Source organism: Pleurodeles waltl, chromosome 1_1 (assembly GCF_031143425.1).
Source record: "Pleurodeles waltl isolate 20211129_DDA chromosome 1_1, aPleWal1.hap1.20221129, whole genome shotgun sequence".
NCBI classification, from domain to species: Eukaryota; Metazoa; Chordata; class Amphibia; order Caudata; family Salamandridae; genus Pleurodeles; species Pleurodeles waltl.
The window spans coordinates 693,381,440-694,534,872 of NC_090436.1; positions in this window are offsets into that span (position 1 = coordinate 693,381,440).

Here is a 1,153,433-nt window from a genome sequence, read left to right on the forward strand (position 1 = left end):
TATGTATCTTAGCTAGCGGGATGTCCTCAAAGATGGTTTGATCAGGACGATTTTTAAAACACTTGCCAATTTAATATGAATGTCTACAATGGGGATATCGGAAGTGCCAAGGTGACCAAAAGGGGACAGAGCAGCCACAAATACTTTGTAGATCTCTGCTAAAAGCTCTATATTTCCCAGGATGGATGGCCATTTGATAGATCTACGGTAAATTCCCAAAGTTGGCATCACAGTTGGAATTACAGAGAAATGACAATTGTTGATAAGGGCTCCTGAAAGCTTAAGATGTAGGGCTAGTGGTCACTCTCTTCCTTATCGTTCATCTAAAAGCCTACCATTTGTCCCACATTGAGACCTTTATCAGAAAGTAATCAATTTTTGATCTAGTTGAGCCTCTCCTAAAAGTGGGCAGACCCTGTTTATCGTAAATAGATCTTCCATTACATGCCCACAATCCATTTGAAAACACAAAGCGGGCAACCTTGGAGGCTGCCACTGAACACGGGACTTGGAGTTAGCATTAAGAGAATGGATTTTCCAGCTCTTATCTTTCTCTTCTGTAACCAGGTCTAGGCTGTAGATGGGCTAAAATGTAATAATTAGGCCTCCACAAATAACAACCAAGCTCGTAGTTTAATAGAACTAATAAAATGCTGCAGGACAGTTAAAGTTGGGGAATCCGTATTCTTATGACTGTGTCTAAGGCAAACATTGAAACATAGTAGCTTATTCCTTCAGGCAAATAAATGGCTTTCCCTAAGAAGTCTAGGGAGTCAATATTCAAAGATTCTATACGAAGATTTAAATCAATTTTTGCTCAAGTCAAAAGGTCCCCTGACGCCCTACTACTTACATTGGGGGTACCTTAACATAGAATGAAGTATAGCCAGATTTAAATAAGGGCTGAGTTAACCATGTCTCTTCGAACATACAGAAATCAAACTGATCAATATATTCTAGCCAGGCAGAGACCATCACTTTGGTATTAAGTCCCGCAATGTTCCATGAGAGGCTATCGAGAGCCCTAAAGTTGTTGTTCTGCATGTGCCCAGATAGTGGTGGCTCTAAATCTGGATATGTTGGACCACGACATAGGTTCTTAGGTGTGAGCAAATGGTTGAGGGCTTTTCTTGTTGCTTTGGGAGTACCCAGGATAGGGGAAGGTATTGGGATGTGGTGCAATTTAAGGTGATGGCTCTCAGGCTTTAATATATTTCCAGAGCCTAAGGATACAATATTCAAATACCGTCAATCTTGACCATCCAAGTGAGACAGTGCATCAAAAGAGTTCTTGGTAGGAACATTGTAAAATATCTGCCTAAGATTGGCAATTACACCATATGCTGGATTCGTGACCCTGTGATTGCTGGTGGGACAGTTTGGCCTATTAATTCGACTTGATTGTAAAGACATCTTAGATAAGTGCTGAAGTAACAACTCAGTGTCCATAGAACTCTTAAAATTTATTAGCACAGAGTCTCCAGGTGAATCTTCAGGACGGATACCTAGCCACAGAATCCTCCTCACTGATAGAACTTCCTATGTTAAATACTGAGATCATCCCAAGTTAGATTTAAGCCAGTGAATGTTTTTATTTTTCAAAGCCATGAAATCTTCACTAGAGCAGGGCGATAATACAGGGACATCTTTAAGAACAATTAAACAGGGTGTGCTTTCTTAAAGGAGCAGAGGGAAACAAGCATAAGGTCTACCAAGCTGACCAGTTAAAATGGACCTATCACATTCTTCTGTTTTTTGTACCCTCCATAAGGCACATAGGTTGCCCCTCAAAGTTGTCCCCAATAGTCTGTTTGTTTACAATTTAAGGTTCTTAGGACGTCTGAAGAGGGAGCAGGGAGACGATCATTATCTGCATCTTGGGGACTATTTCCTATCATTGGAGGCAGAAATGTATTTAGGGCCTCTAAATTTAGATCCACTGTGTCAAGGTGAACAAATAAGGGGGCAAGTTCTGCTCTTAATGTGGACTTAAGTTTCTCTAAATAGTTCTCCATAATGCTTGAGAAGTCAACCGTGAGATACGGAACCCCCTGCCCCCTCTGGCGGTGAATGCAGAATAAATAAGTCATTACACTGGGATGACCTCTCAGCTGATGATCTAGGTTGCATGAAATGTGCAGATTCAAGAGACTTCACCAGCTTGGTATGAGTAGCCCTCTGTGATTTTCTGTTAGGAGTAGCAGGAAGACTCTTGGGTGGGTCTCATAGAGACTTTTGGCCTAATAGAGTTTTTAAGAGTAGAGAACAAAGGAAGATTGGAATCCATGTTAGATCCTGAGCGGTCTAGCACCAGTGGTTTAGAGGCCTTGGTTGGGGACCTAAGCTCAGGGATAACCTTCTCTCTGAGATGGCAATCTCTGTGTTTACTACCCCATTCCCCTTTCTAACATCTACAGAGGTGAGTTTGGTAGCCGGAGGTTGGGAAATTTCATCCCTGGTAGTGTCTTTTTGCCCAACGTGTGGGGAAATGCATAGCACCGCCCCAGGCACCAAGTTTGTCTTAATCAAAGATAATAATACGCTCAATATTAAGCTTCAGCAGAGGCCTACCATGATGGCTGAAAATACATGAGTACCTCAAAATTGCAACCAACAAGGGTGGTAGCCTAGCCCTGTCTCATCTGGTCTGTGACGGGCTAAGATTGGGCCCGGTCTTCGTCCTGATGCGACCCATGCTGCAGGATGCTGACAGGGGCAATCTCCTGCTCCCTCTGGGTGCAAAGTGGGCTGGGGGACGAAGTCCCACTTCAGCCAGGTGCAGTCAAGCCAAGCGGTAAGGATGAGGGCAGGGAAACCACTTTTTGAATAGACTTCCACTGCAGGCTTCTGACAGCACTTGTAGGGCATTTGGCAATGTCCCAGCCAGGGTGGAGGATGAAGTCTCACCCCAGCCAGGTTTAGTCAAAGCAAGCTGTAAGGATGTGGACAGTGAAACTACTTTTGAAGAGAGCCCCCCTTGCTGGCAGTGCTTATAGTGCGTTTGGCAATTTCCTACCACTCCGGGTGCAAGGTGGGCTGGAGGATGAAGTCCCACCCCGGCCAGGTGCAGTCAGGTCAAGTGGTAAGGATGCGGGCAGGGAAAACACTTTTTGAAGAGACCCCTGACAGTTGATTATATCTATGAAATGATGCCCAGTCTCAACACCTTTTTCGGTCACACCATCTCATAGAAGAATTTCAAGTTAAAATGCCTGTTTTTGCCTCTTCATTTCTCAAGTATCAAAGCACATTATTCATCATCAAGGGAACAGGATAATTACTCCGTTTTTGGCTGAAGAGTATTAAACAGACTTTTACACTTTTTAACACTTCAACATGATCTGCCTTTCCATTCTGAGTCCCTTTTGTAACATGGAAGGAAATTATGGAACCACAAATATAATACTGAAAATTTTGGTTTTCGTTTGCTATAAAATAGTTACACATCTAACATGCTGAAATAGCATGTTATCTACCTATTGTAGTATTCTGTACTCATTGTGGGGAGGGCGGGCACTATTCTACGTGAGTTGGGAGGTTTGGACCACTGTAGCAATTCAAAAAGGATTATCTCATGAAAAGTGTGTTATAAGTTTTCGAACAGACCAAACCGAGACGAGTCATTTGATCACCAATAATTTGGTTATAAGATATTCTTATTCACAGCATAATTATTTAGTAAACATATTGATTATTACCATACACAAAAGAGAACATGAAGAAAGCATTAAGCAGTCTCACAATCCATACCCCAAAAAGAGAGACGCTTTAAGGCATGGGCAAAGTGATCTGGCCCAGGCCCCTGACTTTCAGTGAGACCCCTGACAGAGAAAGCTCAGTCTGCAGAGAGTCTTGCCCGATGACCTTTAATAATTCTTAAACTGATTGTTTTAAATACCGTTTCCATTGATTAATTGTAATGTGGATGGTGTCAGAGTCTATTTTATATATTTGGCAGAAAATGTTGTGTTTATATTTCATGCAACATCCATAAAAAAGTTTATTTTAGATCAAAACAGGACTTCACATATGAGAAATGGGAGGATGCCACGGAGGTTAATTGCAGTAATACTGTTGAGCTGCTCCTGTGTTACGTCACTATCTTTGGATATTAGATGTAAACACATTTAGAATTTGGACGAATGTGCCTGTGCACTGTTAGTGATGTAGCCAAAGAGGGCATGAAACAGCTTAAATTGAATCACAAATTCAAAGTTGTTCCGAACAAGACCCCCAAATACGTTTTGCCCAGGGACCCCAAGATCCATTAGATGTCCTTGCCCAACAAGACAAACAGTGAAATCGATTGGCGTCACGCAACACGTGCAATCCGACACCAGTCCTAAATGTCTTTGTAATGTAATGAATGACAGAGAACAGAACTGAGCCAGACTGCCCACCCATTCATTTTTGTGACAACTAGCAACTAATCAGACAGAACATGTAGGCTCTCATGTCCGACAAACTGTACAAGTACAACTGTGCTGCTGGCGGTAGCAGTGCCCTGTCCCGTCTCCTGCCAGAAGACACCCTGGATCCAGGTAAGTCGGGTCTCCGACAGGGGAAGGGAGGTGGAGGAGGTGTTGTGTGGGGGTGTGTGTATGTATGTGTGAGTGTGTGCGTGAATGCGAGTGTGTGTTTCATGTTGATTACGTACGTGTATGAATGTGTATGAGTGTATGTACGTATGGAAGTGTGAGTGCGAGTATGTATGGAAGTGTGAGTGCATGTATGCATGGAAGTTGGAATGCATGTCTGAGTGTATGTTTTGATGTGTGTGTGGATGTGTGTGTGAAGTAATGAATGCATGTGTGTATGTATGTGTGAATGATTGTGTGTCTGCGTGTGTGTGTGCGTGAATGGGGGGTGTGGATATAGTGGGGTGTGGGGGGGTGTTTGGAGAGGTATGGGGGTGGGGACCTTATATCAGTGACAGTGAAGGAATTCCCTGTCACTGTTAGGGCCTACCACCATGGTTTTTGTGGCATCATGAATGCCATAATTCAATTATGAATGCCACGAAAACCATGGTGGTAGGCAGGGACATAATACCGCCAGCGGCACAATGGCAGCTGCCGGGCTGGAGATGGTTATCTCCTGCCCGGCGGCTGCTACTACCTTGGGGGTCGGAGTGGTACCTTGGCAGGGAGGCTTCAGCCAATCCGCCAATGTCATAATGTGGTGGTAAGTATCGCCGTCCTGTTGGCAGTACTACCGCCACATTAACGCCGACCGCCAGGGTCATAATGACCCCCATAGTTTAATGTTTTCAGTTAATTAAACTCATAACAATACTATCAAGTTGTGGTAAATTTTTACCATGATATCAATTTCTTCACATGCTGAGCCCCATCATATCCCCTAGATGTACATCGATCTTTTGTTTTTTTTTCAACTCTGTGCCAGGCATAATTATTATGGGAGCATTAAATAACAGTTATTTTCTACTTGTTGCAGTTTTTTGTGGGGCCAACCAAAAAGGCCTGCAAACCAGGGCAATTACACAACTAATAACCTTTGACATTTTCTAAATATTTGAGGGATAGGTTGGATCCACTACCTCTGAAAGGAACAAATGCGGGTATCCTACAGAACACTGCTGATGGAGTGATCTCCTCTGTTTTCCGTTTAAAAACTTCCTGACTGTTTGGACAACTCATTACGCGCTGGGTCTTTATTTCCTCTGGACCTTAAGAGCCAAGAAACTGGAAATAGAAATTCTACACAATCTGTGTAAGCAAATATGAACAGAGGAGAACAGGTAAAAATAAAGTATTGTTCCTATGAAAGCCAGGTCTTTTTAACAACATCACCAAGTTATGTTTTGGTAAGAAGCACCATCAATTTTCCAGTGACAAAACAATGTATTAATCGGGTTTGCTATATTTATTTCACTTTAATAATATGGATAACTCGATTCTCATCAAACACATGTATAATAGTTTCATAAACTTAGTGACAAAGGTTCCCGTATGCTTTGCTCTCTTTGCGCTAGATATGTAGAATGAATAACACATGAACAGTAAAAATGGAATCAATGAGGCCGAATATGGATCGGGAACCTTGACAAACCTACGTAGGAAATACCCTAGTTTCAGCAGCCCATTGGTCAGCTCTTTTTTACTGCAAGGTAGCAATTGGCATCCTGTTGACATAATTATATGTTAGTGCATATTTTGAAGATTCCTCTGGAGTGCACTATGATTACTGTGATTTTGCACTGTCCCTACCTTGTATTTTCTGCCTTACTCATAGCTATGAAAAGCTCTTATTAAAATGTAATTATGTCCTTCCAGATACTATCTAGAGTCACCTATAACTTTTACGTGTTGTTTTGATAACTAGATGCGGTGCATAACATTCTCAGGATATTTGCGCACCTAAGTTCAATTTAGCTGTGCAAACAGAATGATTCATAAATGTAAATTCATGTTTGCAAATAGGAAATTATGAACTGAATGTTAATTGATTCACTTATTTGCAATATCAGTCTAGCTTCGTGTTTCAATAGGCGTGAGCAAAGATGATCCCAATGGTGGGGACTGAGTGCCACAGGGCAGGAATGACCTGCAAGACAGGTGTTAACTAAAAAAACACACATGCATGAGTTTTTGAGGTATTCAGGTTGCTTTGAAAGGCAAACTCCAACTGGGTACAGGATCAGAGATTTACTTCTGTCAAAAATCTCGAAGTCTAGGGCCCTCATTACAACCCTGGGGGTCGGTGATAAAGCGCCGGTAATACCGCCAACAGACTGGCGGAAAAAAAAAATGGAATCACGACCATGGCGGAAACCAGCAACATAGACAGCCACTTTAACACTCGACCGCCACGGTGGTAGAAACAAACACAGCGGCGGTAACCCCCAAGAGACAGGCGGAGGACAAAGTACCGCCCACCCTATCACAACAGGCCCATCCACCACCTTTTCCGGGGCAGAACCAACGCTCTCAAAGACACGGCGGAAACAGTACACAGAAGGGAAAACACTCACCTCTCGACACCCAAGGAGGAACCAGGACGCCATGGAGCCCGAACTACACGTCCTGCCTATGCTGCTCTTCCTCCTGCTCTATCAGGAGCAGGACAGACGCTGTTGACGACCACGGTGAGTACTGCACCTACAACACAGGGGAGGGGAGGAGGGGAAAGAGAGTGACACACACACACAACACGCAATATCCCCAGCCCCACCCTCACCCACAACAACATAAACACAAATACATGCAACAACATTACATACATACCTCCCCACCCCCCGGAAGAACGCAAGGACAAAAGGAAATGATTGTAACAATTGTAATCATGAAAAATCTGATAGTCAAAATCCAAAATTCAGTATATACAAATATGTACACCAACTACACAAGTCCGGATAGTGTACCAATCATTGTCCATGGACCACTGGTCCCCAAATGCATGGGCGAAGCCCACACAAGATACCTGACTGGAAACGAAGAGAATACTTCTGGGGCATCAGATCGAAAATAAACATGCACCTCGGGGGGAAGGAGAGGGGGGCACCTCAGACAGATGAACGCACAATGCCACTGCTGCACGAGGGGACTCCATGCCCATTGCTGTATCCTGGGGAGTGCAAAGCCACAGTCTCTCAAGTCTCTCCAGTGGGTGGGTTGCCCACTGCTTTATCCTGGGAAGTGCAAAGCCACAGTCTCCCAAGTCTCTCCAGTGGGTGGGTTGCCCACTGCTTTATCTAGGGGAGTGCAAAGCCACAGTCTCTCAAGTGGATGTCATTCTCCACTGGTTCTGGAGGGGGCCTTGTGCCCAGAGTGCTTCATCCTGCCAAGGACTGAGTTGGTAGTGGATGTCATTCTCCACTGGTTCTAGAGGGGGCCTGGTGCCCAGAGTGCTTCATCCTGCCAAGGACTGAGGTAGTGGATGTCATTCTCCACTGGTTCTGGAGGGGGCCTGGTGCCAGAGTGCTTCATCCTGCCAAGGACTGAGGTAGTGGATGTCATTCTCCACTGGCTCTGGAGGGGGCCTGGTGCCCAGAGTGCTCCATGTGCAGTGTGGCCGGTACTATTCCCTCACCTGGGTGTGTGTGCCACGAGATTGCCGAGGAACAGGTAGCATGGTACGCCATGGAGGCAGCGACATACCCCACACTCCTGCGGCTTCGCCTTCCACCTGCAGGTGCAAACAGTGATGGAAGTCATGCCTCCACCTTGGACGACTGACCACTGGGGATGGTAGCCATGTTAGCGGTGGTGCCACTGTCCGAGCACATCATGGGGCTGGTGGCGGTGCTTGCGGCGGTGTCTGTGGCGGCGGTGCTGGCGGTGGTGCATGGGTCAGCACCTGCTGAGGGACACAGCAGGACGTATCCTGCAGCCTCGGACACCTGCCCACTGGGGAAGATTCTGGGGACTGTCCCTGAGGCTGCAGAGGTGCCGGTGGCTGTGCAGGTGGTGGTGCAGGTGGCGGTGCAGGTGGTGGTGTAGGTGACGGTGCTGGTGGTGGAGCAGCTTGCAGTGTTCGCTGCTGTACAGATTAGTGTTGTCGTGGACAGAAGGGGTGACACTGGTCCCTCAGTCGGTGCCACTGTGCCCTGTTCTGACCTGCTCTTCTGCTTTTGTCCCTTCCCCACTTTTGATGTTGCCGCAGATGTCTTGCCACTATCCCCAGTGGCTGGTAGGTGCGGCTTCTCCCTCCGGGATGTGGGCACCTTCTTCACCTTGGCAGGTGGCAGAATGTCCTTGCTGTCGCTATGTGGCACACTGGCAGCCCTGATGAGTGGCGCACTAGATGACCCTGCAGTTGCTGGCACCACTGTGCCTGGGGATTTGGTGGCTAAGGTGCTGGGCTGGGACCTGGAAAGCCTGGACCTAGGGGAAGGACAGGGGGAGGTGAAGGGAAGAGGTCAAGGTTTACCACGAAAAAGTTTTTTTGACACACTGGGACGGGAAGATGGAGTGGGAGTAGAGGAAGAGGTAGTGGTTGTAGGAGGTGCACGTTTGCTGAATTTGGTTCGGAGGCTGTTGTGAGGTGGATGTCTGTTGGGTGGGTGTGTGCCTGCGTTTGTGTACTTTGGGAGGAGGGCTCACAGACACACTGGGAGAGGACACTGTGGATGTGTGCATGGTAGTGGGCGTGGTGAGTGCACGTGAGCGGTGTGTGGTGATGGGTGTGCTGGTGATGGAGGTAGTGGCTGAGGATTTAGTGTATGCAGGTGTGAGTGGAGACGAGACAGGAAAAGAGAAGGAGGATGTGGAGGAGGGGGACACAGTGGAGGCAGTGGATGTTGCTGTGTCTGCATGGGGATGGTGCTTGCGTGAGTGCTTGTGGGATTTGTGGTGCCTGTTGATGCGGTGGGCACAGAGGTGCCTGCCACCGCAAGGGAGCCCCCATCAGAGGAGGAGTTGCTGTCACTGGTGTATGCTCTTGTCCCCGACGTGGAGCTCCCCTCGCCCTCGGTCCCACTGGTGGCTTCAGACTCCATTGTTTCACCCTCCAGGGCCAAGTGGGTTGCAGCTCCCTCCTGCTCCGGTGCCACTGCTCCTCCGCCTGATGATGCTATTGCACACAAGAACAGGGAGACAACAAAAAGGAGGGGGGGAGACAGAAGAAAAACATGTTCAGGGCATGCAACACCAATACCGTCGGCGGACACAACACACAGGGAGCAGCCCTCAGCACTACACCATGCACTCTCAGTTCCTAGCAAATTCATATGGCTATGGGGTATGAGGCCTAAGCCCAATTTCTGCACACCTGGAAGTCACAGGAGCCTGAATAGGTGTAGATGGCTCTTACCACTAGTGGGGTTGGGGTGCCACAGAGCCTGCCTCACAAGAGACCTTGCCTACCAAGTTCGCCCTGGCCTAGGGGAACCCACTGCCCGCCTCCACCACCCAGACACCTCGTAATGCGGGCAGAGTCAGCTGAATGAGAGTGTAATCACCCCCTTGTGGCTGCTGTGATGCCCTCAAGCGCTCATCCAACTCCGGATAGGCTACCGCCAGGATCCGGTACATCAGGGGGGTCATGGTGCGACGGGCACCCCTTCCACGTTGGGAGGTCATCCGCAGCTGGGCCTCCGCCGTCTTCCTGCTCCAGCGGTGCAGATCCTCCCATCTTTTACAGCAGTGGGTGCTCCATCTGTGGTAGACCCCCAGGGTCTGGACGTCCTTGGCGATGGCACGCCAAATACCCTTCTTCTGGTGGGCGCTGACCTAGAGGAATGGTACAGGGGGAAAGGAAATTACTCAGCCGTCCGGACCGTCATACTCATTGCCCACCAGTTCCCACCCATGCCCTGACGCATATACACTCAACATCCGCACATGCAGGCCTCAGCCCCCCCCATGTATCTTCCAACCACACCACTCAAAACAGGCACTGCCCACGCAGCATGATCACAGTGTACTCACCTGTTTGTCTGGAGGACCGTACAGTTGCGTGTACTGGTGAAGGACCCCATCCACTAGTTTCTCCAACTCCTCCAAAGTGAAGGCAGGGGCCCTTTCCCCAGACACTGTAGCCATCGTCACTTCCAGACACAGGTCACTGCAGCACTTGCAGTGTAAGTCCTCTCCTGTTTAAGGTCAGGTATCAAGTGAGTGAACAGACAGAAAATGGCAGTCACGTCCCCTACGGTGCGTACTGTCACCACCAGCGTACACCATCATTGGCTCCTGGGACCCATAGGGCCCAATGTTAACCAATGCTGAATTGTGCCACGGTCTTTGACCGCCCACCGCAACGGTGAACAACGCCAGCGCAGTTACCTCATTTCCCCTTGTCCCACTTTACAGGTCAGGCAGCCGCCATTTTAGGGTGCCACATGGGATGGATACAAACTGCATCACACCTATCTAGGCCGGGAATACAGACAGATACCGGGACATTGTGAATTACAAACGTTTCTGCAAATAACACATTGTGATACCTCAGTGTTGGATGACTCTCTGCTCGCTGTTCTCCTCCGTAGGGAACGTCTTCTGGGGCAGGTGATGAGATGGTGGCATCTTCCGGTGTACAGACCCCTGGTGGACCTGTCAACAATGGAAGAGAGACACATCATAATCACATACAGGCTTGATCATGCAACAATCCAGGAACTGTGTGCCCAATTGGAGCCAGACCTGATTTCAGCTATCCGCCATCCCACAGGAATACCCCCTCTAATGCAGGTCCTGTCTGTACTCCTTTTCAAACAACAGTGGCCATGGCATCAGAGATGTCCGAGCCAATGTTCTCCAACGTGTTGTCCAGACTGTTATCTGCCCTGCTAAAATACATGCCCAGCTACATCGTTTTCCCTCAGGTGGAGGATTTGCCCACAGTGAAAGCTGACTTCTATGCCCTGGGATATATCCCCAACATCATTGGTGCCATTGATGGTACGCATGTGGCATTTTTACCCCCCCCCCCCCTTGCAGGAATGAACAGGTGTACAGAAACCGGAAAAGCTACCATTCGATGAATGTGCAGATGGTGTGTTTGGCCGACCAGTACATCTCCCATGTGAATGGCAAGTATCCTGGCTCTGTGCATGACGCTTACATTTTGAGGAATAGCAGCATCCCTTATGTGATGGGGCAACTCCAGAGGTACTGTGTGTGGCTAATAGGTGAGCCCAAAGTCCCATACAGTTGACATAGGTGTCTGGGTATGGCGTTTTCCCTCAGGGTTAGTGTGTGTCTAACAGATGTCCCTCGACATTTGCAGGTGACTCTGGTTACCCCAACCTGTCATGGCTACTGACCCCAGTGAGGAATCCCAGAACAAGGGCAGAGGAACACTACAATGAGGCACATGGGTGAACTAGGAGGATTATAGAGCGCACCTTCGGCCTCCTGAAGGCCACATTCCGGTGCCTCCATCTGACAGGTGGTTCTCTCTATTACTCATCAAAGAAGGTGTGCCAAATAATCGTGGTCTGCTGTATGCTGCACAACCTGGCTTTGCAATGCCAGGTGTCTTTTCTGCAGGAGGATGGGCCAGATGGACGTCTTGTGGCAGCTGTGGAGCCTGTTGACAGTGAAGAAGAGGAGACAGAAGAAGAGGATATCGAGAACCAAAACAACATCATCATGCAATACTTCCAGTGAGACACAGGTAAGAAGATGTAACTGCTTCCCACATCTCATACTATTGTTGGAGCTAGCATACGTCTGTCATTTTCACTCAGTGTATGGACCCTGACTTGTCACTTTGACTTTCCATTTCACAGATCTGGGTCCCACTTTGTTCCCTCTGCAATGCTTACTGCTGCGCTACAGCTGTGTTACATTGGTATGTGAACAAGTACATTGACATTGCTATATTCCATAGATATTGCAATTACACATTTGTGAAAGCACAGACTGACTCCAGATTGTTTTGTGATTGAAGTGTTTTTTTTTCTGTGCAAATAAGTGGAGGGGGTTGGAAAATGGGCTGGGGTGATGGTGGAGGAATGTTCATGGCAGAGTCCAGTCTATTTGTTTCACAGGTGCATTGTCCAAAGGGGCATAGGAAGGGAAGCAATGGCAGTTTAAGGTGCACAGGGTGACATAGTGGGACAGAAGGGTGACATTCAGGGGGTTCTTATTTCCTGGCAGGGGTCTTGGCAATGTTCTCTGTCTTGTTCCTGGATCTCAGGGACTGTTTGTGGGGTGGTTCTCTATCTGCAGGGGGGTGGGGTGCTGGTGTCCTGTTGTTCCTGTGGCGGTGTCTCCTGTCCACTAGCCCCGGCGGAGGTGGAGGGCTGCTCATCGTCCAGGCTACAGTCAGGGGCCCGTTGATGTGCCACTGTGTCCTTCCTGGTGTTGAGAAGGTCTGCCAGCACCCTTCCAATGGGGACCAGGGTGGTGTTGATGGACTTCAGGTACTCCCTGATCCCCAGGTACTGTTCCTCCTGCAGCTGCAGGGTCTCCTGAAACTTGGCCAGTACCGTACCCATGGTCTCCTGGGAATGGTGGTAAGCTCCCATGATGTTGGAGAGTGCCTCGTGGAGTTTCGGTTCCCTGGGTCTGTCCTCCCCCTGTCGCACAGCAGTCCTCCCAGCTTCCCTGTTGTCCTGTGCCTCTGTCCCTGAACCGTGCGCCCACTGCCACTGCCTCCAGGTCCATGATCGTCCTGTGTTAGTGGGTTTTCCTGGGTTCCCTGTAGTGGTGGACACACTGCTGATTGACATGTCCTGGGGACAGAGGAATGGGCCTGCTGGGTGGGTGCTGTGGTGGTGTTTCCTGAGGGGGGAGGTTCAGTGGTGGTTTGTGACTGTGTCAGGGGAACCAACTGTCCTGAGGTCCCTGATGGGCCGGGCTGGTCATCTTGATCCAGGCGTGCAGAGCTTCTGTCATCACTGTGGGCCTCTTCTGTGGGGGGACTGGATATGTCTGGCACCTCCTGTCCAGTGACGTTGGGTAGGGGTCCTGTTGGGGTGTAAATGCATAGTTATTGTATCTGTGTGTGCCATCTTGTACAATGGAGGAGTGACCCTCTACTCCTGTGCTTGCATTATTGCCGTGGCCCATGTGTGATTGGTGATTTTGGGGCATGAGTGAGTCTCTCTACTGGACATGTTTTAGTGATGGGTGTCCATGCATTGGTGTTACATGCAGGGCTTGATTTTGGGATGTGTGGGGTGTGTTAGTGGGGTATCTGTGGGTTGTTGGGGTGAAGGGTGTGAGGGTAAGGGTGGTGGTATGTGATGGCATGCAGGTGGGGGGATAAAGTATTAAGATGTGCCTTACCAGAGCCCATTCCTCCTGCTACTCCTGCGAGGCCCTCAGGATGCATGATCGCCAAGACTTGCTCCTCCCATGTTGTTAGTTGTGGGGGACGAGGGGAGGATCCACCAGCAGTCCTCTGTACAGCAATCTGGTGTCTGGATACCACGGAACGTACCTTCCCCCGTAGGTCGTTCCACCTCTTCCTGATGCCATCCCGTGTTCTTGGATGCTGTCCCACTGCATTAACCCTGTTGACAATTCTGCGCCATAGCTCCATCATCCTTGCAATGGATGTCTGCTGCACCTGTGATCCGAATAGCTGTGGTTCTACCCAGACGATTTCCTCCACTATGACCCTGAGCTCCTCCTCAGAGAACCTGGGGTGTCTTTGAGGTGCCATGATGTGGTGTGGGTGATGTGTGAGGTGGTGTTGGTTGTGATGTGTGAGGGGATGTGTTGGTGTGTGTTGTTTGAGGTGCGTGGATGTTGTGTAAGTGATGGTGTTGTGTGTCTGTGGATGCTGGTGTTGTTTTAGGTAGTCTCTCTCTGGCCTTCTTTCAAATTATTGGTTGTAAGGGTTTGTGGGTGATGTGGGTGTGTGCTTTATATTGGATTGGGTGTGTGGGTGTGGTGTGTGTATGTGTATCAGGTGTGTGTATTTCGAATTGTCCAATGTGGTTGTATTTTGTTAGTGTGTGTGTATTTTGAGCGCAGAGGTGTGTACCGCCAATGGTTTACCGCGGTTGAATGACCGTCGCGTTGATTCATGGGTCGTGATATTGTGGGTGTATTCTTGTTGGCGTGACGGTGTCGGTTTTGGTATCGCCAGTTTTTCACTGATCTTTGGTGTGGTGGACTTGTGTGGGTGTCTGTATTGTGGCAGATTATGAGATGTGGGTCGTGATACCTGTAGCAGAATTCCGTGGCCACAGCGGTATATTGGTGGTCTTCTGCACGGCGGAAAGCAGGATTTACCGCCAGGGTTGTAATGAGGGCCTAGATCTATATACAGAGAGTGAGAATTATTGTATCATCCCAAAAATTGGTGCAGATTAAGGTATAAGGATTTATCTAGGGTAGAATAAAATTGGTGCGGAGAACACAAAGGCCCTCATTACGAGTCTGGCGGTCTTAAGACCGCCAGACTCACGGTGGCGGTAGGACCACTGTGGTTGTGGTGGTCTGACCTCCACATTACGACCGTGGCGGAGCTGCCACAGTCCGACCGTCAACACTGCCAGGTTGCTGCCAGTCGACAGCCTGGCGGTTGTTATCCGCCAGGTTGGCTTTGCATGCAGCTCCGCCCTGGGGATTACAACTCCCCAATCTGCCAGCCTTTTCATGGAGGTTGGACTGCATGGACAGCCCCGTCGGGCTTTCCACTGCCCAAATTACGGGCAGTGGAAAGCGTAACGGGTGCTGCTTCACCCGCCACTCTGCAACATTGCCGCCGGCTTGATTACATCGGTGTCAATGTTAAGGCCCTGTTCACCGCAGGGCTGCCAGACAGAAATTATGTTTTCGGCCACCGGCCCTGCAGTGAAACTCGTAATAGTGCCGGCGGTGTTCTGGATGCACTGGCAGTCAGGTGGCGGTACGAGTTTGGCAGGCGGCCTCAGCCGCCCTCCAAACTTGTAATGAGGGCCTATGTGCGCAAATGCACTGTTGCTACATATCATCTATATGTATAAAAATGCATACACCCGATGAGTACTCCTGGAAAGCTGTAGACACATAGGGCCTACATTAGGTGTTTGGCGGTCTTTTTGGAAGACCACCATTTCGGCAGCCGCCAAAAGATCACCAAGGATGGCAGTATCCTAACTGCCATATTATGAGTAACATACTGAAGTCTGCCAAAAAACAGCCACAAATCAGAGACCTCCGGGCTGACCAAGGGCGGGAGAGAGGCAGGAGAGAGGCGGTCCCACCAGCAGCACCGCCACACCAACAACATCCCGCCCTCCATGTTACGACCCACAAATCAGCACAGTGGTCATTGCACGGTGGGAAACCATTGGTGGTGCGAACTGGCACGGTCAAGAAATCACCTCCACCAGAACACAACACCACATTGGACAGTATGAATACCCCACACTTGAGACACATATACACATCACACATACCTGCACACTGCACTATTTAACACCCCCACACATCCCACAATCCTTTGCAACTAAAACGACGATCACAGACAGCGAGGAGCCAACATCACATGAACTTGCACATGCACAAAATAATCACATTTACACATCTCACTCAGCACACACCACACAACTGCCCCATCAACACAATACACACATCACAACTGCAGACAAACACCACAACACACCAGCACACTAAACCAGGCCCCCTAAACACACCATCACGCACTGCATACCCCACCATAGAGCACAACACTCCTCCAAACAACTTCATTACCACCATGCCCCCTCAAAAGCACCCACGATTCAGTGACAATGAGTTGAGGGTCATGGTCGATGAAATTGTCAGGGTAGAGCCAAAAATGTTGGGAGCACAGGTACAGCAAACATCCATCACAAGAAAAATGAAGTTATGGCGGAGCATGGTCGACAGGGTCAACTCAGGGGACAACCATCCACCCACAAGGGAGGACATCCAGAAGAAGTGGAACGACCTATGGGGGAAGATGCGTTCCATGACATCACAACACCAGATTGCCATCAACAAGACTAGCGGTGGGTCCCCCGCCTCCACCCCCAGAGTTCATATAGTGGCAGGAGAAGGTCTTGGCCATCCTGCATCCTGAGGACCTGACTGAAATTCACAGAGGACTGGACTCTGGCAAGTCACTATCACTCCCCTGGCACCAACCACACCCGTACATCATGCGTCCCCACCATCCTATCATTCCCCAATGCACCCCATCATGCACACCTTCCCCCACCCAACAGCCCTGCCATGCATGCCACACAACACCATTGCCACTATCCCCACACAGCCCCTCCCAGTGCATGGATAACACTCACAGTGGCAAGCACTACAACTCCCACAACGCATCACTCCCTACCCTTGAAAATCAGCCACTCCCACACCACAGTGGAACCCCTGCACGTAAAACCATGGTACCTTTTACACCAATTTGATACTTCGACTGCTTATTTCTACATGACAATGACTGAAATGCTGTCCACTATCCACAAACCTCAATGCAACATGGAACCATCATCACAATCCATCACCCATAAGCAATGTCAGCAGTGCAGCATTTGTCATTGCCATCACTAGGGAGAAAGTCAAGGCACTGTATGCATCAGACAATGGTACTAACAAGTACACCTCCACAATGTAGCTCTCACCCTCTCCATGCACAGGTATCCCTGCCACTGCCACCCTGCAGAGGATGCCAGAGACAGCCAGCCCTCCCCAGGATGAAGGCCCCAGTGAGGACTACTACTTTGGATGTCTGGACAGTGATGACTTACCTGACCCATCTGGGACAACTGGTCAGTCCACCACTATCAGCCTCACCCTGCCTACATCTGAGCCCCCACTCATGTGGCATCGACATATCATCCAATTCCTCATCCCCAGACATATGTCTCAAGGACTGTTCAAACAGCAGAGTACCCCACAATACCGGGACCAGAGTCTGCCCCACACACCCAAGACGATGAAGGTCCTGGTGTAACTGGGAGTGTGCACACTGTCCCAGGGGCATAGGCACAGGGGGCCAGGGGCAGTGGGAGGGGACCTGTGGGCCAAGGGCGGAGGACCCCAAGGGAAACGACTGGCCAGGAGGCCATCTCCCAAGTTCTGGAAGCATACCTGCAATCCCAGGACAAGAAAGGCCAGATACTCTGAACCTTACAGGAGAACCAGAGGCTGTAGAGGGAATACCACCAGGAGGTCATGCAGCAATGGCAGGCACACAATGCCACCATGGACTCCATTGCAGGGGTGCTCACAGAACTTATAAGCATCCTGCCTGCGTCTTCCAGCCACCAGCAGGCCCCTTCCTCTACCCACTTACCAACTGTGCCATCCACATCAGCCGAAGCTAGTGGAATGGAAGCCCTGCCAGAGGACCCACAGGCCACTAGCTTCCATTTCTATGCAGCTGAGGCACTCCCATGCAAATGAGGTCATCCATCCAGGCATCCTGCAGGACCTGATGCCAAGCACGAAACCACCGCAAGGAAGTGATCCCTTTCCTGAACATTCTCCCTTGTATGCCACTGAGACACCCTGTCAGCTGTCCACTTTCATATCTCCATTTTCACATGCCCCTTGGATACTGGACCTGTACTACCCACAGCTGGGCCAACTACTCTGATGATTTTATTTTCCATGACCCCACTCATCACCCATTGCACTTGTAAATCACTATAAACACCATTGAGCACAGCTTCTGCTTATCTGTCTTTATTGTGAGAAGTACTATTTCATGTAGTGTAACATGCTGTTTCATTCCACACATTGAGCAGCACATGTCTGTAAGATGTACAGAGGGGGCAGCAATACGCAGCTGGTATTGTAGTACAACAGACATTGGTGGTCATTATGACCCTGGCAGTCTCCTGACCTCCAGGGCAAAGGTGGCGGTTTCACCGCTAACAGGCTGCCGGTGAAGACTGCCATATTATGAGTGTGGCGGGTTGGCCACATCTCCACTTATACCTCCATGGCGGTTGGACCCGCTGGGCTGGAGATGAACATCGGTCCACAAAACACGCACTCACACACCCATACATGCACGCATGCACACATGCAGACATAGATGCATACACACACCCATACGTACATGCATACACACATGCAAACATAGACGCGTACACACAGGCAGACAAACACCCACTCACACACACAACACCCCCCACCCTGTCAGCCAATCAGGGGAGGAGGTCGTCCGGCAGGGAACAGGAAGGGGAGCTTCCACCTTTGGCAGCGCCCCGCCATCAGGACACTGCCATGCTGTATCATTGCACATAATACAGCGGGCGGTGTCCTTCTGGTGGGGCGGGGCTGGTGTTGGAACTGCCCATGCACCTCCGCCCACCAGCACGACTACTGCTGGATTTCCACCCAAAGTGCAGAAGAAATCCAACAGTACCCATAATATGGTGGTCGGTAGACTGCCAGCGGTCTTCTGGCACCAACAGCTTTGCCGGTCTACAAAAAAGACAGCCAAAGTCATAATGACCACCAAATTCTCAAATCCTGTATCAAGGGAGCCACCAGTAAAGCCATGAACCAGAGAAGCACCACACAGTGGTCCTGCAAATAGATGAAGATAGGGCAACCCTCATTATAGGAGTCAATGTTGCACACTCAATGCACATCCAGCACATATTTGTTCATACTAGTGCAAATTTGCAAGTGGAATGTTAACACAAATTAGCATGGCAGGACCACATTTCCAAGACATTGATTCACAATGGACAATCCCTTACAGCTGACATTACCCAACTAAAGGCAAATTCCACTGTCAGTACTACTTTGGTTAGCACTCCTTATGCAGTTTACATACCAGTCCTGGGAGCATAGAAGATGCCCAATCCTTTGCAGATGTGATGCTAGCCAACAGCATATTAAACATTACCCTGACAGTTGTACAGTAACACCTACCCTGATGGGCAATATGTTTCCCTCAAAAGCCACACAGAGGGATAGCTGCACTTCACACCTCTACTGATGCCACACACCAGGAGGATCAATGTCACAAGGCAGAAAGGAGTACAGTTCACATACAATACAGTTCACACATACCTGAAGTTCATTAGAAGTATTGGGGGATTAACTCTTTTCTAGAGTCAGCTGCATCCTCATTGTCTGCCTCCTCATCACTTTCTATTTCACCATTATCAGCCACTAGTCCACCTGCCACCTCCTCTAAATCCATGTGATGTGATGTCTCTGGGCCAGATTATGTAGCATGCAACAGGTAGGTATGATGTTGCAGACTTTTTGTGGTCTGTAGAGCAGGGCACCTCCTGAGATGTGTAGAGCCCGGAATCTGGCCTACAGCAGCCCAAAAGTCCTCTTGATGATATGCCTCGTACTGCCATGGGCATCATTCTAACAGTTTTCCCCATCTGTTGTTGGTATCTAACTTGTGTCAGCAGCCAGGGAAGATAAGGATAGCCGGAGTCACCTGTGTGCACAAAGGTTGGACCTATTACAAAACCGGTAGAGACACAGGGCAGAATGTGATGAGAGGTGACATTACAGTTGGACACATTCAATGAGATACATTCCAATTATCCAGGCTCTCTCTCTTTGTAGTTGTGACATCAGTGTGGTATATTGCTGTTCCTCAGAATGTATGAGTCATGCACAGATCCAGGAAACATGGCCGTTACTTGTGAGATATACAGGCCAGCGAGACACACCACCTGGGCATTTAAAGAGTGAAAGTGTTTCCTGTTCCTCTACACTTGCTCATTGGCCCGGGGAGGAACCAAAGCTATGTGGTTGCCATCTATGGCCCCTATCACATGAGGGATGTGTGCCATATCATCGAAGTCCAATTTAACAGTGGCCAGATCCACACATTGGGGGAACCTGATGTAGCTGTCCAGGTCTTTGAGTAAGGCACACAGAACATCCTGCAACACTAGACTGAACATCGGCTGTGACATCCCAGCAGCCAAGCCCACTGTTACCTGGAACGAGACTGTGGCGAGGAACTGCAGCACCGATAAGACCTGTACTGTGGGAGGGACGGCATGGGGATTGCAGGTGCCAGGCAATCCCTCTGCTGTCCCTCCGCAATGGCTCCATCTGGGTACACAGTTCCATGATAGTCTGATGGTTCAGACGATAGGCCTGGATGATGTGGCGTTCCTCCAGAGTAGCTAGGTCGACTATGGGCCAGTACACTGGTGGATGTCTCATGCGTACCATTGCATAGTATCTAGGAATGGGAGAGAGGAAAGACACAAGTTCACGTCAACAGTTGACATGACAACTGACACAATACTTTTAGCACACAATATTACTGTGGACATATAGTTGAAGTATACACTGGCTATATGGGGCATAAAGACTGAATATGTATGCCATCCCAGATGACTGTGCAAGGCCCAGACAAACTGATCGCAACACACAACATATGTGGAACTTCCCTGTACCAACACCCTAGTCCCCCAGGTAATGACCTGTATGTAAAATGCACAAATACAGATATGGTAACCCCATCTATGAGGCAGCAAATAACTGTACATGTCCTCTCATAGTCATCAGTACATCTAATTACACTGTCCATCTATGGCACGTGTGAACCCAGGTGTGAAGTGCACACATTGTAATTCCATGCACGGATCAATTAAAATCATCCATGACGCCCTTATAAATCACCTACAATACACTGACTACATGTAAAATGGCAGCCGCCTGTCCTGCATGCACAGGACAGATGGAAGTAAGCTCATTCTGCTGGCATTAGACGCCATGGCGGTAGGCGGTCGCAACCGCCATGCAACTCTTCATTGGACTACATTGTTGTCTATGCCAGACTGGGCCAATGATGATCATCACCGCCAGTGGTGAGGATCATCTTTGCGGTGGATGTGACAGCCATTTTCTGCAGCCTACCTCACTTGACTCCTGACACTCATGCAAGCAAGACCTCGACTGCGTGAGCTGCTGTGTTCTGTCTCTGGGAACCTTGATGCCACGTCCTGCAGGAGACAGGGCCCCTGCCTTCACATCTGAAGAACTGGAGAGGCTGGTGGATGAGGTCCTACCTCTTTATGGATGGTTGAATGGGGCACCAGAGCAGCAGCTGAATCCAGTATTACTGTCCTGAAGGCGATGTGACGGCGCACAGGGACTGGACGCATGCTCATGGAAAAAGAGTGAGTGCATTAGTGCCGTTAATACACATTTGCATGGGCATGAGATGTGTTTGATGTGTGAAGCTCAATACTGTTGCTGTGATGCCACTCAACATGACTCTCTCCTTGTGTCTGTGTGTCTGTCTGTCCATAGCTGGCAGAGCACCCACTGCAGGAAGCGGTGTGAGGACTTAAGATGCTGGGCCTGGAAGACCACTGAGGCCCAGCTGGGGACAGCCTCCCAACAAAGAAGGGGTGCCCGTAGGACGCTGACCCCCCAATTACCTGCATTTTGGCAGTGGTCTACCCTGATGTGGATGGGTACTTGAGGGCAGCTCAGCAGCCACAGGTGGGTGAGCACAGGCTGGTACCTCTCACTTTTTAGCCCTATTATGGGTTTGGCTTTACTACCTGTGGGACGATGTGGTGTATCTCATTTGTAGATGCACATTGACTCTGGGTGTTAGTCTCTGTGGCAGGATCTATCTAGCTTTTGTGTGCCAATACCATGCTGACAGTGACTCATTCCATGTTTGGGTTTCTCTGGACACCCTCCATGTATTTAGGTATGCCAGTTCCTTCCATCAGCATCAGTGAACCAGAGGTGTTAGGCCAAAGCCGTCTGTATAGGTCAGCCACTATGACAGTGGTAATGTGTGTGTTCTCAACCAGCTGCCATGTACAGATTATGTAGATGGCTGCAGGGGGTCCAAGGAATGAATGACCACATTGTTTAGGCATATGTGGCCATGCAACCTTAACATGCAGAAGTAATTTGGGTTATCAGTGCAGTACATGTCTGTGTTAACTAGCATGGGAATGTGGCATCTTTTCTGCAACTATGCATTGTTACAGGCTTCATCGAGTCATCCAGTGACAATATGCCCACACTAGTAGGTCTATTCAGCATAGATTTTGTTTGCCCTATGATTTCTCACAGATTTGCATGTCTCTGTGATGGCATGCCCCGCCATGACATTAGAGCAACAATAAGGTTTTACCCTGTGTAAATGATGGTTTGGTATTGACCCATTCCACCATTTCTGTCTCTCCCACCCTCCATCTCTCTCCTTCTCTCTCTTTGTTTGCATCAGCATCATCAGGTGAAGGAGAAGGGGCACTGGTGAGTGGGCAAGCTGCAGCCCACAAGACCCCAGAGGCTGACACCAGCAGGGATGAGGGGACCAGTGGAACAGAGGGCGAGGGGAGTGCCATGGGGTAGACCGGATCTACTGCATCATCTTCAGAACTCTCCTCTGAGGGACGCTCCATGGCATTGGCAGACCCGTCTGGGATCAGCCCTGCCCAGCTTCATCCTTGTATGCCATCCCCCTTATCAGCACCGCCCTCCTTGTAGCTCCCCACCCACTTGCCCGTGCCCGCTCACACAGGAGAATGGGCCCCAGTCAGCCCTGCTGCCCTCAACAAGGAGGCTATTGACCTCCTAAGATCCATCTTTGTGGGACAGTCAACCATCATGAATGCCATCCAGGGAGTGGCATCACAAACGCAACTTACTAATGTGTACCTGGAAGGCATTCACTGTGCCCTGACTGCCCTAACTGCCCTGCAGAGAACCTTTCAGGCTCTGGCCTCCTCAATGTCGACAGCCAGTGTCCCTTCATCTTCCGTCCCCCCTCCAGCTACCTGTCCCCAATCCACACCCCTCTCCCCACGCCCATCCAGAGTCAGAGCAGAATTCATCCACATCAACAGACACGGTTCGCAAAGACAAACACAAGCACCACAAAACCCACCACCAGCATGCACACAGGCAACACACAAATGCAGACACAACAACATCTACTCCCTACACAGACTGCCCCACCACCTCCTCCCTCACAGACACTACACCACTCACACCTGCAATCAGTTCATCAACACTCTCAGATCCAGCCACAGGTCACTTCTTACCCACCGTCACCACAATAGCAGACCTGCATGCATCCAACCCAAACACAACATGTGCACTCACCATGACTACCAACGCCTCCACATGCAGCACATCCACCTTACCATTAGCCACCACCCCAACAGACACTAACATCCACCCCTGGTACTCCCTGCATCTCCTCCCCCCTCCTCCCAAGACACCTAAATGCACAAACTCACCCACCCAACGGACATCCAGCACACATATGGGTTCCACCCAGCACACATATGGGACATCCAGCACACATATGGGTTCCAGCACACCTGCACCCAGGGCACTAACAATGACACACCTCTCAACCATTCCCTCTCCCTCCACTCCCAAAAGTTTTTCACACAACCACCCTTGTGTCCCTAAGAAAAGTTTCCTCCATGAGTTTTCCCTGTTCCCTCCCACTGTCCCAGCCCATACTTCCCCCAACCACCCTGTTTCCCTCCCCAAACCAAGCCCTTCTACCCCCCAGTCTTCCCAATCCCCCGGTACTGCTCATACCCCTCCTCCTGCAACATTGAAACCCACCTCAAACCCAGGGTCACCACTCCCAAGAGCAAAAGCAGAAGTCCAAACTAACCCCCGCCCAAACCAAAACCCAAGCTAAGGGACCCCCCTCAAAAACTAAGCTCTCACCCCTGAGGTGCCTGCCTGCCCCATTGATGCCCCTGTCATGTAGAGGTCACTTTGTAGTCAGGAGTCTCGTTGGAGCCTGTAACTCTGTCCAGTGTGCCTGGGGCAATGAGTACATTTGGACTGGCCAGTAGGCCAATTTTGTATATAGTAGACAATTCATACTATTTTATGCTGTTCATTACATCTGCACCACAGCACCATTGGTGTTGAGGTTAACAAACTTATCCTGCCTTTCGTTCCACAAGTATTTGTTGTGGTTGTGTGCATTGGTGTGTGTTTTCTGTGTGTGTGATGTGTTTGTGTGGCAGCATGAATTGTGTGGGTGACATGTGCTATAGACTATGGTGTTGTGTGGCATTGTGTGGTAGTGGTGTGTGTGTCCGTGTATGTAGTGTTGCATCTGTGATGTGCTTTGTGTGGTGGCTGGACGTGACGTGTGCCAGGACACGTTGCTTGGCAGTGTTGTGTTTTGGATTGGTTGTGCGCTGTTGTTACATGTTACTGTCAGTATGTGTTGTCCTATGGAAGTGTGCTGTGTGCCTCTCTGCCTATGCGTATGTTTGGTTGCGCTGGTGTTTTCATTGTGTGACTCTGTATTGTTGGGTATGTATGTGTTTGACAGTGGCGGTTTTGTGTGTGTGCGGTGTGGTGTGTGTATGGCACGTGTATGTTGCCAATGGTGTGTGTGTTGTGTGTGGGTGTGTACTAATGGTCTTCCCTACAGTGTGTGCTAGCGCTTCAAGTTCGGGTTCCATGGCAGCTGTGCACGTGTCTGTGCTCCTGAAGATGAGTGTTTTGTTTTATTTGCTTTGTTTCCACCAGGGTTTTGGTGGCGGTGTGACCGCACGGGATTTCCTGGTGGTGTGCAACCTTGTAATACGCTCGAAGAAAACATGGCCCCCATCGGCCTGGAAATGCCTACCACTATCCGCGGTGGTCCGTCTGCACTGGCGGTACTGGCAGTGTAATAGGCTGTGTTCCGTTGGGAACACCGCAATGGTCATAATATGGCGGTCTTTTTTGCCGGGCCCATTCGGTGCGACCGCCACAGCCACCTTGGCGGCCCTGGGACCACCAAACTCATAACAAGGGCCATAATGTTTGGAAGAATTTCAAAAAAGTAGTACTTCTCTTCCAAAAGTGGCTGTAAAGCTACTGTGCAACATTTTTTTTTACTCAGGCCACAATTTTGAACCTGATCATATACTGCTTCTTGTTCACCTGTCTTAATATAACATTGGCCTAACTTCACAGGCAGACACTTATAGTAGCTACTGGAACTAGAGATGCTGTATATACTTCAACATTATCTGCGGGATCCAACTAAGACCTGGCTCCAAAGATTTGTCATTGAAACAGAACTAGATAGCACATTCCTCATTTAGAGCTAGGTTACATTAAGGGTGCCAGATGGTGCTAATATTTCTTTCCGCACACATTTTACAGGAGTGCTTGTTCACCCTGCTGATGTTGTATTAGAATATGGGATGCTGTGAACTCCATTGAATACAATGAAGTGGCTCTGGGCTTATAATGGCTTATACAACTTTTGCTCCAACATTGCAATGTTTGTCTTTCTGTTTCTCGCTGGTTAATTTAGAACACTGGACACTCACTGAGTGGAATGATATAATAGCCGTATAGCTCTTCTGACTCGGACGATACTGACCGGTAAAGGCCCTCGCCCTCTTTATAGGCCATCTCCTGCGACTCGGCCTATAACTCGGGTTCAGGGCATTTGGCCACCAGTATAGCTCTCGGCATTACCGGGCTGAAGGCTGTATTACGTATGCCACATAATTTGCAAATTTAATTAATGCCACACAGCGAACCTGTTAAAACGGAAAGTGGACCTTTTAGTCTGTCATTCAGCTAAAAATGTGTATATGTATGCTGAGGTGAGAGTCATTTTGCATAAGAAAATGAAAACATCTATTTTTATGCTGAAGCATTTTTCACATTTTCTTCTGCCTTTGGATTCCGTATTTATACTTTGTCAGAGACCAAATGTTACTGGCTCTGGCTGTTGTCATGACCATATACATAGAAAAGCATAAAACATATTGTGCTACTGTAGATTTTTTAGTCGTGTTTTCGAAAGAGAACTCATCAAGAGACAACCAATTATTACAACCTTTCTGCTTCCTTCATAAATATTAAATGTATGTAAAACATACCGTGCACAATTTGTATTTTTTCATCAGTTTTGTTGACGTGCTTGACGCAATTAAACAAGCTGAAGATTTGCATGTTGCTCATTAAATTTTGTTGGTGGACTTCAGTTCATTTATGTGAAACTGCTTCGAGTTCTAATGTCCATTATAGTTTATTGCATTGAGATGGGATTATTGTTCAAGTGCTTAACATATTATGTTCCTAAGAGGCTTTGTGTTATTACTCAGAGTAGGGGTAGGGAATGCCTTTGGGACACCTTTTAATATATGCTAAGAGATTTAATCAATGTTTGTCAAAGGTCAATTTCTGTTGAAACCATTCTAATCATATTATTGCTCAAATATACAGCGGGTGGAAGCCTCATTGTTATAGATTGTATGGATGAGGTCTATATCCGCCAGGTATTTGATGATCATAAATGCTAAATTAATGTTTATCTATCTATTTGTTCTGAAGCTTATGCCCCAGTGCAGCTTTTTAAATTTGATCGTTTCTTTACAATATAGGTTTTCTCTCTCATGTCTTGCTGGGTGACTTTGCATATTTCATTGAGAATCTCCATTTGGTCATGAGAGTGACATTGAGGACTAGTGCCCTGAATTTTTACTGGGGAGGCAGAGTCAAGAGCAAAGGGACTTCAAAGAGTAAATGATGTCATGGAAGAAACTGAGGGGTGTTGCCCAGCAAGATTTTGTGGACGCTCCCTGGGTATCTGGGGTTGGGGTGGAGAGGGAAGCAACAAGGACCATTAAAGAAGTCCTCAGGTGTACATGGATCCAACAAAAGAAGAGGAAGTCCTGTCTATGAAGTGGAGGATACATTATAGTCCCCATCACCCCACATGATACCAGGTAGACTCAGGGGTGCAGGGGGTGCAGTCACTAGAGCTACATGGATTACTAATTATGAGCTAGGATGTTGTGTGAGGGTATGATGAGGAGCTGAAGAACCAAGAGAATCTATATTCCTTCAAGGGCCAATGTGGCATCTCTGGGGTTGGCACCCAAAGTCGCCCAAAGCTTATCCCAATCTTCTGCTATTAGGTATTTACACAATCCTCTGCTCTCATCTCTATGAAGGGCTTGACTTTCTGCTTGAGCCAACAGCAGAGTCCTCGTGTGCCACATATCTACCAACGGGGGTACAGGCACCTTTCATCTGCTCATGATAGTCCTCTTTCCTAGGAGAAGGCAAGGCCAAGGGATCAGAAAGCAGCTTTCCGTCTGTGGAGGCTTTGGAAAACAAATAATGCACAAAGTTCTCAGATAACTGGAGAGGTAGACCAGTACAAGTGGCCAAAATACGAAAGATACAAGTCCAGTAATGATTTAGAGACAGGGAATCCCAAACCATATGATAGAAGTCGCGGGTGCACAGTTACAACACAAACAAGCGGCAGATGCCTCTGAAAAAAATTCTGTGTATCCGGGCCTAGAAGAGAAAAGCTTGTTGCAGTATAAAAAACTGGATGAGCTTAAATCAGATATTGAGAGATACTGTGCAGTGGTAAGAGAAGGCTCTCGTCCATTCTTTGTTTTAAAGTACTCTCTTAAATTCAAGCTCCCATGTATCTCACTACCTAGAAGTGATAATTGGAAATAGGAACATTGCAGTCTATAAAGCAAAGTCACTCAATAGCTACCTAACGCCAATATGAAAGGTGTGCATTGGTTGATGTATTGCCGGTTCCATTTCTGCCATGTGGTACGCAAAATGTGTATAAGCAAATCGTATGTCAAAAATTGTCCTTCCTGTGTAGGATAATTGTCTTACAAGACCTGAAACAATTGGCATTAACTATTGCAAAATAAATCTCTAATTACTTCTAGACAAGCAGCCGACCAATGCATATCGGTTCTAGATTATTTAATTGGTCACAAAGTGGATTTATTTTAAATTATCTTACAGGGTTAAGACACCTGCTGCAGAGATCATTGTGTGGCTGACAATTTTGAAGGTATTATAATATAAGTAAGATAACTCTAGTGGTTGACTCTTAGGCCCATATTTATACTTTTTTAGCTCCGCATTTGTGTCATTTTCTGATGCAAATGCGGCGCTAAAAAAGTATAAATGTGGGCCTTAGTTCTAAGAGAGTTCTGTGTTTTGTTGAGTCACAGTTTTGACTCCTACAATACAAAGAATTAATGTGCTTGCTGCAAAGCACATTGTATAACATGCAGATCACAAACTTGTATATTTTTTAGATAGGTAAGTGGGCTACTGATTTTGACACTGAGATAATTTTAGGTCTGGTGTTAGCCAAGACTGAAGTTATCTGAATAATATACATACTTAAAGGGTCTTTCAGCCACCACTCTTCATCCATTGATCTGTTGTTTTGTCATGCATATTTTACTTCTTCCCACAACAGCATAAAGCATGGGGCAGTGGGTCAGCCTATGTCAGCCACTGGTTAACTTCACTGTCAGTTACTGCATATTGCTTGTTCATAAGGAGTACATCTGCACACAAGGTAGTTCCCTTTAGTGCTAGTGTTTTTGTTTTTACTTTATAATTGCTTTAGGTTTGCCTTTGTGTTTAGAGTCTGAGATGAAAACAAGATCTGATGTGATCAGAGGCCACATTTCGCACTTTATCGGTTCCTGTCTCCTGCCAATGGTGTTTTAAATCCCTCTTGAAGTGTCATTTGTTTATCTGATTGCTGGTATTTCACAGCATAACATATTGAATCCATTTGAAACTGTTCTATATTAAGTTACCCTATGTTCACTATGCATGCAGTACACAAACCAAAAGCTTCAATATTATATATGTGAATTCATTATCGGACAATTGGTCAAAACACGTTTATTCTGGACTTAATTCCATCAATGCTTTTTTAATGAACATTGCCAAAGATGGTAATCAGCCTTTATTTGTTTAATTAGCAGCACTATTACCACTTCTTTATTTCCTTCTGTCTTTGTTTCTTTCCTTCTTCCTTAGTTTGTTTTCTTCTTTCTTGCTGTCTTTCTCTCTTGCCTTCTTCCCTTCCTTCTTTTCTTATATTTCTTTCCTTCTTTTTCTTTATTTCTTTTTTCTTTCCATCTTTCTATCGTTTTTTTCTGCCTTTTTCTTGCTTTCTTTCCTGCTTTCCTGTTCCTTTCCTTTGCTTTTTGATATCTAGTCTCCTTTCCTTCCTGCCTTGTTGCCTTCCCACTTTCTTTATTTCTTTCACTCTGTGTTTCTTTCCTTCTTTCTTTTCTTCTTTGTGTCTTTCCTTCTTTCTTTGCTTACTTCCTTCCTTTCTTCTTTCTGTCTTTCTACTCTTTCTTTCTATCATTTCTTTCCTTCTTTCTAGCTTTCTTTCCTGCTTTCTTTCCTTCTTCATTTCTTTCATTCTTTCTTTCATTCTTTCTTTCCTTCTTTCTTTCTTTTTTCTTTCTTACTTTCTTTCTTTCCGTCTTCTCTTACATTTTTGCTTTCCTGCCTTGTTTCTTTCCTGTCTGCTGTCTTACCTTTCTGCTTTTTCCTGCTTTTTTCTCTTTCTCTCTTTCTTTTTCTTTCTTTACATCTTTCCTGCTTTCTCTCTCTCTCTCTCTCTCTCTCTCTCTCTCTCTCTTTCTCTTCTTCTCTCCCAAAGGCAAGAGGATTTCTCATTCAGTGGCAGAAATATTGTTTTTTTTAGGTCTGTGTTAGCCAAGAGCTTTTGATTTTACTAAAATTATGTGTCGTACATTGTTACTTATAGGGGTTTTCAGACACACTTTATCTATTTGTATATAGGTATGCCATTGCATCACGGGGCAATGCGTCAGCTCATTTAAACCATTGGCTGACTTCACTATGCGTTCCGGCATGCTTCCCTTTCACAGTGAACACATCCACACACAAAGTAGTTCAATTTAGTACCATAGAGTACTATAGTAGTGTGTGTTTTTTTAGCTTCCCAAATAATAAAGTCATGCAAAAAACATGAGAAATCAATAATTGCCAGAAGGCTGGCAGAAAACACCAGACATAATGGCGTTGCCACTGCTTGTTTATTATTTCAAGTTCATAAGTTGAAATCTTCTATCTAGCACATTGTTTTATTTACCGACATCAAGGAGCTGCATGCACACTGTCAGTCATGGATTAATCTCTTTATTGTTTTTTTCTTAATCTATTTTATTTAGAAGATTGCAAAGAGGGGTTTATTTGGGAATTAAAAAGGTCCACAACCACAATCACTGCACTTCTTTTTATGTCCTGACATTGCTTTTTCACTGAGCACTCACTCTTAACATATAGGCCCTCATTATGAATCTGGCTGTCTTTTGACTGTCAGGGTTAATGTGGCGGTATCACCACCAACAGTCTGGAGGTGAATACCGCCACATTATAAGTGTGGCAGGTTGGCCTCTGCCAACCCGCCACATCTCCACTCGTACCGCCATGGCGGTATGAATCGCCGGGCCAAAGATGTTCATCTCCAACCCGGCGGTCCACAAAAGACCGCGTGCAGCATTATGAGCTGGCCTACAGCCATGATTTCTGCGGTGGTAGCACTGCCATGAAAGCCATGGCAGTAGGGCTACCAGTGACAGGGAATTAGTTCCCTGTCACCGGTAGACTGCTCCCCCACCCCCGCCCAGCAAGCACATGACCCCCTACACACATAGCGCTCCAACCCCCCAGCCCTCCCTCAGTCACTGCACCCCTCACCCCCCTCCCAGCATACATGCACACACATACCCACACGCACCACTCATACACACATTCAACTTCACTTCCATACACCCATTCACTCACACTCATCCATACACACGTTCACTCACGCATACTCACACACTTTCAGGCACGCATCCATACTTACATGCTCACATGCATACACACTGACATGCAACCATGCACTCACTGCAACATTTATACACACATTCTCTGACATGCATACAAGCACGCATACACCACAACACACTCAGGCGTATTCACACACACACAGATTCAAACACACAGGCAGACACCACACACAATACCTCCCTCCCCTGCTGGGCGTCCAACTTATCTTGTCTGTCGAGGAGGTAGTCCAGCAGGGAACAAGAAGGGGCGCTGATACCGTCGGCTGGGCCCCACCAGCAGGACACCACCAGGCCATATTAATGGGCATAACACAGCTGGCAGGGTCCTTCTGGCGGGGTGGTGCAGGTAACTGCCAGCACTGGTGGTCTTCTGGCGCCCGTGGCATCGGCTGTCTTGGGAAAAGACCAGTGATGTCATAATGAGGGCCATAATGTCTACTAGCATGGATAATATGGGATTGCTACACCTTATAACACTAGCTTTCTTATGCAACATTTCCTGTACATTGATTCACACACTTGTATGATTTATTTTGCCTCTGTGTGCGATTTAAAGCTCTTTGACGCCCTACACTGCCATGACTCGGGCTATAAACAAATTAGTAGGTGGTATTTAAACCAATATTTATGCAATTACTCATACAGACAGATAAATCAAATCAAGCCCATCTCTTACAAAGGGAGTTGAACAAAGATGAAAACCTCCATCCAACATGCTTTGCTTAAGTACTTGTGAAATGATAACAAGCTGTGCACCTTTGTTTCATTCCATCCCATTGGTGTCTAGGTGTTAGGCTCCAGATAGCTCCCAGCCAGGATGATTTTTAAACAAAAAGATGAATAAAGGCCCTTTAAATCAGCCCTTTGCAATGGGCTTAGATGGATGTTAAAAATACCACACTATCCCTGCCTGCATGTTGCTGATTCAAATGGAATGCAGACAATGTGCAGGCATGCCTGAAATATGTCCCAGTGTTGCAAAATCACTCTAGGAAAATTTTGCATCTTTCACTATGTCGGCCGGATCCCAGATCTGGCCACAAATAGCTGCTAGTACTGGGATCCGGTGCGATCCCCCTACTTTCAAGCACTGATCCCAATAAATAATTGTTAGTTGTATTGAAGTCGCTTTGATTTTTTAAGCTTCTCCAGTACATACAAATCAGCACAACCATGAACAACAAATCCCAAAAACAAATGCAAACTCCTGAATAAGTTTTTCTTGATGACCTGCCACATGCAGATTGTGCACTTAGTGGAGCTTAGTATGTGTTTTGTAGGATAGTTGAGTGGAAACCAGCTGACTCTTTCTTTTTTTAAGGCAAAGTGTTTTTGCCAGAGAATTTTCTCACTAAATTGTTTGGTTGAGATTTCTTTCCAGAAAACACCTGCTTTCATGTTGTTTTTCTTGCAATTTAATTTTCTTAACTTCACATTTATATAGAAGTTTGAAAAAGTTTTCAAGATGATATTTCAGTGTTAATAGGATAAAACGTTTATTAAATTGGACACCCTTATTCTTAGCCCTTTTGAACTTTCAGTAGTCTCTGATGTTTTCAGTATGTTTTGCACCTATGGTGCAAGCAGAGTTGGCTTTGCGTGCTGGTTTAAGCTGTTGGCTGTCTGGAAATTTTCTTTCATGACCACAACAAATAGGGCCATTTTTGTAAAGAGTTTCTGTTCTTAGTTGTACAGTAGAGTTATCTTACATTTCAGTCTGAAACTGCAGAGGTATGTGAATTGGCTGGGTGGAACTGGGTTAGACGGGTGGGGTCTTCTACACAGAGGTCACTGGCGCATCCTTCCCTTTTGTTCATTATGTGATGGGTGTAATTCAATGTGCTAACTTTTGCAAACTTGTAGCATGTTCTCTCAGTTGTTGGGTCGAACACCTTTTGGGTGATGGCTTCTTTGAGCAAGTGGTCCACAATCTAAAATAAATCATCAACCATTAAATATCCCAAAAATGCTTGTCTCGCTTTTCAGAAAGGCATGTACCTGCCACTTGAATAAAAGCAGGTACAACACTCCTTATCTGACCAGTTCCATTTGGCCTTCTCTGATCAGTGTTATTGTGCGTTAGAAATGGGAGTATATTGTGAATTCTTCCCAGTACTGTAACATTTGAAGAAGCACCAATCAGACAGAAGCTGAACCACTAGATTCATCTATAGTTTTACCTACAATTGGCTAATGAATTTTGCCCCATGAATCTAGCCCCATGAGACCTCATTGGCTGCCAGTCATGGCAAAAATGAAGAAGTACGATTCAAGCTTTGACTATCATCAGTAATCAGTCATGAGGGTATGGAGCTTGGCATGCTTTTGTACCAGTAGGTAAGGATAAACACCAAGCGGTTGGAGGTAAAGGGAATTCTTTTGCACCCCTAGTTAATGTAATGAAAAATGGAGATTCCAATTTTAGTTTTAGTTTATAATTAGGTATTCCCCAGATTGCGACTGGCAGTCTGACACTATAAATATGTATCACAATTTGCTGAATCAGGTGCTTAATCCATAGTTTTTGTTTTTTTTAATGGGCAGGTCTAAACAATTTGAATCAGAATTATCAAGTGTGATAAGTAAATACAAACTATAAGGGGATAACAAAGGAAATGGAAAATTAAACAGGGCCAACACTTGGTTCATCTTTGAGAACACAAGCAGAATTTGGAATGTTTTAAATTGTTTTAAATTGTGTATTAAGATTAATATGGCTGCAGCATAAAGAGATTTGTGTAACCAAAGCCCTCTTTCCACGCTGTGCATCCATAAATAATGGAAATTTAGATATGGGTAAGAAAGAGAAAAAAATAAACGGATTAAGAAGATACTTCACCAGCGGGATTGAGGGAAATTAGAAATAAGGATGTAAGAGAAGGCAAAAAGCAAACACTTTATACATTGGAATAGAAATATAGCTGTGTATACCATTTCCTAAAAAATAAATCCTGCATTTTATTTGATTTTGCACATAACATATTGATACCATTGGTGTTGCACTGAAGTACTGTGCCGTCCATGACCAAAATGCCTGCCTGGGTTTTGAGAGTGTTTTGTAGAGTGGATGATATAGTTTGTCTTTTCTGTTAAACGTTGGGTGTCATATGCGGGCCAGGTGTACTCGAGTTTTGTTGCTGCAGGCTCTGTGCTGCATGATTGGTCCGTACATCCTCCAGCAGAGCTGGGGGACATGACTGATTGCTAGGTGGTAGGCGATGTAGTCATTGGGCTTGATCTGTAAAGCCCAAACTGTGACTGGATGTTGGTTGACTTTTGGTGGCAAGATGAGTTTAAAAGGTGGTGATGAGAACAACCAAGGCTCAAACTTATGAAATGTTTGCACCGTGTTAGCATCATTTTCCCTTGTGACATGTTGCAGATGTTAGCGTCATTTTTTTTTACACTTACCATTCCTTAGCGCCATCCTAAGTCATTTCTTAAATATGGTGTACAGGTGGCACTAAGGAATGACGCTAGTGCAGTTGTGTCATTTTTCATAAATATGCCCCCAAGTCGTTTTTGCTCTCTGGAATACCAGATGATTAGAGAGATTCCTTTTTTGGATTGGGAGGAAAATCTGGAGTTTTCTCGTCTGTCCTGAAAAAAGGCTACAGTTATGCTGGACTTCCTAATCATGGGGATGGCCAGAAGATGTACTTACCGCTCTCGAGGAGTCTGTGATTGTATGTGTGAAGCTTGTGTTGCAGAAAGGTGGAGCACTTCAATGGCATAATGCACAGGATCTTGTAGGAGTTATGTCTGTCCTCCAGTATCAGTGAAGACTGGAGAAATGTGATCTCTAGTTAGGAGATACAGGAGACGTGGCTGTTTTTTCTATCCGAAATGTCTGTGTAGAAAGGAAGTCAACTACCACAAAATGTATGAAAAAACAATGTGATATTCAAGAATGGCAATAGTACATACAAATGTGAAGCCAGAGAAAGATACAAATGTCTCTGGATTTGATCATTGTTGTTTTATCTCTAGTTATAATAAAGAAAAACAAGGCACAAATGTAGTGTTACTGTGGAAAGAAGTGAATATATTGGGAGAGGAACTAATAAGTCAAAGTAGGTAAAGCATAGTAAAACTAAGAAAGATACAGTAAACGTGTTTTACTCCTGGGAGATCACAGGGCCTAATACTAGAGTAAGATACAAATACTGATACAAAACATGTTTTCAAATCAGGCTTGAAAATGAAAATTCGAGGTCGGTTCACTCATAATGAAAGTGTAAAAAACACTCACAGAAATAGCATTTTAAAATGATTTGCTTGAGCCTAGTACTACCTCTAAAATGGTGCAACATGACTCCGGAGTAAATCCTTCGCCAAATGCAGGGAATATGGATTTTTGAGTACATGTTCTCTAGGAGGTTTGGAAACTTCTAGAACCTTGTGAGTTTGTGGATATTCAGAAACTTGTCCATGACACAAGACTTGCCCACAATCCTTTCCCACTCTGCAAAGGTCAAAGGCTACACAGAGTGCTCTTCTGTGTTTGGAGGTCTTTGTTTTCTAATTGCGAAATGTAAATGATCTATGTGCCCTGAGTATTATAAAAACAACCACACATGATTGACTTCTCCTGGAAGGCTATGGATGTGATTCCATTGACTGACTACATTTAAATACTTAATATATAACTCCTGTATTCCTTATTCAACTGATTTTTGTCTAGTGTGCTGCCTGTCTTTTAAGATTTAAGGGTTAGAAATATACTGTTGTCAAGGGCAGGAATAAAACCCATTCCACGTGGGTTTGGGTCAGTGTATTATTCATTTTCAAGGGCCTCATTTTGGAAAATCACATAGTACCTTTAGCTGAAAGTGAAAACTCTACACTGCTGCTTATTTTGAGTGACAGGTTTGATATTGCAGTTGCTATATTGAAAGGAAATGTTATCCCTCATAGAAGACATGCCCTAGCCAACACTTCTCCCACAGACGTCTATAAAGAATACTTTCCATACCTGCCTAAGAAACCACTCACATATACAATATCATCAGCAGCAAAAAAGACAGATGCTTCTCTGTTCATGCCTTACATGCCTGCTCTGTAACCAAGTACGATGAACCATCAAAATGCCAAGTGTAGCAGAAGTGACAGACACCCTCAGGCTCTTCTTATTTCATCACAGGAAGTGAGATCATTTGACACAGGAAGTGAGATCACATGACATGCATAGAGAAATCCTCACTTAAGCACACAAAGCCCTCTACAACACCGGACCTGCCTACCTTAATCAGCAACTCAACTTCCACGTACCCCACAGGACCCTACGCTCAGCCCAGCTCTCTCGCGCAGAAGTACCCCACATCAGGAAAACCAGAACAGGAGGACGCTCCTCCTACCTCGCCGCCACCGCCTGGAACACCCTTCTCATCCACATCAGACAAACCACCTCACTCCCCAGCTTCACCAAGGAAATGAAGACATGGCTTTTTTAATCCACCTCCGGTACACGCTACACCTCCCACCCCTAGCGCCTTGAGACCCTAATGGGTAAGTAGCTGCGCTTTATAAATTCTGATTGATTGATTGACACTGGAACCACATTCTTTCTCCAGGGAGTGATGTCATTTGACCTCTGTCCCTGATGTAATCACAGAAGTACATTACTGATATTAAGAACGCTACAATAAATGCAAGATTAAGGATGACTTTATGACACAAAAATGTTCAGCAAAGAAAGTATCTGTGCCATCCTCTTTCACACAAAGTAGGTACAAGAGAAAAAGAAACAGTGTAACCATCAGTCACAAAACAGGCACAGCACTGTCTGTCAGGCCAGATTGTGATGTCTCAAGAGAAGGCTCCATTGGCAGTTAAAACCAGGCGTAACAAACTTGTATTTGTCTGCCCCTTGGAATCCACTATCATATTGGTAGTTAGTCTCTAAGCTTTCAAGTATGTGACCCATTTACTATATTTATTGCAATTATTGACTGTGGGCATCACCAGTAGTTGCCCTGCTCTTGGCTGGGCCATGTAACAGGAAAATACTGACATTTGCTGTGGTCTTGTAGGCTGCATATTTTGTCAAGAACAGCTCTATAAAGATAGGGGCCATGCCCAATTTTGGAACCCATTAATTTCAACTACAACCAATCCACCCTATAATTTGCTTTCTTAAGAACAAGAGCATTTGGGTGGCTAGCAGGTTTGTACGCCTCATAGTATTACTTATGTAGGAGACTATGCAAACTGTGCAATGTTGTGTTGTGTTCTTACTCAAAACATGCATGATGGTTTGAACAACATTTTGGAGTCTTGATTTATCAAAGCAGTAAGGCCCAAATTTAAGATGGCCTAGCGCCACTTTAGCGCTGCCTTAGCATCATTTTTTGATGCTAAGGTGGCCTTCTCCCCACGCCAAATTTACAAAGTGGCACAATGCATGCGTTGCTCCACATTATAACCCTTTGCGCTACAATATGCATGCGCCATGCATAATGTATGCAAAGGGGGTGTTCCCCCATTAGGAGGGGGCTGAAAAAATAGCGACAAGAAATCTAAGAGATTTCTTTGCATCATTGTTTTGGCACTTTTAATGCCTTCTCAGAGCAGGTGTTAGAAGGAGGCTCCCATTGTTTTTAATGGGCATCTGGGTGCTTTGCAGGATTAACGTCAAAATTGTTGACGCTAATCCTGCAAAGCTCTGAAGTAGTGTTAACATTTTTGATGCTAGTTCCCTAACTACCCCACGGGTGCACCGCATATTTGTTATACGGCGCACACATGGTGGCATTAGAGGGGCGCTAAGGGGGCTCAAGAAAAGTGGCGCTGCATTAGGTGCAGCGCTACTTTTCATAAATCTGCCCCTTGAAGTTAATGACAAGCATTTAGCCTTTATTCTGAATAAAAGAGGTTGTTGCTTTGCTTTTTGATGTTGATCACCCCAGAATGGTTCATAAGTGTCTCTGTATGTGGTATTGTGGGACCTTGAATGTGGTTTATAAAATAAGTTTGGCAGAAATGTTATTAGGGACATGAGACAATTAATCTGCAGAATTACCTGTCATTTTGTATGATTGCCAGTTTCTTCAATCTTTGAGGAAAATTAAAGTTGTATTAGTTAATTTTAAGCTTCTGTCATTTCTCCCTTTAACCCTGCACCAATGAGAGCTGCTGATGGAAATGGGAGAAAGTTCTGACCTATTTAGATCTATTTTGTTTGCCTTTTTTATTCATCCACGTTTTGGACCTCTGCTCTGAGTATGTCTCACTCCCCGAGTATCACTCACTCCAACCTCTGTTAACATAAATTTGGAGTGCTAATTGCCAGTGTCTACTTTTTAGGATGAAGTCTGCTGCTGCACAGCTGGGATAAGAGGCTCTGGGTTAGTTGCACAAGAATACATTTGCATGCGGGTTGACTGAGTGAAACTACCATCTAACTCAGTCCAGTATCTGCACAGAGGTTGAATGTCAAAGGAGGGACCCAATTGAACTGGAAAAATTATAATGTGAATCTGTACATCTGTAGTGCTCACTGGAGTATGCAAAGTGCTTGACTGTATTGTGCACAATGGATGAAACTGCACTACAGTACTGTTTCACATCCATTGGGCCTAGAGATAGACTTGGAGTATGAAAATCCAGGAAAACAAAGAACCTAAGTTCAACTCTCACATCAGTTTCCACATACCTGCACTCCTTCTGCTATTTTTAGGTTTTGACTCTCCTCAACAGCAGGAGGATCAACAGAGCCAACTGATGGTTAAAAGGACTGTTCCTACTATGAGAAAGGGTGGAGACACAATCTGCAAGTGCTGAGGAGATTTTCACACTACCTGAGAAGGATCAAGCCAATAGAAAAAAGAAAAATAGCCAGAACCCTGAAATCAGTGACCAGAGGGCCACTTCTTTGAAGGTTTAATCGGGAGGGGCCAGGAAGCTGTGTCAGTTAGGGGCAAGACTGAAGCCTCTCAGGGAATTCGTTTAACATACCATTTCAACTGACCGTGTTGGAAAGTCCAAAATGCTGTGAAGTAGATTTGCGAAAGTGGTGGAGTGATGATAGGTCACCTTAGGGTTGTGCAGAGGTGCCAATCTTCTGGAACTTTTGATCTCCTAATATAAACCTCTGCACAACGGAGAGACATTTGAGAACATCTTGGACTTGAGAAAACTATGCCAGAAGAATGCCCAGCTGGAACAGAGAAGACACCTGTCTACAGCTGAAAGGGGCTCCAAAATGACCTCTGACTCATTCTGCACAGAGGAACTCTTATTCCCAGTGGAAAAGACAACTCAAGTACTCCTGACTTCAGCAGGAGCCAGGAAAAGTTTTTTTTTCTCTCTAGGGCCATTGGCGCTGGCCCTCCCTTGTACCCATCTGCAGACAGTGGAGGGATGCACCTGTGGCTTAGGGGATCCTGGAGAGTTTCCCTAAAAATTATGTGGACTGGTTCTATAGGTGGGCAGCTAAATGGACAACCCCTAAATAGAGACCACTGACCCATGCTGACACACAGCCTCCTTGCAAGTAGCTTAGACGTCGTGGGGCTTAGGGTACAGGCAGGGAGCATATTACACCTTGGGTCCATGGGAAGCGTTTGAGGAAGACTCCAGGTCCAGGAGAAATTATGGCTGAGTGCATGCTACTAGTAGCAAAATGTCACCTTCCCCATCAAAATTTGCCCAGGAGGGCCAGACAAAGCAAAGTTTATAGTTTGCAATTGTGGTGGAAGCTGCCTGGTAGCCCCCAATGCTGCTGGACTGGGAAAATGGGTACTGCAGTTGACTAGAATGCCCAAGGTAAAGCCCATCTTCCTGGGGGACTTGCAGCTATAGGGCAACGTGTGGCATTCCACTCCTTCATACTTGTATATGTTGCTGGCAACCAATACAAAGGAGACCACACAAGTGCTTCCAGGCTCAGAAATGGATTTTCCCTGATGGACCCCATTTTCATAGGAACTGCCATGGACTTCAGGATTAGTGGCATAACATAGGCCCCTACATCCCCCGTGGTGCATGGGGACCCTGAGATCCAGGGGGACCCTAAGTGCAGCATCCTGGCCTGAGATCTCCTGACTGAGCCCGGGGGGGGGGGGGGGGGGCTTCATGTAATTCACAGGCACACCCTCACGTTTCTTTATGCTACTGATCTGGAGCACTGCTGCACTGCTGAAAGAGCAGGTTCCTCTGAAGTGCCATGACTTCAGGAGCATTGTGCCACTGCTGACAGGATTTTGGTAGCACCAGGTCCTGGTATTACTGCAGGATTACAAGTTGATCCCCCGGTAGCCCAATATAAAATTGGGAATAGGAAGCATGAATGGGGGTTTCTGCACCACATTTCGACCCATGATTCATTGCGAAGTTCTCCACGTATGTCCTGGGGGATTTATCTTCTCTAAAATATGCAGAATTACCACAACCAGGAGTGCCAAGTGCATGAATCATGCACCAGTTGTGATACCTGACACGGCCATTCGTCTTATCATTGGGCTCACAGACAAGATAAAAATGTGGAACGTGTAAGATTTAAAGGTGGCTTGGATCACTTTATAAGTTGGCATATCGCCAAATAGTCTAATTAGCTCATCTTAAAATAAAGAAAGGTAGTTTGCCATTTCAGAACAAAACTGAAATACCGCCAGTGTCATGGAACAGTAAGGTTACAAGATGACTCTGTGTTATCGTGGACACCATTTTCCAGTCTTGTACATTTCTTTACCAATATAATGCACTCTTTGACGTGTAGCCTTGATTTATTCATCGAAATCAATTATACTAACTCAACTAAAAATAATGATTTGCAAAAGGAATGCCCAAAACTGGAACACTCTGTCACTGCTGACATTGAGTCATCTGCTCACCTCATTCACAAATTATAAAAGTATGCGATTTGTGTCTTACAAATCGCGGTCGAACATTTACACGAGGCTTTCTTAGATGAAAGCAACTATAAAACTATACAATCAAATATTACTAATGTGTAATATGCAAACATATCTTCTGCAAGAATGTCCTGTTAGCCGTCAAAAATCAATTCGCACAAATTGCACCTTGTGTGTTTACCCAGCTAAATGTGGGCCTCGTTTTGTTTTCATCTGAACGATGACATTTTGCGAAAAAAATTAAATATGGAAAGCAAGGCACAGATGCTCCAATTTCACACATTAGACGGCAGAACTACCCCTTCAACTAGCATATGCCGGCTATGTGTTTCTATTCAAGCCTCTGCCTCTGTCAGTTTCCATCTCTTTGTAATTAGACTCTTTCTGGCAGCCCTCCCTCTGCTTGTCTTTCTCAGACGCCTTTCTCCCCCTCCATGCGATCGCTGCCGTGTTCATCTGTACGTCTTTTTCAAACAACCCGCAAGCAGATTACCGCAAACAAATATCTCGGCGAGAAACATAAAAGCACCGCAGACTTATGAGAAACCGAGAGTAAGCCTCGTTTTAAGAATCCCAACCAGCAGCGGCTCGCGCCGATCTTCAGACTGATAGCTGTTAATTGACAGCACAGGGGACCCGGGCTTCAGGCTGAGCCCAAGTGAAAAGGAGCAGTGTGGGCTTCATTTGGTCAGAGATAAAGCAGATTTTTATTCAGCACTCACAGCGAGAACGTAATTAACCTTTCAGAAGTATAAAGATTATGAAATTGTTATTCATTTTTTTCGCAAATGAAAGAAAGAGAGAAGCATATTTTTTCCTGCCAGTCAAATGGCAGCTCCAATTTCAAGGTCAGCTGCTGTTCCACCGGCGATGAAAAGAACGAAGCGCCAATGGTGGGAGAAATGTCAGTCGGATCTGCGCGAAAGGGGCTGATAAAGCTGTAACAAGAAAAGCTTTCATTCATAGTGAATTCATACATACAAGGGAGTGATTGGTCGATAGCCTGGCTGAATTGGCAGGCCTTTTGAAAACACATTATGCAATACTAATGCATTGTGCGCTCATAATGCAATGTTTTAATGTAAAGATTGCCTCTCTGTGTATCAGATAATTGAGCCTTTTCATCCATTTGGACACATGATATTGTCAGAGCACAGAAGCTTTCTCGGATGACTATAAAACTAATCACCCAGCAGTGTATCACGTTTTACGCATCTTTCCTGGATGCCTTGAACAACAAGTGATCCTTTGAAAATACACAGGCTCATCAGATGAATTCATAATTTATATTCGAGAGATAAACTCACAGCCAACAAAATGCATTCCCATGATTAAGTAAACACATAGGGTGTCTGTGAACAGCAATAAAACTGAATGAAAGGTGGCAAATGAAAAGAAGTACCAGTAAGGTCTTTGGAGAGAAAATTCTTATGCGAATCTCAAACATAGCTGCAATAGAAGGGTTTGTATTTTGCAGACAAGTACAGATCAATTATCAGGATTGATAGTGTAGGATAACTAGAGAATTTAAGCGCGTGTAAAATACACTGGATACATTTCTAAGTTGTGATATTCATTTTCGTAACAACAATAAAAAAAAAAAACGTATCATTGGAAAGCCAAAATCCAGAATTTCACAGTCTCATTAGTGTTAATGGAATGACGTGTAAAGACATGTGATGTGAAGGCAATACGTTGCAATTCATGTAACTTTTTGTGGTCATGCTACAGACAGCTCCAGCTGTCTGTCAGAGACAGCGTTGTATACAATCTTACACAGGATCAGCCCTAGTTCATGATAAGTTTCTTACCAATCTCATTTACATGTTTTATATTGGAGGGCTCCATATTCTGTGAGTTCCCCACCCCTTGGCCAAATCTTGTTTATTCTTACTTTTTATTGGTTAGGGTGTAGCCGTCCACTGCTAACATCATGAAACGTATTTATTTTTTTATGTTCATTACTTGTTCAGCACTCTATGGCAGTGTGTTTATGGTCTTTCCACGCTTTGCTTCCCATGCTGCTCTCTCACCCTGTCTCTCCCCTCCCACTATCCTTACCTGTACCTTTCCACAGCATGCTAGGCATTGCATAGTGACCTTGTTCATTGATGCCATGGATACTCATCTAATGCACTTTTGGTGCTTCTTTGTGCCCTTATGTTTATGCATTTATTTTTAGGTTCTGTCTCCCTCCCCCACTGCCTCTCTTGTGCTTCACGGCGTAGGTGCTTTTAGCTTTCCCAGTGCAGGAGATTTATAAAATCTGCCTCCACAGGTAAAGCTAATTGCGGTGACCGGCCACAAAAATTGTATAGAAAACAAAACTTTATTTTCTACACTTTCAAGATGGCCACCCCACTGCATGGTACTTACTATCTGTGTTGCATCTCCACATCACAAGATGCGACACAGTAGCCATCTACAACCTATAATGTTTATTACACTTCAAAAATTAGCATCTTGCTGCAAGACACAAGATGTGTTGCATTGCCAGATTATATCATGCAATGCAACAACCAGCTAGAATGCATAGAAAACATTGCGTGTCATACTTAAAAAATGATTGGCATAGCGTATGATACAATGTGACTATGCAACGCACATTGCTTCATGCAAAGCAGTGGGCATCTTAAAATATTAAAAAACTATTTTCTCTACTTGTATCATAATTGGTAGGGCATTGGAAAGTCCAATTGCATTGCTTGGTTCTTTCATCCCCATATTCATAGAGATCAGAGTTCTTTTCAAAGTGGTGCTTCACTATTTTTGTTCATACAACTAAGTGTGCCAAGGCACCCGAGTTGGGGGAGGGGGCCACAGAATACCATCTCCCAAGTAATAAATGACAAACAGAAAGTACCAGTACCTATACTTTTGGATAAAAGTTAAGTTTTTTTCACTCACCTCTATTTCAGTGCGCCTAATGTTTTTTTTGTGACCCTTACATATCGTATTGGTGTCATGGTTTATCATTGGGCCTTATCCTGGTCCCTATAAACCAGGAAGGACTTGACTATATTTCAGGGAGCCCTTTTGAAATTATCACTGACTGGGGTCTGAATATTATAAGATAAAAATACCTAGGGTGCATCCCAGTAGCCATTTACTTTGAGGTGCCCCTGTATGGCTAAAAGTTATGCCATAGGCCAGAGTTGTGCCGAGACCCAGCCCCCAGTTACCTGTGAGCCTTCCTCTGACCAAATAAGGTTAGTTCAGCCCTATCTATCTCACCCTGAGACTCCCGCTTTACTCCTGTGTCTTTCTCACACCTCTCAGCTCTCTCTCTCTTTCTCCTTCTGGTCACCCGTTTTCTCTTGGACACATCTTATTTCTGCACTCTTTGTGCTTTCTGGGCTTAGCTCAGGTGGTTTTGCTTTTGCTTGAGCCACTTTTCTCTTAGCCCCCACTGAAGCTCTTTTGCCCTTTTCATCCCGATTTTTGCCTCTACTGTAGCTATTTTGCTCTTCTTTCATCATGCTTTTGCTTCATCTGAAGCTCTTTGTTTCTGTTTTCACTCCACTCTTTGCCTCTACTGAAGCTCTTTGGCTCTGTTTCACCCTCATTTTGCCTCCCCGGTAGAGCTTTCTGATACTCCCCATTTCAGGCCTTTGGCTCTCCTCTGTGCGCCCTCCACCCCCCTCCTGCACCTTTCCTGCCTCCCGATACCTATCAGCTTTTCCTCCTGCATCTTCTTACAGCGTCTTCTTTCCCACTCAGTGGCACAATCCCATGTCGAATCGCACCCCAACAGTCCTCATGTCGCTTGACACAAGACGCTTCTCCTCCTGCTGCTGCAGCACAATAGGAGTCTTCACCTGCACCCGCTGTTGCTTTACATGCAGAAGCTTACTGACATACTCCACACAAGCACCAGCAACACCATCAGCACCCCCACACAACATCACATACTACAGCAAACTTGCACTCGCTCACATGCATGCTACTCAACACCTGCTCGGTCAGCAAACACACAACTGAAATGTGTGACCTGCTGAGCAGGAATGCACTGAACCTCCTCTTCCTCACAGAAACCTGGCTCAACTCAGCATCAGCACCGGACATCGCCAAGGAAATACCAGATGGCTACAAGATTGCATGACAGGACTGCATGCACAAGCCAGAGGAGGGCACACAATAATCTACAAAGACACCACCAAGTGATCAACGATCATGGAAAATGTCACCCCTTGCATGGAACACCTGCACTTCAGACTGCAAATCTCTGATAACTTTATCCTAAATGAAACCCTTGCCTTTTGACCATCAGCCCCACAAGCTATCTTCACCAGGTTCATAACAGAGTTCATGGCCACTCTAACCATTAACCTCAAAGCCTTTATACTCCTCAGTAACCTCAACATCCACATAGAAGACATAACTGACCCCTCCTCAACAGCACTAATCAAAACCCTGAAACATTGGATTTGCCCAGCTCATCACAGAACCCACACAAATCATCAGACGCATGCAGGAGTCCATCTTCATTGCATGACTCAGCATCAATTATAACACACCCTCACCACTCATCTGGACTGACTACTTCATAATCCACTTTGAAATCAACACACCAAAGACCTACATACCCACCAATATCAGCTTACCCACCAGAAGCTCGGGCAAAATTTCAGAACCAGGCTAGGTCAACATTCTCAGCACAGATCAACCCAAATCCACAGATAACCTTACTAATGACATAGTCCAGGGTTCTGCAAAGTCATTCCTGGAGAGCCCGGTCCATGCCAGGTTTTTAGCATATCCACACTTAGAAAAAAGATGTTTCAGAAATCTACATTTCTCTAAATGTGGATATGCTAAAAATCTGTCATGGACCCGGCTCTCCAGGACCGACTTTGCAGAACCCTGACATAGTCAACTGAAACAACTGGATGAAAAACAGCACAGCGTACTTGACACTCATCAAACTCAACAAAGAGAAACCAACAAGCAAACCAGCTGGTACATAGAGGTTCGCCGGGGACTCCAAACCGCACTGCAAACAGCTAGAAAGAAAATGGAGAGCTAGCAAAGAAGCTATCAAGAGAACCACCTACAAAGTTGCAGGCAGACACTACTACCAGCAACTATCAGAAACCAAGAAACAAGAGCTAGCTGAATGCATCAAAGGGAGCTCCAACAGGTGCAAGGAAATCTTCTGGTCACTAAAGACTTCACCAAAACCCTGGACTCTGTCAGCAACTTCACCCCATCCCAAGAACTCAACGACAACGTTTCTAACTTCTTCCACAGTAAAATTGTAAACATCTGCAACAGCTTTGCACACCAACCAGACCTTAGTAAACTCACTTCCAACCTGCTCATCACCAGTCATGACAACCACCTGACCACATGCAATATACTCACCAGGGAAGAAACAGCTACAGCATCCACTCAGGAGCCCAACAGATCCATTCTTCCCCACATCTTTAACCTCGGTGCATCATCAATCAGCATAGCCTTACCTAAATCATCAACAGCTCGATCAGCTCCACCACCGTCCCAGAAGACTGGAAGCACACAGCAGTCAGCAAACTATTCAAGAACCCAACCTTCAGCTGACCCAATCCAACTGACCAACTTCTGACCTATCTCCCTGCTCCCCTACCTAGCTAAAGTGATTGAGAAGGCCATCAATATGAAACTCACAAACCACCTCGAGTTCCACCATGTACTGGACAACACTCAATCAAGCTTGCGAACGCACCATAGTATAGAAAATGCACTCATTGCAACCAATGACAACATCAGAACTATTTTGTACATAACAGAAACTGCTACATTCAACCTGCTCAGCCTCTTTGCTGCATTAGACGCAGTCTCCCTCAACACACTCATCAGAAGACTCCACAAAATCGACATCCAAGGACCAGCATTCAACTGGATCCGCTCCTTCCTTACAGGAAGAACCCTAAGAGTCAGACTGGCACCTTTCATGTAGAAGTCCCAGAAACTAATTTGCGGAGTCCCAATGGATCATCCCTCAGCTCAACCCTGTTCACCAACACCATCTGATCCCAAGGCATCACCACCATCTCTGACAAAGATAACACACAACTCATCCTCCCCCTGACAGGCAAGACAGCCATCACCACGACCAGCTTCATCAACTGCATGACCACAGTGGCAGAATGGATGAGAGTTGACAGCCTGAAGCTTTATTCTGACAAGACAGATGTACTGGTCTTTGGAAACAGGAACTCCCCCTTTGGCACCACTTAGAGCCCAACAGAACTAGGACCAATATCAAAACTCACCAACCACACCAGAAATCCAGGGATCATCGTGGACAACAAGCTAAAGATGACAGCACAAGTCAATGCAGTGAGCTCCCTTGCTTCCACATCCTGTGAATGCTGTGGAAAACCTTACCTTTAAGTGGCTTCCACAGAACAGCAAACATACTGTCACGCAAGCACTAATCACAAGCAGGCTCAACTACCGCAAAGCACTCTATGCCGAAATCTCAAAACAACTCCTGCAGAGTCTTCACACCATTTACAACGCACAGCAAGTCCGATTCCCACATGTTAAGCCCAAAATGGTGTAATGCCCATTAATTCCTCCACCTTAGAATCACCCAAATTACAGGAAACACTAGTTCAATCGTTGCAAGGGGAGTGTGAAATAACAGATATAGCAGACCACTAGCAATGAGGGATTAAATGTTTTAGCAGTAAACAGCTGTGAGATTTCGTATTAATTAACATTTGGTCAGTGCATAAGAAAACAGACACGTCTTGAGGCATTGGCAAAGTTGGCAATTGCTCAGAACCCCCGTCTGCCAAGACCACCAACTCCCTCCCCCCCACTAATGCCCCCCCCGAAAATTAACTTTCTCTCTGTCTTACTCTTCTATTTCTAAATCTCAGACTTTAACATGTTTGGCATCCTGGGCTTGAATTAGCAGAACATGGGTAATAAAATACAGTATTGTTCCTAACAGGGACTCCTAAAATATGCCTTCCCAAAAATCCTTAAGATGACACTATAAGAAAGGGGGTTATTTATTACAGCCTTCAAGCATGCCACAAAGAAATATATCTTTTTTAAAACGAACTATCTGCAGGGAACGATGCCACTTGTACAGAGTAAATTATATTACCCACGAATCTGAATTCCTCGATAAAGATGAAATTAAGAAAATGCCTCCTCATTAATGAAAATGCATGGGTTCAGTGTAGATATCAATACGTTTACTAACTTTACAAAGCGCTTTACCAGTTCCTTCAGCGGGGCCCTGCTGCTTGTGAAAAGGAAGTGTTGAATAAACGTGCTGCGTTCAGAATATGTACACAAAGAGGTCGTCTTTTTAGAGGACATCTGTTTGTGCTCGCCGCTCGGCTGTAACTATCCTGGTGGCGTAACCTCGGGGTGGCAGGAAAACATGTTTGCAAGGCTAAGTCAACATTCCAAATGCAATCATACTTAGCATGTAATGTAACCAAGCAAAATGTGTTTACTCATTTTCCGTGACAAAGGTTATCTGACACGGGAACGTTGTTTCTGTGTAATGAATGTGGACAGCTCAGCGGCAGCGAGAGGCTAAAGGGCAGAAGGAAAACGAAAAAAACGCAAGGCGAGCCGCAGATCCAATACAGTCAAACATCCAATGAGACAATTTAATGTCATCAATGCCACCTTGTATTTGCCTAAACATTAACATGCTGTATTTACTGACGGGATTGTGGGGGGCAAGCCCATTGTATGGCTCTTTGAGACTTTTGTATTGTAAAATGCTGCTGCTAGATTATAACCGTGCGGCTGTATTTCATGACTGCCTTTACAATATTATAGCCTCAACGTCTGCTGCCAGGTGTTAAAGGGCCTAAACTCGAATAATAGGTCCGTGCAGCAAATGAGGGCCTATGACAGGCATAAGGGCTATAAGGCTATTAGAACATTCCTCCCACTAAAGGTAGAATGTTCTAAATTAAAGAGAGAGAGAAACATCAAGAGAAGCATTGTAATGTTGGAGCTCTGGGCTCATACCAGCTATTATATCCCAGAGCTACTCCATTGTCTTCAATGAAGCTCTCAGCTTTCCATTAGTGAGTTATGCCTGAACAGACCGACCTGCAGAACATCACAATGATGCCAACATGCCCCTAAATTTAAAAAAGATGGAATCCCAGAGGAACAAACAGCTATGTGGTCAGAGGATAGTTTGTAAGACTTGTATGTGTGAAACCAATAAATCAGCAAGGTCAAATTTTCTTTCAGAACCACTGTGCAACCCAGAGCAGGGACACAATACGGAGAATTGAAATAATAGATTTTGAGGCTGTGTGAGCAAGATGCAGGGGAAAGGAAGGGAGGAATGTCTAAACTTTCCCTGTATAAAGCAGACTTGAAAGAGATCAGTTTTAGGTACTAGTATATTAGGGGAACATGCCAATTAAAAGTTCCCTGACTCCAAGGACCAGACAGGTTCTGGGAAACACCAAAAGCACAAGCAAATAAATTACTACCTCATGCGCTATCCTAGTTGCACTCTTCATGATAGGAGGGTGGCTCTATGCCTGACAGACAGGCAACTATGCACAGAAATTACCACAAACATGTTGTCCTCTCCTTGATTTATATATTTCTACACATAAGTAAGTGTCTTGATTGTCTCTGTCTCTCACTGCAGACAGGTTCTGTGTGTGTCACAGAATAGCAGATAAGTACATTTTATTCTATATTGTTGTGGTGGTCGGTTCTTCTGTTTAACACAAGAGTGTCTAAATTAGGTCAGGATTGTGAGATCTAGATCGTCGTTTTAGGATAACCACTATGTTAAAGTGTTCTATTTAAACTGATTTAATGGAAGCTTTTCTCCATGCATGCACTGAAAAGTTGGCATGGATTTGGCCCTCCCACATTTATGTTGACATCCGCTACTTCAAGCAGGTCTATCGTGTTCTCTTTATTGCCAAAGTTTGTTGATCTGAGATTGCCTTGTTGTGAGTGTGTTTGAGCTGGAGCTTTGCAATGAGGAGGAGATTTGTTAATGGGTTAGCGTATGTAGCATTTCTGCTTCATGGTGGTTCTGAAGTAATGTAAGAGTTTCTGATTTTGTAGACTATAGGAAATATCCATGCTAACTCAGATTTACATTTTCTCCCTCACTTATCTTGGGTCTCTGCTTCACAAAGAGGCACTTCAGAAGGTATTTCCATGAGTACCAGCAGTAACAATGGAAGGCAGAGGTTTGGTGTAAGTCGTGGTCCAGCTATCTTGTGTACCAGCGGTGTAGCCAGGTATTTGGCTGCTCCATGATATCAGCAGTTCACCTGGCAATGGGGGGCTATGTAATCATATGATATGCCCACATAACCTACTGTCAGCTTTTTGATTGTTGTCTCCTTATGATGAGATACAGGAGTTGGCATAGATTTGGAAGCCTAAAGATGTATTTTTTCAATCGGTCAGTGTAATTATTAGTGTGGTATTGCTGTAGTTAATTATCACTTGAGTATTCAAGGTCTGAAATACATTTGGAACAGAAAACTAAATAGACAGGTAAGAGAGGCATAATTGGAGAAAATCTGATGGTCAGCATTTCAGGGAGGCTAAAATTGTTTCCTGCTCTCTTGGTGCACCATTAGTTAGCTGCTTCTGATTTTGGGACCCAAACTTTTTAAACCCTAATTGGACAATGTCCTCATGAAGGTGTTTCAGGACTGTAATTTGTCTCTTTCATTTTCAGGGAAGGCAGTGACAATGAATAATGATGATAGTATTTCTGGAGTGCTTAACCAATTGTAAAAAATACAGGTTCTTACTTGGGTGTGGCAGAGGACCCACTCAAATTATAAATACAATCCTTGCCAGGGTGAACTACAAAAGTCACTAGATATCCTGTGCTCAAACCTCTGGTAGCTTGGCTCAAAAGCAGTCAGGCATAACTTAAGAGACAATGTGTAAAATATTTATGCAGTACTCAAACAGTAATAAAGTGAAAACAAAACAAAATACGGGAAAAATCCCAAACTGATTTAGAAAAAGAAAGTTAATTTTAATAAATAAAGTGACACTAAAACAACAAACATCCAATCAATTGTGTGTGTACTTTTAAAGTGAAAATAGTACCAAAAAGCATAAATCCCCAATTGCGGTTATCTGGTTGCGCTGAACCTGGTCAAAGTCACAAGTTCACACCGACCACAACATACCGATGGTTGGAAATAGGGATGAGGTTCGTCCTGGTGTAGAGTTTTACCTTCTCTGAGTCCAAGTCCACCCGGGAAGCTTCAGTGGATCTTCGGATTGGTGGTTGACTTGAGGAGACCATTGTCGGTGAGGGAGGTCAGGCATTGTGAACGGTCCCTGTTTGGCCTGAGGAGTCAGTTGTCACTGGCGGCTTAAGCAGTTGACATGGACTGATGCAGATGGAGCAGGTTCTCAAAGCAGACTCAAAGAGCTGGAGATTGTCTCTGGAGATTCACATCGGCGAGCATCACAGATGTTTGTAAGGTGATGTGAAGAGTTAGTGAAGAGTCCGAAAATCTCTGGATCTTCACCTGGAACTCAGGACTTGTAGTTGTGACCCTGGACCCTCGCAGACAGGCACATTTGTTTAGGCAGAAAAATGTCAACTTTCTAAAAGTACTATTTCTAGAATAGTCACTGAAAATCTGACTTTACCATTACAGTGTTGTCATCGTTTAGTAAGTGTAATGAAGTAACCCAGTGTCTATGGAGGAGATAGCCTTTAATAGTTGTTTTCACTGTCAGAACACATAAAACATAAACACATTTGTCCTACTTTTTAAATACTGTGCACCCTGCCCTATGAGTAGTTACAGTGTCCCTTAGGGTGCTCTATAAATATTAAGCATTGACAAAGCCAATAGTTTTCATTTATTCAAGGTCTATTGTCTTTGGCAATGTCCTTTGAGACATCTAGCACAACAGTGTGGCTGCTGTGTAACATGACTTAAAGGACAGAAAAAAGCATTATGAAGCATCCCGCATTGACTGCATCATAACGCTTTGTTATACTTTAACCCATGTTGCACAGCAATATGTCTAAAAAAGTGCACGGAGGTCAAGCTCCACGAGGGAGGTGTGGCAGGGGAGGAAGGGAACATAAACAATGGACAATGGAGAGGTGGGGGCAACACCAGGGAGATGTTTTAGGAGGAGGGAAGGAGCAGCAAAGGACAGCAGGAGGAGGGAGTGGCAGGGAAGCAAGGCTTTTGGGGGGAGAAGAGAATTAGAAGCAACAACTGACAGTGAGTGGAGGACAAGTGGGAGACCCTATCAAGTAAGGAATCAAGAGCATTGTGGAAGCTAACCAATGGTATGTATTGGTAAGTAATGGGCAGGCTCTAAGCCCAGTTTAACCTTTTTTTTAAACAAAAGATTTTGCCAACTACCAACTACCTAAGGGTGGTGTCTCAGGTGGAATCAAAAAAGGAAACTTTAAGCCTGGCAAAGGTTAACTTTTCCTGTTCGAAATGGCAGTTTAAAATTATTTCTCAGGCTGGTGCGGCAGGCCTGAGACATGTTTTGCAGTGCTTGTTTAGTGGGTGGCACACATGGTTCTGCTGTCCACTTTAGAATTTAATTTACAGGCCCTGGGTAAATAATATACCATTTACTAAGGACTTAGAAGTAAATTATATATGCCAATTAGGGGTAGTCCAATTATCGTATGTTGTAGGGACAGCTCTATACTCTATACAAGCATTATACCACTGGTTAACAGGGGTAAATTGCCCTGAGTTATAATACAAACAAAAATGAGTTTAACAAAAAAGGGGAGTGTAGTCAAAGTATCTGGGTGATTATCACTCCGGGGATGTCAGGTCTAACAAGAATGTATTAGCACTTGGGAGGGAACTCAGTAGAGGCACATAGAGCTCTTAGTGGAGCAATTGGAAGTGAAAACTTAAGCTTTATGTAATTTTCAGAATAGAGCGGAAAAGGCTAATTATTTCAGTGTGTGGCATTATGAAAGTAAATGTGCAGTGGTTGATCCTGATTTAAAAAAAGGGATGTAATAACAGAAAACTTACTAAAGCTTAATTCAGAGTACAGACAGGAGCACAGAGATGAAATTTGGCTTTCAGAATGCGAGGGCGCTTCCATGAAATAACACGATTGATCAAGCAGAGGCTCTTGAAGGTAGATCTTTGCTTCATAGGGAGCAAGTGAAGTGAAGAAAGATGTGGAAAGGTATGGATGTCACAAGTGAGCTCAAATATGAGATGAAATACTTTCTTTAATACCATGTGCTACCCGTAGAGCACGTAAAGAAGGCAGGAATGATGTACAAGTTAGAGATAGATGCCATATTCCTGGTGAAATAGACAATTAGCTGGACCATGACGTAAAGGGAAGATGTAGTAATGCTTTAGTGTATAATGTGAATAAGCAGAGGAAGGCACCTTGCTGTACTTCATCAGCAAAGTAAGTTAGGCTTAAAAAAGAGGCCTAGTAGAATGCTGTTTGTTTATCACTAACTCTACATTTGGACTTTGGACCCATGGTTGATAGGAAGCTATAGTCAGGCAGAGGAAGTCCATCCAACAATGGTGACCCAACTCCAACAAAATCAATAAATAGGACATTTATAATTGCTGTCAAATCGTGTTCAGCCTGAAAATGAGTCAGCAGAATAGATTTTTTACATTTAAAACTTTTACATTGATAGCAGCTGTCTCTATCCCAACATTGTAGCCAGCAAGATATGTCAGTGCACTTTACATTAAATTGCATTGCAACAGAGATCATAAAATCAATATACAAAGCACAGGAATGTGCTAAGAAATAAACACTCTGTGTCACCCTTGTAAAATGATTTGTTTTGTCAGCTAAATCAGACAATTTCATATGTTCCTGAGTCTTTGATGGACTGAAGATCATTGTCACATTAGGAGACACATCCATCATTTCATGCTCCTGACTGATGATATTCTCTGACTTACTCCAGGGGATCCTGTTTGCATTGTTATCCTTTAATAAGAATTGAGAAATGTGAATTTGTTTGTTCTAGCTGATATCTTCAGACTGTGGAACATCTGAGAACCAACCAAGAGAAATTTACTACGTATATGTAGGAGGCTGGCCTCGTTTGCAGTTGGTACCAAAGGTACTTACACCTTATACCAGGTCTAGTTATCCTTAATAAGTGAAATGTAGTCAATGCATAGAAGCCAGGCTGTCTATAGGTAACTGTAGGCAGAACAGCCAAGGCTGAACTAGGAGACATGCAAAGCCCTTGCAATACCACTGTAGTCACAAAGTACTCACACACATGAAAGACAATACTCAGTGTTACAAAAATAAAGGTACTTTATTTTAGTCACACAATGGCAAAAATACTTTGGAGACTATACTCCCTTAGGAGATAAGTATATTACACAATATATACATTAGTAACCAAAAACAGGTAAGTAAATAGTCAGAAAATAGTGCAAACAGTGAAAATCATAATAGGTTGCAATGGGCCTAGGGGTAACACAAACCATATACTAAAAACGTGGAATGAAAAAGTAGGGTTCCCACCTAGGCAAGTGTAGTGTGTAGAGGGACACGGGGAGTGTAAGAAAACACCAAAGGTAAGTAAAATACCCCACCCCAGAGCCCAGGAAAGCAAGAGTAAAACACAGCAAGTTTCATAAAACACACTAGAAGTCGTGATAGAAGATAATGCAAGAACCAGAAGAGACTGCAAGACAGCAACAATGGATTCCTGGACCTGAAGACCTGTGGAAGAAGGGGACCAAGTCCAAGAACTGATGAAGAGTGCAGGGAGAACAGGAGCCCCTGCTAACCCAGATGACGGTGCAAAAGAAGAACCACCGGTGAGAAGACAAAGTCAGTATTGCACCAAAGAAGACAGATGCAAGGTCCTGGTTGGAGCAGAGGATGTCCCATACTGGATGGATAAATGCAGTCTGGTTTATGTTGCTGGATTCCGCCAACAAGCCTTGGCTCATGCAAAACACGCAGTTGGTGGAAAATGGCACTGCCTGGGAACAGGAGGGACCTGGTTGCCTCTACCCAGGAGGTGGAGACAGAGGGGACTCTCAGCAACTCAGAGAGCCCTCAGAAGACCAGGCAGTGCCCAGGGGAGTCCCACAGCACGAGGACAAAGAAGGTGCAAATGGAGGCCCATGCAGCACGACACAAAGGATTCTCACACCACCGGAGAACCAGTCAGGAAGCTGTGCGTCACAGGATGCAGTTCTGGGGGCTTAAGCTGTGCTGTGCATGAAGAACATCTTGGAAGGTCGCACACAAGCTTTGGCAACTGCAAGTCATGCAGTACATGGGTGTACTTTCTTGCATGGGGAGGCGAGCTCTTACCTTCACCAAATTTGGTCTGCTGGACGTTGGGACTATCAGAGTCACTTTAGTCCATGACCTGTGTCTCTAAATCCATGTCTGTTGTCTGGAGAGGGGACCCAAGCCACTGGTCATCGCTGCGGAGAGGTGCCAGCTGACACAGGGAAGTGACTCCGTCACTCCACGGGAGATTCCTTTGATTCTTCTGGTGCAGGCTGAAGACAGGCAGTCCTCGGAGGATGCACGACCTGGAAACTGTTGCAGTTGCTGGCAGGAGCTGAAGATGTAATGTTGTAGAAGTCGTCTTAGCTTCTTTGTTGCAGTTTTGTAGAGTTCCTGGAGCAATCAGCAGTTGATCTGTCGGTAGAAGATGAAGTAAAGGGTGCAGAGGATTCCTGCAGAAGTCTTGCAATCCGAATCTGAAGAAACACCCAGAAAAGAGACCCTAAATAGCCCTGAAAGGGGTATTGGTCACCTAACCAGGTAAGCTCCTATCAGTAGGGGTGTCTGATATCACCTGTTGGCACTGGCCACTTAGATGCTCCCAGAGTGCCCCACCACCTTGGAATCCAATATTGCAAAACTCAGGGACACTCTGGAGGAGCTCTGGGGACCACCCCTGGGGAGATCATGGACCGGTTAGTGGGCATTCCCCTTTCCTTTGTCCAGTTTCACACCAGAGTAGGGATTGGGAGTCCCTCAGCGGGTGTAGGCTGGATTATGCAAGGAGGGCACCATCTGTGCCCTTCAAAGCATTTCCAGAGGCTCTGGATACCCTTCCCATGCCTGTAACACCTATTTCCAAAGGGAGAGGGTGTAACGCCCCTCTCCTAAAGGAAATGCATTGTTCTGCCTTGCTGGGATTGAGCTGCTCAAGCCCCAGGAGGGCAGAAGCCTGTCTGTGAGGTGGCAGCAGCTGAGGCTGCAGTGGAAACCTCAGAAGGCTGGTATGGCAGCACTGGGGGTCCACTGTGGAGCCCCCAGAGTGCATGGGATTGTGCAACCAATATTGGAATCATTACTGGGGTACAATTCCCAGTTTTTAGACTCCTTACATGGCAATATTTGGAGTTACCGTTATAAAGCTGTACATAGGTTTTGACCTGTGAAACAGAGCACACTTAAAATGGCGTCCCCGCACTCACGAAGTCCGGGAAAATGGGCCTGGACAATGTGGGGGCACTTGTGCTAGTGCAAGGGTGCTCGCACACACAGCTACTTTGCACCCAGCCCTCAGGGTCTGAAGGCCTGTCATATAGGTGACTTATAAGTGACCTGCTGCAATGAAAATGTCTGTGAAAAAGTGCATGCACTATTTCTCACAGGCTGCAATGACAGTCCTGTAGAAGCCTTTGTATATAAGGGTGGAAAAAGAAATGCTGCAGCCCATAAGGGTCCCCTGGAACCCCAATGCCCTGGGTACCTAGGTACCATATACTAGGGACTCATAAGGGGGGTCCAGTATGCCAATTTGGAGTGAAATACTGGATTACCAGTATGTAAGTACACATTTGGAACCAGATAGAGCATAAGCACTTGAGTTCTGTTTAGCAGGACTCCAGTGACTCAGTTAAGCATATTGACAAAAACTGTGAAACAGACAGACAAGTAGGCCACAAACCATGAGCACTGGGGACCTGGCTAGCAGGATTCAGTGACACAGTTAAAACACACTGACAAACAGGCCAAAAATTGGGGTAACCATGCTAGAAAAAGGGTACTTTCTCACAGATTATATGAGAATGGTGCAGACCCCACTTCAGACTCAGGAGGCATCTTCTCCTCCATAGAGATTTTGCTTACGGCAATCTGTCAGTATCGAGGTCTACTTTCACATAGTTCTGAGGCTGTGAACCCAGAGTCTGCAGTGCACTATGACATACTCATGCATGTGTGTTTGTTTTTTGCTAATCAAAGTTAAAACAGTGAACTGAAATAGATTAGCTGCATTAACAAGAATTAGAAATAGTGGACAAAGCGAAGACAGTGGCAACCAGTGAATGAATAGTTCAGCATTAAGTACTTGCAGATCTAAAGTGCAGGTCAGCAATATGCATAGCAGATCACTTTCATAACCCTCAAAATGAAGACGCTCAGGATGGCCAAATCTGTTTCTAGTCCTGCTGAGTCAGCAGACACCTGTTAAGGATACCCACTTATAGGGAGGGATGCATGACAATTTAACTCAGTGACATACTGTTGTTATTACGTTGATCTGCTAGTTTTCATGCATAAGACTTAAGCTAAATAAGATATCTGCGTTAATATACAGAATCTCCACTTTTATGAAACTTGAATTCAACTCCAGTAGACAAATTATGTTAACAAAATTTTCTTAATTAAATAAAATGACAGTGCACAGAATATGTATACACATATTAAAGTATGCTATTTCCATGCGTATTAAGGCAGATAGTAAATGCAGAGGCCATACAGTAACCTCTGTTTTGGGCTTACGGATATTTACTGAATATGTACATTTTATATTAGCCCTCCAGGGCCAATGTCATTGCCGTTTAGACTTTCATGGCACATGTAAATAATGAGATTGTCCTGTGCATGTGAAAAGAGCAGTGTTGATGGAAGATGGAACTGCTGACTCAAGTCTAGGCATTTTTGAAATAGGAAACATCTTCTCATTGAATGATGAGTTTCCTAACCACACTGGAAGGGCCATCACTGCAGGGAAATACTGTCATCCTTCTCCAGCCTTTTCGAATACCGGCTCCTGTTTTGACTTTCAGCAAAACACTAAGGGGCAGATTTAAGAGCAGCTAACGCCACCATAGCACCGCCATTGTGTCAGGTGCTAAGGTGGCGCTAAAGTGGCATTTTCCCCACACCATATTTACCGAGTGGTGCAATGCATGCTTTGAACCACTTTGTAAACCCTTTCGCCACATTATGACTGTGCCAGGTATAATGTATTCAATTGGGGCATTCCACAGTTAGGGAGGACGAAAAATGGCACAAGGAAATCTAAGAGATTTACTTGCACCATTTATTTCAGCACTTTTAACGCCTGCTCAGAGCACTTGGTGCACTTGTTTTCCAGTGTGATCCGCAGAATAGAGGGTCGTATTGAGTTTAGTTACAAGTCCAATTTTTATTTATCACACTTTTGCTCAAGCCTTCTTTTGGTCACCAGTCTTAACAAAAAAGGCAAGTTCGGACAAAGTACACAGTCCATTTGCAATAATTTATGTAGTACAGCAAACATTGGGTCAAGTACGCTATACAACACTGCAACTAAATCTATGTGCACAGAATGCACTTTCATTCAGTGGATATTGGCATGTTTAGGTGACTATAGGCGTTTTTGTAAAATTTTGTACAAAAGGGCTAGGTTCTAGATGTGAAATATCAAATAATGTTAACCCTGTGTCTACCAAAAAATCATCTTCGTATTTCAAAAGAGGCTTGCTGGAGGAAGAAGAGAGATGCACTAGAGCCTCCAGGGGTATGCTGATTTTAGAATTGTAACTATTGTGGTTGATACGGCTCTTTCAAAATGTTTACATCAACAGTTGAAAAAAGGACAAGTTGGTGGAGGGAATGGTTGAATTAATCTCACCCACAGATGATCGTTCTTGGTCGCATTCCAGACCGATCTTGGGTTGCTAGTGTTTCGATTCAGAGAGGACTTGGCTGGGTGTTTCAGGTTTGATTGTTCCTATTGGAGCAGGATCAAGGCTGGTTTGCTCATGGCTGCGTCTAACCTTAGGTGGCATGGTGGACATAAAACAATGGGATGGAGTGCTACTATCTGTGGCTCTCAGTGGTTAGAATATTTTCTAAGATTACTCCTATCACCTTTTGTGTGTTATACATGAACAGGTGAGACACGAATTGCTAACCCACACTGCTTTGGAAAGGTAGGGAGGGCTAAATTAGAAAAAAAAACAATAAGATATTCATTTTTCGACATATCATGACATTTGTGTTGGTTCCCCCAATGTCCTAGTGAATGAATGTGAGGCCAGAAAAAAAGGAAAGCGTACCAGAAATTAACAGGAGTGGTCTAAAACACAGGGGATGGTCGTGTTAAACCAACTGCAGGGAATGTATCTTGCATCACTTATGGGAAGTGGGAATCACCCAAATTTTAAATCAGTCGACAGAAGTTGATATCAACCATGGGCCCATGGTCTACTGTGTGTGCAACTGCCAGTTTGTGGATGACTTCACAGAAAACCAGGGCAAGGGGGAAATAAAACAACTAGGGCTTTCTGTGCACCCTGAAGAAACATGGTGCACAAAAGGTTCCAGTTGTTTAGGGTGAAGTGATCTTTTCATTATTTTGGTACAACCAGGCTTCAAGGTAGAATTTAATGGCATATCTGAAAGTTCAGGACCGTCTTGTATTAAAAATGTCGGTATAGGAAAACCTATCATGGAGTCTGAAAATTATGTGAGTGAGTTAAGATGCCCCAAAGCAGGACCCACAAAAGAATATGGGAATCGTGCTTTGGAATAATGAATCCAGGGTAAGATCATTTTGTTCCTGCAGTTAGTCAGCCGATGTATACTGTACCCCTGTAATGATCTCCACTGAACTCTCCAGACTCTGCTGTTTGGAGCCTTGTCACTCCCTCATTGTTTCTTAATCCAGGATCAAATCCTTCTCCCTGGCTTCCTCTTGGTCCTGGCCACAGCCACCATACATGTCTGGGTGAACCCCTTGCATTTGCTAATGGATTGTGATGCAGCACAGGCACAAAATGCAGAAAGGCACAAATGTGCCAAGACTTGTAACAGGGGCCTCGCCAATGGAGTTTACTAGAGCTGGAGGTGCATAGCATGATGATTGAGTTTAATATGAAGAGGCAGTGCCCAAGTTGCATTCAAGATTCATAAAGTACAGGTGGATTTATTAGCTGAGTCCTGGGTTTCAAAGACCAGGATGAGAAATGTTTGTCCAGAAGAGGACTAGGTCAGAAGGAGAAAAGCTCAGAGTGTGCTTGCATTTCAAGCCATGATTGTGGGATCATGCAAAGTGAACATCATCATTAACATCTGGGGCAGACAAAGCTGGTGGACACGGCATAAGGCTTATATAATAGCTGTACAGGTGCTTCAAGTGACAGAGATTGTCTGCCACAGCTGTTGTTGTGTTTATACTTGATATGTGAGAAACAGGTTTGACATGAAGACACTGTACAACTGGTGAGAGAGCAGACAGGGGCAGAGAAGACACAAGAGACAACGATTAGTGAGAAGTTGGGAACGAGGAATGAGGAGCACAAGGGTGGTAGGTGAAACAGTGCTATTGATAACCATACACATGTGATCTTTGGAGCAGCCATTCAAGGTGGTGACGTAATGTACTCCAACTGGTGAATGGGATCAGGATGTGGCTCCAAATGGGATGTAAGGAAAGAAGTAATGTGTGACCATTAACATCAGGTACTGATATTTGTATACTTGACACATACAAAACACAGAGTTGACATGGTGACAGTTGAGAGAGACTGAAGACAGTGGAGGAAAGACCACCAGGCGAGATGCGATATAGGGAGAAGGAGAGCACAGGTGATGAATGGCAGCAAGTATTTTTGTTGATGTATTACTTACCTGACTCCACCCCAAAGTTCATAATAATGGCATGTCCAGTCAGCAGCACTCTTGCACCTTCACTAGCGGAAGTGGTGAGATGGACAGGGTAATAACTGCCAGGGATGGGGGGGGCATCCACAAAGTAGATAATTGAGGGTTTGAGCTTCATTGCTCAAAAGTTAATCACGTCATGTAACATAAATAGGAGCTACAGAGTTGCGTAGAACAAATGGTGAGAGGAGGGCTATGTGGACAAAACGAAATAGAACAGTGGAGGAACGAAACTAGGTGAAAGGAGGAGAAAGATCAGCGAGGCAGAGGACTCAGAAGCCTGGGTGATAGGAGAATGGTGGACAAGGAGATGGTGAAGGGCGGGGTCAAGGTGCTGTAAGTGGAGATGCACCTCTGTCCATACTAAAGTATTCTTAGGAGTTGACAGGCAAAGCACCATTTGGGAAGTGATATTGTCAACAAGTGGGGCTCCAGTGGGTGAGTCAGACATGCTCCAGAACCACCACTAGTAAAATGCAGCTGCTACCTGACTCCTTCACACACTTCGTCTCACCTTGACATTTCTTCTACATTTCCCTCACATACGTTGCCCCACATCCATGGTATTCATGATATTGGTGTTTTCCACTCTGTAGCCCAAAGATTGCTAGGATGGAATTGATTACACTAATGCTACATAAGGTAGAGAGTTACAATGTCTGTCTCCTCACCTATAAAGTTTACCTTTCATTTAAGCATTCTGTGCCATATTAGTTGGTGACTGTTCCAGCACACTGCATAAGAGAAAGTGACCTGCGGCTTGGTCACATTTGCTATTTAGCTTGTGGTTGATTCTTGGGGGTAAGAATAATTGCCTTCTCAGAAATCAATACTAAAATGGGATCAATAAATGCTTTGTTTTTCCTGCTTACTTATTCTTTACTCTGAATGTGTTTTTGGAAAAGAGGGCTCCTCGCGATATGGGCAATCGCACTTTAATAAAAACATGCATACATAAAAAAAATACTCAGAATCTTTTGATTTATTCAGAAAAATGGTAAGGGTTTCTGCGTTGTTGGCAGTAGATTGCAAAGAAGAGCTGATTAAACCTTCTCTTCTAGATTTAATTCAGTGTATTATTTTATAGGTTTATTGTATAGGGGTTATGCACTCCGATGAAAACATCCGGACCAGGCAAGAGGGATTAGTGGACTGCCTGCCATGGTTTGTTGTTGACACAATTTCCTGATTTATTGTGTGTGTGTGTATATATATATATATATATATATATATATATATATATATATATACATATATATATATATATATTATAATGGTAAACATTTTTGTAAAGTAAAATGTAAGCATTTTATGTGTTAGTTTGATGGGTTGATGGTCCTGCAGCTTTATCTGTCAATGCTATTGTATGATAACTAAGGCAACCTTAAGTTTTTACTGGGAGAACATTCTTTGGGGACCATTAGACAGAAATAGTTCTGCATTGTTCCCCTCATAGCTTTATTGCTGCAAACATTTACTGAAAGCCTTTCCACCTCCTTGACATGTACACGTGTGATTACTATCTTAACATAAGACATTTTCTTTGAAGTTCTATTGTCAGTGTTTTGGACTATGCATTCACTCACATCTGTGATGAAAAGCATATCTGATGTCAGAAGCATTATTTGTAGAATTTCATTTAGGCTATGAAACCCGTCTGACTTGTATGCAGTTCATGTATGTTTACAACATGCATTTCATTCTGAAGATCACTGCGGAAGAGTCATTGGTCAGAGCCAATTCGTCCCGAATCTCATATTTATTAGATGGGTTTGTATAATGTGCCAAAATTATGCATTTTATAACTTTATTAAAACAAACCACTGGCCATAAATGTATGTTGATTTTTGTCATTGGATTTTTTTATGTAACTACCCTCAGCAGACGCGGAATAGCTTCACCGTCTCCCCCGCCCATCTGTCATGTCAACGCACCATGAGGCATGCTGATGTCACAGTTTTTCCCCACTGGAGAATCGTGGAGCAGGAGAGTGTCCTTTCCCCACTTGGGTGGGGAAAAAAGGCTAAAACAGCCCCCCAGATGCCAGGGAGGCATCGATGGAAAGCGGAGAGTCTCCCCTTTCCATCAGTGCCTTCTTGGCAACATTTCCTGGCCATGGATCACGTTCCTGGCCATGGATCACAGCACAGCTGTGACCCATGGCCAGGAACCAGCACTAGGCCACCAGGGATTGTTTATGGGGGTGGGTTGGCCCTCATGTAAGCATAATTTTTAATTAAAAGGAAGGGTTTCCCCGTGGGGGGAGATTGCACCCCTCCAGGGGTTAACTGCATTGCATTCACAGGTAACCTGATGTACATGTAAGTTTGGTTTAGATATAAATAAATTGTGTACATATATTTACATTAGTATAAATATTGATGTAACAAAGACAACCTCTGTTTTCACTGTAATATAGACTTGTTCCCTTCTACATGAGGGATAATATGACAAAGTGACATCACTTCTGTGACATCACTGCATATGATGACATTGTGATCTGCATATGCTAACCTCACCCCCCTTCATTTTTTGTACTTGTGCCATGGTTGAACCTGTTTAAAAGATGCTTGTCTATGATTGTTTATTTTTTTTAAAGATCTATGTCTATGACCGTTTAGACTCTGAGAGATGTCTGTGATAGTCTAGCTTCTTTGAGAGATTTTTGCGTCTTTTTGGACTCAAAGAAAAACATCTACTTGTGATTGTGTAAACTCTAAGAAGTGTCTGTTAGTAATTGTACACATTTGAGAAATACCTTTTCACAATTGTGTTGCTCCCATAAAAATAATATTTTTATTGAAATAAAAATAATAACAAAAATGCCAGGTCGGCCCTCCTGTCACGAGCTGACCCCGTTGTGGCATAATTTATTTTTTATACATGTGGTTTTACTGCGGGTCATGATCAGCCCCCAGGGAAAACATACATGTATAAAAATCAAATTGTGATAGAGAGAGAGACTGATTCACTATCTCGCTCTGTGTGTGTGTGTGTATATATATATATATATATATATATACAGAGAGAGAGATCTCACTTTGTTTTATGAATGTGTGGTTTTCCTGGGGTCAGCAACTACACATATATCTAAAAAAAAGTGATATATATATATATATATATATACATATATATATATATATATATATATATTTATATATATATATATATATATATATTTTTTACAGGCATGGATAGCATTCAGGCAGCAATAAAATGTCAAGATAATTCTTGTGATTATGTTCCTGCTAGAGAAAGCGATCGTACTTTTGTCAAGTGGCAGATTTGACAATTTAAAGTGCAGAAGGTTTATATGCCTGCTGCAAAGAACAGATCTGTATTTTATGTGAATAGCTGAGTGGATTAGTAAAGCCAGCCGTAACCTGCGTTTCAAAACAAATTAAATGTACATGCAAGGGGGGCTATAGAGAGATGAAGGGCACTTTTGCTTGGTGGCACTGAGGAAATACAAGGAAGAGGTCAGGGTACAGGAGCACCAAAAATGATTGTCACACAGGACGCCACTAGCACTAAAGGCTGTGATTATGGGTATGTGGCAAGGTAAAGTAATTGTGTGTCTTTTTTGTCATTTTCAGTGTCTTTAGAGAACTTTCTGATTAAAGGAAGAAGTGAAGGTAAGGTAACTGACATTTATTGTTGCACACATCACACACACTCACACAAACACACCCACCAGCAATTTTGTTGACAACATATCTGGCTACTATGTAGGTAGTATTTTAGAGGTACAGTTTAGCGAGTATCAGGGATGGCTTCTCATTGGATGACTGCTGCTGAAGCCGTAACTCTGGGTATAGTGGACAGCTCTGAGGGAGCACATTCTGAGAAGGCATCTGAGGGAGAGGAGAATGGAGAAGAATCTGGGAGTGATTTTTCAGTTGGCAGTGTCCCATCCAATTACACCTCTTCCCGTGTTTCTGAGGGAGACGATGCGGACAGTCGTGCTGTCCCTCCGCAGGCATGGTCTGTGCAGCAGGACAACAGGGGGTTAGCCCAACCCAGATAGCAGGAGCGTGCAGCAGTAAACTCAGACAGAGGTCTCTCTTGGCAGTCCCCCAATTTAGTTCAGTCCCAAATTCCACCTTTTCATGGTGATGCCGGATGCAAAGTAACTATGGCCAACTTTTTGCCAGTCGACTACATCCATCTCTTTTTGGATGCTGACTTCCTTCGGCAAATTGTGCAGCAAAAACTTTTGTGTGCAGAACAATTTCTGAGGGAGCATAGAGGCACCCCTGGGGTCCCGTTCTAGGACACACCAGTGGGCTCCCACTTCACTGGTGGAGTGGAAGATATTTTTGGGCCTTAAGCTCAAAATGGGGTTAGTGCAGAAAGCCACCTTGCAGTCCTACTGGATGACTCACACGGTTTGGGTAACCCCCATCTTCGCACCGTACATGAGCGGAGATAATTTTTTGCTATGCTACATTTCAATGACAATTCTGCTGCATTGCTGCAGGACCATCCAGACCATGACAGGCTGTTCAAAATTAAGCCTGTCCTGGAACATTTGTCTGCCAATTTTCCAGAGATCTGTACGTTTAGAAAGAATATAACAGTTGATGAGTCCTTGATCCTGTACAAAGGGCGGCTGCTGTTCAGGCAGTACATTGCAAACAAAAAAGCTCACTATGGCATCAAGCTGTACATGCTGTGTGAGAGCGCTTCTGGCTACGCGTGCAGCTTGAGAGTGTATATAGGGAAGGACGTGACACTAAACCCTATAGGTTGCCCTCCTCCTTTAGGTGTCACAAGGAAGACTGTATGAAGCTTGTCCAGGCACTCCTTCACAAAGGTTATAACCTTTATGTGGACAATTTTTATACAAGTGTAGAGCTGTTCAATGAGCTCTAGAAAGCTGGCACTGTGGCCTAGGGTACAGTTCATTGTAACCGCAAAGGATTCCCGCCGGAGCTTGTTTGCAAGACGCTCTAGAAATCCCAGAGTACTGCATTGCTTTCCAACTAACTGCTCGCAGTGAAGTTCTCAAATAGGCATGATGTATATTTGTTCACTAAAATTCATGATGAGAGCACTTCCCCATCATGGTTTGGTGCCAGATTGGCGAAATCCACAAGCCCACCTGTATACTTGATCACAATAAAAACATGAGCGGATTGGACAAGAATTACCAGGTTCCTCAACCATTCATTGCGTGTCTTAAAATTCATACTTGGTACAACAAACTGTTTACTTACCTGATCCAGATGGCAACATATAATGCTGTTTATTGTCAGACAACCACAGGAAGACTCATGTCTTTCCTTGACTTCCAGTTGTCTGTGATTGAAAGCCTCAGTGCTGCTACAGAAGAAGCAGCCTCCACTTCATATGTTCTGGAGGATGTGGCAAGGCTGTCTGAGGGACACTTTGCTGATCGCATTCTTAAAACACCCAAAAAGTATCATCCATGTCGTCACTGTAAAGTGTGCTTGAAGCATGGAAAGCTGTAGGAGAGTCGTTATTACTGTCTCAAGTGCCCATCTCAGCCATGTCTCTGTTTCCTTATTTGCTTTACGTTGTATCAAACTACAGCAAAGTTCTGGGGAAATCAACTGATGTGGAGCTACCTTTGGGTAAACCTTTCAGTGGCTGGGCATGGATACTGAACATCCATGGGCCAATGCTTCATTACGCAAGTTGCCACAGAATTTTAGTTCACCTACTTCGGGAAATCATGGACTTCCTCAGGGCCTGCTCGACACCTTTATCCACCCTCAGAATGCGGTAGGTGTTCTGTTCTATTAACGTGCATTATAGTCCTCACACTGCACATACTAGTGGACAGAACATATGTCACATTGTCACGGCGTACCCTGTGGCAAAATGTTAAAGGCATGACTGAATTTTCAAGTGCTTATTAGGGAACTTATGTATACTACACAGGGACCACCCTAATTGCCAACGAGAACCAGAGCAAGTGTAATAAGTCAAACAAATGTCCTGTGGGACATAGTCACCAACATTTCTACCTGTTTGAAAGTGTGCAAATTCAATTTGTAGCTTCACTTTCAAAGTAAAAGTAGAAGTGTTGGTGAATGAACCGCACAGGATATTTGTTTGGCTTTTTACTTTATAGACCTTAGGTAGTATTCACCATCATGTCTGCCTTAGTTTCAACTGGAGATATGCCAGCTCAATTCGAAGAGTAGGCCTCCAAGACATCGTCAGACATGCCCAACTTGCATCCACAACTTGGAAAGAGTTGGATTTAGCACAGTAAGTGTGCTGATGGTGCATGAAAGACATTTTCATGAGCTTCAAGTAGCTAATGGTGGAAGGCATTGGTATAGGTTCACTTGGCAACTATACAGGATTGGTCAGGACTCTGATGAGGACAAAGACATGAACGGGTAGGAAACGGTTTCTCAGGGATATTGCACAGGTAGAAGCAGATAGTAAGGGTAGTACAGATGTACATCATCCACACCTATGGATTTAAACCCACTGGTGCCACCCTGGCACTAAAGGACAGTGACACATTAAGGTTAGTGTTTGACCTGCTTGACACGTTCATCCTCCATCAGAACTTCACAAAATTCCTACCAACCAGTGTTTCCCCACTTGTCCTGATAAAAACACAACCCCACCTGTGTGCCTGTGTCTAGTGCCTGTGTCAGGAATGGATCACTCCATGGTCAACAGTAGCCCTCATGCAAGGACTACCATTGACCCTTGTGTGATCCATTCCTGTTACAGGCACTAGACCCAGACACACCAGTGGGGTTGCGTTTTTATTGGGACAAGTGTGGAACACCAGGTGGTAAGATGTTTGTGGATCCATGCATATTCCTTACTTCACAGAAATGCAAGGAAAATAGTGTTTTTATTCAACGGTTCACCTTTGCAGGGTATTCTGGGTAAAAAAAACTTTGGGGAATGCACACAAGCCATACCTCTGTGGACTTCCCTGGGTGTCTATTGTTTGGAACTATCTGGGTTTGGTAGGTTTCCCTAAATGGTTCTTGAACTAAGGACTAATTAGTACACTCACCTCAGTTATCATTATCACCACAGTACTTTTTGGGCCCTTCCCTGTTGCAGGCGCTTGGGCTACCCACACAAGTGAGGTACTATTTTTATCAGGATACGCGGGGAATGCTGGGTGGAAGGAAGTTTGTGGCTCCCCTCAGTTTCCTGAACTTTGCATTGCTGAAATGTGAGGGAAATGGTGTTTTTAGACACATTTTGAGGTTTGCAAAGAATACCAGAACCTGGCGAGAGCCCCACAAGTCAACCCATTCTGGATTTCCCTAGTATCTAGTTTAAAAAAATGTATAGGTTTGCTAGGTTTTCCTAAGTGCCGGCTGAGCTAGAGGTCAAAATCCACAGCTAGACACTTTGTGAAAAACGCATCCATTTTCATTGGAAAAAAGTGATGTGTCCATTGTGTTTTGGGGTGTTTCCGGTCACGGGCACTAGGCCTACCCACACAAGTGAGGAACCATTTTTATTGAGATACTTGGGAGAATGTTGGGTGGAATGAAGCCTGTGGCTCCCCTCAGATTCCAGAACTTTGCATCGCTGAAATGTCAGGAAAATGAAATATTTTAAGGTTTGCAAAGGATTCTGGGTGACAGAACCTGGTGGGAGCCCCACAAGTCACACCATTCTGGATTTCCCAAGGTATCTAGTTTTTTAAAATGTATCGGTTTGCTAGGTTTTCCTGAGTGCCAGCTGAGCTACAGGTCAAAATTCACAGCTAAGCACTATGCAAAAAACAAGTCTGTTTCCATTGGAAAAATGTGATGTGTCCATGTTATGTTTTGGGGTGTTTCCGGTTGCGGGCACTAGGCCTACCCACACAAGTGAGGTAGCTTTTTTATCGGGAGACTTGGGGAAATGCTAGGTGGAAGGAAGTTTGTGGATCCCCTCAAAATCCAGAACTTTGGATCGCTGAAATGTGAGGATAATGTGATTTTTAGACACATTTTGAGGTTTGCAAAGGATTCTGGACGGCAGAACCTGGTGAGAGCCTCACAAGTCACCCCATTATGGATTCCCCTAGGTATAAAGTTTTCAAAAATGTATAGGTTTGCTAGGTTCCACTAGTTGCCGGCTGAGCTAGCACCCAAAATCCACTGCTAGGCACTTTGCAAACTACGCGTCCATTTTTATTGGAAAAATATGATGTGTCCACGTTGTGTTTTAGGGAGTTTCCTGTCTTGGGCACTAGGCCTACCCACACAAGTGAGGTACCATTTTTATCGGGAGACTTGGGGGAATGCTAGGTGGAAGGACACAAAACAAACCGACCTAACCCCTCTCCAGTCCAAAACAATCTGCCCCACTCCAATCAAAAACATTCCACCTCACTCCAATCTACACGATTCCAGTTCAAAACAATCTGCCCCACTCCAATCTGGTTCAATCCAATCCAAAACAATCTGCCCAACTCCAATCTGTACCACTCCAATCCAAAACAATGTGCCCCACTCCAATCAGCCCCACTCCAATCTGTCCCACTCCAATCCAAAACAGTCTGCCTCATTCCAATCCAAAACAAACTGCCCACTCCAATCTGACCCACCCAACCCAAAACAATCAACCCCACTCCAATCCACCCCACTCCAATCCACTCCGCTCCAATCCACCCAAATCCATCCACATCTAATCTACCCTACTCCAATCCAGCCTTCCCAATCTGCTCTACCTCAATCCAATCCACCCCACCCAATCCAATCCATCCCACCCCAATCCAGTCTACCGCGACAATCCAGTCCACCCACCCCAATCCAATCCACATCAATCCAATCCACCACAATCCAATCAACCCCACTCAATCCAATCCTTCTCACTCCGATACAATCCACCCACTGTAATCCAATCTACTCCACCCCAATCCACCCCATGCCAATTCACCGCACTTCAGTCCACCCCGGTCGAATCCACCCACTCCATTCAACCTCACTCCTTTGCACCCCACTCCACCCCACTCCAGTCCACCCCACACCAATCCAATCCACCCCACTTAATCTATTTCACCCCACTCCAATCTACCGCACCTCAATGCAATTCACCCCACTCCAACCAACCCCAAGCCAACCTACCCTACCCCACACCAATCCACCCACCCACTCCAATCCATCACACTCCAGTCCACCCAACCCCAATCCAATCCATCCCCCCTCCATTTCAATCAACTCCACCCCATTCTAATCTACCCCATCCAGTCCACCCCACTCCAATTCATGGCACTCTACTCCAATCCACCCTCTCTACCCCAATCCATTCCACCCCAATTCAGTCCACCCCAATTCAGTCCACCCCACTCCAATCCAATTCACCCCTTCAGTCTAGTCCAGTTCACTCCCTCCAGTCCAGTCCAATCCGCCCAATTCCAGTTTAATCCACCCCAATCCATTCCAAATCACCCTATTCCAAATCAGCCACTCTAATCCAATCCATCCAACCATGATTCCACCCAGCCCACCACCGTCCTATCACTCTAATCCAATCCACCCACCTACCCACCACAAACCAATTGAATCCACCCCACTCCAAACCAATCCACCCCATGCAGTCTACCCATTCCGATCCATCTCGTTGCACTTATTCCAACCCACTCTACCTCATTCAATCTACCCCAATCAACACAATCCCATCCTCCCCACTACCCCAATCCACTCCAACCCACTACACTGAATATGGCACTGAACTCTACAATACTCTCGGTCACTGAACTCTACTCCTCTCTTCTCAGCTCTATGACACTTTACTTCCCCTACTTCACTCCACAGCACTCTACTCCAGCAAATGTAGTCTACAGCACGCAGCAGCCACACTGGTATACAACATGGCAAAAACACTTTGCCAAAGCCAATATATCTGACAGAACCCCGGTAAGAGAGCCACAGGGCAAGCATGAGCTAGTGGGCCTAACACTGGGGGTTGAAGCCTTTATCTCCTTATGTTCGTGCACCTGACCTACTAAGGATCCTGAGCAACTTGGCCAATTAACCTTCAGCACTTGACTCTCAGTGATAGTGTGGGTCAAGCAGTCCAGGGCTTCTGGGAGGAAAGGGGTTTGATGGGGTGGTTTCTTTCATGACAGAAGTAGTATTTATATACAAACACAGAATTAAATATGTCATACACATTCAATACACGCAGCCCCTTGGTGTTTAATGGCAGTTTCCTGAGGCCCCTTCCCTCTCACTAGCAGTAGTGGTTATTGCCCATTGACTATAAGCAACATTCAGCTTAGGCTGCACTAGTAGTCTAAGACTCAAGAGCCCCACTTCAACTCTGTTAGAAACGTCAAAAGTTTTCAAATGCAGAAGTTCTATCTGGCAAACAAGTTCCCCCAGGGCCTTCCCGCACATAGATGAGTCTTAGCCACGCCATCAGGGAACATCCGACTGAAGACTCTGAGAGTCTCTCTTGCACACTTGGTGGCTGTAGCAGCTGACTCAGATGAGTATGATACACATGGCTCTGCAGGGACAATGACTGGATCCCCTCAGCACTCATCTCATGCACCGGTAAGTCTTCTTTGGTCACACGGTCACGTGGGATGGCCGGTGGCTCCTGACGACTACGGCATTCACCAGGGTACACTCCTTGTCGTTCTCCTGTGCCCTCCTCTGGTATACGTGGCCACCATACCTGCTTTTTATTTGAGTGACAGTCTGATCGCCACAGCAGCAGGTTCCGCTTCACAGCAGCCCCCTCTGACTTACGGGTCCAACAACTCACACCACACATAGGTGATGGCGCAATCAACATGGAAATCCTCACAGCACCCCCTCTGACATATGGAGTCAACTACTCACACCACATATGGGTGATGGACCTTTTTGCATGGCAATCTTTATGGCAGCCAACTTTGGCATATGGAGTCACTGACACACACTGCACATGAGTGATGGTCTGATTGGTATGGCAAACTTCACAGCGGCTCCCTCTGGCATACAGGGTCACCACCTTTACCATGCAGATGGACCATGACCAAATTGGAGCAACAGAGTTCCTGGCTCACTTCACAGCAGCCCTCCTCTGGGATATGTGGGTCACCTGCTTAAACCTGTACATGGGCAATAACCTGATTTGGTGCAGCAGCCATCTCTTCACATTTCACAAGTATCCAACACTGAACCTCACTCCCTCAAGCTCTTCTCTTCCTCACAGAGCTTATTGATCTTTAAAAGCAGGCAGACACTGGTGCTACGAACTCCAGGGGCAGGTGGTCTTGGATGTCCCTGAGTACCCTCACCCAGCTGTGAGACTGACAGGCCATAGCCTCAAGCCCTGGTCACAGGCCGAAGCCTTGCAGAGCTTTCCCTCCTCGCACAGCCCATCAGGCTGCTTGACAGTTGGCAATTTTGGGGCCCTCAAGCGCTTCTTCTATAGTCCATTTGCAGGCATTAAATGTGATTTAGGGTCTGAGTCTTTGAAGCTTGTGTTTGGGGTGGGCTTTCTTTTGAGTGTCCTCTCTGCTGCCCTGCCCTCACTCCAGAAATTATTTTGTCACAGCAAGAGTGACTCCAAATCTGATAGTCCAACAATACAGGCCATGGGAGTGACCAGATGTTCACACTTGGATGTCAGCCACAGTGTTATGTGCATCAAAAGGTTACTCAGCTCCACTTTTTGTGATTCTTTTTTCAGCCCCTACTTCTTCCTGAGCTGTGCCCAGACCCCTTTCTAATGACCTCTCTGTGAATCAAAGAGTACCCTTGGAAGTGTGCTGTGAAGCCTGGCTCTCCTTCTTCCAGTGTGTGTCACACCCAGCTCACAGGAATGCAGCAATACACAAATCTGCCTGGGGTGTTCATTTATCTCCTCATGCTCCTCCAGTCAGTCTTGGGTCTCTTGAGATGACACCCAGAATCTTCCAAGTATTTTACCATTCACAGGCACATATACACCCAGCAAATGCATACAACACACATGCATTGCACATCATTACATGCCAACTTATGTAGACCAAAGGGTGAGTTAAGCACACAGCAGCAGAATTGTACTTGAGCGAGCCTGTACACCTCACACCAGTGACACAGGTAAAAATACTTTACTTCTATGGATCACTACACTATATGCTGCCACCACCATGCTCTGCTACTTAACACCTGGCAAGGGCAGTAGCCTTTCACCACTATGAGGGTAATGCGTTGGGTTTCCCTCCCTGTCCAAAAAGACCAAAATCCATGAGACAGGCCAATGTCATGGCCCACATGCATAAGCGGTGTTCACCCATGACAAGAAAAATGACCACCAGGGATCCAGACATCATTGCACTTGGAGCACTCACAGCAGGGGTACATGTACATCACAGTGTGAGGAACTCTTCCACACCAACAATATGATATAGTGACACGGATTAGATTGTGTTGGTACTGGAAGGGCTGTAATAAAGATTAGAGTAACTGTCCTTCTTGTGGTTAAAGGTAGGAGGTAGGATCTACATTGTTTACTGTACCTGTGAGACGTGGGGTGCTATGGTTAAACTCATGTATGACATTAGGCAGGTTACAGGCCTTCAGCTGCAGAGTGGCAGCAGGTACTTTAAGAACTGATTGGAAAGATATATCCTTTGATTGGGATTGATATAGTTACTCTATTCCATCCATGGTTCAAGGTCAGTGGGGATATATTGAACGGAGCACCATAGTTTTGGTTGATTGCCTGTCTGTCTGCTCGGTTTGGAGTTTTGGTTGACTCTGTCAAATAGCTCTTGACCACGATTATGCTGGTACTATGGTAATTTATGTGGGTTCTATCCCGGGTCAGCAGTTAATGAAATCAGCTTGTGGACAAGCACGCTTCACTTTTCACTTCTCTTCTGATCTTTAGATGATCATGGATGCTTGTAATTGTGGCTTCCATAGATTATAATCTTGTACTGAGAAACCTGGGTCTCCTATGACTTTTTTATTGCAATGCATTAAGATAATCAAAAGTACTAGCTTGGAGCTCAGTGTCAAATTTTGTTTGTATTTCTTAAAAATAATTTGTATGCATAGTGGCCCTTTTCCTTGGCAGGCTCTTTGGACAAAGCACAGTATTTGGAACATTGATAGTCCAGCTACAGGTAGCCAATAGAGTGTTTGTAACATGTAAGATTTCATGAGTTGATTATCGATCAGATCTTTTAAAGGGGTTGGGTAAATGTTGAATAAAAGTTGAGGGATTATTGATTGCTGAGGAATGACATGGTTTTGAGTTTGAGTGACTGAAAGATATTAGGAAAACCAAGCTCTGTATATCTTTGTGGTATGAGGCAATCCAATGCTAGAGCATATCTGCATATTCTGAGATGATGGAGTCGATGTAGTAGTGTCTGGTTGTGAACAAGTCCATAAGCAATAATGCAGCCACCCCTTCTTGTCCAGTGTGGGTCCTAAGTTGTCTCACATTGATGAGTGATCTGACTGTGCTTTCACCTGGTCTACATCCAGGTTTTTGATTCAACATCGTTATTTTACTCAGTAAAATTGGAGAGTTGAGTAAAAAGTACTCTTTCACATAGTTTACATAGGAAGAGACCATTTGAGATTGGCTTCTTGAGTAATGGTATCATGTAAGAAGTTTCTAGTTTGGGTGGGAAAGATCAGTTGCAAGGACTTGTTTACTACGTCTCAAGCTACTTCCTCTGCACAGGGTGTGTGAAGAATATGTATGAAGATTTTTGGGGGGATGGCGGAAGGTGATTCTGTTTGCACTGATAAGGTCATAGAACTGTTTTGCAGAGAGGACATTGAATGTGGAAAGAAAGTACAATTAGCTGTTTTCTACCTTTAGGTAGTTTTCTATCTTTTTTGTTGTCTGTTCAGGGAGGTGTTGTTGCAGAAGGCTTGCAATCATGAGGTGCGTGTTTTAGCCTTCTGGATTATAGAATTCGGCTAGAATCACAGTGAGTTTCTTTGATAAGTGTTAGAAATGGGGTCTCAAGTTGGCAGCGATATACACCCTTGTCCAAGCAGGGACCACAATCCTAGTCAGGGTGCCCACCCTCTGGTAGCTTGGCACTGAGCAGTAAGAATTTACTATTTTGCAATGTGTAAAGTATTTGTGCAATAAATCATCCAGTAACACAATGAAAAGACCACAAAAATATGCAGCACAGGATTAGAAAAATAGATGATATTTATCTGAATACAATAAGGTCAAAACAACAAAGATTCAATAAGCACAAGTTGAAATATCACTTTTGCAAGTTTAAAAAGACTCTTAAATCTTAGAAATCAACAGTTGTCTCTGATTTCGCACAGTACATGGTTTGCGTAAAAAATAACAAACATGCAGACCGCAGAGGAGAAGATGCGAGGAAAAATAAGGTGCGTGTCAGATTTTCTGATGCAGCACAGACGTGGCATTGTTTCTTTCCACCCTTCAAGGGTGACTTTTGGTATGCAGTCTTGGTTCCTCACTGCAATGTGGGGATCTTTTTGACACCCAGGGACAATGCGAGGAATCCTGGGCATGCTGGAAGAAGTCACAAGCATTGCGTTGGTCCGGTAGGGTGATGCATCGAATTTTCTTTTGCACGGTAGGAGCAACATCGATTTTCCACTCAGGGAATCCACTGCATTGTTACGGTTCAGCTGTGCGTCGATCTGGTAGGGCTGTGCGTCAAATTTTCTGTCGCAAGGTAGGGGCTGTGACAGATTTCTACTCGTGAAGTCAGGCTATGTTGTTCCGGTTCAGCTGTGCAGTGATTTCTCAGTCACAAAGCAGGCCGTGCATCGTTTCTGGTAGGCTGTGTGTCGATTTTCAGTGCACAAGATGTTTCCTAAAGAGATTAAGGTGGTCATTCTGACCCTGGCGGTTGAAAACCCAAAGAGGAGCAAAGCTCAATCCAAGCCCTTGGAGAGCACTTCTCAGCAAAGTCAGAGGTCAGCAAGGCAACGGGGCAACAGTCCTTCTCAACAGAGCAGTCCAGATAAATCCTTTGGGCAGCGAGGCAGTTCCTCTTGACAGGTTGCATGTTCAGGTCCATAAGTGTCTGAGTTGGTGGGGTCAGAGACCCAGTTTATATACCCAAAAATGCCTTTGAAGTGGGGGAGACCTCAAAGCGTGGTTTTGAAGTGCTCAAGGTGCCCTTTCAGTAAAGGCCTGTCTGCCAGGGTCCCAGTGGGGGGCAGTTCATTGTGTGAGGGCAGGCCACTAGCCTTTGAAATGTAAGTGTCAAGCCCAGGAAGACCCATTCAGTATGCAGATGAGTGCAGGTGTGACTGAGTATCCCATGTTTGTGGTTTTCTGGGTGAAATGCACAAGGAAGCTGTCAACCAGCCCAACCCAGATGTGGATTGGAGACAGGCTGTAAGGCACAGATGGATTTTAAGTGCAGAGAAATGCTCACTTTCACAAAGTTGCTTTTCTAAACTAGTAATATAAAATCCAAATTCACCAATAAGCAGGATTTTCAATGATCATTATGGCCATGCTAAATATGACCTGGTTACCCCTTTCTGATCAGAATCTACCGCTCAAACAGTTTATGAGGGTCATCCTAATGCTATCCTTTGAAAGGAGCAGTCCTCACATTAGTGGAAAACGAATTTAGGAGTTTTCCACTACCAGAACATATAAAGCACTCATGTACATGTCCTGCCTTTTACCTACATAGCACCCTGCCCTATGGGTTACCTAGGGCCTACCTTAGGGGTGACTTATATGTAGAAAAAGGGGAGTTTAAGGCCTGACAAGTACTTTTAAATGCCAATTTGAAGTGGCAGTGAAACTGCGCACACAGGCCTTTGTAATGGCAGACTTGAGACATGGTTAGGGGACTACTTATGTGGGTGGCACAACCAGTGCTGCAGATCCACTAGAAGCATTCATTTCACAGGCCATGGGCACATATATTGCACTTTACTAGGGACTTACAAGTAAATCAAATATGCCAATTGGGAATGAAATAATGTTACCATGTTTAAGGGAGAGAACATATGCACTTTAGCACTGGTTAGCAGTGGTAAAGTGCGCAGAGTCCTAAAACCAGCAAAAACAGCTTCAGAAAAGTGGAGGGAGGCAGGCAAAAAGTTGGGGGATGACCACCCTCAGGTTGTCAGGTCTAACAATAGGTAGTTAGCTTCACTTATGCGTTTAGAGTAGTGGTATAGTGGCTCAGTCTGAATTTGTCATTTTGATCCCTTGCCTTCCTCCACTTGTATTGTAGGATGCTGAGTTGCATTATGATTTTTATGACTTGACCTTAAATCATGTGGTCTTTTGGGGTTAATCGTGGTATTAAACGTTAGTGGTATTTGATTGTCCAAAGCAGTGGTGATCGAGTTGGAGAAGTTAGCTACATCATGAGGACTAATATTGATTGGTGTTCTTCTAAGGTCAGAGTTAAGTTTTAGGAGGCCCAACTTGTCTACTGCCTGTATTTAATAGTTTCTATTTAAGGATGTTGCTCTTCTGGACATATTATAGATTATGGTGGTCATTACAACCCTGGCAGACGGTGTTAAAGTGGCGGTAAGACCGCCAACAGGCCGGCGGTAAAGAAAATGGAATTACGACCGTGGCGGAAACTGCCATCAAAGACAGCCACTTTAACACCCTGACCGCCACGGCGGTACAAACAGACAGCTTGGCGGTCACCGCCAACAGACAGGCGGAGGACAATGTACCACCCACAGTATCACAACAGGCCAATCCACCACCTTTTCCGGGGTGGATTCACTGCGGACAAAAACACAGCAGAAACAGGACTTCGAAAGGAAAACGCTCACCTCAACACACCCCACGAGGAATCAGGACGCCATGGAACCAGAGCTGCAGATCCTGCCAGCCCTTATCTTCTTGCTCCTCTACCAGGAGCACGAACGCCGGCGGCGAAGACCACGGTGAGTACTGCACCTACGACACAGGGGAGGGGGAAGGGAAAAAACAGGAACACACACACGCAACACGCAAAACCCCCACCCCCACCCTCACCCACCACAACACACACACTAATACAGCATGGTACATTACAGTTACACCCCGCAAACCCCCCGGAAGAATGCAAAGACCAAAGGAAATGAGTGTAACCATTGTAATATATTAAAATCCAGTACGCAAAAATATATATACACACCATAAACAAATATATACATCAACAATAGTAGTCCAGGTAGTGCTCCATTGAAGACCGCAGTGGGTGGGTTGCCCACTGTTACATCCTGGGGAGTGCAAAGCCACAGTCTCTCAAGTCTATACAGTGGGTGGGTTGCCCACTGTGCAATCCTGGGGAGTGCAATGCCACAGTCTCTCAAGTGGATAACAGTCTCCACTGGTTCTGGAGGGGGCCTTGTGCCCAGAGTGCTTCATCCTGCCAAGGACAGAGGTAGTGGAAGTCAATCTCCACTGGTTCTGGAGGGGGCCTTGTGCCCAGAGTGCTTCATCCTGCCAAGGACAGAGGTAGTGGATGCCTTTCTCCACTGGTTCTGGAGGGGGCTTTGTGCCCAGAGTGTTTCATCCTGCCAAGGACAGAGGTAGTGGATGTATCTCTTCACTGGTTCTGGAGGGGGCCTTGTGCCCAGAGTGCTTCATCCTGCCAAGGACAGAGGTAGTGGATGTCAATCTCCACTGGTTCTGGAGGGGGCCTTGTGCCCAGAGTGCTTCATCCTGCCAAGGACAGAGGTAGTGGATGTATCTCTCTACTGGTTCTGGAGGGGGCCTTGTGCCCAGAGTGCTTCAGCCTGCCAAGGACAGAGGTAGTGGATGTCAATCTCCACTGGTTCTGGAGGGGGCCTTGTGCCCAGAGTGCTTCATCCTGCCAAGGGCAGAGGTAGTGGATGCCTTTTTCCACTGGTTCTGGAGGGGGCTTTGTGCCCAGAGTGCTTCATCCTGCCAAGGACAGAGGTAGTGGATATATCTCTCCACTGGATCTGGAGGGGGCCTTGTGCCCAGAGTGCTTTATGGTGCCAAGGACAGAGGTAGTGAATGTATCTCTCCACTGGTTCTAGAGGGGGCCTTGTGCCCAGAGTGCTTCATCCTGCTCGTGGTGGCCTCAGTAGCGTCAGAGCGTTTGGCGCTCATGGGCCTGCAGTGCTTGTAGCGGCGGTGCCCTCTTCAGCGGTGCTTGTAGCGGCGGTGCCCTGTTCAGCGGTGCTTGTGGCAGCGGTGTCCTTGGCAGCGGTGCTTGAGGCGGCGGTGCCCTGTTCAGCGGTCCTTGTAGCGGCGGTGCCCTGTTCAGCGCTGCTTGTGGCAGCGGTGTCCTTGGCAGCGGTGCTTGAGGCAGCGGTGCCCTGTTCAGCGGTGCCTGTGGCGGCGGTGTCCTTGGCAGTGGTGCTTGAGGCGGCGGTGTCCTGTTCAACAGTGCGTGTGGCGGCGGGCTCCTTTGCAGTGACTCAGCTGGTGGTCCTCTCTAGCCCAGCGGGGCTTGTGCTGGCGGTCCTCTCTAGCCCAGCGGGGCTTGTGCTGGCGGTCCTCTCTGGTCCAGCAGGGCTTGTGCTGACGGTCCTCTCTAGCCCAGAGGGGCTTGTGCTGGCGGTCCTCTCTAGCCCAGCGGGGCTTGTGCTGGCGATCCTCTCTGGCCCAGCGGGCTTGTGCTGGCAGTGGCCTCCTGGGCAGCGGGGATGATGGCGGTGGCCTCTTGGGCAGCAGGGCAGGTGCTGGCGGTAGCCTCCTGGGCAGCGGGGATGATGGCGGTGGCCTCCTGGGCAGCGGGGATGATGAGGGTGGCCTCCTGGGCAGCAGGAATGATGGCGGTCTTCTCCGCCGTGCTGCTCTTCCCAGACTTGCCGGGTTTCTTGTGGCCCTTCCACACCTTGGAAGGTGTCGCAGCTGACTCCACACTCCCACCGGGACCCCTGAGAGCGGCTTTGGTGGCTGGAGTATTCCCCTCTCCCGCCGGGCACTAGCCAACTTTTGATGCTTGACTGGTGGGGGACTGTCTGTGCTGTGGCTCTGTGCCACACTGACAGCCCTGGTGGCCGGTGCACTCCAGATTCCGGTGACTACAGGCACCATTGGTCCCGGAGATGTTGTAGCTGAGGTGCTAGGTTGGGACCTGGAGAGTCAGGCCCTAGGAGACGGACGGGGTGGGGGAGGTGTGGGAAAGAGGTCAAGGTTGGACAGGAAAAGTTTTTGGGAGACACTGGACGGGTAGCTGGAGGGGGTTTGGGAGTGGAGGAAGAGGTTGTGGTTGTAGGAGGTGTTTGTTTGGTGACTTTGGGTGAAGGTGCATGCGCTGGAGGCTGGCGTGAGGTGGATGGCTGTTGGGTGGGTGTGTGCCTGTGTTTGTGTATCTTGGGAGATGGCGTCACAGACACACTGGGAGAGGACACAGGGGACGTGTGAATGGTAGTGGGGGTGGTGACTGCACGTGAGCGGGGTGTGGTGGTGTGTGCGCTGGTGATGGCAGTAGTGGCTGTAGATGTAGTGCATGCAGGTGTGAGTGTAGACGAGACTGGGAGGGAGGAGGGAGACGAGGAGGAGGGGGAAACAGTGGAGGCAGTGGATGTTGGTGTGTCTGCATGTGTGTGATGCTTGCGTGAGTGCCTGTGGGATGTGTGGTGCTTATGTTTGCCTGAGCTTCCCTTGTGTGTTGAGGTGTGTGCATGCTGGTCTGAAGGTGTGCTTGGGATAGGCTGGAGTACAGGGGATTGGGTCTGGGTGGAGGAAGTTGGAGGGGGGAGGCTAGAGACGGGGACAATGGCTGCCATCAGTGCTGAGGCCAGAGTCTGAAAAGCTTGCTGAAGGGCCGCCTGACCAGAATGAATACCCTCCAGGAATGCATTTGTTTATTGCAACTGCCTTTCTACACCCTGGATGGCATTCAAAATGGTAGACTGCCCAACAGTGAGGGACCTGAGGATGTCAATGGCCTCCTCACTGAGGGCAGCAGGGGTGCCTGGGGCGAAGGTGATGCCCACCCCACCTGGGTGAGCGGGCACGGGGCAAAGGCTGAGGGGCTGCTGGGAGGGCGGTGCTGATAGGGGGGGTGGCGGCTTTACCTGTATATGCGGGGGCACAGATGTTGCCGCCACCACAAGGGAGCTCCCATCAGAGGACGAGTCCATGTTACTGTGTCAGCTCCTGTCCCCGCCGTGGAGCTCCCCTCGCCCTCCGTCCCACTGCTGAAATCAGACTCCGTAGTGTCGCCCTTCAGGGCCATGTGGGATGCAGCTGCCTCCTGCTCCGGTGCCACTGCTCCTCCGCCTGATGATGCTAATGCACACAAGAACAGGGATAACACAAAAAGGGGGGGGACGACAGAAGAAAGACATGTCGAGTGCATGCATTACCGCTATCGTTGGCGGACACAACAGAAACAGACACAGAAGCCCCCTGCACTACGCCGCGTTCTTGGGCTCCACTGTTCAATCCCTGGGACATGGCCTACAAGGCTATGGACGACATCTGCACACATGGATGACACAGGGGCATGACTAGGTGTACTTGGCACTCTACAGAGGTGGGGTGGGGTGGGGTGCCACATGGCCTGCCTTACGGAGGGACCTTGCCTACTAAACTCGCCCTGGCCTAGGGAAACCCACAGCCCACCTCCCCCACGCAGACACCTCCACTGCGTGCAAAATCAGCAGGATGAGAGTGTACTCACCCCCTTGTGGCTGCTGTGATGCCCCCAAGCGCCCATCCAACTCCGGGTACGCCACCGCCAGTATCCTGAACATCAGGGGGGACATGGTGCGACGGGCACCCCTCCCACGTTGGGAGGCCATTCCCAGCTGAGCCTCCGCCGTCTTCTTGCTCCAGCAGCGAATGTCCTCCCATCTTTTCCGGCAGTGGGTGCTCCGTCTTTGGTAGACCCCCAGGGTCCGGATGTCCTTGGCGATGGCACGCCAAATATATTTTTTCTGGTGGGTGCTGACCTACATGAATTGTACAGGGGGAAGATAAATTTTAGTACCAACTGCACCGTCACAGTCATTGGCCCCCATCCCTACCCTTGCCATGTGGCACATGCATTCATCGTCGTTTCATGCACACCTCAGTCTCCCCCCCATCTTTCATCCACCCCAGTCCACATAGGCATAGCCCATACAGCATGCTCCCAGTGTACTTACCTGTTTGTCTGGAGGACCGTAGAGTAGCGTGTACTGGGGGAGGACCCTATCCACGAGTTTCTCCAACTCCTCCGATGTGAAGGCAGTGGCCCTTTCCCCAGACACTCGAGCCATTGTCTCTTCCAGACCGAGGTCACAGCAGCACTTGCAGTGTAGGTCCTCTCCTGTCGAAGATCAGGTATCGAGTGATTGAACAGATCGAAAATGGCGGTTACGTCCACAGCGGCGCGTACCGTCACTGCCTGCGTACATCGTCATTGGCTCCTGGGACCCAAAGGGTCCAATGTTAACCACTGCAGCATTGCACCGCCATCTTCAACCGCCTACCGCGACGGTGTACAACGCCAGCGCAGTTACCTCACATCCCATTGTCCCACTTTACAGATCAGGCAGCCGCCATTTCAGGGGCCCACATGGCTTAATTTTTAACTGCATCACACATACCTAGGCCTAGCCTCAACACACATACAGGCCACTTTTCGGATTATGATTCGTGTTCTGTGTAAACTGTGGGTACGTACCTCTGAGTTGGTTGACTCTGTGCTCGCTGTTGTCCTTCATAGGCACCGTCCGCTGGGACATGTGAAGAGATGGCGGCATCCTCCGGTGTACAGACCGCTGGTGGACCTGTCGACAATGGAGGAAAGACATGTGATCATCACCTACAGGCTTGACCGTGCCACAATCCAGGAACTGTGTACCCAGCTGGAGCCAGACCTGATGTCAGCTATCCGCCATCCCACAAGAATCCCCCCTCAAGTGCAGGTGCTGTCAGTACTCCATTTCCTTGCAAGTGGGTCATTTCAAACAATAGTGGCCATAGAATCAGGGATGTCTCAACCTATGTTTTCCACCGTGTTGTCCAGAGTGTTGTCTGCCCTGCTGAAACACATGCAGAGCTACATCGTTTTCCCTCAGGTGGAGGATTTGCCTACAGTGAAAGGTGATTTCTATGCCCTGGGACATATTCCCAACATCATAGGTGCCATTGATGGGACACATGTGGCTTTGGTCCCCCCCGCAGGAGTGAACAGGTGTACAGAAACCGGAACAGTTATCATTCTATGAATGTGCAGATGGTGTGTTTGGCAGACCAGTACATCTCCCATGTGAATGCCAAGTTCCCTGGCTTAGTGCATGACGCCAACATCCTGCGGAATAGCAGCATCCCTTATGTGATGGGTCAACTCCAGAGGCACCGTGTGTGGCTATTAGGTGAGCACCTGGAAGCAAAACAGTGGGAATGGTTGTCTGGGTCTGGGTATATCCCTACAGGTTAGTGTGTGTCTAACAGTTGTCCATCGCCATTTGCAGGTGACTCTGGTTACCCCAACCTGTCATGGCTACTGACCCCAGTGAGGAATCCCAGGACAAGGGCATAGGAACGCTACAATGAGGCCCATGGGCGAACTCGGCGGATTATAGAACGGACCTTCGGCATCCTGAAGGCCAGGTTCAGGTGCCTCCATATGACAGGTGGACCCCTATTCTACTCACCAAAGAAGGTGTGCCAGATCATCGTGGCCTGCTGTATGCTTCACAACTTAGCTTTGCGATGGCAGGTGCCTTTTCTGCAGGAGGATGGTCCAGATGGCGGTGTTGTTGCAGCTGTGGAGCCTGTGGACAGTGAATACGAGGAAGCAGAAGAAGAGGACATGGACAACAGGAACTTGGTGATCCTGCAATATTTCCAGTGAGACACAGGTAAGAGTACAGACCTGCCTACTACATGTACTTTAACACTACTACCTCTCTACTGTCTGTCGTTTTCACCCAGTGTATGGTCACTGAGTTGTCACTTTCCCTTATGATTTCACAGATGTGGGTCCCATAGTGTGACATCTGCTTTGTTTCCTCATGGACTAGAGCTGTGTGACATGGGTATGTTGACATTACAATTGAAAGAGCATTTTGTCACTGTATTTGCTAATACACAATTTCGAAATCACAGACTGACTCCACATTGTTTTGTGCTTCAAGGGTGTTTATTTAAGTGCTCAATATTGGAGGGGGTTGTCAAATGGTCAGGGGTGATGGTGGAGGAATGTCCATGGCAGAGTCCAGTCTATTAGTCTCACAGGTGCATTGCCCAAATGGGCATAGGAAGTGGAGCTGGGGCAGTTTAAGTATGGACAGGGTGACAAAGTGGGACAGAAAGATGACATTCAGGGTGGTCTCATTTCTTGGCGGGGTCTTGGTATCATTCTCTGTCTTTGTCCTGTATCTCAGGGACCGTTTGTGGGGTGGTTCTTCCTCTGCAGGGGGTGGGGTGCTGATGTGGAGGTCCTGTGGCGGGGGTGTCCTGTCCACTAGCGCCGGCGGAGGTGGTGGGCAGTTCATCGTCCATGCTAGTGTCAGGGGCCCCTTGTTGTGCCACAGTGTCCCTCCTGGTGTTGAGTACTTCCTTCAGCACCCCTACGATGGTGCCCAGGGTGGAATTGATGGTTCTGAGTTCCTCCCTGAAGCCCAAATACTGTTCCTCGTGCAGCCGCTGGGTCTCCTGAAACTTGGCCAGTACCGTTACCATCGTCTCCTGGGAGTAGTGTTAGGCTCCCATGATGGAGGAGAGGGCCTCGTGGAGAGTGGGTTCCTTTGGCCTGTCCTCCCCCTGTCGCACAGCAGCCCTCCCAGTTCCCCTGTGTTCCTGGGCCTCCGTCTCCTGGACCGTGTGCCCACTACCACTGCCCCCAGGTCCCTGTTGTTGTTGGGGTGGTGGGTTAGCCTGGTTTCCCTATAGTGGTGGACACACTGCTGCCTGACGTGTCCTGGGGACAGAGGTATGGGCCCGCTGGGTGGGTGCTGTGGTGGTGTTTCCAGAGGGAGGAAGCTCTGTAGTGGCCTGTGACTGTGTGAGGGGAACCGACTGTCCAGAGGTCCCCGATGGGCCGGGCTGGTCATCTAGATCCAGTTGGACAGAGGTGCTGTCATCACTGTGGGCCTCTTCTGTTGGTGGTGTGGACATGTGTGGACCCTCTAGTCCGGTGACGTTGGGTAGGTGTCCTGCAAGGGTATAAAAGGATGTTTATTACATCTGTGTGTGTCATGGTGTGCAATGGGTGGGTGACTGTGTACCCCAGTGCTTGCATTCCTGTGTGGGACCTTGTGTGATGGTGTTTTAGGGGGGTGTATGGGTATGTGCAGTGGCCATGCTTTGGTGATGGGTGTCCATGCTTTGTTGGTGCATGCAGGGCTTGGTGTTGGGATGGGTGGTTTGTGATATTGGGACATTTGTGAGGTGTTGGAGTGATGGGGGTGAGGGTGAGGGTGGGGGTATGTGATGGCATGCAGGTAGGGTGGGGGATGTAACAGTAAAGCTTTGACTTACCAGAGTCCATTCCTCCATCTACTCCTGCGAGGCCCTCAGGATGCAGAATCGCCAAGACCTGCTCCTCCCATGTTGTTAGTTGTGGGGGAGGAGGTGGGGGTCTCCCGCCAGTCCGCTGACCCGCAATGTGGTGTCTTGAGACCACGGAACGCACCTTCCCCCGTAGGTCGTGCCACCTCTTCCTGATGTCATCCCAATTTCTTGGGTGCTGTCCCACTGCGTTGACTCTGTCCACTATTCTTCGTCATAGCTCCATCTTCCTAGCTATGGAGGTGTGCTGCACCTGTGATCCGAATAGCTGTGGCTCTACCCGGACGATTTCCTCCACCATGACCCTGAGCTCCTCCTCAGAGAACCTCGGATGTCTTTGCCGTGCCATGGGGTGGTGTGGGCGATGTGGGGGGTCGTGTGTGTGGGGATAAGTGTGCTGATATGTAGTGGTGTGTTGTGTGAGGTGTGTGGAAGTTCTGTGGGTGATGGTATTTTGTGCCTGTGGATGCTTGGTAGTAGTTTGTAGTGTCTCTCTCTGGCCTTCTCCCAGTGATTCTGGTCGTAGGGGTTTGTGGGTGATGTAGGTGTGTGTTTTATATTGTATTGGGTGTGTGGGAGTGGTGTGTGTATGTGTATCAGGTGTGTGTATTTGGAATTGCTCAATGTGGCTGTGTTTTGTAAGAGTGTGGGTATTTTGAGCGCAGCGGTGTCTACCGCCAATGGAATACCGCGGTTGAAAGAGCGCTGCGTGGATTCGTGTGTCATGATAGTGTGGGCGTATTTCTGTTGGCGTGACGGTGGAGGTTTTGTTTTCGGCAATTTATCACTGACCTTTGGTGTGGCGGACTTGTGTGGGTGTCTGAATTTTGGCGGATTCCGTGCTGTGGGTCATAATAGCTGTGGCGGAATTCCGCGGCGGTGTGTTGGCGCTCTTCTGCACGGCGGTAAGCCGTTTATACTGCCATTGTTGTAATGACCGCCTATATGTTGATTCTGAAGATAATGATGTGGAAGTCACTCCATATGACTAGGGAGTTGTCAGTCATCAAGGTATGACATACGGGGTGAAACTTAAATCTAATGTGTAACTTGCAGAGGGAGTTGGCACCCGAAATTGCTATAGGTTGAAGGACTCAAGATTGGATGTGATTGCAGCAGTTGTTGTTAAATCATTCTTGTCAAACCATGTGTTGAGTTTGCCTCGGTTGTGTAGATTGCGGTGCAATACTGGAGTCTTCGTCAATCGGTCTAGTAAGATGTCCTTAAACTTTCTGGTACTGGGAACAGATCTATAAAGCAAGAGGAGCAAATATTGGAGGTTGGAGTGGGGTGCCACCTTACCAGGAAGGTTTCACAGTTACTCATGTTAAATCTTCAATGCAAGATATATGTAAACGTTTCTTATGGATTACTATAAGAACTACTCCAGTCTTTATAATACAGTTTTTGTTGAAAATGCTGTATTTAGGTGGTATGGTTTCTTGGCATGTGGATGCAGAATTCTTGCTGACCCATTTTTTCTGTCTTGAAAGTGAGGTCTGGTGCTACTTCTGGTTGTAGGTCAAATATGCTGATTAAGATCATGCTCATGAATCTTGTGTTGAAATGACAATTTAGATGCTAGGTCTTTGTCCTCTTATTGAAGTGATACTTTGAGGATGTGGGGCCTCGAGTAGAAGGAAGAGGGATGGAATGGGGGATGGGTAGAGTGAAGAGGGTGTTCTGGTTGAATCTTGAAGTAGGATTGGCGAGTAGGCTTGTTGATAAGCGGACCCAGATATAGAAGGAAGGAAGGCATTGGGGGTATGGTTAGGGGTCAAAGGGGAGTGGTATGACTGCAGCTTGAGTTAGGATGGGAGAGTTGGCTTGTGGGTGTGGGAATCCAGCTGTAGAGGAGAAGGCAAGGTAAACAGTGAAATTGGATAGTGGTTAATGGAGGGAGGGAGTGGTCCTTCAGATGCAGCCTGGAGGGCAAGCTTGTAGTTTAGAGAACCCAAGCTTTAGAGAGGTGGGTATGGTTATGGAGGCTGTTTGTTGAAAATGGGAATGGTGCAGATGCAGGGCTGCATAATGGGTAAATTGGGGTGAGGAACAATCGGAGGTAAGGTGCAGCACGGGAATCTAGAGCGCATGTGCTCCCTCCTTGCCCTAAAATGTAACTTCCTCTTAGTAAATTACATTGTAGTTGTTTGCTATTTAAGTTGAGTTCTTCTTGTGGGTGGGTTCTATCTAACTAAGTAATCCTAAAGAGTCCAGTAATAGCAATCCCCATATTGTGGATTTATCTGAGATTTGCGCCCAAGAGTGCTAGTCTCCTGCAGCCAGAAACAGCCCTTATCCAGTTACCCTTTACCGGGACACACTGGCTAGGCACACTAAAATTCTGTTTAAGTGGGAGGGAAAGCCCTAGTGGCCATGTGACATAGGTCCAATGGGAGCCCTATCTTTAATAATCAGTCAACCTGCTCTAATGGAAGCCCTAACTTATAGCTGAATAGATATTGCTCCTGAATAATTCTGACCATTTTGTATTTTTGTATGTTACCAAAATTAAGAGATAAAATACCCAAGGCCCTTATGTTTTTGCATGGCCCCTGACATTTAGCCAATGGAGCTACTGATCTGTTCAAAATAAGAATCACTTTAGATTATGTTAGATGTTTTGCAGCCCTGGCATGAAAAATGTTTTTTTTTTAAAAACAAATAAAATCACACTGAATGTTTGAGATCATATTTGCAGAATTTATTGCAATGTCAACATCCATTAAAAGGGGAATGCTATTATTTGTTCAACTCTAATGAATATGGTAACAAGCATTTGCAATGCAATAGGTCTCGCATTTGTGAGAGTTAGAGCAACTGACATTGTAAATAACAATATCTTTTACCTATGTGTTTTGGTTTGGAGTATAGTGGATGTATGCCAGGTATCACAGCAACCCTCCGAGGCCTGTCACTGCAGAAGAGAGGACACAACAAGGCCGCCATCATGGTGAGTTTTTGCCTCATTCTTACAGACTGGCTGAGATACCCTAGTGATACAATCCTTTCTAGTGTTTTTACGTAAACTTTTATAGCACCAATCAATCCACAAAGAGGCACCTTCGTGAAATTTGACCTGGAGAATGAGAGGGTCAAAGGAGTTAGGAGAAAAGAAAAGGGGGCAGCCATATATTTTTGTTTTAAACTTTAAAAGGAATTCTTCCTTTACATTGGTAATACCAGCCTAAAATTTAAAAACACTAAGGCCCATATTTATACTTTTTGACGCTAAACTGCGCTAACGCAGTTTAGCGTCAAAAAATTTAGCGCCGTCTAACGCCATTCTGAAGCGCCATGCGGGCGCCGTATTTATGGAATGGCGTTAGCCGGCGCAAGCAGACCGGCGCTGCCTGGTTTGCGTGGAAAAAAACCACGTACACCAGACAGCGCCGGCGTAGGGGGAAAAGGGCGTATGGGCGTCTTAAAATGGGGCAAGTCAGGTTACGTCGAAAAAATCGTCGTAACCCGACTTGCGCCATTTTTTTTCGACGCCCATCCCCCATCAACATGACTCCTATCATTGTAAAGATAGGAGTCATGCCCCCTTGCCCAATGGCCATGCCCAGGGGACTTCTGTCCCCTGGGCATGGTCATTGGGCATAGTGGCATGTAGGGGGGCACAAATCAGGCCCCCCTATGCCACAAAAAATAAAAAATAAAATACTTACCTGAACTTACCTTAATGTCCATGGGATGGGTCCCTCCGTCCTTGGGTGTCCTCCTGGGGTGGGCAAGGGTGGCAGGGGGGGTCCCTGGGGGCAGGGGAGGGCACTCTGGGCTCATTTTGAGCCCACTTGTCCCTTAACGCCATCCCTGACCCAGGCGTTAAAAAGCGGCGCAAATGCGCCGTTTTTGGCCACGCCCACTCCCGGGCGTCTCTTTTGCCCGGGAGTATAAATACCACGTAAAGGCCTGGGAGTCATTTTTTAAGACGGGAACGCCTCCCTTGCATATCATTAACGCAAGGAAGGGGTTCACGCTAAAAAATGACGCACACTCCGGGCACTTTGGCGCCCGAAGCGTCTAACGCCAGAGTATAAATATGGCGTTAGTTGGCGTTAGTTCTGCGTCGAATTTGCGTCGAAAAAAACGACGCAAATTCGGCGCAACCAGAGTATAAATATGGCCCTAACTGTTTAAAAAGAAAACAACAAAAGAGGCAGCTTAACTGCAAATAAATTATGGCGATTTTGTTAAGAATTGCATCTGCTTTTCAGCGCTATGAAATGACAGAACCAGTATTACCAAGACCTATATTAAAGAAAACAAGTTATTCCCCAACAGCCCTAACACGCACCAGACAAAGAACCTTAGGTGAGAGGATGTGGCTGAAGGGCCAGAGCTGCAGACCTTGGAGCTGGGGAACATAGTTTGAGTCTCATCGCCCACTGAACATCCTGTGATTATGGGCAAATCACTTAGGGGGTCATTATGACCCCAGCAGTGAAAACCGCCTACCGCCGTGGCGACAGCAGTAAAAAAAACGCTGCTGCAGCTACCAGCTGTCCACCAAATTATGACCACAGCCGTATTTCCACCAGAAGGATGGCAGAAATACAGCTGTGGCAATGCCGGCGGATGGTGGTAAGGTGGCGCTGCTGCCAGCAACAGCGCCACGCCAGTAGACCACTGCCGGCCGTATTATGAGAATTAATACAGACTGGCGGTGTTCTTCTGGCGGACGCTGCTGCTGGCAGCAGTGCCCCGTCCTGTCTCTTGCCGGAAGACACCCTGGACACAGGTAAGTGGGTGCTCCAACAGGGGAGAGGGGTGTTTTGTGTGTGTGTGTGTGTGTGTGTGTGTGTGTATGTCTGTGCGTGTATGTATGCGGGTGTGTGTTGCGTGTTGTATGTGTGTGCATGTTTGGGGGTGTGAGTGCATGTATGTTGAATAGTGTGAATGCGTGTCTGCGTGTATGTATGTAAGTGTGTGTGGATGTGTGTGTGAATGGATGTATGTGTGGATGAACGTTGGAATGGGTGTGTGTATGCGTGTATGTGTGTGTGAAGGGAGGGGCGTGTACGAAGGGGGGATCTGGAGATAAAGGGAGTGGGGGGAAACCTGTGGAGGGGGAGACACCTATCAGTGACAGGGAAAGGATTCCGTGTCACTGATAGTTCCTACCACCATGGTTTTCATGGCGTTATGGAAGCCACGAAAACCATGGCGATAGGTGGGGTCATAATCCCGCAGACGGGCAAGTGACGGCCGCCGGGCTGGAGATTGATGTCTCCAGCCCGACGGTCGTTACTGCTGTGGCAGTCAGTGTGGTACATTGGCAGTTTGGCTTCAGCCAAACCGCCAATGTCATAATATGGAGGAAAGTAGGTACTTTCCTTCATATTACTGCAGATCGCTGGGGTCACAATGACCCCCTTAATCTCATCTTGCTACCACAAACGAATGTGTTCTTGTGTAATGTAACCAGTGGTCATGTAAAGCGCTGTAATACCTTTGTATTGAGTTCGTGCTAACTGAACTCTATTTGAAGAGGCCCGATTTACAACCAAAGGCCAGATGTTTTTTGCTATCAAGCTTGAGGCCATGATGTGCTTGGGCCTGGATTCAAGAATGTCATTCCACCATTTTGGATACAACATCTTTTGCCATCTTCTTGCCCAGAACTAACCTATGTGCTTGGTTGGTGACCCTCCGAAGGTTATCAAGAGCACATGCTATTGCCTAGTGTTAAGCTCTACTCAAGTCAGTTGGTTAATGCACCAACTGCAGAGGTCTTGACAGAACAAGAATGTCACAATTTACAATCCTGACAGCTTTTTCACCTCTTCATCTCTGCAAGGTCGATACTAATGAATTATAGTGATTTTGTTAAGAATGACACCTGCTTTGCAGTACTATGAAATGGCAGAACCTGTAACACCAAGAGGTATATGAAAAAATGAGTTATTCTCAGACTGCCCCAACACGAACCAGACAAAGAACCCTAGGGGCAAGGATGTGGCGTAAGAGCCAGAGCTGCCAACTTTGGAGCTGGGGAACACGGTTTGAGTCTCGGCGTTGGCTCAACATTCTGTGATCCTGGGCAAATCGCTTACTCTCCCCCCACTACCAAAAATGAATGTGTTCTTATGTAATGTAAAGAGTGTTCATGTAAGGTGCTGTAATACCTTTGTATTGAGATCGTGCTCTGTAAAACTGCAAAACCATTAAATAAATAAAGCGCTCCAATACCTTTGTGTCGAGTTCATAAAACTGCAAAAACAATAATAAATAAAGAAGACTCGGTAGACCGCAAAGAAACCGTAAAGGAAGGAAGACGAAGAAACAACATACCACCATGAGCAAAGAGGCAAGGCAAAAGAAGAAATAGTCCGCCAACATGAAGCTATCTGGCTGATTGTGCAATAATCCATGTAACAGGGTCAGCCCTCAAAGTAGTAACAAAACAGCCTCAAAAAGGGACAAACGTAAAGCATTTACCAATAACATCAAGGGATTTTTGAAAGGCAGGCCCAGGAACGAATAAAAGTGATGGGCATGCGATGGGCGTGGTTAAAGCACACAGAATAGATTACAACAGTTCAAAAAGCACTGCTTGCTCGCTGCTATGCTCGACCTTAAAATGACACAAATGCAACAATTTTTTTTTCTTTCTTTGGAAGTGTATGGGGAAATCGACTTACTGTACAATGTTGAGGTTAGGAACTGCTTTGAGGCTCTTGCTTTATTAGAAGACTCGGATTGACTTTTTACTAGCGGGAGCCAACTAGCACAGACTCTTGTCAGTTTTGTATCAATGGGGCAGGTCAGGGACGTTGCAGGTCCCAAGACCAACTCAGAGAGGGAAAGGACTGGACAGAGAGAGAGGAGAGGGTTGAGAATCATGTAGTGGAATATAGCTGGGGTTTACTCCAAACTTTCAAATCCTGATTGGTTCTCATAAGTTAATAAAACAGTTATTGTGTTATTGCAAGAGACTTGGGCCACTGAGAACTTCAATGTCAATGGATGTCTTATCTTGTGCAGTGCTGCAACTTCCTCTCGTGCAGGTAGAGCTAAGGGAGAACTAGCTGCCTTATGCTCAGTTAAATTAACCAACCTATCTACTAAAGTACTTCTCTGTAGGTCTAATTATCTGCTGCCATTATTACAGAACATTTTGACTCTCACCTGATCACCTAAATTGAAAAGCTTAAGAGGAATTTATCAAGCCTTCAAGACAGTTATAATAAGGAAACATTGATAGTCTGGGCAGGAGATTTTAATACAAAGTTGTGTGGGAAGAGGGATTGTGAGAAAGTAGCCTCTTTCTAGTCTTGTTACCCCCACTTTTGGCCTGTTTGTGAGTGTATGTCAGGGTGTTTTCACTGTCTCACTGGGATCCTGCTAGCCAGGGCCCAGTGCTTATAGTGAAAACCCTATGTTTTCAGTATGTTTGTTATGTGTCACTGGGACCCTGCTAGTCAGGACCCCAGTGCTCATAAGTTTGTGGCCTATATGTATGTGTTCCCTGTGTGGTGCCTAACTGTCTCACTGAGGCTCTGCTAATCAGAACCTCAGTGGTTATGCTCTCTCATTTCTTTCAAATTGTCACTAACAGGCTAGTGACCAATTTAACCAATTTACATTGGATTACTGGAACACCCTTATAATTCCCTAGTATATGGTACTGAGGTACCCAGGGTATTGGGGTTCCAGGAGATCCCTATGGGCTGCAGCATTTCTTTTGCCACCCATAGGGAGCTCTGACAATTCTTACACAGGCCTGCCACTGCAGCCTGAGTGAAATAACGTCCACGTTATTTCACAGCCATTTTACACTGCACTTAAGTAACTTATAAGTCACCTATATGTCTAACCTTTACCTGGTAAAGGTTAGGTGAAAAGTTACTTAGTGTGAGGGCACCCTGGCACTAGCCAAGGTGCCCCCACATTGTTCAGGGCCAATTCCCCGGACTTTGTGAGTGCGGGGACACCATTACACGCGTGCACTACATATAGGTCACTACCTATATGTAGCTTCACAATGGTAACTCCGAATATGGCCATGTAACATGTCTATGATCATGGAATTGCCCCCTCTATGCCATCCTGGCATAGTTGGCACAATCTCATGATCCCAGTGGTCTGTAGCACAGACCCTGGTACTGCCAAACTGTCCTTCCTGGGGTTTCACTGCAGCTGCTGCTGCTGCCAACCCCTCAGACAGGCGTCTGCCCTCCTGGGGTCCAGCCAGGCCTGGCCAAGGATGGCAGAACAAAGGACTTCCTCTGAGAGAGGGTGTTACACCCTCTCCCTTTGGAAAATGGTGTGAAGGCAGGGGAGGAGTAGCCTCCCCCAGCCTCTGGAAATGCTTTCTTGGGCACAGATGTGCCCAATTCTGCATAATTGGTTCAGGGGACCCCTTAGCCCTGCTCTGGCGCGAAACTGGACAAAGGAAAGGGGAGTGACCACTCCCCTGACCTGCTCCTCCCCTGGGAGGTGTCCAGAGCTCCTCCAGTGTGCTCCAGACCTCTGCCATCTTGGAAACAGAGGTGCTGCTGGCACACTGGACTGCTCTGAGTGGCCAGTGCCACCAGGTGACGTCAGAGACTCCTTCTGATAGGCTCCTTCAGGTGTTGCTAGCCTATCCTCTCTCCTAGGTAGCCAAACCCTCTTTTTTGAGGAACCATGTTTCTGGCGGGGACGGTGATCTTTGGGTGGGTCCACCCACCAGCATTATAATGTGACGGTCAGACCACCTGGAGTGCATCGGTCCGACTATCACCGTAAGGAGGGCCCTTGTTTTGTTGCCTTAAAAACCTGACTTTCTTGATATTCATATTTGCATTTTCAGGAGTAAATGAAGTAGTATCCTTTAAAAGCACAATAGATTTGATTTGCTGGCACAGTGTGCTGTAATATGTCATGCCTTCATGAATGCTGGAAGTATGTTTCCTAAGGGGTTAATGATTTCATTTGTCAATTGCTGGCTGGGTAGAGTGAAGGGGACCAGCAGGAAAGATGGTTTCAAAGGTATTGCAAAAACGAACTCAAAACTTTGGAAACTTGTGCGCTATAAAACATGAGCCAAGTGGTATACATACAGCTATGTTCAAACTACTGCAGCAATATGTATCAACAATAAGGGGAAAAAAAGAGAATCTATGACAAGCAGACTTACTCTGATAGAAGCTTCAATGCGCAGCACTATGGAACTGTAGGGAAATCTAAAAGCAGTAAGACGGAAACATGCTGTAGATAGGCACAATGGTTATTTACAGACAGCCTACTTTAAACACATATACAGACAGGGTATGTGAAGGTCTAGCTAATGGGCAGAAAACTTAAGGAAAAGGAATCTCCTGGCGGAAATTAGTAAAAGCTATCTAACGCTACAGACAATCAATAAAAGTGGGTGTATTAAAAAAGGGCATTTGAAAACTAGAAACAAAAAATGTAGTAGAACACATAAAAATACTACATCTATGAGATGCTGAAACATAGGTCAGGCTCAATTCAATAAACAATAGTAAAACTCTTTCTCACATAATGTTGCAATCTGTGAATTACCTAAGCACATGATCCAAAGGCTTCTCACATCCATCTTTAGAAACAGAGGTCGCCTTAACCCAAACAACTACATAAAAAACTACGAATACAGTAACATAATCAATATGCTGCCTTTTGACCTTTGACCTAGAGAGTATTTAAAATTATAATCGACAGCAACATTTTACTACGAGCTCAGGTTTCTTATCATATCACCAAACTACAGATCATATCTTCACAACACAACCTTTGCTAAGCAAACATATATGTGCAAACAAAGGGCAAATATTTGATTTTCCTGATTGACATCAGAAAAAGCATTTGCTTAAATATGACACTAGGACCAAACTTCAAAAATGCTTCCAACTAGATTTGGGAAGGCATATGAAATTATAAGATCCATTAATTGCCAAATCAACTTTAATGTAAAGGTAAACTGGAACTTTCACCCAGGAACAGTAAGATAGACAAGGGTGCATCCTCCGCCCACCCTTATTCGACCGTACTCCAGGTTTGATTCTAAATGGCCCAATATTAAAACGCAAATGGCCTAGTAGGCTTAGAACACTTCAAACAAGCATTTTCAATGCAATAGGTCTCACGTTTGCTCGAGTTAGAGGTATTAACGTTGTAAATTCCTAACTGGACTTTTCTTGCCACATAAATTGCAAATGAAAAATTAAACAGGTGACATAAAGCAAGTCGATTTAAAGCACCACAACCGCCAGGAGCATTAGTGCGAAAGAGACACAAAAGGCCAAAGAAGTTCACTCACAATCAAACATATCAGCAAAAGTGCAACTATCCATGCAACAGGGTTGATGGCCAAAGTAGTAACAAAACTGGCTCGAGGAGGGACAACTGTAAAGCATTTACCAATGATAACAAATTTTTTGAAAGGCAAGCCCATGTACGAAAGATAGTGATGGGTGTGCAGTGGGCGTGGTTAAAAGCCCACAGATAAATTACAAAAGGCCAGAGCGCTTGGGCGCTCGACCTCAAAAGGAGTATACCAAATCTAAATATCACAGACAGGTACTAGAAAAAAGGTCTGGAGATAAACACAGAAGGAGCAACATTATGGCCTTCGACAAACATTAAAGAATTATAGAACATAACATTAGAAAAAAGTTCAAACTCATACTTAGTTCCTCAGAGACTGATTACTCTCCAGCTGACCCCTATTGGAACTCAAAATAAGTCTATGAGAATGTCTTTAAATGAGAAAAAAAGTAGTGCAAGATATTCAGTGGATTATATGGGTGAAATTTCCAACAATGATGCCACATAAGTAGCAGGCAATTTCTAATTGAAGAATTGCTCGAAGAATACATTGTACCTGTGGCTTAACCAACTATTGTTCAAGCTCCCAATCTACCCTCTCACCCAATGTTTGACCAAAAATCTTTTCAGCAGAATGTTGAAATGCATATATATGTTGTTGTAGGGAAAGCAAACATAGAATCTACATTTACCATTGTGTTGTGTCATCCTCGTATTCAACCTCATCAAGAATCTGCCACCATCCTTCTCTTTTTATGTATAGTTTAGTGTGTCACCCTAATTGGGACAGGTGAGCCCAGACATAGGTCCCATTGACACCGCACCACTGGAACCAAGCTATAGGTGGCTGATTATCCTTATATAGGGCAAAGATGGCCCTGGGTTGCTTGTGTTTCAGTTCGGGGAGGACCTGCCCTTGCAGTTAGGACTGGGCTTTTCTCATTGTAGCAGGATCAGTGCAGATTTGCGTACGCCTGCATCTAAACTGAGGTGGCATGGTTGGCAAAAGAATGATGAATTGGGATACAGCCTGAATAACTACCAGTGGCTGAGATTAGTTCAAGCAGTTCATCCATCACTTTGTTGCATACTATTGACTATTTAAGACATATCCATGTATACCTCTCTGCTATTTTATCAGTGCTGGGGGTTGAGAAAGCTGGCTTTTCAGTCTAAGAATATCCATATGCAGGAGTGTTAAAGAGACAGAATTTATGTTTGGGAACCTCAGGAAGCGGAGGAAGGGAAGGTTCCATTGTTCTATTTTGGCAAATTGTGATTTGATTTGTGTAGCAGAAATTAAGTTAAAACGAATACACCACTATGCCACTCATTGGCTTAAGCTGTGACCTCATTGACCATATCATTGTATCCTTTCCGCCCAAGCTTGCTTGCAGAAAATTAAATATCTGCTTTCCAGGTAACATGAGAGCACCTACATCTTCAAGGCTGACCCTACCATTCTTGTTGTAGAATTTGATTAGAGTCATCCTCCAATCCAATTTACAGCGATTATTGCTGAAGTGGGTGAGTTTTTCAACCCCGCACTCCCTGTTGGTAGACCTCAAGCAGCTAGCTTGCTGGCCCCTGGCTGAGCTCTTACTAGCCATCTCTTTCCATTCAAAGCCATCTTCCTGGATCAAACATCAGTGATTTGTATGATTTGTTGCTGATATTTGTTGTATAGAGGGTCACATATTTCTGGCAAGCCACATAATTCATTGTTAGCTTGTTTAATACAATTGCTAGGGAAATGCATACTTGTTAACGTATTTATTGAGTTAATGAGCAAATCAGATGTTAACTGTGACTGCTATAAAGTAGTCACCTACTGGTATTGCAACCTTGCCATCTAAAAATACAAAAGGCAATATCTAAAATCACTCCTTTCAGTACATCATAGTAGTCCCATTTTTATGAGGCATTTGGAAACTCTGTTTTTTCTGTTTCTGGGTAGTGTCAAAAACAAATTTTTACTAGGAGTTAGATCGTCACGTTTCTGAAGCAGCATTTATGTCAGGTGCCTTCAAAAAGGCGGTGTTAGGTAGAATACACAATAGTTCCAGCCTTGTCCCAGATGGAAACAATTTTTTGTGATTCTGCCTATCAAGATCTCATGTTATGCACCCGTCTCAGAACTCCATCAGCAGGTGCACCTATTATGTGTTAGTTTAAAGTTGCTACAATGGCCTTGCATTCGTTTGTGTATGCTTCTAAAATGTAAATCTCTTGCAATTCTGGGAACGTTTCCAGAGCTAGAGAAGAAATCACTCATGTATACTTAAGACTTGGTTTTGTAATATTAAAACCAAAATGGTCTCCGAGTAAAAATGTTGATGTGGTCAGAAGCATACTTGCATACTGATTGTTACATTATCTCAGAATGTTGTATCCAACATTTTTCGCTGAAAATAGGTTCTCTGGTTTACGTTAAAAAATATTCTGTTCGCTCAATCATTTTAGCCGTTGCATCTGTGCATGTTACACAGTCAATCTAGCAACCATTTGCTTTTTTACTTGGAAAATTGATCGCAACTTGAGGTAGGGGCGGCAGAGTCTTTTTTTTATTTCAGTGTAAGGTCTGATTATAGTGCTGTACATATTTACCATATTCGTCGACACTAATCTACATTATGTAAAGTAACTTTGTAAACATTCTTGGTACATTTGGTCTCGAAATTGTCATCAAATGTACTTTTTTAATGGATTTGGATTTATTTTGTATATTTTCTTGTTTTTGTTATAGCAGTACTGAATGTTTTGAATGGCTGTTTTATGGAACTATCCCCTGAACATGTTTGGAACTATTGAATCGTCATATAATAGAACGAGGAAGGCCAAGCACACAGGCTAAAAGCACGCAATGACCGTCTTGAGATATCTTACATGCCTGCATATATTAAAACTGTTACATAGTGTTGTCCTGTATTGTTTTTGCTTCAGTTTTATGGTGCCAGTCATTGACAAAGTTGAGCAATAATTGAAAGCCAAGTGACATCTTCTTTCTTCTGCTAATAATAGAAAGAGAAGAACATCTGTATGAGAGTTAAGAGCATTGGATGATCTGAGGGCAGTGGTCGCTCTCTGTGCGTAGAACAATGCGGTAGTTTACTATCTGTAAAACCATTTTGGCATTGCAAAAAGTGTAGTCTAATTAGGAGTGTGTCATGCCATTTGTTCTTGTCTAGTTCGGGCATGTTTCCTCTGGAAACCTGCCATTAAGTACAATGTAACCAGTACTGGTGAGTTGCAAAATCAGGGCTTCACCTAGAGCACTCCATGACTGCGTCCTTGGTATTTATTGTTCGGGTGGGTACGGTAGAGGCCCTGTGATTGGGAATGTATGTCGGAACGATGCCTGCAGGAACAACGAATGCCTGAACAACGAGGTCGGAACAACGACCTCGTTGTTACCACTAATGCCTTTACCACGAATGCCTTAACAAAGATTTTTCGTTGTAAAGGCATTAGTGATAGGCATCCATTGTTCCTGCATGTGTCCCCCCCTAGCCCCCCACCCCTAAAGATTACTGCGAGAAAAAAAAAACACCAACCCCCCACCATTGTCCCTAAAACTATCCCCAACCCCACACCTCCCCCCTAACATTACCGCGACCCCCCACCCTACCCTACCCCAAAACCTAAAACAACCCCAACCCCCACACCATCCCTGAAACCTAAAGTACCCCAACCCCCACCCCTAAAACTACTCTGAGTCCCCACCCTGCCCCTAAACCTAACCCCCCCAAATCCCCACCCCCCTAAAATTACCCGACCCCCCAATCCACCCATAAAATCTAAAAACCTAACCCCTCACCCCGCCCCTAAAACTGAAAATACCCGGACCCCCACCCCTGCCCCTAAAACTAATCCGAGCCCCCCACCCTGCCCCTAAACCTAAATACCCCGACCCCCCACCCCACCCATAAAACTAAAACCCCAACCTCCCCACCCCGCCCCTAAAACAGAAAATACCCCGACCCCCGACCCCGGCCCTAAAACTAAAACCCTGACTCAAATGGGTTATATCTCAAATTAACTGCAAAAACTAAAATGCCACTCTTGTAATGCATAACAGAAACAAGCTGTGCAGGTTGTGAGGTGCATCCTTTCCATTCCTCGGATGTGTGATGTTAGAACCAATATATTTTAATGTTGTTGCTTTCTGAGGCTTAATAAAAAAGTAGTATGAATACAAGAGACATATGAGCTCAAGAAAACAATACACTTGCTCTCCAGTGTGTCAAGTTAAAAAGTGTGTCTATGAACACTGGTTGTCTTCTCTCCTGTTGATAGCAATACAAACAAAGTGACGGAGAGCTTGTGGTTTAGTCCTTGTTTATTGAAACTTTGCAACTGTCTTAATCAGTGCTTAATTTTCAGATAATAAGGTACCGGTGCTGAAAGCCCTCCTCTTAAACACGCGGCTGCGGCAATGAAATGTGCAAACACGGAATACTGAGACAGCGCAATCCTGAAGCCATCTCAAGCCCCTTTAATCCATTTTAAGCCACTCCTTGCCCCTTCAGCTTACTCTTGCAGTTTTCTGCTTTCTCTCATTATGACGCTTTTTCGTTTTTCCCTTTCTCCGTCTTTCCCATATGTGTCTTTTGCTCGCTGCAAATGCTTGAGGCACAAGATTAAGCCCCGGCCCGCAAAAATAAGTGCCGGTGCTCAACACCGGAAACAACAAGCACAAATTAAGCACTGGTCTTAATATATGCTTGAGTATGCATCTAGTTGCGTCCATTTTACAATACCATTATAATAGACGTATATGACAACTTATAGATACAAAAGTAACTCTAACTTAGACCTACTGCAGTCTGGCAGCCCAAGCAGTGAATATACTGCCATCATTTGTCCATTTCCAAATCAAACCGTGACAGATTTGTGACTTACATCAGATGATCACTGGACTGGCTCTTAATGAAGGAATAGAAAAAATCGGCAACTCTTCAATAAACTGCACAATTGTTGTGGGCATGGGTAGGGCGTTCGATGTTCTCTACAAGGTAAGGTCCTGTCAGTTCAGTGAAGAGTACATGATACACACAGTCAAAATTGTTACAGTATCATCGCAATTAATCACCAGGACGGTTTAGATGTGCGGGGTATTTTATCTTCACTTTGTTCGACAGGCATACGTATTGCACCACTAAAAGTCAGCCCCTTAAGACATTTTGTGGCAGTTTGTGATATATAACTCTCTGTGCAATCATGGAACACTGTGTTCCATTTGAGCCAGAACATCCAACTAAAATCGTTGGTTTGAAGATATGTTTTGTTAGCTTGCATCAGTAATTAATTAATCTTTAAGAGGCACGACAGGTTAGTTAGAAAAGGGAAGACTTGTCAGAAACATCCCCAAAAACATATGTAAGACATTCCTTTTTGAATAAGATACTGTACTTTCCGACACGCTTTTCAATCCCTGAGCTTTTAGAGAACGCCAGGAATCTCGTCATTTTGTAGAGGAGAAAATGAAAAAAAAATCATACAATATAGCTAAAAAAAAAATAGTGAGATACATTTTAGTACACATACAGTTGACAAATATGCACTTAACGTTTTGGTTGTGAAACGGTGTTATCCCTATTCCCATCCTAATTGCTTTGCATCAACTGGGCCAACTTCCTTTATTTGCCCTCCTGGTATTACTGCCTTTGAGAGCAGTCCTGGAAAATAGATGGATCTCAAAAGAAGCCCATCAAATGGAAGCGTAGAGCAAAATAATAAATCTGTCCCCATGTTTAAAATGACAGAAAGTGCTTCCCTCTGCACACATATTTTCATGACTTACAATATGAGTAGCTAAATCAGTAAATATTATTTTAACTGTATTTTACTAGAACATGATCTAGCAGAAGCGTTATGTTGCCAGAGCTGCTAAGACCGATTTGGATCAATTTGGGCAAATTACATTGCTCAAATATTATGTAAAGTAAATATAACTACATAGTTTCCAACTTTATTAAACATTGATGCTGCCTCTGCAACACATATGCGTAAATGATAGCAGTGAAGTAAAATGGTTTGCCAAACATGAAGCACATGTCAACAGATTTGCCAAACATTTGCTTTCTAGGAGCAATCTGACCTATTTCTCAAGACCCTTTATGATTTTAAAGTACTGAATTTGTTTTGACAGCATTTTAGGACGATGTAAGTGCTCAAATATTAGCATCTGTGCTGGCCTTTCATCAGTGGAATTTCGTTTTTGTAATTTTGTGTATAACCATTTGTTTTGCCTCTTACTGTATACACTGGTGACCTTGTTGGGTAATCCTTGGAATGAATTGAACAAGTGTCGTGTAGCTTCTAATAAGAAAGGGAGTAAAAAGCCTGCAATTTAACCTCAACATTACCTCTATAGCACTGGAAACGCTTTCTAACGTGTAGAGTGCAGAGGTATGAAGTGTATATCCTATAGAATGCTCCGATCTGAACCCCTATATAGAACATGAAATAGTAGAATGCTCTCAGCATAGGTCTACAAGGTAAGTGGTGTTTGCAATGCTTGTTATTCAAATAAGTAAAACTAAAACCTTTCAAATCCGAATTACTTGAGATAGAGAAGACCTTTAGACGATATATTACAGATATCTAAAGCTAGGGGTGAGTTAGTAATCCTCTGCCTGGTGTCTCTAGAAATCAGAAAAATGAAAGCATAAATGTTTCGGTAGCCAGATATGTTGAGTTGGACCTCAAATCTCTCCATCTCATTGGCAAAATATTCAGCAGACTACAGAAGTCACAACATAATGTATGCAAAATTGATTGATGCAGCAGAAGATTTCCTGTACGCAAGTATGTGTGTGTATGTAGTATTTGCATAGCACAAACCTAGCCAAAAAGTCAATGGAGCACAAAGGCAAGCATAAAGGCAGTGAATAACATGAAAGGTATATGATTAGTGGATTGTTATTGCTGTGTGATGAAGTGTACTTTAAAGACCATACCTCCAACAATGAACAAACTCTGAACCCTACCACAATTCCATTCGGTGCTGACAGTGGAGCAGATTTAAGAGCTCCTATTGCCTCCTTGCTTCACATTAGCTCAATTTTTTATGATGCATAAAGTGGCCCAATGAGGCCAAAATCGCTGTGCCAAATTTACAAAGTGGCTCAATGCATGCATTGAACCACTTTGTAACCCTTTGCGCAATATTATGTTTGCGCCAGGCAGGCATTAAAAGGAGGCACACCATTGTTTACAATGGGCCTCAATGGGCTTTGCAGGATTAGTGTCAAAATTATTGACGCTAATCCTCCAAAGACCCAAACTAGCATCAAAAGTTTTGATGCTAGTTCCCTCACTACCACCATGGTGCACCGTATCTTAGATACCGCACACGCATGGTGGCATTAGAGGGGCGCTAAGTGGTGCAAGAAAAGTGGCTCTGCACTGGGTGCAGCGCCACTTATTTTAAATCAGGTCCAATGAGTGTTACAGATTTGTAAGGCTACTCCATTGTCCAACATTGATTTTCTTCTGATACTTTTCCACAAACATCTGAAGACGAAGAAGGCAGCTGGTGGTGCGATTCATCAGGAAAGGACAGAGGCAGCGTAGGAATCAACTAAGGTGTGCCTGTGCTCCTCCCATCTGGCTACCTACTGGGGAGGTGTGGCGGTGTCTTGTAGTCCTCATGAAGCCATCAGCAAACTCAGAGAACTCAGTTGCACCTAAGGGATGATCGTGCCCTAGAATACCCTCCGTGGCCTCTCTTGCAGTATTGACCAATTCCCCCAAACACGGAGCAGAACGGAATGGAATGGCCACTGTGCTTGTGCCCCTCCCCTCCTAGCACTTAAGCAGGGAGAGCCTGCTGAGGTGGGATGTGGCGGCACTTAAATGACTTCTTCTTTTGAAAAAAAAAAAACGAAGAGATCTGTCAAGATGGGCAGGGAGCTCTTGGCTCCCAACAAGCACAGAATAAACAAGTCATGAACAGCAACACTTAATATAAACCCAGAGGTGCCCCTCAGTCTGCCCAAGATTCCATCCCCCAATGTTGTCCCCCACTTGAACTTGTGAAGTACTCAGTGCTTGGATCAACCTGCTCTGAATTTCTGGACCATTCTATCACAACCACTATCATTGGTAAACCAACGAATGCCTGCAGGCCACCCTGTACTCCATGCTCTCGTGCCACCACTCCTTGGTGCTTTGTCACAAAAGTGCCCCTTTACGGATATTACTGCAGACTCTGAAGGAAGCCTTCTACTCTGTCAGCCTCTGGTTCAACAAGCTGAAAGGCCACTGTCACTTATAATCTAAGCAACTATTCACCCGCCTACGAAAACTAGCCCAATTGCAGTCCAGATTACCTTTGCGACAGTGTGGTGCAGCTGGTGCCAAAGCCCAATTAGACCGACACAAGGTAAATGAATCAGATTCAATGATAACACACACTGAACCACCACTCAGAAAACAGCTCTGCAACCAGACTCCTCCTCTGTTAAAAACAGTTATCCAAGCAGAACAGTTCTGCACAAGGGATACTCCAGGATCTCAAATAAGGGCACACGTGAACCTAGCAAATCTAGCATATCCTCAACCCCCCATCAATGAAAGAGACATGTTAGAGATAGTACTAACTACAACCTTAACCTAATCCTTATTTCCCTACCTCAGTCATTTTAGTGCCTGCCCTGTTAAAAACAGTTATCCAAGCAGAATAGTCCTGTAGAGGGGATACCCTAGGCTTGCAAGTCAGGGCACATGTGAACCTAGCAAATCTAGCACACCCTCAACCCCCGTCAATAAAAGAGAAGTGTTAGAGACAGTACTAACGCATCTGACACCATTGACATCTTTAGCTCACCAGCCGCCCAAAGAGCCAGGTCATCAACAGAAAACATAATCCCACTCCTGCCATCAAAGTCATTCATCACAGATGGCTTGGGAGACTCTATCCAACAAGCTAGCGGCACTGAACCCAATGACCAGTCCCTCTTGGAGATTTCTTTTTTCCTTACTGATACTGGCCATTCCCCTAATCATGAACCAGAAGCTAGCTCTGGCAAAGCTCCGGGTTATGTGAGAACGATATGCCCACAATTGCTGCAAACATTGCAGTCAACGGTTTTGGCTTCAAATGATTATTCTGATAAACTAGACATCCAAGTGGATCTTTTAAACACACTAGCCTTATTCACTGCCAGAACTGACAACAGACTAGACAATTTAAATATGCTCATTGCCAGAGCTCAAGCAACTACCAACTTTGTTCAGTCTATCTGCTGTTGCTCTCCAGTTATAGACAGCCTGTCTTCACTCCTGAGGTTTCTCAACACTGTCTTGGATGGAGTTAAGGGTTTGTACGGCACCTCTGACCATGGTGTGTGGCCCATGCCTGCAGCCTCCGATCAAATATATTTGGATCCCATTAGCACAATCAATAGCGGTGGTGCAAGCACTATGCCAGGCCTGTGGTTTAGTTGCTAGGAGCTTACCCCAAGCCAACCATCAATGCAGCTTTTGACCCACCTTCTACAAATATTCAATGCTGTCACAAGATTGGTACCATCAGCGTCAGGAAACTGAACAGTCGCACCAGCAACCCATTCAATCAGCCATGAAACTCAATTATAGATACCTCCCTGGCTCCACCTTCACCCTACCAAGCTGGAAGTTAGTCCCCTACTGCTGATCCATCTACTCTCTCTTCACAATCTTCGCATTTACTGAGCAATAGGGAAAAAAAGACTTTGGGAACAACAAAATAAACTTACTTCTGCTCCTAGTACATTTTTGACATTTCTTACATCGAAACGCATAGAACTGGCTTGAAGCAGACATGATCAGCCAGTCATACAGCAATCCTCGGACCAAACAACAAATATAGAGTCCGTACTCAGTTTTGTGATGACTTGGATAAGTCTCCACAGATACAACATGCAGTCTGTCCGGACCCTTTAGTTGGAGGCTCTGGGGCTGTTCCTCAGGCACCACACATTCCACCTGAAACTGAGCTGACTGAACAGCCCAGTAACAGAGACGCGGACATAGACGCAGTAACCTCAATGAATATTAAGGAGGGCTGAATCCAGCAGGATCTGCAGGTAGCCTCAAATGCCTAATTGAAGAAACCACGGTTCAATAAATGAGCTGTTGGCAGCACAGCTCTGGTCCAGAAACAAAATGTTCAAGTAACTCTAACCAACCTTTCAGATTCACTCTTTAAAACTTCCCATAGACCTTAAATCGCCCAGACCTCTCAGGTCACACAGCCCAGGTCCTGAACCAACGTCTTTATTGGCAGAACAAGCTTTAACCATGCCAGGTATGCAGCTGCAAGAAGGTCATTTGCTTGTTACAAACCAAGTTACTGTTCATTCCGGAATATCATTCACAGGGCTCTCATAATATGCTAAATAGGAGCAACATCTGAAGTCTTCAACAAGAAGTCCCTGGGTTGGGTGACCTGGAATCCAGCGATATAGGGGCATATTTATACTCCATTTGTGCCAAATTTGTGTCTTTTTTTATGCAAATTTGGCGCAAAACAAACTCCATATTTATATTTTGACGCTGGACACATCTACCGTCAAAATATTGGAGTTTGCACCATTTTTTAGATGCGTGAACCTACCTTGCGTCAATGAGATGCAAGATAGGCTTTCCCATCTAAAAAATTGTGCTAACCCCATAGCCCCATATTTATCCCTTGTGCTAACACGGGTGGGAGAAAGGGCTAAACAATTATTTAACACCTAGGTGAGACCAGGCGTTAGGGGCCCTGTGGACCCATTTCCATGGTTGAACACCATGGAAGGGGTCCACTGGTGCTCTCCTCAAACCCCAGGAACACCCCCACCCACACCAGAGGGACACCGGAGGATGGGGGACTCCATCCCAGGTAAGTAGGGTAAATATAGGTAGTATTTTATTTTTTAAAGTAAAGTGCCATCGGGGCCAAACTTGGGACCCCTTGCATGGCACAAGGTGCAGTGCCCATTCCCAGGGGACACTGGTCTCCTGTGCTGGCCATTGGGTGGTGGACATAACTCCTGTCTTTTCTAAGACAGGAGTCATGGGGTATGGATGGTTTTGCGTCGCAAAATGACGCTAGGCTGTTTAGAGGCATTTTTTCCCTCTAACCAGCCTAATGTCATTTTTTGGTGCAAAACCCCCTTCTCCCATACCGCCACCCCACCCGGCTAACTTCATTTTTTTTTTTTACGCTAGCCCACCCTTTCACTGGCTTGCAGCATTCCATAAATATGGCACCTGGCTGGTGCTCTGGAATGACACAGGTCGGCGCTATACTTTTTGACGTAAAACTGTGTTTGCCTAGTTTTGCATCAAAAAGTATAAATATGGGCCACAGTGTCGATCGAATTTCTATCCCCGGGGGGCACCTAAATTTCTGAAGCTACACTAGCAACTTTCAATTCTACTGCTCTTGTTCAAACTCTTTTACACAACTCTGATCCTTTCACCGCATGGGGAATCAAGATTCATCCGTTCCTAGGAATCGCCTATCCAACAGTCCTGGCAAAACCTCAATCTTCCACTGAGCTAACAAACCTTAATCAATCTTAAAAGGTGCTAAGGCTATGTGGTCACCCGCAAACAATTTTGGGAATGCAACTGTCTCTTCTTACTCCAATAGCAAACCTCGGAACGTTGGTTATTTCCCACTCCAATAGCAGCTGGTCCCAGCTGCCCACTGCCCTGTTTGGCAGAAGCCCAGACTCAACTGACACCCCAATTTCTAAATCCACCTCCACCTCCATCAATTCACCTCCATCAGTATTGTGTTCCTGGAATACCAGTGAACTACAGCACAAACTGCACTGTCCCTACCTTCTTACTTTTTTAACTAGTCATGACTTTCTGTCACAGCAGAAAACATGGGCAGTACAAAGCCTACCTATAACAGGCTTCATCGAGTTCTGGAAGCCGGCACTCAGAGACCACAAATTTGGAAGACCAAAGGGAAGCTTATCTATATACATTTCCTGTAACTTGCAAAGCAAAGCTGAGCTGATTCCCTTTCCAGAGACTTGGATCTTAGGAATCAAAATTTCCATCAGGAGATCCTTGTTGTGCCTATTGATACTCAATGTGTATATCAACCCATGTACAAGGTCTAAATGGGCATGTTTCAACCGCTTAATATAGATTTGATGTGAACTGTTCAGAGACCATCCCCAAGTTGATTGCCTGATCACAGGGGACTTTAACACCAACCTTTTTCAAGTGATTCCTGAGTACTTTGAAGGGCCAATCACAGGGCCTCTACTGTACCCACCCGAACAATAAATACCAAGGACCCAGTCATGGAGTGCTCTGGGTGAAGCCCTCATTTTGCAACTCACCAGTACTGGTTACATAGTACTTAATGGCAGGTTTCCAGAGGACACATGCCCGAACTAGACAAGAATAAATGGCATGACACACTCCTAATTAGACTACACTATTTGCAATGCCAAAATGGTTTTACAGATAGTAAACTACTGCATTGTTCTACGCACAGAGAGCGACCACTGCCCTCAGATCATCCACCACTCTTAACTCTCCCAGTAACGCTCCAGCTAGGGCAACGTACAGAGGAGTCTGTTGTAATAACTTAAGGGGTCTAAAGTGGAACCCAACTGTATCCATCACCATATTAGAAGAGTGTGAGCAGCTTTCAGCACAGACCAACCTAACGTTTGAGTCTGCGATGGCCGACTGGCCAAACTTCTGTGCCCGCTCGTCAAAGCTCTTGTTTAAAATCCAGTGCCATGTTGAAGGAAACTCAAACCTTAAAGAAAGTTCGTAATAAAGCCCTGAGAGAAGCCAGGAAGAATGCAGAACTTGCAGAGTTAATTGCTACATACAAAACAGCACAAAAAACGTACAGACAGGCTTGCCATGCAGAAAATAAACTGACTCCAGTAATTCTGGTGCAAGCTTTTGTGAGCAAGCAGGCAGTCCAATAAAAAAAAAAAACTTCTGTGCTTTGGTTAACAAACAATTTAAAGGCAATCATGGCTTATACAGTGTGAATATCTCAGAGCCAGAATAGGCCTCGTACCTTACCAGCCATTTTTACGCAAATGAAGAAAATGAGCTACTTCCCTGTCTCAATGCACCAAGCTTAGAGGAAACACCTATGGAAGATTTACTTCCAGTGTCAGGTTTTATGTCCTCTCTCACCTTCTCTACTCATGCTTCACCCAACAGGTTGGGTGCATGATCTGATGAAGCTCCAGTGCCTAACTGCCTGCCACAGGCCCTGTTTAAAATGAATCCCAGGTTCTGGGCAAACCGGTTAATCAATCTTTTCGACCATTGCCTGCAGGGCTCAGTCATTCCTGACTCATGGCATGGTGCTGTAGTTCATCCAATCTATAAAGGTAGTCCCAGATCAGATCCTAATAATTATAGGCTGATCGCACTCCTTGACAATGTGTCTAAGTGCTTCACCAGCCTTTTGTGGACAACCTCAGACAGTGGGTGAAGCTGAACGGGCTTGTCCTTAAAAACCAAACAGGTTTCACAGCAGAATCTGGTACACTCGTCAATCTTTTAGCCTTGTCAATTCTGTCTGACAAGGTAAAGTTACATACCTACTGCTAGATTGTTGCCTTGTGGACTTCAAAGTAGCATTTGATTGTGTGCCCAGAGGGATGCTCTGGGCTAAATTGAAAAAGTGGGGAATCCCTTCCAATCTTTTGGATTCAATAATCCAACTGCATACCAATGCCAATATCCGAGTCAAGTTGGGGGATGGCTCTCACTTAACAAGGAAGATTCTAACATTGTGAGGTGTTAAAGAGGGCTGTGTGTTAGTTCCCCCCTACTTTTCAACCTATTTATTGCAGATCTCCCCCAAACTCTTGATGCAGCCAACGGCCACCATCCAAAAATTGGCAGGTTCAAATATCCAACCTTTTCTACGGCATCAACCTTGCCCTCTTTAGTCTTAAGAGGGTAGGGCTGCAGCGGTTACTTAATCAGCTGTATTACTACACACTTACCTATGGATTGAAGGTTAACTTATATAAAACAAGAGTGGTAATCCTTGGCAGGAAAAAGTTTCAGGGAAGTGGCTGGTCTTACAATAACCACAAGATTGCGGTGGACCAGCCATACAAGTATCTCGGTGTTTACATCAATGTGTTTACATTGATGCTAAGGGCCCATTCGTCAAACATTGGAAAAAAACTACAGAAAAAGCAGTGGCCCCTCATGCAACCCTTTCAAAACTCTCTGAATCATTACTTGGTCCAAGTCTTCTCCCAATTCTGAAAATTATGGGAACCAAGGTTCTTCCTGAACTATCCTATGGCTCTGAAATACTCCTCGGCAGGCACAGTAACATATTGAACAAACTCCCTACAATGATTTACAACTGTGATCTGCGTCCGCTGCCTAGATCAGACTGGAACTCAATCAAGCTGTGGACACTGGTGCTTTTATAAGTTTGTGCTACAAGCTGTGGAGTTTCAGAGCCGGTTCTCTGGAGGCTTTGCTATGGAACAACATTCAGACCAGTGAGTCTGCCACGTCACACTGTTCGTTTTTAAATGATTGCTTTGAATTACTGTCTGCAAAGGGTCTGTGGGACCGGAACATGAGCCAACTGGCTTTTAAAACGAGTATCATAGAACGTATCTGTTCTGGTCCTTCCATGCAGACAGAGTAATTCTAGCCAACCCATGCATCCATTGGCATTTATCAACTCGTATCAGCCGGCTTCTTCCCCTGCATTCCTAGCCTCCACATATTCTACTCATTTGAAATTAAGAATGATGGCTCTCAGCTTCGGCGAGTGGATTTTCCTAAAGCATTGAGCCCACTGGAACAGTCTCCGGAGAGAGTGGAACTGGCTGGGAATTCGATCAAGCAGGCAGGGCATCATAGCAGCACTTAATCCTGAAAATACAGCCTGGAATATTCAATTGACCAAATTTGTTTACCTTGCACATAAAAGATTTAGGGGCATATTTAAGAGCCCCTAGCGCTACTTTAGCGCCGCAATAGCATCATTTCTTTCTGCTAAGGTGGCGCTGAAGTGGTTGTTTATTATTTCCTTTTTAATTGGATCTTTTTACATGTTTTAATATTTTGCTATTTTTTGTAAAATAATTTGATTTGATTTGATTATTGATTTGAAGAGGTGCATCTTCAACTCTTTCCTAAATTGGGGCCACATTTTACCCGTGTTTATAGATGTTGTTCCAGATCCTGGGTGCATGGATGGTAAAGGCCTGCTGCCCCCTTCTTTGTTTTTTACACTTCGTTTTCAGTCTGCAGTCAGTGGGGGACTGGTCATAATGGCTTTTGTTAGACCTGACAGCCCTTAGGGTGCTGTTCCTTAAACTCTTTGCCTGCCAACCGCCCTGCATTTTTCTGATCTAGCTTTAGCTAGTTTTGCCAGTGCTAATGTGTTTGTGCTCTCTTCCCTAAACATGGTAATGTTGATTCCTACCCAACTGGCATATTCAATTTACCTATAAGTTCCTGGTAAAGTGCACTATGTGAGCCCAGGGCCTGTAAATTAAATGCTACTAGTGGGCCTGCAGCACTGATTCTGCCACATACATAAGTAGCCCATTAACCATGTCTCGGGCTTGCCATTGCAAGGACTGTGTGTGTAGTTTTGCTGCCACATTGACTTGGCATTTAAACCCCCTTGTCAAGACCTAAACTCCCCTTTTATTGCATATAAATCGCCCCAAAGGTAGGCCCCATGTGACTCACAGGGCAGGGTGCAGTGGGTTTAAAAGGCAGGACATATACTTCTATGTTTTACATGTCCTGGTAGTGAAACCCCCCCCCCCCCCCCCCAAGGTCATTCTTCACTATTTTGAGGCTGGCCCCTCATATAGGCAAGTACTGGGAATTCCTTAATATGCTTTTAAGCTGTGATTCCTGATCAGAACGGAGTAGCTACATCATGTTTCATATCTTTCGAATGGTAATGATAAATACTCTTTACTGGTAAAGTTGGATTTAACATCACTGTTTTAGAAATGCCACTTTTAGAAAGTGGACTTTTCTCTGCTCTTACTGCTCTGTGTGCCTTACAGCCTGTCTCCAGTACATGTCTGGACTGGGCTTGGTGACAGCTGCATTTGTGACTTCTCTCCAGCCACAATACAGGACACTCAACAGCATCTGCATACTGATGGGTCTTCCTGAGTCAGGAGTATAGGAGGGGTCCACACTTACACTTCCAAGTGTAGTGGCCTGACCCCACACAAATGACTGTGTACCCCCCACACATAGCCTGACAGACAGGACTGGGATAAAAGGGAACTAGTGCACTTCAAAACCACCCCTTGAAGTCTTCCCCCACTTTAAATGCACATTTGGGTATAATTACTCGGTCTCTGACCCCATCAAATCAGACACTTCTGGACCTGGAACTGAACCTCTGTCAGAAGAACTGATGCACTGCTCAAAGGACTCAACCGGACTGCTTTTCGGGAAGAACTGTTTTTATGCTTGTAGTCCTGCTGCTTGCTGCTCTCTGGCCCTGCTGGAAGGACACTTTCTCTCCCCCACCGAGTGATATCCAAGGGCTAGCTGGCTTGCCCCATGTTCGCCTGCACTCTCAGGTTTATCAAAGACTGCCTACAACTCTCCTGGTACTGCTGGACCCTGCCTTTTCTGAGTCTCACCCTTGCCTGGGGAGCCCCCTCCAAGCTCTGAGCCTCAGAATTGGGCTGTGCAGCTGCTTTCTGTAAAAAACATGAGAAAAATTGGTGTTTTGCTCTGTGATGCATTTTTTTAACAACTGATTTCAGAAGCAGAGGTATACAGCTCGTAATTGCAGTCATTTAGGTGACCCTGCCACTCAAAGGAAACTTTCCAGTAAGGCTGAGTGCGAATAATAGAGTCATTAGTTACGTTGGCCACAAGCATTTTGAATATATTTACTCCTATTTCACCACCTACAGCAGCTTAAAGCCAAACTGTCAATAATATTGCCAAGCAAAAGGGGCTCAATTCACACACTTGAGGACTCTTACCTCTTATTTTGCCAATGTTATAATGCCAATTCAGAAGAACCTGTATGAAAGATTGAAATAACAAGATCTCTGGCACTTTCCATGCACATAGACCCAGTCGAGCTGAAGGCAATGCTCTTATCCCTTTTAGCTTTTCTACTCACAATCACTTTAAAGGTAAACATCCTATCCATGGATAACATAACATACGTTGGGGCTTTCTCTCAGGAAATCAGCATGATAGTCACAGCACCCACATGCAAGGTCGGGAAAAGTGTTGTCCTCAAGGATAGATGTGGAAATGTTTGATACGATTCAAATAGTATTTCAATATACAAACAATAAATGGACTCAAAAAGTAGTTTGAGATCAGGAATTTAGAAAAACCGTGACAGTTTATTAAAATATTAAAGTGTAATACACAAGGTAAAAAATATAGCAGTCTTTATAAATCAATCATAAGGCATTAGAAACAATTGCTAGAAGGCTGTCACTGTATAAATAGATGCAACAATACACAAAATCTAAAAATTAGCCTGAGTCCAAAATGTGCAGCAAATCATCAGAGAACTTCAAGAGTCTGTCCCAACCCCAAAAGCAGGGGTCTTACATAAGAAGGCAATAGCAATGTCAGCATAGTGAGAGCAAAAGTATCAACATGACAACAAATCAAAGTTTAGCATTACAAATGTCATATAATGCTACTGCCCTAGCAGTTTCACACTACATAACTATTGATACGCTCTTCCTGACTTATTGTCATCTCTGGTGTCAGAACAAACTAGTTACTTGAACAATGAAAAGACTCATGATACCATACAAAACAATGTTCAGGCAGGAAGTACTTTGAAAGTATCTAAAAGCTTCCTCCAGAGTTCTTCTACCGGAACAGTCAAATCTCCTTCCACTATCCACCCATACACCTTCGCTCTGCAAACCTTTACTCGCACATCTCCCATGCATATACAGAACCAGATCAGAAGGACAGGCACTCTCTTACATAACACTTAAAGTGTGGAACTGCCTCCCACTCCACGTCACAGCCTCCTCCTCTCTTCTTGAACTCAACAAGCAGCTGAAATCCTGGGTTTTCATTTATCCAACATACCAGACGTGGGGCAAAGCACAAACACCTCCTCAGCACCACGATAACCTCACAGTGATAGTGTGCTTTACAAATACACCTAACACATAAATACACATAACATAAAATGTCTTTACATGGGCTTTACAAAATAAACAATGTACATTATGCTGTATGTGATGTCAATATTATAAAATTGTAGCCATTACATTTCAAAATGGAACTGAAGTCTGGTTAGCCTAAGCCAAGAAAAACAATGTTCTACACATCACAGCTTTTTCACTGACGGGTTCTGTGTGACATCAAACAAACAAGAGCAAATCTTGAGCATACAATGTAACACTGAACCACAAGGTGGAAAATATCTTTGTATTTCACGTTGAACCCATCGATAATTTTATGTTCTATATGGCACCCTAAAATCATCTGTCCTTCTTTTCAACTCCTATGCAGAGCAGAGGAGTAACAGAGGACCCATAGAGTACATGGCCCCTTCATCCTATCACAAAAAACCTGGCCTCCTACCACCCGTCTCCTCCCCTGTGCCTTCCTTTCCTCTCCTCTCCCATCCTGATGTGATCTCTGCTCTGCCGGTGCTACACTGACCACCACTGCAAGAAGCCTGCAAAAGTATGCTGCAATTCATTTATGATATAGCAACTGTGAATATTGTTTTTTCAGGGTTGACAGTTCTTTGAATGTTACATTGTTATTTTGGATACCCTGCTAGGCAAGTTTAATAGAATGAGGAGGACTGTGAGAATACAACAGAAATGAGATTATCGTAAGGAGAATGCCCCAAATGTGTGTAGGTATTTTGTTTTTTGTAAAAAGTAAGGAGAACTTTGGACATAATTTGCACAATTGTAATTTAATAATTAGCGTGCAAGTAGTCATATTGATGTTATGTTGGAATGTGTATGTGTTCCTTTCTACCTATAGTTGGTTCTCTCAACTGCTTATCACCTAATTGGGATATAATCTACCCTGAAACATATTCTTCAGATAACTGATTAGGGCAAAGGAATGGAGAGTGTGTACCAATAATACTTTAGGTGCCTGCACATTTCTTTTAACAGTGCAAAGTTGCCAATTCCAGGAGAGCCAAAACATAACCATCTGACTTTGAGGAAGACACCCTGCCCCATGACCTGTATCATGCTGTTAACGCGTCCCTTCATGTTAATTTATACACATTAGGACTCGTTTTAGGCCAATGAATCTTGTGACCCAGTGGTGAGACACCGTAGGACGAGATAACTGATCAATATGTCAAGCAATATATCAATAATGTCATCAATATTCACCACCACAATGCACTTTACTTTGGTTAAGGACATTAATCATATTGTTGACGAAACCATTACCTTTCAGCCATAAATAACCACACCTTCTAATAGTGATTTATGAATTTTATTCTACAATCTACGAGTAGAAGAGTTAATCTCAATACCAGTAAGCATAAGAGCATAGTCACAATATGGTAACTGTGATAAGATTTCATTAATGCAAGAGTCACAAACATAAGAACATAGCACGGCGTGAACATAGATCAGAACACAATGAATATCACGTAAGTCTCAGTTCAGCATAGCGCAATGTCAGTCTCCGTCTATTCGCGTCGGTCAGAGTAATCACCTATCCTAACCACTAATTAGCATCAGCATGTTTGGGCTTCATGCAAAACAATTTAGAACATCTATTTGGAAAACATCTAGCTATGGTTTCTATCAAAAATTGAGCAGTTGGTACCTAGAAAGGAAAAGCAAAAAATACAAATCGCATTGTCATAATTACCCTCCAAGGATTAGGTCAGCACACAGGATCAGTCTTCGTCTTCAGGTCATCAGACAGTCGCCATCAGTCTAACTTTTCTAAAGGACAGGGGACACTTCCCTCATAAAGAGGAGAAGCGTAAAGGGCAGTCTATGGGTGAGGATTGTTTATTAAGTCCCAAATCACCAAACAGTTTGACAGAGTTTCTGGATAAAATCAACAGCATTCCCTACCTAGTACTACATCCCTTCTGTGACATAGGTTTTTATTCCTTTTTCATAATACCTTCCCCCAAAATTCTATTGGACATTTGCTATACCCTACTATCTTTAACCTATCAAATTAAACATTAGGTAATTCCAATTGTCACCCCATGATAATACATAACCTTTTGATTGGTCTTCATACTTGATGCCTTCGGAGGTGGCACATCTGGAATTTTCTTCACCATTTGGCACGTCTTCTCGGGTCATGAGTTTCCTTTGTCCATGGTTAAACGTCCTTGTACATTACATTAATCTACTTTTGGTTCAACTTTTGTACATAACTCATAAAGCAGAAAGCATGCGAGTGAGAACAGAATTTCTTTGAACAAATTTGTCAGCATGTTATCCACAATAGTAGACAACTTTTGAATTTTCATGGAATTCAAGATAACCCCCACTGAAGGGATTATAGCTCCAAATATGTCACCAATGACAGCAGCCACTGATTCTCGTTTTTGTCTAGGTTGTTGTAATTCAGACGTTTTAGGTATTTGTTTTAAGTCATCAATCTGGTAAATCTTTGGGAATACTATTCCCAAATTCCATGTCCCATACCATCCCTTAGGGAGACGGTAATAAGCATTTAGCCCACAGATGTAATAAATCCCAGGGATCGCTGGATCCTGTCCATTCAACATAAATGTCCATTTACTCTGAAACAAAAACACATGTCTACATTCACTCGTTCCCACAAACAAATTGTCCTGCTCGGACTTTGGTCTATATATACAAAGCCTACCTACATGTAATGCATCTATAGCTAGTTTGCCTTATGTTTTGATTGCAGTGTAAGCATAATCATTTGCATACATATGTTTTTCTAACCCCTTTTCTAATCTCTCCTTCAATGCCTTTTTCTCTACAGGTGATAGCAAGCATGTCAAATTATTGCGATGTGCATAAGCAGTTCCAAATGTAAGCGTTGGCTCAAAGAATCCTCTAACTATTTTTATATCGTGTTCCTTAGCTAGTTTATTTAAGAATTCAATCACAGGCACAAAAGAAAACACAACATCCAGATTTGAATAAAAGTATTGCACATGCTCTTGATTATAGAACCTTGTTAGTAGCAAGCTGCATCTAATCCCATAAGTTAGAGGGAGGCTATAATAAGTAACTCCCTCCTGCACAGATGAAGGAATCTTAGTACACATATAACAATCTTTCGCATCCATGGTTTCTACATACTCATTTAGCAAGCGATAGAAGACATTAGTAGAAAGTTCCCCTTTTGAATTAGTTCCCTCATGCAAGTGTCTTGCATCCTGCTCAAATCTTTCCCATGTTGTTAGTGTTGTAGTTTCAGGTTTTGAAGTAGCATTAATGGTCTCTTTCTCTATCCATGGCATTTCCACAAACACTCCCACAATTATTATTGCACACACAACACCTATTATAAGCCCTAGCCAAACACACACCTTACTTCCCTTGTTACTACCTCTATTATAAGCCATGTCTGTATAGAATCTGATAGTAGACTAACAATCAACTCAACAATGATTTAGAATTTTCTCTTGCTTTCTGCGTATATTTTTAGCGTCTCCACTCACTCCAGGATCCCCTTTGTCAAATCAGGTTAGCAGCTTGTCATAATCAGGTTTCTTTAAAAGTAAATCCGGTTCTAGTGTCACTTTCGGCAATTTATAGAGTCTCTCTTTCAGTTTTCAGATTTTCAATTTTGACCAATTTTCTTTTTTTTTTTTTTATTAGTTCAGGTACCGTAGTACTGGCCTGGTACTTCTCAATGAAAACAGAATGCTAGGAATTCTTGTTGCCATTCAGATGTTGTAGCATACGCTCATTCAGGACCTGTATATCTTCTGTTTGCAACTCTCTTTCTTTTCAGCCTTCGTTCACCTTGTTGTTCTCCTTCGCTTAGGTCTTCCACTCGAGATGTATCGTTTTCTTCTGTTATTCTTTCGTTTGATGTGTCCCTTATCTTGAAGAGTGGTTTCTCTGGCCAGTTATCACCCTTATGTGTCTTCTTTCGGTGTGTCTTTTCAGAACGCTGGATAGCACCCTCCTCTTGTGATATAGGGCCAGATGTAGCAAGGTTCCAAATTGCGAGTTGCAATTTGCGAGTCCCAGCGACTCGCAAATTGCAACTCGCAATTTGGAATGCAGAAAGGTGTCTCAGACACCTTCTGCGAGTCGCTATGGGGTCGGAAAGACCCACCTCATTAATTTTAATGAGGTGGGTCGCAATTTGCGACCCCATAGCGATTCAGGGCACTCACGGGGATGGTGGCCTGCTGGGAACAGCAGACCACCATGTCCGTGACTGCTTTTAAATAAAGCAGTTTTTTTTTTCAAAGTGCAACCCGTTTTCTTTAAAGGAAAACGAGCTGCACTTTGAAACAAAAAACGAAACCTTTTGTTTCGGTATTTTTCAGGGCAGGTAGTGGTCCAATGGACCACTGCCTGCCCTGAAAAATTATTTGTTTTGCCAGACACAAAGGGGAAGGGGTCCAATGGGGACCCCTTCCTGTTTGCACCTGGGTTACCATCCACTTCAAGTGGATGGTAATTGCGCTTTCATTTGCGACCGCAATCGCGGTTGCAAATGAAAATGCATAGCATTGCGACTCGCAAATAGGAAGGGAACACCCCTTCCTATTTGGGAGTCGGAAATGCATTTTGCGAGTCAGTTCCGACTCGCAAAATGCATTTCAACATAGCAAAGACGCATTTGCGACTCGCAAACGGCAATTTTCGCCGTTTGCAAGTCGCAAAGTCTTTGCTACATCTGGCCCATAGTGTTTTCACTTGATGGACTTACAGCTGGCTCAGGAGACTCTGGCACGCTCTGATTTCTCTCTATTATTTCTCCTTCTTCTTCTTCTTCTTCTTCTTCTCCTTCTTCTTCTGGGTCTGTACCGGGTTCGAGTTCTAACCCGTATCTGTCTACTTCTGGGAGAACCTCTCCTTGATTTAGTTCTCCTACTGCCTCTGCTGAGATAGGCACTCTGTCACCTCTCTTGAACTCTTTCACTATTTGAGGGACGAGGCTGTTCTCAGTGGGCCCTCCGGCAGTCTCAGTTCCTTCTTGACTGTTTTCTGGCCCTGAGACTTCTCTTCCTGAAGCTATTGTGCCGAAACTTCAAGTTCCTCTTCAGCAGGACACGTTACCCCTTTTTTGTGACTGGCATGTATCCAGTTTGGAACTCCGGCACACTTGACAGCAGTAGTAGTTGTCAAGATTACTTGATATGGCCCTTTCCAATGCGGTTCCAGACATGACTTTCTTACGTGCTTCTTGACAACCACCCAGTCACCAGCTTGTAGAGAGTGGCCTGGATCGCCAATCGGTGGCAATGTGTTAGCTTCCACCTGGTGAGAGAAAGAGCGAATCACATCAGCCAAACCCTTGAAGTAGTCCAACACCATATCATCTGTAATATTCACTAGAGCATTTGCAGGTACTGATGGTAATCTCATAGCTCTACCCATGAGGATTTCATGGGGGGATAATCCCGTTTTCTTGTCTGGGGTGTTTCTCATTGACATCAGCACTAAAGGCAATGCATCTGGCCATTTCATATTGATAGCTGCGCACATTTTTGCCATTCTCGATTTCAAAGCACCGTTCATTTGTTTTACTAGTCCTGATGCTTCGGGCGGTAGCTACAATGCAGCTTTTGTTCGATGTCAAGTGCGGCACACAGGAGTTTAATCACCTCATTGTCGAAGTGTCTGCCCCTATCTGACTCTATAGAGACCGGAAACCCAAACCTTGGTGTCAGTTCCCTAAGTAGTAATTTTGCAACTGTAAGGCTGTCATTCCTACGGGTTAAGGTATGCCTCAATCCAGTGACTGAAAACACACACAATCACCAACACGTATTTCAATCCTCCACAAACAGGCATTTCAATGAAGTCCATTTGCATTTTACTGAATGGACCGCCAGCTCTCCCAATGTGGCTCAAGGTTACCACGGTTCCTTTTCCGGCATTCATCTGTTGACAGATGATGCACCTGTGACAGATGAACCTCTGCGGCATGTCTGAATTTTGGGTTGAACCAATTGATTTGAAATGACCTGATCATTGCATCTCTCCCAAGGTGAGCTTGTCCGTGGTATAGCCTTTCAAACTGAGATGGAAGACTGTTTGGCAAGACTAGTTTTCCTTCCTCTGAGACCCACAAATCATCGGCCCTTTGTACACACTTCATTCTTTGCCAAGAGCGTTTCTCCTCTTTGATTGCACGACTCTGTAATGTTTTTAACTCATCTAACGTGTCAACCACCCGTAATGCAAGGTTCAGACATGTGTCATTTTCATTTTGTGGTAACAGTTCCCATTGCTCCTTGAACGATATACAGTTCAATGCGAAAAACTTTGCGACTTGATCTGCATAACTGTTTCCCGTGGACACAAAGGGGGTGATTCTGACCCCGGCGGTCTTAGACCGCCGGGGCCAGGGTCGGCGGGAGCACCGCCGACAGGCCGGCGGTGCCCCGCAGGGCATTCTGACCGCGGCGGTAAAGCCGCGGTCAGACCGGCAACACTGGCGGTCTCCCGCCAGTGTACCGCTGCCCTGTTGAATCCTCCAAGGCGGCGCAGCTAGCTGCGCCGCCGAGGGGATTCCGACCCCCCCTACCGCCATCCAGTTCCCGGCGGTCCGCCCGCCGGGAACCGGATGGCGGTAGGGGGGGTCGCGGGGCCCCTGGGGGCCCCTGCAGTGCCCATGCCACTGGCATGGGCACTGCAGGGGCCCCCGTAAGAGGGCCCCTACAAGTATTTCACTGTCTGCTTGGCAGACAGTGAAATACGCGACGGGTGCAAATGCACCCGTCGCACCTTCCCACTCCGCCGGCTCGATTACGAGCCGGCATCCTCGTGGGAAGGTCGTTTTCCCCTGGGCTGGCGGGCGGCCTTTTGGCGGCCGCCCGCCAGCCCAGGGGAAAACTTGAAATACCCGCCGCGGTCTTTTGACCGCGGCGCGGTATTTTGGGGGCGGAATTCTGGCGGGCGGCCTCCGCCGCCCGCCAGAATCAGAATCACCCCCAAAGTCTTGTGATCTAATATGAGCATTGCATTTCACCACAGCAATTTCAAGAGGTAACTGAATTGCATGTAACAAATCCTTTATTTGTTCACCATTTTTCACAGGAGAACCAGAAGAGGTCATGAAACCTCTCTGTGACCAAAGTTGACCAAAATCATGTACGATTCCAAATCCGTATCTGCTATCGGTATAGATAGTAACCTTTAGATTCACAGCTGCGTGACATGCCTTAGTAAGGGCAATTAATTCTGCCACTTGAGCGGAAAACACTCTCTCGAGCCAGGAGGCTTCAATGATACCAGCTATGCTACATACCGCATAGCCAGCTCTCAGTGTTCCAGCAGAATCTCTTAGACAGGACCCATCGACAAACATGATACAGTCATTTTCTTTCAACTGTGTGTCCTGAATGAATGGACGAGGTTTGGTACATAGCTCGGTTACCTCAAGACAGTCATGTTCAAATTCTTCCTCATTTTTGATTTTAGTATTTTCAACTGGAAGTAAAGTTGCCGGGTTCAATACAGTGCACCGCTTGAGAGAAACGTTTGGTGACCCCAATATGATTGTCTCATGCCTAGTGAGATGAGCATTTGTCGTGTGCTGAGTTTTAGTTCGAGTCAACAGAATTTCAACTGAATGCGGAACCATTACTGTTAGGGGGTATCCTATGACAATGCCTTCACATTGTGTAAGGCTCTGACCAACTGCTGCAACTGCGCACAAACAACCCGGTAAGGCTGCTGCGACGGGGTCCAAGGTAGCTGAAAAATATGCTACAGGGCGATTTGCATCTCCATGGACCTGTGTTAAGACAGACAAAGAACAAGCATCACGTTCATGACAGAACAACAGAAAAGGTTTCGTATAGTCAGGTATTCCTAACGCGGGTGCTTTGCACATACATTCTCTTAACTCCATAAATGACTCAAGTTCTTCCTTAGACAAAGTTATGGTGTATGGCTCATCTTTGATCTCTTTGCCTGTCAGTTTTATCAAAGGTTTTGAAATAATCGAGAAGTTGGGTATCCACTGGCGACAGTAGCCCACCATTCCCAAAAACATCCTGACATCTCTTTTTGTCGTTGGGGGGTTCATTTGTAAGATGGCTGTTATTCATTCCTTTGATATTCTCCTGGAACCTCTCTCGGTCAAATGCCCTAAGTATTTCACCTCTTTCTGACAGTATTGTAGCTTCCTGGGTGATCCCTTATGCCCATTTTTTCCCAAATGATTCAGTAATGCAATGGTATTGTATTTACAACTGTCCCTAGTTTTGAATGCAATAAGCAAATTGTCAATGTACTGCACAAGAGTCAAATTAAAAGGCAGTACCAGGGATTCCAAATCCTTTTTCAACATCTGATTGAAGACGGACGGTGACTCAGAAAACCCTTGAGGAATTCTGCACCAACTGTACACCTTATCCAGGAATTTGAAACTGAACAAAAATTGGCTATCCTCATGAAGAGGTATCGAAAAGAAGGCCTGTGACAGATCTATGACAGTAAACCATTCAGCATCACAGGGAACCTGAAACATTATTACTGCTGGATTGGGTACCACAGGGCAACATTTTACCACAATTTCATTTATTTTTCTCAAATCCTGTACAATTCGAACTTTCCCACAGGGCTTCTTTAAACCCATTATGGGAGAGTTACATGGACTGCTCAAAACTTCTTTCAGAACTCCCTGCCTGAGGAAATCTGCAATTATTTGTGACACTTCGATGAGAACGTCTTGGGTCATATGATATTGTGGCACCTGAGGGAATACCGAATTTGGCTTTATCTGAACTTTAACTGGTTCTATGCCTTTTATTAGTCCCACCTCCTTTCCTGTTAGATCCCACACTTTCTCTGTCACTGTCCCCTGTAACTCGACAGGTAAATCAATCAAGGTAAGCATCGGGAACAGAGTAATCAAAGGGTAATCCTCATTAGCTGTCCCTCTGTCCTCTTCTGAGAACTGCCCCTCGTCTCCCTCATCATCACTATTTGTCTGTACCTCAATTCCGTCATTGGAACAGGTAATTGAACATTTTGTTTTACACAGTAAGTCCCTTTCCAGTAGGGATACCGGACTTGAGTCACAGACTACAAATCTATGTAGCCCCTGAAAGTTGCCGATCTCAACCTGCACTGGATCTGTAATTGGATTTGCTACTCCAACCACTCTTATAGTACGCTCTGAAAGGGGCAATTTTGGAACCTCTGCACTTCTGACTGTAGAGCGTATGGCCCCCATGTCAACCAGGAACGAGACCTTGTAACCCACCACCTTTCCTTCCAAATATGGACCCCTCTGATCCACCTCTAATGATGCTGCAAGCCTACATTCTTCACTATCTGAGCTATCATCTGACCACTCTTCATTCATTCCATTTTCACCTCGTAACGGGAATTGTTGTACTGTATTATTTTGACTCGTTACCTGACCTGTGACCTGTTGAGGAACCATCACCTGTTGCTGTCCCATCGGAGCCATTGGTAATTGCATTTGCTGTCTAGGTACCATAGGAATCTGCTGTTGTACTGGTTGCATTTGCACTGACTGAAAACGCGGCATTTGTATCTGTTGCATGGGCTGTACCCCTTGCATTTGTACTAGATTGTTCTGAAAATTCGGGTTTTGGTGCCTCATTTTCGGGCCCCGTACATTTTGTAATGTACCGACATTAGCATTTTGCTGAACAACACCATTCTGCAGCACACATAGAAAGAGCCAAATACCAAAAATTATTGTGTATGTGTGGGAAGGTGTCCCTTTCCGCACATACAAAATCATTTCAAAATGACACCAGTAGTGATTATTTCTGTGCAGGAAGGGACACCTTCGCACACATAAACAATCAAAACCTTCAACACAGACATCCTTGCACGATGGTGCAAGGATGCCTGAGTTGGCGCTAGGCAGCTGAATTTAGCTGCAGCACAGGGGTAAACGAAGGGGTGCACTATATTCTAGTAATTACAGTGCATCCTTGCATTTCTAAAGTGACGCAGCACAGCTCTGCCAATTTTGGCGCAGCACCGCACTGTGCCACTTTTTAATAAATCTGGCCCATGGACTGCCACTCTTTGAATATAAAGAGTAGCAGCCAGGCATCAAACTACTGTAAGAAATGGATGCTTAAACACTTTTCTTTGGCACCAACCTATTCCTGTGGCACTGCTTCTGAAAGCAGAACTAGTGACAGTTGTATGTATTTCTTGTAAAATGGTGGCGAGAAGCCTCCATGTGTAATGACACTGGCACATGAAAATTACAGCCCTGAAGTCTCAATTTGATAACTTTATTTGGTACATAGAAAAACATGACCATAAAAGCACATACAAAAACACTAAACCAAATGTACAACAAACCCGCACAAACATTATTAGTTGAAATTTTATTATAAAAGGTAAAATACAAGTAAAATCATTAAAATAAGAATAAGGATCATTAAATGTGCAAAATACTTTAAACCATGCATTTGTCTATCCCATGTCCCTTAATGATTTCCTAGTTTTAATCACATAAGCAGGAAAAGACGTTAAGGCAAAACAAGTTTTTATGCCTTGCATGTCCATTAAGAATTGGTAAGTTGCTATATGTGACTGCAGCCCCTCTCTTAAAAAAACAGGCCTTAAATACTTCTTCCTGCTTTCAATGTACAATTTACAGAAAATGACTGCATGCTTTGCAGATGGGGGTTACATTGTAACGGAGGCACTTATAGTCCTTGAATGCTCAAGTTGAACCAGTAGGAAATGTTATCACGTAGTGGAGAACTGACAAGTGAAATCTAGTCAATAGGAACCTGTGGTAGGAGTTATAAACTCTCAATATTCACAGGGAAAGTTTCAGCTGCAGTAATTTGAGTTATGAGAGAAAACTGCTCAAGGAAGAGCTAGATATTGGTAATACCTAGTTGAGTGATTTAGCAGGCTGGAGCGTCAGGAACAACCACCTATTATTTGGGTAACATGATCCCTTCCATCAGAATGTGAGACATGAACTGGGCAGGGAAAGCATTTGTTCTGTTTTAAATCCAATACTATCGACCGTTATCTGCACCAAAGACTGCTTGGGCTATCTAAAACTCCTCAGAGGATATGAATAGCATGCCTCTTTGTGAGCAAATGAGTCTAGAAGGTTAGTGTATTCAGGTAACATGATTCTGCTCCACATTTGGGTTTGAACCATGTCCTCGTGACAGAAGTCTGGTCAATGTTGCTATACTGTCAGTCATTAGAGAGAAGGCCACTAATTCCATTTGCACTGCTGCATATTTTCTTAATTCAGACAACCCCTGGTGTTGCAAAACAAAGGCATTCACCAGGCAAAACCTTTTCTGCCTGCATCTGTGATAATTATCTCTGGGGTACTGGCAGAAATAGAGAACTACTTTTACAGGGTTGAAGCCTGTAGGCAAGAATTAAGACAATCTGCCACATTTGATACATGGATTGCAGCAGTAGAGGTCTTAAATATGAGCTTTTTAAGAGGGGGTGTGATGTGTTGGTGGGAGACCTACCATGACCCTTATACAGAGCATATTCTTGGAGGCTAGTCAGGCATTTTCTCTACTTGATGGTCTGCACAAAACCAATCTCTGATATACTGTAGAGTCTGTAAAGGCTTGAGCTGCTGAGGGAACACACAGTCTGACTTGCCATCTGAGTATCTGCTCCCAAATTCCCTTGTGGAGCTGGGTAAAATGAGGAAATCATACAAACATGGGTGAATTAACACCTCCAATTTTACAGTCAGTATCCGGGGGTCAAGGCCTTGAATTACACCCATGAAGAGGATTTTGTATGAGCCTGGAACTGCCTTCATTTCCCCCTCACAGAAAACCTTAAGAAACAGTGCATTTTTTAAATGTGCATTTTTGAGGTTGAATGACAACATGAACCCATCCTTGGAGATGATTGGAAAAATCATAGCATTCTGATCAAGAAATGTGTTTTCAGTTGCAAAGTTGTTTACTTTATTCAGTTTGATAACTATGCCATAATCTCCAATGTGTATCACAACCTGGATGAGCAGAGAATAGGTCTCAATCCATATTACAGTAGACAGGTACAACAGCAGATTTTCTCATTTATTTCTAGATGCCGTTGCTTAAGGCCCCCTTTTGATTTTAAAGGCCAAACAGTGGATACAAGGCCAAAGGTGGAAGAAGCAGTGGCAACCAAGAGCATGAGGATGCAAGAATCTGCTAAGGTCCCTTTCCACTTTTTTCTGAAATAGTTAAGACACCTCCTACGTTTCATCCTGGAATTTTGGAAAGTTGCATCATCAGGACTGTTGATGTTTCTCTGAAGGATCAGCATGAGTTAACTTCCTGTACCCAGGATATAGTTTCCACCAAACTCTAAAGAAGGCCTTTTCGGTTTTAGCTGATCCTTGCTGTGTGTTGGCTAATGTTTTCTAGAGTGCATACACGAATAGTAGTGCTACCTTTTATAAAAGAATTTTGATCACATCTTGAAAGGGTGTGCATTCTTATGGTTTCTAAATCTTATATGGTGCTCTTCTGTAAGCTGCTCACTAAATCCTTGTGCCCCTGGAATAGCATCTGCAGAAGCAAGAATGGGTAAGCTGGCTGAGCTTCTTTCATGTTAAATATGGTACCTTGGGAGGAAAGCAAAAGACATCGAGAAAGGCAAAGACACTAAGGGCCTGATTTAAACTTTTTTAGCACCGCATTTGCGTCAAAATTAAATGTTGTAAGTTTGCGCAGATTTTGCGTAACAAAATTACACATATGCGACTCTAAAAAAGTATAAATAAGACCTTAAGAGCCTGATTTAGAGTTTCTCTGTCACAAACCTGATGGATATCCCATCTGCTTTATTGCAAGTAGCATGTGATATAAAGGACACATACAGCTTTGGAAATTATTGTTAATAGAACTGTCAAACAGAGGAGTCACTTGTACTGGGCTGGTCTTCATCTGCAGGTAGAAGTAGACTGGTTCTGTATTGTTTGTGGTTATGCTTTCCAGGTACATTCTATCCTGAGAATTGGCTTAAGCTCTCTAGTGTCTTTGGAAAGGAAAGAGGCATGAGAATAGTGCAGAAGAAGGAAAGGACAACTTGAAATGAGGGACCTCTGAAAACTCCAGAAAGTGCAATCTATGGTGATGTGTCATCATTGACTTGTCTATTGCTCCTGACTGGATTTGTAAAAACGAACCTGTGTTGTGTCTGAAATGTCTGAAATTCTCAGAGGATACTGATTATTTAGTATATGCTTCCTGTATCCTCCCCTTATTTTAACTTTGTTACTGAATTTTACTTTTCTGCTCTGGTGGCTAATTTGTCTGGATACTCAGAAATCAATAGCTTTTAATCTTCCTCTCCTCGTAATGCATATCAATGAAGCACATGCTTTGGTGCCCCAGATGTACCTGTTCCATGTATAGGACCCTGCCCATGCACAAAACCCCACAAATATCTCCTTACATGTTCCTTGTGAACATGTTGAATCCAGCTCCTGATCGCTCTGTTATTTACAAACTGTGATCCCTTCATTTCACTCTATCTGGTTCAAGTGGCAGGATGACCTATGCATCTGAGTTAATTTCCTGTGTCTTGGACCTTTTTACCTTTTAGTGGTCCTCACAGCCCTGAAAAATGTACCATAACATTTGTGGTCTATTTCATGATGTATGAAGACTGCATTCAGCTGATTGTGGAGAAAGTTGGGTCTTCCTAGACTCAGTGTCACACTCCACTGGTGTGCTCTCAGTTAGTAGAAATTGAAATGTGTAATACATATTGCCTGGACAAGCAAAAGCAATTGCCCACACTCCAGCTAGGTGAAAGTATAGTGACTAGCATTCTGGTCACATATTTTCACCCTGGTCGACACCTAAATATGATATAATGACCTGAAAATATAAGAGCCTCTTTAGAAGCTACACATGACACTGGGCTACAGATGCACTTTTGTCAGTTGACCTCACGTGCATTACACATCTTCTTGCAAACAGACCACCAGACAGAAAATATAAACTGATAAACACTTCTTACTCTTTCTGGAAAGGGAAAATATACATATTTGGTATAATTTAAGCAGATCACACAACTATTGATGTGTAGACAATCCTGTGACGTAAATGTTGTGTGCTTACCCATTGAGTAATGCTTATTCACCCACTTAATGATTTTTATTTTGGAGTGCATGTGTTTTGGCCATTAGCAAAGTATGAAGTGATCCCTAAAACAGGGGTCCAGATGGTAAGGCTGTTTAGGAAGAGCTGGGGTGCTGCATCTTGCATGCCAGAAGGAAAAGGTGAGATTCCGAGTAAATAATGATTGTGGACTAAATTGATCAGTAATATGCTATGAAAGAAGCTATCTGTTTTCAGTCTGCTTTATGGGCAGACTTTGATCTTATAATGCAAAGCTAATGAATATGATTCCTTTTTATACAATAATGCTGAATTACATGGTGTTTTCCCCAGCACCAGTGACTAGACCCTGTATGGCAGTGGTGAAGCTAGGTTGCCATGGGCCCTAGTGAATGCAATGTACCAGGGCCCCCTCTCTAGATTGAGATCTCAGTCTGCCAGCTGCCCCCAACATTCCTCAATCTCCATCGACAGAGTCTGCATCTGGGATATCAAAACTCACTATCACTCTCATACAAATACTATTGTAATTCCACTCCCTGCACTGTATTTCTACAAGTCAAAGTCATAATCCTAGAAAAAAATTATCAAAGCCAGTAGGTGTGGCCCTCATAAAGTGCACATCCCTCACAATTGAGTCACAAAACATGATGGGTATTCTGCTCTCACACAAGCAAGCTGCTCACAAACAGATACAACGTTCAGTAGGAAGGAACAGAGTTTGGACAGATGGTGGCATAGGAGGCACAGATTGGTAATTCAAAGCTCTTGAAGTAAGCTACACTGCAGCATGAATGTCTACTGAAGTTATCTAATCTCCCAACAATTGCATTTGGATCAGCACTGCAGACTATGTGAGACTGATCTTAGTGGACTTTTGTGAGGAAGTCTTGGCAGAAAATACCACTTGCTTTTTCAAAAACAAGGAGGTGGCTTTGCTCTTAATACAAGTATGTGCTAAAATAAAAATAGTTCAAGATAAAGAAAAGCAAAATAAAAATATGCCAACTAAATGTGGCGACAAGTGCTTCACTAACAAATTTAAAAATAAAGCTTTGCATTGGTCTGCCATCTTGGAGCAATTAATAACAATATAGTATGTTGAATAACCTTTGAAGAAGGTGGTATGGTGTTGAAACTTGCAGCAGAGGTGCCTGATACTCTGCCTTCTGCTCTGCATGAGAAAGTTGTTGAGCAATGGCAGTGGAGCTGATGGTGCTCTCATTACTCTAATACCACTAGTCTGCATTTGCAAGCGAGCTACTCAAGTTTGAACTAAAGACATGTTTTCTAGGTCTAGAGTGACACTGAGTAAGTAGGCAGAATACTGTTAGTCATACTACCTGAGATCCTAAAGACCAGCGTTGGTCTTCTAGGCAGAACCAAACGTTGGCAGCAAAGCCAATGGCTGAAGAGGGCTGATCTATTCGCAATTCTATGGAAGTTGTTCTGAAGAGCTAATATGTGAATGACACTCTGGCCCATATTCATACTCCCTTTGCACCGGATTTACGCAATTTTTATTGACGCTAATTCGGCACAAACTTAACACCATATTTACACTCTGATGCTAGACCCATCTAACGTCAAAAAATCCCAGTGTGCGCCATTTTCTGGATTTGTGAAACCGCCTTGCGTCAATGAGATGCAAGGTAGGCATTTCCGTCTAAAAAATGACTTAAACATCCATGCACCATATTTATCCAACCGTGCAAAAAAGACACATGTCTGGTAGGCGGAGCTGGAAAATGACACAAATCCAGATTTGTGCCAAAATTTTACGTCTGGGTCAGGGCAGGCATTTAAATGGGGCAAACACTCCACTACTTAAGGAAAACTCACTGAAGCAACATCAGAGCTCAAAAAGGAAGACATGGCGGTGCTATTCATCCAGCATGCACGAAGACGCAGAGCACAGGAGCAACACCAGCGCCTACACCACACCAACAGGGACCCCAAAGGCAACGCAGAAGGCAGGAGAGGATATTCAGGACCAGGACAACCCTTCAGGGCCTCAGGGAACATGACATCATCCAGAGGTACAGACTAAACTGGCAAGCCATACAGCAGCTGCTGCCCCACATTGAGCCACAGTTGGCACCCAGCTTGTAGACACCCCACATCATTCCACCTGAAACCAAGCTGCTAGCTGTCCTGCACATGTTGGCAAGTGGCTCTTTTCAAACCACTGGTGCCCTGGTTGCCGGGATCTCACAGCCCTCATTTTCTGCCTTCCTTCCCAAGGTACTTGATGCCATCATCTCCCTCACACCCCGCCACATCAGCTTCCCCAACACACAGCAGAAGCAGCAGGAGACCAAACAGGAATTTCATCAAATTCATCAAATTCATGGCTTCCCGCATGTGCTTGGTGCCATTGAGGGCACACATGTGCCACCTGCTGCAACGGAGCATCTATACCTCAACAGGAAGCACACACACTCCATCAATGCGCAGGCCATTGTGGATCACCGTGGATTGTTCACAAACATCATGGCAAAGTATCCTGGGAGTGTACATGATTCATTCATCTTCCGCCACAGCACCATCAATCAGCACTTCCAGGATGGACGATATGGCAATGGCCTACTTGGTGGTAAGTACAGAAACCTAGTTATTTACACACAGGACAGCAACCCTGTAGGACACACAACACATACACCACTACATTGACACGTGGCCAGGAAGACACTGAGGTTGTGACACTGGTAGTCATGTTTGATATCCTGACCCAATGGGATACACACCTATGGACAAATGACAGATGCAAATAACATGAGATGCCACTCCAGAGCAACACGGGACCTATGTAAAACCACACAGTGACAATGACATGGCCTTAACTGGCAGTACAACTTGGAAGAAGAATCTTTCAATATCACATCAATAACACTCAGTCCCACACCCTTCCAAGCAATACGTCTTGTGCAAAGGGTGTGTAATGTGTTTTTCTGCAGGTAAAACACCATGAGACACATAGCATGATGATGCTGACTCTAATTAAAGTGACATGGAATCATTGAGGCAGTACCAACATCTCACATCACTCCTGGGGTGACATTGCCAGCTAGCAATAAGGAAGTGGACTGTGCCATGAAAACATGTGGATGTGACACTAATACAAAGTACACACTGCCACACATACAGATTGAGACAATTCCCCATATCCATAACAGATGTACAGGCAGATGGACCTTCTGACACTAAAACCTTCACCCGACAACCAAGTTAGCCAGCTCACCTGAAACAGGTTCAGTAGTGTAGGTACACGTTTGCATATGAACCAACTCAGTGAGGGCACAAAAATAGGTTTGCATAGAACATGTCACACATGGGATAATTGTGCATTGTCAATTGTGAACCCTTCAGTACTGCCAACTTATGGAGATGTGTTGTGAATTGTCACTTAGCCAAATCCAAGGGCCTCACTGTTGCATTTCACCTGCAATCATACATGTCAAATTGGATGGGATGTTCAGGCCATACGGTGCAACCGTGTCACCACCACAGTGGATTTGAATGTGTGTCTGGAAGAATCATGTCACCTCCAGTGAAGGCACACAGACACTTCTTTCACATTACATAACCCATGGGAGATACACACTGAACTGCAAGTTTCTAAATATACCACTGATATCATGTCAATCAGCCAAACAACAGTTTTGATGGTTAAACAACCCAATGCAGAAAGAACATCACAGAAACCTAGGATCCCACACAATACCACAAACACTGATGAGTCACAGACGACACATGATAACAACTGTTATGCAAAGTGAAAATCACTGTGCAACCAACAACCAAATACTTACCCTAATTTTCTCTTTCAGCTGATCAGGGTTATGGGATCCAGCCATGGTTCATGACCCCAATTGCCAACCCAAGCACAGCAGCAGAGCCTGCCTATAACGAGGCATAACGTAGGACTCACACCATAGTTGAGAGGAATTTTGGTATCCTGAAGTCCAGATTCAGGTACCTGGACATCACCGGAGGCAGCCTCCTATATTCCCCTGAAATGGTCTGCAAGATAATTTTGAACTGTGCCATCCTGCACAACATTTGTGTGAGGAGGAACATTCCCCTCATAAACCAGATCCACAAATGCCTGACGAGGAGGATGTTGTCCGTGAAAATGAGGGGGAACATCCAAACACAACTGCAGGATTGCGTAGGAGACAACACATTGTACAAAACTTCTTCTAACTAGAGTCACCATCACCACTTTGTTATCATATGTAATTAAACACCTCACTTCATCATGAGTTTAGCCTCATGGGGCATTGTCGAAATACAGATTAGGATACTGAAAAAGCCACATCACATTTGATGGGTATGAATGTACAGCAAACATCACACACAGTTTTAATGACATATATCCTGTCTATTACACATTTGAAGAGCAATATCAGAGGACCACAGCTATGAGAGACATCCATGTTGCCAACATGGTCCATCGCAGCAAATGACACACAACTAAGACACCATCAATCATAAGGTAAAAAAGTGTTTCATAAATGAGGCAGTGGATGTGCTATTGCATTGGTAACAGGAAGGGTGACCAGACCCTTGACAGCATTAAGTGTGGCATCAGCTATCTCTGCAAGGACCATGTGTAACAAGAAGTCCATCTAAGCTGAAAATGGATTGCACAAGTGCCCCCGGTATAACAAGAATTGCTCACAAGACATGGCCTGCGCAGTCCATCCCAGGTAATAAGTCCAGCCACTGCCATGTTTTCAGTCTCTGCCCACCCTTCTCTAGGGGGCCCTGCAAATGGACTATCTGTACCCTGAGAATCTTCATCTACACACACCCAGACTCCCATTCTGACTCCTGTGTGCTTCCCTCTTCAGTAGGGCATGCCATGGTCATAGTTCGTCAGTCTGCATGGACTTCAGGTCCGATAATGCACTGCCTGGTAGTCAGTAGGGCCTGTAATCAGCTGTCCATTGCTTCCCATTTGAAAGGTTCAGTTGGCCCTTTGAACTTGATTCTCAACTCCAAGACGTGTGAAAGATTGAAGTTGCAACACCTGTGAGCACTTCCATGAAGACCAGCCATTGGAACCTGCCCTGCCCTTGCTACTGGCTGGAACTGCTTAGAAGCTGCCATTTTCTGAATTTCCTTGCTGTGCATTGGCATACAAATCATTTGTGTACCAGAGCTCTTGGGGGATTGTGTAATGTTGCAGACCACAGCACAAACTGTTCTTAGTTCCCACAGTGTTGTTCCTGCTTTTCCCAGTCAGAGTCTGCTCACTGTGTATTTGTCTTGTTCATGTTTGTTCCTGACAGCGCCTGCATCCTGTTAGCCTGACTGGTTCCAGTCTTTGTGTTAACCATAGAGGTTCCCTGTGGCTACATTTGTCTCATAGTTGCTTTCCTTGCCCTCTCTTTCCTCTTGGGGTATTGTGTCTGGTAGGTCTACGATGAATCCTCAAATACATTGAATAGTTTAATCAGTTTACTTATTGTATTCTGTTCAGGGACATATATTCAAATGGCCTAATCCAGCCCCCATCCCTTGTCTGGTTTTGCATGTATTCATGAGTGCTAAACAGTGACAGTGTGCTATGGCTGTATGCATGGATTTGGTACGGTGCCTCCAGCACAACAAATAAGGGGCGCTAATGTGTATGAAAGGACAAAACATGTTTGTGCCCTCACGGTCCACACACAGATTCACTTCTGCCGCCGCCTTTTGATGGGGCTTGCGTGGTGACTAGCTGAGAGATTAATCAGCACAGAGGCACTGATGTTTCCTGTTGCAGTGGGAATTTTAGAGCCCACCCTGTGTACAAATGTTGTGATGAAAGCTGCCTGTTTCCTTTTACTGATCCATAAAGTTTATGAGCACACCAAGGTTGCCCTGTTGTCAGCCTTATAAATGTTCTGCAGTGCCATAGCTGTACTATCCCCACGTGTGTCATTAATTTATCTTTGGCTTAGGTTAAATCTGCTTTGAAGGATACTCTGTCAATTCAGGGATTGGCTCCACAGACTCATGACCTGCACATGGAGGCCAATACTGACACAGAGTAAACATGGCTACACACTTGAACTGGACACCTATGTGCAATGAACCACTGGAAATATGTGAACACATGCAGCGTGGCCTGCTGGTCCTCCACAGCCACAGGAGTAACATAGTTCATTTACATGACTCAAACTGTGTTGTACATAACATTCTTACAATTGGATTTGAGACCCTGTGTCACAAACACTGTACCTACCTAGCATGTTCAAATGCTTGACTCATGGGTAGTATAGACACAAGTGACCATGAGGTGGTATTCAACATTTCTTTAAATGTGATGGGTTACATATCTGACATAGCCGTTATCAACCATCCTCTATCTATTCTGTGTATAGTTTGTCATGGGAAATGTTTTGTCCCCAAAGTCAAGGAAGTACACACTGCATAAGATGCAACAGATATCAAAAACACATATCATGACTGATGTACCTCAATGAATGGCAACTGATGGTTATAAACTATTATAACACAGTCCTACATGCACATTGTGCCAGAATTTTCTTGTGACGTTCACACAGAGGCACAACAACAAATTAAAGAGCCAATTCACAGACATAAACACACAGGCCATGAGTCTATTTGTTTAGTTGCATAGCCTTGCTATCCTCTATTGATGTAACACCTGCGCAAACTAGGTAATACCAATTTTATTCCAAAAGTTTGTGTTGCTATTGCGTCAGTTAAGAGAGCTAATCTGGCACAACAACATGAGCATTATCGTCCACAGTGGTATGGTCTGCCACATGTGCCCAAACACTAGAACACACACTGCAGGTCATACCATCCTATATTTTTATAGTAATAGACTGCATGCATGTAAAAAAATGAAAAATAACACAAACACACTTTCAGACAGATTTTTTGACACAAAAGCATCAAAAAATGACGTATATGTGTCAAAATATAACGCATATGCGTTAAAAAATAACGCTCACACACAAAATACATCGATTGGTCCCTAGCGTTAAGTCCAACACGCACCCCAGGAAATCGGTTATCCATTAAAAATGTATTGATCCTTGAATGCAGGTGAATTCTCATGCATATGTGTCAAAAACGATGTGACTCAAACCCCGTATGCATCATTAAATTACAGACAATAGAAAAAACGCACTGCAATTGAGACAGGAAGTGATGTAATAGGATATCCTGTTTACAGAAATGGTACAGTGTGTGTACTTTCACTTTCACTTTGCAGTCTGTGATTATTTTAGACTGTGTGGCTGTGTCTTGAGTTGTCTCTTTGAATATTGTGCTTTTATCTCCTTTGTGCTGTTGCTATTGTATTCTTTTGATTTGTAAGTGTCTGTGTTCATCTGTGTAAGTGTTTTATTGCCATTTATTGTGATGATATTTGTCTTTGTAGTGTTGGGAATGTGTTAGTGGGTATTGTTATTTGGGGTATTGTTGGGCGGTCTGTGGGTTAGTTAAGTTTCCTTTTCATACCTCCTTTCCCTGTTTTTCCCTCTTTACCCTTTCCTTAGCTATTTTTTTGGAGATGTTGGGTAGGCCACGTCTGGGGAGAATGGGTGAAGAGGAGCTAGGGGCTTTTGTGTGGCTGGTGTGCCACTTCCTCCCCTGAGGTTGGAAGCTGGGGGCCGGGTGATACAGGGGTATCACACGGAGGCAAGGAGGCTCAGGTGGGCAAAGGTGCTGTTCCACCTGAGAAGAATCGTTAACAGCCAACGCAACAACCACCAATTAAAACATCGCTTGGCTGACCTGGTGGCCCGAGAGCAGATCCTGCTGGACCACCTGGGTGTGGTGATTGGTGGCCCTGTTGGTGAGTACAAATTTGACTAATGTCTACAGTACAATGCTCTGGAGTGACAGTAGCAGATTTTGTGACATGCTGCATGAAATGTTTGGGGACTTGTGAAATGCACGTTGAACAAACTGTGGCCCTGATGTATACAATATTTGCAATGCATTACAGTCAATTGTTGCCGCAAAAGATACACAAACTTACAAAAGACAACTTTATCTTGTAAATTAGTGCCGCTTTGGCATCAAGAGATGATGGTAATGCGCCACAAACCAATTTATGATTCAGGACCTTGGGTGTACCAGGAATGGGATGTATTTCACATGCTAATACAAGGAAACTATGTAGTCCCCATTTTTATTAAACCTTGTCTGAACAGTATTCATGGGCATACGTACAAAGCTCTTTCTAACCTGGGCTAATATCTTAGGTCGATATATCTAGTTTGTTTGTGCAGCATTTGCATTTTTTCTGGATACCAAAGTATAGCACACTTGCTACAATAAAAACATTTTGTGCTACTTTCCATAGCTGTAGCGTAAGCAAATGAAGCAAATGCTACACACAAAAAAAGACACATCTGGCCCTAAGTTCATTGTTTCTGTGTGTTTACATGTGGACAGAAATTATGTCACATGACCAAACCTAATTGTGCCCGGATGCTACCAGATTGCAGTAGCACAAAACAGGTTCATCTTGTGGCTTTTCGGAGTAGGCGTTGAAATTCTATCATTGAGTAGCATGGCCCAACAACATTTTTGCCTTGGGCACAATTGCTGGTACAGAGCTGGTGCAGTTGCCATCTGTGTCACTTTATAGCCAAACAATTTTGTAAACTGAATGGGTCATCATGGGATCCCTGCTCTTTGTGAATGCATGGTCACAAACTAGTTATTTGCATGATGTTGGGCAAGGGACCACTGACTGCTTCAATTATACATTTTAAGTGACAAAATAGTTTGTTATTTTACTTTTGGTACACCCCTGCTGATATAGTGCAGCATATGTACAATTACTAACTTCTCTGTATGAAGTCTATCACAGACATGGTGGTATGCTAAGATCAGCAGGCCATCATTTCTGTGAGTGCTGCCATTCACAAGGTGCTTTCAAATAGAGACATACCTCATCAAGATTGCAGAAGTAGGACATTTGCTAACCCATGTCTTAATTAGCGGACAGTGTCAGTTCGGTTGTATTACCGCAGATCACCCAACTTAGCAATTCTAAGTTAATGAATGTGGCAAAGTGTGATTTACAATACCTGATATAGGTACACAGGGCCCAGAGTAACACATTTCAGGTGCAATGACTACACCTGTGCCCATGCATTATGTCACAGATGATCAAATTAGACACTGTCAGCATACATTTTTGTTGTTGTTTTGAATCAGATAAACGGCCAATCCATGTTTAGCGCAACATTGTCATCAAGTAATACACAGGATCCCTGCCATCATGTTGTCATAGGGGGCATATACGCCTCTGGGTACGCTGCCAATGTGGCATATGTAACCTACATACAACACTAGCACACATATAATGGACCATTGAAAGCACAATAATTCCTGAATGAAACTCAACCCACATGAGCATCACACAGTAACTCATTGTCCCTTGATGCACAAGCCACAATACCTGAGTCACTGGTATTGCAGTGCTCCAGGAATGTGGCATTGCATGTCTCTCATAATAACAAATGATGAAATGGAGTACCCTCTAGAATTAACTTAGCATAGAATTGAGTAATCATGTTTGGCACCACATGATTGTTAGGGCCAGTGCATGTGTGCATATGTGTGGTCTATCACTCACTGGAGTGACAGTGTCAATGAATGTTTGCATGACTATGTCTGTTGGTGTGTCTACATGCCTGATGTGCTGCTCTATCATATAAAATGTCACACACAGTAATTTGTTGATCCAAGTTTTGGTCAGTGAGCAGACATTGAGCACATGCCACCCTTACATGTTTTACAGGTGGACCTGCCCCATATACAATTGGTGAAGTGGCTCGATTTGCTGACCCAGACGTGTCCAGTAAGTGTTAATATGTTTGTCCTGTGTTGTGTTTGCAGCTGTTGTGTGAATAACTCCTGTGCGTTGGACTCATTGCAAGGTATGATGTGCTGGCACGTGATCTGATATGTGACTTAACTGGAGGTTGACATTTTGTTCTATGGTCGAGTTGGACATTCTGTGGGGGAGAGTCATGTATTGGGAGTCGAGTGCTGCGCTATAGGCATGGGCAGGTTAACAGGGTGATTTGTTGCTACATGTATGCCAATGATTAATATGGAGGTGGCCAGTGTCATGATTTAGGGGGTCATTCTGACCCTGGCGGTCATTGACCGCCAGGGCCAACGACCGCGGGAGCACCGCCAACAGGCTGGCGGTGCTTCCGTGGCATTCTGACCGTGGCGGTACAGCCGCAGTCAGAAACGGGAAACCGGCGGTGTCCCGCCGGTTTCCCGCTGCCCTGGGGAATCCTCCACGGCGGCGCTGCTAGCAGCGCCGCCATGGGGATTCCGACCCCCTTACCGCCATCCTGTTCCTGGCGGTGTTCGCCGCCAGGAACCGGATGGCGGTAACGGGTGTCGTGGGGCCCCCTAACAGGGCCTCACTATGATTTTCAGTGTCTGCCAAGCAGACACTGAAAATCGCGAGGGTGCAACTGCACCCGTCGCACCCCTTCCACTCCGCCAGCTCCATTCGGAGCCGGCATCCTCATGGAAGGGGGTTTCCCGCTGGGCTGGCGGGCGGCCTTCTGGCGGTCGCCCGCCAGCCCAGCGGGAAACTCAGAATAACCGCGGCGGTCTTTTGACCTCACAGCGGTATTCTGACGGCGGTACTTTGGCGGGCGGCCTCCGCCGCCCGCCAAAGTCAGAATGAGGGCCTTAGTCAGCAAGTCATACCCTGATTCACACAGACCAGTGATGCAGATGATTTACCCACAGACTTGAGCATCCCTGTTAAGTAATGAACACGTAGGACTGTATGGTTGACTTTCCGGCAGCAACTAGCTCCACATGTTGTACTCCATTTATGTGGCTGTTGAGTGAAATGTCATAAGTGTGCATGCAGGTCAAGGCCAGATGGGTGCTTGCATCAATGTGCTTGATTTTGGAAAGTTTCAGTGAGATGTAATGATGTTGACAATTGTCCACATTTAGAAAATTAGTGTTGATGTGATTGTCCAATGTTTGAGTCAATCCTAGTTGGCAGGCGTCTTTACCTCGCAAACCGAAGAGGCACCATTTTTCCCTGCAATAGCGTCAAAAAGCAACGCAAACACAGCAAAATGTGCAAAGGAGCCCCAAAATGGATCCCAGAAGCCAGGAGAGACCCCAGGAAGACCCCAATCGACCAGGAACCAGCTAGGATGACCCAGACAAGACTCAGGAGAGGGAGAAGAAGAAAAGGAAGTGTTGTTTCAGTGCAGAGGAGCAGGAAATACTGGTGAAAGAGGTGACGGAACACCAGCATCAACTTTTTGTCACGTCAAAATTGTCAATTGGGATGAGAGAGGCAATTTGGCAACAAACTGTGGACAAGATAAATAGTGTGGCAGAAGTACAGAGAACAGTCACTGAGTGCAAGAAATGCTGTCATGACTGCAGGCGCAAGACCAAGGAAAAGATGGCAAGGAACAGGAAGGCAGCACTGCAGACTGGAGGTAGGAGTTCAGCATCGCAGGAGGCCCTGGACCAGATGGAGGAGATGGTGTCAGCCGTCATCCCAGAGGAGATCGTCACAGGGATTCAAGGACAGGACAGTGCAGACTACCAGCAAACAACACAGATGCAGGGTAAGTTGCATTGGGGACAAAAATGCCTGCATGTTAACTGCAAGCGAGGCAGTGGAAAGGGCAGAGGGGCATGGCACGGGTGCAAGGGCTGTACACGGAAAACCAGGGGCACAGCACAACACTACACAAACAATCTTTGCATGGGGGTACTCTGCCATGTTACGGATGTTGGAAAGGCAAAGCCAGTCCAGGAGGGTAGGGCACAATGTAAAGCTTGTCAAATGTTCATGTTTAGAGGCGCTATAAACATCAGGTATTGTTACTTACATTATGAAGGACACAGCAGTAATGTCATACCCATGCTGCCCATTCCAGGGTCTACCCCGTGCCTGGGTTACAATAGCTGCAATACCACCTTGCAACATCCCAAATGTCATACTGCTAAGACAACAGCATTGAGGGGGTGGACATATGTGTCTAGCTAGTGAAACACACCCGCACAGTCATAAGAGGAAATGGAACACTGCCAGGCCCATCAGTGCAATCCAATGTAGCACACATTCGCTAACATCAACATGACATACTACCAATGCTGACACCTGTATCGTGCCATGCCAATGCTATACATAGTATGTGCTTGGTCTCAGTAACATATAGGTGTATGTGAAATATCAGAGACTGGGACAGTCCCATATTGTTAAGTGTGGTGCAAGTGGCATCAGAACACCCACAGCCATTGCAAGTCCTCACCATGCTAATGGAAGTAGACGGAGGGTTGAGAAGGACAAGCAGGTGCCAACACACAATTTGGACACAACCTACACCTAGAGGATGTGACGCAGACAATTCCCCAAACCACCCACACTACATGTGACATGTAGGTGGGGCATAGGCATGTGAGAACGCTATTATTAATGACAGGTACAATGAACAGGAACCAAGATTACAATGTCTCACTAATAAGAAGTCAGTAACGTCACATTACAACTGCCACAACACAGACACACTAATTGTACAATATCTAATTGCAGAGGACGATGGCTCTTCTGTGGATATGCCTGTCCTGGACTTCTCTGATGACATGGATGATGAGCTGACAAACATTAGCCAGCAGATCCTCCTTGGAACCGTCCAGACCCCACCTTCAGTCGCAAGGAGGAGTACAGAAGGAGCAGCCATCACAGAGGATCCACCACCCCAATAGTACGACCTGCCAGCTCCAACCCAGCTGAGGACTCTCAGGACACTGGTACCACCTTTGAGAGGACGGTTGTGGGAGTACAGTGGGAGCTGGACAAGGAGGTGCGGGTGGGGATGCAAAATATGGCAGCCATCCTTGAGGGGATGCGCACATGCATGATGTCATCTGCAGAACAGGCAGCAGCCATGCAAGCGCTACCATCCCTCCTGCAAGGACTACAACAATGTGTGAGGGATTTCACCATAGCAGTCAGGGAATTGCCACAACACCTGGCATCCCAAACCTTTCACTGCATGCACGAATGCAATCATGACCCCTTCAGGGCCGACCTGGCTGCCTACCAGAGTGATGTAGCTGCTATACTCAAGAATCAGCAGCTCCTCCTTGCTGCACTATTACCCTTAATAGCCACACAGTTGGCAGCTACTGGGAATTCTGACTCCACGTCTTCCAACACCGAAGTGTGTGTTGCCCCTTCAAACCTACCATCACCAAGGGCAGAGGAGATGACACACACATCAGAAGAAGAAGACGTGGAACAGATCACCTTTACCCGTAGGAGTACCCGGAAGCACAAGTCCATGCCACATGGGCACTGATTTCCTCGGTCCTGTGCTTGTTAACATGCCAGTCTTGCTACAGTTGGTAACATGCACTGTTCTCCAGCACTTTGTTTACCTTACCACTATGCACTTCCATTGTCTCTCACTACCTCATTGGCAATTTATTTTCCTCTGCACTGAATGACACTTCACCCCACCATGTCCAATGACATGTCCTTCACCATTGCACTTGTGTTGCATCACAATAGAAGGTATCACACTAATGGACTTACAATCCTGCACTATGTAAATATTGCACTACAGACCTTTAAAATGAATAGCACTTCACAGCCACTTTGTCTCTGTGTAATGTGACACATCAACTTTGTAGGGGATTTGTGATGTATGTAACATGTCAATGGCCATAGAATGTCAATACAACAGTGTAGAAAGAATGTAGGCTGATCACTATGCACTGGTGTCTGGATTTCATCATCATCTGTGTTTCCTTAGTCTTAATTCTGAAGTTAAATGAGAACAAACAGTATAATGCTATGTAGAACAGAAAAAGTCTGCTCCAAAGTATGTATAAGATGAAACTCAATGTGGTCAACATTCCCTTCAAGACAATCTTTATGTATGTGACATCTGACTATAAACTTTAATCACACACACACACCATACAGCAGGAATGGATGTGTACTAGTGTATGGACAATTATGTAACCTGGGAGTACAATGTCATAAAAGATAGGTGTGATTTATGTATACAGAAAACATCAACCAGCTTATCAGGGTTCACATGAACATCAGGCTGCAGCCAGACGTCCAACAGTTGCCAAGATTCGAATACAGGACTCAAACAATTACAGATGTCAAAACACACTAACCTTTACAACACATTGGGAAACATAGTAACCTTTAGTGGTGGGTGCAATGGATGGCAGATGCATAGAGATGTATCTTTGTTGTAGCTCCCAATGTGACAGCTCCTTTGGAATAGGGAATAACCATGTCAATAATGGGATTCTGATGCAGGATGGAACACAAATGCGAATGCTAAATTGACACTGTACACCCATGCCAAGGCCCTGATTCCCAAGCATGTGACACATACTGTAAAGGAGTAGCTAAAACTTTATTTTACAGTAATAATGGAAACTTAAACTAGGGGAAACACCTTAACTAACCTCACCTATCCTAACTATTCATTACCCACAACTGGCCCTAACTACCCTAAGCTAATCTTACTTACCACATTTAACTAAACACTCTAAACATCAACACCCCACCCCCCTTCCATGACGGGACACATGGGACACATATAGGACAACATATATTAACCTAAACACATACTAACTTATCCTAAACAAATATATATTTTTGGGGTATTTTTTGTTGTTGTATTTTTTATATACACATAATTCCCAACATCATCACCCACCCACCCACAAAAAAACATGTAATTATATAACACCCTCCACCCCCAACCCACTTATACTAACTAAACTAACAGCCTACTCTAACCTAACACTAAGCCCTCTAAACCCACTAAAGAAAAGAACAAGGAAAGAGGAGGGAATCATGGGTGAGGATCCATAATTTGCAAATTGGCCCTCCGCACAATCTTTTTGATACCCCGCAGTCTCCTGCTATTGCGGGACACCCCCTGCTGCAGCCTATCCATCCTGCGCAACATTCATTGCATGTCATGTTTCAGTGTCTGTAAGTCCTGATTGTCTATCACAGCAGCTGGGGTTGTCTGGGTACCACTTGTAGATGGCATTGCTGGTGCCGGTGCCCTGGTTGGAGGGGGAGGTGCAGGAGGTGTTGCTTGTGGGCCTGGAGCAGATGAAGTCGACGGACCTGCTACAGTGGCTGTCATCCTTGGGGCCACTGTGGTCTGAGCTGTGGTGGTGGTGGTGGCTGTTGTGGGGAATGCTGGCCCCGCTTGGGCAAATGCCCTCCATACCCCTGTGGCTCTCTCATGGCGATATCGACGTGCCATATTGCGGAACCCAGCCTCCATATCTAGTAAGTGGCGGTAACGCACTGCCCGCCTCCAGAATTCCCGTATCTCCTGGGCATTCATGTTGGCAGCTATAAACATAGAGAAAGCCAAACATTAGTGACATAATTGTGTGATACATCTACAAATGATATTCTAACACTTCATCAAAAATAGCACATACAGTCCAAATCACAGTACAGATGATAAAATGTCCCTGAGGAATGACATGCCAATGCAGCCTACCCATCAACTATCTAACAGCACAGCAATGCACAACAAGGTGTGTACTTAATTAAATGATCTGTGCATCTTTGTACTGCTATTAGTCACATAACAAATGCTGCAAGTACTCCACATGTGGCAGGCCAACTAATAACTATCTTCTGGATGACAATGAATGACCACAAGACCTGTGATTTGTAAATGGAACTGGCTGAACGGTATGCAGTTGGTAATCATGAGGGGGCATTTTAGTTTGGAACACATGACTGTTTGAATTACATGTCTGTCTTCTACACTGGGATCATCACACCTAGGTACACCTATTTTCTAGCCCTAAACCTGTGCCTCAGGGGGGATGGACATGCAACACATACTTTCAAACATCAAGGACAGCCAGGAAGCTTTGGACAGCTGTCCATGGGTTTAGTCAGTCTACCACAGGTAAGGCGGCCTGCCAACTGGGATTGACTCAAACATTGGACAATCACATCAACACTAATTTTCTAAATGTGGACAATTGTTGACATCATTACATCTCACTGACATCTTTCCAAAATCAAGCACATTGATGCAAGCACCCATCTGGCCTTGACCTGCATGCACGCCTATGACATTTCACTCAAGTGCCACATAAATGGAGTACAACATGTGGAGCTAGTTGCTGCCGGAAAGTCAACCATACAGTCCTACATGTTCATTACTGAACAGGGATGCTCAAGTCTGTGGGTAAAACTACTGCATCACTGGTCTGTGTGAATCAGGGTATGACTTGCTGACTAAATCATGACACTGGCCACCTCCAAATTAATCATTGGCATACATGTAGCAACAAATCACCCTGTTCACCTGCACATGCCTATAGCGCAGCACTCGACTCCCAATATATGACTCTCCCCCACAGAATGTCCAACTCGACCATGGAACAAAATGTCAACCTCCAGTTAAGACACATATCAGATCACGTGCCAGCACATCATACCTTGCAATGAGTCCAACACACAGGAATAACAGCTGCAAACACAACACAGGACAAACATATTAACACTTACTGGATACGTCTGGGTCAGCAAATTGAGCCACTTCACCAATTGTATATGGGGCGGGTCCACCTGTAAAACATGTAAGGGTGACATGTGCTCAATGTCTGCTCACTGACCAAAACTTGGATCAACAAATTACTGTGTGTGACATTTTATATGATAGAGCAGCACATCAGGCATATAGACACACCAACAGACATAGGGGGTCATTCTGACCCCGGCGGTCAGAGACCGCCGGGGCCAGGGTTGACGGGAGCACCGCCGACAGACCGGCGGTGCCCCGCAGGGCATTCTGACCGCGGCGGTTCGGCCGCGGTCAGACAAGGAAAACCGGCGGTCTCCCGCCGGTTTTCCGCTGCCCCTGTGAATCCTCCATGGCGGCGGAGCGCGCTCCGCCGCCATGGGGATTCTGACACCCCCTACCGCCATCCTGTTCCTGTCGGGTCTCCCGCCAGGAACAGGATGGCGGTAGGGGGTGCCGCGGGGCCCCTGGGGGCCCCTGCAGTGCCCATGCCAATGGCATGGGCACTGCAGGGGCCCCCGTAAGAGGGCCCCACTTTGTATTTCAGTGTCTGCTTTGCAGACACTGAAATACGCGACGGGTGCCACTGCACCCGTCGCACCTTCCCACTACGCCGGCTCAATTCTGAGCCGGCGTCATCGTGGGAAGGTTGATTTGCCCTGGGCTGGCGGGCGGCCTTTTGGCGGTCACCCGCCAGCCCAGGGCAAATCCCAAAATACCCTCAGCGGTTTTTCGACCGCGGAGCGGTATTTTGGTGGGGGAAGTCTGGCGGGCGGCCTCCGCCGCCCGCCAGACTTAGAATCACCCCCATAGTTATGTAAACATTCATTGACACTTTCACTCCAGTGAGTGATAGACACACATATGTACACATGCACTGACCCTAACAATCATGTGGTGTCAAACATCATTACTCAATTTTGTGCTAAATTAATTCTAGAGGGTACTCCATTTCATCATTTGTTATTATGAGAGTCATGCAATGCCATGTTCCTGGAGCACTGCAATACCAGTAACTCAGGCATTGTGGCTTGCGCATCAAGGGACAATGAGTTACTGTGTGATGCTCATGTGGGTTGAGTTGTGTTCAGGAATTATTGTGCTTTCAATGGTCCATTATATGTGTGACAGTGTTGTATGTATGTTACACATGCCACATTGGCAGTGTACCCAGAGCCGTATATGCCCCCTATGACAACATTATGGCAGGAATCCTGTGTGTTACTTGATGACAATGTTACGCTAAACATGGATTAGCCATTTATCTGATTGAAAACAACAAAAAGATGTATGCTGACAGTGTCTAATTTGATCATCCGTGACAGTATGCATGGGCATAGTGTAGTCATTGCACCTGAAATGTGTTACTCTGGGCCCTGTGTACCTATATCAGGTATTTTAAATCACACTTTACCACATTCATTAACTTTAGAATTGCTAAGTTGGGTGATCTGTGGTAATACAACCAAACTGACACTGTCCGCTAACTAAAACATGGGTTAGCAAATGTCCTACTTCTGCAATCTTGATGAGGTAGGTCTCTATTTGAAAGCACCTTGTGAATGGCAGCACTCACAGGAACGATGGCCTGCTGATCTTAGCATACCACCATGTCTGTGATAGCCTTCATACAGAGAAGTTAGTAATTGTACATATGCTGCACTATATCAGCAGGGGTGTACCAAAAGTAAAAATAACAAACTATTTTGTCACATAAAATGTATAATGGAAGCAGTCAGTGGTCCCTTGCCCAACATCATGCAAATAACTAGTTTGTGACCATGCATTCGCAAAGAGCAGGGATCCCATGATGACCCATTCAGTTTACAAAATTGTTTGGCTATAAAGTGACACAGATGGTAACTGCAGCAGGTGTGTACCAGCAATTGTGCCCAAGGCAAAAATATTGTTGGGCCATGCTACTTAATGATAGGATTTCAACGCCTACTCCAAAAAGCCATGAGATGAATCTATTTTGTGCTACTGCAATCTGGTAGCATCCGGGCACTATTAGGTTTGGTCATGTGACATAATTTCTGTCCACACATAAATGCTCAAAAACAATGAACTTAGGGCCAGATGTGTCTTTTTTGTGTAGCACAAAACAAATTGATTGTAGCAAGTGTGCTATACTTTGACATCCAGAAATAATGCAAATGCTGCACAGACAAAGTAGAAATATCGGCCTAAGATATAAGCACAGGTTAGGAAGAGCTTTGTACGTATGGCCATGAATACTGTTCAGACAAGGTTTAATAAAAAATGGGGACTACATTGGTTCCTTGTATTAGCATGTGAAATACATCCCATTCCTGGTACACTCACAGGCCCTGAATCATAATTTTTTTTTGTGGCACATTACCATCGTCTCTTGATGCCAAAGCGGCACTAATTTACAAGATAAAGTTGTCTTTTGTAAGTTTGTGTAGCTTTTGCGTCAACAATTGACAGTAATGCGTTGCAAATATTGTATACATAAGGGCCAGAGTTTGTTCAACGTGCATTTCACATGTCCACAAACATTGCATGCAGCATGTCACAAAATCTGCTACTGTCACTCCAGAGCATTGTACTGTAGACATTAGTCAAATTTGTACTCACCAACAGGGCCACCAATCACCACACCCAGGTGGTCCAGCAGGTCTTGCTCTCGGGCCACCAGGTCAGCCCAGCGATGTTTCAATTGGTGGTCGTTGCGCTGGCTGTTAAAGATTCTTCTCAGATGGAACAGCACCTTTGCCCACCTGAGTCTCCTTGCCTCCGTGTGATACCCACAGATAGCCCAACAATAGCCCAAATAACAATACCCACTATCACACTCCCAACAGTACAAAGACAAATATAATCACAATAAATGACAATAAAACACTTACACAGATTAACACAGACACTCACAAAACAACAGAATACAATAGCAATAGCACACAAGAGAAAAAAGCACAATATTCACAGAGAAAACTGAAGACACAGCCACACAGTTTAGAATAATCACAAACTGCAAAGTGAAAGTGAAAGTACACACACTGTAACATATCTGTGAACAGGATATCATATTACATCACTTCCTGTCTCAATTGCAGTGTTTTTTTTTCTATTGCGTGTAATTTAATGACACTTAGGGGGTTTGAGTAAAAAAATGTTGACGCATATACATGAAAATTCACCCACATTCAAGCATGAATACATTTTTAATGGATAACCGATTTCTTGGGGTGTGGAGTTGGACTTAACGCTAGGGACCAATCGATGTATTATGGGTGTGAGCGTCATTTCTTAATGCATATGCAGTATATTTTAATGTATATGCATCATTTTTTTATGCTTTTGCATCAAAAAATCTGTCTAAAAGTGTTTTGTGTTAATTTTCATTTTTTTACATGCATGCAGCCTATAACTATACAAAGATAGGATGGTATGACCTGCAGTGTGTGTTCTAGTGTTTGGGCACATGTGGCAGACCATACCACTGCAGACCATAATACTCATGTAGTTGTGCCGGATTAGCTCTCTTAACTGACGCAACAGCAACACAAACTTTTGGAAAAAAATTGGTATTACCTAGTTTGCGCAGATGTTGCATCAATAGAGGATAGCAAGGCTACGCAACTAAACAAATAGACTCATGGCCTGTGTGTTTATGTCTTTGAATTGGCCCTTTAAATTGTTGTTGTGCCTCTGTCTGAACGTCACAAGAAAATTCTGGCATAATTTGCATGTAGGACTGTGTAATAATAGTGGATAACCATCAGATGCCATTCATTGAGGTACATCAGTCATGATATGTGTTTGTTATATCTGTTGCGTCTTATGCTGTGTTTACTTCCTTGACTTTGGGACAAAACATTTCCCATGACAAACTATACACAGGATAGATAGAGGACGGTAAAAATGGCTATGTCAGATATGTAACCCATCACATTTAAAGAAATGATGAATACCACCTCATGGTCACTTGTGTGTATACTACCCATGAGTCAGGCATTTGAACATGCTAGGTAGGTACAGTGTTTGTGACACAGGTTCTCAAATCCAATTGTAAAAATGTTATGTATAACACAGTTTGAGTCATGTACATGACCTCTGTTTCTCCTGTGGTTGTGGAGGACCAGCAGACCATGCTGCATGTGTTCACATATTTCCAGTGGTTCATTGCAAAAAGGTGTCCAGTTCAAGTGTGTGGCCATGTGTACCCTGTGTCAGTATTGGCCTCCATGTTGTCACAGTTACGTGCAGGTCTAGTCATGAGTCTGTGGAGCCATTCCCTGAATTGACGGAGTATCCTTCAAAGCAGATTTTACCTAAAGCCAAAGATAAATTTACAACACACATGGCGATAGTCCAGCTATGGCACTGCAGAACTTTTATAAGGCTGACAGCAGGGCAACCTTAGTGTGGTCATAAACTTTATGGATCAGTAATAGGAAACAGACAGCTTTCATCACAACATTTGTACACAGGGTGGGCTCTAAAATTCCCACTGCAACAGGGAACATCAGTGCCTCTGTGCTGATTAATCTCACAGCTAGTCACCACGCAAGCCCCATCAAAAGGTGTTGGCAGAAGTGAATCTGTGTGTGGACCATCAAGGCACAAACATGTTTCGTCCTTACATACACATTAGCAACCCTTGTTTGTTGTGCTGGAGGCACCGTACCAAATCCATGCATACAGCCATAGCACACTGTCACTGTTTGGCATTGATGAATACATGCAAAACCAGACAAGGGATGGGGGCTGGATTAGGCCATTTGAATACATGTCCCTGAACAGAATACAATAAGTAAACTGATTAAATTATACAATGTATTTGAGGATTCATCGTAGACCTACCAGACACAATACCACAGGAGGAAAGAGAGGGCATGGAAAGCAACTATGAGATAAATGTAGCCACAGGGAACCTCTATGGTTAACGCAAAGACTGGAACCAATCAGGCTAAGAGGATGCAGGCTCTGTCAGGAACAAACATGAACAAGGCAAATACACAGTGAGCAGACTCTGACTGGGAAAAGCAGGAACAACGCTGTGGTAACTAAGAACAGTTTGTGCTATGGTGTGCAACGTTACACAATCCCCCAAGGGCTCTGGTACACAAGTGATATGTATGCCAATGCACAACAAGGAGATTCAGAGAATTGCAGCTTCTAAGCAGTTCCAGCCCGCATCAAGGGCAGGGCAGGTTCAAATGGCTTCAATCTCTCACAAGTCCTCAAGTTGAGAATCAAGTTCAAAGGGCCAACTGGACCTTTCACATGGGAAGCAATGGACAGCTGATTACAGGTCCTACCGAATACCAGGCAGTGCATTATCGGACCTGAAGTCCATGCAGTCTGATGAACTATGACTATGGCATGCCTTACTGAAGAGGGAAGCACACAGGAGTCAGAATGGGAGTCTGGGTGTGTGTAGATGAAGATTCTCAGGGTACAGAGAGTCCATTTACAGGGTCCCCTAGAGAAGGGTGGGCAGAGACTGAAAACATGGCAGTAGCAGGACTTATTACCTGGAATGGACTGCGCAGGGCATGTCTTGTGAGCAATGCTTGTCATACCTGGGGCACTCGTGCTATCCATTTTCAGCTTAGATAGACTTCTTGTCACACATGCTCCTTGCAGAGATAGCTGATGTCACACTTACTGCTGTCAAGGGTCTGGTCATACATTCCTGTTACCAATGCAATAGCACATTCACTGCCTCATTTATGAAGCACTTTTTTCCCTTATGATTGATGGTGTTGTGTGCCATTTTCTGCGATGGACCATGTTGGCAACATGGATGTGTCTCATAGCTGTGGTCTTCTGATATTGTCCTTCAAATGTGAAATAGACAGGATATATGTCATTAACACTATGTGTGATATTTGCTGTACATTCATACCCATCAAATGTGATGTGGCTTTTTCAGTATTCTAATCTGTATTTCGGCAATGCTCCATGAGGCTAAACTCTGATTATGATTCCTAGGGATCATGAGATGCATAAATAATTACCCAGAGCATGATTGGGTGAGGAAGTGAGGTGTTTAATTACATATCATAACAAAGTGGTGATGGTGACTATAGTCAGAAGAAGTTTTGTACAATGTGTTGTCCCCTACGCAATCCTGCAGCTATGTTTGGATGTTCCCCCTCATTTTCACGGACAGCATCCTCCTCTTTCTCCTCTTCAGGCATTTGTGGACCTCTTTCATAGAGGGGAATGTTCCTCCTCACACAAGTGTTGTGCAGGATGCCACAGGTCAAAATTATCTTGCAGACCATATCAGGGGAATATAGGAGGCTGTCTCCAGTGATGTCCAGGCACCTGAATCTGGACTTCAGGATGCCAAAAGTCCTCTCAACTATGGTGCGTGTCCTACGATATGCCTCATTATAGGCATGCTATGCTGCTGTGATTGGGTTGGCAATTGGGGTCATGATCCATGGCTGGATCCCGTAACCCTGATCAGCTGAAAGAGAAAATGAGGGTAAGTATTTGGTTGTTGTTTGCACCGTGATTGTCACTTTGCATGGCAGTTGTTATCTTGTGCCATCTGTGACTCATCAGTGTTTGTGGTATTATGTGGGACCCTAGGCTTCTGTGATGTTCTTTCTGCATTGGGTTGTTTAACTATCAAAACTAATGTTTGGCTGATTGATATGATATCAGTGGTATATTTAGAAACTTGCAGTTCAGTGTGTATCTTCCATGTGTTATGTAATATGAAAGAAGTGTCTGTGTGCTTTCACTGGAGGTGACATAATACTTCCACACACACATTCAAATCCACTGTGGTGGTGACACGGTTGCACTGTATGAACCGGAACATCCCATCCAATTTGACATATATGATTGCAGGTGAAATGCAACAGTCAGGCCCTTTGATTTGGCTAGGTGACAATGCACAACACATCTCCATAAGTTGGCAGCACTTACATGTTCACAATTGACAATGCACAATTATTCCATGTGTGACAAGTTCTATGCAAATCTATTTTTGTGTCCTTACCAAGTTGGCTCATGTGCAAACGTGTACCTACACTACTGAACCTGCTCCAGGTAAGCTGGCTAACTTGGTTGTGAGGGTGAAGGTTTTAGTGTCAGAAGGTCCATCTGCCTGTTCATCCGTTATGTATATGGGGAATTGTCTTAATCCGTATGTGTAGCAGTGTGCACTTTGCATTAGTGTCACATCCACATGTTTTCATGGCACAGTCCACTTCCTTATTGCTAGCTGGCAATGTCACCCAGGAGTGATGTGAGATGTTAGTACTGCCTCTATGATTCCATGTCACCTTCATTAGAGTCAGCATCATCATGCTATGTGTCTCATGGTGTTTGACTTGCAGCAAAACACATTACACACCCCTTACACCGGACGTATTGCTTGAAAGGGTATGGGATTAAGTGTTATTGATGTGATATTGAAAGATTCATCTTCCAAGTTGTACTGCCAGTTAAGGCCATGTCATTGTCACTGTGTGGTTTTAAATAAGTCCTGCGTGGCTCTGGAGTGGCATCTCTTGTTATTTATATCTGTCATTTGTCCATAGGTGTGCATCCGATTGGGTTAGGATATCAAACATGACTACCAGTGTCACAATCTCAGTGTCTTCCTGGCCACGTGCCAATGTAGTGGTGTATGTGTTGTGTGTCTTACAGGGTTGCTGTGTGTAAATAACTAGGTTTCTGTTCTTACCTACAAGTAGGCCATTGCCATATCATCCATCCTGGAAGTGCTGATTGATGGTGCTGTGGTGGAAAATGAATGAATCATGTACTTTCCCATTATACATTGCCATGATGTTGGTGAACAATCCACGGTGATCCCCAATGGCCTGCACATTGATGGAGTATGTGTGCTTCCTTTTGCAGTATAGATGCTCCGTTGCAGCAGGTGGCACAATCCGTACATGTGTGCAGTTAATGGCACCAAGCACCTGAGGGAAGCCATGAATTTGATAAAACCCCTGTTTGGTCTCCTGCTGCTTCTGCTGTGTGTTGAGGAAGGTGATGGGGCAGGGTGTGAGGGAGATGATGGCATCAAGTAGAAGGAAGGCAGAAAATGAGGGCTGTGAGACCCCAGCAACCAGGGCACCAGTGCTTCGAAAAGAGCCACTTGCCAACATGTGCAGGACAGCTAGCAGCTTGGTCTCCGGTGGAATGATGTGGGGTGTCTACAAGCTGGGAGCCAACTGTGGCTCAATGTGGCTCAGTAGCTGCTCTACGGCTTGCCAGTTTAGTCTGTACCTCTGGATGATGTCATGGTCCCTGAGGCCATGAAGGGTTGACCTGGTCCTGAATATCCTCTCCTGCCTTCTGCATAGCCTTTGGGGTCCCTGTTGGTGTGGTGGTAGCTGCTGCTGTTGCTCCTGTGCTCTGCGTCTTCGTGCATGCTGGATGAATAGCACCTCCATGTCTTCCTTTTTGAGCTCTGATGTTGCTTCTGTGAGTTTTTCTTAAGTAGTGGTGTGTTAGTCCCAATTTAACGACTGCCCTGACCCAGGCGTTACATTTTGGCACATATTGGGATTCGCGCCATTTTCTAGCGCCGCCTACCAGACGTGCGTCTTTTTTGCGCGGTTGGATAAATATGGCGCACAGGTGTTTAAGTCATTTTTTGGACGGGAATGCCCACCTTGCATCTTATTGACGCAAGGCGGACTCACGCATCCAGAAAATGGCGCACACTGGGATTTTTTTACTTTAGACAGGTCTAGCGTCAGAGTATAAATATAGTGTTAAGATTGCGCTACTTTAGCGTAAAAAAAAATTACGCATATCTGGTGCAAAGGGAGTGTAAATATGGGCCTTAAAGTACTAGTCAAGAGCACCACAATCCTCCGTTAAAGACATTTAATAAGGGTGGTACTGCAGGACCAGTACAAGTTTCCTTTAAAGACATGGAACAAGTGTGATACTGAAGTGCCAACCAGTGCAAGCCTCCTTCAAAGCCATGAGATACGTATGCTACTGCAGGGAAGTGGAACAAATGTGGGACAGCAAAGTCAGCACAAGCCTTATTCAAAGACTTGGAACGAGTGCAACTCCACAGGGCCATTGGAAGCTTCCTTCAAAGACATGAAACATGAATGGTTCTCAGGACCAGTGCAAACTGCTTCAAAGATATGGAACAACTGTGGTACTGCAGAGACAGCCATTGCAAGCTTCCTTCAAAAACATGGAACAAATGTGGTATTGCAAAGCCAATGCAAGCTTCCTTCAAAGACATGAAAACTGTATGGCAACAGATAGCATCACGTAATGCGCCTCTCCCTTGGATGCAATGAAGAAGCAGCATTTCGGATTTGGTACATTTGTAAGGATCAGCACTGGTAAACGAGTGCAAGCTTGGCTCACATGTATAACAAGATTTCCACACACAAAATAGGTACAGCACCAGGAAGGAGTACATGCTTCCTTCACACCCATAGAATACATACCAGTCTGGTCAGAAGCTATGCAAGCTTCTTCTTAAGCACAAAGCATGGACAGCCTCACAAACACACAATCTACAAGATTTGGCAGCACTGTAAGCTCCCCTCACATGCAGAACAAATACAAGATGGTCACCAACAGCGCAATCTAAGATATTAACACATACATAACATGTATCACACTGGTAGCAGCTTTTAAGTGTATTTCAGGCACAGAATATGCAGCTAAAGTATAGAAGGGGGCGTGCCATTGATTGCTCAAGCCTGATGCATTTGAGCCCAAAATGAGCTTAGCTTTCCTGTGTCTGCTGCTTGCTACCCATGCTCTAACCTCATGAACCAAAAATGAAAGATAAAGCATTACAATTTGACATCAAACAGGAGTGGGAAAGGGATACCAATGTAGTGGCTGAATTACACAATGTGAGACTAGAAAACATGGGACCAATCTAGGTTTGACCACATGACAAAAGTCTGGTGATTTTATTGTGCCTCCTTTTTTGTATTTTATTATTGCATATGAGAAACCCTTGAAATATGTGCGGGTGTGTACTGTACAAAAATCTCTCTTCTGTTTGACTTAATACACTATGATGCTGATTTGTGTAAAACAAGGTCAAAGAAGAATGTAGCCCACATATAGGGTGAACATGACAGCTGTTTTTCCTTTAAGTTCACTAATGGTGTTTTTGTCAATGTTGGGATGAATATTTGAAAATGATAACATTTAATAAATACCTCTGGATGCAGTGATATAATCTGATCTACTAACGAAAAACACTTGAGGAAATACTGAAATTTGAAGTCACTTTATCTATTTTTCCATGATATTTGTTGCATGATTTCCATGCAAAATGTTCCAATGCCCAGATCGTTCCTGAGCTCTTAGAGCCAAGAGGGGCTCTTAGGACCAAGACAGACTCTTTACTCAGCTCTCCATGTTGATTTCTTGGTTTGGCCACCTGTACTACAGTAATTTGTTTAACAGTTACTCAAGCTTGATAAGCAAAATTAGACCATCGCACACAATCGATACTAGTATGACACAAGTCTTTCGTAGTAAGTAATGTCTAGTTTCCATTGGATAGATGAGACAAACATGTACATCGGTGTTCACATCATTTCTTGGAATATGATGTCTTTATTGTAGATAGCGTTGCATTTCAGTAAACAAAGTACTTCACTGCAGACACAGCCAACACGTGTCAATAAGTCAATCGTAAAAGAAATGTAGGTCTTTGCGTCTGAAAATAGGCTATCCGAAATCAAAAATTCTAGCTGGCGAAAACGTCCAAGGTAGATGCAGGGTAATCCATATGGTGGACCTTGATAAGTCCAACTGCAAATTCGTAATGCAGACAAGTGTCTGTAGCCCCGAGTGCTGTGGTCGTGCCGATCTCATCTATCCAATGGAAACTAGACATTACTTACTGTGAAAGACTTGTGTCATACTAGTATTGATTGTGTGCGGTGGTCTTATTTTGCTTATCATTATTTGTGTAAAGGTTTTACACTTGATTCCTGCCCATGTGTGGTAGGGCATTCTGTTCCCTTGCACCACTTCTTACTGTATAATTAACTTGACTTGTTGTGTTTACCTTCCTAGGAGTGCGCCCATCTTCCCCCTTACTACCCCCTCGTATAGTTACTCAAGCTTCACCTGTTTCAATATCTTGCTCTAGATGGCAACATCTTGTTTTCTGAGATTCTGGTCAGTTTCCATCGGTCTCAGAAAGATAACTATTCCTACTCCTGGTTTTAACAAAAAATGTGTAAAGTTACCTCTGCATTTGGTTAGCATAAAATGAAACAAACAACATTCAAATATTCATTTTGCAGTTCCAGCACTCTGTCCTAGGTAAGTCCATGTTCTTTTACTAACTGCCATTGTTTGCCCTCCATCCATCAGGCTGAATGCAGTGATTACTGTGGCTGTCTAGTCTTCAATAGCCACCAAGCAGCATGGGCATAACTTCTTCTTTGGCCTCTGCTGGTGTCAGGCAGCCATGCCTGGATGGTACACTCCTCATTTACAAAGGTGAATAGCTATTTAGTGTGTACACAATGGGTCCTTTGCAGTGCTCCTGCAGGTGCTTCTGTACATTCTTCTGCTTGGAGTCTAACTCCTGCAGCTGAGGTAATCGGACAAAGCTAGCAGCTAGTGCCCAGTGCTTTAAGGGCTTCTGTGGCCCTTTTAGGCAGTGGTGCTAGAACATTTTTGTTGCTGGATGCTGTTGCTTTTGACCTTAAAGTGTACTGAGGCCTGCTAGCCAGACTCCGGTCATTTCCAGTGCTCTTTGACTTAAACTGTACTGAGATTTTGCAAACCCCAAGAGCTTTACTACCCCTGTAAGGCCCTAGTAAATGGTACCAGTGGTATTCAGGGAAAGGATGTTAAAGGGGTCACTAGGGCTGCAGCACTGATTGTGCCATCCTGTGTGACTGAAGTGAAAGCAAAGCCTACAGAGCTGCCGTCTCAGCCTGCAAAAGCAGCTTGTCTGCTCAAGTTTGACTCTCCCCACACCAAGTGCAGGCAGAGTGCCTTCACTGCCCAATGCACAGGTCAGTCACACCTAAGGCAGGTCTCCTATAGCCCAGGAGGTAGGGTGCACCATGGGGAAACATCCTTTATCACAACGTTTTTTGTACGAAAGTCGTGGTTAACGAAAGTGCAACAATGCTTTTTTTAACCACGACAACGAACATGCGTGGTTAAGGTACAAAGAAGGGAGTTGGCGAAGGAGGACGACGCAGGTGACAAGGGGTCGACTAAGGTAAGTGGGGGGTTTTAGGTTTTGGGGAGGGGGTGGGGGTCAGGGGGTTTTAGGTTTTGGGGTGGGGTTGGGGGGGTGGGGCGTTTTTGGTTTTGGGGAGGGGGTGGGGGGGTCAGGGAGTTTTAGGTTTTGGGGCGGGGTTGGGGGGGCGGGGCGTTTTTGGTTTTGGGGAGGGGTGGGGGGTCAGGGGGTTTTAGGTTTTGGGGCGGGGTTGGGGGTGCGCGTTTTTGGTTTTGTGTAGGGGGTGGGGGGTCAGGGGGTTTTAGGTTTTGGGGCGGGGTTGGGGGGGTGGGGCATTTTTGGTTTTGGGGGGGATGGGGTGTTAGGGGGTTTTAGGTTTTGGGGCGGGGTTGGGGGGGTTGGGGGGTGGGGCGTTTATGGTTTTGGGGAGGGGGTGGGGGGTCAGGGGGTTTTAGGTTTTGGGGTGAGGTTGGGGGGGTGGGGTGTTTTTGGTTTTGGTGAGGAGGTGGGGGGTCAGGGGGTTTTAGGTTTTGGGGTGGGGTTGGGGGGGTGGGGCATTTTTGGTTTTGGGGAGGGGGTGGGGGTCAGGGTGTTTTAGGTTTTGGGGTGGGGTTGGGGTAGTGGGGTGAGGGATGTAGGGTGAATGGTGCCTATTAGTAATGCTTTTATCAGGAATGCCTTTACAACGAAATATCGTTGTTAAGGCATTCGTGGTTAAATCATTAGTAGTAAGAACGAGGTCGTGTTCCGACCTCGTTGTTAAGGCACTAGTTGTTTTGAAAGTCGGTGTTCCGTCGTACAACCTGCACCATGTGATGAGTGTGGACATATATACACAAGCATATTTGATCCTGTGGTAGCATTTAAAACGTAATGCTATCATAAGGGACCGGCGGTCCATAGGATAACATTACTGGCATCTGGGCAATACCCAGATGTCCAGCTCCATGATGGCCCAGCCGATTCCCACTGTATTTGGTATCAAACACCATGCTGTTTAACCCTGAGCATGATTCTCATGCCCAGTGTTAGCTAGTATGTACCCTGGTGGCGTCCTTAGAGGATGCCCACCAAGATACTAGCTTGTCTTGTCTTGTTGGGCTCTCCTGAGCCATTTGCTGCCAAGACAAGAGTCTGCCCTCCTGCTGGTCGTGCTAAGACTTTCCCCAGGATGGAGACAAAGGACCTGGGCAGGAAGGAGGTCACACCTACTCCCTCCCAGGATGGCTAATGTTTACAGTAATCAAGGTGATGACCCTCAAAGGCTTTCACAGCCCTTGATGTGTAATCTCTTGCCTCCACTTGAGGACAAAGCCCTTCCTTCCCTGACCAGGCTGACAGGTGGGAAAATTTGTTATTCAGGAGTTGTACATCTCCAAAAGGCTAGTAAGACGTTTTGGGTGGGCTAGGAGGGCCGTAAAGCTGAGGGAAGGTTCTGCCATGTTGGCAAACCTTAGAAATAGTGGGTTGTGGATATAAAAGTGACATACTCCCACAGGAAATCGTCACTATAGGGGTGGACTACCCGCAGGGACCAGTAGCCCGTTGGCCACGGTGCCTCACACCCTTAACGCCCCCTAAACCAGGACTGAAGGGGATCCCTGGCACCAGAACATCAGTTCTGACTTCGAATCTGAGAAGAGCCACAAAGAAGATGCCGACAACAGGACTTGGAAGAGAGGACACTTAAGTACCCTGAGGGGACCATATACTGAAGCTATGTGATCGACGTGTGCCTGTGGTGAAAACTCGCTGTCAGCGAGAGGGACTCCAGTAGATGCCAGAAACTAAAGCAGATTCCCCTGACTGGGGGAACCAGTCACCTGCAACCTGCAGAAGAACCGTCATGCTGCATCACAAGAAATGCACTCCGTCAGGCCCCTCTTGAGTGAACCCCAAAAAGTCAGTGACCTGCACCGTGGGAATGGTAATGAGGCTCTCACCAAGTTTCAAGCCATTGACCACTTCTGGACGGCCTCGAGCCAACAAAGTAAATTGTGCACTACTTTTGCCGCTTGTCTGTCACCAGCCCGCTAAGTGTCAGCTTCTCCAACATCACCAACTCCAGAGCAGCTCCCAGTACAGTGACTGACACCAGCAATGACCCCATTGCTGAGATACTGCATCCTGAAAAGGCCACTTGGAGAGGAGCAACAAAGCATCTTTGGCACACCCAGTTCCGTGATTGACAGCTGTAAGACCACCTCTGCACCCTGAGCTATCAGACATGGTGGCAAAGTTCCAGATGTAGAATCCAAGTCCTAGAACCTCAAAAGCCTCTACTCTCTGAGGGTAGAGTGTGAGTCCACCCCGAAGTGTGCTTTTGTCAAGTGCTGCAATTTTGACACTATCCGCGGATCCCATCAGCACCAAGGACAGCCAGAGCACCTCTGCACACAGACTCCTTGGGAACGGTAACTAGAAACTGACTGTTGAGGCTTGGTCCAGGGACCCGCAAGACCTTATCTCCAAGTGGGTTACCCAGAGCTCACCCCACAAGTGACAGATTGCACAGTGTATTTTTCCCCATTGACTTCAACAGTCAAGCATTAAAAGTACTTTATTTTTCAACACTTTCAAAATTCACAACTCTGGTTTATGTACAATAGAAAGTTTATTTTGTTCTCTAATTTAAGATAAAAATATGCTTTATTTTTCTAAATTGGTGTTGGATTTCTATTCGAGTCATGTCATTTACTTATTGTCCATGTGGATGTTGTGAAATACGTTTGTGACACCGGGGTTTCCCGCGGCGTCCCACTCGCAGGCTGCGGTTGGATCTGCAGGCCACATTTCAGGCAGCCGGTTCTGCTGCGACTGTTCTTTGGACCGTGACCTGTTTTCTCGGCCGTCGTGTGGCACATTGGTCCTCTCTTGGGCTCTGAGCCGCGCCGCGTCCGCTGGCGGCTCCTGTAAATTCCTTCTCTTACCTGTTGTCCTAAAATCTTTTTCTATCTTCTTTTTTCTTTCCTTTTTTCCTTTTTCTTCTTGTGGCCATATTGTCTTTATCCCAGGTGTCTGTGGTTCCTTCCCTGCATGCATTGCTCACTTCCTTTTCTGATGTGGCATTTTCACTATTCATCTCTGTGTGGCTTTCCCAATCCAAGATGATATCATTAGTTCTTCCTGCATGTCACTTCCTGTTTGGTAGTATAAAAGCACAGAAGGTCTTCCTTTCTTTGCATTGCAAACTCTTTCGTCTTGGTGGTGATCTTCGCTCCTGCTCCTTGTTTTTCTGGATCTCTGTCCTGTGTTTTTCCAGCAGTTTTTTGTTGTTCCTGATTCCGAGTTCTTACTATTTCTCTTTTTGCCTCATTTCAGGAGTTCCTGTGGTCTGAGGTTTTTTCCCATATCTTGGGTTTTAACTCTGGGACTTCTTCTGGGGGGTACAGCCTGCTTTGGCATTATAAAGTCAACAGCTCAGTGGCTATAAAGAAGGTGTCGCCCTTATTTTGTCCAATCTAGAACAAGCAAGAAACTAGGTGGTGCTCCAAGACTTACAAACTACAGCGGTAAGAGACGTGCAAACCATGTCAACTTTACACATGTTCTTCTAAGTAGCCTGATTGCTTTTTGCCACTCTACCAGGAATGAGCTGAAGTTTATTGTGTGAACCCGAGGTCCATTTCGGGGTAACATGCTAGTATTACATTGTAAGCCTCCCAAGTCGTAGCATATAATACTGCCACTTTGCTACAGTCATTCAAAGTTGCATTTTGGGGTAAGGTAGGTTATATATGTTTATTCAAAAAGCACAACTGATGGACGTAATGCTGAACAATGCAAACCTTCACCCCGGTCTCAAAGGTTTGGGTTTAAGTCATCATTTTTTTGGCCACCACATCACCCCAGTATGGACCCAGACATAAGCAAATCACTCTTGACCCTGATCCCCACAAGAATAATCCAACCCAAACTGCCAAGCCAGGTCCTCCCTGGACCGCAAACAAACATCCTGGGACCGGTTTTGGTGGTTTCGAGGTATCAGCCCTCATCAGCCAGGCTAGCTTGAATCCAGTGGCACAGTGAGCATGGACCCACGTCTAGGCACACCCTTCCCACTTAGGGCAACAAAAGAAAAAAGAAAAAATGATGGACGGAATGCTGAAAAATGCAAACATTCACCCCCAGTCACAAAGATCTGGGTTTTAGCCCTTGTTTGTGCTGCCACTTTTCTACAGTCATTCAAAGTTACATTTTGAGGCAAGATATATTATATATGTTTATTATCATAAATCTATTATGTTGTAATAAAAAACAAGAGGGATGCTGGAAACCCTTCGTACCTTTATTCCTTTGCATGCCTGAAATATGCACACTTAAATGTGGAACAGTAAGAGGAGATAACACCTCTGAGTAGGGGGAATGCCCATAGGTATAGAAAGAGATTATGGAAGGGGCAAACATTGGCCCTGTCTCATATAGGACCCCTTTAAACGTGTCTTGAATTGAAAGCAACTGCTGAAATCCAATACAATTTATAGCGACTGGAAATGTGGTCAAATTTCCTCAGTTTATGCACCAATCTGAGTTCCACATTTTGGGCACCCTGCAGCTTCTGGGTCAAACTGGCAGAGATATCTAGGTATCATGCATTGCCATTGTTAATTCTTAAGAGGACAGCAGCTCCCACTCCATGGGCTCAGAGATGCTGAGGAACAAAAGGCAGAATAATAATGTTTCTTAACACTCTCATTTGAAAAAAGAAGTGGAACATCACAGCATATTTAAACTGATCCGTTACCTTTGACCAGAGGTGTTGCAGTTCCTAACTAAACTGGCCCTAGTGCAGGAATTCCCAAACTGGCCTGGCGCAGAATCTCCGTTTTGCTGGCATTTAGCTTCACAAAGTTACTACTCACCCAGTCCTGGCTGGCAGATAGACTGGTCTGAAGTTCAGATAGAGACTAGCTGAGTCACAGGATCAGCTGTCTGTATGGCATAGGTATGGCAGGGGCATAGCTTCAGGGGGGTATTTAGGGTGCTACACCCCCCTACAAATGTATTTTGGCATAAATAGTTGGGTACAAGTGTTTTCAGTCGGGTATGATATGGTGTCTGTCAGATTTCACCAGGAATGTTTACAGACAGACAAAAACTCATACATGCTCGCTCCCTCTCTCTGTTTAGGAAGACTTGAAAAATGTTTGTTAATTCACAATATGATGTGCTTTCTCTCGCTTATTACCCCCCGATCTGCATTTATCTAACCTTTCTGCTGACCCTCAAGCCACTCTTGTGCCCCCTGCTTGTCCTAAAATCAGGCACGGCCCGTCCTTTAGGGGGCAGGGGCCACGCCCTCCCACCTTTTGCCCTTCATGAAAAGTGTCTGTCAGGCTGAGCAAAGGTCACTCTTCATGTTCAGGTCAGGCAGGAAGGAGCAGACGTGCGATTTGCTCAGACTCCTGGCTGTCTGAGCTGAACTTTGCTGGGCTGAAGAGGTCACAGCTCCTATAGGCGTGACCTCCTCAGCTCAGCAAAGGTGCCTCGAGGCCCTCCCCCAGGTGATGAAGAAAGCATCACCCATTGACTTCGACCTGGGTGCTTCAGGTTTAAGCCCTGAATCATCCAGGGCGAGTGTCAATCAGTGACAACTTGTCACAGAGTGGGGTGGGGTCCGCAGTCCCACTGACCCCATTCCACTCTGTGACGCGGCTGGGACTGCTGCCTTCCCGCACTGGTCAGCCAGTGCGGGAAGGCAGCAGTCCCAACCCTCCTGGGACCTCCGAGGCTGAAGGTAAGTGTGTGTGTGTGTGATCTTTTTTAATGAATGTTTGGTGCGTGCATGTATGTTTGAATGTTGATGAGTGTTGTTAATGGATGTGCATGCTTGCGTGCGGGTGTGTGTGTGGAAGTGTGAGTGTGAGTGTGCTTCCCGCCCGCCCTCCTCCCTCATAAAACTGCCGGCCGCCACTGCCTATAATGTGTTTTAACATTATGTGCCAGACATCTGAAGCTCACTCCTCTCCCCCCTCCAACCTTACTGACCAATTTACGCCCCTGAGGCACCGGGAACTGTATTCACTCCAAATGATCTCATCACAGTTGGTCAGTGCCCAGCTGAAAGCATATTGTAAATTTGAAAATTAATGGCTTTAGTGACTTGTCCTTCTAGCACTTCCGGCTTATTTCTAAAGTTCAGGAGTAAGCCTGAACATGTCAACGCTCTACAATATCAATGTTCTTAATAATCCATTTTGACTAAGAGACAAAACTATTCCCCTCCCAGGAAACAGAGAAGTGGCTTATCATCACCCAGGAATCTTTCGCGGAATTCCAGGGTGAGACTTCACACGTTCCCGAGGTATCTGTTGTTGTAGTAAGCATAGGTGTGAGCAGCTTCTGTCAGCAAATCACCTTGCTGAGCAGCCTCTTTCAAGCTCTCGCATTCTTTGCAGTTTGCACTATTTTGGCGACAGTGGTCTTTTTGCAGGTTTCTGTTTTGAGTAGTCGCCAGGGATATGACTGTTAAGGAGAGTCAACAGAGGCTTGTTTTCAGCTGCAGGGAGTGCTAATGAAATCTGAAACACTGTGCTATTAGTCACTGTCAATTTAACAATTGCTTTCTGAATGTACAACTGTGGGCGGGTAATGGAGGAGTGACAGCGCAAAAGTTACTTATTTGTATCTGGGTGTTAAATGGACTGACATTGGTATAGGCCCAGGACATTCTTCCGGGCTTTCACGTGACTGTGATTCGAGGTGTTTTTATATTTATGTCATAGTATTCTGCGAGCCGAATGTCTCCAGAAAAATACCACCAAGGGCCGCCTTCAGCCTAAAAGGTTGTTCATTAATAAAGCCTTTTCTTTTAGGAAAGAACATATTTTTCAATAATTTTACCTCGTCGCCAAACTGTTTTGTACAGGTATTTAAACAATGCAGTTCCTATGTATGATTATTATATTTTTTATTTTATTATAACTGAGTTTAAGAAATAAATGAGTTCTTTCTTAAACAGCGTTTGTTGTTGTTTTTAACAGGAGTGGATCCAATGCAACTGGAAAGCCCCAGTGATATATGCTGCAAAGCCGTCATCAGTTTTAACTCAACCCGTTTTCCGTCAAAGCGCTCTGCACACTTTGGACGCTGGTAATGATTCTCCTGAGTGGGCCGAGTTGGAAGCCGATATAAAATAGTGCACAGTACACAAAGCAAGACTTTTAAGCCTAGCCACCCACTGCATAGCAGAGGAATGCATAAATGGAACATCAGACAGCAAATAAATCACCAGCTATTTACCATGTGCCCTCTCTGCTGTAAGGAAGGTTGAACTCGTATTTACAGATTATTCAAGTATGAATCACGGCCACGACTCTAAACTGAAAGCAGATTGCTAGCAACCATCGAGTGCTGTTTTTGTACTTTGACTGAGCTGCATTGCTTGTTTGATCTTTTTATTGCCACAGCAGACGATGTGAAATAGGAAGCGATGACACGGAAAGGCTCAGGTTGAGTAAACACTAAGGTCTTTACTGAGCAGGATGCGTTCTCATTTTAGTTCACGTTTTGTAAGCATGTTTTAACTTAATAGCTGACATTTTGCAAGCATGGAGACCTCGCTAACCTGCAAGCAGATAAAGGTCAGGTGTCGCATATTTTCAGTAGAGCTTAGACAGCATGCTTTAAAAAATGAACTTTACTAATCTCACTAAAAGAGTTATACTTAAAAAATGACTTTGCTGGTCAGGATTTTGCATTTTGGAAGTGCGTTTGTAAATCGCTTGCTTGGTTCGAAACTTTCTTTGTGAAAAATGCAGTGAAACAGAAGCAACGAGCTGAACGAAAGCATGTAGATATATATATGCTGGCTGAAGTGCATGTTGTCCTTCTGCCCTATTTTCAGTTGCAGACACAGTAAACCAAATGAGTGTGGAATCTGGTTGCCTTGGGGCAAAAAACAAGTGGATGAACTTGTCCAGATGGGAGCTTAGATGAATAAAGTGAAGAAATTGTGGACAGTGGTCGACTTGGTTAAATAATCTTTCTTACTACAGAACCCTCATTATTAGTTTATGCTCCATTTCCTGGGTAATTTTTTCTATGGAGGGGGTCCCCCCATGCTGGCCTTGCCTGGACTGCACTTTGCCTGTACTTTTCCTTGTCCTTGGCAGATCCAGCCTCTGGATTCTGCTTCTGTTGCTTCCTAAGGGCCCGATTCACAAAGTTAAACTGACACTGTTGAATACGTTTTCGATTGTTTGCTAATCACAAAGAGAATTACCAGCAGAATACGTGTGCGGAGTCTCTACACATAAAATATAGACCACACATTCGCAAAGATACTACTGGTAAATCCCTATGTGAATAACAAACCATCGTAAGCTTAATTGAAAGTTTAAGCTTAGCTTTGTGAATCAAGCCCCTAGTGCCTGGTGCCCCCCTCCTTGATTACAGTCGCTTATAATGTACTGAATACATTGCCTGCAGCATCAGATGGGCCTTGCTGCCATCCAAATTGCAGGTGCTATTAACACCATTTAACGTTGGTTTTAGCTACTTTAAAAACGTCTGGCATAGGCCGTTCATATTTTTGAAATGTGGATATATTTTTCGGTATGATATGCCAAGGTCATGAAGCTGTGATGCTGCTCCTCTTCATAGCCTTAACCTTGAAAGGATTTTTCCTAAAAGGGGTGACAGAATTTATTTCCTCTTGCTAATGTATGCACTAATATCGAGTCATATAGTCATATGTTTTCTGTTTCCTTAGCACCTCCTTGATTGTCAGCATGACTCTTCATTCTTTGCTTGCACTCTCTATCATGGTTCTTGAGTTCCTTTTTATGTCTGGCTTTACTGTCTACTGAGGGAACACTGGTTGAATTTTGCTTTCAAACAGCAGGTTTGATGGGTGTTTGGATACTGTGCTGTGGGAATGATGGGCCAAGACTCAGATGTTTGGCAGGAACAAAAACAAATAGTATTTGGGGGCTGGAGAAGGTAGAAGAAAAGAGAATGGAAACTGCTGGGATTCAGAACACTAGATTAGACTAGACACTAACTTTAGGCCCTTTTATCACTCTCATCCCAGGTTGGGGATAATTTCCTGATCATCAGTGGTTGAGTCCTTTTTAAGATCTCTGGGGGTTAATGGACATTGTCCGGGAAGGAGTCTTTAATTTCACTGTTTTTTTTCACATCCATATCAGTTTGCATCTGTAGCTCGCCCCCCAAACGCAACATCTTTGTTGTTTTCCCTTGATCACCTCGGTTCCTCAGTAGATCAGCTACCCCTGTTAGTCATATATCATGTGTGCTTTTTTAGGTCGAGCGCCCAAGTGCTCCGATGTGTTGTAATCTATCTGTGGGCTTTTAACCATGCCCACCGCCTGGCCATCACTCTCACTCGTACATGGGCTTGCCTTTCAAAAATTCTTTATCATTTTTGGATGCTTTACGGTTGTCCCTCCTTGGGGCGATTTTGTTACTGCCTTGGTCATCAACCCTGCTACATGGATAATTGCACGATTGCTGATAAGTTTGACTATGAGTGAACTTCTTTTTCCTTTTGTGTCTCTCCTTCGCTCTCACCCTCATGGCAGCTGTGGCACTTTGAATTGGTTCTCTTATGTCAACTGTTTTACTTTTCATTTTCAACTTATGTGGCAAGAAAAGTCCAGTTAAGAATTTACAACGTTAACAGCTCTAACTTAAGTAAACCCGAGACCCATTGCATTGCAAATTATTGTTCTCATTTAGCACTTAGAATTAGACCATTGTGCTGTCAACAGCGTCCTGGTGATGGTTAGCTGGATTCCAGACCAGCTCATGCTCATCAAAGGCATTTCACTGCTAAACCCAGCATGCCCAGTATGCCTTTCTAATTTATTGCTCTGCTTTTTTCTACTCTGTGAACTGCACTTCATTTCCTCTGCCTTTCCCCAACTACATCTACCCAACTATCCTGTCATCATACACTCAGTACTGTGCCATCTAGAGAGAGAGAGAGCAAGAGAGACAGTTGTCTTCAATTTATACAGAATGTTGCCACACGCCTTGTCTTAAACCTCATCACTCCCACTTCTATTTCAGCACCTCTCACTTTGTTGCACTGGCTGTCCATAGTCAAATAGATTTTGTTAAAGGCTCTTTGCATCTGCTTCCAGGCCATTATAAAATAAGACAATCCTATATTAAAAATAAAGGGGCAGATTTACTTTATGGAAAAGTGGCGCATCGCAGCGGTGCGCCAAAATTGGCAGTGGCGCTCTGCGTCACTTTATAAACGTAGGGATGTGCCGTATTTAACTAAACATGGCGCACCCCTGCGATTCTTCCTGCGCTGGCACTAAATTGAGCTGCCAACGCAGGCATCCTTGCACCATCGTGCAAGGATGTCTGTTTTGAGGGATGTGATTGTTCATGTGTGGGAAGGTGTCCCTTTCTGCACATAAACAATCACTAATGGTGCTTTGGCACTTCTGTGTGTGCTGCATAATGCAGCACTCACAGAAGTGCTAAAGCGTCATGTTCAAATGATTGTTTATGTGCAGGAAGGGACACCTTCCCGCAAATAAACAATCATTTCTGTCATTTTGCTCTTTCTATGCATGGTGCAGAATGCAGCATGCATAGAAAAAGCAAAAAGCGAGGAGGAATAAAAGTACTCCTGCTTGTTGTTGTCTGCTATCGCCACTCCTGGGGTGGTATTAGATTTTGGCGCTGCCTCAGGTTTACGAAATTTCATAAATCTGAGGCAGCATCAAAATGCAATGGGTGTTGCTGTGGCTACGGCGCAGTGCTTCGCTCCACAGGAGCGTTACAAAAAGTAATGCTGCTGTGGCGCTTGGGTCCTATAAATATGGCCAAAAGTCTGTCTTTACATCTCTTCACAACCTTTCTGTTCACCCTCTGCCAATCATCTTGTAATTCTTCACTTGATCCATACCTGCTTAAGTGGCTATCTTTCTTTTATTATGAGACAAAACACTGCTCTTCCCCAAATGAACCCCATCATTGTGTTGAGAAAACTGGAGTTTCTGTTTTCCTTACTGTAGCGGTCTTGAAGAAAGGAAATGAGACTGCCATTACAAGTGAGTATGTATTAAATGTCAGGAGACAGCTTAACAACTGCCCGCATCCATAACAGTCCAGTGCAAACCTCACATTAATGGCCACCTCCAGGATTCAACCGTTCCTCTCCAACATTCTCACCCTACGTAACACTGGTAACGCTATACAAGCTTACCACACTTAATTACCTCCTCTCTTTGCACTTCATTTTCTCATTCAAGTTCACAGTGCTAGGATGCCTTGAAAGTTATCAGTTGAGCTTTACAAACATTTGTTAATTCAACATGTACATACTCAGCTTCAGGAATGGGGAAAAGGCTGTTTTGTAATTTTTGTGCTTGGATGTCAAAGGCTCTTGTGGCAAACTTGATTCTTCAAAGTGGACATCATTTTATCAGGTGTGTTGCTGAGGAGTGCAAGTTTCAGACCTTACAGTATGCAAATGCCTGCTCAGTTAAGGTATTTGTGTCTCTAGAAGGACAAGCCACAATAGCACGTGCCATAGTAGGTTCAAGACTTGATTGCAATGGCACACTCTTTATTCATACTACTAAAATGAGTCTTGGCTGCATGCAAAACATATAGAATTATGTTGCCAAAGTAGTGATGGATAGTCATTGTTAGAAACATACTAGCCCTTTGTAGGCCTCTAATAGCTGAAAGGATAAAATCCCCAACATTGTTAATTTTAAAAATCATTCTTGATAAAAGTGTGATACAGAGGAAACCGGGAATAGTCATGTATTCTGCCCTTTGTAACAAGAGTACCTTAAAGTGAAGATTTTAAGGTTGTTGGAGCGCATTGATGGAAAAGCATTCCCACTGTTGTTAGAAAGGCGGTAGTCTACTTAATTATATTAACTTCTTCTGGTCTGATTTCTGATGGTGCTGGCACTCAGATACCTATGGATTGTCATGGCGTGCTAGTAGTTTAAGGTAACCAAAACAGCTGCCTCAATATGGTTTGTGCATAGTCAAAAAGACTTGAGGCAATGGACAGCTTTTATTGCTGGCTTATTGTGATCCCATTTTCACAAATGCAGACACATTCTAGCTGCTTGGTTTTCTATGGTTATCAGCCTTGTGATCATTTTTGTTGGGAGGCAATTGTAAACTGTGTTGCAGTAGTCCAAACATGCCATGACTAAAGTACATGTTAATTCAGTAGGTTGGTCAGTTTGGAGGAGTTGAAGGGTTTTACAGAGGAGAAAGAGTAGGAAGTTTGGTTCATTAACCACTGCATTAATTTGTGCAATAAAATTGAGATCCAAAGAAAACTAGAGTGGCGCTCTAGTTAGGAGGTGAATTGAAGGAAGAGTGGCTCTCATCTGTTCTTTCCTACAAAATATATATAGATTCTTGGCTCTGCCAAATACTCTAATGTTTCAATTTGTTGGTCTTAAGCCAGCCAACTCATGTGTAATTTTACCTGCTGAGGTTTTAATACTTGATTTAAGGAACACATGTATTGGAAATGAATAATAGTGGAGAATGTGTGGACTCATCTGAGGTTCCACATTGCATTTTTTGGGATGATGAGTCAGAGGATTCTAATATTTGCCAATTTGCCATGACTGTCAAGAAAGAATATTTTTTTCAAAGGTAATCCCTGACACCTCATGCCCATTAATTGACAGCTCTGCCACTTCAAACTCCAGAAAGAGATTGTCTCATGTTATTCAAAACAATGAAAGGACCAACCCGAGACTGTTGGTCATTCAGGATGTAATCCTGCTCTTGCAATAGGTGGCTGGGTATTGAGGAGGCACACACCAGCTATCACATTAAGGAGCAAATTTATGAAAAGTGGCGCATCATGTCAGGATGCACCAATTTTCTTGTGCTCCATTGAGCCCGGCTAATGCCACCGTGCCACACGTTAGGGGCCTAAAAATGGTGCTAGCAATGGGGCAGTGGAATCCCATATATTCCACTGAACAATTTCTGGCCCTCCTTACACCATAACGCCCCCTTGCAGACCTTATGCCTGGCCCAGGCATAATGTGGTGCAAGGGTTTACAAAGTGGCGCAATGCATGCATTTCGCCACTTTGTAAATATAGCGCTGCGTTTTTGCCAACCTAACACCACATTAGCATAAAAAATCTACACTAGTGTGGTGCAAGGTGGTGCTACGGGCTTCTTAAATCTGGCCCTAAAAGTCCATCTGAGTGTATCTCACCCAACCGCAGGTGATCTACAAGGAAGGTGGCCACCGCAGAACATTCAACAGCTAACAATAGCTCTATTTTTCAGAAACTTTTGAGCATACCGTAAATATTAGTCCACAACACAATTATCTAATCTTGTATCTCTTTATTTAAATTCTTCAAGCCTCAGGGCAGCACGTGCTTCGTCATATTGGCGTTATGCCTTCGACTTCATCAGGGTTAAAGATGCCCCGGTGGCACTGATAGCAGTGTGCAGCAGAAAAGTGACAAGTTAACTTTTGCCCTGTTTGATGCAACATCGCGTTAAGTGAGTTTAATACGTTGTGATCCTTTTATGCTTCAAATTCTTGATTTTGTGTCAAGTACATCATCTTCACATTTGCTCGAAGAAAGCAGCTGCATTTCAATTAAGGTGTTCCACTGGCTCTGCTTGTAGTTGACTTAAAATAGTCGTAATTCACTTGCAATTAGGCATCTTAGGATACTGTGTCTTCATTCTCAGCACACGAATGATTGCACCTGTCAACTTTAGCTTATTTTGTAGTATTGATAAATTTTTTCTGTTGCTATTTTGATGCTGCCCATAGAAATAATAAAATATCTGTGAACTCAATTTGTCTCCACTGATTTAGCGAGATAAAATGTTTATATTTATTTTCTTAACATATGTTCCATTGAGTATATCATATAAGCTGGTTCTTTGCCTTCCTTCAAAGTGGGGCTAGCTAGGGACACCAGGTGAAGCTTGATCTCTATTGCTTGGCCGGCCTGATGGGTCTGTGTGCTATGTGAACCTGATAGGTTTGTGCGGGATGTCACAAGCCAACCCTAGTTAGCATGTATGCTGCTGCCTATGCCAGCACAACGTCTTCACATGCTGTATGTCTCTCCAGGCAGGTTGCCGAATCAGGCTTCTTGAGTGCCAGGGTGGCCACCTTGCTTCATTTTTGTCTGTCACTCGTAGGATGAACACCACAGCATGCGTGCCTTACCTGGGTATTAAGGTGTGATTCAAGGTGAATTAGTGGGAGTCAAGCAACAATGAAATGGAAAAAGACAGAAGTAAGGGCCAGATGTATCAAAGACCCGTTTTGCATTTCCTGAATAGCGAATTTTGATAAATCGCTATTTGAGAAATGCAAAATGGTAAAGAGGAAAGAGCGAATCCCTAATAGCAATTGCTTAAAATTCACAATCGCTAATAGGGAATGGGACCTCATTCATCCCTATCGGCCTTGAGGCCATAAGTGCGAATGGGTTTGCATTTCCTAATTTGCAAATTCATTTTACGAATTTGCAAATTAGGGGCCAGATGTATCAAGGTTCGCATTAGCAGATAACAAATAACGTTTTTTTCCGAATCGCTAACTGGGATTCGCAAAATGTGATGTAACAACACCATCGCAATATTTTTTGCGATTTCGTTAAATTCGCAATAAAAAATAGCAAATAGTAAATAGCTATTTGCTAAAATAGCGAATCTGTATTTTGAAATCGCAAATCGCAATTTTTGTATTCTGGAGCAGCTTGATGACATCACAACCAGGAAGTGAGTCAGTGCATGCTGTTTCCAGAAGCCTGATCCATAGGAGCAGGCAGAGAGACCCAGCATAGCACTAGGGAGACACTCAGGAGAGTCAGCCAGGAGCAGAAGAAACTATGGCCACTGATGGGAATGGGAAGGACAAAGAAGAAAGAAAGTGTAAACTGAAATTCAGTAAGCAGGATTTGGAGGTGCTCACAGAAGAGGTGGTCAAGAACCACTACCAATTATTTGGAAAACATCACTACAGGTCCCAGAAAGTGAGAAGAAGAAAATGTAGACTGACATCCAAATCAAACTACGTGCAGTGAGTGTTGCACAGCGTTCCATCGAGGAGATTCTCAAGCGCTGGTACGACTTGTGATCACGTGCCAAAGAGGGGGTAGCAAGCAGGCTGGAGGAAAGGAGCACTGGAGGAGGACCACCCACCCAGACACCGTCCACTCCCATGGAAGACATGGCAGAGTCAACACTGCTGCCTGAAGCTGCTAGTGGTGTCACTGACATTGACACCTCAGGCACATCTGGCATCAGCAAAGGTAAGGGCAGTAATGATTTGAAAGACCATATGTGCAAGTACAAATACCCCTTAGTAAATTGCAATGGCACTATGCACAGTGATAAGTAGTCCATGCCACATATTACATTCAACCCAACAATGCCTTATGAGAGTGGTAGTCCTCACCCCTAAAGTGCATCTACTACATAAATAGCAAGATAGTGTAAAACCAAACGGGGAAATAACACAACCGACAATTAGAGACACTATGCCAGAGGAAATGATTCAAACACCAGTGAGTCCATTGGGCAAGCACCAAATAGACGCAGGGAAAGAGTGCTACCCCTCCCTGAGTTTACCCTGGACTCCGATTAATTGCCGGAAGAAGTACCTACACCACCTCCAGATGTTAGAAGCACCAACAGACAGCAGTCCCTCTTCCAGCATCAGTCCACTCCCCTCAGGAGGCGTCAAGAAGAAGGCAGACAGTGCATAGAGGAAGGTGAGGGCCCATCACTATTTGGTGGCCTTGATGCATCCATGCTGAAAGTGCAGTGCCTGCAATGTAAACACATGAGATCAATGCACAGGCAGTTAGGGTCTATCGATCACAACATGGGATAAATGCACAGGTAGTTGGGGTCTATCTATGACAACATTAGCTCAATGCACAAGCCGTTTGAGTCTCTCAATAACAACATGTGCAAGCTGCATGAGGGACAGCAAGCTGCAGCAGAACATGTAAGGGAGATGACAAATGCCATTAGGGAACTCTGCATTGTGATGCAGCAGGAGCATGTCACCCACCATAGGCGCCATCAACAATTGATGGGCAGGTTGGATGGGTTCAGCGGATCGGTCAATCGGCTCACTACCACAACTGCTTTGGTGTCACGACATGCTGTGGGCATGCAAGTGAAGATGGCAATCAATCAATCAATCAATCAATCAGGGGATTTGTAAAGAGCACTACTCACCCATGAGGGTGTCAAGGCACTGAGGAGGGGAAGGGGAGAAGGAGGGAGGGAGGTGCTGCTACTGCTCGAACAGCCAGGTCTTGGGAAGTTTCCTGAAGGTAAGGAGGTCTTTTGTCTGGCGCAGGTGGGTGGGAAGAGTGTTTCACGTTTTTGCGGCGAGGTGTGAAAATGATCTACCGCCAATTGTAGTTCTGCGGACGCATGGGACGGTTGCGAGGGCGAGGTCAGCAGAGCGTAGATGCTGGGTCGGGGTGTAGAAGGAGAGTCATTTGTTGAGGTATTCTGGTCTGGTGTTCTGCAGTGCTTTGTGAGCGTGGGTGAGGAGTTTGAAGGTGATTCTCTTGTTGACTGGGAGCCCGTGCAGGTCTTTCAGGTGGTCTGTGATGTGACAGTGGTGGGAGATGTCCAGGATGAGGCGTGCGGAGGTGTTCTGGATGCGTTGCAACCGCTTATGGAGTTTGGCCGTGGTTCCTGCGTAGAGGGCATTGCCGTAATCCAGTTTGCTGCTTACGAGGGCTTGGGTGACTGTTCTTCTGGTTTCTGGGTGGTGGGGATAGTGAGGAACTCTCTAGCCTCAGCAGTGTCACAGTCCCTGTGATGGATCCTAGGCGGTGCAGTTCCAGACACAATAGTGTCTGTGAACCCGCAACAGGAGGTGCCACTGAGCTACTGAGCGTTCAAGTGGAGTGCGTGGACGTAAAAAGTAATGTGGAGAAGTACGGGTGACTTACATATCATGTAGCAATGCACTGATACTATGATGTCAATAGTGTCATGTTGTAACTGGGACCTGATTGTGTATTCTGTGGTCCTATGTCCTATTCACACATATATTACCTGAAGTCAAGGCAATAAATGTGCTACCTACAGCAATAAATGAAAGTAGATGTGGTGTTGTCATTATTTACATCAGAAATAATCATGCATTATCTCAGCACGTCTTTGTCTGCCCTCTGCTGCACTGCTTCTGTCTGCTGGGTGAAGGGGTGGCAAGGGATCATCATCCTCATTGGAGTCTGGCTCTGTGGGATCCACTGGTATGCCTCTCATTGTTGCTATGTTGTGCAACATAGCACATGTGGGCACAATTTTGCAGGTGTTTTCCGGACTGTATTGCAGTGTGCCCCCACTCTTATGCAGGCATCGGAAATTACTCTTCAGCAGGCCGAAGGTCCTCTCTATCGTGCTACGTGTCCTCCTGTGTGCTGCATTGCATCTCCTTTCACTTGGTGTGGCAGGATTGAGATAGGGTGTTAGGAAGAAGGACTGCACTGCATATGCACTGTCTCCTAGAATGACAGGAGAGTAAAATGAGTTATTGTTTTCTGTGACTTCACATAGGCATTATGCAACATTGTTCACTGTTACATTACCAAGTAGGTATCCTTCGCCAAACTGCCCAGCAAGAAGTCTTTTGTGTATTCCACTGTGCCTTCAAATCTAGGAATCATATGTGCTAGCTGGATATTTGGTCACAAGATCCGTAATTACATTGGAGGCATTGCATATGCCCTGTATGTTCAGGGAATGTGTACTCTTTCTATTCCGATTAAGATACTCTGTGGCAGATGGTGGACAGATTGCTACACGTGTCCCATCAGTGCAGCCAATGACATGTGGAAATTGGCCTTCCTGTTAGAAATAAAATGTTGTTTTTTGTAATTCCTGTGGTGTGTTGGGGAATTTAATGTTCAGATGGATTTTGGTTAACATGGCATTTAGGAATGCATTAAAGAAGCGGGAAAGCGCACTTTGAGATACACCTCCAGCTGCTGCTATTACCCCTTGATAGCTTCCTGAGACTAAGAGGTGCAGGGAGCATAATACCTGCACATGAGTGGGTATGGCATTAGTTCTGTGTGTGTGTTGCTGCAGTAGGGGTTGTAAATCAGCTATCAAGTCAAGTATCATGGCAGAGTTTAACCTGTACTTGTCAATAATCTCCTCCTGTCTGTTCAAATAGGTTAATGCGCTATCCAAAAATTGGCTCCTCGTCCCTCTCCTCAAACCTGCCAGGATCCTCACCCTCTTCGCCATGACCTAGAGTGCAGCCTTTTTTTAAAAGGGCTGATGCATTCTGGGCCTCTTTATACAGGTTGCACCTGTTTACCACCTGATTTCAATTTGTGGTAAATTGAACATGCAAAAACCCATTTTGCGACTAATCGCAATTTGCGAATGTCTGATTCATTGAATTGCGATTCGGTGTTAGTGAATCACAGTGTGAGATGTGCATAATCTACTCGCAATTTTAAGGACACGATATTTTAGCGATTCCTTAAATTTGCACTGCGAATGCCTTTCATACATCGTGAAAGGCGTTTTTGCATTCGCAAACGGTGGATTTTACCGATTTGCACTGTTTGCGAAGACAAAATCCTTTGATACACTTAGCCCCAGGTAATGTAAATCCAAGGGTGCTGGGGGCCTAAGGCCCTCTATGATGCACCCCTCCAAAAACAAATTGTGCACAACGAAAGCGCATACATGCCCTAGGGGGCTTGTGTGCACTACTTGGCACTTTTAAAAATGTATTTGTAATGCATTTTTAAAATTGCACATGGTTACCACCAAACTAGAATTGGTGGTAATTACATTTCCTAAATGCCCAGTTCGCATTTGGGAAATGCATGATACATGTGCATTGGTAATCGCAAATAGGTATTCCCTATTTGCGATCTCCTATTTAGAGAATCACAATTTGTGACTCCATTTCAGAGTTGCAATTTTAGAGTGGCTAAAAATTGTGATTCCCTAAAATTGCACTGCAATGCCTTTCATACATTGTGAAAGGCTATTTTGCATTTGCAAACCGTGGAATCTTGCCTTTCGCTCCATTTGCGAATGCAAAATATCTTGATACCTCTGGCCCTAAATCTCTCATATTTCCATTTACATTCTTTTTGGCTTTGCAGATGCAGCCTGAGTGTGAACTTTCGGTTTGGGCAGCTATCCTGCCTCCTCAACCAGTTGTCTAGTCGGGGACAGAGATGACGACTGTAAAAAGTGCAATGGAACAACAGTTTTTTCTTATTCTTATCCATACAGAACCATGCCACTGCTTTGCTCTCTTTTCAGGAGAAGCTGGTCTCTCATCATGACGCCACTACACTGTTTTTTCTTCGGCTCACTCTATCCTCCTAATACTGAGAAGTCTCAGTTTACTGTGGATCTATGTGTTCATTCGTACTCGATCATGCTAATAAAAAGAAAGCAGAAAGACTGAATAAAATAATCCGCACAATAACCCTCCATATTTCTGTTCATTTCGGGAGCATTCGTCACATTTTTCTTTACACTAATACTGATAAAACGAAATAAACTTATTACTAAAACATACATACATACATATTATGCATAAAATTAAAAGGAACACAAGGCTATAAGGCACATCAGATCACAAATACTCTTTATAACTAGGTGTAAAACAAGGACACGTTGCACCAAACACATAACTACCATTTTGCCTTTAGAAGAATTGGAAACATCAAGTAACTTGTGGTTAAAACTATATAACAACGTAGTAACATGAAAAACATACTCCACTGGAATTTTGTGGAATATCTGAAGTAGTTGGCATTGAAGCTTGGGAAACTGCAGTGTCTGACATACAACATTCCATAACAACATTTATTGAAAACCGACAATTTCAGGGGAAACGTCTTAATCACACAAAATGCACTTACAAACGGTAATATGCGTAATCGGGTGTCCAGCTGTTCTGGTACTTATGTATAAAACCACATGCACAGTAACAACTCCCCATTAGGCAACATAACAGATTATGGCCCTCATTACAACCCTGGCGGTCGGCGGAGAAGCGGCGGTCCTACCGCCAACAGGCTAGCGGTAAAAAAATTGTAATTATGACCATGATGGTTACCGCCATGGTCATCCGCCGCTTCTCCGATCCGACCGTCAGGGCGGAGACGACCGCTGGGCTGGAGACCTGGGTCTCCAGACTGGTAGTCATCACAATACCGCCAGCGGTATCATGACCCGGCTGACCGCCATAGATTTCGTGGGGTTTGGAACCGCCATGAAATCCATGGCGGTGAGCACTATCAGTGTCAGGGAATTCCTTCCCTGGCACTGATAGGGGTCTCCCCCACCCCCCACCCCCACCCCGAGTCCTTCCCCTACACCCCCCACCACCCCTGCCACCCCCAAAGGTGGCAGGATGGCCCTCCCCACCCCTACCCCCAACATTACATTACACATTCACACCCGACATGCACGCAGGCACCACCAACACACATACCTGCACACACCAACATACATGCCAACAGCCACACACACAGTCATACGCACACACCCACATTCAGACATACACACACACATCCATACAGACATACAGACAGACAGACAGACACGCACTCATTTCCAAACACACAACACCCCCGCATGCATACACGCACTCACACACCCCCTCTACATACACACACGCACATCCCCATGCACGCTCACAACGCCCCCCCGCACCCCTGTCCCCTAACGGATGATCATCTTACCTGGTCCGTTGATCCTCCGGGAGGGGACGGGATCCATGGGGGCTGCTCCGCCGCCACCACACCGTCAACAGAACACCGCCACGCCGAATCACAGAACGTGATTCAGTGGGCGGTGTTCGGTTGATGTGGCGGTGGAGGTGGAGCAACCTCCACTTCCCCGCCGCCCGCCAGTATGGCTGCTGGCGGCTCTCCATCCGAAAAAGGACGGAGGGCTGCCAGCAGTCATAATACGCTGAGCGGAAAACCGCCACCACTGGTCTTCAGCATGGCAGTCCCTCGGCGGTCTTGTCAAAAGACCGCCGAGGTCGAAATGACCCCCTATGTTTTTAGCTACTACAGTAAGTTAGAGGAAGAAGGGCCATCCACGTCTGACTTTCAGGATCCCAGTTTTGCCTCTGAAAATGGTGTACAGTGAGCACAAACTGTTGAATTCTAATAATGGACGTACATTTTGTTTCCAGACAGGCAATAAATGAGGCAGCCACTGTTATTGTTCATGCTTTGGGTGCCGCTTTTTCCAGCAGTTCTCTAACAGATAACCATGGACAATGCTAGCAGTAAAGTCCCAACACAACCTATTATCGGCTCTGATAACCAGATTTAATAATGATTTAGGTTTCATATGTTGATGTTTTCGGAAAGACCCCAAGACATCATATAATTATTCAGAAAACTGTGTTTCAATGGTGTATATTTCCAGTACCAATTATGAAGTCTTCACAATTGTAATTGGTCATCATCATACCTTTAATTTTGATCAAACACTGGCATGGATAAGAAGATATCTGACAATAAAAAAGGCCCTCCAAAAATGCAAAAGAACATTTTTTAGCACAAATGCTCACTGTCAATGACTGAGTGACCCTCCTGGTCTCGCCAGTAAGCATGCTGCATCAATGAAAAATGCTGACAATTGTGGGAGGCTAGTGATATTTGACACTGTAATACAGTGTTCATACTGATCACTAATCAACAGTATTATGACAAATTTCGCAGTGACACTAGCACAGCCATTGCTAAATGTATTGGGGAGATAGTTTCAAAGCATGGGATGAACATTGTACCATCCTTAAGGAACAACATCCAAAATAGAAAGCCATCTATGGGGATCCTAAAATGAATAAGATTATGCATAATCCTTTCTTTGGACCTAATGGGCCTGATTACAAGATTGACGGTTGGAAAAACTCCTGATGAGGAGACCTCAGGGGTGCTGTTGGGCTCCTCAAAAGCCCCATTATGAGTTTCCCACTGGGCTGCCCAGCGGAAACTCAGCCCAGCGGAAAATGTGTAGCGCCATTCCAATGCTGTCACACGGGGGACCCTCTTGCACCCTTGGAATGCACACTGTCTGCTAAGCATTCCAACGGTGCTGGGTAGACGGGCCTCTGCACTTGTTCTTCTCCAGCCTTTTCATGGTGGCTGAACCACCAAGAAGAGGCTGGTGGAGAACATGCTTATAATCATAATGGCGGCGCTGACTTCAGCGCGGCCGTGGCTAATTACAACCACAACCTCTGTCAACCCGTTCAGATCAAAGATCCTGGTGGAGGCAGCGGTCTTTTGGCAGTCTGACCGCCAGAGTCGTAATGTGTCAGTCAGGCTGCCACAGCCGTGGTGGTCTGACCTCCACCACGTGTCTGGCAGTCTTCAGACCTCCAGACACGCGGACTTGTAATAGGGCCCAATGTGTTTCAAACTGACATTATTTTTTGGACGTTCTGCCCAATCTGTTTTTAAAACCACTGTTTGATTCTTTACTAGTCTACTTAAAATTACTACAGCAGTGACCAACTTTATTTAGAAATTCTCAATTTCACCTCTCAGCTTAGTGTATTATCATCAACAAGGCACTATATCCTCATTGACAATCATTCCTCTGAGAGGGATGCTAACTCTGTTGCAGCACACTTCATTGCCAGGAGTTAAACCATTCTGGAGAGCATAATATGGTCCCCTTCATTTAGTGCACTGATGGCGAAAATAGGAGTATAAGGAATTGGGAATGGTTTGTGTTAGACTTGGCTTCCTTGGTGTGGTTCTCTCCTAACTTTTTTGCCTTCAAACCTCTTGCTTTGCTGACTTGTTTTGTGGACTTTAGGACTCTGTGAGCTTTACCACGGCTCACAAATGCTAAACTGCTTGTGCTCTCTACTTACTACATGGTAGAATTGGCTTACACCCAATTGGCACATTTAATTTACGTGTAAGGCCCTAGTAACCTGGTAAAACTGCCTTTTGACCTGGCAAAGCAAATCCTTTGCAAGGGCCAAACCTTCCTTTTTAATACACGTAAGTCACCCCTGTGGTAGACCCTGAACAGCCCAGAGGGCAGGGTGCAGTGTACTTAAAAAGTAGGATATGTATTTTTAAGTTTTACATGTCCTGGTAGTGAAAAACTCCTAAATTCATTTTCCACTAGTGCAAGGCCTACCTCTCCCATAGGATAACATGAGAGTTACCTTATTACATTTAATAAGCTGTAACGTCTAAGTGGTAGCAGGTAGACAGGTTAAGTGTTGTGTCTTGCAAAATGCAATTAAAAGATTTCTTTAATGGTAAAGTCACATTTCTAATCACAATTCTGAAAATGGGACTTTTAGAAAGTTGTCAATTTCTTGTCCTAACCATTTGGTGCCTGCAGCCTGTTCCTGGGCCACGTGCTAGGTGTAGTTGGCAATTGGTCTTTGTGTATTGCTCCCAGTCAGTGAGATAAAAGGAAGGTAGGTGTTAGCAGGAAGGGCAGCTCTCGGTTAATGAGGGGAAGGAGATGTCACCTACCATACTTGTGCATCACAAGGGCTCTGCTTGAGCATTCTCACAAAGGGTTTATCAGTAATTCCTTGTGACCTTCCTTTGTCAGAAAAGAAGAGGTTGCCTGATACCTCAGGAGGTTGAAAACCTCTAGAAGCTTCCCTCACTTCATAGTGGGCAGCAGGTATAAATGTTGGACTCTTAGACCCAACTCTATCTCTTTAGTAGACTTCTGGACCTGTGGACTCTGACAGGAAGAAGGGCTGCTGCGCTGCTGAAAGGACTGCCACTCTGTGGCACTGCTGCTCTGAAGGATTGCTGCCTTGCTGTGCTGACCCACTGCCCACTTGCCTGACTGAGAAGGACTGGACCTGCATTTCTAAACCCAGGCCCCCTGAGTGACTACAAAAATAATGCGGAAAGAGTGAGGCCTCATGATCAGAAGCCTTAGAAACACAACAGGCTTCCAACAACCTTAAACCTAGCACCTGAACTCTGCCATTTGTGACTGTTCCTCTTCCAAGTGGTGCCACTGCCGTTCTGGATCCTTGGAAGTGGGCCGGAAGGTGCTCTGCTTGCCGGTCTGTGGATACAGCAGAACTGATGCATCTCCTCTGCTGCATCATGCAATCCTGCGCAGAAACAAAGCATTGTCTCTGCTGCTTAGCCTTTTTTCAGCACAAAGACTTCACATCACAGCCTCGCAGCTCCTTGGAACCAAAGCTGCGTGACACATCTCCAGGCCCTCTCATCGCCTCTGCTGCTCGACACATCCTCGACTCAGGCCTTCACAACTCTTCGCATACAGAATTTAAGGTACTCTTGTTCAGAGTGCCTAGCTGGATCCCTGGACCCGCACTCCATCGCAGTCGGCCTGAAAATGTGACTTTGTCCCTGTGTAGAGCGACCCGATGTCCACAGATGGGGCTTCACACTTTTTGACACTATTTCACTTAAATATTTAAAATTGCATATCTCCGGTTCTACTGATTGGATTTTTTACATGTTTGTCTAGATTTATTTATTAGCGTTTACTCCATTTTTCTAAAATGGAATGGGATTTTTCTTGTGTTGTGTTTTCATTTTAATACTGTTTCAAGTGGTGCATAAATACTTTATGCATTGCCTCTACGTTAAGCCTGACTGCTCTCTGACAACCTACGAGAGGATTGAGTCCAGGTTAATTTGGGATGTTCTTATGCCTCACCCTGACAAGGATTGTGCTTCATGCTTAAGAAAGGTTTCAGCCCCCTAACAAGTAACCCAATTTCTTGCACTTTGCACAATATTTAGTGAAAATAATAAATTCCATTAAAGTCACATGCTGGTATGGCATGTGAAAATTAACAGAAGTTCATACTTCAGTTAAAAAGCTACAGAAGACAGCAGTACAAGCTTGATTCAAGGATAAAATGTCTGCAATATCTTGTGATAATATAGCCCAATACGTTGAAGTCCCAAAAAATACCTACAAAAATATCAACCTAAACAATTGTCAAGGTCAAAATATCTATGACCAAAATATTATGTTTCTATGCATAAAAAGGAAATGAAATATCAACAAGAATGACATAGGCCCTCATTACTACCCTGGCGGTCGGAGGTAATTTGGGGAAAGGTACTGCCAACATGCTGGCGGTACCTTTTCCCAAATTATGACATTGGCGGTTTGGCTTAAGCCAAACTACCAATGTACCACTCTTCCGCCAGGGTGGTAATGGCTGCTGGGCTGGAGACTTCGGTCTCAAGCCCGGAGGCCGTCACAATCCCACCCTTGGTATTATGACCCCGCCTACCACTATTTTTTCCGTGGCAAGGGTACTGCCACGAAAACCATGGCGGCAGGCACTGATAGGGAATTCTTTCCCTGGCACTGATAGGGGTCTCCCCATCCCCCTTCCCCTCCCCAGAATCCTCCCCTACACTCCTCCTGCCTCTCCTGCCCCCGCACATTTACACACCCACACATGCACACATACATACCTACACACCGCAACACACACCAACATACATTGTCGCACACACGCATTCACAACACACAGCATACACATACACTCACATTCAGTCATTCACGTACTCATTGAATGCGACTCACACCCGCATGCATACCACACACACACAACACACACACACACCACCCCTCATCCCCCTTTCCTGTCGGAAAACCCGACTTTCCTGCTTGCAGGAGGTCCTCCGGTAGGAGACGGGACACAGCGCTTCTGCCAGCAGCAGCATCCACCAGCAAAACACTGCCAGGCTGTATTATTGCTCATGATACGGTCAGCGGTGTTTTGCTGACGTGGTGCTGCTGCTGACAGCAGCACCACCTTACCGCTGTCCGCCGCCATGACCGTCAACAGTATTCTGCCAGCGTTCTGTCGGAATTCCGTCTACGGTCATAATGCAGGTGGCGGCTGGTAGCCATGGCGACAGTATGTTGGCTGCCCTCGCCGTGGCGGTAGGCGGTCAATACCGCCAATGTTGTAATGAGGGCCATAGTTTGTTAAATGAAGTGATTTGAATTAAAAAAAAGCTTGCTTAGTTAAGTGATTTAAATTGAAAAAAGTGCCCCCTTAAAAATAGTGTTTCAATGTTCCTATAAAATAAATAATATATGTATGTGTGTTTGTATTAGGTAAAACTAATTACAAAGCATTATTATTAAAAATATGCATTTTAAAACTACTTTTCTGTACAAAAATAAGGAAGTGTATCTGTAATTTAGATAAAAAATAAAATAGTTATTTAACATTTCCTAAAAAGGTTATTTATTTTTAAAATAAATATATAATGGCTTGCAATATAATGAATTTGATGAGTAAAAACATTATATGAAATTTGAAAAAATACAAAAATATTGAAATGTTAAATTAGCAATAAACACAAATTAAAACAACACACATATTTCTCAAAACACGTATTTAATACTCATACAATTTAATACAATTAAATACATTTTAGCTAATATATTATTATATTTCTAAACGTTTCTACATCCTTTAATAAATTACCTCAGCGTGGAAAAAATAAACACATCAAAGAAACATAACTAAAACATTTCAATATGATGTAAAAATGTTAAAATAACATTTATTAATTACAATCCGAAAAACATTAAAAAAAGTTAATGTGGGGATAATATTTTCTAACATAACTCCAAAAAAATAAACAGTGATGATATTGTCTTTATTTGTGAGACGGGGAAGTCATATTTACTTTTCCAGTCCCAGCAACACTTGGGACAGTATACATTTTAAGGGTGGGGATTCAGTTTAACTAAACTAATTACAGCCTTACAAACATTGGGGAAAGTGTATTTATTTGAAGGGGATCGCATATACTATTCTAACTTTATACCCATAAGTATTGAGGAATGTGCATTTATGTATTTTTGGGGGGGGCATTTCAGATTTAACTCCACTCCTACAAGCATTGGAGAAAGTGCATGCAGTTGGGAGTGGTGGGCAGATTTACTGTTATAATTCCAGTCCCACAAACTTTAGGGAAATTTACTATTCTACCACCAATCACACAAGCATTTTAGAAAATGCTCACATTTGGGGTGGGGGTCATACAAATTGACTATGTGATTGAGTAAATCCTCAATCTAATTTAATTTTTAAATATTTCCACATTTAGCAAATATTTAATTCATAATAATGACATAGTTACAAAACAATTAACCTATAAAATTAAAAAAATATATGAAGTAATATAAAACTGAACCACACAATTTTCCAAATAGTTTTCATTATTTTTTGTAAAATAATTTCAGTGTTAATATTTTTATCATATACAACTATAGTGTTTGCAGCTGTATTTGACATTCCAGGTACTTGTCAGAGACATCTGCATTCGGGATAGAGATCTCCCAATGGGAAAATATAAGGAATATTTGGAAAGCTAAAGTTAAAAAAATATTTTACATAATTTTAGGTTTAAATCTGTTTTATTGAGTTTTAAGAAGTAAACAATACATAACAATTTCCTCACCTACATCCGTTGGCTAGTGAGGTGTAACAGTGGGAAAGGGAGGCTAACCAGGAGTGAAGGGAAATTAAGAGACTAGGTGGGCAAAAGAGGGGAGGGGTTACAGTGAGAGGGAAGGTAGGGATCTACCTGACAACTCCTGCCTTCAGGAAATTCAGTGTGTTCAGGCCAAAGGGTAGATAAAGCAGGTTGAATCGCTACTTCTACACCTCAGTCAGTGTCATTGTCTGTTTATGTGAGACGAAGTACCTGCTGGAAGGCTGGACAGGAAAGTTTCCTGAACTCTTGAGATAGAAACCTTATACAGGGTATCGGGCCTGCAAACCTAGATATGCCTCAGTAAAAAACTTCTGAGTTGATCATTTGCCTTTGCAGGGACCAATGCTTGTTTACAGAGACCAATGCTTGTTTGCAGAGACCCATGCTTGTTGGATCTAATGCGTGTTAGAGACCAATGCTTGTTTGGGAACACATGTTGCACAAGCCTCCAGCATCCCTATGACTCAGACCGGGTGTGGCTCCCTATGACTCAGATGGGGTGTGGCTTTATGCAGCAACTATTTAAACCACATTCAGTCTGAGTGAATTTCTTGCTGTTAAGGTCACCAGCTGCAGAGAAGGAATCTCTACTCCTCTACTTTTGATCTTCACGTTCTGTTCTGTCCAGCATCTTGGAGGCCGCTTCTGGAAGAAGAAGAGACCGAGGTGATTAACCCTTTAAAAAGGTGGTAACGTGCTGTGTGTAATTTAAGAACATTTATTGCTAAAACTTGATACTTGCTGACTTGAAACTTGATAAGCGAATGTTCCAACATGAGATGGGCCTAAAAGAGCATATCTTTGGATTTTAAGGCCAATAGGAAGTTCGCTGCTCGTCATGCTATAATGCTTATTGTAGTTGCTTGCATTATACCATAGAAAGGAGTTTCGATTGAACACAATTATGAAAATTGTATACTTTGAATATGTTTATTATCGCTGAGTTTAATGTGGGATTAATATTGTTGTTAGCGATACAATGTACTGTGAATATGGTTAATATTGCTGAGTTCAAAGTGGAATTTGCATTACTTCAAATTGTTGCTGCTGATGCAGAACATTCTGTGTTTGGCAAATAAAAGAGGTTGAAGCTTATCTTTGCCATGCTTAAAATCACAAGGTGATGTAACACTGATGAACTGGTTGTTCATGAAGTTGAACGCTATTGATTAACCCTTTGTTTTCATAGTAATACAATGTGATAATCCTTGATATTAACCCTATATTTTCAGTGTGAATTAAACACTGAATTGTGTTCCTTGCAATAAGAGCACAGTACAATGATTAACCCATGAATATCCAGAGAATCTAATTCCCTGGGAGTCTGTTCTTACTATTGTTGCCTATGTAAATTTCTATGAGTCGAGTGAGTCAGTATATTGGGAAATCTAATCAAGTTGAAGCACGCAAGAAATCCACTGAATGTCAAGGAACATCTAGGTGGAATTACCACTGTGATCCCAGATTAGACAGTATAGGAGGTTCAAGGATCTTATTTAATTACAGGTAATCCACACTGTTTCCAAAAATTCCTAGAGTGAGAGAGCCATCAAAAGTGGGAAAGTTGACCCCAACAGGTATATCTAGCTTAGACATCATAGTTTAACAGTAGCGGATACATGGGTTATGAGATATTAGTTATTTGACTGGTGTGTAATTTATCATCGGAAAGACTGGCTCTTCAAGAACCATCAATAGACTTTCGGATCCAGCTCTGCGACTCCAATGTCTCTCTCCTTCTCTCATCCATCCCCTTCCTCCGGACATTGCAGTGCTGATCATGTATATTTAAGTGGGAGGCACACAACGTTTAAGTGGAATTGGGAACAAGCAGCTTGGTCAACATTGTGTCTCCGTGGGACGAACAGGTTAGTGCTTTACACAGGGCCCCCAAGTTTTATCAAACTGCAGTAATTTTCAGACCACTATCGCCATCAGCTTCTCCATGCCAAGGAGTTCCCATAGTTTATACTCCCAATCGGCATCCTATCAGTAACCTACTTGGAAAGTATGATTTGCTTGGCTGCCCAGAAGTGATAGCCCTCGCCGATCGTAGGGAGTATGTTAGTGCGTACCGGAAGACCAACAAAATGTAGCTGTGGATACTTGGGCAGGCCGGTTTCGTACATCTCATTAATGTCTGTCACAATATCGGTCCAATATTGTTATAATTCAGGATAATGCCAGAGAATGTGTGTAAATGAGCCTGGATACCCACATTGCCTCCAGCATCCACCATCCCCATACTGTTTCCATTTAACTGTTCCAGCAGGGGTGTAGTACCAATAATGCATAATTTTAAGTAAAGTCTCCTTACTGGAGGTGCTACAAGCAGATGTGCAGACGCGATGTAAAATGCCAGACCACTCTTAGGGGTGTTCACACTCTAGTTCCCATTGCCTCTGTGCTCGTTATTTAGTATTGGTTATCAGGGCATTAAGGTAGGTATAGATGTTGGACAGAAGGCCTTTGGCCCTGTAGTGAGTGAGAAGCCGTTTCTCAAGAGATATGAGGGATCGGCTGGCATGTGGGCATATGTGTGGTTGTGTAACCCAGTGTCGAATGGCAACACACTGCCAATGTGCACTGGGAGGGCCTCCAGATTTAGACAGTATATGTGCGAAGTCCATTAGACCATCGTGGTTGAATAAGTCCTCTACTCTTTAACAATAGGCTTTTTGCCACTGTGAGAATGCGGCCTACTCTAGGGCTTGAAGGAAGTCGGGATTCCCCATAATTGGCATCTGTGGTTATATACAGGTGGAGAGCTTCCGTGTCAACTGCACCTTGTCCTAGGTTCCTACTGTCACCCTAATTATGAGAGAGATATAAACCCCTGGAGGTTGGTGATGCCTTGGGAGCCATAGCACTTTCCAGATGTGGATCCCAGTTACTGCTTGGTCTATAAAGCACCAGTGCTTCTCAGAGTGAGGTCTAGACCATTCTACAAAATATCTGAGCTGCACTGCCCAAAAGTAGCGCACCAAGTGGTGATTACCAAAACCAACCTCTGCCATTGCAAGGTATGCTTGTTTCTTTGCCATCTATGCCTTTTTACTATCCCTGAAGTAGTCTTCTGTTAGACCTGGCAGCCTTTTAGCATATCTCCCCTGTCTTTTTGCCTTCTGACCTCCTGTTTTTTATGTATACTGGACTCTGTTTTTGCTGGTTTATTGTCCCTGCACACTTTACCACTGCTGATCCGTTCTAAAGTGCAGGTGCTTCCTATGTAAATTGTATTGGTGATTGGTTTATCCATGATTGGCATATTTAATTTACTAGGAAGTCCCTAGTAAAGCTCACAAGAGGTGTCTAGGGCATGTAAATCAAGTGCTACTAGTGGGCTTGCAGCACTGGTTGTGCCACCCACATTAGTAGCCTGGTAAACATGGCTCAGACCTGCCACTGTGTGTGTAGTTTTAAACTGCCACTTTGACTTAGGAAGTGTACCCACTTCCCAGGCCTGAACCTTCCCTTTTTATACAGGTAACGCACCCCTATGGTAGGCCCTAGGTATCCCCATGGGCAGGGTGCAGTGTATGTTAAAGGTGTGACATGTACTGATGTGTATTACATGTCCTGACAGTAAAATACTGCCAAATTCGGTTTTCACTGTTGCAAGGCCTATCTCTCTCACAGGTTAACTTGGGGAGTGCCTTTAACTTTTAGTAAAGTGCAGATTCCCTTTGTGAGCAGATAGAAATATGAAGCTTAGGGTCACTGATGTCACAATTTAAAAATGCATCTTTTAGTGAAGTTGTTTTTTTGGTCTGTTAGTCTGAAAATGCCACTTTTAGAAAGTAGGCATCTCCTTGCTTAAACCATTCTGTGGCTCTGCCTCTTGTGGATTCCCTATCTGGGTCAGTTTGACAGTTGGGCTGTTTACATCTCTCCTCTAGACAGTGATACAAAGGGAGCTGGGGTGTAGCCTGCATATCCTGATGAACCATCCATGCTAGGAGGGTAGGGAGGAGTGGTCACTCACAACTGAAATGACTGTGCCTGCCCTCACACATTGCAGTCTCCAACCCCCTGGTGAGATATGGTGCCTGACCTGGGCAAGCAAGGATCTTACAAAACTTCAAAGGCAAAAAGGGGGATAAGTAGTGGGCCCACAACCCCAGACTTTTAGAATCTTTTTGGAATCAAGCGGAACCTCTGCAGAGGAGAAGAGCTGAAGAGCTGGAGGAGGAGTACTGTCCCTTTGCTGTGTTGCACTGGCCAGCTTCGCACTGCGACCCTGGTCTCACCGATGCCGTAGACCTGTGGGCCCCGCACTCGGCATCATCCTCTCACACTGCAGCCTGGGCATCCCTGATGACGATGCTCATGCTGACACCGGCACCGCTGCCTACACCGTGGCCTGTGGACACCGCTCGTGAGGTGCACGAAGCACCACCTGTCCCACACCACAACCTCGGGCCACCGATGCCAGCACCATTGACTCCAGTGTCTTCACTAGGCATCTCTGTCTGCACCATGGCCTGTGCGCTCGTAAGGTTCATGAAGCACTGTCCCGTCCCACACCGCCGGCTTGGGTCTACTGACGACAGTGATTCAATAACGACAACAACACTGCCTGCACCGTGACGTGGTGATACCGCATGTCGCACCGCCCCACTTCACACCACAGCCCTCGTCTCACTGATGCCGCTGAGCGCTGTCACCGAACTGCTACCTGCACTGTGACTTGTGGGCACCACACGTCGCATCATCCTGCTTCGCACCACAGCCCTGACTCCATCCACACCAGCGCTCCTGACTTCATCAGCCCAGAATTCTTGGGGAGTAGGGTCATATTAAGAACCGCAAGCCTTCCTAACAAAGTGAGGGAGCCTCCATTTCAAGATTGTAGATTGATCAGGCAGTAGAGAGCAACGCAGCGTAATTGTATTCTGCTGCACGCTCTAGTGTAGGCTATATTGAAAGGGCTAGGTATGAGAGCCTGTGGGTGGTCCAAGGAAAGGAGAAAAGGTGTTCTAGTTGGAGTTGGTCAGCTTATGGGATGGTAAGGTTTAGAACCTGTGATTTCTGGAGGACTACCTTAAAGCATAAGGCTCTCCTAAAGGCTTCCAACTGTTGCATCAGTGGAGGGTAAGGGGTGTGAAGGGTTGTGTAATGGCCATCATAACATCATCAGCATATAAAGTGAGTTTATGCTCCAGACCCCTCATGGTGATACTCACTATTTGGGTTTGTCTGCGCACTCTATCTGCAAACGGCTCCATATAGAGGGCAAAATGGAGTGGTGACAGAGGTCTTCCCTGTCTAGTGGCACATGCTACATTTAAGAGTTGCAACAATAGCCCATTTGACTCTGATTGTAGCCATAGGATTAGTGTAACTGCAAAAGGCGCTTGGTGTTATCACTGCACCCCCTCTCTGGAATGAACTCGGCCTGATCAGGGTCTACTAGGCGCTTCATATAGGGGGCAAGGCGGGCCACCAATATACTGGTGAAGATCTTAGCATCATAATTTAACAATGAGATGGGGCGATATAAAGAACAGAGCATGGGGTCTTTTCTAGGCTTGAGGAGTACTGTAATGGTAGCCTCTCTCATAGTGTCTTTGAGGGAGCTGAATGCGCTAAAAAAGTTAAAGAGTCAAGCTAGGAGGGGAGCCAGTGGGGCCGCAAATGTTTTATAAAAGTATGAAGTATAGCTGTCCTGGCCAGGTGCTTTACTTGATTGCAGGCAAGTTATGCCATGAGTACCTCATTGGGATGAATATCCCTGTCTAGCTTGAAGGCATTGTCTACAGGGATGCAGTCTGTGTGGACCTGGTCTGTAGAGTAGAAGTGCTTACATTCTTGAGTGATTTCCATGCCTGATACAACCTGCAGCCCTGTGACCCATGAATCTCTGTTATTCTCTGTTTGAGTATCTGAGCGTGTAGCCAGTGTGCTAAAAGACATCCTGCTTTATTGCCCCCTATGTAATATTTTTGTTTAGTGAAGGAGAGCATAATCCGCCTAATGCATGTCTAGGGCCTTAAACTGTTTCTGGATATCATAACATGGTGCTGTACTTCATGGGCTTCCTCTAGTTTCTTTACTTGTCCCTCCAAGCAAAATTGCTTGTCTTTTCTGTCTATATTAAGGTGGGCAGCGATAGCTATAAAGTTGCCATGTAACTCTGCTTTCAGGGTGTCCCACAGTAAGGTGATGGCGTGTCAATGGTGCTGAGAAAGGTGAGGATAGTGTTGTTGATTTCAGATATAGCTGAATCATACAGCTGTAGTTTATGATTTAGGCACAAGGTGCAGGATTGTAATTTGGAGTCTGGGATGTGCAGTGTGATAGAGATGGATGAATGGTCCGAAAGAGCGGTCCCGCCTATGTCTACCAATGTAGTAGCTGCTGTAAAGCGCGGCAAGGTCAGAAAGGAATCTTATTTGGCATGTGTTTAGTAGGCTGCTGAAAAGTAGGTACAATCGTTTACTGCTGGATGATGCAATCGCCACACATCTACCAGTCCCATATCCCCCAGCCACTGGAGGCCTGTCGGCATGAATGCCCCGGTCTGCCCTGACCTCTGAGCTGATCTGCCCAGGAGTGTACCAGGGACTCTGTTAAGGTCGCCCCGTATTAGAGTGCCTGCATCGAGATAGCCATCACCCAGCTTACAACATCCACGACGAAGGCTTCCTGATGGTCATTTCGGGCATAGATGTTAGCAAGTGTGCATTCATCAAGATGCATAAGTAAAATGATCTTCCCAGCAGCTCCACTTATGTCTAGATGATCTGACTTAGAAAATTCATGGCTAAAAGGACAGCCACCCCACCTGTTTCCCTAGACCAGAGGAAATGTATTGCCAGTCAAACCAACTGGACCATAGATGTTTTGAGTCCGCTTTGAGAAGGTGGGTTTCTTGGATAAGCTAATTTTCACAGTCGGAGTCTCTAGCATGGAGAAGAAGCCCAGATCCTTCACTGGAGCACTGAGGCCTCAAATGTTCAGGGTAAATATTGTAACAATTTGCTAGAGTGTGTACTAAAGCTAAGCATGCAAGGGTGGGTTGAGCAGCAGTTCGCCCACCCTGTGGGGCCAGCTTAGCCATCACCACTTAGGGCGGTAGAACCAGTGCATGACTCGCCAAGCAAGAGGTGGGGTGACAACACAGAACAGAACAACTAGAGGGCTTCCGTCCTGGGAAAGTAGCGAACAAAGTAGAAGAGGTCCATGACGTCAGTGAGTGATTGTCTCTGCGCTTGATTTGAATAAGATCAGAGCTCCCACTGCATTACAGAAGAAGCGTCATTAAAGAGGGGGTAAGGCAGATAGTGCTTCTTGGATCCAAGCCAGTTGGGCCCCAGGTACCTCGATAATTCAGCCAGATGTCTGGGAAGTAAGGTGCAGGCAACCCATCTTTCTATTAGGCATTGTGAGGGTCTGATATCCTGTCCGGGTGCTGGAGCTGATGCAGTAAGGCTGTTCTCTCATTGAGGTTCTCTGTTTTTGTAGGTTTACCAAAGTACTTTTTCCCTGATTATGAGGTGTGCTGCAATGTGGTGAATGAGTGCAATGGCTTCTTGGATTTGGGTGTTTGTTCTTCTCCTCCTGCTGTGCCTCTATGCCCAGCACCTAGAAAGTCTCCTCCAAGGTGAGGACTGTATGGGTCTCTGTACTCCAGCTGAAAAAGTTGACCCCACTTATGCCAGATCCCCTTCTCCCGTAGGAACGTGGTGGCAGGTCAAAGTGCCCTATGTCACTGTAGCATTATAGGTGCTAATTCTTGGAATAACCACACCTTTGCTCTCTCAAAGGTGATAGCATTACGGTCTCGCACCACTGACATGATTGCTTCTTTCTGACAGTAGTGATGTAAGCAAGTAAGGATGTCCTAAAGCATGCCAGGGGATTTAGCTAGTTGGCCCACTCTATGAGTGCAATCCAAAACAATGTCCTTGTCCACAAGGTCAGGTGCCACATGACGGAACAAACAGATGAGATAGTCCTCCAGTTTCCCAGAGTCCTCCTGAAGAGGAACCCCTTTAAGTTTGATGTTAGGGCGATACAATCTTTTTTTGTAGATCTTGCTGGAGGCATTGCAGTTGTTCATTTTTGTTGTAGAGTTCTAGAAATTCACGTTGGTGGTCATTGAGTTTCCCTTCTCATGAGTAGATGGCTTGTTTCAAGGTGACCACTCTTTGGCACAGTTCTCCCAGGTCTTTCTTAGCACCCTTGACATCTGCTGCCATCTCTTGCTTGAAGACAGCAATGTCATCTCTCAAGGTGGTAAATAGGGTCTCCAAAAAGGCATGGGTGGCAGGTGCTTCCTCCTCCAGGAAGATTGTTGTAATCACAGTTACAATGAAGGGTGTGGTAGGTGAGGCATCCCAATGTTCAGATTGTTTGGTAAGGGTCTTTTTGTGCATGTCCTTTATGGTAGTGTCTTTTTTGTTGTGTTGAGTGGTCATTTTAGACTAGGTCGGCCCCACAAATGGGGTTGGGATGACTGCTGAAAAATCCGGATTCACTGAGCCTTGTTGCCTGGAGTGTCCAGGAATGTTCCCTTAAGGAGTCCCTTTGGTCAGGAATTCTTTTGTGGAGCCTTGCGAGAGACGTGGGAAGGGGAGGGGGTGAAGGGTCGACCCCCCACACAGCCTAAACACGAGGGTCCCCCTGGGTAACACCTCTTGTAGTTATGTTCCCAGGCCTCTGTCTGTGTGCGGGGCCCCTGCACCACCAGCCTCACCAGGTATGTCTGCTGAAGCAGGGAGGCCAAAACTCCACTGCTGCTTACTCTGCTTGGCCCGGAGGGGGGCAATGCTCACTGAAGCTGCTAAGGTGGTGAGTACCCCCTGGGTGGGCTGAGGTTGAGAACGCTGTGGTGGAGTCGCTATTCTGGTGTGTATGGTGGGGACTCAGAGCCTCACCAGTCATAGTGCTATCCTGCCACAGGGGCCCACCTTCAGTAAGGCCCACACCAACCTTCATGCTGCCACTGAGTTAACGGGCGTCCCTCCCAGCAGTGCACTCATGCCTTTCTCCACAGGGTTTCTGGGCCTTTTGTTGTACCAGTAAATTAAACTTGCTGCAAAATATCTCCTAGGCCATGAATAGCAGCGTCTCAACTCCAACATCAGCTGCCATCCCAGGGCCACCCTTTGCAGAGTTTTGCTGCCTCTTGGTGTCACAAGGTGTGCTAAAGATTCCTTCTATCGTAGAGGGCCCAATCCAGCTTTCCGTTGCTGCTTTTACCACCAGGGCCCGGCACCAGCCTCCACGCTATACTTGTGCCCCGAAAAGGGCATTGCTAACATATCACTACACAACCACCGCCATGGGCCTCCTCTCTTTTATGTGTTGGACAGTTCAAGGGATGCAGGTATGCTGGAGGTGATTCATTGCGGACCGCCAGGGACATCAAGATCAAGGCTCTGAGGCAGCGCCATTTTAGCTGTGCCAGTGCTCCTCCCCGCAGACCGGAGTTCTCGCTGATGGAGGTTGATGCAACTCCAAAATTGCAAAACTGCTGCCCATTGTGGTCAGAGGGCATCTCCCATGGTGCTGAGTCATTGTGGAATCTTAGACCATGTAAAACATGCTACCTTTGCAAAAGCAAACAACGGAGCTCTGTGGAGGTGCAGCTACTCAGGCACTATCTTGGAAATGCTTCACTGCCATCTTGAATATGCCTTCCCTTAAATATTTGTAAGTTAAATGTAACTGAAATGTAATTTTATTAATGTATTTTCAATTTAGAATATTATTCACAAAAATGATACAGTACCATAAAACAAATGTAAATATTAAAATAAAAATGTAATTAAAATATAACACAATAAATTTATAATATCACCCACTAAAAGTTAAATGTTTTTATTTATTTATGATGTATTCAAAGGTTACTGAAGGTTAAGTGTAGGATTAATTTAAAATAAGTTTATTTTAAATTAAAAAACTTAATAGAAATTTTTTATGACATTTATGCATAATATATAACATGTATTATATATTTGCATATATATATATATATAATATATATATATATACATGTATATCTATATATGTGTATGTAGATATGTGTATACATATATATACATACATATATATATGTATATATGTACATATATCGAATACAAACAAAGAAGGGCTAATATGTCGGGAGTGTTTAGAGAAAAGTTGGTCCTGTGTACGGTACTCCCATCATAATACCAAAAACCAAAAGTACACAGTTCCAGCCAATAGAATAGTACAAATGTATACAGTAAGTAATAGAGTCTAAGAGTCTAAGAGCCCTCACTCACCAAATGGTGACATGCTTCATCATCGGGCTTTTGCTCCTCGTCAGACCGGCACTGCAGTGCCTGACGGGCCCCTCGTGGGGGCTCTTTGCAGGAGATCTTTTAAGTGTAAAGAATGCCAGTAGCTGAGTGCTGGTATGTGGGATTGGTATATCGGTATGTGAAAATAAAAATGGCTAGAGGTCTGGAAATATCGTATTTAATCAACCCAGATCCCTGTCATGATTAAAAACAGAGTGTGGGCAAGCATTAGAACAATGTCTAGTCCACCCTCAGAAACAAAAAAGCTGTCAGTCCCTGAATTGGGGGAATGTGGAGAGTTAGAGTACAGAGCTAACTATACTTCTATCATCGCGGTCAACATGTTTCTCGCAAAAAATGTCTGTTAAGATCAGTGCAATTCATCAGGACCAAAAAACTTACCTAATCAACATGTTATAACCCAATACGGGATTTCTTTGTACCACAAAAACCCTCCTTATATTAAAGGATGGGCCCCATCGGGATAGCGATAAGCATCAGTGGTCCACGCCTGCTCGTGTGGCCACCGGGTGGATAACCTACCCCAGCTCTGCGTCCTGGGACGTACACATATATACAAACACATATATACATGTATATATCCTTTATCGCCATGTCCACTGCCAACAATGCTGCAGCCCAAGCCAGGGTTGCGAACCTCCCAAAAAAAACAGTCTCTCACTGCTGGACCGCCTTTCTCCAACACACTCGAGAAGTTAACAAAACAGCCCTGGCCACTTATATCTTGCAAAGAGTGAAGATTTGTCTGGCAACCAAATCCAAACATTTTGGAAACCAAGTGCCCTTGTTCAGGGATTAAACTCATAACAAACAATTCCATTACTTATCACCGACGTGCGCGCATTATACAAACATAAAAAATGGGCTATACAAATCATTTACGTAGAGAATTCAGGTTAATGTGTCAGCCATCTTGAAATGTTTAGTTCGCTGTATAATCTACTAAATGTAACATACCAAAATCAAGATTAGAATTTTCACATAATTTTTTACATATGTTTTTACCTATTTTACACATCAATTACGACTACCCCAATATCAACCTATATATATTTTGAACAAAATGCCCGTTAATAAAGAATTTTGGGACTCCATATCAGATCCAAATGGTTTCTACTACACCATCCTCCCTTACAACCTATATCAGAGACCACGATGATCTCCTTTCAATACACAGCTTTAACCATCACCTATATCCATATTCAAAGGCTAATCAATACTTCAACAATTAAGTTTTTTAGGGGTTATTATATAACCAAACTAATAAATCAAAATAAACCTAGTAAAGGATACACTAGCTGTTTTGCTTAGGTCTGTCCTCCATAGATCCACTACACAAATGTCACACCAATGCCATCTCAAAAGTCTGTATACAACAATACATAAAAGATAGTGCCACCACACCTGTAGGTTAAAAACCGATACAAAACATCACAATGTTATATATCAACAGTAAGAAGACACCAAACTGTGGGCCATAGTTATACTTTTTGACGCAAAACTGCGCTAACGCAGTTTTGCGCCAAAACAATTAGCGCCGGCTAACGCCATTCTGAAGCGCCATGCGGGCGCCGTATTTATTGAATGGCGTTAGCCGGCGTTAGCCGACAGGCGCTGCCTGGTGTGCATGAAAAAAAACGACGTACACCAGGCAGCGCCGGCGTAGGGAAAAATGGCGTTTGGGCGTCTAAAAATGGGGCAAGTCAGGCTGAGGCAAAAAAATCGTCTTAACCCGATTTGCGCCATTTTTTTTGGGCGCCCAGACGCCATTAACATGACTCCTGTCTTAGCAAAGACAGGAGTCATGCCCCCTTGCCCAATGGCCATGCCCAGGTGACTTCTGTCCCCTGGGCATGGTCATTGGGCATAGTGGCATGTAGGGGGGCACAAATCAGGCCCCCCTATGCCACAATTTTTTTTTTAAAAAATACTTAGCACAACTTACCTTTTCTTCCCTGGGATGGGTCCCTCCATCCTTGGGTGTCCTCCTGGGGTGGGCAAGGGTGGCAGGGGGTGTCCCTGGGGGCAGGGGAGGGCACCTCTGGGCTCATTCTGAGCCCACAGGTCCCTTAACGCCTGCCCTGACCCAGGCGTTAAAAAGAGGCGCAAATGCGGGGGTTTTTGCCCCACCCACTCCCGGGCGTCATTTTTGCCCGGGAGTATAAATACCACGCACATGCCTGGGAGTCATTTTCTAAGACGGGAACGCCTACCTTGCATCTCATTAACGCAAGGAAGGTGTTCACGCCAAAAAATTACGCTAACTCCATGAACTTTGGCGCTAGACGCGTCTAACACCAAAGTATAAATATGGAGTTAGTTTTGCGTCGAATTTGCGTCGAAAAAAACGACGCAAATTCGGCGCAAACAGAGTATAAATATGCCCCTGTGTATCATATATATCACAAATATCGTACATTGTGTTTCCTTCTTTTGAAAGTCCTCAGTTTAATCTGACTTAATCTCCTACGTGCACTGCTAGCTCCTCATTCATGTTAAGCCCAGTGTGGTGTAAGGTATTTAAGCCAATGATCATTTTGATTCCAGTCTGCTCAGTTCCAATACTTGATTTCCTTCTCTTTCTTTGACTGGAATTCTATCTAATACTGCAAATTTCAATAGATTGGCCTTTTGCTCATGGAACATTATGAAATGCCTTGCTACAGGGTAGGCCTTAGCATCATGCAAAATTGTCCTCATATGTTCCATCACTCTCTTCTTTGCCACATCAATAGTGCTCCCTATATAAAATTTATTAGATGGACAGTGAAGAGTAAATACACTGTTTCCTAATAAAATATGGCCTGGAAGTTGTGGTAAATTTGTTTTGCAGGTTTCACTGTGTCTGCATGTCTTATATCTCCTACAGATGTAGAGACCTTGAACAGGGTTATTTGTCTCTACTTGGAGATTACCATGGAGTTTAAACGTGAACAAGGAAACTTGGTTTCCGAAACGCGTTGAGTTTGGTTGTCAGACACAATAAAGCTCTTTGCAAGATGTAAGTGCCCGGGCTATTTTCTTAACATCTGGAATGTGTTGGAGACAGGTGGTCCAGCTGTGAGAGACTGTTTCTTGGATATATATATATATATATATATATATATATATATATAGAGAGAGAGAGAGATATATATATATACACACACACACACACACACACACATATATATATATATGTATATATATACATATATATATATATATATAGTGAGAGAGAGGGAGATAGAGATAGAGAGAGAAAGAGAATAGAGATAGTGAGATATATCTATATATATATATATATACATATATATATATCTATAGATCTCTCTCTCTCGATATATATATATATATATATATATATATATATATATATATATATATATATATCGAGAGAGAGAGAGAGAGAAAGAGAGAGATAAATGTATATACATATATAGATATAGATATATTAAAGTAAATATGCATAAAATAAACAAATTGATTTTTTAACATTATTTCCTGCTTCCATTGTCGTCTATGGGAGGTTATTGCAGTACATAAGTTGCCATGGGTGGTGCTGGGCTTACTCTAGCTCCATACTGGAGTGAAATTATACTATAAGTGCAATTTGTGAATAACAATGGTCTTACTCTTATATTGGTGGGTACATGCCTCTCCCTAAACCCCTCCCTATTCCCACAAACCCTTCCTCATTCCTCCCCAAGTCCCTTCCCATTAGTGATAATTATTCCCCCTTTTCCAGACCCTCACCCTGTCCTTCCAATATTTACTATGTTTTATTTTACAAAGAAGATTTTCAGCACTTTAAAATTTTATTTTGCATTCTTTTGAATGATCACCACCAATTATTTTGTTTCATTCTACTTACATTGTAATATCATTTGATTGTGAAGAAACATTTGTTTTTGCAGTTTAAGTATTCTTTAGTGTTGAGCAATCTTGTTATTTTTGGTGTTTGATTTTTTAAATTATAAACATTATCGTCCCTACATTGTGCACCTAAGCCATATTAAATTCAATTTTACTATGAATAATCAATTGAATTGAACCACAACGGAAGCCAGTGATTTGTTGAGTATGTTATACTGGATGAAATAAGAGCCTTTGTAAAGTGGGCATCTGGATGATCAAAGATTTACATTATAATCGAATTCTGTAACACATCAGTAAGTTTTGTCACAAGATTGGTTGTACAAATATGTGGCCTTGATTTTCTTTGAATGCTATGATTGGCTTTCATAAAAAATGGTTTTGAATTCACTTATGAGGTCTGTGTTAGAGAAATCATTTTACATCGAAGGGTCGGCTTTTGTGTTGGTGAATTCATACGAAGCCATCTTAGAGACAAGCTATTTTATGATTTATGAGTCTACACCATTATTATGAATATCTGTAGTTGGTGATGTTAAGTTGATTTCATGTTGTTCATCTTGACATGGATTAAAGAATAGATTGGTGGTTTTCTTCAATAACTTAATAACTATGACCTGAATTTAGGTTTATGGGGCACATAAGTCGGGGGGCACATCTTTTTACAGATATCTTGATTATAGCTGAGGCCTATGGGCTGATAACACCTCACACACTAAACTCAGCAACAAAAGCCCACATTTATATTTTTGTCTTGGGCACATCAGATTTATTTGAAACCCAGTTTGAGGGTAGGCAATTGTGCAAGAAAGTCAACCATCTTGCATGTATAGCTGTGCAACTGTCTTGTGTTCATGTCTCCCATAGATGGCACTGGAGGGGTTCTGCTTCCTATTGGGAAGCCTGAGGAATTAGATGCTTTGGGGAATTTGGGGACTACCACACATCTCAGTGAACATCTTTAACTACAAAATATAAAAGGGATTCATCCTCAACCAATTTTCTTGTTATTCTTCCTGCTTGGGCATGAGCAGTTGGCATTTGGCATCAGCTGTTCTGGAGGACGGCATTGGGAAGTTTGCTCTGTTGCGTACGGTAATTCTGGTGTCAGAAAGCAGATTTCATGGAAGCTGGTGAGAAATCTTTTACAGAGAAAAGGCAGGTAAAGGAGAGTGCACAGCTATCTAGAAGATTGTGGATCATGCCACAATTTATTCTTGATGTCTGTATTTACTGTGTGAATTTAAGAGTAGTTCCTGGTCATATCATAATGGACCCCTACACAGGAGCACATGGTAGATTTTGAATTGTGAAAGTACAGTGTAACCAGAATGGGTTTGCTCAAAATGTGAAGCACTTTGTTTCAACACTGTTTTTTGTTTAGTGATACTTAGACCTTATAAAGTAAACTTTGAGGTAAATGAGTAATTTGTTATTTGATAATATCTTTTTTTCCACTACATATAAAGTATTAAGGGTGTATTATTCTTTTATCCCACTCATCCAGTTTTTGTCTCCTCTCATCCTGCGGTCTTCTCATTCCAAATTTCCTTTACTGCCGCACCCACTCGGATTGGGCTCCAATTGTATGGTTTCTCCAAGCTTCTGTTGTTTTTATATGCAGGGTAGGTGCTGCCAGAAGATGGGCTTCTGGAGTAAGGCTGTTCCTGAGGAATAAAAAACCTGATACCACACCCACCATCTATTCAGTTGGTGTGTACATGTAGACCTTTTACATATTTATTGAATTAGAATAATAATGCATTACTGATGCAAAATTAATTATTACTGCAGAAACAGTGTAAGCAATGAATATGTCATGCTTTTAAATGAGTGAAATACTTTGTGGGGTTTTTAACCCCAAAAGATTGACCAACATAATAAGAACATTTGATACATGTAATGGCATGTTAATGCATATGGGGTAGGTTGATTTAGTAAAGCATACTCATAATCATTGACTCATTATCAATGCATTGATTGCCAACTCAATACTTAGGGCCTGATTTAGAGTTTGGCGGAGGGGTAACTTTGTTACAAACATGACGGATATGAATGACGGATATCCTGTCCACCATATTACAAGCTCCATAGGCTACAATGGAATTGCAGTATGGCGGTCAGGAGATCCTTCACATTTGTGTCGGATTTATTCCTTCCACCAAGCTCTAAATCAAGCCCTTAGTCATTCTTTTAGGTATGGGAAACAGAAAAACCAGGTAATTCACAACTAAAGCCATAATTTAGAAACAAGAAGGAAATGCTCTGATGGGATACTGGATTTGAGTAAATTGGTTGTCCATTTTTGATTCTACAGTTGTATTCTGTGTTGTATGACTTTATGAACAAAATGTTGACAGTTTCATCAAAAAAGTGGAAGCTTGGAGGGCCTAATACTGTGTCACAAAAGTAACAGATGTCCCATCTGCTGTATTACAAGTGCAATTGACTATAGTGCCTAGATTTGTGATGAGCATCCCATCTACCAAACTCTAAAGGAAGCCCCGTGTTTTGTCACATGTAGTTCTCTCTTTTTTCTAAATTTTACCTTTCAAGTTAGTCACACTCAAAATTAAATGAGTGTCTTCCCTCCAACTCACTTGTTTTATTGAAGTGGACTGGGAGCAACACTTCAAATCTAGTGCAGTTGACAGCTGTTACTTCATGAGGAGTTTCATTCCTTGACTTCTTAACAAATACAATAGCTTGGGTTTTATTCTATGGTTTAATATAACTGTAAGGTTTGCCGGCAGGGTATTGTGAAAGATCTTTTTGGTTCTCCTGATACATTAAATCTTTGTTATGGTCCTGCATAACTAGCTATCACTATGATATGGTCATAACCATATTTGGTTATTAAAATAGGCATATCCTACTTGAAATTAAAGAATATTTAAAACGTATATATGTTAGTAACATTTACTTCACAAAAGGTTATGTAATTTTGCTGTTTTACCTACAGATAGGTGTTAATAGTAATGTTCCTTGCATAGATACTGAGAACAAGTTTGTAATAACTGAGAATAATGGCAGGCTTTACTTAGCAGTTATTCTTTTGAGAAGTGGCTTCATACACATGATTGTGATGGTATAATAATAGTGCCTGATGAGAAGTTACAAAGACACAGTAAAGCATCAAAATAGTTTACTTTTTTTGTGTTGATGAAGGCAGCTACCTGCTCTAAGACTAATAAAAATGCTTCAAGAATTTGTAGTGTTCAGCTCGCATGCTAACAGTCTAGTGCTCTATAATTGTAAAGGGTATTATTGTATTTAGCAATTTTCCTTCGCATAACATTATGATAGTATGTTTGACACACATTTCATTGTATCAGTGATATCGGAGGATGAATAGTGCATTTTATATAAGCTTAAGATGATTATGTTTTGCTTTGGTGTGTGCCACATGACAGTAATGTTTTAAGAACATTATACTTAATGTTTTTTTTTTTAGATTTCTAATATTATATTTTGTCTCCCTGTATGATGTGCTTTTAATATCACAGAGCCATATATAATATGTGGGATGCTTGCACACTAGTTTGAGCTGCTGAGATTTATGGTTTTGTTAATTCCAGACATGCTATAACCTTTTATCTTTACCCGAATGGTCAGGAAAGTGTGAATTTTTCTGTCACATTCTGTGACATTGTATGATTACTGTCCCTTATCACACTGTGTTGTTAGGTATAGGCTCATTGCTAGTGTTTATTTGGCTTTCACCTCAATACTCTATGTAAGTCTTTTCAATTGGAATCTGGAGTACTTATGCGTAGTAACGCAGGGCATTCAGGAAAATATTGCTTTGTTTTGGTCTTAAAAATTTTCATTTTTCCTATCTCACTATCATTTTTTTAAGACACATTTTTACATTTGCCAAACTATGTACATGTTATGCCTTGATTTATTAGGTACCCACTTGAGTCATAATTACATTTTGCGTTGTCATACCTAAAAACATGCAGGGAAGTGTCAGAAAGTTAAATTATATATACATTTTCCCTGGGCCAATTTTAACACTGTAATATTACAAAACTTTGATTTTATTAATAAGTGCTACCTCAAGCCTTAACCTCTTGGCCGCCATGGATGTAATGGTTACGTCCGATGGCGCGGTGCTCAGGCGCCACGGACATAACCATTACGTCCTGGAACCGGCCCTCGGGGAAAGCGCTAGTGCTCCCTCCGAGGGCCTCCCTCAGGGCAGGGCTGGAAGGGGAATCGCTTCCCCTTCAAAACCCGACCCCCCTCTAATGACGTCAGCACACAATCGTGCACTGACATCATCAGAGAGTGCCAGATGTGCTGGAAGCCATTTGCTTCCAGCACGTTGACAGAAGAGGAAGTAAGTTTCTCCTACGGCCGGGGGGGTGAGGGGAGAATTGCAGAGAAAGAGGCATCAGGGGAAAGGAAAGGCATTTTCTTTTCCTCGATGTCGTTTTTTTATTTTTTTTTTATAATTTTATTATTCATTTGAACACAAACCAAAGAAAACATACATTAATACAACAGATCTTTCGATGAGAGGATCAGGGATAGATGAGAACCATTACAGACCATACAGCTACTATGGTATCCCGAGTCGCAAGCAGCTCTCTGTTAAAGTCTCTCCCTATATGCTAATATCGAGGGATCCGTTCACGAAAAAGATCCTCCACACCGGGGGAGCATAAAAATCCACTGCCCCAATGTGGGAGAAGGTTATACACGCCAATGGTAATAATCTAATATCGTCGAGCAGGAAGAACTGCAGAAAGCAACAATTGCTAGAACCTCTAAAAAGGCAGGTGGAGCACACAGTCACTTCGCGCAGGCTTATCATACAACATGGTAACACACATGATCCGAGGGGGTATGAACCTCGCAGATGGGAGCCGTCAATCACGCAGCACACTCCGTCTGGGTCGCCAGGTATTCATTCAGAGGGGCCCAAATATCTTTGGGACGGGACCCCTCTGGCATAAGTTCCCAAAATACTAACAGCTGATCATGGCAAAAAGCAGCATCTCGTAACCAGTCGGACCTACGAGGAGCTCCCCCCCGACCCCAACACATAGCAACCCTACGCTTAGCCAGCAGCATGAGAAGGCCCACCAGACGTCTATGCGGGCCCTGGATCTCATCCATATATCCCAACAGCGCTATCTTAGGGGAGAGAGGTAGCTCCACCTCTATCATTTCAGCAATCGACGCCCTACCTCCCCTCAAAAATTATACACTTCTGCGCAGTCCCATGCCAGATGCAAGAAGCCCGCATCCTGAGCCCCGCAGCGAGCGCAGCATGCATCCGCCAGCAGCCCCATGGAATGTAGTCTCTTGGGCGTATAATATAGTCGGTGCAGGAACTTAAAGTGCAGCAGACGCAGTCTGTAATTCTGGGATAATGCCTTCATGTGAGCACAGCAGCTACGCCACATTGCCTCCGGAATAGGCTCCCCCACATCTCTCTCCCATGCAGTCCTGGAGGACACCACAAGGCCACCCCCCTGCTCCTGCATAGCATTATACAGCTTTGTTATCAGCTTAGAAGGGGATCTCGCGCCACAAAGTACCTCCAAGGCACGAAACTCCAAGGGAGCACCCGGCGCACCAAAAAATCGGTCTCGCAGCAAAGCACGGACCCGGAGAGCGCAAAATCGTTGCAACGGAGTACCATCACAGTCTGAAAGTGCCTTGGGAATATCCAACAGCTGGCCGTCCACTACCCAGTCTCCCAGCACCGTCAAGCCGGCGTCTCGCAGAAACCCGTGCACCCCTCCATCACGGAACTTCTGAGCATCAGCAACTGCCATAACAGGCAGCGAAGGAGCAAAAGGTACAGAGACCCCAGACCGCTGCATCAGCGCTCTCCACGCTCCCGCCGCGCAGGCCACTGTGTCGATTCCCCTAGATCGGGGTGGAGCCCGCCTACCGAGCACGCACACCAAGCCATCAGGCCAGACAGAATCACTCTCAGGTGCCAGATGCGGCATATAACTGGTCTGATTCAACCAGTAGTACGCAAAATGCGCCTGAGCACAATGATAATATAGCTCCAGGTCTGGGGCTGCCAGTTCGCCCTGTTCAAATGGCAGCGTCATTTTCTCCCAAGCAATACGCGGCTGCCGCCCCGCCCACGCCAACCGAATGAGCGCAGATCGCAGGCGCCGGAAATAGCCCCCAGCAAGTGGAAGGGGAAGATTCACGAACAAATACAGGAATTTAGGGAGTACCACCATCTTGGCAATAGCAATGCGTCCAGTCAACGAAAGTGGCAAAGTGCTCCAGACCTCCACTTTTTCCTCCAGCCATGTCAGCGCTGCCCCATAATTAGCAAGACGTAGCGCGTCCTCGTCACAACACAGGTGTATGCCCAAATAACGCACCGGTCCCTCCGCCCAAACCAAAGGGTATCGAGAGTCAAATCTCTCCACGCTGGGAGTTAGAGGCAGGATCATCGATTTCGACCAGTTGATAGTGACCCCAGAAAAATTCCCAAAGCGCATGATTTCATCTAATAAAGTGTCTAGTTTCTGCCCTGGGTTTCGCACGTATATCGCGATATCGTCCGCATATAAAGATATCAAGACAGGGCATTGCCGAAACTGTAAGCCACTACTGCTATATTTCTGTCGCAATCCCGCCGCTAGCGGCAACATTGCAGCAAAAAGAATCGGAGACAGCGGGCAGCCTGGCGCGTACCCCGCAAAACCGGGAATGGAGCCGATACACCCCCGTTAAGACGTAATCTGGCAGTGGGCAGGGTGTACAGCAGCCTGATCCAGTTCACAAAGCGCGCGCTGAGACCCACTCGGTTCAAAAGCGCAAACATATACTCCCAGGCCAGGGAATCAAAGGCCTTGGCTGCATCAAGAAACACCGCAGCTACATCATCGTCCGTCTCTAATGATCCCAGCACCGCAAAGAAAGTGCGCAGATTATGTCTCATGGACCTCCCGGGGACAAAGCCTGATTGATCCGGAAGCACCAATCTAGAAAGAAGTAGCTGTAATCGCGTCGCTATCATTTTTGCAAGAATCTTGTTATCAATGTTTATCATGGAAAGTGGGCGATACGAATCACATTGCGTCGGGTCCTTCCCGGGCTTCAGAACAGTTATTATTAAAGCCTCCCGGAGGGAGGCTGGGAGTGACCCAGCTGCCAGAGACTCCACATACACCTCCATCAAATAGGGAGCAAGGATATTCACGTATTCTTTATACAGTAGAACGCGGGGGTCAGACCATCAGTACCTGGAGACTTATCTCCGGGTAGACTTCGAATCGCCGCCGTCAGCTCCTCTACTGTGAACGGCATATCCAGGTACATCCTATGTGCCTCCTCAAACCATACTAGCGCGATATTCTCAAAATACTCCCTCATATCTGCCTCCCTCAGACCCACCGGGGGCGCATATAGCTGCGTGAAATATTCTATAAATACTTCCATCACGCCTCTCGATCTGGTCAGTCTGCCGCCGTCAGTGTCTATCGCCTCCGTAACATAATTACTGGCCCAGGGTCGGCGCAATAATCCCGCTATCGTCCTCCCAGCTCTCTCGCCCTCCCCATACCTACGAGCCTGTGCGTGTCTCCCAAGGAAACAGACCTCTCTTAGAGAGGCCTCCTCGTACGAGGACACCTCACGCCTAATTTCCGCAAGTACCTCACTTGACCATGTCGCCTCCAAGCGTTGTTCCAGCTCACCGAGTCTCCTTTCAATATCGGCCATCTCCCGCCTTAAGACTTTCATAATCCCGTGCTGCTTCGCGAGACACACCCCATGGATAACCACTTTAAATGCCTCCCACATAGTGCCGGGAGATTCCACTGAACCTCGATTCTCAACAAAAAATAACCGAACCGCCTCCCGCACCTCCTCTCGGAAGATCTCATCTCGGAGCGCTCCGCTGGGCAACTGCCACAGCACCATCGGTTGTAGCTCACTGGGTATCGCCAATTCTAATAACACCGGAGAGTGGTCTGATAACGTACGGGGAAGATGGTCTATCACTCTAGTCCAAGCCTCCACATCTCTAGTACCCAGCCATTGGTCAATACGAGACCAACTATTATGGAAGTAATTCAAGCAGGTGCCCTCTCGCATGCCTATATGTCTCTGCCTCCACAAATCCACCAGAGCTCCGCTATCCATCACTGCCGCCAGAGATCTCGCCGAAGAAACATGTTGCACCCTAGCCGCACTCTCTCGGTCCAGCCTGGCATCTAGGACTACGTTGAAATCACCGCCCCAGATCACAGCTCCAGCTCCCAACGACTCCACTAGGCGCCATACCTCTAGGAAAAACTCCGGGTCATCAACATTCGGCCCATACACAGCCACTAGCCGGCAAGCCCTGTCCAGCAACATTCCACTCAGTATCACGTACCTGCCGTTGGGATCAACAATAATTTCGCGCGTACGCCACTGCAGTCCTTTGCGGATAATGATTGCAACCCCACGCGTGTAGCTTGAATATGTAGAGCAGTGAGCCTCCCCAACCCAGCCAGCTTTCAGCCTGCCAACCGCAGATGCCATCAGATGCGTCTCTTGCATCATACAGATGTCAATACCATGTCGCTTAACATAAGCCGTCACCAGCCGGGCTTTCCGATTATCATTGAGCCCCCTCACATTCCATATCAAGCATCTCACAGCAGCTGTAGCGTCATCCCCCATCCAAAACTACAGCCGTACAGCACTTCGCGTGAACACACCTCTCCACCTGCCAAAAACTTAACAAAAAGGAAACCTGAAACATTTCCCGATTGGCCCAATCCTCCCACCACCCACACAGGCCCCCCAATCGGACCCTCGCAGTGACCCACCCAACCAACCTCAAAGCCCACACTGCAAACATAAAACAGGTAATAACCGGACTCATCCAAGGGGCAAAAGCCTGCCAACAGCTCTCCACCCAGATATCTAGGGGAGAGGGGCACTTGGGCCAAGCAACAGCTACACATCAGGGGCCCGTTCTCAGAGCGGACCCACACGCATCCACAGCTTCAGACGTAGTAGTATCCCACACATGTCGCTAAGTCATTGTCGCTAAGAGCGGCGTCCTCAGTACCCTCCCCCCCCAGACCCCCCACCCCCGACTGCTTGGGTAATCGTCTAGCGAATTTAGTCGCCTGCTTTGGGTCCGAGAAGTACAGCACCTTGCCCTCATGCCGCACCCTCAGTTTAGCCGGGTATAACAGGGAAAACCCGACTCCAGCTTGGCTCAGCAGGCGCTTCGTCAGCAGAAAAGCCCGCCTCTGGGCCTGTACTCCTGGGGCATAATCAGGGAAGAAGTTAATTTCAGAGTTCTTATATACTAGAGGTCTTCTCTCCCTAGCCAACCGGAGAACAGCATCTCGGTCCCTATAGTTCAATAGTCGTGCAATAATTGGACGTGGAGGCGTGCCGGGAGGAGGACGAGGTCCCAAGGAACGATGTGCCCTCTCAATCACCAACAGCCGAGAGAGCTCGCCAGGAAACAGCTCTTGTAACATATTCTCAACGAAGTCCTCCATGTGGCCCATGTCAGTTGCCTCCGGCAACCCCACGATACGTATGTTATTACGCCGGGACCGGGCCTCCAAGTCCTCATTTTTGTTCCGTATCACCTCCAGGAGATGCTCCATCTGCGCAATCTGTTCCCTGTCACCACTACGCGCATCCTCTATCTCAGTCGTGCGTGACTCCAGAACATCAAACCTGGCATCGTGGTGATCGACCCGGGCTCTGATGCGATCCAGCTGCTCCGACACATGGTCCAGCTTAGCGTCGATGCCTGCCAAGCTGGTCTTAAGTTCCATGAACATGGACCTCACAGACATCTCTGGAGGCTCCCCTTCGACGTCCGCATCCCCCGACTGGGAGGCAGGAGGGGCACCACGTTTTTCTCCTCCAGAGAAGGAGAGCTTAGCGTGTCGCTTATCTGCCTTGCCCATCTTCCAATATTACACGAATAATGCAGCAAGTGCCAGCTCAGGTAAAACGAACCAAGACTGCGGTTCCACACCTCCAAAAATCACCCGGCTGACAACTCCGTTCTCCTCACAGGACCACCAGGCAGCCTCCAGACACACCGATCCGTCGTCGCGCCTCCCAGGTCAAACCTGCTTCCTCTGCAGGGATTCCGCAAATTTCGCCAGTAGCAGGGAGTTCCACACAACAAAAAAAGGGGGGGGGGGAAGCCAGACAGGAACCAGGTTCCAGAGCCAGGATGTTCAATCCCCAGACGCCAGGGGGTACCTCCAAAACACACTGCCGCACCAGCCCGGGCCTCCGCCCCCCGCCTCACCGCTCGTATCAGCGTCCACTTGATTCTGTTCTGCCAGGGCAGTGCAGGGCCCTCAATGCAATATGCAGGTCCTCTCAGCAGGGTTTCGCAGGGAGGCGACCAGGGGCCAAGCCGCAGCCCTCTCCGGTCGTCTTTCCACCAGGGCCCAAAATTCAGGCCCCCGCCTCCTCCGATCTCCTCATCATCCCAGGGCCAGGCAAGTCACCGCCTCAGCGCGCCCTCCGCACGCTTCTTGCCGGCCGGGCCCAGCACACACCAGCCGGGGACCCGGAAATCGGGAGGCCCAAGAGAGCTCCTCAGTCGGAGGCCAGAAGGGGCCTAGAGGGCCGGTGCCCCCAGCAGCTATGTATACCGGAGGGAGGGGGGCCGCGGCCCGAAGCAGCCGCCGATCCGGCCGCCCGGAGCTCCCCCGCACCCCCGACTCCTCTCCCTCTCGGCCGGGAACAGTCGCAGCGCCTCTCCTCCCCCACGCGCACTGTCAGAGCCATCGCGCGCGGGTGACCACCGGCGCCAGGCCCAACAGCACAGACCCGGCCTCCGGGTGCCTGCAGCAGCCGAACCCGGCTCACGTTATGTTGCTGGGGTCTCCAGGGGGATGACCCAGGGGTCCGCTCCTGTCAATGCCGCCTGTAGGATAAATTAAATCGAATCGATTGCCCGGCCCCGGCAGAGCCTCACAATGTGACGGCCATCTTGCCCGGTGGCCAAGCCACGCCCCCTCGATGTCGCTTTAAGCATTCCTGCTGCGCAATTGCAATGCGCTCGGGCAGCAGGAATGCCCACTAGGCACCAGGGATTTTGTTTTTGTGTGTGTGTGTGTTTGTGTCGGGGTGCTGCCCCTATGTTGGCATAGTATTTTTACCATTTCTGCCCCCCTTGGGGGCACATCGGCCTCTTATTTTTATGCCAATGGGCAGAAGCCACTAGAAACCAGGGATTTGTTTTGTGGTTTTTTTGTGTGGTGGGGCTGCCCCTTGGGCAAGGGTTGCCCGCCAAAGAGGACAAAGCACTATTCAGCAGTTCTGCCACCCTATTTTTAAGGCTCTTCTGCCCCCTGGGGGGCAAAAGCCATTTAGCGCTAGGGATCATTTATGTGTGTGTGTGTGCTTTGTGTGGTGGGTGGCCCTTTGGGCAAGGGTCGCCCCCCCAGAGGGGGCAATATATTTTATGCCATTTCTGCCCCCTTGGTGGCAGATTTGCCTATTTGTTTTAGGCCCATCTGCCCCCAAGACGCCTGTTTTTTTTTGTCTTTGTTTCTTTGTGTTGGGGGGTGCTCCCTTTGGCAAGGGTTGGCCCCCATAGGGGGCAAAGCATTGTTGGGCAGTTCTGACCCCCTTGGGGGCAGATCGGCCTAATTTATTTAGGCCCATCGGCCCCCAAAGGGCACAGAATCCACTTAGCGACAGGGTTCTTGTGTGTGTGTGTGGGTGGGGGCCTTGGGCAAGGGATTCAGCACAGTACTGGTGGCCATTGTGCCCCCCTTGGGAGCAGATTAGCCTAGTTTTTTTAGGCCCATCTGCCCCTGAGGGGGGCAGAGACCACTAGACACCAGGGAACATTTCTAAATGTTTGGTGGAGGGGAGTTTGTCAACTGGCGAAGTGTTTGCATTTGTGATTATAACAGTTTATTTCTCCTTTTTGTTCTGGTTCAAGGCTTTTGCTTCCTTTGCTGTGGCTTATTGCGGTTTTGGCAGTGGATGACCTGCGGTTTGTGTAGATGCGTGTTTTAGGTAAGTGAAAACAATTTACTTCAAATGACTATTGTTGCCATGCATGAATGACATTTTGTAAGTGATATACTAAATGCAGGATTGTGGCCCATATTTATACTTTTTGACGCAAAACTGCGCTAACGCAGTTTTGCGTCAAAAAAATTAGCGCCGGCTAACTCCATTCTGAAGCGCCATGCGGGCGCCGTATTTATTGAATGACGTTAGCCGGAGTTAGCCGCCGGCGCCGTCTGGTGTGCGTTAAAAAAAACGACGTACACCAGGCAGCGCCGGCGTAGGGGAAAATGGAGCTTGGGCGTCAAGAAATGGGGCAAGTCAGGTTGAGGCAATTTTTTCGCCTCAACCCGATTTGCGCCATTTTTTTTCACTCCCAACCCCCATAGAAATGACTCCTGTCTTAGCAAAGACAGGAGTCATGCCCCCTTGCCCAATGGCCATGCCCAGGGGACTTCTGTCCCCTGGGCATGGTCATTGGGCATAGTGGCATGTAGGGGGGCACAAATCAGGCCCCCCTATGCCACAAAAAAAAAAAAAAAAACACTTACCTGAACTTACCTTAATGTCCCTGGGATGGGTCCCTCCAGCCTTGGGTGTCCTCCTGGGGTGGGCAAGGGTGACAGGGGGTGTCCCTGGGGGCATGGGAGGGCACCTCTGGGCTCCTTCAGAGCCCACAGGTCCCTTAACGCCTGCCTTTTGCAGGCGCAAAAAAACGGCGCAAAAGCGGCCGTACGTCATTTTTTTTGACCCGCCCACTCCCGGGCGTGAATTTTGCCCGGGAGTATAAATCCGACGCACATGCCTCGGAGTCGATTTTTTAGACGTGAACGCCTACCTTGCATCTCATTAACGCAAAGTAGGTGTCCACGCTAAAAAATGACGCAAACTCCATGGACTTTGGCGCTAGACGCGTCTAACGCCAAAGTATAAATATGGAGTTAGTTTTGCGTCGAAATTGCGTAAAAAAAACGACGCAATTCCGGCGCAAACGGAGTATAAATATGCCCCTGTATGTGAAATTGTCATTAGATTAGTGCACAATGATATTTGTGTTGTCTTATGTGGAATTTTCTTTTCTTTTTTCTTTTTAGTGGGATATCATTGGTGATTGCTGTGGCTGTGCAGAGTATTTGCTGGTGAGTCTAGCTTTTTCAGGCAAGTGAATGGTATAGTTTTTGAGTTTATAAGTCTTAGTGATAAAGCCACACTTTGTTTACTACTTATCTTACACAGTGCTGGTTGTGCATTTGTCCAGTTACTTTTCATAGGAAGGATCATGGCTAGCCATAGGATGACCGCTCATCAGGTTGTTGGTGTGATTTTTGAGTCGCCTTCTGACCATGATTATGAGACTGACTCTGCATCTGAGGCAGAGGAGGAAGTGCAAGATTCTGGAAGTGAATTTTCTGTCAGAGAGGAATCGTGCAATGGTGCAGCAGCCAGTGGCTGAAAGGCTTCCCATTGAAAGACCTGAACTCTGGGTTGCCCCAAACATGGAGCAGCCACAGTTGCCTGCCTTTACTGGTCTCCCAGGGTGTAGAGTGATTACAGAAAACTTTTTGCCTCTCAATTTCTTTCAGTTGTTTATGGACGATGTATTTTTGGAAGAGATTGTTGAGCAGACTTATTTGTATGCAAAGCAGTATTGAGGGACAACGCTGCCAGACTTAGGCCACACTCTAGAGCTAGCCGGTGGATTCCCACAAATCTGGAAGAACTGAAACAGTTCTTGGGTTTAACTTTTTTGATGGGGCTGAGAAGGAAGCCATCACTGTCTTCATATTGGTCTACTAGTCCCTTGATGGCAACTGCTATATTTCCTGCAACCATAAGTCATAACTGGTATGAGCTTCTTTTTCGGATGCTGCATTTTGTTGATAATGCTTTAGTCTTGCTACGAGATTACCCTGATTCTGACCTTCTTTTTAAGATTAGACCTGTCCTTGATCATTTTGTAGATCATTTTTCATGTCTATGTTCCAGGCAAAGAAATATCTGTAGATGAGTCGTTGGTCCTGTTCAAGGGTCGTTATGGTTTTTAGGCAGTACATTCCTAGCAAGAGGGCACGGTCTGGAATTAAATTGTATATGCTATCTGAAAGTAGTACAGGATATGTTTATAATTTCTGGATCTACACTGGTAGGGATTCCGGTATTGACCCCACTGGTTGTCTGCCCACTTTTGGAGTTAGCTGGAAAATTGTGTGGGAACTTGCAGACAACTGTTTAACAAAGGACACTATTTGTACGTAGATAATTTCTACACTGGAGTGCAGTTGTTCAAGGAATTGTTCAGAGTGGACACTGTTGCTTGTGGCACAATCCGCTCTGCCTGGAAAGGCTATCCACAAGAGTTTGTCTGTAAAAAACTTGAGAAGGGACAGTGCAGGACAGGAGGGATGTCTACATGCTAACTACCATCCATGATGAGATTACTTCACCTGTGGCTGTTTGGGGTCAAGTTGCTGAAGTGTGCAAAGCTGTGTGCATTTTAGACTACAATAAGCACATGGGTGGTGTTGATAGAGTAGAACAGAGGTTGGAACCTTACACTGCTGCTCGGAAGGCGGATGTTTGGTATAGGAAATTAGCGGTTCACCTGTTCCACTTGGAAACTTTTAATGCTTTTGTTGTGTGCAAGAATAGGTCTCAAGAGTCAAGGATGACATTTATGAAATTTCAGGAGTCTGCCATAGCGAGCCTTGTTGTGCTGGAACAGGCAAGAGTTCCTAGAGAAGCAGTGGTGGAGGATGTAGCTAGACTGAAAGATCATCACTTAGCTGAGCACATTCCTCCCACGCCCAAAAAGGACTTTCCTCCTAAGAGATGCAGAGTCTGTGCTCAAAGAGGTATCCGGAAGGAGACTAGGATGTACTGCCCTGATAGTCCTTCAAAGCCTTGGCTGTGTGTGGGTGGCTGTTTCAGGAGTTGTCACACTCAAAATCATTACTGGGAACTACTGTGAGCGTAAACAGCTTGTTTTATATTTTCATATGTTCCGTTTCACGTTGGCATTACTGTCATGTATTTAGTTAGAGCTTTTGTGTTTGGAGTTTTGTACTTATTTCTAATAAGTTAGTGGTTTCTTGGTTGTTTAAAAAAAAAGTGATGGTGGTGTGCATGGAGTGGCACTTAGCTGGCGGTGTGCGTGGAGTGGCGCTTGGCTGGTGGTGTGTGTGGAGTGGTGCTTGGCTTGCAGTGTAAATAGTGACTTGCTGTTGGCCACTGCAACACACTGCTAACCAAACACCAGTCCACACACTCCCATCAGCTGGTGTGATTGCTGTGTCAGGTATAAGGACACATAAAAGTGATGGGCCCTTGAATGGCGCTGTCTGTTGATGCGAGTGTTGTAATGTGCTAGGCACGCGGCTAGCGGCGTGAATGATCTTGTGCATGTCATGTATGAAAGGTGTGTGAATGGTCTATAAAGCAGTTGGTGCCTTGTCGTGGCTTTACAGCTCATGAGCTGTGAGTCATTTGTTCAATTTTGTGGCCTTTCAGCTATTAACAGTGCATTTCATTTTTGTGAAATCTCTTGTTAATAAAATTTGATCCACTGAACCATCACTCACCCCCATGCCCAATCCAACCAGTATGTGTGGTAAAAATGAAAAAACCTGCTCCGCTGTAATCAGGCATCACTGCACACCCGTGATAAGCTAGGTGTCTTGGGTGCGACTCCGATGATGAAGCATGCCACCAACTTGTTTGGTGGGTGAGAAGTCTTTTTAACATAACCTGTGTTATAAGTGTATTTCTTTGCATAATGTTAGTGTTTGGAACATCACAGAAGGATGTGGACAAATCAAAATGATCTATTACAAAACTACCTGTGCTTCTGGTGGTGGTGACATGCGTTTTTGGTCCCAGGTGCGGGAGGTGTGGCTTGCATGGATCCCCCATCATTTTCTTACCCAGAATCCTCTGCAAACCTCAACATTTGCCTAAAAAGCATATTTTCCACACTTTTCTTTGTAGGATCACCCCACCACCACATATTTCCTTCCACCCAGTGTCCCCTCAGTCTCCCAAGTAAAATGATGCCTCACTTGTGTGGATCCCGAAAGCAGTCAGCCTAAAAATGTATAAAAGAAAATATTGTGCTAATCAACTGGCTGTGCTATCCCCTCAATCTCTACTCGTCTTTGGCCTTTTCCTGTCGCAGGCACTAGGCCTATCCACACAAGTGAGGTACCATTTGTATTGGGAGATTTGGGGGAAATGCTAGGTAGAAGGAAATTGTGGCTTGTCTTAGATTCCAGAACTATCTATGACCGAAATGTGAGGATAAAGTATTTTGTTTGCCAAATGTTGAGGTTTGCAAAGGATTCAGGGTAACACAACCTGGCAAGAGCCCTACAAGTCACCCCATCCTGGATTCCGCTAGGCGTCTTGTTTTGAAAAATGCACAGGTTTGGTAGGTTTCCCTAGGTGCCGCCTGAGCTAGAGGCCAAAATCCACAGCTAGGCACTTTCCAAAAAACATGTCAGATTTCAGTGTGAAAATGTGATGTATCCATGTTGCGTTTCCTGTCGCGGGCATTAGCCCCACCCACGCAAGTGAGGTACCATTTTTACCCGGAGACTTTTGGGAGCACAGAATAGAAGAACCAGTGTCATTGCCCCTTGTCTTTCTTTACATGTTTTCCTTCCAAATGTAAGACAGTGTGCAAAAAAGAGTCTATTTGAGAAATGCCCTGTAATTCACATGCTAGTATGGGGACCCCGAAATTCAGAGATGTGCAAATAACCACTGCTTCTCAACACCTTATCTTGTGCCCATCTTGGAAATACAAAGGTTTCTTTGATACCTATTTTTGACTCTTTATATTTCACCAAATGAATTGCTGTATACCCGGTATACAATGAAAATCCATTGCAAGGTGCAGCTCGTTTATTAGCTCTGGGTACCTAGGGTTCTTGATGAACCTACAGGCCTTATATATCCCTGCACCCAGAAGAGTCCAGCAGACGTAACGGTATATCCTTTTGAAAATCTGACATCGCAGTAAAAGGTTACAGAGTAAAATGTGGAGAAAAATGGCAGTTTTTTCACCTCCATTTCAATATATTTTTTTTAATTTCAGCTGTTACTTTCTGTAGGTAAACCTTGTAGGATCTACACAAATGACCCCTTGCTAAATTCAGAATTTTGTCTACTTTTTAGAAATGTTTAGCTATCCGGGATCCAGCATTGGTTTCTTGCCCATTTCTGTCACAAACTGGGAGGAGGCTAAAAGCACTAAAAATAGTCAAAATGGGGTATGTCTCAGTAAAATGACAAAATTGTGTAGAAAAATGTGATTTTCTGATTCAAGTCTGCCGCTTCCTATGTTAATGCCATTTTCAGGGAAAAAAAAAACACAAGCCTTCTTCTGCAGCCCTTTTTCTCTTTTGTTTTAAAAATAAATGACGTTTTTGCTGTATTTTGGCTAATTCCGTGGTCTCCTCCAGGGGAACCAAGAAACTCTGGGTACCTCTAGAATCCCTAGGATGTTGGAAAAAAAGGACGCAAATATGGCATGGGTAGCTTATGTGGGCAAAACTTTTTTAGGGCATGAGCGCCAGCTGCCCTAGATAGCCAAAAAAAGGCGTGGCACCTGAGGGGGAAAAGGCCTGGCAGCGAAGGGGTCATGACAACAAAACAGAAATTGACATACTGTTAATATTCCGTCTTTGTGAAGGCAACGGATCAGCAATGAAAGGGTGAAACAAAGTTAACATATAGTCTGACTAATAGCAGACAATCATGTGATGCTGAAATATAATGAGTTATATGGAATTGATTTGTCTGATTACCTACAGGTAGCCTACAATACACATGGGTCCATCTTGCTTGATGCATTTCTTATTATATAAGTTGATTCACCACTCAGGAAAGTAGCTCTCATGTTACTAAAAGCCTGAAAGTAGCCAATTGTATTCTAAAACCTCCACTGTCTCCAAAGAATGAGATGTATATGGGCTGAAAAGTACTTTGGTGTCCAGTAGGTAGCAAGCCAAATACTCCATGGGGTGGAGGGAGGAATGTATGGAATGACATGAACAAGATGAATCCAGGAGGGTTATATGTCAGTATATTGTTAGCATAAATATCATAAGACAGACAAATCTTGCCCTGAATATCATTCACAAAAACTCCTTTCCCTTTAGGTGTAGACTTTATATTGCTAACTGCAAAGGGCCACTATTTTTGTACACAATATTTAGGACAAGGTATTTATAGTAATTTCTTTGGTTATAAAATTCTAGTATCATATCTCCTGGAGTACGACTAACTTCTAGGGCTACCTGCTATCATTTTTTCCAATTATGAGGCTCCATTCTTCAATACTTCTCGAACCTGAAATTTTAAACAAAACAGCAAGTTAGACCTATTTTGCCATCACATGAGATTTAATATCAGTGCTAATTATTTACAAGATTTACACATGAATGACGGAAGAAAAAAACTGTTGATAACCCATGAACTTCTCATCAAGATCCCAACATCTTATTGATTTATCTATATTGGATTTAAGGCATTATATTCCAAACTAGGCAACGAGTATGCTGTTGATACCACAGACCAAATTAGACTCATAATTCTGCTGTTCAAAGAGGTAGATACCACTTGATAGAGATAACAACGTGTTTCTGACTAGTAACCAAAAACTACTATAGCCTTTGATGGTCCCCTGGATCTGTTCCCACTGAAATGCCTGACATATGCCTTGATACTAGAATCATCCATCTGAAATAAAACAGATGATTTCTGTGCTGATCATAGAACTGTTGAATTTCCATAAGATCTGCAACTCACTCTGTTCATGTGGAAATGCTCTGACTTGAGTTAAGAGTACATAGACAATTTGTGTGCTACAAACAATACATTTTCCACGATTTGTCTGGTGTCAGTTGTTGTGACTAAATGTAAGGATTAGTAAGTGTGTAAGAAAGTGGGTTATTAGTTGAGGGGATTGGAGGCCCAACTCAGGCAAAAGGCTCAATCCTTGTAAGGGTGTTCCACAAAAGACACTAAAATGACCTCTGCTTAACCCTCTAGTAGCTTGGAACAAAACAGTGAGGCTTAACTTAGAGGCAACGTGTCAAGTATTTATGAAGCACACAAACTGCAATAAGGTGAAAACACAATACAAGAAAAGAGGACATTTTAATTAACAAAATTATACCAAAACAGCAAAATCCAATCAGTAGAACAGGAGATATTAAAGTTTTTAGTGAAAATAGCACCTAAAAGCACAACACACTACTTGTGATCCCCTGATTTCACTTACTCAGTCAAAAGTCACAAGTTCAAGCCAACCACGATAGAGTCAGATAAAGGGACCAGGTTAGTCCTGATGAACAGGCTCAAGTCTGGTACAAAGAGCTCCGTTCGCATTAGAGGGGCCACAAGGAGGAGGCTTTCCATGCAAAGAGCGGGTCGAGCATCACAGACGGTTGCTGCTGTAGCATGAAGGTGGAGCCATCACTGAAGCTTCATGTGTGCAGTAGTCGCAGGCTGTCACTGCTGTAGAGTGAAGTGCAGGTCTCACTTTGCCACTCACCATAGACAGTTGCTGTCAGTGCAAAAAGCGGATCTCACCGGAGTTTCACATTGGTTATTATTGCGGCTGGCAGACCTTTGGTGCAAATGGGCTTGTTTGAGGCCCAAACTTCAAGATTTTCACCTTTTTTTCTTGGTGGAGTTCCTATTATTGCCCATCAAGGGTCCAAGACTAGGCCTGGGTGGAATTCACAGAGTACTGTTTCGCAGAATTCTGCTAAGTTCAAAAATAACTACATGGAATTCCATGGAGGCAGAGTTCTGTGACCAGCGGAGTCTTGAATGCGTCTGATCTCAGAAGCTCTAAGCAGGGTCGCACCTGGTCAGGCCAGTGCACAGCTTTCTTTCAATGCCTACAGCCCTGAATTCAGGCCAGTGCATAGGCAGTGAAAGCTGCTGTGCACTTGCCTGTCCCATGTGCAAAGCTGCTGTTTCAGTCCTTGTTTGTGCACAAGTGTGCACAAACTACGACAACGAAAGAAAGAAGAGGCAAGGACTTACCTGGGTCTTCAAGGGGATCCTCTTCTCCTCCTCGTCTGGGTATGACGAGTCTCAGTGGCTGCCTCCCTCTTGTCTGCTCCGGTGCACGCTGCAGCCCAGTTATGGGCTGCACAGTGCAAGCGTAGACTGCCTACGCTTCCGCTGTGCACCCCAAAACTGGGCTGCAGCACGCAATGGGTGAGCTCCGCTCTGCTGGTGGGGCTAGCAGAGTTTTTAAATAATTCCACATTCCAAACGGAGCGCGGAGTTCCAAAAATTCAGTTAGCTGTGCCAGTGGAGCAGAGTCCCCCCGCACAGCCCTATCCAAGACCTGGGGGAGGAGCACCTTTTGGGAATCCTAACTCACTCCAGTGGAAGCCGGCAGCAGGGCTCAGGAAGGCCCAGGCAGGTTCAGTTGCAGCTGGTCAGCTGGGCCATTGCAGGGAAGCCTCTGAAGCTTAATGTGTTCCTGTAGCTCACGCAGGAAGTCAACCAACTGACATTTGGAGTCACTCTGAGTAGCTTGGGAAATAGGCAAGCAGCTCCAGTCTTCCTTCTTTAGGCATCAAGGCCATCCATCAGGCCACAGGCAATCCTCTGGCAGCAGGGCAGTCCTTCTTCTAAATCTTTCCCATGCCCAGGATTGTTCTGATGAGTGGCTATGGAGGTCCAATACCTGCTACCAGCCTTTGTCTAAGGGTACTCCCTGCCCTATCCCAACGCTGGTTCTGGAAGGTTGTGCCCCTTCCCCTGATCATTGGCTACAAACAGTGTAGGGTGACAAAAGGCAGGGCTGGTCTGGTGTCAGGTTCCTTTGTGTGCTGTAGACAAAGCCCTTTGAAGTGAAAGTAATTCTGGGTCCTCTCCAGTTATCCTACTAGGATGGCCCATCTTGTCCACACCTAAGCCCCCTTTTATGTCACTGTCTAAATGTAACATACAAACCCTAACAGCAGAGCCATTTATAGTCATGTGACCCAGGACACAAGCGGAAGGTACTGTTGGTTGGGACAATAAATGATAACTTTCTAACGGTGTCATTTTTAGAATTGTAACCTAAAATCTGACTTCATCATTAAAGAGGCCATTATATTACAATCAATTTGAGTGTAAACAGCATATCTCTATCTGCTCCCTATCTGATGTTAACACTTATTAAATATAATAAGGTGACACAGTATTAATCAGTGGGAGAGATAGGCCATACAACAGGGAAAAACAACTTTAGAAGTATTTTACTGTCAGGACATAAAAAACTTAAACATACATGTCCTACTTTTGAAATATATTGCATCCTGCCCCTTAAGCCTGAGGGGCCTACCTTAGGTGTGACTTATAGGTATTAATAAGGAAGGTGTAGGCCTGGCAAAATTTGTAATTTGAAATGGCATCTTAAACTGTACTGTAGTGTAGGCATGACACATGTTTTAAAGGGCTACTTTAGTGGGTGGCACAAGGAGTATTGCAGGCCTAGTAGTGACATTTAATTGACAGGACCAGATTCATGTAGTACAACTTATTAGGGACTTCTATGTATATGTACCAATCAGTATGCAAAGCCACAGTCTCTCAAGTGGGTGGTTTGCCCACTGCTTGGTCCAGGGGAGCGTAAGGCCACAGTCTCTCAAGTGGATGGCTTCTCCACTGGTACTGGATGGGGCTTTGTGCCCAGTGTGCTTCATCTGCCAAGGATTGGGTGAGTGGTTGCATCTCTCCACAAGTTCTGGAGGGGGCTCTGTGCCCAGTGTGCTATATCCTGCCAAGGATTGGGTGAGTGGATGCATCTCTCCCCTGGTTCTGGAGGGGGCTTTGCGCCCAGTGTGCTTCATCCTGCCAAGGATTGAGTGACTGGATGCATCTCTCCACTGGTTCTGGAGGGGGCTCTGTGCCTAGTGTGCTTCATCCTGCCAAGGATTGGGTGAGTGGATGCTACTCTCCACCGGGTCTGGAGGGGGCATTGTGCCCAGTGTGCTTCAGCCTGCCAAGGATTGGGTGAGTGGATGCATCACTCCATTGGTTCTGGAGGGGGCTTTGTGCCCAGTGTGCTTCATCCTGCCAAGGATTGAGTGACTGGATGCATCTCTCCACTGGTTCTGGAGGGGGCTCTGTGCCTAGTGTGCTTCATCCTGCCAAGGATTGGGTGAGTGGATGCTACTCTCCACCGGGTCTGGAGGGGGCATTGTGCCCAGTGTGCTTCATCCTGCCAAGGATTGGGTGAGTGGATGCATCTCTCCACTGGTTGAGGGGGCCTTGTGCCCAGTGATGCTGCCCCTGGGGTGGGGCAGTTCCCATTCCCTCAACTGGGTGTCTGAGGCAGGAGATGTTCAGGGAACAGGTAGCATGATGCTGCATGGAGGCAGAGACACACTCCATCCTGCAGCGACTTTGGCTGCAAACTGCTGGTAGTGCCAGTGCTGGTGGTGGTGCCTCATGTGGTGTGTGCAGGGTCCAGGTCGTCTCCTGCAGCCTCGGACAGCTGCCCACTGGGGATGCTGCTGATGTCAGATGTAGTGGCACCGGCTGGGCACGTGGCGGTGCATTTGGCGTTGCAGGTGGAGGTGGCTGCGGCGGTAGCTGCGGTGGTAGCTGCGGCGGAGATGCTGCCGGTGCTGCCCGTGGTGCAGGCGTCTGTAGTAGTGGAGGGAGACACCAGGCCATCTCCAGCAGCCTCATACGGCTGACTACTGGGGAGGATGCTGGTGACTGTTGTTGTGACAGCAGGGGTGCAGGGGGTGGTGCAGGTGGTGGTGCAGATGGCGGGGCAGGTGGCGGTCGTTGTAGCAGTGCTTACCGTGGTACAGGTTGCTGGCCTGTTAGGAGAAATGGTGGTCACCAGTCCCTCACCAAGAGGCTCCATTCCCTGAGGTGACTTCCCCTTGCTTTTGTGTCCCCTCCCCACCTTGGTAGTCGCTGCTGGGACCTTGGCACTGTCTTCTTCGGTTTTGGATGAGGCCTTGCTGGTTGGGTGGTGCGTCTTTTCCTTGCTGCATGCCGGCCCCTTCTTAACCTTGGCAGGTGGCGGAATCGGGTGGTCCTTAGCATCAGTAGATGGCACACTGGCAGCCCCGATGGGTGCCCCCTTCGATCCTCTTGGACTTGCAGGGACCACAGCAGAGTCCGAATTTGTGGCTGAGGTGCTGGCCTGGGATCTAGACATCCTGGCCCTGGGGGAAGGACGGGGGGGAGGTGTAGGGAAGATGTCAACGTTAGCCAGGAAAAGTTTTTTGACACACTGGGACAGGAAGATGGAGTGGGTGTGGGAGTGGAGGAAGAGGTAGTGGTTGTAGGACGTGTACCTCTGCTGCATTTGAGTGAAGGTGCATGGGCTGGAGGCTGTTGTGAGGTGGATTGCTGGTGATGTGTGCATAGTAAGTGGGTGTGTGCCTGCATTTGTGTACTTTGGGAGGAGAGCTCACAGACACACTGGGAGAGGACACAGGGGACGTGTGCATGGTTGTGGGGGTGGTGATTGCTCGCGAGGGGTGTGTTGTGATGGGTGTGCTGGTGATGGAGGCAGTGGCTGATGATGTAGTACATGCAGGTGTGAGTGGAGATGCTACTGGGAGGGAGGTGGACGAAGAGGAGGAGGGGGGACACAGTGGAGGAAGTGGATGTTGGTATGTGTGCCTGGGTATGGTGCTTGTGTGAGTGCCTGTGTGATGATGTGTGGTGCTTATGTTTTCCTGAGCCACTTTTGTGTGTTGATGTGTGTGCATGCTGGTCTGAAGGTGTGCTTGGGATAGGCTTAGGTAGAGGGGATTGGGTCTGGGTAGTGGAAGTTGGAGGGGGGAGGCTGAACACAGGGACAGTGGCTGCCATCAGTGCTGAGGCCAGAGCCTGAAATGCTCTCTGTTGGGCCGCCCCACAGAATGAATGCCCTCCAGGTATGCATTTGTTTGTTGCAAATGCCTCTCGACACCCTGGATGCCATTCAGAATGGTTGACTGCCTAACAGTGAGGGATCTCAGGAGGTCAATAGCCTCCTCACTGAGGGCAGCAGGGCTGACTGGGGCAGGGCTTGAGGTGCCTAGGGCGAAGGAGGTGCCCACCCTCCTGGGTGAGCGGGCACGGGAAACACGCTGAGGGGCTGCTGGGAGGGCAGTGCTGGTAGTGGGGGTTGCGTCTGTACCTGTTGTTGGGGTGGGCACAGAGGTGTCCGCCACCACCAGGGATCTTCCATCAGAGGAGGAGACGCTATCACTGGTATCCCCTCATGTCCCTGTCATGGATCTCCCCTCACCCTCCGACCCACTGGTGCTTTCACCCTCAGTGGATTCACCCTCATGGGCCCTGTGGGATGCAGCTCCCTCCATCGCCGGTGCCTCTGCTCTTCCTCCAGATGATGCTAATGCACACAAGGACAGGGTGGCAAAACAGGAAGGGGGATAGACAGACGATACACATGGTCAATGCCAGCAACACTGCTACCGTTGGCGTACACAACACACACTGAGCTGCCCTATGCACCAGGCCATACCCAACCATTTACAAAGACAGTCACCAGCCCATGGGGTACAATGCCTAACGCCAGCACCTGCACACCTGACACCCACAGGACGCTGCCCGGTAGTAGATGGCCACTTGTACCATTGGGGTAGGGGTGCTTCAGAGCCTGCAAACAAGTGACCTACCCTGGCATGATCGCCCCAGCCTAGGGCCACCCACAGCCCACATCCCCCACCCAGCTACCTCCTAAAGCGCACAAAGTCAGGATTTAGAATCTGTACTCACCCCTTTGTGGCTGCTGTGATGCCCTCAAGCACCCATCCAACTCCAGATAGGCCACCTCCAGGATGCGGAACATCAGGGGGGTCATGGTGTGATGGGCACCCCTTCCATATTGGGAGGCCAGCCCCAGCTGGACCTCCGCCATCTTCTTTGTCCAGCGGTGCAGGTCCTCCCATCTCTTGCGGCAGTGGGTGCTCCGCCTCTGATAGACCCCCCGAGTCCACACCTCCTTGGCGATGGCACACCAAATACCCTTCTTCTAGTGGGAGCTGACCTAGAGGGATAACGCAGCGGAAAATGTAATTACTCACCCATCCGGACCGTCATACTCATTGCCCACCAGTTCCCTCCCATGCCCTAACGCACATACACTGACCACCTCTCATGCAGCATTCAGGCCAGGACGCCTTAGCACCCCCCAACATGCATTGCATCCACACCACTCCAAACAGACATTGCCCACGCATCATGCTCACAATGTACTCACCTGTTTGTCTGGTGGACTGTGGAGTAACGTGTACTGGAGGAGGACCCCATCCACCAGTTTCTCCAACTCCTCCACAGTGAAGGCAGGGGCCCTTTCCCCAGACACTCTAGCCATTGTCGCTTCCAGACTCAGGTCACAGCAGTATTTGCAGTGTAGGTCCTCTCCTGTTGATGGTCAGGTAGCAAGTGAGTGAATAGGTAGAAAATGGCAGTGACGTCTGCGGCGGTGCGTACCATCACCGCCGGCGTACATTGCCATTGGCTCCTGGAACCCCTAGGGCTCAATGATAGCCAATGTGGAGTTGGGAAGCGGTCTTCGACCACCTACCGCCATGCTGCACTACGCCAGGCAGTTACCTAATTTCCCCTTGTCCCTCCTCATAGGTCAGGCAGACGCCATTTCAGGGGGGCACATGTCATGGCACCTAACTGCATCACAGCACATATTGGCACATATACTGACTCTAGATTACACACACTGCTTCTGTGACATGAATGCAAACACAGTTGTGCTATCTATAAATAGCCTAAATGACCTTCTGCTCACTGTTCTCCTCCATAGGCTACAACTGCTGAGGCAGCATATTAGATGGCTGCATCCTCCGGTGTACAGACCCCTGGTGGACCTGTCGACAACAGAGGACAGACACATTATAATCACATACAAACTTGATTTTGCTAAAATCCAAGAACTGTGTGCCCAATTGGAGCCAGACCTGATGTCAGCTATCCACCAGCCCACAGGAATCCCCCCTCTAGTGCACGTCCTGTCAGTGCTCCATCTCCTGGCAAGTGGTTCCTTCCAAACAACAATGGCCATGGCATCAGGGATGTCTCAGCCAATGTTCTCCAACGTGTTGACCAGAGTGTTGTCTGCCCTGCTGAAACACATGCGCAGCTACATCGTGTTCCCCCAGGTGGAGGATTTGGCCCCAGTGAAAGCTGACTTCTATGCCCTGGGACATATCCCCAACATCATTGGTGCCATTGATGGTACACATGTGGCATTTGTTCCCCCCGCAGTAATGAACAGGTCTACAGGAATAGAAAAAGCTATCATTCGATGAATGTGCAAATGGTGTATTTGGCGGACCAGTACATCTCCCATGTGAATGCCAAATATCCTGGCTCTGAGCATGACGCCTATATCTTGAGAAATAGCAGCATCCCTTATGTGATGGGCCAACTCCAGAGGCACCGGGTGTGGCTAATAGGTGAGCCCATAGTCCCCACACAGTATATGTAGGTGTCTTGGTATGGGGTTGTCCCTAAGGATTAGTGTGTATCTCACAATTGTCCCTCGATATTTACAGGTGACTCTGGTTACCCCAACCTGTCATGGCTACTGACCCCAGTGACGAATCCCAGGACAAGGGCAGAGGAACGTTACAATGAGGCACATTGGCGAACAAGGAGGATTATTGAAAGGACCTTTCGGCCTCCTGAAGGCCAGGTTCCGGTGCCTCCATCTGACAGGTGGATCCCTGTACTACTCACCCAAGAAGGTGTGCCAGATCATCATGGCATGCTGTTTGTTGCACAACCTGGCATTGAGAAGCCAGGTGCCTTTCCTGCTGGAGGATGAGCCTGGTGATGGTCTTGTGGCAGCGGTGGAGCCTGCGGACAGTGAGGAAGATAAGGCAGATGAAGAAGATATGGACAACAGAACAAACATTATCCAGCAGTACTTCCAGTGACAAACAGGTAAGAGACTGTAACTCCTCTTCACATTTCAGTATACTTTAGGACATTGTACATAGCAGCCTCTTACACTCAGTGTATGGCCATTGACTATTCCCTTTGGGGTTCCTTTTTTCAGACCTGTGTACCCCATTCTGGCTTCTTCTATGTGTACTGCTGCCCACCAATTGTCATACATTGGTATAATTCAATGAACATAACAATGCAATGCTTTGAGAATGTTGTAAGAATACATCTTTCGAACCATTACACTGACTCCAGTATGGTTTATATTTCAATGGTGTTTATTTTTTGTGATAAATAGTATGGGTTACGTGCAAGGGGCTGGGGTGATGGTGGAGGAAGGTCCATGGTAGAGTCCAGTCTCTTGGTATCACAGGTGCATTGTTCAATGGGGCATAGGAAGGGGAGTAATGGCAGTTCAAGGTGGACAGGGGGACAGGGTGACCGAGTGGGGCAGAAGGGTGACAATCAGGAGAGTCCTATTTTCTGGTGGGGGTCTTGGCAATGTTTTCAGTCTTCTGCCTGGATCACAGGGACCGTTCGTAGGGTGGTTCTCCTTCTGCAGGGGGTGGGGTGCTGGTGGCCTGTTAGTCCTGTGGCGTGGCCTCCTGTCCACTAGCGCCGGCGGAGGTGGAAGGCTGCTCATCGGTTTGGTTAGTGTCAGGGGCCCTTTGTTGTGCCACTGCCTCCCTCATGGTCTTGCCCATGTCAGCCAGCACCCCTGCTATGGTGACCAGGATGGTGTAGATTTTTGTGAGGTCCTCCCTGATCCCCAGGTACTGTCCCTCCTGCAGCCGCTGGGTCTCCTGCAACTAGACCAAAAAATGGAGGTATGGGGAGGTATTATGGTCCAGTGTATGTCCTTCCAAGCAATACGTCAAAATATAAGATACACTGTTCCAAATTGAAAGGGAGAGAGAGGATACCGTAGAAGGGGTCCTAAATTTTAGGAGCAAAAAACCTCACACATCCCGGAGGATGTCAAGCTTCATCATCAGAGCTGCTCCTCGTCAGACCGGCACTGCAATGTCTGACGGGCACCACCCCGAATGGGGGGGGGCTCTTTGCCGGAGATCTTTTTAAATGATAATGCCGTGACCCCGAGAGTGAGAAAGCACAGAAGGAGATCGAAATTAGTGATTAAAATTGGCTCTCAAAATCAGCACCGGGTAACAAATTTATTGGACTAGATGAGAGAAAAAGGCCAAGGTTAAAAATTGTCATACGAGTGAAACAGAAATAATGATCAATCACTCTATACCAAAGAATCAAAATGAGGGCGGGGAACTTCCAAACCATCCCTATCAAGGGTCAACATGTTTCGCATCCTGGTGGTCCATACGGATCCAGTGATGCTTCGTCAGGACCAAAAATGACTATGAGTATCTCCTAGACGTAAGGGGGTCTGGATAACTATTCACCAGAAATTATCAGAAAAAAGAGTATCCAATCACTTACATTAATATGAAAAATTGTTCCTAACTGTCGCCCATCCCAATTAGGGGAGCGCGCTTCCTAGGACCACACAGACCAGTAGTCGGGCGCAAAAACTATTTTTCAATGCTGCCGCCACCGTCGGTACACCTACCCGGGTCCGTGTTCTCCTGCAACTAGGCCAGTACCGTGCCCATGGTCTCCTGGGAATGGTGGTATGCTCCCATGATGTTTGAGAGTGCCTTGTGGAGGGTTGGTTCCTTTGGCCTGTCCTCCCCCATCGCACAGCAGTCCTCCCACCTTCCCTGTTGTCCTGTGCCTCTGTCCCCTGAACCATGTGCCCACTGCCACTGACCTCGGGTCCCTGATCATCCTGGGTTTGTGGGGTTGCCTGGGGTCCCTGTAGTGGTGGACACACTGCTGATTGACGTGTCCTGGGGACAGTGGCATGGGCCCACTCGGTGGTGGGTGGTGTTTCCTGAGGGGGAGGCTCTTGTGATGCTATTAATTGTGTTTGACCAATGACTTTGTGTTTCACCACTGCGCATATTAGTTGCTCAGTCTTCATCCGTAGCACATTATGGGCCTGATTCTAACTTTGGAGGACGGTGTTAAACCGTCCCAAAAGTGGCGGATATACCACCTACCGTATTACGACTCCATTATATCCTATGGAACTCGTAATACGGTAGGTGGTATATCCGCCACTTTTGGGACGGTTTAACACCGTCCTCCAAAGTTAGAATCAGGCCCTATATGTTTTGTTCAGTTTAGCTGCCTATTGGCTTTAACATGGAGTTAGACATTACATTCTGTATTCAGTTTAGCCGCCTATTGGCTTTGACATGGCATTAGCCATTACATTTTGTATTCAGCTCAGCTGCCTATTGGCTTTGACATGGCATTAGCCATTACATTCTGTATTCAGTTTAGCTGCCTATTGACTTTGACATGACATTAGACATTACATTTGATATTTAGGTTAGCTGCCTATTGGCTTTGACATGATATTAGACATTACATTTGATATTTAGGTTAGCTGCCTATTGGCTTTGACATGGCATTAGCCATTACATTCTGTATTCAGCTTAGCTGCCTATTGGCTTTGACATGACATTAGACATTACATTTGATATTTAGGTTAGCTGCCTATTGGCTTTGACATGTCATTAGACATTACATTTGATATTTAGGTTAAGCTGTTGGCTTTAATGTGGAGTTAGACATTGGAGTTGAGACATTGCAGAGATGTCTGTGTTTTTCCAAGCTGTGTTTTTCTACAAGGTGGACAAAGCTGTTTTCTTCACACCAGACCTTAGCTGATAAGAGCACGTAGATTTTGTGTTTACCTCGCAATCCAGTCTGAGAGCAGATTTGCTCAGGAGAACTGGCCACTCTCCAAGGTCGTTCGGCTCTCACACTGAGTTTGCTTTTAAGGATGACTCTGGGCTACAGTGAGTTAGATTTGAAACTGCTTGACTTCAGGCTGGAGCTAGACGTCAGATGCCAGTCTCCCGTTTGGGTGGAAAATCTCTTTCTCGCAGTTGACCGGAGTCATCAACTTGCAGACCCCAGAAAGATGAAGCTGAGTTATAGGCCCTACGGTGATGAATTTGACTTTTATGCTTTGCAGTTATATTATACTATAATCACCTATATTTGCTGTGTACATTGCAACTGAGAAGTACTGTGATATATTTTGCTTTCATTGCTGCGACTACTTTTAAACGTGTGCTTCCAATCTACTAATTTCGTCTCTCAGGAATTTGTGGGTGGGGGAGAATTAATAACAATAAAGGTCTTCTTTAAACTCAGAAGTGCATTCCAGAGAGGTTCTGTAAGCTCCGATAGGAGATAAGTGGGAAAGCAGAACAGCTCTGTGGTGGGTTGGGACTGTGGCAGGGTAACTGACTGTCCAGAGGTCTCTGATGGGCCAGGTTGGTCATCGTGATCCAGGCGTGCAGAGCTGCTGTCATCACTGTGGGCCTCTTCTTTGGGGGTACTGGATGTAGCTGGCAACTCTTCTCCGGTGACGTTGGGTAGGGGTCCTGTTGGAATGCAAATGCATTGTTATTGTATCTATGTGTGCCATCTTGTGCAATGGGCGTGTTTCCCTTATATAGTAGTGGGTTCCCTGTCGCCTTGGCCTTGTGTGATTGCTGATTGTGTGGGCTGGGTGAGTCTCTCTACTGTGGTGATGGGTGTCCATGCATTGGTATTGCATGCAGGGCTTGATATTGGGATGTGTGGGTTGTGATTATGGGGTAGATGTGAGGTGATGGAGTGATGTAGTGAGGGTACGGGTGGGGATATGTGATGGCATGCAGTTAGAGGGGGTGAAAGTAGTAAAGATTTGCCTTACCAGAGCCCAGTCCTCCTGCTACTCCTGCGAGGCCCTCAGAATGCATGATCGCCAAGACTTGCTCCTCCCATGTTGTTAGTGGTGGGGGACGAGGTGGGGGTCCACTGCCAATCCTCTGTACAGCAATCTGGTGTCTTGAAACCACTGAATGCACCTTCCCCCGTAGGTCGTTCCACCTCTTCCTGATGTCATCCCTGGTTCTTGGATGCTGTCCCACAGTGTTGACCCTGCCTACGATTGTCCGCCATAGCTCCATATTCCTTGCAATGGATGTCTGCTGCACCTGTGATCCGAATAACTGTGGCTCTACCCGGATGATTTCCTCCACCATGACCCTTAGCTCCTCCTCAGAAAACCTGGGGTGTCTTTGAGGTGCCATGGATGTGCTGTGAGTGATATGTGTGAGGTGATGTGTGTGGTGATGTGTTGGGATGTGTATTGTAATGTGCATGGATGGTGTATGAGTGATGGTGTTCTGTGCCTCTGTTGGGTGTGTGCTGTTTGCTTGTCTCTCTGTGCTTGGTCTCTTTTATTCATTGAAAGGGTTGTGGGTAATGTGGGTGTGTGTTTTATAGTGCTGTGAGTGTGTGGGTGTGGTGTGTGTATGTGTGTCAGGTGTGTGTATTTTGAATTGTCCAATGTTGTGTGGTTTTGTAAATGTGTGTGTATTTAAAGCGCAGCAGTGTGTACCGCCAATGGTTTACCGCGGTTGAAGGACCGCCGCATTGATTTGTGGGTCGGAATACTGTGGGCGTATTCGTGTTGGTGTAACGTTGTGGGTTTTGCTATCGCCAGTTTATCACTGACCTTTGGAGTGGCAGACTTGTGCGGGTGTCTGTATTGTGGCGGTATTCTTTATGTGGGTCATAATACCCATGGCGGATTACCGCCGCGGGCACGGTATCTTGGTGGCCGTCGGCACAGCGGTAAGCAGAATTTACCGCCAGGGTTGTAATGAGGGCCTTAATCTTGTAGCCTTACTCTATTTTCTTCAGAAAGTCGAGAGGTCTGACCTCCTTGTATAGCCATAATCTGGTGAAGAAGGATTGGATGTAATCTTAGTATGACCCATTCTGGGCTGACCTTTGTAGAATGGAGGTGTCCTTAGTAGGCTGTTTGGAAAATTGAGAGGATCTATTAGACTTGACAGAAGGCAAACACCTTAGGAATCAGATGTTGTTCTCTCATGAACCAGCAAACTGTGATTTCTATCTTTGAATGCTTGAGTCATCATCTACTTCAATTAAGGTTCAAATAACTATTGGTCAAAAAGGGACTATAACTCCGTGATGAATTCTAAACTCATTCAATATTCCAAATCCACATTGGAGCCTAGTGTCTTTCTGGAATTGCTGCTTCCCAAGATAAAGCAGATTATTTATGAAGGTCATAAAACATATCTGACAGCCAGTAATCTTGCATTTTAGTGTGACCAGCAGGGCACAAAAACACTTGCCTTTCATGCAAAACTTCTGAAAATCCTTTATGGGAGTCGTAAGTGCTCTATTTGCAAGCATTTCATATTAATCGTGGCATATGCGGTGTTCAGGAACTCGTTTTTAAAAAAGCCGTGTCATAAAACAAATTGATCGCCCAATATACTTGTACTGAGTGAGAGCTTTTTTTCTCTGCTCCTTCCTGATTAAAAAGGTAAGAATGGAGTTTGGAAATGAGGTGCTGACATTTTGTTCTGTTCTTTACTCTTCCAATAATTTAAGGGCCTGATTTAGATCTTGGCGGTCGGAAATATTCCATCACAAACGTGATGGATATCCCTCCTGCCATATTATGATCCCATAATATGCTATGGAGATCATAATACAGCGGACGGGTTATCCGTTGCATTTGTGATGGAGTAAAACCACCCCCGTACCTAAACAAGGCTCTAAATCTATAAACAGTTGCTGCATTGGAAAGTCTGGGATTAGCAGGTCTATGAAAGTAGGGAACATCCTATCACTGCTATGTTTCCATTGAGACCACAATTTCTGTTTCTCAGTTTCAGTAATTCAATGTTTCCCAAGACAGCTTAGCAAACAACTGCCCTTTACCTCCACCACTTGAATTTCAACTGGATGTGAAGAAGTCAGAAATGATGACGCTTAGGATGTAAATTCCATGATTCGTCCATAAGAATACTTCTTTTTCTTTGTCTGGGATTAAGAAAGGAGTATTCATACTGTTCCCTTCACTGTGCATATAAGAACAGCTCTCCTGTCCCTAAGTGTGTGAAGTCAAAGGTAGCCATTGCTACAGTTTTTTAGTCATGTGTTCCCCTCTATCAGTACCCCAGAGGCCCCATGCTTTCTTTACATAATGTACTTCCCATGGCTAGGAAGAAAAGTATATAGATGCATGCAGCCACCTCCGCCACTACCACCACACTCACACCCGTACCTACACCACCACCCACAACTGGGTGGTCCTGTATTGGGGAAATGTTGGAAGAGTCCCTTTTCCACTTTGGTCAAGGATGGCTACTTTCCTGCCTGTACATGTAGGCACATAATCCCACTTCATACATATCTCCCCCATCAGATACATTAAAAACAAAAACAATGTACAATATGTGTGTGCTACGTTTACAATTGTCAAGTAAACTTATAGTCCAACTTGTTACTGTGTGTATCAGCTGTACCCAAAGCCTCAGTAGTTCAACAGTAGTGTGAAAGTCTAACTCTTATCACACAGCGCTACCATGCCCGTACCACCTGTACAGACTGCATTGGAGCCATAGGGCACTGAGACAGGAAAACAAAAACGAAGGAAATTGTGAGAATGCTTCCCTCTGAGATAGTGAATCTGTGCATCTCAATGTCTCATTGATGACGAGGAAAAAGATATCCTGGGGTCGGCCAAGATTTTACCACATGACTGCTGCTCCACTTCTGCAAGACAGTCTTCTTCTGCGAGAAGGAGCTGACTTTTTGCCTTACCTTGTGATCATTTGTCCCATCTGACGTTCACGCAGTGTAAAGGTCCAGGTAGCTGTTGTTTAGCATCAGGCTGAGATAACTATTCTTCCCTGTAGCTCATCTGGATGAAATTAGATAGTCTGCAACAGAGGGAACAGGCACAAAGATTATGCACATGTGTGTATCGCCAAATCTTTTGTGACTTGTCCTTAGGCTAAGGAGGAAATAGGAAGAGAATGGGTGATCTTTTCATCTTAAGTAGTAAGCAAGGTGCATTACTGGAAGCTGGATCACCTCAAAGATTCAGATAAAGTGACAGTGGAATGGCGCCAGGAGGTAATGTACTCTTTGTTTTTGTCTTTTTAATAGTAGTAAGCAAAGCAATGTTTGGTAGTTTCTGAGAATACGTCATTAATAATGAAATGTTCAATTGTTTTATGTACACTGTGTTATTCTCTAACATTATAATGACACACTTGAAGTGTGTTATTGATGCAATTCACAGTTTTGAACATTATGGGCCTGAATCACAGAGAAAGTTGTAAATCAGCACTATATGTTCAGTGTCATAAGGAAACATGAGGGGGGCCCGCGCACAGAACATGGAGTGCCCCGACTCACTCATGAGCTCTCAGGCCAGAGAACTGTGCTGAGCTCACAACTCCGCACGGCAGGGGCTGTAGGGCTTTTGTTATGCCACTGCATATGTTACCAGCCTCTCATAGGTGCCGAAGTTATGAATTTTTGAAATTCACAGACACAGCCAATTGCAGAACACCATAATACAATTGTATGGTAATGTATTCATGTTTACACAACGTTATGACAGCACTGGCACCATTTGTGAATATCTTACAGTCATAAATCAAGCCATTCTACTTGCCAGTCAGACTTACACAAACGGAAACAACTTTGAGAAGCAGCCCAATGAAAATAAGTACAATTTGTGTAATAAATATCTACACATTGAGGAATGTTTGTTACTAATAATTAAATACTATATATATATGTATATATGTGTGTGTGAGTGTATATAAAATATATCTTGTAGTACTGCAGTTTTGTTGTCTTGTGGTGCGCTAAATAGGAGATTCCCATCTTCTAGCTCAATGGTAATCAATGTATCAAACACTTAAGGATAAAAGTCTGTGCCAACACTGCTGGGTGACGAAAATGTGACTAGATTTTTTTTTCTTGTATCCTTTCTTTGTTAGTCAGCACAAAAGTTAGCAGTCTGTGGATTTTCTGCTTTGAAAATGAGAGACACATTTGTGACTACAAACCCTTCTCTTGAGCTGGTGTTTAAACCAAAATTAGTATTTTCATATATGGGAAAGTGGACACTACCAGAATGCATTATTATCCTAGGAGAGTTTGGCAGGGGTGAGTAGACTGCTAATCTTTGCAGATGGTGACATTCTCAATTCTTCAGAATCCCCAGTGGGGTAGATTTGATAGCCCTCTAACAGACAGATCAAAAGATAAATGACCCCCATTGTGTTTACACAATCCGATTAGCATGCTGCCTTTCAGAATCCTCAAGTTTCCCTCGAATGCAAACAAAAATATGCAACGAGCATACAGACGTTTTTATCCATAAAAAATTAAAGATTGCACATTTTCTCATCAAAGTGGTTTCCTGTCTGTAAATTCGAAATCCCCCCGAGCCTTCCGGCCATTACAGAATGAGAAACATAGGCTCAGATGTATGATACTGCTGTGTCACAGTGCGTCAGGCTTTCTCACGTGCACCTTGAGACATACTTAACTGCAGAAAATTATTCATGGATTAAGGTCTATCATCCATCCGATTAGCATAATTTAAGGTTAAATATTGGTGCGAGTTTTCCCTTTGTATTCCCCTGTGTATTCATTATTCGATGTCTTCTCTGTGTTTACATAGCCACAGATGAGGTGAAGTTTGGAAGAACTATTTTTGCTTTGGTATGTTTATAGACATTAGCAGCTAAGGTTGCTCAGGCATAGTTCAGAAACACGTGTAAAGAATGTACTGGCTTGATTTAGAACAGATTGTATTTATGCATGGTTATTTATTTCCCAGCTGTGAAATCAAGAGAGCGACCTTTGGTAGTTCTTTAGAAAATAGAATTCATGAGAGAACTAAACAGTGGTGGCCAGCGGCAAATTAAAGAGGGCGAATATTTATCCCACTAACCAACAACAGTGCCCTTAGGCTCTACAGCAAAGCTCTCAATCGCGGTCGGTTTTAAGCATTGTTTATAACGGGCTACGATTGAGAGCGATGGAGTTGAGGCCCGAGGCACTACGCGTTTCTCAAAAAATAAACATCAACTTGAATGCGGGATGTGGGGGGCTCAACACTTGAGGATACCCCAAACCCTTCAAGCAGTCTCCCCATTCAGGCCAAGGCCAATGAATATGCATGCACTATGGAAGACTCAGGGGCCCCTGATCACATTCTCCAGGAGTGACCTATCATTTTGCGTTGCCCCCTGATGCTATGTAACATAGGCTCTCATTTTGACACTGGTGGTAAAAACCGCCTACCGTCGCGGCGACGGCTGCCAAAAGACCATTGTGGTGGCTACCAGCCATTCACCGTATTATGACCACAGCCGGATTTCCGCCAGAAGAATGGTGGAAATCCGACTGCAGCCATGCTGGTGGAGGACGGTAAGGTGGCGCTGCTGCCAGCAGCAGTGTCACGCCAGTAGACCGCCGCCAGCCATATTATGACCCATAAGACGGCCTGGCGGTGTTCTCCTGGCGGGCGCCGCTGGTGGCAGCAGCGCCCCGTCCTGTCTCCTGCTGGAGGACCCCCTGCACACAGGTAAGTCAGGTTTCCGACTGGGGAGGTGGGAGGGGGTGTTGTGTGTGTGTGTGGGGTGTATCTGTGAATGTTTGTGTGTGGTGGATGCGGGTGTGTGTTGCGTTCTGAACGCGTGTGTGCAGGTATGAAGGTGTGAGTACGTGTATGTTGTGTTATGTGAATGCGTGCCTGCGTGTATGTATGAAAGTATGTGCGGATGTGTGTGTGAATGAATGTATGCATGAGTGGATGCTTGGGGGAATGGGTGTGTGTATGTGTGTGTGAAGGGGGCGTGAATGTAGGGGCGGTGTGGGGGGTTTGGAGAAGTGGGGGGTGGGGGGCTAAATGAGGGGAAGGCGGAGACCCCTATCAGTGACAGGGAAGGAATTCCCTGTCACTGATAGGGCCTTCTGCCATGGTTTTTGTGGTGTTAAGGGAGCCATGAAAACCATGGCAGTAGGCGGGGTCATAATCCCACAGGCAGAACAGTGATGGCCGCGGCGGTCAGAGTGGTACATTCCAAAGTCATAAAATGGTAGTAAGTACCGCCAGCCTGTTGGCAGTGCTTACTGCCATATTATCACCAACTGTCAGGTCGTAATGACCCCTATAATCTGCATTGTGGCCACTTCATCTGAGCTCTGTAGAGCTACAGGTATCAATGATGCTACTTGTCTTCTTTTAGACAGAGCTGGCAAGATGCCTGAATTGAACCACATTTTATCTTTCAGTGAATTCAGTGCATGGTGTTCCCTCCTACTCATGCCGGAAGTCCCCATGCAGATGAGGTAATCCCTGGTGACCTGACGTATGTGCTTTCACACCACATGTGCCCAGGCAATGGTTGTATGATATTAGAATTCCATTTATGTAGCAATTAAAGTTTACTGCCAGGAGCAAGGCAGATTGCATGTCATTCAGTGGATAGCATTTGATTGTGCTTTAAGCACAAATAAGGCCTATAGGCTTCTTGCCATGGTGGGATAAAAATGACCATTGATGGATCACTTGCTATTGTTGTGGGTAGAATAATTTGCTCACTGATTTACGCAATTTGAACTAATCAGCCTGTTCTTCACATTGCAAAACTGATCATTCCAAAAGGAGTGTGCTTGAATTAAGAAACATCTAAATAGGCAAACTCAGACTGGTGAGGAATTGTTAAGCCATTTGATAGTGGACGAGTAAGGATAATAAGCTATCATTAGTTGTCATTAGCTATCATTGTTATTCTAATTTGCAGGCAGACTAAGGAGCTGTGCACCAGTTTTAAAAAGATCTCACGTTTGCAGTGCATGCTAACACAGCATCTCTGTAGGCAAAACAGTATCATAATTCAATCTCAGGATGGTATACGGAATCTTTCCCACAGAAAGAAATAACCACTAGATTGACAAACAAATTGTTGAATTAACCTAAAGTCCCATGCATAATGCATTCTTGGATGGACAGCAAGAACAAAGCTGCAGGTATTAAATGAGTTGGGCATGATGAGATGTGCAATGGCCCTGATGGTCTTGTCTTTTGTGCAACAGAAGTGCATCTGTTCAGCAGAGGCGCTAACAAGGGAATACAAATATTTTCCACATTCATGTCACTACTGGTATGGATTGCAAGAGTCAATGAGCACAAATGAGTAGTAAACATCTACCAGATCCCCAAATCCCCATACCGTGCACTCAACAGCATGTGAGCTGCTGTAATCTCTCACTCAAGTCAGTTAATCAGCATCTCAGAGAGTGCCTAATTCTGCAGCTTTGCAGGAAAAGAAGGTGACAACATGCAATAGTCACTTCAATGTACATACATAGAAGGGATAGCTCTTCCAAACCACCCTAACCTGAAACCAGGGGTAAATCTAGAATTGTTTATAATTCCGAAATTCTTTGCCTCAGAAACTGCTAATGTCCGCGTGAAATTCACACAAGGGAGTGCTGAGTTCAGGTAAACAATGAAATTGAGGTTAGTTGGCTGCTATTGCACCAACAAGAAGTACTCTTATCTAGTGCTTTGTGTTGGATGATTATTTATGGAAGTTGAGATGGGAGCAGTAACATGTTTCAGGAACACTGCCAAGAAGCCTGCCATTCATGAGCTATAACTCCACCACCATAAGCATGCAGTTGCAGGTCATGCAGGTGGGATGCTTTTTGCAATTTGCTGTTTAGTGCTGTGTTATATTTATGATTAAAGATATGGAAGCTTGCTTCAAGCGAGCTGGATTTTTTTTTTACTCTTTATTATTGATGAGATTATATTTTTATTTCTCTTAATATGTGTTAGAAATGGGATCTCTAGTTGGCAGTCGGTTTGCACCCTGTGCAATTAGGGACCCTCACTCTAGTCAGGATCAGGGAGGTACGCGCTCAGATAACCCCTGCTCACCACATTGGTAGCTTGGCACAAGCAGTCAGGCTTATCTCAGAAGCAATATGTAAAGCATTTGCACATGACACACAGTAACACAGTGAAAACACTTCAAAAGGACACCACACCAGCTTTAGAAAAATAGCCAATATTTATCTATACAACACAAGACCAAATACGATAAATCCAACATACATTAATACATTTTGCAAGATTAAACTTGAAAATACAGTTTCTTGAAGTAGATAGCTCCACCTGGGGCTATCACGTCGTTGTGATCAACAAACCCAGCAGTTCATGCCAGGCCAGCAAAGTTGTCGCGAAGACCCGTAAACAGTACCTTGGATTTGCAAGGCGTTGTGATCCTCTCGGTGAGCTCCCGTGAGTGGCGTCGCTAGCATCACGGTGTCGGTTCTGGATTCGGTGCAGGGGTTGTCAGGCCCTTGAAGTCACACACTTTGCAGATCGAACTCAAGGCTGATGAATTTAGGAGCGCTGATGTGGATGGCATCGGGGCTGCGGTGCGAAGCAGGACGATGCGACGTGCGGTGCTCACAGGTCACGGTGCAGGCAGAGGCTCGGTGATGGTGCCCAAAGGCGTGGGTGAGACCAGGGCTTCGGTGTGAATTGGGGCGGTGCGACGTGCTGTATCACCAGGTCACGGTTCAGGCTGCGTCGTACTCATTGCTGAAGTGCTCTTGTCAGTAGGCCCAAGCCAGTGGTGCTGGATGGGACGGTGCTTGGTGACCCTCATGAGCGGTGTCCATAGGCCACGGTGCAGGCAGGGATGCTTGGTGTCGACACTGGAGTTGATGGTGCTGGTAGACCGAGGCTGCGGTGCGGGACAGGATGGTGCTTCATGCTCCTCACGAACGGTGTCCACAGGCCATGGTGCAGGCAGCGGTGCCGGTGTCAGCAGGAGTGGCGACGTCGGGATGCCCAGGCTGTGGTGTGAGCACGCGATGCTGGAGTGCAGGGCCCACTGGTCGTGGTGCAAGCAGCGGCTCGGTGAAGTTGTCCGATGACAGAGTTGGTGAGACCATGGTCGCTGTGAGAAGCGGGGCAGTGCATCTCCGTGCGGCTTCCGCAGGTCACGGTGCAGGCCAGTGGCATCGATGGCAGCATCACAGTGGTTTTTCTTCTTTTACAGCACAGAACACACAGTTTCCAGTGCTGCAGGTCGCGGACACTGAAGTCTTTGGTGTCCCTGAGACTTCCAACAGGAGGCAAGCTCTACTCCAAGCCCTTGGAGAACTTTCTCAAGCAGGATACACAGCAAAGTTCACCCTTTGCCCTCTTTTAAGGCAGAAGCAGCAACTGCAGGCCAATCCAGCAAAGCAACACAGCAAAGGGACAGTTCTCCTCCTCCAGCTCTTCAGCTCTTCTCCTTGGCAGAGGTTCCTCTTGATTCCGCAAAGATCCTACAAGCCTTGGGTTTTTGGGTCCAATATTTATACCCCTTTCTGCCTTTGAAGTTAGCAAACTTCAAAGCAAAGCCTCAAGTGTTTGTAAGATCCTTCCTTGTCCATGCCAGGCCCCAGCCACACAGCAGGGGGTTGGAGACTGCATTGTGTGAGTGGAGGTACAGTCCTTTCAAGTGTGAGTGACCTCCCTCCACTCTACTCTAGTTCAGATGGCTCATCAGAATATGCAGGCTACACCCCAGTTTCCTTTGTGTCACTGTCTAGAGGAGGGATGTAAACAGACCAACTGGCAAACTGACCCAGACAGGGAATCCACAAACATGCAGAGTCACAGAGTTGGACGGCCACTTTTAGCTTAGTGGTAAGGCACATCCATATCTGCATGGTGGGAAGGATGGCTGGGCTACCGCCGGCAGCCACTTTTCTCTATCCCACCATCGACGCAGGTGGTGTTTTTAGGCAGAGGTGTGGGTTTGAATGCAGGCTTTCAGCTATAGGAAAACCAACATCTAAATACGGTGGGTAGAACTTCACGGCGGTGGATGGGTTTTTAGTTGAAAAGTCAATGGTGGAACCGTTGCCGCCAACATCTAAATCACGCCCTTAGTTACAAAGGGGTGTCCAGAAATTCCCAGAAATTAATTCTGACCTTGTGCTACAGAACCTATGCTGAAGCTCATGAATGGGTTCCAAAAAGTCTAGAATATGTCATGCATTGCTTAGATTCACAGAGGCGCTAGGTATACATTCAGACTTTGTGGACCTGTTTCAGTGGGTACTAATGTAATTCAGTATGGTTGGTCCCTGTATGAAATGGCCAAACATTGCTACATGGAATGCACCCCACTAACATACCCGTAGCTGTCCTTAACAAGTTGCATACATTAAATAATGGGTTGATGATTTCTTCATTGCACATGGTACATAATTATTTTCCAAGCAACTGGTGCCTTCTAGGTTTTCACAGCTCTCCAAATCACTGACGTTGGCTCTGGTGATGTTAACGCCAAGAAAATCAAATTTATGTGCAGGGTAATCTGATTATACAATTGTTTTTTATCTATTTCCTTTGGTAAAGAAGTACAGTATAATTTGCAATTTCAATAAAACTGATAAACCATGTTAGTGTGCATATTGCTGTTAGACTGCAGAGACCCTTCACCGGATACTCCAGTGTAGGTTCGATGACAAAACGTGAAATCGCGCCTTGCCTCCTTCTTGAAAAAAAACGTTGCCGTTTTAAAAACTGATTAACTTATTAACCTAAGATCGTCGATATTCACAGAGGCAGATGCATATTTTTTCACACAGGCAAAAAGGTAATTACATCCATTTATAATCAGCGCTACCAAGGCTGCAAAAAGTAAGCACAGGTCAAACAAAGGAGGACAATGACTACCACCTTAAAGTGTGGTTTCAACCGGACCAGTTAACTGGTGCCTCATTTGGAAGGATCAGGTAAGTGCTAATCATATCAGCTGGCAACCCGTTTTCTTCAGGTTTATATATGACAGCTATCCTGGGCCAATGATTGTCCTGCCCTGGCGTCCAGTCCTGTTGCTCAACACTTAGGGCCTGATTTAAGAAAAGTAAGCTACACTTTTTTGTGCCCCTTAGAGCACCCCTAACGCCACCATGTGTGCATCGCATCTAAGATATGGCGCACCATGGCAGTAGTTTGGGGAACTAGCATCAACATTTTTGATGCTAGTTCGGAGGTTTGCAAGATTAGTGTAAAAAATGTTGACGCTAATCCTACAGAGCCCATTGAGGCCCATTGTGAACAACAGTGTGCCTCCTTTTAACGCCTGCTCTGAGCAGGCGATAAGAGTGCCAAAAAAATGATGCAAAGAAAACTTTACACTATTTTTTCAGCCCCCATTATGGTGGAATGCCCCCCTTTGCATACATTATGCCTGGCGCAGACATAATGTAGTGCAAAGGGTTACAAAGTGTCGCAATGCATGCATTGTGCCACTTTGTAAATTTGGACTTGCTGGGCCACATTAATGTAAAAAAATAATTACAGAGGAGGAGGAGGCGCCAGAGGCTGTTAAATCTCTGATGGGGGCTTTGTCCCTTCTCCAAATCCAGGTGCAGGATACTGAGGGTATGCTAGGTGTCCACCTAATAAAGGCCCACTACTATCTTGGGACCCTCTAATATTTGGGAGGGAGGGATAGGGGAGCTACTTGTTGCTTCTGTGGACATCTGGTTAAATTCCTTGGGGCCAGATGTATCAAGGAGGCCTTTTGCAAGTCGGAAATAGCGATTTTTAAGAAATCGCTATTTCTGATTCGCAAAATGCAATGTATCACATTTGTGAATCGGTAATAGTGATTTCTTAAAAATCGCAAATGCTATTACCGAATCACAAGTTGCGATACCGGCCCCATTCCCACCTATGCCCATATCTGCGAATTTTTTGCATTTCCAAAATTGGGATTTCTTAACCAGAAATCGCAATTTTGGAAATGCAAAACCCCAGGGTGCTGGGGGCCTGAGGCTCTGCTACACCCCAAATCATGTTTTGCAACATGTAAGGTGCACACATGCCAAAAGGGCATGTGTGCTTTACATGTACATTTTAAAAATGCATTTTAAGTGCATTTTTAAAATTTGCACATGGTTACCACCAAGTTCAACTTGGTGGTAAATAGTGATTCCTAAATGCCAAATTCACATTTAGGAATTGCTTCTTACATGTGCCAAGAAATCGCAAATAAGGAATCCTTATTTGCGATTTCTTATTTAGTCGACTCTCTAAACAGGATTGCAATTTTAAGGAATAGCTATTTTAGCGATTTCTTAAATTTGCGTTCAGAATGTCTTTTACACATTCTGAAATGGCTTTTTGCATTCGCAAACGGGCATTCACACCGTTTGCGAATACAAAAAGCTTTCATACATCTAGCCCTTGGTTCCTCTGATGAAAAAAAATTAATTTTTTCCTGTTTGATCGGTGCTTAGCCGTTTCCTACGTTTTCCACCTCACAAATATACATGAGAATGAAACCACATCATTCTATGCACTTCATTATAGAGTGTGGTGTAATTTACTACATGTTCTAAATACTTCCCCTTCCGAATTTTCTCGGCTTCAACGAATCACAATTTGCGGGATCAGCATTTTCCACAATGATTTCAGCATGCTGTGCCTTCTTACAGGCTCTATTACCGATAAATTATCAGTTTTTCCTGGTGAAATCTGTCATTGGATCTGTAGTTCCGCATAGCAACACTATGAGAAAGGCTTGTCTATGCAGCACCTTCCACTAGGTGCTTAGTTGCTTTTAATCCAGAGCACAGCGACTAAAAACATGATGGATCCCAACAATTCAGCATTCAGACACACACCACCTCTTCAGAGTTTATATACACTTTTAATTCTGAATTCAAAACTGACATGTAAGGGATTTCTGCACAACATTTGCATCACAAGTGATCTCCTGGAAAATAGATATAGCCACACACTCTGCTTCAGGAATGGGATTAAGTTTCGAGGTGAATGCATCACATTCACTAGCTTTCTGTCATGCATGTCAACTATACTTTGGTAAGACGTTGGTTAAACTTACTCTGAAATATTGCCAAGTATTTTAACACTATGGCCCATATTTATACTTTTTGAGCGCCGCAGTTGCGTCATTTTTTGATGCAAAAGTGGCACAAACTTACAAAATGAAGGGCCATATTTATACTTTTTTAGCGCCGCATTTGCGTCATTTTCTGACGCAAAATCGGCACAAACTTACAAAGTACAGTTGGATTTTGTAAGTTTGTGCCGATTTTGCATCCAAAAATGACGCAAATGCGGGCTAAAAAAGTATAAATATGGGCCCAATTGTATTTTGTAAGCTTGCGCCACTTTTGCATCAGCAAATGACGCAAATGTGGCACTTAAAAAGTATAAATATGGGCCTACGTAACAAAGTGAGAGGTAACATTAAGGCCCATATTTAGACTTTTTTAGTGCCGCATTTGCATAGTTTTTTTATTCAAAATCAGTGCAAACTTAACAATACCATGGTATTTTGTAAGTTTTTACTACTTTTGCGTAAAAAAATGATGCAAATGCTGTGCTAAAAAGGTATAAATAGGGAACTAAGGCCCATATTTATACTTTTTTACGCAAACCAGCGCTGGCGCTGGTTTGCGTAAAAAGATTTATCTCCGGCTAACGCCATTCCACCGCACCAGGTGGGCGCCTTATTTATGGATTGACGTTAGCTGGCGCTTCAGGCTGGTCAGAGTAAAAAAAAAAGACTCTAACCAGGCAGTGCCGGTGTAGGGGAAAAATGGGGGTTGTGCATCAGAAAGTGGTGCAAGTCATGTTAGTGTAAAAAAATCATGGCTCTAACCGGACATGCACCATTTTTTGATGCACAACCCCCATTGAAATGACATGCCCCCCTGCCCAGTGACCATGCCCAGGGGACATCTGTCCCCTGGGTATGGCCATTGGGCACAGTGGCATGTAGGGGGGCCCAGGTGAGGCCCCCCTATGCCGCTTTACAAAAAATAAAAAATACTTCCCTTTACTTACCTGTACTTTCCTGGGATGGGTCCCCCCATCCATGGGTGTCCTCCAGGGGTGGGTGGGGGTGGCAGGGGAGGGCACCTGTGGGCTGCTTCCATGGTCAGAGACCATGGAAATGAGCCCACAGGTCCTTTAACGCCTGCCCTCACCCAGGCGTTAAAAACATCAGACTGGGTGCTGTTTTTTAAGGCCCGCCCCCTCCTGTGCGTCAAAATGACACAGGAGTGTAAATAAGGCGCAAAGGCCTTAAAGTCATTTTTTGGACGGGAACGCCTACCTTGCATGTCATTAACGCAAGGCGGTTTCCCACATCCAGAAAATGACGCACACAGAGGAATTTTGACGTTCGCTGGGTCGGGCGTCAAAGTATAAATATGGTGTTAGGTTTGCGCCAAATTTGCGTCACAATTTTTGACGCATATTAGCGCAAACACAGTATAAATATGCCCCTAAATGTTTAAAGAATACACTTTTCTCAAACCTGGGCAGTTTAGCACTTGGCAACACTCCGATGCATGGAAAATGTACAATGAAGCAGAAAAAACATTGCCTGCATGTGTTTTTATATTCATTTTTCAAAACGCGTGAAGCAATTTTTTACAAACTCCATTACCATTTCACCAGATTTAGAAAATGGGAGTGTTATGCTTCAGCCGATCCCATACTTTCCCTTTAGCTGTATTTGAGGATGGTAATACTCTACTGTGGTGATGTTTAATTTCACCACCAGCGCATGTGGTAGGGGGCCCGTACACTGGTGCGGCAAAACTGCAAAAATTATGTATTTTGCACTCAGTTACACTGAGGCTTCCTGAAATGCAAACTCCCACCACACGTCTAAGCTGTTTTAAGTGTTGCCTCAGTTTTTCAACTCGTACTTCTCCATTGGCCTATGGACTGAACAGGCTGCAATGCTGGAGTTTGGTGATCGTTGGTGCAGCTGTTGCAAGGGCACCAGTTCTCAGGTGTGTGAAGGATCCACTGAAGCAGATGTTTCAGTCCTAGTCAACATCTCACCTTCCATAAGGCTGTCTTTTCTTTGCGGCTAGCTAGCTACCCCGCTGAACTAGCGGAATAAGGCCCATATTTATACTTTTTTTGCGCCGCATTTGCATCAATTTTAGACGTAAAAGCAGAGCAAACTTCCAAAATACAATTGCATTTTGTAAGTTTGCGCTGATTTTGCGTCAGAAAACTACGCAAATGCAGCGCTAAAAAAGTATAAATATGGGCCGAAGGTCAATCAATCAAACAAATTTCTTAAGTGCACTACTCACCGGGTAGGGTCTCAAGGCGCTGTGGGGGGAGGTTACTGCTCAAAAAGCCATGTTTTGAGGTGCTTTCTGAAGGTTAGGAGGTCTTGGGTATTGCGTAGGTTAGTGGGGAGGGAGTTCCAGGTTTTGGTAGTGAGGTGGGTGAAGGATCTGCTGCCGGAGGTGGGGCATTGGATGCAGCTACTGTAGCGAGGGCGAGGTCGGCGGAGCAGAGCTGTCGAGTTGGTTTGTGGAAGCTGATTCGTTCGTTGAGGTAGGCCGGTCCGGTGTCATGGAGGGCTTTGTGAGTGTGGACAAGGATTTTGAAAATTATCCTTTGGTTGATGGGCAGCCAGTGTAGGGATCTGAGGTGGGCGGAGATGTGTTCGTGGCGAGGGAGGTTGAGGATGAGACCTTCAGCTGCGTTCTGGATGTGCTGGAGTTTTCACTGAAGCTTGCCTGTGGTCCCTGCGTAGAGGGCGTTGACGTAGTCTAGTCTGCTGCTTCTGAGGGCGTGGGTGACTGTTGTTCTTGTTTCTAAAGGAATCCATTTGAAAGTCTTGCCTGGCATGCAAAGGGTGTTGAAGCAGGAGGATGATATGGCATTGATTTGCTGAGTCATGGAGAGAGATGAGTCCAGTATGATGCAGAGAATGCGTGCATGGGTGGTGGGTGTTGTGGGTGGTCCAAGGGTGATGGACCCCCAAGAGTCATTCCCTGCTGTCTTGTTGGGACCGCAAATGATGATCTTGTTTTTTTCTGAGTTCAATTTGAGGTGGCTTGCTGTCATCCAGTTAGCGATGGCGAGGAGTCCAGCGTGTAGGTTATTCTTGGCGGTAGATGGGTTCCTCATGAGGGAGATGATGAGCTGGGTGTTGTCAGCGTATGAAATGATGATGAGGCCGTGGGGGCAGATGATGTTGGTGAGTGGAGTCATGTAGATATTGAAAAGGGTGGGGCTGAAGGAGGATCCTTGGGGGACCCCACAGATGGTCTTGGTGGCTGTAGACCGGAAAGGAGGGAGGCAAACTCTTTGGGTTCTTTTGGAGAGGAAGGAGGTGAGCCAGTCCAGGGCGTTGTGGCGAATTCCGGCATCGAAGAGGCGTGTGCTGAAGGGTTTGGTGGCAAACGGTGTCGAAAGCTGCGAGAGGTCTAGAAGGATGAGGGCGACTGTTTCACCACTGTCCAGTCTGGTCCTGATGTTGTCTGTACAGGCGATGAGGGCGGTCTCGGGTGTTGTGGTTTTTGCGGAATCCAGACTGGGAGACATCGAGTATGTTGTTGTCTTCTAGGAAGCGAGACAGTTGTATGTTTACTATCTTCTCTATGACCTTTACGGGGAAGGGGAGTAGAGAGATAGGTCGGTTGTTTGTGAGGTCTTCAGGATCTGCTTTGGGTTTTTTGAGAAGAGCGTTGACTTCGGCATGTTTCCAAATATCTGGGAAGGTTGCGGTCTCAAAGGAGCTGTTGATGACGGCCCGAAGCTGAGGAGCGATGATTTGGCTGGCCTTGTTGAGGATGTTGTGGGGGCCAGGGTCTGTTGGGGAGCCTGAGTGGATGGAGGTCATGGTTTTGCCGGTTTCTTTGTCGTTGGTGGGGGTCCAGGTGTTCAGTACGTTGGTCCGGCAGGGTTCTGTGGTGTTGGCTGTGTCAGTGGTGATGATGGTGGGTGATGATGATGTGAAGCTGTTGTGTATGTCTGTGATCTTGCGGTGGAAGTAGTTGGAGAGGGAGTTGAAGAGGTCTTGGGAGTGTGGAGGGTCGATGGCGCAGGATTTGGGTTTGGTGAGTTCTTTGATGATGGCAAAAAGTTCCTTGCTGTTATGTGCATTGTCGTCTATGCGTTCTTTGTAGAAGGATTGTTTGGTGGTCCGGATGAGCTGGTGATATTTGCACATGGCTGATTTGAGGGCAGAGAAGTTGCTCACTGAGGGTTCTTGGCACCAGGCTTTCTCAATTTTTCGGCATTCTCGTTTGGAAGACTGAAGTTCTGCAGTGAACCATGGGGCTGTCTTGTTGGTGCTGGTGTTGTTGGTTATTTTGAGTGGGGCAAGGGAGTCTGCACATGCTTCTAGCCATCGTGTGAGGTTGAGGGCGGCAGTGTTGGGGTCGTTGGTACTGGGAGGTGGAGCTTGTGCGAGGTTGGAGATCAGTCGTTCTTTGGAAATCTTATTCCACTTGAAGTAGGGGTAGGATGTTGTTGTTGGTGGGTGGTTGGCTTCAGGAAGGAGAAGTGGACGCAGTGGTGGTCAGTCCAGTGGAGTTCAGTGGTGTGTGTGAAGGCGATGTTGCTGCTGGAGGTGAAGATGGCGTATAGCGTGTGCCCGGCTGAGTAGGTGGGTGAGGTGACCAGTTGCTTGAGGCTGAGGTTTGCGGGGTTGTCCAGCAGGGCCATGGAGTTGCAGTCGTGGGTACTTTCCAGGTGAAAGTTAAGGTCACTGAGGAGTAGGTAGTCCGTGGAGGCGAGGGCCTGGGAGCTGATAGTGTCAGTGATGGTGTCACAGAATGGGGGTGGAGTCCTGGTGGTCTGTAGATGAGGGTTCCTATTAGGGTGGTGTTGGTGTTGATGTGTACCTGAAAGTGTAGGTGCTCTGCGGTGTCTAGGGTGTCGTTGGTGTAAATGTTGATGGAATTTCTGTGTATTATGGCGATTCCTCCTCCTGGTTAGTTGATACAGTCTCTGCGTGTGATTTTGTATCCTTCTGGGATGGCTATGGCAATGTCGGGTTCCGATGAGGAGTTCATCCATGTTTCAGTGAGGAAGGCAATGTCGGGAGAGTTTGTTGTGAGTAGGTCGCAAAACTCAATGGCGTGCTTGTGGACGGAGCAGGTGTTAAGGAGTATGCAGTTGAGGTGATTGGGGAGTTTGGTGTTGTTGTGGTGCTTGTTGGTGTTGTTGGTGTAAGGCCTGTATTTATACTTTTTTTGTGCCACATTTGCGCCATTTTTTGACACAAAAGTTGCACAAACTTACAAAATATAATTGTATTTTGCAAGTTTGCGCCGCTTTTGCGTAAAAAAATGGCGCAATTGCGGCGCAAAAATAGTATAAATATGGGCCTAAGTGTCCATTTACTAACTTCTCATCCATAGGCCTTTGGCTGGAGGAAATGCTTTAGGGAGGAGGAGCAATGATCATGAGTTCTCTAAAAAAAACTTGTGCCTAGAAGACGACAACACATTGCTCCCACTGCTCATCATCTACCCTTCACTACCAAGGTGTGAGCAACATGAGAAGAAAATGTAATTTCACTCACTATATAGCACGACTTTCGAAATCTAAATTTAATTGGGGAATATGCTTCGAATGTGTCTCAGTCTTTAAACATAAAGTCAAAGCATTTATGTGCACCATGGAATAAGTAAACTGTCTTTCATATCAGCATTCCCATTGTGTTAAGAGATATTTCCCACGAAAAATTACTAGATCAGAACACTGTGGAAGTATGGTTTGCATTATCTCCTCACTCCTCATCCTGTAAATCAAAAAGCACTCAGCCATCGACACCCTGCTCTTCCAGCTTTATACAAATCTGTTCACAATTTCTTATCAAAATAACAAAGTTAGACATTTTGTGCTTGTCCAGGAACCAAAGGTGAAGACATTATGGAGATGATTAACCTTTGCATTGGGCATCACAATATATATGTGTTGTAGATATACATGTACACGTGTCGGACTTTACTGGATACTTACTCAAATATGAATGAACATAATAAACAAAATCATACAGCTTCCATCACCAAGAAGAATGAAGTTGAACATTATTTCGCAATTTTTTAAACTAAGGAAACAGTGTTATGTAGCCATTTTAGTTATAGCTCCATACATGTTATTTTAGCCAACTAGGCCTGCCACTGTGCCCTCTAACCTAGATATATTTTATCCAGCTTTGTTTATTATTTTAACAATAGCCACATTTGCGGTCTCGTTTTATTTTCTCTCTATCTAGCTGTTCTTTGCCTAGGTCAGCACTGCGTTCTTAAACAAGACATTTCCTTTACTCTGTGTTTTTCTCAAGGCTGCAGTAAGATAGGTTGGCGGTAAACGTGGTAACACTTTGTCTCTGGTGTTCATAGAAACATACACATCCTTACATAGGGACATTTTCTCAGAATATCAGCTGTTTTATTATAAAAACACTTCTCTGTCCCATACACGTTGGAGGGAGATTCCAGCCAGATGACCACGACTGTATGCTGATCGCTGAGTGCTTTGCTGAAGCTGCTTATGTAGACTACAGGCCTCTTGCTCAGGTATGAGGGATGATGTCTCCCCAGGGGAACCCAAAGGGCAGAACTAGAGCTTAACATGCTGTGCTCTAACATAGCCTAGGTAGGAATGATTTTAATGACTCTAGTGACAACGTGTAGCGTTATTTTTATGCTTTACTCTCCTTGTCACTATTTTAATCCAGTCATGCTTTATCGCCCTGGTTATTACAGTACATGCTTTATTATCTACGTTGTAGTTGCTTCATTAAAACCTTATTGAAACATATACTGCCTCTGATTGTCCTTGTATATGTGAGACTAATGTAACTGAGAGAAACTGATGCGATCTGAGTGACCACAATTTCACTGAGGAGTCAATTGTGTTATACGCTCGGCTGCTCAATCATCCCTACCCTTGGGTAGAGATGAGGCACTGCTAGTTAGCTGGAGCATAACCTGGATTAGGCCGACAGGCGTCACCTATAGTGGGTCAGACCCAGTCCCCCACAGTACAAGTGATTCTTCCGCTCAAATCCAGCAGTCTCATTAAAATAATGAGAGCCTACGTGACATGGCGCCGCCAATGTTTGGTCAGGCTCTAATTTTCGGATCCTGTTGAGTATCTTTGTCTCACTACATACAAAGACACCTCAGTACTATATATGGAGACGTCCGTGGTATTGTGGACTTTCCTCCTCAGATAAGTAGGGAGTACCTAACTAAAGGTGTAAGTTGTTCAAGCTTGAACCATTAAAAGGATAATCCCCATTTGGTGTGCTTATCACTGAACAAATTTGTCATTCATTATGGCGAACATGCAACGGGTAGCAATTGCAGTCAATATGTGACCACCCCTTACTGCTCATATATTGGCACATGGCCTAACGGCCCAGGTGGTTCCAGCCACATTTGTTGTTGAGGCTCATCCAGCCTATAGAACAGAAATTTTCTATTCTTGGGTCACATTTCCAGCAGCTGACGGAACACAAATACATTCCATCACTATGCACCTGTAAATATACTGCACAGTACAGAGCATATGCATATCTAGAAGTACCACTATCTTATCAAGAACATAATAATTGGCTTGATGACGCCCTACCCCATACAATTCTACACATTAGGTTAGGTCCACTAAGTAATGATGGTCTTTATTGGCCACTTACACACCTCACCCTGATGCAGTAACATTGACGGTACCTGAAGACCTCCGCTTATATGCTGAGCTGACGGAAATATATAGACGATTAGTACAGTTTGTAATGCAAACATTAAATAAATACAAACCCAACACGTGCTGAACTGGCGCAACCACATGCAGTAACGCGAGGTATTAATCCGGCGACTGTACATTCGAACATGGGTAAAGTACCTGCCAAACGAGAAGAAATTCTGTTTTGGTTAGCTCAAAAAATAAATGCACTGGAAGCAGTATTTTCCCATATGGGACCTCAGGATATGCATAGAATATTAACTACGTGCTTGCCATTTGGGATGGTTCCCACTGTAGATAACTGTAATACTTGGGGCACCGTATTTGCCACGCACTATACTACCGCACATGGTACACCAACACTTGCCAATTTACTGGAAGTGTTGAAACACATTCAAGACGAATACGGGGCTGCCCCAGCCCTTGACTTGGGAATGCAACTAATGGGCAATTTTGACACAGTATCCTCAATTATATTAAGTAACCTTAAAGGGGAAGCAGTTGCACTAGCGGTGTGCATGGAGCTCTGGGACGTTCCTCCACAGGATCAAGAACGTGAGCTGCCAAAAATTATCGCAGAGATCTACTCTAGCATTGGTCGAGATAGTCTGGGGGCCAGACCAACAAAACAACAATTTTAGGGTAAATCTAATAAAGATTCTAGCAAGGAAGCTCCTGAGGGTACTAAGAAATGATGGGATAAAAAACAACAAACACCTAAAAAAGAAAGGAGAGAATCTCCGCATACGGAGACCCCGCAGAATAGATACAATCTCAGAAATAGACGTAATATAAAATTGCCTGACAGATATCAATATACTGATACACGCCAATGTCGTTCCTTTCAGGACTCACTGTAAAAATGTAGTGAGAGAGGTGGGCGGTCAGAGCAAAGAACTAAGTATGTGAAACAGAGACAGGAATCACAACGCTCAACAGAAGTTTCTGTTAAAAAAGAAGAGAAACTTCCTCAACAAAAACACCAATTCAAAAAGAAAAAGGTGGCAGCAGTTGCAGTCTGACATGCCACTCAAGAAGAGGGCTCTATTGAAGAACAAGAAGTGGGCATTAGCGCATCAGAAGTCACAGTAGTTCGCCGGTATCTTCTACAGCATCTGGAGGTGAAAGCAACTGATGATTTCCTTCATGTTGAAACTGCGGACATGCGTGTCTCCACGCCTGATTGGGTGTAGAAAGTAACATTACATTTAAAAGGAGACATTGAGCGCACAATCAACACAATCTTTTGGGACCGCAATGTAAATATATATGCTATTCTAGTGGTCGAAAGGGATTGGCCACCTGAATTTGTCCGTACTTGCCAATATGGGTAAGATATCGTCAAAACTTCTTTCTTGCCCCTTGTTCCTGAGGAGCTCGCAGAATCCTACGCCATTGATTGGGCATTGGTGCAGGCACCCGCATTACATTGCAGCCATGTAGGGTGGGATAAAGACTCCCCCTATCATGTAATTCCTATTAAAAATCAACCCCAACCACAACCCCAGTATCCAATAAAACATGATGCAAAAGCACCTGTGAGAAAGATCCTCACACAACTGGAATACCAGGGCGTAATTGATCCCTGTGTTTCACCAATGAATAATCTGTTATTCCCAGTAGCTAAACCGGACCATTCGTATAGAATAGTCTTAGACTACAGACATTTAAACAGTCATACATGCACATACACTATACAAAACTCACATAGCACAGCACTCATAAATAACATAGTGCACAAAAAATACAAAACAACACTAGACATTTCCAGGGGTTTCTTCTGCCAAAATGTAGCGCCTGAGAGTAGAGACTTAACAAGTTTCAGCTCACTAGGCTCCCAGATAAAATTCTGTTGTTTACCCCAGGGGTACAAGAACAGCCCAGGACTGTTTGTGGCTAGTGTGACTTCAATATTGCATGACATTGACCCTGAAGCATTGTCCTATGTAGATGATATTTATCTCACCAATGATAAATTACTGCAACATCTAAGATGGGTAGCCCGCATTGTTGTAGGATTTGCAGAATTTGGCTATAAATTCAACTTCAAGAAAACAAAAATAGCCTTCCTTAGCGTCCTGTTTTTGGGATATGAGCTATCAAGTGAAGGAAAGAGCCTAGCACCACAATTCTTGGAATAATTTGCACAATTACAACCTCCAAATATAATTAAAAAACTCCAATCCCTACTGGGTTTTCTAAATTTTGGCAGAACTTACGTTCCAGAGTATGCATCACTCATAAAACCTTTATATGACTTAATACGTCCTGACAAGTAAATTTTGGACTGTTGAACACATGCATCCTCAGAGCTTTGCAAACAGACATGCTTTCAGTGCAACACTTACACACGAGGGACAACAAAAAACATCTGGTCATCAGAGTAATTGCTGGTGCCATTGGTTTCACTTATGTAACTTTCAATGAAGGTGAGACAGTCCAGATTGCATACAAATCATATTTGTATTCAGCAGTAGAACAACGCTTTTCTCCCACTGATAAAAAAATCTCACTGCTGTTCAGATGGCTATTATTAACCCCTTCGTTGCATGGCTTTTCCCCTCCTGTGCCAAGCCTTTTTTTGGCTATTTTGGGCAGTTTGCGCTTAGGCCCTCATAACTTTTTGTTCACATAAGCTACACACGCCAAATTTGCGTTCTTTTTTTCCAACATCCTAGGATTTCTAGAGGTACCCAGACTTTGTGTATTCCCCTGAAGGAGACCAAGAAATTAGCCAAAATACAGCGAAAAGTTTGTTTTTAAAAAAAAAATAGGAAAAAAGGGCTGCAGAAAAAGGCTTGTGGTTTTTTCCCTGAAAATGGCATCAACAAAGGGTTTACGGTGGTAAAATCACCATCTTCCCAGGCTTTAGGAACAGGCAGACTTGAATGAGAAAACGCCATTCTTCAACACAATTTTTACATTTTACTGGTACATACCCCATTTTTACTATTTTTTGTGCTTTCAGCCTCCTTCCAATTAGTGACCGAAATGGGTGAGAAACCAATGCTAGATCACAGAAAGCTAAACATTTCCAGAAAGTAGACAAAATTCTGAATTTAGCAAGGGGACATTTGTGTAGATCCTACAAGTGTTTCTTACATAAAATAACAGCTGAAATAAAAGAATGTTGAAATTGAGGTGAAAAAAACAGCCATTTTTCTCCACGTTTTACTCTGTAACTTTTTCCTGCGATGTCAGAGTTTTTAAAGCAATATACCATTACGTCAGCTGGACTCTTCTGGTTGCGGGGATATATAGGGCTTGTAGGTTCATCCAGAACCCTAGGTACCCAGAGCCAATAAATGAGCAGCAACTTGCAATGAGTTTTCATTCTATACTGGGTATACAGCAATTAATTTGCTGAAATATAAAAAGTGAAAAATAGGTATCAAGAAAACCTTTGTATTTCCAAAATGGCCACAAGATAAGGTGTTGAGAAGCAATGGTTATTTGCACATCTCTGAATTCCAGGCTTCCAATACTAGCATGTAAATTACAGGGCATTTCTCAAATAGATGTCTTTTTTACACACTGTCTTACATTTGAAAGGACAAAATGTAGAGAAAGACAAGGGGCAACAACACTTGTTTTGCTATTCTGTGTTCCCCCAAGTCTCCCGATAAAAATGGTACCTCACTTGTGTGAGTAGGCCTAGCGCCCGCGTCAGGAAATGCCCCAAAACACAACATTGAAACATCACATTTTCACAAAGAAAACAGAGCTGTTTTTTGCAAAGTACCTAGCTGTGGATTTTGGCTTCTAGCTCAGCTGGCACCTAGGGAAACCTAGCAAACCTGCACAGTGTTGAAAACTAGACATCTAGGGGAATCCAAGATGGGGTGACTTGTGGGGCTCTGACCAGGTTCTGTTACCCAGAATCCTTTGCAAACCTCAAAAATTGGCCAAAAAACACCTTTTCCTCTCATTTCGGTGACAGAAAGTTATGGAATCAGAGAGAAGCCACAAATTTCCTTCCACCCAACGTTCCCCCAAGTCTCCCGATAAAAATTGTACCTCACTTGTGGGGGCAGGCCTAGCAGGCCTAAGGGGTCGCTCCCCATCTCTAAAAAACAAAAAAAACTAAATTATCCCTGGCGCCTAGAGGTTTCTTCCCCCCCTGGGGGCAGATCGGCATAATAACAATTGGCCAATTTGCCTCCGGGTGGGGTAGAAATGGCCTAAAATAAATTTGCCCCTCATGGGGAGCGACCCTTGCCTAAGGGGTCGCTCCCCTTGCATGAAATTGGTGCAAAAACTAGTGACTAGTAGTCACTGCCCCCTTGGGGGCAGATTGGCCTAACAAAAATCAGCCGATCTGCCCCCAATGGGGGCAGAAATGGTCTAACTACAATTTGCCCCCCAGGGGAGAGACCCTTGCCTAAGGGGTCGCTTCCCACCTCTAAAAAACAAAAACAAAATTATCCCTGGCACCTAGAGGTTTCTGCCCCCCGGGGGCAGATGAACCTAATAACAATAGGCCAATCTGCCCCCGGGGAGCGACCCTTGCCTAAGGGACCGCTCCCCTTCCATGAAGTCGCCATTAAAAAAAAACTCCCTGATGTCTAGTGGTTTCTGCCCCCCCTTGGGGAAGACTGGCCTCATAAAAATAGGGAGATCTGCCCCCAAAGGGGTCAGAAATGGCCTAAATATAATTTGCCCCCTAGGGAGCGACCCTTGCCTAAGGGGTCGCTTCCCAACTCTAAAAAAAGAAAAAAAACACACAAAAAACTGAAAAAAAAGATCCCTGGCGCCTAGTGGTTTCTGCTCCCTCTGAGCTCAGTGCTGAGGACGTAATGGTTACGTCCTCATCACATGAGCACTGTGCCGTTGGACGTAATCATTACGTTCACTGCACAGAAGGGGTTAAAGAAAGACCACTAGCCCAGGGGAAATGCATTATTGTCATCTCTCCAATTCCAGCCCTTGAGGCTGTTACCAAAGCCAGCGTTCCAAATGCTAAAGCATTACATCCACGTTGGATTCAGTGGCAACGTCTTTGACAGACAATGATGTTGACTACATATTCGACCCAAAAATACACACTCAAGAATTTCTGCAATGTGAACTAGAATACCTATTGATCAATATCAAAGAGTCATGTACACCGATGGCTGAGCATACCCTGCAATAGGCACAAAACATCAATACTCCGCTGCTTGCTCAGTCATAAGCGGCTACATGGAGGATAATACATTTTGTTCTCAGCATACATACACGCAAACCCTAGGGGATTGCACAGCACAACTAGCAGCGCTAAAAGGCTCTGGTGATGGCACTGGAACATAGGATCCTGCACAGTTAACACTGATTGTTTGTGATTCATACCACTGTGTCCAGTCTGAATACTTGCATTACTGGTGCAAGAATGGGTTCAGAGATTCTAAAGGCAACACTATCAAACACAGACTTTTGTGGGGGAAAGTAGCGGATCTGAAGGAAACGCTACCCAAACATCCATGTTGTACATACACTTGGACCCTAGCGCATTGGAATACACGTTGCTGGAAATACACTGGCTGATGAAGCAGCCAAATCAGCAGTAGCTGGAACTAAACCGGACAATGACACATGGGCTGCCGTGAAAGCCACGGCTGAAGGCATGCCCTATTCAAAAGCATTTCCTGCAAAATATTCCCACCAAATAGGAAGCTGTCTTGACGCTGAAGTAAAAATACCTGTCATGGGGGTTCGAGTAATTCCCAACAAAGACATGAGATCAGAGTTGATTAAAGCAGCGCATGAGGGTGCTGCATCTACCCATGCTGGTGTGACAGCTACAATAGCATTATTGCAAGCACGTTATTGGTGGCCAGGTCTATACAAACAGGCCAAGCAGTATGTCCTTTGTTGTGACATCTGCCAACAAATTAAGGGTTCCACTGTCAAACACCCACCGCAGACACCCCTCCTAATTTCCAACAAACCTTTACAATGTGTGTACTTGGACCATTGTGGTCTCCTAACACCGGACAGTGCATACAAATACATTTTAGTCTCTGTTGACTCTTGCTCCAGATTTCTATGGGTGTGGCCACAATGCTCGGCTGACGCTCGGACTGCAAGTCTTTATCGCCGCATATGCAGTTGTGGCTTTCCACTCGGACCAGGGCCCTGCTTTCCCCTAAAGGGCATTCAGGGATGCCATGGCTTCGTTAGGGGTCCAACTCCATTACTACTCTCTATTTCATCCCGAGGGAAATAGTGTTGTGGAGTGATGAAACCCATGATTTAAAGCAGTCCTGCACAGCCAGAGTCTTAGGTACGGGTTGTAGTTGGCTTAATCACCTGTATGGAGTCCAGAGAGCACTTAATAATCTTCCTAGAAGGTCCCTGGGGTTCGCACTTCAAAAGAGTGCCTGTTTGGAATTCAAATGCATCTTCCAGATCTTGATAGTCCTGGTGTGGAGGCAGCAGAAACACCTTTTGACATAAATGAACGTGTCACTGTCTTGCAGGCATTACAACAGTTCTGTGATGACAACGCTTCTGCCAGTGCTGCCTCCGCGGGAATTAAGGGTATACCAATAACACATACCAGCTGGATGCCTAAAGTTGGGGATCTAGTACGTGAAAAAGTTGCTGTGAAAAAGGAGTTTGGTCCTTCTTATCGTGCACCGGTCCCAGTCTTGGGAATACATGGTACCAGAACTTTCATTCTACCACCGTTGGCTGGTGCTAAAGAAAATCACTTTGTATCTATCGACAATGTCAAGTTACACCATGTGGCCAATCCTGCATAGCAGACCAAGAGGAGCAGCCAGTAGTTCCTGAATCCCTCTCACTGCTGGTCAACATGTCCCTCTAAAAGTTTTGAGCAGCAACGTTGACACCTCTCAAAGCTTGAGGAGGGTGGAAAATGATCTTGCATTAGTTCCACTAACATCTGCTACAACAAACAATACAGAATTCACTGATCAGTTTGACGCAACTTCAACACGGATGGTGTCATTTATTATGAACCACCACGGGAGACCCCTTCCAGTTCTCCTCCCACAAATACGTCTCCAGCTTTTGCACAAACTGCTTCTGGTTACTTTGCTGTCATCAACAACACTTTCTCGGACTCATTTGCCTCTTCTACATCTGAACTGCCAAAAACATGTAAGCTGATAAACTGGCTTAAAACAAATTACTTTATTTTCCCATGGAACTATCCGTGGCTTTCCTTGACTGTAATAGCTTTCCTCCTTTGGATTGGCTTTATCATAACACTATTTTTTTTAAAAACACGCCCATTTTCTTCCTGAAAAATCAACATTTGAACTGGTGGATGAGGTCCTAAAACCCAATTTTTCTTCTCACAAGGTCCGCAGAGACTTGTCTTTCGTGAACATTTCCGCTATACCAATTAATGATGGGCTTGTTTTGAATAAAGTCACATTTGATATATACGGCCCCACGGAGGTCATTTAAATACCGTATGTGTTTAAACTTTCAATGAACAATGTAATAATACCCGGAGTTGTTGCTGATGACTGGGATGTGAAGACAGTTGATTCCATGATGACTGAATTGCAGTATTTTACTTTATTTGAAAATGAGGATGTTTATCAATTTAAAGAAAATTATGGTGATATGTTTTACTATAATTATTATGGGCATCATTTCATTCACAGAGCAAGTACCCCAAAGACTATTTTTAATTATACACAATGGGAACATTGTCCAACTCCACCACAAGGGAGTTTTAAAACATATTCTGAAAAGTTTGCATACTTTTCTAGGTACAATGTTAAAAATGCTGAGTCATATTATTTTAAATTGCCATATATGGAAAATGTACACATATTATTGACAGATATACAAAATACAGTTATTCAGATTCCTTTGTTTCTCGGTTGGCTATAAAAGGCTATGAATATTGGCTGAAGTCAATTAACTTAAAAAGTGTTGTGAACAAGAAATTGGCAAATAAGGGGGAAGGAAGCTTTATTTAGAGCATGCCTGATACATGTTCAAATTATATTTTTAAATGAAACTGTACAACAGACAAAGGTCGTCATTACAACCCTGGTGGACGGTGTTAAAGCGGCGGTAAGACCGCCAACAGGCCGGCGGTAAAAAATTTGCAATTATGACCGTGGCGGAAACCGCCAACAAAGACAGCCACTTTAACACTCCGACCGCCACAGTGGTATAAACAAACAGCGCGGCGGTCACCACCAACAGACAGGCGGAAGACAATGTACCGCCCACATTATCACAACCTACCAATCCGCCACCTTTTCCGGGGCAGATTCACCGCGGATAAAAACACGGCGGAAACAGCCATTTCAAAGGGAAAACGCTCACCTCTACACACTCCACGAGGAAGGAGGGCACCATGGAGCCGGAACTTCATATGCTGCTAGCGCTAGTCTTCCTGCTCCTCTACGAGGATCATCAAAGCCGGCGGCGAAGACCACAGTGAGTACTGCACCTACGACATAGGGGAGGGGGGAGGCAAAAACACAGGGACACACACACTCAACACCCGAACCCCCACCCCGACCCTCACCCACTAAAACACACACACCAATACTTATCTATACATTACAGTAACACCCACCAACCCCCCCGGAAGAATGCAAAGACAAAAGGAAATGAGTGGAACCATTGTAATATATCAAAATACAGTAAGCAAATATATACATATATATGTATACACAATAAACAAAATATACACCACGATTAGTAGTGCAGGTATTGCACCATTCATAGTCCGTGGACCACTGGGCCCAAAATGCATGGGCGAGGCCTACACAAGATACCCGATCCAAACGGAGAAAACACTGCAGGGGCATCAGATAGAAATACAACAGGCAGCTCAGGGGGAAGGGAAGGGGGGGCACCTCAGCCGGATGAGTGCACCACGCCAGATCCACAAGGGGGCTCCATGCCCATTGATGTATCCTGGGGAGTGCAAAGCCACAGTCTCTCAAGTCTCTACAGTGGGTGGGTTGCCCACTGTTACATCCTGGGGAGTGCAAAGCCACAGTCTCTCAAGTCTCTACAGTGGGTGGGTTGCCCACTGTACCATCCTGGGGAGTGCAAAGCCACAGTCTCTCAAGTCTCTACAGTGGGTGGGTTGCCCACTTTTGAATCCTGGGGAGTGCAAAGCCACAGTCTCTCAAGTCTATACAGTGGGTGGGTTGGCCACTGTTCCATCCTGGGGAGTGCAAAGCCACAGTCTCTCAAGTGGATGCAGGTCTCCACTGGTTCTGGATGGGGACTGGTGCCCAGAGTGCTTCATCCTGTGCAGGACAGACGGAGTGGATGCATGTCTCCACTGGTTCTGGAGGGGGACTGGTACCCAGACTGTTTCATCCTGCCAAGGACAGATGGAGTGGATGCATGTCTCCACTGGTTCTGGAGGGGGACTGGTGCCCAGAGTGCTTCATCCTGCCAAGGACAGACGGAGTGGATGCATGTCTCCACTGGTTCTGGAGGGGGACTGGTGCCCAGAGTGCTTCATCCTACCAAGGACAGACGGAGTGGATGCATGTCTCCACTGGTTCTGGAGGGGGACTGGTGCCCAGAGTGCTTCATCCTGTGCAGGACAGACGGAGTGGATGCATGTCTCCACCGGTTCTGGAGGGAGACTGGTGCCCAGAGTGCATCACTCACCCCGTGACGGTCACAGTTGCGTCACTGCCCCTGCCGCAAATGGGCTAGCGGTGCTTTCCATGGCGGTCTTTGCTCTGTTCAGCGGTCCTTGGCCTGTTCAGCGGTGCTTGAGTTGCCAGTGTCGGACCTGTTCAGCGGTCCTTGCCATGGTGGTCTTTGCCCTGTTCAGCGGTCCTTGGCCTGTTCCGCGGTGCTTGAGTTGCCAGTGTCAGACCTGTTCAGCGGTGCTTTCCATGGCAGTCTTTGCCCTGTTCAGCGGTCCTTGGCCTGTTCAGTGGTGCTTGAGTTGCCAGTGTCAGACCTGTTCAGCGGTGCTTTCCATGGTGGTCTTTGCCCTGTTCAGCGGTCCTTGGCCTGTTCAGCGGTCCTTGGCCTGTTCAGCGGTGCTTGAGTTGCCAGTGTCAGACCTGTTCAGCGGTTCTTTCCATGGCGGTCTTTGCCCTGTTCAGCGGTCCTTGCCAAGGCAGTCCTTCATTGCCCAGCAGGGCTTTGGCTGGCGGTCCTTCATGGGTCAGCTGGGCTGTGGCTTGCGGGGCCCTCCTGGCCAGCTGGGCTGTGGCTGACGGTGGCCTCCTGGGCAGTGACGATGGGGCTGGCGGTGGCCTCCTGGGCAGTGACGATGGGGCTGGCGGTGGCCTCCTGGGCAGTGACTCTGGCGGTGGCCTCCTGGGCAGTGACTCTGGCGGTGGCCTCCTGGGCAGTGACTCTGGCGGTGGCCTCCTGGGCAGTGACGATGGGGCTGGCGGTGGCCTCCTGGGCAGTGACTCTGGCGGTGGCCTCCTGGGCAGTGACTCTGGCGGTAGCCTCCTGGGCAGTGACGATGGGGCTGGCCTCCTGGGCAGTGACAATGGGGTTGGTGGTGGCCTCCTGGGCAGTGACGATGGGGCTGGCGCAGGCCTCCTGGGCAGGGGGGATGATGGCGGTCTTCTCCGCCGTGCTGCTCCTCCCAGACTTTGGAGATTTCTTCTGCCCCTTCCCCACCTTGGGAGGAGTCACAGCTGAGTCAACACTCCCCCTGGGACCCCTGTGAGCGGCTTGGCTGGCTGGAGTCTTCCCCATCTCCCGCCGGGCACTGTCCAACTTCTGGTGCTTCACAGGGGGGGGGGACTGGCTGTGATGGGGCTCCATGCCACACTGGCTGGCCTGGTGGCCGGTGCATTCCACATACCTGTAACAACAGGCACCACTGGTCCCGGAGATTTTTTGGCTGAGGTGCTAGTACGGGACCTATGAGTTGGACGGGGGGTGGTGGGAAATAGGTTAATGGTGGCCAGGAAAAGTTTTTTTGAGACACTGGGACGGGTAGCTGGAGGGGGTTTGGGAGTGGAGGAAGAGGTGGAGGTTGTAGGAGGTGTAACTTTTGTGGATTTGGGTGCAGGTGCATGGGCTGGAGGCTGTCGTGAGGTGGATGGCTGTTGGGTGGGTGTGTGCCTGCGTTTGTGTATCTTCGGAGGGGGCGTCACAGACACACTAGGAGCGGACACAGGGTATGTGGAAATGGTAGTGGGGGTGGTGAGTGCACGTGAGCGGGGTGTGGTGTGGGTGTGCTGGTGCAGGACGTAGTGGCTGTAGTGATAGTACATGCAGGTGTGAGTGTAGACGAGACTGGGAGGGAGGAGAGAGATGACAAGGAGGGGGACACAGTGGAGGCAGTGGATGTTGGTGTGTCTGTATGTGTGTGATGCTTGCGTGAGTGCCTGTGGGATGTGTGGTGCTTATGTTTGCCTGAGCTTCCCTTGGGTGTTGAGATGTGTGCAGGCTGGTCTGATGGTGTGCTTGGGATACGCAGAGGTACAGGGGATTGGGTCTGGGTGGATGAAGTTGGAGGGGGAGGCTAGACACAGGGACAATGGGTGCCATCAGTGCTGAGGCCAGAGTCTGAACGGTTCGATGAAGGACAGCCTGACCAGAATGAATGCCGTCCAGGATTGCATTTGTGTGTTGCAACTCCCTTTCTACACCCTGGATGGCATTCAAAATGGTAGCCTGCCCAACAGTGAGGGACCTGAGGAGGTCAATGGCCTCCTCACTGAGGGCAGCAGAGGTGATAGGGGCAGGGGCTGAGGTGCCTGGGGCGAAGGTGATGCCCACCCTCCTGGGTGAGCGGGCACGGGGCGAAGGCTGAGGGGCTGCTGGGAGGGCGGTGCTGGTAGGGGGGGTGGCGGCTGTACCTGTTGAAGTGGGGGGCACAGATGTTGCTGCCACCACAAGGGAGCTCCCATCGGAGGATGAGTCCGTGTCGCTGGTTGCAGATCCTGTGACCGCCGTGGTGCTCCCCTCACCCTCCGTCCCACTGGTGTATTCTGAGTCCGTAGTGTGGCCCTCCATGGCCATATGGGATGCAGCTCCCTCGTGCTCCGGTGCCACTGTACCTCTGCCTGATGATGCTCATGCACACAAGAACAGGGAGACCACAAAAAGGGGGGGGGGGGCGACAGAAGAAAGACAGGTTGAGTGCATGGCTTACCGCTACTGTTGGCAGACAATACAGACACAGCAGCCCCCTGCACTACGTCGCGCTGTTGGGCTCTACAGATGCAATTCCTGGGAAATTGCCTACAAGGCTATGGATGACATCTGCACACATAGATGACACAGGGGCATGAATACCTGTACTTGGCCCTCTACAGAGGTGGGGTGGGGTGCCACATGGCCTGCCTTACGGAGGGGCCTTGCCTACGGAACTTGCCCTGGCCTAGGGAAACCCACAGCCCTCCTCCCCCACCCAGACACCTTCACTGCGCGCAAAGTCCGCTGAATGATAGTGTACTCACCCCCTTGTGTCTGCTGTGATGCCCTCAAGCGCCCATCCAACTCCGGGTAGGCCACAGCCAGGATCCTGAACATCAGGGGGGTCATGGTTCGACGGGCACCCCTCCCACGTTGGGAGGCCATCCCCAGCTGAGCCTCCGCCGTCTTCTTGCTCCAGCCATGTCCTCCCATTTTTTACGGCAGTGGGTGCTCCGTCTGTGGTGGACCCCCAGGGTCCGGACGTCCTTGGCGATGGCACGCCAAATATCCTTCTTCTGGTGGGCGCTGACCTACATGACATGTACAGGGGAAGAAGAGAAGTCATTACCAACTGCACTGTCAAAGTGAGTGGCCCACATCCCTACCCTTGCCATGTGGCACATGCATTCACAGTTCTTCACGCACGCAGAACTCTGCCCCCTTCCTTCTTACAACCAGCCCTCTCCACACAGGCATAGCCCATACAACATGCTCCCTGTATACCTGTTGGTCTGGAGGACCGTAGAGTAGCGTATACTAGGGGAGGACCCCGTTGACGAGCTTCTCCAACTCCTCTGCAGTGAAGGCAGGGGCCCTTTCCCCAGACGCACAAGCCATTGTCTCTTCCAGACCGAGGTCACAGCAGCACTTGCAGTGTATGTTCCCTCATGTCGAAGATCAGGTATTGAGTGATTCAACAGATATAAAATGGCGGTCACGTCCGCGGCGGTCACGTCTGCGGCAGTGCGTACTATCACCGCCGGCGTACATCGTCATTGGCTCCTGGGACCCATAGGGTTCAATGTTAACCAATGCAGCATTGCGCCGCTGTCTTCGACCGCCTACCGCGACGGTGTACAATGCCAGCGCAGTTACCTCACATCCCATTGTCCCAGTTTAGAGGTCAGGCAGCCGCCATTTCAGGGGCCCACGTGGCCTAATTACCAACTGTGTCACACATACCTAGGCCATGTCTCACAACACAAATACAGGCCACATTTTGTGTATGAATTATGTTCTGTGTAGACTGTGGGTACATACCTCTGAGTTGTTTGACTCTGTGGTTGCTGTTGTCCTTCATAGGCACCGTCCGCTGGGACATGTGAGGAGATGGCGGCATCCTCCGGTGTACCGACCGCTGGTGGACCTGTCGACAATGGAGGAAAGAAGTTCGATCATCACCTACAGGGTTGACCGTGCCACAATCCAGGAACTGTGTACCCAGTTGGAGCATGACCTGATGTCAGCAATCCGCCATCCCACAGGAATCCCCCCTCAAGTGCAGGTGCTATCAGTGCTCCATTTCCTTGCAAGTGGGTCATTTCAAACAACAGTGGCCATGGCATCTGGGATGTCCCAGCCTATGTTTTCCAACGTGTTGTCCAGAGTGTTGTCTGCCCTTCTGAAACACATGAGGAGCTATATCGTTTTCCCTCAGGTGGAGGACTTGCCTACAGTGAAAGGTGACTTCTTTGCCATGGGACATATGCACAACATCATAGGTGCCATTGATGGGACCCATGTAGCTTTGGTCCCCCCCCACAGGAGTGAACAGGTGTACAGGAACCAAAAGAGTTATCATTCCATGAATATACAGATGGTATGTTTGGCAGACCAGTACATCTCCCAGATAAATGCTATGTTCCCTGGCTCTGTGCATGACGCCTACATCCTGCGGAATAGCAGCATCCCTTATGTGATGGGTCAACTCCAGAGGCACTGTGTGTGGCTATTAGGGGACTCTGGTTACCCCAACCTGTCATGGCTACTGACCCCAGTGAGGAATCCCAGGACCAGGGCAGAGGAACCGTACAATGAGGCCCATGGGCAGACTAGGAGGGTGATCGAACGAACCTTCGGCCTCCTGAAGGCCAGGTTCAGGTGCCTGCATATGACAGGTGGTTCCCTATTCTACTCACCAAAGAAGGTGTGTCAGATCATCGTGGCCTGCTGTATGCTACACAACTTGGCTTTGCGACGACAGGTGCCTTTTCTGCAGGAGGATGGTCCAGATGGCGGTGTTGTGGCAGTTGTGGAGCCTGTGGACCGTGATGAGGAGGAAGCAGAGGAAGAAGACATTGACAACAGGGACTCAGTCATCCAGCAATATTTCCAGTGACACAGGTGAGAAAACATTCCTGCCTACTACAAGTACTTTAACACTTCTACCTCTAACCTGTCTGTCGATTTCAACCAGTGTATGGTCACTGAGTTGTCATTTTCCCTTACGGTTTCACAGGTGTGGTTTCCAACGTGTGTCATCTGCTTAGATTCCTCATGGACTTGAGATGTGTGACATAGGTATGTTGACATTACATTTGAAAAAGCATTTTGTCACTGTCATTGCTAATACACAATTTCGAAATCACAGACTGACTCCAGATTGTTTTGTGCTTCAAGGCTGTTTATTGAAGTGCTCAATATTGGAGGGGGTTTTAAAATGGTGAGGGGGGATGGTGGAGGAATGTCCATGGCAGAGTCCAGTCTATTCGTCTCACAGGTGCATTACCCATATGGGCATAGGAAGTGGAGCTGGGGCAGTTTCAATATAGACAGGGTTACAAAGTGGGACAGTGGTTTGACAATCAGGGTGGTCTCAATTCTTGGCGGGGGTCTTGGCATTGTGCTCTGTCTTGTTCCTGGATCTCAGGGACTGCTTGCAGGGTGGTTCTCCGTCTACAGGGGGTGGGGTGCTGGTGTGGTGGTCCTGTGGCGGTGCCTCTTGTCCACTAGCGCCGACGGAGGTGGTGGGCAGTTCATCGTCCATGCTAGTGTCAGGGGCCCCTTATAGTGCCACAGTGTCCCTCCTGGTGTTAAGTATTTCCTTCAGCACCCCTACGATGGTGCCCAGGGCGGAGCTGATGGTTCTGAGTTCCTCCCTGAAGCCCAAATACTGTTCCTCCTGCATGCGCTGGGTCTCCTGAAACTTGGCCAGGACCGTTGCCATCGTCTCCTGGGAGTTGTGGTAGGCTCCCATGATGGAGGAGAGGGCCTTGTGGAGAGTGGGTTCCCTTGGCCTGTCCGCCCCCTGTCGCACGACAGCTCTCCCAGTTCCCCTGTATTCCTGTGCCTCCGTCCCCTGGACCGTGTGCCCACTGCCACTGCCCCCAGGTCCCTGTTGTTGTTGGGGTGGTGGGTTATCCTGGGTTCCCTGTAGTGGTGGACACACAGCTGATTGACGTGTCCTGGGCACGGAGGTATGGGCTCGCTGGGTGGGTGCTGTGCTGGTGTTACCAGAGGGTGGAAGGTCTGTGGTGGGCTGTGCCTGTGTGAGGGGAACCGACTGTCCCGAGGCCCACGATGGTCCGGGCTGGTCATCTGGATCCAGTTGGACAGAGCTGCTGTCATCACTGTGGGCCTCTTCTGTGGGTGGAGTGGAGATGTCTGGACCCTCCTGTCTGGTGACGTTGGGTAGTGGTCCTGCAGGGGTGTAAAAGCATGATTATTGCATCTGTGTGTGTCATGGTGTGCAATGGGTGGGGGACCGTGTACCCCAGTGCTAGCATTCCTGTGTGGGGACTTGTGTGATGATGGTTGAGGGGGGTGTTATGGGTATGTGCAGTGGGCATGCTTTAGTGATGGGTGTCCATGCTTTGTTGTGTCATGCAGGGCTTGGTGTTGGGATGTGTGGTTTGTGTTATTAGTACATTTGTGAGGAGTTGGAGTGATAGGGGAGGGGGCGAGGGTGGGGGTCTGTGATAGCATGCAGGTAGGGTGGGGGATATGATAGTTAAAGGTTTGACTTACCAGAGTCCATTCCTCCACCGACTCCTGCGAGGCCCTCAGGATGCAGAATCACCAAGACCTGCTCCTCCCATGTTGTTAGTTGTGGGGGAGGAGGTGGGGGTCAGCCTCCAGTCCGCTGTACTGCCTGGTGGTGTCTTGAGACCACGGAACGCACCTTCCCCCGTAGGTCGTTCCACCTCTTCCTGATGTCGTCCCGATTTCTTGGGTGCTGTCCCACTGCGTTGACCCTGTCGACTATTCTTCGCCATAGCTCCATCTTCCTAGCTATGGAGGTGTGCTGCACCTGTGATCCGAATAGCTGTGGCTCTACCTGGACGATTTCCTCCACCATGACCCTGAGCTCCTCCTCCGAGAACCTGGGGTGTCTTTGCAGTGCCATGGGGTGGTGTGGGTGATGTGTGGGGTGGTGTGTGTGGTGATAAGTGTGGTGATATGTAGTGGTGTGTGGTGTTTTGTGCGTGGAAGTTGTGTGGGTGATGGTGTTGAGTGCCTGTGGCTGCTAGTTTGTGGATGGTGGTGTCTCTCTCTGGCCTTCTTTCTGAATTTTTGGTAGTAGGGGTTTGTGGGTGATGTGGGTGTGTGTTTTATATTGTATTGGGTGTGTGGGAGTGGTCTGTGTATGTGTATCAGGTGTGTGTATTTGGAATTGTCCAATGTGGTGGTGTTTTGTAGAAGTGTGTGTATTTTGAGCGCAGCGGTGTGTACCGCCAATGGAATACTGCGGTTGAAAGACCGCCGTGTGGATTTGTGGGTCGTGATAGTGTGGGCGTATTTCTGTTGGCGTGACAGTGGAGGTTTTGTTTTCGCCAGTTTATCACTGACCTTTGGTGTGGCGGACTTGTGTGGGTGTCTGAATTTTGTCAGATTTCTAGATGTGGGTCATAATAGCTGTGGCGGAATTCCGCGGCTGCGGCGGTTTGTTGGCGGTCTTCTGCACGGCGGTAAGCGGCTTTTACGCCAATGTTGTAATGACCCCCAAAGTGTTTAGGCTTAGCAAATATTAAGGAATTTAATGCACCCAGTATTCCTGCCCCTGCAAAAATTTACAAATAGCAAAAGTGTATAAACGCAACTGAAGACCAGCTAGATGAATGGGTCCAGAATGGTATGTTTAATGCTTCACTGTCACATCCTGGCGGGTGGTTATTGTGGCCAATAGATACAAGTGGGTATCATAAACGTTTTATAAACTCCACAGGGTTTTTAGGACTAGTAGGCCGGACCCTCGCTATGTATCAACCGAACATGCGGGTATAGTAACAACATACAGTGTGGGGAAACTATGCCAGCAATGGTTGAAGAGTTCTTCATTAGATGCTGTTAGAGAACACCTCAGTCTCCTGTCAAATAACACTGATTCACAGGACTTCCTGTTAGGCCTTAGAAAATAATGCAGAAAGCGCTTCTTACACGCAGTCTATAATGAAATTTGGAAGCTTTTCCAACAAGAAGCTGCTGGCCGGTTAAGGCAAATTGATCAGGAAAACTTACAGACAGCATTAGCTGTTGTAGATAATGGGATTAATACCCAGTCTGACTGGATATACACCTTAAACAACATTGTTGCTTCTGCAATAGACATAATACAAAGTGATATGTCTTCTTTACTTCATGGTCAGAGCCAACTAAGGTTCATCTTGCAGTTGGGTTGGACACTTTAAACATTGAGGGCAGGTCACATTCCCTGGCAACATTTTAGCGCAAGGGACATATTTCCACTTTTAATTTAACGTAACAACAACAGCTAATGGCTAAGAAAGAAGTGACTTATGTCATGTTAAATATCAAAATGTTAGGAAAGTTGCCTTTTACTGTGGGTGAAATACCATCTGCTGAGAGGTTAATACACAGGGTCATTGATCTGCCTATTTCAACACTTCAATTCACCTCCTGCTTAAAACACAGTCCAGTAGGCAGATATGAAAGGCTAAGAGATATGTACATCAATGAGGAGTGGGAGCTGCCCTTCTGATACAAATGTCTCAGTGGCATGAAAGAGGTCTTTGTTAGTGAATGCGAGACTTCTGTTAGCCATTCGATGGTTTGCAAATAGCTGTCCTTGCACGGAGCGTGTAATGCTTTGGCAGCAAATTCGGCTTGTCTCGAACACGCACTGGAAGTCTGTCTTTCTACGCAGTGCTTGCTTTCATTGGACGCTGATCTGTTGATGTGCTCGCTGAGGGCTCATTACCGGACATGCGAGCTGAGGTTGCGTTTGTTACGGGAAGCTGCTTATGAGTTGCCCTTTGTGGAAGATGCAGCTCTAAACTCATTGTTGGGCACACCACAGAATGCTACTGCCTTGGCTGGAGCCCAGGCTTTGGAAAATGAATGCTCCTTGGTTTTCTTTGGCAATGAACTTCCTACTTTACCGCCTGCTAAAGTGGAAGATTTCCTGTCTTCAATTATCCCGGATTCAATTGGCAACTTCCAAAATGACTCTGACTCTTAGCTACTCATGAGTTGCCCTTTCTGGAAGATGTGGCTCTCGACTCATCTTTGAGCACACCACGGAATGCCGCCTTGGCTAAAGCTGAGGCTATGGAACACGACTGCTCCTTAATCCTTCTTGGCAATGCCTTTCCAATGTTAACATCTGCCAAAGTGGAAGATTTCCTGTTCTCTATGGTCCCGGAATCGATTGGAACTTTTCAAAAATAACTTTGCCTTTTGACATTCGGTCTTTTATGCCACATGTTCACGTTTCAAATTGTCCTTCTACATGCTCATGTGTCCCTTTGACTTGTCATAATTGACATTGCTTTTTACATATATATCTTCGGTTGAGCTTTTAGTAGCAATTTTATATGTCTTTGGGCTTTGAACCACCTTCAACCGACAAGGGGAGGGTGTTGTGTAGCTATTTTAGCTATAGCTCCATGCACGTAATTTTAACACACTAGGCCAAGCCGCTGTGCACTCTAACCTAGATATATTTTGTTCGGCTTTACTTTATTATTGTTACAATATCCACTTTTACGGTCTTGTTTTATTTTCTGTTTACCTAATCAAATCAAATCAAATCATAAACATTTATAAAGCGCGCTACTCACCTGTAGTGTGGTCAGTTTTACGTATATTTTGCGCATTAGCTTCAGGCCTTAGGCCTCTGTGCACTTTGCCCTAAATATATTTTATTCATTTGCTAACAGCTTAGAGCCTCTGTGCACTTTACTCTAAATGCTTTCTATTAGGCTTCGTACTGTTATTTTACAGAATAGCCAGTTCTACGGTGTTGTTTTTTATTCATATCACACTGTTTTGCCTACTTCAGCACTGGAGTTCTTCATAACATATTCACTCTGTGCTTTAGTCAAGGATACAGTCTGGTACATTGCCGATAGACGTGGTAGGAGTCTAGACTTGCCATTCCTGCGTAGGACCATTTTGTGATCACGATGACATGTTAGTTATAAAATCACTTCCTTGTCCCAATACATGGAAGAGGGAGATTCTGACCAGGGAACCACAACTAGACGCTGACTGCCTCGTTGCAGATGCTGAACCAGATCACAGGCCTTTGCTCAGGTATGAGTGTGTCCGTCTCCCTAGTGATACAGAAAGGCAAGCTAGAAGCTTAACATGCTGTGCTCTAAATAGAACAAGCAGAGGGAGAGTAGAAACGGTTAGGAATTATGATAGCGTTATTCTTATGTTTTACTCTCCTGGTTACTATATCAATCCTACTATGTTGTATTGTTCTGGTTATTGCGGCTCACGCCTTAATATCTAAAATACAGTCGTTTTATTAAAACATTATATAAAACTTATACTGTCTTTGTCATTTGTATATGAGACCATATTGTGAATGAGAGAGTTGGTTTGGATCTGAGTGACGACGACTTCCCTGAGAAGTTCCATAGATGTCATGCGCTCGGCTGCCCAATCATCTCTTCCCCGTGGGAGAAATGAGGCACTGCTAGTTAGCCGGAGCAACAACCGGATTTAGGGTGACAGAGTTCCTTACGCGTGGGTCAGACTCAGTCCCCCACACCGTTATCGATCCTGCTGCCTAGAAATCCAGTAGTCTCATTTAGGATAATGAGAGCCCACGCGACATGGCGCCGTCAATGTTTGGTCTGGCTCTAATGATTGGGTCCGACTGACTCTCTTGGTCTCATATATATTTTGACTCCTCGGTTCCGTATGCGGAGACGTCCGTGGGGCTGAGGGTTTCCGCCACCACAGGTTGGGTACATCCTAATACTTTGTGGTTGGTTGTTCAAGCTTGAACTTTGAAAGGAAAAACCCCGATATTGGTGTGCCTTCTCTGTCCTAGAGCTATTTTTTGTTATTCTAATTGCGAATCCAGTTGTAGTAAATATAACGCTTAATATGCGATTTCTGCTCACGGGTCATCTGATAGCACATGGACTGACGGTCCAGGGGGGTCCGGTCACTTTTGTGGTGGACGCCCATGCAGCCTATAGAACAGAACTTTTTTATTCTTGGGTCGTATTTCCAGCAGCTGATGGGGGTACAAATACTTTTCACGAATATACTGTTGCGAATGTCCCTGGACAATACAGGGCTTATGCATACTTAGAAATACCTTTATCTTATCAAGAACACCATAATTGGCTTGATGGCGCCCTCCCACATTCAGTAACACCAGTAAGGTTAGGTCCGTTGAGTAATGATGGTCCGACCTGGCCTTTATTGGCTACATATACACCATATCCTGGAGTGGCAAATGTGGCAGTGGCTGAAGTGCGTCGTTTATATGTGGAATTAACTGCAACGTACAGACGATTAGTTCAGTTTGTAATGCAGACATTGAATACTAATGCAGCTCGTGCTGCTCCAGCTCACCCACATGCGGTGGTACCGGGAATCAATCCGGCCACTGTACACTCTGTAATGGGCAAAGTACCGGCTAAACGTGAGGAGACTCCATTTTGGCTGGCGCAAAAAATTAATACGCTGGAAGCAGTATTTCCCCATACGGGACCTCAGGATAAGCATAGAATTTTGACAATGTGTTTGCCGTATGGGATGGTTCCTACGGTGGATCTTTGTAATACTTGGGGCACGGTGTTTGCCGCACTCTATACTACAGCACACGGTACACCGACTTTGGCTAATTTGCCGGAGGTGCTTAAACAAATTCAGGATGAATATGGGGCTGCCCCTGCCTTAGATTTAGGCATGCAATTGATGGGTAATTTTGACGCGGTTTCTTCTATTATTTTGAGTAATCTCAAGGGGGAGGCTGTAGCACTAGCAGTGCGAATGCGTCTTCGGGACGTTCTGCAGATTAATCAGGAGCGGGAACTTCCGAGAATAATAGCTGAAACATATTCTAGTATTGGTCGTGATAGCCTAGGGGCTCGACCGCGGAAGCCACAATTGCAGGGTAAAAATAATAAGGATAATTCTAAGCAACATCAACCTGAGGGTGCGAAAAAGCGCTGGGATAAGAAACAGCAAACACCTAAGAAAGATGGTGGGCAGTCTCCGCAACCGGAGACCCCACAAAATAAGTATAATCTCAGGAATAGGGATACTTTGAAGACGCCTGATAGATATCAATATACTGATACGCGCCAATCTCGTTCCTTTCAGGACTCCTCTGAGAAAAGAAGTGAGAGAGGTGGGCGGTCAGAGCGGAGGACGGAGTACGTGAAACCGAGACAGGATTCACAACGCTCAGCGGAGGTTTCTATTAAACAAGAAGAGAAACCGCTGCAACAAAAACAGCAATTTAAAAAGAAGAAAGTGGCAGCAGTCTCAGTTAGACATGCCGTTCAAGAAGAGAGTTCTCTTGACGAACAAGACATGGGCGTTAGCGCTGTTAGACAGCACTGCAGAGGTCACAATAGTTCGCCGGAGTCTTCTAGAGCATCTGGAGGCGAAAGCAACTGATGACTTCATACAAGTCGAGACGGCGGATATGCGAGTCTCTGATCCTGATCAAGTATATCTTGTGACTCTACGATTAGAAGGGGACATTGACCGCGTTGTACACGCCATCTTTTGGGACCATGTGGTGAAATCATATGATGTCCTGTTGGCCGAACAAGATTGGCCACCTGACTTTGTTCGCGACTGTCCGGTTGGGGAGGAGGTTATTGCGCATTCCTTTTCACCACTTGTTCCGAGAGAACTAGCGGAGTCCTATAGTAAATCATGGGCTCTAGCACAAGCCCCCACCCTATATAGAAATAATGTGGGGTGGAATAAACAATCACCTTATCATGTCATTCCCATTAAAGGAGAACCTCAGCCACAGCCGCAATATCCTATTAAATTTGAAGCAAGGGCATCGGTTCGGAAAATTCTTACACAATTGGAGTACCAAGGTGTGATTGAGCCTTGTGTCTCACCGATGAATAATCCCTTATTTCCGGTTGCTAAACCGGACCATTCCTATAGGATAGTGGTGGATTACAGACATTTGAATAGTCATACACGCACATATGCAATACAGAATTCACATAGCGCTGCGCTTATGAATAATATAGTGCGTAAAAAATACAAAACAACCTTGGATATCTCGAATGGATTTTTCTGCCAGAATATAGCACCCGAAAGTCGGGACTATACCAGTTTCAGTGCGTTTGGCTCTCAGAAAAGTTTTGTCGTTTACCTCAGGGGTATAAGAATAGCCCAGGACTGTTTTCGGCTCGTGTGACTGAACTTCTGCACGAGTTGGACCCTGAGGCGTTATCATATGTTGATGACATTTATTTGACGGACGATGAGATTCTACAACATCTCAGACGCGTATCGCGCATTGTTGTGGGTTTTGCTGATATTGGTTATAAGTTTAATTTTAAGAAATCGAAGATTGCCTTCCTCAGTGTTATTTTCCTGGGATATGAGTTATCGAGTGAGGGCAAGAGCCTGGCGCCACATTTTTTGGAGAAATGTGCTTTACTGCAGCCTCCTAATACGGTTCGGAAGCTCCAGTCATTATTGGGGTTTCTGAATTTTGGCAGAACTTACATTCCTGATTATGCTACACGTATAAAACCTTTATATGAACTGATTCGCCCGAATTTTTCAAGTAGATTTTGGACGATTGAGCATACACACATACTGCGAGAGTTGCAGAATGATCTCTTAGCGGTTAAACATTTACACACACGGGACAATAAAACTCATTTGGTCATCAGGGTGATTCCTGGGGCTGTTGGATTTACGTATGTCACCTTTAATGAAGGGGAGACAGTCCCGATAGCATACAAGTCCCACTTGTATTCTGCTGCAGAACAACGTTTTGCACAGACTGAGAAAATTCTCACTGCAGTACAGATGGCTGTGATCAAAGAAAGACCGCTAGCCCAGGGCCAACGCATTATTGTCGTTTCCCCAATTCCGGCCTTAGAGGCTGTTACAAAAGCGAGTGTTCCTAATTCGAAAGCTTTACACCCGCGGTGGATACAATGGGCTACGTCTTTGACGGCCACTGATGTGGATTACATATTTGACCCTAAGCTGCAGACTCAAGAATTTCTTCAATATGAAATAGAGTACCCAGTTCCTGCTGGCACATTGCCTATTGACCAATATGAAGTGGTCATGTATTCCGATGGCTCTGCGCAACCGGCGGTTGGGACTAAACAACAGTATTCTGCTGCATGTGCGGTGGTGAGCGGGACTATGGAGGGGGAAGTCTTCTGCCCCTGACATACTTATACTAAAACCTTGGGAGATTGCACGGCGCAGCTGGCTGAGCTCAAAGCTCTTTTGTTAGCGTTGGAGCATGCAGAGCCGGCGATATTGACCTTGCTGGTCTGTGACTCCTACTACTGTGTGCAATCCTTCAATGAATATCTGCACTATTGGAAAATGAATGGGTTCAGAGATTCTAAAGGCAACACCATTAAACATAAATTGTTGTGGGGTAAGGTTGCGGATCTGAAAGAAACGCTTCCTAAAGTCCATGTTGTACATACACTTGGACACCAGAGCGTTGGAATACACGTTGCTGGGAATACTTTGGCTGATGAGGCTGCAAAGTCGGCAGGGGCTATCGCCACTGTAGCCGCAGTGACTCGTTCGAGTTCAAAACCAGACATAGAGATTTCGGCTGCCATAAAAGCTACGGCTGATGGCACGCCATTTCCTAAAGGATTCCCTTCTAAATATAGTTACTGCTTGAGTGGTGCACTAAATGCTGTTGTTAATATTCCAGGCGTTGGTGTACGTGAGTTACGGAATAAGATTGAGAGACCTCGATTAATTTCTGCAGCACATGAAGGGGTGGCATCTGCGCATGCTGGTGTGGCTGCCACGATTTCACTTTTACAAGCCCGTTATTGGTGGCCTGGTCTCTATAAGGAGACAAAGCAGTATGTCCTTTGTTGTGACATCTGTCAACAAATTAAAGCATCGTCGGCTAGATGCCCGCACCAGACTCCTCTTCTGATATCAAATAGACCATTACAGTGTGTGTACTTGGACCATTGTGGTCCACTGACACCAGATAGTGCATACAAATACATATTGGTTGCTGTAGATTCGTGCTCCAGATTTGTGTGGGTCTGGCCACAGCGCTCGGCTGACGCTCGGACTGTTATTAAAGATTTGCGTATCTTTGTCGATACATTTGCAGTTGCGGCTTTTCATTCGGACCAGGGCCCTGCTTTTGCCTCTAAGGCATTCAGGGACACCATGGCTTCGTTGGGGGTCCAACTCCAATTCTCGTCTCCATTTCATCCCGAGGGAAATTCTGTCGTGGAGCGTTTAAATCGTGATTTAAAGCAATCCTTAACAGCCAGGGTTATAGGTATGGGTCGTAGTTGGCTAGCCCACCTGTATGGAGTACAGAGAGCACTTAATAACTTGCCTAGAAGGTCACTGGGGGGTCGTACTTCATATGAGTGCCTGTTCGGAACACGAATGTATGTTCCTGATCTAGATGGTCCTGGTGTGGAGGCGGCAGATACGCCCTTTGACATAAATGATCGTGTCGCTGTTTTGCAGGATTTACAACAATTTCGTGAAGATAACTCTTCTGCGAGTGCTGCCTCCTCTGGAATTAAGGATGAGCCAGTAACACCTACTGGTTGGATACCCAGGATTGGGGATCTAGTGCGTGAAAAGGTTGCAGTAAAGAAAGAATTTGGTCCTTCTTATCGAGCACCTGTCCCGGTGTTGGGGGTGAGCGGCACGGGAACTGTGATTTTGCCGCCGCTGCAAGGGGCCAAAGGAAATCGTTTTGTTTCCATTGATAATGTCAAGTTACAACATGTGGCCGATTCTGCACAGCAGACCAAGAGGGACACCCAGTAGTTCCGGCATCCCTCTCACTACTGGGGAAGAAGTCCCGCTGCAGGTGATTTGCACCGACCCTGTTTCCTCCCCGAGCTTGGGGAGGGTGGAAGATGATCTTGCGATTGTTCCACAGTCAACGATTGATATCGATTCTTTTGCTCAAGTTGCTGTACGTTCTACTGATGTTTCTGAACATGTGATTTATAGCGTACCTAGGAGAGAACCTCCATCAGCTTCCTTCTTCACTGTTGCACCTTTTGCAAGAACTGCCTCTGGCTGCTTCAACAACGCGGATGCGGCTGTATCCAGCTCTTCGTCTTCGCTGTCTTCAATCCGAGGTCCACGTAAGCTACTCAGTTGGCTTAAACGTACATATTTTGTTATTCCTTGGAACTATTTGTGGCTTTTTATGGATGTAATGACTCTTTTTTTATGGTTGGGTTTTGTGGTTACTTTTTTTCTAGTAATACATGGTCATTTTCTTCCTGATCGATCAGACATTGAGCACATGGAGACTGTGTTGAGACCACATTTTTCGTCTCATATGGTTCGAAGAGACTTATCCATTGTGAACATTTCTGCAATACCAATTCCGGATGGGATTGTGTGAGATAAAGTAATGTTTGATATATATGGTCCCACTGAATTGATTCAAATACCGTATGTCCTTAAGTTATCAATGAATGATATTGTTATTCCAGGCATTGTTTCTGATGATTGGGATGTGACGACAGTAGATGCTATGCTAAAAGATTTGCAATATTATACTGTCTATGACGATGAAGATGCTTACCAATTTAGAGATAATCATGGTGATATGTTTTGCTACACCTATTATGGACACCACTTAATTCACAAAGCGAGTAGCCCTAAGTCCATCTTTAATTATGTACAATGGGAACATTGCTCGACTCCTCCACAAGGGAGTTCGAAAACGTATAATGATAAATTTGCATATTTTTCTGGGAATGATCAGCGAAATGCTAAGTCTTACTATTTTAAAGTGACACTGTATTCTAATAAGCAAATTTTGTTGACCGATACTAAATTACTGTATTCTAATTCGTTTGTATCTACACTTTCGGTCGAAGGATATGAATACTGGTTGAAGACTGTTGACTTGAAAAGTGTTTGGGGTACGAAAAATTGGCAGATGCAAGGCAGAGATACATTATTTCGAGCATGCATTATCCCTGTGCAAATGATTTTCCTCAATGACACAGTACAACAGACTAGTTGTTTGGGCTTGGCGTCGATTAGAGAATTGACTTTGCCTAGTATACCTGTCCCTTCTAAATTAAATAACTGGCAGCACTATGTGAATGCTACTTTTAGTGAATTTACGCATTGGGTCCAGAATGGTACGCTTAATGCTTCATCGTTACATCCGGGCGGGTGGTTATTGTGGCCTGTAGACACTAATCAGTGTCATCAACGTTTTGTTACCTCTTCTGGGGGGTTCAGGACTAGTAGGGCAGACCCTCGTTACATTTCACCAGAACATGCTGATATAATAACTACATACAGTGTGGGGAAACTTTGTCAACAATGGTTGAAGTACTCCACGCTGGGTGCAGTTAAGTCACACCTCAAGTTACTGTCTAATGGTACTGATTTACAAGATTTCTTATCAGGTCCCAAGGTGCCCCGGAGAAAAAGGTTCTTATACGAAGTGTATAATGAGTTTTGGAAACTTTCCCAGCAGGAGGCTGCAGCCCGGTTAAGACAGATTGATCAAGAAAATCTGCTGCAGACTTTGTCTGTTGTTGATAATGGCATGCATACCCTTTCTGACCGTGTTTACACGATTGACAGCATTGTCTCTTCTGCTATTGACATTATAAAATCAGACATGCCTTCTTTATATCATGGGCAGAGTCAGACACGATCTATCATGCAGCTGGGTTGGACTCTTCAGACCTTGAAGGCGGGTCGCGTTCCGTGGCAGCACATTCGTGCCAGAGAGATCTTTATCTCCTTTAATTTAACTCGTCAACAACAATTGATGGCTAAGAAGGAAGCGACGTATGTTATGTTAAATATTGAACAATTGGAGAAATTGCCTTTTACGGTGGCTGAGATTCCGTCAGCTGAGTGGTTGATTCATGGGGTTATTAATTTGCCTATCTCCACTCTGCAATTTACTTCTTGTTTGAAGCACATTCCGGTGGGTAGATATGAACTATTGGGTGACAGTTACATACACGAGGTGTGGGAGCTTCCTTTTCAGTACAGATGTGTTAATGGTTTGCGGGAGGTTTTTCTTAGCGGTAGCGAATGCGAAGCTTCTGTTAGCCATTCCATGGTTTGTAAACAGCTGTCCTTGCACGGAGCGTGTAATGCTTCGATTGCTAACTTAGCTTGTTATCTGAAGGGAGTTCCAGTCCCGGTAATTAAAAACACTTTCCAGGTGCTTTCTAACGGCAGTTACATTGTTCTTAACAGCGAACGCTGCTGTGGCATGCGTGCCGGGATAGTTTACGTCGTTGTCGTCAACAAGGCCGTTACGTGCTGCGGGAATGTGTTGTTTCCCCCTACTGAATTTAGGGAGGTAGCGGACATCTGGCCTCATATTGCTACTTCCAAGGTTGATTTCGACAAGTTGAGTCAGCTGAAAGCTTTATTGTTTCAAAAGCATGTGGCCCTTACATCTGCTAGCGAGACCTATGCACTTCAAGTGGCAAGGTCATCGGCGGAGATACAGTCCCTTTTGAATACTAACTTTCCGAGTCACTTCGGTGAACTTGTGGGACGTATATTTAATGCATCCAGCACTGCTGGTATTGCTCATTTTTTCAAAGCCGTTGGTGTTGGTTTCGTTCACACCTTCTCTTCCATATTCGGTTTGATATCTTCGGCTATACACTCTATTTTCGGAAGCATTTTTGGGGGTTTCCCAATTACTTTGGCTTTATTGGCTGGAGTTTTGCTATTGTTACTATTTTTTCGCAATGGCTGTCCCGCCGCAACGAGATCCTGTATTGCTGCTCCCGTCAGCGCAGCTGTGTCGTGAACGCATGATGCAGCGTTTTGGAGCAACACTCCTGGCTCATTTGGAGTGTGACTGGTCTTTGTCATTCCGACCGGTTTTGGATTGTGTGCAACCCGTGTTTCGATGCCTTTGGTGCTCGTTTGAACATGCACTGGCTTTCTGTGTCTCACTGCAGCGCTCTCCAGTGGTTGATCTTGATCTGTTGATGTTCCCGATTAGGGCTCATTCCCAGACTTGTGCACTACGGTTGCGTTTGCTTCGTGAAGCGGATTATGAGATTCCCTTCCTGGAGGAAGATGGTTTTGTCTCTTTCCTTGGCACTACACGGGGTGCCGCCCTAAATGGTTTTGGGGCTTTGGAACACACCTGCTCCATGGTACTTTGTGGCGTGGATCTTCCGATATTGACATATCTCGAAGTGGAGGAGCTTCTACGTTCTATTGCTTCTGTCTGACAATTGGATTTTTTTTCTCTCTCCCGACTAAATTGACACTATATTGCAATTCGCTCTATCGTCACATGTTTCCTAAATTTATGACTTTGTTGTCTTCTCATCTTGTCGAAATGTTGGGTTTAAATTTAGGTCATGTTTTTTTATGTTGTTAGAACCACTTGCTACCGACAAGGGGAGGGTGTAGTGTGGTCAGTTTTACGTATATTTTGCGCATTAGCTTCAGGCCATAGGCCTCTGTGCACTTTGCCCTAAATATATTTTATTCATTTGCTAACAGCTTAGAGCCTCTGTGCACTTTACTCTAAATACTTTCTATTAGGCTTCGTACTGTTATTTTACAGAATAGCCAGTTCTACGGTGTTGTTTTTTATTCATATCACACTGTTTTGCCTACTTCAGCACTGGAGTTCTTCATAACATATTCACTCTGTGCTTTAGTCAAGGATACAGTCTGGTACTTTGCCGATAGACGTGGTAGGAGTCTAGACTTGCCATTCCTGCGTAGGACCATTTTGTGATCACGATGACATGTTAGTTATAAAATCACTTCCTTGTCCCAATACATGGAAGAGGGAGATTCCGACCAGGGAACCACAACTAGACGCTGACTGCCTCGTTGCAGATGCTGAACCAGATCACAGGCCTTTGCTCAGGTATGAGTGTGTCCGTCTCCCTAGTGATACAGAAAGGCAAGCTAGAAGCTTAACATGCTGTGCTCTAAATAGAACAAGCAGAGGGAGAGTAGAAACGGTTAGGAATTATGATAGCGTTATTCTTATGTTTTACTCTCCTGGTTACTATATCAATCCTACTATGTTGTATTGTTCTGGTTATTGCGGCTCACGCCTTAATATCTAAAATACAGTCGTTTTATTAAAACATTATGTAAAACTTATACTGTCTTTGTCATTTGTATATGAGACCATATTGTGAATGAGAGAGTTGGTTTGGATCTGAGTGACCACGACTTCCCTCAGAAGTTCCATAGATGTCATGCGCTCGGCTGCCCAATCATCTCTTCCCCGTGGGAGAAATGAGGCACTGCTAGTTAGCCGGAGCAACAACCGGATTTAGGGTGACAGAGTTCCTTACGCGTGGGTCAGACTCAGTCCCCCACACCATTATCGATCCTGCTGCCTAGAAATCCAGTAGTCTCATTTAGGATAATGAGAGCCCACGCGACACACCCATGCGGGTCTCAAGGCGCTAGGGGGAAGGGGTTACTGCTGCTCGAAGAGCCAGGTCTTGAGTTGCCTCCGGAATGCAGAGTGGTCCTGGGTGGTCCTGAGGTTGGTGGGGAGGGAATTCCATGTTTTGGCTGTCAGGTAGGAGAAGGATTTCCCACCTGCTGTGGTGCGGCGGATGCGAGGGACGGCGGCGAGAGCGAGGTTGACGGAGCCAAGTTGACGGGTGGGTGTGTAGAAACTGAGGCGACGATTGAGGTATTCGGGTCCCTTGTTGTGGAGGGCGTTGTGTGCATGGGTGAGGAGTCGGAAGGTGATCCTTTTGTTGACGGGAAGCCAGTGCAGGTGTCTCAGGTGGGCGGAGATGTGGCTGTTGCGGGGTATGTCGAGGATGAGGCGGGCGGAGGCGTTTTGAATTCGTTGCAGACGTTTCTGTAGTTTAGCAGTGGTTCCTGCGTATAGGGTGTTGCCGTAGTCCAGACGGCTCGTGACGAGGGCGTGGGTCACGGTCTTTCTGGTGTCGGCGGGGATCCAACAGAAGATCTTTCGGAGCATGCGGAGGGTGAGGAAGCAGGAGGATGATACGGCGTTGACTTGTTTGGTCATGGTGAGAAGTGGGTCCAGGGTGAAACCGAGGTTGCGTGCGTGGTCTGAGGGGGTTGGTGCGGTGCTAAGGGCCGTGGGCCACCAGGAGTCGTCCCAGGCGGTCGGGGTGTTTCCGAGGATGAGGACTTCCGTTTTGTCTGCGTTCAGTTTCAGACGGCTGAGTTTCATCCAATCTGCGACGTCTTTCATTCCATCTTGCAGGTTGGCCTTGGCACTGGTGGGGTCCTTGCTGAGGGATAGTATCAGCTGAGTGTCGTCGGCGTAGGAGGTGATGATGATGCTGTGTTTGCGTACGATGTCGGCGAGGGGGCTGATGTAGACATTGAAGAGAGTCGGGCTGAGCGAGGAGCCTTGTGGGACGCCGCAGATGATCTTGGTGGGGTCTGAGCGGAAGGGTGGGAGGTAGACTCTTTGGGAGCAGTTGGAGAGGAAGGAGGTGATCCAGTCCAGGGCCAGTCCTTGGATCCCGGTGGAGCGGAGGCGGGATATTAGGGTTCGGTGGCAGACGGTGTTGAAGGCAGCCGAGAGGTCGAGGAGGATGAGGGCGACTGTTTCTCCGTTGTCCATCAAAGTTCTGATGTCGTCAGTGACTGAGATGAGGGCGGTTTCTGTGCTGTGGTTGGCTCGGAATCCGGACTGCGAGGGGTCGAGAAGGTTGTTGTCTTCAAGGAAGTTGGTAAGTTGCTTGTTGACGGTCTTCTCTATGACTTTGGCAGGGAAGGGGAGGAGCGAGATGGGGCGGAAGTTCTTCAGGTCCCTGGGGTCCGCCGTAGGTTTCTTCAGTAGGGCGTTGACTTCATTGTGTTTCCAGCTCTCGGGGAAGGTGGCAGAAGAAAACGAGCTGTTGATGATGGTCTGGAGATGCGGGGCGATGATGTCGTCGGCTTTGCTGAAGATGAAGTGTGGGCAGGGGTCCGATGGGGCACCGGAGCGGATGGAGTTCATGGTGGCTTTGGTCTCTTCCGTGGTGATGTGAGTCCAGGCGTTGAGGGTGATGGCTGGGGTTGTAGGTTCTGTGGTGGTTGGCTGGGTCTGGTGTCCGAAGCTGTCGTGTAGGTCGGTGATCTTACGATGGAAGAAGGTGGCGAGGGAGTTGCAGAGGTCTTGTCTAAATCTAACTGTTTTTGCCTAGGCCAGCACTCTGTTCTCAAACAAGACATTCTTGTTCACTCTGGGTCATATGTATGAACACATTTTCCCATAGACACAGAATGGATAAAACCCTTTGATACATCTGGCCCTCTGTGCTTCTTCCAAGGCTACAACATGGTACATTGCTGGTGAACATGGTAGAGGTTTAGTCTCCAACATTCGTAGAAAACACACATCCTTACGTAGTGAACTTTTCTCAGAACATCAGCTGTGTTGTTATAAAAACACTTCCTTGTCCCTTACACGTTAGAGGGAGATTCCAGCCAGACAACCAAGACTGTATGCTGATTGCCGAATGCTTCGCTAACGATGCTTATGCAGGCCGCAGGCCTTTGCTCAGGTATGGGGATGATGTCTTCCCAGGGGAACCTAAAGGGTAGAATTAGAGCTTAACATACTGTTCTCTATTATAGCCTAGGTAGGAGTTAGTCTATTGACCATAGTGACAATATGATAGCGTTATTTCTATGCTTCACTCTCCTCGTCACAATTTTAATACTGTCATGCTGTGTCATCCTGGTTATTTCAGCTCACGCACCAAGCTCCCACACCTCATGGATATTACTATCTCCCAGCGTTTCATATCTGCCTACCGGAATGTGTTTTAAACAGGAAGTGAATTGAAGTGTAGAAATAGGCAGATTGATGACCCCGTGTATTAGCCACTCAGCACATGGTATTTCAGCCACAGTAAAAGGCAACTTTTCTAATTTCTCGATGTTTAGCATGACATAAGTCGCTTCTTTCTTAGCCATTAGTTGTTGTTGTCGCGTTATGGTAAATGAAGAAAATATTTCCCTTGCGCTGACATGCTGCCAGGGAACATGACCCGCCTTCAATGTTTGAAGTGTCCAACCCAGCTGCATAATGGACCTTAGCTGACTCTGTCCATGGTGTAAAGAAGACATATTTGTTTGTGTAATGTCTATAGCAGAAGAGACAATGTGCCAGATGTATCAAAGCTTTTTGCATTCGCAAACGGTGTGAATGCCCGTTTGCGAATGCAAAAAGCCATTTCAGAATTTATCAAAGGCATTCTGAATGCAATTTTAAGGAATCGCTAAAATAGCGATTCCTTAAAATTGCGACCCTGTTTAGAGAGTCACAAGTTGCCCAGAAAAATATGTAAACTTTTTAGAATATGTTTTTGAACTCCCTTGTGGTGGAGTCGGACAATATTGCCATTTTGTATAATTAAAAACAGTTTTGGGGCTGTTCGCTCTATCACCATAATTTTCTCTAGATTGATAAACATCTTCGTTTTCAAATACAGTATAATACTGCAAGTCAGTCATCATAGAATCAACTGTTTTCATATCCCAGTCATCAGAAACAATGCCTGGTATTATTATATCAATCATTGATAGTTTAAACACATATGGTATTTGAATAACCTCTGTGGGACCGTATATATCAAATATTACTTCATCCCAAACAATCCCATCAGGAATTGGAATCGTGGAAATGTTCACAAAAGATAAGTCTCTTCAGAACTTGTGTGATGAAAAATGTGGTTTTAGGACCTCATCCACCAAATCAACTGTTGACTTTTCAGGAAGAAAATGACTATGTATTAATAAAAGAAAGTGATAACAAAACCAATCCAAAGTAGGAAAGCTAGTACAGTCAAGGAAAGCCATAGATAGTAGATAAATAAAATGTTATTTTAAGCCAGTTCATTAGCTTACGTGTTTTTGACAGTTCAAGTGTTGAAGAGGCGAATGAGTCTGAGACGTCGTCGTTGATGTCAGCAAAATATCCAGAAGCAGTTCGTGCAAAAGCTGGAACTGTGTTCATTGGTGGAGCTGGTGTTTCTCGTGGTGGCACAGAATAAATAGCACCATCCGTTTGTATTGAAGCTGTATCGAATCGATCAATTATCTCTGTACTATTCGATGTTAGTGGAACCAATGCGAGATCATTTTCCACCCTCCCCAAGCTCGGAGACATGTCGGTGTTGCTGCTTACAACTTGTAGAGGGACTTCTTGACCAGTAGTGAGAGGGATTCGGGAACTACTGGCTGTTCCTCTTGGTCTGCTGTGCAGGATCGGCCACATGGTGTAGTTTGACATTGCCGATGGAGACAAAACTATTTTCTTTGGCACCAGCCAACGGTGGTAGAATTACAGTTCTGGTACTGTGTATCCCCAAGACTGGGACTGGTGCTCGATAAGAAGGACCAAATTCCTTTTTCACAGCAACCTTTTCACATACTAGATCCCCGATGCTAGGAATCCAGCTGGTAGGCATTACAGGTACATTCTTGATTCCTGTAGAAGCAGCACTGATAGAAGAATTGTCCTTATGGAACTGTTGCAATTCCTGTAAGACAGTGACACGTTCATTTATGTCAAAAGATGTTTCTGCCGCCTCCACGCCATGACCATCAAGATCTGGAACATACATTTGAGTTCCGAACAGGCACTCATATGAAGTAGGACCCGTCAGGGACCTTCTACGCAGATTGTTAAGTGCTCTCTGAACTACATACAGGTGATTAAGCCAACTACGACCCGTACCTAAAACTCTGGCTGGTAAGGATTGCTTTAAATCACGGTTTAATCACTCCACAACACTATTTCCCACGGGATGAAATGGAGACGAGTACTGGAGTTGAACCCCCAGTGAAGCCATGGCGTCCCTGAATGCCCTTGAGACGAAAGCAGGACCCTGGTCCGAGTGGAAAGCCGCAACCGCATATGTACTGATAAAGACTTGCAAATCTTTAATAACAGTCCGAGCGTCAGCTGAGCGCTGTGGCCACACCCATAAAAATCTGGAGCAAGAATCAACAGCAACTAATATATACTTGTATGCACTATCCGGTGTTAGGGGACTGCAATGGTCCAAGAACACACATTGTCAGGGTTTGTTTGAAATCAAGAGGGTTGTCTGCGGCGGGCGTTTGGCAGTTGAAACTTTAATTTGTTGGCAGATGTCACAGCAAAGGACATAGTGCTTGGTCTCTTTGTAGAGGCCTGGCCACCAATAATGGGCTTCTAAAATTGAGATTGTAGCTGCCACACCAGCATGGGCAGATGCCACCCCTTCATACGCTGCTTTAATCAATTGTGATCTTATATCTCTGTTGGGAATATCTTGTACCCCTACGCCTGGTATCTTAACTTCAGCGTTCAGCATACCTCCCATTCGCTAAGAATATTTGTCAGGAAATCCTTTTGGATAGGGCGTACCATCCGCAGTAGCTGTCACAACAGCCCATATGTCTGCGTCCGGTTTTGAACTCAAACAAGTTACTGCAGCAACAGCAGCCACAGCCACTGCTGACTTGGCGGCTTCATCAGCGAATGTATTCCCAGCAACGTGTATTCCAACGCACTGGTGTCCAAGTGTCTGTACAACATGGACATTTGGTAGCGTTTCTTTCAGATCTGCTATTTTCCCCCACAGAGCTCTAGGCCATATTTATACTTTTTGACGCAAAACTGCTAAGATGCCGTTTTGCGCCAAAAAAATTACCGCCGGCTAACGCCATTTATTTGCGCCGCTCGGGCGTCCAATTTATACTTTGACGCATGGCCGCGCAAACCAAAGGTGTGAGTTATTTTTTTTTACTCAAACCAATGGGTCACGTCGTAAAGAAAAATTACGTTAACATGGCGAAAATGATTGTGAGCCGGTTTACGACGTCGCAAACCAGATACACGCCTTTTTTGACAGAATAGCGTCAAAAAGCGGCGCAAACACAGCAAAATGTGCTAAGGAGAGCCAAATTGGATCCCAGATGCTTGGACAGACCCCAGGAAGATAACAACAGACCACGAACCAGCCAGGAGGACTCACACAAGACCCAGGATAGGGAGGAGAAGAAGAAGAGAAAGTGTTGCTTCAGTGCAGAGGAGCAGGACATTCTGGTGAAAGAGGTGACAGAACACCAGCACCAACTTTTTGCCACCTCAAAGTTGACAATTAGTAGGAGAGAGGCAATATGGCAACAAATTGTTGACAAGATAAACAGTGTGGCAGAAGTACGGAGAACAGTCATCGAGTGCAAGAAACAGATGGCCAGGAACTGGAAGGCAGCACTGCAGAATGGAGGTGGAAGTCCAGCACCGCAGGAGATCCTGGACCACATGGACGAGATGGTGGCAGCCGTCATCCCTGAGGAGATCGTCACAGGGATTCAAGGACAGGACAGAGCAGACTACCAGGAGACAACACAGATGCAGGGTAAGTCACATGGGGAATTAAAATGCACAAATCTTAACTGCAAGCAGGGGGGGTCATACCTACTACACAATGCATGTAAGTCATGATTTCAGGGAGTGGCACGGGTAAAGGTGCATGGCACGGGGGCATGGGCTGTTCAGAGGAAACCTGGGGCACAGTACTGCACTACACAAAAAACCTTTGCATGGGGGTATGCTGTCATGCCAAGGATGTTGGAAAGGTAAAGCCAGTCCAGGAGGGTAGGGTACAACGTAAAACTGTCCAGCTGTCACATGACAGCTGGCATTCTCCCTACATGAACTAGGGATCAATTAACAGTCTCTGGCCATATCTGCAAGTGGAACTTAACATTGACAACAGTTGCCACGACCACCTCTGCTGTGTGTGCAGGTCAAGTAGCTAATGGCAGTAACGCCCCCATGGATCAAACACACCCAAATAAGAGGGTTCAGGATGACAACGTTATCAATCCTCTGTAATCAATAAAAATGTTCTAATCCTGTCAAATGTGAATGTCCATAGTTGCTACAAACATCAGCCATTGTCATAAACATTATGAGGTACAGAGCACTAATGTCGTACCCATGCTGCATATACCCTGTGCCTGGGTCACAATAGCTCCAATGACACCATGCAACATCCCAAATGTCATACTGCTCAGACAACAGGATTGAGCGGGAGGACATATGTCACCAGCTAGTGAAATTCACCATCACAGTCAGAAGAGGATATGGAACACTGCTAGGACCATCAGTGCAATCCAATGTAGCACACATTCCCCAACATAACCATTACAGACTACCAGTGCTGACATCTGTAGTGTTCCATGCCAGTGCTATACATAGTTATGCTAGGTCTCAGCAACATATAGCTGGATGTGAAATATCTGAGACTGGCTCAGTTCCAGATTGTTAAGTGTGGTGCAAGTGCCATCAGAACAACCACAGCCAGTGCAAGGCCTCACCATGAGAATGGAAGTAGATGGAGGGTTGAGTAGGACAAGAAGGTGGCAATATACAATTTGGCCAGAACCAACCCCTAGAGGATGTGATGCTGACAAGTCCCCAAACTGACCACACTACATGTGACATGCAGGTGGGGCATAGGCCTGGGAGAATGATAATATTATAGACAGGAACAATAAACAGGAACCAAGATCACAATATGAAACAAATAGGAAGGCAGGCACGTCACATTGCAAAACCAACAACACAGACACACTAATTGTACAATATCACATTGCCGAGGGTGATGGCTCTCCTGGGGATATGCCTGTCTTGGACTTCCCTGATGACATGGATGACGAGCTGACAAACATCCGCCAGCAGACCCTCCAAGATGTCCTTAGAACCCTCCAGACCCCACCTTCAGTCGCAAGGAGGAGCACAGATACAGCAGCCATCACAGAGGAGCCACCCACCACCCCAATTGTACGCCCTGCCAGCTCCAACCCAGCTGAGGACTCTGACGACACTGGCACCAGCTTTGAGACAACTGTAGTTGGAGTAGAGTGGGAGCTGGCCAAGGAGGTGTGGGTGGGGATGGAAAATATGGCAGCCAACCTAGGGGGGGTGCGTTCATGCATGATGTCAACTGCAGAACAAACCAGCAGCCATGCAAGGGCGCACATCAATCTTGCAAGAACTTGAAAAAAGTGTGAAGGAAATCAGCACAGCTGTAAGAGAGTTGACACAACACCTCCAACAACAAACCTTTCAACGTGTGCACAAATGCAATATTGACCCTCTCAGGGCTGACCTGGCTGCCTACCACAGTGATGTGGCTGCTATTCTTAAGACCCAACAGCTCCTCCTTGCTGCAGTACTGCCCTTGATAACCCCACAGTTGGCAGCAACTGGGATGTGTGACTCCACGTCTTCAAACACTGAGGTGTGTGTTGACCCTTCACAACCACCACCACCAAGGGCAGAGGAAACAATACACACATCAGAAGATGAAGATGTGGAACAGATCACCTTCACCCGTAAGAGTACCCGGTAGCACTAGTCCCTAAATATTTATTTCACAGTAAAAAAGGAAGATAAAACCTGGGGAAACACCTTAACTAACCTAACCTATCCTAACTACACATTACCCACAACAGGCCCTAACTAACCTAAGCTAAACTTACTTATCACATTTAACTAAACACTCTAAACATCAACCCCCCACACTCCTTATAAGACGAGACACATGGAGGACAACATATACTAACCTAAACACATACTATCTTATACTAAACAAATACATGTTTTTTGTATTTTTATATATAGTTATATATATTTTTTTTTTAACACCAAAACCCCATCATCCCCCACCCACCCACTCACACACATAATAAAAAAACTATTAAAATGGTCATTCCCTTACCCCCAACCCACTACTACTAACTAAACTAACAGCCTATTCTAACCTAATACTAAGCCCCCTAAACCCACTAATTAAAAGAACCAGGAAAGAGGAGGGAGGGAAGGGATTCATGGCAGAGGGTATAATTTTTACAAGTTCGCCCTCTGCAGGGTCTTCTTGATGGCACACACCCTCTTATTAATTTGTGACACCTCCTGCTGCAGCCTGTTCATTCCCTGCAACATACGTTGCATGTCACGTTGCAACCTTTGGAAATCTGCAGGGTCAATGACTGCGGCAGGGGTGGTCTGAGTGCGAGTTGTAGATGATTGTCCGGTTGGTGGTGCCATGCTTGTAGGGGGAGGTGCAGGTGGTGCTACCATTGGTCCGGGAGCAGTGGAGGTCGATGGTCCTGCAGTAGTGCCTGATATGCTTGGTGCCACCTGGGTGGTAGTGGTGGTGCTGGTGTTAGCCGCTGTTGTGGACACCGAAGGGCCCCTAAAGTATGCTGAATAGGAGAAACCAGCTTCCAAAACACGTTTGTAAGTGAACAAAGGGTTGTTTATTTTCTTGCTTCAGTCACAGCATAAATTAAAATGTCCAAATAATCACCCCAACAGCGCGCCGCAGATCGCTCGACCTCTCCTCCACCAACTGCCGTCTTCTCGGCGTCCTCGGTCCCTTGCGCCCCCACACGCGCGTCTGGAACACTGAGAAAACGGCTCGTGCAAGCGGCTCGCCGCGCATGTAGTTTCGTTTCACACGCGCGGCAGACACTACATTCAGTTTTCCTTTTTTTCTTTAAACAAAACCAAACAAGACCAACCCTCCCATGAAAACAAACAATAAACCAATACCCCAAAAAACTTGGAAAACAACCAAAAACAATACATCAGGTAATAATACCTATTTCACTGGATACTTCTAAATGTAAGTAATGATACATCTTACGCTTTACATTTCCAAACATCACACTTTGCATTTCTTGAGAGAAATTAAAACTTGAGCAAACCTGGAAAACCTTGCTTAACGGTACCTCATCGGTAATTTGTGGACTCTACAACTTTTCCTAACAGGCACCAGTTCGAAGCAAGCGTCCCTTTCCTTAGGATTTAATGGTTCAACCCCACCAGGTTTATGTACAATCACGGACTCCTTCACCCTTCCATTCAGCTCACACGGGTCACTAAGCGACAAAGGAACATCTCTTGGCAAAACTTTTACCACTTTTCCCATATTCCACCAATTACGCCCACCAACCCGAACAGCATTACCACACACTTTGTCAACTCTCAAAGGTTCAGAAAACTTTGAGTCACCTTTCTTGACAAAACTAGGTAGTTTGATCCGCACCCAATCTCCAACCACAAACCGTAACTCTTTTACACTCCTTTTCTTGTCATAGTAAGTTTTTTGTTTCTCTTGAGCTTTCCTCATACCCAAACAAACCTTGACATCAATGTGTTCTTTACACATAGAATGTTTGAAAAATGTTGACAACCAAGCTGGTCTAAATAACGTGGCAGGCTTCCTTCCTCTCAGCGCTTCAAACGGAGACACCCCCGTGCTAGTGTGAGGCGTTGTTCTGTAGAACCAGAGCATACTCTTTACAGCTGCTTCAACCACACACCCATTGGCTAAAGCCCACTGGACACATTCAACAACCACTCTATTAAAGCGTTCAACCAAACCATTTGTTTGTGGTTGGTAAAGAGAACTTTTCAAATGTTTGACCGCACAATCACTCAGAAAACCTTCAACTTCATTTGAAACAAATTGGACCCCATTATCAGACACAAGCTCCTTGGGAAACCCTTCTTCCAAAAATATATCTTTCAGAAATGACACAACAGATGTAGAATCAGCATGACTTACAAACTTCACATGCGGCCACTTAGAAAAGTAGTCAACTGCAACATACGCGTAACGCAATTTAGAAGGAAGTGAGTTGAACGGCCCTAACAAATCAATACCAATTTTTTCCCAGGGACCTGACGGACATTCAATAGGCTTAAGCGGCGCGTTGATGTTTTGAGGGTCTTATCACTATTGGAGCAGACGTGACAATCCTTGACTAATGTTTCAATGTTTCTGTCCATTTGCGGCCACCAATAGTATTCTCTCACTCTTTTCTTTGTAAGAGTAGAACCCAAATGACCTTCATGTGCTTTTTCCAGAATCATATATCTTATAGTTTCCGGAGGTACAATTTGATCATTTCTCAGTAACACGCCATCTTCAATTGACAGCTCATCAGATATCTTAAAAAACGGTTGAAAACTAAAATCCAAATGTTTCTCATGTGGCCACCCTTCCTCGACATACTTCATGACTTTAGTGACTACAGTATCATTTGTCGATGCTTCCTTCCAGCACTTTTCGGAAAATGACCCAGTACGTTCCAATTCGATGGCTGCAATGAAACAATTTTCATCCTGAATATCCTCTTTCCCACCAGCCTCTTCCGTGATGGGATATCTAGAGAGGTAATCTGCTCTCACATTCCTTCCTCCAGAAATGTGAACAACCGAAAAATCAAATTGTAACAACCTGACTGCAAATCTTGCAATTCTTGGTGTGCTACTCCTGACGTTAGTACCATTCAAAATAGAAACTAAGGGTTTATAGTCTGTCTGGAGTAAAAAATGTCTTCCCCACAGGTAAGGTTTAAACTTCTCTATACCCCACCAACATGCTAATAATTATTTTTCTATTACAGAATAGTGTAATTCATTTGGTCTGAGCACTCTTGACGCAAATCCAATAGTATGCTCCAGTTTTCCACTGATCTGTGTCAAAACAGCTCCAACCCCGAACTTGCTGGCAACATTTTCAATAAACCTAGAATAGATCTTACAAAGTCCCAAAAAAGATTTTACACCAATTTTGTCCTGAGGTGCAGGTGCTTTCACAATTGCTTCTACCAGACCAGGTCTGGGATAAACACCTTCTGGAATCAAGACATGCCCCAAATACTCGACAGACGTTTGGAGAAACTGACATTTTTCTCTTTTTAACACAATTCCAGCACAATTGAACCTTGTCAGTACTTGCATCAAAATCTCATCATGTTCACGTCGATCAGCCGCATGGATCAGCACATCATCCTGAAACACACACACCTTCATAATATCCTTGAGCAGCGTAGACATTATCCTCTGAAACACTGAAGCCGCCGATGCCAGCCCAAACGGCATGCGACAATATTGGTACGTCCCCCACGGGGAAGCAAAGGCGGTGAAGTGACGAGAATCTGGTGTCAATTCTACCTGGTGATAAGCAGCAGCAAGGTCAAGTTTTGTAAAGAGTTTAGATTCAGAAATGCAAGAGAGCATTTCACTGATCTTTGGCAGAGGATCGGAGTCCACCCAGATCTCTCTGTTAAGAGCCCTCAAGTCAACACATACTCTTAGTTCAACATTTTTTTTCTTTGCGACAACTAAAGGTGACAACCATAACGAAGAATCAACCGGTTCAATGATTCCCTTCATTCGTAAACTCTCCAACTCTTTTTCTAATTCATCCCTGACACTGAATGGTACACCTCTCAATTTATGCTTAATTGGAACAGCATTGTCTTTTACTTTTATTTTATGTGTAAATCCTCTAATTCTACCTAAATCACCAGAAAAAACTTTAGGAAACTGATTAAGCAGATTTTCTATATCGGCGGAATCTCTTATAACAGTTACCTGATCACCAGTACCTGGACGCAAAACCATGCCAAACAACCCTTGATGGAACCACCCCAAAATGTTCAAACCTTTTACAGCTACATAGACCTTCCCAAAAATGTGTCGTCCTTTGAAAATCAAAACATCTTCAAAGTACCCCATTAAATCAATCCTCCTACCTTCGTACAACACTGGTGACCTGTCTGGTGGAAACAATTTTCGTGTTCCCCAATTTTGTTCAAATACCTCCTGAGTTATCATAGTGATTCTAGCACCAGAATCAGCTAACAACTTTAAATGTTTGTTATAAACCTGTATTAAAATGTAAGGATCAATGCAGTGATCAGGATTTCCACTTTTTATGTCATGGTCACCCACAGCCAAAATCATTTCTTGCATTTCATTCATCAATTCACACATTTTGTCATCACCATCACCAGCGACAACATTGACCTTAGTATTGTCACTTTTGCTACTTTGACACACTTTAGCAAAATGTCCTATTTTGCCACATAATCTGCACTGAACATTTTTTGCTGGACAGATCTTCCCTCCTTTTAGATGTGATGGATAACCACACCTAAAGCATATGTTAGTTTGTTTGAAGAAACTATTGTGTTTGGCCACCTCTCCTTTGGTGGAAGACGGAATGTTCATCTTGCGTCTGTCGTCAGATCTCTGGACTGCATTAATTTGTTCAACTTGTGCCCATTCTAATTCCTTGGCTGATTTGATCGCCGTTTCAATGCTTTTCGCAATTCTGATCGAATCCAATAAAGACGGATCCCCCAAGGACAGCAACATTTGTTTGATAGACTTATCCGAACTGTGGCAAATGAATTGGTCACGGATTAACTGATCAGTAAATGTTTCGAACCGACAATCTGAAGCAAGTTTCCTCAATGCAGATATATAGGTATTGACGTCTTCTCCATTTTTCTGTTCCCTTTTGAAAAACTTATGTCTCGCTATGACTAAACTGGGTGGTGTATCAAATCTGGTAACAAGTTTCTTAAGAGCTTCTTCAAATTCATCCAGTTCTTCGCCTTCTTCTAGCTGAAGATCAGGTAAGTGTTTAAACACAGATCTTCCCTCGAACCCTAAGGAATGCAGCAACAAGCATTTTTTCCTTTCAGGTCTGAATCTTGACCCATCAATAGCCCCTAAATACGTTTCAAAAGCATCATACCACTGTTTCCATGGTATAACCGGCTCTCTAGGTGTCTCTAAAAATGGCGGTGGAGGGTTAACAGATTGCATGACAGCTGGATGGACGTTAAGACAGTGTAAAACAATATAGTAAAGTCTTTACTAACTTACTATCTCCGCCGTAAGTTGTGAAATGAAAAAAAACATATAGAGTTCTTGGTTAAAAATTACCGTTTAAAGATGGCTGCCACGTTTCCTTAGGGATGTAGACTTCTCGTAGATACACCCCTTTGACTAGAGAGTTATGGGAGACACAGCAGGAAGTTCCTGTTAAGCTTTGATCACAAGGATTAAAGTCTAGAAGAACACCAAGCACACGCGAGTTACTGATATTCTGGGGTGATTCAGTCCACAGCTCGTCGCCACATAAAGTATGTTGAATAGGAGAAACCAGCTTCCAAAACACGTTTGTAAGTGAACAAAGCGTCGTTTATTTTCTTGCTTCAGTCACAGCATAAATTAAAATGTCCAAATATTCACCCCAACAGCGCGCCGCAGATCGTTCGACCTCTCCTCCACCAACTGCCATCTTCTCGGCGTCCTCAGTCCCTCGGTCCCTCGCGCCCCCACACGCGCATCCGGAACACCGAGAAAACGGCTCGTGCAAGCGGCTCTGCCGCACGTGTAGTTTCGTTTCACACACGCGGCAGACACTACAGCACCCTTAGGCAAATGCCCTCCACACTCCAGAGGCTCTTCATGGCGATAACGCCGTGCCATGTGGCAGAACCCAGACCCCACATCCAGAATGTGGCGGTAACGCATCGCCCGGCGCTGAAACTCACGAATCTGGATGGCATTCATATTAGCTGCTGTTAAAAAAGATAAAGCCAAACATTGGGTACTTCATTGTGTGATATAGCTAATGAAGGAAATCAGACAATACATCTAATGTAGCTGAAACAGGCCATATCACCATACAGATCACAGATTCGCCATGAGGAAGTACATGCCAATGCAGCCTACACATGTCCTATCTAACAGCACAGCAATGCTCTAAAAGATGTGTAACAACTTAAATGAACTATGCATCATTGTTCAGCCATTTGTCACGTAAATAATGCTGCAAATCCTCCACATGTGACAGGCCAACTAATGACTATCTTCTGGATGACAATCAAGGGCCATAAGATCTGTGATTTGTAAATGGAATTGCCAGGATGGAATGCAGTTGCTAATCATGAGTGGGTATCCTAGGTTTGGACAAGTGATTTACAGATTTACATGTCTGTGTACTAAACTTGGATCATAACACCTTGGTACACATTTCATAACCCTAAGCCTGTGCCTCGGGGGGGGATGGAGAAGCAACAAATACTTTCAAACATCTAGGACACCCAGGAAGCTTTGGACAGCTGTACATGGGTTTGTGCAGTCCACCACAGGTAAGGAGGATGTCCAACTAGGATACACCCAAACCTTGGACAATCCCATCCACATTTATGTTTGTAAATGCAGACAATTGTCCACATCATTTAATACCACTAATACCTGTCCTACAATACCACTAATACCTGGCCATGAGCTGCATGCACAACTATGACATTGTACTCAAGTGCCACATACACATAGCACAACATGTGGAGGTAGATGCTGCTTGGAAGTCAAACATACAGTTGAACATGTTCATTAGTGAACAGGGAGGCTCAAGTCTGTGGGTAAGACTTTGACATCTCTCTGAGATTCAGGGTCTGACTTGCCGACTAAATCATGAATGTGGGCCTTTATGAATTTTTCCTTATGAAAATTTCAAATACAAATGTCACCCTCTTCACATGGCCATGCCTACAGGGCTGCAGTAAAATCCCAAAATATGACTATACGCTACTGATTGTCCAACTCAAAGATGGAAAAAAGTTACTCCACTCAAGTCAATCACACAACAGCTGCAAACACAAAACAGAACTGAAATATCAACACATACTGGATATGTCTGAGTCTGCAAATCGAGCTACCTCTCCGGTTGTGTAGGGGGCAGGTCCACCTGTAAAGCACGGAAGGGAGAAATGTGCACAATGTCTGTGCACTGTACAACACCTCCAAATAAATGTACTGTGTGTAACATTAAATCTGAAAGTCCAGCCTCTTAGGCATGATGATACTGCAACAGACATACCACTGCAAACATGTACAGATCCGGTCACTCCAGTGAGTGATACACACATATCTGCACACATGCAGTGGCCCTAACTATCATGTGGTGACAAACATGCTCCATCAATTTTTGCAGACTCCTTTATGGAGTGTACTCCTCTCATCATTTGTAGTAATGAGAGAAATGGAAAGCCACTTTCCTGGAGCACTGCAACAGCAGTCACTCAGGTATTGTGGCTTGTGCATCCAGGGACAATAATTTACTGTGTGACACACCAGTGGGTTGATTTAAGGTCATGATTTATCATATTTTCTATACTCCCTTATATGTAGGGCCTGTGTTGTGTGTAGGATACATGTGCTACATTAACAGTGTACCCTGAGCCACATATGCCCCCTATGACACCATAATGGCAGGGATCCTATGCATTAATTGGTGACAGTTTGAGGCTAGTCATGGATTGACCAGTTTTAATATTTGGATACAACAAGGAGATATATGTTGACAGTGTATAATGTAGTCATCCATGACAGACTGCATGGGCACAGGTGTAGTCATTGCACCTGAAATGTGTCACTCATTGCCCTGTGTACCCATTATGGATTTTGGAAATCACAGTGAGCCACAATTATCATCTTACATTTGCCCAGTTGGTTGATCAGTGGCTATACAGCAAACTGACACTGCCATATTATTAACACATGGTTTAGCAAAGGTACCACTGTGTTAATCATGATGATGTAGGTTTCAATTTGTATGTACCTTCGTAATGGCAGCAGTCACAGGAATGCTGGTCTTCTGATCTTAGCATACACCCATGTCTGTGATAGCCTCCATACTGGGAAGTTAGTTATTAAACATATGCTGTACTAGATCAGCAGGGGTGTGCCAAACTAAACTAGCAAAGTATTAGGGAACTTTATATGTATGATGGAATTGGTCAGGGGTCCCTTGCACGACATCATGCACGTAATACATTGTGATCATGCATTCCTCAATGTCAGGTATCCCATGATGATCCCATAACTTATGAGAAGTTCATGGTTATAGAGTAACACAGATGGCAACTGTATTAGGTCTGTTCCAGCTATTGTGCCCAAGACCAATGTAAAACACACAGGTACAATGAGCAGAGGGGCATGGAAAGTCGTTACCCCTCAATTTGTATCATTTGCTTCATTTTATGTGCCACAGCTATGAAAAGTAGCACCAAACATTTAGATATGAACCCGTGTGCATTACTTTTAGCATCCATCCCTAATTTAATTGCGGCACAACCAAATCAAACTATCAGCCTAAGATGTTACCTGAGGTTAGAAATAACTTGGTACGTATGTGTCAGAATCCAGTTCAGACATGTATCTGAAATAATTGGGGGACACATTAATTCTTGAAAATATCTGGATTAAAAACATGTATTTCCTGGTACACTCACAGACCGTGCCTAAAACATATGTTAGAGACACATTAGCATTATCTATTGATGTGATAGCAGCACTAATTTACGGGCTCCAGTTGTGTTTTGTAACTCAGTGCAGCTGTTGCGTCAACAAATGACGGTAATGTGTAGCAATTATTGTATAACTCACGGCCACTGTATGTTTAACTTGCATTCCACATGTCCAGAAACATTGCCTGCAGAATATGAACAAATCTGCTACTGTCACTACAGAGCATTTAAATGTGCACATTCCTCTGAATTGCACTCACCAACAGGGCCACCAATCACAATACCCAGGTGGTCCAGCAGGTCTTGCTCCCTGGCAACAAGGTCAGCCCACCGGTGCTTTAGCTGGTGGTCATTGCGCGGTGTGTTGTATATTCGTTGCAGATAGTACAGGACCTTTGACCACCGGAGCCTCCTTGCCTCTGTGTGACACCCCTGTATCACCCGGCCACCTGCTTCTATCATCAATGGGAGGAAGTGGCACACCAGCCAAATGAATCCCCCCAGCTCCTCCTCTCCCATTCTACAGAGATGTGGCCTACCCAACATGCTTGAGATAATAAAGGAATTAAGGGGTACAGAGGATAATGAAGGGAAAGGAGGAGAGGGAAATAAAAAGTAAATAACACTAAAACAGCCCAACTATCGCCCAAACTAACACTACCCACAACAGACTCCCAACAGTACAAAGACAAAATTAGACACCAGAAATTACAAAAATACAATTACACAGGATACCACAGACACTTAGAAATTACCCCACATCCATATTTTCAAATATTTTTCATAGTTAACCAATTCAAGGGGTACAGTGTGGGAATTACTGCTCAGGGCCAATGGATGTATCATGGCAGTGAGCGTCATTTTTCTAAGCATATGCAGCATTTTTTGACGCATGTGCGTCTTTTTTGACGCGCATGCGTCAAAATTTATGTCTTTTACTGGGTTTGGTAATTTCTCAAATTTTATAGTACATGACAGCTGTATCTATACAGAGATAGGCTGTTTGCACCTACATTGTGCATTTCAGTGTATGGGCACATGTGGTAGATCACACTACTGCGGACCATGATCCTCTAGTTGTTGTACCGGATTTGCATTCTTCACTGACGCAATGGATCCCCAGACTTTTGGAATACAAATTGATATTACCCAGTTTGAGCAGGTTGTGCGTCAATAGAGGATAGCAAGGCTATGCAACTCAATACAGTAACTCATTGCCTGTGTTTCAATGTGTGTGAATTGGCTCTTACAATTTTAGTTGTCCCACTGTGTGAACATCACAAGACGTGTTTTCATAAATGTGCTTGTATGCATGTGTTGTCAATGTGGACAACCATCAGAGGCTATCCAGTGTGGAAATGAGTAAGGAAATGTGTTTGTCACACACGTAGCAACAAATGCTGTGTGAACTTTCCAGATTTTTGGGACATAAGCATCTCCCATGACAAACCATGCACAGGATAGATAGAGGACGGTTGATCATGGCAATGTTCCAAGACTAAGCCATCACATGTCCTGGAATGTTGGATACCACTGCCTGGTCACTTGTTTCAATACTACCCATGAGTCAGGCATTTGAAAATGCTATGTGGGTACGGTGTTTGTGACACTGAGTTCCAAAACCAATCTACAAATGTAATGTCACTCCACATTTTGAGTCATATAAATGACCTATGTTTCTCCTGTGGCAGTGGAGGACCAGCAGACCAAGCAGCACAAGTTCACATATTTTGAGTGGTTAATTGCACAAAGGTGTCCAGTTCAAGTGTGTGGGCCCATGTGTAGCCTGTGTCATTATTGGGGTTTATGTTGTCACAGTTACGTGCAGGTCTAGTCATGAGTCTGTGGAGCCATTCCCTGTATTAACAAAGTATCCTTCACAGCTGAATTGAACGAAAGCCGAAGAGGAATTGAGAAGACACATGGGGATAGTCCAGCTATGGCACTGCAGAAGTTTTATGAGACTGACAACAGGTCAACCTTGGTGTGCTCACAAAGTTAATGTATCAGGAATTTTAAACCAGCAGGTTTCATCACAACATTTCTACACAGGGTGGCCTCTAAAATTCCCATTGCAGCTGGGATCATCAGTGCCTCTGTGCTGATTAATCTCACAGCTAGTCACCACGCAAGCCCCATCAATATGTTGGGGCCGATGTAAATCAGTGTGTGGACCATCAGGGTACAAACATGTGTTGACATTTCATGCACATTATCTAATGTTGTTTGTTGTGCTGGAGGCACCATACCCAATCCATGCATACAGCCATGGTACACTGTCACTATTTGTCACTCATGCATACATGAAACCCAGATAAGGGATGGGCTGTGATTAGGCTATTTGAAGACAAGTTTCACCCAATGATACGATAAGTAAACTGATTACGCTATACAATGTGTTTGAGTATTCATTGTAGACCTACCTGACACAATACCCCAGGAGGAAAGTGAGGGCATGGAAAGCAACTATGAGACAAATGTAGCCACAGGGAACCTTTATGGTAACTCAAAGACAGGAACCAGTAAGGTAACAGGATGCACGGTCAATCAGGAACAAAAATGAACAAGGCAAATACACGGTGAGCAGACTGAGACTGGTCAAAGCTGGAACAACACTGTGGAAAATGTAAACTGTTTTTGTCCTGTGTGCTGCAACGTTACACAATAACCCAAGGTCTGTGTTACACAAGTGATTTATACGGCAATGCATAACAGTGATATACATATAATGGCAGTTTCTATGCCGTTCCAGGCAGCTGCAAGGGCAGTTCATGTTCAAATGGCTGGTATGCATGGAGGTGCTCACAGGTGTGTGCAGCTTCAGTCTCTCACAAGTCCTGTAGATGAGAATCAAGTTCAAAGGACCAACAGTACCTTTCACATGGGAAGCAATGAACAGGTCATTACAGGTCCTACAGACTACAAGGCAGTGCATTATCCGACAGAAGTCCACGCAGACAGATGAACAATGACTATGGCATACCATACTAAAGAGGGAAGCACATTGGAGTCAATGTAAGTCTGGGTGTGCGAAGATGAGGGATTATCTGGGTACAATTAATCCATTTCCAGGGCCCCTTCGAGAAGGGTGTGGAGAGGCAGAAAACATGGCAGTGGCAGGACTTATGACCTGGGATGGCATGTGCAGGGGATGTCTTGTGAGCAATGCTAGTCATACCTGGGGCACTCGTACTATCCATTTGCTGCTTACATGGATTTCTTGTCACACATACTCCTTGCAAAGATAGCTGATGTCGCACTTACTGCTGTCAAGGGTCTGGTCATACATTCCTCTTACCAATGCAATAGCACATCCACTGCCTCATGTATGAGGCATTTGTTTTCCTTATTGAATGATGGTGTCTTTGTTGTGTGCCATATGCTGCAATGAACCATGTTGCCAACATGTATGTGTGAAATAGCTGGGGTCTTCTGCTATTGCCCTTCAATGTGAAATGGACAGGATATATGTCATTCACAGTGTGTGTGAAGTTAGCTGTACATTCATACCCATCAAATGTGATGTGGATTTTTCAGTATCCTAAGTATTTCTGCAATGCTCCATGAGGCTACACTCTGATTATGAATCTTAGGGATAATGTGATGCAAAAATGATTACCCAGATCATGATATAGTGATTAGAATAGGTGTTTAATGACATATGGTAAGACAGTGGTGATGGTGACTATAGTTAAAAGAAGTTTTGGACAATGTGTTGTCTCGGACGCAATCCTGCAGCTGTGTTTGGATGGTCCCCCTCATGTTGATGGACAACGTCCTCCTCTTCCTCCTCTTCAGCCATTTGTGGGTCTCGTTCATAGAGGGGAATGTTCTTCCTTACACAAATGTTGTGCAGGATGGCACAGGTCAAAACGATCTTGCAGACCATTTCTGGTGAGTATAGGAGGCTGCCTCCGGTGATGTTGAGGCACCTGAATCTTGACTTCAGGATGCCAAAAGTCCTCTTGACTATGGTGCGTGTCCTCCGATGCACGCTCTGATGCTGTGCTTGGGTTTGCAAATGGGGTCATGATCTATGGCTGGTTCCCATACCCCTGATCAGCTGAAATGAAAACGAGTGAGAAAATGTTGATGTTGCCTTCACCATGATTATCACTTTGCATGGCAGTTGTTCTCTTGTGTTGTCTATGACTCATCTGTGTTTGTGTTATTGTGTGGAATCCTAGGCTTCTAGGATGTACCATCAGCATTGGGTTGTTTCATTATCTGAACTGGTGTTTGGCAGATTGACTGGATGTCAGCGGTATTTTTGTAGAGTTGCAGTACATTGTGTACTCCTTTGCATCATGATATGTGAAAGAGGTGTCCATGTGTCTTAACTGGGGGTGACATGATACTTCCATACACAGAATCAGTTCCACAGTGGTGGTAACACGGTTGCATCTACATGGCCTGGACATCCCATCCAATTTAACATATGCAATAGAATTTGTTAAACATCAGTGAGGCCCTTTGATTTGGCTAGGTGACAATGTACAACACATCTCCATAAGTTATCAGCACTGAATTGTTGACAATTGACAATGCACAAATATCCCATGTATGACAAGTTCTCTGCAGACCTATTTCTCTGCTCTTGCCGAGTTGACTCATGTTCAAACGTGTACCTATACTACTGAACCTGGTTCAGTTCAGCTGGCTAACTTGGTTGTGAGGTTGACGTTTTGAGTGTCAGAAGGTCCATATGCCTGTACATCTGTTGTGTATATGTGTAATCGTCTCAAACCGTATGTGTAGCAATGTGCACTTTCAATATTGTCACATCAATATGTGTTCTTAGCACAGTCCACTTGCTTATTGGTAGTGGGAAATGTCAGAGCAGGAGTGATGTGAGATATTGCTACTGCCTCAATGATTCCATGTCACCCTCATTAGAGTCATCATCATCATGCAATGTGTCTCATGGTGTTTGACCTGCAGCGAAACACATTGCACACCCCTTACACAGTACTTATTGCTTTGAAGGGTGTTTGATTGAGTGTTACTGATGTGATATTGAAATATTAATCTTCCAAGTTGTACTGCCAGTTAAGGCCATGTCATTGTGTTGTTTTAAATTGTTCCCTTGTGTCTGTGGAGTGGCATCTGTTGTTATTTGGATCTGTCATTTGTCCATAAGTGTCTATCCCATTGGGTCAGGAATTCAAACATGCCTAGCAGTGTCACAACCTCGGTGTCTTCCTGGCCACATGTCAATGTAGTGGTGTATGTGTTGTGTGTCCTACAGGGTTGCTGTGCTGTGTGTATATAACTGGGTTTCTGTACTTACCAACAAGTAGGCCATTTCTATAGTGTCCATCCTGGAAGCGTTGATTGATGGTGCAGTGCCGAAGATGAATGAATCATGTACACTCCCAGGATACTTTGCCACGATGTTGGTGATCAATCCCCGGTGATCGACAATGGCCTGCACATTGATGGAGTGTGTGTGCTTCCTGTTGCGGTATAGATGTTCAGTTGCAGCAGGTGGCACAATGCGTACATGTGTGCAGTCAATGGCATCAAGCACGTGTGGGAAGCCCTTGATTTGATTGAAGCCCTGTTGGTCTCCTGCTGCTTCTGCTGTGTGTTGGGGAAGCTGATGTGACAGGGTGCGAGGGAGATGATGGCATCCAAAACCTTGGGTAGGAATGCATTAAATGAGGGCTGTGAGATCCCTGCAACCAGGGCACCAGTGGTCCGAAAGGAGCCACTTGCCAACATGTGGAGGACAGCTAGCAGCTTGGTCTCTGGTGGAATGATGTGGGGTGTCTGCAAGCTGGTTGCCAACTGTGGCTCAATGTTGTGCAGCAGCTGCTGAATGGCTTGCCAGTTGAGTCTGTACCTCTGGATGATGTCTTGTTGCCGGAGTCCCAGAAAGGTAGTCCTGGTGCGGAATATCCTCTCCTGCCTTCTGCGTTGCCTTTGGGGTCCCTGCTGGTGTTGTGGAAGCTGCTGTTGTTGGTCCTGTCCTCTGCGTCTTTGTGCATGCTGGATGAAAAGCACCTCCGTGTCTTCCTTTTGGAGCTCTGCTGTTGCTTGTGTTTGGTTTCCTTAAGTAGTGGTGTGTTTGCCCCATTTTAATGCCTGCCCTGACCCAGGTGTTATTTTTGTATGCAAATCGGGCTGTGCGCCATTTTCCGCCTCCGCCTCCCGGCCGTGTGGAATTTTTGCGCTGTAGCATAAATATACCGCACGGGTGTTTAAGTCCTTTTTTTGGATGGGAACGCATACCTTGCATGTCATTTACGCAAGGCGGTTTCGCGCATCCAGAAAAGTGACTCACACGGCCGAATTTTGGCATTCGTGGGGTCAGGCATCATTGTATAAATATGGTGCAAGGTTTGCGCTGAATGTGCGTCAAAAAATTTTACGCACATTTGGCTCAGACAGAGTATAAATATTCCCCTCTGTGTTTAATGGTGTTGCCTTTAGAATCTCTGAACCCATTCTGCCGCCAGTAATGCAGGTATTCATTGAAGGACTGGACACAATAGTACGAATCACAAACAATCAGCGTTGGCTGTGCAAGATCAGTATGTTCCAGTGCCATCAACAGAGCTTTTAGCTCTGCCAATAGTACTGCGCAATCCCCTAGGATTCGCGTAAATGTATGTAGGGGACAAAATTTATTGTCCGCCATATAGCCGCTTACGACTGCGCAAGCAGCAGAATATTGGTGCTTTGTGCCAATTGCAGGTTGTGCAGAGGCATCGGTGTACATGACTCTATGATATTGTTCAATAGGCAGTGTGTTTGCTGGAACTGGGTATTCTAGTTCATACTGCAAAAATTGTTGAGTTTGTAATTTTGGGTCAAAAATGTAGTCTACATCAGTGGCTGTCAAAAACGTGGCCCATTTTATCCAGCATGGATGTAATGCTTTTGCGTTTGGAATGCTGTCTTTTGTAACAGCCGCTAGGGCTGGGATTAAGGAAACAACAATTATGCATTTGCCCTGGACTAGAGGTCTTTCTTTAATGACCACCATCTGCACAGCAGTGAGTATTTTCTCAGTGGGAGCAAAGCGTTTTTCTGCTGCTGAGTACAAGTGTGATTTGTATGCAATCGGGACTGTCTCACCTTCATTAAATGTCACATAGGTGAACCTGATGGCACCAGCAATTACTCCGATGACCAAATGTGTTTTGTTGTCCCTTGTGTGTAAATGTTGTGCTGTAAGCATGTCGGTCTGCAGTTCTCTGAGAATGTGTGTGTGTTCAATTGTCCAAAATTTATTTGAAAAATCAGGACGTATCAAATCATATAAAGGTTTTATGCGTGAAGCATAATCTGGAATTTAAGTTCTGCCAAAATTTAGGAAACCCAATAGAGATTGGAGTTTTCTTTATCGTGTTTGGGGGTTGTAGTTGTGTAATTTTTTTAAAGAATTGTGGCACTAGGCTCTTTCCTTCACTTGACAGCTCATATCCCAGAAACAGGAGGCTGAGGAAGGCATTTATTTTTATTTATTTTTATTTGAATTTGTTGACAAATTCAGCAAATCCTACAACAATGCAGGCTGCCTGTCTTAATTGTTGTAGCAATTCATCATCCATAAGATAAATATCATCTACATAGGACAATGTTTCAGGGTCAATCTTGTGCAAAATTGCAGTAACACAAGCTGCAAACAGTCCTGAGCTGTTCTTATACCCCCTGGGTAAACAACAGAATGTTTTCTGGGAGCCTAGTGCACTGAAAGGTGTTAATTCTATACTCTCAGGGGGTGTATTCGGGCAGAAGAAACCATTGGAAATGTCCAGTATTGTTTTTTATTTTTTATGCACTGTGTTGTTCATTAGTGCTGTGCTATGTGAGTTTTGAATAGCATATGTGCGTATATGACTGTTTAAGTTTCTGTAGTCTAAGACTATTCTGTATGAATGGTCTGGATTAGCTACTGGGAATAGTGGATCATTCATTGGGACACAGGGTTCAATTATGCCCTGGTACTCTAATTGTGTGAGTATTTCCCTCACAGGTGCTTTTGCATCATGTTTTATTGGATACTGAGGTTGTGGTTGATTTTTAATAGGAATTACATGGTAGGGGGATTCTTTATCCCATCCTACGTGATTGCGATATAACCCAGGTGCCTGTGCCAAAGCCCAATCAATGGCATAGGATTCAGCAAGTTCCTCTGGAACGGGGTGAGAAAGAAGGTTATTTTATACACCCTATCAGGCGTGGAGACACGCATGTCCGCAGTTTCTACTTGTATAAACTCATCAGTTGGTTTCACCTTCAGATGCTCTAGAAGACTCCGGCAAACTATGGTGACCTCTGCCGCGCTGTCTAGCAGTGCTAGTGCCCACTTCCTGTTCTTCAAGAGGATCCTCTTCCTGAGTCGCATGTCGAACTGCGACTGCTGCAACTTTTTTCTTTTTGAATTGGTGTTTTTGTTGGGCAGGTTTCTCTTCCTTTTTAACAGAAACCTCCGATGAGCATTGTGATTCCTGTCTCGGTTTCACGTACTCTGACCTCCGCTCTGATCGCCCACCTCTCTCATTTTGTTTTTTCCGATGATTCCTGAAAGGAACGAGATTGGCGTGTATCAGTATATTGATATCTATCAGGCATTTTTATATTATCTCTATTTCTGAGATTATATCTATTCTGTGGGGTCTCCATAAGTGGAGATTCCCCCCTCTCTTTTTTAGGAGTTTGTTGTTTTTCATCCCAGCGTTTCTTATTGCCCTCAGGAGCTTGCTTGAAAAAATCTTTGTTAGATTTGCCATGAAATTGTGGTTAAGTTGGTCTGGTCCCTAAACTATCTCGACCAATGCTAGAATAGGTCTCTGCGATAATCTTAGGCAGCTTGTGTCCCTGATCCTGTTGAGGAACGTCGCGGAGCCACATGCGCACTGCTAGTGCGACTGCTTCCCCTTTAAGATTACTTAAAATAATTGAAGATACTGTGGCAAAATTGCCCATTAGTTGCATTCCCAAGTCCAGGGCCGGGGCAGCCCCGTATTCATATTGAATTTGTTTCAACACTTCCGGCAAATTGGCAAGTGTCGGTATACCGTGTGCGGCTGTATAGAGCACGGCAAATACCGTGCCCCAAGTATTACAGTTATCTACTGTAGGGACCGTCCCAAATGGCAAGCACATCGTTAGAATTCTATGTTTATCCTGAGGTCCCGTATGGGAAAATACTGCTTCCAGCGCATTTATTTTTTGTGCTAACCAAAACGGAGTTTCCTCTCGTTTGGCGGGTACTTTACCCATGATCGAATGTACAGTTGCAGGGTTTATACCTGGCGTCACTGCATGTGGTTGTGCTGGTGCAGCTCATGCTGGGTTTGTATTTAATGTTTGCATCACAAACTGTACTAATCGTCTATATGTCGCTGTTAATTCAATATATAAGCAATGAAACCTCAGCTACTGCTAAATTCGCTACTGCAGGATGTGTTGTATAGGTGGCCAGGAAAGGCCAGGTAGGACCATCATTACTTAGAGGACCTAACCTTACTAGTGATATTGTGTGGGGTAGGACGCCATCAAGCCAATTATTATGTTCTTGATAAGATAATGGTATTTCTAAATATGCATATGCCCGACCTAACCTTACTGGTAATATTGTGTTGGGTAGGGCGCCATCAAGCCAATTATTATGATCTGGATAAGATAATGATATTTCTAAATATGCATATGCCCTGAATTGTCCAGGTATGTTTGCAAGTGTATAATGATGAAATGTGTTTGTGTTCCCATCAACTGCTGGAAATGTGAACAAAGAATAGAAGAGTTCTGTTCTATATGCTAGATGGATGTCCACCACAAATGTGACTCGACCCCCCTGGGCCGTTAGGCCATTTGCTAGTAAGTGTGCAGTCAGAGGTTGTCTCATATTGACTGCTATTGCTACCTGCTGCGGATTCGCCATGTTAGAATGAAGATATGTTCAGAGAAGGCACACCAAATAGGGTTTTTCATTTTAAAGTTCAAGCTTGAACAACCTCCAGCCTCAGATAGGATAGCCTACATAACTGGAGTGGAAATCCTCAGTACCACGGACGTCTCCGTATACGGTACTGTGGTATCTTTGTATATATTGAGACAGAGATACTCCTGAGGACCCGAAAATTAGAGCCTGACCAAACGTTGGCGGCGCCATGTCACGTAGGCTCTCATTATTCTAATGAGACTACTGGATTTTGAGCGGCAGAATCGCCCATGGCGTGGGAGACTAAGGGGATCATTCTGACCTCGGCGGTAAAAGGCACTTACTGCCGGTCAGAAGGCCGCCACAACACCGCCACGGTCGCGGTAAACCGCCACGGTCATTCTGACCCTCAAGAGGCAAACCGCCAAAAACCTGACATCAACAAAAGTCCGCCACACCAACGGCCAGCGTTAAACTGGCGAAGACCAAACCTCCACCGTCACGCCAACAGAAAAACGCCCATGCCATTACGACCCACGAATCCACGCGGCGGTCTTTCAACCGCGGTATTCCATTGGCGGTACACACCGCTGCGCTCAAAATACACATACAGCTCCAAAACACAGCCACATTGGACAATTTGAAATACACACACCTGAGACACATACACACAACACTCCCACACACCCAATTAACTATAAAACACACACCCACATCACCCACAAACCCCTACGACCACAAATCAGAGAAGAAGCCCAGAGAGAGACAGCACAGAATAGAGAACACCATCACACAGAGGCACACTACACCATCACCCACACAACAACCACGCACAAAACACCACACACCACTACACTCACCACACTCATCACCGCAAACACCACCCCACACCTCATCCACACCACCCCATGGCACCCCAAAGACACCCCAGGTTCTCAGACGCAGAACTCAGGGTCATGGTGGAGGAAATAGTTTGGGTAGAGCCCCAGCTTTTCGGGACACAGGTGCAGCACACCACCATTGCCAGGAAGATGGAGCTATGGCAAAGAATAGTGGACAGGGTCAACGCTGTGGGACAGCATCCACGAAATCGGGACGACATCAGGAAGCGGTGGAACGACCTACGGGGGAAGGTGCGTTCCATGGTATCCAGGCACAACATTGCGGTGCAGCGGACTGGCGGCGGACCCCCACCTCAACCCCCAGAATTTACAACATGGGAGGAACAGGTCTTGAACATCCTGCATCCTGAGGGCCTCGCAGGAGTAGGCAGAGGAATGGACTCTGGTAAGTCTCATCTCCACTACTTCATCCCCCCCACCCCACCAGCATGCCAACTCATACCCCACCCTCCCCCCCACCACCATCACACATCCTCATTGCTAATGTCTCACCATCACAACCCACCCATCCCAACACCAAACCCTGCATGCCACCACAAACCATCGACAGCCATCACCTAAGCATGCCCACTGCACATACCCATCTCCCCCACAAACCGCCGTCACAACAGCCCCCACAAAGGAATGCCAGCACTGGGGTACACGGGCACCCACCCATTGCACACTATGGCACACACAGAAGCAATAACCATACTCCCCCTGCAGGACCCGAACGCCACCACACTGACCAGGAGGGTCCAGAAATGGCCATCCCACCCCCAGAAGAGGCCCCCAGTGATGACAGCAGCTCTGTCTCCCTGGACCCAGATGACCAGCCCGGCCGATCGGGGACCTCGGGACAGTCGGTTCCCCTCAGACAGCCACAGGCTACAGCAGACCTACCCCCCTCTGGGAACACCAGCACAGCACCCACCCAGCGGGCCCATGCCTCTGTCTCCAGGACACGTCAATCAGCGGTGTGTCCACCACTACAGGGCACCTAGGTGAACCCACCACCCCAACAACAACAGGGACCTGGGGGCAGTGGTAGTGGGCACACGGTCCAGGGGACAGAGGCCCAGGGAAACAGGGGAACTGGGAGGGCTGCTGTGCGACAGGGGGGGGGGACAGGCCCAGGGAACCCACTCTCCAAGAGGCCCTCACCTCCATCATGGGAGCATACCACCACTCCCAGGAGACGATGGCGACGGTCCTGGCCAGGTTCCAGGAGATCCAGGTACTGCAGGAGGAACAGTTTATGGGGTTCAGGGAAGAACTGAGAAACATTAGTTCCGCAATGGGCACCATCGTTGTGGCTCTCAACCAGATTGTCACCACATTGCGGGACCATGTGGCACCACAAAGGGCCCCTGTCACTAGCATGGACCAGGAACAGCCTACTACCTCCACCGGCGCTAGTGGACAGGAGGCCCCGACACAGCAACAACCTGCCACCAGAACCCCACCTCCTGCAGAAGAAGAACCACCCCGCAAGCGGGCCTGAGATCTAGGAAGAAGACAGAGTAGGATGCCAAGACCCCCGCCAGGAAAGGATACCCCCCGATGTCATCCCACTGTCCCACATTGTCACCCTGTCCAACCTTAAGCTGCCCCTGCTCCACCTTCCACAGGCATATGGACAATGCACCTGTGAGACTGAGAATCTGGACTCTGCCATGGACATTCCTCCACCATCACCCATCACGGATTTTCAACCATGTCCCAAAATTGAGCACTTTAATAAACACACTTATTGCACACAAATAATCTGGAGTCTGCCTGTTTTTTTGAAAATATGTATTAGACATAAACGTGCAAAAATGACCAGTTACATTGTGATGACAACATACCACTGTCACACAGCTGTAGTCCATGGGCAAACAAAGCAGAGGTCACGCAGTGGGGCCCACATCTCTGAAATTGGAAGGGAAAGTAACAACTCTGTTAGCATACACTGGGTGAAAAGGACAGACAGTAGAGAGGCAGGAGACTGTAAGTAAATGTAAAATGCCGGTGTTGATTCTTACCTGTGTGTTATTGAAAATACTGCTGTATCACTGTGTCCCTGTTGTCTGTGTCGTCCTCTTCGTCTTCCTCCTCTTCACTCTCCGCAGGCTCCACAGCTGCTACAACACCACCATCTGGACCATCCTCCTGCAGAAAAGGCACCTGGCGTCGCAATGCCAGGTTGTGAAGCATACAGCAGGCCACGATGATCTGGCACACCTTCTTTGGTGAGTACATTAGGGATCCACCTGTCATATGCAGGCACCTAAACCTGGCCTTCAGGAGGCCGAAGGTTCTTTCTATAATCCTCCTAGTTCGCCCATGGGCCTCATTGTAGCGTTCCTCTTCCCTTGTCCTGGGATTCCTCACTGGGGTCAGTAACCACGACAGGCTGGGGTAACCTGAGTCACCAATCAGCCACACACGGTGTCTCCGTAGTTGTTCCATCACATAAGGGATGCTGCTATTTCGCATGATGTACGCGTCATGCACTGACCCAGGGAACTTGGCATTTACATGGGAGATGTACTGGTCAGCCAAACAGACCACCTGGACATTCATGGAATGATAACTTTTTCTGTTCCTGTACACCTGTTCACTTTCACTGGGGGGTACCAAAGCCACATGTGTCCCATCAATGGCGCCAATGATGTTGGGAATATGTCCAAGGGCATAGAAATCACCCTTCACTGTAGGCAAATCCCCCACCTCAGGGAAAACGATGTATCTCCGCATGTGTTTGAGCAGGGCAGACAACACTCTGGACAACACCTTGGAAAACATAGGCTGAGACATCCCTGATGAAATGGCCACTGTTGTTTGAAATGACCCACTTGCTAAGAAATGGAGTACTGACAGCACCTGCACTAGAGGGGGGATCCCTGTGGGTTGGTGGATGGGTGACATCAGGTCTGCCTCCAGCTGGGCACACAGTTCATGTATAGTGGCTCGGTCAAGCCTGTATGTCAGAATGACATGTCGTTCCTCCATTGTCGATAGGTCCACCAGCGGTCTGTACACGGGAACATTCCTCCATCTCCTCGCAAGTCCCAGCGGACGGTGCCTAGGAAGGACAACAGCGAGCACAGAGTCAATCAACCCACAGGTAAGTTCCCACAGCTTGCACAGTACACGATTCTCTATGCATTGAATGGCTTGTACAGTATGAGTGTCGATGCAAGGCCTAGGCATGTGTGACGCAGTAGAAATTAAGCCATGTGGGCCCTTGAAATGGCGGCTGCCTGACCTGTGAAGTGCGACAATGGGATGTGAGGTCAATGCGCTGGTGTGGCACACCGTGGCGGTAGGTGGTCGAAGACCGCGGCGCAAAGCCGCATTGGTTAACATTGAACCCTATGCGTTTCAGGAGCCAAAGACGAAGTGCACTGGCGGTCGCGGGACGCACCGCCGCGGGACGCACCGCCGCGGTACGCACCGCCACAGTACGCACCGCCGCGGTACGCAACGCCGCGGACGTGACCGCCATTTTCTATCTGCTTAATCACTCGAGACCTGATCATCCACAGGAGAGGACCTATACTGCAAGTGCTGCTGTGACCTCGGTCTGGAAGATACAATGGCTGCTGCGACTGGGGAAAGGGCCCCTGCCTTCACTTCTGAAGAATTGGAGAAACTCGTGGATGGGGTCCTCCCCCAGTATGCGCTACTCTACGGTCCTCCAGATCAACAGGTAAGTACACTGGGAGCATGCTTTGGGGGCAATGCCTGTGTTGAGTCGGGTGGATGAAAGATGGTGTGGAGGGGAGCGATTGAGGCATGCATCAAAAGACGGATGAGAGCATGTGCCACATGGCAAGGGTGGGGATGGGGGGCCACTCACATCGAGCATGCAGAAAATCATAATAATGTTATTTCTCCCCCTGTACATGTCACATAGGTCAGCGCCCATCAGAAAATCGACATTTGGCGTGCCATCGCCAAGGACGTCCGGACCCTGGGGGTCCACAACAGACGGGGCACCCACTGTCGCAAGAGGTGGGAGGACATCCGCCGCGGGAGCAGGAAGACCGCGGAGGCTCTGCTGGGGATGGCCTCCCAACGTAGGAGGGGTGCCACTCGTCAATTGACCCCCCTGATGTCCCGGATCACAGCAGACACAAGGGGGTGAGTACAAACACATTCTGCTGACTTTGCGCGCAGTGGAGGTGCCTGGGTGGGGGAGGAGGGCTGTGGGTATCCCTAGGCCAGGGCGATTTCTGTAGGCTAGGCCCCTCCGTAAGGCATGGCCCTGTGCCCCCGCCCCCCACCTCTGTAGGGTGCCAAGTACAGCTATCCATGGCCCTGTGTCACCTATGTGTGCAGTTGTCGTCCATAAGCTTGTAGGCCAAGTCCCAATGATTGAGTAGTGTACCCCAAGTGCGCGGCGTAGTGCAGGGTGCTTCTGTGTCTGTCCTCTCCGCCAACTGTGTTGCCAATGGATGCACTCAACATGTCTTCATTCCCCCCCCCTTTTTTGCTGCTCTACCTGTTCATGTGTGCATTAGCATCATCAGGTGGAGGAGAAGTGGCAAGGGAGCACGAGGGAGCTGCATCTCCCATGGCCCTGGAGGGCCATGCAACCGACTCGGAGTTCACCAGTGAGATGGAGGGCAAGGGAAGCTCCACAACGGGGACACGTGGAGACATCAGCGACACAGACACGTCCTCGGAAGGGAGCTCCCTTGTGGTGGCGGCAAAATCTGTGCCCACCGCAACAACAGGTACAGCCGCCACCCAGCGCACCAGCTCCGCCCTCCCAGCAGCCCCTCTGCGATCGCCCCGTGCCCGCTCGCACACGAAGGCGGGCATCTCCTTCGCACCAGGCACCTTAGGCCCTGCCCCAGTTACTCCTGCTGCCCTCAGTGAGGAGGTCATTGACCTCCTCAGGACGCTCATTGTTGGGCAGTCTACCCTTTTGAATGCCATCCAGGGGGTAGAAAGGGAGGTGCACCGGAGCAATGCATACCTGGAGGGCATTCATTCGGGTCAGGCTGCCCATCAGCGATCGTTCAACGCTCTGGCCTCAGCACTGACGTCAGCCATTGTCCCTGTCTCCCGCCTCCCTCCTCCAACTTCCTCCACCCAGTCCCACTCCCCTGTTCCTCTGCCTATCCCAGACACACCTACAGACCAGCCTGCACACACCTCAACACCCAAGGGCAGCTCATCCAGACATCAGCACCACACATCACACAAGCATTCACACAAGCAACAGCCACATGCAGACATACCAACAGCCACTGCCTCCTCTGTGTCCCCCTCCTCCTCGTCTCCCTCCTCCCTCCCTGTGACTTCTCCACTCACACTTGCATGCACAACATCATCAGCCACTACGTCCATCACCAGCACACCCACCAGAACACTCCGCACACGTGCAGTCACCACCCCCACTGCCATTTACACGTCCCCTGTGTCCTCTCCCAGTGTGTCTGTCACCCCCTCTTCCAAACCACACAAACGCAGGCAGCCACCCACCCAACAGCCATCCACCTCACGACAGCCTCCGTCACAAGCACCTGCACCCAAAGACACTAGACTTGACTCTCCTACAACCACATCCTCTTCCTCCACTCCCATACCCACTGCACCTACCCTTCCCACTGCTCCTAAAAAGTTTTTCCTGTCCAAAATTAACCTCTTTCCATCATCTGACCCACCCCCTCCATCTCGTAAGAGTCCAATCAGCACCTCAGCCACCACAACCCCAGGACCTACAAGGTCCATAGTACAGGGATATTGGAGTCCACCACCTTCAAGGGCAGCAACATCGGCCAGCAGTAAAGGGACAGCCAGGCCACCCCCTGGGAAGAAAATCAAGAAAGGCAAGGCCCGGCGCGAGAGGCCAGAGACGGCAGCCTCCAAAGGCACTACCCTGGCACCGTCAGGATGTGGGGTGCCACCTGGCACATCTGCAAAGGGAGGCAAGGGCCACAGGGAACCACGGAAGGATGGCAAGGGCAGCACGGCTGACACGTCCGGCAGCAGGCGAGCTGCCCAGGAGGGCCCCACCAGCCCCATTCCGGGTGTGAAGGAGGACACCCACGGGCCCGGGACTCCAGCACAGGAGGGCCCCGGAAGCGAGAAGTCGGATGGCGAGTGAACTCCATATATTGGCCGGATATGGTGCCCTGGAGACACATGTCAAGAACCGCTGAACAGGGCCCTTCAAGACAAGCACCGCAGAACAGGGCACCGCCATCTCAAGAACCGCTGAACAGGGCCCTTCAAGACAAGCACCGCTGAACAGGGCCCTTCAAGACAAGCACCGCTGAACAGGGCCCTTCAAGACAAGAACCGCTGAACAGGGCCCTTCAAGACAGGCACCGCTGAACAGGGCACCACCGTCTCAAGCACCGCTGAACAGGCCACCGCCGTCTCAAGAACCGCTGAACAGGGCCCTTCAAGACAAGCACCGTTGAACAGGGCCCTTCAAGACAAGCACCGCTGAACAGGGCACCGCCGTCGCAAGAACCGCTGAACAGGGCCCTTCAGGACAAGCACCGCTGAACAGGGCCCTTCAAGACAAGCACCGCTGAACAGGGCCCTTCAAGACAGGCACCGCTGAACAGGGCACCGCCGTCTCAAGCACCGCTGAACAGGCCACCGCCGTCTCAAGAACCGCTGAACAGGGCCCTTCAAGACAAGCACCGCTGAACAGGGCCCTTCAAGACAAGCACCGCTGAACAGGGCACCGCCGTCTCAAGAACCGCTGAACAAGACCCTTCAGGACAAGCACCGCTGAACAGGGCACCGCCGTATCAAGAACCGCTGAACAGGGCCCTTCAGGACAAGCACCGCTGAATAGGGCACCGCCGTCTCAAGAACCGCTGAACAGGGCCCTTCAGGACAAGCACCGCTGAACAGGCCACCGCCGTCTCGAGAACCGCTGAACAGGGCCCTTCAAGACAAGCACCGCTCCGCTGGGCCCTTCATCTCAAGCACCGCTCCGCTGGGCCCTTCATCTCAAGCACCGCTCCGCTGGGCCCCTCATTTCAAGCACCGCTCCGCTGGGCCCTTCATCTCAAGCACCGCTCCGCTGGGCCCTTCATCTCAAGCACCGCTCCGCTGGGCCCTTCATCTCAAGCACCGCTCCGCTGGGCCCTCCATCTCAAGCACCGCTCCGCTGGGCCCTTCATCTCAAGCACCGCTCTGCTGGGCCCTTGATCTCAAGCACCGCTCCGCTGGGCCCTTCATCTCAAGCACAGCTCCGCTGGGCACCGCCGTCTCAAGCACAGCTCCGCTGGGCACCGCCGTCTCAAGCACAGCTCCTCTGGGCACCGCCGTCTCAAGCACCGCTGGCCCATTTGCATAAGGGGCAGGCCCGGATCTGTGTCGGGCAGGGCTGCACGATGCACTCTGGGCACCATGCCTCCTCCAGTACCAGTGGAGTCTGTAATCCACTTGAGAGACTGTGGCTTTGCGCTCCCCGGGATGGCACAGTGGGCAAGCCACCCACTGTAGAGACTTTGTGAGACTGTGGCTTTGCACTCCCCAGGATGGCACAGTGGGCAAGCCACCCTCTATAGAGACTTGTTAGACTGTGGCTTTGCACTCCCCAGGATGGCACAGTGGGCATGGAGGCCCCTCGTGGATCTGGCGTCGTGGACTCATGTGGCTGAGGTGCCTCCCCTTCCCTTCCCCCTGAGGTGCCTGTAGTTTTTATATCTGATGCCCCTGCAGTGTTCTCTCCAATGGCTTTGGGTCTCCTGTGTGGGCTTTGCCCATGTGTTGAGGCCCCTCGGCTCACGTACAATGACTGAAACCCAATTTGGACAGGACAATTTACATATGTGTATATAGTTATAGATGTTTGAAAAAAAAGTTTTACGTAGCCTTACAATATATTTGAATTTCATGATCATTTTATTTTGTCTTTGCATTCTTCTGGGGGGTTTGGGGGGTGTCACTCTGAGTTGTTGCTCTGCATTGATGTGTAGGTAGTTGTGGGTGAGGGTGGGTGTGTCGCGTATGTGTGTGCCCGTAATCTTTTCTCCTCCCCCTCCCCTGTGTCGTAGGTGCAGTACTCACCGTTGTCTTCTGCGCCGGCGTTCGTGCTCCTGGTAGAGGAGCAGGTAGACAATAGCTGGTAGGATGTGTAGTTCTGGTTCCATGCTGTCCAGATTCCTCGTGGAGTGTGTAGAGGTGAGCGTTTTCCCGTTCGTAGTCTGTTTCCACCGTGTTTTTATCGGCGGGGCTCCCGCCCCGGAAAAGGTGGCGGATTGGTGAGTTGTGATAGGGTGGGCGGTACATTGTCTCCCGCCTGTCTGTTGGCGGTGACCGCCGCGCTGTTTGTTTGTCCCGCCGTGGCGGTCGGAGTGTTAAAGTGGCGGGCTGTGTTGGCGGTTTCCGCCAGGGTCAGAATTCAATTTTTTGCACCGCCTGCCTGTTGGCGGGTTGGCCGCCGCTTTAACACCGACCGCCAGGGTTGGAATGACCCCCTAAGTCTGACCCACTGCGGGTGACACCTGTCGTTCCAATCCGGGTTTTGCTCCTGCTAACTAGCAGTGCCTCATCTCTACCCGAGGGTAGGGATGACTGGGGAGCCGAGCGCATTACATAATTGGTTTCTCAGGGAAGCCGTGGTCACTCAGGTCTCATCTGTTTCTCTCAGTTACCTTAGTCTCATATATAAATGACAAACAGGAAGTATATTTTTCAATAATGATTTTAATAAAACACCTGCATCTTAGATAGCAAAGCGTGAGCTACAATAACCAGGGTTACACAGCATGACAGTATTAAAATTGTGACAAGGAGAGTGAAGCATAGAAATAACGCTATTATATTGTCACTATGGTCAATAGACTAACTCCTTTCTAGGCTATACTAGAGCACAGCATATTAAGCTCTAATTCTGCCCTTCAGGTTCCCCTGGGAAGACATCATCCCCCATACTTGAGCAAAGGCCTGCGGTCTGCGTTACCATCGGTAGCGAAGCATTCGCCAATCAGCATACAGTTGTGGTTCTCTGGCTGGAATCTCCGGTCCCTACGTAAGGATGTGTGTTTTCTACTAATGTTGCAGGCTATTTTAAATAATAATAAAGTAAAGCTGAAGAAAATATATCTAAGTTAGAGTGCACAGCGGCTTGGCCTAATGTGTTAAAATAACGTGCATGAAGCTATAGCTAAAATAGCTACACAACACTACTATACTACTATACACCACTCCACTCTACGCCACTCCCCTCTACACCACTCCACTCTACTCCAGACCATACAATGCCACTGTAGGGCACTCTCCTCTATTCTATGGCTCTCTATGCCACTCTATTCTATGCCTCTCCACTCTACACCATTCGAGTTTATGCCGCTCTACTCCACTCCACTCTATGCCACTTCCTGCCAGTCTCTGCTACTCTACACCACTCTACTCTGCTCTGTACCACTCTACTTTATGACATTCTACCACATGCCATTCCACTCTTTGCCACTTTACTCTTCTGTACTCTTCTATACGGCACTGTTCTATACACCACTATACTGTATGCCACTCAATTTTACACCACTTCACTATATGCAAATCCACACCACTTTTTGCCACTCTGCTCTCTTCTTATCTTCTACTCTATGGCACTCTACACCACTCGAATCAATGTTACTCCACTCTGTGCTACTCCATGCCACTCTTCTCTCTGCCCTCCCCTCTGCTCTACATGATCCGCTCAATGCCACTCCAACCATTCTATGCCTCTCTACACCATTCCACTCCAGTTTACACGACTCTATGACATTCCACCCCAGTTCACACAATTTATCTCACTTTTACGTCACTGCACTCCACCACACAACACTCCACTCTATGTCGCTCTGCTCAATGCCACTAAATGCCCCTCCACTTTCCACCACTCCACTCTACACCAGTCTACTCTATACCACTGTACTTTATTCCACTCCACACTACAGCACTCTATACCACTCTACTATACACCTACTCTACGCCACTCCATTCCATTCTATGTCACTCTACTCTATGCCGCTCCACTCTACCTTACTCTACACCCCTTTTCTCTATGCCCCTCTACTCTACGCCACTGTACTCTATGCCACTCTACTCTATGCCACTCTACTCCACACCACCCTACTCCACACCTCTCTACTGTTCACCACTCTACTATAAGCCACTCCACACCATTTTACTCTGTGCCCCTCCACTCTATTCTGTGCCACTCTACTGTATGCCACTCTACTCTACGCCACTCTATTCTATGCTGCTCTACTTCACTTTATGCACTCTACTCTATACACTTTGTTCTATGCCAATCTACCCTATGCCACTCCAATCCACTATACAACACTCCATTCTTCGCCCCTCCACTCTATGCCATTCCACTTTATGCCAATCCGTGCCACACCACTCCACTCTACTCTATGCCACTCTATCCTACTCTCCTCTACTGCATGATACTCTACGCCACCCACTCAATGCCACTCCACTCTACCCCACTGTTCTACACTCAGTCTATGCCTCTCTACTTCACTCTCCTCTATGGCACCCCATGCCACTCTACTCTATGCCACTCTACTCCACTTTCCTCTATGCCACTCTACGTCACACTAATTTTTAGTCATGCTTAACAGCACTCATGCGGCTGTGCAACTTGCTAAAAGACATTGGGAAAGCCAATAATTCTCACGTAGACAAGACCTATTAGCTTTACTAATGCTAGTTTCATGAATGAGGTGAGCTGCCAGCAGCAATGTGTTTTTTGCACCCTACTGTAGGCATCACCAATAACACAAGACCAACAGAAAGCATGAATTAGATAAACTGTACGTTGTGTACTTTAAAGCTTTTCTTGTATTTTATTATTTGTGTTTTATATTGTATGGCTTACATTTGCAAGGTGAGACAATAAAATAAATAAATACCTATTTTGTGCATGGAGGAGTGATTGTATGTCTCTCATTTGTCTCCACACTGATTTGGTGGTAGCTGATGATCTGCCTAAAGATCACAGATAGCTTTGCATGAATGGAATGAAAACAGTTGCTCCGCAGACACATATGAATTATTGTAGTGGGAAGTTGCTATGTGCCCACCCTGATTTATGAATTTGTGTGTTTTAAGGCAGTTAATTGAATTAGTAGAATGTTCAGGTGCAAGAGTTTGGAAAGCAGGAAGCTGTTAACATCTATGCTGAAACACCACTAGTGATGGTTGAGAAGATGTTTATTCAGGATCTGCAGCTCAGTGTTTACCAAGAAAAGGGTGCACAATTTGGAGTCCTCTTAATTCATATGGCATGACAGTTCCAAATGTGCAACATTTGTTTCCTTAAAGAGTAGTTGATGCAGTTGTAAACCATCTAGTTAAACACAAAAATCCTATGAGTACTTGTTAGAAATGAGGTCTCTAGTTGGCAGTTTGTTTGCACCCTGTCCAAATTGGGACCCTCACTCTAGTCAGGATAAGGGAGATACCTGCTCAGATAATCCCTGCACAGCCCCTTAGCTGCTTGGCACAAGCAGTCAAGCTTATCTTAGAAGCAATGTGTAAAGCATTTGCACATAACACACAGTAACACAGTGAAAACACTACAAAAGGACACCACACCAGCTTTAGAAAAATAGCCAATATTTATCTATATAAAACAAGACCAAATATGATAAAAATCCAACATACAGTAATAGATATATGAATTCTGCAAGGTTTACTCAAAAATACAGTTCCTTGAAATCAATAGCTCCACCTGGGGCTATCACGGCATTGTGATCAACAAAATCAGCAGTTCAAGCTGGCCGTGGCATCACGGGCCAGCTATGGTGTCAGAAAGACCCGCACACAGTACCTTTGGAATTGCAGAGAGCAATCCAAATACTCCCTTCGATGGTATTCCTGCTCCTCTATCAGGAGCAACAAAGACGGCGGCGACGACCACGGTGAGTACACGCAACACCCCCACAGTCTCTCAAGTCTCTCCAGTGGGTGGGTTGCACACTGCATTATCCTGTGGAGTGCAAAGCCACAGTCTCTCAAGTCTCTCCAGTGGGTGGTTTGCCCACTGCTTTATCCTGGGGAGTGCAAAGCCACAGTCTCTCAAGTCTCTCCAGTGGGTGGTTTGCCCACTGCTTTATCCTGGGGAGTGCAAAGCCACAGTCTCTCAAGTGGATAACAGTCTCCACTGGTTCTGGAGGGGGCTTTGTGCCCAGAGTGCTTCATCCTGCCAAGGACAGAGGTAGTGGATGCCTTTCTCCACTGGTTCTGGAGGGGGCTTTGTGCCCAGAGTGCTTCATCCTGCCAAGGACAGAGGTAGTGGATGTGATACTCCACTGGTTCTGGAGGGGGCTTTGTGCCCAGAGTGCTTCATCCTGCCAAGGACAGAGATAGTGGATGCCTTTCTCCACTGGTTCTGGAGGGGGCTTTGTGCCCAGAGTGCTTCATCCTGCCAAGGACTGAGGTAGTGGATGTGATGCTCCACTGGTTCTGGAGGGGGCTTTGTGCCCAGAGTGCTTCATCCTGCCAAGGACAGAGATTGTGGATGCCTTTCTCCACTGGTTCTGGAGGGGGCTTTGTGCCCAGAGTGCTTCATCCTGCCAAGGACTGAGGTAGTGGATGCCTTTCTCCACTGGTTCTGGAGGGGGCTTTGTGCCCAGAGTGCTTCATCCTGCCAAGGACAGAGGTAGTGGATGTGATACTCCACTGGTTCTGGAGGGGGCTTTGTGCCCAGAGAGCTTCATCCTGCCAAGGACAGAGATAGTGGATGCCTTTCTCCACTGGTTCTGGAGGGGGCTTTGTGCCCAGAGTGCCTCATCCTGCCAAGGACTGAGGTAGTGGATGTGATACTCCACTGGTTCTGGAGGGGGCTTTGTGCCCATAGTGCTTCATCCTGCCAAGGACAGAGGTAGTGGATGCCTTTCTCCACTGGTTCTGGAGGGGGCTTTGTGCCCAGAGTGCTTCATCCTGCCAAGGACTGAGGTAGTGGATGTGATGCTCCACTGGTTCTGGAGGGGGCTTTGTGCCCAGAGTGCTTCATCCTGCCAAGGACAGAGATTGTGGATGCCTTTCTCCACTGGTTCTGGAGGGGGCTTTGTGCCCAGAGTGCTTCATCCTGCCAAGGACTGAGGTAGTGGATGCCTTTCTCCACTGGTTCTGGAGGGGGCTTTGTGCCCAGAGTGCTTCATCCTGCCAAGGACAGAGGTAGTGGATGTGATACTCCACTGGTTCTGGAGGGGGCTTTGTGCCCAGAGTGCTTCATCCTGCCAAGGACAGAGATAGTGGATGCCTTTCTCCACTGGTTCTGGAGGGGGCTTTGTGCCCAGAGTGCCTCATCCTGCCAAGGACTGAGGTAGTGGATGTGATACTCCACTGGTTCTGGAGGGGGCTTTGTGCCCATAGTGCTTCATCCTGCCAAGGACAGAGGTAGTGGATGCCTTTCTCCACTGGTTCTGGAGGGGGCTTTGTGCCCAGAGTGCTTCATCCTGCCAAGGGCAGAAGTAGTGAAATGCATTTCTCCACTGAAGGTGTTGCATCATGGAAGCAGCCCAGGCTCCTGGAACTGACCACCAGGCTCGGTCGACTGACCACTGGGGATGGCAGCCATGTCTGCGGTGGTGCCACTTGCTCAGGACGTCGCAGGGCCGCTGGCGGTGCTTGCTGCGGTGTCAGTAGCGGCGGTGCTTGCGGCGGCCTCTGTGGCATCGGTGGTGGCGGTGGACTCTGTGGCGTAGGTGCTGGTGGCGGACTCTGTGGCAGCGGTGCTTGCGGCGGCCTCTGTGGCATCGGTGCTGGTGGCGGGCTCAGTGGCGGCGATGCTGGTGGCGGGCTCAGTGACTGCGGTGCTGGTGGCGGGCTCAGGGACTGCGGTGCTGGTGGTGGTGCATGTGGCAGTGCATGTGGTGGTGCATGTGGCGGTGCAGGTGGCGGTCTTCTCCGCCATACTGGTTGGCGTCGACATGGACAGAAGGTGTGACACTGGTCCCATAGTTGGTTCCACCATCCCTCTCCTGAACTGCCCTTGATTTTCTGGCCCTTCCCCACCTTGGATGATGGCGCAGCTGTCTTGCCACTATCCCCTTTTGTTTTCCCTGAGCCCTTGGTGGCAGGTGTTTTCGCCTTCTCCCTCCGGGATGTGGGCAACTTTTTTACTTTTGCAGGTGGCGGAATGTCCTTGCCCTCGCTCCATGGCACAGTGGCTGCCCTGATGCTTGGCGCACTCCAAAAGCCCGCTGTTGCTGGGACCACTGTGCCCGGTGATGTGGTGGCTGAGGTGCTGGGTTGGGACCTGGAAAGCCTGGCCCTAGGGGACGGACGGGGGGAGGTGTAGGGAACAGGTCAATGTTAGCCAGGAAAACATCTTTACACACACTGGGACGATTGGATGGAGTGGGTTTGGGAGTGGAGGAAGAGGTAGTGGTTGTAGGAGGTGTAGGATTGCTGAATTTGGGTGAAGGTGCATGGGCTGGAGGCTGTTGTGAGGTGGATGGCTGTTGGGTGGGTGTGTGCCTGCGTTTGTGTACTTTGGGAGGAAGGCTCACAGACACACTGGTAGAGGACACAGGGGATGTGTGAATGGTATTGGGGGTGGTGAGTGCATGTGAGCGGTGTGTGGTGATGGGCGTGCTGGTGATGGAGGTAGTTACTAAAGATGTTGTGCATGCAGGTGTGAGTGGAGACGAGACAAGGAGGGAGGAGTATGATGTGGAGGAGCGGAACACAGTGGAGGCAGTGGATGTTGGTATGTCTGCATGGGAATGATGCTTGTGTGAGTGCCTGAGGGATGTGTGGTGCTTATGTTTGCCAGAGCCACCCTTGTGTGATGAGGTGTGTGCATGCTGGTCCGATGGTGTGCTTGGGATAGGCTGAGGTACAGAGGATTGGGTCTGGGTGGATGAAGTTGGAGGGGGGAGGCTGGACACAGCGAGAGCGGCTGCCATCAGTGATGAGGCAAGAGCCTGAAATGCTCTCTTTTGGGCTGCCTGGCCAGAATAAATGCCCTCCAGGTATGCATTTGTTTGTTGCAAATGCCTCTCAACACCCTGGATGGCATTCACAATGGTAGATTGCCCAACAGTGAGGGATCTCAGGAGGTCAATAGCCTCCTCACTGAGGGCAGCAGGGCTGACTGGGGCAGGGGCTGAGGTGTCTGGGGCGAAGGAGATGCCCACCCTCCTGGGTGAGCGGCCACGGGACACACGCTGGGGCTGCTGGGAGGGCGGTGCTGGTGGGGTGGTGGTGGCTTTACCTGTTGATGCGGGGGGCACAGAGGGGCCCGCCACCGCAAGGGAGGTCCCATCAGTGGAGGAGTCGCTGTCGCTGCTGTCACCTCCTGTCCCTGCCGTGGAGCTCCCCTCACCATCTGTCCCACTGGTGGCTTCAGACTCCGTTGTCTCGCCCTCCAGGGCCAAGTGGGATGCAGCTCCCTCCTGCTCTGGTGCCACTGCTCCTCCACCTGATGATGCTATTGCACCCAAGAACAGGGAGACCACAAAAAGGGTGGGGGAAAGACAGAAGAAATACATGTTCAGTGCATGCAATAGCACTACTGTTGACGGACACTACAGACACAGCAGCCCTCTGCACTACGCCATGCACTTAGAGTTCCTAGATTAATCACATGCCCATGTGGTACAAGTCCTATGCCCGATTGCTGCACACATGGAAGTCACAGGAGCCTGACTAGGTGTAGATGGCTCTTACCACTGGTGGTGTTGGGGTGCCACATAGCCTGCCTCACAAAGGGTCCTTGCCTACAAAGCTCACCCTGGCCTAGGGTAATCCACTGCCCACCTCCCCCACCCAGACACCTCATAATGCACGCAGAGTCAGATGGATGTGACGGTACTCACCCCCTTGTGGCTGCTGTGATGCCCTCAAGCACCCATCCAACTCCGAATACGCCAACGCCAGGATACGGAACATCAGTGGGTTCATGGTGCAACGGGCACCCCTCCCACGTTGGGAGGCCATCCCCACCTGGGCCTCCACCATCTTCTTGATCCAGCGGCGAATGTCCTCCCATCTTTTATGGCAGTGGGTGCTCCGTCTATGGTGGACCCCCAGGATCCGGACGTCCTTGGCGATGGCACGCTAAATATCCTTCTTCTGGTGGGCGCTGACCTAGAGGATTAGTACAGGGGAAGAGGAAAAACTTTAACCATCCAGACCGTCACAGTCATTGGCCCACGTTCCCACCCTTCCCCTGACGCACATGCACTCACCATCCGCACATGCAGTTACCTCTTATCTTCTTGTCCCACCTTACAGGTCAGGCAGCCGCCATTTCAGGGGGCCACATGGCATTAATATTAACTGCGTCACACCTATCTAGGCCTTGCATACACACAGTAACAGGCACATTGCGGATTTACAAATGTTTGCTAATGACATTTAGTAATACCTCAGTGTTGGCTGACTCTCTGTTCGCTGTTTACCTCCATAGGGCACGTCCACTGGGGCAGGTGAGGAGACCGCGGCATCCTCCAGTGTACAGGCCGCTGGTGGACCTGTCGACAATGGAAGAGAGACACGTAATAGTCACCTACAGACTTGATTGTGCAACGATCCATGAACTGTGTGCCCAGTTGGAGCCAGACCTGATGTCAGCAATCCGCCATCCCACAGGAATCTCCCCTCTAGTGCAGGTCCTGTCAGTACTCCATTTCCTGGCAAGTGGGTATTTTCAAACAACAGTGGCCATTGCATCAGGGATGTCCCAGCCTATGTTCTCAAACGTGTTGTCCAGAGTGTTGTCTGCCCTGCTTAAATACAGGCGCAGCTGCATCGTTTTCCCTCAGGTGGAGGATTTGCCTACAGTGAAAGGTGACTTCTATGCCCTGGGACATATCCCCAACATCATAGGTGCCATTGATGGGACACATGTGGCCTTGGCACCCACGCAGGAGTGAACAGGTGTACAGAACCCGGAAGAGCTACCATTCAATGAATGTGCAGATGGTGTGTTTGGCCGACCAGTACATCTCCCATGTGAATGCCAAGTTTCCTGGCTCAGTGCATGACGCTTACATTCTGAGGAATAGCAGCATCCCTGATGTGATGGGGCAACTCCAGAGGCACTGTGAGTGGCTAATAGGTGAGGACAAGGACCCTATACCCTGTGAATAGTTGTCTGGGTCTGGGGTTGTCCCTAAGGGTTAGTGTGTGTCTAACAGTTGTCCTTCGACATTTGCAGGTGACCCTGGGTACCCCAAATTGTCATGGCTACTGACCCCAGTGAGAAATCCCAGGTCAAGGGCAGAGGAGCGCTGCAAGGAGGCACATGGGCGAACTAGGAGAGTGATTGAAAGGACCTTCGGCCTCCTGAAGGCCAGGTTCCGGTGCCTCCATATGACAGGTGATTCTCTCTACCACTCACCAAAGAAGGTGTGCCAGATCATCGTGGCCTGCTGTATGCTGCACAACCTGGCTTTTCGACGACAGATGCCTTTTCTGCAGGAGGATGGTCCAGATGGAGGTCCTGTGGCAGCTGTGGAGCCTGTGGACAGTGAAGAAGAGGAGGCAGAAGAAGAGGATATCGACAACAGAAACAACGTTATCCAGCAATACTTCCAGTGAGACACAGGTAAGAAGATGTCACTGACTCACACCTTTCATACAATTGTTATACCCATCATATGTCTGTCACTTTCACCCAGTGTATGGACCTTGACTTGTCACTTTGCCTTTCCATTTCACATATGTGGGTCCCACTGTGTGACCTCTGCTATATTACCTCATGTACTAGAGCTGTTTACATCGGTATGTTGACAATACAATCAACATTGTTATATTCCATAGTTATTGCAAATATACATTTGTGAAAGCTGAGACTGACTCGAGCTTGTTTTGTGATTCAAGGGTGTTTATTTCAGTGCAAAATAGTGGAGGGGGTTGTAAAATGGTCAGGGGTGATGGTGGAGGAATGTCCATGGCAGAGTCCAGTCTATTTGTTTCACAGGTGCATTGTCCAAAGGGGCATAGGAAGTGGAGCTAGGGCAGTTGATGAATGGACAGGCTGACAAAATGGGACAGAAGGATGACATTCAGGGGGGTTTCATTTCCTGGCGGGGGTCTTGGCATTGTTCTCTGTCTTTGTCCTGGATCTCAGGGACCGTTTGCAGGGTGGTTCTCCATCTGCAGGGGGTGGGGTGCTGGTGTTGTGGTCCTGTGGCGGTGCCTCCTGTCCACTAGCGCTGGCGGAGGTGGTGGGCTGTTCATCATCCAGGCTAGTGTCAGGGCCCCCTTGTTGTGCCACAGTGTCCCTCCTGGTGTTCACAAGGTCCTTCAGCACCCCTATAATGGTGACCAGGGTGGTGTTGATGGACTTAAGTTCCTCCCTGATCCCCAGATAATGTTCCTACTGCAGCCGCTGGGTCTCCTGAAACTTGGCCAGTACCATTGCCATCATCTCCTGGGAATGATGGTACATTCCCATGATGTTGGAGAGGGCCTCGTGGAGAGTGGGTTCCCTGGGCCTGTCCTCCCCTGTCGCACAGCAGTCCTCCCAGTTCCCCTGTTTTCCTGTGCCTCTGTCCCCTGAACCATGTGCGTACTGCCACTGCCCCCAGGTCTCTGATTTTCTTGGGTTGGTGGGTTTGCCTGGGTTCCCTGTAGTGGTGGACACACTGCTGCTTGACGTGTCCTGGAAACAGAGGGATGGGCCCGCTGGGTGGGAGTTGTGCTGGTGTTTCCTGAGGGGGGAGGCTCTGTGGTGGCTTGTGCCAGTGTCAGGGGAACCGACTGTCCCGAGGTCCCAGATGGGCCGGGCTGGTCATCTTGATCCAGTTGGACGGAGCTGCTGTCATCACTGTGGGCCTCTTCTGTGGGGGGAGTGGACATGTCTGGAACCTCCTGTCCGGTGACGTTGGGTAGATGTCCTGCAGGGGTGTAAAGGCATGATTATTGCATCTGTGTGTGCCATTGTGTGCAATGGGTGGGTGACCCTGTACTCCAGTGTTTGCATTCTTGTGGAGGACCTTGTGTGATAATTGGTTTGGGGATCTGTGTGGGTATCTGTAGTGGACATGCTTTGGTGATGGGTGTCCATGCTTTGGTGTTGCATGCAGGGCTTGGTGTTGGGATGTGTGGGTTGTGATAGTGGGACATTTGTGAGGTGTTGGAGTGATGGGGGTGAGGGTGAGGGTGGGGTATGTGATAGCATGCAGGTAGGGTGGGGGATGTAATAGTTAATATTTGACTTACCAGAGTCCATTCCTCCTGCTGCTCCTGCGAGGCCTTCAGGATGCAGTATAGCCAAGACCTGCTCCTCCCATGTTGTTAGTTGTGGGGGAGGAAGTGGGGGTCCGCCTCCAGTCCTCTAAACTGCAATCTGGTGCCTTGAGACCACGGAACGCACCTTTCCCCGTAGGTCATTCCACCTCTTCCTGATGTCATCCCGTGTTCTTGGATGCAGTCCCACTGCATTGACCCTGTCCACGATTCTGCACCATAGCTCCATCTTCCTAGCTATGGAGGTGTGCTGCACCTGTGATTCGAATAGCTGTGGCTCTACCTGGACGATTTCCTCCACCATGACCCTGAGCTCCTCCTCAGAGAACGTGGGGTGTCTTTGCGGTACCATGGTGTGGTGTGGGTGATGTGTGACGTGGTGTTGGTTGTCATGTGTGAGGGGATGTGTTTGTGTGTGTTGTCTGAGGTGTGTGGATGTTGTGTGAGTGATGGTGTTGTGTGCCTGTGGATGCTAGTGTTGTTGATGGTGGTGTTTCTCTCTGCACTTCTTTCTCAATTTTTGTCATAGGGGGTTGTGGGTGATGTGGGTGTGTGTTTTATATTGTATTGAGTGTGTGGGAGTGGTGTGTGTATGTGTATCAGGTGTGTGTATTTCGATTTGTCCAATGTGGTTGTGTTTTGTAAATGTGTGAGTATTTTGAGTGCAGCGGTGTGTACCGCCAATGGAATACCGCAGTTGAAGGACCGCCGCGTGGATTAGTGGGCCGTGATAGTTTGGGCGTATTCCTGTTGGCGTGACGGTGGAGGTTTTGTTATCACCAGTTTATCACTGACCTTTGGTGTGGCGGACTTGTGTGGGTGTGTGGATTTTGGCGGATTCCGGGCTGTGGGCCGTAATAGCTGTAGCGGAATTCCGCCGCCTCAGCGGTGTGTTGGCGGTCTTCTGCATGGCGGTAAGCGTAATTTACCGCCAATGTTGTAATGAGGGCCTAAGTCTAAAAGATGTCATTCAGAATTGTTAAAAAATAAACAATAGAGAAGAAATGCAGGCTCAGATACAGAATCATAAAATCCCTATTTACTCAGATAAATTTCTCCAGATTTTAAGTGTCAAACTCATTAAGAGTGAATGAAAAGTCGTCCTGATCTTTCAAAACCAGAGGTTTCTATACAAAGTCTATGCATAACAATTTGCAAAAACAGCAAATTCAGCATGGTACGAATACAATTAGATCACACTGGCAAATCAAAAACAATTTCATATTAGCTAAAATACTTAGCACTAACCTATTTCTTAGGGCAAGAGAAATCTTCAGCTTGGTTCTTCAACAACTGCACTTGAGAGATTTTCAACGTAGTCTGAAACATTTTTCAAACAGTGCCTTACAGAATTATATTCTTCCGAACACATGCATCATAACTTGGAGAGGAAATCATTCAAATTGATACATCAGGTACACGTGATACATTAGGTACAAGATGGAAAGCTTTGTTCACAATACAAGCTTCCTTATACTATTGGCCTTTTGTGTCAAAGCACTCTGTGCCCCACAGAAAGTGTGGGGAGAGAAGGCTCACAGCTGGTCACTGATTGGGAGGGGGCATGAGCAGAAGCAAAAAGAGCGGAACACCAGAATCTATATCCATTTTAAATAAATGGTGTCTTGCACAGAAATGTGGCATTACTATACGACATTATTAATCACACTTCTAAACAAAATAATAAGATCATTTTAAGTGCAACATCAGTAGTTAATCAATTATGGACGTACACATCATTAAATCACTAACTTGCACAAGTGATTTTTCACTCAAAATTTCACATTTAAATAAACTCCTACAACCTCATTAAAACAAGATGTTTCAATGGGAGACACAAGACAACAAGAGTTAGTTCAACACATGACATTAGAAAATAGGTAATTTTTTTTATGTTTTACAGAATGGCAGTCACTAATGTGTAGTTACGGTTCAGACACACTGTCTATTGCAAAGGCATTTTTGATTTGGCAAATTTGCTTGATCCCCCTGATAGATCTGAACCAAATTAGGCAATGGCTTGGCATAGTTAGCTGAAGTCAAGCATGACAATTCTCATATGAATCTGGGTAGAGGAAAATGTATAGGGAGTAAGAACTTCTGCTCTCATTTCAAATACAATAGGAAATTTAGCTCTGCCTGCAGTCAACACTGCTAAATGGATTTACACAAAAACTTAGTATGGTATTAAAAATGTATTTAGAAAGCATGCTTTTTTTAGTTTGGTGTAAATCGCTTTAATAATTTGTGATATGAGCATTTGGAAAACATGTGGTCAGGGCAGCTTTAGAGGGGGTGTCTGGGGTGTTACACTCCTCTAATAAATGTATTTTTTGGTAGATAGTTGGGTGTAGGTGCTTTCATTTGGGTATGGTGAGGTGTCTATCGGATTTCACTAGGACTTTTTATATATACACAGACACAAATGCAAACCCAGAACTCCTATCAATACGCATTTGTCTCCCTTTTCACTTCCCCTTTAGCCCCTCTCATATGGCCTGCTTGTGATATAATGTATTTTAACATTTTATGTCAACCTGATTGTTGAGAAAAGCAAACCTGAATCTCCCCTCCTCCCCCAAATCTAACTTACCAAGCTACACCTCTGGGTATGGTGGGCTTGAAAAACGTAACATTTTTGTATATTTCTGCTGTCAGTTTCATTTATTTTTTTCTCAAACGTGATGGGATGATGAATTGAATTTATTTTTCTTACGTCTTGATAATTATGTTTTTCTTTAAAAATCATGGGACAGATTTAACAGCCCCTAGAGCCACAGGAGTGTCACTTTTTGTGATGCTTCGGTGGTGCTAACCACTGCTCCATATTTACAAGGAGGTGTAACGCCACTTTTTTGTGATGTTACGCCTCCTTGTCAATATGGTCCCTCAGATTAAGTTTTCTGCATCAGAGGGGCATGCAATGGGTGTTGCTGTGGGTGTTCAACCACAACACCCATTGCTTTGATGCTGCCTCAGATTTACGAGTTGTCATAAACCGGAGGCAGCGCCAAAAAATACCACCACCCTAGGGGTGGCGTTAGCATGGCAAAATGAGGAGGAATGCTTTTATTCCTCCTTTCTTTTTAAATGTTTAATTCCTCCATGTTTTTTGCTTTTTCTATGTGTGCTGCATTCTGCAGCACACATAGGAGAAGCAAAATGCCATGGATGATTGTTTATGTGTAGGAAGGTGCACCTTTCTGCACATAAACAATCTATCCCCTCAACGCAGACACCCTTGCACTATGTTGCAAGGATGCCTGCATTGCCAGCTTAATTTAGTGCCGGCGCAAGGGGAAACGCAGGGCTTCATCGCATTCCCTTAAATACGGCGCATTCCTGCGTTTCTAATCAGGGCCTATGATTCTTATACAGAGGAAAAGAATCCTCAGGATAAGTGGGAGTGGTGGCACGGTTAGAGATGCCTGACTCTACGGGAGTGCAAACAGAATGCATTGCTTTTGAAGGCAACACTCAGCTCTTTTTCTCAATTATCCCAAATTACTAATACCTATGGTACATAAATACCCCACAGTCATATGTATTAAATCTCAATATTCACATCCCAATAGCCACAATATTCCAATGGATTTATTAAACACAATTACTGTACTATTCACTCATTAATATATTCCACTTAAATGCAAGGGAACAATATATATTAGCCACATATGTCAATCAGACATTTTAACATAACAAGTTTACACCACAAAATAACAGACCATGTATATGTGTTGATTCTGCTACCTAAAAATAGAGTACTTGTTTTATCCAAAACTATTTGATCAGCCACTTAATTTTCAACAAGACTGCAGAATACACTTCAACATTTTGATCGACAGCTGTCAACAGTAGAGGAGACCCTCTCCTCAGGACAAGCTAGCACTTCTCATGACTGTAAATCCCAAACACTATAAATAATAAAACTTCATTATAATCCACAGTATCATATGAAAAACAGTTCATATACTGACCATATCATTACATGTAAACTAATCAGTCAATATCAATGGTACATTCTTTTTTAATTATTTGTTCGTTTGTTCCAAAAAACATAATTCGTTGATTTGTATCTAATTAGGTATATTATCATTTCTATTTCAATCTATAGGCTTCATTTTTACAAATTATATCAGGGAGCTATTGTATACATCTCATTACCACATTATACAAAAAAAACATTACGTCTAAAACTAGATCTGCAATTATTCAGTACTAAGTATATATCACACATCTTTAATGATCAGATATGAGTGATGAGTAAACTCACCTTTGCTGCAGTCACACCCAACACTCAATCTACCAAAAGGGTGTTTTGAAAGTCATAAAGATGGTGTAAAAGATACCACTACATGCAACAAATGTCATATTAGAAAAAAATAGGCCACATCTAAACATCAGCTCAAAACATAATTGTGAGAAAGTGCCCCTTTTTCCATGGTCAACCCCCTTTTTGCTGAATTTCATTGCTGTTTTCTAGAAACTGAGACACTGATGTCCAGTGCTTAGTGTATGTGCTCTAACCCCTAAAATATGTACAAAATTGGCTAATGCGTGATTGGCACATCTAACTCTCATATAAGGCCATACTATATGGTGTAGAAACTACAGCCATGGCACGTAAAGTTAAATGCCAAATGCAGACAGCAGCATGTATTGTGCCATCGTCTAGCGTGATGAGGGAAAATGAATTCAGGCCTACCAATGTAATATGATTGCTGTAGGTAAGCCTGTAGTCCGACCTGTCAAAATAACACTTTTTGATAGGGGAAAAAATATATTTTTTATATTAAGTCAACCCTACATAGGCGTTGTAGCTCACAAAGTAGGGTACTTAGTATTTAAATGTAATATATGTAGAAATTTAATGTTGACGTTTCCCTTCAGTGACAAGCCCCCAAACTATTTTTTTCTGTGGAATGTTCTGGCTATTCCATGAGGAAGACTCAACTGCAGATTAATGTGTTAATTCTGCTACCTCAGGTTTGGGACAAGCTACAGAAAAATTGGTTCAATGTCTATTTTTATTATCTGTTAAAAATCAAATTCAATTGCAGAATTAGAATTTTATAAAATATTTAGGAAATGTGACGTTTAGAATGTTACCTTTTCACTACAAGAAGCTCCTGAAATATAATTTGTATTAACCTGCAAGAATCCGCTTCTGCCAGTGCTTGATCTTTATGAGGTGTGAAAATTGTTCCCAAAGCAGAGATAATAGTTTAGGCCATGTGGCAGAATTGGCTGGTGATCAGGTAAGTGACACCTGCAGGCGCTGACAGAGTTAATTCTCTAAATTAACTCCAAATGGCCAAGAGTGAGGCCTGACCATTCACGGTTAAGTGTAAAGGGAGACCTAAGGTAGGGCAGGCATTTGTTCTTTGGAGCTGCCCCCAGAACTTTTTCCTAGTGGTTCCAGAGTTCCCAGGACTCACCCCCACCCTGTAACTACTGAACTGTACCAACAGCGACCTCTCCACTAGTGCCTGAAAATGGTTTCTGGAACTGCGGAAGAACAGAAGAGGACTGAAACTGTTCTCTGAAACCTGTGAGGAGGCCTGAAAAGCTGAACCTGCTTTCAAGTAAAATTTGGACAAACAAATAGACTCCAGGGGTCAATTAGCTGTCTCACTGTGTGGCACTAGGGACATCAAAAGATGCAAGAGATCTTTTTGCTGAAGAGACCAGCTTATAATTCGAAGAAGATAGCATCCTGGTGGTGGCCCCTGCTAGACTGAGTCCTGACCCCAAAACCCTGTAAAAGAGATCCCGGTAGACTTAGTAGTGTCCCACTCATAGATTTGTGTCACCTGAAAATCCAGCTTAGTGGAAACTCTTAGCCACTCTATCTGACTTTGGAGCAACTTTCTTAGATGTAACCTGCTGCCTTACTCTGCTGGAGAAAGCCAAACTCTAAAAAAAGACTAGGGTGATTCTAACCCTGGCGGTCGGTGATAAAGCGGCGGCCAACCCGCCAACAGGCCGGCGGTCCAAAAAATGGAATTCTGACCCTGGCGGGAACCGCCAACAGAGACCGCCACATTAACACTCCGACCGCCACGGCGGTACAAACAAACAGCGCGGCGGTCACCGCCAACAGACAGGCGGCAGACAATGTACCGCCCACCCTATCACAACTCACCAATCCGCCACCGTTTCCGGGGCGGGAGCACCGCCGATAAAAACATGGCAGAAACAGACTACGAACGGGAAAACGCTCACCTCTACGCACTCCACGAGGAAGGAGGACAGCATGGAACCTGAATTAAACATCCTACCTGCTCTCGTCTACCTGCTCATCTACCACGAGTACGAACGGCGGCGCAGACGACAACGGTGAGTACTGCACCTACGACACAGGGGAGGGGGGAGGAGGAAAGGTTACGGCACACACATATGCGACCCCCACCCCCCCAAACTATGTACACACCAATGCAGAGCAACAAGTCACAGTGACACCACCCAAACCCCCGTGAAAAATGCAAAGACATAATTAAATTGTGAATCAAAATTTATGTAAAAAATAGCCTCTGATAAGTCATGGTCAAATAGCAATAAAAAAAATTAAAAATCAAATCAATATTTAGTGCAATCGATAAACCGAGGCAATTAGTCCTGCACATTTTACGAAATTCCAAGTGTCCATGGGCCAAAGTGTATCAACACAAGGGCAAAACCCACACAGGAGACCTGAGTCCTTTGGAGAGAACACTGCAGGGGCATCTGATGACAAAACTACAGGCACCTCAGGGGGAAGCGAAGGGGGGGGCTCCACAGCCACATGAGTCCACGACGCCAGATCCACGAAGGGGCCACCATGCCCACTGTGCCATCCTGGGGAGTGCAAAGCCACAGTCTCTCAAGTCTCTACAGTGGGTGGCTTGCCCACTGTGCCATCCTGGGGAGTGCAAAGCCACAGTCTCTCAAGTCTCTACAGTGGGTGGCTTGCCCACTGTGCCATCCTGGGGAGTGCAAAGCCACAGTCCATCAGGTGGATAACAGTCTCCACTGGTCAAGGAGGAGGCATGGTGGGCACAGTGAACCGTGAACAGTAGCTCGACACAGATCCGGCACTGTCATTGTGCCAGTGGTGCTTGAGACAGCGGGGCCCAGCGGGGCCCAGCGGAGCGGTGCTTAAGACGGCGGGGCCCAGCGGAGCGGTGCTTGACAGGAAGGGCCCAGCGGAGCGGTGCTTGAGACGGCGGGGACCTGTTCAGCGGTGCTTGACAGGAAGGGCCCAGCGGAGCGGTGCTTGACAGGAAGGGCCCAGCGGAGCGGTGCTTGACAGGAAGGGGCCAGCGGAGCGGTGCATGAGACGGCGGGGCCCAGCGGAGCGGTGCTTGAGACGGCGGGGCCCAGCGGAGCGGTGCTTGACAGGAAGGGCCCAGCGGAGCGGTGCTTGACAGGAAGGGCCCAGCGGAGCGGTGCTTGAGACGGCGGGGCCCAGCGGAGCGGTGCTTGCAGGAAGGGCCCAGCGGAGTGGTGCATGAGACGGCGGGGCCCAGCAGAGCGGTGCTTGAGATGGCGGGGCCCAGCGGAGCGGTGCTTGAGACGGCGGGGCCCAGCGGAGCGGTGCTTGACAGGAAGGGCCCAGCGGAGCGGTGCTTGAGACGGCGGGGCCCTGTTCAGCGGTGCTTGACAGGAAGGGCCCAGCGGAGCGGTGCTTGAGACGGCGGGGCCCAGCAGAGCGGTGCTTGACAGGAAGGGCCCAGCGGAGCGGTGCTTGAGACGGCGAGGCCCTGTTCATCGGTGCTTGCAGGAAGGGCCCAGCGGAGCGGTGCTTGAGACGGCGGGGCCCAGCGGAGCGGTGCTTGCAGGAAGGGCCCAGCGGAGCGGAGCATGAGACGGTGGGGCCCAGCGGAGCGGTGCTTGACAGGAAGGGCCCAGCGGAGCGGTGCTTGAGACGGCGGGGCCCTGTTCAGCGGTGCTCTTCTGCACGGCGGGCCCTGTTCAGCGGTGCTCTTCTGCACGGCGGGCCCTGTTCAGCGGTGCTCTTCTGCACGGCGGGCCCTGTTCAGCGGTGCTCTTCTGCACGGCGGGGCCCTGTTCAGCGGTGCTCTTCTGCACGGCGGGCCCTGTTCAGCGGTGCTCTTCTGCACGGCGGGCCCTGTTCAGCGGTGCTCTTCTGCACAGCGGGGCCCTGTTCAGCGGTGCTCTTCTGCACGGCGGGCCCTGTTCAGCGGTGCTCTTCTGCACGGCGGGCCCTGTTCAGCGGTGCTCTTCTGCACGGCGGGCCCTGTCCAGTGGTGCTCTTCTGCACGGCGGGGCCCTGTTCAGCGGTGCTTGTCCAGTAATTCAAGGGAGCCAGACCTGGCCTGGACTCCCTGCTCAGTCGCCCTCCGACCGTGCCGTTGCAGGACCCTTCAGTGACGGAGTCCTGGGCCCTTTGGTGTCCTCCCTTACAGCCGGGATGGGGCTTGTGGGGCCCTCCTGCTCCGCGCTCCTGCTGGCTGACTTCTCCGCCCTGCTGCCCTTTCGCTCCTTAGAAGAGGCTCTCTGGCCCTTGCCTCCCCTGGATGTTGTGGCAGGTGAAGTGGCCGAACTTTGGTCCTTGGGGGCAGCCGTGTCAGTCCTCTCACGGCGGCCCTTGAGTTTCCGGGTCCTCTTGCCTGGGGGGGGCTGGCTGTCCCCTTGCTGCTGATAGAAGTGTCACTGCTGCCAAAGGGTGGACTCCAGAACCCATGCACCACAGTGACACTCTAAGCTGGGCTGGTGGTGGCTGAGGTGCTCTTGGGACTCTTAGCAGATGGAGGGGGTGGGTCAGGGGAGGGAAAGAGGTTAAGATTGGAGAGGTAAACTTTTTTAGGACCAAGGTAAAGGGTGGGAGTAGTGGTGATGGGAGTGGAGGAAGAGGATGTGGTTGTAGGAGAGTCAGGTGTGCTGTCTTTGGGTGCAGGTGATTGTGACATAGGCTGTCGTGAGGTGGATGGCTGTTGGGTGGGTGGCTGCCTGCGTTTGTGTGTCTTGGAAGAGGGGGTGACAGACACAGTGGGAGAGGACACAGGGGACGTGTAAATGGCAGTGGGGGTGGTGACTGCACGTGTGCGGACTGTACTGGAGGGTGTGCTGGTGATGGAAGCACTGGCTGATGGTGGTGTGCATGCAGGTGTGAGTGTAGACGTCACAGGGAGGGAGGAGGGAGATGAGGAGGAGGGGGACACAGAGGTGGTAGTGACTGTTGGCATGTCTGCATCTGGGTGTTGCTTGGGTGAGTGTTTGTGGGATCTGTGGTGCTTGTGTCTGGATGAGCTGACCTTGGGTGTTGACGTGTGTGCAGGCTGGTCTGATGGTGTGGATGGGATAGGCAGAGGAACAGGAGACAGAGACAGGGTGGAGGCAGTTAGAAGAGGGAGGCTGGAAACAGGGACAATGGCTGCCGTCAGTGCTGAGGCCAGAGCATTGAACGATCGTTAATGGGCAGCCTGACCCGAATGAATGCCCTCCAGGTAGGCATTGCTCCGATGCACCTCCCTTTCTACCCCCTGGATGGCATTCAAAAAGGTAGTCTGCCCAACAATGATGGTCTGAAGGAGGTCAATGACCTCCTCAATGAGGGCAGCAGGGGTGACAGGGGCAGGGCCTGAGGTGCCTGGGGCGAAGGAGATGCCCGCCTTCTTGGGCGAGCGGGTACGGAGCGTAGGCTGAGGGGCTGCTGGGAGGGCGGGGCTGGTACGCTGGGTGGCGGCTGTACCTGTAGAGGCGGGGGACCCGGATGTTGCCGCCACCGCTAGGGAGCTCCCATCCGAGGACGTGTCGGTGTCGCTGGTGTCACCACCGGTCCCCGTTGTGGTGCTCCCCTCGCCCTCCGGATCACTGGTGCCCTCGGTGTCTGTACCAAGGCCCACCGGGGCCTTGTGACTTGCAGCTCCCTCGTGCTCCAATGCCAAATCTCCTCCGCCTGATGATGCTAATACACACATGCACAAGAAGATAAAGAAAAAGGGTGGGGGGAGAAATAAAAACAGGTTGAGTGCATGCATTGTCAACACCGTTGGCGGAGAGGACAGACACAGGAGCCTCATGCACTAAGCCGCGCAATCGGGGTACACTACTCAGTACTTCTGACTAGGCCAACAGGTCTAGGGACAACAAACATGCACATGGATGATGCTGGACCATGGATAGCTGTACTTGGCACCCTACAGAGGTGGGGGGCGGGGGCACAGGGTCATGCCTAAAGGAGAGGGCTACACTACAGAAAGCGCCTTGGCCTAATGTCACCCACAACCCTCCTCCCCCACCCAGACGCCTCCACTGCGCATAAAGATAGCAGAATGTGCTGATACTCACCCCCTTGTGTCTGCTGTGATGTCCTCAAGCGCCCATCCAAATCAGGGTAGGCCACCGCCAGGATCCGGGACATCAGGGGGGTCAGGGTACGACTGGCACCCCTCCTAGGTTGGGAGGCCATCCCCAGCAGTGACTCGGCGGTCTTCCTGGTTCTGCGGCGGATGTCCTCCCACCTCTTGCGGCAGTGGGTGCCCCGTCTGATGTGGACCCCCAGGGCCCGGACTTCCTTGGCGATGGCACGCCAAATGTCGACTTTCTGATGGGCGCTGACCTAGTTGACATGTACAGGGTGGGAAATGAAATTCCATCATTTTTCTGCATGTTAGATGTGAATGCCCCCCCTCCCCAACTTTGCCATGTGGCACATGCTCTCATCTGTCGTGCGTTGCACTCCTGTTGCCCTCCTGCTCCGCGCTCCTGCTGGCTGACTTCTCCGCCCTGCTGCCCTTTCGCTCCTTAGAAGAGGCTCTCTGGCCCTTGCCTCCCCTGGATGTTGTGGCAGGTGAAGTGGCCGAACTTTGGTCCTTGGGGGCAGCCGTGTCAGTCCTCTCACGGCGGCCCTTGAGTTTCCGGGTCCTCTTGCCTGGGGGGGGCTGGCTGTCCCCTTGCTGCTGATAGAAGTGTCACTGCTGCCAAAGGGTGGACTCCAGAACCCATGCACCACAGTGACACTCGAAGCTGGGCTGGTGGTGGCTGAGGTGCTCTTGGGACTCTTAGCAGATGGAGGGGGTGGGTCAGGGGAGGGAAAGAGGTTAAGATTGGAGAGGTAAACTTTTTTAGGACCAAGGTAAAGGGTGGGAGTAGTGGTGATGGGAGTGGAGGAAGAGGATGTGGTTGTAGGAGAGTCAGGTGTGCTGTCTTTGGGTGCAGGTGATTGTGACATAGGCTGTCGTGAGGTGGATGGCTGTTGGGTGGGTGGCTGCCTGCGTTTGTGTGTCTTGGAAGAGGGGGTGACAGACACAGTGGGAGAGGACACAGGGGACGTGTAAATGGCAGTGGGGGTGGTGACTGCACGTGTGCGGACTGTACTGGAGGGTGTGCTGGTGATGGAAGCACTGGCTGATGGTGGTGTGCATGCAGGTGTGAGTGTAGACGTCACAGGGAGGGAGGAGGGAGATGAGGAGGAGGGGGACACAGAGGTGGTAGTGACTGTTGGCATGTCTGCATCTGGGTGTTGCTTGGGTGAGTGTTTGTGGGATCTGTGGTGCTTGTGTCTGGATGAGCTGACCTTGGGTGTTGACGTGTGTGCAGGCTGGTCTGATGGTGTGGATGGGATAGGCAGAGGAACAGGAGACAGAGACAGGGTGGAGGCAGTTAGAAGAGGGAGGCTGGAAACAGGGACAATGGCTGCCGTCAGTGCTGAGGCCAGAGCATTGAACGATCGTTAATGGGCAGCCTGACCCGAATGAATGCCCTCCAGGTAGGCATTGCTCCGATGCACCTCCCTTTCTACCCCCTGGATGGCATTCAAAAAGGTAGTCTGCCCAACAATGATGGTCTGAAGGAGGTCAATGACCTCCTCAATGAGGGCAGCAGGGGTGACAGGGGCAGGGCCTGAGGTGCCTGGGGCGAAGGAGATGCCCGCCTTCTTGGGCGAGCGGGTACGGAGCGTAGGCTGAGGGGCTGCTGGGAGGGCGGGGCTGGTACGCTGGGTGGCGGCTGTACCTGTAGAGGCGGGGGACCCGGATGTTGCCGCCACCGCTAGGGAGCTCCCATCCGAGGACGTGTCGGTGTCGCTGGTGTCACCACCGGTCCCCGTTGTGGTGCTCCCCTCGCCCTCCGGATCACTGGTGCCCTCGGTGTCTGTACCAAGGCCCACCGGGGCCTTGTGACTTGCAGCTCCCTCGTGCTCCAATGCCAAATCTCCTCCGCCTGATGATGCTAATACACACATGCACAAGAAGATAAAGAAAAAGGGTGGGGGGAGAAATAAAAACAGGTTGAGTGCATGCATTGTCAACACCGTTGGCGGAGAGGACAGACACAGGAGCCTCATGCACTAAGCCGCGCAATCGGGGTACACTACTCAGTACTTCTGACTAGGCCAACAGGTCTAGGGACAACAAACATGCACATGGATGATGCTGGACCATGGATAGCTGTACTTGGCACCCTACAGAGGTGGGGGGCGGGGGCACAGGGTCATGCCTAAAGGAGAGGGCTACACTACAGAAAGCGCCCTGGCCTAATGTCACCCACAACCCTCCTCCCCCACCCAGACGCCTCCACTGCGCATAAAGATAGCAGAATGTGCTGATACTCACCCCCTTGTGTCTGCTGTGATGTCCTCAAGCGCCCATCCAAATCAGGGTAGGCCACCGCCAGGATCCGGGACATCAGGGGGGTCAGGGTACGACTGGCACCCCTCCTAGGTTGGGAGGCCATCCCCAGCAGTGACTCGGCGGTCTTCCTGGTTCTGCGGCGGATGTCCTCCCACCTCTTGCGGCAGTGGGTGCCCCGTCTGATGTGGACCCCCAGGGCCCGGACTTCCTTGGCGATGGCACGCCAAATGTCGACTTTCTGATGGGCGCTGACCTAGTTGACATGTACAGGGTGGGAAATGAAATTCCATCATTTTTCTGCATGTTAGATGTGAATGCCCCCCCTCCCCAACTTTGCCATGTGGCACATGCTCTCATCTGTCGTGCGTTGCACTCCTCATTCGCTCCCCACACCACCAACTTACATCCACCCCACTCCACACAGGCATAGCCCATTCAATGTGCACCCAGTGTACTTACCTGTTGGTCTGGAGGACCGTAGAGTAACGCCTACTGGGGGAGGACCCCATCCACAAGTTTCTCCAACTCTTCAGACGTGAAGGCAGGGGCCCTTTCCCCAGTCGCAAGCAGCCATTGTCACTTCCAGACCGAGGTCACAGCAGCACTTGCAGTATAGGTCCTCTCCTGTGGAAGATCAGGTCTCGAGTGATTAATCATGTAGAAAATGGCGGTCACGCCCGCGGCGGTGCGTACCGCGACCGCTGGCGCACATCTTCATTGGCTCCTGAAACCCATAGGGTTCAATGTTAACCAATGCGGCTTCGTACAGCGGTCTTCGACTGCCTACCGCCACGGTGTGCCACGCCAGCGCATTGACCTCACATCCCATTGTCCCACTTCACAGGTCAGGCAGCCGCCATTTCAAGGGCCCACATGGCTTAATTTCAACTGCGTCACACAGGCCTAGGCCTTGCATTGCCACACATACACGCCTTTCAATACATAGATAACCGTGTGCTATGCAAGCTGTGGTGAACGTACCTGTGATTTGCTTGACTCCATACTCCATGTTGTCCTTCCTAGGCACCGTCCGCTGGGACTTGCGAGGAGAAGGATGAATCCTCGCGTGTACCAACCGCTGGTGGACCTGTCGACAATGGAAGAACGCCATATTATACTACGATACCGACTTGACCGAGCCACTATACATGGACTGTGTGCCCAGCTGGAGCCAGCCCTGATGTCCCCCATCCGCCAACCCACAGGGATTCCCCCTTTGGTGCAGGTTCTGTCAGTACTCCATTTCCTTGCAAGTGGATCATTCCAAACAACAGTGGCCATGTCATCTGGGATGTCTCAGCTTATGTTTTCTAAGGTTTTGTCAAGAGTGTTGTCTGCCCTGCTGAAACACATGCGGAGCTACATTGTATTCCCTGAGGAGGATGATTTGGCCACTGTGAAGGGTGATTTCTATGCCCTTGGACATATCCCCAACATCATTGGTGCCATTGATGGGACCCATGTGGCTTTAGTCCCCCCAAAAGACGATGAGCAGGTGTACAGAAACAGGAAAAATTACCATTCTATGAATGTGCAGGTGGTCTGTTTGGCAGACCAGTACATCTCCCATGTAAATGCCAAGTTCCCTGGGTCAGTGCATGACGCGTATGTTATGCGTAATAGCAGCATCCCTTATGTGATGGAACAGCTACAGAGACAACGTGTGTGGCTAATAGGTGACTCTGGTTACCCCAACCTGCCTTGGCTATTGACCCCAGTGAGGAATCCCCGAACCAGGGCAGAGGAACGGTACAATGAGGCCCATGGGCGAACTAGGAGGATCATAGAAAGAACCTTTGGGCTCCTGAAGGCCAGGTTTAGGTGCCTGCATATGACAGGTGGATCCCTGATGTACTCACCAAAGAAGGTGTGCCAGATCATCGTGGCCTGCTGTATGCTTCACAATCTGGCATTGCGACGTCAGGTGCCTTTCCTGCAGGAGGATGGTCCAGATGGTGGTGTTGTAGCAGCTGTGGAGCCTGTGGAGTGTGAAGTGGAGGAAGACGACGGGGACGACACAGACAACAGGGACACAGTTATCCAACAGTATTTTCAGTAGCACACAGGTAAGAATCACCCACGCCATTTAACATTTCCTGAAAGCCTCCTGCATCTTTACTTTGTGTATTTCCCCCCAGTTCTTTTAAACTGATGTTTGATTTTCCCTTCCCTTTTCAGTGCTGTATGACACACTGCGTGACTTCTGCTTGGTTAGCCCATGGACTAATGCTTATTGACATCGGTATGTTGTCATCACAAAATTAACTGAACATTATTGATCAGTAATGTGTTATACATTTGTAAATAATACAGGCTGACTCCTGAATGATTTCAGTGCAATGAGTGATTTATTTTTAGTGCTAGATATTGGTACATGATATTAAAATGGTGATGGGTGAGGGTGGAGTTATGTCCATGGCAGAGTCCAGTTCTCAGTTTCACAGGTGCATTGTCCATATGCCTGTGGAAGGATGGAGCAGGGGCAGTTCAAGGTTGGACAGGGTGACAATGTGGGACAGTGGGATGACATCAGGGGGTATCTTATGCTGGCGGGTGTCTTGGCATCCTACTCTGTCTTCCTGTGAGATCTCAGGTTCCTCTTGTGGGGTGGTTGTTCTTCAGCAGGAGGTGGGGTTCTGGTGGCCTGTCGTTGTGGTGGGGCCTCCTGTCCACTAGCGCCGGCGGAGGTGGTAGGCTGTTCCTGGTCCTGGCTAGTGACAGGGGCCCTTTGTGGTGCCACATGGTCCCGCAATGTGGTTTCTATCCGGTTGAGGGCCTGGACTATGGTCCCCATAGCGGTACCGATGTTCCTGAGTTCATTGCTGAACCCCATGTAGCGTTCCTCCTGCTGTGCCTGGATCTCGGTGAACCTGGCCAGTACCGTCGCCATCGTCTCCTGGGAGTGATGGTATGCTCCCATGATGGTGGTGAGGGCCTCTTGGAGAGTGGGTTCCCTGGGCCTGTCCTCCCCCCCCCGTCGCACAGCAGCCCTCCCAGTTGCCCTGTTTCCCCGGGCCTCTGTCCCCTGGACGGTGTGCCCACTACCACTGCCCCCAGGTCCCTGTTGTTGTTGGGGTGTTGGGTCAGCCTGGGTGCCCTGTATTGGCGGACACACCGCTGATTGACGCGTCCTGGAGACAGAGGCATGGGCCCGCTGGGTGGGAGCTGTGCTGGTGTTCCCAGAGGGGGTTGGGTCTGCTGTGGCCTGTGTCTGTGTGTGGGGAACCGACTGTCCAGAGGTCCCCGATGGTCCGGGCTGGTCATCAGGTTCTAGGTCGACAGAGCTGCTGTCCTCACTGGGGTCCTGTTCTGGGGGTGGGATGGACAAATCTGGACCCTCCGTGGCGGTGTGTTGGCGTTCGGGCCCTGCAGGGGTAAAATAGTGTGGTTATTGTTTTTGTGTGTGCCATGGCGTGCATTTTGAGTGCCCTTGTCCCCCAGTGCTGGCATTCCCTTGTGGGAGGTGTTGTGAGGGTGGTTGGGGGGGTGGTGTATGGGTATGTGCAATGGTCATGCTTTGGTGATGGCTGTCTATGGTTTGTGTTGGCATTCAGGGGTTGGTGTTGTTTAGGGTGGGTTGTGCTGGTGAGACATTGGCAGGGAGGATGTGTGCTGGGGGGTTGAGATTGGGGGTGAGGGTGGGGGTGTGGGTTGGCATGCTGGTGGTTGGGGGGGGTGAAGTAGTTGAGATTCGACTTACCAGAGTCCATTCCTCCGTGTACTCCAGCGAGGCCATCAGGATGCAGGATGTTTACTACCTCTTGCTCCCATGCTGTGAATTGGGGTGGAGTGGGTGGGGGTCCGCCGCCAGTCTTCTGCACAGCGATGTTGTGTTGCGACACCATCGAGCGCACCTTCCCCCGTAGGTCGTTCCATCGCTTTCGGATATCTTCCCGATTTCTGGGATGCTGTCCCACAGCGTTGACCCTGTCTACGATCCTTTGCCATAGCTCAGCCTTCCTTGCTATAGTGGTGTGCTGCACCTGTGTGCCAAAGAGCTGGGGCTCTACCCTTATAATTTCCTCCACCATGACCCTGAGTTCTTGGTCCGAGAACCTGGGGTGTCTTTGGGGTGCCATGGGGTGGTGTGGATGAGGTGTGGGGTGGTGTTTGTGGTGGTGTGTGCGTAGATGTGGTGTGGGTGATGATGTTGTGTTCCTGTGTGTGTTGTGCTTTGCGTTCCCTGTGCTCTCTCTCAGTGTATTGCGCCTTCTCTCAGATATTTGTGGTTGTAGGGGTTTGCGGGTGAAGTGGGTGTGTGTTTTATAGTTAATTGGGTGTGTGGGAGTGTTGTGTGTATGTGTATCAGGTGTATGTATTTCAAATTGTCCAATGTGGCTGTGTTTTGGAGCTGTGTGTGTATTTTGAGCGTGGCGGTGTGTACCGCCAATGGAATACTGCGGTTGAAAGACCGCCACGTGGATTCGTGGGTCAGAATGGCATGGGCGTGTTTGTGTTGGCGTGGCGGTGGAGGTTTGGTCCTCTCCAGTTTATCGCTGCCCGCTGATGAGGCGGCCTTCCGTGGATGTCGGGTTTTTGGCGGTTTCACAGTTGGTGGTCAGAATGACCGTGGCGGTTTACCGCGGCCGCGGCGGTAGAATGGCAGATTTCGGACCGGCGGTAAGGGCCTTTTACCGCCGAGGTCAGAATCACCCCCTAAGACTTAGAGTGATATCTTGAACAGGAAAATACACCAAAATTATCCAGACAAAGAGAGGACTTCCCTGGTTAATAAATTTGACATTTTACTCTTGGAACTTTACTCAACCAAACCTTCAGCTTCAGTAAGACCTTGATCAACACCTATCCAACTTTGAGGGGAACTGGTTAGATACAGCCTTCTGTGCCTACATCCTGGCCATGCGTGAACAGTACTTTCTCTTTATGCTTTACTTTTTCTTGGTGCTTTTTCACTTAAATCTTCAAAAAGTCATATCGCTGGTTTCCCTTAAAGAATGTATTTTGGTATGGATACATGGTATTTAATAAATATTTGTTTATTGCTATGAATTGGAGTGTGGATGTTTTAGTATTGTGTTTTGGCCTTTTTAACTGTTTTGGTACTTTGAAATGGTTAACATTTTCTCTAAGTTAAGATTACCTACTCTGTGCAGGAGGTACCAGGGGTGGAGCTCATGTTTAAATTATTGAAACAGTATGCTGGACCAAACAATTTGGTGACTTTATATCTTATCGTGGACTACCACACACCCAAACTAATAGTTCACTTTCTTATAACATAATATCTGTCTTCAGCCATAACAAACGTATAGTAGCTAATGTCCTCAACTGAACAGTGTCTAAAATCTAATCCCTAACCTCAACATTGAAAGTTGTTAAACATTGATCATGTATCATACATCACTTCAAAAGAGTGGAATGGCCTCTCGCTTCACATCAGAGCTCCCTCCTTTCTTCTTGAAATCCACACGAAGCTAAAGACCTAGCTTTTTAATTAACCAACCTATCACAGGTAGGGCTAGACACACACACCTACTCAGCACCACTATACCCTTGTGAGTGATAATGCACTTTACAAATACACATAACATAATATAGATTATTGAGGCACTCCACAATTGATAAATGCAGGTTCGGAGATGCAATTGTTGTTTTTTAGGTCTCGGCTAAACAGAGCATGTGCAGCCTTTTCAATCAATCAATAAATTTCTAAAGCGCATGGCTACTCAACAAGAGTTTTTCAACTCTACAATGGAAGGAAGGCCAACAGGAGCTTTAAAATGCCAGGCATTCAGCAGTCTAAGGAAGTCCAGAAGAGAAGTGTAAGATTGAATTCTAACAGGGAGAGATTTCCACAGCATAGAACCAAGAACTGCAAAATATCCATCTCCCTGTCTAGCACGTTTAGAACAAGGTATAACAGTAAGGAGCTGATTACCAGAGTGGAGGCATCGCTTAGGAAAATACCACTGCACCAGTGCTCTGATATAAGATGGGCCACCACCATGCAAGGCTCAATGCATAAAGCATAATGGTTTGAAATGAATACGCTTCTGTACTGTCAGCCAGTGAAGAGACTGATGGTGGGTGGTGACAGAATGATGCTGTGTAACATGGCAAAGTAACCATGCCCCGAATTTTGCACTTTCGGAAGTCTCTTAAACTCGCTTTTTGGGATGCCTATGCACATCACATTGCCATATTCTAACTTAGATATAATCAAGATCTGGGCCACTGTTTTCTGTTCAGAAATGAGAAGGAACCCAAGATATTATTTAATACTTTTTAGTAGCCAAAAGCAGTGTGCTGAAGATTTGGAGATTATAGCACCCATGAGGAGGCTATGTTCCAGCTACAAGCTCAAGCTATTGAAGGCATTACAAGGATTGGGGAGAGGCCCAAGATCACCGGCCACCAATGAGGACCCTAAAATTAGGGTAGATGACCCACCATCAACTCCTCAGTCATATCACCATTCAACCTAAGAAAATTGAGTTTCATACATCTTGAATCTTGCATGAGGCAAAGGTGAAAATTCATCCTGCTAACCCCATTCTCAGCATTGAGTGTTATGATAATTTAAGGATCATCAGCATACATAAAGAGTGAAGGACTGTAGCTCACAACTAGAGCAGCCAGGGGTTTAACATAGATGTTAAAAAGCTTAAGGCTCAATGAAGAGCCCTGCGGTACACCACATGGGAGAGAACATTTTGATGACTAATGTGGGTTAGAAAAGACCTGAAAGGAACGGTCCTGCAGAAATTATGAAAACCAGGCAAGGGTAGAGTCCATAATGCCAATATCTGCCAGTCTTTGCAGTAGGATCGGATGAGATTATGTTTTAAAAGCAGAGCTAAGGTCTAAGAGAATGAGAGGACATGTTGATTTCACTCTTGGGCTTAGAACCTCCCCATAACTTACCATTTGTAAGCCTCAGCATCTTTCTCATTTGCTTCATTTCCATTCGACATGGCATGTGGGCATCATGTCCTCTTCTTGTGTTTTGCCCTCTTCTAGAGTCCAAATCAAGTACTTGTCTCCTTCCACTGCTCCCATTTTTGGAGCATTTTTTTTAATTTGTCTTCAAGCATTCCATGTGAGTATTTGTGCTTTCAGGCAGTCTCCCCTATCCGTGTAGCTTCTTTTCCCTTTCACACCTCTGCCCCTGTCTGTTTCTTCTTTAACACTTGTGTTCTGCTTTTCTGCGTCCATCTACGTTTCTACGTTTATCTCTGCATCCTGAGCTCTGATCCTAGATTCCAGATGATTGTCATTGTTAACTCTGCCACTCAGATCTCACACACACCAAAGAACTGCAGGTAATCAGCTGTGTGTGCTTCACAGTTCACTTCCCCTTGTTACCTTTATTAGAATCATGTTTTTTTTGCTGCTCTTGTTTCAAGCTATAGTTTGCTGGGGCACAAAAGAACATAGGTGTGAGCTGTGTCATGCAACGTGTTTTAAGCTTCAGGAAGGAAGGACATTGGTCTACTGCTGGTTCAAATGGACTACAAATAATACTAGGCATAGCTTCTCTATGGAAACAGCTCTTTGCCAAAATTGCAAGTGCAAATGGTTTCTCTTAAGTGTTCACCCAGTGCTTTCTGGAAGAAAGAGGGAAACCTTTAGGTACAACTGTACGGAGAGAAAATGCAGGTCAAGAAAGAATGTTGAAGAATGTGCGAAATATCACAGTGACAATTTTTATATGTGCAATTTTATAGAGAGTTCACAAATTGTATTTTCAACAAAACTGCACTGTATACATAAGGGTGCAGTGGAGAAACAATTGACCCTTCCCCTCTTGCTTGGAAGATGTTCACAGTGCCTGGGTATTTGTATAGTGATTTATGCCCCCTCGATCCCTCAGATCTCTGCTCAAGATGTCAGTATTATGCCACCATAACACTGATTTTTATGTTTCCTAACGCATGCTGATGCTAAAGTATTAGATAATAATTGTTTCTATTCACCCAATTGTAAACATACAGACCGTTTTAATTCAGCCATTCCTTTGAAGCATACCATACCATTCAATGCGAGACAATGACAATCATACTGTATAATACAATGGCATATCATACTATACAATACCAGGCCATACCATACTATGCAATGGCAAGCAATAACATACTCTCCTATTCAATAACAAGGCATACAATGCCATACAGTAATGAGCCATACCATACAACATAAAAACATTGACATAGCCAATACACCTAGCATAGGTGAGACCTATTGGCTTTGCCAATGCTTGTTACAATCTGCATTCGCGTAGATAGGAAGGGTGCAAAGCATTTAAGGACTATGCAATTGAATCCAAAGTGATGTTCGAGAAGGTTAAGCAGTCTGTAGTGACTGGGTCAACAAATGCTGTTACGGTCAAGTAAAACAAGCAGACAGAAATCACCTTCATCCAGAAGAATTTGGATATCATCCAGGAGTTTTACAGAGGGTGTTACAATTCGGTGCTCAACTCTAAAGCCAGATTAAAGGGGTGCTAGTAGCTTTTCTTTGTTGATGAGTTCGGTGGGTGGTAAGGAGATACATTTTACAGGGGTCTTCCTCAGTCAGACGAGGTTGGAGATTGGTCTGTAGCTCTCCGGAAGTTTTTTTTTTTTAGTACTGTAGATACTTGAGTACTTTTAATTTGAGTGCATCAGGGAAGGTCCCTTGGAAGAAGGAGGTGTTGATAATTTTCCCCAGGCTTCAGAGAATAAAGAGAAATTCTCTTAGATGATGGCTGACTGGATGATGTCATTGTAATAAGTGGTGGCCTTGAGGTTTTTAACAGTGTTGATGAGGTCAGATTGAATAATAGTTTTGAAAGTATTCTAGGCAGCTCTTTTATTTTTGTGATTTTATACTTTGAGGCTGAGGCCAAACGGAAGAAAGACATTTTGCTGGTGAAAGAGATTATAGATGACTAGTATGATCTGGTGGAGTTAAAAATGGACTTGGCTAGTGGTGAAGTGCTGGAGTGGGTGAAATGGAGAGGGCCTAGTATTGGTAATGAGAGGTCTGGAGTTTTGCAATAAAAGAGTTCAATTCAATTCAACATTTTTCTTCAGCACAATCATGGTGGCTATAAAAGTACAAAAAAACAACGTACAATAAATCATAAAACATATAAAATCAATATACAATATACAAAGTTAAAACAGTGTGATTTAAAAAGTCCCCGACCACACCCTCTTACTAATGATAAAAGCAATATACTTCTCCTAAGTTGGATTGCGTCCCATATGTAAAGTGCAATACTAAAGCATATATTGGGGTTCCCCAAGGCAAAAAGATATTGTAAAGCAGCATTGTGATCCCTAATAATCTGTGCATGGAAGATCGGTTTTAAATAATATTTCCTTAGACCATCATAAAAGCTGCCAAATGCCAAATTAAATAAAGTGCTGTGCGCCTTGTTTGGAAAGGGGTAGTATCCGTCGGCCATTGTCTCATTACAGGGAAAGCAACTAAAATATGTACTATGCCCAATCATAGCCTAGTTAACACAAACAATGCTGGATATTGGTTACCCAAGACAGGTATGAAGGTAGCCCTCCTGGGGGCTATTTGAAATGTAGGAAACAACCATGGTTTTCCTTGATTCCTATAAGGCTGTTTTCCCACATCTACTGTTTAAGAATGAGGCCATACGTTAACTCTTGTCAATAACTAGCCTAATATGTAGGTCGTGTGAAATGGACAGGTTAAACATCAGTTTCTAAATATCATTTATGTAGTAGAGCCAGGGGATTTTAAAAGTATGGTCTAATGCTGGACAATCAAGAATGATTTATTTAGTAAAACCTCTTTCAGCTTTTGCCCAGATGGGATGCCAAATTAATAAAGGCTTCAGCGGGAGTAAATCATCCAGGTAAGTTTGCCTGGCCTCCTTATGAACAACAAAGGATGGTAGGAAAGTTGGGATGCACAGCAAATGCCTGAGGAAAGTGTTCCCCTCAACCTGAAGGGGGGTGCTGAATGTATAGCCCCAACGACCTCCACCAAATGCAGCAGTCAACAATGCTCTCACCTTGTATATGGCAATCATTTCCTTAACTGGACGCCTGCCAACCTTGTAGTGGAACCTAAAAACTCCTTCACATACTTGGCTTATTTTTGATCGATCATTTTCTATTTTGTATATTTTCCAGTGAGCAGTTCAAGGTTCATACACTGCTCCACTGTACCCAGCCCCTTCCCGAATCCATACTTGACCTCCGATAGGATGGAATTGTCATCTGCCTACTCCTCTAATCTCTCTGGGAGAACCCTACCCATAGTTTGGTTGAGGAATCCAGGAGGGAGATGGGGTGATAACAGTTTGGGTCAGATTTGTCCCCCTGCTTGCACGTAGGCAGTTGTTGAATCGGCCCAGCTTGAACGATTTGCGCACTCAGCAGCCGCATTAATCATTTGGCTCAAGATGGGTTTTCCCATTATTCTAAAGACATCAACTGGGGCTCCATCAGGCTGGGTGCCTTGTCCTCTGCACTGTGCTCTAGGGCAAAAAGGGCCTTACCCAAAGTAACATCCAAAGCACTACTGCCTAAACGATTCACATCTGCTCCCACTACCATAGAGGCATTATCTTTTAGGGAATCAATAATACCAGAAAAATGGTTAACCCAAGCTTGTTGGAAGATAAATGAGGTGAAATCAGGGACTGTCATGTTTTTAAAAAGAAGGGTTAATTGTTGTTGAAAGCAGGGAGACATCTTTCCTCTCAGCTGCCTGGGCCAAGTTTGACCAGGCTTCCACTCTGAGCACCTTTGTCCTAGAAGCAAGTGCCAGATTATAGTTCTTCCTTAGTTCCTTAATGACTAAAAGATCTCTGGGGGAGCTGTGCAAGGTGATCCGTAAAAGTTTAGATGTCTAAATGCACCAATGATTGCACAAGCCATGTCTCTTTGTGGTACTTGGTCTAGGGCATGTGAGTAGTGCATTAAGGGACCTGGGGATATTTCCAAAGGCATGCAACAACCTGTCATGGTCTGCCTTCATGAGTAATTGAACTTGAGTGAGCTCATAGAAGATCATTTCTGCAGCACTCAATGAGGGTCAACCACTGCCCATTTAATGAAGGTATCGTTAGGCCATCCTGGAATGACATTAATGAGACACAAGATTTCTTGTAAACCTTCTGCCTGGAGAGATATCAAAACCACTAGTGGGCTGGAATCACCCACAGCAGTAGGAATGATTCTTAAATTACGAGCAGAGTCACTAGCAGTAGAAGACACCAAAACGTGGTCAATGGTGGCATGAGTGTCATTATTACTCTCTGTGTTGCTACTCTCCAATGATACAAGGTCATACTTAAAAATGAAGCTCAGTGATTTCCCATAACCATTGTGATGACAGTGTGAGATACTGACACCTGCAACATCAGTTAGACTGCACACCAGTCTAGCTGGAGAGGGCATTTTTGTATATTGGAATCATCAGCCCAAAAACTAAAGTTTTTAGAATGAATCGGGCACAAGAACGCTTCCAGACCAATGTCAAGGGCCTCCGGCATCACTGCTATAGGAAGAATCAAACACGTTGTTATAGTAATTAACCACCACCAGGTCAGATACTCCCCTGAATGATAACCATAAAAATTGGAAGTGAGGTGAAATAGAAACAAACGTTCTGATGGTAACATGTAACAAGTTCATTATTACAACCTGTAGGCCACCTTTGGCCCAGCCAGAAAAGGGACGGCATAGCTGCTGAGAAATGGGAAGAAAACCCATTTATATGGATTGGGTCCATGTAGGAAGTTGGCTCTGTATGTACTATTTCAAAGTAAGAAATAGCATGCACAGAGTCCAAGGGTTCCCCTTAGAGGTAAGATAGTGGCAAAAAGAGATAATTCGAATGCTCTATTTTGTGGTAGTGTGGTCGAGCAGAAGGCTTATCAGAGGGTAGTGTTAAGCATTTGTTGTACACACACAGGCAATAAATGAGGAACACACACTCAAAGACAATTCCAGGCCAATAGGTTTTTATATAGAAAAATATATTTTCTTAGTTTATTTTAAGAACCACATGTTCAAGATTTACAATCAATACTTCAAATGAAAGGTACTTCACTTAGGTATCATAGGAACTTTGAATCAGCAAAATAGCATGTACAGTTTTGGCAAAAATGGCAATAAGCTATTTTAAAACTAGACACTGCAAATTTCAACAGTTCCTGGGGGAGGTAAGTATTTGTTAGTTTTGCAGGTAAGTAAACCACCTACAGGGTTCAAAGTTTGGTCCAAGGTAGCCCACCGTTGGGGGTTCAGGGCAACCCCAAGGTTACCACACCAGCAGCTCAGGGCCGGTCAGGTGCAGAGGTCAAAGTGGTGCCCAAAACGCATAGGCTTCAATGGAGAAAAGGGTGCCCCAGTTCTAGTTTGCCAGCAGGTAAGTACCCGTGACTTCGGAGGGCAGACTAGGGGGGTTTTGTAGGGCACTGGGGGGGACACAAGTCAGCACAAAAAGTACACCCTCAGCGGCAAAGGGGCGGCCGGGTGCAGAGTGCAAACAGGCGTCGGGTTTGCAGTAGATTTCAATGGGAGACCCAGGGGTATCTTCAGCGAAGCAGGCAGGCAAGGGGAAGGCTCCTCGGGGTAGCCACCACCTGGGCAAGGGAGAGGGCCACCTGGGGGTCGCTCCTGCACTGAAGATTGGATCCTTCAGGTCCTGGGGGCTGCGGGTGCAGTGTCTTAACCAGGTGTCGGGTTCTTGGAAGCAGGCAGTCGCAGTCAGGGGGAGCCTCTGGATTCCCTCTGCAGGCGTCGCTGGGGGGGGTCAGGGGGCCCAACTCTGGCTACTCACAGGGTCGCAGTCGCCGGGGAGTCCTCCCTGTAGTGTTGTTTCTCCGCAGGTCGAGCCGGGTGCGTCGGGTGCAGAGTGGAAAGTCTCACGCTTCCGGCGGGAAACGTGGAGTCCTTTTAAAGTTGTTTCTTTGTTGCAAGTTTTGGTTTCTTTGGAAGAGGGCCGCTGTCCTCGGGAATTCTTGGTCCTTTTAGATGCAGGGTAGTCCTCTTAGGCTTCAGAGGTCGCTGGACCCTGGGGAGCGCGTCGCTGTTGCAGTTTCCCTTGAAGTGGGGAGACAGGCCGGTAGGGCTGGGGCCAAAGCAGTTGGTGTCTCCGTCTTCTCTGCAGGGCTTCAGGTCAGCAGTCCTTCTTCGTCTTAGGTTGCAGGAATCTGATTTCCTAGGTTCTGGGGGCCCCTAAATACTGCATTTAGGGGTGTGTTTAGGTCTGGGAGGGCAGAAGCCAATGGCTACTGTCCTTGAGGGTGGCTACACCCTCTTTGTGCCTCCTCCCTGAGGGGGAGGGGGGGCACATCCCTATTCCTATTGGGGGTATCCTCCAAAATCAAGATGGAGGATTTCTAAAGGCAGGGGTCACCTTAGCTCAGGACACCTTAGGGGCTGTCCTGACTGGTGGGTGACTCCTCCTTGTTTTTCTCATTATCTCCCTTGGACTTGCCGCCAAAAGTGGGGGCTGTGTCCAGGGGGCAGACATCTCCACTAGCTGGAGTGCCCTGGGGCATTGTAACACGAGGCCTGGGCCTTTGAGGCTCACTGCTAGGTGTTACAGTTCCTGCAGGGGGATGTGTGAAGCAACTCCACCCAGAGCAGGCTTTTGTTTCTGTCCTCAGAGAGCACAAAGGCCCTCACCACATGGGGTCAGAAACTTGTCTCTCAGCAGAAGGCTGACACAGACCAATCAGTCCTGCACTGAGCAATTGGGTAAAATACAGGGGGCATCTCTAAGATGCCCTCTGTGTGCATTTTTAAATAAATCCAGCACTGGCATCAGTGTGGGTTTATTATTCTGAGAAGTTTGATACCAAACTTCCTAGTATTCAGTGTAGCCATTATGGAGCTGTGGAGTTCGTTTTTGACAGACTCCCAGACCATATACTCTTATGGCTACCCTGCACTTACAATTTCTAAGGTTTTGCTTAGACACTGTAGGGGCATAGTGCTCATGCACCTTTGCCCTCACCTGTGGTATAGTGCACCCTGCCTTAGGGCTGTAAGGCCTGCTAGAGGGGTGACTTACCTATGCCACAGGCAGTGTGAGGTTGGCATGGCACCCTGAGGGGAGTGGTATGTCGACTTAGTCATTTTCTCCCTACCAGCACACACAAGCTGGCAAGCAGTGTGTCTGTGCTGAGTGAGGGGTCCCTAGGGTGGCATAAGACATGCTGCAGCCCTTAGATACCTTCCCTGGCATCAGGGCCCTTGGTACCAGGGGTACCAGTTACAAGGGACTTACCTGGGTGCTAGGGTTGTGCCAATTGTGGAGACAATGGTACATTTTAGGTGAAAGAACACTGGTGCTGGGGCCTGGTTAGCAGGGTCCCAGCACACTTCTCAGTCAAGTCAGCATCAGTATCAGGCAAAAAGTGGGGGGTAATTGCAACAGGGAGCCATTTCCTTACAGTCCACATGCCAGGTTTCCAGGAGACAAACTACATTCTAGACTGTAGTGCCAGTGCCAGGAAACTCAGCTTACTTTGGGGCCTAAAAACATTCCATGTAGTGAGAAGGTAAATTCCTGCAAAACCTAGTTGTTTTGGTTTTAAGAATAAAACTGGTGGGTTGGGAAAACCTAAATTGGTGTGCTCGTGTGACAGAAGATGATTAATAGGGGCCACTGTGTGCATTTGATTGGAATATAGAGGCCCCATGGCCTGGTCACACACGTTATCTTTGCAGAGGGGGTCCAAATGGACGCAGAGCACCAGGCTTCCTACCCCCACTACTACTGCCAATCGGCTGGGACTGATTAGTCCAGGTCAACTCCTCCGCAGGAGCCAGAGATCCCATTGTGTGATTTAAGGGCTAATTGATTTTGACAAAAATGGTGCAATGCGGAAGGGCAACTACCTAAATGACTGTCTATGGCACAGATAAGGAAAGGGTTTGGATTACTTAAAGGCATGTCACAACTGGACGAGGAACCATTGTATGTATAAGCTGAACTCCGTCACTACCGAACCTACCTGTGAACTTGGGGCCAGATGTGTCATGCATTCTTGCGATTGCAAACAGCCCAACGGGCCTTTGCAATCACAAAAACGCATTTCGGTATGTATGAATTTCAGTTTGCGATTCATGTTACCGAATCGCAAATTTGAATTCCACCTACTTACCGATTCAGTATTAGGAAGGGGCGTGTCAAGGGCATCCCTTCCTAATACCGAATCACAGTGTTATATGTGAATGTTTTGTGCCTCAAATGCGGTCGGGAAACATTCGTATTTTACCACCTACTTCCAGTAGGCGGTAACCATTCACAAACAGGAAGGGGAAAACATGTGAAATAAATTTTTAGGAGCAGGCCGCCCGCTCTTAAAAAATTTAAAGAAAACTTTTCTTTTTCCTTTTTGAAACACATCCCATCTTCCTTCATGGATAACAGGCTGCATTTAAAAAATGTGTTAATTTAAAAGTAATCCCAGACATGGTGGTCTGCTGAGCCCAGCAGGCCACCATCCCTGTGATTATCGCCATTCACAATGAGTCACAAATTGCGACCTATCTCATGAATATTAACGAGGTATGTCGATTTCTGAACCCTTGGGAATCGCTAAATGAAACTCCTGGAGTTTCATACATTCAAATAGTGATTATGTAATTGCAATTTGCAGATAATCGCAATTAGGTAATCGCTATTTGAGAAAATTATATATCTGACTCTTGGTCTTTATGCTACATAATCTCTCCCAATTGTTTAGTAATGGGTGAAAGTAAACTTTGAAACAAACCCTTTACACTGTCAAAAAGCTTTCCCTGAAATAAATCCCTAGCAGAGAGTACTGTAGAAGGCTCTGGACCAGTCAGTTTGGTAGTATTGGTTGGATAGTCTGAGGTAGGGTATAATTCCTTGCCCCCTTGGCGTCTTTTGCATTTGGCCTGCGGTGTACTATTGTGAGGTGACAGAGGGAGCAGGCTATTATTATGGTTAATATGTTTATAGTGGTTGAGAAAGTAAACAGGAGGTGTTGTATGTGGAGATTGAAAAGCTGGCCCTGGAAGTATATCAATGGCAGGTGTAGGTACGGAACCAGTTCTAGACTGGGGCAGTGTCTCAATAGACATTGTTGACTCAGAGGCTATTGCGATGGTAGCAGATAGCCTACACACAGCATGTTCAATCTCCTTACTTAGAGCACCAACTGCCCTTCTAATATAACCATCTAAGGTAGAAGAAATTGAACAAGACTTTGCTACATTGGGGGCCTTGCACTTCACCATTGTGGGATAAAAGTAATAGTGTAACTAAGGTATCAAACAAACACAACAGTACCTTAGAGTCCTAGAAGAAATCAATAAGAGAGGGGGATCCAGCCCACCCTCCTCTGGTCTCTTGGTGTGCATCTCACACCATAGGGTTTCAATGGGTGCTTTATTAGCGCTGGCGTGGTGTGCCAGACAGGTGAGGTGTGCGCTCGGGGATAAAGTCCCATCCCAGCACTGGCCTGGAAGCAATGTCCATTGTAACAATCAATTTAGATTAAGAGAGTGAGCCCAAACATAACACACAATACCTTTAAAAGGTGGGGGAGCTAACTCTACTTTGCACCACTCCATATCACTGCACTCTACTTCACACCACTCCACTGTACTATGCACTGCACCACTCCACTCTATACTACTCTACTCTGTGCCAATGCACTCTTTGCCACTCTACTCTACACCACTGTACTTTTCACCATTGCACTCTGCAGCGCTCCAGTCTAGGCCACACTAGTCTACTCTGCATAACTCCACTCTATGCCGCTGTACTCTACAATGGTCTGCAACACTGCACCCTATGCCACTGTACTCTATGCCAATACACTTTACTCTGTATCACTCAACTCTATCCCCCTGCATTCTACACAAATCCACTGTACTCCACTCTACTCTGCACCACTGCACTCCACTTTATGCCATTATACTCTATACCACTCTACGCAACTGCACTCTACCCTGCACCACTCTCCTGTATGCCACTTCACTCTACTCTGAAACAGTCTACTCTATGCCACTGCACTCTGTTACTCTGCTCCACTCTATGCCACTGCGCTCTGTGCCACTCTACTGTTATCGTCTGAACTCTATGCCAATGCAGACTGAACAACTGCACTCTATGCCACTGCACTCTACTCCACATCACTGTACTCAGCGCCACTGCTCTCTATGCCACAATATTCCACTCTTCTCCACTGCACTCTGACACTCTACTCTACAACACTACACTTTATGCCACCAAACTGTACTCTACTCTGCACTATGCCACTCTACACTACTCCAGTCTATGTCACTGCACTGTGTGGCACCATAGTCTACTAATTAGCACTCTATGCTATCCCACTCTGCACCACTCAGGACCACCCTATCTATGCCACTCAACTCTACTCTGCCCTCTACACTACTGCACTCTGTCACTTGACTCTACTCGATGCCAGTGCCCTCCACCTCACTCTACCTCACTCAACTCTACACCACTCCACTCTGCACCACTGCACTCTGTGCCACTGCTCTCTCCGCCACTCCTCAGCGCTGCATTGTATGTCACTGAATTCAATGCCAGTAGATTCTACGCCACTATACTCTGCAACACTCTAGGTCAATGTATTCTACACCAGTCCGCTCCACTCTATACCACTCTAGTGTATGCCTCTCTATGTTACTCCCCACTATGCCATTCTAGTACACAATCTCTGCCACTCCACTCAAACACGCGACTCCACAACACTCTACTTCACTCTTTGCCATTTCACTCTATAACACTCCACCCTCTTCTTCTCTATGCCGCTAACTTTTAGCCATGCTTGTGTACAACATGGCTAAAACACAATGGCAAACATATATATTTACGTATGTATGTATGGATACACACATATATATATATGTATTTATTATGTATATGTGTATATGTACATGTGTATATTATTCTATGCTTCACTTGTTAATAGTTGCATAGTTTCAATACAAGTTTTTGGATTAGATGCTTATGAGTCTCTGTTTTTATTTTAACTATCACAATAGGTAAACATTATCTTAACTATTTATCTACATGCATTTCACTATTAAAATATTAAAGAATGATAAAATAATGATATAAAAGTACATAAATAAATCTCCCTCCTTTCTACAGACTCTTCCATCCTCCATCTCTCCTTTACTCATCACAAACCTCATCTTGCTACTATGATCTCCCAATTAACACTTCTGGATTCTTGTCTCCTCTATCCCTCCATTATTCTACTCAATCCAAGTGAAAGACTCACATGTCCTCCACTCTAATTAACTCATACCTCCCTATGCTATTACTAATACTATACTCACATTTCCCTATACTAATCCATCGCTAATCCTTTTGGGTTCCAGACTACCGTGCTGCTTACCGAAAGGCACTTTGATGCCTCCTCAGGGGTAGTAGGCACTATATAAGTACAATTACAATTACAATATTTGAAGAACAACTCCATGCTTGAACATCCTAATTTCATCTATTCACCCATAGCTATCAATAAAGTGGAATAAATAGGAAATTATCTGAATGGTTCCCTTGGGAAGAATATGTCTCGAGTTTGACCCAGTCTCCTGACTTATCCTTCTCCCTTAATTGGCTTTTGAATGTATGTCACTTTTTATATTAAAACCCAAATATGGGAAAACACTATGGGGGTCATTCAGACCTGGGCGGACGGCGGAGGCCGTCTGCCAAGGTACTGCTGACAAATGACCGCACCGCGGTCAAAAGACCTCGGCGGCCATTCAAACATTTCCGCTGGGCCGGCGGGCGCTCTCCAAAAGAGCGCCCGCCGGCCCAGCGGAAATGCCCCTGCAATGAGGACGCCGGCTCAGAATTGAGCCGGCGTAGTTGCAGGGGTGCGACGGGTGCAGTTGCACCCGTCACGTATTTCAGTGTCTGCAAAGCAGACACTGAAATACTTTGTGGGGCCCTCTTACGGGGGCCCCGCGGCACCCCCTACCGCCATCCTGTTCATGGCGGGTTTCCCGCCATGAACAGGATGGCGGTAGGGGGTGTCTGAATCCCCATGGCGGCGGAGCGCGCTCCGCCGCCATGGTGGATTCAATGGGGCAGCGGTAAACCGGCGGGAGACCGCCGGTTTACCCTTCCGCCGCGGTCAGAATGCCCTTGGGAGCACCGCCAGCCTGTTGGCGGTGCTCCCGTGGTCGGTGACCCTGGCGGTCACCGGCCGCCAGGGTCAGAATGACCCCCTAAATATTATGTATTATATCCTGAGATGGCATTAATTAAAATTTTGAGTACTGATCGAATGTGTATTGTGTGTCTAGACTAAATTATTAACCAATATGTTAAATTGAGAGTGATGTATGCATGGTTTGATAACACAACACTGTTCATTTTAATGAATGTCATGAGGAAAATTGCATTACACACATCATATTTATTCCTTATTTTTTATAATGTAACAAATATGGTAAATTCTCTGAAAATAAGTTACCTTGATTGTCGTATGAGAAATGAACAATTATCCAACAGTTTCTTATTGACCATTTTCCAGACAACAATCCATGAGCAAATGGGAAATGTGTGGGCATCAAGTGGATAAGGAGAATAGTCCAGATATTCATATTAGAATATCACTTTTTGTGTCACTTGGAATTACGTTTATTGGTGTTGTCCTTAACCTGGCCAAATAGCCAATCCGTCCTAAGGACCACTGAAATGACCTGAGTGTCAACAGGGCGGATAGTGACAGGTGACTTCACAGGCAGCAGTGTCCTGCTTTCTATGGAGCTGCCAGTTGCAGATGTCTCTGGGGGCGAATTGGCAGCAGAGGGTGCTTGATTATGGAAAAAGGCAGCACAGTACAGTTGAGGCAGATGACTGAGATGTTGCTGCTTTACCTTGAATAAAAAAAATACAAATGTACCACTATAATAGTTGCTACCAATTTTGACAAATATTTAATACTGAACATTTGCCCTTTGCTTCGGTTTATAATGTCGAAGTGGTCATCAATATATTTATACACTTCTGATTGAACTAATGGTCCACAGAAACATTTAAATCACATTACAAAAACACATTTTGAGAACGTTTGATACAGAGTGAAGCAAAATTTTGGGGAGTTTCGCAGGTCAGGGCTGGCCTATTGTGTATGAGCGTTGAAAACTGTTGCTGTTTGGCTCACCTATTCTACTGTTCATCATAATATTCCTTAGCAACAATGTGTGAAGGAGAGTCCCTCAAACACTTGTATAGCAGTATTAGTAATACCGAACAGTCTTAGAATTGTTATGGTAGTTAGTGAGGACAGATATCACAGTATGATTTCACCGTTGAAGGTATAATAAATTTTAAAAAATGTAGTTTCAGAACAATTCCTTTTGATTTTGATGACAAATAATAGTGCTATATTGTAAAAAATATCTATTAATTTCTGATATGCAGGTGTGATTTAAAGACAGCTAGATTAGCAGATTCCCTGAAACCTAAACCAACCCTATATTATAAAGTTCAGTATATTACCTAGATGCACAGTGGATGTGCAGTACTACCCCTCATTTCACACATACTCTCTCCAAACGTATTTTTCCTACAGACCAGCAATCTCTGTTTATCAGGTGGTAACGGTGTTGCATCCACTGATAATCTGTTGTTAGCAGAGGTATGATGTACCATAGTTCAATTTGACAGCTGAACATTCTGGTGAGCATACACCGGCCAGCTTGCAATGCTTATGAGTGACTTTAGTATTTTTCTACAAGATTGTAGATGAACTAATAAGTGTGTATTTGTTTTTAGAATAAAAATGAGCAATCCCTGCAATTTTTTACACACCAAAACATGCAATGTTGTCAGAGTGTGTTTGTTCATCCAAATAAAAGACTAAATAGAAACTTCCAGAGCGCAGTGATATGTAATTGCAAAACAGAACTGAAGCACTACCACAAATCTTTCATATTAAAGGATTTGCACAGGGTCAAGAGAGATAGTTTGTGTTATGTGTATATGATCATATGATCACAGTGGGTTGACCTTACATTGCCATGAGTAGCTTGAGAGTTGTTGTCATTCCCTAGAAAGGGTGTGATTTGATGACGAAATGTAAGATCACATCTCTTTCATTCTGTTTCATTATGAGTTACATTGAGGAAAATGTTGCACCTGAATGAGTGAGTGGTACATTATTTATACAAACAGAACTGTAAACTACATCAGATAACCAATTTGTGTTAGTAGGTTGTCATTAGTGGATTGATTTGGGTTAGAGGGGTGTGAGACTGGGGTGTGAGACTGCAGAGAGGGTGAATTGGTTATTGTGATAGAGCTAGTTTTTGTACTTATTGGTCTCATATCTGCCTGCAAATCCCAAAATATATTGAGTGTGAAGTATGGACAACAGCTTCTCCTTCAAAGGCATGAGATTGAAGGGCATGGGACACCCATCACCAGTTGCCATGGCTTTTTGTTGTGCCCTGGAAGTGTGGAAACATACTCTACCCCAGAGATCTTTCTACTATTAGTAGATGTTCTTCTATGACAGGTGTTGGAGACAGCATTCACTTAGCCACATTTCTGGCCCAGATCTTCCATTCTCTGGTTCAAATGTGTTGCCTGGACCAGTACTCCAAACACATGAGGCTCAACCCCTTATTATCTGATCCACCATCATAGTTCACTCCTTTTCAGGAAATCTGGGCTGCCTTCTTCAAGACATTTTGACATAAAATGAAGATTTGTTTCTACAGTTGGTGGGTCAGATTGTGAGTGAAAAGTTGTTTGTGTGGTACAACGAGTCCCACTTTAGCTCTAAATATGGTAGATGCACATCTGGCATACCACCGTTGTCGGTGTGGTGTCTGCCGATGGAGCACTAACAATGGAGGACTGACGTTTAGCCGATAGACCATGCGCATCATAATGGATGGTGGTCGATCAGACCAAACCCAAAATACAGAGCACAAATAACCACCAGCCTGATTGACAGATCAGGTCCGCCATGATAGAGGAACAACAGTCCATCCACCAAACTATAGATCAGGCCCTAAATCCTGAACCTGCCTTTGTTGTAATGGAAGGCACAGTCATAAAACATGGCCTCCCAAGCAGATATACCTTTTAGGCTTTGTTCTGGTGATTGATTTAGACTCACTCCTACAGAATGAACTGACACCTCAATTTCCTTTAAAACACATGTACTGAGAGGCTAGGGTTCATTTTACTGACGTCGCCTGTAATCTTCAACTAAACTCTAGTAAATCAGGTTTTAAGTTTCAACAAATAGGATGGTACTGTGAGTGTAAAAATTAAATCAAACTGCAGTGAATTGGCAATTGTATAGTTAATTAGTAAAGGAAAACAAACTATAAGCTGACATTGCAGATAGCACATTCCGCAACACAGCATATCCCCCACACAAAATCCCTTTCATGTTAAGGCAAATACTTTACAACCAGAATGAACGAGAGAACTGTTTGTTCTTTGACCTCAAGCTGTGCCTCTGTTGTTTTGTTCTGCTTGGGAAACTCCAGCTCAGTAAGCCAATCCTGCCAGGTGCTGATGTCCATTCTGGGATTTATCCATATCCAAAGTCCTATTCACCTCTTGTGCGGGAGCACTTCACACCTGGCAAGACATTTTTAACACATATGATGGCAGCAAGTGTGCATATTTTATGTTTAAGAAAACAGCCGTCGGTTGAGGCTGATTCCAAGCAAATGTAATTTTAATTATGTAAATTTGTATTCTATTCTACTCTTTTAAGACACCACTCACTATACACCCAAGGAAAATTAGTGAAAGGACCATTGAAATAAAATGGAAGTGAAGTTGTAAATGCTTGTGCTTCAACCTCAGAATAGTAAGAAACAGGTTCCTTGCTTTAGCTACCGGAGAGGGAATGGCTTTTAAGCCTGATATAATTGTTCAGGTAGTGGGCTTCCGTATTAAAATAAGAACTTTTGGCCTCATCTACCTCTCAGGTGTGAATGTTTGCGACCAAGAAACTGGAGACTACTATCTCTGACTCTTACATAAATCAGTGATTGGTCATCAGGACAGTGGTGCAGGACCTAATGCTTGAAGATATTTAACAGTCCTAGCTACTTAGTTTTACAGTACTTGCAGTTGATGATGTGCTGGGATGTGCTCCCAGTGCGTAGGGACTAGCCACAGTCTATTTTGTTACAGTTAGACATTTTGACCTTTTGCAGTAGTACCTTTTTCTTTTTCTGTCCATGAGCTAATTTTCCCTTTCCAAAATGCTCAAATACTGATTTGATAATTAAACGCAGATATAACAGAAATGGACAAGGACAACAGCTCATCAATTTAATTTATCTCTGAGTGAAATATTTACAGGATGTTTGTATTTTACTTTTTGTGAGGTCCATGTCCACAATTAGGAATTTGAACTCAGCTTCATTTGAGGCTAAATTAATTAGCATTCATGAAAGTCTGGATTTGTTTGAAGGCTTTTCTTATTAAGTGTGCCACTGTTTCCAGATATTCAATCATGGTTTGTTGGTCAGTGGTGTCAAAGGTGGCTGAAAGGTCTGTCATAAAGGATGCAGTGACAATTTCACTTTCTATAATAGTAATAGCAAATTAGACTGTACATCCAGCCATGAAGTTGCAATCCTTCTGCTAGGATGAAATCCAGATTACCAGGCACCCAGCCTTGGATTATGATCAAGATGCTCTTGCTATTGGTTGGTGGACTCTTTTTCCCTTACATTTAGTAGAAGGTCTCAAAAGCCTTTTTTTTTTTTTTTTTTACGAATATCTCTAGTATGGAAAAAATGACTAAAGTTATCAGTTAGATTTGCAGTAAACTCCTCCATGTTTACTTCATGCAGTCTAGATGTATAAATGTCAAGGGGCAAGATATTTCTTCTTCTTTAAATGAGAAGGTTTTGCCACCATTATCATCTCACATGGACAGAAAGTGATCCCAGAATATTTGTTGTCTTTATTAGACAACAGGTAAACCATCACATTGCCTTTCACACAGATTTTATCTGTAATTATTTAGCTTAATTTCCTATAATTTTTTTCGCTATACCTTTTTCCTTTCTCCCCTTTTTCTTTTGCCCACCCTCCCCATGTGAATCACCTTTCCAGCCCTCCCAGCTGACCGCTCCACCAACCCCCCTCCCTTTCTTAATGGCGGCCGCATTGGATGCGTGCACCGGGCGTGCCTTTGGCACACCAAAGGCAAGCCCCATCCGCGCCTGGACCATGCCCAGCGCCAGGAACACTGGATTGCAGCGAAACCACCCCCTGGACTGCCTCTGTTACAACTCCGAGACCCTCCTCCGCCTCAACACCGGACATCTCAACAACTCCTGCACCATCTCCCCCAAGGGAACCCACGGACCTTTCACCTGCAGGAACTGCAACTTCAGCACCAGCCTCAACAAACCAAAGGTACTCTCCGCACACAAAGATACCAACAACCTCCACAACCCCATCAACTGCCTGCTCCTGACCATCCGCTCCCTCCACAAACACACCACCGAACTCTGGGGCCTGATCGACATCACCCATCACCTTCCTTACCGAGACCTGGACCAACCCCACCTTGGGTCCAGACATCGCCATCGCCATTCCTGACAGTTACAGCATCCTAAAGAAAGACCGGTCCTCCTGCCGGGGCGGAGGACTCGCCATCATACACAAGTCCTCACTACGTGTCAAGGCCATCCCAGAGGAACACTGGAACACCTTCACTTCCTGGTCCACTCCAACCACAACTCCTCCATCCGTGGCACCCAGGTGTACAGGCCACCCGACCCCCACCCAGCTTTCATAGATGACATCATAAACATTACATGATGGCGCCAACGCAGCAGCACGCAATCTCAATGCATGGATCACTGAATGCGCTGTCACCCACACGTACAAGGCCATACACAACTCAGGACCTGCCTACCTGAATCACTGCATCTCCTTCCACACCCCTGCCAGATCCCTCCGCTCGACCCAGATGGCCCTGGCCAAAGTCCCTCGCATCCTCAAAACTATCGCCAGAGGACAATCTTTCATCTACACTGCAGCAAAGAGCTGGAACAACCCTTCTCCTGCACCTCAGACAAAGCCCATTGCTCACTATCTTCAGGGAGAACCTCAAGCCGTGGCTCTTTAAATGAGGCCCCTCCCCCGTGCCTTGACAAATATTGATTGATTGATTGATTATAATTGGAGGAATTCTTCACACAGACTATCCATATGGCTGTACACTTCCTTTTCATCTACCACAACTTTAAGTAGAGCTAAGCATTCTATTTATTGTGTCCTAGAACCTTGGGGCCCGTTTCTTTCAAGATGCAGAATGTAAATGTAAGTCAAATGTAATCTGCATCAACACTAACACTGCCTACAACAGAAACAATGAAAAATGCTTCAACAGACATTTGTCTAGACTCTGAAAGTTCTTGCCACTGGCACAGCTCATCAGAGTTTTCACTTGGGTATATCTGGACTACTACAATATAGTATAAAAATGATACATTTCAACAGCAAAAGCTTGTGTAAAATACCTATTTCTACAAAGCTTAGGACTAAATTAATAATAAAGTATTTTGATATGTAAGAATTAGTGTCAGACTTTTGCCATTTCTAAACATTGCACATAGTGGGTTTTAAGGCTCCCCAATTTAATGGCACTCAATTTACCCACCTCAGAAAATAATAAAGCTGGGTTAGCCTTTTAGGGTTCAAAATCATGATCTTCAGATAACCACTGTTCCACAATGAGGACGTATGTCACTAACTCATCCTGCCAGCTTTGTAACATACACTGGAAACATACTTAAACCACACCATAGAAAGATCTAATTATAATTATATTTATATAGCACTTCCTACCCCTGATAAGGCATCAAAGTGCTTTTCAGTGAGTAGCACACTTCTCCAGAACCCAAGAAGATTAGTGATGGATTAGTATTAGGAAAAATGAGTTAATTTGAGTGGTGGACATGTGGGTCTGTTAGTTGGGTTGAATAGAATAAGGGGGGAAAGAAGAGGGAAGAATCAAGAAAGTGTTAATTGGGAGACCATAGTAGTGTGATGAAGTTTGGGATGAGTAAATAGAGAGAGAGGGAGGAGGGAAGAGTCTGCAGAAAAGGATTAGCGAGATCATAGTAGTAAAATGAGGTTTGGAGTGAGCCAGGAGGGATAGAGGACGGAAGAGTCTAGAAAGGGTTATTTTGGAGATCATACAAGTAGAATGAGATTAGGGATGAGTCAGAGAGTTGAGACAGAGGATATATTGAGAAAGGTATAGGGTGAGACAGAGTAGTGCATTAGAGACAGTGATTTCTTTCCTTATTTACAGTAGGAATAAAGTAATAAATATATAGATACAATATTACTTGGAAAGGAACTATGGGCCAGATGTATGAAAAATGCCTTTTGCGATTCGGAAATAGCGATTTTAAAGAAATCTCTATTTCTGATTCGCAAAATGCAATGTATCATATTTGCGATTCGGTAATAGCGATTTCTTAAAAATGGCAAATGCTATTACTGAATCGCAAATTGCGATACAACCCCCATTCGCATCTATGGGCCTGTCGGACCATATTTGCGAATATTTTGCATGTCCCGAATTGCAAATTCCTAACTGGAATTCGCAATTTTGGGAAATGCAAAGTCCAGGGTGCTGGGGGCCTAAGGCCCCATCTGCTGCACCCCAAACATTTTTTATTCACATGTAAGGTGCACACATGCCAAAAGGGCATGTGTGCTTTACATGTAAATTTTAAAAATGCATTTTTAAAATTTGCACATGGTTATCACCAAGTCCAACTTGGTGGTAATAGCGATTCCTTAATGCCCAATTCGCATTAAGGAATTGCTTCATACATGTGCTTTAGAAATCGCAAATAAGGGTTCCTTATTTGCGATTTCTTATTTAGAGAGTCACAATTTGCGACTCTCTAAACAGGGTTGAAATTTTAAGGAATCGCTATTTTAGCGATTTCTTAAAATTGCATTCAGAATGCCTTTGATACATTCTGAATTGGCTTTTTGCATTCACAAACGGGCATTCGCACCGTTTGTAAATGCAAAAAGCTTTGATACATATGGCCCTACATCTATAAGGGAGATATATATTCTGATTTAAAGTTGTTTATGTAAAGACAAACTTTCAAGTGTTGCACAATTTGAGGGTAATTTATTCGTGTATTTTTGTAGCTCAATTTGTTTTATCGTTTCCTCAATATTTGAATAATAAAGCGCTAATAGGTAAACAGTTACAATACTATTCAGTTAAGACAATATTTATCTATTGTGATAGACAATTAAAACAGAGACTCATAAGCATCTAATCCAACAACTTATGTAGAAACTATGCAAAGACCTATGAACATGTTAAGCATAGAATAATATATGTATATACATTTGTGAAGCAGGAATAAAGATCATGTATATTTTATAAAATCATAGTTTTACAAAATAAAAAGAATAAAGATCATGTATGTTTTAGTAAAACAATAGTTATACATGTTTATACAGATAAATCGACATATCTAGATATATACCTATAATCAAATTATAAATGTGTACATACAAAAGGATGTGCTGTACGTTGCTGTTTGAGTATGGTGGTTATGTAGAAAAGATCCAACTCTTGAGTAGTCTTTTGAAGGTGAGATAGTTATCTGTGGATCTTATATTTGGGGATAATGAATTCCATAGTTCAGCCACTGGAACAGAAAACGATATACCACCTATTGTCCTTTTCTTGTATAATGGGGTTTTGAGAGGCAGTGTCAGTCATGAGCAAAGGTTCCTTTGTTGAATGCATTTGGTGATTTTATTCCTGATAACAATCGTTCCTGTTCCATGTATTGCTTTGTGGGTGATACAAAGCAGCTTGAAGGTGGATCTTCTGGCAACCAGTAACCAATGTAGGGCTCTCAAGGCAGGGGAGATGTGGGCGTGTGGCTTTACATGTAGAAGAAGTCTGGCAGCAGAGTTCTGAATCCATTGTAGTTTTTTTATAGTTGATAGAGATGATCCGTGGTAGAGGCCATTGGCATAATCCAGTATAGAAAAGTACAAGATAGAGAGTAGTATGGACCTTGTGGGGAAAGATGCGTTGCAGCATTTTCATGGTGATGAAGCTTGAGCTTGCTAATTTGTCCACTTGGGCATTCATTGTTAACTTGGAGTCTATGGTAAATCCAAAGTTTCTTACTTTCTTAGATACTTTAGGAGGTGGTCCCTGATCGTTAGGCCAGAAACAGAGTGGTCAAAAAATTTCCAATCGCCACAGGTGAGTATATCCATTTTAAAAGCATTCAGTTGGATATGGCTTCATGTCATCCATTAATCAATGGCTCTGAGGCAACAGAAGATTTGTTAGTTTTCAATGTATTTGAGGCTCTCCAGTTTTAGGTGTAGTTGTGTGTCATCTGCATAGTTTTAGCATGGGAGCTGAAATTCATTGATCATTGCTGGTAATGACTTCATGTAGATGTTGAAAAGCATGGGTGAGTTGACTGAGCCTTGAGGGACTCCTGCTTTTGTGAAGTACAGTTTGGATGAGAAAAGGGGAGTATGAATGGCATTTGTTCTGTTTTGAAGGTAGGATGTGGTCCAGTCGAAAGCAGCCCCCTCTGTATTGGCTTCATAGAGTCTTTTTATTAGGGTACTATCGTCAACTGTGTCAAAGGCAGCTAAAAGGTCCAAGAGAAGTAGTATAGCAACTCCATTGCAGTCTACTGTGTCTTTAAGATCATCACAGATGGTAATGAGGGAAGATTCTGTGCCTCGTGCCGGGCGGAATCCAGTTTGGTAGTCTGAAAGCACTGTATTATTTTTAATGAGTTGTGACATCTGGATGAATGCTGCTCTTTCCATCAGTTTGCCCAGGAAAGGTCTTTTTGTAATCAGTCTGTAGACGTTGGGGTTCAGGTTTGTTTTCTTTAATAATGGGCATATGTTTTCCTTATTTGGGTCTTCTGCTAAAATTCCCATAGTAAAGGAATTGTTGATGATTTGTCTTACTGGTGTCGCAGCACAAGTAGATAAACGAATGTTCTTGAAAATGTGTGGTGGACAAAGGTCAGAAGGGCAGTTAGAAGGCCTGCTTGCTTTCAAAACATCCATAAATTCACTTTGTGATATTTGTTTGAAAGAATGCAGAGGCTGGTTTGGCCTACTCTTGGGGGAGATTTTTGGAAATAGGTTGGTGCTGGTGGTTTTCCTTTATTTTATGTTGGAGTCCAACATGTCTGCCTTGGTTGTGTAATGATTGGTAGTTTGTCTGTGAATTCCTGAGTAATGTAATGAGTTCCATCTGTGCACTTAGGTTTAGAGAAATTATGTGAGAATGTTATAAAGTTGTTTATTTGTACATTTAGTATTCTGAATTCTGTCTGAATAGTACCTTTTTTTAACTTTTTTGATTGTTGATTTGTATATTCTTTTAATTTTGCATAGGTGAAGTTTGTCTTGATTGCTGTTTGTTTTGACCCAGGTTTTTTGCAGCCTTCTGATTTGTTGTTTTATGTTTTTTCGTTCTGTATTTCTCCAGGATGCTTGTTTTCTTTTGTTGTATTTTGTTGTTCTTAGTGATAGTAGGATCTCAAAAGCTTTCTGTAGCCATTCATAAAGGCTTTAAACAGAACTTATTGTATAGCTCTATGCTGGCTGTTAGTTGTGTTTCTAAGTATTCAAAATAGACTTTGTTCCATGGTCTCTAAGTGGGTGCATGTGTGGTTGTCTTGTGTGTGTTGATTTGTGGTGTTTTATGTTAGAAAGTAAGCAAATGGGGATCTGACCAAGTGACTGGAGTAATCCTTTGAAGGGTAACCAGTTCTGTATTTGCAAAAATGACATCTAAAATGTGTCCAGTGATGTGTGTGGGTTTGTGTATGATCTGATGCAGGTTCAACGTGACTAGGCCAGTGTTGATAGTTTTTGGATGGGGCATATTGGGATTATCACACCAAATGTTTAGATCCCCAAGAATGCATCGGTTGGAGTGTAGCGTTATAAGGTTTGAAACTGTGTCCAGAAACTTATCTGGAATGCAGCATTGCTGGGTGGTGGTCTGCAAAGGAGGGGGAAGTTAGAGGAGGAGGTTGGTGGAGGGTTGCATCTGCTGATGAGGGCCTCACAACCTTGTATGGAAATGTCTCCAGTTTTGGTGAGATTTATTCTTTGATTGAATATAACAGTTAATCCACATCCCCTTTCACCTATACGATTTTGTGTGATAGCTTGGAGGAAGAGCTTCATGCAACACTGGAGCAATGTCATCTTCCAACCATGATACAGGTATGAAGAGTATGTCAGGTTGTGTGTCAGTGAGTAGGTTGTAGATGTGGTGCTTGTTTCTAGAGAGTGAGTGAACATTTACTAGTAGGCAGTGTAGAGAATGTGTTTTGGTGGCGGTGTGACTTTGTTTTCTAGAAGAGAGAGCAGTATATTTTGAACTTGTAGCAGATGTGCCATTAGTGTTGGTATTAAATTTATGTGAGTTCGCAATAGTGTTGTTTTTCTATATCATATTCCTCATCCAGTAGGCTTAGAAAGCATTTTGTTGGGTCTGAGTGCACCGGTGGTAGTGATGGTGGCTGAGAGTGAGATGGTGAGTTGTGTTGTTTTTGAGTGGCCTTCTTATGTAATCATCATGAGGATACAAAGTTGTGAAGAGTTGCATGTTGTTGTTTTTTTTGTTTGTGTCTGTTTAGGATGGAAGGTCTATGGGTTAGGGGTCATATTTAAATGCTCTAAATTGTGCAATGAATAAGAGGCCCGTGAATGAGAGTTGTTGTGGTGGTGTATTTATTGTTGGTGTTTGTGAACATAGACCATTTGAGAGTAAAGATTGTTTAGGATATGTGTTATTACAGCGCCTTGAGACACTCATAGGTGAGTAGTGTGCTTTACAAATACTCTGATTGTTTGATTGTAGTCATAAGGTTCGGAGTGGGTGTATGTTTCTAATTTTTTATGTAAAGTGTGTTTGTGGGGGAATTTTAATGTGCGTGTGTGTTATGTATTGTTTTTGTGGAGTAGTGAGAGGAGATATTGATGAAGTGGTTTTCTGAGAATGATTTGTTTGTAAAGTGCTGCTGGTGAGTGGTATTTGAATTGTACAGGAGGTGGTGATGTGTTTTGGAGAAGAGTGTATGTGGTGTGTGGGAGTGGATGGACAAGAGATATGAGAGTTTGTGTTAAATTTGATCACTGTAAGAGGTAATGTGTGTGGTGGAGTGGAGTGTAAGGATTTTTTGGTTTTGTATTTTTGGTAAACGGAGGAGTAGTGTGTTGGCGGATGATATGATGGAAGGCTGAGTAGAGGTTTTCTGGTGATAAAAAGGGGTCTGCTAGGAGAAAGTAGAGGATAGAGATGGTGTTTTGTACGTATAAGGAGTGTGTGTCTGGATGCATTTAACGTATGTATAATGTGGCTTTGTGTTGTGTTGGTGATGTGTGGATTCGAGAGTGGTATAGGATAGAGTGGTGTTTTGTGTGAGAATGCATGTGCCATAGTGTGGTAGTTAGGGTGGAAGGGTGTATAAGTGTGGTTTGTGGGGTTCTATAGTGGTTACTAACCATCCGATCTTCAGACAACCCTTGAAAAAAAACACTGTTTACATAAACCTGTGACTATCAATCTGCAACCATATGACAAAGCAACCAACCAACAATGGCTTAGGGCAGAGTTCTGCAAAGTCGGTCCTGGAGAGCCGGGTCCATGCCAAGTTTTTAGCATATCCACATTTAGAAAAATGTAGATTTCTGAAACATCTTTTTTCTAAATGTGGCTATGCTAAAAACCTGGCATAGACTCGGCTCTCCAGGACCGACTTTGCAGAACCCTGGTTTAGGGGGTTAATTTTTTTTTATCAGCTGGGCTCAAACTGGCACAATCTACAGTGGAGAGCCAGCAGTCAGCAACCCCTCCCACTTTCTATTCTCTGTACTCACTTTTCCATCAAGGAGTCATCATTGGACTCACTGCACTTGTTTTCAGGTCAACTCATATCGGGCGCTTCTTTCTCCTTACAACAGCAACAGCTACCAAGTGCCACATTGTCTATGATCTGAATTTAGGCCACATCTTCATTCATATTATTAGCCCAAATGACACGCTTTATTGTGGGGTAATGAGTGACTGTAAAGTGTTGTCACTGGACTTATGTAAATATCTTGAGCTATATAAGTAACAACTTGTTTATAACCAACAGAATCAGGCCTGTGTCATGTTAACACAAACCCCGCACGCTTATAAGTTGACACACAGGATTAACTGTGTCTAGCCGCAAAAAAAAGAAACCGGCCTTCTGCAGCGAAGTTCCAGTCGGTCTAATTTTATGCATCTCTGCTCCAGCTAGTAATTACCAAATACTGAACACATTATATCGCTGAAAATTCTCTTCCAGCCCTGTTCTTCGGTGGACCGCTGGCAGATGGGAAACTGCAAAGGAAAGCAGATCTCGTTTTCAGGCCTGTCATTGTTTTTTTGTGCTGATATATTTTATAGTAATTGTTACGTGGTTAACGCTGACAGAAACCATGAATTACGAGGCTATTTTAGAGCCTTCTAGGCCGCCTACTTCCCGACATGGAATTTGCGAAGGATACGAGGATGCATGTTTTTTTTCTACACCTCTTTTCAAGCCTGGCTGAAAATTCCGCAGTGAATCCGTAAACTGCATATTCAGTTGCCAAGTTGTCGCTGCTTTTAAAATACACTGAACACCTGGTGTGCCTGCGGGCGCAGTCGGAAGTTGTGCACCAGCATTATCTGCTTGCTAGGCTACCCTTTGGTCACTGTCACCCGGCGCAGACCATGTCTGGAACACATTACTAGGCCTCTGCTTAACACACAGCCCACGCGGAAGCACGCACTTGACTCTGTCATATTTGTATAACCCTTGTGTTTACAGTACCTTCTTAGCAACGTCAATGAAATGGAATTGGCCAGGCTGGAAATACAAGGACCATAATCCCGGCTCTGGCGTTAAATATATTCAATGAAGGTCCGGGGCTGACCCTCTTCTGAGCTCAGATGCAGTTAGAGCTCAAACACAGCTCGTGGTTTTGTTATTCCAGTCACCCTCCCGAGTGCTTAGCATGCAGACCCGCTCCACCTTGAGCTCACCCTCACTATAAGGTCTCTCTATTCGGTTGAAGACAAAAATGCCTTCTGCATATGCACGTTTACCCCGTCTCGTGCCTGCGTGTTTGCTCAAGGCTAAACCAAATAGCTTTTTTCTCTGATGACATTTCACAGTGTCGCCAAATATATGAAAGTCTGGCAGCGAAAATATGAATCACTCCAGGAAAGCATTATCACCTGCTATGATGGATTTTATGTTATCCTCTGTTGGTTAGTCAATTTGTTTTCTTTTTTATTAAAAGCGTGAATGCGGCTACGTCCTGCCTGAAGGGCTCACAGTAAGTATATATAGAGATGTATGCGTATAAATATAGCAGCTATGTTTCATGTCAGTGAAAATGCTTTTTGTAACTTACTGCTTCCCAAATGCCTCAAATAAATCAGGTATTTTAAAAGTGATTGCAGCTGATTCATTTAGTGCTGTCATAATATGGCGTTCCTTTAATGGGAATTTATACTGCGTCCCTGGGGCTAGCTCTCAGTGGTATAAATTCATGTTGGAAGATGGGAGCGACTGATAAATGTGGTATTACAGCTTTAAAAACTGCCTAGTGTCTGACAAGAAACGGGATCCTTAGCATGCTAAGTGCGACTTGACATAGTTTAAAAAGACATCCAGGAGTTTACAGTTTCCATGTGAAAGTGCCTATAAATGCAAGATTTTAGACATCGTACTTCAAGTGATCCTAAAACATACAACGGAGTTTAATCCAAACGAGATATTGCATCCGTAAATTAACCGCTCCCTGGGATTTAAGTGGGCCGGGTCCCACGGGGTCCCATACACGCTAGTCATTAAAAGCTCACTTTGAAACGAGCCTTTATCGAGCCCTATAATCAAGTCCTTAACTTGACAGACAAAAACGCTGCTCGATTTCTGAAGACTGAATGTAAAACAGTTAAGGCAATCCAAGTCAGTAATTTTGTTCCTGTTTATTTTTAACGTGTTTACTTGAGTCTCCCGTTCCTTGAGAGTGTTTGTTGTTTCTTGGATGTTCTATTTCTGTAGATTTTTTGTGTGCAGTATATTAATCTTGTGTAGTGAATGCATACGCATGCGGGGCTTGCACGCCCACAGACCATTCCCAAAGAATGTGGATGTTATTCCTTAGGCTCATTAACTGTGGTGCAGAATTATGGAACCAATTTACAAACGTATTTACAAGTACGGGAAGTAGAACTAGAGTAGTGCTTTTTTACACACTCTTTTGTGCCTTTGTAAATAGAACCCGAAACATCCAAGTCCGTTTTAGTAAAAATGCAAAGAAGAAAAAGCCTATTCAATTTGTAATAACTGTATATAACTGTTTCTATCAATTAATTAATTCTGCTTCTGTGATTCAGAGTGTGCCATGCGTGAACTTAAATGTATCATTAGAAGGCCTAAGTGACAATTAGGTGTGAAAAACGTTTTTGAATTTGACCCTTAGTCATTTCTTCTAACTGTTGGCTTTATACCTGCATACCGCCACCCCACTCTTTTGTTAGTGCTAGCTTCCTACAGAACTTTGGTAAATGTTCTCAAAATTCTATAAACAAATAAACTAAAAAATAAAATAACAACATCAGTTGGAATCGTGAGCATTTCATCCTGCTCCACAATACTGTCAAACAGAGAAACTGGTAACCAACATCTGGAAGCCAACATTAATGTTTCCAGAAACCACAATTGAACTTGAAAGTGATCCAGAGAAGAGTGCACTGGTTAATTTATCTGACTACATGTGGCTACTGTAGGAAATATAAGCTGAAACCCCACCTTACTCTGGCTCTTCGCAAGCGGGGGCATTGTAAGCAGTATGACAAAGCATTAAGGTAAGAATGAACATAAAAATATAGGAGATTAACTTAAATTCCTGGAAAAGAGTAGCAGCTCAATAAGGTAGTAAACTGGTCTTAATTTAACTCTGCATTATTCATTCATCAAGAAGGAGCAAGCTAGGCAACGAGCATCTCTCAAACACTAATGTACCAACAAGTATCACCAATGGCTGCACGCTTAAAGACAACACCCTTATTTAGTCATGAACACCACCATGTACACTGCTAATACTGCTAATACCCAGCTAGAATACAAGACCATTATTACTGCACTCACTACTGCAATCGATGCTACCTACCTTAGACATAAGTACAGCCACACTAACAAAACTAGAGATAAGAGTCAAAAAGCATACAGGCTTCTGAAAGAAAACAAGAAAAACAAAAATGTGTTTTGTTTATTTTTTAATTATATTTATTTTTAATTATTTTTAATTATATTGATCTTCAAATACCCTCTCCCTCACAGATCATTATGCAGTGAACTCATCGATAATTTGTTTATCCTAACAGCAACTATGTGGACTAAAGTGACATAGAAAGTTAGGCTGAGAGCACTTTCCATTTCCCAATGTAGTGCTGCCATTTTCGTGACAGTGAACCGCAAAAAAAAAAACAGTGTTCTACAAGATCCACAATAATTAATCATGATGATGCCTCCCTCTCCTGGCACTAACACCCACCACCTAACACCATCACCTATAAAGAAAGCCATTCTAATGATAATTCCAGTGCGGGACCACGCCTGCCTTCACTTCTTATCCTTCTAGTCCATTCTCGTTTGAAACTGCATTAGTAGATCACTAAGTTGTGAAGATGGCATGGAATGGGAAACCAGCTTGGTGTGCCACCTTGCCAATGTAAATTCTGAAAATCAAGCACATGACTAAGTCAGTTTCTACAGGTAAATGAAAGTATGAAGCTGGATTATTGTTTATATGGAGTTAGTGCTGTATTTTGTATTAAAATACCCAATCTGCTATTCAAACTAGTATAGGCAGTAAAATGATATCTATGCAGCACATCAAAGGAATTGAAGATTGAAAATGAAATAATACAGCTCCTTCTTTTGCCAATATTTTAAAGCATTAGCTATAAAAACAGCTGTAATGAAACTCACCTGAAATATTATTTTCACTGCCACCCATGTGTGTTATGAATTATTTACTACTCACAGGGCGGTGTCAGTTATGTTTGAATTAGGATTTGTGCATTTTAAATGAAATTTGAGCCCCTTTAGTAAGGCCCGTTTTAAGTTGTGATTGTTTAGACCTTGTTAAATCCAACTGTAGAAACCACTGGAGGCCTCCACCTTCACCACCCGTCTCCTTTGCCATTCACACTCTCCATTGATGTTAATATCCCACTGCTGCAGAACTAAACAGACAGTCTGCAACCTTGAGAGTGACCCACCGCTGCCATTCAAATATGCATCTTAAAAGACCTAACCATTCTACCCAAGCACAGTAGCCACCACCACATGTGATGCCATCGCTCTCTTGTTTGCTTCACTGCATACATAAGTAAGGACAGTTACATGTCCACACAAACACAATATGAACAGCCAGTGCCATATATGAACAACACTAAAACACTTCCCTCACAGGCAAGACTGTAATCCCAATTCTCACATCCTCACATTATTGCCTTGTTGGTTTAAGCATTCTATCTTGTTTTTGTTTCTTTACACTACAAACTATAGGTGCAGCAAAAAAAAATTGATTAGAGCATAACTCTGGCCATCATGCAAGACATCAAAACCCTTAGGGACGTATTTAAGAGCCCATAGCACCTCCTTGTGTCACATTAGCGTCATTTTGTTTACGCTAATGTGGCCCAACAAGGCTAAAATTGCTGTGCCAAATTTACAAAGTGGTGCAATGCATGCATTGCGCCACTTAGTAACCCTTTGTGCCACATTATGCCTGAGTCAGACATAAAGTATGCAAGGGGGCGTTCCCCCATTATGGGAGGCAAAAACAATGGCGCAAATAAATCTAAGACATTTCTTTACATCATTTTTTTCTGCACTTTTTACGCCTGCTAAGAGCAGGCGTTTAAAGGAGGCACACCATTGTTTACAATGAGCCTCAATGGGCTTTGCAGGGTTAGTATCAAATGTTTAGACGCTAATCCTGCAGAGCTCCAAACTAGCATCAAAAAGGTTGATGCTAGTTTCCTGACTACTGCCATGGTGCTCTGTGTCTTAGATATGGAGCACACATGGTCGCATTAGGGGGGTGGTAAGGGTAGCAAGAAAAGTGTCATGGTATGTGATGCAGTGCCACTTTTCTTAAATCTTGCCCTTAATGCTAATGTCTCACCAGAAACCAATACTCTTTCTATTCCAGTACTCCATGGAGCATAAGGCTGGTCTGCACCTATGTTTCCCACTTCGGCAAGTGCCAAATGCTTAGGGCCAGATTTTAGAAAAGTGGTGCTGCACACAGTGCAGCTTCACTTTTCTTGCGCCCCTGTTGGCGCGCCTGTCCTTGGTAAGTAAACTTAAAAGGGGACGCGTATAGGTCGATGAAACTTTTGATTCGTATAGAGTGTTCTTACCATAGTTTTGATACAGAATCAGAACTCAATACACAATATTCAATAACCATAAATTAATTCAACAATCAATGGAGTCAGACGTTTTCACACACCATTACTTTTCAGCCATGAATAACCACACCTTTAGGTATAAATTTAGTAATTATATTCTCTATTCGTAAACAATACTAAGTCATGAATTTTTAATCATCAACTCTTATTCAAAACCACTCAAATAATACTTGTTAATCAGCAAGTCTCAGAAGACGTGAGCTAATCAAAGCTTGAATCAAAAGACATTCTAAAGCATCAACATAAAACAGTAACAAAACCCACTTGAATAAGCCCAAAACATCCATTGAGTTCAGCAAGATAGTTTGTCAACGATTTGTCCCTATAATTTGTCAGTCATCATGTAAGTAACCTTAACTAATTCTAATTAGCATCAGCATGTGGGACTTCATGCAAAACAATTTAGAACACAAATCTGGAAAACACCTACCTAAAGAAAGTATTAAGTCAGCGCAGTTGGTACCTAGAAAGAAAAGGCATGAAAATGCAATTCAGTAATAGTCATATCTACCTATCCAAGGTATGGGTCAGTAAGAAGAATCAGTCTTTGTCCTGAGGTCATCAGTCGATTAGCAATGCATCAGGCTCTCAGTCAGCCCAATGACAGAATCTCGAATCTCTTCTTCTCAATATCGCCTCACAAAATCGGGACAAGTCTCTCGTCTTTTTCCTCTGTCACGTTGTTATATCAAAGTTGCTCAAACCTTCCCCCAATTTTCAATTGGTGAATTAATCGTACGTTATTACTCTACCCAATAGTTCCCTTTTACCAAATCTATGAATTCTAATATTTCAGAGTTCACATGTCGTTGATTGGTTAGCTTTACGGTGTTCTCATCATCCAGCTCGTAGGGTATAGAAATTGTTGCCTCTTCGCCTCCAGTCAGTGTCTTCATTGTACGCATCCTGGGAAAGTACATCTCATGCACATTACACACTATTAGATACATTGCTAGAGACATCATCTCCTATCCGTCGGCTCTCTCAGAAAGCTTCTGCTAAGCATTTTATTAAAACAATGAGCATTTCACAGTTGGTTCACCCTGTCAGCATTTTTCATTAGACGCTAAGAAAATACAGCTTCTGCATGAGGCCTGGCAAAACTAGGCCAAGCCACTCGCTAAGTAAAGGCCTACAAGTTATAAGCAAGAGCATAATTCATAACCCTTAATATGACATATTACTACATTAATTTAATACATTTTCAATATTTCATATTGATTAATCATTAAGTAGTACATTTCGTGAACACTGGTGGCCAATCTCCGAGGTCACAATTTCAAACGTGCACATTATTTTTCTACGTTATTCATTTTTCTACATAAGTCAGTATTCAAAATACATAAACATTCATTAAAAATTTCTAATTAATACATCTGCGTTAGCAATCCCTCCTCTGATGACTAAATATGTCATACCACCAAATTTACCACCCACAATTTCTACAATTCTATCTCTTCAACATTTTGTATTCTCCTTGAGTTTTCCCTATAGATTCTTTCTCTATTTCTCTCTTCCCTCCTATGATTATTTTTAGATGTTTGTAATTTAATTATTTTGCATAATTTACATAATCCTCATATTCCTAATAAGCAAACTATAACAATTAATATTCCCTGTATGATTTTTAATAGTACCCCATTCCAAATACTACTAAGCCAATTTCCCACTGAAGCAAACCCGTTACCAACCTTTTCCCAAACACCTGGTTCATTCAACTCCTTCAAATCACTACTAGTGTTAGTCAGATTAGTAAGTAAGTCTCTTATTTCTTTACTATTGTTAGGAATACAGGAACAGCAATGCCTGGAGTTAATCATTTTACAGGCTCTGCTGTTTTTTGCTAAAAGAATGTCTAAAGCAAGACGATTTTGAAGAGTCATAGCTCTATCTGCAGGCAATTCAGTATCTATCAGGAGTATAGCCCCTAAATAATTTGTCAGCATGTTATCTACAATAGTAGACAACTTTTGAATCTTAATTGAATTCAGGATGACTCCCACTGAAGGTATCACTGCACCAAATATATGTCTGACTATTGAAGAACAGATTTCCCTCCTCTGTCTCTTACAGTGTAATTCTATCAATTTCTGAAACTTTTTCAAATCCTCCATCTGGTAAATCTTTGGGAATACTATCCCCAAATAACATGTCCCATACCATCCTCTTGGAAGACGGTAATAAGCATTAAGACCACAAATATAGTAGATCCCCAGAATCGCAGGGTCCTGCCCATTCAATATAAATGTCCATTTATCTGAAACAAAAACACATGCCTACATTCACTTGTACCCACAAATAAAGTGTCAGTGCATGATTTAGGCCTATAAATACACAAAGCTTCCCTATGTGCAGTGCATCTAAAGCTAATTTTCTTTGCCTTTTAATTGCAGTGTAAGCATAATCATTCTGATAAGTCCTCTTCTCTAATCATTTTTCTAATCTCTCCTTAAGTTCCTTTCTCCTGTCATCAGTGTGATCTAAGAAGCTGTTCTCTAAAGGTGTAAGCAAGCATGTGAGGTTATTCTTATGAGCATAAGCAGTCCCAAACGTTAGTGTAGGTTCAAAGAATCCCCAAACTAATTCTAGGTTATTATCCTTAGCTACTCTACTCAAATACCTAATAATAGGAACAAACGAAAACACGAGGTTGCGATTGGAATAAAAATATTGGATGTACTCTTGATTATAGAATCTTATTAGTAACAGACTACAACTTATCCCATATGTCAGGGGAAGACTATGGTAAGTGACTCCTTCCTCGACTGATGAAGGAATCTGTGTACACACAAGACAATCCCTTGCATCCATCGTCTCAACATTCTCACTCAATCAGCTATAGAAAACGTTAGAAGAAAGCTCTCCTTGAACATTAGTAAAGTCATGCAAATACTTCTCATCTAATTTAAATCTTTCTAAAGCCGTTAATGTAGTAGTCTCTAAAGCAGAAATATGGTTGGCTCCTTTTGCGTTAAGAACAGACATACACACAATCAATACTATAAAAAATATCTCACACATAATTGCCAAACCAATGCTCATACATTTACAGCGCCTAACATCTCTAATTTGCTTATCTACATTAGCCATGATCTGTAAAGAATCAGAAAGCAGAAGTAACTTCAGAAAAGTGCAGCAAAAATAACAAAACTGACAATTCTTCTTTCAGCAGTTCAGTTTCACTTCCAGGAACCCTTCTCCTTGTCAAAATCGATTAGCAGCTTTGTCAAAATCGGTTTCAAATGTCAAATCAGGTTTTAATTTATTTTCCAGTTATTTCATCAGTTTCTGTCTCAAAAATGTTTCTCAGATTGTTTCAACGGTTCAGGTCATCAATCTTTTTCAGGTCACTTCAGATTTCTGACTCGGAACTTCCCTATTAAAACAAAATTACATAAACTTGTGTTGCCATTCATTTGTAATTGCATATGCCCATTCAGGACCTGCGCATCTTCGACTTGCTATTCTTTTTCTTTTCAACTTTTGATCGCTACTCAACTCTCCTTCACTCAGTTCTTCTTTTCTTGTACTTCTTCCTCTATTGTTTGATCGATAATCATCTCTTTCCTTTGCTCCACTTGCAAATTTGTCCACTTGTCTCCTTTATGTGCGCCTTCTGTCAGTATTCTCTTCAGGATTGGACTCAAACTCTTTTCTTTGTCTGTGGTGTTTTCTCTTGATGGACCTGCAACAGGTTCAGGAGGAGTCAGATCACTTTGACTTTGATCCTGCTCAACTCCCTCCCCTTCTTGATCTGGCGCTTGCTCTGTTTGTCACTCAAAACTATCTGCATCTGGGAGAGCACTCTCAGTACTTGACTCTCCTGCTGGTTCAGTTGCAATGGGTTCCTCTGCACCCTCCTGGAGGTCTTCACTTTCATCACTCACAGGGGTTATAGAACCGTCCTCAATGAGCTCAGGTTCAGCTTCAGTTCTTCCTTGCCCCTTTTCCGGTTCCAGTGCTGTAATTTGTCTCACAGTTGTTGGTACTCTCAACAACGCTTCTTTATGATCCAGTGGACATGCCACTTTCTTTGTGTGACTCGCGTGAATCCAGTTCGGGACCTCTGCACACTTCACGGCTGTCGTAGTCGTTAAGATCACCTGGTAAGGTCCCCGCCAATGAGGCTCCAAACATGTCTTGCGTACGTGCTTGCGGACAACAATCCAGTCACCGGCTCTTAGGTTGTGCCCTGGATTGTGGATTGGCGGCAGTGTGGTGGCCCCCACCTGCTGAGAGAAAGAGAGATCCACATCAGCCAAACCCTTGCAGTAGTCCAACACCATATAATCTGTTATGTTGACAAATGCAGTGGCTGAAACTGCTGGCAACCTCATTGCTCTGCCCATGAGAATCTCGGGGGTGACAATCTTGTCTTCCTGTCAGGTGTGTTTCTCATCAACATCAATACTAAAGGCAATGCATCTGGCCATTTCAGATTTGTGGCTGCACACATATTTGCAATTCGTGACTTCAAGGTACCATTCATCTGCTCCACTAGTCCTGATGCTTCAGGGTGGTAACTACAATGCAACTTCTGCTCAATGTTCAGTGCTGCACATAACAGTTTAATCACTTCGTTATTGAAGTGCGTTCCCCTATCTGATTCTAAAGAGATCATAAATCCAAAATGTTGTATCAGTTCCCTAAGCAACAATTTTTGCTACTGTGAGACTATAATTTCTCCTTGTAGGGTACGCTTCAATCCAGTGACTGAAAATGCACACTATCACCAACACATATTTCAGACCTCCACATGCAGCCATCTCAATGAAATCCAATTGCATTCTGCTGAATGGACCTTCTGCTCTTCCAATGTGGCTCAAATTCGCCATAGTCCCTTTCCCCACATTTAATTGCTGACAAATGACACATTGATGGCATACTGCTTCAGCTGCTTGTCTAAACTTGGGACTAAACCAGTCGATTTTGAACAGATGAACTATGGCATCCCTCCCAATGTGTGCCTGACCATGATAGTACCTTGCCATCTGGGACAGCAAACTATTTTCAAAACCATCTGACCTTCCTCAGATACCCACAGCTCATCCTGTCTTTGAACACACTTCATTTTGATCCATGAGCTTTTCTCTTCTTTGTCAACATTACTTTGCAGAGTTTTTAACTCTTCTAATATATCAATCACTTTTAATGCAAAGCTTGTACATCTAGTGTCTTCTTCAGACATCAATTCCCACTTGTCTTTGAACGATATACAGTTCAATGAGCAAAACCTTGCAACTTGATCCGCATATCCATTTCCCAAGGACACATAGGGGGTGATTCCAACCCTGGCGGGCGGCGGTAGCCGTCCGCCAGGCGGAAACCGCCATTTGGCCGCCATGCGGGCAAAATTCAGTGGCCCCCATTTTGACATTCCCGCTGGGCCGGCGGGCGCTAACCAAGTTAGCGCCCGCCGGCCCAGCGGGAATGAGGGCCGCAACACAGGAGCCGGCTCCGAATGGTGCCGGCGGTGTTGCGGCCGTGCGACGGGTGCAGTTGCACCCGTCGACCTTTTCACTGTCTGCTAAGCAGATAGTGAAAAGCAGGCCGGGGCCCTGTTAGGGGGCCCCTGCACTGCCCGTCCCAGGGGCCCCAGGACACCCCTTACCGCCAGCCTCTTCCTGGCGGTGAAAACTGCCAGAAACAGGCTGGCGGTACGGGGGTCAGAATCCCCAGGGCAGCGCTGCTTGCAGCGCTGCCCTGGTGGATTCTCCCAGCCGGGGCAAAAACGGCGGAAAACCGCCGGCCCCGGCGGGGCGACCGCAAGTTTACCGACATGGTCAGAATGGCTTTTGAAGCACCGCCAGCCTGTTGGCGGTGCTTCCGTCATTCGTGACCCTGGCGGTCCAAGACCGCCAGGGTCAGAATGACCCCCATAGTCCTGTGATTTTTGATGTGCACTGCATTTCACCACGGCAATTTCTTCAGGCAGTTGAATTGCATATAACAGCTAACTCCTTTTTTCTATCACCATTTCTCACTGGTGACCCAGTAGAGGTCAGGAAACCTCTCTAAGACCACAATTGACCAAAATCATGAACTATTCTGAATCCGTATTGGCTATCTGTATAGATAGTAACTCTCAATCGAGCAGAAACATGACATGCCCTAGTAAGAGCAACCAATTCCTCTACCTGAGCAGAATATACTCCTTGAAGCCAGGAAGCTTCTAAGGTACCTGTAATTGTGCGCACTGCATATCCTGCTCTCAGTGTCCCTGTACTGTCTCTAAGACAAGAACCATCGACAAAAACAATTTGGTAATTTTCTTCCAATCGGGTACCTCTAATGTCGGGTCTCGGTTTCGTGCACAACTCAATTACTTCGAGACTATCATGTTCAACATCCTCCTCTTTCTCAATTTCAGAAGTATCACTTGGAAGTAAAGTTGCCGGGTTCAGCACTGTACATCTTTTCAGTGTCACATTTGGAGCACCAAAAATGCTCGTCTCATATCTTGTCAGTCCAGCACCAGTCAAGTATTGAGTTTTCGTCCTTTGTGAGTAAAATCTCAATCGAGTGAGGGACCATTACAGTCATTGGATATCCCATCACTACTCCTTCACACTGTGAAAGACTCTGACCAACTGCGGCAACAGCTCGCAAACAACCTGGTAAAGCTGCTGTGACTGGGTCCTAGGTAGCTGAAAAATATGCTACTGGGCAATGAGCACCTCCATGGACCTGCGTCAAGACAAACAATGAACATGCCTCACGCTCATGAAAAAACAATGTGAAAGGCTTTGTGTAGTCAGGTATACTCAATGCTGGAGCTCTGCGCAAACTCTCTCTCAATTCAGTGAACCCTTTCATCTGATCTTCATCTAATGTTATGGGGTCTGTGACATCCTTATTAGTCAACTTCTGCAATGATTTTGAGATTTCTGCAAAGTTTGGGATCCATTGGCGACAGCAACACACCATTCCCAGGAACATCCTAACATCTCCCTGTGAAGGTGTGTGGGGGGGGGGTTATCTGCAGTATCATTGTGATCCTTTCTCTGGATATTTTCCTCAACCCTTTTTCAATCTGGTGACCCAAATACTTCAGTACCTTCTGGCAGTACTGCAACTTCAATGGTGACACTTTATGACCAAACTTTCCCAAATGATTCAATAGGGCAATCGAGTCATGGTTACACTCGTCCCTTGTCCTGGATGCAATCAACAAATCATCAATATACTCTACCAGAGTCGATTGGAAAGGTGATTCTCATGACTCCAAATTCTTTTTCAGGATCTGATTAAACAAGGATTGTGACTCTGTGTACCCCTGAAGAAGTCTACACCAGCAGCAGACACGGTCTGGGAATTTGAAACTGAAGAGAAATTGACTATCCTCATGAAGAGGCACAGAAAAGAATGCTTGTGACAAATCAACCACTGTGAACTGCTCTGCATCACATGGAATCTGGAACATTATTACAGCTGGGTTGGGGACTATAAGACAATACTTGACCACAATGTAATTCATTTTTCTCAAATTCTGAACAATTCAAATTTTCCCACATGGCTTCTTTAGCCCCATTATTGGTGAATTACTTGGGCTCTAAACACCTCCTTCAAAACTCCCTGCTTGACGAAATCTGCAATTATCTGAGCTACCTTCATCAGTACATCTTGTGTCATATTATACTGGGGAAGCTGCAGAAACTACATTCGGCTTTAACGTGACCTTAATTGGTTTCACTCCCTTGATTAAACCCACTTCTTTCCCTGTCAAGTCTCACACATTTTCTTGCACTGTTCCCTGCAAATCAGAATGCAACTCTTTTACTGTGAACATTGGGAAAAATTCAATCAGGAGATACTCTTCATTTGTCGTCTCACACTCGGGTTCTGGGGCTGGATCTTCCTCATCATCGCTATTTGTCTGGATCTTAATTCCATCAGTTGAACAAGTAATCAGACACCTGGTCTTATACAACAAGTCCCTTCCCAGTAGGGATACTGGACTCGAGTCACAGACTACGAACTTATGCAGTCCCTGGAAATTGCCAATCTCAACTTGCACTGGATCTGTAATTGGGTTGGTCAAATACTGATACGCTACCCCTACTAACCTGAACTGTCCGTCCGGAAAGGGAAAAATTTTGAACTTCTGCACTTCTCACTGAAGAGCGTGTAGCTCCTGTGTCCACCAAAAATGAGACTTTGTGACCCATCACCTTCCTTCTCACAGAGGGTCCTCTCTGATCCACTTCAAAGGAAGCTGCAAGTACACGTGGCTCCTCTTCCAAACTATCATTCACCCAATCACAAAATAACTCATTCTCACTGTGTAATGGTGATTAGTGGACTGCATTACTACTTCTGTCTTGTCTCTGACCTGTGACCTGTTGAGTAAGCATCATCTGTTGCTGCTCCATCGGGGCTTGAGGTATCTGCATTTGCTGTCTGGGTAACATGGTGACCTGCTGCTGCATCGGCTGCAACTGCGACACTTGTGCACGGGGCATTTCACCTGTTGCATAGGCTGAAAATTCTGCATTTGATTCACATTCTTCTGAAAATGTGGATTAGGACACCTCAATCTCGGTCCTCTCATAGTCTGAAATGCATTGACGTCATTATTTTGCTGAACAATACCCTCCTGCACCATCGTCAGACACTCCTACTTCCAGTGACCCACGGCCCCACAGATGTGACACAGCAATATCATTCCCTGCACATCACTCTGAACCACTACAGTATTCAAATCTGGACCACAAATCATATTGCCTTCGCGACCTCTACCTCTCATTTGAGGCTGGAACATGACATTCCCCTGCTGCTGCGGCATCTGTTGCACAAAAGTCCCCTGTCCTCCAGTTTGAATTGCCTTAATCTGCATCACCATCGCCATCTCTTTCAACTTTTTCTGCTTCAACTCAATCTTGTCACTACAATATTTTGCACACTGCAACACCTCATCAATCAGCTTTGCTTGCCAACAAATCAAATAACTCTTAGTCATCTGACCTATCCCAGGTCTCAGTCCCTCCACAAACCTAAACACGAAATGCAGCATGTCTTTTGGCTCAATTTCTTCCTTACCACAGTACTCCTTGAACGCCTTCAGCAACCTCTCATAATAAGCACGTATCGATTCTTTCACCTCCTGCACTGTCCTATCGATCCTCTGTCAATCAATGTTTTGGGGCGAAATCCTCATCTTCAGGAACTCAATCACCTTATAGTAATGTTTCATTACCTCGGTGATAGGGCATCTGTATTCTTATCCCTCTCTGGCTCACTTGTCGGCCAGTCTACGGCTCTTTGACACTCAACCCACAAGTCTGCTGGAACCGCTATCTCCAATAATGTATTCAAATCTTCCCACAAACATTTAGAGAGCTTCACAAATCTGTCTGTCTACTGATGCCATTCTACCGGCTTTTCCCTCAACTTTGGATAATCATTTGTGAATGACAGAATATCACTCCTATGCCAAGGAACATGAATAAACTGTCCTCCTGGAATTTCTCTCATGGGTAAAATCTTTAGTGGATCCTTGCCCTGTTGTACATTCTCAGTCACCTTTACAGAATCTTGTTTCCTTTTATCCTTCTTCTTTGCCCATCCACCCTTCCACTTCTCTAGTGCTCCCCAAACCTGAGCACTCTGCAGTAATTCCTTGAGGTGTGCCTTCATTCCGGCTGACCTCATGTCTTCAAAATCTTTTGCCTCAAAATCCAATCTGTAGCTTCTCTACAGATGCTTTGTTTTCTCAATTTCTATGTCATGTTTCTCTGCCAAGTCTGCTAACCTCTGATGCACCTTACTCACTTCTCATGTAATTCTCAGGCATAAGTATCTCAACCCTGCCTCTGTATAAGACTCTAATCTATTCACCTCCATTGTTCTCTCAACCAGTTCATTCGCTTCTATGCTTAGTTTTACACAATTGATCTGCTCTTCACCCTTGGATGCATTCTGTGAGGTATTCAGCCTGTCCAACCATTCGGTAAGCTGCTGAGCTGTCAGTTCCTGTAACGAAATGTTACTCACGTTCATTGGTGGCACCTGCTGTACCACTGCACTTGATGCCTGCGGTGTCAATAGTTTCAGGCTCTGACTTGCACTTGGTCCATTGACAGCATCTGAAGTGCAACAAGAGGACTGAGATCTAACAATGATCTTGACCCATCAAAAGTCTGGCCCATAGAAAAGACGACCTGCACTTGTTCAATTGGTCCCCTCTTCACTAAACTCTGAGACTTCTCTCCTTGCTTATTCATGTTTGGTTTCTTCTGTGCAAATAATGGTACCACTGGACCAACAGTAATTGGTAACAATTTTGCATCTGGGGCTGCTCTAGGCCCTGAACATTGTGGGAGAGTAACTCCCATGCTCTGATTCAAAATCAGTGTCAAGTCTGACTGTGTCCCTGTCATTGGCATGAACCTCAGCATTCCCTGAGGTTGTACCTGGGGCAACAAAATCGGAGTCGTCTCAGTATGAACCAACAGTGGTCTTGGAACAACTTGCTCCGTGGGTACCACTAAATTCGAAGTCGTCTCTAGGACGGGCACATCTGGATGGATTGTCTGTATGGGTGGCGGATCCATCTGTGCCTGAACTACTGGAGTAGTCAACACATTAGGTCCTTGCACCACACCCTGTGTCTGGCTAGTATTAACATGTACTGAACTCACTGTCCCCATTGCTTGTTTTGGGGCTGTTGGATCAGCAGTAGTGCTCGGACCATCATCATGCACTGCATACGGTGGTGGTCGATCTCTCAGAATCTGTGTAATCAGGTCCTCAGTATCAGAGTCCTCCTCCACTATGGCAGATTTTCTTGCTTCCTTACTTTCGGACGCCCTCTTATTTGACTTTCTAGTCGATTTCTTTCCTTCCATATCATCTTCCTGCGTAATTGCTGGAAATAACTTAACATCCTGTCACTGCTCTCCTGTTCTTCTGCTCCCAATCCCATCTTGCTTCTGCTGGTGACTTCTCTACCTTTCTCACCCTTTGCTCAAATTTCATTTGCTGTTGCTGCCTAGTTACCATTTCCCAAACTGCTAATGCCTCAAACTGTGCTAGTCTCGGAAGATGCTTCGATTCACATAGCATCATCCGCAATTCCTCCAAACTTCTCAAATTGAACATCCCATTCTCCCGAAACGCTAAGCTCCCATTTTTCGCTGTCAACTTGCACCACTGCTTCAACCAAAGGCATGGCGTGACAGCTTGCTCCCCCATTACAATATAAGCCTGAGTATTCTCTGGTGGTGTAGGTTCTCCTACACTTGCTTTAATGTAAGTATCTCTCTTTAGGGTACTCTTTAACGCCTTGAAAAACTTCATCTTTTCTACTTTTTTGTATTCAACTTCGGATCAGGAAATGACTTTTACTTCCAAGAAGCCTTTCACCCACGTTCTCAACCAATTGCCTCTCTCGGATGGCTGCCAATCCATGCGCGACCCTTTTCTCTAACCGACCTATCCCAGCATGGCTCCAGTGACGTCACGCTCACACATACTGCGGCTGACAAAGTTTTGCGGCTCATCCTCCTAAACTCCAATTCACACAACTAATGCAAATTATTGTGAGCACCAATCCAAAATCCAATAACCAAAAACAAATCTGCTGATTTACTACAGGAAGGTAACACAATCGCTTCAGAAACCTTACAGATTTTCACTGATGGTCCTTTCGCTCTTCCAGCTATTCCTCTTTCTTGGTCTCCCAGATTCCCAAGCAAAATTCGACCCACAAATTTTACTCTCAACTGATCAATGGGTCTGTCCTGGTGCACATAGGACTCGCCAAATATCAGTCGAAATTTTCCTCTTGCTCACTTAACGTACACACCGACTTGTTGACCATGCCCTATCAACCTACTAAACAAGACAGGTTACAACATATAACCAAGTGTCTCATACACTTTTCAATATACTCCGGAGTCTTAGACCACGCAGGGTCCGTACATCAACAACCACGTGGACAATTTTTGAGCACAAAGTGCCACACACATATGAAGTTCGACGACTACCCTACTCTCATACTGCGGAGTACGCACACTCCTACTAAAACCTCAACTGGAGTAGGCAGACTCCCTAAATTCCATTACACACATCAAAACTCACCTGCGATTTGCATAAGCTGTGCAAGTGCAACCTATCTCTCTCACTCTATCACTGGAACGCCGAGAACATACCCAACACTACTAGAAGGATCCAGGATCTGGGAAATTCTTTTCTGGGCTTAAGGAAAAATCATTCTCTCTACCAATGCCATTTTGAAAAACAAAATCCAAAATCCAATAATACTGAATTCTCGAAAGGATCAATCTTCAAACAATTACCATAACTAGGAACACCTGTCCATCAGTCTCCTAGCACAACTGTCAATACCTGTCACTCTGTATCGAACAGCCCCTATAGAAACAAACCATCCTCTGCTACCATAACTGTTGGCACGCCGGTCCTTGGTAAGTAAACTTACAAGGGGGCGCGTATAGGTCGATGAACCTTTTGATTTGTATAGAGTAGGGATACTCAAAGTACGGCCCGGGGGCCGCATGCGGCCCTCCTGACCTTTAATTGCGGACCCCTCGTGAACAGCAGCTGTTCACTTGACAAAGCAGAAAATCTCTGAAAGCTGTGGAATGGGCATACTTTATTTACACATTAACTAAGTGGCCTAGACAACTTATCTTTAGGAACACATTTTGTTTTAAAGATATCTTGAACTAGACATGCAAGAACACGATCAACTGTCAGCAAAATTCAAAAAAGTGTTTAAATGCATGAGCGTTTTACCTTACTTTGCACCCCCCCTTTGTGCCCCTCTTCCATCAGCCCCCCTACTCTCAGCTTACTGGCATCAGTGCGGCCCTCGAGCATGCCACAGGCAGTGTTTTGTGGCCCCTGGGGAAATGTTTGCGAGTACCCATGGTATAGAGTGTTCTTACCATAGTTTCGATACAGAATCAGAAATCAATACACAATATTCAATAACTATTAATCATTTCAACAATCAATGGAGTCGGAAATTTTCACACACCATGACTTTTCAGCCATGAATAACTACACCTTTAGGTATAAATGTAGTAATTTTATTCCCTATTCGTTAACAATACTAAGTCATGAATTTTTAATCATCAACTCTTAGTCAAAACCACTCTAATAATAGTTGTTAATCAGCAAGTCTCAGAAGATGTGATCTAATCAAAGCTTGAATCAAAAGACATTCTAAAGCATCAACATAAAACAGTAACAAAACCCACTTGAATAAGTCCATAATGTACATTGAGTTCAGCAAGATACTTCATCAACCATTTGTCCCTATAATTTGTCAGTCGTCATGTAAGTAACCTTACCTAACTCTAATTAGCATCAGCATGTGGGACTTCATGCAAAACAATTTAGAACACAAATTTGGAAAACATCTACCTAAAGAAAGTACTAAGTCAGCGCAGTTGGTCTCTAGAAAGAAAAAGCATGAAAATGCAATTCATTCATAGTCATATCTACCTATACACGGTATGGGTCAGCAAGCAGAATCAGTCTTCGTCCTGAGGTCATCAGTTGACCAGCACTGCATCAGGCTCTCAGGCACCCCAATGACAGAATCTCGAATCTCTTCTTCTCAATATCGCCTCACAAAATCGGGACAAGTCTCCCGTCTTTTCCCTCTGTCATGTTGTTATATCAAAGTTCCCCATACCTTCCTCCAATTTTAAATTGGTGAATTAATCATACGTTATTACTCCACCCAATAATGTCCTTTTACCAAATCTATGAATTTTAATATTTCACAGTTCACGTGTCATTGATTGGTCAGCTTTATGATGTTCTCATCACCCGGCTCGTCAGGTATCGAAATTGTCGCCTCTTCGTCTCCAGTAAGTGTCTTCATTATTCGTGTCCTGGGAAAGAACATCTCATGCACATTACACACTATAAGCTACATTGCTAGAGACATCATCTCCTGTCCGTTGGTTCTCACAGAAAGCTTCTGCTAAGCATTTTATTAAAACAATGAGCATTTCACAGTTGGTTCACCCTGTCAGCATTTTTCATTAGACGCTAAGAAAATACAGCTTCTGCATGAGGCCTGGCAAAACTGAACACTGGTGGCCAATCTCCGAGGTCACAATTTCAAACGTGCACATTATTTTTCTACGTTATTCATTTTTCTACATAAGTCATTATTCAAAATACATAAACATTCATTAAAAAAATTCTAATTAAGACATCTGCATTAGCACCCCTTAGTGCCCCCCTAACGCTACCATTTGTGCGCCGCATCTAAGATGCGGAGCATCATGACGGTAGTTAAGGAACTAGTGTAAAAAATATTTTATGCCAGTTCAGAGCTTTGCAGGGTTAGCGTCAAAATTATTTTACTAATCCTGCAAAGCCCATTGTAAACAATGGTGTGCCTCCTTTCAATGCCTGCTCTGAGCAGTTGTAAAAAGTTCAGAAAAAAATGGAGTAAATAAATCTGGGGGGAATGCCTCCTTTGCATTCATTATGCCTGGTGCAGGCATAATGTGGCACAAAGGGTTACAAAGTGGCACTATGCATGCATTGCGCCACTTTGCAAATTTGATGCAGTGATTTTGGTCTCGTTGGGCCACCTTAGCATAAAAAAATGACTCTAATATGGTGTAAGGAAGCGCTAGGGGCTCTTAAATCTGCCGCTTAGTATACAATAAATAAATGTAAATGAGGTCAGATGAAGCTACCACATTTACTATAGCTACACATTTGACATACATATGCCACTGACACATTAAAATATTCTGAAATCTCTGACACACTAATGTTAGGGCCTCATTATGAGTAGCCTGGAGTTTAGAGGTGGGAATACCCGGCCCATAATTACCAATACTTGATGGTTTCTTCCCAACTTCAGATCCACCTTTTGGTCCCCGAATGGGAATAAGTATGCAGACCCTGAGTTATTCTGATCTTTCCCGCCACTTTTGAGGACTCAGCTCAGATTTAACACTTAGGCCCATATTTATACTTTTTGACGCACAACTGCGCCAACGCAGTTGTGCGTCAAAAATTTGACCACCGGCTAACGCCATTCCAACGCGCCATGTGGGCGCCTTATTAATGGAATGACGTTAGCCGGCGCTGCGGACTGGTGTGCGCAAAAAAAAATGACTCATACCAGGCAGCGCCGGCGTATGGGAAAATGGGGGTTGTGCATCAAAAATTGTTGCAAGTCAGGTCTGAGGCAAAATTCAGGCCTCAAACCGGATTCGCGCCATTTTTTTTGACGCCCAACCTCCATTGACATGACTCCTGTCTTAGCAAAGACAGGAGTCATGCCCCCTTGCCCAATGGCCATGCCCAGGGGACTTATGTCCCCTGGGCATGGTCATTGGGCATAGTGGCATGTAGGGGGGCCCAAATCAGGCCCCCTATGCCACAAAACAAATCGGAAAAAAATACTTACCCGAACTTACCTTTACTTCCCTGGGATGGGTCCCTCCATCCTTGGGTGTCCTCCTGGGGTGGGCAAGGGTGGCAGGGGGTGTCCCTGGGGGCAGGGGAGGGCACCTCTGTGCTCCTTCCGAGCCTACAGGTCCCTTAACACCTGCCCTGACCCAGGCGTTAAAAAACGGCGCCCATCAGGCTGCGTGCCGGTTTTTAAGGCCCACCCCCTCCTGTGCGTCAAAATGACGCCAGAGTATAAATAAGGGGCACAGGCCTTAAAGTCATTTTTTGGAAGGGAACGCCTACCTTGCATATAATTAACGCAAGTCTGGTTCCCCCTTCCAAAAAATGACGCACATGGTGGAATTTTGACGCCCGCGGGGTCGGGCGTCAAAGTATAAATATGGGGCAGGGTTTGCGCCGATTGTGCGTCAAAATGTTTGACGCACATTCGGCGCAAACAGAGTATAAATATGCCCCCTACTGTCTCTTTGTTGCAGAGCATTCATTGAAACACACCGATTTTGCGAAATAATAATTCTGCGATTCCGGCACCAGCAAAGATCTGTGCTGGTTTTGAGAAGTCTATGATTCTCCACCAGAAAGCATGTTATACCTACTCACCATGAGGGTTCACAATTTCAAGTGTAATAACAACACACCATAAATAATACTAAACAGGCATTAGTTACAGCCCATTCTGGAGTATGATAGCGTATTTGGAAAAGCAGACAATAAGACATCACTAATCACATATTTTATCTTCGATTTAGTGGTAGATTAAGTCCACTTAGTTAAACAAGAGATCTCATTTTAGAAACTGGTTATTTAATTAATTATGCAGTTATACAAGCTATGTACCAAGCAGGGATGCAAACACATTAAGCATAATCTCTAAGCAAGTAAACATACAATCTTGTGACTTTCAGTCTTATGAGTTTTTTACTCTTTCAGTTCATTGAGGATTTGTATCTGAGTGTGTTATTGAAATTTCAGAAATAATTAATCAAAGCTAATAATAAGACAAAAAACACGTGATAACACAAGTAAGCAATGTATTGCACCAATAGACAATTTGCTTGTAATTGTTTTCTCATATAGGAGACCCTCGGGGAAAAGTATAATAGTCTATATCAGATTTCAGTTCGTTTTCATGAAAACAGTCATTATAATGCCGTGCTGATACTATAATAAAATATTATCAACATTGTCAACAGAGTATGAACATGAGAAGACCCAATAAATAAGGGGCTAAATAAAGATACGCCTGAGATAGCAGATAGCGGACCTGATAGCACCCATTTTAATTGGAACTGGAGTGCGTAAGAGGCAAAACCTAAACTTTTAGAGCTGAAGTTTATTCCAGGATTATTTTAAACTCCAAGGGACACGGGGAGGTTTATACAGGGCATTTAAATGGAGGATTGTAGTGTTGGCTCTTGTGTTAAGGAGGATTTCTTGTACTATTAGTTGTTCCTTCTAGGGTTAATGATCAATGAATGGCGGAAATCTCATTTAAAGCACAGAGGTTTATGGATCAGGAAAAGCTATCCCAGTTTACAAAATCCTAATAATTTGGCAAACTATAATGGCCAGGTTTCCCATCTGACTAGAGCTTCTGTAGTAGTTCAGGTGTACACTATGCATGGATTGCCCTTGGTAAGTTATATTTAAGTGTGTTGGTGACCGAACTAGTCCCCAATTAGTAAATAGGTGGAAAGTGGTACTTCTCAATTCAGTGCATCTTTGCATTTTATGTAAATTCAGCATCTTTGTTCCAGACATTGTTATCAGGTCTATTACTGTTTCCAGCTTGGTACATTTCTAGGCATACTGCACCTGGAAATGGAGAAGAGAGTCAGAAGAAATTGCAGTTGGGAAATTGAACAAGAGAGAGCTGTGAAATGGAATAGGATTAGGAGTTGTGATAGTGTTCTGCCATGTAATACAGAGGCAGGTTTGTGGTTAGTCCACGTAAACAGAAGTACTTTGTCCTGTAAACCAGTCAACTGTGAATAGCAAAATATTGACCTTCTTACTTTGCCTGTAACTGGTCACTGTCTTCCAGGGTTTACGAGAGCCATGAAATAATCCCCTCAAAGCTACAACTCACATATCAAATAGCACTATAATGCCTGTTCGTGAAGCTCACATAGTTCCAATAAATAACTAATCTAGCCCATGGGGTTTGTGTACATGGCCATTGCTTGGTCAATGATTATCAAGGGTTTGAATCTCAAATTTCCTCACTAAAAAATAGTGGGATGCAGGGAGGAGGGGTGAGATGGCCAATATTCAAGTGGAATATTTCCTTGAGGAGCAGGATCAGTACCAATTTGCATTAGGTGAGCCCCTGTCAAGAATGGCATGATTAATTGGAAAGCTACCCTGAGCGATTGTCATTGGTTGCTCTATTTGCGGGCATTCATCCCATCACTTTATGGGTATTTGATTGTCAGTACTAAGCCTAGGAATCTTAGACTGCTGCATTTTTCAAACCTTCTACTGCCAATGTGTGTGACTTCCAAAATGTAGAAATCTTGCACTCATTTAAGGAGTATTTGTTTAGGAGCATTTTGGGGGAATCAGTCACTATATATGTGTTTCCTCTCCAAAAAAATGAACAAGTAAAAAGCTTTTGGTGAAATGACAATGACAAGAAAAACTGACACAGACGTAACAGACGTGAAGCAGGGCCCTCAAATCCAACTACCAAGCCAAGAATGCATTTTGCTCCCTGCTCATCAAATATGGGCCTGGTACATCTCCCTGGAAACTCATGACTATGGTCACATACAACACAATGGCATGGAGTCCCTGCCCCGGGATCACTTATTTTAAATTTATTTTCAGTACATGCACTCTTCTTCATCTCTGCCATGAGAAGCCTTGATGGTAGAGTTGTCAAATCAGTTCATGTTGGCACAGCTCCATGTTTTCAGTTCTCACCTTTTACAAATAATTTTGCCAAGTGACAAACAGCCAGATGTACTATGCCTTAGTTGCATATAGAGGTGGACCCACAAGCAGATTAATTGGGCGAGCCGACACAAAGCTGCGCCATGGGCTTGGCTTGCCACTAAGAGTCCGTGCACAAACCAATCCATTATAAACCTTTGGCATAGATATTGTACAACAAAAAAAGGTAAATATATGAAACAACTTCTTCAAAATTAAAAAAAATGTATATCTTTAACAAGTGGAAGTGGTTCATTAGATTATATCACTGCATAGACAGACATTTATTAAAGTGAGAGTTTTTAAACTTGAAGTTAGAAAGATTAATGTCTCAACCCCTCCCCCAACAATGCCATTAGTGAACTAAGAAGCAAGACAGTAGTCATGTAACCCTTAAATATGGCTTAGATTTGTAATATACATAACATTAATGTCTATTAAATCAAACATAAACGTTGCTTATATAGCGTGCATTCTGAATTCAAGTATTTAAAAGTGCTCTCATATGTGTTAATAAAGAAAATGGAGGCTTGGCGAAATATAATATTTGCCTAGGATGACACAGCTTGACCAAGTCAGGGAAGCAGGTATTGATTCTAGTTATCTGATTGACATTTTCTCCTGTTTTACATCAGAGGCCACTGATTTCTCCTTAATTCTTAGGGCAAGAAGAAAGAAACTACCATAGAATTGGCAGGCACAATTCAGGGCTTCAGGCCCAAATGCTATGTCACACCCCATGCCTCCGCTTGAAGCTTCGCCCCTGAAATTGGCTAACTTTCATTGTAAAGCAACCAACGAATTTAGTTCCGTTTTTTCCATCTCTGATAAAAAAAATATTTAAAAAACATTAAAGTTGAACATTAGGGTTAGAGAAGGGAATCGCTCATAAAAATTGTTTTTTGGTTCTGTGTTTGGACTGCAGCCTTTTTGTGAAATTTATGCTGGAAAATATTCAGCTAAGTTAAAGTCATAACCTTGGAATTTCTGAAAAAACAATTAACACTCTCTTAGGTATGGCAGCACTTGAGTGCCAAACACTACGCACAAACTGTTAGGAAAAAAAATTGAACCTCGAGGGTAAAACATTAAACTGCGAATTCTGTGCCACTATTAACACCAGACAAAACTGTTGGATGTTTATAATGGTTTGCTTCCAAAATGCAGTCAGAGAAGCGTTGCAAACATCAAGCCAGCCGCGTGCTCCTGGCTCAGGGCCATAAACACACAATGGTTTCAACATTGAATTTGAACGTAACTTCATTTCGTTGGTAGTGCAAACATTTGCATCTGGTTCATGGGCTTAAAGGTCACTCTTGCAGCAGTAAATCAGCTGTGGATTGTTACCAGGCGTAGATTTGTGTCAAAGGGAGGGAGAGACAAAAGTAAAGCAGGTGACAACGCAGGCAGGTTGGGTCTGTCCATTCGGGTTTCAGACTGTTGACTCCCACGCTCTGAGCCAACAGATATCTTATCAGCTCTGTAGTGATGATTCTGGTTCTCCACTCAGGGACATATTTGAGGATGTTGTAGGCCCTGAGACAAACTTATTTTTGGGGTCCCTGTTCCAGGGAAATTTTAAGGATTTTAGGGGGCCTGGACCAAACGTATTTTGGGGGCCTTCTTCGGAACAGCTTTAAATTTATGATGCAGTTTCAGCTCTTTCATGTCCTCTCTGGCCAGGTCACTGACAGTGAACAAGCAGACTCGTACAAGTTCTTAATGTGTTTACAGCTAAAATTCAACCATAGTGACATGTGTTTTCAATGTGGTAACAGAGCAGCAGTTTACTAATATTACTCAAATAATCTCCGTGACACACTCATTTCTTATATCTGAACTTACATTTATGGATTTTGCATGTCACATAAACACATTTTTCTGTAAATTATCTGTCATATATTCTCGCACATAAAGCCTTCGTGAAAAAGGACGTTTCCCATACTGGAGTGCATGAAGATATCCAGCTACACGCATAAACCACTATAGCCTTAGACAGCCATTAGACATTCCTACAACTAGGTAATGAAAAAGGCCCCAAGGAAATATAATTTACACCACTGTGGATACAGATAAAACAAGCAGAAATCAGGCACCGTTCTTCCACTTAATCCTTAAAAACATGGAGCAAATGTGCCCTGCAAGGTCATGTTACCATGAAAGGCAGTCTACATAACATAGCATAGCATAACACGGGTACATGTCCTTTGTGCATATAATTATCCGCAAAGCCTGATCATATAAATCAGCAATGATCTATTATTTGCATTGCAGATACAAAACCCTTAGCACAGCTAAACGCCAATTATTTTGTGGCTCGAACGGCCATGCCTTTTCAAAATGGTAGCACAAACGTAGTTCATCAGATCACTGTCTGCGTCTTGGCAAGCGCATTGTGTGTGGGAGGCCGCTGCTCTGTCAATGTCAAAGATTCTCTAAAGTTCCAACCTTCTTTGATGAGCAGTCGCCACAAGTGGCTGCTGAATAAAATATCATTATTATTATTATTAGTCTGCATGTATTATTTATATTATATTTTCATCAGTCGGTTACAACCAATTTTCGCGACTATGTGCTAGTATATTAAAAAAGGGCATGTTTCCCATGTCCGCGATATGAAAAATACACGCAGCCCGGAAAGTAGACACACTGAGCTGAAAAAATGCAGGCCTAAGCTTTAAGGATGGAATTATCTGACCTCTCTCTGCCTCATATAAGCATCAGTTATCTCAATGGGCGATTGCTCTGCAACATACACAACACAGCAGTCTGCCTTCACACATGCGGCGCTGGTCAGCTTTTCCAGAGCCTGCAAAAACATGCATTACATCACTGTGTATTTCCAGCTTGTTACATTAATCAAAGGCCCAGGCCCTTTATTAAACTGCTTCCTGCAGCTCAGACCTTTGAGATGCACAGTCCCAGCCAGCAGCAGCCAGACCCAGCAACAGAAGGAGGCAGGGTGGATGTGAGCAATGTACAAATTGAATTCCAAGTGAGCGAGCAGCCCCTTTATCTCTCGGTGACATTACCTACCAGAGATAGTGGCTGTGTTCTTGAAAGGCGTGAAAGCTGGAGCCATGCTTTAGTTATTGGGCAGGGACAATGGCCCTGCCCAGCAGTCGTTTGGAAACTGCTGAAGAGCCTGACCTTTGCAGAAATTCACAAAGTCTCGTTTTCTGCATGGCTAACCCTTACACGACAGACCTTCCTTCGGAACCTAAGTACGACAAGGGAATGCCCGAGAACAAGAAGCATTGGCAAAATCAATAGGCCTGGCATTAATGTGCCAGCGCATGTAAATCCATGTGGTTTAAATGCTTTGCATCGACAAATGCTGTTTGTTTTGTTAAAGCTTTCCCTATTGGCTTTGTCAGTGCTAGTAACAAAAATAGTAAATATAGTTAATTTCTGTATAGAACGCATATAAGATATCAAGAATTGATTGTGAAAAACAGTGTGATGCTTAGGTGTGATTTTCAGATGTAAAATAGTCTTCCGTGCATTCCAAGGAAAGCACTTCCTAGAAGGTAGAAAGGCACACCAAATAGCCAACAGCACGGGGTGAGATTGTAATACTCCTATGGGTGGATCTAAAGCCTACCTTGTGTATATTTAAAACAATTGGCAGCAATACATCTTTTAGACATCTGTGCTATCAAGTCAGATTATAAAAGTATGGGTCCAAAAAGGTCAAACACAAAACGAAGATGCTTAAAAGTCTTAAAAAAAACACACTATGCTTAGCTGTTATTGTTCAGGTCTCCAAGCAATCCATACGTGATTGCCAACACATTACTTATTTACTGAGAAATATAGTAATCAGCCATTTTGTAAATGTTAAACATTATTGTTGGAAATGTGTCCCTTCTGCAGGGTCACCCTAGCTTTTTTTATATTTCTGCTGAACTCCATTTTTGCTCAACTCGTGCCCAGATAACCAAAGGTAAAGTGCTTGTGCTCCTCCTTTCACCAAAGTGAATTGGTATACATTGCATCAGTTTATTTAATTTGTATATAAATCTTTAGTATATGGAGTCAAGTGTACCTAGGGCCTGTTAATTAAATACCACCAGTGGATTGCAAGACCAATTGTGCCGTACACTGCAAAGGCACTGAAATATATGTGTTCATGGCTACCATTGTAGCTTGGCTATGCAGTTTCAAACTGCAAATTCAATTTGCCAAAAGATACCCCTTTTTGACAGGTCTAAACCTTTCTTTAAAAAATTCATGAATTACCCTTAGGTAGGCCTTATTGCTCATGAGGCAGGGTGCATAGTATTTAAAGGTAGAACATGTAACATTTTAATGTTAAACATGCCCTTACAGTGAAAAGGCCCTAAAAGCTATTTTCAATAGCAGGTTACAGGTTTGTCTGTAACATATGCAAGCATTGGGGAACATTTTTATGTTTAAGAAATGTTATCTCTGGCTAGAGAACAGCTAGAAATTCTATTTTTTTACTTTCTGAAATATTTATTAGATGCCTACAAACCCAATTCACTGGTGAAGTTCAATTTGTAATAAATATTTTGGAAACGGGGCCTTTTAGAAAGTTACCTTTCCCTGCATTTGCACTCCATTTATGCTAGCCATTAATAAATAATTGTATATATGTGTGAATGAGGTGTAAACATGCTCCCAGAAGCAAACAATGGGCCAAACAGAATGGGCAGGGATGATCCATCTGAACCTGACAGAATATGCAGAGTGGGACTGTGAGGCTCCTTGCTGGCATTAAGGTACCGAACCCTGCTTGAATGTCACATCCTGCTTGAGAGGTCAGCTGAATTTTTTCATATGGCACCTGCAGCACACTTCAAAGAGGTCTCCCTTGTCACAGGCAAATGTGCTCTGACATGTGGCTTGGACCCTTATTTTGGTCTCTCAGTCAGGCACACCACAATCACAGTGGGTCTATTTTTGACATTCCAGTGTCAACACCTGTTTGACAGGGATAATGTGTTTGCGTTTCACATTTAGGGTGCACTTCAAAGGAGGATCTTAAGATGCTTAAACAATTAGGGTGTATCCACTCTCTGGTTGCTTTGCTTTGTTCTACCAGACTTCAGTATCTGAGGTTGTTGTGGGTACAGTACCTGCCTCAATCTGTAATTTTAGTGTTAGATGTAGGAAGACACTAGGATTACCATAGTACATTGCCGACACACACCCCAGCCCTCAGATCACAAATTGAGTGTAGCCAAAGGCTTTGATCACCTTGGAAATGCCCAAAACAGGTAGGGTTAGCCTCAGAAACCTTCAACCCATTGTGTAAGAGATCACCAAGGGACATTCTAATCCACTAGCTTGTGCCAGGCATAAATGTGGAACATCCAGGAACCCAGTTCAGAACACTCCTGGACCTGAGGAAAATCAGAAGAGGACTGAGCCTGATATCTGCAACCTGAGAAGAGCCCTAGAGGACTGCATTTGCTCCCTCTTTTGGGTCCAGGATGAAGGGGTGGACTCCAAGGGCTATAAGGTTGACATCCTGCTCGAGCTAAAGGGATATAACAAGCTTTGAGAGGCCTTTCCTGGAGCTGCCTCGCTGACCAGTGGTGACTGGATCTCTACTGGACTCTAACTAATACAGTGTGAGTATTTTAGTGCCTACCCGGAGGTCCTATGTACATTAGAAGTGTGTTCCTGTGGTTGATTGGGCCTTAAAGGACTGAAGTCAGAGGATAGAATCTTTGCTTGAACATGGTTATAGGACCCGATATCCATTACAATCGGTGTCAAATTGAACACCAGTCCTGGTATACCATGCTCACTATCATTGGCTCTTTTTGCTTTGTGGCGCTATTTCAATTTAAAACTTTACAAATTAATTTGTATTTAAGCTATTTTCAATCAGTCAACAAAGTTTCCTGATCTGGAAAAAATAGCATCTCAAAGACTTGTCACAATGTTCATGAATGCACTGGGGCTTCAAAAATTGGTCAGGCTGGTGGAAATAAAATTTAAAAGTAACCGCTCAGTAGACGTGGGAGTCATTCAATTTCTTTTATTGTTATGATTCATTTTAAAGAACTTTGATAAGCTTTGAAGTGTCTGACTTTTATTTCTGATCACAGATTTCATATCTTATTGTGCTTGGGTTTTAAGTGCAAGAGTAAATAAACAGACATAGACCACACAAACTATAAAGAAACCACATCTTTAATGAACCGAGAAAATAAGAGCAAAAGGAACAAGTTTACATATATGAAGAGATACAAAATGAGGGAGGAGAGTCTGATGTTTAAATGGGTTTAATTACAATTATATATGTCTTTATTGTGTTAGAGGATTTATAAAAGGTGTTATGCATGCAGAGGGATAGCTCCACTTGCAGTGTACACCCCCTCTCAAAGATAATAAAATCAAATACACATTCACTAGCAAAGCCATCACTGTGTTATTGAATACTGACCCGCACTGCAGACCCTACCTTGCTGTGGCACAACAGTACCAGCAACAAGATCACTTGATCAGCCCCATTTTTATAGACACTTTTAGTGGTTTTTCAATCATCGTGCACATTTGGAAATCACAGAATCTGAAGAAACAATTAAATTACTTAAAGTGTAAATGGCTTTAATATGAATAAATAAGTCAAAATAAGTGAAGCAGGGAACTGATTGCCAAAAGAGCAGTATAAATTCTGGGTAATTTAAGGCAAGGCATCATTCCATGATGTCCCAATAAAATGTATATTTTACATACCTCTAAAGCACCTTACATGCCCAATTCCACCAATGATAATATTGATCTCAGACAATACATATGTACGCCATACAAAAGGTGATGGTAGTAATGATTGAAATTTGACAAACCACTGAAAATCGCTTAGGGTAGTATTCAAACCCATCACTCTTTTGTCTTCCAGGTTACCTTAGATTAGACCCAGCTATATGCAAATCAGTCTTCACTCTGCACCAATTGGAAGAGTCCAGCCTGAACTGCAAAGCCAGGTCCTCTATGAACTGGAACATAAGCAATCCAAGATCGGCATTGCCATGACTAGGGCTCTTCAGTGGGTGTCCTTTCCTGATCTATTCTTCTTGCAGAGTTGGCGCTTCATTCCGTTTTGCACACTAGGATGTGTTGGCACCCAGGACAATCAAGCAATTCCTCCTTCAGATCAGACTCCTGGCAATGTTCCCTTCCCTCTGGGGAGTTCGCTGTCTGTACGATATCAGCCCTTGAATGAATAGTATTCCTTGATACTCTGTGCAGTATCCTCTCCTCGGAAGAAGAGACCACATTAATGAAGGATGATAAGTCTTGGGCTTCTAACTTTATACCGATTTCAAAGGAGGATCTGTATTCCACATCTGCTTCCTGAGAACCGGTTTGGTTTGGTTCTCTTTTTACATGTCATGGCCAGGCCATCATCTAGAATTTGCCTCTGTATGCAATGCTGCTGTACACAGCAGAACAGTTATCAGGTGAAAAGCCCACAACAGATGTACAATGAGGTGAGCAGACTGCACACAGCTATTTACAACCCCTCCTCACAGAGATCAGGTAGAGAAAATATAATCTGGGCCGCTTCACATGACTTATTTTCTTAACAACATAGACTGCAGGTCTCACCCTGCACCCCCTGACATTTATAACAAACAGCAGCTGCAGTCAGAGTCAGTCACAGCACAATCTATTGTTAAGGGCCCTGGTAGTTCTAAAGAAAGCCTATCTCTTTCCTCCTTAATAACGGCTGATGTCCCCTTCCCCACTAGGAGATGCCAATAATACACCTATGCTCTCTGTGGAAAACAACCTCTCCTCCATCTTGTACTCTAGTCCGGGGTGTAGGCTTCTAAAAAGGACCTCTATATTACCTTTTCATGGCAATACTGGCACAGACGTACTTGTATAATGGATAGGATGTTGGTGTTCAGGATTCCTGGTTCACTGTGAGCAGTGAAACTTTAGATTAATGGGCCTGTGAATGTGCATTCATATCTCAGAGGTAAGTAAGCCTGATATTTTAATTCACCAAACATGATATGCTTCCACTACCGTGCTTTACGCATAAAACCTGCAACTGGGATGGTAGTCCTCTGTTACCATGAGGGTGTGCTTGTTGCAGTCCTCCCAGTTCAGGACAAGGTCAAGAACCTACCTTTGTCAAAGACTGGGCCTAGGTCAAAGTATGCACATGGGATTATAGAGCGGCATAAGCAAAAATCAAAATCTAAGATCACAGGTATATGCAGTTTGGACACATACAGAAGGGGACACAATTGTACTTCACGAATGGGGGCATTCGTGGCCCAACACTTGGGTATTCCTCCAAGGTTAGATGCAAATCTGAAATGGCCAGTAATTTGCAGGGTGGCTAAATCCTAACCAAAAACATTACTCTTAATTTCCCACCCACCTATCCTGAGGTTTGCTTTCCCATCTCCTTTTGTTGTTAAAAAAAACTACTATGTGGTCTACAATCCATTCTCACAATCAATTCTCTCCTTTTATTGCCTCTTTCTGAATGGTCGAATAACTGGAGTCAGTACCTCAAGGAGGACTAAATACACAAGCTAGTGGGTTCCTGGCTCCATTCCTTTCTTGTACCAAATCAGTAACAAACCCATTGTTACTCACATCAGTAACAATTATTGTTTTACCCCTACTATCAACTGGTTTTAGGGCTCAAGTTATGACTATCTGTTCTTTCAATCTCACACACTTGTTCAATGCCTTCTAAAGTTTCTATCTCATCACCATTTGAACTTCCATTTTAGTACTTTAGCAATAGCCCCAAAAGGGTAAATACAGTCTCCCCCCCACCCCCAGGGTGCAGAAAGCCCTCTATTCACCATGAAAAAATGGTTAAAAAAAGGAAGGGGTGTGGGTGACCTGCCCAGCTATTGCACCAAGCAACTGTCTTTCAGTCCCCTCTGGAGGCAGCCGTGGGAGTAGATAGCCCACTAAATGCAGGCAACCCTTTAAACAAAAAAGAATGGGGTGCGTGATGGCTCATATCTTTGATGATGTGGTGGTCAGGCACTGGGGCTTCCTCACATTGCCTTTGTTTTGACTGCTGCAACATACCTCTGCCAATCACCAGCCTGAGAACTGTTGCCTTTGCTGACAGAAATTGCTTTAATGAAGACTCTGCAGTCCAAACAGACACATGGCAATAGGTGCAATGCAGACCCATCTCAGTAAATGGGGACAGAGACAGCAGACTTCCCTGAAGGGAGACTCAAGTGTGAAGCAATCATACAGTTTTGATAGTTACCCCTAAGTATTCAATTTCTCGACCTCAGAGGTGGGTGAATGTCTCTAGTGCAAAAAAAATTACAATATTTTAAGGTTTACATATTTAATCTGAAAAAGGAATGCACAACCAGAGGGACAGGGAACCATCTACCAACTGCTGTAGCATGGTAACCAGCAATTTGAAGGCATTGCCTGTTTCCATGATGTCACAGTATACTATACTTTCTACGTATACCTTTGATACAACATGACCCTAGACCTCACGTTCCAAAAATAGCAGTGGAGTTAAGTGTGACCCTGTTTGGGGTCCTGTGATCTGCTGTTGGCCTTCCTCCCTACCCGCTCATTGGTTCTCCTTGGCATCCTCTTAACCTTTTCTCTCAGCATGTCCTGTATGGCCTTCACACAAACAGCATAATACTTAAAGGCACCTTTCTGTAGTATCTTGCATGTTCATGTTTGGTATGGCCTAGAAAATGCTAGACTCTGGACCTCTGCTCCTTGGCCTGCGTCTAACATAGATGCTCCGTTTAGCCCCTTTTATCCAAATCTACTAATCTACCAATTAAATTCCTTCCACAACAACATCACCCTCCAATTAACTCTATTATCTGAAGGAGCACCAGATAGATCTCATAGGTCACTCACCCTGTCTCCATATATCCAGTGTACATCTGTGGGTCATCCCTCTGTCACACCTAGATGGGTGCTGTAGAGCATTTAACATAAATGCTGTCTCCAGAGCTTACCACTGAATTGCTCGCATGTGTCCCCTGGGTGGACTATGTACAACATTTATCATTTCTGCCTGTAAACAACATTTGTGGCTCATCTTTCACTCTTGGATGTACCCTGTAGGGTATTTATCCTAAATCCATGTAGCCAATGCACTGATACTGCTCCCCTATTACTACTGGGTGAACCCCAAAGAGATCATTTATCCTGTTGCCCACACGAAGTACATACTGTGTGTTGCTCCACTGTTGCTGTTGGTTTAATCATGTAGAGAATTTATATTGGCTTCATGCAATCAGTGGATCCTGTGTGCTGCTCCATGTTGGACCATGAAAACCATAATCTGAAATCTGACTCACAATGATAATTTCACAGTCACATAGGGGTGAATGTTTCTTTGCAGATACATAGCATTAGCTTCTTGAGCTGCAACTTGCCATGTTTGTTTGTCTCATGTTGTGTTGATTGTTTGTGGGCCTGTGTGTTCAGCTGTGACCCTATGACCTGGGATGGCAATAGCCACTTCATTCCTGAGCATGCCGTGGGTTTCTCCTCTGTTGCCACCAGGTGAATACTACAGAGTATTTATAATTTGAGTTTTTAGATCATTTACAATTTGTGCGGTATCTAGTGCATGTTGTGGGCTGTTCCTCTGATGCTTCCCTGTGGATTTTATAAAGACATGATTAATCATTTACTCTAACTAATTAATGTCAATTTATACTGTTTTATTTCTCACAGCCCTTCTCATGGTTACACACCTAGTTGCTGAGACTTGTGACAGTGTGGTCCCTTACAAACATCAAAGCTTTCCACATAGGTCACACTACAATTCAACACACTTCTAACCAAGCACTTCCCATTATGTACCTTGCTAACAATACAATAATGGACTTCAGTGTGCTTTTAGGGTATGAAGTGTTATGTACATATGCATTGATAAATAACAAGACCATCCCTGGGGTTCACATTGATGCCAGATGAATTATCAAAATGGAATTAGTATCAAAGACTCTACCATTCAAAATGTACTGAACATTCCAGCTATCACCTAGACATATTTACAAGATATCTCTACACCAGCCCTGGCCAAACACATTCTTAAAAATGTTTTACTTTTATCAGGAAGGAGGATCCTTGGAAAAGAGAGGAGAGGTGACCTTCTAATAATTGCTGCAGATCCTTATTTTGCAAATCCACTGACAGTCCTCAGTTTAATTAATTTGAACATGGTATGGTAAAGTGCCACACCATTATCCTCGTTCTCTATTGCAGGCATTAACTTTACTCTAAAAAGTGATGCTCCAACTTCCACAAGGAGCTACCCTCTATTGCCCAGTACCTCTTTTTCTGTTTCAATGCCTTCTTTTATGATTTTAACATCTGTGCAAACAATCCCTTGAACAGGTATGTAAAAAGCATTGTGGCTGATATGGATAATGCTAGCTTTGTTCAGCTCATTGACAGACCACCTCACCTAAGTGTTTGCAACCTAGGTCTGATGGTTTCTTTAATCCCAGCCTTTGCATTGCCATTCTATTTCCCCTTTCATGGTCTGACCAAGTAATCATTAAATTCAACATTGTAGGTGAGCTCAACTGTCTACAAAATACAAAAGTTCTCTCCATAGCTACTGAGGCAAGTACAAAAAATCAACCCTATCGGCTTCTCGAATGCTTCTTACCACCTCAGTACTGCTAAAAACTCCTCTGCAATTCATAATATTATTGAAAATAGAACTGCCCTTGCTGTTATCCTTTTTGCACCACTCAGACCCCTTAAACATAAAAAACCCAATCCTCAGCAAACACTTGGTTCACTGACACTTTCAAGAACCAATATCCAAGGGCAGGAAATTTGAAGGACTCTGGTTAATGCCCCAACTCTCTTCTAACCAGGCTGTCTGCTTCATTCATCACAGCAGTTACAAGCACCCTCATTCAGAACAATACATCCTACTAGCAATCAATACTTTAAGATGCTGAAATTTTCACTGAGGAGAGGGTCAGAATCTACCAAGGCCTGGTTGCGTCACCCAAACCGGCTACGTCAGCATCCACAACACAAATGTATTATGATTACCTCATCATTTATCATAAATAAAGCTGAGACAATTCATTCCAACTTTCCAAACTCCTGCATCTTACAGAGGTTGTATGTCAGGACATCATTACAAAAATATGGTTAATCATAAATATTGTGTTCTTACTATCATTTAGAAATATATAATTTCATTTGTTGTAGAGCTTCTACTATTAACTCCAATGGAAAGATATTGTATGTGAACAATATTGAGAACATAATATTGCTGCCCAATTATATTTTGGTTACTGTGTTATAGTGCCATACCCATTACAGACAAACAGAAAATGACAACTGCGTCTCTCAAGCTTACTCCCTTTTTAAAGTTCATTTTTTCCCAATAATTATGAGTAACCTCAAATGTGTCTGCCTTCACATAAACCCAGTCATCAACAAATATCTGACATGCAAAATGTTTTCCCCTATAAAAACAATAATATAGAGATAACTTCTTTTTTTACAACGATTCATACCACACTCCCGCTGATTCTAAGCTCGGCAAATGACAGCTGTGACTATGACTCTAGTACTCAATTTACTGACCACAGATGGATGGAAGGCATATTTGTTTTCGGGAATCAAAGCAGTGACCTGCTGATCAACCTGCAGGTTTTCAGCAACTAGCGTTCTACTCACTGAACCATCTTGCCATGTAAGCTTCTCACAGTATGGGCCTTCTCATCACCAAGGAAATAGTCAATGTGAAATACCCCTGGAAGTCAAATATTCTGCCAATGAATATGTCTTCAAAAGAACTGCCTTAGTTCTAGACATCCTCTCCAAATTCCAGCCATTCTACAGCAGAACCCCAAAAAATAATGCCACCAGGCATTTTGTTGCTCACATTATGTCAAAATGCATCCCTCAGAGTTGCTGAGACCTCAGGGTAGGGACAGAAAATATTATAACGAACAACAGGGCGGGACTTTTAGCATCTGTGATTAAGTCAATTATTGTACTGTTGAATTCTTCTGCTGTGTTGAATACCATTTACCACATTGTTTTCCTCACTTTATTGTCTACCATCTCTTCCTGTCTGAAACTGCATCTGTCAACTTCAGAATGAGCTGGTATCTTCCTCCCCTGCATCCTAGTAAAAGATGTCTCAGGTGATTGAGACTTGTAACTGTGCATCTTTTATGAGTGCTGATGTGGCAATCAAAAGAAAATAATAGCTTTCTTGGCCAGATTGCAAAATAGAAAGCACCGTAGCAACCTTTGTCTAAAGTCTTCTTGGTGCACCTGTCCTGAGAAATCCACTTAAGACCTCATTATGAATCACCACTTAATTCTGATGAACATAGGAATAGTAGACCACAGACCTACTGGAATTTTGAAATATGTGGGAACACTGCAGCCCTGCATACTTTCATCTGGAGATTTTGGCTGTTCAAGGCAGCTGAATGCTCCAGATGACAGTTTGGGAGAAAGAGAAGACTTACTGGGTGAAGCAGAGAAGGAATTGCCTATTCACCCACTAGTTTTTCATTTCTTAGTGAGCCCTTATCATAAAGTGTCTGGGTTTCTCATCCTCCAGTGTTAAGTATTTCTTAGGTATTGGTAATTTTGAAGGTGGAAATATACCAGCCCATTTTCCAGATCACTCATGGTAAGGACTTTAGCTGGACAATTTACTTGGAAACTGCTCCTCAACTATAGGATAATTTGGAGACTGTCACCTGAGATTCCACATCAGTTATTGTCCGCATTGGAATTATGCAATCAATAATTACAACTCAGTTATGTATACTTTCACCGTCTGATAATATGCACACCGACTTGTCTTTTATCTCTTAAGATAACATCGTAGTTGAAACCGCCTTCCACTCTGAGCTACTTTTTAAGGAGGCATGCTGCCTCTGATCATCCTTCTGCACTAGACTGCACTCATTCTTGTGGTAGAATTTCCCAAACTAGACTATATGAAAGACACTGTTACCCACCTATTAGGCAGAGCTATAACAATATTGCTGCTTGCCTTATTGAGGCACAATTTCATCACATAACACAACTGCTAGCCTTACAACGGTTAACAATAAAAGAACATTATGTTTATTAAATGTTCTAATCTATTCAGCTAATCTCTCCCATAAATATAAGCAAACCAACCAGAGGCCTAAATTTGATATCCCTGAACCTCTTTGCAAATAAGCTGTTGAATACAAGTGGTTTTGAGAAAAATATGTCCACTATCAGTTCTGTCATCTGGAACTCACTCACTGTTTGATGTCGACAATATCTTGCAAAGTTCAGTAAAAGATGGAAAATTTACCGGGTATTGATGTACTGTGGTCTTAGGCACCCCTTGATGTGCCTAGGGACATGCTACTGTTTGCGTCTTCTTAACTTGAAAACCTGACCAGGAATACAGATATGTTGACTCTGTATCCTAGCCATACATTCACTACTGTTTACTTATACTCTCCATCTTAACACCAGTAAGTCCTTGGTAACTCTAGGAAAGGAGCAAATAATGGGAGGGTTACTTGGAGACTTATAACTGGGGAAGAAAAATAGCTGCCTATGTAGCACCTTCAGTTATAATCCTGTGCAAATGATATTCATACAAAATTGCAGTTAGGCAGTTCATCAGCTTTTCAACCGGCATAAGTACCTTCTTCCACTTGGTATGCCCAACCTAATAGTCTTTTTTAATTCAATGACTAAAAATGAGGGCTTCAGAGATCGGGTTCAGTGTTTAAAATTATTTCTCTCTTATATTCTTATATTCTTCTCATAATATCCCATCTCAACAAAGACCAGGGTGTGTTTCATGACTTCCCAGTTGCTTCTTCATGGTCAATTTGAATTTAAGATACAATATATACATATATATATATATATATATATATATATATATATATATATATATATATATATATATATATATATATTTATATATATATATATATATATATATATATATATATACATACACACACACACACATACACACACACATATCAGGTTACATAAACAATTGAATAATCCTTTGTCAATGAAAAACATTGAAAGGTACTGGATTTTCTAATACAGTACAATTAAAAAGTCATTTAAATAAACAGCTGCATGTGCCCACTATAGTTCCAGATTAAACAGTCTATTAACATCAGGTCATAATCTATATACAATTGCTAATTAACTTTTGGGATTTAAAACAATAGTACATGATCTTATCCCCTTGAGATATATTTTCTAGTTTCTGTAGTAACAAATAAATTAGACACTTTTCAAAGATTTAAAAAATGAATCAAAGTCGTTGTTAAGAGCCAATATATTTTTTTTCTCACCATTGAAATGTCTTTTATTTAGGATTCCATAAGGTGCAGTGTTTACTGTTCTGCTCAGACGTTTTAAATTCTTTATTCCCTATAAAAATATATTCTTGATTTATTAAATATTTTGCCAGTTGGCTATTATTCATCACACACAGTCATAACACATTGTGTAATTCATTAGTTTTTAAATAAAACATATTATAGTAAATACACTCCCATACACTACTATATTTCAACCTTTACTGAAAACTATATAAAGTTCACACTGTAAGAAATCGGGTTATTCTTTAAGAGGTGTGACTACCCCCTTTAAATAATAAACCCAATCCTTGTCAGGGTGAACCACTAAAGTTACTAAATTACTTGAGCTCAACGCCCTGGTACCTATAGTACAGAACAGTCTTAACGTACAGGCAATATGTAAAGTATGTATATAGTACTAAGCCAGTAATCAAGTTAAAACACAACATTATAAAAATCCCTAACAAATTAAAAAAATAAAGCACATTTTAATAAACAGGGAACATCTGTTTTTAATTTTATTTTTCAGTAAAATCATAATGACTATCAATTTCTTATTTCATGCACTATTGTCCTGGTGTGAAAGTGAGTTTACTTTTGAGCAAGTAAAGTTTTCTCACCATTTCGTCTTTGTGAGGCTATTTGGCATATTAAGTAATCTTTAATTTAACATAAATTAGTTATCTACACTGAAAACTCATTGAGGTGTCCACTTAGATTATGGATGCTTACAAAACATTATCAAGCTATTTTTTCCAGTTATAATATTAGTTGTACTTTTACAGTGGTAAAATGCTAAAAAAAAACAAAAAAAAAACTGCCTGAAAAACTTTCACTTTCATAGGGACTGTTTGGTTGTGGTACATTTTTCACAAGAGAGAATGCATCAAAAGCTGACTTACCACCTCCGCCGTAAATTAGCAAGTATACATTGAGTATCCATAAATAAATCAGGCAATATTGAAAATATATAAAGTGTCCTGATCTGTCCCTCTGTCCTGCAAAAAAACCCTCACTGCAGGTTAATTTCTATCACATAGAGGATGAATTGTTCTGAAAGTTCAACTGGTGCATAAATATCTCTGCAGTAGTTAAGGGATCACTGGCGGATGGGGTCATTGGGGCCTTTTTAGGTCCAGATAGGGGGCCACGCATCTCCTTCCCTTCATTTTCTACCTTGGCCCCAGTGAATGGGTTCCCCAGGGACTCACAGAGGCTCAGAGAAGGTGGTGCATGCTCCCCTCCCCAAAATAAATAGTTTTCATGGTCCTACTTGTTCCTGGCCCATGCGGTTTTTTTAATTTTATAAAAGAAGCAGAGCAATCTGAACATTTTCTTTTAATTTTGCAGAAGATTTGTGGATCATTCACAAATTCTCTGCAAAATGAAGCCTGAGCCAAGGGGTCAGGATATCCCTGCCCTGCTCTCTTATATCTTTTTTTTTACCTTATTCTTAGGACTCAGGACCGAGTCCAAAAAAAAGCTGCACCACATCACTGTTATTGTGGTGGCAGCCAATCAGATCTCTCCATGAGATATGTTGACCCTGTGGAAGCTCCACAGCACAAAATATACACATTTATTGAGCATTAATTGCGCAAAAGCTACTGAATGGATTTTCACCAAATCACACAAAGCACTTTTTCTGGACCAAGTTCTAGCTGCCTGCCCAATTTGGTTGAAATCCACTAAGTGGTTTGGCCTATAGCTGTGTCTGGAGATCCAATGGGAAATAAATGGGAAAAACGTGTTTTGGAATGCCCCCCTTCTCCCATTTAGGAGCAGAAGTGGAAGAACAATTTATTTTTGGAAAATGTCATGAAGATTGGTCAAACAGTACCAAAGTTACTAGGAAAAGAAAACCTGTTTGCACACATTTTGCCATGCTATTTGAAACTCCAAAAGGGCATGTAGGGGACAGTTTAAAAAATAATATTACCACATCCCACAATTACTGAAGCCTAAGGCACTAATAACACTGGGCGCTATCTTACCACATCAAATTATCATGGTAAGGGTAACTGTGTAAAGTGTTGTACATGTATCACAGACTCCATAGAACCCTGTTAAAACTCACACACAGTTTATTCAGAAGATCGTGCATCATGATAGTCAAATATCACTTTATGGCACTGGCGTAAGAAAAGTCCACATAGCCTCCACGGTGCGGGCAGCCCGAAGTCCAGGGCCCCCCACAGCATAGCACCTGGCCTGAGTGAGTCCTCCAGGTTATTTGCAGGGGACCCCCTCGAGTTTCATTATGCCACTGCCAAATGGCAGTGCTACTATTCAAACTTGAACTATTATTTACAACCAAGGGAACTGACAAAGATAAGGGCAGCCCAAACAGGCTGTCTATGTAATAAAATACTTTGATGCATCAATAATGAACAATGGGCAAACTGAGCCAAGAAAGTGTAAATTGTTTATGTGTAGTGCCTTCCATACCTCCCAATGGCAGATTAAATGATGGCGTATCTGAATCATTTGTGTATTGGCAGCCTACTCATTCTCATACATCAATCAAAGTATTCTTTTGCCATATTATGGACCTCAGTCTGTGCAACTGAACCACAATAAAAATAAAATATACGTTTTCTGGCACCGTAATATGTCAAGAGTTGCGAACAGAGATTCTTCACTTTTTAGAACTTCACTTCAAGAGGTCACTTATTCTGTGCCAGTGGCCAAATGGGGTACTTGTTAATGCCCCCAAGAATATACTGTGAAAAAAATGTAGAAGAAGGAGGTAACATACCATAAAATGTTCTGGACCTGTATTGTGAATAGGGGCCAGATGTAACAAAGAGATTGCGAGTTGCAAACGGTGAAAATTGCCGTTTGCGAGGCGCAAATGCCTCTTTGCTATGTAGAAATGCATTTTGCGAGTCGGATCCGACTCGCAAAATGCATTTCCGACTCGCAAATAGGAAGGAGTGTTCCTTTCCTATTTGCAACTCGCAATGCGCTGCAATTCCATTTGCGACCGCAAAAGCGGTCGCAAATGGAATCGCAGTTACCATCCACTTGAAGTGGATGGTAACCCAGTCACAAACGGGAAGGGGTCCCTATGTGACTGGACATGAAAATATTTTTTCAGTGCAGGCAGTGGTCCAAGGGACCACTACCTGCCCTGAAAAAATCTGAAACAAAAGGTTTCAGTTTTTTTTCTAAGTGCAGCTCGTTTTCCTTTATGGAAAACGGGCTACACTTTGTAAAAAAAAAACTGCTTTATTTAAAAGCAGTCACGGACATGGTGGTCTGCTGTCTCCAGCAGGCCACCATCCCTGTGAGTGCCCCTACTCGCAATGGGGTCGCAAACTGCGACCCACCTCATTAATATTAATGAGGTGGGTCTTTGCGACCCCATTGCGAGTTGCAGAAGGTGTCTGTGAAAGGGTATCCCCGATCACCCCCTCGGGAATTGCTGCAGCTGACGTATCGGATGATTCCGACACGTCATGTCTGCGTTCCCACGTTGCGGTGGGAACGCTCCCAAACGGAGGCTGGCGTCCCGGCGTTGCCGCGGAAACCCGGGAGGGTTTCCGGCCCGCGGGACCTAAGAGGCGGGGTGAGTCCAGCATCAGGGGGAAGGAGCCCGAAGGAGAAAGCGAAGAAGACGGAGGAGACACCGGAGAGGCGCCGAATGGAGAAAGCCAGACGAGAGATCCAGGAAGGACCGACCACACTCGGAGGAACGACGAGGTGCTGGAATCGGACAGCGTTGTCGAGGATCATACACGAACGAAATACCCCAGCGCCAGCAACAGTGGGAGCACCACAGTTAAGGAGACTGGGGAAGGGAGCTGGAAAGGAGTGAGGGGTGGACTGGGAGGGGGCTTGGAGGGCACAGGGGTGAACACGTGTGAGCCACATAAAAGTGCACTATAAGGAAATTAGTCACTTATGCCCTAAACTCTTCACTGGCACAATCCCACCCTTTTTCTCACCTCTTCCCCATTCTGTCGTAGTACTTAAAGAAAAAGATACCTAATATCCCACTTACCGTCACGTTCTTTCTTTTTCCCGGTACCTCAACATTGGAACCACACGAGAGACCGCCAGAACAACACCCTAAAAGAGAACCAAGAAAGAAGGAGGAAAACTCCATTAAGAGGAAGAAAAGGCAACGTCTTGAGACCAAAACAGACATCAAGATAGAGATATTATTCCCACTAATATTGAAATAAACCACTTACCTGAGCACCGCACTTTCCCTCCGTGGCCTTTATACTGTTCGTCCTGTCACAGTGTCTGAGACACCTTTCTGCATTCCAAATTGCGAGTTGCAATTTGCGAGTCGCAGGGACTCGCAAATTGCAAGTCGCAATTTGGAGTTTTGCTACATCTGGCCCTAGGTGGGCTAACACAGAGCAGATCTCCTTTTAATACGCTGATGGTGCTACCACCTTTCAAAGACCTAATGTGAAGCTCCTCTACCTTTCAGACAAATCACCGAGCTCTCTAAAAAGCAAAATGGGAAGATGTATTCTAGTAATTCTGTTACCAGGCATTACACAGCCAAGCTGTGACACAACTAACGATAATTACTTCTTGGTGAAGAATAAGTTGTTCAGAAATTTTCAGAGATAAGACCACTGAAGCAGCAGAAGAAACATTCAATGTCCTGACTAAATGGAGGACACTGTTTCTCTTGAGTCTCGCCTGGGGACAAATTGAAGAAATCATATTGATCAAAAAAGGAGGAACCATGGGTTCTAATTTACCAAAATGCCAGGGGTAGTGGAAGTGACATCACATGCCCTTTGACTTTACCTTTTACTCGCACACATGCTTACACATACACACACTGTCTCTCATATACACACACTCTCACATAAACAGACTCTCTCCCACAAGCATGAACACAACATACATTTGACAGATTTATTTTTTACTTATCTCAGCTGTCAGGGATGGTCATATTCCAGCTAATTGTACTCCATTTTTATTACACTAATAGTGAATAATGAAACACTTTTCAGTATTAGTGTAATGCAAAATTGACAGGAAACAAGGAGAACGAGCCCCAACCAAATCCCATCAGGACAAACTGCCACTGTGTTCCAAGCACTGATTTTGCCACGTCTGAGGCCAGAGGCCTCAAAGGAAGTGGAGGCATCACAAGGGTCAAGCCAGGTGTCGCCACTGTGACCCCTATGCGATGCCCATGGTGGACAATCCTACTTGTCATGCAAAGTTGGCTAGGGCATAGGGTCAAATAAAAATAAGAAGAAATAAATAGGGATGGGCATATCTTGACCAATGTTGAGCACAACTAAACACATGACCATAAATGATAGACACATAATTTGGCAAACTAGGAAGGCTAAATTAATTCCCCGTGATGTGTTTAATATTCAAAGCACATATTTGATGGAGGAATTTGTTGTTCTATAGCTGTGCTCTACATAAAGACACTAGAATTGGAATTGCCTGTCCCTATTTTCAGAGCAATAATGCACATTCATCTTGTGGCTGAAACCTTCGAAAACATTCCTTTGGTCTGAAAAACATCTAGATGGGGGAGTTTCCCTAGCTCAGAGCTCCAACAACCTTGAGACCTTTCGCATATTAGCCTAATCCTGTTATCTTGAGAACAGAAAGAATGATCCTTTTCCTTGCCAAAAACTCCCATTCCCATGCTGGTCAGCTGGAGAAAGAAAGCCTAACTAATTAAACTGCAGAGTAATGCCCACTACTCACAGTAAGCCCAGTGCTCCTCGGTGGACTTCCCTCTTCTCATTAGCATCCCTTTAATTTTAATTGCCAGTTCTGGCTTAGGCACTGTTAGAATCTTAAGCATTTGGATACCTTAATTAAAGCCCTATTCCCAAAACAGAACAGAAGTGTGTTTTCCTTTTCATAACAAGTGCACAAATGTAAAGGTGGATCTCCTTCTGTGCCTTGGACGAGATCATCTCGTCCAAGGCTACAGTTCCCCTGTGCCTTGGACGAGATCATCTCGTCCTAGGCACAGGGGAACTTGGGGGCGCGCTAGCGTGCCCCCCGTGCACCCCCCTCCCCCCCCAAGTCGGGGATGGAAGGGGAAGACCTTCCCCTTACACCCCCGAAACCCCCCACCCCCCCCTGTGACGTCAGCGCGCGCGCGCGCGCTGATGTGTCACAGGGGCCTCCCTAGTCGCGCTGGAAGCTCTGCTTCCAGCGCGATTGAAAAAGAAATGCAAAAGCATTTCTTTTTCAATCACTGGGAGGCCCGGAGGGGCTTCAAAGGGAAGGAAAAGTATTTCCTTCCCTTTGAAGTCCCTCCGAGGGTTTCAAAAGCCGGATTGCTTGCAATCCGGCTTTTGAAACCCCACTAGACACCAGGGATTTTTTTATTTTTTATTGAAAGTGACAAAAGGGAGCGACCCCTTTTTTTTCATTTTTTTTTTTTTTTGGTGGGGAGCGACCCCTTAGGCAAGGGTCGCTCCCCTTGGGGGAAAATTATATTTTGGCCATTTCTGCCCCCCTTGGGGGCAGATTGGCCTATTTTGATGAGGCCAATCTGCCCCCAAGGGGGGTAGAAACCACTAGACACCAGGGATTTTTTTTTTTTTTATTGTTATTGACAAAAGGGAGCGACCCCTTGGGCAAGGGTCGCTCCCAGGGGGGCATATTTTCGGGAAGGCCTTTTCTGCCCCCCCGGGGGCAGATCGGCCTACTATTAGGCCGATCTGCCCCCAGGGGGGGCAGAAACCTCTAGGCACCAGGGACCTTTTTTTTTGTTTTTTGTTTTTTGTGTTATATTTTTTTTTTTTTGGTGGGGAGCGACCCCTTAGGCAAGGGTCGCTCCCCTTGGGGGAAAATTATATTTTGGCCATTTCTGCCCCCCTTGGGGGCAGATTGGCCTATTTTGATGAGGCCAATCTGCCCCCAAGGGGGGTAGAAACCACTAGACACCAGGGAGTTTTTTCTTTGCGTGAATTTCACGCAAAGGGAGCGACCCCTTAGGCAAGGGTCGCTCCCTGGGGGGGAGGGCAATTTATTTTAGGCCATTTCTGCCCCCCCTGGGGGCAGATCGGCCTATTATTAGGCCGATCTGGCCCCAGGGGGGGAAGAAACCTCTAGGCGCCAGGGCAATTATTTTTTTTGTGTTTTTTTTTTGTTGTTGTTTCTTTTTTTAGAGATGGGGAGCGACCCATCAGGCAAGGGTCGCTCCCCTGGGGGGCAAATTGTATTTAGACCATTTCTGCCCCCCTGGGGTCAGATTGGCCAATTTTAGGTCAATCTGCCCCCAAGGGGGCAGAAACCACTAGGCACCGGGGATTTGTTTTTTGGCGCCAATGTCACGCAGGGGGAGCGACCCCGTAGGCAAGGGTCGCTCCCGGGGGGGGGTGGGGGTTGGGGGGGCAAATTTATTTTAGGCCATTTCTGCCCCCCCGGGGGACAGATCGGCCTATTATTAGGCAGAACTGCCCCCAGGGGGGGGCAGAACCCTCTAGGCGCCAGGGCAAATTTTTTTTTTGTGTTTTTTTTTTTTGTTGTTTCTTTTTTTAGAGATGGGGAGCGACCCATCAGGCAAGGGTCGCTCCCCTGGGGGAGCAAATTGTATTTAGACCATTTCTGCCCCCCTGGGGGCAGATTGGCCAATTTTAGGTCAATCTGCCCCCAAGGGGGCAGAAACCACTAGGCACCAGGGATTTGTTTTTTGGCGCCAATGTCACGCAGGGGGAGCGACCCCGTAGGCAAGGGTCGCTCCCGGGGAGGGGGGGGTGGGGGTTGGGGGGGCAAATTTATTTTAGGCCATTTCTGCCCCCCCGGGGGACAGATCGGCCTATTATTAGGCCGAACTGCCCCCAGGGGGGGGCAGAACCCTCTAGGCGCCAGGGCAATTATTTTTTTTCTGTTTTTTTTTTTTTGTTGTATCTTTTTTTAGAGATGGAGAGCGACCCATCAGGCAAGGGTCGCTCCCCTGGGGGGGCAAATTGTATTTAGACGATTTCTGCCCCCCTGGGGGCAGATTGGCCAATTTTAGGTCAATCTGCCCCCCAAGGGGGCAGAAACCACTAGGCACCGGGGATTTGTTTTTTGGCGCCAATGTCACGCAGGGGGAGCGATCCCGTAGGCAAGGGTCGCTCCCGGGGGGGGGGTTGGGGGGCAAATTTATTTTAGGCCATTTCTGCCCCCCCCGGGGGACAGATCGGCCTAATATTAGGCCGAACTGCCCCCAGGGGGGGGCAGAACCCTCTAGGCGCCAGGGCAAATTTTTTTTTTGTGTTTTTTTTTTTGTTGTTTCTTTTTTTAGAGATGGGGAGCGACCCATCAGGCAAGGGTCGCTCCCCTGGGGGGGCAAATTGTATTTAGACCATTTCTGCCCCCCTGGGGGCAGATTGGCCAATTTTAGGTCAATCTGCCCCCAAGGGGGCAGAAACCACTAGGCACCGGGGATTTGTTTTTTGGCGCCAATGTCACGCAGGGGGAGCGACCCCGTAGGCAAGGGTCGCTCCCGGGGGGGTTGGGGGGGCAAATTTATTTTAGGCCATTTCTGCCCCCCCTGGGGGACAGATCGGCCTATTATTAGGCCGAACTGCCCCCAGGGGGGGCAGAACCCTTTAGGCGCCAGGGCAATTTTTTTTTTTGTGTTTTTTTTTTTTTGTTGTTTCTTTTTTTAGAGATGGGGAGCGACCCATCAGGCAAGGGTCGCTCCCCTGGGGGGGCAAATTGTATTTAGACCATTTCTGCCCCCCTGGGGGCAGATTGGCCAATTTTAGGTCAATCTGCCCCCAAGGGGGCAGAAACCACTAGGCACCGGGGATTTGTTTTTTGGCGCCAATGTCACGCAGGGGGAGCGACCCCGTAGGCAAGGGTCGCTCCCGGGGGGGGGGTGGGGGTTGGGGGGGCAAATTTATTTTAGGCCATTTCTGCCCCCCCGGGGGACAGATCGGCCTATTATTAGGCAGAACTGCCCCCAGGGGGGGGCAGAACCCTCTAGGCGCCAGGGCAAATTTTTTTTTGTGTTTTTTTTTTTTGTTGTTTCTTTTTTTAGAGATGGGGAGCAACCCATCAGGCAAGGGTCGCTCCCCTGGGGGGGCAAATTGTATTTAGACGATTTCTGCCCCCCTGGGGGCAGATTGGCCAATTTTAGGTCAATCTGCCCCCCAAGGGGGCAGAAACCACTAGGCACCGGGGATTTGTTTTTTGGCGCCAATGTCACGCAGGGGGAGCGACCCCGTAGGCAAGGGTCGCTCCCGGGGGGGGGTTGGGGGGGCAAATTTATTTTAGGCCATTTCTGCCCCCCCCGGGGGACAGATCGGCCTAATATTAGGCCGAACTGCCCCCAGGGGGGGGCAGGACCCTCTAGGCGCCAGGGCAATTTTTTTTTTTGTGTTTTTTTTTTTTGTTGTTTCTTTTTTTAGAGATGGGGAGCGACCCATCAGGCAAGGGTCGCTCCCCTGGGGGGGCAAATTGTATTTAGACCATTTCTGCCCCCCTGGGGGCAGATTGGCCAATTTTAGGTCAATCTGCCCCCAAGGGGGCAGAAACCACTAGGCACCGGGGATTTGTTTTTTGGCGCCAATGTCACGCAGGGGGAGCGACCCCGTAGGCAAGGGTCGCTCCCGGGGGGGGGGTGGGGGGGCAAATTTATTTTAGGCCATTTCTGCCCCCCCCGTGGGACAGATCGGCCTATTATTAGGCCGAACTGCCCCCAGGGGGGGCAGAACCCTTTAGGCGCCAGGGCAATTTTTTTTTTTGTGTGTTTTTTTTTTTTTGTTTCTTTTTTTAGAGATGGAGAGCGACCCATCAGGCAAGGGTCGTTCCCCTGGGGGGGCAAATTGTATTTAGACCATTTCTGCCCCCCTGGGGGCAGATTGGCCAATTTTAGGTCAATCTGCCCCCAAGGGGGCAGAAATCACTAGGCACCGGGGATTTGTTTTTTGGCGCCAATGTCACGCAGGGGGAGCGACCCCGTAGGCAAGGGTCGCTCCCGGGGGGGGGGGTGGGGGTTGGCGGGGCAAATTTATTTTAGGCCATTTCTGCACCCCCCCGGGGGACAGATCGGCCTATTATTAGGCAGAACTGCCCCCAGGGGGGGGCAGAACCCTCTAGGCGCCAGGGCAAATTTTTTTTTTGTGTTTTTTTTTTTTGTTGTTTCTTTTTTTAGAGATGGGGAGCGACCCATCAGGCAAGGGTCGCTCCCCTGGGGGAGCAAATTGTATTTAGACCATTTCTGCCCCCCTGGGGGCAGATTGGCCAATTTTAGGTCAATCTGCCCCCAAGGGGGCAGAAACCACTAGGCACCAGGGATTTGTTTTTTGGAGCCAATGTCACGCAGGGGGAGCGACCCCGTAGGCAAGGGTCGCTCCCGGGGGGGGGTGGGAGTTGGGGGGGCAAATTTATTTTAGGCCATTTCTGCCCCCCCCGGGGGACAGATCGGCCTATTATTAGGCCGAACTGCCCCCAGGGGGGGGCAGAACCCTCTAGGCGCCAGGGCAATTATTTTTTTTGTGTTTTTTTTTTTTTGTTGTATCTTTTTTTAGAGATGGAGAGCGACCCATCAGGCAAGGGTCGCTCCCCTGGGGGGGCAAATTGTATTTAGACGATTTCTGCCCCCCTGGGGGCAGATTGGCCAATTTTAGGTCAATCTGCCCCCCAAGGGGGCAGAAACCACTAGGCACCGGGGATTTGTTTTTTGGCACCAATGTCACGCAGGGGGAGCGACCCCGTAGGCAAGGGTCGCTCCCGGGGGGGGGTTGGGGGGGCAAATTTATTTTAGGCCATTTCTGCCCCCCCCGGGGGACAGATCGGCCTAATATTAGGCCGAACTGCCCCCAGGGGGGGGCAGAACCCTCTAGGCGCCAGGGCAATTTTTTTGTTTGTGTTTTTTTTTTTTGTTGTTTCTTTTTTTAGAGATGGGGAGCGACCCATCAGGCAAGGGTCGCTCCCCTGGGGGGGCAAATTGTATTTAGACCATTTCTGCCCCCCTGGGGGCAGATTGGCCAATTTTAGGTCAATCTGCCCCCAAGGGGGCAGAAACCACTAGGCACCGGGGATTTGTTTTTTGGCGCCAATGTCACGCAGGGGGAGCGACCCCGTAGGCAAGGGTCGCTCCCGGGGGGGGGGGGTGGGGGGGCAAATTTATTTTAGGCCATTTCTGCCCCCCCCGTGGGACAGATCGGCCTATTATTAGGCCGAACTGCCCCCAGGGGGGGCAGAACCCTCTAGGCACCAGGGCAATTTTTTTTTTGTGTTTTTTTTTTTTTGTTGTTTCTTTTTTTAGAGATGGGGAGCGACCCATCAGGCAAGGGTCGCTCCCCTGGGGGGGCAAATTGTATTTAGACCATTTCTGCCCCCCTGGGGGCAGATTGGCCAATTTTAGGTCAATCTGCACCCAAGGGGGCAGAAACCACTAGGCACCGGGGATTTGTTTTTTGGCGCCAATGTCACGCAGGGGAGCGACCCCGTAGGCAAGGGTCGCTCCCGGGGGGGGGGCGGTGTTGGGGGGGCAAATTTATTTTAGGCCGTTTCTGCCCCCCCCAGGGGGCAGATCGGCCTATTATTAGGCCGATCTGCCCCCGGGAGGGGGGGGGAGAAACCTCTAGGCGCCAGGGGAATTTTTTTTTTTTTCTTTTTTTTTTTTTTCTTTTTTTCTTAGAGATGGGGAGCGACCCATCAGGCAAAAGTCGCTCCCCTGGGGGACAAATTGTATTTAGGCCATTTCTGCCCCCCTTGGGGGCAGATTGGCTGAGTTTAGGTCAACCTGCCCCCAAGGGGGCAGAAACCACTAGGCACCGGGGATTTGTTTTTTGGCGCCAATGTCACGCAGGGGGAGCGACCCCGTAGGCAAGGGTCGCTCCCGGGGGGGGGGGTGGAGGTTGGGGGGGAGAGAAATTTATTTTAGGCCATTTCTGCCCCCCCTGGGAGCAGATCGGCCTATTATTAGGGCGATCTGCCCCCGGGGGGGCAGAAACCTCTAGTCGCCAGGGCAAATTTTGTTTTGTGTTTTTTTTTTTTTTTGTTTGTTTGTTTTTTTAGAGATGGGGAGTGACCCATCAGGCAAGGGTCACTCCCCAGGAGGGCAAATTGTATTTAGACCATTTCTGCCCCCCTGGGGACAGATTGGCAGAGTTTAGGTCAATCTGCCCCCAAGGGGGCAGAAACCACTAGGCACCGGGGATTTGTTTTTTGGTGCCAATGTCACGCAGGGGGAGCGACCCCGTAGGCAAGGGTCGCTCCCGGGGAGGGTGGGGGTTGGGGGGGGCAAATTTATTTTAGGGCATTTCTGCCCCCCCCCCCCCCTGGGGCCGGCTGAGCTACAGGCCAAACACCACAGGTAGGCACCTTGCAAAAAACACCTCTGTTTTCTGTGAAAAAATATGTTGTGTCCACGTTGTGTTTTGAGCCATTTCCTTTTGTGGGCGCTAGGCCTACCCACAGAAGTGAGGTACCATTTTTATCGAGAGACTTAGGGGAACGCTGGGTGGAAGGAAATTTGTGGCTCCTCTCAGATTCCACAACTTTCTGTCACCGAAATGAGAGGAAAAAGTGTTTTTTGGGCCAAATTTTGATGTTTGCAAAGGATTCTGGGTAACATAACCTGGTCAGAGCCCCGCAAGTCAACCCATCTTGGATTCCCCTGGGTTTCTAGTTTTCAAAAATGCACTGGTTTGCTAAGTTTCCTCAGGTGTCGGCTGAGCTACAGGCCAAAATCCACAGGTAGGTACTGCTTTTTATAAAAAAATGTGATGTGTCCACGTTGTGTTTTGGGCCCTTTCCTTTCGTGGGCGCTAGTCCTACCCACACAAGTGAGGTATCATTTTTATCGGGAGACTTGGGGGAACGCTGGGTAGAAGGAAATTTGTGGCTCCTCTCAGATTCCAGAACTTTCTGCCACAGAAATGTGAGTAACATGTGTATTTTTAGCCACATTTTGAGGTTTGCAAAGGATTCTGGGTAACAGAACCTGGTCCGAGCCCCGCAAGTCACCCCTCCTTGGATTCCCCTACATCTCTAGTTTTCAGAAATGCACAGGTTTGGTAGGTTTCCCTAGGTGCCGGCTGAGCAAGAGGCCAAAATCTACAGGTAGGCACTTCGCAAAAAACACCTCTGTTTTTTTCCAAAATTTAGGATGTGTCCACGTTGCGCTTTGGGGTGTTTCCTGTCGCCAGCGCTAGGCCTACCCACGCAAGTGAGGTATCATTTTTATCGGGAGACATGGGGGAACGCTGGGTGGAAGAAAATGTGTAGCTCCTCTCAGATTCCAGAACTTTCTGCCACAGAAATGTGAGGGACATGGGTTTTTGTTAGCCAAATTTTGAGGTTTGCAAAGGTGTCTGGGTAACAGAACCTGGTCCGAGCCCCGCAAGTCACCCCTCCTTGGATTCCCCTAGGTCTCTAGTTTTCAGAAATGCACAGGTTTGGTAGGTTTCCCTAGGTGCCGGCTGAGCTAGAGGCCAAAATCTACAGGTAGGCACTTCGCAAAAAACACCTCTGTTTTTTTCCAAAATTTAGGATGTGTCCACGTTGCGCTTTGGGGTGTTTCCTGGCGCTAGGCCTACCCACGCAAGTGAGGTATCATTTTTATCGGGAGACTTGGGGGAACGCTGGGTGGAAGGAAATTTGTAGCTCCTCTCAGATTCCAGAACTTTCTGCCACAGAAATGTGAGTAACATGTGTATTTTTAGCCACATTTTGAGGTTTGCAAAGGATTCTGGGTAACAGAACCTGGTCCGAGCCCCGCAAGTCACCCCTCCTTGGATTCCCCTACATCTCTAGTTTTCAGAAATGCACAGGTTTGGTAGGTTTCCCTAGGTGCCGGCTGAGCAAGAGGCCAAAATCTACAGGTAGGCACTTCGCAAAAAACACCTCTGTTTTTTTCCAAAATTTAGGATGTGTCCACGTTGCGCTTTGGGGTGTTTCCTGTCGCCAGCGCTAGGCCTACCCACGCAAGTGAGGTATCATTTTTATCGGGAGACATGGGGGAACGCTGGGTGGAAGAAAATGTGTAGCTCCTCTCAGATTCCAGAACTTTCTGCCACAGAAATGTGAGGGACATGGGTTTTTGTTAGCCAAATTTTGAGGTTTGCAAAGGATTCTGGGTAACAGAACCTGGTCCGAGCCCCGCAAGTCACCCCTCCTTGGATTCCCCTAGGTCTCTAGTTTTCAGAAATGCACAGGTTTGGTAGGTTTCCCTAGGTGCCGGCTGAGCTAGAGGCCAAAATCTACAGGTAGGCACTTCGCAAAAAACACCTCTGTTTTTTTCCAAAATTTAGGATGTGTCCACGTTGCGCTTTGGGGTGTTTCCTGGCGCTAGGCCTACCCACGCAAGTGAGGTATCATTTTTATCGGGAGACTTGGGGGAACGCTGGGTGGAAGGAAATTTGTAGCTCCTCTCAGATTCCAGAACTTTCTGCCACAGAAATGTGAGGGACATGTGTTTTTTTAGCCAAATTTTGAGGTTTGCAAAGGATTCTGGGTAACAGAACCTGGTCAGAGCCCCGCAAGTCACCCCTCCTTGGATTCCCCTAGGTCTCTAGTTTTCAGAAATGCACAGGTTTGGTAGGTTTCCCTAGGTGCCGGCTGAGCTACAGGCCAAAATCTACAGGTAGGCACTTCGCAAAAAACACCTCTGTTTTTTTCCAAAATTTAGGATGTGTCCACGTTGCGCTTTGGGGTGTTTCCTGTCGCCGGCGCTAGGCCTACCCACGCAAGTGAGGTATCATTTTTATCGGGAGACTTGGGGGAACGCTGGGTGGAAGGAAATTTGTAGCTCCTCTCAGATTCCAGAACTTTCTGCCACAGAAATGTGAGGGACATGTGTTTTTTTAGCCAAAGTTTGAGGTTTGCAAAGGATTCTGGGTAACAGAACCTGGTCAGAGCCCCGCAAGTCACCCCTCCTTGGATTCCCCTAGGTCTCTAGTTTTCAGAAATGCACAGGTTTGGTAGGTTTCCCTAGGTGCCGGCTGAGCTACAGGCCAAAATCTACAGGTAGGCACTTCGCAAAAAACACCTCTGTTTTTTTCCAAAATTTAGGATGTGTCCACGTTGCGCTTTGGGGTGTTTCCTGTCGCCGGCGCTAGGCCTACCCACGCAAGTGAGGTATCATTTTTATCGGGAGACTTGGGGGAACGCTGGGTGGAAGGAAATTTGTAGCTCCTCTCAGATTCCAGAACTTTCTGACACAGAAATGTGAGGGACATGTGTTTTTTTAGCCAAATTTTGAGGTTTGCAAAGGATTCTGGGTAACAGAACCTGGTCCGAGCCCCGCAAGTCACCCCTCCTTGGATTCCCCTAGGTCTCTAGTTTTCAGAAATGCACAGGTTTGGTAGGTTTCCCTAGGTGCCGGCTGAGCTAGAGGCCAAAATCTACAGGTAGGCACTTCGCAAAAAACACCTCTGTTTTTTTCCAAAATTTAGGATGTGTCCACGTTGCGCTTTGGGGTGTTTCCTGTCGCCGGCGCTAGGCCTACCCACGCAAGTGAGGTATCATTTTTATCGGGAGACTTGGGGGAACGCTGGGTGGAAGGAAATTTGTAGCTCCTCTCAGATTCCAGAACTTTCTGCCACAGAAATGTGAGGGACATGTGTTTTTTTAGCCAAATTTTGAGGTTTGCAAAGGATTCTGGGTAACAGAACCTGGTCCGAGCCCCGCAAGTCACCCCTCCTTGGATTCCCCTAGGTCTCTAGTTTTCAGAAATGCACAGGTTTGGTAGGTTTCCCTAGGTGCCGGCTGAGCTAGAGGCCAAAATCTACAGGTAGGCACTTCGCAAAAAACACCTCTGTTTTTTCCCAAAATTTAGGATGTGTCCACGTTGCGCTTTGGGGTGTTTCCTGTCGCCGGCGCTAGGCCTACCCACGCAAGTGAGGTATCATTTTTATCGGGAGACTTGGGGGAACACTGGGTGGAAGGAAATTGGTAGCTCCTCTCAGATTCCAGAACTTTCTGCCACAGAAATGTGAGGGACATGTGTTTTTTTAGCCAAATTTTGAGGTTTGCAAAGGATTCTGGTTAACAGAACCTGGTCCGAGCCCCGCAAGTCACCCCTCCTTGGATTCCCCTAGGTCTCTAGTTTTCAGAAATGCACAGGTTTGGTAGGTTTCCCTAGGTGCCGGCTGAGCTAGAGGCCAAAATCTACAGGTAGGCACTTCTCAAAAAACACCTCTGTTTTTTTTCCAAAATTTAGGATGTGTCCACGTTGCGCTTTGGGGTGTTTCCTGTCGCCGGCGCTAGGCCTACCCACGCAAGTGAGGTATCATTTTTATCGGGAGACTTGGGGGAACGCTGGGTGGAAGGAAATTTGTAGCTCCTCTCAGATTCCAAAACTTTCTGCCACAGAAATGTGAGGGACATGTGTTTTTTTAGCCAAATTTTGAGGTTTGCAAAGGATTCTGGGTAACAGAACCTGGTCCGAGCCCCGCAAGTCACCCCTCCTTGGATTCCCCTAGGTCTCTAGTTTTCAGAAATGCACAGGTTTGGTAGGTTTCCCTAGGTGCCGGCTGAGCTAGAGGCCAAAATCTACAGGTAGGCACTTCGCAAAAAACACCTCTGTTTTCTCCCAAAATTTTGGATGTGTCCACGTTGCGCTTTGGGGCGTTTCCTGTCGCGGGCGCTAGGCCTACCCACGCAAGTGAGGTATCATTTTTATCGGGAGACTTGGGGGAACATAGATTAGCAAAACAAGTGCTATTGCCCCTTGTCTTTCTCTACATTTTTTCCTTCCAAATATAGGAGAGTGTGTAAAAAAGACATCTATTTGAGAAATTCCCTATAATTCACATGCTTGTATGGTCACCCCGGAATTCAGAGATGTGCAAATAACCACTGCTCCTCAGCACCTTATCTTGTGCCCTTTTTGGAAATGCAAAGGTTTTCTTGATAGCAATTTTTTACTCTTTATATTTCAGCAAATGAATTGCTGTATACCCGGTATAGAATGAAAACGCACTGCAGGGTGCAGCTCATTTATTGGCTCTGGGTTCCTTGGGTTCTTGATGAACCTACAAGCCCTATATATCCCCGCAACCAGAGGAGTCCAGCAGACGTAACGGTATATTGCTTTCCATAATCTGACATTGCAGGGAAAAGTTACAGAGTAAAACGTAGAGAAAAATTGATGTTTTTTTCACCTCAATTTCAATATTTTTCTTTTTCAGCTGTTATTTTCTGTAGGAAACCCTTGTAGGATCTACACAAATGACCCCTTGCTGAATTCAGAATTTTGTCTACTTTTCAGAAATGGTTAGGTTTCTGGGATCCAGCATTGGTTTCATGCCCATTCCTGTCACTGACTGGAAGGAGGCTGAAAGCACAAAAAATTGCAAAAATGGGGTATGCCCCAGTAAAATGCCAAAATTGTGTTGAAAAATTGGGTTTTCTGATTCAAGTCTGCCTGTTCCTGAAAGCTAGGAAGCTGCTGAGTTTAGCACTACAAACCCTTTGTTGATGCCATTTTCAGGGGGAAATCCACAAGACTTCTACTGCAGCCACGTTTTCCATTTTTTTTAAAAAAAACAAAATTTTCACTGTATTTTGGCCAATTTCTTGGCCTCCTTCAAGGGAACCCACAAAGTCTGGGTACCTCTAGAATCCCTAGGATGTTGGAAAAAAAGGACGCAAATTTGGCTTGGTTAGCTTATGTGGACAAAAAGTTATGAGGGCCTAAGCGCGAACTGCCCCAAATAGGCAAAAAAAGGCCTGGCACAGGAGGGGGAAAAGGCCTGGCAGCGAAGCGGTTAAAGTGACAGAGTTACAGAAAATCTGATTGCCAGTGAGAAAATGTAACATAAAGCACTAATTATGCTAGCTTCCTCCAGCATGGAACTACCAATTTTGTGCAACCATTATAGATTATGTTTTTTTGTGTTGGTGCATCTTACTGACAGCCCTGCCACACTACTGTCTGGTTAAGTGATGGTTTATATGGAGAAGACAATTTGACTTTCTTCCTCTTGCCACACCCTATTGATTGTCAACCTACATCATATAAGGTCTGTATTACCAATGTACCTTCTGTTCAAGGCGAGGTGCCTCACTTATCAGACTGTGTAGGCCAATCATATGTTGTAAATCCGTTTTATGAATGTACTATGAAGTTTTAGTACAGTTCTAAAGCCTTGCAATATGTTTAGCTGCCCTAGACTATCTGTGCCACTCTCTTGTATGATTTCTCTTGTCCCTTGTAGCCATGTAGATGACCATTAGGTCTTCAGAGCAGGGACAAATAGAAAGCAGTCTCACCAACGCTCCCCTTGGCAGACGTCACTAGGATAGACTGGTATGGGGACTCCATCAGAGCTGCCAGAGTCTCATGCTGTGAACTCTTATTTGCGAGATCACCTTTTTCTGAGAAGTTAATCACAGTCAAATAAATATACTTACAACTCTACATTTAACACTGACTGAAACAATAGAAATTTCAGGTAATTCCAGTCAGCATTAGTTAAACATTAGCATAGATGAATATTAGGAATGTAAACAGAGAAGTTTTTAAAGAATCTCAAGATCCCAATTTTGAATACCCCCTGATTTGCTTACAATGTCAGCCATTAAATATCCACATACCTCTGATCAGGTCGTCAATGGTGAGTGCATCCTTTGTGGAGATTTGTTCAGAGTTAAATGCAGCGTGCTCAGCTGCCGTGCATCGTGTCCTCTTGGATTGAATGCGTTTGCTGAGAAAATAAAAGACATGGAAATGATGCACTCTGTTAAACCTGAGAAATGTATGTGCCATCTCTTCTTGCATTATTGCAGGTTATGAAAATATGGTCCACATTTAGAAACACATTGCTGCACATAAACAATCCCCTGAAGCATATTCCTCTATGTATGTGTCTTGCAAGATATTTCTCCTCATTACGTCTTTTCTGGGAAGGCGTGGCATTTCAGTGTATTCCCAGGTTTACATGTTCTGGGAATGCACTGAAATCTGGGAATGCATCAAAGTCCATGGGGGTTGAATGGAAACACCCATGCAACACCCATTGCTAACCTTCAGAGGGCAGAGTAACACAATGCAGCAATTTGTGTTTCGTTGCTCCAGATTTATGGAGCCCTTTTTAAGCCACGCAAAGTGGCCTTGTGTGGCTTCATAAATTGCTTTTGGGGTTTGAGTCACTTATGTATTATGTTGCAGGGTGTAAACATGATGCAAACCCCCTCATAAATATGTCCCAAATATATAAACAAAAATTGCAAAATTGTGCTGGTATTTCAAATATTCTTGCATCAAATTGGCTTTGGTAACCAACCGTTCTCTTCTAGCTACCAATTAAATTTTCTTAATACCAAAGTACCTTTCTCAGCTTCTTAGGTGGCTTCTAGCCCAAATACCTTAGCTGAACAACATAAGTGTTTGCTTCTGTATGTGCCTTTTGTTTGTTTATATGTTGTGCTTATTGTTACAATGTTTTAAAGACTGCAGGCCTACTATGGAAGTGTGCCTTGGGACTGGTTAACCAGAAGGTCACCAGCAATTGATTCTAAACTACACATAAGAACCACACACAGCATATGCACATTATTACAAATTCTGTCTTTTTTAACAGCAGCTTAAAATATGGAGAATATACCACCAGCAAAATGTGTAATGCCTAAGAGATGGAAGAGGCTTCTCATCCACATGGGCTATAACTATTCTAGGGAAAGCTAGATAGAAACCCAGGTTCACTGGAGTATGTCAACTAGTTCCCTGGCCGTTGCATCAAATGAGCGGTTACTCTGGAATATTCTGTTAGAAGGATCACAGAGAATAACCACTCTTCCTCTGCCTTAGATGTGGCACTCAGAGAAATAGTTGAAAAGATAAAGAACATAGCAATCACATTCAGTGAGCGTTCCGGTTCAACCCTTAAAGAGATGTCACAAAACATTGCGCACCACAAATTTTTTTGTCATTTACCAGGGATCCCAAATTTAAAAAGAATAATCAGTAGGAAATGACAAGTGGGTAGTAATCATTCAATCTAACCAAAAACATCGTAGATATTAACCTCCCTCAGCATCTTTGAGTAACATTCTATGATGAACCTTTCCTTCTTTATGATAATCAAGCAACGACAAATATTTACAAATATTTTTTTTTGCACTAATAATCCTTAAAAGAAGCAATATTTGGGCAATGAATGGCGCTATTGTAGTAGCGTTTTTCTGGGTTTCTGTTTTCGTGGAAAAGTATTAATGGGTAATAATTATTTTTACGTGAGATACAAAACACAAATGCAGGATTAGTATGACTGCAGTTGAAACAAGTTTAATATGTATAGAACTGTGTTTACTAACATTATTTAGTTGTGCAACACTTTTCTATGAGACTACATCTTGGATAAAAAAGATGTTGTTCTGATGCAATTTTACTCCTGCATCCATCCCTCCCATCTGTTCCTCCTGCACAACGTCTCTCCCCACAGCTCTGCAGAAAGAAGACAAGTTGGTGTAATTTTCCTTCTGTGCTCTGAATTAACTTTCTAGCATTCCTAACTGTAAACATTTTCTATGGCCCTTCAACCATAGTTCTGTTGCTGGGCCTTGCCCTATTAATTTGTGTAAAGGATCACTGTTTAAATGTATCATATTAGTTTGAATATCTCTGGGGAGCAATACAATGAAAGATGCTGGATGCATACTAAGAAGTGGGATAGTACTTACAAACTCTAGTAGTGACCTTAACTATTCTGATTTGCCTACAGGGTTATTACTTGCAATCATGCTTCAAAAGTTTTACTGTTTTACTAATTTGTTATGCAAGAATTGCGGATAAGAACCCCTGATTTTGGGGGTGAGTGAGAAGGCTTTCTCTTACTACTAGAAATGCTGTCAGATGTCCTTGTAATTCTTGTAAAATTGTTAGCAAAGCATGCTCAAGACTTAAGTGTTGGTTAGTTGATTGTTTCTCCTGCACAAGATATTGAACAACCAAAGGGAACCAATCATTCTAATGCAACCAATTTTAAGGGGGAAAAGTGTGAATTTAATTTACAGAAGATTGACAATAAATGCTGAGATAGACAGGACAGCATAGATGAACATCTAGAATAGTGATAATTAATGTTTGTTCTTTAATTACAGCTAGGCTAAACAAAGCACTAGATCATCATTTACTAAGACTAAAGTGCAACTATGAAGCAGGAGCACATCTGACATCTGCAATTGATATAGAAGATTCCCCTTTCTTGCATCCCAATCTTCTTTCAACTACTAGGTCCCCTGCGTCTACTGAGTATTTTGTAAATCAATAGTGGATGTAGGCAACCTAGAGTTGAATTACTCACCAGCATCTCTTTGAGTCATCATGTTTGCACAGGACTGAGCACCAAAGAGGTTATTGCTCCAGGCTTGGCAAGGGCCACTACAGTAACACTGAGGAAACTTGTTCCATTTATCAAATTATTTTGAAAACAACTTAATTAGAAGTTGAAGCATGTCGGGTAACAGAACACTATGATTTTCTATTACTGAATGGTAGAATTGTACTATGATTTGCTGAGAGAGGGGTTCTGTAGATGGTTGACACACAAATAGAACCCCAACAAAGACCCGGACCAATGGCACCTGACCACCAGAATTACTACCTTTACCATAGTATCAGAGTAGATGGTGACTTTAAATATAGGCTGACCCTCCCTTGAATCATTTGGCAGACAGATTAATCAGTGGCATGGCTGTCCCTGGACTTTATATACTAGTGAAGAGCCCTCCACACTCTAAAGGCCATAGATTGGTTTAAGCATTTGGACCTGAAGATCTAACTCAGTGTTTGTATAGTGTCACCTTGGATAGATCACATCCTAGTGCTGTTCTTTTGAACTTTAACAACAGAGTGATGGCTAAGACTAAAATAACATCTGAAGAACAGGTGACGCATCCATTGACAAAATTCTCCACTATTGACTTCACCCTTAGCCTGAAGTCCACAAATTCTACTCTGAAGGACTCCAACCCTAGTCTGAACTGGGGATCTACTAACAAGGGATGCACAAGATACACCCTTGAATGCAGTCCTACCTTACAGGAGTTTCAAGGGTAAGCAGCACACTCCCACTGGCCCATGGTATTTAGAGACTTTGCAGGAGGCAAAGTTGGGCTGCAAAAAGCTGGAAAGACTCTGGCATCTAGACTATGCTTGGTCCGATAAAGATAGATTTTAGAAAGCCATGAGAGAGTGCAAAAACCTGTGGTCTCAGCAAAACCAGAGCTCTATCGCAACAGAGTTCTAGAGGCTAACAACTTCACAGTAGAAATGTTCCAAAAGAGTTACTTTTGTGCTAGATGTTTGGTAAACACAGATGAAAATATTCTTTAAAGATGGGGTTTTCCACAATAATCAATTCCTTGACTCCCCTTAGAAAGTGTCTGTCTATACAGGAGGCCGGTTTGGTGCATATAACCTGTTTGGTAGGGCAAGAGGTCATGGAGCTCTCTATGACAACAGTTATCATAAACATGGTAATTGTCTGCATCACTGGGAACCATTATCCATGAAAGTCCATTTTTATTGCTAGTTTAATAAGCTCTCGATCACCTCCACACCTTTACCTCCGTCTCTGTAGGAAGCAGTGAGTGAGGTCCTTAGTCCTCCAACAATCAAAGCTTGCAGTACAGCGGCATGCTATGAGTCTAGATAAAATTATCTGATAGTGCTTTGCTTAAAAAACACAAGTTCTGCTCCTTCCACCCTCTCCAACTTTCGACTAATATGTCTGCTTCCTTTTCCTATTAAAAGTCTGAAGAAAAAGGTAAGCCAACTTTAATCAAGGTTATTGTTGGACGCCCAAATCCTAGACTCTGTCCAGTCTGGGTTCGGTTCATTACACAGCACAGAGGCAGCCTTGATTTTTTCACAGTAAGCCTTTACTGAGTCTTAAAACAGCAATGTTGGTGGAGTCGCCTTACATCATAAATGTACCAAGTAGTAACATCTGGCTACTATTGCAGCACACAATACAGTGCATTGTGCCATCTTCAATAGCCAGCATAAGAGGCAGTGGAGACTAAGGGGGTCATTCCGACCCTGGCGGTAAAACCCGCCAGGGCCATGAACGACGGAAAGCACCGCCAACAGGCTGGCGGTGCTTTCCTGCCCATTCTGACTGCGGCGGTAAAGCCGCAGACAGAAAAGGGGATCCGGCGGTTTCCCGCCGGATTTCCTCTGGCTGGGCTGAACCTCCATGGCGGCGCTGCAAGCAGCGCCGCCATGGGGATTCCTACCCCCTTCCCGCCAGCCTGTTTCTGGCGGTTTTTACCGCCAGGAATAGGATGGCAGGAACGGGTGTTGTGGGGCCCCTGGGGGCCCCTGCACTGCCAATGGCATGGGCAGTGCAGGGGCCCCCTAACAGGGCCCCAGCATGATTTTCACTGTCTGCATAGCAGACAGTGAAAATCGCGACAGGTGCAACTGCACCCGTCGCACCCCTGCAACACCGCCGGCTCCATTTGGAGCCGGTTTCTGTGTTGCAGGGCCTTTCCCGCTGGGCTGGCGGGCGCTCCCTTGGCGGGGCCCGCCGACCCAGCGGGAAAGTCTGAATGGCCCCCGCGGTCTTTTGACCGCAGAGCGGCCAAGTGTCGGCATAAGTTTGGCGGGCGGCAACCGCCGCCTGCCAAACTTGGAATGACCCCCTAAGTATGGTAAGAATTAAATAAACAGGAAAACCAAGCAAACTGTTGAACAAGTGGGTAATGTGTGCAAGCTGGGGATGTGTTGAACACATGTAACACAAGTTCAAGAAGTGCACTGTGAGGGTCATCCTGTGTCAATCACTATTCCTGATAACTAAATAAGAGTTGGGGAGCAGTGGGGGCAGAAACTGCAAGAGAGAGCACAAAGGTTCTGTGTATATGTTCTGTTTAGTTTAGTGTAACTTTACCATGAGTGCGCAGCATGTTCAATGAGTATCTTCAGTGTGGTGATCAAGGTGGTTTGTCATCTGTTTTAGCTTCTACCACTCTCAGAAAGTCTTCCCACTGCACTGGAGTCTTTTGTGCTTTATAAACTCCCCTGTCATTTCCAGCAACATCCAATTCTGCATACATTCCTCGCCTCAGATTTATGAGCTAGCTTGTTAAGGGAGGGGGCTGATGCAGAATTCCAAACCATTGCTATTCTGTGTTTTGCTAATATAAGGGCTAGATCTAAGAACCGTTGTGTGTTTGTTGGTAATATTGGTCCATTTCTGCCAGGCCTTGTCGACAGTGTATAGGGCCTGCTGTGATCTGTGTGCCTCTAATTTTGGATATATGCGTCCATCAACCACTGAAGGTGTGGGGTAGTTGAAGTTGAGGGTGGAATTCGACCAGTGTTCCCTCAATTATTAGTACCGGCTAGGTAGGGATTCGTGATGGGAGGAGAGGAATGTGTGAAGAGTGTCTCTAAACGGGTGGCTGTGTTAAACAAGGGGGGGGAGTTCCTTTACGGACTAGGTGGTCTCACACACATAATTTGTGTCCTGCTTCATCATTTGACCACCTAGCCCCACCCAGGTAAGATAATACTACCTGGGCGGACTCAACCTCTTTGTTAAAAGAACAAGAGGGAGTGCTGAAATTAATCTTACTGGATAAATATCAGGGATCCAGATAGGGTTAGAATAAAATTACCATACATGTCACCTATTTCAACTGATTAAATTTAATAGAGGTGCATGTCGGTAAAGTTAAAACAGGGGGGGAAGACTCAATAGAGATTAATGTCTCTTAGAGTCTAAAAAAATCATGACCAACATGTTTCTGCCCTCTCAATGTGCTGGAAGGTCAGGGGCATTCGTCAGGGTCTAGGATCCCAGAGCACTACTACTAAAGGGTGTGTTCGCTAAGTGAAATAAAGGAGGTCTAAAGGCCTACCTGAACAGGTGGTTCATCTTAGGGTAGGTCTGTAAGGTAGGATAGATAAACTACAAGTTACAATTAAGTGAAAACAGGGTGGCACACCACTGCACACAACACAGCAAAACATGGTGGTAACACACATGGTAAAAGTAAATAAAGACACTCAAAACGCATGCAGTGATGACTTAACCTGGAAATAGGGGCGATTGGCCTCTGGTCTGGGTAATGCAGGGGTGGGGTTTTCCCTTGTAGTCACACTCTTGAGGGTAAAAGGAGGGGACAAAGAGAGGGGGCAAAAAAGAGAGAGAGAGTGAGGATAATCAGATAAAGATAAGAGAGGGAAGAGGAGGAAAAGAAGGGGGAAAAAAGGAAAACAAGGAAAAAAGAGAGAAAAAGAAAAGAAAATGAGAGAAGAGAAAAGAACAAGAGGGCTGGGACAAGCCCAGCAGTATAGAAATAATGCTGATGTTCAGTGGGGTTGCTACAGAACCAGGGTGAAAGGGAGATCTACCTCCTGCCAGAGGACAGGTGAAATCCAAAATGCAGGCAGTGCCTGAATAAAGACTTACCACTCCAAAGGGAATACCCAGTGAGAGTACCTACATGCCGATGCCCGACCACTCTGATGTCGAGCTGAAGGTGGGCCCGGTATTTAAGGAAGCTGTAGGAGTGGAAACCAGAATGCATGCTGGGCCGGCAGTGTCCGGCGTGCAACAAAAGTTTGCGGCGCTCACTGAAGTCCGGGTATGTCAGGGAGAGCCACGCTCAAAAGATGCGCCGTGTTTGAAGGCGCGTCTGGGGTGCGGCCCTGACACGCCGGTAAAAATGAAGGTGTGGTCGCTTCAGCCGCATTCCAAGGCTGGGACGCGGCGAAGCGCATTGGAATGACGAGCCGTATGAGGCTCCCCGGGACTCTGGGAATTGGAGTCCCGTGGTTCGCTTCAGCCATGTCCTATGAATAGGACATGGCGAAGCGCATAAAGATGATGCGCCGCGAGGTGCGCGGCGCGTCATGTGGCTGCCCGGGGCGGTGGGAGTTGGTGTCCCGTGGGAGCAAGGTTCAGCTCGAAGGAGCTGGTCTTGATGACGCGCCGCAGGGTTGCGGCACGTCAGGGGGAAAAAAGAGAGAGAAAGAAAGAGACCAGAAGGAAAGAAAAACAGCAGGGGGGAGAGGGGAGAAAAGTGGAAGGAGGAAGGAGAAGGGGGGAAGGGGAAAAAATGTGGGACATATATATATACTCTGAGCTAAAATAGCGTCATTTTTCCTTATGCTATTTCAGCTCAAACTTAACTACATATTTATATTTTGACGCTTGACCTGTCTAGAGTCAAAATATTGGAGTTAAAGTCATTTTTTGCCTGTGGAAAACTACCTTGCGTCAATGAGATGCAAGGTAGGTGTTCCCGGGCAAAAAATTACTCTAAGGCCCATGCGCCTTATATATCCTCCTGTGCAAAAATTGTGCACGGGAGGGAGGCAGGCCTAAATAATGGCGCTAAGCTTGCGTTTGGGGACCTGTGGGCTCATTTCCATGGTAGAACACCATGGAATGAGTCCACAGGTGCCCTCTGCAGGCCCCAGGGACACCCCCACCCATACCAGAGGGACAGCGGAGGATGGGGGACCCCATCCCAGGAAAGTACAGGTAAGTAAAGGTAAGTATTTAACTTTTTTTTTTAAATGCCTTAGGGGGCCCAGATATGGGCCCCATACATGGCACATGGTGCTATGGCCATGCCCAGGGGATCCTTGTCCACTGTGCTGGCCATTGAGGGTGGTGGGTATGACTTCTGTGCCTTTTTCTAAGGCAGGAGTCATGTGGCATGGTAGGTTTAGCACCATCAAATGACGCTAATCTGGTTAGAGACATCTTTTTTTACTCTAGCCAGCCTAGCGTCATTTTTTGGTGCTAAACATCCATCTCCCATACTGCTGCCCACCTGGCTAACATCAATTTTATTTGACGCTAGCCCTCCCTTTGCGCCAGATTGTGCCATTTCATTAATATGGTGCCCGGCTGGCATCCTGTAATGGCGCAAGCTGGCACTATACTTTTTTACGCAAACCTGCATTAGCTCAGGTTTGAATCAAAAAGTATAAATCAGGGCCTAAATTTGAGAAAAGTTGTAGGCATTTTGCCATTTTAATGATGGAAATCCTGTCAGACATTCATAGTGGCAGTTTCCTCCACCAGACAACGTGTGTTTCTAACTTGTCCAAAGACACGCCATAGTTTCCTTTTATCATTATATCCAAATTAAGTTTGCAACCTCACAAGCCACCAAATTTAGTAACATTCCATATTATCGATAACAGTTTATTATGCAGGTGCTTAACGTGTAGCAGAACATAGTCCCCATACAGCAAGAATATAAGAGGGATCGTTTATGAAGCTAATTCCATATACAAACACCCTGGATGCACTGTGAATTTCATTTCCCTATTAATAAGGTATCATATTGTACTTAGATATACAGACAAACATATTCAACAACGCTTTTTGTTTATGAAAAATCCCTCTCTAAGAGAAAAGGTAGATGTGATTCAGAGCAAAGGTGTCTCAGTTGTATTTGAAAGGGTTAGAGGATTAAGATAGTGCCAGTGTAGGATAGTTACAAGAGCCCTGGAATACGAAATACATGAGCATGGATAAAAGAATTAAAATGAAGATCATTTCGGCTAGTAAAGAGGGTTGTTTTTTTTCAAACAGAAAAATATTTTTTTCAGCGTGGATATCCCAGTCACGTCATTGGAGAGTCACCCATGTCCGTAAAAAAAAACACATGGCTTGTAAATTATGTGTGACGATAGGTCACTTTACCAAAGTATGCCAAAGTCAAAATTCAGTAGTCCTAAGGGTAGTAGACAGTATAACTTACAGCAATAGAAAAGGGTTAATTTTAGTTGTAAGTGAGGAAATGTGTGGGCATTTCAAAGGTGTAGTTGTTGGTTGATTCCAATGTGCTCTGTATCCGAGGAGAACTCCAGGCATAAAAGGATCAGCATGGCCTATCTTTTTATAGTCTCCACAATTGCAAACTTACTATTAATTCTGAGTTTTTAAATAGCAAAAAATAGTAAACTTACACAAGAGTGTCAGTTTACCTTTCGGAAATATGTCCTGTGTGACTTTGTCTGGTACTCACCCAGTTATTGTGTGAGTATTAATTCTTTGTCTAGCCAGATACATTCAGAAGTCCCGTCCTGAACCCAGAAGGAAATCTTCACAGCAGTAATCTAACTTTCACATTTTTACCCTCCTTTCTTCCCTTGCCTGATCTTTTTAACCTTCAAAAAATATCTAAACCCTACAAGCAGTGGAAAAGGGACCAGATCTGTCCCATCTTTCTTAATATTGCTGACATGTACTTACCTTCAGGTTCCATGCTGATTGTGGTCTTTTTGAATGTAAGTCGTGGTCTTTAGCAGTTGTCCCTGGTGGTACTTAAGGCTTTTGTCAGGAATAAACCTCCTCAAGATAACCTCAGCTTAGCTGGTGATTTTGTGATGTTGGATTACAGTACACTGCTACATCAATTTTAAGTCTGTCTAGATAAGTATTTGTCTGGCCTTATAGAATTGTTAAATCCTCTCACATTTCAGCTTACCAGCTGGAGCTAATTAATCAAATTCATGCCCCTCTACATGTTAGCATTGTGCATCCGCATTGTGGTTCCAGTACCTTTACCCATTAGTAGCATCACATTACGTTCAGGGTATATATCAACCAATAACATATTCAATCAACAGATCATCTCCAATTCTACCCACACCCTCCCATTTTGAAGTATGCTTTAGCAGATGATGTTACATGCATGGGATAACCAATGTCTTCAATCATTTCCATCTGTAGTCAAACATCATGTGTTCTTCCCGCCAAGCCCACAGCCAGCCAGGCTTTCATATTCACACTCAGTAGGTAATTGTGCTCATGAATTTCAGTCTATCCTCCTCAATCATATCTATGTCAAGTGGGTTCACTATAGTACCCCCTCAATGTTTGATACCTCTCACTTAACCTTGGTGAATCTGCCTAAACGAATGATGTTACTGCTAAGCCAGCATCACTCAGCGATCCCAAATAGTAAACACCATAATTTCTTGCCACCATTGCTGCTCTAAAGGGTAAGTACAACCATAGGCCTCTGAAAAACCTCCAGTCAGTCAACCAGAGCACAACCATACTAGTCATTTTATTAAAGGTGGATGCTGAATCATCATTCCATGAGCTTGGACTTGCATACCCTTTTATCTTGCTCTACTTTCAAACAAAAGACATTGTCACTTGTAGTTAAGTAAACAGATAAGCCTTACTCTGTGCTTGTACCTTCATTCACACATGGTATAACATGGCATACAAAGTAGTCAGCTGTTGAAAGTTTTTTCTTAACATTTGTTTAGGCTGGCTCTTCTGGCTACCTGGACAGCCACAGTAAAACAGAGCGACAGAGCGATAGAGCGATAGAGAATGCCTTGTTTTTCCCTTGGTAATCTAGCTGTGTCTTGATCCCTATAATTCTGAAGGTGAGCGATAAGCTGGCGTTGGTGAGGAGGCGACCCTGGAATTGACCTCTACATCAAGGACTGCTGAGCTATTTCAACTATGAATATTTGGAAGAATTTGCTCTGTCAGAGATGGCAGTAATTTATATAATCAGTAATGATGATCTCCATCTTCACAGTATTAGGTTTCTCATGGTCCACAGTGATCGTACGGTAAGCTGGCTTACAAGTCTTCATGTTTCACTTTTTATTTCCTCCATTACTTTTTTCATTTTGAACAGTTTCTCTTTTCTAACGTTCATGTTGTTTTCAACCTCAGAGATGCAGTGTTAAGCCATCTCAAGGTGAAACGTCTCTTTGTTCGATTTGTTTACCATGTTGCTTAATCAGTTAAAAAACATTATTAATCATTTACTCTTTCTCTCAGGCTCTGCCTCATGCTCAGCAGAAGTAATTTAGCCTCTGCCTCTTCAATTACCCTCTCATGTTCGTGTCTATCTGGAACCATAACTGCAATGTCACTATTTTCACTTTCACTACATAGTTTTATCAACCATCTTTGTGAAACATTTTGTCTCGAAAGAGATCTTAGAATGTTGGTCATTTTACATGTCCATCACAGCAGGCACCAAACTGGTAACACAGAAGTCCAGGCAAACAGAAGAGTCAACTTACCTGGTGACCAGAGACAGAGGGAACCAGCAATATTGTGAAGCATACCTTCTTCCAGTTCCCACCTGAGACAGTATCTCCAGTTGATATCAGGAGACAGAGAATCATTATGGCAGATTAGAGGTAACTGGGTAGCACAGTCTTCCTATGTACTTTTACGAGTTATGTATCCCGCTGTGCTCTATCATCACAAGAAGGCCTGTAAATAATTGTCAGCCATGCAGTCCTTTTAACAGCTTAATAAACACTCCCAGTCTCCTAGACATGGCCCTTCTATTTTTCACATACTGAGAAGATGTCTGTGGCATACTCAGAGCCCACAGGCACCGAATAACCTAAAGAACTTTCAATTTTAAGATGTGCCACATGAGGCAGAGCCTCTTCCTAAACTCACATAGAATGTCCCAGTTGTTTGTATCTTAGATGATGCGAGCGCTTGTTAGCGCGTCAGGCCTTAATAAGTAAACTTACAAGGGGACGCAAGTAGGTCGATGAACCTTCAGACTCGCATTTAAGATGTTTCCACCGTAGATTCAGTACATGCAGATCAATAATCAATAATTAATCAATAACATCAATAATCAATGATAATCAATAGCATTAGTTATCAATTGGAGTCAGTAATTATCACACACAATGACCTTTCAGTCATGAATAACCACACCTTTTGGTAAGAGTTAGAATATTTATTTCTATATATTAACAATGCTATTGTCACATAAAATAATCTCAAAATCAAATGAGAAACATACAGAAACATCACTGGTTGTCCAATTCTGCGAAAGAAACGTAATCTAATCAAAGCTTGATCAATTACACATTCTAACGTTATGGTGCAAATTAATAACAAGAACAATTGCGCTAACGATATAACATACATTTAGATTCAGCAAAGGAAAAGACATCGACTATTAGTCCCTATAGCAGACTTTCATTAGTTAGGATCCTTATCCAACACCAGATTAGCATTAGCATGTTGGGCTTCAAGCAAAACATTTTAGTCAACACAAATTTAGAAAACATCTAGCTATGGCTCTATCAAAATAGTGCGGTTGGTACCTTGAAGGAAAAAGCAAGTAGGCATAACAAAACACATGCGTAACACTATACCTCTCCTCAATTGGATCGGCAAGCTAAGATATTCTTCGTCATCAGGACATCAGTTTGGTCAGAAAGGCATCAGGATTCAACATCAAAGTTCAGGAAAACACAAAGGCCCGTATTTATACTTTTAGAGCGCCGCATTTGCGCCACTTTTTTATGCAAAAACAGCACAAACTTACAAAGTACAATTGTATTTTGCAAGTTTGCGCCACTTTTGCATCAAAAAATTAAGCAAATGTGGCGCAAAGAAAGTATAACTATGGGCCAAAGTCTTTAAGCATTAGAGTAAAGCATGTCTCTAGATGCTTAGTAAAGTAATGGCCTTTCGGCAAGACGAAAAATGGGCAAATGCGCTGTCTTCCATCAGTGCAGTCCAGCTAAGTTAGATTTCCTAAAATTACTTCTCAAGTCCCTATTGGTCAAGGGATCACATGTTTGAACTTTGTCCAATAAAACTAAAATATCAAATCTGTAATTTCTACTAGTACTCAGTTCACATGTCGCTGATTGGCTCCTTTTGTCCCGTTCTTGTCATCCGGCTCATCAGGTAACAATATTGTTGCAACTTGTACTCCAGTCAGTGTCTCTATTGTTCTCCTCCTGAGAAAGTCACTCCTACACATATTTTACTTATAATGTTACATTTTACAAGAATAGCATTTTCTAGCAAGCGGTTCTCATGAGAAAGACTTTGAGCTACGAGCACCTTTGTCAGCACAGTGAAAATCATAATTTAATTCTTTAAGCAAACATTTTATTAATCGGTATAGCAATACAGCTTGACATGAGGCCGTTCAACTAGGCCAAGACCTCCACTAAATTAAGACCTACAACCCTTAATATGATATATCACTTCATTAATCAAACAAAAGCTCCATATTTCATGTTAATACGCCATTAATAAGTACACTTTGTGAACACTGGCGGCCACTCACGTGGACACATTTTCAAATAGGTGTATTCTTTCTCTCTATATTAACACTTTTTCTACATGTATCCATTACTCAGAATACATGAATATTCATTAATATTTTTTATTAGAACACCTGCTTTAGCACGCTCACTTGAGCAGTTCCTGCAGCATTAATCCGATGCTGTCTCAGTCTGCTCTCTGCCCTCTGTTCATCAGGCAACCCGCCGCACCTTGTAGCGGACTTCTGCTTATCAATAGCTGGTGAGCCAATCTGGATGGTTCTTTCTGCACTCACACCCTTTCGATAGGGGAGTGACAGAGGGGAGCAGATCCGAGCTCTGTTTCCATATCCAGAAGTGTCCTACAAAGTATTCTCAAAAGGGCAGCAACAGTTTAAGCTTGTTGGAGGCCCCACTTCTAAAATCCAGGATTTGACTCGACTTGGTGATTTCACCCAGCCCAAGATGTATGTTTCTGACATCAGAAATCTGCAGATAAAGATACACGCAGGCGGACTTGCATGTAAATTGAATCCTGGTAGAGCTTACATTCACAAATTTCAAGTGGGTTTGGCATGGCATGCCTAACATAATTTCTGAGTGGTTTATATACATGTTTTAGTTAAAATTGTAAACATATTCCATGCCCAATATCCATGCGAATGTGGCCACGTTTGCTTTGTTTGCTTTGCTGTGGTTTGCTTTAAACTTTTGACATTTTGCTTTCTTTACTGAATGTGAACTGAATCAAGATACTTACTGAGTTATGTAATTTCGAAAAGGCGTTTTGCCTAGTGTAAGCAGTAAAGGTCCTTCCTTAATATGCACCCCGGACCTTATTTAGAAAAACTGATCTTTCAATACTAAAAAAAGAAAGCAAATGACGACTAAAATTGTTAACAGTGTTTTTAAGAGCGTTGCATTTTCAGCATGTCTTCTGAGCAAACTCACACACTCAGCCAACAAGTCACAGCAGTCTTTTGCAGAGTTTTTAATTATCTCTCCATGACCTTTTTGTTTAAGAGCAAAACAAGAGCCTGAGGCAGTTGAGAAAGGTCATACAGTGCACCTTTTCATATTGCTGTTAAGAGCAGTGTACCCATTATCATTGTAGAATGAATGTCTTTGTGCTCCCGGGTGCTATTCCTAGAGAAAATTCGCAAACGCATAGCATTGGCCAAATTCCTTCAAGATAATACTTGTCTTAGTTACAGTGAACATGTTTCTTTTACAGTCAGTCTTGTTCCTGAAAAAGTCACTGTGGAGTTTGGAGCGTGGAGTTAACTAGGATGGCAATGAATACATTTTTCAGCAAGTATTTTCTCGCTCATAGACAACTGAGTCATATATCAGTAAAGTAATTGCTAAATTGAAGTTATTCCTGAAAAATCATCAAATAGTTTAGCATTCAGTTTACTTGAACGTTGTATATGTATTAGGCAGCTGTCAAGGGAAGATGTCTAACCGTCCTTTCCTCACTCCATCCCTCACTCTCTGGTCAGAATGAAGAGATAAACTAGAGATTCTACATTCCGCAGAATGTGGGTGGCACAAGCCAGAGATCAGAGCGCGAGCGAGCGTCACGAGTCAGAGATCAGAACGAAGACACAATACACCTCCACCCCTTTACCAACAACCCAACACTACATAAAAAAATATAAGAAGGTATCTGTAACATAAATGATTCCTTCCAATAAATCTTGGAACCAAGATAAGCATAAAAGTAAAACAATGGCTATACATAACCTTAAGATTGTACAATTCAATTTTTTTGAGAGCAGATTGCATGAGAACAGGCAAAAACAAAATATTGAAATTGTCTTGAACTTCACGACTCATGCACCATTCCAACATTGTCCATTACTTAATTTCATAGCACAGTCTTCTTCACCAGCTTCCTTTATCTGACAAGGTATTCCAAATCTCACTTTTCCTTTCATCACTTTTTATTTTGGTAGCTTTGCATGAACCCAATTTTGAAAACAAAGGGGGTTATTCTAACTTTGGAGGAGGTGTTAATCCGTCCCAAAAGTGACGGAAAAGTGACGGATTTACCACCAGCCGTATTACGAGTCCATTATATCCTATGGAACTCGTAATACGGCCGGTGGTATATCCGTCACTTTACCGTCACTTTTGGGACGGATTAACACTCCTCCAAAGTTAGAATAACCCCCAAAATGTCCCAATCACCTGTTTTAAAAATAAAGACTTCAATTATTTGATCACATCCTACCTATGCTTACTTTGTTCCTTACTAACATAGACCTTGGATGTAATTTTACATATTTCTCGACTAATCAAATCAACTACAGCAACTTTGGTTAGCTTACCCATCCAAGCTGGTCTCAAAATATCTTGAGAAATTCTACCTCTTAAACTAGGAAAGGCAAAGCACCAGTCATGCTTTGTGGTGTGTTGCGCTATGACCACAACATGGCACAAACAGCATCTCCTACATGCACACTTTCAATCACCACACCTATGATGCACTCACTCACCATCTTGTTAGCTCTTTCTACTTGACAATTGCTCTGGGAATGATATAGATTACACCTCTGACATATAATACCTGACCCAGAAAGAAAATCTTTCATTTCCAATTAAACCAATTGCTGACTGTTAAACCCTCCCTGGCAAAAATATCAGTGAGAAACCTAATTACATTTTGGTGTAATCACAAACATATTTCGCCTCAGTTCATTTGGAAAAATAATCTATCTAAATAATATCAAAATAATGGATGTTGGAAAGAAGATTAAATGGACCTAAAAAATACAAACTAACTCTGCCCCACACTTTCTCTAGATTGGCCACCACTTTCATGGGAGGTGTGACACATTTAAGTCCTTTGTAATTGTTCGCACAAATCACACACTTATCAACCCAGCTTTCAGCTTCCCTGTCCATTCCTTCCCACCAATAGGTTTCTCTTAATCTTCTCCTATTAAGAATCATACCCATTGATCTTCAATCAATTTCTCAACAATGTATCTCTGATTATACAGGGAGGAATATGTTATCCATTTTAAGTAACAACCAGGTTTCATCAAACAGTTTGGTTTGTTCCTAAGCATAAGTCTGAAGTTCTAAAGGAAGACTACCCTTTCTAGGCCAACTTTCTACATGTAATCCATAACTTCGCCCAACACAACATCTTGAGCAAGAGCATCTATCCACTCTTCCTCATTGTGTCACAGTGTCCTTTCCTCGGGATCTGCATGTTGCTGAACAAAAGGCCCACCTTCCGGCGTCACCAACTCAGAAAGCTATTATAGCACCGAGTTATGATGAAGCCAGTCGGGGGAAGGGAATTAGGGTAGGGAACAGCAGGGAGAGAGATCTAAAAAGAAAAGGTTAGAACAAATATGCATTTACTCATTCATAGAAATATTACTCATCAATAGACTCTTGACTCAAATCATCTCCGATATCTGATGGAGACCCCTTTTGAAATGAGGGCAAAGCCCCTTCTTTGAATCATGGAACAAGAATAAACTACGACCTCAGAACCAAGAGATGGCAAGAGCTTTAGACTATGATCATCATGGAACAAGAATAAACTACGGCCTCAGAACCAAGAGATGGCAAGAGCTTTGAACTATGATTATACTCAGAATATCAATCCTGTAACATCTATGCATTCATAACATAAACCTTTGATTATGACCTGAGATTATGATCTCAAAGAATTAAATATGCTTTTCACATATTATGCTTTCCAAAAAACAATGAAAACTATGATTTGTTTATCTCCAGAAATACTTTCACATTCACTACTATAAAGGCCGAAAAGTTTTTACTCATTGAACTTGAAATGCTTTAATTATAACACCAGAAAGCGCCTTTACTTGTCTTGCCCGAAGCGCTACACTCATTATGCTAAGGGGGCGCTTTACTCATGTGGCCTGAATCACTTTGATTGTTGTACCAAGAGCCTTTTTCTCCTGTGGATTGAAGCGATTTGATTGCTGTGCCAAGTGCGCTTTTCATCTGTGAACTGAAGCGCTTGAAGTGCCGTGCCAAGAGCGATTTACACCTATGGACTGAAGCGATTGAATTGCCGTGCCAAGAGCGCTTTACGTCTGTGGACTGAAGCGCTTGAATTGCCGTGCCACGAGCGCTTTACATTTGTGGACTGAAGCGCTTGAATTGCAGTGCCAAGAGCGCTTCACATCTGTGAACTGAGCGCCTGAACTGCCGTGCCAAGAGCGCTTTACATCTGTGGACTGGAGCACCTGAATTGACGTGCTAAGAGCGCTTTACACCTGTGCACTGAGGTGCTTGAATTGCCATGCCTAGATCGCTTTACATCTGTGGACTGAAGCACCTGAATTGTCGTGCCAAGAGCGCTTTACACCTGTGGACTGAAGCGCCTGTATTGTCGTGCCCAAATCACTTTACACCTGTGGACTGAAGCACCTGAACTGCCGTGCCAAGAGTGCTTTACATCTGTGGACTGGAGCGCCTCAATTGTTGTGCCAAGAGCTCTTTACACCTGTGGACTGAAGCGCTTGAATTGCCATGCCTAGAGCGCTTTACATCTGTGGAGTGAAGCGCCTGAATTGTTGTACCAAGAGCGCTTTACACCTATGGACTGAGGCGCTTGAATTGCCGTGCCTAGAGCGCTTTACATCTGTGGACTGAAGCGCCTGAATTGTCGCGCCTAGGCCGCTGGAACCTGGAAACTGAAAACGCTTTGCTCATTGTGCTAAGGGGTGCTTTACTTCTGGAAGTAATTACTTCCTCCACAATTGAAGTCATCAAGGCCTTAACACTACGAGTACGACCTACTTGTTTTTGAATTCACCATGGAAACAAGGATACTTCCATCGGATGGCACTCTGCCATGCAGGAACTCTGCTCTTCTCCGGAAATCCCCCACGAGGTCTGACTGCATCGAAGTCTTAAAAATAGTGAGCAACGTGATTGGGTGTGGCTGGGCTTTATAGGCCCGCCACACCCCAAGATAGCTGCTGCCTCTAAAAACATGGGAATTGTAGTCCCTTCATGGAATAGCACTGAGAAGTGCATCTTGTCCACCAATGTCCTGAACCTGCAGCTCTATGAGCTGTGCCACAGGGCAGACGACGCTGATGGCCACCTTTGGAGCAAGAGGGGATAACAAGTGGTGTGCAGAAAGTGCCGCAGAGCCGCGCAGCAGAGTTTTGGGTGAGACCTGGACCGCGCATGGTCTTATTCCTGACACACTGACACATTTTCACCAGTCAACATTATACTCATAACAAGACAATCAACATCCTGCTGCTCATCAATAAAAACTAGACTCTCATTACCTGACAACAGAAGATGAGAAAGACTATCAGTTTTTTTGTCTTTGCCTCCGGGAATATCTTCAACAAGTAAGTATATTCCAATAGTTTTACACTCAATCTTATCAAACTACCAGTGGCTTTCAATGAATGAACATTTGAACCATTAATTAGGGAAGGCAAAGGCTAATGATTAATTCACAATGTGAACTTAGTACGTCAAACATATGCTTTGAAGCGACCAACAGCCCAAGTTTAGCAAGCATTTCTCACTCAATAACAAAATATTGTTGTTCTTGTGTTCTGAAGATCTGAGTTTCGAATGCTATAGTGAGCTCATTGGTACTGGGAGAGCATAACTTGGCTGTGATATTATGCGTTCAAGAAATGGCAATGAAATATACTCAATGACCTATATGATGTATCTTCAAATGTATTCATGTAAACGTGGTGTACTAAAAGTCATATAATCGAAGTACACTTATAAGTAGAAATGTAGAAAAGTCATACGCAAGTAACACATATGCAATATTTTTCAAATATATTGGTATTATGATTTCTTAGATAAATTATTTTTTCAGAGTTATTCTTTATTTATTGTGCTTATGAGAAATGCACAAATAATCATGTGTTTGAATGTGCATTGTGTTCTGTGATAAAATGGCTGGTTTTAAGGCCTGAAATGTTTTTCTATGTTTAACCTTCAATGTGGAGTTTTGCTCTCATTGCATATTTATTTATTTGCAGATGTGTCTCCACAAGTGTCCAGTAATGAAGAGCTTATTGTTAATTGTAGATAAAGGAGTGTGGGAGATAAGTTGCCAAGAATAAGGAGTGTTAACGAGGAGCCATGAAGAAGAACTCCCTTACAGATTCCTGGACACAGAAGTGATCCAAGGTCATACTGATGCTTGGACCGAGAGATAAAAGGCTATTGAGAGTTGCATATTTCAAGCTGTGCGTGGACAGTGGAAAGCTATGGCTAATGATGTCAGCTACTGAAGTCTGCAGAGATTAAAGTGGTGTTTAGTTAGCTAGGAACACAGATTCCTTTTACCCTTTGACTTGAGTGGACCCTTAGAGACTTAGAAAGGTACATCCCTCTTTTCCTTTGTTTGGCTGATGTTGATTTATACTAGGAACATCTGTCTTTTGTAGAACTTCTACTGATCTTTCTGTGGTCCTGACATTTTTGATTCATTACCTATTTCCATAAACTGCAGACTCCTTAGGTTTTTCTTAGTCTTAGACCTGACAGCCTTAGGGATTAGCCATCCCCCAACTTTTTGCCTGCATCCTTCCATTTATCTGACCTTTTTCTCTAGTTTTAAGACTCTGCGCACTTTACCACTGCTGAGCAGTGCTAAAGTGCATTTGCTCTCTCCCCTAAACATGGTAACATTGGTTCCTACCTAATTGGCATATTTAATTTACCTGTAAATTCTAGGAAAGTGCACTGCATCTGCTCAAGGCCTGTAAATTAAATGGTATTAGTGGGCCTTTAGCACTAAGTGTGCCTCCCACATAAGTAACCCCTTGACCATGCCTCAGGCCTGCCATTGCAAGGCCTGTGTGGGCAGTTTCACTGCCACTTTGACTTGGCATTTCAAACTACTTGTCAAGCCTTAAACTGCCCCCTTTCTGCATATGTCACCACTAAGGTAGGCCCTAGGTAACCTATGGACAGGGTGCTATGTAGGTGAAAGGCAGGACATGCACTTATATGTTTTACATGTGCTTGTAGTGAAAAACTCACAAATTCATTTTCCACTACTGTGAGGCCTGCTCCTCTCACAGACTAGCATTAGAACTGACCTCATATACTTTAAGTGGTAGATTCTGATCTGGAAGTAGTAACCCTGCCATGTTTAGTATGGCCAGAATGCTAATAGAAAATCCTGCTTACTGGTGAAGTTGGATTTAATATTACTATATTAGAAATGCCACTTTTAGAAAGTGGGCATTTCTCTGCACTTACTGCCATCTGTGCCTTACAGCCCTGTCTCCAATCCACGTCTGGTCTGTTGACAGCTCCCCTTGTGCATTCCACCCAGATAGCCATAAACGCAGGACACTCAGACATGTCTGCATTCATCTGCATATTGATTGGGTCTCCCTGGGCAGGAAGGGTTGAGGGGCTCTCTTTTACACTTCAAAGGCCAGTGGCCTGCCTTCACACAATGGACTGATAAACCCCCACAGGGATCCTGGCAGAAGGAACTGGGCTGAAAGGGGAACTTGTGCACTTCAAGACCACTCTTTGAAGTTTCCCCCACTTCAAATGCATGCTTGTGGATATAAACTGGTTCTCTGACCCCACCAAACAAGGCACTTCTAGAACTACACCTGAACTCTGTCAGAGGAACTGCCTGGCAGTCCTTGTCAGTGCTGAGAAGGACTGCTACCCTGCTTGTTGCCCTGCTGCCTGCTGGCCTCTGGCTTTGCTGGAAGGTCTCTTCCTTCCCCACAATTGCCCTCCAAAAGCTTCGATCGAGGTTGCCTCCTGTTCTGAAGTCTCAGAGCCAACAAAGACTTCACCTACTTGCTTCTAGCTAGTTCACCCACTTCAGCGACTCCAGTACTGACTTCAGTGACTCCAGCACCGCCGACGCTGCCCGACGCACGCAACAACTGTAGCCTGCAATGCAAGTCTGACATCGCTGCGATACCACTGACAGCCTGCAGCGTGCTTGCAACACTGTGAAGTCAACACATCATGTCTTGCCTGACTGGATCCATCGACCCCGGCGTGTCACACGGAACCGATGCCTCAGCACCAACGCCGCAGCTCCTACCCCTCCAACTGTACGGAACCAACACCTCACCTTCCCTGCCTCACAGTGAAGAACCAAAACCTTACCTTCCTGGACACCGTAAGGGACTGATGCTGCACAGGCTCCAGCGACGCATTACCTTCACGAGACTCTGTGCGACATCTTTGTTTCTTCATTTTCAAAGGTTCTATGTCTGGGGGTCAATGTGACTCTGTGACCGGTGCCTATGGCTTTTGATTGTTGGTAACGAGTCCGTCAACGACGCTGTGATAGCCTCATTTGGAGCTGTTGTGTTTCTAAGCGTTTTAGTGGGATTTAATGTTTAAAAATTCATAACTTTGCTTGTGTACATTGGATTTTCACCCTTTTGACCTTATTTTATTCAAATAATATATAATTTTCTGAACCTGTGTGGTGTGTTTTTGTGGTGTTTTCACTATGTTACTGTATGCATTATTGCACAGATACTTTACATATTGCCTTCTAAGTTAAGCCTGCCTACTCTGTGCCAAGCTACCAGAGGGTAAGCACAGGATAATTTAGGTTGTGTTGTGAATTACACTGACTAGGATTGTGGTCCCTACTTAAACTAGAGTGTATACGTCTGCCAACTAGAGACCCCATTTCTATCATTTGTGATCAGCGGTGAGGAAAGGTCTTATGTTTTTGCATTGCCATACAATAGTTACGTGTACACTACCCACCCAAGGTCAAAGGTCAATTTGATTTGCTTTCTTTTTCTGCAGCTTTCCCTTGTTTGCATCTTTTAAATCCTACACATCATGTCTCTGGCTGGGTCCACAAGTAGAGCTGAGAAGTTTGACCTGGCTAAGCTTGAGGAGTACACAGTTAACTAGGTGAAGGGCTTTTGCGAGGGAATGAGGGTACTTACTCGTGGAGCCTCCAAGAAGAAGCAGTACCAAAAGGCGCTGAGGGCCTGGGCAGAATCACCCTCCCAAGAGCATGATGAGTTGGGGGTGCAAAAGAATGGCTCTCTCGAGGACGTGCCAACAGCATAGGGGGTGACACCCGTAGATTTGTGCCCCCTGCAAGACCAGGGAGCAGAGTCTCAGGTACTGGCCTGACCGCAGAGGAAAGGAGAGAGGAGAGAGGGTTCAGGCTGCAGTTGGCAAGATTCAAAATGGGGGCAGGGGAAAGGAAGGCTGAGAGAGAAGGTGAGAGAGCCTAGGCAGAAAATAAACTACTTCTGACTCATGAACTGAGTCTAAATGAGCTGGACCTCAAGCCTAGGGAGTCTGAGTCAAGCAGTGATGGTGGCAGCATGTGTACAGTACCTGATGGAGGCAAGAAGGTTTCTATACCCAAGGATTTGGTGCCCAGATATCTGTTGGGAGATGACAGTGACAAGTGGTTTTCTGGTTATTAAGGTGCAGTGAGGGCACATGGGGTTCCTGAAGAGCAGTGGGGATGGGTCTGTGGGAAATGCATGCTGTTAGAAATGGGGTTTTTGGTTGGCAGTCAGGTTACCCTCTGTCCAAGCAAGAACCCTCACTCTAGTCAGGGTAAGTCACACACATACCAAATTATCCTGTGCCCACCCTCCGGTAGCTTGGCATGAGCAGTCAGGCTTAACTTAGAAGGCAATGTGTAAAGTATTTGTGCAATAAGTCATACAATAACACAATATAGCACCACAAAAATACACCACACAGTGTTTAGAAAAATATATAATATTTATCTGGGTATTTGCAGGTCAAAACGATAAAAAATGCAAAATGAAATTGTAGAGATCTCACTGAAAGTGATATGAAGTGTCTTAAGTCTTTAAAAAGCAAACTATGGGGGTCATTTCAACCCTGGCGATACAGGACCACCAGGGCTGAAATGACAGAAGCACCGCCAACAGGCTGGCGGTGCTTCCAGGGGATTACGAGTCCCCCTACCGCCAGCCTTTTCCTGGTGGTTTGAACCACCAGGAAAAGGCTGGCGGTACGGGGAGTCGCGGGGCCCCTGTGGGCCCCTACACTGCCCATGCCACCGGCATGGGCAGTGCAGGGGCCCCCTGACAGGGCCCCATGCGGCTTTTCACTGTCTGCTCTGCAGACAGTGAAAAGTGAAAATCCAGACATTTGGAGCTGGCTCCCATGTTGCGGCCCACATCCCCGTTGGGCCGGCAGGTGGAAACTCTGTTTTCGCCCGCCGGCCTAGCGGGATGTCATAATGGGCACCGTGGGAGTGCGGCCGCATTGGCGGCCGCACAGCGGTTACAACTTGGCGGGCGGCGGTTGCCGCCCGCCAATGTTGTAATGAGGGCCAAAGTCTCTTTCAAGCACAAAGTACCTGGTTTGAAGTGGAAAATCCCCGCAAAGGGCCGCAGAGGAGGAGATACGTATAAAAATGGTGTTTGCGTCGGTTTCGCCCCTTCATACACGGACTTGCGTTGTTATTCTTCATGCGGGGAAGTCGTGCGTCATTTTCTGGCGCGCCGACAGTCTCCTTCTGTGGTTCGCGGGATTACCAGATGTCCCGGGGTCTGTGTGTGGAATCCTAGGCTTGTTTTTTGGTTGCGCGTCGTTCCGGTGGGCTGTGCGTGGAATCTTCTCCCTCAAGGCAGACGTCGCGTCGATTTCCTCCCTGAAGTCGGCGGTGTTTCGAAGTTCCCGTCGCACAAGGCGTCCAGTTGAAAAAGAGAAGTCTTTTTGGTCCTGAGACTTCAGGGAACAGGAGGCAAGCTCTATCCAAGCCCTTGGAGAGCACTTCAGCAGCAAGGCAAGAGTTCAGCAAGGCAGCAGGGCAACAGCAAGGCAGTAGTCCTTTGTAGAAAGCAGTCAGGTGAGTCCTTTAGGCAGCCAGGCAGTTCTTCTTGGCAGGATGCAGGTTCAGGTTTCTTCTCCAGCAAGTGTCTGAGGTGGTAGGGCAGAGGCCCTGTTTTATACCCAAATGTGCCTTTGAAGAGGGGGAGACTTCAAAGAGTGGCTAAGAAGTGCACCAGGTCCCCTTTCAGTTCAATCCTGTCTGCCAGGGTCCCAGTAGGGGGTGTGGCAGTCCTTTGTGGGAGGGCAGGCCCTCTTCCCTCCCAGCCCAGGAAGACCCATTCAAAATGCAGATGTATGCAAGTGAGGCTGAGTGCCCTGTGTTTGGGGTGTGTCTGAGTGAATGCACAGGGAGCTGTCAACTAAGCCCAGCCAGACGTGGATTGTAAGGCACAGAAAGATTTAAGTGCAAAGAAATGCTCACTTTCTAAAAGTGGGATTTCTAGAATAGTAATATTAAATCCTACTTCACCAGTCAGCAGGATTTTGTATTACCATTCTGGCCATACTAAATATGACCTTCCTACTCCTTTCAGATCAGCAGCTACCACTTCAATAATGTATGAGGGCAGCCCCAATGTTAGTCTATGAAGGGAGCAGGCCTCACTGTAGTGTAAAAACGAATTTAGGAGTTTTACACTACCAGGACATGTAAACTACACAGGTACATGTCCTGCCTTTCACCCACACAGCACCCTGCTCTAGGGGTTACCTAGGGCACACATTAGAGGTGACTTATATGTGGAGAAAGGCGAGGTTTAGGCTTGGCAAGTACTTTTAAATGCCAAGTCGAGGTGACAGTGAAACTGCACACACAGGCCTTGAAATGGCAGGCCTGAGACAAGGTAAAGGGCTACTTAAGTGGGTGGCACAACAAGTGCTGCAGGCCCACTAGTAGCATTTAATCTACAGGCCCTAGGCACACATAGTGCACATTACTAGGGACTTATAAGTAAATTAAATAGTCCAATCAGGTATGATCCAAGGTTACCATGTTTAAAGGGAGAGAGCATATGCACTTTAGCACTGGTTAGCAGTGGTAAAGTGCGCAGAGTCTAAAAGCCAGCAAAAACAGTGTCCAAAAAGTGGAGGGAGGCAGGCAAAAGGTTAGGGGTGACCACCCTAAGGCTGTCAGGTCTAACACATGCCTACACTTGGGAGGGACACACTTCTGACATTAGAGGTTGGGGTCCAGAGCAAGTACACTCCCATGAAAATAATTTTGATTGCCAAATTTGGACTGACCTCTGAGAATTCAGGGACAGTAACAAGCTCCACAACCAACTCTGGGTAGACTTAATTGATTACTCCAGTAAGGCAATGACTGGCTGGGTGCGGGCATCAAAGTCAGTGATTATGTTGGGTTGTACAATTTAATCCTGAGAGAGCACATGCTCAGAGTTTGTTTTTTAGAGTTGTGCCAGCACCTGGTTGACAGTAAGCTGACTGAGCCTAGGAAGCTTGCTGAGGAGGCGGAACTCTGGGCTAGCACCAGAGTGTCCAAAAAGATATTTGGGGGTGGAGGGTAGCCACAAACTTGGTCAGGGTTCCCAACAAAGGAAAGTGGGGGGAGAAAAACTTTATGTATGGAGTTCTCTAAAGCTCCCAAAAATAATTTCCAAGGGAATAGTGGTAACCAGTCCCCGTCTGATCCTGAGAAGAAAGGGTTCCTTGATCACATGACAGGGAGGTTTGTACCCCAATGTTTAGAGTGCTCCAAGTATGGTCACTCTAAGAGCGACTCCAAATGTCCAAAGAGGGCACAACCCCCTCTGGTGGGCAGACACTTGGGTTGGCTAGTGTAGCTCTTGAGGAGAAGGTAGTCACAGACAGCTTTAGGGAACTGACCGAAGTAACCCTAGTGTCCCTGGAGGATGCAGATATGGTTCCAAAAGCCCAGATGCCTGCCAATACTTCTAAGTACGGGCAGTGGGTCACCATTAATGAGCAACGGGTGGAGGCTCTGTGTGACACAGGAGCCAACATGACTACTGTCAACAGTCAGCTGGTGTCAGCAGAACAGATCCTACCAGACACATTCCACCAAGTCATAGTCACTGACAATTGTGAGAGCCATCTACTGGTGACTCTGGTTCCCTTTTAAGTGTGGGGGTGGGGGTCTCTGATACTCTGAAAGTAACTGTAAGTCCTGCCATGCCTGTAAATTGTCTGTTAGGCTATGATCTAGAGCACACTACATGGAGGGAGGTAGTGCTCAGGTCTCACTTGGAGATTATGGGATTTCCTGAGTGGGTCTGTATGACCACACGGTCCATGGCCGCTGAGAGGGGATTCAAGGGCGTCTTAGGCCTGGAAGAATGGCTCAGACAGCTGCCAAGGAGAGGGGTATGGGGAGTGGGAAACTGGTCCCAGAAGTTCCCATGGTGGAGGTTGTTGGGTCCCTGAGGAGGAGGACCCTGATCAACCGGAGAGAACATTGCTGCACTAGATGACCTACCTGAGCTTGCTGGCTGACAAGTTGAGGGTGGGCCCACCGGGGTGGAATTTTACAATGCGAAGAAAGATTGTCCCACTCTTGAGGGCTTGAGGCTACAGGCCTCAGTTCATGCAGCAGGCGAAGCTTCTGAGGATCACCTGATTTACTGGGAGAATGATCTCCTATATAGTGAGCCTAAGGCTCGGGGTACTGGGACAGTACATGTGTTGGTGGACCACCAATGTTACCGGGCCTTCCTACTGAGTTTGGCTCATGATGTACCCCTGGTAGGACATTTAGGGCAAGACAAGACGTTTTCCAGGTGTGGCACCCACTTCTATTGGCCCCAAATGAAGACAGCATTTTGTACATTCTGCAGGTCCTGTCCCACCTGCCAGACCAGTGGAAAGTCAGGGAAAAGGCTGAAGGCTTCCCTGATCCCAGTTCTTGTTGTTGGCACCCCCTTTGAAAGGGTTGGCATCAAAAACATTGATCCATTGGACCCCAAGACAGCCCTAGGCAACAGGTTCTTCCTGGACTTGGTAGACCATGCAACACGCTACCCGGAGGCAATCCCTCTGAGGACAGTGACTGCATCTGTGATGACCAGGACCTTGATGGGGATTTTTACCTATGTGAGCTTCCCCAAAGAGATAGTGTCTGACAGAGGCACAAACTTCATATCTGCATATATGAAGTCCATGTGGGATGCTTGTTGTGTAACATACAAGTTCACCACACCGTATCCCCTCAATCCAACTGTCCAGTTGAAAGATTCAACAAGACCTTGAAGGGCATGATTACAGGCCTTCTGGAGGCCCTGAGGTGAAAGTGGGACATCCTCTTGCCATGACTTCTCTTTGCTTACAGAGGGCTGCCCCAGAAGGGGGTAGGGTTTAGTCCCTTTGAGCTTCTCTATGGCTACCCTCTAAGGGGGGCCCTAAGCATTGTCAAAGAGGGGTGGGAGAAAGCGCCTAGGAAAGTCCCCCAGGATGTTCTCAGCTACATGTTGGCCTTCCGCAACCAAATGTATTGCTTTTGGAAAAAGAACAAAAGCAATCTTGAGACCAGTCAAGAGGTAATGAAATGATAGTATGACCAGAAGTCCACTCAGGTGGAGTTTCAACCTGGCGACAAAGTATGGTCATGGAACCAGTAGAGCCTAGAGCTCTCCAAGACCACTGGACTGGCCCATACAAAGTAAAAGAGTGCAAAGGGGAGGCCACTTATTTAGTGGACCTCCAGACCCCAAGGAACTCCCTAAGGGTGCTACAAGTAAACAGACTAAAGCCTCACTTTGAGAGGTCTGAAGTGAGCATGCTCCTTGTGACAGATGAGGGTGTGGCGGAGGAAAGTGAACATCTCCCTAACTTCCTCTCTGCACAGGAAAGTGATGGGTCAGTAGAGGGCGTCAACTTCTCTTACTCCCTGACCCTAGGCCAGCTAGATGACTGTCACCAGTTACTGGGACAGTTTTCCTCCCTGTTATCCCTCACTCCTGGACTCACACATCTGTGTGTCCATGATATTGACACGGGAGACAGTCCCCCTGTAAATAATAAATTTTACAAGTTGTCAGACAGGGTGAAGGTGTCAGGGAGACCAGATCCTCGGGGTCTGTGCACGTTCCCAACATGTCCACCACTAGACAGCTCCAAAACTCTGATAGAAAAAAATCACAGAGCCTGAGAGAGTCCAAGCGGGGGAAAAGGGGATGAGGATGGGAACAGCTGGGAAGGAGACCTGTATGAAGCAAAAGGTTAAACCACACAATATCAAGATTACATAGCATTTATTTTCACTAGACTATGATTCTAAACATTTTCATACTGTAACCATGGATAACTTAAGAAAGGACAATAACTAGGCCTCAAGACGTCTGGGTACCTGGGAAGGAATCAAGAATGATTAATACAACCTTTCATATGAAACTTTTCATGAAATGTTACATATTGTCTAGGAGTATAAGAACCTTCTAGAATTATGTTTTCAGAATAAACATTGACTTTTTACATGAGGACAAAAAGTAATCTGAACATTCCCTGGAAAACAATAGGAATTGTACTAAGGACCTAATATGTACATATAATGTAACATCTTGAATTTTAACACCTTTGCAGAAAATTCAAAAGCCCTGGATAGTTGAGTGCACTTCAGGAAACACTACACATCAAGGTTTTAATTGCCATGAAATGATCGCAAACACTGTAAGCGATCTGAACACCTAGGTTTAAATGCGGGAAATGAATTGCGCACACTGCCGATTCCAACAAGTATATGCAAATGCCATGAAATGTTTGTGCACTCTGCAAACGATCTGAAACATCAAGAGTTAAATGCAAGGAATGAATCGCGCGTCTTGCCCATTCAAATGCCACCATGCAAATGCCAAGAAATGGTAGCGCACAATGAGTATCAAGAGTTAAATGCAAGGAAAGAATCGCGCGTCTTGCCGATTCGAATGCCATCATGCAAATGCCAAGAAATGGTAGCACACAATGAGTATCAAGAGTTAAATGCAAGGAATGAATCGTGCATCTTGCCGATTCGAATGCCACCATACAAATGCCAAGAAATTGTAGCGCACAATGAGTATCAAGAGTTAATGCGCGCGTCTTGCCGATTTGAATGTCAATATATAAATGTCTAGAAATGGTCGCGCACACTGTTGCCGACCCGAATCTCAAAAGTCAAATGCCAAGAATGAATCGCGAGTCTTGCTGATTCGTATATCAACATGTAAATGCCAGAAACCAAAAGCACATTCACACGCACAAGGAAAAATCTTTCAACATGAAAACTAGGCCCAAAAAACTTGAATGCCCTCGAAAATGGGACCGGGGGCCCAGCCCGACCTCCGTCTTACCGCCCTGATCAAGGATCACCAATACAATGAAGGGTCAAAGGCCTGGAAGGTCAAGGTAGGCCTCGGGAACAGGAGCTCAGGAAATTGCTGCTGCTCTGCACCGGGACCTCTGAATAGGGAGCACATGGAGCTGGGCTGGCTCCCTTAGATAGAGTCTGGCCCAGCCCACAAACCACACCCAGTCATGCTGCAGAGAAAGCTTCTAGAAGGCCCTGGAAAGGGACCACAGCCTGACACACTCTGAAAGCCTGCAGCAATACATTACAAATGAACAGTATTTACAAGCGCCTTGAATATAAGTCTTCAGGATTAAACTCTGCAATGCAAAAGGTTAAACAACAGCATATCAACATAATGCATAAATTACGTTTTCTCATAAGTGCTGGTAGAGCGCGCACTGCCCTGATGTTGACAGAAGGACAGCATCAAGGAGGAAATGGTCAAGATGCTAGCTTTAGGAGTGATTGAAATGATTGAAACCTCTAACAGTCCCTGGTCCAGCCCAGTGGTATTTGTAACAAAGGCTGCCCCACTGGACGCCAAACCAGAACTTAATTTCTGTGTGCACTACCGAGGTCTCAATTCCGTCGTGAAGACTGATGCACGGAGCATCCCCAGAGCTGATGAGCTAATTGACAGGCTAGGCACTGCCAAATTCCTCAGAGCCTTTGATACGGCAGATTGCCTTGACTAAGGAGGCAAAAGAGAGGTCAGCATACTCAACCCCTGTGGGACATTACCAATTCTGGGAGATGCCATTTGGTTTGAAGACTGCCCTGCTACCTTTCAATCAATGAATCAATCAATCAAATACATTTCTTAAGCGCACTACTCACCCGGTAGGGTTTCAAGGTGCTGGGAGGGCGGTTACTGCTCGTAAAGCCATTTCTTGAGGTGCTTTCTGAAGGTTAGGAGGTCCTGGGTCTTGTGTAGGTTGGTGGGGAAGGAGTTACAGGTTTTGGCAGAGAGGTGGGTTTGGTGGCATACAGTGTCAAACGCTGCAGAGAGGTCTAGGAGGATGAGGGCGATGCTCTCGCCCTTGTCCAATTTGGTCCTGATGTCGTCTGTGCAGGCAATGAGGGCGGTCTCGGTGCTGTGGTGTTTGCAGAATCCAGACTGGTAGACGTCGAGTATGTTGTTGTCTTCTAGGAAGTGAGACAGTTGTACATTTACTATCTTCTCCACAACCTTTGCTGGGAGGGGGAGAAGAGAGATGGGTCGGTAGTTTGTGAGGTCTTCAGGGTCTGCTTTTTTTTTTTTTAGAAGAGCGTTGACTTCGGCGTGTTTCCAAATATCTGGGAAGGTTGCGATGTCGAAGGAACTGTTGATGATTGCCCAGAGCTGGGGAGCGATGATTTGGCAGCCTTGTTGAAGATGTGGTGGGGGCAAGGGTCTTTCAACAGTTGGTCAACAGGGTCCTGACTGGTAAAGAGGCATTCTGTGCCACCTACTTAGACAACATTGCCATCTACAGTGCCAGCTGGTAGGAATACCTGCTTCACCTCCAAGAGGTGCTCCAGGCCCTGCAACAGGCAGGACTGACAATCAAGGCCAGTAAGTGCCAGATTGGGCAATGTTTCGTGGTGTATTTGGGAGACCTGGTAGGGAGTGGCAAGGTGCAGCCCCTCGAGGCCAAGAGTGAAACAATCATGGCTTGGTAACCACCTAAAACCCATACTGAAGTGAAAGCCTTCCAAGGCCTCACTGGCTTCTACAGGAGATTTGTTAAGGGATATGGCATCATGGTTGACTCCTTAACTGAGGTGACTTCTAAGAAGCAGCCCGGATTGGTGAACTGGATAGAGGCTTGCCAGAAAGCCTTTGATTTCCTCAAGCAAGCCATGTGCACAGCACCTGTGCTTAGGGCCCCTGATTACTCCAAGGAATTCATAGAGCAGATGGACGCTTCACAGCATGGCATATGGGCAGCCTTAACACAGCTGAATGAGGAGGGCCTAGACCAACTGGTAGCCGTCATTAGCAGGGGGTTACTTCCACGGGAACAGAGGTGGAGTGCAATTGAAAGAGTAGCATTTGCCGTGTTCTGGGCACTGTAAAAGCTGAGACCATACCTGTTTGGGACTCACCTTTGGGTTCAGACAGGCTACAGGCCCATCAGATGCCTCATACAGATGAGGGGTGAAAATCCTAAACTCTTGAGCTTGTCCATCCCCCTACAGGGTATGGACTTTGCGTTGGAGTATCACCCGGGGACTGATCACACCAATGATGATGGTCTCTCCAGATTCTTCTGCCTTAGTGATGAGAGTTCCCAAAGAATTGGGTAGCTCTCCCCACTTTCAGCTGGGAGGTACACGTGTTGGACCTGACAGCCTTAGTGTGGTCATCCCCCAACTTTTTGCCTGCCTCCCTCCATTTTTCTCACCCTGTTTTTGCTGGTTTTAGGACACTGCGCACTGCTGACCAGTGCTAAAATAAATATGCTCTCTCCCCTAAACATGGTATCATTATTTCCTACTCAATTGGCATGTATAATTTACTTGTAAGTCCCTAGTAAAGTGCACTACATATGCCCAGGGCCTGTAAATTAAATGATACCAGTGGGCCTGACTCACCGATTGTGCCACCCACATAAGTGGCCCCTTAACCATTGCAAGGCCTGTGTGGGCAGTTTCACTTCCACTTTGACTTGGCATTTAAAACTACTTGCCAAGCCTTAACCTCCCCTTTTCTGCATATAGGTCACCCCTAAGGTAGGCCCTAGGTAACCCATTGGGCAGGGTACTTCATAAATAGAAGGCAGGACATGTACTTATGCTTTTTACATAACCTGGTAATGGAAAATTCACAAGTTAGTTTTCCACTACTGTGAGCCTGCTCCTCTCAAAGACTAGCATTAGAACTGCCCTCATACACTTTTAAGTGGTAGATTCTGATCAGGAAGGAGTAGCCCTACCATATTTAGTATGGCCAGAATGGTAATAGAAAATCCTTCTTACTGGTGAAGTTGGATTTAATATTACTATTTTAGAAATGCCACTATCAGAAAGTGAGTATTTCTCTGCACTTACTGCCATTTGTGCCTTACAGCCCTGTCTCCAATCCACGTCTGGTCAGTTGACAGCTCCCCTTGTGCATTCCGCCCAGACACCCATAAACACAGGATACTCAGTTACATCTGCAGTCATCTGCATACTGAATGGTTCTCCCTGATCAGGAAGGGTTTAAGGGCTCTCTATTACACTTCAAAAGCCAGGGATCCTGGCAGAGAGGAGTGGGCTGAAAGGGGAAATTGTGCACTTCAAAAACACTCTTTGAAGTCTCCCCTACTTCAAAGCCATTTTTGGGGATATAAGCTGGGTCTCTGACCCCACCAAATGAGACACTTCTAGATGTACACCTAAGCTCTGTCAGAGGAACTGCCTGGCTGTCCAAAGGACTCATCAGAACTACTTTGCTGAAAAGGACTGCTGCCCTGCTTGTTGCCCTGCTGCCTGCTGCTACTGGCCTCTGACTTTGCTAGAAGGATTCTGCCTTCCCCAGAAGTGCTCTCCAAGAGCTTGGATTGAGCTTGTTTCCTGTTAAGAAGTCTCACGGCTAATAAAGACTTCACCTACTAGCTCCTAGCTAGTTCACTTAGTTCAGCGACTCCAGGACCGACTTCAGCGACTCCGGCACCACTGCCTCTGCCCGACGCACTCTGCCTGCTTCGTGATCCTCACTGCACACAACGACCTCGGCCTGCAATGAAAGTCTGACATCGCCCCCATGCCGCTGATATCCCGCGGTGTGATCGCAACACTGTGAAGTCAACATATCATGTCTTGACCAACTAGATCCATCGATACTGCTGGGTCACAAGGAACAATGCCTCGCCACCAATGCCACATGAGTTCCCCATGCAAACTGACACCTCGCCTCCCCTGCCTCACAGTGCGTAATCAATACCTCACCCACCCCAATCACCTCCATGACACAGTGCAATGTATTTTTTGTTTTGTTTTCAAAGGTACTGTGCCTCGAGGTCTATGAGACTCCATGACCTGTGCCTGTGGCATCAGATTGTTGGGAAAGACTCCGTAAACAATGCCATAATAGCCCCTATTGGAGCTATTGTGTTCTCTACGCACTTTATTGGGATTTAATCTTTAAAAATTGATAACTTTGCTTGTGTAGATTTTTTGTTTTGACCTTACTTTATTCATATAAATATCTATTTTTCTAAACCTGTGTGGTGTGTTTTTGTGATGTTTCCACAGTGTTACGGTATGATTTATTGCACAAATACTTTACACATTGCCTTCGAAGTTAAGCCTGCCTGCTGTGTGCCAAGCTACCAGAGGGTGAACACAGGAAAATTTAGGTTCTGTTGTGACTTACCCTGACTAGGATTGTGGTCCCTACTTGAACAAGGGTGTAAACCTCTTCCAACTAGAGACCCCATTTCTAACAGTTAGCTCATTAGAATAGTTAGATTAATTTAGATACCGTGGTTACGCAGGAAAATCAAAGCTTGGACTCTGAACACCAATCAATGTTTCTAATCTTTTGCATTGCCACTACAGAGACTTTGGTATGCCTTATGCTTGTACGATTTAATTTGATACAATGATATAACTCACCTTTGGTGACTCCTTACTCAGATAGTATGTTTTTGAAACTCATTTACATAAATCTGGCTTTGAATTTGTAATAATCTTTTGAACTTTCATTTTTCCTCTGAGATTCAATATGTGGCCAAATGGGTTACGCTGTAAATCAATTAAAGTTTATTATTGTGTCTCTACTTACTTCTCGGCACTCCTAAAATGATTCATTGGACATATAAAATAGTGAATAGGCCACATGCTGAATCAGATGGTAGCTGTGAAGGATGGTTAGGATCCTGAAGTGAGGAGGACTAGAACCCTGTTATCTAGATTAGTTTCTCCCCAGACAGAGCCCAGTCCCTGGTGCCCATGACTAGATCTTGAAGAATTTGTGGAGTTGTGGAGATTCAGAATAAAGTCGTATGGAGGTGTGAGCATCAATAGGGTTGCAAATTGTAGCGGTTCATGTTTAGTTTCTGGTGTTTCTGGGTTTGGATGGCGTCTTGCCGAGGAGTGTTGAATGTTGGGTGAGTGTGGAGATTTAGAAAAAAGTTGAAGAGGTTATCGGGTCCGACATTTCCTAAAATCCCGAGATGGTATTAAAAGGTGTAGAAGACACCATATTATAATTGCCTGCTAAGTTTGGTTGTGTTCATCATGAGACGTCGTCTTTGGCACGGTTGACATAGGGATTTATGTGTGTGTGAATGTGAGATGATTGGTATGGTGGATTGGTATTGATGTGCAGAATGAATCAATACTAATCAGTATGATACCCCATAGGTCAAGGTTTTATTTGAAGTGTTTGGACCAATTATTGTGTAATTGTTATATATGTGGAATGTTGAAAAGTGTATGTGCATGCAGATTGTAAAGGAGGGTGAACTGCTGTGTGAAGCAAGATTAACGTCACACTGTGCTTGTCTAGTATAGCTTGATTGGTGTGTTGATGTGCTGCAATTTGAGAATTATTGAGAATTTGAGGAGAGTGTTCTACGAGATGAAACCACCTCCTAAACCCGCACAATATGAAGCACTTAGGCCCTGATTTATACTTTTTTTTTGCTGCATTACCGTCATTTTCGGAAGCAAAAGTGGCGCCATTTTTGCGTCAATAAATGACGGTAATACAGAAAAAAAAAAGTATAAATCAGGGCCTGAGTGCTTGGGAACATGCTGCTCATGCCAGCCAGAGAGAAAGATATCATGGTAGAGCCCAAAGGATGTACAGACTTATTCAGATGCTAGATGGGATGCTGAACAGAAAAGGTGGAGAACTCACATGATAGAGGGGGTTAGACTTTACCCAACTCTAACAACTAAAGCCGTTGAGAGAGAGAAGAAAAAGACTAAGAAACAGAAAGAGGGAAAATAAATGGAAACAGATGAAATAAGTGAAACCAGTGACAGTGATTCTGGAGATAGTCTTTTAAATGTGTTGCTGTTTAAACGTACTCCCCATACAATGAAGCTAGAGTACAGGGTGAAAACGGTACTGGTGGTAATGGAAAGATTGTGTTTGCCACTCCTTCGACAAATGTGACTCCTAGTCCTGTGGGAGCCACTCCAGCTAACATACCTACTTACTATTGGTCCTTTGATTCCTATGTATAAACCTGAAGGCTCAGAAAAATGACTTATAATTTAGCTCTTCCAAATACAGTTGGTGGGCAAAGCAGAGTTCCTGTAAGTGGTGATACTACAGAATGTGTTCCTTTGGTTCAACACATACAAGTACTCCATTTGTGTTGAGTGCAGATTTGACTTTGAATCTCTCTGGATTTTCATCTTTAGGTACTTAGCAGAAAATGTCAACTATTTGAATCCCTATATGGAAACCACCTTCAAATCATAGCAGTGGTGCACAGGGAAATTAGAATGTGTTTAAAATTCCTGTGTTGACTTTAACGCTTAGTGCAAGGAAATAGATACATTTGTGAAGGCTTTTAAGGAGGGTACCCCTTTCAAGAGTAATCGTGAACATAGAGTTGAGTAAGGGGACAATTCTGCCACTGCTAAGAGAGAATTTGATGGATGTGATAAAACTCAAATTCGAATTGGATTAAATGAATAATGGAATTCTTGGATTGGATAGACTAGATACTTACAATGAGAATGAAATTGTGTTTATGTGTAGGGACATTACCAAGCATGTAGGTGAGATTCATGACAAACAAATGGAAATGGCCCAAAGGTAGGAGGTACATTTGAATTAGACCAAAGCTTTTCAAAGGAGTTAACAAGTGTGCTTTATTGAGAAGGGCACAAATTATATGAGAATTCCAGAGATCAAAGCCAAATTAGAGAATTAATCCAAAACATTCAGAGATGGAATGAATTGAATAAGTGGGAACCTAAGTGAGTGAAAAAGAACAATTTAAAGAAACCTCCATGAGAACCACCTTGTTTAGCAGAAGAGGGGGGGTTCGAAAAAGTGCCTAGTAGAGGTTATGTACACGTGCATTGGAGCAGAAGTGATCTTGCTTCATTTAATAATGACCTCCCAAAACCAAGAGAGAAGCCAGTTGAATTGTACAAACAATTTGAGAGTTTTGTGAAAATATCACAGGTGTTGAGTGTCAATCTGAACACATTGTTTGACATAGTGGTTCTATGTGATTTATGGGCAGAATGTAAGGTATCTTTTCAGTGGCCTGAGACAGAGCCAACCAGAAGTGCAGTGATGAAAGGCCTTTCACTATTGGTGATGAAAAAGTATCAGCAGGTCATGACATTTTTTAAGTCGAAAGTACCACTCCAAGATGTATATTGGGTTAAGATAGACAGAACAACACAGGGACCAAACTAATTGATTCATACATGAGAGATTATTGCAGGGATTCAAGCAGTATATTGGAATGGAGATGATTGAAACCAAAGATATGACACATTTTGTGTTGAGGTTTGTGACAGGATTAAGACCTGAGATTAGCATGATGATACAGCAACATTTAATTTGCTAGCAGAATAAGTCAGTTGATGAGAGTTTGAGATGTGCCAAGTATTGTAGCGATGAGCTTGAGATGAAACAAAAGCAGTTAAAAGAAAAGCTAATGGTTGCTTAGATGAAAGCAACTAAGAGAATTAGTCAGATTCAGCCATTTGTAGGGAATGGTAGTGCTATGCAAGGTATGTATCAACAAGGACCGAATCTGATGCAGTGTAGTGTTCGAGGAGTCCCTATTGATCCTGGTACTGGAATGGATGTAAATAAGCTGAAAATGACAACTCCTTTTCACATCTGTAACAAGTTGGAACATTAGAATAGGGAATGCTGTCTTAATCCAGCAAATCAGCTCCAAACCTCAGGGTTTGTACCATCTCAGAATACTTATCCCGCACAAATGCAGACTTTAAAGAGACAGAGAGGTCAAAATTTTAATGTGCGCCAAGCTCCAGTGATGCCAGTTCCACAACCTCTGATGTCACAACAGAGTGCTACTGGTCCTAGGCTAAATTCAAATTAGGTTCCAAATATGAACATAAATGTAGTTCATAACAATCATCCTTTCCAACAATTTTCCATGTTTTATACCCATGAGAGTCTTGTCTCTGACAGTTCCTGAGATGGGAGGAAGTCTGTGTACTTGGCACACCCTTGAAGGTATACCGAAATGGTCCATTCTTACATAGTGAAGTGAATCTCTACACAGTGTCATCTCTGGTTGACACTGGTGCTACCTGCTCTACTCTGAGAACAGTAGAAGCCAAAAACCTGCCCCTCTCAGGAAAAATAGTCCAACTTGTAGGAATAGTAAATAAACAAATGACAAACCAGGAAACGTCAGCAATACCAGTGAAAAGAGGGTCCAACCTGGTAAATCCTATAGGAAGGGATCTAGGGCCAGATGTATCAAAAAACCAAATTGCATTTCTTAAATAGCGAATTTTAAGAAATCGCTATTTAAGAAATGCAAAATGGTATGTATGATTTTTGCGATTCGGTAATAGCGATTTCTTAAAATTCGCAAATGCTATTACCGAATCGCAAATAGAGAATCCAACTCCATTTGCACCTATGGGCCTGCTGCAAATGGTTTTGCATTTCCTAAATTGCAAATTCCAGTTAGGAATTTGCAATTTAGGAAATGGAAATCCCAGGGTGCTGGGGGCCTAAGGCCCCCTCTGCTGCAACCCAAAAATATTTTTACGGACATGTGAAGCACACACATGCCTTAGGGGCATGTGTGCATGCCTTAGGGGCATGTGTGCGCTACATGTCAGTTTTAAAAATGCAGTTAAAATGCATTTTTAAAATTTGCACATGGTTACCACCAAACTTTTGTTGGTGGTAATTGCATTTCCTAAATGCCCAATTCGCATTTAGGAAATTCTTGATACATGTGCTTAAGAAATCGCAATTAAGGATTCCTTATTTGCGATTTCCAATTTAGAGAATCGCAATTTGCGATTCTCTAAATGGGGTCGCAATTTTAAGGAATCGCTATTTTAGCGATTCCTTAAAATTGCACGGCGAATGCCTTTCATACATTCTGAAAGGCATTTTTGCATTCGCAAACGGACGAATTTTGCGATTCGCACCGTTTGTGAATGCAAAATCACTTGATACATCTGGCCCCTACTCTGTAAATTGAATTGCATTATCTATTGTCCGCCAACAGGCATAGAGATTCAGAATCATGATGAGGATGTTGCCTTCAAATTGACAAGTGTTGGGTCTTACTGTACATTGTTTTCTCTGCTGACTGTTGATGATTTACTCCCAAATTTGAAAGACACAGTTACATTGGAAGTGTGGGATTTTTCAGGAAACTATATTTGACTTATCAAAGGTGTTGAGCCTGTCTAAATTACAGTCAATGCAAAGGCTGAGTACCTGATTACACCACAATATAATTTGACACCTGAGATGACTGCTGGGATAACTCCAGTAATCAAGTCTATGATTCAGCAGTGAATCTTGAAGGAAATATTGGGCAGTCCTTGAAATTCTCCTATTATTGGCTTGCAGAAGCTGAATAAGCATTATAGGGTTGTACAGGGCTTGTGAAGGGTGAAGAACATTGTTGTTCCTTGTTGTCCTCTAGCACTGCATCCAGCTGTGATATTGTTTCAGATTCCAGGTGAGGCTGAGTGGTTCACTGCCACTGATCTGTATCAAGCCTTTTTTCAATACCGTTGCATGAGGATAGCCAATTCCTCTTCGCATTTCGGTTCAGAAATGATGTTTTGGCATAGCACAGAGTCCCACAAGGGTATATTGAGAACTCTTCTATTTGCAACCAGATTCTTGATCAAAATCTGGAGTCCCTAGTCATGCCTTGTAATTCAGTTCTGATACAATATATAAACAACAACCCATTGGTGATGTTGAATACTCAAGAAGCTTGCAAACAGGATATTTTGCACTGTGGAAGAACCTAGCTGAGACTAGACATAAAGTATCCCCAGGAAAGTTACAATTTTGTCAGAGAGGGTTTCAATATCTTGGATATCACATTGAGAAATGAGTGTGGAAAGTGTCACAGGAAAGAATTTCAGCCATTTTGAAAAGGAGTCTGCCAACCACAGAGAGAGACGTCAGGATATTTCTAGGAATGGTGGGTTACTGTCGCCAGTGGATACCCAACTTTTCCTCTTTTGCCAAGCCTTTGCTGAGGCTGACACACAAGGATGTGTCTGATCCGGTACTCTGGGATAACTATTGCATGCTTGCTTTCCAAGAGCTGAGAGAAAATCTCTGTTGTGTACCAGAACTGGGAATGCCTGATTGTAGTAAGTCATTTGCACTTTTCTGCAGTGAGAGGGAGGGCTGCGCTCTCTCAATGCCTATACAAGCCCATGGAAATGGCAAAGGGCCTGTGACCTACCTCTCTGCTACATTAGATCCCATACCTTCTGCCCTGCCCAACTGTCTTAGAATCATTTTCTCAGCCAGCATCAGTAATGAGAGATGTGAAAATATAGTTATGAGTCACCCATCAACTTTGTATGTTCCCCATTCAGTTGAATTGTTGTTGACAAAGACTAGAACCCAGCACCTGACAAGTTGCCACCTTACTAAATATGAGCAAGATATACTTGCTGCTGAGACCGTGACTGTCAAGTGCTGCGGTGCACTGTATCCTTCTATATTATTACCAGTACCTGATCATAGAAATGATGATGAATGTGAAGTGGACCATACGTGTCTCGATGCTACTGAATTATGCACTAAGCTGAGACCAGACATACAAGATGAGCCACTATTTGGATCTGAATTTGCGCTCTATGTTGATGGCTCATGTTTGCAAGACATGGAGGAGGTCTGGGAGCAGCTTATGCTGTCTGCACTGTTTCAGGAGTTGTTGAAGCTTCATGGCTTCCATTCTCTGCTCAAGTGGCTGAATTGGTTGCGCTTACTAGGCCTTGCTGTGTTTCAGACCAGCTGAAAGTGACAATCTTTACTGATAGTAAGACTTTTGTATCGTTCATGAGTTCAGACAACTATGGTCCCAGAGGGGGTCAATGACGGCTTCTGGATCAGCAATCTGGAATGGCAAGGAAGTATGAAAACTCCTTGGTCTGTTACAGTTACCTCAACAAATTGCAGTGATCAAGTGCCCCGCACATCATACAGGGTTAGATCAGTTGACCTTAGGAAATAACTATGCAGATGAGGTCACAAAGTACTGTACTCATATAGTCCAGACCTTTTATGGACTGTACACAAATGAGGGAATAAATGAGACTAACTGCAACCTTTTGTTGACCACAGCTGACACTTGGGAAGAGGTATAGTGGCTTCAAAAGGAAGTGTCAAAGGAAGAACAGCAGAGTTGGGTCAGAGCAGGTTGTGTCAAGAGAGATGATCACATTTGGGCTCAATGAGTGGAATACCAGTGCTGCTGAATAGTATGCTACCCCCAAAGGCAATGCATTTTCACCGTCCAGCTCATGTTGGTAGGGATGCCATGGTGAGATTGTTTAGGCAGACATGATTTAATCCCAGGTTCAGCCTGATGGCAGAAGCGCTGTGCCACAGATTCATTGTTTGTCAAAGAATAATGTTAGAAAGAGAACTGCAGTTATAGTGAGTCACATAGGGAGACCAGGAGGGCCATTTAACAAGATGCAGTTGGATGTCATTGTGATGCCTGTGTGTAATGGGTTGAGGTATGCCCTGGTGATTGTGTGCATTATCTTTTGCTGGATCGAAGCTTACCCAACCAAAATGAATGATAGTCTCACTGAAACTGCTGTTGAGGGGACTTATGCCTAGATTTGGCTTCCCGACTTTCCTAGACTCATATTGTGGGATTAATTTCAATAATGACATCCTGAGATTGTTGTGCCCAGCATTGCAAGTGGAACAGAGATTGCCCTGCAGTTATAGACCTGGGCTTCAGGTCTTGTTGAGCAAGTGAATGGGGCACTGAAATCCACACTGGCAAAAGTGTGGCTTTGACATCTGTGAAATGGCCTGATGCTTTGTCTCTTATGTTGATGAGTTTTTGGAGTGTACTTGATCAAAAGCCTGTCCTGTCTCCCCATGAAATCATCATGGGGAGAGCAATGAGATTGCCAGCAATTCTTGTGAATGCACTTGTGAACATTACGGATGATATGGTCCTTGACTACTGTAAAGGACTAGCTGACGTGGTTCATGCTGTGTCTCATCAGGCTGGAGTAGCTGCAGCCTTTCCACACCAGGAGAAGTGCCATGACCTTAGTCCTGGCAACTGGGTCTTGATGATGAAGCACATAAAGAAAACATGCTTAGAACCCCGTTGGCGTGGGCCGTACCAAGTTAGCTTGGTACAACTACTGCTGTGAAGAGTAGAGGTCTCCCCAGCTGGATTAATTCTTCCCATACTTGCAGAGTTGAATGTCCACTTCATATGACAGAATCTATTCCAGAAGTGCTGCAGGTGACAGAGAGATGATAGCAGCAGGTTAGTGAAGCTGTGGGGGGTCAAACTGAGCTCGAAACAGCACTTGATCAGTATGAGGGGGGTCTTGAGCAAGCCACAGTTGAAGCTGAAGCAACTGAATCCTGTCCTGCGGTACTGAATAAGTCAAATTCAGAATTAGACCCTGATAAAAGACCTCTGCTGGAAGAAAGTGAGTGGCAGCTGGAGACTAATGGACCAGAAGGTAAGAAAAAGAGAAATCAAATTTGTTCAAACATGTGCCACTGACAATACCCAAGGGTACTGAGAACTCTAATCTAAGTGAAAGTGGGGATGGGGGTGTGGCAATGAGGAGATCAAAGAGAACAAGAGTGACCTGTCGGAGGTACTCTTCACCTGAATGGACATATTTTCCTGCAAATGCTAGAAATAGACTGTTTTGGGAATTTTGGGAAAATGTTGCGGATCCAACTGAACCTCCTTGAACTGAACATTGTGGTTGAATTCTATTTTTAAGTTCTTATGCTATTGGATAGACTGAGACATTTCATTTTAGATATGTTTATCAGTGACTTTGAACTGTGTATATATTGGAGACTTTGCAAAGTCTTTGAAGAAGAATACCTAAGCCTTTGTAAAGAAGAAAATAGGGTTATCCTATTGTAAGAACACAAAGTAGGGTTAAGGAAGTGTCATGAAGATTTGTATATACTTTTGTTAGTCATCATTCTAAGTTTGTTTGTCACTTTGCACAGGTGGAGCTGATGGAGAAATACTCTGTTGCTGCTGCATTCCACTGTAAAATAGACACAGCTGTAGAGAAATATTGAAAGCAAATAAGGAAAGTAGACGTAGGTACATAACAGGTAAATTATTGCTTGTTACTCTTATAGTGTTAATTGTGATGTTCATAGAAGTGTTTTCTTCTACACCTTCTGTAGAGGAAGAGTTGCCTTCTAGTGTTTCTCTACAAACATTAAGCACTAGAGATAGTAGCCTCTATAGGCTAAATGTAAAGGTTTTACACCTGGGTGCTTCAAGAGGAGATTACTCTGCAAATGTATATTTTAGTTTGCGTTATGAGAATATCAATACAATGAATGCAAGGGATTGCTATGTGTGTACGCAATTACCTTCTTCTTTGTCAGAAGGTATCAAATACCATCATATTCTGTTGACATATGGAATTTTTTTCAGTGTTTGTTGAGCATATTTTACAACAAAGGAAGATTCCCATATTATTTTTTTAAATTATTATTTAGTACTCACAAGTTACTCTGTTTAAACACCTGAAAAAGAATCCTTATTTTAAGGGTGTTGAAAAATCTGGAAAAAATGTTGTATCACTAAAGCCTTTGGATACTACATATGCACACAGACACAATTTGACTTGTTCAATGACAGATAAAGAGACGAAATTCCTGAATTTGGTAGAAGATAGAAGAAGGGAATTAAAGTACACATCTGAATCAGATAAAGATCTCAAAGTGCAACACAGTTGAAATACAGAGGAGATTGAACATCAAATGAAGGAACATTTACCAGCTTTAACATTAGATTGGCAACAGAAAGAAACGTTGTACATACACATAGATCAGAGGTACATAGACCCACTGTCCATAGGGAAGAGGGACTGTGAGCATGTTTTTGACATTAGGGAAAAGAGTGAGTTCTTTCCAGATGGGAAAGATCCTGTGATTCCTGGAGTGTACTTCATTTGTGAACAGTAAGTTTATTTCAAGCTGCTGAAAGGATGGCATGGTACGTGCTTCTGAAGATCTTTCATGTGAAACATTTTAAGAATCTTGTGTGAAAATAGTAACCTAGAACTAGAAGAGGTGTTAGTGCTGCATAAATAGCCAGAGACATCTTTGGTACGTAGATTCCATCTGTAGGTGAGATTCGGAATGACCTGAAGATTAAAACATTATCTACCATAGTGGATAAGTTGGTTAGTAGCACAGCAAACTCCTTATTGGTTGTTAACACAGAGATAGTAGTGATAAGATCTAAGGTTTTGCAGAATAGGCTTGCATTAAACCTGTTGCTCGTAAAAGAGGTTGGAGTCTGTTGGATGCTGAAAGTTCAACAATGTTGTACTTACAACCCAGACAGGAGCAAGGGCTTGGAAAGGTATATTCAGAAGGATTTGACAAAGGATTTGAAAGAGTTGGAAGTGACAGGTGCATGGGAAGCAATTGGAAATGGGTTTTCTGCTATAGGCAGATGGTTTGAAACTTGAGATTTAGCCATTTTATTTTGAAGCCATTTTGGTTATTGCTGCATATGCAATAGTTATGATGGTGGGATACAATGTTTTCCAGAGAATGAAGGTCGAAAAGGCAAATAAAAGACCAGATCTTGAGCTGGAGGATAGTCAGTGCAAATATTATGGTGATATGAAACGTCTGGAGGAGTCTAGGTGAAAGCCAGTGAAAACGATAAGGTTCTAGAGAGTCTCATTCGAGAAAGGAGCACATTTGTGATGACTTGATAGGTCATTAGAGGCAGGTTTAGAGAGCGTAACTTGGCTGTGCCATTATATGTTCTAGAAATAGCAATGAAATATACACAATGACATATATAATGCGTTTTCAAATGTATTCATGTAAACGCTGTCATATAATAGAAGTGCACTTATAATTAGAAATGTAGAAAAGTCATATGCAAGTCATGTATTGGTATTATGATATCTTAGATAAATGATCTTTTCATAGTTATTCTTCGTTTATTGTTTTTATGAGAAATGCACATATAATCATGTATTTGGTTATGAATTTTGTTCTATGATAAGATGGCTGTGGTTAAGGCCTGAATTTTTTTTCTATGTTTAACCTTCAACATGGAGTTTTGCTTTTGTTGCTTTTTTCTTTTTTTTCAGGTACGTCTGCAAAAGTCTCCAGTAATAAAGAGTTTATTGTTAAGTGTAGATAAAGTGATATGGGGCGATGGGTTGCCAAGAGTGAGGAGTGTTAACAAGGAGCTGGGAAGAAGAACTCCCCTCTAGATTTCTGAACACAAGAGTAATCGAAGGTCGTCCCGATGGTTGGACCAAGAGATGAAAGGCTATGAGAGTTGCGCATTTCTGTGGAAAACTAGTGCTAATGAGACATGCTTCTGAAGTCTGCAGAGATTAATGTGGTGTTTATTTAGCTAGAATACAGTTTCCTTTTACACTTTGACTAGAGCGGACCCTTAGAGACTTAAGGGCTGATTTAAGAGCCCCTTGCACCATCCTAACAACATATTAGCATCATTTTTTTACACTAATGTGGTGTTAGATGGCCAAAAACGCCACACCATTTTTACAAAGTGGTGCAAATATGCATTGTGCCACTTTGTAACCCGTTGTGCTACATTATACCTGCGCCAGGCATAATGTATGCAGAGGGGGCGTTCCACCATTAGGGGCGCCGAAAAAATGGCACAAGGAAATCTAGGAAATTTCTTGGAGGCCTTTTTTTCTGAACTTTTAACGTCTGCTCAGAGCAGGCATTAAAAGGGGGTATGCCATTGAATACAATGGGCCCCTTTGTACTCTGCAGGAGTAGCACCAACATTTTGGCGCTACTCCTGCAGAGTACATCAATAGCGTCAGGAATTCTGACACTATTGCCCCCTACCCTGCGCCATGGTGCGCAATATTTTAAATACAGTGCACACATGGTGGCAGGAGGGGGGCCGTAAGTTGTGCAAGGAAAGTGGCACGGCACTGGGTGCAGAGTCACTTTCCTTAAATCAGGCCCTTAGAGAGGTACAGACCTCATTTCCTTTGCTTGGCTTTATGCTCTTCACATCTCTCTTTTGCAGAACTCCTTCTGATGTTTCTGTGATGCTGACATTTTTTATTAATTTCCTATTTCCATAAACTGAACAATCTTTAGGTTACCTTAGCTTATTAGAATAGTTACATTCATACAGATTCAACAGATCAATCAATCAATCAGGGATTTGTAAAGGGCACTACTCACCCGTGAGGGTCTAAAGGCGCTGAGGAGGGGAGGGGGGAGAAGGTGGTGGGGGGGTGCTACTACTGCTCGAACAGGTAGGTCTGAGAAGTTTCTCAAGATAGATAGATGAGCAGGACAATCAAAGCTTGGACTCTGAACACCAAGGGCCTGATTACAACTTTGGAGGAGGTGTTAATCCATCCCAAATGTGACGGATATACCACCAGCCGTATTACGAGTTCCATAGGATATAATGGACTCGTAATACGGCTGGTGGTATATCCGTCACTTTACCGTTACTTTTGGGACGGATTAACACCTCCTCTAAAGTTGTAATCACGCCCCAAGTGTTGTTTCCAATCTTTTCCATTGCCGCTACAGAGCTCTTGAAATGACTTATGCTTGTAGAATTAAATATCATTCAACACTTTAACTGACCTTTGTTGATTCTGTACTTATATAGCATGTTTTTTAGACTCTTTTATATGAGTCCAGCTTTGAATTTGTAATAAAACTTTTGAACTTTAATATCGCCTTCGAGATTCAATATGTGGCGGAATGGGCTACACTGTAAATTGATTAATTGTATTAATGTGTCTCTCCTTACCCCTCAGAATTCGGAATGATTCATCGGACCTAGAATAATAGTGAATAGGTCAAACACTGGATCTGTACTTCTGTCTTGAGACAAAACAGTCCCAACAACAACATCATTAGCATCCACAACGATAGACAAAGAAACACACGGTACGTACGGGTTTAATAACGGTGCACTTTAGAGATCTCTTTAATTTAATTGAAGGCTAACTCCTGCGCCTAACCCCTTATTAATTAAGCATTTTTCTTCAACAAAGCAAGAAGCAGCTCCATTTTGGTGGCAAAATCTTGAATAAATTTGGTGTAAAACATGCACCTTCCTAAAAATCTTTGAAGCTATCCCCGAGCATTTGGAGAGGAAATCTGACCCAGGGCCTGGCGGATGGTATAAATGGAACAGGTCCTGATGGACAGCAGATGAAGCTGGAGAGAACTCCGATATCAACTTCAGTAAGTTCCACTAAAGCCTATAATGCTGCTGCCTTCCTGAAACCACCACCACCATTTGATATCACCAAAAAGCAAATATTGGTGACCGATGGACTGCTTGGATAGAGACATTTGATTAATTCATTGATGTGCTAGAAGAAACAAATAACAAAACCATTATCAAGTACATAAAGAATCTTGCTGGTGATGGTGTAAAAGAAGTCATAAAGAAAATGTCATGAGCTGTTGAAGTTACGTACTGTCAAATCAAAGAAGCTTTAAATCTCAAATTCAATCCAATGCTGAATGTAGATTACAAAAAGTACATTTTGAAGACAAAGAGTTGGTGAAACCATAGACGAATTTGTTTAGAGACTGGATACACTCATCAAACACCGTAGATTCAATGAATTTAATGATGAAAAAGCAATATGTCTCAGAGTTATTGATGGATGCCTGTCAGATTAATTCAGACGGCGAATGGTGAGAGAAACTCATAGACTTCATGGTTGCCAGAGCTGAAGAGCATGCTGATCGACAAGCGCTGACATGAAGGCTGGTGTTGCCCAAAGTGAGTCAGTCATGAACATGAAAAGCAAGCAGAAACAAAAAGCTGATGGTCTCCAAAGAAAAATAATTTATGTTTCAGGTGCAGATTATCATTTCCACACAAAAGGTGAATGTCCCGCCATTGTACAGAAATTCAAAGGCTGTTGTAAAGAGAACCATTTTATATTAATTTGAAAGGCAAAGGAAAAGGTAAGTGTGTCACTGTGAGATGACAAAATGGCCAACCAAATGTTCCAGAAGCAAAGATCGATGCATGCCTTCAAGGCCAAGCAACATTATCACTTGAGACAAATTATCACCAAAGAAAGTCAATCATCATCTTAATCTTCGTCAAAAAATGTGTACGTTTAAGTATCAATTGAAAGTGAAGAAGATAATAGTGCTATGTCGATTTTTACCTCAGAGAAAAGTGCACCTGTTGGATTGGCCGCTTGTGAAGAAAAACCCCAAAGAAAAGTTGACATGAAAAAGCAACAAAGTCATTCAAACATTGTCTGTAGACTACACTGAAAATAAATAGTTGTTCCATACCTTTCATCATCGACAGTGGTACGTCGATAAATATTATGTCTGAGGAGAAATATAATGAACAATCTCCACTGCCACGACTGACGCCTTCAAAGATTAAAGTATAGACATGGGCCACATCGACACCCTTGAAAAGTAAAGGTTCATTTGTAGCAATTATGAAATACAAGAAAGCAAAAGTGCAAGCGCCTATCTATGTGCTTCAAGGAATGGCTTCAAGTGCCTGTTTACTCAATTTCTGCATGGCTGTTGATATAGGATTGATCTTCGCGAACTACAACATGAACGCTCATCATGAAAAAGTAATTCAGTTTTCTTCATTACAATGCATATTAATAAAGGTGTCCATTCTGTTGCACAAAGACACAGAAGAACTGCATTTCATTTACAAGAATGTGGAAAAGGAAGTCAAATTATTTCTTGAGCATGATATTATTGAGCGTTTTAGCAGTCCGACACCATGGACAGTGCAGGAGCTGTGCGCATCTGCGTCGCTATGCGTCAAACAAACAAGGCAATTGAAATAGAACAACATCCAGATCCAAACACTGCTGACATGCTAACACAACTGAATGGTGCAAAAGTCTTCTCTCGCCTTGATTTAAATAAGGGACATAATCAATTGGACCTCATGGAGAAATGCAGGTACGTTACAACCTTTCTACCCGTATTGGTCTGTTTCAATACAAAAGGCTCAGTTTCCGTGTGTTACTGCATACTCAAAACACTTCCTGTTCCCATGGTGCGATGCATCCGTGATAGATATTAGAGAGCAAAGCCTCACATCCACCAAACAATGTACTACTATGAAGTCCGTCTACACCATACTTGCCTTGTAGGTTCTTCTAACCCTCATGGGTGGCAATAGTTATCCTTGGAGGACATGGCTGATGCCACCCTATCAATTACATCAGTATTTTATTCATATATTCCATCATTATGATGATGTTTAAAATGTACAAACATACATTACTAATAAAAATCTGTACTTACCAACTATTACCAATTACCTATAAAAAACATATAAAACAAACTACTAAATAAAACTACTTACTAACACTTGCCACTAATAGCCAATAGTTTGTAAAAATGCATGTAAAGCAAACCTCAAAATGTAATTAATTACCAATACTTACTAATACTTTTCATTCATTTCTAAAAATCCCTATAAATTAAACCTTGAAATATAAATAATTTTGAATACTTGCCAATACTTAATACATGAGGAGTAAAGGCGTGAAGAATGAAGTCATGTGGGGATACAGAGACCTTTGGAGTAAAATCCGTGATGCAAAGGCAATGCAGAGTAAACACTGCTGGGTAAAGCTATCATACTGATTCAACATCTAGCCAAGTTCTGAACAGAAGGCTAACATATTTAACTGACCACTGCAAGATACTCTAGATTCCATCATTTTTATCAGCATAGAAATATTACCTGCAGTGTTCATCAGAGCTCATTGTTTTCACTCATCCTTTTTAATTTGTACATACTATACTCATTCTTCCTCATGTCTTCAAAATGTATGCTATAATGCCATGATCACCCTGAAGCTGGTCCATGATCCAAGGCCCTGATTAGTTAGATGGTTAATTCCATCCGATGTGTAAACCCTGGTTATGCACAGAACACAATTATGAGTTTGTTTTTATTTAACACATCTGATCATTATTGGATACATTACATAACACAACATTTGTCAAATTTCCCCAGCTCAAACCTGCTGAAATTTAACAGTTTATATGTGAATGGTATTTACCATACCATGCGGATTTTGGTATATTAAACACCAAAATCCGCATGTTGATCCCCAATAACTCATAGTAGGTGCTATTTATCGCACCTGATAAATAATGAATCCCAGGATATTGTTACTTACCAGGTGCAAAAAACAGCACCTTTACTTGTAATCAGGTCCTCGGTGTTCTTGCTTTCTGCTATTAAAATACTGGTTAGTCAAATTCAGGCAGAGGTGCAGCTGTAATTGGCTGAAAAGAGAAAAAAGAGCCTTTTGGTCTCCAGTATAAATTAGACAGATAAAGCTTTTCAGCTAAGTCTGTCCACATTTTAGTGGTTAACTTTGAAGCCACTCTCTCCTATCTATCCTAAGTAAATGATGTTGTGTTTGTTGTGCCTTTCTGCCTGCCCATGTTTCAGAAGACATTTCCAGTTCAAACTTATAATGGCAAGATAACTCTTCTCTTGGATTTCATTGATTATCATTCACCTAAAACAATATCTTTACCAAAAAATGACAGATTATTCATAAGGCTAATAATTGAACACACTTCCTGCTTTCATTCAGAAAAAAAGAAGCAGATGATCTTACTCTATAAAAACTAGTTTTCCATTTTTTCTGCTAAATCTATCATCAGATATAGTTACTGGGGGCTGTTAGCGATTTATTGTAGTCCCCACTTGAACATGAATTCTGATGTGGAACTCCCCTCGGCTGATTTTCCAGTCTGCGCTTTCGGTAGCTGGGTTGATGCGATGGTTAGAAAGGATGCCTGGTACCTCTGGGACTTCCTCAAACCACTTACTCAAACTATGGGCCACACCTGAAGGCTGGTAGATCAGACGAGGTGCTTCCAGTAATTGTATTTCTTGTTCCTTCTTACTTGCCACCAGCTATGATTCTGAGAATGAGAAAATACTATAATCTAACAACAGAGCAGAGCATCAGATATTAGAGAAAAGGGAAGGCACCTTTATAAGTGGTCAATAATTTGTTGTTCTGGAAGGTGCTGAATATCAGTTGGAAGGGGGCTTTCAGATCCACTTCATGGTCCTTTATGGATAGGTTGGCCAGTTTAGTTAAGAGCTTCCAGCCCAATCCTTGTTTATGCCTCTAATCTGATCATCATGATTGTGAATCATTTGAAAGGGAGGCCATAAGAATAGTTTACAGGGACCATCAAGCACCCTGCACCTCCCTCCAGCTGTCTCCTATTACACAAAGCACAATCCCAAAGACTGGAAGTTACTATTAGAATGTGAAATTACTGAAATTGCTCCCAGACCTTAAACTTCCTGCCCTTAGCTCCCTGGTGTGAATGACAAGTGGAATAGGCTGCCTAGGCTAGGAACATCCATGATGACACTATAAGAAGTAGAGGTAAATGGAAATATGGGAAACAGTGATCGTTGCTCTATTCTCTTCCACCTGGTTGTCTTCCATCCCATCCATTCCTAAGTGGTAGGTACTCCTTATTTTTTTTTATTATGGTGGTGATGGCCCCAGTGGCATCAACTGAAAATGGCCTGGCTCAGGTGTGACATGTTCTGTAATTAGATCCCGTCCCACTCTCAGCCTTTAGACACGAGGAATACTCTGTTGTCTCAGAACAGATTGTCATTTATGTTGAAAAAGTACTCACACCTACGAACTTGCAGCTTAGAAAATTGCAATTGTGTTTTCCAAATGGGAAAGGCCAATGACATTGATCTACTTGAGAGGAGTGTGATCAGGCATCTACTATCTGAAGAGCACACAAGTGAATTTTACACACCCTGAAAACTTTCATTCTCTATGGGGAGGGCAGGAACTGAAGTGACTAAGGGCCAGATGTAGGTAGGAAAAAAATGTGCGACTCGGAAATAGCGACTAGGAATCGTTATTTCCGACTCGCAAAACCAAATGCCAGAAAGACTTGCCATTCCAAATTGCAAGTCGCAGAGGTGTCGCAACGCATTTTGCAACCTTCGTTTATAGCGTTCCACCATTAGGGGCACTGAAAAAATGGCACAAGGAAATCTAGGAGATTTCTTTGTGGTCTTTTTTTCTGAACTTTTAACGTCTGCTCAGAGCAGGCATTAAAAGGGGGTATGCCATTGAATACAATGGGCCACTTTGTACTCTGCAGGAGTAGCACCGACAGTTTGGCGCTACTCCTGCAGAGTACATCAATAGCGTCAGGAATTCTGACACTATTGCCCCCTACCCTGCGCCATGGTGCGCAATATTTTAAATACAGTGCACACATGGTGGCAGGAGGGGGGCCGTAAATTGCGCAAGGAAAGTGGCACGGCACTGGGTGCAGAGTCACTTTCCTTAAATCAGGCCCTTAGAGAGGTACAGACCTCTTTTCCTTTGCTTGGCTTTACGCTCTTCACATTCCTCTTTTGCAGAACTCCTTCTGATGTTTCTGTGATGCTGACATTTTTTATTAATTTGCTATTTCCATAAACTGAACAATCTTTAGGTTACCTTAGCTTATTAGAATAGTTACATTCATATAGATTCAAAAGATCAATTAATCAATCAGGGATTTGTAAAGGGCACTACTCACCCGTGAGGGTCTAAAGGCGCTGAGGAGGGGAGGGGGGAGAAGGTGGTGGAGGGGTGCTACTACTGCTCGAACAGCCATGTCTGAGAAGTTTCTCAAGATAGATAGATAGGCAGGACAATCAAAGCTTGGACTCTGAACACCAAGGGCCTGATTACAACTTTGGAGGAGGTGTTAATCCGTCCCAAATGTGACGGATATACCACCAGCCATATTACGAGTTCCATAGGATATAATGGACTCGTAATGCGGCTGGTGGTATATCCGTCACTTTACCGTTACTTTTGGGACGGATTAACACCTCCTCCAAAGTTGTAATCAGGCCCCAAGTGTTGTTTCCAATCTTTTCCATTGCCACTACAGAGCTCTTGAAATGACTTATGCTTGTAGAATTAAATATCATTCAACACTTTAACTGACCTTTGTTGATTCTGTACTTATATAGCATGTTTTTGAGACTCTTTTATATGAGTCTGGCTTTGAATTTGTAATAAACCTTTTGAACTTTAATATCGCCTTCGAGATTCAATATGTGGCGGAATGGGCTACACTGTAAATTGATTAATTGTATTAATGTGTCTCTCCTTACCCCTCAGAATTCGGAATGATTCATTGGACCTAGAATAATAGTGAATGGGCCAAACACTGGATCTGTACTTCTTTCTTGAGACAAAACAGTCCCAACACCGACATCACTAGCATCCACAACGATAAACAAAGAAACACACGGTACATACAGGTTTAGTAACGGTGCACTTTAGAGATCTCTTTAATTTCATTAAAGGCTAACTCCTGCGCCTAACCCCTTATTAATTAAGCATTTTTCTTCAACAAAGCAAGAAGTGGCTCCATTTTGGTGGCAAAATCTTGAATAAATTTGGTGTAAAACACGCACCTTCCTAAAAATCTTTGAAGCTGTCCCCGAGCATTTGGAGAGGAAATCTGACTTGGAGCCTGGCGGATGGTATAAATGGAACAGGTCCTGATGGACAGCAGATGAAGCTGGAGGGAACTCCGATATCAACTTCAGTAAGTTCCACTAAAGCCTATAATGCTGCTGCCTTCCTGAAACCACCACCACCATTTGATATCACCAAAAAGCAAATATTGGTGACAGATGGACTGCTTGGATAGAGACATTTGATTAATTCATTGATGTGCTAGAAGAAACAAATAACAAAACCATTATCAAGTACATAAAGAATCTTGCTGGTGATTGTGTAAAAGAAGTCATAAAGAAAATGTCATGAGCTGTTGAAGTTACGTACTGTCAAATCAAAGAAGCTTTAAATCTCAAGTTCAATCCAATGCTGAATGTAGATTACAAAAAGTACATTTTGAAGACAAAGAGTTGGTGAAACCATGGACGAATTTGTTTAGAGACTGGATACACTCATCAAACACCATAGATTCAATGAATTTAATGATGAAAAAGCAATATGTCTCAGAGTTATTGATGGATGCCTGTCAGATTAATTCAGACGGCGAATGCTGAGAGAAGGTCATAGACTTCATGGTTGCCAGAGCTGAAGAGCAAGCTGATCGACAAGCCGCTGACATGAAGGCTGGTGTTGCCCAAAGTGAGTCAGTCATGAATATGAAAAGCAAGCAGAAACAAAAGGCTGAGGTCTCCAAAGAAAAATCATTTATGTTTCAGGTGCAGATTATCATTTCCACACAAAGGTGAATGTCCCGCCATTGGACAGAAATTCAAAGGCTGTAGTAAAGAGAACCATTTTATAATAGTTTGAAAGGCAAAGGAATAGGTAAGTGTGTCACTGTGGGATGACAAAATGGCCAACCAAATGTTCCAGAAGCAAAGATCGATGCATGCCCTCAAGGCCAAGCAACATTATCAGTTGAGACAAATTATCACCAAAGAAAGTCAATCATCATCTTAATCTTCGTCAAAAAATGTGTACGTTTAAGTATCAATTGAAAGTGAAGAAGATAATAGTGCTATGTTGATTTTTACCTCAGAGAAATGTGCACCTGTTGGATTGGCCGCTTGTGAAGAAAAACCCCAGTCAAAGAAAAGTTGACATAAAAAAGCAACAAAGTCATTCAAACATTGTCTGTAGACTACACTGAAAATAAATAGTTGTTCCATACCTTTCATCATCGACAGTGGTACGTCGATAAATATTATGTCTGAGGAGAAATATAATGAACAATCTCCACTGCCACGACTGACGCCATCAAAGATTAAAGTATAGACAAGGGCTACATCGACACCCTTGAAAAGTAAAGGTTCATTTGTAGCAATTATGAAATACAAGAAAGCAAAAGTGCAAGCGCCTATCTATGTGCTTCAAGGAATGGCTTCAAGTGCCTGTTTACTCAATTTCTACATGGCTGTTGATATAGGATTGATCTTTGCGAACTACAACATGAACGCTCATCATGAAAAAGTAATTCAGTTTCCTTCATTACAATGCATATTAATAAAGGTGTCCATTCTGTTGCACAAAGACACAGAAGAACTGCATTTCATTTACAAGAATGTGGAAAAGGAAGTCAAATTATTTCTTAAGCATGATATTATTGAGCGTTTTAGCAGTCCGACACCATGGACAGTGCAGGAGCTGTGCGCCTCTGCGTGGCTATGCGTCAAGCAAACAAGGCAATTGAAATAGAACAACATCCAGATCCAAACACTGCTGACATGCTAACACAACTGAATGGTGCAAAAGTCTTCTCTCGCCTTGATTTAAATCAGGGACATAATCAATTGGACCTCATGGAGAAATGCAAGTACGTTACAACCTTTCTACCCGTATTGGTCTGTTTCAATACAAAAGGCTCAGTTTCCGTGTGTTACTGCATACTCAAAACACTTCCTGTTCCCATGGTGCGATGCATCCTTTATCGATATTAGAGAGCAAAGCCTCACATCCACCAAACAATGTACTACTATGAAGTCCGTCTACACCATACTTGCCTTGTAGGTTCTTCTAACCCTCATGGGTGGCAATAGTTATCCTTGGAGGACATGGCTAATGCCACCCTATCAATTACATCAATATTTTATACATATATTCCATCATTATGATGATGTTTAAAATGTACAAACATACATTACTAACAAAAATCTGTACTTACCAACTATTACCAATTACCTATAAAAAACATATAAAACAAACTACTAAATAAAACTACTTACTAACACTTGCCACTAATAGCCAATAGTTTGTAAAAATGCATGTAAAGCAAACCTCAAAATGTAATTAATTACCAATACTTACTAATACTTTTCATTCATTTCTAAAAATCCCTATAAATTAAACCTTGAAATATAAATAATTTTGAATACTTGCCAATACTTAATACATGAGGAGTAAAGGCGTGAAGAATGAAGTCATGTGGGGGTACAGAGACCTTTGGAGTAAAATCCGTGATGCAAAGTCAATGCAGAGTAAACACTGCTGGGTAAAGCTATCATACTGATTCAACATCTAGCCAAGTTCTGAACAGAAGGCTAACATATTTAACTGACCACTGCAAGATACTCTAGATTCCATCATTTTTATCAGCATAGAAATATTACCTGCAGTATTCATCAAAAGCTCATTGTTTTCACTCATCCTTTTTAATTTGTACATACTATACTCATTCTTCCTCATGTCTTCAAAATGTATGCTATAATGCCATGATCACCCTGAAGCTGGTCCATGATCCAAGGCCCTGATTAGTTGGATGGTTAATTCCATCCAATGTGTAAACCCTGGTTATGCACGGAACACAATTATGAGTTTGTTTTTATTTAACACATCTGATCATTATTGGATACATTACATAACACAACATTTGTCAAATTTCCCCAGCTCAAACCTGCTGAAATTTTACAGTTTATATGTGAATGGTATTTACCATACCATGCGGATTTTGGTATATTAAACACCAAAATCCGCATGTTGATCCCCAATAACTCATAGTAGGTGCTATTCATCGCACCTGATAAATAATGAATCCCAGGATATTGTTACTTACCAGGTGCAAAAAACAGCACATTTACTTGTAATCAGGTCCTCAGTGTTCTTGCTTTCTGCTATTAAAATACTGGTTAGTCAAATTCAGGCAGAGGTGCAGCTGTAATTGGCTGAAAAGAGAAAAAAGAGCCTTTTGGTCTCCAGTATAAATTAGACAGATAAAGCTTTTCAGCTAAGTCTGTCCACATTTTAGTGGTTAACTTTGAAGCCACTCTCTCCTGTCTATCCTAAGTAAATGATGTTGTGTTTGTTGTGCCTTTCTGCCTGCCCATGTTTCAGAAGACATTTCCAGCTCAAACTTATAATGGCAAGATAACTCTTCTCTTGGATTTCATTGATTATCATTCACCTAAAACAATATCTTTACCAAAAAATGACAGATTATTCATAAGGCTAATAATTGAACACACTTCCTCCTGTGCTTTCATTCAGAAAAAAAGAAGCAGATGATCCTACTCTATAAAAATTGGTTTTCCATTTTTTCTGCTAAATCTATCATCAGATATAGTTACTGGGGGCTGTAAGCGATTTATTGTAGTCCACACTTGAACATGAATTCTGATGTGGAACTCCCCTCGGCTGATTTTCCAGTCTGAGCTTGCGGTAGCTGGGTTGATGCGATGGTTAGAAAGGATGCCTGGTACCTCTGGGACTTCCTCAAACCATTTACTCAAACTATGGGCCACACCTGAAGTCTGGTAGATCAGACAAGGTGCTTCCAGTAATTGTATTTCTTGTTCCTTCTTACTTGCCACCAGCTATGATTCTGAGAATGAGAAAATACTATAATCTAACAACAGAGCAGAGCATCAGATATTAGAGAAAAGGGAAGGCACCTTTATAAGTGGTCAATAATTTGTTGTTCTGGAAGGTGCTGAATATCAGTTGGAAGGGGGCTTTCAGATCCACTTCATGTTCCTTTATGGATAGGTTGGCCAGTTTAGTTAAGAGCTTCCAGCCCAATCCTTGTCTATGCCTCTAATCTGATCATCATGATTGTGAATCATTTGAAAGGGAGGCCATAAGAATAGTTTACAGGGACCATCAAGCACCCTGCACCTCCCTCCAGCTGTCTCCTATTACACAAAGCACAATTCCAAAGACTGGAAGTTACTATTAGAATGTGAAATTACTGAAATTGCTCCCAGACCTTTAACTTCCTGCCCTTAGCTCCCCGGTGTGAATGACAAGTGGAATAGGCTGCCTAGGCTAGGAACATCCATGATGACACTATAAGAAGTAGAGGTAAATGGAAATATGGGAAACAGTGATCGTTGCTCTATTCTCTTCCACCTGGTTGTCTTCCATCCCATCCATTCTTAAGTGGTAGGTACCCCTTAGTTTTTTTTTAATATGGTGGTGATGGGCCCAGTGGCATCAACTGAAAATGGCCTGGCTCAGGTGTGACAGGTTCTGTAATTAGATCCCGTCCCACTCTCAGCCTTTAGACACCAGGAATACTCTGTCGGCTCAGAACAGATTGTCATTTATGTTGAAAAAGTACTCACACCTATGAACTTGCAGCTTAGAAAATTGCAATTGTGTTTTCCAAATGGGAAAGGCCAATGACATTGATCTACTTGAGAGGAGTGTGATCAGGCCCCTACTATCTGAAGAGCACACAAGTGAATTTTACACACCCGGAAAACTTTCATTCTCTATGGGGAGGGCAGGAACTGAAGTGACTAAGGGCCAGATGTAGGTAGGAAAAAAATGTGCGACTCAGAAATAGCGACTAGGAATCGCTATTTCCGACTCGCAAAACCAAATGCCAGAAAGACTTGCCATTCCAAATTGCGAGGAGCAGAGGTGTCGCACCGCATTTTGCAACCTTTGTTTTTAGCGTGGTCGCAAACTGCGCGAAGGGTGTGGTCCGGTGTCGCAAATTGCGACTGACTCGCAAATTGCCTGCAGTTGGAACAAAACATTTTAAATACTCACTTCCTGGTTCTCGGTGATGACATCAGAACCAGGAAGTAACCAAAAGGAACTGGGAGGAGGTAGGAGCCCACCCAGCCCAAACTGCAGAGCCACACCCAGGTGAGAGGAGCTGCAGCAACAATGGAGAAGGAGACACCCAGTGCTGGCAGGAAAAGAAAAATCACGTTCTCAGACAAGGAGTTGCAGGTGCTAACTGAGGAGTGCTGCCGGCACCATGAACAACTATTTGGCAAGGCAGCAATGAGTGTCCCTGACACCCCAAAAAAAATGATATGGCAAGACATCCAGGACAAGATCAATGCCACTGGGGTAAGCCACGGCACCTTAGATGAAATAAGGAAAAGGTGGTATGACCTTCGCTCCAGGACCAAGGAGGGGGTTGCGGAGCGCATGAGGGAGATGCAGGGCACTGGAGGAGGCCCATCCACTGTTCCACCCCCTACAGCAATGGAAACCATGGTGGAGACAACACTGGAGCTGGAGGCTGTACTGTGCATTGGAGCTGTGGACAGTTCAGCACCTGGAACCTCAAAAAGTAAGTACCAAAATATATGCTTTCCCACCCACAAATGCACTATCCACACAATACCAGTACACAGCAGCAGGAACCTCCAGACTAGCTCCAGTCCAGTCTAGCAACCTCTAGAATAGTGCATTATGGGCAATGTAGTACAGTACTCCAAATATAGGCAAATGTTTATTTTGAGGCAAAAAAATATGTGCAAGACTGACAGTGTATCCCCTATATCCCACAGGTCTCCCACAAGGCCCCCCCCATCAGTGCCAAATTGCAGGGAGAGGAACATGCCACAGACCCACAGGAGGAGGCTGCCACTGACACTGCAGGGGAGTGCAGGACAACACCACCCATGGAATTGGCACCTGAGTCCATGGATGATCCTGCACTGGATATGGAGGCAGCAGTAGTAACACCAGGGCTAATGCCTACAAAGCACCCACAGCCATCATCAGGCGCAGTGTGTAGACGCCGTAACAGATTGCAGTCTGTGCACAGTGAGGATGTCCCAGATTTCGAGTTTGCGGGGACTTGAGGACTCCTTATTACAGGGTCAGCGCCTGCAAAATAGACAGTTGAGGTTATTGAACCGGAACCTCACAAGACTGCAGACAGCTGTGACCCATGGGCTGGCTAATGTGGACAATCAGTTCACAACAATGAACACGCATTTGGGGAACCTGACACAATCCATTGACTTTTTGGTCAGGGAACTGGTGGCTGACAGGGCACAGGCACGGCGCAGGGAGCGCAACACTGCAGCCCGTTTAGACAGACTTGCTGCATCCAGAGGGCGCCTGGCAACGAACACAACCTGTCTGTCAAGGCGCACTGTCAGCCTGCAAATAGAACTGGGTCATTTTGCTGGAGATGTGGCATGGGGACTTGGCTGCATCAGCCATGTGGTTGACATCCTGGAGACCAGATAGGCTGCAAGGGGCACAGGGGATACCCCGCAGGACAGTGAGGAGGGCTCAACAGTCAGCAGTGTGTCTGCCTCTGATGCACATGTGCTGCGGAGTAGCAGTGCAAGGCAGGCCTCAGGGGACCAAGCTGGAGTGAGCCATGGTGGCTGCAGTCGTAGGAGGCTGTGAGACACTGACATGTACTGGTACAGAGGCACATGAAAATAATGTGTCTGATTTGACTGTTTCAGTACCAAACTGGTGCATACTGCATGTTTATATCAACATAATAGTTTTGCAATAAAAAGGTTTGGTTTGTTTGACTACACAACTGGGCTATGTGTGTCTGACATTAGTGATTGTGGTCATGGTTGCCACGTACCTGCCAAAGTATTGGGTTGCAATGTGGTTCTGTCTCTGTCTGCCCTCATTTGCAATGCTTCTATCCCCAGGCTGTCGGTGTGGTAGCTCTTGCTCCTCATCCTCTGTGTCTGTGTCTTCAGGAGTGAGATGTAGCCCACGTCTGGTGGCAATGTTGTGTAGGATAGCAGAGGTGGCAACTATCTTGCATGCTGTTTCTGGGGCATACTGAAGTGTTCCTCCACTTTTGTGGAGGCATCGGAGTCTTGACTTTAACAAGCCAAACGTTCTCTTGACTACAGTTCTGGTCCGCCGATGTGCAATGTTGTATCGCCTCTCGTTCTGATTGCCAGGTGTTAGGTATGGGGTGAGTATCCATGGTCTCAGGGCATATGCACTGTCACCTGTTTGACAAAAGAGGCAAATTTAGCAGGGCATCACAGGGTTACAAAGTGACCTGTATGTAAGGCTTCAGAGTGTAGTCACCAATACCTAGTAAATATCCTTCTCCAAACTCCCCACGTTCTAAGCGTTGGTGTATCCCACTGTGCCTGAATATGCATGAGTCATGTGTACTCCCTGGATATTTAGCTACAATGTCAGTGATGACATTATGGGCGTCACATACCACCTGGATGTTTAGTGAGTGGGTACATTTCCTATTGCGGAACACATATTCCAGATTTGCAGGTGGGCAAATTTGTATATGTGTCCCGTCCACACTCCCAATATTACATGGGGGATGTTGGCAATTCTGTAGAAGTCCAACTTGGTGCTGTTAATTTGTGCCTCATTTCTGGGTATGTATATATATATACATATGTGTGTGTGTGAGTATGGCATTTCGGAAACATCTGAAGAATCGTGAGAGTGCACTTTGGGATACCCCACCTGCCACTGCAATCACCCCCTGATAGCTACCCGAGGCCAAGAGGTGCAGTGAGCCTAGCACTTGCACATGTGTGGGGATGGCGCTGCCGCGCATTGTCTGTTGTTCAAGCTGAGGTTTCAGCAGTTCAATTATCTCTAAGATTACAGCACTGCTCAGTCTATATTTGTCATAAATCTCCTCCTCAGTTTGTTGAAAGTGTCTGCCTGGTTCGGTATATCCTCTCCTGTCTCTGCCTCCTCCTCCTCTGCTGTGCAGCCTGGACTCTCCTCCTCCATGCAATCACGTACAGTGCAGCCATTTTGAGATGCCTTCTGGGTTCTGTTTACCACCTGCTCTGAATCAGTGGTAATCTGGGTGTGCAAAATGGGCTTTTTGCGACTAGTCGCAATTTGCGACTTGCTTTTGCATATGGTTTGCGACTCGCAATTTGCGACTTCCTGATTGCGGGTCGCAAAATCAGGTCGCAAATTTTGCGAGTCGGTGATGGGTCGCATCGCTATTTGGTGATCAGAAATGGGATTTTTACATCCCATTTCGGATTTTGCGGGGTCACAAATAGCGATACAAGCCATTTGCCACTCGCAAAACTTTGCTACATCTGGCCCTAAGACAGCTCCAAAGCTTTCACTTCCTGCCTCTTCTTCCAGATCACCAAATTATTTCTCAAATAGAAATGGTGGGTGAAGAGAGAGAGCTCACTGACCCCATCTCCCCCCACCAAAGCACGCAATTAGGGTATAAAATGAAGTAATGGTAACAGTTGAAGCTGAAAGGTGTGAGCACCGGATAGAGTTATTTCCCATACACTTCTTTTCCAATTTCCAACTGCTGCACCTAGTAGAGGAAAGAAACTCTCTACTGTGTCCCATATGTGGCTCATGGCACTACGATTGTCAGTATGATAAGGCAAATCGGGGCTGGAGATAAGCATTATTTTGTGACCTGGGAAGTGACAAGGTGCTTCATTTGGCACAGTGTCAGTCCCATTTAATAGGCAGTCTGATATGTGCAAATGATTTTTAATCGATCTGAATTTACATTTGTGTATGCATAAAGGGCACTGGCAGTCATGAGCATGTATGGTAAGTGACAACTGCGAGTCATTTGTGGTAAATGGAGAGGCTAAATGTAAGGTGCCCCACACAAAGCATGGGTTTCACAGTGAATGGAGAGAGATGGACCATGTGAGGACAGAATTGGACAAGAGAAGTGTGAACATTAGAGGGAGTTGTGAACAATGACAGATCTGGACAATGAAGCAAGAGGGATGCTTTGATGGAAAGTGTGGACACTGGAGACATGTGCAATGGCTCTTGAAAGGGCTTTGACCAAAGTGCCATGAGTGCCACAGACAAGAGAATAGGGGCTTGCCAATGAGAAGAGAAGATGTAGATCTTAAGAGAAGAATGAGACGAATTTAGGGCTTAGGGGCTATATTTACAAAGCATTTTTTATTTTGGAAACAGTCCGATTCACAAAATAAGGCCGTTTGCGAGTTCAAAAATGTTTTTTGAAATGTATAAAAGCACAAATTGCGATTCAGTAACACTTAACTGAATCGTAATTTGTGTTAGGGTCTTACTATTTGGAAAAAGCGTGTTCAGTGTGCTCCTTCCAAATCCTGAATCGGAGTGATATGTCTAAGTATTTTGTTCTTGTAATTACAGTAGCAAAACATTCATTTTTTACAAATACCTCAAAGGAAGTGGTAAAAATGTTCAAATGCAAAGGGACCCCTAAGGAACCTCTTCCCCTTTTAGAATGTAAACAAAAAAAGGAGGAGGCAGTGGTCCCACGGACCACAGCCAATTATTTAAAAATGAAATTTCAAAGTTTCATCTTTTCTTTTTAAACACTTTAAAAAAATAAAAAAAAGTTTGCTTTGTTAAAAAGCAATCACAGACATGGTGGTCTGCTAACCTCACCTGGCCCAACCCTGTGATGGTTGTGATTCTTAATGAATCGCAAATTGCGACCTGCCTTATTAATAATAATGAGGTAGGTTGATGTGTGACCCATTAGGAATCACTATTTAATAGATGCAAGGGACTGCACTTTCATAATTAGGAAATCGAAATTCTAGATTGTTGTACATAGAGCCCTCAGTCCTGCTGTAAGCCAGCAATTTAATACACTTTTACCACCACATCACCATCTGTCATCCCCATCCACCAAAGTAGGAAGGGAGATGCACAAAATTAATTTGTGCAGGTAGAGCTCGGCATTATACACTTTGAAGTCCAATGTACTGCAAGAAATATCACATTGAAATATCTCCTTTTCAGCATTTGCAATTAAAATGACCCATTCAGTAGCTAATAAAAAGGAGTAGAAATTTGATAACCCTGTATTTCTTTCAAACGATTAACTGTATGCACAATAATCTGACATTCATTCTGTATTAAAGAGCATATATATAAGGTGGCTTAAATACCTTTCAAACTAGTAGCTTAGGAACCACTGTATAAATACAAGCCAGTCCTGGAGAAAGTAGTATTTAAAGTCAGTCTTTCATAAATGTACTCCTCTTAGGTGTTTTTCCATGTTAAATGTATATTAATCACCCCAATTAACAATAGCTTTTGCTTTTACATACACCAAACAACGTACCCAATCCTATGAGTACACATTTTGATAACTAAGCTTTTTACACTTTTACCCCTTCTAAAATAGCAGCCTAAGTTGACAAATCCTCCCAATCGCATTACTTTTGTTTTACCATTTTTGATTTCTTAAGGATCACGTTCATCACAGCTCACAAAGGTATCTGATATAGATTAGGAGACCCCTGTGAGCTGTTATTACACAATATTGCGTCATCAGCATAAAAAAGGTGGTTGATTTGAGCTCCAATCTTTTTGGGCATTTCGATTTACCAAAATGCATTTGAATAGAGGTAGAGCAAGAGCAACCTTTCTTTAAGCCCCTCCTGACTCTAGCTCTTTGTTCCAAGTCTGACCTAAACAGCAACATCAAATGTAAAAGAACACAAGGTTTTAATGATTGAGTAGGGGCTATTTAATTAAGCAACTTGGAGAAGAGAGCTGTGTTACAAAGATGAACTTCCACACGAGACTCTCGGTGAGGTGAAGACGGAAACTCTTCTTTTATTTGCGAGTACACATCGTCGGGCTAATACAGGAGAAACATCCCAGCCTCCGGTAGCACTCAACAGCTGCTGCTCCTCTCTTCACCAGATCATCGAATCTCTAACCTATTCAAACAGTAACATTCTACCAACGCTATGACACAGTAACATTCTGATTAACATTCCGACAGAACATACAATATAACATCTCTCCCTCCCCTCTATACACACTTTAATCACATCGATAATAAAATAGACAGTTTTAAGAGAAGTAAAGTAAGAATGTAAAAGAAATTAAAGAGATTGTTTCACTCTAACTTATAGTTCTTAAGATATGTGGGCATCTCGACGTTTCTGTTAGACCTCCTCAAATTGGGATCTTCCATGGAACTTTCTGTACTCTCTTGCAACCCTCTTAAAGATGTTCTTTAGGCACAAATACCACTTTTTTCTGTTTCATCATCCTTAGCGCGACCAGCAGCTCCAGTAAACTTGACAACTCTATTTAAATTCCATATTCTGTTATCTTGGGTCTTAACAGCATTGGTAAAGAGTTTTGTAACTGTAATTGGAGGGGATAATTTTGTTTAGCTTCTTTTTGCAAGAGGTTGTTTAATCATAACCCAGTCTCCAACCTTAATGAGTGTTTTCTTTACACAGTTTGTTCTATCGAAATTCAGTTTACTCTTTAACAATTTGTCATGTTCTTTAAGTCTCCAATCACTTTTTATCACTTTTCTTCCCTTCATGTCTAACAGGCCATTAACCCATTTAGGTTCTAAGATAGTATTTCCACGTGTCCCACGGAAAAGTGAAAATGGTGTTTGACCATTAGTGGAATGAGGGGTGTGTCTATATACATAAACTTTCTTCAGTACTTCCTGCTTCCAATCTAATTGATTGCCTTTAGCAATAGAGATAGTCTCTTTTATGACTCTTCTACCATTCCATTGCATTCTGGATGATATAATGCGCAAAGTTTATGTTTAATGCCACACCCACTCAAAAAGTCATTCATTTCTTTGGATATTAGTTGTACCCCATTGTCAGTGAGAAGATTTGAAGGAATCCCTTCCTTAGTTATTAGATCCTTCAGAAATTCAATGACTTTCCACGTTTCAATGTTCTTAGTAAAACACACTTCTGGCCATCTAGAGAACATGTCCACCACCACAATAATATAATCAATCGAATTCTCACCATGAATGGGTCCAAAAATATCTAATGCAATGTCCGTCCACGGACCTTCAGGATTTTCTCTAATTACCATTGGTTGCACCCTGGGTTTCATAGCCTTTTCACTAACCGCACATTGTACGCATTCTCTCACTAGACGCTCTACTTGGGTATCCATACCAGGCCACCAGTATGAGGAACGTAACCTTTCTTTGGTCTTAGAAATACCCATGTGACTGCTATGAGCTTGGTTCATTAGTTGGTCTCTAAGCCTAAGTGGAGGAAGTAACCTCGCACGTCTAAATAGGAGATCTTGACTCACCGCTAGTTCATCCCTAACGTTCCAATAACTTCTACTCTCGACACTACCCTGATGTACACTTCTCCAACCATTACTTAATAATTCCAATACTTCTGTTAGGACCTTGTCAGATGAAGATTCCTCCCGCCACTTATCCTCAGAAATTATTTCAAATCTACCTCACACACCCATTCGAAATTTTCCCTGTCGTTACTTACCGACTCATCATCTCGAAGGTGAGAATTGGGTGTAACTAATCTAGACAAAACATCAGCAGGTATGTTGTCAGCACCAGGGACATATCTTACAACAAAATCATATTCCTGCAATCCAACAATCCACTTGGTGATCCTCCCTGACACCGAATCGATCCCTTTTGAACCGAGAACCTCACACAGGGGCTTGTGATCCGTCCTTACAACAAAGGAACCTCCCCACAAGAACTTCTTCAATTTTTGTATAGCCCAAATCACCGTTAAAGCCTCTCTTTCAATGACAGAATACTTAGTTTCTGCTCCTTTAAGGCTCCTGGAAATGAAAGCAATAGTGTTTCAGGGGCACATCCACCTTGGTGTAACACTGCTCCCAAATCTTTACTACTCGCATCGGTAGTTAGGAACGACTGTGAATTTGGGTCAAACTCTTTCAAGGCAGGAGCACAAGATAGAGAATTCTTGATACTACCAAATTCTTTCTCACATTCCTGGCTCCATATAAATTCTACTCCTTTCTTTAACAAACTTCTCATGTGATAACATGAACTCACAAAACCTTTGATGAACTTGCTATAGTATTCTGCCACACCCAGAAATCTCAACAACTCTTCTTTAGACGTGGGGGAGGCTAGACTATGAATAGTGTCAACCAGTTCTTTCTTCGGTATGTGACCATCACCAGTTATGGTGTGGCCTAAATAATCTATAGTTTTGACTGCAAATTTACACTTTTCTGATTTAATTGTTAGACCATGCTCAGAAATCTTTCTTAGATCTTCCCTTAATCTTACTTCATTTTGGAAGGAATCTTTACCATAAATCAAGATATCATCTTGATAAATGCATACCCCCTCTAGACCTTTCAGCATGCGTTCCAACAACCTCTGAAACACAGAGGCACCTGAAATCAAACCAAATGGTAAACGGACGAATGTAAATGTCCCAAAAGGCGTAATGAAAGCTGTTAAACTTCTACAGGATTCATCTAACAATACCTGGTGATAAGCTGAGGTTAGATCGATGGTAGAAAACAGTTTAGGACCTGATACCCTGGTTAGTAGCTCAGAGATGTTGGGAAGGGGATATTTGTCAACTACAACACATTTGTTGAGTCTGCGAAGGTCAATGCATAATCTTATCTTGCCGTTAGGTTTCTTAGCAATGACTATCGGAGTTAACCATTCTGTTCCTTCTACCGCCTCAATTACTCCTTGATCTATCAGTCTCTCTAATTCATCTTTGAGTTGATTCCTTACAGCAAAAGGAACATTACAAACCTTACTGCAGTAAGGAACAGACCCAGAAACTAATTTGATTTTGTGTGAGTAACCTTTCATACATCCAATTTTGTCCGAAAAAACCTCTGTAAAGTCTCGGCGGAGAGATTTCTCCAAGTCCGAAGCATTGTAAGTGTTATCAATCAACTCAACAGTCGTTTGGTCTTTCAATGTAATCGGGGACACGCTATTAGGATCTAGTATGACCCCTAAGTCCTTCTGGTGCCACCAGCTAATTATACTTTCTCTTTTCTTAGAGACATATATCTTCCCAGAGGTGTAACGCTGATTGTACTCAATCAACCCTTTGAAATATCCATGTAAATCAATAGGTTCACCACCATATGCACAAGGATTAATGTCTGGTTTCAATAACTTGACGCAACCTCTGAGCTGTTCTTGATGAAACTGGTTGGAAACAATAATAATTTTGGCACCAGAATCAAAGAGTACTTTAGTTTGTTTACCTTCAATCGCAATATAATCCAGAGGGCCACTGGGTTTAGAGTCCGACACCTGTAGTACTATTTGGCCACATTGTGACACACAAACAACGTCATCATCCATGAGTTGAGAATCAACTGCATTCACACTTTCTTTGGACTTACACTGATTACAGAAGATCGAGAAATTACCCTTTTTTTTACAGAACAGACAGAAACCATTGATAGCTGGACATGTGCTATCATTCGCGAAATGACCTTCTTTTCCACATCTGTAAAGTCTTTTTTTCTTACCAGAATTTTGGGGTGTAGATTTTGTGCCAATCTTATAATTTTTAGATTTGCTATCTTTTACTAAAGCCACATCTTTTACTAAAGCCACATCATTGTGACCATTCCTTTTTATAACATCAACACACTTCAACGAGTGTTCAATACGTTTAGCTGGAGAAATGACTTCGTCAAGGTGAGGATCATCTAATAACCACAACTCATCTCGCACTTTATCAATGACACAGCCCTGCATGAATTGATCCCGCATTCTTTCATCTTTGGATGACCCAAATTTGCAAGACGAAGCTAAACGGCTTAAGTCAGTGACATAATTTTCAACAGATTCACCATTAACTTGTCGTCTTTGGCCAAAGTAATATCGTTCCAATATAGTACTGACTTTTGGTAAGTAATGTAAGTCCAATTTTCTGATACAGATTTCATACTCATTTAGGTTAACTGCTTCGTTGTCAGGTATTTCAGGTAAGTGGTCAAAAACTTCTTGACCCTCAGTTCCTAAGCAGTGTAACAGTAAAGCAGTTCTTTCTGTGCTCAAGGACGTTCCACAAACCCTGGCATACTGTTCAAACACTTTTTTCCATTTTCCCCATTTGGTAAGAGGTTCAAAAGGGGTGGGGAGGAAAAAAGGAGGAGCTGCTACGTTTTGCATAGTGAATGCTTTAAGAATTTGTGTCTATCACAGTATAAGGCAAAGTAAAGACTTGTTTGTTATGCAGATCATAAGATTCGAGGCTTGTGTGAGATATCCGCAGAATGGAGGTGATCCAGTGAGCTTGGAAAACAAGTTGGTCCAGAGGCCGAAAGTGAGCGTGAAATAGATAGGAGATAACAGCTGATTGTTGCCACCTTCAAGGAATCAATGAGCGCGCAGAGCACACGTGATGATTTGACAAGACTGAGAGTACGATACACTCTGACAGCATAAGCTTGTGGCTGTCGCCCAGCGGGTGTGAAAATTCCGAGAGCTAGTTGGTAATGTGCAGCGCGCGTGATGACTTGAAGGGGTTGACTCGAGCCGAACTGATAGCAGGAGCGCAGCGCGTATTAGGCTGAGCTGACAGCTTGCGCTCTGGAAACGTTGCTAGGATACTGCAACGCTGAAGTTGACGAAAGCCGCCGAGCTGACAGCAGAATAGCAGCGTGCGCTCTGGAAACGTTGCTAGGATACCGCAACGAAAGCCTCAACGAAAAATGAAGCGCAGTAATCCAGGAAAAAAAAACAATTAAAAAAAAACAAGCTTCGCTCTTTGAGATCGAGAAAGCAAAGAACTTATCTGGAGTTGGGATGTTTTCCTCAAGCAGATTAGGGTTCGTAGAAGTGCTCGTCGCCAGTGTTACAAAGAAGAACTTCCATACAAGACTCTCGGTGAGGTGAAGACGGAAACTCTTCTTTTATTTGCGAGTACACATCGTCGGGCTAATACAGGAGAAACATTCCAGCCTCCGGTAGCACTCAACAGCTGCTGCTCCTCTCTTCACCAGATCATCGAATCTCTAACCTATTCAAACAGTAACATTCTACCAACGCTATGACACAGTAACATTCCGATTAACATTCCGACAGAACATACAATATAACAAGCTGCTTATGCAGTGGCGTCAAAAGCTTTGCCTAAATGAATAAAACAGGCATGTTTGTTATTGTCTCAGATTTTAACCATTTGCTCAGCCTTGTCAACTAGGTGATGTAAGGTAATATATAGCCTACCTACGAACTGAGAGGCAAATTTACAAGCCCCGTGCATCACCGGAGCGATACTTTTTTTATGCACCGGTGGCGCAGACTGCAGACCTATATCTTTGAGGCCATGCAAAGCTACTTTGCATGGATTTTTATGGCCTCATAGATAGTGCAAGCCACTGTGTTGCCTTACTCTGTGTCAGGGAGGTGTTTCATGTGCATTGCGGTGGGTTTTCCAATGCAGCACCCCGGGTTTTGACATTTTCTGATTTACAAGGAAGTGGGACTGCCCTGTGCTACCATTTAAGTAAATAAGCCCCTGAGTACTTGTGTCTAGAATTCAACTTCATGTCACCCTTTAAATACCCTACTGGCACTTTCAGTATTGAATTACACTGCTAGAAGTTTAGATGCTTTTGAGGATCTCATAGAATAGAATAATCAAACCACGCAACAAGTGGATTCCCTGTCCTGCCTTATACAAGCCACATTTAGGCCCGTATTTATACTTTTTTTGCACTGCATTTGCGCTGCTTTTTGAAGCAAAAGCGGCGCAAACGTACAAAATACAATTGTATTTTGTAAGTTTGTGCTGCTTTTGCGTAAAAAAATGATGCAAATGCGACGCTGAAGAAGTATAAATATGGGCCTTATTATCATTGTGTGTGCTCAATGGAAAAAGGAATCCCATGTATTGGAATGTCTAACCTTTGAACATCACTAATAGATTAAAAAAACACCGAGAATATGGGTTTGAGAACTTGGAGTTTCAACAATAAAAAATGTCCTGGCTAAGGTAAATAAAGATTCAGTTCCATTAGAGACATTAGAGAAGATTATGCATATCTGTCTCTGCTTCATTCCAACAGTAGCAAGATAGATGTAAACAGCATTACTCAACTACATTTCGAATTAGCATAGGGAAAGCAGTATTCAAAAGAACAATCAATCACATAAAATACAGTCTATGACATTGTGTTGCCAAAAATGATACTGTTCTTTCTTTCTGAGATCAAAAAGTTGTCAATTAAACCTGACCTCACTCTTTCTTCTGTTCTATTCCTAATAAACAAAGATTCAACTGAGTGACTGAATGGACCATTATTTCCAAGATATTAATCAAACCATATGAACACAGTGTGATGTCTTGTCAGAACATATACACACTAAAAGAGTCTCATTCCTAAACTAAGTCCTCACATTAAGCAATACAAATGTGAATCATGCATATTGAGATATCCCACCTGTAAACTCCCTGGGTGTGTTCCCCATGGTTCCATAAGCAGCACATCCCAATGGGTGGGATAATCCTTTCCTCCTTGTCCTTAACAGAATTCAAGCTTTAGTTCTTATAGCTAGGACATTTTTCTATTCTTTGTCAGGACCAGAGGCTCAGATTATACAATTTTAAAGTTTTTGAACCATCAAAGATGCCACACATTCAACTGTCTTAAAATAGAAATACTTAAATGACTCAGATGACCATTCAACCGTCTTCTAGATATTCTCTAAATGAGCTCCCAGAGAGAAGTCCTTTGAGGTTACAGTGCCCCTGGCTGATTGAACTCCAAATATAGGCATGTATATACCCTTCTGGCACATATATGTTCTCATAAGCTTTAATGCAGTGGACACCACACATTTTGGGCATATCTTTTAATTCTGCGCATAACAACACCCTGGTGTTACCTTCAGTGCATCTAGAAATGGTAAAAGAGACATTATGTGGAGTGAGCATCCTACCTGGTATGTCCAGCATCCTGATGCCAGGCACCTGTTTATAGGATACCAAGTATAACAGCCTGGTTAGCTTATCTGACTGTTCCTTCCTAGATAAGAACTGATTCTGTTGCCAAGAGAGAAAGAATTTAAAGACTCCTTTGACCTCCCACATACCTCAGTACTTAGGTGCAAGAGGAACAGAGAGTATGACCCTTCTAAGCAGCTGAGGCACAATAGGATGTTCACCAACTGCTACTCCATCCACCATCACATGTCCTATCGAAATGGCTGATCTGAGTGATTTTATTGACCTGTTACCTCTTCTGTGAGATGCAAATTCTGTAGGAAGATTTATGACATGTACAATGCCTGCACTAACAGGATTTAGGTCCCATTGCAAACACCAAGAGGCCCATTTGCATCATGCAGATTGGTATGATTTAGCTATGCTATCTGACCAGGCTGTTATGAAAAGCACCTCAGCCTATCACCAGAGGCCAGGGGTCATCCAACATTTCCTGTAATTTTCCATGTCACCAGACTCAGAGAACCCTCCTCCACTAGGTGGTTTTGTTGACCTCGCTGGTCCAGAAGGATGTTCTGAAGGAGGGTGATATGGATCCTTGAATCTGAGGAAAGTTTCATTAGAACTAGAAACCAAGGCAGGAATGCATCCGTCGCCACTGCTCCTGGGTCTGTTCTCTAGCTGAAATAATGTGGAAGCTGATGGCCCAGCTGAGATGTTAAGAGATCCGTGGGGAATGGACGAATCTGTTCATCACTGCCAGGTAAATCTCCAGCAGGAGTTTCCATGTATTAGAATTGTGGACGTTTTTGGAGTGGTAGTGCAACATAGTGTACTGTTGTCCCGGAAGATACTCTACTTTTTCTACCACCTGTTGATCTAAGCAGAAGTGCTAGAATTCCTTTGCCATTTCCACCAGGTCTCTTTACCTTGTATCCCAAAGCAGACTGAAGTAAGGTACCACTGATAAACTGTCAATTTTCAAGAATATGCAGCATCAGCCTTTGTTCTTTGTACAACATCTGACTGCAAAAGATCTCACCATTGGTTCTAGGAAGTTGATGTGGAGAAATTACTTGTCTTCAGACCATGTGCCTCTTGTAGAGCAGTCTCAGCACCTGGAACTCTGGCATCTGATTCTACATCTAGGTCCAGGGCCAATCGAGAAATTGCTGTCCTGTTCCATGTCTCCATATGGTGAAACAACCAGACAATTGCTTCTTTGGGTTCCCAATATCATTATATCTATAGTAGGTTAGCCCTTTGTGTAGGTGAGCAATATGCAGGAGTTGCAAGGACCTGTAGTGGAGGAGTTCTTGGCACATTGCTTGAATTGATGACACTAAAAGTCCCACTAGCTTGGCAAGTTGACATTGCAATATCTGAGTTCCTTTCTGATACTGCCCATGTTGGGTAGCTCCAATGCTTCTCATTCTGAGCCTATCAGGAAGTCCAGGAATTTAATCTGCTCATCAGGTTCCAACAGTGACTTTTCTTTGTTTATTGGGAACTCAAGATCTTCAAGAAAAGCCACTGCCATCCCCAGATGTTTATGAAGAGTTCCATTTGAGCAGTTCATTAACAGTATATCATCAAGGAACACTATGAGCCTCACACTCTTGCCTTGAGGAACAACACCATGACAGGGTGGAGAAGTTTTGTGAGGCACCACAGTGCAACACTGCAAATTGAAGCATGGAAAACTCATAGACCTGATGACATCAGGAGAATAGGAAGAATAGGTGATGCAGGCAGGGTCAAAATAGGAGTCACCAGATAAGTGTCTTATAGGTCTAAGCACGCCATCCAGTCCAGTGTAAGCAGAATGTTTTGGAGTGGGTAGATTCCCCACTTTTTGAAATGCTGGTAAATCAACCATTTGTTGAACTCTTTAAGGTTGATTACCAGCAAGATACCTTTTTCCACCAAGAAAATATTGCCCAGAAAGCATCTTGAATGAATCCGAGTTGGTAGAATAGATTTTTTTTAAAGAAACAAACTTGCCTCCTGCTCAGAATGCTTCTCTCAAAATATGTTGGCCCTTGCTCTCTACCGGAATCTCTATATCGGAATCTGAAGACCGTCAGGACAACCCAGGCATCACTGGAGATCTAACACCATTTCTGAGCAAATTTCACCAACCTAATCCCAATTTGAACCTCCGAAGGGAGGATTAGATTTATGGGAGTATCCCCCATTGTTCCTGATGAAGCTTGTACCACAGAAGAAATTACAGTTCTTGTGGCCTCTCAAGGGAAGAAACCTGCAGAAATGGCCTTGTTCTTGTTCCTTGGCACTTTTAGGCCCTCATTACAACCCTGGCGGTCGGTGATAAAGCGGCGGTAATACCGCCAACAGGCCGGCAGTAAAAAAAATGGAATTTTGACCACAGCAGAAACCGCCAACACAGACAGCCGCTTTAACACACTGACTGCCACAGTGGTAGCAACAAACACTGCGGCGGTAACCGCCAACAGCCAGGCGGAAGACAATGTACTGCCCACAATATTACAACAGGCCTATCCGCCACCTTTTCTGGGGTTGTGCCAACGACATCAAAAGCATGGCAGAAACAGTACACAGAAGGCAAAGTACTCACCTCTGGAGACTCAAGGAAGAACCACGATGCCATGGAGCCCGAACTGCAGGTGTTCCCCATGCTGGTCTACCTCCTCCTACACTAGGAATACCAACGCCGGCGACCTCGGCCAGGGTGAGTACTGCCGCCTAGCACACAGGGGAGGGGGAGGAAAAAGAGAGTGATCCACAATCCCAACACCATACGCACAAACAGATGCAGTAACATTACAAATTCTCCCTGTAACCCTAAGGAATAATGCAAGGACAAAATGATTGAAGAAAGTGAGTGTAATAAGATAAAATACTAGAAATACGTCCTCAAAAATTAAAAAACAGCATTTATAAATATGTAAATGAAGGGACACAGCCCAGTCCATAATGTCTGTGGGCCACAGGGCCATATCACATAGGCCAAGGCCCCACTTAACTCCTGCCTCAATACGGAGAGAAATACACAGACACCTCAGGGGGAAGCGGAAGGGTGGGGGGCACCGCAGCCGGAAGATGGTACAACGCCAATGCTCCTGGAGGGGGCTAGATGCCCTGTGCAATGTCCTGGGGAGTGCAAGGCCACAGTCTCTCAAGTGGGTGGTTTGCCCACTGCTTGGTCCTGGGGAGTTCAAGTCCACAGTGTCTCTAGTGGGTGGTTTGCCCACTGCTTGGTCCTGGGGAGTGCAAGTCCACAGTCCTTCAAGTGGGTGGTTTGCCCACTGCTTGGTCCTGGGGAGGGAAATGCCACAGTCTCTCTGGTGGGTGGTTTGCCCACTGCTTGGTCCTGAGGAGTGCAAGGCCACAGTCTCTCTAGTAAGTGGTTTGCCCACTGCTTGGTCCTGGGGAGTGCAAGGCCACAGTCTTTCTAGTGGGTGGTTTGCTCTCTGCTTGGTCCTGGGGAGTGCAAGGCCACAGTCTCTCAAGTGGATGGCTTCTCCACTGGTTCTGGAGGGGGCCTTGTGCCCAGTGTGCTTCATCCTGGCAAAGAAGAGGTGAGTGGATGCCTTCTTCCACTGGTTTTAGAGGGGCCTTGTGCCCAGTGTCCTTCATCCTGGCAATGAGGGGGTGAGTGGTTGCCTTATTCCACTGGTTATGGAGGGAGCCTTGTGTCCAGTGTGCTTCATCCTGGCAAGGAGGGGGTGAGTGGATGCCTTCATCCACTGGATCTGGAGGCTGAAGTGAAGTGAAAAATCTAATCAAGGGTCCTCAACATTAAAAGGACCTCTATTTCACTGGTGTTGAGGACCCTTGATTAGATTTTTCACTTTAGAAAGATTTTGAGCATAATCCTCATTTTTTCTTTCAAGTCTCTCCATTTTTAATCTTGGTCTTCATCCTTGTTATTTCAGACTGATTAAATGATGGTGTTTAGTGGATGTATAACCAATTTTAAAAAAAATTATCAATTTTTTTTGACGGTGACTTTGAGCATTACGATTGGATAGTTGAACACATCAGTCGCTATCACGTTATTTTGGCTGACAGCCCCCCCTTACTGGGGTGCCCACTAGGCATTGCAGCGCCAGCCTCGTGAGGAGCAATTCCCAATGATGATCCTAGCCATCCAATGTGATGCTTGAGGGTTCTAGCTCCTGAGATCACAGGTCTCCTGGTGTTATTGCTTTGCTTGGAACAGTGTACTTATATTTTATTACTACTGTTGGGAGATTGTACACTGGACCAGAACACTCCCGGTCCCTCCTCTCTTTGTTTTTTACACACAGCACACCATGCATTCATGCCCCATGCATCGTGCACACAGTGTACTCACCTGTTGGTCTGGCGGCCCATAAAGCAATCGGTACTGGAGTTGGACCCCATCCACCAGTTTCTCCAGCTCTGCAGAGGTGAAGGCAGGGCCCCTTTCCCCAGTGACTCGAGCCATGATCGCTTCCAGACACAGGTCACAGCAGCACTTGCAGTGTAGGTCCTCTCCTGTTGAAGGTCAGGTAGCAAGTAAGTGAACAGATAGAATATGGCGGTCACGTCTGCAGCGGTGCGTACCGTCACCACCGGCGTACATCACCATTGGCTACTGTAACCCATAGGGCCCAATGATAACCAATGAGGAGTTGCACGGCGGTACTCGACCGCCTCCCGCAACGGTGCACAACGTCAGTGGCATTACCTCATTTCCACCTGTCCCTCCACACAGGACAGGTGTCCGTCATTTCAGGGGGGGGCAGGCCATGGCCGGTAACTGCGTCACAGCCGTCATAAGCACATTTTGGGACTAAACATAAACATACTGTTTCTGTCACAACATGCAATCCATTGTACATTGAGGAAATGTTGAGAACTAACCAGATGCTCATAGTTTTGCCCCCTAGAGTACAACCGCTGAGGATGAATAGGAGATGGAGACATCCCCCTGTGTACAGGCACCTGGTGGACTTGGCAACAATGGAGGACAGGTGCATTATCTTCACCTACAGACTTGATAGGGCCACAATCACAGAGCTGTATGCCCAATTGGAGCCAGACCTGATCTCAGTTATCTGTCAGCCCACTGGGATCCCCGCTCTTGTGCAAGTCCTATCTGTGCTCCATTTCTTGGCGAGTGGCTCCTTCCAAGTGCCAGTGGCCATGGCAGCAGGAATGTCCCAGCCAATGTTCTCAATAGTGCTGTCCAGAGTGTTGTCTGCCCTGATGAAACACATGCGCAGCTACATTGTTTTCCCCCAGGTGGAGAATTTGGCCACAGTGAAAGCTGACTTCTATGCAATGGGACATGTCCCCAACATTGTTGGGGCAATTGATGGTACACATATTGCCTTTGTCCCCCCCAGGAAAAATGAACAGGTGTTCAGAAAGAGAAAGAGCTTTCACTCCATGAACGCAGATAGTGTGCCTGGCGGACCAGTACATCTCCCATGTCAATGCAAAGTATCCTGGGTCTGTGCATGATGTCTATATCCTGAGGAATAGTAGCATCCCATATGTGATGGCTCAACTCCAGAGGCACAGTGTGTGGCTAATAGGTAAGCCCATGGTCCCCACCCAGTGTATGTTGGTATATGGGTGTGGGGTTGGCCCTAAGGGTGAGTGTCTGGCTAACAGGTATCCCTCGATATTTACAGGTTGCTCTGGTTACCCCAACCTCTCATGGCTACTGACTCCTGTGAGGAATCCCAGGACAAGGGCAGAGGAACCTTACAATGAGGCACATGGGTGAACAATACAAATTAGTGAGCGAACCTTTGGCCTCCTGAAGGCCAGGTTTCGGTTCCTCCATCTAACAGGTTCCCTGTGCTACTCACCCAAGAAGGTGTGCCAGATCATTGTGGCATGTTGCTTGTTGCACAACCTTGCCTTGAGACGCCAGGTGCCTTTTCTGCAGGAGGATGAGGCTGGAGATGCACATGTGGCAGCGGTGGAGCCTGTGGACAGTGACGAAGAGGAGGCAGAGGATGAGGATGTGGACAACAGAACATCTTCCATTCGACAGTACTTCCAGTGACACACAGGTAAGACACTGTAACTTCACATTCCATTGCAGTTTTGTGTTGTAACTTTTCACTGGCAGGCTGCTGTTCCCACTTCTATGGCCACTTACTGTACCCTTTGACATGTCTATTCACATATATTTGTGCCCTACTCTGGCTCCTGGTGTATTGACTGCAGCACAATACAGGTCATACCTATGTTTACATTACTGTACAGTCTACTTGCAATGTCTACAGATTGTTAAAGGAATGCATACTTAAATCATTTGACATACTACATACTTTTTTTTCAAAGGGTGTTTATTTAAATTAATGGGGGTGTGCAGTGGGCATGGGTGTTGATGGAGGAAAGTCCAGGATAGAGTCCAGTCTCTGTATCACAGGTGCATTGTCCAAGGGGGCATGGGAAGTAGAGCAATGGCAGTTCAAGGTGGACAGGGTGACAGAGTGGGACACAAGGGTGACATTCAGGAGAGTCTTATTTCCTGACGGGGGTCTTGGCAATGTTCTCTGGCTTCTGCCTGGATCGCAGGGACCGTTTGCGGGGTGGTTCACCTTCTGCAGGGGGTGGGGTGCTGGTGGCCTGTTGTTCCTGTGGCCGGGACTCCTGTCCACTAGCGTCAGCGGAGGTGGAGGGCTGGTCATCAGTGTGGCTAGTGTCAGGGGCTCGTTGGTGTGCCACTGTCTCCCTCATGGTGTTGGCCATGTCTGCCAGCACCCCTGCACTGACCAGGGTGACCAGGGTGGTGTGGATGTACCTCAGGTCCTCTCTGATCCCCAGGTACTGTCCCTCCTGCAGCCACTGTGTCTCCTGCAACTTGACCAGTATCTGGCCCATCGTCTCCTGGGAATGGTGGTATGCTCCCAGAATGTTGATGAGTGACTCGTGGAGAGTTGGTTCCCTGGGCCTGTCGTCCCACTGTTGTACAGCAGTCCTCCCAGCTTCCCTGTTGTCCTGTGCCTCTGTCCCCTGAACCGTGTGCCCACTGCCACTGATCCTAGGTCCCTGATCGTCCTGTGTTTGTGGGGTTGCCTGGGGTCCCTGTAGTGGTGGACACACTGCTGATTTACGTGTCCTGAGACGGAGGGATGGGCCCGCTGGGTGGGTGCTGTGCTGTTGTTTCCTGAGGGGGGAGACTCTGTGGTGGTATGGGACTGTGCCAGGGTTACCGACTGTCTGGAGGTCCCTGATGGGCCAGGTTGGTCAGCCAGATCCAGGTGAGCAGAGCTGCTGTCATCGTTGTGGACCTCTTCGGGGGGAGGACTGGTTGTTGCTGGCACCTCCTGTCCGGTGACATTGGGTGTGGGACCTGTGGGGATGTAAATGCACTGTTAATGTTTCTGCGTGTGACATCTTGTGCATGAGTGTGTTGCCCTGTATGGTGGTGAGTGCCCTGTCAGCTTTGCCTTGTGTGAGTATTGATTTTGTGGGATAGGTGGCTCTTTCTAGTGTGCTTGCTGTGGTGATGGGTGTCCATGCAGGTCTGTGAGTGATGTCCATGCATTGGTGGTGCATCCAGTGCTGGGTACTGGGATGGGTGGGTTGTGATGGTGGGGTGTATGTGAGGTGGTGGGGTGATGGGGTGGGGGCATGTGATGGCATGCAGGTAGAGGGGTGATAGTAATAGAGATTTGACTTACCAGAGTCCAATCCTCCTGCTACTCCTGCCAGGCCCTCAGGATGCAGTATTGCCAAGACTTGCTCCTCCCATGTTGTTAGTTGTGGGGGAGGAGGTGGAGATCCACCGCTAGTCCTCTGTACAGCTATCTGGTGTCTCGCAACCACGGAAAGCACCTTCCCCCATAGGTTGTTCCACCGCTTCCTGATGTCATCCCTTGTTCTGGGGTGCTGTCCCACGGCGTAGACCCTGTCCATGATTCTCCGCCATAGCTCCATCTTCCTTGCAATGGATGTCTGCTGCATCTGTGATCTGAATAGTTGTGGCTCTACCCAGGTGATTTCCTCCACCATGACCCTTAGCTCCTCCTCTGAGAAAAAGGGGTGTCTTTGTGGTACCATGGGTGTAATGTGTGTGGTGTGTGTGAGGGTGTGTGGGGTGATGTGTTGGGGTGTGTGCTGTAAGGTGCTTGGATGGTGTATGATTGGTGGTGTTCTGTGGCTCTGGTTCTGGGGGTGCTCTTGCTGTATCTCTCTCTAGTTGCAAATTTTGTTAGTCATAAAGGGATGTGGGTATTGTGGGTGTGTGTTTTATAGTGGTGTGGGTGTGGTGTGTGTCTTGTGTGTCAGGTGTGTGTATTTTGAGTTGTCCAATGTGGTACTGTTTTGTATGTGTGTGTGTATTTTGAGTGCAGCGGTATGTACCATCAATGGTTTACCGTGGTTGAATGTTCGCCGCTGTCGATTCGTGGGTCATAATGCTGTGGGCGTAGTTCTGTTGGCGTAACGGTGTGGGTTTTGGTACCACCATTTTATCACTGACCTTTGGGCTGGCAGACTTGTGTTTGTGTCCGTATAGTGACGGATTGCTATGTGTGTGTCATCATATGGGTAGCGGTATGCCGTCGCAGTCGTGGTATATTGGCGGCAGTCGGCATGGCGGTAAGTGGGACTTACCGCCAATGTCATAATAAGGACCTTAGATCTTTGTACTCTTTGTAGACCTTTGTAGTGGAGTTAGCCGGGTGACAGTCCCTTGTCTCTCCCAGCCCCTCCAAAAACCTTCTGCCTGAAGATCTTATTGATAGATACTTGCACCTTGTCAGATGAGGCAAAGGTTGAGGCATACTTCCCCAACTCCTTCAGCATGGGTTCACTTTGGGGAATGAAGCAAGCTTCTGAAGAAGCTAGACCCCAAATTTGATCAATAAGGGTATGCACCTTTACATAGATATCACACAGTTTACATTTCTCAGGAAAATCATAGCTCATTGTGGCCATCTAGAAAGAGAATCTGAGTGGATGAGTCACCCAGGCTCCTTGGCCTCCTCAACCATGTCTAAACTCTTGGTCAGAGACCTCACAACCTCTGGCAATTTCTTCTGGCATGTCCTCCAGGGCACATCTATACATTCCTTGTTTTTTTTCAGAAAGTTTACCAAAAAGGTGGCCATTCTTCTGACTATCTTAGGGGTGGCAGGTACCTTGCAACCCAGTGTTAGACTAGGGTATTCTGCCTGAACTCAGTGTTTGATCTCTTTCTCAAGTAACTTATGGAGATGTCCAGCCACATATTATACTACATTATCCACCAGAGTTGACTCTGAAGACATGAGGTGGAATATCTCTTCAGGGGGTATCCATCCTGATGCTCTCTGATCCCCAGTTTAGTGTGCTATGAGATGGCCTTGAAGGGCTCCCTGTATTATATCTGTTGTCACAATCCAAATAGATTGTGAAACGTCCCCTGGCCTACCCTTTGTTACAGGCTAGAGCTGGCATTAGGAGAAGGCCTGTTATGAGGGTTTGGGAGGGCTCCTATCTTCCACACACCCCTGTGTCATCTTGGAGCAAGAAAGGAAGCCTTCTCACAGCCTTTCAAATGTGTCCACCCTGGTGTGCTGCTGGTGTGCTGCTCCCACTTTCTTTGGGCCTTAGCCTTGGTAGCACTTTGGACCGCCAGCCTCCAAGGTTCAAAGGCGTTCCTGAGGGGTTGTGTCTTCACTCCAAAGTAGGGTTTGGCATGGCCAGTGGCCAAAAGCAACATTTACTTCCTGAGAGGCTCCAGGGCAATGGTAACTGGAGACATCTTCCACACAAGGGGCATTATCCTCCACCTTTTCCAAATCCTCATGATCAACTACAGACCACTGCATTATGACCCTCTACAGATGTCACTGAACAAAGTACAGTCGATGTGAGGAGGGGTGATCTTCTTGGTCAGGGACATGACACCTTTGTCTCCGTGGCAAGCCGCCTGCAGAATGCCCCAATAACTCTTTCTACCATATTACAGTGGATCAGCAAATAGTAGTTTTAGTACAGATCCTACCATCGGAGCTTAACTGCGGGAGAGATAGGCTTTCCTTCTATTTGGTTTCTAGCGCTTCTCCAATAAGCTTTGGATACTCAAGTTCAAAAAGTCTAGCGGGCCCACATAGAACGGAGCCGATTTCCTGGTATTGTTCCCACAGTGCCCTGTGGAGCTCAGAGACACTGACCGCAGGTGAGCGTATGCCATGCCCGAACAGCAGCTAGCTAGGCTTACCAAAACTATTGTACACACAGCTGACGTCACACCTGAAATAAAATATATATTTATAGATATGTCACAATAGCAAAACCATAAAATTGAACCTAGTGAATTATATCAAGTTAAATCACACAGCCATCATACAAAAAGTGCACCAGAGGAAGCATTCAACTTGCAGTTGGAGCAGCAAACAAAGAGGAGGAGGGTTGTTGGCAACACGATGTCATGGACTGCTTATTATGTGACTGATTGTTCTTTGGACTACTGCTTTTCCCTATGTTCATGGGAAATGCAGTTAAGGACTGTTGTTTAAATCTTTCTGCTGTCAGAATAAAGTGATAGATATGCATAATCTGCATCTCTGATTATGAAATAGAATACTGTTTTCCCTGGCCTGACATATTACCACATTGGAGCACAACACAGACTAAAACTTGGAATTTAGTAAAGATACATTGATGTGACAAGTAAGAGGAAAGGTTTTGGATATGACAACTGGATTACTAAAACATAAGCAGGATGTTGACATGTTAGTTCTCAGGTGTGAACCATCTTTGTTACTTTATCTTCTTAGACCCTCCCTCAGATTTGTTAAATCTTCAGTAAGGGATGGTGGAAGCTGCTAAGAATGCAGCAATTGCAAATGCTTTATGTTGTACCTTCTAAATATTTTTCAAATGATTGCTGTTATGCTATTGTTATAATATCAAGTGTGGTAAAGAGCAAGCTTTCTCTCCACTTTCTCTTTAAGTTCAAATGCAGAAAACTACCTCTTCTAGCAAGACCATTTCCATTTTTCGCATTCACTCAGAGTTGATTGCATGTCAGCTAAAAGACTCTTGGCCCATATATCTTGTTTCAGTCAATTTCCATGAGTCTTATTGTATTTTAATTTTGCTTTTAAGTCTAGAGTTTTGCTAAGCTGACAAAAGTAACATACATTTTTAAAAATAATATTTTGTCTTCCATGCTAACCTAACCCAACTACTACACCCTACATCCGTAAGAAACATTCCCTGAACTTTAGTAATGTTCTATATGCATCAATGTGAGCCCTATAGCATTCAGGAAACCCATCTTGCGTACATCATCACCTTTCCTTTTCTTCATAAGTTGTAACGTCAACTTCTCTTTTTGTTTGAAGCTTGTTTAAAACTGTACACTTGATTGTACAGTATAATCTTTAAAGAATCAGGAAACTTTAACACAGGTGTAGCTCAGTTGTTTGCAAGGCATATATTCCCATGCCTAAATCCCATTGTCTGTCATCTGTTGCCCTGCTTGAATCAGAATGCACCAGAAAGGTGTAACCCTCAGCATGCACTGATTTAGACTTTAGAGTGGTTGAGAGGATCAGTTTTTTTACATAATATGTTGACAAATTCACCAACATGTCGTCTGCTACTGTGCTTTAGTGCTTAATTTGAATAGTCCTTTGTGCGCCCTTTGAATCTCATATTTAAAGCTAGCTGAATCTTTGGTGTACATAGCACTTTCTGTAATTAACTTAATTACAAAGTCTTGTTTTTTCTTCCCTGTGCTACATTGGACACATTGAGAATTTGTAAATTGTTTTGTCTTGCCTACTTTTCTATTATCTTCATTATCTCTATAGGGATCCTTAAAAAATGTAGACATCATTTTGTATAGTTGATCATTCTTAACTTGGTTGGTGCATTCAGTTTGCAGAAGTTTGAAACTTCTGTTTATTCCCTACTCTAGCTGTTGGTCCTCTCTCGTTTCCTTTGGCTTCCACCTTTGCATTATGGAACTTAAGAGTACAACACATTGGTTATATTTCAGAAACAGTAGTGATACAGTGAATACAGCTATCAAGGTCCCAAATATTTTAGTTATATCCTTGGGCTTGGCATCACACAAGTGCAAATAAAGTATTCAAGGCTTTTCTGTGTTTTTCTTAATAGAAGCTACCATGTTAAAGTTTTAAATTCCTCACACCTAATCTGTGTTATTTGCATGCTGTACTGAGCATAATGTTTGTATTTTCTATGTCTCTTGGCAACAGACCTATGATGTCACTATCAGCCGAGGTATTTCAGTGAAAATCAACTGAAGACAAGATGTTATTTGTGATGAGCTGAACCTTTTGGGCATCCACAACTTTAAAGAAATACTATAGGCATGGACCTTTTTAACAGTCTCTACTCCTTTACCAGCCCCTCTCTTTTTATCTCTCACTAGACCTATTAAATGCCCTACCAATCCCTCATTCTCTAGTCATGCACTGTTCTGTGTTTTTACTCAAGAATCTTTAGGGTGCCCCCTTCAAACAACCCCACAATGGACTTTAGCAGTTAATAACTTTGAATTTTCCTAGGCGTGATTTTCTCTGTAGTGCCTGCCTGCTACTTTGTTAGTGAGTCTGATTTATTTTTAGACAGCTGAAATTTGTAAGCATCATGTATACCAGAAAACCCAGCAGTAACTGCACTCTTGAGCCCCCTCTTAGAAAATAGTGTCACTGTTGCAGTCTCTTTCGGCTTTCCCTTAGCCTTACTTGCTCCTCTTTGTGAGAGAAAATGTGCCCCAACATCCTTATTCAACGAGTCTGGCGGATCATACAACTTTTTTTTTTTTTTTTTTTTTTTATTGAGTTTTTATGAGGATCCACCATGATAAAAAAAAAGAAAAAATACATTGCAGTTCCAAACTTTGTCCTAAATAATTTCCCCAGCAATTCCCAGAGAAAAAGCTCTAAACAGAAACACTAAGATTAGGTAGCTATGCAAATTCATTCAATAGGTAACTCAAGAACAGATTTCTCCACGATTGTCTAAAAAGAATTCGCCCCAAATTGAGATTTTTTTTTTACCACTTCCTATTCTACTAGCATATCTCATTTCCTGATTTCTGACTAGCACCATTTTGCTCCGCCATTCTTGAGGCGTGGGAGATAACTCAGAGCACCAGTTTCTTAACAAGGGAGATCTGCAACCACAGTGGCAATAAAAACAAGTTTCTCCCACCTGGAAGGGAGCCTTGCCTCGGGGTCGAAGCCTAGGCACAACAACCGGATACTGGGAGTTATAATAACCTGGGCCATAGTTGTTAACATCTTGAATATTCCCTCCCAGTACTCCTGTGTACATTGACATGTCCCAATCACATGTATCCAACCCGCCATCCCTACTGTCTTACAGCGAAAACAGAGATCAGGACAGCTGGGCACCACACGGGATAAGGCTTGCGGAGTTCGATATAATAGCCATTTACTGAAAAATATAATTTGATGCCAATTCGCGCCCCTGAGAACTGAGAAATTTAGATGATTAATTCTCTCCCAGCACTCACTTGAAAGATCAAAGTCCTCCTGACGAGCCTATTTTTTTTTTGCCTTTGCCTCCAGACCGACCTTATCCCTGTCCACCAATAGCCTTCTCCAAGACCTGGCGCTCCTTATTCCAGGAGGCTCCACCAATTCTGAGACTAACGCCTGGGCATTAATGATTAAATTGATATCCAGATCCTTTAGACTGTTTAGCATAATGTTATAGGATCCCACCAAAAGAAAGTAATTTTTGACAACCCTCTGGATATTTAAGGGAGTTTCCCAATTGTCATTGATATGAAAATCCCCAATTTTGCTAAATCCTGTATGCCCCCACCTCCTTACTAAGTCTGCATTGAGCTGAGCACCTGAGCGTAACATGAACTGTGTAAGGGGGGTGTTGAAATGGAGATATGGGATTGAATATTTTCGAAAGAAATATGACTTTCTCTTTAAGAATCTTATAGCAATCTTTTTTGGGAGATTTTGCCAAATGTGCTGGATTCCGAATGTCGTGCTCCTTACATATTAACTCACGAAAGTCATTAGAGAATGTCGAACCTACAGATTGTTCTGCTTTAAAACTAGTGAGATAATGTGCAAAAAAGGCAAAGTAATAATCTTTAAAATTGGGTAAGGCTAACCCCCCCTTTTCTTTAGCCCCATATAATGTGCTTAATGCGGCTTGAGCCTTCTGATTTTGCTAAATAAAAGGACGAAACATAGACTCCAGTTTCTTTTTAAGTTTTGTGTTAAAACACACGGGATGGCCGAGAACAGAAAATTAAATAATGGTAAAAATGACATTTTGATCAATGCAATTCGACCTAGTATAGAAAGGCGGAGAGACCCCCATCGGGCAAGCAAAGCCTGAGTTTTCTTGGGCAGCGGAGCGTAATTAAGGTCATACAGGTCTCTTATATCGGCTGAAAAATAAACCCCAAGGTATCTCTTTGGCCTAGTATTCACACAGTATCTTAATTTGGGGAGCAGTTTAATAGAAGATGTGCCACACAGAATAATATCGGTCTTACTCATATTAATCTTGTAGCCACCAATTTGCTCAAATTCGGCAAAAAACACTAAAAGCCGCTTCCTGCGAAGTTCATTCTTCATCCAAAAACATAATAATATCGTCAGCGTAGAGTTTAATCTTTCCCATTGATTTTAAAGGGGGTTGAATCTGACTATTTTGTCTAATTTCAATGGCTAAAGGCTCAATGAAAAGAGCAAAAAGTATAGGAGATAAAGGGCAACCCTGCTGAGTCCCTCGTTGTACTTGAAGTTGACCAACACACACGGAATTAATAATAATATTAGCTTCAGAGTTTGAATACAACCTTTGAATTAGTGCAGAGACCTGAGAGGGCACCTTATAGCTAGCCAATACCGCGAAGAGTGTATCCCATACAACCAAATCAAATGCTTTTTCCGCATCTAATAAAAGAACGATGGCAGAAATCTTATTAGAGGCAAAATAGTCAAGAGCCTCGGCCAAAAAATGCGTATTAGTTGCAAGTTGCCGACCAGCTATGAACTTGTTTTGATCGGGATGCACCAGTTTGTTAACAACCCCATTGAGCCTATTAGCCAAGAGTTTCATAATAATTTTATAATCTGTATTTAGCAAAGAGATTGGACGATAAGCATTAGAATCTTCCCTGTCCTTATTCGGTTTGGGAAAACTGACCACATTCCCTGAGTGCCAAGAATTGGGAATCTGTTCGCCTCTAAGTAGGCCATTAATCAACGAGAGAAAATCATCAATGAATGTCTTAATAAAAGCTTTATAAAATTCAGCCGGAAAGTCATCAGGTCCACAAGCCTTCCCCGTAGGGAGGTTCTTGACAACCTCAAAAAGTTCTGGCTTCGTAAACAGATGTATTAGAGCATCGCTGTCCTCTTCTGTAAGACTAGGAATATCCAGTTTCCCCAAGAATTCCTTAATTGGCCTAGGGTCAATATCCGGAACATGGCTGTAAATTCGCCCATGATGCTCTAGCATAATTTCATCCACAGCTTTGGGGTCAGTATGTCTAACCCCAGTGATAGGGCATTTCAGGGTATGTATGATATTACCAGCAATTCAATCCCTAGTCTGCAATGCCAAAAATTTGCCTGTGAAATTACTCTCCTCATATACCTTTTGTTTATAAGTCTGAAATCCTATATCAACCTTCTTTAGAAAATTGTTGGCCAATGCCTTTTTAGCTAATTCAAAAGACTGTCTATTGTTTTCCGAGGGAGCCTGTAGATAAGCAATTAAACACCTTTGCACTGCCTCTTCCAGGCCCCTGGTTTGTTGTCTCTGAGAAAATGTATCTGCTGCCTCCTGGGCGATTACCAAGCCCCTGAAGAAGGCCTTAAACGAATCCCAAATTATAGCCGGAGTTGAAGATCCCTGATTACGTTTAAAAAATTCACTAATTTCATTCTTAGAGATCTGCACCCATCCCTCATCTTGAAGAAGCTGCTGATTAAAGACCCACCTTTTAGTCTGAAACTTGGGGACTTCTGAATAAAGAGACACTTCTAGCACCAGGGAAGCATGGTCAGATAAGCCAGAGTGCCACACCGACTGAGCTTTAAAGCGCAATGTTTTAGATATCAGAACAAAATCAATGCGAGAGGCGCTTTTGAACCGGGTTGAGATACACGTATACTCTCTCTCATGGGGTTATTCATTCTCCAAGGATCACAAAGCATCAATACTTTGACATAGTCTTTAAAGATTTTGGCAACTCTATGCTTATGTTGTTTCTTGCCCCTAACAGTGGTATCCAAAATTGGATCCTGAAGAAAGTTAAAATCCCCTCCAATAATAATTTTGCTTTAGAATTGCAAAAGGGGACTGGAACATTCCTACATAGGGAGCTGGATCATCTAACAAGGGTGCATAAAAACTAACGAAAACAAATCTTTGTTTGGCAATTAAACAGTGCACCCAACACCATCGTCCTTCGGAATCGCAGACAAAGTCAAGCGGCCGTGCATTGAGACCTCTAGATACAAAAACCGCAACACCTCTATGGGCTGCTGAGGCTGCGGCAACCACCTTGAAATCGGCCATTTCTTTAAACATGTGGAAGCCTGCAATTTCTTAAACTGGGATATGAGTTTCCTGTAAAAGAATAACCGAGGGATTTAGGGCAGCTACCCTTTCTTCAATTACAGACCTTTTCCTCCGATTATTTAACTCATTGACATTCCAGGAAACTATTCTTAGTGAAAGATTCAATCTTGCCATTGAGTTCCCAAAATAATTGCCAAGAAAATAACTGATCTAAACCTAGTCCAATTAACATCTCCCCCTCTATAACTTTATCCATTCTGAAATGCACATAGCTACTATTTAGTGTGGAAAACCAGGATCCTGCGGCCCTTACCAACCCTTCCTACACCCAACCCCAACCCACACCCCAACCCTTGGGTGGCCAGAGCCTGGGGCCCTCCCGCCTGAGCAATCAGGGTCCACCCCCATCCCCAAACCCCACTCTTCTTTAATCGGGTGCCTTGACATAGCGCACTTCACCATAGACTCGGAAAGGACTGAAATGTAAGTACCATAAAGACGCATTTGATTTTCACTTTATGAAACCCACCTTTCTGAAGGAGCAATTCCCCTCCCAGTGTCAAGTCCATCCTCCTACCCCCTCTCTTAATCATATTCCCCCCCGTTTCATTACCCTCTGCCCCGACTGCTTCTGAATTGAATACAACAGTCTTAGCAGCATCAACTGTATGAATTAAATTAGAATGTCCCTGATAAAACACTTTAAGTTTGGATTGCTGTACAAGTCCTGCCGGAGCACCGGCTTTTTGGAAAGCCGGAATCATCCCTTTCAATTCTCTCCTTCGATGTGCAGCCCCCACAGACATATCTGAAACATTTTTAAAGGCGAAATCGCCAGGAACCTGATGTATTGTACTCTTAATTGATTGTTGAAGAATACGTTCCTTGATCCGAAAATCACCAAAATTAACGAGGATAGTTCAAGGATACTTTGCTTGGGGTGACTGTACCTCTGGAACCCGATGGGCCCGCATGATCGTAAGATCCAAATGTTTATTGCCTGGTTCAGAGAGAACGTGCTGCAGAATAAGGTCCGTGATTAAGTTTGTGACAGTCTGTCCATTTTCACACCCTTCAGGGATTCCCGTAAATCTCAGGTTTTATCTGCGCAAGCGATTCTCAGCATCATCTAGCCGGATCTGTAAGTCTAACAAATCATCTTGACATTTTGCCACTGCTGGTTCCTCAGAGATGCGAGCATCCTCCAGGTTGGATACTCGCTGTTCAATCTCCTTGATGCGTGAGTTAAGTTGCTGTATATTACTCGAAATTAAATTGAGTTGTGATTCCGTCCTCTGATTTGCCTCATTTTGGGAGATTTTCAAGGCTTTTAACTCAGACTATTTTCCGAAAGAATATCAGAGCTTGCCTTGACTCTAGATGCGTGAGAAAACAAGCCCATTTGGGAGTTCAGCTGATCCTGGACCGATTCAGAAGTTCTGTTAACAGAGGGGTTTGGGGGGCCCCACCTGTAACGCTTATCCCTGACGCAGCAACTGACTCGCAGGACTCGCGAGAGAGATCAAGTAGAGAGCTATTTGCTTGAGAAGCAGAGGCAGAGTTAGTAGTCAATGCGAGAGCGACGCCTTTTTCACCCTTCACAAGTCCAGAAAACAGAGGATAGAGCATTTTGGAGCCTGCGCCCATATCCAGAGCCCGACTGAAAGTAGCTTTGACGCTGCAGCTTAAGGTCGATTGATTCAGAGGCGGGCTAGCCTTATTCATTGATTGTGAATTTAAATCTAAGTCCAAGTCCGAGCTCCTGGCCTCTGCCAGTAGAGAATCCGAACCAGCATTTTGCGAGCTGGTCATAGAGGGCGGTAAGCTGTGAGGAGAAGTGTCGCTAGAAGGTAATACGACAGTTGGTGGAGGGACGATATTAGAAGACAAATCCATGTTCAGGTGATTGTCGAATGTGGCTGGAAGCTTTGGTTTAGCAGTGTGGGCAGCTTTAGGAGCCCTAGAAGCAGGGTGGCCTTTCCCCTGAAGATAGTGCAGAGATTGGGGCATTATACAGCGCTGCTCCTTTCCCTTACACGTGCCCTGCTGCCCTCTTCCTCTCCCCACCACCGCAACAGGCTTTGGAAAGAAAGAAGAAGCAAAAAAAAAAAGGAACCAGCCTCGTGCCAATTAGCGCTTCCTTTCTTTTTTTTTCCTTTCCCCCCAGGGGGGAGTGTCCTTTAACCAGCCACTTTCTAGCACAAAGAATAGATAGTTGTGCAAAAATTTACAAAAATGTACTGCACCAACACCAGACAATGCTCACAGCCAATTAGCTTATTCCATGTCCAATTTAAGAAAGAGCGGGAAAACTTCCCTCAGTAGTGAGAAGCCAAGCCCTCTATAGCCCCCCCACCCCCCTCACCTCCATTTCCAGTCCTCTTTTCCTGAGAGAAGAAAATTCCGACCATGCAGTCTCAGGCCTCTTCAGGACTGTAGACGAATTCCCCTGACAGCCAGCTGAGCCCGAGGGGAAAATCCTCCAGAGAAATGCCTCAAAAACGGCAAACAGGGCAAGCGGTGAGCAGCAGGGGGAGCAGGTATCCGAACTGTCTTTTTCCATGTTGCAGCGGGACGTGCCGGCGTTAACGCGTCTGCCTGCAAGCACGCTTCCTTCCGAGCCGGTGTTCAGCCGAGGAGCATGACGGGAGCTCCTACGCAGCCGGCTCGCTCCTCTGATCATACAACTCTCAGCAATTCAATGTGGGAAGTTGTTCACCAGTGGATGTCCCCAATTGAAGAAGGGAAGGGTAGGTAACCGTTTAATAGCAGGAATGGAGGTATGAAAGAGCCTCTACAAAAAAAGTACAAAAAGAAGGACATTAACTCGTTTTAAGAATGGGCAGAATAAGGGGGATGAGGTATAATAGAGGATTAGAAGTGAGATAAAAGAAGCAACAGATGGAAACAAATGCTGAAGGGGGAAAGGAGTGTTTGGGGTCAACCCACAGGAATAGCAACGGAAAAAATTAAATGTTACCCAGTAACAGGAAGGTAAGGTGGGTGAATGGTAAAACGATCTATGCAGGGTTTGCAGAAAAAGAGCAAGAACCCATTTTAAAATCAATGTCAATTACTTATTAAGAAAACAGGTAAAGGCAATTATGAAAAAGGATAGTCTATTAATTGTTTTCTAATAAATGGGAACTGCCAGTGACCTCGGAAAAGTTGATTAAAACGTTTATAATATCAAATGGTTTCTCAGAAATTGTACTCCATTAATTTGTCATTTCTATGAACTTGCACACAAATGCTAAACTCCTTATTGCAGATGTGACTTGTTAAACAAACAGCAAAACAAGCATCCTTTTGGACATTTTCAGTGCAGCTGAACAAATAGCCAACTGGTGCAAGTTTTGTGCACATTTGGTGTTACAGAAGGGGCATTGGCACGGTCCCGTGTGCACCTTCCTCTATTTAAAAAAGCAGCATGATTGGTAAAATGCCATGATTGCTCCCCCCCCACAGGACTCCTCAGCATGCGAATACCACAAGGTGTGAATGTGTCATAACAAAATAATACAACTGCATTCAATGGGGGGAGACATTGTGATACCTTTTTTGCAAGTTCCATTGTAACCACAGCCCAGTACATTGTCTTTGCTCCTTAGACAAGCACAGGTTTGTACAAATTTAACACCTTGAGGGGGACAAGCAGCCGGCTGCAACCCATGCATCTTCCATAACTGACTTGGAGATAATGTACGGTGGGCAACTATCAGATCCTGCCAGATGCTGTCAGAAATACATTTTATTTTGCTGGATTACTAGATTACGTTTCTCTGAAGGATGGAAGCCACAAGAATCCACACTCATAATAAAATACTTTTTTAATACATTAAAGACCGATTTCAGTGCAGAATACATGAAAAAGTGTAACTGCATAAACAAGCATTGTGGTGATTAAAATAAAGGAAAAAGATGTCAATAATATGAAAAATGACAGCATAATAATTGGCAATTTCTTTGATGGAATCCCTTCTTCTATATTTCTAGCTAACGTTTACATTAGCATCACAATCCGGCCAAAAATAGGAACTTCCTGAATGGCACATATGCATACCTGCTCCTTGTGTTCATTAATTTCTGGTCTGATGCCTGCTTGTAGACAAGGCTGGTATTTCTGTTTTGCTGCTGTATTCAAGCGAGCCTGATAGTAAGCAAAGACCTTGGTAGACTGTTTAAGAGGTTCCTTCTGGAATACTTGAAGCTTCTCCGTTTTTGAGAAGCTCTTGAAAATTCTTCATATAATATTTTTCAACATTATTTTGAGAAACATTTACCATGTGATCTATGATGTAGCGTGTTAATGGAATCACAACCTCGCACAGTTACCTAAAACTGCTGTGCTTTTCTCTAAATATCTCACTTCATGAATATATATGTACAAACACACAAACATGATGACATCTATATAAATGCACAGATTTATATTTATATAACATGAACTAGAAATACACATAGACAAAAATATTGTTATGCAATATATGTATATGAACAAAGTGAGCTGTGATTAAGAAGAATGAATCTTAATTGGTGAAGAGTACACAAGCAAATGCACCTTCTAAGGGGGCTCAGATGCAGGAATAAGTCAAAACATAGGACAACTGCATGCAAACCCTGTTTATCCTGTCAAATTTTCAGAGTACATAAAATATCACAATATAAATCCCTGGATAGCTTGGTAATTTGATGCCACGTAACAGCACATCTTTTTAGAGACCCTACGAGACCGAAGCGAGTCTGCCATCAGCACATAATAATAGTATCAAGTACATCCAATAAGGCACAGAGAGATGTTCAGAAGAGGAGCTTATTATCTCACCAACGAATCATACTTGTGTAATTCAACCGAGTCCCCTACCTAGGGAATTCAGCTTCTGCCTCATTGTACGTGTGGGGACGCAGCTAAGGGCATATCACGTTATAGTCAATATTTAGTGAGCACAAGTACTTGCAACATAATAGGCTTATAGTTCAGCTGTCTTCCTCAATTAGCTTCTGTTTTAAAGACCTTAAAAAGCACTATACTTGATGAAGATGGATTCAGCATGCCCTATCCTCTATTAAAACGAAAAAAACAAGGGCAACACTGGAATCCGAATTTATAGAAAAATATCGTGTGTCCTCACAAAACAAATCTCCGTGTAAATCACTGCGTGGTGCTTCATTTCAGTCTGAAGCAGCCCTTGGGCCCGGTCCAAGGGCAGGCAAGTGAAACAGAGCCGTTATTAAAGCTACTGTTCTGCGGCTGCAAAACCATTTCACGGGAACTCCGCTGAGGTGCAATGCTCTGAAACCTGTTTGGAATCAGTGGAAGAAAGGAAGTTAGTTCTCTCATTCCCTGTTCAGAAACCCCATTTTAGGGAAGTCGAAATGCTGTCAATAATATTTGGCTCGAGACAATTTTTGGGTAGGGGAGTTACGTTAGTGATGGAACAGATCAAGCTCGGCTCGTGGGTAAGCATCTGCCAGGGTTTAACTAATGGAGTCACCTACAGCACCCCTGGGACTGGAATAATGAAGCTAGCCCGTGTTCACAATTCTCCCGATTCACGCAGTACAGTAACATTTGCGACCTAATCATTTCAAGCAGCTCTTCAGCAGCAAAACATGTCAAATAAACAGAACAGAGGGCTGTCAGATCAACAATAGCAGCGAGAATGTAAAAATATACCGCATACAGCGCTCCACTCTTCTGAAAAATTGCAAAGCGCATGACAGAACACAGTTGAGAGGTGGCACTTGTCACTTTAATATTTGCAAAATAAGCACATTTATTTCCACACGACTTTGTCAATCCCACTTTCCTTTCTTTCGAGCTGTATTTATTACATGTGTATTTTGACTCGTTGGTGAACCTTATGTTAACATCGCTGGATAAATGAGATTTGGAGTGAGCAATTTTATCAGAGAGCCACCTATAGACATTCAAGTGATCACATATAACTATTTACGAGTACAAATTCCCATTATTGATTCACACTAAATATGATTTTTCACACATTAATGGATTTACTCATCCATAAACTTAATGCATTAGTGTTGAGTTCTATGGGCCTGATTCACAAAGGTAAACTCAATCAATCAATCAATCATTGTTTGTAAAGCACAGCTACTTACTCATTAGGGTCGCAAGGCGCTATGGGTGGGGGGAGAGTAGCGTGTACCGGTGAGGTGGCGTAAAAGAGCCATGTCTTCAGTTCCTTTGTGAAGCTGGGGAGAGAGGTGGTTTGTTTAATGTGGATGGGTAGGGCGTTCCAGGCGGTGGCTGCGTGGTAGGAGAAGGAGTGTCCTCCTGTTCTGGTTTTCCTGATTCTGGGTACTTCTGCGAGAGAGAGCTGGGCTGAGGGAAGGGTCCTGTGGTGTACGTGGAAGTTGTGTCGCTTGTTCAGGTAGGCTGGTCCGCTGTTGTGGAGGGCTTTGTGTGCGTGGGTGAGGATCTTGAAAGTGATTCTTTTCTTTATGGGGAGCCAGTGCAGTGTACGTAGGTGTTGCAAGATATGGCAGTGCCGGGGTACATCGAGGATCAGTCTGGCGACGGTGTTCTGGATGTTTTGCAATTTACGGGTGAGGTTTTTGTTGATTCCAGCATAGAGTGAGTTGCTGTAGTCCAGTATGCTTGTGATGAGGGCATGTGTGATGGTCTTTCTATGTTCGAGGGGGATCCATTTGAAGGTCTTGCGTAGGAGGCAGAGGGTGCGAAGCAGGTGGAGGTGACTGAGTTGATTTGATGGTTCATACTGAGGTCGGGGTCCAGGATGATTCTGAGGTTGGGGGCTTGGCTGGCGGGGTGGGCGGGTTTCCAAGGGTGGGTGGCCACCGGGTGTTGCTCCATGCATTGGGTTGAGGGCCCATGATGAGTACTTCTGTTTTGTTTGTGTTGAGCTGAAGGCAGCTGTCTTTCATCCAGTCGGCGACTGCTTTCATGCCTTTGTGGAGGTTGTATCAGGCCTTGTCGGGTTTGTTGGAAAGGGAGAGGATGAGTTGGGTGCCATCGGCATAGGAGATTATGTTTATTCCGTAGCTTCTGATGAGGGTGGCTAGCGGGGCTATTTAGATGTAGGACAGCGTTGGGCTGAGGGAGGATCCCTGGGGCACTCTGCAGGTGGTGGTAGTGGGATCTGCGAGGAAGGGGGCGAGTCTCACTCATTGCGTTCTGCTCGGGAGGAAGGATTGGATCCAGTCGAGGGCATTGTCTTTGATGCCGGCTTCGTGGAGTCTTCTTATCAGGATGTGATGGGAGACTGTGTCGAAAGCTGCTGAGAGGTTAAGTAGAATGAGTGCCGTCCTCTCTCCCTTGTACAGAAGGGACCGGATGTCATCTGTTGCATCCAGGAGGGCAGTTTTGGTGCTGTGGTTTGACCTGAATCCAGATTGGGAGATGTTGAGCATGTTGTGGTCTTCTAGGATTTTGGTGAGTTGGCAGTTGACTGATTTTCAATGATTTTTGCAGGAAATTGAAGTAGGGAGATGGGCCTGAAGTTTTTGAGGTTGGTGGGGTCTGCTGAGGGTTTCTTGAGGAGGGGGATGATCTTGGCGTGTTTCCAGTCATCGGGGAAGGTGGCAGCAGCTAGTGAGCAGTTGATGGTGAGGCAGAGCTTGGGGGCGATGGTGTCTGCAACTTTGTTGAAGATGTGATGGGGGCATGGGTCCTTGGGGGCCCTGGAGTGTATGGACTTCATTGTTTTCAGTGTATCTTCAGTGGAGACGGGTGTCCAGGTGGAGATTGTAGGTTTGTTGGTGTCAGGGTTGGGGGGGTTCTGTGCGTGGTTTGCCCTTGTTGAAATTGTCGTAGATGGTCTTGATTTTGTGGTGGAAGTTGGTGTTGAGTCTGTCACATAGGTCCTGAGAGGGAGGGATGTCCGATGTTACACTGTTGGGTTGGGTGAACTCCTTGATGATGCTGAAGAGTTCCTTGCTGTTGACTGCTTATGAGGAGATCCTGTCTTGGATAGCCTTCTTTCTGGTGTTTCTGATGAGTTGGTGGTATGCAGTGGTGGCTGCCCTAAAGTTGCTGTGGGCTTCTGGGGATTTGGTGTTTCTCCAGATCTTCTCAAGGCGGTGACAAGTGCGTCTCGATTCACGGAGTTCAGAGGTGTACCAGCTGGCTCTCTTTGTATTGGTGTTGTTTTTCTTTTTGAGGGGGTGTATGGTGTTGGCGCAGTTGGTGATTCATTTGTGGTAGGTGCATGCTGCAATTTTTGGGTCATCGTTGCATGCGATGGTGGGGGCAGCGGAGAGCTGATCATCGGTTATTCTTGTCCAGTTTCTATGCGATGGCTGGAGTGGAGGTCTGGTGATGGTGGGTGTGTTGAAGGTGAAGTGGATGCATCAGTGATCTATCCATGGGAGTTCCGTGGTGTGGCTGAAGGTAGCGGAGGATCCTGTAGTGAAGATGGGATTGAGGGTGTGCCCAGCGTAGTGTGTTGTCTCTGTCACATTCTGTCGAAGTCCTATGTTGTGGAGGTTGTCTAGAAGGGATGAGGTGTTGGGGCCTTGCAGATTCTCAAGGTGAAAGTTGAGGTCTCCCAGCAGGGTGTAGTTGGTGACTACAATGGCTTGTGCAGGGATGCAGTCTGTGATGGTGTTGCCAAAAGGTGTGCGAGGTCCGGGGGGGCGGTAAATTATGGTTCCCCTGATGGTGGATGTCGGGCTGGTATGTAGCTTACAATAGAGGTGTTCCATCAGGTGTGGCTTCTTTGGAGTCTTCGAAGTGTGTGGTCAGGGGGAGGTTGGACCTGTGGACGATGGCCATTCCCCCCCAGGGCGGCTGGGGAGGTCTTTCCAGGTGATCTTGTATCCTTTGGGGATGGCAATGGCATTTCTGGACCTGAGGTGTTGCTGGTCCAGGTTTCGGTGAGGAAAGTGAAGTCCTTGGTGGTGCTGTTGAGGAGGTCCCAGATTTCGGTAGCATGTTTGTGGAGGGAGTGGATGTTGAGGAGGATGCACTTCAGGGGCTTCGGGTTTGGAGAGTTGTTGCAGGTGGGTTGTGCTGGGTCCCGGGTCTTGGTAGTGGTGCAGGTTTGATGGCAGCGGAGGCAACTGAAGGGACCATGTGTGTTGCCTGGAGATATTTGCTTGCAATTGTTGTTGCGTCCTGGGTTGAGTGCAATGAGTTCTGCTGCTGTGTAGGGGTGGCAGGTGGCAATACCAGGGGTCCTGGCTGCGTTCGGGTCACGGACGGGTGCAGATGGGCTTGCCTTAGGTGCACCATCTGCACACCTTAGGTGCGGCCGCGCAGCTGCCGCCATTAAGTAGGGAGGAGAAAAGAGTGAAAAGAGGCAAAAGAGGAAATAAGAGAAAAGAGGCATAGGGCAGCCTAGCAGAAGGGCAGACCTCTCCCACTAGACACCAGGGATGAGGTGCAGGCAGAAGCCTGCGGGTGGAGGAGGGCCTCAAACTCCTGACAGAGGTCAGAGTAATGAAGGGCTTCATTTTCCGGTGGAGCTACGAGGAGGCACAGCAGTTCACTGCCCAGGTCAGAGATGTTGCTCGTCCTACCGAGCAGTGGCTGCCATTAAGTAGGGAGGGGGTAGGAGAGGACATCTGGGAGGCGGGAAAGGGTGTGAAAAAAGGGGGTGGGCCACTGGGGCAGCAGCAGCGGGGATACAGTGCAAGATAGAGTAGGGGGCGGGGCCGCAGGGGCAGCAACAGTGGGTTAGTGTGAGAGGGAGAGCTAGAGTGAGGAGAGAAAGAGCAGAGTGAGGGAAGAAAAACACAGAAGAGATAAATAGATGCAGAAAGCAAAAGACACAATAGAAACAGCACACAAAGAGTGAAAAGAGGCGAAAGAGGAAATAAGAGAAAAGAGGCAGAGGGCAGCCTAGCAGAAGAGCAGAGCTCTCCCACTAGACACCAGGGATGAGGCGCAGGCAGAAGCCTGCAGGTGGAGGAGGACCTCGAACTCCTCACAGAGGTCAGAGTTCAGAGGAAGGAAGGTCTTCACTTGCCAGTGGAGCTACGAGAAGGCAGAGCAGTTCACTAACTAGGTAAACTTACAATGCAATAAAAAAAAAATTTTATTCATAAACTATGAGTTAATAGTAAGTTTACAACTGTGGAAACTCAGTTGTCAGGGAGGAGAACCTTGCACATAAAAAGGTAGGACAGGCCTAACTTTTTATGTGCAGAGTTCTCCTCCCGGACTGTGGGGTCTCTGCTGGAATGGGAGTGAGGTAAGTGTGTTTCACGGTGAAAGTAGTAAAGTACTTACTACTACGGTAAAGTAGGAAGGTAGGTTTGTGTGTAATTCAAACATTTGGTAGGCTCAGTCCCATCTTGATTACAGATGAAAATGTACTCGTTTTAAGAGCAGCAGTAAATTAGTTTCTCAGGCTAGGAAACGTAATGTAATGCTCCACAGAAAAAAAGCCTTTGGAGAAACAAAATAAATGTTTATTAATTGTTACAACTTCTCATTTTATTTTCTCATGTAGAATTCAGACATCGTATATTTCTGTATTGTAGAATGGTTAGGTGTGTGAGCGCTCATGGACATCACTCAGAAGTATTGCCTAAAAAGAAACTCTCACTTAAACATGACCACATTTGAGGTCTCTTGACCACCCAGTTTTAAAGTTCTGAGGTGTGGGGTGAGGGGGGGGGCAACCCCTAATAGGCAGGGTGTGAAGTCTTTTGAAACATGAGAGATGGAAAGTGCTGGAAGGGGCATAGCAGAATGAGCTGACTAAAGCTGAGTGAAACCTGCATAGTTACCTTTTGCCGGACATAAAGCAAAATGTCCCCGAATTATGCGATTTTACAGATTATTTAGTAAAATACTGTCCTGGCACTCTGCATAACAAAATGAACGGAAGGAGGCCCCTTGGGTAAAATAAATAGGGAAAAATTGCATGTGGTGCGAACAACAGACGCTCACGTTCGGTTCAAATGTGCTGATCCCAAGCTTCTCCCATAGGATTTTTACCTGAGCCAAATCGTGTTTATGCTACATGGCATAAAGTCATAATCTTGGGTATTAGGTGTAACAACCTTAATGCGTACAATACCCAAGGTTACACCAGTGTAAAAAAAAGTTTCACTAGGGACTAGTACTGATCTGAAGAACTGAAGCAATTGCATTATGAATGGTGGGCCACAGCTGTTGTCTAGTAATAATCCTGATGAGGTTTCTTTGACAATGAAAGGCTGGTCCATCTGGAAACAGCCATTAAAATAAATTTTGAGAAATAATGTTTCAGAGAGTCTCAATTAAAAAGTGTCTTGATTTGGATGAAATAAAAGGGTGAAATGGAGGTCAGACCGTCTAGGGGAGGGTACATTAACAATCATAGTGTACGTATTCACAAATGCAATGAGGAATTCTGCATCTCAAAATTGATTCGGTAGGCGTCTAAGCCAGCATGCAAACATTTCAATTTTATAGAGTTAATCAAGTGTAATTTATTTACATTTTGACTCAGGAATCTATCTACAAGGTCTATGGTTTCTTAAATAACAGTCGTGGAAATGTGGTATCCAGTAGACTAGAGCTTTTTCTTTCAAGTTTACAGGGCCATTCAAATTGTTTGCCATGTGCATTAATAAGCTCACCTGTCATGTGGTCTCCTCTGATTTGAGTCTATCAAATTGGCCTACCATCTTTCTTGATAAGGTCCCAGTTATCACTGATGAGCATCTCTTTAAAAAAATAAACAGTAAAACTGGTCCTGCTGTTCGTGATGGAATTAGAATGACAGTTTCCATGATAGAGTAAAGGTGCTCTGGATGACAAATTATGCCATTCTATTAAGGACTCAGTGCGTGCACGTTTGCAATGCACATTTGTTTGTTGGCACAGGGATAAACAGAGTAATGCTCCACCCACTTTACTTCCTAATAGAGTGTTGATATTTTCATTTGTGAAGTATTTATATGAGCGTTCTTTTCATTTATTTATTGCTTCCAGAAGAACATCTGCCCAGGAACATCTGATGGAAGCGGTGCTGTATTTTATAGCACCGCTTACTGGTAAATGCAATGTTATAGCAGATCCACCCGTGCACTCCTCAAGAAAGGCAAAGTTCTGGTTTGTTTGCAAAGTACCAGAGTGTGGTCTCTCTCCATCTTTGAATATCAGACAAACATGATGATGCTGAACAGAAGCAGCAACAGTTCGAGCACATGCTGGTACAAACAACGAAGGTTTTCACCTGTGTGGAGTTTGTTCAGGCAGGGACATGATTGCAGAAAAAGGTGTTCTATTTTTTTTTTGCAGAACTCGACCCAAAGGCATTAGAGCACTTTACATAAGCATCAGTTACTTTACACAAGGACACATTCTTTTTTAGTAGGCACAGGGAGATTAAGTGATTTGCCCAGAACCAGTGGCGTAGCGTGGGTTGTCAGCACCCGGGGCAAGGCAAGTAATTTGCGCCCCCTAACCCGGGGCAAGTAATTTGCGCCCCCTAACCCGTGGATTTAGTCTCTTCCAAGATGTTGCGCCCGGTGCGGCCGGCCCCCCCTGCACCCCCCACGCTACGCCACTGCCCAGAACCACAGAGTGTTGAGCCCACATCCAGACTCGAACCTGGTTTCCCAGCTCCAAAGTCGACAGCTCAGGCTCTTACGTCACATCCTCTGCCACCTTTTTTCCAAGTCAAAGGTAATGTAAGAAATCGATATCCCCTGTACACAAAAACAGAAGAATAGAGACATAACCGCAGGTCCCTGCACTCAGGGGAGCTCCAACAATTCAGGGGGACCTCAACCTTTCAGATGGCCCCCATTCAGCCGAATGAATATTTGTGAGATATGGGAAACTCAGGGGCCCTTTATAACTGTCTGCAGGGGAGGCCATCGTTTTGTACTACACCACTGCAGAAGAAGGTCTTTCCATGGCTCCAAGGCAAAGAGGTGGAAAGTTTAGGGCCAGGGAGCGAAATGAATTACAGCAGATCTTCATGTGAGTGATTTGGGAACGGTAAATGGCATGCAACTTTGATGTACAGTAGTAGCACTCCGATTGCTTTGACACCCAATAACAGAAATGCAAGCAGACACTGAGATAGTGCTCCTATTTCAAACAGAAATATTGGTTTTTCAAATAACAATACAAGCACAGAACTTGCAGGGTATGCTTCCAATCATCAGAAAGAAACTTATGCATGGACAGTTACAACTACTGGGTGGCGCATGCTTATGTAATTTTAAATTCATAGAAATCATCGTATACTGGCCTTCTGCACCATGTTTCATTCGGCTAAGAATAATGCAGAATATTATTTATTTATGGGGGTCTAAATTATGCAGAGTTAAAATTCTGCCATAATCCTCAGGATGTTGCCTGTGTTAGAAAAAAGTTTCCTAATGGTGCCAACATATCTCTTGTGAACCCACCAGGAACATTCAGTCAAGAATAGATAACCACAACACCCAATATATTTGTTCTATTACCTATGGATCATAGTTTGGGACACCCATGTGCAATTAATAACTATCCATCTTTTCAAACACAAAAACCACAAATGTGTGGGTCACCTCAGAAATGCCTCTAACATAGTCCAGGGAAGAAAGGAGCAGTGTTTGTGGATTTGTACCGCTGGGAGGGCACATAATTGCTAAAGGCATAAAATATGTTACCTTTTGCAAATACCTGCTACAGTATAGCAGATGGGTCAAATTTAGGGATTAACTGGGTTATCACAAACCTGGCGAATACATTTGAAAAGCAGAAGCTCATGCCTTTAATTAAGGCAAAACAATTTCTGGGGAAGACAGGAATTGTTTATTGTGAATTCTGACTCCAAATTTGCTTCTGGCTTCACCAGTATTACAGAGGAGAGATGTACATGGGTTTTCTTTATCTCCACATAAAGCAGTAGCTTGGAACAAACAATACTTTGCACTGTAGTAGCTTTAGTCAGCAGGGAATATTCAACAGGAGGCGGTGGAAATGTGACAGTGTGGGCCACGGGCACTAAGGCATTTTGAAGTAGCAAAGGGTCCGCTTTGCAAAATTGGACACTATGAGTAAGTATCAAACTCATACTTTGATTTGGTAACTCATTACTGAATAAATGTTTGGGTTTGTGACTACGTATCAAATCACTAAGGGGAAGGGGCATTTTTAGGGCATCCCTTCCAAAGAAGGATTTGCAATGATATGTTTTGCAATAGAAATCCAGCTGCAAAACAGTAATATTTTACAGACTACTGAAAAGTAGTGGTAACACATTCACAATTGGGAAGTGGTCCCAAATTGACTCCTTCCTCTTTGTGAATGTTAATAAGCATTTTAGGATTGGGAAGTGGTTAATGTGACCTCTGCTTGCTGATAAAAAATGTGTAAAGATTTAAATTTCTGTTTTAAACACACACCTTTTTCTTTTTTAGGAAAACTGGCTACATATGAAAAAAACGCTTTATTGAATAGCAGTCAAAGACATGGGGATCTGTTCACCTTCACCCCTGCAGGCCACCATCTCTGTGATTGTTGCCAATTGTAGTGGGTCTCAGTTTGCAACCTACCTCATGCATATTAATGAGTGTTGGATTGCAATCCACTGCAAATGGTGATTTTGTGAATTGATATACTCTGACATAGGTTGGTTTGTAAAATCAGAATCGACCACTAAAACGCAGACTGCAATGTGCGACCACTTTTATTAAATCTATTCTTAGTACATCTGGCCCACGTTCCATTCTAATGTTCCTAAGTTTATAATACAATACGTGACCATTGTGCTGAGATAGCTTGTTCACTGAAGAAGTCGGGCATGATGAAAGCACCTTAGTGGAACAGGTCCTCTAATTACATCTGGCTTGACAGCACTGCTGTCCTCATAGACCTATTGTTACTAATTCTTTAAAATATACATATGGTAGGCTTGGCTTCATCCTGAATATTATTTCTCTCTCCTCGTGCTATTGACTCTTTAAGTGTCTGCATTGCAATGCATGAGGGACTGTTTTACTATCTCAAACATGCGCTGAATTATCACATCTTAAATTATTTTTCTCATGGATGCATTTTGTGCTGCAGAAAGCAAATGTTTTGGTTACACTGGGGCAGACTTTTCTCTGTTTTATTCAGGGCTAAACATGCAAGACAGACATATTAACTTTGTGCAGGCTTTGAACTCGATCCAATATACTCCTACCTTCTTTTTTTATCTACATGGGATCGCTGGTTGTCTTCTCAATTGTGCCAAGGGGGAATATTAATTTTGCGGTCACTGTCAGCTTCTTCCATGCAGAACTCAGGCTGGCAACCTTAATAATCTTGTGAGGTATTGTTTTTCCCCATAAACACTTTTTAATGTCATTAGGGATACTGATTGTCAACTCATCTAGAATGTGTGGAAAGAACACAGCATCAGTATGCTGAAAATGTAGATATCTCATAAAAAAGCTAAGGACTCTCCACACTTGTTCATTTATTGGATATTCTTTTGGATGTCGGAGAAACAGATTGATGCTAAAGTTGCGAGATTCCGATTAACTAACAATGCAAACAGTGTATGCAAATGATCCACTTTGAAGCTTCCAAGGAAAAAGCATATTTGATCTGTTAGATCTGGATGGGACATGTGGTGCATGAGATGGTTCGGTATGATATCCGTGAGTATACTTTTGCCCGTATTTTTTTTTAGGAAACAGAGCACTCATCAACGGATGTGTTACATTTAGGAGTTACAGACAGTAATGACCCTCTAGAGGTAGGAGAATTGTGCCCCATAAGAAGGCATTCCCTCTACTACAGGAAACCAATATGCCAGAGTACTCCGTAAGGAAAGCAGTGTTTTTATCTGTGCATGGGCAGTACTTAATTTGAGCCGGTGGTTATCAGTGGGGGCCACTGGCACTCATTTTTGGGGACTGGCACTTTTTTTTCTGATCAGACATTTACCGAGAGCAAGAGAGGGGAAAAATGAACAAAGGGGAATGATGAAGAAAGCAAAAGACGGAAAAGGCGCCACAAAGGGAGAAAACAGGAAGTTGAAAAAAGTGATATTAAAGGGCAGTGAGTGTCTCGTAGTCCGTTAAGGGGGCACGAGGTGGATCACACAGCCCTGACTTTCGGCACACTCGTGCCAGCGTCAGGCTTCTGAGCAGGACTTTGGGTACGGGCACTTATTTTTCTACAAATTAAAAACTGCACATGGACCCTCCCATCAGCAAATCCCTTAATTGTCAATATTTCACATAGAGATATACACCTCTTGAATAAATAATTTGAATGCACAGCAGAAAATCTCCTTTGTGAGCACCCATCACTTATTGGTTTTAAAACACAACAGAGGTTAGGTCTTCACTTTTTAATCACCAGAAAAGTATAGCAAGCATCATGGAAAGGACAAATGACGAGCGGTCGTAGGGATCCTGGAATGAATTTCAGAGGGCACATTACATCATGCAAATGATCTGGATAATAACAGTTAATATAATATGCGAGACTGCATCATGCACTCAGTAGGAAATCGGAAACGTCTCCTTTGCGCATTGCCAGGTACCCAGCAGTCTGTGCAATGTTATTCCTACTTTCTGTATATTATGTTAGCTTGAAGAACCCACACTCTATGCAGTATTCTGTGTATTTCACATCTCGTCTCAGCTTGTATTGTATTCCTCTTCAGTGATGTATGTGTCATTTGTTAAACTGTGTAGTCCTTTTCAGTTTTATGTGCCATTCTCTCCTTTGCAGATCCATGTACTCTTTCCATGCTAGAGCACTTTATTTGAATTCATTCCGTCGCTGCTTCAAGACCCGAGAGGAAATTCACTTTACATGCAGGATTATTGTTTTGAGCTTTGTTGCTATAGCATATCAAGGGCCAATTACTGCATAATCAGCACTTTGAATAGACCAGCCTCATTCCCACCTAGTCTTTTTCAATTGCCATGGTCAAGTCTGTGCAGACACTTTGTTATTGCTGATTTATTTTTATTTTGTATTGATCTCTTCCATCGTTCAGAAAACAGATACTCACCACTGTTCCCAGGGGTGGGTATTCAGGCAGCTAGAATCCTCAACATGTCATGAAGGCTCTTTGTGCTTATTCGATCAGACTCTGAGCGGAGAGATTTGCTTCCTAGACTGAATCCTTAATTTTTTGATTCAATTTAGAGTTCCATTTTCCTGGATTTGATTCCATCTGTGCTTCCTTTAGCCATATGTTGTTACAATACAATTTCCCATCTTGTTCTTCAATCCTTCCCAGTGCAAATGTTTGCTTTGACCGCAATGCTATAATGATTAATGCAATGAAATTTGTATTTAAAACCTTGAGTAGCAAACTTAGAGAACATTACAATTTGCCTTTTAATTCTAACATGTGTGCTCGAACACTTTGGATACACTGAAAACTAAGCTTATATGGTAAATAATGACTTATGGAGCTCAAAAGAAAAAAAACCTCCGGAAAGAGTTTAACATTTACCGATGAAGATCAGAGCCATTGCAAAGCTTTAGTTCTCTCAAACATACTTATAGCAACCTAAAACAGGATGAGCCACAAGACGAATTAATATAATATGTATACAGAGGTAGCCAACAGTAGCTTTGTTGTGAGCTGTATCACATATGTAGAAAAATAACCTGAAAACAATTTGCCTTAGACTATGAAACATGGTGTGAAACTGGATCTCGCAAAATTTCATTATTGAGATTGGCCTTTAAAGAGATTTGCACATCGGTTTTGCCGAAACAAAAATGCTATAATATTTTACCAGGTTTTTTCCATGTTTAATTGAAATATACAGGACCTAAATAAGTTTAAGCAGCAAACTTATCAGTTTTTCCATTCGGGATCTTAAATATCTGAGAAGGCCATGGACAAAAGTAGGCTTCCAAATCTAAGCCCATATTTATCAAATATTCACGCCAAATAACGCAGCAAGTCACCTTGCTGTGCCACACTGTGGGAAAGGGAGAAGGAAGGAATGCACCACAGAATGCAGCACACATAGAAAGAGGAAACAACGAGGAGTTATAAGCATATTTCTCCTCGTTATGCCTCCCCTAGGAAGGCGTAGTGTTTTGACGCATTCCCAGGTCTACAACTAATGGTAAATCAGGGAATACTCCAAAATCCACACCCATGCTCCACCCATGGAACAGCACCGTTGAGCAGAGTAATGCAAGGCAGCAACTTGTGATGCCTTGCATTACTCCACATCTACTAAACAACACAGGGCCACTCAAGGTGGCTTTGTGTGGTATGTTAAATGTCGTTATAGGTTTTGAGCCACCCTTGCACTCGCTTGCATGGCTCAAGGGTGATGAAAAACCATGATAAATATGCTCCTAATGCATTTCTAACTCTGCTTCTCTTCATTCCTTTATTTATAGGGCCTGTCCTGCCAAGATTGGCTTGGACCTCCCAACTGCTGCACCTAGTGGGTGCTGCCCTGCCAACATTTGCATCAGCATGTTCTTGGGCTCCTGATTTCTCAACTTTGGGCTGATCCTCAAACACAAGCATCCTGAGTGCAGAAGAGGCTTGACTAATGTCCCTGGATCTATTGACACCTCACAAGGCCCAGACGTGACCTAATACTCTTGATGCCCACTCAAGTATAACCTACCATACTTCAAGTTTGAAATTCTCTTTTAACTTACCTATCCTATTTGTAGCTGTGAGTCCTTGAGAGAACTGAATGATACCAGTGGGAACTTTGTTACAGAATGGAGTATCTCTGACCTGTGCTATCTGACTTTGGTGAGTGAAGGACACCACTATACACAACTTGGGCCTCAGGGAGTTCCCGCTATGGGACCTGCATACCCCGTATATGAACCATGTTTGGGGGCCCATCACAATCAAGAGGTGCAGGGTACAGGGTCTAGACCATCTTTATCTGGGGATGTGGGGTGGTTGAGAACAATGGGGTTTGACTATATTGATATGGTGGCCACCACTTATTATTCAGATCTGCAGAAACCTAAATGTGTTGATTACCTCCCGAGCCCCTCATTGGTGCCAAGTGGAGGTTATTGATCTCTGTACTGTACAAAGTCCAGTTGTGAGGCTACCCTACTTCAGCGAGACCATGATCGTGGATCCTTATCTCCAATACATCAGAGACTATTATGGCTGTCTTGGGATGGTTCTCAACTGTTTGTGCTGTCCTGCACTATTGATATTGTGAACTTACTCCTAGTGACAAGCAGGTCATGACAAGCCGGTCAGTGGCTCTCTCCCATTCACCTTGGTCCACATCGTCAGATGTTACCTGATGTGATGTTATGTTATGTATATTTCTTAAAATGCACTGTCACTTGTAAAGGTACCCTGACACTGAGCAGCTGTGTGTGCCTAGCCCTGCCTAAGGTAGGCTGCTTTATTTAAAAGCCAAGGCCTTCAGCTTCTTGCAGAATTCAAGAAGCTAGGAGAAGCTTATGATGTGAAGTGGGGGTCTATTCCATGATTTAGGAGCAATGTAAGAGAAAGCCCAGCCTCCTGATATTGTGTTGCATGATGCAGCTAGAGCAGAGATTGTTTCCCAAACTAGTGGGAACACACAGCTCAGTCTGAAGCAGTAGGGTCACCCTAGGGCTGCAACACCTCAAAGAGGGTTACCTCAGCAGTGGTGTGGAAGTAATATCATCTTTGTGTTCGACTGTTGGTGGGTAACACGTGGCAAACAGAGTGGGAAGGCAACATAGCATTATTGGTAACAGAGACAATAATGTTTGAGGTGGTCAGAGGTGGAAGAAGAAAACTTTGGGCAAACCTGTCAAAAATTGACAGTGGGTTCTTGAAGTCTTGTCTTCTTACCATGTGGGAGCCGTCATTTAACAGGGATCTTTCTTTCATGGGAGAAATGGAGACAGCAGAGAAATGCTGCTAGCGTCTGAGTTTGGTCTGGGTAGCAACAATAGCATGTTGACCTCAAACAGGCTTATCTCTTGAAACTGTGAATCTTTACAGCAGTATTTAGTAGCAGATAGGATAGAAGAAAGCAAAGTAGTCTACACCCTCAGGAGTAAGCAGAACATTTACCACCTTAGTATATAAGTCCAGTCTTAACCCCCTCAGGGCAGTCACGGTCTGGGTCCTAGTCCAATCCTTCCTCTGAATTGGCACATATACCTTTAATACTAAGAAACCAAATAAGGTGAGAGCAGACATAGAGAAGCAAAGATGAAGAAGCAGACATCAGAAATGAGAAGGGGAGGACTGCAGTGAGGAATAGACAAGCTGGGAAGAGGATTTAGAAAACATCTGTCATTTTGCCATCTTAAGCAATGACTTTTGTACCCTTGCAAAGTAAGGGCTAGATGTACAAAGCATTTAGTGTGCTCTGATTTGAAGTTTGTGAATTCAAAAATCCTTTTTCCATTGTACTAAGCACATTTTAGGAGTTGGTATTTTTTTTTCCAACTTACGTACATTTAGAAATAAATGGGCAATCACTATTTGAAAGAAGCATGTCAGAAGTGTTACTTCCAATTAGCGATGAATTGGAATTTTGTGAATCAACCTATTACTAAATAGGTCAGTTCCCAAAATTCTATACTAGTTGCAAAAATATTGGTAGAAATTTGAAACCAGTGTTTAGAACATCTGGCCACATGTGTTTAAATACTTTCAGCATATGTAGCCATGTCCACACTGCACATAGAACTTTTATTGCTGCACACAGAGGGGAAAAATGGAGACAACAATGATCATGAACGTTTGTGTATATGCAGGCACTCTAAACACGTAGCTCTAAAATTCAGGAGGAATTTAATGTTACAGTATTTATGAAGAACACATATTTACAAAAGAAGGCAGGTGGGCTGCCTCCCAAACTGGAATTCTGGTAAAAAGCCTCAAACCCTTTTATTGTCAATCAAATGCCATCACCAGTCAATGCAATGGCCTGGACATAGAGGTAGTAGTCACCCATGTTAAAAGATGGTTAACTCTTAGAGAGCATCATCTCCCTACATTTTGAGTTTACTGCTTGGGATTAGATCCCCCCCCCAAATTTGTATTGGACAGCTATGGAAATCCTGTAGTGAGTATCCTGTGTAGGATAATGTTCAGGGCCATAGAGAGATGTTGAAATGAGGGGACTTACAGCATAGAACAGCACAACACTATTTAGCCAGGACCTTTAGACACTATAACTTATTTCAGAACTTACATTAAATGTTAACTTAACCATTTGGCTACTGAGCCTTTACTCCCTAGAATACAAAGTCATTTTTTGATATTGAGAATCTTCATGATTAATCCTTCATAACTTTTTTCAGATAGGGTATTTGGGACATATGTGTGTCTTTTTTGTCTCACATCCTGGGGATTCTAAAGGCACCTAAAGTTAGGAGATTCCCTTAGAAAGAAACATGGAAATAGCCAAAAATAGCAAAGGTTTTTTTTAAAGAATTTGCTGTGCTAAGATCATCATCTTCTCAGCTTTCAAGAACAAGTGGAGTTGTAAAAAATCCCTTTTTTACTACAGCTGCATTTTATGTGGAAGTTCATTTTTCCTATTGTTTGTGGTTTCAACCTGTTTGCAATCTGTGGTGGAATTCAACCAGGGGTCATTTCCTTAAACTTCTCATGATTTTGCCAAAGAAACAAATGATTACATTAAAAATGATGAAGCTAAGTAGCAAAAAATAGCAATCGGTAACAGTGTTTTGATCTGTGTTTTTTGCCCTGATGGGCAATTTACAAAAGTAATATACTATCACATCAGTTTGAGCCTCCTGGCTGCAAGGATACATAGTGTTTGCTAGTTGTCTAAAACATGCAACTCTGGCAATAATTAAGCTGCAGCTTATAATGATTTTTCATTGTGTACTTACCATGAACCAATTCTTATTGTAATATTTAGTTAATGAAAAATGAGTATGAAGGATACCTATGCCCTTTTAAAATGTGTGCAAGATGAACAGTGGAGGAGTAGTGCTAATTTGTACATCTCTAAATCTGGGGTTACCCCTTGTGATTTCAAGGGCATTTTGCAAAATGTGTTCTTTCTTTCACACTGGCTTATGATTTGGAATCCAACAATTGAGGGAAATTTAAAGGGTACTACCAAATATTCTAGTTCTCTGTGTTTTCTCACTTCTCACCTAAAAAACATGCTCCACCTGTGTGGCTGGGCCTAGTGCCCATGGCACAAAAAGCCCGAAAACTCACTGTGGAAACATCACATTTTCTGTAAGAAATATAACCAATTGTATGCAATGTGGGTAGCTGTGGATTTTGGGCCGGAGCTCAGCACTACCTGGGGAAGCCTACTAAACCCAGACATTTCTGAAAACTAGACTGCTAGGGGAGACCAGGATTGTGTGACTTGGGTGGATCACGCTAACCTTTCTTACCGAAAATGCCATGCAAGTCTCAAACTTTACGCTTCAAACATTTGTTTTCTGTGAAACAACGGTCCAGAATCTGTGTGAGCCACAAAATTCCTACCACTTTCATGCCCACATTTCTCCTGATAAAATTGCTCTCCATGATGAAGAATGGGTGGAACACTCCTACAAAGTGGACCACTCGCACCCCTAATTTTTTCAACCTATTTTTTTCTTTGGTGTCTAGTGGGCTTTCTATCCTTCGGGAGACAGGGAGGCTTATGTGCCTTTTCTGGGGTGGAATTATGGTGTAATGCTTTGGTAGGCTGTCCCACATGCCTTCTTTATTTTTAGCGTACTTTTTCCATGGTTTATAGTGGTGTCCCCCCCACACCCCCAGGGAGATTGAGAGTAAACACCCAAACTGGCCCTATGGGACAGAAAGACTAGGTTATCTATCCTGGTAGGAACCATGTGGCGATATCTGGGTGGGCTGCCCCATCCCGTTTTTTTGTGGGGAGGGGTATTTTATCCCTAGTGTCTATTGAGATTTCTATCTCCCAAAGGGGGAAGATTGAGGGTAATCCCCCAATCTGCCCCCCTAAGGCAGAAAGACTATTGTATCTATTTTCGGGTGAGAACAAGGCTCATTTCCTGGGTGAGCTGCCCTACCCCTGATTTTGCAATGTAAAATGCTTCCTGGTGTCCAGCTAATTCAGGCTAATTGGCAATTTAAAGCCAAATTCGGGGCCTGCTTTATGAAAAGTTTGCGCTGTCTTTGTGTCATTTTTTTACGCAAAAGCTGCGCAAGCTTACCAAATATAATTATGCTTTTTGAGATTGCACCGCTTTTGCATAAAAAAATTACGCAAAGACAGTGCAAACGTTTCATAAATCAGGCCCTTGGTGTATAATGTACTTCATCCATGACTAGGATTTGAAGAGTATGGTAAAGGAGCTAATTATCTCCAGATTTGATTATGGTAGCTCCTTTCTCTCTGGCCTCCTTGAAGTTCACCTAGATTCCCTCATAGCTATTCTTCATGCTGCTGCCCGCTTTGCTTTGAGATAGAAGCTATTCAGCCTCATCTCTCCTGTCCTTCTTTTAAGGCTGCTTGCATCATTCACAGAGCCCTAAACAACTCTAAACTCACCTACCCGACTATGAATATGAAAATATCTGTTGCCCTATGTGGGCTGAAGAGTGCAGAATTCCTCCTTCTTGAATCTCACATTTTCGAACAAGAGCGGTTTCGGAGGCAGTCCTTCTCTGGCAGTGCCCGTAAGGGTCTGGAACTCATTTCTCCATCTCTATGCACAACCCCATGCCTGGCTACTTTGGCAAAGGAGCTTAAAACCCTCTTTCTCCAAAGACACATTTGTAAATGACTTCTCTACACTCCACCCCAAATCTCCATTCCTTCTTCGTCACTGTATAACTCTATTGCTTACAGTTAATTTTGTTTGATTGCCTAATCCACACTCTCATTCTTTTTAAAGCATTGTAATGCCCTTGGGCCATGCTCATGCTATAAAAACACTGCAAACAAATACATATATCATCAAGGAGGTGGCTCCTTGTTCTAAAGATAACAAAAACATTTTACTAAGATCATGTAGCCTGTGTTGACCTCACAGACAGTGGCCCATTAACACAATGATCTCAATAAAAATGACCAAAGCATAGTGGAGAGGCCACAAAACAAGTAAATTAATCAAATATATGGTTACCGGACTCCATCCAAAATTGCAAGATATTAGCCCGACAATGACTCCCTATAGGCTTCGTATCCCCCTACTGAGCAGGACACAATCTCCTAAGACTGTTCCCCAAACAGAGGAGATCGTAAGCTGATTTTTGGTGGGTCCTGAAAGCCCAAGCAAATAAAGATGACCTTAAATTCTGTTTTTATCTTGTCACATTTGCTGCACTTCAGTGATAGAGGTCAAATGTCAGGCTGTGTCTTCTGATAAATTGCTTCCTATATATTTTAACACAGGGGTTGGTATTTACAAACTCCTCTCACTTTTCAGTCAGAGACAGAAAAGCTAAGTGAATTAGGTGACAAGCCCACAGGGGTAGAGAGAGTGTGAAAAGTAAGGCTGTAGGATATAATTTTGTGTAACACACAAGAAAAAGTAAATCCCTATAACACACACATTCAGCAGTTCGGAAATCAAATGTGAAGCAGTTTTTTTTGTAATTCTGAAGTGTGACGAAAACAAAGATTTTAATAGTATCAAAACAAATCAAAATACTTTTACTTGGTGATACACAAATTATAAATATTCACTGAAACCTGCTTTCCACACAGTATAATTTGTGTCCAATATAGTTTTATCAGTAAAACAGTGTATCTATGCAACCTTAGTGGCCATTTCAATGCATTTCAATGCTTTCTTACATTAAAAAATAGACTGTCTCATGTCCATTAAAGCTAGGTTGGTCACAAAACTTTACCATGCTAAAAAGTGGGTCATGGTTCTAAAAGACTTTGGTGATCACTGTATGTACTATTTTCAAAACCTCCTTGTGTTAAAAATGAAAATCTAAAATGTTTTCTTATGGCCTGTCTGCAGATCGGTTTTCTGCTTAACAAAGTTTCTCTTAACAATGGTTTCCCTCGCAATATTTTTGCTAATCAACACAATTATGGCAAAGAATGTGTGTTTTTAAACAGAAACGACACTTTGTGCATAATTGTTTTGTACACATCTATTCAGTGTATCTTGACCATTTTACACCTACGATTGTTTTAAGAGGTCATGCACATTATGTGGGCCATCGATGCACATCCCAGCACTCCAGTAAAGAATTAATGACTGGACGCCTTGTTACCTTAGGTCGGCCTGCGAGCTGAAAGGTCAGAGCACGTAAACCAGGCTAATGTAGGCATTCTAGCAGAAAGCTGCTAAACCTCCCACACTTTGACTGTGCTACGTGAGAAAAGAGATTTCTTACAAACATTTACAGACAGATGCGAATTGACAACCAGAAGCAATCTTAAACTACAGGTTTCGTTCACATCAGTAGAATAAAGAGTTCGGCCAGGACTGTTCTGTAAGTACGGAAGGATATTACTTTACATTTTTACTGAAGAATTATTATTAAAATAATTGGTAGATAGGCTTATTATTTTAGCAGTGATGGCGACAATATCCTGGGATTATCTCTCCCTGCTCCGGAAAGCAAAGGTAATTCTCAAGGCATCAGACTTCAGAACCTGTGTTCAAGCACTCACGAGAGTCCATCTCAATGAGGCAGTAACCTACTTGCCACCGATCCAAACCCTCACTTGAGTAATTAAAGAGAGTGCTCCATGCCGCGGCGTGCCCGAGGGATAACTTCCACATCTCAGAATTGATTTAACACAAATTCTTATTCACCTATCAGCCCCTGTCATTTCCAGAATAGTTACACCTAAACAGATGGCCGGAATTCCTTAACTCCTCATTCTGGTACATCTTCCAAATGTATGGGGTGTAGCTTGAGGCGAGGGGTGAGTTTGCAGTGTTACAACCCAGAAAAGCATTTGTTCAGTAGTAAATAATTGGACACAAGCGCATTTAGACGGGTATAGTGAAGTGTCTGTCGGATTTCACGTGGGATGTTTACATGCCCACACTGACACGCACAATGTTGATTAGCTTGAAAAATATTGTGCTTTAAGTTCCCCTAACAAATCTACCCCACTTCGTGTCCTGCTTCTCATATGATGTGTTTTTAACAAGATATACCAGCGTGATTTTAGGGAAATCTGATACTCACTCATCCCAATGCTGCTGACCAATCTTCGCCTCTGTCCTAATTACTGCACCCCTCTGTTCCCCCTGACTCCCATTTACTCCATCCTTAAATTTATCAGAGGACTCCAACTCATCACGTCACTCTGTTCTAGACCTGGGCAAATATTTTAACATTTCTGCCGAGATCAATATACTTAATACCTTTGTTCACCTTGATACGGTATCGTATGCTCATTGCCGGCAGTAGAAATGTAAAACTATTTCTACACGTGTCATTTGGGATTCTTTGATGCCTGCGGCCACGGAACCATGCCTGGATTACAAATATCGATGTTAGTTGGTGCATGTTTTTTAAATTTATTTTTGTATGGGCAGAATTCAGTCAAAGCCAAAGTTTTCATCAATCCTCTGCTCACATACCAATGAAGTATTTTGGACGACTTTCTGCGGACGCTGCTGTGGTTTGTGTTGTCTCCATATGGCTCTCTGAAGAGCTTACACTTGCAGTTAAGTGTTTCTATATCAGAAAACAAGAGGAAAGCTGAAGCAAAGTGAGTCATCCGTTTCTTTCGTTGCTTTCACTGCATGAGATAATGCGGAGGTGTTAATTACACGACTTCACCAAGTCCTGACTAATAACAGTGTGCAAACAAATGTATGTCAGGCTCGGCTACAGAAAAGCTTCTACTAATAAGGTAAAACCAGCAATTAGAGCTGACAAGGAAGCGATGCTTTTTCGCTGAATATTCATTTCGTGAAGTTCTTGGTTTTTGGAAGAGGGAGAATGATTCTTTCTGGAGAGTCCCTCCAAGCCCTTCATTCGGTATGAATTAAAGGCTGTTTGGTGCGCTAGCAAGGCGGATTAATTCTCTTTTGTACTAACTCACTGACCCCATGCATCAAAGGCAAGGCAGAGAGGTGCTGATCGCTGCTGTGATTATTCTGCCAGCAACCTTGGCACAATTCCATCACATTCGATTCCAAGACACTAAGACTGAACATACATTCAATTTAAGAGCATGCTCTAAACTCCTCATAGACTACTCAGTTTGTACACTGCAGATCAGTTAACAGTGAAGTAATTATTGCGAGGAGCATAAAATTACCACATAGTTTAAAGTTCTCCTTAAAATATTTGAAAGAGCTGACAGACAGCGGCGTTCTTATCAACCTTTAAATATGATTTATTTCACGTGATTCCATCCTTTAGCAAAAATAATGAATCCTTGTGGAGAATAAACATATTTCATAAACAATGTGCAAGACACACTGCAAAACTAACCCTAAACAATAAAACTGCATGCCTACTGATTGTTAGTCGGAGGGTGGTTTAGGTCCAACATTCCAAAGATTTCCAGGACTTACACTGACCGGATTGAGAATAAAGGAAAGCAGTCAGAAATACATGCAGAATTAGAGGTGACCCCTCAATCCTTCTGGATTTCTCAAGATTCCCACTTTCCAGTGTGAGTAGTGATAACGCGTCAGAATCTTGATAAGTAAACTTACAAGGAGACACGTCTAGGCCAAAAAACCTTTTGACCACGTCTGGGGACTTCCCAGAATGAGGTATCCGTTTAGCATTGCAATCAATAGAGCAACAACCTCCTCAATATTCACAATAACTAATCAATCCAGTTAACCAATAACATTTAATAAGAATCAAACACACCATGACCTTGCAGTCATGAATAACCACACCAAGCTAATTATGAGTTAGGATATTTATTCCCTATCATTTACAATCTAATATCATGTTTATTAGTTTCAACAATAACAAGCACATCAAAACCACTATAACTTTGGAACTGGAGCAAAACTTTATCAAAGCATAGATCATAAACATTAGAAGAAAGCACAACGTTAACATGAATCAACTTGAGCAGAGTATCATTAGTACATTACTCAACAAAGCAAGAATTCAGTCATTTGTCCATTTCCATTCGATATTAGTGAACTCCTTAACTAACCTCGAATTAGCATCAGCATGTTGGGCTTCATGCAAAACAATTTGGCAACATGAATTTGGAAAACATCTAACTATGGTCTCTATCAAAAGAGCAGTTGGTACCTAGAAAGAAAAGGCATACAGACAATTAAAATTTCATCAGATAGTTACCCATCCGAATGAGTCAGCAAACAGCGTCAGTCTTTGTCCTCAGGACATCAGTCAATTCGCCATCAGCCAGGATAAAACAGGTAAGTCTCAGTAGGGCATAGCAAGGAAAGGCTCTTCCCTCATAAGGAGGAGAAGTGCATAACAGGCAAGGGGGTAGGATGAGGATGGTTTAAAGTATCAGGCAGCTAAGGACAAAGGGGATCATTACAACCCTGGGGTCGGTGTTAAAACGGCACTAAAACCGCCAACAGGCAGGCGGTAAAAAAAATGGAATTACGACAGTGGCTGAAACCGCCAACATAGACAGCCACTTTAACAATCCGACCGCCACGGCGGTACAAACAAACACCGCGGTGGTAACCGCCAACAGACAGGCAGAGGACAATGTACCGCCCACACTATTACAACCCACCAATCCGCCACCTTTTCTGGGGTGGATTCACCGCGAACAAAAACATGGCAGAAACAGGACTTCGAAGGGAAAATGCTCACCTCTACACACCCCACGAGGAATCAGGACGCCATGGAACCGGAGCTCCAGATTCTGCCAGCCTTTATCTTCCTGCTTCTCTACCAGGAGAACGAACGCCGGCGGCGAAGACAACGGTGAGCACTGCACCTACGACACAGGGGAGGGAAAAACAGTGACACACACACTCAACACCCCCACCCTCACCCACTACAACACACACGCTAATACATATTGACACATAACAGTTACACCCCCTGGAAGAATGCAAGGACAAAAGGAAATGAGTCGAATAATTGTGATATATTCAATTACCTACAAAAAAAATATTTACAAATATATACATTTATACACTATATACAATTATATACACCAAGAACCCAAGTCCAAGGGATTCCACCATCATAGTCCGTGGATCACTGGGCCCAAAAGGTATGGCCGAGGCCCACACTCAATACCCGAACAAGACGGAGAGAACACTGCAGGGGCATACTTTGGAAATAAAACAGGCACCTCAGAGGGAAGGGGGGGGGCACCTCAGCCGGTTGAGTGCACAACGCCAGATCCACGAGGGGGCTCCATGCCCACTGCTGCATCCTGGGGAGTGCAAAGCCACAGTCTCACAAGTCTCTACAGTGGGTGGGTTGCCCACTGGTTAATCCTGGGGAGTGCAAAGCCACAGTCTCACAAGTCTCTACAGTGGGTGGTTTGCCTACTGTTCAATCATGGGGAGTGCAAAGCCACAGTCTCACAAGTCTCTATAGTGGGTGGGTTGCCCACTGCTGCATCCTGGGGAGTGCAAAGCCACAGTCTCGCAAGTCTCTATAGTGGGTGGTTTGCCCACTGTTAAATCCTGGGGAATGCAAAGCCACAGTCTCACAAGTCTCTACAGTGGGTGGTTTGCCCACTGTTCAATCCTGGGGAGTGTAAAGCCACAGTCTCTCAAGTGGATAACAGTCTCCACTGGTTCTGGAGGGGGCATGGTGCCCAGAGTGCTTCATCCTGCCAAGGACAGAGGTAGTGGATGTAAATCTCCACTGGTTCTGGAGGGGGCTTTGTGCCCAGAGTGCTTCATCCTGCCAAGGACAGAGGTAGTGGATGTAAATCTCCACTGGTTCTGGAGGGGGCTTTGTGCCCAGAGTGCTTCATCCTGCCAAGGACAGAGGTAGTGGATGCTCTTGGCCCAGAGTGCTTCATCCTGCCAAGGACAGAGGTAGTGGATGTAAATCTCCACTGGTTCTGGAGGGGGATTTGTGCCCAGAGTGCTTCATCCTGCCAAGGACAGAGGTAGTGGATGTAAATCTCCACTGGTTCCGGAGGGGGCTTTGTGCCCAGAGTGCTTCATCCTGCTCGTGGCTGTCTCAGTAGCGTGAGAGCTTTTGGCGCTCATTGGCCTGCAGTGCTGGTGGCGGTGGTGTCCTGTTCAGCGGTGCTTGTGGCAGTCTTGTCCTGTTCAGCGGTGCTGGTGGTGGCGGTGTCCTTGGCAGCGGTGCTTGTGGTGGTCTTGTCCTGTTCAGCGGTGCTGGTGGCAGCGGTGTCCTTGGCAGCGGTGCTTATGGCGATCTTGTCCTGTTCAGTGGTGCTAGTGGTGGAGGTGTCCTTGGCAGTTGTGCTGGTGGCAGCGGTGTCCTTGGCAGCAGTTCAGCTGGTGGCGGTCTTGTCCTGGCCTGCGGGGCTGGTGGCAGCTGTGTCCTTGGCAGCAGTTCAGCTGGTGGCGGTCTTGTCCTGGCCTGCGGGGCTGCTGGCGATCACCTCCTGGGCAGCGGGGCTGCTGCTGGCGGTTGCCTCCTGGGCAGCGGGCTGCTGCTGGCAGTCTTCTCCTGGGCAGTGTGGCTGCTGCTGGCAGTCCTGTCTGTGGCAGCGGGGCTTCTGGCGGTCACCTCCTCGGCAGCGGGGCTGCTGCTGGCGGTCTTCTCCTGGGTAGTGTGGCTGTTGCTGGCGGTCCTGTCTGTGGCAGTGTGGCTGCTGGCGGTCGCCTCCTGGGCAGCAGGGCTGCTGCTGCTGGCGGTCTTCTCCTGGGCAGTGTGGCTGCTGCTGGCAGTCCTCTCTGTGGCAGCGGGGCTGCTGGCGGTCACCTCCTGAGCAGTGGGGCTGCTGCTGGAGGTCTTCTCCTGGGCAGTGTGGCTGCTGGTGGAGGTCCTGTCTGTGGCAGCGGGGCTGCTGGCGGTCTTGTCCGCCTTGCTGATCTTCCCCGACTTGCCGGTTTTACTGTGCCCCTTCCCCACCTTGGATGGTGCCGCAGCTGTCTCCACACTCCCAACTGGACCCCTGGGAGCGGCTTTGGTGGCTGATTTTTTTCACCTCTCCCGCCAGGCACTGGCCAACTTTTGATGCTTGACAGGTGGGGGACTGTCCGTGCTCTGGCTCCTTGCCACACTGGCTGCCCTGCTGCCTGGTGCACTCCATAATCCGGTGACTACTGGCACCACTGGTCCCGCCGATGTTGTGGCTGAGGTGCTAGGTTGGGACCTGGAGAGTCGGGCCCTAGGAGACTAAAAGGGTGGGGGAGGTGAGGGAAAGAGGTCAAGGTTGGACAGGAAAATTTTCTTAGGAACACTGGGACGGGTAGATGGAGGGGGTTTGGGACTGGAGAAGAGGTAGTGGTTGTAGGAGGTGTACGTTTGGTGACTTTGGGTGAAGGTGCATGGGCTGGATGCTGTCATGAGGTGGATGGCTGTTGGGTGGGTTTGTGGCTGCATTTGTGTACCTTGGGAGGTGGCCCCACAGACACACTGGGAGAGGACACAGGGAATGTGTGAATGGTAGTGGGGGTGGTGACTGCACCTCAGCGGGTTGTGGAGGTGTGTGTGCTGGTGATGGAGGTAGTGGCTAAGGATGTAGTGCATGCAGGTGTGAGTGGAGGCGAAACAGGGAGGGAGGAGGGAGACGAGGAGGAGAGGGACACAGTGGAGGCAGTGGATGTTGGTGTGTCTGCATGTGTGTGATGCTTGTGTGAGTGCCTGTGGGATGTGTGGTGCTTATGTTTGCCAGAGCTTCCCTTGTGTGTTGAGGTGTGTGCATGCTGGTCTGATGGTGTGCTTGGGATAGGCTGAGGTACAGGGGTGTGGGTCTGGGTGGAGGAAGTTGGAGGGGGTAGGCTAGAGACAGGGCCAATGGCTGCCATCAGTGCTGAGTCCAGAGTCTGAAAAGCTTGTTGACGGGCTGCCTGACCAGAGTGAATGCCCTCCAGGAATGCATTGGTTTGTTGCAACTGCCTCTCTACACTCTGGATGGCATTCAAAATGGTAGACTGCCCAACAGTGAGGGACCTGAGGAGGTCAATGGCCTCCTCACGGAGGGCAGCAGGGGTGACTGGGGCAGGGGCTGAGGTGCTTGGGACGAAGGTGATGCCCACCCTCCTGGGTGAGCGGGCACGTGGCAATAGCTGAGGGGCTCCTGGGAGGGCAGTGCTGGTAGTGGGGGTGGCGGCTGTACCTGTAGATGCGGGGGGCACAGATGGTGCCGCCACCGCAAGGGAGCTCCCATTAGAGGAGGAGTCCATCTCGTTGGTGTCAGCTCCTGTTCCCGCCGTGGAGCTCACCTTGCCCTCCGTCCCACTGGTGAATTCGGAGTCCATAGTCTCACCCTCCAGGGCCATGTGGGATGCTTCCTCCTGCTCTGGTGCCACTTCTCCTCCGCCTGATGATGCTAATGCACACAAGAACAGGGAGACCACAAATAGTGGGGGGGGGGAGACAGAAGAAAGACATGTTGAGTGCATGCAATACCGCTACCATTGGCGGACACGACAGCCACAGAAGCCCCCTGCACTATGCCGCTCACTTGGGGTCCACTATTCAATCCCTGGGACATGGCTTACAAGGCTATGGCCGATTTCTGCACACATGGATGTCACAGGAGCCTGACTAGGTGTAGTTGGCCTAAGGGAACCCACAGCCCACCTCCCCCACCCAGACACCTACAATGCGCGCTGAGTCAGCCGAATGAGAGTGCACTCACCCCCTTGTGGCTGCTGTGATGCCCTCAAGTGCCCATCCAACTCCGGGTACACCACCGACAGGATCCTGAACATCAGGGGGGTCATGGTGCGACGGGCACCCCTCCCACGTTGGGGGGCCATCCCCAGCTGGGCCTCCGCCGTCTTCTTGCTCCAGCGGTGAATATCCTTCCATCTTTTCCGGCAGTGGGTGCTCCGTCTGTGGTAGACCCCAGGGTCCGGACTTCCCTGGCGATGGCACGCCAGATGTCCTTCTTCTGGTGGGTGCTGACCTACAGGAATTGTCCAGGGGAAAAAGAGTAGTAATTACCAACTGCACCATCACAATCATTGGCCCGCATCCTTACCCTTGCCATGACGCACATGCACTCACCGTCGTTTCATGCACGCCTCATTCTCACCCCCCCTATCTTTCATCCACCCCATTCCACACAGGCATTGCCCATACAGCATGCTCACAGTGTTTGTCTGGAGGACCGTAGAGTAGCGTGTACTGGGGGAGGACCCCATCCACGAGTTTCTCCAACTCCTCTGTGCTGAAGGCAGAGGTCCTTTCCCCAGACACACGAGCCATTGTCTCTGCCAGACTGAGGTCACAGCAGCACTTGCAGTGTAGGCACTCTCCTGTCGAAGATCAGGTATCGAGTGATTGAACAGAGAGAAAATGGCAGTCACGTCCGTGGCGGTGCGTACCGTCACCGCCGGCGTACATTGTCATTGGCTCCTCGGACCCATAGGGTCCAATGTTAACCAATGCAGAATTGCGCCGCGGTCTTCGGCCGCGTACCGCGACGGTGTACAACGCCAGCGCAGTTACCTCATATCCCCTTGTCCCACCTTACAGGTCAGGCAGCTGCCATTTAAGGGGCCCACATGGCTTTATTTTTGACTGCGTCACACATACCTAGGCCTTGCTGCAACACTATTACAGGCAAAATTAGATTTCTGAATATTTTCAGAGTAAGCTGTGTTTACGTACCTCAGAGTTGGTTGACTCTCTGCTCGCTGTTCTCCTCCATAGGCACCGTCCGCTGGGGCATGTGAGGAGATGGGGGAATCCTCCAGTGTACAGACCGCTGGTGGACCTGTCGACAATGAAGGAGCGACATGTGATCATCACCTACAGGCTTGATTGTGCCACAATCCAGGAACTGTGTGCCCAGTTGGAGCCAGACCTTATGTCAGCTATCCGCCATCCCACAGGTATCTCCCCTCAAGTGCAGGTGCTGTCAGTACTCCATTTCCTAGCAAGTGGGTCTTTTCAAACCACAGTGGCCATAGCATCAGGGATGTCCCAGCCTATGTTTTCCAACGTGAAACACACGTGGACGTACATCGTTTTCCTTCAGGTGGAGGATTTGCCTACAGTGAAAGGTGATTTCTATGCCCTGGGACATATCTCCAACAGCATAGGTGCCATTGATGGGACACATGTGGCCTTGGTCCCCCCGCAGGAGTGAACAGGTGTACAGAAACTGGAAGGGTTACCATTCCATGAATGTGCAGATGGTGTGTTTGGCAGACCAGTACATCTCCCATGTTAATGTAATATTTCCTGGCTCAGTGCATGACGCTCACATCCTGCAGAATAGCAGCATCCTTTAAGTGATGGGGCAACTCCAGAGGCACCGGGTGTAGCTATTAGGTGAGCACATGGACCCAAATCAGTAGGAATAGTTGTCTGGGTCTGTGGATGTCCCTATGAGTTAGTGTGTGTCTAACAGTTGTCCCTCACCATTTGCAGGTGACTCTGGTTACCCCAACTTATCATGGCTACTGACCCCAGTGAGGAATCCCAGGACAAGGGCAGAGGAACACTACAATGAGGCCCATGGGCGAACTAGGAGGATTATAGAGAAGACCTTCGGCCTCCTGAAGGCCAGGTTCCAGTGCCTCCATATGACTGGTGGTTCCCTATTCTACTCACCAAAGAAGGTATGCCAGATCATCGTGGCCTGCTGTATGCTTCACAACTTGGCTTTGCGACGACAGGTGCCTTTTCTGCAGGAGGATGGTCCAAATGGAAGTGCTGTGGCAGCTGTGGAGCCTCTGGACAGTGAAGACGATAAAGCAGAAGAAGAGGACTTAGACAACAGGAACACACCGTGATCCTGCAATACATCCATTGAGACACAGGTAAGAAGACAAACCTGCCTGCTACATCTAATTTAAATCTACTACCTCTCTACTGTCTGTCATTTTCACCCATTGTATGGTCACTGAGTTGTCACTTTCCCTTATGATTTCACAGATGTGGGTCCCACTGTGTAACATCGGCTTTGTTTCCTCATGGACTAGAGCTGTGTGACAAAGGTGTGTTGACATTAGATTTGAAAGAGCATTTTGCCACTGTAATTGCTAATACACTATTTCGAAATCACAGACAGACTCCAGATTGTTTTGTGCTGTAAGGGTGTTTGTTTATTTAAGTGCTCAATATTGGAGGGGGTTGTAAAATGGTAAGGGGTGATGGTGGAGGAATGTCCATGGCAGAGTCCAGTCTATTAGTCTCACAGGTGCATTGTCCAAAGGGGCATAGGAAGTGGAGCCTGGGCAGTTTAAGTATGGACAGGGTGACAAGGTGGGACAAATAGATGACAATCAGGGTGGGCTCATTTCTCGGCGGGGGTCTTGGCATCGTTCTGTCTTTGTCCTGGATCTCAGGGACCGTTTGCGCAGTGGTTCTCCCTCTGCAGGGGGTGGGGTGCTGGTGTGGTGGCCCTGTGGCGGTGCCTCCTGTCCACTAGCGCCGGCGGAGGTGGTGGGCACTTCATCATCAAGGCTAGTGTCAGGGGCCCCTTGTTGTGCCACAGTGTCCCTCCTGGTGTTGACGAGTTCCTTCAGCACCCCTACAATGGTGCCCAGGGTGGAATTGATGGAGTTGAGTTCCTCCCTGAAGCCCAAATACTGTTCCTCCTGCAGCCGCTGGGTCTCCTGAAACTTGGCCAGTACTGTTGCCATCGTCTCCTGGGAATAGTGGTAGGCTCCCATGATGTTAGAGAGGGCCTCGTGGAAAGTGGGTTCCCTGGGCCTGTCCTCCCCCTGTCTCACAGCAGCCTTCCCAGTTCCCCTTTGTTCCTGTGCCTCTGCACCCTGAACCGTGTGCCCACTACCACTGCCCCCAGGTCCCTGTTGTTGTTGGGGTGGTGGGTTAGCCTGGGTTCCCTGTAGTTGTGGACACACTGCTGATTGACGTGTCCAGGGGACAGAGGTATGGGCCCGCTGGGTGGGTGCTGTGCTGGTGTTTCCAGAGGGGGGAAGCCCTGTAGTGGCTTGTGCCAGTGTGAGGGGAACCGACTGTCCCGAGGTCCGAGATGGGCCGGGCTGGTCGTCTTGATCCAGTTGGACAGAGCTGCTGTCATCTCTGTGGGCCTCTTCTGAAGGTGGAGTGGACATGTCTGGATCCTCCTGTCCGGTGACGTTGGGTAGGGGTTCTGCAGGGGGTTAAAGGCATAATTATTGCATCTGTGTGTGCCATGGTGTGCAATGGGTGGGTGACCGTGTACCCCAGTGCTTGCATTCTTGTGTGGGACCTTGTGTGATGGTGGTTTAGGGGGGTGTATGGCTATGTGCAGTGACCATGCTTTGGTGATGGGTGTCCATGCTTTGGTGTTGCATGCAAGGCTTGGGTGTGGAATGGGTGGGTTGTGATATTGGGACATGTGTGAGGAGTAGGAGTGATGGGGTGAGGGCGAGGGTGGGGGTATGTGATGGCATGCAGGTAGGGTGGGGGATATAGTAGTAAAGATTTGACTTACCAGAGTCCATTCCTCCAGCTACTCCTGCGAGGCCCTCAGGATGCAGAATAGCCAAGACCTGCTCCTCCCGTGTTGTTAGTTGTGGGGGAGGAGGTGGGGGTCCGCCGCCAGTCCTCTGTACCGAGATGTGGTGTCTTGAGACCACGGAACGTACGTTCCCCCGTAGGTCATTCCACCTCTTCCTGATGTCATCCCTAGTTCTTGGATGCTGTCCCACTGCGTTGGCCCTGTCCACGATTCTTTGCCATAGCTCCATCTTCCTAGCTATGAAGGTGTGCTGCACCTGTGATCCAAATAGCTGTGGCTCTGCCCGGATGATTTCCTCCACCATGACCCTGAGCCCCTCCTCAGAGAACCTTGGGTGTCTTTGCGGTGCCATGGGTTGGTGTGGGTGATGTGTGGGGTGTTGTGTGTTGTGATGTGTGGGGTGATATTTAGTGGTGTGTTGTGTGAGGTGCCTGGATGTTATGTGGGTGATGGTGTTGAGTGCCTGTGGATGCTCGTTTGTAGATGGTGGTGTCTCTCTCCGGCCTTCTGTCGCTGTTTTTGTCGTAGGGGTTTGTGGGTAATGTGGGTGTGTGTTTTATATTGTATTGGGTGTGTGGGAGTGGTGTGTGTATGTGTATGTGTATCAGGTGTGTGTATTTGGAATTGTCAAATGTGGATGTGTTTTGTAAATGTGTGTGTATTTTGAGCGCAGCGGTGTGTACCGCCAATGGAATACCGCAGTTGAAAGACCGCTGCGTGGATTCGTGGGTCGTGATAATGTGGGTGTATTCCTGTTGGCATGACGGTGGAGGATTTCTTATCGCCAGTTTAACACTGACCTTTGGTGTGGCGGACTTGTGTGGGTGTCTAGATTTTGGCGGATTCCGAACTGTGGGTCATAATGGCCGTGGTGGAATTCCGCGGCCGTGGCGGTGTGTTGGCGGTCTTCTGCACGGCGGTAAGCGGCTTTTACCGCCAATGTTGTAATGACCACCAAAGACTCTCAGAATGAAAAGGGATAATGAAGAATGGCTTCAAGAGTGGCAAAGTAATGGCTAAGAATGGCTCGATAATGGCTGATTTCTCCTCGGGTCAAGCCGTTATATCAAAACTGTCGAACAAGTCTCTAATTTCCCATTGGGCAATATTTGGTGCATCATTATCTCTGTCCAATAGTTCTTCACACACCTTACTAGAATATTCACCTAACACAGTTCTCATGCAGTTGATTGGCTCCTGTGATTGACATCTTCATCGGGTGGAATGTCAGGTAAGAAAAGTTACACTTGTCGCTCCTGTCAGTAGTTCCATTGTCTTCTCCTAGTCCAGGCGACCTTGCACCTGTTGCGAATTACACTGTTGCATTCGGCAAGAATGTCTCCTTGAGCAAGTCGGGTGTCATGAGAAAGAATTTACTACAGCTATACTCACATCTCTCTAGCTTCTGGAAAAGTACAGCATCGTGTCCTTCAGGAAAGCAGCACATTGCACGTTAGAAAAACACAATTAATATGAGACCAGGCAGCTAGGCCCAGACCCTTGCTAACTAAGGCCTAGTGATTAATTTAGCAATAACCCTAATACATAATTCTTAATGCTAGTACAAAGTTGTAGGAAGTTGGCTCTGTATGTGCTATTTCAAAGTAAGGAATAGCATGCACAGAGTCCAAGGGTTCCCCTTAGAGGTAAAATAGTGGTAAAAATAGATAATACTAATGCTCTATTTTGTGGTAGTGTGGTCGAGCAGTAGGCTTATCCAAGGAGTAGTGTTAAGCATTTGTTGTACATACACATAGACAATAAATGAGGTACACACACTCAGAGACAAATCCAGCCAATAGGTTTTTGTATAGAAAAATATATTTTCTTAGTTTATTTTAAGAACCACAGGTTCAAATTCTACATGTAATATCTCATTCGAAAGGTATTGCAGGTAAGTACTTTAGGAACTTTAAATCATAAAAATTGCATGTATACTTTTCAAGTTATTGACAAATAGCTGTTTTAAAAGTGGACACAGTGCAATTTTCACAGTTCCTAGGGGAGGTAAGTATTTGTTAGGTTAACCAGGTAAGTAGGACACTTACAGGGCTTAGTTCTTGGTCCAAAGTAGCCCACCGTTGGGGGTTCAGAGCAACCCCAAAGTCACCACACCAGCAGCTCAGGGCCGGTCAGGTGCAGAGTTCAAAGTGGTGCCCAAAACACATAGGCTTCAATGGAGAAGGGGGTGCCCCGGTTCCAGTCTGCCAGCAGGTAAGTACCCGCGTCTTCGGAGGGCAGACCAGGGGGGTTTTGTAGGGCACCGGGAGGGACACAAGCCCACACAGGAATTTCACCCTCAGCAGCGCGGGGGCGGCCGGGTGCAGTGTAGAAACAAGCGTCGGGTTTGTAGTGTTAGTCTATGAGAGATCAACGGATCTCTTCAGCGCTGCAGGCAGGCAAGGGGGGGGTTCCTCGGGGAAACCTCCACTTGGGCAAGGGAGAGGGACTCCTGGGGGTCACTTCTCCAGCGAAAGTCCGGTCCTTCAGGTCCTGGGGGCTGCGGGTGCAGGGTCTCTCCCAGGCGTCGGGACTTAGGATTCAAAAGAGTCGCGGTCAGGGGAAGCCTCGGGATTCCCTCTGCAGGCGGCGCTGTGGGGGCTCAGGGGGGACAGGTTTTGGTACTCACAGTATCAGAGTAGTCCTGGGGTCCCTCCTGAGGTGTTGGATCTCCACCATCCGAGTCGGGGTCGCCGGGTGCAGTGTTGCAAGTCTCACGCTTCTTGCGGGGAGCTTGCAGGGTTCTTTCAAGGCTGCTGGAAACAAAGTTGCAGCCTTTCTTGGAGCAGGTCCGCTGTCCTCGGGAGTTTCTTGTCTTTTCGAAGCAGGGGCAGTCCTCAGAGGATGTCGAGGTCGCTGGTCCCTTTGGAAGGCGTCGCTGGAGCAGGATCTTTGGAAGGCAGGAGACAGGCCGGTGAGTTTCTGGAGCCAAGGCAGTTGTCGTCTTCTGGTCTTCCTCTGCAGGGGTTTTCAGCTAGGCAGTCCTTCTTCTTGTAGTTGCAGGAATCTAATTTTCTAGGGTTCAGGGTAGCCCTTAAATACTAAATTTAAGGGCGTGTTTAGGTCTGGGGGGTTAGTAGCCAAAGGCTACTAGCCCTGAGGGTGGGTACACCCTCTTTGTGCCTCCTCCCAAGGGGAGGGGGTCACAATCCTAACCCTATTGGGGGAATCCTCCATCTGCAAGATGGAGGATTTCTAAAAGTCAGAGTCACCTCAGCTCAGGACACCTTAGGGGCTGTCCTGACTGGCCAGTGACTCCTCCTTGTTGCTTTCTTTCTTCCCTCCAGCCTTGCCGCCAAAAGTGGGGGCCGTGGCCGGAGGGGGCGGGCAACTCCACTAAGCTGGAGTGCCCTGCTGGGCTGTGACAAAGGGGTGAGCCTTTGAGGCTCACCGCCAGGTGTTACAGCTCCTGCCTGGGGGAGGTGTTAGCATCTCCACCCAGTGCAGGCTTTGTTACTGGCCTCAGAGTGACAAAGGCACTCTCCCCATGAGGCCAGCAACATGTCTCTGGTGTGGCAGGCTGCTGGAACTAGTCAGCCTACACAGACAGTCGGTTAAGTTTCAGGGGGCACCTCTAAGGTGCCCTCTGTGGTGTATTTTACAATAAAATGTACACTGGCATCAGTGTGCATTTATTGTGCTGAGAAGTTTGATACCAAACTTCCCAGTTTTCAGTGTAGCCATTATGGTGTTGTGGAGTTCGTGTTTGACAGACTCCCAGACCATATACTCTTATGGCTACCCTGCACTTACAATGTCTAAGGTTTTGTTTAGACACTGTAGGGGTACCATGCTCATGCACTGGTACCCTCACCTATGGTATAGTGCACCCTGCCTTAGGGCTGTAAGGCCTGCTAGAGGGGTGTCTTACCTATACTGCATAGGCAGTGAGAGGCTGGCATGGCACCCTGAGGGGAGTGCCATGTCGACTTACTCGTTTTGTCCTCACTAGCACACACAAGCTGGCAAGCAGTGTGTCTGTGCTGAGTGAGAGGTCTCCAGGGTGGCATAAGACATGCTGCAGCCCTTAGAGACCTTCCTTGGCATCAGGGCCCTTGGTACTAGAAGTACCAGTTACAAGGGACTTATCTGGATGCCAGGGTCTGCCAATTGTGGATACAAAAGTACAGGTTAGGGAAAGAACACTGGTGCTGGGGCCTGGTTAGCAGTCCTCAGCACACTTTCAATTGTAAACATAGCATCAGCAAAGGCAAAAAGTCAGGGGGCAACCATGCCAAGGAGGCATTTCCTTACACAACCCCCCCCCAAACGAAAGAGGATGAGACTAACCTTTCCCAAGAGAGTCTTCATTTTCTAAGTGGAAGAACCTGGAAAGGCCATCTGCATTGGCATGGGCAGTCCCAGGTCTGTGTTCCATTATAAAGTCCATTCCCTGTAGGGAGATGGACCACCTCAACAGTTTAGGATTTTCACCTTTCATTTGCATCAGCCATTTGAGAGGTCTGTGGTCAGTTTGAACTAGGAAGTGAGTCCCAAAGAGGTATGGTCTCAGCTTCTTCAGGGACCAAACCACAGCAAAGGCCTCCCTCTCAATGGCACTCCAACGCTGCTCCCTGGGGAGTAACCTCCTGCTAATGAAAGCAACAGGCTGGTCAAGGCCATCATCATTTGTTTGGGACAAAACTGCCCCTATCCCATGTTCAGAGGCATCAGTCTGCACAATGAACTGCTTAGAATAATCTGGAGCTTTTAGAACTGGTGCTGAGCACATTGCTTGTTTCAGGGTGTCAAAGGCCTGTTGGCATTCCACAGTCCAGTTCACTTTCTTGGGCATTTTCTTGGAGGTGAGTTCAGTGAGGGCTGTCACAATGGATCCATATCCCTTCACAAACCTCCTGTAATACCCAGTCAAGCCAAGGAATGCCCTGACTTGAGTCTGGGTTTTTGGAGCTACCCAGTCCAGAGTAGTCTGGATCTTGGGTTGGAGTGGCTGAACTTGGCCTCCACCTACAAGGTGTCCCAAGTAAACCACAGTTCCCTGCCCTATCTGGCATTTGGATGCCTTGATAGAGAGGCCTGCAGATTGCAGGGCCTTCAAAACCTTCTTCAGGTGGACCAGGTGATCCTGCCAGGTGGAGCTAAAGACAGCAATATCATCAAGATAAGCTGTGCTAAAGGACTCCAAGCCAGCAAGGACTTGATTCACCAACCTTTGGAAGGTGGCAGGGGCATTCTTTAAACCAAAGGGCATAACAGTGAACTGATAATGCCCATCAGGTGTGGAGAATGCTGTTTTCTCTTTTGCTCCAGGTGCCATTTTTATTTGCCAGTACCCTGCTGTCAAGTCAAAGGTACTTAAGAATTTGGCAGCACCTAATTTGTCTATGAGCTCATCAGCTCTTGGAATGGGATGAGCATCTGTCTTGGTGACAGAATTGAGTCCTCTGTAGTCCACACAAAACCTCATCTCTTTCTTTCCATCTTTGGTGTGAGGTTTGGGGACTAAGACCACTGGGCTAGCCCAGGGGCTGTCAGAGCGCTCAATTACTCCCAATTCCAGCATCTTGTGGACTTCCACCTTGATGCTTTCCTTAACATGGTCAGATTGTCTGAAGATCTTGTTCTTGACAGGCATGCTGTCTCCTGTGTCCACATCATGGGTACACAGGTGTGTCTGACCAGGGGTTAAGGAGAAGAGTTCAGGAAACTGTTGTAGGACTCTCCTACAATCAGCTTGCTGTTGGCCAGAGAGGGTGTCTGAGTAGATCACTCCATCTACTGTGCCATCTTTTGGGTCTGATGACAGAAGATCAGGGAGAGGTTCACTCTCTGCCTCCTGATCCTCATCTGTTACCATCAACAGATTCACATCAGCCCTGTCATGGAAGAGCTTAAGGCGGTTCACATGGATCACCCTCTTGGGGCTCCTGCTTGTGCCCAGGTCCACCAGGTAGGTGACCTGACTCTTCCTTTCTAGTACTGGGTAAGGGCCACTCCATTTGTCCTGGAGTGCCCTGGGAGCCACAGGCTCCAGAACCCAGACTTTCTGCCCTGGTTGGAACTCAACCAGTGCAGCCTTTTGGTCATACCAAAACTTCTGGAGCTGTTGGCTGGCCTCAAGGTTTTTGGTTGCCTTTTCCATGTACTCTGCCATTCTAGAGCGAAGGCCAAGTACATAGTCCACTATGTCTTGTTTAGGCTCATGGAGAGGTCTCTCCCAGCCTTCTTTAACAAGAGCAAGTGGTCCTCTTACAGGATGACCAAACAGAAGTTCAAAGGGTGAGAATCCTACTCCCTTCTGTGGCACCTCTCTGTAAGCGAAAAGCAGACATGGCAAGAGGACATCCCATCTCCTTTTGAGTTTTTCTGGGAGCCCCATGATCATGCCCTTTAATGTCTTGTTGAATCTCTCAACTAAGCCATTAGTTTGTGGATGGTAAGGTGTAGTGAATTTATAAGTCACTCCACACTCATTCCACATATGTTTCAGGTATGCTGACATGAAGTTGGTACCTCTGTCAGACACCACCTCCTTAGGGAAACCCACTCTGGTAAAGATACCAATGAGGGCCTTGGCTACTGCAGGGGCAGTAGTCGACCTAAGGGGAATAGCTTCAGGATACCTAGTAGCATGATCCACTACTACTAGGATGTACATATTTCCTGAGGCTGTGGGAGGTTCCAGTGGACCAACTATGTCCACACCCACTCTTTCAAAGGGGACCCCCACCACTGGAAGTGAGTGGAATGAGGGGGGCCTTTGGGTGCCCACCTGTCTTACCACTGGCTTGACAGGTGGGGCAGGAGAGGCAAAACTCCTTGACCATGTTGGACATATTGGGCCAGTAGAAGTGGTTGACTAACCTCTCCCACGTCTTGGTTTGTCCCAAATGTCCAGCAAGGGGAATGTCATGGGCCAAGGTTAGGATGAACTCTCTGAACAGCTGAGGCACTACCACTCTCCTAGTGGCACCAGGTGTGGGGTCTCTGGCCTCAGTGTACAGGAGTCCATCTTCCCAATAGACCCTGTGTGTTCCACTTTTCTTGCCCTTGGACTCTTCAGCAGCTTGCTGCCTAAGGCCTTCAAGAGAGGGACAGGTTTCTTGTCCCTTACACAGCTCCTCCCTTGAGGGTCCCCCTGGGCCTAAGAGCTCAACCTGATAAGGTTCAAGTTCCAAAGGCTCAGTTCCCTCAGAGGGCAGAACTTCTTCCTGAGAAGAGAGGTTCCCTTTCTTTTGCTGTGTTGCAGTTGGTTTCCCAACTGACTTTCCTGTTCTCTTGGTAGGCTGGGCCATTCTTCCAGACTCCAGCTCTACTTGTTCACCCTGTGCCTTGCACTGTGCTCTTGTTTTCACACACACCAGTTCAGGGATACCCAGCATTGCTGCATGGGTTTTTAGTTCTACCTCAGCCCATGCTGAGGACTCCAGGTCATTTCCAAGCAGACAGTCCACTGGGATATTTGAGGAGACCACCACCTGTTTCAGGCCATTGACCCCTCCCCATTCTAAAGTAACCATTGCCATGGGATGTACTTTTCTCTGATTGTCAGCGTTGGTGACTGTGTAAGTTTTTCCAGTCAGGTATTGGCCAGGGGAAACCAGTTTCTCTGTCACCATGGTGACACTGGCACCTGTATCCCTCAGGCCCTCTATTCTAGTCCCATTAATTAAGAGTTGCTGTCTGTATTTTTGCATGTTAGGCGGCCAGACAGCTAGTGTGGCTAAATCCACCCCACCCTCAGAAACTAGAGTAGCTTCAGTGTGGACCCTGATTTGCTCTGGGCACACTGTTGATCCCACTTGGAGACTAGCCATACCAGTGTTACCTGGATGGGAGTTTGGAGTGGAACCTTTCTTGGGACAGGCCTTGTCTCCAGTTTGGTGTCCATGCTGTTTACAGCTATGACACCAGGCCTTTTTGGGATCAAAGTTTTTACCCTTGTACCCATTGTTTTGTGAAGAGGCTCTGGGCCCACCCTCCTGTGCAGGTTTTTGGGGGCCTGTAGAAGACTCTTTACTATTTTTAGTTTTGGTTGTCTCATCACCCTTCCCCTGGGGAGTCTTTGTGACCCCTTTCTTTTGGTCACCCCCTGTTGAAGTCTTGGACACCCTTGTCTTGACCCAATGGTCCGCCTTCTTTCCCAATTCTTGGGGAGAAATTGGTCCTAGGTCTACCAGATGCTGATGCAGTTTATCATTGAAACAATTACTTAACAGGTGTTCCTTCACAAATAAATTGTACAGCCCATCATAATTACTTACACCACTGCCTTGAATCCAACCATCTAGTGTTTTCACTGAGTAGTCTACAAAGTCAACCCAGGTCTGGCTCGAGGATTTTTGAGCCCCCCTGAATCTAATCCTATACTCCTCAGTGGAGAATCCAAAGCCCTCAATCAGGGTACCCTTCATGAGGTCATAAGATTCTGCATCTTGTCCAGAGAGTGTGAGGAGTCTATCCCTACACTTTCCTGTGAACATTTCCCAAAGGAGAGCACCCCAATGAGATCTGTTCACTTTTCTGGTTACACAAGCCCTCTCAAAAGCTGTGAACCATTTGGTGATGTCATCACCATCTTCATATTTAGTTACAATCCCTTTAGGGATTTTCAACATGTCAGGAGAATCTCTGACCCTATTTATGTTGCTGCCACCATTGATGGGTCCTAGGCCCATCTCTTGTCTTTCCCTCTCTATGGCTAGGATCTGTCTTTCCAAAGCCAATCTTTTGGCCATCCTGGCTAACTGGATGTCCTCTTCACTGGGGCTATCCTCAGTGATTTCAGAGGTGTTGGTCTCTCCTGTGAGGGAACCAGCATCTCTGACTATTATTTTTGGAGTCAGGGTTTGAGGGACCCTGTTCTCCCTAGATAGGATTGGTAGGGGGGAATTTTCCTCCAAGTCACTATCCTCTTCCTCTGAGTTGCCACCCTCAGAGGGGTTGGCCTTTTCAAACTCTGCCAAAAGCTCCTGGAGCTGTATTTTGGTAGGTTTGGGGCCCATTGTTATTTTCTTTATTTTACAGAGTGACCTTAGCTCCCTCATCTTAAGATGGAGGTAAGGTGTGGTGTCGAGTTCCACCACAGTCACATCTGTGCTAGACATTTTGCTTCTAAAAGTTGGAATACTTTTTAAGAATCTACAACTGGTTCTAGAATCTAATTCAAACTTTTACAAACTTTTAAACTCTAAAAGAAATGCTAAACAGGATCTAACACAAGGCCCTAGCAGGTCTTTTAAGAATTTAGAAAACTTTTCAAATTGCAAAAATCAATTTCTAATGACAATTTTGGAATTTGTCGTGTGATCAGGTATTGGCTGAGTAGTCCAGCAAATGCAAAGTCTTGTACCCCACCGCTGATCCACCAATGTAGGAAGTTGGCTCTGTATGTGCTATTTCAAAGTAAGGAATAGCATGCACAGAGTCCAAGGGTTCCCCTTAGAGGTAAAATAGTGGTAAAAATAGATAATACTAATGCTCTATTTTGTGGTAGTGTGGTCGAGCAGTAGGCTTATCCAAGGAGTAGTGTTAAGCATTTGTTGTACATACACATAGACAATAAATGAGGTACACACACTCAGAGACAAATCCAGCCAATAGGTTTTTGTATAGAAAAATATCTTTTCTTAGTTTATTTTAAGAACCACAGGTTCAAATTCTACATGTAATATCTCATTCGAAAGGTATTGCAGGTAAGTACTTTAGGAACTTTAAATCATAAAAATTGCATGTATACTTTTCAAGTTATTGACAAATAGCTGTTTTAAAAGTGGACACTGCAATTTTCACAGTTCCTAGGGGAGGTAAGTATTTGTTAGGTTAACCAGGTAAGTAGGACACTTACAGGGCTTAGTTCTTGGTCCAAAGTAGCCCACCGTTGGGGGTTCAGAGCAACCCCAAAGTCACCACACCAGCAGCTCAGGGCCGGTCAGGTGCAGAGTTCAAAGTGGTGCCCAAAACACATAGGCTTCAATGGAGAAGGGGGTGCCCCGGTTCCAGTCTGCCAGCAGGTAAGTACCCGCGTCTTCGGAGGGCAGACCAGGGGGGTTTTGTAGGGCACCGGGGGGGACACAAGCCCACACAGGAATTTCACCCTCAGCAGCGCGGGGGCGGCCGGGTGCAGTGTAGAAACAAGCGTCGGGTTTGTAGTGTTAGTCTATGAGAGATCAACGGATCTCTTCAGCGCTGCAGGCAGGCAAGGGGGGGGTTCCTCGGGGAAACCTCCACTTGGGCAAGGGAGAGGGACTCCTGGGGGTCACTTCTCCAGCGAAAGTCCGGTCCTTCAGGTCCTGGGGGCTGCGGGTGCAGGGTCTCTCCCAGGCGTCGGGACTTAGGATTCAAAAGAGTCGCGGTCAGGGGAAGCCTCGGGATTCCCTCTGCAGGCGGCGCTGTGGGGGCTCAGGGGGGACAGGTTTTGGTACTCACAGTATCAGAGTAGTCCTGGGGTCCCTCCTGAGGTGTTGGATCTCCACCAACCGAGTCGGGGTCGCCGGGTGCAGTGTTGCAAGTCTCACGCTTCTTGCGGGGAGCTTGCAGGGTTCTTTCAAGGCTGCTGGAAACAAAGTTGCAGCCTTTCTTGGAGCAGGTCCGCTGTCCTCGGGAGTTTCTTGTCTTTTCGAAGCAGGGGCAGTCCTCAGAGGATGTCGAGGTCGCTGGTCCCTTTGGAAGGCGTCGCTGGAGCAGGATCTTTGGAAGGCAGGAGACAGGCCGGTGAGTTTCTGGAGCCAAGGCAGTTGTCGTCTTCTGGTCTTCCTCTGCAGGGGTTTTCAGCTAGGCAGTCCTTCTTCTTGTAGTTGCAGGAATCTAATTTTCTAGGGTTCAGGGTAGCCCTTAAATACTAAATTTAAGGGCGTGTTTAGGTCTGGGGGGTTAGTAGCCAAAGGCTACTAGCCCTGAGGGTGGGTACACCCTCTTTGTGCCTCCTCCCAAGGGGAGGGGGTCACAATCCTAACCCTATTGGGGGAATCCTCCATCTGCAAGATGGAGGATTTCTAAAAGTCAGAGTCACCTCAGCTCAGGACACCTTAGGGGCTGTCCTGACTGGCCAGTGACTCCTCCTTGTTGCTTTCTTTCTTCCCTCCAGCCTTGCCGCCAAAAGTGGGGGCCGTGGCCGGAGGGGGCGGGCAACTCCACTAAGCTGGAGTGCCCTGCTGGGCTGTGACAAAGGGGTGAGCCTTTGAGGCTCACCGCCAGGTGTTACAGCTCCTGCCTGGGGGAGGTGTTAGCATCTCCACCCAGTGCAGGCTTTGTTACTGGCCTCAGAGTGACAAAGGCACTCTCCCCCTGGGGCCAGCAACATGTCTCTGGTGTGGCAGGCTGCTGGAACTAGTCAGCCTACACAGACAGTCGGTTAAGTTTCAGGGGGCACCTCTAAGGTGCCCTCTGTGGTGTATTTTACAATAAAATGTACACTGGCATCAGTGTGCATTTATTGTGCTGAGAAGTTTGATACCAAACTTCCCAGTTTTCAGTATAGCCATTATGGTGTTGTGGAGTTCGTGTTTGACAGACTCCCAGACCATATACTCTTATGGCTACCCTGCACTTACAATGTCTAAGGTTTTGTTTAGACACTGTAGGGGTACCATGCTCATGCACTGGTACCCTCACTTATGGTATAGTGCACCCTGCCTTAGGGCTGTAAGGCCTGCTAGAGGGGTGTCTTACCTATACTGCATAGGCAGTGAGAGGCTGGCATGGCACCCTGAGGGGAGTGCCATGTCGACTTACTCGTTTTGTCCTCACTAGCACACACAAGCTGGCAAGCAGTGTGTCTGTGCTGAGTGAGAGGTCTCCAGGGTGGCATAAGACATGCTGCAGCCCTTAGAGACCTTCCTTGGCATCAGGGCCCTTGGTACTAGAAGTACCAGTTACAAGGGACTTATCTGGATGCCAGGGTCTGCCAATTGTGGATACAAAAGTACAGGTTAGGGAAAGAACACTGGTGCTGGGGCCTGGTTAGCAGGCCTCAGCACACTTTCAATTGTAAACATAGCATCAGCAAAGGCAAAAAGTCAGGGGGCAACCATGCCAAGGAGGCATTTCCTTACAAAAGTCATACATTAGGACATTGTTAATTCATTATTAGTCAGTTTCATTAATCATCGTATACATTGGTGGCCACTCCCCGTGGGCACATTTAAAACGCGTTCATTATTAACACATTTCTATGCAGTTTCACTATACATTATATTGCAAGCTTTTCATGTTAATATTAATTTTAAAGGTCACACTCCAACAGCAGCTTATCCAGTCGAAGTGTTTCCTTACAATCTCGAATTTTCAGTCCTCTTTGCCCTTAATGAAACCAGGGCTACAAGTCCCATAATGCAAATAAAAATAAACTAATGTCGATGAGTCACTTAAGCATTAATTACCCTGTTACGTTAAGAGCACTGTATATTGGAATTTCGAACAGCTCTGTGGATTGCTGTGGTATTAATTGTTGATCCCACTCATGCACCCTTTAAAATTATAACAACACAAAATCCCTGCAGATGTCTAAAAAATTAACATAACCATAGAAAAAAAGGTAATGGAGGCTGCTAATTTTTTAAGGCGGTGGGACGTAACATTTGTGCTGAAAATGAGTGAGCATAGTGAGGATTCTTCTTCTAGGGGGATTTGTTGAAAAACATTGGGCCATTTAGTGCATAATAAAACACAATTTTCACTTACTTTTGCTAGAAAGCCATTCTCTTGAAAAAGGGAATTCACTTACTAGTCAAGTATGTTCACAATATACCAAATAAGCCTTACACTCTTGAAGAGTGGATCCTTTTTTAGTTCACAGCCTACCAGACATCACAGCTGTCTGGTTTGATAAAGACATCTTGATGACTTTCAGGAAGTTGGCCTAGAAATGCATTCAGTTTGTTGATCACCTTTGTGGTTTGTATCTCACATTTTCTGGCTTTCTATTTGATGGCTTTATTTGCTTTTGGCTTTCAAGGTTCAGTTTCTCGCTCAGATTACCTAAACCATGTTTACTCTGAGTGTTTACTGTATTCCTGTATGAACTCCCTTTCTGTAAACAGACCTTTAAATCTTCTTCGTATCTTGTCACATTTGCTGTGCATTTAAAGACAGAGGCCACATGTCAGTCTCTCTCTCTTCCAGGGACCTTGGTGTTTATTTTTCTTTCTCTGAATGCAAAGTGAGAGAATTTATGTAAGAAATACTGCTGAGTACCAATATAAGATGAGAAGGGATGTTCTTATTTTCTAGAACACAAAAATAAGCATTGGCAAAGCCAATAGTTCTCACCTATACAAGAGCTATTGGCTTTAGCAATATGTGTTGTACACCAGTAAGGCTGCTGTTCAGCATGGCTAAAAGGTAGTTGTGTAGAGTGACATGGAGTGGAGAAGTAGAGTGTCATAGAGTGGATTTGTTGGACTGTCATAGAGTGAAGTAGGGGGAGTGGAGGGTCATAGAGTGGAGTAGAGTGCAGTGGAGTTCAGTGGTTCAGTGGCAGGGAGTGTCTTAGAGTGGACTAGGGTGGAATAGGGTGGAGTGAATTCGAATGGATTGAAGTAGTGAGATGGATTGGATTGGATTGAAATGGAGAAATGGTGAGGTAGATTGGATTGGAGGAGTGGGATAGTTTAGATTGGATTGAGGTGGGAGATTTGGATTGGAGTGATTGGACTGGGTTGGGGTGAAGTGGATTGGAGTGGAGTGGAGTGGGGTGGGGTGAATCAGATTGGACTGGAGTGGGGTGAGGTGGATCAGAGTGGAGTGGATTGGATTGATTGGATTCGAGTGGGGTGGATTGGATTGGATTGGGGTGAATTTAATTGGAGTAGAGTGGCTGGGATGGACTAGATTGGAGTGGACTGAAATGGGACGGGTGGAGTGGATTAAACCTGGATAGAGCAGGGTGGATTGGAGTAAGGTGTTGTGGATTGGAGTGGGGTGGATTGGAATCAATTGGGATGGATTGGATTGGAGAAAGGTGGATTGAAATGGGATGGAGTGGATTGGATTGGGGTGTGGTCGGCTGGAATGGGATGGATTGGATTGGAGTGGGCTTTTTCTTGCTTAACCATTCTGTGCCTCTGCATGTCTGTGAAATAAATGTCTGGGTCAGGATGACAATTGGGCTTTTTGTTAATTCACTTTAGACAGTCATACAAAGGGAGCTGCGGTATGTCCTGCATTTCCTGATGGGTCTTCCTGAGCTAAAGTGGTGGGAGAAGCTGACACTTGTACCTGAAAAGGGCTGTGCCTGTCCTCACACAAAGCAGTCTCCCACCCCCTGAAGTGTGTCTGGGGTCAGGGCAGGGAAAGGCAGGGTCTTGTGCTCTTCAAAGTCTTCTCTTTGAATTTTGCCTACTTCAAAGACAGAAATTTGTATTAGTACTGGACATCTGACACCACAGATTAGAAAACGTCTGTACTGAGGACATTCTGCCAGGAAGAAGAGCTGGATGCCTTAGGAGAGTCTACCATTCTGCCTGTTGCTTTGTTGTGCTGGCCTGCTGCTTGCTGCTTCTGTCCTCGAAGTGGAAGGGCTGGACTTAGCTTTGCTTTCTACATCCTACTTTCCAAGGTTTTCCAAGGCCTTCAACTGAGCTTGCCTCCTCTTAAGAAGTCTCAGGGACATGAAAGACTTCATCTGGCAGTGCCTGGGCTCTTCTGCTGAGAGTACTGACTTGCCAAGTGATGCCAACTCTAGTCCGTGTGCTCTTGGACGTGTAAGCTAGTGACCTGAGTGAGAAATCCATGCACCAATGCGCAGTGGTTGAAAAATTGATGCACTGTGTGGCCCGTGGCTGGAGCTGTGCCTGTTTCACCGTGGCTCAATCAGCACAGTGTGTCTGTATTCTCCATGCATCATCCCCAGGGCATGAATTTCTCATCGACCCGCACCATAGTAAGGAACTAAGGCTGCATGTCTGGAAATCAACACATCGCCTTACCTGCGAGTAAAGAATCAAAGCACCACCTCTCCTGTCAGTAAGGAACCAATGTATTGCTTTGCTTTTCGGTGCCTCGCCTCCCCTGCAGCCCTCATCCTCCTTGTTTTTGACGCATCCCAGGTACTTTATACTAAAAAGATACAACCATTGATTACTATGGACTAAGACTCATTTAATCGGTTAAAAAGTGATATCTTTACTTGTGTATGTTGGATTTTTGTTGTTTTGGTCTTGTTTTCTCAGATAAATATTGGTTATAGTTCTAAACTGTGGAGTACTTTTGTAGTGTTTTCACTGTGTTACTGTGTGTGGATGTATAAATACTTTACACAGTGCCTCTGAGATAATCCTGACTGCTTGAGACAAGCTAGCAAATGGGTAAGCAAGGGTTATCTTAGCTATGTGGCTCCCTTACCCTGACTAGAGTAAGGGTCCCGACTTGGCCAGGGTGCCAACCCTGCCAACCAGAGACACCAATTCTAAAAGTAGTCAGGTGCAAAATCAACTTAGATACAGAAAAACCAAGATGGCACCTTTGCGTGCAAACACGGGGAGCAGGGAAGAAGATGTCTGCTGCTCCTCCCGAACACGAAGGACAGGCAAACTAACTACAAGAGGGATATTAGCTCCAGAGGAAGTTGAGATCCATGCAAGACCACTTTGTCACCGACTAGACCGCCGGACCAAAGGAATTGGCTAGTATGATAGACCCTGACTGGAGGAGGGATCTTTCAAACCAGAGGACATAGCTGTTGCGGAAGACCGTATCCGGCACAGAGGGGGAGATCCTGAGTGGAACTTCCCTTACATGCAAGATTGTTTAAGGAGATGGGCACAATATGTTGAGGAGAAACCATTGGAGCTACCCAAAATGAGAATATGCCCGCTATTGCAGAAGGGCATGTCAGGGATCATCCTTGTGCTATTGGCTCAGATGGATAAGGAAGGGCTAAGAACAAAATTACAGCCGGTATTGGATGGGGTGGGGAAATTTTTCTCATGCTTCGAGAAGAACACTGCGGGAATAACCCTAGTGATAGGCGATGTTAAAAACATACTAAGTAGCAGATCAATATTGTGTTTGCCTGAACCCGCATTCCAGCAATCACGCTGACAAACACCAAGCATGACGGCCACTTTCAATTCATAGAGGCACCAAATATGGACGGTCCTGAGGGACATGTTCCCTGCCTGCCCAGATGTAGGAGGGTTAATGGCAGAAAACATGAAACCTGGTGAGATCATAACAGACTTTCTGGATATGATGAGAGAACTATGGGGACAAGGGACAGGAGAGCCATGGTCTGATACAGGCCCCCAGGTTGCATTATTTTATAATATCCTCAAAAGGTGGTGTCCACTGAGATACAAAGCAGTTTGGACAGTGTAGTGGGGCTCAACACCAAATCCTGGCGGGAGAGACAAGCTCAAATTTGCATTATCATAAAAAGAAAAAAGAAAAGGGGAGAGAGAGAGAGACAAGAGCAAGCCCAAAGGAACATGCTAAGTTGGTCCAACACAAATTGAAAAAGACTGGCCCCGAGGGGTCCGCATTGGTCGCAAGGGAGCAAATGATACCAGTTCTGTAGGTTGCTCCACCGCATAACCACAGCATGTTTCAATATAGATATAATGATAAACAACCAGGAAGGTTGGCAACAGCCAGACCTCATAGAACGTTACTATTGCCACAGAATGGGCCACTTGACCAACAGATGCTGGAAAAAAGCATACGAGCAGAAGTCAATGAGCTGGGGCCAGTCCCCATAAAACGTCCATCCCCAAAACCGAGCCCAAGAAAACCTGTTTGCACCTTACACTCAGCAGCTGGGAAGTCAGTCCACTGCTGCACCACCACAATAGGGGCCAGGTAGTTGGACCAACACATGGCTTCAGCAACCACAGATAGGGAACCCAGCCCAACAAGGACCAAGGACAGAACCACAGTAGAGAAGGGTAACTGTTTGGGGAAGCACTACTGTCGCTCAATCGCAAAGCCCAAATTTGCTGTAAGTTAAAACTGCTAGAGTAAAGCTTCCATTTCGCGCACACCTCAAAATTCACTGTACCCAAAATTCAAAAGAAGGACCAAAGAGACAACATTAGAGATTCAAACTTTACTTGTGTTTGGGAGACACAGGGCTGCTGTATGTGTTCTGTTGATCGGGTATCCTCGCTAGAGTCTACCCTTCAGGGTGCCGGCAGTAGCCTAGGCCCCACTTTGCTGCTGATCCCCCAGGGAAGGGTTTGTTGGCCACACCCCAAGGGGAGGGCAGTTTGACAAAGGGGGGCAGTGCGGCTCCCAGACCAGTGCTTAAAAAGCTGGCACACAGGTCCCACACCCTTAACTCAAATGGGACGGGTGACAATTACCAAGTCGAAAGGTCCCCATTCTGGGGCACCAAGCTGGGACCGAAAGTTCCATTTGGTGTGTAGTCCCAACAGCATTGGTGCCCTCAGAATGTTAATGGCGTCCAGCCCATTGAAGGCCCTTTTAGTTCCAAAACAAAGCTGTCCTCCATTCTCAGGAGCTAGGCTTCCCATCCGCTTGGGGATAGTGAAGATCCCATAAACTACACAGCACATGCACAAAATCCACAGATTGCGAAACATCTCTTGGCACTGTGTCACTAGAGGGGGAGGTTTCACCAAAACAACCAGTTGTCACACTCCATTACTCTCATTTGGGCAATCCTTGACGATTTCATAGCCTTGCACCGGACTCTCCATGCAGTGATACTTTTCCTCCTCTTTGCCCTCAAGGGTTCTCAAGTAACAGCTAGGAACAGCAGGTGCAAATAAGATATACGGGGTCATTACAACATTGGCGGTAAATGCCGCTTACCGCCGTGCAGAAGATCGCCAACACACCGCCGCGGCAGCAGAATTCCACCACAGCTATTGCGACCCACAGCTCGGAATCCGCCAAAATCCAGACACCCACACAAGACCTCCACACTAAAGGTCAGTGATAAACTGGCGATAACAAAACCTCCACCATCACGCCAACAGGAATACGCCCATACTATCACGACCCACGAACCCACGTGGCGGTCTTTCAACCGTGGTATTCCATTGGTGGTACACACCGCTACGCTCAAAACATACCCACATTTACAAAACTCAACCACATTGGACAATTCCAAATACACACACCTGATACACATACACACACCACTCCCACACACTCACACCACTATAAAAAACACACCCACATCACCCACAAACCCTTACGACCAGAAATTTAGACGAAGGCCAGAGATACTGCACAGCAAAGACAACCCCACCACACAGAGGCACACAACACCATCACACATACACATCCACGTACAAAACACCACACACCCCTAAACATCACCCCACACATCACAACACACACCACCTCACACATCACCCACACCACCCCATGGCACTGCAAAGACACCCCAGGTTTTCTTTGGAGCTATGGCAAAGAATCGTGGAGGGTCAACGCAGTGGGACAGCACCCAAGAACTAGGGATTACATCAGGAAGAGGTGGAACGACCTACGAGGGAAGGTGCGTTCCGTGGTCTCAAGACACTAGATTGCAGTTCAGAAGACTGGCGGTAGACCCCCACCTCCTCCCCCAGAACTAACAACATGGGAGGAGCAGGTCTTGGCTATACTGCATCCTGAGGTCCTCGCAGGAGTAGCTGGAGGAATGGACTCTGGTAAGTCAAATCTTCATTACTTCATCCCCCACACTACCTGCATGCTATCACATACCCCCACTCTTGCCCTCACCCCCATCACTCCAACTCCTCACATATGTCCCTCTATCACAACCCACCCATCCCAACACCAAGCCCTGCATGCAACAACAAAGCATGGACACCCATCACCAATGCATGGCCACTGCACATACCCACACACACCCCTAAACAATTATCACACAAGGTCCTACACAAGAATGCAAGCACTGGAGTACGGGGGCACCCACCCATTGCACACACAGGTGCAATAATCATGCCTTTACACCCCTGCGTGATCCCTACCCAACGTCACCAGACAGGAGGGTCCATACATGTCCACTCTACCCACAGAAGAGGCCCACAGTGATGACAGCAGCTCTGTCCAACTGGATCTAGATGACCAGCCCGGCCCATCTGGGACCTCGGGACAGTCGGTTCCCCTCACACTGGCACAAGCCACAACAGAGCCTCCCCTTTCTGGAAACACCAGCACAGCACCCACCCAGCGGGCCCATACCTCTGTCCCCAGGACACATCAAGCAGCAGTGTGTCCACCACTACAGGGAACCCAGGCTAACCCACCAACCCAACAACAGCAGGTACCTGGGGGCAGTGGCAGTGGGCACACAGTTCAGGGGACATAGGCACAGGAACACAGGGGAACAGGGAGGGCTAACAAGGGGCCCCTGACACTAGCCTGGACGATGAACTGCCCACCACCTCCGCTGGCGCTAGTGGACAGGAGGCACCGCCACAGAACCACGACACCAGCACCCCACCCCCTGCAGATGGAGAACCACACCGCAAGCGGTCCCTGAGATCCAGGACAAAGACAGAGAACAATGCCAAGACCCCCGCCAAGAAATGAGACCACCCTGATTGTCATCCTTTTGTCCCACTTGGTCACCCTGTCCATCCTTAAACTGCCCCAGCTCCACTTCCTATACCCCTTTAAACAATGCACCTGTGAGACCAATAGACTGGACTCTGCCATGGACATTCTTCCAACATCACCCCTGGCCATTTTACAACCCCCTCTACTATTTAGCACTTAAATAAACACCCTTAAATCACAAAACTATCTGGAGTCAGTCTGTGCTTTTGAAAATGTGTATTTGCAATAACTGAGCAAAAATGATATATCCATTGTATTGTCAACATACCTATGTCACACAGCTCTAGTCCATGAGGAAACAAAGCAGATGTCACACAGTAGGACCCACATCTGTGAAATCGAAAGGGAAAGTGACAACTCAGGGTCCCTACACTGGGTGAAAGTGACAGACAGATGAGAGGTAGAACAAGTGTATCAGATGTAGCAGGCAGTGATGTCTTCTTACCTGTGTCTCACTGGAAGTATTGATGAATCACTGTGTTTCTGTTGTTGATATCCTCTTCTGCTTCTTCATCTTAACTGTCCACAGGCTCCACAGCTGCCACAAGACCTCCATCTGGACCATCCTTCTGCAGAAAAGGCACTTGTCGTCGCAAAGCCAAGTTGTGATGCATACAGCAGGCTACGATGATCTGGCACACCTTCTTTGGTGAGTAGAATAGGGAACCACCTGTCATATGGAGGCACCTGAACCTGGCCTTCAGGAGGCCGAAGGTCCTCTCTATAACCCTCCTAGTTCGCCCATGGGCCTCATTGTAGCGTTCCTCTGCCCTTGTCCTGGGATTTCTCACAGGGGTCAGAAGCCATGACAGGTTGGGGTAGCCAGAGTCACCTGCAAATGTCGAGGGACAACTGTTAGACACACCCTAACCCTTAGGGACAACCCCAGACCCAGACACCTAGTCGCACTGTATAGGGTCCATGTCCTCACCTAATAGCCACACACAGTGCCTCTGGAGTTGCCCCATCACATAAGGGATGCTGCTATTCCTCAGAATGCAAGCGTCATGCACTGAGCCAGGAAACTTGGCGTTCACATGGGAGATGTACTGGTCAGACAAACACACCATCTGTACATTCATAGCATGGTAACTCTTCTGGTTTCTGTACACCTGTTCACACCTGCGGTGGGTACCAAGGCCACATGTGTCCCATCAATGGCACCTATGATGTTGGGGATATGTCCCAGGGCATTGAAGTCACCTTTCACTGTTGGCGAATCCTCCACCTGAGGGAAAACGGTGTAGCTGCGCATGTGTTTCAGCAGGGCAGACAACACTCTGGACAACACGTTGGAAAACATAGGCTGGGACATCCCTGATGCTATGGCCACTGTCGTCTGACAAGACCCACTTGCCAGGAAATGGAGTACTGACAGCACCTGCACTAGAGGGGGGATACCTGTGGGATGGCAGATAGCTGACATCAGGTCTGGCTCCAACTGGGCACACAGTTCCAGGATTGTGTCACGGTCCAGTCAGTAGGTGACAATTACATGTTGCTCTTCCATTGTCGACAGGTCCACCAGCGGTCTGTACACTGGAGATTGCCGCCATCTCCTCACCTGCCCCAGCAGACGTGCTCTCTGGAGGAGAACAGCGAGCAGAGGGTCAGCCAACACTGAAGTACGAAAACACTACTTTATTTCACAAATGTTTCAATCCGCTATGCCCCTGTCGTAATGTGTATGCAAGGCCTAGATATGTGTGATGCATTTAAAATGAATGCCATGTGGCCCCCTAAAATGGTGGCTGCCTGCCCTGTAATGTGGGACAAGGGGATATGAGGTAACTGCGCTGGCGTTGTACACCGTCGTGGTAGGCGGTCGAAGACCGCGGCGCAATCCTGTATTGGTTAACATTGGACCCTATGGGTCCCAGGAGCCAATGACGATGTACCCCGGCGGTGATGGTATGCACCGCCGCGGACGTGACCACCATTTTCTGTCTGTTCACTCACTTGATACCTGATCTTCGATGGGAGAAAACCTACACTGCAAGTGCTGCTGTGACCTCAGTCTGGAAGAGACAATGGCTCATGTGTCTGGGGAAAGGGCCCCTGCCTTCACCACGCAGGAGTTGGAGAAACTAATGGATGGGGTCCTCCCCCAGTACACGCTACTCTACGGTCCTCCAGACAAACAGGTAAGTACACTGTGAGCATGCTGTATGGGCAATGCCTGTGTGGAGTGGTGTGGATGGAAGATGGGGGGGCAGAATGAGGCGTGCATGAAATGACGGTGAGTGCATGTGCGTCATAGCAAGGGTAGGGATGCGGGCCAATGACTGTGACGGTGCGGACGGTTATATCTTCTCCTTTTCCCCTGTACTATTCCTGTAGGTCAGCGTCCACCAGAAGAAGGATATTTGGCGTACCATCGCCAAGGAAGTCTGGACCCTGGGGGTCCACCACAGATGGAGCACCCACTGCTGGAAAAGATGAGAGGACATACGCCGCTGGAGAAAGAAGACGGCGGAGGCCCAACTGGGAATGGCCTCCCAACGTGGGAGGGGTGCCCGTCGCACCATGACCCCCCTGATGTTTCGGATCCTGGTGGTGGCGTATCCGGAGTTTGATGGGCGCTTGAGAGCATCACAGCAGCCACAAGGGAGTGAGTACACTCTCATTCAGCTGATTCAGCGCGCATTACAAGGTGTCTGGGTGGGGGAGGTAGGCTGTGGGTTCCCCTAGGCCAGGGCGAGTTTAGGTGGCAAGGTCCCTTCGTAAGGCAGGGCATGTGGCACCCCACCCCACCAGTGTACAGAGGCAACTACACCTAGTCAGGCTCATGTGACTTCAATGTGTGCATCAATCGGGCATAGGCCTTGTACCCCATATCCCTGTGATTAATTAGGGAACTCTAAGTGCACAGCGTAGTGCAGAGGTCTTCTGTGTCTGTAGTGTCTGCCAACTGTAGCGGTATTGCATGCACTCAACATGTCTTTCTTCTGTCTTTCCCCCATTTTTTTGGTCTCCCTGTTCTTGTGTGCAATAGCATCATCAGGCGGAGGAACAGTGGCACCGGATCAGGAGGGAGCTGCATCCCACATGGCCCTGGAGGGCGAGACAACGGAGTCTGAAGGCACTAGTGGGACGGAGGGCAAGGGGAGCTCCACGGTGGGGACAGGAGCTGAGACCAGCGACAAGGACTCCTCCTCTGATGGGAGCTCCCTTGCGGTGGCAGGCCCCTCTGTGCCCCCTGCATCTACAGGTACAGCCGCCACCCCCCTACCAGCACCGCCCTCCCAGCAGCCTCTCAGCGTGTGCCCCGTGGCCGCTCACCCAGGAGGGTGGGCATCTCCTTCGCCCCAGGCACCTCAGCCCCTGCCCCTGTCAGCCCTGCTGCCCTCAGTGAGGAGGCCATTGACCTCCTCAGATCCCTCACTGTTGGGCAGTCTACCATTATGAATGCCATCCAGGGTGTAGAGAGGCAGTTGCAACAGACCAATGCATATCTGGAGGGCATTCATTCTGGTCAGGCAGCCCAACAGCGAGCTTTTCAGACTCTGGCCTCAGCATTGATGGCAGCCATTGTCCCTGTGTCCAGCCTCCCCCCTCCAACTTCCTCCATCCAGACCCAAACCCCTGTACCTCAGCCTATCCCAAGCACACCATCAGACCAGCATGCACACACCTCAACACACAAGGGAAGCTCTGGCAAACATAAGCACCACACATCCCACAGGCACTCGCACAAGCATCATACCCATGCAGACATACCAACAGCCACTACCTCTACTGTGTCCTCCTCCTACTCATCTCCCTCATCCCTCCCTGTCATGTCTCCACTCACACCTGCATGCACTACATCTTCATCCACTACGTCCATCACCAGCACACCCATCACCACACACCGCCCATGTGCAGTCACCACCCCCACTACTATTCACACATCCCCTGTGTCCTCTCCCAGTGTGTCTGTGAGCCCACCTCCCAAGGTACACAAATGCAGTCACACACCCACCCAACAGCCATCCACCTCAGGATAAAGCAGTGGGCAACCCACCCACTGAGGTGCACCTTTACCCAAAGTCAGCAAACGTACACCTCCTACAACCACTACCTCTTCCTCCACTCCCAAACCCCCTCCATCAACCTGTCCCAGTGTGCCTAAAAAACTTTTCCTGTCCAACCTTGACCTCTTCCCCTCACCTCCCCCACCCCTTCAGTCCCCTAAGGCCCGCCTTTCCAGGTCCCGACCCAGCACCTCAGCCAACACATCAACGGGAACAGTGGTGCCAGCAGTAACCGGCTTCTGGAGTCCACCAAGCAGCAGGGCAGCCAGTGTGCCAAGGAGCCAGACCACGAACAGTCCCCAACCTATGAAGCATAAGAAGTTGGCCACTGCCCGGAGGGAGAAGGGTCAAACACCTGCCAACAATGGCCCTCCCAGGACTACAGTTGGGAGTGGGAAGAAAGCTGCGGCAACATCCAAGGAGGGGAAGGGGCACAGAAAGAAAGGGAAGTCGCCGCCAACCTGCACGGCGGACAAGACCGCTACCAGCACTGCTGCCCAGGACACCGCCACCACCAGCACCGCTGCCCAGGACACCGCCGCCACCAGCACCGCTGCAAAGGACAGCGGCGCCACCAGCACTGCTGCCAAGGACACCGCCGCCACCAGCACCGCTGCCCAGGACACCGCCGCCACCAGCACCGCTGCCAAGAACACCGCTGTCACCAGCACCACTGCCCAGGACACCTCCGCCACCAGCACGCTCACTGAGCCACCCACCAGCATGGCAGGCCAATGAGCACCTCAAGCACCGCCGCTACTGAGGCCGCCATGAGCAGGATGAAGCACTCTGGGCACAAAGCCCCATCCAGAACCAGTGGAGTATCACATCCACTACCTCTGTCCTTGGCAGGATGAAGCCTTCTGGGCACCAAGCCCCCTCCAGAACCAGTGGAGAAAGGCATCCACTACCTCTGTCCTGGGCAGGGTGAAGCACTCTGGGCACAAAGCCCCCTCCAGAATCAGTGGAGAAAGGCATCCACTACCTCAGTCCTTGGCAGGATGAAGCACTCTGGGCACAAAGCCCCCTCCAGAACCCGTGGAGACAGGCATCCACTACCTCAGTCCTTGGCAGGATGAAGCACTCTGGCCACAAAGCCCCCTCCAGAACCAGTGGAGACTGTTATCCACTTGAGAGACTGTGGCTTTGCACTCCCCAGGTTAAAGCAGTGGGCAACCCACCCACTGGAGAGACTTGGGAGACTATGGCTTTGCACTCCCCAGGATAAAGCAGTGGGCAAACCACCCACTGGAGAGACTTGAGAGACTGTGGCTTTGCACTCCCCAGGATAAAGCAGTGGGCATCCCACCCACTGGAGAGATTTGAGAGATTGTGGCTTTGCACTCCCCAGGATAAAACAGTGGTAAACAACCCACTGGAGATACTTGAGAGACTGTGGCTTTGCACTCCCCAGGATACAGCAGTGGGCATGGAGCCCCCTCGTGGATCTGGCATTGTGCACTCATCCGGCTGAGGTGTCCCTCCTTCCCTTCCCCCTGAGGTGCCTGTTGTATTTCTATCTGATGCCCCAGCAGTGTTCTCTCCGTTTTGATCGGGTATCGAGTGTGGGCCTCGCCCATGCATTTTGGGCCCAGTGGTCCACGGACTTTAATGGTGCAATACCTGGACTTGTATTGTTGGTGTATATATTTGTTTATAGTGTATATATATTTTTGAGTACTGGATTTCAATGGATTACAATTGTTCAAATCATTTCCTTTTGTCTTTGCATTCTTCCGGGGGGCTTGGAGGGTGTAACTGTAATCTATCAACATGTATTTGTGTGTGTGTTGTAGTGGGTGAGGGTGGGGGTGGGGATGTTGCGTGTGTGTGTCACTCTCTTTTCCCTCCCCCTTCCCCTGTGTCGTAGGTGCAGTACTCATCGTGGTCTTCGCTGACGGCGTTTGTGCTCCTGGTAGAGGAACAGGAAGACAAAGGTAGAGAGAATGTGGAGTTCCGGCTCAATGACGTCCTGGTTCCTCGTGGGGTGTGCAGAGGTGAGCGTTTTCCCTTCCAAGTCCTGTTCCCGCCATGTTTTTGTTCGCGGTGAAACTGCCCCGGAAAAGGTGGCGGATTGGCCTGTTGTAATACTGTGGGCGGTATATTGTGTTCCGCCTGTCTGTTGGTTACCGCTGCGGTGTTTGTTTGTACCGGAGTGGCGGTCTGAGTGTTAAAGTGGCTGTCTGTGTTGGCGGTTTACGCCACGGTCGTGATTCCATTTTTTTTTTTGCCGGCCTCTTGGCGGTCCTACCGCCGCTTTAACACCGACTGCCAGGGTTGTAATGACCACCATAGTCTGAGGGAGAGGGGTTGCCAGGGAAAAGGGAGTCTGAAAAGATCCATCACAGCTCTGAGCAGAATAAAACACAGAAATATGCTCACCCTCTTATCAGGCCTGGAAATCCAAACACAAAATACCTTACACATCGTCTAAGAGAAAGTAATAGTCCCAATCTCAGACACCACATTATCAGAGACACATGAGGCCTGCAGAACAACTCCCCGACCCCCTCTGGTGTGCAACAATTAAGATAACAAATCACCCAAGGGTTTAGGGAAGCAACCAATATCAATAAAAAGAAGCCCAAAGCTAGCCCAAAAGAAACAGCTAGAAAAAGGGCATAGTCAAGACAACTGGCACCATTAGGGAGGGTCACGTTGTACTCCACATGCTGGTACTAGAGGGGCACACACGTGACCTCAGGGCACAATGTGATCGCCGACCATTGTTTAATGCAAATCCTCCTCTTTCTACATCCCCTGTGCACATGTGGGTCGAAACACCACCCATACCTATACGTATGGCACCCCCATACACACTCTAGGGTACTAGAGGACAGAGCACCAGTTAATAATGAAAATTGCCCACGTGCTCACAAGATGACCCCGTAAAACATACTCTGCATCCATACACCTAGTCAGGCACAAAGAGGTGGGAGGCCGAACAACCCATAAAATTAATATGTTCATGAACAATAACCCATATTTTCCAAATTAAGGGGCATATTTATACTCCGTTTGCGCCAAATTTGCGTCGTTTTTTTCGACGCAAATTCGACGCAAAACTAACTCCATATTTATACTTTGGCGTTAGACGGGTCTAGCGCCAAAGTTCATGGAGTTAGCGTCATTTTTTTGCGTGAACACCTTCCTTGCGTTAATGATATGCAAGGTAGGCGTTCCCGTCTTAAAAATGACTCCGATGCTATTGCGTCGGATTTATACTCCCGGGCAAAAATGACGCCCGGGAGCGGGCGGGACTAAAAAACCCGCATTTGCGCCGGATTTTAGCGCCTGGGTCAGGGCAGGCGTTAAGGGACCTGTGGGCTCAGAATGAGCCCAGAGGTGCCCTCCCAAGCCCCCAGGGACACCCCCTGCCACCCTTGCCCACCCCAGGAGGACACCCAAGGCTGGAGGGACCCATCCCAGGGAAGAAAAGGTAAGTTGTGGTAAGTTTAAAAAAAATATATAAATTGTGGCATAGGGGGGCCTGATTTGTGCCCCCCTACATGCCACTATGCCCAATGACCATGCCCAGGGGACAGAAGTCCCCTGGGCATGGCCATTGGGCAAGGGGGCATGACTCCTGTCTTTGCTAAGACAGGAGTCATGTTAATGGCGTCTGGGCGCCCAAAAAAAATGGCGCAAATCGGGTTAAGACGATTTTTTTGCCTCAGCCTGACTTGCCCCATTTTTGGACGCCCAAACGCCATTTTTCCCTACGCCGGCGCTGCCTGGTGTACGTGTTTTTTTTTCAGGCACACCAGGCAGCGCCGGTCGATTAACGCCGGCTAACGCCATTCAATAAATACGGCGCCCGCATGGCGCTTCAGAATGGCGTTAGCCGGCGCTAAATTTTTTGGCGCAAAACTGTATAAATATGGCCCTAAATACCTTGAGTGGGGCCACCTTTAAGTGCCTCACTGAAATGACCAAAATGCAGAAATTCCTAGGATAAAGAAATTGGCGATGACAGGTAAGGATGCAATGTTTTTCAAATAGCAAACAAAACCTAGCTGTTATCCAACAGGTCTGCAATCGAGCCACCACGCAACCAGCTTTACAGCACACCATCTTTCTTCAGTGACCACATAATCTCAACAGGACCACAATACTGCAACCCACATTGTGAACTTTTTCCCGAACTATACCACATCAACAATCCAAAATCAAGAACTACGAACCGAACCACAAACTATTTTTTGATCATTTGAAACTAGGAAACTCCAACCATCAGGGCTACAGACATCTCCCCTGGATTAATCCCAAGATGTTTAAAAAAGGTATGTATTTTTGAACATCTGAATGTTCTCTGTCCGGTATGGGTACTGCATTCATTTGCTAAGGAACAAACTAGTATTATGGAGCCCATTCAGAAAATTTCACTGCGCCTGCGTAGGGACCTCTCCCATGTTACTTATAATTACACTGAACACAGCACCAGCATTGCACACGCACTACACAGTGCCCTCCTACGCAACACATGATGTCAGCATATGACCACCATGGGCCCCAAGACCTCAGCCAGGTCATGTTACTTCTGTTTGCTGATGCCACATGCAGTAGGTGTAGATAGGCTTTACCTATCCCAAGAGGTAGCCCTTGAAAAAACAAAATGCCTTCTCCACCAATACCTATGTAGGATTAGGGCCAAGAGACAGCCCCACAAAATTGAGCCCCACAAGGTAGTAGTAAATATGACCCACTACAAGATAAATCCCACAGCTCTGTACCTTCTCATCAAGCCTAGCAATATCCAAACTGAGCTAAATAGGCTGCACAGAAAGGGCAATATAGGGGAGGATTCTGTTTGGCCCCGAGATTTTCCAGGAAAGAAGATTCTTGAAGGTAGCAAAACCCTCAAATCAGTGTACAAAAATGTCCTCTCCTACTTCCATCTGTGGTTCCAGAGTAGCCCTTAGTTTAACTGGGGCTGTCTTCGTTAACAACAAGTGGACCCCAGACATGGGGTTTCAGTGCAGGGCCATCCACCTTGATGATAAAAAGGGAAATGGGTCACATAGAGGAGGGTTGAATAACAACATTGATACGTGGATAGAGGGGAAGGGGCAGCCCCTAACTGAATGGAAATTCATGCTGTATTCCTTATGTTTCAGAGGCAAAGGAACAATTCAGCTGGGTATGAATGAAAACTGTGGCACAATCCAGTGCATTCCGGCTCTATAATGGGGCACTTTCAAGCTGATGGACACTTACTAGCAAAGCAGTGGGTTTCCCTACACCTAATTCATCCCTGGATGGCGTGGCCTCTGTCCCCTCATCAACATACATACCCTGACCCTGGTCATTACTGGAGAAGATACAAAACCAACACCTGCAAGGGAAGAAGTCAACTCTTCTGCATCAGGTTTGAGAGTAAAGAAATGCTAATTATTTTGGCTGGGCTCAGTACAAAGACATTCCAGATGAATTTTGACTGTTATCCAATGCACAGATATCAGCAGGTAGGTCTATATGCTTTTTCATGGTGCAGACAAAAGCGAACGTCTGCTGGTTGCAAATAACTAGGTGGAAAAAGCTCAAAATGATGAACAGCACTGAGCTCAGTCTTAATGCAATCGAGGAAGAACTGAGAGCCATCTGCCTCATGGTGATGCAACATCAGTATGTGTTGCACTTGATGACTGCAATGGAGGCTGAATTATGCACGAAGATTGGTGCACCTTGCTGTACGTTCATGCTTGGCAATGACATGGACAATGGGACTCTGACTCTTGCCATCCAAGCATTGTACCAACTACAAAAAGGCATGCATGAATAGGGAGGTGCACTTGAAGAGAAGTGGTTCACAAACTGGTTCTCCTGGCTCCCCCAGTGGCTGACCGATCTGTGCACATCATTGTTGTCTGTTATTATTATTGTTTTTGTGTAGTTTACTGCAAGTGAGTGTTTCCTGCTGTAAAAATGCAGTCCTCAAATTGGGTAGAATGCCAGTGGCTAGGAAAGTAGGAATAGGCAAAGAACAACAAGTCCCAAGCAATGTGATTGTCATGACGTATGGGTTAGATGGTGTAGTTGAAAATGTAACTACAGGGGGGAATGTTAATAAGGAAATAATTGATGCTGATGCACACATTAATACATTCACACATAAGATTTAAGTCGCATTACCTCCATTATATTTCTCCGTCGTGAATTCTCCATCAACCCTAGCACAAAGTTATGTGGATAGGCAGGATCTAGGACCTACGCCTGAGGTTACTGACTAACAGGTCACAGGTGAGGTGGGGTATAGCTGGCAGACAAATACACAAACAGGAAACTTAGATCATATCCCACAGAGAGGTGGAGCAACGCCACAATGATCCCAGGAGATTGGCCCCAATAAAGCACACAATGCCAGAGGGGTGCATGCATTCTCAAAAACATCATAAAGTTAGATGTCACAAGTAGTTAGGAACACTTAGCCAATCAGAAAACAACAACACGCAGCGACCACAAATCCCTCAGGCCGGACATCTGGACACGTACTCAGTGGCCCACATTGTATCCATGCAAGGTCCAGGCCCACCTGCATTTGTTATCAGGACCATATTTATGGCTCCGTTATAGTTAGGAAATACAATTTAAAAAAACACAGAAATGCACGTAAAAAACAAAGGTTACAGGGATGTTATAGTTAAGCTCATATTTAAAACGCACAAAACCATGGAAATTCAGATATTATAGTTAGACTCATTTCAAGTAACTGTAACTTGTGCCCTAAGGTAGCTATAACTCATGCACTCGCCATGCAGTGCTTCCCTAGACATTAGAACACTCATGACATCTTTTAGAACACCATTAATAATGTTACTGTAACATTTGCAGTAAACATTTTGATGAGATAACAATGCATGGTGGGGGTGCGAGTTATAGTTACCTTAGGGCACGAGCTATAGCTACTTGAAATAACTTCATAACTATAATAGGTGTATAACTATGGTTTTGTACATTTAAAATGTGAGTTTAACTATAATATCCCTCCAACCAGTAGGTAGTTATATTTAGGACCTAGCATAGAAAAAGCATTTTTTGTTTTGTAAATAAGTTTTCCGCTGCTTGATGAATCCTCACGAAATTTGCAAAACTAGCTGTCCACTCTCTGCAGCTGCTTTCTTGAATCTTCTGAGGTGATTCATTAAACATGATGAAGAAAAAAGGGGGGTCCCAAAATGTGTTTTCCCCATGGAATTTCCCATAGGCATTTTAGACAGGACAACAGCTCGAACCGCTGGATGGAAATACACCAAATTTGGCACAAATGTAGTTCTTCGTCTAGAAAGAGTGATTCTTGTGCCTCAGTGTAAATCTGTTCAGTAGCTCTGCAGTTATAAAAGGATAAAAGAAATATTGGTATCTAGGGATGCGGATCCTCCACATATTTTTTTTAAAAATGCTGCCATGAAATCGCAGAGGATCCACACATCCTGGCAATTTTTGTTTTTAAAGTGCGGTCTCATGTGCTTGTTTAACATTTAGCCCCTCAGTGGGCCAGCTCCCTGGGAAATTTTAAAGTATATTTTGTGAGAAGGAGGCCAAATGCAGCCCCCCACTCCATTGGCTAATCTTGGCCCCCGGGAAAGCCACGTCTCTGGGACTGGTTGATTCTCTTTTTTATTGGAGTAGTCGAGGCTTGATTCTGTGAAGGAGAGGAAGGATTCTCTGGAGAAGATAGAGCTACATGCTTTCACTCATTGCCACAACTTTGACCTGAAGAACAAGGGTGAGTTTGACCCAGATAACTCCCAAGTACCTTAATGCTGGTGAGATGCTGGGAGGATGAAAACCAAAACTTGCTGCTAAGGGGGCCATAGAGCAGAAGCTGTCCTGCCGGTCTCATGGCAGTTTTCCTAGCACTGGCCCTTGACCACAGGCATCCTTGAGGCCGGAGGCCGGTCACTGAGGGCTAGGGGAAGTTTGAAGCAGGAAGGTGGCAAGTGCACACTGCAGGGACAAGGTGGGCCCTCTCGATGCTACCAAATGATGTAAGGGTGAATGAAGCCTGAAGGTTAAAGGTTTGAAGACATATTGGTTTAACCTTTAATCTTTACCTGTGCATGCTGACTGGAATGGGGGTGGGTGTTCTTCCCTTAACCCATCCCTTCTCAGAGTGCTCTCCAATCCCAGGCTCGGATTTAGTGGCTCTTACAGACTTTGGTCCCACAGCACCTCATACATTTGCACATTCCAGAAGGGCTTTGCATCTCTGGCTCCCCACAGACAGACACAAGTGAGCTGAAGAGACAAAGAGCTGACCAGAGCCTGGGGAGAAAAGTTGAGAGGTCTAGCTGGAGAGGGGAAGAGTAGGGAATAAGGGAATGGAAGGGGGTATTGTGATGAAAGGGCAGGACCAGAGATAGTCATGGAGAGACAGTGTGGCGCCTGGGGAGAGAGAGTAGAGATTAGAGGGGTGGGGGTTGTCATAACGGAGCAGGGCTAGAGATAGGAGAGAGAAGATAAGATACTTAGGGAGGGAGAGGGGAAGAGTAGATAATTGGGGGTAGTGTGAGAGGAACTGGACAACAAACAGGGAGGGAAGGTGAGAGGATTGGGGAGAAAGAGTAAAACTAGAGAATATGGGAACTTGGGAGGTTTGGATGTGAGGAGCAGAACTAGAGATAGTCGATGAGAGACTGTGAGAAGCCTGGGAAGAGGGGAAGGGTAGAGATAGGGGTAGGGGAGAGTTATGACGAGGGGAGCAGAGTTAGAGATAGGGAAGAGATGGTGTTAGAAATGAGGTTCCTGTTTGGCTAGTTTAGGCACCTTAGCCAGGCAGGGACCACTACTTTAGTCAGGGTAAGGAAGCTACATTCCCAAGATAGCAGCTGGTCACCCCATTGGTAGCTTGGCACAAGCAGTCAGGCTTATCCCAGAGGCAATGTGTAAAGCGTTTGCACAACCCACATACAACACTAGTGGCACAATAAATACACCACAAAGAAAACTCCACAACAACTTATATAAAAACTGTATTGCATATAAATCATTAGGCCAAACCTAACATATATCAGTAATACTCTGCTACACAAGCAGTTGTCAGAACATCACACAGGTTACTAGTTACTCTGTGAAAGCAAGCAGTAGTCATTGTAAATACATAGGCAGTAGTCAGGTCATCATTATCACCAAAAACACCTTTCATAATAAACACCTTATCATGAATGCCAAGACATCATCATGAATGCACATATCATGGAAACAGTCCTATACAGCAAGTCATAGACTCATTCAGTAATACCCCTCTCTCACATATACACTCCCCTTCCAATAGGGTAATCACACAATCGAGGGAGAGTCAGGTTATGCAAGTGAGGTAAAAATAGGCACACTTGTACCCATCCAGGCACTGCAGCGCTCCTCTTAGGTGTAATGCAGTAATTAGAGGCGACTGGACAAGCTCGGGACCTCCGTCGAGGTTCTCCTTCCGTCCTGAAAGCCTTAATATGCTGCCAACAAACAATGCCTGAAGGGCTAATTTCTCCAAAGTCAAGGCCTCCCCTCACAGTATGGGCAATGTCAGGGGGAAAGGGGCCGCCACACTTACTTCCTCAGCCGGGAGACCTCTTGTGGACACCCCAGATAGGGAACAATGGGTGTTCCTTACACAAGGCCCCTGCACCCAGTCGTTGACTCTCACAGGCACTGGATAGCCTCCTGTGATTCTTTGCTGTTACGAGGGGAGGGCAGGGTGACTCCAGCTGGCTTTATCTCTCCTCAGGACACGGCGTCTCCGCTGAACGAGCCTCCTAGCTTCTGGGTGCACTGTCCAGCCCTCCCGCCCAACCGGCAGGGATCTCCACTTTTCTGCCCAGTCGGCAGAAATCCTTGTGTTGCGGCTCAGGATGCGGCAGTGATTACCCTGAAGAAGATGCCCATTCATGCCCCAGGGGCAAAGTCAGTAGCACTTGTCTGTGCTATACTCTAACAGGGCTCCCTTTCTCCTCTCCTGCATTGGGGGTGGGAGGGGGCCCAGCCACAGTTACACAGCACTTTCTTGTGACTCCCCAAGAGCCACACTGAAAACAAAAGTGCTCTGTATACGCTGGGGTGCATCAACGGAGTGCCCTCCTCACTGGATAGCAAAACCACAGCGCTTCCCTCGCACTGGGAAAATAACTCCTAAAGTGCCCTACTAGCACTTCAGAGACAGCATAAAGCACTCTTGAAGAAAGGTACAGCACTCCCCCCGCATTGATGCCCCTGAGTCACTCTCCACTCACTCTACAGGTGCCAGAAGCACTCCACTCACCCCGCAGAGTGAAACCAGTGCAGAGGTCACAGAGATGCAGGGGAAACAGAGAGGCATGTCACCCTGTCCCTGGAGGCAGCTGTGGGGGCAAAAGGCTGTATGTAGGTCCAGGCAAGAAGGCCAACACAAAGGTCCTGGTGAAAGCAGTAGCAGTCCTTCTAGAGACCTAGCAAGTCACAGGTCAGCACAACAGTAGACTAGTCCCAAGGCGGTTCCTGGCAAGTTCCTCCAGCATCTAGTGCTCAGTTACTTAGTCCAGTACTGTTTAAAATGTGGGGGATAAACCCCTGTATTTATACTCATTTTGCACAGCTTCCACAAAGGTGGAGAGGGAGTTTTAACAAGTTCTAACGAGTTCCACGAATGTCCCCTTCTCCTCTAACACTGGCTCCAGACATCAGTAGGGCTAAACAAGCCCTTCTTGTGAGGCCAGGGCACAGCCATTACAGATGCATGTGTGCCCCACTTTTGCCTCTCCCAGCCGAAGGAAGACCATTCAGTATGCAGATGTACGCCAGTTACACCTCCACCCTCCCTGTGTACTGGCTGTCTGAAAAGTATGCACAAAGCCCAGCTGTCACTCTATCCCAGATGTGGATTGGAGTCAAGCAGCAAAAGCACCAGAGTTATTAAGCACGTAGAAATGACCACTTTCTAAAAGTGGCTTTTTTACAATGGTAATAAAAAAATCCATCTACATCAGTAAGCAGCATTTCTCACTACCATTCTAGCCATATCAAACATGCCTACGCCACCCCTCATACATCAGACAATACCACTTAGCCATATGAAAGGGCATTTCCAATGCAATCCTATGAGAGAGGCAGCACTCACAGCAGTGAGAAACAAAATAGGCTGTTTGTCACTATTAGGACAAGCCACATAACCAGGCACATGTCCTACCTGCCCACAGGGATATCTAGGGCCTGCCTTAGGGGTGACTTATATGTAGCAAAAGGGGAGTTCCAGGCCTGGCAAGTAAATTTAGAAGCCAGGTCCCTGTGGCAGTAAACTGTGCATGCAGGATCTGCAGTGGCAGGCCTGAGACAGGTCTGAAAGGCCACTTCTGTGTGTGGCGCAAGCTGGGCTGCAGGCCTACTAGTAGCATTTAATTTACAGGCCCTGGGTTTAAGAGATACAATTGTACAAGGGACTTACAGGGAAATTAAATAAGCCAATCAGGTATAAGGTAATCATACTAAGTTTAAAAGGGAGAGCACATACCCTTTAGCACTGATCTGCAGTGATATGGTGCCCAGAGTCCTACAGCCAACAAAAGGAGGTCAGAAAAATAGGAGGAGAAAGGCAAAAAGTTTGGGGGTGACCCTGTAAAAAGGGATAGGTCGAACAGATGGAGAGAGGCCTGGGGAGAGAGGGGAAAAGTAGAGAATAGAGGGGTGGAGGTCATAATGTGACGAGGGGAGCAGGACCAGAGATAGGTAGAGATAGTGAGAGGCCTAGTGAAAGAGTAGAGAATAGAGGGGTTGGGGTTGTAATGAGTGGAACAGGGAGAAGGTCAGAGGCCTGGAGAGAAAAGGGAAGACTAGACAATGGCAGTGGGGTGGCGACAGTGGGATGAGAGGAACAGGAACAGAAATAGTTAGGGAGAGACAGTAAGAGGCCTGGGAAGAGTAGAGAATAGAGGGGGTGGCAGGGGGAGGCAGGGGTTAATGTGATGATGGGAGCAGGACCACAGATAGATAGGGAGAGAAGGTGAGAGGTCTGGGGAGAGATGGGAAGGGTGGAGAATAGAGGGGTAGGTGGATAGTGTGACGAGGGGAGCAGTACCAGAGGAAGTAAGGGAGTGACGATGAGAAGCCTGGGAATAGAGGAAATGACTAGAGAATAGAGGGCTGGGGGAACGTTGTGGCAAAGAGAGTTTGAGCAGAGATAGGGAGAGTCAGTGAGAGGCCTGGGGAGAGAGGGAAACAGTAGAGAGTAGAAAGGTGGGGGAATAATGTTATAAGGGGAACAGTACCAGAGATAGTCAGTGAGAGATGGTGAGAGTGCTGGGGAGAGAAGGAAAGAATAGAGAATAGAGGGGTTGGGGTTCTGATGATGGGAGCAGGGTCAGAATTGTCAGGGGAGACAAGAAAGAACCAAAGATTACAGGTACATGATAGTTAGGAAATCGAATTTAACAGTTATAGTTATACTTGTCTCAAGAAACTATAACTCATGCCCTAATTAACTATAACTCGCACCGTCGGCATGGACTGCTACTTACCCCACATATTACCTCATTAATGACATCTTCTATAACATAATTTGTAATATGACTGCAACATTTGGAATACAAATATTGATAAGAAAACTGTACAGGGTGGAGGCACCAGGTGTAAAATTTAGATCTAACTATAACCTTTTTCTAACCTTTGTTTTTTTAGTGATTTAATATATACATTGTGTACAATTTGTACGTCTTTTGCTTTTTGACAGATCACAATATAGTCTTGTCAACATGGGCATGATTTATTTATTTCTTCTGTCTTTCTTTGTTTGATTAGTGTCTTCCATAATACATGGTATAGCCAAAAGCCTTTGATCAATAGCAATTGTGTAGAAAAAACTAGGTTAAATAGGTTGTCACTTTCCAAGATTTCTAAAGAGTTCTGTAAAATGTTTGGTTGTTTCAGCAGTGTGTAATTGGATGATCTGAAATTGAGCCAATGACACATACACAATGGTTTCTACAGCTGTAAAGGTCTCACAGTCATGCATGTTGTTTCACATGATGGTTGTAGTAAGCTTCAATGACAATACTTTACATGAGACCCTCAGACTGCAACACAGATACACACACACACACACGTTTCTTTGTTAGTATGCTGTGTTATAATGTAATAGCCTTAAGACCTTGGGCAGGGATTTGTTCTATATATGCCAATAGTGCATATTTCACTATTGAAGGTATACTTTTGTGACTCTTATGCAGGATCGTGACCATGCAATTTCCCTACCCCTATTGTTACAATATTCTTTAAAAAAATTAGTTGTCTAACCGCATGCGCATTCCTATGCACTGTTTCAACTGGAATGATTAGCCTTTTTGCGTGCTGTGTCTGGTCACCTACCTAGAATACCATGTCATGTCAGGTACAATGTTGTTATAGGCTGCGGAATGGTGCTTTTAAGATGGTGCTGTACTACTGATTCTGGAAAAAGTGCATTGTGATATTGGCATGTATGTTTCAGGCATAACTCACATGCCTATGTTGTTTTGCATCTTCTAATTGTGTATCAAGCCTTTTCTAACCTTGTGGATGGAGTCAGCGCTATCAGGTGCCTTTGGTAATACTGCTGATTACCAGTGAAATTGGCTTGTGTATCAGTCATGATATCATGATACAATATCCGATGAAAGAAGATAGAAGATAGTGGGTGAGAGATGGCATTAGCCCTGACAACACTTTTGTGAAATGGGGCACTAGTGCAACCGTGAGCACTAATAGTCGTTTTACAATTCTAATTTCCTGCTGACATTTTTGAGTCATGTTCCCTCTAATGTGTGTTTCCATTCCATATGTGCCTGGCTGTGGCAGTGCATATTATTAACAGTAACTGTTCAACTTTTGTCAACTTTGTTCCCTGGTTAAACTCTTCACACATTATGTAATATGCTACCTGATCTTATTAGGACTCTGTCTAAAGTTTACTTCTTGTACCTTATTTTTCCTTTTCTCTCGGTTAGACACTACTCAAATGGTGGATGTATTCTCTGCCACAAAACAAAACACTTTAAGGGCCTCAATTAAGGAAAGTGATGCTGCACTCAGTACAGTGCCACTTCCCTTGCGCCCCTTCGCCTCCCCTGATGCCACCATATGTGTGTGCTGCATCTAAGATACGGCGCACTATAGTGGTAGTTAGGGAAACTAGTGTCAAAAATGTTGATGCTAGTTAGGAGCTTTGCAGGACCAGCATCAAAAAAAATTACGATAATCCTGCAAAGCCCATAGAGGCCCATTGAAAACAATGGTGTGCCTCCTTTTAACACATGCTCTGAGCAGGCATTAAAAGTGCCGAAAAAATGGCGCAAAGAAATCTCTTCAATTTCTTTGCGCCATTTTATTGGCCCCCCTGAAAGGGGGAACGCTTCCTTTGCATACATTATGCCTGATGCAGGAGGAATGTAGTGCTAAGCGTTACAAAGTGGCACAACGCATGCATTGCGCCACTTTGTAAATTTTGTGCTGTGATTTTGGCCTTGTTGGGCCACATTAGCGTAAAAAAAGAAGCTAATGTGGCGCAAAGGACTCTTAAATCAACCCCTAAATGAGCCTTACGCGTCATTTCGTTACTTGTTTGCAGTAGAATTCATGAGTTTGACCTTGCGTGATAAGACCCCAAGTAGGTTTCTTCTTCATTTGCTTTGTTTGGCTAGCCATCTAATTGGATCCAGCTTCTACATTTCTTTGTCCTTGGTAGATTGAACAATTAAGAGTGACGCTTCCATCAGATAAATAATCTTAACGGGATTCGTTTAAGTAACTACAATTGCTCTTGGGGTCAAATTAATAGCAGGACTTTAGTCACAGATATGAGTAATTGACAAATGGTGAAAACTGATATGCTCTCATGGACTTATTTGTACCTGGTGTTCCTCGAGGATATTAACAAGTGAGACAAGGGTTGCGCGAGGACAGGGGTTGCTCGCTTGTATAACTAATTGGACATCAAGGGCTACGTCTTAGAAGTATTTTGTAATGATCACAAGTATTCCACCACAATAATTAGACTGTGGGGAGGCTGCCACTTGTCTGCTTGAAGTTAAATGTTGGTTAAGGCAGGTTATATCAATCTATAAAAAAAAAGAAATATTCATGTAGTATGATGAATACCCGTGAGGAAGCAGGTAATCACCTTGATCAATAAAAGTAAATATATCATGCCTAAATGTCTGGGTACATGAAGAAATAGAGAAGTTTGGCACAGTACCCTTGGGAACGCCCTTTATTCCACCGGGCATTTCCGCTGTTGGGGGGAAAACTTGGAGGCTGGTTTTGCAAGTCAAAAGAGCTGGTGACCTTTCGCCCAGTTCCCGGAGATTAATGGCAAAAAGCACGTGGGGGGAGGGGGGCGCCTCAAGAGAGAGCGAAAGTGGGTGAAGGAGGGGGGAAGTAGAGAGAAAACAATCAGAATTAAAGACAATGCTTGAGAACTGTATGCACAGGCAAATGTTTCGTCATCCACTCATTTTCCTTATGGAGCCTGTGACTTCTGTTTCTCAGAGTAGGAAGATTAGCATTGTAGAGTCAATAAGAGAAAAAATGTGGAATCGGGAAAGGTAAGTCGTGACTGGCGACCTTTCCCTCTTTCAAATCTATAGGTAACCTATGTATGTTTTCACGTTATAACCTAAAGGAGAAAGCTGCTGGTAAATGACATGGGCGCCCCTCACAGACCCTATGTGCCATCATAAGTAATGCACACTAATTTTTTAAATAGGTGTCTTATTTCCAAAGAGTGTCTTCAAATGGCCAATAAATACCATCATTTGTTTAAAATGCTTCACGTTAAGCGTATTTCTTTGAATTCATGCCGCCTGCAATTATATTTACCAATATCACAATCATGTTTTAGAATCGCAGAATTTCCCCTGGCGTACAATGGGTGTGTAAATATCGTAATGGTCAAATGTACTACTTCTTTCCTTCTACAAATTATTAGTGACACTACAGCAATATATCTCAATATGTTTTTAGAGAACACACAATCATACCCATAGTTACTCTGATCTGACAAACAGTAGCGCAAGAATTCCATCTTATTCACCTGGCACATCAGTTCTGATACATATGTTCTGCGGCACAGTCATTTTCATGACAATTTCATCTTCTCTCACAGGGGATATAAAAGATGTTCAATAAGTGTACATCATCACACCACATAAAGGAAGCTTGGATAATATTAAACTCTTCACCGCGTGCATTACTTGTCACACCTTGAAATTGATACGCTTGGCAGTGCAAAACCACACTGAGTATATCCATGCATCAAAGGATTCCACATATTAAAAGACCTCTGCCTCATGGGTGAAAAAATACATTCTTGTTGCATTGAAGTTGTAGTAATAATGGAAACATCCACATGTGCCAGTTGGCCTGATTCTCTTCGTAAAAATGATAAAATATTATTTAAGTGAGCCAAATGGAATTCTGCCTTATTGCGGCCCTATACTTGCTATTTTGATTAAATTGGGCTCAAAGAAAACTGTGTGAATTTGCTGACAGTTGAAAGCCTTTAATTCTTAGTAGTAGTCCTCATTAGCAAGAATATAGGCCCTAATCTGCAACACAGTGAGACTGAAAAGCCCTGCATAACATTCAAAGTTTTTGAGAGACCGTTAGCACCTGCCTAGTCTCCTTTATACTGGGGTAAAGAAAGCATTATATTTCAAATTTACTATTTCCCATTTCATATCTTCCACCGTTGATAAATATGGCCCTGCTGATATGTACAATATTTCTAGTTTTCTTGATGCTAAACTACACTGCAACACGTTTTAATTAAGTAAAATACTGTTTTGCTTTTAATTTTCATCCAATCCAGGTTCAAAGTTATTAATTTATTCCACCCTACCACATCATATGTTATGTTGCATGTCAGCAGCGTAGGATACGATGTTGATGTTGTGTGTATGGATACTTTTGGCCAGAGGGATCATGCATGCATTGAAGAGGGTGGGACTGAGCAACAAACCTTGAGGCACTCTGCAGACAAGTTTGCAGGCTTCTGAGGGGTAAGGTGTCAGGCTGACAGCTTGTGTTCCCTCCATGAGGAAGGAGCAGATCCAGTGTAGAATTGGTCTTTGGATGACACTCTCAAGCAAAGACCTGGTGAGGATGGGGTGTGAGACTGTGTCAAATGCTTCAAAGAGGGTCAGGAGCATGAGGTCTTGTGTGTCTCCTCTGTCAAGGAGCATGAGGATGTCAGTGGCAGCGAGGAGTGCTGTTTCTGTGGTTGGACCTGAACCCAAACTGCTCGGCATCGGGGAGCAAGTGGTTGCCGAAGTGGTCGGTAAGGAATTGGCTTATTAGTTTCTCTGCAGGATCTGGAAGGAGGGAGATGGGTCTTTAGTTGGACAGCGTGGCTGGATCAGCGACAACTGCAGCTAATATATAAGAAAAGGATAGGGTTAGTATTAGTATATTATTGTCAACTACACTGCTGTAATTATAGAAGCTAACGAGCACCCTGAATCATAGAAAGAAGCTTTTATTTCCATTAACCATATTTCTTTCTTCCTCTCAGAGTCGTGTACTGCTGTATGGCATTCTAGAAAATGTCACTTGAACTCTCACTATATTAGGAAAGGACTGTTAATGCCAATCTATTAAAATAGATGAATGGCTGAGTGAAGTTTGATCCATCTCTGAAGCCGTTCCATCCCGGCCTGGAAATCACTGCGGTGAAGTAGCCAGCTTTAATAATTTATCTGTCCTGAATTATTTATGCATTGGGGAGCCAGTCTCCACGCTCTCTGCTCACGTTTTTCATTTACTGGGAACAGCTAAATGTTCTGGCTGGCTCTTTAAGGCTCCTATGTTTCATTCCACCGGAATAATGTTTTTCCGTCAGACCACAAGTTTATTAATCTCCATTTTAATTTAAGACCAAATGCAACCAAGGCATAATTGCTGCTCAGCATTTTGTACAGAGTGACAGAAGGGACGATATCTATTGAGTCTGCCCCCAGCAGATGGTGGGAAGTTGACGGTTCTAAATAAAGATTGTGTTGAGAGGCCTACTGCGTTCTGTTTACCCTACTGCGAGCACGGGAGGGGGGATCAGGAGATTAACAGGCCTCGTGTGAACTTGCCAGTGTGCAGAGTCTTTGGGCAAGTGACAGTGATGAAATCCATATAGCTGTGTACAAATTATATACTCACCCACTGACTATTTTTAACCATGGACCTAAACTCATCTGGTATGTTGCTGTTGTAAACTACTATTTGAGACAGCCTGCTTATCTAATGTAGTCTTCTAAAAGCAAAGACCTTGAGTAATTTCGGCAATAATAATACAGATCGACTTCTTTTTTTTACAGTTTTAGACACTTCTTCGAAAGTAAAGGTTCATTACTCTATCCTCGGCTGTTCAAATTAAGGACATTGAGATGGGAACATTTTTCATGCAGATTATGGACATTGCTTGGCATTAGCTTATAAATGTCAAATTATTCAGAGATTATTATTATTAACTAAGTCTTCACTGACATTTTAGGAAGTTTATACATGTGACACATATGGACAATACAGTACAATATAAAGTCAGGTACATTAAGCAGCATGGTCAAACGTAGCATACACAATAGTGGAGATATAGCTGAACCACCTCCCAGGTGACCTGGGACGGGGTAGTGGAGTCCCAGAGGACAGAGGGGATGAGAAGAGGAGGCAGCGAGAGGGGGAGGGCACGTGCCACATGAGTGCACCGCATGGGCGGTTGAGGCAAGGTCCCTTGGTGTAATGGGAGCGCTGCATAGAAAAAGCGAAAGTGTCCAGGGTGCTCCCCATCACTAAGGTAAGATATAAATATATGCTATGCACTCAGGAGTTCAGGTGGTCTCTCACCCGATTTGGCCTCCACTGTGGTTAGATACCTTTACCAGTCAGGAGGTGTGGCAGGCTCACCACAGCCCACACCGACTCTGCACAGCACATCTTCTTTAGGCAATGTCTTAGAGTGTAAATCTGAGAATCAGAGATTTAAGGGAGAAGGAAGGGCCGACTTCCAGGACATGGCTTCCCGCCATTTGGCGAGAATTAGAGCCAGGTGGATGAACATGTTGGGAGATTTATATTTACTGGTGCACACAGTAAGACCTAATAAACAATGTAGCTCGTCTTTTGCCAGTGGGTAGCAGTGCATCCAGAATATGCGTCCAGAATATGGGTGAGTATCTCATCTCAGAAGGCGCTGATTAAGGGGCACCCCACACCATATGTGTAAGATCTGCAGGGCCGGACGAGAAACAGGGGTAGGCATCTCCACCACCCGGGTACATTCGGGCTATCTGTTTGGGGTTGAGATAGGTGTGATGTAAATAACTGAAACCGGTACATTTATGTCTAAAGTTGATGGACATAGTTTTCCCTGTGCATTGTGTCCATTGCTTATCTGTGAACTTCACAACTACTCCAGTCTGCCAACGATCCCTCAGAGCCAGGAGCAGTGCTCCACTGTCGCTGTGTAAAGTACTGTATCAGCAGGTAATAGCTGTCTGGCCCCACCATGTATGAGTAATGTCTTCGGAAAATGAGACAAGCCCATTAGAATGGCGTAGTGATCAGTCAGGCCCTCAAAAGTGTATAGAACTTTTTCATTGAAAAGGTCTCCCCGTGAGGTGAGGCCCACATCTGTTCAGTGAGCCACATCAGACTGCAACTGGAGTGCTGAGCAACCAGGCATCGCCCAGAAGGGCAGGTCCAGTGCATAGGGATTCTGTGTATGACGGTTGGTTGTATAGGTACCCCAACAGGACCTGGCCACCCACATAAGTATGATTCCACCCCCCCTTAGGAACCACTGTCTCGGAGCCAAGTAATCACTTCAGTACCTCAGGTGGAGATGATCCCCTGAACCAATGTCAGAGTTCTGACATGCTGTCTCCAGCCAGCCAGTGGGTTGGCAATTGAATTGGGCAGCCATATACTAATACTCGTAGTTCAGGGTCCCTAAGCCACCCTCAGACAGCAGGTCATATAATTTGGTGCTTGTCGCCTTCCGTTACCCCATATCAGTGTAGTTAAGAGCAAACATAGACCTCTGAAGAATCCTTCATTCAAAATTGGGATGACTGAGAAGTAATGTAGTAGTTGTGGGAGTACCAGCATTTTGAAAATGGCTACGCACTGCATAGGGGAAAGCGGAAGACCCATCCAAAAAGGTGGGAAAGCTCTCATGGCAGCTATGGCCCCTCTATATTGCTGTCTATGAAGTCTTTGTCTGTGTGATAAACTCGAATCCCCAGATAGTGCAATGGTGCCTGGGTTACAGGGAATGATTGTTTATGTGAAGGAAGGACCACCTTCCTGCATATAAACACTCAGTAATGGTGATATGCCAGTCCTATGTGTGCTGCACAATGCAGCACACATAGGAGTAGCAAATTGTCATGGCAACACCCACTGCATGTCCCTCTACTGCAGAAAACTGCATTGGGAAACCCATATTTACAAGGCAGCGTTAAGCCATGCATTGTAAAAATGGAAAAAGGCACAGTGCCACTGGAGCGTCACTTGGCGCTAGGGCCTCGTAAATGAGGCCCATTATCCTACAGCAGATGGGAATGTTAGCAACAAAGCAACTTGGGACATATGTCGATGTGGCGGCAATGCTCCAATTAGAAAACCCATGTGGTACGTCCACCAATAGTTCCGAAGTCCCCACAGACAACCCTTTCATAAACTATGTACAGTACATCCTGCAGTACATCCTGCGAGTATGGCCCCCTCCAGGTAAAGGCTGACCTCCTGGGGCGATTCGCTCAGCACACCATGCATCCAGTATAGGTGGCTCATACCTGGTCATCTGCTGACATAGGTGTGAGAGCCGGGCCCCCCTCAGCAGACCACCCTTCATTCAAGGTCAGGGTTTCATGGGCTACTCCTTCAGTCTCAAACGGTGGGGAGGAGATGTGTTGTGTCACTCAGCCATGGCACCATCTGAGCCCTCTCCCTGGCTGCCTGCTCCTTTGTGGGCCCCACCCACCTGTCCTTTCCCCAAGGTTGCAGATGCTTTGTATGTGCTAGCCCCCAGATTCTCTGCCACCATTGGAGGATGAAACAATGCGCCAGCCTTCCAGCCAGGGCCACACATCTTTAGAAAATACGCAAAATGTAGTATTACCATTGTGCATTATCTTTAAGGTAGCATGGAACTGCAGGGAAATGCAAGGTGTATTTCTCCTCCAGAGCTAGTAGTTGCCACCTCATCTCTAGGAAGGAGGCCTGCTGTCTTTGCATGTCTGTGGTATAGTCAAGAAATATGTTCACATAGGAATTTTCCACTGACAAAGTGCCACCTGTAAAATGTGATACCTGTGCCTGTAGTTGAAAAGGTGGGGAGCCACTGGCCTTTGGGGGAACACCCAGGGGGTGGCCCACCTAGAATCCTTTGTGTCCACTCCACGAAGAAGAAGGTCAATATGTTTGCCCCAGGACAGTCTGTGCCAGCCATTGCTGATGGTAGAGCTCCAAGCTGGGTGTTCTGTTAGACCCACAATTTTCATGTTGTTGTGACATGAGCAGCCCTAATGATCCTTGACCCATTTCTTGAGGTAGCATACTTCCTCCTGGAGGGCTTTGGGATGGGAGCCCACCTCTGCGACTGCCGTCTTCACCATTGCCAGCATAGATTCTGAGTCCTCCACTCTTTCAACTTTTTGTGGTCTTTGCTCAAGAGGCCCATGTCAAATCCAAGGCATCTATTTCAGGTTCCAGGGATGATTTAATGCCCAGAATGGCCTTTTGGATCTCATCAAATTTCTGAGTGTGGTCTGACAGCATGCGCTTCAGTGTTGCATGAGGAGGATGTAGGGCACTTCCCCCTGAGCTGCTGCCCCCTCCCTTAGTCATGGCTGTAGTGGGCCTTCCCTGGTTATGGGGAACCATACTTTCTGCTATGTACTGGATGCACAGCGCACCACTCAGATCAAGGGCCTCAATACATTCAGGATGCAGCACCATGTGCCTGTAGTCATGCTAAGGCCATGCCCATAGTGAACCAGGCAGTGAGGGGACACAGAAAGCTGAGGGGCAGTGTGTTAATAAGGACAGATGGTACAGAGAGTGGTTGCTCACGCAAGATAATGTTGACCAGGGCACAGAGGGGTGGGGGGTGGCCACAAAGCAGACCTCAGGATGTGAGGAGTAGGGAGAACAGCCCTTGTGGATGGTAAAGTCTTGGCAGAGTCACCAATGGAGGGGAAGGGGGGGCCTTTTATGCCACTGTTCCTTGCATGGGACCCCACTCAATCAAGCAGTAGAGGTCAGGGGGCCGAATTGCCTGGGCCATCAGAATGTATAGTTAGGGAGGGGGGCCACAACAAATCTCGCTGTCAGCCATGCATCGGGCTCACACAAGGCAGGCAAAACCATCGGGCTCTGGCTTCAGTTCAAATGGGGGGTGTCCACCACCTAGGACCCCCCACTGTAGGCTGCAGAATGATGTGTGGAGTCCTGCTGCTCAGCGGAATTTCAAGTGAGAGGAGGAGGACTCCCCTGGTGGATGCCGCTCTTTGTTCAGAGCCCCACTTGTTTAGGTGATAAGGGCCAGAGGGGGAGATGGGCCACTCACCTGGACTCGTTGGGTGCATCCAAGCAGATAGGGAGCAGTCCCAGGGGGGACTGCAGGCCCTGATGTCGGACACAGCTCGGCCAGTTTCTTCAGGCCCTGGCAGAGCAGCTTTTCTGCAGCTGTGTTTTAGTGGGAGGAGGGAATCACATTTCAGAATTGCAGCAGTCAGCATTGCACTGACAGGAAGCAGTGAAATCAGGCCTGAGTCATAACACAGCCTTTTCTTTAAGTATGGTGGAGAAAAGCCCAGCTAAGTCATAGGCTCCATTCTTACCCAAGTCTGTGTCTCGGAGAGCATCAGTAGGCCACTTCATGGGTGGTTCCAAACTCAGGATAGTTGGTGGCTGCAGGGGCCTGCACCATCATAAAGCAGGTTTTTAGGGGTGCAGAAAGTGGGAAGCAGGATCCCTGAAGGATGTGTTGTGACGCACGGGGCTCCCTGAGCTCAGTTCGTTGTGACTTACCCAGTCATCTTGGCCAGGCCCCTCCAAATATTTCACAGATGTGTTAAAAATAACTCTTGCACAAATATAAGCAGTGTGTGTGTGTGGTCTGTTTTACCATAGCATAAGCCATGTTCTCAACATATTGCATTGTTGTTATATATACCCAAGGCATGCTTTCTCCAGCATCAGGAAAGCTCGGTACATCTCAGAGCACAAGTGGCTGAAAGGGTAGTTACGACCATTGTGCTGCTGCAGCAGCACTGCTTGGCTTAATGCTTTTTACTCTTTGAAATTGATAGGACCAGCATTTTATTGATCAGCATAAAGATTTGCCTGTCTGCTGTAAGGCCAGCTTTTCTGATCCACTGTCAAAAGGAAGCAGTGCAGTCAGTGAATGTGAAGGAGTACACCCTTTCACTCCAATTCTGCATACTCATTACAAGATAGATGGTACAGTATGGTATTCCACAGCTGGCCTTCACACAATACACGGTCTCTTTTAGATAATACATGGCCAGCAAATCTGCACAACATGAATTTTTCACTGCACAGATATATAAATAATATTTGCTAATTGCCTCCTTAGGGTAGCTTCACAACCAGAACCCTATATCGTGTGCTTTGGGCCTGTCCTTTCCTTTTGATTGGATGTGTTGAAAAGTGGATGTTTGGTAAAGGTAGGTAGGTATCTACACTTAGCAATATGCCACAAACCCCGACTAGATCCAGTTAAGGCCTCAATAAATTAATTCTTGCTCAACCCTTGGTCCACGAGCAGTTAGGCTTAACTTAGGAGACAGATGTATAAAATGTTGAAGATCAACAAAACCGTAAATAAGTAAAACACAACACACAATAAAAACCCAACACCAATTTGTAAACATGGAAATATTATTATCCTGAAAATAATACCAAAATGAAAAAAATCCAAAGTAGGGAACCAGAGATATGAATTTTTAAAGATTAAATGAAAAAAATGCTTTCTATTGCCTAAAAACCAAAAGTGCCAACCGGGGACATCTGGTCGCACTATATCTGGGCAAAGTCAAAATGTGAGACCCACCGCAATGGAGCCCTGCTCGGATACACTGAGTTGGGGCCTGGGTTAAACTTTTACCTTCACACTTAGAAACATTTCTGGAGCTTTTATTCTCTGATGTTGGACTGTCCTGCTCAGCAAGCTGATTTCGATGTGATGTCATCAGATTCCCTTTCCGTGAGCCCCCGGTCAAATCCTGGAAGTCTGGGGCTCTGGAGTGTTTCAGCAGGATTTACCTGATATTCAGGCCTGGTCGCAGTTGACAGTAGCTGACTTGACTCTCAACGTCGGGTCAGTCCACTTATAGACCTTTTTTCCAAAGTTTCTTCAAACTTCTCCAAACTTCTGGATCTTCTTCCAGACGTACTTTTCAGGTCCTCAAAGTGTCCACAAAAACGATCCAAGGTTCCAGAGGCTCTGAGTTGCGCCTTGGAAGTTGGGACTACAGTTCTCAGAATGCAGCTGGCCAGAATCCTCGAATGGCCACTGGAAACTGGTCAGCTGGGCAATTCTTGCAGGGGACTCTGGTTAGCTCCTTTATACCTGTAGCTTACAGGGAGTATACTCCTAGAGTTGCAGAATTAAGGTAAAATCCTTTTCTTGGTGAAGCCCAAAGTGTGCAGTTGGTGCAGTCCTTCTGAGTGCAGGGTCCAGGTGCAGGCCAGGGGTAAAGCAGAGCAGTCGTTCTTCCAGTATCTTCTTCGAGCAGGGATCTGAATTGTGGGGCAGCTCTGCCATATTTATTATTGCTCCAGGGAGTGGGAAGCAGGGAGGTGCTCCTGTCCAATAGAGTGGAGGTCATCACCCTCTGGAGTGACCACTTCCTGAGAAGCGTGACAAAATCAATCCCCGGGAGCAAGATTCTTAAAAAATCCAAAATGGCAAAGATTCTGTCTTAGAGGTTAGATCTGGATGAGTCCACCCACTGGTGTGGCTTAGTTTCCTTTAACAGACACCTTTCCAGCCCCTCTCCTTATCTAATCAGGGGGTCCTAGCTGCCTGGGGTTGCAGGAAATGGGGGAGGTCCAGTTTCTGTCCCAAGTGGCTGTCCCTTGTTTTAAGACCAGTTTGAGCTACTCTTCCTCCATCCTGTTCTGCCATCTGCAGTAGCAGTTCTCCTTCCACCAGATGCTTCTTTTGTTTCAGCCCAGACCACCTCACATCTCATCAAGGCAGCCTGGCTCAGGCTGCCAGAGATTGGCCAATCATGAAACAGCACTACAGGGCTGAATTTGGTAACTTTCAGGAAGAGTTCTAAAACTCTTTCCCTGTGCTAGGTGTATTAAAATCAACATTGGCAATATGCTTATGGGACCCATTTACTTTATTAGGAAAACAACTTTGGCTGTTTTTCCTTCACCAGGGTATAAAAAACACCTTTTATAGAGTCCCTGCTTATATTTACACTGCACCCATTCCTGGGGGAACTTAGGACAGACCTTAGGGGCATCTTATGTGTAAAAGTAAGGTAGTTTAGGACTTTGGAAGTACTGTTAATTCCAAAGTTGAATTTTGGGTTTAACTTTAACTTTAAAGCAGCCAGCAAGACAGGCCTGCCTTTAAAATGACACAGCACCACAACAGTGCACCTATGGGTACACCATCTATACTAGGGTCCTTAAACCTACATTCCCTACCATTTACCAGGGACTTACAGGTAAGTTTTCAGAGCCAATTATAATTAGGTCTCACATACCATTTTACACAAAGCACGGGCCCTGGGACTGGTTAGCAGTGCCCAGGGCACAGTCAGAGTCAGTAACCACCAGTATCAGTCTAAAGGTTTGGTAGGTGATCAGGGGAAAAAGGTTTACTTTCCTACACTGCCCCGTCCCAGATGAAAGTTGATGGGTACTAACCTACACCCTGGTAGTCCTCAACAGCTAAGCGATAAAACCTGGAAAGTTCATCTCCATTGGCAGTCCTAGGTCTATGTTCTACTGTAAAGTCCATCAGCTGTAGTAAAATGGACCACCTCAACAGTTTTAGGTTCTCCCCTCATCTGCAAGAGCCATCTGAGAGGCCCATGGTCAGTTCCAGCATGGAAGTGAATGCCAAACAGGTATGGCCTCAGCTTCTTCAGACCACAGTTAAAGGCCTCCTTCTCAATGGCACTCCATTTTTGCTCTCTGGGAAGAAGTTGCCTGCTGATGAAGGCAACTGACTGATCTTGGCCCTCCTCTTTCAGTTGTGCCAAAACTGTCCCAGTCCCTGTCTCTGAAGCATTTGCTTGCACAATAAATTATTTATTGTAGTCAGGGGACTGTAGCACTGGTGCTGAACGCATCGCCTGCATCAGAGTGTCAAAGGCCTTCTGACACTCTGGGGTCCAAATTACCTTTTTGGACTGTTTCTTAGAGGTGAGTTCTGTCAGAGGGGCCACAATTGTCCCATAATTCTGGACCAAACTTCTGTAATACTCAGTCAGGTCAAGAAAGCCCCTGACCTGGGTCTGAGTTTTAGGAGCCTTCCAGTGAGGGTGCTCCTCCATAAGGGGGGAGAAGCGTCGCCCCGAACACCAGCAGCAGTAGCTGCAAACCTTTTCCATAAACGTTGTTTATTATCGTTTTTGTGGAAAAGGGGCGGACCACGTGGGTGACTAGCAATGAGGGGCACTGCACAGTACTCTCACTCAGTGTGCATGTATGTTTGGTTGGGCCTCTCAGGCCAGTCAAACACACATGCACACAGGGCTCTCTCCAGCCCAGCAACATAGTTGCTGGGCTGAAGAGAGCCTGAACGGCTCCCAGTCTGCCTGGCAGGACCCTGGCTGGGCTCTCCCAGCCAATCCTGATGCTGTTTTTAGCAGCGTCAGGATTGGCGCAGGGCAGGATGGGAGCCTGTGCATGCAGGCTGTCGGAAGAGGAGAGGAGCAGGGCCGCCGTGGAGGCGACGGCAGCACAGCTAAGTGTTGTTTTTTAAAATTATTTTTAATTCAATCCCCTCTTCCCTACCCCTGTTAATCCCCCCTCACTCCTCCCATGTGCTGCCCCACCCCTTCAGCGTTGCATGAGCCGCGACTGCTTCCAATCCAGGATAGTCTGGATTTTGGGCTGGAGAGGTTATACATGGCCTCTACCTACAAAATGGCCTAGGTACACCACAGAGCACTGCCCTATCTGCAATTTGCTTGCCTTTATAGTCAGACCTGCCTGGAGCAGGGCCTGAAGCACTTCCCTCAGGTGGACCAGGTGATTCTCCCAAGTGGAAATGAATACAGCTATTTCATCCAAATAAGTTGCACTAAAGGATTCCAACCCAGACAAGACTCTGTTCATCAACCTTTGGAAAGTGGCAGGAACCAAAGGGCATCACTTTGAATTGAAAGTGGACTCTGGGATGGAAAATGCTGACCTTTCCTTAGCTCCTGGACTTAAGGCAATCTGCCAGTACCCTAAAGTCAGATCAAATGTGCTCAGGAACTTAAGAGCCCCCAACCTTTCAATGAGCTCATCAGCTCTAGGGTTGGGGTGAGTATCAGTCTTGGTGACTGCATGTAAGTCTCTGTAGTAACACAGATTCCCAACTCCTTTTCCCCACCTTGGGGGTTAGGTTTGGGTATCAGCACCATTGAATTGATCCAAGGACTATCAGAGTGCTTAATTACCCTTAGCTCCAACATCTTAACTACCTCAGCCTTGATTTTGGCTGTGACCTGGTCTGACAACTTGTGCAACTTATTTTTGAAAGGTAAGCTGTCACCAGTATTAATGTCATGGACACACCAAGTGGTAAGTCCAGGGGTTATGGAGAACAGCACAGCAAGCTGCTCCAACACTTGTTTGCAGTCTCTTTGCTGCTGTGCTGTCAGCTTGGGGGAGAGTACCACTCCCTCTACTGACCCATCTTGCACATTAGTAGAGAGGAGATCTGGCAGATATTCACTTTCCTTTCCTCTTCCATCATCTGTAATCATAAGCATGGCTTTGTATACCCTGTCTTGGTGGGAATTAAGGTATCATTATGACATTGGTGGTTAGATGACCGCCACGCTGGCAATAGTGGTAGTATCGCCGCCAGGCCAGCAGTAATGACCGCCAAATTATTACCACGGCAGCGATCCCTCTCATAGACAGCCAAAGTACCACCCCAACCACCAGTGCAGTATGACCACTGAACACGGTGGTAGCAATCTGCAGGCAGGCGGAAGACAAGGATCCGCCCATCATAATATGACATAGCACAGCGCCAGGATTTCCGGGGCAGTAGAAATGCCACCAAAAGCCAGGCGGAAACACATCATATGAAAGGAGACACTCACCTCCGCGTCTGCCATGGAACCAGAACTGGAAGTCTTCCCGATGCTGTACCACGCCATGGCAATCCAGCAGCACCAACGCAGAGGAAGACAACGATGGTGAGTATAGCCACCTAGCACATAAAGGAGGGAGGGAGGGTAGAGGGAGACACACACAGCACACACCATTCATATACACAACACACCCAGAACTATCTGCAAAGTAAATCTACAGTAACAGACCCGGGAGCAAAGAAAGCTCAGACACGTACCTCTGTTCCAACCACTGTAATCCTGTTGGATGAAGTACTCAAATCCAAATAAATCAGATATACATATTTGCAGGCAGGGCCATTGGCTTGCCCAAAGTCTGAAAATGCCCACAGGGCAAATGCCAAGGCCCAAATTGACTCCTGACAACATTGGGACTCCACTGTGCAGGGGCATCATGTTGGAAATAGGCAGGCACCTCAGGGGTGGGGGCCTGGGGGAGCTTAGTTTTGGGAGGGGGTACTTGGGCTTTGGTTTGGGAGGGAGAGTGTCTTTACCCTTCCTTTTTGGGGGTGGAGGAGTGGGCTTGGGGCGGGGAGCTGGAATGCCACTCTTGTGCCCCTTAGTGGCAGCTGAAGTCTCAGGAGGAGGAACAGGGCTCGATTTGGTGCTGGAGGTACTGGGGTGGGGGGTGGGACTTTTCTCTTACAGGCAGGCCCGGGGGAGGGGGAGGAAAGAGGTCCAGGCAGTAAAGGGAAAGCATCTTAGTTCCAATAGGGTAGGGTGTGGGAGGGGGTATGGGAGTGGAGGAAGAGGGAGTTTTTGTAGGAGGAGGAGGTGTGCTGGACTTGGGTGCAAGTGCATGGACATTGTGTGTGTGTGAGGTGGACGGCTGTTGGGGGTCTGAGGGTGAGCATTTCTGTGTCTTTGGAGGGGGAAGACAGGATGGGAGAGGTCAAACAGGATGTGTGGATGGATATTGAGGTGGTGTTTGCAAGTGAGGTGGGTGTGCTGCATGAGGTGGTGATGGTGGTGGTGGTAACTGCGCATGTGGTGTGTGGGGTGCAAGTCTATGGGTCTGCTGTTGTGGTGACTGTGGGCAAGGCTGTGCAGGTGGCAGGATCTGGGATTGTTGATGGTGTGCATGCAGGTGTGAGTGCTGATGTGACTGTGAGGGGGGAGGAGGAGGGGGAGACAGTGGAGGCAGTGGCTGATGTTGTGTGTGCACCTGTGTGCAGGCTGCTCATGTGCCTCTAGACTGAAGTGTGCTGCCTGTGTTTGTATGAGCGAGTCTTGTCTGTTGTTTTGGGTGCATGCTTGTCAGAATGTATGCATGGGATGGGTTTGACGAGTGGAGACTGGGTCTGGGAAGAGGTAGTTGGAGGGGGGACAGAAGAACCAGGGACACTGGCTGTCATCAGAGAAGAGGCTAGAGCCTGAAGCTATCTCTGCAGGCCGCCAACCCACAGTGAATGCCCTCCAGGAAGGTATTGCATTGCTGCATCTGGGATTCAATATGGTTGACTGCCCTTCGGAGATGGATCTCAGGAGGTCAATAGCCTACTCACTGTGGGCAGCAGGGCTCACTTGGGCAGGTCCTAAGGTGACTGGGGCGAAGGAGACACCCACCCTCCTGGGTGACGTGCACGGGCAACTGGGTGGGGGGCTATTGGGAGGGCAGTGCTGGTATGGGGGGTGGTGGGAGATCCTGTGGGTGGGGTGGTCCCGGAGGGGTCAGCCACCACCAGGGAGCTCCCATCGGAGGAGGAATCAGTCAGTTGTATCAGCTCCTACCCCCCTGTGGTGTTCCCCTGACCCTCCGTCCCACTGGCCCCCTCGGCATCAGTGGAATCTACCTCTTGGGTCCCATGGCCTGCAGCTCCCTCACTTACCGGTGCCCCTGCTCCTTCGCCAGATGATGCTAATGCACACATGGACAGGATGACAAAAGAAGAGAGGGGGGAAGAAAGGGAGCACAGGGTCAATCACAGCACCAACAGCACAGATGAAATACACATCACTATCATTCACTGGGACTAAGAATGGGCAGTATGGACCACACTGGCATACCATTAGCTAGGTACTTCAGCAGGTAGGACCCAAATACTGCCAGCTACACACCCACTAAGCCCAACTAAGCCCTGTCTGCCATGGAAAGCCAGCTACCTAGCGATTAAAAATATGCATTACACTCAAAATACCTAAGCTGGACCAAGCAGCAATGTCTAAACTGGCATATTTGGGCATCCACTGACTAGAACTCTGCACCCAAATCCCATGCCAGGCAACAAATGATGAATGTCACACACATTAAACTCACCCCCTTGTGGCTGCTGGGATGCCCTCAAATGCCCATCCAGCTCTGGGTAGGCCACCACAAGTATGTGGGCCATTAGGTGGGGGTCAGGTTTCAATGGGCACCCCTCCCCCATTGGGAGGACGTCACCAGCTGGGCCTCTGCGGTCTTCTGGGCCCACCGTCTCAGGTTCTCTACCGTTTCCTGCAGTGGGTGCTCCACCAGCTATGGACCCCATATATGAATGCCAAGGTCCACCACGCAGGTGACCTCACCCTTTTTCTCTAGAATGGGGTTGGGCCCAGTCCACTTGGCCTAGAGGGCCCTGGGAGCCAGTGGCTCCAAAACACACATCACCTGACCTGGATGTACTCAGGCATAGTAGCCTTCTGGTCATGTCAGAGCTTTATGAACTCTTGGCTGGGCTCAAGGTTGCTGCTTGCCTTCATCATGTACTCTGTCATGCGAGACTGCAGGCCTAGCACATAGTCAAGCACATTCTGCTTGGACTCCTTGAGAGGCTTCTACCAAGACTCTCTCATCAGACACAATGGGCCTCTTACACGGTGCTCAAATAGTAACTCAAGGGGACGGAAGCCAACACTCTTTTGGGGTACCTCCCTGTAGGCAAACAGCAGGCATGGGAGGGGAACATCCTATCTCTTCCTGAGTTTGTCAGACAAACCCATGATCGTACCCTTCAGGGTCTTGTTAAATCTTTCCACCAGACCAGTAGTTCAGGGATGATATGAGGTGGTGTACTTATAAGTAACAACACATTCATCTCACATCACTTTCAGATAGGCAGACCAAGTTTGTACCCCTATCTGAGACCACCTCCTTGGGGAAACCCACTCTGATGAACACACCAAGTAGGGCCCTAGCCACTGTGGGTGCAGTGACTGTCGGGAGGGGTAATGCCTCTTGATACCTGGTGGCAAGGTCCACTACCACCAAAATCTATTGCTTGAGGCAGTTGGTGGGCTAGGGGACCAACAATATCTATCCCCACCCTCTCAAAGGGCATCCCAGCCACTGGGAATGGTATTAGTGGAGCCTTTGGCTTGCTCCCTGTCTTGCTACTAGCCTGACAGGTGACACAAGAGATACAGAACTCCTTTACTTTTGCTGACATGTTGGGCCAATAGAAATGGTTGACCAGCCTATTCAAGGACTTGGTCTGCCCCAAATGTCCTGCCAAGGGAATGTCACGGCTTAAGGTGAGGAGGAACACCTTGTACTTCTGGGGGACCACCATTCTCCTGGTTGACCCTGGTTTGGGGTCCCTTACCTCAGTATAGAGGACTTCATTCTCCCAGTAAACCCTGTGGGGTCCACTGACATCACCCTGTTCACTCACGATTGGGACTCTCTCTTTACCCCTGGTACAACACTTCTCTGGTGGGTCCACCTACCTCTTGCAATTCTGCCAAGTCTTGCAGAGCTTGCAGTGGTGGGGTTCCTCCCTCAGAGGTCAGATCCTCCCCCTCAGGATTAGATTCCTCCTGCACCTCTGTAATTTCTTCGGCTGGCAAGCCAGACACAGTGCCCCTTCTCTTGCTTCTTGAGGCTTGGCCCATTGTTCCAGGGTCCAAGTGTCCAGCACTTCCCTGTTGTGCAGCCTGTGATCTGGTCACAGCACACACCTCTTCAGAGAGGTCCACCATCTGTGCATGGGCCCTTCTCTCCACCTCTGACCATTCAGATGCTTCAAGATCATTTCCCAGTATGTACTGGGAGGACAGGCACTACCATTTCCTTCTTAGGGCCAGTCAGAACTCCCCTTTCCTAGCTCACCATAGCCATGGGATGGAGCTTGGTTCTCCTGTCTGCATAAGTCACCTGGTAGAATACACCAGGTAGAACGTGCTCTGAAGAAACCAATTTCTCTGTGACCATAGTCACACTGCCTCCTGTATCTCTCAGCACCTTCACATCAGTCCTATTGACTTTAGGCCTCTGTCTTTTCTTCTCCATGCTTGGAGATAAGGCAGCCAGGGCCACAATATCCACCCCTTCCACAGACACCAAGGTGACCTCTGTATATCCTCACTCATCCTATGGCCAACTTCCACCTCACACATGTAGCAGCAATCCAGTGAGACTGCCCACTAATGGGGGGCTTGTTGGAGCAGACAGCATACCCTCTTTTGTGTCCTGGCTGGTGACACTCAGAAAATGTTCCTTCCTTGGCAAGTTCCTGGAACTTTCCTACCTTAACAGGGTCATAATGCTTCCCCTGACACACCCTCTCCCCTTGGAAGTGGCATGGTCTTGGGCTCCCCCTCCATGTGCAGGTTTGGGGACTCTTGTGAGGGCTCTTTGGATTTTTTATCTTCCTTCCCTTGGGCTTTCCCCTGGGAAGGACCCTGTCCTCCTTTCTTCTGATCATCCCCTGGGGGGTTGTTGGAAACTGTGGTTCTTAACCATTTATCAGCTGCCTCCCCCAGGTCCCTTGGTTTGGACAACTTAGAGTCTACCAGATACTGTGTAACTTCTCTGAGACACAATGAGTCAAAAGGAAAGGTGCTTCTTCATAATTAAATTGTGTAGCTCCTCATAGGTACTTACCTTGTTACCCTGTATCCATCCCTCTTGTGCCTTTACTGAGGTATTCACAAAGTCAACCCAGGACTGGTTACTGACCTTTTGGGTGTCCCTAAACGTCATCCTGTATTGCTCTGAGGTGAGGCCAACCTTCTTGGTGAGGCATTTACTCCCCTAGGGTCAGGAGCCTATCCCTCCCAGATACTGGAGTCAGCTCCATAGGAATGAACCCCAGTACTAACGTCTAAGCTTCCTCATCTTGAGAGCCCTCTTAAAGGTTGTTAGCCATTTTATGTCATCCCCCTCTTGATAACTAGGAACAATCCCCTTGAGTAATCTTGGGCAAAACCCACCACCCCGGACATCTCAAAGTCGATCAAGCTGCCACCATTTCTTTGTCCTTTTATTGCCCACTTCTTCTTTTCTAGGGCTAACTTTTCTGCTTCTAGTGCTATATAGGCCAGCTGGGCTTCCAGCTCTCTTTCCCTGAGGGACATGTTTGCTCCTTCTGATGTGAGCCTCCCTCTCCTTCAACTAGCTCTAGGCAAGGCCATGGTTACTGTGTGGAGGGATGACCCCTCTCTCTCCCCATCACTGTGGTATCCTCCCCCTCCTCTTCTCCCATTAGGGATTCCTCTATGGCTACCTCATGGGCCTCTGCCCGGGCCCTAAGGGATTTAATCAGTTCAGCCTTCCTAATGTTAGTGGCTGCTGGCAACCCCCTTTCAAGACATGACTCCCTAAGCTGGACGCCGTTGAGTGTGGGTAGGCTAGCCAGATCAAGATCCATGGTATCCCTAAGCTTGGTGTCACTTAGAAAAAAGATTTGCAAAAATTGAGTCTGGAATTTAGAAAAATCACAACAATTGATTAACTGAAATTTGCCTCAGTTAAAAATTAATAATGTTTGCAAAAGGACAATTTAGAGGATTTGTTATTTGCTTCACTTAACACTGTATTGTGATATCAAACACAAGTACTGGATCCCACCATTGCTCACCAAAAATGTTAGAAATTGGAAAATTGATAAAGGCAGGTAGGTACCTACACTTACCAATCGACACAAACTCCTACTAGGTCCAGTTAAGGTTTCAATAAATTAATCCTTGCTCATCTCTTAGCAGCTTCGCCATGAGCAGTTAGGCTTAACTTAGGTGTGTAAAGAGTTTATTATCACAAACAGTAAATAAGTTAAACACATAACACAATAAAAATCCAACACCAACTTATAAAAATAGAGTATGGCCCTCATTATGGCATTGGCGGTGAATCCCACTTACCACCACGCTGACAGCTGCCAACTTACCGCGGCGGCAGCGAATATCCGTTCACCATATTATGACACATACACACCAATCTGACAGAATACTGCCACATATACAAATCCGCCAGACCAAAGGTCAGTGATAAAGGGGAGGTATCAAAACCCACACCGTTAAGCCAACAGAACAATGCCCACCACATTATAACCCATGCATCACCACGGCGGACATTCAATGGCAGTAAACATACATGTACATACCACTGCGCACACAATGGACACCCACAGACAAAACAACACTGCATTGGCCAATTCAAACAACACACACCTCACACCCATACACACACCACACCCACACACCCACACCACTATAAAAAACTCACCCACATTACCCACAACCACTTAAGAATACAAAGCATTGCCACCTGAGAGACACCAAGACCACTGACACAACTAGAGCCACACACCACTCACACCTATACACCAATCACACACTCCACATCACACCCCAAAACATTACCCAACACACCCTCACCAACACACCTCCGATAACACCCATGACACCCCTGTTTCACAGAGGAGTAGCTAAGGGTCTTGGTGGAGGAAATTGTCAGGGTAGAACCACAGCTCTTTGGAGCACAGGTGCAGCAGATATCTATAGATAGGAAGATGGAGCTATCGGGAGAATCGTGGACAGGGTCAACACCGTGGGACAGCACCCTCGAACTAGGGATGACATCAGGAAGAGGTAGAATGACCTACGGAGGAAGATATGTACCATAGCAGCAGGACACCAGCTCACTATACAGAGGACTGGCAGTGGAGCCCCACCTTCTCCCCCACTACTCACAGCATGGGAGGAACAAGTCTTGGCAATACTACATCCTGAGGGCCTGGCCAGAGTCGGAGGGGGACTGGACTCTGGCAAGTCAACTCTCTACAACTATAACACCCCTACCTGCATGCCATCACATACCCTCACCCTCACTCCCATCACTCCACAACTTCCCACACACCTCACCATCACATCTCACTCATCACAATGCCAAGCCCTGCATGCTGTACCAATGTATGGACACCCCTCACAGCCCTGCATGGACACTCATCACTAAAGCATGCATATCAGAGAGAACTAAAATCCCACCATACACTAACATACACAAGTGAAAGATGGCAGGGCAAATTCAACCATAGAGAGGAAGCCACGGATGTACAATATGTCAGACACATAAACCATAACACATAATTTCTATTCCCACAGTTACCCCAGCCATTGTCCGGGGAGAGGAGGTGCCAGCACTATCCAGTCCCCCAAATGAAGAGGCCCACAGTGATGACCGCAACTCTGGACTTCAGGATCTGAACGACCTACCTGGCCCACCAGGGACCACTGGACAGCTGGTCACCCAGGCCCAGTCACAAACCACCACCGAGCCTCCCCCATATGGAAGCACCACCACAGCACCCACCCAGTGTACCCACACGTCTGTCCCCAGGACACGTCAATCAGCAGTGTGTCCACCTCTATAGGGACCCCAGGCCACACCTTGCACACAAGACAATGAGGGACCTGGGGACAGTGGCCGTGGTCACAACGTTCAGGGGACAGAGGCACAGGCCAACAGGGAAACTGGGAGGAGTGCTGCGCCAGGGGGAGGACAGGCCCAGGGAACCGACTCTCGAGGAGGCACTCTCCGAAATCCTGGGAGCCTACCAACACTCCCAGGACACAATGGGCCAGATCCTGGACAACGTGCAGGAGAACAGGCGGCTGCAGGAGGGACAGTACCAGGGGATCAGTGAGGACTTTCAGGCCATCAACCATACCCTGATCTCCATAGCAGGGGTGCTGGCAGGCATGGGCAACATTATGAGGGAGGCAGTCTCACACCAGTGGGCCCCTGCCACTAGCCAGACATCGGAACAGCCTTCCACTTCCGCTGCCACTAGTGACCAGGAGGCCCTGCCACAGGACTCACAGGCCACCAGAACCCCTCCCCCTGCAGAAGGTGAACCACCCTGCAAATGTTCCCTGTGATCCAGACAGAAGCCAGAGACACTTGCCAAGACCCCAGCCCGGAAACGAGACTCTCCTGATTATCACTCTTGTGTCCCACTCAGTCACCCTGTCCACCTTGAATTGCCTTTGCTCCCCTTCTTATGTCCCCTTGGTCAATGCACCTGTGCTACAAACAGACTGGAACAATACCCTAGACTTTCCTCCATCATCACCCATCCCATTGCACTTTCCACCTATATGTTAGCACTTCAATAAACACACTTTGAAAAAAAAACAATTTGGAGTATGTCATGTATATCAAATATGTATTTTCTGAAACAGGTACAAACATTGCAAATTAACTGTACATAGAATGAGCATAGATTATTGACCTGTAGCTGGCTGTAGTGATCACACCAGGAGTATTTGTCAAATCACCAACATCTGCAAAATTAATTGCCAGAGGGAACAGTAAGTGGGCATAGAAGTGGGAAATATCAGCATGCCATTGCCACACAGATTACAACCAAAGCCATTGAACTGTAAAGTTACACTGTCCTACCTGTATTTCATTGGAAATATTGTCGAATAACTGATGTTCAGTTGTCCTCATCCTCATCCTCTGCCTCCTCATCCTCACTGTTCACAGGGTCTACTGCTGCCACAGGGGCATCTCCAGTCTCCTCCTGCAGAAAAGAGACATGGCGTCTGAGGGCCAGGTTGTGCAACATGCAGCATGCCACCACTATCTGGCAGACCTTCTTGGGTGAGTAGTACAGGGATCCACCTGTTAGATGGAGGCACCGGAACCTGGCCTTCAGGAGGCCAAAGGTCCTTGCAATAACCCTTCTGGTTCACCAATGTGCCTCATTATAACATTCTTCTGCCCTTGTCCTGGCATTACTCACAAGGGTCAGCTGCCATGATCGGTTTGGGTAACCAGAGTCACCTGCAAATATTGAGGGAAAACATTTAGCCACACATTATCCTATATGGCCAATTCCATACCCATACACCAACATCTACTGGGTGGGAACCAGGGCTCACCTATTAGCCACACCCTGTACCTCTGTAGTTGGGCCATCACATTTGGGAAGCTGCTATTTGTCAGGACAACGGCATCATGCACCGACCCACAATACTTTTTATTGACGTGGGAGACGTACTGGTCCGCTAGGCACACTATCTGAACATTCATGGAGTGGAAACTCTTACGATTCCTGAACACCTGTTTATTCTGCCAGAGTGGGACAAATGCAATATGTGCTCCATCAATCGCCCCAATTATATTGGGGATATGTCCCATTGCATAAAACTTAGCCTTCACTGTGGCCAAATCCTCAACCTGGGGGAAAACAATGTAGCTGCACAAGTGTTTTGTCAGGGCAAACAACACTCGTGCCAGCACGTTTGAGACCATTGGCTGTGACATTCCAGCTGCCAAACCCACTGTCACTTGGAAAGAACCTGTTGCCAGGAAATGGAGTACAGATAGCACTTGCACATGCGGGGGGATCCCAGTGGGGTTACGGATAGCAGATATTAGGTCAGGCTCCAATTGGGCACACAGCTCTGTGATTGTGGCCCTGTCAAGTCTACAGGTGAGGATAATGTGCCTGTCCTCCAGTGTAGCCAAGTCCATCAGGGATCTGTACATGGGGGTATTGTAGGAAAGTACCATCTTGCCTGGCATGTTACCCCCATATTTCACTGTATGTATGTTGTTTTAGCCCTTGTGTCACTGGGCCCCTGCCAGGCAGGGCCCCAGTGCTCATAGCATGTGCCCTGTATGTGTTTCCTGTGTGGTGCCTAACTGTATCACTGAGGCTCTGCTAAACAGAACCTCAGTGTTTATGCTCTCTCTGCTTTCTGCTTTGTCATTGCAGGCTAGTGACTAAATTTACCAATTCACATTGGCATACTGGTACACCCATATAATCCCCTTGTATATGGTACTGAGGTACCCAGGGTATTGGGGTTCCAGGAGATCCCTATGGGCTGCAGCATTTCTTTTGCCACCCATAGGGAGCTCTGACAATTCTTACACAGGCCTGCCACTGCAGCCTGAGTGAAATAACGTCCACGTTATTTCACAGCCATTTACCACTGCACATAAGTAACTTATAAGTCACCTATATGTCTAACCTTCACTTAGTGAAGGTTGGGTGCCAAGTTACTTAGTGTGTGGGCACCCTGGCACTAGCCAAGGTGCCCCCACATCGTTCAGGGCAAATTCCCCGGACTTTGTGAGTGCGGGGACACCATTACACGCGTGCACTATACATAGGTCACTACCTATGTAAAGCGTCACAATGGTAACCCCGAACATGGCCATGTAACATGTCGAAGATCATGGAATTGTCCCCCAGCCTCTGGAAATGCTTTGATGGGCACAGATGGTGCCCATCTCTGCATAAGCCAGTCTACACCAGTTCAGGGATACCACGGCCCTGCTCTGGCGCGAAACTGGACAAAGGAAAGGGGAGTGACCACTCCCTTGACCAGTGCCTCCCATGGGTGGTGCCCAGAGCTCCTCCAGTGTGTCCCAGACCTCTGTTATCTTGGAAACAGAGGTGTTGGGGGCACACTGGACTGCTCTGAGTGGCCAGTGCCAGCAGGTGACGTCAGAGACTCCTTCTGATAGGTTCTTACCTGTCTTGGTAGCCAATCCTCCTTTCTTGGTAGCCAAACCTCCTTTTCTGGCTATTTAGGGTTGCTGCTTTGGGGAATTCTTCAGATAACAAATGCAAGAGCTCACCAGAGTTCCTCTGCATCTCCCTCTTCGACTTCTACCAAGGATCGACGGCTGACTGCTCCAGGACGCCTGCAAAACCGCAACAAAGTAGCAAGACGACTACAGCAACATTGTAGCACCTAATCCTGCCAGCTTTCTCGACTGTTTCCAGGTGGTGCATGCTCTGGGGGTAGCCTGCCTTCACCTTGCACCAGAAGCTCCGAAGAAATCTCCCGTGGGTCGACGGAATCTTCCCCCTGCTAACGCAGGCACCAAAAGACTGCATTACTGGTCCTCTGGGTCCCCTCTCATCCTGACGAGCGTGGTCCCTGGAACACAGCAACTCTGTCCAAGTGACTCCCACAGTCCAGTGACTCTTCAGTCCAAGTTTGGTGGAGGTAAGTCCTTGCCTCCCCACGCTAGACTGCAAAGCTGTGTAGTGAGTGATTTGCAGCTGCTCCGGATCCTGTGCATTCTTCCAGGATTTCCTTCGTGCACAGCCTAGCCTGTATCCCCAGCACTCTGTCCTGCAGTGCACAATCCTCTGAGTTGGCCTCCAACGTCGTGGGACCCTCTTTTGTAACTTCGCATGGACTCTGGTTTACTCCTCTTCTAAGTGCCTGTTGGGGTACTTCTGCCAGTGCTGCCTGCTTCTGTGAGGGCTTTCTGAGTTGCTGAGCGCCCCCTCTGTCTCCTCCTCCAAGGGGGGATATCTTGGTCCGTCCTGGTCCTCAGCAGCATCCAAAAACCTCTACAGTGAACCTTGCAGCTAGCAAGTCTTGTTTGTGATATTTCTGCGTGGGAACACCTCTGCAAGCTTCATCGCCATGTGGGACATCTGCCTTCCAAAGAAGAAGTTCCTAGTCCTCTTACTTCTTGCAGAACTCTAAGCTTCTTCCATCCGGAGACAGCTTCCTTGCACCTTCATCCAGGGTTTCCCGGGCTCCTACCCCCCTGGACACTGTCACAACTATTGGACTTGGTCCCCTTGGCTTGCAGGTCCTCAGGTCTGGAAGTCCATTGTCAGTGCACTGATGGTGTTTGTTGTTCTTGCAGAATCCCCCTATCATGACTATTGTGCTCTTTTGGGGTAGTAGGTGTACTTTACTCCTACTTTTCAGGGTCTTGGGGTGGGGTATCTTGGACACCCTGACTGTTTTCTTATTGTCCCAGTGACCCTCTACAAGCACCCATAGGTCTGGGGTCCATTTGTGATTCGCATTCCACTTTTGGAGTATATGGTTTGTGTTGCCCCTAAACCTATGTCCTCCTATTGCAACCTATTGTGATTCTACACTGTTTGCATTACTTTTCTGACTCTTACTTACCTGATTTTGGTTTGTGTACATATAACTTGTGTATATTACTTACCTTCTTACTGAGGGTACTCACTGAGATACTTGTGGCATATTGTCATAAAAATAAAGTACCTTTATTTTAAGTAACTCTGTGTATTGTGTTTTCTTATGATATTGTGCATATGATATAAGTGGTATAGTAGGAGCTTTGCATGTCTCCTAGTTCAGCCTAAGCTGCTTTGCCATAGCTACCTTCTATCAGCCTAAGCTGCTAGAAACACCTCTATTCTACTAATAAGGGATAACTGGACCTGGCACAAGGTGTAAGTACCTTTGGTACCCACCACAAGCCAGGCCAGCCTCCTACAGGTATGTCTCCATTTCCTATTCATCTGCAGTAGTAGGTATCTAAGGGAAACAAGAGTGAGGAGGCTGTCACAAACTGAACATTGGAGCCACAACAGTAGTTTGTAATCTGTTAACTTTTAATGTTCAGTGTGATTTGTCCAGTATGTGCCTATTTCTCCTGTGATGTAGCATGAATCCATAGGGCTGCCCCTGCTGAAATGGCAACCACACGTCCGGTGTGGAGGGACAGGTGGAAGTCAGGTAATTCCCGCTGATGCTGTGCTCCATGGCAGGAGGCGGTCAGGAACGTCCGTGCAACTCCTCATTGGTTAATATTGGCCCCTATGGGGTACAGTGGCCAATGGTGATCTACGCCGGCAGTGACGGTATGCAGGCCGTGGTTTGACTGCCATTTTCTATCTGATTCCTCACTTGCTACCTGACCTTTCACAGGAAAGGATCTACACTGCATGTGCTGCTGTGACCTGTGTCTGGAACCTACTAAGCCCATGTGACTGGGAAAAGGGCCCCAGCCTTCACTTCGGAGGAGTTGGAGAGACTGGTGGATGGGGTCCTACCCCAGTACGGACTGCTGTATGGGCCTCCAGACCAACAGGTGAGTGCATTGTGGGCACAATGCATGTGTCATGGATGCATGGAGTTGTATGTGTGAAGGCCTCGTGTAAGTGGGGTGGGGGATGTCCTCTTTGCGGCATACAGTTTGTGTGCTGGGTTATGTGTGTTTCAATGGTTTGGTGAACGGGTATGGTGGGCCATATGTGTAACTGGCTGGACTGTTTGTCTAATGGTGTTTTCCTGTGTGCATTGCCTCTGCAGGTCAGCGCCCATCAAAAGAAGGGTATATGGTGTGCCATCGCGAAGGAGGTGCGGACCCTGTGGGTCTATGGCAGGCAGAGCACCCCCTGTCAGAAGCAGTGGGAGGACCTGAGACGCTGGGCATGGAAGACGGGCGAGGTCCAGCTAGGGATGGCCTCCCAATGAGGAAGGGGTGCCCGTCGAACCCTGACCCCCCTGATGGCCGGCATACTGGTGGTAGAATCACAGCAGCCACAAGGGGGTGAGTAGAGTGCCCATCAGTACAACTTATGCCCTTGGGGTGGTATCTGGGTGATGGATGTGTGTCTGTGAGTGCCCCTAGACAGGCCTGAAATAGCAGCAAAGGTCCTCTTGTGGCTAGGGTTCTGAAGGGATAATGCTGCCTACCTAGCATGTAAGCATCCACTACTGGTCAGGGCTGCATGGGTCCAAGGTGTGCTGCAGTTGGTGGTGTGTGCCCCTCCTCATGCCTTGGTGGCTAGCAATATCAGTGGTGGTGCAATGCATAGTGCGTAGGCCCGTTCCCTGTGTGTGAGGATGCTGTGTACGCCAACTGTGGTGTTGGTGCATCCATGGACCCAGTGTATCCTTTGCCTCCCTCCTCCCCTTTTTTGTTTTGTCATCCTGTCCTTATGTGCATTAGCATCATCTGGTGAAGGAGCAGAGGCACCAGCAACGGAGGGAGCTGCATCCCAGAGGACCCAGGAGGCACAGTTCACCGACACTGAGGGCACCAGTTGGATGGAGGATGAGGCGAGAACCATGGCGGGGACTAGAGGGGACACTTCAGACACAGATACCTCCTCTGATGGAATCTCTCTGGTGGTGGTGGATACTTCTGTGACCACCCTAGCTACAGGTACAGCTCCCACCCCGTACCAGTACCACCCTCCCGGCAGCCCCTCAGCGAGCTGCCCAAGACCGCTCACCCAGGAGGGTGGGCATCTCCTTCGCCCCAGGCACCTCAGGCCCTGCCCCAGTGAGCCCTGCCGCCCTGAGTGAGGAGGCTATTGACCTCCTGAGATCCATCTATGTAGGGCAGTCAACCATTGTGAATGCCATCCAGAGGCTGGCAGCCCAGATGCAACAATCTAATGCATTCCTGGAGGGCATTGACACTGGATTGGCGGCCCAACAGAGATCGATTCAGGCTCTGGCCTCCTCTCTGATGGCAGCCATTATCCCTGTTTCTACCGGCCCCCTTCCAACTTCCACCTCCCAGTCCCATTCTCTTCAATCCTAACCCATTCCAACCCATCCCAGCCACACACAAGACAACACCCAAGAGTATCACAGGCAAACACAAGCACCATTCATTTGCAGACACTACAACAACCACTATTTCCACTGTCTCCCCCTCCTCCCCTCCTCCCCCTCCATCACCTCCCCACCAGCCACATCCACACTGACACCAGCATGCACTACATCATTATCCACTACCTGCATCATCATCCCACCAAGCAGAACACACAGCTCACTGGCAGACACCTCCACAACATCCATCCCCTGTGTTCTCTTCCACTGCCCCCCCTCCTAAAGTACACAAACGCAAGGACTCAGAAATCCAACAGCCATCCACCTCACAACAGCATACAGCCCATGCACCTGCACCCAAATCCAGCAGACAGACACCTCCAACAACCACTCCCTCATCCTCCACTCCTATTCCTGCTCCCCCTTCCCACCCTAATGTCCCTAAAATACTTTTCCTATCCACAGCTGACCTCTTCCCTACTCCTCTCCCCCTTCCTGCACGTATGGCCAGGAACCCAGCAAAGCACCTCAGCCACACAGTCCACAGGCCCACTTCCATCTTCACCTACTCGTGGTGGAAATGGATCCATGCCACATTTACTGAAGGGGATGGAGTCTGCACTGGCAGGCAAAAAGGATAAGGAGCCTGCACCTGTCACACGAAAGGGCAAGGAGCCTGCAGCAGCAGGCAAGAACGGCAATGAGCCTGCACCTGCCACACGAAAGGGGAAGGAGCCTGCACCAGCAGCCAATAAGGGCAAGGAGCCTGCACCTGCCACCCGAAAGGGCAAGGAGCCTGCACCAGCAGGCAAGAAGTGGCAGGAGCCTGCGCCAGCAGCTGTCACGGAGCCCCCACCACCAACCATGGTTGTGCATCCATCCAAGGGTGCAGGGGATGTGCAGGAGCCTCCAACCACCACCACCACCACCAGAGTGCATCCATCTGAGGGTGCAGGGGATGTGCAGGAGCCTCCAACCACCACCAGCACCACCACAGTTCATCCATCTGAGGGTTCAGGGGATGTGCAGGAGCCTCCCACCACCACCAGCACCACAACAGTGCAGACGTCACTGCCAGCGGATGCAAGGTAATCCTGCCTTCATGGGCTACTGTGCGGCCTGTCCCCTCCAGAACCAGTGGGCAAGTCACCAACCTGAAAGACTGTGGCCTTGCACTCCCCAGGACCAAGCACAGGGCATGTTGCCCCCTTCAGAACCAGTGGGCAAGTCACCCACTCGAGTGACTGTGGCCTATCGCTCCCCAGGGCCAAGCACAGGGCATGTTGCCCCCTCCAGAACCAGTGGGCAAGTCACCCACTCGAGAGACTGTGGCCTATCACTCCCCAGGACCAAGCACAGGCTATGTTTCCCCCTCCAGAACCAGTGGGTAAGTCACCTACCTGAGAAACTGTGGCCTATCACTCCCCAGGACCAAGCACATGGCATGTTGCCCCCTCCAGAACCAGTGGGCAAGTCACCCACTCAAGAGACTGTGGCCTATCGCTCCCCAGGACTAAGCACATGGCATGTTGCCCCCACCAGAACCAGTGGGGTATTCACCCACTCGAGAGACTGTGGCCTTGCACTCCCCAGGACCATGTTGCTCCCTCCAGAACCAGTGGGGTATTCACCCACTCGAGAGACTGTGGCCTATCGCTCCCCAGGAACAAGCACATGGCATGTTGCCCCCTCTAGAGCGAGTAGGCAAGTCACCCACTTGAGAGACTGTGGCCTATCACTCCCTAGGACCACGCACAGGGCATTTTGACCCCTCCAGAACCAGTGGGCAAGTCACCCACTCGAGAGACTGTGGCCTATCACTCCCCATGACCAAGCACAAGGCATGTTGCCCCCACCAGAACCAGTAGGCAAGTCACCCACCTGAGAGACTGTGGCTTGCACTCCTTAGGACCAAGCACAGGGCATGTTGCCCCCTCCAGAACCAGTAGGCAAGTCACCCACTTCTGAGACTGTGGCCTATCACTCCCCAGGACCATCCACAGGGCATGTTGCCCCCTCCAGAACCAGTGAGGTATTCACCCACTCAAAAGACTGTGGCCTATCGCTCCCCAGGACCAAGCACATGGCATGTTGCCCCGTCCAGAACCAGTGGGCAAGTCACCCACTCGAGAGACTGTGGCCTATCACTCCCCAGGACCAAGCACAGGGCACGCTGCCCCCTCCAGAACCAGTGGTCTTGTTTCCGCTCCAGGCTGAGGTGCCCCCCTCCACCTGAGGTGCCTGCCTGTTTGTCAACTGATGCCCCTGCAGTGTTCTCTCTGTTTTGATGCAGATTACAAGTGGGGCCTTGGACTTTGGCCTGTGGCCATGCGGTCCACGCGAACTGAGGACTGGACAGTGTCCCTTGTTCTGTACATTTGTAAGTATTATGTTACATTGGCTATCTTATTATTTTTACACTGTGTTGATATTATTACACTCACTTTGGTAAAATAGTTTTGTCCTTGCATTATTCTGCCGATTTAGGGGGATACATTGTTTTCTTGTGAATCTGGTTGTGTGTATGGTGTGTGTGTCTGGGGTGTGTGTGGTGTGTGTTTGTGTCACTGTCGTTTTCCTCCCTCCCTTGTGTGCTAGGCGGCTGTACTCCCCATCGTCTTCTTCGCCAGCGTTGGTGTTCTTGGTGGAGCAGAACATAGAAGATCATAGGAAATACATGCAGTTCTGGTTCTATGGCAGCGTGGTTCTTCCCTTTGTCTCCAATGGTGAATCCTATCACTTCTGTGCAGTGTTTCCACCAACCTTTTGATGTCGTTAGTACCACCCCAGAAAAGGTGGCGGATTGTGTTGTTGTAATATGGTGGGCGGAACTTTGACTTCCGTCTGGCTTTCTGCGGCTACCGCTGTGGTGCCTGTAGTTTCCACCCTGCTGTCGGTGTGGTACATTGGCTGTCTTTCGGAGATCTTTCTGCCATGGTAATAATTTGGTGGTACTTACCGCTGGCCTGTTGGCGGTATTACCGCCACTTTATCATCCAACCGCTAGGGTCATAATGAGGACCTATATTTTTATCTTTAAAATGACACAGAAATGACAAAAATCCAATATAGGGAAGTGGAGATATGATTTATTAAAGATTAAGGCCCTCATTCCAACCCTGGCGGTCTAAGACCGCCAGGGTGGAGGGCAACGGAAGCACCGCCAACAGGCTGGCGGTGCTTCCAGGGCCATTCTGACCGCGGCGGTAAAGTCGCGGTCAGAAAAGGGGAACCGGCGGTTTCCCGCCAGTTTTCCCCTGGCCCAGGGAATCCTCCATGGCGGCGCTGCTTGCCATGGGGATTCCGACCCCCTTCCCGCCAGCCTGTTTCTGGCGGTTTACACCGCCAGAACCAGGATGGCAGGAACGGGTGTCGTGGGGCCCCTGGGGGCCCCTGCACTGCCCATGCCACTGGCATGGGCAGTGCAGGGGCCCCCTAACAGGGCCCCATGAAGATTTTCACTGTCTGCTTTGCAGACAGTGAAAATCGCGATGGGTGCTACTGCACCCGTCGCACCCCTGCAACACCACTGGCTCCATTCGGAGCCGGCTTCTATGTTGCAGGGGCTTTCCCGCTGGGCCGGCGGGCGGCCTTTTGGCAGTCGCCCGCCGGCCCAGCGGGAAAGCCAGAATGGCATCCGCGGTCTCCTGACCGCGGAGCGGCCATTTGGCGGTGACCGCATGGCGGTGACCGCATGGCGGGCGGTGACCGCCGCCCGCCGCGGTCAGAATGACCGCCTAAGTCTCTCATTATAACAATGCCGGTAAAAGCAGCCTACCACCGTGGTGACAGCCATCAAAATATAATCAATGCGGCTACCATCCGTCTGCCATATCATGATCACTGCAAGACTTCCGCCACAAGAAGGGTGGAAATCAGTGGTAAGCCACGCTGCTACCACCAGCAACGCCATGCCAGTTGAACACCGCCAGCCGTATCATGACCTGTGATACGGCCTGGCTATGTTCTGCTGGCGAGTGAGTAGCGCCCCTTCCTATTCCCTGCCGGAAGACCTTCTCGACCAAGGTAAGTCAGTCTTCTGACAGGGGAGGGAAGTGGGGGTGTTGTGTGTGTCTGGTTGTGTGCATGAATGTGTGAGTGTGTGTGTGAATGTGTCTGTGTGTGTTGTGTTGTTTATGTGGTTGTATGCATGTGAGTGAATGCATGTAAGAATGGTGAAGTGAGTGCGTGTCTGCATGTCAGTGTGATTGTGTGTAAGAATGTGTGCGAGCATGTCTGGAAGTATGCATTTATGAATGCGTGTAAGCCAGTGTGTGTATGAATTTGTGTATGCCAGTGTGAGTGATTGGGTGTATGCGTGGTGCGTTTCTGCGGGTGTGTGCGTGTATGGGTGTGTGTGTGAGAGAATTGGAGGGGGTGGGGGAAGTTTGGATGGAGGGGGCTGAAAGGTGTGTGTTGGGGAGCGGGGGAGCCGCCTACCGGTGACAGGGAAGGAATTCCCTGTCACCTGTAGGGCCTACCGCCATGGTTTTCGTGGCGTTGCTAACGCCATGAAAACTATTGTGGTAGGCAGGCTCATAATGCCGCCGGCAGAACTATGCCAGCGGCCAGGCTGGATATTGGCATCTCTGGCACAGCGGCTGAAACTGCCATGGTGGTATGAGTGGAGGAGTGACGGGTTGGCTGCAGCCAACCTGTCATTCTCATAATGTGGAAGTATGTACCGCCATCGTGTTGGCAGTACTACCGCCACATTTCCAATCACTGCTGGGGTCCTAATGACCCCCTAAATGTCTTCTAGCACCCAGAAATCAAAAGCGTCACTCTGGACATCTGGTCGCACTCGACCTGGGCAAAGTCAAAATTTAAGGCCAACTGCGATGGAGGCCTTCTCGGCTACACTGAGTGGGCGGCCTCGGTTAAAGTTTTACCTTCACACTTAGATGATTTCTTGAAGATTTTTCTCTGACCGGGATGAAGGCACAAGTTGACCATTGACCACGCACATAAACTGGGCATCATTCTGGACTCCATGCTGTTCATGACCCAGCTTATCAGCAGCAAACTTGACTACAGCAATGCATTCTACGCCGGCATCACTAAGAAGCTCCAAATAAGACTACAGAGAATGCAGCAGCTGGACTCATCCTGGACACCCTCTACCACAGCCACAATGCCACCCACCTCAGAGACCTGCACTGGCTCCCGATCGACAAACCATCACTTACAAGCTACTAACTCACACCTACAAGGCAGTGCACAACATAGGACCAGCCAACCTCAACTACCGCTTGATCTTCTATACCCCCACCAGGCAGCTCCGAACCCCTCAACTCACCCTGGCCACCATCCCCAGAATCAGGAAGAACACAGCTGGGGCCTGATCCTTCTCTTATCTTGCAGCCCGACCTGGTTAGACTTAGGAGAGAGGCGTGTAAAGCATTTCATATCAACAAAACTGCAAATAAGTAAAACACAACACACAATAAAAATTAATCACCAGTTTATAAGTATATCATGTGATGTAATGACTGTGACTGTACAATGAACTGTAGTTGTGAGAACGTGTGGAGTTGAGTTTTTTTAGCAACAACTACTAGGGAGCTGATACTCTGCAATAATCAGCCAAAGGCTGCTTGAAGAGTTACCCTTTGACATATTCCCACCTTGATGATGATGTTGGCTTGTTTCTGTCAGTTTCCTTGCAACGTAATGACATTTCCAGTTGTTTGCTATGTGATTTGTGTAATCGGTATGTTTTCAAATCTATACTCATTGTTTTGTCTTTGTACAGGTGCCTTTACTATGGCATCCTCATGTGGGCACTTCAGAGTTGTGACAGTGGCAGGTATCTGATGCTTTTTTTACATACAAAGTGGACATGGATTGTTCCAGGTAATGTATGTCACAGATTTGGGGTGTATGAGACCTGTGCCCAGGCAGCTTGCATATTGTTTGGGTGGAAGATCAGAAGAGCACATTGGACTTGTATTGTGTGCTGTGTTGAGCTGATTGCATCATGTGTGTCATCATGTGGGCATGAAATATGTAGTCATTGATTGCGACCAAGTCATTCTGCCTGCACATTGGCTAAACACTATGATTTACAAAGGTAAACTTAGAACAAACTTAGACCGAAAGTCTACGTTTAGTCCTAAAGTCTAACTTTACTTGCAGTAAAGTTAGACTTTTAGCCTAATTTTAGAACAAAAGTCTAACTTTACTATGAGTAAAGTTAGACTTTTGGTCTAAGTTTAGACTTTTGGTCTAAACTTAGACCAAAAGTCTAACTTTACCATGAGTAAAGTTGGACTTTATGTCTAAACTTAGACTTTTGGTCTAAACTTAGGCTTTTGGTCTAAGTTTACGTTTGTGAAAGGGGCCCTATTCTTGTATGACCTGTATGTAGCTGTAGATGTGTTTCATCATTGCAGTCCATAGTGCCTATGCCACAACAACTGACATATGTTTGTGTTATACCACCAGATGCATGGTCATTGGATTATGGTGGGCCTGTGATCAGGGATTGTTGTACTGCCATCTGTCTGAATCTTTGATTATGTGATGTGGATTACATTGGTGTGGTATGTGATAAGGCTCAAGCTGCTGAAATCAACCATTTTAATGTTTACCTATTCTACAGAACAGTGTCCCACAAATCTCTCCCTTCTGTGGTCTGGGGGGTTGGAACCTTGAATATGTCCTGTGACTCAGTATGAGTCACACATTCTTGTGTCAAAAAGGTCCAGACATATGGACAGCCTATGTGCAGTATACTGGAATAAAATGTTTGCTGTGACCATACACTTGTACGTATTTGTTTGTGTGTAATGGTTGTAATACTCAGCAGGATACTGTGTACCTGTAACATATCCCACCTTGCACAATATGGTTCGCATGGTCTTACAAATCTACTTAGCAAAATGTTGAAATTACGCAAGCAGACAATGAGTTTGTGATGAGTACATTCATTACAGTGCTAATACAGTAAATAAAATTTGGATTTAAAAGAAGAAAAAATGAAGTGAAGGTATCAGTCATGGGGAATTAAATCATGGGAGTAGATACCGCACCATTGGGAGTCCAAAGTCCAGAGTACTCCTTCCATTGAAACTGGTAGGTTGTTCAGGATCAGTCAACAGAGTGAATGTGTGGCAAATAAAGGAGTTTCTTTAGGAAGAGGTCACTTGCTGGCAGTGGTGGGTGCTTGCCATCCTCACCTCCTGAATTCTTCGCTGGATGTCCCCGCTTGCGTGATGGGGGTTCTGCTGCTGCATAGGCAGAGGGGTCTGGGGTGGGTCCTTCAACTGGCAGAGCCTCCCTTTCCAGTGGCGGACACTGATGTAGATGTGCCTGGTGTTGATAAGCCAAAGGAAGGGGAAGATTGGTTTGGAAAAGCCCTGCTCAGGACTGTGTGAGTTTCCCTCATCACCTCTGTTAGGGAGGCCATGTTGGTAATGTGGGCCTCCATTTGTTCTCGCATGTCCCTATGCACATACCTCTGAAGCTGCTTTGTTTCCCAGAGTTCGGTCAAGACCTGGCCCACTATGCCTTGGGACTCCTGATAAACCCCAATGATATAACTGATGGTGTCCTGGCCACGAGCATCACCCCACACAGCATCCCTCCCATGCACCCTACCCCCACGGGCCTGTGCCCTTACCCCAGGGTGCCCTCTCCCACTGGTTCCTGAACCCTCATTGTCCAAAGTGTTGCACTGCAACTCAGGATTCAGGACTCAGGGCACAAGATGGCAAACACTATGCTCAGTACACAGGTTGGAGGCCTAATGGTTGCCTGTGATGTTGAGGCAACTTGGCTGGGAGGTGTTGATGTGCCTACAGTGAGACTCACTGTTGGTGTCTGAGCAGGTTGCCCAGATGGGCTAGGGCCGTCCTCCATGTCCAGATGTCCAAGAGTGTCTTCTTCACAGAGGGCTTTATGCGGGAGGTAGTAGCAATCTCTTCTGTGGCCTATGTGTGCCCAGTGGCAGCTCAACCTGTTGATCTGAAAGATACGCTACTGGTTGTATTGTGAAATATACCACATTTGTGAGTTACCAAACAGGAATCTTTGGAGGAGGGGACATTGGACTTGTGAGTGAAGTAACAGTGCGTGACCGCCTGACCTTTGCAGTCATGTCACTCCCTTTACTACACACACTATACAAATAGTATCCTCCCAGCTGAGTAAACTTATGTTGAGGGTTTCCAAATAGGGGTATTTTGACGAATGGATACTGCTCTGGTGTTTCGAGTTGCTGAAACAGTGCCTCCTGTGAGTTGCAGTCAGGTTGTTCCATCTAGTTCACACACTTTTCCAATGTTCTCCCCAAGGTGAGTATACTTAATTTGTGTGTTGACAAACAGGGGCATAATGGCAAGTGACCACTGTGCTTGTGTTTGGAGTTACAGAAACAGTGCCTGCTGGGAGTTGGAACTATGTCAGTCCCTGTACTACACACACTATAAAAACATTATCCCCCCAGGTGAGTAAACTTCATGCATGAGTTACCAGACAGGAGTCTTTGGGGGAGAGGACTGGACTGGTGTTTGGAGTGACAGTAATTGAGCCTCCTGGGAGTTGCAGTCATGTAACGCCCTGTACTACACACATTATACAAATATTAACCTCAAATGTGAGTAAACTTCGATTGACAGTTCAGACAAGTCCTTGGACAAGAGTACACTGGGCTGGTGTTTAGAGTTACAGATACAGAACCTGCTGGGAGATGCTGTCATGTCACTCTCTCTAGTTCCCATCACTTGACAAATGGTATACTCCCGGGTGTGTGAAGAGCATTGTAGAGATTACAAACAGATGTATTTAGACAAGTGAACCCTGTGCTGGTGTTTGTAGTTCCAGACACAAGGGCTACTGGGGGTTGCAGTACAGCAACTCCCTGTACCACACACACTATACAAATGTTATCTTCCCGGTAGGGGTGGGTGAAGCTGACGGAGTTCCACTCTGCGTAATTCCACTGAGTTGGTTAATAAATCTGTGGAATTCCACAAAGGCAAAGTTCTGTGAGCTGTGGAGTAGATCTAAATGCATCCGATCTCAGAAGCGTTAAGCAGAGTCAAAACGCCTGACCCTGCTTAGTGCTTCTGAGATCGGGCACATTCAGGACAGGGCCCTAGGCAGCAAAAGCTGCCATTCAGGCCTCTTGTGCACTGGTCTGCCCGGTGTGCAGTCAGTTCACACGGAGCAGGCTGGTGCACAAGAGACCTGAAATGGCAGCTTTCGCTGCTTACAGCCCTGATCTGAATTCAGGCCAGGGCTGTAGGCATGGAAAGCTGCCATTTCAGGCATCTTGTGTAACGGTCTGCCCCGTGTGCACGGACTGCTGTTTCTGGTCTTTTGTGCACCAATGTGCACATTGAAAAAAAACAAGGACTTACCTGGGTCCTCATTCCCTGGGGGTCCTCGTTGTCAGCAGCCTGGAAGGATCTCTGCCTCCTGGCTGTGGATCCAGAGCTGCTGGGCTAGGTGGTCAGCCGGAAGCTGCACACCCCGTCGGGTGAGTGTGCACTGCAGAGCAGGTATGGGCTACATAGCGCAAGCGCAGGCTGTTTGCGCTTGCACTGTGTGGCCCATAACTGGGCTGCAGTGCGCATGCGGTGAGCTCTGCTCCGCTGGTGGGGCTAGCTGAGTTTTTGAGTGAACTCCGCATTCCAAAAACTCCATTAGCTCCTACTTCCTAGGTGAATGCACTTCAATTGAGAGTTCACAAATAATGGTATTTGGACAAGAGAACACTGCACCGATGGTTGGTTTTACAGACACAGGGCCTTCCTTGCCTTAGTAGTCATATCACGCCCTCTACTTACCACATTTGACAAATAGTATCCTCCCAGCTAACTAAACTGTAATTGTGAGTTGCCAAACAGTGGTCTTTGGAAAGGTTAACACTGTTTTGGTATTTAGAGTGTCTGAAACAGTATTTAGAGTGCCTCCTGTGAGTTGCAGTCAGGTAACTCTCTCTACGACACACATTTAACCAATGTTCGCCCCCCAGGTGAGCACGCTTCAATTGGTAGTTTACTAACAGATGCATTGTAGCATGTGACCACAGTGATAGTGTTTGTAGTTACAGGAATAATGCCTCCTGGGAGTTGCATTCAAGTTGCTCTCTCTACTTTCCACACTTGACAAGTGATTTCCTCCGAGGTGAGTGAAGTTAATTTGTGATTTGTCAAACAGGGGTATGTGTACAAGTGACCACTGGACTTGTGTTTGGAGTTGAAGAACAGTGCCTGCTGGGAGTTGTAGTCATGTCAGACCATATACTACACATAACATACAAATGTCATCTCTCAAAGTGAGTGCACTTCAATTGTGAGTTGACAAATAGAGGTTTTGTGGAAACTGGGCTAGTAAATGGGGTGACAGTAAAAGTGTCAAAATGTGAGCTGTGGGCATGCATGACATTTAATTTGTGTGACATTTTTAGTGTTGTGACTTACAAGACTCCACTCCCCAGGTATTCCTGTCAAGCCCTCTCGATGCAGGATGGCCAAGACCTTCCCCTCCCAGGGAAAGAGATGCCACCACCAGTCTTCTGGTCCTGCAGCTGGTGGATGGAACGGTCCTTGCCCCTGAAGTCATTCCATTTCTTCCTAATGTCTTCCTTTTTGTGCAGGGTGGTGTCTACAGCATTCACTCTGTTGACAATCCTGTTCCACATTTCCAATTTCCTACTGAGAAGAGTATGACTTGTGCTCCAAACAGTTGTGGCTCTACTCTTATGATTTCAGCTGCCATTACTCTTAACTCATCCTCAAAAAAAAGGTGACAGTTACTTACTTACCAGGTGGAGTGCAATAGGTTATGAATGGACAAAAGCGTGTGCAGAGTGTTCAGTGGGATGGTGAAACAAAGGGTGCCTAATCTGTGTAATAATCGATATGTGCTGGTCGTGGTTCTTTGACTCTAAGTGTAAATGCAAAGGATTGTGGTTTGTAAAAGGGTGTGTTGTATAGTGTCCTTTGCAAGTGTGTCCAGTGTGGCAATGTGTGGTAGCTGTGTTGTTTTCACATTCATCCAATGTGTTGTTGAGTATTACTTTGGTGACCGTGGACTGCTGTGGTTCGGACCGCCATTGACTGACCACCATGGGAGTCCGCCATTGGCGACTGTGTGCTTGTAATAACATCAGTGGCTGGTCGAGGTGCTGATGGCGCTGGAGGTCAGGCCGCCTATTTCCAGACCTCTGCGCTGCTACCGATCTGCCTTTTTTGGTTGGTGGCCCTGCCTGTATAACTTGTACTAGGGCGGTCTGAAAGGACACCAACATGGCTGTCTTGCGGTTTGACCACCAAAATGGTAATGAGGCCCTTAGTCACTTTCGTGGAAGTCAGAAATCTCCAGAATGAAGAGGCAGGAGCCATTAGCTAAAGTCAGTGCCAGGAGGTCGGATACCTCTTTGGCGAGGGACCGCTGAACAGTATTTGCTGCAGAGGAGGAAAATGTAGCATGAGCAGCTCAGAAGTCAGATCGACTGGCGATGCACCTTGGGCGGATCGATAAGCAGGTTGGTCCTGATCTTCTCTCGAATCGCAGACCAGCTTTTAGCCAACAATTTTCTAAGACATCATTTTTGGATTTTGGCACTCTGGGCACCTTTAGCACCACAACCAATGGTCCAGGACTAGTGAGATGCGACTTGGGGATCAGGACTCACTCAGGCTGTGTTCAGGTGTGGGTTCAAGATGGTGGGAGCCTTTTATGTCCTTGTGGCTCTGAACAGGAGGCCCTCAGACTAGCATTTGGAGTTACTCAGGTAGTCCTGCAGTGGTGCCAATCCTTTTGGGTGAAGGCAGAGCACAGCCAGCAGATGGCCTGTGCAGGCAGACCTAATCCCTTTATTGTGTGACTGGGGGGAATTCACAAAGTCTGTCAATGACTCCCAGTCATGTGACTTAAGACGGTCTGTAGGCACCAACAAGCTAATGGCAGGAAAACACCATCTTTTTAAAAGTGGTATTTTCAAAACTGTAATGTAAAATCTGGCTTACCACTAAAGAAGATTTTTAATTGCAATTCCATAGATACCTATTATGAAACACTTATCTGACACAATTCTGAAAGTTAGAACATATTAAATGTAATAAGGCAACCAAATGTTTTCCTATGGGACACGTTGGCTTCACAGTAGTGAAAGAATAAATTTGTGAGTTTTTCACTACCAGAACATGTAAAACTTTTAATTATAATGCACCCTGCCCTATGGGCTACTTAGGGCCTGCTTATATTTTATAAAAGGGACGTTTAAGACTAGCAAGGGGTTTTTATTGACAAATAGAACTGACACTTTAAAATTGCATTCAGGATGCGATGGCAGACCTGGGACATGTTTTATGAGGCTATTTAAGTGGTTTGCACAGTATGTACTGAAGGCACCCGTGTGCCACACAAAGGAAAGAGGTTTCCTATCTTTTCCCATGGAACCTGGGCAGGATAACACTCAGAATAAAAGGTTGGTATACTTAAGGGACAAATTAATAAAAAACACTCATCCCACAATGAAATAATTAATTTCCACTGGGATTTAGACAAATTCAAAAATACCTTTGTCAATTAATTATGTGAGTCATTCTGTGTGTCTGTTAGCATTCCATAATTTGTATTGTATTGTATGGGGTTGAGAAGTTAGACAACAATCTGTGTGATATGTTAATGGTGGTTAATTGCAATGATGTTAAACAGGGAGACCATAGTGAGTGTGTAGCTCCCTATGTTGATATTTTTGTTGGTGATGTTATTCTGAAGCTTCTGCTTGACTTGGGCGCACTCATTACTATGGCACAGTAGTTGTTCAGAGAAAAATAGGGTGATAAGTGTTTTCATCCTCCTGGTGGTTCACCACTCGCTTACGAAGGTCTGAAAATATATTTTAGAATTCAAAGGTAGTAACATTTTCAGCTAAATTAATGTAGCTGTTAACAGGTTGAACATGGTAGGATGGTTCTATTGAGGCTTCTTTCGAATGGTGTTGAAGCTTGATAAGAGTGAGTAAGTGCTGGGTGTGAGGTGTGATAAAGGTATGGAAGATATTATGAATACATTTTCACATGTGTTTTCAGGCGAGTTAGGGGAAATAAAACATTTCAGTCATAAGATCAGGGTGAAGGATGATGCTCAACATGATAGGCATAAGATGAAGGAATAACTTTCAGTATCTTAAAGATTTAGAAAATGAACTCAATTCTCTACAGGCCAGGAGGATCATTAAACTGATTGATTCCTCTTCTAGGTTGTCACCTTTGGTTGAAGCCCAGAAGCAGAGCGGTGACTTAAGGGTGTGCATTGGTCATCGTTTTTCAAACAGAAGAATTTGGGTTTATTCACATCTTGTGCCAGATATTACTAAATTGTTGGCTAGTGTAACAGATGCTAAATTATTTACCAAAACTGATTTGGCTTCAGCCTATCAGCAGGTTGAGTTGGCACCCACATCCAGACATCCTCAAACTTTTGTATCACCATTTGGTATGTTTCAATATTGTCGGGTGCCATTTGGATTGCCGTCCGCAGCATCAATGTTACAGAGAATTGTGTCATATTTTGAAAGCATTGAAAGAATATGATCCTGGACTGATATGTGTGTGGTTACAGTTAATGCCAGCAATGTAGGTTTAGGATCTGTTCTTCCCCAACAGGGTATTGATGATGTGTAGATGACTGGTTATGCACTACATGTTTAGATAGAAGCTGAGATGCATTACCTGCGATTGAGAAGGTGTTACTTTCTTGTTGGTGGGCAATTTCTAAATTTATGAATTATTTGTACGGAAAGAAGTTTGTAATTCAGACTGATCGTAATCCTTTGGTATATATTGTTGGGGGGCATTACTAGTATGACTCCAAGAATTGCACGGTTGTCTACAAAACTCCTATCTGTCCAGGTTTCCAGTTGAAGATTCAGGCACAGAGGATGAAGACGATTCAGAGGATTGTATTGTAGCGGCAGTGGATTTGGATGAGGCTAGTGTTATTTCAGAAGACGTTTGGCGGACAGCAGTGTAAGATGATATAATTCTCACCAAGGTTATTCAATTCTCTAAATTTGGTTGGTCGAAGTAAAGAATTAGGATATCAATCTTCAATCATTTGTTAAGGTTGCAAATGAGTTGATAGTTGAAGATTGTATGTTGTTTAGGGATGGTAAATTAATTTCACCTTCAAGTCTGAGGGATGGTATAATTTCTATAGAACATGAAGGACATTTAGGGTGCACACTGACTGAACAACCTATTAGAATGTGTTTCTGGTGGCCTACTATAGACAGAGAAATTGATTATGCTATTGAAGGTTGTGTGGTCTGTAGTAATTAAGATACGTCATTGAAAGATAGTTTGCCACCTCTTCAGTCTATAGAGTTACCATCTTCCCAGTGGGAGGGGGTTGGCATAGAAATTGTGCTTCAGTTTGGTTGTGAACGGTTCTCATTTTGCATCGGTTTTGGTTGATTACTACAGTAAGTGGCCAGAGGTCAGCTTTGTTAGTGAGGTTACATCGGGGGGCCATTGAATTCTTGAAAGGTACATTTATGAAGGGAGATTTTCCTACAGCGTTGGTGTTTGATAATGGTTTCCAATATGTGGCTAAGAATGTGAGTGACTTTCTTAAAATGAGTGGGATTTCCTATCTCAAGAGTTCTTCATATCATCCTCCAATTAATGGTTTGGTTGAGAGGATGAACAGAGTTTTAGTTGAATGTACCAACGGGTTATCTCCAATGATTATAATGTGGCTAATTCAGTGAAATCTATGCTGTGGTTTTATCACTCATTGTCTCACAGTTCAACTGGAGTTTCACCTTTTGAGCTTCTTGGAGGAAGAAAGCCTGCTACTAAGTTTGCACCAATGTGGATGTTGAAATGAGTGAAACATTTCAGATCCGTAGGAGAACTTGGTGCAAGTTTGTGGGGCAGGGTGGAGTGTGCTCAAGAAAAGCAAAAGAGGCACTATGATAACAGACAGATTCAAACAATGCTATATTTGAGCTGGGCGTGTTGTTTGTGTGAGGAAAACATATTGTGTACAGAAAGGCGGAGAGAAGATTGATGTTCCAGTTACAGTTGAAAAGGTGTGTGATTCAGCTGTGAGGGTATTGGGTGGACAATGGTGAAGCTGTGAGAGAGTGGTAAACGTTGAGAGAGGTGTAGTCACTGCATATTGTTCATCAGAAGGGAGAGGATGTTTTCACCTGAATAAGGAGGAGCAGAGGGATTTCAACTTAAGAAGGATGTTTATGCCTTAGAAAGAATACATGTCCAAGCCTTTATGGTTATGGGTATGATGCTGGATCAATGGTGATTCATCTAAAGTGACCAGGTGTATGCTAATTTTCTTTGATTACTTTTAGTTTAAGATTTGTTTGTGTGGTATGGTGTTTCCTTGTGTGCAGGTATGTTTAGCTTCAGTACTATTTTTAAAATATATATATTGTAAAACAAAAGAGTTATGAAGTGTTTTTGAGTAAGCAACTCATAAGCATTTTATGCAGCTGAGAATGTTAGAGTGAGCTTTGAAATCAGAGAAAACCGTTAGAAGCATTGGACAGGAGACTGGTGTGTGATGCGAAGATCACTCTGTTCTCTGTTCTGAGCTAAAGAAATACAGTTTTGAAGGCAATTACTTTTTGGTTCTGTGATCACTACAAAACCTTACTGAAAATATGCAATGAAAATACTGGCCCTGTCAAAACTCTCCACCAAGCAACATTTGGGTGTATGTCTTCCAAGTGCACCAATTACAGTGCTATTCAAAGTTAATTTTCTGACTCCTTTTGACAACACTCTTCTTGAAGGGTTCATGTTAACTTTGCTACCTTTGCTCATTGCAGCTTCTATACTGTTATAGTGTAGGATGCTGCTTAATTAGGGACTTTATATATAACAGTGTGAGCAGCACACATAAAGTTGACCATTACTAAAGACATCTCCTAACAAAACAAGACATTTGGCTTTGTCAAATGTTTGGTATATCTCCTTTATTAAATGCCACTTACAATACATAGCCATAATCCCAAGACAGCTCACATATATGTTAAATATATGAAATCAGAGGGCACCTTGTGTGTGTTCTTTAAAAGCCAGTGGCAGTTTATTTGGTCTGATTTGCCTTTTTATAATGTTGCCCTGTAGAAATTAGTTTCTAAAAGTAGAAATTCGAATTATTTCAAAATAAATAACCCACATAACCATTCATGTGCTAAATAGAATGATAAATACCACTGACGCAACATAACTATGTTTAATAAATTACCTTTTCATATACTGACTGAAAAAATAAATGTACCAATATTATAAAAATAGAAGTCGGAATACATTAAAATCATTACCAAATTATGAAAAAAAAATGTAACAATACATAGCTTCCTTTATAGGCTTTATACTGTTTACCTGGATAGACTATGTTTCTGTTGTTGCATTGGTGGATAAGCTGTCTACTTCAGAATATATATATATATATATATTGTTAGCGCGTCTGACCTTAATAAGTAAACTTACAGGGGGACGAGAATGGGTCGATGAACCTTTTGACTCACAATTAAGATGTTCTTACCATAGCTCCAGTACATAATCAATAATCAATACAAAATAGTCAATAATCAACATAAATCAATAACATCAGTAGCATCCATAACATCAATATTCAATAGAGTCAGTGACTGTCACGCAGCATGACCTTTCAGTCATGAATAACCACACCTTTAGTAAAATACAGAATATTTATTTCCCTAAATTAACAATGCTAAGGTCATGTAGATTATTCTCAAAATCAAATGAAACACATATAGGAACAATACTGGCTGTCCAAAGCGGCATAAGAAACGTAATCTAAGCAAAGCTTGAACTACAACTCATTCTAAAGGTATGGTGCAAATCAATAACAAAGTCAACTACGTCAATGTGATTTTATACATGAAGTTTAGCAGAGAAATTCTTCAAGCATTAATCCCTTTTAACATGATTTCATTAATGAAGATCCTTAACTAACACCTAATTAGCATTAGCAAAACGATTTAGTAACACAAATTTGGAAACCATCTAACTATGGCTCTATTAAAAAATGCAGTTGGTACCTAGAAAGGAAAAGCAAATATGCATGATAATAACAGTTTAGGTTATAATACCTGTCCTCGGTATGGATCAGCAAAGCAGAATCAGTCTTCGTCCTCAGTACATCAGTCGATCAGCAAAGCATCAGGGTTCAGCATCAAAGTTCAGAAAACGCAAACTCCCTAAGCATTAAAGTAAAGCACACCTCTTGTCAAGGCGCGCAAGAAAATAATAACCTTAATATTTCATATTATTAAATCATTGATTAGTACATTTCGTTAGGATTGGTGGCCATTCTTTGTGATCACATTTTCAAATGCGTGTGTTACTTTTCTACGGGATTTTATTTTCTACACAAACTTAGTATACATTAAACATAAACACTCATTAATAATTTGTATTAAATCACCTGCGCTAGCAATTTTGAAGAACATTTAATCTCAGAAGTAACACAGACGTATGTCTCATACTCCCGAATTCCATGGTCTCGTGTTGTGGCCCACTGGCTGGTTTGTTTTTGTTCTCTTGCTAGGCTGCAGTTGTAAGAATGTCTGATGCTGAACTAAGAGTGAACAGTTCTGACCTGATGTGCAGTAAATCATCAGCTCAGCGGTGAACACATTAACATCACCCTTAGATAAGTGATTATCCCTTACCACAAGAACAGCATTATAAGCACCAAAGCACTCGACCTGACAAATTCGCCATTATAATTTACTTGCACTCCAGCTAGAGAGCTGATGTTTTTAATTTTATCAAAATGTAACTAAGGGGCAGCATGCTGGGGGAGGGGGCGGTTAGCGCCAACCGCTCACTCCTCTGGAGGAAAAGAATCAGTGTTTCTACAAATCATGTGCTGCTTTAAAAAGCACTGCGAAGGAAACAATGATGTGTGTGAATTAGTGGCACAACCTCAGTCAATACATATCAAAGTGACTTTATGGCGGTATTGATGTTTTCATCTCTCTGTGAAGGTTGAATACATTTAAGCATTCACCCCCTCTCAACCCCCCGCGGACTGGTGATAGAAATTAATCCTTTCACTTTGAAACCGCATCACGCGCCGCAGAAAACAAGCTTAATCGCACCTTCCAAAAATGGCAGCTGCGTAAATAGCACTCGCCTGGCTCTTGTAGCTGAAAGAGCTTAGATAGTTCCTTCTCCCTGCCACAGAGGGCCTTAGAAATGCATTTAATGGCCGAAACACCATGCACGGCCTGGCTTTCACTAGTGCACAGTCTAGGAGTACTGGGGTTTAGTAACATAAAAACTCTGGAGCACGGAACGCTCTGTGCACTCATGAAACCCATCAGTTTTAGAGCTGCTGTTTTCTCATTCAACGCAGTGAACTTGAATGGTTATTAGCGAGAGCTGTTAATTGCAAGTAGATTGTTTTAATTAAATAAAGGATGGATAAGGATGAAAGGAAAGCAAGAATCGTGAGCGAAACTGTGGATCGTGAAATACGTACTGGGTGAAATGTAGGTGCCACTTCTCTGCACCTGTGTATGCAGGAAACAACACCCTCTCTTTGAGAAAGAGCTAAATAGCCTAAAAATAAACGAGGGGTTATATAGCCTGCCTAAATAGGCAATAATATAGGACAAGTACAGCAATAAAATATTTATCTAGAGTAAATGAAGGCTCAAAGCCAGCATGATCACCAAGGGGTACAGGTAAATCCCTCAATTAACAATTTGCATTGTATTACTTCATTTCTAAATTATTTAAAATGAACTTTTGAAAAAATATTTCTTCATGTAGCAAGAAATTATTGTTTCGGTTTGCTTGTAAGTACAGAAACGTTCCTGTGTTTGAATGTGAAAGCAATCACAGGCTTTCTGTGAAGGACCAGGTGTCATGAGAAATGAACCTCTGACATAGCACAGTCACCTCATCTTCCAAAGTAAACTCAATTTATCACCAGCCTCTGTCTCCTGTTACTGAGTCATTTATTAACACACACCAATCACCAGTATATGTGTTTACTATCTACCCAGGAGACATCTGCAGGCCTCCTCTTCTATAAATAATAACATATTCCAAGAGCAAACAAAGTGAGGAAACTGCAAACAATGTGAAATATTATGACCAAATATGTTCAAGGTACTCTCCTGACTCATGAAAGCTGGAAATTTCTTCTCTGTCCTGAAAATCTAAACTTCATCATCCTACATTATATGAGCAGGGACATATTAAGGAATTTGGGGGCCCCGGGGCCAAATGTATTTTACGAGCCCCTGATCGGAACCACTTTAAATTTTTGATCTAGTTTCAGGTTTTTCATGCCCTCTTTCGCCAGGTCGCTGACAGTGCACAACCACAGAAATCTATTTTAGAAAAATGAATTATTCCTTGAAGCTGGAAAGGTTTGATAATTCATCCCATCCTTAAGGGAAGGGCAGTACCATCACCAAGCATCTATCACTTAATCTCGTTTATGGATGCGAATGTTAAATGTTTCTCTACAATAATACTCAATGATCTGGAAGCATGGGTTTCAGAAACTATCAAGCTCCCATTTAGTCAAAGCAGTTTTACAAAAAGCTGTGGTTCACTAAGCAATATTTTGGCAGTGGGAAGGACCCCTAGAAGAGCCAAAGCCACAGGTATCCCTCTTTATATGTGCTTTGTTGATTTAAAGGCAGTGTTTGACTGTGTACCACGTGCTAGGCTACAGGAAAAACTTCAGCAATGGGGAATTCCATCAAACATCATGAAGGCCATTATCCTGTTATACTTGGACACCTGGGTTAAAATCAAAACTGGGAACGTAACCCACCTGTCAAGAGAAGTGAAAATCTACCGGATTAGGGCTGCATTTGGCACCCCTGCTCTTTATTTTATATATCGCAGATCCCTCCACGGAATTGGATGTCGTTGTGTCCCATGCTCTGAGCCTTGGCTGCCAGCCATTGTCAAATATTTTTTAGGCAGAAGATTTGTTGCTTCTCAGTAATACAAGAATATGTTTACAGAGATTACTAAACTGCCTTGTTTAATATGCAGAAGTTAATGGGCTAGAAGTGAATCATAAAAAGACAAACGTTATTCTGTTTAATCACTGCATCCCACATAAATGTAAATGGCATCTAAATGGAGAAATGATTGGTGAAATCCCAGAATATGTATACTTAGGAGTTAAAATAGATATAAGAGCTACATTTGCTCCTCAGAGAGAAGTAATGAGGAATAAAACTCATGCTCTTAACTACGCCTTGGTTATGCTAGCAAAATCTATTCAGGGGCATAACCTCCAGTCACTGGTTTCAGCGATGAAGGCTAAACTGTTACCAGCCCTTTCATATGGAACAGAATTAACAATAGAGCAGAGGCCAGCCTTTTAGATAAAATTATGGTGAGATTGTATAAGCAAGCCTTTCGATTACCAGCATCTGCATCGCCTGCCCAAGTTAAGCTGAAGTTTTCTTTGATTCAGCAGACACTTGGCAGGCCCACTGCGTTTGTTAAGTGTTGTCACAAATTACAGTCAGCAGCCGATGGTACACTAGCCAATCTAGTATGATCTGAAATGAATCTTCAAAGAGCGAACATCGAGCATAAAAAGTATCTTGAAAAGAGCATTGAAAAGCTGGAGCTGGGCGATTTATGGAATCTCAACATATCTGGCCATGCTTTTAGAAGAGCAGTAAATAAATCAATTAACTAGAAACGCTGGCTGGATGATAAAGGAAGAGTAGCCAAGCATTTGCATGGATGGCTGGTTTTGAAGTCCTATGATGCTAAAGGAGACTCCCCTCTCCTGGGAGCCACATACCCTTTGAAGATCAAACTGAAACTACTAGATTTAAAATTTGGTGATATTCCAACTTTAGAATTTCTGCTAAAGGGGAGAAAGGAAATCCGAGAGGTGGCTGGAATGTTGTAATGTCATCAACTGGATGAGACATTGCTGCACATAATTTGCATTTGCTTTGTTCTTGGTCAACAATGAAGCAGTTTGCTGAAGAAGAAATTTAATGCACAGGGGGCCAGGTCCTGTAGATCAGCTGTAATTGAGTCCTTAGAGCCAAGAAATATAATTATGAATATTCAATTGATGCAGTTTCTGGACATTTTGAAATCCCTGGTTAAGCAGGTAGAACTGTTAACATAGGGTAGAATGAGCTGAATTGTGAGGAAGGCTCCAGATAAGAGTATGACATTTCTGAAACACTTATTAGGTTATGGTTGTCTGTTAAGAGCATTGTAGCTTGGTTGGCATGCTATCCCGCCCTTTTTAGTATCTGATTTGCCTATCTGAGATCATTAGCATGAAGGTATGTAGCATCAGTTGATTGACTTGTGTCCCTTTGCACACTATATATGTTTACCAAGTTTTGTACGTTAACAATAAGAACTTTGGCATTTTTGCACACTTTTCTCAGTTGTATAGCCCCTCAATTATGGTGGGATGCTAGGGACTCTTGAATTGGCTGGCTCCCTATCCCGCCACCTCAAATTTTATATTTGTCAGGGTTGTTGTTTACTAGCCTTTTATAGGATGGTATGCTAGTATTTCTTGTATGTTTTGTGTATTTGACCGTTACGTGGGTAGGTGCCACTCTTCATATTAGATATGAAGGCATTCACACTTTAGCTTAATTTGCACGTTGTATAAATTTGATGACTGATTGATTTTCACACGATTCTTTGTGTATCATTGTGTTTTTTAATTTGTATGTTTTCAGCTAAGTTTACGGTTTTAATTGACTTATAAACACCACTTCCTACTACACTCTAATCCAAATTCTAAATGTGTTCACATCTATTTTTCAGGGATAGGAACATGTGATTCCAATATTGTAACACACCAGCAGCTCACTACTATTACTGTCTCTATGACACCCTCCCATGTCTAGTATGAAAGGATCTGTTTTGATTTTTTTAATTTTTTTGTATTTTTTAGACACACAGTGGTATGTAATTTCATCACAGCAGAAAAATTATGATCAGTGCATAAATATCAGGTATCAATTATTAACATTATTCATACATTGACTAGGTGCATGATAATAAGAAAAAACAGGAAAATCCATTAGTAGCCTGATTTTCTATCTATCCATTCTCGTGACCCTGAAGCCATGAAAGCAGAGGTGCCCAGATTCTAAAGCCTCTTTTTCTAAATGCGGCGCCCTTTATTCTATATAAACCGCATTCCAGATGATATACAGATAAGAGCCTCATAATCCATCGATTCCAAGAAGGGGAATCAGATTCCCGCCAATCAGACACCACACACCCACGTAATACAGACATTGCCAAAAACAAAAAATATCTCGATTGATTCTTGCAGACAGACTCATCAACCCCAGGAGCACCAGTTGAGGTGTTAAATTAATATTCTGTTTCAGGACTTTTTTCAAGAACTCAGATATTTCATAAATGAGCTTTGACAGTTTCCCGCAATTGATAAACATGTGGCAGAGATCTGCCTCCAAGCTGCCACATCGCAGGCAGGTATTACCCTCTGTCTTTCCCCAACTGGCAATCTTAGCAGGTGTATAGTATAAATTATACAAAAACTTGTAATGCTGGGCTTGAGGGCCGGCTGACAATAGGACATTTTAAGCTATGTCTATAGATTCATAAACTGCAGACTCATTGTCGCCTACCCGCAATTCCCATTTCTGATCAAGCAATGCCACATCATCCTGTACTAAACCTAGAAGAAGCGGGTACAAATTCCTAATAGTATAACCCTTGGATTTACCCACGGTCTCCAACAGCTTAATCCTACCCCCACACGGGTTGTGTTTGAAGGTAGTTAGTAAAAAGTTCCTAATCTGCAAACATTTTAAAAAATCTCTGCTATCTAGGGCAAACTCTGCTTTTAGATCCTCAAACGTCTTTAGGTGACCACCTTCGAGAAAAAGGTCACCCACTTTGTGGACCCCATGATTAACTCATCTTATACAATGCCTGTCTTTAAAAATCTCTGGAAACATAGGCATGTTCCAAAGTGGTGTATAAAAACAGACCCGCCACATGCCTATCTTACGCCTGACCTGCACCCATGCCTTAAAAGCAGCTCTGATCGTTTTGAATTTAACCTTCTTGTAGTAGCTTGGTTCTAAAATTCGTGAGAAGACTGCATCAGCCTCCTTGCCTCAGATCAGTGTATAAATTGAAGGAAGAGTGTCTTGCATGGTTCTATCCATAAAAAATAGTGTCTGTGCGTATTGTAATACAGCCACCAGGAACTATAATTTGAAGTTAGGGAGCACCCACCTCCCTCTCTCCCTTGGGAGTATTAAATAGCAAAAAGCCAGGCGTGCTTTGGTGTAAGACCATATAAAATTGCTAGTCAAACCTTCCATTTGTTTAAACCATTCTTGCCCAATTTCTAGCGGTATAGTTCTAAAAAAGTAAAGCACTTTGGGTGGAAGGGTCATTTTTATCACATTACAGCGTCCCACCAACGAAAGTTGTAGGTTATTGATACGGTGCAGGTCCTTCTTAGCCTTTGTTAAGACCAGAGCCAGGTTTATTTCTACTATCTCATCAAGGTTTGATGTCAGCTTGACTCCTAGATATTGAACTTGAGTCCTTTTACGCTCATCCTCAATAGTTGTCCAGCCATTAACTAATATTTGACATTTAATTTTATTCAGTAGATAACCGGACGCCCTTCCAAATCGTGCAGCTTCATATTCTATTTCCTTTAAGGCAGTCACAGGGTCGGTTGTAACGACCGCAATGTCAACCGCATAGGCGAGTATTTTAGTGCTGCCCCGATCAATTCCACTGGTCTGATCGAGTTATTGCTGAGCAATTTCCTAATCAAAGGATCAATATATAAGGCAAACAGAAGTGGTGAGCACGGACATCCCTGACTTGTACCTCTCTGAATGATAATAGGAGCTGGTTTTAGCCCTGGTACTTGCATAATGGCAGTAGGGTTTTGATAAAGCTGCTGAACAGCCTTAATAAATCCAGGACCGATATTGTTTTTACGCAAGATTGTCCATAGGAAGGACCAATGGACCCGATCAAACGCTTTTTCCGCGTCAAGCAGTATTACTGCCATCGGAAGCTTAGCCACGGCCCGGGCATCCAATAGCGAAATAATGCGTCTAATATGATTGGCTGTGCCTTTTCCAGGGATAAACCTGTGCTGTCACGGAGATACAAGATTAGAAATCACGGAGTTTAGTCGACTAGCCAGTACCTTGGCATAAATTTTGGCATCGCTGTTGATTAAAGAAATCGGGCGATATGAGCCCGATAAATGTGGCTCCTTATCTTTTTCAAAAAGACTATTATCTTAGCTTCTTCCCATGAGGTCGGTTGTGGGGACCCTGTCTGTATTGCAAGAAATAGGCTGAGTAATTCCTTCCATAATAAAAAAAAAAAGATTTTATAGAACTCCAGGGGAATCTGATCTGCGCCAGTTGCTCTGCCACTTGCCAGAGCACTGATCGCTGCTCCAATTTCCTTAGCTGACACAGGGGCTTCCAGCTCACTTTTATCTCCCTCCTGCAGCTGCCCCATCGAGATATTCACCATGTTAAAGGGTATGTCCTCCTCCTGGAGATGCACTTCTTGTGAACAGAGTTTTTGATAGAACCATCTAAACACTTCTATAATTTCGGGGCCACTGCTGACTAATTGCCCTTCTTTGTTCTCAAGTGCACTAATACTACCGTAGGTTAGCTTCTGTCTTGTTTTAAAGCCAGCTGCTTACCGGCTTTCTCGCTAAATTCATAGCATTCCTGGCGATATGACAAAAACTTAGCAGCTGCCATTTCCATATAGATCTTTACAGCCTCTGCTTTTGTAACGGTTATTTCGTGTAAGATATCTGAGATCTCTCCCTTATTCCCCATCGCCTCCCCCAGTCGTTGCTCAGCTGTAGTCAGCTTTATCTCTATTAGCTTTAGTTGCTCAGTGCGCAATCTCTCTTTTCTCACTGCATACATCAACGTCTCTCCCCTAACAGCAGCTTTAAATGTATCCCAAACTATATGGCTAGGGGCTGTACCCCAATTTATCTAAAAAAACTCCAGGATCCAAACCCTTATTTGTTGCACATTCGCTGGGTCTGCTAGTAATACTCTATCAAATGACCAGGACTTAGCTTGTGGCCCTTCCTTCCCTAAATCCACCACCAAAACCAGCAGGTTGTGGTCCGATATAATTCTAGGATATCTCTCAATCCTTAGCCCCTCTTGCAGAGATGCTGACACAAAAAATAATCCAACCTAAATGATTTCTTATGTGGAAAAGACAAAAACGTATGACCTAGTTCTAGCGGCCTACACCTCTGCCAGACATCAATCAGCCCGTAGTTTAATATTAATGTCTGGAGTGCCAAGAAAACTTAGTTTTTTCTACCCTGGTATATCGTTTGCTCTTGAATGGGGGTTTCGCTATCTAAATGTATGTTAAAGTCCCCACATATTACTATCGGGGTTGCCCAGGATACGAGCTCCCTGTTAACTAAATCCAACATTTCTGGATCATCTACAGTTGATCCATAAATTGAGCATATTGTAAATTTGGACCCTCTAGCCAAGCACTCCAGCAAAACCACCCTACCCGTTTTATCCGTAAACCGTTTTAAAACCACTAGGGATGTGATACGTGTGAGTATGGCCACCCCTCTAGTGGTAGTGTTCTGGTTTGTGTATGCCACCAGCTCCCATCCAGGAAATTCCAGTAAGTGCTTCTGTGCACCTACAATATGTGTCTCCTGCATGCAAATAATATCGGCCTTAAAGGACTTGAAACCTTCCCTTACCACCTGACGATTTTTGCTATTGTTGAGCCCACGAGCATTCACTGTAGCTATATGCATTTTACTTTCCTGACCCATATTTGTAACCATCTTCTTTCATACCCTGCTTGCACCAACCACCTGATTTTTCCAAATTCTGCATTAACAAAACCCCTAGCATTGCTACCGTCCTTCCCACTGTGTGCCACTTTACACCCTTCCCCCCTCCCTGTTCAGACCCGACCCCCTCCCCTCAAAAAAAAAAAGCCCTCCCCTCCCTATCCCACCCTCCTACCCCTACCCCAACAAATAGGATCACCAGGCCACTTTCCCCGTAAGATGGAAGTCGTCCATCCCACCAACCCAGCCCGCTAATAAAACAGATATAGCCGAAATTCTTATCCACCACAGCAGCTCCCACTTACCACAACGGCAGCAATCAAAGTAAAAAAGAGAAAAAAACACACAAGAAAAGAACAACAACAAAAAAAGAGGGCGGGGGAACCCCTTTTAAAGAAAGAAAAACACCACCCTATACTAAAGTTTCAATCCCCCCCCTCTAATCGCATAAACCCATAGTTCAATTTAACATCCCCCACTGTTCCTGCTCCTTAATTGCTGCAAATATTCCCCCACTTTAATTTCAGACAGAAAAGTCTGTGTCATTGTTTTGTAGATGATTTTTAGCCGAGCGGGGCTTAGAACATATGCCTCCGCCCCTGCCTCCTGAAAAGGTACAATCAACTGTCTCAGTTGCCATCGTCTCTCTACAGTGGCATGTGCAAAGTCTGGTCTTGAAAAAAAAGATACCCCCTCTACATTTACCTTTAAGTTGGGATGGGTTTTTTCAAACACTTTCTGCCGCAGCAAAAAGTTACCAAAATATATGTTAATGGCCCTAGGGTAGTTCTGTCCTCCACTGGTATCCAACATTTGTTTTTTCTTAAACAGTGGAAATCGATGTGCCCTCTGAATCTCTGTCTCCCAGTTCCATTCAAGAAGGTCTGGGAAAGCTTTCTTAAATAATGACACTATGTAAGCCCTGGTGTCTTGCCCCTCCAGGCCCTCTGCTATGCCCAAGATCCGAAGGTTGTCCCGCCGCTGACAGTTCTCTGCATCCTCTAATTTCCACTGCATATCCAAAATCTGATGTTCCTGCGTGGCCGTTTGTTTAGCTGTAGCCTTAACCTCTATCTCCAACGCATCGGTGCAAGTCTCCATTGAGGTAATGCGAGTACTTATATCATGGCAGGGCTTTACCACTCTTTTAATGGAGGACTGTAATTGGCTGTTCACAATTTTAGCCTTCCTGCTCTCTTTTTGTGCTTGCTCATGATTGTGTACCATAGCACAGTAAATTAGTTCCAGCAAGGGGGCCGCGGCTTGTTCCAAGGGCCCAGTTGTCAATCTTATTGGGGTATCATCAGAAATGCCAATTTTTGAAAATGCCTGCTCGGTGGCCGTATAGTCCCACTGAAGTTCACCTACACCTTCTTGATCATTTGGCTGCACCCCCATAGGCATTGTCCCCGGATTACCACCATTGCTAAATCGTTCAGTTGATTTCCTTCTGCAAGTCAGTTTGTTCAACCCCAAATACTGGCAATAGAGCTACATTCTGAATCAATGTCTGTTAATGGGGTCTCTTCATCTGATTCGTTTGACTGGTCAGAGAGCGAGAAAAAGCGTTCTGCAGTATCCGCTTGTCCAGTATCGCCTATAGCCCCCAGTAACTTATCCTCCTTCCCCCTGTAACTGATGCTCAGTGCTTTAGATTTGGACATTAGGGGGATTCTTTCCGCATCAGAGGTCCCTTGTAATGTCTCGTTTTGAGTTGAGCTGCTGGTCCCTGCTCCGCTACTGGTCTCCCTCAGGTCAGCATTCCCTTCCATCAGCAGCCAGCCAGGGGTCTGTTCTATTAACATCCTGCGGGTGGTCCACATCACTGCCCCCGTATTTTAAAGTCATACCTGTCCCATCCAGGCTGTCTGTCCCTCCGGCCACCATTCCTATGGAAGACTCCACGTCACCGTTGTCTTCCGAGGGCCCAGCTTGTTCGTTACACGGTTCCTTTTGAGGGGGTGTCCGTTTTGACCTCCCTGTTTGTTTGAACATTGCAGGGATCTGTGCAGCATTCCCCTGTGATTTTTCCATTGCCGAAGCACCTTGCTGTGATCCTTTTCCTTGAGTGCTGTTTCGGTCCTTAAGGGGGCAGGGGGCTGTTTCTTATCTCTCCTCCCTGCATTGGCCTCCAGGCTGAGCTTCCCCAGTACCATCCGGGGAGTCTTTGTGGCCTTGGGCACCATCAGAAACCAGCTGAGCACCGCCGCAACTCCAGTGCAGGTGCTGTAGCCTGCAAACAGCAAACAGGGTGGCGGCCGCTGCGGTGTGACTCGGGCGGCAGCAAATCGAACCAAGTGGTGTGCGGCACGCCTGGCTGTGCACCGCCCTCCCAATCATCGTACCGCATACCACCGAGAAAGCGCAGTTGTAGTGTCCGGACCGCCTGCGATCATGCCCCTCGGCGTGCCCGGCCAAACAACGGAGACCGCTGTGGTGTCTGTCGACTAGCGGGCCAGGCTGGAAAGCTGGTCCGAATCAGCCGGATTTCACGGCCGCCATCTTGGATCCCCCCAGAAAATATGAATCTGATTGTCCGGATCTGTTTTGATCTTAAAGGAACTTTTTTATGGATGTTGTATGAAATAAACACAACATTTCTCTGCAACATGTCCGTAGTAGACTCACACACATCACCCACATTAAACATATATTACAGGCAAACAGTACTTAAAACAATCTGTTTAAGAATTACTCAAGAGTATCACGCCAAGACTCTCTACACAACAGAGCTGGTTCTATCACAGGGCCCCCTGAAAGGCTGTGGCCCTTGCCCAGAGCCCACTTTGTCTATGCCTTCAAACTTCTCTGTATATGAGTACAAAAAGCCATCTGTATTTTCACCTGCAGCGTCAGTCTCAAATCATTACGATATACAGAAATGCATAGACTACAAAACGTTCCTGCAAAAAGCGTCTAGATCTGATGTTTCTAGGCCTGGACTCCATTTAAAAAAAACATGGAACCTGCGTGCGTATTCTAGAATCCTTGGAGTGAGCCACAAAGACTAAGGGCCACATGTATGAGACAACTTTTCCGTTACAAACAGCTTGATTTGGAGAATCGGGGTGTTTGCAACAGAAAAAATTCATTTTGGGATGTACAAAGCTTTACAACTTGTTACTGAATCGTAATTTGGGTTTTGCGATCCAGGAAGAGGCGTGTTGAGAGCATCCCTTCTTAATACCGAATCGGCAAGATATGTGCAATGATTTGTGACCGAAATGCAGTTGTAAAACATTCGCAGTTCACTGCCAATAAAAAGTTGGTGGTAACCTATTCAGAAATAGGAATAGGTCCCTAAGGGAATTGAGAATGGTTGGGAAAAATGTTTTTAAGAGCAGACAGTGGTCCCACAGATCACTTCCTACTTTTAAAAAATTTAACTTAAATGTTTCATTTTTCTCTTTTGAAATGCACCCTGTTTTCCTTTAAGGAAAATGGGCTGCATTTAAAAAAACAAAACACTGCTTTATTTAAAAGCAATAAAAGGCATGGTGGTCTGCTCATGCCCTGCAGACCACCATCCCTGTGATGGTTGCAATTTTTAATGGGTTGCAAATTGCGACCTATCTCAAAATTGCAACCTACCTCATTAATATTCATGAGGTAGGTCTATTTGCGACCACTATGAATCGCAAATGAAACTCCAAAGGGTTTCATACATTTGAAGTAGCGATTTCCTAATTGCAATTTGCAGGAAATTGCTAATTCAAAACTTTGTAAGTATGGTCCTAAATCTTTTGGAAAATCATATTTTCCTGCATAGAATTGCTTTGATCCGCTAGATATCTCGAATTCAAGTAACCTACAACATTCTTCAGTCTGGGAATATATTCTGACAATGTGTTTGTGAAAACAACATGTCTTGCCAACTCTGAATATTTAACTCTGGACTTCATATTTTGCATATCCGAAATCCTGCACAATCAGAGAAGGATGCAACAGATCATGCATTACTTCACTCGATAACCAGGGATGTAGCTTGGTCAGTATGATTGGGGTTGTGAACTTCAAATTTCCCAGCAATCATGCTGGGACATTGTGTTAAAATACATTATATGAGAAGCAGAGGGGGCTTAAAGGCACGTGGAAAGAACGAAATGCAATTCTTAGGGTTACTTAAAGCACAATATTTTTAAACCAATCAGCATTCTTAAGGCCTGCAAAACATAGGGCCTCATTTCGACTTTGGCGGTCCCACCACAGGACTGCCAAGGCTGTGGGGATTATGCCACCATCATGGCAATTGCATCTCCCCCTGCCCTATTACAATATTCCTGGTGAGAACATTGCAGTAGAGCATTCCAACTGGTCAGACTGGCAGGAACAGTGCTACGAGATGGCACTCGGCTCCCTTAGAGGAGCCGAGTGCTATGTTGTAGCACAGAGGGGGCGCAGACAATGCGCATTCAAATGGTGATGGGCAGGGTAGCCCCTGCTCTGCCCATGCCATGGGCAATTGCAGGTGTCCCCCTGCACACCCTCACCACTAGCCTTTCCATGTCAGTGAAACCACCAGGGAAAGGCTGGCAGTGAGGGTAGTTACAATCAGGCTGGCAACGCTGAGTTCAGCACCATGCTGGCTCAAAGAAAGAATACTCTGTCACAAACATGACGTATATCCCATTCGCTGTATTACAAGCCCCATAAAATAGAATGGGATTGTAATACAGCGGAGGGATATCCATCATGTTTGTGACGGAGTATTCCCCTCCGCTGACTTATAAATCAGACCTTTTATCTTTACATATTCTTAATCAGAATCATGTCTAATTGATGATTCAAAGCTACAGTTATGTTGACGTTTTAAAAGATAGTAGTTCTACTATACTTTTCCAAAAATGTATTTTTTAATATTTCATTGTAGGTTTTGACAATCAGGCAACCAAATATTGGACAACAACAAGGACGGGGCACAACATCTATGACCAAGAATGAGTGCTTTAGTGGAATTGAATAAAATATTAACCTAAATAACTACATTTGATTTAGTAACTTTTAATACTTCTGATATAGGGGCACCACTGCACTCACAATTATTTGCAGACTTCTCATTCAAAACATGTTCAGATGGAATCTGAAAATCTCTCTAAACCCGCTTTATTTCCAGAGGAAGACAATAACAAAGCAACTCCCCTTGTCCTTTTTCTTGACATAGTCTGAGCTTTAGAAGGATCAGCCTTAAAACTTAAAAGAAGTTTTTTTTTATATCTTTAAAGTGTTGTTTTTCAGTTTCTCTCTGATGTTCTTGCTTTCAATATGTGCAACTTGCAAGCCTTTTCACTGTCTTAACTTTTTCACTTTTAGAAGAGTCTCAATAGGATTACTCAGTATTGAAATTATCCACTGACGAAAAACGTATCCTACCATCTGATGAATGAAATTGAGGCGATCAATAGACTTTTGAGCTGTAACATTTAATTTCCATGTAAAGACTGTTAAGTCACCTGCGGTCATATATGGAAAATGATTAACTATGCTGTTCTGCACTACATACAGCCTTAATTGGTGTTTGAAGCACAGAGTGAGTTTGCCATATTATTACAAATAGAATTCACTGTCACCCATCAGCATGCACCTGTATGTGCACTGTGGACAATGCAGCACTGAAGAGCAGACCAGTCATTTGAAAGAGTACATTGGGTAGGGGATCAACATCCCCAACGCATGATGCTGCAGTGTGTAACTGCGTCCATCTGTGGATAGATGCCTGGAGGGCTATGGGACTTCTAACATACTTCATTTCAGTAGTGCCCCTTCATATGTGATACTTAATCAATGTGCATCCAGAGGGCCTGTTTGCTCCTAAATTTGCATCTGTAATAAGATGTGAATGTAGGGGCAAACTGTGCACCACAGTTATACTTTTTTCATTTAGTATTTTATTTCGGTCAAAGACCATAAAAGTTACATAATCAATAATTCAACATAGGAGGCTGCATATATAACTGCTCAACAGGTATTAAAAACAATTTGCTAAAAATACAATTATGAACCTACATAGTGAATGCGCAACAAATTTCAATAATCAACAAAACCATATAGCAAATTAATGAATGGTCTAATAAATATTTGCAACAACAGTGTAAAACCTATAATGTTCTGACAGTGTAAGCGGCTGGCTGGCTATATAGTGTACGGAAACAATGTGCAACTGTGCAGAGAGTCCAAGCATTCCCACTTTGGTATCCAGAAGTAAAAACCAGACCAACGAATGCTCTGTTTTTGTGGTTGTGTGGGTGAGCAGTTAAGCTTATCTTGGAGATGTGGTACGCATTTGTTGTACTCACTCTATAATTAAATGTGGACACACACTCATAAGAATAACTCGAGACCAATTTACAAAAATACTTAAGATGTTTATACAATTTTTAAGAACAAGATCCTCAGTATATGGTAAGTACTTCATTTGTTATGATTTTTCAAAGTTTAGAAAATGTGGGCTTTTTGTGCTTAATTACACAACATAGGAAGGAATGGGAAAATCTTTAAAAATGCATATAAATTCAAGCAATGCTCTTACAAGTGTCATCTATTTTTAAGTAAAGGTCATTGAGATGTCTTGCGGGCCAGCAGGAGACGTTCGGGTGGTTCCTAGTTCAAGCAAGCGCAGCGGCTGAAAGCCTTGCAGCTGGTGAACAACATAGAAGAGGACCACTTGGAAACACACTGCACAGGTGGACTTAAAGGTAAATCCGGCGGGTCCCCTTGGAGGGTAGAGGTTGCAAGGGGTTAGAGGTACCTAGAGCCCAGCTGGTTTGATGATGCAGGGGCCAAGGAGGCTGGGTGCAGTGCAGATAGGTCAGCCACTAGTTGTGCATCAGGGAGTCCTTGGAACCAGGAGCAGGACACTTGGAGGGTGGATTGCAGTTCAACAGGACCACTCTGGGGGTGTTTCTTGGGTGTCCTGAAACCCCTTGATGGGTGCTTGCTTCTGGGCTTTGGAGAGTCCAGAGTGGACTTTGCTTCTGGATGTCCGATGTAGGGGGTCCAGTACCCTGGGCAGAGGGACATCTTAACACCTCCACCCAGGAAAGGCTTTGTGTTCTGGCTCCTGAGAGCAAAGGCTCTAACCTCAGGAACCCAGACTTCTGTCTGGTGGTGGCAGGCTGGCTAAGACCACTCAGCAACCATGCCAGTGCTCTAGGGTTGTGCAGGGGCACCTCTAAGGTGCCCTCTGCGTACATCGTATAATAAATCCAACACCGGCAGATTCAATCAATTGCTATGCATGAACCTGGTCTGCTAGACTTCACCTAAAAGAAGAGGCCCTCTTCTGCATCTATGCTCCAGGTACCAGGGGTCCCATCTACTAGGGGCTTACAAGGGTGGCTGAAGTGGCAAACATGGTATAGTTTTGGAGAAAGGGATCTGGCCCACAGAACCTCTTTAGCAGGGGCCCAGGGAACTTACAGTTTGAAACCACACCATTTGCCAGGCAAAACGAGGGGGGCTACAATGTCAAAAGAGGCTTTTTCTCACATACAGCTTATAGGACAAGGACTCTCAAAGAAAGGCTAAAAGTATTTGGTATCAAAAGTACATAACCTTTGAATCTAAGAGTGCTTAGGGAATAATTGCCTCGTTGGATATTACTGGTTCCCGCCAACTTGACTTTTTGGTTTCTTTTAGGTGAAGTCTAGCAGACCATGTATAGCAATTGATTGAATCTGGCCTGGCTCTGTAGGGGCCAGGTGAGAGAGAATTGTACACCGTATTGGCCAGATGCTCTCTAGGTATTTAATAATTGAGAAATCAATAGAGGGAGTGGTATCTGACCTACAAATTTTTAAGGCTACCTTGAACTGGGGAATTCTGAAGGAATGACATAAGAAAACAATCCAGTGTTTGAGCTGTTTAGGATAGCTTGGGCAGAAAAACAGTAAAGGGTCATCAGTTTCATCACTTCTTCTGCAAGCTGGGAAGAGTTTTCTGTCCCCTAAGTGGCCCGTCCAGTTGGGAGTAAGAGTAGCAAGAGGAAACCTGAACATTATGAAAAAGGATTTTGTAAAGAGGGGTCAATCTCCTCTGTGTACAACTCGAGGGTAGGGGAGGGCTATAGCAGTAAGAATGTTTTAGTAAGGAGCCCCTTACATTGTTGTCGGCATCATCTCCTCGTGCTCCCAAAAGAGGGACTTCTTTTTAGTGGAGGAAGCCCAGTGTTTCTAGAACCTGCTTCACGTATTTTAGCAAGCGTAAAGTCACCCTTCACTTTTGTCTCCCCAATATATCTCTGAGGCGCCCCTATAATGTTGCAGCTCAGGGGTAGATTGTATTCTCAGCCAGTATGATATCAATTTGAGATGCAGTACTTAAATAATAGACTAGGCAATACTTGGGGCAGTTAAAGGACCACCAGCAAAAAATTGTTTTCAGCTACCCCAAGGGCATATATGTTACTTTGGCCCCAGAGTTCAGCCCAATAAACTGTAGCCACTGCTGCCTGGGCTATCCAGACTTCAAAAAGGGGAGAGACTGGATGGAAGGAGGTATTTTTTGCAAATCTTAAAATAGTGGCCGCCCTATGGTTCAATAAAAGCACACTTTTTCTAACCTGGCTAGTCCACGAGTTGGAACTGGATAAGTAGGCTCCTAGATAATGTAGTGAGTCCTATCTTGTTTTAATGGGAAGCAGGAGTTAGCTTAGCCTTTTGACTTGTAGACTTGTGCCCTCCAGTGACTTTAGACCTACTTAGTTTGCTCTGTTTTAGCACAATTATTTAATTATATATTTTCAAGATGGCTGCATTGTTTTTAGCTAGGACAATGTTTTAGTTTCGTGTTGTCAGGGCCACTGTACTAAGGAGTCACTATCAGCGCCAAGGATAAAGAAACTGTAGATATTCATAATAGGTACCTTACCTCTTTGCGTTTTTGAGGGAATTGTTTATGTAATTGCCGCCCCAGTATGTCTTGTTATCTATTATTTGGGAACAGACCTATGTTAGGAGTCTGATCAGATCTGTATAAATACACCTTACACAGACAGATTGTTTGTGGGATTCCTACCAGATGCCATCAACGCTATCCATGCTACACGTTGCCTTGATGCTGACAACATCTTCGTGTCCCTACGGATTCTGATATAGAGGCCTCATTCCAAGGGAATAAGGGTTGGGGGGGCTCTTCACATGGACATGACATTGGCAGATTGGGTTTATCACACCTAACTCTCTTTAGGATAGGTTCATCATGTTAGGGTATTACGACATATTTCATATCTCATGTAATTTTGTGTTATTGAAAGATGGTGGGGCTCTTTGTATTAATGACTCTCATTTTCACAATTTTGTTGCTTGCACTGTTCATTATCCTCTTCATTGCAGCCCATGCAATTTATCGTAGATTGCTGTCTTGTTAATAAAACCTATTGAAACTCTACTGCATCTCCATCATTGCCTGTGTTTGACTGAGACATGTTGTTCATGTGAGAAACGGGTAATCTCCGTTTAACTACAACACTCCCTGAGATGTTGAGCTCTTGAGTCCATGCGTAACGGCTGCCACGAATCACCTTTTACGGTTTGGGTTTTTGGTGAGGTGCTGCTTGTGAGCCAGGAGGGTTGGGACGACAGTTGCAACTTGTTGTAGGATTGGCCTAGTCACCTACAAACATAAGTACTGTCATCCTTAAACCAGCAGTCTTGCCTTGAGCAAGAGTCAAACTACAACATGGCACCACCAACGATAGTGTTTAGGCACTAATTTACAGATACCCTGACTATCACTGTCTCACACATCAGGTACCCTAAGTACCATTATACGGAGACATCGGTGGTCTTGGGAAAGATCGTCCTCAGTTGAACAGGGAGCACCTAACTAGGATGTAGGTCGTTCAAGCTCAAACTCTTAAAAGGACTTTTCCCCCCCTACTTGGTGTTCCATCTCTTTAACCCATTACACAATATAGCTAATGCCATAGACATTCCTGAGAATGCTAGACAAGCATTAACATTACACCTAGTAGCACATGGCTTCACAGAAGAAGGCGGGGATGTCACATTCATAGTACAAGCTAGCAAAACTTACCAAACAGAAGCATTTTACTCTTGGGTCACCTTTCCTGAGGAAGACCAAAGATCAGTCACATTCCACACATACAGAATTTCAAACGTACCTCAACGGTACCAAGCATACAGTATCTTGAAATCATAATTACTTATCAAGAGCATCAGAACTGGTTCAATGGCGCCCTACCACACGTAATACAACACGTGAGATTAGGTCCCTCAGGTAACGAAGGACCACCGTGGCCTATGTTTGCCACATATACACCTCACCCCGTGTAAAAGATATGCAGGCAGCATACCTGCGCAATCTATACCTTGAGCTATTAACAGTATATAGGCAACTTGTTCAGTTTGTAATGCTAACTCTGAACACTACACCAGCACATCCATCACCACCAGACCCTGCTGGGTACCAATTGACTACTACTGGAATGAATCCACAAACACTACGTGGGTGATTCTGACCCCGGCGGTCAAGGACCGCCGGGGCCAGGGTCGGCGGGAGCACCGCCAACAGGCTGGCGGTGCCCCGCAGGGCATTCTGACCGCGGCGGTTTGGCCGCGGTCAGAAGAGGAAAACCGGCGGTCTCCCGCCGGTTTTCCGCTGCCCTATTGAATCCTCCATGGCGGCGCAGCCTGCTGCGCTGCCATGGGGATTCTGACACCCCATACCGCCATCCTGTTCCTGGCGGTTCGCCCGCCAGGAACAGGATGGCGGTATGGGGTGTCGTGGGGCCCCCGTAAGAGGGCCCCACAAAGAATTTCAGTGTCTGCTTTGCAGACACTGAAATTCGCGACGGGTGCAACTGCACCCGTCGCACCTTCCCACTCCGCCGGCTCCATTCGGAGCCGGCTTCCTCGTGGGAAGGGTGTTTCCCACTGGGCTGGAGGGCGGCCTTTTGGATGTCGCCCGCCAGCCCAGTGGGAAACCCAGAATAACCGCAGCGGTCTTCTGTCCGAGGTGCGGTATTCTGGAGGGGGGAACTCTGGTGGGCGGCCTCCGCCGCCCGCCAGAGTTAGAATCACCCCCTACATTCTATAATAGGTAAATTACCGTTCTCGATAGCCCAGAAAACAAATAATCTGGAAGCTGTGTTTCCCCATACGGGACCACAGGAAAAACATCGAATTCTTACAATGTGGTTGCCTTTCGGGATGGTTCCCTCAGTGGATGACTGTGCCACATGGGGTACAGTCTTCAATGCAATATACACTACCACACATGGTACCCCCAACACTTGCCACTTGCCAATTTTCCAGAAGTGTTGAAACAAATTCAGAATGAGCATGTAACTTTGACGCAGTCTCCTAAATCATACTCAGTAATATCAATAATTAAAGGGGAAGCTGTAGCATTAGCTATATGCCTGGGGCTCCAAGAAATTTCACATTTGGACCAGGAGAAACAGCTACCAAAAATAATTTCCAACACCTATACCAGCATAGGATGGGATAGTTTGGGAGCCAGGCCCGAAAAAGCCTGATATACAAAGTACCACCCCTAAGGAAGGTACTACACAAGAACAGGAGGGTTCTAAAAAGTGCTGAGATAAACAAAAGCAATTTAAAGACAGACGAAGTCAGAGAGCAGATTCTCCATATCCGGAGAACTCCAACAGGAGATAGAATCTCAGAAATAGAGAAAATATAAAAACTCCTGACAGATATATTGATTCACGTCCCTCTCGTTCCTTTCAAGATGCACTGGATAGACATAGCGAGAGAGTGGGCCGGTCAGAGCGATGTTCTGGCTACGTGAAACAGAAGAAAGACTCACCACAGTCTTCAGACAAAAAGAAGATAAGTCCCCACAACAAAAGCCACAGTTTAAACAGAAATATGTGGCAGCACTATCAATTAAAAATGCCAGTACACTTGAGAACATTGCTGAAGAACAAGATGTCGGCGATGACACTGCTAGACAGCATGGCTGTCTGAAAGATCATCTGGATGCGTCGGCAACTAGCGATTTAATTGCAGTTGAGACTGCAGAGAGGCGCGTCCTCCCAACCGACAGGGTTTATGATTTAAATATCCAAATTGAGGGAGACATAGAGTGCACCATTGATGTGCTATTCTGGAATGAACTTAGTTGTGATATCCTACTGGCCGAATGGGACAGGCCACTTGAGCACGTCCGTAAGCTCCACATGGGGAAGATGTAATTTTGCCTCCTTTCTCTGATCTTGTTCCAGAGGCAGTAATACAAGCATACGCTGTCAACTGGGCTTTAGCGCAGGCACCTGAATTGTACCTCAATCATGTAGGTTGAGACAAGGATTCACCTTGTCATGTAATACCTATCAGGTCTACACCTCGCCACAATATCCTGTTAAACACAAAGCCAAAGCTCCGGTGAGGGAGATCCTCACTCAGCCTGAGTACCAGGGAATAACTGAGCCTTGTGTCTCTGTAATGAATAACCCATTATTCCCAGTTGCAAAACCCGACCATTCATACAGAATAGCCTTAGATTAGAGACTCTTAAACAGTCATACTCTCATATATGCAGTACAAAATTCACACAGTACAGCATGTATTAATAACATAATGCACAAAAAATATGAAACAACATTGGATATCTCCAATGGCTTTTTCTATCAAAACTTAGCACACAGAAGTTGAGACCTAAGTGCATTCTCATTTGGCTCACAAAAATGCTTCTGCCATTTGCCCCAAGGCTATAAGAACAGCCAAAGGCTGTTCTCAGCCCGCGTCCCATCAATATTGCATGATATTGATCCCGAGGCATTGTTTTATGTGGATGATATCTATCTTACAGATGACAACCTCAACATTCATCTTGCCAGGGTTGATCAGATCATTCTAGGATTCGCAGCCCTCGGCTACGAATTAAATGTTAGGAAAACTAAAATAGCCTTTCTCATCGTATTGTTCCTGGGATACGAGCTATCAAACGAGGGCAGGAGCCTGGCCCTGCACTTTCTATAAAAATGTGCTTAACTCCAGCGAACAAATACAATCAAGAAACTACATTCTCTACTTGGATTCTTTAACTTTGGTAGAACTTACATTCCTGACAATGCACAAAATATCAAGCCATATGACTTAACTCACCATGAGTTTTATAGCAGACACTGGACAGTAGAACACACACGCATCCTTAGAGGATTGTAACAGGACACGCTAGAAGCAAGACAACAAAACAAATTTGTTCATCAGAATAATTGCTGGTGTCATTGGGTTCACTTATGTCAACTTTAACAAGGGCAACACGGTGCCCATTGCATGTACATCACATTTATACTCCAATACAGAACAGCTTTTTGCTCCCACCAAAAAATTCTAACTGCAGTTCAGATGGCTGTCATTAAGGAGAGGCCATTTGCCCAAGGTAAACATATTATTGTCGTTACCCCGGTGCCAGCCTTAGAGGCTGCCAACAAAGCAAGCCTTCCTAACGCTAAGGCATTACATCCACAGTGGATTCAGTGGGCAACCTCTCTGACTGCCACCGATGTTGATTACATCTCTAATATAAAACTTCAGACACAAGAATTTCTCCAGCACGAACAGGAGTAACTCGCACCTCAATACATCTTGCCACTTGATAGATATCATACTGTCATCTATACTGATGGTTCCGCACAACCAGCTGTAGGTACTAAACATCAATACTCAGTCGCTTTTGCAGCCCTGAGCAGAGTGATGAAGAATGGTATACTCCATCCTCACAATGCCTACATGTAGACCCTAGGGGACTCCATAGCTCAGCTGGCTGAACTCAAAGCCCTTTTATTTTAGCGCTAGAACACACAGAGCCAGGGCTACTTACATTGATTGTCTATGATTCCTACTACTGTGTGCAATCATACAGTGATTATCTTAATCACTGTAAGTTGAACAGGTTCATAGATTCCAAAGGGAACACCATAAAACACAGAACTATGTGGGGGAGGGTGGCTGATCTCAAGGATAAGCTACCTTGTGTTCATGTACTGCATACATTGGGACACCAATATGTAGGAGTAGACATTATTGGCAGCACACTTTGGCTGATGAAGCAGACAAACCTGCAGTAGTTATGGCTTCTGTGGCTTCAGTGACTCGTTCTCAGACAAGATTGGATAATTAAATTTTGGCTGCTGTGAAAGCTTCGGCTGAAGGTAAGCCTCTACCAAAAGCATACAAAACACAATACTCATACCTCATCAGTGCACAGAATGTTGCTTATGCAACAATTCCTGGGGTTGGAGACCAAGCAATCACCAACCAAGACCAGAGATTAGATCTCATTAAAGCAGCGCATGAGGGTGTTGCATCTACTCATGCTGATATCGCGCCCACAATATCACTCTTACAGAAACATTTCTGGTGCCCAGGGCTGTACAAACAGACAAAGCAATACAGCCTTTGTTGTGCCATTTGTCAACAAATTAAGGGCTCCAACATCAAACACCCTCCGCAGATATCCCCCCTAGTGTCCAACAGACCACTACAATGTGTGTACCTGGACCATTGCAGTCCCCTTCAGCCAGACGGTGCGTACAAATACATATTAGTTGCTGCAGATTCTTGTTCTAAATTCCTGTGAGTATGGCCTCAGCAGTCGGTTGATGCTTGAACTGCTATAAAAGACTTGCTGATCTTTATAGGTACATATGCTGTTGCAGCATTCTACTCAGACCAAGGCCTGCCTTTGCCTATAAGGAATTCCGGGACACCATGGGGACAATGGGTTTGAACTCCATTACTCGTCACCATACCATCCAGAGGGAAATTTGGTCATGGAGAGGAGGAATCGTGATATAAAGCAGTTCTTAACAGCTAGAGAATTAGATTCTGGCCGCAGCTGACTTCAACACCTATATGGGATCCAGAGAGCACTGAACAATCTGCAAAGATGGTCTATGGGGGGACACACTCCTTATGAGGTTCTCTTTAGATACCTATGTATATCCCAGATCTAGATGGCCCTGGTTTGGTGGCAGCAGATACACCTTTTGACATAAATTAACGTCTCACTGTCTTACAGGAGCTTTAGCAATTTTTGTGATGATAAATCATCCTCCAGTGCTGCTACCTTAGGAATAAGGGATTTGCCAACAACTTCTACAGGCTGGATTCCTAAAGTTGGGGATCAGGTTCATGAAAAGATCACTATGAAGAAGGAATTTGGTCCATCCTACAGGGCACCGGTCCCAGTCCTGGGAATACAATTTACCAGAACTGTCATCGTACCGTCACTGCCAGGCTCCAAAGCTAACAGGTTCATTTCTATTAACAACATCAAACTCCACCATGTGGGCGATCCTGCCCAGTAGACCCAGAGGTCCCTTGGGTAGTTCCCGTTCCCCTCTCACTACCCCACAGGACATACCTCTTCAAAGAAGAAACAATAACACTTCTGACCGCAGAAGCATATCCAACGATGCTACAAATACCTCCTCGTCCATGGGGAGGGCAGAAAAGGAGCTCTTGCTGATTCCTGTTACCACTTCAATGACATCACCTGCCCAAGACATGGCTGTCTTCTATTCCAACACAAACTGACAACATTGTCTACTATGTAGACGTATGCTCTCCAGATAGCAAAATCGTCAGCCGAGTTACAATTTCTATTAAATACCAACTTCCCCAAGCACTTTGGAAACCTGCTATCCACAATTTTCAATGCTTCAAGCACTACGGGGATTGTCCATTTCTTTAAGGCTGTCGGGTCTGGATTTGTGTCCATCTTTCAGACTCTCTTTGGCGTCATTCCTTCACATTCATCCATTCACTCTTTTCAAGTGTGTTTGGTGGCTTTCCTATAACTTTGGTGTTAATAGGTGGAATACTGCTGCCATTGCTTCTGATTCGCAGTGGTTGTGCCTTTCCAGCTAAGCAGAGTGCCAGATGTGCCGTGAATGCATGGTTCAGTTCTTTAATGCTTCGGTACCCTAGGTAGTTTGCTCTGTTTTAGCTCAATTATTTATTTATATCTTTCCAAGATGGCTGCATTGTTTTTAGTTAGGCCAATGTTTTAGTTTTATGTTATCAGTGCCACTGTGCTAGGCGTCACTATCAGCGCCAAAGATCAACAAACTGTAGGTATTCATATTAGCTACTTTCCCTCTTTGCGCTTTTGAGGGAATTGTTTATGTAATTGACGCCCCAAGCATGTCTTGTTATCTATTGTTTGGGAACATACGTACATTAGGAGTCCAATAAGATCTGTATAAATACACCTTATTCAGACAGATAGTTATAGGGATTCCTACCCTACCAGATGCCATCAACGCTAACCATGCCACATGCCTTGATGCTGACCCAGCCTTCATGTCCCCACAGAGTCTGAGATAGAGACCTCATTCCAAGGTAACAGGGGTTGGGGGGGCTCTTCACATGGACGTGGCATTGGCAGGTTGGATTTATCACACCTAGCACTCTTTAGATTAGGGGTTAGGTTCATCATGTTAGGGTATTAGGAGATATTCATATCTCTTGTTATTTTATGTTATTGAAAGATGGTGGGAGTCTTTGTATTAATGACTCTCGTATTCACAATTCTGTTTCTTGCACTGTTCATTATCCTTATCATTGCAGATTATACAAGTTAGCGTAGATTGCAGTCTTGTTAATAAAACCTATTCAAACTTTACTGCATCTCCTTCATTGCCTGTGTTTTAGTGAGACATGTTCTTCATGTGAGAAAGGGATAATCTCCATTTAAACACGGCACTCCCTGAGGGGTCGCGCTCTTGAGTCCATGTGTAATGGTTGCCACGATTCACCTTTTTACTGTTTGAGATTTTGACGAGGTGCTGCTTGTTAGCCGGGAGGGTTGGGACGACAGTTGTGACTAGTAGGATTGGCCTAGTCACCTACAAACATAAGTACTGTTATCCTTAAACCAGCAGTCTTGCCTATAGCAAGGGTCAAACTACGGCAATAATAAAAGTCAAGCACTCTCCCCAGGTCCATCCCCCACAGAGTTATCACCCCTCCAAATCCCCTATGCGCATAAATTGCCATAAACTTTGTTTTGTTAGTGTTAATGGCTAATTTATAATTGGAACTTAAAATAGTTTAACAATTCTGTTAACAATAGGCTCTTGATTCCTTTTGGAGTGCTGGAGACTAGCAGGGTATCGTCTGTGAACAATAAAGCTGGTGTTTTTGTACCCCTGAGTCCTGGCGAGTCATTGTCGCAGTCATAAGGTAGGCGACATAGCCACAATGTTGGGGCAAGGACACCGCCTTGCCTGACCCCCTTGTCAACCTTAAAGTGGTCACTGGTTTACCCATTAAATCCCTACTGAATTTGAGTGAAATTATCATGATAGATTTGAATTATAATGTGTAGAAGAGGACTGGGGAGCCTTACATCCCCAAGGGTATGCCAGAGCTTTTCTCTGGGGACCATGTCAAATGCCGCTTTTAGGTTAATAAATGCAACCTAAGGACTGCCCTATTGATAAATATCGACCTCTTTCTACATGATAAGTTGAAGTCTAAACACTGGGTTCACAGAACTTGTTTTAGACTAAAATCCTGGCTGAAACTGTGACAAGATTTTATTGTCCTCAATCCAGGTTAGGAGACTTATTGGGTGATATTTCGCTGGGTCGGATTTGAGACCTTTCTTGAAAATGGACTAATCTCTGTACCTCTCCAAGCTGCAGAGACTTCAGCACCCGCCATGATGGCATTGGCAACTCAGTTTAAATGGGGAGCCCAAATGTTCTAATATTAATAGAATCACAGGGAATTCAGTCTTTGCTAAGTTGAGCAGGAAGGGAACCAAGCCCTGATACATTTGAGCATGGATACCCTCATTATTATTGGCACTCTCCCACTTTATCTTCCTCCGGTTGTTGGTAATTATTAAATCACTGCGAGGCAGGTATTGATTCTGACCTGTCTTGTCTAACTTGCCCCAGAGGGTAGGAAGCAAAGGAAAGTGGTCACTCTTCAACTGGGGTCGAACTTCCATATCGATAAGGTTTTCCAGGAATGTAAACCTACAAGGTTATAGTCGATGGGACTCCAATATGAATTCCTCCTAAAATGAGGATGCCGCTCTGCATCAGATGTTGTTCTGCCATTACTAGCTCTCAAATGACAGCACAAGCTTAGGTCCAGCATCTGCAGAGCGACCTTACAGAGGGTCGTTATGCAAGGGTCTGCAAGCTGAAGTACACCCAATGTTGATCTTTCTCACCTGCTATTTCTCTTAATAGTGCTGAGGGTACAATGATCACATTGAAGTCCCCACCCAAGATCACAACAGCATCCTCTGCAATTTTAGAAATAGTATCTCTCAGCAGGTATAGTACAGGGGAATCAGCAGTCTTGGGAATGCTCCTACTATAGAAATTAAAGAAAACAAGTTTTGTCTTGTTCCTGGACGAAATTTCAAGACGAAGTAAACCAGGGAATTCAATGGTTAGCCATTTCACATGGCAGCCCAAGGAAAAATTAAGCCATATAGCAAGGCCTTCCGATGATCTACCAGCATGATACTTACGGTTGAAACATAAAAAGTCTTGAAGGCTCACATACAGCATGGTACAGCTTCCCAAGTCTCTTGAAACATTGTTATATTAACCTTGCCAATGACAGTCCCCTAGTCCTCTTGGGCAATCTTGCTTCCAAGCCCGGTGACATTCCAAGAGAGCAGCAGATTGTTGTTAATGTTGGTCCGAGAAGTGGCCAAGTTACCCTGGGGCAAAGTGGAGAGTTCACTCAGAGAAAGGCTCAATGTGGTTTCAGCGGAGGATAACTGTACTACCAAACTGGTAGATTGAATCTTCTTAGAATGGTTCGAGGAAGAGTTAGTAAAGATGGGACTAGTGCCCATAGTATGTCCTTGGGAAGGGCAAAAGTTTAGACCAACCCTACTTTTCAGGATAGGGGTCCCAGGAATTTAAATTCAGTCAATTCGAGATAGCAATAAGAAGGTTTGGGTTTGCTCCGCCTTCTGCATGGGAGAAACTGTGGTTTTCAACTGGATTGCTGTGTTTGGGGGAGGATTTACGCTTGCAGAGAGAGTAGGCCATTTACAATAGAAGGGTGGAAACATTTTAATTTAATGCAATCTAGGTTGTTATCATGGGATTACAGACAAGTGGCCCTGGTTATATCGGAATAAATAACACTATATCACTTCCTAACATCCCTTATCCAATGAATAACTTTGTTGCTCAGAGAAGCCTCATCTTTTTTGACATGTGGCTGGAGCTTGGGGACACCCGTCATATAGATAGTCCTGATGTAGGAGAAGGTGTCATGATTGATGTAAGTCTGTAGGGAAGAGGACAGATAAGGCTCGGATGGATATGAGGAGGTCGAATTTTGGGTTACAGCTAGAGAAGAAGTAAATTGACTGAATGGGTTATTCGGTTGGAAGTCCACACTTGCCCTAAAGGGACAACTTTTGTCAGTACACCGGACATTTCTGCGTCTGCCAGCTGAAGAGTAGGGGCTGTGTCCACACTGGGATCGTTAGTGGGCTGAACCCTGGAAGCCAAGGGGAAAAAACGGTTTGTTCATACTATTGTTGGTTCTAAGAAGATTTGTGGATTAGATTGAGTGCATAGTTCGGTTCCAGAATGGCCCACATGTACCCTGTGACTACCTGCTTTACTTTTTTTTTTTTTTTTTTTTTTTTTTTTTATTGGTGGAAGAAAACATATTACATAAACATCTTTAAATCATTATAAACTGAAAACTTACAGTAAGATAATCTATGGGGGTAAAGAGAAAAGATAAACGAAAAAGGGGGATAAAAGATAAGGTACAGAATAATAAAGAAAAAAAATAAATAAATAATAATAAATAAAAACAAAAAAGGGGGGAAAAACCATCACCAAATTAAATCATTCATATCAAATACAGAGCCTAACCACCCCACAAATACTAGCTTGGGAATGGTACCCCTTAATTCGAAGATGGGTGACCCCAGCCGGTATGGGCATGTACCCAGGCCTGAAACAGACCCCATATTGTCTTCCCCTTCCTCCTGGCCTGTTTCCCCTTCCGTTCATACACTGATTTTTCCAAGTAGTAAGAGGAAAGCAACCTAGCCAACCATTGTTGCCAGGACGGGGGTCGTGGATCCAGCCATGCCGATGCTATACAAATTCGAGCCACCGCCATGGCTATGAATATAAATGCCCTACAAGGTCCAGCGATTTCGCCATCTGTCCCAAAGACCATAATTTCAGGTGTAAGGTCTATATCATAGCCCACTACTTCCTTCAAAACAGATTGGATCCCTTCCCTTAAAGCTTTTAATTCCCCACAGGTAGCCATCATATGGATAATATCTGTTCCGTACAACCCACATCTCGGACAGCTTGTTCCTGTCGTACATCCCCATTTGACAAGATGGGCTGGTGAATAATACAGATCAAATATAGTCTTATAATGCTGCGCTTGTAGGGAAGATGATAATAAAGTAGTGCATCTCAACTCCAATGAACTCAGGAAATTGCTACTACCCTCTGCCATTTTCTTACTCCACCTCTCCTTATGTTTTTCTAAATCGTCAGCTTGTTCTACTAAAAAGATAGGGTAGGTTGACCTAATGGCTAAGCTGGGTTTTGCCAACATGTCGTCCAGCAATTGGATACTTTTGAATCCCTGAGCCCCCCCTGTTTTTTTCCCTAAAAAATCCCTTATCTGTAAGTATTTGAAAAAATCCCTTTTCTGTAGCCCATACTGTTCCTGTAGGTCTCGAAATGTCTTGACCCCCGAGTTATCAAAAAAAATTCCTAACCGAGTTACACCTAATGTACACCACTTCGCCATATATTTATCGTGAAATATTTCTGGGAGTAATGGATTCTTCTTGATCATAGTATAATAATTATATCTACCTAGTCCTTTTTTTTTACACCAAAATCGCCACCACTTGTGTGCGGCTTCTAACACTTTATACCTAGTTTTTTTGTAATATCCAGGCTCATGGTATGTTACTAGACACCCATTGGCAGCTTCTCCTATCTGCAGCTCATATATGTTGGGGCTGTCAACAATTGTAGTACCTTCCATATCAAATCCGAATAGTGGGCGCATGTATTGAAAGGCTGCTGCCAATTGATACAATTTTATATTCGGTAAAGACCATCCACCCCTTTCCCGTGGAAGAGACATATATTTACTCGCTCTCCTGCACTTTCCATATGCCCATATAAACCTCATGATCATTCTGTCAATCTCTTTAAATTTTAGATTGGAGAAATACAATGGGATAGTGCGAAATAAATACAACAGCTTCGGAAGGAAAATCATCTTTATCATATTGCATCGTCCTACAATAGTTAAATGTAGATTATCCCATCTACGTGCATCTTCTCTAAATTTAGCAAGTATAGGATCTATATTTAAATTTACTACTTTATCTATATTCGGTGTGATATTAATACCTAGGTATACTGCATGATCCACCCTCCGTGTATCTTTAATATTTGTATATTGATTAGCCAACAGTTGTGTCTTGGCTCCATTTAACGAATATCCAGAAAACCGACCAAATTTTTTCGCCACCACTTCTATTTCTTTTAGTGCTGAATCAGGGGATGGGGTTAGTATGGCTATATCATCTGCGTATGCTAGAACTTTGGTATCCCATCCCTGCCTGTGAATTGGTGGTATCTTATTATTCGCTTCCAATTGTCTCAGCAAAGGGTCTATATACAGAGCAAAGAGAAGAGGAGAGCAGGGGCACCCCTGCCTGGTTCCTCTCCTAATCAATATAGTCTCAGATTGTCCTCCCATTAGTTGTATTTTCGCCGCTGGGGATCTGTATAAGGCCCTAATTGCTGTAATGAATTGCCTCCCTAGCCCAAGCTGTTCCATTACAAACCACAAGTACTTCCACTTTACCCGATCAAAAGCTTTCTCTGCATCCAGAAAGATAGCCGCCATAGGCTCTTTAACAGCTTCCGTGGAGTCAAAGAGTGCTAAGACTCTCTGAATATGATTAGTCGTGTCTCTCCCTGGAATAAACCCGTGCTGCCATGGAGAAACCAGCTTTTTGATCACCAATGACAATCGGGCGGCCAAGATCTTTGAATATATCTTGGCATCACTATTTATTAATGTGATCGGGCGATATGAGGCAGGATTTAATGGGGATTTGCCCTTCTTCTGGAATATGACTATGTTAGCTAGGTCCCAAAACGGGGGGATTTTCCCTCCTTTTTGTACCTGAACATACAGCTCCAACATTACCGGAAGCAAAGGTGACTTAAAAACTTTATAAAATTCTAAGGGGATAGCATCAGGGCCAGTAGCCTTCCCTGTGAGCAGATTGTTGATTGCCATTTCTATTGCTGTAATGTCTATCTGTTCTCCAAGGAATAGCTGGTCGCTCTTATCTAGTTTTCCTGTCGTGATAGGATACAAAAACTCTAAGGCTTCTTCATCCGAATAAGCCACTGTATCATCATATAGTTCCTGATAATACCCATGAAACACCTTTCTTATTTTATCCACCTCTGATATTAGCTGTCCTTGTCGATCTATGATCTCCCTGATTACCCCAGCTGCTGTTTTCTGTACTGCCCGAGCCGCTAATAGCCGCCCGGCTTTTTCCCCAAACTCAAGCCTTTGTGCCCGCTGCGCTAAATATTTCTCCGCTATTTTTTGAGCTGTAGTCTCATTTGCTGCTGCTTTGATTATGGCAACCTCTTCCTGTACTTTCGTTATATCTGCTCCAGCTTCTATAGCCATGGCTAGCTGTCTCTCTGCACACTGCAACTTTAATTGAAACTCTATTATTCTCCCTTGAACCTCCTTTTGCCTATTAATACTAAAGCTTAATGTTTCTCCACGTATACCAGCTTTCAGAGTATCCCAAACCATTTCTACTGAAGCGGATCCCCTATTGAACCCCAAAAATTCGGTTATCCATTTGGTCATATGTTCACGGTATTCTGGATTTTTTAAAAGACCCCTTTCAAAGGTCCATCTACTACTCTTTAATTCTAGCCCCTCCAACTCCAAATCTAGCACTATAGGGTTATGATCTGAAACCATCCGGGGATATAATTCGATCCTAGCCTGCTTTAAGAAAACCGGGGAGATTAAAAAATAGTCAAGACGTGCTAATTTCTTATGCGGAGCCGAGTAATAGGTATAACCGGGATCAGGTTTGCGCAGCTTCACCCAAGCATCCACTAGCCCTAATTCTTGTTGCAGAGCACCCATGGCCTTATACACCCGAGGTTTGCGCCCTTGATACTTTTTAGTTGCGAGTGCTAACACATCCTGTAATCCCTCCCACGAGCCATTAAAGTTAAAATCACCACATATGATATAGGGAGGTACCCATCCTGTGAGCTCAATGGCTAAGGTATCAATTACTATCGGATCGTCCGTGACCGCCCCATATATGGAACATAAAGTGAAGCTGCTATGGCCATATCTACATTCTAAGATTGCCCATCTTCCACCAGCATCAGCCTTTTGCCGAGTAAATTGTAATTTGTTGGTCCGGTCTAAAATCGCCACTCCTTTAGTTTTAGCTTCTTGTTTGGACCAAACAAATGCCTTTAGGCCCAGTGAGCCGAAAATCCCGGAGTTTTTATATTCTATGTGCGTTTCTTGCAGGCAGTAAATATCTGCCTTGAAGGTTTTCAATTCTTCAGCAACTCTCCTTCTTTTATGAGGATCGTTCAGACCACATATATTAATTGATGCAATTCTGAATCTAACCATACCCCCTTTTTTTTTTTATACTTTCGGATCTCTTTTTTTTGGGGTCACTCAAATTTCCATATCTAGCTACACCATCCCTTAGGTTTCCTTTCCTTCCTTTTCCATTTCTTTCCCCGATATCTCTCGTCTCCATTAACTGTTCCCTTTCCACATTTTTCCCCAGTTTTACCATTATGGATCCTCCCTCCACCCTTCTTACTTTCCCTTTCCCCATCCCCTTCCCTTTCCCCTCTCCTTTGCCCTCCCCCCAGGCCAGTCGCCCCCTACCCCACCCCTGCCACCCCCCCCCACTGACACTGGCCCCCCATTCTGTAGAGCAATCAGACCCCTAATGGCCTGAATGTTGATGTCGTGCGTATGTCAGCCTGTCCCAGCCCACCGGTACCCCAAGCGCCTATGTCTTCCCTATTTCCCTCCCCCTTTATACTCTATACACTTACCCCCGTCAGATATTCTTTTGCTTTGATTTCTGACGTAAAAACTCTTATTTTCCCATTCATTTTGGTTTTTAGCCTAGCGGGGGCCAGCAGATAGGCCTCACCTCCTTTCTCAAAAAATGGCTTGATAAGCTGCCTCAGCCGCCATCTCCGCTCAACTGTAGCATGGCAGAAGTCTGGGCGGGTAAAAAATGTAACCCCATTATAAGTACGCGGATTTCTGGGAGGGGTTTTATCAGCAATTTCTTGACGTACCAGATAGCTCCCTAGATATACCAAGACCGCTCTTGGGTATTTAGCGTCTGCCCGTTGACTACCCTCCCGTGTATTTAGCGGGAACCTGTGAGCCCTCTGTACCTCATTGTCCCAGTCCCGATTCCCTAATTCTGGAAAAGACCCGCGCAGAAGAGTAACCATGTATGTCTGCATATTGTCCCCTTCCAGTCCTTCTGGTATACCCAGAAAGCGAAGATTGTTCCTTCTTTGTCTGTTTTCCAAATCTTCTAGCTTCCACATCACATCCGTTAGCTGTCCATCTCGGGTGGCATTCTGTTCTTTAAGAGTGTCCATATCATCCTCGACTGCCACTATCCGATCTTCCATGGAGCATAGCTTCGCTTCGATTTCTTTGCAAGATTTAGCTACCTTGCGGACTGATCCTTGCAGTCTCTTTGTGGCAACCCTTGCCCGATGGCTATCGATCCGCGTCTCCGTTTGAAGCTCTTTAATTGAGCTATAAATTGACTGCAGGATCCCCACATCGGTGCCAATTTCATAGTTTCTACCAGTGGCACCTATCCCTCCGGCTGCAGGTCCCGGATCGCTTCCATTTTTATCTTTAGCGGAGCTTTGGTTGCCACCTGTAGAAGTGTCAGACAAGTTAATCCCTGTATAGTCCCACCTTAAGGACCTACCATTCCTAGATGCCATACTTTCAGAGCCCTCTTGTAAACCAGAGCGTGATTTAACAGATTTCCTTTGGCGAGCCTTACGTACTGTGCACTCCCCACTTGCAGATTTGTTGCCTGTTTCAGATATCTCGCTCTCGTCAGTTTCACTAAAACTACAATCAGCGCTACCAAGGTCGGACTCCTCTGTCAAGGAATAAAACTTATCACTACTTTCTCTGCCCCAATCGTTTAGTTGGAGATTTTTCCCCCCCCCCATAATTTGGTCCCTTATTTTAGGACTGCCGGGAGGATTGGCAGGTTCATTCTCCTCTGCTGTGTGTCCTAATAGGCCGCCAGGTTTCCCCTTATTTTGGAGGTCCACCTGTTCACATTGCTCCACCTGTTGGGTTTGTGACTGCCCATTTTCGCAAAGACTGAGCACTTTTATAGTTGCTTCCCGACTGATATCTTGATTTTCTGACATGTTTGCTGTAGGATTATCACCGTAGTCTGGGTTTCTAGTACTTGAGTCTAATGAAGAGGATCCTTTTACTAAACAGTCAGTTTCAGAGAAAGAGGTTGCCATAACAACAGAGGTTCTTTGCATCCCTCCAGCCAGAAAGGCAGTTATAGTAGATTGATTTTTACCTTTCACTTTGTCCTCCAGCAGGGGAGTAGTACTATCACTTGCCTTAGTACTCATCTTTGCGTCTATCATCTGTCCTAGGATAGAGGCATTCTCCCCAGCCGCTTTTCCGGTTGTAGACGCTAGACGTTTATTAGAGCCCAGTGGTTCTCCTTTTCCTCTGCCAGAGCGCACAGTCTTGACACCTTCGTTTTTATCTCCCAGATGCCGATTAGCTTTAGGTGCCATATTTATTATAATGGCCTGAGATAATGATCTAATGGCTCTCGTTATGCCCACTGCTGCCACAAATACCTCTATTATTGTTTGCTTAATCACGCTCCTTAATGACCGTGCAGGAGTAGGCATATGCCATAGTGCATTTCTGTATGTGGCTACGAGCATTTGACGCTTCCTAGGATACTACACCTTCCTTCCTAGGAAGCTAGAATCTTTTTCTACCCCCTGTTCCGAATTGTTTCTCCTCTCTCTTCCTACCGCACCTTCTATTTTTATGTTAACAAAAATGACAGCCCAAACTCATGTAAGATGCGCAGAGAATTATCAGGAAATATTGATATCGTAAGGGGAATCCTCTTTATGATTACATCCGTTTTGCGCAGTTATTACTGCGGAACATAGTGTGTAAAGCGTCAATCCATGCGACTGTAGCTAGCTAGCTTTATAGTTACTGCGGCTTAACGCGGACTTCCAAGGTATCCAGACGCAGTACAAAAGTCATGTATAGACACACTGCAAAAAACGGTCTGTGCTTTCCCCCATTAGCAGTAAGCAAGTCATATCATGTTGCTACTTCACTTTAGTCATTATTGGTCCTGGCCGGCTATAGAGTTCAACGATACTCGCCCTTCATCTGGATTAAACCACTTCAAATAATGCGGCCACCATCTGCTAAACGCCTCTGCTGCTACTGCCAATCTCGCCTTTTCAAAAAGCCATTAAGACCCTCTTTTCATTTCGAGGGGTTTTAATCTGGATATGATGCCTGCATTTTAGCCCCAGGTCCCTCAACTTCTTAATTCCCGGATAAGAAGTCAGAGTAAATCTTATTTCGTTGCTTCCTATACAGCCACAAGGGCTACAATTCGCTAAATCAGGATAGCGTCCTTGTGCCAAGCAAACAAAGTTTTTCTTTTCCTTTGCAGTTATTAATAGTTGATTATGAAGCCTCCTCCTCCCCCTTACCCCAAAGTTACCACTCTTTTGCTGCGAGGGGGAGGGGGTCCTTGTTGTGGTTGGGCCGCTGTCCTCCAGCCGCGGTGGCTGCCGTGCCTCGCGATCCCGCAAAATCCGCTTCTGAATCCCAAAGCCTAGTGAGGCAGCTGCCGGCCGTGCGGGAAAGGGCGGTAGCGGCTCAATACGAGCGCGGCCAAGAGCGGCCGGTGCAACAGCCGGTGCTGTGACCGTGCGGCGTCTCCGCGGTCAATTTCCTCTTCGCGCTGACTGCCGTCGCCGTGGCGCTTGGTTTCCGGTGGGTGTGGCTAATGGGCCTCACTACGCCGACACCATATTGCCCCGCCTGCCGTTTTAGTAGTACATAGACTACCTGCTTTACAATGCACAGACCGCAGCCACGAACTTCAAGTTCAGTGCACACTCAAGACCATTTGACACTCCTGTGTGTATTATACAGCCGCTGAAAAGCATTGTCTCTGGCCATGCTCAGCAGATTATGAACATACGGCATGCATGACTGGACTGGTCATTCTGCCACGCTGACATTTCCCAATTGGTTTCAGGCTTTGGGGGTGCATTTAGAGCAGAGTGGGCTTGCAAGGCCCACCACTGCCACCATGGACCCATTCAAGTCTCAGTCCCTTTGCAGTGTGGGACTGGTGTGAATATTTTTTGCAATGGCTAATTTGGGTGTCCACTCCAACCCTGAGGACATGGATCAACTCATGTGTTTGCATGGTAAATTTTGCAAATTTCTTATGCATTTGTAAATCGGGGCCACGTGTATACCTTCTTAAAAATGTTTTCTTCGGACTAAGCAAATTATTAAAACGTTGAAGAAAATGGATATCTACTGCCCTGCTGTGTGCCACTGGTACGCTTTAATTTGCCTTAGTTACTTCTATACAGACATTACAATGGGCATTTACTTTTAGGAAACCCACATAATCGGTCTTGGCAAAAAAATATACGTTTATTTGTTGCCTAAGCTATTTCAAAGTGCTCTTACTGAAATAGTAGATTGGTCGAGAAATGAATACCTTTCTGCTACATTCAACAATACGTTCTCTCTGCAGAGGCTTTGAAAACAGAATACCAATTGTATGGAAGAAATAATGCAACACAAAAGAGGACGAGCTATAAACCACGGACATCCAATTCACAAACCTTTCTCCCATAACTCCTTAAATAGAACCTGACCTGTAGCCGTGCATTTAAAGGCTAACATATTGCTTCCACTGTAATATGTTAAAGGGCAGCCTACTCTAAATTGCTGTGTCTTTCCTGAACCGATCCCTTTTGAATATATTCTTTAGAGGGCCCGTGATTTAAAAACATATCAGCTTGCTTGAGCGACCTTTGCGAGGAAAACTTACATTACTGTAAGGTTTAGATTCCAAAGATAAAAAAAATCTGTTAAACTGAAAGATCCTGGATTCAGTATATCTTTCCGAGTTGACATTGGAAAAAGTGTCAGTAAGTGGGCATGACGCAAACCCCAGCAGTCCCCCTTCGAATCCATTGAATGAGGTTCATCTTTTCAACTCAATGCAAATGAATATCTGTGATAGATGTGAGTCTCAGGGGTCCCTCTTCACATTATGGGGGGGAGGGGTACAGTCGTTTTCGTTACACCACTGGTGTCAATGCGTCTGCAGCCAGAGGTGTGGCGTCTATTGGTGCAGCAGGTGCAGTGGAACCCGACATAGAGGCCTGAGGGGCTACTGAATCCTTATTATTACTATATTTTATAAACAAGCAATGATGGGAGGGGCATTTCTTTTCTTGAACTAGGGACCATGACACACTGGTTAGGCCACTGTCTACAAAGGACTTTTTTAATAACAGAAAAACACTTGAATTGATGAATGTTTCAATGAAACATGCACGCAGACAATACACACAGTCATTCAGTGGGCCTGCGGGTGAGAGGGGACATTGCGAGCTGCCAGAGGAGTGTGTTATTGAAACATTTACTCAAGCAGTGTATGCGATATCAGGGTTACAAAAACCCAACCCTCTCTCTGCCACCCTTTCATTACTTAGTGCAATCTTTAAGAGGATTAGCCCAAATAAGAATGTGTTTATCAGTTGATTCTCGGGAATGGTAATGCGGAGTTCTTAATAGATTGCCTCTGGCTTTCGGGTTGCCGCAGAGCGAGCTCTTTCAGCCGGAGCTACGGACCTGAGACAGTTTGTTTCGCAGTATGTTTCCATCTATGCAGAAAGCTGTCGGCTTCATGACGAGACACCCTTGTGACGAGCCTTTAAATTTGTAGCTCGTTCGTTATATGCTTAGGTTTTAAATGCGACATCGTCCTGTAGCGATTGGGGAAGGATGGCGTCCGTGCAGCTGGGGGGAGTGGTATCCGGTGTGCACCGAAAGACGCTCTAATGCCTTCTTAATATGATTAAAAGCTGCTGACAGGAAGAGGTTAGTAGCTAGCAGCTGACTCTCTTGATGTTCATATCAGTAGACGGAGACAAGAAAAACAGGGAATATAATTGTTCGTCCCGGTTCAGGAAAAAGGGAACATAACACGAGAAATGTTGTGTGTTTTTCTTTTAATGATAGCTCATCTGGCATTGTTCAAGGCCCGCCACGTTGATGAGACACGGCAGGAGCCTCTAACAGAAGAACTATGAGAGTGAAAAAAGTGAGAAATACTTCGATCAAGGTATCGTTTAAGTCATTTGAAAGCAGTGTCTGGCATTACAAGGCGTACTCATCCTCAACGGATACCTTGGCTAATGAAAAAAAAATGTACTACTACAAATAATAGTGGGCACAAGTTGACAACTTTTAATTTAGTGTTATATTAGCCTTTGCACTCTTACACTTTAACTTCACTTTTACCATTTAACACCCTGGGTCCCACAGTGTGGGGGGGGGGAATAGGGGGCAACAGGTGTTTGCACCAGGCCCTTCAACCAACCCCCACTGTGTACAGCCAAAGGCTAGGCAAAACCATAGAAATTTACTAAAAAATCTAAGGTTACAGGGACGTTATAGTTAGGAAATAGAATTAAAAAAACATAGAAATTCACTTAAAGAAACAAGAGTTATAGGGACATTATAGTTAGGATCTGAATTTACTAGCACAAAATCAGAGAAATTCAGCAGTTATTGTTAAAGCTATTTCAAGTAACTATAACTTGTGCCTTTGCCACGCACAATTATCTGATCAATAATTTTACTGCAGAAGTTCCAGTGACATTATCAATGATGTTATCACAAATGTCATGAGTGCTTTAATTTGTGGGGTTATTAGCAGTGCATGGTGAGGTCACAAGTTATAGGTACCTTAGACAAATGATCATAAACACTCTAAGACTGGAACCCTTACCCTTCAGTGTGAGGTTCAGAGACCTTAACCACTAGTTCACAGATGGCTCCTTAGTGTATTACATCCAGACATAACTTTGGCATTCAATCCAAATGAATATTTTATTGGTGAAAAAACAAATATTTTATCACTAACATTTTTTACATTCAAAATACTTGTAAATAAACAAACACACTGCATAAGATACCAGGACTTGAACCTTCAACTTACTTATAGTCAAATAGCTTTACCAGTAGGCCAGAAGCAACTTAATTTTTTATTTTTTTTGCAGTAACAAGACTGTAAGGGGAGCCTCAAGGCCCCGGCAGCCCTAGCCAACTCCCGGCTCCTGCGGAGCCGGCATTGCTTCCGCAAGCAGGGAGTTGTTTGAAAAAGCAGCTACCTGCTTGCAGGAGCAATGTTTTTTTCTGCTTCCATTCATGCATATTTGCGTGCAGGGAAACAGATGAAAACTCCACTGTCAGCATGCAGGAGCTGTTTGACAGCTTCCGCTTGCAGAAAGCAGAGTTTGTTTGCTTTTGCTTGGTGATAGCTGTCAGCTTTCATCAAGCAAATGCAAAAATATAGGTCCCATTGGTGGGCACACCGGGACATAGCAGGAGAGCCGGCCCTGGGAGGTGACGGTCCCCAGGGTCATCATTGAAGTAGAACATGAAGTAGCCCCAGGGAGGTGGTGGTCCCTGGGGCCAGGAGTCCAAGATGGACCCCTTCCTTCTTTAAATTCAGTCCTGGGGAGGTGGCAGTCCCTGGGGCTGCACAGCCCACCCGCATTCATTAAGTTTAAAGCCCCAGATAGTTGGCGATTCCCAGCGCTGTAGGGGGCTACGCAGCCCCTTGCACTCACTCAGATTCAAACCCTGAGGAGGTGGCGGTTCCTCCCGCCATGCGGCCCTCCCACACTCATTAAAATTAAAACCCTGGGGAGGTGGTGGTCCCCAGGGATGCGGGGGTTGCATGGCCCCCACAATCATTATCATTAAAGCCCCGGTGAAGTGGCAGCCCCTGGGGTTGTTGGGGGCCCGCACCCCCCCCACTCTATATCATTGCAGCCCACAGACGTGATGGTCCCCGAGGCTGTGGTAGGGCCACACGCCTCCCCCACATTCATAGTGATTGGTGGTCGCTGGGGCTGTGCGGGACCATCTGGCCCGCCACACTTAGGCCCATATTTATACTTTTTCAGCACCGCATTTGCACCTCTTTTTGACGCAAAAGAGGTCCAAACTTACAAGATACAATTGTATTTTGTAAGTTTATGCCATTTTTGCGTCTAAAAGAGGTGCTAATGCGGAGCTAAAAAAGTATAAATATGGGGCTTAAAGTGATTAAAGCCCCAGAATGTGGTGGTTCACAGGGCACAGGTGGGCCAGTGCGCCTGCCAACAAAATAATTATAGGCCCCTGGGGCATATAAGTGCCCTAGGAGGGGGATCTCCATGCGCCCTCCTCCTTCATTTTTGGGAAGTGGCCCACCCGGGGGAAGCATACAAATAAGCACAGGAGCCCGTGTTTGCTTTTTTTTTCAATTTGGCCTCAAATTCATGACATCATTGTGATTCATGGCAAAAAGTTTCGAAAAATTGATTTTTAAGCCCTGGCAGAGTCCTTCTGGGAACCCATCAATAGAGGTAAGGGGTCAGGATGTCCCTACCCTGGCTCTTTTCTTATTTCTTCATTTGTTTGGGGGACTCGGCCAAGATGGCTGCCAACACTTCCTGGTTGAAGTGTTGGCAGTAAATCTGAGCTCTACAGCTCTGTGCACGAGCTCTTATTATTCACAAAGTCGTCGAGGAGGATCAGCGACCCTAGATATACAAATTAATTTTCCCTTTAATATCTCAAAAACTACTGAATGGATTTACACCACACAACAAAAAGTGTAATCTGAGTGTCCAAAGCTACTTTTCTGTCAAATTTGGTGTAATTCTGTCCAGTGGTTCAGGTTGTAGTCGTGTTCAAACTCCTACAATAGGAATTAACACGGGAAACGCACATTTTTGACTACCCTCCTTTCTCGGCTCCTGCTTGACAGATCCCCCTGAATCTTCCCATGATGAACAAGAATCACCAGCACACTTTTTGGGGAAAATTTGGTGAAGATGTGTCAAACGGTGCCAAAGATATTGGCAGGTCAAAAAATGTTTTTTCTGTGGAAACATATTCCTAACTATAAGGATAGTGGTGGTCGGTTATAGGGGATTGGCCACAGGGCCTGGCTGCAGCCAATAGGTGCGGGTTATAGTAACCTTAGGGCAAGAGTTATAATTACTTGAGCTAACCATAACTATAACTGCTGAATTTCTATGGGTTTGTGCGAGTAAATTCAGATATTAAGTTTATCGCCCCTCTAACCTTTGTTTTCTAAGTGAATTTCTAGGTTTTTGAAATTCTATCTCCTAACTATAACCTCCCTGTGACCTTTGTTTTTGTCAGTGAATTTCTATAATTTTTGTTTTAAACATAAAGTAGTATTGATTACTATACATTAATCCAACCACTGCCACACACAGCCTTAGGGTGTGTGTGGTGGTTTTAGCCACAGGGCCTCTCCTGCAGCCAAGCCTTGTAGCCAACTCACTATAACTACTTAACCCTGTGCCACTCATGGCTTTTGGATGTGTGCAATGGGGTTTGGCCACGGGGCCTGCAGCCAACCTCCTGTAAGCACCCAACCCCACATGCATAAGGCTTTGAGTGGGTCTGTGACTATGTGCACGAGTACCACAGTGGGTCTGTCAGTGGGTGCATATGTCTCTGAGTGGGTCTGTTAGTGGGTGCAAGAGTGTCTAAGTGGGTGTGTTAGTGGATGCACGAGTGCCTGAGAGGACCTTTGAGAGCATGCAAGAGTCTCTGAGTGGGTATGTGAGCAGATGCATGAGTGTCTGAGTGGATCTGTGAGTATGCATGAGTGTCTGAGTGGGTCTGTGAGTGGGTGTGAGTGTCTTAATAGGTCTGTGAGTGGGCGCATGAGTGTGTGAGTGGGTTTATGAGTCTCTGAGTTGGTCTGTGAGTGTGTGTGTGTGTCTCAGTGGGTCTGTTACTTGGTGAATGGGTGTTTGAATGCATCTGTGTGTGGGTGCATGAGTGTCTGAGTGTGTCTGTCAGTGTGTGTGTGAGTCCCTGAGTGGGTGTGTGAGTGGGTGCGTGAGTGTATGAGTGGGTCTGTGAGTGGATGCATGAGTGTATGAGTGGGTCTGTCAGTGTGTGTGCAGTAAAAAATGTAGGGGGGCACACAGGAGAAGGTCCTCATCCCAGCTCCCCCTGTCCAACTTGCCTATAGTCCACTACCCTCTGCTGCCTTTGGTTTTGTGCCTCCTCTGGTCATTTTCTGCTAGTTTTTCTGCCTCTTCTGTGCTTGCTCCTGTCCTCTATGTTGCCTTATTCTGCAACTTCTGCCTGTTATTATGCCTCTTTTCTGCTCTGCCTGACCTTTATTCTGCCTCTTACTGCTTGTTTCTGACCTCTGTTTTGCCTCTTGCTGCTTGTTTCTCACATCTGTTTTGCCTCTTTCTGCTCGTTCTTCCTGTTATTTTTACTTCTTCTGCTCATTTCTTACCTTTATTCTGCCTCTTGCTCCTGGTTTCTGACCTCTATTTTACCTCTTTATGCACATTTCAGACCTTTAAGCTACTTCTTTCTGCAAGGTTCTGACCTTTATTCTGACTCCTGCTGCTCACTTCTGGCCTCTATTTTGCCTCTTTCTGCTAATTTCTGACCTTTATTCGGCTTCTTTCTGCTCATTTCCCACCTTTATTTTTCTCTTTCTGCTCGTTGCTGAACTTTGTTTTGCCCCTTTCTTCTCATTTCTTACCTTTATTTTGCCTCTTTCTGCTAGTTTCTGACCTTTATTCTTCCTCTTTCTGCTTGTTTCTCACCTTTATTTTGCCTCTTTCTGCTCAGTGCTGACATTTACTTTGCCTCTTTCTGCTCATTTCTCACCTTTATTTTGCCTCTTGCTGCTTCTACTTCTATTTTGACTCTTTCCCTCTTTTCTCACCTGTATGTTGCCTCTTTCTGCTCATTGCTGACCTTTATTTCACCTCTTTCTGTCCATTGTTCACCCTTATTTTGCCTCTTTCTGCTCGTTGGTGACATTTATTTTGCCTTTTTCTGCTTGTTTCTCACCTTCATTTTGCCTCTTGCTGCTGGTTTCTGACCTCTATTTTACCTCTTTCTGCTCATTGCTGACCCTTATTCTGCCTCTTTCTGCTAATTTCTCACCTTTATTTTGCCTCTTTCTGCTCATTTCTGACCTTTATTTTGCCTGTTTCTGTTTGTTTCTCACCTGTATTTTTCCTCTTGCTGCTGGTTTCTGTCCTCTATTATGCCTCTTTTTGCTCATTTCTCACCTCTATTTTGCTTCTTTCTGCTTGTTTCCGACCTTTATTCTGATTCTTTCTGATAGTTTCTGACCTTTATTTTGTCCTCTTTCTGCTTGTTTCTCACCTTTATTTTGCCTCTTTCTGCTCATTGCTGACCTTTATTTTGCCTCTTGCTGTTGGTTTCTGTCCTCTATTCTGCCTCTTTGTGCATGTTTCTCACCTTCATTTTTCCTCTTTCTGCTTGTTTCTCACCTTTTTTCTGCCTCTTTCTGTCTATTGCTGACCTTTATTTGCCTCTTGCAGCTGGTTTATGACTTCTGTTTTGACTCATTCAGCTTGTTTCTCACCTGTATTTTGCCTCTTTCTGCTCACTGCTGACATTTTTTTTGCCTCTTGCTGTTGGTTTGTGTCCTCTATTCTGCCTCTTTGTGCATGTTTCTCACCTTCATTTTTCCTCTTTCTGCTTGTTTCTCACCTTTTTTCTGCCTCTTTCTGTCTATTGCTGACCTTTATTTGGCTCTGTCTGCTTGTTTCTCTGCTTTATTTTGCCACTTGCTGCTGGTTTCTGTCTTCTGTTCTGCCTCTTTCTGCTCGTTTCTCACCTTTATTTTGCCTCTTGCTGCTGGTTTCTGACCACTATTTTGCCTCTTTCTGCTTGTTTCTCACCTTTATTTTGCCACTTGCTGCTGGTTTCTGTCTTCTGTTCTGCCTCTTTCTGCTCGTTTCTCACCTTTATTTTGCCTCTTGCTGCTGGTTTCTGACCACTATTTTGCCTCTTTCTGCTTGTTTCTCACCTTTATTTTGCCTCTTTCTGTTTAATGCTGACCATTATTCTGTCCCTTTCTGGTCGTTTCTCACATTTATTGTGCCTTTTTCTGCTCGTTGCTGACATTTATTTTGCTGCTTTTTGCTCAATTGTCACCTTCATTTCACCTCTTGCTGTTGGCTTCTGACCTCTATTTTGCCTCTTTCTGCTCATTCCTGACCTTTATTTTGCCTCTTTCTGCTTTTTTCTGACCTTTATTCTGCTCCTTTCTGCTAGTTTCTGACCTTCTTTCTGCTAGTTTCTGAGTTGTATTCTGCCCCTTGCTGCTCGTTTCTGACCTCTATTTTTGCCCTTTCTGCTCGTTTCTCACCTTTATTTTGCCTCTTTCTACTCATTGCTGACCCTTATTTTGCCTCTTTCTACCCATTTCTCACCTTTATTTTGCCTCTTGCTGTTGGTTTCTGTACTCTATTCTGCCTCTTTCTGCTAGTTTCTCACCTTTATTTTGTCTCTTTCTGCTTGTTTCTCACCTTTATTATGCCTCTTTCTGCTCATTGCTGACTGTTGTTTTGCCTCTTTCTGCTTATTTCTTACCTTTATTTTGCCTCTTGCAACTCATTTCTGACCTTTGTTCTGTCTCTTTCTGTTGTTTCGGACCTTTATTTTGCCCCTTTCTGCTTATTTCTCACCTTTATTCTTCCTCTTTTGCCTTGTTGCTGACCCGTATTCTGCTTCTTTCTGCTTGTTTTTAACCTTTATCATGCATCTTTCTGCTCGTTGCTGACCTTTATTCTGCCTCTTTCTGCTTGTTTCTCATGTTTATCTTGCCTCTTTCTGCTTGTTTCTGACCTTAATTCTCCCTTTTTCTGTTCTCCTTGGGACCGCGGGGGAGCCTCAAGGGTCCTCGCAGTCCCAGTTTGGTCTCTGCCTCCTGAAGGAGCCTGCATGGCTCTCTCACAAAGGGAGCTGCTAAATTTGCCACTCCCTCCTTGCAAGAGCAATAGTTTCAACTCTTTCCCTGCCCACATGTCTGCAGGCAGGGAAAGAGATGAATCCTCCACTTCCAGTGAACAAGAGCACTTTGCCAGCTCTAGCCCCTGAAAGCATAGTGTTTGCTCTAATGAGAGCAAACAGATTTTCCCCGGGAGTTGGCATCCTGGGACATAGCAGGCACCTGCCCTGGGGGGGTGGTCCCCAGAGCCATTATTGGCTCCAGGCGGGGGGCCGCGCAGCCTCCCTCTTTAACAAAATAAAACACAGCCCCTGGAAGGTGGTGGTCCCTGGGATCCGGGGTTGGTTCTGCTCAGCACTCCGGCACAGTTTTTATATTTAAAGCCCCAGGGAAATGATGATTCCTGGGACCTGTGGGGTTCGGCGTGGCCCTATCCATTTTGTTAATTAAAGCCCCAGGCAGGTGGGTATCCCGGGGCTGAAGGGGGGCAGTAAGGCCCCCTATTATAATTTACATGAGCCCCAGGGAGGTAGTGGTCCTGGAGCATACAAATGCCCTAGGAGGGGGGCCCCGTGCCACCTCCTTTATTTTTTACATACCCCCTGGACCTGGCCCACCTGGGGTCTTTATTATAAACAAGCAAGGTAGGCAGCACTTGTTTTTTTTATTTTTGCACAAATTTGCTGTTTGTTTTTTTAAGTGCTTTTTTGCCCTAGTTGTGCCCCTATGGGACCCCAGTACCAGAGCTAACTAAGGGGTCAGGGTATATACATATAGATAGATAAATAGATAGATAGATAGATAGATAGATAGATAGATAGATAGATAGATAGATAGATAGATAGATAGATAGCACACTTGGCAGCTGTGGTTGTTTAAAGAGGATTGCTGTTGAGTATATATGAAGCTAATATTCTAATATTAAAATGATCAATCTACCCTGACAAAAACATTCTCCAGGTGTGTGTGATGAATGCTTGCTCAGCACCCACAAAACTTCCAATATACAGTGAATGCACAAAAAGTGACAGCATGCAGAAATAATGCATCAGCATTAATGTGTTAGTAGGTTTCAGAGGTAGTTGTGACATGAATGTCAGACATTTGAAGGTTGCTGATGCCCTTGTATGTGGATTGTCATTCATTTTGTTTCTGCTTGGACATCAAAAAAACTAAGCTAGCCCCCAAAAAGAGTCATAGTAGGACCTATTGTAATCTGCAACTTCTATGCAGAGTGAAACAAAGGGGTTTGTGCTGTTGTCAGAATGAAGCTCAGCTGTGTTGGTAGCTTTATGTTAAGTACATTTAAAGTAATTTTTTTGTGTAGCACACATTACTGGGAAACTGCTGTTTGTAAAACACTGTGCAGTAATTATTCAAACTATCATCATAGCAGCAGAGTACAGAACATTGTGATGTGTCCCAAGTTGTAGCCTTGCATTGATAACAACCAAGGTTTTATGAAAACTTATTGACATTAGAAGAGGGACTTCAAAGACAAAGTATCACAGCCCTTCCTTCCTTCCAGTAAGATGTGTCTCACACTCCGAGGAGTTTCTAATGTTGTTTCATGAGGGCTGCAGTTCCGCATGGGATGCATTTATGTGTAATGAGTCTAAGTGGGAGCCATTTACACAGAGAGTATCCTGAAAAGGGGACATATATCCATCTCCCAACATTCCCAGTCCATGGTGGGACACCCCTCCTTTAAACATACCTTGTAAATCACACCAAAGACAACAACTTAAGTGCACCTGTTCTGCCCCTTCATCCCCTGAAGACATCTGTCTTCTTTCTTCCATGCTCACCTGTTTTCAGAACTGGATGTCTCCCACTTGAAGCTCAATTCCACTAAAATTTAGGCCCGTATTTATACTTTTTTTGCGCCGCATTTGCGTCGTTTTTTGACACAAAAACGGCGCAAACTTGCAAAATGCCATTGTATTTTGTAGGTTTGCGCCAAAAAGCGGCGCAAATGCGGCGCTAAAAAAAGTATAAATACGGGCCTTAATTTCTTCTAATTTCTCAAAACAAAATCCAACTCACCTACCCAAAAGTGGTTGGAATCCTTTTGGGTCAAAGTGGAACAGGAAATAGGTCCAGGCACCACAATAAAAGTGACCCCCTTATTAGTGAATTCGTTTGCTAAAAGGATGGTCCATGTTTGCAAGTTGAACTTGCAAAGACATGCTGTATGCATGTTTTGCAAAGTATGGGAGACTGCATGCATTTGAGCTTGTTGCAGGCAATGTTTGTTTTAATGTTAGAGAAATGAACAGTAAAAACCAGCCCAGCAGTCCATAAATCAGGCCCACAAACAGCCAAAAATAAACATTTACAATACAGTGGATCTCACATTTGCTTGAGTTAGAGATATTAACGTTGTAAATTCATAACTGGACTTTTTATGCCACTTATATTAAAAATGAAAAGTAAAACAGTTGACATACAGGAGCCGATTCAAAGGCCATGGCCGCCATAAGCATGAGTGTGAGGAGAGAAATACAAAAAAATAAGTTCACTCGCAGTCAAACGTATCGGCAGTTGTGAAATTCTCCATGTAACAGGGGCAGTCTGCAAGGTGGTAACCAAACTGCCCCAAAGAGGGACAAACGTAAAGCATTTACCAATGATAAAAAGGATTTTTGGAAGGCAACCCCACAAACAAGGAAGTTGATGGGCATGCGGTGGGTATGGTTAAAAGCCCACAATACTTACAACAGGTCAAAGCTCTTGCATGCTCGACCTGAAAAGTCCACACACCCACCTGTTAAACCAGCCAGTTGGGCACTGCCTGATTGCCCTATAGTTCAGTCCAACCCTGCCTCTGAAATGCAGTTCAGCTATTGTGTAGAATGCCAAATAAGTGGGCTTTATCCTTGACAACCATCTAGACCTCAAGAGGTAAATCTAAGCCATGGCATGCATGCCACGAGCTAAGACAGCTCTGGGCCTCAAGCAATTCACTCCTCAGGATGACTTGAAACCTGTGGTCCAGGCACTGTTTCTTTTCAAACTAGAATATGGTGACTCACTCCTCTCTGGTATTAATAAGGTGCATTTATCTCCTCTGACAGCAGTGATCCATGCTGCTGTCCACGTTGTGACAGGCCATGGAAAATTCAACCACATCTTTCCTATTCTTTGATCCTTGCAATGGCTTCCCATCAATGCAAGAGCACATTTTAAGACTGTAAGCATTACTCATAAAGTCCTCCACAACTCCTCTCCCTCCTACCTGGTTGTAAAAATGAAAGTCTCTGAAGCTCAAAGAGGATCTAGAAATCCCTCCTCAGACTTTCAGACAAGTATGCAGCATGAGACCTCTGCTCTGGCAGGGCAACAAGACTTTGGAACTCTTTCCCACCAGCCCATTGCACAACCTCTTCTCAGCTCACATTCAAAAAGAAATTCAAAATCCTCCTACTAGAGAGACACTTTGGTTAAATTGGGAATCGTTGCTTGCATCTCCTAAGTTGACTTGACCTCTCTTTCCTATAATGAAATATTTGTCCTCTCTCCTCTTGTGGTTACTAACTACTGATATTCTATGATGGTTAACTAGCTACCTCTTATCATTTAATTCCCCTGCTGGTATGAAATGTTTGTTTCTTGTTTTCTATGTGCTAATAGTTTGCTTTTATGATGTTTGTTAATTAGAATGTACTTCCTGCTTTCTTGTAAAGCATTCTAATGCTTTTGGGCTAAGTTTGCGGTATATGAAAACCACAATAAATAAATAAGCACTTTTCCTTGTGAAGATTTGTTCTTGGCTAGGCTGCTCCAAGGTGATGCCTGGCTCTAAAGTAAGTCAGTAGCAGCCGTAATTAACGCAGCTGCAGAGCTAAAAGAAGACACCCAGGAGCATATTTAGAGCCCCTAGCACCATTCCAATGCCACATTAGCATAATTGTTTACGCCAATGTGGAGTTAAAAGGCCAAAACTCCCCACCATATTTACAAAGTGGCGCAATGCATACATTGTCTCCCTTGTAACCATTTGCATTACATTATGCCTGCGTCAGGCATAATGTATGCAAAGGTGGCAGTCCCCCATTATGGGGGGCCAGAAAATTGGCGCAAGGAAATCTAGCAGATTTCCTTGCACCTTTTTTTTCGACACTTTTAATGTCTGCTCAGAGCAGGCATTAAAAGGAGGCTTTCATTGCTTACAATGGGCCTGTGGGTGCTTTGCAGGATTAGCATCAGAATATTTTACGCTAATCCTGCAAAGTCAAAAATTCTGATGCTAATCCCCTAACTACCGCCATGGTGTGCCATATTTTAAATACGGCACACAAGTGGTGGTGTTAGGGTGCACTAAGGGGCACAAGAAAAGTGGTGCCGCACGGTGTACCGCGCCACTTTTCTTAATTATGCCCCTCAGACTGCCTGGTTTATATCTACCAATTTATTGAATCTGTGCAATTTCCTCGAGGTGCAATTGAGAAAGAGACAAAATGGGGTCTCTAGTTGGCAGAGGTATACACCCTTGTCCAAATAGGGACCACAATCCTAGTCAGGGTAGGTCACACAGAACCCAAATTATCCTGTGCCCACCCTCTGGTAGCTTGGCACTGAGCCATCAGGCTTAACTTAGAAGGCAATGTGTAAAGTATTTGTGCAATAAATCATACAGTAACACAGTGAAAACACCACAGAAATACATCACACATGTTTAGAAAAATATAAGATATTTATCTGAATAAATTAAGGTCAAAACAAAAAGATTCAGTAAGCAAAAGTTGAGCTAATGCTCTTGCAAGATTAAAAAGAGTCTTAAATATTAGAAATCAACAGTTTTCTCTTGGTTTCACAAAGTACCTGCTTTGCTGTAAAAATAACATGCACGGAGGTGGAGATGCATGGGAAAAAAGGGTGCGCATCGGAATTTCCGGCGCTGCACAGATGATGCGTCATTTCTTTCTACGCTGCAAGGGGCTTTGCGTTGATTTTTGGCGCAAAGGCTTGGTTTCCTCACTGCGATGCGGGGATCTTTTTGACGCCCAGGGACAATGCCTGGAAATTCTGGGTGTGCTGGACAAAGTCACAGACGTTGTGTCGGTCATTTAGGCGATGAGTCAAATTTTCTGTTGCACGGCAGGCACTGCGTTGATTCTTCACTCGGGAAGTTGGGCTATGCCTTTCCACTTCAGCTGTGCATCGACCAGGTAGGCTGTGCATCGAATTTCCAGCCGCAAGGCAGGCGCTGCACTGGTTGTTCACTCGGGAAGTCTGGCTGCGTCATTCCAGTTCTGCTGTGTGGTGATTTTCTCATCGCAAGGCAGGTTGCGTGTCATTTCAGGCAGGCTGTGCATCGATTTTCGGCGTACAAGGAGTTCCTTGAGGAGATGAAGTCTTTTTGGCCCAGAAAACAGGAGGCAGACTCAATCCAAGCCCTTGGAGAGCACTTCTCAGCAAAGTCAGAGGCCAGCAAGACAGCAGGGCAACAGCATGGCAGCAGTCCATCTCATCAATAGCAGTCCAGATGAGTGCTTTGGGCAGCCAGGCGCTTCCTCTTGACAGGTTGCAGGTTCAGGTCCAGAAGTGTCTGAGTTTGTGGGGCCAGAGACCCAGTTTATATACCCAAAAATGCATTTGAATTGGGGGAGACTTCAAGGAGTGGTTTTGAAGGGCACAAGTTCCCCTTTCAGTACAGGTTTGTCAGCCAGGGTCCCAGTAGGGGGTTTGCCAGTCCATTGTGTGAGGCCAGGCCACTGCCTTTGAAATGTAAGCGTCAGGTCCTCCACCCTCCCAGCCCAGGTAGACCTTTTCAGTATGCAGATGAATGCAGATGTGACTGAGTATCCTGTGGTTGTGGTTGTCTGGGTGAAATGCACAAGGGAGCTGTCAACCAGCCCAGACCAGATGTGGATTGGAGACAAGCTGCAAGGCACAGATGGATTTTAAGGGTAGAGAAATGCTCATGTTCTAGAAGTGACATTTCTAAAAATAGTAATATAAAATCCAACCTCACCAATAAGCAGGATTTTCTATTACCATTCTGGCAATACTAAATATGACCTGGTTACCCCTTTCTGATCAGAATCTACCACTCAAACAGTATATGAGGGTAGCCCTAACACTAGCCTATGAAAGGCGCAGGCCTCATAGTAATGGAAAACAAATTTAGGAGTTTTCCTCTACCACAACATATAAAACACAAAGGTATATGTCCTGCCTTTTACCTACATAGCACCCTGCCCTATGGGTTACCTAGAGCCTTCCTTAAGCGTGACTTACATGTAGAAAAAGTGGTGTTTAAGGCTTGGCAAGTACTTTTAAATGCCAATTCGAAATGACAGTTAAACTGCACGCCTAGGCCTTGCAATGGCAGGCCTGAGACATGGTTAAGGGGCTACTTATGTTGGTGGCACAATCAGTGCTGCAGGCCCACTAGTAGCATTTAATTTACAGGCCCCAGTCACATGTACTGCACTTTACTAGGGTCTTATTGGGTATGACCAATGTGACCATGTTTTTTGGGGAGAGAGCACATGCGCTTTAGCACTGGTTAGCAGTGGTAAAGTGCCCAGACTCCTAAAGCTAGCAAAAATGAGTTCAGAAAAAAAGAGGGGGAAGGCAAAACGTTTGGGGGTGACCCTGCAGAAAGGCCATTTCCAACATAAACCATATGTGCAAACATCCACAATTTCATGAGGGAAACAGAGACTGAAAACACATTCCTAGACTGAAGGAAAACAGTCAGTGCAGTCTCTGAATGATCGATTGATATAGTTCTAGTTAAAATGCTGGAGTTATTATGTTATATCTTTGGTAGCATTTCATGCATCTTTAACGTATTCTTCAAACTGACTTGAAAAAGATGTTCTGTGACTTCAATAGACCTGTCTTAAAACAACTTGCTTGTAAATCAATTGGTTTAATTATAACACAAGCATTGGCAATTCTCATAGGTCTGGGATCCATGTCTTAACACATGTAGAGACGCGCATGCACATATTTATATGTACTTGCAATTTGTATTTATATAGTGCTTGCTACCCCCAACTAGGCATTGAATCACTTTTTCGAGATTAGCCTGCTACTCGGGACCCCAAGATTAGAGTTACACAGTTAGTAAATTAGTAATATGTGCTTTCTGTTTTTGTCTTGTTGAGTAGTTGTGGTAAGTTTGTGCTTTCGAGTTCTTGTGTGTATTGATCTGTTTTGAGTAGTGATAGAATTATCAAAATGGATTAGAAAAGCAAAGTTGTAAGCTGTTTTTTGGAGTTGTGGACATGTGCTCCTCTTATTTGGGTGTATTGGCTAAAAAGGAGGAGGGATTTTGAAATGGTGTTTGGGAGTTCATAGTAGCCAAAACGTTTGGGATCGGTATGAGAGAGGAAGGGAGATACAAAGGTTAAAGGGAATATATTTTTTAAACAAATAATTGAAATTATTTTATACATACATACACATAAATATGCATGATACTTAGTAAAGTTTTAATAACAGGCATAAAGCCCTCTATATATACTTCCATATGTACATAAAAGCATCAATACTTATATGTTCTGATATCCACATGTATCTCATCGCTAAGTATGGAAAGTTTCACAAAATGGCAAACTCATCTTCATACCCTGAGAAGCATTGGCTGCTAGTGTGCCAGGGTGTGTGCTTTGATGGCAAAGGAGGACATAACACATGTGTTACGTTATCTCAATTTGTATGGCACACTAATCACTCTTGAGGGTATACAGGCAAGTGTGTAGGTGTGTGGTCCCCTCAGTGTTTACTCGAAAAGCCAGGTCTTCAGCTTTTTGCAGTACTCAAGAAGTGAAGATGGGGATCTGATGTGTAGAGGGAAGTTGTTTCATGTTCAGGGTGTGATGTAGGAGAGAGAGCCATCTCCTGCTCTGCTTTTGCAGATGCTGGATATGTGTGAGTAAGAGTGAGGCAGAGCATCAGTGTCAGGCAGATTGGTGAAAGTGTATGCGGCTGTTCAGGTATTTTGGTCCTGTGTTTTGTAGGGCTTTGTATGTGTGTGTAAGAAGTTTGAATTGGTTGCACTTGTGAGTGGGGAGCCAGTGAAGCTTCTTGAAGTATGGTGTTATGTGGGTGCAAAGTGGAAGGTTGAGTATGAGTCATGCAGTGGTGTTCTGGATGATCTGGAGCCTATGAAAGAGATTCCAGTGTAGAGATGTTGCCATAGTCCAATCTGCTGGTGATGAGTGCTTGCATAGTCATCTGGTGTTCTGTGGCAACCATTTGAAGATCTTTTGCAGCATGTGTATGATGTAGAAGCAGCAGGTGCTCACTGTATTGATTGTGTCCTCATGTTGAGCTCGTTATCTTAGATGACCACTAGATTTATTGTGTGTTCTGTGGGTGTTGGTCCTACTGTGACAGCAACCAAGTGAAGTCCAATGGGGAGGTTTTGTTGCAGAATACCTGTACTTTCGTCTTGTCAGAGTTGAGCTTCAGGCAGCTGGTTCGCATCCATTCTGCTTCTTTGCCATGCTATTGTTGAAGTTGGTTCAAGTGCTGGTTGTCTTACCCATCAGGGAGAGAATGAGTTGGGTGTTATTGGTGCAGGAGATGAGAGTTATTTCTTATGATCGGATGATGATGGTGAGCAGTGTCATGAATATGTTGAAAAGGGTGGGGCTGAGGGACGATACCAGTGGGACTCCGCATATCAGGTTGTTTGTCTCTGATTTGAAGGTTGACAGCATGATTGTTTGGGTTCTTCCCATGAGAAAGGAGCAGACCCATTTGAGTGCAGATCCTTGTATGGCAATGTTGTGTAGTCTTCTGACAAGGGGGTTGTTGGAGACAATGTCCAAGCCATGGAGAGGTCGAGTAGGATGAGGGCTGCTGTTTCTCCTCGGTCCAGGATGGTTCGAATATCATTGGTGGCCGTGATGAGTGCTGCTACAGTGTTGTGTTTTTTCCTGATTGGGTGTTATCTAGTCATGTTCTGTTATTTATTCTTGTACATTACATGATTTAGTAATTGATTCAAGTATTCTTAAGAAAGATTTAGAGCATTTGAGTCATCTATTAAGTATTCATTGTTTTGATATTTAAAATGTGTGTTGTAAAACTGTGTATAAATCTAAGTCAAATTTAAATGCAAAGCACGTTGTAAGGACATTAGAAACATACATTCTAAAATGTGTTTTTTTTGTAGTAGGTTGACTCTGTGGAGTAGATTTGACATGCCATATATAAAGAAAGAAAATGTGGGGCAATGTGGGTTAGTGTAACTTTTGCTGAAAGGGTTCTGTATATACAATGTTTATTTTCAAACACTGGGGAGGAATCATTGGTAGATGCTTGCATTGATGGGCCTACAAGTGTGAGCTTGTCAGGTCTGCTGATTAATGATCTAAGATCATCACTATCATTGGGACAGCTTTTTTAGCCATACACAGAAAGAAAGATGACATGCAGTGGTTAGTGCATTTTTTTTCCTTTAGTTAAGCTAACTACCATGCAGATGAATTCAGCACTGTGAATTTCAGGAAATTATTCACAGTTAGGCCTCTTTTATGTGAAGTATGAGCTTTGAAACCACTGGCAAACTTTCAATAAGAATCCAGTACCCATAACTACCTATATAATGTATAGACGAAAATAAACGTGGACCGATAAAATATGTTATTTAGAGAAAGTGTAGTAATAAACATAGACTCTGACATTTATTACTGCAGTGCAGATGTCAGATCCAATGTTCAGAGCACAGTAAAAGTGCATCTCTATCATACGGGTGATCTTCACTACTCACGATATTGACCTATGCAATAAGACTGTGGTCTGATTCTGGTTAAATACACCTCTTTATAACTCATGGACGTGAAAGAACAGCATGGCATAAACCAGGTATAAAGACATGCGCAGCTTAATATGCTATTTCATACTTTTGCGCGCTCAAACAGTGCAATGTTTGCCTACAGGGATGTTTTCAGAATAATGCAGCACTACGAGGGAGGGCTCCAGACAAACATCCATCAGCGAGAAGTCTCAAAACCCATGTAAGCAAGCCTTGAAAGCACTTCAGAAGAGCAATCATCCGAACATCTGTAAATGCAGCTCAGTTTTGTGAAAGGGCGCAATTGCTTCTTGATGGGTATTTCAGGCATTTCTCGCTCTCTGACAGGCTTGTTTAGCAAGTGAAAAAGTAACTTGTTTCTCAGGCTCGCACAGGGAATTGTTTAACAGATGAGCGCGTCACTGATGAACTTGATGCAGCAGTCCCCTAGCTAAGTCTCTTCCGCCTTATTCCGAGCTCTGGCACTGAGAATGATGAAGTGTCTCCTCATCCTTAAACAGCAGAGACGAGCAGTGTTAAAGTTCACCCAAGTCGACAAAAACAACAAGCGCACACCTCAACGAATTAACCTCCAGCTGAAAGGAGCCCGCGGTTGCCACACAGAGTATTAAAGCTCTGTCTAAAATTTCAAGCAGCTGATAGAATGCAGTTCAAAACACGTTTTTCACTTGATATAATATATGATTGTTGTTGCTACGTAATTGTGTGCTTGCAGTGAGACATTTTTTTAAAACAAACAAACATTGGTGAAGGCAATAAGTCTGATATTAGCTGCCAGATTTCGGCCAGTGCTTAATTTGAGACGGTGGTTTCCAGTCCTTGGCACCTGCACTTTATTGTTGGCACCGACACTAATTACAGTCCTCGTGTGATGGTTGTCTAATTTTGGAATGAGCACAAAAACAGTTGTTTAATAACTCTTTATATATAAAAAAAAATGACCAGCACCGGCTGCCCAAGCCATTCTTGTAGTTTTTGGCAGCCTGGAATAGTCATCATTAGTAATTGTATTGCTACTGTCACTGGTAGCGCTAACAGGCAATGAATGGTACAAGCTGCAGTGGCCTCCTGACAGGGGCCCTGGCACTTCTATTTTTACAAATTAAGCACTGATTTTGGCTTTTGTAAATGCTTGTTTAGTCACGGTTCTTTACAAAATGTTATTGATTGGGAAGCTACCGAGCTGTCAGCAATGTATATTAAAAAAAGATACAGTGGCTAAAAGACAAGCTATTTTTTTCCTCATAAAGCCATCCTTGTCCCTTGCACTGAAGGACATCTCTTTCAGTGTCAATGTGCTCCTTTTGAAAGAACATAATGCCATCACTCATGCTGAAGTTAGGCAATAGCTGAGTAGGCTGACCCACTGCCACATGTCGTGTGCTACAGTGGGAGGAATTAAAATGTGAATGGTGCAATAACAGACCAATAGATGAAGGACACTGGATGAAAGCCCTTATTAGTAGTTATATCATGCATATAATTTTAGTAAAATCAAATTATCTCGGCTAACTCCAAACTTTATGATATTAACACTTGCTTGTTGAGGAACATAAAGGGGTTGTTTACATGTAAAGCTTTCCAAAGATTCAATGTTTTGTTTACTTTTATTTATACAAAAATCATAAGCAATGTGTTAAAGCATATGCTTTCGATTGCCCATGGCCTTGATCTTCAGATTTCCTGGCACGTACAAGGGACTTGTATCTTAGTGTGCGCCACGAGTTAGTGATAGTACTGTATGAAAAGTAAATCAATAAATTGCCAGTATCCATTCATACTTACCTTACTGTAAATCAGTGTACCACACATGCTTTAATTTCTCACTCTCTGCCATTCAGTGATGCCAAGCTGTTCCTCTTTAAATCGGTAAACTGCATTACTCCCACTTCTCTAGTTTTAATAGAAACGACTGGCTGTGCTTGGAAGACGCATTATATTTCAAAAGTGATACATAACTAACCTTTTACACAACTTAACAACACTGTTGTCTCCGTGCCACATTTCAGCCCACCACACTATGCTACATTTTCACTACTGCACTGCTGGCAGAAAATGTCTTACTGGAGTAATGAAAACTCTTGTGTGGCATGGCCACTGTGCTGTGGTAACAACACAACATGTGACTATAGAGACTGTATGCCAGAGTTTGAGCAGGTATCTCATGTGGCTTTTTCACTTATGGCAAGCCTCATTTACAATTTTCACAGAGATGATTGTCCAGTCGTATTTTACAAAGTATGTGTCATTTTCAGATACATTCCATATATTTTGCACATGTTTGTAACCTTTACGCACTCCCACTGCCCTCCATCACTTGGATCCCCACCAGCAGACCCTCTATTGGACACACCATCACTCGTCAACATTTTTACCCTCAGAATCACTTTTGGGGTCACCGATGGACACTTATTGTGTCCATTTGGTGCTGCACTCAGCTGTTTCACTGGCAGCTCAGAGGTTCTGAACCAGCTCCCAATAACCCATGGTTAGTATTCTACATGAAGGGCATTCAAGGAGAATCAATCCTTGGAGCTAATGCTCTGTTGAATGTAGGCAGGGTTCTGGCAGAGGAAATGGGAACAGAGTTCAGCACAGAGCAGATAATTGTGCAGGGGGCTGGAACTTTTTATGCAGCAACTTTCATGGTCTTACTGCCAGAGTATAGCTACTCAGGGCCTCATTTACAAGAAATGATGCATTGCTGGTGCAACGCGTCATAAATTTAATGCTGAGGTATGACCTATCCTAATGCCATGCTTGCACAGTATTTGCAAAATGGCACACCTTGGCCGTAGGACCCTGGGTGTGCCAAAAAACACTACACTGACCTGTGTGCCGCGTCATAAGAAAAAAATATGCTACTGCTGCAGAAGTGACGCTAGGCAGAATAGCAGCACATAGTTTGATACAAGACGTCCTAGTGTCACTTTTGAGCACTGAGAACATCAAAATACAGTACAAAATGCCATATTTGGGGAAAAACAGGGTACACCACAGAAGCAGACAGGGAGAATACAGGAGACCAGAGACCCCAGACAACCCCAGCAACCCCAGAACCAGCTAAGATGTCAAGACAGACTTCCAGAAGAAGGGGAAGAGGAAGTGCAAGTTTAGTGAGGAGAAGAATAATCTGCACCTGCTATTTGCCACCTCAAAATTGCCATTAGCGAGGAAAGAGGACATATGGCAGTCCATTGTGGACAAGGTCAACAGTGTGACTAAAACTATCCTACACTCTACTAACTTACCTAAACTAAGCTATCTAAAACACCTACAATAAAAACAACTATGTACAAGGGGAAGGGAAGAAAGGGTCCTTGTGTCTCATCCTGCCTCTTAGTGTCTCTGGACTGCCTGCTTTATCTCCCGTAGCAGGATAAGCATATTGTCCACCTTACAGTTCAAGGTAGCAACATGAAAATTAAGCTCCAAGATTCTTGTTGCATGTGCTGCTCAAAGTCTTGTGTGATTTCTTGGGTTTTAGGTTGGGAGATAGGTTGCTATGTGTGGCTGCTGGTGAAGGTGCATGTTCCTGCGACTGCAGACCCACCCTTGTCTTCTCCCCAATATATCTTGGAGATCAAAGTGATAATACATCTGCATAATATCTATCATCTCCCATATTACTATGGTCAAAGTACCCTTTCTGTATCCAGATATGCTATTGATTCTATTGGTACTAGCCAAGGAAAGGTGAGCAAGAACTGCAAATTACATGTATAGTGTCAGAACATTGGGTGCCTGATATGACAAGGACACATATCTGGACACGTTGCTACATAGAATTTACATGTGCCACGTATCGTATTTAAGAATGGATGGTGGATAGCTCACTCACATCACACTAAGATGTATGAAACAACTCCTATATAAACTCCTGTTAGTCCATGGTGGGCTGTGCCAAGACTTTTTACATACTCCCAAAGTAACTGAATGTGTCCATTATGCAGCCTATTGCCTGTACATATGTGCCAGATATTCGTGTCACCTTTCTGCACAGCAGCGCTCAGCACAACCATTTGATGGGGGTGTGCAAGCATGCCCTACATCTCATCTGCACAGGGATCTTGGCAAGTCAATAACTAAAGCTGTTCACAGTATGATCCTGTTTGCTGTACATTTGGAAGACAATCCTGGCCAGCTGTATCTGAAGATCGATCGGGTATTGGCATGTCGTATGACTATGGTGTGCAGACATTCCACTGGTCCGACACACATTGCCATGTCTATGAAGATGACAGGTGATAGCACTGTTGATCCATCTAACATGGAGTATGGGGCATCACACATGAGCAGGCACTTCAACTGCATTCCCAAATGTGCAATGTTGACCTCTGTCCTGCTACATTTAGGGCCTTATTCACAAGTCCCTCAGTCCCTGACGAACATAATTTTTTGTGAGGGCCATGTGGCACACACAGCAGGAACATATTTTGCTAACTACATGATGCCACACTGGATGGCTTGGTGTGACCCTGTAATTATGGCACATAGGGGGTCATTCTGGGAACCGCCAGAAGACCGTACCGCGGTCAAAAGACCGTGGCGGTCATTCTGACTTTCCCGCTGGGCTGGCGGGCGACCGCCAAAAGGCCGCCCGCCCGCCCAGCGGGAAAGCACCAGCAACGAGGAAGCCGGCTCCGAATGGAGCCAGCGGAGTTGCTGGTGTGCGACGGGTGCATTTGCACCCGTCGCGATTTTCAGTGTCTGCCACGCAGACACTGAAAATCAATGTGGGGCCCTGTCAGGGCCCATGCCCGTGGCATGGGCACTGCAGGGGCCCCCAGGGGCCCCACGACACCCGTTCCCGCCAGCCAGGTTCTGGCGGTGAGAACCGCCAGAACCAGGCTGGCGGGAAGGGGGTCGGAATCCCCATGGCGGCGCTGCTTGCTGCGCCGCCGTGGAGGATTCCCTGGGGCAGCGGGAAGCCGCCGGGAAACCGCCGGCTTCCCTTTTCTGAACCGCCAGCCTGTTGGCGGTGCTTCCGCGGTCGTTGGCCCTGGCGGTCCATGACCGCCAGGGTCAGAATGACCCCCATAGTCTTACGATCATTACTGTTGTGAATCCCCCTGTGTGGGCTAGCCATACACATAGGACATAGATTACACTGTGAGCAACAACAGCATATCTGTACATCTGAATTCATTTCTTAGGTATACCATCCCCTGGCATTTTCACCTATGAATCCACTATCACATATGTTTACAGATTCTGGCACTGTGGTCATTGCTCTATGGTTATACCAGCAAACATGTGCCCCATCAGTGATATCAATCATATCCTCCTTGACACTAGTCAGAGGCAACTGCACATGCAAAACACAATCTGTACCTTCCTGTCCAGATTTATTTGTAACATATGGATTTTGATTTGGAATAAATGCACATTGAATATGTCATTGCACAAAGCATCCAACATCACATACAATCCTTGCACTACCCATTAAGCAGACAGGATGATATTCACTGGTAGCACTGGGGTCACTGAAGCTCTCCACCTCTCCAGCAGTGTAAGGCTCGGGTCTACCTGTAAGACATAAGATGAGACATTGCACTGTGATTGTAGAACACATACACTGTAGTCAAATATTGAACATTAGAAATGACTAACAATTGGCCATGTAACTCTTCTGGTTGTAACAACTAAAATGGCTCATTTGACTTGCCTCAATGATATGAGGCAGGCTGGCATGTACACGCATATGATGAAACAATACATATATTTGGTGGGCACATTGTCAAGCCATTTCAAATGACTCACCACCCCAATATTTCAAAAGGGTAGCAGAGTTTCATGGCACTCTGCACCTAAATAGCTCACAGACCCCACTCAGCGAGGACTAGCAATACCCCCGCCTTAGTCTTTTCTTCACATGTACCTGACTATGTTATACATCACAAGATGGACATGATTGTTCCTTCATCTAACAGACATTGTTATCTGACAGTGCTGCATAGTCATAGACATTGAACATACATGCCCTGTGCATTCCCAAAGCTTAATATTTGGAATTTGAACATACATGTGTGAGAAATGTTCAGATGTATTGCATTCTGCATGTCAGACCTATGTACAGGGTTACATACATCAGTCCTCATTTACATGAAACATGATGAACTGGAGTGTCACAAAATAGGACAGCACCTGAAAAAGTACATTCCCCAGGGAAACACATTTTAGCAAATGTCCTGGCGGTATACCATGAAATGGAAAGGTGCACAATTCCTCAGGTTGCGCACAGAACATCTGTTAACATATGCACTGTGGTGCTAACAGAGAAAGTGGGCATTAGGGCCACTGCTCAGTGTGGGCATATGACAGCCCAGTATTTTGAAGCCTCAGTGTCATGCTGTGTCTTACTAAAATATGTTTTGTGGGGGGTGGCATTTCTGTACTTACATATATGACCCACTGACACTATGGGGCTCATTTACAAGGCCCTAGCGGCACAATGCATCACTGCACCATCATTTTTGTTTACATTCCGGTGGTACAGTGTGCCATCTATATTTACAAGGCCACACCAAGCCATCTTGGATGGAGTTTTATGCCTTGTAAATCTTGACCCCTGTCACGCATGACAAGGTGTGAAAGGGTCGTTCCATGGGTCTTGCTGTGGGTCTTACCACACAACAGCCACTGAATCCAATGGAATCTGATGCACTCCCATATTTACAAGGCTGGCAATGTGCCAGATTTCTATGCCACCTCAGGGGTGATGTTGCAGTGGCACAATGGGAAGTAATTACATTATTTCTCCCTATGTTTTCCTCTTCCTATATGTACTGCATTCTACAGCACTCATACAAAAAGGAAAATTCAATTAATGTTCATGTACAGGAAGGTGTCCTATCCTGCACATAAACAATCATCCCTGCAACTCAGGCACCCTTGCACCATGGCACAAAGGTGTATGGATTGGTGCTAGGCAGCAATTTGTACTCCAGTGCAGGGGACAAGGACAGGAATGCACTGCATCTATTTGATATGGCACATTCCTGCCCCTTGGTTTTGATACAGTGTGGTGCAGCTCTGCCCTGCCTCAAAACTTCATACATGAGGCCCTAAGGCCCCAAAACATCTATTTGCAAGTGAGATCCAAACATTTATTTAAACAGGATGTGTACTTACCAACAGTTTCACCAACTTCAATCCAAAGGTACTCAACAAGGTCACGGTCCCTGCTGATCAAGTCCACTCTGCAATGCTTCAGTTGGTGGCTTGTCCACTCCACTTCGTTGTTACTGGGTAAACACTCTTGCACTGGCAAAGTTTAATATTTACCCTTTGTATGTGTGATATGAGATGTCTAAATGGTTTTGATATGTTGCAGAATTGTATGTTGCATAGTTAGGGTGTAGGCGTTGGCCTGTGTCCCCGTGCACATACTATGTGGATCACTTTATAATATGATTTGACTTTACTTTCCTCCACAAGTATGAGGCCATATGAATGGTTCACTGTACAAAAGACACACACAGTAATTGCACACTATCTACACTGGCACACCATGGTCATTGTTTTTCACAATGGTGGATTTATTGGTTAATGTTGTTGCCATGCATACTATTGTAGGTGTACCAGATGTTGTACGGCACTGTTTGTCATACATAGCTACATTGGTGTTTTATGTGGCAAGTACTAGCAGATGTGATGTGAGTGTTGTGATGTTTACTGTGAATATGCAGACACCTTGCTTACATACTGGTAGTGCTTCTATATGTTGTTTTACATAGGAACAGAAATTCATTTAGTCATAATCTTGTGACATTGTACAAGTCATTCACGCATGTGTGAAAAAATAATTTCTGTATATGGTACTTCAGACACTTTGCTGCTACTGATAGTACATTTTGAGTTTGATCATCATCTCCCTAATCCTCATCGTCCAGCACATCCTGCTTCTCATTGTCATTGGGCCATGGGACATTTGTCCGTGCACAAATATTCTGCAATATGCAGCACACTAGTGTTATTCTGGAAAACATTGGTGGTGAACAGAGTAATTGACCCCAAAACATATACAGACTCCTGAAGTAGTACTTGGTAATCTGGAAGTTCTTGCTACAATGCATAAGGTCCTATTTAGGGTATGATTGTGGCTCTGGTGGGCTTCTGTATGTGTGTGTTTATGAGGATTAATCACCCATAGCTGCAGGCAATATCCTTTGTCAGCTGCACAGTGAGTAGGGGTGGATTTGGTAAATAGTCATGATAGCTGATGACCCCACATCCATATACAAATTGTTCTGCATCCTGATTGACTCATACACTTTGCCAACACTATGAGATGTGCTATGACATTGTTTAGCATACATGTAAGATAATTACTGACTTTACTGACACTATTCTACACATACTGTCCTCTGTTATACACTTACTATTTGCCAGACATGTGAGTGTGAATGCCGTAAATATGGTGAGTTGTTACCAGTAAGAAGAGTCATTTTGAAATTGAGTAGTCACATCTCTCACACTGATGTATTGCCTCAGTTTATGACTACTATTTTCATACATAAGCATCAGGGTTGGGCCTAAGGCATCACGTAGAGATTTAGATCTATCTGTTTTTTTTGTTCCAACACATATTTGGCTGATATGTGTGTTTTCAGTACAACATGATTGTTTGGCAGGCAATGCAAACATTACACACCACACTTTTTGAAGATCAGTGCATTGTGTTTGACACTTTGAGGGCAATGACATTGTTCACATTTGATTGACAACTGTAGTGGCCGACTTGTAGTTTCCTGGATGTGGGTACGTTGTTTTTTATTGGAACTGCTACATAAACTCCAATACATATGTTAAATGTTATCATTTATTGTCATATGGGAGCACTATCATACATTCACAGACATGCCATCATGAGAAGAAATTGTGCACAATGTGCGTGTGTCCGCAAGCACCTGCAGGAGAGTTTTGGATATCTCCATCATGAACTGCCTCCTCCTCCTCCCTTGGTTCATCTGGTTGTTCTTCTCCATCCCAGGGGACAATTGTGTGCACACTTACATTGTGCAGTATGGCACAGGCCACAATAATTTTGTAGAGCCAGGAGGTTAGGGGGGTGGGGAATATGGAAACCTACCTCCAGATACATCCAGCCAGCAGAACCGGACCTTGAGCAGGCCAAAAGTCCGCTCCACAACATTACATGTCCTGATGTGGGCCTGGTTGTCTGCCTTCTCTGACTCTGTTTGTCGGTTTGCATATTATTACCCACTGCTGTACCCCATATCCTTGGTCAGCTGAAATGAAAAAAAAGAGTCAGTGTCAATGTTTAGGATAGCTGTATTGGCAAAAGTCCTGCCCATATGTGTTATGTGTAGTGCTATTGTTATGCACTTCTCCCAGTTATGAGCACATGATGTGTCAATCATGCCGGTGTACTGATGTTTACAGTGGACTGTTCAGTCAATCTCTGTGATGTCAAATGCAGTACATGAGCAGATACATAAAAAATTCTACATCCTGACTGTAATTAGTGCAGCTGATTTTGGTGTTGGCTATTTCCTGTCACTCTAGTCCACTTTATGTTACATGTTCACACCATATATGTGTGGAGAGACAGAATGTGGATGGGAGTATTTTTTGGAGGTCCTCCGGTAACATACCAGACATGGCTTACACAGATGCATGCATGGGTCCATGGTCATCCACATATGCTGGTGGTGATCTACATTATATTGGCACAGATCTTTGAGTGTAAAATATTGTCTCGGGCAGTTGACATAATGCCATCCACAAAGTATGCACTCACACATACCAACTGATTGACATAGTGTCACAACTGCCATTTCCTGATCAATGAGTGCATGTCACAATGGGGACCATTGTACATGTGTGATGGGGACTACAAAAATGGGAGAGTATTTACTTACTCTCGCAAATTTGATAACATTAAACTGAACAGACAAGATACCTCTTCCCACCCACCCAATAATGGTGCTACCTCCACCTACTCTACAAGTGAGACAGATCTCTCCAGTACTTCCAGTATAAGTGGAAGTGACATTAGCATCACTACACGACAATCCACAATTCCATCCAACCACAAATCTCCTTTTTTAGTGGAATTAGAGAGATACAGAAAGGGCCAGATATTCAATCGAAGAAGAGAGGAATCTCACACCAACCCATTAGGAGATGCAAAAGAAAGGCATACAGACATAACAAAGGAAAGAGAAGGGGTCACCACGAGGTCCACAACCCGCAATCAGAAATGACTCACTCCAACATGAGTACCAATAATGAGATTTCTATTGTTAACTTAACGAACATTGAATTGAACATCCAACAAATAAATATCTTGAGCAAAGATTTGGGTTTTGTGCCATCGTCTTTACCTAACTTCACTGAACTACATATAAATCTTTTCAAATTCATTTGCAAATGCAAACTGGGTACATTTTTTGGAGACAGACCTGCACAGACAAACCTACCCTCTCCTGTGGCTTGTCCTAACAGTAACATCACCATCAAAGACATGAAAGACATTCAGACCCTTCTCTCCCTAGAGTCCTCCTCGGACATACCTCCATCTTTCTCAGAGATCACATCTGACTTAAACATTGATCCATATGCACACCCTGACAGTGGTCTTAAAACCTCCTCTAAATTCACTCCCAATCTAGGAAGCTATAACGTCATCGAAATTTTTTATAAGCGAGTTACGGCTGACTTTTATCAACTTGAGGATTTATATCGTTCAGGACACAAAAACATCACACATAATATCACCATCCCTGAGAGAGAAGCCCTGCACTCCCTTGCTCAGAATAAAGACATTATCATTAAGGAAGCTGACAAAGGGGGAACATTGTTATCATGAACAGATCAGACCACATCAAGGAAACTGACCGGCAATTAAATGATGCCACTGCATACTCTGCCCTGTCATTCAACCCATTAGCCAAAGCGAATGAACACATTCTGCATACATTATCAATGTGGAAAGACAAGTGTCTCCTCACTGATCTAGAATTTAAATACATGTACAATCCCACCCCCATCTCCCCATGCATCTACATTTTACCCAAAATACACAAACCAGGTCCCTTCCTACCAGGGAGACCCATTGTTTCAGGAATTGGCTCACCGACAGAAAGAATTTCCGAATACATTGACCTTTTTTAACAACCTCTGGTCGGCAACCTTCCTTCCTTCATCAGAGACACAAAGTATTTGCTTAGCAAACTTAGCAACTTTGATTGGACAGATGGACATATCCTAGCGACTCTAGACGTAACCTCACTTTACACTTGCATACCAAGAGACAAGGGCCTGCTTGCTGTTCAGCACTTTCTAGATACACGTGAAGCATCATTCCTAGAACACTCCAACATGCTTCTAGATTTAATAGAACTGGTTTTGGACAATAATTTCTTTGTCCATGAAGGCACATGGTTCAAACAGACCCAAGGTGTGGCAATGGGGGCAAAATTTTCCCCCTCTTTTCCAAATTTGTATGTGGGCTTCTTTGAATGGCTACATATATGGAAAGAGTGTCCACCAGACTTGACTCATCACATACTGTACTGGGGCAGGTACATTGATGACGTCCTCCTTTTTTGGTCAGGGAGCCATGGTACATTTGACCTTTTTTTTACAACATCTCAACACCAACTACTTTAACATCACTTTCAGTGGGGAACACAGCATGTCACATGTAAATTTTCTGGACCTGACACTTTACATTAAAGGTGATAAAATCTGCTCTAAACTATACAGAAAACCCACAGCATGTAATGCCATCTTACATGCCAGCAGCTCACACCCCGCCTCTCAAATCAATGCTATACCATATGGAGAGCTCACCAGGATCGAAGAAACTGCAGTGAAGATCCAGTCATTCATGATGAATCTAAAGTAATGAACACACGATTCTTACGGAGGGGCTACTCACCTGACACGTTTCCACGAGCTAACAATAGAATACACCATGTTAAAAGATCAGATCTGTTGGTTGCATCCACCAAAAAAAGTGACTTATCTAGACCCCCTTCCTTCATTACTCCCTACAATGCACTGAGTTCGAACATTTATAAGATTCTTCATAAACATTGGCCCTTCCTCTTAGCAGATGGATTTCTCAAAACAAGCCTCCCTCGCAAACCAAGCATTACTTACAGCAGGGGACCGGCCCTTCGAAATCACTTGTGTCACAGTTTTCTTCCACCTGAACGTACTGAGACTTGGTTACCAACAGCTCCACAGGGATCTTACAAATGTGGACATTGTAATATGTGCTGCTTCATCAAAGATAAGCTTACCATGTTTCAATACAACTCGCCAGTGACTTACAAGATTAATAAATTCATCAACTGTAGCACCAAATTTGTGGTTTACTGCATAGTCTGCACTTGTAGTCTCATCTATGTGGGAAGCACCATCCGACCACTTAAGGAGAGACTACAAGAACACATCAGGGCCATCCGCAATAATAATGTCAACTATCCCTTTGCAGCACACTACAATGCCAATCATGGCCAGCAAGAGATTCTGGACATTAGTATACATGGTATTGACACAGTGAACTCACTACCCAGAGGGGGCAATAAAACGCTACGGCTTAGACAACTAGAAAGCAGTTGGATTATTAGACTTAGAGCTGTGGAGGAGGGCATTAATATCGACAAAGATCTATACACCTTTATCACCCAATACAGCCCTGCCAGTAAAATGGTACATCGCGTTCTCAAAAAACACTGGCATTTACTACTGTTAGACTCATGTCTCAAGGACTACATCAACAGCTCACCCACTATGACACACAGCAGAGGACGTACACTTAGAAACATTCTGTGTCCCAGCTTCCTCGCTCCCCACATACAAACACACCCCTCTACCTGGATTCCAGACAAACCAAATTGCTTCTATAGATGTGGTTGCTGCATATCATGCCCTCTGGCTCTCAACAAGATCATATCCTTTTCTTACAACACAAAGACCACCTACCACATTAGGGATTTTATCAACTGTAACACAAGATTCACAGTTTACTGTGTCATCTGTCTGTGTGGCCTTATCTACATAGGCAGTACAATACGCCCACTCAAGGAACGCATTCAGGAGCATGTGAGAGCCATTAGAAACTCTAACACCACTTACCCATTGGCTGTACACTTCAATACTCTACACGGTGAGAGGGATCTCACCATGGTTAGGTTTCATGGAATGGCTCATGTTGCCAGATCACCCAGATGGGGTGACAGAACCAAGGATCTACGAAAGTGTGAGGCGAAGTGGATTTTAAAACTTCGTGCAGTGGAACAGGGACTTAACACTGATCGCGAATTGCACTTTTTCCTTACCTGAAATGGGCTCCGTGGTCATTACAACATCACCACACTACATTGCATAAATGTATGTTTATACCTATGCCTGTATATGTAACCAATGTTTAACTCTGTATTAATATTGACTTGCCAGCACCAGGTACTCAACCTTTGATGGTGAATGGTATTATCTCTTACTTAAACTGTGGTCATACAAGGGGGCTATTTGGCCTCCACACTAATTACCATGTTGTTTCGTATTTCTGTTTATTTAAACTCATGCCTGTATATACAACTACTATTTTTCTGTGCCATTACTCACTTACCAGGACCGTTAATACTTTTTCACAGTGTATTTCCCTACTGGACATCATTTAGAGTGATATTGTTAATATCGGTTTGTACACATTGAATATTGCGATGTATATTATCCGCCTCACCTATCTCTGGCACCAGCATGTCCACTACGAATTGTCTCTATCCTCTTAACACAATTTCAAAACTCACTCTTCAACCACTCAAACCCCACGACACAGTAACATTCACCATCCTTTACCAATGAACCTTGCCATTTTAAGATGGCCACCACCTTTCCGCACCTATATTCTCATCCGGTTTCGCTTACAAACTAGTCCTTCTGTTCTTTCGTTGCCCACTCAACCTATTTAACAGTACGACTGCGGAGCATCGGTTACACCGAGACGCGCTCAAGCTGCATCTACGACCACTGCACCACCCGTACAGGTATGCTTAAACCCGTTCTCACGCGGTTGTCGCGTTTGACTCCCCGTTCTCAATTTGGTGTTGCACTCAGCATACTGCGCCTTCCCCATTATGTTCGCCTCCTCCACTCATTAAGTAGCGTTTCTGACTGGCTTGGGGTTTTCCCACTTGCCGTCCCACGCATTAACACTGTTTTTATTGAATCCTCATCTCTATTATAATAAGCGCACTTGTTTATCTTTTTTTACGCTAGACGTAGATGTCTCTTCATTATCATCTGGCGTTCCCCCCAGCTTTTCTGCGCCCTCGCAGAAGGATATTCATAACTTTACTTTTCACAGTAACATTTCTGTTTACTTTGGTGCTTTTCCTAGCCACCTTTTGTCCTTCCCACGCTCTAACACTCACGGGGCCAATATTCTGTCCCTTAGTTTAACTTCTACAAACGTTAATTTTCTTACCTAAGACATTGTCATGACTCCTTGGTCTGTGGTACACTCAGTGCATCACATGACACTCTCTTAAACTAATACTGACTCACCAACCCTGGCACGTCTGTATACGCTTATATTTTTTGTGGACCAAGTCCTCACCTGCGTTTTGGATTCCCTTTGGCACTAAACTGACTTGGCTAACTGCTTAATAATTATGGCGCTTAGACATTTCCCCTACATTGCCTGCCCTGGCTCTCTAGGTCGCCCGCAGGTTTATTATTTAGCGAACTACCATTAATCTATCCCTCATTTTCCTTAAATTTTCCTTACGTTTATTCTGTTACCCTCATAGGGTCCTGAACCGAGGCTTATCAAGGCCTACCTTGCTCACCTGCCTCTTACTGGATCGCTTTTCACCTACTGCCAGCCGTCTAAATCTATACTACTCACGCACAACACCATCGATTCTACCTACTACTTATTTTCTTGGCCATATGGCCCAGGTATTACTTTTTACCTCCCCACCCAATTTTATATACGATTCTGTCTCTTATCTCTATTTACTCCATTATTTTAACCTCACCTACGTATCACTTTTCTTGGAGACAACACTATGGGTGAACTATCATAGTCTTGCACAGGGTTATCAATAAGGGTTCGCTCTCTTCTACTTCTCTCTTTTTCTTACCTGTCATTTCTTATACACAATGGACTACTGTTCACATATTTCGCTACGGTTTGCCATGCCTGCTCATCTTTATTTCACGGACATGGATGTGTTCACATACTCACTTGGTTATGGTTTAACACGGGCACCTGTCCCTTGTGGACTTAGATTAAGCCTACTTACCCAAGAATATTCCCACATATCTTTGTACAACATTTACTGTTTTACAGCCTTGATAAAGTCACTTGTGTGACGAAACACGTGTTGGCTGTTTCTTGAAGACAACGAAAGTCTGTGGCTAATTGGGCCTACGAATAAAGACACTTGCATCATCAACTGAGGACTTTTCAGATTTGTTATCCACGTCCGGAACCTGAATACCAGGGACACTTGTCAGTAATACGAACTGTGATCATACTATCCTGTGTGCCGTGGTCATATTGTTGTTGTTACTATTGTGTACTTGATACACTTATTTGTGCCTATTAGGGTAGTTAGGCACCTGACCCTTCGGGCACCAATGTTTCACTTTCACTGACTCTTTCTATTACAATTGTTGCTACTCCACGGAAGTGCGGCTGCTCTCACCCTTACTACCTTCCTTTTGTTTGCTTTTGGCCTTTACCTTTCTTTGACACCATGCTCAACACAAAACTACCATATACTACATACACCAGGGTATATGCTTATATGTGTTATTGGCCTGCAATTACTGTTCTAGTTCACTGCTAAAAAGTTATTTGACTTACAGGATGATTTTGTTACCCTAGTCATCTCTGCCTTGATCATATGCCTTGCTTTACATGTGCATACAATTTGTTTGCAGTTATTTCCACGGCTATTGTTACATAGTTTTTATTTAACATTACTATTGTTGTATTGCCTACAGAACACATTTTTATCCTTTGTACTCCTTGGCACTACTTTCACATCTGACCTCTACACCTCTTTTGGTTTCGTACTTTCTGATCATAGTATCAATCTACATTAAGATTCACTCCGTCTTAAAATGGCCTCCACCTTGGGCCTCTTTAGCTCCTCTCCGTCTACTTTTAGTCCTTTCTTTATTTCCACTTTGCTCTACCCAACCAGTCTCAGCCTTTATAAGTGCCAGTAAGCACGTTTTCATGACACACTGTTGATTCCCGACGCAACCGGCACGGGTGATGTTTACCTGAACTCTGAGGTAAGACACTATTAGCGTTACTACTCTGCTTCTCGACCTGCTGCCCTTTTTTGGTAACCAGCTTGGGTCACCATTTTTATACTGGTTGCTTTATGCTACATAATGCTGCGTTATATACGCCGCGGCTTCTTTGCTTCACTACCAGATCCTCCATACGGGGTTCTGGCGTGGGTTTATACGGGTAGAACCTGCGTTTTCTGCACAGACTCCTTATTACCTACCGGTGCCTTACCATACGGAGCACCGCATCTTACATGCCGCCTGCCACCGCCCACGTTATTTAATGTCTTTACCTTCTGCTTCTCGGAAGGTTTTAAACAACAGAATCGGTTCATACCGGTACTTTTACCTTTCCGGTCGCTATGTTTTACGTACAGCTCCTTTGAAGCAGGCTCTGGCTTTTTTACACCACTTGTCTAGTTTTTGAAATACATTGTTATACTTTGCAAATATCTAACAACCTTTAGTTTGACCTCATATCTGGGCATTAACCTAACTCTCCCCGGATGCCCACTTTTAAGGGGACACCACTACGGACACTACTAGTTTAGCTAATCATTTATATGCTTGCCCATTACTTACTAGGCACTAATTGATGTAATTGCACTTTGTACCCAAGGCTTATCAGGGCCAATATTCATCTCTCCAGCACCATTTGACTTCTCCTAAAAGATCTATGACCACCAGCAGTACGTTGTATGGTTTCACCATATCTTTATATATGTTCTACACTTCGGAAGGTATTTTACCTTTTTATATATATTTTTTATGCACACTTCTTACAAACACTTACCCATATTTTACGACCTCCTTGGAGTTCACTATTGGAATTATTTTTTCTATAGTATAATGCACGTGCACTTTGTCCCTCTTTGGACTCACATCCATGATAATAATATTTCACTTGTTTGCCTAGTTATCCTACTCTAGGTTAACTTGGCCTTCCCCCCTTGTAGAACTTGATCTGACCAGCTGCTTATGAGACCCTCTTGATACTCTCTTGTTCTTTTATTTTTTCTTCACACCTATTTTGTGCATCCCCACGTTTTATTCACGTTATGGTGCTAAACACTATTGCACTTATTCTCTGGTTCCCTTTTGGTCACCTCTTTCACAAAGGATTTAGACGTCTTATTACACTTTATACTATTCTACCTGATCGACCTGTATGTACTGTTCATCTATGTTTTCACAGCCTTGACAAAGTCTTGAAGACGAAACACGTGTTGGCTGTTTTTCTGTATGGACTTATTGTTACATGTGATCGGCTGTTTTGCTATATGGACTTCTTGTTACATTTGATCTTCCTATTGTAACTCTGACCATCCATTACCATCTGGCTTTCTGGATACATGGACTTTTTGTACAAAGCAATCTTTGTGACTGGGATTTGAACTATCTACTTGCATCTACAATATACTCCTATACATCATCTTCCCAGACCGTACATCCACTTAATTCCTGAACATTATCTGGATCTACAATACGGGTGTGCCCTGGCCATTCTTCATTTGGTAAATCAAATATGCCAATCATGGAGAAACCAATCACTAATACCATTTACTAAGGGAACACTTGCACTGTAGCAATGGCCAGCAGTGATAGAGTGCCCAGAGTCCTAAAGCCAGCAAAAATGAAATTCATCACAGGATCCAAAAGAGGAGGTAAGAAGCAAAAAGCCAGGAGAAACGATTCCAAAAGCTAACAGGTCTACCACATGGACAAATGTTTCTGTGATCACACTCCTGTTCTTGTGGTCGGGTTGGGCTGTGATAGAAATACTCTGATCTTAGGCAGACTTCTCTCTGTTGGAACTAGTACTCATATAAGCATTATCAATACAATAGTCTCTGCAGGCCTTTGGGTGAACTTATACAAGTTAACAACTCATCTGTCAGCCTACCTTCTTATTTTGTGAAGTAGATACAAATGGTCTAGCTTTCTTTGTCCTGGACTATGACCCCTACTCCTCCAGGAGAATCTATTAAACTTCCTACAGCTGGTCTAGTCTTTTACTCTGTACTGGTACTGTAGAAGGATGTGAATACCTACATTACATAGCATATAGTATCAAGCAAATTGGCAACTCAGATTTATATTTATGCACAAAGTGTTTGTGGGACCAAGTACATTTATATATATATATATATATAAGTTCCTATACAAAAAGCATTTTTTTTCCTGCCTATATCTTTGGCACCGCTTGGCGAATCTTCACAAAACGTCCCAAAAATCCCAGTTTCATCAGCTGCTGCCTAGAAAGTTTTGGGGTGATCCATCTTGTGGGGGGGGGGTGGGGAGGAAAGGTGGGAGGGCAAGAAAAATGAGGGTTCCCAAAGCATGTTTTGCCTATTCATTTTTCCATAGGGTTTTTAAATAGAGATAGCGCAAAAACTACTGGACGGAATTACACCAATTTGTCAGGAAGGTGAGTCCTGGTCCAGAAAGAGTGTTTTTTTTTTGTTTTGGTGTGATTCAGTTCAGTATTTTTTAAGAAATTATGGGGAAAACAAATTTGTATATACATAGGGATGCAAAGGATTTGCGACCCCTAACGATCTCGTGCTGAGATCTGATTGGCTGATAACACTTCAACAACAAAATATGTTGAAGTGTTGTCAGGCATCTTGGGACACAGCTTCAGCCCAGTCTAAAAAGAAAAGTTAAAAAAAAAAAAAAAATGGGCCAGGATACGAACTCCCCAGGGCTAAAAAACATTTTTTTTTTACTAACTGAGGCGCAGTGGATCAGTGAATCCTCTGGTAAAATTAAAAAATAACAAAGCACTTTGCCCTTTTGCTAGCATTTGATATCAATTCATATAATTATATAATAATCATTGTTTGTCGTATCTAGGGATCTTGAACATCACATGTGGCCAGAGGGTTAATCAGGAAGTACTCCTTACCCCAATTGTGATTTGAGAGACTGCAGCCTCTTTCTAGAGAAGAAGAAATATTAATACCTTGCAATGCATATTGTCGGGAGAATTACCACGAGTTACTAGAATGTCCTTCTTTATGATACTTTTTTGGAACTAAAATAGATTAAAATAGAAAATGCACTCCATATTGGCAGGCAGTAATTTTAGTTGATAAACAGATCAACACCCAAATTACTATTCCAACTCCAGTCAGCGCCACAGTAGGGAAAGTGTTGGACTTAAAGTCCAACAGCAGTCCAACAGCACTTTCCCTAAGACAAGTCGTTGTAATGACTTGAGTGGTAAAGTAATGCGTTGTAAAGACGCATTCGTGGTTCAGGCCGTGTTGTAAAGGCAAAACGTGACTCGAGCCACGTTGTTAAGGCTGTTTCCCTTACCTTATAGCATGAGTCCTGCAGAACCCAGCAGAAGGAAGCACATAGTAGGGGAATTGACCTCCTGGATTTGGTGAATGCTGACCAGAGGCAATGACAGGCCCTGTTGCCAAACCCTATCTGACATGTTTGAAGGCCATGCGCTGTGGGGATTAGGCCACCAGTGCTGGACTGGTTGTAAGGTTTGGTTTGAGGTATAGCCCTGTGGCTAATTCCAGGCTCTGAATGGCCAAAGGCTGTGGTCAGCAGAGAGTCAGATGCCTGCTGGAGGTGGTCAGCAGGCAACGCTTCATCTTCTAAGCTGTGTACACAGGGAGGTTGGCAGTCCTTTAAAGGTTGGTCTTCAGCCAGGTTCTGTGGACGAACCCTCACTATGTATAACCAAACACCATGCTCCAAAGGAAATTCACTGAATATGATTAAAAAAATACAGAAATGTACTGAAATAAAAGCATTTTAAAGTGGTATTATAAATAGGTATGATAATATGAGCTTATATTATGTGTAAAACAAAACTTCAGAAACTCACAAAAAATACAAGGAGTAAAGTGACATTATAGTTAGAGTTGGTAATAAGTTCTTAGGTTATGTTAAAAAAAAACTACAAAATTCATTGAAAAAAATAAAAATTTTAGTGGCATTATAGCTGGGTTGAAATAACACAAAAACGAATGTTTAAAAATAAAAAACACAGACATTCTCAATACGTATGTTGTTGATCTAAATATTACTTCTACCCCCACCATTCACTGTGAATGACCTCACATATTACATCACTGATGACATGTTAAATGACATAACTGATGACATTACTGTATCTATATCTATAGCTGTATATATCTGTGTGCATGTGTATGTATCTATATATATCTACATCCATATGTATATTGATCTGTATATATCTATGTACATATACATTTATATACATATATGTGTGTATATTTACATATATATGTAGTTATAGTTAGGTCAGAGTTTCCACAGGAAGGACATTTTTTTATTTTGCTAATACATTGGCACTGTTTAACAAATCTTCACAAAACTTTCTGAAAGCTAAGTTCATCCACTTCAGCTTCTTCCCGGAAAGTGTCAGGGTGATCTATCATACAGGGTCCACGAAAAAGGGAGGACTCAAACTTTGATTTCACCTATTTACCATAGGAAACATCTGCTACAGGTACAGAAAAAACAGCTGAATATAATAACACAAAATCTACATAAAGGTTAAACCTCTATTCAGAAAGCATGCTTTTTTTAATTTGGTGTAAATCTGTTAAGGAGCTTTTGTGAAATTTGCATTTAGAGAGGTGCTCGGGCAGGTCATTGATGCTTTGATTGACCACTTTAAAAGGGACTGATCAATACTCATGGACTGGTCACAGCATGAACAAAAGCAGTGAAGCAGTGCATGATGGGGCCACAAGTTATAGTTAGTTTACCACACCATAACTGGCATATTTCAGTGTTTTTGGCATTTTTAATGTTAAGTTGCGTATCAGTCCAACACCTAACTATAACATGACTTTAACCTATGTGTATTTTTTTTCACTGAAAAAAACAAAAGTTGCCGGGATGTTATAGTTAGGACATAGAATTTGAAAAAAACAAAGTCATTCACTTAAAAAAATCAAAGGCGACAGGGACATTTAGTTAGGCTCACATTTTAAACATACAAGACCATAGAAATTCACCTGTTATAGTTAGAGTTATCTTACGTAACTATAACTTGTGCTGTAAGGTAACTATAACTCTCGCCCCCACCATGCACAGTATTTTCGTCAAACATTTTACTCCAAATATTACATAGATTTTTTCAATGATGTTATGAAAGATGTCATGAGGGCCGTAATTTATGGGGTAGTTAGCAGTGCATTGTCAGGGTGCATGTTATAGTTACCTTAGGACATGAGTTATAGTTACCCCAGCACCAGAGCTAAGGGGTCATGGTGCCCCTACCCTGGCCCCTTTTCTTTTTTTTAGATTATTATCTGGGACTCAGCAGAGTCGCAACATGGCTGCCAACACATCCTTGCTGAAGTGTTGGCAGCCAATCAGATCTCAGCACCAGATCAGGAGGGTTCACAAAGTCTTCGCATCCCTATAAATACAAACGCATTTTTTCTTTAATTGCTAAAACACTACTGAATGGATTTATCCCAAAAACAAAAAGGTTGCTTTCTTTCTGACAAATTCAGTGTAGTTCTGTCCAGTGATTCGGGCATAATTGCTGTTCAAAATCCCTATGTAAAAAGGAATTGGGAAAAAGTGTTTTGGGACCCCCCCTTTTTCTCAGCCTCAGCTTCACGGATCACCCCAAAACTTTCCAAACAGCAGCTCACATGAGGGTCAAATTATTTGGGACGATTTTGTGAAGATTCATTAACCGACAGCAAAGCTATAGGCAAGTAAAACATTGCTACAGAAACTGTATATATATATATATATATATATATATATATATATATATATATATATATATACATACTTATATACTCTCACAGCAAGATATATACTCACACTGAAAAATGCTGTCACTTCTACTCTCACACCCACCACACCCACACAGATACAGTCACACTAACACAGAGAGAAACTCTTACACCCACTTTCATATCCACAGACACTTTGACACCCAGTCTCACACCCAGACAGACACTCTCACACCCAGACTCACAGACACAGTCTCACACACACTCTTACAGCCAGAGAGACACTCTCACCCCCCACTCTCACATTGAGGCAGAAACTCTTTCAGCTAGGCACACTCTCACACACACTCGTACACGCAGGTAGACACTCTCATACCCACTCACACACTCAGAGAGACAGTGACACCCCCACTCTTATACCCAGACATACTCTCCTACGCACTCTCACGCTCAAGGAGAGAGTCACACACTCACTTTCACACCCAGAGAGGAGATCACACATCCACTCTTACATCAAGATACTCACAGTCAGACCCACTGTCACTTCCACATACATATACTTTTACACACAGACCAAGACTTATACTCCTACACAAATACTCATATAGTCTTGGCATGTATTATCTGAGAGACAAACTTTTCACGTGCAGTTTGTCGTATTTAGAAAGGGTCCTGGGGTTTATATGTGGATATTGATGCATTTGGGGTCAGGCTAGGAGTTACCAGGCCACATAATCTAAAAAAATGAGGCATACTGAAAAAAATGTGTAGAGAATATTAGAAATAGTTTTTTTGGTTTTGAGATCCATGGTTGGATCCACAGATCTGAATGACGTTTAAAAAAATTTACTATTTAAGAATAAATAAATGTGTGTGTATGGTTAATGGATTGGCTCTGAAAATATCCTTTGTGTTTATGATGTGTAGGTGATTACTACAGATGACAGGATGCAGTCTCTCAAGTTATACAGGAACACCCTTATTCCTTTGTCTGTTATGCGAACAACATCATTTCTGGATATGCCACCGACTTCAAGTGGTAGGTTGTTGTTGTGGTATTTAGAGCCCATGTTATGCTCTCTGAGGAATGCAGAAACAGTTTTATTAACATGTTTCCTGGATTTGTCTATTTGTTGACAGAACTGAGTTGACGCGTTCCACTTCTGTCTTTGGCAAATGTTAGAAAAAACAAAGGCAGTGTGTGGGAAAAGTGTCATCAATTTTCCAAAAGTATGTTTCATTAGGGTTTCTAAACCAACACCTGTACTAGGTCATTGCCACCACAGTGCACAATCATAACGTCTGGATGTTGACAATCCTTAATTGATTCAACCAAAGGGAGCAATAGATGCCACTTTAACCCTATCTGTCCAAGTAAATTCCATATTAGATAAACCTAGTGTGAGAAACTGGGGCTGATTGCAGAGGCCCCATAACTTTTTGCCCCCATTTTCCACTTTATGCTGGTGTTTTCCTGACTCTGATGGTGCCCTGGGTACTGCTAACCAGTCCCAGGGCCTGTGCTCTGTGTAAAATGGATATGCAAATTAGGCTAATTATAATTGGCTAAGTAAACCTACCTATAAGTCCCTAGTATATGGTAGGGCATGTTGGTTTAGGGACCACAGCATAGGTGGTGCACACCTAGGTGCATTGCTGAGGTGCCCAGTGTCATTTTAAAAGCAAGCCTGCCTTGCTGGCTGCTTTTAAATTAAAGTTATATGCAAATTCGACTTTGGAATTAAAGGTACTTCCAAAGTCTTAAACTACCTTATTTTTACATATAAGTCACCCCTAAGGTGTGCCCTATGTGCCCCTAGGGCTGGGTGCCATGTAACTATAAGCAGGGACTTTATAAAAATAGATTTATAAGCCCTGGTGAGGTAAAAACAGCCAAATTCGTTTTTCCCTCATTGAAGTAAATGGCCTTCATAGGCTAGAATGGGCAGACTTTATTTTAAATTTTAAAGTCTCCTTAAATGTTACATACCAAGAATTTGGTATCAAATTGATTGTTATAATAAATCCCACAACTTCCAGTTGTTGGATTTAATATAACTAGTGCAGGTAAAAAGTTTAGACTTTACCTAAAAAGTTGCCAATTTCAGCTCTGCATTGTTTTTGCTGCTGTGCTCTGATTGGCCAGCCTGCAGCAGCTTCTGCCAGGCCACTTTAATGAGGTGTGAAGTGGCCTGGCTTCACACAAAGGAATGTGCTTGGGGGAGAGAATCTCCCCTCAGCAGATGGTGAGGCAGGAAGGGGGAGGGCTGCCAAACTGGTCTTCAAAGGCAGAGAAGGACATCTGGAGCACCCAGCAACACCCCCACATCCTGCAACCCCAGACAATTAGGTGCCCCCTTGATTAGATTAGGAGAGGGCAGGAGAGGGGTGTGTTTATGATTTTTAGCCACACCAGTGGGTGGGCTCAGCCAGATCTCTCCTCCAAAAATCAGATTCATCCATTTTGGATTTTTAGAGACTGTTGCCTTCTGGGATGGATTTTTGCCACACTTCCCAGGAAGTGGTCATCACAGGGGGACGACCCTGTCCCTGATTGGAGAACCAGGGCCCCCCTGCTTTTCACCCAGGAGCAAGGATAAAACTGGCAGACCTGCACCCACGCCTCAGATCCCCACCAAATTTCAAGAAGAAAGAACTACAAGGAGAAGAAGGACTGCCCTGCTGGACCCCTGGCCTGCACCTGGACCCTGCACTCAGAAAGACTGCACCAGCTGCACACTTGGGCTTCACCACAAGAAGGACTTTGCCTGGCTTCCACTGGTTCAAGGAGGGACTCCCTGTTTGCTACAGGTGAAAAATTGCTAACCAGAGTCCCCTGCACCAACTCCTGAAAAAGTGACCAGCTGACCACTGTCCAGTGGCCAAAAAGGAGTTTGCGCCAGGTGCATTCTGGGAGTTGAAGTCCGCACTTCCCAAGGACCATCACAGAACTTCTGGACCCTTGGGGTGAGCTGTGGACCCCAAAAGAACCTTAAAAGAACATCTGGGTGAAGCCCCAGAAGTTTGGAAAAGATTGGAGAAATTTTGGAAAAAAGCTCCATAAAGTGACCGACCCGACGCGGAAATTCTAGCCGGCTTGCCTCAACCGCGACCCGGCCTGACTTCGTGGTTCGTCCCGGTAAAGAAAAACATCCAAAAAAGAGACTAAGTCCGAACGTAAAAAGTTGACCGGGACCTTCCAGCCATCGTATCCGAGAAGGGCTCCACGGACGTCGGATCAAGATCCAGGTTTACCCCGGTCGAAGGATTTTCATCTCGAAAAAACGACTAAGTCCGAAGGTAAAAATCACCACCGAGGAAACCGACTTCGCGTATCCGGACAAGGGCTCCAGGAGGTCGGATCCAACTGGCAGGTTCGTCCCGGTGAAGAAAAACTTCAAAATAAAGACTAAGTCAGAAGGTAACTTTTTAACCGAGGCCTCCCGCGACCTGTAGCCGAGCAGGGCTCCATCGCGGTCGGCCTGAAAGTTTGACTTTGCCCAGATGACCCGATTGGCGCTTTTTGTTTCTAAGCGCTAGAAAATAATAATACTTAAAAAATTCATATCTCCGGTTCCCCTGAACCGATTTTAATCGTTTTTGTGTCATTTTAAAGATAAAAATATAAGCTATTTTTATAAATTGGTTTTGGATTTTTAAACTGTTTCCTGTGTTTTATTTAATTACTGTTGTGTGATATTTGAATGCTTTACACTTTGTCTCCTAAGTTAAGCCTTGACGCTCGATGCCAAGCTACCAAGGGTAGAGCTGGGATTAATTTACTGAGACCTAACTGTACTTTTGTGGAGGTTTGTGGCTTGTTGCTAGGTGTAGGTACCTACCTGCCCTACCAATAACCCATTTTCCAACATAATTGGAAGCAGCGACGGGATCCTGTACTTGTGTTCAATATCACGTTACAGTTTTAGATAAAACAAATTAAAAATCCTTTAAATTGTCCTAGTGCAAAAATTGTTTTGAATTTTTAATTTTAATTTTTTTTTAAATTAATTTGGATTAATTTCAATTATTGAATTTTTGTAATTTTTCTAAATTCTTGTTACCAATTTTTGCAAAAAGTTTTTGTTGACACAAAACTAGGGAACCATGGAGCTTGATCTGGCTAGCCTACCCACACTGACAGTAGTCCAGCTTAGGGGGTTGTGTATTGAGAGAGGGTTGCCTGCAACCACTGATCTCAGGAAGCAAATCCTGATTAAATCCCTGACAGCATGGGCTGAGGCCCAAGGGCTAGGCACAGAGGAAGCTCCAGAGGAGGAAGAAAAAGAGGAAGATGCTAACTCTAACCACTCAGGGGAGGGAAGGCATCAGACCCCAAGTGAGGAAGAGGAGGAACGGTCCTCACTGGATACAGTCACTAGGGGCAGACCCAAAGCTAGTGGTAGGAAGAGGGTCCTTTCAGGAGGAGAGAACCCATCCATCAGGGAAAGAGAGCTGGAAGCCCAGCTAGCCTACATAGCTTTGGAAGCAGAGAAGCTGGCCCTAGAGAAGAAAAAGTGGGCATACAAAGAAAAAAGAGATGGAAGCAGCGATAAAGAAGCTGAGGTGTCCATGGGTGGGGGAGTTTGCCCCAGATTACCCAAGGGGGTGGTTCCTGCTTATGTAGAGGGGGATGACATAGATAAGTGGCTAGGGGCCTTTGAGAGGGCACTCCAAATGAGAAGGGTTAAGCCTCAATACTGGGGTTCCCTTTTGTGGGAGTTGGTCCCCAACTCAGGGAGGGATAGGCTTCTGACCTTAAGGGGGGAGGAGGCAGATTCATACCCTAGTATGAAGAGGTGCTTAGTCAAGAAGTTTGGTCTGACCCCAGAGCAATATAGAATGAAGTTCAGGGACACCCAGAAGGTCAGTACCCAGTCTTGGGTTGACTTTGTGGACACCTCACTAAAGGCACTAGAGGGCTGGATTATTGGCAACAAAGTAAATACTTATGAGGGGTTATACAATCTGATCATGAGAGAGCACATCTTGACCAATTGTATCCAAGAAAGGTTACGCCAGCATCTAGTGGACTCTAAGCTGACCAACCCTAGAGAGCTAGGGGAGGCAGCTGATGAGTGGTTGAGAACCAGGGTGGTTGTCAAGTCCCAGGGGGGAGACTCCAAGAAGGGGGGGACAGGTCCCCAAAAACCTAAGGAGGGAGGTGGTAAGCCCACCACAGAGACTCCCTCTGTACCCCAGAACCCTAAGAAGGAGGAGAGTAAATCCCACTCCCAATCTGACATGCAGAGACAGGGAGACCCAGGGTTAAAAAAGCTCTTGGACAGTAGGGCTTGCTTTGACTGTCAGCAGACAGGTCACTTCAGAGGAGATGCAGCCTGTCCAAAGAAGGTGGTTAGCACTGGGCTGTCCAGTGTAGCCATAGAGGAGGATTCCTCAGATGATGAAATCCTCCTAGCATTGTGCTGGGAGACAGGACCAGATGGTAAGCTGGTGATCCCTGAGGGTGGGAGTAGGCACTTCCACCACATTAAAGTGAATGGGATCCCTACCACTGGCCTGAGAGACACCTGTGCCAGTCACACTGTAGTGAGTGACCGGTTAGTGACCCCAGACATGTATGTCCCAGGAAAGACAAAGAAAGTCAGGATAGCCACAGGGGAGGTCACCTCCAAACCTGTAGCCATAGTGCCCCTAGAGAGGGAGGGTATCCTTGACTGGATTAGGGTGGTAGTCAGTGCTGACCTTCCCCTAGATTGTATCCTGGGCAATGACCTCCCAGAGGTGAGTCTGGTCACAGATGGGGTGGTCGCCCAGGGCGCCCCCCCAACCCAAAGTCCTGGGGAGTCAGTCCCTACAGTTAGGAGACAGGGGTCCCCAAGAAAAGGAAAGAAGAAAAGGAAGGGTAGGCCACTCTTAAAGAGAGTTCCAGGGAGCCAAAGGCCTTCTGCCCCAGTAGGGGGGGAGCCCAGAGTTGGCACTGGTGAGGCCTCACCTGACCCCAAGGAAGTCCTGAGTAGTCAGGCAGCTGTCCAGATGCAAGGTGTTGCCCCTGCACTGACAGAAGGGAGAGTGGAAGGAGGGTGTCTGCCACAGGAGGTGGTAGCCCCCCACTCTAGACAGCAAGAGGGGTGCCAGGACCCCAAAGATGCCCCTAAAGCAGCTCAGCCACCTGTCAGTGGAGAGCTTAGGGTGTGGTTCTGGGTACTGACAGCTGTCAGTAGCCTCTGCTGGGTGCTAGCCTTCCTGGCAGCACTGTACTTGGCCTGGGAGGCAGACCCCAGAGCCAATAGCAAAGTAGGCCCCCTGACCCTATTGGTCATGGTGGGGTTGCTCAAGTGTTGGGTGACCTCTTTGGGTAAGCTAGGTGTTGCCCTAGCAAAGTTTGGAGTAGGGGAGGTGGGCACCTCACTACCCAAGTTGGCAGAGAGAGAGGAGGAAGACCCCCCTAGAGGGAAGTTTCAGTTTGAGTTGGGTCCTTTTACTGTTGGGATGGCTTCACTTCCCAGAGGGAGTGACCCTGACAGGGGGATGTAAGGCAGAGTAGGCCCTGCAAGGGGACAGCCAGTTTTCTTCACTGTCTTCCTCGCCTAACAAGCCAGGAAGACTCTCCCAGGGTTGGGCTGAGTCTCCTGGGCGTGTGGGCTGGGGGGGGTTGTGTGAGAAACTGGGGCTGATTGCAGAGGCCCCATAACTTTTTGCCCCCATTTTCCACTTTATGCTGGTGTTTTCCTGACTCTGATGGTGCCCTGGGTACTGCTAACCAGTCCCAGGGCCTGTGCTCTGTGTAAAATGGATATGCAAATTAGGCTAATTATAATTGGCTAAGTAAACCTACCTATAAGTCCCTAGTATATGGTAGGGCATGTTGGTTTAGGGACCACAGCATAGGTGGTGCACACCTAGGTGCATTGCTGAGGTGCCCAGTGTCATTTTAAAAGCAAGCCTGCCTTGCTGGCTGCTTTTAAATTAAAGTTATATGCAAATTCGACTTTGGAATTAAAGGTACTTCCAAAGTCTTAAACTACCTTATTTTTACATATAAGTCACCCCTAAGGTGTGCCCTATGTGCCCCTAGGGCTGGGTGCCATGTAACTATAAGCAGGGACTTTATAAAAATAGATTTATAAGCCCTGGTGAGGTAAAAACAGCCAAATTCGTTTTTCCCTCATTGAAGTAAATGGCCTTCATAGGCTAGAATGGGCAGACTTTATTTTAAATTTTAAAGTCTCCTTAAATGTTACATACCAAGAATTTGGTATCAAATTGATTGTTATAATAAATCCCACAACTTCCAGTTGTTGGATTTAATATAACTAGTGCAGGTAAAAAGTTTAGACTTTACCTAAAAAGTTGCCAATTTCAGCTCTGCATTGTTTTTGCTGCTGTGCTCTGATTGGCCAGCCTGCAGCAGCTTCTGCCAGGCCACTTTAATGAGGTGTGAAGTGGCCTGGCTTCACACAAAGGAATGTGCTTGGGGGAGAGAATCTCCCCTCAGCAGATGGTGAGGCAGGAAGGGGGAGGGCTGCCAAACTGGTCTTCAAAGGCAGAGAAGGACATCTGGAGCACCCAGCAACACCCCCACATCCTGCAACCCCAGACAATTAGGTGCCCCCTTGATTAGATTAGGAGAGGGCAGGAGAGGGGTGTGTTTATGATTTTTAGCCACACCAGTGGGTGGGCTCAGCCAGATCTCTCCTCCAAAAATCAGATTCATCCATTTTGGATTTTTAGAGACTGTTGCCTTCTGGGATGGATTTTTGCCACACTTCCCAGGAAGTGGTCATCACAGGGGGACGACCCTGTCCCTGATTGGAGAACCAGGGCCCCCCTGCTTTTCACCCAGGAGCAAGGATAAAACTGGCAGACCTGCACCCACGCCTCAGATCCCCACCAAATTTCAAGAAGAAAGAACTACAAGGAGAAGAAGGACTGCCCTGCTGGACCCCTGGCCTGCACCTGGACCCTGCACTCAGAAAGACTGCACCAGCTGCACACTTGGGCTTCACCACAAGAAGGACTTTGCCTGGCTTCCACTGGTTCAAGGAGGGACTCCCTGTTTGCTACAGGTGAAAAATTGCTAACCAGAGTCCCCTGCACCAACTCCTGAAAAAGTGACCAGCTGACCACTGTCCAGTGGCCAAAAAGGAGTTTGCGCCAGGTGCATTCTGGGAGTTGAAGTCCGCACTTCCCAAGGACCATCACAGAACTTCTGGACCCTTGGGGTGAGCTGTGGACCCCAAAAGAACCTTAAAAGAACATCTGGGTGAAGCCCCAGAAGTTTGGAAAAGATTGGAGAAATTTTGGAAAAAAGCTCCATAAAGTGACCGACCCGACGCGGAAATTCTAGCCGGCTTGCCTCAACCGCGACCCGGCCTGACTTCGTGGTTCGTCCCGGTAAAGAAAAACATCCAAAAAAGAGACTAAGTCCGAACGTAAAAAGTTGACCGGGACCTTCCAGCCATCGTATCCGAGAAGGGCTCCACGGACGTCGGATCAAGATCCAGGTTTACCCCGGTCGAAGGATTTTCATCTCGAAAAAACGACTAAGTCCGAAGGTAAAAATCACCACCGAGGAAACCGACTTCGCGTATCCGGACAAGGGCTCCAGGAGGTCGGATCCAACTGGCAGGTTCGTCCCGGTGAAGAAAAACTTCAAAATAAAGACTAAGTCAGAAGGTAACTTTTTAACCGAGGCCTCCCGCGACCTGTAGCCGAGCAGGGCTCCATCGCGGTCGGCCTGAAAGTTTGACTTTGCCCCGGTCCTGGTGCAACCAGATGACCCGATTGGCGCTTTTTGTTTCTAAGCGCTAGAAAATAATAATACTTTAAAAATTCATATCTCCGGTTCCCCTGAACCGATTTTAATCGTTTTTGTGTCATTTTAAAGATAAAAATATAAGCTATTTTTATAAATTGGTTTTGGATTTTTAAACTGTTTCCTGTGTTTTATTTAATTACTGTTGTGTGATATTTGAATGCTTTACACTTTGTCTCCTAAGTTAAGCCTTGACGCTCGATGCCAAGCTACCAAGGGTAGAGCTGGGATTAATTTACTGAGACCTAACTGTACTTTTGTGGAGGTTTGTGGCTTGTTGCTAGGTGTAGGTACCTACCTGCCCTACCAATAACCCATTTTCCAACACCTAGGTTCCTGTCAATACCATTTTTATTTGTACTCTCTCTGGCCCAAAACACAAACTGTGTCCCACAATCCACACTCTGAGCATCTTGGAGGTAATCTGGAGTAGCACCCAAGAGAAGGCTGCAAATGAGTGAGTCAGGTTTGAAATGAAATTCACTTGAACTGGAGGATAGAAGGTAGAATCTGAAAACACATATTTGATTGGCTTCTGTAGATATGTTTCTTGGTAGAGATAGTTAGTGAGGGTATATGAATTGTAAGTAAATGTTGGATTGGCTGTAGACAAATTGGAAATCCAGACACCTGTGATTTGTTTATTGTGAAAGCTTGAACCAGACCTGCTTAAGATGGTTTAAAAGTAGCCATGCTCTACTCAGAAACTGTTATTACCTTGCGACCTGCTGCAGCAGAATGTTGCAGATTGTGTTAGAATGGCAACACAGCTACAAGAGCATGAGGGGGAAGGGAATAGAAAACGGCTAGACTGTGACTTCATTTTTGCAAATGTAGAAGAAATAATGAGTGAAATGATTACTTGGTGTTGATGTTTGTTTTTCTCTGAAAAAAGGCATGCATATAGGTTTGTGTCTTTTAACATGTTGCAAAAATCATTTCCAAAATCCCAGTGGATCTGCAGATCCACCTGCGGACTTACATGGGGGACGCGCTAAGCGCCACAGATGGATGTGCGGATCTGGTGAAAACTCCCACCGAATTGGGCTATCTTTTGGGGAGTGTTGGAAAGGTTTGACTATAGAGGCCAGTTATTAGTGGTAGAACATAAATTTAACATGAAATAGGGATTTTGATTCAGTAAACTTGAAAGCAAATTTTAAAAGGTTGCTTCTAATGGTTCCTTTCTGTGAGAGTGGATTACCAATCTTATGGTTGGTTTTTGAAAAATTGTCAGTGAGAAGAAATTCTATCTGATACTGAAACACAGACATACACTTCAAGAAGCAAAATTATCAGGTATGTCTAGTAGAATGCTATTCATTTTACTAAGTATTAGTAAAGTAATGGATGTATAGTAGGTGTATGAAACTGAGCAGCTTGTTGATGAAATGCCATAACAAATATAAATAGTAGATATGTGATTGATGTAAAAAATGTAGAGAAGTCATCTAATAAATGACTAAAGGATTTAGTTGGAATTAAAAAAAAAATTGGTGAGTTTTTGTGTTTTCTTTCAGTATACTAAACTGACCCCTGAGCTATGTTGTAAAAACTTAAATGTGTATGTGTATACTGATATGGACATTTATATTTACAATTTTGAACACATAGAGAGAATGACATATGTATTTATATTAGATAGAGATTGTTTCACTATTATTTGTACAGAGAAATAACTGAAGTGTACCACATGTAAGCTATACAGAAGGTTGCTGTGTGCATAAAACATAAAAAAAGTTCTATTACATTTTACTGTTTTAAACATTCACTCGCCATGTCAAGTTACATATGCAGTATCTAATCTATACTGTTAATCATGTACATAATTATAGGAGAATAAAGGCCAACTCATAGTAAGGAATAAACATAAGCAGCCACTTACACATTCATGTACATATGGAGACAGTAAATATATATGTTGTGCTATGGGAGCTGTTTAGCAGCTAATACAGAGAATGCAATTTGTAGTTCTCTACAATCATAGTATAGCCTGAAAAGTACATTAGTTCTTTTTTAAATATTGTTTGGGCTGCTAATAAGGAGCCTAGGTACACAGTTTTACTCTTAACTTGACATGACATGAAATTAGAAAATCTGTTTGATAAAGTTTATATACCCAATTTTCCACAAATAACTGAACCTTTAAGTAAGATGCATGTAGGCCATAGAAAGGAGTGTTTTCTTATTAGGAGTTCTTCTGAGTTTCACTGACTAAGATGTTAGCTTCCACACCCCTATGCACAGTTATATAAGTAGTCTAGTAGAGATACAGCAGTCATATAGCTAATAATGAAAGTGTACAGTCAGAACATAAAACAGGTTCTTCTGAGTTTCACTGACTAAGATGTTAGCTTGGACCCCCCCATGTACAGTTATGCAAGCAGCCTCAGAGAGTTACATAGCTAAAAACAAAAGGAAAGTGTCAGTCACATATCTAGTGAAACACTGACAGAGCCACTTCTACATGCCACTTCTACATGCACCAAGTCAGACACTAACACAGCAAGCCACACACCAAAGCACATACCAATGGATACACTGACACACCCAGGCACAGACCGATGCATGCACTAAGAGACCCAGGCACACCCTAACACATAAACTGTAACACCCTGGCACACACTAATGCATGCATTGAGACACCCAGGTGTTCACTAATGCATTGACTTAGACACCCAGGTGCACATTAATGAATACACTCCAACACATAGGACATAGGCCCTCATTACGAGGCTGGCGGTCTTCAGACCGCCATCCTTGTGGCCCGAATGCCGACAAAAGCAGCGGTCCAAATGCAATATTATGACCGTGGCGAACACGCCACAATCAGATGGCCGGCACTGTCATGTTTCTGCTGGCCTGGTGGTGCCGGCTGTCTTAATTCTCCAGGGCAGGGCTGCAAGCAGCTGTGCTGCCCTGGGAATTACGACCCCTCTCTCTGACAGTGTTTACATGGCAGTTGCACTTGGCATGGGCAGTGTGGGGTCGCCCCTGGCAGACAGTGATTTGCGCAATTGGTGCTGATGCACCCAATGCACAACAGCATTGTCATTGTTTTTGTGCGTTTCCCACTGGGCCAGCAGGAGGAAACTGTGTTTCTGCCCGCTGGACCAGTGGGAAACTCATAATAGGGGCTGGGCTGCCACATAGGTGGTAACCCGACCCCAGGAGTTTGGCGGGCAGCCTTTTACAACCACCAAACTCATAATTAGGGCCATAGTCATCTATACACTGAGACGGCGAGGCACATAGTAATGTATACAATGGGACAGAAAGACACACTCTCATCTATATACTGAGACACTGAGGAACACACTGATGTACATCCTGACACATGCAGACATACTCTCAAACATATACTGACACACCAAGGAATGCAATCATGCATGCACTGACACACCCAGGTAGACACTAGTGCATGCAATGGAAACACCGATATGCATATATGCATACTGATGCATTCACAGAGACAGTCATATATCCACTGATGCATATATTCAGTCACCCAGGGTCAAATGGATACATGCTCTGATACAAGTAGGAGCATAGAGATGTATACAGTTCCACACCCAGACATACGCTGATGCATACACTGAGACACCCAAGCATTCAGTGATATCTACACTGCCATAGTCTATCACACACTGATTCATACACTGATATACACAGGCACCCCCTAATGCATACACAGACACACTCAGGCACACACTCATGCATACATTTACACACCTAGTCACACACTAGTGCACACATTGACATAGGTAGGTACACACATGCACACACTGACACACCCAGGAACACACTGGTGTACACACTGAGCCACCCAGGCCCACACTACTGTATACTCTGACACACCCACACTCACACTGATGCATATACTGAGACACTGAGACATACACATGCATACAGAGAGACATATTAGACCACATTGATGGATACTTTGGCACTCCCAAGAACACACTAATACCTACAGGCTCACACTCATGCATGTACTGAGACAAGCAGACACACAGTCATATGTAGACTAACACACTCAGAACTAAGTCATGCATTCACTGACTCACTGAGGAACACACTGATGCATACACTGAGACACACACGAACATATTGGTATAGTGTACATGTGTATATTTGCTATCAACTCAAGTTTGTATTAGAAAATGTTCATTTTAAATCAGTTTCTGTGTATATAAGAACTTTATTTGTTTTCCAGATAGCTACTACTATCTAAATAGGAAGGTTTGCAATGCCTAACAAAACAGAAGAAAAAAACAGAAACAATAGTATTACCTGGTTAAAACTGACAGTAAAAAACACGATAAGGTGGAAAATGTCCAGAGACAGAAAACAGTTACTGGTAAGAGTATTGAGCATTTTTTGAGAAAAGATATGTTGCAAAATGCAAAATGAAAGGAAGACATCAATTAAAAATAGAAGCTTGAACTGTACTGAGAAAGAGGAAAAATGCTTATTATTAGAATTAGGAAATCTAATTGCAAAACAAAGATTTTCAGATAGGAACAGTTTAAGGAATTAAGAATAAAATATTTCGAAACAGAATAGTTACAAATGTGTGGAACAAGATGAAGAAGTTTCAGAGGAGAAGTTCTATTATCAAGCAAAATCATCATATTAAGAATATATTCCACAAAGCATTTATTGTGAAGAGGAATCTTGTTATCTTAATATTGAAAAGAATGAAGACACTAGATAAAATAGCCATGTGCATGAGGAAAAGAACACTAAGAAAGAGTCTTATCAACAAATCTAATTTTTGCAACTTATTTAAAGGTGAATGGATGCATACCTCTAGTACAGAACGGTATTTTAATGAAAAGAGTTATTTGCAAAGGAATACATTAGTCCATGCAGTTGACACAACTGGTACGCCTGTGAAAAAGAAGAGATAGTTCCTAGGCATGTAGAAGAAGTGATCTCTGAAGTACTGCAAGGAAGGTGTAAACAGGTTCCTTTGTACAAGTGGAGATGAAGTAGTATTTATAGTATCTGTCAGGAATCAATCATAAATTGAAAACTTTCTTAAGAGAGTTTACATAGAGAAGTCTGAAACTGAATGTTAGAATGCTCCAAGGAGTAGATCCATGCAAAGTTAGAAAATACACTAACTTTCAAGGCATTTCATTGGCATGCCTTTCAAAGAAAGTATGCAGAAGCTCTTTTCATCACTTTAGAAGGTTAGCTGTGCATCATTCAAAAATGTGAAATTTGGTAAGGACACGTTATTATGTGAAAATTCCAGATATATGTTTAGGAGATTTGAATAGAGCTCTCTTACATGGTACTGTGGCAGAGGTTGAGAAAGTTTATGAAGGGATTCAGTTCCATTTCTTTGGCCCTGGAGAAAAGAATAGGGAGAATCAAGAGATAGTGATTGGAGGTGTAGAGGAACTGGACACAGAGATTAGTATTAACAACTTTAGAAAAGAGACAGAGAAGTTAAATGCACTATCTTCTGAGAAACCTGAGTATGTTTGTATATCGTGTTGCCGCACTCACTATAAAAATCAAACTCATAATGTAGTTGTAATTTCTAAAACTGAAAAAGATAACTGATAAGTAGTGTGAATTTGGTGTATATAAATTTGGAGAAGAATGCTTTGATTTAGGCACAAAGCAAACAATATGTAACTATTGTAATTAGAAGATAATAAAATGCCAACTAGAGTAATTCATAATAGATTAGAATTGATACTGATGGCACAGAACCTTAATGAATTAAATGTGTCTGAATCAATTTTAATACAAACCGTCCATCCATTTCAAGCAATCATTCAGATGGAACCAAAAACTGGGAAAGTGCCAGCTCAGAACTACAAAAAGGACTTGAGGGAAGAGTTTTGTATTTACCTCTAGATTAATAAATGTTGATACTGTGGGTGTTGAAAAAGATGTAGATGAACCACTGATTATTCTAGTAAATGAAGTTGCCACTAAAAGTACAAAAATCGGGCAAGAATTAGTGGGTGTGAATAATGTAAAAAAAAAGCTGCAATATATTTGAAAGAAAATAATGTTTTTGATTAAAATGTTGATATTACTGTAGATGTAATTTATATTGAAGATGAAGTACTGCAATCTAATGGACAAACAGAAAAAGTGGATAAGCAGAAATCAGAAGAAATATATGAAAACCATAATATTCATCCACTCCATTCAAAAGACGTTATTGGGGATGTATTGATCTTTATCAAATGAAACAAACTCCAGTCGGTATGAGGGAAAATACCAGCAGCTGAATACAGGTCAAGAAGACTATATTCAGAGGACCCTAGGTTTTGACAATGTATTCCCTGTATGTTCCATGTGTTATTTGGCAGTGACTTGTCAGTACTCTCTTATGCTGTCAACCATATTGTTAAAACAGGAGTTAATCTGCAAAATCTTTCTGCAAGAGATTTTGTTGATAAAATACTAAGTAAGGATGAAAATCTGGAGTACAACTTAATCAATTTGAAAGCATGTCAACATGGGACTAATTAATTGTGGTACCATTGTCATGGAGAACTTAAATGAATGCTCCACAACTTAGGTCCACCTATTTGGTTTGTAACGCTTAGTTCCATAGAGTATGCATGGGAAGATTTACTAGAATTTCTAAGAGAAGCAAACTCAACATTTAAAGACAGCAGAAGAACATTGCTCTTTGGATCCTGCTAATGTACGTAGATATTTCAATCACAAGTTTAAAGCAGTGTTGGCTTTTACATGCAATAATACAAATCGTCTTCTATGAGAAGTTACAGTTTTTTGGGGGAGAAAACAATACCAGGCAAAAGGTACTCTTCAAATACACATACTCTGTGGATAAAGGCTACACCGAAATTTGGAACTAACTCTGATGACTCTGTACTGTCTTTCATAGAACAGTATGTTCCATGCACCATCCCAGAAAACAATAATACAAACCCTTAAGACAGCAAGTTCTACTTTTACAAACACAAAGATGTGACAAGTATTGCCGTCAAAGATACAGATATAAAGGAAAGTTTTAAATAAGATGTTGTTTTGGATTTCAAAGGCCTATCCTCTCCAAGGGAAGAGTGAACAGCTTTTTAACTGCAGTGAGGGACACACTGACAAGACAATTACTAAAAATACATTTAATCTTAAAAGATCAGAGGCCTCCAAATATATTCACAATTATAATCCTGTCATCCTGACATTATGGAACTCAAATATGGTCATACAGTTTTTTGCTTACATTTCCATTGCTGCTGCTCGCTTTGTCACTTGTTACATCACAAAGTCAGAGAAAACAGAGATGAAGGAATCATGGGAGGAGATTTCTGCAGAAAAATCTCTACCTGATAAATTATACAGTTTCAGCTTGAAAATGCTCTCTCACAGAGAGATAAACTCATTTGAGTGCTATGATAGGTTGAGTTCAGCTAGCTTGTTCTCAAAGTCTAGAGGAATTGTTTGGGTTAGTCTAGGCCTTGTCAACACACAAAGCAGGGCCTTCAAATCTTACCCAGAAATTCAGTACTAAGCAGAATTTGATGCAGAGAGTACAGCTATACTAAAAACAAATGTACTGGATACTTACTATCCAAGAAGAAATCCACACCTTGAAAATGTGTGTTTACGAAATACTGCAACACTATAGCTATAGAAATAATGTGTTGAAAAACATTGATGAAGGGAGATATGGTGTCACTGGTTGTGATGGTTGTCTAATTTGGCATGGTAACGTAATCAACCATAGAAAACATACTTGTCAAACTGCTGAGAAAAAAAAGAATTCTACTTGGTACTTCTCCAACTATTTAAACCTTGGCAATCTGAAACAGAGTTACTTGGACAATATGACTACTATCAAGACTCTTTCAATGCTGTAAAAGACAGTATTCAGTGTTCAATATGTCCTAACTACCTGAAAATGTTAAATAAAGGAATTCAGTGAGAAGAAACAATTGCAAATGATGTAGCAACGGAAGGTTCAAATGAAGCTGCCACAGTGATAAATGAAGTGGAAACAGCAGTGTAACAAGCAAGAGTAGAAAATGTTAACTTGGAAGAAACAGTGGAACAACTCAATAATGAGCAGAAAGAAATAAACATAGAAGTCAAAGAAAAAATAGAGCATAGATTCCTTCAAGAAAAACAGAAATGTAAATGTTCAAACTTTAAATCAACTCTTTTGTATGTCAATGGACATGCTGAAACTGGAAAATGTTTTGTAATACAAGTTTTGACCACCTATTTACAGAGGACTACAAATTGTATTTTATTGTGTGTAATAACATCACCTACTGGATTGTCTGAGCACAACATCAAAGGAATTACCTTACTTCGTCTACTCATGCTGTCTGTTGAAAACAATAATAAACTGAAATACCAAACGTTATCTGGAGAAACTTGTCATAAAGTTTCTTGAGTTTTGAAGAACTTGAAACTTTTAATCATTGATGAGGTGAGCATGGTCTCAAATGTAATGCTCGCCTTTGTACATAGAGGAATGCGACAGATATTGAAGACAGAGTATGGTGTCCTTTTTGGTGAAAAACATGTAATTGTTATTAGAGATTTGTTACAACTTACTCCAGTTAAAGGACAGCCTGTATTTAATGCACTTATACATGAAGAAACTCCTAATTCTTGAATTTTCACTACAAAGAACTAATTAGAAACATGGGTCAAGCATCTGATTTGCAATATGGAAATATTCTAAATGATTTCAGAGTAGGAACACTGTCAAAAGAAGGAAAACATTTGTTAGAAACCCGACTTATAAAGAATATATTTGCTTCAAAAACATCTGAAGCACTGTTATTATTTGAATACATTCAAGAGGGAAAATCGATTGTGTGTCTAATGCCTACTCTTAAGGAATGCCTCTTTCAATGAAGAATTACTACAAGTGGAGAAAGGACAAACATTGGAATTAATATCAATTGATAAAATTGAACACGAAGGAGTGACAATACTGTTGAGTGAAAAACTACAATTGAAGCTCAACTCTTTGGAAAAGTGTGTTTCCAAAACTGAGGGTTAGAAGCATGTTTATGTGTTTGTAAGAACTGTAGGGTGATTTTGCAGTGTATTTTAAACTTTGAAGAAGGATTTATTAATGGAGCTATGGGTAAAATAATTAATCTCATTTTGTATCCAAACAAAAGTAAGGTTCAATGTCTAGCAATTCAATTTGATGATCTTGAAGGTGTAAAAGAGATAGCAAGATCTGTTGCACGTTTCTTACTTGTAAAAGACTTTTATGTTCGCAGAAAGCAGTTTCGAATATCTTTAGCATATGCTGTAACAATACATAAGTCTCAAGGTTTCAGTGTCAATATAGCATTTATTAATATTAGCAGCATTGTATTCAAGGAAGTGCGTCTTCTGTATCATTGTCTCGGGTTAGAACTTTGACTGATTTGTATCTGATTGATGAGAGTAAATGAAATGCTGATTCTACTTGTGTGCTAGATCAGAATAGTTTGAAAGGCCTGTGTGCTCCATATCCAGGACAGAGCCCAGTTTACAAAAAGCCCACAATCTTACCAGAGCAAAAGATTTCAAAGAATGAGACTGATGTTCATGAGGAAAAAAAAGAAAAATGAGAAGAAAGACGTATTGGAGAAAAAGAATACTAAAAGAGCTGGTAAAATTGTTGGTTACCAGTTGTCAAACATCTTTGGAGTCAACTGTGATGCCATGTAGCTATCAATGCACTATTCTCTTACCTACTCTGATCAATGACATTAAACAGAAAAGATATAAAAGATTAAGCTCTGCACTATTTAGCTTGTTAGAACAGTTGTGCAGTGATAGTGCAAAAATATATTCTACATCTTCAATTAGAGATCTTGCAGTTCTGTGCACTGGATCAGTACACTTCACTCAAAACACTCAAGAAGATGTGCAATAATTTGTTATGATCCCACTAGGCATTTTAGGAGAAGAGATGGTATCTATTGAGGGACTATTTAGACTAAGGGGGTCATTATGACCCTGGCGGTCTTAGACCGCCAGGGCCAAAATGACGGGAGCACCGCCAACAGGCTGGCGGTGCCTCCCGGCGTATTTGGACCGCGGCGGTAGCACCGCGGTTGCATCGCCGGGGCCGGCGGTATACCGCCATTTTAGCCCCGGCGGTGATAATCCACCAGGGCAGCGCTGCAAGCAGTGCTGCCCTGGGGATTATGACTCCCCTACCGCCAGCCTGTTTCTGGCGGTTTGCACCGCCAGGAAGAGGCTGGCGGTATAGGGAGTCGTGGGGCCCCTGGGGGCCACTGCACTGCCCATGCCACTGGCATGGGCTGTGCAGAGGCCCCCTGACAAGGCCCCATGTGGCTTTTCACTGTCTGCACAGGAGACAGTGAAAAGCGTGACGGGTGCAACTGCACCCGTCGCACGGCCGCAACACCGCCGGCTCCATTTGGAGCCGGCTCCCATGTTGCGGCCCGCATCCCCGCTGGGCCGGCGGGCGGAAACTTGGTTTCCGTCCGCTGGCCCAGCGGGGATGTCCAAATGGGCACCGCGGGAGTGCGCCTGTATTGACGCCCGCCCGGCGGTTACAGCTTGGCGGGCGGCGGTAGCCGCCCGCCAATGTTGTAATGAGGCCCTAAGTTACCCATGGCAGCATGATCGTAAGGAGTAATGTTACATATGGATGTTACACCATCTACATGAAGAATACAACTGGATAGACAGAGTGCAATGATAGCAAACTTACATTTAAACAGAGATTACCCTACAAATTACCAAATTCTTACCTTCTGTTCCTTGAACGAAAGTTCTAAGGAGGTTTTATACTGGAAAATTGGAAAACTACACTTGTAGGACTTTTAATACAACAAGTGAACTCATCATGCGGCCTACCAAGGCTGATGTATTCATAAGGGATTCCAAATCTTGAAATCTGTCTACTCTTGCAAGGAAACAACCAAAATGGCACTAAATTGCAAAGACATATCACAATATATAAATCAGGACAAAGATCGTCTTAAGGAAAACATTAATACTGTCTGGATGTTTAATTAACACTCTCATGCAAACACTGACACATCCAGGTATACACTGTAACATAAACTACCTCTCAAAGGCACACATTAATGCATTCACTCACTCACTCACTCACACAGTTACTCATATACACACTAACACATGCTGATGCAGATTAATGCATATACTAAGACACATGCAATTCTTTATTTACCAAACACCATGTACAGAAAAAAAAACAAAATGATAACAAAGATTCAAACACAGCTCTTTGTTTAATTCAATGGTGGTTCTAACAAGAGCTGTTTTTTAAAAAACATTTTAATTTTTTAATTTTAATTTTATTTTCAAAAAACGTATCAAGATTTTTGGATCAACCTAAATGCAAAAGTTTAGCATTTTCAAAGCACAACTGTGCTATATTACAGGCACTTCAATCAATAAAATTGTGTAAATAAATTAGCAACAGTGCTTCTTTATCTGCGGAAAAAAAATCACTCACATCTTTAACTTTTACAAAAATAATGCAGATGTTACCATTCAACCTAATTTGCTGCATGTGGCTTCAATAGTGACGGTAGCAGGAGGGACATGGCCAGGTGAAGATGAGCCAGGTTCAGTAGTCAAATCTCTTCCTTCTCTGTCTATCATCATTCGTAGATATGCACGTCTGGGGATTGTGCACACATATGGTTCCACGTACTAGATGTCCGGTGGCTGTGCCACAAGACAATTCTTTGCCACACAAGTTGCACTTTACAATTTTGGATGTAACTTTTTCTTCTCCACTCGGTATTGTGAAGAACTGCCGTACAACGCTCTCTTTTTGTGATGAAGGCAGGCATTAATTTTCTTCTTCAAGAGGAATAGCTTCTCCTGCTGCACGTGGTGGTGTAGCACTCTACTCAAAATTGGGTCTGGTTCAAAACTATCCAATCAAGTAGTAGAATACTCTTCTGACATTGAGTTGCAGATTCACAATTCCATGAAAATTGTTAAATGACTTATTAATTAAAAACTAAATATACAGCACGCGTTTGGACCTTGGAAATATGTGCAGGCTTATCTCAAATTCATAACCAATGGTTCCTATATACCTAATTTTTGTTTTTATAATTTCACAAATCCACAGAAATCGGAACCGCAGATTCATTCTGATCACGTGATTGGGACAGAAACCGTAGAGCTTCACCCATCTATGTTTGCATTACTACGAGGGCTCTGCAGATCTTAAAGAAGATTTAAAATATATATATTGCTCTCCCCACTGCATAAGTATTTCAGTACCCTGGTCCCTTTTCCTGTTTTTCGCCTTTTTTACTGGGACTCAGGATGCAAATCATTGCAAAGGATCCATGGCCCTAGATATACAAATGTATTTTCCTTTAATATCTCCAAAACTACTGAATGGATTTACACCAAATAAGTGAAAGCACAATCTGCATATCAAAAGTTATCTTTCTGCCAAATTTGGTGAAATTCCGTCCAGTGGTTCGGGCTGTAGTCATGTCTAAAGGTCCTTTAGGGATTAACATGGGAAACGCTTCTTTTTTTACCCCCCTTTTTTCTCAGCCCCCACTTTATGGATCACCCCAAAACTTTCCATATGCAACAAGAATCACTGGGCACTTTTTTTTTTGCTAAATTTCGTAAAGCAGTTCCTGCTGTCAACTAGTGGAGCTTTCATCTCCGTACCCTGCACGCATGCATGGAACATAGATTAAATGCTTCAGCAAGCACAGATCTGCTGTTAAAGCACCTCTGTGCTTGCTGAAGCAATGGCACCGCACCCTTAAAGCAACACAAAAGGATGATGGACGGAGTGCTGAATCTTTCCCATACACTCACTTCCAGTCACAGATCGGAGTTTAATCCATCGTTCTTATGCTCTCCATGCCACCCTAGTTTGGACCCAGTCATATGCAACTTTGTGTGTGTTTTTACATGAATTAATTGAGGCATGGTATTGCTTTATTTATTCTAGTGCAGGTGGAAAAACAACTAGACTGCAGACGTTAAACATAGCTGGAACAATAGTGTGATACCCATGTGGTGGCATGGAAACAAATCTTCTTTATAGAAGGCCAATAATGTTGTGTCAGTTGGCAGTTGCATAGAGTGTCCTTTTCATTCTAAACTTACAGGAACCACATTGTGAACATTGCATGAAAAGGAATTGAGAGGGGTGGAAAACCAATAATTCTTGTCAGAGCAAACTACAAAAGTCACTACATTAATCTGTGCTTAACCCTCTGGTAGCTTTGGAACAAAAGTAGTCAGGCTTAACTTATAGGCAATGTGTAAAGTACTTATGCAGCACACAAACAGTTATAACATGAAAACACAGCACAAGCAAAATCTCAAACTCGTTTTTTTTTTTTAGAAAACCCAAGAAAATTTGAATAATGTATACCACAATTACAAAACTGCAATCAGTGGAGCCAGAGCTATGCAATTACAAAGTTTTAGGTAGACATAGGGTCTCATTATGATTCCGTCTGCCTTTACGAGTTTCCTGCTGGTCAGTGGGTGGGAAACAGCGTACAACATTGTCTCCAGCTCATAACAGAGCTGGTGGCAATGCTGAAGTGCGCAGGGTGCATTAGCACCCATCACAATGTTCGCTGTCTGCAAAGCAATGGTGCTGGGTCCCCCTGGTGGTGCTGGCGGTCTGACTGCGGTGCAACCTCCACGGTTATAATGTTGTCCTCAGTCCGACCACCACCATGAGTCCCGCCAGACTTGCAATGATTCCCATAGACCACAATAGGATCGTGGGCTGGAAAGGGAGATCAGGTCAGCTTCACTGCAAATGTTACCTTTTCAAAGTCCAGGGTGAAGAGTTCTATTCATGGTGGAGGAGGCTGCAAGAAGCAGGGAGAGTGTTGCGAATGGTCATCACTGTAGGGCGATGATCAAGCCAGGCAGTACAGGCTGCCTTTGCTGTCGCATAAAGAGACAGTCGGGTGTCGTGGGCAGTCATTGCTGGAACTTCGCATTGGCAGTCAATGCAGGCTGTCATTTCTGTAGCACAAATTGCCTATCTCGCTCTTGCTGGTCATCCCTGGGAGTTGCTGTTGCTTGAAGAGTCAGTTACACCAGAGCTTTGAACTGAAGATTGTCACTGGTGGTAAAGTCTCAGTGCTAAATGGCCCGTTTGCATTTACGAAGAGTGCAAAACTTCAGGATCTCACCTTCTTTCACTGGAGGAGCACAGTTGATGCCAGCTAAGGGTCTCGGACCTGGGGAGGCACCTCTTGGGGATCAGGATTTCACTCCAGCAGAGGCCAACAGGGCTCAGGCAGGGACAGTTTCAGGTAAGCAGTTGCAGGGAGGTATCTGGTCCTTGTTGGGTCCCTGTAGCTCAGACAGGAGGTCAGCCAAATGACACTTTCAGTCACTTAGGGAGCCTGGCATGAAGTGAGCAGGTCTCTGCTTCCTTCTCAAGCAGCAGGGTAGTTCTCTGGTAGCACCAGTGTTGTCCACTGGAGGGCAAGGCAGTCCTTCTTCTGTACTGTCCACATGTGCACAAGGGTACTGAAGAGTATCACTGGAGGTCCAATATTTATACCCCGCCGCCAGTCTTTGAAGTAGGGGAATTTCCTATACTATGCCCACATCTGGCTCTAGAAAGCTCTTCCCTTCCCCTGTCAAGTCTCCAAGAAGCCTGTGGTGACAAAAGACTAGTGTCATATTCCTTTGTGTGTGCTGGAGGCAAGCCCCTTGAAATGTAAATGGAGCAATGCACAGCTCTGCCCCAGCCACCCTGACAGGATTGTTCATCCTGTCCACACCTAGGCCCCTTTTTGTCACTGTGTCGAAGGAACACAAGAGCCCCAAAAGAAGAACTATTCACAGTGATGTGACCAAAGACACTGACAGAAGGCAAAAATGGTTAGGACAAGAAAAAGTGGCATTTTCAGGGTTGTGACTACAAATCAGGCTTTATTAAGAAGATGTAAAATTACTATTAATTTCAGTGTGAACACAATATTTCTACCCCCCCCCCATCACCAAGTATCACATATTAAGTGTAGTAAAGAAAACCAGTGTTAGTCAATGGGAGCGATAGGCCTTACAGCAATGAAAACGACTTAAGGAGGTTTTTACTGCCAGGACATATAAGACATTAGCACACTTCCTACTTTTCAAATACAAGGCATCCTGCCCTATAAGCATATAGGGCCTACTCTAAGGGTGACTTATGTGTATTAAAAAAAAAGAACAGTTTAGTCCTGACAACGGGTTTATTTCGCCAGGTCGAAATGGCATTTTAAAACTGCACTACAGAGTACAGTGGCAGACCTGACATATGTTTCAAAAGGCTACTTTAGAGGGTGGCACAATGAGTGCTGCAGGCTCACTTATAGAATTTAATTTACAGGTCCTGAGTGAATGTGGTAACAATGGGCTAGGGACTTACAGGTAATTTAAATGTGCCATTTAGATTTAGTCCAATTTAATCATGTTTTAGGGAGAGAACACATGCACTTTAGCACTGGTGTTAGCAGTGGTAAAGTGCACAGAATTCAAATGCCAACAAAAACAAATTCAGCAAAACAGGAGGAGTGAAGGCAAAATGTATGGACGACTACCAAGCCAGGATGTCAGGTCTAACAAACATGTATACAATTTTGAACCCAAATGATTTAAACTGAGCTGAATTGCAAAACCAATATTGTCTCAGATATGACTGTTAATGTTTATATGTAGGATGTAAATATATTTTCTAGATCATAATAGATTAATGCAGGTGGGGCGTAATCATCAACAAAAATGTAAACATCAGTTCAACAAACAAATAACGCATCTCATGTAGTGCATACGAGAGTCATCAATGCTGGGCTATAAGACTTATTGATGTATTCGATCTCATGAAAGGCAAAGTTACAATTTCATACATGACTGAAACCATTTTGGACTATGGTATACATGAACTTTCTAATAACTGTGTAGATTTGATGTTAAGTATGCAAGAAGCTCAATCATCAATTATGGCAGAGGTCCATATAGAAGATAATCCATTCCCTGTTGACAAGTTCAGAGTGGTATCATGGAAAAGGCCTCAATTTAAAGTAAAATCCCTGCATTATGTAACCCTTCAATTGCCATAATGATACACTAACACAATCAAGGTGAAGTGTGTGCGTTCTCATAGAAGTTGTAGGAAATGTATACTTATTGCCAAAATCAAATACCAATGATCTGAAATTATTCGATTTGACAATCACATATTCATAAAACAGAACAATGGTTCAATGTGACTTGACTATAGAACATATGTCACAATAAATAATACTGTGTTGTTAAAACAGAAGATCAACAATTGTGATCACAGGGCTAAAATCTAATCACTGAAGCACCTAGAATAGAAATGTACAGAAACACCAGTTTCCATGTTCCCATGTTTTCTTCCGATAATGCACAAGTTGTTTGCTGTGACTTTGGGCTCACAGAAACAATCCATTGAAAATGCTCTACCGTGGTATACCATACCCAAGAAAGTAAAGCTGTGCTCTTTCTAGTTATTCCCTACCATAAACCCAAATAAACTTCTTAAATTTGAAAGAAATACTGCAATTCCGTCATTCAGGCTAAGACTTGCTTTTACGACCACAATTCCTGGAAAGCGATGTTGGCTCCTTAAACACAAAAGCACCAAAACTTGCTGAACTTCCTCAGCTACAAAACGCTAATACTATCCAACACAAAAGTGGTGTATTTCAGAGCGGTGGGGGTACTGCCTCCTAATACACAGACATTTGACATTGTGATGAATGTACAGGATATCTACACTTCACAACCAACCTTCACTTCCACCAACTACCCTGTGTTGACGTTTTGAGTGAACTTGTTATTGTTGTATGTCAGTTGTCATTCAAGAGCGCTGCAGGAGAACCTCCCTTTTGGCCAGTTCCACAGGATAAGACAGAATTATTCAAAAGATTGGCCTCTTATGAGAAAGTAAGGGGCATATTTATACTCTGTTTGCACCGAATTTCAGCGCAAACCTAACACCATATTTATACTTTGACGCCCGACCCCGCGAACGTCAAAATTCAGCAGTGTGCGTCATTTTCTGGATGCGTGAAACCGCATTGCGTTAATGACATGCAAGGTAGGCGTTCCCGTCCAAAAAATGACTTTAAGGCATGTGCGCCTTATTTATACTCCTGCTTCATTTTGACGCACAGGAGGGGGCAGGCCTTAAAAATGGCGCACAGCCATATTTGCACCGTTTTTTAACACCTGGGTGAGGGCAGGCATTAAGGGACCTGTGGGCTCATTTCCATGGTCCCTGACCATGGAAGCAGTCCATAGGTGCCCTTCCCTGCCCCCAGGGACACCCCCTGCCACCCTCGCCCACCTCTGGAGGACACCCATGGATGGGGGGGACCCATCCCAGGTAAGTACAGGTAAGTTGAGGTAAGTAATTTTTTTAAAAAATTTAAAGTGGCATAGGGGGGTCTAACTTGAGCCCTCCTACATGTCACTGTGTCCAGTGACCATGCCCAGGGGACAGAAGTCCCATGGGCATGGCCATTGGGCAGGGGGGCATGACTCCTGTCTTTCCTAAGACAGGAGTCATTTCAATGGGAGTTGTGCGTCAAAAAATGGCGCAAGTCCGGTTAGTGCCATGATTTTTTACTCTAACCTGACTTGCACCATTTTTTGACGCACAACCCCCATTCTTCCCTACGCCTGCGCTGCCCGGTTAGAGTCATTATATTTTAGTCTAACCAGCCCACAGCACCGGCTAACATCAATCCATAAATAAGGCGCCCACCTGGCGCGTTGGAAAGGCGCTAGCTGGCACTACATTTTTTGACGCAAACCAGCCCAAAGTATAAATATGGGCCTAAAAAAGAGAAAGTACTCCACCGTATTACCAAGCAGAGGGCCTGAAATACCTAGTGCAAGGCCCTCCCTAAAAAGCTGGAAAGAAAGCTTGCTGTACCACTTTTGCTATAAAATTCTAAAAAACATCAGATATTACTGGCATATCAAACTAGCACAAACTAGAATGGATGTGATATGCACTGCCGCACTCAGCGTCGGTCCATATTCCAGATCTTCTCCACTCTGGGTTAACCGTTCCAGCACCCCAAATATTTGTACAATTTTTACACAAAACGAGAGAGGCATACGAGACAATGTAATGATCCCTTATTCAAGTGAAGATACAGACGGGCTTTGTAGTCCAAATTTCAAAACACAGGACTAGGGGCCAGATGTAGGAAGCCTTTTGTGTCTCGCAAATGGCGAAAACGCAGTTTGCGAGGCGCAAAAGGCCTTACGCGATGCAGAGTCACATTTTGCGAGTCGGTACCGACTCGCAAAATGTGATTCCGACTCGCAAATAGGAAGGAGTGTTCCCTTCCTATTTGCGACCGCATCGCGATGTTGAGTTGCTTTGTGACCGCGAAAGTGGTCGCAAACCAACTCGCAGTTACCGTCCACTTGAAGTGGATGGTAACTCATTCGTAAAAGGGAAGGGGTCCCCATGGGACCCCTTCCCCTTTGTGAGTGCCACAAAAAAGTATTTTTCAGAGCAGGCAGTGGTCCTATGGACCACTGCCTACTCTGAAAAAACCGAAACTAAATGGTTTCGGTATTTTTTCTTTTTGCAGCTCGTTTTCCTTTAAGGAAAACGGGCTGCAAAAATAAAAATAAACTGCTTTATTTAAAAGCAGTCACAGACATGGTGGTCTGCTGACTACAGCAGGCCACCATCGCTGTGAGTGCCTAGACTCGCTATGGGGTCGCAAACTGCGACCCACCTCATTAATATTCATGAGGTGGGTCTTTGCGACCCCATAGCGAGTCGCAGAAGGTGTCTGAGACACCTTTCTGCATCTCGGATTGCGAGTTGCAATTTGCGAGTCGCTATGACTCGCAAATTGCAAGTCGCAATTTGTAACTTACCTACATCTGGCCCTAGATGTATTAGGTAATGTGCTTCTGAAGTCCAAACAGCACAAAAAATAGTTTATGGAAAAAATAATCTTTATTTCATTCTTGTAAGATTATTTTCCTTCAAGAAGGGCAACAATATAAAGGATCTACTTATAAGCACACAACAAAGAAACATTTAGAAATGCACGGTAACTTGTGGTTTTACCCATGATCACAGTCATTTCCTATACAAAGCCAAAACTCTAAGTGGCATATTTAAGAGCCCCTAGAGCCATTCTAATGCCACATGAGCATCATTTTTTTTACACTAATGTGGCATTGGAAGGCCAAAAATGCTGCACCTTATTTAAAAAGCAGTGCAATGCATGCATGTGCTACTTTGTAACCATTTGTGCTACATTATGCCTGTGCCAGGCGTAATGTATGCAATGGGGCGTTCTCCCATTAGGATGGGCCAAAAAAATGGTGCAACAAAATCTAAGAGATTCCTTTGTGTCATTTTTTTCAGCACTTTTAGTGCCTGCTCAGTGCAGGCATTAAAAGGAAGCTTCCATTGGTTATATTGGGCCTCTGGGTGCTTTGCAGGATTAGCGTAAAAAATGTCACACTAATCCTGCAAAGCGCCAGACTAGCGTAAAAAATTTGGACGCTTATCCCCTATCTATCGCCATGGTGTGCCGTATTTTAAATACGGCGCACACATGGTAGCATTAAGGGGGTGATAAGGGGGGCAAGAAAAGTGGTGCTGCATTGTGTGCTGCGCCTCTTTTCTTAAATATGCCCCCAAAAAAGCAAACACATTTCCCTGAATCAAGAGATCTCATTCCAACACAATTCAAAGACTGTTATGTACATGATAATGTGCCATGTTATACAAAAATGCATTGCCATGACAACATGGAACATGGAGATCTGCTTTCATGAATATCGAAGTACTATCAGATGTTCATGCCTAACTGCAAATTATACACTTGATGACATATAATTGACTATTTTAAAACACTATATCTAAACAGGATTGTTGCGCCAGCTGGTGTAGTCATCGTACTCAAGTGCATTTTTTTTTTTTCTGGGTGCTGGTGTCAGATCCAAAAACTCTGGCCTCAGATCCTTGGGTACAGAAATTGCAGCCAAAGATTCTGTCTGCAGGTGCATCGTTCTCTTGCAGAATGGCCATTATCCTAAGGGCCAGTCTGGCTATAAGACGTGCCTGGGCCAGAGACTTCTGTGGTCTCCAGTTTGTCATGCCATATGGTGAAGTTGCAGAATTCACTCACTGGCCTTGTTTGATCATCTGTTACTGTCAGATCAACGACATAAGGTTTTATGATGCTGCAGGTGCACCAACTCTTAGAGTAGTGAGATGACAATACTCACAAAGCTTTTTATCTTTCTTTATGTGCAGGATACCTGAAGTTAGTACTTTCCAGAAGCCTTAACAGTATCTGCCTTAATGACCAGGGAACTGACATCAAACCTTCGGGTCAGGGACAGGGCAGTTGGTACCTCTTGCTTTGGCCTGTGGACACCTTACATGTGGAGTCAGGGGTTGAATCTCTCCCTCAGGACTTTCAAGAAAACTCTTGTACGGTTATTGCGTGACTGTGACTTTTTAAAAAGCAGTATGTCAAGCGTATTCACTTTAGAGCAATCTGGTGGGTAGTGGTAGTTTATTTTTTTCTTGAAAATGCAGAATTGTCCAACCAACATGTGTTTTTCGTTTTCGAGGTGGACTCTAAAGTCCTTGTTGTGTCTGTCTTTGCAGCCTATAAAATTTTAACTTTTAACTTTTAACTTTAATAGTTTATTGGAGGACTGAATTTTTGCATGGAAATCCCACCCGGGATACAAAGTCCGATGCGGTGACTGAAGCACTATACTAACATAGTCAAGTGTGTACCATCCAATGCAGCGTAAAACGATGCACTTGAGTTTATTTGCAACTATTGCTGAGACGGCTTTTCTCTGTTGTTCGTCTAGAGAAAGTAATGTCTATTGTGTACCTGGAAATTGACGTTTCCAAGAGTTCTGTGCACCCTTTCATCGTGGGTTGCACAACATGACACTGCCCCTGCTCCAACCTCAAGCAACTGCTCTTCCAGGTGGCCAGGCCCCTACTTCTCAATCTCCACCCATCCAGCTCCTCTCCATTCCAACCTCCAGAAAAGACAAATACTCATTTTCTTTGTCATCAATTAGTTGAATTTCATTCAGTAGTATATAGTAATAAATATATATGAGTCTTCACACTGGACTTTGAAAAGGTAATATATATATGTATATATACATATATATATATATATATATATATATATATATATATATATATATATATATATATATATATATATATATATGTACATATATACTTTTCCTTAATTACTAAATTCTAAAATGTATTGCCACTCATTATTTTGACTGCTTGCTCTTTTTCTTAATGTTCGCTAATGATCCTTTACTCTTGACATGTGATTCTTTGGTTATTGAAAGCGAGTCTGCTAACTAATCCTTAGCTCTCAGAATACACTCTGAGCAGCGCTAAAAACAAATCTTTTTTACCTTGATGCACAATCCTATTGCTGAGCATAACTTGCTCTAGTTGTGTTAGTAAACGACAGCATATAGAGTAATTTCGTTTATTAATATTCTGCTGTAGATAATATATGAATCTTCGAATAATGTAAGCGCAAATAAGTTCAGTTTATTTCTAATGCTTTCCATAGCCCCAGCATATCAATTCTGTTTTGCATAAATATTTAAAGTAACCAATTTAAACTCATGTTTCGGAGTTTGAATGGTAAATTTACCCAACAGTAATTTCTAGAGCTCAGATGAAAGGAGTTTGTGCAACTTCTTTATTGAACATTTTCCAAAATATATTTCGATTGAGAAAACACAGAAGTAGTTAATGAGGGAAACCAGAAGTCCCATGCTAATTTTACTCAGACAAGGTGAAAAGCTTAATTGCTATTTATTGAAGCTAGGATTTCTTTGTGTTAATAATTTGGAAAGCTGCTTGCCAAGACCAGTTCAAGGAAGGTTAATTGGAAAAAGGAAATGAGATGTGAGGCTACAACTCCATGACTTTTTCTGTTGGGGAAAAGATGAAAAAGGAGCACAACTTGGAACAAGCATTGGCATAGCTAAAAGGTTTCGCCTTTGGGACCTTTAAACTGTTCAGCTAGAGCTATTGGTTTTGCCAATGTTTGTAATCTGTGTTGCATAGTATTGTACCTGTTCGCACTCCTTTAGCAACATATTACTATGAAGCATGCCACCTTTTCCCTTAAACAATAAATTTATACCTATTGCATTTCCAATCCCCAGTTTGTTTGAAGTGAAAAGTGGTCGAAACAGTTTTAGTGTGGGTTGCAAACGCTATAGTATGACTTTTATCCTTTATCATACCTTTAGTACTTTCTAAGATTGTATCAGACTTACACCTGTTTGCCTAAAACGGGTGCCAGGATGGAGTAAGGTGGAGTAGAAAGAAGAGTAGTTTCAGGCTCTGTTATCAAAGGGGTCTGCTTGACTACGTGAGGCAATATATTAGCATCTGTAAAGATTCTTATCAGGGATACATGTAGCATTTGTGATATTTGTAAACACACAGCAATTGAGTAAAGTACTGTAAAACACTGGATGTTCATCCACCCATTAACCCAAACACTGCTGCCTGGGAATTAAAGTCCAACCGTTAGCACTTTTCCCAGAAAAATACCTTTTGTGCTCCTAGGAGCTAGGATGGAGTTGCAGGTAGCCTAAGACGTATACATATTTGCACTTTATCAACCAAACTTAATGCTGAAAAAAGTAAAGATTCAGCACTAAGCATGTAACTCAAAACACAAACACTGTAAGAATGGCCCATTTTCTTAATCAAAAACTTTGTGGATTTTTGTTTGTACGTAATCCTTCCTAGATACACAAAATACACATACAGCATGTGTTTTGGAGTTATATTCTGGCATGATTTGCAAAGGTGAAATGATTTTAATTTAGCTATTCTGGTTCGTTAGTTAGGGGTGTTTGTATTTGGATGTTGTAGCATATTTTAAGTCTTAGTCCGACCCTGGTTATGCAGATGAGGCCTGTTTCATGTGCCTACTAAAAAAAATGCCAGTACTGCCAAAAATGCGGCCACCATCCACCTGGAATAACAATGCCAAAAAACAAATGGCTTTTACTTAGCAAGTAAATGTGAAGGGGGAGATGTTTGGGGAATGGAGAGAACTCATGTCTGCTGCAGCTCTATCATTGAGGGTACTACAAACCAAATTACATTTGTGAGTTTAGCCATATGCACAGAACGGAATTTAAAGCTAAATACAAAATGTGGTAATGTTTCCCAATGATATTGTGTCCGTTGAGGTTTGAAGCCCTTCAGTGCTTCTTTTTGGGGTGCTACATTAATACTCACACCAGCTCCTCCATTTTGGAAAGGAGGAGACAGGATTTCAAAACAAAGTGCTTTGGGGTATTGCGTGGCAACGAACAAAACAGGAGGGTTATAATCAGGATTCCGGGCCAACCGCAGCATGGAGACTGCACTGATCACCGTCACAAACGACATTGGGACATTCCTTGACCAAGGAGAGTCAGCAGCTCTGATCCTTCTGGACCTCTCTGTAGGGTTCGATGCAGTTTCCCACCAAACTTTCCTCAACAGTCTCTACAACATAAGCATTCAACAAACGCCCTTAAGTGGGTCACCTCTTTCCTCTCAGGCCACATGTAGAGCATCCACCTTCCTCCATTCAGTTCTACACCCAAGAACATCACCTGCAGCATACCCCAAGGATCCTCCCTCCATTCAACCGTTTCCAACATCTACAAGACTCCCCCCACAGACATTGTCAGATCCTACAGACTCAATATAGTCTCCTATGCCGACGACACTCAACTAATACTCTCACACACCAAAGACCCCCACAACGCCAAAGCCAACTCCTGCAACAGCATGGCTAACGTAGCAACATGGATGAAAAACAGCTGCCTCAAACTAAACACTGACAAAACAGAATTCCTGCTCTTCAGAAAAAACATTTCCATATGGGACCACAGCTCGTGGCCAGAAGAACTTGGACCAGCGCCCTCTCCATCAGACCATGCATGAAACCTTGGCATCATCTTCGACTGCCAACTATCCATGAATCGACAAGCAAACTCAGTTGTCTCCTTCTGCCTCTATATCCTCCATAGGTTCAGTTGAATCTTCAAAATGGATCCCTACCAACACCAGAAAGACAGTCACACACACACCCTGGTCACCAGCCGTCTCAACTATGGCAATGTTCTCTACCCCAGAGTGTCCTCCCAGCTACTTAAAAGACTGCAGACTGTACAAAACACTGCAGCCAGACTCATCCTCAACCTACCCAATCGCTCAAGCATCACCCCATACCTCAGGAACCTCCACCGGCTCCCCGTCTAGAAGCGGTGCCAATTCAAAATCCTCACATTCACATACAAGGCTCTCCACAATCTAGGGCCACCCTACATCAGTCATCGACTGAGCTTCTACATCCCAACATGACAACTATGCTCTGCAGTGCTAAACCTCGCACACACACCAGCATCCATGGCAGCCGCAGGGGAGGCTGCTCGTTTTCCTGCACAGCAACCAAGTCCTAGAACAGCCTGACCCTCCACCTCTGAACAGCTTCCTCCCTGGCAGATTTCAGAAGGAGGTTCAAAACGTGGATTTTCAACAGAGATACAGCACCATCAGCACCCAGATACCCTTTGGGATGATAGTGCTGTGCTTTACAAATGCTATGATTCATTGATTGATATAGCACACACTCGACCCAAAGGTATTGGAGCGCTTTACATGAGCACCAGTTACATTGACCAAGAACACATTAATTTCTTGGTAGGCATGAGGAGATTAAGTGATTTGCCCAGAATCCCAGGATGTGGACCAGACGCTGAGACTCAAACCAGGTTCCCCAGCTTCAGGTTCCCCAGCTCTGGCTGTTACGCCACATCCTCTCCTCTATGAGGGAGATGATTGGGGAGAGAAAAGAAGCCATATCTGCGACAGTTGTTTTATGCATGGTACTACAAACCACATTACATTTCTGAAAACATCCATGTGTGCTTAAGAAAATCTAAAGATAAATACTGAAATTGGTATGTGACCATACTTACCATCAGCTGAACATGCAGCACGTTTTATTTTGCCAGTGCTGTTAATTAGGTGAAAAAAGCAGAACACTCCAAAAACAGGAACAAAGTGCGTGCGTGCACCAGGCATAATGTATGCAAGGGGGGTGTTCCTGGGTTAAAGGGCCCTCAAACATGGTGCCATGAAATCTACAAGTTTTAATTGTGCCATTTTTTGCATCATTTTTAATGCCGGTCCAAAGCAGGTGTTAAAAGGATGCACCCATTAAAATCAATGGGTCTCCTTGCACTTTGCTACACAAGTGTCAAATGTTTTTATGCTAGTGCAGCAAAGTGGCACAGTAGCATCAAAAATGTTGATGCTATTAGCCTAACATGTGCCTTGATGCGTTGTATTGTAAATACGGCGCACCCATGGTGTTGTTAGGTGGTGGTGGGGGAGGTGCATGGAATCTGGTGCATCAATACGGATGCGCCAGATTCTTGTACATCTGGGCCTTAATATTTGGTCAAGCACGTAGTTACTCTGTTTGCTGTGCATGGTCATGAAAGTGTTTGTTAGGGTGTTACGTATGCTTTGTATATTTTGTTGTCAACTGTGAGGCTCAGATATGCGCTCCAAACCTGTTGCAGAGGCCTGTACCCGTCCGTATCTTATGCCTGAAGTGGTATGCAAAAAGCCTGTGAGTATATATTCTCAGGTTTTTTATACAAACCAGTACAGCTTGCAGCCTGAAGTCAGTTAATTCATGATTTGTGGACCAGTCATGTCATTATTGCTTTCCTGTCCTGAGCTTCACTGTCTTCTGTGACATATTTCAGAGCTCATATGTCTGTACAGAGAACAAGCTTCCACCAATTGTGATTTTTGAGTGGGAAAATTGGATAGGCCTAATCTGGATCTAGGTCTCTCCTTTCATTGTACAGTCTGAAGTTAGATTGTAAGAATACTAGACCTGTCCCATAAATTATCCACTGAGTCACATAAGGTGCTTTCATTGTCATTCTTCTTGAGGCTGATAACCATTATAGGTCCTTGAGAGCAGGAGTAGTGTAGTCATGTCATGTCAGATTGAGAACATGTCTGATTGTGGCTTTAAGGGTTTGTTATAGCCTGCTGATTTTGTATCTAAATAGTCAAATGTAGAGTTCCTAGGCATAATTAATGTGTGTCAGTACTAGAGATATTGGTGACTATACCCCGTTGGAAAGACCCAGCTAATGGAAGCTAGATAGTAATGTTCTTATCATGTAAAACCCACCTTTACTCCCTTGATTCACTTAGGTTTTGAGTGAAAGATTCATTATCATGATCACCTGCCAGTTTCTTGCATGACTTTTGAGTGCTAGATTAAGCCCTTATGTTTACTTTTTAGATGACATACTAGCAAGCGAGATGTGCAAACTTTCACACTATTTTGCCTTATTTTTGTGAAATTTCACACAAAAAAATTCCCAATTTTGCAAAGCCTTTCCTATTACCTATGCATTACAAATCAGGGACTTATGCATGGGGTTGTCATGAAGATAACCAAATTATGAGTTACAAATGGCAACCTAGTGGCGAGGCCTGTTGTGAGAGATAAACATTTCTTTTCAGAACTGCAGAAAGCTACCATCCCTAAAATATGACACTTATGGCTTGATTTAGAGTTCAGTGGATGGGGTTACTCCATCACAAACGTGATGGATATTCCATCCGCCGCATTACAATCCCATTACATCCTATGGGAATCGAAATATGGTGAATGGGATATCTGTCTGTTTGTGATGGAGTAAGCTGTCCTCCAAACTCTAAACCAGGCCCTAAATTCTGAGTGGTCTTTCCAAAATGCCACTCGGTTAAGGAGATTCTTTCATCATCTTCTACATGACATTTAGTCTCACAATGTGTATTATGGGTGTTAGAAATGGGGTTGGCAGTGAGGTTACCCCCAGTCCAAGCGAGGACCCTCGCTCTAGTCAAGGAGAAGGAGTAACACACCTGGTTAACCCCCGCTCACCACTTGGTAGCTTGGCACGAGCAGGAAGGATTAACTCAGAAGCAATGTAAAGTATTTGTACCAAAACACACAGTAATACAATGAAAACACTACAAAATGGACACCACACCAGTTTAGAAAAATAGGCGATATTTATCTAAATCAAACTAGACCAAAATGCCAAAAATCCAACATACACAAGTCAAGTTATGAAATTTAAACAGTAAAAAGAGTCTTCCTCCATAGAATGAAACATTGATTTTACGCAAAGTACCTGGTTTGCATCAATAATAAAGCCGCACGGGTGAGCGTACGTTGGAAAAGTCAGCAGTGCATCGATTCCTTACTCACAAGTGGGAAAGTGCATCATTTCTTCTCCAGTTGGGTAGGAAATGCGTTGTTTTTCTCCCCTGCAAGAAAGCGATGCGTTGATGTCCAGACAGGACAGCTCGGACCCGCACAGGTTCATGATCTCTTTGATGCTCAGCGACGATGCATGAGAAATCCGGTCACACAGTCTTAGAAAAATCACGCTGCATGGGGCTTCCGTCATTATCAGCAGCCGCAAGCGGGTGTTTCATAATTTCTCTAGCCATGATGTGCTGATCTCCCAGTCGCGATGCAGGTGGAGCGTTGATTTCAGCCACAAAGCGGGTGGCACAAAAGTTCCCCTCACGGTGTTCTGTGCGTGGATTTCAGTCCTTGTTTTACCAACTTCACTTCTCAAGGGCCCAGGGACAGGAGCAGGCACCACTTGGCAGGGCAGGAGTCTCAGCAGAGAGTCCAGGTGCTGGAAGAGGAAGTCTTTGATGGCCCTGAGACTTCAGAACAGAGGGCAAGCTCAGTCAAAGTCCTTGGCGATTCTTCTCAAACAGGAATGTACAACAAAGTCCAGTCTTTGCCCCTTTCACAGGCAGAAGCATCAACTTCAGGATAGCCCAACAAAGCACAGTCACAGGCAGGGGCAGCACTTCTCCTCAGCTCTTCTCCTTGGAGGTCAGCTCTTCTCCTTGGAGGAGGTTCCTCTTGAATCCAGAAGTGATCTAACAATCTGGGGTTTTGGGTCCAATACTTATACCCCTTTCTGCCTTTGAAGTAGGCAAACTTTAAAGGAAAGTCTCTGTTGTTTACAGGATCCTGCTTTTCCCATGCCAGGCCCCATGCACGCACCAAGGGGTTGGGGATTGCATTGTGTGAGGGCATGCACAACCCATTCAGGTGTAAGTGACCATTCCTCCCTCCACTCTAGCCTAGATGGCTCATCGGGATATGCAGGCTACATCCCAGCTCCCTTTGTGTCACTGTCTAGAGGAGATGAACAAACAGCCCAACTGTCACATTGACCCAGACAGGGAATCTGCAAACAGGCAGAGTCACAGAATGGTTTAAGCAAGAAAATGCCTACTTTCTCAAAGTGGCATTTTCAAACTAACAATCTAAAAAACAACTTCACTAAAATATGTGTTTTTAAATTGTGAGTTCAGAGACCCCAAACTCTATATCTCCATCTGCTCTCAAAGGGAAACTGCACTTGAAGGTTATTTAAAGGCAGACCCCATGTTAACCTATGCGAGAGATAGGCCTTGCAACAGTGAAAACCGAATTTGGCAGTATTTCACGGCTAGGACATGTCCCACCTTTAACATACACTGCACCATGCCCAAAGGGCCACCTAGGGCCTTCCTTAGGGGTGCCTTGCATGTATAAAAAGAGAGGGTTCGGGGCGTGCCAAGTGGGTACACTTGCCAGGTCGAATTGGCAGTGCAAGACTGCACACACAGACACTGCAGTGGCAAGTCTGAGACAGGTTTACAGGGCTACTCATATGGGTGGCACAATCCGTGCTGCATACCCACTAGTCACATGTGATTTGCAGGCCCTGGGCACCTCTGGTGCACCTTACTAGGGACTTACTATGGACTTTACTAGTAAATCAAATATGCCAGTTAGGAGGGAGGAGGCAACATGTTTAGGAATGACCCTGCAAAAAGGGCCAGGTCCAACAATGGGTTTGCTTTGGGGTTATAAACAACTTTGCTATGACTCCAGTGGGGGCCATCATAGACTTATCATCTGGGTAGCACTCCATGTTTAATGATCAGGGGTTAAAAATTAGGTGCTTTATTGGGACATGAAAATTCCTAATAACTAAGAAAAAAGGATTAACAAAAGTATTTGAAAATGGATAACTTAATTAAAGACACCAATTTTAATTAAAAAGACACAGCAATCAAACCTAAAGTGGAAAATTAAATGACAATACGCAGGAAAAAGACATAGAACGCAAAGGTAAATGTTTTTACCACAAAGCCAAAGATATGCTTATGGATACATACAAAACAGGCAAATCATTTATAGTTGCTGTGACATAAACCTAAGGGAATTACATTACAAAACCGTAATTAAAAACACATAGATTATAGATTACCTAAGAAAGGACAGCAGAAGCTATTCACAAGCAGGGATAATTAACACATCATTGAATTAAAAAAAACAAGACATTAAGATTTAGATTGTTGAGATGCTAGAGCTAATTTCCAAGTGTCCAATCCAGTGCATCCCATCGATATATAAGACCTCTTTCATCAGAAAAGCAACAATTGAAGTTTATAAAGGGCTTTATACAGTCTCTGAATAAAGGCAGAATCACAAGGGTCATAGGCTATTGTCTAAATAAGTCCACACATCTCTAATCAATAGCCAAGGCCAGTCAAAACTGTTTACATCTTCACTACTACTACAGCCAAGTTATTCTGAAGTTTGAAAGAGCAAATCATGATCCCAGGTCCCACACTGGTGTTCTGGATTGTGCCATGTATTGACTCGCAATGCCCTGAATATACCTATACTAAATCTGACAGGCTAGCACATAACACCTCACTGCCGTAAAGACGCCACTGCGTGTTATGGCTGAACATACTTGTGTATAACTAAAAGCAGCACCCACAGTAGCACAGGTCAAAGAATTTGAGTCTTTTTGCCACTTTTTGTGTAAAAGGCTTGAAAGACCTTATACACCAGTATTCTAGGGAGCCTTTTTATTGATTACATTGATTGTCAGCCACACTAGTTCCCCTACTTTTGGGAGAGGTTGATTCCTTCCCTCCTTTTAAATATTCTCCTATATTTCCTACCTTTCAATTCCGGTTTCTTGACCCTCATCTGGAAATAGATCAGTACCGACTTCAATGTCTGGCTGCCCTAAAGTTCCTGAATCCTGAGTGTATACAGGTGTCTAGGAAACTTAGGGGCAGATTTAAGGAAAGTGGCACTGCAACCAGTGCAGCACCACTTTTCTTGGGCCCCCTTAGCACCCCCTACCGCCACCATGTGTGCACCGTATTTAAAATAAATAGGGCGCACCATGGAGCAGGGTAGGGGCAATAGGCTCAGAATTTTTTACATGATTGATGTACTGTTCAGGGTTAGTGCCAACATTTTGGGGCTAACCCTGAACAGTACATAGAGGCCCATTGCAACCAATGGTGTGCCCCCTTTTAATGCCTGCTCTGAGCAGGCATTAAAAATGCAGAAAAAAATGGTACACAGAAATCTTTTAGATTTCTTTGTGCCATTTTTTCAGCCCCCCTAACGGGGGCACTGCCCCCTTACATACATTATGCCTGATGCAGGCATAATGTGGTGCAAGGGGTTACAACGTAGTGCAATGCATGTGTTGCGCCACTTTGTAAATATGGCACAGCAATTTTTGACTCTTTGGGCCACATTAGTGTAAAAGTGTAAAAAAAAATACTCTAATGTGGATCTAGGAGGAGCTAGGCCCTCTTAAATCTGGGTCTTATTTATGAGACCCTAGCAGCACACTGTGCCACCGAAGCATAATTTCTTTACACTCTGGTGATGCAGTGTGCCAGCCTAAATTTACAAGGCCATTCAAAGCCACCTTGTGTGGCTTTTTATGGCTTTGTGAATATGGACCCCTTTCATGCATAACACTGAGTGAAATGGGTGTTCCATAGGTGTTGCTTGGAAAAATTCAAACGCAACACCCATGGAACCTGAAGGAATCTGATGCATTCCCAGATTTACAAGTCTGCGAATGCGTCAGATTCCTACGCCACCTCAGGGGTGTCGTAAGAGTGATGCAACAAGCAGAAATATCTTTATTTCTCCCCATTTTCCCTCTTTCTATGCATGCTGCATTCTGAAGCACACATAGAAAGAGAAAAACACCTCTTCCTGCACAAAAACAATCATCTCCACAATGCAGGCACCCTTGCACCATGGTGCAAGGGTGCCTGCATTGGTGCTAGGCAGCAATTTGTGCACCAGTGCAGGGGCAGAGGACAGAAATGCACTGTATCTTGCAGATACTGTGCATTTCTGCCCTATTCCTGTGGCTCAGGGTGCACCACGGGCCTAGTAAACAAGGCCCTTACACTGCCACTGCACAGTTGCTTGAGCAACTAAACAACTAGGTCAGAGGTTCATGGGCAATAAAATGACTAGGCCATAGGTGGAGGTAAAGGAGAAAGGATAAAGGTTTAATAAGAGCTATTTTCCACACTCTGAACCTGCTTGAAATACATATGGACACCCACCCCACACATAAATATAATCAGGTCTCATATTTACAAATACAACTTGAATGTCAAAGGAGATCTGGGCAGTGTGCTCAACTGTAGTACAACCAACTTGTACAAAATGCTTTTTTATTGATGCACAATACTTAATTTTCCATTTGTACTCCACATGGGTGGAGAGATAGGCTATGTTGTCATATGTATATCAGTGGTCCTAGGGCTGGCTTTAGCACTGGTGGCACCCGGTGTGACAATCTTTTTCGGCACCCTCTCCCCCCATTGACTTCCTTCTCTGATTCTCTCACTACCACCTGCCAAAAGTGCCTCTCATCTCTCCATATCCCCTCTCTCACATATATTTCATTTGTTTTAAAGTGCAGGCAAAGGGCTAGCCTTACTAATCCACTCAGCTATCCACATAAAATACAGATCTGGTCTTTGCAGCAGGCACATTAACCCTCTGTGCTACTTTATAGCGAGTCAAAACTGCCACTAGACAAAACTCTGATCTCTGTCTCTAGCAGGAGCATTAATCACAAGACATTGCTACCTGAAAGACGGATGCACAAGGTGTTTTAAAATCGAAAGTAATTTCTCAGCACAAAGGCCCCCTCCAAGGTCAGGGCCCACCCTGTATATCAGCGCCCAGTGCACCTGCACTAGTCGCACCCCACTAAAGACGGCCATGAGTGGTCCTCCACTCACATTAGTGATGGCACACCATTCATAGTACAGATGTTGATTACTCACCCTTCAAAAGAAAAGTGATTTAATTTCTACGACTCATAAAATAATGGAAACTGATGGTGCATGGAGTTATAAGAATACGGAAACAAGTCAGAATTAACCCCTACATTAAACTTGATCTTCTATGACTACGTCTACCAGGTGCAGGCAGGGAGGTGAACTATATCCATGTCAACGAGAGGTACATAGATGTGGCCTATCTACATCCCCCTGTTGTACACATTTTGCTCATGCCAGTGTGCAAGTAAAGAGCTTAAGCTGTTTATTTTAAAGACATATTTTGTTTCTTTTTAAAAGCCTTTACTCTTAGTTGTTGGGCACATCTGAACTCTTTGCAAGGGGTGTTTCACGTGCCGACGCAGCTGGATCTGCTGTGAAATTCAAAGCTGCTGTGATTCCAGGTCTGCCAGTGGAGGGTGAGAGTTGTCAGTTTGGATGGGCCTGTTGAAAAGCCAGGTGTGTGAGATCACCAGGTTTTTGGATAGGTCCGGTTAGAACCGTATGACGGTCCCAATGAGCCTTCGCTGACACCACTCATAAGATCAGTGCTTTAAATGGGCCGGTACTCACAGGTACTGAGTATCGGCACTTCTTATTTTTTTCACTCTGAGTACCGGCACTTCTCTGCTGCCAAGGAGAGTACCGGTACTCATGAAAGGTAGGCTCATTAGCTGCTAGTGCTGGTGAGCACTAGGCTCTCAGAGTTGAACCCGCCTCTGACAGCAAAGGTGCTTCTGTCGCCCTAAACTGACCCGCGCTGAGCTATTCAGTGGGGATTATGTGCCTAATGTCTGGGTATTTAGGACCACGCTGTGTTTGACAGAACAGGGTCCATTCAGGCCCTGTGCTGACAATCACCTTTACACACTTGTGTGCTTTTGTGTAAACACAGGAATTGAGGCAGCCCCGCTGACAGTGACAACTAAGAAAGCCATGGGAGGAAAGTTTAAAATGGCTTTGATCCCACCTGAGTCACTTGAACCTGAGGGTCTGCTTATGTATGTGTGTTTGCCTGCTGGTATGTGTGTGTCTTTGTGTGAGAGAAAAGCGAATGAAAGAGAGAGAATCGGGGCAATTTAAGGAGGACTGTGTGGAATGCTTTGGGTGTGCGCCTCTGCTTGTTTCTTTCTGTGTGTGCACGTTCAAGAATATATAGTATTGTGCAAAACGACAGCAAATATGTATGCCAGTAAGATAAATAGCGTTGTGTTTCGCTTACATTTCGTTTAACGAGTTAACTTGTTTTGTTTATTCAAACACATTTCTCATGGGCCTTGGCATGTGCTGCAACTGGTATATAAGTCAAAGTATCCCATGTCTTGCTCTTAGCCCCGCCCCTAGCCCCACCCACCACACTACTAGTATATGTTAATGAGTACCTGAACATATTTTTTCCCACTTAAAGCACTGCATAAGATAGTAGAAAGATAGTAACGGACTGGTTGAAGCAGACATGCATTACAGGCTACAGGTCAACCGGCTAGACCTAGGCTTCTGTTCATCATCCTGAGCATATTGAACTGGAGGAAAACACTATCAAGAGTGTTTGAAATTGAATGATACAAGTACAGATGCTTACTATGTCAAAGTCCCTGGTTTCGCCTGAGACATGCCGGTGCTCTCCCATTGATGAGAAGCACTGGGGCTCTCGCGCTTTCAGGTTAAAGAAATACAGGTACTGAGAACCTGACCGTAGATGTTAATCAAACTAGAGGTTCCATGTCAGAGAAAAGGTTATGGAGGAGAGAAAACGTTTTCAAATCTGCTTATAAAAAACGTGCAGGCAGCCGAAAAAACATGTGAGATGCCTCCCAGTCATTGTCGTTTCAGCGGAGTAAGGCGCGCCCCTACAAGGGGGGCCCACTCAGCCTAAAACCAATGCATATCTGTGAGATATTGCAAACTCTGGGGCCCCTCATCCTATTCTGCTTGGGGGGAGGGGTCACAATTTTGCGTTACGTCCCTGTGTCCTATGGTAATTCACTTACCATTTCTGACCTCGTAGCTCTGGCTGTGTGATAGTTCTATAATCCACGACGATAAGAAATGTGCTTCATGTTCCAGCAGATGCTCACGCACCGCTACAGTCAATTTACCAACTAGGCACAGGAGCAAAACACCTTGTTGGCGGATGTGAGGCCACAGCTGGCAGATCCAGACACTATCTGTATTTTCTTATTTATTTATGTTGTTAAATGACGCCTATTTAATAGGTGGGAAAACAGTTCGTACGATTAACGAGTCACCCATGCACAAAGAAGACCAATTTAAATAGAGAGAGGCATTGTGACAAATCTCTTATTTGGATGTTTGCCTCGACAAAGAAGGCAGCGATTTGTGTTCCGAAAGTATTAAATTCTGGAACATTGGTTAAACTTTTGATACGGAAATGGTTATCGGCCACTGAGAAAACTTTACAGAAAAAAATATATATCTAGACCAACTTCTCGGAAAAAAATAATTTACCATAGATAAAACGTTTTTAACTTGTGAAACAAAACATGGTTTCTTACCAGTACACTTTGACGAGCAAATAACATCTCTCAACCACGTGTAGTTGTATTTTACACATGTTCTCTTTCACAAACCACTTCCGTTCTGAGAATGATGTAAGTATACTTCTAGATATCTATATTTTATTTTAGGGCCCTTGATGGTCCCGCAAGCCCCTTCCGCCACGCAATAAAACGAGTAACAAAACATTAAGCACATGCTGTTGCCCCCAGCCCATTGTTCTTATAACAGCACAGAGTAGGTTCTTTGTTTTTTGTCATCCTGCTCTGCTAATGAATTCATAAGAGAAGCTGGTGCTGAGGGCAGCCCTCCAATTAAGACAAACGAGCCACATTGAGTCCCCCCAGGACACAGCAGGGGTGTTGGCAAAATCTACTTCATTCTTTTCTGTCAAGGCCGAACTCGAAACAAAAGCATAACAACTCAACACATCCACTTACGGAATAATAAAGGCAGTTGTTTAAAGCGTGAAGAGTTTCTGGCACCCTCCTGGGAACTTATGCAAATTCGTCTTTTCCTGCACAGCTACTAAACCATCCCTATTGGAAATTAAATATGTACTTGGTCGGCGAGGAGCTGAAAGGGAAGCGCAGCCTGATTCCCCATTAGATTTGCATTAGGAAATAAATCAGGGCTCGCTGACGACACGGACAAAGTGAATTGCAAAACGGCAATGCGGCATCCCTAATCTGATTGAGAAATGTACACGTGGAGAGTTGTTTATTCAGAGAAAAGAAGAGCTTAATCTTATATGTAGCCATGCAGTATAAAACAATAATAGAAATAAAAAGGGCAATCATTTAATGGTAAGATATATGCACGAAGTTGAATAGGGTGAATCAATAGACTTTCACATAAGGTCTCAAAAAAGCTATACTATAAAAATTGCAGGAAATACTATTAACTAATTATTACAGCAGCCGTCTTACAAGCTGTGTGCAAACACTCATGTACACAGAGAATTGAACCTCTGATCGCTTATAATATAATGGTGCTCTTTAGCTCAAGGACATTTTGCTAACAAATGCAATATGCTACAAAATAGGACTTAAAATGAATGCTGCATGTAAACAACTATAAAGGTATATTGAACTTTTTATTCTAGCGGTAATTGTGCCGCCATTGGCAAAGACAACAACAGAGGCGGGTTATCTTGGAAATGTATTTTCTATACGTCTACGATGGTCATCACGTTACAACCCACCTTGGTGGCTATCTTTAAAATGTAGAAAATAATGCTCGGCCATCTCGAATTGCTATTTTTTATATTTCCAAGATGGCTACCGTATTGAGTTATTCCAGTTTGTCTTATGTATGGTTACATCACAATAGCATACAAATACTTTCCCAGTCATAATTGGCTTTGCCATTGCTGGTGCCACTTTAAAAGCCTCTGACATTTGAAATCCATTTACGGTGGGTAACGTGCAGCAGAAAAGGGGCAGCAGGATAGTTACAAGGGAGAGAGAGAAGGCAGGTGAAAGAAGATACAGATGGGGCAGCGAGAGACAGAGCATGTCACTAAGCCACAGCAGATGACTGAAGAGAGAGTGATGGGGTTGGGAGAAGGAGGAGAAGTGCACACTTGATGGAGAGAGGTGGGGGAGGAAGGGCACGCACTCCTTTGGGCTGGTGAATCTAATTAATATTAAAGTAATAAAAAAAGTTTCCCGACCTCAAAGTCACCTAGTCAAAAACCAGAGAAATTCAGAAAGGTGCCAAGGGTGTGTCAAACACAAGAATAGGGAGGAAAGTCAAAGTATTCTGAACATAAGAATGGAATGGACACAGATGTCATCCAGGAGTGTGGGGCTGGCTCAGGGCACACTCTAAGTTGTATTGTATACACTGAATCAATCAATATTTAAATCAATCAATATTTGTAAAGCACGGCTACTCACCTGTGAGGGCCTCAAGGTGCTGGCGGGGGAGGGGCCTCATCAGAAGAGCTACGTCTTGAGGTTCTTCCTGAAGATGGTGAGTGACGGGCTTTGTCTGAGGTACAGGGTGAGGTTGTTCCAGCTCTGTGCTGCAGCATAGGTGAAAGATCATCCTCCGGTGGTGGTTTTGCGGATGTGAGGGATGATGGCCAGGGCCATCTGGCTGGAGTGGAGGGATCTGGCGGGGGTGTGGAAGGAGACGTGGTGATTCAGGTAGGCTGGCCCTGCATTGTGCATGGCCTTGTACATGTGGGTGAGAAGCTTGATGGTGATTCGCTTCTGGACCAGTAGCCAGTGGAGGGTCCCCAGTGTCTCGCGGCGGTGTTCTGGATGAGTTGAAGTTTTTTGATGTTACTAGTTGAGTTGCTAGCGTAGAAGGCTTTGCCGTAGTCGAGCTTGCTAGTGAACAAGGCGTGGGTAACTGTCCTGCAACAGTCTTCTGGGATTAAGGTGTGCATCAATGTTAGGTGGAAACATCAGTCTTTTTCCATTAATACACTGCAGATGATTTTACAAGAATGAAAACTGGCTTGCTGCAACATTAGGGAAAATTTACTATTGTAAACTTTCTTATATTTTCGAAGCTTTACCAGATGCCCAGTTCCACACCATGCTGACTGAAAACAAGTTTCCATCATTCCTCTCTGTCTTAGCAGGACCTTGAAACTTAGCTATAGTGCATTACTTACTTTGAGCTCCTCAAAAATGGGCATCTCAGAAAATAGGTGCCATTGTCCCTAGGACGTAGAGCAGGTGTGATTGTTTAAACACAATATCACAGAGCAGGCCGATTACAGACATGGCACCACCATTCTGCAGATGAATTTAATTTGAACCATAAAAGGTTTACAGTAAATCAACAGCTTGACCAATGTCTCCATCTGTACAAACTACCTTAATGTTTCAACAAATCATGCTAAATAACTGGGTGAACATGAGGGACTGTTTTGTAGAACTGAATGTAAGTTTGTGGTTTCAGATTTGACCTCACATCACATGTGTAATCAGTACATCTCGGGATTTTTCATTTAATTACCATTATGCCACACTAATAGTGGTATTGATGAATGGAGAAATACTTTTCCTATATTATGCTATGGCACAATTGTAAACAAACTGTCTGGTCAAAGTGTCATAGTTTTTCTAGTGCTATCTGTTAAGTGATGTAACAGCTTTTATTCATCCTGCAATCAAAATGCAATCCTCATCAGGAGCCACAATGGTTTATCCTTCACAACCAAGAGTATCATCAGTTTGATCATCCATAACACATCTCCCATTTTACCTAATTAAAACTTCTGAATATTGTAATTATGGTCACTTCTGTTAATTATTCTCTAGCTTCTGGATTTCTTCAAATACATAAAATGTGCCATTTCTTGACAAGATGTGTATTTGTATTTATTTATGAATAATGCATTTCGACCAAAAATGCTGTACATACTGCAATATCACTACGGTGCATTAGGTCAAGAGTTGTAATAGTTACCAAGGTGTGTTTTGGAGGTGGTTGGAGGCACTACAATGAAAAAAATTCACATATTGTTCTACAGCTTTCTATATACATGCTTTTATGAAGTTTTACTCAGGTACAGGACCATGAGCTGGAAGGAGTGAGGACCAATGCCCTGTTTCACTAGACTCCAACGTTGTTGAGGCTGAAGAGGTAGGCTTGAAAGCAGGCTTTGATTCTAGTAGGGAGGATTGAGCTCGAAACCTTGGAGACCATAGAATGAAATGGAGGTGAACACAGCATCTGTTTGAAGCCAGTCAAGTAGTCTAGATTTAATGTACTGGTTAGGGAGGAAGAATATATGGCATCAGATTAGGGGGTTCAAAAAGTTATCTGCAGTAACAGATTATGTCCCAGAGGTAATAGGTATAGAGAATGAAACAGCCCAGGATCTAAGAGTTTTGGGACACTACCACACGCAAGAGGTAGGTGAGTGGGCAGAGTGTTTGAGGCACACCAAGAGACAGAGAGGCAGTGACCAGAGATACAAGAGTAGAACCAGTTCGCTGCTGTGAAGATGACTTCTAAGTGAGGCAAGAGTAGCTAGAATGATGACATGGTGGATGATGTGGAGGATGATGGATGTTTGTTTGACATAAGTATTTACGTTTACAATTTTATAAAATGAAAATGGCCTTGTAGATAGGATGAAAGTGCAAAGGAATAAGGGATCAGCACCCGATTTCTTGAGTGACAACATTAACACTCCTTTTTGAAGCATTGAGGGTAGAATTAAGAGAGTGCAAGTATTGTTTAGAGAAATGGTGATATTCTTGGGCCGTGATGACTTTTGAACCAAATAGGTTAGAGGGGGTTATCATTGAGATTAGCATGTTGGTATGCATAATTTAACTTGGCAGAGGCTTGGGGAAAGGAGGGCAGTAAAGGACTCAAAATTAGTGCATCAAACGTTTTCGTAATTAGGTTATTTGGAGGCAACAATAGGAGGGGCAGTCATTTACCAGTTGGACTGCATTAATGAGGAGAATGGGTGTGGGGGAAGAAAATAAAGTGTGCATGATTGACACCACAACTAGTGATGAAGTGACGTGAGGATGGTCTGGTAAAATGCTATCTTACTGCAGTCTAGGTGACATTGATTGAACTGAGCTCCTGTTTCTAGATGTGCAAATAGCCAGTGGCACTGCTGTTACTTCATTTATGGAGGCGAGTGCACAACTGAATCTTAAGGGAGTTAGTGGTGGATGTGAACCGGATTTGAGTTCATGAGGCATAGAAGGCAAAGGTGTTGTGGGGGCAATGAGAGGGGATTGTGAGGTATATTATTGGGTCATGGGGCAGTCAGTGACTCCTGGGCGGTATCCTGCTTAGTATCTTGCAAATCACTGATGTGTTCCTTCACCTTATGGAGCCAGAAGGCACAGGATGAATGCCATTAAAAGGTTACAGAACTACATGGTGACAAGCATTTTTCTTAAAACAAATGTGCAGGTGTGGGCGTTACATTATTCTATATTTTACCCCAGTGTTTTTAATCTGCCCTGGAGCTTAGAAGTGGAGTCAGATCAGCGTTAGTAGCTCATTCATTTTATTTTCATCTATTTGAGTTTTGTTTAATTTACAAAAGCAGAACTAACAGATCCAGAAATTAATGAAAAAAAAAACACACGTACTGAATGTACAGCAGATGCCTGATTCAGGACAATTGAAATCATTGTATGCTACTGCAAATATTGTTTATTTCAGGGCCCTTGATTGGCTTGAGAGAAGTTGTTTTTCAGCTTATTTACCGTGGGATTCAAGTGCTGAGACTTTTGTGAAGATTTTGGATAGGTAGACAGCACACCTGTTAGTCCGTTCATGGAGTAAATTTGCCATGCCCTTTGGGGGCGGTGTAGCCTAAACAACTCACATCACCTTGTCTGCAGGTGACATAGTGGGAAAGTTGGGCAACTGAGATGCACTGAGGAAGGTAGGACGTGAAAAGTAAGCTTGACGGCCAGACAGGCTGGAGGAACAGTGGATAGCTGTACATGCAGTGAAAAAAAAGTTGAATGCTGTCTTCATGTTTATAGAAAAACAAATACAGAAAATGATCTATTGACCTAAAAATGGGTCAAACAAAAGTATTGTTTCTGAAGAAAGAAAAAAGATACATACATTGTCTGACAATTGGCAACATATGCTGCAAACTATTAGGTTGGTTTTCGATTTCGGAAAATGGTGCTATAAAAGATTTTGACTCTACTTTTGAAAACCTAAGGTGTTTTGCTTTTGTAAGTCTTGTTTTTGGAACTTTGGTATCACAATGGAAACACTATTGGAGTTTCACCATCTGCAGAACTTTGTTAAAATGGATTTCAATTGCAATCTCTAGTGCCCAGCTATTCAAAACAATTTCGGCCACTTTGCACAGCTGGAGTTAGAAGTTCTCAGCAGGTACCTACAGACTGAGTGAGAAAGATTGGTGTCTGCTTCAGTCTAGCTTCTGCGCATGTCATAGTTGGACTCTCGCTGCGAGGCGAGACTGCTGGTTTAGGGATGACAGCACTTTTGTTTGTAGGTGACTGAGTCACTCCTTAAAAAAGTCACAACTGTCAGCCCAACCCTCCTGGCTTATTAGCAGTACCTCACCAAAAACCCAAACAGTAAAAGGTGATTTCTGGGAGCATTATGCATGAGCTCTAGATTGCGACATCTCAGGGGAGTTGTGGTGGAACGGAAATTACCGTGTTCTTGTGCTAGTAAGTCTCAGTCACACACATGCAATAAAGGAGATGCATGAAAGATTTCAATATATTTATTGAAAGGAGTGCAAACTACGATGAAATGCATGAGCTGCCACGATTAGGATAACAAACAATAAAAGAAGCATAATTGCAAAGATGAGAGTTGTGAATACAAAGACCCCCACCACCTTGCAATAAGCATGAAATGTAAAATCCCTAGAATGGAGAGCTTAATCTTTAACATAATGAGTGCTAGGTGTGATAAACCTAATCTGCCAGTACCATGTCCATGGGAAGCACCCCCAACCCTCGTTACCATGTATTGAGGTCTCTAGGTCAGACTTTGTGGTGACACAAAGGCTGAGTTCTGTAGCGGGGTGACACACAGCATAGATGGCGTAGATAGCAAATGGAAGGAATCCCTTTGATAACCTTGTCTGTGTGAGATGTTTTTATACACATCATGTAGGACCCTGTTACATTCTCAAGTCTTCATCCAGAATGATACGCGATATCGTTCTTCATCAAAGGGAAGTTTATTTCGTAAGTACAATCTGTATTAAACCCCTGACCCAGCTCCGTCCTTCCTAACTGCCTTCTCTCTCCTCACGCTCTGCTCTCCCTCTCCTGACTTCCCGTTACCGGGATACCGCTAGATTCTATTCTCCTAACATTCTCTTCTTAAAGCCCTATTACCACTACACCACAACATAACACATCCCTTATTCTATATAACAATTAAGTGGAGCCTTTAATAAATGTAAAATAACAAAATCCTAAACTAACAACAGTTTATATCTATACCCTAATAACACACATAATCTTCCAATTTCCTCGGTCTTTCCTTAACTCTGTCACTAGACTTTTTACTCATACTATCTTCACTCTGTACTTCCTTCATTTCCTTTCTCCTGAGCCACTCTTCCTTCTCCACGTCCGTACACTTCACTATCCTTCTCACATTCCACCAATTTCCATCGACAATTTAACACAATTTCCTTTGAGTTCAATCACGCACTTAGGCTCTGATAATTTAGATTCACCCTTCCTTACCATGTTGCCTGTGCTAGCTCTTACCCACATACCCTTTTCATACACCTCCTGTCTACTTTTAATCTTATCGTTGTGTCTTGACTCATACTGCTGCTGATACTTCTTCACCCTTTGACAGATCTCTTCAGAATATACTACAGTTTTCCTATTCTTTACCACCCATGCTGGCACCGCCACCGTACAAGGCACTCTCCCTCTTAACAAAAATGGCGTCACACCAGTCACACTATGTGGTGTTGTCCTATAATTCCATAACATATCTCTAATCTGAGTTTTCCATGAAGAGTTACTGCCCCCAGCCAACTGGATGTTTTTCCCCAACATTCGATTAAATCATTCAACCATACCATTTCCCCTAGGATGGTACACCGGAGTCCTGCGGTGCTTAATCCCCCATTTCTTGAGAAAATTCTCAAACTCACAAGAAATAAATTGTGGCCCATTGTCACTGACTATTTCTCCAGGACAACCTTCTCTCCTAAAAATTTCCTCACAGAACGTTATCACATTACCCGCTTTCACCTCCCTCACAAACGCCACTTCCGGCCATTTGGAATAATAATCCATCATGACAATTGCAAATCTATCCGTCCACCCCAAGCTTTCAAAGGGACCACATATGTCAATGGCAACCTTTTCCCACGCTCTCTCCGGAAATTCATTTGATTTAATGGTTGTTTCCGACAACATATGTGACTTATCGCTGCATGCGCAGGCCACACAATCTCTTACATACCTCTCAATATGTTTGTCCACACCTGGCCACCAATAATCTGCCTGAACTTTCCTCTTCATGGCGGATATGCCCCCGTGTCCTTCATGCATTAATTTCAACACTCTTTCTCTTAAGCCATCTGGTACAACCAATTTGTCCCCCCTTCTCAGTATACCATCAATCACAGACAATTCCTCCCACACATTCTTATATTCAGCCAAATCAATATTCAATTGTCTTTTCTTTTTCTCCGGTAACTGTTCTATTATCTTATTCAACACTAAGGGCCTCATTCTGACCCTGGCGGACGGCGGAGGCCGTCCGCCAGGGTACTGCCGCTGAATGACCGCACCGCGGTCAAAAGACCGCGGCGGCCATTCAGACATTTCCTCTGGGCCGGCGGGCGCTCTCCAAAAGAGCGCCCGCCGGCCCAGAGGAAATGCCCCTGCAACGAGGACGCCGGCTCAGAATTGAGCCGGCGTAGTTGCAGGGGTGCGACGGGTGCAGTTGCACCCGTCGCGTATTTCAGTGTCTGCTTAGCAGACACTGAAATACTTTTCGGGGCCCTCTTACGGGGGCCCCTGCCGTGCCCATGCCATTGGCATGGGCACGGCAGGGGCCCCCAGGGGCCCCGCGGCACCCCCTACCACCATCCTGTTCCTGGCGGGCGAACCGCCAGGAACAGGATGGCGGTAGGGGGGGTCAGAATCCCCCATGGCGGCGCAGCAAGCTGCGCCGCCATGGGGGATTCTAAGGGCAGCGGTAAACCGGCGGGAGACCGCCGGTTTGCCTCTTCTGACCGCGGCCAAACCGCCGCGGTCAGAATGCCCTGCAGGGCACCGCCGGCCTGTCGGCGGTGCTCCCGCCGACCCTGGCCCTGGCGGTCTTAGACCGCCGGGGTCAGAATGACCCCCTAAGTCTTCTCGTATGGCGGCTTCCCATTCCTCCTTATCTATGGCTCGGTCCATTTCTGATACATCTGCCACCATCCACTCGTCTTCTTCAATGTTCACCCCATCATCCACTGGCAATCTAGACATACAGTCTGCATTTATATTCCTTATACCCAGAACATATTCCATCTTAAACGTGTATTCTTGTAGTCTATATATCCATTTCGCAATTCTTGGTGTCGCCCTGCTTGCTCCTTTCGTCGTAAAGATGTCTATTAATGGTTTATGATCGGTTCGTAACTCGAATTCCATTCCCCACACATATGTTCGGAAATGTTGCACACTCCACCACCATGCTAGAGCCTCCTTTTCGATTGTGGAATACGTTGGTTCGGCACCCTTCAACGTACGTGATGCAAAAGCTACCACTCTTTCCTTGCCTTCATGTCTCTGCAACAACGCCGCCCCCAATCCGTAATTACTTGCATCCGCCACAATTATGGTCTGATCGTCGGGGTCATATGGTTTCAATGTGATTGCTCTTACTATCGCCCTCTTGATTAATTCGAATGCTTCCTGGCATTCTTCAGACCACTCAAATCGACATCCTTTCTTCATAAGACCTCTTAGCACATGCACTTTGTCCGCAAAATGGTCTACAAATTTAGTGTAATATTCAGCTAATCCAAGGAATGACCTCAATTGTTCCTTATTTTGTGGGGATGGAGCTTCTGATATAGCATCTATCAGTTTGAGCTTAGGTTTTATGCCATCTCGATTTAACGTGTGTCCTAAGTACTCTACTTCTTCAACACAGAACTTACATTTCTTCCTACTTATGGTAAGTCCTGCCTTTTCCAACTTTTCCAGAACTTCTAACAACACCCTATCATGCGCTTGCTCATCTTGTCCCCAGATCAAGACATCATCCTGAAAAACCAAAGTGTTCTTCACACTGCCCAGAATCCTTTGCATTATTCTCTGGAACACCGTAGAGGCAGATGCCAGCCCAAAAGGCATCCTGATACACCGGAATGCTCCTTCTGTCGTGATGAATGAAGTTAAATGTCGAGACCCTTCTGACAACCGCACTTGATGATAGGCATTCGACAGATCCAAAGTCGTGAAACATCTTCCCTTCCGAACACTAGCTAACATTTCGTTTATCCTAGGTAATGGATAACGATCCACCAATATGTTGTCATTTAAGTCTCTTAAATCAATGCACATTCTGATCCTTCCATCAGGTTTCTTCGCTATGACCACTGGACTCAACCATTCAGACACTTCTATTGGCTCTATCACGCCCTCTCCGCATAACCTATGAAGTTCTTCCTTCACTTTACTTCTTAATGCCAATGGTACCATCCGTGCTTTGTGTATCTTGGGTACTGCTTTCTTCTTTAAAATGATCTGGTGTTCAAAACCCCTGAGACAACCCAATCTCTTGTCAAACAATTTAGGGAACCTCTGCACCCATTTCTCTTCCCTTCCTTCCTCCGTCAACAACACTTGTTCCGGATGATTGGGATCCAGTATAATTCCCAAAGCTCGCTGTTCCTTCCATCCAAGCAACGATTTCCCTTGACGCACCACGTATATCTTCCCTTTGGTTTTCCTGTTCTTAAATGTAAGTTCTGCTTCAAAATAACCCAAAATTGGAAGCTTACCACCACAATATCCTTCCGGCACCACATCAGTTGAATTTAGTTTATTTTCTCCCAAGGTTTCCCAAACCCGTTCATCTATTAATGTGAATGGTGAGCATGAATCTGCCCACATATGTAACTGTCTCTCATTTATTCCGACGATGCACTTAGGTGGGTTATACTCTTTCTTCTTCACATTCTGTTGCACACACACCCTTGCTTCTTCCTCTTCCACGGTCATGACGGTCATGACTTCCAATTCTTCCTCACTCGCACTATCGTCTCTCATTTTACTGGCTATTCCACCTTCTTTTACTGCATTTACAGATTTCTTGAATCTATTGTCGCCAATCATCCTACATACTCTTGCAAAATGTCCAATCTTTTTACACTTAAAACACTTGATGTTGACCGCTGGACAATTCTTTGCCTCCGCCAAATGTCTGTTACTGCCACATCTATAACATTCTTTTTTCTTCCCACATCCCTCATTTCCATTCTTTCTGTTATACTTTACTTCGCTCACAGTATTTTGTTCCTTACTTCCAGTATCTGTACTATTTAATTCTTTAACATACTGTTGTGTACTTTCCATATGTCTTGCTACCTCAACTGTCTTTTCCAACGTAGGATTTTTTAAACCAAGCAATTTCTCCTGTATCTTCATATCTCTTAGTCTATTTATGAGTTGATCACGAATTATTTCATCATTCAGATCCTTGAATTTACAACTTATAGCCAATCTGCTTAAGTTGCTTACATACTGATCTATTGTCTCTCCTTGTTTCTGAGCGCATGAGAAAAACTTATGGCGCTCTACCACTATATTAATTTTTTTCCCGTAGTTCTCTTCCAATGCCTTCATGGCATTCTCATACACCTCCTCCTCTTGATCCGAATCTTCTCCTTGCACACCTTGCAAAGGTAGAGTTTTCAAAACCTTTCTTCCCTCCACACCAAGACAGTGCTTCAAAATTGCTAATTTCCTCTTCTCTACATCCATCTCCCCTCCAATAGCATCCAAGTAGGTAACAAACGCATCTTTCCAATCTTCCCAACCCATGCATGGTTCGCCTGGATGTTGTAGAAAAATTGGTGGTGGGTTTATTAATTGTGATGCCATCTTGTTATGTACAAGTTAAGTTTGTTCTTTCCTTGTTTTTTTTCTTTATAAAGTACCTTATTTCCCGTGTACATGTACAGCATGCATTAAGGTGCATTCACAGGATCATAAATCATTTTTTTTCTTATAGGATGCACATAAACACTTCTCAGATGCGATGTTTCAGACCCAATTTCCTTTTTTTTTTTTTTTCCTTTATTTCCTTGCGTCGCGTTGCTAGGCAACTCTCCGTTTTGTGTGATTATTTTTTTCAGCGTCGCGTTGCTAAGCACTCAGCTGTTTAGCACGCTCTACGTTTAGAGCGCTCGTGCGTCTGCCGTTTAATGCGTTCCCGCATGCGCAAACAGTAAACACTGCAATAGTGTTTATTTGTACTTGCGCTTGTTTAATTTGGACGTCCTTCGTGTCTGCTGTTGTTTGCCGAGGTCAGGGGTCACTTTACACCTAATAATTCTCGCTGGATTCGTCGTACTTCAGCAGTACCAGCTCGTCGCCACTGTTACATTCTCAAGTCTTCATCCAGAATGATACGCGATATCGTTCTTCATCAAAGGGAAGTTTATTTCGTAAGTACAATCTGTATTAAACCCCTGACCCAGCTCCGTCCTTCCTAACCGCCTTCTCTCTCCTCACGCTCTCCTCTCCCTCTCCTGACTTCCCGTTACCGGGATACCGCTAGATTCTATTCTCCTAACATTCTCTTCTTAAAGCCCTATTACCACTACACCACAACATAACAGACCCCTGTAGCAGGTATGCTTCCAAACAATTGATTAGAAGGCAGACATGTGTTGGCAATTATGTAAACAATCCCCAACAAGTGTACATTATGTAAACAATTATGTAAACAATCCCTCACAAGTGTACATTATGTTCCTATCACACGTGAGAAAGGGATATGATGTTAAAACCTACGTACATCACTGATCATGACGCTGATAATGACTCATTCACAGAGTGGCACTGATAATACAAATCAAAACATCTTCGGAAATATAAACAAAGGCAGCCATCCTAAAACAAATAATAAAATAAATGCACTAAAACAGAACAAACTAAGTAGGTTAATGGTCACTAGGTGGGCTTCCCCAGGCCTTTTCCTGCTCAGGGAGGTGGGGGCTCGTGGCCCCATCCCCATTTTCTGAATTTTCAGCTCTGGGGGTGGGCTCCCCGGGGTGTCTTGAGGCATTGGAGGGCAACGCACCCTGTCCCCCATAATAAGAAAATTGGCCCTGTGGGTGGGCACCCAGGGGGCTTCTAATGGCTTGCGGAGGGGGGATCTGTGCCATTCCCCCATAAAAATAGTTTTTGGCCCCAGGGTGGGATCCCCTGGGCCTTTGGAGGCTCGGTAATGGGGACCACACAGCTCCACTCCCCTGTGTAAACACACCATCAGGGTTGCCTCCCTTGAGCACTATCCCTTTAAATGTGGTCCAGCCACCATTTAGAGGGTTTTTTGATCCAGCAAGAGTCTCATGGGATCATGGCATCTTTAGCTTTTTTGCTTCTTTTTTGGCCCAGCGGGTCAGGCTATCCCTACTGTGCCCCGATATATGCCCTTTTTTTTTTACAACTTGAAGACCGGGGACTATTGGCTGCCAGCAACATTTTTCTCATGTCGCTGTCAGCCGGTTGAAGGTAGTGTGACGCCTGTGGGAGAGAGATAGCCCAAGGGAAAGAAAGTTCCCTGGGCTAATCAGAATGCTCTATTTATTACATTTCCACTCCCACAAGAGTCTCTGAGACTTTCTTAAACCCAACTGCCACAATATACAATTAATTTTTACCCTTAACTTTTCACAAACTACTGAACAGATTTACACTAAATCACGAAAAGCACAATCTGTTGCCCAACACCTAGCTTCCTGTAAAAGAAGTCTATGGAAAATGCCTGAAGATTTTGCATTTTGGGATGCCCCTTGTTTCTCAGCCCCCACTTGATGGATCACCCCAAAACCTTCCAGGAAGGGGCTGAGGTGGAAGAACATTCTTTTGGAGAAGTTTCATGAAGATTTGTCAAACGGGGCCAAAGTTATTAGCAAACCAAAAAACACTCTTTCAATGTAAAAGCAGACTTAACAATAACTACCTAGTGGCAGGTACCACTAGGTAATAAGTATAATGTCCTTGTAACCTTTGTTTATTTCAATGAATTTCTCTGTCTTTTTAATTACCTTACTTTAATACAACCATCACTGCTCACAGCTTTTAACTGTACACAGTGGGTGTTGGCCGCAGGGCCTGGTCTGAGCCAAGGCCCTGCAGCCAACCCCCTGCATGTACCCAGCCTCCCTTCAGCCATGACAGACAGGGGTATGGTGTGTGAGTAGGTCAGTTTTTTTTCCATTGCGCTTTGGATTAACAGATCCATCGTGGATTTACAATAGGGTTCTAACAGTGCGCTGCGGAAGATCCACAGCTCAGCCAAAAAAAAACATTGGGCAATTTGCAATTTGGGGTCCAGATACATCCAGATACATCTATCCTGATCTCTTATGTGTGTTTTTGTTTCTGTTTTCTCCCTGGGGCCTAGCCTGAAACAAAATGGCAGCTGCAACTTTCCTTTCAAGTTGCGACTAACCAATCAGGGCCCTTCTTTTTACCCGGATCTGCTGGTGTTTGCAGGCACCCGCGGATCCCCCGCAGGCACCCGCAGATCTGCAAAGAATTTGCATCCGAAGGTATCTATATTTTTTCCTTTAATAACTCTGAAACTCTGATCAGATTCTCCCCAAATTACAGAAAGAGCTCTTTCTAAACCACGATCTACCTTTCTGCAAAATTTGGTGTAATTCTGTTCAGGGATTTGGGCTGTTGTTGTGTTTGAAAATCCCTATGGAATTGCATTGGGAAAAAGCTAAATTTTAGTTCTTTCATTCATTAATTTCAGGTTGAGATTTCAATAAATGCAGGAATATGTTAATATATATTTGCACTACAATGCTAATAGTTAACTGTGGGTTTAGTGGTTTTCTGTATTTGGCTACTTAATTTGCTAAACATGGCAGGCACCAAAGTATGAGTATGAGTGCACGTTTATCAGTTGAATAGATGTGAAAATGTGCAATATTATAACTTCATTTATTCTCAAAACATAAAAACACATGGATTAATACCATGAATATGGCCCAAAAATAAATATGGATAAATACTGATGGAAATGTTAAAAAAGTAAATACCATAAAACTGTGAGCCCTAATCATGAAGCAGCAAAAGGTTTTGTATGCATAAACTTTGAGGGCCTATGTCATTACTTATATGCATGTGAATAATTGCAATTGATGTGTATGTAGTTGTCAATTTCATTTCTCATGCTCTGCCCTTTTTACCACCCTGCCCTTTTTCCTGCTCTGCCCAGTTCCTGTCTCCCCACCTCCACACCACCCCTCCTTCCCTCCTCCTTCCCTGAGGCCTATTTCATGAAGGCCATAGTGTGGCCCTGGTTGAGCAGGCCTCCTGCTCTTCTCACTGCCACCTGCCCTCGAGCTTCCTCTGCCCTAGAGGAGAGCCAGAAGCCAGAATACTGCCAGTCAGCAGATCCTGGTAGCAGGCCACTGTGCCTGCCACCAGCAGACCTAACACAGGCTTCTCCCTGTTACCTCCTTTTCCCACCTCCTGCTTTGCCCTTTTTCTTGCCTTCCCTTTTTTCCCACTCTGCCTAGCTCCCACCTCCCCACCACCCGTCCCCCCTTCCTGAGGCCTTTTTCATGAAGGCCACAGCATGGCCCTAGTTGACCAGGCCTCCTGCTCCCCCTGCTGCCACCTGCACTCTAGCTGCTCATGTCCTAGGAGAGGGCCAGCAGCCAGAAGACTGCCAGCCAACAGATCCTGGTAGCAGGCCCCTGTGTCTGCCACCAGCAGACCTCCCCCAGACTTCCTGACCCCAGGTCCCTTGCAGATCTCCCTTCACCCTTCTTTTCCCACCTCCTGCTCTGCCCTTTTTCCACCCTGCCCTTTTTCCCGCTCTGCCCAGCTCCCGCCTCCCCAGCACTCCTTCCCCCTCCCTGAGGCCTATTTACTGAAGGCCACAGTGGGCGAGCCACTGACGTGCCGCTGGTGCACCGAAGGTAATCCTGTCTGTGCTTGTTCACGCTTGGACCATGCCCAGTGCCAGGACCCCTGGTCCTCCCACCATCTGCTGCTACTCCGCGGATGAGCTCCTGTTCCTCAACACCAGATGCCAAGTCTCCCATTGCTGCACATCCTCCCCGTGGTCCACCAAAGGACCTTTCGCCAGCCACCACTGCCACTTCTCCTGCCTCACAGGACCACCCACATACACAGGACCAAATACCACTACCTAACAGAAGACCACCAACAACCCAAAACCACTACACTGCATCCTACTCAACGCCCGCTCCCTCAGCAAACATGCCTAAGAAATCTGGTACATCATCACCACCCTCATCCCAGACATCACCTTCATCACTTAAACATGGCTCAGTCCCACCTCCAACCCTGACATCACCACCACCAGACCCCATGGATACAATACATCCAATGCTCCGCCACGAACAACAACCCAACACCTGTCATGGAGCACCTTAACTTCCTACTACACAACAACACCAAGACAACCATAACAGGTACCTTCGCATACAGACTACCAGGACCCTGTCCAGCATTCTGTGTCACCATCAGCAACATAGATGCCCCCTTTGCCATCGACTCCCTCCGTTGCTCGGCGACCTCAACTTTCATATCAAGGACCCCAAGGACACCAACTCCACATCCCTACTAGAGAACCTCAAAAACATCAGACTCCCACAGCTAGTCTCCAAATCCACCCACAGAGCTGGACAGACCCTCAACACCATCTTCTCCTCCAGCAACAGAATCAAATTCACCCTCTACAGAACTCTCCTGGACTGACCACACAATCATCCATTTCACCATTTCCAAGACCCTCATGCCACCTCGTTCAGCGTCGACAACCTCATCCAACCAGCAAACCCCAGCCCAGCCATAACCACCTGGTCCCCACTCGATGTCCAGACCACTGCGACCATCATGTCCTCCAGCCACTCCGGGGCACCCCCCAACCCCTGTCCCCACCATCTCTTCAATCTCAGATCCAAACATAATCAGCACTGAACTCACCAACCTCCTCAATGCTTCCGTCTCCACAGCAGCCTTCCCAAATGGATGGAAGCACGCAGTCATAGGATCCCTTCTAAAGAAGCCCTCAGCCAACCCCAGTGGCCTCAAAAACTACTGGCTGAATTTCCTGCTTGCATACCCAGCCAAAGTACTCAAGAAAGCCATCAACCGACAGCTCACCAACCACCTAGAACAAAACCACCTGCTTGACACGTCACATTCAGGATTCTAGGCCTACCATAGTACTGAGACCATGCTCGTCGTAACAGATAACATCAGAACTATCCTCAACCAAGAGGAAACAGTAGCTTTGATTCTCCTCGACTTGTCTATAGCATTCAACACCATTGCCCACCACATCCTTGAATGACAGACTCCACAACATTGGCATCCAACAACATGCCCCCAAATGGATCACCTCATTCCTCTCAGGACACACCCAGAGTATCTGTCTACCTCCTTTCACCTCTGCTCCCAAGAACATCATATGCGGGATCCCCCAAGGATCATCCCTCAGCCCCACACTGTTCATCATCTACATGACCCCACTCGCAGACATCGTAAGATCCCACTGACTCAACATCATCTCCTACTCCAACAACACTCAGATCATCCTCTGGCTCACCAAAGACACCTTTAACTCCAAAACCAACTTCCGCAACACCAATGCCAAAACCAACTGGATGAGAGACAGCTGCCTCTAATTGAACTCTGAGAAGACCAAGGTACTGATCTTCGGAAAGAACACCTCTACTTTGGGCCACAGCTAGTGGCCAGAAGAACTCAGAGCCACTCCCACACCGACTAACTATGCTCACAATCTCGGTAAAATCCTGGACAGCCAACAGACCATGAAACAGCAAGTCAAGTCAGTCGCCTCCTTCTGTTGCCATACCCTCTGCATGCTCTGCAAGATCTTCAGATAGATCCTCCAAAACACGAGAAAGACCATTGCAGAAGCCCTCATCACAAGCCACCTCGACCATGGCAACATGTTCTACGCTGGTATCTCCTCCCAGCTCCTCAGAAGGCTCCAGATAATGAAAAACGCAGCAGCCTGACTAATCCTGGTTCTTCCCAAGCATACCGCTTCACTCCTCACCTCAGGAAACTCTCCACTGGCTCCCTGTCCAGAAAAGATGCCAGTTCAAGACGCTCACACATACCTATAAAGCCCCACAAACAAGGACCTTGCTACATCAACCACCGGCTGAACTTCCATCTTCCCTCAAGACACATGTGCTCTACTTCACTGGCCCTCACAGATGTCTCCCACGTCTATTGCACCCGTAGTTGTGGGCCACACATTCTCCTACATAACCGTCAAAGCCTGGAATGACCTCTGCCTATACCTCCGAAGGGCACCTTCCCTGGAAGACTTCAGAAAGCAACTCAAGACCTGGCTTTTTGACATAGCTCCAGCAATCTCAGCACCCAGATACCCCCAGAGGTGACAGTGTCATGCTTTAAAAAAGACTGATTGATTGACACCATTGTTCTATAGCTGTCTTGTTGTACGTATGTAAATGTGTTGTTTAAAGGATGAACACAATTGTTGTGAAGAAAGTAGACTATAGGGAAAATTAGTTGGTTGAGCAGGTAGGAATGGGAGAAATCCACAAAACAGAAAATTCAAATCCATGGTTAAGAAGGAATGGTCTCTATAAGTAGTGTGATAATAGGGGAGATAGGCAGGAGCATCAGACCCTTTAAAGGTGAATGTGTGAAAGGAAGGTTAGCCTCTCATCTAGCTGCCCTGACCTCTGCAGGAATCTGTTTGGTTCATTGAAAGCAAGGGGATCTTTGGTTGTGAGTGCACAATACTTTCCCTCCCCATTCAATGAGATCAGTTAGAAGAATTATAAAATCCATCTCCTTTCCTATCCCATGAATGGGATGAGATGCAGGCACAAGGCTGACAGACTCCTTACTTGTTTCCCAGCTGTGAGTGCACAATAAGGAAGAAAGAAGGTGGGTTCAGAAATCTAAAAGTAGCACGCCTCTGCCAAAAGGAGCTCCTGGACATGGTATGTACCAAGAAAACCATAAACATGTGCAAATATTCATGAGTGGATGGACTTGCTAATAAGGATGGGAATAATTCCTTTCCTGAACTTGGTACCTTTGATGTTCATAGCTGGGATATTTAGGGCCTGAGATCTAAATCTAAATCCCAAAGGAAAAAAAGGGACTTATATTTTAGTGGACAGGATATCCATCACCATCATGGAGTAACCCATCCGCAGACATCTAAATCAGGCCCTTAATTTTGAATATTGATGAGACGGGACTGTATTCCATTGCAATAATATTGAGGGACTGAGGGACATATGTACAGGGACGTTAAACGACACCATAGAAATTCACCATTTACAGTTAGAGTTATCTCAAGTAACTATAGCTCGTGCCCTAAGGTAGCTATAATTCCCTCCAGTAGTTTCAGCGCTATCGCTGATCAAAATCCCTATGGAAAAATGAATGGGAAAAATGTGTTTTGGGGACCCCTTTTTTCTCTCACACCCCTGGAAAGACCACCCTGAAACTTTGCAGACAGCAGCTGACGTGACTGGCAATTTTTTGGGGAAAGTTGGAAAGTCTCATGAAGATTCGTCAAGCGGTGCCAAGGATATAGACAATTACAAAAACGCTATTTATATAGAAACTAGGTCCAAACTCTAACTACCTAGTGGCGACTATATATATATATATATATATATATATATATATATATATATATGTATGTATGTATATATATTATATTTATATATATACATTTATATATAGGTAACAACACTGTGTCGTGATGAACACAGAAAGCTCGTACTCCCAGGAATGATAATATCAATAATACTGAGAAGTTTATTTGAAAAGCTGACACTTTTTAACTTCCATCTTTGTCAAAGACAAGGTTCAACAATGGACACACACCCCAGTCCCTTAACGCCATAGACATAATAAACAGAATGTGTGAAAAAACCTTCTGCTTCAGAAAAGCTTGAATCATAACCATTGAAATTCTGCATGCATCCCAAACACAAGTTACATGAACAAATGTAAAATAAATAGTTATTCAATATTTGAGACATGAGAAAAAATCAAGCTTTAAACACATTCTCAAAATTTAAAAAAGCAATAATAACTTGTGTTCATTAGCCGTGCGGCAAAGTCACCTCTGAGTAAAGCACATCATGTGAAGGAGGAAAGTCATGTACTCAAAATTAGTGGTGTAAGCTCCAGTACCTGAGCTAAGTGGCAGACAGTCGACTGGTCAGACAAAAACAACTAAAATAGATCACATGGTACGCGAAACATTTCATTTAACAAGAGGAATGTTTTACGCCTGATGGTGAAACTATGTAACTCTTTGCATGATCAAATCTATAAAGATCATCAATAGTGCCTCAGTCAAGTGGCTGACATAAACTTAACATGATCAAACAACTTTTTTGGATCAAATAACTTATAAAGCAGAGTTAGAAAACAATATGATATTCATCAGTACGTGCTCATAAATCAAAAGAAAAAGAGAAAGAAAAGAAGTAAAGAAAAATACTTTACATAGTCATCAATGGGCAAACCACAAACCTAAAATACTGACGATATGGGTATTAATAATAGCAGTTCAGTACAAATGAAGAAAAACTCATAAAGCTAGACCAGGAGCTGCTCACACTGTATGGTTTTCACAAAGTTAATGCAATAAAGATATCCTGTGATAGGCTACTGGGTCACCAACACCCCAAGTCAAGCAACAATACAGGAATACCACGCATGTGTTAACCTGCCAGGCAGATGTCTCAGTCTGCAGATTGTCTGAAATTTCCAACTTCCAAGATCTCAGCCAATATGCACATGTAGTTCCTCATCTTGGTTGAGTCCCCTAGGATGTTTACTATTAAGCCTGATGATGTATTCTAATTCCAGTTTTCCCAGGGTGCATTCTCTGTCCTCTCCTCTCACATTTCCAACCACCCTGTCAATCCCAATAATGGAAAACACATCAGTTTTGGGATTATGGAACAGATGATAATATTGTTCATTCGGGTAGGTGAGGTCTCCATTCTTCATCGCACAAAGATCCTCTAACATTCTGTTTTTCGCTGGAAAGATAGTGCTTCCCACATATTGAAGACCACAGGGACATATCAGAAAATAAACACCAAAATCACTTCTACAATTTATCAACTTATGTATCAAAGCAGTTCTTCCTGTGGGCTGTTTATGTTTTCTAATTGTACCCATGGGCACAAGCCTTGCACTGCCCACACTTGTAAAATCCCTGCTGCTCTTTCAACCATGAATCTGAAACCTTCCTTTGGTTGTTTCAATAGATGTGCACCAATATGTCTCTACAGGAGCTACTCTTTCTGTAAGTGGGTGGTGACTCACTAAATCCCCAATTACTAGGTCAGATTTTAATAAATACCAATGTTTCCTAAATGGCCAGCTGACCAAATTCACCATTGTAAGTAGTTATCAATCTTGCCTCATGGATATCCTGGTTCTTTCTCTTAGGTGTTAGCAAACTGTCTCTACTCACTCTCAATACATATTGACAGGCTGTCCCAATCACCTTCTGTGGATACCCTCTACCCTTAAATCTAGCAGACATCCTCTCTTGTTCCATCAAAAAAGACTAATGCATGCTATTTTTGCATTTTGCTCTCAGTAACTCCACATAGGGGTTGCTCCAACAACATTTAGGTGGGTGATGACTGCTAGCATGTAAAATAATATTGCCCGCTGTGTTCTTCCTAAAGAAACTAGTCTGAATAGTTTCCCCCTCTACTGTGATCAACACATCTAGGAATTCCATGGTGTACTGGTGCATCTTGTTGCTGAAATTAAAATTTACCTCATTTTCACCAATCCAAATGAGAAATGCATCCAAAGTTTCATATGTCCAAAAACTTGTAAAGCAGAGCTAGAAAACAATGTGATATTCACCAATACATGCTCATAAATCAAAAAGAAAAAGGAAAAGAAGGAAGTAAAAGGTAAAGAAAAAGACTTTACTTAAGGGCTGATTATGAGTTTAGTGGACAGAAATATCTGTCCACAAAACTCCCGATGGGGAGGTCACTGCGGTTCCCGCCAGCGCCATTGTGACATTCCCACTGGGCTGACCGTCAGAAACCAAGGTTTCCACCAGTCAGCTTATTAGCAAAGGTGTGGCAGCATTGCCGCTCGCTACTAAGAGAGCCAGCGGAAATGCTGCCACACACAGGGCACCACCAGCACCCTTGAAATGCACAGTGTTTGCACAGCAGACAGTGCGCATTTCAAGGATGCTGTGCAGGGGGGCCCCTGCATTTGTGGAACTGCCATGAAAAGTCTTGCGGAGAAGAAGGGTGTAATCAGCAGGGTGGTGCTGAGTTCAGTGCCGCCCTGACTGATGACAACCAGCCCTGCCATCAGCCCGTTGGAATTTAGGATCCTGGAGGGCATGGAGGTAGGTTGGCAGGTCTGCCCGCCAACCTCATAATGTGGTGGTCAGACCGCCACGAATGTCCTAGGACCGCCAGACTCCTAATAAGGCCCATAGTCTTTCTGATTATAAAAGGTCAAAAGACAGATCATAAATAGGTCATCAGTATAGCGTGTCCAGAATGCTATGTGTTGTGTCCACTTTTCATTTGCCTCAGTCCAGATATACTGAGCCTCCCATCAAGCCACAGAAACAACTGTCTTAGATGTAGAATGAATGGGTTGTGTACCAAATTGACCCTAAACCAAACACTTCATGGGTAGTGTAGTTCCCAGTAACAATGAACCACAGAGATATGAGAAACCCTCACTGGATACGGTGTGCCATCTGTAAACCCTTGTTCAGAGCAAACCAAGTACCTAAAAATACTGAACATCTCTTCCAAAAACAATGTGCTGGTATGGGCAGCTTTTATGTGTATCAAACCCCAGACAGTTACAGAGCCTACTTTGAGAAAGTGAAACTGTAAATAGTATTCACTCAATGGAGATAGTTTATTCTGTACAAGACTGTTTAGAGACAGTGAACCCCCATGACAAATACAATATAGAACAATGAAAAGTATCTACTAAGCACAGTGCACAACTTGTCCAAAGAGCAAATATTTACATTAAATAATCAAAGTCAGAAGGTGCTAAAGATCACACTATCTGCAGCCTTCATACTGTGGTGAAAACTTTGCAGATAGGCCATCTTCTGAAGTAAAACAAGCACATGTACATTGGTTAGTACCTGGTGCACAAAGTCTTTTATGTAAAGCAGAAATTGTCATGCTGAGATAATTCTGTCTAATAACTCAAGGCTGCTTACAATACATACTGTAGTATGTAGTACGTATAATCTTTGTCCTGTTGGAATTGTTTTCTACAGTACCAAAAAACTTGTGTGGAGCAAAATGAACACAAGTCAACTGTCACTTGCAAACAGAGTTACTCTTCAATAAAAAGATTTATAATGTGTTCAGTACCTCTACACATCTACACACCTATGATGCATTAGAAGCACATGCATTTTATAAACACTTACACCCATTAGCTGGACACAGGCGGTATAAAATTAGGTCAAAAAGTAATATGGGAGTTACCCGCTACTATGTAAACTATAAAACAAACTTACACACTAATTGGATGATGCTATCTTTTCATTTGAGAATGATTATCAGTGATGTAATTGAACATGTCATGAGTGATGTCATATGTGAGGTCGTAAGCAGTGCATGCGGGGGTGCAAATTATAGTTAGTGCTGCTAACCTAATGGTGAATTTCTGTGGATTTGTTTTAGTTCAAAAAGTTAATATTCACACTGACAAATTCACCTAACTATAAAGATACTTTAACCTTCGTTCTTTTCATTGAGCGTCTAAGATTAAAAAAAAAAAAATGCACAAAAATATCCTTTTATCACACATAACTTTAACGTTACTTTAACCTTTGTTTTTTTTGTGAATATGAACTACAACATTTTATTTTTATAAAAACATATAAACTAACTACTCCAATGATGTTTGTGCTGAGAATGTTCAGCTTCTTAGCTTTTGTAACTCACATTTTGAGAAATGCTCCCAATATAGTTTTCATAGTCTTTGTATTTATTTTTACATAAACATCTGATTTATATTTAAAAAAGACACTGATCAGTTTTTACTGTACAGTAAGCTATGTGTTCTTACTATGTACATCCATTTTTAAGGTGTGTGATTGCTGTTGTGGGAGGCTCACAGGTGGCTCGTGCAAGACTTGCAAGATAAATTTTATTCTAATCTATTGTACAGAGTTCTTTTTCATACGGTGAATCGATATTGGATGCTAATCTCTAATAATTGAGTAATTGCAGTATGTAAAGTGTATTAATTATTTTATTTACAGCTCTCACTGATTGTGGGAGTTGAACACACAATCACTTGCCTGGACTATGAGGGGACTGTACTTCCTGTCAAGCTCTTACAATCTGCTTGCGAGATTGAGCATTTGAAATTAAGTTCATAGCAGTGTATTTTTGCAATTTTGAAGAAAGTAAGACAATTGAAGTGTTGTTTAAGGTAGAAAAACTGTTGCTGTATTGTTGCATTTGGGATATAAAGAAAGCTATCTTTTTCACGATATCACCAGCCTCTCATGAGACACCAATGAGATGCTTGGGAGAGGAACTACGTCCCAAGGAAGTATTGTGGTTGGTTCATATGGATGTCAAAAAGAAAGAATCATCCTTCTTTATTGCTTCATTTGGCTATTGGGTTTTGCTGTTTTTTGACATTTTTGGTTAGCTCTCTGACATTGCTGATTTTGTGTCATCAGAATGTCATCCTCAAATGCAGCCTAGTGCTGTTCCCACAACTCAGCCACCTAATAACTCCTTGGTGTGGCCATAGTTTTAAATGAGGCCAGGTGGGAAAAAATAATCTGTGAAATATGTCATATGTAAAATATGCAAAAAGGAGTTCAGTAGCGGCTGCCAGGACAAGCAATACAGCATCATTACCGCAGGGATGTGGCAACATTTGAGATCTATGCTTTCTTAATGCCTTGCCGGGGCTGAGTTATCCTGTGCTGCAGAGGTTGATAAGTACTCAGAGGCATTCACGTCTTCTCAACCTGGTGACACTGTGCCTTCCCAGGTAATCAAAGCTCAAGTAGATAACAAGCTTCCTTATTTAAATTATGACCTTTTTTGCTGCTTATGTAAGAAGTTCATTTTTTCATCTGACACAAGTAGGGCTGCACAGGTCAAGCTTGTCGAAGATCATACATTCCCTCCTAAGTAGTAGTTTTTTTGAACATTTTTTCTAGTTCTTTCTTCCTCTTTGTTTTTAAGGAGGTTTTGTGTTTACCATCAGTTTCTTGTTTTTGTTGTACCCTTTAAAAAAAAGAATGCAAAAATGTTAAAACTGTTATAAATCATAAAAACACAGTTATTCAAAAATGTCAATTAAAAGGCTATTTAAATATCTACCCTATACTTTCATTATGTATGTTCGTTGTACGATGTTACCCTTTTTTTTAATGACTCTCTTGAGCCACTCGTGAGAGCCACAATGCTCTCATACATAGCATGGTTGACTCTTGCGAGCCTCTCATGAAAGCCAGGCACACAGTTCTCCTCATCTACTGCGAGGGGGCAGTGTTTGCTGCTTTACGTTCGTGAGCATCCGACAAGAGCGGACTTTTATAATGGAATTTACATTTTAACTGTCTATATTGTGTTGTAAGATGTATAATTTATATGCACCAGATTTTCTGTACCCCTCTTTTTTTCTATACAATCCCTTGAGACCCTTGCGAGATCGTAAAATTACTCTGGTGGAAGAATTTACATTTTCCTTCATTACAATACTTGTCCCTTATAATTCCCACTGCTACACTATGAGGGCAGACTGGCCACTCCACTGCTACCTTGCATGAAGGTAAGCAGTGTGTAGAGTAGGGTGTAACCTGTCACTGTATCTCTAATCACACATTTCCCCATGCTCAGTAGGATGCATAGTATGGTAGGGAAGGTATTCACCTTACTTGCAAGACCTCATTATTCCATAGAAGTATAACAATGCTAACCTCCCCACTGAGTCTTCTTCCCCTTGAAATAACCATTTATATTAGGGTTTGGGAATGGATTTTACTGTCCTCTCACAATTCTCCCCAGCAAGACTTATACAGTAATATGTAAGGAAACATTGTTTTCTGCACAATACCTAATTCTAGGACAACATGGACGTGCAGTATGGTGTAGTGGAGCACTGGCCTCTGTGCAGACACCTCTCCTTAGAACAACAGCGATATGCAGTGCTGTCTAGGAAGAGAGTGACCTGTCTGCTAACACATCTTACCAGGGCAAGAGGTGTCTGTAGTAGAGTTTGAGAAAAATGTATCTCTCTGCTTATATCTCCTCTCATGCTGACACATGTACATAGTAGGCAGTGGGGAGAAACTACCCTGTTTATTGACACAAGCCTCTTCAATGATAATTCTGCGTAGTATAGTGTGGGGAAAGACTGGACTCTCTCCTGTGACCTGTCTCTTGGATAATGGATGTGCAAATTAGTGTGTGAAAAATGGCTTCCCTCTCTGATCACAGCTTTCCCTGGTATGACAGATAAGCAAAATATGGAGTTGAAATTACCTCTATGCTCAGACCTCTGTCTTGCATAACAACAATAAAGACTATGATATCAAAATACGCTGCCCTCCTAGGTGAAACATCTCCCCTGAGAAAGATATGTGCAAAGTATACTGTGGGTTGAAACTGTTCTTTCTTCACATACCTCTCTTCATACTATTAAAGGTCGATATTAGAGTATAAAATGGAGTATCCTCTCTCTTGGACACAATATTTGATGCCTCCCAATGGCAACACCTATACAAAATTGGGTGTGCACAGCAGCTGATAGCAAAGTCTATTAGAGTATAAAAATGCACTGCGCTCTGTGCCAAGATCTATTGTATAAGAATTCCATATACTACACCATGCACAATGACTAATTTCTGTAGGAACACCTCACTGTTGCATGGCCAGTAACCATAGAGGCATGACAAAATAATAATAATCCATAAAAAAGTATCTGTAGGAAAAAAGATGTGCATAGTGCCATTGACACACATACACATGTTGTAGCATATTCACAGACTCTCAACATGGAACTGCCAGTTTTACTGAATATTGCAATATTATAATGAGTTTGAAATTTATTAGTATTAAAGAGGGTAGTTCATAGTAATTTTAAATGTTTTATCACAAAAAAACAAATATAACAACAATACAAAACTACAACAGCGATATTAACACAACATTTGAATAACTATAATACAAAGAAAATAAACAACTTTAAAATACATTAAAAAAATATAGGGGGTCATTACAACATTGGCGGTAAAAGGCGCTTACCGCCGTGCAGAAGACCGGCAACACACCGCCGCGGCCGCGGAATTCCGCCACAGCTATTATGACCCACATCTCGAAATCCGACAAAATTCAGACACCCACACAAGTCCGCCACACCAAAGGTCAGTGATAAACTGGTGAAAACAAAACCTCCACCGTCACGCCAACAGAAATATGCCCACACTATCACGACACACGAATCCACGCAGCGGTCTTTCAACCGCGGTATTCCATTGGCGGTACACACCGCTGCGCTCAAAATACACACACTTCTACAAAACACCCCCACATTGGACAATTCGAAATACACACACCTGATACACATACACACACCACTCCCACACACACAATACAATATAAAACACCCACCCACATCACCCACAAACCCCTACAACCGAAAATTCCGAAAGAGGGCCAGAGGGAGACACCACCATCCACAAACTAGAATCCACAGGCACACAACACCATCACCCACACAACTTCCACGCACAAAACACCACACACCACTACATATCACCACACTTATCACCACACACACCACCCCACACATCACCTACACCACCCCATGGCACGGCAAAGATACCCCAGGTTCTCGGAGGAGGAGCTCAGGATCATGGTGGAGGAAATCGTCCGGGTTGAGCCACAGCTATTTGGAGCACAGATGCAGCACACCTCCATTGCAAGAAAGATGGAGCTATGGTGAAGAATAGTCGACAGGGTCAATGCAGTGGGACAACACCCAAGAAATCGGGATGACATCAGGAAGAGGTGGAACGACCTACGGGGGAAGGTGCGTTCCGTGGTCTCAAGACACCACCAGGGGGTTCAGCGGACTGGTGGCGGACCCTCACCCACAACTAACAACATGGGAGGAGCAGGTCTTGGCGATTCTGCATCCTGAGGGAATTCACAAGAGTCGGTGGAGGAATGGACTCCGGTAAGTCAAACCTTTAACTACCATATCCCCCACCCTACCTGCATGCTATCACATACCCCCACCCTCGCCCCTTCCCCTATCACTCCAACTCCTCACAAACCACACATCCCAACACCAAGCCCTGCATGCAACACCAACGCATGGACACACATCACTAAAGCATGCCCACTGCACATACCCATACACCCCCCTAAACCATCATCACACAAGCCCCCACTCAGGAATGCAAGCACTGGGGTACACGCTCACCCACTCATTGCACACCATGACACACACAGATGCAATAATCATGCTTTTACACCCCTGCAGGACCACTACCCAACGTCACCAGACAGGAGGGTCCAGACATCTCCACCCCACCCACAGAAGAGGCCCACAGTGATGACAGCAGCTCTGTCCAACTGGATCTAGATGACCAGCCCGGACCATCGTGGGCCTCGGGACAGTCGGTTCCCCTCACACAGGCACAGGCCACCACAGACCTTCCACCCTCTGGTAACACCAGCACAACACCCACCCAGCGGGCCCATACCTCCATTCCCAGGACATGTCAATCAGCTGTGTGTCCACCACTACAGGGAACCCAGGATAACCCACCACCCCAACAACAACAGGGACCTGGGGGCAGTGGTAGTGGGCACACGGTCCAGGGGACGGAGGCCCAGGAACACAGGGGAACTGGGAGGGCAGCTGTGCGACAGGGGGCGGACAGGCCAAGGGAACCCACTCTCCACGAGGCCCTCTCCTCCATCATGGGAGCATACCACCACTCCCAGGAGACGATGGCAACTGTCCTGGCCAAGTTTCAGGAGACCCAGCGAATACAGGAGGAACAGTATTTGGGGTTCAGGGAGGAACTCAGAACCATCAGCTCCGCCCTGGGCACCATCGTAGGGGTGCTGAAGGAAATACTCTGTCTGTGATTTTGAAATAGTGTATTTGCAATTACAGTGACAACATTTCCAGGAAATAGTAATGTCAACATACCTATGTCACACAGCTCTAGTCCCTGAGGAATCTAAGCAGATGACACACGTTGGAACCCACACCTGTGAAACCGTAAGGGAAAGTGTCAACTCAGTGACCATACACTGGGTGAAATCGACAGACATGATAGAGGTAGAAGTGTAAAAGTACTTGTAGTAGGCAGGAATGTATTCTCACCTGTGTTTCACTGGAAATATTGCTGGATGACTGAGTCCCTGTTGTCAATGTCTTCTTCCTCTGCTTCCTCCTCATCACTGTCCACAGGCTCCACAGCTGCCACAACACCGCCATCTGGACCATCCTCCTGCAGAAAAGGCACCTGTTGTCGCAAAGCCAAGTTATGAAGCATACAGCAGGCCACGATGATCTGGCACACCTTCTTTGGTGAGTAGAATAGGGATCCACCTGTCATATGGAGGCACCTAAGGCTGGCCTTCAGGAGGCCGAAGGTCCGCTCAATCACCCTCCTAGTACGCCCATGGGCCTCATGTAGCGTTCCTCTGCCCTGGTCCTGGGATTCCTCTCTAGGGTCAGTAGCCATGACAGGTGGGGGTAACCAGAGTCACCTAATAGCCACACCCGGTGCCTCTGGAGTTGACCCATCACATAAGGGATGCTGCTATTCCGCATGATGTAGGCGTCATGCACTGAGCTAGGGAACATGGCATTCACATGGGAGATGTACTGGTCTGCCAAACATACCATCTGTACATTCATGGAATGATAACTCTTCTGGTTCCTGTACACCTGTTCAATCCTGTGGGGGGGGATCAAAGCCACATGGGTCCCATCAATGGCACCTATGATGTTGGGGATATGTCCAAGGGCATAGAAGTCACCTTTCACTGTAGGCAAGTCCTCTACCTGAGGGAAAACGATGTAGCTCCGCATGTGTTTCAGCAGGGCAGACAACACTCTGGACAATACGTTGGAAAACATAGGCTGGGACATCCCTGATGCCATGGCCACAGTTGTTTGAAAAGACCCACTTGCAAGGAAATGGAGCACTGATAGCACCTGCACTTGAGGGGGGATTCCTGTGGGATGGCGGATTGCTGACATCAGGTCTGGCTCCACCTGGGTACACAGTTCCTGGATTGTGGCACAGTCAAACCTGTAGGTGATGATCAAATTTCTTTCCTCCATTGTCGACAGGTCCACCAGCGGTGGTGTACCAGAGGATTCCGTCATCTCCTCACATGTCCCAGCGGACGGTGCCTAGGAAGGACAAGAGCGACCACAGAGTCAAACAACTCAGAGGTATGTACCCACAGTCTAGACAGAACACCATTCATACACAAAATCTGGCCTGTATGTGTGTTGAGAGTAGGCCTTGGTATGTGTGACACAGTTGGTAATTAGGCCATTGGGGCCCCTGAAATGGCGGCTGCCTGACCTCTAAAGCGGGACAATGGGATGTGAGGTAACTGCGCTGGTGTTGTACACCGTCGCGGTAGGCGGTCGAAGACTGCGGCGCAATGCTGCATTGGTTAACATTGGACCCTATGGGTCCCAGGAGCCAATGACGATGTACGCCGGCGGTGATGGTACGCAGCACCGTGGACGTGACCGCCGCGGATGTGACCGACATTTTCTAGCTGTTGAATCACTCGATACCTGATCTTCGACAGGAGAGGACCTACACTGTAAGTGCTGCTGTGACCTCGGTCTGGAAGAGACAATGGCTTGTGCGTCTGGGGAAAGGGCCCCTGCCCTCACATCGGAGGAGTTGGAGAAGCTTGTCGACGGGGTCCTCCCCCAGTACACGCTACTCTACGGTCCTCCAGAACAACAGGTAAGTACACAGGGAGCATGCTGTGTGGACTATGCCTGTGTGGAGAGGGCTGGTTGTAAGAAGGAAGGGGGCAGAGTTCTGCGTGCATGAAAGACGGTGGGTGCATGTGCCACATGGCAAGGGTAGGGATGGGGGCCACTCACTTTGACGGTGCAGTTGGTAATGACTTCTCTTCTTCCCCTGTACATTTCATGTAGGTCAGCGCCCACCAGAAGAAGGATATTTGGCGTGCCATCGCCAAGGGCGTTCGGACCCTGGGGGTCCACCACAGACGGAGCACCCACTGCCGGAAGAGATGGGAGGACATTCACCGCTGGAGCAAGAAGACGGCAGAGGCTCAGCTGGAGATGGCCTCCCAACGTGGGAGGGGTGCCCGTCGAACCATGACCCCCCTGATGGTCCGGATCCTGGCGGTGGCCTACCCTGAGTTGGATGGGCGCTTGAGGGCATCACAGCAGACACAAGGGGGTAAGTACACTCTCATTCTGCTGACTTTGAGTGCTGTGGAGGGGTCTGGGTGGGGGAGGAGGGCTGTGGGTTTCCCTAGGCCAGGGAGAGTCCGTAGGCTAGGCCCCTTCGTAAGGCATGGCCCTGTGGCCCCCCCACCCCACCTCTGTAGAGTGCCAAGTACAGCTATTCATGCACCTGTGTCATCTATGTGTGCAGATGTCGTCCATAGCCTTGTAGGCCATTTCCCAGGAATTGCACAGGGGGCTGCTGTGTCTGTCTTGTCCGCCAACGGTAGCGGTAATGCATGCACTCAACATGTCTTTCTTCTGTTTCCCCCCACCTTTTTTTGTGGTCTCCCTGTTCTTGTGTGCATTAGCATCATCAGGCGGAGGTGCAGTGGCACCGGAGCACAAGGGTGCTGCATCCCACATGGGCATGGAGGCCCACACTGCAGACTCTGAATACACCAGTGGGATGGAGGGCGAGGGGAGCACCACGGCGGTCACAGGATCTGCAATCAGCGACACAGACTCGTCCTCCGATGGGAGCTCCCTTGTGGTGGTGGCAACATCTGTGCCCCCCACTTCAACAGGTACAGCCGCCACCCCCCCTACCAGCACGGCCCTCCCAGCAGCCCCTCAGCCTTCACCCCGTGCCCGCTCACCCAGGAGGGTGGGCATCACCTTCGCCCCAGGCACCTCAGCCCCTGCCCCTGTCACCTCTGCTGCCCTCAGTGAGGAGGCCATTGACCTCCTCAGGTCCCTTCTGTTGGGCAGTCTACCATTTTGAATGCCATCCAGGGTGTAGAAAGGGAGTTGCAACACACAAATGCATTCCTGGAGGGCATTCATTCTGGTCAGGCTGCCCTTCACCTCTGAACAGGGCAAGAACCGCCAAGGCAAGCACCGCTGAACAGGGCAAGGACCGCCTAGGCAAGCACTGCTGAACAGGGCAAGGACCGCCAAGGCAAGCACCGCTGAACAGGGCAAGCACCGCTGAACAGGGCAAGGACCGCCAAGGCAAGCACCGCTGAACAGGGCAAGCACCGCAAACTCAAGCACCGCTGAACAGGGCAAGCACCGCTGAACAGGGCAAGGACCGCCAAGGCAAGCACCGCTGAACAGGCCAAGGACCGCCAAGGCAAGCACCGCTGAACATGGCAAGCACCGCTGAACAGGGCAAGGACCGCCAACTCAAGCACCGCTGAACAGGGCAAGCACCGCCAACTCAAGCACCGCTAGCCCATGAGCGGCAGGGGCAGTGACGCAACAGGGACCGTCATGGGGTGAGTGATGCACTCTGGGCACCAGTCCCCCTCCAGAACCAGTGGAGACTTGCATCCACTCCGTCTGTCCTTGGCAGGATGAAGCACTCTGGGCACCAGTCCCCATCCAGAACCAGTAAAGACCTGCATCCACTCCGTCTGTCCTGCACTGGATGAAGCACTCTGGGCACCAGTCCCCCTCCAGAACCAGTGGAGACCTGCATCCACTCTGTCTGTCCTTGGCAGGATGAAGCACTCTGGGCACCAGTCCCCCTCCAGAACCAGTGGAGACCTGCATCCACTCCGTCTGTCCTTGGCAGGATGAAGCACTCTGGGCACCAGTCCCCCTCCAGAACCAGTGGAGACTGTTATCCACTTGAGAGACTGTGGCTTTGCACTCCCCAGGATACAGCAGTGGGCAAACCACCCACTGGAGAGACTTGAGAGACTGTGGCTTTGCACTCCCCAGGATACAGCAGAGGGCAACCCACCCACTGTAGAGACTTGAGAGGCTGTGGCTTTGCACTCCCCAGGATACATCAATGGGCATGGAGCCCCCTCGTGAATCTGGTGTCGTGCACTCATCCGGCTGAGGTGCCCCCCTTCCCTTCCCCCTGAGGTGCCTGTTGTATTTCTATCTGATGCCCCTGCAGTGTTCTCTCCATCATGTTCGGGTATCTTGTGTGGGCCTCGCCCATGCATTTTGGGCCCAGTGGTCCACGGACTATGAATGCTGCAATACCTGGACGACTATCTGTGGTGTACATTTTGTTAATAGTGTATATATGTATATAATTGCTTACTCTATTTTGATATATTACAATGGTTACACTCATTTCCTTTTGTCTTTGCATTCTTCCGGGGGGAGGGGTTGGGGAGTGTTACTGTAATGTTTGGATATGCATTGGTGTGTGTGTTGTAGTGGGTGAGGGTGGGGGTGGGGGTTGGGGTGTTGCGTGTGTGTGTCCCTGTTTTTTGCCTCTCCCCTCCCCTATGTCGTAGGTGCAGTACTCACCGTGGTCTTCGCCGCCGGCATTGGTGCTCCTGGTACAGGAGCAGGAAGACTAATGCAGGAAGAATATGGGGTTCCGGCTCCATGGTGTCGTCGTTCCTCGTGGAGTGTGTAGAGGTGAGCGTTTTCCCTTCAAAATGCCTGTTTCCGCCGTGTTTTTATCCGCGGTTAATCCGCCCCGGAAAAGGTGGCAGATTGGCCTGTCATAATAGTGTGGGCGGTACATTGTCCTCCTCCTGTCTGTTGGTGGTGACCGCCGCGCTGTTTGTTTGTACCGCCGTGGCGGTCGGAGTGTTAAAGTAGCTGTCTTTGTTTCCACCACAGTCGTAATTCAAATTTGTTTACCGCCGGCCAGTTGGCGGTCTTACCGCCGCTTGAACACCGTCCGCCACGGTTGTAATGACCCGCATAATGCTCATAAGCAGCTGCTGCACTTCCCCCCCCCCTTTATTCACCTACTGGATTTTGATCTTGGTAGCACTCCTTTACAGTCTTTTAGCCATCTTGCCTGCCAAAGACTCTTCAGTTTCCTGGTATGTGATGGCAGGCTATGCAGCAATAAAGTCTCAGCAAAGTGGCATATCTATAAATTATAGTGCACAAAGCCTAGCTCAAGCAGAGTTAGTTTGTGCTGCTATACTACTCAACTGTACAGGCTCCTCCACACCCTTCCAACCTGAATACACTGTACCTGAAAAAGTAGTTTCTGCTGAACAGCACAATAATCCTGCTTGTCTTAACAAGGTTCTTCTTTGCTTCTTATGATTAGCAGATAATTATTTCATCAGAGACAAGTTTCCATTTTCCTCTTAAAAAAAGACAAAATAACCAAAAAGATAATAATTACATACTGGTCAACAATTGATAACAGTGATACATCAGAATGTTGTTTAGACTGTTCTACATTTTTCATCCACATTCACATATATACATCTAATGCACCAGTATCTTATTATTCTTTTCTCCTGAATAATTCCACACCCTCACCCAGTGCACTATTTGAAATATTAACATTTCATCAGACCTCATTTCATAAAAGTTTATAAAGTAACACATTTCTCTTGAGGTACCTTTGCTAACAATCACCACAGATTTTCACTCTACAAATAGCAGTATCACCACTCAAACATTTCATAGGGCTAAAGTAAATGGACGATCTGATAGCTTGTATAATCACATTATTTGTTTTATAATCTGAGAAACATTGCTTCCTTTACTTACAAGTACACATGGTTCATACGCTTAATTTTTTAACACAATCGACAAACCTTTCTCACATCTCTCCACAGTCTAATCTTCACTTCTCAAAAGCTTTGGTAACACATCTACACCTCCCCAAACAACTTTTCACTCTATAAACATAGTGTAGAATAAGTTAACCAATATTAGCACACTTACTGAAACTTTACAACAAAGTTTATGAAATATATTACTAAATACCTGATCGTGGACTTCTTTCTTAAATGCAAATTACCACACCAGTCTCTTTAAACTCCAGATAAATTAACTTCTTTTGAACACAACTCAAAGAGACTTGTTTATCCTCCAAAGCACAACAGCAAACTGAGCCATCTCTGGTGTCCCACCCAATCACATCACAGCACTTCTTTATCCATGTAATAAGAAAGGTTAATTGGTTGAGCCTTGGCCCTTTTTTTTCTTACTGATACGACATAGTGAGACTCCTGCAGGATCGGAAAATACCTTGTGGCAGGCTTACTAATTTTCCATGGGAATCTTGGGAGAGGCTTGTGGGATCACAAACACTTTGTGTCAGACTTTCCTATGTGAGTCTCACAAGATGCTTGTGAGATCGAACAAATCCTATTAAAAATAACCATCAACTTATAACAGTACTTATTTCCTACACACTTTCCCTTAAAAGTAAGCACCACAATATGCATTGCTACTAATGGAGTGTTTTGAGAACTCATCTACTCTTTTTTACTATTCACGATCCTGTGAGAGTCCCACAATATCATACAAATTAGTTAAAAAAATATACATTTATATTCTTCACAGTAGTTATCCCTTAGACGTCTACTCTCTGAACTTAGAGGGACAGCTTGCCTTTCTGCTACCTGCTTATGTAGCTTTTCTATTTTACTTTTACAGCTCCTCCAATTTTTCACAGTAAACAGTAATAGCGGCTCTGGGGAAGGCATGAAGGCTCACAGATAAAATGGGCCACTCAGCCAATCACAGAGCTCCATTTTTGAATTTGCGATCTCGCAGGAGCCTTGAAGGAGTCTCTCAAACCCAACCGTCCAAATAGACATTTAATATTGACCCTTAATTTCTCAAAAATGACTGAATGGATTTCTCGTTTGGCATTGAATGTAACACATTGTGATGCGCTCTGAGAGGGCTGGGCTGAGAACATGGAGCAGATCTTCACTGAGAGGCCCGGTGGGTCTGTAGTTCTACAAGAGAAGGAGTGTCAGCCTGAGGCCCGTGGCTTGGTGGTGTGACATCCAGAGGTATCCCCAATCTCTGCATGAGCACTGGTCAGAGTCAAGTCATCAATGGCATCGGAGGACTGGCTGGACATGGCTGTGAGTGAGATACCAGTGGTGTGCCTGCAGCTTGCCTGGGCAGTGCAACAAGGGGAGATAGAACAACTGATTACCCTCTGCAACCTCTAGGAGGGGACGCTCCCAGGCTTTGCTTACTCTGTGCTCTGCTGTGCCCTCCTGCCAGTCAGCTCACTAGCCCACTGTCCGCCAGCCACTGCCCATTTACCCCTAGCTGCCAGCTGTCTGCTCGCCTGGCTTGGCCATCCACTTCTCCACTGCCTCTGCGACCTCTGGAAATCTTCAGCAACTCTCCAGTTCTGGCCATTGGCCATTGATAAGCCCAGGTTGAAGCACCTGGATAAACATGTGGGAGATAAGGGCTTAGGAGGCTGCAGCACACGGGCAGAGGGAGTGGAGGTGGCTGGAACTAGTGCAGTGAGGCTTGTGCTTTCCTCCATTCAACTGCTTTCCACCATATTGAATGAACAGAATGAAGCAAGCCCAAAAATAACGCACCAATCCCTATTAGTGTCCAGTAAATCACAATATGTACAATAATGGCTTGTTAAGGCTAATGCGGTGTGCAACTCCACCAAGGCCCCTGCTGCACATAAGAGCCTAAGGGGTAAAGAAAACCCCAAAAATCAAACACAATAAGGGGGTGCACCACTCCAATTGATCAGATAAAATACATCAAGTGTAAGCAGTCCAATATAATCGAACAGGTAATGATGTGAGGTATCCCTTAGTTTCTTCCACAAGACTTTAATTGATACGAAAAGCTCGTTACACCAATTAGTTCGTGAGAACAAGCAGCCAACGCGTTTCGCCCTATAACCTTGGGCTTCTTCAGGGCTGCAAAATAACATATAACCATAAAAAAGGAGAATAGCATAGTCACATACATAAATTAACAAGAGCAAAACATATTGACAAACAGGACATTACATTTTCATACATATACCAAGAAGAACAACATATTACAAAGTTGCTGACAAAGTTACAAAAAGAAAGAATACATATGTAGACATTTATCTTAAATGGAACTAATTTCAATCCTATGTGATAAATAGAACCAGCAAGAGAAAGAATATAAACAAGGAGGAAAACCCCAAAATTACATCGTGAGCAAATACACACAGAACCGTGAAGAAAAAAGTATGAGATAGAAAGCCAGTGCAATCCCAAGGTCAAGTAGAGAGTAACATGGTTAATAATCGTCGAAGAAAAGCACATACCAGAGGTAGTATTTCAATCGAGCAAATGTTACTGTTCACAGTGTGCATACGTGCACAAATGTAAAAGGTTCCCAAAAATTTAAAAAGATAAGAAAAAAGGCTCAAAACGATATGTACACCAAAAAAGTATTGATTACTTGTAAAATGTAAATAAGCTAGAACGGTAGTGTTTATATTAAGTATGATATAGCCATGAAAAAATAAGGAGGTTAAAGGATTTGTACTAAGAATAAATCAGGTGGGACATCACCGGTCCCTGCCAAAATAAATTTAACAACGTTATAGTAACCGCGTCCATATGAAAATAGACTCTTCCAGCCTTACCTGGACAGTGCAAATGAGTTACTGCACGATATCCTCCGAAATTGTGAGTGCCGGTAGTAAAAAAAAATGAGATAGAGAAGACAGGCACGGTCGTGTGCCGCCTGTCAGCGGTTTGTGTAAATAACGGCGTCCAGGTATCCAACCTCGTGAAACGAGGGATGCCAGTTATTTATGATCCCGCCGTAAAGCGTAAGAAGTGATGTCAAACAAAAACGATGGGCTATGCGAGTCCGAAGTTATCGAACAAACGAAATGCTCATGGTAGTTTGTGGCGGCCATATTGGAATGAGAAAAAAGTCTGTAAAGAATATGTAAGAAAAAGATCCAAAGACCCAGTCGTTATGAGAGAAAAATAACGGAGGCCAGGGTCAAGGTGAGCAGGAGTAAGAAATAGTGAGAAGTAACTTGCACAATATAACAAAAAAAAAAAGGGGGAAGGGAGGAGTATTGTAAGAGATGTAGTAAATATCCCAGGGAAGGAGAAGGAAAGATAAATAGGAGAAAAAAGAAAACACACAGTGGCAAACCACCACGGACCCCAATAGGAGGAACAATGTGATCCGAGCAATCCACTAATAGTATTTAAGCAGTACAAATCATAATTATTGAATCTCCAAATATATCGTAAAGCACATAAATATGAAAAGACATCAACCCGAATAGGCTTTCCACCATATGCCATGCACCACATGTCAAATAACACTCCATGCTAGACATATCAGCCTAACTTTCTCAACCTACTCTACTCCAGTATCACTGCAGTGTGTTAAAACACAACTTCTGGCAACTCCTAGCAGCCTCAGGCAATCCTGGTAACCTAACTTAATCCAAGCTAAACCGTTCTTATCAGGGTTTTACAGAAGCTTAACTTGAGCTTCAATCAGCACCTAACAGAGTCTGTAACCTGCAGCTTGCCACTCATAAACCTACAAGCAGCTGGCCAAAAACAAATCCCTCTTGATAAAAACAGCATTAACTCTTCAGCTTGTTTGACTCTAGACTTTGGGTTTTGCACATCTCTCGCCACTGCTTTTGCACTGGTACTGGGAACTGCATCTTGTCATTAGAACCCAGTTGCCCTGGTTTACCTCTTACAACCTGCCCATTTAATAGAGGGAACAGAAAAAGTACTACCTCGAACACACAAAATGTGATCTGCTAGAACGAGGGGTCCTCTTCCGGTGATGCGCACCAAAAGGAAAACTGCTCTTGTTAGTTTGGAAGAAAAAGATAAGCCTTCCATTACCAGCAAAAACACTAGTAGAGCTACTGGCAATATCAACAGCCAAATGGCACACCTAAGCCAGAACGAGGCATAGATAATACCAGTATCCTAGTAGTAAAGCCACCAAATCATCCTGAGACAATGGGGATGCCTCCTATCCAAAAAGACACAACACCAAAATACATCAACCCAAGATTCACAGTAAATGATTTTTTCTCAAGGATCAAGCAGCTGCAATCTTCACACCTAGTGGTAACATCCCAGGTTTACCATCACCCTGGAACCAACTATTATTAAACAAGTCACTTCTTACAGCCTCTCGCAAAATTTAATACAGGGGCCATCTACTTCAAGTTTAAAACCTAACTTCTCAATTGAACAAGCTGCAGAACAGGAAGCTCATGATATACCCTCCAATGTCAAAGTCTACAACATGATAGGCACAATCACCTACAACCAGAACTCCACAAGACAGGGAAACTCACCCCAAGAAACAGGACACATTGAGTAAAATAACATCCTGTATTCACTTTCTCCATGCAAGTTCACTCCGGAATCGAGACAGCAGAAGATCAACCAAATTCACCCAACTGTGAGGGTAGCAGAGACCTCTCCCTTAAAATTAAAGCAAAGGAAGTGATGGAAAGTGAAGTGGTTCAACGTTCAACTTCCATCCCTAAACAAAATTCTCTCTGTTGGCACGAGAGGTAATCGCTTGCAGCCAAACAGGTTTTAAGACAGACAAATGCGCAGAGGCAAGCAACATCCCAGCAAATGTAAAGGAACATAACACATTGACAAGTGCAGCTACACCTACTTGGACAATCCAACTAAATCAGATATCCTAGAGACCAAACCCTCACAAAACCCAACTTCACTTACTTCACTTCAGTGGAAAGCAATGATAGCTATATATGGTGGGGACCAGCTAGATTACTCAAACCTCACCCAAACTGAGACTCAGGAACCGGCCCTGCCAGCACCACAGAAAAATCAATTATGTCAACAGACATCTGGGCAATCTTGCTAAGTAAACTGCAATCAAGAGCTGAAGCTCTCAATTAGCAGTCCACGAAAATTGACACACAGATCAAGTTATGAATGCCATGGCAGTTTTCATTTCTGAGACTGGCACAAAGATAGTCAATCTCAATTTCCTAATAACTAAAGCTCAAAAATCAGCTGAAATCAGATAATTGGCAGACCTCTGCACTTGCTCCCCTATCCTAAATTAATTGGAGACACTCTCCATAGTCCTGGAAGATATTCTTAGGGTCCTTAAGATGGCTTCAAAGCCTGTAAATCTGGCACACAATTCTATACCAGAAGTAATATCGACTCTTCAACTTCTCAAAGATCCCCCCTGGTCTGCTTTACCATCAAAACAACAGACCAATGAGAGTGTGCCTGGAAGCTGTCAAGGTGAACTCTATCAGACTTTTGTAGTGCCCACAAGCAATGCAGCCTTGAAAATCTTGTGTGCTTCAGCAAACCACCCCCCTATAGATGGGGCTGCCCCCGGAACTAGAAGCAAGATCTCTGTAGAAAATCAATCCACTCGAACAGCCCCAGACCAAATATCAGAGGGCCCACAGAGGAAGAATCAGCGCAAGGCATGGAAACAGAGAGCGAAAACCGTCACGAGTATCTATTCCTTTTTTTAGTAATCCAAATAGCAACCCAAATTTGCACTGCAACAAAACACCCAAGAAATACAAACACAAAACTCTAACTCCAATATGGCCAACAAATTGGTGATCCAAGCAGATGGCACTAAAGGATCCCTGGACAGAACAACTACAGAAGATGAGGAAAAAGGAGCCTCTAGATCATGCCACCAACTGGTAACCCAAGTAGACAACCTGGACTTCATAATGCCTTTGATGGGTGTCATTCCAAAGAAGAAGTTAAAAAAACCTCTCAGACTAGGCAACAATGACAAAGCACAAACTGAAGGCTGCCCCCCTAGCAGGTCCAGTTGTGTAAAAGGTATCATGCGCCTAGAGACCAGGGCATACCACTTATGGCAAGAAGCCACAAGCCAAATTTAGCAATAGAGCAGCAGACACCAGCACAAATCACAAAGCCAAATAGGGGTACAAACAACTCAACGCTAGGAAAAAATGGGCTTCAGGACAAATCTAAACCAGAACTAATAACCATCATCACCAGACTCAATGGACAATCAGCCATGGAAATGCTACCCCCGGGAACAGAGCTGCAGCAGCCTTCAGTAGTTGAGAACAATACCATTAATACCTGGGAAACATCCCTTTACACCACGGATAGCCAAGCAATCCTGATGTACCCAGCTAATCAGTCGAGAGGCCTCTTTGACCTACTCACCCAAGGTAATATCCTCCATCTATTAGGCCAAATCCCAGAAACCATGAATCTGACCTTAAACAACATAATCTCAGTTGAGTTTATAGGTCCATCATCAGGGTGCATCAACAAAACCACAAAGGTAACTTGGCAATCGTCTGCAGCTGCTAATCAGGTCTACAGAGATATTCAAAAACTGCAGAACACTGGTGTCACCCAATGTAGAACCAGCTTATCCCCATTTTCTAGCAACCCACAAGACAAACTAATATTCTGTCAGCCAGCCTAAACACTCTATGTTGATCCCGAGGAGTGCACTGAGCAGATCACCAACACCTCTCAGCCCTCAGACACCCTTACCAAACCAGATTATCAACAGAGAACTATCACATGATTGTGTTAGGAGCTGTAGCCTTAAACCAACCAAAAGGGCAAGCATGAATAGGAATTCAACATGAACCTGCAGGGGACTTCTCAAGTCAAAGATCTTCTCACAGCTCAGAATGCACTCTGGATGGACCCAGAACAAATTCAAAACCCCACTTTAAAGCATAACAAAAAGGGGAGAGAGCTCATCAAAGAATTAGACTACTTGAACATATGAGCTGTCAAAGGCTTCTTTCCAAGTGACTCCCTACCTTCGTTCAACTACCACAACTATAACTTCTGCTCCTTAATAAACTTTGCACTGCTCTGCTTCCACTTATTCATCTTGTTTCAAGTTTTTCAATCACACCAATGGATGAAAGCGACCACTTACCGCAAGAGTTATGCCTTGTTTTCTCCCTAGAGTACCACACACCAGCAGAAACACCTACACCGTCAACAACTAAAGACTGTAAAAGTCCTCTAAAACAATTGACTACCTATCCGAAGCAGCTAAAGGCTTACTGACAACCTTCCTGGAAAAGACAAAGGCCTCTCATACAATCTGGGAGCAACTTACAACAGAATTTGTCCATAATCAAATAACAACTAGAAGTATCACTTGTAACACACATAGACACGCTTGGTCGATAGCCAACAGAAAATCAAAATAATTAAAATGAAGTTTAAACCAAGCTCTCTACGCCTGCCAAAAACACCTAATGATGACGCACTGAAAGCCAGATTATTAAAATCAAAGTCAAAAGTACTATGGGATCAAAGAAAGAAAGACCCATAATAGCTTAAGTGCCAAACTCTTATACGTCAACAAACACGATACAACCCGAAAAACCGTAAATAAACCTAAATGACTTGTCTAAAACAAAAGCAGCGGTCAACACAAGAGGATAAGTGGTGTGAGTTCCTCTCCAAGCATTTGGGCTATCCGGGGTGTATGCCGTCTCAGGACTAGGACTTGGAACAGCGAGTTACCGCCAAACCCGAATCTCAAAATATCATAATTAGAACTCTGTCCTTAGCCCTCTAAATAATCGGGATGCAGTGATCAAGCGTCAAATCAATTATTATTCTATTTGTGGTTGGGTCATTAATATGCACCGTCTACACCTTTGAAAAAATATGAAGGCACTATCAATATTTGTTTACCTTTGTTGTTTCTCAGGATGATTAGGAAAGTTACAATGAAGATTTGAGAAGGGAACTGATGAGACTATTTTCTATTGAATTATGCATGGTAAGTTTCATTTCAGTAATACATTGCATGTATTGTAGCATTAGGCTCCAACTGACCATTTTCTAAGGAGAACTCTAGTAACTTTTAAATGTCAAATGTTTATTTTTAATTATTTGATGTTATGCTTGTCTTTTTTGCATTTAACACATTTTAGACTGGAGGGCTTCCAGGCGTGTTGGGTTTTGTTTTTAAATGTCTGGTGTGACAGAGTGAAAGATTATCCACTACAATGTGCTTTTTGTTGTCTGTTACAAGGCATTCCATTTGAACTCCAGAAGTTCATTATGTTCTGAGGTTCTCTGCTGAGGGACGGTTTTCACCTTAACTCAGTTACCAACTGCCCTAAAGCATACAGCAGTATAAAAATTATAAATATATAACAATGTAAAATGTCATTGTCTGGAGCCACATTTATAAAGAAGCAGTGTTAAGGAAATACAATCATTAAAACATTGTTAGTGACTCACTTAATCTTGCAAATTGGTGATTGATACTGACAATTACAGTTGCCATAACTCGAAGAGTGTAGACAGAAATTAAAGTTCTTTTGTTTTGAGCCATATCCCAAACAGTGTTTTTTACAGTCTGATTTTAAAGCATTTTGCCATAACAGTTTCTAGAAAGTTCTAGATTGCCTGTCTAGAAGTATTCCAAGACTACCATCGTTTGTCAGACAAAGACTTACCCTTTCCACAGGTATAGGGGGTTCACTTACCATGAAAATGTGACAACACGTGGTTGCAAATGAAGCTACATCCCGGAAAATAGGCTGCTACAACGCCACTGGTCTTAAAGGAAGTTCAAACAGTTTGCATACTCACTTTCATTTGACCTTGTATAATTTCTGATCTAGTAAAGAGCAACGTCCTTTACTTTCTTTCAGTTCTCTATTATGCCCATCCCATGTAGGTTCTTAGTGAATCTATGTGAAGTGTGGAGGATGAGAAGTGAAAAATTAGAGAGATACCAGACTTTCAGTCATCCGGTTAGCTGTCTCTCTCAAGATCATACACTAAGCTACAACTCAGCTGAAATAGTCATTATGGATTCAGACAGAAGACCTGTCTGTAATCCCTTTCTTATACCTGAGCAGATGGCCACAATCATAATGCAAGGGCTCTCATAATGCGTAGAGGGTCTGATTGAGAGTTTGGGTACTATGTATCACACCTGATAAATAAGGATACCATGGGGTACATTATATTGGGGAATAGCATTCAGATGTTATGTGACTCATCGAAATCTACATGATACAGTAATACCCCCCCATTACCATTCCCATTACACTTTCCCCATTACACTTAGGCAGGTCTGAACGGCAAAAATTTAATGAAAGTTGAGTTATTTAACTCATCAGATAACAACCAGAAGCCTACTGTCAAACGTCTAATTCTGACCCATGTGTAAACCGTGGTTTACACATGGGTCGGAATTAACTGACCCACTTGTAATCAGGCTCAAAATAACCACAGCATGGCAATGAGTGTCACTTTATGCCAAGGTGTTGGGACAGAAAAGTCCTTTGCATGGTGATGGATGTGTACTTGTACCCTCAGTGCCCCAGCTGCAATCATGTTGGGATCCCTGGTTCTGATTTTTGGTGTCATGGTGAACACAGATGGGGTATGGCTGACTGCGCAACAAGATGGCCTTACACTTGCAGTCACTGCAGCGTTGCCTGCTATTTCCTGATCATCCTAAAGCCCCGTGTGGAGGGGGGGGCAGACAGTGACACAAGCAGCATACTTGGCAGCAGAATTCAGGGAGGCATGGCAGAGCTGCTGCTGGTACTGAAAACAGGTTGCCCTGAAACAGATGGCAGAAGTTGAGGACACAGGCTTTAGGAGTACAAGATGGCACCACCCGAATGACACTGCCTCGCTGCAGCCCGTGAGCATTTGTGGAGACCTTCTGCAGCTACACTTTCAGACAGGAACAACTGCAAGAAATCCTGATGGGGGAGTCAGAGTCCTGTGGGGTGACAAACAGGAGGACTTGCATTGCTACTAGAAGCACTGAACACTACATGGTAGAGGTGGTGCTGCCTTCCGCTGATGTAGATAAAGAAACTGGAGGCCGTGGACAGGGCGGATGGATGGTTACCGGCGCAGGCATGTGAAGTTGACACCCAGTGACCCCCCAAGGGACCACGCGCCACAACCCAGGAGGAGGCGTTCGATGAGGGGAGGAATAGGGGGCTGAGTCACTGATCCTGATGAAATGGCTTCTCTGGGCACCACAATGAAGGAGGGACAGCAGGTGCCCACTGTAGTACGCTGCTATGCTTGCAGTTTTGCGCATTGTGAGGAACCTGTGAATCTGTGGTTACTTTCTATCTCATTTTGAATTTTTATATCTTGAGGAACTTTTGTATATCTCAGTATTTGGTTTTACGCTGTCTTTAGGAACATATTGGCAATGAAATTGTTGTTGCTTAGATGAACTGGATAATTTTTATGAGATTAGCTCATTTTTAATTTCACTCTTTTTCCCATTTGGCTTTTGGGATTAGAGTTCTTTGGATGCCATTGTTGTCCCACTTTCTAGCACCATTTTGACAGTCAAAGGTCTTGTTGTTTTAGTAGAGATGGGGACCGCAAGGGAGTTAGATGGTGTGAATGTGCAGCTTGCTGAAGTCACGCCAAAGGGAAGTCCACCTCTGACCATCACCTGCCATTCCGCATCCTGCACTAGCCATCCTGCTGGTTTGATCTGAGGTCAGCATAACCTTATTGTGTGTTCCTCAGCAGAAATTATGGGCCAGATGTGGGAAACTTTTGCGAGTCACAAATGGGTCGCAGTGCTATTTGCGACCTCGCAAAAAGTGAAATGGTATGTACCAATGCAATTTCGGAGTTCCAAATAGCGATGTGACTCATTACTGACTCGCAAAAATTGCGACCTGATTTTGCGACTCGCAATTACGAAATCGCAAATTGCGAGTCGCAAGCCGAATGCACAAGCCAGTCGCAAATTGCGACTAGCCGCAAAAAGCCCGTTTTGCACACCCAAATTAGCACTGATTCTGAACAGGTGGTAACCAGAACCAAAGTATAAAAGGAGACCCAGAAGGCATCTGGCTTTCTCACAATGGCTGCACTATATGTGATTGCATGGAGGAGGAGAGTCCAGGCTGCCCAGCAGAGGAGGAGAAGGCAGAGACAGGAGAGGATATACCGAACCAGGCAGACACTATTTCAACAAACTGAGGATGAGATTTATGATATATACAGACTGAGCAGAGCAGTTATCCTAGAGATCATTGAACTACCTAAACCTCAGCTTGAACGCCAGACAATGCGCGGCTGCGCCATCCCCACACATGTGCAAGTGCTATGCTCACTGCACCTATTGGTCTCGGGTAGCTATCAGGGGGTGATTTCAGTGGCAGGTGGGGTATCCCAAAGTGCCCTGTCACAATTCTTCAGACGCTTCCTAGATGCCATACTCGCACAGATGTCCAGATCTATATACCTTCCCAGGAATGAGGTGGAAATTAACAGCACCAAGTAAGACTTCTACAGAATTGCCAAATTCCCCAATGTAATAGGGTGTGTAGACGGGACACATATACCAATTTGCCCACCTGCAAATCTGGAATATGTGTTCTGCAATAGGAAATGTACCCACTCACTAAACATCCAGGTGGTATGTGACACCCATAATGTCATCACTGACATTGTGGCTAAATATCCAGGAAGTACACATTATGCACACATATTCAGGCACAGTGGGATACACCAACGCCTAGAACGTGGGGAGTTTGGCAAAGGTTATTTATTAGGTACTGTTGAGTACACTCTGATGCCTTAAATACATGTTAATGTGTCACCCTGTGATGCCCTGCTAATTTTGCCTCTTTTGTCACACAGGTGACAGTGCATATGCCCTGAGACCATGGATACTCACCCCATACCTAACACCTGGCAATCAGAATGAGAGGCGATACAACATAGGACATCGGCGAACCAGATCTGTCATAGAGAGGACGTTCGGCTTGTTGAAGTCACGATTCCGATGCCTGCACAAAAGTGGAGGGGCACTCCAGTATGGCCCAGAAACTGCATGCAAGATCGTTGCAACTTGTGCCATCCTACACAACATTGCCACCAGACGTGGGCTATATCTCACCCCTGACGACACAGATTCGGAGGATGAGGAGCAAGAGCTACCACACTGACAGCCTCGAGATGGAAGCATCGCAATGGAGGGCAGACAGAGACGGAACCACATTGCAACCCACTACTTTGGCAGGTACGTGGCAACAGTGACAACACTCACTAATGTAAGACACACATAGCCCAATTGTGTAGTGCAATAAATTATCCGTTTAATCTCAGGAATATAATGAAGAAAATATAGTCAACTAAACTGCATGAAGAAAGCAAAAAGTAAAGTCTGACACACTTAGTTCATGTGCCTCAGTCACAACACAGATTGGTAGCTCACAGCCTCCTGCAACTGCAGGCACCATGGCTCAATCCAGGTTGGTCCCCTGATCCTTGCCGGGCACTGCTACTCCGCAGGATCCGTGCATCAGTGGCAGACACACTGCTGACACTGGAGATCTCCTCGCTATCCTGAGGGGTATCGCCAAGGCCCCATGCTGACTGGCTGGTCTCTAGCAGGTCCACTGCATGGCTGATGCGCCCAAGTCCTCTTGCCACATCCCCTGCAAAATGGCCAAGTTCTACCTGCAGCTTCACTGTGCGCCTTGACAAGCAGGTGGTTGTGGTTGCAAGGCACCCAATTGAAACACTTAGGGGGTCATTACAACCCTGGCGGACGGTGTTAAAGGGGCGGGAAGACCGCCAACAGGCTGGCGGTCTTTTTTTGAGTATTATGACCATGGCGGTTACCGCCATGGTCATCCGCCGCTTCACCATTCCGCCCGCCAGGGCGGAGACAACCGCTGGGCTGGAGACCTGGGTCTCCAGCCCAGCGGCCGTCACAATGCCGCCGCCGGTATTTCGACCCGGCTTACCGCCGTGGATTTCCAGCGGTAGGAACCGCCATGAAATCCATGGCGGTAAGCCCTATCAGTGCCAGGGAATTCCTTACCTGGCACTGATAGGGGTCTCCCCCACCCCCACCCCACCCCGACTCCCGCCCCTACACCCCCCACCACCCCTGCAACCCCCCAAAGGTGGCAGGGCCCCCCTCCCCACCCGACCCCAACATCACATAACTAACACACGCGACACGCACGCAGGCACCACCAACACACATACACGCACACACACCAACATACATGTCTACATCCACACACTCAGTCAGATACGCACACCCATATACAGACATACACGCACTCATTCCCAACACACCCGCAAGCATACACGCACTCACACCCCCCTCTACATACACAGACGCACACCCCCATGCACCCACACAACACACAACACCCCCCTGCCCCCCTCCCCTAACGGACGATCGACTTACCTTGTCCGTCGATCCTCCAGGAGGGGACGGGAGCCATGGGGGCTGCTCCGCCGACACCACACCACCAACAGAACACCGCCGCGCCGAATCACAGGACGTGATTCGCTGGGCGGTGTTCTGTTGGCGTGGCGGTGGAGGTGGAGCAACCTCCACTTCCCTGCCACCCGCAGTATGGCTGTTGGCGGCTCTCCGTCGTATAAAGGACAGAGAGCAGCCAACAGTCATAATACGCCGATTGGCAAACCGCCACTACTGGCGGTCTTCCGCACGGCGGTCCCTCGGCGGTCTTGTTAAAAGACCGGCGAGGTTGTAATGACCACCTTGGTCTGTCCAAACGGGTAGCAGTGTTGCGCTCCCTGCGTCTTGCATGTGCCCTATCTGCCACCATTTCCCTTACCAAGTTGTTTATGGAACTGGTAAGATTTGCCATGTTTGTGTTCATAGCAGTGAACTGGTTGTCCACATTGGCAAAACCCTGGGAGAGTGTGTGCTGCAGTCTGTTCAGTTTCCGATTCATCACCCGCATGTGTCTGTTTTGCAGCCGGTGACTTTGCAGTAAGGATGCCTCCAGTCTCAAAAACTGTTCGTCTGTGCCATCATCCTCACTCGCTGACTGCATTGGGCGTTGCCGTCTCCGCACAGAGCCAGCTGACCTATGTGTTCGACTCTCCCTCATCATTGGCCCCGTTTTCACGTTGGCTGCCTCTAAACCCATATCAGGCTCATCCATCTTCTCTGGTGCATGTTTAACAGGTGGTGTTGTCATGTACTCCCCAGCAATTTCTGTGGCTGCCTCGTCTTGTGTGTGTGTGGCTGGTTCATCTCCCTGCACAGTAGCGCTGTTGGTGGGTCCTTGTGGGAGACCTGTGGGCCACAGGGGATACACTGTCAGTGCCTCACATATGTTTGATGCCTCAGAATAAAAATTTCTCAAAATTTGGACTACTGTACTGCATTGCCCATAATGCACTGTTCTATAGGTTGCGATATAGGAATGGAGCTAATCTGGAGGTGCATGCTTATGTGTACTGTGGTTATGTGCATGGTGCATAGAGTGGTGTAAATAAGTTAATTCTGGTACTTACTTTTGGATGTTCCTGGAGCTGAATTGTCAAGGTCTCCAATTCCAGGTACTGCCTCCCACTCCAGAGTGGTCTCCACCATGATTTCTATGGCTGTGGGGGATGGTACTGTAGATGGGCCTCCTCCAGTGCCATGCATCTCCCTCATACGTTCAGCCACCCTTTCCTTGGTCCCGGACCGGAGGTCGTACCACCTTTTGCGAACCTCATCTATTGTGCGGTGGCTGACTCCAATGGCATTAATCTTGGTGAGGATGTCCTGCCAGATTTTTTTCTGTTGGATGTCAGGGACACTCATTGCTGCCTTTCCAAACAATACATCATGGTGCAGGCAGCACTCCTCTGTTAGCACCACCAGCTCCTTCTCTGAAAACCTCAGTTTTCTTTTCCTGCCAGCACTGGGTGTCTCCTTGTCCTGAGATGCCATTGTAGCAGTAGCTCCTCTCAGCTGGGTGTGACTCTGCAGTTTGGGCTGGGTAGGCTCCTCCCTGTTCCATGGGGGTACTTCCTGGTTCTGATGTCATCACTCAGAACCAGGAAGTGGGTTTTTCACTATTTTATTTGCACCTGCGTGCAATTTGTGAGTCAGTCGCAATTTGCGACTCCGGACCACACCCTTGTGCAATTTGCGAGCTCGCAAATTGCGAACTCGCAAATAGCGATTTCGCAAAGTGCGAGGTCGCAAATTGTGGTGCGACTCCGCACCGAATTGCTATTTGGCATAGCGATTTTTACGTGCATCTCATTTTGCGAGTCTGAAATAGCGATTCGCAAGGAATTTTTGGGTTCCTACATCTGGCCCTATGCCTTTTGGCAGACACTTATGTTCTAAGTCCAATTTTGATCTTGTAAATGTTTTGAGGGCTTTATCTTGTTCCATTTGTAAACAAGCATTAATTTTACATAGAAAGACATTTTCTCAATTATGGGAAGGGACCGGGATGTTAACTCAGGCTTATCTAACAACTGCAGGAGCAACACTAAGTTACAGGAATGATTTATTAATGTTAGGTCACTCCTCAAGAACATCCTTGACATGTATAATTTGTTGATAGACAAAAATGTTGATTTTCTCTTTCTTATTGAAAGTTGGTTAAAGGAATGTAACAATCCAGATATAGCATTGGCGATTGCAGGCGGCTGTACTACACATACTGCTGATAGGAAAGGAAATAGGGAAGGGGGCTTGGCTATCATTTTTTGTAATACTCTGCGGTGCTTGGTGTTCCATATTGATAAATTAGAAGGAGCAGAAAACCTGGATTTCTGACTGAAGATTTCTCAGCAGGACTCCTTTTCCAGCATTTTGATTTATCATCCTCCCGGTCTCTACTCACAATTTATGGATTCGATGTTAGAGGCCATAGCTCCTTTCTGGCTTTGGTATTTGAGGTTTACCATTTTGACAACTTTGATTGTCATATTGATGATGCAAAGAATGTTGCAGCAAAGACTCTTATCGATCAGCTGATAGCCCTTAATCTTGTTCAATTGGTGACCGGCCCAACGAAGCAAGCCAGTCACATGCTGGTTTTAGTTTTTGCTAACTTGTAGACATTTCGGGTCAGTAATCCTGAGGTCCAGACGTGGTCCGACCATAAGTTTGTCCTGTGAGCTCTGGCATTAGATCTCCGCAGAATTAGGAGCTGGGCCTCCGAAAGGATGGATCCTATGCACCATCATTAGAGTAAATTTCATGGCACCTCCCTCAGTAAATGGCTGTCCTGTTCTTATCCTCCTCTGAAGGGAGATGTAACCAGGGACCTAGACTGTTTTAATTATTGTCTCACTGAGGCCATTAATGATGATTTGCCTCAAGGGCTCAGTCATTGGAAAAAGCAAGCTTGCTCAGTCCCATATTCTTCACCCCTCTTGGGAATAGACCATCTTGGTTGTAGACAGTTAGAGCGCACTTAGGTGCTGCGCCGCCGAGAGGATTCCGACCCCCCCTACCGCCATCCAGTTACCGGATGGCGGTAGGGGGGGTCGCGGGGCCCCTAGGGGCCCCTGCAGTGCCCATGCTACTGGCATGGGCACTGCAGGGGCCCCCCTGTAAGAGGGCCCCTACAAGTATTTCACTGTCTGCTTGGCAGACAGTGAAATACGCGACGGGTGCAACAGCACCCGTCGCACCTTCCCACTCCGCCGGCTCGATTACGAGCCGGCATCCTCGTGGGAAGGGAGTTTTTCCCTGGGCTGGCGGGCGGTCTTTTGGCGACCGCCCGCCAGCCCAGGGAAAAACTTAGAATACCCTCCGCGGTCTTTCGACCGCGGAGCGGTATTTCGGAGGGGGAAAATCTGGCGGGCGGCCTCCGCCGCCCGCCAGACTTGGAATGACCCCCAGAATGGGTTAAAACCTTTGACACATCTGGCCTTTGTGCCTTATTCCCCCTACAGAGTTAGGATCTGCTAATAACAAATTGCTAAGGATACCACAGTCTACCTTACAAAATAGAGGTGGCAGACTTATATCTGTTCTTGTGGCAATGGCTTTTAACAACCTTCCACACACTGTGAAACTAGGTCCTAACACTGACACCTTCGGAAAGCTCCTAAAAACTTGGCTTTTTCCCAGCCCTAAGAGATGTTTCTTGTTTCCTTTTTCTTTTCTACATATCTGCTGAGGTCAGACAAGTTTTCTTTGATCCCTGATTTCAGCGTTGAGATGCCTATAGGGATGACTGTGTGTGCTTTATACATTCTAAATGTCATATAATTCATTGATTCAAGACATCGCTGCAGGGGGCACCTATAAAATGTAGGTGCTTGGGACAGAGCAAATAGAGTGAAATAAAGGGATTCAGAGGACCACTGAAGGGTAGAACAGTTAGCGCCAGCTTCCAGCATGGCCTGTCTAAACGGAAGAGATACTCCCACACAAACTAAGATCCAGGATGGGGAGACACACAAAGATGATCTTTGTAGAGCCGTGGACACCAGAACGCCCTTCCATAACTGCTTAGTCCCTAGATAGGATGGGGTGTTCCCATTCCTTTAAGGACAGGCAGTGACTTGGGAGCAGAACCAGGAGGACCGTACCCCCCCCCCACGGTGGATCCATTGTGAGCAGTCTACTGAGAGCGTCCTCCATGTCCCAGGCGCAGCGGATAAGTTGAACCAAATACTGGTGTGAACACCTTTAGGGAGGAACTGAGGGGTAAAATCGACAAGGTGGCTATTCCTCTAAACAAAATCTGTGATGATCAAAGGAAGCTGAAAGAAAAAGTAAAACTCAATACAGATGCCCTTGGTGAAGTATATCTGCAATTGCAGGACCTCAACAATCAAGTTCACTACCTCACTGAGTAGGTGGAGGAAATGGACCAATGAGCAAAAGATGCTGAGGATTGCAGTCGGCGCAATAACATTTGGATTGGTGGCCTCCTAAAGAGGACAGACATGGTCTCCCACATAGAACAACAGCTGGTGATGGACTTAGCACCACAGGGGCTCTCACAATTCTTTGCACTGGAATGTGCCTGCGCACCCTCCCTCACTGGGCGCACTACCACAAGTGGTGGTAGACCAACTCTTCCATTATACAGACAGAGACTTGGTGTTACTTAATGCACTCACACTTGGCCTAATCAAAGTAAATTAGCCCACTGTCACCATTTTCCCATACTACACAATAGCAGTACAAAAAAGTAGTCTTCTTTTATGCTCATAACAAAGGAGCTTTGAGAAGTTAGGCTCTGTTATGCACTTCTATTCCCTGCCCACCTAACAATCATGAAAGGGGAGAAGTCTTGGTTCATCGACCAACATTAGAGTGCTTGGGATTCGCTTTAAAAACATTAAGCTGGGGCAGATGCTGAACCATGGACGTGATCACTGCTGCTGAAATCTAAAGGTCAGAAAAAAAGCCAGCCAGGATGACCAAACAGACTCACTGAATCGCAGATAGCCCTTGCGAGAAACGCAGTCCTGTATGCATAGACCAACATTCACACCTACCAGAACAAGATGAACAGTGAGGACTGGACAGACTCAACACCTAGCTAGACACACTAGGATGACACAACTGGGTCCTTGCACTGTGGACTAGTGGTTACCCCACAGAGGGTAGACAATGTTTAACATTCCAGGGACTCTCACTTTCTTGGAAGACAATTTACCTGTGAGGCAGACAACAGAAGGAAAGAGTGGAGTCTAGGAGCACTGTCATACGAGGACACTTTTTGATTGTTGTCCCACTCTGGAGCTTGTACACTTGGATGCAAATCAGATATCATGTTAATGGGGGATTGATGCTAGGGTGAAACTGCAGCTGATCCAGAGAATTTTACCCCCTACAAGAACCTCATACAGTTGAACTGATATTAGATTTTGAGTGTTTTCCAAAAGACTGTTTGGATGGGTGGCCATTGCCACCTCAGCCTGGGAAAGGGTAGTTGGGATTTAAGATTGTTTTTGTACCCAGCTTGTTTGATTTGGAATGGGTCACTTCTTAGTGGGGGAGCTGAAGGGTGCAGATCTAGAGATTAAATTGCAGCCATTGTGGGAGGGACTTGGAGATCTTGCTCAGAAAGGAATGGTGTGGCTGGGTAGGTCACATGATACTAAAATGCAAAGCAGACATGAACCATTAGGCACAGAATCCTCACCTGGAACATCAATAGGATGGATTCTGTGGGTAAATGCTTTTGAATCCTTGTCTACCTGAAGAGCAGGGATATTAGCATTGCACTTCTACAAGAGATGCACATGACAGGGTACCAGATTAAGACCCTGCAGTGCAGATGGCGGGCCATATATTTATGACAACCTACTCACATATGCGAGGGGAGCCATGGTGTGGGTGCAGCCTGGGATCCACTTTATGGCCATTTAATCCAGGGTTGACAGAGAGGGAAGATACATTGTTCTTGCTGGCATTCTGGATGGATTACAGATGGTGGTGGGCATCATCTCTGCCCTGAATACAGCTCAGGCACAGTACCTCACAACCCTGTCACCGCTTTTCACCCGATACGTCCAAACATGGCTACTTTTAGGGGAGATTAAAAAAGTGTATGATTGACATAGACCTCAACAGGCTGGTGCCGCCCCGGGCAGATGCTCCGGTCATCTGCCCTGCGAAAGACTTTGGGGCTTGGGTAGACAAATGAAGTATTTGTCACCCCATGGAGGCTATGGAACTCAGGACAGTGGGAGAAGTCCTTTTACTCCCCACTACATGATGTACATATCCAGTTAGACACAATACTCTGTATATTCATGAGTTTGCAGGGCAAGTTGAGCAGATGGAATACTTGGGGTGCACGTATTCAGACCACTCTCATGAGTTTCAATTGGGGCATACATTTCTCCCCTATTCCCACCTGGAAGCTCAGACCTGAACTCTTGGATGAACCCTGTTCAGGGAAAGCTTAGCGGATATTGTCCGCAACTACTTTCAGAACAACCAGACAGCAGTGCAGAGTAACACTGAGTGGGATTCATTTAAAGTGGGAGTGCAATGTCACTGCATGGGTTGTGCCATGGAGGTCTGGAGGGTCCTTACTGCAGACTGAAAGTTAGCAGAAGACGGCTAACATTCTCTTGAGATAGAAATGCAGACTAACCCTCAGGCAAGGGATGAACTGTGGGGGAAATGTAAGGCTCATGATGAACTCTTGGTTACAATGCAGCCCCTAAAAAGACAAAACTATTAGAAAGTGGCACATGCAGAGGGGGGCAGAGCAGAAAGGCTTTTGTCCTAGTTGGTGTGTGTGAATGAGTGAAGGAGACCAATTACACAACTACAGACTCCCACAGGGAACTAGGCACATGCACAATGGGACACACATGCAGTGTTTTGCACCATTACAAGAACCTTTAAAGGGCACCCGCCATGACCCAGGTAGTGACCTTACAATTGTTTCTTGCTCCTGCGCCTCATTAGAGAGATGGTTGCCCTGGGTGGCCCGATCAAACAACCCAAAATACGAAGAGCTCTTCATGAGCTGGCATGAGGTAAAACCCCAGGCCCGGATGGGCTGCCTGCTGAGTTCTATCAAACATACGCTTCCCTGCTGGTGCCTCGGCTGGTGGAAATGTATGCAGAGGTGTTATCCTGTGGGAGACTGCACGCCACTGCGAGGGAAGTGCTGATAGTGTCCATGCTGAAGCCTACCAGAGAAGTATTGGAGTTCATTTCCTATCGCCCTCAGTCCATGCTTAACATAGATTACAAAATCCTCAGCAAGATGCCAGCTAAATGCCTACAGCAACACCTGTCCTCCCTGGTGCAAACTGACTAGAACAGGTTTATTCCACAGTGCAACACCTCTGCAAACATCTGTCATCTGTACAGCGTGTTGGGGGAAGCCGAGCTAAACATCTTCCCGAAAGCAGTGATGCTCTCCATTAATATTATGAAGGCATTAAACACCTTCCAGCCAGACTTCTTGGGGAGGTCATGGATGGGATGGCACTGGGGAAGGGGTGGCACAGGTTGGTGGTGCCCCTTTAAGCTGCCAGAGTACGTGGGTCTGGTGCTCTGCTGTATCTGTGAATCGTTTGAGGTCTTCAGGGGCATGAGATAGGGATGCCCACTGTCCCCAGTGCTCTTTGCACTGGCAGTCTAACCATTCACAAGCGGGATAAGGACTGAAGGACATGGGAGAGGAATCTCTTTGCAGGATGGTGAGCATGTCATATTGTTGTATGTGGATGATATGTTTTTGTACCTCCAGCACTCTCACAGAGGGATTCCATGGGCAATGGAAGCACTGACGGACTTGGGAGAGATGTCTGACTCCACACAAATTGGGCTAAGACTTGTGCCTTCCCGCTGTTCCATCAGCTGGGAAACCACCAGAAGCAGTCCTCGATAATTGGATTCACTGGGAACCGCAGGTGTTCCACTATCTGGGAGTTCAGATTTATCACACAGATATGGATCTCAGAGAAGTTAATCTGGGGATGTGCTGAGGGCCCTGAGGGGCAGCTTAACATTCTGGTGTGCTTTGCAGCTCCCATTTATGGCTAGGGTGGCATTGACAAAGGCTATCATATTGCCCCACATTTGCCAGCCTCTTGGTCTGGGTTTCGCTGAAGTGATTCCACTCCCTCAATTTGCTATTTGCGGGACTTGATATCGGACTGGAAATGCAATAGAGTCTTTCTGTGGACACTACAGAGGACGCTACTGGAAGAGGGTGGGGGTTACCAGATTTTGAACTGTAGTTCCATGCAGCGCTGCTGAAATGGAATGTCTGATGGATTGCTGGGCTAGACAGGGCAGATCTGAGAGAGTTTGCTCATGGTGAAGTAGCCCATATTCACTGATCCTAGGAACAGAGGTCCACACTGCGAGAAAACTAAGGCTGCTAGCTGTGGCCTTGGGCTGCTGGAAGGGAGTGATAAGCACCTGGGGGAACACCCGTTGTAAGCCCCAGAGGTGCCACTTGTATGATTGCCTGCTGCTAGAAGGGGTTATCTCAGGGTATGCCAAATGGCAGACTTGACGACCTTAGGAGACTGATACAATCAGGGTACCAACCAACAGCCTGATGCACTGGTGGAGGATGGTCATCTGACTGGAGCGCAACTCCTGGTGTACAAAGCATTCACCCGCACGCTGCATTGGCTTTATGGGAATTTGGACCAGGAGCCACCTGCCCATTATTTACTCCAAACTGTGTTGATATTTGGTAGCAGCCAGGGCTTAGAGTCACAGTTGTAAAAAATTAAGATGACTATGACCGTGGACAGCTTTCCGGGTGAACAGGTCAGATGGGATGCCATACTGGGTGGCAACTTGTAGGTATGGAATGGGAGCATGCTTTGGCACACTCCAAGAAAGTCTATAAAAATACATGTTTTTATCTATATACAACTTAACTGTCTCACCACTACCTTACCTCCCATTGGGCCCATGTTATGTACTAACTGACAATTAGGGTCTCCCCCAGGTACACCCACACAAATGTGGACTTTGCCCACATGGTATGGAACTATCCTTTGATTACGAATTTCTGGGAGCTGGTAGTAGCTGTTCAGGAGTGCACCCTGTAGTGGGAGGGACGAGGAACCGCAGAGGTCAGCCTTTTAGGCCTTTATGGCCAACAACCAGCAGCCAAATCGGGTGATAAATTCCTGGACCTAGCACTTGTTGTAGCACTCAGAGACATTGCCCAACATTGGAAATCCACAGAGAGCCCACATAGTCTATAGAAGGCGGAGGTGCTGATCTGGGTGAGGGCAAAGGAAGTAGCCCTCCTATTGGAGGACTATAAACAGCTCTGTAGTAATACAATTGCAGATTTCAGGCAGGAGGTAGTAACTAACTTCAAAAATGTGGATACAGAAGAGATAGGAGTGCTCAGGGACATGGGGGCAGAAGCAGCCTCATAGATGAGAAGGGAATGAAAGAAGACTGGCTGTACCTGGAGGTGTAGGCAGGGATACTTTCATTTAACCTCACACAACCCCGTGACACACTCCTCCTGTTCCCCAGGGGATCTATTAATCTAACTCGAATGAGCCTGAATTTACATAAGCTTGGGAAAGTTAAATGTCACTCTTTTTAGATTTATGATGTACCCTGGGGACCTTCATCCATGCACAGTAAGGATTAGCCATGGAGGTAGCCTTCAGTTAAGCCCTCGACCCCACTCCCAGTGGATAGTCAGCCCACGGTTGTGCATACCTAGCTTTCTTAGTGCTGTTTCACCATGATGGTGAAGCTTAAGTGGCGTCTCTCGCTTCAGTACTACATTATACATTGCACAATTTAGTTTTAAGCTACTAGAAGGGAGGTCCCTATGGGACCCCCAAAAGTACCTGGGGGTCAAGGTGTCCCTAACTTGCCCCCTTATGCCCTATTTTGAAAAACATTTCAGGGCATGGGGACGGAGTCCACAAGTTCTGTAATGGTGGGCACAGCATTTTCGTCTTGGTTGCGACTAACGAGAGGGCCTCATTTTTAAAATTTTCAGTACTGTGGGAATCCTGCGAGGCTCACTGTCTAGAAATGTTAACCCCGTCAAGCCTGAGCATCTCTTTAAACACACATTTCTTTAAAATGACTGAACAGATTTACACTAAATCTGAAAAAGCACACTCTCTGAGTAAAGTTCTAAATTATTGCACATTTTGGTGTAACTCTGTCACATCAGTTTTCCTGTATCCCCGGTATATATTTCCTATGGTAACTAACATGGAAATTCAATGTATTGCACTTCACCCCTTTCTTGGCTTGACAGATCGCCATGAAGCTTTCCAAGAGTAAACTGATTTAGCAGCGATTATTGTTTGGAAAGTTTTATTCAGATTCATCTTATAGTACATACCAAGGTTATTAGCAAAACAAAAAATGCTCTCTCTATGGAAACTCTGACTTGTAATACATAGTGAAAACTGCCAAATTGTTATATACACGCACACAACTAGGTACATTGTTTTTTATTGCCTGTGAAGTATTGTCTCTTGATGTACATATTGCAAAGTAGTAACCCAGCATGCACTTGCAGTGATGTAAAGTTAGCACATCCCTAGATCCAATATGAATTATTTTGGTGTATCTGGATGCCTTATTCATTTATTTATTGAGAATTAGGTATTCAGGATGCAGGTATTGAGATCATGTAGATGATAAAGTGGATCCTTGTGGTTCTCGGTAATCAAAAGTAAATAATGAAATAAATAGTTGTGCTTGAGTAATAGGGTACAATTTGTCAAGAAAGATAGGAGCTTGAAAAGAGTGGTTTCATTGACATATGCATCCATTGTTAAACTTTTAAACATCACATTATGTTCAATGTTATCAAATGTCACACAAAGATCCAGGAGAATCAAGGCACAGATCAGGTCCCAATCACAAGTGAGTAGTAGTTTCTCTCTGATGTGTGCTGTTCATGTACTGTGACTGAATGGACTTGTGATGGCTTAAATTTCTTAAGGTGTGATCTTAGTTTTTGGTTACTACTGTATCTATTGACTTTCAAACAAGAAAAACCTAAAATGTGGTGCTAGAGGAACCTTTTTTTTCGGCTTGGAGTTCATTTTTGTCCGGAGTCGCTTAAAGATGTTATGTTTGTGAGGAGAGTGTGACATTATCTTAGGAAACATTATTCATAACGATTGAAATGTTAGAGACCAGATAGGCAAAGAATGAAGCAATGAGTCCTTCATTACAGATGTTGGAGGTTGACAATGTTTTCTTGAAGGGTGGAAAATTACACAGACATCCTCTTATTGAACAAATCCACTGTTATGTAGGGTGATTTTACACTCATGATTCTTTGTGATGACTGGGCCAGAGAGTGTGTGAAAGAATATACTGTTTTCTTCTAGGTTTGTACTTTCACTGCAGAAATATGAGTTTCAATTGTTGCAGAGGACTAGAATTATGAACATGAGTAGATTGTGAGGATTTGTAGAACAAAAAGGTAATTTTAAATTCTGAATAGTAGTTTTCTAGCAATCATTCTGCTTTTTAAATTCAAGTTTTGTCGGACCTCTAGCCTCCTGTGTGTAAGTGATAGATATTCAGTTCCGACTGGGTTTTAACCACCTTTTTTTAAAGTGATGGAGAATCTAGTATACCACTTGCATCTACTCTTGCTTTTCTTGACAATTCCCTGCATTTTGCTTTGAGCCGACTGGTTGAGTGGTATAATAACTTTAATTACCATATGTTTGAGGATCTCTGCTGTGATCTGTGGGACATATGTTTGAGAGGGCAACAGATTACCAATTAATATTGTCAACTTTCTATAGGTGACGTGGTGGTTGTTTGGGGTTGGAGGGAGGCGAATCAACAGCTTTTGTTTACTGTGTAGATTGTCATTTATGTGAAAGTTTACCGGGACGTCATGAGGCCATGAGATGAACAAGTGACATTTGATTTGGAGATCAGGGATCGGCAAGAATGAAAAAATAAAAATAAAACATATTTGAGACTACCAAAGTGTCTGGAATGCCCAATCCAGTCACTCCCAATATCACTGCTACCTTGCTATTAAATATTTCTTCTGACTGCCCCACTCTCTCACTTATATTTACCCATTTCACTCAATTCAGCTTTTCCAGCTTCTCAGTTGGCTGAAACTCTACCACTACATCTAACGCTCACTGTTTCTTTCTTATCACTTCTAGACATTCTTTTTGCTCATCTTCTCATCCTTAATACCTGTATGCTTTTTATCATTCTCCTATAAGACTTTCTTTTTCTCTTTTCTTTTTGCTTTCCTTCTAATCCATCTTCTTAATTGTATCCTTCATCCTTCACAAATTTCTCCACTCATCCTACCCTGCTCAATCCACTGTTTCACATCCTTGTCTGACTTCATTTCTACCCTGATCACCTTTTGTGTTCAATTCACTTTCTTTTATTTTCCACCTCCTGCTTCTTTGCTTATTTCATATTTGTCTTTTTTCATTCCATATTTCTTTTGCAATATTAATTTAGAATTCCTGCCAAGTTTGCTTTATTTTTCCTTCCACTTTTGCACATTCTGGCCCTCATTATGACATTGGAGGCTAATGCCCCTACCGCCACGGTGACGGCCATCAACATACCATCGCCGTGGCTACAGACCGTCCATTGAATTATGACCGTAGACGTAATTCCGCCAGAAGGCTGGCAGAATTCCAGCTATGGTCATGGCGGTGGACGGTGGTAGGGCAGCAGTGCCACGCCAGCAAAACACTGCCTACTGTATCATGAGCCAGCAGGTAAGCCGGGTTCTCCGACAGGAGAGGGGGTGGGGGGTGTTGTGTGCATGCGTGGAGGTGTGTGTGACTGTGTTTGAATGCGTGCATTCATGTGTAATGTGTATGTGTGTGTGTACATGCATGTTGTGTCGTGTGATTGCGTGTGTGCCTGGATGTATGTTCGTGAGTGTGCATGAATGTATGCATGCGTGGGTGAATGTGTGTATGTGTGTGTGAATGGGTGTGTATGTATGTGTGTGTATGTGTGTATACGTAGGGGGTGGGGGAGGGTGGGGGAGGACTCTGGGGAGGGGTAGCGGGGCGGGGGAGAAGGAATTCCCTGGCACTGATAGTGCCTACCGCCATGGTTTCCGTGGCAGTACAGAAACCATGGCGGTGCGCGGGGTCAAAATGCCATGGGCAGCCGTCACTGCCGGCTGCCGGTCTGGAGACTGTAGTCTTCAGCCCGGCGGTCGTTAGTCCCGTGGCGGTCGGTGTGTTAACTTGGCGGTTTAGCTTTGGCCAAACCGTCAATGTCATAATAGGGGAGGTATGTACCGCCAGCCTGTTGGCAGTACTATCTCCACTATTGCACCGGCTGCCGTGGTCCTAATGACCCCCTTTGTCTTTTTAGTTTTTTCTGTTGTTTGTTTCCTCTTTGGATCTTTTTTTCTTTACATCTTTTTCTTTCCTATCTGTTTGTTTTCCTATTGAATTGTATTGTATTGTACTAGTATTTATATATCGCTTACTACCCCTGAACTACCCCGTCTAAGCACTTTTCGGCGAGTAGCACACTACTTCGGAACCCAAAAGGAATTGGTGGTGGATTAGTATAGGGAAATATGAGTACAGTTTTAGTATTATTATGAGTTAATTTGAGCCGCGGATATGTGAGTTTGTTAGTTGGATTGACTGGAGTAATGGAGGGGTGGAGGGGTGGAGGAGGGAAGAATCCAGAAGTGTTAATTGGGAGTTTATGGTAATAGGATTTAGGCTTGTGATGAATAAAGGGGGGATGGAGGAGGGAAGAGTCTGTGGAAAGGGTTAGGGAGATCATAGTAGCAGGGTGAGATAAATAAGGGAGACTTTAGTAGGGTTGTTTGGGAGATCATGGTAGTAAAGTGAGGTTTGGGAGAGTTAGATGTGGAAGAGGAGGGAAGAGCTTAGGCAGGCTTATTTGGGAGATGAAAGTAGTAGAATGGATTTGGGATGAGTCAGAGTGGGAATGGAGGATAGATTGATGGAGAAATGACATATGGTAATGGGTAGACAAAGTGTGATATAAAATGAGAGCAGGAATTCATAAGTATCTAATATAACAACTTATCTAGGAGTTATGCAGTGACCTATGAACATGTTAAGCATAGAATAACATACACAAATATATATATATATATATATATATGTGTATATATATATATACACACACACATACATACACACATGAATACACACATATATGTACATACATGTACATATAAAAAATATTTATCAACATAGACAGGTGGTTATGAAGGAAAGAGTCTTGAGTAGTTTTCTGAAGAAATCTTTCTCAGTTTATTTTCTGTTTTTTACTTTCGTCTTTTACTAACCTTCCCTTACCTTTTCCCACTTTGATTTCTTTCATTGTTTTCTTCCATAGTTTATGTTTTGGGCTCAATTTGCTTTTCCACATTCCTTATTTTAGTGTACTTTCTACCTAAATATTTACTTCTAGTTTGCCCTTGCCTTTTTTATGGTGTTTTTACTTTTTCTTTCATTCCTCCCTTTTTATTCTCCATGCTTCTTACTTTTCATCTTATGTTTTTATCCCCATTGGCTCTTGTTTGCTTTGTTTGCTTTTCTATGTTTCTGTTTAACTTCCACTCGTTAGCCTTTATTAGTTTCAACACTCTGACCATCTTGCTCTACTTTTTCCATCATTTGTTTCTTTTTTATTCGTCTTTCTTTCCTTTCTGCTTTCCTTTTTCTTTTCTTTCTTTTTCCCTTCTTTTTTCCTTCTATATCTATATTTTTATTCCCTCTTTTGTCTGTCTTGTTAATTTTTATTCATTTCACATCTTTCTCTCTTTTTATTTCTTCTTTTATCATTCTTTCACTTTATTTTTAATTTGTTATTGTGTTCTGTTTCGTATTTAGAAGCAGTCATGTTGATCTGATACCAAAGCCGTGAACCAGAAATGTTAGTCCAGAGCCAGCCACACATTTCAATGAAGTATAATTATGTGGGAGTGGCCCGGATTCAGTTCAGATAAAAGACACTCTGTTTGTCTATATTATTATTATAGCAAACACAATCATGGAAGATTGCTTTATAGAAAGTTAATGCGGGCTTTAAAAGCCAAATACAAATAAAACACTGTATGGATGTGGTGAGAAAATGTTTCCCAGAAGCTATTTATATGGGTCGGATACACCAACCAGCACTGTAATAACAGCACTCACAGTTCCTCAAATAGAAGCATTTACTTTGAAATGCTGTTACTGTCTAGTTGTAACGTCAGAAAATGAAGAGCTTTTGCTGAAATAGTGGATCTTTCTTCATCTCCAACTCAGCACATTCTCATTGCAGTGAACTTTATAGAATATGTTCGTTCAAGTGAGTTCTGCATTTCTTTTATTGCTTCAGCTGCAGAGGCATGTGAGGGTTTATATAAAGCAACTGCGGAGATGTCACAATTCTTCCTGCTATGAGGAAGTGAATATTTAGCAAGAATTTTCTTATTAGGCTTATGGCTATTTTATTTAACATGGAGTGAAACCAATGCAAACGTTTATTATTTCCTTTTCATAAACATACTCTTTAAAATAAAACCTGCGCCGTAAAGAAGGAAGATAATACTGCCACTGGGTTATATCTACTAAACTCTTACACAATGCAGCACAGCAAACATAATTGTCCCGCTGCGTTTCGTGAGAGGGAGAGAGAAGGAAAGATCCATATCTACTAAGATATGGCACTGTCGTGCTCTGTCCCGAGGCCTGGGTCATAATTAGGCTGCCTAGCCCCACCTTCACACACACACATGCATGCACGCACACACACGCCCTTTTCACCTTAGTGCAAGGGTGTGTGCATTAGATCCTGCATATAATTTTTGCTGAAGTACACTACTCCATAACAAAACATATTTACAAGCCCCTTACATCTCTTTGCACCACCCTAGCATCATTTGTTTCATGCTAAGGAGGCCACCACTGTGCACCATATTTACAAAGTGCCACAATGCATGCATTACATCACTTTGTAACCCCTTGCGCTCCGTTATACTTGCGCCAGGTACACTGTATGCAAGGGGTGCGTTCCCACGCAGGGAGGCCCAAAAAATGGCAGAGTGAAATTTACAAGACTTCACTGCGCCATTTTTAATGCCTGTTCAGGCCAGGCGTTAAATTGGCGCTCCCATAACAGCCAATGAGCCTCTCTGGCATTTGCTGGACTAGCGTTTCATTCCAGCAAAGCACCTCAATAGCATCATAAATTATGATGCTCTTATGCTAATGTCCGCCATGGTGTGCTGTGTAGTAAATACAGTGCTACCATGGTGACGTTGGGGGTGAGTGGGGGCGCCGGGTGATGCAAGAAAAGTGGTGCATCGGGGCTGATACACCACTTTCTTGTAAATATGCCCCTATGTCTAAACAATATTTAAAACTTTTCATTCTTTGGATTGAGGTGTACAGTGCAGCACACAGGTAAAGACGGAAAAGTTTGGAGAAATTCAAGTATATCTCCAAATCAACAACACTATCTAAAAGGCATTATTTCTTTTAGCAAAACCCTGTCTACTGTTGTTAGTGAATAGTACTTTGCGTCAAAAACCATGTGTGGTTTTGTGTGGCACAACCTTTTGAGCTGGAACATATATATAAATCTGCCCTACTGTGTTCTGTTTTGCTTGCTTAGCAAACATTTAATTAGTCAAACATAAAGCTAATAAAAAAACTGGTTTCTCTAGTGTAGAAATTTTACCAGTCAAAACACGCCTGGACTCACTTCTTTTTAATATGGATTAATTTGGAGGACTAAGGCCCATATTTATACTTTTTGACGCAAAACTGCGCTAACGCAGTTTTGCGTCAAAAAAATTAGCGCCGGCTAACGCCATTCTGAAGCGCCATGCGGGCGCCGTATTTATTGAATGACGTTAGCTGGCGTTAGCCGCCGGCGCCGCCTGGTGTGCGTTAAAAAAAACGACATACACCAGGCAGCGCCGGCGTAGGGGGATATGGGGCTTGGGCGTCAAAAAATGGGGCAAGTCAGGTTGAGGCAATTTTTTCGCCTCAACCCGATTTGCGCAATTTTTTTTCACTCCCAAACCCCATAGAAATGACTCCTGTCTTAGCAAAGACAGGAGTCATGCCCCCTTGCCCAATGGCCATGCCCAGGGGACTTTGGTCCCCTGGGCATGGTCATTGGGCATAGTGGCATGTAGGGGGGCACAAATCAGGCCCCCCTATGCCACCCAAAAAAAAAAGAAATACCTACCTGAACTTACCTTAATGTCCCTGGGATGGGTCCCTCCAGCCTTGGGTGTCCTCCTGGGGTAGGCAAGGGTGACAGGGGGTGTCCCTGGGGGCATGGGAGGGCACCTCTGGGCTCCTTCAGAGCCCACAGGTCCCTTAACGCCTGCCTTTTGCAGGCGCTAAAAAACGGCGCAAAAGCGGCCGTACGTCATTTTTTTTGACCCGCCCACTCCCGGGCGTGAATTTTGCCCGGGAGTATAAATCCGACGCACATGCCTCGGAGTCGATTTTTTTGACGGGAAAGCCTACCTTGCATATAATTAACGCAAAGTAGGTGTCCACGCTAAAAAATGACGCTAACTCCATGGACTTTGGCGCTAGACGCGTCTAACGCCAAAGTATAAATATGGAGTTAGTTTTGCGTCGGAATTGCGTAAAAAAAAACGACGCAATTCCGGCGCAAACGGAGTATAAATATGCCCCTAAATGCTTGTTTAATATCTGGGCATACAAAACTAGTCTGGCATAGAATGCCCGGCAATCTAGTCAACAAAGGTAACAATGTTTCCCCTAAGAGCTCCTTGCCAAACCTTTGGGACTCAACAAGAGGAGTAAGGCAGTCCACATCGAACATATGTGAGGTGTTATAGATATATTAGCATACCCAAACAGTTATCACTGAGAAGTAAAGAAAGAAATAACTTATGGGTCCACACCAAGTTTAAAGTAAATCAAGATATAGAGAAAAAGACAATGCAATTTGTCAATGATGGAGCAAGTCAACATCAACACATGAAACAATGACAGAAAATGGACCAATATGAATCCAAGAGGCAAGTTAGTATATTGCTTAAAGGTTGATTATTAAGTCCCCAAAAAAGAGTTTGACACAGTTCCCTTCTTTTTCATGATATCCACCATTCATATATTGTTGTACAGGGAGCAGCCCTCTGCTGTTCGACCCTTACCAGTAAATACTTAGGAGCATATTTACAAGCCTTATTGAGCAGGGCAGTGTAGCAAGTGACCTTGATGTGCTGCCCTCCACCACAGGAAAAAGGACAAAACACACCAATACAAAATACAGTGTATTTCTGTCCTTTTCCCCTGTGCTGGCACACAAAGTGATGCCTAGCCCAACACAGGCACCCTTCCACCATGGTGCAAGGGTGCCTGCCTTGTCAGCAGGATTGTTATTGTGCAGGAAGGGACACCAAAACAGCGAGGAGAAATAAAGATATTTCTTGTTGTTGCACCTGCCCTGAAGGCATACAGTTTTGACTCATTCCCAGTATTACAGATTCTTGTAAATCTGTGAATGTGTCAAAAACAATGGGGGTAGCATGGGAAAACCCACCGCAGCACCTGTAGAATGCCCCCTTGACACAGTGTAAGGCAACGCAGTGACTTGCAATGCGTTGCCTTACACCATATCTACAAGGTCATGAAAAGCCACACAAAGCAGCTTTGCGTGGCCTTGTAGATATGGGTCTGCACTATGCACTGCCAGTGCATCACAAACAGTGACGCACCAGTGGCACATGAGGCTTGTAAGTATGCCACTAAGCTTTTCTTGGAGGTGTGCAAGAACTTCCTTTGCACTTTTCATTTAGTATGAACACTAATTGACTGTCTCTCATGCCTTTTTATGAAGTTGTGCTCAATGTAAGTTGATCTCATTGACCACTGTATCTGCACTGTGGGGATTCACTGTCATCTGCCAAGGCTTTCAACTTACCCCAGCCTGTCAGTATCACACTATTAATTGTACTTGTCCAGATACCCCCTAATGACTCTTCCCTTCTTGTGATCTGTTGCCTCACCACTTCTACAGTGGATTGTTCTTTCATGTAGCTGTCTCAGAATGTGATTGTCATCTTCCCTGTCCACTTACTAATTGTAAGGCTTCGGGAGTCCCTTCTTGTTCCTATTCACATTGGCCCAAATATGTTCCCAGGAGCTCAATGATTCGTTAGATCTGGGACTGCCACCTCCATCTTTACCATGCCACCTCCATCTTGATAATGCCACCTGCTAGAGCGGTTCTCCACATGCTCTGTGAACAAGGGTCTTGATGTCAAGGCAGTTGAGAAGGGAAGTGGGCCCACACAGAGCCATGTTACTCGACACTCAGGCATAGCAAGACTGCACTTTGGCCCCATTCATGCCTGAGAGACTCAAAAACCTTCTAGAACCCTGTAGGTATTAGTGAATGTTTGGGTACACAGAATAGTTGATGTGGTAGGAATGTGGCAAGGCAGAAATTCCTCTAGTAGGGCGGCAATTCCAAATATCATGATGCAGATTTACTCCTATTTCATGCATTGCAACAAAGCAAGGCAATTAATGCGAAATTCTCTAAATTATGTCATTACGCCACTTTGCATAATTACACACCATTGTAAAAATGTACAAATAACACAAGAAAAAAATAGAACACGATCAGCAGTTGCTCATAGTACTTTTGTTTAAATGCATCCTCATGTCAAAAATTGACGTGGATGCATCTGGACTGCAATATAACTCAAAATGACAGATTTGCATTTTGCATAATTAAACATAATTCTGCGACTTTTTGCCATAATTTTGTGTAATGGTTAAAACAAGGTTACGCAAATTTTGCACACTATTGAGTGCCTGTAAATGAAGGTATAGAGGCCTGGAAGAGACAGTCAAACCACATCCCTCCCTATAGTGTCCAAAGAATGTGGAGTGGATTTACATTAATACTAGTCTACAAAAAGAAAGATGTGAACCTTTTTTCAAATTGTCCCATTCATCTACTGTTAAGCCCCTGCTGGAATATTCATCAAAGTTCTTGAAAGTCATCTCTTGGAGTGGGTTTCACAAATAGAAATTATTTCAAAACCACTATCACATTAGGTAAAAATGTCCAGTATGAAGATAAATGAAATACCTCTGCATCCTCTTTATGGGGTAATGCCTCTTCTTTGAGGACACACTTGTGCCCCTAATGTCAAACTACAGGACCCTGAGATATTTGCAAAAATATATGGGATGACCTCACACTCCCAACTAGGTGTCATGCTTCATCATCAATCTTCCTGAGCTCGCTAGAGAATCTTCTAATGCTGGAAATAAAATGTTTTCTGCTATGTGAGATACTTTAAACAATCCATCAATTTTTTACCTCTTTTGACTGGACTGTACCTTCTCCAGATTGAAGAAGTTGTCTTCAAGAAAATAGAGACAACACCTCATGGGGCTACCTGGGGAATACTGCATGTGTCTGTGTTAATGTTTCAAGCTTTTCCCTATTAGTGTGGTCATTTCGTCATCTAATGTGTATTTAGAGCCATTTGCATGCCATTTTACCTTCTCATAGGCTTCTGTCGAAGCATGCTGCATTGCATCAACAATCTTCCTCCAATATGTGGATCCACTCACTTGGATGCAATATTGGATGCTCTGCCATGGTCAGCCTTTTTCCTTTTATCCCCTTGGTATTTTGGGGGTAATTTAATGTTTATTCATTAGTTTTTTTAAACTGAATAGTGTTACTTAAAAGAGTAGACAAAATACTAGTTTTCAATCCATTGAAGTTAAACAGAAATCAATTGTAGGACATTTTATAAAAATATTCTGCCCTACTCTCTTTCTCCCCTTAACTCCCTTCCTTGACATGACATGGAATAGTGGGTGTAACCGTAGGTCTGGAACAGGGATTTGGCGTGATAAAAATAAATGTAGGAACCACAGAATGTGAACACCAATCCTCTCCTCCCTTATCTTACCACAGGTTTTGGGCATGAGGCTCCTAAGTTGAGTCCCTGTGTATTGTCTTCGGGTACTGTTTTCTTTAGGGCCTACTGTGTTTCTGGCCCCTGGTCCCGGTCAGTTGCGGACCGGTGCAGGCGGGCTTGCCTTTCAGCATGCCTTCAGTGTGCCAGTGGTGTGCCCGCTGCACGTCCGTGGCACCCCCTACCTTAATACCGTCTGCCGGTACATGTGGTGGAGAGGGTGCGTAGCACCAGAAAGAGAGACTGGTCCGGTGTCCCCAAACCCCAGAATTCCTGCAATATGGCTGACACCACAGGCTCTAACGGGCCCTATTAATCACAATAGTTGCCATAAAATTTTAAGAACACGGAATCCTTTAACACATAATTAAAACAGTTTCAGAGCCTAAAATGACGAAAATGTATAGCTAAAATAAGCACAGTACTGAGATTACCTAATCGGTGAACACTGAAGCAAAACATTTAGGAATCACAATCCGGGCATATTGATCTGTTCCATTTAAACATATGTACCAAAAATACAGACCACATTATATGTAGTCAAAGGAAGAATGCTGCCACCCCATCCTTGGGAAACCGGGTTAAAGTGGTGCTTACCTGGATGTTGAAAATTTACCTTAGATGTGGAAAAGTGGAGCTCCAATAAACCTCAGCCACATAGTACTGTGTCATTCCCTTCAACAGGACAGAGCGGTACTGACAAGTGCAAGTGGGTTTGCCATGGCCTAACCACTAAATTAATTAACAGCATGGGTGTGCTGGTTCCCAGTTAAGGCCCATGTCCCACTCAGTGCACGAAACATGAACAGAGAGTGGTTAGGATGTTTGGTTCTGTATGCGATTTTAGCTGTCATATTTATAGAAGAATGTCATGGCTTTGTCCCCCTGATGTTATTTTATATTTAGCAGGATCACTAAATGATCATTCTAGATTTAAGGGCCAATGCCTTGCCCAAGAGATGGCTATATAGTAGGAAATATGGGTGAGGCGGTAAGGGAATGTATGTCCTATATTTGTCACGTTAGGTTGATTGTGGTTCTCTAAGATGTTCATTTTTAGTTTCCAGACATATTGTTTCCAATACATGCATAAACCAGGCTTTGAGTCACCCCATTATCGTGATTAGATGACTTTCTTGTGTATCTCAGTTGCCTCCTTTGACTCATGTGTTTGTCCCTCCTGGACAGTTTCAATCTCATGTTGTTCTGATTGGTTGCTTGCATTATTCCATTGCTGACAGTGTTTACAATGAGTTAAGTATTTTTAGGTCTAGACTAGGCAGTGCTTGTGCTGTATCTTCGAGACATGTTGTATATGCTTTGCGGGCTTCAGCCCAACCAGAGGCTTCCCATTTGCTGGCTCCATTGTCGCTCTCCTATTCACTTGAGACGAGTGCTCATTGTTTACCGAGATCTGTGGTAAACAGGGCTGTGAATCATATTTTTATCACTTCATATTGCAGTGCATTCAAAGACCATGGTCTGGTTTTTGTGCTCTTCCCTCATCCTCTATGCTTCCTATAATCAATGATTTCCCTGGTGTTATGTGGCCTGATTTTTATTGTTTAGATTAGACACACATGTTGCACTCTGGTTCTGCTTTCCTTGCTTCCTGATATAAGCTGCTGCTTGCCTTTGTTTCCGATCGGAATGTATTTTATAACAGTATTGCTTCAGCATTTTTAATGCTTTGTATCTGCATGTTTTTTTTCCCTGGCATTTATGTGCATGTGTGCTGTGTGTGTCTGCAGCTGACCATCCACTGCACTTGTCCTGGAGTGCACCTGCTGCTGTGAGATTTCCATTGTAAAAAGAAACAAACATTTCCAACATCTCCATTTAAACATTCAGTTCTGTAGAGTTGTTGACTACAATGGGACCCAAACGCAGGAGTTCAGCACTCTCGCAACAGATTGTGTGCATGCCTGTCTGCTGAGAAGGGAAAGTTTACTTGGCCGACTCCACTACCCCACTGCAACTCCTTTAGTGGCAATGGATGATCAGCAGTGACAGTGGGTCCTAGTTGAATGATGAATGTGGTTGCTATCCCCCAGCAAGGAGAGAGCCCTGAAACTTGCAGAGAACTTAGAGAAGCAGCCAGACTGTGGCTTCCACACCATCTGAGGTAAGAACCTGGCAGAACCCTGTCTGTCCAGTGACAGGGTATTTGTGGAAAGGGTAGCATAGCTTGGAAAAGCATTAAATAACCCCTCCTGTTTACTTCAGTTATTTTTAAAGTATTTCATTGTTTTGTACACACAGCAAACACCTTGATCAGTATAGGGAAAGGTGCGGAAGACATTGTGACGCGAACGGTTCATTAGCTTGAGCAGTGTAGATGAGCGTGATACCTGCTGAACCCCCCCCAAACAACGTGGAAAAGTTCATGATATTATTTTCAAGCTTGTTTGTGTAGAAGACTCCATCTCAACCTTGAGAACGAGAGTATAGGGAGAAGATGGAATGAAAACAAAGGCTGGGGAAGGGAAGAGCAGCCAAGTGCTGATAACATAGCTAGAAAATGCCAGAAAGAGATAGAATCCAAGCTTCGAGTTATTTAAGCACTGAAAGCTGCCATGGCCCAGCGCTGCCTCCCTGTTTTGCTGACCGTGATGCTTGAGGGGGAGAAAGGTCCAAGCAGGTGGTAAAGGGCTTCCAAGCATTTTGTTGATTAAGTTAAGTTCCACACAGAGATAAAAGGCCTTTGTTTCTCTGCTCTATTATTATGATTGATTATTTATGCTTGCACTGTGTTTATAACCTGAAGTATTCAGCTCGTTTATATTTTGCTTTCTAAACATCGTAGTGTGAGCCTGCTGCAGTAACTGAAACATGCATTTTGGTATGCAGTAAATCAAAGCTTATCTGAAGTATTCAGCTCGTATATATTTTGCTTCCTGAACATCGTAGTGTGATGCATTTTCGTATACAGTTAATCAAAACTTATATCTGTCAATGAACTCTTTGCTTATATATATGCATAGATGCTCTTTGTAGTGTACTTATATATAAATAAATAGATGCTTTTCATTGCTATTCTTATTCTACTATTGTTAATGTGCTAAATGCCTACATTTACCTGAAATTCTAGTAAAGCAAAATTGTATTTATAAGTGGCGTGTGGTCCTTCATTGAGCGTCCTTATTGACTTATACCGAATAGGTGTCAACCAGTCACCTGGATAAGACACACCTTTTTTCTGCCATTGCTTATAAATGCACACCACTGTCACAGCACTGTAGTGCTAATATATTTGAGGTATCCAGCACATCATATTGATATAGTTTAGAATTTGTTTGCATTCAACAGGAAGTTTAGCTCTGTTTTAGCCAAGTTTGTCTCTTGATAAGTATGTGTTAATATGTATAAGGCAGCCTCTCACTAGTAAGGGACAGAGCTGCCGACTTTGGAACTGGGGAACCAGTTTTGAGTTTTGGCCTCAATTCAACAGCCTGTGATTCTGTGCTAATCATTTCATCTTTCCCATGCCAACAGTCACTTAGGCCCAGATTTATGGTGGCCTAGCACCATTCAAGCCCCACATTAGTGACATTTTTTTACGCTAATATGGCGTTGGAAGAGCAAAAAGTCTGCTACGTATTTACAAGGTGGCACAGTGCTTGCATTGCGCCACTTTGTAACCACTTGCGCCACATTATGCCTGCGCTAGGCATAATGTATTCAGGTTGGGTTCCGGTGCTAGGGGGGCTGTAAAAATGCCACAAAGAAATCTCTGAGATTCCTTTGCGTCATTTTTATCAGAATTTCTTAATGCCTGCTAAGTGCAGGTGTTAAAAAGAGGCTCCCATTGCTTACCATGGGCCTCTGGGTGCTTTGCAGGATTAGCCTCATAATTGTTTACGCTAATTCTACAATGCAACGGACTAGTGTCAAATAGTATGACGCTAGTCCCCCTGACTACCGCCATGGTGCGCTGTATTTTACATACGGTGCACACATGGTGGCATTAGGGGGACGCTAAGGTGTGCAAGAAAAGTGGAGCTGCATTAGGTGCAGCACCACTTTTCTTAAATCTGCCCCTTAATGTATCTGGTGCTCATGTAAAGCGCATCAGTGCTTTCAGGTTGAGCTCACACTATATCAAACAGCCCAGCAAACAGTACAGGTGATTTTTTTTCCCGAGTGCTCTTACTAAGAGGGAGCGCTTTGGATTTATTAATCCTTGAATGAACGTGCTTTTTCGGCTGTGTATCGAACCCTGTGACGTTCTTCTTGACAGATTAGAAATGCAACAGCACCCTCTTGCCTCACTCATTGTCGCCTTTGCCTTTCAAACTGCCTGGTGTATTGTGCAGAGCGTGAGCTTGTCTCTGCTTAGCTGTTTGAGTCCAGGGGCTATACTTACTTAGATGTTTGTGATGAACGTGCATGTCCATTGTTACTTAAGGTTTGTGACTTCCCGTTTTACAAAAAAAGCGTCTGCCAGCATTCCAGTACTTGGTTGTCCTCGAGAAACCTGTGAAAAACAGATGAGAAAGGTCACTGCACGTTTCTGTTGATTCGCAGCTTTATGTGTCACATGCTATCAGAATTAAAATAACAGATAGAGATAACAAAAGAATAATGATAAATATATCAATAAAATGGGGTTATTTTGCTGACATTTCACTTGGTGATGTGTCTTATATTTACTTGCTTTGTTTGGTAAATTAAGCCAACCTTGTTAAGCGATGGTATCCTCTATGTATCTCTTTTTCATGATACACACTTTGAAAACTTTTCTTTTGGCTGTCTTCTTGTTACAATAAGCATTTGCAATCTTCAGGGCGAAAAATAGGGTCTGCATAATTACATCAAGTGAACATGTGGGTATTGCAAGATCTTTTGTTTTCTATACAGTGAGTATTAGTTACCAATGGTCTGCTTTACTGAGATTTTAGTGGTTCTGAAGTCAGTAGAGACAAAAACATGGCATGAATAGCACTATCTATTTATCTATCTATTAATTTTTAAGCCACTTAAGCACTTACTCTTTCTTAAGCACTTAATAGTTTTCACCAGTTGAAACACAGTACATAGGTTAAGTGTTAGAGGGACTATGGCTAAACATGTCTAAAAGACATTTACATTAACAATGCCAATACCTCTGGGATTGTCAAGACCAATTGGCTTTGCCAATGCTTGTATCTTTTTCTACATGAGAGTGCAAGTAGAGTCCCTCTTGCATGCGGTACTTTCCTCTTCACTTCCCCACCCATTATTGCTGCTTTCCTCCTCTAGTCCTCTAGTTTGTTGCTTCCCTACTCCTTCCCTATACGCTTTGCTTTTTTTAATATTCTCCCCTTGCTACTCCAGCTACTTTATTGTGCCCACAAACCTCCTGATTGGTGGCCTTGTCTTTTCTCCCACCCCTGTCAAACCTCTATTATGTACTTGCCAGAACTATTTGGTTTTTCTATGCAACATTTTGACATTGCAACAGAAGCAGAGGTTTGTCCAGATCCAACATTAGTAGTGCCAATATATCCCCCTCTAGAGACATCCCAATATCACATGGAGACGTGGTCCTCAAGAGGAAATACTTCCTGCATTTCTGTTTTGCTATTCATGTTTGGAAAATAGTATTTGCATTTAAATGGAAGACACTTTTTGTTTTTCTTAACATAAACCTGAAGTATAACTGAGTGATAAGGTTATTTGGCAATAATTATAAAGTTCTAGTTCTTGTAAGACTCACTTATGTTAATGAGATCTATCATGAAATATAAAAAATGATGAAAGAATGAATGGCTGAATGAACTGAGGAGAAGTTTGAAAAGTATCACACATGGAGGAGCTATGTTGCCATGTGTTATGCATTCATAAATTAATTCACCATCCTGTTCAGGTCACAGTAATGCATCAGATACAAATTATGCTTGACTGTCAGGTTCCTATTTATTTTATATTTTGTACAATATTTTGAAAGTAAGGTTGGAAAAGTGAAAGATTGTATTCTATGTTTATATCAATACATGCACAATTGCAATTGCTACCATATTTAGAAAGGTCTATGGGGCTCTAATCAGTCCTTTACACTATACTAGGCAATACTGGCCAGCAGAATGAACTATCAAAAGACCACACAAGACCAGTCTGTCAAGACCATTAAGGGTTCTCATCTTCTTCATGCATCTGTATATGAAAGGACCAGGGAATCATAGAAAAATGTATGGAAAGGCTTCATACACCACCCTGCGTGTTATGCCTGCCTCACTCACCAGAGACTAGTGATGAGTGGGCTCCCTGTTTTAAAAACAAGTACTTATTGGAATAGTGGAGTATGTGATCCAAAGTGCAGATTTTAAAACTCTTTCCAAATTCATTCCTTTATTGTTGGGAGGGCCTAAAAGATGGTTAAAATATTATTTGTGATTAAGTGGATGCAGAGGAAATTATCCCCCCTAAGTACTAATTATCATTTGTGATGACTAAGGGCATACCAGTACTTGCCAGATAACAAAACCAGTAGCATGTAGGCATGCATGTGTGAACACTACTCTGCTTTTACAATACCATCCCCTGGGGCCCATCCAATTTAGGGAAGAAAGAGGTGGGGGGCACCTGGCCCACTCCTGGGCCGATTTTGGCCCCGGGTACTCAATCCACCAAGCTCCAGCCAATTATTTGTTGAGGAGGGTGCCCCCCTCTCCAGGCCAATCTTGGCTCCTTGGACCCTATCCACCGGGGCCGACCCACTTGTTACTGAGTGCCTTGGCCCCACCCAGGGCATCAAGAGTGTGCTTTTGTAAACTGAGGGTGGAACCTCAATTCCCCTGCAGTCACACTGCTACTGTACACAGGGAGCCAGAAAGAAATGCTGCTCCCAGCATGCAGGAGCAATAGTTTCATCTGTTTTCCTGCTAGAATGACAGCAGGCAGGAAAACAGATGAAAAGTCCACTCCCAGCAAGTGAGTACAGTGTCCCACTCCTACACCGACTCACAGACCTACTCACACACTCATGCACCCACTCACAGACCCACAGAGGCACTCATGCACCCACTCACAGACTCACTCAGACACTCCTGCACCCACTCACAGACCCACTCAGACACTCATGCATCCACTCACAGACCTAATTAGAGACCCATCCACCCACTCACAGAACCACTGAGGCACTCATGCACCCTCTCACGGACCCAATCAGACACTCATGCATTAGCTCACAAACCAACTCTGACACTCATGCTCCTGCTCACAGACCCACTCATACACTCATGCACCCACTTACAGACCCATTCATACACACACACACCCACTCATAGATCCTCTCAGACACTCATGCACCCACTTACAGACCTACTCAGAGATTCATGCACCCACTCACAGACCCACTCAGACACTCATGCACCCACTCACAGACCCACAGAGGCACTCATGCACCCAGTCACAGACACACTGAGACACTCATGCACACACTCCCTGACCCAGTCAGAGACTCATGCATCCACTCACAGACCCACTGAGGTACTCATGCACCCACTGACAAATCCACTCAGAGACTCATGCATCCACTCACCAACTCACTGCGGTACTCATGAACCTAGTCTAATTCCACTGAGGTACTCATGCACCCAATTGCAAACCCACTCAAACATTCATACATTCATACGCAGATCCTCTCAGACACTCACGCACCCACTCATAGATCCACTCAAACACTTATGCACCCATTCACAGTCCTATTTAGAGACTCATGCCCCACTCACAGATCCACTGAGACACTCATTCATCCATTCACTGACCCAGTCAGAGACTCATGCATCCACTCACAGACCCACGGAGGTACTCATGCACCCACTCACAGACACACTGAGAGACTCATGCATCAACTCACAGACCCAGATTTTCATGCACCCACTCACAAACCCACTGCGGGACTCATGCCCCTAGACACAGTCCCACTGAGGTACTCAGGCACCCAATCACAAACCCACTGAGAGACTTATGCACCCACTCACAGACCCACTTAGAGACTCTTACAGCCACTCACAGGCCCACTGAGACACTCATGCACCCACTCACATACCTACTTAGAGATTCCTGCACCTAGCCACAATCCCACTGAGGTACTCATGCACCCACTCAGAGACACACTGAGAGACTCATGCACTCACTCACAGACCCAGAGACTCACATCCCCTATCACACTCACTAAGGTACTCATGCACCCACCGTCAGACCCACTGAAATACTCATGCACCCACTCACAGACCCAGTCAGAGACTTATATATACTCAAAGACCCACTGAGGTACTCATGCATCCACTCATAGATACACTGAGAGACCCATGCATGCACTCACAGATCCAGAGACTCATGCACCTACTCACAGACCCACTGTGATACTCGTGCCCCCACCCACAAATCCTCTACAGTAGTCATGCACTCAGTCCTACTGATGTACTCATGCACTCACTTACAGACCCACTCAGAAACACATGCCGCCACTCACAGACCCACTGAGACCCTTATGCACCTGCCCACAAACCCTAGTCACCCCTCATTATATTGAAGCTCCGGCTTGGCTAGAACTCAAACAGAGCAACAGACCTGCTGTGCACAAAGTTCTCCTCACATGCTGACAGACACAGCTCTTCCCTTTTTAATCGGCCTGTCTTAGCAGCAACACAATGACAAGCATAGGATTTACTGAAACTCGAGCCGAGCAAAAGGTCTTCCGTGAACAAGGAGCTGCTCACACTCTGACAGACACAGCTGTTCTCTTTTTGGTCTGCCTTTTTTACTGGTGATTGAGGATTGGTACACCCAGACAGGCACAGCAATTCTTTCACATACTATGTGATTATATGCATGTCATAGTAGCGGTAGTAGTAACAGTTGTTTTACCACGCACTGACAGGCACAGCATAAATATTCAAGCTTAATTATTCATTCAGAAATAACTGACCCCTGTTTCTGTAGCACATTTCTAGCAGTGGAAAATACTGTATTAAGCATTGGTAAACCCTATGCAAGTCATTAACTCATTCTTATTACAAAAACTTACATTTTACAGCTTATCGCCTGAGGATAATAGCACTATTCCATCTTTTCCTGGTGTTTTGAACTATTGGATGGGTTATTATCTCTACGATATGCTGATAATTTTTGTTCTGAAAGGGTTATATTTTTAAGTCTGTCGTGTTGATATTGAGCATACTCATAGTAAGTAAGCTAATACTGAAACTGCTGTTGTCTTATGGAAAATGATTAGGTATAACACTTATTTAAGATTTTTCTCACATATAATTCCACTATAATTTCCAATCTGTAAATCCTCCTGAAACCATTCACAGTTTTGATGCAATCCATTATATTATTACTTCTCATCTATTAGTTAGATTTCTTCCTATACTTCTCATAATTATGGCTGCAGCTACTATGAATCAACCCCCCTCCGTTCTTAAATGAAGTAGGATAACCAGATCTCCCCTGGGAAAGATAGATACATATTTTTTAGTCCTACTTAATTGCCACTGGAGGGGAAAAATGTAATCCCTCAAGGAAGCAACATATCCTTTTACACAACATAGGCATACATGCCATAACAAATATGAAGATCTTCCAGGGCAAACAGAAGGAGGAGGGAATGAAGGAGAAGTAGATGTATAAAAAATTACTTTAAGAAGGCTGGAGAACTAAGTTAAAGAAAAAATCAATGTTGTTCTGGAGAGACAAGGAAAGGAAGAAAAAGTTGCATAATGTATTGTGGCATTGAGGGGACCATCTACTACTTGTGAATATGGTCAGCTCACGGGCTCTCTAACAAGGGACCAACTAGTAAAGTGCACCAATAGCCCAAAGGATCAAGAAAAATTATTAGCATTAAACCCCAACCTTCAGGAAGCTAGTGATATAGGAAGAGGAATTGAACATACTGCTTTATGCATAAAAGAAATTAATGTACACATGAATGAAGAAGTAGGTAAAGACAGCAACGATTTTAATAAAGTAAATTACAGAAGAAATGTGCAAGGTGAAGAATCTATAAAATGAAAAATCTATCAAAAAATTCAACAAAGTTGACAAGTTAAAGTGTTATAGATGTGGGAACGCTTACCATCTAGCTAGAGTCAAATGTCCTACAAGATCTGTTTTTTGTAGGAAATGTAACAAATGGCGACATTTCATCAAAGTGGGTTGAGATAACAAAACAGAAGCTGAATTACTAAAATCAATCGAAGATGATTGTATAGAAGGAGATAAGTATGTGCTTCAAGTGCACTCCATTGAAAACAACGAAAGTGGAGAGTATCCAACCTGTAATATTACTTTAGCTTATATAACTTTTAACATTTTTGCTGACTCATGTTCCCCCCTATACATTTATTGATAGTAAAACTGTCAAAGAATAATTCCAGGGGAAACATGACAGCATAGAGCCTGCACATATAACACTGGGAGGATACATCAAATACCCCATTCCATTAGTAGGAATGACAAAACTGTGTATATCTTTTAAAGACAGAAACACTGTGGGCAATGTATTTTTTACAGAAAAAGGGTCCAATCTATTAGTGTGGAAAGACAAAAAAGAACTAGGACTAAGTTAGATCCCAATGGAAAAGAACAAGTACTCATGGTAAAGGCATCAGTAATAGGCACATAAATGTGTGAAGAGTTCCTTGAAGTCTTCACTTATAAATTAGGTCTTCTAAAGGACTTTAACCAGAAAATCAAATTAAAAGATAATACTATCCCCAGTCCACAAAACTAGACCTATCCCTTTATTATTAGAAGATCCTCTTAAGGAAGAGTTAAATCAGCTAGTGTTCCTAGGAATGATAGAAAAAATAGAAGGTTCTGAATAGCTTGCACCCAGGGTCATTGCCTCTAAACGTAATTCCAACACATCTGACTGTGTGAGGATCTTCAAGGCTTTCATGCTAATATTTAGGTAGACAGGCATCCTCTCTCCATAATAAATGAACTCTTAAGTGAAATACACAATGCTAAATATTTCGGTGTACTTGATTTTTCCACTGCATATCACCAAATAGACCTACATTAAAAATTGCACCCATTAAAATTGTTCATTACTCTATTTGGGGCATAGCACTATTGTAGGATGCCTTTTGGATTAGCGTTGGCTGCAGCTATTCATCAGCGAATAATGCAATACATTCTAAAAGATTTCCAAGACATACTATGAATTCACGACGACATTCTAATTTATAGAGCATCTGAAAAAGATCAAAATGAGAAATTAAGATCACTCGTATTAAACTCAAATTGGCCTGTTTAACAATAAAGAGAGAAAAATGTAAAATTGGTGTAACTGCAGTCAATTAGTTAGGTTACACAATCTTGAGTGAAGGGATCAAACCTAAGATTAATCTTCTAAAATCAATAAAAAGAATGTCCCTTGTCCATTGAACAAGGAAGACTTGAAAGTTTTTCTGGGACTTTCTGAATACTCATCTAAATCTGTCAAAAACCTTTCAGATACTGTGTACCCTTTGCACCTTCTCCTAAAGAAACGAACAGTGTTTGAGTGGAATGATACACACATTGAAGCCTTTAAAAAAGTAAAGTAAAGCACCCAAGCAAGTAAAAGTGAGTAAAGCACCCAATATAGGCAAATTCAATGTAAACTGCAGAACTAATACAACTACTGATGCAAGCAATAAAGGCTTAGGAGCCACATTGTTCCAAGTTAAAAATGGTTCACAAAATACAATTCCATTTTCTTCCAGAAAGCTAAAGAGATCTGAACTCGTTTACTCAATAGTAGAAGAGGAAGCACTAGCATGCATTTTAAGTTCTATCTATGCGGAATACCCTTTTTACTAAAAACATAGTATAAACCCTTGATCTTTGCATTGTTCACAAAGGTATTGAAACCACAACCCACCGTATCCTGGGACTACAGAATTTATATCTCTAAAACATGTATGCACCAGGTAAAAAATTGTGTAGCGGACTGCCTGTCTAGGCTACCTATAACAAAGCACATACTGTTGCAATACCTGCAATCTTAAAAGAAGACTGGGATCAATCATAATAAAAAGACATCACTCTTTTGGCTGTGATGAATAACATTGTCAAAGAATGGTCTGAAAAACGCAAAACCTTACAAGATGACTTACAACCATATTGGAATGTAAGAAATGAATTATTCATTCAAGGAGACTACATATTCAAAAATGACAGAATAATACCACCAGGTAACATCAGGGAACACATCATAGACATAGCCCATGAAAGACACATTGGAAGAAATCAAACTAAGAATACAATAAAAGCAGACTTCTGATTTCCTAAAATAGACATAATGGTTGTAAAACAAAGTAAAAGACTGACAAAACTAAAATAACGTGTAAATATCCTTTATCTCCCATTAGCGTTCCTTCTAAACCATTTGGTAAATTATGGCTTGACATCACAGGTCCAAATAATCTTTCAGGTATTACTCACACGTTTGTATTAGTGTTGGTTGACTACCATTCACACTGGATCACCACCAAATTTCCCAATAATATCAACACTGACTCCTTGATAGAATTTTTAACAGACTCTTTCGCTCAAGAAGGCATTCGTAATACAATTGTGACTGATAATGGAGTACACTTTGTGTTGGAAACCATGTATACTCTTCTTAACAAAATGTCTATCAGTCATATAAAAACACCCCTTTACTGTCCTAAGGTGAATGGCATAGTTGAAAGAGGTTATAAAATGATCAAATAATCTATTCAATTAGCTAACACAACTGGCAAACCCATCTATTAGAACCTTAGAGACATATTGTGGTCAGACCGTATTTCCCCTAATTCTGTGATGGGTATTTCTCCTTTTACTGCCTTAAAAGGAAGGAAACCAGGATCCAGGAGGGTATCCAGTATAGGTTGTCAGAGAAAGTATGGCTGAAAAAGTTCAAACCCACCAAAAGTGGGGAACCAAAGAGAAACAAAATGGAAAGTTGGTCAATGGATTGTGGTAAGAATTACACATTAACGTCATGATTCATTCACTAAATTCTCACCACCATCTAAAATTTGTAAAATCAAACACAACACTGTGCTAGTAGAAAATGGAAAGTTATTGCGCATGGACAGAATAGCCCTGTGTCCTAAATTGTTTCATAAAAGATCCAATGCTCAACAAATTCTGGCAATCATAAATTAGCAAATCCCAGAAAAAGCAACAGAACTATGATAACCCCAAATCCGTGGAAGAATTATTCATAATCCAGAAGGTTATTTTTGTCTGTGGGGAATTTTCCTTGTTTTACAATGATCTTTATATTATGTAATTGATGTCATAAGTTATTTTTGTATGTGAAATTTCTTCTCTTATTGCAAAGGGAGATGTGTTGAAAATGATCTATTGGTTCCTCCCCTTGTTTTCCCCCTACATTCCATTCATATTGGTACCTTCCAATGAAGCTCATTTTGAATGTTATTAACTCAGTCAGATGGTCTTTTGTGGTGAGACTGGAGACACTAATTAAATTAACTCTTATAGCGTTTCCTGATAAACATATTTCATAGCTCATAGCATTGTTTATTTCAGTATGCCACCAATAATGCAACTCACATATATACTTTCAAAAGCATACAGCATCTCACACACCCAGCCAAACAGCAACAGAGGCACTTATACAATCACTCACATACTCAATAATGAGTTATGTATCCAGCAGTATCAGAGGCAGTGACAGACACACTTGCATATCCCTGTACTCACCAACACAGGCACCAAGCTATGTATTCAGCCTTACATGCACATTTTGAGATCCATTGAGTTACTAAAAGATACAGTCATATACTGCATACTCTTTTAGATATCTGACAGCACTCCTATAGAGGAACACATACACTCACTCCAGTATATAGCCAAATACTGTCACAACCTAGTCACCCATCAAGAGTAGTAGTCTGTTAAACATCAGTGAGGCCTACTACTGCAGAGGCTGACTGTGCAGTTTAACTGCCAGCTAATCTTTAATCTTGCCATGAAAAAGCCCTTTGCCAAGGCTTAATGTCACCTTTTAGTACACCTCTCTCACCTCTGAGGTAGGCTGTAGACATGCCATGAAGGAGGTGCTTTGTACAAAGAGGTAAGACATGTCCTTTTGAGGTTCAGTAAGTTACACTTGCACTTGCAGAACCCTATGCCCAGTACTACATAGAGTATCCCATCAATAATACAAGTCAGATACATTCTCATACACCCAGCCAGACAGTGACAGAGGTACTTATACACTCACATACTCTGAAACTATTTATGTATCCAGCAGTTTCAAAGGCAGGTGCAGGCACACTTACATACCCCTGTACTCACCACCACAGGCACTAACCTATTTATTCAGCCACTTACATATACATTTATAGACCCATAGAGTTACTAAAAGAGACAGTCATATACTAGCATACTTTATTAAGTAATTGACGACATCCTCCAGAGGGACTCATTCACTCACTAAGATATGTAGCCAAGAACTGACACAACCTAGTCGCCCAGCCAGACAAGTAGTCCTTTAAAGATGAGTCAGGCCTACTAATGCAGAGCCTGTCTGGGAAGTTAAAATGCTAGTTCGACTTGGCATGAAAAAGCCATTTGGCAATGCTTAAAGTCACCTTTTAGTAAACATAACTCACCTCTGAGTTAGGCTGTAGGTATGCAATAAAGGATGGTGCTTTGTACTTAAAAGACAAGGCATGTCTTTTGAGTTTCACTCAGTTACATGTGCACTTGCAGACCCTATGCCCAGTGCTACATAGAGTATGCCATCAATAATGCAACTCACATGCATACTTTCAAAAGCATACAGCCTCTCACACACCCAGTCAGAAACCAACAAAGACACGTATGTATTCACTCACATTCCCAGAAACTAGTTGTATATCCAGCTGTATCAAAGAAAGATGCAGCTACACTTATATGGTCTTATGCATGCACTCACACACCCAGGCACACACCCATGTAGACACTAACACACCCAGTCACATACTGACCCATACAATAAGACATCCATGCATATTGATACACACTCTGACACACCTAAACACAAACTCATGTATACACTAACACTCCCAGGCACACTGTTATGCACACACTGACACAGCCAAACACAGTGATCCATACATTGATACAACCAGGCATACACTTAAACAGACACGGAGACACCCGGGTACACTCTGATGCATATAATGTCATACCTACACATACACTAATGCATACACTGATGCTCCTAGGGACACAGTGATCCACATACTCACACACCCACTGACATACTAAACCATCCACTAAGACACCCAAGCAGAACCAGACAGAAAGCGATTCATATGCTGACACACCAATGTATATTCTAATGGATAGAGCAGCACATCCACTCACAGATTGAGATATTCAGATGCACAACTCAATGAACAGTGATGGAGACAATGACATATGTATGTACATTCTCATGAATACACTAACACACTAAGGCTCTCATTATGACGGGCCTGCAGTGAAGACCCCCACATTATGAGTGTGGCGGGTTGGCATCTGGCAACCTGCCACATTCCTGCCATGTACCGCCAAGGGCGGTTGGACGGCCGGAGATTAGCATCTCTGACCCGGCGGTCCACTGAAGACCACCGGCGGTATCACAAGTCAGTTTTCCACCAAGGTTTCCCCAGCGGTAGCACCGTCATGAAAACTTTGGCAGAAAGGCTACCAGTGAAGGAAATTTCTTTCCTGTCACTGGCAGACGCCTCCCCCAAACCCCCTTGCAATCCCATTACACCCCCATCCCCCTTCCAGTACAGCACCCATCTCCCCCACCACCCTTCCAGTACAGCACCCCCCTCCTTGCATACAAGCACACATATAGCCACACGCACTCCGCATACAATCATTCACCAACACTTACATACATGCATTCACTCACACGCATCCATACACATTCACTTACACGCATCCATACATGTATTTACTCACACGGACCCATACACCTACTCACACAAACATTCCAACACGCACTCACTTCAACAATCATACACGCATTCAAACACTGATACACACATGCATTCAAACAAGCATTCAAACACCCATACACACATGCATACACACTTACATTCACACACGCAGAGAACACCCACTCACACACGCACACACAATACCCTCTACCCTACCATCCTCCCCACCTGTTGGACAATCGACTTACCTTGACCGGCGAGGAGGTCGTTCGGCATGGAACAGTAACAGACGCTTCCGCCGTTGGCAGCGCCTCACCATCAGGACACCGCCAGGCCATATTACAGGTTGTAATACGGCTACTGGAGTCCTTTTGGTGGGTTGGGGCCGGTGGTGAAACCAGCCCTGCGCCTCCGACTGCCAGCATGACTATTGGAGGATTTCCGCCCAAATTGTTGCAGAAATCCTTCAGTACTCATAATATGGTGGTCGGAAGACAGCCAGCACTGGCGGTCTTCTGGCGCCCGTGGCTTCGGCGGTCTTCTGAGAAGACTGCTGAGGTCATAATGAGGGCCTGAGTCACTCACCCATACAGCCACTCACAAACCCGTCACTCACTGATACAGCCAGTTACACAGCCAGTCACTCACTCATACTGGTACTCACACACCCACTCACTGAATCACACAGTCACTCACTCAAACAGCAACTCACACACACAGTCACTCCCTCATACAGCCACTCACACACCCAGTCACCCATACAATTAGACACATACCCACTAACTCACTTATACAGCAGCTCACACCCCTATGCATTCATGTATACACCCACTCGGACAGCCATCCACTCACTCATACAATCACTCACACAGCCACTCAATAGCTGATACATCCGCTTACACACCCAGTCACTAACACATACAGCCACTCACACTCTTAGTCATTCATTCATATAGCTGCTTACATCCCTCCTCACTCACTCACACAGGCACTCCCACAAACAGTCACTCACTTGTACAGAAGCTTACACTCCAGTCAGTCACTCATTCAGCAAATTACAGACCAAGTCACTCACCCATCCGTCCACTCCCACTCCAGTCATTCACACATACTACTACTCACACTCCTAATCACTTACCCATGTAGCCACTCACACACCAAGTCTTTCACCCATACAGCCAATCACACTCTGTTTTACTCACTCAGTCTACCACTCACATCCACAGATGGTCACTCGCACAGCCATTTGCACAAACACTCACTCATTTATACAGCTGCTCAGGCCCCAGTCACTTACTCATACAATACATTACACACCCAGTTGCTCACCCATACAAATACACACACTCACTCATGCAGCCACTCACCCACCCTCTTACTCACCCATACGCCAACCAACAGAGCCCCTCACACACCCACAATCTCACTCATGCAGCTGTACACACCTCAAATCATTCACTCAACATCTGTTGATACAGCCACTCACTCAATCATATAGCAACTCACACAGACACTCAATCAATGATACAGCCACACACCACACCCAGTCACTCACCCATACAGGCACTCACACTCCCAACCACTCACCCATACACCACTCACACAAACAGTCACTCACTCATACCATGACTCATACTCTCAGTCACTCATTCATACAGCAACACAAATAACCAGTCAATCACCCATGAAGTCACCTACACTTCCAGTCACGCACTCATGCAGTCACTGATCCACCCACTCACTCGCTCACTCACTCATGTATCCACTAACACAGCCACTTACTCATCCATACAACTACTCAAACACCCAGGATCTCATTCATACAGCTGCACACACCCCCAGTCACTCAATCATACAGCAACTCACAGAGGCAGGTACTCAGTGATCCAGCCACTCACACACCCAGTCTTGTACACCCACTCTTTCATATGCATGCACAAACATGAATATGAAAAATGCAATTTGTGATTATTTTCTGTCTCTAAAACTACAGCGACAGTCTGTTCGCCCACTGTCACCCTTTTATTACAATCTAAACAAAATGTCTCTATTCTCCTGGGTTCTGGAGACTCTTCTGGCAGATGTTGCTCCACTGCAGTCAGAATTCGCTCTCAGGCAGTAGCTGGTGTAATACTTGAAGCCGATGGTTCCTCAGCACTTCCCTCCCTATGCACTCTTGCTAAGTGCTTACTATGATACATCTTTAAATGGGACAACATGCTTGAAGTCCCACATTAATATGTTTCTCACATTATGAGTACTTTACATGCTTGGCTGCAGTTCTTTTTCCCCAGAGGAGATAGTGAAAAAAGTCCCACGCGATGGATTGGCGATTTGGTGGGGGTTCTTCATCCAATGGGTTTTCCTCTTGCTGGTATGGCTCCTGTTCCTCACTTCCTCCAGATGCCATTTTATTTCTGATTTTAAATAAAAAATGTTAAAATGGAGTACTAGCAGTGCAAAATACAGGACACCTCCAAATAAGCTTCCAATAGCTGCACTTGAAGTATGAAATAAAGAAAACTGGGTGGGTAATTCCTTTGAAAATTATTGGAAAGTGTCTTGCCAAATCAAACCTCTTTGTCACGCAGTCACGTGATATTCACGAACGCCTGTTTCGTTGTGAATAACTGCATCGTTGCAAATGTGGAAAATAGAATAAAAAAGTGTTTATGAATCAAATTACTTACAGAAATACCTGATTATGCATTCTATTAGTAAACAACTGATCTCAAACTTTAAAAGTGCATATATAACTTTTAACTTTTTGAAAAACACACTAAATTCACAGATATCCTTGATACTGGAAAATACGCAACACAACCTTTTGCAACAAATTCATGAATAATAAACAAAATAACAAAAAACAGAGAGGAAAGCATTACATAAACTTCTAAATGGACAAATTTGCATCTTTGCTGTTTTGAACACAAAATTGTATATACTAATAATTTGGCATTAAAAAAAAACTAGAAACACCACCTGATACACCTTAGTGGTATGGCTCACCTTCCAGTGTATTTCCTAGGACCAAAATCCATAGATGGAAGGGAGTGCTAAGGTAGTCCAAAGAAATTTCCTTGAGTGTTCAAAAAATCCAGTAATTCTAGAACATTTCTTATAAGTCTTATCACATAAAAATAAAGTGTTTCTTAAAAATCCAATTAAATATAATGGGTATACTTGTTTAATTGAAATGTTTAAAATATGTGTATGACAATTATTACTAAATACAGGCTATAATATTGGCTGAATACATATTGCCTGATGTAAATAATAATGGGTTACATGTAAAGAAGATGGGTATTTACGACATTAAATATGTTAGGTATATGTAAATGTATGATATACTACGTGGTTGTTTTATTTCTGTTGTTGATGTTAAATGTAGTGGGTCTTGATATTTTTATTGTATCTTGATATAGGTGGATTTGGTGAACTGTATGCACTTTGTTGTTCTATAGAGGCTTTCTTTTTCTTATTGCTTGTAATTTATTTATACATATGTGTATGTTTTATTTTTTGTTTTTGGCCCTGATGAAGTCCCGTCTAGGGGACAATGTGAGTTGTCTGATCTGATGCTGAAGGATCATTAAAAGAATAAAGAAACAATTTTAGATTGAAACACAATATCATGGATCCCACTTCATTGGATTTTTAAGTCTATATTTTTATGTGTAAGACTTAAAAGAAATGTTCTAGTATTGTTGGAGTTTTTGAACATTGAAGGAAATGTCTTTGGACTACCTCAGCACTCCCTTTCCTATATGGATTTTGGTTTTGGGTATATGGTCTATGAGCGCTAGTACCATTGGGAGGCACCAACACTTGTGCAGCTGCTTGTTGGCAAATATTGCTCTTCCGGTGGTTTTTGTAGTCTATTTCCTAGGGTTACATTTTCCAACTATTTAACAGATGCTTTATTGATCCATGGAAGTATGATCACATGTGCACAAAAACAAAAAAACACTGAGGGCCAGAAGTATCAAAGTTCCATTTTGCATTTCTTTAATAGCAAATTTTAGGTAATCACTATTTAGTAAATGCAAAATGGAATGCAACAAAATAGTGATTCCCTAATAGCGATTCCTACGGAGTCGCAATTGCTATTAGGGAATCACTATTAAGAAATGGGACTCCATTCATTCCTAAGGGCCTTAGGTGTGAATGGTTTTGCATTTCCTAATTTGCGATTTCTAATTAGGTTATCATATAGTAGGAAATACAAAACCAAGGGTGCTGAGGGCCTAAGGCTCCCTTTGATGCACCCCAAAAGTTAATTGTGCACATGTGAAGTGCACACATGCCCTAGGGGTATGTGTGCGCTACATGGCATTTTTTAAAATTCATTTTTAATGCATTTTTTAAAATAGCACATGGTTACCATCAACTTGGATTTGATGGTAATAGCATTTCCTAACATTTGGCATTTAGGAAGTGCTTGATATATGTGCTTATGAAATCACGAATAGGTAATCCTGATTTACGATTCAATATTTAGGAAATCATACATTGTGATTCCCTATTTGGAGTCGCAATTTTAGGGAATTACAAAGAAATGTGATTCCCTAAACTGGGACTGCCAATGCCCTTTATACATTTGGAAAGGCTATTTTGAATTTGCAAATCGGGGAATTTTGCAATTCACACCATTTGCAAATGCAAAATACTTTGATACATTTAGCCTTTACATATGTAAAAAAGTAACCATACTAACGTGTTACACATACCGAAATCAAACCAATTATTACACAGTTCATCACTGCTCTAAACTGTATTCACTTAGGTGCATCTCCGAAAATAAACACACTCCTCTGAAGTTCATTAACTAATAGCTGGACATTTTAATTAGAATACAGAAAACTAAAAACTATAGAAATTCACTAAAAAAAACACAAAGATTAGAGGGATATTATAGTCAGGAAAAAAATTGCAAAACCTTTAAAATTCACTTAAAAAAACAAAAGTTAGAAGGATGTTATAGTTAGGAAATATGATTTAAAAAAACATAGAAACTCACTGAAAAAAGGTTACAAGGACATTATAGTTAGTTTCTGAATTTGCTCTCACAAAACCAAAGAAAGTCATCAGCTTTAGTTACAAAACCTAACCATAACTTATGCCCCTGCCATGCACTGCTTATGACCTCATAGATTAAATCATTCATGACATGGTCAATGACATCACTGATGACATCTCAAATTACATCTCAAATGACATCACTGATGACATCACCCACCTAACAAATCAAAACCCCCACTCTCAGCCTCATGGAAATTACACCCTCCATGGAAACCTCTCATACACCACCTCACCCACTCATATAACTACACACATACCCAGTAAAACACCCATACAAGTATGCACAAAACCGCTCACTCATGACAACATGCACTCACATACCCATTCACTTACTCATATAGCCAGTCACACAACCACTCACTCACCCATACAATTACTCACACACCTAATTATACTCCCATGCAGGTATTCACAGAGCCACATACCCATACAAAGCTAATACTATCTTCAGTTATTCTTGTATACAACCACTGACAAACCTGCTCACACACCCATACTTCCACTCATACACCCACTTACTCAGCAATACAGCCAGTCAGCCTTCCAGTGATGCAGACGTACAGCCACTCAGTCACAGAGACACTTACCCATATAACTACATCTACATTCACTTCCTCACTTGTACAACAAATGATACAAGAACTCAATCACCCACACAGATACCCACACACCAAGCCACTTAGTAATATACAAAATAACACATTTACTCATTCACCTATAATCTCACTGATAGAAGTACATACTTACCCATGCATCCAGTGACACACTCTCTCACAAATACAATAACTGGCACACCCACTAACCTGTTCAGAGGGAGGTTTTCCTAGCCTCTAACACATTCACATTCAATCAGCTACTTACACACTCACTCATTCACCATACACACACTCAGACACTCAGTCACATACTGCTACAGCTACTCACAGAACCATGCACCCACATATAGAACTCACACATCCAATTGTTCACCCATATACCCACACAGAAAACCACTCACTCAGTAAAACAGTTACTGACACAGCCAGTCACCCAACTCTATCATCACTCACACACCCACTCACATACAAATGTAGACACTCACATATCCACTCACATCAGAAACACTACAGATAGTATAACTGATCAGTAGCACTGGACAAATACTAACATAACTTAGACCATATTTTAGTGTGTATATATATATATATATATATATATATATATATATATATATATATATTTATATATATATATATATATTTGATTCTCTTAAACATTTATTACACACTAGCACAGACTGGATGATGTCATCAATAACTGATTGGGTGTGTTACTGTGTGTGTATATCAGTGTGTGCCTGGGTGTACAAGTAGCTGTATTAGTGTTTGTGTTGTATTTGGCTGGGTGTCAGTGCCTGTATCAGTATGTGCCTGGATGTGTCAGTGCCTGCATTGGAATGTACCTATGTGTCAGTGGTTGTATTAGTGTTTGGCTGAGTGTGTCAGTGTCTGCATCGGTGTGTGCATGCATGTGTCAGTGACTGAATTAGTGTCTGGCTGGGTTTCGTACTGTGCTTGTCTCAGTGTGTGCCTGGGTGTTATAGTAGCTCTATTAGTGTTTGTCTGGGTGAGTTAGTGGCTGTTTTTGTGTGTGCCTGGGTGTGTCAGTACCTGCATTGGAGACTGCCTGTGTGTAAGTGGCTGCATTAGTGTTTGGCTGAGTCTGTCAGTGTCTGCATCAGTGTGAGCCTGGGTGTGTCAGTGTCTGCATTAGTGTTTGGCTGGCTGTGTCAGTGTCTGGATCACTGTGTGCATGGTTGGGTCAGTGGCTGCATTAGTGTTTGGCTGGGTGTGTTAGTGTGTGTCTTAGTATGCGCATGGGTGTATAAGTAGCTGCATTACTGGTGGCTTGATATGCATCAGGGCCTACATTAGTGTATGCCTGGATGTGTCAATGTCTACATCAGAGTGTGCTTATGTGTCAGTGGCTGTATTAGTGTTTGGCTGAGTGTGTCAATGTCTGCATCAGTGTGTGCCTGGGTGTCAGTGGCTGAATTTGTGTTTGGCTGAGTGTGTCAGTGTTTGAAACAGTGCGTGCTTGAGTGTGCCAGTGACTGTATTAGTGTTTGCCTCAGTGTGTAAGTGTGTGCATGTGTGTGTTAATGGCTCATTAGTGTTTAGATGGGTATGTCAATGTTTGCATCGTGTCTGCATGCATGTGTCAGTGACTGCATTAGTATTTGGCTAGGTGTGTTACTGTGTGTGTCTCCACATGTACCTGGGTGTATAGGTAGCTGTACTAGTGTTTGGGTGGGTGAGTCAGTGGCTGTATCAGTGTGTGTCTGAGTGTATCAGTGCCTGCATCGGAGTGTGCCTGTGTGTCAGTGGCTGTATTAGCATTTGGCTTACTGTGTGAGTGTCTAAATCAGTGTGTATGGGTATGTCAGTGGCTGCATCCGTGTTTGGCTGGGTGTGTCAGTGGCTGTATCAGTGAGTGCCTGGGTGGGCTAGTGCATGCATCAGAATGTGCCTGTGTGTCAGTGACTGTATTACTGTTTGGCTGTGTATGTTAGTGCCTCCATCAGTGTGTGCACAGGTGTGTCAGTGGCTGCATTAATGTTTAGCTGGGTATATCAGTGGATGAGTCAGTGTGTGCATGCATGTGTCAATGACTGCATTAGTGTTTGGCTGGGGTTGTTACTGTGCATCTCTGTGTGCTTGGGTGTGTAAGTAGCGGTTTTAGTGTTTGGAGTGGTGAGTCAGTTGCTGTGTCTGTGTGTGCCTGAGTGTGTCAGTGACTGCTTCAGAGTGTGCCTGTGTGTCAGTGGATGTATTACTGTTTGGCTGAGTGTGTCAGTGCCTGCATCGGTGTGTGCATGGGTGTGTCAGTTGCTGCATTAGTGTTTAGCTGGGAATGTCAGTGACTGCATCAGTGTGTAAATGCATGTGTCAGTGACTGCATTGGTGTTTGGCTGGGTATTACTGTGTGTCTCAGTGTGAGCCTGGGTGTGTAAATAGTGGTATTAGTGTTTGGTTGAGTGTATCATTGTCTGCATCAGTGTGTGTCAATGCCTGCATTAGTGTGGGTTGGCTGTGTCAATGTCTGGAACGGTGTGCATGGTTGTTTTAGTTTTTGCCTGGGTATGTCAGTGTGTGTCTCAGTGTGTGCCTGAGTGTGTAAGTAGGTGTATATGTGTTTAGGTGGGCGTGTCAGTGTCTGCATCAGTGTGTACATGGGTGTGTCAGTGGCTGCATTAGTGTTTGGCTGGGTGTGTCAGTGTCTGCATCGGTGTGTATCTGGGTGTGTCAGTGCCTGCATTAGTGTTTGGATGGATGTGTCAGTGACTGTATCAGTAGATAATAGAAGGTTGAGAACCCACTTTTTTATAAGATATTGAGTTTGCAATTGTGTTACGATTTATAGTCAGAGATTAATACATCGAGTCAGAGCATTGAATCCAAGTGTGTTTATTAGTGCTCATGTGGCCTGAGAATAATCAATGTTTATACTCAATATGGCGCTTGACTAGAACACTGCAACACTGACAAGGGATTTATCCCGGGAAACTCAACAGTTACAGGATTGATTATTCTCTCTAACCTATACAATGGATTCCTTTTGATGAACAATACTAGCCCCAGGTGAATCCACCACTAGGGGGCGAAACATGTGTCAGCTGTCCGTCTACAGGTCAAAAATTATTTATAAAAAAAGATATCAACAAGTGTCCTTGATTTCCATTAACAAAAAAAAAAAAAGGTTCACAGCCTTCTATTATCTCATGTCACCGACCTGGGGCAAACCGGCCCACACCCCTTCTGATAACCCACAACATGGAAGATAACTGGGCATTCTCCATGAAGAGAGAAGTGGACCTCACAAACTTTGCTTTTTGAACAGTGACTGTGTCAGTGTTTGCCTGGGTGTGTAAATATAGAATGTTAGCAATCTAGTTGTTTATTGGAATACTGTGAGAAGGCAGATGTCAGGGGCATGGACTCCGATAATTGAGGTCAAGCAGAAGGGGTGCAGAGGCAACAAATTGACCATGCTGGGCAGGTGGGAAGGGCAGTGGCTGCACAAGGGACCATGGAGGGCAGGGGAATGGGGGGCAGGGGTAACACACCAACCAAGCAGGACAGGCAAGAGAGGCTGTGGCAATGTAACAGAGGGCAGAAGGAAGAGGCAGTGGCAGTGCAACCATAAATGCCACAACCCGATTCAGGCAGGAGATTCCCAATGTTTTTAAGCATAGAAGGGCTTTATTTTATCTTTCTCTTGCCTAAAATCTCCTCTTTTTCAATGTAAGTCAATGGAAAAAATGAATTCCCCAGTTTTTTTTTTTCAAAATCGCCCCCTTTGTAAGTTCAAAATGTTGACAAGTATGGTGCATCGGATCACTGAGGGCAGGAGGAATGGGGTAGGAACATGGACTCGAATAACAGGGGGCAGGAAGAGGTGGGCAGGGGCACCAAAATGGACTTACACTTCAGGGGTCACGGGTTGGAACAGCATAATACACCCCCCAAGGCAAGCAATGGCAACGGCAGGGCAGCTCAGTGTATCATGGATATCCATAGGGTAGGAACAGGGCCATGTGTGTAGATAACAGACAGCAGAGAGGAAAGAGGCAAGGGCAGCAAGATGACCATACCAGACAGACAGGAGGGACAGCCGCAGCATAACAGACCATGAAGGGCAGAAGGGAGATGGCTGGGGCATGACAACAGGCCAGGCAAGGCAGGAATGAGGGGATAGGGGTCTGCACATGGAAATGGAGGGCAGGGGGCAAGGGGCCAGAGCTGGGTTGTAAGTTGTCCATGGAGAGTACATGGGATGGGCACTGAAAACACAACACACCATGGAGGAAAACAGTGAGACTGTGATGGCATACACACAAACAATGGAGGAAAGGTGGAAGGTGGTCAGAGGCATCAAGTTGACCACACAGGGCAGGTGAGAGGGGGTTGTGGCAGCACAGAAGACCATGAATGGCAAGCAGGAGGGCTAGTGGCTACACAACAGCCATGGTGGGCAAAAGGGAGGGGAAGAGGCATCTACAAAGGGCCATGGAGCACAGAAGGGAGGGGATAGGGGAATGGAACACGGTCAGGCAAGGTGGGGGTGGCAGGGACAGTCAGCAGTCATCTGACCATGCTAGGTAGGTGGTAGGGGCAGTGGTAGCTCAACAGAACAGAGTAGAGAGGAGGGGCAGTGGCAGGTCGATGGCATATGGTGAGCATAAAAGAGGGAGCTGGAACAAGCACACAGACATGGGTCGGCAGGGGGAAGGAGGGTACGGGCACAAAGCTAAGCACAGAGATTAAGCAGAAGAACAATGATGGAGTATATAATTGGGCGACAGAGGGCAAGGCGAGTGGGGAGAGACATCAAGCTAAATGGAGGGTAGTGGGAGCATATTGGATCATATAGGGCAGGAAGGAGGGGGCTGGTGCATGACTCGGACAACAGAGGGTAGGGAGGAGGTGGATGAGGCAGCAAGCTAACTGTTCAGGCCAGGCGTAAAGGGCAGTAGCAGAACAACAGCCACACAGGACTGTAATGAGGGAGGAGGGACATAGACTTGGACAATAGATGGCAAGGAGGAGTGGGGGCAGGAACACCAAGCTTGGGTGGGGCTGCACAATGCCAGGCCAGGCCCTGCATCCAACTCCCCCAACAATGTGCAATGCAATGGGCATTTTCCTTAACTGCCGCCAACATACCACAACTGTGGCGGTATACCGCTACGCGTATTATGACCCACACATAGAAACCCGCCACTATACAGACACACATACAAGTCCGCCAGTCCAAAGGTCAGTGATAAAATGGTAGTACCAAAACTCACACCGTTACTCCAACAGAAATACGCCCACAGCATTATGACCCATGAATCACTGTGGTGGACATTCAACCACTGTAAACCATTAGCGGTACATACTGCTGCGCTCAAAATATGCACACACTAACAAAACAACACCACATTGGACAATTCAAACACACACACCTGACACACATACACACACCGCACCCACACACCCACACAACTATAAAACACACACATTACCCACAACCCCTTACAACTCAAGAAAATTGACAACTGAGGGAGAGACACGCCAGGAGCACCCACAGAATGAGAGCCACAGAACACCATCGCCCATATACCATCCACACACCTCGCAGCACACAACCCAACACATCACCCCACACACCCTTACACACACCATTCACACTACACCCATGGCACCACAAAGACACCCCAGGTTCTCTGAGGAGGAGCTAAGGGTCATGGTGGAGGAAATCATCCAGGTAGAACCACAGCTATTCGGATCACAGGTTCAGCAGACGTCCATCGTAGGAAGATGGAGCTATGGCGGAGAGTCGTGGACAGGGTCAACGCCGTGGTACAGCACCCCAGAACAAGGGATGACATCAGGAAGAGGTGGAATGACCTACGGGGAAAGGTGCATTCTGTGGTTGCAAGACAGAGGACTGGCGGTGGACCCCCACCTCCTCCCCCACAACTAACAAGCACGTCTTGGCGATCATGCATCCTGAGGGCCTGGCAGGAGTAGCAGGAGGACTGGACTCTGGTAAGTCAATTCTTTACTACTTTCACCCCCCCACCGGCATGCCATCACAAAGTCCTACCCTACCCTCACCCCCATCACTCCACCATCTCATATATACCCCACCATCACAACCCACCCATCCCAAAACCAATCCCTGCATGGACCCCCATCACAGACCTGCATGGGCCCCCATCACCACAGCATGCACACTAGTGACAATCACTTAGCCAACCAAATCACAGCTCACACAAGCCAAAGCTGCCTTGGTAATAACAACCATTGAGGGGAACATACCCATGCACAATATGTCACACGCATAAACAATAACACTGCATTTACATCCCCACAGGACCCCGACACCGGAGAGGAGGTGCCAGCAACATCCATTCCCCCCCAGAAGAGGCCCACAGTGATCACAGCAGCTCTGCATACCTGGATCAGGATGACCAACCTGGCCCATCAGGGACCTCTGGACAGTCGGTGACCCAGCCACAGTCCAAAACCACCTCAGAGCCTCCCCCCTCAGGAAACACCACCACAGCACCCACACAGTGGGCCCATACCTCTGTCGCCAGGACATTTCAATCAGCAGTGTGTCCTCCACTGCAGGGACCCCAGGACACCCCACAAACACAGGACGATCAGGGACCTGGGGTCAGTGGCAGTGGGCACACGGTTCAGGGGACAAAGCCACTGGACAACAGGGAAGCTGGGAGGACTGCTGTGTGACAGGGGGAGGACAGGCCAAGGGAACTGACTCTCCACGAGGCACTCACCAACATCTTGGGAGCATACCACCATTTCCAGGAGACCATGGGCCAGATACTGGCCAAGTTGCAGAAGACCCAGCGGCAGCAGGAGGGACAGGGAGGACCTGAGGGACATCCACACCACCCTGGTCACCATTGCAGGGGTGCAGGCAGACATGGCCAACACCATGAGGGAGGCAGTGGCACACCAACGGGCTCCTGACACTAGCCACACCGATGAACAGCCCTCCACCTCCATCAACGCTAGTGGGCAGGTGGCCCCATCACAGGAACAACAGGCCACCAGCACCCCTCGCCCTGCAATAGAAGAACCACCATGCAAAAGGTCTGTGTGATCTAGGCAGAAGCCAGAGAACATTGCCAAGACCTGTGCCAGGAAATAAGACTCCCCTGAATGTCACCCTTGTGTTCCACTATGTTACCCTGTCCACCTTGAACTGCCATTGCCCCACTCCATATGCCCCCTTGGACAATGCATCTGTGATACCAATAAACTGGACTCTATCCTGGACATTCCTCCATCATCAACCCAGCCCATTGCAATACCCCCTACACTTATTATCACAGAAATAAACAACCTTGAAACTAATACATGTATGGAGTCTGTCAATTGATTGAAAAATGTATTAGTTTAACAAGCTGTAAACATTGCAAATCAAATGTACAGTTATATATACATAGGTATGACCTGTAGTGGGCAACAGTAAACACACCAGGAGCCAGAATGAGGCACAGATATCTGAAAATAGAGATGCCAAAGAGTACTGTAAGTGGCCATAGATTTTGGAAAATCAGGCTGCCATGTACAATTTCCAACACAAAACTGCAATGGAAGGTGAAGTTACAGTGTCTCACCTGTGTGTCACTGGAAGTAATGGTGAATTATAGTAGTTCTGTTGTTCACATCCTCTGCCTCCTCTTCGTCACTGTTCACAGGCTCCACCGCTGCCACACTACCATCTCCAGCCTCACCCTCCTGCAGAAAAGGCACCTGGCGTCTCAAGGCCAGGTTGTGCAACATGCAACGATGATCTGGCAGACCTTCTTCAGTGAGTAGCACAGGGATCCACCTGTCAAATGGAGGCACCGGAATCTGGCCTTCAGGAGGCCAAAGGTGCGCTCAATGATCCTCCTTGTTCGCCCATGTGCCTCATTGTAACGTTCCTCTGCCCTTGTCCTGGCATTCCTCACTGGGGTCAGTAGCCATGAGAGGTTGGGGTAACCAGAGTCACCTGTAAATATCGAGGGATACCTGTTAGCCAGAGACCCACCCTTAGGGCCAACCCCACCCATACCAACAGACACTGGGTGGGAACCATGGGCTCAGCTATTAGCCACACCCTGTGCCTCTGGAGTTGAAACATCACATATGGGATGCTGCTATTCCTCAAGATAAAGGCATCATGCACAGAGCCAGGATACTTTGCATTCACATGGGAGATGTACTAGTCCTTCAGGTACACTATCTGCACATTCAGAGAGAGAAAGCTCTTTCTATTTCTGAACACCTGTTCATTTCTCCTGGACAAAGGCAATATGTGTACCATCAATAGCACCAATGATGTTGCGGATATGTCCCATTGCATAGAGGTCATCCTTCACTGTGGCTAAATCCTCCACCTGGGGGAATACGATGTAGCTGTGCATGTGTTTCATCAGGGCAGACAACACTCTGGTCAGCACATTTGAGAACATAGGCTGTGACATGCCTGATGCCATGGCCACTGTCGCTTGGAAGGAACCACTTGCCAAGAAATGGAGCACTGACAGGACCTGCACCAGAGGGGGGATACCTGTGGGGTGGCGGATAGCTGAAATCAGGTCTGGCTCCAATTGGGCACACAGCTCTGGACTGTGGCCCTATCAAGTCTGTAGGTTAGGATAATGTGCCTGTCCTCCATTGTCGCCAGGTCCACCAGGGATCTGTACACGGGAGTATGTCTCCATCTCCTATTCATCCTCAGTGCATGAACTCTAGGGTGAAAATCGGTGAGCAGATGGTCACATTCAAACTTATACTCAGATTTATTTGCCTTGCAGTTTTTTTACAGAAACTTAATGTGAACGTGTAGGTCCCTTGATGTGCCTATGTCTACTGTGACGCAGTTAGGTGCCATAGCTTGTGCCCCCCTGAAATGGCAGCCGCCTGACCTATGATGGGGGACAAGTGGAAATGAGGTAATTCCGCAGACGTTGTGCGCCGGTTGCGGGAGGCGGTCGACAACCGCCATGCAACACATCATTGGTTATCATTGGGGCCTAAGAGTTCCAGGAGGCAATGGTGATGTACGCCGGCGGTGACGGTATGCACCACTGCCGACGTGACGGCCATTTTCTATCTGGTCACTCACTTGCTACCTGACCTTCAACAGGAGAGGACCTACACTGCAAGTGCTGCCGTGACCTGTGTCTGCAAGCGACCATGGCTTGAGTGTCTGGAGAAAGGGACCCTGACTTCACTTTCGAGGAGTTGGAGAGACTAGTGGATGGGGTCCTACCCCAGTACACTTTACTTTATGGTCCTCCAGACAAACAGGTGAGTACACTGTGAGCACAGTGAGTGGGTCATGAATGTATGGAGTGCTGTGTGTGTGTAAGCCTTGTGTGGGGGGGGCTGAGGGGTCCTGTGCAGAGTGCTGCATGTTTGGTGGGCAATGTCTGTGCATATGGGAATGGGAGGGATGTGGTGGGCCATGAGTATTACAGTCTGGATGGTATGAATAATACCTTTTCTTATGTATCTTTTTCTGCAGGTCAGCGCCCATCAGAAAAAGGGTATTTGGAGTGCCATCGCCAAGGAGGTGCGGACCTTGGGGGTCTTTGACAGGTGGAGCATCCACTGTCTCAAATGGTGGGTGGAAGGACCTGCGCCGCTGGGCAAGGAAGTCGGCGGAGGCCCAGCTGGGGCTGGCCTCCGGACGAGGAAGGGGTGCCCGTCGTACCCTGACCCCCCTGATTTTCCCCATCCCGGTGGTGGCCTATCTGGAGTTGGATGGGTGCTTGAAGGCATCAAGGCAGCCACAAGGGGGTGAGTACAGATTCAGAATGATGAAGTTGCGCACGTTAAGGTGTTACCTGGGTGTTGGATGTGGGTCTGTGGGTGCCCCTAGGCCAGGGCGAACATGGCAGGATAGGCTACATGATGGGCAAGCTCAGATGCTCTCCAACCCCAATAATGGTAGTAGGCATCTATTACTGGGCAGGGTCCTGTTGGTTTCACGTGTGCAGCTAATGGCGTTAGGCATTGTACCCCATGGCCTGGTGACTAGTATTGTAACTGGTAGTGCATGGCCTGGTGCATAGGGCTGTTCCCTGTGAGTTGTGTACACCAACGGTAGTGTTGTTGCTGGCATTGACCAAGTGTATCCTCTGTCTCTCCCACCCCTTTTTGTTTTGTCACCCTGTCCTTGTGTGCATTAGCATCATCTTGCGGAGGAGCAGAGGCACCGGCAAAGGAGGGAGCTGCATCCCACATGGGCCTGGAGGCTGAATCCACTGACGGTGAGGGCACCAGTGAGACAGAGGATGAGGGGAGCACCACAACAGACACAGGAGGGGACAGTTCTGACAGCGACACCTCCTCCGATCGAAGCTCCCTGGCGGTGGTGGACACCTCTGTGCCCACCCCAACTACAGGTACAGCCACCACCCCGTACAAGACTGCCCTCCCAGCAGCCCCTCAGCGAGTTTCCCGTGCCCGCTCACCCAGGAGGGTGGGCATCTCCTTCGCCCCAGGCACGTCAGGGCCTGCCCCAGCCAGCCCTGCTGCCCTCAGTGAGGAGGCTATTGATCTCCTAAGATCCCTCTCTGTTGGGCAGTTAACCATACTGAATGCCATCCAGGGTCTAGCAGGGCATTTGCAACAAACAAATGCATTCCTGGAGGGCATTCATTCTGGCGTGGCGGCCTAACAGAGATCATTCCAGGCTCTGGCCAACTCACTGATAGCAGCCATTGTCCCTGTCTCTAGCTTTCCCCTCAAACTTCCTCTACCCAGTCCCATTCACCTCAACCCCAGCCTATCCCAAGCACACCTTCAGACCTGCATGCACCCAAATCAACACACAGAAGTGGCTCAGGTAAACACAAGCACCACACTTCATCCCACAGGCACTTACACAAGCACCATCCAGATGCAGACACACAAACATCCACTGCCTCCACTGTGTTCCTCTCCTCCTTGTCATCCACCTCCCTCCCAGTTGCATCTCCACTCACACCTGCATGCACTACATCCTCATTCACTACCTCCATCACCAGCACACCTATCACAACACGCCCCTCACTGGCAGTCACCACCGCCACATGGATGCACACGTCCCCTGTGTCCTCTCCCACTGTGCCTCCTCCTCCCAAAGTACACAAACGCAAGCACTCAGACACCCAACAGCCATCCACCTCACAACAGCATCCAGCCCATGCATCTGCACACAAACACAGCAGACTGACACCTCCTACAACCACTCCCTCTTCTCCACTCCCAAACCTTGACCCTCTTCCAGCCCCAGTGTCCCTAAAAGGTTTTTCGTCTCCACCCTTGACCTATTCCCTGCCCCTCCCACCGTCCTTCACTTCTGGCCAGGGTGGCCAGAACCAAGCCCAGCACCACAGACACCCAGTCCACGGCCACTGTAGTTTCTGCAGCTACTGCAGGTGTGAGAGGTTCCAAGGAGACACCCGTCAGCACAGCCAGTTTGCCTGCACCACCTGCCAAGGGCCGGAAGGGGCCGCCAGCTAGCAAAGGCAGGAAGATGACACCAGCCAGCAAGGGGAAGGAGGCACCACCAGCCAGCAAGGGGAAGGAGGCACCAGCAGCCAGCAAGGGGAAGGAGGGAACATCAGCCAGCAAGGGCAGGAAGGGAACACCAGCTGGGGAAAGCAAGGAGGCACCACCATCTGCCAAGGGCAGGAAGGGGACAACAGCTGCCAAGGCCAATGTAAAAGCAACAGATGCCGGCAGGAGGCAGGATGGATTTGGTGCCTGGGGATGGAGCAGCATCTGGGCAAAGAACACCAGCCATGGCACTTCAACCGTTCGTGGCTGCAGGGGAAGGGCTGGAGCCTCCCCCACCACTGACAGCACCGCCACCTGCACTACTGCCAGCACCACTGTCAGCAGCAGCAGCAGCCCTAATGGGCAGCCGTATGAGGCTGCAGGGGAAGGGCTGGTGCCTACCCCCACAACTGACAGCACCGCCACCTGCACCGCCGCAAGGACCACCACCTGCACCACCAGCAGCACCACTGCCAGCAGCAGCAGCCCCAGTGGGCAGCTGTCCGAGGCTGCAGGGGAAGGGCTGGTGCCTCCCTCCACCACTGACAACACCGCCGGCAGCCCCGCAACTGCCATCCACTCAGCAGCCGTCACCGCCGGCGAGCAGTGTGTAGTCATGACTACAATGGCTGTAGTGCACCCTGGCCCCTGCAACACCTGTAGGTGTGACACCCAGGTGAGAGAACTGTGACCTTGCACCATCCAGGATCAGCATCACAGGGCCCAAGGCCCCCTCCAGAACCAGTGGAAGAAGGCATCCACTCATCCCCTCCTTGCCAGGATGAAGCACACTGGGCACAAAGTCTCCTCCAGAACCATTGGAAGAAGGCATCCACTCACCCCCTCCTTGCCAAGATGAAGCACACTGGGCACAAGGCCCTCTCCAGAACCAGTGAAGAAGGCATCCACTCACCTCCTCCTTGCCAGGATGAAGCACACTGGGCACAAAGCTCCCTCCAGAACCAGTGAAGAAGCCATCCACTTGAGAGACTGTGGCTTTGCACTCCCCAGTACCAGGCAGTGGGCAAACCACCCACTAGAGAAACTGTGGTCTTGCACTCCCCAGGACCAAGCAGTGGGCAAACCACCCACTTGAGAGACTGTGGCTTTGCACTCCCCAGGACCAAGCAGTGGGCAAACCACCCACTAGAGAAACTGTGGCGTTGCACTCCACAGGACCAATCAGTGGGCAAAACACCCACTTGAGAGACTGTGGCTTTGCACTCCCCAGGATATTTCGGCTGAGGTGCCCTCCATTCCCCGTCCCCCTGAGGTGCCTGTGTGTTTTTTACCTGATGCCCCTGAAGTGTTCTCTCCGTATTGAGGCAGGAGTCAAGTGTGGCCTTGGCCCATGTGTTATGGCCTGTGGGCCACGGACATTTTGGAGTTGGCATTGTCCCTCCATTTGTATATATTGTACATACTGTTTAGTGCTTTAAGGATGTATTTATCTAAAGTTTTTATACTACACTCACTTTAATCAATTCCTTTTGTCCTTGTGTTATTCCTGAGGGTTACGGGGTGTATATGTGATGTTGTTGCATCTGTTTGTGTGTATGGTGTTGGGGGTGGGGGTATTGCATGTTGCGTGTGTGTCACTCTCTTCCCCCCCCCCCCTTGTATGCTCGGTGCCATACTCACCGTGGTCGTCTTCGCTGCCGTTCGTTTTTCCTGGTGTAGGAGAGGTAGACCAGCATTGGAAATATGTGCAGTTTGAGCTCCATGGCATCATGGGTCTTCCTTGAGTGTTGAGAGGTGAGTCGTTTCCCTTCTGTGTACTGTTTCTGCCGTGCTTTTGATGGCGTTGGTACTGCCCTGGAAAAGGTGGAGGATTGGTGTTTCATAATGCAGTGGGCGGTACATTGTCTTCCGCCTGGCTGTTGATGGTTACCGCCGTGGTGATTGTTGCTACCGCCGTGGCAGTCAGAGTGTAAAAGTGGCTTGATGTGTTGGTGGTTTCCGCCGTGGTCAAACTTAAATGTTGCCTGTTGGCAGTATTACCGCCGCTTTATCACCAACTGCCAGGGTTGTAATGAGAACCTAAGTGTCTTTTCTCATCTGTTCCATAATGTATCCATAACTTTAACAATCCTTTATTTATGAGCATTGCAAAAAAATCTAAGTAGCACAATAATAACATCTGTGTCATTTGACAGTAAAAGGACTCGATTGGAAACATTTCGACCACCCACACAACATGTAGCACAACACCAAGGTCAGTGCTGTTGAGTTCTAGAAAAATATGGCCCACACTTTTTAAATATATCTCTGCAGGCACCAACTCCTCATTCTACTTGAAATAATTATCAATCAATCAAATAATTTCTTAAGCGCACTACTCACCCGGTAGGGTCTCAAGGCGCTGGGAGGGGGGGTGCCGGTTACTGCTTGAAAAGCCATGGTTTAAGGTACTTTCTGAAGGTTAGGAGGTCCTGGGTCTTGCGTAGATTGGTGGGGAGGGAGTTCCAGGTCTTGGCGGCGAGGTGGGAGAAGGATCTGCCTCCGGATGTGGTGTGTTGAATGCGGGGGGTGTAGCGAGGGCGAGGTCGGCGGAGCTGTCAAGTTGGTATGTGGAAGTTTACTCGTTCGTTGAGGTAGGCCGGTCCAGTGTCATGGAGGGCTTTGTGAGCGTGGACAAGGACTTTGAAAATGATCCTTTTGTTGATGGGCAACCAATGTAGAGATCTGAGGTGGGTGGATATGTATTTGTGGCAAGGGAGGTTGAGGATGAGATGTGCGGCTGCGTTCTGGATTCGCTGGAGTTTTCTTTGAAGCTTGGCTGTGGTCCCTGCATAGAGGGAGTTGCCGTAGTCCAGTCTGCTGCTAATGAGGGCGTGGGTGACTGTTATTCTTGTTTCTAAAGGAATCCATTTGAAAATCTTGCGTAGCATGCGAAGGGTGTTGAAGCAGGAGGGTGATATGGTGTTGATTTGCTGGGTCATGGAGAGAGATGAGTCCAGGATGATGCCAAGGTTGCGTGCGTGGGTGGTGGGTGTTGGGGGTGGTCCGAGGGTGGTGGGCCACCAGGAGTCATTCCATGCTGTCTTGTTGGGGCTGAAGATGATGATCTCTGTTTTGTTTGAGTTCAATTTGAGGTAGTTTGCTGTCATCCATTTGGCGAAGTTGAGGAGTCCGGCGTGCAGGTTAATCTTGACGGTGGCGGGGTTCCTGGTGAGGGAGATGATGAGCTGGGTGTCGTCGGCGTATGAAGTGATGGTGATGCTGTGGGGGTGGAGGATGTTGGCGAGAGGAGCCCTGTAGATGTTGGAGAGGGTGGGGCTGAGGGAGGATCCTTGGGGGACCCCACAGATAATCTTGGTGGCTGTAGACCGGAAAGGAGGGAGGTGAACTCTTTGGGTTCTTTCAGAGAGGAAGGAGGTGAGCCAGTCCCGGGCCTTGTGGCGAATTCCGGCATCAAAAAGGCGTGTGCGGAGGGTTTGGTGCCATACAGTGTCAAAAGCTGCAGAGAGGTCTAGGAGGATGAGGGCAACAGTCTCGCCCTTGTCCACTCTGGTCCTGATGTCGCCTGTGCAGGCGATGAGGGCGGTCTCAGTGCTGTGGTTCTTGCAGAATCCAGACTGGAAGGCGTTGAGTATGTTGTTTTCTTCGAGGAAGCGAGACAGTTGTGCGTTTCCTATCTTCTCAGCGACCTTTGTGGGGAAGCAATGTCTTGGTGAGTTATCATCTCCGAGTTCATCTTTTTGGATGTTGATGACCAGATTTTATCAAGTTGAACAGGTATAGGTGTCAAATTTTTTATGCAGACAAGGTCAATTGTTATACTTGTAGAGAATTGTTTGATTCTCTCATTCTTTGACAGATAGTTCAAGATAGCTGTTAAAGACAATGTGCAGCTCTTGCTTCCACGTTTCGACATTCGTCTGATTCTCTCACATTCTTTGACAGATAGTTTAAGATAACTGTCAAAGACAATGTGCAGTTCTTGCAAGGTGCACATTGCGTTTGATACTGTAGAACAGTCTGAACAATCTCTCCGAAGTTTTGAATGGATGAAATCTTGACCATTCACAATTGTGACATATAGTCCACAACAACAGCGTTTTTTAATGAGGAAATCTTCCAGAATTGAAATCCTTCAGGTGGAATTTCTTTTTTTCACGTTCCTGTACGAGTTTGTGCTTCACTGTTTTGGTTGCAGCACCTCCATCAAATAATGCATTTGTTGGAAGAAGATCAAGCAACAGAATGTCCTTGATAAATTCACCCCTTTCTTTTGCTACACCCATCTCTCTATGTGCCTGTGAAAGTTGTTTTTTGCAGCCTGTTTTGTAGTTGCTGGTTGGACAAAACTCTTACTATGGCAATTAAAGTGTAGACATTTAGCTTTGGTGATTATGTCAAACAGCTTTTCCTCTTTCAATACAAATCTCTGTTCTTCAGTTCTGTGTAAAGTTTCAAGTTATGTTCCAGGACATCTAATAGACGTGTCTTTATATTGTTATCCACATTTTGCTTGGTTACTAAGTTGTGTAGTCGCACAGGCTCAGTCATTTCAAAGGGGGTTCCTTGATGCTGCATGAAATGAAGAAGGTTGTCAACATGTTTAGTAAAATGTTCCCCTCTCTTTCCCAGAAGTTCGTGATGAGGAACACTTTCACGATGGTCCATTAATTTATAATTTGCCATCTCTCTGAAAGCATTGCAAATAGAAAGAACTTCATGGTAAACTTGCTGCCATTGAGCAACATATTCACTGTCACAGGTCTGACCAGCAATTCCCTTGGAGATTTTCTGTGATTGAACCTTCCCTCTCTGTCTTTTACCACAAAATGTCTTTGGATGAATTTTCTTTAGTGGTATTGCTTTTCCATCTCTAGATTCGTCACTCTTTCCAAATACCAGGACCCATATCTCAGGTAGTTTATGCAATCAAATTCATAAAACACAGTAATCAGTGACTCCACAGTCTTAACATGCAGCTCCCAATCGCCTTCCCGATCAGCACGTACTAGATGTTTTACTAGAGCTATCATGTGTAAAACATTTCTCCAATTTCTTGCAACATTCTGATTTTTCTTCACATTCTTTGACATCTCTACGAACTTGGGCGCATATGTACCCATGTGTTTCCCTAGTGCTGGTGCTAAATTTAGCTGCCAGCGCCAATGCAGGCATCCTTGCACCATAAGGTAAGGGTGTCTGCATTGAAGGGAATGATTGTTTATGTGCAGGAAGGTGTCTACAATAGTGATTTGTTACTTCTATGTGTGCTACATGCCCCTCTGCCTCAGAAAACAACATTGGAGAGGCCCATATCTACAAGGCAGCATTAAGCCACAAAAAGTGGTTTAATTCTAGCTTGTAAATATGGCGCAGTGCACAGCGCCACTAGAGGATCACAAATATGGTTTTCTGATTTTGACCTGAGTGTATTGAACATTGCCTGGCTTTGCATTTTGCCTTTTGAATGAAGTGCACCTTGTGCCTTGTTCACGTCTGAGATAAAATAGGCAAAACCTAATTTGTCACTCTTGTTCCAGAAAGCATTCAAACGCAAATGCTTCTAGAGCCCCAGGTATGATGAGCATACCTTGAAATGAACAAACATTATGAGTTCCGCTCAATACTGACTGGACGATTTGCTTCCAAATATTTCAGCCTCAATAAGAGCATCATCTATGCCACATCCTCTGAGATAACTTCCTGCACACCACAACACAACTTTTGTCACATGAAAAACGCCTATCTTTGGATAAAGATTATCAAATTCTACTGGATTGCTCATAAAATTGTCAGCTACAATACAGAAAACACCTTCATCACAGAAAATTGGAAGGATAGGCTGATCTTTAAGCTGAGCATGCACATTCTGGAAAAATGTAAAGTTGTGTATACTTTGCTTAGTTTTTGATTGGAGATGGTATTACTGTTAAAACCCAACCTTATTCAGTGGGACGGTATTCTGAGAGACCAGAGCATGGATTCCAGCCCACAGAAGATTCCAGCCCACGGAGGAAATGGCTTTTCTTCATATTTCAGTTCACACTGAATAAGCAATATGATAAATTCAATTAAATCAGCTTTGAAGACCACAGCATTAGGTAAAAGGAGATCCATGTCCTCAGCCATTTTGAAACTTTCTGATAGACCAGGACGTACTCATGGCTTGTTGTGATTTTGCACACGTTGGCAAAGCAGTTGGGTTATAAGTTTACAGCTACATTTGTTTATGCCTACAGCTGACACAGCTTGTTCCCAGCAGCTACTTCATTGGTACAGTCATGAAAAAGCACCATGGCGGTATCATGTGTGCTGGATGTTCCAGACAAAGGAGAGATGTCTTCAAAATCAAAATTATCAAGAGCATCAATTGTAAATCCTCTCCTGGTAAAGTGACTTGGAAGTGGTGTTCTGTCAGATTCACAAAATGTTACAGCATGAGCTGCTGACCAAGTTCCTGCTCCACACTAAGGCCCTCATTACAACCCTGGCGGTCAAAGACCGCCAGGGCTGTTTTGTCGATTGCACCGCCAACAGGCTGGCGGTGTAATCTTGGGTATTATGACCGTGGTGGAAGTGCCGCAGTCGCACCGCCAGGACCAGTGGTTTTCCGCCACGTTGTTCCCAGCGGATTTAATCCTCCAGGGCAGCGCTGCCGAGGGGATTACGAGTCCCCCTCCCGCCAGCCTTTTCATGGCAGTAGGAACCACCATGAAAAGGCTGGCGGAAACGGGAGTCGCAGGGCCTTAGGCATGGGCAGTGTAGGGGCCCCCTGGCACAGCCCCATGAAGCTTTTCACTGTCTACATAGCAGACAGTGAAAAGCACGACGGGTGCAACTGCACCCGTCGCACCGCCGCAGCACCGCCGGCTCCATTTGGAGCCGGCTCCCATGTTGCGGCCATCATCCCCGCTAGGCCGGCGAGCGGAAACTTGGTTTCCGCCGGCCGACCCAGCGGGGATGTCGAAATGGCCACTGCGGGAGTGCGGCCGCATTGGAGGCCGCGCGGCGGTTACAACTTTGCAACACCAATCCTGTTCATTGAAGTGATTACCTCTCTACTTTTACACTTGTCATAGATTGCGTGGGCACTCATCATGTGTAGCGAAGTATTCTTTTTGCTGTGATGTCATTCATAAAACATGATTTGGAAAAGACAGTACATTTGCACAGTAAGGCATGTCAGTTCATGGTATTGTCTTCCACTTCTTTGTTTATATCTTCAAAGCCATCATCAATGTTGTCGGCTTCTGTTCCAAATTGAAGAACTTTAGGACCATATTTACAAGGCACTGTGGTGCAGAGAGGAACAGCAAGTCCCTTGCTGCGGCACTCTGTGCCACTGAGAAAGGGCAAAAATGTGCTGTATCTACAAGATACAAGCTAAAAAAACAGATGATGGACGGAATGCTGAACAATGCAAATATTCACCCCCAGTCACAAAGATCTGGGTTTGATCCATCGTTTTTTTGTCCACCACGCCACCACAGGTTGGACCCAGCCATATGCAAATCAGTCTTGACCCTGTTCCCCATATATATGTCACTAATCCAGTGCAGGCTGTACTGAAGCTTGATATGCGGAGGTCATGAGCAGGGCTACAGCTATACCCTTAAAATAAACATCCACGTCTTCTCCAAAGATAAGAAAAGCTCTGACACTCCTCATCATTGCAGAATAGTATGTTATTTGGCCTCTCCCGATGTGTTCTGGTCCTGCCAGACCTTTCTCATGGGTAACAGGAGTACAGCTCCAAAGTGAAAATATATACAAACATGGTGAAAGGACTACATGTGCAAAAAATGTGTGGGTGTCATTTTGCAACAGTATATGCATTAGAAAATTCAGCAGCACATACTGCAAGACGTGAATTATCTTCATAAACTTAGCATCATGAATTATGCACTTCCAAATTGGCATATTAATAATATTGTGCATACACAATGTTTTGGATACTAATGTCTATTGCAAAACCCCTAATAAAATCACACTATTAATTCACATGTGCACAAAGCATATATTGGAATGTGTAAAAAAACTTCAGCAACTGAAATGCGCAAGAACAGTCCAGCCTAAGTGTGCTATCTATCACATTATGAAAGTCATTATAAATAACATCATATAACTGACATTTCAAAACCCACAACTCTAGCCCAAGTGGGCAATCAATATCAAACAAAGTTAAACCACCTCACAGATAGTAGCTGTAGTGTAATGCACTGCTCTTAATTCAGCCCAAGTGGGCATATGCAGGCAACACACATCCTTATGATCAATCTCACCCATCCACTGTATACAGCACATGACCTGAATAAAAAACAAAATAATTAAAAAAAAAAGAATATTGTGCAAATCATTAAAACCATGGTTACTGAACAATCCAAAAAAGCAATGTTTTGAGAAGCAGCTCCTCACCCCCTTCTGTTGTAAATGTACCACTATCTCCTCATCTGAATTCAGTCCTTGGTATATAAGAGTAACGAAGTCCAAGATATACCTGGACTCTAATTTCACCTCCTCTACAGTTAAAAGCTATACTGTCAATCACCATACATGTGCTCACATGGACATATTAGACAATACATCCCATATTCTGTTTGACAAGAGGTGTGTTTTCTGATCACAAACTTCCTATTGCTATTAGGAATGATAGATTTGCTAACATCATAGCTCTTCTTATAAGTTTATAGCATAAGAAACCTTGTATTGATTTAGTGGGGGTCGCCTCAGTAATAACATTTCTGCTTAAATTATATTTTAGTGATTGGCATTGTCTAAAAGTAATTTGTGGAGTTGATCCAGTATATTTGCTCAGGGTGCTATCTGTATGAAGTATGTGCCAATGTTTAGGTAAAACCTTTCTTACACTCAGAGCTTGATTGGAAAATGTGGTAATGAATCTCACCTAATTGTCATCCCCCATTCTAGGATTTGTGGTTCCGGTTACAATAAATTATGTCAGGATACTTGCTCCACCTTTTTAATGGCCTGTGTAATTGCTTTATTTAAATAGCCCCTTTCACTGAATTTGTCCGTCATCACCTTTTATCATGTTCAAAAGCTGCCTGCGAACTACAGTTGCTCTTGGCCATCAAAAATTTCCAATATAGAATACTATTAATCATGTTCGGGGGTGAGCACTGGTGGCAAAAGGAACATTATTACTTGCTGTGGGTTTACAAAATAGGGTAGTTTCCAACTGTTCACCAGTCACCTTAACCTCCACATCCAAGAACTCAACTTTATCTCGACTAATACTCCAAGTGATTTGTAGGTTCAAATCATTGTCATTGATCTTTCTGATGAAATTCCTAGCAGAATTCTCCTCACCTCTCCAAATATAAAAAATATCATCAATAAAATGAACCCATAGTACGTCATGATCTGCAAACTCAGGGTAGCCATGCAGGATCTGCTCCTCCTACCAACCCACAGCCACATTGGCATAGCTGGGGGTGAAGCAGGTTCCCATAGCAGTTCCTTGTGTCTGTTTCTAAATCCTGTTATAAAAAATGAAAAAAATATTCTTCAGGCAAAATTCATGTCTAATACTAATATACAAACTAGTTATATCCAGCGTCATCAGGACAAAATCCTGACTGCAGGGTATACCCTAAATAATAGAAAGAAAGTGTCTTGTATCCTTCAGGTATTGCTATGGGGACCTGCTAGTATTATCCCTCTGGATTGCATTCTCTGTATGTCTTACTCCTTATCGCCACCACTGAGTTTCCTCCTTATATTCTGGATGCCGAGAAAGGGCAAGTGCTTTAAATCCCCATCATGCGCTTCCCACAAGTGTTTGGCCATTGAGTATATAAACTCTTCCTTCTTGACTACTCTGATATGTTGGAGGATTCGTAATTTCAGCTTATTCACTGTGTTCCCAATATATCTTAGTCCGCAGGAGCACTCCAATACATAAATTACAAATGGTGTATCGCATATTATCCATTCTTTGACTTTCCACACTTTGTCATTTTGTGCCTCAAGCTTCATTTTATTGTAAGCAAAGGGACAGGACTTGCATTTTTGGCACTTCCAAAAACCTTTCTTTTTGCACCTCTCATGGTCTCATCCATCTTGAGGAACTGCCAGTTCTGTCTCAGACGGTCCCTTATTTCTCTGTGGGGTTGGTTTAAGTATTCAGTTAGGAAAACAAATGTTACAGAGATGTTATAGTTAGGCTCACATTTTAAATGTACAAAACCATAGAAATTCACGTGTTATATTTAGCATTATCTCAAGTAACTATAACTCGTGCCCTAAGGTAACTGTAACTCGCGCCCTCGCCATGCACAGTTTTTCTGTCAAATATTTTACTGCAAATATTACATTGATCTTATCAATTATGTTATCAAAGATGTAATGTGTGCCGTAATTTGTAGGGTAATTAGCAGTGAATGGTGAGGGTGTGAGTTATAGTTACCTGAGGGCATGAGTTATAGTTAGTTGAGATAGCTCTATAACAGGTGAATTTCTCTGGTTTTGTACTTTTAAAATGTGAGCCTAACCATAATGCCCATGTACCCTTTTGTTTTTTAAGTGAATTTCTATGTTTTTTTTAAATCTATTTCCTAACTGTAACGTTTATGCAACCTTTGGTTTTTTGAGTAACAAAAAAGAATATATATCTATTTATATACGTGCATCCACAAAGATTCACATGCCACTAACAATGTTTTGATTGGCTGTGATTGGCTTACTGCAACCTATCAGGGAGGTTGCTGCCGCCATTTTATATATCAGGAAATGGTCCCGGGTGCTGAAAAGAAGTGTGTGTGTTAGATGAAGGGGTCAGGGCTTTCTGACCCAGTGTTTGTGTTAGAGAGGTGGCAAACGTGTGTATGCTGGACAAGACATTGCCTAAAAATGTTTTTTTCCATGTGTTTTAATTGTGGTCCCATCACGGTGCTCAGCGATGCCCCACATGTAAGTTTGCAGCAGATCTCCAGATAACACACTCACAGACCCACTGACAGACTTACAGAGGCACTCTTAGAACCACTAACAGACACACACATACACACACACTTCTGGACCCTTTATAGAAGTATACAGGTACTCACACATGCACTGAGAGACCCAGTGAAACACTCACATGCCCACTCAGATGCTCACACACACACACTCACAAACCCACTCACACACCCACGAAACCCTTCCACACCTACTCAGACACTCACAGATCCACTCAGACACTCACACAACCACTCACACAACCACTCACAGACCCACTCAGATACTCGCACACTCACTCACATACTCACTCACACACCCACAGAAACACTCCCACACACTCACAGACCCACTCAGATACTCACATGCCAATTCACAGACCCACTCAGAGACTCACACACCCACTCACAGACCCACACAGGCACTCACACACCCATTCACAGACCCACACAGATGCTCACACAGCCCCTCACAGACACACTCACACGCTGACTCTGAGACAGACAAATACATTTACACACCCACTCACAGACCCTCACAGACACTCCAACACCTGCTCACAAACTCTCTCACTCACACACCCACTCATTCACCCAACAAAACACTCACACACCCACTCATAGACCCACTCAGACACTCATACACCCACTGAAAACCCACTCAGACACTCACATACCCATTCACCTACCCACACAGACACTCACACAGCCCCTCACAGACTCACTCAGACACTGACACACTGACTCCGAGACCAACACAGCCATTTACACACCCACTCACAGACCCTCACAGACACTCTAACACCCACTCACAAACCCCCCCACTCACCCAACAAAGCACTCACACACCTACTCTAAGACCCACTCACACACTCAAACACTCACTCACAGATCTACTGAAACCCTCACATACCCACTCACAGAGCTACTCAGACACATTCTCACTCACAGACCCATACACCCACTCACAAACCCACGCAGACACTCACGCACCCACTGACAGACATACAGATCCACTGACAGACACACTCACACACTGATAAAACCACTGAAACATCCACTGACACATCCTTTGGTGTTGCTGGTGTATATTGTGTGAGTGTGTTTGGTTTGCGAATCCATGATAGATCCACAAATCAACATGAGGTTTAAAAAATAGGAAGTGAAAAATAAAGAAATCTGTGTTTCGTAAAAGGATTGGCTCTGAGAAGAGCCTATGTGTCTATAATGTGTAGATGATAACTACGCATAAAACAGGATGCAGTCTTTCAAGTTCTTGAGGAACACCCTGTTGCCTTTCTCTGTAAAAAGAACTCCATCATTTCTATATATTTCGTCCCTATCAAAGTGTAAATTGTTGTGGTATATAGAGCCCATGTTGTGGTCTCTGAGGAATGCAGAAACAGTTTTATTCACAGGTATCCTGGATTTTTCTCTTTGTGGACTGAATTCAGTTGACCACTTAGACTTCTGCCTTTGGCAAATGTTAGAGAACACCAATGCAATGTGTGGGGGAAATGCCATTAATTTAACAAAGGTATTCTTCATTAAGATTTCCAGTCGTACCTCAGTAATTGTGAATAGGTTATTGCCACCACAGTGCACAATCATGAGGTCTGGATGTTGGCAATCCATAATGCGTTCAACCAAAGGCAGCAATTAATGCCACTTTAACCCTCTCTGGCCAACCTAAGTAATATCCACATTAGGCAAACACAAGCCTTTGTCAATGCCACTGTTTCTAGCGCTCTCTCAGGCCCAAGATGCAAAACTATGATCCACAATCCACACACTGAACATTTTGGGTAGAAGCTGGAGTAGCAGACAGTAGAAAGCTGAATGAGACCGATTTAAAATGAAAGGCAGTTAAAATGGAGAGTAGCACCTAAAATTTAAAAGATCATTTTTGATTGGACGGTGTAGGTATGCGGATGGCTACATCTAGGTAGTGATACTGAGACAAAAATTAAGTGCATATATGATTGACTTTACATTAGAGAAATTGCATAACAGTAATGGTGTTTAGGATATGGTTATAGTTCCAGAAACTAAACCACACATGCTACAATTGGTTTTGAAGCTAGTATGCTGCTCTCAGAAAGTGTTCTGAACTTTTTACCTGGTGCTAGGAGAGAATGTTTCAAACTTGGGCCCGTATTTATACTTTTTGCTGCAAAACTGCGCTACCGCAGTTTCGCAGCAGAAAGTTTAGCACTGGCTTGCGTCATTTCACAATGCCAGATGAGCCCCATATTTATTGACTGGTGCAAGCCGCCACTAAACTTCTGCTAGCATCTTTAAAAAAGACGTTACCCAAGTAGGGAAGGAGGGGGTTGTGCATCAGAAAATTACTCTAGCCTGGTTAGAGGCAAAAAAATCCTCTAACCAGACTAGCGCCATTTCCTGGCACACAACCACTGAAAAAATGACTCCTGTCTTAGAAAGAAAGGAGTCATCCCTACCACCCCAATAGCCAGCATAGGAGACAAGTGGCCCCTGGGTAGGGCCATTGCACCCTGTGCCATGCAGGGGGCCCAAAGTTAGGGCCCCTGATGGCAATTTTTTTTAAAAAAGAAATACTTATCTGGACTTACCGGGGATGGGGTCCCCCATCCTCTGATGTCCCTACGGTGGGGGTGAGGGTGTTCCTGGGGCTTGAGGAGGGCACCTCTGGACCCATTCCATGGTGTTTGGCCATGGAAATGGGTCTACAGGTCCCCTAACACCTGGTCTGACCCAGGCATTAAACAATGGTGCTAAGCAAGCTTAACACCATTATTTAGCCCCTTCTCCCACCCGTGCGTCATTTTGGCACTGGGGATAAATATGGGGCCATGGGCACAGCACTTTTTTTTGGATGGGAACACCTCCCTTGCATCTCATTGATGCAAGGTAGGTTCACGCATCCAAAAAATGGTGCAAACTCCTATATTTTGAGATTAGACATGTCTAACATCAAAATATAAATATGGAGTTAGGTTTGTGCCAAATTTGCGTAGAAAAAATTATGCAAATGCGGCGCAAAAAATGTTACACACTTCATAACCTCTGCACTTATAGACCCAGTTATAGTCTCATAAAAGCACTTATGGACCCAAAAGTGGTATATGTAGACAGTACCTGACACTGAGAAAGACACTAGCAAAACTATTCACACACCCATTTAATCACCTAGACATTCACTAACATACTCATTGACTCTAACGCTGACACTGACACATTCAGGCACACACCAATACAGCCACTGACACACCAGTGCACACACTGATACAATGATACACCCAGTCAAACACTTATTCAGACACTGACACACCCATGCATACACTGATGCAGACACTGACACACTGAGTCAAACACTAATACAGCCACTGACACACAGACACACTCCAATGCAGGCACTAACACACCGAGGCACACACTGATACAGGCACTGAAATGGCCAGACAATCACTAATGCAGCTACTTACACACCAAGGCATACTCTGAAAAATACACTAACAGACCCAGCCACGCACTAATGCAGCACTGATACACCCATGCACATACTGATGCAGACACTGACACAGTCAGCCAAACTCTAATGCAGCCACTGACACACCCAGATGCACACTGATGCAGACACTGACACACTCAGCCAAATACGAATGAAACCACTGACTCACAGGGACACTCCGATGTCGTCACTGACACACTCAGGCACACACTGACACAGCCACTGACTCACCCAGCCAAACACTAATACAGCTACTTACACACCCAGGCACAGACTGAGACACACACAATAATGCACCCAGCCAACCACTAATGCAGTCATTGACACATGCATGCCCACACCAATACAGTCACTGACAAACCCAGCTAAATACTAATGCAGCCACTGACACACCCGTGCACACACTGACACAGACACTGACACACTTAGCTAAACACTAATACAGCCACTGACACACAGGAACACTCTGATGCAGACAATAACACACCCAGGCACACACTGATACAGCCACTGACACACTCAGGCAGAGGCTGATACAGTCCCCATGACAACAGCACAGTATCACTTTTAATACCTGCCCTGGGCAGGCGTTAAAAAATGATGATATGCTGGTGCAGCATGGAGCAGTGAAATCTTGTAGATTTCACTGTGCCATTTCTGTGGGGCTTTTTACGGGTTAACGCCTACCTCGCACACATTATGCCTGGCCCAGGTATAATGTGGTGAAAGGCTTTACAAACTGGCACAATGGTGCCATTGCACTAGTTTGTAAATATGATGTGGGGTAGAGGACTGTTTCGCGCAGCCTTAGCAGAAAAATTAATGACGCTAAGGCGGCGCAAAATCCTTGTAAATGAGGCCCTTAGAGTGGCTGTTACATAGTGATATAACTATTAATGTAGTTACTTAATTGCTTAAACTTTGTAATTTAATAGTATGTAATCTAAAGCTCAATGTATTGTTTTGTTTTGGTTTTCAGACATCTACTTGTATTTACAAAGAAAGATTTACAATGCCGTAAAAGACAAAAACAAGAAAGAATACTATCTCCTTAAAACTCAGAGTGAGAAGGGACATTAGCCAGAGAATGTGCTTAAAGAGAAAAGAGCTTCTGGTATGAAAACTGAGATGTTTCTTAAAACAGTATGTGGAAAACTGCAAAATGTGAAAAAAGAAGCAAATAAAAAGTGGGGTTTATAATCAGCTAAGAAACAAGATGGAGTAAGCAACATTAAAACTAATAAATCTTATGAGAAAACAGATACTTTGAGAAGAACATATAAACCATTTAAGGAAATACAAGTGAGAATCTTTCATAGTAGGGCAATACAGAATTTGGCACAAACTATGAGGTAGTATAAAAGGAGAAGGGAAGCTGTCAAACAAAAACAACATATTGAGGCTGTAGTTGATAAAGCATTTGCTCTGAGGCAGAAACTATTTATTTTGATAATGAACAGAATGAGAACACTGGATAAAATATTGTTGTCTATGAAGAGAAGCCAAAAAAGACTTGTAATTAGAAATCATTTATGTACAATTTTCAGAGGATAATGACAGCATATGTTTAGCACTGGGCCTACCTTTAATAAAGAAAGCTACTTCCAACTGAACACATTAGTGCATGCAGTTGAAGCACCTGGTTGACGGTATGAGGTAAAAGAGGTATTCTTATTGTGAAAGAGGGGATGGTTCCTAGAAATGTAGAGGAAGAGACAGCTAGGGGGGTACAAGGAAAACACAGATATGCTCCTTTAAATAAATAAAATTGTAGATATATGTGTAGTGTTTGGCAGAAATCAATTGATAAATTGAAAAAGTTTTTACGTCAATTTCCAGATGGAAGTGTGAAGGGGAAAATTGCAATTATGAAAGGATAAGATCCATGCAAAGTGAGAAAATATACTAATTTAAAAGGACATTCACTAGTGTGTGTATCCAAGAAAGTGTGCACAAGCACCCTTCCTCACTTCAGAATGTTTAGTTAGAAGACTTTACTTTGTAAAACGCCCTGCCTTATGTTTAGGAGAAATGAATAAAGCTCTTTTGTATGGTGCACAATCAGAGGTAGAAAAAATTTGTGAAGATGTTCAGTTACGTTGCTTTGGTCCTGAAGAGCAGTCTAGGGAAAATGAGGTGTTGGTATGTGCGGGCGTAGATGAACAGAACACAGGTATTAGTAATGATAACTTTACACAAGATATTGCAAAGTTTATTGCAGTTTCTTCTGAGAAACCAAACTGTGTTTGTATCTGTTGTCAGTGCACTCACTACAAAAGCCAAACTCAAAATGTTGTTTTAACTCAAAAAATAAACAAGGGAACAGAGATAAGTGGCAAGAATTTTCTGTATGTTTATTTGTGGAGGTACACTTTGATTTGTCAACAAGTCAGATTGTATGTAAGTATTGCTATGATAAGTTAGAGGATAATAAAATGCCTGCCAGATCAGTACATAATAAGTTAGAATTGCTTTCAATTCCAGAAGAAGTTTGAGATGTTAATATTTATACCAAGGGGATGAGCAGGGATTATCTGAGCTGTGTATCTCCCTTACCCTGACTAGAGTGACTGCCAACCATAGACCCCATTTCTAACACTATGGGGGTCATTCTGACCCTGGCGGTCTTTGTCGCGAATGACGGAAGCACCGCCAACAGGCTGGCGGTGCTTCCATGCCCATTCTGACCGCGGTGGTAAAGCCGCGGTCAGAAAACCGGGACCGGCGGTTTCCCGCCGGTTTTCCCCCGGCTGGGCGAATCCGCCAGGGCAGCGCTGCAAGCAGCGCTGCCATGGGGATTCTGACCCCCTTCCCACCAGCCTGTTTCTGGCGGTTGTCACCGCCAGGAAGAGGCTGGCGGGAACGGGTGTCTTGGGACCCTGGGGGCCCCTGCACTGCCAATGCCACTGGGCATGGGCAGTGCAGGGGCCCCCTAACAGGGCCCCATGAAGCTTTTCACTGTCTGCCTAGCAGACAGTGAAAAGCGTGACGGGTGCAACTGCACCCGTCGCACCGCCGCAACACCGCCGGCTCCATTCGGAGCCGGCTCCTGTGTTGCGGCCCCCATTCCCGCTGGGCCGGCCGGCGCTAACTTGGTTAGCGCCCGCCGGCCCAGCGGGAATGTCCGAATGCGGGAAGCGGTATTTTGGCTGCATGGCGGCCAAATGACGGTTCCCGCCTGCCGGGTGGCTACCGCCGCCCGCCAGAGTCGGAATGAGGGCCTATATGATTTTTTTTTTACCCACTGTTCAATGTTGATACTTCATTTAGTACATAATTTATGGTGTATAAGTATAGAACCTGAGAAAAATAAAAAAGAGAAAACGAAATGTTTAAAATTAATGTATGATTGCAATACAGCTTAAGAAATTTGCACTGTTTTGTTAATATTATGAACTTATGTATTGCAGAAATTGAACATTTGGGGCCAGATGTAGGATACTCCAATTTTGCGACTTGCAAATTGCGAGTCTGACCGACTCGCAATTTGCAACTCGCAAAATTGGATGCAGAAAGGTGTCTCAGACACCTTCTGCGACTCGCTATAGGGTCGCAAAGACCCATCTCATCAATATTCATGAGGTGGGTCGCAGTTTGCGACCCCATAGCGAGTCCCTGCCTTCACAGGGATGGTGGCCTGCTGTAGTCAGCAGGCCTCCATGTCTGTGACTGCTTTGTAAATAAAGCAGTTTTTTTTTCATTTTGCAGCCCGTTTTCCTTAAAGGACCACTGCCTGCTCTGAAAAAATATTTTTTTCGACATTCACAATGGGGACCCCTTCCCTTTTGCGAATGAGTTACCACCAGTGTGACACTGGTGGTAACTGCGAGTTGGTTTGCGACCACATTTGCGGTCACAAAGCAAGTCTGAATGGCGATGCGGTCGCAAATAGGAAGGGAACCGACTTGCAATTTGGGAATGAGCATCGCGTTCGGCCTTTTGCATGCCGCAAACTGCGTTTTTCGTAGTTTGCGACATGCAAAAGGCTTCGTACATCTGGCCCTTGTGTTATTTTACAAAGTGTAAAATTAACATATTTATGTTATTTATTTTTATACAATTCAGTGTTGTTCAACAAAGTTACATACTCAGGGTACACGCTGAGGCAGACAGTGATATAGCCGCTCAGACACCTAGACACACACTGATACAGCCACTCACACATCTATCTACATGCTGGTACAGCTACTGACACACCCAGTCACACACCGATACAGTCACTGACACCCAAGAGCACACCGATGCAGACACTTTCACACCCTGCCAAACACTAATGTGTCCAATAACACACCCAGGCACACAGTGATGCATACACTAACACACCTAGGCACACACTGATGCATGCACTGACACGCCCAGGCATCTACCAATGCAAACACTGGCAAACCGAGACAAACACTAATGCAGCCACTGACAAACCAATGCACACACCGATGCAGACACTTACACACCATGCACACACCGATGCAGACACTGACTCAAGTAGCCATACACTAATGCAGCTACTGAGACACCTAGACACACAGTTATGAATACAGTGACACACCCAAGCATAGACTACTGTAGACACTGACATACCCACCCAAATATTAATGTACCCAATAACATACCCAGGCACACACTGATCCATACACTAACACACCTAGGCACACATTGATGCATACAAGAACACACCCATGCATATGCCGATGCCTACACTGAGACACCCAGCCAAACACTAATGCATTCAATAACACACCAAGACACACATTGATGCTTACACTAACAAACCAATGCACACACTGATGCATACACTGACACGCCCAGGACAAACTGATTCAAACACTAACACACTCACTAAACACTAATGTAGCCACTGACACTCCCAGGTACACATCAATGCAGACACTGATACCTATGCACATAGTGATGCAGACACTGACACCGCCAGCCAAAACTAATGCATCCAATAACACACCCAGGCACACAATGATGCATACACTTACACATCCAGGCACACACTGATGCATATACTAACACACTCAGGCACACACTGAGACACCCAGCATATACCACTGCAGACACTGACACACCCAGCCAAACACAAATGCAGTCACTGACACAACCAGGCACACACTTGATGCATACACTAACATACTTAGGCATATACCATTGCAGACACTGGCACACACAGCCAAACAATAATGCAGCCACTGATACACCCAGGCACACACTTGTGCATACACTGAGAAAACCAGGCATACACTCATACAACCTATCACACAACCAGCCAGATACTGATGCAAAAACTGACATCTACATTGTAGGAAAATGCCCTTTTTGACATGGTCACCCCACTTTTTGCTCATTGGTACTGAGATTTTTCAACTGAGGTCCACTGGGTCCCTGCTAAACAGATCTCCAGTGCCAGTGTTCTTTCCCTAAAAACAGGTAACAATGCGTACAATTGGCACACTCCTCTACCTGTGTAAGTCCCTAGTAAGTGGTAGCCCTGGTACCAAGGGCATGGGTAGAGGAGAGGGTTTTAATGGATGCAGCACGTATTGTGCCACCTTCCGGGACTCCCCCTAAAAATGAGCTGTTATTGCATCTGCGTGTTCTGGTGCAAGCCAGATGAAAACAAAACATGGCACACCCATCGTGTGCCATGTTACCATCACTGCATCTAAGTATATGTAAGCCACCCTTTCAGCAAGCCTTGGAGCCCTAAGGCAGGATGCGTTATATTTGATGTATGGTCATCTTTGCATGAGCAGATATGCCCCTGTGATGCCCAGCACCATTGCTGAGCATTGCAAGTTAACATGGAAGTCACTTTTAACTATGTGCTGGACACTCGTCATCACGAGTGACCCAATCACAAAATAACTTCACTGAACCTTATGGTGTTTGGTATCAAACACCTCACACAATAAATCCAGGCTAATGCCAGACTCATATTTATCATGACATACACCCAGAGGGCACCTTGGGAGTGCCCTGGACTCTACTAGTCTCTGAGTGTGTTGTCTGACTGGTCTCGACCAGCCTGCCACCATACACAGGCTTCTGCCGCACTGGAGGTGAAAGCCCACATCCTTAGAGGTCAGAAACAAAGGCCGTTCCAGAGAGGGTTACGGTCACCCACTCCAGCAGGAAGGCTAGCAGATCTACATACCAAGGCCAGGCGCTTCAAAGGCCTTGCTGCCTTTGGTATACAACCCCACCTACTTCCCCAGACCTGGGTGTTGCCACGCCTTGCCCTGAGGCCCATTTGGCACCAAGACAGGTGGAAAAAATAAGTTAGTCAGTAGGCGTATGCCACCTATGGGCTAACCACACCCCTGAGGTGGGCTACTCGAGGTGGACACTCGAGGAAGGTTTCCACCATCTTGTTTTTGACTGTAACTATGCCTTCTGGCATAGCAATATCCCCACTCCTCACAGGAAGTGTCATGCAGGGGGTGCAGACACCCCATGGGTAAGTAGTCCATTGGCTACTACTCTACACATCTCTAAATGCCCCTGAATTGAGTAATTACAGGGCTCCAGACACTAGAAGACAGATTCACTAGACCGAAGAAGAAGAAGAAGGACACCGAAGAGTCGTGAATAGCAAGAACAGAGGAGCAGCTACTGACAAGCCCCAGACCCTGCCAGCCTGCCTGCAGTCCTTGATAATTGCGCTAAAGGTGACTGGTTCTGCAGCTGCTCTGCCTCCAGAAGCCTAGGTGGATGGCCTCCACTTTCAAAAGCACCAGGATCTCCCCTGGAGTAGCGGAGCTACTTCCCTGCACTCTGCAGGTACGCAAGAAGAAACTTGATGACGCTAGACTGACAAAAACCTTCCCCCGGAAAGCACCACTGCTTTAGGGATAGTGGCACCCTGTGCGACAGCCTTTTTGTGGCACCCGCTCAACCCATGACTGAGCACTAAGGGTGTCACTATGTCCCTGAGCCTTCTTTTTTTTCAGTCGGACTGGCCCACCCCGTCCTCACCTACAGCTTCTTTTCCCCAGGACTGTTTCCCATTGGAACCAATAGGGCACCCAACATCGTAAAGCACCTCTGCACCCGGATGCCCCAGAGCTCCTCGAGGTTTACTTTTTGGTGCTGCCTAGGACAGTGCCCCATACCTACCTTAACTCCTGTAAACTGGCACTGTGAATCACTGTTGAATACCACATGGAATACATGTGGTTTTCTACATAGGATTGCATTACTGGCTTCAAGACCCTTCAAGTATTTTGCTTGCTTTCTTTCAGCTGCATCAGTATTTATTCTTTCAACAGTGTTCTGCTGTTCAAATATAATATACATAAAAGTAGCTATTTCTGACACACCCAGTCAAACACTAATGCAGCCACTGACACACCCAGACACACATTCATCTACACACTGAGACACTCAGGTATACACTCATACAACATATCACGCAACCAGGCAGACACTTATACAGAAACTGACATCCCCATACACTCACCACTACATACACTGACACAGCCAGGTGCACACCAATGCAGACACTGACACACCCAGGCATACTCTCATACATCCACTAACACACCCATTACTCACTTATAGAAAATATCTATATATATATACACACACACACACACACACACACACATATATATAAATATCCAAAAATTAAAAACACAAAGTTAGCCCTTTTTTTGACTGGGTAAAGTGGTTCTAAAAAGAACCAGGTTTTTCTTTTGTATTTTTCGAACCAGTTTTGAACATTTTTGTTGAAGTATTTTTTTAGGCACCTAAAAACATTATGAATAAAAAAAAGACTCAGGCTTTAAAACTCAAAAACATTTTTGAGGTGCTTGGATGCAAAGAAAAAGAAATTAACATGCATGGTTGCTAATTCACGGATTTGCGAAACACGTAAATCAAGTAAGTGTCATCAAAATCATATATATAGTGCCGCAAACATACTCTTTATTATGCTCACACTGATGCATTAATAAAATTAGAGGGTCGTGTAAACTTTAATTATTTTTTTACTTTTTGATTCATCTGTGAATCCAAATTCACAGATTCTTTCCAATTACTTAATCGGAGTTAGAAACCATAGAGTCTTTTAGTCCCATCGTGCTTTTGGGACCCACGGACGATCCGCGGTTCCAAAAAATATTCAAACAAAGTAAATAAACTTGCTTTAATTATTTTAGTAACCATTACATTTTTTTTTTAAGACATTTGTGATATAGAATTTTTAAAATGTATAAAAAATATATTTATTCAATAAAAATTGCAAGCCTTGGATTTTGCTGTTACCAAAAAATATCTATACTTACATATTTATTGTCTAGTGGCAGTCACCAGTAGATAGTTATAGTTAGGACCTAGTTTCTACAGTAAAAATGTTTATTTACTTGCCTATATCTTTGGGGCCGGTTGACAAATCTTTAAGAACTTTTCCAAAAAATACAACGCTCACATCAGCTGCTGTCTGGAAAGTTTTGGGGTGATCAGTCAAGTGGGGGCCAAGAAATAAGGAGGGCTTCAAAGCATGTTTTTCTCCATATTCATTTCCATAGGGATTTTGAACAGGAATAGCGGCCAAACCACTGGATGGATTTACACTAAATTTGGCTGAAAGCTATGTCTTGGTCCAGAAAGTGACATTTTTGTGATTCACTAATTTTTTAAATATTAAAGAAAAACTAAATTTGTATCTATAGGGACACAAAGGCTCGGCAAACCCTCCCGATCTCATGTTGAGATCTGATTGGCTGCCAACACTGCAACAAGGAAGTGCTGGCAGCCATCTTCGGAGTCAGCTTAAGCCGAGTCCCAGAAAAAAAAGATAAAAAATGAGAAAAGGGACCGGGGCAGGGACACCCTGACTCCTATGCTCTGATGCTGGGATCCCAGAGGGACCTCCTAGGCCATAAAAACATTTTTGAAAACACATTTTTACCCCAAATTCTCAATGGGATTGGGAATCTGCAGTAAATGAAAAACAAGCTCAGTCTCCTGTGCTCGTTTTACTAAACCTCCCATGTGGGTCAGGTCCCGGGGGCATGTACAAATAAAAGAGGAGGCACACAGAGCCCCACTCCTTGGCTTACGCCCAAAGGACTGCCACCTCCCCTGGACTTTAGCTTAATGTGCCCTGGTTACCGCCACCTCTCCAGGGCAAAATGGATTAATTATAATAGGGGGGTCCTGCAGACCACCCCATGCACTGGGGACCACCACCTCCCCGGGACAAACACTGAATTACATCGGGGGGCAGCCATGCAGCCCCCTTGCATCTCCAGGAAACACGATCTCTCTGGGGCAAACATTTAATTAGATGCAGGGATGCTGCAAGGCCCCTGGCAGCCCCGGGGACCACCACCTCCATGGGGCAAATATTGAATTACATGAGGGGGCCATGTACAACAAATACAATATTGGAGGAGGGCCACACAGCCCCCCTCACGAAGCCATACATGGTCCTGGGGAACACCACCACACAGAGCCAGTTCCTGCTGTGTCACAGGGTTCCCACTCTTGGGACATAGCTGTTTGCTCTGATTTGGCGGGAGCTTTATCAGACAGTTCTTGTTTGCTGGAAGCGGAGGTTTCCTCTATTTCCCTGCCTGCATAAATGCAGAGGAAACAATTGCTGTCACAGAGAGGAAGCTGCATTCTTAACAGCTCCCTGTCTGTGACAGCAAGAGGCTTGAAGCGGGCTAGGACCACGGGGGTCTTCACACTCCCCCTGCATTTCGATTGCACACTGGGTGCTCTGTGAGGCACCCAGAAGATGGGGTCTCTGGAGCTGAGATCGACCGGGGGCAGCATTGTTCTGCTACGGAGTGCGCCCCGCTTTTTGATAAAATTATTATTGAGTTGGTCCAACCTCGTGGGAGCACCGGCATTGAAAAGTGTAACAGTCAGTGGACCGTTTTAATATATATATATATATAGAGAGAGAGAGATACACACACACAAACATACACACACACATATTCATGTGTGTGTGTGTGTGTTTTTTCTCCCCAAGGTGCGGCACCCACTTGGCTGGACCACGTCGCTCAATGCTTACTCCACTCGGTTGCTGCCCACAACTGAAACATGAGTTGCACTCTCTTCAGGACAGACCTCTTCCTTTAATGCATAATTGCATAATACATATATATATATATATATATTGGACTTCACATTACCCTTTTAAAAGTTTTGTATATTTTATTTTAACAATCTAAAATGGGAGTCCACACGCTCATCGTGTCACCTGCAGTCGTCTTGGAATGGGTTTTCTTCAGTAGAAATTCCATTCCGAAATTGGCATGTATGCTTAGTTTGCGACTTCAGGCACGCGATTGCAAAACAGGAGTGGCAAAACTAAAAGCTAACCATTTTAGAGCCAGGACTGATTGACTTTTCCAGTGTTTATTATCAGTCATGGCAAAAGTGTGTTGTCTTTTCGAGCAAATTATTCAGTTGGGAGCTCGAACTATATGGCCTGAAGTTAAGCAAGATGTATTGCTTATGGGGATCTTTATGCTGTTCTTGGTCACTGATTTAAAAACATATTTGGTTGATCACCTTGTCTAATTTTCTCCACTGGAACTATTTCTAAATGTCTCTTCCATTGAGTCGAGCAAAAACTGCAAGTGAAGAAAGTATTATAATAGATCATATACAAATTGAAGTTGAAAGTGTTGCAAAATATCATTGCATGTCATACATACAGCAGTTAAATACAAGGCGAGAATATGCCCTGCCCCAAGCCAACATCATCTATTGATTTTGTTTTATTTTAAAATACATCTCCAGTTGCTTTCTGGCATAATATCGAGAGAACAGGAAACGGCAATTGTATGAAATATTTACTGAAGTGGCACTGAAAAATAGTAAAATTGTAAGCATCTTCTGGAAAAGGGCACGTTTAAACAAATGTGGTACTAGAATGTGTATTGTGCGTTTTCACAGCACGATGTGCAGGAGTATTTCACTCCACTTGGGCAAAAAGCGACTGTCGAATAGTGAGATGCACGGGGGGAGGGGTTCATTGGGAAAAATGTAATTAGGAATATGTGGTTATTAATAGGAAAGTAATTCAATGAAATGAAATGCAGTGTTAGATGACTCGTTTTGCTAATCGTTTAAATCTAAGGCAAAATACTTTTTGACAATATAAAATATTTATTTTTAATTGAGGTGTACTGCCACTCTACTCTGCAACACCACACTCTAAGCCAATGCACTCCACACTCCACCACTCCACTCTACTCTGAACCATTCCACTCAATGACACTTCACTGTACTCTGAAACAATCTGCTTTGCACCACTCCACTGTAAAACACTGCAGTCTACCCTGTACCACTGCACTCTATGCGAATACACTCTATACCACTTTACTTAAAAACAATGCACTCTCAGGCACTGCACTTCATGCCAATCTACTCTGCACCACTACACTCTATAACATACCACTCTACTCTCTACCACTCCACTGCATTGTATGACAGTCTAGTCTGCAACATTGCACTCTCTGCATCTGAACTCTATGCGACTCTACTCTATGCCACTTCACTCTACTTCACTGCAGTCTACTCTGCACCACTTGTCTCTTCGCTACTCTATGATAATGCACTCTTTGCCACTACACTCTACGCCACTCGACTCTGCACCACTCCAATGTATGCCACTGCATTGTGCTCTGCACCACTCCATTCTACACCACCCCACTCTACACCACTGCACTTTACACCAATCCACACTAAGCCACTTTAATCTACTATGCACTACTGCACTCTATGATACTGCATTCAATGGCACTCTACTCTAAACCACTGCACTCTAATCTGCTTCAATCTACTCTGAAACATTCTACTCTGTCACTGCACTCTATGCCACTGTATTCCACTCTGGACTATTCCACTCTATGTCACTCCTCTCTAGTCTAATGCACTCTATGCCAATGCACTCTACACCACTTTACTCAAAACCAATACACTCAATGCCACGGTGGTGTACATCACTATACACCACTCTGCAAAACTCTACTGTTTGCCAGTGCACTGTATGCCACTGCATTGTATGCCAGTGCACTCTAAGCCACTCAACTCATTGCCACTATATTCTACTCTGCACTACTGTACTCTATGCCACTGCACTCTATGCCACTGTACTTTAAGCCACCCTACCCCACACCACTGCACTCTATAACACTCTACTCTGCCATTTAATTTTTGGCCACTCTACACCACTGCACTCTATGCCACTACATCACTCTACTCTATGCTATTGTATGCCATTGCACTCTACACCATTTTAATCTACTGTACTCAACTTTACTCTTTGCCACTGCACTGTATACCACTTGAGTCTGTCACTACACTCTGCTCTGCACCACTCCACTTTATAGCAGTGCACTCTACGTCACTACTATATGCCACTCCACTCTACCCTGCAACACTCCACTCTATGCCACTTCACTCTACTCTGAAACAATATACTCTACACCACTGCACTATATGCCACTCTATTCTATGCTGTGCCACTCTACACCACTTTACTCTATGCTCTACACCACTCTACTCTAAAGCACTGCACTCCACCCAAGGTAATCTGCACCACTTTACTCAAAACCAATGTACTCTACGTCACTGCACTTTATGCCAACTACTGTGCACCACTAAACTCTACACCACGACATGCTATGCCACTCTAAACTATTGCACTCTATGTCACTGCACTCTACACCACTCTTCTATTCTGCAACACTGTACTGTATGTCACTGCTTTTTGCAGCACTCTACTCTGCAACACGCTATGCCACTACAGTCAATGCCAAATAACTATACACCACTGTATTCTAAGACACTCTACTCTGCAAGACTGCACTCTCTGCCACTGCACACTATGCCACTCTATGCCAAGTCTATTCTGTACCTCTATACTGAACACCACTGATTTCTACAGCACTTTACTCTGCAATACTCTACTCTACAACTCTGCACTCTACACCAAAGCACTGTGCACCACTGCACTCCAAGACATTCTACTCTGCAAGGCTGCACTCTCCACCACTGAACTCTATGCTAAATTGCACCACTACACTCTATGCCACTGCACTCTTCTCTGTTTCACTCATTCCCACACCAATGCACTCCACTCCACTCTAATCCATTCTGCACCACTACACTCCAATCCACTGCACTCTAGGTGACTCTATGGCACTGCACTCTATGCCACTCTACTCTACACCTCTGCACTCTATCCTGCACCACTCCACTTTACCCTGCACCACTTCACTCTATTCTGAAACAACCTACTCTATGCCACTGCACTCTATTCCTCTCTACTCCACCCTGCGCCACTCCACTCTAGGCCATTGCACTCTACACCACTGCAAACTAAGCTGCACCACTTCACTCTACACCACTCTACTCTATGCCACTGCACTGTACACCAACACATTCTACACCACTTTATTAAAAAACAATGCACTCTAAGACACTGCACTCTATGTCAATCTACTTTGCACCATTATACTGTATGGCACTTCATTCTAGGCCACTCTACTCCACCCTATGCCACTCTATAACACTACTCTACTCTATGTTGCTCTACACAACCCCCTCTATACCACCCCATGCCACTTTACTCCACTCTATTCTATGACATACTATTCCGCTCTACTTCACTCCACTGCTCCACTACATACCACTCCCATACTCCACTGTATGCCAATCCCCTCCATGCCACTCTATGCCTCTCCACTCTGACACTCTGTGCCACTCCACTCTACAACACTCTACTCAGTCCTACCCCTCTCTATGCCATTCCACTCTACTACACTACTCCACTCTATGCTGCTCCACTCTGCAACAATCTACTCTGCTCTAGACCACTCTACAATATTCCACTCCACTCTACAAAATTCCCTCTACACCACTCCACTCTGCTCTACACCACTCCACAGCACTCTATGCCACTACACTTTATGACAGTCTACTCCACTCTGACACTCTCTAGACACTTTCCTCCACTCTACTCCCTTCCACTGTATGAGTCTGTCCACGACACTCCACAATAGTATGCCACTCTATTCTATGTCACTGCATACCACTCGACTTCACTCCATGCTACTGAACTCAACTCTACACCACTCCATGGCACTCAACAACTCTACACCACTATATAACATCCCTCTCTATTCCATAACACTCTACTTTATGATATTCCATTCCATACACCACTAACATTTAGCCATTCTGAACAGCTGCCAGACTGGTGTACAACATGGCTAACACATTGGCAAAGAAAATAGCTCTTGCATAGGGGACACCCATTGGCTTTGCCAATGCTTGTTTTGTGTTTGAGGTGTCTAGTGTTAGTACATATACCTATTTTTCATGGCTTTATGCCATGTCAAAGTCACACAAAGCCGGAACAAAGTCTGACATGGTATTTACTTTCAAGAGCAAAACTATATTTCTGCTATTTGTGCTGTAAAAATGTATTTTTTATAGCATACGTATGCTGCTTTGCACTACTCTTGTATAAGAGCAAATTCCATGGGCATCCCAAGGGTCTGGTGGTAAACACCCACTACCTTTGATGCACAGCTGAATATACCAACATTATTAGACCAGGTTTTGTGAGGCAGGCACAAAGTAGGAGAATTCATTTTATTTCACATATTGCATGTGTGCTGCACAACATAGCACAAATAAAATGGGCAAAATGTTCCCAAGTTTGTCTGTGCATAGAATTTTGTACTGGAAGGATAGCCTTCTGGTGTAAACCATACAAAACCTATGCTTGACATCATACACACATCTTTGAACTTGGCACAAAGGTGTGTGTGTGTGCACGTGTGTGTGGGTGTGTGAGTGGGTGTGTGTGGGGGGCTCTGGCAGCCAGTTTGTGCATCAGCATAGGGAAATGGCAGCAGCCAGCTTTATATAGTAAATATGGCTTTGTGCTGCTTTCTTCTCCTAGTACTATGCAGCACAGCACCTTTGGCTATGTCAATACACTATATCAGTGGTTCCAAACCTTTTGAATTTTATGGACCCCCACTTTATCATTACTGGAGCCCGGGGACCCCCAGTAAACCTTTATTAGAATCCAGGGACCCCCCTATTGAGTTATTACTGAAAGCTGGGGACCTAATCTGTTAATATTATTTCATTTTCTAAGCAGTTGTGGACCCCCTGAGGAGGCTTCCCAGACCCCCAGGGGTCCCCGGACCACAGGTTGGGAACCACTGCACTATATCTTAGTAATCCTTCCACAGAATTTCTTGTAAGTAATATACAAAATGCATGAACAACAGCAGAGCGATGTCCTCTTTCTGTTTCCAACTTGCACTTTCTATAGTTCATGCATTAACTCAGGAAATGTGCAAGCTAAATATATGAACTTCAAACACCACAGATGCAAAAAAAGAGGCATACCTCTATGCTGATCACACGCAGCTTGACATAAAAAATGATTTTGATTTTGTGCAAGAATGCTAACTTTATTAGCATGAGGTCTAACGAAGACTGGTCCATCTTTGGAACTTTATCAGGAAACTTGAAATCACAGTTACTGGTCAGGAGCAATATGAAGGGGCTCATTGTGAGGTGAGTTGTGTGCTCAGAAAGGCTACATCAATTGTTCCAGCACCTAGCCTTCGAACAAATAACACATTCTAATGGCTTTATAATTAGAGACATATTACATGTCCTTTGTGGTAAGGCAGGGCTTGATACGAACACTTTTTATGACTGCATTATAGAAGCAGACTGGTGGAAGTAGTAATGTAGTAATGTGACAAGATTATTTTTGCATATTTGTTGTGCTGCATTTTGTTGAGATGATGCTGTGATTTGATACAGCATTATTACATTGTTGTGTTGTAGTTTCTGTGGTTAGTTCAGTTTTTACTATTTTGTTGCACCTGTTTTGTTTTTGTTGTGTTGTTATTTTGCTTTGTGTTATGTTACAGCTTTCTCTGTATTTACAATAGAGATGTTAAAGTATCTTGAAAGTGTGACTCCACTTCACTACATAATGCACTTTAATCCCCAAAATTAAGTAGATTATTTGAGAAGGTGTAGTGATTGCGGTGAGTACTGAATAAGTAAAAATTGCACATTCTATCTATTTTATTAATAGTTTATGCATTTACATGCGTATTGTATATACAATGGAATGTTTCAAATTATTTTTAAATTCAAATAAAATCCTATGATGATTTAAAGGTGTTGACACATGCAGCTGCTTTTCTGTCCAAATAAGGCAAAATCCTGCAAAGTCCCATTGATAAGCAACGATTTACCAATTCTTATGGTAGTAAAATTTTGCAGTTCCAGCCCTTAAACTATTTAAGATACTACTCAGTCTAAAATTTTGGGAGAGACAGGTTTGAAAGTAGCACTTTCAGTGCTCATTTTCGGAGGCACATACCAAAGGAGGTGAGACACTGAGTAAGACATTGTGACTTACACATTTCCACCAAGGAGAACTTATTTCAGGACACATAGATTGAATTGCACTCACTTATCTCATCATAGCATCTGAAATTCCCAAACTCCATCACTGACATCTCTGTGTGCGTGTGAGATCAAGAAAATTGTAATGCATATATTGCAACTTGAGTAAGGAAGAATTATTAGAAATGGGGTCTCTACTTGGCAGTGGTTTGCACTCTGTCCAAGTAGAGACCCTCACTCTAGTCAGGTTAAGGGAGCCACATAGCTAAGATACCCTCTGCTCACCCCCTTTGTAGCTTGGCACAAGCAGTCCAGCTTATCTCAGAGGCAATGTGTTAAGAATTTGTACACACACACACACACACAGTAACACAGTGAAAACACTACAAAGGGTACTCCACATCAGTTTAGAAAAATAGGCAATATTTATCTGAGTAAAACAAGAGCAAAATGACAAAATTCCAACATACAAAATCAAGATATTACTTTTTAAAAGTTTAAGCAAGTCTTAATCCAAAGGAATCAATGGATGTATCTCTTTAGTACACAGTACATGAGATGCGTCAAAAACAAAGATGATGTAGGCCATAGGGGAGGTGCCAGAAAAGCAAAGTGATGTGTTGGTTCCTTACTGTGCAGGGAAAGTAATGTGTTGATTCTTTCCTTGCAGGTGAGATGATGCGTTGGTTCCTTACTGACAGTGTAGTTGATATGTTGATAATTTCCTCGCAAGAAAGGCGATGCGTTGATTTCTGGACAACCTTGTTTCCTTACTGTGGTGTGGGGTCAATGAGAAATTGATGCCCAGGGCGATGTGTGGACAACCAGATGCACTGTGTTGATGGGACCCTGGTGAAACAGGTGCTGAATTGATTCTGCAGCAACAAGACAAGCGTTGCAACGATTCTCCATACACAGGGCAAGCGCTTCTTCAATTCTCCATCCATGAGGCAAGTGCTGCATCTATTCTCCTCAGCTGTGAGACAGGTGGTGCGTCTATTCTTCAGGCGCAGTGTGTAGATGGATGGGTTTTCTCCTTCAGGTCACCAGCTTGCACTTCCAAGGGCCCAGGGACTGGAGATAGCACAACTTGGCAAGTCAGGACTTTCAGCAGAAGATCCCCAGCACTGGCAGATGAAGTCATTGATGTCCCTTAGACTTCTTAACAGGAGGCACGCTTAGTGCAAGCCCTTGGATGTCGAAAACCAGGTCCAGTCTTTTTCACTCCCAGGTCAGAAGCAGCAAGAAGCAGGCCAGCACAACAAAGGAACAGACAGAGTGGCAGTCCCTCCTTCACCATCCAGCTCTTCTTCCTGGAAGAATATACTCAGTCCAGAAGGGTTCTATCTATGTAGTGTCAGGGGCCCAGTATTATACCCATTTCTGTCTTTGAAGTAGGCAAACTTCAAAGAGAAGTCTTTGTAGAGCACAAGACCCTACCTTTCATGGACCTGGCTCCAGACACACTACAGGAGATTGGAGACTGCTTTGTGTGAGGACAGGCACAGCCCTACTCAAGTGCAAGTGTCAGATTCTCACACTACTCTAGCTCAGGAAGACCCATCAGCTTGGTGATGGCCACTCACGATATACAGGGCACACCACAGCTCCCTTTGTATGACTGTCTAGAGTGAATGCATAGACAGCCCAACTGTCTCCCTTAACTTTTTGCCTCTGTTTCCCAGGTTGTTGATGTGTTCTGGACTCCTTTATAAAATGTGTATGTAATTGGCTTATCCATGATTGGCATATTTGATTTACTAGTAAGTCCCTAGTAAATTGCACTAGAGGTGCCCAGGGCCTGTAAATCAAATGCTACTAGTGGGGTTGCAGCACTGTTTGTGCCACCCATATAAGTAGCTCTGTAATCATGTCTCAGACCTGCCACTGCAGTGTCTGTTTGTGCAGTTTTAACTGTAAATTCGATGTGGCAAGTGTACCCACTTGCCAGGCCTAAACCTTCCCTTTTCTTACATGTAAGGCACCCCTAAGGTAGGCCCTAGGTAGCCTCAAGGGCAGGGTGCAGTGAATGGTTAAGGTAGGAGATATAGTGATGTGTTTTATATGTCCTGTCAGTGAAATATTGCTAAATTTGTTTTCACTGTTGCAAGGCCTGTTCCTCTCATAGGTTAAAATGGGGGCTACCTTTAAATATGATTAAAGTGTAGATTCCCTTTGGGAGCGGATAGACATGTGGAGTTTGGGGTCTCCGAGCTCACAATTTAAAAATACATCTTTTAGTAAAGTTGATTTTAAGATTGTGTGTTTGAAAATGCCACTTCTAGAAAGTGAGCAGTTTCTTGCTTATACCATTTCCGTGACTCTGCCTGTTTGTGGATTCCCTGTCTGGGTCAGTTTGACAGTTGGGCTGGTTGCACCTCACACTAGACAGTGACACAAAGGGACCTGGGGTGTAGTCTGCATTTCCTGATGAGCCATCTGTGCTAGGAGGGAGGAGAGGAGTGGTCACTCACACCTGAAAGGGCTGTGCCTACCCTCACACAATGTAGTCTCCAACCCCCTGGTGAGTGTCTGGGGCCTGGCCTGGGCAAGGCAGGATTTCACAATCAAGAGAGACTTTGCTTTGAAGTAGGCCTACTTCAAAGGAGAAAATGGGGATAAGAAAGGCACCCAAAACCACAGACTTTAGAACACTTCTGGAAACCAAGAGGAACCTCTGCCTGGAGAAGAGCTGAGGAAGAAGAGCTGCCCTGCCTGTGACTGTGCTTTGTGGAGGTATCCTGCTTTTGCTGCTTCTGCCTGTACTAGAGAACAAAGACTGGACTTTGTGTTGCCTACCTTCTTGTGAAGCTCTCTAAGGGCTTGATTAAGAGCTTGCCTCCAGTTATTTGAAGTCTCAGGGACAGCAAAGACTTCTCTCTGCCAGCACGTGGAGACTCTGGAGAGACTCCTACTCTGCCAAGTGGTGCCCATCCAGTTCCTGGGACCCTGAAGGGAGAAGCTGGCAGACCAAGAGTGAGAAATCCACGCACAGAATGCTGTGCAGGAAAAAGATCGACGCAACTCCGATCTGCGGCTGAAAAATCGACATGCCGCCGGCTTCCCGGCTGAAAATCGATGCTCGTCTGCAACGCGACCAAAAGATCGATGCCCGGGGCAGGAGAAACAACTCACAGCATCGCTGACGGAGGCTGGTGAGATCGCAACCCATGCTGTGTGGTTTTCAGATCATCGTGCGGCTGGATTTCTGACACAAACACCGCTAGGTGTGTAAAAACAACTCAAGGGCTGACTGGACCCGGGAGTGCTGACCCGATCGATGCATCACTCTTCTGCGGAGAGAAGAAACAATGCACATGCTGTTCTGGCTAAAGGAGAAACGTCGCAAGGTCTAGCTTGTGAGTGAAATCGACTCATCGCAAGCTCTTTTTGACGCACACTCATCCGTGCAGGGTTACTTTTGATGCACCCAAGGTACATTTTCATGCTAACAGCGTTAGCATTGTGTTTAAAATTACATGAAGACTCTTTTTACATTTTTAGTGATAACTTGACTTGTGTATTGTGGATTTTTTTCATTTTCATCTTGTTTTGTTTAGATAAATATTTTCTATTTTTCTAAACCTGTGTTGTGTCATTTTGTAGTGTTTTCATTACAGAACTGTCTGTGTTGGTACAAATACTTTACACCTAGGACTCTGAAGTTAAGCCTAGTGCTCATGCCAAGCTACCAAAGAGGTGAGCGGGGTTAGCTGAGGTTTGATTCTCTTTTACCCTGACTAGAGTGAGGGTCCTTGCTTGGACAGGGGGTAACCTGACTGCCAACCAAAGACCCCGTTTCTAACACCTTGTAATAGTGAAAACCAAAGTTAGCAGTATTTCACTATCAGAACATGTAAAACACACCATTAAATGTCCTACCTTTTAAATACCTTGTACCCTGCCCATGGGGCTACCTTAGGCAGACCTTAGGACGGTTTGGGCCAGAAATGTGGGTGCGCTTTGCAGGTCAAGATGGCAGTTCAAAACTGCACACAGACACTGCAATGGCAGTTCTGAGACATATTTACAGGGATTCTCATGTGGGGGCACAATTAGTGACAGGCCCAATGGTAGAATTTGATTTACAGGCCCTGGGCACACACTGTGCACTGTACTAGGGACTTACTAGTAAATCAGATATGCCAATCATGGAGAAATCAATCACCAGTACATTTTCAACGGAGAGAATATGCACTTTAGCACTGGTTAGCAGCGGTAAAGTGCCCAGAGTCCTAAATCCAACAAAAACAGAACAGGAAAAATAGGAGGAAGAAGGCAAAATGTTTGGGGATAACCCTGCAAAAAGGGCCAGGTCCAACAGGAATGCAAATGAGAAGTGCAACAATAACCTTCACTGGAGAAATCACATCTCAAGTTTATCAGGGCTGTGGGGGAAAAGAGTTCGAACGTTTAAGTGTAAACTGAGATTATTATAACCATAATTCATTTCTGTATTTTAGCATCACGAAGCTTTCACCACACGTATTGTGCATGGAATGTACTGCAATTTGTGATCTGAAAGCTTATCATTTTAGCATTTCCCTGTTGATGAATTTTGTGGCATACAAATTAGATATTATTTATTTATTCTTAAAGGAAGTCTTTGTCTGTCTCCCCTTTTTCCGAGAAGCTTGCGTTCCTGTTTCTGCATGAGTCGTTATTACTTTTATTATTACAGTGTTGCTTCTCTAGCAGCAAGAAAACAATCACTGCTTTCTGTTTGTTAAATTAAATCTGCAGGGATAGCAGTTACACGAGCCCTTTTAATCTCCCAGAGACAACTCAAAATCGTTTCCTGCTTGTCTTTTCTAATCTTCCCTCCCCCACAGCATCGCGGGCTTGCTTTCTTTGTATGTCCTTGCTGTTATACCACCACACACACAGATATCCGCTTTGTGACAGCTCGTTCCAGAAGGGATCTCTGAACTAATTCACGACACTTGACACTAATCACATACTGGCTTTGACTTTGCTTGTACAGAAAAATACTGAAAGTGTCAGCATATGTCGCTGTTTGGAGCATCAGTTACAACACTTACTTATTAAACACTTAATGATGGTATGTGTGTGCACGACAAAATTAAGAAGTAAATGACAAAAAGGAGTGCATATTGGAATTTTATATATTTCCCCGAGTTCATTATCATAATGAAAATGGTAATTCACAAACCATTTCCAAGGTGGAAATGGGTCATTATGGGGTTTCTGAATGCACATAAACTGACTATTTGCAAACTAATTTAGGGAACATCCACCTCTGACACTTTTTTGGAGTTACTACTGCGTAATTGTATGGAGTTCAATAGTAGAGTTAAGCAGATATAAACAATTTACATCTAATAGATAGTTTTTAGTGAATACATAGCATTTGTAATAGTAGGTTTGCAACCGAAAATAAATAGCATTGCAAATTGCACCCAAAGCTTTGGCTAAACGCCAGATACTTTTAGAATTATGCAGAGACGCTGTTTTGGCATTTTGTTTTATTAATTAGCACTTACTTATGTTGCACCCCTTAAATAGTTTTAAACTGACTTTTGTGGCTAACTGCGAAAAAAAACGTTTTATGCAGAATAATGAAGTTAATTCTCAAATGTCCGTAACCATCTACTAATATGTGTCTAAATCAGAAAGTAGTCATTCGGTAAATGAATAAAGCCAAAGTGTGTATCATTGGCTCTAAGGGCCAGATGTAGTAAAATTATGAATTGTGACTCGCAATTTGCGAGTCGCAATTCAGAATGTAGGATGGTGTCCCTTACACCATCTGCGACTCGCAAGGTGGTCGCAAAGGCCCACCTCATTCATATTTATGAGGTGGGTCGCAATTTGCGACCCCCTTGAGACTCGCTGCACTCACAGGGATGGTGGCCTGCTGGAGACAGCAGACCACCATTTCTGTGACTGCTTTTAAATAAAGCATTTTTTTTATTTTTTTTTTTATGCTGCCCGTTTTCCTTGAAGGAAAACGAGATGCATTACATAAATAAAAAAATGAAACGTTTCCGTTTCATTTTTTCAGAGCAGGCAGTGGTCCATAGGAAATGTTTTTCATGTCATTCACAAAGGGGGAGGGGTCAAATGGGGACCCCTTCCCTTTTGCGAATGGTTTACCACCAGTGTGACACTGGTGGTAACTGCGATTGTTTTGCGACCGCGTTCGCAGTCACAAAACAATACAACATTGCGCTGCAACTCACAATTTGGAAGGGGAGCACCCCTTCCTAATTGAGACTCACTGTCCCATTTTGCGAATCGGTAAACTCGCAAAACGGGGTTTGGGCATCGCGATGTGCTTTTTGTACGTCGCAAACAGCAAACTTTGCTGTTTGCGACGTGCAAAACGTTTTGTACATCTGGCCCTTAGTTCGATATTCAAGCTTAACAGTGTATTTATTCAAAATGGTGGCAAACACGTGAAAGCAAAAATACAAACAGCACAGGGTCGTTGTTGAAGTGGGTGAAAAATAACAAATAATACAAAAACATGCACAACTCACCTTAAACAAAGGAAAGAACTTTCTGGATATATACAGACATATTTATTTTTAAAAAGCTGTTGCATTCAATGTGTTGACAGTTTGATCTCACTGTTGGATTCGATGTGGACAGTCAGTACAAAGTTAGTAGTCGTTGCTACTATACTATAGGAATAATAACTGAATGCGACAATTAAAACCCAATGGGAAATATGAGCCACAGAACACATTAATGTGCTACATGCAAGCTCATTAAAGCCCTGTAATGATTCACCTCTATCCTCTCGAGCTGCTTCTAGTTTAAACAGATAGAAATCACAAGAACCCAAATGACTGAATCAGCTTAGTTAGTGGAGATACATATAGATTAAATAGAGTTGGGCTCAGGGAAGATCCCTGAGGCACCCCACATGGCAGGGGAAAAGAGTCTTACTTGAATTGATTTAAGGTCACAATCTGAGATCTCTCAGTGAGAAAGGATTTTAACAGTTTCATTTTCAGGGCCAAATTATTCACGTCTCTTATACCTAGTTTATACAATCTACCAGTCAGAAGGGTAGGAGAGATGGTATCAAAGGCTGCAGACAGATCCAATATGATTAGTGCCGCAGACTGCCCCTCATTGACCAGTGAACTAATACTGTGCACAGATGAAACCAAGGCAGTTTCAGTACCATGGTTGCTTCAAATCCAAATTGAAAAGCATCCAGCAGACCCTCTTCCTCAATATATGACATCAACTGTACATTTAGATGTTTTTCCAATATTTCTGTAGGTATTGTGAGCAAGGAGATGGGGCAAAAAAAGTTTAAGTCAATGGGGTCTTGATTGTTTTTTTTCAGCAATTTCATCAATGACCTAACTGAAGCTTCTTTCCAATGGCATGGGCACTACTAGACCTGTTCATAATTGAGGTCAGGGGAACTTCAATTGTGCTAGGTACTAGTTGCAGCATTTTGGGAGGGCACCGCTCAAAAGGAGAACCTGACTTTACGCTATGGAGATTGGACTCTATTTGTTCTTCTACTATATGCGTGCAGAACTGTGGAGGTGTTGTGTGCTCCACGGTTCCCTCTCTGCTTTTTGAAGCGTCTAGCTTGGACTGTAAATCAAGCTGTGTGGAATTAGGTGTCTTCATAAATAAAAGAGTCAAATTCCTTGTAGATGGTGAGAATGTTTGATTGAAAAAATACACCAGTTTATTACAGAAATCTTCGGATCCCTTGAAATTGGTGGAGTCTTTCTTTACAGATAAAAGATTACTATGTTAAAAAGCTCTCTAGTGGGGTTAGCCGAGTTGATTTTATTAGTGCATAAGTTCAATGTATCCTCTTAAATTTCTAATTTGTTGTCCCTAATGAGGGCTTTATGTGCATTTTTTTTCTGGATATCATAGTTTTTCCATCAGGCTTGTCCTTTTCGCTAACAAGATTGTCTAAGCTGTCTGAGTCACTCAGTAAACAATGGCACTTTTAGCAGTTTCCTATGCTTCTGGGTGTCTTTAAGAGAGGCAACCAAATACAAAGCAGAAGCAAGCGAGGATGCGATCCCCACTGCAGCCACCTCAACGTCCTCTGAGGTTCTGAGGGCAGTAGAGAATGTTTTCCTTCCAATTACTCTTGCATACTCTAGTATTATCATTACTCTGGACCTCTTGATTAAGCAACCAAACGAGTGTGAATTCCACTGCATAGTCGTTTGACAAACTATGCCCTTCAAATGAAAATTAAAATCTCCCAGGAATGTAAAGTTGTCTTTTTCTAATTAGATTTTAATTATGTGGGCTAGTTGTAAAGTAAAGATCGACCTAGGTCCTGGGGGGTCCATAAACTAGGATGCCAGCAAAAGATTTTGTAGGCTGAATTTTCACTAAGAATGAGATGTCTGTCCTGGGAAAACTCAAATCCTTCTTTCCAGAAATAATTTTCAGACCAATAGTGCAAACCTTGGTCTTCTCATGCCTGGATAAAGGCAGCACTCTACTTAATGGCCTAATCAACACCATTCATATACAACTCAAAGACACTCCACATACTGTGGCACGTCATTAACAAAATCCATCCATCTCACTCCAATTCTAAAGGAATTACATATGCTCTGCCTAAAGAGGAGTAAATACTGAATTTAAAATATTTAAAACATTATGCTGTAAAAGAATTGTGAACATTCTAACATCAGGACAAAGATATCTGAAGTCATGAATTTGTTTGCAAATATATGGCAAGGTAAATATTAAGGTAGGTATCTGGTAACGTTTAAGGCTAGGGTTAGGTTCAGGGCTAGAGTTAGAGCTAGCTGCAGGGTTATGGCTAATAATGGGCAAAAAAGTGTGCGTTTAAATATTTACTGTGTGCCATGTATCTAATTGTAAGAAACTGGATTTCTGCTCGAGGAGTTATGAACCCTACTCAAGCGGGAACCACAGTCTTTGCCTGGGCGAGGCACAAGCAAACCCCAAGTTAACCTGTGCTCAACCCTCAAGTAGCTTGGCACAGAGAAGTCAGGCTTAACTTAGAGGCAATGTATGAAGTATTCATGCCACATGTCAAATAGTAAGAAAGTGAAAAAACAACACAAGAAAAATCCCACACCCCTTAAAACCATAAAGTACATTTTAATAAATACATCGAGACCAAAATGGTAAAAATCCAATCAGTAGAGCCGGAGATAGGTATCTTCAAAGATTTAAGTGAAAATAGCACTAAAAAAGCACAAAGCACCAACTCTGAATATCTGGTTGCCCTAGACTGACACAAAGTCACAAGTTCAGGATGACCACGAAGGAATGAGGGCCGGTTACAGTGACTTAGTTAAGCCCACTGAATAAGAGTACCTTAATTCCAGGTTGCTGGATGTTGAGGAGTCCTGCTTCAAGGATGCATTGTGCAGGGGTGAATCCTAGGAGCTGTGAAGCTGCAATGCAAGGGCCTGCATTGTCATTGAGGATGCCATTGACGAGGGGCTTGTGATGCGAAGTTTTGCATTGAGATGCGTCACGCAGCAACAATTTCTTTAAGACAGCAATGCAAAGTCCTTGCGTCAGGCGAAATCCACAAAGCTGAGGCGATGCAATGGTTTTGTATGGGGTTCCGTCATGCAGCAGGGGAGGTGAGTCATTTCTGCTGAAACCACAGATGGGCTAGTAGATCACCTTCAGTCCCATGTCCATGGGTCCAGGAGTGGGGTGGCACCAGTTGGCAGGCTAGGACCCAGAGGTGGCCGAGTCCAAGTGCTGGATTTAAGGTTGTTGAAACCTTCTGTCCTGAGACTCTAGTCAGGAGGCCAGCCAACTAGCCCTTGGAGTCTTTCTAGGGTCCTGAGTTCAACAGATGAAGGCCCAGTCCTTCTTACCCAGGCAAGATGGCAGCAGGCATCATGTCAGCACCGCAGGGCAGTAACCCTTTATAACATCAGTCCAGCAGAGGGGCAGTGCTTTCAGCAGTATAAAAGTCCTTTTTTCTGACAGAGCCCACAGGTCCATACGTGAAAGACTGTTGTGGCCTTTATGGGCTGAGGGCATGGCCCAATACCAAGGTAGCCCTCACCCTTTTTTATTTTTTTAAAGAAATATTATTTGGATCTATAGTGGCACAAGACCCTCTAATTGCCCTGCCTGGGGTGGGGGGAGGAATCTTATTTTTTATTTTTAGGAGGAGGGAGCATTTGACAATGCTGACTGGGGCTGCTCCCTCCAAAAAACAATTCCTGGCTTCTAGTGAGTTGATCTCTGATTGGTACAAGGTACTGCAGGAAAGAGGACAATGTCCTACTTTGATCAGTGCTCAGGGGGCTGAGACATGCCCCCAGAACACCAATCAAAGTAAAAGCAGTTGGCACCTATTGGAGCCAACTGCTTTCACATTCATGAATGACATCAGCCTGCTTATCCTCACACAATGACAAAATAATCTCTTCCCTCGTGTCTTAAGTTTATTTTACAAAAATGAAATTCTTCTGGTGCTTGAACCAGAGGATTTTCCCACACAATATAGAGGACAGGAATGTCTCTTCCTCTGCATAACAGGCAAGGACCACATAAGTGTACCCAATATAAAGGTTAGTGTTACACCTGGAACCCGTGGCGTGGTTCTTCCCAAAACCTTTGTCTTCAATTTGCACTTTTTGCTTTGTTTGTTTTTGCAGGCTTAGGACTCTGTGGACATTAGCATTGGTAGCCAGTGCTAAAGTATTTGTGCACTCTCCTTAAAACAATGGTAAAATTGGCTTACACCAATTTGCCACATTTAATGTACTTGTAAATCCGTAGTAAATTGGCACTACAGGACCTGTTAAATAAATGTTTCACAAATGTGTGACTTGTGTTGGAACAGCAAAATACATCTTGGACAGTTTATGAAACAATATTTTTGTTTCAGAGACATATGCTGGACAACAAATCAGGTGGGAAAAACAACTTGAACTTTTTTTTTTTAACTTAGACTTTAATAGTCACAGAGGGCCGGATTTATACTTTTTTAGCACCGCATTTGCATCATTTTTTTACGTAAAAGCGGCGCAAACTTACAAAATACAATTGTATTTTGCAAGTTCGCATCATTTTTGCGCCAAAAAATTATGCAAATGCGGGGCTAAAAAAGTATAAATCAGACTCAGAATTTGAGGACAATTACCTCTCTTTTTGGACTGAATTCTTCTAAGGAACAGAGGAATTCTTACTTTCAGTATTACTTATAACGGTATGCATATATTATGTGCATTCAAGCTACAATTTGGAATTTATCGAAAATACATGTGTGGTTAGATTTGGAATCACAGAGTGTTACCAAATAGTGATTATGTTTGAGTGGTATTAATGACAAAACAGAATCGAGTGCATTATTACCAGAAGGCACAATGATATGAAGTTGGGCATATTTATCTTGCCAATAAGGAGGGAAGTTACTAAGGACTTCACTGATACCTTTTAAGTTTCAGGAAAGTCAGCACCAAATTAAGAATGCAGTGTTGGTTATACAGACATAATTTCAAGGTATATCACTTTCACTGTGAGAGTTAGATGCCAAACACTCATGGCCGACTGTTAAGTATTTCTATTTTGTCTCTGGATATCTATTCCCACCTCCAGACATCAGTGCTTAGCGGTGCCCAGCAGAGTGACAAGACATAGTGTGATAGCGAAAGTCTCTGTTTCCTTTTCCCATGCACATTCTCAGCTTTTACTATTTGTCTCACATATCCCACTGTGTGTGGTCAGAAGTGGTTGTGGCAAAGGTTAGAAGATAATATCCTCCAGTTGGATTTATAGCGCAGGGTTAGTTCTTTCTGACAATCACTTTCTTATATAACAAAAACAAATAGATACTTTCAATAGATTAATAAATGCAGTATTTTCTTTATGAGATGCACTGTTTTTGGGTTTCTTGGTGAATGCGATGAGCCTAGTAACTATAAATATTCTATATAATAACTACATGAAAATTCAACATACTCATAGCCACAAAACAGTTTTAGGTGTGGAAGTGGCCAGCACCATGGTGCTTCTTAATGTAGGAATATACTGATAAGTGTAGATTTATTTACTTATATCTATGTACCTTGGTCTTCAAAATATTGTGGTAGCTGATTAAATGAATGCAATATATTTCTAGGACACTATCCAAAACCTACAAGTCCGGGTAGCTGTAGCGCCCACATTTAGATAGTTGTTTATATCATACATGTATTGCTTTGAAAACAGCATTTATCGAGTACTTTCACTAAACACTAGACTTGCTTATTGATCATGAAAAGTCAATTATGCAGGTCGAAGCTCCTTCTTTATTACCATTAGAAACATATTTAGGAAAGTGTTAATTTTGTTTGTGGCACTATCTTTATGAAAGTCAAGAGCCATATCTCAAGAAGAATGATTTGTAGAAATCTTCGGAATCTCAGCAAAATTGTGTTTCTGACTGCGTTTACAACTTAACCGTCAGTTCCTCACTGATAGTAATTTCTGTCATGCCGTTTAGGTCCAGTGAGTGTTTATAGGTTCGAGATTCTGCTCAATAAATTATGAATTCTTAGGATCGAATAATCTTCAATATCCATTCGTTAAGAAGAGTTGCACCTGATAACCCCCTCCCCCAGATTCGTATACATGATAAGACAGCCTTTTCGATACATTTTAGAAGTTCCGATTACGAGGACAGCACCGTATAGTTAGAATTGCTCCCTACAACAGCAACATGTCTTTGTGTATGTTATCGTGAACCAAACATTACACAATTAGTTGAAGACTGTATCACAGATTGTTCATTACAACTTAATCATGGAATTATCGACTATCGGACCCTTTCAGGGTAGTGTAAAGATTGATGCCTGGGAAGTCCTCCCCACCCCATATTTGTTCTAGTGTGGTTTCTGATGTAAAGTCCTCAATTAGCCTCTGGGGGGAGAAGGGAGGCAGAAAAACTGCAGGGCCCTCTAGGAGTGGGGGTCATGCCAGCTGCCGGGATGGGTAGCCTCCACCCTTTAGTTTAGTGATGAAATTATCCCTTGACTCTCTTGAGATTTGTGGATCACCATGGGAGGTGGGAGACTGGGGGTTTGAGCCCCAATCATCCTTGCCGGTGGTCAGAAAGTCTGCTGGGCCTTTTAGGGGTCTAGCCCAATGCCTGGGTGGGTTGCCCCCAACACTAATGGTTTGTAAAAAAAAAAAAAAAAAGAATTCTTGCTGCCTATTAGTCTTTCTGCTTTCTTTGGGGTGACGAATTGGGTAAACCCTGCAATTAGAAACCAATATTGTTCTTTCAACACAAATCATAAATCCGCGAAGCATGAGTCTTGGATGCAGCAACTTACTAGCATCATTTCCTAGCAAGATTTAACAATGACTTACCAGATTTCATGATAGAGGTTCCACGCTGCCACTTGTCCTCCACTGGGGGTCATCACTTGTAAAAACGAACTAATTTAGAATGGTAAAAAGAGAAAAAATACTATTTAGAGAAAAGGGGACAGACAAAGTGAAAGGCCTAAACGGGAAGGAAGAGACACACCCAACTAGAAATGCCTATCTAAAATGAGTTCTCTGGCTTGAAAGCAGGAAGGAGCTGATGATGCTGTTTTCCGGGTAGCAGATGCCAATCACCCCACAGAAAAAGCAGATTGAGTCCCAAGGCACAAGCGGATCATAAAAAGGGAAACTGAGGAGGCAGCTGTGTACGACTGAGACGAGGGGTAGGAGGATGCGGCTGTGGTCTCACCTCTCATCATGGCAGCCAAACCACAGCCCACTAGCTGGTTATGGCTATTCAGATGTGTTACAGGGTAGCACTGGTGCCAAGCACTAAAAGGTAGAGAGTGCCACAATTCCAAAGTAACTGTCAGCAATATCAAGGAATAGGAAGTGGGCAGGGCCATAGAAGCTAACTCGTAAAAAAATCAAAGGACACTAGGGAGAAAGCAGAAACCAATAGGGACACCTCAAACCCCGAATGCAAAGAGGGGTTAAAAGAGAAAAGTAGACAAACATAACAAAAAGAATAGACTGAAGATGGAAACAAATGTGGCTTTCTAACTGTGAAAACAGGTGAAAGACAGAATGGAAATACTCATAGTGAGTGATTTAATTTCATTATTATTTTATTTATACCTACCTTTTTTTGTTTGAGGGACCTAGAACTGGAGTTAGACACCAGGAGGGGGAGACCTGCTGCACACCAGCAGATATCCTCGAGGAAGAGTAAATGAAGGAAATGGTATTGACTTGTTCCAATCCAGGGTTTAGAATGACCTACTTAAGACACTGGAAATATTGTGTTACTGCTTAAACTAAAACACAAGAACCCCGAATAAAGGTTTGGCTTTCCTAAAGAAACCGTGAGCATCATGATCCAAATTTAGTGAACCTAATCCCCATCACCTACACAAGGACACTGTGTTTAATGAAGCACGTTCTATTCAAGCATGTAAGATGGCTGCTGCCAACTGCAAGCATTGCTAGAGACTGAGGCTTCCTAAGAATTGTAGTTTCTCAGTCAGGCTTCACCACCTAGTGCATTTTCCACAGGTGGGAAACATTATTTTGGGCTGTGCTGACATTGTGCACACATCACCAGCCTTTCAGCCCTTGAAATAAAATGAGTGCCCTAGTTCAGAGTGCATCACCCCCACACCTGCTGAATCACTATTGCAAACTGTGAGTCCGGAATTGTCTCATGACACTGATTCTTTGGTAATTGTAATATATTGATTAGCACAGGATAAATATCACAATGAGGTTCGCTTTAGCTGTAGATTGTATTTCAAATTTTGATTAACGTGATTGTTACATGGTAATACTTTCAAGAAATAGAAAAGTACATCCCTTGAATAATCATTGCTTGTATTATTTCAAGGTTGGTAAATCACATTACTTACATTGAAATAAACAAAAAACATGATGTTTTCTTAGCAGAAGTTCAGGAACTCTAGAATCTAAGACAAATTCTATGGTCACCTCTGCGACAAGTCTTTTCAAATATTACCAGTGCAATTAGTTTTTTCCCTAGAAGTGTACACTAATGCTTCAGGAGATTCAGAAACATAACTCTACAAAGTGGGGGGATTTAAAATCAATGAAGATGACATGGTTTCTGAAGAACATTTCTTATGTTACAAAGTAGCTGGCCTTACACCTTACAGCATGAGTTGATTTTAATGAGAATGATGCATGATAATGTCTGCATCCACACATTAAGAGCCAGATGTTGAAACACAAACACACAAATACATTTAAATGAATCACAATTACTGATTTGCAAATTTCTCTGTCTGTGCCAGCATAAGAATGAAATAGTGATTCCTTTAAAATGGCTATATAAATACTAATCTCCTAATAGTTAATCAGTAAAGGCCACTATTTTCAAATTGCTAGGAACTTCGCACCATTGCCAGGAATTTAATCACTCCTTACACAGTACAGTTCGAAGGAGGCCTCAGGAGAAGAAGTGAGGCACAATGAACAGAAGCGGAGGTGCGGCACAATGAGCTGGAGAGGAGAATTGATATGACCTGAAAGAGTTTAGTGTAAAAGAAAGGGATTGAGTTAGAATTTGGTGGAAAGAGTACTCTGTTGCAATGAAAACGAAGTCCCCTCTCTGCCAAATAGAAGATCTTCCCTCCTGATACACAGACCGGCAGACCTTAAGTATGTTAGTAAAGGATACTCAGCCTCTGTCGCTGACATACTCATCTGAGGACCTGGCAGAGTAATGGGCATCAGAGATTTTGTGATTCAACAACTCACCAATTTAGAGTGGGCAGTTAAATGGCCAGTTTTTACTGCCCCTTACCAGCAGGTTTCGTCCAGTGATGGCTGCAAAATGCCCCCAACACCATCGGAGACATCTCCCATTGTATAGGCATCATTAGGTTTTGCATTTTCAAAAACAAAAACCTGCTTTCGAATTCTGTTTTTGAAATTACAAAAAAATATCTGGTTTCTATGAATGTTAAAAGATGTTTGCCTGACTAGCAGATGTCTCTAAATTTTACAGAAAAAGAACCATTGATATGGTGGGAGTAAAGAAGTCTGCCATACTGCCTTATTTACCTCCATCAGCCAAACTCTAAATTAGGCCCAAAGTTTTCAGACATAGTGCTTGAGTTTCTTCTGGAAGAATGTGTGGTCAACAGTGACATACGTTTTGGAAAGTCTTCCTTGGCTGTTCTTGAGGCCATAAAGCATTGCATATGGTAAGATTTCTAGAGTGAATAAATGCCATTGTAGTTGTTGCCCAGAGCATAGAAGAAACTCACAAAAGCGGGTATGATATATGGTGCAGGATAAAGTAAAAGGCCACAGGCAGGAGGCAGAAAGCATCTAGCAGTGATGTAGGTCCATTAACACAACTACCATCCTCACAACTGAAGGAGGCAATTGAATCCAGCCTTGCACTGAGACAGATACTGGAGTGAGTGCCATTGATACATCTGCAACACCACCAGGAGATCAATCATTATACCCAACTCCTATTTTGTTTACCATGCATGTTTCTGGGGTTATCATACATTGCAAACCAATACTGGATATGTATGAATATAAAATAATCCATACCAACAGTTTTTGGGAGAAGTAAAATATAATGTGGGCATTGTAGAAGTGTAGAAATAGGATCAATCATTACAAAAAAGTAATAAACTCTTGTCCATAAATAAGATGTACTTCAAACATGCATCAAAAGTTAGTAAACACCAGTGTCTCCATGACCCACAACACTCTTAAATTGCTGGTACTACTCATTGAGATGCCATCTAACTGTAACACCATTTACTATTCCTTACATAATGTGCCGCTCATCCTACATTTGACCAAGTATTGTATTCCAGACTCTAAATATCCTCTCCTGTTTTGTTCCCTACCTCTGCTGCATTACAAACAGCTTACCCCTTCCCGCCATCACATGAAGTTCAGCCATTATGAAGTGGAAAAGAATAACATTTCCTTTTATAGTTTTCATCTTGTTACCAACAGCTTCCCCTTGGTAGTTTTTAGCAAAAGCAAAATCTTTACTTTGTTTGCAGTTGCAATTTGCCAATGTTTAGTACATAGCAATTGTGAATCTCTAATTTGGATTCACATAATTAGATCACAAAATGTGCAATTTGTTATTCATTGGAGTAGCAATGAAATTTTTGTAAGGATGTCTTTTGCATGATTTTCATACCTTACATGCATATATTCTGGCGATCTGTGACTGGCTTATAACTTGCAAAACTTCTGTACATTGGGCCCTAAGATCTTAGCAGAGATTCTCTATGGTTAATTGGCCATAACCCCTTTGTTATAGTCCTAACATATGAAATGAGTCCATACTCAGGACATAAGCAATTTATTTTCCTCAAGCTAAAAATGAGTTCACTTTTTTAAGCCTTCTCCTCTCACCTGTATAACTTCCTGTGGGGCACCAAGAACTTTCTGATTTCTCTGCCTCCTCAGAGACAGGACTTTACATTGTGCCTCCTCATGTGAGCATTAAATACATTGTTTCTTTCCTAGCATGGTTATGCTTTCCTTTTCCATTCTTGCCTATCTTGAGCAGGTGTGACTTCTGTTGCCTTATGAGGCTCTTTGCAAGAGTTCCCTTGCTCCAGTAAAACATATTTGTATATTTTAGCATCTTTTAATCATGTGATGCTAGGTAAAATAGGAAATGTGTGAAAAATGTGAAAATAGATACAATATAATTGCATAATTTAGGTGTTTAATTACTGAGTTTGAGTTTTGATGCCTCTCATGAAAAGTGTGGTCAGACGTAATGTGTTTTGCGGATCTCTTTAATAAGTAAAATCTCTAACCTCATGCTGCTCCTCTTTTTTCACTGCCTGGTGCTCAGGTGCTGTACTCTAACTATCTAGGGGCATGGTTAGTGTCTTGCTGAAAATTTGGTCTGTCTGTAATTTGACAAACTTAAGGCCTCATTATGAGTTTAGCATTTCCAGATCTGCCATGTTGGCGGGGGGATCTGACTGCCAAAAGGCTGGCGGAGAAGACCACCATATTATGGCCTTGCTGGTTTTCCCAACAGAACACTGCTAAAGCACTGCCGGCAGTTCCAGTGCGGTCTAGATGCCAAGGACAACCGTAGGCACCTGCAGGCCGCTGGAGGCCACGTTTCCTCTGGACAGATTGCGAGGTTGCACACCACCAAGGTTTCCACCGCTGTTGCACCACCACGGAAGCCCAGGCAGAAACCAACTGTATAAATGGAGACACTCACCTTCAGGAAGGCATACTCGTCTGGAGCCATCATGAAACCAGAACTACACGTCTTCCTGCCTCTCCTGCTTGCCCAGATACACCGGAATCAACGCTTAAGACAACAACATCAACTGTGAGTACACACACTTATCTGTCACTGTTGTAAATTGTCAATAGACAAAGTACGTACACACACCAACATACCAATGGGTGCTGAGGGCGACACACAGCTGTAATCTGGCACTGACACACACACTCAAAGACAGCCACATACATACACGCACATACACAGTACACACACTACGGATATCACTCACACATGTCAAAAACACATACCTACTCCCAAAAGCACAGCACCGGAACAGTCACAGACAACAACACACAACACCACAACCACAAAACCATCAACGTTTTGGCAAGCACCCGCAATACACACTACCCATTGACAAATCACACATACAACACAACATACCACCATCAGGAAATGAACACACACTATCACACAACCATACAATGCAGCATTTGACATATCCAGCAAACACACATCACAATGTATCTGACATACCATTCACCACACATGCACATGCACACAGTCAAACCATACAAATGCACACAACACTGCAACACACACATGTCAACACAAACAACACTCAATACCATGACAACAACATGTCCCCAACATACATATGCCCATTACACTACACAAACCCATCACTGGGAGACAAATGCACTTCACACAACCTCTTATGCTTGCCATACAAAACAAGTAGCACAAGCATCACTTACACAAAAATACTCACACACAAACAATGTTAGCCATTTTCTAAAATGCCCCAAGAAAATAAATCCATGACAAACATGTAACGTCGAAACCAGCAACTGGTGAGTCCAATGATGTAATATAAAATAGAATAATGTTTAAAAAGTTTATAAGCCATAGGCCAGTCCAAATATGAATCATGCAACATGCACTTAATGCACATCTTGGTGCCCAGAATTTGACTCCAGACTGCCATGTAACCTCCTCAGGTAGGGGCACCAAGGGGGCAGGCAGGCACCTCAGGGAATGAGGGGATTGGGAGGGTTTGGGCTTAGCCTTGGAAGGGGGGTTTAGTTCTAGACTTTGGGGAAGGTTGGGTTCTCTTGAGAGGGGTAGAGTTCTTGGTGGGGGAGGGACACTGGTACTTGCAGGGGGTAGAGGATGCTTTGGAGGTGGAAGGGAGGGGTCTGGGCAGGGACACAAAGAATTCAGGGGCCACACGGGAAAGAGGAGTAGGGAAAAGGTCAAAACATGAAAAGAACACTTTCTAAGACACACTGGGATGATCATCAGAATGGGGTTTGAGAGTAGAGAGTGAGGGAATGGTTTTCTGACATGCCGGTGTGCTCGTTGTGGGTGCGTGTGTGTGGGAGGTATGCTCGTGGGTGGTGGCTGTCTGTTGGGTGCGTTAGTGAGGCCGTTTATGTGTACCGGACTGAGGGGGGTGGAGGTGCTAGGGGATGCCGTGGTGGGTGAGTGGCTGTCTTTTGGGATGGTGACAATAGGTATGATGGACATGCTGCATGTAGGAGTGTCAGTGGCTGTGATGTATGTTGGTCTGGTGGTTGGGTAGGATGAATGTGGGTCTGCTGTGGTGCTGTCTGTGGGTAATATAGATGTAGTGGCTGGACCTGTGAATGTTGGTGTGGTGTCAGGTGTTGTGTATGTGATGCTGGGGTGGTGGAGGTGCCAGGGCAGGGAGTGACTGTTGATGTGTGTGCATGTGTATGTTGCTTGTGTGCATGCTGTGGTGTGCCTTGTGGTGCTTGTGTTTGACTGCGTTACCCATTGAAGTTGGCGTGGATGCATGCTTGTCTGTCTGTGTGCTTTAGCTGAGTCGGGGAAGAGGAGTTTGGGATTGGGAAGAGGAAGGTGGAGGGGGGACTGTAGGAAAGTACCATCTTGCCTGGCATGTTACCCCCATTTTTCACTGTATATATGTTGTTTTAGTTGTATGTGTCACTGGGACCCTGGTAACCCAGGGCCCCAGTGCTCATAAGTGTGCCTGAATGTGTTACCTGTGTAGTGACTAACTGTCTCACTGAGGCTCTGCTAATCAGAACCTCAGTGGTTATGCTCTCTCATTTCTTTCCAAATTGTCACTAACAGGCTAGTGACCATTTTACCAATTTACATTGGCTTACTGGAACACCCTTATAATTCCCTAGTATATGGTACTGAGGTACCCAGGGTATTGGGGTTCCAGGAGATCCCTATGGGCTGCAGCATTTCTTTTGCCACCCATAGGGAGCTCTGACAATTCTTACACAGGCCTGCCACTGCAGCCTGAGTGAAATAACGTCCACGTTATTTCAAAGCCATTTTACACTGCACTTAAGTAACTTATAAGTCACCTATATGTCTAACCTTTACCTGGTAATGGTTAGGTGCAAAGTTACTTAGTGTGAGGGTACCCTGGCACTAGCCAAGGTGCCCCCACATTGTTCAGAGCCAATTCCCTGAACTTTGTGAGTGCGGGGACACCATTACACGCGTGCACTACATATAGGTCACTACCTATATGTAGCTTCACAATGGTAACTCCGAATATGGCCATGTAACATGTCTATGATCATGGAATTGCCCCCTCTATGCCATCCTGGCATAGTTGGCACAATCCCATGATCCCAGTGGTCTGTAGCACAGACCCTGGTACTGCCAAACTGCCCTTCCTGGGGTTTCACTGCAGCTGCTGCTGCTGCCAACCCCTCAGACAGGCATCTTCCCTCCTGGGGTCCAGCCAGGCCTGGCCCAGGATGGCAGAACAAAGAACTTCCTCTGAGAGAGGGTGTGACACCCTCTCCCTTTGGAAAATGGTGTGAAGGCAGGGGAGGAGTAGCCTCCCCCAGCCTCTGGAAATGCTTTGTTGGGCACAGATGTGCCCAATTCTGCATAAGCCAGTCTACACCGGTTCAGGGGACCCCTTAGCCCTGCTCTGGCGCGAAACTGGACAAAGGAAAGGGGAGTGACCACTCCCCTGACCTGCACCTCCCCTGGGAGGTGTCCAGAGCTCCTCCAGTGTGCTCCAGACCTCTGCCATCTTGGAAACAGAGGTGCTGCTGGCACACTGGACTGCTCTGAGTGGCCAGTGCCACCAGGTGACGTCAGAGACTCCTTCTGATAGGCTCCTTCAGGTGTTGCTAGCCTATCCTCTCTCCTAGGTAGCCAAACCCTCTTTTCTGGCTATTTAGGGTCTCTGTCTCTGGGGAAACTTTAGATAACAAATGCAAGAGCTCAGCCGAGTTCCTCTGCATCTCTCTCTTCACCTTCTGCCAAGGAATCGACTGCTGACCGCGCTGGAAGCCTGCAACACTGCAACAAAGTAGCAAAGACGACTACTGCAACTCTGTAACGCTGATCCTGCCGCCTTCTCGACTGTTTTCCTGGTGGTGCATGCTGTGGGGGTAGTCTGCCTCCTCTCTGCACTAGAAGCTCCGAAGAAATCTCCCGTGGGTCGACGGAATCTTCCCCCTGCAACCGCAGGCACCAAAAAGCTGCATTACCAGTCCCTTGGGTCTCCTCTCAGCACGACGAGCGAGGTCCCTCGAATCCAGCAACTCTGTCCAAGTGGCCCCCACAGTCCAGTGACTCTTCAGTCCAAGTTTGGTGGAGGTAAGTCCTTGCCTCACCTCGCTAGACTGCATTGCTGGGAACCGCGACTTTTGCAGCTACTCCGGCCTCTGTGCACTTCCGGCGGAAATCCTTAGTGCACAGTCCAGCCTGGGTCCACAGCACTCTAACCTGCATTGCACGACTTCCTAAGTTGTTCTCCGGCGACGTGGGACTTTTTTGTGCGACTTCGGGTGAGCACCGTTTCACGCATCATCGTAGTGCCTGTTTCTGGCACTTCTCCGGGTGCTACCTGCTGTTGAGAGGGCTTCTTGTCTTGATCGACGTCCCCTCTACCTCCTGGTCCAATTTGCGACCACCTGGTCCCACCTGGGCCACAGCAGCATCCAAAAACACTAACTGCACGATTTGCAGCTAGCAAGGCTTGTTGGCGTTCTTTCGGCGGGAAAATACTTCTGCACGACTCTACAAAGCAAGTGGGATCCATCTTCCAAAGAGAATGTCTCTACCCCTTTGCGTTCTTGCAGAAACCACAGCTTCTTCAGTCCAGTAGAAGCTTCTTTGCACCCGCAGCTGGCATTTCCTGGGCATCTGCCCATCTCCGACTTGCTTGTGACTTTTGGACTTGGTCCCCTTGTTCCACAGGTACCCCAGATTGGAAATCCAGTGTTGTTGCATTGTTGGTTTGTGTCTTTCCTGCCTTATTCCCCTATCACGACTTCTTTGTCCTTTGGGGAACTTTAGTGCACTTTTCACTCACTTTTCAGGGTCTTGGGGAGGGTTATTTTTCTAACTCTCACTATTTTCTAATAGTCCCAGCGACCCTCTACAAGGTCACATAGGTTTGGGGTCCATTCGTGGTTCGCATTCCACTTTTGGAGTATATGGTTTGTGTTGCCCCTATCCCTATGTTTCCCCATTGCATCCTATTGTAACTATACATTGTTTGCACTGTTTTCTAAGACTATACTGCATATTTTTGCTATTGTGTATATATATCTTGTGTATATTTCCTATCCTCTCACTGAGGGTACACTCTAAGATACTTTGGCATATTGTCATAAAAATAAAGTACCTTTATTTTTAGTATAACTGTGTATTGTGTTTTCTTATGATATTGTGCATATGACACTAAGTGGTACTGTAGTAGCTTCACACGTCTCCTAGTTCAGCCTACGCTGCTCTGCTAAGCTACCATTATCTATCAGCCTAAGCTGCTAGACACCCTATACACTAATAAGGGATAACTGGGCCTGGTGCAAGGTGCAAGTACCCCTTGGTACTCACTACAAGCCAGTCCAGCCTCCTACATTGGTTGTGCAGCGGTGGGATAAGTGCTTTGAGACTACTTACCACTCTTGTCATTGTACTTTTCATAAGAGAAAAATATACAAAACAAGGTCAGTGTATATACACATAGCCAAAAAGTTTTGCATTTCCTCTTTTCACTCTTTTCTAAGTGCTGAAAAGTACTTCTAAACTTTCAAAAAGTTCTTAAAAGTTTAAAAAGTTTTTTTTCTGTCTTTCTAAAAATTTCTGAAAACTTTTTTCTCTTTTTCTATCACTTTAACTCTCTCTAAAGATGTCTGGCACAGGCCAAAATGTTGATCTGTCCAAACTTGCATATGATCACCTTAGCTGGAAAGGAGCAAGGAGTCTCTGCATAGAGAGAGGTTTGAGTGTAGGGAAGAATCCTTCCTTGGAACTGTTACTTAACATGCTTAGAGAACAAGATAAGGCTATAGGTGCCCCATCTGTTGAAAAAGTACCTAATAGTTCCCAATCTGATTCAGGGACTCCCCCAGGAAAGAAACTTCCTAGCCTGCCCATTACTAGACAGTCTAGCATAGTTGGTAATGATGATGAGCCACACCATACAAATAGTGTTGTCTCACATCATAGCAAAAGCATTTATTCTCACCATACTGGTAGTAATGTTTCTGTTAGCCAAGCTGTTAGGGTGGCTTCTGTAAGGGACAGGTCTCCTTCTGTTCATTCCCATCATACCTCTGTATCTAGGAATGTCCCTCCCACCAACCCTGATGACAGAATGTTAGAGAGGGAACTCAATAAGTTGAGGGTGGAACAAACCAGACTGAAGCTTAAAAAGCAACAGCAGGATTTGGATAGACAGTCTTTTGAACTAGAGAAGGAAAGACAGAAGTTGGGTTTAGAAACCCATGGTGGCAGCAGCAGTATTCCCCATAGTCATCCTGCAAAAGAGCATGATTCTAGGAATCTGCACAAGATAGTTGCCCCTTATAAGGAGGGGGATGACATTAACAAGTGGTTTGCTGCACTTGAGAGGGCCTGTGTTGTACAGGATGTCCCTCAAAGGCAGTGGGCTGCTATCCTATGGCTATCATTTAGTGGAAAAGGTAGGGATAGGCTCCTTACTGTGAAAGAAAATGATGCTAATAATTTCCAAGTTCTTAAGAATGCACTCCTGGATGGTTATGGCTTAACCACTGAACAATACAGGATAAAGTTCAGAGAGACCAAAAAGGAGTCTTCACAAGACTGGGTTGATTTCATTGACCATTCAGTGAAGGCCTTGGAGGGGTGGTTACATGGCAGTAAAGTTACTGATTATGACAGCCTGTATAACTTGATCCTGAGAGAGCATATTCTTAATAATTGTGTGTCTGATTTGTTGCACCAGTACTTGGTGGACTCTGATCTGACCTCTCCCCAAGAATTGGGAAAGAAGGCAGACAAATGGGTCAGAACAAGGGTGAACAGAAAAGTTCATACAGGGGGTGACAAAGATGGCAACAAAAAGAAGGATGGTAAGTCTTCTGACAAGGGTGGGGACAAATCTAAAAATGAGTCTTCATCAGGCCCACAAAAACACTCTGGTGGGGGTGGTGGGCCCAAATCCTCTTTTAATCAGAACAAGGAAAAGAAACCATGGTGCTATTTATGTAAAATAAAAGGCCATTGGACAACAGATCCCAGTTGTCCAAAGAAAAGCACCAATGCTCCTACCACTACAACCCCTACTGCTACCCCTAGTGTCCCTACTAATAGCAGTGGTGGTGGGAGCAAACCTACTAATAGCCAATCCAAGGGAGTAGCTGGGCTCACTATTGGTAACTTAGTTGGGGTTGGCCTTGTTAGGGAGGCCACAGAGGCTGTGTTAGTCTCTGAGGGGGCTATTGATTTAGCCACCTTAGTTGCTTGTCCCCTTAATATGGATAAATACAAGCAGCTACCCCTAATAAATGGTGTTGAGGTTCAGGCCTACATGGACACTGGTGCCAGTGTGACTATGGTCATAGAGAAACTGGTCCACCCTGAACAACACCTACTTGGTCACCAGTACCAAGTAACCGATGCTCACAACAACACACTTAGCCACCCCATGGCTGTTGTTAATCTCAACTGGGGGGGGGTTACTGGTCCAAAGAAAGTTGTGTTAGCTTCAGATTTACCTGTAGACTGTCTATTAGGGAATGATTTGGAGACATCAGCTTGGTCAGATGTGGAGTTGGAGGCCCATGCAGCAATGCTGGGCATCCCAGGGCATATTTTTGCTTTGACAAGGGCTCAGGCCAAAAAGCAAAAAGGACAGGGAAGCTTGGATCCTGGAACAATGGACCAAGTGCTCCCTAAAGCTAGGGCTAGTAGAAGCAAACCACTTCCTACTATCCCTCCCTCTACAGTGGATTCAACTTCTGAGGAAGAAGAATTCCCTCCCTGTGCAGAACCTACACCAGAGGAGCTGGAAGCAGACACTGCTGAGCTTTTGGGTGAAGGGGGGCCTGCCAGGGAGGAGCTGAGTGTGGCACAGCAAACCTGTCCCACATTAGAGGGTCTCAGACAGCAAGCTGTCAAACAGGCTAATGGGGATGTCAGTGACTCTCACAGAGTTTACTGGGAGGACAACCTCTTGTACACTGAGCATGGGGATCCTAAACCTGGAGCTGCCAGGAGATTAGTGATTCCTCAGGAGTACAGAAAGTTCCTCCTAACACTGGCACATGACATTCCCCTAGCTGGGCATCTAGGACAAATGAAAACTTTGGACAGGCTTGTTCCCCTGTTTCATTGGCCTAGAATGTCTGAGGACACAAAGGAATTTTGTAAGTCCTGTGAAACCTGTCAAGCCAGTGGCAAGACAGGTGGCACCCCAAAGGCACCCCTTATTCCACTGCCTGTGGTTGGGGTTCCCTTTGAAAGGGTAGGGGTTGACATAGTTGGCCCCCTTGACCCTCCTACTGCTTCAGGCAATAGGTTTATCTTGGTGGTAGTGGACCATGCCACAAGATATCCTGAAGCTATTCCTTTAAGGACCACTACAGCACCTGCAGTGGCAAAGGCCCTCCTGGGAATATTTTCCAGGGTGGGCTTCCCAAAGGAAGTGGTATCAGACAGGGGAAGCAATTTCATGTCTGCATACTTAAAGGCCATGTGGAAGGAGTGTGGTGTAACGTACAAGTTCACAACACCCTATCATCCACAAACAAATGGACTGGTGGAGAGATTTAATAAAACTCTCAAAGGCATGATTATGGGTCTCCCTGAAAAACTCTGCAGGAGATGGGATATCCTTCTACCATGCCTCCTTTTTGCCTACAGGGAGGTACCCCAGAAAGGAGTGGGCTTTAGCCCCTTTGAACTTCTTTTTGGACACCCTGTTAGGGGTCCACTCACACTTGTAAAGGAGGGTTGGGAACAACCTTTAAAAGCTCCTAAGCAGGATATTGTGGATTATGTACTTGGCCTCAGATCAAGAATGGCTGAGTACATGAAAAAGGCCAGTAAAAACCTTCCGTCCAGCGAAGAGCTCCAGAAGCAATGGCATGATCAGAAGGCTGTTTTGGTTCAGTACCAACCAGGGCAGAAAGTGTGGGTCTTGGAGCCTGTGGCCCCAAGAACACTCCAAGATAAATGGAGTGGTCCCCACACAATTGTTGAGAAAAAGGGTGAAGTCACCTATTTAATTGACTTAGGCACTGCAAGAAGTCCCCTTAGGGTACTCCATGTAAACCGCCTGAAACCCTACTATGACAGGGCTGATCTCACCCTGCTCATGGCAACTGATGAGGGACAGGAAGAAGACAGTGATCCTCTACCTGATCTCTTCTCTTCCACAGAACAAGATGCTCTTGTGGAAGGTGTAGTTTTGGCTGATTGTCTTACTGCTGAGCAGAAAGACCATTGCATAAATCTCCTAGATCAATTCTCTGAACTCTTCTCTACTGTGCCAGGTACCACTTCTTGGTGTGAGCACACTATAGATACTGGAGACAGTTTACCTGTCAAAAGTAAGATCTATAGGCAGCCTGACCATGTCAGGGACTGCATAAAGCAAGAGGTCCAGAAAATGTTAGAGCTAGGAGTGGTTGAGCACTCTGAAAGTCCATGGGCTTCTCCTGTGGTACTTGTACCAAAACCCCATTCCAAAGATGGAAAGAAGGAAATGCGGTTTTGTGTAGACTATAGAGGTCTCAACTTGGTAACCAAAACTGATGCTCACCCTATACCCAGGGCAGATGAGCTAATAGATACACTGGCATCTGCCAAGTATCTAAGCACTTTTGATTTGACTGCAGGGTATTGGCAGATCAAATTGTCAGAAGATGCTAAACCTAAGACTGCATTTTCTACCATTGGAGGACATTACCAGTTTACTGTAATGCCTTTTGGTTTGAAAAATGCACCTGCCACTTTTCAAAGGTTGGTGAACACAGTCCTACAAGGGCTGGAAGCTTTCAGTGCAGCATATTTGGACGATATAGCTGTCTTTAGCTCCAGCTGGGATGATCACCTGGTCCACCTATGGAAAGTTTTGGAGGCCCTGCAGAAGGCAGGCCTCACTATCAAGGCTTCAAAGTGCCAGATAGGGCAGGGGAAGGTGGTTTATCTGGGACACCTTGTTGGTGGGGAACAGATTGCACCACTTCAGGGGAAAATCCAAACAATTATTGATTGGGTTCCCCCTACTACACAGACTCAGGTGAGAGCCTTCCTAGGCCTCACTGGGTATTACAGGAGGTTCATTAAGAACTATGGCTCCATTGCAGCCCCTCTTAATGACCTCACTTCCAAAAAGATGCCTAAAAAGGTATTATGGACAGCAAACTGTCAGAAAGCTTTTGAGGAGCTGAAGCAGGCCATGTGCTCTGCACCTGTCCTAAAAAGCCCTTGTTACTCTAAAAAATTCTATGTCCAGACTGATGCATCTGAATTAGGAGTAGGGGCAGTCCTATCACAACTTAATTCTGAGGGCCAGGATCAACCTGTTGCTTTTATTAGTAGGAGGTTGACCCCTAGAGAAAAGCGTTGGTCTGCCATTGAGAGGGAGGCCTTTGCTGTGGTCTGGGCTCTGAAGAAGTTGAGGCCATACCTGTTTGGCACTCACTTCATTGTTCAGACAGACCACAAACCTCTACTTTGGCTAAAACAAATGAAAGGTGAAAATCCTAAATTGTTGAGGTGGTCCATATCCCTACAGGGAATGGACTATACAGTGGAACATAGACCTGGGAGTAGCCACTCCAATGCAGATGGACTCTCCAGATATTTCCACTTAGACAATGAAGACTCATCAGGTCATGGCTAGTCTTATTGTCCTTCGTTTGGGGGGGGGGGTTGTGTAGGAAAGTACCATCTTGCCTGGCATGTTACCCCCATTTTTCACTGTATATATGTTGTTTTAGTTGTATGTGTCACTGGGACCCTGGTAACCCAGGGCCCAAGTGCTCATAAGTATGCCTGAATGTGTTACCTGTGTAGTGACTAACTGTGTCACTGAGGCTCTGCTAATCAGAACCTCAGTGGTTATGCTCTCTCATTTCTTTCCAAATTGTCACTAACAGGCTAGTGACCATTTTACCAATTTACATTGGCTTACTGGAACACCCTTATAATTCCCTAGTATATGGTACTGAGGTACCCAGGGTATTGGGGTTCCAGGAGATCCCTATGGGCTGCAGCATTTCTTTTGCCACCCATAGGGAGCTCTGACAATTCTTACACAGGCCTGCCACTGCAGCCTGAGTGAAATAACGTCCACGTTATTTCACAGCCATTTTACACTGCACTTAAGTAACTTATAAGTCACCTATATGTCTAACCTTTACCTGGTAAAGGTTAGGTGCAAAGTTACTTAGTGTGAGGGTACCCTGGCACTAGCCAAGGTGCCCCCACATTGTTCAGAGCCAATTCCCTGAACTTTGTGAGTGCGGGGACACCATTACACGCGTGCACTACATATAGGTCACTACCTATATGTAGCTTCACAATGGTAACTCCGAATATGGCCATGTAACATGTCTATGATCATGGAATTGCCCCCTCTATGCCATCCTGGCATAGTTGGCACAATCCCATGATCCCAGTGGTCTGTAGCACAGACCCTGGTACTGCCAAACTGCCCTTCCTGGGGTTTCACTGCAGCTGCTGCTGCTGCCAACCCCTCAGACAGGCATCTTCCCTCCTGGGGTCCAGCCAGGCCTGGCCCAGGATGGCAGAACAAAGAACTTCCTCTGAGAGAGGGTGTGACACCCTCTCCCTTTGGAAAATGGTGTGAAGGCAGGGGAGGAGTAGCCTCCCCCAGCCTCTGGAAATGCTTTGTTGGGCACAGATGTGCCCAATTCTGCATAAGCCAGTCTACACCAGTTCAGGGGACCCCTTAGCCCTGCTCTGGCGCGAAACTGGACAAAGGAAAGGGGAGTGACCACTCCCCTGACCTGCACCTCCCCTGGGAGGTGTCCAGAGCTCCTCCAGTGTGCTCCAGACCTCTGCCATCTTGGAAACAGAGGTGCTGCTGGCACACTGGACTGCTCTGAGTGGCCAGTGCCACCAGGTGACGTCAGAGACTCCTTCTGATAGGCTCCTTCAGGTGTTGCTAGCCTATCCTCTCTCCTAGGTAGCCAAACCCTCTTTTCTGGCTATTTAGGGTCTCTGTCTCTGGGGAAACTTTAGATAACAAATGCAAGAGCTCAGCCGAGTTCCTCTGCATCTCTCTCTTCACCTTCTGCCAAGGAATCGACTGCTGACCGCGCTGGAAGCCTGCAACACTGCAACAAAGTAGCAAAGACGACTACTGCAACTCTGTAACGCTGATCCTGCCGCCTTCTCGACTGTTTTCCTGGTGGTGCATGCTGTGGGGGTAGTCTGCCTCCTCTCTGCACTAGAAGCTCCGAAGAAATCTCCCGTGGGTCGACTTATCTTCCCCCTGCAACCGCAGGCACCAAAAAGCTGCATTACCAGTCCCTTGGGTCTCCTCTCAGCACGACGAGCGAGGTCCCTCGAATCCAGCAACTCTGTCCAAGTGGCCCCCACAGTCCAGTGACTCTTCAGTCCAAGTTTGGTGGAGGTAAGTCCTTGCCTCACCTCGCTAGACTGCATTGCTGGGAACCGTGACTTTTGAAGCTACTCCGGCCTCTGTGCACTTCCGGCGGAAATCCTTTGTGCACAGTCCAGCCTGGGTCCACGGCACTCTAACCTGCATTGCACGACTTCCTAAGTTGTTCTCCGGCGACGTGGGACTTCTTTGTGCGACTTCGGGTGAGCACCATTTCACGCATCCTCGTAGTGCCTGTTTCTGACACTTCTCCGGGTGCTACCTGCTGTTGAGAGGGCTCATTGTCTTGCTCGTCGTCCCCTCTACCTCCTGGTCCAATTTGCGTCCACCTGGTCCCTCCTGGGCCACAGCAGCGTCCAAAAACGCTAACTGCACGATTTGCAGCTAGCAAGGCTTGTTGGCGTTCTTTTGGCGGGAAAACACTTCTGCACAACTCTACAAAGCAAGTGGGATCCGTCTTCCAAAGAGAAAGTCTCTACCCCTTTGCGTTCTTGCAGACACCGCAGCTTCTTCAGTCCAGTAGAAGCTTCTTTGCACCCGCAGCTGGCATTTCCTGGGCATCTGCCCATCTCCGACTTGCTTGTGACTTTTGGACTTGGTCCCCTTGTTCCACAGGTACCCCAGATTGGAAATCCAGCGTTGTTGCATTGTTGGTTTGTGTCTTTCCTGCCTTATTCCCCTATCACGACTTCTTTGTCCTTTAGGGAACTTTAGTTCACTTTTCACTCACTTTTCAGGGTCTTGGGGAGGGTTATTTTTCTAACTCTCACTATTTTCTAATAGTCCCAGCGACCCTCTACAAGGTCACATAGGTTTGGGGTCCATTCGTGGTTCGCATTCCACTTTTGGAGCATATGGTTTGTGTTGCCCCTATCCCTATGTTTCCCCATTGCATCCTATTGTAACTATACATTGTTTGCACTGTTTTCTAAGACTATACTGCATATTTTTGCTATTGTGTATATATATCTTGTGTATATTTCCTATCCTCTCACGGAGGGTACACTCTAAGATACTTTGGCATATTGTCATAAAAATAAAGAACCTTTATTTTTAGTATAACTGTGTATTGTGTTTTCTTATGATATTGTGCATATGACACTAAGTGGTACTGTAGTAGCTTCACACGTCTCCTAGTTCAGCCTAAGCTGCTCTGCTAAGCTACCATTATCTATCAGCCTAAGCTGCTAGACACCCTATACACTAATAAGGGATAACTGGGCCTGGTGCAAGGTGCAAGTACCCCTTGGTACTCACTACAAGCCAGTCCAGCCTCCTACATTGGTTGTGCAGCGGTGGGATAAGTGCTTTGAGACTACTTACCACTCTTGTCATTGTACTTTTCTTAAGAGAAAAATATACAAAACAAGGTCAGTGTATATACACATAGCCAAAAAGTTTTGCATTTCCTCTTTTCACTCTTTTCTAAGTGCTGAAAAGTACTTCTAAACTTTCAAAAAGTTCTTAAAAGTTTAAAACGTTTTTTTTCTGTCTTTCTAAAAAGTTCTGAAAACTTTTTTCTCTTTTTCTATCACTTTAACTCTCTCTAAAGATGTCTGGCACAGGCCAAAATGTTGATCTGTCCAAACTTGCATATGATCACCTTAGCTGGAAAGGAGCAAGGAGTCTCTGCATAGAGAGAGGTTTGAGTGTAGGGAAGAATCCTTCCTTGGAACTGTTACTTAACATGCTTAGAGAACAAGATAAGGCTATAGGTGCCCCATCTGTTGAAAAAGTACCTAATAGTTCCCAATCTGATTCAGGGACTCCCCCAGGAAAAGATTCAGGAAAGAAACTTCCTAGCCTGCCCATTACTAGACAGTCTAGCATAGTTGGTAATGATGATGAGCCACACCATACAAATAGTGTTGTCTCACATCATAGCAAAAGCATTTATTCTCACCATACTGGTAGTAATGTTTCTGTTAGCCAAGCTGTTAGGGTGGCTTCTGTAAGGGACAGGTCTCCTTCTGTTCATTCCCATCATACCTCTGTATCTAGGAATGTCCCTCCCACCAACCCTGATGACAGAATGTTAGAGAGGGAACTCAATAAGTTGAGGGTGGAACAAACCAGACTGAAGCTTAAAAAGCAACAGCTGGATTTGGATAGACAGTCTTTTGAACTAGAGAAGGAAAGACAGAAGTTGGGTTTAGAAACCCATGGTGGCAGCAGCAGTATTCCCCATAGTCATCCTGCAAAAGAGCATGATTCCAGGAATCTGCACAAGATAGTTCCCCCTTATAAGGAGGGGGATGACATTAACAAGTGGTTTGCTGCACTTGAGAGGGCCTGTGTTGTACAGGATGTCCCTCAAAGGCAGTGGGCTGCTATCCTATGGCTATCATTTAGTGGAAAAGGTAGGGATAGGCTCCTTACTGTGAAAGAAAATGATGCTAATAATTTCCAAGTTCTTAAGAATGCACTCCTGGATGGTTATGGCTTAACCACTGAACAATACAGGATAAAGTTCAGAGAGACCAAAAAGGAGTCTTCACAAGACTGGGTTGATTTCATTGACCATTCAGTGAAGGCCTTGGAGGGGTGGTTACATGGCAGTAAAGTTACTGATTATGACAGCCTGTATAACTTGATCCTGAGAGAGCATATTCTTAATAATTGTGTGTCTGATTTGTTGCACCAGTACTTGGTGGACTCTGATCTGACCTCTCCCCAAGAATTGGGAAAGAAGGCAGACAAATGGGTCAGAACAAGGGTGAACAGAAAAGTTCATGCAGGGGGTGACAAAGATGGCAACAAAAAGAAGGATGGTAAGTCTTCTGACAAAGGTGGGGACAAATCTAAAAATGAGTCTTCATCAGGCCCACAAAAACACTCTGGGGGGGTGGTGGGCCCAAATCCTCTTTTAATCAGAACAAGGAAAAGAAACCATGGTGCTATTTATGTAAAATAAAAGGCCATTGGACAACAGATCCCAGTTGTCCAAAGAAAAGCACCAATGCTCCTACCACTACAACCCCTACTGCTACCCCTAGTGTCCCTACTAATAGCAGTGGTGGTGGGAGCAAACCTACTAATAGCCAATCCAAGGGAGTAGCTGGGCTCACTATTGGTAACTTAGTTGGGGTTGGCCTTGTTAGGGAGGCCACAGAGGCTGTGTTAGTCTCTGAGGGGGCTATTGATTTAGCCACCTTGGTTGCTTGTCCCCTTAATATGGATAAGTACAAGCAGCTACCCCTAATAAATGGTGTTGAGATTCAGGCCTACAGGGACACTGGTGCCAGTGTGACTATGGTCATAGAGAAACTGGTCCACCCTGAACAACACCTACTTGGTCACCAGTACCAAGTAACCGATGCTCACAACAACACACTTAGCCACCCCATGGCTGTTGTTAATCTCAACTGGGGGGGGGGGTTACTGGTCCAAAGAAAGTTGTGGTAGCTTCAGATTTACCTGTAGACTGTCTATTAGGGAATGATTTGGAGACATCAGCTTGGTCAGATGTGGAGTTGGAGGCCCATGCAGCAATGCTGGGCATCCCAGGGCATATTTTTGCTTTGACAAGGGCTCAGGCCAAAAAGCAAAAAGGACAGGGAAGCTTGGATCCTGGAACAATGGACCAAGTGCTCCCTAAAGCTAGGGCTAGTAGAAGCAAACCACTTCCTACTATCCCTCCCTCTACAGTGGATTCAACTTCTGAGGAAGAAGAATTCCCTCCCTGTGCAGAACCTACACCAGAGGAGCTGGAAGCAGACACTGCTGAGCTTTTGGGTGAAGGGGGGGCTGCCAGGGAGGAGCTGAGTGTGGCACAGCAAACCTGTCCCACATTAGAGGGTCTCAGACAGCAAGCTGTCAAACAGGCTAATGGGGATGTCAGTGACTCTCACAGAGTTTACTGGGAGGACAACCTCTTGTACACTGAGCATAGGGATCCTAAACCTGGAGCTGCCAGGAGATTAGTGATTCCTCAGGAGTACAGAAAGTTCCTCCTAACACTGGCACATGACATTCCCCTAGCTGGGCATCTAGGACAAATGAAAACTTGGGACAGGCTTGTTCCCCTGTTTCATTGGCCTAGAATGTCTGAGGACACAAAGGAATTTTGTAAGTCCTGTGAAACCTGTCAAGCCAGTGGCAAGACAGGTGGCACCCCAAAGGCACCACTTATTCCACTGCCTGTGGTTGGGGTTCCCTTTGAAAGGGTAGGGGTTGACATAGTTGGCCCCCTTGACCCTCCTACTGCTTCAGGCAATAGGTTTATCTTGGTGGTAGTGGACCATGCCACAAGATATCCTGAAGCTATTCCTTTAAGGACCACTACAGCACCTGCAGTGGCAAAGGCCCTCCTGGGAATATTTTCCAGGGTGGGCTTCCCAAAGGAAGTGGTATCAGACAGGGGAAGCAATTTCATGTCTGCATACTTAAAGGCCATGTGGAAGGAGTGTGGTGTAACGTACAAGTTCACAACACCCTATCATCCACAAACAAATGGACTGGTGGAGAGATTTAATAAAACTCTCAAAGGCATGATTATGGGTCTCCCTGAAAAACTCTGCAGGAGATGGGATATCCTTCTACCATGCCTCCTTTTTGCCTACAGGGAGGTACCCCAGAAAGGAGTGGGCTTTAGCCCCTTTGAACTTCTTTTTGGACACCCTGTTAGGGGTCCACTCACACTTGTAAAGGAGGGTTGGGAACAACCTTTAAAAGCTCCTAAGCAGGATATTGTGGATTATGTACTTGGCCTCAGATCAAGAATGGCTGAGTACATGAAAAAGGCCAGTAAAAACCTTCCGTCCAGCGAAGAGCTCCAGAAGCAATGGCATGATCAGAAGGCTGTTTTGGTTCAGTACCAACCAGGGCAGAAAGTGTGGGTCTTGGAGCCTGTGGCCCCAAGAACACTCCAAGATAAATGGAGTGGTCCCCACACAATTGTTGAGAAAAAGGGTGAAGTCACCTATTTAATTGACTTAGGCACTGCAAGAAGTCCCCTTAGGGTACTCCATGTAAACCGCCTGAAACCCTACTATGACAGGGCTGATCTCACCCTGCTCATGGCAACTGATGAGGGACAGGAAGAAGACAGTGATCCTCTACCTGATCTCTTCTCTTCCACAGAACAAGATGCTCTTGTGGAAGGTGTAGTTTTGGCTGATTGTCTTACTGCTGAGCAGAAAGACCATTGCATAAATCTCCTAGATCAATTCTCTGAACTCTTCTCTACTGTGCCAGGTACCACTTCTTGGTGTGAGCACACTATAGATACTGGAGACAGTTTACCTGTCAAAAGTAAGATCTATAGGCAGCCTGACCATGTCAGGGACTGCATAAAGCAAGAGGTCCAGAAAATGTTAGAGCTAGGAGTGGTTGAGCACTCTGAAAGTCCATGGGCTTCTCCTGTGGTACTTGTACCAAAACCCCATTCCAAAGATGGAAAGAAGGAAATGCGGTTTTGTGTAGACTATAGAGGTCTCAACTTGGTAACCAAAACTGATGCTCACCCTATACCCAGGGCAGATGAGCTAATAGATACACTGGCATCTGCCAAGTATCTAAGCACTTTTGATTTGACTGCAGGGTATTGGCAGATCAAATTGTCAGAAGATGCTAAACCTAAGACTGCATTTTCTACCATTGGAGGACATTACCAGTTTACTGTAATGCCTTTTGGTTTGAAAAATGCACCTGCCACTTTTCAAAGGTTGGTGAACACAGTCCTACAAGGGCTGGAAGCTTTCAGTGCAGCATATTTGGACGATATAGCTGTCTTTAGCTCCAGCTGGGATGATCACCTGGTCCACCTATGGAAAGTTTTGGAGGCCCTGCAGAAGGCAGGCCTCACTATCAAGGCTTCAAAGTGCCAGATAGGGCAGGGGAAGGTGGTTTATCTGGGACACCTTGTTGGTGGGGAACAGATTGCACCACTTCAGGGGAAAATCCAAACAATTATTGATTGGGTTCCCCCTACTACACAGACTCAGGTGAGAGCCTTCCTAGGCCTCACTGGGTATTACAGGAGGTTCATTAAGAACTATGGCTCCATTGCAGCCCCTCTTAATGACCTCACTTCCAAAAAGATGCCTAAAAAGGTATTATGGACAGCAAACTGTCAGAAAGCTTTTGAGGAGCTGAAGCAGGCCATGTGCTCTGCACCTGTCCTAAAAAGCCCTTGTTACTCTAAAAAATTCTATGTCCAGACTGATGCATCTGAATTAGGAGTAGGGGCAGTCCTATCACAACTTAATTCTGAGGGCCAGGATCAACCTGTTGCTTTTATTAGTAGGAGGTTGACCCCTAGAGAAAAGCGTTGGTCTGCCATTGAGAGGGAGGCCTTTGCTGTGGTCTGGGCTCTGAAGAAGTTGAGGCCATACCTGTTTGGCACTCACTTCATTGTTCAGACAGACCACAAACCTCTACTTTGGCTAAAACAAATGAAAGGTGAAAATCCTAAATTGTTGAGGTGGTCCATATCCCTACAGGGAATGGACTATACAGTGGAACATAGACCTGGGAGTAGCCACTCCAATGCAGATGGACTCTCCAGATATTTCCACTTAGACAATGAAGACTCATCAGGTCATGGCTAGTCTTATTGTCCTTCGTTTGGGGGGGGGGGTTGTGTAGGAAAGTACCATCTTGCCTGGCATGTTACCCCCATTTTTCACTGTATATATGTTGTTTTAGTTGTATGTGTCACTGGGACCCTGGTAACCCAGGGCCCAAGTGCTCATAAGTATGCCTGAATGTGTTACCTGTGTAGTGACTAACTGTGTCACTGAGGCTCTGCTAATCAGAACCTCAGTGGTTATGCTCTCTCATTTCTTTCCAAATTGTCACTAACAGGCTAGTGACCATTTTACCAATTTACATTGGCTTACTGGAACACCCTTATAATTCCCTAGTATATGGTACTGAGGTACCCAGGGTATTGGGGTTCCAGGAGATCCCTATGGGCTGCAGCATTTCTTTTGCCACCCATAGGGAGCTCTGACAATTCTTACACAGGCCTGCCACTGCAGCCTGAGTGAAATAACGTCCACGTTATTTCACAGCCATTTTACACTGCACTTAAGTAACTTATAAGTCACCTATATGTCTAACCTTTACCTGGTAAAGGTTAGGTGCAAAGTTACTTAGTGTGAGGGTACCCTGGCACTAGCCAAGGTGCCCCCACATTGTTCAGAGCCAATTCCCTGAACTTTGTGAGTGCGGGGACACCATTACACGCGTGCACTACATATAGGTCACTACCTATATGTAGCTTCACAATGGTAACTCCGAATATGGCCATGTAACATGTCTATGATCATGGAATTGCCCCCTCTATGCCATCCTGGCATAGTTGGCACAATCCCATGATCCCAGTGGTCTGTAGCACAGACCCTGGTACTGCCAAACTGCCCTTCCTGGGGTTTCACTGCAGCTGCTGCTGCTGCCAACCCCTCAGACAGGCATCTTCCCTCCTGGGGTCCAGCCAGGCCTGGCCCAGGATGGCAGAACAAAGAACTTCCTCTGAGAGAGGGTGTGACACCCTCTCCCTTTGGAAAATGGTGTGAAGGCAGGGGAGGAGTAGCCTCCCCCAGCCTCTGGAAATGCTTTGTTGGGCACAGATGTGCCCAATTCTGCATAAGCCAGTCTACACCAGTTCAGGGGACCCCTTAGCCCTGCTCTGGCGCGAAACTGGACAAAGGAAAGGGGAGTGACCACTCCCCTGACCTGCACCTCCCCTGGGAGGTGTCCAGAGCTCCTCCAGTGTGCTCCAGACCTCTGCCATCTTGGAAACAGAGGTGCTGCTGGCACACTGGACTGCTCTGAGTGGCCAGTGCCACCAGGTGACGTCAGAGACTCCTTCTGATAGGCTCCTTCAGGTGTTGCTAGCCTATCCTCTCTCCTAGGTAGCCAAACCCTCTTTTCTGGCTATTTAGGGTCTCTGTCTCTGGGGAAACTTTAGATAACAAATGCAAGAGCTCAGCCGAGTTCCTCTGCATCTCTCTCTTCACCTTCTGCCAAGGAATCGACTGCTGACCGCGCTGGAAGCCTGCAACACTGCAACAAAGTAGCAAAGACGACTACTGCAACTCTGTAACGCTGATCCTGCCGCCTTCTCGACTGTTTTCCTGGTGGTGCATGCTGTGGGGGTAGTCTGCCTCCTCTCTGCACTAGAAGCTCCGAAGAAATCTCCCGTGGGTCGACTTATCTTCCCCCTGCAACCGCAGGCACCAAAAAGCTGCATTACCGGTCCCTTGGGTCTCCTCTCAGCACGACGAGCGAGGTCCCTCGAATCCAGCAACTCTGTCCAAGTGGCCCCCACAGTCCAGTGACTCTTCAGTCCAAGTTTGGTGGAGGTAAGTCCTTGCCTCACCTCGCTAGACTGCATTGCTGGGAACCGTGACTTTTGAAGCTACTCCGGCCTCTGTGCACTTCCGGCGGAAATCCTTTGTGCACAGTCCAGCCTGGGTCCACGGCACTCTAACCTGCATTGCACGACTTCCTAAGTTGTTCTCCGGCGACGTGGGACTTCTTTGTGCGACTTCGGGTGAGCACCATTTCACGCATCCTCGTAGTGCCTGTTTCTGACACTTCTCCGGGTGCTACCTGCTGTTGAGAGGGCTCATTGTCTTGCTCGTCGTCCCCTCTACCTCCTGGTCCAATTTGCGTCCACCTGGTCCCTCCTGGGCCACAGCAGCGTCCAAAAACGCTAACTGCACGATTTGCAGCTAGCAAGGCTTGTTGGCGTTCTTTTGGCGGGAAAACACTTCTGCACGACTCTACAAAGCAAGTGGGATCCGTCTTCCAAAGAGAAAGTCTCTACCCCTTTGCGTTCTTGCAGACACCGCAGCTTCTTCAGTCCAGTAGAAGCTTCTTTGCACCCGCAGCTGGCATTTCCTGGGCATCTGCCCATCTCCGACTTGCTTGTGACTTTTGGACTTGGTCCCCTTGTTCCACAGGTACCCCAGATTGGAAATCCAGCGTTGTTGCATTGTTGGTTTGTGTCTTTCCTGCCTTATTCCCCTATCACGACTTCTTTGTCCTTTAGGGAACTTTAGTTCACTTTTCACTCACTTTTCAGGGTCTTGGGGAGGGTTATTTTTCTAACTCTCACTATTTTCTAATAGTCCCAGCGACCCTCTACAAGGTCACATAGGTTTGGGGTCCATTCGTGGTTCGCATTCCACTTTTGGAGCATATGGTTTGTGTTGCCCCTATCCCTATGTTTCCCCATTGCATCCTATTGTAACTATACATTGTTTGCACTGTTTTCTAAGACTATACTGCATATTTTTGCTATTGTGTATATATATCTTGTGTATATTTCCTATCCTCTCACGGAGGGTACACTCTAAGATACTTTGGCATATTGTCATAAAAATAAAGAACCTTTATTTTTAGTATAACTGTGTATTGTGTTTTCTTATGATATTGTGCATATGACACTAAGTGGTACTGTAGTAGCTTCACACGTCTCCTAGTTCAGCCTAAGCTGCTCTGCTAAGCTACCATTATCTATCAGCCTAAGCTGCTAGACACCCTATACACTAATAAGGGATAACTGGGCCTGGTGCAAGGTGCAAGTACCCCTTGGTACTCACTACAAGCCAGTCCAGCCTCCTACATTGGTTGTGCAGCGGTGGGATAAGTGCTTTGAGACTACTTACCACTCTTGTCATTGTACTTTTCTTAAGAGAAAAATATACAAAACAAGGTCAGTGTATATACACATAGCCAAAAAGTTTTGCATTTCCTCTTTTCACTCTTTTCTAAGTGCTGAAAAGTACTTCTAAACTTTCAAAAAGTTCTTAAAAGTTTAAAACGTTTTTTTTCTGTCTTTCTAAAAAGTTCTGAAAACTTTTTTCTCTTTTTCTATCACTTTAACTCTCTCTAAAGATGTCTGGCACAGGCCAAAATGTTGATCTGTCCAAACTTGCATATGATCACCTTAGCTGGAAAGGAGCAAGGAGTCTCTGCATAGAGAGAGGTTTGAGTGTAGGGAAGAATCCTTCCTTGGAACTGTTACTTAACATGCTTAGAGAACAAGATAAGGCTATAGGTGCCCCATCTGTTGAAAAAGTACCTAATAGTTCCCAATCTGATTCAGGGACTCCCCCAGGAAAAGATTCAGGAAAGAAACTTCCTAGCCTGCCCATTACTAGACAGTCTAGCATAGTTGGTAATGATGATGAGCCACACCATACAAATAGTGTTGTCTCACATCATAGCAAAAGCATTTATTCTCACCATACTGGTAGTAATGTTTCTGTTAGCCAAGCTGTTAGGGTGGCTTCTGTAAGGGACAGGTCTCCTTCTGTTCATTCCCATCATACCTCTGTATCTAGGAATGTCCCTCCCACCAACCCTGATGACAGAATGTTAGAGAGGGAACTCAATAAGTTGAGGGTGGAACAAACCAGACTGAAGCTTAAAAAGCAACAGCTGGATTTGGATAGACAGTCTTTTGAACTAGAGAAGGAAAGACAGAAGTTGGGTTTAGAAACCCATGGTGGCAGCAGCAGTATTCCCCATAGTCATCCTGCAAAAGAGCATGATTCCAGGAATCTGCACAAGATAGTTCCCCCTTATAAGGAGGGGGATGACATTAACAAGTGGTTTGCTGCACTTGAGAGGGCCTGTGTTGTACAGGATGTCCCTCAAAGGCAGTGGGCTGCTATCCTATGGCTATCATTTAGTGGAAAAGGTAGGGATAGGCTCCTTACTGTGAAAGAAAATGATGCTAATAATTTCCAAGTTCTTAAGAATGCACTCCTGGATGGTTATGGCTTAACCACTGAACAATACAGGATAAAGTTCAGAGAGACCAAAAAGGAGTCTTCACAAGACTGGGTTGATTTCATTGACCATTCAGTGAAGGCCTTGGAGGGGTGGTTACATGGCAGTAAAGTTACTGATTATGACAGCCTGTATAACTTGATCCTGAGAGAGCATATTCTTAATAATTGTGTGTCTGATTTGTTGCACCAGTACTTGGTGGACTCTGATCTGACCTCTCCCCAAGAATTGGGAAAGAAGGCAGACAAATGGGTCAGAACAAGGGTGAACAGAAAAGTTCATGCAGGGGGTGACAAAGATGGCAACAAAAAGAAGGATGGTAAGTCTTCTGACAAAGGTGGGGACAAATCTAAAAATGAGTCTTCATCAGGCCCACAAAAACACTCTGGGGGGGTGGTGGGCCCAAATCCTCTTTTAATCAGAACAAGGAAAAGAAACCATGGTGCTATTTATGTAAAATAAAAGGCCATTGGACAACATATCCCAGTTGTCCAAAGAAAAGCACCAATGCTCCTACCACTACAACCCCTACTGCTACCCCTAGTGTCCCTACTAATAGCAGTGGTGGTGGGAGCAAACCTACTAATAGCCAATCCAAGGGAGTAGCTGGGCTCACTATTGGTAACTTAGTTGGGGTTGGCCTTGTTAGGGAGGCCACAGAGGCTGTGTTAGTCTCTGAGGGGGCTATTGATTTAGCCACCTTGGTTGCTTGTCCCCTTAATATGGATAAGTACAAGCAGCTACCCCTAATAAATGGTGTTGAGATTCAGGCCTACAGGGACACTGGTGCCAGTGTGACTATGGTCATAGAGAAACTGGTCCACCCTGAACAACACCTACTTGGTCACCAGTACCAAGTAACCGATGCTCACAACAACACACTTAGCCACCCCATGGCTGTTGTTAATCTCAACTGGGGGGGGGGGTTACTGGTCCAAAGAAAGTTGTGGTAGCTTCAGATTTACCTGTAGACTGTCTATTAGGGAATGATTTGGAGACATCAGCTTGGTCAGATGTGGAGTTGGAGGCCCATGCAGCAATGCTGGGCATCCCAGGGCATATTTTTGCTTTGACAAGGGCTCAGGCCAAAAAGCAAAAAGGACAGGGAAGCTTGGATCCTGGAACAATGGACCAAGTGCTCCCTAAAGCTAGGGCTAGTAGAAGCAAACCACTTCCTACTATCCCTCCCTCTACAGTGGATTCAACTTCTGAGGAAGAAGAATTCCCTCCCTGTGCAGAACCTACACCAGAGGAGCTGGAAGCAGACACTGCTGAGCTTTTGGGTGAAGGGGGGGCTGCCAGGGAGGAGCTGAGTGTGGCACAGCAAACCTGTCCCACATTAGAGGGTCTCAGACAGCAAGCTGTCAAACAGGCTAATGGGGATGTCAGTGACTCTCACAGAGTTTACTGGGAGGACAACCTCTTGTACACTGAGCATAGGGATCCTAAACCTGGAGCTGCCAGGAGATTAGTGATTCCTCAGGAGTACAGAAAGTTCCTCCTAACACTGGCACATGACATTCCCCTAGCTGGGCATCTAGGACAAATGAAAACTTGGGACAGGCTTGTTCCCCTGTTTCATTGGCCTAGAATGTCTGAGGACACAAAGGAATTTTGTAAGTCCTGTGAAACCTGTCAAGCCAGTGGCAAGACAGGTGGCACCCCAAAGGCACCACTTATTCCACTGCCTGTGGTTGGGGTTCCCTTTGAAAGGGTAGGGGTTGACATAGTTGGCCCCCTTGACCCTCCTACTGCTTCAGGCAATAGGTTTATCTTGGTGGTAGTGGACCATGCCACAAGATATCCTGAAGCTATTCCTTTAAGGACCACTACAGCACCTGCAGTGGCAAAGGCCCTCCTGGGAATATTTTCCAGGGTGGGCTTCCCAAAGGAAGTGGTATCAGACAGGGGAAGCAATTTCATGTCTGCATACTTAAAGGCCATGTGGAAGGAGTGTGGTGTAACGTACAAGTTCACAACACCCTATCATCCACAAACAAATGGACTGGTGGAGAGATTTAATAAAACTCTCAAAGGCATGATTATGGGTCTCCCTGAAAAACTCCGCAGGAGATGGGATATCCTTCTACCATGCCTCCTTTTTGCCTACAGGGAGGTACCCCAGAAAGGAGTGGGCTTTAGCCCCTTTGAACTTCTTTTTGGACACCCTGTTAGGGGTCCACTCACACTTGTAAAGGAGGGTTGGGAACAACCTTTAAAAGCTCCTAAGCAGGATATTGTGGATTATGTACTTGGCCTCAGATCAAGAATGGCTGAGTACATGAAAAAGGCCAGTAAAAACCTTCAGGCCAGCCAAGAGCTCCAGAAGCAATGGCATGATCAGAAGGCTGTTTTGGTTCAGTACCAACCAGGGCAGAAAGTGTGGGTCTTGGAGCCTGTGGCCCCAAGAGCACTCCAAGATAAATGGAGTGGTCCCCACACAATTGTTGAGAAAAAGGGTGAAGTCACCTATTTAGTTGACTTAGGCACTGCAAGAAGTCCCCTTAGGGTACTCCATGTAAACCGCCTGAAACCCTACTATGACAGGGCTGATCTCACCCTGCTCATGGCAACAGATGAGGGACAGGAAGAAGACAGTGATCCTCTACCTGATCTCTTCTCTTCCACAGAAGAAGATGCTCTTGTGGAAGGTGTAGTTTTGGCTGACTGTCTTACTGCTGAGCAGAAAGACCATTGCATAAATCTCCTAGATCAATTCTCTGAACTCTTCCCTACTGTGCCAGGTACCACTTCTTGGTGTGAGCACACTATAGATACTGGAGACAGTTTACCTGTCAAAAGTAAGATCTATAGGCAGCCTGACCATGTCAGGGACTGCATAAAGCAAGAGGTCCAGAAAATGTTAGAACTAGGAGTGGTTGAGCACTCTGAAAGTCCATGGGCTTCTCCTGTGGTACTTGTACCAAAACCCCATTCCAAAGATGGAAAGAAGGAAATGCGGTTTTGTGTAGACTATAGAGGTCTCAACTTGGTAACCAAAACTGATGCTCACCCTATACCCAGGGCAGATGAGCTCATAGATACACTGGCATCTGCCAAGTATCTAAGCACTTTTGATTTGACTGCAGGGTATTGGCAGATCAAATTGTCAGAAGATGCTAAACCTAAGACTGCATTTTCTACCATTGGAGGACATTACCAGTTTACTGTAATGCCTTTTGGTTTGAAAAATGCACCTGCCACTTTTCAAAGGTTGGTGAACACAGTCCTACAAGGGCTGGAAGCTTTCAGTGCAGCATATTTGGACGATATAGCTGTCTTTAGCTCCAGCTGGGATGATCACCTGGTCCACCTATTGAAAGTTTTGGAGGCCCTGCAGAAGGCAGGCCTCACTATCAAGGCTTCAAAGTGCCAGATAGGGCAGGGGAAGGTGGTTTATCTGGGACACCTTGTTGGTGGGGAACAGATTGCACCACTTCAGGGGAAAATCCAAACAATTATTGATTGGGTTCCCCCTACTACACAGACTCAGGTGAGAGCCTTCCTAGGCCTCACTGGGTATTACAGGAGGTTCATTAAGAACTATGGCTCCATTGCAGCCCCTGTTAATGACCTCACTTCCAAAAAGATGCCTAAAAAGGTATTATGGACAGCAAACTGTCAGAAAGCTTTTGAGGAGCTGAAGCAGGCCATGTGCTCTGCACCTGTCCTGAAAAGCCCTTGTTACTCTAAAAAATTCTATGTCCAGACTGATGCATCTGAATTAGGAGTAGGGGCAGTCCTATCACAACTTAATTCTGAGGGCCAGGATCAACCTGTTGCTTTTATTAGTAGGAGGTTGACCCCTAGAGAAAAGCGTTGGTCTGCCATTGAGAGGGAGGCCTTTGCTGTGGTCTGGGCTCTGAAGAAGTTGAGGCCATACCTGTTTGGCACTCACTTCATTGTTCAGACAGACCACAAACCTCTACTTTGGCTAAAACAAATGAAAGGTGAAAATCCTAAATTGTTGAGGTGGTCCATATCCCTACAGGGAATGGACTATACAGTGGAACATAGACCTGGGAGTAGCCACTCCAATGCAGATGGACTCTCCAGGTATTTCCACTTAGACAATGAAGACTCATCAGGTCATGGCTAGTCTTATTGTCCTTCGTTTGGGGGGGGGGTTGTGTAGGAAAGTACCATCTTGCCTGGCATGTTACCCCCATTTTTCACTGTATATATGTTGTTTTAGTTGTATGTGTCACTGGGACCCTGGTAACCCAGGGCCCCAGTGCTCATAAGTGTGCCTGAATGTGTTACCTGTGTAGCGACTAACTGTCTCACTGAGGCTCTGCTAATCAGAACCTCAGTGGTTATGCTCTCTCATTTCTTTCCAAATTGTCACTAACAGGCTAGTGACCATTTTACCAATTTACATTGGCTTACTGGAACACCCTTATAATTCCCTAGTATATGGTACTGAGGTACCCAGGGTATTGGGGTTCCAGGAGATCCCTATGGGCTGCAGCATTTCTTTTGCCACCCATAGGGAGCTCTGACAATTCTTACACAGGCCTGCCACTGCAGCCTGAGTGAAATAACGTCCACGTTATTTCACAGCCATTTTACACTGCACTTAAATAACTTATAAGTCACCTATATGTCTAACCTTTACCTGGTAAAGGTTAGGCGCAAAGTTACTTAGTGTGAGGGTACCCTGGCACTAGCCAAGGTGCCCCCACATTGTTCAGAGCCAATTCCCTGAACTTTGTGAGTGCGGGGACACCATTACACGCGTGCACTACATGTAGCTTCACAATGGTAACTCCGAATATGGCCATGTAACATGTCTATGATCATGGAATTGCCCCCTCTATGCCATCCTGGCATAGTTGGCACAATCCCATGATCCCAGTGGTCTGTAGCACAGACCCTGGTACTGCCAAACTGCCCTTCCTGGGGTTTCACTGCAGCTGCTGCTGCTGCCAACCCCTCAGACAGGCATCTGCCCTCCTGGGGTCCAGCCAGGCCTGGCCCAGGATGGCAGAACAAAGAACTTCCTCTGAGAGAGGGTGTGACACCCGCTCCCTTTGGAAAATGGTGTGAAGGCAGGGGAGGAGTAGCCTCCCCCAGCCTCTGGAAATGCTTTGTTGGGCACAGATGTGCCCAATTCTGCATAAGCCAGTCTACACCGGTTCAGGGGACCCCTTAGCCCTGCTCTGGCGAGAAACTGGACAAAGGAAAGGGGAGTGACCACTCCCCTGACCTGCACCTCCCCTGGGAGGTGTCCAGAGCTCCTCCAGTGTGCTCCAGACCTCTGCCATCTTGGAAACAGAGGTGCTGCTGGCACACTGGACTGCTCTGAGTGGCCAGTGCCACCAGGTGACGTCAGAGACTCCTTCTGATAGGCTCCTTCAGGTGTTGCTAGCCTATCCTCTCTCCTAGGTAGCCAAACCCTCTTTTCTGGCTATTTAGGGTCTCTGTCTCTGGGGAAACTTTAGATAACGAATGCAAGAGCTCAGCCGAGTTCCTCTGCATCTCTCTCTTCACCTTCTGCCAAGGAATCGACTGCTGACCGCGCTGGAAGCCTGCAACACTGCAACAAAGTAGCAAAGACGAGTACTGCAACTCTGTAACGCTGATCCTGCCGCCTTCTCGACTGTTTTCCTGGTGGTGCATGCTGTGGGGGTAGTCTGCCTCCTCTCTGCACTAGAAGCTCAGAAGAAATCTCCCGTGGGTCAACTGAATCTTCCCCCTGCAACCGCAGGCACCAAAAAGCTGCATTACTGGTCCCTTGGGTCTCCTCTCAGCACGACAAGCGAGGTCCCTCGAATCCAGCAACTCTGTCCAAGTGGCCCCCACAGTCCAGTGACTCTTCAGTCCCAGTTTGGTGGAGGTAAGTCCTTGCCTCACCTCGCTAGACTGCATTGCTGGGAACAGCGACTTTTGCTGCTACTCCGGCCTCCGTGCACTTCCGGCGGAAATCCTTTGTGCACAGTCCAGCCTGGGTCCACGGCACTCTAACCTGCATTGCACGACTTCCTAAGTTGTTCTCCGGCAACGTGGGACTTCTTTGTGCGACTTCGGGTGTGCACCGTTTCACGCATCCTCGTAGTGCCTGTTTCTGGCATTTCTCCGGGTGCTACCTGCTGTTGAGAGGGCTCCTTTTCTTGCTCGACGTCCCCTCTACCTCCTGGTCCAATTTGCGACCTCCTGGTCCCTCCTGGGCCACAGCAGCGTCCAAAAACGCTAACCGCACAATTTGCAGCTAGCAAGGCTTGTTGGCGTTCTTTCGGCAGCAAAATACTTCTGCACGACTCTTCCAGGCAAGTGGGATCCGTCCTCCAAAGAAGAAGTCTCTAGCCCTTTGCGTTCTTGCAGAAACCGCAGCTTCTTCAGTCCAGTAGAAGCTTCTTTGCACCCGTAGCTGGCATTTCCTGGGCATCTGCCCATCTCCGACTTGCTTGTGACTTTTGGACTTGGTCCCCTTGTTCCACAGGTACCCCAGATTGGAAATCCAGCGTTGTTGCATTGTTGGTTTGTGTCTTTCCTGCCTTATTCCCCTATCACGACTTCTTTGTCCTTTGGTGAACTTTAGTGCACTTCGCACTCACTTTTCAGGGTCTTGGGGAGGGTTATTTTTCTAACTCTCACTATTTTCTAATAGTCCCAGCGACCCTCTACAAGGTCACATAGGTTTGGGGTCTATTCGTGGTTCGCATTCCACTTTTGGAGTATATGGTTTGTGTTGCCCCTATCCCTATGTTTCCCCATTGCATTCTATTGTAACTATACATTGTTTGCACTGTTTTCTAAGACTATACTGCATATTTTTGCTATTGTGTATATATATCTTGTGTATATTTCCTATCCTCTCACTGAGGGTACACTCTAAGATACTTTGGCATATTGTCATAAAAATAAAGTACCTTTATTTTTAGTATAACTGTGTATTGTATTTTCTTATGATTTTGTGCATATGACACTAAGGCCCTCATTCTGACCTTGGCGGGCGGCGGAGGCCGCCCGCCAAAGTCCCGCCGTCAGATTACCGTTCCGCGGTCGAAAGACCGCGGCGGTAATTCTGACTTTCCCGCTGGGCTGGCGGGCGGTCGCCTTCAGACCGCCCGCCAGCCCAGCGGGAAAGAGGCTTCCACGATGAAGCCGGCTCGGAATCGAGCCGGCGGAGTGGAAGCTGTGCGACGGGTGCAGTTGCACCCGTCGCGTATTTCACTGTCTGCGCAGCAGACAGTGAAATACTTGTAGGGGCCCTCTTACGGGGGCCCCTGCAATGCCCATGCCAGTGGCATGGGCACTGCAGGGGCCCCCAGGGGCCCGCGACCCCCCCTACCGCCATCCGGATCCCGGCGGTCCGACCGCCGGGATCTGGATGGCGGTAGGGGGGGTCGGAATCCCCGCGGCGGTGAAGCAAGCTGCGCCGCCGCGGAGGATTCAATGGGGCGGCGGTACACTGGCGGGACCCCGCCAGTGGTGCCGGTCCGACCGCGGCTTTACCGCCGCGGTCGGAATCCCCATTGGAGCACCGCCGGCCTGTCGGCGGTGCTCCCGCGGTCCTCCGCCCTGGCGGTCAAAGACCGCCAGGGTCAGAATGACCACCTAAGTGGTACTGTAGTAGCTTCACACGTCTCCTAGTTCAGCCTAAGCTGCTCTGCTAAGCTACCATTATCTATCAGCCTAAGCTGCTAGACACCCTATACACTAATAAGGGATAACTGGGCCTGTTGCAAGGTGCAAGTACCCCTTGGTACTCACTACAAGCCAGTCCAGCCTCCTACAGGGACATAAGACAAAGGGTGACTGGCTGCCATCAGGGTGGAGGCCAGAGCATGAAATTATCTCTGTAGGCCAACTAGTGCACCTTGAATGCCTTCCAGGAACGTATTACTCTGTTGAACTTGAGTTACCAGTCTCTGGATGGCATTCACAATGGTTGACTGACCACAGAGATGGACCTCAGGGGGTAAATAGCCTGCTCACTGGGCTTCGTCTCCTCCGCCTGCCGATGCTGATACACAAAAATAAAGAGAGAGATGGTCATCACATTCTTCACACATACATACATTATAACATAAACAACTGTTACAAAACATCTATTGCTAACAAAGCACCAGTCAGAAACCATTCAGAGTCTACATCATGTCAAAACAAGATAGTTCCAACTTTCCCATATGACAACAGTCTCACCCACAACATAAGCCAACCATCTGACCACTACCTTACCATCCCATCAAATCAGCTGTAACTCAAAAGCATCATACACAAGATGGATTGACTATATCAAACATCTATCCACATACAGATCATCACTGTCCATCATCAAATCAGTCTAAGGAAATGCAGTTGACTGATAAGACAATATCATGCCTACTCCTACGCAACACCTGCCCAGTCCATCACCAAAACTCATGTTCCATGAAAGTAAACTCATCTCACTTCACACACGACACAGCATGTTGCTTTCTAATCACATGCCTGTCTGATAATTTTGTACACAACTTACACAATGGCAAAAAACTCAGATGAATACACTGCATGTGGCATTCCCATACGTTGTGCATCACAAAATGGCACGGCATGTCATTGAAACATATATCTAAATACTAAGAAAAGAATCATTAGTAGTTTCTGCAGCCAATAATCTGACATATTGTCACAATTGACAACAGTTGCATGTACTGCAATAGTGGCCTACCTAGCCCACAGAATGTATCCACAGACAACAACAGGGAACATAGTTACACCAACAAAACAGTGGACACCAAACAATGTCCATTAAGGACTCACACCATTCCGCCATACATGCTTAATAGAAACGTCTACATGAAAACACATGAACATCTACATCACCAACAACTATCCAGACGTGATTCACACTACTCATTTCCAGAGCAAACATTTACACAACTGATTACTGTTGTACCTATTAATGACACATACACCTAAAGTCAACCTAATTGAATGACAATATATCCCACCACACAAACAGGTGTATGTGAAATAGAACACCTAGTACACCATTAGGTAAGGCAGAAATGAGCAGAGCCATGACCAAAACAGTCTAAACAGCCTCAGATTTGCAAAAGTATATCTGCGAAAAAAGAGGCTACGATATCAAATCAGGAATGAAGTATCAATTGAGACACGATGTAGGCAACAAATATCATATTTTGCACTCATAGAGGTATGGCATTGGCCTATGTAGCATGGACAATACACATGGGCTAAGGGTTACTCAGCCTAGCACCTACCTTCTCTGTACCAAATATAATAGATTAAAAGGTATTTGTACACATGTCAATGTCATGCCATGAAATGTCAATGTCTTATTGTCACCATAAGTTCTGCATTGTAGAATGTCCATCCTCATCAAACTTCACATTTCCAAATATATGGCTCTGACATAACAATGGGAACACATCCTCAGACCTAAAGGAGTGTTGTAAGTTGCCAATACCAAAAACCTGATTTGGATGGCTGCCTCACATGAAGTGTCCAACTATTTCAGGACACAGGATTACTTGGCCCTGATACTCACCTGTCAGACCCAAAGTTGCACATAGAGCCGATCCTGTGGAATACGAGTGGTCAGAGACCAAAGAGCTATAGAACCACATTTGGGTAAATAGACTTGGGAGCACTAGGTCAGAAGGATGACAGAGCAGGTTATAGGCATGTATGGCTGAGTAAAGTCACACATATGACTCAGTCACATGTGCATCTCCACATACAGTCATACTATTTGGTAGACAAAGCTGATTAACATGTTCCCTTGCACAATACAATGGCCACATCTGTGTTTGTATGGTGGCAACTGTAGTACTATGTCTTCCTAGTAGTCACCATACTGTAGCACATACCACATTGACACAGCTGTAATACTCAGACATCATAAACTGAATTATCAGAGGCAAGTACATGGGTTCTGTCAATGCTTACCCCCTTGTGGCTGCTGTGCTACCCTCAAATGCTGATTTACCTCAGGGTGTGCTGGAATAGGAAAATCTACCACTCAATCAATGTTCAGGTGGTGTGTCTGGGAGACCAGTATCCTGGATCAGTCTATGATTCCTTCATCATGTGGAACAGCAATGTCCCACTGCTCAAGACATGACTCCACAGAGAGAGGGCCTGGCTTGTTGGTAAGCCAAGCCACACCATCCTTGGTTGTTGACACCAGTGAGGTACCCAACCACATCAGGTGAAGTCTGCTATAATGAGGCACACAGGAGGACAAGGCATATCGCTAAGGAGACATTTGAGCTCCTTAAGGCAAGATTTAGGTGTTTGGACAGATCTGGAGGAGCCTCCTCTACTCACCTGACAAGGTATCTCAAATAATAGTTGCCTCCCTCATGTTCCACAATCTTGCCCTGAGACAACAGATACCATTTATACCAGATGAGGGGGAGCCAGCAGTACCTGTGGGTGGTAATGCAGAATTGCCAAGTGATGACGAGCCAGAGGAAGATGAATCAGGAGACTCTAGGGGATCTCATCAATCAGTACTTCAACTGACTAAAATGTATGTGAAGTAGATGTAATGTTGTGGGTCAAATTTGCAGCCTGAAGTAGATGGGTTGCATGCCACCTCCTTCATTACATCGTCTGTGGGGTTGTAGATAGCTCTAATGCCTATGGGTGAGTTGCACTTGCACTTGCAAACAGTAAATTGTATTGTGTACAGAACAGCGTGGTCTTCATTACCATGTCTTGTTATACCAGATGCAAAATTACACCCCTGGACATGACTTCCCTGAACTGAGGAGTGTATACTGCTATGTCCCATCCCTGTTCAAACACAGATTTCCCTAGATCCTGCTTGCCTGATCAACCTTGGCAAAGGACAGACAGTGTCTGAAGCAAATGGGGATTGCAGACAGACATCAGAAGCGGGCATGGCTGATACCAGGTACTCTGAGTCTTGATTATGTGAAGTGTGACTGACATTGTTAGACTGTCAGGACTCTGGAGTGGAAAAGTGTTTTCCCATCAAGGTCACCTGTAGGGTAGAGGAGGTTGTCTAATGCTGTCATTTGTGTCTGATTATGTGTCTGGCTCATGTGTGAAAGTGGGACCATAGCCTCTCCCTGCATAATGAAACAGTTTTATGTATTCTACCTCAAATCTAGCAGTGTGTTCCTACATTGCAGGCCAATGTGCATGTCACTGTGCACAGACATAGGTGAGTGACAAGCCTACAGGTATGCGGCCAATGTTAGTGAATGTTTCCAGGTATGAGTAGATCAGTACTGATCTCTGTCTGTACCATGGGATATGTATATTTGGAAACTATGGTATGGGTATGTGATAAGGCTTTGCCAGATGATACAAATTGCCAATCTGTGTGCCCCCTGCCTTGTTGATAGAGTGACATGTCCCTAACTTCTGTATCATGTACTTTAGCATTGTGTTACACCTTAGCAGACAATCCTGATGCTACTTGCAGTCATGTTCTTTGTGCTGTTAGCATGTCTTTCACTGACTGTGTGTAGTTGTAGTTTACAACCTATTTGGCGTATACCCAGACGTGGGACCCGTGCTCACTGTGCCACTGGATTCAAGCTAGCCTGGCTGATGAAGGGTGATACCCTGAAACCGGTCCCAGGATGCTTGTTTCCGGTCCAGGGAGGACCTGGCTTGGCAGTTCGGGTTGGACTGTTCCTATAAGGAACAGGGTCAAGACTGATTTGAGTATGGCTGGGTCTAAACTGGGGTTGCATGGTGAACAAAAGAACGATGGATTAAACCTAGATCTGTGACTGGGGGTGAGTGTTTGCATTGTTCAGCACTCCGCCCATCATCCTTTTGTGTACAGCTGATGATATCTGATATTGTCAGATAACTGACATGTCTTTTCACCTTGGTTACCGAGTGAACAGGCTGGCATGATAGCTGGCACAAAAAAGAACTGTAGAATGCACATTGGTGTGCTTGTAGGAGCACAGCATATGAGTTTACAATGGACATTGACCTGTATCTGGATGTACTGCATGTGCATCCACTCAGCCATCTGACTTTCCAAACAAGGTTAGTATGTTTCTAGCTTACGATCTTTGATCTGTGGCCATTATATATGGGCACTCAGCTATAGCTGTGTTTTCCTTGGGTTGTTAGCGTGAGTGAGCCATTGCAATGCTGTCTTTGTTCTACACTTGTACAATCAAGATGGGTTAGATCGGATATTGGTTAGACATGCATGACAAGTACTATTTGGTGCAGTGTACTGATGTTGACTTTGTAGGGATTTTGCATTCTGGGAGATGTAGTGCTATCATTAGCCAGTGCTTAACATGCCAATTCCAAGGGCTGTGGGGCCAGATGTGTTTAGTGGACATGTGGCATGCAAGGGAATGGTATTAGGTGATTAGGAGATATTTATAGTGGCTGGAATGAAAATTGGAGTGGGCATAGGTTGTGAGGGAGCATGCAGGACAAGACAAAATGTGTGCATGAATGTTGTTGGTACTTATCATACTCCACTCCCCCAGATATGCCTGCCAGGCACTCAGGATGCAGGATGTCCAAGACTTCTCCCTCCCAAGATGTGAAAGTTTGGAATGAAGATGGGGGCCCACTGCCAGTCCTCTGTGCCACAAGCTGGTGCCTGAATGCTGTGGAACAGACCATCTCCCTGAGGTCGTTCCACCTCTTTCTGATGTCCTCTCTTGTGCGTGGATAACTGCCTGCAGAATTTACCCTGTCGACTATCCCTTGCTACAGCTCCATTTTCCTGGCAATAGATGTTTGTTGGACCTGTCCTCTGAACAGGTGTGGTTCTACCCTGACAATTTCATCAACCATGACTCTCAACTCCTCATCAGTAAAACGTGGGTGTTTTTGTGGGGGCATATCCTCCACTCTCCTGGACGTTTTGGGAATTTGGCTGTTTTTTGGTGGTTTACACAGTGTCACTCTTAATACGGTGCTTGGATTACTGCCAACATGGTGGTCTTTTGGCAGCTACCACCACAGTGGTCTTGCCAAAAGACAGTCAAAATCGTAACGAGGCCCTTAGCCTTGATGATCCAAAGGCCTGTTGTTGATTGTGTTGTGAGTGGATATGGCTGGTGTGTGTCATCACCATTATTGTGTTGTGAGTGGATATGGCTGGTGTGTGTCATCACCATTACAGGGATCTTCTTACTAGAGATGCTTGTGGAACCCTCACTGGGAGTGTGTTGCCTGATATACATGGATTCTGAAGGAGGGGGTGCTGACCTACAGTGACTACTCTCATGGCATGGCATCCTTCATTATGGCGTATAAAGCTTCTTTTTATGGTTGAAAATAGTATTATGCAGTTTGAACTTCTAGATGCTGGCACATTGTGTCTGCTCCAGCAATGGGCATACAGCCCCACAGTAGTTAGGGGTGGAAGGGAATGTTTCATAAGAATGTTGATCATGTCATTGAGAATTGGGATTGTAGCTCAGAATGTTACATCTTTTCTTCTTAGACTTTGACAGAATCCTGGTCTGACAGTTTCCTTCAGCCTTCCTTAAATTGCTGGCAGTTTTAGAGCAGCTGTGTGCTTCACTGGAAATGGCAGAAGTAGAGTATCACTCAAGGCCCAGTTTTTAAGATCTCTGCCTCATATCCTGAATGTTAAGGGTGCAGTTGCTGGTGTTGCCGTGATTATGTGATTATTTGAAGACACTATACAGAGCTAAATGGTGTAAAAGTGGTTTTTAATCATCCACCTCTTTGTACCTCATTTCTGTAACATTCCAAAATCTAAAGTCCCCTGTGGGCGCCATGGCGATATTGTGGTAGCCTTCCACCAGCTGTGCTCATCAATATTTAAGGTATGTGTTTTGTTTAGTCATCTTGGTGTCTCTAGATCCACAGTCTTGTACTCTTTAGTCAGTATTCCGCCTCTGTGCTACAGATGCATTTTCTCCCTGGTGGCTTGTGTTCGTGCCTATTATTAGTGATGTTGATTAGCTCTTCTATACCTACAAGAGATTTTCAGATGCTATGAGCCACATTCCTTGTCCTACAGCACTAGGTCTTATTGCTTTGAAGCCCCTGGTTTTTCTGTTCATGTCTTTGTTTCTGCTTGTCACCTCTTGTCTGTACAGTTGTTCTATTTGTAGTCTTTGTGGGGCTTTGCATTAACCATCATTTTCACAGCCAGCTTTCTTCTATTCTCCATTTTATTCTTACCATCTTTTCTACATGAGAGGGCGGGCCTCTGGTTTGGTACTGATTTTCTTTAATTTTCTTTTGAACCATGTAAGGGAACATTATTCCTGCTACCCCTACATGATGCTCCAATCCAGCATTGTTTTGTCGAGGTTTACTGTTTGCCTTTCCCTGTGACTGTCACCTATGTAGTTTTCCTCCCTAAATGTGATTTGCTGGCAGAGCTGCCTACATTTTCCGGTTGGGATGTACCCTGTTCTGTGTTTCTATGGATTAAGGGTTTTGATGCTCTTCACTCTAACCCTGAAAGATAGCCATGGTCCTGACTGAGACTGTGGGAAAGGCCTCAGCCCTTCGTTAACTCGAAGCTGGTTTGCTCATGGTTCATCTCCTATTGGTGGTGACCGTGTTTCCTTAAGGATTAGTGTTTGGACATGATCTACACCTCCTTGAATCCTTGTGCTTCCATGCTCATGTGAGGTGTTTGTGAGCCTTACTTGGTGGTCAAATGTGTATTGGATGGGCCTCTTAAAGTTTTTTTCTGAGCCAGTGTGGAGAGTTCCACATCGCCTCTGCTTTAAGGTATGCCTGTATTTGCATGTACCAGCCTCCCTCTGGTCAGTTACAGGTTGTGTTTTCAGTCTTCTTTCGTGACAAGTGCAAGACACTGCAAGTGTCACTGTTTTTCTTTGGTATATCAGTTTGATCCTTGCTCTGACTTCATACATGTTTTGGTCTCCATGGTTGGTGTTATTTCTACTTTGCTACATGTATTTTGTCTGCTGTATTTTTATTGGGAGTGATATTTCAGGGGACTGTCTGTACTGCCCTGAGTGGCTCTGCACTTCATACTGACACCTGTGTCCTTTTGCCTTGATAGCTGTGATTCTCATTCTTGTGAGCTTCCTACTAGTCCAATGATGGGCTGTGTCTTGCTGGGGTAAATGTTTTTGCTAAGTCTCTTGGTTTCCTTATATTTACAGTGGTATGAGATCCTTCAGAGCACTGCTTTTTTCATGAGCTTTTCTGCCCATTGTTTTTATTTATGCAATCTGTCTGCTTCATTAGTTCTTCAATACATGAACAATTGATCGATGGGATTTGTTCATGAAGCAGTGCATCAGAAGATTACTCCATCAAACTATAAACATATTGGGCCTGATTCACAAACTGCATGTTCTAGAGCACTACAAAATGCAATTCACAAACTTACAAATGTAAATCTCCACCTACACATCCCCTATCTCTTTTAGGAATGAGTTTACTTTTTTGAGGATGGGTGCACATTCCTCTCAAGCCCCTCCATAACACTCCCTTAATCCCTTCTTATGCCTCCCTAAACACAACTTCCTTAGCAGTAAGTGCACCATAGTTTTCAACCACTCTTCTTGGTATCTTCCACATTTACTACTAAGGGCCTGATTTGGAGTTTGGTAGATGGGGTTACTCTGTCACAAACGTGACGGATATTCCGTCTGCTGTATTACAATTCCATTATATCCTATGAAAATAGTAATACGATGGATGGGATTTCTGTCATTTTTGTGACGGAGTAACCCCATCCGCAAACTGTAAATCAAACCCTAATTAGTAAACTTACATATGTGCTGATCTTCCTTTTGGAAATAATATGAGACATGGAGCATAGGCCCCTCAGTATGGAAACAACTGCGGATATTCACAAAGGTAACCTACACTTGTGGACAAGGCTTACTCTTGCTCTTTTGACTAATTTTACCGCTTTGGCTTTAATCACTTATTTGCATAAAGTTACTCAAAAATGTATTCTTAAATATATCTATCCCCTGAAACAACGGATGAAGTCAAATTTATGAGTGTGAGTTGCTGCTACCAAAAATGAGAAGTAGTAAGCCCAGCGCTGATAATATGCTGAGGGTTTGTCATCACCTGAGATTCAAGTATCTGAGTACCCGGGTTTCAGATATTTGGGTAATGTAATATCACTATTTTTTCATTTATAGGAGCTGGGCCATTCCTACTTTTCCACTTGTAGACTAGTGAAAGAGCTATTTGCAAAACGTACACCCGGTAACAAAATTAATATTTTTCATCACAGCTAGCTGAAAATTCTGAGTTTTAGTCTGCACAAAACTGCTAATTTTATATGAACATTCAAATCTTTAAATACGTGTATATCTTTATGGTCCACAATACTGTTTTGCAAAAGTTGCATTATTATTAGCTTTTGCTGTTTTCTCAGTATTTAATAAGTAAACACAAACATATAACAGGTGCATGGCAGTTAAGATACGAAGGAACAGACATATACAATGTTTAAGGTAAGTTTTCTTTGGGAATCCTTGCCTCCTGTTTGCATTTACATACAGATTCATGAATTTCATATGTAATAGTGATTAAAAAACAACACGGTAAAATATAAGATGGTTAGTACACTGATTGGAAAGCAGTCTTCGTAGTTTACTTTCAGAATATTGTAGGGTCTGATATCAAATAAATATTTTACTACTAGAGTGGAAATGTGTTTCAATATATAAAGGCTTGTTTTTTTTTAAATCTACAATCTAAACTTCACAAATTCAGACTGACATTTCTGGTAACCCATGGTTAAGAAGAATTCCAGTCAAGAATGCATTAATATAAACTAATTTCATTTCTCCCGGCTTCATGCTTTTCAATTCTTTATCCCAGCTATTGGGTTTGAATACATTTCATCTCTCACACTAGAAGTAATGAGCAGGCAATGACTTATGAAGCCCAGAGACCATGTTGAGACGGAATTAGAATACAATTTTAATGAGACCGAGCTGAGAAAGTGGAAGTGTTATCCATTTGACAGACTTGGCAACATACCACGCATTATTTCAAATGCTCTTTCCCTCTCCAGCGAGGAACTGTCAAATATTCAGATCTAAAAAATGGCAGCAACTGTGCTGAATTCCTTTGGGGCTATAGCACATCATTAATGCAATTTTAAATCCCCAACTGCTTTTTAGAGAAGGTGATTCAGAGTAGCTGATGAAAAGTGACTTAAAACACAACACACAGGAAAAGCTCCTGGTGGCATAATAAATAATGCACTTTGGTGTGGCCATGAAAAATGTACACGAACCATTAAGAAAAGCTCTGCTGGTTGAGCCAAGCAAGCAGACGATTAAAAACTAATAATACATGTTGTCTTTGTCAACAGCTGCTTCTCAAACAAATCATTAATAAACAATATTATTGAAATCAGAATGGAAATGAACTGAGCAATCCCATGCTATATAGGCATGAAAACAAAATGTTGTTTTGAAAGGAATAATGGAAGTGCCGTCCATTGTCTCAGATGAGTTTGCACGACACAGTACGGACCATACAAATACTTTCTATAAAAACATTGTTACTCAAACTATCGGAAAAACCACTAATATCGAAAATAAAATATAGAATGTTATTTATCGAGGGTACTTTAAAGTGTATAGCAACAAAATATCAGTAACCGGCATATTGAATATCATATCATTATTAAAATAACATACATCGACACAAAATAACTATATATATATATATATATACTAAAGACAGGAACAAACATAACAATTGAATTAACATCTTCTCTCTATGGTAATACCTAAACAAATGGTACTAAACTAAAACTTGATCCAATTTAATTAAAAAACAAAACGTTTAACGAATAGGAAAACAAAACTTATTTAAAAATAGCACAAATACAAAACGCCCCAAACACACAAACTGCTACACAACTAACCTCACAGGAAAGAAGATTGTTACTCAGACTGCAAGCCCACCAGAACCTTGGAACCTCACTCTGCACAAATAAAGGAACATCTTCCTTAAAGAACTTACGTTAATTAACTCTTTAAAATAAAAAAGAAAATCATCCACATAACTGTAAATTACAAATAACAAAATAAGTATAGCAAAAAAACAATTAAACATATTGTTTTTATTATATTCTCAATAGCGAACAAAACGTGAGATCAGAAACTAAATAAAAATAAATAAAAAAAACAGCTGTGATGCACTGCACAAACCAAGAACATACCAGAAAAGAGGATGAAAGAATGTAAATATTCACTGCACAATGTTGTAAAATGTTAAATCTCAACCTTATAACATTGTTTTTTAAATAAATCTATTGCTTTTATAGTTCCCAAATTTATATCACTGACAGATTTCAAAATCTCAAATATAGTTTCCGGCACAATTTCACAGAAAGGGGAACCCCTACTAAACTATATTGGTTATACATAGAATTAAAATATCACTACTAATGAAGGCACTACTTATAGTGTAGTAGCTATTACTACCATAAAGCAACTGCTATAGATAACACTATTCATACACCTAAAATAGCTGAAGTGAAAATTTGTCATATAGTGCAAGAAGTAGTCACTAGCTCCTCAGAACCAACAACAACAATTTTAGTAGATTATGGGACAGGTATACTAAGATTACTTAGCAGTTACAACCTCTGCGATTTGGTAAATGACAGGCTTTGCAACTCCTAAATCACTTATTGATAAATACAAAAATCCATTTTGTGACTTAGGAAACTTTTTCTGCATCATAAAATGTATTCTGCGGCTCAGAGCAAATCTCAGTTGGGAAGTGGCATGTAATTGGCGTTATTTCCAAACTGCTGCTTGGTATATATCAAAGTAATTCAGTTCACAAATCATTGATCTGTTACTGACTCTCAAGTTAGGGTGATAACTGATTAACAAAGAGAAAGGGGTGCCCTGTGGACCCCTCCTCCTTTGGTAATCGAGTGGCATCCTCAGTGGGCATAAACAGTGGTCCAGAAAAACACCGCCTGCACTCATTGACGTTTTCTAATATTAAAACTTTTCATGAGACAGACCAGGTTCTTTGTGGAACTTGGGTTGCTTTAAAAATTATTCTCATTCTAGATGTATTCACAGGGATCATAGTCTGCTGTCCCATGCAGGCACTATCTCTACGAATGTTGTCAATTGCAGGGGGGTCACACATTGTGACCTGTCTAATGATTATAAATTATGAAGGTCTTTCTTTGATCTTCTGTGATTCCTTAGGTTTTGAAGTGACTTCTACATCAGTCGGTTTCCAAAATAAAATGCTAGTCACGAAAGGTTGGTGCACATTTTGCAATCACCTTTTGCAACCAGTTTCTAAGTATATCTGACCCTATATCCTTAACATTCCAGAAGAAGTAATGGGACAGTTGCTCTCCATTTCAAATTTAAAGAGAACTGAAACTAGAAGAAAAGATAGTTAAGGTACAACTGTCCCAATAAGAGTTTATGCAATAGATACTCCAAACCACCTAAAAAATAACTCATACAAATGCAAATCTTATTTATAAAATAATGGAAAAGGAGTAAGAATAGTATTCAGTACAGCTAACAACATACCAACCCTAACAGAATACTCTATGTAGATAATGGATGACATTTTTAAGACCTGTCCACCACCCTTTACCCATAAACACTCCATCAACAGCCAAAACCAATACACTAACCTTCCACTAATTTATGCAGTCTTGTCCAATAGACAGAGCACCTCATATCAAGTTTTACTTAGAATTATTTAAGAAAAATGCATAATTACTACCCAACTTTCACTAAAGGAAACTACATTGTAGGTGTATGCGCAGTTTGTGAAAGAGTGCTGCCATTCACAGTGAAGTTAGACAGTGGCTGAAGCATGCTGACTCATTACCCCATGCTTAGTGGGTGGAACAAAATCAGAGCGACATATCAACAAACCAATTCCTTTCCAAACCCATCCCCCACAAAGCACGGCCTTTGGCTGGGCATGGTGTCATGTGCAGGGCCTGGCATAGGGCCAGGCCCTGTACCCAACACCTCATGGGCTCACTACCCTCACTGCATGCTGCCTTTGACAGTGTGCAGTATGCATGTGGGGTCACCCACTGCAAACATGCTCTGTGTCTCACCCACTGCAAACACAGTACTCCCATTGCACATGGTCTTCAGCTGTGTGCAGTGTGTACTTGGGTGTATGACCTGGCCACAACCCCACTCAGGCTCTCAACTCCCCCAACGCACAACTGTTGGCCATGCACAGTGTGTGATTGGGGTCAGGACTTGGCACGGTTGACTATGTTATGTAACAAATAAATGGTATAGTTTATGAAAGGACTTCTGACTTTGTCAAAGGATGAGAACATCAAAAAATGAAAAGTGTGCCTATTGGTTTTATCAGAGTGTCAGAGCATCATATGTATATATATATATATATATATATATATATATATATATATATATATGTATATATATATACAGATATATATGTATATATATATATATATATATACAGATATATCTGTATATATATATAGATATATATAGATATATATAGATATATATCTGTATATATATATATATATATATATATATATATATACAGATATATATCTATATATATATATATGTGTATGTGTAAAGGCTTCTTGCCTTTGTCAGTCACCAATAAGCATAATTAAATGCATATTTTTTTATTTTTGTAATTTCACACCTAGGAATTTTAGTAAAAGTGATTGTCATAAAACATTTTCAATAAAGACTTTAAAAAAGCATCAACATGCCCTTGAGTCTTTTAAAAAAAATTCAGGCCACAAATGCAACCATAGAACCAACCACAAGCGGTTCCTGCTCTCCAGCTGAAGAGCATACAGCTCCAGCTTGTAGTGCTTTAAAAAAACAATAGGGTAACATCTCGTGGAGTCATGGATTCAATGCCCCAGGAGGCTTACTGTTTTTTTTAAAAATGTTGCTCGGGGTGCTGCTGCACACCCTGCAGCCTTCCACCACATTGGGTTTCCATAATAGTTTCCAAATGTATTGGCCATCGACAGCCATATCTGTATGGAGCTAATGTTTGTCTGACTCACGCAGTGACCACTCTTAGATCACTCTTAATTGGGCTGCTTTATAATTTGAGAGAAAGTCCAGAAGTGTGAGCCCTCCTGCAGCTGTAGGCAGCCGGAGTACTCTGTATGGAAGCCTGCCTCGGAAGTCCTGCTAAATAAACTTAATCAAGATAGTACGCAGCTGAAAAAAAGTCTCTTTCAACTTCAATTTTGAGGCTTTGGAATAAATATAGTATATATAGTATTCTTAACACTGTCATCTTAATGGCGTGAATGCGCCCAAGCCACAACAGATAAAGAGCAGCCCACCACCTAAGATCTGCCTTACGTTGCCAGAGCAAAACACATGTAGTTGGCCTTATACTGTATGAGTTGGAAAGTCTAGGAGTAATTCTGATTCCCAAACAATAAGGTATTTTTGGACCCAGTGGAAGGGAGTAGTAAGGGATAATGCTTCAGTCTTGGCTCGAGGGAGGGTCAAATGGGGAAGGTATGATTTGTGAAGATTAACACAGTATCTCACCACCCCCTCGAACCTAGCCAACTCTTGTTGTAAAGCTATGAGTGAGGTTGCTGGGGATGACAAAGGCAATGGAACATCATCCGAAAACAAAGAAATTTTATAAGTAAGGGACCAAAAGGGAATACCCCAAATCTCTCCCTCCTGCCTTACCCTCTTAACCAGAGGTTCTATGCTAAGAGCAATCAGGAGAGGGGAAATCGGGCACCCCTGGTGTCTACCTGTCTCTAAAATGAAGGTATCTGGGCCTACCCTATTTACCAAAACATGCAAGAAGGGATTAGTGTAGTTGGCTTGGACCATTGCAATAAATGTATTACTAATGCCAAATCGCTTCATGTTCTGGAAGAGGAAAACCCTGTCCACATGGTTGAATGTCTTTTTGGCATCCAGTGCTACTAAGACTGCTGGGATGTGTTTTTTTTAGTGGCCTTTTCCACCAGATGAGTTACGCAACGCAAGTTGTCCTGTGTTTGACTGGTCTGGATGTATCAGGTATGACAGAATTTCTTCTAATCTAGTTGCAAGTATCTTAGTGTACAGTTTGACATCTAGATTTCGAAGGGCAATAGGCCTAAATGTTTGTAGTAGTGCAGGTCTTTCCCCAGTTTGGGGAGGACAGATATTAAGGCCTCTCTCATTGAGTGTGTGTCTTTGTGTATTGTGACTGTGTGGTTAAACAGTTTAGACAGGTGTTTGACAGATTTAGAAAGGAGCTAAAGCTTTTATAGAATTGGGCTTTGAAACCATCTGGCCTGGGTAATTTGTAAAGTTTAAGGGTGGCTATGGTCTTCAGGACCTCATCCTCCTCAATGAGGCCACTTAGAGCTTCATTTTGATTGTTGGTTAACTATGGGAGAGTTACATACTGGAGACAGTGTATTTGGTCTGCTACCTCCCATGTATCAACTGTATAAAGTTGCTTATAGAAGTTCGTGAAGACGGTTTCTTTGTCTACGTCTGTCTTTGCCACGCCCCCATGGTACAGATTTATATGGCTCAAATGTTCTTTTTCCTGTTCAACCCTCAATTTTTGATCCAGAGTGGATTCTATCTTATTTCCTTGGGTGTATGACCCATACTAAAGGTTTAGTGATGTAAGTTCCACCCTAATGGTATATATTGCGGTCAGTTTCCCCCTAAGAGCCTCAACTTTCCATTGGGTCTGTAATGAAGGGGATTATTTATGGGCCCTCCAGACAGCAACAAGTCCCTCTCTAGCGCCAACCGTTCTTGGGTTTTTTCCTTGGACAGGGTGGACACAAGGGAAATCCATTTCTGTGTGGTGACCACCTTAAAGGCATCACAATTGTTAGACAAATTAGTGACTTGAGGGTCTAATGGCTTTACATAGTTGATTCCTAAAGAGACAATCTCTTATTAAGAGTTTAGGAAAGAACCACCTACGATATTTAGTTAACGCTATAGTGGTGTGATCTGAAAGAGCTAACTGTAGGGTAGAACTCTGATTTCAAAATGGGGTGTGTGAGAGATTGACTAATAAATATATAATCAAGCCGCGAGTATGTGCGATGGTAGTGGGAGAAAAAGGTGTAGTCCCTGGTTTCCAGATGGATATGTCTCCATGCTTCAATGAGTCCAGTCTCCTGTATTGTTCTTTTCAAGGTTTTGAGAAAGTCAAGGTGATGCCAGTGTCGGATGAGTGCTATCAAGATCTGGGTTTGAGTTAAGGTTAAAACATCCATTAGAATGATCTCTCCCTCACACAATTGCCTGAACTGTGTAACGCAAGATTGTATGAAGGTCACTTGGGTTATATTCAGGGCAAAGATGGTAGCTATTGTGCAAGGCCGACCTGCTATATTCCCTTTTACTCTGATTGATCTTCCCTCATTATCTGATCTATGACTAGAGTGTTGTAAGATAAGGGAGGAGTGAAAGAGAATGGCTACCCTGTTGTGTTTGGTGTTGTGAGAACGATTTATGGCACAGTCTGTGAACTCAACTGCCCTTGGGATGAGTGTCTTGTAAGGCCACTACATCATGCCTTGCATTTAAGATATATTCCCATAGTTTATGACACTGGCAGGAGAGTATAGGCCTCTCGCATTCCATGTCAATGTTGTTAATACCATAATAATATGTTATAGATAGACATGCGTTGTCTCCATTACCTCCTTTATCTCTTCTGTATCTTGCCTGCCTCCCCGCATGTACAGAAAGAAATGCCCAACCACAACCCTCACATTTCCACTCTTAAAATTCCCAGTGAAGGGACAATCATGGAAAACAAGTATAAACAACAAATGTGAACTCTTGGGACTCTCCCTTGAAAGGATAGTTCTTGACCCATAACATTGCGAGTGTTTAAGCAATTTCCTGCCTAAGCATTCACTACTGAAGCAAATGGAGTTGAGGCACTGTTACATCCACATGACATCATACTTTCAAAAAAACTATGCCCTGTCAAAGAAGAGACAAAGGCTCTATGGACTCTAGGCACATAGGCCTCATTACAACCCTGGCGGTAAATCCTGCTTTCCGCTGTGCAGAAGACCGCCAACATACCGCTGCGGCCGCGGAACTCCGCTACAGGTATTACGACCCACAGCTCGGAATCCGCCACAAAACAGACACCCACACAAGTCCGCCACACTGGTGATACCAAAACCGACACCGTCACACCAACAGGAATACGCCCACACTATCACAACCCATGAATCAAAGCGGCAGTCATTCAACCGCGTAATCCATTGGAGGTTACACACCGCCGCGCTCAAAATACACACACACTTACAAAACACAACCACATTGGACAATTCGAAATACACACACCTGATAGACATACACACACCACACCCACACACCCAATCCAATATAAAGCACACTCCCACATCACCCACCAACCCTTACTACCAAAAATTTTAAAGAAGGCAAGAGAGAGAGACTACCTAAAACAACACCACCATCCACAGACACACAACACCATCACTTACACAACATCCACCCACCTCAAACAACACACACCAACACATCCCCTCACACATCACAACAGACACCACCTCACACACCACCCACACCACATCATGGCACCTAAAAGACATCCCAGGTTCTCTGAGGAGGAGCTCAGGGTCATGGTGGAGGAAATCGTCTGGGTAGAACCACAGCTATTCGGATCACAGGTGCAGCAGACATCCATTGCAAGGATGATGGAGCTATGGCGCAGAATTATCGACAGGGTTAACGCAGTGGGACAGCATCCAAGAACACGGCATGACATCAGGAAGAGGTGGAACAACCTATGGGGGAAGGTGTGTTCCATGGTATCCAGACACCAGACTGCTGTATAGAGGACTGGAGGTGGAGCCCCACCTCCTCCCCCACAACTAACAACATGGGAGGAGCAAGTCTTGGCAATTATGCATCCTAAGGGCCTCGCAGGAGTAGCAGGAGGACTGGACTCTGATAAGACATATCGTTACTACTTTATCCCCCACACCCCACCTGCATGCCATCACATAACGCCACCCTTACCCTCACACCCATCACCCCAACAACCCACAGATACCCCACTAACACAACCCACACATTCCAAAACCAAGCCCTGCATGTAACACCAATGCATGGACACCCATCACCAAAGGATGTCCAGTACAGAGACTCACTCATGCCCCAAAATCACCAATCACACAAGGACCAAGCCAGTAATGCAAGCACAGGAGTAGAGGGTTACTCACCCATTGCACAAGATGGCACACATAGATACAATAACTATGCATTTACACCCCAACAGGACCCATACCCAACGTCACCAGACAGGAGGTGCCAGACATATCCAGCCCCCCCACAGAATAGACCCACAGTGATGACAGCAGCTCTGCACGCCTGGATCAAGATGACCAGCCTGGCACATCAGGGACCTCAGGACAGTCGGTTCCCCAGACACAGTCACAAACCACCACTGAGCTTCCCCCCTCAGGAAACACCAGCACAGCACCCACCCAGCGGGCCCATCCCTCTGTCCCCAGGACACATCAATCAGCAGTGTGTCCACCATAACAGGGAACCGAGGCAACCTCACTAACACAGGATGATCAGGGACCTGGGGGCAGTGGGCACACGGTTCAGGGGACAGAGGCACAGGATAACAGGGAAGCTGGGAGGACTGCTGTGAGACAGGGGGAGGACAGGCCCAGGGAACCCACTCTCCACGAGGCACTCTCCAACATCATGGGAGCTTACCACCATTCTCAGGAGACCATGGGCACGGTACTGGCCAAGTTTCAGGAGACCCAGCGGCTGCAGGAGGAACACTACCTGGGGATCAGGGAGGAGTTGAAGTCCATCAACACCACCCTGGTCACCATTGCAGGGGTGCTGGCAGACCTTCTCAACACCAGGAGGGACACAGTGGCACACCAACGGGCCCCTGACACTAGCCTGGATGATGAACAGCCCTCCACCTCCGCCAGCGCTAGTGGACAGGAGGCACTGCTACAGGAACAACAGGCCACCAGCACCCCACCCTCTGCAGATGGAGAACCAACCCGCAAATGGTCCCTGAGATCCAGGAACAAGACAGAGAACATTGCCAACACCCCGCCAGGAAATAAAGCCCCTCCTGAAAGTCACCCTTCTGTCCCACTATGTCATCCTGTCCATCCTTAAACTGCCATTGCTCCACTTCCTATTCCCCTTTGGACAATGCACCTGTGAAACAAATAGACTGGACTCTACCTCCACCATCACCCCAGCCCATTTTACAACCCCCTCCACTTATTTGCACAGGAATAAACACACTTCAATCACAAAACAATCTGGAGTCAGTCTGTCCTTTTACAAATGTGTAATTGCAATATGTATGGAATTTAGCAATGTCAATTTACTTGTTCGCATACCAATGTAACACAGCTGTAGGCCAGGAGTAAACATAGCAGAGGGCACAAAGTGGGACCCAGATCTGTGAAATGGAAAGTCAAAGTGACAAGTCAGGGCCCATACACTGAGTGAAAATGACAGACTTATGCTGGCTCCAACAATAGTATGAGATGTGGGAAGCAGTGACATCTCCTTACCTGTGTCTCACTGGAAGCATTGCATGATGATGTTGTTTCGGTTGTCAATATCATCTTCCTATGCCTCCTCTTATTCAATGCCCACAGGCTCTACAGCTACCACAAGACCACCATCTGGCCCATCCTTCTGCAGAAAAGGCACCTGGCGTTGCAAAGCCAGGCTGTGCAGCATACATCAGGCCACGATTATCTGGCACACCTTCTTCGGCGAGTAGTATAGGGAACCACCTGTCAGATGGAGGCACCGGAATCGGGCCTTCAGGAGGCTGAAGGTGCGTTCTATTATCCTCCTAGCTTACCCATGTGCCTCATTGTAGCGTTCCTCTGCCCTTGTCCTGGGATTCCTCAATGGGGTCAGTAGCCATGACAGGTTGGGGTAACCAGAGTCACCTGCAAATGTCGAGGGACAACTGTTAGACACACACTAACCCTTAGGGACAACCCCATACCCAGACACCTATGTAAACTGTATTGGGACCTTGGCCTCACCTACTAGCCACACACGGTGACTCAGGAGTTGCCCATCACATAAGGGATGCTGCTATTTCTCAAAATCTAAGCGTCATGCACAGAACTAGGATACTTGGCATTCACATGGGAGATGTACTGGTCTGCCAAGCACACCATCTGCACATTCATCGAATGGTAGCTCTTCTGGTTTCTGTACACCTGTTCATTCCTGCGGAGGGGAGACAAATGCCACATGTGTACCATCAATGGCACCAATGATGTTGGGGATATGTCCCAGGGCATAGAAGTCACCTTTCACTGTGGGCAAATCCTCCACCTGAGGGAAAACGATGTAGTTGCGCATGTGTTTCAGCAGTGCAGACAACACTCTGGACAACATGTTAGAGGACATTGGCTGGGAAATCCCTGATGCCATGGCCACTGTTGTTTGAAAAGACCCACTGGGCAGGAAATGGAGTACAGACAGGCCCTGCACTAGAGGGGGTATCCCTGTGGGATGGTGGATAGCTGACATCAGGTCTGGCACCAACTGGGCACACAGTTCCAGGATTGTTGCACGATCAAGTCTGTATGTGATTATGATGTGTCTCTCTTCCATTGTTGACAGGTCCACCAGGGGTCTGTACATCGGAGGATACCGCCATCTCATCACCTGCCCCAGCAGACGTGCCCTATGGAGGAGACCAGCGAGCAGAGAGTCATCCAACACTGAGGTATCACAATGTGTTATTTGCAGAAAAGTTATTAATCCGCAATGTGCCGTTATCTGTCTGTATTCCCGGCCTAGATAGGTGTGACACAGTTTTTATCTATCCCATGTGGCCCCCTGAAATGGCGGCTTCCTGACCTGTAAGGTGGGACAAGGGGATATGAGGTAACTGCGCTGGCGTTGTAGAAGACCGCAGCACAGTTCGGCATTGGTTAACATTGGGCCATATGGGTCCCAGGAGCAAATGAAGATGTATGCCGGCGGTGACGGTACGCACCGCGGCGGATGTGACCGCCATTTTCTGTCTGTTCACTCACTTGATACCTGACCTTCAACAGGAGAGGACCCACACTGCAAGTGCTGCTGTGACCTGTGTCTGAAAGTGACAACGGCTACAGTGTCTGGGGAGAGGGCCCGTGCCTTCCCTTCGGAAGAGTTGGAGAAACTAGTGGATGGGGTCCTCCCACAGTACACGCAACTGTACGGTCCTCCAGACAAACAGGTGAGTACACTTTGAGCATGCTGCATGGGCAATGCCTGCTTTGAGTGGTGTGGATGGAAGATACATGGGGGGGGCTGAGGCCTGCATGTGCGGATGGTGAGTATAGGTGCATCAGGGCATGGGTGGGAACTGGTGGGCAATGAGTATGACGGTCCGGATGGGTGAGTAATTTCCTTTTCCCCTGTACCATTCCTCTAGGTCAGCGCCCACCAGAAGAAGGGTATTTGGTGTGCCATCGCCAAGTACGTCCGGACCCTCAGGGTGTACCACAGACGGAGCACCCACTGCTGTAAAAGATGGGAGGACCTGCGCAGCTGGAGCAAGAAGACGGCAGAGGCCCAGCAGGGGATGGCCTCCCAACGTGGAAGGGATGCCTGTCGCACCATGACCCCCCTGATGTCCCAGATCCTGGCGGTGGCCTATCCAGCATCACAGCAGCCACAAGGGGGTGAGTACACTCTCATTCAGCTGACTCTGTGCGCATTACGAGGTGTCTGGATGGGGGAGGTGGGCAGTGGGTTCCCCTAGGCCAGGGCAAACTTGGTAGGCAAGGTTCCTTGTGAGGCAGGCTCTGTGGCACCCCAATCCCACTAGTGGTAAGAGCCACCTACACCTAGTCAGGCTCCTGTGACTTCCAGGTGTGCAGCAATTGGGCTTAGGCCTCGTACCCCATGGTCAGGTGAATTTTCTAGGAACTGTTAGTGCATGGCATAGTGCTGAGGGCTGCTCCCTGTGTGTTGTGTCCGCCAACGGGAGTGGTGTTGCATGCACTGAACATGTTTTTCTTCTGTCTCTCCCCCCCCTTTTTGTGGTCTCCCTGTTCTTGTGTGCAATAGCATCATCAGGCGGAGGAGCATTGGCACCGGAGCAGGAGGGAACTGCAACCCACTTGGCCCTGGACGGTGAAGCAACGGAGTCTGAAGCCACCAGTGGGACAGAGGGTGAGGGGAGCTACACGGCGGGGACAGGAGCAGACACCAGTGACAGCGACTCCTCCTCTGATGGGAGCTCCCTTGCGGTGGTGGGCACCTCTGTGCCCATCACATCAACAGGTACAGCCGCCACCCTCCCTACCAGCACCGCCCTCCCAGCAGCCCCTCAGCGTGTGTCCTGTGCCCGCTCACCCATGAGGGTGGGCATCTCCTTCGCCCTACGCACCTCAGGCCCTACCCCAGTCAGCCCTGCTGCCCTCAGTTAGGAGGCTATTGATCTCCTGAGATCCCTCACTGTTGGGAAATCTAGCATTTTGAATGCCATCCAGGGTGTTGAGAGGCATTTGCAACAAACAAATGCATACCTGGAGGGCATTCATTCTGGGCAGGCGGCCCAACACAGAGCATTTCAGGCTCTGGCCTCAGCACTGATGGCAGCCATTGTCCCTGTGTCCAGCCTCCCCCCTCCAACTTCCTCCACCCAGACCCAATCCCCTGTACCTCAGCCTATCCCAAGCACACCATCAGACCAGCATGCACATACATCAACACACAAGAGTTGACATGGCAAACATAAGCACCACACATCCCACAGGCACTCACACAAGCACCATCCCCATGCAGACACACCAACATCCACTGCCTCCACTGTGTCCCCCTCCTCCACATCGTCCTTCTCCCTCCCTGTCTCATCTCCACTCACACCTGCATGCACTACATCCTGAGCCACTACCACCATCACCAGCACGCCCATCACCACACACCGCTCACGTGCAATCACAACCCCCACTACCATTCACACATCCCCTGTGTCCTCTCCCAGTGTGTCTGTGAGCCCTCCTCCCAAAGTACACAAACGCAGGCTCCCACCCACCCAACAGCCTCACAACAGCCTCCGTCCCATGCACCTTCACCCAAATTCAGCAGACGTACACCTCCTACAACCACTACCTCTTCCTCCACTCCCAAACCCCCTCCATCTTCCCGTCCCAGTGTGTCTAAAAAACTTTTCCTGGCAACCCTTGACCTCTTCCCTTCACCTCCCCCCGTCCTTCCCGTAGGGCCAGGCTTTCCAGGTCCCAGCCCAACACCTCCGCCACCAAATCCCCAGGCACAGTGATGCCAGCAACTGAGGGGTCATCGAGTGCGCCACCCATCAGGGCTGCCAGTGTGCCACGTAGCGAGGGCAAGGACATTCCGCCACCTGCCAAGGTGAATAAGGTGCCCACATCCCGGAGGGCGAAGCCAAAACTACCAGCCACCAAGGGCTCAGCAAAAACAAAATGGGATAGTGGCAAGACAACTGCGGCACCATCAAATGTGGAGAAGGGACAAAAGCAAAAGAGCAGGTCAGGAGAGGGCACGGTGGCACCGACTGAGGGACCAGTGTCACACCTTCTGTCCACGATCACACCAACCTGTATGGCGGCGAACACCGCGAGCTACCCCGCCACCACAACCGCCACCTGCACTGCCACCTGCACAGCCACCAGCACGTCTACAGCCTCAGCGACAGTCCCCAGCCTCTCCCCCAGTGGGCAGCCGTCCGAGGGTGCAGCAGACATCCTGCTGGGTCCCTGCTGACCCATGCACCACCGCCAGCACTGCCGCCACAGACACCACCGCAAGCACCGCCACCGGCCCCGCGACGTGCTCGGACAGTGGCACCACCGCTGACATGGCTTCCATCCCCAGTGGTCAGTCGTCCGAGGCTGGAGGAGAGTTCCTGGACCCTGGGCAGCTTCCATAAGGCATGACTTCCATCACTGTTTGCACCTGCAGGTGGAAGGCGAAGCCGTAGCAGTGTGGGGTATGTCGCTGCCTCCATGGCGTATCATGCTACCTGTACCTCGGCAATCTCGTGGCACACACACCCAGGTGAGGGAATTGTACTGGCCACACTGCACGTGGTGCACTCTGGGCACCATGCCCCCTCCAGAACCAGTGGAGAGATAGATCCACTGCCTCAGTCCTTGGCAGGATGATGCACTCTAGGCACCATGCCCCCTCCAGAACCAGTGGAGAGATACATCCACTACCTCAGTTCTTGGCAGGATGAAGCACTCTGGGCACCAGGCTCCCTCCAGAACCAGTGCAGAAAAGCATCCACTTCCCCAGTCCTTGGCAGGATGAAGCACTCTGGGCACCAGGCCCCCTTCAGAACCAGTGGAGAAAAGCATCCATTTCCCCAGTCCTTGGCAGGATGAAGCACTCTGGGCACCAGGCCCCCTCCAGAACCAGTGGAGAATGCCATCCAGTTGAGAGACTGTGGCTTTGCACTCCCCAGGATAAAGCAGTGGGCAAACCACCCACTGGAGAGACTTGAGGGACTGTGGCTTTGCACTCCCTAGGGTAAAGCAGTGGGCAAATCACCCACTGGAGAGACTTGAGAGACTGTGGCTTTGCACTCCCCAGGATAAAGCAGTGGGCAAACTACCCACTGAAGAGACTTGAAAGACTGTGGCTTTGCACTCCCCAGGATCCAACAATGGGCATGGAGCCCCCTCGTGCGGCAGTGGTGTTGTGCGTTCATCTGGCTGAGGTGACCCCCCTCTGCCTCCCCCTGAGGTGCCTGTATATTTTTGGTCTGATGCCCCAGCAGTGTTCTCTCCGTTTCCAGTCAGGTATCATATTTGGGACCAGTGGTCCACGGACAATGATTGGTACAGTATCCGGACTTGTGTAATTGGTGTACATATTTGTATATACTGAATTTAAATTTTTGACTATCAGATGTTTCATGATTACACTGGTTACAATCATTTCCTTTTGTCCTTGCATTCTTCCAGGGGGCGATGGGGTGTATATGTAATGTTGCCTTATGTATTTGTGTGTATGGTGTGGTGGGCGAGGGTGGGGGTATTGCGTGTTGCGTGTGTGTGTCACTCTCTTTTCCCTCCCCCCTCCCCTGTGTTGTAGGTGCAGTACTCGCCGTGGTCATCGACGGTGTCTGTCCTGCTCCTCATAGGGCAGGAGGAAGAGCAGCATTGGTAACACCTGTAGTTCGGGCTCCATGGCGTCCTGGTTCCTCGTTGGGTGTCGAGAGGTGAGTGTTTTCCCTTCTGTGTACTGTTTCCACCGTGCTTTTGATAGCGTTGGTTCCGCCCCGGAAAAGGTGGCGGATAGGCGTGCTGAAATACAGTGGGCGGTACTTTTTCTTCCGCCTGTCTGTTGGTGGTTCCGCTGCGGTGTTTGTTTATACCGCCATGGCGGTCTGAGTGTTAAAGTGGCTGTCTATGTTGGCGGTTTCCGCCATGGTCGTGATTAAATTTTTTTTTTGCCGGCCTGTTGGCGGTATTACCGCTGCTTTAACACCGACCGCCAGGGTTGTAATGAGAGCCATAATGGAAGCACCTAGGCCCAAGAGGACCTGCCAGTTCAAGTTGTGGCAATAGTAGCCTATGCGAGGAGGACAGTTCAAAGAATACCATTAAGACAGACATGTCAGGAATTATAGCGGAAGTTTATGAAGAATGGCCAGAGTCAACTCAGCTCCATCTCTTTCCCTGCCTTCTCAGGCATCCTTGGGGAAGCCAGAAACCTTTATCTGCTCCTGCAGAGGGACCAGCAATAGATGCCTTGCATGGTCCTTCCGCAGCATTGCAGTTCAAAGGTGGTAGTCCCAAGGAGAGGCGTTACTTTCATTACCTCTGTAAAATAATGCAATTTTTTTTGGTAGACAAAGGCAAGGCCGAATGGAAGGATCCACCTGTATCTAACATTTTTCCTATGAAGCTTATCCGTAACTGGTCTGAACTAGAGTCTTCTGTCTTGAAGGAGTGAAATTGTGCCAGGACATCTCGGACCACCTATCCTTGCTCGCCAGCAGCGGGCCCATACAATGGACCCTCTCTAATTAAATTTTAACCCAATAATTTTTCAGGAGCTCTGCGGTCAAGCCAGTCACAAACACTTCAAGATACGGACCCTCCGCACCTTCTTCCAGGCTCCAAAGATGGACATAGCCTCTTCTACAGTGGTTTTCAAGTTCCTCGCATTTTCAGAGGTGTAGTTTGCATTTGTTCCTGAAGTTGGACGGAAGAGCCCTCCAGTTTTCACAAGCGATGTTCTAGAGATTGGCATTTACCAAGTTCAGTGAGTGCCTCTCCACTAAGTCTATATCCTTCTCCAGGATCAAATGTCTGGTTGTGAGGTCTGAGAGGAAAGCATCCAAAGAGTTGGACATGTCCAACTTCAATTCCTCCTGAAGCTCTTTTTTTAAGCACTGCAACAAGACCAAGAGGTCCTCCTTTGTCAGCGCGATGGCATCGCCTCCTGGAGGAGGGGGCCGTGCCTCTCTAGATTCTGCCAGTTGAAAGTAGCAGGACACCCTGTTATGCTGTGTTTTTTTGGGCAGCACGTAGGTTGACAGCAGAAGCCCCGGCCAACAGGTTCAGGAGCGTCAGAGCTGTTTAATTGGCTACCGGTGCACTGGTCATGCATGTCCTTTTTGAAGGTCCTTCCCCACGTCGGGTAAGCTGTTGTTAGTTTGCACCACACAATCAATGAACCAAGACTGCCCTCAGAGAAAAATCATGGCAGTGCGGGTATGTGCAATCTGTGTCTTTGTTTCATTGAGTGGAGTTGGGGGCACACACTAAGGGCCCCTCACAAATTCAGCACTCTTATAGAGGGGGGAATCTTCTCAGCCTGGCCAGAAGTAATTTCCACTGTGCCCCTGGGAGCAAAAGTGGTTAGGTGCCAAAGGTAGTCTCCCGAGGATGCAATTAGGCAGCAAGGCGGATCCAGCAGAGACGCATGGCTAAGATCTCAGGAGCCTGTGTGAAGCCCCAAAGAGCTTTACGGGCCCTCTTCCGACCGGAGCTCAACACGTGGTCACCATCTTCTGGTCTGTCATATTTGTCCTGATCCACTAATGGGACAGAGAAGAGGATTGGCGCTGGTCCACTAGCTGATATGGTCCCACAGTCATCCTATGGTGGTTGGCAGAATATCTGTTGAAGTCAAACATCTGCACTGCACCACTAATCACCACAACCTGAGAGGAGGCCTAACGGAAGCGGCGGTCTTTTCTAAGTGTTTGAAGGCTGCCACCTGTCTCATCTGTAAAAGGGTGTTGTGCTCACTGTTTAGACAACTCCCATGGGCTCCTCAGACTCTCCAAACAAATTGCTTACCCTTGCCAGTGTCATGGGTGATTGGTGGCTCCTGCCATATTGGGCTGCATCGGGAATGTGTGGAGTGCGGGTGGATTAGGTCTACTTGGCCATGATGGTTGGCCATGCCCACTCCCTTTTTTTAATGAGCAGGTGTGCATGTGCCCCCCTTCCTCAGCCATGAAAAGACACCGGGTACCCCATGCACGAGGGCTGACATTTATTTTTGGGATGGGGTCACATGTCCCTCCCACAGCCTAAGTCATTTAAGGACCCCAGAGACCCCCATCCCTTGGCCACATAAAGGCTTAGGGGACCACATTTTCTGGGTTGTGAGTATTTTGTTTGGAGAGGAGTATGTGGGAACCTCTCAACTAGCCATCCAGTGACTCCAGGGACCCCATCTCCCAGGGCCCAGTGGCCGGAGTGTCCCGAAGCTACCATCACCTACTATGCTGAAGTCCCTTGCCTACAATAACATGGGCAGGGAGAACTTCAACTCCCTACCTGCTCTCCTGCAGGCAGAGAATACAGGTTTGCTCCTTCTGGACAGGAGGAAACAGATGGAGCTGGCTCCCACCATGCTGCAATGGGTGCAGGATGAGCCGCAAGGGCAGCAGCATCCCTGGGGCTCCTCTAGTGGCCCTATGTGCAATAGTTGCTATGGCTGTCCTAGGTGGGCACTGAGGCATGCATGCAATGTTTAAATGACCCTGGGGGATGTTCTCCCCAGGGTCTCATAGTGGCCTAAGTTGGGGGCTGCACACCTCCTAATAATGTAGTGCAGCCCTGGGGGATGGGTTCCATGGGACCTGGCAATAGCTCGGGGAGGGGAGCCACACATCCCCCTGCCCATAGAAAAATGTTGCACCGATCCTCCCAGCTCTGTCCCACCCTGGATTCTTATTCTTTTTTTAAAAAGTTTTAGAGTGGCTCCACCGATCCTACCCAAATTCATGATGAATAAAAAAATAAAAAAATTAACAGCCTCATTACAACATTGGCGGTCCCACCATGGGACCGTCAAAGCTAAAGGGAGCACGCTACCATCATACCGGTAGCGTTGCCCCACACCCCCATCATATTACAATGTTCCTGTTGGGCTGTCTGGCTAGAACATTGTATTGCAATGATCCCGCTGGAATGACCGGTGGGAACAGTGCTACGATGTTGGCCTCAGCTCTTTTAAGGGAGCTTAGGCACATTCCGACGGTGCTGGGCAGGGTGGCCCCTGGCTTTCTGCCAGCATTTTTACAGCTGGGAACCTGCATGAAAAGGCTGGCAGAAAGCTGAGGTTTAATCAACCAGGCGGCGCTGAGTTCAACTCAGACCGCCCTCAATCCATCAAGAACCATGTTCCTGGTGGGGATGTTGGTATTTTGGTGGGTCTACTCCCCAGGGTTGTAATGTGACAGTCAGACTTTCCAGGAGGGAGCTGAGGTAAATGAGACATTTTTTCAAGGGTTTCGTGAAGACTCATCAAACGGCAATAAAGTTAAAAGCATACCAAAAAAACAATTTAATTTGAAAACGTGGTCCTAACTATAACTATCCACTGGTGACTACCACTGGGTAGCCTGTGTGCGTTTTTGAGTTTGTGTGGGGGTTGAATGTGAGTGAGTGTGTGTGTGAGTGTGTATGCATGTGAGTTTGCGTGTATTTGTGGGTGTCTGTGATGTGAATGTATTCCTGTTGTAGTGGTTGGTACTTACATAACTGTGTTGTAACGACTGACAATCCAAACATAAAACTAGGATTCTATCACTGAGTACAGTAAATCTATCCCCTTTATTTTTTACATGGCTAAACATGCTGAGCTGTGTCCTTACACTGACACAGAAAATCCATGTCTTAGGAGTGGTGCTTGGGAGTGATCCATCCTCTATGTCTCAACCAAATGCAGTGACTGAAATGCATTTCATCTCCTTCAATTACTTTTAGAATCCTACCCTTGCTCATCTTTCCCTATAAAAATAGTCCTGATGGTCTTCGCATTGATAACCATTTGGTTAAACTACAGCAAAGTAATCTGTGTAGTTTTACCTACATAGAATTTTCTCAAAATTCAAGAATTCCAAAGCCATGAAGAATTTGATAGTTAATCTTATCCTCAATCAGAGATAGTCAGTAATTCTTGCCCACCCTTAACCTATTTTAATGCTGCCAATCAAAGTAAGAATCCAGTTAAAGGCACTTTATGTGGTTCGATAACATACTGCATGACAATGGCTTATGTTATCTTCTAAGGAGCTTCCTTTCTGAGGTTTACCAGTTAGAACCTTCTAACGACTAGGCCACAGAGTTACAAATTATTTATTTTATAGCTCTCTTCACAAACACGGCTCTACTTGGTAGAATAGTGTAACAGCATTCAACACTTAAGAACAAATGAATAACATACTATCAAGGTCTGAAGAAGCACCTTTTCCACTCAGCGTTTAAGACCTCTTTCCTCTACGGATTCTCCTAGACACTTTACCATTCATCTTAATGAGTCAGATGTCCAAAACTCAGTGATCACTCTGAACGCATCTCTGCTCCCGCAATCTCTGTCCACCATGTACTCTGTTGCTGCTCATATTTATGTAATGTTGTTTACAGAAATAGACCACCATTGTATATCAGTGAAGGGTTAGTGGAAATCAAAATGTCTTGGTAATGCCATAGTTGGTCAATTTATGTCGCTCTATTTTGTTTTAAGGAGTGAGTGTTATTTTGACAATCACTGCACCAGATTCATAAATTCAGAAAGGAGTGCCACCAGGCCACTATCTCCTATAGATTACATGCTATCCCAACAGATGTGTCTTTTCTATAGTAAAATCAAATAAAATGCCACAAAGCAAAAGATGCACCAGCATCTATTTTTACTCTAACAGATACTATGAAGACAAAAAGCTGAATCTGATTAATGTTTGAGACACACCCACTTTTCCACTCATCATCACTATGTATAGATTATAGAGCCAATTTTGCTCTATATGTAACAATGTGTTTTTGCACCGTTCTACTGCCTTTTGGTTTACACACATTATGAATGATAAAAAACTTTAAAGATTCTGCACTATGTTTAGCTTCCCTATGGTTTCATGGTGGGAATAGCAGTCCTAGTAGTAATTTTGGGCTCTTGAATCTGCACATGAATTTTGGGTGTAGCCATATCCATTTAAATGTGGTCACATAGACAAGGGATTAAATAGATGACTATGATGATCACTTCATACCAGGTTATTATGGACACTGTCTCTACTCCTAAACTTTTCTCATTACAAAACATTCAGTTCAGATGTTAATCTGTTTAGTTGAAGAGTGAAACTCAAGACTACAACACTCAGAATACGTGGATTGTCAGAGGATGTCTGTAATGACCGAGAAGGAGTTGGTCATCTTATAGATGACATTTCTGCTGTCACAGAAGGTGAATTGTTTTATATCTATGTGTTTGTCAAACTTAATTAAAGTTCCTTAGAGAACTTTGGGCCTGATTTAGAGTTTGGGGATGGGTACTCCGTCATGGAAGCGATTAATATATGGTCACCTTATTACAAGTTCATTAGGATATTACCATGTAGTGGATGCCTTTGGACACTGGTAAGAAATTGCTTCTATATCATTATGCCTATAAAAAGCAAACGAATGTGAAGAAGTATTAGGTGACTGTGAAATTCCATGATGAACCCTAATGAAAGCCCACAAACGACTGTTTGGCATTTCCCACATTAGAAGGCTATTTTCGCTGTGGACATTTTTTAAATGTGAACAGACAAAGTGACTGATTTAGAGTTTGGCGGATGTGTACTCCATCAAAAAAGTGTCTGCCTTAAATGCACTTGTAATAAGGCAAACAAGATATGAGTTACAGTATGTTAAACAAACAAAGTAAAGCAGGGCAGATACTTTACCTTTTGCTAATAGCTTGAGCCATGCCGGGTTACTAGACCTGAAGGGGTAACAATTAAGTATTTTGAGGTAACAAGATACAAAATGGATCTATGCAAATATGTCCGTACAGACACACTTTTAAAAATAACCCTTTTCTTATCTGAAGGGAGCATATACAGAATTAACCTAAAGATTTGTGGTTTGATATTTACAACCTTTATTCAGTGTATCCCAGTATTTTTGATTGTGGTTTTATTGCAGACCTGTTGCAAGTGTAAATCTCGTTTTGGGTATCAGTGATTTTCTATGTTTTACATCTTAAGACACTAAGGGCCATATTTATACTTTTTGACACAAAACTGCGCCGACGCAGTTTTGCGTCAAAAATATTACCGCCGACTAACACCATTTCTTTGCACCATGCGGGCGTCAAATTTATACTTTGACGCACGGCGGCGCAAACCACAGGTGTGAGCCTTTTTTTTTACTCAAACCAATGCGTCACGTTATAAAGGAAAACGACGTTCACGCGGCGAAAATGACTGTGAACTGGTTTACGACGTCGCAAACTGGATACGTGCTGTTTTTTGATGCAATTGCGTCAAAAAGCGGCGCAAACACTGCAAAATGTGCTAAGGAGAGCCAAAATGGATCCCAGATGCTTGCACAGACCCCAGGAAGATGACAACAGACCAGGAACCAGCCAGGAGGACCCACACAAGGCCCAGGACAGGGAGAAGAAGAAAAGAAAGTGTCGCTTCAGTGCAGAGGAGCAGGAAATTCTGGTTAAAGAGGTGACGGAACACCAGCACCAACTGTTTGTCACCTCAAAGTTGCCAATCAGTAGGAGAGAGGCAATATGGCAACAAGTTGTGGCTAAGATCAACAGTGTGGCAGAAGTACAGAGGACAGTCAACGAGAGCAAGAAACGTTGGCATGACTGCAAGAGCAGGACCAAGGAAAAGAAGGCCAGGAACAGGAGGGCAGCATTGCAGACTGGAAGTGGGAGTCAAGCACCGCAGGAGGCCCTAGACCACATGAAGGAGATGGTGGCAGCCGTCATCCCTGAGGAGATCGTCACAGGGATTCAAGGACAGGACAGCGCAGACTACCAGGATACAACACACATGCAGGGTAAGTCGCATGGGGAATTAAAATGCACAAATGTTAACTGTTAGCGGGTTTGGACATACCTACTACACAATGCATGCAAGTCATGATATTCAGGGAGTGGAATGGGTAAAGGGGCACGGCAGGGGGCAATGCCCATTCAGAGGAAACCTGGGCACAATATTACACAACACCAACAACCTTTGCCTGGGCGTATGCTGCCATGCCAAGGATGTTGCAAAGGCAAAGCCATGCCAGGAGGGCAGGGTACAATGTAAAACTGGCAGCCCGTCACATGTCAGCCAGTATTCTCCCTACATTAACTAAGGCCCAATTAACAACCTCTGGCTATATCTGCAAGTGGAATGTAACATTGACAACAGTTGCCACTACCACCTCTGCTGTGTGTGCAGGTCAAGTAGCTAATGGCAGTAACGTCCCCATGGATCAAACACACCCAAATTAGAGGGTTCAGGATGACAATGTTATCAATCCCCTGAAATCAATACAAATGTTCCAATCCTGTCAAATGTGTTTGTCCAAAGTTGCTACAAACATCAGCCATTGTCATAAACATTAGGAGGTACACAGCACCAATGCCATACTCATGCTGCATATGTCAGGGTCCACCCAATAGCTCCAATGACACCATGCAACATCCCAAATGTCATACTGCTCAGACAACAGCATTGAGGGGGAGGACACTTGTAACTGGTTACAGAAATACACCTGCACAGTCAGAGGAGGAAATGGAACACTGCTAGGACTATCAGTACAATCCAATGTACCACACATTCCCCAACATCAGCAGTACACATTACCAATGCTGACATCCATACCAATGCTATACATAGTATATGCTAGATCTCAACAACATATAGGTGGATGTGAAAGATCAGAGACTGGGGCAGTTCCAGATTGTTAAGTGTGGTGCTAGTGCCATCAGAACACCCACAGCCAGTGAAAGGCCACACCATGAGAATGGAAGTGGACGGAGGGTTGAATAGGACAAGAAGGTGGCAATTCACAATTTGGCCTGAACCAACACTTAGAGGATGTGATGCTGACAAATCCACAAACTGACCACAATACATGTGACATGCAAGTGGGGCATAGGCCTGGGAGGATGCTTATATTATAGACATGATCAATGAACAGGAACCAAGATCACAATGTGAAAATAATCGGAAGGCAGGCATGTCACATTACAAATCCCACAGCACAGACACACTAATTGTACCATATCTCATTGTAGAGGATGATGGCTCTCCTGCGGATATGCCTGTCCAGGACTACCCTGATGACATGGATGACGAGCTGACAGACATCAGCCAGCAGACCCTCCAAGATGTCCTTGGAACCCTCCAGACCCCACCTTCAGTCACAAGGAGGAGCACAGAACTAGCAGCCATCACAGAGGACCCACCCACCACCCCAATTGTATGACCTGCCAGCTCCAACACAGGTGAGGACTCTGACGACACTGGCACCAGCTTTGAGAGAAATGTAGCTGGAGTACAGTGGGAGCTGGCCAAGGAGGTGCGGGTGGGGATGCAAACTATGGCAGCTGTGCATGATGTCAACTGAAGAACAGGCAGCAGCTATGCAAGGGGGAACAACAATCTTGCAGGAACTTGAAAAAAGGTTGAAGGAAATCAGCACAGCTGTAATAGAGTTGACCCAACACCTACAACAGAAATCCTGTCAACGCATGCATGAATACAATATTGAACCCATCAGGGCCGACCTGGCTGCCTACCACCGTGATGTGGCTGCTATTCTTAAGAACCAGCAGCTCCTCCTTGCTGCAGTACTGCCCTTAATAGCCCCACATTTGGCAGCTCCTGGGATGTCAAACACTGAGGTGTGTGTTGCCCCTTCACAACCACCACCACCAAGGGCAAAGGAGACAACACACCATCAGAAGATGAAGACTTGGAACAGATCACCTTCACCCGTAAGAGTACCCGGTAGCACTAGTCCCTGCCACATGGCCACCTATTACCAAGGTCCTGTGCTTTGTAACATGCCAGTCTTGCAACAACTGTACTCAAGCACTGTTCTTCAACCCACTGTTTATCTTGTCACCTTGCCCTGTGATTGTCTCTCACTACCTCATTGGCAAATCCTGTCCCTCTGCACTGTCTGACACTTCACCCCAGCATGTCCAATGACATGTCCTTTTGCACTTGTGTAGTATCACAATGGAAGATGTCACAATAATGGACTCACAATCATGGACAATGTACATATAGCACTACAGCACTTTAAAATAAATAGCACTTACACAACAACTTTGTCTTTGTGTAATGTGACACATCAACTGTGATGGCCATCAGTGATGTTTACCTCAGGTCAATGATTATTGATTGTCAATACACCTGACCTGAACGAATCTTGACTGATAACTATGTCCAGTGGTCTGGATTGTACCATCATCTGGCCTCCCTGAGGGTTATTTCCTAGGAAAATATAAACTATACACGATATTGCTGTGTTGGACAGAATAACGCTTCCTCAAGGGATGTCTAAGCCAGAAAATAATGCCTTCAATTTTTACTGAAAGTCAAAACTTACGTATGTGACATTTGCCCCAAGTTCTATCTAACACACAACATACAGCATGAATGGATGTGTATAAGCTTCCATAGAAATAAGCCACTGGGCTGAACATTGTAACAAATGATAGGTGTGAGTTATGTATACCATACTACATGAGAGCATACTACCACTCACCTTATAAGGATTCGCTTGGACATCAGGCTGCAGGCAGACTTAACACAGTGTCCCCAATACCAAATCTGTTAGCAAAGTATGTGACATTGAAAACATACATCACAGAATAACCACACTTTGGGATCCATAGTAACCGTGAGTGGTGAGTGCAATGGGTGACCGAATCTTAGCTACGTACGTTTGGTGTAGCTGCCAATTTAACAGCTCAGTTGGGATATGGTTGCAGCATGGGACACAAAAGCTAGTACAAAAGAGACACTGTTCACTCATGGCAAGGCCCTGATCTACAAGCATTTGACACATGCTGTAAAGGGTTACCTAGATATTTATTAAACAGTAAAAACAGAAGCTAAAACCAGGTGAAACACCTTACCTAACCTAAACTACACAGTACCCACAACTGTCCCTAAGTAACCTAGGCTAAACTTACTTATCACATTTAATGAAACGATCTAAACATCAATCCCCCACCCCACTTATAAGACGGGACACATGGAGGACAACATATACTAGCCTAAACACATTCTATCTTATACTAAACAAATATATATATTTTTGGGAATTTTTTTATAGTTTTTTTTTTAAACACCAAAACCCCAACATCGTCCGCCACCCACCCACCCACACACATAATACAAAACAGTTGTAAAAAGTATCATACCCACACCCCTCACCCACTACTTCTAACTAAACTAACAGCCTATACTAACATAACACTAAGCCTCCTAAACCCACTAATTTAAATAACTAGGAAAGAGAAGGGAGGGGAGGGAATCATGGCTGAGTATAAGGTCTACAAGTTGGCCCTCCGCAGGGTCTTTTTGATGGCATGCACCCTCCGATTCACTTGTGCCACCTCCTGCTGCAGTCTGGTCATTTTAAGCAACACACGGTCCAAGTTCTGTTGCATCTGGTGAAAAGCTGCAGGGTCTATGACTGCAGCAGGGGTGGTCTGGGTGCCAGTGGGGGAAGTATGGGCCCTTGTCAGTGCCATGTCTGTAGGAGGGAGTGCAGGTGGTGCTGTGACAGGTCCTGGAGCTGTGGATGTTGATGGTCCAGCAAAGGTGCCTGCTAATGTTGGTGCCACCTGGGTGATAGTGGTGGTGCTGGTGGTGGTGGTGGCTGTGGTGGATACAGAAGGGCCCCCTTGGGCAAATGCCCTCCACACTCCGGAGGCTCTTTCATGGCGATAATACCCTGCCATGTTGCAGAACCCAGACTCTACATCCTGAATGTGGCGGTAACGCATTGCCCTGCGCTGAAACTCTGGAATCTGGATGGGAGTCATATTGGCAGCTGTTAAGACAAATAGAAAACCAAACATTAGGTACTTCATTGTGCGAAATGGCTCAAGAAGTGAATCAGACAATACATCTAGGCCCTTATTTATACTTTTTTAGTGCCGCGTGTGCGCCGCTTTTTGACGCAAAAATGGCGCAAACTTACAAAATCCAATTGTATTTTGTAAGTCTGCGCCGTTTTTGCGTCAAAAAGCAGGCAAATGTGGCGCTAAAAAAGTATAAATATGGGCCCTAATGTACCTGAAACAGCCCATATCATCATACAGATCACTGATTGTCCCTGAGGCAGTACATGCCAAGCCAGCCTACAGATGTCCTATCATCAAACAGCACCTCAAAACCCTAAAAGATGGGTAACAACTGGAATGACTTTGGCATCATTGTTCAGCCACTTGTCAGGTAAAAATCATGCTGCAAATCCTCCACCACTGACAGGCCAACAAATTACTATGTTCTTGATGACAATCTAGGGCCAAAAGATCTGCGAGTTGTAAATGGAATTGCCAGTATAGAATGCAGGTGCTAATCATGAGGGGGTATCCTAGGTTTGGACAATTGATTTACAGATTTACATGTCTGTGTACTAAACTTGAATCATCAGTCCTAGGTGCACTATTCACAACCCTACGCCTGTGCCTGAGGGGGGTGGTGGACAAGCAACTAAAAATGTCTAACAACAAGGACACCCAGGAAGCTTTGGAAAGCTGTACATAGGTTTGGCCAGCACACCACAGGGAAGGAGGAAGTCCAACTAGGATACACCCAAATCTTGGACAATCCCATCAACACTTATCTTCGGAAGTGCAGACCATTGTCAACGTCATTTCCTACCAGTAACCCATTACTTACAACAAACAGATAGATGCAAGCACACCTCTGGCCATGAGCTGCATGCACACCTAGGCCATTGTACTCAAGTGCATCATACTCGTAGCACAACGTGTGGAGCTACATGCTGCTAGGAAGTTAAACTTACAGTCAAACATGTTCATTAGTGAATAGGGAAGCTGAAGTCTGTGCGTAAGACTTTGGCATCCCTATTCTGGGAGAATCAGGGTCTGACTGGCTGACTAAATCACTAATATGGTCCACTGCTACATTTTCTGATTTCAAGTTTAATCCACATAACTCATCCCTATTCACATTGCCGTGCCTACAGGACTGGCCTACAATCCCAAATTATGACAATACGATTAGGATTGGCCAACTCAAAGATGGGGAAAAAATTATACTCCAGTCAAGGAACAAAACAGATAATTGACCAGCGCATCACACCTTGCTATGTGTCCAACACACAGGAGTCAATCACACATCATCAGCAAACACAACACAGAACAGAAATATCAACACTTACTGGAGATGTCTGGGTCCGCAAATCGAGCCACCTCTCCGATAGTGTAGGGTGCAGGTTTACCTGTAAGGCATGGAAGGGAGAAATGTGCTCAATGTCTTGACACTGTACAACACTTCCAAATACAAATACTATGTGTAATATTAACTCAGAAAGTCAAGCCTCTCAGACATGATGATACTGCATCCTACATACCACTGCAAACATGTACAGACCCGGGGACTCCAGTGAGTGAGACACACATATCTGCACACATGCAGTGGCCCTAACTATCATGTGGTGGCAAACATGCTCCTTCATTAGTTAGCAGACAAATTCATGGAGTGTATTCCTCTCATCATGTGTATCCATGAGAGACATGCAAAGCAACTTTCCGTGAGGACTGCGATACCAGTCACTCAGACATTGTGACTAAGACCAATTTAAGACACAGAGGTACAATGTACAGAGGGCCAGGGACAGTTGTTAGCCCTCAATTTGTATAATTTTCTTCATTTGATGTGACACAGCTATGGTAAGTTGCACCAACCATAGAGATATGAACCCGTGTGCATACCTTTTGCCATCCATCCCTAATTTAAATCTGGCACTACAAACTCAAAATATCGGTCTAAGATATTACCTGAGGTAAGCTATAACTTGTTAAGTATGTGTCAGAATCCAGTTCAGACATGTATCCAAAAACAATTGAGGGACATATTATTTCGTGAAAAAAATCTGGATTTCCAACATATGTCTCCTGATACACTCACAGACCACACATGAAACATATGTTACAGCCACATTGGCATCATCAATTGACGTGAAGCCAGCACAAATTTACAGGCTCCTGTTGTGTTTTGAAAGTTAGTCTAGCTGTTGCGTCAACAAATGACAGTAATGTGTAGGAAATATTGTATACCTCACAGGCAACTGTGGCCCATATTTGTACAAATTTTGCACCACATTTGTGCTGCTTTTTGACACAAAGGCAGCACAAACTTACAAAATACAATTGTATTTTGTAAGTTTGTGCCACTCTTGCTTCAAAACAGGTCGCAATTGCGGTGCTATCAAGGAAGAAATATGGCCCTGTATACTTAACTAGCATTCCACATGTTCAAAAACATTGCCGGCAGCATATGAACAAATCAGCTACTGTCACTACAGAGCATTTAAACATGCACATTACTCGGATTTGTACTCACCAACAGGGCCACCAATCACAATCCCCAGGTGGTCCAGCAGGTCTTGCTCCCTGGCAACAAGGTCAGCCCAGCAGTGCTTCTTCTGGTGGTCATTGCGCAGTGTGTTGTAGATTCTCTGGAGATGGTACAACACCTTTGCCCACCGGAGCCTCCTTGCCTCTGTGTAATAGCCTTGGATCACACGACCACCTGCCTCTATCATTAAGGGTAGGAAGTGGCACACCAGCCAAATAAACCCACCCAGCTCCTCCTCTCCCATCCTGCCAAGGCGAGGCCTACCCAACATTCTTGCACAAAAAAAAGAAAATAAAGGGGTACAGAGGAGAATAGAGGTAAAGTAGGACAGGGAAATGCAAAATAACTAAGAACACAGCCCAACTATACCGAAACTACCACTACCTACAAGAGACCCCCAACGCAACAAAGACAAATGCTGACACCACAAATGACCAATAAACACTAAAACAGGATACCACAGACAAGTATGAAACACAGAAAAGACAATTTAAAGACCACACTGGAGACAAAATCACAAAATGCACAGAGAGACAAGTCAAAACACAGCCACACAGTCAGGAAATATCACAGACTGCAAAGTGAAAGTGAAAGTACACCCACTGTACCACGTCTGTAAACAGGATATCCTATTACATCACTTCCTGCCTCAAATGTGCTGCGTTTTTATTGTTATGCGTCAAAATATTATGGCACTTACAGTCTGTGCGCAATTTTCTTTTGACGCACATGATTAGAAATAACCCTGCATCCATATTGTGAAATATGTTTCATACTTAACCAATTTCCGGGGGTACAGTGTGGGAATTACCGCTCAGGGCCAATGGATGTTTCATGGCAATGTGCGCCATATTTAGACGCATATGCATCATTTTTTGACGCATGTGCATCTTTTTTTGACGCATATGCGTCAAAATTTCTGTCTTTAACTGGGTTTGGGTCATTTCTCATTTGTAATGAAACATGACAGCTGTGACAATACAGAGATAGGCTGATTGCACCCACATTGGGCATTACGGTGTATGGGCACATGTGACAGATCATACTACTGCGGACCATGATCCTCTAGTTGTTGTACCGGATTTGCACTCTTCACTGATGCAATAGATGGCCAAACGTGTGGGATACAATTATGTATTACCCAGTTTGGGCATGTTTTGCATCAAGAGAGGATAGCAAGGTGACCCAACTCAATACAGTAACTCTATGCTTATGGGTCAATGTGTGTGATTTGGCTACTACTATTGTTGTTGTCCCACTGTGTGACCATCACAAGATGCATTTTTGAAAATCTGCTTGTATGCATGTGGAGTCAATGTGTCCAACCCTCAGATGCAAATCATTGTGGAAATGAGCAAGAACATGTGTTTAGTCATACACATAGCAACAACTGCTGTGTGCACTTCCTAGGTTTTTTGGAACATAAACACCAATGACAAAGCATGCACAGGATACATAGCAGACGCTTGTTCATGGCAATGTTCCAAAACTTAGCCATCACATGTCCTCGAATGTTGGATACTACTTCCTAGGCACTTGTTTGTTTACCCACCATGAGTCAGGCATGGGATAATACTATGTGGGTACCGTGTTTGTGACACCGAGTCCCAAATATAATACACAATTGTAATGTTACGCCACAGTTGGAGTCATGTAACTGAGCCATGTCTCTCCTGTGGCAGTGGAGGACCATCAGACCAAGCAGCACGTGTTCACATATTTCCAGTGGTAAAATGCACAGAGGTGTCTGGTTCATGTGTGTGGGCCAATGTTTAGCCTGTATAATTATTGGGGTCTATGTTGTCACAGTTACGTGCAGGTCTAGTCATGAGTCTGTGGAGCCATTTCCTGTATCTACAAAGTATCCTTCACATATCAATAGAAGGAAAGCCAATGAGGAATTGAGAACACATTTCCTCATTGGTCCAGCCATGTCACTGCAGACGTGTTATGAGACTGTCAACAGGGCAACCTTGGTGTGCTGACAAAGTTAATGTCTCAGGATTCTTATACCGGCAGGTGTCCTCACAACATTTGTACACAGGTTGGCCTCTAAAATTCCCACTGCATCTGGGAACATCAGTGCCTCTGTGCTGATTAATCTCACAGCTATTCACCACACAAGCCCCATCAATATGTTGGGAGCAATGTGAATCAGCGTGTGGACTGTCAGGGTCCTAACATGTGTAGACATTTCATGCACATCATCTGACGTTGTTTGTTGTGCTGGAGGCACCATACCCAATCCATGCATACAGCCATGGTACACTGTCACTATTTGTCACTCATGCATACATGAAACCCAGAAAAGGGATAGGCCATGATTCGGCTATTTGGAGACAAGTTCCCCTCCATGGTACTGTAACTAAACTGATTATGCTATACAATGTATTTGAGTATGCATTGTAGACCCACCTGACACAATACCCCAGGAGGAATGTGAGGGTTGAGAAAGCAACTATGATATAAATGTAGGCACAAGGAACCTTTAGGGTAACGCAAAGACAGGAGCCAGTCAGGCTAACAGGATGCAGGGTCAATCAGGGTCCAAACTGAAATGGCATGGGCAGCAAAAAAACGATGGATTAAACCCAGATCTGTGACTGGGGGTGAGTGTTTGCATTGTCAGCACTCCGTCCATCATCCTTTTGTGTTGCTAATGTCGCCCTAAGTGGGAAGGCTATGCCCAGACGTGGGTCCCGTGCTTCCCATGCCACTGGATTCAAGCTAGCCTGGCTGATGAGGGGTGAAACCCCGAAACCGGTCCCAGGATCCTTGTTTCCAGTCCAGGGAAGACCTGGCTTGGCAGTTCGGGCTGGACTGTTCCCATGGGGAACAGGGTCAAGACTGATTTGCATATGGCTGGGTCCAAACTGGAATGGCATGGGCAGCAAAAAAACGATGGATTAAACCCAGATCTGTGACTGGGGGTGAGTGTTTGCTTTGTCAGCACTCCGTCCATCATCCTTTTGTGTTGCTACTATCAATCAGGATCCAAACATTTAACAAGGTAAATACACAGTGGTCAGACTGAGACTGGTCAAAGGTGGAACAACACTGTGGAAATGGAAAACGGTGCTTCTCCTGTGTGTTGGAACGTAACACATTAACCCAAGGGCTGTGTTACACAGCTGATTTTGACGGCAATGCATAACAGTGTTATAGATAAATTGGCATCTTCCATGCTGTTCAAGGCAGCTGCAAGGGCAGTGCATGTTCAAATGGCTGGTCTCCATGGAGGTGCTCACAGGTGTGTGCAGCATCAGTCTCTCACAAGGCCTGTAGGTGAGATTCAAGTTCAAAGAGCAAACAGTACCTTTCACATGGGAAGCAATATACAGGTGATTACAGGTCCTACAGACTACAAGGTAGTGCATTATTTAACCTGACGTCCATGCAGACAGAAGTACAATGACTGTGGCATACCATACTAAAGAGGGACGCACACTGGATTAACATTGTGATTCTGGGTGTGTGTAGAGGAGGGATTATCTGGGGACACATATTCCCATTTCAGGGACCTCTGAAGAAGGGTGAGCTGAGACAGGGAACATGGGTGTGGCTGGACTTAGGACATGGGCTGCCATGTGCAGGGGATGTCATGTGAGCAATGCTAGTCATACCCGGGGCACTTGTGCTGTCAATTTGCTGATTATATGGAAATCTTGTCACACATAGTCCTTGCAAAGATAGGTGATGTAAGACTTACTGCTGTCCAGGGTCTGGTCATACATGCCTGTTACCAATGCAATAGCACATCCACTGCCTCATGTATGAGGCATTTCTTACCCTTATTGGCTGATGGTGTCTCAGTTGTGTGCCATATGCTGCGATGAACCATGTTGCCAACATGTATGTGTTAAATAGGTGTGGTCCTCTGCTATTGCCCTTCAAATGTGAAATGTACAGGATATATGTCATTTACAGTGTGTGTGAATGTGGCTGTACATTCATACACATCAAAATAAATTTGGAATTTTCTGTGTCCTAATCTGTATTTCAGCAATGCTCCAAGAGGCTACACTCTGATTCTGATAGTTAGAGATAATGTTATGCAAAAATGATTATCCAGACCATGAAATATGTATAGGTGTTTATTGACATATGGTAAGACAGTGGTGATGGATGAGTAGAGTTAAAATACATTTTGGACAATATGTTGTCTCTGATGCAATCCTGCAGCTGTGTTTGGATGGTTCCCCTCACGTTGATGGACAGCATCCTCCTCTTCCTCCTCTTCAGGCATTCGTGGGTCAGGTTCATACAGGGGAATGTTCCTTCTTACACATATGTTGTGCAGGATGGTACAGGTCAAAATGATTTTGCACACCATTTCAGGTGAGTATAGGAGGCTGCCTCCAGTGATGTCGAGGCACCTCAATCTTGACTTCAGGATGTCAAAGGTCCTCTCGACTATGGTGCGTATCCTCCTATGTGCCTCATTATAGGCACGCTCTGCTGCAGTGCTTGGGTTTGCAAATGGGGTCATGATCCATGGCTGGATCCGACACCCCTGATCAGCTGAAAGAGAAAATGAGTGAGAACATGTTGATGTACCTTGCGCCATAAATATCAATTTGCACGGCAGGTGTTCTCTTGTGTTGTCTGTGACTCATCAGTGTTTGTGTTATTGTGTGGAATCCTAGGCTTCTAGGATGTACCATCATCATTGGGTTGTTTCCTTATCTAAACAGGTGTTTGGCTGTTGACCGGATGTCAGCAGTATTTTTGTAGAGTTGCAGTACAGTGTGTATTCCCTTGCATTGTGTCATGTGAAATAGGTGTCCCTGTGTCTTAACTGGGGGTGACATGATACTTCCATACACAGAATCAATTCCACAGTGGTGGTAACACGGTTGCATCTATATACCCTGGACATCCCATCCCATTTCACATATGCAATAGAATTATTTAACCATCAGTGAGAACCTCAGATTTGGCAAGGTGACAATGTGCAACACATCTCCGTACGTTGTCAGCACTGACGTGTTAACAATTGACTATGCACTAATTTCACATGTGTGACAAGTTCACTGCAGACCTATTTCTCTGCCCTTGCCAAGTCGATTCAGATTGTAACGTGTACCTATACTACTGAACATGTTCTAGTTCAGATGGCTAACTTGGTTGTGAGGTTGTCATTTAGAGTTTCAGAAGATCCGTATGCATGTACATCTGTTGTGTGTATGTTAATTTGTCGCAATGCATATGTGTAGGAATGTGCACTTTCAGTATTGTCCCATCAATATGTGTTCAGCGCACAGTCCACTTGCTTATTGGTAGTGGGCAATGTGAGAGCAGGAGTGATGTGAGATATTGGTACAGCCTCAATGATTGCATGTGACCTTCATTGGAGTCATCATCATTCTATGTGTGTCATGGTGTTTGACCTGAAGCAAAAAACATTACACACCCCTTACACAGTACTTATTGGTTGGAAGGGTGTTTGATTGAGTGTTATTGATGTGATATTGAAAGATTAATCTTCCAAATTGTACTGCCAGTTTGGGCCATGTCTTTGTCATTGTGTTGTTTTAAATTGTCCCCTTGTGTCTGTGGAGTGGCCTCTGTTGTTATTTGGAACTGTCATTTGTCCAGAGGTCTATATCCAAATGGGTGAGGATATCACACATGCCTAGCAGTGTCAGTGTCTTCCTGGCCATGTGTCGATGTTGTGTGTATGTGTTGTGTGTCCTAGAGGGTTTGCTGTGCTTTGTGTATATAAGTAGATTTCTGTACTTACCAACAAGTAGGCCATTTCCATATCGTCCATCCTGGAAGTGTTGATTGATGGTGCAGTGACGGAAGATGAATGAATCATGTACACTCCCAGGATACTTTGCCATGATGTTGGTGATCGACAACAGCCTGCACATTAATGTAGTGTGTGTGCTTCCTGTTGCGGTATAGATGTTCGGTTGCAGCAGGTGGCACAATGCGTACATGTGTGCAGTCAATGGCACCAAGGACTTGTGGGAAGCCATTAATTTGGTAAAACCCCTGTTTTGTCTCCTGCTGCTTCGCCTGTGTGTTGGGGAAGCTGATGTGGCGGGTGTGAGGGAGATGATAGCATCCAGTACCTTGGGTAGGAAGGCGGAGATTGATGGCTGTGAGATCCCAACAACCAGGGCACCAGTGGTTTGAAAGGAGCCACTTGCCAACATGTGGAGTACAGCTAGCAGCTTGGTTTCTGGTGGAATGGTGTGGGGTGTCTGCAAGCTGGGTGCCAACTGTGGCTCAAAGTTGCGCAGCAGCTGCTGAATGGCTTGCCAGTTGAGCCTGTACCCCTGAAGGATGTCTTGTTGGCGGAGTCCCAGAAGGGTTGTCCTGGTCCTGAATATCCTCTCCTGCCTTCTGCGTTGCATTTGGGGTCCCTGCTGGTGTTGTGGAAGCTGCTGTTGTTGGTCCTGTGCTCTGCGTCTGCGTGCATGCTGGATGAAAAGCACCTCCATGTCTTCCTTTTGGAGCTCTGCTGTTGCTTCTGTGTGTTTTCATTAAGTACACGTGTGTTGCCCCATTTTAATGCCTGCCCTGACCCAGGCGTTATTTTTTTACGCAAATCAAACTGTGCGTCATTTTCTGCCTCCGCCTTCCGGCCGTGCGTCATTTTTGCGCGGTAGCATAAATAAGGCGCAAGGGAGTTTAAGTCATTTTTTGGACAGGAACACTTACCTTGCATATCATTAACGCAAGGCGGTTTCCCACATCCAGAAAATGACGCACATGGCAGAATTTTGTCGTTCGCAGGCTCGGGTATCAAAGTTTACATATGGTGCACGGTTTGCGCCGATTGTGCGTCAATTTTTTTTAGTATAAATATGCCCCTAAGACCTAAGAACATATTCACCCCTGGCACAAAGGCATTTTGTTGACCTATCCTTTTTCATTTAAGGTCCTTCCCCCCTGCCCTCTCCTTTAGGGTTTTTTTGTCAGTGACCGATTGTAATCCTCTTGTCTATGATAAAGTTTGGTAGTCAAATGGCGAGTGAGAATGGTCGCTGTATTGTGAATAACTGCAGATCGAGATTTGGAGAAAGTATAAAATAACAGACACTGGCAACCCAAGAAGCAGGCGACAGCTTCCTGCCCCTGTCCATACCTGTACTATTACAGGAACATCAGTTTGGTCAAATTACACTCGAACTGGTAGAGAAAAAGGTTTCCGAGTTTTTCTCCAGTCCTAATGAAACAAATAACGGAATCTTGTATTTTCACTGTAGTTGCGGAGGAGCAGGCACTCGAGAACTCTCACTTTATATAGATATTGATTTATTTACCACACTCATCTACTCTTGGACTCTTAAGCAGACCTCTTGTCTTTGCCTTTGTGTTCATGCTTTAATGCTACTAGTTTTAAATCACTATGCAGAGAAGTGTCTTTAAAAAGTTCCTCTCTATATTAAAAGCAAAACTTTTTTTTTGATCAGCAGTTGTGAAAACAATTTTAAGGTTTTAATTAGGTCACCCACCATAGTTATCTTTTGCACTCTAATATTAGTGCTGTTGCTCGCTAGGGAGAGCAGTTGGAGGCAACCCTATTAACAGCGAAGGTTAAAACTCTTCCTTGTTTTATCCTGGGACATTATCTTTCCAGCACTGGCGCGCGATATTTCACAGGGAGTTGCAAATGACATATTGACGGAGTTGGGCGAGACCTGGGAGGGCTGGCACTCTGAAAGAGATAAACATTCAGTTGTAGGATAGTTCGTCAACGTTTTTTGTTCCACGGCTTGATAAATACAGCTCTAGACATAAAAAGGAAACGAGGCTGGAGAGAGATGTCAAGCAGTAATTAACAGCAGGAAAAAAAATCCTTCTACATGAATTCCTCATATGATTTTCCTTAAAGAATTGGGATTTTATGTGAAACCTCAGGCACACACTCACCCTTTGTTGCTCGATGCTAAACACAAATTACATTTATTGGTCCCGTGATCCCCACATGTATCCTACCAAAAATGCGTTTTCACAGCTGTGCAACTGCTCAGAGTTATATCCTAATTAAATCCTTTTATGAAATGGTACAGTTAAACATGACAGAATTTCAGAAAGAAAAATGTGATCAGAAACATTTTTTTTGTATTGCAAGGTATAAAATATTATTTAAAAAAGTATGAGCATTTATTTGCAAATAAGCTATTTGCCCATTTGTGGGTCTCACCTAAGACAGTGCATGTACTGTTACTTTCAAGAATGTATGGTTTCTATGCAGTGGGCTTAGAGTTTGCTGTTGCTTACTTTGCTGTTGCTCACCATTGGTTGACTTTAATGTCAACCTCATTTGCCTGCCTCTTTTGGTCACCTGCCATAGGCTTTCTTCCTCTTCATGTGTTTGACCCTACCGTGGAACATGGACACATTACTTTTATCCTTCCACTGCTCATTTTCTTAGGCTCTACTTTTTCCTTTGCGATTAAGCACTCTACCAGAGTGTGCCTTTTTCAGCTGACTCCTTTGCATATTTCTCCCCCTTCTGTATTCCTTACACCCTCCCTTGTCCATGTTGCTGCTAGCCACTGAACTGCCCTCCCTCCATCGTCTGTGTTACTGCTTGCCCCATCCTCCCTGTGTTGCTGCTTGTTCCCTTCCCTCCCTAAACCATCTATACTTCCTTCATCTGTGTTGCAGGTTGACCCACCCTCACTCCATCTCTCTGAGTTGCTGCTTGCCCCATCCTCACTCTCTACCTCATCTATGTTGCTGCTTGCCCCCAACCCTCCCTCCCTTGTCCATATTGCTGCGTGCCCCAACCCTCCACCATTAACAAAAAAAGTGATATGACTCGGACATAGCTGGACATCCTTTGTTGTATCCTCCCCCTCTCTCTGGGTTGCTTACCATGCCCTCCATTCTGCTAACAATAAGAAAACAACTCTGTGATGCAGGTAGTTCTGGCCACATCCTAGAGCTTTTTGTTTAATTTTGAGCCTAGCAGTATGGCAGCCGCATTGCTGTATAACATGGTTAAACACTGACAAAGCCTACAGCTCTTGTCTCAAATGCCAGACCTGCTGTTCTTGTCAATGCTTGTTTCAAATGCTATGATTGTTATAATACTATGCCCCGTTAGGGCAACAGTTCTTCTTGTGGTGTAATGACAACAATGCTTGTTTAGTCCGTTGACAACTTCTAACGAGAGGGCCAGTGGTACTAAGCATTTTAACAGTCGAAAATGCTCCAATTTGGCATTTGGTAAAGGTAAAATGCTTTCACATATTCACTAATCCCATTTTAGGAACCAGAAAAGTCTTTATGAATCCTAAAATGAGATTCCAAATGGATAGAGATTTGGCATGTGGAAGGGCAGTGTTGTGGGTGCCCCTTCTAAATACCAAATCAATATCTAATATATTAATGTTTTGTGATGAAAATCCATTCACAAAACATTGAATATATATATTGAGGAGAAGATAACTCTTACACAAACTTCTTTTATTCTTTTTTAACATGGCACTATTACTTTAAGGAAAACAGGCTGCATTTAAACAATGTGCTTTATTAAAAATCAAGGCAAGTGATCAGTTTGTCGTTCATCCATTGCTGCAAGGCTGTAAAAAGTGTAAGGGCAGCCATCAGATCATCAGATGTGGTGCCTTAAGGTTTCAATACAGCCTCACCCTTTCAGATTAGCAGGTCACTGAATACTTATTATGAAGAACAAAAACACATAGCTGAAGTTCTCTGCTATTGACATAATAGAATAAGCATTGGCAAAGCCCATAGTTCTGACCTTGGTAACATGGCATTCATTAAATATATTTCTACTTTCTTAAAACAAATATAGTATGCCTAGTAATAAATAGTAAATATTTCTCTGTGTAGCTGTAGTGTGCATACGTTTGCAAAAAAAATAGTGAAAAATAACCCATTGCTTAAACAAATTAAAATAGAATAAAATAAAAAATTAAATTAAATGAAAGCAGAGATTGTCTGTCCAGACCCTACGTTAATGAGGATTTCTTTTTAGATGGATGTGCACTGGAAAAAAGGCAGTCACTCATATCACATTGGAGGGAGCAAAAGGCTAAAGTGAGCTGACCAACTTACCAATTGATAGGCTGAGATGGGCAAAATAATGTGTGAATGAACACTTGACCAGATCAATAGTAGAAGAGTTTTGACTGGAATCCCGAATGTATTTTTTATGATATATTGTAAAACATGAGGCTGGTGAGACAGTAAAATATGTCTCTAGGCCACACATAAAAAACACAAGTCTTTTTATTGTGTCAACACCAGTCTGTGTCTATGGCCATCATGGAAAAGACTGCACCTCCATTGATTATGCCCATTATATTCTTTGTTCATAGGAGAGTAGGCGTGCAACATCTGACAATTCCTGGGAGAACCTGCTAAAATATGTATTAATTAATTTGGTTGATTTTAGAAAGCACCGCTTGCCTTTCAGCCAGTACGGATCATAGTAGCATTTAGTAAATTTTGCAGAAATAAAAGATCAGGGAACTGAGATTCCAATCAGATGGAAAATGGAAACCTCTGCCTGGTATTTTCAATCCCTGCCACCATTCCATTGAAGATGAGCTTGGGTGTCTTCTGATCTATGCATGGTACAGGTATATTTATTAAAAAATCATGCAGCACAGCGAGTCACAATGCTGTGCTGCACTAAGGGATAGGGAAAGGGCAGGAATGCACTATTTGTAACATTGTACGGGTCATTCCTGTTTTTTTCCCTGTGCTGGCACACAATGAACGCCATGACTGATGTTGCAGACTGGATGAGAGCCAATCGCCTCAAATTCAACACTGACAAAACAGAGGTCCTCCTCTTCGGAAGACCCTCTCACATGAGATGACTTCTGGTGGCCCTCCCCCCACGGATAAGCACCAACTCCCACCACCCATGCCTGCAACCTTGGAATCATCTTCAACAGCGAGCTCCCAGTGAGATGACAAGTCAACTCAGTCTACCAGCTTCAACACCCTCAGAATTCTCCGTAAGGTCTTCAGATGGATCCCAGCCGAAACCAAAAGATCTGTCCCACAGGCCCTCATCATAAGTTGAACACCCTCTACACCGGAATGACCACCCTCCTCCTCAGATGCCTCCAAACAATCCAGAACGCAGCAGACAGAATCATCCTGGACCTGCCCAGATGATCCCACATCACCCCCCACCTCCGCAGCCTGCACTGTCCCCCGTCAAAGAGTTGCCACTTCAAACTGCTCACACATGCCTACAAAGCCCTCCACAACACGGGAGCACAATATCTGAGCAACCGCCTGATGATCCACCAGCCCACCAAACACCTTTGGCCTGCCTCTCTGACCCACGTCACCATCCCCCGCATCCATCGCACCCGAGCCGGACGATGCTCCTTCTCCCAACCCGCAGCCAAAGCCTGTAACGACCTCCCGCTCCACCTCTGAACCCCCACCTCCCTTGTCGATTCCAGGAGTAGACTCAAGAGCTGGCTGTTCGAGTAGCTCCACCTTACACAGCACCTGAATGCCCCTCAAGGTGACTACCACACTTAACAAGTACTAATTGATTGATTAATTGATTGAAATAACAAGGATAAATAAAACTATTTCTCCTTGTCACGCCTCACCTGGAGAGGCATATGATTTTGATGTATTCTCAGGTCTTCCAATGATGGTACATCTGGGAATGCACCACAATCCATGGGCGGATGAGTGGAAACACCCACGCTCCACCCATGGAACTCTATCCCAAGGCAGAGAAACACAACACAGCAATTTGCACTGCATTATGTTACTCTAAATTTATCAAATGAGGCAAGGCCACGCAAGGTCACCTTGCATGGCTTGGTTTTCTATGTTGTAACATCCTGGGAAGCGGTGTTGCATTTTCAGAGTTGCTTTTATCTGGTTACACTTTCAATTGACCAGCACACATTCTGACCTCTGGGTGTCAAGCTTCCAACTGTTGCACATTTCTTTGTTTGGGAGCACAGCAATAGTTATTTTGCAAAACTCTTCACATACAATCATCAGGTCCATTACTATCCCTACTTGATAGTTATTTCAAAAGATTGGGAAAATTGTTTGGAATAAGAAAAGGTGTTGATTTAGTTTGTTGACATTGGGAACCAACATAATCTCAGTTTCGAATCGGACTCCAGGATTCCTTAATTTCAGAGAGATAAATTAGGGACGTTTTAGGCATAGAGGCCAGTTGATAGGTGGTGGATCTCTGATTTTCATTCCTCTTCATAGGCCTGAAATGTAACTGATGATCATGAAATTATTCCTTAATGTGTATAGTTAAAGTTATCCTATATTTTACATTTCTGTTGTTTTACTAGGTTTGAGTAAGATGGACATTAGCCATTAGTAAGATAGGTTCTTATGGTCACCCAACGACCTTCAGAAGGGCTTCTTTCCATGGAGAAAGGTTGACTTCTTTTAGAGGTATGATAGGTATCACGGTCATGCTGGTCTGCTTGGAGTGAAAAGCACAACTGTTTATTACTAAATATGGTCATGACTCCAGAATCAAACTAAATTATTTTATTTGGAGGGCTGATCATGATACCTTATTCTCCTCCAAGTTTTTAAAAGTGTGAAATATCTTAGTTATATGTGATGAATAACACCGGGAGGTGTTCACATAATTTCAGTTCACACACGCAGTGTATTAAGCTCCTGACCTATGTTCAGACCTCCTTTGTTTGGTTAGGGACCTCACTGACACGTTTTGTAAGATATGCCTAATTTGCTTACTGCATGATAGCTGTCAAGGTTTCACTCACCTGAAATGCAGGGATCTGGAGGAGCGACGAAGATCCATCCAGTCCCTCTAGGGACAACCCTCAACATGTGTGGTTTTACATGAGTGCTGGTGGTTGTCCCCAAGGAAAAAGGGGCAAGATAATGACAAGGATGGTTTGATTAGACAAAGGTTCTCTGGTTTGTCTCACAATGTACAGAATTGGTTGCACTGGAATCCCTCTGACTCTCTGAGGCATTCTGGAGACATACAGACACACAATTAGTAGCGGTTAACTCACAATACACATGCAAGTATTTGGCAATGCTTTGCCACAATCTTTGCTTTTCCACCCCTCCCCCAGCCCGCATGTTATTGCTCACCCGATTCAGGAGTCAAGGGTTTATCATCCAAAAGTCCATTGTGTTTCCACACTAAACACAAATTAACTTAAAGTCTTCACCCTCTGTAGACATAAGTGTTGAGCAAACAGCTTGTGTGTTCTTTTCACAGTCAATACTGTTCAATAATGTTCTCTTTTACAGGTCACCATCGCAGATAATCAGAACCAACACTGGAGTCAATGATTGGGTTGGGGCAGGTCTAATGAGCCATTTAAATGGCACTCAGGTAGAGGATGATTGGAGGGACTACTGCTTCCACACCGGAACCCAGTCGAAGGCAGCCCAGCACCATGCAGGATGCAGGTTGAGTCGAGTTCAACAGTTCTCCCCCCCAAAGGCTTCCCAGTAGAGCAGTTCTTTTCAGGATGAAGGACATGAAACCTACGAACTAGGTGAGAGGCAAAATTATGGTCTGCACGTTTCTAGGACCTGTCTTCCGGAGCATAACCCACCCAATCTCCCAAGTAGTATAGTTTTCCATTCTGCCTTTTTGAGTCCATTATTCTTCATACCTTAAACTCGACATAGCCTTCTAGCACAACAGGTAGAGGAGGCACTCCGGGATGAGTGGAGTGATTAAGTGGTTTCAGAAGTGAGGATGAAAAAGTGAGTGTATTTTTTATTCTACTAGCAGTTCAAGGTTCGGGTAGCACAGGGTTTATAATCTGGGACACTACATAGGAACTAATGTAATGGGGGTGTAACTTTCACAGTCCAGTCAAGTGTTGATTTCTTGCTGATAACCACACTTGGTCGCCTACTGTGTAACATATAGCTGGATGACAATGTCCGTATGCTTGGATCTTAATTTGCTCTTTGGAACTCTGCAATTCAGTTCTGGCTTTTGTCCTTATTTGAAGCAGGTTTTCATGATGAGTTTTAATAGCTGGAATGACAGTCATATCCTTGAGTGTCAATAAGGGGAAAGCCTTTAGATCGTACCTCATGGAGTTATAGAATTTAATAAAACAGTGAAACTTCTGTTTCTGAGTGAGTGTTATTGTCATAGGTGAATTCTGGCAGAAGCAAGGCTTGGACCCACCTCCCAGTAAATGTGCTTCATAGACAACATGAGTTTGCTTCATGGATTGATTAGCTTGCTCCATTTGTCCAGCCGTCTGTGGTTGATAGGCACAGGACAGACAGTGGTCTATTTGGAGAGTTGCGCAGACCCCATGCCAAAACCTGGAAATGAACTGTACTCCACGGTCAGAAATGGTGACCTTGGGCAGTCCATGGAAGGAATAATCTGATGAATGAAGAACTCGGTTAGTTCCTTTGCTTTTGGGAGTTTTTTAGGAGATAAAATGGCTCATTTCAAATGGTTGTGCATCCCTCAGTGGAATGCAATTTGGTGACAAATTCCTAAATGATGAAGTGCCAAGGCATTGGAGGGAACTATTTGTTCGGGTGATCTGGAAAATGATCTGTGATAACAAGAATACAGAGACATTTCAATTTTATCTAATGGACACACCCATTTTCAGAGCTATTCTGGCCATTCCTTTGATTCAACTGCATAACCCACATATTGACTGGGCTTTGAGGGCTCTAACTCTAAAATCTCAGTATTGTACTCTACACTGTTATCAGGAAGCATCATAATGGGTAACCATGCTTTTGTGCACAACAACTCAGACCTTGAACATGTTAAGCTTGCATTCTCAATATACCAAATTCCACTATGATTTTGACAAATCCAAAACAACCACCGGGTCTCCCTACTGCAGTTTCAACTGTAGAATAGATCTAATTCCAGGAGCAGAGTTGTCTAGTAGCTAAATTTATGCGTTGGCAGAACCGGAAACAAAACATCTAAAAAAATAACTGGATGGCCTGTTGTCCAGTGGATTTATCCACCACTCTTCCTTTCTGTTCCCTTCCCTTTTGTTCTTTATGCTTAAAAAATAGGGAGTTATGGTAGGGTTGGAGCAGGTCTAAAGGGTAATTTTTATGTCACACTGGGTAAAGGATGATTGGAGGGACTACTGATTTTGCACTCTAACCAAGTCGTAGGCATACCAGGAACCATACAGGGCACAGTTGGAGTGGGGCAAAATAGCCCCTCATAAATGACTTACAGTAGACTTTGTCCACTTTAGGTACTAACTTGTGCAGTTTTCACTCCATAGGGCTTTTCTCCACTCTATAACTAAGAAGGCTGCTTTTCTACTATGCCTATGGTATTGTATTTGGAAAGTAGTTTAATTATTGTTTAACTACTGCAAAGGAATGCTGGGCCATCCCCTTCACTGCAGTTCTATAAATGGTTGCACTGCTCTATGAAGAATTGACCTCCTCCAAACAATTGAAAGTGATGTCAATGCACAATGCTATCACGCTCTCAGCACAAACCATGCTCATACAGTTGAGGGTTTGGAAAAACTACAAATCACCTCACAATATGGGTTATTCAGAGTCTTTTTAATAAATTTGTCTGGATACATGATCAAGAAAATAAAATTAAAGAACAACATCTACAGAATGAGTGAATCCATATTTTCTAGTAGTCTAACTTGTAATTTGGTTACACTCTGAAGTGTAAGGTGTATTGAGGCAAAGGTTCAAAGTTCAAGAAAAGGAAGAAAAGTAGCAATCTGTCTGAAACAATCACCAGAAAGCCACGTCTTTTTTAATCCTGAGAAATAAAAGGTAAACCAGATGTGTTCTGAAAGGTCTATCAGTTTCTGTGAGACTCATGCAGCATATCTTGCACCATATTGATGGGAACATATGAACGTTACAATCAATTTTTTGTAACGGCAGTTACTGACAGACACATCTCCCTGCAAGGTAACTTGCGGTCTATCTCCATGTCAAACTTAAGTTAGACTTTTGTTGCATTGGCATTCCAAACACTCCAGATATTGATTTAGTTTATTAGGCTATCTGAAAATAAAATATAAGTACAAAACATTCCTTTGTGATTGTAAAAGTCTATTCTTTAGCTAGCAGTTTACTACATTTTACAAAGGTTCAACTAGCCCAACTAGTGTTTGTTTCGCACACACAATTTTGTTGCATTAAAGCTGATGTGCATTTACATACAGAAAGTGATCTCTATATTGCTAGATTTACATAGAACTTTTAGGGTACTACTGTCACCAGGTCCATGAGTAAATCACTTCAGTGAGCTGAGTCTAGCTTGCAGTTGGTACTTCAAGTATCTCTACTTCTAGTTCAGACCAGATTACAAAAGATCTTGTGCATGTGTAGGCAGAAGGTTAGGATATTTCAGAATGGCTTGTGAGCTTGGTATCGCTTCTAAAGCACAAGTCTTGAAGGTGTTTAAGCCAGTTGCCTTCATTGGGTACATGCCATTGGAAGGGACAGCAGACTGGATGGTCTATGGGTGAATGAAGAAAAGGTTCGGTGGTTTGGGATGAAGTCAACTAATTACCTACAGAGATTCTGTGACTGCAAGCAAGTGGATTGAGTTTAATCTGAGACTTGGATTTGTGGTACATTGTGTGATTGAAATGAGTGGTTAAGATGGATGGAGGTCAATGATTTTCAGTTACTTAATCAGTTAATGGTGACAGAGTTACTCAAGGAGGAGTGCTCTATCCCACTTAGGCAACACCTGTCAGGGACGAAATCAACAAAACTTGTAGTGTTAGCTGATAAGTGGTTGTCTACAGAGTTCTCAAAGGGATAGAGCAGCATGTTATAAGCCAAAGGGGGAGAAGAACTCTCCCCAGACTGGTTGCAAACTGGAGGGTAAGGGCCAGGGTAATTCTCGTGGCACTCAAGGAGGGTCCAGAAAACATGAGAATGGTAATAGTGTGTCCGAGAAGGAGAATTATGATAAGTGAAGGAAAGCCCTTCTAAGTCCAAGGTGGTGGCTTGTTTGAGGTTCCACAAGGTGGGACATTACAAGAGGGATTGTCAAGTAAAGGATCTTGACCCAGAGACACCTGTGGTAGGAAGCATGTTATACTTGGGTGAAAGTAACCGAAATGGACAGGTTGAGCTCAAGCTTGTCGTGATGGACATTTGGGAGAGAGACTTAGATGCTCTGAAGCTCACTCATCCTACCAAAATGGGATTTGTGTAGAAAATTAGTATCAGTGGGAAGAAAGTGCCTTTCCTGAGGAATACTGGAGCCTGCCGTGCTATGGTTGAGGCACCTTAATCCTGAGTAGACACTCCCTGGGACCAAGAACACAGGATTGGCAGCCAGTGAAGAGGGCATGTAGTATCCGGTTGCCAACGTTGAGCTCAATGGCAAGGCAGCCATGATTGTTGTCGGGGTAAGGGAAAAGTAGGGAGCTTTGTGCCTCTTGGGCAATGATTTGATTGCCCCTGAATTGGTACCAGGACCAGAAGCCTTTATGGCTTAGACAACATCAGCTGTGTCACAACGTGCACATCAGTCTCAAAGTGAGCTGGGATCATCTCTGATTTGCATGGACCACGACAATGTAGTTTGCAGGAAAAGGCAGACGCAGGGAAGGCAGTAGCTGTGGAGGTCAATGCTTCTGTTCCAGAGGGAGGGGGGATAAGGATCCCTAAGCAGATCTTTTAGTGGAGTCTGTGTCGCTTCCAGAGCTGCAACATTTGTTAGCTGCTGAGGGGCCCACCCGGAAGATTTCTGCAAGGCACAGGAGGAGTGCCCTACACTTATGGGACATAAGGTCAGCAAGGGAATGGTCAGAAAACACTATGTTGGCTAGGAGGACTGCCCACTTTATAGTGATTTAGTAAATCCTCAGCTATGTCCTTACAAGAGGCTAGTAGTTCCATTAGTGCACAGGAAGTTCCTGTAGTCACTGGACCATGAAGTGCACTTAGCAGGAACCCAGGATAGGTTAGAACTTCTTTTCTACTGGCACAGAGAGGTTCTGTAGGCCCTGTCTAGCTTGCCAGATGAGTGGTAAAACAGGAGGGAAGACAAAGGCACCATTAGTGCCTTTACCAATTGTAAGCTTTCAATTTGAGCGGGTAGGAATAGATATTGTTGGTCCATTTGATCCCACTCTCACAATCGGGTAACAAGTACATCCGGGCTGTGGTGGATCACACCACCAAGTAATCCATCAGGTACCTCTGAGGAGCATGACTACAAAGGAGTTAGTAAGAGCTCTCCTAATGATTGTGTCTAGGGTTGAATTTCCAAGGACAGTAATTTCTGACAGAGGATCCAACTTCATCTCTGATTGTGAGAGAGATGTGGGAGCAAGTTGGTGGCACATTCTACGTCTCCACAGTATACCACCCGCAAACCAATGGTTTTGTGGAGCAGTTTAAGTAAACACTAAAAAGCATGATGGAACACTGCCAGAAAACTTCTAGAGGAAACAGGATCTTCTCCTGCCATGTCTCTTGTTTGTCTACCGCGAGATTTTGTAGAAGAATGTAGGGTTCAGTTCCTTTGAACTTCTGAATGGACACTCAGTGTGGGGTCCACACACCTTAGCAAGAGAAGAGTGGGAAGGAACCTCAGAGTCTCTACAGCAGAATGTGGTGGACTATGTGATTGGCCCCAGCAAGTAGATCGCACAATACATGAGTCGTGCAAAGGAAAACCTTCAGGCTAGCTTACTACTGCTGAAAAAATGCTATGCCCAGAAAGCTATGCTAAATGGATATCAGGAAGGTCCAGAGATGCTGGCGCTGAAGCCTATTTGTCCAAGGGCATTGGAGGGCAAATGGTGTAAGCCATACAAAGTAGTTCAGAAAGTTCTGTTTTGTACCACAGACCCAAGAATCTAATGCAATTCATACATCTTTTCAGCCTGTTTGTGAGTATTTCTATATACATACCGCAATACTATATGATACACACCTATCACTGATTCTTTGGTACTAAATACAAGTTTGTAGTTTATTTTGACTTTTTTTAGGTCTGCAATTTGCCAAGACCTTTTAATTTCATTAAAAATATATGTATAATATACTTAAAGGGGTTATAAGCAACCTCTCTTCGTCAATTGATTTGTTACTGTTTTGTTCTCATTTTGCTTCTGCCCACTCCAGCCTATAGCATGGGCCAATAGGTCAGCCTACTTAAACCACTGGCTAACCTCAGCTTGAATGACCGCATTCTGCACTTTCACAAGGAGTAAATATGCACACAAGGTTGTTCTATCAGTGCAAGTTATTTTGTTTTAGTTGATGATGATTTTAGTGTTGTCTATGTGTTTAGAGCCTAGCATGATAGCAAGATGTGTTTGATATTATCACAGGACAAATTCCAGCTTTATCAGATACCATCTGCTGCTAATGCTGTTGTAAATTCCTTTGGATAGGCCTTGTTTATCTGACTTCTGGTATTTCCCATGAGCTTACATGAACTCTGAATGTAAAGTAATCAGTGTGTCTCTCTCTCTTTAAAATCCTGTCCTTCTTTCTTTCTTGATTTGTGTCTTTCTTTCTTGCATTATTCCTTTTACCTTTTCTCTTTCACTTGTTTTCTTTTTTCTTTCCTGTCTCCCTCCTTTTCTTCTTTCTTGCCTCATTTCTCTTACCTTCTCTTTTAAACTTTCCTTTGCTTCTTTTTTTCTGCCTTCCTTCTCACTCTTACCTACTCTCTTTGATTATTTCTGTATTTCTCTTTTTTCTTTCCTGTCTTCCTTCTTTCCTGCCCTCTTCCTTTCCTCCCTTACTTCTTTCTTTCCCTCTTTTTCGTTTTTTCATTCTTTCCTTCTTTCATTTTTTTCTATTTTCTTTGTTCTTTCCTCCTTTCTAACTTTTCTTCTTTTACCTCTTGTATCATTCTTTCTTTCCTTCTTTCTTTCATTCTCTTTCCCTTCCCCTTTTCCCTTTTTTCTCAATTTTCTCCTTCTCTCTGAATTTCCTTTTTTTCTCTTCTTTTCTTCTTTTTTCTTTCTTTCATTCCTTCTTCCATGCTTGTCGTCAGCTCACACGAATACTAAATGTAAGGTAATCAGTGTGCCCTCTCTATCTTTGTAAGCCTGTCTTTCTTTCTTGCTTTCTTACTTTGTTTCTTTCTTACTTGCCTTCGTTATTAAAGGTAAGAGGCTCGTAGCCAAAGCCAGACTAATGCTATTCAGTTCCCAAAAGGTATGATTACAATTGGTGAACACGTTTTGCAAATGAAATAATAATACATTAGCACCCTACTTTCATGAGGAGGTGGATGCCAATTTTATTCACCCCTTATTTGCAGGTCTTACTGCTGGTACTTACCTGTTAAAATCTGCATGTGGCTAATTAATATAGTAACACAAAAATTAAACTTTTTAGACACCAGCCGGGTAAACAGCGAAGTTCCTCTGCTGCTTGCCTGGCTGCTGACCAAGTTGTTCATACTATTACTTAACAATGGGGTAACCCAGTACACCCTATGACCTGGGTACAATATGCAGCAAGTATAGATGATCCTACCAAGTGATTCCTTGGGTAAGACAATTAAATTGGCCAACTTTATTGTCTTACATACAGATTAAGGTGGGGTAGGCCAATTTAATTGTCTTACCCAAGAAATTACCTGGTAGGACCCTCCATACTTGCAACACGTTGTTCAGTACTGTCTGTTATTTAGCAAGCCACCAGCTGAATAATGAAGTTTATTTTCTAGTTGTGAGGCCACCAGCCAAATTGTACCTCATTTCTGCTATTTAGCCAGAAGCCGGGTAAATATTGATTTGTTTTGGCTGCCAGAGCCAATGTACTGCCTGCTCAGCTTACAGCAAAACTAGGTAGCACCAAGAAAAAAGTAGAAGTGTCGTAGTTTGGACTCTTGCTCTAGGCAAGACTGCTGGTTTAAGGATGACAGTACTTTTGTTTGTAGGTGACTATGCCTATCCTACAACAAGTCGCAACTGTCGTCCCAACCTTACCGGCTCACTAGCAGCACCTCACCATAAACACAATAGTAAAAGGTGATTTGTGGCAGCCTTTACGCATGGATTCGAGAGTAAGACATCTCAGGGAGTGTTGTGGTTAAACGGAGATTACCCCTTTCTCATGGATACATTATGTCTCATTCAAACACAGGCAATAACAAAGATGCAGTAAAGTTTCAATAATTTTTATTTAACATAACTACAATTTGCGATATGTTGCATGGGCTGCAATGATTAGGATAATGAACAGTGCAAGAAACAGAATTGTGAAGACGAGAGTCATTATTACAAAGACCCCCACCATCTTGCAGTAGCATGTAAAGACATAAGAGGTGTAATTTGCCCTAATACCCTAATATGATAGGCCTAACCTCCTCCCTAAAGGAGAGCTGGGTTTGTTAAACCTAATCTGCCAATGCCATGTCCATGAGAGGAGCCCCCAACCCTCGTTACCTTGGATTGAATTACATAATTAAATGGGCTAAGACAGAGCAAGCTAAGTAGGTTAAAAGTGACTAGGTGACGGAGGCACGAGTCTGCAAGCCAAAGGCTAAGCTAACTCCTGTTATCCCATTAAACCAAACTAGGATTCACTACAGAGGTCCATTGCGAGAGCAGTGACAAAGGAATTGTTTGAATACAAACTCATAGTTTGAATTAAAAATGATGTAAACTCATACTTGGTGACATTCAGGGACCGAGGTTTTAAAATCACTAACCGACATAATGAAGACATCCTTTTCAATGGCATCACACAACCACTGTCCCACTAATGACATTGCTGGAAATCAAATGATGTGCCATGGGATGTGAGCAAAGGAGCATGTGGTGTAAAACATTGTCTAATTTGTGGCATAATGGGAAAAAACTATCATGCCAAAAGTGAGTGTACTGCAATTAGTTTAACCTAACTTTTCACATTCAGTGCAATAATGTCAGATAGTAAGTCCAGAATTCTGCAGCATATGTGAAACATTCTTGCCAGCACATTACATGCATTAAGTGACTTGTTGATGAATCAATCTGCTGAGGCAGCTCTCTTTTGCTGTTTAACAGGTTTAATCTGCAGGTTCCTCAAAAGTAGTGGGGATGATTCCATGGAACTGATAGGCTTAGTTTTGCCAGAAAGGCAATAACTTACCTCTTAAATCAGTGGAGTAATCAACCTTGCCCAGTCAACACTGCAACATTTCTCAGTTGCTAGTGGAATGATTGTAATTTAGCATGACCCATTGGACCAGTCACAGCTCCTCGGCTTCTCCATTGCCCTCCTGCCTGATGCTGATGGCTCTGCCAGCATTTCTGAGCCTGATTGCAATAGCTCCGTCTGCATTTCTGAGTCTGATTGTGACACTCCGTCCACATTCCTAAACCTTCATTCCTGCCTCCCACCTCGGCCCATCCCACCTCCCAGAACAAAATATGGAGGGTGCAGAGCCAGTGCGCCAAAGGCATGCCAAAGGCAAGCCTGTCTGCGTTTGGACTGTGCCCAGTGACTAGACCCCTGGTCCTCCCACCATTACACCACTAAGGAGCTCCAGGTAATGAACCTCAGACACCCATCAACAGCTACTTCACGGCCTCCCCACCCTCAACCAAAGGAACCTTCACCTGCCTACACTGCGGTTTCTCCTGCAATGAGGGCCCACCTGTGCACACTAATGCCCAGACTGCACCCACACAGAAGACTACGAACAACCAAGCACCACTCCTGTGGATCCTGCTAAATGCCCGCTCCTTATGCAATCATGACACAAAAATCTGGGACACCATCACCAACCCGACCGTGTTCTCGCCTACATCACAGAAACATGGCTAACACCGTCCACAAACTGCAACATCGCCACAGCCATTCCTTGAAGTCTACAAGATGATACATTGCGACAGCACCAACATACATGGCTGGGGCATCGTCATTATCTTCAAGGAAACCATCCAATGCACCATCATGACCACCCTCATAGAGCACCACAACTTCGGACACCACAATGTGAGGCACCCTTGCAAACAGACTCTCTGGACCATGCCTAGCCTCCTGTGACACCATCACCAACCTCATCACCCCCTCACCATAGACTCCCTCCACTAGGTCTTACTCGAAGATCTGAATTTCCACCTTAATGACCCTAATGACACCAACTCCACTTCCCTCATACAGAACCTCAGCAACATCGGCCTCACCCAACTGGTCACCAAACCCATGAACAAAGCTGGACACACTCTGGACACCATCTTCACTTCTAGCGATAGAAGCAATTTTGCCCATGTAACTGAACTCACCTGGACCAACCATGTCATCGTTCACTCTGCCATCTCAAATTTCCAACACACCACCTCCAAGCACCTCAACACCCCCCACCAAAGCTGGGGTAAGGTAACTGAGACCCTATGGGCACTGGCCCTAACCACCGCACAACCCAAGCCCATGACAGACCTTGACCTCAACCAGGCTGTCCAAAACATCATAACCTGGATCACTAAATCTGCTGACAGAGTCGCCCGCTGAAACCAGCTAAAACCAACATCACCTCCAGGCCAGAGAGATGGTACACTCTGGAACTCAGAAACTCCAAATAGGACTGCCACTGACTTGAGAAACAATAGCACATGACAGAGGTCCCCTCTGACAGAGCTGCCTACAAGGCAGCCCTCAGCAACTACCACCATCAGATCAAGTTAGCAAAAAGAGCCGAAATCACTTCCTGCATCAGCACCACAGCCAACCAGACAAAAGAGCTCTTCAGAATCATCAAGAAATTCTCTAACCCAATAACCACAGAGACCACTATCCACCCATCCCAGGAACTCTGTGACATCCTCTCAGACTACTTCCACAGCAAGATCACAACCATATACAACAATGTTGACCCCCAACCCTCCACCTCCAGCAAAAACATCTCTCAAGCAGTGAACTCCAGCCACAGGATAACTTCCTGGTCCCTGATTACCACACAGACCACTGCAGCCATCATGTCATCCAGTTACTTCGGAGCACCCACTGACCCCTGCCCCACCAGCTTTTCAGCCTCAGAACCAACACTATTAACACAGAACTAAACTGCATCCTCAACACCTCCATCGCTACAGCAACCTTCCAGGATGAATGGAAGAATGCAGAGGTCAGACCCCTTCTGGAAGAATCCTTTGGCTTACCACAGCAACCTCAAAAACTACAGACTGATCTCCCTGCTCCCCTTCCCAGTCAAAATGCTCGAGAAAACCATCAACCAAAGAGCTCACCAACTACCTTCAATTAAACCACCTTTGTCGACACCTCACAATCAGGATTCTGGGTCAACCACAGCATGGAGACTGCACTGATGCTCAAATGGTATCAGGACACTCCTCGACCAAGGAGAGTCTGCAACTCTAATCCTTCTGGACCTCTCCACAGTGTTTGATACAGTCTCCCACCACCCTCTCCACAACATTGACATTCAACAGACCACCCTTAAGTGGGCCACCCCTTTCCTCCCAGGCTGCATGCAGAGCATCCACCTTTCTCTCTTCACTTCTACTCCCAAGAACATCACCTGCAGCGTACCCCAAGAATCTTCCCTCAGACCAACACTGTTGAACATCTATATGACCCCCCTCGCAAACATTGTCAAATCCTATGGACTCAATATAGTCTCCTACACCGACAAGACTCAACTAAACCTCTCACTCACCAAAGACCACCACAACGCCAAAGCCAACTTCCGCAACTCCAGGAACAACATAGCAACATGGAAGAAAAACAACTGGCTAATACTAATCACGACAAAACTGAAGTCCTGATCTTTGGGAAAAACACCTCCATATGGGGCCACAGCTGCTGGCCAGCAGAACTCGGACCAACACCCTCTCCATCAGACCATGCAAAAACCCTCTGCATCATCCTCGACTGCCAACTATCCATGAATCAAGAGGTAACCTTAGTCGCTTCCTCCTATTTCTATATCGTCTGCATGCTCTGTCAAATCTTCAAATGGATCCGTACCTACACCAGAAACACCATCATGCACACCCTGGTCACCAGCTGCCTCAACTATGGCAACGTTCTCTATACCAGGATGTCCTCTCAGCTACTTAAAGGACTCCAGACTCTACAGAACAACACAGCCAGACTTATCCTCAACCTCAACCTCCCCAAGCGCTCAAGCATCACCCCACCCCTCAGGAACCTATATTGGCTCCCCGTTCAGAAGAGATGGCAATTCAAAATCCTCACACTCGCTTACAAGCCTCTCCACAACCTAGGGTCATCCTATATGAACCATCGACTGAGTTTCTACGTCTCAGCAAGACAACTACACTCAACCCCGCTAAACCTGGCACACACCTCCTGCATCCATCGCAGCTGCAGTGGTGGCCGCTCCTTCTCCTACACAGCAGTCAAGTCCCGGAACAGCCTGCACCTCCACCTCAAAACAGCTCCCTACCTAGCAGACTTCAGAAGGAGGCTCAAGACATGGCTCTTTGACAGAGACACAGAACCCTCGGTGCATCGATACCCTTAGGGGTGATAATGCTGCGCTTTACAAATGCTATGATTGAGGATTTTGAATTACTCCTTAAAGTTCTGAAGGTCAGTGGCCAGTTTCAGCACTAATGGGGGTTGGGAATGCCACTTTATGTCACATGAAACATTGATCATGTATTGTGCATTATGGGTATGACCTATAGGTTAAGGAGGTAATCTGCAGATGCAACAAACTCGTTGGGGAGCCAGTATAAAGGACACCATAAGTGTGATGCAGTTGAAATAACATGTCTATTAGATCAACCATCTTAAACAACTTTAATGACTGACTTTCATAATGGATGACATTGTATGGATGGACTTTTTTGATTTGTTCTGTTTTTAACATTCCCTGATGTGGAGGTCCACCTAGATTTTGGAGCCAAAATAAAGGATTTGAGCTAGATGGTCAAGTCGTTCCATTTTCCATTGGAGCTCAATCAGTTCTACGTGAGGCAATCTTGAGTGCAGAAACACAGAAATACCAACTCTGTTTTTTGCTTGTTGATCTTCCAGACATGATAAACCAGCCAGCACTGAATTTCTGTTTTTCATTTGGTGAGTCTACATGGTATTGAATGAACTGTCAACATGTTAGTTGATTTGTGTTTTTATTAGTTCATACCATCACTTAATTTGAAAAAGTGCCAGTGCCCAGAAGCTCATTAAAGTGAATGTCAGGGGTCAGACACCAAGCCTTTGAAGTCATATTTCCTCCTCATGCCTCATGCTTCTGTCATCCACCACCAGACACTCCATGTCCCAATTACCTCAGTCTTGCAGGTTCTTTTTCATCCCTGCTTTCTTTTTTTCTCACTGTATTTCTGTTTTTTCTTCCTACTCTTTTTATCCTTCTGTGTTTTCCTCCCTCTTACTCTGAGCCAAATTTTGATGAGGTAATATAAGTGCTGGCCCCCAAACATGAATGGCTGTGGGCCCCACCTGCAACCACAGGCTCACATTAAGCACTAGAACGAGCACAGTGCATTCAATTTGTCCTCTGTGTTTTAAGGTCAATTCCTCAAAAATCAATATTACCAAGAAGTGTTGTGATGCAACATTGGAGGCACACTGTGCGCCTTGCAAATGCCATTTAAAAAGAACATCATAGGTAGCCTCCGACCTATCTTTCTCTATTAATTTCTTCAGTAAGAACTTTGGGATATTGGTACAAGTCTGACTAATCTGGATCCTCTGTTGCCACATTACTCTTGCATTGTTGCTTGTGCTCTTTCTTTCCCCTAAATCTCCTTTTTATTTGCTCCCAGAAGAGGCGAAGGAAGGAAAATAGCATTTTCTTACTTTGGCATTTTAAGAAAATAATATGAGGCATTTTGTACTTCCGTCCAGCCCCATAATTTAAGATATTGACCAGGTTTCCGTAAAGAAAATAATTGCCCACTTCCAGCGGGGTGAAGTGATTTGAACTGACACACAGAGAAAAACGTTCTTTGCAGGCACTGCATCCTGTCCTTTTCAAGTCTGCGCTTGAACCATGCCTGCTCTCTGAAATGAACCTGAAACAATCTCTTTTGTTTTTGCCTGTTACCCACTTTGTCATAACCCCGTGTCATGATATATATGACAAGATATTTTCTGTCTCTGCCTGTGCCGAAAGTGCAATATGTGTAATTGTTAAAATCAAATCACCCTGACAAGTTGGGGTCGTGGCAGTTCAAATCCAAAAGCGCCCGCATCCCTTGGGGGAGTGGGACATTATTAATATGTTGCAGACAGTAACCCGCCAGTGATAGCATCGCTCTCGCTGATGAAATGAAAGGGGTATTCCACTGGGTGCTGCGAAATATATTGTGTGTCTTGCACATGGCTGGTTGGGGATGTGCTGCCAGCTTCTTCACGGTGTGAGCTCCTGATTGAAGCACCAGCTGCGTTCCAGGCCCTGAAAGAGACCTTGAGAACTGCAAAGCACTGCTCGGCATTCAGAGCTGACAAAACAAAACTGACAAGGAAAGCGATTGCTATTCTTTTTGAGTGTTCATCATAGGAAGTGACATTGAAAGAGGAAGAAAGAAGGGGAGATGAACAAAACAGAAGAACAACAAAGCCATTAGTGTTGGGCTGAATGGATTTCAATCAGTCCGTGACACCACTCGTGGGACAGAGCAACCTCTGGTGCATGTTTCTTTAGTTCAATGCAATTAAACACATGCTACATGTGCGTATGTACATAGTAGAAATGCGTGTGCGTGTGTATGCATGTTTCTATATTTCTTTTTCCCTTTTCTCGCACTCACACAAACAGTGCACGTTGATACCAAACCAGTTAGAGATAACAATTAGTGTTCATGTTTAGCACTTCCCCCACTGTTTTAAAGTGGGCAGTCCTGTCGGAGTAGACATTGCTTTTAAGACTATATAGGTGGCATTCGCATTTTCCATTCGGTAGAATGCAATTCAATTCAAGAGTCATGTTTATTTTTAGTTCAAAATGTTGAAAGGGAAGCATATTTTCTAAACTTAACTGTGGGTAAAATAAATAAATATATTAAGATAATATAACTTTTTGGTAAAATACATGGATAGCCTGTGATATACTATGGAGTCATCAAATTATTTTAAATACGATTCTTTTCCCTTTTCCAGGTTTTCAAATTAAATTTCCCATACTAAATTCTTTTGAGAAAAAACCTAGCAAATGTTGTCAAATTATTTGTAATACTTAAAGACAATAAAATGATAAAGATTCGTCCATTACGTATGAAGAGGGTTAACTAAACAATCTGACGTCACAACCTAAAGCGCCTCATACTTATCAGATTTTTAGGTTTTCTGTATCCGAAAGGCGGAAACTGAATTATTATGGCAACAGTACTTAAATTCCTTTAGGAATGCATGATGGATACAATTAATAAGTTATCACATACTGTTTGTGCAACCAAAAATTTGTTTTTTGTATTTATAATAGGTTATTGTTCACCCCTCAGACATGAACCAAAATAGATTATGTGCAACATGGTATTTTTTGGAGTTATGAAGAAGACTTTGCAGATCTAAAACATTTGCTATTTATATGCCCACCTGTTCTTGATTTTTGGATGAAGTTATGAAATCAAATACATCCAATCTTTCTTTCTATGTTCCATTTCACTTTAAAGATATAAAGATATATTTTAGGTAGCTTTTCAGATGATTGGACATCGTGCTCTTTGTGTTTGCATATTTTAGATTTTCTTTTAGCAGTTACTTTTCGGCAAATTTCAAGGAATGGGAAAATGCTACACCTATATCTTTTGAAGTATGATGGTACAGTATTTGTTCAAGTCAGAGGCTTGATAGAGCCTATGTAGCACAGTTGCCACTTGCTATTAAGAGAAAATGTCTATGATCTCCTGTAGCATCTTTCCTCAACAGTGTTTCCAGAATTTATGAAAAGCATTCACCACGTGTTGAAGAAGTTCCTAAGCATCTAAAAAATATTGATCATTTTGACATGCAACAGAACAATATTAATATTGACACTAAACTAATGTTTATATGCACACATCTTCAAATAGTAGCGTGTCATTTTCATATTTTGATCATAATCACCAATATTAATAATTATAGGAGATGATATTATCAGTCAATTAATTTTTTGTTTGCTTTGATATTTTAGGATAAGAGAATATGGAATACTATTGTTTCTTACTCTTTTGTTCTTCTTTCTTTTTTCCTCACAACTGCCCTTTTCTTTTCTTCTACCTCTCTTTCCGCATTAATAGATAATACTTAACTTTTTAAAATGCCATCCCGTTATCTAATTATGCAATTGTTTTAATACATTGTGAGCTAATAATTCAATGGTGCAGCCATAATTTATTTGCAGATCTTCACTGGGGTTGCAGGTGAGCCATATGCTGAGATAGTGCACTGCGTCTGTAGCCCGAGAAGGTGGGTGTTCGGTTTCAAAAGGCTGTTTGCTGTCCATTAAATGAAATAGTATGAACTTGGATCAGGTTATCTTGACTCCCGACAATTCACAGAAGCTCACCACCTCTTGTGCAAGGGGGCCCAGATTCACACTTGGGTCACAAACATATATGGTTATATCATCCATGTACATGAAAACCAGCATTCCCCGTATGGAAAATCCAATGCTGTGGTGTGCGCGAGGTTAGCAGAGTCTTGCCGCCAAGGGCTCCATTGCTATTGCAAAGAGTAGCAGCAAGAGTGGGCAGCCTTGTCTTGTGCTTGTGTGATCTGGAAAGGGTCAGACAGTAATCCATTCACTCTCACACACGCGGTCGGCAGGGTGTACAGCAGCCATATTAGGTGGATGAAGCGTGGTCTAAGTACAATCCGCAAGACCAGTGAGAACAGGTAGGGCCATTCCAGTGTGTCCAATGATCTGTAGCATAGAGTAAGGCAACAGTCACTATGACCTCAGGAGCAAGATGATGCATGCTTGCAAAAATAGTACAGGATGCTGTGATGTTGAGTGGCCTGGGATGAAACAGGCTTGATCAGGCTGAATGATCTGGGGCAAGAGTGGCAGGAGGCAGCTAACAAGAACTTTGGCCAGGATCTTATTGTAAACATTGATCAGCGAGAGGGCCTGATATGAATCACATAATGAGGCAGGTTTGTCCAGTGACAATGACTGCCTCCTCAAGGATGGGGGCAATGCACCGGCCTCAAATGATTCCTCATACATCGCTAGGAGATGCAGGGCTGACATGGAGGCATACTCCTTATAGAAGTCTGTGGTGAGACTGTCCAAGCCTGGCACCTTGTCTCTGGGTAAGCTCTAAATAACTTGGACTACTTCTTCAGTTGTTATAAGTGAGTCCATATAAGCACAGATGGCACAATCCAGCCATATCAGCTGGATAGTATTCAGATATGTGGTCAGGTCAGACGCAACAGAGCCAGAGCAGCTGTATATAGAGTGGAGTCAAAGGAGGACATTACAGACATGTAGCCCAGAGGGGAGGGCACCGGGTTAAAGTCGACATCCAACATTTTGGACTCTCGAAGCAGGCCCATGAGTGTTCTGCCTGGGCGGACTCCTTCTCCATAGCTTTGGACCCATGCTTCACGATACAAGCAGATGGTCTCTGTAGTAGCCTCCTCCATGAATACCGATAGCTTGTCCTGAACTGTGGCCAGAATCGCGGTATAATTGGAGCAAAACTACTCCACCTCTAGATCGTGGATATCTGTCTCCATGTCAGTACCTCATGTAATGAGGATGTCACTGTCGTAGCAGGATGGGAGAGATAGAGCGCAGTGTGCAGGGTTTATGCCTGATACTGATTTCAGCTGGCAGATTCCTCCTAGGGAGCAGCCATTTTCCAGTCTGGCTAGGCTCCACCCCTTCTCTTCACTAATGTTGAATGCTTGATGACTATTACACAAGATTTTCTTCCCAACAATGTGGTTAGGCTTTACTAAATGAAGTTGCTGTTTCCGAAGACAACTTTTTAAAACATTTTCCTGCTTCTTCTACTGCTTTTGTGATTTCGATTTTTGAATGAAATTACAGAGCTCCCTCAAAATTGGACTGTCTGTTTTGCATGTTCCTAAAACTGGCTTAATCAACCCTGCTGACAATCGGAAACAAACATTTGCAATGTAACAGGTCTTGAATTTGCTCGAGTAAGAGCTATTAGCGTTATAAACTCCTATTCAGATTTTTCTGGTCACATAAATTGAGAATGAAAAGTAAAACAGTTTCATATAAGCGAGCTGATTCAAAGCGCCATGCCATGAGCGTGAAGGAGGCATACAAAAGGAAAAAGAAGTTTGCTCACAGTCAAATGTATGAGAAAAAGTGCAATTAGCCATGTAACAGAGTCGATATCCAAGGCTGGAACCAAACCGTCCCAAGGAGGGACAAGCGTATAGCATTTACCAATGATAACAAAGGATTCTTGAAAGGCAAGACCACGAACAAGCAATAGTGATGAGCGTGAGATGGGCCTGGTTAAAAGCCCAAATACAAAACAACATGTTGGAAAAGCAGCACTTGCACGCTGCTATGCTCAAGCTAAAAAGTGGTAGCAAGTGCTTGACTTACTGACCTTTCCTCGCTAATGCTGCTGTGGCTTTGGATAGCATTCACTGATCAAAAATCGTTATGCCTCTGTGGACAAATGCAAACTAGTCTTCAATGTGCATAAGGTACACATACAAGTAGTCATAGGTTATCAATGCTCTGGGTATTTATATACATTTTCAATTCTGAGCATCGATAATGTATGCTTAGAGTTATGTGCATGCAAAGGTTGATTTATTTATGTACTTTGTTGGTTGTATTCCTGATTTCCTAACTACATTCTGGTTTGCATCTTCTAAGCACTGCGTGCAGCCATGTAAAGGTATCAACGCAGATATCATTATTTATTCAATCATGTCTTATTAAACACACTTAAAACCTACGGCAAAGTCAACAGGCCTCACCTTTTGGCTTTTTCAATACCTATCAGATTAGCAAATTTATTTTGCTGATGCTTTTCATCATTGGGGAAAGAAAAAAATGGCTATTACTGATACTGAGCAGTGCCAGCAAAGGAAAAAAAGGCATGATGATGTACACTGATGTATGCATCATCATGCATGCGCATGTAATCATCATGTCATGATGGCAGCCCCAGTGCTTAATTTGTGCTTGCTGTTTCCGGTGCGGAGCACTTATTATTGAGGGTCGGCACTTATTTTTCTGCCTCAAGCATTTACTGCTAGTAAAAAGACACATTTTAGAAAGACAGAGGAAGAGAAAAAAGAAGAAGTGTCACAATGGGAGAAAGTTGCAGGAGTGAGCTGAAGGGGCAGGAAGTGGCTGTAAATGGATTAGAGAGGCCCGAGATAGCTTCAGGATTACACGCCTCAGTATTCCATGTTCTCACATTTAACTGCAGCAGCTGATTGTTTCAGAGGAGAGCTTTGGGCACTGGCACGTTTTTATTTACAAATTAAGCACTGCGCAGCCCATTCCTAATGATTAATTCCCTTACATGTGTCATCTTTCGTGCAGACACACAAATCACGGCACCAGAACCATTTAGTTTTTTATTTCATTCAGGGTTCCGGAATGGCAAAGACCCATCTCGGAAAAGTAAATTGAAATACATGAAAAATGTGTCAAAGTAATTTTTTTTAAAGAAAGGGGCTGCCGGGACCAAGTAGGTGTTGCTGGGGCCGCCAAATAGTAAAAAACTACAATGCAATCCATATGAGGAGCAGTTGAGGCGCAGGTGAGGGTGGTTGAGCGGAAAATAAACATTGGCGAGTGTTGAGAGAATGGGTTGGTGGGGGAGGAGGGAGGTGGATGGAGAGGGGGAGGGGGAGAATGGAAGACCTGGGTGGGGAGTGTTTACATTTAAAAAATGCAAAGTAGAATGGGAGGCAACCAGGGAAGCAACAACAGCAAATTTAGAAGCAACTCAGAGCAGGGCAGAGATGTAAGGAGAGGAAGCTCTTGCTATCTTGTTTGCTTTTACTCAACCAATTACTCTCCCTCCTCTGTTGCTTTTCCCTTCCCTCACAAACTCTCAGTTGCTTTTTTTTTTTATTTAATTTTAATTTTTTTAAAACATCTGTCCCACTTCTTTTGTTATGTTTTTTTACCAACCCATTTAAAATCAGTAAACAAGACAAAAAATAGACGCTCGTGTCATTTTAAAAGTGTGCATGCTTGGATATGCATACATATTTGTGTAATGATGCATGCAAATGCATACTTCATCACGTATGCCCACGCAGGCAAAATGATGCAGCCACCACTTGGCGTGTCATCACATTGTCTTTTATTGTTGTTCATGCTGTACAGTGCATGAGATAGAGGCTCAAGGCCAGGGTCCCCAAAACAAAAGGAATAATGGTAAGAAACATGATAAAAAATATTAGGTGCACTGTTTCGGTAATAGTTCGTTTGGCAAAGAGTATCTTGATTTCCTAATAGATCCTGAGAATTAAAGGATTCTATGTACCTTCTCCTTTATTGCATTAGATTTGCTTGACCACTCCCATGAGAATGACCATTATTCTAGTGTAAATTCAAAACTGCAAGTGCATACTCTATAAATGAGCAGCACACACCAAGGACATGTAAATCCCAAATCCAGCCATGTGAATCATATGTTTCATGCTCCTAGTACTCCGCATAATGGATGCGTAGAATTCACGCTTTTATATCTAGCAATTGAGGCACCATACATGATCATTGTTAACACCATTGGGAATGATTAATAATAATTATTAATCGTATTTATTTTTGTCTTTTTCATTCCGTGCCAGACGCGGCACCGATATCATTGCTACAGTGTAGTAGTTCTAGCTGTGTGTAGCTAAGCAAGACACACTCATACGGTGCCGCAGGGCAGAGACATGAGCTCTAACGAGAAAGACAGGCCAGGGAGGGTTGTTCCAACGTGTTTCTGCACAAAGAATTGTCTTCACCATAAAAGGCGCTCCAGTGAATGGAATCCACTGTATTATACATTCAGCAGCGCCGAGCTGCCCCGCATTCTTTCAGGGGTTCACTCGATCCTTCCACACAATAGCTTGCAGCAGTCTGAAAGGCCTTGACTCTCAGCTTTGAAAGCTCATTAGTTAGTTCCTGGCTGTGCCTCAGACTTATTACAAAGCCCTTTAATAGCTTTATTTCCCTTTTCTGCTTTGCCTACATAATGTGTTTGTGTGAGGCAGCTCTACCAGTTGAAATGTCAATAGGCAGCCCCTGGAGAATTTAATTTCTGGGCCCTGACACTGTCGTCACTTTAGTTAAGTGTCTATCATCCCTGTTGTGAGCGAGTTTGAAAGACCTTAATGATTCACACATAGGCTGATAATTTGTCTAACGGCTTTGCCTGAATGTCAACAGATTGACTTCTTGGACAGGGAAGGTATTTCTACACATAAGCTACAAGGTCGTAAACCTGGGTGACAGATTTTTTGTTTTGTTTTTTACTCATGGCTCATCTCGCGAAAATATCGCTTTTTGGATTTGGCGCATTTCAAGTAATTTCTTCTCAAACGTAGACTTTACAAATACATTTTGCATGAGGCAGACTTGATCAAGTGGGAAGATATCACATAGCTGACCACCCAATACACTGAGAACATATCACGATTCATTTTTTTTTTAACCAAGGACATGCCTCAAGAACAATTTTCATGCAGACCGCTGTCCAATACATTGGTCAGGTATCTTGCATAACTTTTGTAGTTTTGGACACCTCACATTCAGTTTTCAGCCGACACCTGCCAAAGCATAATTCACTAACACAATTTTCGCAATTATTAAGTATCCGTATATTGACACAATGTTGCCCACCTTGGCAGGTCATTCGCTTTCGAAACATATTTATAAAGAGAGGTGGCTGCTAATCGAGCAGTGTTGTGCACAGTGTGTCATTTCTATAAAATTTGACACTGTTTAATATCAGGTGTGGATCGTACTATTCTGGTCAAAGGAACAATTGCGTTTGCTTTCGATACATGCCTCACATTCACAATAATTGACTTTTGCATTTTAAAACCAGGCAGCTTAGTTTTCTAACCTTTCTGTAGGCATAATTACAAATATGGTGCTTTGACAAATCTGTCAATCAACCATCACTAATATTTCATGTGCTATTAACATCAACATATTTCCACACTGTCTCTGGCACTGTTGTATCTGAAGTTTGACAGATTTCAATTGTTTTTCTACTGCGTTGAAAAAGCTAAATATAAGTACTCGCTATTTTACATTTAGCATTATGAAATGCATGGCAGTAGTGGTGTACATTAGAAATGTATTAATTACTTTAGATACCTGTCAAAACACATCTGCTTATAAAATCATATATTCAGTAACCATGTACCAAATATCTTGTTAGCACAGAAACTGTCGGGAACGTCATTGCTCAATTAGATTTTAGAGAGGTTGAACACTAAGCTAAGACATGAGCAGAGCTCAGTTAGAAAAGGATGCAATCTGTGAAGACCAGCCCTTGGAACGCATAATTGCTGTTCATCTCTGTGAGAAATTGGGTTTTTGGTTGGCTGGGGTGGGAGCCTTGGTCAAGCAACCGTCACAATCTCTTGCAGGGTGTGTCACAAAAAGTAACTAAATTAACCTGTGCTTAGCCATGGGTAAGTTGGCACAAAAAGCAGGCGGAAGTTTATTGGCTGTGGGTAATATTTATGCAGCACACAAATAGTAATAAAGTGAAAACACAACAAAAGAAAAATCTCAAACCAATTTGGAAAAACAGAGTACATTTTGAAAAATGATTTGATACAAATGTGAGAAAACAGGGCTGATTGCAGAGGCCCCCTAACTTTTTGCCCCCATTTTCCACTTTTTGCTGGTGTTTTCCTGACTCTGATGGTGCCCTGGGTACTGCTAGCCAGTCCCAGGGCCTGTGCTCTGTGTAAAATCAATATGCAAATTAGGCTAATTATAATTGGCTAAGTTAACCTACCTATAAGTCCCCAGTATATGGTAGGGCATGTAGGTTTAGGGACCACAGCATAGGTAGTGCACACATAGGTGCACTGCTGAGGTGCCCAGTGTCATTTTAAAGGCAGGCCTGCCTTGCTGGCTGCTTTTAAATTAAAGTTATATGCAAATTCGACTTTGAAATTAAAAGTAGTTCCAAAGTCTTAAACAACCTTATTTGTACATATAAGTCACCCCTAAGGTGTGCCCTATGTGCCCCTAGGGCTGGGTGCCATGTAACTATAAGCAGGGACCTTATAAAAATAGTTTTATAAGCCCTGGTGAGGTAAAAACAGCCAAATTTGTTTTTCCCTCATTGTAGTAAATGGCCTTCATAGGCTAAAATGGGGAGACTTTATTTTAATTTTTAAAGTCTCCTTAAATGATGCATACCAAGAGTTTGGTATCAAAGTAATTGTTGTAATAAATCCCACAACTTCCAGTTGTGGGATTTAATATAACTTGTTCAGGTAAAGAGTTTTAAACTTTACCTGAAAAGTTGCCAATTTCAGCCCTGCATTGTTTTTGCTGCTGTGCTCTGATTGGCCAGCCTCAAGCAGTCTGGCCAGGCTGCCTTGATGAGGTGAGAAGTGGCCTGGCTTCACACAAAGGAATGTGCCTGTGGGAGGGAATCTCCCCTCAGCAGATGGTGAGGCAGGAAGGGGGAGGGCTGCCAAACTGGTCTTCAAAGGCAGAGAAGGACATTTGGAGCAACCAGCAACACCCCCACATCCTGCAACCCCAGACAACTAGGTGCCCCCTCAATTAGATTAGGAGAGGGGAGTGTTTATGATTTTTAGCCACACCAGTGGGTGGGCTCAGCCAGATGTAACCTCCAAAAATCAGATTCAGCCATGATGGATTTTTGGAGAATGTTGCCTCCTGGGATTGATTTTTGCCACACTTCCCAGGAAGTGGTCATCACAGGGGGAAGGACCCTGCACCCGATTGGAGAACCAGGACCCCCCTGCTTTTCACCCAGGAGCAAGGATAAAACTGGCAGACCTGCACCCACACCTCAGTTCCCTACCACATCCAACAAGGAAGAACAACAGAAGAAGAAGGACTGCCCTGCTGGACCCCTGGCCTGCACCTGGAACCTGCACTCAGAAGGACTGCACCAGCTGCACACTTGGGCTTCACCACAAGAAGGACTTTGCATGGCTTCAACTGGTTCAAGGAGGGACTCCCTGTTTGCTACAGCTGAAAAATTGCTATCCAGAGTCCCCTGCACCAACTCCTGAAGAAAGCGACCAGCTGACCACTGTCCAGTGCCCAAAAAGGAGTTTGCGCCAGGTGCATTCTGGGAGTTGTAGTCCGCACCCCCCAAGGACCATCTCAGAACTTCTGGACCCTTGGGGTGAGCTGTGGACCCCAAAAGAACCTTAAAAGGACATCTGGGAGAAGCCCCAGAAGTTTGGAGAAGTTTGGACAACTTTTGTAAAAAAGCTCCATAGAGGGACGACCCGCCGTGGCAACTCTAGCCGGCTTGCCTCAACCGCGACCCTGCCTGATTTGCTGGTTCTTCCCGGTAAAGAAAATCTCTGAAAAAGAGACTAAGTCCGAAGGTAAAAAGTTGACCGGGACCTCCCAGCCAGCATATCCGAGGAGGGCTCCATGGACGTCGGATAAAGATCCAGGTTTACCCCGGTCGAAGGATTTTCACCTCGAAAAAACAACTAAGTCCGAAGGTAAAAATCCCCACCGAGGATTCCAGCATCGCGTATCCGGAGAAGGGCTCCAGGAGGTCGGATTGGACTGGCAGGTTCGTCCCGCTGAAGAAAATCTTCAAAAAAAAGACTAAGGGGGTCATTCCGAGGGCCGGGGACCGAGGAAGCACCGCCAACAGGCTGGCGGTGCTTCCTGGGCCATTCTGACCGCGGCGGTTAAGCCATGGTCAGAAAAGGGCAACCGGCGGTTTCCCGCCAGTTTACCCCTGGCCCAGGGAATCCTCCATGCGCCGCCATGGGGATTCCGACCCCCTTCCCGCCATCCTATTCCTGGCGGTTTTTACCGTCAGGAACAGGATGGCAGGAACGGGTGTCGTGGGGCCCCTGGGGGCCCCTGCACTGCCCATGCCACTGGCATGGGCAGTGCAGGGGCCCCCTAACAGGGCCCCATAATGGTTTTCAGTGTCTGCTTTGCAGACACTGAAAATCGCGACGGGTGCCACTGCACCCGTCGCACCCCTACAACTCCGCCGGCTCCATTCGGAGCCGGCTTCATTGTTGAGGGGGGTTTCCCGCTGGGCCGGCGGGCGGCCTTCTGGCGGTCGCCCGCCGGCCCAGCGGGAAAGCCAGAATAGCCGCCGCGGTCTTTTGACCACGGTGCGGTCATTCGGCGGTGACCACATGACGGTCAGAATGACCGCCTAAGTGTGAAGGTAAACTTTTAACCAAGGCTTCCCGCGGCCTGTAGCCGAGCAGGGCTCCATCGCGGTCGGCCTTAAATTTTGACTTTGCCCCGGTCGAGGTGCAACCAGATGACCCAATTGGCGCTTTTTGTTTCTAGGCGCTAAAAAAATAATATTTCTTTTAAAAATCATATCTCTGGTTCGCCTTATCTGATTTTATTTGTTTTGGTGTCATTTTAAAGATAAAAATATAATCTATGTCTATAAATTGGTTTTGGATTTTTCCTCTGTTTTATTTAAATACTGTTTTGTGATATTTGAATGCTTTACACTCTGTCTCCTAAGTTAAGCCTTGACGCTCGTTGCCAAGCTACCAAGGGTTGAGCTGAGTTTAATTTACTGAGACCTAACTGGACCTTAGTGGAGGTTAGTGGCCTGTTGCTAAGTGTAGGTACCTACCTGCCCTTACCAATAACCCATTTTCCAACAACAAAAAACAACAAAAATCCAATCAGTAGAACTGGAGTTAAGTGTTTTAGCTAAAATTAGGGCCTAAAAGTTCACAGTGCCACCCACAGACATCTACTCACGCAAGGCGGAGCCAAAGTAAAAAAAACTACATCCCACCGTGATGGAGCATGGTTTAGATACACAAAGTGTATTGGGCCCGGTCACTGCTTACCTTTGGACTAAGAAGAAATTCTGAGAAAAGTGTCTCAGAATGTAAAGTTCAGTGGGGCAAGGCTGCAGGAGGTGTCCGAAGAGACAGCATCGTTGTCAGCCTTGGGGCAAAGCCACGGTGAAGATTTCTGCGTTCTGACTTAGAAGCATATATCTTATAGATTTTGCATTGCTTTGCGCCATTCAATGTGATGCAGGGCGGTGCAAAATCTACAATGAGATTTATCAAGCCAAAGAAGGCCACCCTGTGCAGCCCTCTGTGTGGCTTGGTAAATCTAGTCTAGTAGAAGATAGTGCAGGTCTCTGCCTTGTGTTACACTGCGTGAAGAGGGAGTTACATGGGTGTTCACATGCATTCACCCATGTATTCTGACAAATTTCCAAACTTACTAAGAGTGGTAGACCTGGGAACGCGTCAGAATTGTACACCTTCCCCCCAAGAGGTGCAATGAGGAGAAATATATTTATTTCTCCCTATTGGTTCCTCTATTTAAATATGCTACTTTCTGCAGCACACTTAGAAAGATAAAAATGCATCCAAGGATTGTTTTTGTGCTGGAAGGTGTCCCTTCCTGCACAAAAAAACTATGCTGCCTACGATGCAGGCACCCTCGCACTATTGTGCTGTGGTGCTATGGTGGTGCTTCGGTGGTACTTTGGTCTCAGGATGCTTGTTTATGGTCCAGGGAGGACCTGACCTGGCAGTTTGGGCTCGGCTGTTCGCATGAGGAGCAGGGTCAAGACTGATTTGCATGTGGCTGGGTCCCAACTGGGTGGCATGGTGAGCAAAAGAATGATGGATTTAACCCAGAACTGTGACTGGGGGTGAGTGTTGTAAATATTTCAGCACTCCGTCCATCATCCTTTTGTGTTGCCAAAGTCACTCTAAATGGCCAGGGTATGCCCAGATATGGGTCCCTTCCTCACTGTCATACTTGGTTTAAGCTAGCCTGGCTGATGATAGGTGAAACCCCGAAACCTGTCCCAGGATGCTTGCTTCTCGTCCAGGGAGGACCTGGCCTGGCAGTTCAGGCTGGACTGTTTCCATGGGGAGCAGGGTCAAGACGGATTTGCATATGGATGGGTCCAAAGTGGGGTGGCATGTTGAGCTAAAGAACAATGGATTTAACCCAGATCTGTGATGGGGGGTGAGTACTTGAAAAGTTTCAGCTCTCTGTCAATCATCCTTGTGCGTTGCTATGGTGCAAGGGTGCCTGCGTTAGTGCTAGGCAACAAATTGTGAGACAGCACAGGTAGAAAGCAGGAATGTGCCATATAATGTTATATACAGAGCATTTCTGTCCTCTCTCTTTCATGCAGTGCAGCAAGGTGGCTTGCTGTGTTGCTTGAAAATTTGCTAAAGATGTCCCTTAGGCTCTGAAATGGAAGTCAAAAAACTCCAGTGGGATGAGCCAGAGGGTTGTAAGCCAATGACAGTTCCATGAGGTTGGATATCCCTTTGGTGAGGGACCACTGAAAAGGATTTGCTGCTGCAGAGAAGAACATGGCAGGAGAAGCAGCAAAGTTAATCCAACTGGTGATGCACCTTGCGCAGATGGGCAGACATGTTGCTCCCGGTCTCCTCCTGGTTCTCAAAGCATATTTTTAACTACAAATGTTCTAAGTCCCCACTTTTGACTATCTGGGTACATATAACACCATTTATAAGAGTGGGTCCAGGATTGGAGGGGCACCACTTGGAGGGTCAGGACTCACTTAGGCTGGGTCCAGGTGTGGGCTCAAGACAGAGAAAGCCTTTTGTGTCCTCGTGGCTCTGAATAGGAGAACAGCAAGTTAGCCTGTATGAGTCACATGGGGGTCCTGTGACAGATGAAGATCGAGTCCTTGAACCCAGGTAGAAGACTGCAGAGCAGAAAGGCAATAGAGTTCTTCCAGTTGCACAGCAGTCCTACTTCCTAGCAGAGTATCCGCATGTCCAGAAGTGTACTAAAGAGTTGATGTCTTAGGTCCTACTTTTATTCCCTGGTGCCCTAGTTCTGGAAAGTGGAAGAAGATTCTAGACTGTGGTGTTGAAGTGCATGGAATTTCCTGGCACCTCTGGCCTGGCCCGAAGCAGGCTACAGTGACAATGTGGGAGGTGTTAGCCCTTTTTTTGTGAAGACAGAGCATAGGCTATTCAGTTTGAAATAAGATTATGCTCAGTTCCACTCCCCAACTCCCATCCTGCCAGCAGATGGCCCATTCAGGCACACCTAATCCCTCTATTGTGTGATTGTCTGGGAGGAATTCACAAGGTCTAACTGTCAGTTATACACAGTCATGTGACCCACACCAGGCCAGGCTGCAGACACAAAAGGGCTAAGGAAAGAAAAATGCCAACTTTCTAAAAGTGGCATTTTTAAAAGTGTGATCAAAACACAATTTTTCCCATTAAATAGAACTTTTCACCACACTTTCAAACACACCAAACAGGACATATCATCCTGCTCTCATTTGGAAATGACTGCTTAAATGTAATACAGAATCTTCAATGTTATCCTATGAAAGAGGTAGGCCTCACACTAGTAAAAAATGAATGTATGAGTTATTTTACTACTAGGACATGTAAAACTAAAAGGTACACGTACAACCATTTAATTACACAACTCCCTGCCCTATGGGCTACTTAGGGGTTACTTTAGGGGTGTCCTCTATAACACAAGGGCTGCTTGAGGTTTTAAAATGGGATTTTAATGCCAAGTCGGCATGGCAGTTTGAAACTGCTTTCAGGCTACAGTGGCAGACCTGGGACAGGTTTTAAGGTGCCATCTAGGTGGGTGGCGCAATAAAAGCAGCAGGCCCACTGGGGTCATACATTTAAAGGCCCTGGGTATATGGTATGCCACTCTACAAGGGAATAATAAGTAAATTATAATCATGTAATCATGTAACCATGTTTTAGGGGTGTGAGCTGAAGCACTTTAGCACTAGTTAGCAGTCCTACATCCTGAGTCCTAATACCAACAAAAATAAGTGCAGCAAAAATGAAGGATGTGAGGTGGGGGAGACCACCCTAAGGCTGAAAGGGCTAACAATACCTGAGAGGGAAAATGTGGTGTTAGTGCCAAAAATGGCACAATTAATAATGCTAACTCCTAATGTAGGCACAAATAGGAACCCAATTGTCAAGTATGCCCCAATTACAACTATTTTGCCTCCAGTGAGAAAGTGATTGTAGTTACTGTTTTCATGACCTTGATTGACAGTCAGTGAGACCACCCACACACAGACACAGACCAGTTAGTTTACCTGCTAATATGTAGCTGCTATATCTTCATTGCAATGGAACACACTTTTTAAATAAAGTGCACAACCCCAAAATGCAACTGCTCAATGAAACCCACATTTTATTTATTAATAAAGGTGCACACCCCAGTTGGGTATGTAGCGCATGTAGAATAAATAGGCATATGCTCATGTGAGGTCCTGTGTGGCATGGCTCAAGATTTTTTAAATAGCAAATTTCATTAGTGGATGTCTCACACCTGGCAGTGCCAAAATGGGAGCCAGAGAATTATTTTTTCCTGTGGTACTTCAGTTTGGTACCTACCCTCAACCCTCTTCCCCAACAGTTGCAGATTATTTTGTGCTCACCCTCTGAGCCTTTATAAAGTATGTTTACTAGGGAAATAGTTGACAACAAAAGCACCTTCCAAGAAGAAGTTACTCCTGTGGTCCAAGTCATGTAATCCTATTTTAAAACATAAAGGCAGTGTCAGCTGGTGAATAGCAGGAGAATAAATACACTGCCCCATTTTCTTGAGAAAGTGAATGTAAATCTGTGCCCTTCTAGTGAGATCCAGGGGTAGTTTTATCATATGTACATTTTGAAAGAAAATCGCAAAAGAGTGAATGAGTGAACTTTACAGCAATTTCATGAAGACATTAGTGAAATTCGAAATATTTTATTGCCAGCCAAATGACCTATGTATGCTATTTGAGGTTGCTTCTCAGAGTTTTCAAAATGTTTTAAGCATCTCTTTTAATTTTTAACATCCAGCTCCCTTTTATTTTCCAGGTCAAGTAGTTTAACAGATACATATCATTTTAATGTTTGACTGGATATTTATTGTGTTATTTTCTAATGATTATTATTAAGCAGCAATAACTGGTTATGATTATCATGACTGTGAATCTATTTAGAATGGGCAGCATAGGGCATTAAGTGCCAGATGTAGAAAGAAAAAATTTTGTGTCTTGCAAATTGCAAGTCATACCGACTCGCAAATTGCAACTCGCAAAAGTGCATGCAGAAAGGTGTCTCAGACACCTTCTGCAACTCGCTATGGGGTCGCAAAGACCCACCTCATGAATATTTATGAGGTGGGTCGCAAATTGCGACCCCATAGCGAGTCCCTGCACTCACAGGGATGGTGGCCTGCTGGAGACAGTAGACCTCTATGTCTGTGACTGCTTTTTTAAATAAAGCAGTTTTTTTTTTTTAAAATTGCAGCCCGTTTTCCTTAAAGGAAAACGTGTTGCAATTCAAAAAAATAATGAAACCATTTGGTTTCATTTTTTCAGAGTAGGCAGTGGTCCATTGGACCACTGCCTGCTCTGAAAAAATATTTTCAGCGACATTCACAAAGGGGAAGGGGTCCCATGGGGACCCCTTCCCGTTTGAGAATGCGTTACCACCCACTTCAAGTGGGTGGTAACTGCGAGTTGGTTTGCGACCGCTTTCGCGGTCGCAAAGCAACTCAGCATGGCGATGCGGTCGCAAATAGGAAGGGAACACCCCTTCCTATTTGCGAGTCGAAATCACATATTGCGAGTCGGTACCAACTCGCAAAATGTGACTCTGCATCGCGATGGCCGTTTTGCATGTCGCAAACTGCGTTTTTTGCAGTTTGCGACATGCAAACCAGTTGCTACATCTGGCCCATAATAATAGGGACCTCAAAATCCAAAACCATTTATAATAGGTATAAAACATGTAAAACACAGCGATTCACAGATAAAAAAAATATTACAGCATCTCTATACTTCTAATATATTTGTAATACAGCCACAGAAAGCAATCTATTGAAGTGCATCATAGAACTCTTGGAAGACAAATTACCTGCCACAAAAGTAAAAAAGTGCCCCAAGTCAGCATCAGTTATCATTTTACTATCAACTTGAAGTTTGTGCAAATACATTTATTTTGTTCAACAAAATAAATGGGTCACTCTAGGAAATAAAATGTATATTATCTCCAGAGTGCAGTAAATATATACATTTTCTGGAAATACGTTTAGTCCCCAAATAGGGGGTTTACATTTTCAACATAAGATAATGATATCTCCAAACATCAGTTTGTCATGTTTCTAAAACAAATGAATTTTGCCTCCAAACAGAGAACCCATTCTGGTAGGCAAGGAGGGGATACTGAGCCACAAAGGTGGCTTGGTTTTTTAGTCTCTGTGTCCTAGAGTCCGTCCTAACGTGGATCTGACACCTGGTCCAAGTCGACCCTTTCTGCACTTAGGGCCAGATGTAGGTAAGTATTCTTTTGCGACTTGCAATTTGCGAGTCATAGCGACTCGCAAATTGCAACTCGCAAACGTGCATGCAGAAAGGTTTCTCAGACAGCTTCTGCGACTCGCTATGGGGTCGCAAAGACCCACCTCATGAATATTGATGAGGTGGGTCGCAGTTTGCGACCCCATAGCGAGTCTATGCACTGACAGGGATGGTGGCCTCCTGGAGACAGCAGACCACCATGTCCGTGACTGCTTTTTGAATAAAGCTGTTTTTCTTTTCTTTTTGCAGCCCATTTTCCTTAAAGGAAAACGAGCTGCAAAAAGAAAAAATTCCGAAACCATTTGGTTTCGTTTTTTTCAGAGTAGGCAGTGGTCCATATTTTTTGAGGCATTCACAAAGGGGAAGGGGTCCCATGGGGACCCCTTCCCTTTTGCGAATGTGTTACCACCCACTTCAAGTGGATGGTAACTGCGAGTTGGTTTGCGACCGCATTCGCGGTCACAAACCAACTCAGCATGGCGATGCTGTCGCAAATAGGAAGGGAACACCCCTTCCTATTTGCGAGTCGCAGCCTCAAATTGCGAGTCGGTACCGACTCGCAATTTGAGGTTGTGCATCGCGTGAAGCCTTTTGCGCCTCGCAAACTCCGTTTTTCGCAGGTTGCGAGGCACAAAAGGCTTGCTACATCTGGCCCTTAATTCCCTGGGTAGCTAGAGCGAGAAGTCAAAGGGAAGCAGTGTGGTATGATTGGAGGCTATTGGGGTGAAGGGTAACACATGGGTAAGAAACTCAGAACTCAAACAGTCAAACAACAGTTGCAATAATTCATTTTCCATCCCAGTGTCTTTCTTTTAGCAATATGAGGAGTACCTTGTTCACACCAAGCTTGTTAAGCATCCCAGGACACATACTCCTTGGACCTCATAATGACTAGATGAGATTAAAGAGCAAGTGCAGGTTCAATATCGATGCACAAGGGCGGTTTCTTTGTTTCTGTGACCTGTATCTCAGTTCATATTTACTTTACTAGGCATTTATCTTTAAGTGGGGGAAATTGTTAAAGCATATATCACACATAATTCTGAAGTGAAGTTCACAGTCCTTGTTCAGTTCAGGTGATAGTTTCCCTCAAGATCTAGGCCACTAGTTATGCTTAAGTGCAAGTAAGGGGGCCACAGCTGCAAGGATGGATGGAAACATTCACAGGTGCAGTAGCATGTCCCTATGGCCCCACATCCCTCCATTTGCATGCAGTCTGATGGAGGGACAGTGACTGTGTGGAGGTTGGCTTTGATGTGTCAGGTTAACTTCTCTCCTCTGGTCCATGGTCCAGGGTCTCATGTCTCGGTACACAGAAGATTGAGTCAGCACAACTCTGTTGTCCTCCTCTGTTGACAGTAACTGTTGTCCTCTTCTCTGGACAGTAACATAAGGACCATTGAGCTGGTACAGCTCACACTGCTTAAATATAGAAACATTTGTGGAGTTTGAGGGGTCTTCAGGTAGACCAGAGTGAACTCTTGTTACTCTCCCAAAAACAGTCTACTCATCAGGGGAACCCTTCTCCAAGGACCAGTTGCTGTGGATTTCTTTTTAGGAGTAGTCAGCTTCTGTGGGGCCAGGCATGCTTCTCTCCCTCTCATTGTGTCAGGCAGGTTCCCACATCAAACACAGACTCACAGCTCTTTCAGTAAAGATGAGGAGACTTCAGGTGAAGTACCCTCTCCCCTGGGAAACTGGCTGTTCAACACACAACAACCCTGGATCTCACAGTTGTTTAAGTACTCTGCGAAGCTCTGTCTTTCGTGGTCTTCAAGACCTAGAGCCAAGTGGGTAATTTGGTTTCCATTTTTACGCACACTTCCCAGACATGGGACATTGATCAGCTGGGGCGGGTTCTTTTCATATTTCATTTTCTTTCTGCAGGACAGAAACACTCTGTAAAATGTGATGGCCTTTCACAGCATGAAGTGCTAATACTGACTCCAGGCCTGATACCCAAAACATGAGGGCAATGAAAAGTCAAACCTCTGCACCTGGTTGTCATCAGCCTTCCTAAAGTAGCACTGAGAAGGAGACAAAAAGGACAGACCAAGCCTAGAAGCTTACATTCATGTACTTACAGAAACTGATAACTCACCTCCATTTCCTCACCATTAACTCGAATGGCAGAACTCTGAAAGGACTAGCCAACAATCCCTTACTAAGAAAATTATCATGGAAGCTGTGTTTCCATTTTTCAACACTTACTTGCTTATGGTTACACCCTTTAGCTCAAGAATGCAGACAAAATACTTCCTTTGTCTGAGGAATCTGAAGTTAGTAAAAATAGGGTCCAGGAGATGTCTGGCAATGTGGATAGGTCCATTTGTTTGTTGGCTGAGGCTGAGGAGCAGGTCAGGGACATGGTCATGCAGCAGGTCACAGATCTGTGTCGCCTGGTTTGTAAGTGAGCGGGTGAAGAGAAGCATGCATGTGAGTGCGGAGTGCTGTGTGGGTGGTTGCAGGTCTGTGTGAGTGTGAGAGAGTGGGGTGTTGGATGAGGGGCAGGAGAATGCTCACTTGTTGTTGTGTGGTGCAGCAAGGCACCAGCCTGTAGAGCAGTGGGCGAGTCTGAGGGAACAGTGGGTTGCAGCACAGTGGAGGCAGAAGAGTGGAAGACCAAGGTTTCTGGTGTGGGGCATGGTCTAGTCGTGGATAGGCACAGATCAGCTGCATGTCCAAGCTGTGGCAGCCATTAAGTAGGTGCTAGGAGGGGAAAGGAATAATGTCTCTCCCTGTGCAGATAGATGATGGGCAATCCATTGATGTAACTTCTTGTAGAGATGGTTGATGTAAGTAACTCTCATGCTTGGCTTCATTCTTTTTTTGTATGAAAAAAAAACACATTCAAAAGACAACATTCGCAAATGCGCATAATTCAAACTCCTCACCCACACTTTCAAGATGCTACATGACACTGCCGCTACATGACACTGTGCTAGCATACTTCAACAATTGCACCTTCTTTCATAAACCTTCCAGATACCTCGGCTCATTCAAAATGTTACAAATCCCACACATACGGAAATCCAGATATGGTTGTCGAGGCTTCTCCTGCATTGCTTGTAAAGCATGAAATGACCTGCCTATATACATAGGAGCCTCATCCTCACTTCTTGAATTCTAGGAGAAGCCAAAAACCTGTTTTTTGAGTAATGCCACCATGCCCTAGGGGTGTCTAGAGTCAAGCCTGTTCAGCACCAGGATACCCTCCCAGGTGATAGTGTGCTCTGCAAATCTGCAAAAATGATATAACAGGAGTCTGTACTGCAACCTCAATCATATGCTATGTAATACCTTGATCATCCAAAATGGAATCACACTTTTTTCAGCAATCTCACAGTCACATGTGCACAGAGTCTTGTTACCATGTTCTCTTCACACAATACACAATCAACATGATTATGGGATGCAAGTGCAAGGATTTGGATGACTCAGATAAGCAGAACTTTATTTAAGTAGGACCAGTAGGTGTTAGAAATTAGGCCTCTAGTTGACAAAAATATGCACCCTTTTCAAGTAGAGGCCACAACCCTAGGCAGGGTAAGTCAGTTACACAACCTAAATTACCCTGTGCTCACCCTGTTGTAGCTTGGCACAGAGCATGGAGGATTAACTTAAGAGGTAATGTGTAAAGTATTTGTGCAACACTTAATTACAGTAACATAGCGACTCCACACCAGTTAAGAAAAAGAGAGAATAGTTACCTGAGTAAAACAAGACCAAAATAACAAAAATCCAATGAGTAGAAGTTGAACCATGAATCTTTAAAGATTAAGGCCCTCATTACAACCCTGGCGGTCGGTGATAAAGTGGCAGTAATATCGCCAACAGGCTGGTGGTAACTACCACCAAATTATGACCATGGCGGTGAGAACTCAGAAAGACAGCCACTTTACCACACTGACCGCCAGGGCGGAAACAACAGGCCCCCCGGCGGTAGCCGCCTACAACCAAGCGGAAGTCAATGTTACGCCCACAATATTTTGACCCCTGAAACCGCCACCTTTTCCGGGGCGGTACCAACAACATCAAAAAGCCTGGTGGAAACAGACCTCAGAAGGGAAAGGACTCACCTTTGGAGATACAGGGAAGAACCACAATGCCATGGAGACCAAACTGCAAATATTGCCCATGATATTTTACATCCTGCTCCACCACGAACACCAACAACGGTGAAGACGACCACGGTGAGTACAGCCGCCTATCCACAGGAGGGTGGGAAAGAGAGTGACATACACACGCACAAAACACACCCCCAACACCATACACACAATCAGAAGCAGTAAGACAACATATTTACCCCGTACCCCTCAGGAATAATGCAAGGACAACACGAATAGATGAAAGTGAGTGTAATAATATAAATACAATAAAAATACGAACATTCAATCCAAAAGTATATTCATATTTACATTATAAGAGACACTGCCCAGTCCTCAATATGCGTGGGCCACAGGGCCACATGACAAAGTCCAAGGTCCCACCTGTCTCCTGCACCAACATGGAGAGAACACTGAAGGGGCATCATTTGGAAAATAGGCAGGCACCTCAGGGGGATGGGAAACGGGGGGGCACCTCAGCCAGCAGATTGAACATATCTACTGGTTCTGGAGGGGGCAACATGCCCTGTGCTTGATCCTGGGGAGTACAAGGCCACAGTCTCTCAAGTGGGTGACTTGCCCACATGCTCTGGAGGGGGCATCGTGCCCTGTGCTTCTGATCCTGGGGAGGATAGGGTGATTGGGTGGCTTAACCATTGGTTCTAGAGGGGGCATTGTGCCCTGTGCTTCTGATCCTGGGAAGTGCAAGGTCACAGTCTCTCAGCTGGGTGTCATACCCACTGGATTTGCAGGGGGCAGGCCGCACAACAGCCCATGGAGGAAAAACTACAGGCCATCCGCCGGAGGTGACAGCTGATCAGTGGTGGTAGTGGTACTGCTGCAGCTGCTGGGGGGGGAAGCTCCAGCCCATCCCCTGCAGCCTCGGATGGCTGCACACTGGTGGTGGTGGTGCTGCTGTCCCACTGGTGCCCTCACAGTCCATTGACTCTGCCTCCTGGGTCCTGTGGGATGCAGCTCCCTCTGCTCCTCTGCCAGATGATGCTAATGCACATAAGGACAGGATGACAAAACAAAAAGGGGGGGTGACAACGGGTTACACATGGTCAATGGCTGCACCAAAACACCAGCGTTGGCGTACAGACCACACTCACACACAGGGAACAGGCCTACACACTATGCAATTCACAAACAGTACCTATGCTAGCCTCCAGGGCATGGGGAGGGACACATTCCACCAATTGCAGCATACCTGGGACCCACACAGCCCTGCCCAGTAGAGGATACCTACAAGCTAGGTAGGAGGAATATCACTTCAGAACCCAACATGGAAGCTACTCTGTAATGTCAGACCTGGCCTAGGGGCACCCACTGGCACACATCCCCCACCTGGATACCACCCTACCTGGGGTAAGTTGTAATGACGGGCACTGAACTCACCCCCTTGTGATTGCTGTGATCCCCTTCCACCCATCCAGCTCAGGATTGGCTACCACCAGTATGCGGGCCATCAGGGGGTCAGGGTTTGACGGGCACCCCTTCCTCGTTGGGAGGCCATCTCCAGCTGGGCCTCCACCATCTTCCTTGCCCAGCATCTCAGATCCTCGCACCGTTTCCGACAGGGGGTGCTCCGCCTGCCTTAGACCCCCAGGGTGCGCATGTCCTTGGCAATGGCATGCCATATACCCTTCTTTTGCTGGGTGCTGACCTGCAGAGAAATACACACAGGGAAAGCCATTAGTCAGACCATCCTGGCTGTTACACTTTTGGCCCACCATACCCCTTCACATCGCTATTTGCACACAAAGGGGGTGATTCTAACTCTGGCGGACGGCGGATGCCGCCCGCCAGAGTTCCCCCCTCCAGAATACCGCACCGCGGTCAGAAGACCGCTGCGGTTATTCTGGGTTTCCCACTGGGCTGCCGGGCGACCGCCAAAAGGCCGCCCGCCAGCCCAGTGGGAAACACCCTTCCGAATGGAGCCGGCGGAGTGCACCCGTCGCGAATTTCAGTGTCTGCAAAGCAGACACTGAAATTCTTTGTGGGGCCCTCTTATGGGGGCCCCTACAGTGCCCATGCCATTGGCATGGGCACTGCAGGGGCCCCCAGGGGCCCCATGACACCCCATACCGCCATCCTGTTCCTGGCGGGCGAACCGCCAGGAACAGGATGGCGGTATGGGGTGTCAGAATCCCCATGGCGGCGCAGCAGGCTGCGCCGCCATGGAGGATTCAATAGGGCAGCGGAAAACCGTCGGGAGACCGCCGGTTTTCCTCTTCTGACCGCGGCCAAACCGCCGCGGTCAGAATGCCCTGCGGGGCACCGCCAGCCTGTTGGCGGGGCTCCCGCCGACCCTGGAATCAGGCCCAAAGCTCTTAGCCCACAAGCTGTGCGCCGCCCAGGGGAAATCCACCAACCCTCCCACATGAGCCATTCACACACACCACTCCAGTGCATTCATGCCCCATGCATCGTACTCAGCAGTGTCCTCACCAGTTGGTCTGGAGGCCCATACAGTAGTCTGTACTGGGGTAGGACCCCATCCACCAGTCGCTCCAACTCCTCCGAGGTGAAGGCAGGGGCCCTTTCCCCACTCACAAGTGCCATGGTAGGTCCCAGACACATGTCACAGCAGCACATGCAGTGTAGGTCCTCTCCTGTTGACAGTTAGGGAGCAAGTGAGAGAACAGTTAGAAAATGACGGTGACGTCTGTGGTGGTGCATAACATCACGGAGACATACCCCGTGTACAGACCCCTGGTGGATTTGGCAACAATGGAGGACAGCCACATTATCCTCACTTGCAGACTGGACAGGGTCACTATAATGGATCTGTGTGCCCAACTGGAGCCTGACCTGATATCAGCTATCCATCACCCCACTGGGATTCCACTGGGATTCCCCCCCTTGTGCAAGTTCTATCTGTGCTCCATTTCTTGGTAACTGGTTCTTTCCAGGTGACAGTGGGCTTGGCAGCAGGAATGTCACAGCCAATGTAATCAATAGTGCTGACCAGAGTGTTGTCTGTCCTGATTAAACACATGTGCAGGTACATTGTTTTCCCACAAGTGAAAGATTTGGTCAGAGTGAAGGCTGATGTCTATTCTATTCAATGGTACATATCCCCAACATAACTGGGACAATTGATGAAACACATATTGCATTTGTCCCCCCCTGGCAAAATGAACAGGTATTCCGAAATTGAAAAATACATAATTCCATGAATGTCCAGATGGTGTGCCTGGCAGACCAGTACATGTCCCATGTCAATGCTAAGTATACTGGGTCGGTGCATGATGCCTTTATCCTGAGGAATAGCAGCATCCCTAATGTGATGGCTCAACTACAGAGGCACAGGGTGTGGCTAATAGGTGAGCCCTGGTTCCAACCCAGTGGATGGTGGTGTATAGATATGGTGTAGGCTATATGGGATGGTGTGAGGCTAAATGTTGTCCCTCCACATTTGTAGGTGACTCAGGTTACCCCAACCTATCATGGCTACTGACCCCTGTGAGGAATCCCGGGACAAGGCCAGAAGAATATTACAATGAGGCACATGGGAATACAAGAAGGATTATACAATGTACCTTTGACCTCCTGAAGGCCAGGTTTTGGTGCCTCCATTTAACAGGTGGATCCCTGTGCTACTCACCCAAGAAAGTCTGCCAGATCATGGTGGCATGCTGCATGTTGCACAACCTTGCCTTGAGATGCCATGTGCCTTTTCTGTAGGAGGAGGAGGCTGGGGATGGCCGTGTGGCAGCAGTGGACCCTGTGGACAGTGAGGATGAGGAGGCAGAGGATGAAGATGAGGACAACAGAACTGCAGTGATCAGACAATAATTCCAACGACACACAGATAGGACAGTGCTACTTCACATTTCATTGTCATTATTTTGATTATCTTTGACACTGGCATGCTGTTATTTCCCACTTCAATGCCCACTCACTGTACCCTTTGGAAACACATTTAGCAGATGTTGGTGCCCCACTATCGCTCCAGGTGTGATCACTGCAGCCAACTACAGGACTTCACAATGTGAACATTACTGTACATTTGTAATGCAATGTTTGAATCTGGTTACACGAATACATACTGAAATCATTTGACATACTCCATACTTGTATTTTTTCAAAGCATGTTTGGTGTTTATTTAAGTGCTAAGGAGTAGGGGGCAAGTGCATTGGGCTGGGGTGATGATGGAGGAAAGTCCAGGGTGTAGTTCCAGTCTATTTGCAACACAGGTGTATTGTCCAAGGGGACATAGGAAGCGAAGCAATGGCAGTTCAAGGTGAACAGGGTGACAGAGTGGGACACAAGGGTGACATTCAGGAGAGTCTCATTTCATGGAGGGGGTCTTGGCAATAGTCTCTGGCTTCTGCCTGGATCACAGGGAATGTTTGCGGGCCGTTCTCCTTGAGCAGGGGGAGGGGCGCGGGTGGCCTGTTGGTCCTGTGGCAGGGCCTCCTGTCCACTAGAGGCAGTAGAGGTGGAAGGCAGTTCAGATGTCTGGCTAGTGGCAGGGGCCTGCTGTTGTGAGGCTACCTCTCTCATAATGTTGGCCATGTCTGCCAGCACCCCTGCAATGGTGACCAGGGTGGTGTTAATGGCCTGCAAGTCCTCCCTGGTCCCCCCCTGGTACTGTCCCTCCTGCAGCCGCCTGTTCTCCTGCATGTTGTTCAGGATCTCGCCCAGCGTATCCTGGGGATCTCGTGAGCGCCTCCTGGAGAGTCGGTTCCCGAGGCCTGTCCTCCCCCTGGTGCACAGCACTCCTCCCAGTTTCCCTGTTGTCCTTTGCCTCTGTTCCCTGAACCGAGTGCTCACTGACCCCAGGTCCCTGATTGTCTTGGGGGTGAGGTGTGTCCTGGGGTCCCTGTAGTGGTGGACCCACTGCTGATTGATGTGTCCTGGGGACAGAGGTGTGGGTACGCTGGGTGGGTGCTGTAGTGGTGTTTCCTGATCGGGGAGACTCTGTGGTGGTGTGTGACTGTGGCTGGTTTACTGACTGTCCAGAGGTCCCTGATGGGCCAAGTTCGTCATCCAGATCCAGGCATCCAGAGTCACTGTCATCACTGTGGGCCTCTTCTGTGGGAGGACTGGATATTGCTCCCACCTCTTCTCCAGTGACATTGGCTGGGGTACCTGTGGGGATGTGAATGCAGTGTTATTGTTTCTGTGTGTGACATATTGTGCATCAGTGGCTTGCCCTGTTTGGTTGTATTTGCTCTGGCAGCTTTTTCTTGTGTTAGTATGTGGTGAGCTAGCTGATTCTCTATAGTGTGCCTGCAGGTATGTGAGTGGTGTCCATGCATTGGTATGGCATGCAGGGCTTGGCATTGGGATGAGTGAGATGTGATGGTGGGGGTGTGGGAGGTGGTGGAGTGATGGGAGTGAGGGTGGGGGTATGTGATGGCATGCAGGTAGGGGGGTAGTAGTAGTATAGAGTTGACTTACCAGAGTCCAGTCCTCCTGCTACTCCTGCCAGGCCCTCAGGATGCATGATTGCCAAGACTTTCTCCTCCCATGTTGTTAGCTGTGGGGGAGGAGGTGGGGGTCCACCGCCAGTCCTCTGTACAGATAGTTGGCGCCTTGCTGCAAGGGAACGTACCTTACCCTATAGGTCGTTCCACCTCTTCCTGATGTCGTCCCTGGTTCTGGGGTGCTGTCCCACGGCGTTGTCCCTGTCCAAGATCCTCCGCCATAGCTCCATCTTCCTAGCAATGGATATCTGCTGGACCTGTGCTCTAAATAGCTGTGGCTCTACCTGGATAATTTCCTCCACCATGACCCTTAGCTCCTCCTCTGAGAATCGGGGGTGTCTTTGTGGTGCCATGGGTGTTGTGTGAGTGGTGTGTGTGAGGGTGTGTAGGGTGATGTATTGGGGTGTGTGATGTAAGGTGCGTAGGTGGTGTGTGGGTCTGGTCTTGTCTGTAGTCGTGATGTCAGTCTGTTGGCAATGGTTTGTATTCGTAAAGGGTTGTGGGTAATGTGGGTGTGTGTTTTATAGTGGTGTGGGTGTGTGGATGTGGTGTGTGTATGGGTGTCAGGTCTGTGTAATTCGAATTGTCCAATGTGGTGTTTTTTTGTATGTGTGTGTGTGTATTTTGAGTACGGCGGTACGTACCGCCGATGGTTTACCGCGGTTGAATGTCCACCCTGGTGATTCGTGGGTCATGATATGATGGCTGTTGTTCTGTTGACGTAACGGTGTGGGTTTTGGTACCGCCAGTTTATCACTGACCTTTTGTGTGGCGGACTTGTGTCTGTGGCTGAATAGTGACGGATTGGTGTGTGTGTGCTATAATATGGCGAACGGATATCCGCCACGGCGGCGGTATGTTTGCGGCAGTCAGCATGGCGGTAAGTGGGATTGATGTCATAATGAGGGCCTAAATGTGAAAACAGTGCTTAGAAGTCACTAGCAGCCAAAAGATTACTTGAGGTGGCAAGGGACCCAGGTGGAGGGTAGGCTGACTACAGGACCCAGACAGGCCCTCCTGGAACCTTTGTCAACATTGCGAGTCCACTGTGTTGCTGTCGTGCTGCGGAAAGGGGTCCTACATTGTCGTTGAACTCTGTTGAGGTGAATTAAAATGCATAGATGCCGAGTCGTACTGTGCCTCATCATCGAGCCAAGTAGATCGTAGATCCGATGTCCGTCAGGGCCGAACTGGGCATTGAGGCAATGTCATCGAGCAGCCACTGCATTGGCACGAAGGGGAGATGTGGCAGTTCTGTCTGGTGCAAAATTCCAGATGTATCGACATCGATAGAAAAAAGGCTGCCAAAACCCACTTCTTAGACCAGGGCTGTGGGCAGGCACTTCAAGGAAGGGTCAGATTCACAGATGGCAGAGTCCATCAGCACCAGATGAGTTACAGGCAGTTTTTGATGTCCCTGAGACTGCAGGAGAACAAGCCCTTGTAGAATCTAGGGTTAAAGGATGTAGAGAACACATCCAGTGCTTCTCACTGTGGGAAAGAGCAGCAGGCAACAGGCCAACACAGCAAAACAAGTAGCAAGATGGCAGTCCCTCCTACAGCACAGCCCACAGCAATCAGCAGGCCAACACAGCAATGCAGTTGCATAGTGGCTGTCTCTCCTGTCAGGACATCAGTCCTGTTGTGTTGACTCTCTTTGTACCAATGAAGCTGCTATATTTTGGGTGGCAGCATCACCTAAATTGTGGGGAACTGAGTCCAATCCCACACCATATAACAACTCTCTGCCTAATCCGTTTCTGGCCAGCTAGCAGTACCTTATCTCTGCCCAAGAGCAGGGATGATTTGTGGGAACTGTACGCATTATGTTGTGATTTCTCAGGGAAATCATGGTGGATAATCTTTTTCTCTCAGTTACATTAGTCCCACACAGGCAAAGACAAGCAGAGGCAGGAATTGGTTCAATAAGAGTTATTGAATCAGCTGAATCTTAGCTATGACGGCATGAAATGCAATAATGAGAATGATGAAACATAGTAGAAGCAAAATGAAGACAAACGACACATGAAAACCCCCACCATACTGTTACTATGCACAATATGCAATTCCTACCTGAGCTATGGTAGAGCACAGCAGGTTAGCCCTAATCCACCCTTCAGGATTCCCCCCGGGAAAACATCATCCCCGTACCTGAGTATGGCAGTAGTGAAGAAGCCAGTTATCTATAGATACACCATCCCCATATGGGCCATGGATCCAGTAGTCTCAGAGAGCAGCTGTAACCGAGTAAGACAGCATGCCTTTGTGATCATCTGGCTGGAATTTTTCTCTAACGTGCATGGGACAGGGAAATGTGTTTATAATAAAACAACCGATGTTGTGAGAAAATGTCCCCAAGAGAAATATATATGTGTTTATGTGAATATTAGAGATGCAGTGGACCACTTGCGCCGACAATCCTATCTCACTGCAGCCTTGAGGAAAGCACAGAGTAAAAGAATGTCATACTAAGAAATGGAATGCTTTCCTAGGTGAAAGGACAACAAGATAAAGAAAATAAAGCACCACCATGAATGTGGCCAATTCTAAAAAGACAAAATGAAATAAAATAAAATGGTATTAGGCTAAAGGGCACAAGCAGCAGGCGTAGTTGCTAAAATAACGTACCCAGAGACCACACTAAAATGGCACTAGAACAGTCCTTCTGGTGGCATTTGGGGTTGAGTACTTATACCCAAAGGTGCATCTGAAGTGGGGGAGACTTTATAGATGCCTTTGAAGATCACAAGGACCCTGTCTTTCCTTCCCTGGCTCCAGACACTCTACAGGGGGGTATGCAGCCCTTTGTGTGAGTAGAGGCACAGCCCTATTCAGGTGTAGGTGTCAGCTCCTCCCTCCCATCTAGCCCAGGAAGACCCATCAGCTTGGTGATGGCCATCAGTATGCAAATGTCACATCCAAGCTCCCCTTGTGTGTGACTGTCTAGATGGAATGCACAAAGCCCAGCTGTCATCTATACCAGACGCGTATTCAGAGACAGGCAGAGACACAGAATGTCAGAAAGTCAAAATAAGAAAATGCCAACTTTTTAAAAGTGGAGTTTTCAGACTTACATTTTAAAATCCGACCATACATTGTCATTTACAATTGTGAGTCTATCTTGTTCCAATTGAAAGTTAAATGTAAAAGATGCTTTAAGGTAACCCCAATGTTATCCTATGGGATAGATAGGCCTTTCATGAGTGAACAACACATTTATCAGTTGTTCACTACCTGGATATGTTAAACTTAAAATTAAATGTCCATACAATATAAATACACTGCACCCTACCCTCTCGGCTTCCCAGGGTCACCAAGGGTCCACCCTAGGGGTGACTTATATGTAATAAATAGGAACATTTTGGGCCTGGCAAGTGGGTGCACTTGCTAGGTCGAAATGGCAGCTGAAAGCTGCACACACAGGTTCAGCAGTGAGACATGTTTTTAGGGCTACAGTAGTGGGTGGCACAATCACACAATCAGTGCTGCAGGCCCTCTAGTAGCATTTAATTTACAGGCCCTGGACACATATAGGGGGTCATTATGACCCCGGCGGATGGCAGTAAAATGGAGAAAAGTACTGCCAACAGGCTGCCAGTACTTTTCCCCATATTAAGACATTCACGGTTTGGCTCAAGCCAAAGCGCCAATGTACCACAACGTCTGCCACAGCGGTAACGACCACCAGGCTAGAGACTTCAGTCTCCAGCCAGGTGGCCGTCACTAGCCCACCCGCGGGATTATGACCCCGCCTACTGCCATGGTTTCCGTGGCTTCCTTACCGCCATGAAAACCATGGTGGCAGGCACTATCAGTGACAGGGAATTCCTTCCCTGTCACTGATAGGGGTCTTCCCCGCCCCACTCCCCCTCCCCAGGATTCCCCCCAAGCCCACCTCCCTCATCAGACCCCCCCACAACATCCACACACCTTCACTCACCAACGAACACACGCATACACACACTCATACCCACATTCATCCACGCATGCATACATCCATTTACACACATCCACACACACTGACATACATACATGCACACTCGCATGCCCACAACACAAAATACATGCACTCACACATCTATACACGCATACACAGACAACATGCATCACACACCCCCATACACACACGCTCAGACATACACACACAACCACACACACACACACAACACCCCCAGCCCGCTTCCCTGCTGGAGCACCCAACTTACCTGATGTCAGTTGGTCCTCCTGGCAGGAGACGGGACGGGGCGCTGCTGCCAGCAACAGCGTCCACCAGCAGAACACCGCCAGGCCGTATCATGGGTCTGCAACTGTCGAAGTAAGCCTCAGCAAGGCCTACTAGTGCAAGGGGTTCGCCCTTCTCTGCACAAAGTCCTCAGACCATATAGGAAGAAGTTGGCACAGAAACTGAAATAAAAGACAAAGTTTATTGAACCTCATGAGGTGGTACTACAGTTCAAACAGCACCCTCCGGGAATGTTTGAAGTAGCACACTGACCTATGAGAGCATGGTCCTTTTATACCCACCCAGGGGCTAAAAGAAGGTGGTACAATTATAGAAGCAAGACTTACATACATTTAAGGTCATATGGAAATGCACAGTCAACAGGTAGGAGGGGCTAACAGTTTTCAAGGACTAGTTGACACATTACTGTCTGTTACTGATTACTAACAGCTGCAGATCTTACTGGGCATGTGCAAAAGTGGGAGATGCGGAATATAACTTGTTACTAGACAGATTTTCAAGAGTAGTTAACAGAAAGGTAGGACAGAGCACATGTCGAGCACATGGCAGAGAAAATGGCTGCCATGAATACAAAATGGATTCCGCGAAATGTTCACAATAGTTGCTAAATACAAGATGTCTTCTGCTAATGCTTAATCTAATCGCTACTGACTTACAAGAGACGACCCTTTCAGCATTAGCTGAAGACATTCGTCTTTCTGGGATAATCTAAATATTCATCTTGTATATATATGGGCATCATTTTAGCTAGTTCCTTATCTAACATGTGTTGTGCTTTCATTTCTGTAATATTTCTTTTGGTAAGCATACAAGCAGTAATACAAATGGAGCAGAACATTGGACCACACTGAATACAGATACAGCATGTCAAAAATATTGCAATCACTACACACAGGATAGTCAGTAGTTTCCAGCCCCAAGCGGAAAAAAGAGCCCAAAACCATCCAGAAAAAGTCCAAGTCCCAGTCTCTGTGTGGATTTCTGCAGCAATTTCATGCAATTTAGATATTGCATCATATACTGAAGGTGAGTGATCTGGAATGAAAACGCAGCAACTACTACCGATGATGCGACATGCACCACCTTGATCAGCTAATATCACATCTAGTACCATACGATTTTGGAGCGCTACAATCCTCGCAATTTGGAGCTCCTCGGTAATATTCCCAAGTGCCAGAGCTGCCTGATTGGCAACAGCTTCCACAACCCTAGTCAATCGTCTCACTTTCCTACTGTTTAACGCAGCACCCACAAAGGAGAACAACCCTAAATTAAAATCAACATATTGTTGCAGGCTAGTATCCATTTGGTCTACCTCGTTTGTACTTATTGTCCTTTTATATCTATTTTTAATGATGTCATTGAACAGTTTAAAGTCTTGGTGATATGATGCAGGGGCCAAAAACACAGGGGGTAATAGAAAAGATACATAACACACACCTGACCACCCAAAAGGTGGTTGGTAATATCCATAGTTACCACAAACAAAATATGTATTATGTGAAGCTGTAAAACTACTATTATTTACACCCTCAATAGTTAAAATCAAGGTACAATCACTTATCCCCACTGGAATTCGCCCAATGCTACTTATACATAAATCTGCTTTAGTTTTTGTAACAGAAATCACAAATTGTTCTTTCTTGTCAGAGTCTCTTATATTTGTGAAGACATATGGTATTGAAACATTGTCCGGTTGATACTCTCCCCATTCCCATTTAGTTCCTTTAGCTTGGGGATACCCATCTTTGTCTTGGTAGCATATGTTATTGAGGCGAAAAAGAAGTCCGCCCTCTGTACGTTTTCCAGATGCAAACAAAAGCGTATACAAAGCTTGGCAAGAACCATTGTGTGAAAAAGGAAGAGGAATGAGAGGTGTTCCTCCTTTCTTTTGATGTGCAGGTATCATTCCACATACCCAACAGTTAGTAGTATTTGTAGCATTATGAGTATGATGCAACATCTGAATGAAAGTATTATTGAAGTACGATTGACGGTGCTTCTGCTCCTGATAGGGAAGCGTAAAGTAATAGTGATCCTCTGGTACTGGAGTAGTGGCAACAAAAAACTCATGAGCAGGAGCCTTCTTTTCAACAAACCAGGTGATTATTGCTATAACCACCAAAACAACAACAAACCCCATAGTACTAATGATCAGTTTGTTACTCATTTTAGCAACAGTGATAATCGACCCTTTCAGAAATTAATTAAAACAATTGTTGGAGCTTTTATCCGTGGGCAGCCACTGATTTCTTCACCAAGGGCCAAGACGGGTGTCACTACTCTAATGCATGGCTGATCCCCCCCCTTGCCACATTGGCTCTCCGTTTCACTAATCCAGGGCGGTAGCTCAACCAGTTTTCTCCAGCACTACGGGGTCTTTCCTCGGTCTAAAATTATATTGCAACACTCCAGAAATCGTATGGTCTGGGAAGAACTCTGCAGATTCGTCAGGTGATATAGCACGGCCTTTCTCCGTAGTCAAAATCTCTCGATGATAGGTCAGCACAGCAGGTTCCACCAAGGTAGGTAGCACTCTCTTGCAGTGAGTACTATGGACCCAATTCTTTCGGTTTGTCACTCGAACTGCTGTCCTTGTCGCAAGGAGCACCTGCTCTGGGCTTCGCCACCTTGGTTCCAAGCTGCTTGATCTTTCAAAAGACTCAATCATCACCTGGTCACCAGGTTGGAGTTCATGGCCTTCACCTGTAGATCTGTCTGGAAGTGCTTCTCGAACCTGTTGATGAATAGAAACCAAATTGTCGGTTAACTGTGCCAAATAATCATTTATCAGGACACAAGGTACACCATATACAGAATTTGGCTTAGGAACTCCCCAAATGTTCATTGGCCTTCCAAATACTATTTCATAGGGGGTGAGGCCTATTCGAGAGTGTGGCACTGACCTAATAGACAATAATGCCAATGGTAATGCATCCGGCCAAGTTAAGGATGTGGAAGCCTGTATCTTCGCTAACTTCAGCTTCAAAGTAGCATTATACCTTTCCACCAACCCTGCTGATTGTGGGTGGAAAACCACATGGAACTTCTGTTTGATCCCTAATCCTTTCAGGATATACTTAATAACTTCCCCAAAAAAATGAGGTCCGTTATCATTCCATAAAAGTCTGCAAACACCAAACCTAGGGAAAAATTCTTTCAAAAGCACCTTTTCTGTGGTAATGGCAGTATTATCCTTTGTGGGGTACGCCTCTATCCATTTACTGAAGGCACATACCACCACCAAGACATACTTTAAATTATTGCAGTGTTCAAGCTGAATAGAATCCATTTGTAGAACTTCGAAAGGTGCAGTTGGTGTAGCAAACCCTCCAGCAGGAGTTTGTGTCCCTTTTCCAGGATTGTATTGTAAACAGATCAAAAAAGACTGCACTACTCTCTTAGCTGTACTGGAAATTTCTGGATGCTCCCAAACTTGCGTAAACAACTTTGTTATTGTTGAAGCTCCAACATGTGCCAACCAATGTGCCATCTGAACCATAGGTTGTACAAAAGCTATAGGCAATTTCAATTTATCCATCTGCTTATTCCGCCAACAGCCCTCATCATCCAATTCTCCTTCTTCAGACCATTGCTCATGCTCTTTCACAGAAGCAGATTTCTGTATATCTAATAGGTCTTGTCTAGCATTATGCCAACGTTCAGCTTGTGACTTCACTCCATACATAGAAGTATTACTTTGTTGCATCACAGTCTTACGTGCTACGCGGTCCGCAAGGGCATTACCTTGCCCTATCTTATCGGTCACTTTCTTGTGTGCACTACATTTCACAATAGTTAGTTTCTTTGGATATGTCAATGCAGTCAAGAGGTTATGCACTAATTCTCCGTGCATTATCTGCATCCCTTGGGATGTGAGAAAACCTCTCTCCTTCCAAAGCAAACCAAAATCATGAGCCACTCCAAAAGCATAGCGGCTGTCTGTATAACTGTTCACACATGTCAGTACTAAGCTCACATGCTTATGTCAAAGCTATTCGTTCAGCTGCTTGAGCTGACTTCTGTGGTATACGAGCTGCCCATGTGTATTCTGGTGATTGCATATGCAGCTGAGGTCGTACCGTTTGGCAACTTCAAACGAAACCCATCAACCCACAATTCCCCATCTACATCTGGAAGGGGCGTATCTTGTAAATCAATACGACCCTTTGTCTGTTCTTCGGTAAGGAATATACAATCATGTGTTTCTTGTGACTGAGGCTGAGTCACCGGATATGGCAACAAAGTGGCTGGATTTAGTGTTGCACATCTCTTCAGTGTAATGTGAGGAGCCAGCAATGCTAATTCATATCCTGTCAGGCGAGCGCTAGTTAATGTTGCGTCTTTGTTTGATTTAAAAGAGCATCAACCTCATGGGGTACTAACACCAACAGCTTATGTGACAAAACTATCCCTTCACTCTGATGTATTGACACAGCTGTTGCGGCAACTGAACGAAAACACCCAGGCAACGCTCGAGCGACAGGATCAAGTACTGCTGAAAAATATGCACAGGGACGCTGCTTATTGCCATGTGTCTGTACTAAAACTGACAATGCACATCCATCTTTCTCATGTACGTAAAGTGCAAAAGGCTTTGTGTAATCTAGAGTACCTAACACTGGTGCTGAACAAAGGGCTTGTTGTAGCTGCCGGAAAGCAGTCTCACATTCATCTGTCCATGGGAGGGGCATTGGAGTATCTTTAGTCAAAAGTGCTTGCAAAGGTTTGACAATGTGTGAAAACCCTAATATCCATTGCCTACAAAAAGAAGTAAGACCAAGGAATGCATGAAAATCTTTCTGAGTAGAGGGTACTGGTGTGTCTAAAATTGCTTGAATACGATCTGATGTAAGTGCACGGCCCTCCTTAGACAAAAGGTAACCTAAATAGGTTACCTTTGGTCTACAATATTGCAATTTCTTTCGTGACACTTTATGATGGTGTGAAGCAAGAAAAGAAAGTAAGGACAAAGTGCACTTTTCACATTGCTCAGGGGTATCAGCTGCCAACAAAATATCATCAACATATTGTATGAGAGCCACACCTTCAGGCAAAACAAAAGAATCAAGTTGTCGTTTTAACGCTTGACTATAAATACTAGGACTCTCAGTATAGCCTTGAGGAACTCTGCAAAATCTATATGATTGTTTATTCAAAGTAAATCAAACAAATATCGGCTGTCAGGATGAATAGGGATTGAAAAGAAAGCATTCTTCAAGTCTATCACAGAGAACGTAGTTGCTGTCGGGGGAACCAAAGTAAGAAGTGTCGTGATGTCAGATACCACAGGATATTGTGGTACCACAATCTTATTGACTTCTCGTAAATCAATAAGGAATTGGTAAATCCTAGTATCAGTATCCTTTTTAAGAATAGGAAGAATCGGACTGTTACAAACATTATACGGAACTTCCTCAACAACTCCAACTGCAATAAGATCATGCACAATTTGTGTCCGTGCTTCTTCGCCCTCCTGTGAAATTTTGTATTGAGGCAAACGTGGCAATACAGCTCCCTCCTTGACACTAATATGTACGGGTGGAATAATCATTTGTCCCACATCAGTATCTGAAGTAGCCCACAAAGTACTAGGGAGTGAAGCTAATGCAATATCCTCTTTAACAAGACAAACTCTTTCCATCACAGGATGATTATCATTCAAAATAACACGCACCCCTTCAGGAGAGCATCGTATTGTAGCCCTGAAATACTTGAGCATATCAAGACCCACAATATTGTCTGGTGTATTTGGAGAAAGCAAAAATGGACATGGAGCAGTACATTTATCAACATGGAATGCAAGTGTTTGTGACAATGGGCTAGGGGAAGGTGTTCCATCGAAACCTATCGATGTAATGGTTAAGCCAGACAGGGGAGCCCTTAGAATCAATTGTTTAGACAAGGCGCTACGAGTAGCTCCTGTATCAACCAGAAACTGATCAGTAGAACCCAAAACATGTGCTGTAACATAGGGACCCCTCTGATCTACTGGAACTTCAACTGATTCCTTACCCCATCCTAGGCAATCCTATGCATAAGCAGAATCTTGGAAATCAGGCTGCACATAGATAGACATCTGGTATTGGTTCCGTCTATCAAAAGTGTTAAACCCATCCTGCCCTCGTACATTAGCATCAACCCTAGCATGATCATTCGTGCTTCTTCTAGGCCCTGAATATCCTGAGTGATTTCTCATTTGTCCCTGACCACGTGAACACTGCTGAACATGTAGTGCTGGACAATCGGCAGCCCAATGCCCAAATTTCTTACAATACGCATAGTGATCAACAGACAAATTCGAACAAGTGTAGGAAGAACCATAAGATCCACGTCCACCTCTATCACTACCTCTAAAAGGCGGACCATAAGCTTGAGCCAACATAATCTTTGTCTTTATTTCTTTAATCTTTTTATCCTTGCTACCTTTTGCTTCTAATTCCTGACCTTCATAACACTGAGCCATAGTCAAAAGAGAAACCGGAGTAGAGGTAGTCCATAAGCTTTCACTAGCTTTTAGACGACTAGCTATTCCTGGTAACAGATTTGCGACATATTTATCGACAAACAAATGTCTGCCCGTATCATCTGACAATAACTGGCCACTAAAATCATGAAATGCTTCTTCAAAGCGTGTAAAGAAATCAGAAACCGATTCATCTGCCTTTTGCTTACAAGACGCTAAAACAGTCCAATCTATCTTTTTAGGGACAATAATCGTTTTTATCTTAACTAATATGGCTGCGGGAAGATCTAGAATCAACTGATATGGTTTTTTAGCAGGTTCCCTATCCCCGTCCATCTGTTCTAATTCTTTCCATGATGCCCCAAAAACTACACGATCATCAACTTTACGAACAGTTCTCCACATATCTGGCGGTAATATCAATCTGAAAAATAAATCAATGTCAGCCAAAGTCATAGTACAAGAACTAATTGCTCCTTCAACTTTCTCATAAAAGGCGGCAGGATTTTTCCGCGGGTCAGGTAATGCTGTTTTAAGTGCCATTACATCTGCCCTATTCCAAGGAGTATACACCCAATTATAAATAAAATAACCCTTAGCATCAACAGAAGTTTTATCATCACTTGTACTCAATCCTTTAGGAGAAACATACAAAGGCGCGGCCCCCCGCATTGGTTTCGCGTGAACTATCATAGTCTTACATCCACGGCCCTTTTCTCCTCTTGGAAACGGACTGCCACAACACATAATTTCACCAAACGCCTGATTGCATCAGCCACCTGGGAGAAAACAAAAAGACCATCACGCATTTGCTTATGATCAGCTGCTACATCATCGTGCTCTAACTCATCAGAACATTTCCAAAATAGTTCAATAACTTCTGTGCTAAATGCTTCAGTAAAAATAGCTGCTCCTTTTCCGTCCACCCTTTCATGTTGTCTAAAAGTTCAGAAGCAGAGACAACGCTACAAATTGTTTTACGAGCAATAGATCTAAGCTCAGACGCACGGTCAGCAGACAACATAGAGCGACTGTCTCGTATCTTCTGTTGCTCCGAACCGGAGACCCCAGCTTACTCATGAGGGGCAGAAGGAACGATATGCGGAGGTGGAAAGCTATCTAGTAACAAAAAATCATCGTGTGGTTTATTAAGGACAGGATAGAGAGGTTGTCTAACAGTGTATTGGCCAGTTACCTGTAATTTACGTTCTTTCTCTTCTAGCTCCTTTAAGTCATTTCTTTCTTTCTTTCTCATTTCCAATGCTTTCACATATACATTCTTCCACTGCTCTTTCTCAAGCAAGGCTTGCTCACGCTTCACTCGTCCATGCACTTCTTTCTCCCACATTCGTACAGACTCAAACATATCTTGCCTAGACCTTTGCTTACACAGACATTGTTCCACATACTCAATCTTTCGCAAATCAAATGACCCATGCATAGGTCAACGTAACTCAGGATCCGCACAAGTGTATTTATTCCATAATGTGCTGTACATTATAGAAGAAAGAGCATGTTTAACATACATATCTCTATTGGGCGTCCCCTCTGGGGATTCTTCCAGTATCAAATTGGTACCATTACGAAAGCAACACATCCTACAAAGTGCGCTAAAAACAGGCGTGCCAAAAATAGTGCAGAATGTGCAATATTATAACCAAAGTAGCACTTCAGGTGCCGTTCAACTCAAAATTAAATTGGAGAAAATTCTCCTCATTACCTGCCTATATAAATTGCAATTTAAATATCAATTCAAAGGACACAAATTGACTAGTCACCCAAAACACAAGAGCCACAGTAAGTGGTGCTAAACTTCATTACCAAACAAAGGCATCAAAACCCACAGCAAGTGCCGTAAAACGGCTCTTACCAATCACAGGGCGTCCAGGTTCCAACTGCCTAGTTCTAAAATTGACCAAATGGTCACTGAATGACGAATGAACAAAAAGGATCTCAGTTGAGGACCGGCGCCACCTGGATGGTCAAATCAGAAAGAAGGGAAAAACGCCATGGTTGCCAAGACTCGGGTCTCCTCAGGCATTGATCGTCCACAGCGAAATCCCAATCCTTCATTGCGACCAATCCGTTGGGCGTCCGAGTAGCCGATGAGTCCCTGTTCGGGTGCCAATTTGTTGAAGTAAGCCTCAGCAAGGCCTACTAGTGCAAGGGGTTCGCCCTTCTCTGCACAAAGTCCTCAGACCATATAGGAAGAAGTTGGCACAGAAACTGAAATAAAAGACAAAGTCCCTCATTACAACATTGGCGGTAAAAGCCGCTTACAGCTGTGCAGAAGACCGCCAACACACCACCACGGCAAACCGCCACAGCTAATATGACCCACAGCACGGAATCTGCCAAAATTCAGACACCCACACAAGTACGCCACACCAAAGGTCAGTGATAAACTGGCGAAAACAAAACCTCCACCGTCACGCCAACAGAAATACGCCTACACTATCACGACACACGAATCCACGCGGCGGTCTTTCAACCACTGTATTCCATTGGCGGTACACACCGCCACGCTCAAAATACACATACTCTTACAAAACACTACCACATTGGACAATTCACACACCTGATACACATACACACACCACTCCCACACACCCAATACAATATAAAACACACACCTACATCACCCATAAACCCTTACGACCACAATTGTGATAGAAGGCCAGAGAGAGACACCACCATCAACAATACTAGCATCCACAGGCACACAAAACCATCGCCCACATAACTTCCACGCACCTCACACTACACACCACTACATATCAGCACACTTATCACCCCACACACCACCCCACACATCACCTACACCACCCCATGGCCCGGCAAAGACAACCCAGGTTCTCAGAGGAGGAGCTCAGGGTCATGGTAGAGGAAATCATCCGGGTAGAGCCACAGCTATTTGGATCACAGGTGCAGCACACCTCAATTGCAAGGAAGATGGAGCTATGGCGAAGAATAGTGGACAGGGTCAACGCAGTGGGACGGCAACCAAGAAATCGGGAGGACATCAGGAAGAGGTGGAACGACCTATGGGTGAAGGTGCGTTCCGTGGTCTCAAGACACCACCTGGCGGTTCAGCGGACTGGCGGAGGACCCCCGCCTCCTCCCCCACAACTAACAACATGGGAGGAGCAGGTCTTGGCGATTCTGCTTCCTGAGGGCTTTGCAGGAGTAGGTTGAGGAATGGAGTCTGGTAAGTCAAATCTTAACTATTACATCCTCCACCCTACCTGCATGCCAGCACATACCCCTACCCTCACCCCCATCACTCTAACTCCTCACAAATGTCCCAACATCACAAACCACACACCCTAGCCCCAAACCCTGCATGCAACACAAAGCATGGACACACATCACTAAAGCATGCCCACTGCACATACCCATTCACCCCCCTAAACCATCATCACACAAGGTCCCACACAGGAATGCAAGCACTGGGGTACATGGTCAACCACACATTGCACACCATGGCGCACACAGATCTAATAAACATCCTTTTATACCCCTGCAGGACCCTTCCCCCACCGTCACCGGACAGGAGGGTCCACACATGTCCACACCACCAACAGAAGAGGCCCACAGTGATGACAGCACCTCTGTCCAACTGTATCTAGATGACCAGCCCGGCCCATCGGGGACCTCGGGACAGTCAGTTCCCCACACCCAGTCACAGGCCACCACAGAGATTCCCCCCTCTGGAAACACCAGCACAGCACCCACCCAGTGGGCCCATACCTCCGTCCCCAGGACACGTCAATGAGCAGTGTGTCCACCACTACAGGCAACCCAGGCTAACCCACCACCCCAACAACAACAGGGACCTGGGGGCAATGCTAGTGGGCACACGGTCCAGGGGATGGAGGCCCAGCAACACAGGGGAACTGGGAGGGCTGCTGTGCGACAGGGGGCGGACAGGCCCAGGGAACCCATTCTCCATGAGGCCCTCTCCTCCATCATGGGAGCCTACCACCACTCCCAGGAGATAATGGCAACGGTACTGGCCAAGTTTCAGGAGACCCAGCGCCTGCAGGAGGAACAGTATATGGGCTTTAGGGAGGAACTCAGAACCATCAATTCCACCCTGGGCACCATCTTAGGGGTGCTGAAGGAAGTACTCAACACCAGGAGGGACACTGTGGCACTACAAGGGGCCCCTGACACTAGCCTGGACGATGAACGGCCCACCACCTCCACCGGCGCTAGTGAACAGGAGGCACCGCCACAGGACCACCACACCAGCACCCCACCCCCTGCAGAGGGAGAACCACCTCGCAAACGGTCCCTGGGATCCAAGACAATGACAGAGAACAATGCCAAGACCCCCACCAAGAAATGAGACCACCCTGATTGTCATCCTTTTGTCCCACTTTGTCACCCTGTCCATCCACAAACTGCCCCAGCTCCACTTCCTATGCCCATTTGGGCAATGCACCTGTGAGACTAATAGACTGGACTCTGCCACGGACATTCCTCCACCATCAACCCTCACCATTTTGCTCTCCCCTCCAATTTTGAGCACTAAAATAAACACCCTTAAAGCACAAATCAATCTGGAGTCAGTCTGTGATTTCGGAATACTGTATTAGCAATTCATGTGGCAAAAAGCTCTTTCATTTGTAATGTCAACATACCTATGTCACACAGTTCTAGTCCATGAGGAATCAAACATTTGTCACACTGTGGGACCCAGTTCTGTAAAATCGTAAGGGAAAGTGACAACTCAGTGACCATACACTGGGTGACAAAGACAGACAGTAGAGAGGTAGTAGTGTTTAAGTATATGTAGTAGGCAGGTTTGTATTCTTACCTGTGTTTCACTGGAAATATTGCTGGATCACGAGTCCCTGTTGTCCATGTCTTCTTCTTCTGCTTCCTCGTCTTCACTGTCCACAGGCTCCATAGCTGCAACAACACCGCCATCTGGACCATCCTCCTGCAGAAAAGGTACCTGTCGTCGCAAAGCCAAGTTGTGAAGCATACAGCAGGCCACGATGATCTGGCACACCTTCTTTGGTGAGTAGAATAGGGAACCACCTGTCATATGGAGGCACCTGAACCTGGCCTTCAGGAGGCCGAAGGTCCGCTCGATCACCCTCCTAGTTTGCCCATGGGCCTCATTGTAGCGTTCCTCTGCCCTTGTCCTGGAATTCCTCACTGGGGTCAGTAGCCATGACAGGTTGGGGTAACCAGAGTCACCTGCAAATGGCAAGGGACAACTGTTAGACACACTAACCTGGAGGGATATCCCCAGACCCAGACAACCATTCCCACTGACTAGCTTCCAGGTGCTCACCTAATAGCCACACACAGTGCCTCTGGAGTTGACCCATCACATAAGGGATGCTGCTATTCCGCAGGATGTAGGTGTCATGCACTGAGCCAGGGAACTTGGCATTCACATGGGAGATGTACTGGTCGGCCAAACATACCATCTGTACATTCATCGAATGATAACTCTTCCAGTTTCTGTACACCTGTTCACTCCTGTGGGGGGGGGCAAAGCCACATGGGTCCCATCAATGGCACCTATGATGTTTGGGTATATGTCCCAGGGCATAGAAATCACCTTTCACTGTAGGCAAATCCTCCACCTGAGGGAAAACGATGTAGCTCGCATGTGTTTCAGCAGAGCAGACAACACTCTGGACAACACGTTGGAAAACATGGGCTGGGACATCCCTGATGCTATGGCCACTGTTGTTTGAAATGACCCACTTGCAAGGAAATGGAGCACTGACAGCACCTGCACTTGAGGGGGGATTCCTGTGGGATGGCGGATAGCTGACATCAGGTCTGGCTCCAACTGGGTACACAGTTCCTGGATTGTGGCACGGTCAAGCCTGTATGTGATTATCACATGTCTTTCCTCCATTGTCGACAGGTCCACCAACGGTCGGTACACCGGAGGATGCCGCCATCTCCTCACATGTCCCAGCAGATGGTGCCTATAAAGGACAACAGCGAGCACAGAGTCAAACAACTCAGAGGTACGTACCCTCAGCTTGCACAGAACACCAATCATAATATATAAAGTGGCCTGTATGTGTGTTGAGTCTAGGCCTAGGTATGTGTGACTCAGTTGAAAATGAAGCCATGTGGGCCCCTGAAATGGCGGCTGCCTGACCTCTAAAGTGGGACAATGGGATGTGAGGTAACTGCGCTGGCGTTGTACACCGTCGCGGTAGGCGGTCAAAGACCGAGGCGCAATGCTGCATTGGTTAACATTGGACCCTATGGGTCCCAGGAGCCAATGACGATGTACGCCGGCGGTGACGGTACGCACCGCCACGGACGTGACAGCCATTTTCTATCACTTCGATCACTCAATAGCTGATCTTCGACAGGAGAGGACCTACACTGCAAGTGCTGCTGTGACCTCGGTCTGGAAGAGACAATGGCTCGAGTGTCTGGGGAAAGGGCCCCTGCCTTCACATCGGAGGAGTTGGAGAAACTCGTGGATGGGGTCTTCCCCCAGTACACGCTACTCTACGGTCCTCCACACCAACAGGTAGGTACACTGGGAGCATGCTGCATGGGCTATGCCTGTGTGGAGAGGGGTGGATGTAAGAAGGAAGGGGGAGAGTGCAGCGTGCATGAAACGACGGTGAGTGCATGTGCCACATGGCAAGGGTAGGGATGGGGGCCAATCACTTTGACGGTGCAGTTGCTAATAAGTTTATCTTGCCCCTGTAAAAATCATGTAGGTCAGCGCCCACCAGAAAATATATATTTGGCGTGCCATCGCCAAGGAGGTCCGGACCCCAGGGGTCTACTACAGACGGAGCACCCACTGCCGGAAAAGATGGGAGGACATTCCCTGCTGGAGCAAGAAAACGGCGGAGGCTCAGCTGGGGATGGCCTCCCAAAGTGGGAGGGGTGCCCGTCGCACCATGACCCCCCTGATGTTCAGTATCCTGGCGGTGGCATACCTGGAGTGGGATGGGCACTTGAGGGCATCACAGCAGCCACAAGGGGGTGAGAACACTCTCATTCTGCTGATTTTGCGCACAATGGAGGGGTCTGGGTGGGGGAGGTGGGCTGTGGGTTTCCCCAGGCCAGGGCGAGTTCCGTAGGCAAGGTCCCTCCGTAAGGCAGGCCATGTGGCACCCCACCGTACCTCTGTAGAGTGCCAACTACACCTAGTCATGCCCCTGTGTCATCCATGTGTGCAGATGTCATCCATAGCCTATTAGGCCATTTCCCAGGAATTGAACAGTGGAGCCCAAGAGCGCGGCGTAGTGCAGAGGGCTTGTGTGTCTGTCGTGTCCGCCAACGGTAGCGGTAATGCATGCACTCAACATGTATTTCTTCTGTCGTCACCCCCATTTTTGTGGTCTCCCTGTTCTTGTGTGCATTAGCATCATCAGGCGGAGGAGCAGTGGCACCGGAGCATGAGGGGGCTGCATCCCACATGGCCATGGAGGGCCACACTACGGAATCGGACTTCACCAGTGGGACAGAGGGCGAGGGGAGCTCCACGGTGGGGACAGGAGCTGAGACCAGTGACACGGACTCGTCCTCTGATGGGAGCTCCCATGTGGTAGCAGCAACATCTGTGCCCCCCCATCTACAGGTACAGCCGCCACCCCCCCTTCCAGCACCGCCCTCCCAGCAGCCCCTCAGCTTTTGCCCCGTGCACGCTCACCCGGGAGGGTGGGCATCACCTTCGCCCCAGGCACCTCAGGCCCTGCCCCAGTCACCCCTGCTGCCCTCACTGAGGAGGCCATTGACCTCCTCAGGCCCCTCACTGTTGGGCAGTCTACCATTTGGAATGCCATCCAGGGTGTAGAAAGGCAGTTGCAACAAACAAATGCATTCCTGGAGGGCGTTCATTCTGGTCAGGCGGCCCTTCAGCGAGCTTTTCAGACTATGGCTTCAGCACTGATGGCAGCCATTGTCCCAGTCTCTAGCCTCCCCCCTCCAACTTCCTCCACCCAGACCCAATCCCCTGTACCCCAGCCTATTGCAAGCACACCTACAGACCAGCATGCACACACGTCAACACACAAGGGAAGCTCAGGCAAACATAAGCACCACACATCCCACAGGCACTAACGCAAGCATCAGACACATGCAGACACACCAACTTCCACTGCCTCCACTGTGTCCCCCTCCTTCTCATCTCCCTCCTCCCTCCCAGTCTCGTCTACACTCACACCTGCATGCACTACCTCTACAGCCACTACTACCATAACCAGCACACCCACCAGCACACCCCGCTCACGTGCAGTCACCACCCCCACTACCATTCACACGTCCCCTGTGTCCTCTCCCAGTGGGTCCGTGACGCCCCCTCCCAAGATACACAAACGCAGGCACACACCCACCCAACAGCCATCCACCTCACAACAGCCTCCAGCGCATGCACCTTCACCCAAAGTCAGCAAACGAACACCTCCTACAACCACAACCTCTTCCTCCACTCTCAAACCCCCTCCAGCTACCCTAAAACTTTTCCTGTCCAACCTTGACCTCTTTTCCACAGCTCCCCCACCCCGTCCGTCTCCTAGGTCCCGAACTAGCACCTCAGCCACAACATCTCCGGGACCAGTGGTGCCTGTAGTCACCGGAATCTGGAGTGCACCGGCCACGAGGGCAGCCAGTGTGGCACGGAGCCACAGCACAGACAGTCCCCCACCTGTGAAGCAACAGAAGTTGGCTAGTGCCCGGCGGGAGAGGGGGAAGACTCCAGCCACCAAAGCCGCTCCAGGGGCACAGGTGGGAGTGTGGAGTCAGCTGCAACACCTTCCAAGGTGGGGAAGGGGCACAAGAAACTCAGCAAGTCTGGGAAGAGCAGCACGGCGGAGAAAACCGGCATCATCCCCTCTGCCCAGGAGGCCACCGTCAGCACCAGGCCAGCTGCCCAGTAGGCCACCGCCACCGGCCCTGCTGCCCAGGAGGCCGATGCCAGCACCAGCCCAGCTGCCCAGGAGGCCACCGCCACCAGCCCTGCTGCCCAGGAGGCCACCGCCAGCACCAGCCCAGCTGCCCAGGAGGCCACCGCCACCAGCCCAGCTGCCCAGGAGGCCACCGCCACCAGCCCTGCTGCCCAGGAGGCCACCGCCAGCACCAGCCCAGCTGCCCAGGAGGCCACCGCACCAGCCCTGCTGCCCAGGAGGCCAGCACCAGCCCAGCTGCCCAGGAGACCACCGCCACCTGCCCAGCTGCCCAGGAGGCCACCGCCACCAGCCCTGCTGCCCAGGAGGCCACCACCAGCACCAGTCCAGCTACCCAGGAGGCCACCGCCACCAGCCCAGCTGCCCAGGAGGCCACCGCCACCAGCCCAGCTGCCCAGGAGACCACCGCCACCAGCCGTGCTGCCCAGGAGGCCAGCACCAGCCCAGCTGCCCAGGAGACCACTGCCACCAGCCCAGCTGCCCAGGAGGCCACCGCAAGCACCAGCCCAGCTGCCCAGGAGGCCACCGCCAGCAACAGCCAAGCTGCCCAGGAGGCCACCGCCACCAGCCCAGCTACCCAGGAGGCCACCGCCACCAGCCCAGCTGCCCAGGAGGCCACCGCCACCAGCCGTGCTGCCCAGGAGGCCAGCACCAGCCCAGCTGCCCAGGAGGCCACCGCCACCAGCCCAGCTACCCAGGAGGCCACCACCACCAGCCCAGCTGCCCAGGAGGCCACCGCCACCAGCCGTGCTGCCCAGGAAGCCAGCACCAGCCCAGCTGCCCAGGAGACCACCGCCACCAGCCCAGCTGCCCAGGAGGCCACCGCAAGCACCAGCCCAGCTGCCCAGGAGGCCACCGCCAGCAACAGCCAAGCTGCCCAGGAGGCCCCCACCACCAGCCCTGCTGCCCAGGAGGCCACAGCCGTCATCCCCGCTGGGACAGAGAGTACCGCCAGCACAAGCCCCGCTGGGACAGAGAGGACCTCCAGCACAAGCCCCGCTGGGACAGAGAGGACCGCCAGCACAAGCGCCGCTGGGCCATGAAGGACCGCCAGCAGCTGAGTCACTGCAAATGAGCTTGGCGCTCCAAGCACCGCTGAACAGGGCACCGCCGTCTCAAGCACCGCTGAACAGTGCACCGCCGTCTCAAGCACCGCTGAACAGGGCACCGCCGTCTCAAGCACCGCTGGCCCATTGGCGCCAAGGGCACTAACGCAACTGAGTCCGCCACGGGCAGAATGAAGCACTCTGGGCACCATGCCCCCTCCAGAACCAGTGGAGAGATCAATCCACTACCTCTGTCCTTAGCAAGATGAAGCACTCTGGGCACAAGTCCCCCTCCAGAACCAGTGGAGAGATCCATCCACTACCTCTGTCCTTAGCAGGATGAAGCACTCTGGGCACAATGCCCCCTCCAGAACCAGTGGAGAGATCCATCCATTACCTCTGTCCTTAACAGAATGAAGCGCTCTGGGCACAATGCCCCTTCCAGAACCAGTGGAGAGATCCATCCACTACCTCTGTCCTTTGCAGGATGAAGCACTCTGGGTACAATGCCCCCTCTAGAACCAGAGATCCATCCACTATCTCTGTCCTTAGCAGGATGAAGCACTCTGGGCACAATGCCCCCTCCAGAACAAGTGGAGACAGTTATCCACTTGAGAGACTGTGGCTTTGCACTCCCCAGGATATGGCAGTGGGCAACCCACCCACTGTAAAGACTTGAGAGACTGTGGCTTTGCACTCCCCAGGATATGGCAGTGGGCAAACCACCCACTGTAGAGACTTGAGAGACTGTGGCTTTGCACTCCCCAGGATATGGCAGTGGGCAACCCACCCACTGTAGAGACTTGAGAGACTGTGGCTTTCCACTCCCCAGGATTGAACAGTGGGCATCCCACCCACTGTAGAGACTTGAGAGACTGTGGCTTTGCAGTCCCCAGGATTGAACAGTGGGCATGTGGCCCTCTCGTGGATTTGGCGTTGTGCACTCAACCGGCTGAGGTGCCCCCCCTTTCTCTCCCCCTGAGGTGCCTGTTTTGTTGCTCTCTGATGCCCCTGCAGTGTTCTCTCCGTCATGGTCGGGGATCTTGTGTGGGCCTAGCCCATACCGTGTGGGCCCAGTGTTCCACAGACTTAATTGGAGCACTACCTGGACTACTATGCTTGGTGTATATTTTGTAAATGGTGTATATATATATTTTTGCCTACTTGATTTTAATACAATACAATGGTTACACTAATTTTCTATTGTCATTGCATTCTTCCGGAGGGGTTTGCGGGGTGTAACTGTGATGTATCAATATGGATTGGTGTGTGTGTTGTAGTGGGTGAGGGTGGGGGTGGGGGTGGGGTGTTGCATGTTGCGTGTGTGTGTCCGTTTTTTTTCCCTCCCCCCTCCCCTGTGTCGTAGGTGCAGTACTCATTGTGGTCTTCGCCGCCGGCGTTCGTGCTCCTGGTAGAGGAGCAGGAAGACTATTGCAGGGAGAATTTGGAGTTCCGGGTCCATGGTGTCCGAGTTCCTCATAGGGTGTGTAGAGGTGAGCGTTTTCCCTTCGGAATCCTGTTTCCGCCGGGTTTTTTATCCATGGTGAATCTGCCCCAGAAAAGGTGGCGGATTGGCCTGTTGTGATACTGTGGGCGGTACTTTGTCCTCCGCCTGTCTGTTGGCGGTGACCGCCGCGCTGTTTGTTTGTACCGCCGTGGCGGTCTGAGTGTTAAAGTGGCTGTCTTTGTTGGCGGTTTCCGCCACGGTCGTAATTGCAAAATTTTTACCACCGGCCTGTTGGCGGTCTTACTTTAACACCGACCGCCAGGGTTATAATGACCATCAAAGTTTATTAAACCTCATGAGGTGGTACTACAGTTCAAATAGCATCCTTCGGTAATGTTTGAAGTAGCACATAGAACTAAGAGAGCATGGTCCTTTTATACCCACGAAGGGGCTAAAAGAAGGTGGTACAATTATAGAAGCAAGACTTACATACATATAAGGTCATATGGAAATGCACAGTCGACAGGTAGGTGGGGCTAACAGTTTTCAAGGACTAGTTGACACATTACTGTCTGTTACTGATTACTAACAGCTGCAGATCTTACTGGGCATGTGCGAAAGTGGGAGATGCTAAATATAACTTGTCACTAGAAAGATTTTCTAGAGTAGTTAACAGAAAGGTAGGACAGAGCACATGGCGAGCACATGGCAGAGAAAATGGCTGTCATGAATACAAAATGGATTCTGCGAAATGTTCACAATAGTTGCTAAATACAAGATGTCTTCTGCTAATGCTTAATCTAATCACTACACAACGGTCTACTGGCCTGGTGCTGCTTCTGGCAGCAGCACCACCTTACCGCCATCAGCTGGCATGACCACAGCCGGATTTCCTCCAACCTTCTGGCGGAAATCCGGCTATGGTCATAATCCGTCTGACAGATGGTAGCCATGGTGACGGTCTTTTGACAGCCGTCGCCACGGCAGTACGCGGTCTATACCGCCAATGTTACAATGAGGGCCATAGTGCACTTTACTAGGGACTTAAAATTAAATTAAATATGCTAATTGTGAATAAGCCAATATCACCATGATTAGAGTAAGAGTAAAGAATACTTGCATTTTAGCACTGGTCAGCAGTGATAAAGTGCACAGAATCCTACAAGCCAGCCAACATGAGTCAGAAAAACAGGAGGTCAGAGGGCAAAAAGTTAGTGGAAACCATGCCAAGGATACCAGGGTTTACAATAGCAACACAGTCCTTTTGAATGAGTGCAAAATGTCTGTTTCGTGCTACAATTATGAAAATGGTACACTGTTATCACTGCTTATTTTCTACAACTAGGACATGGACAGTAGTACCATGTCAGCTAGAGGGCACTCTTGGTGTCAAAACCTGGCTTTGGACTTCAAAGTCCAAGGACAGGCCTGAGTCCTCATAAGCAAGCTGCATTAGTGTGTAAGATGGCCTACATAACATCAGAATACTAGCTATCACATGCAGTTGGGTCACACAGGGCAGGGTCACATGCCTGTTTACTGTTCAAGAGGCATTCCAAAGCACCAAATAACAGCTTTTTTATTTTTGTATTTATTTATTTATTTATTTATTTATTTATTTATGTATGTATTTTTGGAGCGCTTAAATCACCCCCAAGGGGATATCCTAATGCTAAGGATGAGAGTCTCCAAGTGTTAATCACATTACAGAAAGGAAAAATGTATGAGAGCTAATCAGGAAAGAGCAAGTTTTAAATCGTTTTCTGAATATTGTATGAACTTACATACGCCGTATGTCAAAATGGTAAAGAATTCTATTGTGTTGATGCTGGGTGGGAGAAAGTACGACCAACTGCACTTTTTGAAACTGTGACATTTTAGCTAATGCTAGTTTCTGAGATCTTACATTACGAGACGATCTGTGAAATTGTACCTTAAAGCAAAAAATCACTGGACCACAGTTATGTAATGTCTTTTGCGAACAAAAATAGTTTTGCACTTTGTACGCTGGCGCATAGGTAGCCAGTGTAGCGTTTTAAGTCAGGCCTATGTTAAACTGAATCTGTCCTTATTGCAAATGAGCCTGGTTGCTTGCTGCATTTTGAATTACCTGGAGGTGAGAAAACAGTCTGCCATATCAGCGTAAAGCACATTCCCGTAGTCTAGCCGGCTTGTCGATAGTGCCTGTGCTACAGTTCTCTGCAAGTCTACTATATTCCATTGGAAAAGTTTCCTCAGTAGTTTCAGTATTCAGAAACATTTGGCATAGGTGGAAGTGACTTGCTCTCTCATCGACAAGGAGTTATCAGACAGAATACCCATGCTTATTGCTACATCCTTGGGCTCTGGGGCTATACCTAGGGCCAACGGCCACCATGAGAAGTTCCAAATCAGTTGGGCTTTGCTAAACAGCAGTATCTTCATTATTTCAGCCTTCAATTTCAGGCAGTGAGCCCTAATCCAATTAGACACTTCTATAAGACAGTGGGATAGGTTCTCCCTGATTTCCTGATGGTCGTCTCCTATCAAGATATCTATTTGGGTTTTATCTGCACAGGAATGTTTTTTGCAATAGGTGACACATAGACATTAAAAAGTGTAGGGCTCAGTGAGGAGCCCTGAGGGGCTCCACAAACATGGGTGCGGGGGATGATCTAAAAGTGCCCACCTGAACAGTTTGTGTTCTCTCATTTAGGAAGGAGCCAATATATTTTAAAGCTTTAGCATGTATCCCTATCTCAGATAGTCTTTTTAACAATAGTCAGTGAGATACCGTATTGAAAGCCACTGACAAATCGAGTAGAATCAGGACTACGACCTTGTCCTGATCTACGTCAGATGTAATGTTGTCCAAGATGACTAACACTGTGTCTTTGAAATTATTATTAGCCCTAAATCCAGTTTGTGAGGGATAGAGTAGTTCATTATAGTCTAAAAAAGAGGTAAGTTGAGCATTAGCAAGTTTTTCCAGGACTTTTGACATATATGGCAGCAAAGGAGTGGGTCGATAGTTTGATAATGTCTTTACATCAATACTGGATTTCTTTGCTAAAAGAAGAGTTAACGCACGCCTCCATGTACTAAGGTATTCAGCAGAGGAAAACAAGATGTTAAAAATTTGAGCTACAAATGGACTTTTAATAGAGACTGAACAATCAAAGATAAAATGGGGACAGGGATCTAAAGGAGTGCTGGATTTAACTTCTAGCATTATTTTTTCTACATGTATGGTGGTACATTGAGTAAAGCTGCCTAGCTCAACATAGCCAGCCAGAGGGGAATTAAACTGATCCCAGGAAACCTCTTTTAAATTGGGTTGTTTTTCAAAAGAGGAGTAGACACTATCAATTTTGTCAGCAAAGAAGTTATTATTTTTCACAGTTACTGACAGAGGGTGTAATTGCTTGGGCAAATTGGTTGTGCTAATTCTTTGATAGTCTTAAAAAGTTCTCTAGATGAACTGCTATTTTTTTCTAAATGCTTAATAAAACAGATTTTGGGGCTTTTTGGTAGATGGCCAACTCTTATTTATATTTCTGGCGATCCTTATCATCTCCAAGCTTGCTCCAGAGATTTACATTTTCATTTCATTGATCTTAACTCCTATGTATACCATTTTTCAGATGGAGATCCTCACTTTTTATGGGTTGTTCTGATGGGGACATATTTGTTCAATAAGTGAACAATCGCTAGATTAACCTTCTCTAGGTAATCATTAGGTGAGGCCTTATTGTCAAGAGATGGTTTTCTTACTCCATGCTCTTAGAAGAGAAGGAGTGGGATTAGTCTCTTTGTTCCGGCTTAACGGCAGAGTCAAGGAAAAATTGATCATTGAGTGATCTTTCAAAAGAAGTGTGCTGATGTTGTGAATAATAGTGTGCTCAGTATTAGTAAGCAATAGGTCCAAGGTATGTCCTGTCGTGTGCGTTCAGCCGGGGACCAGTTGTTTAAGCTGACAGATAAGCATATCACTCACTAGTCATTTACCTATAGGATCATCTAGGTTCTCATAATACAAGTTGACGTTACCAATCACTTGGTATTCATCATGGTTCAGTGTTAAAGGAGACAGAGAGTTGGAATGCCAATACTTCGACTCCCACGGAAGTCAAATTGAGTTCAATGGAACAAGTAAAGTTATCCTTAAATATAATGGCTGTACCACCACCTGGGTGGCCCACTCTATCAAATTTCAAACTTTGATATCCTCTGGCGTGAGATTGTAATTTCGGGTGGGGTACACTCACTGATCCTAGTTTCAGTAATAAAAACCAGGTCAGGGTTACTATTATGAATCAGATACCAGATCTCAATAATTTAGATAGCGATCTGGCATTAAAGTGCAAACAGTTCAAAGTTAAGCCCCTATCTTTAGTATTAGCAGTTATCATATCAGGGGAATGTTCCTCCCCATTCCTCCTCCCCACCTGCAGTACCTGCAAGAAAAGGGGCCCTCTACAACCTCAGGGCCACCCACCACACAGAGGGCTGGGTCATGCTTAGAGGACCTACCTATGACCAGGAGCGATTTCTGTGTAGGATAGTCTTACTGTCGATTCTGATGAGCAACTACCAGGGTCCCTGGCACCTGGTCCTGTTGTGCATTGTGCAATGCAAAAAGCCAACTCTTTAGCAATAAATGAACTATCATAGAAGTAAGAGGCCACTCCCACATTAGAACACATTATCACTCAAATATCACCCTGAAAGCTTCAGAAATACACTTAGGTAGGTCAGAAACATAACTGCCATTCTAAACATCACATATATTTTGTCTCCAAAGTATCGTGGAAATGTACAAGTTTGCTGAAAGTACACTCTTTGTTCTCTAGTATCTGCTTTATTTTTTATGTATATAATAATATCATCACCCATCAGATTTCTAAAGCATGTGACTTTTGTGGTGCCCAAGTAGAAGCTCTTCATTTTTGTTAAATAATTTACTTTGTCCCCAAATAGTGTTTTTCATCTTTTGTAAATAATCAGTTGTTCCCAAAGATCTGAAAATTGATTCTTTTTGCCCCCAAATATGGGGGCATATTTATGGAAAAGTGGTGCATCATTCTGGATGCACCACTTTTCTAGCACCCCATTGCGTTCCCCTAATGACACCTTCACTATTTGCAATTCGGGGCACCATGGCGGTCATGTCCACATTAGCGTCATGATTTATTAAACAAATGTGGTGCTTGCTGGATTAGCAACATAAATTATGGTGCTAATGCAGCAAAGCAAAAGGAGGTTCATTGTTTTTAATAAGAGCATCATCGTAATGCCTAACTTGGGCAGGCATTAATAATGTTGCTAAAAATAACACAGTTAAATCTAGTAAATTTCACTGTGCCATTTTTCTGGGCCTTCGACGTGGAAAAAACCCTTTGCACACATTATTCCTGGAGCAGGCATAATGTGGCGTAAAGGCTTACAAAGTGGCGCAATGCTTGCATTGCGCCACTTTGTAATATGGTATGTGGGAAATGCCACCTTAACGCCACATTTGTGTAAAAAAATAACACAAATGTGGCACAAGGTGGTGCTAGGGGCATCATAAATATGACCCATAGTTTTTCAATTTTAACAAACAAGATACATTTGTAGTAAGTCAGTCAAGAAAACGTCATTTGGCATACTCTCCCCTAAAAGATATACAAGGCTTAAACATACATGTACATAATATAACATTTCTGAGATATAAACGTATTGTACTTATATCAATTTAGCATGGTGTAATGCCAAGGGAAAGGTCTCTGACTCATAATTGTGACAAAGCATCTCTTAATACAACACATTCTTAGGAAAACGTGCAGACTTTCACCATAGATACAGAAATATGGGTTTGCACAACTATGACATTTTGTATGCACAATAATGGTAATCAAAAATGTTTTCTTGCTTTCTAGTAAAAATGACAAAATAAAATAAAGTGCATAGTACATTAAGTAGAAGTAAGGGTGTTAGGTTTTTCCCATAAGCCATCTGTGCAAAAGACACCAAGATATATATTAAATTCAATCAAACCTAGTGATGAGGAATCTATGATGCACATTTGTCACAAGGACCAGGTATGATTCAATCAAATTAGCTGTAGAGATTGACATATAGGAACTCACGGAGGGCTTAATCATCTCCACATCCCTTCTTGTTTCTCTGCATTTTTCCAAAAACTGTTTTAACATATTTTTTTACAAAGATTGCAATCACCTAGTGTGAGGTAGGTCTCTGATTTCCTATGAATTCCAAGCCTTCCTTGATATACCTAAACCCGGGTATTTGTAATGCTGGCTCCAGGGCCAAACAATCAACTATAATCAAGTTGTTAAGTTCAGGCATAAATTTTAACCAGATGAAAAGCTAGTGCGCAAGTGGCACAACTTAGTATGATTTTCCAAATAGGGAATTCCTAGTTCATTATAGCAATAAAAATTAGAGGTGCTTTTCAGGGCAGAAAGAAGCCTGCGTCAAAATGTGTTCTCAAACTGCTGTGAACCATTCCACTCCCTGTATGTCCACAATCCTGCCTCATAACCTGCAATGAAAGTACATTTGCTTTGAGAAATACACAACTTTTCCTTGGGAGGTCTAGATCCCAGTTTGATTGAGAACTTGAAAACCGTGTTGATGGCTCTTTTGAACTGTGGTCCTCTAACTGAGCAAAATTGGACCCATCTCATCATACAGTCGATAGGGACCTCAAGGTACTGGAAGTTGTTTACTCTATGAATTAATATACATTGGATGAAATGAGACCTAATTTTCACAAAGAGTGGTACACAGGTCATCTCAAACTATCTGGACAGGTTGGTATCAAGATTCAGATTCTCCATAAACTGGGCAAAATAATCTAACAAGCATTGCATAGTCGCAAAGGTACTACTTGTAAAATACCTTTGTGAATAGCCAAGAATCATAAACTTACACAAAAGTCTAAGTTTACCTTTGTGAATTAGGCTCTGTGTTAGCATGTACCTGCAATAAGGAACGAACAATTGGATGATCAATGCTCAAGGTCAGCTTTTTCTGCCACAGCTTTTTCCACTTAACTCAATTGATTGCACTTGACAAATCAATAAAGACCACTTGTATGGTACTCTTTTTTGCAACCGTATATATTCAGATGTCAGCAGGAACAAGTTGAGGTACTGATCGATGGTGCCTAAGCTCTGGTGAGAGCCATATTGCACATCTGAAATAATGTTAACAGCCCATTGCTTCAACTTATCTAATGCAATTCTTCCTGCCACTTTAGACACTGAAACTATTAGCGAGGTTGGCCTATAACATGCCAGTTCCACTTTATCCCCCTTCTTGTATATGGGAATAATAACTGAGTGAGACCAAGACTTGGGAGGCTATTTTAGCAGCGGCCCCAAATTTGTTTGTGATCCATGGAGCCTGAAAATCAGGCTTCCCTTTATAAAGATCAGCAAGGACTCCATCAAAGCCAGAGGCTTTTCGTAATAATCTCTTCGTCAAAGCCAGCTTAACCTGAATGGTAGCGAGGTTAAGTAGATTTAACTAAAGTGCTCTTCCCACTTGGTAAGCAGTGTAAATGTTGCCAAGCCAGAGGCAGGGGCTTCTTTAAAAAAAAAGAGGGGATTTATGACCCTCCATAAGTCTGCGCTTTCTCTAAACTCACTAGCGACCAGCAACCTCTTATTTTTATCCAAGTTCACATTATTAATGCAAAGCTGATGGGGTATCAAACGTAGATTAGAGCATAAGATCAGCATGTTACTACACCATTATTATACATTAGATTAGGGAGGGAGGTGATTGTAACTACTGTGTGACCCTCTACTACTCAATACCTTGTAGGGGTACCCCAAATTGAGTGCACCAATTTTTCTCAAGTTTGCATTGGGTTGTCTACTCAAGAATTCCGCTATCACTCTCGGCTTCCTGAAATTAACAGCTATACAATTTCCTGTGGGCTCTTTAGGCCAATTACCTAACCAGGTGACTCTTCTTGCCATAATTGTATCATCATAGTCACATATTCCTGGGCCAGCATTTGTTTGAACCTAGTAACAGCTTATAACTGGAGCTTGGGAGATCAAGTGATTGAAAAAAGAGAAGATCAGTACTGCCTGCACAGTGAGTAAGAATGTAACTGTGCAAGGACAGATAAGGACATTTAGAATTTGGTGGAGCAGGGAGACAACTGTAAATCGGTGGTACTTCCACCCTGCCAAACTCATGGGTCACTTGCTCTACTTAGATTTGGGGAAGCAATGGGATTCTAATAGCTGTGCCTCCTCTGTCTTTCCCTTCAGAAACCTCAAGCTGGCAGCCAGTCTACTACAGGGTCATCAGGCCATTCCGACATTTGAACTGCCTCAATTATGATCCAGCTACAGTCACCAGATTTCCCTGCCCAGGGCCACCTTGCAAGGCATGGTAGTAAGTAGTGGGTTGGGAAATCTCTGAATGGCCCCCATGCACAGGGATAAAACTCCTTGTGTTTGGGGTCCTTTATTTTGTTTTACAATAATACATTTGATAATGCTCCAGTGCTCCCTTAGCCTAAGGAAGACACAAATAGGGACCAAAAAATAAAATAAAAAGTAAATTCCCAATCGGGGTAGTTTTTCCTTTTTTGTTTTTATAAACCATTTTATTGTGCTTTTGCTTCAACATCTCTAACCATATGCTCTATCCTCTTTACCTAACAATGTCCATGCTGAATATCTTGCAGGTATGTGGCATAAAGTTAATAGACAAGATCTGCTAATGGGCCAATGCATGCTACCTGTAAGTAAATCCTTCAATAGATTTTAGGCTCCTACTAAGGTGCTGTGGTGTGCATAATCACTGTCTGTATAAACACAACCTGTATAAACTGCAAAGAAAGACAGATAGACTTAATTTTCCATGAGAAGATGAGCTGCACTCCATGGGACTAAATTACAATTTTGTGTACGTTGTGCACATGTATGATTATTTGCAATTCACAAAGGTAATTTACTAGCTGTATCCTTACGACTGCAGAGCTGCCACACATAACCTGAGCAGTCTGGTCCATTGATGCTACACGATTTATAACGAGTAGCACTGACTATGGTTGACATCAACAAGTGAATTGATAGATGTGCTTTGTGCAGTTTGTGGAGTGTCCAATACCAATTGTGTAGTATTTTAAAATATGGAATTTTCAGGCTGGCTTCCCTGATGTTCCTAATTTGGGTCTTAAGTAGGAGGGACCGGTCTTCATCAATGCAATTCTATTAGCAATTTGTATAAAAATTTTCTAGTATCGATCAAGGTCTATCTCATTTGGTCGATAAGCATACTGTTTGATTTCAACACCATTCCACAAAAGGACTCCAAAGTCATTGTGTACCTCAGGATGGGAGATTCTAGCAAGGTAAACAGTCTTGTTTCAAATCGTCCTCATGGGCAGCAAATCAGTTGATGATATTGCCATGGGAATGGTGCACACAGGGAGCTGTAGGGTTTGAACCTGTCTTCTTCAATCAAATAGTGTAACAAACTAATCCCTTTCAGGTCCCACTCCACCAACACCAGTAGCAATGCCTGCATTGTGTATTAATGGGTCTTCTCTTAGCTGCCTGTGTGCAATTTTACAGACAAGAATATCTGTGATTATAGTGTTATTTAATGTCAAGGTTAGTACTTTCCAACTATGAAACTGAGCTATCTATTGGGGGTTTTCAGTGCCCAATCTGGGACCTGCCCTACATGAAAGGGTTGAGGTGGATCCAGCATGACATGTAACTCTGGGTCTAAGAGTTCAGAGGAAGTAGGTCACCTTACACCATTGTTCCAGTCCTGTGTTAATCATAATCCAGATATTTGAGACCCTTCAGTAACTAGCACACAGTATGAGTTACTAGGATAGCCCTTGTAGTGAGGTGTGACGTAGGCTTCAAACTGAAACAAGTGGAAACTATCACTGCCATCAGAGCAGTAAGCAAGGCTTTAGGGTCGGTCAGCATATAGGAATGACTTGAACTGATCAGATGCCATGTTCATCCACTTTATCTTATGATACAATCTTATTGCAGCAGACAGACATTCAAGGGCTAGTAGAAAGAGAAAAGAGGAGGGGTCATAGGTGCCAGCGCTCTATTGTCCCTGGATATGGCACATTTCTGACAGGGATACAACACATCTAACCTGCACAGTTGGGTTATTCTTTATGAAACTCAAGTCATCACTAATCTGTAGATCTGACTGTAGCTGGAATTGACATGAAATCCATCAGCCTCCCTTCCTGTGAACAGCACCAAACATGTCCAAGACTGCACTCAGTGTAGATGGTGAAGAGGGGAGAAGGAAGATAGGTATATGAGAGAAGGCACACAAGAGACACTGTTGCTTGGTAGTGTTGTGTTTAGTTATTAAGCTTGGGTAGGTTTTCCTTTATGGAACCTGGGTATGGAATGTAGACTGGAGAGTGTGGTGAAGTCGGTGATTTTGAAGAAGGCAAGGAGAAAAGAGTACTGTGCTGCTATCCAATAAATCATCTTCAACCTTACCACCCTTTTAAACCAGGATATCTTACAAATTTGGCAAGGAGATACTAGGAAGCACACTTGCTACAGGACTCTACGAAACAGCACAGGAGTGGTGTTACTTCCATTGGGAAGCAGCGAAGGCTCTGTGTGGAGTATTTACCTCCTCAGCATGATTTTTGGACTGATTCGGGTAATGTGTGTTGGCTTTTTCGGATACGAAACTTTCCACACATTTGTTTCACTATTTTCACTGTTTTTACCTCAGACGCTATCTTTTTTTTTTTTTTTAACTTTTCTTTTATTGTTAATAACACAATATGATACAGAGTCAGTGGGATCAGGGTTCCGTCAATCGGGAGTAATTACACATCAGTGATATTAGGAAACCGAAGGAGAAGAAAAAACTCGTAAGGCACAAACAAGGTATCAGTCATAATATAAAAACTTGAGGTAGAGTTCACTTCCAACATATTTTAGGCTTTGTGGGGGGGTTTAAAGAGGGTAAAGATATGAGGGTAAAGGGTAGGTTGTACCTGATCAGACGAAAGGACCGGGGAGTGCCACCCTGGGAAGCGAGGGATGTTGCTGCACGGATAATGGGTGTTGCAGCTCATGTCAACTCTGTGGTCAGTTTCAGTTGGGACCAGGTGACTAGCAGACGACATAGGGAAAAGGATCTACCATGGAGGTCTGTTTGGAGCGTTGCTGAAAGGCGACGTTCGGACTCTAGTGGGTATTTTAGTAAGAGACGTGGGGATAAGGGGCGAGAGGGAGAGAGAAAGAGAGAGAGAGAGGAAAGAAAGTAAGGAAGAGGGAAAAGGAGAAAAGAAGAAGAAACAGTAGGAAAAGGGAGAGGGAGAAGGGGAAGAAGAGGAAAGAAAAGGAAGAGTGGAATAGGAGAAAAGAATAGAAAAGAGAGGAAGAGAAGGGGAGATAAGGAGGGGGGAAGGGGGGAAAATACAGAGGGAGGGGGAGGTACGGGAGCGAGGGGAAGAAGGGGGAAGAGACGCATGTGGGGGAGGGGAGGGAAAGGGAAGGGAGAAGGGAACAGTGGTGGTTCCGGGTAGGGCACTATTGCCCCCTTGTGAGGAAGGTAGCCCATACCTGTAGGAATAATTGAGCTTGGTCTTGTAAGTTATAGATGATCCGTTCATGCATAGCAGTGCGGATCATGGCTGTAATCCACTCCTCTGGGTTTGGGGGGGGTCTCTGACCGCCAGTGTCTGAGTATGCAAATTTTTGCAGTAGCTAACGCTGTGTGCAACAGTCTCTTGTGTGGTCTAGGGAGGTCTGGTAGGGAGGTCGTATCTTGCAGAAGTATAAGGGCAGGGGGAAGTGGTGACGGAAGTGACGTTACTTCAGCCAGAGTGGAGCTCACAGCATCCCAGAGTGGTCGTACTGTTGTACAGTTTACTAAGATATGTATCAGGTCACAGGATGTTTCTGGACATCGCCAGCAGTTCGCATGCGGGAGGAGTCCGGTCCTATGCAGTTTTGCTGGGGACCAGTGCCATTCATGTAAGATTTTGAAGAGGCAGAATTTCAAGCGTGCTTCCTGGGTGCCTCTGTCTAGTGTCTCTAGGGTAGCTTCCCAATCATCTGGGTCTAGATCCTGCTGCAGCCTGGTTTGCCACCGTAGACGTAGTTTGTCCATTAGCGGTTGGGAGTAAAGCCGTCGAATAATTAGATCATATAGACCCGACATTACTCCCTTGCATTGTCCCCATTGCTGCAGGTAAGCCACTATCGGTGAGGGCAGGGATCCCCCCTGTGGAGGTGTACTCCCTTGGGAGAGACAATGCTTGAGTTGCATGTATCTCCATTCCTGGTTCGGGTGTAGGCCGAACTCCTCCCGTAGCTTGGGGAAGGATTTGAGCACATCGTTCTCCAGGACCTGTGAGAGGGTGAGGATGCCTGCCTGTTTCCATTGCGGCCAATGGAGTACCTCACCACCTATGCGTAGGCCACTGTTGTGCCACAGGGGCGCTTGGGCATGTATGAAGGGGTGGACCACAAACAGTCGGTGAGCCCTTTGCCAGGATGCCCTGGTCGCCGCCAGGATAGGATTCACTGAGTTAGTGGCTGGGAGGTCTGCACAGTAGGTTCCACCGAGTCCTTCGTTCGCAGTCAGGAGTCGTTTTTCCACTGCTATCCACAAGGGGGGATCTGGTATATTCGATAGTGTATTGGATAACTGAGACATTTGGAGGGCTAAAGAGTAGTGTTCCACTGATGGGAGTCCCATTCCCCCGATTATGCGGTGGGCCAAAAGCTTGGCTGGTGATAACCGCGGCCGCATTGTGCCCCACACGAATGATCTAATTAGTGCATCAATGCCTCTTAGTGTGGAGAGGGGCACTTGTAAGGGCAGGAGACCTAGGATATAGGTGAAACGGGGTACCGTCACCATTCTAACCGCTTGTACTCTGCACCACATGGAAAGGCCTAACTGGGTCCATTTCGCAAAGTCCAGTTTCATACGCGTGACGAGAGGGTCAATGTTGTCCGCAACCATGTGTGCCAGTCCAGGGTTAACAAGCACTCCTAGATATTTAAGACGTTTTGGCGTCCACCGGAATGGATAGCCTAGGAGTGCCGCTTTTGTGGTTACTCGCGATAGCGGAAGTGCCTCGCTTTTGTCCCTGTTAATACGGTATCCCGATAGGGCTGCAAAGTCCTCGATTACCTCTAATAGGGCCGGTATGGATCTTTCCAGGTCCGTGAGTGTTAAGAGGATATCGTCAGCATAGAGGTATACCTTGGAGGTGCCTTCGGGTAGTGGTAGGCCGGTTATGGAGGGGGAGGACCGGATGGCTGCCGCCAAGGGCTCCATCGCCAAAAGGAACAGGAGAGGTGAAAGGGGGCACCCCTGCCGTGTACCCCTTCGGATAGGGAAAGGGTCTGAGAGGAAGCCTTCGCAGTTGACTCTGGCCGCTGGTTGATCATAGAGCAGTCGTACCATGGAGATAAATTTGTTGCCTAGGCCAAATCTCTCTAAGGCTGCAAAGAGGTAGGGCCATTCTATGCGGTAGAACGCTTTTTCGGCGTCTAAGGACAGGGCCAGCGCCAACTCCGGGGAGTCTCTGGCCGCCCATAAGGTATGCATAGGGTTCGTAGGTGGTTCCTAGACGTGCGGCCCGGTACAAACCCCACCTGTGTATAGTGTATTAAGGACGGGATTACTTTACGTAGTCTGTTTGCCAGGACGCTTGCTAGAATTTTGATGTCCCCGTTTAGTAGAGAGATGGGTCGGTAGCTGCCGCATAATAAAGGATCTCTCCCAGGCTTCGGTATGACAGCTATTGTGGCATTGTTGGATATGGCCCCTAATGTCTGTGTTTCGCAGGCTTCATTGAGGGCTTCGCATAGGATATCAATCGCCTCTGCCCCTACCCATTTGTAAAATTCTGCAGGGTATCCATCCTCTCCAGGTGATTTGTGGTACGGGAGGTCAGAGATGACTTTATCTATCTCCTGTTTGCTTATTTCCCCTTCTAATAGGCTACGGCCCTCGTCTGTTAGGGAGGGGAGGTCTAGCTTCTTTAAAAAGGTGGTAGCTTGCGCTAGGTTAGTCGTGGTTTCCGGCGTGTAAAGGTGTCTATAGAATTGGGCAAATTTGTTTGCAATGGCCTGCAGGTGGGTCAGTATGTCCCCGGAGGGACAGCGAATGTCTGGGATGGCTAGGGCGGCTGCTCTTTGACGGAGTTGGGCTGCGAGCAGTCGTCCCGCCTTCTCACCCTGTTCATAGTGTCTCCCTTGGAGTCTCTGTAATGCGAATTCGGCCTGGGTGGTGTATAGCTCATTAAGGGCCATTTGTGCTTGCTCTAAACTTCGGCGGCCTGGAAGGGCGGGGTGTGCCGTATATTGTCTGGTTAGTCGGCGTATGTCGAGTTCCAGAGCCGCTTGTTGCTCTTTTCTGTCTTTGTTCGCTATCGCCGCATCCCGCATGAGCTGTCCCCGTATCGAGGCTTTGGCTGCAGCCCACATAGTTCGACTCGAATCAACCGTACCAAGGTTGTCTTGGGCGAAAGTGGTTGCATGATCCTGTAGCTGCAACTTACCTTGGGGGGATCGATATCGATGGATCGCTAATCTCCAGGGTTTTCGGCCCAGGGATACCAGGCCTAAGCGGATGGCTATAAGGACTGGGGAGTGGTCTGATAGGCCTCTCTCCAGTATATCGTCCTCCAAGGTGTGGGCCATAAGATTGTGGGATAGGAGAAAGTAATCGATCCGTGATTGGGTACCGTGCACCAGCGAGAGAAAGGTAAATTCTCTGTCCGTTGGGTGAGTCAGCCTCCAGTGGTCAACCAAACCGTTATCCGCGAGTATATCAGACTGGATGGCCCTGTCTGCGTTGTTACTCGTGTCTAGAGGCCCCGTCCTGTCCAATGCTGCGTCCCTTGCTAGGTTCCAGTCTCCTTCTATAACGTAACAGGATGCCCCTATCTCGGTTAGAAGTCGATTGAGCTGCAGTAAGAAGAGGCGTTTGGGACCTGTTGGTGCATAGACTGATCCCACACACAATGTTGAGTCCCCGATTTTCAGTTTGGTAAATATGTATCGGCCCTCGGGGTCTGTCCACGATTTGACGACCGTGAAAGGGAGGGTTTTGCGTAAGAGGATCGCCACCCCGCTTTTTCTTGGGACATTCTCCGTATCGGGTGTGGGTGGGGTGCAACTAAACAAGACGGTTCCCACCCAGTCACGTCGTAATCTATTAGATTCAAGACTGTCTAGGTGTGTCTCTTGTAATAAGGCGATGTCTGCCTGCTTAGAATTAAGGTAGGATAGGACTTTCTTCCGTTTGATAAAGTGGGTAAGGCCGTTTACGTTCCATGATATCACCCTGAGGGGAACTACCGCTGCTCCCATCTGGTTGGGTATCCTTGTTTCCTGTGTCCGCCCACCCGGGGGTATGACCTCGGGGGAGTGGGGTGGACTCTGTGAACTGAAGAGGATGTCGGGGAGAGGGAAGGGGGGGAAGGGTGGGTGGCGGGCGCGTTGGATACGAAGAGGAGTTGAAAAGAGAATAAAGAGAAGACAGTGGGGGGGAGAAGAAATAAAAAAAGAAGAAAAAAGAAGGTAAAGAGGGGAGACCGGGATACAAATCCCGAAGTACACGAACTTTGACCGGCGGGTCTAAAACCTAGGCCGACTGAGCTTCGACGCCCGGCCAGCGGGCCCCGCGCCCAGGGGGGGAGGGGGGAGCGGCGCCCACGTGGCGCCCCAGACCTCCGCGTGGGTGCATCCAATTATGTCCGGGGGGGTGTGGAATGTGTTTGTGACCAGAGGATGGGGGGAGGAGGGGAGGTCGCATGTTGGCCGCGTCTCTTTGCGGGGGGGGATGGGGGAAGAGCGAGGAAAGGACAGGGGCAAGTATTGTTGTTACTGAGGTCGCTTCCCCTTGGTTATTCTGAGGGGTTGTGGCATGTATATGCTCTGGGACTTGGCATCTGTGGTCTGTTCTGCTTTGCGCCAACGCCCATCATTATGTCACTATTGCGTTTGTTAGTAGATCGGGGTCTAGAGCTCAAAACCCAGTTCAGAATCGTTTTGCCCCAACCCTGCCAGGGCAAGCCAGTAGTGTGCAAGGGTATTGCGTCATTTCCCATATTTTCCAGAGGACGTTATGGATCCTGATTCTAGATGGGAGAAGTGATACGGGACATGGAAAGTGTTACCCGGCATGAAAGGGAGGGATGTTGAGAAACAAAAGTAATCGGGGGCCAACAAAAACTATCACACAATCCGAACAGTCTAAGCAGTCCGAGGCGGTTAAAGCCTTCTGGGGGGGGGGGCGGGGGGGGGCGGTTCTCCATGGTTCCATGTCTGAGGAGTGTACATTAAAGTAGAGTACTCATCATGTCTCTGTGTCTGGGCTTTTTCATCAAAGTTCCTATGTTTCCTGCAACGTTTCTATGGCAGTCTGTGGTTGTAGATATCGAGGGCTTGTAGGAAAACTGTGTCCATGTTGGTTTCAGGTAGTAGGCACCTAGGGTTTCAAAGGGGATCGGGACTTGTCTCTGTCCGGCAGTTGTGTGTGCATCGCCACCGCCTGTAGGACTTGGCCCCTGTCATCAAAACTTTTTGTTAACCTCTCCAGGTCTCTGCCCCTGGTTTGGGAGTCTGTAGTAGGTCTTCCGTCGGTGTCCAGAGCAATTTCCGATTGGCCCACTCCCCTGGTTTGGTTCTGTGTGTCTTGGGGGGGTTGGGTTGTTAATTCCATGGATTGTGTCGGATCATGCAGCCCCTCTAGGAATGACTTCAAATCCTCTGGGTCATAGAAGGTTCGTGACTCTCCGTTCTTAGTTATCCACATCCTGGCTGGCTCGAAGAGGCCGAATTTAACGTCCAGATGGCGAAGGCGAGGGCGGAAGGAGAGAAAGGCTCTTCTTCGATCTGCTGTTTCTTTGGAGAAGTCTGCTGAAAGGCGGATTTCGAGGGGACCGAGCCGGAGTGGGACTTGCCTTCGGGACAGCTGTAGCAATTGGCGGACCTGCCCGTGCTGGAGGAAGCAGGCTATGATTGGACGAGGACGATCTTGTCCGTTTTGTCTCTTGAGACCAAGTCTATGCGCTCTTTGAAATTCCAGAGGGGGGGTCAAATGTTATGTCGGCTAGTTTGGGAAGCGTGTCTCGCAGGTAAGAGAGGATATCTGTACCCTCAATGCCTTCCGGAAATCCAAGGAAGCGGATGTTGTTTCTTCGGCTTCGGTCCTCAAGGTCGGTTAACTTGCTGCGAAGGTTCAGGAGTTCCTGATCTCTGTCAGTCTGTGAGACCACTTGACTTTCCACGGCCGCTACTCGATGGTCCAGTCCGGAGATTTGTGACTGGAAGCCCACTATTTCCAAGTGCATGGATCTCGTTTCCGCTGTTAATGCTGACATGGCAGTGTCCATACCTTCCAGTTTGCGGCCTACTGCCGATATCTCCTGCAGTATACGATCCATTGATGCTCCTTGAGTATTGTCTGACATGGTGTCGTGTGAGGGGGGTGGAGAGGCTGCGGGAGCAGGATGTTTCTGTTGACGCAGGGCTTCAGAGAAGAGTAGTTGGCGAGCGGGTTTACACAGTGCTTTACCCGCCGTCTTGCCTCTGGGCATTGCGGGTTTCTCCCTGCAGGTGGGAATCCAAGGGGGTGCCTGTCCGTGTCACAATGAGGGCAATCAGCGTGGGCGGCAGAGGAGAGAGGGTGGCGGGTGGGGTTCAGAGTTCAGAGGGGTACCTCTCTAAGTGGACTCCTGGGGAGGGCTGTCGTTGGTGTATATGTACGAGGGGAAGGATCACGGTGTTGGCTCTATAGCGTTCAGAGTCCCGCAGGGCTGTTCCGTGGAGAGAGGGGTTGTTTTGGAGCCGAGCCGAGGTCCGATGTTACTCCTGGCCCTCTTTGCTCTTCATGCCTCGTTAGTTTCTGTTAGTGTGGTATTGCTTCTTTTGTTGTTATGTTTGTGTTGATCGTTTTCCTTTCTCTTTTTTTTTTCTTTTTCTCCTCTTTTTTTTTTGTTTTCTTACTCTTTGCCCCCTCTTGTGCTCGCCCCCCTTTTTATTAGGTAGTTTGCTCCTTTACTCTTTGCCTTCGCCTCTTCCTTTCGTCTTCCTCCTCTCTCCGCTCGTTGTTATATTCCTCTCTCTCTCTCCCCACTCCCGGCCCCTCTCTCACTCATCCACCACCCTCATCTCCGTATGTCTCTCATCCTCTCTGACTCACCGGCTCGGCTCTCACCTCTCCATCCTCTTCGGGGCCTCTGTCATATCTCAGGGGGTCTTCTCTGGAGCAGATAAGGCTGGGGGGGTGGGGGTAGCCGTCCGTTGCGCTCCGCTGGTGGTGAGGCCTCTTGTCGCCGGTCCCGTCACCCCCGGCAGAAAGGGGAAGGGTGGAGAGGCACTGGGAGACGCGTCGTCAGCATCGGGCCACCTCCTGTTGTTGTTCCGGGCCCTGATGGTGGTCGGCTCCGTTCTCCCCCTTCGGCAGCTATCGATCAGGAGGGAGGGAGGGGTCAGGCGGTGTCCCGGCCTGTTGCCGGCTCCGGGAGCCGCAGTTGAGCCGCTGTCAAGGCGCGGGTAGGGACGAAGGGCGCGCTCTCTCCCACTTCAGGCTTCAGCGAGGGACGCGTCTCTCCGTGTCGGGGTGATTCCACACTTGAGGCCGCGGCTCAGAGGCCTGCCGTAGGCCTCACGCCTGCTCCCCTCGCTCCGTTCGGCGCCTCCGGGGAGGGCGTTCCCCCGCGTCACGGACGCCGGTCGTTCACTGTCTCCAACTCCTATGTCGGCCCCCGCTGCGTTCAGGGGTCCCGTGGAGCGCCTCCAGCGCCGCCGCCACCGCTGCGTGGCCCGCGCCGTGCGGAGCTCGGCTCTCAGGCGGCCATCATGGATCACGCCCAGACCACGCCCCCCCTCAGACGCTATCTTAAACGCATGTCGTTGTTCCAACTGACTTTCTGTTCCTCCTTTTGAAGGTTGACTGTTCATGCGCTTCCTTCGGCATATTGTACTTGCCTGGGAATGCGGATATCGCGTTTTCTTTCAGCATGCATTGCCAGGATACATTATTATTGTGCTGCAGGGGGCACACGGGCAGACACTTGCTTAACGCATTTCCTGAGACTCTTGATTGAAGACATCGCAGGATTGTGTACAAGGATTATACGGCACGCCACCAGATCGCGTTGGACACGTCTGGAGTTGAAGGTTGCTTCAACTACTTCCTGATTCAGACCACTTCCTGGTCTGCAGTGAAGAAAGACTTACTGTGTCACAAGACTTTACTCCACAAGAGTTACATTTGTGGAATTAGGCTAATTGCAATATATACTGAAAAAAAAATATATATATATATATATATATACACTTATTTGTTTGTTTTTTGTTTTTTATGTTTGTTGTTTTCTTTTTGTTTTCTTGCTTTTCTGGTATGTTTATCTGGTGTTATTAAAAAGATGTAATTGGAACCTCCTGCCAAGTTCCTACAACACAAAGGAGATCCGCCTATACCATGGGCTAAATGGAAAGATTTTTTTTTTAAATACCTGACAGTCACTGATAAGGATAGAATGTCACTAGAAAGAAGAAAAAAAATATTTTGTCACATTGTCTTGGCTCAGAGGGCCAAATGATTTTTAGAACTTTACCACAAGGAACAATTCAGGATGAGGAATTTGATGTGCTTAAAGACACTCTGAAAATGTTAGAGAATAGGTTTAAACCTACTGCAAGTACAGCTCTGAATAGGTTCAAGTTTTATACCAGAACTCAACAATCGGGCGACACCTTCGATGAGTTTTTCACAGCTTTATGGAGCTTATACATGCATTGCAATTTTGGACCAATTACTGATGAAATAATTTGAGATCAAATTATTGTCCATGTCAGCAATAGGAGGATTCAAGAACAGTTGTGGGTGATGGGTGATCCCAGGTTACAGGATGTGATTAATACAGCAAAAGCTTTGGAACAATCTGAAAGATGATAAAATCTGTGCAAGAAGCCGAAAAACACAAAAATGCAGAGTTTGAAGTTGTAGGAGCGGTGGGGGGAAATGTTCCTACTACTTAGTATGTTGTATTTAACAAGAAAGGTGACAAAAGTGAAAAAAATGAACGATTATCATGTTATCGCTGTCGGAATTTGAACCATTTTGCCAATTCACTGCAGTGTCCAGCTATTGGTAAAGAATGTAAAAAATGTGGTAGGATGGGGCATTTTGCTAGAGTTTGTAAGGATACTAGAAAGAATAATAGCAACACAAAGGGAAAGGTTTTGTATGTGAACGAGGAGGCGGGAAAAGGGAGTTGTGTTATCTCTCAAGAACAGTGGTGACGACAATTGTAGTGGTGTGGTGAAACAATCTAAACGCACAGTATATACTGAAGAACTGGAACTCAAAGTTGTGACTGACTCAGGGTCGCGCTGGACAATTATCACATGTGATTATTTTTTACAAAAGTTCAGTGATGTGTGGAAAATGACTGATTTGGCAAGTCCAGATATTGTTGCAGAGGGCTTTGATGGGACAGCAATCGATATCAAAGAATATGTAGAGACTGTGATTTTTAAAAAAAGTAGATCTGCAAACATTAAGTTGTATGTAGCAGAAAGAATGGGACAATGTACTAGGCTGGAGGGATCAAGCAAAGTTGGGGATAATTTTGAACCCCAGATCTTGTGAACCTGTTTTGGTAATTGAAGATGGAGACGAGAAGGGATGGATTGTATCTAAATTCCCAAGTGTGTTCACGGAAGAGTTAGGTAAGCTACGAAATTACAGTCACAAGATCAGGTTGAAAGAAAATGCAATGCCAGTAGTACAAAGATTGAGGAATGTTCCTATCAGTGTATAAGAGCAGTTGAAGAATATCCTAACGGACATGGTTAAGGAAGATGTGATAGAAGAGATAGAGTCATCTGAATGGGTATCTCCCATTGTTTTAGCTCGAAAGGCTGATAAGTCTTTGAGGTTATGTGTGGATTTGTGGGCATTAAATGCAAACATTATTGTTAATTGTCACACTTTACCTAACATAAATGAGGTTGTCAGTATGTTAGATGGTGCAAAGATTATTTCCACTTTAGACTTGAGATCTGCATAACATCAAATCGAGCTTACTGAGGATTCCAGACACCTCACTGCTTTTATCACACCGCAGGGGTTGTTCGGGTTTAAACGTATGCCTTTTGGTTTAGCCTCTGCGGCGTCAGTTTTTGAGAGAGCCATGTTTCTATTGTTTAAGGAAATGAATAAAATTGTAAAATGTTTCCAAGATGATGTGTTGATTTATTCAAAAGATGAGAAGGAACAAAAGGATCACATGTTAAAAGTGTGTGATGCTCTCAGTAAGAATAGGTTAATCCTGAAAGTAAAGTAATACCAAAGCGATCACTGGTTGACGCTATTTTTAATGATCCAGCCCCAGATAATCGAGAAACAGGAATGTTTTTTGCAGGTTTGTGTGAGTATTACAGCACATTTATAGCAAATTTTGCTACTAAAATGGAACCACTAAGGAAAGGTGTGGAGTATGTGTGGTCGGAGAGGCAGAAGGATGCATTTGAAATGATCAAGCGAGAGATTGTTGAAGCGTCTACTCTCAAGCCTTTTAGTGTTAAGGTGCCGTGCATTGTGGTGGTTATGGGAGTATGCACGGTATAGGTGGAGTACTGTCTCAGAGATGTGGTAAGGATGTTTGGAATGTTACATTTGCCTCTTGTACCTTATCTGATGCTGTAAGAAGGTTTGCTGTTATTGGGAAGGAATTGTTGGCATGTGTATGGACGATTGAACATTTCAGGAATTACATTTGGGGCTCGCGTTTTGTGCTTAAGACAGATCACAAGCCTTTGGTTGACATTCTTTCCCCTTGAGGTGGGTGGTATGCCACTGCTCGTATTGCGAGGTTGGTCTCCAGATTGCAAGAATATTCTTTACAAGTTGACTATGTACTGGGAAGGAATGCTGTAGCTGATTGCTTATCACGTCTTCCTCAAAGTGTCACTATGGATGCGACTGCGTATGGTGGTAGTTTGGGATTGGATGTGGTATCAGTTGTGTCCGAGTATATGTCTGAAGAGTTCAGTACTATAGAAGAGAGGAAGTGGCTGGAATATGATCACGAAGATTTGATAATACAAGATCTCAGGGAGTATGTGAGGTGTGGCTGGCCGGGAAAGGGTGAGATTTTGTAAGAGGTAGCACCTTTCTATAAAGTGAGAGATGAATTGGAGGTTGAAAATGATCTTGTGTTAAAGAGGGGAATGTGTGTTCCACCTAAAGGTATGCAGGCTGCTATTTGGAAATTAGCGCATGAAGGTCATCCTGGTATGTCCTCGATGAAAAGGTTGATACGGATGTGGTTTTGGTGTCCAGGTATGGATAAAATGGTGGAGAGGGTTGTGAGAGAGTGCTGTGCCTGTGTTAATGCGGAAAAAATGTTGAAGACTGTGCCAGCTCCATTACGTCCGGTGCCATGGCCAGAGTCTGCATGGCAGAAACTTGGGTTTGACATTGCTGGTCCTTTTTATTCTTTGCCTGTTGAGGCTCGCTATGCCTTGGTATTGGTGGACTATCACTCTAAATGAACTGAAGTGAAATTAGTACCCCAGGTTACGTCAAGCACTATTATTGAGTTTTTCAAAGAAGTATTTGCTAGAGAAGGGTATCCGAAGATGGTGGTATCGGACAATGGTGTTCAGTTAGTGTCCAAAGAAATGCAAGGATATTTCAGGTATAGCAATATTAAGCATGTTACCACTTCCTTATATGAACCGCAAGAGAATTGGCAAGTTGAGAGATTCAACCGTATTCTGATGGAAAGCATTTGTTGGGCACAGAGTTTTGGAGGACAGTGGAAGGTAAAGGTGAGGGAAAAATTATGTTATTACCGTATTTCTCCTCAGAGTACTACAGAAGTGAGTCCTTTCAGATTGCTAAGAGGAAGACATCCTGTTTCTAAACTCTGTCCATGCTGGGTTAAGAAGAAACAAGGGAAAGAGTTGGAGAGTGTGAGTATAGAAGAAATTACGAATAAGGTGAGAGCGAAGCAGGAGAAGTGTAAAGAGGCGTATGACAGCAAATGGAAGGTAAAGGTACCATTGTTTGTGGTAGGGGATTGGGTCAGAGAACGGAAACCAGGGTTGGTAAAGAAAGGTATGTTCAAGTTTGGAAAGGTTATGAAGATTGTGAAAGTGTTTAATAAGGGTGTGGTTACATAAGATGGGGAAGTTTGGGGTGTGAAAAGATTAGCGAAGTATAAAGCAGGGCAAGAAAGTGCACGAGGTGTGAGTTCTGCTGATTCTTGGTTTAAGGAGAGAGAGAGAGACACAGAGAGAGACAGAGAGAGAGAGAGGAGATGATGCCAGTTGTTGAGGATGTGCAACTGGTTTGTAATAGGAGTGATGATGTGGAGGAGGGAAGTCCTTTATATGAGGGAGAAGTTCATGATGCTATAGAATGCAGTAATAATGTGAGTTTGTGAGAGGATTCTATAGCTTCAAGAGTCAAATCTGACGCTCGTATAAGACATTTGTCTTCCAAACTAGTGGGTTTTGTGTAATTCTTGAAACATTTAGCATTTTGGCTTTAAAGGGAAAACCTGTAAATATTGTACAGTTTCATTTCATTGTATTGTTCTTTTGTTGTTTATGGGGAAATTGTGTTGAATATAGTTATTCATCTTGGGTAGGTTCCCTTCATGGAACATGGGGATGGAATGTAGAATGGAGAGGGTGGGGAAGTCAGTGAGTTTGAAGAAGGCAAGGAGAAAGGAGTACTGTGCTGTTATCCAATAAATCATCTTCAACCTTACCACATGTTTAGACTTGGATTTCCTACAGGTAGTCACATAGCTTGTCTCATCAGATGGATGTTCTCTCAAATCTTCCGTAGTTTCTCACAAGTGAAGTCTTTATAGTAAACAAACATAAGACTACTGTTGGTTTCTTCTCTTACATCAACATAAAATACACACAGTTTTTCCATTTTGATAAATTTTGGGTGAATGATATCAGTCTCCAGGAAATAAAACATATACTTGATTTAGTGTAGAAACCAATTCACTATGGTAATCATTGAACATATCAGTGTCACAGTACTGTTATTTTCTTAGAGCCAAAGGAATTGTCATGGAGCTGATCTTGTTCTGATGTCTTATAGGACGTTTTAATGGTCCTCGACTTGAGAGTCTAAGCTGATCAAAGGCAAAGGATCACATAAAACCTGTATATATCACTGTGACTGCCTAAGAGACAATTGTTACAGTGCAACTTTGAAGGTATGACAGTACAGGGCTCAAAAGGAATGCCAGAGTCCAAACAAATTCTCCCTAGCTATCATTAAACTGAGGCCCACGAAGATAGTGCTGGAAGGATTAATTTAATTCCAAGAATGCATTAAAAGACATTGAGGTTGGTGCTGCAGTAAGAATTTAAAAAAAGTACTGCAAACAGAAAAAGTCTGCAAAGATATTCTGTCTTGAAGGTAATCTTTACTGGAGAGTCAGACACATAGGTGAAGACCTGAGCCCAAGCAGAGATACGTAGGTTAAGAACAGAGCTCAATCAAATACCTTCTATAATCAACAGAAGGGAAAGCTGAGTACCTGGCCACATCTTGGATATACAGGGAGTGCAGAATTATTAGGCAAATTAGTATTTTGACCACATCATCCTCTTTATGCATGTTGTCTTACTCCAAGCTGTATAGGCTCGAAAGCCTACTACCAATTAAGCCTATTAGGTGATGTGCATCTCTGTAATGAGAAGGGGTGTGGTCTAATGACATCAACACCCTATATCAGGTGTGCATAATTATTAGGCAACTTCCTTTCCTTTGGCAAAATGGGTCAAAAGAAGGACTTGACAGGCTCAGAAAAGTCAAAAATAGTGAGATATCTTGCAGAGGGATGCAGCACTCTTAAAATTGCAAAGCTTCTGAAGCCTGATCATCGAACAATCAAGCGTTTCATTCAAAATAGTCAACAGGGTCGCAAGAAGCGTGTGGAAAAACCAAGGTGCAAAATAACTGCCCATGAACTGAGAAAAGTCAAGCGTGCAGCTGCCACAATGCCACTTGCCACCAGTTTGGCCATATTTCAGAGCTGCAACATCACTGGAGTGCCCAAAAGCACAAGGTGTGCAATACTCAGAGACATGGCCAAGGTAAGAAAGGCTGAAAGACAACCACCACTGAAAAAGACACACAAGCTGAAACGTCAAGACTGGGCCAAGAAATATCTCAAGACTGATTTTTCTAAGGTTTTATGGACTGATGAAATGAGAGTGAGTCTTGATGGGCCAGATGGATGGGCTCGTGGCTGGATTGGTAAAGGGCAGAGAGCTCCAGTCCGACTCAGATGCCAGCAAGGTGGAGGTGGAGTACTGGTTTGGGCTGGTATCATCAAAGATGAGCTTGTGGGGCCTTTTCGGGTTGAGGATGGAGTCAAGCTCAACTCCCAGTCCTACTGCCAGTTCCTGGAAGACACCTTCTTCAAGCAGTGGTACAGGAAGAAGTCTGCATCCTTCAAGAAAAACATGGTTTTCATGCAGGACAATGCTCCATCACACGCGTCCAAGTACTCCACAGCGTGGCTGGCAAGAAAGGGTATAAAAGAAGGAAATCTAATGACATGGCCTCCTTGTTCACCTGATCTGAACCCCATTGAGAACCTGTGGTCCATCATCAAATGTGAGATTTACAAGGAGGGAAAACAGTACACCTCTCTGAACAGTGTCTGGGAGGCTGTGGTTGCTGCTGCACGCAATGTTGATGGTGAACAGATCAAAACACTGACAGAATCCATGGATGGCAGGCTTTTGAGTGTCCTTGCAAAGAAAGGTGGCTATATTGGTCACTGATTTGTTTTTTTTTGTTTTTTTGAATGTCAGAAATGTATATTTGTGAATGTTGAGATGTTATATTGGTTTCACTGGTAATAATAAATAATTGAAATGGGTATATATTTTTTTTTGTTAAGTTGCCTAATAATTATGCACAGTAATAGTCACCTGCACACACAGATATCCCCCTAACATAGCTAAAACTAAAAACAAACTAAAAACTACTTCCAAAAATATTCAGCTTTGATATTAATGAGTTTTTTGGGTTCATTGAGAACATGGTTGTTGTTCAATAATAAAATTAATCCTCAAAAATACAACATGCCTAATAATTCTGCACTCCCTGTAGTCTTATAGACTATGTGATCCCTGGAATCCTGCAGTAGATGCTCAAATCCCAAGATCCCACAATCCTGCAGTAGATCCTGAAATCCTAGGATCCTTGAATCCAGCAGTAGAACCACTGTAGCCTGATATGCAGATGAACCATATGGACACAGCTTTTGAAGTGCCTGCATGGGGACAGGATTGACTGCGCTGGTGAAAGAGAAGTAACAACTGGGCAACACATATGTGAAAGCCACATTAGCAGGTGGCATGACTCCTGACATGCAGTGCAGACAACATCCTGAGTAGTAATACCCTGAAGAAAGGGTGAGAAGGATGGCCTACAAGGTCCTGGCGCTGAGGTGGATGAGAATGTGGGCGAGCACCTGTAACAAGTCTTGACAGTGCTCATTCTGATGTAATGATCTTTATGTACATCACAAAGGAGATGGCCTATCACAACATCATAGTGGACTCTCCTGTCATTGTAATAACACCTGTTAATCAGTCCTGTCTTGTCCATTAGCAGAACAAATATATATATTTCAATCTCCTCGCACATGGGTAAATCTATACTTTGTAATGCTTCTTGTTAATCCAGAGAGAAAGGGTCATTTTCAAGTGTTGTGGTTATATACAGAGCCTGGCACCAGGACTATATTTACAGTTGTCTGTTTGATAAAGGCATATCTAGCCTCAGCGCCTAACTACTGTTTAGTAGGGTGAGTAGAAATGATTTTTCAGGCATTGCCACTCACATTTATAGCAAACCTTCGGATATGGCTGATAGTTGTATCCACTTCGTCAAGTTTTAGTTTAGCAAGTTCTCCATCTGACAAACGTGTCTCTTATATGTGAGCAATATCAGGGCATTTTGTATTCACATAATTTAGTTAAATTTAGTAAATTGTTGTCATATCATTGAGGTATAATGATGTAAGCACTAGTTGCTTTTTTGGTGCATTGCAATGATGGCATAGTGGCTGAGGCTTGGGGACTATGGGCCAGATGTAGCAAACGTTTGCGAGTCGCAAACGGGCCGATTCGCTATTTGCGACAGTGCAAAATCGGAAATGGGATGCAAAAAGCCCATTTCCGACTCGCAAAAAGCGATGGGACCCGTTTGCGAGTCGCATCCGTTGCGACCCCATTTTGCGACCCGCAAATACCAAGTCGCAATTTGCGAGTCGCAAACCTTATGCAATTGCAACTCGCAAATTGCGACTAGTTGCAAAAAGCCCAGTTTGCATGTCCCATTTACCACTAACTCAGAGCAGGTGGTAACCATTACCAAAGTATAAAAGGAGACCCAGAAGGCATCTGGGTTACTCAAGATGGCAGAGATATACCTGATAGCAGTGAGGAGGAGAGTCCACGCAGCCCAGCAGAGGAGGAGGAGGGGCCACAGACAGGAGAAGATATATAGAACAAGGCAGACTCTTTTTCAGCAAACTGAGGAAGAGATCTATGACAAATACCGCCTTAGCAGCGCAGCCATACTAGAATTAATAGATTTACTCAAACCACAGCTAGAACACCAGACTCTGCGTGGCTGCGCCATCCCTACGCATGTGCAAGTGCTATGCTCACTGCACCTCTTGGCCTCAGGGAGCTATCAGGGGGTCATTACTGTGGCAGGTAGGGTATCCCAAAGTGCAGTGTCAAGGTTCCTCAGGGCCTTCCTAGATGCCTTAGTCACGCACATGTCTCACTTCATATACTTACCAAGGAATGAGGCAGAAATGAACAGCACCAAGCTGGACTTTTACCGCATTGCCCACTTTCCCCATGTCATAGGGTGTGTAGATGGGACACACATTCAAATATGCCCCCCTGCAAATCTGGAACACATTTTCCGCAACAGAAAGTGTACCCACTCACTCAATATTCAGGTTGTTTGTGACGCCCATTATGTCATCACCGACATTGTAGCTAAGTTTCCAGGCAGTACCCATGACTCATACATTTTTAGGCATAGTGGGATACATCAACGCCTGGAACGTGGGGAATTCGGAGACGGTTACCTCCTAGGTAGAGCCACAGACACTTGCAGACATACACACAGGTCACTGTGCACGACAATCTGGACTTCCTAACCGTGTACTTTTGTTTCCAACAGGTGACAGTGCATATGCTCTCAGGCCTTGGATCATGACTCCGTTTTTAACACCCAGCAATGATTCAGAGAGGCAATACAACAGTGCACATAAGAGGACCAGGAACCTCATCAAGCGCACCTTCGGACTCCTGAAGGCAAGATTCAGATGCCTCCACCGCAGTGGAGGTGCCCTCCAATACACCCCCATTACCGCATTCAAAATTGTGGTCACATGTGCCATCCTCCACAACATAGTCACCCGACGTGGGCTACCTCTCACCCCTGCAGACCCAGATCCTGATGATGAAGAGCAAGAACAACCACATCGCCATCATGGGGATCGGAGTATAGCTAATCAAGGCAGACTGAGACGGGACCACATTGCAACACAATATTTTGGACGGTACGTGTCAACTCCCACCATATTCACCTATTAACCAAAAACTCCATTTGTTAAGTGGAACAAAAATAACTGTTTAATTAGTGTATTAAAGAAACTATTTACAAGTATAGATTGTCCATGGGCAGGAAAATGCCAACCAGTCATGTGGCACATTAACGTCATGTGCCACATTTAATGGTCCAGGGTGATCTCTAAGATCTTCTGCCCCTCCTGCCAGCCTGGCTGGTCCCTGCTGCTTCCGTGGTGCTCTGCCTAACACTCCTGAGCACCCTGCTGTCAGTGGCAGAGACACTGCTCACTGTTGAGCCCTCCTCACTGTCCTGGGGTGTTTCCCCTGTGGCCCTCGACATTTCCCGTGTCTCCATCAGTTCGATAATGTGGGTGAGACGTCCCAGGCCCCTAGCCACATCCCCAGCGAAATGGCCCATCTCCACTTGCAGCCCAACTGTCCAATTCGACTTTCCTGTGGTATTCATGGCGAGCCTGCCGATGGATGTGGCCATCCTGTCCAGTCTGTGCATAATCTGCCGATCTCTGCGCCGCCCACCCTCTGCTTGGGCCAGTAGTCCTCCCGCCAGTTCCCTCATGGCAAGGGCAAGGTCCCCAGTGTTCCTGGAGATCATGTCCATCCGTGTGTTGAGGTGCTGCATGCTGGCATGGTTGTTTCGCACAAAGCGGTGCAGCACACCACTAATTCTGCCCAAAATTCTATTCTGCAGGCGCTGACCACGCAGCAGATGTGCCTCACTGGTGGTTGGAGGAAGTAGCCCGGATGCAGACTGCAGCCCAGATGGTATTGACCTGCGACGCCTGCGCAGCGGTGGCTGCCCTGTGCTTCCACCTGTCTCCTCCCTGCCTGTTGCTGGGGCAGCCTATTGCGGAATTGTTGCAGCAGGTGTGGCTACTGCAGGGATGCTGCTGACCGTGCAGGTGGGGGTGCTGGCGGGTTCTGGGGTTTCCTCATGGGCCTGGGTGCTTGGAGTGTTGGTGGTGTCTTGCTGGAGACCTGTGTGACATGGGGAACAGACTGTCAGTGTCTACTATCTATTGCACACTTCCTAATAAACATTTGCCTATGAACTGGCTACTTGACTACATTTCCCATAATGCATCATTCTGGCATTTGCTACCCTGAAATGGAGCTATTTTGGTTGTGCATGCCCCTGTGTACATGGTGGGTGGGGGTATGGCATTGATAGGGGTACAGGCATATCACATGGTACTCACCGGTTGATGTGCTGGGCTCTGAGGTGTCCAGGTCCCCAAATCCAGACACTGCCTCCTGCTCCAATGTTTCTTCCACCCTTTCTTCCAGGGGTGTGGGTGGTGGCACAGACGATGGTCCCCCTCCTGTGCCTCTCATCTCCCGGAGCCTTTCAGCCACCCTCTCCTTGGTCCGGGAGCGGAGGTCATAGCACCTCTTCTTGATGTCCTCGATGGTCCTATGGCTCAACCCCAGGGAATTGATCTTGTCCTGAATGTCCTGCCAGAGTTGTTTTTTTGTGGCCTCAGGAACATTGTGGGCTGCTCTCCCAAACAAGTCATCATAGTGCTGACAGCATTCCTCTGTCAGCACCTCCAGCTCCCTCTCAGAAAATTTGAGCTTCCTCTTTCTTGGGGTTCCCTCCATGGCAGCTGCTGTTTGTCCTGTGTGAAATTCAGCAGTTATAAAAGGGTGTCGTCCTCCCTCCTCCCAGGTGTATTTGTAAACTTCCTGGCTGTGATGTCATCATCATGTGCCAGGAAGTGTTTCCAGAGTGTTCTGGTGTGGTTTCTGGAGTGTTCTGCTGCACCTGTAAGCAATTTTCAAGGTAATCGCAATTTGCGACACCTACTCGCTAATTGCGAGTTCGTTTTTTGCACACTCGCAAAAAGCGACCTCGTAATCTGCGGACTCGCACACTGCAGTGCGAGTCCGGGTGCGAGTCGCAATTTCAGAACGGTGTTTTACCTTGCATTACATATTGCGACTAGCATTTTGCAAGTCGCATCAACTCGCAAAATGCGAGTCGCAATTTTTTATTTTGCTACATCTGGCCCCAAATCTGGTGGCACTAAAAATGCTGGTCTAATTCAGTAGTCCGGGAATGGCACAGGATTAAAGTAAAAAGAAGTGAAATGTTGGTCAAATGTAAATGTTGCACTTGTAAAATGAAACTCAAGGGGGAGTGAGGGACTTATAAGGGAAACATCTATGACCCTTATGAGAAGTGGCCTGGGTTATTGTGATATGTGAAGTAACTACTGTTACCACACATATTGCAATTATGACTTTTGTGATAAATAGGTTAAACCTGCATGCACTTATAAGAGAAATGTAGCCTATATTGACCAGAACACAGGTGTTTTGGTGTGGTGAGTATCAAAATCTGCATGTTATTCCCTTAAAACTTGTAATTGGGTGGTATTTATCACACCTGCAAAACTCTAACTTGGTTTATCTGACATATCATACCATTTACCAGGGTGCTGGTAATGAGAGACTTGTGGCACACCTACTGAATCTCTGCTGGGCAGCTACAAGATCATGTAAATTGGTGTGGTTTTTGAGTGCCTTATGTGATGGATGATTCTAACTGTTTTATCTTTAGTAAACGGAACAACTTTTATCAAGGGGTGCCTATTGCACACTGATCTAGAGCGCCAGGACAATCGTGATCACTGGACATTTTGTTGCCCCTCCTCACATTTCAGGACCTTGCCAGAGATCAGTTAATCCTATGAATTAATATTGTCCATCACATGGGAGTGTCCCCCCATACTGCGGGTTTCTTCAAACCCCTAGTTCTTCTCTACTGAGTTATTGGCAGCTGTGGCACTGAACGTCTTGACTTGCTGAACGACATCGCTTTTTGGCCTGATCCATTTCCTTCAAAGAGCATTGCCTCTGGTCTCAGTGTATGCTCAGTAGCAACAACTGATACAGATCTCCACCACCCTCCAAGAAGGTAATACCGAGAATACTATTTGCTTCTGCAAGCATGTGAGCTAACAACTTCACTTCATTATCGTAAAAAGCAGATACAATGGATAGCTCCTTTGATAGGGACTAATGCGATTATAGAGAAGTTCAGTCATTATTTTAAACTCTCTCCTTCTTTTGTGGGTCCAGGTGTCCTCCAATGTGCCCCTGATAGAGTGGAAAATGTCCATCATGTAGACTTGAATGCCTGAGCCCTTGACATGTTTTGGAAAGACCAGAATGCAAGGGTTATTGTATTGGCACTTGTTTTCCAGACCATCATGTCATCTGCATTTATTTGTATTTTCTCTAAGGCAAGCACTCTGTTTCCCAAGAGGGGTTGTTTTTCAGTACAATCACTGACCAGTCTCTCAAGGCTATCTAGTCTGGTGCCATGTGCCACAACCTTCTTCTGCAGCCAATGAAGGCACATCTTTAGGTGTGTTTTGATGGTGACAACGTCAGTCTTTATTTCTTTCAGGCATTCTTCCAAATAATTATGGGTATTGGGACCTGGACCTGTGCCTTTCTAAGCAGTGGATCTAGGTGAACCAGCTGTTTCTCTTCTTTATCACATTTTCAGCTCTTGGACACTTCTGTGACCCCCTATGCTTGCCATGGCAGCAGAGTAATGTGGTCAGTAAGAGTGAGAATAGTAGTAAATTGTTGTTAAAGAGTCATATGACCTTCATACATCATGTGGGATAGTTGAGTTTGCCAGATGCTGCTCGGATAAAGATGTTGCAATAGCCAAAGCCAGATGCTGCAGGAGTAGCTATGATGCAACCAGAAAACTCAGACCCCCCCATCTGGGTTCCATGCCTCAGAGCAGGGCCATTTCATCACTGTATATGTGTATTGCTGTCACTGATTTATATAGCATGACTGTAACTGAACAAGAGATAGGTTAACAGTACAGGCAAATAGGGAGAAAGAATGGGGGGCTCAATGTGAGAGACATTGTGTCAATGACATACTAAAAGATACATAGATCAGACTGGCACCACTCATCAGGAAGTCCTTCACACAGTCACCACAAGCCAACTTCTGATGGAGAACAGTGACAAGAATCTAGCAGTGAATTTTTAGGGTAACTGGTGGATCTTCGATTGTTTTCTGAAAGCCTTATTGTTGGAATTAAGGTGAAGAAACAGTGAACAAGAATTCTATAAAGATGTGCCTTGCTAGCACAGTGATCTTCCCCCAATCCATTTCAAAGATGATGTGGGCAGTGCGAGACAGTGATGGTAGGATGACCTTAGGCATCAGATCAGGAGTAACTAATTTAGAGAGAGATGTTGGGGCTGTGCTGTGTAATTATTTGTGTACCAAGCACAAGCGTATGGCTCATTTATTTGAGATGCACTCAGAGGAGTGATTTTAAAGCTGGAATGTTAAGATCCAAACCACCTCAAAATATGCTTTTTGTAACTTACTTATGGTTTTTACTTGTAGACACCCATTACTGGTATGATGATCATTGACACAATATATTGCTACTGCTGGGATAAGGATGACTTCATCCTCTAGCTGAAGTCATCAGAGCACGGAAGCAACATAGATGGAAAAACAATTTTTTTAGATGAAGATTAAACTTGTGTGGAGAGAATAATGATGTGCAACAGATAACTCGCAGATTTCTGACAAAATGAACATTTATGTCTTCCTGCTCTTTTGGAATTCTGAAGTATGTTTCGGTGTACATGCAGGCATACAATAGCCTAGGTTATGGCTGCTATTGAGTAGATGGAAACAGGGATGATCGATGTGACACTCAATAGGGCACTTCAGTATATTTGTTAAAAGGTGAGGTCAGAAAGGAATGATCTAAACAATTGGAAACAAATGTATCCCACCCAAAATGTGGTATATAGTCCAGAAATCATAATGCTATGGTCAACTTTTTGGAAACCATCAGACAAGTGTGATATAATCAAACCGGTTTTCACTGTTTTGCTGGCAGAGAAGAGTTCTTCTCTAATGTTGGTTAAATTCTCTTCACTGTCTCTTCTGCTTCTGAAACCAGGGTGAGAATCAATAGATTATTTCGGCATTTTTATTAAGAAACCACGCAGCGCAGTGCAGCAACTCACCTTGCTGTGCTGCATGATAGGGAAAGAGCAGAAATGTGATGTACTTAACATTGTATGATGCATTCCTGTCTTTTCCCTGCACTGGCAAACAATGTGCTGCCTAGGGCCTACGCAGGCACTCTTGCACTATGGTGCAAGAGTGCCTGCATTGTAAGCAGTATTGTATTTGTGCAGGAAGGGGCATGTTCCTGCACAAAAACAATCCTCAGAGGCAGAATGCAGCAGACATAGAAAGAGAGGAAGTAACAAGGAGAAGTAAAGAGATTTTTCCTTGTTACACCTCACCTAGGGAGGTGCAGCATTTTTACACATTCTCAGGTTTAACAGTAATCGTAAACCTGAAAATGCACCAAAATCAATGGGTGGATACATGGGAACACCCAAGCTCCACCCATGGAATGCCTTCATAGGGCAGAGTAATGCAATGCAGCAAATTGTGCTGCATTGTGTTACTCTAAATTTATTAACCCATAAAAGGCCACACAAGCTGGCCTTTCCTGGCTGGATAAATCTAACTTAAGTGTTGAGTAGCTCTTGTGCCCCATTGCGTGGTGCAAGGAAAATGCAAGTCTTTAATAAATATGACCCTTGGTATCTAAATATAGAGACATTTGGAAAGCTTCAGGTTTTTTACCATAGAGACCAGTCTACAGTTAACCAGGATTTGAGAGTCAGGAATGGATTTTTAATAAGTAGTCTGATGCCAGCTTGTTTAAAGTTGTTCCAGGATAAAGGCGTTAACAGATTCATTGAAGACAAATTCTGTACCAGATTGGCCACGATTATTAGCTGCAATGATTTGAAGGGGTGATGGAAAGTTTGAGTTTTCAGATGACCTTGTAGGCAGTGTTTGTAAATGGGGAATTGGAAAGGGGAAGTACATGGATGTACAAAGGTATGAGTGCTTTCCAGAAACGGAGAGTTTTGTTTAATGTTGACCTGGAGTTTGGTGTTTTTTTCTCTGAAGAAAGAAATAAGATCCTCACAGAGCTGTAGAAACGCATGTGTTTGAGGGTTAAGTTCTTATTTCTGGATAATTCAGAACGTGTTTTCCATTTGTTTGGATGATTCAAGATTGAAAGTAGGATTTTTGCTATTAATACAGACGTTTTAAAACCTCTTTTATGAATGTTACAAGTGCTTGTATCAAATGGTAGGGAAAACCCGTTCATATCATCCACTAATTGCTTTGAGCTCTCTTATTCCATTTAACACTCATAGCTTGGTCTGTTTCTTAGCAGCGGGAGATTTGAGTTACCATTTAGTAAGAGCAGTGAGCTCATTCAGTGCAACAGATGTAACATGGATGCTACAGTCCATGCTGTTTGATGTACTTTATGATAGGTTGATACTCATATCAGTGACAACATTAAAGAGATCCTTGGCCTGTTGAGAAGGATTCAGATATTTGTGTGGGTTAACAAGTGATTGTGTACAGGAAGGTGATAGAGGACCAAATATGCAATCAACAAGCAGGTGTAGAAAAGATGTATACTGTTCACTTTTGAATTTGCGGCAAATTATATGAATGATAAGTCTTGTGGTGCTTGAACTATATATTGTAACATTCTGGTAGGATGCTTTACAGGAATAGGGTCATGGTGTCAGACATTCAAATTTGGTCGGAGTGAAAATACAAGGAAAATAGCCATCAGTTTTATAATGGATGTTGGCAGCATGTTTGACAGTGGATCTGCAATTAATGAAACCCCTTTTGAGAGATGTAAAAGAATAAGAATGTTGAGTGAGATGAGAGATACGGGTAAAAATGGGCTAATGTTCTGGATGAGGTAGACCACTGATCCAATGATGAAAGAAGAACGATTATCCTTAAAATAAATCTAAACATCTGTCCTTCACACTGATCCATTTTTGGCCACTTGTATGAAACAGCTTCTATCCTCTTTATAACCCGGCCTTGCATCCATGATCAGTGCCTCACTGTTACAAGGAATTCTTCCAAAATCAATGTAGTATTATCGTATCCCACCTCTCCTAATTAAAGCAACAGCTGACCTAACAACTAAGCTAACTACAGTCCATTCTCCATCATCCACTTTCCCAGCCAGATTTTGGAAAAGAAGTTAAGAACACAAACTATAGAACTAGTCTTATTAAACACCATTCGGCATGATTGCCAAACACAGTTCATGCCTTTGAGGGACCTTGGGTGGAAACACGGCTGTATCTAACTGCAGCCAACAAGTAATAATGGGAGTGGTTGAGTCCTCCTCCTGTTCAGTATTTTATGGAGTTTCTCAGACTTCTCATTGTTCCTGTTTTCTGTTCAATGTTCATAGGCATTAGTTGGCTCAGCATAATGAGCACTATAAGGGGAACCTCGAGATGTCTGCTGAATACCTGAGAATCCTATACAATAATGGGTTAACATATGAGGATAACATCACAATGTTCTTGAACCACATTTTCTCTTGCATAAATGGAATCTTCCTATTTGTAAACAGAAGTAGGACGTACGTCTTGCTGTAGGAGGAACAGTAAAAGATCAGCTTGCATTAAGCATTAATCTGGCTCCCTACTCTTGGTCCAACTCCATTGACCACTACCAAAGTGAATAAATTGATAATCCTTTGCAACTCTCAGCTTTCTTTCTTTCCCCAGGGAGTCCAGTTTACTTTAAGAACCTTGCTCACCGCTGTGACCGACATATTCCTAAAAGTTATCTATTGAGCATTTGATCATCACGCAAAAGTGCTTTCAAACAATCGAAACACTTGAAGTGGACTCCAAAGTTCCATGTTGTGGCTTCAGAAACTAAGAAGGCAGAACGTGGTTCCACTGCACTAAAGAAAGGATCGAAGTGGTGGAAGATAGCCAAAGTGTAATTAAAGATGTGTAGTTGGGGAAAATAGGGGCAGCTGGGATGCTAAGCAGTGCTCACTTTGTTATGAAGAATAGAGCTATGTGTTTAGCCACATATCAACCCCTTGAGATTTGGAGGTGATTGATACAACAATTAAAGCAGATGGCCTTTCATGACAGTCGGAGTCACACACATTCTCATTCACACTCATTGTAATGCATACCAGGCAATAGAGCAATCAAGACCTAACTGAATACCTTCACTGTAGTAATAACTGAAGCTGCTCATTAAGCTTTGTCTTAAAGCACTCTCTTTTTATATTACTCCAAAACATTTATATCTGAAAGTTATTGAAGTGCACTTTACTAAAGTGCACACTGTATTCCACTGTTTGTGATGTATAAAAAGTGCATTTCCTTGCACAAAAGTGCAAATTATTTCTTAACATTCAAGTTATTTGGAGATTCTATTGTATACCATTTTTATCAGCCAACAAGTTACAATTTCCTTTGTCGTGACAGAGAAGGTGGCAAATATTCCACACACGGAACTGACTTTAGGCCAATTAGTTTCCTTGACCTGGAAATTGTGATGTATTTCGTTTCTATCCTGAAGAATGTTAATTTCTTTTATCAGTTGCATTCAAGTGCAATACCAAGCACTCCATGTAGGAAACCAATACAAAATTAAGCACACATTAAAGGTTGCAGCTTCTCATCAGCATCGGCTGTTATTACAATAGTTAACTAAAGATTTAACGGGCACCTTTCGTTACTCTTGAAGAGGTTGAGGGGAATCCACTTAAAATCAACAGTGTAATTTCTAGGTTTCATAGATTCGACATTAATATATCATGAAATCTCTAATCACCTTTTTGTGTAAAATGTATCAGTCGGTCGACAACAGCTACTGTTATTTGTTTCAACAATTATGTCTTTGAGCTTACACCTTTCATTAAGGCAAACATGAAACGGTGTGCAATGGAGGCTATTGCATGGGCTAAGTTTGGTTAACTGACTATTAGTCTTGCTGTTCTATCAACAAATTAACTGATGTCTCCTGCAAAAAAGCATTAACACCGAATCCTAGGCAGGCCAATTGATCACACATGCTCTTATAAAATCTATTGATATCTTCTTAAGAGTTTGTGGGACTATGGACACAGTAGGAAATATCATTGGCTGTGATTTTAGACACAGAATTGTGTAAACAAATAAAACATACCAATGACTTAAGAACGGTTCCAATACAGAAGCCCTACCTTCATCAGGACATACATTAACCCACATGTTACCATTTTGTTCAACAGGAAAAGTAAAGTAAAATAAAATTACACCGTTGCACTGCAGTTGATGGTAACTATTCTTATAAGTGCTGATGGTTATGTTGACGCAGATATGCTAATTAGAAATTAATAATAAATGTTTATGTGTTTTGATTAACGAAAAGCTCTTAGAGAACTTAATTGTAGGGAAAATAATGTGTACGTTGAAAATGTGCCCACAGGGTATGGCAGCCACTTATACGAAAGTTGTACCAAAATAACTAAAAATGTGTGAAATAATGAAAATATGTAACAATAATGTAGTAATATGTCATATTGAGATGTATAACCGATGTTTTGCATTAATTTGTAGAATTAACGCAGCTGAAGTTATGGCCTAGTCCTTTTCAGGCCTCACACAAGAAGCTGAATTTCTAGCACACTGCAGAGAAACCGGTGCATAACCTGACCCTGAACCACTCCATGTTAAAGTTGCTTAGCTAGAATTTCCTGCAATGTACCGATGGACAGGAGATGATGAAGTCAAATTGATACAATTATGTGTAGAGTAGGCTAAATGTACTTTCCCAGGACTTGAACAATGGGAGCACTGACTGAAGAGGAACATGCAACATTTTCGATACCTGAAGAGGCGGATGATGAAGACATCGTACAGTGGACCAATCCGTGAACTGTGAAAGAAGAAATATTAGAACTCATAGATTTCAGAAATTAATACTATAGGTTAGAGTCATATCTGCTGATTGACTGACCAATTAGGAATTAGGGAGATGGACTGAAAAACTCTAATAAAAAGTCATGACAAGGGACTAAAACTGGAGAGAGAGATGCAGGAGATGCGAGGGGTGAAATGCTGATGCCAGAAGACGCAAATTGAGATTCTGTCATTGGGCTCATACTCTTGGGGGCCTGATGTGTTGCTGATCGATTTATGACCTGAAGACGAAGACTGACTTTGTTGCTGATTCATTCCGTGGATAGGTAGCTATGATAATGTGACTGACTAACTTTGTGCCTTTTCGTCTAGGTACCGACTGCGCTGTTTTATAGGTTTTCTCTTAGATAGGTGTTTTTCCAAATTCATGTTTTTCTAAATTGTTTTGCATGAATTCCCACATGCTAATGCCAATCTGGGCTAGTTAAGGGTCTTTCAGGTGACTTGACAGTGACAAATAATTGATGGACTGATTTGCTGAACAATGCTATTAATGCTGCTATATTCACCTTTATTGGCTTATGTTGAAGCATTTGAGCATATGTTTCTTAATTTTGATTAGGCTGCGTTATTGGTGGTTGCTAATAAACTAATTCTGAGCTGATTAAATAAAGTTTGAGTTAACCAAATGCATTAGAATTGTAATTGATAGGGAAATAAAAATTGTTTAACTCTTCATTGAGTTGTGGGTATTCATGTAAAGATGGTTATTATTGTTTGGTGACTAATGATTCTCTACTGGTTATTGATTAATTACATTGAAAATTGATGTCATTGGTCACTACATGATTAGGATACTCCATGCGATCCAAAACGTTCATCGCCCTATACGCATCCTCTTGTAAGTTTACTTATTAAGGACCAGGCGCGTTAGCAGTTATGTTTATAAAAGAAACACTACAAATTGATTAGATGGGGTCGGATCACATAAACTGAGCATGAGAAGTGCTGTTTTTAGGCATGGCCTATATCATAATGTTTGTTTGATTGGTCTGCAAAACAGTGAAAAGGCTAGAACTAAAACAATTTACTTTTGGTTTGTTCAGTAACCAAATAAGACAGCTTAAAATAACACATGACCATGTTTGCACAATAGTCTGATGCGGAAGCAATGAACAGTAACCAGCAGCATAGCCTGTAATCTTAGTGCTGCTAATCTTTGGAAAGCCATGGTTATCCATATATGCCATTATGACTTATAACCCAAGTGCCATCCTAATTCCAATTGGATGTTAACTATAGTTATTTGTCCCATCAGGCCTACGAGATCCACAGGAACACCACAATCCCTTTACTTTTGTATATAGATTTTGTTTTCTGGAAACAGAGGGAAATGGGCATCAAATGACCTGTTCCCCCTGTACTTTCTAATTTATTAGTAGACTACTAAATTTGATTCATACTGGGCTGCCATTTTCTACCTCTGGAGTTATCAGTATGTCTGGTATCTGTAGCTTAGATGGTGGGGAAATAGCAGCCCATTTTAAGAGGCACTCCTAACGAGAGCCTAACTGTGCGAATGTAATGTCTTCAGTTTTGTTTGCCCAAACAAAATTGTTAAAGTGTATGGGAGCATGGATAGACTTTGCACTAAAGGATTGCAGCTGTAAGTCCAGAGGTATTAAATCCCTCGTGCACGTATTGTTGAACAGCACCTGTTTTAACGAAGATCACACTCTAACAAAAATACAGCACAAAGAGATTGGGTGGCTCTCCGACAGTAAGGAGGTAACAAAAGATTTTAAAGAATTGATTTGCAAGATTTGAAATTTAAGACATCTGTGAACAATGGAAAATATGTTAAAGGAAGTCTTCATCTTTTAAGAATGGGTTTAATATTTCTACTATAATAATTTTTAAATTGTTTATATTAGTTTTGTGAATTAAATAATATTACCTTAGGCAATGATACATGGATGTTGTTCATTGCAACTTTGAAAATAAATGTGTTAATTTTGGATCAAAAGATAGCAGCATTGGTTCAAGACTATAAAGGAACTAATCGTTTTAAGTGCAAAAATGTATTTGATAAAAGCGGTTGCAAATGGCACAACAACGCTTATTTAATGCATTGGTATTTTGTAAACTAACCTATGTACTTATATGTCAGTTCACAAAGTACTGAATCATGGTGGGTTGCAGATCAACCTGCATCCTAAATATCAATGAAGTAGGTTGCAAATTGCCACCCACAAAGATTTTCTTTAAAAAAAAAAGAAAAGCTTCAGAAACTATTTTTATGAGTAAGCAGTGTTCCCATGGACCACTGTCTGCTCCTAAAAATGTTTTTGCCAGCATTCACAAAGGGGAAGGGTTTTTACCTCCTTTGAGGTGTCAGCAAAATACTAATGTTTTGCGACTGGATTTTGCTTGCAAATCATCATTACATTGCATAAGTAATCTGTATTTGGAAGGGACACCCTTAACACTCCTCTTCCAAATACCAATATGGTAGGGTTTCTTAGACCCATTTGATGATTTGGAAAACCTTTTCTGAATCGTTAAAGGGGCCTGTTACATCTGAAAAAAGTGTTTTTGTAGTTGCAAACTCTGTGATTTATCATATCAGAAGGTTCACAAGTGCTAAAACCCTAAGTAGAAGATACCCAAGGTAACATATCAGACCGTGATAACAACATCCTAACACAACACAAAAATGCAACTCAAAAATATATCAAACATTAACTCTGCACAAGAGAAAACAACATAGCACAACACAATAACCACGATAAAAACCAACACAACAACATAGTAGCACCACAATGAAAACTGTAGAACAACCCATAACAAACACTGGGCCAGATGTATAAAAAATTTTGCACTCTCAAACGGTAAATTCGGCCGTTTGCGAGTGCAAAACCGTGGTCTGCGATGCATGAAATGCATTCACAGACCACAGATAAGAAATCGCTAAAATAGCGATTTCTTGCATTGCGACCTGGAAATTGCGAGTCGCAATTTGCGATACGCAATTTCCAGGTTGCAAGGCTATTCTGGAAAAAATCGCAAATTGCGATTTTTCCAAAAATGGCATTTTGCACTTGCAAAATACCATGCTTTGCAACCAGGTGGTAACCTGGTGCAAAATTTAAAAATGCAGTTAAACTGCATTTTTAAATTAAACATGTAAAGCACACATGCCCTTTGGCATGTGTGCACCTTACATGTTTAAAAAAAGTTTTTGGGGTGCAGGAGAGGGGGCCTTAGGCCCCCAGCACCCTGGCCTTTTGCATTTCCAAAATTGCAATTTCTGGTTCAGAAATCGCAATTTTGGAAATGCAAAATATTCGCAGCTATGGGCCAACAGGCCCATTGCTGCGAATGGGGCCGGTATCGCAATTTGCGATTCGGTAATAGCATTTGCGATTTTTAAGAAATCGCTATTACCGATTCACAAATGTGATACATGGCCCTTTGCAAGTCGGTAATAGCGATTTCTTAAAAATCGCTATTACCGAATCGCAATGGGCCGTGATGGTACATCTGGCCCATTATTATTAGGCTACTTGTTGCAGGGTAAACCTAAAATCACTGATAAAACCCAACCAAAAGAGAAACAGCTCTTAACAGTGTAAACATATAGACACTGATAAGCACTGACAAACACCTTAACAACCACAAAACACAATGATATTCAAAGAATGGAATGTGAGAAGGAATCACTCAGTTTTATTTCTCCCTGAAGGGGCCAGCACTTTGTTATACAAGGTTGCAACAAGAAAGACTGGTCTAAGATCATCCTGCTTGTGTTTTATTGTTTAGGGATGTCACTAAAATATTGTTTCTTCTTCCTTTTGTTCCCTCTAGTTTTGTGTGTTTGGATTAAAGGTGTCAGAGTTAGAAGCATATTTGTGGTCTGATCTAATTGTTGTATACACTGTAAAGAATTTGGCAATACTAAAATCATATTTGATATTTTGGCAGTGTTTATTTCAATGATTGGTAAAATGGCTGGCTCATAATGATGGCAAAGAGTCAGAATTTTCAGAAGGTCAACTGCCAAACACCCCAGGCTTTGTCCATTCAGTGCAAGGTGTAGTGAAAGGTATCTGTATAAAGAGTTGCTGACACCGTGCACATGGGATCATTGTGAACACTTGGCACTAGACTTTCTATATGCCAACAAAACTTGTAGCTGTAAGGTGTTGCGTTGTTATGTGTAATACCTTCAGCTAATCCTGGCTTTTTTCCAATCGTATTTTACTGCATTTTTAGAGTCCATAGTCATCCGGTTAACAGCAAAGTTTTAAGTCTTAGAATACAGTGTGATCTGTTACTTTCATGCACTTACGCAAAGAGTGCAGAAAAGCAGTAGTGAGCATAACATCAAGTTTAAGGTGCCTTATAATGCAGACTACAATTTTTCTGGTGCAATTCAGCATTTCAAAGGTTTCACAGGGTACTATGCTGTAGACAGAGTTGACCACCCTTATAATATCATAATATTCATTAAAGAATGCCACCCAACTGTGTCTAGCAATTTGCTTATTAAAACATTTGAACATAGCACTCCTAATGATTTAATCCAGTAATAGGCATGGAAACAGACAGAGTGAGTGTGAGAGGTAAAGAGATGTGTAGGAGGGTAATAAGATGTGATTGAGAGTGCAACACATTGACTTTCTATGCTTAAAACAGACTAACATAAATCCACTGGACACTGGAAAGACACTGCATGCTGTGCATTACACCTCCTTTAAATTAAATGTGTGCTTTAGAACAATCACTGCAAAAACAACATGTTTTACAAACAGTGAAAAACATAATTTTGTCTATTAAAGTGGTTATGCAGCTGAATATAAACTGATAAGCACTGATTTCAAAAGGTTCTGAAAACACTGGAGCAACACTACTGAAAATCCACAAACAATAAACACTGAAAATAAGACAGCCTAATTATAACACACAACGAAAACAATAACTACAAAAATCCACCAACAATAAAACAGAACAATAAAAAAGTGATTCAACACACTACTAACACAACACAATAATGATAAACAACTACAACCCAAAAACAACAACAAAACCTTAAGGGGAAAATAATAAATGATACAATCAGATATGACAATCCAAAATAATCAACAACAGCACAACACAAAAGCAACACAAAAAACACAAAACTACAAAGAACAATAAAAACACAACAAAACCAAGACACTAGCACAATACCAAACAATATGTACAGTATAAAAGCACTTTGCAACAACAAAAAACACTACAATACTACACTACAAGAATGCTGGCCAAAACAGCACAACACCACATTATATCAACAGAGTAACACATCACAGTATGAACACACCATAGTAAGACAATACAATATGACACAACAAAAACAGTGCTGCAACAAATCAGTAGCACAGAACATCAAAATTATGCAATATAATCTATTTATAACAGAAGAAATGAATCACAATCACCACCTTGTATATAATTGTTATATCAAGTAGCAATGCTTAGCTATGTGTGCTGATTGTTATTGTGCTGTGTTTCGTATGAAGTTGATGTAATATTATTAGTTTATTTTATTGGTTTATATTGCTCTGCTCCTATGTTGTCATTTTGTTGTGTTGTTTTTTGTGCTGGTATGTTTTTATTGTGCAGTGATGTTCGAATTATGACATTTTGTTCTTTTGGTTATTATGAAACGATAACAATTAAACAATATATGTGTTTTTCAGAAACAAAAACACATTGTCAGACAGTCCACAGACAATGCATTTCAGTCAAATCTATACTGAGCTTCTTTTTTCCTTATTTAAAAAAATATTAATACACCACTTTATTTTTTCTTCAACATTTGACAATATTTAACTCTTATTGCAAGTTACATCCTTTCTAATCTAATATATATTTTTTTTCAAAATTACAGAAAACTATGATGTTGACAATAGGTGACCATTATTTACAGTTTTGACCTGATGAAATGCTAGAAAAAAATTGCAACACCTTTTCTAATCTAAATATCATTTAAAACATGACATACTTACACAGTAGATAACCTACACATTTTTTAAAACAAAAGAATAATCTACTACAAATTAAAAATATAATAACACAAGACCACTTATTAAACATTCTGGGGCCGGTTTTGGGGTATCAGCCCCTCATCAGCCAAGCTACCTTAAATCCAGAGACGCACTGAGCCTGGGATCCATGTCTGGGCATACCGGGTGCACGTAGGGCACTGTGGTAAGATGTCACAAATATGAATGTTAGACTGTAGAATGTAAAGGGGAGATAGGAATGTTCCCAAGCTTCTAGCAGTGACTGTCTGATTTGGCTGTCAGGTGTTGTGGGTGTTTAAAGTTGTAATAAATCTTTTTACATTCATGCCATTTGTTAGTATTTTACATCACTAGTTGGCTGGACGGCTGCTTTGTTTCCTGTGTGAGTCGGCCTTTGTTTTTCTTGGATGTGCACCAATTACAACGTGGCTTGATAGCGTGTTGCTTAGCATATGCGTAGACGTCATAGATGATCCTGCTTTTAAGATGTATTAAGGTATTACCCTGGCAACGCCATGTCCTGGCAAGGTGTTTCTACCATAAAGCTGTACTATTTATGGTGACCATCTTGCTTTGGGCATCATAATAGGCCCACGTTTTGAAGCATATGATTGAAATTCATCCTTCAGGCTGATTCTTCCACTCCAAGACATCAAGTTTCATCAGACTGCACTTCCGGTGACAGGCACACTTAAATTTTACTTAAAACTGTCATTATTTTTTAGATGATGTTCTTTACATTAGCAGGCACATTGCAAGCCAAAAAGTAAGATCCAATTTTCTCTAGTGTTTGTCTCCAATACAGTGATGAGCACAGCTAAGATACTTCAAGAGCAGCATTTTATACAGTTACCACATTACTTAATTTATTGTTAATTTTCCTTGGTCATTGTTTTTATTCAATATTTGACATAATGACTTCACAAGCGTTGCTACACCACTTTGTCCATCCACCACACTTTGTACAGCAACCTGGCAAACCAACACTTAAGTGGAAGGAGTGGTTTAAATTATTTCAGAATTGCTAGTTAGTTGCGTTGGATGCTACCAAATACTCTTCAGCAAGAAAATGTGTTTTATTATGTGGTAGTCTGGGGCACGCTGCTCAAGCAGTGTTTGATAATTTGTCAATAGCAACACCAATAAGAGGTCAGGCAAGCGATAGTGATGGAGAGACTGATCATTATGAAAAACTAGTTGAGATACTACGCAAGGATTATTGTGAAGAGCCAAGTATTTTACTTGAGAGACACAAATTTTAAAACGAAAGCAGAATGTAGATAAGAGTGTGGAGGAGTATGTTTCTGCCTTGAGAATGCTTTCAGCAACATGCAAATTTAGGTCAAAAATTGACATATCTATTTGTGACCAATTTGTTTTCAATTTTATTGGCATGTTGAATCCCAACTCTTATGGAGGTTATAGATCTAGCCAAAGGAATTTAATGTTCTATGATTTCCTCCAAAGCTTTGAGTGATGGGGTTCCAGTAAATCTATTAAGCACTGGAAATAAAGAGATTGAAGACTGTACAGAGGCTGTGTTTTTGGTCAGTGTGCGTCAGACAGGAGAGAGAAAAACTGCAAGTAAACTAGTGTTTCTTTGTTACATACGTGCTCAAAAAGTTATATTGGCAACAATCCTAATTGTCCCCAGACTTGGGAAACACTGCATGTCCTGTAAAAAAGCTGGTCATTTCCAGGTAGCTTACAAAAGCAACAAAACACTTGTCAAACAAAACAGTATTGCATTTCTCGACGAAACAGCTTTAAAAAAGACAAGTAATGTACTTTCGATAGTAGAATGTATTTCAATAACTAATTCTGAAGATATATAGGAACTTTAGTGGTAGCTAAGATTGCTGACCCTGCCTTGCAGGTTATGGTGGACTCAGGTTCTCCACTTACTATTTTGAGAGATTCTACATTCCTGGATGTTTGGGGGTGATAACATCAAACTCATTCCCACCAATAACAATGGCAAAGCTTTTGGTGAGGAAGACATTGATGTGATCGGTTACTTTCACACCAAAGTGGAATGCCTGGATAGATTTACTTTCCCCAAAGTTTACATTGCTGTTAAAGGGAAGAATATCATTGGGTGGAAAGATTTAGGCCCTTATTTATACTTTTTTTGCACCGCATTACTGCCATTTTTTGTTGCAAAACCGTCGCAGACTTACAAAATACAATTGTATTTTGTATGTTTGCGTGGGTTTTGCGTCAGTAAATGATGGTAATTCAGCGCAAAAAAAGTATAAATAAGGGCCTTAGTTTGGATGGGCTTGTATTTGGTTCCCAGGTCTGAATATCCAGTGAGAGTAGGTGAATGGATGTTGAATAAAGATCGTATTAACCCCTTCTGTGCCCAGGACGTAATGGTTACGTCCTGAGGCACAGCGCTGCTGTGCCCAGGAGGTAACCATTACGTCCTGTGCACAGAGCCCAGAGGGAGAGCTAGCGCTCCCTCTGTGGGGTTCCCCCCCACCCCGCCAAGGCAGGGATAGAAGGGGAAGCCCTTCCCCTTTCGCCCCAGACCCCCCACCCCCCTGTGACATGAGTGCGCGATCGCGCGCTGATTGTCACAGGGCCTCCTCCCATCGCGCTGGAAGCTCAGCTTAAAGCACGATCGGAAGAGAAATGCTTTGCATTGCATTTCTCTTCCGATCACGTGGGGAAGGCCGAGAGAGGCTTTAAAGGAAGGAAAGTTATTTCCTTCCTTTTGAAGTCTCCCTCTGCATTTCAAAAGCCGGATTGCAAAGCAATCCGGCTTTTGAAACGCACACTAGACAGAAACCTCTAGGCACCAGGGACAATTTTTTTTTGTTTGTTTTGTTTTTGTTTTCTTTTCGCTCCCCTGGGGGGCAAATTGTATTTATACCATTTCTGGCCCCCTTGGGGGCAAATCGGTAGATCTTAGGTCAATCTGCCCCCAAGGGGGGCAGAAACTACTAGGCACGGGGGATCTTTTTTATTGCGCCAATTGCGTAGGCAAGGGTCGCTCCCCGGGGGTACTGGGGGGGCAAATTTATTGTAGGCCATTTCTGCCCCCCCTGGGGCCGGCTGAGCTAGAGGCCAAAATCCACAGGTAGGCACTTTGCAAAAAACACCTCTGTTTTCTGTGAAAAAATGTGATGTGTCCACGTTGTGTTTTGGGCCATTTCCTTTCGTGGGCGCTAGGCCTACCCACACAAGTGAGGTACCATTTTTATCGGGAGACTTGGGGGAACGCTGGGTGGAAGGACATTTGTGGCTCCTCTCAGATTCCAGAACTTTCTGTCACCGAAATGAGAGGAAAAAGTGTTTTTTTGGCCAAAGTTTGAGGTTTGCAAAGGATTCTGGGTAACAGAACCTGGTCAGAGCCAAAAAAAAAGGCTTGGCACAGGAGGGGGAAAAGGCCTGGCAGCGAAGGGGTTAATGAACAGGTAGCTAATGTTGAGACAATATCTCAAGACATTTAATTTTTTTGTGTGAAATATATGGATGTTTTCCAGGAGAAGGTTGGTTTTGTCAACGGGTTTGAGCACTACATTAATCTCAAACCAGATTCTCACCCAGACATGTGTAAGGTATGTAGTGTACCTCTTAGCAGAAGAGAGAATTTGAAGAAAACACTTCAGGATTTGTGTTCACAAGGTGTCATTAAACCGACTGAATCTTCCCAGTAAATTTCCCCCGTAGTTGTTGCTAAGAAGAAATCAGTGGAGTTGAGATTATATTCTGATGTATGCATATCAAATAAAAACATTATGATTGATTGCCATCCCATACCTACAATTTAGGACTTATTACAAAATGTAGGTGAGGCTGACATTTTTTTCCCTGATAGACTTGTGCTCTGCATATGACCAAATTGCTCTGACGCCAACTTCCAGGGATCTAATGACATTTAACACAATATTTGGAGCCTTTGTGTATCACATGCTTCAATTTGGGTTGGTGTAAGAGGCAAGCCCCTCCCAAAAGCTAATGGATACATTATTTGGTGATGTGCAGGGAGTATCAGCCTATCAGTATGGTATCCTGATATTTGCAAAAGATATACAAACCCATAATAGTATTTTGGATAAAGTTTTGTAAACATTATCAGAAACTGGCATGACAATCAGACTTAACAAATGCCAATTTGGAGTGCAAGAGTTAGAATATTTGGGTCTTACCATTTCATCATCAGGAATGACACCTACGTTTTCACTCGCAAAAGCTACACAAGAAGCTAATGCACTGAAGGACAGGTATTGTCTTAGATCATTTTTTGGCCTTGCTGAGTATTATGCAAGATTTGTGCAAGGGTACTCTCGTAAGGTGGAACCGTTAAGAACACTGTTGAGGAAAGGATTGAAGTTTGTATGGACTAAAGAGTTGTAGGAGGCATTTAGTGAGGTCAAAAGAATCATTATTGAGACTCCAGCATTGAAACACTATGAAGCTGAGTGTAAATGTATAATCACAGTTGACACCAGTTTAACTGGTCTTGGAGTAGTTCCGGGCCACTGTATTAACAGAAAGGAGCAAACAATTGGATTTGTGTCTAGAATGCTTAAACAATCAGATAGGTATTATGGTGCCAAAGAAAGAGAGTCATTGGTTGCTGCATTAGCAGTACTAAAATTTAGAGTATACATCTGGGGATGTAAATTTGATTTATTTATGTACCATAAGCCCATGGTGCATATTCTCAATGGTAAAGGGCTCTGCAAGCTTGATAAAATTACTATCCAAACTTCAGGAGTATAATTTTGAAGTCAAACATCTTTCAGGAAGAAAGATTTTCCAAGCTGAATGCTTATCACGAATGTCATTAGATGATAATGAGAGTAAAATACTTAAGGACATGGAAAGTGTAATTGCACTTTTGAATGCAATTTGTGAGAGTGGTGGCAAGATATCAGAAGAGGAATGGATGGAGCCAACTCAGTCTGATGCAAATGTATCCAAGGTGGTGCAGTTCATTGTGCAAGGGTGGTCTGCAGTGAGATGTTTACCCACTGATCTGAAAACATTTTAGAAAATCTCAGATTAACTGTCATGGAATAGCGATATGTGCAGAGATATTTGTTCTGCCAAAGGATTTGAGACATGAACTGATAACATTAGCTCATCAAGGATACACATAATTTCCAGAACATGGAAAACAATTTAACAATTATATTGGTGGCCATCTTCAGAAAGTAATGTGAAAAATGTGATTGACAAATGTCCCAATTGTTTGGTCTCTTACAAACATTGGAAAATGAAGGAGGCTCCTTTGCAACCGGTTCCATTTCATTCAAGCTCATGGGATAACATTGGGTTGGACTTCTCTTGTCGATTTACTATGTTGCCTTCCAACATGAAATAGCGCATTGTCCTAATAGACTATCATTCAAAGTGGATTTATCATTTGTTTATTGATTCATCCAGTACTAATGCTGCCATTACCTTATTGAAAAATGTGTTTAAGTTAAAAGGGTCACCCAGAGAAATTGTAACAAATAATGGGAATCACCTTGTATTGGAGTGCATGAAAACATTTTTTAAGTATGAAATTAGACATCACAATGTTGCTTTATGTCTGCCTAAAGGTTTAGTAATAGAGAGACAATATAATTATGAAAGAAGGAATACAAACAGCACTCACCTCAGGATGTGAGTAGATTTTTTAATGACAAAGTGTGGAAAAATAATATTACCCCCCACAGCACCAAAGATGAATCACCTTTCAATTGATGGAGAGGATGTAGAGTTCAGATAAGTGGGTTAAAAAGTAAAGCAGGCAGTAACCAAGAATTACAGGCTAGTGAAAGCATTTCACATTTAGTTGCATTAAAAAAAGCTGATATAAAAGAGTATTTTTTTTACCAGAAACACCACTCTTATGACAAGGTTTTCAATATTGTAGATTGGATCCTAGTTACAAATCGCAGCCAAGTCAAGAAAGGTGATTCTAAGTTTCCTGAGCCAGTCCAAATTGTAAAGGTGACTAAAAGATCCATTTTATTAGAGGGGAAAGGTGGGTGGAATAGAACACAACTGGTTAAAATTTCTCCCACGTAGGCTAATATTATCAAAAATAAAAGGAATGTAGAGAATGAATCTGACTGGCAAACATTGTTGCAACCACAAGAAGAAATGTGAAGCCATAGTGTTGATGTTTCACAACTGGTCATTACTGCCAACCACTGCCAAAGAGGTCTCCTTTCAGCTTGTTCACAGGAGATAGATGTACCAAACAGAGATTAGTAATAAACCTTTTTACATTCTACAATCTACATAGAGTCTTGCTATTTACTTAAGGCAGCAGATGCAAAAACTGCAAGGTGATGGATGGAACGCTTAAATTAATATCAGCCAGTGGCAATTGCTAGGGCCGCACCCCAATCGAGGATGCTTGCTTCCGGCCCAGGGAGGATCTGGCCTCTCAGTTCGAGCTGGACTGTTCCAATGGGGAGCAGGGTCAAAACTGATTTCCATATGGCTGGGTCCGAACTGAAATAGCATGGTGAGCAAAGAAATCTATGGATTTAGGCCCAAATCTGTGACTGGGGTGAATGTCTGACCTTGTTAAGCATTCTATCCATCATCTGTTCTTTTTGTGAACCCTTAACATCCTTTTCTTATTTTATTTTAACTAACACCTCTAAAATCACAGTTATTTTGCTTATGAGGTTTACCCCTCAACTCTTTATCTTAGTTATTCAAACAAATATCCCCATAGGCCAATTTATTAATCTTTGGATAGTAAACGCCTAGCTCCTTACCTCAGTTTTTAAATTAATGGCCTTAATATCACTATGTTTTATTTATGGGTGTAATTCACCTTACCTGCCTTGCTTATTATTTTTAATATCTCTTTCCCATCTACATGATGCAATAATAACATAATTATCTTACTTACCTTATAATGTGTTGTACAGTCTTGCATGGTAAAGCCTAGAAGTTTGAAGTACCCTGTCCTGCAGTTACTGCTTAGTACATATACAGCATATTTATTACTGCGTTGTCAATTCAACATACCAAATAAATGATCAAAATACCACATGGATGGCACTTCAGTGTTGGGGAATGTGTTTAGAATTCAATTATGTTGAGCTGATTTCTAATTCGTATCCACACATTGGAGCCACTGGGATATGTTTTGAATGTTTTAGTAATTTCATTTAATAAATATTGCTGGTGCATGAAGAACACATGCGTCAATCATTCGAGCTGAAAAGATACCATAATTGATTGCCAATTTTGTAAGTACTCTGTTTTATATAAAGAACAATCCAGTCATTTTGAGTTGTATATAAATTTACATTTTGTGTTAAATAAGGTACTTTGTATATATGTGTTATCTGTCGTGCTGTGTATGAGAATGTAACTGAAAAGAACAAGTAAAATTCATAAAGTTGCTGCGTGCATCCACATTGTGGACTCTTTCAATATTTACAGGTCTACAAACACTCTCACTATAAGTTGGCTGTTATATTTCCAAGAGTTTGCCCCCTCAGAAATAGTATTATGGGGTTCTATTAACTTTTGGAGTTGGGACAAACAGGCATTGCAAGTTTTGCAGTTTTTGGGAGGAATAATCTGCATGAATTGGACTGTCTATGCCTATCCTCCATGTTTGACTTCACTTTCACCTGAAGACTTTACCTTCTTCCAGCAGATTAATCCAGCAACAGAATGCCACCAACCATCAGTGTTCCACAAAGCATCTCATTCAGATGAACTTAGTAACTATGCATTATCACCTTACAGAAGCAAAAACACAATTATATGCCTTGATATGTATAAAACAGGTTTATTTCTCCCTTTTAAATTGCTGTGGCATGGAACATTACATTACAGGCAATAAAATAGGACAGTGTTAAGGGAAAGCATATGAGTGCCGACATTGATAAAATAGTGAATGTTTTTGCTATCATTTTGCCACAGCAGTCATTTTACGTGAAGTTAATTCCTGCCATGACTACACTTGTGTTCCATTCCAGTAGGGGCACATGCAGATATGAAAAGCACTGAATAACACATCCACCTACCACACCATACAGGCACAAACACACACTTTGTAATGTTTGTGTGATATGTCTGGGGCATGTTGTCCCGACAGACGTTTTATTTCTTTCAATGGCCTCATGAAACACATTGCAAAGGAAAGGCAGAGGGAATCCTTTTCTGTCGCAAATAGGTGAGCCACTCTCTGCACATGAACACAAAATACAGAAAGCAAAACTAAAAATCTGGTGCTAACCTAAAGTCCTTCAGTGACTAAATGAAAAACATATGAGCGAAAAAATGTGTTGTAAAACTAGGTCCAACATCTTTGGAAAATGGCTGGAAATTCTAGGTTTCTTTCACTGAGACAATGGCTAAGAATTATGGGTTTATTTCCCTGTCAACAGTCTCAGGTGAGCCATGCACACCCTCCTATCAGCAACAGAGTTAGGGATTCTAGACTTTCTCAATTTTACGTCAGTTCCATATCTTCACCAACATGAGAGATTACAAAATGAGGGGATACTTGCTTCCTGGATAATGATCCAGGCTCCAGTCACTAATACTGAAATCAGGAGCTGATGTTGTTGTCTAATACAGACTTGGTCACTCTTCCTCTTTTGTTGTGCAAAACTACCTAAATGAGCATCTGGCAAAGAAATTCTTCCATAAGATGTGGAAATGGATGTGAACTCAGTAGTAGATTGATTTGTGCTGCAGTGTTCCCTGAGACATTTGTAGTTGACTGGCTATACACTTTAGCACTTGTTATGAGGTTGTCTTTAAAAAGATGCAAATGAAGCAATTTCTCAGTTTGCTTGTGGTCATTGGCTAGCTTTCTAGAATACTCAGGGCATCCATCTACTTCTTTTACTTGGAAGGCTGAGGCATTATCATCATAAGTTCTTCAAGCATTTCATGAGATACCATGATATCACTAGTTTTTGATTTAACATTTTATTGAGGATTATGACAAAATGTTTACCTCTGTGTGCCTTGTGGAGTCATCCACAAGTATAAGCAAGTATTATAAGCAAGCTGCCAACGTCTGCACTCGCACTGAGACGTGTAATGGTAGGAATGTTATCTCTGACTATGTGAGCAGCAGACCCCCCTTGACAGATGCCCCAAATGTTGTGCAGCTACTCTCCACTTTCTTTGCCTATTTTTAAATTGTTGGAATCACACATTTCCTCTGAACCTGGGATAAGAGTCAAGGATCTCTGATTGCACTTCATGGGCCAACTACAAAGTCCTTGGCCTGAGAGATTTAGGCATCTCAAGTCTTTGTACATTGTGTAGAAGAGGTAAGTAACGTGCACTTCATTTTCTGGTGCCCAATGAGATAACCCTTTCATTACAGCCCTTCAGGAGATGCTCAGGTTTGCTATCTTGGTTAGCAGGAATTTTTTCCTGGCTAACCAATGCTTGAATTTATCACGTCAGATTGCAACAGATAACCATCATACTTCCAGACCTTGCATATGCTCTACAGTTTTCTGTGCTTGAACTGTTTTCTCTTGTTTTACTGAGAGAGGATGCTTTAAAACATAGCCTGTTGACAAAGTCCAAGTCATATAAGACTTTGAAAGAATATTCCTATGAATACAGGATCCACTATTCAATCTGATTGTTGCAGCTGCATGAGGGGATTTGAAAAAATGCTTTGTGATTGATCATCGCAAAAGATTTTTATCTAATTTACTTCAAAACTATATCAAAGTCTGCTCTCATGTTACCATGAGCACTAAGACTAATATCATAATTATCATTATTCACATATCTTGAGCATCCAATATTTTGTGTTGCTTGATATCTGAAAGTAAATGGTTGTCTAATAAATCACCTATGGATGTCTTCTCCTTATCTTCTATTTCCTATATTTTGTCACATTATGGTATGTTATGCGTATTTGTAATGTACTCTGTCACCCCTAATGCCATCCTGCCCCTGAGCAGACATGTGCATGCCTAGCCCTGTCTTGGGAAGTTTGGTTAATTGAAAACCCAAGTCTTCAGCTTCTTGTGAAATTCAAAAAGAGTGGAGGAGGCTCTGGTGTGGAGTGGGAGGTCATTTCCAGATGTGGGAGAGATATAAGACAATGCTTGTCCTTCTAATCTGGTTCCATCTGAATTTGTGGGATGTGTGGTAGTAGTCTTCCTGCAGAGCAAAGGTATAGATGGTTGGTTGAAAGAGATGCAACTGTTTAAGTCGGTGGGGCCTGCATATGTAGTGCCTTGAATGTGTGTTAAGAGCTTATAAAGAACATGCTTGTGCACTGGGAGCCAGTGTAGTCATCTGAGGTGTAATAATATGTGAGTCCTGAGTGGAAGGTTGTGGATGAGTCTAGCTGCAGAATTCTGGATGGCATGTCGTCTTTTGGTGACTTGCTTAGTTATCCTGGTGCAGAGGGTGTTCACATAATCCACCTTGCTGGTGATTAGGGTCTGAGTGGCTTTTTGCTGGTGCTGCTTGGGACCCATTTTAAGATCATCCTCAAGCATCTTCATAGTGAGGAAGCAAGATGCAGAAATGACATTGACTTGTGTTGTCATGTCCAGTTTGATGATTCTGAGATTTCTTGAGCTGGTGCTGGGTGTGGGTCCGAGTTCAGCCAGCTACCAGTTGGATTCACATTGTGAGTTGTTCTTGCCAAAGATTATTACTTCTGTCTTGTCTGTGTTGATCTTCCATCCAGTTACCACATTCAGTCAAGCAGAAGGTGAACTTGTTTCTTGCGTGGTGACTTATCTGAGAAGGAGTGTATGAGTTTTCTATCATTGGCATAGAAAAGGATGTTGATGTCATGCATATTAGTGATGTTGGCCAGAGAGTGATGGGCATTGAAGAGGGTGGGGCTGAGCGCTGAACCTTGAGGCACTCCGCAGATGACTTTGTGGGCTTTCGAGAAATAAGGTGCAAGGCTGAAAGCATGTATTCTATCCGTTAAGGAGAGGATCCAGTGGAGAGTGGGTCCTTGGATGCCAACTTCATTCAGGTGCCTAACGAGGATGGTGTACAAAACCTTGTCAAATTTGACAGAGAGGCCCAGGAGAATAAAGGCTTCTGTGTCTCCTCTGTCAAGGATCATGCCAATATTCTCTCTGGCTTGATGACTGTTGTCTCTGCACTGTGATTGGGCCTGAATCTGGACTGTGTGGCATTAAGTAGTTGGCAGTTGCTGTTGTGGTCATAGAGGCATTGGTTGATTTGTTTCTCGAAGATCTTGGCCAAATATGATAGGAAGGAGATGGGTATATAGTTGCTGAGTGTGGCTGGGTCAGCAGATTTGGAGCAGATTTTTGACTGTGGTGTGTTTCCTGATGTGCAGGAATGTGTCTGAATAACGGAGGCATTGATGATGGGTGTTCGTGCTTTGCTGATCAGTAGGAGTCCTTTGGTGAAGGCTTGGTGAGGGCAAGGGTCAGATGGGGCCCTTGAGCAGATAGAGGTGCTATTGTTACAAAAGCATACCGAGAGCTTGTAGTAGACATCTTGCTAGGGGTGATGTTGCATGAGGCAGCAGGAGGTGCAGTGAAATCTTTGATGATGGCGAAGATTTTCTTGCTGCTGTTTGTGCCTGCGATGATGTGGTCTGCAAGACTGGGCGAGTATGCTTCAATAGATAGCCTGTTGACAGAGCCCGTGTCGTGTAAGACTTTGAAAGAATATTCCTGAGGGATTTAATAATCCAATTATCTCAGTAGTCCTTGACATCATTCATATTGCCAATCTGGGATCCATATAGTATGGAACAAGCCACCATGTTTGGGTGCATACTTCCCCTTTTTGATATTCTTTTAGCTGTCAGATTTATGGCTTCTTAGATATTCTGGGCTGGTCCCAAATGCAACAACGTCCTTCAGTGAAATAAGTGTTCCAGAGTTTTCTTCATTTGGTATTACAAGCAAGGATCTGACACCTCTATGATAGTTGTCTGTTCTCTTATAGTAAGCATACAAAGAGCCCCCATCCTTCTCATAAAATGTGGAATTTCCTCACTGAAATGTGCCAGAGGAGTCCTGAGTTTTTTAATTAACCTACCTGTGTTTGTTTAGCAGGAATACATTCCCCACCCAACTATCCTCTCACACGTTTTCCTTAACTCTTCACTTCAACCATCCTCTGGTTGAGGCAGGCTGTGTGTGTACTAAGAAGACCCTGGCTCCATATGTCTGAAAATTATTTCGGTACTGCTGATTATGGTCATGTGAATGTTGTTTGTTCCCTGATAAAAGCCATTACGTATTCTTTTTGTCAAAAACGTAGGATTTTCTAGCTGTATTTTGGAATCACATGAATTATAGTGGTGCTGTATTCGATAATTAGCATGTATCCGCACTGGAAAGGTAAACGTTTTAGCATACTATTTGTATGAGTTTATTTAATCCTGCTACCTAGGTAACACTGCATTAAATATACATTCATTATTTTTCATGTGCTAACATGCACCATGACAGGTTAAAAGTAAGTCCACATTATGGGCCTCTTACACAAAGATTTAATCAGGAGCATAGAAGGAGATGCCTATCAGCTACTCAGACTACTGAAACCCACATTACACAACATTCAAAGAGAAGTGCACTTAGGTAAATGTTGCTTTATATCTCCAACTCTGCACATGTGTAGATCTAAAACAAATGCATGATTTTCTTTTCATCAATACCTCATAGTTTGAACGTAAGACCATTGTCACTGAATCAACCAGAATACTCATTATCTACCACACCGCAGGTGACAACAATTCGTTTGTTGTGCAATGTATGGATCTCATAAGCTCTCAACTCACACTGTTCAACTACAATCACATCTTCGTTGGGGCTTCTAATCTACACCGGGGCAACCTTGAACATATTCCTCTTTTGTATCCTCTTTTGTGTCTGGCCATCTATCTATCATCCAATACTGCCTGAAACATACTTATATCAAAGTGGCCACATAAAATCTAATTATTGCCAAAAAGGTTGCCATCTTAGTTGATGAGCCTATCACAGTGGACTGGTCTGATCACCATCAAACCCCTTTCAGCATGGCTTTTACTAAATGCAGTTTTCTAAAAAATCTGAAATGGTGGGGTTGGAGCTTAAGCAAAGGTATTGCAAGCAACCTTGCTTACAGCTGTGCTATGAACCATCTGTGGCCCTCTGATGATAAGGAAGTCAGTACAATGTATTTACATATGACGTCTGAAATCATCAGCAATATTGCACCAGCCAGAGTAACGGGCATTAAAATTATGATGCCAGCTGAAGACATAATATGATGAGAAAACTTTGCACCGATTGTGCCATCTTAGTCCTTCAAAGGTCAACCTGAAGACCTTTATACTGGCAGAATACCATATAACATAGTAATTCAATCTAAATCCTCATTCATCAAATTCAAAAGCAAATATGTAAATAACAGACCAAAGAAACTCTTCGAGGCTGTCAAATCTGCCACTAATATTGTGCCTTCTGTTAGCGTTGCTGAGCCATAAAAGAAGTGTAAAAAAATCCGTTTTTTCATGCTAAGATCAAAGCTATCGACCAATTCTTCCCATCTGCTCCCAGATCTCCATCTGCTGTTACACATAGAAATATTCCTAACTACTGGGTTAGCTGCAAAATGATGTCACAAAATGAATTTGCCTGCATTTCCTCCAAAATTAAACCCTGCAGTCATTCATGCTTCTGACCCTTGACTCAACCGAAGAGATGAGTTATGCTTGCTCTCTCTTTCATGTCATATTTCCTGTTTATTTAAAAATCGGTCAAATAGCATTCCTTTTAAACGACCACCTGATACAATTTGTTAATGGCAACAATATCCTTGTTGATTTCCAAACTGGTGTTAGGGCTGGTTACAGTATCCAAATCACAATCAACATACCATTGATGCTGTCCTGCTCATTTTAGACAAAGATGCTTGCTCGTTTTACTAGACCTTTCAGCAGCCTCTGATATCGTTAACGGCAACGTGTTTATCCCAACACTAACAGGAAGCATGGACTTTGAAGCAAAGATTTGTAACTAGTTCACATCATACTTAACAAACCAACCTTAAGATATCAAAATTGGCAATAGTTGTAATTTCTCATCTTTATTATTTTCCCAGTACTCCCCTTCTTATCTCTTTCTTGAGATTGTTTCGGCTGTCATAGTATATTCCTTTTTCAGTCTCCCCTTCTTTCATTTCTAGTAGTACTTCCCATAGAATGTCAATGCACTGTCTCTACTGACATGAAAATGGTGACAATTATAATTGACATTTGGTGACTGAAGATGAACAAGGCTTAATTGTTCTTCTCATCTGAGTACATCTTCATTATCACAGCAACTGGTCTAAGAATCCTCATTTGTTTCCCAGGGTGTTCCCCACGAGTTAGCCTTAGCGCCTGCATCTTTGAGCTCTGCTTTGAACCCTGAAGTGATTTTGTGTGAGACTCTGGCCTTTTACTCCACTAGTATGCTGATGAAAAGCATCTTTACTTGGAGGCTTCCATTCCTGGGGACTTTCCCCTTACAGTTTCCCTTATCGAGAACGTTCAAGTGTGGATGACTTTGCAGCATCTCAAGTTTAGTGTTAACAAATTAAAATGCCTCCTTTTTTGGTCAAAAACCTTCCAAACCTTATTCCATGAATCACGTGTGTCTTCCTAGATCACAGGCAACACGTGGTCCGTTATTGACGACAACAAATCAATTGGTTTCAACTGTGACTCTCAGCTCAAACTTTTGAAACACATAAATGCTAAGGCAAGTCATGCGGATCATTAGCTTTAATTGTTTTGTGGAATCAAACCCCTCCACCGAGAACAAACTATTGACCAAGTAGTGGTCTTATGGCAAACTATGACTGTCCTACCCTTATGGTTATTATTGACATTCATCTTTTTTCCACTCACAGCTTCTTTGTATGTTACAGCAAGTTTGGTCACCTCTGTACTGCACTCACTGTGGGCCAGATGTATAACGTTTCTGGTTGCAAAAACTGGTCGCAGTATGTGATTAGTATTTTCACAACCAGTATAAAATTTGCGACCCAACCTATGTCCAAATATATTCATAAGATTCCAAATTGGAATGGATCCTAAACCAATATACCCAAAAATATATTTCCTAGGTAGGTCACATATTGTGACTCAATTTGGATGGATACAATCACAGGGCTAGTGACCTGCAAGGGTTTGCAGATCACCATGCTGTGGTTACTTGTAAAAAATTAAACCATTTAGAGCTGCCCGTTTTTTAAAAATGATACTGGCCTGCTTTTAAAAATGTGTTCTCTTTTTAATTGTTTCTCTGAGATTCGCCAGTTACCTGCTCCCCCTGAAACGTTCTCAGCTATTCACAAAGGGGAAGAGCCTCTAAGGGAACCCCTTCCATTTTGCGAATAGGTTACAATCCCAACTTAAGAGTTGGCAACTTTTCGAAAGGTTGCAACTGGAATTCTACTTGCACACCATTAATACACATTTCACCAAATGCCCACAAAATCACCCCTTCCGAACGGTGATTCGGAAATCTGTCTATATGAAAAAACTATTTTGTGGACACAAACGCTCTGTTATGTGAATAGGAATGTTTGAGGCTGTAAAACAAGTTAGCACATCTGACGCTATTTTGGCTCCCTGTTGATGACAGATCAACCTATACACTTGCATTCTTGGTTCACAAATGTTTAATCTTTGAAGACTAAGTATTTGACAACTAAAATAATATTTCTAGGTGTTCTCACTGATGACAAAACTCAGATACTCTCATTCCGGGAAACACCAGTTCCCATTGTTTTACGGGATGTGCTCCCTAAAGTAAGGAATTATATTCTGCCTATTCACACTATTGATTCTGGTCTCTATCCATTTTCAAATGAGAATTTAAACACTTTCTTATTAATCAATATTCCTCCCACCCTACATCTAATTACCAGGCTATTTTCCCTTGGTTCCCCTGGAACTCATGTGGACTTTGCAGATATGTTTTACTGGGTTAGACTGCTTAGAATTTCATGTTTCCCAACAGATCCACTGCACATATTTTGCATGGCTGTGGACCACCATATTAACTATGTTATGCCTAATGTACTCTCCACAAAATAGTCTATGTGTATATTTTTTACCAATGTTTACATCCTCCTTAACATAGTTTGTTTGACCTCACCTTGTTTTTCTCTGCCTATTATTGCTTTATACTTTCATACTCTGTTCACTTCTTTTCCTTTGTAAAACGCTCTGATACTCTAAAGTCTTGTACACGCTATACAAAAATATCTAACAAAATAAATAACTAAACATCTATGCATCTGTGTAGACAATTACAAATAGTTTTTGGTTTTCTGAAGAATAATTTCCAGTTTACCAAGTGGTTTCCTGTCAGATTCTGCTGTCACAGCAAAATGTGACAGTCCACACAGCTCCATGTAGGCTCATAAGTGGCCCAATTCACAAAGCACAGAAACTTCTGATTCACACAGGATCCCAGGACCACTCATGAAATTATGTGAAAATGATAAATTACATTTCTTTGATTAAACCCATGTTTAAAATGCGCATTTACAGAGTGCTATATTGCCTGCAAGAGGTATTTGTGTGAGTGTTCTCACCCAAGGGGACACAAATTACATCGCTTGACCCTTAATTTATGTTTGCTTAGAATGGGAAAATGTCCACATTCATAAATTTCATTGCAAGGGTAAAATTCTGCTATTACTAATTTTGTGAATCAGAACATGGAAGTTACCCTCATGAATGGTTTTTGGTGCACTTAAGTTGAACTTACCTTTGTTGATCAAACCCATTCTTTTTATTACCTATGCGCGAACTTTTTATTTGTGTACACTGGTTTCTAGTGTGAAATATATGAATATGCAAAGCATGATTTAAAAAAACGAAATTAAGCTTAGACTTATCATTTTGGAGCCATTACTAATCAGCCTCGTGCCTTCAAATTCTAATATCAAATATTTGCCAGGTTCTGATAACTTCTCATCCTAAACATTATGAGTATGATAATTCTCAACTGCATAAAATATTTTAGAGAAAATTCTCAATTGTTCGTATCCTGTCTGTATGCCATCAATGACTCAAATGAGATTTTTCTATACATCATAAAATTCAGATTTGTAGCAATTCTAGTATTTTCTTGTTAGCTAAAATGGGGCCAACTTTTCGGGTTGTGCAGCCCTTTATAGATCATGATAGTTCAACTCGTCAGTATGTAAAATGTGGAGTGGGCATTTATTTTTCCCTTTAACTTAAAAGATAATTTCCCAATGTTTACACAAGGAGACTGAGCAATCTAAATCATCAGCGAGTTTTTAACATTACTCAACATTTTCACATATAAATACAAAATGGGGATTCTTGTAAGGAAAGTTTTATGAATCATGAAAGAATCTTAGCAATGTCCCCGCCGGAGCATACTGAACTTTGTCAGTGTGCTGCACGTTAGCCAATAATAACATGCCCCTGCAGCATAAATTACATACTATTAAATTTAATGAGGTCTTGTAAAAAGTGTCTGAAAATACTTAACAAAGCCCTCAGCATAAGCACAAACATTACGGGGGAAATAATGTATTCCAGATGAGTGATAACATGTAAGTAAAAGACAGGCTTTTCTAAAACATTTGCACAACATGTGTGCTTTCTCAATGGTAAACACGCAGCGTCTGCTCCGAATTTGGGTTAAATTCATTTGAATATTTAATTTAGCCAGTGAAAATAACTTATTGCATATAAAGTTACCCTTTGATGCACCAACCACACAAACACAAGGAAACCCAAAAGAAGGTTTTCTGGTCTCTAACAGATGTATTCGATCAAAAGAAGAGCTCAATAGTGTAAAGTAACACCGATGAAGTAAAACACAATTCCCTGGTTCAAGAATGTATTCACGGCCCGTAATGCACTAAAGCCGGATGTTAGGTAAAAAAAAACAAAAGCATGGTTGTTTGAAACCCAAATTCAGCCGAGGTTGTGAGAAGCAGAATTGTCATCAACTTCAAGTTAAGAATCTTGCAAACTTCACACAACTTTTACTGCGAATGAAATTTCAGACAGTAAAGCCACATACATTTTTGAACAAGGTTTTTGGGGCAGAGTTCCATAGAAAGAAATTTGATTTAGCAGATTTTTTTCCAGGTGATGTCTATTTTTGTAAGATATTTATCTGTTTTTTTTTTGCTGTCCCTGTCAGTTTTTCCTGTCACAAACTTCCCATTACAAACATCATTAACTCCAGGGTCGGTCAAGTTTTCAAAAACGTCCTAGAGATACAGTAAGAAAATGAGAAAAGAGTCACAAACAGAGCTAGGAAGAGTTCTTACTTATTAATTTGTCTAAAATGCTTTCTTGCATTTAGCCATTTGTTCAGTTACTGTTTTAGATAGCTTAGTTATTTTTATATTGCTTACATTAATTTACTGAAGACTAAATTAGTAGAACTTAAATGTGGGATATGTCATTTGGTAAAGAAACATGTTTGCATCTAATTGCAGACCTTAAAATATATCAGACTTTTAACAATAATTGCAAACGTTGCACCAAGCATAATCATACGCATTTTTATTTTACCATTTAAACAAGTGGAAAAATGCATTTTGCTCAACTTTGCTAGTGGTATTAACATTTCACAAAGTACAAGTAAAGATGTCTGACATTTACCATCGCTGGAGGGAAAAGGGGTGGAATGAGATACTTTCTGATTCTGTTTCAAGAATGCATATTACACTGAGTGTTGTGTTAAGAGCAATCTGCATTTTTAGGCTGACATTGAGAAACCTTTCCTAATGTCAGTGAGTGGTGCACTTAGTATATTTTCAGATGGACAGATGACTAACTATTAAACGATCGAACGATAAGGATGGTTGCACCTTCTCAGTTGCCCAGAATAGGTGAATAATTTGAAAACCATTCAGGGTTAACCAGTATAAGTGAAATGAACACTTTCCACTATGACATATTCAGGTATGTGTGATGCCAACACCAGGTTGTTGCTTTAGGGCAGCATGGTCTATAACCACTGTCCCCATTAGTATATTCCTTGTGACTACAGGGAGTGATCTATTCAGCGATATGACTACTCCTTTGGTAAATCCGTGATGCCTGTAAATAGGGGGTCTAGAGATCTATCTGTCTATGCTCAGTATGTCTCTCTGTGGACAGCCTAAGGCAAAATGATGGCCTGAAACTCAAGCAGGAACATGGGCCACCCCCAACTTAGAAGCAATGAATGCTGGTAATGGTATTATCTACCTGGACCTAAAGTTTATTTTGTTTTATCTGTGCTTGTTATGGATAACAGCGAAAGCAAACTATCACATACCAGAGATCTAAAGCCGTTAGCATCGATGGAGGCCATCTGGAACATAGAAAAGGTATTCAGTACCCCTAAATAAGTTTGCAGCCAGAACACAACTATGACTGCATAATCTCACTTCATCTTCCATCTGCTTTGGCAGGAGCTCTCCAATTAAGTTTCCGGTCCTTTCTGCACCCCAATTACTAAACAACACCTTCTGAATGCCAGTCTGCAACTGTTTCATTCCATCATTAAAAGGTTCACAACATTATATGAGGCTCCTGAGTCAGTCAGTTACCTATGCTATTTTAGACTTCTCCAACATCTCATTCCACAATAACCCACCATCCCAAAGGGCATTTTCATCCAGTTCCTCGTTATGATATTGACATCCTGTCTGTATCTCACAGTGAACACTGCATTGCTGATATGATCTGCAGGCAATTACATTAGTAGTGACCCAAGTGGCTTTCTCAAATGCCCCCTGTAGCCTGCTTCATGGCCCAAATTGGGGAATGACATCAAGGACCCGACTCTTCTGCTCATATTGTCATTACCATGCTAGATACCTACAAGGATCAGATGTTGCCCAGGCTGTCGTATACCTACTCCTGCTGTAGTCACAGCCTTATCCCAAAAGGGTCTGTAGACATAAACATTGAATGTCTCTCTTGGCCTATACCAGTGGCCTGGCTTAGACCCATCAATTAAACACTTACCAGGAGAGCTCAGATCCTTAGCACCTCTATGAATACTGGTGCATCTACATTAGCTCTACAACAACAACTCAATAAACACTCCTGCTTGAACTCAGAGCAATGCTTCAATCCCCACAGTCTGCAAAAATCCTCCATCAAACGAGCAGGAAGCCCCAAGGGCCTTCTCCTTCTATTAATTTCCTCGTTACTCCAAGCTATGACTTCCAGCTTCTTCAAAATGCATCAGACAGAAACGACCCTTTCTGAGCCCTATTCAACAAGCTTCCATTCCAAAAGGGCCACTGGAGGTCTGCATAAGGTGCTAAGTGCTCACCAGGGCCTTAAAATCATATGGGCATTGGCTGAGATGCAAGCAGTTTAAAAGCACATAAAAGTAAGTCCAAAATCTGCCTTGGAAGCTTGGAGTATTGGAATAGACATAATCTACTCAATATAGGAAAATGTATGTTTATCAAAACAGGTGTCACTTTAATATTTTGAATACTAGCAAATGCAGTCAGTTCCCAGCCTTTCGGAATGAACTACAGGCCAATCTGATTACAAGAGATACCATATAATTGTTTTTTAAACTCCAGCTAAATAGCTTAATTCATCTTTATCTGGTTAGTCTACTCTATAGTACATCAACCTAAAATTCACTCTCACATTACCACTTCTTTTTGGCACAGTCCATGTGTGCAGATCCTTGAGTATTAAAAGGTAACTGCATCTCACGTATAAAGTTACTCTTCTGCCTCTCAGTTTGAGTATTCCACCTCTACTGTCTACACCACTCACACACAAAATACAGAAATATGAACCCATTATTAAACACCCATTTAAACACAATCATACCAAGTGGAAATCTTGGTAAATTGTTCACATCGAAAATAAAAATCCTAATCAAGATTGAACACCTGCTTCATTCATTATCCTCAGACAATGCGAGCTTATAATCCATTCTCATCATTGCAAGATCTGCACAGATGCATGTATTTGAGATTGCTGCCATCAATACCTCACTTGACTTTTCATCACTTATACCTAGCTCATGGAAAACTTTACCACTGTCAGTTGATATCTTAATTCCTGGTTTACAGTTTAGTGAATGCGGTCATCCGCAGAAAGTAGATAATGTTCCATTTGCCCTAGAGGTAGGGGTAGGCGGTGAGCTCCGCTCTGCTGGTTGAGCTATCAGAGTTTTTGCACTCCGCTCTCCGCTTGGAACGCGAAGTTCGTCAAAAAACCTCAGCTAACCCGGCAGTGGAGCTCATCGGCCCATATCAGGCTGCACTTTGCGCTCGGTCCAAAATGAAGACAACATTTTCCCTACGACAGGCAAGAAGAACCTTAGCTAAGGCTTTGCTGTCTGGCGATCAGCATGGAGTTTCTGCTGCAGGCTATTGCTGCAAGCTGCTGGTGAGGGGCTGCACTGGCGCCAGCTCCAGTTCCAGTCCCTCCCTCCTTTCACTGTTGTCAGCAGCCCAGGAGCAGGGAGCAGAGGGAGGCAGAGAGCCGGGCCACTGGCAAGGGGGACCCTGGACCCAGACAGCATTCAGACCCTTGTTTTGTTTTCTCTTCTATGTGCACATGGGAGCCGGCACTGAACATGGACAGCATTTGCATATGTGGGGGGTGGTCTGTGGCTGTGCTCAGAATAAAGGTAACTTGCAGGCAGAGTTCCATGGAAGAACCTGTCTCCCCAAACTCCCTGAGCTTTTTCAGGGAGTCTGGGGAGACAGGTTCCACTTTTTTTCCATGTAGCTCTGACTGCAAGATTAATTTTTCCCCAGCACAGCCCCCACCAACATATGCAAATAAGTAATGTCTAGGGCCAGTGCCCTGCCCCCCTTGCCCATAGCCAAGAAACTGAGACGGGCATGGGCATGGTAGATAGGGGCACTGGGCCTGGACATTATTTGTTTGCATATGTGTATGCCAGGCAGACGGCATTCCGCCGCATGTGGAACTCTGCCAAATTACACTGAGATTTTAGCTAACTCCGCAGAATTCTGCGGAGTAGAACTCCGTGAGCTCTGTCCCCCCTACTTAGAGTATGTGGATGCCTATACTCTTTCAATGGGGCAGATTGATCATTTGTAAATAGATATACATACACTCTACCTAGGGTAGATGGGGCATCCACAGTTTTTTGCCCTGCATCTGCCAAACTCCAAATTAGGCCTTTGGTACCTAATGGAAACACCTTCCTCCACAAAAACTGGTAACATAAATAAATGTGATGAAGGCATAGCATTCTTACAGGAAACGTTGTAACTGCACAAAAGGTGACTACTCTGTCAGCATCTTCCCAGAGGACTGGAATGTCTCATAGGACATTAACAGAACTCACAGTTGCCAAAAGGAAAAACATGGTCTTTTTCAAAGTTGCTGTTTTCTCAGAACATGAAAAAGTTCACACTCTTGACCCAGTCATTTATCCCTCAAAGCTCATGAACTTGATTTGACTGATCTTCTTGCAAGCTATTCTCACACTTCACACTTCTCAGAAGGAATTTCAGAGAAAAGGTGTATTAAACTTTTAGAGTATTAAAATAAATTTACTCTAATGATATGTGTATTCGTAAATTGGAAGTGAAAACTGGCATTGAGCAGGTCGTTTGCCTAGCTCTGTCTATGGTAGATTGGCTAATTGAAAATCCAGGTCATCAGCTTCTTGCAGAATTTAGGGAAAAAGGAAGAGGTTAAAATATGCAGTGGGAGGCTTTCCACAATTTAGGAGTGAACTAAGAGAACACCAGTCCTCCTTATCTGGTACTGTGTATGCATGGGATTTGTGAAAGTAGGTGTCCTAAGGAGTCGAGGTGTCTGGGTCGTTGGTGGGAGGAGATTCAACAGTTCAGATAAGTGGGACCTAAGTTATGTAGAGCCTTGAATATGTGTGTGAGTTTGAAATTAGCTTGTTTGGGTACCAGGAGCTCCCCCGAGATGTGGTGTGAAGTGAATTCTATGTGGGAGGTTGAGGATGAGTCTGGTACCAGGTTCTGGATGGTTTGTAGTCTTTTGTTAAGTTACTTGGTGATCTTAGTGTAGAGGGTCTTTCTGTAGTCCAACTTGATGGTGACTAGGGCATGAGTGACAGTTTTTCTAGTGTTTAGGAACCATTTGATGATGATCTTCCTCAGCACCTTCAGGGTGAGCAAGGAGGGTGCAGTGATAGCACTCACTAATGCGGGCATGGCCAGTTTGCTGTCAATGATTATGCCAAGGTTCCTGGTATGGGAGCTGGGTATGGGTCCAAGTGCGACTTGCCACCAGTTGGACTCCCATGGTGAGGTGTTTTTTGGAGATCACTATTTCTGTCTTGTTGATGTTGAGCTTTAAACAGTTGACTTCCATTCAGTTAGTGTCTTTGATAATGCAGACAATAAATTAGTTCCTGTTATAGGGGTCTTAGTGAAGGAGAGGCTATTGATGTCAACTTCATGGATGACGTTGGCCAGAGTAATTGTGTGTACATTGAAGAGGGTATGGCTGAAAGATGAACCTTGGGGCTCTCCACAGATGAGTTTGTGGGCATCCGAGGAGTAAGGTGCCAGGCTGACAGCTTGTGTTCTATCCATTAAGAAGGAGGGGATCCACCAGAGAGTGGGGCCTTGGGTGTCACTGACAACACAAAAGTGCATGCCCACAGTAGCTCACTTGTATCATTCAATCAGGAAAACAGGGCTAGCAGCAGAGTGGCAGCAAGGATACATTATGCCAGAGTGTATGCAGGATTGTCTGGAACCCCACCAGGGGATGGTCTGGGGTGGCAGGTGATAGAGGCGCAGTCTCAGGTTCAGGTTCCTGGGGCGAAATTACTGATGGGGTCATTTGGCATATGTATACCAGAAACAGTTCCCAGATGTCCTTGGGACGAGAGTGCAGACACACCAGGAACCAGAAGTTAGATAATTGCTCCTGGTAATAACCCTTGACCCACAGCCAGCAAGACACAGTAGGGGCAACCCACCGGATGGCCACCCAGTGCTCAGCCAAGAGGAGTAGCATGGCAGTGAGGCAGTGGCTGCCAGCCAGAGTGTCCCTGATGTATCCCAGGAGGCCACCAGGGGAGTACAAAATAGGCCATTGGCAGTGATATTGCAGATAATTGAAAAACCTTTTCCCAAAACTCAGCTACTCTAGGGCAACTCTATGCCAGGTAGATGAAGTTGGCCTGGGGAGACGCACATCTTAAACATCAAGCATTGTCAGCAAGCCCCATAAGGAGATGGTGTGCAGGGGTGCAGCATATTCAGTGTAAAAAGTTAAAGTGTATCAGCTGCGGCCTATACTTGTGAAAGAGATAGTGGTGCTTCCTGGCAACAGGACCACTGGGCGTCTGTGATGGGGGGAGGTCTGTCACAAGTATCTATTCAGTGCGTGCCACTGGCTCAGTGATCGGGGGATGAATGCATAATGGAGTATAATCTAGTTACTAATTTACATGGTGATGGATTAGTTAGCATATGTTTGCAAGGCCAGGAATGGCAGGAGTGCTGGGAAGGTGTTGTGTAGAGTATGACAATGCAACCTTGAGTTGATGGTACAGCAGTACTTCCAGGGCCCTAGCTTAAATGAAGGTGGGAATTGGTCCCCCAGGCATAGATCGTAGAACTTCATAAGGTCTCACTCTCTGGCCCTCATTCTGAAACCCACATCTTGCAAAGGTGGTAGCTGGGGATTGTGCCAATAGTGGAATGGATGGGGTGTAGAGGCAAGGCAGCCCAGCATGTCATGTGGTGAGCAGCCATGACTCCTCTCGGTCCACTTCAATTGCGAGATGCAGCTAAAAAGGCTGTGGGTAAAGTCAATAGTGTCAGTATTGTGCCTTAGCACAAAATACATAGAGCATCACCAATGCCCACCGGCTGAGTTAAAGTGTTAGGGTCTCCCATTTGAAGTGGGGTTGTTTCCACAGGCTAATGCAATTAAGTTGGAGAGCATACTACATAGATATTGGGCTGTCAGGGGGATGAGCAAGTTTAGGAACAGATAAAAGAACATTGAAAGGTCAACCATTTTTGCTATCGCTATGTGCCCCGCAATTAAAAGGGGCAAGTGGGACCAACTTTGGATTCTGTTTTCAAGCCAGGACTTGGCCCTGCCAAGCATTTGCCCTTCAAAGTTTGTCTATATCATGAGTGTGCTAAATTCCTAAATAGTGGACAGGCTCGAATGACCACATGAGTTGGTATTCCATAGGGAAACTCTGAGTGCCATCCACAAGGGGAAATAATATAGATTTGGACCAGTTGATTAAAATAACCAGGGAGGCCACCAAAGCGAATAACCTCAAGTAATCATTGGGGCCAAGTTGGTCTGTGAGTTATGAATGTAAAGTGTGACATCATTGGCATACAAGGAGACCACCAGCCCCCTGAAGGTGAAGCCAGGATCGTGTTGGGCATGATGATGCCTGGGCTATGCCACCAGGAGCTCCATCGCTATGGTGAAGAGGATGGGTGACAGTGGGCATCCCTTAGACAGCATGCAGTTGGCCAGGTATACAGGAGCCGAATTTGATGGAGGAATCTGGAACTCAGACCCATGCATGCCATCAGCACAAATATGTAGGATCACTCGAGGGAGCTGAATGCCTTTGTGACATCAAGGAGATACAGGGTCTAAATAATGTAAAGCTTCACAGATGGTGCGCAGGTTATGAGACATGGAGGGGTCTGGAATAAACCCAGATTGATCTGGTTGGACAATTTTAGGAAGCAGAGGGAGGAGGCGGTTACTCAGGAATTTAGCAAAAATCTTGTTGTTCATGTTAATCATAGACAGCGGCCTGTAGGAATCTCAATGCTGTGCTGGCTTATCTGGTTTAAGGAGTGTTAAAATGACTACGTCTCTGAGAATAGGGGGTAAGGCGCCCTTCTCTAGCGATTCTTCACACATTGGGGGGGGGGCTTGGATCATGGAAAATTCTTTATAGAAGGCTGTTGTCAGGCCGTCCAGACCATGTGCCTTTTCCATGAATGACTTGTATGAGTTCCTCCACTGTGATATCAAGGTATTCCTGCGGAGTGAGATCCAACCAGATAATCTTTAGTTCATCAAAGTATGTCATGAAATTGCTCTTTGAAAAGGCAGATGTGGTAGTGTAGAGTTTAGTGTAAAAGGAGGGCAAGAAATCAAATAGAGTTTTTGAGTTGGATTGACGGGTCTGCTGATTACCCAGTAGTTTGACCTCGTAGGTGGAGGCTTGGGGCTTGAGTAGTAGACCAGCTAGATTCTTGCCCAGACGGTCACCCTCCCCATACCCTCAAGCCTGTGTCTCCCTGGCTAGATAATTAGTTTCATGAGTGGCTTTCTCTGAGCAGTTTGATACCTTGTTCCGGATGCTGATAAGAGCATTTGTGTCACCAGAACAGAAATAGCCCTGTTCTAGGCCTTTGATTTCTCGCTCCAGGAGGGTGAGCTGTCCTCATATAGCTTTCAGAACCCCAAACTGCTTAGCAATGCATGCTCCACTTATGACTACCTTGAAGGCCTCCTAGAGTATAGATGGAGAAGTGGATGTGCCCACATTGTGCTTGAAGAACTCCGCAATCTCTGGACGAACCTCTTTACTGAATTTGGTGACATGCAGCATCCCTGGGGACAAATGCCAGGCAAAGGCCCGGGAAGGTGATTGTGGGATCGGAAGCTCTAGCATCACTGGGGCATGGTCAGAGAGGGTACAGGGCAGGTGTAACACCTGCGTGAAACAGGTCTGAAAAGCACACAATACTAGCCAATAATCAATTTTGGACCATGCATTGTGATTGCCTGTGACACAGGTGCCTTCTTTAAGTGCAGTGTGCATGTGCCGCCAGATGTCCTGCAAGGAGTTATCATGTATAATTGTGTTGAGCATCAGTGTTGCGTGGGGACACCTAGATGAGCCTGATCTGTCAAGTTGGTTGTAAAGAGTGATATTAAAGTTGCCTCCCCATATAATGGCTCCTGGTCCCAAACTTGAAGTCAGTCTCCATATCTTGGAGAAAAAAATTGGATTGCTCGTGTTAGGGATATAAGTAGCGGCTAATATAACAGTTTGATGGTAAGTGGTGGTACTGGCAAGCAGCAGGTTTCTGCTGCTATTGTCGCAGAGCATGCTCTGCGTCTGCAACTGCAGACCTCTTTGTAGTAATATGGTGATGTGTGCAGCATGATTGGAGTAAAGGGAAACATGTGTCTCCCTACACCAGTGCACACACAGCCCTGATGCTGAGGACTGGGTAAGATGGAATTCCTAAAGGAAGCAAATGTCCACTCGGTGCCTGTTGAGGTACGCATGTACCAGATGCGTATTCCTACTGTTGTTTAGACCAACGATGTTCCAAGTGAGGCACCTGGTAGTGGTCATGATGTCGCAGTGATTGGGCACAGTGATTGGGCATAGCAATATTGTGAAATCTGCCTGCTGTGGCCGAGTCTGAGTGTAGCATCGACCCATGCCGGTAGTGGAGGTGGATGCTAAACAGCTACAAGTAGCAAGAAAAAACTACAATCCAGACCCTCCCACCACCCACACCTACCCAAAAACATGGTTTAGTAAAATGGTCCCACTTTACATCCCAACTCCCCAATGAGTAAACAATAATCAGTTCGGGAATCATCCATGGACTCAAAGAGGGGCCCGGCAAACACCCTTGTTAAGGAAACAAGGTGACCGATTGGGTGATGAGCACCCCAGGGTCAGAAAGCCAGCCCATAATGACTGATGAGTAAGGAGAGGGCTGCCGCGGCAACCCCAGGAGGCAGCAGCATTGAGACGCAGTTCACAACTGGGCCTCACTGGGCCTGCAGCATGTGTATATTGATTATGAGCCACAGAGCCCTCATCAGCAGTCATTGTCACTGGTGGAATTTTCCACTTGTTCTCGTGGTGATCCTCCGGACAACCTGGGAACGGTGATGGACTTAGCGAATTTTAAAGTTAAACTGGCGTCGGTGAAATAGTGGGCTTCCCCTCAAAGGATATGTAGAGATTTCATGGGTCCACGAGAGTGTAAGATATGTCAGCTTTTTAGAGGATCCTTTTGGCTGGGAGAAACTCTTGCTGTACTGCCTGTATAGCGGGAGTGAAGTCAGGGAAGAAGGAGAGCTCACTCCTTTGTCCCTGTAGTTCAAAAGTTTGGTGACACTGGGGCATGTGGTGTTCCTGGAAGGGGGGTAAGGCCCGAGTGAATGATGTGCCCGTTCCACCATGAAGACCAGCTACAGGGCCTCCCCGTAGAGCTTGTGAAGGATGGCCTCCACAAAGTCCTCCATCTTGTTGAAAGCAGTAGTTTCTGAGGATGCCGATGATTGATGCAGAGGTTGCACCTTCACAACCTCACCTCTAAATCCTCATTTTTGGCCTTAATGACATGGAAGACCTTGTCCATTTGTAACAGACGTGTTTCTAGGTTGACAAGTCTATGCTCGTGAATGTCCATGCATTGCTTCATGTGGTCTAGGTGGGAGGTAAGCGTGTCTAGCTTTGCATCAGTGGACTTGATGATGCACTTCACATTGACCAGAAGTGCTTTGAGATCAATATCAGTTTTGGCGTCAACCCCAGAGCAGGTGGAAGTTTCATCTGTAGATGGGCCTTGTTCAGTGTATTGAGTGTGGTGCCTGCTTTCAAAGGAGAGTTTCCCAATGTCGGCTTAAGAAGAAGCCCATGTTGTGGGCCCAATAGCATCACCAAATATCAATTGCAATGGAAGGGTTTATCGCAGGTTGCGGGGCCACAATAGCACAGAGCTAGTTGTGGAAAGGGTGGCACAGCCAGTAGTTTCCAGTGTCCAGGCACCCTCCCTCAAGCCCCACCACAGCCCATGGGGGGCACGAGCAGGCCTGGGTGCTCTGAGCAGCAACCCAGAAGAGGAGAGGCAGTCCTAGCATGTTCTGTCGGTGACAATTCAGCGAGTTAGCCGTGTTTAGGGGGCACCAAGTCATACACAACACAGAGTCACCCGAAGCAGGGCTGTGGGTAACCCTCCAGAGTGGAGTGGAGGGGGGAGGCATCCCACAGGCAATCTGTTGATAAAATATTCAGAGCCCATCAGATTAGGAGATGCCATTGTGAGCAGCAAGGGCGGTGTGTGTTGCAGGGTGAGCAAACAGTTCTCATGTAAAGTATGCAAGCTATCAGCACTCACCAGGCAGGGTTGGGCAAGGTTGATTGGGGTCTGGTAGAAGGCGAGTAGTGGCTTGAACCCAGAGCAGGTCACTGCAGGTTCCTTCAGGATTGGGTAGGTGGCAGCAGGACACCACGGGGCATCTCAGCCACGAGGTGGGAGCACTTGCAGCGATCGCAGCAACAGCAGCATCTGGGGTAAATCAATGACAGGGCAGGTGCGGGACTCAAGCAATCTCCAGCTCCCTGCATCTGGCAATCTAGACCCAGCAGCAAATGCCAGTAGGTCGAAGGCCCGAGCGGCGCCCGACGGTGCATAGTGAGGCTCAGGGAGGCCTTGTTGAGAGCAGTCCAGGTGCAGCAAAGGAGTAGCCCCCCAGGCCCCTAAATTCAGCCAGGGGGAGCGCCAATCCCAGGGGAGTCCCCCACAGTGAAGGGTGGTCAAAGCGAGCCAACTTAGGGGAGGATCATGGAAGGAAGCTTCTCAAGAAGAAGCCATTTTCCGCCCGATCCGACTCCGCCTACGTCTTCTCCTCAGATTCTTTAAATCCTTGATAACCAAGTTGTGAAATATACCTATTGCATCCAATGAGGACTTTGGTATCTACTTAGACTTTTTCTTCATACCACTCCGTTTTCAAGCATCAAAATCAAATCTTGCAAGGCCCTCTTCTTGTGAGTATTCATGGGAGTAATCTTGTAGTTCCTGCAATTATTCCAAAATTTTTAATGTTTCACAATCTGCTCTTTGTAAGTCTTTGTATTCTTCTTGTACTATATAATTCAGGACTCTCACTCCGAATGTAGTTTTGCTGGCAAAACATTTTAATAATTTCAATTTTCTGATGAATTTAAACATATATATTCTTGTTTTATTGGCATTGACATTAGCATTGGCTTTAGGACAAAAATGTAAACCTTTTCTAGTACTGTTTCTTCTCATTGTTTTAGATTGTGATTCAATACACTTTTCATGGTTTGGTCTTTTCAGAAATTGATCAGACACTATCTTGGTTGCCATACCATTTTCTTTTTTTTAATTGTTTTCTTATTTCTCCACTTTTCTTTCCTTTTGTAATTGTGTTCTTGTTAAGGGTTTCCTTCTAATGTGTACAGGGCAACACTTGTTATTTTTTCTTTGTCCTGTCATATCTCATTTCAAGAGATGGGATTTGTTTAAAACTGAATCTTTTACCGATTCACTATCATCTGTGGATGTTCTGCTCAATTTACTCAGCACAGAGTCCGAGCTTATGTTAGTGCTTGAAACTGCTACAACAGCTTCCTGTCTTTAGGTGTCAAAATCCTGTTAAACTTCATCATAACCCTAAGACTTCTTACTGTAGGGGTTCGAACCATCTTGTGTAAACGTAGCCTTTGTCATAATCCAATTTGTCCCTTAGAAACTTATGTTGTTTTCTAATTTATCCATTCGTAATTCTAATTTTTTTAAATGTAGTCCTGATTTTCCTCCTTGTCTCAAATATAATTTATTAACTCATTTCCAACAGTATTTCTTCCCTTTCAATTGTGGCATAGTTGATCAGGGATTCCATCCATCCAAATGAACACTTGTTTGTCCCTTATACCCATTCTTCAATTAAATCTGCTTTAGGTTTTTCCTAATTTAGAATGATTAATAAATGTAATCCACATGGAATATGTTTAATTTCAATATATTTTCTGAGTGACACTATGTCGCACCACTTTTAAGAATCTTGCTTAGTATGTTTTTCCAATTTTTACAGCATTTGTCTCACATTCTGTCCAGTATCAGTTTTTCTTTCCGATGTTATTGCAGCTGAATATTCTTGTGCATATACTTCTCCAAAAAAGACTTTGGGGCCCATTACGACTTTGGTGGGAGGTGGAGGCTTCCTGCCAAAGTCCCACGTCAGAATGACTGCCTATGAGGCCATCCCTCTGCGGACCTTATTATGAATTTCCTGCTGGGCCGGCGACAGAAACAGGGTGTCCACCTACCGGCCCAGCGGGAAACTCACCACAACTCACCACAAAACTTTTTTGGCAATGTAGCAATGTTGGCAGTGTTGCAATGTGTCGGGTGCAACAGCACCCATCACGCTTTTCACTGCCCGTAATTCTGACAGTAAAAAGCACAACAGGGCTGTCCATGGGGGCCCGGCACTGCCCATGCCGAGTGCATGGGCAGTGCAGGGGTCCTCATGGGCCCCCAATGCCCCCTTTCCACCTGCCTTTGCATGGTGGTCCGACCGCCATGCAAAAGCTGACAGAAAGGGGACTCGTAATCCAGAGGGCAGCACTGCATGCAGCGCTGCCCTGGTGGATTATGACCGCCGAGACTGCCAGGCTGCCAACGGGCCACAACCTGGCAGTGCCTGCTGTCTTAAGACTGCCACACTCGTAATGAGGGCCTTTGTGTCACTTCTTTTACTGTGACATAATACGGTTGGCCATGTTAAAGTTTAGGGAAATAAGCAAGATGGTGGTTTGAGGAGGGTCGTGTTTACACCAAAACTCATCACCTGTATCTAACACTATGCTGATTAAAGAATAATATTCTGAACCAACCACCTGTCTATTTATTTGAGACGTGTTCCAAGTCAATGTTGGATTTGAGTACTAGCTGCCCAGTGAGGAATTGGCACCAGCTTTTAAGAGGGATGCAGGAGCAGAAGGGCAGTGTTATTATTTATGTATACTACACAGTGGCACTCGCCAATGTGCAGCTATAGTTAGATTACAATTTCCTTAAGAAGAGCGCTTTTGTTTTCATAATAACTATGGCATCATGGTCCCATAACACATTTGCCCAGGCAATTTCTCATAGGAATTTTAGTCAGGGATACAAAGAAAACAACTGAATAAAATTATTAACTTTGTGGAAAACTAGATCTTGATTCAGAAATTATATTTTGTGTGATTCGGTGTAAATGTGCTCAGCTTTTTTGAGAAATTAAGGTTAAATAATAGACACATCTTAATAGCTGGTCTCACGGGACTCCCACACGACTCCTGCATAACTGCAAATTATAAAAACAGAGCACCCATCTGAGTCCCGAGGGACTAGAGTGGTACTACGCAATCTGAATGACAGACCACAAACAAAGCAGAGATTTTGCTGCCAACATTAAAGGATAAGGGGTCAATTAAATCAAGTTTTTATGAATGCGCTGAAGGAACATTTGAAGGAGTATCACAGAGATGTGTATAAAAAAGCAAAAAACAGTAGTTCCATGGGAATGACATTTTTTCTGGCAACTTTGATCAAGCAGGGTTCAAGGAGACATGAATTCCAAAAATACAATTTCCCCTATACAATATGCATAGGGAAATCTAGAGAGCATTACATTCAAAAAGGCCAAATGGAATTACACCAAATTTGGCAAAAACCTACTTCTTTACTCAGATAGTATGCTTTGTGTGACATGGTGTTAATCTGTTATGTAGGATTGTTGAAATGAAGGTTCAAAATTGATGGATATGGTGACAGTTGGCATGACATTAAAGAACACAAGCCTTCTGATTCTTTTACAGGAATCAGGGACTTGATCCCCTTTCCTGTAAATGTTTTATAACAGGACATAAGTGTTCAAAGTAGGGATACTCCCTAGACATTGTGAGCCATAACCGCAGAAGCATTTTCAGTGAAAATGGCAGGTTTCCTCTAACACAGGTCTAAGGCAGAATAGTTGCCAGTCATTAAGGCCTGCACTTGGAGTGGACTATGTCATCAGAAATGTCATGGTGTAGTGCCAGACAATCTTAGGATGTCAAAGTGATATAATCTACAACAGATAGAATTGCCCATATGCTACCACACATGGATCAAGTCTGGGACAACTCCAGAGGATATAAACAAGATCAGTCAGGACCATTGCACCTCAAGCAGTCAGATTGATGCTGATTTTTTGTAGTCAGCCAGGTGACCAATACCAGTTGTGAAAAACTTTAAATTACAAAAATGTCAACCTGGCCTCACTCTAAGCAAACAGTGATGCAATGTGAGCAAGGCTGATGAGTCGTCAGATGCGTAGGCTGTAGATGTCATGGGGACAGGAAAGAAACCCCGCAACCTCCACATTTCTCAAGTTACATCCACACCAGGCAAAGCAGGAGATGGGGCCTCCATCCAGTCATCCATGGAATCAAGGGGAGATCTGGACTGTTCTCCACCATTGGGTTGGGCCAAGTCCAAATTCAGATGCAAGCTTCTCAAAGGAGGTCAAGGTAACACCCATCATATGGTAGTTTATTTGAGCTATGCAGCAGAGTTCCAAGTGCACCACAACATAGGAAAATGACCAATAGCCATGTGTGCATTGCTCCACAATTTTACCAACTTATACAACCATGAATATTACTTTCAAAAGTCTATCTGCTGACCACCAAAGGAGCAGAATAGTCTTTAGCTATCCGATCATCTGTCGATAGTGGTGGGGATTGGTATTTATACAGAGCATCAAGACTGCAATTGCAGGACAGTGAGTGACCCTCAGTGGCAATCCAGGATACTGAGCCTGGTGCACCATACAAAGCAGCTGGGATGGGTGAAACACTAGGATCGCATATGAGACAGCCACAGGCAGCCTAATTATATGTCTGTTTACGGTTAATCTATTTTCAGCCTTGGTCTCAAGCTCTTCTAGACAAATGACTTAGGGCTTGATTCAGAGTTTGGTAGACAGATTATTTGTGACAAATATGACAGATATCCTGTCCATATTATTAAAAGTGTATTAGGCAGATGGGATATCTCTTATATTTGTAATGGAATACCCTTCACCAAACTATAAATCAGGCCCTTAATTTCAGAATCTATGTCAGAAAGGGTCAATTTACAAATCACTATTGGCAGCATCCCAAAGATTCGGCTATACCTGGGGGAAATTACCATTTTGATTGTCTACACTCATCCCCAAAGGCACAGTTGGATTGGGACCATCTGCTAAAGGCAGTAGAGGACTTAGCCATCATCAGAGTATGCAGGTTGTCTTCAACCATTTTATCTAAACCCTTGTTTAGGAGGATAGCCAGATAACATGTAATTTTCAGAACCTACTTTGTAGCATGGCCTACAAAATGGGCCCTAGTGGTGGAGTAGGATTTGGGATCATCCCAAATGTCCTCATATTTACATTGTTGCCAGAAAATTGTCAAAATGACTTGATAAAGGAACCAAGGACATTAAGGCAGGTAGAGTGGATTAATATCATCAGTATACAGCAAGAGCTTTATGAATTCAGAATAAGAAGCAATCCCTGGATGTTTATTGAGGTCCCGATGGCTAAAGGAAATGTGATTGTGGGCAGTCCTATATTGTGCCCTACTTTAATGAGATGGGAAGGGATGGGAGGACTCCATAGTTAATTTGCACTGTTGGAGAATAATAGAGCCACTAGACATTGGAGACAAAGTTTCAGTCCTCATCGTGACTGTCCAGTGTCAGCCCGATTGTAACCATTCAAACACTTATTCAGCCTCTAGAGAAATGGCCAGTGCTCCTATAATGTCACACAATAATTGAGCTGGAGATTCTGAGATGCTTCCTTGAGGACCAACTTTTATACTTTAGCTTCCTGGTTTATGACTGAAATAGTCCTGCAAATACCACATTCTAATCTGGTCTTTCCCATCTTTGTGACAAGGGTGATAATGGACCTCTTGGAAATGGAACCCAAGGACCCAGTGTCTTTTGCCTCTCTGTATATTTTCCATAGCATAAGCGCCAATTGAGCATTGCAAGTTTTAGAAACATTCTAAGAGAAAGCCATTCTTATCTGGGGATTTATATGTAAGCAATCCCAAAATGACATCAGTGAACTCCTCAATAAGAATCTTGCATTGAGTAAGGCCTGCCCCTCACCACTAGTAGAGCATAAATGGAGATAGATGCCAAAACCTCTTTACAGTAACCATTGCTTTTTCAATCTTTCTGAAGATTGATGAAGTTGGGATATGCCAGTTTTGTTTCCAGTCCTCGAGGATTGTGGTGTGCAATGACGTAGGTGATGGTGGCAAGGTGAAGCATCGGGACACCAAGCGGGACTATCAAGTACTAAGGGCCCTGTTTCAAGGAGCCCACTGTTTCCGTTCCTCCCACTGCACTGCTGTCGGGGTGGTGAGGGAAACTGCCAGAGAAGCCACCAGGAGACTGCAGCCATAGAGTCATAGAGTCACACATAAAGCTGTGTGTAGCCTTGTACGCGTCTTCACACACTCAGAAACGTCTGGCGCCCTGCTCTCGGCCAACCTACTGGGTGCACAGAGAACATCTGCTACTATTACTGCCTATTTCTGCTGGTGAGTGTGGACAGCTGCTGGAGGAGGTGCCAGGGGAGGTGTGGAGATATGGGGGACTTCTTGCCTTGCCCCGCTCCATCCTCACCATCCTCACCTGCCTCAGCCCGATCTGGTCAGATCTGACTTGATTAGGATTGATTAGGATTGGTTTACCACCTTGCACATTAAAGTACATTAAAGGATACTGTAGGTGCTGTCCAAAAGGCCAAGTTGTGCTCTATGCCTGATACTTTCCTGGGGTTCACAACATGCCTATGCCCTTTTCCCGCAGTTAGAGAAGGTGACGCTGCCTCAAGAAGCCTTGAGGAACATTAAGAAGTGGGAAACAGGCTTCCCTGCCTTTCTGCACTTATAAACCTAGATATTCAAGAGGGTAAGGACTTGCGCACTGATTCGCACACTGAAGGACTTGGAAAGACTTGGCCCAAGGGGCCTGAGGAGCCAAGTGGTGGTCTACAACAGAGACTCCTCTTGGGGCCCCTCAGCATGCTCATGCCCGTTTGTGGCACCTCTAGATAGGGTCAAAGTCCAGGGAAGGTGAGGAGGTACTACCACAAGAAATATAAGAAGCTATAAGAAGTGAGGAAGTTTCTGCTGGGTGGTCTGCTGTGGCTGAGTGCAATGAGACAGGCATGGAAGCAGCTAGTTTGAGACCAGTGTGGCTTGTGTCTTATCCAGCACTGCATGGCTTCATACTGCCCAAAAAACGTGGCACTACGATGTGTCAGTCATGCTGACCAGACCAATTCATTGCACAATAGAGGCATATGGCACCCTCCAGGGTTCACCTACAGAAAGTGCTGCGGGGGCCGGAAATCACACCCACCCTCACTTGGTACACATGTAAGACATTAGATCACATCATGTGCTCAGGAAAAACGCAGGGGTCAGTGGTGGTGATGATGACCAGGAACTTCAGGTACCACCTGGGTGCCCAGCTCTTCCTTTGCCATGTGTTCTACTTACACCCCAGGTGCATGGAACGAATGCACAAGCAGGGGAGTTCTGCTCCTCAATCAGGATACTCCAGAGTTGCACCAACCTAAAATCATGCAAATTTTAGTTACCGAAAAGACTCCAGGACAGGAATATTCTCAAGCAATTCTAACATCAAGGCTCTACCGGTTCCATTAAGCCCCAATGTGTTAGTCCACAACCATTCTAGTGCCTTGGTAACCTTGTCACAGATGTAGGTCCCGGGAGGAAGTGAGGAACAAGGCATTCTTGGAATAGCAACGCAGAGGATGCACAGGTGTTCATGTGCAACCACTTCAGTGATTTGGCTATCTTGCTGCAGTGGAAGGGCCCCAGAAATAGTGAAAAGCAAGGGCCCACAAGAAGCAACTCTGATAGCATCACGGAGGGAGTGGAGGTGGCTACCAATAAAAACTGTCTGAGTGCTATCTCGAGCCCCCCACTTTTAAATCAGCCAGAGGCAATAATGGAGAACTCCCCGCATCATGAGGGGACAGAGTTAACAACAGAGCACAGCACGGAGGGAAACGATATGCAACTGCAGGGGCCGATCATATTTGTGAACAGTCCTGTGCTACAGTCATTTAGCTCATCATTTGGGGGGGGGACTTGTCTTGCCCAATCAACCAACTGGAGGGAGAGGAAATAGAAAGACAACTCTCTCGGAAAGGGACGCCCTGAAAAATAGTGAAGGGACTGCTGGGATAGGTCAATCCAGATTTAGGAGCCCGGAGCAAGGGACTCTGACCCCCAAAGAAAGAGACCCCAAAGAACTGGTTCAGAAGGGAGTCAAACAGATGCAAGGAACAGATGAGCAACAGTTAAGAACAACCATTGGGCTAAATGGAATGGACCAGAAGAGAGCTAAATTGATACAAGGAGCAGATGAGCAACAGATAAGAAAAACTGCAGAAGAGTTACTAGATCAAGATCAAGAGAAAGATCTATCATATCTCTAGTCCAAGAAATAGGAAAATAAGCTTATACAGTAATGAGGTGCCCTCTGTTTCCAGCTCAAATGCAAAGGTGAAAAAGGAGCACCAAGGAGGACTCTGGACAACAATGTTCAGGATCTTGCAGAGCTCAGTGGATGCAATAAACCTTCAGGCAAACAAGACGGATGTACAAATCAGCCTCCTGAATACCCTGGCAATGTACATAGCCAGAATTGATGAGAAAATTGCAAATCTGAATCAGCACAAGTATCAGCCAAAATTGCAACTGCTCGTCGGTTTTGGACAAACTGACAACTCTTCCTGAGACAATGTCACAGTGACTCAATGAGTTTAAGGGCATGGTCAGGGATAATCCCTGCAGGGGTGTAGGGCACCAGAAGAAAAAGCAATAAAGGCTCACACACCTGCAGTGGTACACAAACCAGACACAAGGAAGGCAACCCCAGAAGACACTGTGGCTCAACAAAGGGGAACATCTCACAAAGGGGGGCATAAACTGTAGCACAATAGCCACAAGAACTGAGTCTGGAGAAACCTCAACACAAATAATATACATGGAAGAGGGTGGTCATTCGCCAATAGGGGCCACCTCAAAATTTAAAAGATTTTTTTTTAAAGTAAGGGCTGCAATAAGAAAACTCTTCAGCCAAATAGCCTGCCTCCCTACCCAATTTTTTTATATAAGAGCCAGACTGCCCCCCTAGGCCGGGAACAAAAATCTGTCATAGATGCAAGGGAGACCTCCTGAACGGTGGCCAAACCAGTTGAGATAAGCAGCAAAATTGATGCCATACAAGAGTCTTTAACACCACACACAGCTAACAAATAGCCTTTACTTCCCCAATGGCCACCTCCTTTGACGGGGTGGTAAGCCCCCAGAGTGATATCAAGACAGGGAGTCATCTAATCATGAATGGGGAAGGCAGCACGGAGCTAAGACCGCAGTTGAGGGCTTTAGGGCTAGGGCTGAGGCTGACTTTTATACACCACAACGGGTTCATAGCAACCCTGGTCACAACTCTAACCCCATCAAGGTACGCCTAGCCATAAGCCCAAAGAGGAATGAAGAACAACTATAGACCATGGGGAATGTTGGCTCAGAGAACAAGATAAACTGTTTGCTTGAAACCTGTACATTATTTTACCCTGAATGCACATGCAGGGACCTATTTGACATCCTAAGCAGGAGCAATATCTTGAAGCTTATCTGCTCCCTGGACTCGCTCCGAGAAGTCATTTTGAAAGAGATTGTTTCAATTGAATTTATTGACCCAGTCCTAGTTCAGCAAAATTAATTCACCAAGGTTACCTGGGGATCGGCCGAGCTGGCTCAGAGGTCACTGAAACAGGCTGCAGCATTCAAAAACTGGGGGATTATACTTACCCCGGTGAGGAAGGTTGGAAATCCACATATCTTTGGAGCAGCTAGGAAGGAGGCTAGAGTGTTGATGCAATCAAGATCTGTCTACTTTGCTTTGAAGAGCACTTTGGGCAAATCTTCAGGTCCTGCAAAACAACCAGTTAGAACTCCTTCAAGAATAGCAGGTAATAGGTTCAAAGGAACCTGCAAACAGGGGCTGGGTCTCGGGAGCTTTGAACATGACCAGATTTCTTGGTTGACAAAACACCTGTATTTGTCACAACACTTCAGAGGGGCTCAGAATTTGCTCTTGAAACATTAGTGGTTTGGCTCAGAAGTTGAAAGCACCAGAGACTCTGCGCTATCTTTGTTCTTTTTAAGTAGTACTGTTGGCACTCCACATGGAGGGTTTTATAAACTTCTTTGTTCCTGCCATTAAAGCTTGTATGCACAGGCCCTGCAAGGGTAGTCTCTCAATTTATGTATCAGCCACAGTTGAAAGATAATGTTCTGAGCAGGAAATCAATGAGGACAGCCGACAACTAGTGAATTTGCTTCTCAAAAATCACAAAAGCTTGGCTAAATCAATATCAATGGTGAATGTCTACATTCACCTGAACAGAAGTGCAAGGATTGAGCTAAGCGATTAACTGACAGTCCTAATCTTTGGGCAAAGGAGGGAAAGTGACACATGTGATCTTTGCATGTCTGGTGACTTTAATATGCGGCTAATTATTACACTACCATCAAATGAGGTCACAGAGGCTCAAGATGCAATCTGGATGAAACCCAACCAAGGAAAGTCTAAGTGGCACAAAAATGACACTAAAGGTCGGTCATTACAAGTGAATCTGGAACACCAGGGTCTTAAAGCTCTAAATGGTCACTTTAGCCCTGATAATCCACCTGGTCCTTCATATCTGACTATGTCGGAGCTTACTTAATCAACTACATATTTTGTATCCTGCCTCTGCTGCAGCTTTTCACTGCTTTCGGCTTTGGCAATAGATCAGAAAGTGACCATCGTCCCGAGAGATAACTTTGGAGATAGATATGAAAGATCATGCACCAGTGGCAGACCAGAGAATTTCAAGAAGTACAATTAATCTCTAACTTATTAGATGCTCAGCTGATTTTCTCCCAAAATTAAGACATGGAACTAAGCATCTATGGCTATCAACACTCATAGAGGGGGGAAAACCCTTGACTAACTGTGAACGATTCACTACTGATCTTGCCAAATGATTCACAATACCAGTCTCAGGAAAAAGGTGAAGTCATGGACACAGGAATAATTCCCCTCAGGACTGGAGAGGTAGCTCTCTGTTTAAGAATGAAAAAAAGAAAGAAAGCCTACTACGGCGGGCTCTCAAAACAACACTAAAAGACCGCTAAAATGGAAGGCTCAAAGCTCAAGCGTCATGATCTCTTTTGGGCCGGATTACTGCATGATGTTAGGGAAAATAATTCTGCTAGTTCATGGCGAATGGTAAATGCGAAAGTGAGTGGCATTGTCCAATATCTCAGTAACAATATGGTTCAACTTTCTCTATGGCCATTTTAATCCTGAGGATCAGATGGAATATGCAGGGAAGAATCCAGGGGATTGGGGGTTTGCCACTCCTCGGGGAACTCTATGCCGGGGTAAAGTTTGCACTTCATCTGGATGGACCATCATGGTGAGCAGCATTCAGAAATGGATTTCCAAGGGGCAAAGAGAGGGAGCACCTGGCCCTAATGGACTCCCGCCAGTTATCTATAAAGGCGATCCATTATTTTGGGCTGACCAGTTAACCCCACTGTTCAACTATACACCTCAGTATTACTCTATACCATCCTCTTGACCGAGTTCAGTCATCTCACCAATCTTTAAGGTGACAATAAAGAGGATCCTGGGAATTATCACCTGGTAGCCTTAATAGGCCATGATGCAAAACACTTTGCCGGACTGCTGCTAGAGGAGCTGCAGAACCGGAAAGAGTCAAACACCATCATTCCCCTGAACCAAACAGGTTTTAGGAAACAAACTGGAACATTAATAAGCATCATGGCTCTTTCCCAGCAGAGCGATTTCTCATAGCAATTAAACACTTGATCTTTCTGTGTTTTATTGATTATAAATCAGCTTCGACTTGATCGAGGGAGGCTGTGGACGAAGCCAGCTAACTGGAATGCCCCGGCAGGTATATTAAGGACTCTTGTACTACAGCTTACTGATAGTTGGGTCAGAGTCAAAATTGGAATTGGGGGTCATCTGTCACGAGCAGTCAACGCAACTCATGACCTGAAGCAGGTCTGTGTGGTGGCACCAATCTTATTTAACCTGTTGTTATCTGATCCCACTCCTGCCATAAATACCATAAATGCCCATGCCCTTAAAGTGGGGGGGTCCACTTTAAAATCTTCTGAATGCGCATGATTTAGTCTTAATTAGCAGAACGAAGGTTAGGCTAAAGGGGCTTTTCGATGCAACCACGGCCTATTCAACAAGCAACGGTCTGACGATCATCAAAAAGAAGAAAAAAACATTAGTAATACAGGATAAAAAGTAATTGAAGCATTTGTGGTTCATGGAGAAATTAGAAACAGAAAGCTACTTCAAGTACCTTGGAGTTAATTTCAACTCGAACGGAAACTATAGGGAACAACTGGAGGAAATAAGGAAGAAAGGGAACACACTGGCTTTCGGCTTGAGGCCACTTTATTCCAAGGCTGAGGGGTCCATCACTCTCATCGATCCTGCAGGTGGCTCAGGCAAAAATAATTTCTTCGCTGACCTATGGAAGCAAAGCTCTGAAAGGTCGGGATAGCATTGCATTAGACAACGTGATGCTAAAATGATATAGGTTTATCTTTCGGTTACCATCATGCACGTCACCAGCTCAAGTCAGGCTGGAGGTCGGTTTTGACAAACAATCACTGGCCTGGAAAGCGTCTTTTACGAACTACTGCTATAAACTGAAGCTATCCCCTGAGGACTCTTTGACCCATTATCTCTGGTTACAAATTGCATGTAGCCTGAACTCCCAGGCCCGGTGATATTTAGATAAGGCCTTGACAACTCTTGAGCTCTCTCGTGCACTGGAGTTATTGATGAGCCACATGACGGTTAGGAAAACTGTCTAAATCAAGTGACCAATTGTCGTAGATAAAGCCGGCTTATCGAAACAGAGACATTTTTCGATGACACTTTGCACCTATACCAGGCTGAAACCTACCGCAATCAGGTGAAGGAACAGTTCTTGAAATATAGGCTGGGGTTACTACCAGTCCTAAGTCACTTTCAGCCATGGAAGAGGAGGGAAGGCAGTGAGGTCTGCCGGCTATTTGGCCAAGAGCCTGAAGACATTGTTCATGCACTTGGTTTTTCAGGGCTCTTATGGTGGAAAGGCACCTTCTACTGCTCAGAAAATTGCTGGATTGAGGGATAAGGTCATGCAGGGAAGTGATGATGTCCTGCTTTGAACCAATGGACGCCAGACTGAACTGTGCCATGGCAAAATGTCTTCAAAGGTTTGAAAAAAGGGTAGCAAGGTGAAAAGTTTAACCTATTAGCTCACCTCAGTAGTGTTGCACTCAGACCATCCTCTGCTTAATCCTTGATCTCCCTATGCTCCCTGCTCGGTCCTCAGCAAAGGTTTGACTGGAGAGATGTGCTGTAGCCATCTTAAAACATTTAACTGACCACTCAGGGCTAATTATATATATTTTTTCTGCTTTAGCCCTTCAAACTACGGTACCAGTATTGGAAATTTGGCTCTGGTCCCTGCTTCAGGAAAGACACTTGTGAGCACGACACTCTATGTGTATGTTTCTGAGGTGCACCCACATTTTACCATCTGGATGTAAAGGTTTAATTATTAAGACGTGTGCTCAGATTTTAGATTGCTTTATGTGCATAGTACCATATCCGTTCACTGGGAAGGGTTCCTGGAAGCTCGCTTCCAGTTATTGAAGACTCCGCAACAGTATTTGTTGACCAACACTTGCACTTTAAAGTGTTATATTTGCAACTACAATTATTAGAGCCTACCCAATGTGCATCTGTAGATTAACCCTTGAATTTTAAAACATTATACTTGAACTTGAAACACATAGAGCTTGCCTGCATGTTTGTGCAGATCATCCCTTGCAATTTACATTATCAGATTATCATCTGATAATTTTTGGAGTCCTTCTGCCTGTATCTGTAGATCGTCCCTTGCACCCTAAACTATCATAGCAGTGTTTAAAATTGTTAAAGTTTGCCTGACTTCTAATATCACTAATGGGCGAAGAAGACAGATATAGATATGAAGAGCACAAGCTGTCTATATTATTTGTAAATGGAAATTGTCTTGAGACTTTTTTAATGTATTTTAATAATGAATATTTTGTAAGCAATTTGCATTTTTATGTGTTTTATCAGGAGTTTACATGCTATATTTCACTGTTTGTTATTAATCATGCAGGAAAGATTATTTACTTACACTGGTAGAGTGATATACATTTTCATTCAAGGAGGAGAAGGCCTTTAAGATGTCCTCAGGATGCATGAGAAGTGGTCTTTGCCTTCGTGGATTTTTGGAACAGTCAATTTGATTTATATCTTTTGCAATAGGTGGGCCAATTTCCTACCTGTCTTCAATAATGCTCACAATGTCACTATTTTAGCTGCATGAAAAACCTTTTAGCAGCTGAGGTATAGTGTTCATTTAAAGCACATATATCCACATCTAGGTGGCAGCAGACAAGAGGCTTGGGGTCAATTGCATATTCTGAAGTCAGGAGTGAAATTCTGTTTTGCAGTTTGGCTTGTGCAACAGAGACTTTCCTCCTGGCTATAGCTGAATCTCTCATGAACAGACCTCTCTAGGACCACCACCCATACCTTTTATTCTGAGGAGAATGAGTGTCCATTATCCTCTTGATAAAGATGGATGTGCAAGTTAAGAAGTTGTTTCACATCCAGAAGCTGACATTTTGGAATATACATTCTCAAAATTCTGTGGGAAGACAATCATGGCTCAGGTTGTTTACATCCAGCTGAATTGGAGAGTGATCCTACAAGCTGCCCAGCAGACTGTTGGTGCTGGGAACCAGGTGGAGAAGGTGACCCTGTATGAAGAAGTCAGAGGAAGTACTGTGTGCCAGTCAAAGAAACATGTACCCCTTATCAGATGGGTGTGTAATGCACTGTGAGCCTTATGGTCACGCATGACATTGCAGGTATCTATTTAGACCAATGCCACTCATGGAGATATTGCACATTTATCTGTGTGGGAAGGCATGGAGTTCTTCCTAACTAAAATCATTACCAGTTCAGATGAGAGTTTGGAGAAGTCAATCGGTTAGAGGGGCACAGGCGGAGACAAGAATGACACTGTTCAGGCTCATGGTTACCCAAAAGTTGCCGTCACAATAACAGTAAGAAGTAGGAGCCCAAACAATTCCAGCACCAAAGGCGATGACAAAGGGAAACAATATGTAAAGCAGTCTAAAGGGCGCTGTGTAGAATGACAACAGATCACAAAGGTTTGATGTATGCAGCAATGCATCACCATAAATGAAGGTTGCTAAGCTTAGAAACTTGTAAAACAAACTAATCAAACTAGCTATGGTAATTTGCAAATGTAAGCCAAACCCTCTTAGCTCACTAGCGTAGCCCCAGGGCAAATTTAACAATGACAGATGCATGGGAAGGCCTTGATAGAAACATACAGACATGTAGCAATGGTTAGTCGCACCTGAGAAGGTGTCATGTTCCTTGTCCAATGGTCACTCGAAAGAAGTGAACACATTGAAGCATAAACAAAGGGGTGGACCAGGACTCTCGGTGTGCATGAAAAGAAGAGGCAAGAGTCCTGCCTACCCGACCAGAAGGTTTTGCAAGGAGACAGAATATGCAAAATCAACACACATAAAAGGTATATCTGTACAGAATAATACAAACAAGAAAGCCATCATAACCGAATGAAGGATGCCCAGCATTTCTGCTTGTTGGTTGTCTTTGAAGTCCTCTCCAAGCAAGATCCTCAAGAGGGCATGTGATATGTTCCTGTTCTGCACCAGGGAAGGAGTGATAGAGGAGGGAGTTTGGGGGAGGTTATGTGTGGGTACCACAATTGATTCAATATCTTTCACTTACCTTCAGTTCTATCAAGTCAATGCAATTCAGCACAGTTCTGTGCAGTTCTATGCAATTCAATTCCTTTTAGTTTAATTTAGTTCAAATATATCCTATACTGGGTGATATATCTAAGCCCGTTGCCTTCTTTGTGGCTCTTCCATTTTGGGGATTGTTGTTGCTTCCATAATATTATTCTCCTCCATTATGATTTTACCCCAAATATCTATCATATAAGTGCTCTTGATCTGTTGGCATATGCTATTGTTAAGTGAACCTGTGGTCATTGATTCTAATGCACTTCTTATTGTGGTGCCCACATATTTTGTACATGATAATTTCATAATACAAGTCTGTCCAGAAAGTGAGACTACATTTCCAAATGCCAATTTATCTTGTTGCCTGTATTTGATACATTTGTACGTATTGCACATTTCTGAGTGCCATTCATCGGCAGTGTGTGGGATTGATGAATATCAGTGGCTCAGGATGCAGACTTTGGCAGTTGCATGTGAGTGTCTACTGGGTGATGTGATATTAGTTATGTCACTAGTATTATGTAAAAGGGCAGTCTGTCAGACAGTGCAACTAAATGATCTTCAAAGGCTCTTGTTGCTCTCCACATTTCTGTCCAGTATGTGAGCAGCTTTGGTAATTCCTAGAGTGTATGTATAAGGCCACAGTTAGGCTGTTGCATTGCCATCACACAGAGTTTATCATGAGTCTATCTCTTTCTAGTTTATAAGAAGTCCAGTACAAGTCTTAGAATATTTTAAAAGGCTACAATTCAAATGGGCCTTTCTAATCCCTGCATCATATACTTCTAAGTTTTGTGTACAATCCCCTCTCTCAAATTCATGGTCTGGAAGCCATTGCCATTTTTTTAAGGTTGTTCTGTAATGAGTTTGAGCAGATAAGGTGCTCTAAAATGTTATGAATAACCATCATTATTAGACGGGCTGTACTCTCATGTTCTGTTTGTAGGAGAGGATTGAGGAGTCTAATATCTCCCAGAGGGTTCGGCTCATTCTACTGCTTAAGCAATGACCCATCTGTAGGTGTTTTTATCTCTGGGACTCAAGCAGTTAGAAATCTTCTTGTAGTGCGTGGAAAGGTTTAGGGCCCTCTTCTGTGATTTGCTGGTCAATGGTATACTTACCTGCGTTGGCCTCTATTGTCCATTGTACAATTTCCCTCATTTGAATGTCAGTGCTATGCCATAAAGGTACGTCTTATTGTGTTTCAGGATTTTCTCTGCATATATTGGATAAAGTCTAAGGGGGTCATTCTGACTTTGGCGGGCGGCGGACTCCGCCCGCCAAAGTAACCCCGTCGAAAGACCGCTCCGCGGTCAAAAGACCGCAGGGGTCTTTTCGACTTTCCCGCTGGGCCGGCGGACGACCGCCAAAAGGGCGCCTGCCGGCCCAGCGGGAAAGACCCTGCAACAATGAAGCCGGCTCCGAATGGAGCCGGCGGAGTTGCAGGGGTGCGACGGGTGCAGTTGCACCCGTCGCGATTTTCACTGTCTGCAAAGCAGACAGTGAAAATCTTTATGGGGCCCTGTTAGCGGGCCCCTGCACTGCCCATGCCAGTGGCATGGGCAGTGCAGGGGCCACCAGGGGCCCCACGACACCCGTTCCCGCCATCCTGTTTCTGGCGGTGTAAACCGCCAGAAACAGGCTAGCGGGAAGGGGGTCGGAATCCCCATGGCGGCGCTGCGAGCAGCACCGCCATGGAGGATTCTCCGGGCCAGGGGAAATCCGTCGGGAAACCGCCGGATCCCCTTTTCTGACCGCGGCTTTACCGCCGCGGTCAGAATGGCCCTGTAAGCACCGCCAGCCTGTTGGCGGTGCTTCCGTGTCCCTCCACCCTGGCGGTCCATGACCGCCAGGGTTGGAATGAGGGCCTAAGTCCCTTTCTCTTCCAAGAAAGTGCCTTTTTAAATACACTGAAGGCAGGGGATCCGCTATTCCTGGCATCGTATGTTATCTGTGACAGGCACATTGTAGTGTAATAGTTTTCTATGTACAGGAGGCCAAATCCTTCTGATTTCCTGCTGGCTATTAGTTTGGTGGGTTTCCGTCTTTAGTTTTTTCTCTCATCCTATAAAAGCAAGAGGGGGTCATTTTGACCTCGGCGGTCTTTTTCCAAGACCACCGAGGGACCGCCGTGCGGAAGACCGCCAGTGGTGGCGGTTTGCCGCTCGGCCTATTATGACCGTTGGCAGCTCTCTGTCCTTTTACGGACGGAGAGCCGCCAACAGCCATACTGGCGGGCGGCGGGGAAGTGGAGGTTGCTCCACCGCCACGCCAACAGAACACCGCCCAGCGAATCACGTCCTGTGGTTCGGCGTGGCGGTGTTCTGTTGACGGTGAGGTGTCTGCGGAGCAGCCCCCATTGCTCCCGTCCCCTCCCGGAGGATCGTCGGATCAGGTAAGTCGATCGTCCGTGAGGGGAGGGGGGGCGTTGTGTGTTGTGTGCGTGCATGGGGGTGTGCGTGTTTATATGTAGAGGGGTTGTGTGAGTGCGTGTATGCTTGCGGGGGTGTTGTGTGTTTGGGAATGAGTGCGTGTATGTCTGTATGTATGTGTGCATATATGTTTGAATGTGGGTGTGCTTGTCTGACTATGTGTGTGGATGTTGGCATGTATGTCGGTGTGTGTGTGTGTATGTGTGTTGGTGGTGCCTGCGTGCGTGTCGTGTGTGCATGAGTGCTGTGATGTTGGGGGTCAGGGTGGGGAGGGTGGTCCTGCCACCTTTTGGGGGTGGCAGGGGTGGTGGGGGGTGTAAGGGAGGGAGTTGGGTGGGGGAGACCCCTATCAGTGCCAGGGAAGGAATTCCCTGGCACTGATAGTGCTTACCACCATGGATTTCATGGCGGTTTCTAACCGCATGAAATCCATGGCAGTCAGCCGGGTCCAAATACCGCCAGCGGTATAGTGACGGCCGGCGGGCTGGAGACCCTGGTCTCCAGCCCGGCGGGCGAAACGGAGAACCGGCGGATGACCCTGGCGGTAACCGCCATGGTCATAATACAAAAAAAAAAGACCGCCAGCCTGTTGGCGGTCTTACCGCCACTTCTCCGCCTTCCGCCAGGGTCATAATGACCCCCAGAATGTCTTTATCAATCATCTCTATTCTTATCAGGAGTATTATTACCGGAAGCCTCTCTGAGCCATAATTGATATGTGTCAATGGCCTACTGGTTGAGGGTGTTCTTCTCACTTCCTCTGAATGGCTCATTGATAGTCTAGCAGTGGCTGACCTAGGGCCTGGTTTTCTTTAATGTAAATATCATTAAGGTCCTTCACAGCAAGTGTGTTGGGTGGATATTACTTCAATTTAATTTGACGTTAGTCTACGTCTCATTTTGGGCATGGGTGATGTTAGTGTCTCCCTCTTGGCAATCCAAATAACCTTTATTTAATTTAGTCTAGTTTGTCTCTTCATGTGCCCTATCTCTTATACCTTTGCGTTCCTTCTTTGCCTTTTGGCCTTTCTGTGATTGTCTTTCTTGGGGCATGATGACGGTGTGCTTGATTATATGAAGGGCACAGAGATAGTGGTAGACAAGATCATTCTCTCACCACTTTTCTGCCTCTACTTCTTTCCTGGGGAAGGCAGGGGTGTTAGGCCTAAACTGTTAGTATGGAGATCGATACTTCTCTGCCACCAACTTTCCATTTGTGCCTCTGCTTGCTTCCTGGCAGACCCCTTTCGATTTCAGACAGCACCTCCAAGTACTCTGTTCACCTCTCCAACCTTACTAATTAGTCAGTCATGGGTTGGGTGGTGAGGGGCATGTTACAGCTCAGTCTTTCTTACGAGTAGTAGCTGGGTGGCCACCTCCAGCTGTACACTCTTCTACAGGCTCTTCCCCATCTTCCGGACTGCAACATGTCTTCTCCTTCCCCTTTCCTTATTTTGACTTACTGGGCTTTTGCCAAGATGCCATGTACAACTTTGTTGTCCTCCAGTTAGCCATGGCTTTATGCTTCACTGCCTTTGTCCTGTTGGTCAGCCTTGCTGAGGTGTGCAAAATGAGAGGGAATGTGGACCCACTCTGGTCGATATGACACATTCTTCAAGTATTCATCCTGCGTCAGCTTCAACCCTGATAGTGCAGCTGTTTTTCTGTGCATGATTTAACCTTTGCACATATTATCAGACACTGTATGTCAAAGCAAATGGGTCCTTTTCCTCTATTTCCTTTGGGAACTCTAGCTTGAGGCTGCCATCTCAGTCAGTAGCCAAGCTCCAATCCCTCTCCATTTCTGAGAGTCCTTTTCACCTAGAATATTTTCATACTTCCCAGTAACTAGCTCCTTTCCCCACGTGTTCCTTACCATATTTAATTCACCGTTCATTTATTTTACTAACCACGTCCTATTACATTATTTCTGTATTACATCAAGCTCATCTATCTCTTAGATTACCTTTTCTTGATCTAAGATCTCTACAAACTCATCAGCGTCTTTTAGTGTCTGTGTCCTTTTTCCATAATTGTCATGTGCTCTGTTCTTTCTCATTCCTATTTATAAAACGTTTGTGGTCTATGGTTGTTGAAAAATGCTGCCTGCTATGATTTACTATACAGCTCTCTTTCATTAGTTAATAAAAGGATATCACACTAACTACCTCATCACTGTCCAATACCACTGCCTACGTAGAAAATCAAACTTATTTTCTTCTCCAACAATACTGCTCTCTGGTTGCTACTATTTTCCAATCTCAAGCTAACCAAATTCATCTTTAGCACCTTTCAAGGCTGATCTAACATTCTCTGTTTATAACAGTATGGACAATTATGATCCAAGCTTCGGATGGAAATCTGAACATGTGTTAATTACCATTCCAAACTTTCATAGTTGCCATCAACTTATTTGCTCTTCTCCTTCATCCTTCACTATTCCTCTGCACAGAACTATATGATTGCATTCTTCCAATGACCCTTGACTACATGCATAATTCCTCAACGGCCCATCTTCCACCTTCTCAATCTAACCTCTCCTCTCACGCATTAAAGGCAACAATAAAATCATCATGATACTCAAACAATAACATCCCCTGCCTTTTACATAATGCTTCATGCCCCATGCCCCACATAATCTAAAAGAGGAATTCTGAATACCTTTCCATTTCACAAATATTTCCATCTCAGATACCACTAAACTACCACAAGAGCAAATGTTTTCCTACACGAGTTATGCCTGTCAGAGCCCATTGTCGTTATCTACCCCAACTAGAAGTTCTCACAAACCACTAGATCTATGACTGAAGCTTGAAAACTTTACTGCGCTTATTTCAGTTTGAGAATTCTTATTTTGTGCATTGGACCTATAAAGGTGCAAAATCTCTTCTTTCCTCTCTTCCTTTGCTAGTGACTCTTGTGCCTTTAGATATTTATGCTTGGATATTCGTTTCGGGCCTAGCTAATCATAGAATAACTGGGTGATTTTCCCTTTTGTCTTTCCCCATTTTATCTCAGAAAGGCACTGTTGTAGCTGAAGGGGAGTGCATATGAATTCAGAACAGCCCAAGAGATAATTTGGAATCTAAACAAGACTGTTGTTCAAATTACCTGTCACTCCTTGGTAACATGAGACTGCCTTCAATGATTACGGTCACCGGCTTCACTAAATTTCACTTTGTTTGGTAAAACATGAGATTTTAACATGTTTCTAAAAGGCACAAGTTTCACTGTCTTCTGACAGAGCCGCTATGCAGTGATTAAAAATAGGGGTGTGCAAAATTATATTTAGAGGTGTGCAAAATTACGCCTGTAAGGCATTTACTACACTGACGTGGGCAGTGCAAAATGAGCATCCAAATGTTATTGGTGACATTGTGTTGAAAAGTGCCCCGGACGGAATCCTGCAGTCCTGAGATGGTCTTCCTTGCTTGCAAGAAAATGACGGCTACTTGTGCTGAGTGAACTAACTCTAACGACATGAGTTTAAGAAGGGGACCAAGAGAAGGTGGTGAAGCAATCATTTGCTGAAATATTTGTCAGGGCACAACATTATGGGGGTAATTCCTACCCTGGCGGTCTATGACCGCCAGGGTAGGTGAAGGAGGAAGCACCGCCAACAGGCTGGCGGTGCTTCAGGGGCATTCTGACTGCGGCGGTAAAGCCGCGGTCAGAAAAGGGAAGCCGGCGGTTTCCCGGCGGTTTCCTGACGGCTTCCCGCTGCCCCAGGGAATCCTCCATGGCGGCGCTGTAAGCAGCGCCGCCATGGGGATTCTGAGCCCCTTCCCGCCAGCCTGGTTCTGGCGGTTTTCACCGCCAGAACCTGGCTGGCGGGAACGGGTGTCGTGGGGCCCCTGGGGGCCCCTGCAGTGCCCATGCCACTGGTATGGGCACTGCAGGGGCCCCCTAACAGGGCCCCACATAGATTTTCAGTGTCTGCGTGGCAGACACTGAAAATCGCGATGGGTGCAACTGCACCCGTCGCACCCCTTCCACTCCGCCGGCTCCATTCGGAGCCGGCATCCTCGTGGAAGGGGGTTTCCCGCTGGGCGGGCGGGTGGCCTTCTGGCGGTCGCCCGCCAGCCCAGCGGGAAACTCAGAATGACCGCCGCGGTCTTTTGACCGCGGTACGGTCTTCTGGCAGTTCCCGCTTGGCGGGCGGCGACCGCCGCCCGCCAATCTAGGAATGACCCCCTATATGTGTGTAGTGAGATATCTTAGGTTTGATATTTGTTGATCATTCTATCAAACACAAAAATGGCCCGCTGATAAATCAAGCATTCCCTTCAAGTTCAATTTTGCCAAATGGTGTAAATAATTTTACTCATCTCTGTCCTTTATAATAATTCCAATAAGACTTGATTCTGGGCCATTTTAATAGATTCTTGTGCAGTCACTCTCTTGGGAAGGCTAAAAGAAAGAAACAATCCTTGCAACATTGCATCCAGCATTCATGTTTTTGATAACTCAGTGTTGGAATTTTGAAATATTTTGCATTCTCGTGCATCTATGTGGGTATAGCAAACCTAGCAGACGTAATGTTAAAGTGCCTGTGCTCTCTCCTTTAAACATGGTCGAATTGGTGTACATCCCATTTGACACATTTAATTTACTTGTCAGTCCCTCGTAACATGGTACTACATGTAGCCGCGGCCAGTAAATGAAATGTAACTTGTAGACCTGCAGCACCCATTGTACCATCTACTAAGTAGCCCTTTAAGCCTGTCTCAAGCCTGCCATTGCAACCTGTGTGTGAAATTCTAAACTGCCTTTTTCGACCTGGCAAATTAAACCTCTTTCCAAGCCCAAACCCTCCTTTTTAATACACATTGTTCACCTCTAGGGTAGGCCGTAAACAGCCCATAGGGTAGGGTGCACTGTATTTAAAAAGTAGGGCATGTGCTTTTAACGTTTACATGTCCTCATAGTGAAAAACTCCTAAATTCATTTTTCACTACTGAAAGGCCTTTCTCTCCCATTGGATAACATTGGGTTTCCTTATTGCATTTAATAAGTGATAACTTTCAGTTGGGAGCAGGTAGACAGGTCGAGTTTGGTGACTAAAGAATTGTACTTGAAAGCCCTCTTTAATGGTAAAGTCAGATTCGTAGTCACAATTCTCAAAATGCCACTTCTATAAAGATGGCATTTTCTTTTCCTAACCATTTGGTGCCTGAAGTCTGTTTTTGGGTCACATGATTAGGTGTTGTTGGCAGTTGGTCTGTGTGTATTTCTTCCAGACAGCAAGATAAATTGAAGATAGGTGTTGGTAGGATAGGTAACTCTGAGTTTGTGAGGGGATGAAGGCTGTCACCTACTACACTTGCACATCACAAAGACTCTGCCTAAGGACTCACACTCACACTGGCCTTTTGTGACCCCAGAAAGGCTGAGGCTAGGACAGGAAAGAAGGGGATGCTTGACACCTCTGGGGGTGGAAAGCTCTAGATGCTTCTCCTACTTAAAAGTGGGCACCAGGTATAAATATCAGACCCTTAGACCCAAACTCTTCAGTACACTTCTGAACCTCTGATCTGCTAGGAGGAAGGACTATGGTGGTGCTGAAAGGACTGCCACTGTGTTGGACTGCTGACAAGAAGGACTGCTGTCCTACTGTGCTGACCTGCTGCCCTCCTGCCCTCTTGCCTGGGTGAAAAGGATTGGATCTGTAAATCTAAACCCAGGACCCCAGAGTGACTCCAATGGCTAGCTTGCAGGCCTCATGAATCATCAGGGCTAGAACAGGCTTCCAACAACCTTGAATCTAGCACTTAGATGCTGCCATAGGTGAGCCCTGCCCTTCCAAGTGGCACCATCCCAGTCCTGGACCCTTGGAAGTGGGCCTGAGGATGCTCTTCCAGCCCATCTGTGGATTCAGCAAAACTATGCACCTTCTGCAGAACGGGTGCATCACCTCTGCTGCTCGACAGATTGCCCTTGGAACTGATGTATCACATCTGTTGTGCAGACTTCCCGAATGCAAGGACTTCGCATTGCCCATCGTAGCCCTTCTGAACCCCCGTTCACCCAACTCAGTCCATCAGAACTGCAGAGGAGCAACACATTTCCATGCAAGGGCATTGCATAGCACTTTACAGCTTCCTGGAAATGCTACTGAGTGATGCATCTCTTCCCCTGAACCTAGCATTGCTTCTGCTATAAGACGCATCCTCAATGTGGGATTTGGCAGCCGGGATTAAGGTACTGTGTTTAGTGGAGCTAAGTGGCTCCATGTAGCCGGCATGTGCTCCATCGTGGCGGGCCTGAACTTGTGACTTTGTCCCGGTCCGATGTGATCAGATAACCACAGTTAGCGCTTTGTGCTTTTTCAGGCTATTTTCACTGAAATCTTTTAACTTGCATATTTCTGATTGGATTTTTGTCATGATGTCCTTGATTTATTTATTCAACTTTACTCTAATTTTCTAAATTGGTGTGGGATTTTTCATGTGCTGTGTTTTGACTTTTTCTGTGTGAAGTGCTGCATAAACACTTTACACATTGCCGCTAAGTTAAGCTTGACTGCTAGGGGCCAAACTACCAGATCATTGAGCACAAGTTGAGTTGCGCCTTGCTTGTGACTTGAACCCGACAAGGATTGTGATTGCTGCTTGAGTAGGGTTTCATCCCCTTCAATCAGTAACCCCAATCTTACTCTAAGCACTAAAGAGGATATAAATTCCCAAGGGGTCTTTCAATATGAATGCAATTGGTCTTAACTTAAAAGTTTCTTCTAATATGCTCATCATTTCATTCTGTACCTCATTAGCTAACCTTCATCTGGTTTAGCGTAACTGTAGCTAATCTAAACACAACCCGCCAACAAAATACCAGGATAAAAGAGTTCTGAGCACCCATTGACCTGTCAGAGCAAGCATCTTTATCTTGGACACTAATGACACCTTGCATTGGTCACTGGTCGAGATGAGAGGTCAGTAAGAGGCACTACTTTCTGGCTCATGCTGAACATTACCGGAAGTGGTCCTAGATGGCTGACTCTTCCCTTTGCTGCCACTTGTTCTTTTATTTTACTAGGGTGAAGATGTGAACCAGGATGTGGGAGTAGAAATTACTTCACATGCCAGGTAAACACATTTGTGACACAAACCTGTTGGCATTTTGCACTATTTTCTAATGCAAAATGCATTATTGTGTAGTTTTAGGTGTGAGAGGATATTTTATGCTACAAAACGGTGCAAAATACCATGTCATGTGAACGATAGAAGCTCCTGATATGTTTGATCATGCTCTTCCCCTCCTTCTACAATAGGATTTTACCGGAACAGAGTCTCAATTATGCAATGTGGCTTAATGGTGCAATCTCAGGAATTATATTTAAACATCATAATGTAAAATGTTAGAAATTAAGCAGACTACACTGACGTAAAATGAAATTTCACCTGGTCCTAATTATGATGTGGGCCCAGATGCAAGCATTCCTCCCATCTACTTTTGTGTGCCTGATGTACCTGGGGTCTGTGCTCACTGTGCCACTGGAACCAAGCTACACCCGACTGACGAGACCCAATCAGAACAAAACCAGCCCTGGACTTGCAGTTTGAGTTGAACTGCTCCTGTTGAAGCAGGGTCAAGATTAATTTTCATATTTCTGGGTCCAAACTGAGTTGGCATGGTGGGCAAAACAACAACGGGTTGGAATGATACCTGAGCAATTGCCAGTGGTTAGACCTATCGCAAATATTCCTCCCATCACCTTTTGATTGTTCGGTGGGACCAAGTGAAGTCCCAAGTGAGGCTTTTTTCACTGTGCTCTTGATACTGTGTGTGATTCACTAGTTTCATTCAATGGCTCTTACCCATCCCTACTACATGGTGCTCCCCACATTTACGATTTTGTTGCTCCAGCTGAGCAGTCAGTTGTATTTGGAGGTATGGAACTTTCCAATATTCAACCACCATCAGTCTACTTGGCCTGATAGCCAAAGGCATCATGTTTTCTGCATGCATGCACCCTTATTCAAACTCACAACTGCCCATCTTCTTCTTTCTCCTGGATTCCAATAATGCATAGAGCTGATTCTCAAGAGAATCTCACACACGACCCTGAACAAGCCCTTCCATGCAGATGGTAAGAATACAACCATTAGCCTATGCTATCTATATGTTTGGCCTCTATAAAACCTCCTGACCCTTATGCCTTTTGCAGAGTGCCTTACTTGTCCTTTAATACTCAGTCATCCGACCACAGTATGGTTGGTTTGTCTTATTTTACATGGAAGCAATGTTTACTTTTCATTGTTTTGTGTCAGTCCTCATTAGAGATTTTTTAATCAAATATTTTTGTTGCATTTGGTATGGGATTGCTATACAGTTGAGGATTGTATGGGTATACATTTATGTTCTAAGCCATCAATGTGAAAAAGTAGATATTAACAATGGTATGCCTCGCAATCTCACTCCCTTATTCAAGCCCCTATCAAGTATCTCAGAAAGGACATCAAGCCCATCTCAAAAAGATTTCCACTCCCCTCCTGTGATTTTTACCATTCCGACTAAATCCCGTGTTCTATGTTTCCATCGCCTTACTTTAGGGATTTTAATTTCCCCCACAAAGCTGTAATTGCTTACCTTGCTGCACCAAATGCATCAAGATATACTAACTCTTGCCCCTTGACATACCCCCATAAACAAATTGTTGTCCAGAGAGTTTCATTTTTGATTTGTGTTTTTGTATCATTAGCAAAGTAATTTAGCTTTGGTAGACATTGCTAATCCAGGCCAATTGTTTTTGGATGTCATTTGTAAAAATGGCGGATGTGTTGCAGTGATGATGTAATATTTCAGGAACCAGGATACCTGTATACTTCATTTTGGTGTCAAAACCTAGGTTTTGGGTGGGTCAGGTAGCCTTATAGAGAGAGAAAAGAACTCTTCAGAGCAACCGTTCAGCCATTTTGCAAAATGGTGGCTCTATAATGATGGGTTTTATCCATCATACTGGTATTTTATTTTTATATTGTTTTTGTTTCTACTTTTCCATTGATTCAAATTCGTAAACATGAGCGAAGCAGGTGGTAGCAGAGGGTCTTTACCTCCTGACAGAGGGTTGCTAACAACAAAATCTAAGTCCTCCTTCAACAAAGAAAAATGTGCCATATGCCAAACTAATCCGAAAGAAAAGCTAACATCAACTGCTGCTGGACAGAAGAGAGTTTAAGATGCTGCATAAATACGGCAAGATGACATTCACAAAATATAGAAAGTGATGGGTGAAGAGGATCAAATATTTTATCATTGTAACAACAAGTGCTACAAGTTGTATACAATGGAAAAATCCTGGAAACAATTTGTCAAAAAATAGCAGAAACCAGTGAATCACTGCATGAATGAGTCATCTGAGAAAACGACAACAACCAAACCCAGTGTCTATCCACTTAGGAGATCGATGGCTACCCCTTTTCCACTGCCAACAACTGATCAACATCCCAGCACTGACGCAAATGCCAGCCTTCAGTTAAGTTTGCATTCTTTGAAAAAGTAAATGAAGTTTTAAAGCCACTCTTGAGGGCTTGCTACGGCTTCACACTCAGTGAGATCAGAGAAATAATGGTCAACATTGATGAAACTGTATTGATCCATAGCAATGAAATAGCATTTTTTCTGGTGAGAACATACAGTGACAGAATTTGTTTTTGTCAGTCTAACAAAAAAATGAGCCAATTACGGCATTCTCAGCTGATTTGACTCATGAAGTTC